The following is a 1,112,273-nucleotide window of genomic DNA, read 5'->3' as shown; positions in this document are numbered from 1 at the left end:
TGTAGAAATTTAAGAAGTGCTGAAACCTTCGAACTAAATTATTTATTTCTGGTTTTCAGAAAGAGCTTTCCTATATATTATAATACTTTGTAATATGCTGTTTCTTGTGTCTGTGTGGTGTATATGTATATAAATATATGTATATAAAATAATTAAAATATTATTTCCAAGACTTCATAAAGTGATGTAAGAAAATTGAGTAGGAATCATAATTTACTTGCAGTCTTATAAACTTACCTGCATGGTTTTCTCTAGGCCAGTGATGGCGAACCTTTTAGAGACCGAGTGCCTAAACCGCAACCCAAAACCCACTTATTTATCGCCAAGTGCCAACACGGCAATTTAACCTGAATACTGAGGCTTTAGTTTAGAAAAAACAACTCATACATTAACATCTTTTGTCTTAAAATAAAAACACAGTAACAGAGCTTTATATGCTTTGCACATTCCTTTGCACACTTTTACCACATGCATTTGGAAAAGCAAACCTTTTTTGGGGGGGAGAGGGATAAAAACCAATACTAAACAGACTTTGGGCCAAGGAAGCATCTTTAAAAGTCTCAGCAAACCCTTTTGCACACTTATACCACATGCCTTTGAAAAGCAAACCTTTTTTTTTGGGAGGGGGGAGATAAAAACCAACACTAAACAGATATAAAAACCGACAATACACAGTTTTTGGGCCAAGGAGGCTTCCTTATGGGTCAGAGCAAACCCCTTTGCACACTCTTATCACATGCATTTCAAAAACCAAACTTGGGGTGTGTGTGGAAGAGATGAAAATCACGTCTAAAAAAGGTGCGGGGAAGGCGCCAGGCTCAGTGGGCTGGTTAACAGCGAGAGTCATTAGGCAAGAATGCAAACAGGAGCAGCTTGCCTTTTTGCCTCTCTCCTTTCTCCTGCTGCAGCCTGGACAAATCGCCTGCAGTCTCCACACGTTTGCTGCCCAAGCAGGGGAGAAAAGAGCCAGAAGGGGTGGGGTGGGGTGGGAGGAGAGCTGCTTGTTCAGTGGACCGTTTTGAATGGGAAGGGCAGACAGACAGGAACCTCTCTTTCCTGCTGAAGCCGGGACAAGTCACCTGCGCTCTCCCCATGTTTGCTGCCCAAGCAGGGGAGAAGAGAGCCAGAATTTGCAAGAATGCAAGAATGCAAACAGGAGCAAGAATGCAAACAGGAGCATCGTGCGCACCAAAAGCAACCCAGGGATTTGAGATTGCCTTTTTGCCTCTCTCCTTTCTCCTGCTGCAGCCTGTTCAGCAGGCCCTTTAAGAGTGGGAAGGGCAGACAGACGGGAACCTCTCTCTCCTGCTGAAGCGGGACAAGTCGCCTGCGCTCTCCCCGCATTTGCTGCCCAAGCAGGGGAGAAGAGAGCCAGAAAGGGTGGGGTGGGGTGGGAGGAGAGCTGCTTATTCAGCTGGCCTTTTAAGAGTGGGAAGGGCAGACAGACAGGAACCTCTCCTACTGCAGCTGGGACAAGTTGCCTGCGCTTTCCCCACATTTGCAGAGCAGAACTCTGTGCTGGGACGACGGCGCGCGTGCCCACAGAGAGGGCTCTGAGTGCCCGATCTGGCATGCGTGCCATAGGTTCGCCACCACGGCTCTAGGCTAAGATCACATCTTTGATCAACATACATATTCCCCCTGAGCAGTGTAGATTTTCAGGAAGAATTCTTTGTCTGAAGATACTGCCTCTCATAGCACCTATCCAATATGCAAACCAAGACTCATTAGAATAATGGTAGCATATGCCTGATGCTATTTCTTGTAGTTTCAGAGGAAAGCATGGGGACCATCCTCAGGTTGTCTTTGTATGTGTTGATCTGCAATTCCTCTCATCACTTAACTCTTAACTTAGGTTTCCAGTACAGGAAAGTGATAAAAACTAAACATATTTCCTCAGACCAGGAAGTGAGTCATGGTAGATATGAGGGTAATATTTTTATAAGGATCTATGGGTGACTATGGCTGAGCATCATCTCATAATGTAAGGGAAAGTTCTGCAGAATTTATATATACAGGAAAGGAAGTTGAAAAAATTGGGCATGAGTAATATCAAATATCGCTGTAACTAGGTACTATATGCAAAAGGCATTGGAAATAATTTGCGCAGTTTTCCCAAGAGCTTTTGATAAAAAAAAAACATTCTAATGAAACTAGCAAAGGAAGTAAGTAATCATGGATGATTGTGAATGAAGCCTTGCTAAGGATTTTAAAACAAGCAATAAGAAACAAGAGTGAAAGAAATAGCTGCTTCCCAAGGCAGAGCTGAATGATTAGTGCTTACAGTCCTGTGATGGTTGCTTGGGAGTATGTCCCATTGAACGCAGAAGGGCATTTCTGAATAAACATACACATAAGTTTGGGGTGCGCTGTGGGACATTAGCCACTTAAATTTCAATCGCTTCCCTCAGCAGGTAATGCTTCAGTTTGTGGTTTCATCTGAGGTTTCCCAACAATGCTAGTAACAGTACGAGAATTATTTGAAGACTGGATGCAATCCATTTTTTCTGTATTTTGTTAATCTGATCCTAGCAGGATAGGGTTGCCAACCTCCAGGTAATAGCAGAAGATCTCCTGCTATTACAACTGATCTCTAGCCGACAGAGATTAGTTCACCTGGAGAAAATGGTCACTTTGGCCATTGGGCTCTATGGCATTGAAGTCCCTCCCCTCCCAAACCCCACCCTTCTCAGGCTTTGCCCCAAAAATCTCCCGTCGATAAAGAAGAGGGACCTGGCAACCCTATAGCAGGATATGGTTTTCATTGCCTTTTACTAGGGTTCTGACCACAGCCAGTAATGGACCTAGTATAAGGTGAGTACCTGAAAACTAGCAGTACAGAAACAGGGCTGTTATGATGCTTTCCTGTCCCAGGAAGACCCAGCACCATCTTTCCCTTATACTGTGGTGATAAGGCTTCATGTGTCCCAAAGAAACAAAGGCCTTCTCAATGCTACTAGAAAATAATGAATGGGAGGCAAGGGTTTTAAAATTATTCAGAATAGTTTTATTTAGCATTTTAAAAGATCTCTGATGGACAAGGTAGCATTCTTAAACACCACTGTCCCAATTCAATGGTGAAGACTTCTGTGAGTACAGCTGAAGCAGATGAAGATACATGTTAGTAGTGCTGCTTTATTCACATTATGATTTCCTTGTGGATCCCATTAAATTGACTGGATGCGTCTATCGATATGCAAGTACATCTCCATCCCCTGTGACTAATGCTGCTGAATCAGGATTCTTGCTGCAATTTATTGAGCCTAGGCTTTATTTATTTACTTCATGTATAGACTACGTTTCTCACCAGTGGGGACTCAAATTGGCTCACATCATTCCCCTTTCCTCCATTTTATGCTCACAACAATCCTGTGAGGTAAATTAGGCTGAGAGTGTGTGAGACTGGTCCTTGGTCACCCAGCAAACATCTATGGCAGAGCGGGAATTCAAACCTGGGTCTCCCAGATCCTAGAGCAACACTAATGATTACACTACACTGGCTCTCAAACTTTTGTTGTTTATTAACACAACACATGAAGCTGACTTATACAGAATTGGACCGTTGGTCCATCAAATCAGGCAGTGTCTACTCAAGCAGTGGGTCTCCAGGGTCTTAGGCAGAGGTCTGCCAGGTATTGAACCTGGGACCTTCTACATGCCTGTGCCTATTTTTTTTAAATAAAATTTTATTGGTTTTTTAGGAAATATTAAATTTAACATTCGTTTAATGACGTTTATAATAATAATCATTAGTAAATATCTCGGTAATGTTGTTAAAAATACATAGTAATGAATTAACAATGACTTCCCCATCACCTCCCTCTGCTTCAAAATAGATTAGTACATTTCTTTCATTTATTATATTGACGCTAATATTAAACAAAAACCGTCAATAACTAATCATCAAAAAACACATAATGGGTCAATTCAATATGTAACCTATTTTCCCAGAATGTAATTCTTGTTCACAATAAATTCTCCATACCTCCCATTCTCCCCTGAACTGTTCATTATCACTTTGGTTAATCAAAGCCGTTAATTTTGCCATCTCCACTAAGTCTAACATTTTCAATATCCAATCGCGTTTGTCTGGGATATCCGTTGTTTTCCATTTAGCTGCGTATAACAGTCTTGCAGCCGTGGTTGCATAAATCAAAAAAGTTCTGTGAGTTAAAATGGTATCTGGTATTATGCTAAGTAGCATCATCTCTGGTGACTTAGGTATATTCTTCTGCAATATCAATCTAATTTCATAATAAATCATGTCCCAAAATTCTCTAGCTTTGTCACAAGTCCACCACATATGATGAAATGAGCCAATCTCAGTATTACATTTCCAACATTTAGGGGACATCGTATTGTAAATCTTCACCATCTTTTTGGGTGTTAAATACCACCTGTACATCATTTTATAAATATTCTCCCTTAAAGATTGGGCATAAACACCTTTTAGGTCCCGAGTCCATAGTCTTTCCCATTTATTTAATGGGATATCATGTCCTAACGTTTGTGCCCAGTCAATCATTGTTGGTTTAATTCTTTCTTGCTCACAATAGATTTCTAATAAAAGTTTATACATCTTTGAAATCAACCGTTCGTTGTTATCTAATAGGAGTCTATGAAAAAGTGATTTATCTTTGGAAAAACCTCTTTTCAAATCTTGTAAAAATACTGATGTAACTTGTTGAAACTGAAACCAATTCAAAGTCTCTTGCATCTCTTGATAGTCCTTTAAAGTACATTTATTACCATCCCATTTCAGTATATCTTGGTAAGTAACAAAACGTTCTGGTCTTAACGTACATAATGTTAACATTTCCTGTGATGATATCCACATTGGAGTTTTGGTCTCCAAAATATGTTTATACTTGGACCATATTCTAAATAAAGAGGATCTTATTATATGATTCCGAAATGATGCTTGTATCTTTATTTTGTCATACCATAAGTAGCCATGCCAACCACTTATATTATTGAAACCTTCTAAGTCCAATAGTCGTGTATTAGATAAAGTAATCCAGTCTTTAAGCCATACTAAAGCAGCCGCTTCGGCATATATTTGAAAGTTAGGAAGTGCGAATCCTCCGCTGTCTTTGGTGTCCACAAGATATTTATAAGCAATTCTCGATGAAATTCAATAAGTCCCTTTTCCAACTTTCAAAGTATTTAGCATGGGAAATTATCGGTAAATTCTGGAACAGAAAAAGCATCCTCGGCAAAATATTCATTTGAACTGTTGATATCCGTCCCAGCATTGAAAGTCTCTTATTCGACCAAATTATCATGTCTCTCTTGATGGATTCCCACAATTTTAAGTAATTATTTGTAATCAAATCTTTGTTTTTTGTGGAGATCCAAATTCCCAAATATTTAACTTTATTAGCTTTTTCCCATTTTGTAAATGATACAAAGTCTTTTTGTTCAGCAGCTGTCATATTCTTAAAAATTGTTTGCGTCTTTTCTTGGTTGATTTTAAAGCCTAAAGCATAACTAAATTCGTTCAAGGTTCCCATTAATTTATCCATAGATTGGGTTGGATCTTCCAAGATTAACAAAAGATCATCCGCAAAGGCCTTTAGTTTAAATTCATGTTTGTTTGTTTTTATTTTCAATCCACGGATGTCCCTCATTGTTCTAATTTTAGAACACAAAGATTCCAAAACCAAAATAAATAATAAAGGCGATAATGGGCAACCTTGTCTAGTGCCTTTCTGTATGGTACAGTTATCAGACATTGATTCATTCACTAAAATTTTAGCTTGTTGTGATGTGTATATAGCAGTTATGCCTCTCAAAAAACATTCACCAAAATTCATTTTTTTCCAAAACTTTATGCATAAAATCCCAAGAGACCCTATCAAACGCTTTTTCTGCATCCAGGAAGACAAAGGCTGCTTTTTGTTGATTATTATATTCGTAGTATTCCAATGAATCTAGAAATATTCTAATATTATCTTTGATCTGTCTTCCTGGTACAAAACCCGCTTGGTCTTCATGGATTAGGTCTCTAATAAGCTGTTTCAGTCTGTTTGATAATATCGAGGCATATATTTTATAATCCACATTCAACAAGGAGATAGGCCTATAATTAGCAACATTTTCTGGGTCTCGTCCCGTTTTATGAATCAAGGATATAAAGGCAGATAGCCATGTCTCAGGCGCTTTCCCTGTATCCAAAATATTGTTACAAAGTGTCAAAAAATAATTAACAAAGTTCTGGTTGAAAAGACAATAAAATAAGGCAGTAATTCCATCTGGACCAGGAGTTTTATCAGTCTTTTGTTTATCAATTGCTTCTTGAAATTCTTCTTTAGTAATAGGAGCATCCACTAATTTCTGTTGGGCTGTTGTTAAAGCTTTCATTTGTATCGAATTCAAAAACTTTTCCATTTTTTAACTGATATATCATCCTTTTGATACAATTTAGTATAAAAAGTCACAAATTCCTTTTGTATTTCTGTAGAGGTATATAGTGTACCTCTTGGTGAGTGGAGTTTTGTTATTATCCTCTTCTGAAAGGAGTCTTTTAATTGTAAAGCCAAAAATTTCCCTGGTTTGTTAGCTTGCTCAAAATATTTTTGTTTGGCAAATTTCAAATTTTTATTCATTTCTTCTGTCATCACTAAGTTTAATTGGTGTTTACAAATGGAGATCTTCATTTGAATATTTTTCTTCAAATCTTCTTGGGTTTCCACTATAAGTTGTTGTTCCATTTTTTGTAAATACCAAAGAATATTGTTGGTCAATTGTAATTGTGTTTTCTTCCATGCAGAGTGTTTCTGAATCATAAATCCTCTCACCCCTGATTTGAAGGCATCCCAAACTATATCCAGTGACGTTTCTCCATTCATATTAATTTCAAAATAGTCTTTAATGAGAATAGTTAGCTCTTGTTGGAGTTTCTCCTCTCTTAAAAGTTTATTATTCAGTCTCCATCTAAACGCTTGTCTATGCCTCCATTCAAATGAAACTGGATTGTGATCAGAGAAAGTTTTTGGAATAATATGTATCTTATGTAATTGAGTGAAAATTGATTTACTTGCCCAAATCATATCAATCCTGGAATGTGAGTTATGTCTTGCCGAATAAAATGTATATTCTTTGGCTGTTGTGTTCATTGTTCTCCAGATGTCTTGCAATTCCAATTCTTCCATCATGTTAAAAAAACTTTTTGGTAGGCAACCTTCTTTGTCATCCTTAGATTTGATTTCTTGTCCAAATTAGGCTTTATAACTCCGTTAAAATCACCCATCATCAAAATTTGATTGGCCGCATATTGGGATATTACATCCTGAAGTTGTGAGTAACCTGTGCCTATTTTTTGAACGGTAGACATTCTTGGAGATCCATCTCTGCTTTAAAGATATACTATTTATCTCAAAGAAGACTCTCTCCCCCCCCCATGCTCTGCCAAGAAAAAGCGGTATATAAGTTAAATTGGTGTACAAATTACAGTTATGTACAATTATTTACAAATCTTCTGTGTATAACTTTGTAAAGGTTATATTCAAGGCTGCCTATCTTTTGGATAAATGTGATTTACATGACTCATTTCTTCAAAATATGGATGTACATTTGAATGTACATACCACTGAAAGTAATTGTAGTGCAGCTAGATGGCATCCACATTTTGATGTCTGTTTTGAGCATCTTTTCTATTGGGCATACAGAAGTCTCACAGAGATCTCCTTAGCTGGATTGTGACCACATTCTGGATATGGGAGATCGAAAAGTGTGAGGTTTGGGGAAGGAACTCAGCAGGGTATAATGCCATATAGCCCACCACCACCCATGCAGCCATTTTCTCCAGGGAGGCTGATCTCTGTAAAATTAAGATCAGTTGTAATTCTGGGAGATCCACAGGCCCCACCTGGAGGTTGGCAACCCTGGCTGCGTATGCATTCAACAAGAAAACACCAAACAAACAAAAACTGCTTGTCTGTGAGAGGCATGGATACACTTGTTCTCATGCTCTCTTCTCTCCCCCCCCCCATTGCGGTGTGATTGAAAATTTCTTGGTCTGAGAAGACTTGAAACAAGCCCCCATTTGCCATGACATCTGAATGCAGGCATCTGGGTAAACTGGAGTTTGTTTCCTTCCCATAGATTCAGCTTCTAAACCTTTCCCCAGGCACTAGCATTCTAAGAATCAAGCTACACATTATGTTTTTTAATGAATTGGGTCCAGGTTTCTCAGACCTCGTTTCCTTTCCCTGCAACAACACAACAGCTGCGATAAAGCTGCTTTCTGAATGTGGGCTAGGGTTGCCAGGTCCCCCCTTGCCCCCTTGCATGCACGCAATAATGTCCTGGAAGTGACGGGGATGCTCTAAGCATTTATCTTAAAAAAACACCGTATGGAAACCACAGAATTTTTGGAGGAATGTGCTAGAGTATCCCCGTCAAACCTGGAAGTGACGGGGACACTAGCATATTCCTCCAAGAACTCTATAGTTTCCATTTAGTTTTTTTAGGGACGTGCTAGAGCATCCCAGTCACTTCCATGTTTACCTCGGAAGGGACATTATTGTGCCATTCCACGCTGTGTGCAAGTGGTGATCATCCCCCCTTTAGCTGGCCTATTTCGCCCGCCAGCCAGCTGAGGGGCAGCAGGTGGCCTGTTAATTGGCGGGCAATTGCCCACCATTACCAGGCACCTGCCAGCCCTAATGTGGGCTTTTGTGTGACTCTATGAACCAAATGTGGATTACCAGTAGTATTCCATAGACTGAGAAACATCTAAATGCTTATGTTTTCATTTCTTTTCTTATAAGAATATAAGAAGAGCCCTGCTGGATCAGACCAGTGGTCCATCTAGCCCAGCATTTTGTCTCATACAGTGGCCAACCATTTAGTACATGAGGTCAACAATAGGGCATAGAAGCCAAGGCCTTCCCCTGATCTTTGCTCCTGACGCTTGGATTCAGATGCTGACTGCTTCTGAATGCGGAGGTTCCCTTTAGTCACCATGGCTAATAGCCACTGATAGAACTGTCCTCCATGAATCTGTCTAATCCCCTTTTAAAGCTGTCTATCCTTGGGGCCATCACTCTATACGCTGTCCAGTGCAGTTGCTGTACTCTTCCTTTATTAGAATTCTTGAGGCAGGTTGTCTCCATGAGAAGCGCAAGGCCTGAGGCCTTCTTGTCTACGCAAACCAAGCAGAAGTCTGGCACCTATTATATTGTGACCCACCAGTGTCTCGTGGGCCATTAACAAAAACACCACAGCACATTTCCACCATGAGTTGACAAACAGACTCTTAGAACAAAGAAAAAAACAAACCGAAAATACCCAAAGTCCGCTTAGATTTTGTCCACAGACTGTAGTCTTTGTCTCAGCTGGTTGCCCTTGGAAACCTTCCACATGCCCTCTGAGAATTGTTTCTTTGAAAACAGAAGGAGCACAAACATGTAGGTGATCAGTTTTATTGCAAGGTAGATGGAACATGTAGACGCCTCCGCACTGACAACAAAAAATGAGTCACTGACAAATCTAGAAGGAATGGAATTACTTCAGCCATAAATTTCTGATAATCCGTCTCTCTTAGGTATAGCGGTTAATGAATTACTGCTTGTTTATCAAACAGCTGGCACGAGGCTACTTATCCTTCTATGAAGGCCTCACTTACAAATTCCCAAAGAAGCTTCCCTTCATTGATTTTGCATCTTTTAAGGATCAAATCCACCATAATCTTTTGCTGTTACATTAGTTACATCTGATTTCTTAATCAGCAGTAGATGAAGCGATTTTTCACAATAAACAATATTGTCTCAAAGCATTCTGCCTTCCAGTTTCGCTGTGGAAGTTTTCCAGAAAATGTGGGTTTTATTTTCAGAAGCCCTCCCCCCCCCCTTCAAATGAGCTGATCCACAGTTAGTGCCCTGCATTATTATTCACTGTGCAGAAGTGTATGCACTGAGGGAACCAAATTGATTGCTCATTTTTAACTGCATAAATGGCGTAAGAGATATGATGGTTGTAAGTCAACAAGAGATAAATAACCTACATTAAGTGATTGAGGGCAAAATAGATGCAACAGCTGCAGACAAGTTACACGGTTGCTTTATTTGCAAAATGAGGGGTGGAGATATTTAACAGCAAGGAACACATCGGAGAAAAGTGCTGAGCTCACTTAGATATTACTTCAGCCAGTTTTCTCCGTTCAGAACTGAGAAAGGGCAAAAGTACCTGGAACAACCATCTAACTTTGGTGTCCCTCTCCTGTGTGTTGCTTTTATTTGGTAAAATAAGCTGGCGGCTGGCAGCAGCCTACTAGGGTTTGCCAGCGTCCAGGTGCAGCCTGGATACTGCCTGGAATTACAACTGGTCTCCAGGCTAGAGGGATCAATTTCCCTGGAAAAAATGGCTGGTTTTGGAGAGTGCACTCTATGGCATTATACCCTGTACCCTCCCTAGGCTTCATATGCAAATCTCCAGGGATTTCCCAGTCTGGAGTTGGTAACCCCATCCTAGGGTTGCCAGTCACCAGGTGGCGCCTGGAGACCTCCCAGAATTACAACTGGTCTCCAGACTACAGAGATACGTTCCATACAGAAAATGGCTGCTTGGGAAGGTAGACTGTAAAGCATTATACTCCACTGAGGTCCCGCCCCTCCTCAAACTCCACCCACCCCAGGATCCAGCCCCCAAATCTTCAAAAAATTTCCAGCCCAGGCAACTCTACAATTGGTGGCGGCACCTGCACACTTGAAGGGCTGGCTGAGGCCTGGTCTACACCTGCAGCCAAATAAAGTCCCCTGGTGCTGAGGGGGATAGATTGGATTATACCACTTTGCACTGCAAGTGAAGGTTTAAATGTTATAAAATTCCTCTTCATCAATAACTTCCAGCATGTGGAGAACTAGCATGGTAGGCAAAGAACTAGACGAGAACTTTTCATCCCGATGTGCCTTTTTGGATGGGCAAAAACGCACGGTCGCTTTAGCCTCCTTTATTCCCTGTTTCAGCCAAAGATCAAACACACGTTCGGCGAAACGCATGTGTTCGATCCTGGCTGAATCCTGGCTGAAACAGGGAATAAAGGAGGCTAAAGCGACCAGGCGTTTTCACCCTTTGTTTGTTAGTAAGGAGTTTTTATATAAACATGGCACTCCCGAGTCCCCACCTTCGGTTTGTAGTGGTACAACCCATTTTATCCCCTCAAGGTCATCATTCTTCTGCATATAAAAACCAGGGGTTGGCTTTTTCCCCTTTTGCTGCTTCTCCAAGTTTACAGGTAAGGAAAGGAATTTCTGTTCCCTCTTAATCTCCTTGCGACAGTGGCAAAAAGTTTTCAACCAGTGAACTGCTTCCCTGGTCACTGCTGAACAAAACTCTGCTTCCTTTCATTAAAAGAGAAAAACGCTTAGGGAATTGGTAACTGAATGCGGAGGAGAAGTGAGCGGGCGGAACTCTTAACACTGCTTTACCACCCCAAATTGCACTCCAGGTTGCTTCCGTCCCTCTGCTTTCCACACATAATATTCGTATGGGTCAATGTGTTTTGAACTCTCCTGGGGAGGAGTGGATAGGGAAGCTGTTTGGGCTGTGGGGAGTGAGAAAAGAGGCCAGAATCGTGGCTGCTTTTCCGCTCTAAACTACCTGCTCCCAAACAAACAAACCTGTCAACATTTTGTGACAAATATTTGTTAATGATGCTCTAAGATTTTAAGTTTCTCAGAACAGAGATATTTCCTTGGGGGGGGGGGCATAGTTCGTTCTGTAAAGATGCATGCCCAGAGAGCTATTTGTTAATATTTCTCCCTTGAGAAGAACCCAGAAATTATCCTTCATTTCCTGTTACTTTGGCAAAGGTTGTACTTGGGGTGGGGTGAGGAGGGATTAAATATTTTTCTCCCTTCAGTCTCGCTGCTGAAAATATAGAGCCCCTGAGCTTTATTTATTTATTTATTTGCTAATTTAGTTACTTTATAGTAGTCCTAAAAAGACCCCCTCCCCATTATGGCTACTTACAGTGTGCTGGGCCAAGTGGTTTAGATCAGCCAAACTGTATAAGAAGGAAAGAATTAAACTTTATCTTCCCCAGTTCTGATCCAAATTGGGCCTCCATGTGGCTGATATTTGCATTTTAAAAATGCTGGGAGAATCCAGTTTACAGATATCCCATCACCCGGTCTCCAGATCTCCTTCCCGTCCTCTTTGCAGCCAGAGACCTTGATGCTGGTGTTGTTGTTTGGGCCGTCATGTAACAACTGGTATTGCGACCCCTGGTAGGGTTTTCAAGGCAAAAGATGTTCAGAGGTTTCCATTGCCTGCCTCCGTGTCACGACCCTGGTATCCTTGGAGGTCTCCCATCCAAATTCTTGCCATGATCAACCCTGCTTAGTTTCTGAGATCTGACAAGATCAGGCTAGCTTGGGCTACCCAGGTTAGGGCATGCTGGTGTGTAGAAAGATCTTATTTTTCAAAATATTCAAGAAACATCTGAATTGGCATTCAAACAGAACACTAGAAAAATGTTGTAGTGTCCTTATGGATAAATCCACTTAGATAAGCTTGAACATGCCTCACTATGAGAATAAAAAAGGTGCCAACTTGATTTCACAGAGGTTGTAAGAGATTTTTGTGTGTAAAAAGTATAGGCTGGCCTTGTTCTGTAAGAAATCGAGAAGATGCAGAGCCACCACCCGAAACAGGCAGTAATCCCTGCTACTTTGCTTTAACAGAATAGATTTTTTCACAGTACCAATCCTCCAGCTAAAGCTTGACCCAGCAGTTTGCCATAACTACCATTTCTCTTTCTCTCTCTCTCTCTCTGCTGCAGTTCTCTTATATTAAGTGAATGAAGTCAAGAGCAGTAGATCTAGCTATCATAGTATTGTGCAATTGTTTTATTAGGCTTCCGTTTTCACATATTCCTTTTATATGGAAAAGCATGTCTCCGATATATGAGAATGAATAATAGAAGTGTAAGTTTAAATTTGCTGCTCATAAACAAGTCTGGGAAGTGTAATCTCACAGTATGCATTCTTTATTCTGCTTCCCCTGACAGAGGGTCATTGTTTATTAGTGCTAGAGCATATATTTTTTGCACGTAGAAAGTCTTAGCTTCAGTCTCTTGCACTTCATGTTAAAAGTATTTCGAGTAACAGGGTCTTACAAAGACTTCCTTGCCTGGAGTCCTTGGAGTGTCGCTGCAGCTGGCTGGAGCAGAGAACTGGACCACTGGCTTCAGGCATTCATATAGATTAAGCATATATGGATGCATTATGTTAATGCTTGGTTTATTTATGTGATTTATCCTATACAATCAATGGCTTATTCTGTTCTCTTTCCTGTGGCTGCTAGGCATGCTGGTTCACTAATGACAACGTTGGCGATCTGTATACTAAGGCAGCCATACAGTGTTGTCCAGCCATGTGAAAGCTTCTTTAGTTAGGAGCAGTCAGTCTCAGGCTTACCATTTGCCTCCTTCGGGAGGGCAGTCTCCTGGCACATGGGCCTGGCCACCTAGCCTTGCTTTTGGGCCAGCAAGAGGATAGAACCTACGGCCAGGTTCTATCCTCGGAGATTGAAGGGCAAGAATCACACAAAAATAGTGAAGGAAACAATTCAAAAAAGGGAATCCAGTGAGACAGCAGCCATTCACAGCTCACCATCGCACCATCGTTAGCGCACATGCGCAAAAACAAACCAAAAAGGGGGGAGGAGCACCCTGCAAAGTCACGAATGATGCCACACTCCCCTGGGGGAAAAAAAGAACACATTGCCCTTTGGCAAGAAAGTACAGACAGGGTAAAAATATTCTCTAGTAGAACAAATACAACAACGAAAAAGGCGACATGCAGACAGAAATTTTGAATACGCAGTCAAACCTCACAGATAGACCACGAGGATAATTTGCTGTAAGTGAATGGTGTGGAAACGGCCCTAGTCTGCAGCTTAAACAGCATTATCAACAAGATTAAAATACAGCCCCAGCTAAAAGAGCAGTGACAGATCTTCATTACAAAAGAAAAACATCACATTAGTTCTTCCAAAAGCTCTCTTACGGTGGAATCCTAAGGAGAGTTGCATCCTCCTAGGCCTGTTGATTTCAGTGGACTTAGATGGATGTAACGCTGCTTACATACAGCGTGGTGTAGTGGTTAAGAGGGGTGGTTTGGAGTGGTGGACTCTTATCTGGAGAACCAGGTTGGATTCCCCAGTCCTCCACATGAGCAGCGGACGCTAATCTGGTGAACTGGGTTGGTTTCCACACTCCTACACACGAAACCAGTCAATCAAAAATCTTGCTGGGCAAAAGCAATACCTGGCCCCACCCACTTCCTAAAAATACTTGGCGGGCACCAGAAAAGGTGTCAGTGGGTGCCATGATGCCCACAGGCACCACTTTGGGGACCCCTGCTCTAGATACACAAGGACTGGCTAAGGTTCAATAGCGGTTGGGAGAGACACGCCTACATACGCAGCGGTATTTTGGTAATTTAAAAAAGTTATAGTTACATATTTAATGTTAATATTTTTCTTATTCTTTGTGTGTGATTGGTGGGGTAGTGCACATGGCATGCAGTAGTCACATGACTCTTTTGGTTGCTGGTTATTGAGAATGTGGCTCTCCCTAGGGTTGCCAACCTCCTGGTACTGGGGGAGGAAAAAAGACACCTCTGTACAAATATCTGGAGGATAAGGAACTCAGTACAGGAGCGAATATGTTAGAAAATAGCAAAATATATTGCAACTATATACAATTGTCTCAGTGACCATCAACATACACAGACAGTTAGTGTCAAAAGCAACAAATAAGTGGTAAGTAAAGGTGAGTACACTTCAATTAATAGTCCTTCTATTATATTCTTTTTCCACAGAAGCAGGTATTGATGGATGTAAGGATGTCAGCAGACAAAAGTTCTCCAAGAGGATACGATCGTTTCAAAGTCACATCTTCATCAGTCCTTCATTACAAAAGTCTCATAATTTCCTATGTCATCATCCATATCAGACAGTCCCCGTAGGGTAAACTTTTCAAAGTATTGCAATAATAAATATCCCAAGCAGGGTAAAATACAGAGATCCTTCCACCAGGGGTAAGGTCTGAAACAACCTTACCCCTGGTGGAAGGATCTCTGTATTTTACCCTGCTTGGGATATTTATTATTGCAATACTTTGAAAAGTTTACCCTACGGGGACTGTCTGATATGGATGATGACATAGGAAATTATGAGACTTTTGTAATGAAGGACTGATGAAGATGTGACTTTGAAACGATCGTATCCTCTTGGAGAACTTTTGTCTGCTGACATCCTTACATCCATCAATACCTGCTTCTGTGGAAAAAGAATATAATAGAAGGACTATTAATTGAAGTGTACTCACCTTTACTTACCACTTATTTGTTGCTTTTGACACTAACTGTCTGTGTATGTTGATGGTCATTGAGACAATTGTATATAGTTGCAATATATTTTGCTATTTTCTAACATATTCGCTCCTGTACTGAGTTCCTTAACCTCCTGGTACTAGCTGGAGATCTCCTGCTATTGCAACTGATCTCCAGCTGATAGAGATCAGTTCACCTGGAGAAGTGGCCGCTTCAGCAACTGGACTCTATGGCATTTAAGTCCCTCCCCTCTACTAACCCTGTCCTCCTCATTCTCCACCCCAAAAACCTCCCGCTGGTTGCAAAAAGGGACCTGGCAACCCTAGCTCTCCATGATCCACCTAGTGAGTTTTAACTGTTTTAACATAGGCAGACAGTTTTTAGCCAGGGAACCTCTCCGCTTGCTTTCAGCCATGAGCATAGTGTGCATGGATAATCTTTTTCATCAGAGCAATCAATTACCATTTACACGTGGGAATAGTACATCAGTGGCCAACACTGGAAGGCTGCCCTTTACAGTGCTCTGCTGTATTATGCACATTCACTAGTGGCAAATTATCTCTTTCAGCATTTTTTGTAAAGGGACTTCCCTGTCATCAAATCCTATCCTGCCGCAAGCTGGATTGGAGGCCCATGTGGATTGGGTCTGACACTCCAGGGCTAAAATGACTGACTTTATTAGGCAACAGATCAGTTTCCTAGACTACATGATCTTTAGGCATTACTTGTATGTGTTTCCCAGGCATTATGCAGAACTTTTCAAATGCTTTAAGACAATGCTTTAAGAGGAAATCACTGATGTGGTTTTGTTATTTTAATAAGATAATAATCCAAAGATCAAGGGAACAATTGTTGTCAGTCATTGCTTTTCACTTAACTGACATTTGGCACTTTAGCTCCCAAAGCTATTTATGGGGCTTTGGTGCTGAACTGTTCTAATTAACCTTGGTGAGCAAGCCTTGGAGGAAGAGGAAGAGGGGAAAAACTTTTGTTTCTTATGGTTTACAAAGACTTGGCTGCACACTATAATTTTTTTTCTCCATAACCGAGGGCTACAAACTTGCTCCATTAAAAGAAATCAAAGCTGGATTGCAGGAATTTACATCTGTAACATTGCTGTCTGGGTAATATGCAGTCCTATGAGAACAAAGAAGAGCCCTGCTGGATCAGTCCAGTGGTCCATCTAGTCCAGCATCCTGATTCACACGGTGGCCAATCAGTTGCCCTAGAGCACCAACAAACGGCACAGAAGCCAAGGCCTTCCCCAATATTGCCTCCTAGTTCTGATATTCAGAGGTTTACTGGCTCGAAGTATGGAGATTCCTTTCACGCACCATGGCTAGTACCCACTGATTGGCCTACCATCTAGCTATCGGTACAGGTGTAGAATTGAAGAAGAAGAGTTGCTTTTTATATGCCTCCTTTCTCCGCCACTTAAGGAAGAATCAAACCTGCTTACAATCACCTTCTCTTCCCCTCCCCACAATAAACATCCTATGAGGTAGGTGGGGTTCAGAGAGCTCTAAGAGCTGTGACTAGCCCAAGGTCACCCAGCTGGCTTCATGTGTAGGAGTGGGAAAACAAATCCGGTTCACTAGATTAGCTTCTGCCACTCATGTGGAGGAGTGGGGAATCAAACCCGGTTCTCCACATCAGAGTCCACCGCTCAAAACCACCACTTTTAACCACTACACCACGCTGACGCATCTTGTTTGTTTGTTTTAAAGGAGACTTTGTTCAGAATTGAAACATTACATGACCATATTAGAGGATGAAATTTGGTACCTGTCCTGACTTGTCCTGGCATAAAATCCGTGAGCGATTTGTGACCAGTAAACCTGTTTAATCTATATGTTTCCGTCTCTGCCATGCATATATTTTCCTCCCAGGAGAAATAGCAATGAGATGTAATGGGGGGAAATCTGGAAGGGAAAAGAAAATGAATAAATATTGCAAAGTAATACTCTGAATGAGCAATATGTTTAATGAAAAATATTCAAAGTAGAAATATGTTCGTATAGGCATTTCACAGTGTATTAGATAAATCATTCATTTTTGCAAGTCAAAGCTCTAGCTCTAGTTTCTGGCAGTTTTAAATAAACATCTATATCCTAGGCTGAAAAAAAAAGTGACATGTATTCATTTGTTACATTTACATCCTACCCTTCCTCTACTTTATATTCATAAAAGCCCTGTGAGGTAGGCTAGACTGCTGACTATTCCAGGATCCTCAAGCAAGAATCATACCTATGTAGGATTTTAACTTTGGTTCTCTATATTTTAGCCTAATACTAGCCACTACTCTGCATTCTAGAAGGCACGTACAGGCCTCTACAACAATGTGTAATATTCAGGCCATCCAAAAGAGTTTATAGATGGATCTGGAGAGGGAGAGAGCACTATGTTTGTAAACTTCCTGAGATATTGGGCTGGCCACTAGTGGAAAAGGAATGCCAAATGAAGTGGAGTTTGGGTCCAGATTAGCAGGATTATCATTACAGTTTGGTGGATACATATTTAATCTTTAATTATTGCAGTGATGTGCAAACATGCAGACTGCACAGATTGTAAGCAGAACCCTGTAACACTTGAAAGAGTTTGTTTTGTGTGAATATTCAAAGTTGTTCTAAATTGGTTCTTGTAGGTTATCCGGGCTGTGTAACCGTGGTCTTGGAATTTTCTTTCCTGACGTTTCGCCAGCAACTGTGGCAGGCATCTTCAGAGTAGTAACACTGAAGGACAGTGTCAGGAAAGAAAATTCCAAGACCACGGTTACACAGCCCGGATAACCTACAAGAACCAATGAACTCTGACCATGAAAGCCTTCGACAATATTTTGTTCTAAATTGTACAGCAAATTTTAAATTTTATTTACTTTATACTTTGTCATCTTCCCCAAGGGGGACCCAAAGCAGTTTACACTGGTTTTCCTGTCCTCAGTTTATCCTCGCGACAACACTGTGAGGTAGGTTAGGCCGAAAGTGAGTATGGCTGAAGCAGAAGATACACATTGGACATGCTGCTTTATTCACATTATGATTTCCTCATGGGTTGAATTGGATTGATGTGTCTGTTGATGTGCAAAACAGAACTGTTCCGCCAGGCCTATCCCTGAGGGCAGCCGCAGGTCTTAACATTAGCATCATTGCTGGCTCTCCATCCTCCCCACAACCTGGCCTGGGGGTCGATTACTGACCAAGCATGTCAAGTGGCTGCGAATTAGAATTAACTGCAATCTTGTTATATGTGGTTTGGAATTTTAAACTATGTTTTAATGTATATTTTAATAGACGCTTTATTGTTATGTTGTGACCCGCTCTGAGCCCGGCTCGCCAGGAATGAGGGCAGGATATAAGCACAATGAATGAATGAATGAATGAATGAATGAATGGCAGTTAAAAATTGGATTACAAATACTTTGCACATTCTCGTATTGCTACTTGAGAACTGAAGTTTGAGCCAGTAATTTCTAGCCATGCACCAACATGACAAATGCCACTGAGCAATGACTGCATGGGTGCAAAAGCTGCACATTCCAAATGTGGATGGCTTCAGGTGATGCAGCACCAGTTTGAGATTACCCTGGGGGGGCATGTAACCCAAGCCAACCAGTACATTGTGAGCATGTGCTAAGAGCAGCCACCCAGCCAGCCACCATGCTGAATGCTGCCAACTCTGTGGCTATAAAACCATTTGAAATACTTCTCATTTTAAAATTGTAGACAAATCCACACCGTGCAATCATATAGGGTGCTGAGCTTGAGAAATAACTCACATTGTGACACAGGTAAGTCTGATCTTTGTGTGTGTACACATTTTCAAAAATCAGCTAATTTCTGTCGCACTGAAGTATATTCTGGTCTTCTTTTCATTCACTCTGGCGATTAAGCAGTAGAGCGGAGCATTGTGGTTTTTATTTTACATATGGAACACTGAGGCTGAAAGAGGGAGGCTCAGTATGCACAGCTGTTCTAATTGTGCTCCACATCTTGTGTTTTTCTTCCTCACCTTTTCTCTGTGCACAGACAGTTTATATTGCCATCTTATGCAGTATAAATGTTCCTGTATTAATTAAACTGCTCTTGGCAGAGGAATTTGATGTGGGCAGTATGTGGAGCAGATGGTAGAACTGCTGAGGGAATGGATTGAAAGTAGCGCATAATGCACTACTGAAAGTGCTTCTGACACTTCCTGTTGAAAATCAGGCAGGTGCCACACTGACTCTTTGAAGAGAGCTGAAAGAGCTAAAACTCATTGTACCGGGAGTAGCTGTAAACACTTTTTTGTTTTAAGAATTCTCTGTACTGCAAGTGTCTCTCCTTTAGAGTGAGTTCACGCATGTGTGTACATCAGACGAATCGGCCTGAAGTAATCACACCTGGCCCTAGTGTGAACTGTGTGAGCCTCAAGGGTATGAGACAGTGATAGGTTCACATGCTTTCCCTTTCACGTAGAGATTCTTTAGTATGAAATGAAATCTATGTGTAGATGGCTACACAAGTATACCCTGCTTACAGAATACATCTAACCCTTTTATATAGGTCATGTGCAGCTTACTTGTCTAAGAATTAATGTGCATAAGCTCTTATTTGCTTTTGTGGTAGAACAGTTCTGTGCCCCATGTACATATTGTACACAAAAAGCCATGTCATGAACTGGCCCTAAAACATTAGGCAATGAAGTGCAGGACCGTGAAGCAGCTATCATTGATCAAACACTACCAATAGAGTTCTTGCAATCACCAGGCAATAGTTTTCAGTAGGGACCGTTAATTCATTCAGCTGCAAACCATCAGGTGATGTCATTGGATGATGATGTGCTAAGTGATGTGCATGCGCACACAAATCACCTGTGTGCTAGTGCCTTAGGAAGCATGAATGTGAGAAACCATACCATCCTGAGACAGAATATACTTGTTACTTTACAGAGGAGGAAGACAACATGGACAACCCCGTGGAACCATCGCCTCTTCCTCCAGGACTACCCTTGCACCCCGACAAATGCCAGTGAAGGGCCATAGTTCAGTGGTAGAGCATCTGCTTGGCATGCAGAAGGTCCCAGGCTCAATCCTCAGCATCTCCAGTTAAAGGGACTAGGCAAGTCGGTGATGTGAAAGACCTCTGCCTGAGATCCTGAAGAGCCGCCGCCTGTCTGAGTAGACAATACTGACTTTGATGGACCAAGGGTCTGATTCAGTATAAGGCAGCTTCATGTATTCATGTGACTTTGCTTCATCTGCAATATGAAGATGTTCATGAACTTTCCCACAAAGGACCAAGGGCAACAGTAGCCAGAAGCTTAATATGATCCATTCAGCAAAAGAACTGAATCTACAAACCCAGGCAAGACTTCCATCACTTTGCATCCTGGTGAGAATTCAAATGCCAAGACTGTTACAGCTCTGCTTAGTACTCAATGGTGAGTTTCCATACAAAATGAAAAGTGCTAGTTTTGATTGTGAAGCCTTCAATGGTCTGGAATTGGAAGGTCTGAAGGACTGCCTGTTGCAGTATCACATGTATGTTAAGATTGTCTACTCGAGTCTTGCCCTGGATGCCACTATCCTTCAGTCTAGGTAAGTATATAAACATCAGGTGACTGCTTAAGTCGGTGGTACAATAGAAAACTTTTTGCATTGTGGCTCAAACTTTTTTTAAAAGAAAAATGTAGTTCCTTACGATATATGTTCATGCTTACTGGTTGGGCTGTGAGCAATGAGAGATGGATTTGGGGCAGAGCTTGACTGCAGAGTGGGGGAACAAACACATGGACTGAAACACTAGACTAGATAGACAGACAGACAGACAGAGACAGACAGACAGACAGACAGATACATAGATAGATAATTTATTTGCGGCCCTTAGCCAGATAAAACAGGAAACATGGACTAAAATACTCTTACAAGCAAAAAATTACAGTCCGAGTCTTATAACACTTAAAAGGGAAAAATTACAACCGAGACACATCTGTCAATTGGGCTAAGAGACTTTTCTATGGCGTCGAATTTTCATTGCTGCCATGCAAAATTTCGCAACCTGAAGAGTGATTGAAGGATTATCCCCTTGTAGGAGCACCTCAATCACTCAAACACTAGACTAATATGCACTCCTATGTTTCGAGTTTGATTTGGGAAACCCATTGATCTGTACTTGCTGGGGGGGGGGCATCCCTGATGCCAGGAGCAAAAAAGGGGAAAGGGTGAACTATGATGGTGGAGCAGGGCCACGACTGGCGCTTCATGCAGTAAACTTAGCAGTACAAGATCACTGCTATGCACACTTGGTCTAAAGGTAAAGAACACATTTGCTTTTCTGTGCTAGTACCTCAGCTTTGGAAACCGTCTGCTTTCATCCAGCAGGTGCTGACATTATTGCTTTTTAGCATCAATCCAAGACAAGCACCTGATAGTACCTGATTAGTTCATAGCTTGACTTACTTAACATTAGTTTATAGCTTGACTTACTTATAACATTTTTTAGCTTACCGTTACTGTTTTTATAGGGAGGGAAGGTGGCATGGTATAGCCCGATCTCACCAGATCTCAGACGCTAAGCAGGATCAGTTCATGGAAGGGAGACCTTCAAGGAAGACTGCAGAGGAAGGCAATGGCAAACCACCTCTGCTTCTCACTTGCCTTGAAAGCCCCTTGCAGGGGTCGCCATAAGTCATCTGTGACTTGATGGCACTTTACACACACACACACACACACACACACACACACACACTGTTTTTATTGTACGTATTTTGTAAAAGTATGTTATGAGTCACCATTGAACTCAGCTGGGTAGCAAAGTGGGGAAATAAAGCTGTATTTACCCAGTATGGTGATAAAGCATTGAGACAAGATATTCTGTGTGCACACATGCCCCCAGGTTGACCAAAGACATTTTGGTGACTAAAGCAGAAAATCCAGTAGTAGTAATAAAATACGATATTTGTGCCATTTAATGGTGCCACAAAATCCAGTGTTTCAGGTGGGCTGCCCATCCTATCTTGTGATAGGATCAGCCTTGGTTTATTCTGCTGAGGCAAGAAAATCTGAAACATTTGCACAGTACAAAGTTTAAATGCTTTAAATTGCAGCTGCAAAAAATTTAGCTGGGACTTCACTGGGGTGTTCAAAAGATAGACACAATTTGTACATGAATTAAACCCACTGATACCTGTTAACATCAAAAGAGATCCTTGGTCTTCTCTCCCAGTGAGAGTTTTGCGAAGAATGGCTGTGGTTTGTTTCAATTACAGTTATGTTGTTCTGCAGCATATTTCTGTCAGGTTAGCATTCTGTAAATGCAGACAACTGCATACCTCAAAGGCAAATCTCAGAAGGCCTGCATGTCTGAAAACTTGAGCATGACAGTAAGCTCTAAACTAGGGGCTTGCAAAAGCCCCAAAGAGGAGTTCAGATCGATGGAAGAGGAAATGACTGAATGTAGGCCGGGTGCCATCCACTTTGAAATGTATAGTATAGAGGGAATTATCGATAAGGTCAGCAGGTGCATGAGGAAGCACTTATGCTTGCGATACACATCCCAGAGTGTGAAAGAGCCTAGAATGCAAGTTAACAGATAAGGTGTTGACAAAGGCCCCAAGGAGCTAGAGTCAATATGAGGAAGCCTTTGATTGAAATTGTTTGAGCATGGTAAAAGGTCAAAATTATTCAGCTACCGGTTGGGGTGGTAGATGTTGTGAAGTGATGCAAACTGGGAAGCTGAGGATCCCTGGGTAACCCTGGTTATGAGCATGGACGTGTCCCATTCATCTGCAGTGAGGACCCCCTGTTCATATACAGTGATAAGGGGGTAGGGTTCCCATTATCTCATTCTCATTCACCATTCCCTTTAGTTAAAAAAACAAAATATGTCTGATTTCCTTCCTGCCAGCCTTCAGACAAAGGTATCTGCTTTCAGTATCATGTTGAGGATGAATTGTACCAGTCATGAGTAAGGCAAAAAATAGGCATATATGGCGTATTGAATAAAATCCCAGACAGAAGCTGAAAAGGCAGAATCTCCTTTTGTACAGAGAGAAGCAGGCATGTGGCTTTCCTTTCTCCTAAGGACCTTAAGTTCAATGTGTGACGTGGATTTTCCACAAAGAGGCTTCTTTGTAGAAATGTGTTCTCTTGACTAATCTCCTCCTCAAATTAGTTGTCAAAAAACCCTCCTGCAACCTGTATAAATCGTTCAAATTAATCAAATTTCTACAGTTTCTCAAATTATTTATTCTGCAATGGGTTGCTTCAGAGCATGATTTATTTTGAGGAGAACATATTATGCATGGCACTGATGTCCCACCACTATCACTTAGAACCTATTCAGCTGCCTGAGTTTTAGAAAGCTTAGTTTCAGAAGGCTGGATTCTGCAGTCAAATTCTGCATTGTTTCTACAATCGTACAAAACTGTAGCGTATGCACAATGCTGCCTGTCATGTAAGGTCCCAATTTACAATATGTGTGCCTGTCAAACCCCCACCCCCCAAGTAAAGGGGAAGCGTCATATAAATTTGGCTCTTGTACATAGGTAAAGGTAGTCCCCTGTGCAAGAACTGGGTCATTACTGAACCTGGGGTGATGTCACATCACGACATTTACTAGGTAGATTATGTTTATGGGATGGTTTGCCAGTGCCTTCCCCAGTTGTCTACACTTTACCACCAGCAAGCTGGGTACTCATTTTACCAACCTCGGAAAGATGGAAGGCTGAGTCAACCTTGAGCCAGCTACCTGAAACTGACTTCTGTAGGGATCAAACTTGGTTGGGAGAAGAGCTTGGACTGCAGTACTGCAGCTTATAATTTTGCGCCACGGGGCTCTTGTACATACCTTCACACAAAAGGGTGGGTTAGCTGGCAAAGGGCCTGAGATGGTCCTTTGCTATTGACTTGATTGTCTTTTGGCAAGGCAGTTTTTATTACCAAAGCAAGTAAGGTCAGTAGGCTAGGGACCTGCAGTGCAATCCTAGGCAGAGGTATATCCTTCTAAGTCCATTGACTTCAGTAGACTTAGAGGGGCACAATTCTGCTTAGGAGTCTCCTGCAGCTCACAATTTGCCTTGCCTGGGCTGCATCTAGACATCATTGCATATTGTGCTGTTGTTGCACTATGCAGCTTGTCTCTTTCTTTTTTGTGCAACAGAGAAGGAACACACACATGCACCTTTGCTCTGGATGGGAAAACAACAACAGCAGCCTTTCCCATCTGCCTCTCCTCCTCCTCATTGATGCACACGCATGCACACACACCCTTGCTCTAGATGCGAAATGGACCACTCTGTTGAGTATTTCTCCCTGCAGCAGAGCTGCTGTTCTCATCTTCTAGGGGAAACTTAGAGGTAACTGTATAATTTCCCCTGCAGGGCAAGTTACAGTTTGGGGTGGGAGTTGGCTTTGGGGGGAGAGCAAGGGAAAGCTTTCCCAACCCAAGCACTGCAGAATGGCTCTGAAATGTCCAACCACTCATTGTACAAACCACCATTTTGTGATTGGCTTCTCACACCAAGTTGCCACTTTGTGACTGGTAGCTCCAAATCAGATGGTTATAGATCAAATCAAGCCTGAACCGACCCAATTAGCTAAAATGACTAAACTGAGGCTATCGTACTTTGGTCACATTATGAGAAGACAAGAGTCACTGGAAAAGACAATCATGCTAGGAAAAGTTGAAGGCAGCAGGAAAAGAGGAAGACCCAACAAGAGATGGATTGACTCAATAAAGGAAGCCGCAGCCCTCAATTTGCAAGATCTGAGCAAGGCTGTTAAAGACAGGACGTTTTGGAGGATACTGATTCATAGGGTCACCATGAGTCAGAAGCCACTTGACGGCACTTAACACACAACACACAGCTCCCAAGGCTCTGGAAAGCTCCAAGAAACATCAAGTCTGTCCTACCCAGTTATAATGCAATGATCGTGCGAGTGGGTGCAGCCTTGCTTTGGCCCTTGTTTTTAAAAGCTGCTGTGAGGGGCTGCCATAATAATGGAAGACGAGAACTTTTCAGTCCCCACCTTCGACTTTGTGTCAGTTCTGGTCTTTTTTCCTCTCACTTTGATGAATCCCTTTGATCTCACGTCCTGAAACCTTGGCTGCAGTCTTCTGCACACATAACTGGAAATAAGCCCCATTGAACATGGTGGCAGTTAATTCTGTGTTAAATGTGAATCTGTGTAAGCAGAATCAAGTTGCATGGAAGAGGGGTTCCCCCCTTTTTTCTTTTTGCGACAATGAGAAGAGTTACACCGTGTGCTAATTAGCAGCAAGGTTAGCTGAGCAGGCAGTCTTTAAAAGCAATCTTTCTTCAAGACATGAGCAGCACAACTGTTGTGGTGGGTGGGGGGAGTGGAGCTGTGCTCTTGAAAAGGAGAACCAGTATGGTGCTCTGCCTATACAGGTAAACATGGAATAGGGAGGTCTGCATAACTAACCCATGAGGCTCACTGGGTGATTTGGAGGCAGATTCAGCCTAATTTGCCTCCAGAAATTGAGGATTAAACAGGTTTGCAGCCTTGCACTCCTTGGAAAGAAGGCTTGGGTAGAAAATGGACATAGATGCTCTATGTTTCTTGAGCAATGCACTTGATTTATAAATTGCTATTGCCAATTGTTTTTCAGAAAGTAACAGAAATTGTAAATAAGGTAAGGCTTTGCTCTGTAAGATAAGTAAAAATAGACAGGTCCTATTCCTGTGAGGAGCTAAATTTCAGCAGCAGAAGCTGATAGCAAACAAATGGTTAATGGGCAACATGGACAAATAATTTTATTTATATGTTTACTTCATTTATAGCCTACCTTTCTTGCTGATACTCTTCCTGGAGAAATGTGGGGGTGGAGCGTGGGGAGGGTGGGGTTTGGGGAGGGGTGGCACCCCAGCTGGGTATAATGCCATAGAGTCTACTCTCCAAAGCAGCCATTTTCTCCAAGGGAACTGGTCTCTGTCATTTTTATTTTATTTTACTTCATTTATGCCCTGCCTTTCTCCTCAACGATGACCCAAAGCGGTTTACATCATTATTCTCTCCTACTTTGTATCCTCACAAGAACCCTGTAAGGTCGGTTAGGCTGGAAGAGTGTGACTAGCCCAATGTGACCCAGCAAGCTTCCATGACACAAGTGGGGATTTCAACCAGGGTCTCCTAGATATTAGTCCAACACTTTCAACCACTATACTACCCTGGCTCTTAATAGCTGGAAATCAATTGTAATTCTGGAAGATCTCCAGGTCCTACCTGGAGGTTGGCAACCCTAGAGAATGCCTGTGTATGGTCAGTTGCTGATCTTACCTGTTTGCTCAGAGGAGTGAAGCTGTTGAGGTGGGGCACAGCAGGAGAGGCAGTCCTGCAGGTATGTGGGTCCAAGTCCATTAAGTGCTTTGTAGTTGATAACCAGAAGTTTAAATTCAACTCAGTAATTAATCAGTAACCAGCCTGCAGAATGGGTGCGAGCGACATGCATGTTCCACCTTGGTGCCCAATAGTAACTGGGCTGCAATATTCTGTATCAACTGGAGTCTCTGAGTTGTCTTTAGGGGCAGACTCGTGTAAAGTGCATTGCATTAGTTAAGTCTGGAGGTGACCATAGGGTTGCCAACCTCCAGGTACTGGAAAAAAAGGGAAAGGCTCCGTGCTGTATAGTAGGTAAAGCAAACCAGAAACAGCACGCAAGAACAATATGATATAAATATATTAAAGTGACAAGTGAAAAGGTGAAATAAGCAAAAATACAAACAACAAAATGCACAAATATATACAACAAAAAATTCCCAGCCTAGACAATTCAGACAATCATCAGAAACTGATATAACAAGTTCAAAGGTAAGTATTCAGATCACAGATCTTGAAAATGCTTGTTCTATATAATCTTGTATTTCTCTTTTGCAGGAAGAAGTAGACAGAAGGCTTGGGAACAAACATCAAGAATTAATCATCCTGTCTTTGAGATCCTTGTGAGGAACCAGTCTGGTCCGTTATGAAATGATACCTATTAGGTGCATTCTATTTCCTCTTTTTTTGATTGCATAGCTGATGAAGCCCATAGCGAAACGTGGTCACAAGAGCTAGACAACACGTCCCATCAATGAAGCTATGGATTAATTCTTGAAGTTTGTTCCCAAGCCTTCTGTCTACTTCTTCCTGCAAAAGAGAAATACAAGATTATATAGAACAAGCATTTTCAAGATCTGTGATCTGAATACTTACCTTTGAACTTGTTATATCAGTTTCTGACGATTGTTTGAATTGTCTAGGCTGGGAATTTTTTGTTGTATATATTTGTTCATTTTGTTGTTTGTATTTTTGCTTATTTCACCTTTTCACTTGTCACTTTAATATATTTATATTTATATCATATTGTTCTTGCGTGCTGTTTCTGGTTTGCCTAACCTCCAGGTACTAGCTGGAGATCTCCTGCTATTACAGCTGATCTCCAGCTGATAGAGATCAGTTCACCCGGAGAAAATGGCCACTTTGGTAATTGGACTCTATGGCATTGAAGTCCCTCCCCTCCCCAAACCCCGACCTCCTCAGGCGCCACCCCAAAAACCTCCCGCCGGTGGCGAAGAGGGACCTGGCAACCCTAGGTAACCATAGCGTGGATCCATGTGGGCTGATCAGCTGTGTCAAGGTAAAGGGCCATCTTCTGAGCTAAATCAAGCTGGAAGAATGCCCTTTTTTTGCAGCTGCATTAACATGCTTCTTTGGCAATAATGCTGGATCCAGGATAACCCCTAGGCTTTTAACTGAGTCAGCGAGTGTCATCTGGAGCCTGTTAAAAGTGGGAATTACAATGTCCTTCAAGACCTTAGTCTTTCCAACCGAAGGTACCTCTGTCTTGCCAAGATTCAGCTTCAACTTGTGACCCACATCCACTTTGTAAATATATTCATTGGTTTTCAGCAAAAAAATTCAAGATGACTTTAAAACAAAAATACATTAACACGGTTTAACATTTCTCAGTGTTTTTTCAGTGTTGTCATGTGGAATGGTTGGCTGATACACAGCGAGAGCAACTTGTGTGCTATAGAAGTTAGCATAGTCGACTAGGGCTGGGAAAACCTGGGTTCAAATCCCTTCCTGTTGCTGTGAAACTCATTAGGTGACCTTGATCTGCTCATTCTCGTTCAGGCAAACCTACTTCCTTACAGGGGTCTTACGGGAATAAAATTGAGAGGGGAGAACTTCAACATGTACACTGCCTTGAGTCTCCTAGAGGAAGTATGGGATAAAACTGGTGCTCCTGGAAGACGGCCAGCAGTCACCTGTAGTCTCCTCAGCTGCCCCAGGCAGAGTGGCTGACTGTTAAATTGGCTTGGTTTTGTTAAGCCAAAATACAACATGGATGACCATTATTTTCCAAAACACCCATTTTTAAACGACAATTTAAATAACATTCAAAATTGCCATTTTAAAACACGTTCAAACATGGCAACCATTACAAAACGTACATAGGAAATGACTACTAACACAGCTGACTTTGCATGGCTTTACCGCTTGTAGAATTTTGTACTGTTTTACTCATGGAGAACTTCCTTGAACTGAGAATGAATGTACAATAGGCAGCTGTTGTCTCATTCTCTTGGACCAATATAGAGACAATCTTCCCAACCTGATTCTCGTGTGTGTGTGTGTGTGTGCTGTCAAGTCACAACTGACTTATGGTGACCCTGTAGGGTTTTCAAGGCAAGAGAGGTTCAGAGGTGGTTTGCCATTGCCTGCCTAGGTCAGTATTATTTAGCTGACGGGGGCGGGGTGTCTGCATTGGCTTGTGCTACCATTTTTTCACTGCACTTTTCAAGTGTGAGTGTCATCCCGAATAGATTTCTCTCTGATAATGGCACATAAAAGGATTTCTTCCACCCAGTTGACTACCATTGTTTGTAACTGTATAGACAGCCAATGTTTTGCACGCCGCTAAAGATGCAATCTCAAGTTTCGGCTCAATGCCTGCTTCTTAAAGGTTAGCTTACGTAGCAGGGTAGTATATTTATGTAAAGTGTCTGATAAAAGCAGGCTCCAATCAGTAGTGCTGTGGGAAAACGCCTCTCCCAATCTTACTTCAGAATGTGCTCCTGTAAATTGTGGTATCTATCCTGGAATACTAAAGTTTTTCTGTTTTGTATTTAGTATTAAAGAGCCAGAGTGATGCAGGATCAAATCCCTCTCCTACATGCTCACTGGGAAAACTTCTAGGCCAGTCTCTTATCCTAAACTGCCTCTCAGGGCTGTTATGAAGATAAAATGGAAGAGGGGGAGGAAGGGGAGAATAAAAATGTGCTAAAACCTGTTTCTTGACTACCGATTTCAGACTGAGGTGGAGGGGACTTACATGATAGGAAGCTTCCTCATGAAAAAAACATGTCTGCATATGAAAAGCCACCACAACAAAACAGCATGTCGGGGACACGGCTATAGCCTCCTGCTAACATTTAGTTTTCCGTGAAGGGGGGGTTGTGTATGGCGCATTAGCACACAACCCTGAACCCCCGTCTCTGAAAGGCTCAAAGATATGCTGGCATATCTGGAAATGTGTGAAGCACTGGTAAAACTCTAGGATTGGCATAAAATTGACGGGTTGTGAGCAGACCAGAGGATTGCTTTATTTATTATGTTGTGTTAAACATTTTAATGCTGCCTTTCCACCCAACTTAAGAGTCCCCAAGGTGGGGTAATGATCAAAACCATTTAAAACAAGCTTATAAAAATACAGATTACAAAAACACTTAAACAAAACACATACACCTGATGGACATGGTCTCAGTGGTAGTGCTGAGGAGGCTGAGGTTAGCTGATCCGGGAGTGACGCAGGATTTTGTGGTCTCCATCACACCTGTGTACCTTTCTCAAACAATAACTGGCCCAGCATATTGTGCAGGTCACACTGTTTATCTGATGACACTTCCTTTGTCATGGACAGATCACTTTCTGCTTCGGTTTAGACTTACGGTAGGGTATCTATTAAAATGGCGTCCTGAGCCAGGTGGATCCAAATAATTTGATGATGGCTTTAGGTGATTTTGCTGTTGATACAGTCAGTGCTCCTGTTGGTGTCCTGGTTGATCTCTGGAATGAGGAAATGATCCAGGAGATGGCTGGAGCAACACTGGAGGAAGACCACCCAACACATTGAAAGAGCGGGTTTGTTGGTGTCCAGAGCTAAATATTTCAGCGTCAACTTAGGATTTCTCCTTTCTAGGACCTGGAATAAGCATGTGCTGGTACTCTGACAAACCTCACTCCAGTAAGCTCCAGTTGCAATAAGTCTGTGTTTGGGTAACTCGTCTGATTTTTGTTTAAGCTTGAGGTGTTGGACTGCTTTGGTGTGATTTTATTTCCCAACAACATGACACCAATTCTTCATTGTTCCCCATTACAGAGAGACTTGGGTATAATTTATCATTTTATTAACTTTGTAAACAAGTGGCTAGCAAGTGTGGTAAAAGTTGCTGTGTGAATCAATAATGCAACAAAGAAGACAACACTTTTAATTAGCTTTAAAATGCTATTAGTTGCACAATCGGTCACCCAACTAGTGTTTCAGGTGTTGCACATTGTGGCACAATTTACATCTACAAAAATGACAAATCACATGCACCCAACAGCCATTAGTTACATCAAGGAATTAAACAACAATCCAGAACATTACAAATTCCAGTGAGAAACCAACAGCCCTGAACAAGAACATTTAACTTGCAATAAGCTTAGGGAGGAAAATGCAGGTTCCTTGGATACAAGTATGAACAAGCTCCATTGATAAGAAGCACGAATTAAATAGATATTGGAAAACAGATGATTGCTTTTCAAGAGTGCTTTCAAATGACCCCAGGTAAATGCTGTTGAATAACCATGTTCATTATCGTGGTACCTGTGCAGTCCCACATTGGCCAGGCCTGCTGTGGACTGTTATTTGAAGCTCAAAAACATCTGATGGTGCACCGTCCCCCCCCTCCATACTGTTTTCCCACCTTTTGCAGCGCCCCTCCCTCAGTTTTCTCTCTGCCGCTGGAGAGGTCCCTCTGTGGAAGCTGCATTTCAACAGCCTATTACTGCCAGCAACTGTGAACCTCAAGCCTTTGCCTCCTTACAGGTGAATGTCCAGAATATGGCACGAAAAGTGCTCTTCAAAAAATGCAGGTCCTGTGGAGCCCAAATTTCCCCACACCAATGGCCATGACGAATACCTCCTGTGCCCTGGTGAAGAGCATGACACCTTGCCCTGCCCTGTTTGTCATCAGTTCACCCCAAAGCAAGGCACGGTAAAGCTTCCTCCCTAAAAGTGACCCTCTGGGCAAAGGCCTTGTACAGTGCTGCTTGCAAAGAAAACCAGAGTGACACTCCTCCTTCTGTTGCCGGCAAACGGATCTGAGCTTCCTCAGTTCCTATGGCTCTGAGACGGAACCCGGGCACTCTGGGTCCGATGCAAAAGTCAGGGAAGACCGTGGGATCCACTCCCACATTCCCTGAACGCAGCTCCTTGGAACCGCCTCCTAAGAAGGCCCGTCACAAACACCCAGACAAGCAGCTGAAATTGAAATCGTTGCCCACAACCTCCCGTCCCTGATCCAAGGACTCAGTTCCACAAAAACTGTCTCTGGAACTGGTCAAAGAGGCCTGCCTCCATTCCGAGAACAGTTCTCCTTCAGGTCCCTCACCCTTTTCATCCTGTTCCATGTAAGAAGGTGAAATACGGGCTTTGGAACCTCGCATCCCATGTCATCAACCCAACTCCACATCTCCCCATATGGATCCACTACTCCAATTGGAGCTGACAGATTTATATTTAAAGCCATCCCAATCGAGGACAGTGTGACTACTGTGACCAGGACTGGGATCCTTGTGCTCCTCTTGATTCCAACCAGGCAGGTCATTTGCCTCCGTATGATCCCAAACCTCCACAGCACCCGCAGGAAGATCAAGCCTTTGATGATACAACATTCCCTATGATCCACCTGCCTTTGAAGACAGAGCCTTCCACGATGCCTCTGAACTTTTGCCCAAGGACGTGATACCTGAACCATGCAAACATTACTCCAGTGAAGACCTTTGCATATACAACAAGCAGCTGAACTGCATGGCTTGGTCCCTGGAAATCGACATGTCCTGCACTCCTCCTGGAGCTGACTTCAGAAGGAGCCCTTTGATCAACATGGAACTTTTCAGTGCATGCTTAAATTCTGTAGATTTACATCTGCAAGAAGTTTCCAGGTAATTTTCAAAGCAGCAGCAGCAGCTCAAGACAATAGCCTTTTATGCACGGGTTGTTTCTCTTCTTCTCCATTTGCGTAATTAAAAAAAAATTGGGTTGTTTCTATTGCCGTCACTCCCCGACTACTTTGGAGCTTTGTTTTCATTATGCATGTTTTCTCCAACCTTTAGAAGTAACTTTGGTCTTCTCTTGAGTTTTCCTCGCCTTTTCTGGAGGCTGTTTTACCCCAAGGTCTGCTTCGAACCCAAATCGATTGCTAGTTCTGTGCATAGTTTTAGTTCGGGTTTGTCTCCCCAAGCCCACATTCTCACTTCTCCCTCCCACTTGTCTTTCCCTTTCTTCCAAACCCTCCCGTTGAAGCCATTTTTGTTTGTTTGTGAGAGCAGGACTATCAATATATCGCTGGAATAATCACTAACGATCCAGTGGCTGCTTATTTCTCCATTCTCCATTGAACTTGTCCTCTTTATATGCCTTCCTGCCCATTTGTCCTTTTTATTGTTTGCCAGTGCAAGATTAGCGACAGAACACTGAAATAACACAAATGACAATGCAAGTGTTCTTATGTCCCCTGCGTTGACATACCGAGAAATTAGTAATGGAATGGTGCATTGGTAGACATTTCTCCTTTTGATCATTTCGAGTGGAATCACAGTTAAAGCAGATGTGTGGAATTGGACCCTTTTTTCGATTTCATTCACTGTGTGATTCTCTGCTTTGGTTGTGAAATGGGCAACTCGGTTCAGTTAAAATGAAAGAATCCCAACAATTTTTTTGTTTGCAAGTACAAGATTAGCAATAGAACAATAAAATAGCATAAATGACCATGCATATTGCCAATAAGCACTTCACTAGTGCCTTTTTTGCTCACGATCTAGTGATCTATTGCTAGAGTGTATGCGTAAACCAAAAAAAATTGGGGTGGCACGCCACATAACTACAAAATCGCTGACCACTCCTTCAGATGCTCTGCAAGTTCACTGGTGGTGCAGAAACTTAATCCCAACTACTCTGGGAATTTCTTGGAGGGGGGGGAAGCTCCTGTGCAAAGTGATTTGAGAATCCAATTGCAAATACTGTGCACTGAGAGAGCACCATATCCAGCGGAAACAAACCATGCATAAAAGGCCAATATTAAGTTTATATTTAGGACCATGTATTTAGAAATGCAGCTTAGTCACTTAATAAGTCTTGATTTAAGAATGGTCAGATCAAATTTTGCCCTTCGTTCACTTATTAAGAGAAATCTTACACCATTGGCTGCAATTGCCATTGTTGCCTAATTAACAACTAGCGAACCCCCCCCCCTTCAATTTAAGCAGCTTTTATTAACAGTCTTCAGTACAGCCCTTTCTGAGTGCAGAACTTCAAAAAGAAGAGGCGCTGGAGCTTGTCTGCTGGTGTGTAAACTCAAGCTCTGAATACGCAGCAGAGCAGTGGTTCCCAACCTTTTTTGACCAGGGACCACTAGGTCTTTTTTGTTCGGTGCCGGGACCCCAAGGTTCAAAATAAAAATCCAGAGAATTTGAAAATAAACTTTAACCACAACTGTTAGTTAAACATTAAACTTAGAACAATATTTGAATATATATATTTTATAATAGAGAACTTTTAATTGAAACTATTAATTTATTACGGGTTTATAACTTTGTTTCACGGACCTTAATTTAGTTCTCGCGGACCCCTGGCGGTCCACGGACCCCCGGTTGGGAACCAGTGCAGTAGAGGGAAAGGACTCTGCACATGGCCAGAGCTACAGATTATTTTTTTTAACTTCACGTTTCCCAGGACAGCCCTGCCCTTTCCTTTCAAGCAGGCTTCCTCGCTCTAAAAAATTACAACCGAATGATGCGATTCTGAATTTGCAGAATCCTCAGCGCCTAATGCAGGTTTTCATTCCTCGCCGAAATCCATGGTGGGAATTTCCCTCGGCGCGCTTCCCAGCCCCAGCCCCCTTTACTCCAGTTGTCCTTGTGCAGCGCGGCGCTTGCGAACTAGAGAGGGAGCTCCAGTCGCGCGTCTGCACAGAGTAAGGCACACGCGCGACGAGGCATTTGTGACGGAGGAGGGGGCGGGGCTGGGGGCGGGGCAAGGCGGTTGAACTTTTGACTCGACCTCGCCCAGCTACTCTCCTCTGCCCGGGAGGTTCCGCCTTGGGCTTGCCGCTCCCCAGATGCGCCTTTCCCCCATCCGGATTCAAAGTGTTCCGGAGCGCCGGAGGACCACAGAGGCGAGATTACAAACTCTAGAGAAACCCTACTTGGAAATGGAGTCCAAAATGTTACAAGGTGGCAAAGCGAAAGCAGGATTTCCGTTGGCAGGGGGACTCACGCAAGAAACAGGGCTGCCGGGCAAACCTCAGGCGGACGCTTCTTTTTTCCAGATGCATTAAAAAAGCCCAGCCCAAACCAGCCATTCAATCAGACCAGAATTCTCCAAACTCTGCAGGGGGTGGGGGCTTATTGTTGAGCGCTGAGGATTCGGGTAGGGAAAACGTGCATTGGGAGAGCGGCCAAACCCGAGGCAAAACCTCCCGTGCCTCCGTCCCCGTTTCCAAGACTCCCCCCCCCCAGCTCATTCAACTTTGTTCCAAAACGCTGCAGCTCCCCCACCCCGCCCCCGGAGAGAGGAGGAGGAAAGGTCGATCCGGGCCCGGGACACAAAAGTCAACGCTCGCTACCGTTTGCTGGGTGGGGGTGGGGGTGAGAAGGGGAATCCGCTCGGCTCGCGTCGGGGCGGGGGCAGGAAGGCCGCCGGCACACTCTCATGGCAGGTCTTGCCTTGGATCTGCCACTCTCTAGTCTAGATGCACATTTCCCCCATCTGAATTCTTAAAACTCTGCATGGCGGCTTATGGTTGAGTTTTGAGGATCTGGGGGGGGGGGGGGGAAGTGCATCTAAAGAGTGGCAAACCCGAGGCAAAACCTCCCGTGCATAAATGGCCACACACACACACACACACACACCCGGCCGCGAGAGTCTGGGCTGGGGGCTCCGAAGGGCGCGCGCGAGCCGGGGCGGGCGGGCAGGAGCGCGCGCGCAATCGCAGCCGCCCGCCCGGCGCAGAAAGAGGCGGAGGGAAGCGGCGGGAGGGCGCCGCGCGGCTGCCTCTCCTTTTAAAGAGGCACACCCCCCTCCTCTCCTCTTCCCCCCCAAACCCCCCCCCCCACCAGGTCTCAATACATCCAAAGGGACACCGAACCCGAAGCGGCCGCCTGGGTTGGCCCCGGGAGATGGACGTGCAGGGAGTCGCGCCGTGCCCGGAGCCCCCCCACCCCCGCGCGCAGGGCGCTGGCGGCGCTCAGCAGCAGCAGCAGCAGCAGCAGCCGCGGCGGCAGGATGGGCCGGCGGGGGAGGCCGGCGGGGACAGCGGGAAGAGGCCGGGCGGCGAGAGGGAAGACAAAAAGGTCGGTGCCCAACTCCGCTCTCTCCACCCTCCTTTCCCAGGCGGAAACCGCCCAGCGGCCCCCCCCCCCCATGAGGGAGAAACTGTGTGTGTGTGTGTGTGTGTGCGGGGGGGGGGTCAAGAATAGGTCGGATGGGAAAGGATGGGAGGGGCGGGAAGCGAAAGAATCCAGCCTTGTCTCTGCACTGGGGGGGGGGGGTTTGTGCCCTGGATTGCAACCTCCGTGCGTTTGCATGGATTTTATTCCGCTTTAATGGAGAAGGGCTCTGGCGGTGTGTTTCTTTAAAGGGCGAAAACGCATGGTGGTCGCTTCATCCTCCTTTAATCCCTGTTTCAGCCAGGATCGAACCCGTGCGTTTCGCCGAATGTGCGTTCGATCCTGGCTAAAACAGGGATTGAAGGAAGATAAAGCGACTGTGCGTTTTTGCCTTTTCTTGGCCATTTAGGCACGGGAGGTTTTGCCTTGGATGCGCCGCTCTCTCAATACACACTCCTCCCCCCCCCATCTGAATGCTCAAAACTCCGCATGGGGGCTCTTTTCCCCCCTTTTTTTCTTTTTTCCGTCTTGGGATTTCGGGTAGGGAAAATGGGCATTTGGAGAGTGGCGAATCCAAGGCGAAGCCTCCCGTGCGTCAACGGCCCCGTGCGGCCGCTTTCTTTTTCCGCGGGCGAGGGGCGCGCGTTGAGATCGTTTTGAGGACCGGGCAGACGAAGAAGTGCTCGCAGGTCCCTTGACGGGGAAGCCCTTCTCGGCTGCTTCCCGTCGTGGGCGATGCACCCTCATCCCACCCACCCACCCCCAGCACAGGGCAGAGCAAAGGTGGGCGAGGAAACGCGGCTGGCTGGAAAGTTTGCTTCGACGGCGTGGCTGGATGAAGTCGCTGTTCGCCATCCACCTTAGAGGTCTTCCAAGGCTGCATGCACCCCCTAAGATGTCCTTCGTGGCTCGCAAAGGGGGAGTTTCCAGGAAGAACTGGCCCATTTGGTTTCTCCAGCCTTGCTGTCTCATTGTCGACCAGCTGCTTCACTCTGACTATGCCCAGAGCAGTCTTTTTGCGCTCAGGAGAGAAATGGGTCAGCTGGCTTTCCTTAGCGCTGACAGATCTTCTGCTAAATGAATTCCGGGGGTGGGGAGAGAATATCATTGGGAAGATCATGTTAGCCAAGGGCATCGATCAGTCCTGGTTGTGGGCATGTCTTCCTTTCCATTAATATTTCCCAGAATGGACTTAATAACCAAAGGCTATAAATGGGGTATGGCTGGCTGCCAAGGAGCTCACAAAGGTCTAGCATTTTCCTACCACAGTAAACATGAGGATTGGTTGATTTTACCCACACACAAAAAAAATGTTCAAAGTGCACCCGGAGTGAGAATTAATTTTATGTGCCGTGTTCCCTATGGACAATGATTGCATCTTTTGAAATGTGAGTGGGTTGCCCTGTTCTGGAAATGAAGTACGTAAGCGTGTTTCATGTTGTCGTTTTTACTGCAGAGGGTAGTTCTGGCATGTTATAAATATGTAAGGGAATAGCCAAAGCACAAACAAAATAGTCTCTTGTAGTAAACCATAAAAAATAGGCATTGATTATAGAAGAGAAAAATCAATAACAGGGCAAACTGTTTTGTTTTTTTAAAGCAAACTGTGAGTTATCTGTTGCTTAAAAACATCCACTTTGCACGATGACTGTCTTCTCTGATCTGTACTGATTAAATTTTACACCTGATTAAAACTATGCTCCAACTATATAGGATAGCTATTTTTTACAGTTTGTAATCAAACACATTTCTTTTGCTAAAATCTTTTGGTTGACAGTACTGTTGAGGCATAGGCTAATTTCTAACACTTGGATCTCTCTTCCAGCCCTCTAAAAAAGTGGAATGTGGAAGGCTGATAAATATGCTAATTAAGTTGGGGCTGTTTTATTACTTCAAAGGGTGACTATGGCCTTTTAAAAGATTTTAAATGTGTCCTGCACAAAGAAATATTATATTATAACTGAATGTGGTGATATTAACGGCTGTGACTAGAAAATGCCATAACATGTGCGCATAATTTTGAGAATTTCAGTCTGTTAAGCATTTTTTATGTGGAACTTTAAACGTATGCCTCAAATATTAGGTTGCATGTTAATTGAAATATACAGCAAGAGAGCTACTGGCGGAAAAGCTATGGCGTCTGTGCTAGTGCCTTCAGCGTTTCGAAAGCCTGCCATCAGCAGAAATCTGTGATCAGTAGTTACTTCTGGATGCACTGTGTGCTCTGCCTAATGTTTTACTAGCAGCTGGTAGCAGGAAGCCAAAGAGCGCATGTCTGCAGGTGAAAGAAGAAGCTGAGGATGCTTGGCTAGATTTATGGCTAATTAAAAAGTGTACATAATTGAGCCTCCCTCTGATGAGTTTTCTGCTACGTTCTGTTAGTGACTTCTTGACACAGAAACAGAACACTGCTTTTCCTCAGTGGTGGCCCTTAAAACAACATGATGACAGAGGTCCCTTGGGGAGCCGACAGCAGGGTCTAGCTTTCTTTATTCCTAAGGAGGGTCTGACTGTTTTTGCAGCTGGAAAATGAGGGAGGGGGCATCGCTAATCAATTCTAGATTTTTTGTTAGTTCTACACTTTTGAGATATGTTCTCAAACAACAGCAGCGATCCAGAATGGTTATTCATGCCTATTTTTATCAATTTCAAACTATCAAAGGGAACCTTTTATAAACTTGTGTGTATATACATACACTTTGGTGCATTGATATACTGTCTGCTTATCATTGTTCATTATATAGAACTTGCAGGGTGAAACTTTCTGATGCTCACTTCATTCGTCCTTATAACTATAAAGGAAAGTAGCTAAAATAATTTCACTTCATAGGCGGACTGAGACTAAGAAATGGTAAACTGTGCTTAAGCCACTCACCAACTAAGATTTCAATCAAAGTTTAAGAGCCTAGCTAAATGTTCAGGGAAATCATGTGTTACAGTTTTCCCCACACAAGAGCACTCCAGGCTGGTAGTGAGGGATCACATTATTTTAATTCTCTCTCTCTGTGTTTTTTTTAAACCCTACTATATCTGTTAAAAACAAGCATATCCGGAATTTCAGAAACTGAGTTGGATTCCGTCCCTTGCACGCTGGTTTTCTACTTTAAAATATTCCAAATGTCAGCTCACTTCAACAAGTTAATTTGGGAGTCGCAAAGAGGAGGGTGTCGCGGCTGGCAGCTGGGAGGTAGGCTGGTAGTTTCCTGGGTTCAGGCAGGCAGTCTGTAGCATCACGGCTTACACGGAGAATGAATTCTTCAGTCTGAAGAATCAGGTTGGAGATATAGACCAGGATGAAAGACCTCTGGGTTCCTCAGATCCTGCTGAACCTGAAAGCTGAATTACATCTTCTGGCCGTCCGCTGAACTGATGCCTCAACGCACCTGAGATCAGCCTAGCAGTGCCTTGAACCTACAGACTGCTTTGTGGCATAAGTAGTAAAGTGACTCAGTCCTAGTGCCAGAGACCACCCAGAGATTTACAGGAGAATCGTTTATCACAGGATAACTAGCTTGAGGCATCCAGCCATTTGTGACTACATGGCTTTTTGAGTCTGATGTCTGTGGAACAGAATTCCCTTTGAAATCCTTCTGAAGGTTTGACACTAAACATGATAGGCCAGTAGGAACATGGGGCTCAGGTTGTAGTACGTGTCAAATACTGAGCTAAACAAAGGTGAAAAATTGCTGTCCGTGCTGCTTGATGGAGAATTTCCTCTCCAACGGGGACCCAAAGCAACTTACAACATTGTTCTCCTCACCTTCATTTTGTTCTCTCAACAACACCCCAGAGATAGGTTAGGGTTAGACTGAGAAAGAGTGACAGGCCCAAAGTCATCCATTGAACTTCCCTGGCAGAGTGGGGGTTCCATCCTGGGTCTCCCACATCCTAGTGCAACACTCTAACCACCACACCACACTGGGTCTCTTACTACACTGTCTTTCCCATTCTGGATATAGCATGTTTCCTTAAATCTCTATCAGTAAGCTCTCTGTTCCCAAGACTATCCATTTTACAGACCTGCTGTGAGGGCAGGACCTTGGACAAAAATCCAGCTGAGCAGGGATCCTCAAAGGCAGCAGGTTATAATTCCTTATCCTGTAGCATTGGGACACACCTACTGTACCACCATGCCTGTGTGCTGCCTGAGGAGTCTAGCTGCCTGTGTTTTGTGGGGTGAACGCAGCTCAAAGACCTGTGGCTGGGTTGATAAACAAAGAAAACCGAACCGCAACATTTCCTGGCTGGGCTGCATTAGCCAGCTGAAGCAGGTGAGCGGCGCATCTTGGACTGGAATGGAAGAGGGGTTCTAGTGGAGCCCCATAAGAACATAAGAAAGGCCCTGCTGGATCAGACCAAGGCCCATCAAGTCCAGCAGTCTGTTCACACAGTGGCCAACCAGGGGCCTCTAGGAAGCCACAAACAAGACGACTGCAGCAGCACCATCCTGCCTGTGTTCCACCGCACCCAAAATAATAGGTATGCTCCTGATACTAGAGAGAATAGGTATGCAGCATGACTAGTATCCATTCTAACTAACAGCCATGAATACCCCTCTCCTCCATGAATATGTCCACTCCCCTCTTAAAGCCCTCCAAGCTGGCAGCCATCACCACATCCTGGGGCAGGGAATTCCACAATTTAACTATGCGTCGTGGGAAAAAATACTTCCTTTTATCTGTTTTGAATCTCTCACCCTCCAGCTTTAACAGTTGACCCCGTGTTCTAGTATTATGGGAGAGGAAGAAAAACCTCTCCCTGTCCACTCTCTCCAAACCATGCATAATTTTATAGACCTCTATCATGTCTCCCCTCAGCCACCTTCTTTCCAAGCTAAACAGCCCTAAGCGTCTTAACCGCTCCCCATAGGACAGTTGCTCTAGTCCCCTAATCATCTTGGTTGCTCTTTTCTGCACCTTCTCAAGCTCTGTAATATCCTTTTTTAGGTGTGGTGATCAGAACTGTACACAGTATTCCAAGTGTGGTCTCACCATAGGTTTGTACAAGGGCAGTATGATATCAGCAGTTTTATTCTCCATTCCTCGTCCAATTATGGCCAGCATGGAATTTGCCTTTTTTACAGCAGCCGCACGCTGGGTTGACATCTTCATTGAGCTATCCACTACCACCCCAAGATCCCTTTCTTGGTCTGTCGCTGCCAGCACAGATCCCATCAGTGTATATGTGAAGTTGGGATTTTTTGTCCCAATATGCATCACTTTACACTTGCTCACATTGAATCTCATTTGCCATTTTAATGCTCATTCTTCCAGTATGCAGAGATCCTTCTGGAGCTCTTCACAGTCCGATTTTGTTTTAACCACCCTAAATAATTTGGTGTCATCTGCAAACTTGGCTACTTCCCTGTTTAACCCCAACTCCAGGTCATTGATGAACAGGTTGAAAAGCACCGGTCCTAACACAGATCCCTGAGGTACCCCACTGCTCACATCCCGCCATTGTGAGAACTGACCATTGATTCCTACTCTCTGCTTCCTATTTTTCAGCCAGCTCTCAATCCATAAGAGGACTTGTCCTCTTATCCCGTGACTATGAAGTTTGCTTAGCAGTCTTTGGTGGGGGACTTTGTCAAAAGCTTTTTTCTTTGTCAAAAGCCCCACAGTAGTAGATCCTCTCCTCTCCAGCCCAGGACTTGGCAGTGGCCGTTATAAAGCCTCTTCCTGTCCCCATATAGACAGAATTGGATCTACGTTTTATTAATATGCCACCTTTCCTTTTTCAAAATCTCTTTCGTTCAATTAATTTTAATGTATATATATTTAAAATTGATATTCTGCCTCTCGGCCCAAGGCTTCCAGAATCTAACGGTGCAATCTGTCCAATGACTGCTATGACTTAGAAGGGCATAACTTGACTTGAGACTGCATTGTAAGATATCTGCTGAGAGAGTCTTTGCCACCTATGGGTCTCTTGGATGAAGTGGGAGATGGTGAAGAATCGATTTATGAATTCTTTCTGATTGAGCGAGCTGAAACAGTCTTCGTAAGAATAATAATTTTGTCGTGTCTCATGCAAAGCTACAGAATTTTGCAAAGGGACTAATAAGTGTACTCGTTTAAATTTGTTTTGTCTCTGAAAAGAATTGCTCCAACACAGAATGAACAGCTGTTTGAATTTTTCAGCCAAATGATCAATAAGTGGCTGAAGCTTGAAAAGCCATTCTCACCAATGACGGTTCCTGGGGCAAGCACAAAAAATGTTGTTTTAACATCGGGATCTCATTAAAATAGGTACCGTTTTGAGTCAAGTTTACCGCAGAGTAAAAAGAGGAGTGTGTGAGAGAGCAAGACTGATTATGTAAAAGGTCTATAGTTAGAAATAATGAATGTCACTGTTGATAAGTTTAAAAGAAGCCCGTGGAGGCTGACCTAGAAGCATTTGTTTTGTCATCAGTTAATCATTTCTATAGCATTTTTCAATGTACAAAGAACCTGGTAGCTTTTATGTAATCCATCCTTCCTCCAGAATTCTGTGAGGTAGTGAAGGCTTAGTGATTGTGTCTTGCCCAACCTCCCACTGAGTTGTGAACCTGGATCTCCTACATCTAGTGTGGTGTAGGGGTTAGCGTGTCAGACTAAGATCTGGGAGACCCATGCTTGAATCCCCTCTCTGTCATGGAAGCTGGCTGGATTACGTTGGGCTGTCATACTCGCAGCCTAACGTTCCTCACAGGGTTGTTCTGTGGATAAAGTGGATGGAAGGAGAGTGATATAAGCCCCCTTGATTCCCTACTGGGGAGAAAGAATGGGTATAAATGAAGTAAACAAATATAAACAGGACTTGGCAGTTGCCGTTATGAAGCCTCTTCCCCTCCCAATATAGACAGAGTTGGATCTGTTGGATTAATATGTTTTATTAATCTGCCACCTTTCCTTCTTTTTCAAAATCTCTTTTGTTCAATTAATTTTAATGTATATATTTTAAAAATTGATATTCTGTCTCTCAGCCCAAAGCTTCCAGAATCTAACAGTGCAATCTGTCCATTGACTGCTATGACTTAGACCTACCGCACTGTCTTCTGCATCACACCAACAAACTCCTTTCAGTAATTTTTTTGGAAAAGGATAGTCTGTGTTTAATGTAGAATATTCACTGTAGTATTGTCCGTTATCCCAAGTTCTTTGTTTATTCCTTCAGGTTCATGCCCCAAAGCAAATCTGACATCCTCAGTATATTTCAGCGAGAGTTGGCACATATCCGTTTTAAGAGGAGCATTGTACCATGACAGAAGAAACAGGTTCTATCCTTCCATAGGGAGAAGGCTTCCCCTTCTGTTTAAGTGGCTCTTCTGTTGGACAAAGGCTCATTAAGTTGGAGAGAGGCTCCTTAGGCTAGTGGTAGGCTTCAGGCTTTGCCTAGTGGAGTGGTAAGAGACTGGCCAGTGCCTGTCCTTTTCCCCTTAATTCCATTGGGTGTCATGGAACAGATGCCAGTTCTCATATTATGGGGTGTGTACAGATGTTGGTCATCAGAGCCTTGAAGGCAGTTTGGTAGAACTGGCCATTATGTTGTTCGTTTCGGTGGTCTGTGGTCAAGCCAGTGTTGCCATTTTGTAGTTATTCAAGCTCTACTGTGGAAAAGCAGGGGAAGGAGACACAGCCCTCCATCACTGCTACAAGAATTTGTATTCATTTTGTTGTGTCTGTCATGGGTACCTATTAGATAATGCCTCTGATGAATGACACACTTCCCCCGTAAAAAATATGGAGCACTTCTGAAACTATATTTAATTTGAAATGAAAATAAAACACATCAAAGAACGGGTGCATGATGAAACTATCCGCATCAACACATGCTGCCTATTAACCAGATAATAACTGCCAAGTGCCCCCCCACTCCCCCGGAGTGAAATTAACTAGATCAGGAGGCAGTTCAGTGTTCTTAGCTAGATGATTTTATATCTCATTTTAGGTATTTGGAGCTAGGATGAATAATAGATAGGAATTAGGTCAGTAAAAACAAATGACTTTCCCCCTTCATGGTGAGGTTCTCCCCATCCCTTAACTTCTGGACTGAGGCTAGAGGCAGTGTAGCAGAAAAAAAAGAAATCATTTCTGCTGCTCCAGAAAAATAATCATCTTAGCGTAGCCTTATAGTCCTCCAAACGCTGAGCATATAGAGACCCCTTCAAAATCTTGCATATTCCTGCTCCCTATCCATGGTTAATCCCTGGACCATATAACACCCTGGATTTAGTATTAAAGACTTGGGATTTCCAGTCTTGGGGATTCTCCCACTTTTATGAAGCATTGCTTGACTGGTTAATAGGAAACAGTGTGACCCCCCCCTCCCCCCAAAATAAAAAAAACCCTAAGAGAAAATTAAAATTCACTTGACCCAGTTGTGATGCTAGCTGGATCATTGGGAAAGAGATGCTCAATTTTCTTTAATGACTCCAAGAAATTGAGTTGCCTTATTGCTTTGCTCATCAGTCAGTACGGAAAGGAAGGCAGTACATAGTTGATAACTCAGATTACCTATTTGTTTCAGTCACCCCTCAGTCAATAGCTGGGTATATTTGTGCGTGCAAGGGAAGTGTCCATGCCTCTGAATATTGGCTGCAATTTTTATAAGAAACTCCTGTTTAGCAACATATAGTAAATGGTAGCCATCATATTGATCAACTGATTTTGTTTTTTGGGTTGATCAGAATTATGAGTACTGTAGTGGCCAAATGCTTAGGTTTCTGACTCAGGTCATGGAATAGTAGTCCTTTAGGCCTAGGACAACAACCAGACCAGACTAATTAGTGTGTAATTGGAACAGTGATACAATGAGTGAAACTTCACTCTCGTTTTCTCCACTCTGGTTTATGTCTTCCATTTTCACATGTCTGCAGATTTTTAAAATCTAGAACAAGGAATATGTTTGCAAACTTTATCCACACCTGCATTGAGTGTCACCAATTGCAAAATTCTTTGAGAGGCACAAAACCAGTGGCTACTCTCTTCCTATAATTGGTTAGGAATAAGGTCCATTGACATCTAAGGACAAGGAAGATTGCTATCCTGGGCTTTCTCTCTTAGTGCTTTTGAATTGGTTGAGGCCCACGGACTTCCAAAGGGCTTTATAAGCAAAAGTGCTGTAAAAGCAGGCCTTGACAAATGTTCTTGGGTTTTATAAGTCATCCAAAAAAAAATTAGGAGCCAGGCTTATTTTTGAACCTTCGCGGATTTATATTTTAATGAACATACTTTCTAATCATTGCTACCACAAAAACTCTTCACAGTTTCTAGTCATTTTTTTAAAAAGCTGTAACAAAAGTGTTGCAGGGTATAAATAAATATGGGGTAACCCTGATTGTTATCACAACAAAAAGCTAACTTTTATCCTTCACCTAATAAGATTCGTATTTCTACTGAAAATCACCAAGAGGCACTTACTGAAAATACTGATAGGTGAAAATACTAGGCGCCACAATGACATTTCTAGGTGCCATGGCACCCGGGCGCCTGGGATTTGTTGACCTCTGTGTTAAGGGATGGGAACCAGTTGATTTGACACAGTGGTTGAATTCCACCTTATTTCTGAGAGATGTGCAATCGTAGATCTAACCATCGAAAGATAATAATGCATGCCACTTTTAGAGTGTCTTGTTTCTAAATAGATAAAAAATGGAGTAGATGGGGGAAAGTCAGATGTTTAGTCTGGTCATGAAAATATAAGGAAACCCTACCGACACAGAAGCTAGCCTTATGAATCAGTAGTATGCAACCGCCTGATGCTTTCACAGGCCCCATAATTTGTTCAAGCTGAAAATCAAAGATTTGGAGTCTTGGAGGTTTTGGCAGTTTCATGGATTTGTCCTTTGTGGTGTCTCTTTTTTCACTTTGGTGTGTGCAACTAACGGCATCTAGCAGTAAACCAAGCTTCAAAATTGTATTGTGGATGTACGCTATCAATGATCATGGAAGAAATCACCAGCAACAGTCAACGAGAAATAATAATAGGCAGAATCTGTATCGATTCCGGGTCTTCTACAAATGAGTATTTTGTCTGGAGAGTGAAAACAAAGAAGTAGACCTCTATTGTATCTGTTTAGATGGAGTACATGTTAATAGATTTCAGGCACCACTTCAAGCACCATTGACACCTCTTCTCATCTGCTAACTACGTTTATCTTTGACTGAGGTTATTGCTCAGCTTGTGCTTATTCCTAGAGTCCCATAGCAACATTTTTCTAGCTGAATCCGAGACCTTTGCAATTGTAAGTGTCCCAGCAGTGGCATGGCTGGGGTGGAATAAGGTATGCGGAAAAAAACCCTATGCAGTAGAGGAACTATCATACAAATAAATTGTGATTAATTATGTGCTACTGCCTTCTGTTGTGTTTCAATGAACTCCATCAGTATAAGTGTTTTCACTGAAGTATGCCATTATATTGTAGGGGTAGAGAGGAGGAGGATTAGAAATGGGTGAAAACATCAAATAATAACAATTAAGGAGTTCTATAAATATTTCACAAGTGGAATACAAAGCTGATGATAGGATCTTTGGCAAAGGTGTTTTATAAACTTACTGGAATTCTACCCAATTCATTCAACATTTAATTAGAAATCTCATTTAAGGGTTGTCTTGTTTTTTACAGGTCAGTTTTTCTTTATTTGAAAAAAAGAGAGAGAAGTCTCTTGCTGGGGAGGGGCCATGGCTCAGTGGTAGAACTTCTGCTTGGCATGCAGAAGGTCCCCGGTTCAATCCCCTGCATCTTCAGTTAAAAGGACTAGGCAAGTATGTGAGACCCTGGAGAGCCACTGCCGATCTGAGTAAACAATACTTCGATGGACCAAGGGTCTGATTCAGTATAAGGCAGCTTCATGTGTTCATGTGATGCTGTGAAAAGCAGAGATGTGCAGTGCAGTCCTTAGCATGCTTACTAAGAGGTAACACCCCTAGAGTTTAATGCAGTTTATTTCTTTGTAAGTATCGTAATGATTGCAGCCTTGGAGTTTAGCCATATGCTCACTTCCCTGGGAATAAACTCAACTGAACTTGATGAGACTTACCTCTGGATAAATACGCATAGGATCAGGGTATTAGATATTTGTAAAAGATATTTGTATTATTGTTGTTACCTTCCCTGAGCATGGCTTGCTGGGGATTGAGGGCAGGTTAATGTCAAACAAACAAACAAATCTGAGGATAATGTGTAGCATTTTATAATGATAAATACTTTTACAATTGTAAAAATATTCTTATCTTTGTCACATTCGTCCATTAAAACCTTCATGAGAGACCCTGTTTGAGGGTTTCTGTCTATTCATGAGTTAAAATCTATAGAGGGAGATGTCGGGGCCTTCTCATTTGTGACTCCATCATAGGTGTCTGTGGGTGGGGAAGCAGAGGGGGTGCTTGCCCCCCCAATCCTAAATTTACTGATCTGCATCCAGTGACTTGCAATTACAATTAATACATATCCCACTCCTGAATTCTGTCTGTGGACACCTTTGATCCCAGCGCCATGGAAACTACTCTCTAGAGAGGTCTACCTGCAGGACTTTTGAAAGCTTTGCAAGTTGTTTTTCTTTAAACAAGCTTTCAGAGATTTCTCATTTTTAACTGGGTTTAGTGGTGTAGCATTTTCAGTTCTGGCTGGTAGGCTTTTTTGTGTATTTGTGATGCTTATCCCCCCCCCCCCCCCCAATGATGAACCACCTTAAGCATTTTAAAGAAAAGGCAGCTTATAAACTTAATGTGATTAATTAAAATATATCTTGCTTCCAAATAATGCTTGGAATGCACTCTTGTTATTCCTATTGTACAGATGAGTCGGTAAGGATTAGATTAAACCAAGCCCAAGGCTAGCAAGCAAGTGCTTTGACCTGAGCTAATGTTTGGATTCAGATCTTCCAGAACCAAGTTCAAGAGGGCCGCCTGCTGTAAGGACGCCTTTGCACCAGCGAGCCGTGTGGCAGATTTTAACCCCCATTGTTCACCTGTATATTTGCACTGAAGTGTGGAGTGACAACAAAGCTAGCATACCCAATCAGTCAGCAGGCTGGCAGGAATGTTAGGAGTATTCCTGAGTTCTCCTGAGACAGGTTGCTATTACAGTCACAATGCCTCTTGTTTTGCTTTTCTTCCACTGCAGCGTTTTAAAACTATTCCATGCACAGAAACAGGGGAACATTTAAGTATAATCTTCTCTAGATTGTATGGAAACACAAAAAGCAGTCTTGAAAATCCTGAGAGTATAGAGGTGGGTTTATAGGAAAAACGTTCTCAAACTAAGAAATGTTTATAGGCTTTATCATTAGCACACACAGCGTATCAGCCTAACAAATGAATAAGGTGTTTTGAAGTGCCTTAGAGAATAGGAGTCATTTGAGTTCAGAGATGCCTTATTCAGGAGAGGCCTCAAGGCAGTCATAACTACACTGTCCTGCAGAGAGGCATTTATTACCTCCTGGACTCAGTCAACCAACCCAGCTTGGTATGTTCCTATTAGCCATGATGGCAAAGGCTCAAAGCTGGACTTGGTGGGCTACACACCTTGTCAACTTCATCAAGCCTCACCAACTGAAAATCATCCATCCAACTAAGACCAGACTGTGCTCCAATAATATCCTGTTATTGAACAGTCCAACTGTGGCATCTTACGTCGTGACAGAAAGGAGCAATTTTATATGCAAAATGCATTGCAGAGGAAGCTTGTATATTTCCAGGATCAATATCCCTCTCTGGTTTAAGATAAAAGCCCCTTCACAACCCAGAAAAGCTCTACCGGATGGCATTGTGCAGATGCAGTGGCTGCAGAAAAGTGAATTCATTTTGGTGCCTTGCCCCAGAAGTGTTCCAGTGCCATTGTTGCGTGGGTGGAGATCAGGCCATGGTTTGATGTGCTGCTGTTGGCATGTGTGTCAGGGGTTGCCCACTCCTGCCCTTACAAGATTACTATTAACGGCAGACCAAAGCATATAATTGTTCTAATCCCTTTATTGAAAATTAAATAAGGTAGGTAGAGTCTGATTTTTACATAAACATTTGCATATAAGTACAGTATAGTTTAACATTAACAAAGGAAATAATTTTCTTTGAACTCTGTGGTGTGCGCATTTGATAATTTTTAATTATAGTTTTCTTTGTATCTTTCGATATGTTTCTACTGAAAAAACGACACCTTTTAAATGCCCTCTGCAGCAATAGCATAGCAATAGAAAAAGGCACATAAAAGGCCTGATTTGTGTTACAAAGCATAATGAAACAAAACAACCCCCCTGGCATTTTACGAGGGGGGAAAATCTCTCCTTTACTCTTTGTTGAATGGACTGTTACGATCTCAATAATTAATGCTCATGGAGAAATACTCTGCTGTTACCAACAATGGCTTAAAAATACCTTTTACCAAAGAGGCTAAACAATATATTTGCCACTATATCTGATCAGAAAGAGCCAAAATAGCTGGATAAACAGAAATATGAAAGTAAGAGATACATTGGTGTGAGGCTACGTGGGGGCACAGATTAACAGGCGATTTGTATCATGACAGTTAACAATGGTGGCTCTATTGGAAGCTTGCAAATAACCAAATCAGAATAATCCCTTGGTGACCATGCAGGGAAGCTTTTGTCAACCGGAGGAGTGTTAAGTCCTTTTAGAGTGTCAAATGCACCATGAATGACTGACATAGGCGTGTGCGAGCAAACTGGCTGTTAAACAGTTTTTATGCACAAATAACTTTTTTTAAAAAAATTAATTTTCAAGACTATTTTCTTGCATGTGAAGCAGAACCTTCATGTTGAAAACTTGGGATGAGAACATGGAACTGTTATGTGAAAGAAAGAAATGTCCTCACACAGTTCTCTGTAAAGTTCAGGGAAAGGTGAAACAGAATAATATTTTTGCGTGTATTTGGTATAAGAGAGGCTTTATTGTATACACTAATGTGTGGATTTTGTATAAAGCTTTCTCTTGTGATAAATAAACCAAAGGAAAATATGTTGTAATACTTGAAGTCCAGTCGCAGGGCATAAAATGGAGCTTGCCAGTGAAATGTTACACTTATGGGAGCCAGCGTGGTGTAGTGGTTAAGAGCGGTGGTTTGGTGCGGTGGACTCTGATCTGGAGAACCGGGTTTGATTCCCCACTCCTCCACATGAGCGGCGGAGGCTAATCTGGTGAACTGGATTTGTTTCCCCACTCCTACACACGAAGCCAGCTGGGTGACCCTGGGCTAGTCACACTCTCAGCCCCACCTACCTCACAGGCTGTCTGTTGTGGGGAGGGGAAGGGAAGGTGATTGGAAGCCAGTTTGATTCTCCCTTAAGTGGTAGAGAAAGTCAGCATATAAAAACCAACTCTTCTTCTTCTTACAATGGAGACATTCTCTTTGGTACACCGTAGTATTGGAGAAGTTTTAAGGACTGACAGGTTGTCTGAACTTGGCCATTGGTTGGTTAAGGGGGCATTATAAATTATATTATTGCTGGCTGTTAGATATTTTAACATTTCTGTTATTGCAGTATTCTTTGAATTGTTTTTAGGGGTGAGTGGGTTTTTTTTTTTTTTTTTGTTGCCTTCCTTGGGTTGCTAAGCTTCAGGTGGGGCCTGGAGTTAACCAGAATTGCAAGTGATCTCGAGACTACAGAGAATACTCCCCTGGAAATGGCAGCTTCAGAGGGTGGGCTGTATTGCATTACACCCCTGTTGTGCTCTGTCCCTTCCCCAAACACCAACCTCCCTAGGTGCCATCTCCAAATCTCCAGAAATTTCCCAATCTGGAGTTGGAAGCCATACTAGAGTCCCAGTTGTCTGGGAGAAAGGTAGGTATGTATACATAAATAAATATTACAGTGCTTTCACAGCCTGGTTAGTATGATAGCACATAGAGAGATCTCTTCTGTGACTTTTTAACAACTGTTAAACAGTCTGGCTATTCTTACTCCAAATTCAGGTTTGTGTCAAGCCACTTATGTTCACTTACCACATCTGCAGTATGATGGACAAGGTCCATTAAGAGAACATCTGTAATGGGAGCAGTTATCTTAATATTCTGCATAGCACTGCATGAGCCAATAGGATTATTGGTCTGTTCTGGCATCACGTGGTACTATGCAATAAGACCATCCTTATGTAAATGAATGCTGGAGCTGAAGGAACCTCTTTACTTGTTTGAAGCAGGAGAGTTAAATGATATCCCACATTCAAATAACATCGAGCTCTCCTGATTTGGGTCTTTGTTTCTCTGTATTGTGAAAAGAGTAGGTGAGAGGTAGGGATGAAATATTAAAATTCTACGACCACTGCCAACAGAGGGAAGTGGCATTTGAAAAGTCTCTGGGTTGGGTCCAGCCAGCTTTTCTGTTGGTAAAAAAGGAAGTGGGGCTTCTTTTTGGCTACCAAAAAAGGCTATACTGAAAATCATGGGGCCTGCATGTACAAAAGCCATTTGGGATGCAGTAGGGAGAGAAATTAAGCAAAACTGAATGAAAAAGCTGGCTAAAGCAATCCCCTGAAACGTATTGCCAATCAGACTGGATGATGACAAACTATACAGATGATATATCAGCCCTGAACTATAGGCAATATTAGCAAAAAAAACCTAGGTGAACATCCTGCATAATTATATACAGGACTGGATCCTAACTGTGCAGTCCTAAGAAGGGTTACTTCTATATCCATTGTAGTTGATGGGTTTAGAAGGGCATAACTTTGCTTAGCATTGTGCTGTTAGTGTGGATATATGGAACACGTTCAGATCTCATCTGACAGACAGTGTAAAAGAATTGGGCTATGATATTGTATAGCAGGACTATTTAATTTGGTATTTCATCCTGGAAGTCTTGGCAGCAGCATAGTTATTTTTATGCAAATTGAGAAATTCAGGAGATTATAAAGTGAGTAATTTCTATTCCATATGCATTGACTGAGCTATGTTTCTTTTTGACACTTCATCTGAACATGTTCCACTGAATTAGTAGAAAGCCTACTATGAATTTTGTAGATTAAGCGAGAGACTTTCAGCCAAAGATTTGCCTGGTTAGATTTTGCTGATATAAACTCTGTTGCCAAGTGCATTGACTTTGTCCCCTAAAACTCAATCACAGCCACAGAAAATCCAACTTCCCTATCACTGCATAGTCCTGTGCCTTCATCTGCATAAAATCTGTCATGGATTCTGCTTCTGGGTCATGCTGGATTGCAACAAAAATACAGAATGAAGCAAGTGGTCCTTAGCTACATGAATATCTATGAATGCTATCAGGTTGTAATAACTGTGTGTGTGTATGTACATATAATAGGGAGTTGAAGTTCTGGCTGTTACATTTTCCTCTGTTGCCATAATTCCTAATACAAATTTAACATAGACGAGTTATTTTATCCCGTAAGAAAAGTAAGGGCAGAATTTTAGGGCCACATTACAGGGCCAGAGAGCTTGAGCTTTTTCATTAGTAGGGTTGCCAGGTCCCTCTTCTCTATCGGTGGGATATTTTTGGGGTGGCGCCTGAGGAGGGCAGGGTTTGGGGAAGGGAGAGACTTCAATGCCATAGAGTCCATTGGCCAAAGTGGCCATTTTCTCTAGGGGATCTGGTCTCTATCGGCTGGAGATCAGTTGTAATAGCAACCTGGAGGTTGGCAACCCTATTTATTAGAACTCCTGATGTGTAAAAGGCAGCTGTGGTGGAGAGAGGCTGACTTGGATCTGGACTGTGGTACTGGGAAAGAAGAAGTTTAACTCTTCTGTCTCCTATGGTATTTCACCATCTGAAAATGCCTAACTGGGCTATTTTAAATCCTGGTAGACGACACAGGAAGGCTGTTTTATTTGCTCAGGCTTTTCATTGAGTGTAAGCTGCAGGTGTTCGGAGGAGGGCGTTGTGTTTTTTTAATTGTACTTTGTGTGTTTTAAATGTGGTTTGTAATCCACCTTGCTCCAAAAGGGGAATATGGGGTATAAATATTTTAATAAATACAAATTTTAGAAAGACAGGCACAGTATTAGCACCTGTGGGTTCCTTAGTTTGCTTGTTTTCTTTTTCTTTTCTTTCTTGGGGCTTAAAGCAGGGATGGAGAGGCATTTTTGTTTGAGGAAATGAAGAGCTGGAAGAATTACTTGCCTTTCCAGTTTGCCCCCCCCTCCTTTTTTAAGGGTCACATTACAAATTTGACATATCATTCATAGAACTCCAGTGTCGTGTGTAATTTATGTACATTACATGAAAAGCAGAGATGCTGCCACTGTGTCTGTGACATCATTGTGCTGTAAAAAGGTAAAGGTCCTCTGTGCAAGCACCGGGTCATTCCTGACCCATGGGGTGACGTCACATCCCGACGTTTACTAGGCAAACTTTGTTTACGGGGTGGTTTGCCAGTGCCTTCCCCAGTCATCTTCCCTTTACCCCCAGCAAGCTGGGTACTCATTTTACCGACCTCGGAAGGATGGAAGGCTGAGTCAACCTTGAACCGGCTACCTGAAACCAACTTCCATTGGGATCGAACTCAGGTTGTGAGCAGAGCTTGGACTGCAGTACTGCAGCTTACCACTTTGCACCACGGGGCTCATTGTGCTGAGCAGCACATAATTGGCTGGCAGGGACAGGGCACAAGCACATCACCATCCTGTGTCCCTTTTCAAGCAAATGTTAAGAAGAAGAAGAAGAGTTGGTTTTTATACCCCACTTTTTTCTCTAGAAGTCTCAAAGCGGCTTACAATTGCCTTCCCTTCCTCTCCTCACAACAGACACCTTGCGAGGTGGGTGGGGCTGAGAGAGCTCTAAGAGAGCTGTGACTAGCCCAAGGTCACCCAGCTGGCTTCATGTGTAGGAGTGGGGAAACCAACCCAGTTCACCGGATTAGAGTCCACCACTCATGTGGTGGAGTGGGAAATCAAACCCAGTTCTCCAGATTAGAGTCCACCGCTCCTAACCACTACACCATGCTGGCTCTCTTGAGGTAGAGAAGGGAGTATTTGTAAAGCAGTGGTGGCTTGATCTCTAGTTTCACCCTAAATGTTGAGTTTAGTGTGAAAAAACGGTTTAGGAAGAAATAGCAAAACTGTACAGCCGTGTAACAACGCAATTGGAACATGCCTAAGGAAACTACCAAGCGCACCTCTAATGCAGGCTTCTCCTGTAACGCCTTTACCAGCTGAAAAGCCAGCTCAGCTCGCGGTGGATGCAATACCAGGCCCATCAAATTGAAGGCTGAACTAAATGTGATTAGGGGCTGTCACAATAAATTTAGCCCTCATCCGTTAGAGGGGGGGGAAACCAGGTTAAAGGTCACTTAATGCTTTTATTTGCTCTAATTGAAAATTATAGTCAATAGGAACCATTTAGAAGCCTTGTCTGAACCAGTGACTCTATTTAGAATGGTGGCTGGCTCAGCTATCGGAGTTATGGTAATTGCAATAAGGTTTATGCCTAGTGCTCATAATAGGGGTCAGGACATTAATGAAGCGCACTGTTCCCCATTTGTAGTTGCCAGTAAAATCTGGGGGGGGGGGAGTTTGAAAGGTCCGCAGGTACAGCCGCTTACAGTTTCGCTGGTTCCTTCCTTTGAATGGCTTCATTTCAAGATTTAAGGGTACTTGGCAAGTGGGAGAAGGGAGACAAATATTGTGTATGTGGAACTCTGTGCCTTGAACGCACCCTTTGAGTTGAAACGTGGACCCAGAGGGATTTTAGTTCTAGACAGCAAACAGGTTTCCTGGTGCGCAGCTTTGAGAGATGAATGGTGGACCAGGGCCTCCAATGGACTGCCTGTCAGTCCTGTTGCCGTAGGCAGTATTTTCTCCTTACATCTTTGGATTGTAGATTTGCAAATGAGGGACCAGGAAGCGCCTCTTCAGGGCCTGAGTTTTGGCCCAGGAGCCTCCAGCTGCCGACCCCTTCGTTTATGTCATCTCCAGGAATTCAATTCTATCCCTGGAGCTCGACACATTTCAAGGCATTCAAGAAATACTGACATGTATAGCTGCCTGACTAATGACATGTTTCAAACAAATCCTTCTCATGCCTAATTGCAGATGCAAGGTATCATTCTTCCTTTTTATTTATTTTTTATTCATGCACACGAGGCCACGCTGGGTTCTCCCCACTAGCGAATTGAGAGTGATGGTAGGTAATTGCACATTTTTATTTTCATTTTCAGCCATATTGGCTGCTTTCATGGAGGTTTAGTTTCTATCTGAGGGTTGCTCTGGCAAGCTTAATGACAGGTATTTCTAAGTGCTGCAGCATATGCACATACGATTCTCTGTTGGAAACATATTAATTAACAGATGTAGCAATTTTAATTAGAAGGTATATTGTTAGAAATATTGCGTGTCACTCTTTTGCTGACAAACATGTCATTTTCAAGGCCCAAAGCATCTCTTTGGTGAGATAATTCAAGAAAAAAACTTAATAACAAAGTGAGAAACAGGAAAAACTTTCGCATCGGTTTTTTTTTTTCTTTTTTCTTTTTTGAAAGTGGAAGAACTACAGTGTTGTTGGTGGAGAATGCTTGGGAAATTGAAATAACTAATTTATTCTGTGAATAGCTGAGATGTACATCTGAACAGCAAATAGAACATTTTAAAATCCCATTTGTTCTTACTGTTATAATGCAAACAATAGAAAAGTTGATGACATTTGTTAATATTTTTTGTTCTCGTGCATGGCTGTCTGGCTTACAGAGTTCAGATCCAGTGTTAGAGAAAATCTGGACATACCAGGGGAACTGAAACTGACAAGAGTGCTTTCCAATCATCACCGTCATGCAGCAGAAGAGATATTTTCCTGACCATTCTTTCCACAGTGCTTTCATCAGTTATTGTGCCCTGGAGAGGGGTTTCTTGCTGTTCCTGCTCACCTGAGCTATTCTGTTCACTGCTCCTTAGCAGTTTAGGTAGGACAAGCTGGGGGCCCACAAGGAACTGGGAAGGGGGGTTGATTTGGACTCTCCCCAGCACTTCCTCATCCAAAATTCTTTAAGGTCTCAAGAATTTCAGAGGGCTAATTTTCTCCTTGTCCTTACTGAAGCTCTCAGTATTCTACCCTTTTTTTTACATTTTCCATACCAACCATCTTTTGCTTAGTGTACAATGTCATACTTTTATGCATGTCTGGGGAACCTTCCAAGTATACAGAGACCCCTAACTATGTCTGTGGGTGGCCCTTTAAATAGCTTTCATCATCCAACATGGTCCGGACAGTTTACTATTAGATATGTTAATGAAGATTTTTTTCTCCTATTCCCTTCTCATTTTATCCTGTCCCAGAGGCAGGCACTAAGGCAAATGTTTTGCTCATGCCTTCTGCACACCAAGCTATGCTGCAAGCTGAAAAAGATGTAGCCTTTTAGGAGACAGTGCTGCAGTCTGGAGTGAAGCAAAGATACAGAAGCAATGTTTTGCTTGCATCCTCTGGAAGACAGGCAGCTCTGCAGAGTGGAGGGGGGGGACCCTTAGCATTGCTGGCTATGGAAGGCAGAGGCAGATGTTATGCTTGCCCTTCCCCACAGACACCAGTAAGTGTTGCCTCAATAACTGTGCACTCAAATCAGTAAACCACACAGAGAAATTTCCGTAATCCCTGAAGATTTCTTCCCAATTGGATGGAAAACAAAGCTATGTCATCCTAAATGTCTGAAATGTGTTGTCCGTTGAATGTAACGGGAAATGAAAAAAATGAATAGTTAGTTTTGAGAATGAAAACAAAACAAAAAGGAAAGAGTTTTGCACACGCCTCCTCAATGAGCAGAGTACTTTATTTTCTGCAGTCTGATTCGTACAGAGCTTGTCTGCTTTACATGGCCAAGTTGCAGTTTGAACAGCTTATAAATAGAATAGGGGGGAGAGGCTCTGTTGGTAGCATGACATTGAGCAAGAAGCCTCCGGTCATAAACTGCATTCCGAGCCTGAGCCTTGTGCTAACATCACTTCGCACTAAGTCGTCAGGTGTGGTGCTGCAAACTTCAGTGAATCTGATATAAATAGTAGCGCCTCTAACATCTTGTGAGCCTTCTCTTTCCTTTCTTAACAATTATCTCCTTTGACCAGAGGTCTGGAGCCAGTTATGAGGCTTCTCTAGTTTGAATTTGGGCTCTGTTGGACTCGTTTCTCCCCCATTAAATAGTAGAGCAGCCTCAGGGCTGGTCTAAAATGTGCTGGCTTCTCTGATCATTAGGGTTGCCAACCTCCAGGTACTAACTAGAGATCTCCTGCTATTACAACTGATCTCCAGCCAATAGAGATCAGTTCAGCTGGAGAAAATGGCCACTTTGGCAATTGGACTCGATGGCATTGGAGTCTCTCCCCTCCCCAAACCCCACCCTCCTCAGGCTTTGCCCCAAAAATCTCCCTCCGGTGGCGAGGAGGGACCTGGCAAAGGAAATGTTTTTGATTCTGCCTTTGAAAAACATTTGTTCTGTTTGTCAGGAACAATGACACCTGCCATGTGAGGACCATAAACAGAAATTATGAAATCTTCCTTCTTGCTCTCCTGGAGTGCATATATTTATTTTGAGGCATCTAATTTATTTATTTGTTTATTTTAGTATTTAAGTATTCCATTTTTTACTGTTTAATTTCCTTCTGTGTGCGTCGGACTAACTTTTTTCCCAGTTGGCATGTGTTGTCAGTTGGTATACTGTTATGTTGTTTTCCCTCTCCCGAGTGGTTGAAATTCAGGACAGATTAGCATGTATGCAGACAGTTTCCTTTGGGTTGGGTTGAGAAAGCTGACGCTGTAGCATCTTTCTGTTAATGTGCTTGTTTGTAAAAATGTAGCTGAGCTGGCATTATGGGGGAGCAGAACCAAGCACACAGGCTAGATCTTTATGAACGACTGCTTTCAGCCCCTTTTACATACTCTCCTGAGGCCTCCACGGTTAAATATAACTTATATTGCAGATATCCATTAATATAACATTGCCTCCTCCTATTAACAGACTATAAGTAACCATTACAGGCTGGTTCCACTTTGTATAACAGAACAAAACATGACTCACAGCTTGTCTTGTTGTTTTTAAATGAATAAATTCCCCTCAGTCTTTAAACCCCTGGTGTTTGCACAATATGGATGGTTTCCCAAAGGTATCCAACTTTGGGCTAGCAGGCTATGGAGTTATGGAGTTATTAGAAAGTAAGGCAGCATGGTCCAACAGCTACAGTATGACACTTGGACTGCTGACACATGGCTTCTAATCCTTGGTCAGCCATGAACTCTCATCATGGCTATGGAATTTTTTGGATGGCCTGGAGTTACTCAACCTCAATTTCTCCACCTGTAAAACTGAAATTAGTGACCTGTCACACTGATCATTAAAATAATATTATCCGTTTTTTAAAGTGAAAAAATAGTGCAAAGAAATAATGGCATTGAAATACAGAGTCCGAAATCCCAACCCTTTGTGTACTTTTGAGAATTCATTCATTCTCTACCGTTATATCCCATCCTTCCTCTTAGAAACACAGGATGCCGTTCGTAGATGTGGCTATCTAGAGGAGTTTTTACTCATAACAACCCTGTGAAGTAAGGTATGCTGAGAGAGAGTAAATCAGTCCAGGGTCACCCACTAAACTTCATGACTCAAGCAGGGATTCAGGAGACCTTCACGCACAAAACCTTCCATTTGGTTTAAAGTTGTTTAGGGCTGACTATATGCCTAGTCCAGCATCAACATATGTATATCTACCTTAGTTATGATCTGCCTCTCTTTTGTCTTGTATTCTATGGTGTCCCCCCCTCTCCGATGTTAAAAGAGAAGAACAGTGAGTGGTTGATAGATTGAAAAGGTGCTTTAGCTTCAATGCTGCTGCTTTAAGTATCTCTTATATCCTATGGTGAAAAGTACAGTAATAGTTTTCATTGATGCGTAACAGGTACTATTTTGTCTTGAACGCCAGTAATGCTCTTAGAGGGAATTGTTTGTCCTTGTCTCACAAGCACTTCCATTGTCGCACAAATGGATAGTTGACCAGTGAGTGATTGTAACTGCATTGAGATCAATAGATCATGTCAACATTTTCCTGTCTTTGTGTACAACAAGACAGGAGAAGTAGAGAGGAGAGGACAATCTTTCTGAAATTTTAATTGCAATTTGAACTGATTTTTTTTTAAATATACATGGCAAATTCCATCATGTGTCTTGAAGTGTCTGGGGCTTGTGGCAGGCTAGCCGGAAACAAACTGCCTTGCAGAGCAGGCCAGGCCCTTGGGCCCAGCAGCAGGAGTCACCTGGGTTGAGCAAAGTGGGGCCGAGGGCAGAAAGGCGCCGTCAGCATAGCCTCAACAACAGGGCAGCCTGTGCAGTTTGGCCCAAGGAAGCTCAGAGGGTGTGGAGGCAGTGAGCAAGCCTGGATGGAAGAACAATGGCTCTTGGGGCCCGGGTTAGGGTTGCCAGGTCCCTCTTTGCCACCGGTGGGATGTTTTTGGGGCAGAGCCTGAGGAGGGCGGGGTTTGGGGAGGGGAGGGACTTCAATGCCATAGAGTCCAATTGCCAAAGCGGCCGTTTTCTCCAGGTGAACTGATCTCTATCTGCTGGAGATCAGTTGTAATTAGCAGAAGATCTCCAGCTAGTACCTGGAGGTTGTCATCCCTAGCCCAGGTGTTTTGAGGCAGGGCTGGGAACAGAGGAGAAGAGGGCAGAGCTTAACTCAAGGGTCAGGTGTGAAGCTGAGGCTATAAAAAGGGAGGAAGGGGGAAATGGGAGGAGCCTGTCAGAAGAAGAAGAAGAAGAGAGAGCTTGGAAGCAGGTGGCAGCATCTTTGTGGCTCTTCTCCTTTGTAATGCAGTATTACCCTGAGGTGGGTGAAATGAACCACATCCTCCAGTGCCTGGACTGATAAATAAAACAACCTGCTTAAGGAAATAGGGACCGGGCTCATGGTTGCAAGACCCCACGGACTCCAGATGCGATGTTCCCCTGCTCCCAGAGGGCACTACAGGCCTATATACTGTTACTTTATATACAGAAAGTCACGAAAGTGGGTCCTGAGAAGTGCTGTATTTCCCTTCCTGATGTGGATAATGACATTAACCATTCTGTGTCAGATTTCCACAAATCAGTCTACAGTAACGGGACATCTATTCCTGTAGTCAATATAGAAGACGCCAGAATCTTCTCAACAATTCATACGTTATAAAATATTAAACACATATATTTTAATGTATGTAATTAAAAATATTTGTGCCCTGCACTTGTTGCTATTGAGAAATAGCCAGAAATCCCAGATTACAGATAATATTATCAATCCAGACTGACAAAGAAATCAATAAAAGGTACGAGTGCAATATAAATGCGTGGGAACAGTAAAATCAACAATTAGGAGCAATTCTAAAAGACTTTAAGATTTCAAAATAATTACCAGCGCAATTCTAAGATGAGTTATACTCTTCTAAACCCCTCAGCTTCAATGGAATTAGAAGAGTGTAAGTGTGTTTAGGATGGCACTGTAAAAGATCTTAGAAAATGATTCAAAATTAGCAACAACTACTAAAATAAGTTGAGAAAACCAGACAAAATCCTTTGGATAAGTAATGATGCCGCATCAGGTCGAGCCTACTGTTGAGTGCGGGAATTGCTGCATTTTCGACTTGCTTTTTTTGGGGGGTGGGTATTCAGCTCTTCTTATGCGTAGATTTTTTTATCACCACTGAACTCCTTTGTGTTTTTGAAGTGTCAGATATTAATGACACACTTTAGTCAAGTATTTCTAGGTGAGACGCGAGAAGGGACATATATTTCAAGCACTTGCGAAAGCGAGGGACATAGAACTCAGAAGGGGAAGCCATTTTGCACGTTGTACTCTTTTCTTTATCCATACATATTTTCCTCCCCCTGATATTTTATCTCGTGCAAAGTGATGCTGTGCACCTAGCTACAATAAATATGTATACGCGAACAGTCGTTCTAAAATCAATGCATTTGAATTTGTCTTCACCTGCGTCTGTGAAGGAACGAGAACCTCTGGGTAGAAATACATAACTGAGACATTATTCTTTTCAATTAAATCAAATGAGATGGATGAATAGAGGCCCAACTGGGGCAATTTTCCTGCAGATTATCTAATCTCTTTTAATGTTTCCACCCACAATACTTCAAAGAGTTCTTTATTCTTCTGGTCAAAATCTTTGTAGGTGCATGGTTGGTTGGCGGCAGATATTCTGACTGAAGTCGTGCACACTAGGATAAAAAAAGCTTTGCCTTCATATATATATACTGACAAGAGTTTAAATTGCCTGTGACTACCCAGGAAAGAGATCTTCGGATCACGGTGCAAAGCTCAATCAAGTGCAAAATGGAAAATCAGTGATAGGGATTATTAGGCAAGGGACTGAAAGTCAAACATGGAGTATCATAATACCAATCTATAAGCAAGGTAAGGTAAGGCCACACATAGAATACTGTGTATAGTTCAGCTTATCCCTGCTCAAAATTATAAAGTTGGGAAAGGTACTGTATAAAGCAACTAAAACAATAAAGGGCTGGAGCATTTTTCCTACGTAGGTGAAAAAGGTTGAAACATCACAGTTCTTTTTTTAAAAAAAGTTAATGGGGATTGTGGTGCGCATAGTATCATAAATAGTCTGGAGATAATGGATACATTTCACACTTTTCCCCCCCTCTTACTACTAGAATTTGTGATCATCTAATGAAATAGTTTGCATTGGATTTCGGGCAGACAAAAGGAGTTGCAATCCTGTGAGGAGTTACTCCAATCTAAGTCCAGTGGATATCGACTAGAATAATGCTGCATAGGATTGCAGTGTAGAAATTCACAATAACAGACATTTGGCCTATCTACCTATATCTCTATTTGAACTATACTTATCTATTAAATTGTGGAATTCCCTGCCCCAGGATGTGGTGATGGCTGCCAACTTGGAAGGCTTGAAGAGGGGAGTGGACATGTTCATGGAGGAGCAGGCTATCCATGGCTGCTAGTCAAAATGGATACTAGTCATGATGCATACCTATTCTCTCCAGGATCAGAGGAGCATGCCTAATATATTAGGTGCTTTGGAACACAGGCAGGATGGTGCTGCTGCAGTTCGTCTTGTTTGTGGGCTTCCTAGAGGCACCTGGTTGGCCACTGTGTGAACAGACTGCTGGACTTGATGGGCCTTGGTCTGATCCAGCATGGCCTTTGTTATGTTCTTATTGGAAAGCAAAAACAGAGAGGGCTAGGGATCTAAAATGCAATAGTAAATTATCAAAGCCAGAAATTGTCTTTAAAAATATAATTATAATAAATAGACAGTTTGTAAAGCCCGAACATGATTAGTTTATGGAAACTAAGTAGATGTGCCTGATCCTTTCAATGGATGTTGTCTGTTGTTTAAAAACAAACTAGGCACTTGGTTAATGAAGCCATATTGTTTGATATTATGTAATGAGAGGTAGTGTGAGGTAATGGTCAGAGTGCTGGACTAGGATCCGGTGGACCAGGTTCGATTCCCCACTCTGCCATGGAAGCACGCTGGGTGACTGTCTCTCTTCCTGACCTACCTCACAGGTTGTTGTGTGGATAAAATGGAGAAGGGCAGGATGATGCTGTAAGCTGCTCTGGGCCCTTATTGGTATCATTCTCCATTTTTATAAAGTCCCATTGCTGAAAATTGTGGGGAGGTTTGCTGATGTGAATGTGGCTTTCTTTAATTGGAAATGGAAAAATAATATCCTTCTTTAGTTAGCTAAATTGCAGTTGTAATAGTAGATCAAAGTCACTGTCACTGCCCTGAGCTCACAGAATAAGAAATATACTATGTGAGGCAATGGAGGTTTTGTGTGTGTGTGTGATTAATCTGTTCTTTGATTCTATCCAGTATTCTGGTATGTGCTGCGTTAAACTGCTGGTTCATCCACACTGGTCTTCATAATGGGACTGGCAGAACAAATGCTAGTATTTGACTGCATGCCTGTTTTGAACCTGAGATATTAGCAGGTTCTAAGAAGAGTTACACCCTTCAAAGTCCATTCAAGACAAATGGGCTAAAAGGTAGAATAGAATCATAGAGTTGGAAGGGACTACTAGGGTCATCTAGTCCAACCTCCTGCACAATGCAGGAAATTCACAACTACCTCCCTGCCAATACCCCCAGTGACCCATACTCCATGCCCAAAGGTGTATCTCTTCTTACAAGGGAGTCTCTATACTGTTTGGGCTCTTAAGTACCGAGGATAAGGGATACTCTTAGGGTTGCCGATTCGGAGTTTGGAAATACCTAGAGATTTGAGGGCAGAGCCTGGGAGAGTGGGGTTTAGGGAGGAGAGGGACCTTCATAATAATATAATGCCATGCAATCCACCTTCCAAAGCTGTTCTATTCTCCAGAAGAAGTGGAACAAATATTTTAAATAAATAATCTATATAGACTGGAGATCAGTTGTAATTCTGGCAGATCTCCAGCCCCTACCTGGTGGCTGGCAACTCTAGATATTCCAGAAGTTCAAAATACATAAGGAAAAAATATCAGTTGCATTTATTTGGGCCAACCAAAGATCCAAAGAGTATGCAGACTTTTGTGTTATGCAGAGATCTTCCTCAAGCTAGATATTCAAAAAGTAAATGGGGAAAAACCATTTTGAATAATTTCTGGTGGTTAAAGTTTTGGAGGGTTCTACATTTGAATAAGAGAATCAGTTCTAACAGTGCCATCCTAAGCAGAGTTACACTTTTCTAAGTCCATTGAGTTCAGTGGATGTGTGTGTGTGTGTGTAAAGTGCCTTCAAGTCGCAGCCGACCTATGGCGACCCCTTTTTGGGGTTTTCATGGCAAGAGGTGGTTTGCCAGTGCCTTCCTCTGCACAGCAACCCTGGTATTCCTTGGTGGTCTCCCATCCAAGTACTAACCAGGGCTGACCCTGCTTAGCTTCTGAGATCTGATGAGATCAGGCTAGCCTGGGCCATCCAGGTCAGGGCTCAGTGGATGTAGAAGTGTGTAATTCAGTTTAGGATAGTGCTGTAACATTCTTGCCTAAGCACATCAGATGTGAGTTTGGAACCCTAACTAAAAATAACAAGTGTGTTGTGTGCCTCTATATAAAAAGATCAGTGGAGATTTTGTGTTGCGTCCAGCTGCAGCGTAAGTCAGTGTGACCTGTGTGAACCCTGTTTGTATGAAAGAACATTGAGGAAGAGGCACGAGCTTATCTTCAAGACTCCTGTTGTTTGAAAAGCGAATTTTCACGCAAAATATTATAGTTGCAGTTTATTACATGTACTAATTCCTAATCATTTAATAGTTGTCATTCCCCTGTCCTATCATAGGGGAATGAAATAATGCCTTATGGGCTCTAGCAAGAATAAGTACCTTCCTGAATGACCAGCCAAAGGCATATTAACCCACTTAGCTATGATGGGTGGATTAGCAGTTACTGTATGATATGAACCAGAAGGAAGCGAGCTGGGAAAGTGAAAGGTCTAAGGTAACCTAGGAAACATTTTCTTTCTCTCCTAGTGTCTATGAAGACTGATCCTGAATTACATCTTATGCTGTGCAGTTTAACCAAATGTAATACTTCCTTGGGGATTAGGTGTGCTAAAGTTTCACTTGGAGCAAGGCGGTGTGTGCCTGAGGAAGATTTCTTCAGTGATGATGTTGGGGACGGACTTCAGGGCAGAATTTCAGGGGCCCAAGGAGACTGTAGCTTTACATTTGAGGTGTACATTACCAACTAAAGCCCCCCCATAAGACCATTAAATCAAGAATCCAAAATTGCCTGTCATAAAGGTCTGTCTATACTAGAACAGATTTGTAAGATACTAGCTTATTGTCTTTATATTGTAATTTTTCAGAAAAAGAGGAAAAACTATCCTAAACATTTAAAACATAGAATTTGATGTCCATCTGAGGATAACAGATTGTTGGAAGATAACGATAATGTAATTGAATTGGAGACCAAAGTTATATCATGAAGGCTGATGTTGGGACATTACCAGCTCTATATATTCTTCCTCCTGTTCCGATTTATTTGCCTCATTTATGACATAATTATTAATCTTGATTAAGACATTTTTTTGAAACAGGTTTCTGAACCTGCTTGCCATTGAGAATTTGGAGCCGCTGAATGATTAGAGTTATGTCAGTGCCTTTGGGACTTGAGCCAATACCAGAAAGTGTTCTAATCAAAGAGTTATTGTAGCCTTTGAGTTTCTGTCGGTTTGCATTCAGAGACTTCTTATATGATTATTCAGTGTACACGTTATGAGTCATAGATGCACAGAAGCTGGCAGTGTCTTTGTCTGATTGTAGTCATGTCGGTAGATACACGTATAGGTATCCTTTAAGCAATTATTATGCAATATGAATGTTGTTGTATTTCATTGATTATGGATTATCAGGTTCCCTCCTATTTTTGGGACTCCGGTGTTTACAGAGGGGAATACTGCAGCAGAGTGGCCTAAAGGGAGGCCACTGAAATGGCATTCATATCTCTGACTAGCAAAATGGCAGTTATTTTGATGGATGGGGTGGATGGTCAACTTAATTACTAGGCAGCCTAAGATTATTATCCTCCAGAAGTCTAGAAGGGGCAACAGTGGAGGACAGTGGTAAAAATCTTAATAACTGTATATAAGTATGTATCTCTCAGAGCTTCACTACAGGATATGAAATTACATTTCATTAGAGGAAGCAAAACATCCTTGAGGTTTACATGGCTGAGGGAGCATTCCCTAAGCAGTAGGATTTTCAAGACAAGAGACATTTGAAGGTGGTTTGCCTTTGTTATGTTACTCAGAAGTAAGTCCATTATTCATTAGGGCTTACTCCTAGGAAAAATCTTTAGAATTGCAGCCTGATTCTCGTATGTTGTTCTTTCTTATCAGGCTTTTTCCTTCCTCTTTGTTTCAGCTGATCTGAATGCAGATATTTGCAAAATGAACACACAGGTGTTTTTTTTCTTGTTAAGCAATATGAGATTCCTACTCCCCCAGGCTTGGGTTTGTGCAGTGGTCGCACAAGAGAGTTTAGTTTTACGAACATACAACTTAACTCACTTTGCTAACATCTCATTTGGCATCAAGAGATTATTATTGCAGAGGTAGAGAGAGCTTAAAATGCAGCTAGCCATGCTTTTAAAACCACATGGGTGTGAAAGAAGAAGAATCCTTCCTAAGCAACAGGGGGGTTGAAAAGGCGCTGGAGACAGAGGATCAAAGAGGTTAGCAGGAAGAGAGCACGTTTCAGCAATAATGAGGTTGCTCTCTGTCAACTCAATATATTAAATGTATCCTAGTTTGACAACCCTCCTGGCTTTTGCTGGTTGGCTTATTTAGCCCTAGGTGTCTAGGCTTGTTGCTGTCCCTAGCTGAAATGAGTGGCTAAATTCTAATTGGAAGCAGTGAGGAAAGGAATAAGCTTGTGGCCTTAGAAAGCATAAGTACTCTTAAATTATTATCCAAACCCAATGCATTGATCCATTTCAGTGGATATGCAGCTGGGATTATTGTAGCATATTTCCCCCATTTAGTGCTGCAAAAGGAACCAAAGCATTCTGATTTTAAAAAGACTTGGAATAGTTTGTGTTTTTCAGCCCTTAGAATGCCAGGAAACAAATTCCAGTTGCTTTGACAGATCCATACATTTTGTTTTGTGCTGTGGAAGTCTCTGAAATCAACTGAATTTGGATTATTTGCTGCGCTGATACATAAGTTTCGAGCAATTGTATGTATCTGATAATCAATATGAACTTGTATAATGAGACAGGCATGATAGGATTGTCTCACCAAGGATTCTGTAGAAACTGTGGTGCTGCCGGTAAGTATGGGTGTCAGTTTACTCAATGGAAAAGTCCTATTAATTGTTAAGAGCAAAAAAGGTTTCTGTCAGCAAAAGGCCCTTTTCAGGACTGTTTTGGTCTTTGAGGGAAGACTCATGGGACCATGCCACATAATAACCGCTGGATGACTTGCTGCTACGTGACTTGCACGACTCATTCAGGTCTGGCTGCTTACTGCTGCTCAATAGCAGGCCACCCCATTAAAGCCACTGTGCTGTAGTGGTTAGAGTTTCAAATGAGGATCTAGGAGACCTGGATTCAAATCCCCATTCTGCTATGGACGCGCACTGGGTGACCCTTTCGCCAGTTACAGGTTCTCAGTCTAACCTACCTCACAGGGTTGTTACAAGGGTAAAATGGAGGAGAAGAGAATGCTATAAGCTGCTTTGGCTCCCCATTGTGGAGAAAGGTTGGGAATAAATGAAGTAAGTTAATAATATAGAGGGTTGCCAGGTCCCTCTTCGCTCCCGATGGGAGGTTTTGGGGGCTGATCCTGAGAAGGACGGGGTTTGGGGAGGGGAGGGACTTCAATGCCATAGAGTTGCCAGGTGAACTGAACTCTATCGGCTGGAGATCAGTTGTAATAGCAGGAGATCTCCATCTAATATCTGGAGGCTGGCAACCCTAATAATATATACATATAACTGAAGTTGGGGTGGGAGATAAAAGGTAGATGGGTGGGTGGGAAGGAGAGAAGGAGGTATGGAAAGATGAAGATATGAAGGTTGCCAGGAAGAGGAAAAGAAGAAATAGTGTGGGGGTGGGGATACAGGGGGAAATGAGATGCTCCTCTGCAAATCCTTGCAATTCACCATTATGCAACTTGGTCTGGTACAGCAGCTGCCACTGCACATCTGGAACTGTGCACAGTTCTCCCGCAAGAGGCTGCCAGGAGGAGGGAAAGCTGAAGACAAGAGGGCAGTTAAAGGTAGTTTTGCTGGTTGGTGGGAAGGAGAGAACAAAACAAGAAAAGGGAACTGGCTATTAGGGGTTTCAGTGAAAGCAAAGTGGAGATAGTGGAGGAGTAGAAAATGAGATGCCTCCTGCAAGTTCTTGTGGGTTTCCTGCTGGTCAATATATCTAATTCTCAATGTGGCTCCATCGGTGGATACTTAAATCCAGAGGTTGGAGGCAGGGACAAAAAAAGATATATCTTACTACAAACCTGTGAAAAGCCCCAAGTTTTCAGAAAAATCTGAAATATATGCATTAAAAATGCATGGGGCTAACCCTCTAAAATTACCAAAGGACAGCTTATAGCTTTAAGGAACAGATGTCCTAAGTGGTTGTTGCTAGACAACCATAACAATATTTAAGCCTTGGTTTCTGTCCGGAAAAGGTGGGGGATAGGGAGGGGCCCTTTGCAGGGCTGTTTTGGCATTGAGGAAGGACTCATTGGGGCTAGGCCCAACAGTAACCACTATACTGTAAAAAAAGAATGAAACAGAAATGAACATACTCCTCAATGTATATGTCAATAGATCTGGGCATAATCATCACAATATTTAACATTCTTGCTCACAATTTCACTCAAAAAAGAGAAATAAACCTTGGGTTGGATCTGACCCACCTTTCTCTTATGGAGTAGGGAGGAAAGGATCCCTTTGACCACCAAAAAGGCTATGCTGGGATTGTGGAATCTGCATGGATAAAAACCTCATAGGGCAGGGGCATCTGTAAGGAGAGTAATCTGGGGTAGAGTAGCTGATAGGATACAACCCTTTTGTTTCCAAAGGTTGCTAGAGATGCATTCTTCACTTTAACCTTACATCTCTCTAAGGGTTTTATAGACGATATGCTTAACACATGTACTCCGCAACTGAAGCTCTTACTGTTAGCCGACACTGCTGTTATTTTGGAGCCTGGATACCTATAAAATGGTCACGACAACAATATAAACTTCTAAAATCCTGACTATTGCTTGGAGAAGTGTGTGGGCCTGGGGGTTACAGATGTTGACCATCTCTGATTTAAATCTGGCAGCCTGTTCTAGAAAGCTAACAAAGAAGGCCATTGACTTTCTTTCTGAGAAAAGGGTTACCAGGAATTGATAGTTTACCAGGAATATCTGTGCACGTCCCACGGTGGATTATGTCATAGATTAACTTTCATTTGGAATAGCAGTGGTATTCAGACTCTTCTGAGTGACCCTGGAGTTCTTCAGTGAGGAAATCAAAGATGCTTCTCTGAAAGAAAGCCTATCTACCATTTACAGTCTTGCCCTGGGTTGCTTGTGCCTGCCCAGTAGTGTTCTAGGACACATGGGTGCTCTCTTATTTTTTAAACAATGGTGATGCCCATCGGACTTTGCCGACACCCACCTTGTAGTAAGGGGCTACCCATAGGCACCCTTCCTCCAAATCCCTCTGTAGTATAAAGACATTTTGTGGTAGACACACAAAGGAATCCTTGCTAGATAAATCAGTGCCGGAAGGGATCTCTGAGGATAGGAAGTTTGAAAACTAGTCTACAGAGTCTTTTTAAAATGTGTCACAATGATTTATTTATCTTGGCTCCTTGAAAGAAATTGAGTTATAAAACACTTTTTTTTGTTTTTGTTTTGCAGAGTAAGCCTTTCAAAGCCTCTAGAACAACAAAGTTTATAACATTCATGAAATGGAAGGTTGAAATTAAAGCTTTGTTTTATTAATTATATTATTGTAACTCTCGCAGCAAAGAAGAATTTTGAGGATTTTGAATTGCATTTTTTAAAAATCCTCTCTTTGTTGTTGGTAACATAGTTTAGATGGACTTAAAGCGAGTTCCATGGCTGTAATTAGAATGATGAAGTCATGAATCATTGCTGGCTGATTAAAAATAGCTTATAAAGAAAGGCTGAATAAAAGAAACCATGAAGGACATGTGCCAAAGCACAACTGAATGATTTCATAACCTTTTTCATCCTCATAATACAGGCTGTTAATTAGTCATTTCATTTCATTACTTTACAAAAAATATTGAAACTGCTTAAAAATGTATACTATAGGGTTAGATGCAGACTAAATTATTCCACTAATGGAAGGAGAGGGGTAAATTTCCCCTTTTTGCTGCAGACCCCCAATTTGCCCCTCATGCCATTATTGAGAATTTCCTGTCTCCCAGGAATAACATTTTGGGGAGATCAATAGACTGCAGTGGGAGACAAGGAGGCAGGAAAGTTCTGTTCCTCTGATGGTAAGTGCCTTCCATTAGCCGGAAATTAGTATTCTAAAGCTTGTGATTTTCAAGTGGATAAAAAATTCAAGATAGCTCAACAGGAACTGAAAATTTGGGAGCCAGCGTGGCGTAGTGGTTAAGAGAGGAGAACCAGGTTTGATTCCCCACTCCTCCACATGAAGCCTGCTGGGTGACCTTGAGCCAGTCACCGTTCTCTCAGAACTCTCTCAGCCCATGCAGAGGCAGGCAATGGCAAACCACCTCCGAACATCTCTTGCCTTGAAAACCCTACAGGGTCACCATAAGTCAGCTATGACGACAGCACACACACACACACACACAGCTGAAAATTAAGGTAAATATGGTAGAAAAGATAGAAAAACTGAAATAAAAGAACAATTTTACCATGACCTGAAAAGATGGTGGGCAATGTAACTTGTGTAATATAGTGCATACATAAATATTTCAGAGAACAGATGTGTGGAAAGAATATGGAACTTGCTGTAGACTTCATAAATTGTCTATAAATTGTGTAACACATTTATGTGTCTTTACGGTTCATTGCCAGTGAATTTCTTAATGTGTCATAGCAACAGTTTTTCACATAGGAAGTTAGTTTGGGCCATATACAAATACTTGTTGAACAACAGAATGAGGAAACAGACGACAGGCAAAGGAGCAAACTGTAGATCTGCTCACACGTTAAGGTGGAGAAAAAGAAGCTGAATGGCTGATTTAGTAGATGGAAAGTTTCTTGAAACTGTGAGATAGGATGAAACAGTGGAACTGGAAATAGCAAAAGCAGATGTCCTGACACAAGCCAAGAGAGAGGTCAGGCAAAATTCCTTGAAGAAGGCAATTCAGAAGAATATATTAAATTGAATGAGAGCATGACAAAATAGAACATTTTTCTACCTATGATATTATTTGAGCATTATTGTTGAAAAATAGAATGATCTGAATTGTGACAGTATGCATGGTGGTGAAAGCGGGGGTAAAAGTTTGTAGGAATATTGTACTAGACAGGAAAGGGAGTGGTAGTAGCATAAAGTGATAAAATAGAGAATAGAATGAATAGTTGCAAGGGAAATGAAAGTGTTGGTTCTTAAGCTTCAGGACTGGCACAGCTGCTGTTTAAGGGGATGCAGTGATGTCACTTCCAGTGCACAAGTTACATCATCATGTAGAGGTCAATGCTCTAGCATTTTGTCCAAAACTCTATGGTTTAATGCTGGAGCATCACCCAATACAATGACATCCCTTCTGGGTCACAGCGGGTCACACCGTGGCGTTGTCCCTCATTTCCCCGAGCATTTTTCTCCCACTGCCCAGTAGTGGGCTGATTTGTATCAGGACTGTGATGCAGAGGAAGAAGCACTTTCAGCCTTCCCCCTGTGCCATTTTCCCAACTTGAAATGGCCCTGGGGAGTATAATTTGCCCCATTGGCAAGAAGCATGTGTAGTTTGGCTCTAGGTGTTCCTGAAGTATGATCACAATAGACGAATCCAAAGTTTTATAAGTTCTTATATTCCAAATATTGCATTATTTTACAAGTGTGTTGCCCAGCTATTGAGGAGGGTCTTTTTAGCCAATCAAAGGTATTTTTTATTTTTCTAACTGATTAATCAAGTAACTTTTGCAACCCTGCTCAGTAGACATCATGAAAGTGGAAGGAAAAAAACTACATGGCAGAGACACCATTGAAAGAGGACAGGGGTCTCCCCATAATTCAGACCACGGATTGGGTCCAAAGATTCCATTTCATTAATGGCGGAGCTTTGTTGTGATGCAAGGAGCCTTCCAATCACTTAACCCAATGGGGGAACACGCCTCTTCCACTGAACAAACACTTCAGATTACAGGTGCTGTTGCCTCGTCACTCTTACACAGGAGACAATGTCTCTTCTGAGATCTATTGTTCTCACAGACATATTTATGTAAAGATGACAATGCCTGGCATTAGGAAAGGAAATAAGGCAATTTATGAGCAATCTAGAATTGCCAGGCTGCATCTAGCACCTCCTGGGAAGCCTTTTGGGGTCAAGACTAGCATTCTGGGGTCGCACAGGTGTGTTGACATCATATCTGTCAAAAATGTGAAGTGATATGATGTCGGGGGATGCTGTAGGATTTGCAAATGCTCTATGATTTTACCATAGAGTTTTTGCAAATCCTAGAGAGCCCCTGACATTGTGACATCACTTCCAGTTTTTGATGGAAATGATGTCAATGTGCTAGTGCAATGCCAGCATGCACCAACATTTTTTCATTACTTTCCTCCTGCCAATGCCTCGGTCACCGGCAAACAATGGAGTGGGGTGGCAGGAGATCTTCTGCTACCAGCAGAAAACTGATAAATCTAGGGGAATCTGCGATTATCCCTGGAGCTGTTGTCTTGGATGCAACCTCCCATTGCAGGCCTCGTACTCCCCTCTCCCCACTTATGCTGTTTCTCAGTGTTCTCTGTTCCTCAGAAACAGCATTTTGGGGGTGAAACAAGAGGGGCAAAGCAAGAAAGTCACATCCCACTGATGGAATTCCATTCTGTCAGTGGAAATTTTCAACAGATCCAAACCTATATGACTGGAGAGATATCATCTGAATTCTTTGAGCAGTGCCTAGACCAGGGGTGGGGAACCTTTTTTCCGCCAAGGGCCATTTGGATATTTATGACATCATTCGCAGGCCATACAAAATTATCAACTTAAAAATTAGCCGACCAAGCCCTAAGCAGGCAGCTGCCCCAGCGTTCCCCCCCCCCGGCGCGGGCAAGCAGGTAGGCATCCAACCAGCGGTGCACTCGCCCACCTGGTGGAACAGGATGATCTGTTGCACCAGCCGGGCGTAGCTGTCCAGCCACATGCCGGAGTTGCTCCTGCTCCGCATGGTTGGGGCCGGATTCTACAGCTGGCTCCTGCTACCTCTGCCTGCAGGGATGAAATGAGGACACACTGTCTAAGAACTTGCCCCCCACACACACATTCGGGCCCTGCCCCCTTTAACCCCTCCATTGTCACCACTTCCACCCCCAGCCTTCTTGTAGTAGAGATTGAATACATTTCTCCATGGCCCGGGTGGGAAAGGATTAACACAGTTTATTGGGCGGTCCTAGCAGCTCCATAGTTAACGACTCTTCTGCAAGGGGGAAAAAGGTTCATTTTCTCGGCAAAACAAACTCACGTCGGCCTTGAATAGAGGCCGTTCCTGTCCGCAGGAGGGGGCGGATCACCAGTCTTAGATCCTTCTGAGCTAGAGATCTGCCAGATCTGCCACGAAGGGCCCGACCAAATGATTTCTCTGGCCTTAAACAGCCCCAGGGCCTGACGTTCCCCACCCCTGGCCTAGAGGAACCTAGTGGCTGGCAAAGTAGGATTTTCTGTAGTTTCTAGAGCTGTATATCTCCCTGTTCCTCCCCATGCCTAAAAGAAGTAACGTAAGTACATTTGGTCTGTATGCATAAATTATTCAGTCACAACATTTGTGTATAATTTGAGTTCACTTTGGATTGTGGCTGTTTGTTTTCGGCCTCTGTGACTCTTAGGAGGCTACCTGCAACTAGCAGTATCCAAAATATTGTGCTCAAACTGTTAACAAACCTTAGCAAAAAATACTTGACCAAGATTTCCCAGGTGACTCATCTGCCCTTGAATCTTTTCACTCTGGCTTCATGCCTGGCTATGGAACAGAGAAGCCCTTAGTTGCTCTGGCGGGTGATCCCTGTTTGCAGTTGGATAGGGAAATGCTTTGTTATTAATTTTGCTGGATCTTTCAGCTGCCTTTGACACAGCTGACCATGCAATTCTACTGCAGTGCTTGGAATGTGACAGGGAAATTAGGGAGGAAAACACTGCATGGGTTTATATATTTTATAACAGAAGGTCATGCTGTGGAATTCTGAGCTGGTAGACTATCCTGTGGTATTCTGCAAAGGTCCATATTGCCACCTACGCTTTTCAGTAAGACCTGTAAATGAGACTGTCCTTAGTTTTGGATCCGGGTATTATCAATAAGCTAATGAAGCCCTATCATACATAACCTTAACCAAGTATCTCTGCTGTAGGATGTTTGTCTGCTGTAGTCAAGTAGAGGAGGGAGAACAAACTGAAACTGAATCCAGATCAAATGGAGGAGATGCTGGTTGGTAAACTCAGTAATCTGACAGACAACCCTTTACAGGGTTAGTTTATCCCTGGCACATAGTTTGACTATGCTAAGCTAACCACACTGATCCACAATACAGTAACCTCGAGACTTGACTATTGTACCATACTTTATTTGGGGCTGCCTGGAAACTTCAGTTGGTGCAAACTGTGGCAATTAGATTGTTATCTGGAGCATGCCATTATGCAGAGATTATTCCTGTTTTGAGATTATTTCATTCTTGTAGCAAGTATTATTTGTTTCCAAATTCAGTTCAAGGTGATCTCCTGCTCTTGTCTAACAGAAGCAGCCTTCAGTTCCAGGCTAGAACATAAATACTTGAAGGACTATCTCTCCCAGAATAAATGCATATGGCAGTTGTGATCCCCTCCCTCAATGAAAAATGCACTTCTTAATTGTGAAACTTTTTGGCATTGGCACACATGCTGAGGAATGGCCTCCAGAGTAGAATTATTCAGAGGAATTTTGGCATGTAGATATGTTTCTGGTCTGTTATGCTTGGGATCTGTTGCTTTTAAAAACAGTTGTAATTTAGGGTGTATCCACACAGTGGTGATTCTCCATTTTTTTTTCATTTTTGCTGCAAAGGCAGAGGCATTCACAATGGTAATAAAGCATACGAACAGTCACTTGACTATTGAATTCTTTCCCTGCTCCAGCTGCCTTGCAGCTCTCAGTCCCCTTTCCTTTCTAGGCAATATGGACAAAAACAGCCTGCTCCTTTCCCGTTATGTCTCAACAATAGAATGAGACTCGCTTTTTTCTTCAATGAATGCTGGGAAGTATGAGGAACTGGTAGATCATGGCAATATGTTAAAACATGAATGCACTTTAGCACAACAGCAACTTTCAGTTTCTTCTTTTAAAAAGCCCTCAAACCTGGAAAGATTAGAGGACTGGATGCTAGAAAATTTTTAAAAGCATTCCAGTTTGGAAGCAAAGGTGGAGCAAAATATCTGTTCAAGCACCTTGGTATGTTTGTTTTAACGGAAGTTTTGTAGTATGTGATTGTTTTCCACTGTTACTGTTAACTGCCTTTTGTGCCTCACTGGAAAAAGGAGGCTAAACATTATTCAAATAAAGAAAGGAAGAATTGTGCATTATTTTCTTTAGATTGGTGTGATCACTCATAAGCATTTTAGAGTATCTGAGGATGTTCTGCCCTGACCCGGATAGCCCAGGATAGCCTGAACTCAGAAGCATAAGCAGGGTCAACCCTGATTAGCACTCGGATGGGAAATCAGCAGGGAAAAGTCCAGGGTTGCTACATAGGGACATGCAATGACCAACCACCTCTGAATGTCTCTTGCCTTGAAAACCCCATGAAGGGTCGCCATGAGCTGCTTGTGACTTGACGGCACTTTCCACCACTATGAGGATGTTCTCCCTCATTCAGGGAACATTGCTCGTCCATCTCCCCATCACCATATATCCAGTACAGAATATTGTTATATCCCGACTACACAAATTATATACCTTTTAATCTTGTATTTTTCCAAGGATAAGTAACTTCCTGTTTCACCCAGTAATCAAACTGTATTTAAGTCACTTTCTGTGAATGGATTTTAATCTAGTCTTCTTAAAGCCAAGCTCTAGTACATTCTCAAGTTCCTATTTCAAATCACCAGTATATAATTACCACAAAAAAAAAAAAAAAAAAAACAACCTTCCTCTAACTCAAGAATTACAAGCAAAAAAGGATTCCAGGAAATAATCAGATAAGTATTCATTTATTTAATTCAACATATAGAATTATGGTGTCAATAGCTCTTTCAAAGTTAAACTCTGAATTAGCTAAAGAGTGTTTTTAAACTTCTTTTTTCTTTTTTCAGAGATTCACACTGAAATCCTCTGGAGTTCGTTGACTATGGTAAGGCATTGTCTCCAATAAATAAATGTTTTGTGCAAAGACCTCCATTGCTTTCCCATTGATCTCCCAACTGTGTTTTAACAGACACATAACTTAGCTATTCTGCATCATAGAATCTATTCCCCAATAACATAATTTGTATCAGTGTTTTGTAAAGTACAACCTTGGTTGAATCATCTGCCTGGATTGTGGGGTGATACACAAGAGATTGTTGTCAAGTGGTTTGTTCGCATTCCCATGCAGCCATTTCTTTTAGAATTATTCAATGGGCACCTCTTTATTGAGAATATATGAATACTGGTCATGTATTCTAGCTTGTGCTTCTCAAGATCAACAACATGAACATGGTTATTCATTATGTTGCTACATTGCAATAATACTTGAAGAAAAGTAATCATTTGAGGAAACACCATATGTGGGGCATTGTGTTACATATTTGTCCTTCCTTGAACCATGAGAAGGTCAGACCAGCCTTTATTTGCTTTACTACATTTCTGTCTTGCCTTTTTTTTTCCATCATGGAACTCAAGGTGAGGTTCCTGGGGTTCCCGGGCAGACTCCAATCCAGGACTGGCCAGGACCTTACTGCTGCATCATGGGCCTGCCAACCACATTCTGGGATCCCTGGAACCCTTTAGAGCAGTGGTTCCCAAACCTTCTGGGCCACCGCCTCCTTGGTTCCACAAACTCAACCCCAGCACCCCCTACCCTATCCAACAACACAGTTGAAGGGGCCCACCTCTAATGCCCCCCTGCTGCCCCCTTGCCTCTTAGTGCCCCCAAAGGTAATCCCACAGCCCCCCCAGGGGGTGGTACTGCTCACTTTGGGAACCACTGCTTTAGAGCTATGGTCCTAAGCAACCCTAGGAAGACAGCCGTCTTTGCAGCATGGCTGACATCAGTTAGTGTGTACAAGGCCAGATTGATAAATTTCTTTGCTAGGGATGTGCACACAGATATAAACTAATCAAAACCTGCTCTGAGTAACTGACATAGTTACTGTAACTAATCCAAAATGGAAAATGGATGACATCTAATGTACTGAGGATATTGTCGAAGGCTTTCACGGTCAGAGTTCATTGGTTCTTGTAGGTTATCCGGGCTGTGTGAAAGAAAGGAAAGGAAATACCAAGACCACGGTCACACAGCCCGGATAACCTACAAGAACGTACTGAGGATAGTTTGGTACCTTGCTATTTCAGTCCCATGGGGACAGCTGGAGCAGGGGGAAGGAGAGAGGGTAGAATGAGAGTGTAACAGTTCAGTCCTAAACAGAGTTGTGTGTGTGTAAAGTGCCGTCAAGTCACATCCGACTTATGACGACCCCTTTTTGGGGTTTTCATGGCAAGAGACTAACAGAGGTGGTTTGCCAGTGCCTTCCTCTGCACAATTACAACCTTACAAATCCTTTGAAATCAATGGACCAACTCTGTTTAGGATTGCACCGCTAAGTTTGCAGATGCTGAAAATGGTAGGTGTGTTGCCTAAACAGCAGAGTGGACTGTCATTCTTGCTAGAAAAGAAGGTGGCTGTGATAGGTTTTTGTGCCCAGTGTTTTCACCAGTCCTTGCTCAGTCTTTGCTTTAGATAGTGTTTGTAAACTATGAGCCCTTGTAAGAGCCAAGAGAGCTGAGACAGAACGCGCAGGAGGACAAACTCAGACCAGCGTGCTCTAACTCCCATCCTTACTCTGTTGGGGAATTCTTTTTGGATCTCATATGAACATGGCACATTTCCATGTTCCTGCCTGTGTTGATCAAATATTTTCATTAAGAGGTTGCACATTCATAACTTCTCGGTCACTTGCTTTGCATTTGCTAAATTTTATGTGAGAAAATGTGTTAATCCCTGCTTTTGGGGGATGCCTAATGCTTCCCCATGCTCATTCTATAAAAGCTATAATTGCCTCTCAGACAGTGGTCTTTTATCCTGTCTGTCTACAATTTTAGCAGAGAGGTTCCCTTACGTGACAGGTAGATTTCCTGAGAAATTCATCCCAGTTAGATCAAAATACAAAGCTAGTGCCAGAAATGTGTTCTTCCTTGAACAATCTATAAAACAGGGACTTTGCCTCCAATCGGTTGGGAATTTGGCAAAGCAGGACTCCATGTGTAAAGCATACACACCCCAAGAATTCCATCCCGATTGAACAGAAAACAAAAAAGCACACCCAGAAATCTGTTTTCCCTTGAAATCAATGAAGAGAAAGAATACAATAAAGACATCCAAACATGTGTAGTAATAATAATAATTTATAAAAGATTAAAGGCCAACATTATCTGACTACGAACACTTTTGGGGGAGTATACCTCTCATTTCCTCCATTTGGGCATAGGTTTTCTGAGTTCAATCCCAAGGGAAGTCAGTGTCAGGTGGCCAGCGCAAGGTTGACTGAACCTTCCATCCTTCCAGGTCGGTAAAATGAGTACCCAGCTTGCTGGGGGTAAAGTGTAGATGACTGGGGAAGGCAATGGCAAACCACCCTGTCAACATAGTCTGCCTAGTAAACGTTGGGATGTGATGTCACCCCAGGGTCAGGAATGACCCAGTGCTTGCACATGGGGACCTTTACCTTTACATTCTTTTCTGTCGCCTCAGAGTAGCTTCAGACCAGTAGGGTGGTTTCTTCCTTTCCCCCTGCTCTGTGCTCCCAGCTGTCAGAGAGCCACAAAAGAGTCCTCAGCTTCTACCACCCAGGCTTTAAATATCTGCAGACTCTGCAACTGTCCCTCCCTCTAGCCTACTTCTTTTGAGATGTTGGAGCCCTGCCTACCCATCATCTCTGTTGCCCTGACAATGAAAGCCTCCGCTCTCTAGGGCTCAGTTCTGATGAGAGCTTCTTGTTTCGAGGACATTGGCCTGCTGTCCTCTGCCTCCTGGCAGCGTTTCTAGATGGCGGTGGCATCTTTTCTCTCTTGGTGAACTCTCCTGAGGGTGAACTGTCTTATGTGGAAGGCCCCGGGCACAATCCCAGATATAAATAAAAATGTTGAGTACCACCTCAAAGCAATGTATTGAGCAAAACGTACCAAGCTAGTTAGTACTTTCAAAGTAAATGTCTTAAATTTCGACATTACATATCCCCGCAGAATATACCAGTCTGGCAGCCCAACTGAATGGTGCTATGCAATTAGTTGTGTTGGGGTCCTTAGGAGCAATATTCCACTGAAAAATACTACATTTGGAATAATATAATATGCCTTCCTAGTTTGTGACACACCTTGGAAATTATCATGCCATTTTCCTGATGAGGAGAAATAGGTTAACTGCTTGATTGGTTAAAGGAGGCAAATGCAGTAGAAGAAATTAGGCAATTTCAGGTCCATTTCTTGTACTTTAAAATTAAACTTTATAACTCAGGCTATTTATATTTTTGAAATTACATGTAGTAGTTGGAATAGGTTACTATTCCAAATCATTAGCATTGATGCAACTTTAAAAAGCATGAGTCTTATGCAACCTTGAAACAGATATCCCTTATAAGATATCTTTTATAAACATATGTTATTTGTATACATGTAAACAAATACAGGTGTGGGTACATGCTATTGGTTTCTCCCCAACCTATAGAATTGATGCTATATTATTTAGGAAGCAGATTCCCCCCACATATTTGTACTTTGGGACAGTTTTCTCCTGTTCGTTTCTCATTTTTCTTCCAAGTCTTTTGCAACACAATTCCTCCAATTATTGTTCATCAGCTTTTGTGCCCCTCTCAGCAGGGATTTATCACAAATGCACACCTGCTGTCTTTGTTGAGCTTCATGTTCTGGTGTTAATTTGATCCAGGAACTTAATTATGTTATCCTTTGCAGCTGCATCAAACAGGTGATGAAGGACAAATGTGTGCATATGTTTCTGTGTGCATATCTGTATGTGTGTGTAAGCACACTTACAAACACATGCTTTCTTCCTCCAACACTCCTAATCTTAACCTAGGTGAATCCATTGGCGCAACACTTGAATCATTTCTCCATTGACCTTAGAACCGGGTGCCTTCTGGGCCTTTGTGGATAATTATAATTCTCACACTCTTACACTTGCCTAAATTTAAAATGTTCTTGCTGCCTTTTTATGATACCTGGGTCTGCCCTTCCCAGCTTATCTGTTTTATCAGTCTTTCCAGATTGTTAAATCCATGGTCTTATACTTGTAATGTTTGTCATAATTCTGGGAAGCTGGATCAATTATGGAGGAGGCTGTGATTCCATAGAAGGATATTTTAATCCAAAGAAAGAGAAAAGGGGGAGCATTATTATCTAATTTGTTTTCTTAAATAAACACCCTAAACATTATGAACATAGCAGAAGCTTGAAGTTTAGCATGTAACAAGCAGAAATTCAACAGACTTCCTCGGCATGGGCTACTGCTGGGGAAATCTCCATTTGAAAACTTCCATGTAGATATTCCATGCAGACACGGTATGTCTGATATACCTTTGGACACACATGGGTTTTCCCAAGGGGCCAAATAGCATCCTCCAGACCATTTCAGGTAAGGAAAACAGCATGGGGGCAGGCTGAAGCCCCTTCATCCACGCTTCAGTCCTAATCCTAACGGCACTGTGCTCATGGGAGTTGAGGAGAACTTGCAGCTCACATCTAACTTTTACACAGTGTGGGGATCCGAGACCCTACCTGTGTTCCTGTAATATGTAAAGTGTAGAAGCCTGCCCCAAAAGCCTGGCAATGACAGATTCCATGGCAGCTTCTCTAAGTTGGGGAGTTTGAACACAGACCATACAGTCTGTCAGATACAGATCTCAGGGGCAGGCCAAGACTTTTTGAGAATAATTTTAAATACAAACAAATAGAACAAACGCTAACATTTCTAGAACAGTTGGAAAACAGTTCAAGTTAGTGGTGAAAAGTAAGCCTCACTGGTCATTTTCTAGAAAAAATTGTCTGAATGTGTAGCAATAGCAAAGCCTCTTCATGAAGAACTAAGCCAATTCGGAGGACAGAAGACTGGACTCAAACTGGATCCAATGGGATCCTTTTTTTGTTCTTGGAAAGAGTTCATCCCCAATAAAGGACTCATCCCGTAAGCAGAAAATACCGTTTTTTATCTTACCCCATGAACTTCTGACACGGACAGAATTGTTACCCAAACCCTGCCCTTCCTCAGGCTCCGCCCCAAAAACCTTCCACTGGTGGCAAAGGGGGACCCAGCAACCTTATCCATGAACTTTAGAGAGATGTAAATTTGCTTTCCTGGAACTGCAGCCCCCATTCTCCTACATCGTGAACAGTTTTTGAAATGGAAAGGAGTTTCTAAAACCATTTGTGCTTGGGAGCAGCTGCTCAAAGAGGAAGAAAATACCACTGGGTTGTGCCCAAGTACGTAAGAAAAAATTTGGAGCTTGGCCCAAGTGTTTTTGTAGGATCTACTATTGATTTTCCCTTATTAGAGTAGACTCTCCCTTCCGCATACCTCTTTAGAAAATTCTAAACATATTTATTTGGAAGTAAATCCAATTTGTATTTATTATGGTTTTACTATCCATATACAAAATATCCTGAGTACCATTAGGTGTGTGTAGGGGGGGTTGCAATGTCCAATTAATGGCTTCCATTCGTTTATGTATGTCCAAAGCTTGTGTACGGCCAATAGGATTTTTGCCAATTTCTCCCCTTTGAATCACAAAGGCCTCCCAAGAACCACCACACAAAGATTATCTCTTCAGCCCTCTTATGCTACTCAGACTCAAACCAATTATCATATGTAAACTAATCATATGACTTCAAGGCCCCCCAGAACAACCAGGGCCCCTGGAGTTTTGTTCTCCTAGTTCCCTCCTCTGAGTGGCCCTGCATCCCAGGTCATGGTATGAAATGCTTTTCTTTTAAAGTAGTTTGCTGTGCAGTCTGTCAGGAAGGGGAAAGATCCTGCAGTTCATGAAACACAAGTTCATTGCCCACTCAGGCATGTAGGACTAATTGCACAGGTCTTGAACCCTGCTCGATGTTATTAAACAGCATAGATTTTCTCTTTCTGCAAATGAAACCAATTGCTGCTGGAGGCAAATTTTTGGATAGTCCCGTGACACACACACACACCCATCCAGCAACAGAGATTGGCATGTGGATGTAGGCTGCCATTCACACAGCTGATGCACATATCGATGGGAGTCTTGGTATGCATCTGTATCCACGTTGCGATGTTCATTTGATCCAAAACAAATGAGATGAATGCATGCCTTGATAGGGATGTATGTTCTCTGGTGTCTATAGTTAAAGAACATCGGGTAGCTAATGCTGCAAAAGACCTTTCTCTGCTTTAGAGCTGATTAGGGTTGCTATTACAACTGATCTCCAGCCGATAGAGATCAGTTCACCTGGACAAAATGGTCACTTTGGCAATCGGACTCTGGCATTGAAGTCCCTTCCCTCCCTAAACCCTTCCCTCCTCAGGCTCCACCCCTAAAATCTCCCGCCGGTTGCCAAGAGGGACCTGGCAACCCTAGAGCTGATGCCAGGCAGAGAAGTAACTACTGAACCAAATGGACCAAAGGCCTGATTTGGCATGAGAAGCTTCATAATGTTTAGTTTTTCACTCACTGGGCTGCATGATTATTTAATATTGTTATTAATTTTCTTCCCTGCAAGCTGAATGTGCTGCTGTTTACCTCCTATCACCATCGGAGTTCTCGACATTGGGCTAGAAGTGTAGAAGTGACAGACTTCAGGAACTATAATCTGCAGAGTGTAAATACATATGGAATGGAGGAAGGGGGTATCATGTTGACTGGCCCCATTCCTATGTGCAGTCTGTATAACTGGTGAACAAATTCCGATGGTTTTGTATCCATGACCACTACCTTTCTTTTACAGGAGTTCCCAGACCCAATACAAAGCTGACATATATGTATTAGGCCTTGAATGAATGTAGGTGTGGAGTCAGTCAACATGATCTGCTGCCACATACGTATTTACTCTTCCCAGATTGGAATTTGTCAACCGTGCCACAGCTTTTCTCCAGAGTCAGTATAATTTAGTGATTGGTTTGTCAGACTAGGATTTAGGAACCTAGGTTGAGATCCTCAGTGTGCCATGAAGCATGTTGGGTGACATTGGGCCAATCTCTCTCAGCCTGACCCACCTCTCATAGTCATTGTGACAAGAGGAGAGAACCATATAAGCAACATTAAGCTACTTGGAGGAAAGGAAGAATAAAAATGTGGAAGATGGAAAGTAGGGATGGGTAGGGTTGCCAACCACCAGGTACTATCTACAAACAACGGCACGTGGCTCAAAATATTGCAATTGTATAATTTTATGGAAGGTCTTTCAAAACAGAACCTCAAAACAACGATAACTCAAATATATACAACAGAAAACATATAGTCCCTGTGGGAATTACGATGCATTCCTCTTCAGTATAATTCAATATAGTTCATTCCTAAATGTAAACAAAATTATCAGAGTCCAATCCAACCGTAGCCAAAAGCACAAGAACTAAAGAAAGAGTTCCCCAAGGCGAAGATCCTCTTCGGGGGAGGGGCTCCGATAGAGAGAAATCCCAAAAGAAATCAAGACGGAGTACAATCAAAAAAAAATCGAACGGGGTACAATCCAAAAAGAAATCAAAGACGACACTTCCGGATAAGTGGTCGTTTCGCAAACTGGCTTCTTCAGTTAAATTTCATTGGAATTAATTTCCTTTTTGGTTGGGCAACTGCCTCCCAAAGAAAATGGACCTGACTCGGTGCTAGACCCAAACAGGCTCCTAGTTCCCTCAGAGGGGTTTTGTAAACTAATTCTGACTCAGAATTAGTTTACACAACCCCTCTGAGGGAACAGGGATTATATGTTTTCTGTTGTATATATTTGAGTTATCGTTGTTTTGAGGTTCTGTTTTGAAAGACCTTCCATAAAATTATACAATTGCCATATTTTGAGCCACGTGCTGTTTGTAGATAATCACATTATTTCAGCATAGGTTTGTTGTTCATTGAGATTTTCTAAACCACCAGGTACTAGCTGGAGATCTCCTGCTATCACAACTGATCTCCAGCTGATAGAGAGCTGTACACCTGGAGAAAATGGCCGCTTTGGCAATTAGACTCTATGGCATTGAAGTCCCTCCCCAAACCCCGCCCTCCTCAGGCTCCGCCCCAAAAACCTCCCGCTGGTTACCAAGAGGGACCTGGCAACCCTAGGGATGGGATCATTTATTTACAACATAGCAGCTGAAAATTGGCTGGTGAGGGGAAAGTATGATGAGCTTGGGTTAAAATAATAAATGCTTATTTTCATAATAACTCTTACACTTCACACTAACTTTTGTTAAACCTCCGTAAACTTTCATGAAAAATATCTTGTCTCGATTTCTAGCTTATCCAGATTTATTTTCAAATGTGACACTCCTCCAACTGAGGCCTAATCACTGTCAAGCGGAGCAGTATGACTGACTTCATGCCTGACAGAGATGACACTTCTGCTAATATATCCCAGAGGGCACTTGCCATCCTTGCAACATTCACATTTCCAACTTGTGTTCAATTTGTGATTCACAGTGACTCATAAGATCCTCTTGAGCAACAGCAATGTTCCGACATTTGCCATTTATTTTGCATCTTCAATTTTCCCTCAGTGCAACAGGATAGACCTTTCCCTCAGCAGAATGTCGTCTCTTTTTTTCACCCCAAGTTATCTACTTTGTCATAACCTTTGTCAATTATAATTTGGTCCTCCGTTGGTGTCAATCATGCCTTGGACAGGATCTTGCTGAAATCCTTCTTCAGATTCCTTTAAACCCATTTATGTATACACTTGATTGTAGTTTTTCATACACTGTCTTTTTCAATGATATTACAAATGAAATTATTGGTGAATGTATCAAAACTGAGGTTTAACTACATTATGCAAAAAATCTTGTATCTGCTATAGGGAAATCAAAGTTCAATCAATCAAGTTTGATTTCGATACAATATCAGCTCTGAATAAAAATTAAAGTTAGGTTAAAATAATAAAATAAAATAATAAAAGTTGATGATTCTGGGAGGGATGATTTGAAGAACAGGAGGAAAGATCTTCTATGGGGAAAGGTTTTCAATCAGCCGTTTACGAATCCCACTAGATCAGAGGCAAAATTTGGCTACTGAATCAAAGTTGGTATAAGAACTGTGCTATTCTAGAATGCAACAAATCCTCCATTTTCTTCTAGGAGTTTTTCTTTAATCAAGGATGCCAATACATGGTCACATTGCAAGTTAATCTGCGTTGTATTTGTAATGGACTAGAACAATTACTCCCTTCTGGATACCAAAGATTCTCTTCCAGTAAACCTTTCTTGACTGTAGAAAGACTCTTCCCTTTGAGTTTTCTTTGAGCTTTTAGTGTACCATAGTTATGTTCATGGATTGTAAAGCCACCCCTCTCGTCAGTAATGCATACATAGTTTCGATGATGATAAAGCGCCGTCCAGCTGCCTGTGTAGAGAAAGCTTAATTGGCTAATGGTGTTGTGGGTTTACGTTTGATAGAAGCAGACGTCAAGGAATGAGAAGGCTATATAGCCTTCTGCTATATAGGCAAGGAAGAAATTCTGGAGGCAAGTGATGCATGCAAGCGAGAAATGTGTTCCACACTGCATAGCCAAGATACAGAGGAAGAGCAGACAGGAAGTCCCTGGAGGGTTTTTGTGGTGTTTTTTTTTTTATTTAAAAAAATGAAACAAAAAACAGACCCATCCAAAACAGAAAGCAGACGGTGAGAACCCCACACATTTCAAATAAAAGTCGAGTACACCTACAGTCCCTGTACTGAGCACCGTGTGGGATCTGATTGTATATTTGCACCAAATAATACATTTTCTCCCCTAAAAAACACACATTCTCTTTTGGCACTCTATTCTTCTCCAAATTTCTGGTATCTGTCCTGTGCTTAGAGGTTTCAGATGGTTTTTACCAAGTTCCTTCATGGGCTTTAAGTTTGTCCAGTCTCTTCAGGAGTAAATTCAGGAAGATTAACTAGAGAGAGGGATAAATTCACTTTGCTAACTTTCTGTTCTCTTTTCCTCTCTTTCAGATGTATTGTTGACAGAACCCTAATCTGAAATGTTTTCCAGAAGAATATCAAATCTTGTGACTGACTGTTCCCTAAAGAGAAAAATGGTATTGCAATCCGGTTTTCAAGTGTCAAAAATCAAGAAGTCGGCAGAAATCTCTTTCCCAAGGGCAAAAAAAACTTTCTTCGCTTGTATGATATGACGCTGCTTCTCTAATGTTCTGTTAAAATTATTATACATTTGTCAAATGAGAAATCTTATTGCATCACCCGTGTTCATCATGTAAGTAAAAATGCATGAAACTCTCAGTAAAGAACCTAAAGTCATAATAAAATGTTCATTTTTCTAAACTATCTGTATTTAGTCATTTTTGTAAATTAGTTTATACAGGAGACAGAAAAAAAAAGCCAAATGCCAATTCATGTTTTCTGCTTTTTAAAAGGATTATTTTGGTAATCAAGTGCCTTTACCTTATTCCTGCAAGACTAAATATACCAGGGCAGAATGGTTTAAGATGGAATGAACATCTCAGCCTGCATCTTTAGATGCTTGGCAAAGGAAGTAATATGACTTAAAAATCTTCTTCACACATTATTTCTACATGTGGAGGGAGGCACAGCAAAATCATATCACTGTCCCCACACCTGACCTCCACATGTTAATTTGAAAGTGTGGATGAAGTTGCTATGTCTATACACTCATGTGCGAAGAGAGCATTCTGTGTAATTTGGAGCTCTCGTTTTCCAGGGTTACCTATTGAACGGAGAACATCCAACATGCATTCAGTTGTACATACACAGAATCTATTCCAAACTTCAAATCAATTCATGGAAGTCATGAGCGAGGATAGCATGTGTGATCCCACTCCAACATGGGAAGATGCCTTCAGATGTGAATGGCATATGCTGTTGCGAAAGGGTGAATCCAGATAGCAAGTCTTTTTAAAAAGAAGAGCAAATATAAAAAAGCAAATAGATTGATATGCCCCTGAAATACTCTAGAACTGTAATTCCAGCACATTATAAGTAATCTTCATGATAGAGTCTTGCGTTGAACAGTGAATTCCATGTATTGATGATTGGTTACAAAAACATTTTTACTACTGCTTCAATATCTTGTAGTTTTATGAGCCATTTTGATGATCTGGGCACTACTGAAGGTTTCCACTATCTGGACCACATAATTTTAGCAGCAGTTATCACTGGGTTGTCCAGCTGCTCGGTTCTGGATCCTCTCAGAGCATGTTTTTGGGAACCAGACCTTCTCTAGTTTTGCTATCCTTGCCAGAATTTCATCCTATTATAATAATGGGTCTTGGCAGTATCACTAGGCTTGGAATACAAGACAAGTCAATACAGTGGAGGAAATATACTGACTGTAGACTAGCTTTGTTGATGACAAAAATACCTCCTTTTATTTCCTCAGTACTCTTAGCCAAGGGATGCAGGCAGGAATTGTACAAATTTTGGGGGGTGGGCATGGAACAGCAGATTATGGGCCACGAGTTGGTTACCTCTTTATTTCTAAAATCTCTCTTTTTGGCAATATAGGGTGGTTCAGATAACAAAGGAAGATCACACCTAGATCCTGTCTAGTCTGTTCTTGTAGGTTATCCGGGCTGTGTGACCGTGGTCTTGGTAGTTTCAGTACCAAGACCACGGTCACACAGCCCGGATAACCTACAAGAACTGTTGAACTCTGACCGTGAAAGCCTTTGACAATATCCTGTCTAGTCTGTTCCATATTATATAATAGCCACATGATTTCTGTCCAATAATTATTGGCCATCACTGCCTCCCCACCCACAAAAATTTCCTGTGCTCCTCCTCATACCACCCAGTTTCAACCCACATGTCATATGAAAACAAATCACATGACCCTAAGGCCCACACAATGTTGTCTTTCTAGTCCCTCTTTTTTGGCATCCTTGTTATTTATCTGAACTCATTGCCTTAAAAGATATAAAAATCAGTATTATGTTTAAAGTTATGGCCACGCATGGCCAGTTCCCTATAAATCTTATTTAATCTGACAGGCAGTAGGTGGCAATGGTACATTATTTTATGTAGAAGTTTAGTGGAAACACTCAAGAGAAGCCATACACAATTTCATGTCAAATGCCTGTCCACTATCAGGTCCCTCTTCATCACTGGCAGGAGGTTTTTGGGGCAAAGTCTGAGGAGGGCAGGGTTTGGGGAGGGGAGGGACTTCAATGCCATAGGGTCTAATTGCCAAAGCAACCATTTTCTCCATGTGAACTGATCTCTATCAGCTGGAGATCAGTTGTAATAGCAGGAGATCTCCAGGAAGCACCTGGAGGCTGGTAACCCTACCCTCAATCCATTCAACGTCTTACACATTAAAACTTGAGAATTAAAATTGTGCCTAAGTGTTCTTCAAGCCATGTTCTTCAGAACTGTGTTTAGTATGTTTCCATGTACACATCACTAATCAAGGAAATACATGTGCTAATGGATGGCGCGCATATCTTTGCCTAGGCTTAAAAATCTTGTTCAGGATCTACTGCTGGAGTAGATGATTGATAATCATGCCATCAGTCACCTCACAGATGGGGTTATTCCACTTTGGGAGACAGCAGTGGATTGCTTCACATGTGTTATACCAGATCAAGATGGCTCACAGCTTTGTGGCAGTTACAGTTATTCTTGGATGTAATTGACCTACAGAAAAGGTTTAACTTCTGTGTGGAGTTAATCACAAGCACATTTTCTTGTTCATCACACGCAAACGTAGCACAGCAACATGGGCCATAAATACTTCTTGATGAAGAGAATTTATAATGCCTAATCAGTTCCTTTTCTTATTTATAACACTTGAGCTATTGTTCTGATATCATTTTCCTGTGCATTTATTCTCCTAGTTAGAGATGTAAGTTGAACCAAGAGCTTTTCCTTTTTAAAGATCTCAGACTGTGTAATACCCTCTGGGGGCTGGGGAATATCATACCTAGAGTCCAGCGGGTCTTGAGATTATGAGCCCAGTCACTGTTCCCTTATATAGATTGCTTTATTTATCAATCCAGACCCATGAAAGAATGGTTAATTTCACCCACCTCAGTGTTACACTGCATTACATAGGAGACACGCCAGAACACTGCAACCTGCCTCCTACCTCTCCTCCTCCTTCTCCTGCCAGCCTCCTCCCAGTTCCCCTTCCTACCTTTTTATAGCCCCAGTTTCACACCTGGCCCTTGAGTTAAGCTCCACCCTCTTCTCTGTTCCCTGCCCTGCCTCAAAACACCTGGGCCCAGAGAGCCATTTTATTTTACCTAGGCTTGCTCACTGCCTCCATACTAGGGATGCCAGGCCCCTCTTCACCACCAGTGGGAGGTTTTTGGGGCAGAGCCTGAGGAGGGCATGGTTTGGGGAGGGACTTCAATGCCATAGAGTCCAATTGCCGAAATGGCAACCCTACTCCACACCCTTTGAGCTTCCCTGGGCCAAACTGCAAAGGCTGCCCTGTTGCTGAGGCTGTGCTGACTGCACCTTTCCGCCTTTGGTCCCACCTTGCTCCATCCAGGTGAGTCTTGACTGTCCTTCCAGGCAGTTCAGTTCTGGGTAGCCTGCCACCGACTGTCACCAAAGTTCTTACCCAAGTGCCTAGTCATTTTATCCATGCATAGACCAGCCACCTGATCAGGTTACATAGTTAGCATGCAGGGGAGAGGAGAGTGAGTAGCTTCTCATGCACGCGCATTGGCAGCCTCCTGACAGTTCCTCAAGCCACTGACAGGAAGGTTGAAGGACAGATACGTTTGAGTGGTGGCAGAACTCTACCCAAGCAATAGGAAGAAGGGAGGGGGCTCACCATGCACTGATCCCCATTGCCTCTTGGGTACTCAAAATGAGGTGTGGGTGTGGGATGGTTCAGCACAGTCATCTCCCCAGTACCCCAAAGGGCTGACAAGTCCAGCTTCTGAGGTCCCATCCCTTGGAGAGCCTTTAGGCAAATCTATTTGCCATCTCCACTAATGACATCCTTTCTCTCCCCCTCCCCATTGATTTCATAGGCACAAAATCATTTCCTTTGAAACTCACACTTTTTTTTTTGCCGCATTGCTGGGGAAATTAGTCACCTGAATAACCGTCTGGCACGTTTCATCAGCATTCGCTTCCAGTGCCACCTATTTTTGCAGTGGGAAAGGGCTTCTTGTTGTCATTTGGTCCATTATCATGTTTTATCTACAAAATAATAACATGAAACAAATATACTCTGATGCCAGATAACTAAGAAATCAGGGTTGATCATAAAGTATGAATTTCACCAAACAAGCTTCAGAGCACACTAGATGAAATCCAGCTTTTCCAGGAAAATTCTGTGGTGTGTTCTGATCAAGGAAAGGAGATCAATTAACAGAGAGTGGTTTCTGCTTGCAAAATATCTCTAGAACAAAAATAGCTGGTGTGGAAGAGAAAGGAGGAATGGGTCCAGCATTATATAAGGACATATCTGCACTGTATATATAATATCCAATGAATGTTCTGCACAGTAAGCTCAAAGCTGACAGAACCACCTGTTGGGCAAGGGAACTATTTCATGTGCAGCAGTGAATGAGCAAGCCCCCTGCATGAGATTTGATCAGTGGCCAGGATCCAGTTCATTCCTTCACCCAAGATTCTGCTCTAGGCCTCAAAGATGGTTCCTTCACACATGTCTGTTTACTCCCATGACCACACAATGACTAGGGTTGCCAGGTCTCTCTTTGCCACTGGCGGGAGGTATTTGGGGTAGAGCCTAAGGAGGGCAGGGTTGTGTGTGTGTGTGTGTGTGGGGGGGGACTTCAATGTCATAAAGTCCAATTGCCAAAGCGGCCATTTTCTCCAGGTGAACTGGTCTCTATCGGCTGGAGATCAGCTGTAATAGCAGGAGATCCCCAGCTACTACCTGGGGGTTCAAAAGAATAATTCACCAGTGCTGTATGTAGGCTATGCAACAAAAATAAACCAGCACTAGTCTAAACCTCTCAACATGTATTGTCTATCTTCAGTTACAATGTGCAAACACTTTCAACATACAACCTATAAACATACTATACACATAAGAAAACCTACTCTTACAGTAATACAAACAATAAATAAGTCCATACGGAGCCTCTGTTTCCATAAACTTGAACAACTAGCATTTCATCAAGGTTGCAAAGGTAACAAATCAATTCTTTTGCTGACAAAATAGCAGTCCAACTCCTGAACAGGGGGAGGGAAGATAGCAGCCCAGCTGCTCGAGAGTTGGACTGCTAGACATGCTATACCAGTGATGGCGAACCTTTTAGAGACCGAGTGCCCAAACTGCAACCCAAAACCCACTTATTTATTGCAAAGTGCCAACACAGCAATTTAACCTGAATACAGAGGTTTTAGTTTAGAAAAAACAACTCATACATTAACATCCCCACTTCATCCCATGCTAGCAGAGTCGCTCTGCACAGGATCGCGCAGCCGGACGGACTCCGGGGGGGGCGCCCCTCACCTTATAGAGCGTGTAGTGCAGGTACAGGTAAGGGGTGAGTCGCTGGAAGTCGCGCAGGGTCTCGGCCGGCGGGTAGCAGAGCTGGAAGATGGGCAGGCCGCGCTTGCAGCGCCGTAGGCAGGAGGCGCGCCGCAGGATGCGCCCGAAGACCTCCAGCTCAGCCAGCCCCTCATCCAGCACGGCGCCGGGGCCCAGCTCTCCAAAGGCCGGCTCCCCAAGCCAGGGCTCCCCCGGCGCCTTGCCACTGCTGGCGCACTCCTGGTGGCAGTGCGCCTCGCTGTCGCGCAGCAGCAGTGGAGGGGCAGGCTGGCCTCCAGGGCGTGGATGCTCTCCTTCCAGCCCTTGCCCTCGTACTGCTCCAGTGTGTAGGCGTAGGCGTGTTGCAGCGGCAGCAGCTCAGCCGCCGGGAAGCCGCGGAAGCTGTACTTCTCATACTGCATGCCAACCAGGGCGGCCAGCAGCAGCAACAGCCCCCGGCTTTGCCGCTCCATGCCCGCCCCGCCGCCTGCTGCTGCTGCTCCGGAGCCGCTTGGCCGCTCGGAGGCCTGTCAGGAGGCTCCGGGAAGAAGGGGGGGAAAGAAGGTGGGAGGCAGACCCGGTCAGATCCCGCAGGGTCTTAGCGCGGCCAGCAGGCGAGGGACCAAATGGCCAAAACGCATGGGAGGTTTTACATTGGATTTGCAACTCTCTAGATGTGCTGGGGCGACGGCGCGCGTGCCCACAGAGAGGGCTCTGCGTGCACCCTCTGGCACGTGTGCCATAGGTTCGCCACCACTGTACTATACAATACATGTTGAGAGGTTTAGACTACCTGGGGGTTGGCAATTCCAGCAATGACTTCCATGTGTATAACAGTCCTGACGGGTCATATTTTTCAGAAAGACCTTTCATTTCCTTACATCACCATGCTATTCAATACAGCAACTTCGTATGTCCAGTGGCAGGCCCCCACAGCCCCCCTGAGGCTCTTGTATGTCTTTCAAAGCTATCAACACTGTCCCTTCATCAATGCAACAGACTGAGAGCTAGTGAAGGGCAGTGGTGAGACTAGAAATGGAGAGACCCAGGATCACATCTCCCTTCACCCATGATCCCCACTGGATGATCTAGGCCAGTCATGTACTTTCCTAACAGGCTTCGTGTGAGGATGAAAGGGAGTTGGGTAGAATCAGGTCGCCCCAGTGTAACTCGGAAGAACCCTGGCTTCATGAATCCCTCAAAAAGTTGCAAATTTGGTAAGGTTGGAGGCAAGAAATGATCATATCCCTTGTGGTTTGTCAGGCAACTATGAAGTTGTTCCGAGGAAAAAAATCCAAGATATGTTTTTGTTTCAGGACAACAATTTATTATAAACTTGAAATATAACAACGTACAACTGAACGTTCAACTGAGATATGGGTGCTATGAACCTAGCAACCTTTGTAAATATCTTCACCACCCTTCAGAAAGGATAATCTGCATATACCTTGAATTCCTGAAACTGTGTTCTACTGAGCCAGACCCTTGATCTATCGAGATCATTATCGTCTGCTCTGACAGTGGCTCTCCAGGGCCTCAGCTGGATTTCTTTCACATAACTTGCTCTTTGATCCTTTTAACTGGAGATGGGGATTGAACCCGGGGCCTTCTGCATACCAAGCAGATGCTCTGCTACTGAGCCATGGCCCTTCCAGTGGCTAACATCCTAACAGGTGGTGCCCTGTAAATCAAAGAAAAGGACCTCCAAAGGATTCACTTGAGGACATGCAGGGATTCTTCTTCCCTTTATTCAGTGCATCGCGTCGTCCTCCTGCTAAGTGCCTGATGCTGTCTCTTTGGCTTGAGACTGCAAAGAAATTAGCCGTTCCCTCAAGCCAAACTCCAGACATCAACTTTATTAGCTGCTTATGTTCCATTTGCTCACTGAATACAGACTGACTGGAACCATTTCCCGAGTTTTCCCAAGCTCCCTGGTGGAAGGGTAGAATGAAAAGGCTATTGATAGACAAGCAGGTATTCAGTAGCCAATACCCCTGTTGTACTGGTTTTGTTTCAGTTCTGCCAAACAGGCTAAACTTTTTAATTGTGGGCTGGTACTGCCTAGCTGCTAATCTCTACTCTCTGCCATGTGTAAATTAGATGCCCTTAGGCAAGCGTTTGCCTTCAGCCTGCCCAGCCTTACCTTCAGCCTGCCCAGATCTGCAGTACTGAGATAATACCAGCCTGGTTGTAAGGGTTACAACAACATAGCATATGCAAACTGCTCTGAACATTAAAAATGCTATTATTATATATTTTTTAAATCAGGAAAGTGCCGTGTCTCTTTTTTCCTGTTTGTAGAAGGAACACGGCACTTTTAGGACCTCAAAAAGACAAGAATGAGACAAGCTCATGGACCAAATGATTTGCTCTGGTGCATTTTTCAAAGCTTGAGAATATTTGGCCAATCTTTCCATTCCTTTTTTTCCCCTTTTTTTTGGCCTCCTTAGCTAAGGAGCTGATATGATTAATGAGGTGTGCTGGGTTAATGCCTTATGTTTAGCTACTTAAATTACTGAAGCAGTTTTGAGCAAAGCTTTTAGTTGGGATATAAGATTGGAAGACATTTTGAAGGCAGGTGATTGGCTCCAACCCCCCACTTCTGTCAATTTAGCCATAAATCAACTGTAAATGATCCCCCCCCCCCAATAGTAATTTTTCACAAGGCTGGAACTCAGATAATGTACATTCCCATCTTGAAGTGAAAGTCTGATTTTCCCTGCTGGATCTTGTTGGAAATAAGATTGTGATTTATGAAGGGGTTTGGAAGCCCCTTTGGCTGTCTTCCTTCTCTGCCTGTCAGTTGCTTTTTTTCCCCTTCCTCCTGAAAACCGAAATACTCCAATAAAACAGTTTTCATGAGGATACTTGGTATTTCTTCCATTATCAGGTCCTTCTTATGATCCGTCATTTCCCACTACTTGACACTAGGAGAGTGGAGTGGTAACAGGAAATATTGTACTTGCTTTGTGGATCAAGTAGCAATATAATCTGAACAGGTTACCACAGTGTCAACACTTGTCCTCATTAATATTACATTTTCATATTGAAAAGTATATAAAATTGCTCATTCCTGCCTTAAAAGCGTAAAAAGGAAAATACTTGACAATGCAGAGATTCACAGGCATTGGATTCTGTACCAGGCACGTAGTTGGCAGGTAACATAATATTTCTTCCGAAAATCCTGCTTTCCCCATAAACACACTTAGATTACTGAGGTGAGCCATACTGTTTCCCCAACCCACTCTGCAACACTGAAAACCCTTGGCAGGAACAGGGATATTCAGTGTACCAGCTAGGGTTGCCAATCTCCAGGTACTAGCTGGAGATCTCCTGCTATTACAACTGGTCTCCAGCCGATAGAGATCAGTTCACCTGAAGAAAATGGCTGCTTTGGCAATTGGACTCTATGGCATTGAAGTCCCTCCCCTTCCCAAACCCCTCCTTCCTCAGGCTCCACCTCAAAAACCTCCTGCTGGTGGCGAAGAGGGACCCAGCAACCCTAGTACCAGCGTACTATCCAAAAGCTTCTTGTGCATGTAACTGGAGCATAACTGGAGCGTCTTCCTCATTCAATATAGCGTCTCAGATATTGCCATGTGTGCAGAAAATTGCCTATAATGTGACAAAGAAAGGGCAATGCTTACAGTTGTCAACTGGCTGGGAGAAGAAGAAAAAAACCTTCCTGTTGTGCTGATGCTTTTCCTGGCATCGGGGTAAATAACAGTTCAGCTCAGTTCTGCAGGGCCTGCAAGACTGAGATGTTCCGCCAGGCCGATGGTTGCTGGCCTCCCTGCCCTGCCCTGCCCTGCCCTCCTCTCCCTTCCCTTTCCCTTTCCCTGTATTCCCTCCCTTTCCCATTCCTTTTCTCTCCCTCCTCTTGTTCTTTGTTGTTCTCCCACTAGCAGGGGCACCGCTTGAATTTTTTAATGTACCCTTTGGAAATAATTTTCAGTTTTGATTTTGTGCCGTTAATGTATTTATCAAATTGAATTCATTGTTGTTAGCTGCCTTGAGCCCAACCTTGGTTGGGAAAGGCGGGACAAAAGTATAAGAAATAGACAAACAAACATCCCATGGTATTTGCTGCAGATCAAACTAGGGTCATAAGGTCCCTCTTCACCACTGGTGGGAGGTTTTTGGGGTGGAGCCTGAGGAGGGCGAGTTTAGGGGAGGGGAGGGACTTCAATGCCGCAGAGTCCAATTTCCAAAGCAGCCATTTTATCCAGGTGAACTGATCTCTATCAGTTGATTTTTGTTAATAAATACCAAAATGTGGCAAAATCAAGATAAAATCTACGTTTTTTAAAAAATAAGATTTTTATCATTATTCTTTAAGCCCTTTCCATTTCCTTAATCTCCTAAAGCAATTTCCCCCCATTATAGCAAGAGGTAGCATGCAATTTTCAGTAATTATTACCTGGGGTGACACCTTTCAACACTGAAGGAAATAAACAGGTGGAGTTAATTAGCTTGAAATAATTTACACGTTCATTCTATTTCTTGCAAAGCATATGAAAACTTTTTTTGTTGTAGAAGAGGGAACATTTCAATGCCGTCTTCAGTTTTAAAGCAGTTTTATAAGGTCAGATGGAAATTTTGGGGGTAAGAGACAGGGTTCTCCATCTGCTGTGCAGCAACAATGTCCTTCTGAAGTTACGAACTTCTATTTAAGAGTTTTAACTGTGGAATCAAATGCACAGTAAATTCAGCCTTGTATTTGTCATAGGTTCATAAGGGAAGGAGATTATAGCTGCCTAACTGGAATTTTAGCAAGATTTATGATTTTATTATCTTGGGCTCAGATCAGTTTAGAACTGCATTACTGTATATGGGTATCAACAACCCATTCTCTTTTGGCAGCTCACGTATATGCTAGGGCTGGGGTTGGCAAACTCATTAGTCAAAAGAGCCAAATATCAACAGTACAACGATTGAGATTTCTTTTGAGAGCCAAATTTCTTAAACTTAAACTATATAGGTAGTTACACTGTTTATTAACGTAATAAACTTTAATTAAAGTTTTAAGTCTTAATTAAACTATAGGTACACTGAATAAAACTTGATATCATACTTAATAGTGATCTTATTTATTGATAAAAATTAAATTGTAAGTCCCTGCCATTTCCCCTTCCCCGTACGGAGTCCTCGTCTGGAGGCCTGGTCTACCGCCATAAAAGCCTACTGGTAGACCTGGCCTCCAGCTGAGTCCCATTGGGAGGCCAGGTCTACCCACTGGCTTTCTTGGCAGTAGACCTGGCCTCCGGAGGCCCATAGAAGCCAATTGGTAGACCTGGCCTCTGAAGGGGGACTTTTTCCCCTCCTCGGAGTCCAGGTCTACCGCCAAGAAAGCCAGTGGGTAGACATGGCCTCCCAATGGGACTCAGCCAGAGGCCAGGTCTATCAAAGGAAGCCCGGCCAGACCAACAGCTGATAGGCGGGCGGGGGGGGCAGGAACCGCCGAGCCGCTCGCCCAGCAATCGCGCGGCTAGAGGGAAGGCTTTAGCCTCCCAACCATTGAGGGCAAGGGAAAGGGGGACCCAGCCATTCTCCACGGCGGGTGGGGGGGAGAGAGACAGTGCGCCCGCTCGCCTGCTGTCTCGCGCTCGCTCTCTCTCAGGCGCGCCGGCTCCGCAGCCCGGCTGCCAGCGCGAGCGGGCACGAGCGAAGGGGCTCCGAACCAAGTTTGGAGAGCCGCACTCAATGGGCCAAAGAGCCGCATGCGGCTCGGGAGCCACAGTTTGCAGACCCCTGTGCTAGGGTAATCCCTGAAAGAAAGATTTTTTTACTAAAAAATTGCTGGGATGCTTTCATTTAATGAACAAACTTTTTAGAGGATTCCATACAGAAGCTGATTATAATCACAACCTTTCGCTGTGACGCAGCACTTAGTAATTAATGGCATTGTTGCGTGGAAGGCATGTACAGCTTTTGATCCAGGCAACGGCTGTGTAGACCTACTGCACTTTCATACATGCCGAATAATGCAGTTTCAATCCACTTTGAAGCTGGATTTTACAGTGTGAACTGGCAAAATCTACTTGCAAACAATAATTAAAGTGTACTGAAAGTGGATTGAAAGTGCATTATTTGGCATGTGTGAAAGTGTCCCTAGTCCTAAATATGCTAATGAGAAGTAACTTGCATGGAACTGTAAGCAGGAGTTACAGTAGATATGACCCATAGAAATGTAAATATATTTCAAGGCATACGTATCTGTTGACTTACATGAGGACCCAAACAGAAACAACATGAGCACTTACCTGTCTGGTCTAGGTGTTCCATGTATAATCCATTGCCCTAAAAGGAACCCATCATGTAAATCAGCCTGTTCACATGTAGCATTAGTGAGCCAGCAATCAGTGCCCTTGTGTGCGCATCCATGGTTGTAGTGGAAGTCACAGCCGATTTATGGTGGCCCATAGGGTTTTCAAGGCAAGAGACTATCAGATGTGGTTTACCATTGCCTGCCTCTTTGTAGCAGTCCTTGTCTTCCATCCAAGTACTAACCAGGGCCAACCCTGCTTAGCTTCTGAGATCTGACAAGATCGGGCTAGCCTGGGCTATCCCGGTCCGGGTGTACACATCCATAAGGGCATTCAAATATGGTAGTGTCCCTGAGGAATGCTTACATGGGTCATTGCTTAATACACAGTTTGTGTTACATTTGTGTTGGCCCTTAATCATGTTGGATTTTCTCTGAATTGTTGAGTGCTTAGTGGTGTTTAGTGGTTCTGTACTTTGACAAATGACCCTCTGATCTGCTATGTGTGCATAGCACTGGGAATACTCTGGCCCCCCAAAAATTGGCAAGAACATGCTAATATTTCTAAAATTTAGGCATTCTGCATTCACATTGGTGCCTTTTCCCAAAGGCCAGATATCTCCCTGTCCTGGAGAGGGTTGTCGCTATCATATCCTGACAAGGAACTTTTCTGTAGGACTGTCCCAGCAAAACCAGGATAGTTGGCAATTTTTAGAGGCTCACGCAGAGAAAAGAGAATGAAGAAAGGCAGGTTATTATGTCCAATGTAGAATTGCTTCCCAGATCAACATCCGCAAATCAAATTGTCTTTTGCTTTCCTTTGATGTGTAGGATCACTTATTCTGGGCTGTGACCTCATCACACCAAATCTTTGCTCACCCCACAGCAAGGCAGATGATGAGTCTATTACAACATAATGATATCACAACATGGGGTATGTGAGAAGTGGAAGAGAATTCAATACAAAGATGCCCTATTGGCTGCAACATATACTTCTGCCAAGAGTGTAAAAGAAAGCAGGAGTGAATTTTGCTTGGCATGATGTTTGTTTGCTTTTGTTTACACCATCCCCACTCCCCACACTTCAGTATATATTTATAACTGGGTTGTGCTTTCGTTGACTACCAAGAAAAACATAATGCATATTTCTGTTTACATAGGTTTCCCTGAACTGAACAAATGTGCAGATAAAAATGCATGATTCTTTGGGCGGGGGGGAGAATAAAAAATAAAGTTGAAATTATGCAAGAGCAGTAAAAAATGGATATGAGTAATATGGCATGTATTTTGCTAATTGGGGGACCTTTGGAATATGTCACCGGTCTGTTAATTGGTTAACCAAACATTATAGCATCCTAACTATCAATTTGACTGCATTCCAGATTTTCTTCTCATTAATAATGTCAGGAGGAATAATTTTTGCCAGCGTGAGTGCTATTATGTGCTTGAGTATTTTAAAATTGTCCAACCATCACTGAATTTTTTTAACGGTTCAACACAAAGCGATTCGTAGCTTCTAGGGTTGCCACCTCTCTTTGCTAGCAGAGGATCTGTTCCTTTAGCAGCTTCATGGCCAGCCATTACATTGGTGCAGTTTCCTTGATACAGGCTCATTGTGCAATGTGAAATTGTGTCTACTCAGAAAGAACAGTGGTGGCCAGATCTGATGGTGTGAGGAGACAAATACCTAATACTGCACAAATGGTTTGGTTCACCACCTGTTTCCAAACCTCTCAGCATGTTTCAAACATGGAAGATCTTCTTAAGGGACAAGTAAACTACAAATATATGAAGAAATTAATATCACGACTGCATTCTATCTCCTCCATTTTACTCCTCAGCAACTGCCAAGCTCTTCCCTCGGCAGTTTTGGATGGGAGATATAGAAAGGTTCCCTTGGAGGATAGGGTGTGTCCCTTTGCTTTAAAGGAAATTGAAACAACAGAGCATGTTCTACTGCACTGTCCACTATACCAAGAGGTTCGTTCTAAGTTTATCTCCCCCTGGCTTAGTCAGTATCCCAGCCATTCAGGTCCAGAGTATACTAACATGTTGCTTATAGATGAAAATCCACAGGTTACAATAGGAATGGAAAAGTTTTGTGCAGTGGCCTGTAGAATCCGTCAGACACTGCTGAGAACATTGGTATGCCAATAATTTTAATGGGTAGTATATATAGTTTGCAAATTGTGCAAATAACCTTTTTACTATTTGTATAAACCTATGTGTAGAGTGTAATACTAAGGGTTTCAGTGGTAAATTGTAAACAGCTGTGCTGGTCTATGACTGTTTTTAATAAAGATTGATTGATTGATTGATTTATACTCCTCAGCAAAATTGACTTATGTCAACATTTCATTCTTAACAAAGGTTCCCTCTCCCTGTTTGGCCAGTTTACCTCTTTAGTTTCAGTTATTTTCAAGAGAAGGCCTGCGGCTCAGTGGTAGCACATGCCCTTTGCCTGCAGAAGACCCCCATTTCAATCTCTGGCTACTCCAGTTTATGCATCTCAGATAGCAGGTATTGGGAAAGACCTTTTTCTGCATGAGGCATTGGAGAACTAATGTTAGTCCAACCAGACAGTATGAGTTAACAAATTGTATCCTGCTGCTAAAGGGAAGACATATTTGTCATGCAGGCCCATAGTTTTATGATGAGGCAGCATAAGGGAGACACCGGGGGGGATTGTAAGTCAATTTAAAACAGCAAAAACCTAAATATAATTCTGATGTACTTATTTATTAGTTTAAATTGAACTGGATTTAAGTGCTAGGTTCCCAAGTATGCAAGTAGACCCTATATATAGAAGTGAGTAAAGGTCAAATTGGATGATATAGTGACCCCAGGGATGCTGGTGCCATTTTACTGCTGGAATTTTCTCCCTTTATAAATGCCACTTAGGCCCAATCCTAGTCAGGTCCTCTGTGTGGAGGGGGAGGGGCTCCAGTCATCTCCTCTCCCTACGACGCAGTTTTGAGCATAATCAACTCCCCATGGCATAGGTAATGTGAAGGGATTCCAGAGTTTAATGGCACCTGCATCTCCAGGGATGCTGTCTTTTCTAGTTTGACCTTAATAGACTGGTATTCCATTCACAAGAGAGGTTGTATTTGTTCAGCATAGCAGTATCTGAGCAAACAATGTCTGCACTTTGCCAACCAACTAGGGCTGTCGATTCGGTTTGGCCCAAACTGAAAAACAGCCGAATTTCCCCCGATTCGGCGGTTTTTCGGTTCGGATTGAACCGAACTAAAAAGGGGGGGAACGGGGAGCCGAACTCGGCGAGTTCGGGGTGTTCCCAAATAAATTCGGCAAATTCGGGCCCTTTAAACAGATCTGTGCCTTCCAGCTGGAAGGCGCAGATCTGTTTCTCCCCCCCCCCCGCACGCCTTCAGGGAGCTTCCCTGAAGGTGCACGGGGGGCTTCTTTAAATAGATCTGTGCCTCCTGGCCGGGAGGCACAAATCTGTTCCACCACCCCCCACGTGCCTTCAGGGAAGCCCCCTGAAGGCGCACGGGGGGCCCTTTAAACAGATTTGTGCCTCCCGGCCGGGAGGCACATATCTGTTTAAAGACCCCCTGCGCACCTTCAGGGAAGTCCCGGGAAGAGGGGCAGGGGGTCTTTAAACCCCTCTGCCCTGCCTGCGCAGACAGTGCAGAGGGGCTTGACAACCCATCCCCCCTCTTCCCGGGAGTCCCGGGAAGAGGGGCGGGGGGTCTTTAAACCCCTCTCCCCCCCCGCGCCTTCACGGGCTTCCCTGAAGGCGCGCAGGGGGCTGAATTTTCCCCCGAACTCCGGATCTCGCCCGAATTTTGGGGATCTGAAGTGGGGATCGCACTTTGGCACGGCCCGAATCAAAACAGGCTAAATTTTGCCGAATCCAAATTTTGCCCCAAAAAAATTTCAACAGTCCTACAACCAACATAAAGCCTCTGACACCTCCAGGCTAGACTACTGTAACTCACTCTACACAGGGCTACCCTTGAAGGTGCTCTGGAAATTACAACTTGTCCAGAATGCAGCAGTGTGGGTCCTTATGGGGACCCCTTGGAGAGCACACATACAACCAGTGCTCCGCCAGCTGTATTGGCTCCAGGCTGAATATCAGATCAGGTTCAAGGTTTTGGTATTGACCTTTAAAGCCCTTAACGGTCTGGGACCATTGTATCTGTGGGACCAAAGAGTGCGGCCCTCAACTGGAACCAACCTGTTGGTGATCCCTGGCCCGAAACATATCTGGTTGTCCTCAATCAGAGCCAGGGCTTTTCAGCTCTGGCCCCAGCCTGGTGGAACTCCCGGTCAAGTGAGACCTAGGCCCTGCGGGACTTCGTTCAATTCTGCAGGGCCTGTCAATTGGAGATGTTCCGCCAGGCCTATGGTTGAGAACGGTGACCGTTACACATCAATTGGCCTTCCCTGCTGGACCCACCTAGGGTTTATGCCCTCTGTGTCCCCTGCTGTTCACCCATAGGATAAAGAAGATTTACCATCTTGGCACCATCTGCTAGAATTAGGATTTTAATTGTTACTGTGTTTTCAGTATGTTTGATATTTATTTAACAATAACGACTGCATAAGTCTATGATTGTTATCCACCCTGAGCCCGACCTTGGCTGGGAAAGGGTGGATTATAAATTGAATAAAATCAATCAATCAATAAATTTGAATTTTAACTGTACATTGTTTTGTTGGTTGGTGCATGCACCTTAATATTTTAGTTAGATTTTTCCAATTGGAAACAACTATATCTTTGCTGTTGGTGCTTGCATGAAAAAGCAGGGGATTGAGAATGTAAATGAAACAGTTAACAGAGACAGGGCTGATTTCATTTGATATTGACAAATGATTATTCAAATGCCTTTGTTAATTGTGTGAACCTGCTCAATTAGAATGCAATTTGCTCCTCCATGTACTCTCAATCCACTTTGGCAGGAGTTCACTGCAAACAAACCTTTATTAGGTGACTAATGGGAGGTTCCTGTGAACTGAGCAGTGCCAGCTTTTCATTGAACTGGCTCTTCTCCCACCTGAAACCAGATGTCCAATGCCTCTTCACCTAGAACAAGTTGAAATATATTTGAGGGAACTCTCAATATGTTTTATTCTTTTTAACTCTTCCAAATTCAGATTAATATTTGAAGACCATTTTTCAGAGTGCACAGACAAGGAGGCCCTGACCTGGATGATCCGGCCAAGCCTGATCTTGTCAGATCTCGGATGCTAAGCAGGGTTGGCCCTACTTAGTACTTGGATGGGTTGCCATCGCCAGGTTGGGAAATACCTGGAGATGTTGGGGGTGGAGCCTGAGGAGGGCAGGGTTTGGTGAGGGGAGGGACTTCAGTAGGGTATGATGCCATAGAGTCCACCTTCCAAAGCAGCCACTGTCTCCAGGTGAACTATCCTCTGTCACTCGGAGATCAGTTGTAGTAGCGGGGGATCTCCAGCCACCCCCTGGAGGATGGCAACCCTAGATGGGAGACCCAAGGAAGTCCAAGGATGATACTCAGTGGCAGGCAATGGTAAACCATCTCTGAATGTCTCTTCAAAACCCCATGAGGGGTCGCCATAAGTCGGCTACAGCTTGATGGCAAAAAATGGGGGGGGGATAAGCAATGCAAGTGGTAAAAGGGGAAAGCAAGATCAGGCCAGTGAGCTCTGCTCTATCCTATACATCAAAGGAGCCTTTGAGATACAACTCCCGCCTAGTAATCTGGAGCCCCAAAACGCCAGGAATTCAGAAGTTTGACTGTGTTAACACCATCTTTGTTCATATTGGTATAGCAACCTCATGAAATAGGAGAGTGTGCTACTGCCTATCCTCCCAATATACATGGTTGCCATTTTGTATGAATAGTGCAATGTATGTATTTCTCAGTATGTTCAAATTCATACCCTCAAATCTGGGTTTCGGGCTTTCTAGATCTGGGAAATCCACATGTCCTTTTCATACAAAATGGTGACTGCACATATCAAGGAGTTCACCTATAGCTCAATCATCTATTGTGCATGATTGAATTGTCAGAACTGTAATGCGTGAACAGGGCTTTAATCGTGGTTTAAACGGGGATTACAGTTTCTTCATGACTTAATTCCTGTTGCTGAATGTCCTAGTTCTAGCATTCCACTGTCCTGTGCTTGTAACTTTCTGCCAGTATATAATCATGCCTGTGAATAATAATATAATAACCTGTGAATGTTTGTACTTCCTAAATACAAAATTACAGTCAATCTAAAAGGTGAAACTGAAATTTTTCTTTAAAATACTATTTTCTGTCGAGACTAAGGCAGCCACACCTGAAAACATGAGCATTTCAATTGCTTGAACTGCACAGGTATGGGAGGATTCCTAAGGTATAGAGTTGCCAGGTCCCTCTTTGCCACTGGCAGGAAGTTTTTGGGATGGAGCCTGAGGAGGGCGGGGTTTGGGGAGGGGAGGGACTTCAATGACATAGAGTCCAATTGCCAGAGCGGCCATTTTCTCCAGGTGAACTGATCTCTATTGGCTGGAGATCAGTTGTAATAGCAGGAGGTCTCCAGCTAGTACCTGGAGGTTGGCCACCCTTCTAAGGTATAACTTCCACTTTAGAAAAAAAAATCCAAATAATTTAGAAACTGTATTCCTGCTTGGACTTTGAGATCAGAATTTTGGAAGCAGCCTTGTATTTAGGCCGTATTACTTGTAGCCGAGGAAAGTTGCAGTGCTCTTAAACTATCGAGTTTTTGTTTCTGATGGATTGTATGCTTAGGCTACCGTTAGGGTTGCCAACAGGCCTAGAAAAACATGTCCTGTTCTTTAAATATATTTCCATATATTAAGCCTCAGTTAAATGAAGTGGATATTTTTTTCTCCAGGTCTGTTGAAAACCCTAGCCACAGTGAGGGTTTTAAAAATTATTTATTTATTTATTATTTCCATTTGTTACCCCGCTCTTCCCAGCCAAAGCCAGGCTCAGATTTACCTGAAATTTCGGTTCAAATGTATGAGATTCCATTTTTTTGTATGGTGCTCAGCAACACATTCAGGCTGTGTGCTGTTAGACGATATTCCACTGAAGCAAGAGCCTGAAAAGCATTAATAGTCTTGTGATATCTGTCTGTGGGCCAAAAACTGATGCTAGGACTTGCTTCTAGAAACAGTCTTGCACGTACGCCGTAACATGAGTGATTGGTTGATGCTGGTTGGTCTTTCTTGGTACACGCATACCTTCTCTCTGATCCACAGTTTATTTAGTAAAAAAAAACACACCAAAGTTATATTATTCCTTAGCTGCAGAGGCTGTAGCTTTAAGCACAAGACTTCTTTCTGCACTGCTGGCAGTCATATCACGAGAATGGGCCAACTTTGGTAAATTGTTTCTATTTATGCAAAATACTGTTCTGGGCAGAGGACTTTTGTGACACCTTTGACGATTAGGTGTGGAGGCTTCCAGGTTAAGTGCTCACTTCCCATAATCCCCCTTTGTGGTTTTGAAAGGAGTTGGTCTCTGGCTCCCAGTTTTGCATAACTGTACAGCAACTGGCATTCTGCTAAACCTGCACTTTATTTTATTTTGTTTTATTTATTATCATAGTGCCAAATGCCTCTGGCTGAATTTTTAAAGTTGCTGGGCATGCACGTCTCCCTGTTGCACAAAAAAATCAGTGACTCAAGCTCTCAAATTCATAAAAGACCTGGGAATATGAGTGGCTGGCTTATTCTGCGGTCTCCCAGACTTGTACTAGATCAGCCACTAGTTAAAAAGCATCATGACATGCCTTGTTTTCAGTGAATGTCTTTAGTTAAGGGTTTCTTCAGTGAACCCTTTTCTTCCGAGATACCTGCAGCCATCTTTGGGTTTGTGGAAATGTACTCATAACATTTCAGTCAGATGTTCAGGATCAAACTCAAGGAGGCTATGTTCTGTTTGTTCAGTGTTCAGCACCACACATCCAGGCGCATATTTAGATTGCACACTTGCAGTTTGTTAAATTAAGCTGGCTGGAACCCAGCAGTGTTACTAACCATCTTTCTCTTCTTCCTCAAGTAGTTTTTCAATATCCCAAAAATAGCTAATAAAAGGGGATGAATGTACCTTCAATTGAATAAATTATAACAGAATAAATGTATGTAAAGGGCTATAAATAAAGAGAAGGACATAAAAACAGAGGAATGGAGATGGGGCGAGACAGACTTCCAAATTAACATTCAGTTTGCAGGCAAGCATGTCTGCTAAATGAATTAGGAAGGCAGGAAGAAGCCAGACAAACTGAAGGCGGGGGGAAAAACCACATGTTCTGAATTACGTGCACATTTCTTTGCACTCTTGGATTCACTTGAAGATACCCAGAGTCACAGGTGACAGCATATATGGCAATGGTAGGAAAATGCCACTTTGAAAGTTATGCTGGCCATACTTTGTTTCTTAGCAGGCAGAGGCCCCATGTCAGAGTGCAATTCCAAACCATTCTGCTTGTCATGGTGTGGCAGGACTAGGCATCTTCCCAGGTGACCTGTAGCACTGCAGGCTGTAGCCAGCTGGGTAAGGATCTAGATTCTGTTGGTCCTGATCCCCCAAGCATATGCCAGACTCTTAAGTCAACTCTGTCAGCTGTTTATTCACCACTGTATACCCGTAGCAGTAGAAAAGAGTAAGAGTCCAGTAGCACCTTAAATAAGAGCAAAATTTCTGGCAGGGTATGAGCCGTGCCTCACAAAAGCTCATACCCTGCCAGAAATGTTGTTAGTCTTTAAGGCGCTACTGGACTCTTGCTCTTTTCTACTGCTATTGACAGACTTACATGGCTACTCATCACGATTTATACCTAGGGTTGCCAGGTCCCTCTTCGCCACCGGCGGGAGGTTTTTGGAGTGGATCCTGAGGAGGGCAGGGTTTGGGGAGAGGAGAGACTTCAATGCCATAGAGTCCAATTGCCAAAGCAGCTATTTGCTTCAGGAGAACTGATCTCTGTTGGCTGGAGGGAACTTGTTATAGCGGTTGGCAACCCTTTTTATACCCATAGGGTGAGGAAGCAGTTAATAGCACCCTTCCTAGCTCACAAGTTTCCTTTGCTACTCCTTCTGCTGACTTGAGCCTCTTGGCTTAGCTGACCTGCTGCCCCACCTACTCCCAGCTGCTGCGAATCACTGCTGGCTCTGCCTGTCTCCAGGGTTGTTAGCCCACCCTGTCTCCACCTGGGCCTTTCCTTTCCTGAGAAGGCTTGGCAGAACTGTTTGTACTCTTGCTTCCAGCCATGCCTCAGGACTCTCCTCAAGAGCTGCACCTTCTGGCCTCTGGTGAGCAGTTCCCTCGTCAGCCTGTTCCTGTCACACGTGGGCTTTGGCTGGAGCATCAAATGGTGTACAGTCAAGTTGTTCATCTCCACAGCTGATAAACCACTCAGTAGAGCCTTTTTTTTTGTCGTGATGGTACTTCTGGTTCTCAGTACCAGCACCTTTCTTCAGGGCTCTCCCAAGTCCTACAGGGGGGATTGGGGGAAATCTGTGCAAACTTATATATGAGTACTGGCACCTTTAAAACAAACAAACCCCAAAGCCCTGTGTGTGTGAATATAATCTTCTATTAAGTGTACACCTGCATAGGCTAGATTGCTTCCATTTCTGCTAAAGTACTAATGCGGCTACTCTGGCTGGCTTCTCCAGACATTAGCAAATAATGTTGGATGTGTGTCATCCTATTCATACAAGCCAGAATTGCCTTGCCTTTTCTGTGGGGAGGGAGATGACCAGGAGGGAATAGATGTGCTGCTTCCGAGAACTGCAAACTTATAGGTTGCTTTTTCAAAGGTAACACATGTCAGAGCTTTTAGTGTTCCTCTTGATTGTATCCCCACCGTTTAATTGTACTGTTTATTAAGGTTTAATTGTACTGTTAGTGTTGAGATACTGCTGCTGTTTCAGCTATTGAGGTTGGTTTTGTGTTCATGGTTGATAGTTCAGTTATGGGTGTTACCTGCTTGATTGTATTATAATAATGTGACCTGCCTTGTGCGCATTACTGTAGAGATGTGGTCAAAAATATTTGAAATAAATAATAAATAGTGCCACAGGGTATGCTCTATGGTTGCTGACTTCAGTTTGGGAAATTTCTAGAAATTTGGGGGCGGAAGCTGGGGAGGATGAAGTCTGGGAATGTGATTTGTCTCTAGGACTTATGTTTCTCTTTGACTGTAGGGTATACTATAGATAGGGTTGCCAACCTCAAGGTACTAGCAGGAGGAGAAAATGGCCACTTTGGCAGTTGGACTCTATGGCATTGAAGTCCCTCCCCTCTCCACACCCTGTCTTCCTCATGTTTCACCCCCAAAATCTCCAGGTAATTCCCAACCCGGACCTGGCAGCTCTACTTCCATATTAGACCCACATATTAAATAGAAGCATGCAAAAGGTATTATATTCCTTCATTTATTTGTTTATAATGTGCTCTTGAATGTTTCAGGTTCATTTATGCTAAAACTGCTTTACATGTCTTAACGCACACATCAGAACTACTTCAGATGATTTTGATGTAGCCATCCAATGAAATAAAAACAGCAGGGCATGTGTACGCACATGTATAACTTGCGAGCTAGTGTGGTGTAGTGGTTGGAGTGTCAGAGTAGCATCTGGGAGACCCAGGTTTGAATCCCCACTCTGACAAGGAAGCTCAAGGGGTGACCTTGGGCCAGTTATACCTTTTCTGCACAAACTCTTAGCATTATTGGGATGTTAAAATGGAAGACAGAGGATGAATATTGTAATCTGCTTTAGATCTCAATTTTGGAGAAAAGTAGGGTATAAATATTTAAATAATAAAATAACAATTGAGAGCCTGAATAGTTAGTATGTTAGAATATTTAGCAGACCTTGGCCACAGTGACTTAGGCCTATGGGAGAGAACCTCTTGTCTAACTGAAGGATTATTCTGAGGCTGAATGGTGTATGAGTGTATTATGCTGCCTTTTAAGTTTTCTCTTCTATGAGCTTTCTAGGGTTGCCAGGTCTCCTACTCCCACTGTCCCCCTGCTGCTGCTTGGTAGGGAGGTGGGGGGAAATTGGCATCTCTCCAACACCATCACTTCCAGTACAAAACAAAGTGACATAATCAAGTCAGGGTAGTGTTTTAGGATTCCACCAAAACTCTATGATAAAGCCATAGAGTTACATGGAATTCTAGAGCGTCACCTTGAGAGCCTACATGGTGTAGTAGTTAAGAGTGGTGGACTTTAATTTGGTGAACCAGGTTTGTTTCCCCACTCCTACACATCAAGCCTGCAGGGTGACCTTGGGCCAGTCACAGTTCTCTTCAAGCTATCTCAGCTCCACCTACCTCACAAGATGATTATTGTGGGGAAGAGAAGGTGATTGTAAGCCGATTTTCTCTGCCTTTAAGGAGTCTCAGATTGGGGCATAAAAACCAACTCTTCTTTTTGGTGTGATAATGTTGCTTCTGGGTTCACACCAGAAGTGATGTCATGGCATCAAAGCAAGACCAATTAACATGTCTCTGCCCCCCCCCCCCCAACAGCTTCCACCAGATGTCATAGTTGGGGTAGCAGCCCTAATTCACACATTACAATACAAATGTGAAGACACAGTTGTATGTCCTTATTTAGCCATTTACAACCTGAAATCACAGTGGACCCTTAGATATGACATTGCGGCATCAAGCTATATTGTTTGGTGAGAGCCAGCGTGGTGTAGTGGTTAAGAGTGGTGGACTCTAATCAGGAGAACCGGGTTTGATTCCCTACTCTGCCACATGAACTGCAGACTCTAATCTGGTGAACTGGGTTGGTTTCCCCACTCCTACCCATGAAGCCAGCTCGGTGACCTTGGGCTAATCACAGTTGTCTTCGAGCTCTCTCAGCCCCACCTACCTCACAAGGTGTCTGTTGTGGGGAGAGGAAGGGAAGGAGTTTGTAAACCGGTTTGATTTGCCTTAAAAGGTAGAGAAAATCTTCTTCTGTAGCTAACTCAAGGAAAAATGACTGAGCCACTTTTTTTTGGAAGGCTTTTAAAAATGAAAAGAACTTTTCCAAGTACACCAGATACGTTTTACAAATCACTGCATGTGAATTGCTTTAAAAAAATTGAATCAGCAATATTTTGAAGTACTGAAGTGCTGCTGCTAGATTATAGTGCTTAATCTGGCCTAGTTCAATGGATGTAAATTATGTAGTTAGTTAGCTCCATTTATATCAATTATGGAGACAAGGAACATATTTGTAAACCCAGCCTGGAGAGTCTTTCCACAAGCAAAGATGTTTTGCGCCAACTCCTGCTGAGAGACAGAAAAGGCACTACCAAGAAATACTTTCCGTAGTATTTTTAAAATTTCTTTAGAGGCCTTCTTAGAGAGGCCAATTGAATTAATAATTGCAGTCGTGTTATCCAATAACTGTTTGAGCAGATTTGGGAATTTTGTAGGAACCAAGCACAAAAGCTATTATGTTAAAAGGCATGTGGTAAAATGGGATAGTGATCTTGACTGTTGTACTTGAAACACTGGAAAATAATAATTTTTAGTTTCTTATGCTTTCATGTGAACAATTCTTCCACTGGGCACAAAGCCATTGTGTTAAAACCTAACTGTTGCACACAGCAGGGATTTCCCACATTATGCTGTGGCTTAAAAATTAACACTGGCAATCATCTAGTAGTCATTAGTCTTTAAGGTCTTTGCAAGATATGTCTGCAGTCCTTCCCACCTTCAGTTCCTCTAAGAGTATATGGTGGAAAGTGTTGTCAAGTCACAGCCAATTTATGGTGCCCCTGTAGGGTTTTCAAGGCAAGAGATGAACAGAGGTGGTTTGTCGTTGCCTGCCTCTGCGTAACAGCCCTGGACTTCCATCCAAATATTAACTAGGGCTGATCCTGCTTAGCTTCTGATATATGATGAGATTGAGGTTGCTTGGGCCATCCGGGTCAGGGCCTAGAGCAGTGATGGCGAACCTTTTAGGGACCGAGTGCCCAAACTGCAACCCAAAACCCACTTATTTATCGCCAAGTGCCAATACAGCAATTTAACCTGAATACTGGACATTATTGCTAGGGTTGCCAGGTCTCCAGCCACCACCTGGAGGTTGGCAGCCCTAGTAGGGGAAGGGGGAGGGATGGAGAAAGGAAGGAACTGGGAGAGGAAAGAGAATGAAGGAACTGGGGAAGGAAGGAAGGAAGAAAGGGGGGAGGGACAGAGAAAGAAAGAAAGGAAGGAAGAAACTGGAAAAGGAAAGAGAAGGAAGGAAGGAACTGGAAAAGGAAAGAGAAGGAAGGAAGGAAGGAACTGGAAAAGGAAAGAGAAGGAAGGAAGGAAGGAACTGGAAAAGGAAAGAGAAGGAAGGAACTGGGGAAGAAAGGATGTAAGGAAGGAAGGAAGTGTCCTGGGTCAGGCCTCAAGCCCCACCCAGGACTTGCTCCAGGATGCACACCCGAAGTTCTCCCCCCCCCCTTACCGGCAGCTCTGGGGAGGCGGCGAGGCGATGGCGCGGGACGGCGGAGACGTTGGGCCCCGGCGCGGCGGCATTGGGCACCTGCTGTCGGGGGCAGGGGAGGAGGGGCGGCGAGAGCGAGGGCGAGCGTGCCAACACTTGCGACCCCGCCAGCCTGCGGGCGACCTTAGGGGGCGGGGAGGGAGAAGGCAGAGGCCACGCAGCCACGCCCAAGCCGGAGGACTCAAGGGTGGCTCCGGCTACCCCACAAGCTTATCTCAGGAGTCAGGGACGAGCGCGAACGGGGAGAGGGGGAGGACGGCGGGAGATGGCAGGCCTTTCTCCGGCAGACGCACGGCTGTTGAGGGGCCGTCTGGCCCTCCACGAGCTCCACGAGGAGGAGGAGGAGGTGGGCGAAAACAGCCAGGGGAGAGGCGCCTGAGGAGGAGGAGGATGGCGGCGGCAGCCTGGAGCTGGACTGCTGGGAGCCGCCTGAGAGGGACAAGGAGGAGGAAGGCGGTGAGGAGGAGGCCCCGCCTCGTTGCTGCTGGCCTCCCCGCCGTCTATCAGCTGTTGCGGGGCAAGAGGGGGGGAAGAGGAAGAAGCCAGCCGCGTGCGTGCGAGGCAGGAAGCTGACCCGCCGACGCACGCACGGTGGGGGGGAAGCTCAGCTGAGAGAGGGAGGGGCACAGACGACCCAGGAGGCCTTTTGGAGCTCACCCACGCGTGCCGAAAGTGGCACGCGTGCCATAGGTTCGCCAACACGGGCCTAGAGTATACCATGAATTAATGGCACATACTTAGGGTTGCCAGGTCCCTCTTCGCCACTGGCAGGAGATTTTTGGGGTGGAGCCTGAGGAGGGCAGGGTTTGGGGAGGGGAGGGTTTGGGCAATGCCATAGAGTCCAATTGCCAAAGCTGCCATTTTCTCCAGGGGAACTGATCTCTATCGGCTGAAGATCAATTGTAATAGCAGGAGATCTCCTGCCACCACCTGGAGGTTGGCAAAGCTACACATACTCCAAACAAATGTATGGAGGACTGGGATCTTTAGCCAATTGCTAGGGTTGCTAGCTACAGGTTGGGAAATTCCTAGAGATTAGGGGGGTAGCATTTGGGGAGGGGAGGGTTTGGGGAAGGGAGGGACTTCAGCATGATATAATGCCATAGAGTCCACCTTCCAAAGCAGCCATTCTCTCCAGGGGACCTGATCTGTCACCTGGAGATAGGGTTGCCATCTCTAGCTTGGGAAATACCAGGAGATTTTGGGGGTGGCGCCTGAAGAGGTCGGGGTTTGGGGAAGGGAGGGACTTCATTGGGGTATAATTCCATAGAGTCCACCTTCCAAAGCAGCCATTTTCTCCAGATGAACTGATCTGTGTCCGCTGGAGATCAGTTGTAATAGCGGGAGATCTCCAGCTACCACCTGGAGGTTGGCAACCCTACCTGGAGATCAGTGGCAATCCCAAGAGATCCTTAGCCACCACCTGGTGGTTGGCAACCCTTCTATCTACCTGGTGTAGAGGGTAATGTGAAGGAGTAGCATTCCCCTCCCTTGCCTATATGCTAGGGTTGCCAACCTCCAGGTAATAGCTGGAGATCTCTTGCTATTACAACTAATTTCCAGCCAATACAGATCAGTTCACCTGGAGAAAATGGCCGCCTTGGCTATTGGACTCTATGGCATTGAAATCCCTCCCCTCCCCAAACCCCACCCTCTTCAGGCTCCACCCCCAAAACCTCCCTGTGTTGTCAGCTAGACCATTTTAGCCTAGGCAAAACATGAATAGGATCTGCAGGTAGGGGCCTGAGTTTCAGTGTCTTCATTCACTTACCCAGTGGGTGCATCCTTCTCACCCATCATCCTTTCTTAGACTGTTAATGTAAGCATGGCATAAGGACAGACGGAGCTCATGTTGCAAAGCTAGGAGTAACTGCTGCTTGAGAAATTGGAAGGAAAATCCCCCCAGCGTATAGTTAACTTTTCTTATGTTTAAGTAGTATAGAAAGAAGATTGCACAAAGAGTAATAAGCTTACATCCATTTAAAATAATTGCTCGTAAGTCTGGAATCCATTTAATTGGCATCCTGATCAATGCTGTGATTACTTAATTGGGGTGATGAACAGTGTGTCATTTTGTGCAATGCATCTCAATTACAATACAGAATGCACACAGAATAGTGCAAATGTTTTAACACACTTTTGCATGTAGCTTGTCCTAAGAGATTCACAGGAATGAATAAGTGAGAATTGGAACGTGCTACCTGTATTTTCTTCTTTCCATACCCTTTTTTTAAATTGGTAAATGGTGGTGGTTTACAGGGATCTGATGCATACTAAGGTCAGTTCAAAGCTTGTTAGGTTTAGAATATAAAGGTTTGAGTTCAAATGCTAGCCATTCCAAGTTTATTATACAGCCAGTGTAAAGGCTGTGCAGTGTTTATTGGAGAAAAATCTTACATGTATAATCCCTGTTTGCTTATGGACAGTGAGAATCACATTGCATTATTTCAGTTATGATGTCCTCTGATTAGGAAGGATTTTGCACTCTAGGACTTTGGGCTGTTGAACGTTGATGAAGCTGGCTTATGACAAGTCAGAGCATTGTTCTATCAAGGTTAATATTGGGCGAAAACGCATGGTTGCTTTAGCCTCCTTTATTCCCTGTTTCAGCAAGAATTCAGCCAGGATCGAACGCATGTTTGGCAAAACGCATGCGTTTGATCCTGGCTGAATCCTGGCTGAAACAGGGAATAAAGGAGGCTAAAGCGACCGTACGTTTTCGCCCATTGTCTCCTCCCACAGGCATCGAATCTCCAGGGTTTGTTTAGATGACAGAGAATTATTACCTTTATGCATATCACAGCTTGTTCACATGGGCAACCTGAGTCTGGATTCTAGCAATGATGCAGAATTATTCCAGTCTTAACCCACTGATTTTTTGCACTGGGAGTGCACTTCTCTTATTGCCTTAAAAATGTATATTTACCGCCCATGGATCATGCTTCTTAGCCAAACAGAATGTGTACTTGCTGAATCTGAATCCTTTCATCTGAAATCTCATTGCATACCTTTCAGGACAATGAAGTCCCTCTTCTCTTCCCCACTCAAATGTTAGTGACAATGGTAAGAGTCGTTTCGTAACTTTTTCAAAAGCATGCTACCCTTGATGTATCTGAAGTGAGGAATCAGTTGGAAATGTAATAGATGTGGCAGTTTAGGAGCAAAAACGTAAGTATAGAGAGGACTTAGGAGAGATGGACGAGTAGTTTCATTCACATTTCCTCTAGCCACAGCATGCAAAGTGTGTTGACAGACATGCACTACCAGTGTAGAGAGTCAAGTGAAGATTGGGGAGACCGAAGTTCAGATCCCTATTCATCCATGAAGCTAATAAGAGAGCTTGGTCAAATCCCTCTTCTTTAGTCTACTTACCTCATAAGGTTATTACAATGATAAAAAGGAGTAGGGAAAATCAAGTGCTCTTTGGAAGAAGGAGGAGTAGGAGTTGGTTTTATATGCTGACTTTCTCTACCACTTAAGGAAGAATCAAACCGGCTTACAATCACCTTCCCCCCCTCCCCTGTGAGGTAGGTGGGGCTGAGAGGGCTCTAAGAGAGCTGTGACTAGCCCAAGGTCACCCAGCTGGCTTCATTTGGAAGAGTGGGGAAACCAGGGCCATGTCCGCACTTACCATTTGCGGCGCCTGCTTCCACGGGCTTTCCTTGCATGTTCCCACTGCAACTCACCCGAAGGATTCCAAGGACGTCTCCAGAGCGCAATTTCACTGCATTAAGCGCATCCGCTTATACGGTGAATTAAAAAAATAAAACGTCCTCCACACCCGGTGCCTTACAGTGGGAACATGCAAACTGTGTTCGATCCATTTCCTGCTGCCAGCCCACTTCCTGCTGCCAGCCAACCCCCGCACTCCCCCTGCCTCCCTTACGCTGGACCAATTGCCATCCTTGCTTGGAGAAGCCGACTGGGCATATGTGGGAGCGTGCCGGTCTGGGCTTATCAAAAGCAGCGGACAAAGGCGACGCAGTGAAAACAGAAATTTAAACTCGTCTTGGATGCTTTCGTACTGGACGTGTGTAAATAGCGAGGTAAGTTGCTGGTGCTTTCAAGGGCCAGATTAGCATCTGCTGCTCATGTGGAGGAGTGGGGAATCAAACCCGGATCTCCAGATTAGGGTCCAGCACTCCAAACCACCGCTCTTAACCACTACACCACGCTGGCTCTAAAGAAGGGCTGTGTCCTGAAATCGGCAGATAACGAGGGCCAGAGGCACAAAGTGTAGTCAGTAAGGCAGTCCAAGGTTGAGCACAGTTCCGACAGAGTACAAGATGTCAACACAAGAGAGGACAGTCCAAGTTGTGAGTCAGGGTCAGTCAGTCCAAGAAGTCAGTATACTAGGAGTCCGAAATACAGCAGAGATAGATGGCCAATACACATGGTGGTTTCAACAAGTTTGCTCCCACAACAGCCAAGTCTAATTGACTGCTTAAATAGGTCCTTATCTCACTGGGATAGAAGAGCCAGCTGTTGCTAATTAGGCTATTCTGGCATTCCAAACCAGGAGGCTTGCATCAGCCTTGTTCTGCCCCATTACTGCTGTCAGGAAATAATCTACATTGGGCTTGCAGCCGAGCATTCCGTTGTCTTTCTTGCGTTTCTTGTCGATGCTGTCTTTGCATTTGTTCCAGAGGCTTTTGCGAGCCCTCTGGTGATGTTGATTGCTACTGGGTTTCAGGCCCAGCTGAAGTCCTTGAGCTGGAAGGCTGCAGACACAGTGAAACTTCTTATGTCTGCTGCTGTTCCTCTATTCTTAAACTTACTTCTGTTTGTGGCTGTTCCTCTGTTCTCAGATGGACTCCCTCTATTTCCTCTTTGTCTGAGGAGTCTCAGCAGGCTAATCCATGACAGGCTGGGTCAAGAATACAATAGATAGATCCGAAACCTTAACTGCCAGTTTGTGGTTCTCCGTGTGAGGGTCCTGTACATTCAACAGCATGATAAACTCTAAAAAGGACTATATTGTCATGGAGGGATTCAAGAGAGTTTCATAAGATTTACATTATTTATACTGTAAAATGCTACACCTGAACAGGTAAACACACAGTCATTTAAAGCAACCTCCACATAGTAGCTGGGTATAATGTGTCACCAGACTAGGATTGCCAACCTCCAGGTACTGTAGCAAAACAAGACAGTAGCAGGCTGAAAAAGTAAATGACAAGTGATAACCAATAGAATGCACACAGTCAAAGACTGTAAATATATTGTAACTTAGACAGGACTAAAGTCACAAACCAAGCTAAGTAACGTGGGTTACAAAGCAACAAGAAGATAACAAAGTATTGTACAAAGACCAGCAAAACGAACAGCCAATAATGCTAATTATTAACAACAAAACAGTTCGTGTAATGAGCTTGGCTTGTTCTTGGTCAATTTCATTTTCTTTTTCAGGCGGAGGAGATGGTAATGCGGCTCCGGATGTTTTCCAGCATTTTCGCTACAAAAGTAGCTTCATCAGTAAATGCAAGATGCTTGTTCAGGGTGTTGATCCACAGGTTGAAATTGCAGCTGTTTCTATTTGAGCTAGACACCTTCACAGTCTTTCAACACATCAATCTCTAACACAGCAGCCCGTACGAGGGAGCTCTACATTAGTCCTAGGAACTGAATTGAAAAGCCTTTGTGGTAAGATTATATATTTTATTAATTAACTTGTTTTGTAGTTATTTATTGAGGTTGCTATTATATTGTCTTCATGTTTGAAATCAGGCTGATGAAGCTACTTTTGTAGTGAAAACGCTGGAAAACATCCGGAGCCGCGTTACCATCTCCTCCGCCTGAAAAAGAAAATGAAATTGACCAAGAACAAGCCAAGCTCCCTACACGAACTGTTTTGTTGTTAATAATTAGCATTATTGGCTGTTCGTTTTGCTGGTCTTTGTACAATACTTTGTTATCTTCTTGTTGCTTTGTAACCCATGTTACTTAGCTTGGTTTGTGACTTTAGCCCTGTCTAAGTTACAATATATTTACAGTCTGACTGTGTGCATTCTATTGGTTATCACTTGTCATTTACTTTTTCAGCCTGCTACTGTCTTGTTTTGCTACAGTATCTTTTACAGTAGAGTGAGTTGTTTGCTTAACCTCCAGGTACTAGCTGGAGATCTCCTGCTATTACAACTGATCTCCAGCCAATACAGATCAGTTCTCCTGGAGAAATTGGCCACTTTGGCAATTGGACTTTATGACATTGAAGTCCCTTCCCTCCCCAAACCCCACCCTCCTCAGGCTCCACCCTAAAAACCTCCCGCTGGTGGCGAAGAGGGACTTGGCAACCCTACACCAGAACTTACTGGAATACAAACTACTGCTGATTAGTAGCATTAACTTAATTAACTTTTTCATAACATTGTAAGACTGAGACAATAGAGCCCTTAATAACCCAGAGCATAGTGGTGTTCAAAGTTGGCCAAGTACTAAGGCATTTAAGTCCTCGTTAAATTTGTTTTTAATCCTTCTAGGTTCCCTCAAGTTGTACAATTTCTCTTCCTCAAAAATGTGGTTAAGTATCACGTGAGCGTTGTCTTAGCTCAAGTAGAACATTTGCAGGGGTTGAGGGTCTCTGGTGGTCTGCCATAAAAGACTGGAAAAAATTCTGAGACATGATATGATGGAGATACATTTTGAATAATAAGATGGTCAGAAATATTTAACCCTCAAGAGGCTTTTTGAAAAACAACTTAAAGATAGTTTTATTTGTCTCTTTTTGTGGAATTTAAAAGTCAGGTTAGTAATTCTTCATAACAGGAAATAAGGATTGTAACAGAACACCAGAACTGAGAAGTTTGAGATGGTTATGTTCAAATGATATATTGTAATTTCAGATGTATCAAGGTGGGTCATATACAAGTGTTTAAATATTTATTTTCTACTGAGAGTGATTTCTCTTGGCAGTCACTGGTTTGTTTCTAAATCTTAAGCTTCTTTTACAATTTCTTAAATTTATGTTTCTTTCTTTTTTACTCAGTGGTTCTTTACTTGTAGGAGTTTGGAACATTAGCACATTTCCCTAGTTGCTCTCTCAAACTGGTCTGGGCTCACTCTATTCACAAGAGATATTTTGTGAATTAAACTCTTAGGAATCTATCAATGGGCTTAGACTGGAGTAACACTTCTTAGGATTGCACTGCATAAACCTTAGAGCTATTTCCCCTAGATAACTGGTTATGGATCCTGTCCTGATCCAATAACCCAAAATGTGTTCCTGAGGGGAATCTTCCACCAGACAGCATACAGCTCACACAGCTATTTTCAAGCTCTGTTTGTTTACCCACTCAATCAACGGTCAGTTCTTAACTGTCAGGGTTCTAAGTGCCACTCTCAGAATTCTATTCGAATTCCCTGTCAATCAAGGGGGTTCTATGACTAGAACAACTCTTTAGAATGCAGCTATCCGTCACACATGGCGACACTAAGGTATTTGAGAATTCATCCTAATATTTGGACTGATTATTCCAGCCCATGTTGACATTTTTAATAATGGAACCAGGGGAGTGGTACCTGTTAGAGTATTTAAAAAGAGATCAGAGTGTTTTATGAAGTCCTTCTGAACAAAATGTGTAACTTTTCATTAAAGGGAGGATTTATAATTTGGTTAAGGGCATACTTGGAACTAAAGGAGAATGAGAATAAACAGGTATATTGTTTATTTCTGATTGCTTTGGGCAAAGAAGGAGGATTCAAGGCAAACACAAATAACTGGCAATTTGCTAACAAATAGGTAATTTAAGCCTCTCTTGAAATTGGTTTCCTTTCATAATGTATAGTTTCCTTTCATAATGTATAGTTCACCATTTTAATTGATTGTTATGAATGTGGCCAGATAACTTAATACAACGCACATACTTTGTAGGTATACTACATAAATTCTCATCCCGTGAGCTGAATAATAGAATATTATTAAATATTATTAAATCACTGACTGAGAAATGCATAAGCTGAATTAATATTACTCCTACTCTTATTAATTTATAATTGTAATACAATAGATAAATCAGCAAGATTGCTGCAACAATAATGACCAAAACGTTCTGCAAGTTTTAGTTTTTCTCTGGCTCAGTTTTAATATCATTCTATACCAGGGCTTCTTAAGCTTTTTCCACTCGCGATCCCCTATCGGCTAAGATATTTTTACATGACCCCGGGTATATAGGTGTATAAAACAGGTATACAAACCAAACATGTACTGATAATAAATCATAAAGAAATTTATTTTAAAACAATTCTTTGGTATACATATAATTTTACCATTTATTAAAGACCAAAGCAAATTTGCAAACTAATGAGATGGATGTGCGTGTTTCACGACCCCCACATTCAGTTATGCGACCCAATATGGGGTCGCGACCCACAGTTTAAGAAGCTTTGTTTTATACCACAATTTTGATGACTTGATGTGACATCCGCACTGACAAACTATGGTTTGCAGTCAGCCATCATACCAGAATCAGAGACCACAGTTTGAAGAAAGTACACAAGCCATTTGTGTACAGTTACTTGTTTGCTGTTATATCAAGATTGTCAACTAAATTTGTGGCTGATATTCTTCCTCCGGAGACCACCACATCACACAGACAGAAGTGCTGAGAGGGTGAAAAGAGAAAGCATACAATTGGCAATGGCTGGTGGCTCCCTAATTTACATGCAGTCTATGTCTCCCTGACAACAGCCACAGTTATCACTGCTGGTTCCTTCACGGCTGTCGAATTGGTCCATAGTACAAGATTTTAAAGCAAGACAAAAAAACGACAGTGCTTCATTTACAGGCTAGGCTCTTATAACCCGCTCTGTACAGGATTGCCCTGAAACTTCAACTGGTACAAATTGTCGCAGCCCATTAGTTATCCGGGCATGTCACTATAACAGGGGTCCCCAGAGTGGTGCCTAGGGGCATCATGGTGCCCATCATTTTTGGTGCCCACCAAGTGTTTTTAGGAAGTAGGTGGGGCCAGGTAGGGCTTTTGCCCAGGAAGGCTTCTGATTGACTATTGGAGGTTTGATCGGCAGTGCAGATTTTTAAAAAATTGTTGCTTTAGTGGCAGCTGCCACCGCAGCATAAGGACCTACACTGTGTTACTGAAGTTAAGCTGTGGCAATCATTTTGTGGCTGGCTTCAACGTCTGCAGTAGCAATTTTGCTGCTGTGCCCACCATGCTAACCCCAGCTACTCAAACTTCCCCCGTTAGGCTGAGACCGTTGGTTTGCTCCTGCCAGGCCCTTTAACCAGTTAAAGCTCACTAGGTCTAGGGTTGCCAGGTCCCTCTTCGCCACCAGCGGGAGTTTTTGGGGGTGGATCCTGAGAAGGGCGGGGTTTGGGGAGGGGAGAGACTTCAATGCCATAGAGTCCAATGGCCAAAGCGGCCATTTTCTCCAGGTGAACGGATCGGCTGGAGATCAGTTGTAATAGCAGGAGATCTCCAGCTAGTACCTGGAGGTTGGCAACCCTAACTATGTCTCAGGTTCTCATCTCATTGGTTCTAAGCTAACAGCCTGTGGAAGTGGTTAATTTGTCCAGTGACTGACTAGTCATAAACTTGAGTCATGAAAAGCTATGCATTTTCTCTCCATTTGACTGATATAAATATGAGAGAGACTCACCGAAAACCTCAGAGAAAACTACTCCCTTGGCAACAGTAACTATGCATCAGTACCACTGCTTGTCAGGATGCCCATAGACTTACATATTTTATAGCTTTTCTTCCCTTACAGAAGTAAACTCATTACTTTGTAACTTTACGGTTTCCTAATATTAAACATTACATTTATTATACAGAAGTATTATTTACCCTTTTTTACATCTATTTGAAAACTTTTCTTCCAGGATTTTAGCTGTTTTTTGAAATGGGTTTTAGAGGGTTTGCAGGAAACGTGGATGTTGAGAAAAATTGAAAGCAGGTATAGAGGTGAATTCCCAAGGTATTCTGGGAGGAAGTTCCAGGCACAGAACGAAGGCAGATAGGGGTAAAAAAAAAAAAATAGAGGGCAAAAACGCATGGTCATTTTACCCTCCTTTATTCCCTGTTTCAGCCAGGATTCAGCCAGGATTGAACACACGTTTGGCAAAACGCATGCGTACGATCCTGGCTGAATCCTGGCTGAAACAGGGAATAAAGGAGGCTAAAGCGACCGTGCCTTTTCGCCTTCTAGAGTCTTTTAAGGGAGGAGGAGGCTTGTCTGTATGGGGAGGACTGTAGATTTAACAAAGTGTTGGCTTGAGAGGTTTGCAGGTTTAATGACTTAATTCAAATATTTAAATATCTTCGAGGAAAACTGAGGTGTGGGAGTATAGTTTAATAAATCGTAACTCGCAGGTAATGAATCCCTGAATTTAAGGGCTTCTTTCACAGCTGTTTCATACCTAATGCTGAAACTTCTGAGCATTGGGAAGTATCTAGTGCAGGGGGGGAAATGTGTAACAGATGTTGTGCTTCTGAGGCATCTGAACTCTCAAATGTTCTCTCGTCTTTTGATCTGCATTGTATTGTGTCCTCCTCCTCAGCTTCTGCACAAAGCAGGGAAATGACCATTTGTTCAGGAGAGATTTTTTCCCTTCTGTTTCAGTGCGCGCTGCTGCTTATTGCACTTGCAAGAATAATCCAAATCTCCTACAAAATGAGCAGCACTGGGAAAGAAGAATGTAATGGCAGAGTTACATTAAACAGCCATCTGCCACTGGGTGAGGAATAGGGAATAATTAATTTAAAGTTGATTCAGGACACAGCCGTGACATTTGACTTCTAGTTTGACCAGTCGCATGATCTTGACTGATACCACAGTCTAATAGTTTAGTAGCAATTATTTGTTGCCTTTGCACCCCACCATTTCTGCAGGGAGCTCAGTGGTGTACCTGGATTTTTTCATGTACACAACAAGCCTGTGAGGTTGGTGAAATTTAGCGTATGGCCTTATCTGCTGTGGAATGGAGCAATTTTTGAACACATGAAACTGACTTATACAGAATCCAACATTGCTCCATCAAGGTCTGTGCAGTCTATTCTGACTGGCATTGTTTTATCTGGAGATGCTGTGTTTTACCATCTGTGTCCTCTAATGGAAGACAGAGATGTGGCTGTGGGTATTTATTTATTTATTTATTTTTATCTACAACATTTATTGCCCATATTTCTGCCCAGGCCAGGACCACCAAAGTGACCAACAATTTAAAAAGATCATTACAAAATCACATCATAAAACCAAAATTAAAGTACATATATAAAAACACAAAAACATAAATTAAAACATAGGGCAGGAAGGAGGGATCACAGAGAGACAACCAAACCAAACAAAAGTCTTCACCTGCTGGTGGAAGACAGTGATAGAGAGGGACAGGTGATTATCCCTGGGGAGGGAATTCCATACTTTTTGTGCCACAGTCTAAAAGGCTGTCTTTCTTGTTGCCTTCTGCCTAACCTCAGAAGGCAGGGGCACCTGAATCAAGGTCTCAGAAGATGTTTATACAGTTGGCTGGGTTCAGATGGGAGTAGGTTAGGGTTGCCAGGTCCCTTTTCCCCACCTGTGAGAGGTTTTTGGGGCAGAGCCTGAGGAGGGTGGGGTTTGGGGAGGGACTTCAATGCCGTAGAGTCCAATTGCCAACGCTGCCATTTTCTCCAGGTGAACCAATCTCTATCGGCTGGAGATCAGTTGAATTAGCAGGAGATCTCTAGCTATTACGTGGAGGTTGGCAACCCTAGAGTAGGTGGCCCCTCTGGTATGCTGGTCCTAAACTATATAGGGCTTTAAAAATCAACATCTGCACCTTGGAGTGGGCTCAGAAACAAATTGGGAGCCTTGTGTAGATGGGCTTGCACTGATATGGTCCCTACAATCCACTCTAGTGAACATCCTGGCTGCAGCATTCTGTACCAATTAAATTTTCCAATAGGGATGCCAGCTCTTGGCTGGCAATCCCTGGGAGCACTGGGGAGAGGGAGAGTCTTCTCAGAAGCCACTCCCTGTTTTGAAACAGGACGTGATGTCATACCACTGTAGGAATTTCAAAAATCTCTAAGGTAAATCCATAGAAAATCCCTAGAGCGTCATGATGTCACATCCTGTTTTGAAACATGAAGTGACTTCCATGTACTGTTCCCCTCGTTTCTTTCTCCCTGCTGCTCCATTGAGTGAGGGCAGGGGACAGGGAGCATTACTGGGAGCTCTCCTACCATTACCAGGTAAGGGGCACCCTTAGAATCCAAACACTTTTCCAGGGCATCCCTACATATAGTGCATTGCACTAATGTAATCTAGTTGTTACCAGGGCAGTGGCCGGATCTTTTCTGCTCTGGAAAGGCCACCTCTGGCTAGCTAGTGGCTGGTAAAAGGCAATTCTATTCATGGGTGCCATACTATTTCTGTCGTAGTGAAATCTAGATTAGTTTACTGCAATGCAGTTTTTATGGAACTCCCCATGTTTGGAAGATGCAACTGGTACAAATGATGCACACAAGTTGATACCATATTTATGTTAAAGCAGTTGTGCTAACTACTAATAAATCTCTGGGCCCATTTAAAGGTGCTAGCTTGATCTATAATGCCGTAATAGTTTGGGTCCAATGTGTCTCATGGCGTACCTGCTTTTATATGAACTCGCTATAGTAGCTCTGATGTAGGTGCGAAGACCTTTAAAGACAGGCATGCACAGGATTTTCTCAATAGCCACCTGAAATTACAGAATTCCTTTCCCTGGGTGATTTGTCTAGGTCTATCTCTGCTGGCTTTTTGTAGATTGGTTTGAAACATCATAGTGGCTCTCGTCAATTGAGGTTTTGATTGATCAAACTGGTTAATTGCATCCTTGGCTGTTTAAAGCTCCATTTCTTGCTGTTGTTTTTTGTAAGTACAGTGTTCATAGGGATTATTAATTGTTTTGACAATTGACCACATGAATCTGCCTTGTGAGACCTTAGGTCCGTCGAGGTCAGCATTGTCTACTCAGACTGGCAGCACCTTTCCAGGGTCTCAGGCAGAGGTCTTTCATAACACCTACTGCCTGGTCCTTTTAACTAGGATGCTGGGGATTGAATCTTGGGAACTTCTGCATGCCCAGAAAATGCTATTCCACTGATCCACAGTCCCTCCCTAAATTATGCTTTCAAAATCTATTATGTTTGCATACTATTTTGGAAACCTTGGCTGAAAAGCAAGATAAATATTTGTAAACAAGCACATGTTATTGTAAGCAGTCAAAAGTGTTGAACAACACTGGTTACACCCTGCTTGCTTTATGAATTTAAGCTCATTCAATGTACCATGAGGAATCTACTTTTAAAAAGTAGACCAGTCCATACCTACCTTAACTTACTACATCCAAAGCCTACCGTCATCTGGATTGCCATTTTCTGGATCCTTCAATCTCAAAGTTGATATGGGATACTGATTGGAAAAGTAATATCATTTACCTCTAGAGGTAGGTCTGGATTACTTCTAGCCTTCACATTTTCAGAGCAGAACCTTCATTGCTTGCCCCCCTCCCATTGATACAACTTGAAATCTGCTTTATACCAAACAGGACTAGGTCTGCGCAGTACCCTCTGTATTATGTTTTAAGGTGGTTACAAACAAGATGGATGTGCATTTCCCCTATGCCTAGGGTTGCCAACCTCCAGGTACTTGCAAAAAATAGCAGCACGAAGGCTCTCAATAAATATACATGTACTAATGCAAAATAGAATTCAATTATGTATTCTCAGGTATTTATAACAAAAACCATAAAGCATAAACGCATTACTTCATGCGTAAATACAATCCAAACTTCATGCAACAATGCTGTCCAAAGTATACAAAATGAAAACACTCAAGGAGAGAACAAGGTAAGTTCATACATCAATTTGTATGCAACATGTTTTAAACCCAAAGATTCATACGTGAGTCCACCACTGTCATTTCAGGGAATATTAGCAACTGTGGGTAGATGGAGGGGAGAGTGGCGGAGAAACCAGCTAGAGTACAGTTGTATTAATAAAAAAAGAAGTGGTGGCAAAAGAGCCACCCTGGTGCAGTGGCTAGAGTGTCGGACTAGGATCTGGGAGACCCCGGTTCGAATTCCCACTCTGCCACGGAAGCTTTCTGGGTGACCTTGGGCCAGTCACACACTCTCAGCCTAACCTATGTCACAGGGTTGTTGTGAGGCTAAAATGGAGGAGAGGAGAAGAATGTAAGCTGCTCTGGATCCCCACTGGGAAAAAAGGAGGGATATAAAATGAAGTAAATAAACAAATGAACCAACGATAAAAGAGAATTTGAGTTCAATTCGTCAACTTCAAGGAGGAAACAAATAAAGGGCTGGCCTGCTGGGAGGTAGGGGGCAATCCTGAATGCGTTTTCTAGAACTTGTTTTTGTGTCCATGGATCCTGCCCGTGGAGTTAACAGAAGTGGTGAAATAAATAGAAATGTGGGAAATACAGCACTCGATCACTGTATAAAACCTCAGTTCTAACTCCGCTTCTAGCGAATAGTGATTCTTCATCTTAGCAAAACTAGGTAGCCCAAATGTGGAAAAGACCTGTGTATAAAGCTAGTATAATATAGTGGCTCTGAGACGGAGCAAGGAATCAGGACATCCCTGGTTCAGATGATGCTTTTGCTGTGAATTCAGTGTTTGCCCAATCTGCAGTATGGATATATTAATACTGTGTTTGCTTTACCAACCTATGGTCAGGTCTGCAGAAAGATCATGTATATTACTTCTGAGCAACCTCTGCAAAAGCTGTATTGCTGACGTGGGAAACCTCTGTTTTACTGTGATTTTTAATTCTTAACATTACTTATAGTATATGGCTTATGGCCTACTCAACTCGAATAAACTTGACTTGAAATGAAGCATTCTGAGCGTTCTAAATTATTATATAAATGCTAAATATTATTACAGTTGTATGCTTTTGCACCCACATTGCTGAATGAATAATTGCCGAGATGCAGAGATTTGCTTTTGCTAACCAACTGAGAAAACTGTATTACAGAATCATCTCCCTTAAAGCAAAGAAAGGAGATGGAGACAAGAAGAAATTGCCACTTTCCGGGCAAGGGGTGGGCGGGTAGAAAACTTGAGCCATAAATGTTTAATGCAGAGGTGCATCTACAATCATGGCTCAGGTGATTAACATGAAACTGTCCATAGTAATCGGTTGGTTATTGTAGTCTTTCTTCCCTATCCAAGCCCGTTGCTGATCACCCACAATGTAATTTAATTTGCTGCTATTAATTACTGCTTTTCTTCTTGCACTGTCAGATTAATTTGGAAATATTTCCATTGTGTGAGCTCTTTAACCTTGCTTCCCCGGATCCATACCAGATAATCAGTGTAATTTGATTAAAATGGGATTCTGGCATTTGATTCATGCTTCCATTCAAAGACCCCAGAAAAGGCAAAAGTCTGGTCCTGCTCTGAACTGTCTAAAATACTAATTAGAGCATCATGTTGCAGTCTTAGCATGATTGGCATTATGGTAGCGTACTTGCAGAATTCATGTTAATGAATGCATTGGGTGTGAGTTTGCCTGACTTGCTGTTCCTCAAGCCTGAAATTGTGATGAGCGATCGTGCACATGCTAATCTAATCAGTAGGAACTCTGTAAATAAGAAATCCCAGGACATTAGTATAGGTAGGCATTGGTTGTCGCCGGATGTGAAAGAAATAATCTTTCGGATGTGTTGACAGTGTATAAACAATTATGCTTGGTGTGAGACTTTCAGAAGCAATCGGCAAAGAATCTCATGAGATGAAGCCATAAATCAGTGAGTTAGAGGCTGGTTAGTTAAATGCAAACATTGTGAAAGCAGAAGGAAATCTGCAGCCTACAAGGCATGCATTAGGCCACAACATGGCACCCTTTGACTTGCCAGCATGGTGTAGTGGTTAAGAGCAGTGGTTTGGAGCAGTGGAGTCTGATCTGGAGAAGCGGGCTTGAGTCTCCACTCCTCCACATGAGTGGCGGAGGCTAATCTGGTGAACTGGATTTGTTTCTCCACTCCTACACATGAAGCCAGCTTGGTGACCTTGGGCTAGTCACAGCTCTCTTCGAGCTCTCTCAGCTCCACTTACCTCACAGGGTGTCTGTTGTGGGGAGGGGAAGGGAAGGAGAGTGTAAGCCAATTTGATTCTGCCTTAAGAGGGAGAGGAAGTTGGCATATAAAAACCAACTCTTCTTCTCCTTCTCCTCCTCCTCATTGGCAGAAACGGGTCTAGATATGCAGGTACAGCACTGTACACTAGGTAGAATTTTATGTTGCATCTACTAGCCGGGGCAGGCACCTGGGGCTGAATGGATCCATATGCATCTCCCGGGTTGGCGTACAAGGTATGCACTGGGATGCACTTGTACCCACAGTTCTAGAGAGAGTTCAGCGACACAGACTTCCAGATGCCCTAGTGATTCAGTTGGGTGAGGACGACTTTGGCATGTGAAAAGGCAAGGACCTGGCTTAAGCGGAAATGGCAGATTTACGGTCTATCTCCACCAAATTCCCTGGCACCATCAACTTCTGGTCTGACCTGCTTGGCGTGGGGTTGCTTGCCCGGAGAAGGTGGGTATGGCCAAGCAGAAGGTCATGAATGCCACTGACAAGGTGGTTGTGGCGCCTGGGGGAGGATTGTGATCCACCCCCCAGGCACTTCATTTCCTCTGGAGGCACTATTTCGGTTGGATGGTGTCCACCTTTCGCTTTGAGGGTGCAAGGCACATGGATACACAACATCTGACATGGCCTGCGGGACTGGTTGCAGCTGTAAGTGGTTTGGCAGGAGCCGGGTGGGTTCTGCGTGGTCCCTGTCTGTCTCTTGTGGTGATGTCTGCATAGGGACGGATCTGTTTTGGGGAGAAAGCCGGACTGTGCATCCTTTTCCACTTCCTTTGGGGATCCCATTACAGGATTTTTGGGGGGAGGACTTGCAGGGAACATGCCCACTCGGGGCTGTCAGGACAGCCTCTCTCCAAGTTGCAGGGGAAATCTCACAGTGGCCGAAGACCAAGTGGAGTCCCATATGCTACTATCCCATGCTACTCCCCAGCAGGCAGGCTGGGAATAGGAAGTTTACACATTGGTCAGCAAATGGGTTGGCCGATGATATGGATCCTGCCCTATGCAACACCAAGGCTCTGTAAGCTATAACCAATAAAAGTTGTGGCTGTTTACATTTCAATATTTTGTCCTTGTTGGGTGGGCTTCGTTGCCACCCTTTTTGGCACTGAGACTGCAAAAAAAACTTTCAATACAGGATGTCAGTTTTGCAAACGACGATTATTTTTGTCAGCCTCTGTGAGAAACAGCAGTGGGGAATTGCCAAGAGAAACGACTGGCGGAAAGTGAGCAGAAACCTGGAGCCAAGCACACACTAATGCTACGAGGAAGAAAAGCAATGCATTCAAATGCAGAAATGAACTGGAGTGTACTGGCAAATGAGAACCGGTTGAAGTATCTGGTTGATGTATCAGCGTGGCTTAATACAGCAAGCATCTGTGCCATGTGCAACGCATAAGCACTTCACCACTCAATTATTCGCGTATACAAGAGCTGTTATGGTCCTTGGCTAATGCAATCAAGCGACATTCACACCCAAGAGCTGAGGAAGCAGGGATCTTGTTAGCACGATGGCAGCTGCTTCCTGTTACTAGCCGAATTCAGATGTCCGGGCCAAAGCATGGCTTGGCAATTAGGGATACGTATCAGCGTTGCCTGTTCCCACCTCTCCCTTCCCTTCACACAGTCCAGTTCCCTCCATCACTTCTTATTTCAAAATATCCATAATTTTCTATATAACATCCACACCCGCCCTTTGCCTCCCAATCAGAACCGGAAGCCATGGTTTACAATGGTTTTCCAATGAAGGCATTTGCACACAAAAATTGTTCACTCAGTTCAGACACCTTGGCAAACTGGCGTACCTGAAGCGAGGGAGGGAAGTGGCGGAAGCAGGAGGAGGAAGGAGAGGTTGGGGAACGTGAGAGTGTGAGGTGTGGTCTCGAAAGCTAAACTGGAGCTCTGTGTGGATCAAAGCAGCAGTAAAATGAGATGATTCTTTTTAATTTATGGAGCAGCATTTTGTGTAACTAATAACCTGGCTGTGGATAGTCAAGGCTTATTATAGCAGGTGGTAAAAAAGGTAAAGGTCCCCTGTGCAAGCATTGGGTCATACCTGACCCATGGGGTGACATTACATCCCGACGTTTACTAGGCAGACTTTGTTTACGGGGTGGTTTGCCAGTGCCTTCCCCAGTCGTCTTTCCTTTACCCCCAGCAAGCTAGGTACTCATTTTACTGACCTCGGAAGGATGGAAGGCTGAGTCAACCTTGAGCCGGCTATCTGAAACCAACTTCCGTCGGGATTGAACTCAGATTGTGAGCAGAGCTTGGACTGCAGTACTGCAGCTTACCACTCTGCACCAGGGGGCTCTTTATAACAGACGGCCAAGTGATATTTAACCATGAAGTATGTAGGAAATTGGTTCTCTGTCTTTCCAGTCAGAAACATAGTAGTAATTAAATTTATTTGTATATGGCCATAGGCCTTTACAAAACATTGTCAACAAATATAACACATTATAATGTATATGGCCAAAGGCCTTTACAAAACATTGTTAACAAATAGCACACATTATAATGTAATTATACATAGTAAAAGAATAAAATCTATAAAAATAGTTTACAGTAATATAAACAAACTTATGAATATAAATATTTCCAGCCGATAAAGAACAGTTCACCTGGAGAAAATGGCAGCTTTGGCGATTAGATTCTATGGCACTGAAGTCCCTCCCCTCCCCAAACCCTGCCCTCCTCAGGCTCCACCCCAAAAACCTCCTGCCAGTGGCGAAGAGGGACCTGGCAACCCTACTGGTTTGGGACCAAGAAATTATCTTTAATTAATCTTTCTGTTATTACATTCTCATCCCATGCTTCCTCAAGGTGTTCATGGTGAAGTACAAACCTATGGCTTTTTAATGTCTTGCTTTATTATTCATAATGTCTTACACACTTTTTATGATTTTATTGTGTTGGTTTTTTTACTTTGTGAGTCGTCTCAAGCACCTCTCTGGTCAGGCAGTGTATATACTTTCTAAATGCATAAATAGTTCTTCCCAGTTCCATTTTATCCTCACAACAACCCTGTGAGGTAGGTTAAACTTCGAGACAATGGCTGGCCTAGTGCCACCCAGTGACTGAGTGGGGGTTGGAACCAGGTTCTTCCCAGCTTTAGCTCAGCACTCCAAGCATTCTACCATACTGACATCTGTTGCCACAGCTGTTTTACAAATGCCTGTGCGTAGGGCTTCTCCCAGGAAGCCTATCCATCAATATTCTTTCCACTGTAAACTGTTCCTTGGGGTGAAATTTTAGGTTTTCTAGTAACAAAACATGATATGATGATTAGGTATCATAAAACATCTGATTATCTTTCAATAAGATAAACATTATGACTTGCATGTACATTTTTCAAAATATATTCCAATAGCATCGTAAAAATTTGGTTCCAAAGTCAGAGTTCTATCCATTCAGGAAGCAATAATAGCAGGGGGCAGTAACAAAGCTTTCTGTCTGTTCTATGTAACGTGTCTTTTTTAAGAAACCCTAAATCCAGAAGAGGCTACACTTAATTATTTTACATGTAGGATGTTGGTAACTGTTTGTTCATTTCTTGTAATGCTAGAACTGTAAGTTGTAATGGGGTATCATTCTAGAGGGAAAGTGTCCAGTAGACATATAAGAACGTGCACAAAACAAGTCTTGTGAACAGTTCTAAAAAATCAAATTTCTTCGGGCCGTTTCTATGAAAATGAATTATGCATTCTTTGTTGTGTTATAGTTTTCCAGTAACTATAATTGGAAAGAAACTGGACTTTTCCCCCCTTCCTGGTTTGTGGCTTTCCTCTGCTTTTCTTTTATGCCAGCGAAGGCAAACTGAAAATACTAGAACCTCACTAAGCCAAAAACACACCTGCCGGGGCTTATTGTTCTTGGTGGTGATGTCAGCAGTGTCCCTGTCAAACCCAGCTGCAGCAACCTGATCTGTGCAAAGCCGGGAAGGGGAAAACAAGCCAGATGTGTGCCTGCTGTAAATTAAGAGCCTCTGCTTCCTATTTGGGTCTGCAGGGTGGGAGGTCGAAGGCAGTGGTTTTGGCATGCCAGATCTGGCAGTGAGCTCTACTCTCACCTCCTCTGGAAGGAGTTACAAATAGAGGAGATGAGCTCAAGCTGAAGCATGTGGGCTGGGAGCCAGATTTAAAACACAACCCGCAAAATTTGTATTGACACTCCCCAAAAATACAAAAGCGATAGGAACTCGGATAATCCCTATCTTTGATACCAAAAACAACTTGCGATCCAAAGAGTTAAGATAATGCTTTTACCAATGGATTGCTTTTACCAATGGATGATTAAGTGATGAGCACAAAGACACGCAAAATGAGAGTGAGCATTCATTGGAACAAAAGAAGACATGCAGATAAAATTAGGGCAAGACAGTGGAGTCTAGATTGTCAAAGGTGGCTAAAGTCTATGTTGCCAGATGTCAGACAACCCTTGATTCACAAGACTGTTGCTGTTTGGATCAGATGCGAGTGATGTAAGACGCCTCTATGGAATATGACTTGGTTTGACAAGAATGGGGAAATTAATGGGGAAAGTTCTATGGGTACAGTAAATAAGGTAGAGCCAGGTGTCAAGGTGTTCCCCTATTAAATATCACCCAACTGTGCCTATTTATATAGCACCTAGTCTATCATTATATTTACAAGTTTCTGGAGTATACAAGATTAATAGCAAATACCAGACATCCAACTCTACCTATTAGATCAGTAGATGTTATCCATTCGGGGGTCTTTATTGCTCTAACAATTGTGACAGTATTCAGTGCCTTCTGAAGTCATGATTTGTACCACAAACAAAAGTAGCGTTAGTGTATCTGAATGTAGAAGTCATAGGCCGTTCCCAGTTCCATTCCCTTATTGTTCTAAAATTTCACTCTGCACTGCGTGCCATTCTTTAATTCTGGTTGATCTAGAATGTTTTCTAAAATTAATTCAAGAATTGGAGCAGCAGCTTTAAGTTTCTTTCAGATCATTTGTACTCCCTCTCCCAAGACTGATGTGTATGTTTGTATTGATAAAAACAGTGCAAAGAAGCAGTTATGAGATGGTTGTACATTTTGATCAAGAGACTTTTTATGCGGTTATTGCTCTCCTGCATTCACGTCTATTGGTTTGAGCAGTGGCAGAATAATTTTTTTAAAATGGCCGACAGCATGACATTACTTCTGGGGAAGTGGTAATGGTTTTGGCTTATATGCCACGCACACAGAAACGATGTGACTGTTTTCTGTTGTAGCACATACACAAGGTGGAACTATACTTTACATGATGTACCATGCATCTTTTTTTAAAAGGTTCCCCCCCTTTTTTTTTTTTACAGAATGCTCTACCTGGAACTGCAGTGTTAAGGGGGGGGGGAGAGAGAGAGAGCATGGTGCAGTGTTTAACCCTTTCCCTTCCCCATAAAAATAGCTGCTTTTATTCCCATTAGCGAGAACCTACAATGAAAGTTTAGTGTTCAGTGAAGAGCAGGCCTGTTAGTAGGAAGAATCGGTAAGAGTTACATTTAGTGCATGTGGTGTATGTGTGTGGGTGGGTGTGTTAAAATCAATCCCTTTTGCCATTCATATAGAAGAGATGGGGGTCCTGTCAGCAGTTAGGTCTGGTCCACAAGGTCAGTATGTCCTCTGGCATCCCAGTGCTGTACCAAAGTGGATCTCGGCAGGGCAATGGCAGGTTCTCCATGCCAGCTCTCATGCTCAGATTATTCCTGTGCTTTGCATGGAAATGGACTAAGCAAGGCTTCTGGGATCTTTAATCCCTTTCCAGGATTCTTTTACTTGCCTAATTATGTCCTAAGGGTTATGAAAGACCAGGCGTGCACTGGGGAGGTTAGCTAGTATAGGGGGTTCACACTACCTGTGAATATATATTGGCCAGAGGGACTACAAGGTTTCCACACGTATCATAATTTGGTAATTGGAATAAAGTAGATGCTTTGACCAGGCTGGTCAATTTTTGAGGGGTTCAGAATATGGCTGATATTGTATCCATTGATTTGTCTGCTATTTCCACCCGCCGTCTGGGCAAATGATGTACCATGCATCTTTTTTTAAAAGGTCCCCCCCCCCCTCAACCATCATGAGTTGAAGTTGTGGGCGTAGATTGGAGAATAAGGTTCCAATGTTCCCCATCACACACTACTATACAATCATTATGTGGTGCGCAAAACAGGAAGTGTGCCGGGATGTATTTTCAGTCCAGTGGTATTGTTCCTTTTCATGACGGGCTCTTGGCATTTTCCTGTTATGTTTAGGGTTGCTACCTGTCTGAAAACAATGTCATGTCCCTTTAAACCCTAAAGTCAGGCCTTCATGTGGGTGACCTGACTGACATGGCTACTGGGCAAAACCCTCTTCAAGTACAGGCTTGAATTTTGAAGTAAAATGTAGGGAAACATTTGCTAACCGAACAGAGTACAAATGAGAATTCAAGCAATATAGGTCTATTTGATATACGTCAGAGTCACAGGGTCTATGCTGCGGCATCTAAACTAAAGTGTTCATAGAGATGAATTGTAAACTTTAAATGCTAGCTTTAAATCAGTGCATTTTGGGCAATCAAAGGTTCCCTTAGCGCTCCCCGAAATGATCTGCTTAAGGAAAATTCAAGTGTTCTGATAGTTCAGATAGTGCTACGATTCGTACATTCAGAGTGGTGATCACCTTTAAATTTAAGCACTTAATTTAAGAGCTTCAGTAATTTTAAATAGCTGTGTGCCACTCAGAGTGACAGACGGTGACTTGAGTGCTTCAGTAGTTTCAAAACACTTCAGCGCACACTTGAAATGTATTTTTCTACAGAGATTTATGGAAAACTAGTTCAGATTTTGTGATTAACACTGAAAAAGTGAGAAATTGAACCATAACATGCTTGTCAAAATACAAGATGGCTGATCTTGGAGATTGCCTCAATGTCTTTGGATGGGAGAACACATTTTTTTAATATAACTAGGACTACCAACTCATTTTCCAGTGTGGCTCCTGTGCTTTGAGAATGAAAATGATTGTGTAATGTTGGACACCGAGAGGACAGGAACAGAGCAATGCATAGAGCTACCCAGGTTTCAGTAGACCTGATGCTGCACCCAACCAAAAGTAAATTTAAATTTTGCTAGACTTCAGATGATGAAAACTGGCCAATGACTTGGTTTGCTTATAGTTAATTTGTCCTGTGCTTCAGCTTGGTGGCAGAGAACATTCCAGTTTGTGACCAAGTCAGACTGGACAATCTTGGGCTTGGATCAAACAGAGCTCTTCTGTTTGTGTAAGGATTTCTGCGCACGGGGCATGACTGTTCACCTCCCTCCTCATGCTGCAGTCCAAAATGCCCCTGAAATGCTGGTCCACAGCATGGGCAGAAATTCTTCCACCTGTGGAAAAGCCTCAGTGGATTCAAGCCTTGAGGTCGATTGACCTGACTTGACTTGGGGAGGGGCTGTGGCTCAGTAGTAGAACAGTTGCTTGGCATACAGAAGGTCCCAGGTTCAATGTCTGGCATCTCCAGTAAGGATCAAGTTGTAGGTGATATAAAAGACCTGCCTGAGACCCTGGAGAGCTGCTGTCAGTCTTAGACAGTACTGACTTTGATGAACCAATGGTCTGATTCAGCATAAGGCAGCTTCATGAGAGGTTCCATATTCGAGTGAATTGAATAGCATAGTGCCCCAAATAGTTCACCTGTTGGTTCTACATCCTTTGTTCTGGCACAAAGTATTCTGATGAAGGGAGTCTTTGAGTGGGTGAAAGAAAATGCTGTTACTGTCAATTTCATTGCTACCTCAGACAACTCTGATATCCACTGCATGATGAAAAAAACCAGACAGTACACCTCCAACTTTTATTGTCAGACACTGGCGAGAGTGGATGATTTAAGGACATAACCAAGACCTTTATGTTTTCAAGCATGACAATTTGTGCATCGATTACATTTTTCCCCTCTTTGCTCTTTTCTTGAGTAAAAAAGGAGTCATCTTGTTCAGACTGTGTTGAATTCTGAACACTGCTACAGTGCCCCAGGGAATTGATGGGGACATAGGTCCCTTCCTACATGTTCATCCATTTATTTAGAATTCATTTCCAAGATGCCAAAGTGATAACTCCTTTTAGTTGTACTAACCTTCTCCAAACGTATCCTATGTCTAAGCACTGGCTCTTGCTTTTGTCGTTTCCACCCCCCTTTTTTTTGTGGCCTGCTACTCCAGCGCTTATAAGAAGGTTACCAGTATTTTGTTATCAAACTTGTTGAAAGTTGCCAAGAGGTCAAAGTAATAAAAGCACTGACGCTTAACCCCTAGCCAGTGGCCCATCTCGTTTATTATCCTGTCACTGATAATCGCTTGTGAAAGGTGGTTGGAAAGGAAGGTACTTGCAAACCCACAGTGGGCATTTAGGGGACAATCCGTCATAACAAATTTCTTGTTCCCAATGGCTGGGAGAGAATATAGCTCCAAAGCCTATAGGTTTATATAGCTTGTAATTTATTTCCCCTTTGTATAACTAACTATAATTACTTGATTGCTGTCACTGTGATTGGCGCAATCAGCCTTCCAGTTCATGGACCGGAGACCAGGCAATAGTTGTCAATCCCAATGTCTTTGCTGTGTATATCGAGCTTCCCATTTCCTTAATTTTTGCCTAGCAAGTGGGCGTCAAAGAACAACAAACTGTCTTGCTTATCCTCTTGATGCCTGAATGCATTTTGAAATTCTTTAGTGCAGTTGTCAGTCCATTGGTTTTTCCCCTTTGCTGAAATCTATTGAGTTATGTAATCCAAATGAATCTCTGTTAGGTTGCATTCAGTGTCATAATAGATTGTGGTTTGTGCCTACTTAGGCCACAAGGCATACATGAAAGACCTCAGTTGTATCTGAGTTAGTTCCCCACCTTTCAAGCAAAATCCCCTGATTCTATCCTGAACTCCTTTGTATTGCCAGGCTGCTGGCAAAGTCTTGCTAAATAATACAAACAATTTCATTGCTATCGGTCAGCTTCAGTTAATGGGAGGGAGAGAAGGTCGGACCAGAACCAACGGGTTGAAATTAAATCAAAAGAGTTTCCGTCTAGACATTAGTAAGAATTTTCTAACAGTTAGAGCGGTTCCTCAGTGGAACAGGCTTCCTCGGGAGGTGGTAAGCTCTCCTTCCCTGGAGGTTTTTAAGAAGAGGTTAGATGGCCATCTGTCAGCAATGCTGATTCTGTGACCTTAGGCAGATGATGAGAGGGAGGGCATCTTGGCCATCTTCTGGTCACTAGGGGTGTGGAGGGGGGGGGAGGTAGTTGTGAATTTCCTGCATTGTGCAGGGGGTTGGACTTGATGGCCCTGGTGGTCCCTTCCAATTCTATGATTCTAAGAAGGAAAGGGGAAAGAAGCCTAGGCCTTCCAAATGTCCTCTTTCTTACTCTTGGCTAGCAAACTTCAGTCTTCCAACCTTCCTCTTTCTGTCTGGCACCTTCACTGAATTCCTTTTTTTTTTTTTTTTTTTACTGAAAAAGGAAATAAATTCTTTATGCGATGTCAGCTGTATTAGCATTGTGACCTCTAGGCACTATGTAAGGAGGCTAGAGGTAGGCGGGAAACATAATAGTTGATTGCACTTTTACCTCAAGATGGTGTATTTGTTAATTCTACATGGTGTCATAAGTGGGGAATAACTGGAACCTATTCAGTCGACTTGCCAACCCCCAGGTGCTGCCTAAAGATCTCCCGGAATTACAACTGATCTCCAGGCTACAGAGATCACTTCCCCAGGAGAAAATGGCTGTTTGGTAGGATGGCTTTATACTCAGCTGAGGTCCTTCTCCCCCTAAACCCTGCCCTTCCCAGGTTCCATCCCCAGATTACCAGGAATGTCCCAAACCAGAGTTGGCAGCACTAGTATTCAGGGTACAGAAAGTCTCACAAGGCAGTCCAGGGACACAGTTAAACACTCAAAAGTCCCCTGAGGACTTAGCTGCTGCAGTCACAATCTGTATATCAATGCTACAGCCTCAAATTAAGGAGAGCCCTACAAGGAACTAATAATAAACCACATCCAACTTTCTGATGACGGTCCACTTCAAATACTGAAGTTGCTGAGCTGCCCAGTACAGTACCACGACAGTTTACTTATTTATTTATACCCACTTGATCACTGTTCCTCCCTCCTCCATTTTATCCTCACTACAGTAACCCTGTGAAATAGATTAAGCTGAGAAAGAGTGATGGACTCCAGCTAACCCAGCAAGCTTCCTTGGCAGAGTGGGGACTCAAACCTATGTTTCTAAGATCCTTGCCTGATGCTCTAATCCAGAGGTGTCCAACATAAGGCCCGCAGGCTGGATCCGGCCCTATGAGGGCTCTTATCTGGCCTGTGAGCCAGCCAAGTCAGCCACCCCTACACACACACACACACACACACACTTGATCTGGGCTGGCGAGGCATGTCCCGACCCGAGCCAGTGACGTTTATTTCATATCCCTTGTAACAATTGAGTTATCCATAAGCTGAAGGCTTTTTAAAATCTATTTAGAGTTCCTGAGCGTTTATTTTCCGGTAATGGACCCCAGTTTTCATCTAGTCTGTTTTGAGGTTTGCAGAAGTCTATGGATTTCAGCATATTACTTCCAGTCCACTGTTCTCTTCAAATGCAACGGGGAAGCTAAATGTGTAGTTAAGTGCTTAAAGCACCTGCTACTCAAGTTGTCAGACTCCTGCATTGCTCTGTTAGCGTATCATTCAGCACCCTTAGCAAGTGGTTCCAGCCCATCAGCACTCTGGTGGGATGGAAATTATGCTCCACTGTCTCCGTTTTTTCCTTCTCAGTTAAATCCATTTTTGCCTGACTCCCAAAGCCAGCAGTTACAGAACATTCAATGTAAAGCAGGGGTGGGGAACCTTTTTCCGCCAAGGGCCGTTTGGATATTTATAACATCATTCGTGGGCCATACAAAATTATCAAATTAAAAATTAGCCGACCAAGCCACAAGCAGGCAGCTGCCCCAGATGACCCCCCCCCCCGGTGTGGGCAAGCAGGCAGGCATCCAACCAGTGGCGCACTCACCCACCTGGTGGCACAGGATGGCCTGTTGCACCAGCCGGGCGTAGCCGTCCAGCCACACGCCGGAGTTGCTCCTGCTCTGCATGGTCAGGTCCGGATTCTACAGCCGGCTCCTGCTACCTCTGCCTGCAGGAGTGAAATGAGGACACACTGGCTAAGAACTCCCCCTCCCACTCATTCTGGCCCTGCCCCCTTTAACCCCTCCATTGTTATAATGATATCTGAATACAGCCTTATTGTTCTTATCCTTGCACTGATATATGTGGATTGAAGAAACTGGCTTTAAATCCATACTCAGCCATAAAGCTTGGTGGCTAATCTAGGACAAAACCATTCCTGGGCTTAGCTCCAGATGCAGGTGGAAGGATTTCTGCCTACCGAGCAGAACCTTTTCTCCTCCTGTCCTCCATCCCTCCCTCTTTATCCCAAAACGTCCCTCAAAATGCTTCTGGTGGACAGGGAGTTCTAGCACTATATGGGGCAACTGAAGCTGTAGCAGGAGGGGAAAGGCAAGAAAGTCCCACTCCGTGGACGGAAGACTTCAGCTGGTTCCATGCCCCTGTCTCTAACTTAGCCCACAGCCTGGCCCACAGCATTGTTGTCAATGTGGACAAAGGAAGATCGGAACAGACCATGTATGAGCTCCTTGAAGGAAGGTGGGATAAAAAAAAGATAGAATAGACCTCTGTCTTTTGGTGAAACCATGGACTAGCATCTGTTGTATTTAGGGTTGCCAACCTACATAGTAAGACGACTTACTATGACATCCATTTAAAGCAAACTTCATAGTCATGGGATAAGAGGACAAGTCCTCTTATGGATTGAGAGGTGGCTGAAAAATAGGAAGCAGAGAGTAGGAATCAATGGTCAGTTCTCACAATGGCGGGATGTGAGCAGTGGGGTGCCTCAGGGATCTGTGATGGGACCGGTGCTTTTCAACCTGTTCATCAATGACCTGGAGTTGGGGTTAAACAGTGAAGTAGCCAAGTTTGCAGATGACACCAAATTATTTAGGGTGGTTAAAACAAAATCGGACTGTGAAGAGCTCCAGAAGGATTTCTGCATACTGGAAGAATGAACATTAAAATGGCAAATGAGATTCAATGTGAGCAAGTGTAAAGTGATGCATATTGGGGCAAAAAATCCCAACTTCACATATACACTGGTGGGATCTGTGTTGGCAGCGACAGACCAAGAAAGGGATCTTGGGGTGGTAGTGAATAGCTCAATGAAGATGTCAACTCAGTGTGCGGCTGCTGTAAAAAAGGCAAATTCCATGCCGGCCATAATTAGACGAGGAATAGAGAATAAAACTGCTGATATCATACTGCCCTTGTACAAATCTATGGTGAGACCACACTTGGAATACTGTGTACAGTTCTGGTCACCACACCTAAAAAAGGATATTATAGAGCTTCAGAAGGTGCAGAAAAGAGCAACCATGATTAAAATGATTAAGGGACTAGAGCAACTGTCCTATGGGGAGCGGTTAGGATGCTTAGGGCTGTTTAGCTTGGAAAGAAGGTGGCTAAGGGGAGACATGATAGATGTCTATAAAATTATGCATGGTTTGGAAAGAGTGGACAGGGAGAGGTTTTTCTCCCTCTCCCATAATAATAGAACACGGGGTCATCTGCTAAAGCTGGAGAGCGAGAGATTCAAACAGATAAAAGGAAATGTTTTTTCACACAACACATAGTTAAATTGTGGAACTCCCTGCCCCAGAATGTGGTGATGGCTGCCAACTTGGAAGGCTTGAAGAGGGGAGTGGACATGTTCATGGAGGGGCAGGCTATCCATGGGTGCTAGTCAAAATGGATACTAGTCATGCTGCATACCTATCAGAGGAGCATGCCTATTATTTTGGGTGTGGTGGAACACAGGCAGGATGGTGCTGCTGCAGTTGTCTTGTTTGTGGCTTCCTAAAGGCACCTGGTTGGCCACTGTGTGAACAGACTGCTGGACTTGATGGGCCTTGGTCTGATCCAGCAGGGCCTTTCTTATGTTATGTTCTTATGTATCTGTGAAGTACACATTCAATTTCTGGATAAGCACCTCGTTCTGCAGCCACCCAAGGATTTCTTGGATTGATGAAGCCTGAATAGGCGAAATGGGTAGAAAAATACCAGAAACCCATATTTTTTTGGTATCCAGTGGCATCTTTGGTGCAATGAGCTACTATATGCATGTTTGGAACTTTAATAAAATTGTATAATTACTTTGTAAATATTGCAAACGTTGCAGTTGGGAATTTCATTGCTAACTGTGTGTTTTGTATCCTGGTATTGGATCTTGTATCCATGTAACTAAAATCAATCTGATAAATAATTCTGATTAGAACTTATAGAATTGGTATAATTTATTATTTATTAGACCATAAGTGCTGTTTCTTTGTAAAACCTACAGGTGCTAGCTGGAGATCTCCAGGTGACAGAATACAGCCTTATTGTTTTTATCCTTGCACTGATATATGTGGATTGAAGAAAACTGATTTCCAGTCGATAGAAATCAGTTCCCCTGGAGAAAATGGCAGCTTTGGCAATTGGACTCTGTGGCATTGAAGTCCCTCCCCTTCTCAAACCCCGCCCTCCTCAGGCTCTGCCCACAAAATCTCCTGGTGTTTCCCAACCCGGAGCTGGCAACCCTAGTTGTATTGTATGCTGTTGAATGGGTCACACAAAAGTGAAAGTACATGCTCCGAATAAGGAAAAGTCTAAGTGAACATATCAAGTCATAAGCCACCTCCTCAACTATTGTAGGTAAGAGTGTGGAATCTGAATGTATTAGATAAATGCACTAGAACTACCAACAGGGTCTGGCATTTATTATGAATCCTTTAGTGTGCCTTTTTAAGTTCTAAAGAATAGATAACAGGACATACTCAACTGCAAAACGTGTGTCTCATTATTTACCACAGATTAGAAGTGGTATCTTTATTATGCATCTGATGACCTGATGGCCCAGGTTAGCATAATTTTGTCAGATTTCAGAAGCCAAGCAGGATCAGCTCTGGTTATTAGCTGGATGGGAAACCACCAAGGAAGTATAGGATTGGTAAGCAGAGGCAGGGACTGGCAAACCACCTCTGAACATCTCTTGCATTGAAGACCCTGTGGAGTCGCCATCAGTCAGTTGTGGCTCGATGGCAACAGATCAAAACCTTTATTATGTAGTTACAGGCAATGCCAGGTGAGACAATGGCATAATAATTTATATGTGCTTACATTATCAAACAACTGAGTGTGTGTGATAATCATTCCAAATAACCCCATTTGTTGTGGAATGTGATATTGAAGCACTTACCAGAATTTTAGGCAGTGTTCAAAGTCTTTAAACTATTCCTGTTTCACCTGTTCAATATCAACAATGAACAACTGTTAGGAGGTTGTCATGACAAAATGGCACCTATATCTGGGTGTAATGTTTCTGTACTTCCAACAATGTTACTTCCTCTCAACACAGCAAATCTCTCCCTAAATAATCAAGTATATCTCATTTCTCTTAATGGAGGGAAAGGGGATAGGGTTGCCAGGTCCCTCTTCACCACTGGTGGTAGGTTTTGTGGGCAGAGCCGGAGGAGGGCAGGGTTTGGGGAGGGGAGGGACTTCAATGCCATAGAGTCCAATTGCCAGAGCAGCCATTTTCTCCAGGTGAACTGATCTCTATCGGCTGGAGATCAGTTGTAATAGCAGGAGATCTCCAGCTAGTACCTGGAGGTTGGCAGCCCTAAAAGGGGAGGATAAAAAACATGAATGCTGAAGAACCCTTCCATTCTAAACCTAGTGCTGTCCCTCGATTAATCTGTCATTTCAGAAATCCATAGCGCAATCACATTACATAGTGGGAGTAGTTTCATAATTTAACAGCATGTGAAACCCCAGAGTAGCAATGTGGACACCCCTCTGTTTCTCTGCAGGAAGAAATTACTATACTCAGGAACACTGATTGGAAAGAGCAAAGATGTCTGTATTCATTTAATGTCTTTGTTTTAGACTGCAAACTGATTAGCCAAAGGAATAACGGTACACATAAAAGAGCTACTTTTTAAACTGTTATGAAACTAAACCACCACAGTAAATTTTCAGCAGTTTAATGCAATAAAAACCTTAAAGAATATGTTGTATTGATAAATATATGATAGCAATACAGGGAGTCCATGTAAGGGATAGCTGAGTTTTTCTGACAAATGATTGATCCTTTGATACTCATCATTTATTTACTTATTTTAAAATTGCTAGAGGCAATCTATTATATATGAAACTGAATTTCGTAGTAAAAGGAAAGACTACCTTCACAAATTTTCTTTTCTAGCTCCCAACATCTTCCTTCATAAGCAAATCTTTACCACCCAGGAGTGATGGGTAACCATGCACAGATATCTGATTTATAATGTTCATTGTACTTTTTAACCTTGATCTAATTTCTGTGAGAATGCTGGTGTTTTTTTTTTTTACTAAACATACAGGATAACTGAATTGTTTAAAAGTATCAGCAGAGTATTATGGGATCATGAAGTGTATGGGGGAGATTACTTAGATCCAGCTCCAGAACCTTCTTCCATCACAGCATGTGTTAAATCAATGGACTGTCCTCGTCAAGACAAGCAAAGTATTCTTTTTATCTCTTCTGTTCTGCTTCTCTTTAACATAATGACCCTACGTGTCTCCCCATCCACTCCCCTTCTCTTAAATTCTTCCTCACCCAATCTGGCCAGCTAGCCTTGTAGCCAGTCAGCCTTCCCCGTAGCATGCTCACCTGGCTAGGGACTTTGTCTTTTTTAATCCAAACCCCCTTTCCTGCTTATCCCTTTGAACTTTTAGTATGCTACAGTAAGCAATAAAACTGTCCTGAAGTACCACACCTGCAACAGAATAAGATAGTTGAATGTAGAGGGGAAGAATGGACTGTACCATTCCAAACTGCAGGTGGGCCATTATATACTTAAATGCTCCCCTATGATGAAACCCCCTATGTATGTAAAGTGCTGCCAAGTCCCAGTTGACTTATGGTTAGGGTTGCCAGGTCGCCCCTCACCATCAGTGGGAGCTTTGCAGGGCTGAGGGTGGTGATCGGAGTGTGCGTGGCGCAGGGTGATGTGATGATGTCACTTCTGGCTTTACCCAGATGAGACACGGATGCTCTAGCAATCTCCTCTGAAAACTCTATGGTTTCCATAGAGTTTCTGGAGGAGATTGCTAGAGCATCCATGGCGCTTCTGGGTAAACCCAAAAGTGACATAATCGCGTTGCAGGGGGTGGGGCCTTGGCTGGCCTTCTTCTGCCTGCCAACCAGCTGAGGGTCAGTGGGTAGGCCAGTCAATTGGCAGGCATGCTAATACCGGACAATTGGCAAGTCTACTTATGGTGATCCCATAGGGTTTTCAAGGCAAGGGATGAACAGAGGTGGTTTGCCATTGCCTGCCTTTGTGTAGCAACCCTGGACTTCCTTGGTGGTCTCCTCTCCAAGTAGTAACCTGACCCGCTTAGCTTCTGAGATCTGACAAGCCTGGGCCATCCAGGTCAGGGCAAAATCTCCTTACATATAGGGAAAACTGCTAGTAGGAATATGACTGGTGCATCTCACTGATGTCCGGTTTTCCATTTACAGGTATTTGTTTGATGTGGTGAGGATTCAAAAGAGATGTACCTTGCCTATTGAATGAAAACATATTGTCCTTTTTACCGCCTCATCCCCACTTCATTCTGCTTCATGTGGAGACTCAGCCGTTGTGGACTTTGGTGTAAAAAAATGATTTCAGTGGGCTTAGAAGGGTATAACTCTGCTTGGGATTGCACTGCTGGTGTATTAGTGAATACAATATGGATTTTGGAGGCACCAAGAAACCATTGTGGTAGTTGATAGTATTCAGTTTGGGCAGGGAAGGTCTGGGTCTATACCCCTGTTCAGCTTTTGAGCTTTGTGTGTGACCTTTGGTTTAGTCACTGTCTCTAAGCTTTTACCTACATCATGAGGTTCAGTGTAAATGTCTGTTTTACGGCTGATATTTAAAATGCAATTTTAAAAAAATGCTTCTGTTTTAATTATCGTGAGTGCCTTTGATGGAGAGAGAAATCCAGAGACTATGAAAGTAAATAAATAACAAAATAAAACAGAGTGGCAGGTAGAAATATTTTAAATAGATAAGTTGCCACATTTTGACAAAAGAGCATTAGTTGAAAAGTGCTTCTTAAACAATCACTGAAAAGTCTTAATTGAACTAGGAGTCCACATTTTTATCTTTACGCCATTCGTTGTGTTCTGTCATACTTGGTATGCCAAATCTATTTTCCTCTCAGTGACATTTTATTGGCAATCATCTAAAAACATGGCTGAGAATCACATGGTTTCCTTTTGATTGTTTCATTTATTTCTTTTTACAGTTTTTTTAAGGCAGTCTAGATAGGAGAGGTAGTCTATGGACTTGAGATGCTTGCTATCATGGATCATAATAAGGTAGGGAATTCGCTTCAAGGAGGCATAGCAGAAAGGGATTTGTACTTATCAATTTAGAGACCCACTCCAAAAAATTTCTTTCCAAGAAATGTCCGCAAAGAACTGTATGTTAACATACAGAAGTGACTAGAAACAACTTTGAACAATGGAATCAACTGAAGATAGAATTAATATATATAGGATGTTTTGAAAACCGTGCAAGGTAGGAGTTTTTGAAAAGTCCAAATTTAACAGTAAAGCCCAAATCCCATTTTTGTAGGCAGCCTGCCTCTAATGAGAATACCCTAAACTTAATATTTTGGATAAACTATTTAAAAAAGCCCCAATACTGCATTTGACAGTTAAACTTTGAATTAAGTTCATATGTGCAGTTATGTCTAAGGATAACTGGTAGTATATTTGCCCGTGCTTTTCTATAGTTGCTATGGAAGGATACATTTTTTCCTCTGAGAAAAACATGATTCCTTGTTTCAACTGTGTCGCCCGTGTTCCCATCGTAGCTGGTGGCATTGAAGAACCAGAAATAGCCAGGAAGCACTGACCAATGCAAAAGACATTGAAATGCTGTGGGCAAAGAGTGAAAGGAGGGGAAAAAATGACTTGTTCAAAAATTTTACCTCAGTATTGCCTAGGGCTTTTCTCTCCCCTCCTCGTTTCTAACATATCATATCTATATAACAAATTGTGAAAAACCGTGGGGACATCTTCACTTAAGCATAATGTGCCAGTAATAAAATATAATAGATGCCAGATGGGGCTAGATGTGGTATACATAAGAATATTGTGTTGATATACAACTTCTGTCAAACATACAAAGCTCCTGTCTCATTGCTTACAGGCACCAGTACAGTTGTGTATATACTGAGATGCCTGTCTTGAGCAGTCCAGCTAGTAAAGAATGCTTATTTATTTCAGTGATGGTTTAGGGTTGCTATATACCCATTGGCGCACCAGTGTCTAGCAGGGAAAAGACAAAAAACACAGTTGACAGCATGAGATAACTTCCAGTTGTCATGCCTCTCTCGGAATTGCTGAAAACTCTATGGTTTGCTAGAGAAATGAATAACGTCACTTCCAGGTTTCCCCCATAAATCATGTCACTCCTCTCTAGCAATTGCTGAAAACGCTATGATTCTACCATTGTTTTTGGTGATTCCTAGAGAGCCATGACATCACTTCCAGTTTTTCCTGGAAGTTACATCTTGCCAGTGCTGAGGGGTGCCCCTCCATGTCCTCACACCATCTGGTCTCTCACTGGTTACCAGCCTTGCAACCCCAATTATGAAAGTAGAACTGACATGCAGGCCTCTTGTTTGGTACACACAGATCTGTTCCTATTGGAATAAACAGGGCAATCTCTGCAGATTGCAAAAATGGAAGGCTCCAGCTCATGATGAATAGGGGACAGTTCTTTTCTCCTTTTCTTTTTGTATTTTAAGAACTACACACCTAGATGAAAAGTCAAGTTTAGTTTATTAATACGGTCGACTGACCAATCACGTGCCAATACATCGAAATTTCCCGACACAATAGTTTTGCACCACAGAATCACAGACTGCCTGTACATATAAAGGTGTAAGGTCATATAAAGGTGTAAGATGAAAATATATGATAGGGAAAAGATACTTGTACATTTTATATACCAGTTTTCAGAAATCACAACTGATTGTCAATTGCTTTAATATTTTTTTTTGCAAAGAAACCATGGAGGTGTGTAAGAAATGAAAACTACAGTGCTTTTTCTATGCTGAAATCTGTAACTTTTTTTTTTTTTTAAGAGTGAAAGCTTTGTTCTAAAAATACATCTCTTGTAAGTTGTGGTACTGTCTATTCTGTTTTAATTTAGCTTCCTTTTCTATCAACTGCTGTTGTAATGAGAGGTTTTAAGAAGCTCATTAAGATGTTTTTGTCATTAAAATGCATGAATTATAGGCTAGATAATGTAGAACCAAATTTACCTTGCAGAGAAGGCTGTATTTAACTTGGCTTCTACCCCGGGATATGATGTGATAAATGGATGTTGGCAATGCGTGATAGATATAATGGGAATAATAATTTAATTGTCATCTCAGATTTTTCAGAACCGGCTATAAAAACCTCAGAATGGGAATTTTGTTTCAAATAAATGAGGCTTATCATGGCTGTTTAAAAATTCAAATGTGATAAGAGCCAATTACTGAAAATTCAGATGATTGTTTGGAACACTTCGATATGTGACAGTTTAAGTAAACACTGCAAACTCCGACAGCTCAATTACCACATGCCTGGATATTCTAATAACCACTTTTTAATAAAGAAAGTAATGTCAAGCAAGCATATATACATGCGCTGGTATCAACCAGAATGTCCGAGCTGAGACGGAGGTATAGTGCAGAAGAAAATTTAGTAACTTTTCTCCATTTGTTTGTTTGTTTGTTTATTTGTTTATTTGTTAATAAAGGACATCTAGAGCTTCTTGAGCACCTTTTTCCCAACTTTTGGCTGAAGAGGGCAGCCTTTCTCCATGCACTGGCAACTATCAACCTTTGGAAGGGTTGCTGTGCCTTGTGAATATTCTTTGCAGTACAAAATTTGGGCAGGCTGTTGTATGTTAAGTACTGCTTACAGATACCGTTGGATAGCTATTCTTTGCAATAATTTAAAATATAAAGGTATTATATAGCATCACAGTTTTGAGTATGTTTTCATGTTCTGTATTGTTGATAATGTCCTTACCTTTCATGCTTTTTATTTTATTTTTATTTATTTTTTTAATCCCAAAAGCTCCTCTGCAGTCTCCTTTCGGGAATGTCCGTCCATTCAGCGGTGTCACCGCTGAAAGTTTTATGCTGTAAGCTGTCTAGGGAATCTTTCTGAAAGTTTTCCAAGCACAAATCTGTGTCTTACGATACTTCTAGGACAAGACAAATAGCTACTCCACATTTTGCAATTAGCATGATAGATTTAAGGGGCTCTTAGAAGAATTTATTGCTAAGATTCATTTCTATCGTGTTGCAGGGAAGGCGCTTGGAGAAGAACAAATGATATATTTTCACAGTTATTGCTGCTGCAGTCCCCATGTTGCGTCTCTGCTCCTGCAATGACAGACAAATTTGAATGCCTGCCTAACCTTTCCTCATGTTATGATTTAGATTCTTGGATGGGCTGAGGACGGAATAAGAATGAGCTTGAGGGAGAGGGAATGTATCCACAAGGAAATAATGGGCATAACACCCCAAGCAGCTTCCATTCCTTTGAATGGTGCCTGAATAAGATCAGATTCAGTAGATTGTGCCCCAGATATTTGACACTGAGAGAATTTATTTTTATTTTAAATAAATCTCAAACATTATAACAGCGCAGCCAGTAATAGATCCTGTATTGTGGTGGCAGCAAGGGGGTGTCTGGTTTGTAAACAAGCCCATTATGTAAATAAGTATAATGCAAATGAGTTGGATGCTTGTGAAATGCAACAAATTACATTTTGTACCATGCTTTAAATTGTTTGTTGAAACTGAAAAGCTTAGCTGACTTTTTTAAAAAAAGTTGACTTCTATTTCCTTTAAATTTTGCAGTCTTGGGCTAATCTTAATTCTAACTTAGTCATAGTTAGAATGAGGTTCCATTGGTCACGATGGCTCTTTGGTCACAATTCAGCAATTTGATCACAATTCAGTAAAAGGTATCCATGCAACAAAATCCCACTGAAATCAGCTAAACTTGTCTCTAAGTCCCATTCCATTACTTTCAGATCGCCTTTTTTTGCAGTTGGTTTATTTATTTATAACATTTATTAGCTGCCTTTCTCCCTTGCGGAACTCAGGGCAGCTTACAATATTAATTAAATATTATAAAACACAATACAAAACAACTATTATAAAACCCATAAAAAAGCACAGTTTAAAAGCACCAATGAGAACTGCTGACAATAAAAGCTAAATCCATCAAAATGCAGTCAACAATTGTTCGTCATCATTTGGTTTCCATTTAAAGTTTTACTTCTTACAACAAAGTAGGGGTTGACCTAAAGATGGAAGTACTGCTGGCAAGCAGAAAGTTTTACTTCTTACAACAAAGTAGGGATTGACCTAAAGATGGAAGTACTGCTGGCAAGCAGAAAGTTTTACTTATAACAAAGTAGGGATTGACCTAAAGATGGAAATACTGCTAATAAGCAGAAAGTTTAGTCAGGCACTTGAAAGGTCACCTAAATGGGGCTGCATTCCCCTTGAAGGAACGGGTAGGGTTGCCAACCTCCAGGTACTAGCTGGAGATTTCCTGTTATTACAACTGATCTCCAGCTGATCATTTCACTTGGAGAAAATGGCTCCTTTGGCAATTGGACTCTATGGCACTAAAGTCCCTCCCCAAACCCCGCCGTCCTCAGGCTCTTCCCCCAAAACCTCCCGCCTGTGGTGAAGAGTAGGGTTAACAGGTCCCTCTTCGCCACCGGTGGGAGGTTTTTGGGGCAGAGCCCCAAATCTTATTTCATTATTTATTGAATGTCCCATCATGTTGATTGTATTGACTCGCTTTGTGTAATCCGCCTGGAGTTCCAGGAGAAAGGCTGACTATAAATAATGTAACTAAAAATAAATAAATAAATAAATAAATGGCATGCCAAATAGTTTGCAGAACATAGTTTAAGAAGGCTGTGGTTAGTATGTCTCTAAACGGAAAAGAATTCAAAAATCTCCAGTGATATAATTAAGGAACTTAGATGAACTTGTCATGTTGAAAGTGACTGTTCTGAATCACCTATGACAAATTATGGCATATTGTTTCAATTTAAATCCGAGCTCTCTGATGTAAAAAAATCAGTACAGTCGGCCATCTATCTTCTGCAGTGTTAAACAGAACTTACCCATGATGATTAGTGGAGCCAAAGAACTTTAAAAAGTGCAGAATTTGTAATGTTTCAGTTTGTTCAAATTAAACAAACATCCAGATCGCCAAGAGGAGTAATAATTCTAAGCACAAACAAAGCCTTATCAGTTACAGGTATTGACACTTCCCTAACCTCAAATCTCAGAGCCTACATAAAAACATAAAAGCGCCCTGCTGGATCAGACCAATGGTCCGTCTAGTCTAGTATATTTCTCACAGTGAACATCATGTGCCCCTTGGAAACCCACAAGCAGGCATGAATACAACAGAGCCCAAGTGGCACTGTTTCTCAACGTGGAGGTTTCATGTAGTCCTTATGTGTGACAGTCATTGTTAGACCTGTTTTCCCTGAATCTGCCTGATCCCTTTTGAAAGGTAAAGGTCCCCTGTGCAAGCACCGGGTCATTCCTGACCCATGGGGTGACGTCACATCTCAACGTTTACTAGGCAGACTTTGTTTACGGGATGGTTTGCCAGTGCCTTCCCCAGTCACCTTCCCTTTACCCCCAGCAAGCTGGGTACTCCTTTTACCGACCTCGGAAGGATGGAAGGCTGAGTCAACCTTGAGTGGGCTACCTGAAACAAACTTCCGTCGGGATCGAACTCAGGTCGTGAGCAGAGCTTGGACTGCAATACTGCAGCTTACCACTCTGCGCCATGGGGCTCCTCCGATCCCTTTTAAGGTATTTACAAAACAAGCCTAAGCAGGTCTACTCAGAAGTAAGTCTCGTTTTATTTTTAATTCTAGGACAGTGTTTTTTAGGATTGCACCATCTCATCTTGTGCTATAGGATCCCCCAAGTTTTGTGTGGTTTGTGAAGAAGTTTGTCCTGAATCTACTGCTCATGAATCTCGTTGGGTGAGCCAGAGCTGCACTATTAGGTCAGAAGAAGGAAACGTTTACTCTGCATTCTCCACACCATGCAGAATTGTATGCGTGGGTCAGCCTAACAGTGCATTCACTTAGAACCTACGCTTTCTCAACAGCTGCACAAGATTTTCCTCTGTGATACTAAAAACCACACTGAACAAAGATAAAATGTTATTGATGTGTAGGGTTGCCAACCTCCAGGTTCTATCTGGAGATCTCCTGCTGTTACAGCTGATCTCCAGCTGATAGACATCAGTTTACCTGGAGAAAATGGCCGCTTTGGCAATTGGACTCTACGGCATTGAAGTCCCTCCCCTCCCCAAACCCTGCCCTCCTCAGTCTCCACCCCAAACACCTCCCGCCGGTAGCGAAGAGGGACCTGGCAACCCTATTGATGTGTATAGAGCCATTTTTTAAAAAAGATCTTTTGCATTGGTCAGGGCCCAGGAGCTATGATTTCTCATGAGGTTCCTTGGACTCTTTGCTAATAAGACACCCTTTGCCCCCTCACTTAGCAAAGTTGCTAGTTAAAATATTTCCACACATTGCAATATTTTGTTAAAACAATCTGTGAAGAAATTGTCTTCTTTGCTGAACAATCCCACTCACTATTTAAAGATCCTTTTGTATTCTGATGGATTCATTAATAAGGAACTGTCTGGAGCTTTTAAAATTTTTATCTTTATAATTAAAGTAATTTGGATTAAAGGGAGGCAGTTGCCATATTAATAATTTTGTAGTACAGCAGTATTTTACACTAATGGTGGCTTCAAGGGTTTTAGAGCTTACAAAGGAGCCGCAGTATAAAATTGAATCAGATATGTATAGGCTCCATTTTGCATGTTAGAAAAGAAGCCAGGTGAATTAATGTGATTGTTTAGTACTGCAATGTTACACAGAATTACATCCTCTGAAGTCAGCGGTCTTAAAAGGATTAGGATTGCATTGGTAGTACTAGTAACGGTTGCCTTTTATAATGATGTTATGCTGATGATCTGTAGTTACTAATGTTGTAAGAATGATTACTTTGGCCTCTTATGAGTCCTAAACCTAATGAAACAAGTCTTTCAGGACCACCTCTGTCTGTGGCCTCCACGTATCGGGTAACCCAACACACCTTGCAAAATGTAGTCCAGTAAGCATGTTTTAATCCTTGTTTCCTGGCCTACATGGGTAGGCCTTCCTATAAACATGATCCTGTTGCCTGCCTTACCAACCTCCTACACATCAGCTGGATTATCCATTCCTAGTGCTTTAAGGAAAATAGTTTTCCAGAGATTCAGGAAACAATATTTGGGCTATTGCGTGTGATACATGTAGATTTTTGTGTGCTTGGGTCTTACATAGGGTTGCCAGGTCCCTCTTTGCCACTGGTGGGAGGTTTTTGGGGAGGAGCCTGAGGAGGGCTGGGTTTGGGGAGGGGAGGGACTTCAATGCCATAGAGTCCAATTGGCAAAATGGCCATTTTCTCCAGGTTAACTGATATCTATCGGCTGGAGATCAGTTCCAATATTAGGAGATCTCCAGCGAGTACCTGGAGATTGGCAACCCTAGTCTTACATGACCTCTATCTCCTCACAAGCGTCACATGCTGGAGACTCACAAACATGAGAGCCAGCATGGTGTAGTGGTTAAGAATGGTGGTTTGGAGCGGTGGAGTCTGATCTGGAGAACCGGGTTTGATTCCCCACTCCTCCACATGAGCGGTGGAGGCTAATCTGGTGAACTGGATTTGTTTCCCCACTCCTACACACGAAGCCAGCTGGGTGACCTTGGGCAAGTCATTCTCTCTCAGCCTCACCTACCTCACAGGGTGTCTGTTGTGGGGAGGGGAAGGGAAGGTGATTGTAAGCTGGTTTGATTCTCCCTTAAGTGGCAGAGAAAGTTGGCATATAAAAACCAACTCTTCTTCTTCTTGACCAATTGGTGTGTTCTGATACAGCTTACTAAATAAAACTTCTCTGGTCTAATGGTTCGCTCCTCTCCCTACTCTGTTGATTGACTGCACTGTTTTCTTTCTCTCCCCACCAGAGGTCTACAGTCAGCAAGACTTCAGGCGCCCCTTCTTTCAGCAGATGGTCGAGTTCACAACAACATCAGGTAATGCAACTTTTGCAAATAAACCAACAGACAAATAAACTAATAGAGAAATGGTGCTGGATGAAGAAGGCATCACCTGCAGGCGCTTGAAATTGCCAGCTCTTTCCATTCATGTGCAAAGCCTCACTGTGGGGTTGGGGTATCACAAACTTCCATACTGGTTTGGGCCAAACATAGATGATAGAAGAGTGGTTGAGCAGCATCCAGGTCTACAGTTGATTGCTAGAAAGCTAGACTGGGCCCATTATTGCTGGCATGCATCAGAATGGGGTGAAGGAGACAAAAAGCTTCAGAAAGGTTTTGTTTGATGTCTAATAAAAAGATGCAAAATTGTTTCTAGGGGGAAAGTTATTGCTCTTGCCCACCTTCTGTTTAAGTCTCTGCTGAGGTTTTTTTCTGCTCTCGTTTCTGTGTGCCTCCTGCAGGACTCCACTGCATTAGCTCCTCTTGGAAATGTCTGACTAGTATTGTTTTGGATTGATTTCTGATGACCTTGATGACAGTGGCCTCAGCCCAGATAAAGTTAGTAGTAACTAAGGACCACTGAAATATGGAATCAGTTACTTGCAAGTGACCGAAGTTCTGTTTATTCCGGGGGTTATATGGCAAATTCTCCCCCATTTCCAGCTCATTTTCTTTGTAAAAAAAAAAAAACAAACACACAACAAACAAACTAACTCTTGATTTGGTTTCATTATATTATTCAGTGGCTATAAGTAATTCAATTAATTATACATTATTAATGTTAGTTATTTATTCTGTGTTTTTGTTTCCAGAGGTTTCAATTGGGAGGTGATTGCAAAATCTTATTATACTGGGTTTTGCAGTATTCCAGGGTCCTCACCCCAACCACTGCTCTGTGGATTTTGTGCAAAGTCTGACTACATTTGCATTTTTCAAACTGATTTTTGTACCCAGTGTTCACAGACACTGCTGCACACTTCCACCATTCTTAGGGTTGCCAGATCCCTCTTCGCCACTGGCGGGAGATTTTTGGGGCAGAGCCTGAGGAGGGCAAGGATTGGGGAGGGGAAAGACTTCAATGTCATAGAGTCCAATTGCCGAAGCGGCCATTTTCTCCAGGTGAACTGATCTCAGTCGGCTGGAGATCTGTTGTAATAGCAGGAGATCTCAACTAGTACCTGGAGGTTGGCAACCCTAACCATTCTGCAATTTAGAGACTGTGGCAAAGGTGCCCCATGACTCTCCTTGGGTTACTTCATGTCTACTAAACACTGGGGAATTATTTTGCTGTACACGTTTTCACAACTGTGACCAAGTATGCCAGGCCTGTGCCTGCGTGGCCAGGGAGCTGTTTGGGGGAAGGATCTGGGAGAGGACAGTGCCAGTGATGTTTTGACATCATTTTCGGGTGAGGACCTGGAAGTAACATCATGACTCAATTTCAAGAGCATTACGGGGTGGGGGGGTCAGTGATGTCACTTCTTGGTATTTACCTGAAAGTGATGTCAGAGATGACGGTGCTGAGGGCAGGGAACAGAGAGTGGGCCCCAGCAGACATCTGGCAACCCTAATTATGACATCTCTTTCAGGCAGAAAAGGGAAAGCCTTCTCATCTTACAGGTTATTAATATTCATCTTGCAGAGTGGGCATATGGAAGCATGTGGTGACAGACTATTTACTGTGCTATCCTAAGAACACTTTCCTGGTATGACGTCTCACTGAAGAGACCTGAATAGGATTTTGAGTAGATCCTCTTAGGATTCCTTTGTTAGTTATTGATATTGCAATCTTTATAGCTCACACACACCAACAAGGAGAGGGCCTTCGTTCTTCCCTCTGTCTTTTCCTGGAGCAGTGATCATAATGTGGGTGGAGAAAAGGAGACTTATTTCAAAACAGAAACAATGAGGGATGCTAAACCCTAAATTAATTTACTTCCCACTGACTCTGGAGGAGTTGGTGGTGAAAAGTAAATTATTCACACAGTGAATTCACACACAGAGAGGCTCAGGAGGGTGAAGGTTTTACCTCCTTTCGCCCATATGCTCCATTTTTGTAAAATATATACACCAGTTCTCACTCCTGCTTTGCATATGCCTAATCATCTGATTCTCCCAGGTCTGCTTTTCGATGAGGAGAGAGATCTGAACCTTCTCTCACCTTATTCTATGTGTGTATGCGTCCTTTCTTTCTTTTACTTTTGGAGGATGGAAATAGGGGTTAGAGGGGGTTAGAGACTGGAACACATAGGGGTTAGAGGGGGTTAGAGACTGGAGACTTATTGGGGGTTAGAGACTGGAACACAGTCACGACTCCTCACTGGCTTTTTGGCTGGTTCAAGGTAACATGGCAGCTTTTACCACCTTGCCAAGAATGCTGGGGGTGGGGGGACTGTATAAACCCTTTCCTTTTCCCCTGCAGACTCATGGTATACCCAGGTAAACTTGGCAGGGTTTTGTTTCATTAGGAATAAGTTTTTTAAGCTCCGTCTTCTGGCGCATTAAATGCTGCGATAGCCATTCTTTTCTGAATAATTTTAAGAACGGCTATGCTGAGCTTTCTAATGGAATTTGGTTGTGTGCTTAAGTTGTCAATAGATTCCTACTGTTATGCTTGGGGCAAAAAATGTAACAGGGTATGGTTCTCTCAGTGTATGCTTGCACCACATTTCCTCCTGTTAATAGCAGATACACTTCAAAATTAAAAGAGTGCACCTTTAACATGCCCGGTGGGACCCTCTCTGCTGTCTGTTGTTAATACTTGGTTCCTTTTCCTGGGAGAAGAAGATAAGCCTGTATCCAAGATTATTGTTTTGTAACATTAGAATCCTGTTAGTGGATGAACAAGGTTGAGAGATTAACTGGCAGGAATGTTGTTTGAAAGTAAATCTGAGCCATTGAGCATCTGTTGGAAAAGCTTTGTCCTATTATACTAATACATGCCTGTGGTACTGCATCTCCAACTACAATATTACACCTCGTGTATTGTAATCTTTCTCTTCCATTTTGTCATTTGCTCTATAATCTTTTTTTCCCTTTTTATCTCTTCATAATAAACCTCTATCTTCAGGGTTTTTTTTGCTAATAAGTATGTAGATGTCCGGAGGATATTCAAATACCAGAAGCAGCTAGGGAGAAGGGGAAAATACAGCTGGCCAAGAAATCCCAAGGCACAGTTTCATTTTCAGACAAGGTCTCAGCAAAACATATACCTTGGATCTTAGATTGTCTTCCACGTGGTATCCTGTAAGGGTTTTTGTTGTTTACTTACCCATTTAGAAAATAGTTCCAAGAACAAACAGGATCATGGCACCAGCTCATATTGTCTGTGTTTTCTTTGCCTCATGCTGGGAACTCAATGAAGTTTTTCCATATACATCTTTTAAAGAATCCATCGAAAAATTGAATAGAACTACACAAGTGTGACCTTCGGTGCATGGAAGGGATGATGAAAATTAAATTGACTTACTCCTGCTTCTGTTAACTTTTCTTTTTTCTTTTCCAAAATATATGCTAGGTGGGTAGTGGTGGTTTAGGTCATCTGAAGGTCCTCATGAATCTGCGGGAGCAGTATTCTTACCTCCAGTGGATCATATGAATTGTGGTGCAATTATAAACACATACATAATTATTCCATTGAACAAACCATGTTTGCAAGGAAAATCTTTCTCCCCTACCCATTTTATTGTTCTTGTTTCCTCAGGTTTATATATATAACATGGATTATTATATTCTTTATGCTGGCAGCCTCCAAAATATAATCACCATGCCAACTACAGAACCAGGCATACACCTGTTTCTTGATCCCTGGTAAACTTTCCCAATCAACATCCTGTGTGCTTTAAGCAAAGAGTACGTGCACTGCAAAAGAGAACATAAAAACCCACCATAACTGTTCCAGGTGATTTTGTGCAAGGGGTTCATTCCCATCTCACCCACACACAATGGCTCTATGGAAAACATATAATAGGAATTCAAATTCCATCAAGACTTCCTTTTGGGTAAACATGTTTGGAATTGATCTGAGCGTCTTTCTGTGGAATAAATAGCCGCAAGGCATTAACAAACGATAACAAGGAATTTGGCTAGAAACCGGTTTTTTTCCAAACTGTCTGAATTACATTGTCTGTTCCACATTAAGTTGTTGATGGTGAAAAGAAAAAGGAATGGATGGACTGATACAATTCTTGGTGAAATTACTTTTGTGTGTATATATCATCCATGACTGAAAAGTAGAAGTTGGTTGTTGATAAAATTGAGAAGGGGCTAACATTATCGTAAGCCGCTTTGGGTCCCAGTTGGAAAGGAAACCAGGGTAGAAGCATCCAAATAAGATTGATTAATGAATTAATATTACGTAGCAGCAAATGGCTCTTGCTACTGTACACTATGTCCTGGTACATTCTCAGCTAAACCATTGTAATACAATCAACATGGAGCTACTACTCATGAAGCCAGTTCAGAAACGTTAACTGTCCAGTCTGTCTGCTGTCTGGATTCTCATAAGTGGAATACATCATATAAATATTGCAAGGGATTTACTGGTTTTCAATTTGTTTTCTGGGCCTAATTCAAGGAGCTGTTTTGATCTTTAAGTTCTAAGTAGCCTGAGTCTAGAATATTTCTGTCTTATGAACTCCACTTAGAAGTCTGATCAGGGTTGCTAACCTCCAGGTACTACCTGGAGAGCTCCTGCTGTTACAACTGATCTCCAGCTGATAGGGATCAGTTCACCTGGAGAAAATGGCTGTTTTGGAATGTGGAATCTATGGCATTATACTCCATTGAAGTCCCTCCCCTCCCCAAACCCCACCCTCCTGGGGTTATTTCCCAAACATCTCCAGGTATTTCTCAACCCAGAGTTGGCAACCTTACTTGGTAGCAGGAGCCATTGCAGGAAGAATTCAAGATGGTCATCTCTCAGAATGATCATTGTTATCGTCATGATCACCACCATCCTACCTACTAACCACAGAGGTTTCCCACACCATTAAAATACAAAAGCTCAATTACTAAAACTCAAGCCAGTAATCATCAAGTAGATGGGTGGGAGAAGGAAGTTTCATAAATGAGGTATTAAAACAGAGTTTGCTCTATCTCTGGTAGCCACTTAGGTCCCAAGATGGAGTTTCACAGAAAAGGCCTAAAATAAGATCTTCAGCTAGGCAGGTTTCTATGGAAGTTTATGGACTTTCAGAAATTCCAGTCCCAGAGCTTTTAGGTCTTTAATTTAGCTTACAAACTGGTAGCTAATCAAGCTCTTTAATTACTGGTGAAATGTGTTCCCTTCTGTCGTTGCCAGTCAGCAGTCTATTTGCTGTATTCTGAACCAACTATAGTCTTTGAGCAGTCTTCAAAGGTTCAAAGAGCACAGTTCAGTGAACGAATGCGTATATGACAAGATATAGATGACTTTGGCTATACCATGCTGTTACAAGAAGAGCTGCCCCTAGCATACCATCCCAAGTCAACTTAAAGGCATTTTGTCTGATGGAGAACTGTTGGGTGTCCACCTGTAAGCCTAGATCTAATAGTTCTCCAACAGTGCTAGCAGAGTTACACCCTTCTTAACCCATTTACTGCAATGGACTTGGAAAGGTGTGACTCTGCTTAGGGATGGCACTGTCAGCTGCATAACTGATCGTTTATGGAGGGGATGTAGTTTTTGCTTAGAATAGGTTGAACCCTCAGTCCTTGCTCAGCTACATGAGCAACCCACAGAGCCATGGTCTTGTCTGGATTGAATTTCACTTTACTGTTCCTCATCCACTCCATTATTTATGAGTGGTACCTTGCTGGCTCCTATAGTATGAAATTTGTTCTTGAAGGAAACTCCACAGATCTGTATCCTTGACCCCTTTGGAATAGTAGAGTAAAATGCTCCAATTTTGATAGTCTTTTCACGTTTTTATTCTGTGGGTGTCTCCTGCTGATTTAGTGTATTTTATTGTTGCTCTTAATTGTATTTTGCACTGTCGCCTATGTATTGTTTTTCACTGTAAGCTGTTTTGTGAACTAAATAGGCAAAAAGAGAGGTATAAATGAAAATAATAACAATAATAATGGTTTCTCTTCTAATTTTTCCAAGAATCTGAATGTGAAAATGTCAAAACGTATGCAGCAAGCTACTAGGAAAGTTTAGCTATCATACAGAAATATGAAACACACACTCTGTGCACTTAACTTTGTTAGTTTTCCAGGTGCCAAAAGACTTTTTGTTGCTATTGGTAAAGGATTTCTCTGTGCAGGTAAAGTATGAACTTTCTAGCCTTGCTAATGATTTTTTTCACACAAAAATCCTCCCAAATTCCTCCAACTGGAATTCTCTTTGGTATACACCATTCCAATTGAAGCTGTCTATGTTGCAAAAGAAAATTATGTGCATAATCATTTCATCCACCCTCTGTAGGTGATCTTGGATTTTAGATATTTATTTGAAATTGCGTTTTCATCACAGAAGTACTATGGAAATATGTTCCAGAAGGTAGCTGGTCTGGTCTGCAGGAGAACAGCTAGATTCGGGTCATAGCACCGTTTGGACCAACAAGGTCTTTGGGGTATGAGCTTTTGAGCCTTGACTCTCAAAAGCTCATACACTGAAAACCTTGTTGGTGTCCAGAGTCAAGGCTTGAAAGTTTATACCTCCAAAATCTTGTTGGTCGCTAAAGTGCTACCGGACTCAAATATAAAAATATGGACATTGAATGCATATAAGACATGTTACAAATTGTGCATTGTGTGTGATCCCCAAACTCAAGAAGTTAACAAAATTTTGCACTGGATTATAGAAAAGATGAGGACTGGAACAACTGATATCGCAAAAGTAGAGATCGGAATGAATGTTTATCTAACTCTGTTTTTTATCTGTTCGCTGATTCTCTCTTATTTCAATGCTGAATGCAAATTGTGCAAGCAGCATGGTTATATATTCAGTAGGAAAGATATATTACAGTCAGAGGAATGTATGAAGGATATCACTTTGATATTGCTTATAATATTTTATGACAGTTAATGACAGTTTCTAAAGATAGTATGGCACCGTTCTATAGCATATGTTATAAATTCTGTGAAAGGTATTTGTATGCATATACCCCAATTGAGAGGGATAGATGGACATATGGTCCTGAGGCTGTGGCTATGGTTCTTATCACTGCATTGGAAACTAGCAGTAATTACTATTACAATGCATTGCCAGTCATGAAGGATGGAACTGTCGATGCTCACAGCACTGTCAACATGTTTGAAAAGGGAATCTGCTCTCCCTCCCAAGCAGATAACTGTTGTAGTCAGAAAGGAGAGCTCCAACTTTGCTAATCCTCACGTATTATTACTAGTCTTGGAGCACTTATATCCTGCCTCTTCCAAGATCTTCTTGAGGCAATTCACAAGGTTAAAAAAAAATACAAACATTAAATCATAAAAATTGACACAGAAGTTTTCAAACAGTCTGCTAGGGACATAAAGCAACATTAAAACAATATTCAGCACCATAAAGAAGAAAGAAAGAAAGAAGAAAGAAAGAAGGAAAGAAAGAAGGAAGGAAAGAAGGAAGGAAAGAAAGAAAGAAAGAAAGAAAGAAAGAAAGAAAGAAAGAAAGAAAGAAAGAAAGAAAGAAAGAAAGAAAGAAAGAAAGAAAGAAAGAAAGAAAGAAAGAAAGAAAGAAAGAATCAGAAGATATATTGAACAGAGCTTTTCTACAGTTCAGGCTAAGCCTAATGTCTCCATTAGCATGTTATCATACCACTTTTATCAGTAGCATCATCCTTTCAATATCTTTTAATCAAAAGAGAGTTATTGTTGCTTAAGAGAGCAATCCTAAACAGGTCTACTCAGATTCTTGCTCAGTGGGGCTTACTCCCAGGGAAATTAGAGGGGACTCTACAGTAATGTAGTAAAAGTACAAGTACTAATTTTAAAATAGTGCTTTTCAGAAGTAGTGTATATGCGATTTTAGGAGGTTGATTGCTGACCAGTGGTGTTTTACTTGTAAACAGCTAATGTATATATTACTCTTGTGCATGTTCACCTCTTTCTATAGTGTGTATGAAAACCGGTGATCAATGCTACAAACGTGTTTATCAGTGTTCATTGATTACAAAAGCCGGAATATGAATTTGTCTAACTTAAGCTTCCTGGTGCTGAAAGCCCAAAACAAAAAGACAAGAAGCTAAGTAGGTTGCAGTAGCAAAGCACATTTATCTTTAGAAAAAGAAGGCAAACCATTTCACGAGCTGTGTTGAGATACGAAATAGAAAGAAGTCACAAACAGAATGGTTTCATTTAAGTGCCACTGCATCAATTGTGTTGGTAAAACAAAATAGATATCTGGGGTGAGGCTGATGATGGACATCAGCAAATTTACTATATAGATTTTTTTTTGCCACTATAGGTCTATTTTTCTGCAAGCCATCTTGGGGTACATGAAGTACGGATATTTCCATCAGTGAAGCCCCATAAATGCCAGTGCATATTGTAGCCTCTGATGGCGGGAGTAGAATGACAGTGTTTCTGATAGCTAGGGCCAATGGAATCCCACCCAACTTGAAGTATTTAGCACTTAAATGCACTTAAGGCATTTCAATCCATCTCTTCATTTGGTCCAACCGGATTAAGACATTACCAGAAGCACAGCTGGCACTGTGCATGACAAGTCCTATGAGACTAGACAATTTCCTGGTTAATACAGTCTCAGTGGAAATTTAATGTGGCTCTGTTTACTGTAATAAGAAAAACTGTACAAAGATTTTTTTTAAGTTCCATTCTCTTGGTAAGATGTAGAAGGACATATTCATCATCCATTCAATCTTGTGCTTTTATTTTTACTGAAATACAGTTGTAAGAGAAGAAGACGACGACTTGGTTTTTATATGCCAACTTTCTCTTCCACTTAAGGAAGAATCAGACCAGCTTACAATCACGTTCCCTTCCCCTCCCCACAACAGACACCCTGTGAGGTAGGTGGGGCTGAGAGAGCTCTAAGAGAGATGTGGCTAGCCCAAGGTCACCCAGCTGGCTTCATGGGTAGGAGTGGGGAAACAAATCCAGTTCAACAGATTAGCCTCTGCCACTCATGTGGAGGAGTGGGGAGTCAAACCTGGTTCTCCAGATTAGAGTCCACTGCTCCAAACCACTGCTTTTAACCACTACACCAAGAGAGATGGATTTGTTGCTATGCACGCTCTGTCCAAGTTGACAGAGAGAAATTCCAGCTTGAATTGCACCAATACGATGCATTCGATTCATTTGTATCCTCCTTTCAGGAACAATTACTTTCTTCCATTCTTTCCTGCCTACTGCAGCTGTGATGCATTATCTAAACTGAATTACATCTGCTCATTTAAGCCTAAAGAAAATGAATGAAAATAGATTGCTTGCTATAGACAAAGGGCTGCTCTGCTCACTCTTACTGCAAATGGCTGCTTAATGAAACCAAATACAGTAGTACATAAAGACGCTTTAAGCCAGTCGAGACATATTTCATATCTCATCTAATAGTCACTTTAAAGACATCTTATAATTTGTTGCATTGATTCTTTCAAGCAGTCAAATAACTGGAAAATACTTATGGCTTGGCATCTCTCAAGCATTCCTCTTGTAAAGACCTTATTTGAACAATCGGTTATTCCAGACGAAAACTGGAAACCATTTACCTCCGCTTTTTACAGTGGTCAAAGTGTGTAAATGTTAGGAGTGGCGGGACTAGGGAATGCCTTCTGTACATGGAGAAACAAATAACTGTGTGCATTACTTTTCAAAAATGTGTCTCTCTCTCTCTCTCTCTCTCACACACACACACACACACACACACACAAATAGCAGAGCTTGAAATCCTTGTAGCAACATTCCAGCACAGAAGATGGAATTTTTTTGTGATCTGTTTGTAGGACTGGGTAACTAGCATTTATATCACTAAACAGTTGGAGAGGGGGCCATGGCTTGATGTGGCTTAGGGGCAATGCACATGTTTCTCATGCAGAAAAACCCAGGGTCATTTCAAGTGAAAGGATCTCAGGGCAAATTTACATGTTGCAGAGTTCTTGTGTTTGTTGAGTGAAGACACACGGACTTTGAATCAGATGCGCAATGGGAATTTTGTGCCTCCCGGTCTCAGTGTGCTCTTTTCTCCATGTGACAGGGTATGGTTGCTATACACGTGCTGTGGGCAGGAGATCTCCTACCACCAGTGCCCATTGCCCTCTGGCACTCCAGCCAAAACAGTTTTCTCACCACCAAATGCCCTCTTGCAATGAACTGTCTTGCACGCCTTCCTAAGTGTTACCAGTGAAGGTGCCCTCTGCATCCGCTCAACACCACCTACCACCGAGAAAGCCAGGGTGCTGCTGTACCAATATTTAACCCCTCTCGCTCTGTATTTTGCAGGGGTTCCAACACAAAGATAGGAGAGGCTTGATGAGTCGCCACGACCCAAGAGAATACCTGGGCTATTATCTTGAATTCTGATTTATTGCTGGGATGGGTGCAGATAGGGTAATAGTCTGCTCAGAGCACTGATTAAATCACCTTAGGGTGGCACAATGGACATTAGCTAGCCCCATTATCCAGCCCGGCACACCTTAGGTCCAGGCAAAAGTTCAGCAGCCAACTGTCTTCCTGCCCAGGTTTGACACACAAGATGGATCCCAAAACCCTCTGAGAGGCATCCATTTTGGGGGGAGCAGTGTCTTGCTTTTATGCCCGTCTTTGGCCCCCATGCCTTCATGGCACCCCTCAGCAGGAGGAGGGGTCCAACTGCTTACACTCTGCCCTGCCTGGAGAATCGTTGCCTGTCTGAACCGACAGTCCCAAACTACATAGACAAACATTGGGTCTCCATATAACCAGCTGCATAAGTTTATTTGATTCTGGTTATGCTGAAGGCCCTTCGTTTCCATTATTTTTAAACACAATATACATGCTAGAAAAGATATAAAAGGCACAAAGAAGCCATTAACTAAACTGCTGGGATTTCTACCCACAACAAAGAGGAAGGCTTTCAATTTAGCTCTTCTTAAAATTCATGGCATGAGAAGGACGATAAAGAATCATATAAAGTCATAAATGTATGTAGAATTAGGGACCAGATTAAGAGGGAGCAGTTCAGCCTTATCAGACTCTCTTGCCAGTAGAAAGACTATTGATTTATTGCTTTTGTCTGACATTAAGAATAAACAACATCTTATGCATTTTTTAATGAAGAATGAACAATTGTGTGTATATGGGAGGAGTGGTGGCTCAGTAAGAGAGCATCTGTTCGACAGCAGAAGGTTGCAGTTTCAATCCCCAGCATCTCTAGTTAAAACAACCAGGCAATATGGAAGACCTCTGTCTGAGATCCTGGAGAGCCACTGCCCATCTAAGTAGATCGTACTGATCTTGATGGAGCTATGATCTGATTCCATATAGGGCAGCTTCATATTAGTTGGTTTGCAAAATATTGCCAACACATACTTCCACAGAACTTTCGTAAATGTTCTGAGTGTATGTTTCCAGGCTTCAGATTAAGAAATTAAAGTTCATAAAAATATATTTGGAAATCTGTGTCTGAAGGTCTCTGCCCTTTAAGGGACAGGATGATTACTGCTCGATAAGATCCTGCTAGTAAGCAACATGAAACACGGTGTGATCCTGTATGGTGCTGAAAGTAAGATTGACTGTGTAAGGTACTCTGAGCTCCTTAAAGGAAGAGTGGGTGAAAAAATGTAATAAAATACAATGGTTATGCACTTGCTTTGCATTCATTCTTAACAATTTGCCGACAAGATTTTCATTATCACCAAGTAGTCAAATCCTCTAATCCAATAATGTAGCCATGCATGCCTTGAGAAATCAGCATGATGTAATGGTTATAGTGTTGTACTAGGGAGACCTAGGTTCGAATCCCCACACTGCAGTGAAGCTTGCTGGGTGGCCTTGGACTGGTCACCCTCAGGCTTAACCTGCTTCACAGGGTAATTCTGAGCATAAAATGGAGAAGTGAGAGAGAGACAGAGAGAGAGAGAGAGAGAGAGAGAGAGAGCCACATGAGCTTCTTGCAGGAAGGGTGTGAGAAAGTGTTCTAGACAGAGAGATGGATCACTGGTGGTAGACAGTGCCTCATCAGTGGAGTACAAGGCTTTTGAACATAGCCAGGGCCTGCTGGCATTGGCACCCTTAAAAATGGATCTTGCACTAGCAGATCACTTTTGCAGTGTAATCCTGGCACATCACTCAGAAATAAATCCCACTATATGCAGTGCTGCTTACTCTCAGGTAAGTGGGCCTAGGGCCGCACCTTTACAGTGACACTCTAAAAAATCTACTCAGGTCTGTTCAGTGGGACTCACTTCCAGCAAAGTGTTCTTAGGATTGCATCGCACTGTTAAAATAGTAACATCTGTAATGTGGTTTGCAATAAACGCTAGCCGCACTCCAGTGAGCAAACTGGCCATTGAGACCCTGATGGTGTTTTTAAAAACGATGCACAGTCACCCTTTAATGTGCACGATGGAAACAGATAATGGGAAGGAAAATTCAAAGTGAAGGCTGATATTTTGTTTCTAATTCAGCCTAGTTTGCTTAGGTATCAGAGCACATATGGTGGAAAGGTCACTTAGTTACATGAAAGGGCTGAAATACTCTGCCTGCCTGGCATAATGGGACCTGTTAAGGACACTGTGTCATTCTTAATGTCAGATCTCCTTGCTATTATCATTTGTGTCAGAGCTTGAACCTCTTTTACTCAAAAGGCAGATTTGTATTCGTATCAGCCTTGGCTTTTACACTCAGTACGTGCTTCGTGTGCTCTTGTTTGCACATTCACATGCTGGCCTCAAAAAAAAAAAAAAGCTTGCTTGTGTATATGACTTTCGGTCATCAACTTCAGAGCTCCAAAAGGGCTATGAATCAGCAGGTGGTGTTCAAATATACTGGTGCGTAGCTAGGGTTGCCAACCTCCAGGTAATCCACAAAAAAGAAAGGCTCCGTGCTGAATAGTTATTTGGCAAGAAAGGACAGTACGACAATATCTTAATATAAATATGAAAAAACTATATTGTGACTAAAGTGACAAAAGACAAACAACATGAATGCAAATGTAACTATATACAATATGCACAAGGAACATAAGGAAAAGTGTCCATCTGGATGACAAATAGGCAGTAAATAGGCAACAATATATCAGCCTTGATAGTTGAATAAGATTTTTTCATGCAAAACCTAATAAGTCCAGGTAAGTGATGACTTGCTTATTCCTTAGAACTATTCTTATCTTCTTTTCCGAAAAAAATGACGACCAGAGGATACAGTCCAAATGGAATGGAGTAGCATGAAGAAAGGACGTGTCGTCTAGATCGTTTCAGCACGTTTCGCTATACGCTTCATCAGCTGTCAATAGAAGAATGAAAATAACCATAATAGGTTCTATATTGCAATGGACCCGCAGGTTCTTCTCCAAAGATTTCACTTTGTTTTTTGAAATCTTTGGAGAAGAACCTGCGGATCCATTGCAATATAGCACCTATTATGGTTATTTTCATTCTTCTATTGACAGCTGATGAATCGTATAGCGAAACGTGCTGAAACGATCTAGACGACACGTCCTTTCTTCATGCTACTCCATTCCATTTGGACAGTATCCTCTGGTCGTCATTTTTTTCTGAAAAGAAGATAAGAATAGTTCTAAGGAATAAGCAAGTCATCACTTACCTGGACTTATTAGGTTTTGCATGAAAAATCTTATTCAACTATCAAGGCTGATATATTGTTGCCTATTTACTGCCTATTTGTCATCCAGATGGACACTTTTCCTTATGTTCCTTGTGCATATTGTATATAGTTGCATTTGCATTCATGTTTTTTGTCTTTTGTCACTTTAGTCACAATATAGTTTTTTCATATTTATATTAAGATATTGTCATGCTGTCCTTTCTTGCCAAACCTCCAGGTAATAGCTGGAGATCTCCTGCTATTACAACTGATCTTCAGCTGATAGAGATCAGTTCACCTGGAGAAAATGGCCACTTTGACAATTGGACTCTATGGCATTGAAGTCCCTCCCCTGCCAAACCCCGCCCTCCTCAGGCTCCACCCCAAAAACCTCCCGCCGGTGGCGAAGGGGGACCTGGGAACCCTATGCGTAGCTGATACTTTAAAAAAACTGGAACACTAACTCTGGTCACCTGTATAAGTGGTTTGTCTAGAGGAGTGGAAACCATGGCTGTTAATGGGTGCAATTTTAGTGACATCAGCAAAGCTAAGACTCCGTCTCAACCTCAGATCTGATTGTGGAGATCTGTTGACTTTATACACAGCACACAGAGCAAGTGTACATATACTGACATTTTGACTTATGGTGAACTTGTCCCCCGTACGTGATTTGATATTTTAGACTCTAATTGAGCCAGTGCGTGATACTGCTGACAAAATGAGTTTTTAATGTTTTCCAAATCTGTTTAGTCATAATTACACAGCCCAGTGGCTTGCTTACTAATAGTTATGTACATGATATTTTTCTCTCTCTCTCCCCCCCCCCCCCGGTTGGATGGAGCAGCATGAGAATTTTGTATTGGGGCAAAGCTAATGCATTTTCATCGCCAAAAGTCAATGAAACCAACTTCTAACATAAAATATGCATTATTAATACAGGAAGGCAATGGATTTTTATTGCCTCTTTAGTCACCTTAATCTATGTGTGAATATAAATTGATAGTCTGCAGCAGTAATTCACAGACCCCAGGCTAAAATTTGCTTTTCCTTGTCTCCCCTCTCCCTTTTTCTGGGTATAAATCAAGAAGAGCACTAAAAGAAGCAAAGTAAACTGTCCGGCTTTACAAACATTTATTTTGCGGCCATTTATTGCCCTGGTTTAAAAGCAAAAACCTGTTGCGGGATCACATCAAAAACTTGCAGTGCTGTCCTAAGCAGAGTTATACCCTTCGAACCCCCTTGAAACCAATGGCTCTGTTTAGGACTGCACTGTCCGAATCTTTTCAGATGGGCAATTTTATTGGACTCGTCACACAAAGAGAAATAAACTGGTACCTAGTTTGAAGATAAAGAGCCCAGGCTTCCCCATCCAACGATCTTGTCAGGATTGTTTCTTGGTATTTCCATTAAGCTAAATTCTGCCCTTGAATAACTGCTGCTTCTCCTGAGGTTACGGAAAGCTTTTTGTTTTGTTTTTTAATGAAAGCTACAGATTGCCTTCCTGGGTTTTTTAATAAGTAAATAAGGTTTTGTGTGACTTATTTCTTTTTCCTTGGTGTTTCCTGTGGAGAATGTTTAAGCCTTTTGTGAAAATGTCTATTGTGAGCAATTCATGAACAGCTGAAGTTTTGCAAGTCCCTGATGGATCTTGTTAGGGATTAGAGGAATAACCCCACAAGCACGGATGTGAAGAAAACAGCAATACATCTTTCAGCAAAACAGTTGATGAAATCTGCTCTCTGTATGCTTTGGCTGGAATAAAAGGAAACGCGTTCCCACCCTTACCCTACCTCTCCTTTTCCCCCTGCATGTAGCCTCTGGTAAAAAGACTAGTCGTGTTGGTTGTCAGTTGGTTCTTTAGCACTGGATTTCCTCCTAATAGAATAAATGGCAGAGACATCAGTGCATTCAGTTAAGCCGTGTGGAGAAACTGGCAGGTTGGACATGGGATGAAATGGAACCTCTGCTGCCTTCTTTGAATTAAGCTTGTTTTAGGAGCGCATGGCCTTGCGGGGAATAGACTTGCTGAATGGAATCATATTTCATAGCATTGAAAGTCAGTACTATATAAAAGTGAGGAAAACAAAACAGAACTGGCCGAGAACTAAAGCAAATTGCTGGCGGCTGCAGGAGGGGAGGAAAAAATAAATTTCAAACAATGAGGTGTGAGTTGGATAATCAAAATGGACAACAGCTGGATTGCAGGATGAGTCCTAAATAAAGATGGTAGAAACCGATAGTAATACAGCGAGTGGCCTGGTAGAATCATAACATTGGAATCAGAGGGATAAAGGTTCATGTTGTGCGATTCTCTGTCCAAAGGCAGGAACATTCTCCCATCAGGCTCCATCAGGCTTATTGAATGTAGACCATAATATGGAAAATGGGTGCCTGTATACCAAACCGCTCTAGTTGCAAGGTCCAGGGGAGAGCCTAAAAGTGAAACGATATGGACTGAATGGAAAATGATGGGCGCTTAATCAAAGTGACTATTTCCTGTGAAAAACCAGGGTCAAGTTCCTCTGCTTTAGCAGAGAAAAGTAAACATTGGTGACCCCCTCCCTTTCAAGGTCCCTTTCTCTGTGCAGGGTTGAAGTATTGCACTATTCTTCAGCTCTACACATTGTCAAGAGGTTGAGGTCCCTCAAATTCTTGGAGTGTGTTATTTCCTTGGTTCAGGCCTGGGAGGCCTATGAGTTTTGTGCTGTTAGGATTTTGGAGCAGTAAAATAGTTACACTTTGAAAACTGCTTTTGATGGAGGGAACAAGATGGGCCCCAGCTGGTGCTTGTTAAAGCCTTCTCTCCCCTATCTGGAATGCAAGGCCGTGCCTTGCTCTAGTAATTAATCGGTCAGCCATCATGACAATGTCCAGGTGCAGGTAGTTCTGTAAGCTTCCTCACCTGAACACATCACTTAAGGAGTCAGCATTTCTGACCAAGCGATTAATTACCAGCTAAGTGCTTTCGTTTTCTTGATTGGTTTCTATGAGCTCATCCTTTTGAGAAAACGAATATAAGGACGGACCAACTCAAAACAAACTATGCACACTTTGGGGTGCACAGCAGGAAGGCTGTGCTGGCTGCATCACAACCCATTTGATTTTGGCCCTACGGGGAACCTCTGGTCAACTTGACCTGCTTGGAGAAACTTTGGACAATTTGCAGAACCTTTGAATGCTGGAAGCATCCTTGGAACTTGGTAACTATAAATCTGATGCAAGAAACCTTTGCCAATCCTTTTGAATTAAAAAGGCTTTTGAATGTATTAGTTAGCTTTGCTAAATAGTTTATTATTTTCTTGCTTAACACTTCATGACTTTTTCTTTCCTGTAAACCAGCTTGAATCTTATAAATAAATTGTTAGCCTTTAGGCTTGTGTCTGTGATTTTGGGATTCCAAGCCTAAATTCTAAGTGCCTTGGTTCTTGTAGGTTATCCGGGCTGTGTAACCGTGGTCTTGGAATTTTCTTTCCTGACGTTTCGCCAGCAACTGTGGCAGGCATCTTCAGAGTAGTAACACTGAAGGACAGTGTCTCTCAGTGTCAAGGGTGTAGAAAGAGTAATATATAGTCAGAAAGGGGTTGGGTTTGAGCTGAGTATTGTCCTGCAAAAGTATTGTCCTGTAAGTATCAAGATAATGTGCTAATGAGGGTATGGTATGTTAATATGGAACCATTGTATCCTGAAGTGATCTGTTAATGTGTGTAATCCAAAACTAATCTGTATGGCTATTGTTGAATGTTGTCTTTGTCTGGAGGTTTTTCAGGGCAGGAAGCCAAGCCTTATTCATTCTTAAACTCTCCTCTTTTCTGTTAAAGTTGTGCTGATGTTTGTGAATTTCAATGGCTTCTCTGTGCAATCTGACAAAATAGTTGGTAGAATTGTCCAGTCTTTCAGTGTTTTGGAATAAGACCCTGTGTCCTGTTTGTGTCAGGAAATTGAGGGTAAACTCCCATTTCTTGATACCCTTGTCATCCGTAAATCAAACCTTCAGTTAGGTCACAAGGTCTACCGGAAACCAACTCACACAGATCGCTACTTACACAAAAACTCCAACCACCACCCCCGACAGAAAAGAGGAATAATCAAAACATTAATGGACCGTGCAAGACGGATCTGTGAACCACAGTTTCTCAAGGAAGAAACTAACCATCTAAATCACGCACTGCTAGCAAACGGCTACTCCAAGAATGAAATCAGAAGGGCCATTGAACCAAACAAAAATCAGAAAACTCAAGAAAAACAGTCTCCCATAGGAAAGGTATTCTTGCCATTTATTAAAGGAGTCACTGATAGGATGGAGAAACTTTTGAAAAAACATAACCTACAAACAGTGTTTAAACCCACCAAGAAAATACAACAAATGCTACGATCAGCAAAAGACAAAAGAGACCCCCTCACCTCTGCAGGAGTATATCGTATACCTTGCAGCTGTGGAGAAGTTTACATCGGGACCACAAAACGCAGCATACAAACAAGGATAAAAGAACATGAAAGATACTGCAGACTTGGCCAACCTGAGAAATCAGCAGTGGCTGAACATGGACTGACACAAACAGGACACAGGGTCTTATTCCAAAACACTGAAAGACTGGACAATTCTACCAACTATTTTGTCAGATTGCACAGAGAAGCCATTGAAATTCACAAACATCAGCACAACTTTAACAGAAAAGAGGAGAGTTTAAGAATGAATAAGGCTTGGCTTCCTGCCCTGAAAAACCTCCAGACAAAGACAACATTCAACAATAGCCATACAGATTAGTTTTGGATTACACACATTAACAGATCACTTCAGGATACAATGGTTCCATATTAACATACCATACCCTCATTAGCACATTATCTTGATACTTACAGGACAATACTTTTGCAGGACAATACTCAGCTCAAACCCAACCCCTTTCTGACTATATATTACTCTTTCTACACCCTTGACACTGAGAGACACTGTCCTTCAGTGTTACTACTCTGAAGATGCCTGCCACAGTTGCTGGCGAAACGTCAGGAAAGAAAATTCCAAGACCACGGTTACACAGCCCGGATAACCTACAAGAACCAATGAACTCTGACCGTGAAAGCCTTCGACAATATTCTAAGTGCCTTGTTTGAGTGTAAAAACCACCTACCAAAAACCTAAGACATTTTTTGGAGTGTAATCTTTCCCTGGCAGGCTTCTACCTTGCAGGGTAAGCGTTACACTTAACTTTTGAAGCTTGGCAGGGGTTACACTGGACCTCATGCCTGGAGGCTTACCTTTTGGTCCAGAGTTGGTGGCAGCTACTGAATTAAACTTAGGGTGAAAACCTGGAGTTTAATATTTTGGGAAACTTTTGACCTAACCAAAGCAGCCCAACTGGTGGAGACTGGTTGGAGCTCTTTGACACACATGTGCCCGAAATTTTAAGGAAGGGGGAAAGCATGGGTGGGGACCCACAGTAGAGGTGTGACAACAGCAGCATAGGGAGGTAGAGACGTAATACAGGACTAGTATGAAAGGGAAAACACGTCTGATAATGGATTACTCTGTGATGTGTGGAATTTTCATTTTCTGTGCAAACTGAGAAACTTTTGCACTGGCAACTTGACAACCACTGTAAAACTCCCTAGAAGTCCAAATATGAAGCCATGTTAATATCTTTTGAAAATAATAATCACATTGTCCTGCTTATGCACCCATAATTTTTTTTCCTTGCGTTTCCCCAGTAATTCAGAGCTGATAAGTTTGTACACCCCAAATCTAGGAACCATGTTTTTCACATTCTCACCCTTACTCACTGAAATAATAGAATAACTCAAAGAAATGTATGTATGCACTGATTAACAGCCAGATACATAAACACTGTTTTCATAGGGAGAGCATCAGTGCGGCTCTGAGGCTAAAAAGTAACAGCACTTTTATTGGGGAAAGATTCTGTTGCATATCAATGAATTCTGGGCCTACTAGGATATCTTAATAGATTCATGAATTTATAGAACAGCTGCATAATAAAGAAATTGGTCCCTGATGTACTATGGCCAAACAATCAGAATTATGACTTCAAATGAAGATTCCTCAATACATTAATTGTACCCCAATGGCTCAGTTTAGGGACAGGCGTTTTGGGGACAAAACAGACTATATATAGTCCACAGAAGCTTATTCTAGAAAAAAAAATTGATCTTTAAAGTACCACCAGCTTTGGGATTGCCTTCTCAGTAATAATGAGCTTTTGTACAAGAAACTTGGGCTAGGCTGGAGATAGTGTTGCCAACTCCAGCTTGACAAATTCTTGGTGATTTGGGAGTGGTGGAAGGGGGAGGGCAGAGAAGGGGAGGGAGCTCAGTGGGGATGTGATGCCATAAAGCCCATTCTCCAAAGTTGCTCTTTTCTCCAGGAAAACTGATCTCTATAGTCAGGAGAGCAGTAGTAATTCCAAGAGAACTCTGGGCCCCATCTGGGGGTTGGCAACCATAGCTAAATATACCAGAGAAGCCCTGAAATGGGCTAGGGGACCCTGGGCCATATTTCCCAACCCATCCTCTTAGCAGGTTTCCTTCTGTGCATTCGTCCTCTTAGGAGGAGGCGTGACCTCGCCGTCAGTGTAAGTGCGTCTAATCACGCAACAGGATGCACTTACGCTGGCGGCAAGGGCAGTTCTGCCGGCGCCCAAGCACTGCAGAGCTGTGCCTCGCCCCTCTGCCAGCGTGATCTCTCCGTTGTGCAGGCAACAGCGGAGAATTGCCGTGCCGACGTGGGGGGGGGCGTTCTTGGGGCGTTTCCGGATGCCAGTGGCCAGGATGGTGTTGCTGCTCCTGCTTTTTAGCAGGTGCAGCCTTGCTGTTTTCAATGGGGTGAAAGGCCCTGTTAAATGGAAAAAAGCCTCAAAATGGCTTTTTTTTGTTTTGTTTATCGGCATACAGGGAACAGCCTTAGGAGACCGCTCGCCTGCATCTTCTCCCTGCCATTCCTGTACGCCGATTCTCAGGAATGCGCGGTTTGTCTCTCTTTGCACTCTGTTCATTTGCTGATGCTTCTGGTGAGAGATGCTGGCTTCTGAAACTGACAGTCTCTTCTGCAGGGCTTCTGGCAAATGATGGGAGACTGGGACAGGGGGTTAGTGAGATGAGGTGGTGCCGTCAGCACAGTGGAATTATGCCACTTTCAGGGAAAACCCAGAAGAGACAACATTCTGCTCTAGGAATAGCTGGGAACTCTATGGTAAAACCACAGAGCTGCTGGAAATCCCAGTGTGGTGTCATGTCTGGATTTCCTAAAAAGTAATGTAATACCATCGCTCTAATGGCAATTTTGAAATTTATTTTTCTCCAGCCAGCCAACAGAGCAATGGCAGGCAGCAGGGGTTGCTAGAGGGAGGCCTCCCACTATAGCGTACTGTTCTGCCTTTACTGTTTCAAGGCTATGACCCTCTGGGGCAGTGGTCCATGGCATTTCCCAGTGAGTTCAATGGGCAATCTGCCCCTTCATGAGGAACCATTCCTGTTGGGTTTTTCTTTTATTTCTGGAAAACACGAATGACCTGATTTCCTAATTACAAATCTATTTTTATTAACTTTATTACATCCATACATATCCATTCCGTTGTAATAGAGCTTGCGGTTAAAGTGTCAGATAAGAATATGAGTGACCCAGGCTCAAATCCCCACAGTGTCACAGAAGGTATGTGGGTGACTTTGGGCCAGTCACTCTTTCTGAGTCTAACTTACCCGACAGGGTGGTTGTTGTGAGAACAAATTGGAGGAGAAGATGCTGGAACTTACAATGCTGTAAGTTGATTTTGGGTCTCCATTAAGGAGAAATATAGACAGATTGCTAGACAGTGCTGTATACTATTGGTTATATGTGAAATTGAGGTCTTCTGAATTGCCATATGGCTGAGGGGAAAAAACAGCAGAACTCATTTATGGGTTTGGCATGCAATATATTTTGTAACATTTGAATGATAACCAGGAAACCATATTGGGGTGCTGTGTTAGGAGGCTGGTGAATCCCTTTCTTGACCTTTGTTTGTCACAAGAAGTTCACTTTGATTAAGTTGTAACTTGATGTGGACCAAAACCTTTCAACCTGCTTTTTAGGCCAGTCGACTGGTACAATGTAACTGAGCTTTCTTAAGTGAAAACAGACCTGGACCATGTCCGCACTTTGCGTTTGCAGCTCCGATTTCTACGGGGTTTCTTTGCATGTTCACACTTCATCTCTTCCGAAGGATTCCGGAGACGTCTCCAGAGCACAATTTCTCCATGTTAAGAGCATTCGCTTATATGGCGAATTAACAGAAATTAAACATTTTCCTCACCCGGAGCCTGAAGTACGAACATAAAATCTGTCTTCAATCCACTTCCTGCTGCCAGCCCACCATCCACTCCCCCCGCCTAACTGCCCACGTTGGACCAATCACCTTCCTTGTTTCAAGCACCGAGTGGGCATGCGCGGCAGGCTACCACCTCAGCCAATCACAATGCTCCTTTGAGCTGGCGCGTGAATGCTGCCGCGAGGGGAAAACATACGGATTTCATCTAATACAGCGGAGGAAGGCGTCGCGGTGGGAACAGAAATTTTAAGTCATGTTGGATGCTTGAGTACTGGACACGTTTGAATTGCGAGGTAAGTTGCTAGTGCGTTCACGGGCCTTGTTGAGTTGCAGAATGATGCGCGAAAGAGGTTAGTTTGAAATGTGTCTGTTGTATGTTACTAAAAGAACAGTGCTTTGGGATTAATCCTGCTTTCCATGCTGCTGGCAGAACTGGTGGTGAAAAGTGCTATCAAGTCACTGCTGACTTATGGTGACCCCACTGGGTTTTCAAGGCAAGAGATGTTCGGAGGTGGTTTGCTATTGCCTGCTTCTGCATGGGCTGGAAGAATTCTGAGAAAAGTGTGACTGGCCCAAGGTGTCACCGTCATGTGGAGAATCAAACCCGGTTCTCCAGATTAGAGTCTGCCACTCTTAACCACTATACCACACTTGGAGAACTATCTTAGGTGTTGCAAATACCATAGGAGTCAGTTCTCTCTCACAGGCTTTCCCTGAAAATCTTTCTCACAGATATAGGCTGAAACTTGGTTGTTCACTCATTACAACATTTGCCAGGTTGGTCACTTGTTACAAAATTTGCCTGGTTTTGTCTATCTTAAAAATACACAACCCTCTCTTTATTGTAGTTCAAAGCAGCTGCCTGCTACAAATGCATTTTTATAAACATTCTGCACTGCACCTACATGCTGTTTAGGATTAACCTGTACCTTTAGTCATTGTCAGTTTTTAATATTTTTAAAATTTCAATATTTGTTGTTATCCAATATGCTAGCTTGACTGTCTCTGTCAGCAGTTTTATAGCAGTAGCATGCCAATATACAGATGCATTTTTTATGATTTCTTAGGATGTACTGCAGTCTGCTAATCAGGAGATTAATACTAGACAGTCTTGTTATCGCTGGAATTCTTTACTATTACTGAGTGGGATTACTGTTACAAGAAATGTACCCTGTTTTGCAAGAAATGTACCATGTTCTGTGGGATTACTGTTATAAGAAATGTACCATGTTTTGATGTTAGAATCCCACAAAAATGGTTTTCATTCTGCTTAAGCCTTTCTAACATATCTGTGGGGAAAGGATTTTGTGTTTGTGTGCAAAAGAGAAAAGTGATGCTATACTAGGCCATCAAGCATGAAATCTAAAGCGGATGATGGCATTTCCTTTGTCGAAAGAGAAAGGAGTAATTGGGTCTTCATCTAATAGGAAATGAATCTGAACTAAGACTCGTAGCTTAGAAATATTAGAAAGAGTTAGCTTGTTTTGATGGCCATAATGCACATTACAAAATGTTGTCAATAATGTCTCGACAGATGACTTCATTCATATGTGTTGTATTTACTTAATTATTATGTTTAATTTTGTTAGAATGTCAAAGCAGTAGACAAATATCTGTGATGCCTTAGGTCTTTGGTACCTGAAACCTGTTTTGAGATGTTAAAAATCCTTTTTTGTCTTTGCCTTTCATGTAGGGAGGGGGAGGATACATTTTTTCACTTAACAGAGATGTTCTGAAATCTCCTTTTTAAAGTTTTATTTTTTTAAAAAAAATTACAGGAGTCAATATTTGATGGTTATCACAAAATATTAAATATATAGTATGTCATCCCAATTATATAATATATGATTCTATTTTAAGCTTTATAATTCCACAGAATTGCAAACATTTACTATTTCTTGATACATTTATCCCATTGTACTTCAACATGTTCAAGACTTCTACATTGATATGTTGAGTTAGACATACAAGCCATTTTCTAAATTCTCAAAATCCAGTCAGTTATAGGAGATAACTGAATGTTGAACACAGGGGAGGGTGTAAAAATGAAGTGTGACAACAGTGTTCATAGATTGGCTTGCCTTAGGTTTCAAAGTATTTGAGTTCTGCATGTATTCCAGTTACTTCACTTCATAGTTGGATACTGCTAAAGTCTCAAATTATATCATTAAGCTTACTAGGTTATTAGGACTCCTGCTGTGATGGAAGATATCCCACCCTCTGCCTACTGTCTCCACCTTTGCTTAGCGGGGCTGTGGTGGGAAGATGGGGGAGAAGTCTTGGGAGAGATGTTGCTGCATTGGCATAATACTCTAGGATCCACCGATGTGGTGATGTCACTTTAGCTTTATCCAGGAAGTGATGTTGTGCCCCAACTCCCTGCTCCCTCCCTCTACCTCCAGTTGCCAGCCAGTGGCTGCCAACCGTCATATTAGGTATGTTTAATGATTAGTAGGACTGCAGAATAGCCTATCTCATAACAATATAACCTACTTAAACTAGTTTAAAAAGTCCAAGGTCTAAGTCCATCCAGACTACTCCCAACACATATCGAGCAACTCTTCTCTGTGTTCTCAAGGGATGCCTTATAATTAGTTGTCTAGATATGCATCAATCATTCTTGTAAGAGTATATGTAGATCACGAATTGGATCCCATGAAATAACTATGGGGTTTTCAGATGCTAGTTGGAAAATGTCCAGAAGTAGCCATAAATATACTGCTGTAGAGAGACATGCAGTTCTATCAAGCAAATTAGCCCATGATAATGTGGTGATAGATAGCTTTGTGAACTCACAACCCTCCTCAAGAATGATTGTGGGATTTTAGTGGTACAGTGAACTGTTTGGTTTTTCATATCAAGTGACATTTATTGAGAAAGCCCTACAAACCATTTCATTTAATTGCATTGATTTTCCCTCAAAGGTCATATGTGTTAATCACTACCCTTCATCAGATCATTGGTAGTCTAGCATGAAAACTCTGAAATAACATAAACCAAGAGGTAGGCAAATGTTTGTAGTAAATATTTTATTGTGAACATAGTCACGATATTAACAAACAGTCGTTTTTACAAACTTGTTAGTTTTCCCTTTATCTCCTCCAGTTCAGTCCATAAACTTAAAGTGCCTTATGTAAATGCAAAACTAAAAATGCCAGCCGTGAAGAAACTGTAGAGAGGTGATTTCTCCATGTAATTTACTGAAAGTGTGTAAACAAGGATGAATGGAATGGATTGATGGCACTTCTGGGGAACAAGGAGAGAGCAATGTCAAAAATATACACCTGATGAAGCTGTGAAAACTTAATATAGCATCATACTGCAAGGTCTATTTCAGAGCATTGGGTGAAGCCAATTACTGTAGTCTAGCCAGAAGTATTCAATAAATTCAGCTGCCTGACAGCCAGACTCCCTTGCCTGGGACAGTGAATAGACATGGAATCTTCAAGTAGTTAGAAAATGAGAGATCTCTTTTAATAATATTATCAAATAAGAAAGAGATTAATGGTGCAGTTTGTTATGCTGCAATATTGCAACTTTCCCTGTGAATACGGCAGGAAAGAAGCAACACAGTTCCAGACCAGGCACCACATTTATCTCTATCTATCCTCTAGAACCGCACTCACAGGGCAGGTTCATAGATGTATTTCTGAGAAATGACCGTCCCACAGAGAGAAAATGGCAGATTTCCATTTGCCAGAAAGAAGGCTTGAAAGCTTGCCATCTCTCTGTTGTGACAAGTTTTCTGATTTTTACATGGAAATTATTTTAGAGGAACGTAAATGTGATGTAGTTGTGTCCAAGTAGTAATGCAGTACCACTTTGAAACTCCATGTTATGAATCAACTATTGTTAGACTAGACCTAAATTGTGAGACTAAATCTATCTGTCTATCTGTCTATCTGTCTATCTGTCTATCTGTCTATCTGTCTATCTGTCTGTCTGTCTGTCTGTCTGTCTGTCTGTCTGTCTGTCTATCTATCTATCTATCTATCTATCTATCTATCTATCTATCTATCTATCTATCTATCTATCTCTGTTCATACAGCTGTAGCCTTGAGCAGAAAAGAAAGGAATAAAAATGCCTTGCTTAGTGTTATTCTTTTGGTATATAATTATTGCCCCTATAAATTTTGCCACAGACAGAGTAACAGAATCATTTGTATCTGATAGGAGCCACGTTATCTGCGCCCTCATGCTACCAGATGCTTCGTTGGACATTTCCATATTTTCAAATACAGGAGTAATTAAAATGGCCCTCAGCTTATTAAATATGGGACACTCCATGATCATATGTTCAATAGTTTCAACTTTGTCATGTGAGCATCTACCTGTTCTATTTGAGTGTGGCACTTTTTAATATCTGCACTCCAAAACCGCCAAAGGAAGGGAATTCATTCTTGCCAAAGTAAAAGCTCTTCTGAGCGTTGGTATTGTCAGGCGATAGAAATACTTCGGCAGTTGCATTGAAAGGGCAATACCCAAAAAGGAAGCAGAGCATATCCTATGAGCCCTAACAAATGTATTGTTAGAGTCCAGTTTCTTTACTTGCTTTTTGATTAGCCCAGTTATTTCTATGGTCCCTGAGGTCTTTGCTATGTCATTTGTAATTCCTAGACATTTCATGTTCTTTTCCAGTAAATAATTCCATTGACTAATGTGAGCATCTGCCTGTACAAGCCCAAGAAAAGTAGGCCTCCCTACAGATTTTAAGTTCTTAACTTTCCAAAGGAATGCTATCCATGCCTTAGCCTCCATCGATGGTTCACCCAATTCAGCTCTCAATGCTATGGCTGAGACACAGCTAGGAGTAGGCAGTGTCAGAAAAAGTTACGTTGAATGCAGTCCATCCTTTCAGAAACAGCACTAATCCAAATTTCCGCACCATACAAAAACTGATTTGAGACCTTGGCATTATATACCTTTAAAGCTGAGGGGACAAATTCGCCTCCTGCTGTATAAAAGTATTTTACAATTGTCCTTCCGACTTTCAAAGAATTATTCCCCACCAGGTCCATATGTGATTTCCACGTGAGGGATGCATTGAAATGGATTCCTAAGTATTTGAACTGAATATCCAGTTCCATAGATTGGCCTGCTATATGCCATCTGAAGATTTTCCTTCCTTTCCTTTTACTAAATATCAGAACCTTAGATTTTGCAACATTAATAGACCAACCTTCACAGTTACAGTAATCCTCAAAAATTTTAATCAGTTTACGGAGCCCGACAACTGATCTGGACATCAACATTGCATCATCTGCATATAAAAGAATCGTGATTTCACAACTGGATAAATATGGAAGATGGAAATAATATAAGAACATTAATGTATAAATTAAACAGCAGGGATGCAAGAAAACACCCCTATTTTACACCTTTGTCTAGGGAAAGTACCCCAGATGACTGGCCCAACTCCCCATGCCTGACCCAGGCAGTTGGACAGCTATAAAGCTGTTGTATTAGATAAAGGAGGCAAGAATCAATGCCATATTTCTTTAGTTTTTCCCATAATCGGGGCATAGAGATGGTATCAAATGCTGATTTAAGATCCTTAAAGGCCGCTGCCAATATGACTTCTCCAGAGCTCGTATATTTATCTGCTAAAAATTTAAGGGTAGGACAATGGTCAATTGTACTTGCTCCTTTTCTAAAACTAGCCCGCTCGTTCCTAAGGATGTTATTTTCTTTGACCCAGGTTCTAAGCTTCCCAAAAAGTATTGCAGCATAAAGTTTTCCAGTGGTGGACAGTGAATTTACTGGATGATAATTTGTTCGGTCCATCGGATCCCCCTCGGGACAATTATGCTTCAGGCATGCTTTCCATATTGTTTATATCTGTAAAGACTGAAGCCAGAAACTGTGCCCACCAATCTGGGACAATTTTTTAACAATTCTGCTGGTATTACATTAGGACCGGGTACTTTTTTTGTTGCTTTTTGTTGTTGTTGTTGTTGCTTAATCTAGGCCTTAATCTCAGTAACTGTTACCATTCCTTTGTATCTGGTGGTAATTTTGGTCTGCCATCCAAAATATCACCATTTATATTTGTGAAAGTGGTAGTAAAAAATGGTTTCCCAGACAACTGCTGGAATGCGGCAAAGTACAAGAAACCTTGTGTTCAATCCTTTTGCTATTAAGGTCCAGAAAAGTAAATGTGCTTTCAGTACCACATTATACATTAATAACAAAGTTTTCTCAATCACTGATATTGAGATTATATGTCACGATTTCTAATGACAACCGTTGACATTCTTCTTCGGTATGTTTTGATCATTGTCCAACGGCTTGCTTTCTTGTGTGTTTTGATTCATTGATTTAACAGAGTTGTTATGGCTAATTGAGCTATCCTGTTTGTGGAAGTCAGTGTAACAATTTTACTTTGCCTCAGCAATTTGTTAATACCCTTCTACAAAATAGTTGCAGTACATTCTGAAATGCCTGCTGTATATTCTTTCCTTTGGCTTCTGTGGAAAAAGCCTGTAACCATAAATTGCATAAATTGCAATAATTAAACTTCCTTGTTTTATAATGTACTTTTCATAGTGAACAAAACCAGCAAGGGTTGCCAATCTCCAGGTGGGGCCTGGTGATCTCCCAGAATTGTAACTGATCTCCACTGAAATCAGTTCCCCTGGAGAAAATGGCTACTTTGGAGGGTAGAATATATGCAGGGTTGCCTGGTCCCTCTTCGCCACTGGCAAGAGGTTTTTGGGGCGGAGCCTGAGGAGGGTGGGGTTTGGGGAGGGGAGGGACTTCAATGCCATGGAGTCCAATTGCCAAAGCAGCCATTTTCTCCAGGTGAACTGATCTCTGTCAGCTGGAGATCCGTTGTAATAGCAGGAGATCTCCAGCTAGTACCTGGCAATTGTATATGGGCTAAATATATGGCATTATACTCCACTGAGGACCCTCCCTAGGCTTCACCCTCAAATCTCCAGGAATTTGCCAACCTAAAGTTGACAAGCCTAAAACTAGCCCTGGTATATACTTCCATACAAAAAGTATTAGTTAATGATGTCTTTGACCATTACATGCATATCTGTCGAACTGAAGTTTATAATCTCTCGCATATAGACACACTCTCTTTTACATCTCTTACCTCTTCCATCCTCATACTCATAATTATACCCAGTCTTTCAGACTGGCATCCAAGATACCTCATGCAAGCAAGGTTTAGGCAGAGTTTAGCCTCTGAAAATGTTTTTCTTGTGAGGGTACAATCGAAACGGGAGGTCATAACTTCCACGCAGGTGTGAACTGAGCACGTCTCATTTTCACTGGTACACATACACAGCTGTCTTGCATCATCATATAAAATCATCCCTTTTATTTATACAAATGCACGCACAGTTTTTCCACACAACCCCTTACTTAACCTGTGCCTCAGTAAACAAAGGAGCTTTATAGTACACCCCTTGATTAATTTGCAATTTAAAACTAATTAAGTCAGGCACATAAAACTAAGTTTAAATCATATTTATGCAGGATTAAATTTGTTCTCCAGATTTTGAACTTTGTTCAACCATGCTTTGAACAAAAAAGACCTTTTTATTGTGATGAGTCCAGCTGCAGAACAAAAGGAAACTTAGATTGTAAAGCTTCTTCGCCTGATTATTCTTACATATGTGCTTGCTAACATTACAAAGCATGGTGCATTCAGAGAGAGGGCAGACTGCATATATGTGGTATGCAGTTTGTGGGAATGTTCAAAGGACAGAACACCCACACTGCATTTTAAATGATGGACCTCACCATCAAGTAATTTGTGTACCTAAGTCTGAGACAGCGTGAAGCATATACATTTGTTATTCAGATGAGCGGCTTCTCTTCCAACCTGCGTAACACATGGCTAAAATTCACTGGTCTTTTAGAAAACAGCCAAGTGTGTATAAGCCATTCTCACTTGACTTTTAAGCCTTGTAGTGTCTATCGTGCCGGTTCAAACATGGGAAACCATATTCAGATTTCCAGTAATCTTAGGCAAGTCTTTTAACCTTGTACCTTGAAAGGTTATTACATGGCTAAATGCTGCTCTGAGCTCCTTCAAAAATAAAGTTGGATTATAAGTGGAACAACTAATATGAAGGTATTCACGGAGGAATCCCAATTATTAGAAAGCATAAGTCATGCCTCAGAACTCAAGGTCCTTTGTTTTGAGATCACCTCTCTACAGCTGGGGCTCCTTGTCTCCAGATCATATGAACCTGCCTTGTTATAAATCAGACCCTTGGCCTATCAAAGTCAGTATTGTCTACTAAGGCTGGCAGCTCTCCTGTGTCTCAGGCAAATGTCTTTCACATCACCTACTGCCCAGTCTTTTTTAAAAAAAAAAAAACTGGAGATGCCAAGGATTGAACATGGGACCTTCTGCATGCAAAGCAGAGGCTCTTCCACTGAGCCACAGCTCTTCCCTCCAAATCCATGTGCTTCTGACAACAGATAGCTTGAGCTTTAAACAAAAACCCTTCCCTGTTCTCTAGTATAAGTAGGTTTCTTATGGCCAGTTTAAGTCCTTGACCTGGATGACCCAGGCTAGCCTGATCTCATCAGAGCTCAGAAGCTAAGCAGGATCAGCCCTGGTTAGTACTTGGAAGAGAGACCACCAAGGAAGTCCAAAGTCACTACACTGAGCCAAGCAATGGGCAAATTGAACATCTCTTTCCTTGAAAACCCTATGGGGTCGCCATAAGTTGGCTGCGACTTGACCGCACTTTACACACATGTACAAGGAACTATTCTCATGACCTTCCCAATGCTTCGCAGCTGGTCAGGGTAAATAATCTTCTCCCCACCTGTCCGCTGGCCACATCTGCTTCCTGACTCTTGCTGTCCTCTGTGGACTTAGATTAAAAGGGGGGGTTGCTGCCACCCAGATCCTCCTCCTTTAGCCAACTGCAGTCCTGTGCTGTCTGGAGAAGGTGTACGGATGCGTTTTTATCAGCCATTGTCCTGCACACGTATTTGGTCTTATGGCCTCTTGTGTCAATTCCCATCCTCATAAGAGATCAGGCCCTGTCCTTGCTGCCGCTACAGTTTACCCTGCCTCCATCTCTGGCGATCACTCAGTTGACTGCCTCAGAAACCTTCTTCACTAGGGTGGTTGTCCATACAGGCAGCAACTCCCTCCCCCCCTTGGAGCACCACCTCTAGTTGACAGGTGAGTCCCTGTCCAGACACAACTGGTGCTTGGAGCTTGGAGCTGACTTCCAACCATCGTTCCAGCACACAGACATGCAATTATTTTACTGTTTAAACTATTTTACCAACTTGATATGGATAATACTCAAAGCGACTCCATTAGATAGGTTGGCATGAATCCTTACTTTATACAGGGGGAAACAGAAGAAAACAGTGACAATTTATACCTGTAACGGTTGCCAAGCAAGCATTTTCAAATTCAGAGATGGATGTTACTATGTGAGTAATGAAGATACAGTTTTGTTGGGATTAAAAAGGAGGGCTTTCTCATAACACATCAATTATTTCATATCCGGCATCGTTCATAGAATATCATCCTTGAGAAGATGGAAAACTTGTCTTTCCTTCCTCTTGATGTTCAAAATATTTTGAAATGTCAGTAGAATCTTGGAGCAGCCATTCACAATCAGTATATAGTACATGGCAACTAAAATGTGGGTTTCTGGAAAGCACACAGTTACAAGTGCAGGTGAGGATCCTGGCCAGCAGCCTACCCTACAGATGGAGTTCATTGCTGGAATGAATGGGCATGGGACCATTAGATAGCATGCTCTGGGGTGAGGCCTTTATAATAAAGAAAGGATAAGATAACATTGGGGGGAGTATTTGCCAGTGGAGGCTGAGGAGCAGGTAGGGGATGAGAGAAATGAAAGGCAGGAGAAAGAGGGATCTGCATTGCTCATTGGAAGGGAGCAAAGTATTCCTGACTTTCTCACAGTGAGTCACTAAGCAGAAAGTCCTGAACTGCATTTGAGCTGACCCTGACTCTGATGAAAGAACCAGAGACAATCAGAAAGGAGGCTGATAGTTATGTCTTGAGAGGTGCCTGAAGAAACAAGAAATATTAATCTTGTAGGGCTGCTGGCTGCTCTTCCCGCTCATTCTTTTTGTTTTTGGCATCCCTGCCAGTTGAAAGAATTCTTGTGTGTGAGATTGGAATTTTTTTAAAGGGATCATTTCCTCTATTTGTAACAAGCTAAATATGTGCTGGATTCTAACAGTGCACATTGCACAATAAGGCACTTGGGGCCAAACCAGATGAGACTTTGGGAGTTTCATGGCCAGAACTTCCAATTAAATAAAAATTCAGTTCAGGCACAAGGGGAAGATGTGCTCAAGCCCCCCCCCCCCCACCACCATTGTTTGCTATTCTGAAATGACCCCAGGGAACCACTGTTATCCCCACTGGGGGAAACATGAGGATACCCATATCTGCACCTATATATTTCTCTAGTACAACAAATAGCACCTCCTGCAGCCTGTTTTAGATCAAGAAAATGGTGCTGGGAGAAGGCTACGTTGCCCTCTCCTTATCCTGTGGATTCCATTTGAATCAAACCCCCATGTGCCTGGAAACTGAATTAAGAAGGTTATCTGGTTTTGCCCTCAGTTTTACCAGCCTCCTTCTCCTCTTATCATGATGCTACACGGGTTTGAATTCTTGAATGCAAGAAGTAAACCACTGAAATGAAATATAGCAGTCACCCATTTTAAAAGCAATATGTCATAGTGGTTGTCACAATTTTATAGCATGCAAACCAGTATGTTTCAAGTAAGGCTGCCAACTCCAGCTTGGGAAATTCCTGGAGATTTGGGGAGGGCATAGTTTGGGGAGGGAACACAGCAGGGATGTGATAGTACAGAGTCTGTCCTCTGAAGCTGTCATCTCATCCAGGGAACTGATCTCTGTAGAGTGGAATAGAGGCCTGGAGTTATTCCAGAATTACAACCGATGTCCAGACTAACATAAGAAAGGCCGTGCTGGATTAGACCAAGGTCCAGCAAGTCCATCAGTCTGTTCACACAGTGGCAAACCAGGTGTCTCTAGGAAGCCCACAAACAAGACAACTGCAGCAGAACTGTCCTGCCTGTGTTCCACAGCACCTAATATAATAGGCATGCTCCTCTGATCCTGGAGAGAATAGGTATGCATCATGACTAGTATCCATTTTGACTAGTAGCCATGGATAGCCCTCTCCTCCATGAACATGTCCACTCCTCTCTTCAAGCCTTCCAAGTTGGCAGCCATCACCACATCCTGGGGCAGGGAGTTCCACAATTTAACTATGCAGCTAGTGCACATGCACAGGATGCCTCTATCAGAGCCTTAAACCGCTGACAGCAAGGGGAGGGCAGCTAAGTTTGAGTGGTAGTAGGAACCTACCCCATATAACAGGAAGGGAGGGGGCAAGTGGACTAGCCCCCTCACTCACAAGCAGATCCCCTACTGCCTCTTGGACACTTGCAGCAAGAAAAGCAGGGAGGGGTGGTGGTGGATCATTACACTGCTAACCTAGTTAGGAGGAGTCTCGATAGAGCCAACCATCTGTGAATCAAAGGCCTGTATTTTCTCATTATGTGTGTTAACGAAAACTAATTATCTAAACCATTCCTAATGGGAGTGATGGAATTACCCTGTCTCTGCTTTCTCAACACAAATGGAGGAAACTTTGGAAGATATTATCTCTTTGACACTTTTTGTAAAGCCACTTAGTTTCCTGGCCTACAAGAAAGGTTCAAGATGCAAGATGAGGAAAGATGGGGGAGAAGCTGTTTCTGCTACCAAATCTCTATGGTAGGGATACCAGATACAAAGGAATTGCATTGAGAAGTTTCTGCATTGCCAGTTATGCATAGAACAGATCTCTGCTGTTGTTAAGGGGGCAGGTGACTGAACTTATTCCCATCTGAAACAACCTTTAGCCCTGTCCTGGTTCTGTCCCAAAACTGGCCATCCTCCAGCATGGTGTAGTGGTTAAGAGCGGCGGACTCTAATCTGGAGAACTAGATTGGATTCCCCACTTTTCCATATGTAGCCTGCTGGGTGACCTTGGGCTAGTCACAGTTATCTCAGAACTCTCTCAGCCTCACCTACTTCACAAGGTGTCTGTTGGGGGTGGGGAGGGAAGGAATTTGTAAGCCACTTTTGAGATTCCTTACAGCAGAGAAAAGCAGGGTATACAAACCAACTCTTCCTCCTATACCCTAAGCTTTCAGTACTGACAGTACTCTGACGGGTGGGGTTTCTGATACAGTGACAGGAGGTGAGCACATGGCATTAGCAGGTCCATAAGAACATAAGAAGAGCCCTGCTGGATCTGACTAGTAGTGGTCCATTTAGTCCAGCATCCTGTCTCATACAGCGGCTAACAATTTCCACAGAAGAAGAAGAAGAAAAAATGCCTGAAGAAAAAGTATGTTATACACTCTCTCTCTGTGTGTGTGTGTGTAGATGCTACAGGACAAGAGGATTTAATGACCTTCTCTCTCTCTCTCTCTCTCTCTCTCTCTCTCTCTCTCTCTCTCTCTCTCTCTCTCTCTCTCTCTCTGTGTGTGTGTGTGTGTGTGTGTGTGTAGACAGACAGACAGACAGACAGACAGACAGACAGATATTTCCCCTTCGACCCTGGCACTGTGCAATGCATAACTTGAACAGGGACAAGCAGCTATTCTCAGGATCTGCTTCCTATGGAGATTAAGCAGAGCATCTACTTAGTCAGCAAAGCTGCCATGTTGTAGTAAAAAGGAAATCTTGATCCTTGTATCTGCTTGGTTGGAGGAACAATGTTTCTCAGCAGCTTGACTGAGAGATCCTTTTATGGCTGTTATTCAAAAGCAGCAGAGGTGTGTTTGACACTTGTTCCCAGTGTGTAATTTCTGAAGAAGAAGAAGAAAGATGCCGGGGTTCAAGCCTGCGAGAAAGCCACATCATCTGATCTTAAAGCCCTGAACGCAGATATGTGGCATGGTGGTTACTTAGTGATGAGAGAATTGTACTCTGCACATATTCAGAGCTCCCCTTCCCCCTTTTATGTTCCGGTATGCCAAGCCCTAGAGCTCACTTAAAGGATTCAAGGGCTTGAATAAAAACTCTGCGAGGTTTATGTTATCTGGGTGTTTCCCCCTTCAGTTAAACCACGGAAAGGGTCACACTCAGATCTGGTGAATGCGGTGTGCGTGAGTCCCTGCCGGTTTGGTTGACATCCTGCTCACCAGCCACAAGCAGGGAGCTGAGGCTTGGCAAGCTGTCTGGATTTGCCCAGGCGGATTCGGATGTCTCTGTCGACATCATTACCTGCTTCCTTGCAGAATTACAGAGCTTCTTTGCTGCAGTCCCCCTCCCACACCTGTTCATCTGCCACTGACTTCAGTTTTAAAACAAGAGTGGGGATCCATTTGAGATTTTCTTTTGGAAAAATTGGGACTTACTGCCCAGGGTCTCCGTGTGCCTTCAGCCCCTGTCTGTGTGAACCCACTAACTGCACAGGCATACAGCTGGCAATAGTTTCCAAAGTTTCCCTGTTTCTACATTTTACCTGCTACTGATACTGATCCTGGTATTACTTTGGCTGTGGCTAAATTTCTGGGAGCAGTGGCTTCTAGGTGAGAATGGAAATAGAGTGTGAGGAATGACATCTGTTAAATAGTCACTTGTCTACATAATTGTACATGCACCCACACATCATAGTGGATGTTAAGGATCCATAAACTCATACACTTTAGATTGTGCTTATAGTAGTGCTTATGTTCAAGGAGTCCAAATGTTTCCTGCCTAGATTATTTTGTTTTAAAGTACTAATTCGGATGTTGATTTATTGCTTTTTAAACAGTCTAGTGCTTTTTTAAATGCCTGTCATATTTACCCTAATTTTCAGCATTTACTGTAAATTGTTTCAACTGCTGCATAATTAATACTTAAATCTTTTTTTTTTCGGGGGGCAATGTATGTGTGTGCATTGCTCTGGTCCCAGGAAGGGGGTTTAAGTGGCTATAGCAGCACACACAAAAATCCCCTTTTTATCTTCCTGAAGCTTCAGGAAGATGGGGGATTATCTTCTAACAATTAATGCTAACTGAAGAACACCAGCTGACTCGTTGTGACTCATCAGCATAACAGGAAAGGATAGCCACCAGAGATGAAATGTTTAAAAAAACTACCACAAAAGGTATCAATACCTACATGCATGTTAACTGCTCAAAGCATTCTATTTTAGAGTTATATCTTTTGTTTTATGTTTTTTTTTAATTTGTTGTTACTGAAGATTTGTTTTATTTTTGTTGTAAACCACCCTGAGCCCTTCTTTGGCAGGGGGAGGGCAGAATATTATTATTGTTGTTGTTGTTAAAAGAATGGGCCATCAAGGAAACCAATGGTGGGTTAAGAGGATAGACTTCAATGTTGCTTAAAAATCAGAAGGTATGTAGAAAGTAAATAGGGAAGGTCCCAAATGTTTGCATTTTTAAATAATCCTGAGACCGATGAAACAGCCATCAGGTAGTAAAGATTGAAGACACCAGCAAATTACTTAGAGGACAGAAAATCCACAGATGACTACGGCTGTTTGAAGATCTGTCAGTTCAACTCACTTTCTGTTCACCAATAGTGATCAAGCAGCCAATTAATTGATGGGCTGTTTGGCGGTTCACAACCTCTGTGTGTATTCACACAAACAGTCTACTTGCAGTCATCAGAGATGGCCTCTCATCCCTTGCTGTGGAAATTTTGCTGTGTACCCAGCTAAGTTTTTTACGGGGGGGGGGGGGTGGAATCAACAGCTGATCCCCAGATGATCAGCTGTAAACCAACTATAAGCTAATCAAGTCACTTGATGCAATCTGAACATATCCCTGGTCAGTTCACAGTCGGATCATGAGGTTGCCAGCTGTGGATTGGGACCTGGAAATTTGGGGGTGGAGCCTGAGGAGGGCAGGGTTTGGGGAGGGGAGGGGACTTCAATGGGGTACGATGCCATAGAGTCCACCTTCCAAACTGGCAATTTTCTCCAAGTGAATTGATCTCTGTTGCCTGGAAATCAGTTGTAATCTCAGATCTCCAGCCACCACCTGGAGGTTAAGTATACAATACCAGAAGGGGAGTGGTTCCTGGAATACACGTATACATAAAGTACCACTGATACACTGAATAGAATGGTTTATGTAATTTCAAAAACGTGATTTCCAACAAATAATTCAAGTTACGCAACAAAACAATCTATACAAGTTGCAACAAAACAATCTATGCAAGTTTACAAGGTTTCGTGAATCTTATCCTTGTTTCGCTAAATGCATTTGCTTCATCAGACGTCTGCTGCTGCTGTACAGGAAAACCTGTCTTACCACCCTCTATTTCCATTCTCACCTAGAAGCCACTGCTCCCAGAAATTTAGCCACAGCCAAAGTAATACCAGGATCAGTATCAGCTAGCAGGTAAAATGTAGAAACAGGGAAACTTTGGAAGCTATTGCCAGCTGTATGCCTGTGCAGTTAGTGGGTTCACACAGACAGGGGCTGAAGGCACACGGAGACCCTGGGCAGTAAGTCCCAATTTTTCCAAAAGAAAATCTCAAATGGATCCCCACTCTTGTTTTAAAACTGAAGTCAGTGGCAGATGAACAGGTGTGGGAGGGGGACTGCAGCAAAGAAGCTCTGTAATTCTGCAAGGAGAAACAGATGGGCGGTGGGGAGCTGATGTCGGCATAAGTGGGGCTCAGCACCAGAGTGTGAGCATGTCAGAGAGGATGGGCGAAGAAAAGCACGGCCCTCATTGAGGTGGCTGAGGAGAAAAAGAAGGTGGGGAGCCAAGCAGTAATAGGAGACCTGACAGACATCATCTCGCCACAGCCAGATTTACCTAGGAATGCCTTGAACGCCACTGGCAACCTTGTTGCCCCTGGATGAGTTAGAGAAGGATGGGCCAAGGTCACCCAACTAGATTCATGTGTAGGAATGGGGAAACAAATCCAGTTCACCAGATTAGCTTCCGTCGCTCATGTGGAGGAGTGGGGACTCAAACCCTGTTCTCCAGATCAGAGTCCACCGCTCCCAGCCACCGCTTTTAACCACAACACCACTCTGGTTCCCACTATGTCACACTGTCTAGCCTTGTACCTGAAAGGATAATTGTTATGTTTTTAGCAGTTTGGGTGTGGCTTTCTGTGTTCCCAAGATCCCGATAAACACCTTGCAAAGTCTCCCACGCAGCTTTTGCTGTGTTTTTGCTGGCAATGTATACTAATTAGCCATCCCCCACAGTCAGTATTAAGTTGGCAAGTGCCTTCTTATCTTCATCATCATCATCATCGAGGGTCCAGGCCACAACATCCCATAAACCTTCTCTCTTAAGGTAATGCTCAATTCTCACTGACCATATAGAGTAGTTGTCAGCATTGAGCCTCTCCACTGGGATTGCAGATTGAGCCATCACTCCCACTCAATCTCTCACTGTTTCAAAAAAGCCTCTGGACGTCCTGGAACTCACCCGAGCTCTCACCACACGACTCCTGCGCAGTGAAGCAAATTCTGGGCCCAGAGCCCTGACGTGGAAGCAAGTAGATTAGGAGTTCCTCCAGGACATAACCACCAGAAGTCTTGCTTTATAAGAAACAGTGTCTTTTATTTACAGTGCACAGATAAAACATACCATCACATACACTTCTCCACTACTACTTCCAGGCTTCTTCAATGTTAGGTTAGATTTGGTTACAGAATCACAGTTACATAGCCTTATATACACCCACTGCACCTGATCTGCATTAGGCCACCTGTGGACCTTCCCAAGCATTGCATCAGCAAACTGCCCAGATCCGGATTCCTGCAGTTCCCTTTGGTACCATCAAGGCTATTGCTTCTGCTTACATCATCTTTGACCTCTCAGATCTCCCAGATCTGACAGCTATCACACAGCTGTTACTGTCAGATTATTACAACCAACTTGATACTCCGACAACAGCATCTAAAGAATAAACTAGAACCTTTTTACACAGAAATGTAATAAGAATGTGGCCCCTCCCCTCAGCAGCAATACAGCCCTCCTTAGCACCTCGGAATTCTACCACTTCATTTTGCTGCAAGTGGATAGACCAGAGCCCAGTTGGAAAGTTCACTGCATAACCTTGGGCAAGTCAGTAACTCTCAACCTAATCTACTTCCCAGGGTTGCTGTGAAGCAAAATCACTGCTGTAAGCTCCATGGAGAAGATAGTCAAGGCAGCGTAAGTGGGTTTTTCAGTGCCAGGCCAAACCATTCGTCTCCTGCCCTACTTGTACTGTTTGCTTTTATGTCTGCTGTGTGGCTGATGTTATACTGCTGGTTGCTATTTTAAAATACTGATGATGGGTTTTACTGCTGTTGTTTTAGTACACTGAATTATTTTAGTCATTATATTTCAGGTTTTAAATTGTGTTTTTGTTGTTAGTGACCTTGTGCAGACTCTGTAGTGTGCAGGATAGAAATCTTTCAGATAAATAGCTTGGTTATTTGATATATTTGTGTCAACAGTGGGGTCCTACCTGCATACAATCCCACATGGGGGATTATTGTAGGAATGTTTAATATTATATTTGGTGAGGGGCTAGCATGAAAAACTGTAACTGAGTCAAGCGTCTATTGCCAGCCTTCTCTGATTCTACTATGGAAGCTAAGCATTTGCCAAGTATTCAGATTGTCAATTCCATTCTGTTTTAGACATAGTTTTCCATGTGGCATTATGGACCACTGTTCATGAATCGCAAGTTCTCAAAGCTCCCTTTGGAACTAGTTTCAAGGTTATTGTCCATTATGTTAAAGGAGAGCAGAATGTATTTGGCAGCCAACAGAATCAAAATACAGTTGAATATACAAAGTGAGACCTTTGGTTGCTCTAGTTCAGTACCGTCTAGTCAAACTTGCAATGCCTGTCAGATAGAGAGAGGTCTTTCCTAGCAACTTCTAGCAAAGAAATTTTAAATAAAAATATCAGGGATCTTCTGCATGCAACATGTGCTGTACTACTAAATCACATTTTCTCCTTATAGTTCATAGAAGCTGTACTTGCACCTTTCTGGGGAGATTCTTGGTCCCCACCCTTCTGGCATTTGTGGCAAATTTCTTTCCCATTGGCTGACAGGCAACTAATTAAAAACAAGGTAGGGAGAACCTGGATGGCCCAGCCTATCCTGATCTTGTCGGATCTCAGAAGCTAAGTTGGGGTTGCCCTGGTCAGTATTTGGATGGGAGACCACCAAGGAGGTCCAAGGTCGCTACACAGAGGCAGACAATGGCCAGCCACCTCCAAATATCTCTTGCCTTGAAAACCCTACGAGTTTGCCATAATTCAGCTCCAACTTGAAGGCACTTTCTACCCTCACCAGGGAGAACAGATAATTGGAGAGGGACTGTGACCCAATGCTAGAGCATTTGCTTTGCATTTAGAAACTCTCAAGTTCAGTCCTTGGCATTGTTGGTTAAAAGGATGGGGTAGTAGATGATCTGAAGGACTACGCAAGAGACCCAGGAGAGCTCTTGCCAGTCAGAGAAGACAACACTCACCTTGAGAGATCAAAAGTCTGAGTCTGTATAAGGAAGAAATTTTGTGTTCACTTCTTTTTTTCCAATAGCAAGAGGGAAGAGGGAGTTTAGCAAGGAGAAATGGTGGTGGAAGGTGGAAGCGGTTAAATCCTTTCCCCCATTTTTTCCTTTGTCCCTCTGGATCACCCCAAGTAGATTTTCTCCAGGGTATTCAAAACACACGTTTTCATGAGCAAACCCTGTCAGAATTGAAACCCTGCCAGGCAAAGCTGCTTGAGGAAAGCAGCAGGTGGGAAAATAGTGAAGTCCCCTCTCTTTTTCCTTGCCCACTACTTCACTTTAAATCCCCTCTTCCCTGTACAGCACTACTTTTTTAAAAAGGCATTGGATAGATCCCGTTCTCCAGCCAAGACACCCAAGTGACTTTTTTGGGGTGGCAGAATGAAGAAAGCACCAACGCACCACAAGGACTCCGCTTGGTTCTAGCCATTGGCAGCACGAGGGGAGGCAACAGGTGTACTTTGCTTGGGGCAACAAAATGCCAGCTTGAATCAAACCTCTTTGTTCCAAAGACTGAAGCGCACTTAAGGTCCCCTTAAGCACCCTCAGTCTGACCCTGATTGGGAAAGGGCGGGTTAAAATTCTAATAAATAAAACGTAAAATAAGTTTCCTTAAAGGGGGGTTCTACCAGTTCCTCCTCCTCCCGCAGCCCACTGAAACCTCCCTCTCTGAAATTTTCTTCTAGGTTGCCAGTAGATGCTAGGGATTAGCATAGTGAGAGTCTGCAGTGGGAAGGGACGCTCACCATAAATCACCATCCTTGAGAATCTAAGGGCCCTTAAATCTTTGGAAGGTGGTTGGATACAGTCGACCCTCAACCAGCCCTGTTACATGCCTTATGGGTAGTTAATTCTTCAGTCACGTGCTTGAAATATTAAGATTTAGATCACTAGCAAACACATAAGAACATATCATAAGAAAGGCCATGCTGGATCAGACCAAGGTCCATCAAGTGTCTGTTCACACAGTGGCCCAACCAGGTGCCTCTAGGAAGCCCACGAACAAAACAACTGCAGCAGCATTGTCCTGCCTGTGTTCCACAGCACCGAATATAATAGGCATGCTCCTCTGATCCTGGAGAGAAGAGGTATGCATCATGACCAGTATCCATTTTGACTAGTAGCCATGAATAGCCCTCTCCTCCATGAACATGTCCCCTCTTAAAGCCTTCCAATTTGGCAGCCATCACCACATCCTGGGGCAGGGAGTTCCACAATTTAACTATGCGTTGTGTGAAGAAATACTTCCTTTTATCTGTTTTGAATCCCTCACCCTCCAGCTTCAGCAGATGACGCCATGTTCTAGTATTATGAGAGAGGAAGGAAAGCTTCTCCCCCTCCACTCTCTCCATACCATGCATAATTTTATAGACCGTTATCATGCACACTATCTTTCATCTCCATGCTTTTATGTTCTGCTGCTTTAAGGTGCAGTGACGATTGCAAAAGAAATTCTGCAAAATTGCACAAAATTGCAAAATTAGTCCATTGGTATTGATTAGGAAAGTCCTGTATCCCTGGGATCTGACGATGCACAATGTTTGATGAAAAATTCTTCCAATTTTCTGTTTTTCTCTGCTACAAAATGCTATTTTTACCACAATTGACAAGCATGATCCTTTATAAATTAAATATTTAAGAAAATCATCCAGGAATGAAAAAGTGTTCAAAATAAAAAGGTTTCTGTAGCTCAGTAGTATCGTGGCTGTTAATTTATTTTCCTGACGTGAAACTAGAGAAAAAGGATAAGGCTATTGATAAATGATATCAGTGGATCTGAATAATGTAACAAGAAGGTATACAAGTACTTTGGACCTCTAGTTATTCCCCACCCACCCACTCAATCCCGGATAATACAATGTAATTTCAGTCATATCTCAAAGGCTGGCATTTTTGATGACACGTAACTAAAGATACAAGTGAAGCAATGAAATTGTTTTAACTAAATACTTCAGTTGGGGCATGAGTTAAAAAATAGAAAAGATTATTAATGAAATTAACCTTTAAAATAATGCTAGCACAATTATTTTCATAAGAAAACAAGAAGATTGATTTCTGTTTTTACAGCAGGATTACGGCCATCCTAAGAAGAGTTGCACACGTCTAAGACAGTTGAGGTCAATTATCTTAGAAGGATGTAACTCTGCTTAGGATGTTAGAAACTGTTAGAAACTAGGGGTTAGTGATCAGTTAGGTAGAGCGGGGGAGGGAAGGCAGCATGGTATAGCCTGATCTTTTCAGATCTCGGAAGCTCAGCAGGGTCAGCCCTAGTTAGTATTTGGATGGGAGACCACTAAGGAATACCAGGGTTGCTGTGCAGAGGAAGGTAATAGTAAACCACCTCTATTAGTCTGTAGCCCTGAAAACCTCATAAGGGGTCATCATAAGTCAGCTGCAACTTGACAGCACTTTATACACATACACAGGTAGAGCAGCATGTTAGGTTGTAAAGGTAAAGGTCCCCTGTACAAGTTCCTGGTCATTCCTGACTCATGGGGTGATGTCACAGCCTGACGTTTACTAGGCAGACTTTGTTTACGGGGTGGTTTGCCAGTGCCTTCCCCAGTCGTCTCCCCTTTACCCCCAGCAAGCTGGGTACTCATTTTACCAACCTCGGAAGGATGGAAGGCTGAGTCGACCTTGAGCCGGCTACCTGAAACCAACATCCGCTGGGATTGAACTCAGGTCATGAGCAGAGCTTGGACTGCAGTACTGCTGCTTAACACTCTGCGCCACGGGGCTCTTAGGTTAGGTTGGTTCACCCCAAAATTAGGACATTGTCTGTGCACTCTGTCTCAAAATCACAGTTATATCTTGATCTAAGAACGCCGTAGTAGACATTTATTTAGATATTTATGCTCCGCTTTTCTCCCTTGTGGGCATCCAAAGCTCTCCTCCATTTTATCTGCACATACAGCCCTGTGAGGGAGCTTAGGCAGATACTGGGCTAAGATCACCCAGCCAGCTTCCATGGCAGAGTGGGTATTTGAATCCAGGTCTCCCAGATCCTAGCCTGATGCTCTGTTCCTGATGGTTCTCCTCTTCTCTGTTTTGCTCTTGCAATTCTGCGGAGACAGACAAGAGCCTGAGGAAAATTGGTCAAAGGTTACCCAGTGAGCTTTATGGCTGTGGACGTGAGGGTGATCTGTCTGCGACATCTGTCACCCCACAGGTTTGATTAGGCTGATCTGCCTGGGTAGGTGGGTGTCCCCTACCTCCCCCACTGCTCCATGTGCATCCCCACATGTGCTCAGTGGAAGAGGACAACCATCCCAGATAGAAGGAGTGTGCCATTCTTTGGTTAAGGGCATACGATAGCTGCGCTCCCCTGCTAGAACCTCCAAACAAGCTCAAGCTTTATGGCTTGGTGAGGAACTGAACTTGGGTCTATGTAGTCTGTACTTCCTGGCACCTTTGCCACTCTCATAGCTTCACTGTGATTAATGATACACATTGTTATAATTTTATTTATTTAATTAAAAGCATTTTCATGCTGCCCTTTCAGCCATCTTAGGGTCTCCCGAGGTGTCAAACAATCAAAAACATTAAAACAAGCTTTTAAAATACGTAGTATTAAACCAATTAAAAACAACCATTAAACAAAAGACGTATACAGTTAAGACACATACGCAGGAAGGAGGGTCAGTGAGGGAATGTCAAAGACTTCTATATTTCAAGTGTTCTCTTTTGTCAGAAGATGATGAGTTTAATAAATGTCTTATTTTGAAAATGTATTTGCTGCTGTTGTTCTGGTCGGATATAATATATGATCATCTAATCCTTGAAGGAGCGCCATAGCTCAGAGTGGTAAGCTGCAATACTTCAGTCCAAGTTCTGCTCATGAACTGAGTTCAATCCCAACGGGAGTCAGTTTCAGGTAGCCGGCTCAGCCTTCCATCCTTCCGAGGTCGGTGAAATGAGTACCCAGCTTGCTGGGGGTAAAGGGAAGATGACTGGGGAAGGCACTGGCAAACCACCCCCTAAAAAAAGTCTGCCTAGTAAACGTCAGGATGTGATGTCACCCCATGGGTCAGGAATGACCCAGTGCTTGCACAGGGGACCTTTACCTTTTTAATGCTTGAAAGTGCTACCCCGTGTTGTCCCTCTGAAGCGGGTCGTGCTGCTCAGATGACAGGCTCTTAGAATGTATCACTGAGAAGTGAAGTTATCTTATTCAGCCAGTCATCCAGTAAGCAGGACTCAACAACTTTACCTACTTTTAAAAAGCAAGTCTTTTTATTGATATACTTCTAGTAAAATATGTGTAAATGCAGATTATCAAGTCTTTAACACTTCTATAAAAACTCTTGTCAAAGTACAATGTATGTATTTCAATGTATGAAGTAAAAGCAAGCAAGTCTTACATACTATTCAGTTTCAAAATCCAATTTCTAAAATATAACAGTCAAATTATTCTGATTCCGTTCAAAGTATCTAATTCATAAAGTCTAGAGTAATGTATTTAAGCCATACATACCAGTCAGCCTTTTCTTGAGAGCCTTTGGAAGGTTCTCATTCTCTGGGTTTACTGTGGCTGTATTTATACTGTTTCAGACTCATTAAGAGTGTTGATTTTACCATCAGGAGGGATATCTTCCTCCCCACTTTCAGATAACATGAGCAGTGCAATAATGTCTTAGTTGCAGCTGTTCAGGTTATTAGCTTCTCCCCATGACCAAATATGGGCTTCCTTTCAGTCTATTTTGCTTAAAGTATAAACAATAATTTCTGAGCTCCATGATCACTCCATATACTCAATTTTCATACCATTCTCATCTTCAGTACAATACGCATTAAATGAAACTATTTAGAAATCTACAATACAATATATAACTATATAAATCATAAAACACAATTATTGCTCACATTGTAACATGTAACCATCTGGTCAGTAGGAAACATAGCCTTCAGCAAGGTTATAGAAAGCAAGAAGCTTACTGCACTTATAGCCTTGAGGTCTTTCAGTAGACCTTCTCAAGGTTTGAGGATAGCAGGACTTTTCTGCTCTTGAAATATGAGCAGCTGGCAGCAGGCAGCTGAATCAGGAAGGGTAATTTCAGATACACCTTTCTGGCAGATAGTGAAGAATGACTCTGTTCTTCTCCCTTCAAGGACAAGACCAGGGTAAGTTAGTTAGCTCTTGAAAGAATTCAGACCTTGAGAGAATTCAGTAAGCCTGTTCTAAGGACATTTGCATTTTGCAAGCTGTTGCCAGGCTTTTCATTACACAAACCTCTGCAGTTTGTGGTTCAGTTTGTATGTTGTGTTCAAGCTCTACATGGAATTAATTCTGCACATGTACACAAAATGCCATAATTATGTCAGAGACCATGACACCTCTTTATTCCTCATCCTGCTTCTGGATGCAGGAAATAATATTTACTATTTATAACTATGCTGATAAGGCAACTGTACTGCCTCAGTTTCACCCGGCGGGGAAGTATTTGACTGAAAGCAACCATACATGACAAATGGTAGCATTACCACATCATTTCTTTCTTTCTTCTCCCCTCCTCTCTGCATTCTCAACTCTGTTCCTTTCTCCTCTTTGCAGATGTTTGTTCAGCCCCGGCTATGCCACAGTGAATCAAACGAGTGGGAAATGTTATAATGCCCAATTATACAACTCAGTGAATGTCTGCTAAGATGAACAATGGAAAGTACTAGGTCTGCTTTACCCATTTAACTTCATTTAAATGGTTCTTGGCATCAGTGTTGCATTAATGCGATAACTTTTGTGTAGCAATTAACAGACTGTGGCAATTTGGAAATGTTCAGGCAGCTCATCAGGAAAAGGGCCATGAATGTGAAGTGGGTCGCTATGCTCTTTGTTAATGTACTGACTGCTTGGGACTTAAAGCCATATATATATATATATAATCGGAGTATACACTTTTCTTCCACACCCTGGTAATTTGAAGTTAGCCTGATTTATAGTAAAGTGGCTAATTGACCAGCTTGTGATGCTTGGGAACTGGCCATTGCTTTTATTTGTCTCATTTGTTTGTAACATGTCTGGAAAGATACATTTGTGGAAAGAGCCAGAGACAACCACCCTCTTTGAGGTGAAGCATCTTCTATCCTGTTCCATCCACAAACCTTTATGCCACTCTGTGGCACAGTTTGTCTTCCTAGTCACCTTGTGCTTGTTCTGAAAAACTGTGAAAGTGATCTCTGTCAAACCCCCTGAACTCTAGAGCCCCAAACTCTGTGGCCCCACTTACTCAATACATATCTGTTCATTGTGACAATTGTGTTTTTGCCTTTTCTCTCCTGGCTTCATATAAGAACATAAAAAAGCCATGCTGGATCAGACCAAGGCCCATCAAGTCCAGCAGTCTGTTCACACAGTGGCCAACCAGGTGCTTCTAGGAAGCCAACAAGTAAGATGACTGCTGCAACATTATCCTGCCTGTATTTCACAGCACCTAATATAATATTCATGCTCCTCTGATCCTGGAGATAATAGATATGCATCATGAGTAGTAACCATTTTGACCAGTAGCCATGGATAGCCCTATCCTCCATGAACATGCCCACTCCCCTCTTAAAGCCTTCCAAGTTGGCGGCCATCACCACATCGTGGGGCAGGGAACTCCACAATTTATCTACATCTAGACACTGAACACTGTCTGGATATCTGATACATGTATTTGTGTATTTTTGTATAATTTGTATATTTTTGTAATTGGTTGTTTCCTATTCACAGTTTTTCAAAGAAATCTGGATAAATGCCATCCCATCTCAATGACTTCCTACTACTAAGAATTTTTTTTGAAAATAGTATTTTGAAAAGTTTTTGAACACATGAAGCTGCCTTATACTGAATCAGACTCTCAAGCCATCAAAGTCAGTATTGTCTACTCAGACTGGCACCGGCTGTCCAGGGTCTTAGGCAGAGGTCTTTCACATCACCTGTTTGCTTAGACCCTTTAACTGCAGATGCTGGGGATTGACCTGGGACCTTATGCATGTCAATTGGATGCTCTACCACTGAGCCATAGTCCCTCCCCCCAGGTAGGTGCTATGTAAATGGTGGTGGTAGTAGTAGTAGGGTCAAGTCTATTATTTTCTTCACACTCTTCTTTTGACAGGTGTATTTATTATGGTAGTAATAAACAGCATGTGCTGTAGGCCATTTTATATGGTCAGATTTCCCATCTGTCCACGAAGAGTAGAGATTCCTGTAAAGGTTTATAAAGCCAGTCTTGGTTATGCCTGGTAAACTCCGTATATGCTATTATTTCAGTCCAGCAGGACTTTCAGAAGGAGAACTGCAGTGTATAAAGCTGCACAGAAGCAGACCTCGGCATGCTAACTGCAGGCTGCTTCACAGCAACGGTGTTTGAGCAGTGGTTCCTCCCTGAGTGCACCAGCTGAATTTGAATGCCACACTTGATCATGAATGCTCCAGAGTTATGGCTTCATATAGTAGCGTGTCATACCCACACGTGGGTGGGTTTGCCCGAGTGACTTCTCAAATCAAATATAACATAAGTGTGCCTTTATGCATATACACTGTATGAACTGTTTAATCATTCATGGCTGAAAATTAGCTGCATATCATTATTCATGGAGTTACATTAACAGCAGTCCATGTTTTATTGTACTCCCACTGCAGAACGAGATATTGGAACAAAGGCATGTTCAGGGATAATGTCGTCCGCTGGGTAAATATATATTTCAAATGAGACATGCCATTAGCAAATAGTGAAATCTTATCAAATGAACACATTTGCTGAGTAGAAATCCTTTCTTTTGAATTTACTCCGTGTAGGAGGACTAATGGTGAGATTATGCCAGGTACAAAGGTATTTGTCGCAGGGAATCACCCCCTTTACTACGCCTCGTCTTTCATTATATATTCTTCAAGGACTCTGGCACATGATTTTGAAAGTAGCAGTAATGTTTGGGACAGAATCATGAAGCTGTCATGCTTTTCACTCCCTGGTCTTTTCTCCTTGCTGTCTTTATTTTCTAGCCATTTAACAAATTATGACATCACATTTTTGCACCTTTCTCCATCACGGTGTAGACTAAATATTAATTTTTTCTTAAAAAAAAAAAAGAAATACTGAGAGTCTCTCATGGACTACAAAGGCTGCCAGGGGTTAACATTTAGGGTTGCCAACTCCAGGTCAAGAAACGCCTGAAGCTTTGGGGGTGGAACCTGGGGAAGATGTGGGGTTTGGGAAAGGGTTGGAGCTCAGCAGGGATGTGAAGCCATAGAGTCCACCTGTCTGAAGCTGCCATTTTCTCCAGGGGAACTGACTTCCATAGTCTGGAGATCAGTTGTAATTCTGGGAGAACTGCAGGCCACACCTGGATGTTGACAGTCCTCAGCCACACCCCACCTGCAGGCCTTAACTAGAAGAGCAAAGAGTCTCACAAGGCTTAATACAGAAATAGATACATTGGTGTATGAATGTTGATATTTTCACTTGTAGTTATTAGAATCCAGTTCCCTCCTGAATAGGAACCTGTTTTTTTCTCGGGCATCAAAAAAATGCAGGACTGGGTTATGAGATGATATGGCCAGTTATATTTCCCTCAAGACAAATCCTTAAATGGATTTTGTTTGTGCCAGAGACTGATCCGTGTATTTTTAAGGAAGCAGGACACACACACGCCCTAGACCAGTGGTTGGCAAACTCATTAGTCAACAGAGCCAAATATCAACAGTACAACGATTGAGATTTCTTTTGAGAGCCAAATTTCTTAAACTTAAACTATATAGGTAGGTACACTGTTTATTAACTTAATAAACTTTAATTAAAGTTTTAAGTCTTAATTAAACTATAGGCAATTAAAAATACTGGTCCTCTTGCCTAATCAGTTTCTAACATTAGTAAGTACTTTTATTTTTCATTTGTTGCGTACAGCTTGTACATCTTTCCTCAACAATGAACTTCCATTCTGTGAATTTTGCATTTTTTACAAGCACATTGATTTTTGTGTTTACTATATGGAATTTCATGGTGGGACTTACATGGGCCACTGGCAGACATTTTATAAGGGGATTACTGACAACTGCCCTCTCCCCTGAACTGCAAAAATAATAATACTGGAAGGCAGAGCACGCTGCAGGGACCAGCCAGCAACCAGGAATGACCGCAGGGAGGGGAGTGAGTTCAAGGCAATCGACAGTTCGTTTATCATGCAGATGGGACTGGGAGGGGGACAAAAGAAGAAGCTTCAGCTTCCTACACAGGCATTTTTTACAAGCAGGCACACTCAGTATATTGGCGGTTGCACACTCTGGCGTTTGCCGGAGTTTGGGTCCCTCTCCTTGCCTGCAGGTATTGACCAAGGGGGATTTCTAGCGGGCTCAGATGACCTCTGAGCATGTGGGCGGCAGCCCCTGTGCAACCCTCCCTCTGAAGCGCCCACGAAGCCCTCCGAAGTCTAGTCTGGAGGGTCCTCCGGCAGGGTTACCTGCGCGCCCCTCCTTGGCTTCTGTGCCGACGGCGGAATCACAGCTCTGTGCCCAGGCCGGCTCCTTCCTCTTCCATCAGACTCCCCCCGCCCCTTGCGTGAACTCCAGGCGTCCCATCCCGCCTCGCCAGCCAGTGGGAGGAGGGCCTGCCGGGCCAAACCAACTGGTGGCAACACCGGAGGGGAGCACAAACCTGGAGCGAGGATTCCAGACTCCCTTTTACTTTCCAATCATAGAACCAGACTTTTTTATTATTATTTTTTACTGCCGAGGTAATCCGTCTCTTTTGAGAATGAAAGAGAACTTTGCTCCTCTGCTTTTCTAATGAACTACAAAGAACCAGGCGGGGCTGTAAGAGGAAAGGAGCAGTTTGCTAAATCGCGTTCGTGCTTAGAGGGACGGTCGTCTCCTTCGGTAAAATGCAGCCTATGTTAGCGAAGGGTCTTTCCAGCCGTTCACGGTCCGAGGATCTAATTACAGAGCCGCACTCCAGGGGCCAAAGAGCCACTTGCGGCTCGGGAGCCGCGGTTTGCCGACCACTGCCCTAGACTGACAGCAACACTTCAGAGTTGATTTGGAGGGGGTGCCTCCAAATAGTAATCGTGGACTATTTGCTCTGCAAGCCTTTCTGTGACATACCTACTCTTTGCTTCTGGCATACTGTTGTCTGCCTTACATAGACTAAATTGTGGGAGTCAAGTGAATGAACGCTCTTCCATCATAATGGGAGACTGGACTGACCGCATGAGGTTTTAGTCTTCCATGCTTAGGAACGTGCTTAGGGACATGTGGAAGCCACTGGAAACATCAGGAGGTGATGCTTCACACACAGTCAACACAATATGAAGTCTGCTAACCATATACATGATGACCCAGGTTGTGTGGAGAATCGCCATGTAAGCACCAACTATTTCTGGGAGATGGATGCCAACTTCCTACAATATTGAGGTTATCCTCATGGTAAGCTATTTCATTCCCCTCGTCCGGGGCATGTCCCAACTTGGCGGCCCTTGCTGCGATGCTCCCAATCATTACCTGGGCATCTAGGAAGGAAAGAGAGACCGGAGGTGGGAGAAACCAAATCAGTACAGCTCGACACACCAACAGGGAGAATGAGGTGCAGAGAATAGCTTGAGGTGGGAGGAACTACAACTGGGGCTGATTGCACCCTAGTCAAGGGCACACGCCGCCGCCATAGAGTTGCCAGGGAGTTTCAAGGAGAGGAGGCTGAGTGGAGTTGTGCTGAGGAGGGGAAGGACGACACTCCAGGTCTCAGCAGAGGAAAACACTGGCACATGGGGAAGGGGAGAAGGAGAGGAGCACAGGAAAGGAGTCAGGAAGGTTTCTTTTTCAAATTAGGTGCACCTGGGGACAATCAATCAACAGAAGGAGGTTGTATGGGAAAGCAAGGACAAGAGAGTAACCCTCTTTAAAATAGCTCGGGAGGAAGAGGCCTGGAGGGTTTTCCTTGTGGAGGAACTGGACAGCCAGGGGAAAGACCTGTCTCTGGAGGCACCTGAGGCATTTCCTGCTCCTCCCCCCTGTCCTTCTTCCCTCCACCGTGACTCTTCCCCTCACCAGCTGCTTTCCTGAGGCCTCAGAGGAAAAGCAGCTGGTGAGGGCTAGAGTCACCGTGGAGGGAAGATGGATGCGGGAGGCACAGGAAATGCCTCAAACCCTCATAGTGCACTGTGATAAGGGGTGTGATGTCTTGATCAGTCCTCGGTTTTTTTTTTTTGAGGGATCATCCAACTGTTCATCTCTTTCATACTGTATGAATTAGAGCTCTGAAGGATTTTTAGATTGTAATGCTCAAACTGCTCACCCTTCAGTCAGCGGAGGAGCAGTACACGTAATACGTTCAGCACTTGGAGATCACTTTCAGTTGCTTCCCATACAAGGCAAATCCTGCTATATGAACTAGAAAGATTTTTCTTCATATCACCTCAGAACATCCCTAAAAACAGTGCCACCAGCCTCGAGGGAAAATAAATCAATATATATATATAATAAGCTGATAATACGTAGGTGGTTTAAGAACTGCACATTTAATGGATCATAGTGGCTAGTTTTATTAATGTTTTTAAATAAAAAAAATTGCTGTTCTTGGGTTTCTCTTTTTAAGTTTTGGCATGGGATCCAAAGAGTTAGTAAGATTTCACCAGAGCCCTGGGGGTAAAAAATGAACAATCGTCTGGGCATTTAAATTAAATTACAGATGAACTATAGTGATTGGAGAATGTGTCTTATTTCATTCTTGGTTTCCTTGTAAGGGAGCCATGTCATTGCTTTTTCATCAGGGTGCCTCACTTCCCTTGAGTGACCAAATACATATTAGTTACGGGTAGGCTCTCGGAATTAGATAGACACTGGCAAGCAATTGTTTATTGCTCTCAGGTTTTTCATTCCTTGTGATACCCTACTGGGAGCCTGAAAACACATTTTTATTTCCTTATGATTTTGCCCTTTTCTACTTGAGAAAACATTGATTTTCATTCCCCTCCAGAATGGAACACAAGTCAACATAAATGCCCTTTCTTTCCTTGCCTGTGCATCCGCATCGTTAATATCAGCCTAAGGTTGGTTAACCTGGGCACTCTTTATAGCTGTGTTAAAGTGAGGAGGACACAGGTGACAGTTCTTGCTTGCATAGCCACTAGTCCCAACCTGGAGAGCAGCAGGTGCCGCAGAAATGAGTGTGTTCCCTGCCGACTGGGTGGGACTGGAAAGTCTCTAACAGACTTTATTACATAACGGGATAGAAATTGGGAGGGGAGGCAGATTAAGTCCCCTTCTCTTTGAGTTATCCACTCACATTCTTGATTGCCTGTCTGGCGGAAGAGAAGGCAGCAACTTGCCGTAGTCCATAATGGTACTCCTTCCCACAGCATCTGCCTTGCTGCTCATTAAACAGGACTGTGTGTGGCTTCATTTAGAAACCTCTGGGAGAACGTGCAGATTCTGTCCCCTGTAGCTCTGAGAAGAGTACAGTTGGGCTCCCATTTCCTTCATTTCAACTGGCCCAGACCCAAATTGATGTGAAAATACCTGTTTTATATTGTCCGCTCACTCTTGCTGAACTGAGTACATTGATTGAACTCAGCTTGTTCCCAACAAACAGGCCCACCACACTGGATGTATTGGAGTTTCATACTTTAACATCTGGGTTGGTTGTTTCATTCTAAATTCTGAATTGCTATTGGTGCAATTATTTGAAAGATAGTTTGCGATGTGTGAAATTGCAGTGATTTTTTTTTTTTTATCATGGTAGGTCAGGCTGTGCCCCTTAACTCACCAGTGCTCCAGTTATCTCAGAATTTTCCACTCTGTTTTATCTTTATTGTGTTTTAAACATAATATTCTTAGATACGCAGAACACTGTTTCTGGTTCATTTGCGCTAAGTGGGAGAAAAAGGCTTCTGCATGTCAGATATGTATACTTTTGATATTACGGTTGTAAAAGTCCCCTTGCAAAGAATATGCCTTGCTATCAGGCATGTAGGTACAAGGGTGTTTCCCCCCCTCACACATCTATCCATTGCTTTTAAATAATGAATAATGGTCCTTATATTTTAAAATGACATTTCAGTGACTGTGCTAGATTGAGCTATATTTCTTCCGCATGAGTGTATTCGCATGGTGATAAACTACTTATGGAGTTTGCCTTGGGGGTCTGTTTAATATAATGTACTTTAATGTAGAAGAGCTGCTGAAATTTGTCAGACTTTTTCCCAGTGCAGTTATGCCTATTCTTTTTTTTTTTTTTTTTTTTTTTGGTAATAGTAGCACTTTTTCATACAATGCTTTAAATGAAGCATATATTACTCCTTTGAGGCTTATCTGTTTAAATCGTTGGTAAGTGGGGAATAATATCAGTTCTCTGTCCCTCTCTGTCTCTCAGGGTTCCTTCTGATGTTGAGAGCCAGCATGGTGTAGTGGTTAAGAGCGGTGGAGAAGCAAGTTTGATTTCCCACTCCTCCACATGAGCGGCAGACTTTAATCTGGAGAACTAGATTGGATTCCCCACTCCTCCTTAGGAAGCCTGCTGGGTGACCTTGGGCTAGCCACATTACTCCCAGAACTCAGCCCCACCTACCTCACAAGGTGCCTGTTGTGGGGGAGGAGAAAGGAAGGTGATTTGTAAGCTGCTTTGAGATTCCTTAACATAGATAAAAGCAGGGTATTAAAACCAACTCTTCTTCTTCTACCTTTGTGGCACAGAAGCTCCTGCAGGAGGCACCATTTTCCTGTCATGTGGAAAATCTAGATTGCATAGGAAGGGCCTATGATGGTCCTCTTTTTCACACCGGCATCGTTTTTCTCACAAAAGAGCTGTGGTCTTTTCCAGCAAGGTCTTGATCTGAGTGATGGCCACAAGCTTAGGTGACTTTAAAAGGGGGTTAGTCAAATTCATGGATAGTAGGCCCCTCAGGGTCTATTAGCTATAATGGCTAAATTGGACCTCCATGTCCACAAGTAGAGTTGCCAGCTCTGGGTTGGGAAATACCTGGAGATTTTTGGGGCAGAGCCTGAGGAGGGCATGGTTTGGGGAGGGATGGGGCTTCAATGCCATAGAGTACAATTGCCAAAGTGGCCATTTTCTCCAGGGGAACTGATCTCTATAGGCTGGAGATCAGTTGTAATAGCAGGAGATCTCCAGCTAGTACCTGGAGGTTGGCAGCCCTATCCACAAGCCGTGTGCCTTTGTAGTCTGGTTGGTTTGTTCCTGTCCTCCAGGGAGTAGCCTTTGAGGCTGCAGCAGGAGGAGGGCATGAAGAAGTCCTGCTCTGCTGACAGAAATCCCTTCCAACAACAGAGATTTGCTATGGGAACCAAGGCATTCAGCCAAATGGAATAAGGAACAGTGACGGGGTTCTTATTTAAATATTGCCAGTGGATCTCAGATAGTTGCTTGTCCTTGAACATCAGATGAAGGTAGTACTTTTAGCTGAATTGAACGTATTCACTTTTGCTTATTTTTATTTTACATTTTAGTTGAAGTTTAGAATGATGGCAGGTATAGAAAAATTGGAGAGCCAGCATGGTTAAAAGCTGCAGACTCTAATCTGGAGAACCTGGTTCGATTCCTCGCTCCTCCACATGAAGCTTGCTGGGTGACCTTGGGCCAGTCACAGTTCTCTCAGAACTCTCTCAGCCCATGCAGAGGAAAGGCAATGGAAAACCTCCTCTGAACATCTCTTGCCTTGAAAACCCTATGGGGTCGCCATAAGTCAGCTGTGACTTATAGAAAAATAGAACAAAATGCAAATGTTTCGGCTACTTCTAACAGGTATAATTTACATAATATAATAAGCTAATTAAATGTCAGGCCATTTGTCACACAAAATTCAAATGAATTGAATAGGTCAAAAGAAACAGCAATTAGTTATGCATGTATAATTTGTTTAAATTCATATTTAGAAAAAACAAATATCATCTCAAGTCAACATTTTGTTGCTAATTACTTTTTTGTACTAATTTATCAGCACAATTTCTGAAATCAAACCAAACATTTCTTATTACATTTTATTTTCTTAAAGTTTGAAGTGCAGTTATTTTAATTTGTCTGAATACTCAAGAACAAAATCTGTATAATTTAAAACGACACAATAATAACATTCCAAATTTGTGAAACTTTGTCTGCATTTTCCTGAACTTTTTTCTTGTGTTGACAGAAGAAGGGTGGATTTGAATAATCTGGAATGTTTCATCTGGCAAAAAGGCTCCCAAATGGCCCTTCTTTTTAACTTCATAGGGGACAACCACTTCAAACTTGTCCATGAGGACTTTTAACATCTTATTTGTTGACATTATTTATAGTCCACTTTTCTTATTTGGACTCAAGGCAGATTACACTGAGTGTAATTGGATTTGGGTTGTAGAACCAACCAGAAGTATAAAAACATAACTGAAGCAAGGCATAAGTGTTAATGTGACACATTAAATGATGCAAATTTACACAATAGGATCCAACCCACAGCCAATTATACACAGTAGTACAGACCACAGTCCTCAACAATTTATCCAAGTAACTTTGTGACCCCTTTTGTGCAGTGCTACCCTATTGCCTGCATAGAAAAGCCTTCTTGAATCATTCATTTTTGCATAGTTTGTGGAAAGCCGGTAGAGTGGGAGCCTTCCTGGCCACCTCAGGCAGGCCATTCCACAAGGTGGAGGCCGCAACAGAAAAGGCATGTGTACAGGCAGTTGCTGATTTTGACCATTTGCAAGCTGGTACCTACAAATGAGTACCCAGCTTGCTGGGGGTAAAGGGAAGATGACTGGGGAAGGCACTGGCAAACCACCCCATAAACAAAGTCTGCCTGGGAAACGGTGGGATGTGACATCACTCCATGGGTCAGGAATGACCCAGTGCTTGCACAGGGGACCTTTACCTTTACCTTTTTACCTACAAATACAACATGTGCTTAGATCTCCACAAATGGAACATCTGAAAAGGACTTAGGACCCTGGCAGATCTTGAAGACAGTAGAACATGGCTCTAACCAGCTGTGGATTTGGGAGAAAGACCTAAGGAGTTCTGAAGGAAGCTTATCTGAAACCATCAAGAGCTGAGAGGATGATTTGTCTTTCCAGATCTGAGGAGGTTGTGTGGGCTGAAAATCTGAATGTCTTATTGAGGACGACAAGTAAGCCATGACATGGCTGATTCTGTTAGGGTTGCCAACTCTACTTGAAAAATTCCTAGCGATTTGGGGGCACTACCTGAGGAGGGTGGAGTTTGTGGAGGGAAGGGAGCTGTGTGATGTTTATTTTGACCTACAAATACAACATGAGATTAGATCTCTACAAATGTAATATCTGAAAAGTAACCATTGAAACTCCCATTGCTTCCAAGGGAACTGATCTTGGTAGTCTGGAGATCAGTTTTGTTTCAGAGGGTAGCTGTGTTGGTCTGCAGTAGAACAGCTAGATACGACTCCAGTAGCACCTTAGAGACTAACAAGATTTTCAGGATATGAGCTTTTGAGCATCAAGTTCTCTTGTCTGATGAAGGGAGCTTTGACTCTCGAACTTGTTGGTGTCTAAGGTGCTACTGGATTCATATCTCGCTTGAGATGAATTGTAATTCTGGAAGAACTGCAGACACCATCTGGAAGTTGACAACCCTACAGTATGTCTGGTATAAAGAGTGAGTGACTGAACAGAGCAAACTGCCTCTCCCAAGCAACCAGATTTGAAGAGTCATTTGAACAGCTCCTATGAAGTGCAGGGTCCTAGGAGGAACAGAACTAGGCTGTAGGCTTCCTTTTCGGTATGCCTAAAAAATGTCTGTTTCCAGTTTGGGGCTGTCTTCAAACTTGAGGAAACTAAGTGAATTTACAGAGCAAGAAGAGGCAAATTAAGCAGAGCAACAAGCATGCTTACATGAAAAGGCCCTTCCCTAATCAGAGGGCAGTGGTTGCCTTGTGTTCCAGACCATGGGAACAAAGTTAGATATTATTGTGGGCAAACTGGTAAAACCCAAAACAAAACCCAACACAGCTCCTGTGCCTGCCAGAGATGCATTCAAGAAACAACTGGAAAACCTACCCCACAAAAAGCAATTATTTCATTTGTATTAGACCTTGATACATATATGAAGAACACATGCATGAGAGCTGACATGGTGATACATAATATTTTATATTTGAAAGCCATAGAGATTAGAGTGTTAGAGTAGGACCTGGGGTAACCAGGCTTGAAGCCACGCTCTACAGACCTTGGGCCCATCAGAATATCTCAACCACACAGGGTTGTTGTTGTGTGGATAAAGTAGAGGAGGGAGAAAAATGTAATAGGCCATTTTGGGTTCTCATTAGGGAGAAAAGCAGAATCTAAAAAGTTATAAATAAGCACACTGATGAATTTGCAGGCATCTGTTAACAAAGTGTATGAAACTGACCAATTTCTAGTTTGGCTTGGGCAAATTCCAAAACCAATCACAGAAGCATAGGCTCAGTCTTGCTTTAAGAGCCCCATTTGTGGGCCTGTGCATCGAGGGTGCAGCAGAGTTGGCGCAGGGGGCTGCAGAAGCAGCGAAAAAGGCCAGGGAGGCAGGTGCGGGTCAACAGGGCTCTGCAGGAGGGACAGCTGGTCGCGTGCTCCTTAGCCATCTCCTTGCGAGTCTCGTCATGCTCCTGTGGCCTGGGAGCACGGCGCTGGTTGCCCGGCCCAGATTTTCAAATGGGCCAATCAGGGCCCTAGAGAGAAAGGGATGGGCCTTGATGGGAAGTCGAACCTGGGTGTTTTCACTAAGGTCCGACTCCCAAGCATATCAAGAGGCCCCGCTAGGCTTAGGTCTCAGTCAGTTTTGAGTTGTGAATTTCTCCTTATGTTTACCTAGATCTTTGGCTATTTCTCCTTTATGTTTACCTAAATCTTTGGATATTGTAATGTATCACTTGGACTTGTTTATAACAGATGTGCCTTATATTTGGTCTTAACATTTAGGAGTATTCATTTTAAGCTTTCAGAAGCACTGAATCTCTTTCATATCAATACACAAGAAGGACCTTCTGACTCTTGGGTGTACTTGAGGTCTGAAGCAAGAATATAGAAAGCTATAAGCATATGCAGAGTCTAATTAATCCCTCCCCAATAAGTAAGCTGATTTTTTTTACATCAATCAGTTTAACTAAAGAAGCCATTATGCTGTATGTGCATGTTTCCATGTGTTTTCTAGTTTCGTCTTTCCATTCTGCAACTATGCAAAATAAGGGAAATATCAAAGCATTCCTGAAGAGCAAATGGTCTTTTATCAGTGTATCTAGAGCCAGAGTTCTTTCAAGCTCGCTAGCCAAGACGCTCTTGTCTACTTTTCCTTTCAGGACATGTATCTGTGGATGCAACTGGATCAGCACTTTTCTAGCCGAGCAGGCAACCTAGTAGGTTCTCTAATTCAATCAAGTTTCTACAGTGGGACTATTCCTGAAGTGGTTTTGATATTCCCTTGTGCTGCATTACACAAATTGATTCAATTTAATGTAAAAATAGAAAACAACATGGGTATCAAATTATTAATCTACTTAGTGGAAGAGTAAGCTTAGTTTTTTTAGCCTGAGTTACAGTTCCCAGAAGAGCCAGCCTGGTGTAGTGGTTAATGCGTCGGCCTAGGATCTGGGAAAACCAGGTTCTAATCCCCACTCTGCCATGGAAACTTGCTGAGTGACCTTGGCCTAGTCACACACTCTCAGCCTTGACTGACAAGTGTTTGGATGAAAGACCTCCAAGGAATACCAGGGGCATAATGCGGAGACAGGCAATGGCAAACCACCTCTAAACATCTCCTGCCTTGAAAACCCTATGGGGTCTACATAAGTCAATTGTGGATGACAAAAAAGAAAAAAACAACATAGTTCCCAGACTGGTCCAACTGAACGTCAGAGAAACCACGACTGCCTTGTTTAAATGTTCTTAGGTGTTCTATAACCTTTATCATGTACAACTACAGTGAAGGTACACTATACTATATCTGCACCTTTTATTCCAGTTGAAAAATGGAAGGTAAACTAACAGTGCAATCCTTAACAGAGTGATACCCTTCTAAACCCATTGACTTTAATGGTCGTAGAGGACTGGACTAGAAAAATTTTGCATCAGAATAGTTGCCACAGCATTCTCCCCACTCCTCTTCCTTCTGTTACTTAGCCCTTTAATGTTTTAATATGAAATTTCCACCATAGTGCCTAAATAACTGTTCGTCAAAGAAATAGTGCTTGTTTCTTTTAGCCAAAGTGAACATCTGCTTCCTTATGATCCTGGCATTTCAGATCCTGTCTTAAGGTCCACCATCCTTCCTTTCAGCATGTTGCATTAAATGTTCGTGGTCTATGGTTTTCGGGTGCAATTGTGTGTGTGTATGTGTGTGTGTAGGGGAAAATCTAACTTTATCTTTAAAATTACACACTAAGCTTGCCTTTCTAAAATAAGAGGGAAGCAATGGGCAAAATAAAGCAAAATGTGATATGGCTGCTCTGATGCAGCCTATGTTAGTTAACTTTCTACTCTTCTACTCCAGGGCAGAATGGAAGTAATGACCTGAATGGCTTAAATGGGTACTGCATACTTGGAACAGATGTGAATTTTTATACAAACCCCTATAGATTTTTAAAATCCTTTACTGTTTGCCCTCCTCCTAAAAAGTTTTCTAGTGTTCTTACAACGTGGGTACACTTCTCTGTTCCCTTATTCAAAAAATCCGCATGAAAGACCATCCATTCCTGACCTTTCACAGTGAAAGATGCTATATTCTGAAGTAAGTACCGGCTCTTTTCCAACTTGGCTGAATGCGTGTTCATTAACATGCATGAAAATTCTGCAAATTAAGTTAAATACAACTGGTAATTGCGCTATTTGACTGCGTGATTCTGAAGCTGTGTGCTTTCATCAATGGTTGTCAGGAAACAGAGTGCAAATTTACTCAGCAGATTTGAGCTGCAAAGTTCGGCCTGTTCTCCGCATTTAAGCATGCCGTGAGAGCACAAAGTCACTCTTGTGTTTCCGCAATGGCTAATGGAGATCCTGGCGTGAATTAATGTGTATGTGTGTGAACCGCCCAATGTAGCTGTTAGGTGCATTGACTAACAGTAAAATATAGACCTTCTTATAACAGGAGCAATCAGCAGGCTGAATGAATTGGAGCTGCTAACCATTTTAATAGGGAAAAAATGACTGAGCTGGATGAGATCCAGATATCATATACCTACACTATTCTAGATAGATGCTCATCTAACTTACAAAAAGACCCTAAAAGGAAATGGACCCCCTTCTTACATCATTAGCCTTAAGGTATTCTCTCTGTAGATCCTTATTGCTACCCTCCTTATCATTTTTTTTAGACTTAAAATTGTCTTTATTGGGCACCTCTGTCTCTCCAGTTCCATATGATAGTCACAGACCCATTTGTTTAAATCCAGGTATATAATATAAAGGGGAGTATGGGCATATATATCTGCCAAGGCTCTGGTTTATGCGCTCCCTATTTCCGTTTTTTTTAATAAGATTTTATTTTTGTTAATTAACAGAAAGAAAAAACAAAAAATAAAAACATATTGTGATTTCATCAGAAGAAAAAGAAAGAAAAATATACATATAATAAATTAAACAATAAATTATAATAACAATTACATTGAAGAACAAATGGTGTATATTGATAGACGTTGATCATAATAATAAACCTAAGCATGAATTTCTAAAATAACTTCCAAATATTGGGAAATCCATATATAGTTGTCATCTACCTCTTATTCATTCAAATGTTTTTTCTCTTAAACACCTTTTAATATAGTATAAAAATAAACTAAAAATAGTATGTGACATATATATCAGTTCAGTTTCTCCCTCCTCCACTCCCCATTTTATAAGAATAATATGAATAATATACTTTCCATTTATCTTTAAATTTTGTGGCTGGTCTATTATTCATCTAGCCAGCGTGATGTGGTGTTTTTTTTTTTTTTTAAATAAATAAATAGAGGAAATAGGGAAAATCCCCCATTGCCTCCAACGGGGCTGCACCACCAAAAAAGGTGACACAGCACCGCTGCAGGACAAGGGGACATTTCCAGGGTGAAAGGGGTGAGGAAGCTGCCTAACAGCAGCTCCTCCCCCAAGAACCACCGGGAACCACCCCCCCCCCATGCCAGCAAGGCTGTGCTGGCAGCGGTGTTCGGCAGTGTCTGGACACCAACATGTTTGCCCTCACGCTGGCATAGGTGGCACCTACACCGGCGCAGGGAAACACCAGATCCTAAGGAGCTTCGCCCCCTTCAGGAATGGGCTCTTAGAGTCCATTGTAAATTTAATTTTTAATTTTTTTTGGATTCTGCCATGTATTTCTTTCTAATACGTTTTTGTCTTTTTTGTAAGTCCACCACATATGAAAGCGGTGCTGTCCACTTCTTTGCATTTCGAACATTTCCCTTTTATAATTTTTATCCATTTTCTCAATACCCACTGGGAATGTACCATCAATAAAACATCTTGCACCAGTTTGGTGCTCCTTATTTCCAAACACACACAGTATTGTGTTCCTTTGAGTTCTTGACAATTGCAGATTTTCTATTAAGATCTTGTGTACCACCTGATAGTTTTAAGATGTTTGTCCTCTCTTTGTTTATGTGCTATATACTGGATCCCACAGAATGGACACACAAAAAATTGCCGCCTCTTTCAAGAGGGTGATAGGGAGTTCATTCCCTTCTTAGCGCCTGCCTAGCTTTGCACAGCCACCTCTCCAGATAGGCTGTTTCTCCATTGCAGTGGTTCAGGGCCTCGGCAGTGTAGTATTTGAGAAAGCACATGTCCCTGGTGGCAGTTTGATGTGGAAAGGAAGATGACTTTGTACTGTACAGGGAAAGTGGTGAAAATCTGCATAGTGGGCATAGGTTTGGTTTTTATTGTTGTTGCTGTTGTTGTTGCCTTGGCTATATTACCCTTGTAATGTTGTAGCAGACAAAAACAGGACCTAGTATCATGCCGCCCTGACCTGGATGGCCCAGGCTAGCCTGATCTCGTCAGATCTCAGAAGTTAAGCAGGGTCAGCCCTGGTTAGTATTTGGATGGGAGACCACCAAGGAATACCAGGGTTGCTGTGCAGAGGAAGGCACTGGCAAACCACCTCTGTTGGTCTCTTGCCATGAAAACCCCAAAAGGGGTTGCCATAAGTCGGCTGTGACTTGACGGCACTTTACACACACAGTATCATGACAATCAGTATGCAATACATTTTATAGCAAGGAAGAGGGATGGATTACTTTGTGACCAGAACATAATTTTCCACATCAAGTGTTTGGGATACAAAGAGCTTTCGTTTAACAATTATATGGTGAATCTACTTATTTATTTAAAATATTTATATGCCCGTGTTTCTCCTGAGCATCTCAGGACTCAAGGTGGGTAAATCTGAAATGCATACTGTTTATTTGCAGAAAGCATGGAAGATGTAAAGACCGCTTGGCTTCTCTAAGAATATGATTTCAGAGCTCTGTTGAGGATTGCTTCTGCAGAAGCATAAGTGGACAAGAATTAATGTGATGCTGATCCTGAACACAGGTGAACTGCTGTCTACACGAACGCATGAAAACCAAATGGGTCATAATTTGCTTAGGCTGGCATATGCAGCAATTTATAAACACATAGCATTGTCACTCCTGGTTCTCTATATGTATATTTCATGTCAATTCCTATCTGCAAAGAAATTATGTAATACACAAACAAGAAGCAGCATAGTATAGTGATTAGAGTGGTGGCAGACTAGGATCTGGGAAACCCAGGTGTGAACCCCCCACTCTTCCATGGAACTTCACTGGGAACCTTGGGCTAGTCACACCCTCTCAGCCCCACCTACCTTACAGGTTGGTTGTTGTGAGGATAAAATGGAGGACCAGAGACAGGTGTTGTGCACCACCTTGCATCCCCCGTCGGGTATAAATATAGCAAATATATAAATATATAAAATAAAAAAATAAATATATACAAATTGGCCCTTTTGAGCCTGCTTGCCAGTTTGGATATGAGAGATGTTGGTTTGAAACTTCATTTATTGTTGGGAGGCCTTTGACTAGCTATACATCTTTTGCTAGTTATACCTCAAAGAATTGCTGTAATGATAAAATGAGATAAGGCTACAAATCTTGGCGCTAAAGAGAAGGTGATGAGGATAATAACAATCAAAAGAAAAATTACCATCTTATCTGTACTAAGACTTGGTTATATTTATTGGGGGAATAAAGAGCAAATTCATTTATGCCCGGAAAGCTGTTTTCTGCCCATTATTTCCTTTTCTGTGAAAAGTATAAAAAATACGCCCCATCCAGAAGGAGTTGAGTAATCCTTTACTAGTAGTACATCAAAATGGCTACCCTGGTTTTTAATGTACGTAAGTTATTCTACAAGTGCATGGTCACTCTCTTGCTCTTCTCTGAAGCCTGGTAATGGAGCAGATTTTGTTTGAATTCACTGCCGCTAAAGTACTTTATTCCATCTGCTGGTTTTTCTGTTCCTTCTGAAATGACAGGCAATCCGGGTGTTTCCTGTTTGCAGCTATTTAGTCCTGGATCTGTGCTTAAGAGGCAAATCCATATGGATCAGCAGGACTGAGGCTCAGGCTCTACTCCCAGTGGAAATACAGTTTTCAAGTGAGCTCAGGCAGCTTTCAAAGCAATTCTACTGCTGTTGAAACAGTAAAGTGTCCATTATTTCACAGACCCCATCTGTTAACAGTGCATTAAAACAGAAAAGACATAGAGGAGGGTGTCTTGGCTCTCGCTGGAGGATAAGCTAGTGAGTTGGCTTGGTGGTATTGCTTCACATTTCTACAGCGGTCCAGGGTATGGAAACATAATACATATAACAGGATCTTCTCTAGGGTTGTGAACTTTTTTTGGCAGGTTTCCTGTGGTTTTAACAGCTGCCTTACAGGCAAAAATTTAATAGATGACGTTAAGGATGCAACTGGATGAAATGCTGAAGATTCATGATTGGATCTCTCATCTCTTTAAACCTCTCTTAATAGCAGCTGCAGAGAAGGGATTTGGATTGGGATTGCAGTAATGGGCAACCCATTTCCCATTGTGCCCTTTCCCAACAGGGAAAACATCCATTTTCACACATAACATTTTCCCTCCTGGGGCTGATAATGCCTCCAGGTAGCAAGATTACATCAGGGAAAGGTAACATACAGAGCACACCTTCAACACTGTCATCCTGATCAAAATGGTGAGCTCTACAGTAGCTATTTTAAGAAGTTTTTTTAAAAAATTGGATATCCAACCACAGATTTACCAACAATTGTGCCCCAAGGTGACAACATTTATCAGCTTCGTTTCTGTTGGCCAGACTAGATATGAATTCTACAGATCTTTCACACTTTAGAAGGTGAAAGCTGCAGTGGTGTGCATGGTGTGTATTTAAATTGGGTCCATGATGGTAGTAGGCAAAGGATGGAAGAGTAACTCTCTATACCATTTCCTGACCATCATCTGCACATCTCCCACAACTACCACTGTTCTGCAGTTCTGTTATAAACTCTGCTGGCAACCCTAGGACTTGGTATTTTAATGGCTGCTGACTTGAGAGACTGGGACGGGCACAGAGCGGGGTTGCCAGATTCCCACTGGGGGTGAGACATTCCCTGTTTCCCATTTCTTGCCACTGCTTGGAGCATCAGCAAGAGAAAAAAATAAAAATGGCTGTTGGGTCCTCTCTAGGTTTTACCATAAAGTTTACAGCTATTATTAGAGAAGTGTGACATCACTTCCGGGGTTCCCAAGAAGTGATGTCACACCATTGGCCCGACGGCTGCCCCCCATGTTCCTGCCCCTTGGTCTCCCACTGGTTGCCTGGCCCTGCCTGACAACTCTAGCAAAGAGGAAGAACTTATCCAGAAAAAAATATTAAAAGGAAATCAGCTTGTCCACCAGAAGTCTATGTTTTAAAATATAGCATCAATATAAGTTAAGATTTTTGTTCTAATTTCTTTTTATTAACATCAAGCTTTGATAATGACCTGTGAAATTATAGGAGACATCAAAGTATGGGATGCTGTGTCTGAAAGATGTTATGGCCCCAAAATTTGCTTTTGACGAATAAAAAGAAATGGCCGGAGTATTCTTGTCATATCTAATACACTTTTCTTTTGGGTGGATTTGCAGCACAGTACTGTGCAGTATTTGGCATATCTAGGCTACTGGGGCTATTGATATCTATCTCATTGTAGAATAAAGCTATCCACATCCCTGAGAATTTACAGCAATACGTTGGAGAATACTCAAGAAGTATTTTCCTTGTGAAGTAGAAAATGTTAACATGCCGTAAGCTACAAAACATTGATAGAATATTTATGTTGTCTCACATGCTACTGGTAGTTATGAGCTCAATATAAGTGCCTTGAGTTTTAAATTTAAAGCTCCTTGTACACGGAAGTGTGTAAAATATGTTTTGTGGAATTTCCTTGAAGAATTTTGCTACTTTTTAATGTTCTTTGGAATTCCTCAGATAGTCCTATAGAAGAGAAGCCTTCACATTTACTCTGAATTTTCCCATTTTAAAATCCACCTTGGGTTGTGCAGAACTCCCCAAGATGTTTTGTTGACAACCCCTTCCTTGCAATGTTTTATATGATAAGGAATTCCAAATTCCCTTTAAATATCATTTTAGGCAACATTTCAATGGCACATTAATTTGTATCCCTTATTTATTTATTTACACAATTTGTATCTCGCCTTTCTGTCCTTACACGGGCTGCCAAGGCAGCTAACAATTTAAAACATACATGATAAAATTACGGCACATGATAAAACCATTAAAATTAACCCACCCCAACATACATCACTAAAACAATGTTTAAAAGAGTTAAAAACAGAATTAAAATATATACAAAACATTTCAAATACATACAAAATATAAAAACATTGGTTAGGAAGGAAGGATCACCGAAGGAATGCCAAACAAAACAAAAAAGTATTAACCCAGTTCAGGGCTGTTCCAGGTTTTTGTACGCCCAGGAAGAGAAAGTGTAACTGGGGCCCCTTTCCCACTTGGAGTCCCTGTTGGGGAAAAAGACAGGGTACAAATAGCGTTGCCAACTGCCAGGTAGTAGCAGAAGATCTCCTGCTAATTCAGCTGATCTCCAGCCGATAGAGATCAGATCACCTGGAGAAAAATGGCCGCTTTGGCAACTAAACTCTATGGCATTTAAGTCCCTCCCCTCCCCAAACCCCACCTTCTTCAGGCTCTGCCCCCAAAATCTCCTGCCAGTTGCGAAGAGGAGAGGTAGGTTAGAAAAACTATAGTGACTTGGTCAAGATTATACTATGAGCCTAGATTAAGGCTGAGTGATGAATTTTTAAAACCTAGCCTCAAAGGCCCATGTCTAACACCATCATCACGTGGTTCTCACTAATCACTTTTCAATTCCAATATAGCAGATGCTTTTGGTAAACCAGTGCAAAGGCTGGTAGTTAGTGGGCAGTGTTTTGTTACGACCTGGAAAAAAATTCACAGTGGGTAGCCGTGTTAGTCTGTCTGCAGTAGTAGAAAAGAGCTGTAGTAGAGTAGTAGAAAAGAGTAGAAAAGATATCTGAAGAAGTGAGCTGTGGCTCACGAAAGCTCATACCCTGCCAGAAAATATTTTTGTTAGTCTTTAAGGTGCTACTTGGACTCTTGCTCTTTTCTGACCTGGAAAAAGAATGTGATTCGCATTTAGAACGTAAAAATGCGATTTTATAGGCCATGCTAATTCATTACAGAAATTAAACAGAAGCAATAGAAAAATGCCCAGTTCATTAGGACTAAAAGTCATGGCTAGATTTTGAATTTTATTTTAAAAATGAATTTCCTCAGGATTCAGTCATAGATCTGCAATTTAAAATTACCTCAGAATGTAATCTCAGGTTTTGGTAATCTAAGAAGTACAATATGTCAGAAAATCTCAGTCTTTTTTTTTGTGAACAAATTGTGGAGCTTCACTGAGTAGCACCAAGCCATCTCAGTTCTGTGTCAGCTTTTCACTATCAAAGGTACCTGAAATCCTGGTCTATACCAGTATAGTCTGAACAGGTCAGGTCCCAGAGTGGAATGTTCCATTCTGGGACCTGTCATTCAAATCTCAGAAGAGTTCTGTTCCCCGGGGCCATCGTTCCCCTCTGGTACCTGTCATTCTTGTCCCAGAACAATTCTGCTACTCTCAGGGGCTGTCATTCCACTCTGGGGGCTGTCATTCCAGGCTCAGAACACTCAAGCTACTCCCAGGGACCATCGTTCCACTTTGTGAGCATCATTCCAGTCCCAAGACAGTCTTTTTGGGCCCAGAGACCTTAATACAAAATCCATTCCCCATTTTCATTGCAACTTTTTTTGTGTTGTAATGTGCTTCAAAGTGTTTTACTCTGGAAATGACAAACACAGAAGAAACAGAGTTGCTCTACTAGTGAGGCGAAATGTAGCACAAGCAGTCAGAGGCTACAATGCAAAGTCTGACTGAATAATATCAATCAGACTTCATGGAAAGCCTATCAACTTAACCACCATTCAAGTTTACGCCCCAGCTACAGTTGCTGATGAGGAAGAAATTGAAAGCTTCTATGCAAGTGCCCAGGACGTAATTGATCAAAAATCTAAACAAGATGTACTGATAATCATAGGTGATTGGACTAGATCATAGAGACCTTATTACTCCAGTCTTGGCTCATCTACACTAGCTTCCAATTCGTTTCTGAGTACAATTCAAGGTGCTGGTCTTGACCTTCAAAGTTTGGTTTGGAAACAACATACCTTAAAGACCGCCTAGTCCCTTATGAACCCACCCAACCATTATGGTCATCTTCAGAGGCCCTGCTTCAGGTTCCCCCACCTTCTGAGATTAGGCAGAAACAAATTGGAAGCTAGTGTATGGGCCAAGACTGGAGTAGTGTGGTCTCTATGACCTACTCCAGTCAACATTCTAGCTGCGGTGTTCTGTACCAATTGAAGTTTCCAAACATTTTTCAAGGAGCGCATTGTAAAGACTATGTAGAGTGCATTGCAGTATTATAATCTAGATGTAACCAGGGCATGCACCACAGTGGCCAGATCTTTTCTCCCCAGGAAAGGCCACAGCTAGCAAAGTAGTCAAAGCTGGTAAAAGGCACTCTTGGCCACGGCTGCCACCTGCTGATCCATCAGTAGGCCTGGGTCCAAGAGCACCCCCAAACTATGGACCTGTTCCTTCAAGGGGAGTGCAACCCCATCCAGATTATATTAGAGCCAGGGAATACTTCATAAATATCACTCAGTATGCCAGCTGTTTCCTCATGGGGGTTGTTACCAAATGGCAAGCTGTGTGCTGTGACTCTCCATATGGACTGGACAGATTTTATGTAAATGATCCCACACACTTGTACCTGCTTACTCCCTGCGACGAGGAATCATGTTTTTTTCAAGGTCCCTGATTGTGCAGAGGTGCCTTCATACATAATGTGTATGTAGAACTTTACTCATCTTCAAGTGAATGCACATACACTGGAAGCCAAGCTTTACAGCCTACTTCTCCCACCCCCATGCGTTCAGTCTCCAAGGATATCTTGTGTGAAAAGGGCTTTTGAGTCTTAAGCAGCTTAAGAATGTTTAATCACCATGGATCTGGTTGTGCTTATTATAAAATAGCTGCAACTCTAACGCATTCAGTAACATTTACTATCTGGCTAAGAACAAATGAATATGATGGAAGGGAAGCCTGTGCATCCCAGCATGTATGTATGCACCACTTGTTTTTTGTAATAAAAAGGGATCCCAAGACATCCTTATAAAGCACACTAGAGACAATGATATGCCAGAGAAATGTATCACAGAATGGAGAGTGTCTGTGATAAATTCACCATAGCTGTAGCTTATGCATACTAGTTCTGTTGTCTTTCTTTTCTTATTCATTATGTGCCCTGGTGCTGGTGACAGGGCTCAGATCATCATTCTTCCAGCTACAGCAGTAGTGGATATTTCCAGCATTAGCATCACATCTATTTAGTGATTGGACAGGCCACACAGAAATTGAAAAGCATTACACGGAGGAAACACATCTTATTTAGAGAATTAGGAGAAAACCATATTAATATTATGTCAAATACATTTGCCAAATTTAGACATTAGGAATGGACACTATTTGTGGCAGCTACCTAAACAGTCTTAGACATTAATTTTTACATATAAAACATACTGGAAAGGACAGGAAAATATATCTTATAATGTAATCCAAAGCAGTCTTACAACCTTGAGAGAGCCAGCATGGTGTAGTGGTTAAGAACGGTGGAGTGTAATCTAGAGAACTGGGTTTGATTCCCCACTCCTCCACATGAGCAGCAGACTCTAATCAGGTGAACCGGGTTTGTTTCTGCACTCCTACACATGAAGCCTGGTGGGTGACCTTGGGCTATTCACAGCTGTCTCAGAACTCTCTCAGCCCCACTTACCTCACACGGTGCCTGTTGTGGGGAGGGGAAGGGAAGGCAATTGTAAGCCACTTTGAGGTTCCTTAAAGGTAGAGAAAAAGTGGGGTATAAAAACCAACTCTTCTTCTATATTCATTGAACTTTGGTTAGGATTGCGGTGTAAAATACACAGAGATCTATGTGGGAAAGGAATTTTAGAACTGGGATCCATTGAGACTGCTATGGATATATAGGTGTCTTGAAGCAAACAACTGACGTTCCCTGAGGATCCATTTTAAGATCTATTTCATTCAACAGTTTCATTGGGGACTTAGAGAAGGAGATTAATAAAATATGTTGTAGACTGGTGTGGGAAATTATGTAGAATTAATGGACTTCATGAAATAGAAATTTAATGTAAGTCAATAGTGTAAAGTGTATGATCATGATTTTGGGATTTAATTAACATTTAAGTTATACCTGGTAATTTATTAGTAAGAATTAGAAGAGGAAGAAACAGATCCAGATGGTGATCAAGATTGCTATGAACCATCAATATGGTGCAGCTTCAATTAGAATAACCACAATTCTTGAATCTGTAACTGTTCCTATATCTCTGGAAGACTGATTTCTTGAATAACACTCAGCTTAAATGATCACATTTGCAATACTGTCCATACCTATTTTATTTCTTAATAAGTCCCACTGAAAACAGTTGGTGTTAAGTAAACATGCACAGGAATGAATTACACTTTGTAAAAGCCAGCTTTGGCAAAGCTGTGCATTGTCATCCCAATCTGTTGCTGACCACAACTTGTGAGACAAGATTGCTGAGTTGAGTCTGTCCACATTTATTCCTTTGTTTACATGGTTGGCTCTGTCTGTGCCTAAATCTTGCTTTTGTGCTAATGAATACAGATGTGCTTCTGAAGGAACCCATCTGGTTTTGTGGATCAAATGGGGAAGCACAGATGCTTGAATCAAATATTGATAAATACACTTTGGAATAATTAAAAAAAACCTTATTGTGTAAGCAAAATTTGTATAGGTGCATGTCTCATTATGCATTGTCCAGTTTTCTGGTTTGCCATCTGATCACACCACCTTTTAGAAATAGGTCGGATTTGTGATATAAGTTCTGTATTTAATCAGAATCTGGAATCACCTTTGGAATGTTTTTGGTGTCCATTCTCAATCCAGGTGTATGCTAAAATAGATATTAATATGTTTGCTATGCCATCTCCTTCTAACAAAGGATAATCTCCCAGCCCTTGCAAGCTCCTTTTCCAGACACTGGTTGTTCTAGTCAACATGGATATTGAGAAATACAAAATACAAGTGGGGACCCTCAAGAAACTTGTGGGGAAAGGACATTCTCCCCACCTTTGCTTCCTTCTCCCCTCCCCTTCTTCGCCTTTCTCTTTCCTCCCAAGCCAACCCCCTTTCCTTATGTTTCTCTCCCCCCAAGCCAACCCCTTACCTTTCTCTCTCCCCAAGCCAATCCCCCTTCTTTATCTTCCTCCCAAGCCCACCACCTTAGGGTTGCCAACCTCCAGATCTCCTGCTATTACAACTGATCTCCAGCCGAAAGAGATCAGTTCACCTGGAGAAAATGGCTGCTTTGGCCATTGGAGCCTATGGCATTGAAGTCTCTCCCCAAACCCTGCCCTCCTCAGGCTCTGCCCCAAAAACCTCTCGCCGGTGGTGAAGAGGGACCTGGCAATCCGACACCACCTTCATTTTCTTCCCCCCAAGCCAGCCCCCCTTCTTTATCTTTCTCTCCCCCAAGCCAATCCCCCTTTCTTTATCTTTCTGTTCTCCCCCCAGCAGCAGCTTCTCCCACAGTAACAACGACGGTGGTGATTCTCCTGCCCACCCAGCAGCTTCCCTCCTGCACATACACTCATCAACCCCGCAATGTTGACTCTCTCAGCCACCCATCCGCTCAGCAGCTTCCCTCAGCTTCCCCTCTCTATGCAAATGAAGGGCAATGGTGACTCTCTTGGCCACCCGCTCTTCTGCAGCTTCACCCCACACACTCACACCAAGAGCGGCGGTGAGTCTCCCAGCAGTTCCCCCCCACACACAAACACACAACAGCGTCTGCAACCTTCCCACCTGCCTGCAGCTTTGCTGACAAGTGGGAGGTTCAGACAAATCTCTTGTTTGGGGGGATGTAATTCCCCCAATGTATTTTTCCCCTCTTACCATTCTTCCCCATCACCTTTGCTGCTTTTCCCAGTGAGACTCCTAGCCTCTGTAGCTGGGCCTACTATTGCTCCCTCCCCCATGGCCACCATGGCTGCTGTTCCCAGGTCATCAAGGAAGTAAGTTTTACATTGTCTGAACATGCGCAGACAACACTTTTTTAAAAAACCAGGGGGATTTAAATCCCCTAGGAGGTTTTTAATTTCAGATTTTTCTGCAAGCTTGGGAGGTACCCCAAGTTTGAAGAAACATCTGTTTGGGGTGAGTGTGCCCCTATCTGCAGATTTAAGTATTTGCAGGCAGAAGGCACAGTTTGGAATTAGTTATATAGATAACTGTTTTACCCGATGATGTCTATGTAGGTATGTACATTTGTGACCAGATCTGGTCCCTAGCTAGAGAAAAAAAAAACTTGAAAACTCAGCTTCATTTGAAACAAGGACTTGTTGGTATAGAGCCCAGAATGAAGAAGCCTATGCCTGGAATTTGAATCTCTCGTGACTATACATTACCTCGGTATCTTTTGTTACCTTTGGTTGTAAAGCTGGATGTTTTTATTATTCAACTCAATTGTTATTTTAACAGCTTTTAAAATACATTTCTGCTGGGATGACACTCTCAAAGATTGTTTTGCTTGCTCAACAGATCATCCCTGTCAGATTTCACACAGATAGAAGAAAGCCTTCCTTTTTTTAGTCAGGTTTGGCTCCAGCCTCAGGAGATGAGAATCCTCATTCAGGCCCTGGATCCCATCATATGAAGCAAGTGTGTTGTGTTTGGTAGCTGTAGGTTTGGGATGTCTCCCCGCCTGCATCAAGCTACAAAAATGCCCTGTAAGTAATGTACCTCAACTATCTGAATCTTGCCTTGTTCAGTGGACGGTGAAATATGCTTTTCAGATGTTAGATGCATCTGTGGGAAGGATGAAGTTAGAAGTATATTAGTAGTACTTTGTCATATTACTGAATGTAAAGTTGAATTGTGTCAAAATACATGGATTCCTTTACACTATAGCAAACGTTAAAATGGATTACTCACATGCCATTTTGAATTTCAACGTATCTCTAAAAAAAAATCTTCATTCGTTTTCCCATGGGCTTGCATGTGCTGTTTATAGAAAGTTAACTGATGACCTTGTAGGTTATCCGGGCTGTGTAACCGTGGTCTTGGAATTTTCTTTCCTGACGTTTCGCCAGCAACTGTGGCAGGCATCTTCAGAGTAGTAACACTGAAGGACAGTGTCTCTCAGTGTCAAGTTACTCCTGCAGAGGTGAGGGGGTCTCTTTTGTCTTTTGCTGATCGTAGCATTTGTTGTATTTTCTTGGTGGGTTTAAACACTGATTGTAGGTTGTGTTTTTTCAAAAGTTTCTCCATCCTATCAGTGACTCCTTTAATAAATGGCAAGAATACCTTTCCTATGGGAGACTGTTTTTCCTGAGTTTTCTGATTTTTGGGCCATTAAACCAAACAAAAATCAGAAAACTCAAGAAAAACAGTCTCCCATAGGAAAGGTATTCTTGCCATTTATTAAAGGAGTCACTGATAGGATGGAGAAACTTTTGAAAAAACATAACCTACAAACAGTGTTTAAACCCACCAAGAAAATACAACAAATGCTACGATCAGCAAAAGACAAAAGAGACCCCCTCACCTCTGCAGGAGTAAGTATATCGTATACCTTGCAGCTGTGGAGAAGTTTACATCGGGACCACAAAACGCAGCATACAAACAAGGATAAAAGAACATGAAAGATACTGCAGACTTGGCCAACCTGAGAAATCAGCAGTAGCTGAACATGGACTGATACAAACAGGACACAGGGTCTTATTCCAAGACACTGAAAGACTGGACAATTCTACCAACTATTTTGTCAGATTGCACAGAGAAGCCATTGAAATTCATAAACATCAGCACAACTTTAACAGAAAAGAGGAGAGTTTAAGAATGAATAAGGCTTGGCTTCCTGCCCTGAAAAACCTCCAGACAAAGACAACATTCAACAATAGCCATACAGATTAGCTTTGGATTACACACATTAACAGATCACTTCAGGATACAATGGTTCCATATTAACATACCATACCCTCATTAGCACATTATCTTGATACTTACAGGACAATACTTTTGCAGGACAATACTCAGCTCAAACCCAACCCCTTTCTGACTATATATTACTCTTCCTACACCCTTGACACTGAGAGACACTGTCCTTCAGTGTTACTACTCTGAAGATGCCTGCCACAGTTGCTGGCGAAACGTCAGGAAAGAAAATTCCAAGACCACGGTTACACAGCCCGGATAACCTACAAGAACCAATGAACTCTGACCGTGAAAGCCTTCGACAATATTTTTTATGACCGATTATAGGAAGCTGAATGATTTTTGTCTGTACAGCTTCCACTGTTGGTGCCTTATTATTAGCAAAGGGGGAAGTAGAGATCAAACATTTTATACTTTAAATGGCGCCTTATCTAAAAGAGGCTGCGTGACATTAGCAATAGGTAACCAGATGTCAGAATCCATGCCAATATCCTGATTTCTCTGTGGCTCATAGTTTAAATGGCATGCTGCAAGAAAAGAGCAAAAAAAAAAGTCTGAAAAAGGTATGCAAAGAAAAGTGACACTATTAAAAATCAGGCTTTAAAATGCTTGTAGGAAGTGCTCTGTGGGATTATGCTGCCTTCATAAAAATGCTGCTGGCATAAAGAGACTAATTCCAACTTTAACAGAAGCAGTTTGAGGAAGTGTGTTCTGGTATTAAGGGTAAAGTCCGTTTGCCTTATGTATGGAGGAAGAAAATAGTTCACAGGTCTGAAAACGTGGTGAAGTGCATGCTGGATTTTTGTAGTGAGCATTGATAATGCTTAACATTGGTGAAGCACTGTCTGCCTGCTCCTATTTACATAAGAAAAACCAAGGCAGAAGTTTCTTTACTCAGGAGAGCTTTTCTGCCATCTCCATTCCTCTTTAGCTTCCCCCATGCCTTTTTTGTTGCTGTTGTGACCAAGTGCCTTATAACAATCCTGTTCTGCAAACAATGATGGCTGTGTAGAAATGTGGTCTTCCCTGGCATCTGAGAGACACTGTACTCCAGTGCATATGGCCTTACGTACCCTAAATCCCAAAACCTTGCCAAAACTGATTGGCTTCGGTTAACATTTTTTTCTAGTAAAAAGAAAAGAAAAGAGAAATTGCTTTCTTTTCTAAATGAAAAAAAGATATTGTCTTTGGTTTTCTAATGCTTGAAATAGTTCTCTTGAATGGGTAGGAAACCATTTCTTTGGATTGTCATCTGTGCTACAAAATTTATTGCTCAGATACGCCAGAGGTATATGTGATGGACAGTTTCACGTTCTGCTGTCCAGGAGTCTCAGCCATTCACACTCAAATGGTGGATTGGAATTTTTTGTGGGGGGGGGGGTAGAGATTGGCAGTTTAACTGCTGGCCCACTGACAGATTTGAGGGATGTTGGATTTTGATGGGAGAAAGGTCAGGCATTAGGCAACAGGTCCATTAGGTATTTTGAAGAAAAGGTGGGGTTTGGGTGCTGTGCCTGTCAAAACAGTGGTCTTTCACATCACCTATTAAAGTTGCCAGCCCTGTGCTGGCAACCCCCAGGAGCTTTTGGGGGGTAGAGCATAGGGAGGTGAGCATTGCTGACCTGGCAGTATCACTTCTGGGAGATCACCTGGAAGTGAATCCATTGCCTTCCCCACATATTGCTCTAGGAATTCCCTCAGTTGGGAAAATGCCTTGAACAGTGTGTCTACAACACCCCCCTCCCCATTTTCTCCCTTTAAGAGAGCAAGGAAAATCTGGTGGGAGATTGCCATGGCAGGCACCTGTTAAACCTAACACCTAATCCTTTTAACTGGACATATAGAGGGTTGAACCAGGGACTTTCTGCATGCAAAGCATATGCTCTGCCGGTGTCACCATAGCCCCTTTCTCCTTTTATTTAAAGGACCAAATAACACACTGAGAGCCCAGTCTTGGAACTCCAATGTCATGTGTCGTTTGTCCTAATTAACTAGTACTTACAAAAAAAAAAATAGTGTTCTTTTTCCAGTTATCTGAATTAGGTAGAAAGTGGCACCTACCACTTTACAAAACTCTTCTCTTGGGCTTTTTGGAAGCCTTGCAGATCCAGAGCAGCTAGACCAAAACAGAACTCTTTATGAGATGCTGACTTGTTAACTGGTGTGGTAAAATTAGTTGTATGACTGGTTTGAACTGTTCCCTACTGTGGTCAGAACACAGACCTTTCCCCTGTATCCCTATATTCACTGTTGAGTTGGAAATGTGGTGGCCACTGCTTGTTTTGTTTGGGTTCCTTCTGGTTCCTCTTCCCTGCCTGCTGTAGTTAGCAGAACTTCAAGCGTGCTACAGATCAAATAGGAGGGTAGGTGGATGAAAGGATATGTGTATGTAGAAATTAGAATTAATAGTTAACTCCTCTCCTGGTTCAGCACAGTTTTAATCTAGAAACATTATCCCTACTCTCTCCCTCTCCCCCCCCCCCCAAAAAAAATATTATGTGTACTGGTAACAGAACCAGGTTTTAAAGCTATTTTGGAAACTCAGCTCAAGAAATCCCTGTGTTTGATACATAAGATTATGAAGTACCGGTATGATAATTTGTATGTTTTAGAAAACTTGATTTCCCCCAAAACATTTCTGCTGGAATATTAGACTCTACCTGTCCATATGTAGACTCTAAAAAACGTCTTGAAAATGTGGAATAATCAGCCATGTGATAGTCCCTTTGCACACTATCCCATAGCTTTTTGATTTAGGGAAAATGAAAAAAAGTTTAGTTCAACATTGAAAAATTAATCAGGAAACAATGCTGTTTGGCTTCTGCCAGAATACAGTTTGACTGGAGCACATTTGAATTAATCCGTCTGCTGTAGGAAATAAACACCTACACTTATTGTGTCGTTTTAACTCTCCTTTTAATGACATTTGCACAGGAAAATAGATATTATGCAGTATGATGCCCATTAACTGGGTGTTCATGGTCGATGATGGATTACTTTAATAGCTGGTATTTACCTACTTCATTAAATGTTCCTTGAAAGATAGGTATATAGGGTGGTAGAGAAGGGGGGGAGATAATATTTTTCATCCAGATGACTGTAATGTTCTGAGGGGTGTGGGTATTTCCCCCCCCCCTTTATTGTCTAAACTTAACCATTTTTAAAAACCCTGGACTCTTTCCCCCTTGTACTCTTTCTGTCACCGTCAGGCTGGCCAAGTGCCATTTTCATGCCAGTCTCCATGGTAACATCTTTAAGGATAAAATAACGGAAATGTGAGGAAGCTGCTTGCCCACAAAAAAGCTGCCACAGCCTTGGTGCCAGAGCCCCGACTAGACAGAATCCTGGAGCAGTTTGCATTCCAGAAGGGTTAGGCAGGATACTACAGCTGGTTTCACTTAAAGGGGCAGCATCTCGGTCCAGCAGAGCTGGAAAATGTGTGGTAACTGAGATTTTTTAAATACCTGATATCTATACAAATAACCTTTCCCCTTCCACCCATTGGCAGTTTTGCTTAGTGTTGCTGTTTCGTGTGTGTGTGCCTTAAACACAACTCCATTTTGACGTGACCTAGTGACCTTCAGTGACCTTGATTTAAAATAAATGTGTGTGTGGACTCTCAAACTTTCCTTCCTCACTGGTAGCCATCATATAATGAATCTCCCCATTTCGAAGTGAGTGCAAGGTCTGTTTAGACTTCTGTCCTGTAGTGTCCTCGGTTACGACCATATCTTCTACACTTTGAAAGCAAATTTGAATGAATAAGTTTGCATTGTCTTTCTATGACTTACAAGGACAAGGTAGCTGAGAGCAGTTGCTCATGTAAACTCCAGAGGACCTTGGATCAAGTTTTGAGAAGGGAAGGTTTGAGAAGCTGTTCACTATAAATTAACCAATATGTTTTGTGTGTTGGTCCCAGCAGTTGGGACTACAGCCTACTAGACTAGAGCATATTCTAAGCAATGCTCAAAATGTAATAGTTTGACTCATAGTGAGAGAGCACTGATCGTGCTTAGGTTTGTAAACATGTTGAGGCTATAGAAATTTTGATCTAGAAGACACATATGAAGGACAGTATTTCCATATATGAAACTAGAGCAATGGCAGATGTACTTTCCTTTATCCCTTAGAAGCTCCTTGATCCATTGATCTTGAGAGGCATAGTTTTGAATCTAATGTTTGGGGGATATAAGGAATGAGATAAATTTTGCTATTGCCAATGTAGCCTGAGGAGCCCCGTGGCACAGAGTGGTAAACTGCAGTACTGCAGTCCAAGCTCTGCTCACAACCTGAGTTCAATCCCGATGGAAGTTGGTTTCAGGTAGCTGGCTCGAGGTTGACTCAGCCTTCCATCCTTCCGAGGTCGGTAAAATGAATACCCAACTTGCTGGGGGTAAAGGGAAGATGACTGAGGAAGGCACTGGCAAACCACCCGTAAACAAAGTTTGCCTAGTAAACGTTGGGATGTGACGTCACCCCATGGGTCAGGAATGACCTGGTGCTTGCACAGGGGACCTTTACTTTACTTTTTAATGTAGCCTTGGGGTCCCTATCACTTAATTAAAAAGGCATTATATCAGACACATTGAATTTATGTATTAAAAGAGGAGAGATATATCGTGCTCTAAGGTCCTCATAGAAATGGCATTCTAAGAGCACATGAGCTAATGAGTCAGTGGAGCCAGAAGAGCACAGACAAGTCCTTTCCGAGTAAGGTAAATTCAAAATTCTGCCTTGCATAACCATTGAAGGGTTAGTGTTTAATCTAGCTAGAAAGAAGGCTCTGGAGAGATGAGGAATTGTCAAAAACTAGGTATAGGCAGGCAAACCGCATGGTGGGTAGTGGATCTACTATGAAACTAATGAAGTTTAAGCTTCAGGGCCCCTAATCCCGGAGGATTTTTTTTAATGAGTGAGTTTTTCAACAAAATGGAGTTTTTTAAAGGGTTTGTTATTAAAATAAGGCTATTTTAGTGATAGAATCATAAGCCAATGGGTTGAAGTACTTAATATTGACCTTAGAATATGCTCTAATACCCATTTTGTATGTCCTCGAAATGTCCCTGTAATTATTGTCGAAGGCTTTCACGGTCAGAGTTCATTGGTTCTTGTAGGTTATCTGGGCTGTGTAACCGTGGTCTTGGAATTTTCTTTCCTGACGTTTCGCCAGCAACTGTGGCAGGCATCTTCAGAGTAGTAACACTGAAGGACAGTGTCTCTCAGTGTCAAGTGTGTAGGAAGATATAGTCAGAAAGGGGTTGGGTTTGAGCTGAGTCATTGTCCTGCAAAAGTAATGTGCTAATCATTGTCCTGTAAGTATCAAGATAATGTGCTAATGACGGTGTGGTATGTTAATATGGAACCATTGTATCCTGAAGTGATCTGTTAATGTGTGAAGTCCAAAGCTAATCTCCATGGCTATTGTTGACTATAGTCTTTGTTAGTCTGGAGGTTTTTAGGACAGGAAGCCAAGCCTAAAAACCTCCAGACTAACAAAGACTATAGTCAACAATAGCCATGGAGATTAGCTTTGGACTTCACACATTAACAGATCACTTCAGGATACAATGGTTCCATATTAACATACCACACCGTCATTAGCACATTATCTTGATACTTACAGGACAATGATTAGCACATTACTTTTGCAGGACAATGACTCAGCTCAAACCCAACCCCTTTCTGGCTATATCTTCCTACACACTTGACACTGAGAGACACTGTCCTTCAGTGTTACTACTTTGAAGATGCCTGCCACAGTTGCTGGCGAAACGTCAGGAAAGAAAATTCCAAGACCACGGTTACACAGCCCGGATAACCTACAAGTCCCTGTAATTGGTCAAATTTCAAAATTTTCCTGGGGGCTTGCAGTGCCCGAACCCCCAGCTATATGAGCTTGCTGAGCTTGCCAGAATCTATTCATAGCATACATTTTGGCAGCTGGATCCTCGAATATTTTGTTGGTGCACAGCTTAATAGTTCTATAGCTCAGCCCTTAGGCTAGAGCCCATCGGAACCATAAAAGGACATCTGAATTCTCAATTCAGTCTGCACTCACCTCGCTTGTGCATTTTAACACCAAAAATCAGATTTTCATCTCTTTAAACCTAACGAGCCCCCTGTGATGACCTTCTAACTCTCTATTAGAGAATGAACCAATGCATCTGCCATAGAACAACCCCACTGAAGAAGATAACAGCAGTTACCCAGACCTCGTTGCTGGTGGGAAGGGGCTCACTGTATGGCCCATTTTCAAGGACTCCACCCCACCACCATGTTCTCCGCCATTTGGGCCTTGAGGTCCTTGCCAGGGCAGCAAGGCCCTTTGGACTTTGTTGGATGTTGCCCTATTGTTGCTGGTTGCAAAGGGGGGCCCATAACAGTTCAAGCTTCAGGGTCCCAAAAATGTAGGTATGCCACTGAACTAGAGTGCCAGTACTTGTATATAGCCCTGATCTGGATAGCCCAAGCTAGCCTGATCTCATCAGATCTTAGAAACTAAGCAAGGTCAACTCTGGCAAATATTTGGATGGGAGACCTCAAAGGAATACCAGAATCGTGATGTGGAGGCAGGCAATTGCAATCCACCTTTGAATGTCTTTTGCCTTGAAAACCACTCTAGGGGTCACCATAATTAAATGTGACTTGTTGGCAAAAATAACCCCCTCCTATGTAATGTTGCACTGATTTCAACCAATTCTCCCCTCAGGATTTGGGAAGAACCCTGAAAAAGGTGCCTTTTACTCAGTACTCGTCAGTACTGTCCCACCAAAAGCCCTGTGAACCTGTATACCAGCTATGTTTCTTTATTGCTTTCGGTACCTGAAAAATTGGTTGAACAACAGGAAGCAGAAAGTAGGAATAAATGGACAATTCTTACATTCAAGTGAGCAGTGGGGGTTAGTATTAGAACTGATGCTATTGAATTTGTTCATAAATTATTTGGAATTAAGGGCGAGCAATTTTGTGGACACTATTGTGGATGATATCAAATTATTCAGGATAGTGAAAGCCAAGACAAATTGTGAAGAGCTCCAGAAGGACGTTTCTAGGAACAAGAAATCCTAACTTTAAATATATACTGATGAGGTCTACACTGGCCGAGACTGAGGGGGAAAAAGATCTTGGAGTTGCGGTAGACAGCTTGATGAAAATGTTGACTCAATGTGCAGCAGTGAAAAATGCAAGCTCCGTGCTTGGGATTATTAGGAAAGGGATTGAAACAAAAATGGCCAGTATTTTGATGCTGTTGAATATATTTTTGGTACAGCCTTCTTTGGAACATTATGTACAGTTCTAGTCACCATATCTCAACAAGAATTTGAAAAAGGTGAAGAAGGTCGCAACCAAAATGATTTAGGTGTTCAAGCATCTTTGCTATGAAGAATAGCTAAAGTGTCTAAGATTTTTTAGTTGAGAAAAAATATGACAAAGGGGAGATATATTAGAGGTTTATAAAATTATGCATATGGAGGGAAAAGTGGACACAGAGAGGTTTTTCTTCCTCTCCCAACCTACTAGAACTCGTGAAATGAAACTGAGGGGAAATATATGCAAGACAGACTCTGTGATTAAATTCTGGAATTTACTGCCAGTGGACGTAGTGAGGAACATGAACCTAGACAGCTTTAAGAAGTAATTAGAGAAATTCATGGAGGAGAGGCCTCTCAGTAGGGTTGCCAGATCCCTCTTCGCCACAGGTGGGAGGTTTTTGGGGTGGAGCCTGAGGAGGGTGGGGTTTGGGGAGGGGAGGGACTTTAATGCCATAGAGTCCAATTGCCAGAGCAGCCATTTTGTCCAGGTGAACTGATCTTTATCGGCTGGAGATCAGTTGTAATAGCAGGAAATCTCCAGCTAGTAGCTGGAGGTTGGCAACCCTACCCATCAGTGTCTATTAAGGTGACTAAAAGGAACCTCCATATACACAGCTGCTAAAACCTCTGAATCCCAGTTCTAGGAGGCAACATCAGGGGAAGGCTTTTATACTCTACTTGTTGGTCCTCCAGGGAAACTGGTTAGCCACTGTGCGAAACAGGATTCTCGACTAGATGGACCCCTGGTCTGATCCAGCAGAACTCTTCTGTGTTCTTATATGTCCTTCTTGTGTTTTTATATACACTTCTTGTGTTCTTATATACCCTTGCTATATGATCCTTCTCTGTCCAAGCCCATGCCTTCTCAGTTGCAGAACTTCTGTTGGGAAATAGTCTGTCAGAGGAAATAAGGACTTCTTCATTGCTGACAGTTTAAAAGAGGTATAAAATAGTGTTATCTGATGTTTTTCAGTGACTGTTTGGGGAAGGTGACTGGAGAATTGCACTGTTTTATGTAGCACTTGTTCTTTGGGGTTTTAAAGAGTAGCTTCAGTAGCATATTACTGTTGTTGGGATTTTTTAAAACCTCTGTGTTAATTGTTGTTATGGATACTATGGGGTATGCTTTTGTGAGCTGCTTTGAATTTTATAAGGGAAACGTGGGGTTATTTTTTAAATAAATAAATACAGAGGACTGTGCTCTGAGTTTTTACTGATCTAGGGGATTAGCTTGCCAAATAGCATAGTTCTTAAATTGCCAGGAATATAGATCTGCACTGCTATTCTTTCACGTATAGGAAAGGCTGGATATCATTGCAGGGCAAGTGGTGCACACTGAGAATGGGTTATAATTGGGAGGCCAAAGTATAATTGGGAGCCAGTGTGGCATAGTGGTTATAGCCGTGGTGCTCACTCAGTGGTATTCACTCCACAGCTTATGGAGAGCCATATTCATAATTACCATCAGCTGAAAAAGCCACATTTACTTCCATCCCCGACAAGATGCCTACACTTCAAGGGAGCCTTGCAGCTTACCCATTCCTCAGACAGCATCTGTTTTTCAAAGTAGGGACCACTTGCCAGCCAGAAGCCACACTGAACAAGGGCATCACCACTTTCTTGAAACATAGGCCAGGTGCTGCATTGGGGAACGGTGCTCAGAATAGCGACATGTCAAAGCTACATGTGGCCCTGAGTCACTAAGGGAGTACCACTGGGTTAGAGTGTCAGACTAGTATCTGGGAGACCTCCGTTTCAATCCACCCTCTGCATGCCTGTTTTTTTTCTGTCCACCTAACTTATCTCATAGGTTAATATGGAGAGAAGAATGATGTAAGCCATTTTGCGTCCCCATTTGGCAAGAAGGCAGGGTATGAATTTATTAATAAGTATGATGTTGAAGGGATTGGAGAGTAACCAAAGAAAAGACTATTCATGATAGGGTTGCCAACCTCCAAGTGAGGGCCTGGAGATCTGGAATTACATCTGATTTCTGGGCTACAGTGATCAGTTCCCCTGGAGAAAATGGCTGCTTTGGAGGGGGGTTATACCCTGTTGAGGTCTCTCCTTCCCCTCCCCAACTTCCATGGCAGACTACCTCCAGGAGTTTCCAAACCCGGAGTTGGCAACCCTAGTTCAATTTGAAAGTTAAGTTTTGCATGCTTTCAATAAAAGCCTTTCTGTCAGTATTATTAAAATACTTTAAGGGCTTTTGTAATGTTCCTACACATCAGAGAGTGATATAATTGCTACAGTCCTCCTGACCCCAGTACTAGCAGCATTACAGTCCGTCCTGATATAATCGCAGGAGGGAGAAGAGTAGTGTGCTTCAACAGAAGACTGCACAATTTTTTTTAAAAGGGCAGATGTTCACTCCCAGGGCAGGCACACAGCCTGCAAAGAACAAACAGCAAAGTGGCCTGCAGTGATTCCAGGCCAGCGATTTGGCATAGCCACACAATTCTTCTGTGGCCCCAGATGAATGAGTCTTAAATAGTTTCTTCAAAGCTGCTGTCACTGTGTGAAACAATCAGCTGCCTTGACTCTCATAGCTGGAATGCTTTTGAGACCTTTCCCTCCCTTTTACAAGGCACACCAAGCATTTCCTCTCCTCTCCTCTTTAATCTGATTCCTCCGTGCCCCCATCAGCCTTTGAGGAACTCTGGACTTGATCCGTATCACAGGGTCAATGATTGCATTCCTCGGCTGCTGTGGTGCCTTGTTGAGTCTTCCCCCCTTCGCCAAGGCCAGATTCCCCTGTGGAGTGGGCTTCCCTAAGGCATTTTCCACTGCAGGGGTCATCCATAATTTCTTTCTTAGTTCTGTGGGTAAACCAGGGAGGCAAAATGGTTTCTAAGCTACAAACATAATTAAGGGTGTCATCCTATGTGCATACCCTTTGAATTCAGCGGCACTTGCTTCTGATGATTAACAATTGAATCCCAAAAAGAGTTACACCCTTGTAAACCTATATGGTTGCCAACCTCCAGGCACTAGCTGGAGATCTCCTGCTATTGCAACTATCTCCAGCCAACAGAGATCAGTTCACCTGGAGAAAATGGCCGCTTTAGCAATTGGACCGCTTTAGCATTGAAGCCCCTCCCCAAACCTCGCCCTCCTCAGGCTCCACCCCAGAAATCTCCTGCCAGTGGCAAAGAGGAACCTGGCAGCCCTATAAATCTATTAACTTCAATGGTCTTAAGAGGATTATTGTGATATAACTGGACTTCATGATGTGTATTGCTTACTGTGGTTTCCATAAAGTGTGTTGGAACTTGAAGTGCTTTAAGGTTGAAATCTTGATCTACAGTAAGGAATCCTTTTCCATTTGGAACAGGGCTCCTGGTTTGCAATAAAAGCACAAGATTCAAGTCCAGTAGTGAAGTGCCCCCAATAAAGGTCTTTTACCTGGGCACTATAAACTGCCCCTGTGTACATAAAGAGGTGCAGGTTTCCTCCTTTTAAACGTGACACGTGTAGATAAACGCGAGTCAAGAACCGCCCCTCCGTTCTCTTTTTTTTTATTCTTTTCCTTTCACTTAAGTCTGCATAAAGCACGCACACATTCCTCCAACTGTAACAAGTAACAAATGCCGGCATTTAGCTCATTATGTAGTTAAAGGGGACACTCTGTTCAGACCTAACGCATGAGCAATTGTTATAGAATTTTATTTCCAGGAAAAAGACTGAATCGTGAACAGAAGACATCAGAAGACAAGCTTTGTGTGTTTGGTGCAGGAAAGTTGTCATGTGAAATAAATCTATCCCCACAAGCGGATCAAACAATGCAGGGTTGGAACAACCCCTCCATCCAGCCTTTAATGCCAGAAGTGTGGCATTCAGGTACTTTTAATGTTGTTAAGCTGCAGTACTGCAGTCAAAAGCACTGCTCACAACCTGAGTTCGATCCCAACAGAAGTTGGTTTCAGGTAGCCGGCTCAAGGTTGACTCAGCCTTCCATCCTTCTGAGGTTTGATACTCTAAATGAACAATGGACAATATTACAGGTGCAAGTGTTTCATGATGCATGTCAAGTACGAACTGGGGATTTATGGGGGGGTTCTTAATATGTCTGCATAGAAGGTTGTTTATTGCTTAATGATCCCTTTTGTTTTATTGTCTGCTGCTACCTACAGTACCTGCCCTCAGGTTCTGCATATATTGACACTTTAGCTTAAACTCTCATGCCTGCAGTTGCTCTCAGCACCAATTGTTCTATTAACCTGCTGATCCAACGCACACTGTCTCAAGGGAGTTTGTGCGCCTCCTGGACCCCTAGCCCCCTCACACACCCGCGCTTTAAAAGAATTTAAAGAAAAAGGGGGGAAATGTAATGCCCAGATATAAGGGCTGGTATAAAATACTATGTACTCATATGCACACACATGGAAGCTTTGGGGAAGTTGGCATCCGGGAGCCATGAACCAACAAATCATGCTCTCTGTGCCTGGTACGGCCTCTCACCAGTAGAGAGCTTTGAATTACGTTCATCTTCAGGAATGTGGTTTCTGGTTACCGAGCTCACAAGATCAGGCACTCACTAAGTGACGCCTTCGGGCAATATCTATAGGCTATGCTAATTAGAATGGAGTAACACCTAATGTGCATTGGTGCTTTTGTGTATCAATCTGCTTGTCAGCAGCCATGGGCCTGCCCCATGCGAATGCATAAATGATACTGACTTTCCTTTGTTTCTCTGGTGAGTAACTCTGCATCTTATTTGTGGGTTAGTTCACTCCAGGTCTTTGTTTAGCTAAATAAAGAACTGTTTTGCTTTTAACCTCCTCCTAGTTGTCTTTATTGGACTTTATAAGACAGCCAGGCACTTCAGTAGCACTTGAAAGACCCATAAGACCAACTCTCAAGAGCTTAAACCTTGGAAATTCTGTTTGTCTTCAAAGTGCTCCTGGACTCCAGTCTTGCTCTTCTACTGCAGACCAACATGGCTACCCACCTGAAAGTAGTTTGCAGTAAGTTTGACTACCAGCAAAAGTTCCTACAGTTTTACAGATCACCTTGGAAGATAGAAAAAATATGCAACTGGGTTGAAGTAAACTCTGACCCAATAATGAGGCTAATATTTTTCATGTGTGCCGTTTCTGTATAGGCACTAGTAGTTTGTTGAATGTGATAATTAAAGCTGTTTCAGAAATGTTAAGCAGACGATTACCATTAAATCCACTGACATGTCTGCTTAATGTTGTATAATGTGCCTGAAAGGTTGCATGAATTGGTGTTAAAATTAGTATCTGCAAGGTCAGTCTTTGCCAGACATCGGTGAACAGAAACAGCTCCTTCAAAAGAGCAATAGTTCTCCAATGCATGGGAGCCGATGTAAACAGCTCACCAGAAGAGTTTCAGGTTAAAATGTATAACACTGAACAAAGTGGGGAATCCAGTGGTAGCACGTGCAATACATCGATTTCTTTCATTTTCTTGAATTTATTTTCAATAATCTGGACTATTTATGCTTCATAGTGTAAATTTGCTCACACGCACACCCCCCCCCCCGTAAATTAGTTCCAATGATTTTGTGATAAAGGCAGCCATTAAAATTAAACCATAAAAGAATAAAGCAGACTCCCTTGTAAGATGCGTGAAATCTTTTTGTTATACTTTAGTTTAATAATTAAAAAAAACCTTTAAAGAGGGACTGCATCTATTTATAGATTCTTGTTCATTCCTGTCCACTGTCCAGTGTCAGAGGAGGGAAATGTGTTTCTAAGTTGCAGCTGGTAGACGTTTAAAGAAACTTTGGGCTGTTCCAAGCAGGCAGTCTGCTTTTATAAACTGCTACATCTGGCACTGGACAAAAGCACGTATAAATAGGTTATCTTAATTGCACTCTTCACAGAGTGCCCTTCACAGCAGCTATTAGCGAAATGAGGAGAAGAGGCAGTGAAGGGGTCCTTCACGTTCTCTTTCATGGGGATGCATTCTTTCCACAAATGGAGAAAAGCCATACCCTTGAAGCCTTGCCCCCTGTAAATGAGAGCCCTCCCTCTCATGTAAATTTATGGAACCTTTCTGATAACAACTGTCCCCTCATTAGAATTTACTGCCACTGAATAATCAAACGCCTGACAGAACAGAATACCTTTTTCCGGGGCAGTGCTGCCACAAACCTTCCTCCCATTCGTGTTGAACTTCAGCTCTATTTCATTTTTATATTGTCCACTCACATGGTTATGTTACGACTGAATCAGTTCTTTTCCACTGTGGTTTGTTAGTAATGTTCATTGCGGGCATCTGCTGGCCTTTTTCAGCTGATATAATAACACGTACTTAGGAGTCTGGGTTGAGGGACATGGGGCCACCATTGTTGATGGCATGATGTCACTTCTGGGGAGGAAACAAAAGTGGTATTAGCCCTCTCCTAGAGGATCACCTAAAACCATAGAGTTTCTGGCGATTCCTAGAGGACTGACATCACTTCTTCCTCCCCCCCACCTGCTGATCAAGTGCTACCAATGAGCCGATATGCATGGTTGCCATGTTGTCCAAAAGGGGCAGCAAACAGATTTAACATTGGCATGTAGTCTCTCTATAGGCTGCATGAAAATCTGATTTTTCAGGGTCTGGTTTGCATGTACAGATGCAAAAAAAACCCCTGTGTGTTGCCCTTTTCAGACAACAAGGTGACTGTGTGTATCTAGAGGAACTATGTATGGTGGCCAGTCTCCTGGAATATGTGGACTGAAACATCTGAAAAGGGCTACTTTCTTGTCCAATTAGGAGAGATCTTGTTGGAGTAAAATCCTTGAACCATCCACACTATGCTTATATTATGCTTAGAGTTGTTGCCAGTTTCCAGCTAAGGCTGCCAACTTTTCCCTTTGGGCCTGCAAGAGTAGGGTTGCCAGTTCTGCGGTTGGAAAATACCTGGAGATTTTGGGGGTGGAGTCTGAGGAGGGTGGGGTTAGGAGAGGGGAGGGACTGTAATGCCATAAAGTCCAATTGCCAAAGTGGCCATTTTCTCTAGGGGAACTGATCTCTGTTGCCTGGAGATCAGCTGTAATAGTGGGGGCTCTCCAGCCACCACCTGGAGGTTGGCAACCCTATGCAATCACGTAGTGTTATGTGAGTCAGCAATCTTAGGCAGGTCTACTCAGAAGTAAGTCCCATTTTATTTATTTGGGCTTACTACCAGGAAAGTGTTCTTAGCATTGCAGCTTAGGTTGCTCTGATGTTACACTGTTCCTATAAGTCAGTGGTTCCCAAAGTGGGCAGCACCACCTCCTGGGGGTGATGGGATTACCTAGGGGGGCACTAAGAGGCAAGGGGGCAGCAGGGGGGCACTAGAGGTGGGCTCCTTCAACTGTGTTGTTCACTAATTTATAGTAGATCAAGCTATGGCACCATGCTGGCAAATGTGGTGGATATCAGAATTCCCACACCCCCAGACTTTGAAGAGCTGGTACCATTGAATCAAGTTCATCAGTTTTGTTGAATAAATTTCAACTAAAGAGTTTTAATTTGATTTTGAATAGATGTGCAATTAATAGTTACTGTTTTGAAATTTTATTGTTATTATCTTCTTTAGTGTGTCATGCAAACCCCTATTTTGAATAATGCTTTTTATCAGATAGGGTAGGGGGCGCTGGGGTTGAGTTTGTGGAACCAAGGGTGGGGGTGGCCTGAAAAGTTTGGGAACCACTGCTATAAGTGAACCACCAGTACACTGTCAGGCCGGAGTCTGGGAACACAATCAGCTGCTTAAACTCTGCATTTGTATCTCTTTATGTCCTTGCTAATAAAAGCTACACTTTGTACTCTTCTGCGAGTCGGGCAAGAGTAGGAAAAGGGCAAGTAAAAAACAAACCATAATTCTAGCAAAAGCTATGCCTGGTTTCATAGCAGCATTATTGGTCAAATGAATGAATTAATTAATAAATACAGCTAATTATTTGGCCTTCTCTGTAAATGGGCTAATCTGGCGGCCGGTAATGTTTAGTATTACAAACAATTGTTGATGCTAAAGATGAAAACCATAAGAAATATGCCTTCTGAAAAACTGATATGCATTCAAAAGATTTCTTTGCCATCTAAACTGTCTCTATATTTTTGTCATAATTGTCACCTTTAGAATTAGTAACTGGCCAGGTGAGCCTGTTTGACATGCTTAGCGCTGTCTCAGGAACTGGAGCTAGATTTTGTGCCTTGCAAGTGTGTGTTAGATTTTGAAAACTATATTAAGAGGAAGATGTTACGTGTGATCATTGAAATGCACACCGTTTGGCTGCTAAGTGTGAAATGGTACATGCTGGGCAGTAGGAACATGGAATTATTGAACATTGAAAGCACTTCGGAGAAAAGTGTGCCGCAGGTTCCTGGGAAGTGGCTTGCGGTGCAGTCCTTTGGAGAGCTCTTCTATTCAATGACCATGGGCTTAGGCTGGACTAACTCTGCATAGGATTGCAATATCAGTGGTTTTCCTCACTTGACATAGTAATAGGGTTACCAGGTCCCACTTCGCCACCAGCGGGAGGTTTTTGGGGTGGAGCCTGAGGAGGGCAGGGTTTGGGGAGAGACTTCAATGCCATAGAGTCCAATTGCCAAAGTGGCATTTTCTCCAGGTGAACTGATCTCTATCGGCTGGTGGTCAGTTGTAATAGCAGGAGATCTTCAGCTACTACCTGGAAGTTGGCAACCCACCCTAAATAGTAAGGATTCCATTTTTACTTCGTGTATACCTACTTTGTCCTGCCAAATATTGAATTGTGTGTGTTTCTAAATGGAAAACCTGTGGGCTTGAGTGCAGTACTACACAGTACTATTAATTGCCAAATCCATCAATATTACGTAGCTGTTCTGGCAGTAACGATTGTGTTTATGTGGGGTTATCTTGTATAGTTGCCAGCGTGAGGCTGGCAACCAGCAGGAAACACCTCCCGAAGTGGGCCTCTCACAAGCTACATACCTCACAAGCATTAGCCAAAACTCCATGATTTAACCATAACGTTTTCACTAATTACTACATCATCGCAAGTGACCCACTGATGTATCTTCCCCCTACTGAGTGGGGGCAGGAAGGGCCCGTTGGGAGCAGCAGTTCTCCTCCCCCAATGGGCATATGGCAACCCCAATTGTTTGTGTGCATGTGTGTATAAAATGGCATTGGGTGGAAAATGTAGTTTTTCCAACAATGCAAATAGAATATAAACTCTCAAAGAAAACCCTGTGCATAATTTGCACATTCTGAATGAATACTGCCAGACTAGCATTCCTTCCTCCTATTACTAGGAACTGAAGTTTGTGCTGTGTCACAATGATAATTTTTCTTAGGCTAGCAATCATATTCTGGATTTTCCTTGTGACCTTGGAATCAAGAAGTATTAATGGTTTTTCTGCAAGTAATATACAGACAAGCTGATGGAAATGCAAAACTCATTTCCTTGACTTTGCTTCCCCACAATAACCACATTACAAATAATCCACTTGCTCTGGTAAATGGTAAAAGAAGACATTGTGGGCAAAACAATATCTGACAATCCTTTCAGAAAGACTTTTGTTCTGTCATGCCAGCAGTTTGTTTTCCTGCTAGAGGGAGGGTTCCAGCCCTACTCTGGCAAACCTAGATAGACCGAACACTCATGAATCTATCTGAAACAAGTCCACTCCTCAAACTGGCTTTAAGCCATGGAAGAGTGTTGTTTCACATTTTAGTGGAGAGAAGACATTTAAGTACCCAGAGCACAATTCACAGTAAGGGTCAAAGGCTCTAGTATCGCAGTATTTGTTAAGTTTATTTTTTTGTATACCACAGAGGAACCATAGATATAGGTCTAATGAACAGCATCACGACGACAACACAACATCCCTTCTGGTGCAAACAGGGAAGTTATGTCATCGTGTCAGTGCAACACTCTAGGATTCGAGTTTCAGGAGAATCCTAGAGCATTGCACTGAAGTAGTGATGTCACTTCTGTGTTCTTGACTAATGTGATATGGTGGTATCGGTGCAATGCCAATTCCCCTCCCCCATTTTGCTCCAGTTTCTCCACTAAGCAGCAGGAATAGCGGGGCCATGGATGGGAGGTCTCCTGCCAACTGTGGGATCTTTACCTCAAAGCTTCAATATCCTTGGGTTTTTTGTCCAGAACTCTTATATGGTGTTGGGGTAGGGTTGCCAGCCTCCAGGTGGCATTGCAATTCTAACTGATCTCCAGACTACAGAGATCAGCTCTCCTGGAGAAAAGGGCAGCTTCAGATGGCGGACTCCATGGCAACAAATCCCTCCATGGCAGCAAATCCCTCCCCTTGACAGGTTCCACCCCAAATCTCCAATCCCAGAGTTGGCAAACCCTATGTGTTTTATGTGTGAAGTAGAAATGCCAACCTTCATACCTTTTTTTGTTTTAGGCAGCAGTAATGCCTGGCATATTAATTCCATCTCATACAACTACAGTGCAATCATCTTTCCTGGGAGTAAGTCCCACTGAGTACAATTCAATAGGATTCTGAGTAGATCTGTTTAGGATTGTATTCTAATGTAGTTTAAAATGCTTCTACCTTTCTTTGCCTTCTTGTCCCCCTAGTTTGTTCTCCAGTAGCAAAACAAAGTGCTGTTCCAGAGCATATTGTCCACGATCTCTGTAGAGAAAGGACAGAGATGGACAAACACTGTTAGTTGCTCCTGCTCAAGAGAGGACAAGCTCCATGACCAGAACTCTCCCTTGTGCCTGCTTTAGAGCACCAGCAGCAATAAAAAGGAGCAAATCTCTCTTTCCTCTGGTCATCCAGCACATTTGCCCACTTCATTCCTTTAGTCTTGCTGACCAAAAGTGCAGTCCAATGCATAGTTACACCCTAAATCAGGGATGTTAACATAAGGCCCGAGGGCTGGATCCAGCACCTTGAGAGCTGTTATCCAGCCCGCGAGCCAGCCGAGGCAGCCACCACCACCCATTCTCGGCCTGGGCTGGCGAGGCATGGCCCAACCCGACCAAGTAACATGTCATATCCGGCCCTCGTAACAGTTGAGTTCAACACCCCTGCCATAAACCCATTGCTGTCAATGGATTTAGAAGGGTGTAAGCCTGCCTAGGATTGTATTGCAAGAGGCTGCAGTAGAATCTCCAAACTGTGCTGCCCAAGTTAGAGCTGCGTCAAGTAACCCCGAACCCTGATTTTTTTAAAATATAATACACAGGGGCAAAGGCTTCCATATCTCATTAGGACTCCCTTCGTATCCATACACAATGAAAGTCCTCACTTATCTAGCACCACTGGTAAAAAAGACTCTGCTTAAAATCAGTTTGGCTCTGATGGTTTATTTTACTTCCCAACTAGATTGATTTATTAAATGGGACTGTTCCCTATATAGCCTTCCTTGCTAGTTGGGGCCGGGCACAGTTAGAGTTCTGAAAAAATGAACTGGAAAATCAGTGATTTGTTTTTTTTTTCATAACCAACAGAAACTAGCCATGCCAAAGTATCAGTTATTATAATAATGACTATGAATTGTGATAATAAAAAAGCTAAAGAACAATTATTTTTAAATTCATCTGCATATAATAAACACTTTCTCCTTAAATCTAACCTCCTTAAGTTATTCCTTACCCCCTTTAACCATAGTCCTTGCATGTAAAGGAGAATTTCAGTAAAATTATTGAAATAAAAGGGAGATAGAAATCTTGGCAAAATCCAGCAGAGGAATCTTGCTAGGGCAGAGTTGGCTGGAATAAAAATCTAGAGCTGATGCAGTGCAACTTTTGGAGGGCAGCTATCACTTTTCTTTACACAGAAGTGATCCGGCATTTTTAAAGGAAGTTCTCATTCCTTAAACAGAGACTGTTTTATCACAATTAAACTGTCCAGTGTTTGGGGGGGGGGGGAACTCGGTGACTGAGTAGTATGAGTCGGTGATTGAGATGGATTGCGTCCTCCAGCAGCCCTACCATGACCACAGTGTTGATTTTAAAAGAAAGAGTTAAAATGGTGTGGTTTTCTTTGGGAATTTGCAAACAAATGGATCCAAACAGATAAGGAACTAGATCAATTCGCATCCTTTCCTCCCACGGCCATACTTGATGAGAATAAAAAGCTGCAAAAATCCCAATTTACAATTTGTGCATTGGAAGCCACTTTTTAATTTGAAAATTTAATTTAAAGCAGTTGCACATATAAAATCCTTTAATATCTACAAATATTACTGCTTCAGAAGTAGATTTTGGATAAATGAAAGAGAGTAAAGATTCCTATACAGTCCTCTGTTAACTGCTGTTCCCTGTCAGCATTGCTTCCTTGCTGTTTTAGTACTCTACTCAGTGTTCTTATCCCTCTAGCAACACATTGACATTTTAGCAATTTTACTCTTTAAAGACATGTGACAATATTTATATGGTTTATATGCAACAAGGCATTTTCAGCTCATTTTGTAAAAGTTCAACATATGTTATTATCAGTACTTCCCTAAAATGCAGATATATTTAAGGAGAATATGTTTGCAGGTAAATTCCTATTCTAAAATAAAAATCCCCTTTATGTTGGGATTCAGCATGGAATAGATTTATGAACAGGGGCCATCGCTCACATCTGTCACCTGTAATCAGTTGCTGCATGCAGCTTGGATGTTCTTATATGGTTACTGCCACACAGAGGTTTTGCTCTGGAGTGGGCTTTTTTTTGATGCACCCCCACAACATCATCCCTGAACTGTTCACTTGCCAGGTTTGCCCTTGCTTTGCTGTGATCTTTCCCAAACCAGGTTTGATACAATATTTTTGGAAGGATTTCAGTCATAGCTTGTTTGCATGCTGCACAGACAGAAAGAAGTGCATTTTTGAAAGTTCTACTCATATCAGCATCATTTTCCTTGTATCGGGCCTCTGTTGCCACCATCCCTCCCATGCCACTGGAGCTTTTTTTCCTGGCTTTTTTTTTTTAAAGTTCTTGCTAGATCATCACAACGTTATTGCAATTTAGTGCCATGATCTACTAGTTCCTCTGAATTCCGTTTTCATTTTTTTTTTACTTTGTTCTTTTTTGTTGTGGGGATACAAGGGGAAAGGTTATCTCTTCAATTAAAAGGACTAAAGACTTAAAAAAAACCAAAGCTGGGAATTCAGAGGAACCAGCAGATTCTAGCAATACCTTGTTATAATGTTATAACACTAAAGTGTTATAACAAGTACCGATTTTTTAAAAAAAGCCCTCTAGTGGCGTGACAGGAGAAATGGCAGCTGGAAATGGCAGCTGACAGAGGAAAGTGTACACCGAACTCCCATGTGGAGACTCCATTGTCAGTTGGGTTGCAAACCTTCAGGTAATGCCTACAGATCTCCTGGAAATACAACTGATCTCCAGACAACAGAGATCAGTTCCCCTGGAGAAAATGGCTCCTTTCGACAGTGGCCTTTAGGACATTATACCCCACTGAGGTCCTTCCGCAGGCTCTACCCCCACATCTTTAGGAATATCCCAACTCGGAGTTGGCATCTCTAATTGTCAGTGCAAATGCCTCCACATTGACAATGGTAAGAGATAAGCAGATATGGCTTCTTTCATTCATTCCTTTCCCAGTTCTTTTGGTCTCTTCCCCTTGTGTTTGCTGTGTAGCAGAAGTGTGGGTAGAGAACTGAGAGGAAGGAAGGGATGACCCAAATTACAGACCAGCTGATCAATGGCTGTTTGGAAGCTAGACCCTCCTCAACCTACAAAAGAATACACACACAACCAGTTGGAGAAAGGACCACAATAATTTAGCCTCTTTATATACCGGGGAGAATGTATATGTGTGTGGGGGTGGCATAGATAGGCTGTACCCCAACCTCACTAGAGTGATGTCATTGAGCTCAATAAGCTTTCTCTTATTAAGAACCTTAAATGTATAGAGCCTCTATCTAACATTATAGAAAATACCAGAGGTGATCCTGCCTCTGTGATCCTTCTCCTTCCCAGGGATGATTTGATGTTTGCAAAACAGGGTTTTCATAATTGAATTTACCAAATTTGCAATGCATGTTGGCTGTCAAGTTTAGCCCCTTTGTGCCTTGATTACTTGTTTGCAGTATTTTGAAGAAGAGTTGGTTTTTATACCCCACTTTTCTGGCCAAAAGTAGCCTCAAAGTGGCTTACAATCACCTTCCCTTCCCCCCACAGCAGGCACCTTGTGAGGTAGGTGAGGCTGAGAGAGTTCTGAGAAAACTGTGACTAGCCCAAGGCTGCATGTGGCGGAGTGGGGAATCTAATCTGGTTCTCCAGATTAGAGTCCACCACTCATGTAGAGGAGCGGGGAATCAAACCCAGTTCTCCAGATCAGAGTCCATTACTCTTAACCACTACACCACGCTGGCTCTCTTGAGTAATTTTGTCACTGCACGATGATGATATTCAGTATGGTGCCTGTATGCTCTATTGGCTTTCTTTTTTAATAGCAAAACTGTTAGAATGGATGGATTAAATCCCGTTGCATTGTAGCATCAGTCCCAGATGGGGCCCCTCGTGGCAGTTATTAGCATTTTTCAAATCTTGGGGAAATCTGATTATGGATCTCACAGCATCACATCTGTTTTGAACCTGAGATAATGGTTTTGACTTCAGTTCATGGTTACTGCCATTCCTTGGTAAGAGCAATCAGCATTTGACTGACTCCATAATATTCCCCATTGTGTAATGCAGCAGTACTCATTAGTTATTCCTGTCAACCAAAAGAGCCACATGACTATTATATGCCGTATGCATTTCCCCAAACTCCTGTGAACAATAATATATGATATAATCCTTTCAATAATCAGAGTACCTCTGAGCATCTAGAGTTATCCCCCCCACACTGGGAGTTTTGTTTTATGAACCAGCATTCAACAGTTGTATGCCCCATTCCACCATCTTATCCAGTTGCGTATGTTGACTTGTGGCTCGAAACCAAAACCCCTACATCTGCACAACCATGATATATAACCATCGTGGGCAAATTGTGTTGTTATTTAAAAATAAAACCATACATCTTGTGGCCATAGTAATAAAATCATTCTATTCCTGAAGAAATTGCCTACTTTCCTGGAACACGGTACATGTGCCATGGGTAACCATGCTTAGAAGAGCCACAGTTGGCATGTCAAAGAGCCACTTGTGGCTCTCAAGACACCGAGTGTCACTGGCATACTGTAATGAAATATTGCCTAATATGTACATATGTGCCATCAACTCACAAATTACCAAGGACACCCCCAAAAAGGGGCTTTCAAGGCAAGTGAGATGCAGAGGTGGTTTCCCATTGCCTTCCCCTGCAGAGTCTTCATTGGTGGTCCCCCATCCAAGAACTAACCTTGCTTAGCTTCCAAGATCTGACTATTATCAGGCTACACCATGCCACCTTCCTTCCCACTGCACTTAACATAATCTCACAAGGAAACTGATGGCAAGCTGGCCGAATATTAGCAATCTTCCCAATGTGGGCTAGGCTTGTTGGTGGCCTTAAAAGCGTATGTCAATACCATAATTACATTGGATGTATGATTGGACCCAATCCTAGCTCAGTAGCTAGTGCAGTGTCCAGCCATTGTTGTGGAGTCTCCTTTCTCCAGTCTGGAGCACAGTTTCGACTGGGGGGGGGGAGCACGCCGCATAACAGCATGCTGTGCATCGTTCGAAGAACATTGTGGCTTCAATAAATGAGAATGATGTGCAATTCTACTTAGTGGCGTGGTGGATTTGGCGGCTAGTTGATCAGATGAGATCTGGGCAGCTTTGCTTTGTTTGCCAGACAAAAAAGTGTTGCAGAAGCACAGGGCTATGTCACAGTTGCTGTAAAGGAGGCATTAGACTGGGTGCACAGAGGTTGTACTTTGAGAGAGAGTGTAGTAGCTGCTCTTATGCAAATCTACCTATTTGCATGTTGCCCTAATCCAAAGTCTAAAGTGTTGTATTCTTAAAACATGTCTTTGCATTTGGGGGGAGATATTAGCATAAATTAACACAGTGTGTTGTTACAATCTTTGCATGCTACAGAGTCCATTAGTTGCAACTAATTATCATTTAAGACTATTTTTCTGTCATTAAGAGGAGAAAAAGCCCTTCTCCCATCTGGCCTCATTGTTGTGATTTGTCTTGTGCTCAGGTAATGCACAGGAGAGGGGGAAAATATTTTCCTTTAGAAACCATGCAGGAATAAAACTGAATGTAAAACATGCTATCCTTTTCTCAACTAGCATTAAAAACCCATTCAGCAGGTGGTAGGAGAGGAGACCCTTGAACTAAAAGACTCAGGACTCCCACTGGTTGTCACTGACGAGCCGGACATGAAACTTAAAACAATGCGCTTTAAAACTCAATTCACTTAGCTACCCACAATAAAATCTCAAAAGAGATTTTCTTGTTGTATCATTATTTGTTTGGTGAAGGGATAAAAAGCATACAATTTCACCTGTTTTTAGGAGTTGTGTTGTCATTTCTAATGGCTGTCTTATGGAGGCAGCTGTCAGAAATAGTGGGTCGCTCCTTCCAAATAACTCCACACTATCTTGAGAGAAGCTGAAGGAGTCAGGAGAGGGGAAGAAAAGATACATAACTTGCCTTATTTCAGTCGTAAAACTAATTATTGTGATATAAAGCCAAAGTTACAAGAGCCTCTCTGTTGCAAAATGGCTGGATTTTGTTTAGATGTTTAGTCTACACCATCTTGAAGGTTCACAATGGATAAATATGTAAAGCCAGATGAAGACCTGGTTGAGCCCTGTGCCAAATAAACTCTTCCCACAACCATTTCCCATCTCAGACCAGGGATGTGTGGCTCATCCCTCTCCCCTCCTCTTCTTACCCATTTTGATTCCTTTAACTTTCCAGTGCGGGATGCGCTCATCCCAATCCCACCCATACTCTATAATTGGGGGATGGTTTTTAAATTCATTAAAAAAACAAAACAGCCCCATCCCAGCACCCTCTTAGTTCTAAAACATTTTGATTAGTCATCCTTGTCTGTTCTCCAAGCCCCTTTCAAGACTGCCAGTTTCAATGGAGCACGCAGCGGCCGTCCCGTAGTGTTTGGGGCGGGCGCTCGGCTGGAACAGTAGTTGTGTGCCTGCATATTGGGTTGCCTGGTCCAGTCCAGGAGTTTAGGTGGCCCATATGCTTTCACAGCGGCCATTTTCTCTAGGGGAACTGATCTCTATCGGCTGGAGATCAGTTGTAATAGCAGGAGATCTCCAGCTACTACCTGGAGGTTGACAACCCTACCCCCAACCCTCCCTCTGGTTGCTAGGCTCAGCCTGGCAATCTTAGGAGAGGATTCTTGCTTCTAAGATGTACGGTATATGGCTTTGTTTATCAGATTGCCTTGTCTCCTTCAAACAAGACAAAGAGGGCCTCTGATATGCTATTGGCTAAAAAATATGAAGAAAGCTATCCAATATTGTGTACTGTTGAGATTCAAGGTTTTATTTTGCGGCTGTCAGCATGACACCTATCTTGTTTGCTGTCTCAACACATTCTGCATTTTTATCAGAATAATAATGGGTTTTTTTGGCTACAGCCTTCAATTACTTCCTTGCATGCCAATTTTGTATGCACCGACAAGGAAAGCCAAAGCAGCAAAATCATGTGAAGTTTACCTGGAGTTTGTATTTGACCTTAGGCCTCAGAAGAGCTGCACATCAAGGCTATTGTTTCGATACATGATAAACACTCAGGGAATCAAAAGACTCACACACAAGCAACACCAACTATGTATTCTATATAGGGCTAGATATTGATTATATCATCTTTTAAACCTGTGGACATCTGACATCTTAATCAGTTGCTCCCAGGTTGTACATCTGTATTAGTGTGTGTGTGTGTGTGTGTGGTGGGTGTACTTGCCATCTTCATTTGTAGTACAGACGCAGTTCGGAAATACTGAGATGCTTCGGCTGAAATGCTAGGAATGCTTTTGCAATTTGTTTTAGGGGCAAGGGTCGCTTACTTCTTTGATGTTTTCCTTTCTTTTCCTTCATGCATGGTTCATTAAATTCCCTGAAAGGATGCTTTATCTTGGGCGCATAAATGAAACAACAGTGTTAACAAAGTCTCATCATTTAATGTTGGCAACAGGTACAGAAAGCCTAATGCCAAAGTAAAGGAGCCACGCATAAACTTTGACTCAAGCATTTTTAGAGGGGAACAGCTTGATCTTGACCTTGCATGGATTTGGCCTTAACAGTAGTTAGACGTAAATATGGGGTTGCCAACCTCCAGGTACTAGCTGGAGATCTCCTGATATTACAACTGATCTCCAGCCGATAGAGATCAACTCACCTGGAGAAAATGGCCGCTTTGGCAATTGGACTCTATGGCATTGAAGTCCCTCCCCAAATTATATATATATATATATATATATATATATATATATATATATATATATATATATATATCATATTCTCTCAATATACAGCGGATTCTGAGGAAGATTCATAATCGAAACAGGAAGATTACCGGATCCCTGTATTGCTTGCACTCTTGATACAGGTCAAAAGAACCTATATGCAGAACTTTATGTCCAAGAACGTATGCTACACAGCACATCGTTTGATTGCCTTGGAGACTTGTTCATTAGACCAGCTTCACACTGGCTTTGGTCTACAATATGACTACTTGACTTGGACTATTTGTATTATATATATTTCTGTGTACTATTGCACTTTGTACTTTGCACTTTACAGTCAGCATATTTCTGACTTTTTGAATTTTGTCAACAACGTTCACTCTTTGCATATACTTGTGCTACTGCCTTTCTGTTGTTTTTTGCTAACTACCTATGTGACAACAGGCTAACTTAGTGTTGATTCCTAACCTCCAGGTACTAGCTGGAGATCTCCTGCTATTATAACTGATCTCCAGCCGATAGAGATCAACTCACCTGGAGAAAATGGCTGCTTTGGCAATTGGACTCTATGGCATTGAAATCCCTCTCCTCCCCAAACCCCACCCTCCTCAGGCTCCTTCCCAAAAACCTCCCGCTAGTGGTGAACAGGGACCTGGCAACCCTACGTAAATAACTACCATTTCATATAATTTTACCCATCCTTGGACAATTTTTTAAATTTGATTGGACCCACTGAAAAGCTTTACAAATTTACTACCGATTCTGTAATCATTGGAATGGCATGAATACCAGGGCTCATATCTCATGACCCTTGACTCATACCTGACCAGAAGAAAGATTTCTCAAGCACTTAGGCAAACTCTAGCTTTGTTGCCACATCAGGCTTCAACATACGGCAACTTTGAAGTCTTTCCTGTTGCCCAAAGTTTGGGAATTGTTGTTTGATGAGGGTTCTGTTAGATCTGCATCCCAAAGACGCCAAGAGGGAATGACATACAGGGACAAAGTTCTGGGTGGCATGCTTGCCCAGTAATCAACAATTTACTAGTCTTTCCCCCACAATCTCCCTCCTCTTGTCTTGCAGGAAATCTATGACAATTAATGTAGATTTATCTACACATAGAGTTGCCATGTCCCTCTTCGCAACTGGCGGGAGGTTTTTGGGGTGGAGCCTGAGGAGGCTGGGGTTTGGGGAGGGGAGGAACTTCAATGCCATAGAGTCCAATTGCCAGAGCGGCCATTTTCTCCAGGGGAACCGATCTCTATTGGCAGGAGATCAGTTGTAATAGCAGATCTCCAGCTAGTACCTCGAGGTTGGCAACTCTACCTACACATGGTCCTGGACCAGATGTTTTGTTCTTCCATCTACTAAGAGTTTAGATCAGCACAGTATTCATAATGGAGAATACTATACAATCAAACTACATCAGAGGTGCCTTTTTGAACACATGAAACTATGTTATACCGCGTCAGACCACTGGTCTATCTAGTTCAGTATTGTCTATTCTGAGAGACAATTCCCCAGTCCAGGTAGCGAGAACTCTTTCTTAACACTTGGTCTGTGTGACCTGTTTTAAATGTGACATTGACAGGGTTGATGAACTTAGTCATGTGACTTTGCACATGGCCTGTGTCTCTTTTAAAGTGGGCCAATGCATATGCAAAGCTGCTACACATGAAATGCTAGTATACCAGTGCAATACCTGTTCTGGCTACGGATCTTCAGCTTGTGATGTTAGGTACACATTTGCCAGCTCAGTTTCTTCCCCAGATACTTCTGACGGTGGCACCTCTCGCTTTCCCTTTTGTCATTGGTGCTATAAATCTTATAATCTTTGTCATTGGTGCTATAAATCCAGGGAAATACCTGGAGGTTTTGGGGGTGGGGCCTGAGGAGGGTGGGGTTTGGGGAGGGGCGTCAATGCCATAGAGTCCAATTGCCAAAGCAGCCATTTTCTCCAGGGGAACTGATCTCTTTTGCCTGGAAATCAGTTGCACAAGAGGGAGGTCTCCAGCCACCACCTGGAGGTTGGCAACCCTATATCTATCTGATACTAGCATATATTCTTAAAAGTTTTGGGAGGATTTGCTTGGCCAGGAAGCAGAGCCATGAAGATGTAGATAGCTATATCTTCAACAATATATGTGGTTTTTGTTTGGTCTTTTAAATTTCATGAGTCTTTGCTCCTAGAAGTTATTACTGCCTGTAATGGCTGACCTCACTTAACTTGGGTACCAGTCCCACAGGAATTAATTGTACTGTAGCATAACTTTAGTGCAGTTTTAGTCAGATTAACAAGTTAATGTCTAACAGTCTGTTTGCATATTGGGGGCGGGGGGAGGATTGCAATATGGGAGTCACTCGTGCATATACATAACCCTGCTCCTCCAGTGTAATATATGATCTCATGGCCACATTGGAATTAATTTTTATGCTAGGTTTGATTGCATGTGCAATTTAAATGCCACGGTCGCTCATGTGGTCATTCCCACATATGCAGAACTGCAGTCTCATGAGACTAAATAAAGACTTAGCTCATACCAAACTTGTGACTTATAATTGATAACTTTCTCTTGATTCTGGCCTTCGTGCTGTTATTTTTGTTTTGCATGTTATTTTTGTTTACACAGCATAAGATTGTTTTGTTATTTAAAAAAATATGTAGCCCATTACATATTTACTGTATGTTCTGCATTTAGTAGAAATGCTTCTGTTGCTCTTAGCCAGGTCCATGTACGTTTGTCACAAAATCGTTACTAGAATTTTTCTTGTTAATGTGATACACTGAAGCAAAACAAAAAAAAATGGATAGAGAGGATGAATGATTTAAATATCAAATAGAAACGATTGCACCTTAATTGAAAACTTGAACCACTTCTGTGGGGAAGAAATGTGCCTCAGGACTCCATTCGGTTCACATTTTTATATCTGTTCTATTTTCATTCTAATTAATTTGTTTAATATGGAAGCACCTAAAGACCCACTAAAGATCTTTAGACTCTGGCTAGAAGGGCATTAGCAGTTTACATCTTACTCCCTATTTGGGTCAAAGTTGATTTGCCTTATTAAAAATGTTAATAAAGAAGCAGCGGTGCCAACAGGAGCAGTGGAAGGGAAGCAAACATCTCACTAACGTGCTCCTCTCTCCTTGTCTTGTCTTACTGCTGGTGGCAGTTGACCCAGAAGAAAAGCAGTAGCCATCTGTGGGCACCTCTGGGTAGAGGCCTTCATAAAGCACGCTGAAGCACAAGTCACTTCTGCAATCGTGGCCCTATTGGAAAGGGGTACAACATCACACCATCTCCCTCCCCCCGCTCTCTGTCTTCCTCTCTCTTCCTTCACTGGCCAATGGGAAGCTCCATCACGAGCAGATGACCACCCTGACCTGGAAGAGAAATAACAGTTACCTGGACTTGGACAGGGAGACTTTCTGTAAAGCCAGCTGTGAGGCTGACAACTTTAGTAGCAACAGTTATACTGGAAAGGAGTGAGAATATTTCTTGCCACCACACTCTACCCTCTTTATCTTGTGATAATTGGCCACTCAGAGGTTCCGTTGGGACCTGCATCTTGCTGTTCCTTGGGGTGCAGAGATTGTTTGGCTTCTCCTACCATCCCCCTTGGAAGACCAACAGTATCTGTTTGACCTTGGAATGGTGAGTTTTACTGTGTCCCGATAATCAATGTATTGATTATGTGTTGGGTAGACTGCGATGTAAGGAGTGGTAAGGGATTTGGCTTCAGGGTTGTAGTCGGTTGTGTTTTTGGCAGAGGAGGTATAGTATTGAGACATGGACAGGCCAGGTAAGAGGAAGAAGGATTAGACAAGTCTAGTCCAATCCTTGTTCCACCCTTTCTTTCAATCATGGGGATGCTGGAGGAGATTATTTAGTTACTCTATATCACTGGTTCCCAACTGGGGGTCCGTGGACCCCCAGGGGTCCCTGAGAACTAAATTAAGGTCCGCGAAACAAAGTTATAAACCCATAATAAATTAATATTTTCAATTAAAAGTTCTCTATTAGAATAATATTTGAATATATATTTTTATAAGTTTAATGTTTAACTAACAGTTATGATTAAAGTTTATTTTCAAATTCTCAGAATTTTTATTTTGAACCTTGGGGTCCCTGCACCGAACAAAAAAGTCCTAGTGGTCCCTGATCAAAAAAAGGTTGGGAACCACTGCTCTATATGAATCTCACTCTTCTTCCACAGAGCACAGTGGACATGGTTCTGCGCTCCTCCGTTTTATCCACACAACAACCCTGTGAAGTAGATTAGGGTGAGAGAGAATATAAATACTTGAAATAATAAATAAAAATAATAAATAAAATATATGTACAGTTAATTTTATGGGGAGGGAGGGTTTCCTGCTTGTTTATTGGACTGATTCTTTCTGAGACACCAAAGGTTTAGTATCACAGCTACTGTTTTATGGAAATTGCATACAACCGGGTTACTTTTATCCTACCTTTGCAGTTACTGGGGTGCTGCAAACAATGACATCTTTTTTGCCTAAGAAGAAGAAAGAAAAGACAACTGGAACAGTACATTAACTGAGAAAACCAGTTTTGAAAGTATTGGAAGCAAGCTTTTGGGTTACATGGAACTCTTCATAAGGTGGGAAATGATGATGCTTGGCCAAAATTAGTGTTTACCCAGCAGCATTCTTCATCTAGTTAAATGTGAAGGTGGAGAAAAAGAATCTAACCACACTTTATCGGTAAACAAAGGAATTAAAAGATGTGCAATAGGAACTATGGCCTGATTCTCTTCATATCGAAATGAAAAACAATGTAGAGTAGTAACAATCCTCAACAAATATCAACAAATGAGATTTAAACTCTTGGCTAATTATAGGTAATTGACTTATACTTCACTCTGATAGTCTCCAAATTGCAAAACAAATCAACGACACTTAATTGCCCATGTCCATGGCCAGTCGACAGCCAAAAGCATGTTGATACTTATGCTAATCTGATAAGGCGGCAGGAACCCAGCAATGTGAGTGTGAAGGAATACATAGAAGGATATCTCCATGCATATATATTACAAAATGCAGTTCAGCAAAATCATCACTGTCACTTTAAATTTACATTTCAAGCGCTACTTCTACAGTCATCTAGTAATTTATTCCTAGCACACAAAAATATGTGATTTCAATGATAGTTTGCTGTGCTTGGATTGCTTAAATTAGGAATGAAATTCTAGTTTGCTATTCAACAAAAGCAAACTGTGCCACTGCAAATACATATAATGATTAGTCTTTTTCAGATGATGTGTCCACTCGTACTGGAATCCTGGCAACTGTGCATATTGGGAGCATGTGCCATGCTCCCAGCATGTGGATTCACCATGTGATCTGAGCAGGGCCAGCATGCGTATTTTGTATATGCATACAGCTCTGGTTCATGTAAACCAGACTCCTGTATAATCCAATGGTCAGTTCATGCATAATGCAGCATGCAAAAATACACATGTTGTCCGTTTAAACATGACAATGATTGCACATATTGGGAGGATCTATATGTAGCTTCCAGCAGTAATGTGGTCTATGGTATAGAATTCTTTAACCCACCTTTAGGGGAACGATGAAGTGAGTGGTATTGGTTTCTTTCATTATTGGTTTCCACTAGGGCTGTGCGCCATTTTTTTCAGGGGGTTTCGGGTTCGGCTTTAATAGACCCGAAAATTTTCAAAAAAAACTGAAAAAAACCTAATTGCAATATCAGCTTTTTCCAGGTATTCGAATGTTTTAGGGTTTATTAACCCCGAACCCTAAGAATATGCAGCACAGAGCTGAACTCTGGGCTTGGCTGAACCCAGCATTGAGCTTTGTGCTGTCTACCACCTGCTGCCTCCAAAGTTATACTGATAAGGTATTGGAGGAGGGGTGTCCAGTTCAGCTTTAGCCGAATGCACACCCCTAGTTTCCACAGTTACTCATGAAGCAATGGGTGGGAAGAGGAAGATTGCCACTGTCATCACAGTAACTTTTACATAGCAACCCTATGCACAGCCAATGTGGTGTAGTGGTTAGAGTGTCAAACTAGGATCTGGGGCCAAAATGATTAGGAGGCTAGAACAACTGCCCTATGAGGATTGGTTAAAACACTAACAGCCCATTCCTGAGAATGCGGCATGCGGAGTCGGCAGGGAAGAGGTGTGGCGGCCCCTCTTCCTAAGCCAAATCGCGCACGCCACAAAAAAAAAAAAGCTGTTTTGTGGCTTTTTGTTTTGTTTTACCGGGGCCTTTTGCCCCATAGGGAACAGTGAGGTTGCGCCTGCTAAAAAGCAGTCGCAGCCCCGCTGTTCCCAGCGCCAGCGGCGAGGGCCGAAACGGGATAGGAAGCTGCCTACCTGGCGGCTCCTCCCCCCTGGAACGCCCCTGGAATGCCCCCCTGCGCCGGCGCAGCCTCTCTATGCCGTGGCCTGCGCCACGAAGAGGTTGAGCCAGCAGAGGGGGGAGGAGCGGTCCCTTGGTGCTCTGCCCAGAGGGTGGGAGGATGCTGTTGCAGTCATCCTGCTTGTAGGCTTCCTAGATGCCACTTGTTGGCAACTGTGACAACAGAATGCTGGACTTGATGGGCCTTCAGTCTGATCCAGCATGGCTGTTCTTATAGTTTTATGAGAGACCCAGGTTTGAATCCCCACTCTACCATGGAAGTTTTCTGGTGACCTTGGGCCAGTCATACACACTCAGCCTAATTACTTCACAGGGTTGTTGTGATTATAAAAATGGAAGAGGGGAGAACAATGTAATCTGTTTTGTATCCCCATTGGGGAGCAAGACAAGGTATAAATGAAGTAAAATAAATAAATATATGTTGACCTGGAAAGGAATACTTGTGTTTGCACCGGATATAGGCTCTGAATAGTAAAGGCAGTCCTACAGTGCTGAGCAGTCCAGCCTAAAGATTTTGAAGACATAATTAATTTTATCCCAGTAGTTCTATACCATTTAGAAAACAATGCTGAGGTTTAAAAATATTTTAGTGCATGAAACTGGATGAACAAGAACAAGAATCGAATGCTGCTTCATCCAATTTTCTAGTGTTCTAAAGAATTGTGTGCATATTTTTCTCTCTTTCTAGGATACTAAAGACTTAAAACATCTGAAGTCAGCATAGCCAATTGTTTGAAATACTTTTTAATGTTGAAAACTAATTCAAGAAGAGCTTAACATTTTTGTTCACTCATATCTACCATCTCTCTAATCCCTTTATGAGCAACTGTGATTAAGTAAAGATACGGCAGGCATTTCAATTGTTCTAAATAAGAATTTGTATAATTTGTATAACAGGGATTCTGTAGCCTGGGTAGATTAATTTGTGCATCACCAATACATTTTTATAAAGGAAGAATATTATTATGACAGCTTGATCAGTCCTTCCAGCAGACATTGCCCTCTAATGCCAAAAGACTTACAATACAATGGCGAGGAACATTTTTTAAAAAAAGGATAAAGCAAGCCAAGTATCAAAGTATGCAGCATATAAAACGGAAACTATATTATGCAAGTATTCATATAAAACTGAAACAATATTCTATTGTACTTTAATGCATGAATTAGCCATCTGCAATGTTGTATTCCAGTTATATCCACTTTTCCTCCTGACAACTAAGTATAGACAAAGTTTGGTATCCATATTAAAACTGCTGCTCATACTAAGAACATAAGAAAGGCCCTGCTGGATCAGACCAAGGCCCATCAAGTCCAGCAGTCTGTTCACACAGTGGCCAACCAGGTGCCTCTAGGAAGCCACAAACAAGACGACTGCAGCAGCACCATCCTGCCTGTGTTCACACAACTAGTGTTGTGTGAAAAGAGTGCGCTGTTCTCAAGACTGCATAGGTACCTCTTTGATGAGTATCCAAAACTGTATGGCTATTTCTGCACTTGAGCTTCTTGCCAACCTCCCAGTTTGTTGGAGCCACTGGCCAGACAGCAGGGATCTCCTCTGTTCAGGGGAAAGGAACGTTCAAATTGGAGGTACTCCTTTTCCACTTCTTTAAGGACAACAGGAGAAGAAAGCTTTATCCAACAGGGAGGAGAGGATATAGGAGCTCCTCCACCTGTGGTGGATTTTGTACTTCTGTTGGTGTAAACCTCCTGTTTTGCACTCCTGTTGGTGTAGACCCACATGTACTGGGGATTGGCGGGATCAGAATGTTTTGGAAGAGCAAATCATTAGCTGTTGGGATTGATAGCCAGATGAACTAGGCTCTTTCTAAGGGATTCTGTGAAATACTATAACATACAGGTATAAGAAATATAAAATTACTAGAGCCTAGCAAAATATTCATCCATTACAGTGGGCAGGAGGTGATAAAGAAGGTTATCCCTTGCGGTCCTAAGGGCAAGAGCAGTTCCATGACAGAAATGAAAGGAAAATAACCCAAATACACAAATTTTTTGGGTTGAACAAAGGCCACACCTTTACTGATTACATCAGAATGGAGCATTGGCGTGGCATAGGGGCAGATCCTGGCATTGGCTGACCACCCTGTCAGGCAAAGTAATGACTTCAACCTGAGTGTTGGGGAGCAACCAGCAAGGCGAACCCTTGGTTCCACAGGACGTAAATCTCTAAGTGGTCCGTTCGTCATCTGGAGTGGAGCCACATGACAGCCTCTGAGCTGGGCATCCGTAAGGATTCCACCCCAAGATCCCTTATGGGTGTCCCCAAAAGGGGAAGGCAGGCACGCAGGCCATTTCCCCCAAAATAGGATTTGGCCCAATGCCAAAAACCCGCCTATGCTGTGATGAGAAACATAACAAAATACATAATTAAATGGAGGGAGGGCAGGTCCGCTGCTACCTGGAACAAGGCTGGGTGGCTGGGCGACGAGGCCTTAAGTAGGCCTTGGGGCAGGGCGACGATCACATGATGCATCGCTTTTTGCACATCATCCTGGGTGGTGGAAGCCTCCCCCCCCCAAGCTAATCACTGGCCACAAGGGAGGAGGAAGAGGCGGGCAGGAACACCAGGCCACCTGGCAGCCAAGTGAAGTGGCAGGGAGCCACGCAGCGCAGCCTGCTCCATTTCCGGAGCAGAACCACAGCCCATCGGCCGCAATGGGCGGCTCAGGTAAGTCCCTGCCACGTGATTCCTGCCAGTGTCAGGGATGGGGAGAGATGCAGGCTTTACATACACCGTGGTAGCATCCCCCTGAACATGGTGTTTCTCTGACCATAAAAAGAAATAGCAAGCATTCTCTCACCTGGAAGATGACTCCAGTTGTCTGAGTATGGGAAGAGGTGGAGTGTTGATTTCCAGATTAAACTCATTTACTTTGTTCTGTTGTTCCATGAAACACAATTGCAATAGGAGCACATTGAACTTTGGGGTTTAGCACCGAGGATTTTTCAAGGATGTAATGGGAAAAGAGAATTTGATACACCACTGTAGTTTATTATACATCTCTGAGAAACTGGTAACGGTAAAAGAAATGAAACAAGAATCACTCCAATGACTTTAAACAAGATTAAATGTATAAAGTTTTTTTCCCCTTTCAACACAAATCTTGTTGGATCTGGGGATTTTCTCAGTTAAAATGTACTAGGCAAGCAATATAATGGGACTGAGAAATATATCTCTGAGATTTAAAATAATAAAATACAGCTCAGTAAATTATAACACTATGTCAGATGGTTGCTTTTCCAGCGCAAATATAAAAGACATCCATGTTTTCTCCCTCTCTTGTGGAATTTCTTTATTTATCTAGTCCAGTTCTCTGCTGCCTCTCCAGAACAAGGATGCCCCAGGCCTGGGTGGACACAGTGGTTGCTTGTAGAACCACAGGGAAGAAGCACAACTTGGAGCATTTATTTAATCAAGAATTCTTTAGCTGAGATCCAACATGTAGTAGCATATGTATTTATCTGGTATTATGTTTATATTCCACTTTTCAGATAGTTGTCTCCCAAAAGCAGTTCCAGTCTGTCATAAGATACTGGTTCCTTCCCTGGAGCTTACGAAAGAACAAGACATTTATGGGAAGGGAAGTGCAAGGAAAAAGGAAGATATACTAAAACAAAGTTAGAATGTATATCAATTTGGGGTCAGACTGAGTTTTTTCTCACCAGTGCTTTTGCTTAGATGGTGGTGATACAAGAACAGGCTAGTGACAGAGACTGAAGTGGCCTTCCTTCCTCTCATTTCTCTTCACACATTACACAGTACACAGGTTGGATCTGGGTTTCCATGCTGTGTCATTCATAATACAACCACATGTGAGTTGTGGGTTACGCTCCATTCCTGTGCATGTGGTACACAACTAGAGTAAGGATTGTTGTGCTCATAGAGAAGAGGCTTTGGCCTTCCCCCACAGCAATCTGAAAGAGTCTCACAGGTGGGGGGAGTGCTCTGTGGAGGAAACAGCTCCCTGGGATAAAGTTGGATCCCCCCAGCAGGCACAATAGTACCCCCTGCTCTGACCATTTAGACTGGGAAAATGAAAACCTTCCCATCCAGACTGCATGATAACATACTTGGACTGTTCTTTTCCCAATAAAAAGACTGTAGCAAAGCAGGTGTATAGGGTTGCCAGGTCCCTCTTTGACACCGGCGGGAGGTTTTGGGGGCAAAGCCTGAGAGGGTGGGGTTTGGGGAGGGGAGGGACTTCAATGTCATAGAGTCCAATTGCCAAAGCGGCCATTTTCTCCAGGTGAACTGATCTATATCGGCTGGAGATCAGTTGTAATAGCAGGAGATCTTCAGCTAGTACCTGGAGGTTGGCAACCCTACTTTCCATCCAGACTGCATGATAACATGCTTGGGCTGTTCTTTTCCCAATAAAAAGACTGTAGCAACGCAGGTTTAGGAAAGAATGCATTGAAGATGGGGAAAGGATGATTGCAGCATGATTAGCGCATGATGTCATGTGGATGCTCCAAAGAAATCAGTCCCGTTGGGATGTCAAAGCGGGAAAAAAACTCCACTTCCTAGTTCTATGGCAAATAGTTCAACCTTCTGTCCTTATATTGTCCTCATTGGTTTTTGTTTTACCTCCTGTTATTTTTCCCTAGGTCCTCCTTACCTTACACTGATCTGCCTTAATCCTCCCAGTCCTACCTTTTATCATTTTATTTTTGTGAGAAGTGTTCATGTAGGTCTATTTATGTTTTAATAAGCATGCCGTAAAGATTGCCATTGCTATGTTTGTGTCACAGAATATTGGAACTATTTTGTTTCCAATAGAGCTGGCCCTATCAGTAGGCTTGATGAGACAGCTGTCCTTAGACGTTGGGTATTCAGATAGCATTAAAGGCAGCTAGCTGTGGTTTAGTTTAGTATTCTATTTGTATACATCCATTTACTCATTCATTTACTCATACATCCATTTACTCATTCACCCTCTGAGGGGTGGTAGGTAGGGGTGAACTTGCCTATCCCATTTCCAGTTCAGCTTTCAGTCCTGCTCTGTAGCCAAAACATAGGAAACTGGTAGCTTCAACAACAGGTCTTTTTATTGCCCCCATCCAAGGGCCAACACTTATCAGTGGCGAACTCTAATAACACACGGAGAGACAACAGCCTCGATACTGACAAAATCAAAGTGGTACAAGGCAAATAAATAGGCCTGGGTTAGGTTAGTTCATGTTATGGTTGCCAACCTCCAGGTACTAGCTGGAGATCTCCTACTATTACAACTGATCTCCAGCCGACAGAGATCAGTTCCCCTGGAGAAAATGGCCACTTTGGCCATTGGACTCTATGGCATTGAAGTCCCTCCCCTCCCCAAACCCCGTTCTCCGGTGGCAAAGAGGGATCTGGCAACCCTAGTTCATGTAGCCTCACTTAAAGCCATTGCACACATTTATACATCACAGATTGTGTGCTTGGTGCTTTTAAAATCCAAAATTTACATTTACTGTTGCTTATCTTTCTTTCTGTTCCCTCCATTTCCTCATATATTTAATGTCTCATTTTCCTTGTTACTTTTGGCATGGAATCTGTTTATTTTCTCTTTTTGGCAAGGTTTTTACTATATTTCCAATGTTATAAAATAACGGTTAGCCCTAATGACACACGTGCTCCTTGAGCCATGTTACAATTTCAGCAAACGTTGCATTTCGGTTGTCACGCTATGTGTGTGATGGCAACCAGTTGTAAGATGTTCTGTACTGCTCAGTTATGGAGGTTTACCACCCTGCCTGCTGTGTTTAACGGGCGCTAGTGTGCTGCCTGAATGTGTGCGCTGGAACCTCTCAAGATAAAAAGAAGCTTGGAGTGAATACTATGGAAACGGCACTCAAGTGAGCATTCAAGGAAATATTTTTAGCCAGCTTATCTCAACTATTAGGACTGTCTGTTATATTGGATTCCCTAATTGCTTGTGTCACAGCATTTCAGCCAAAGGCTCGGTAGTACTGCCTGTAATTGAAAACTTTATTTTCAAATTCCCTTCACAGGGTATACCTGGCATGAGCTCAAAATGTTTCACTCTCTGATCTTTTCGGCTATCTGCATTGAACAACAGTGCGCAGTCCTTGTTCCTTTGTGGTTTGACCCTTTTCTTCCCAAGGGGATACGTGGAGGGGCTCAGGATTTCAGAGCTAAGGGAAACAAGGCGAAAATGGAGCTTGCAAAAACAGTACAATGTTATCGGCTCTTTAAACACAGAGGGGAGTTTTAGAATGTGGGAAAGGGAAAGCCGCATTTGAGTATCGCCCTCTGTTCATGTCTTGGGTCTGCACACACCCCTCTCACCTCTGTGGCATAATCTATTGGTGCAGTTGTGAAAGTGAGCTATGAACCTTTCCTGGCTCTTGACTAATGACATAGCCCAGTTTGGTGGAAGAGTGCTGGTGGGCGAGCAAAATTGTTGGGACATCTTCTTCAATGTGTTCAACTGCTTTGCTTTCAGGGAAATTATTTCATCACATGACTCTTCATAGATGGTTCTAATGCAACTGTAAGAAGAGCTGTATACCTCTAAGCCTATTGACTTCAATTGATTTAAAGGGTGTAATTTAGGATTAGACAGCCCGCCTGCAGCAAACTGTTCAGTGAATGAATGCAAATTTTGGCTATGGTAATTACTACAAGAGTCTATATCAAGACACTTGTAGGCTAACAAAATTCCTTTTATTTCAGTAGGGGGAAAGGTTATGGGCAAATATAATGTGCCCATAATAAGCTCTGGAGCCTTTTTAAAAAATCACAGACCTCTTTAAATGTTTTGCAGTCCAATGTTAGCCTTTTTATTTGGAAGCAGTTTGTACTCATTTGTGTTCTGGGAGACTCTAGGTTCAAATCCCCACTCTGCCTTGGAAACTTACTGGGTCACCTTGGGCCAATCAGACACTTTCAGCCTAACCTACTTCACAGGGTTGTTCTGAGGATAAAATGGGGGAGAGGAGAACAATGTAAATGACTTTGGGTCCCCCCCCCATAAGTAAGACAGTTGTGGTATAAATGGAGTAAGTAAATAAATAAATATTTGTACTTGTTACCCAAAGTACGTTTCTCCATTATTCCATCACATTTGCCGATATGTAGGGCTGTCAATTCGGTTCGGCCCGAACTGAAAATCAGCCGAATTTCCCTTGATTCGGCGGTTTTTAGTTCGGACGGATCCGAACTCAAAACTGGCGGGCAACCGGGGGGGCCGAATTCAGCGAGTTCGGGAGTTCGGCGAATAAATTCGGCCAATTCGGCCGTCAGTAAGCAGCATAACCGTCAGTAAGCAGCATTCTCCTCCCCCGGCCAATCGGTGGCCAAGCTGGGTCTTCTTCTGGCCAATCAGTCAGGATTGAGTGCTGGAGGAATCAGCTGATGTGCGGCCGGCCGGGGAAAGAGAGAGAGAGAGGGAAATCCTCATGTGTGTGTGAGGGGGTGCTTGTGCACATTCGCTCCTTTCCGTGGCTGCAGGGGGCGCATTTTTTGGGGTACCGACCCCAAACTTTCAGGGGATATTCAGACAGGTTTTTTTAAGAGACCACCCAAGTTTTGTAAACATTGGGTCAGGGGGTCCCGAGATATGGGCTCCCCCCTTTTTTCTTTCCATGGCTGCAGAGGGCGCATTTTTGGGTGTGCCGACCCCAAACTTTCAGCGGAGCATCAGACTAGGCTTCTTAAGATACCCCCCAAGTTTTGTAAACATTGGGTCAGGGGGTCCCGAGATATGGGCTCCACCCCTTTTTCCTCTCCCCCCTTTTCCATTTTCGTGGCTGCAGGGGGCGCTTTTTTGGGGGTTCAGCCCCCAAACTTTTGTCATAGCTTCAGAGAATCCCTCTTAAGAGACCACCCAAGTTTTGTAAAGATGGGTTCAGTGGGGGCTGAAATATTGGCTCCCCCCTTTTCTCTTTCCATGGCTGCAGGGGGCGCATTTTTGGGTGTGCCGATCCCAGACTTTCGGCGGAGCTTCAGTCAAGGCTTTTTAAGAGACCACCCAAGTTTTGTAAACATTGGGTCAGGGCCCCCCGAGATATGGGCTTTCCCCTTTCCCCTATTGGGATGAATGGATCACCCTCGAGAGATGCATACATATGGATCTTATATTGGATACAAATGGAATCATATTGGATTACCCAGCCTCCCAGCCCCTCCTGCTGGAACAGAAGACAGCCACAGTAAGACCCCTTTGGGGGCTTTAATCTATATTTTTTCTTTTCTGTGTGTGTGTGGGGGGGAAAGCAGAGTCTGTGTGTGTGTGTGGGGAGGGAGCAGTTTCTGTGGGTGGGGGGGGAAGCCAAAGGGGGCTTTTGCCGGTTCTGCCTGGGGTGTGTGTTCCCCCTCCAGTCTCTCTCTCCCTGGTTTGAGGGGGGGCTTCATTTTTATTCTTCAGGTTTTTCCTCATTCATAAGATCAGTTAGGTTATTGATGCTTGCTCAAAACTGGTTTTCAAATGGTGACTTAAAGAATGCATCTGCCTGGTCCCAAGTCCAATGCAAAAGGAGACATTCCACCCCCTCCTGCTCATTATGCATAGCTAGCTGCCTCTGTCCCTTTCCATGGTATGCAAACTCCCAGGTGTCAGGTGTTGCTATGCACTGTTGCAAAGGTTTTGCATTGCGTGCTTGTGTTGCTTTGCAGTTGTATTGTTTTGCAAAATTCTTCACACCTGCCCCGCCCTTTGCATATTTGCAAAGGGGTTGCTCTGCAGTTGTGTTGCTTTGCAAAGTTCTTAGCACCTGCCCCGCCCTTGCTCTCATCAGCTGTTTGTCGGGCCGGGAGCTTTGTGCGTGGGCGGCAAGCTCTGCGGAGAGATCCACATTAAGGGTGGGTGGACCCCTTTCAGGGCCCATATCTCAGCCCCCCCTGACCCAATCTTTACAAAACTTGGGGAGTCTTTCAATATACGTCCTTTGAAGCTCTGCTGAAAGTTTGGGACCTCTAAGCCCAAAAATGCCCCCCCCCCAGAGCCGCGGAAAGGCGCGGTTGTGTTTTTAATGGCTTTATTCGGCCGAATTTTTTTCCCGAACTTTGAATTCCCGCCGAATTGAACGGATCCGAAGTGGGGGAGTTCGGACTTCGGCACGTACCGAACCCACAAGGGCCAAATTCGGCCGAATCCGAACTGTACCGAATTTTTTTTTTTTTGACAGCCCTACCGATATGTACTTCCAGGATGCTTCAGAATGGAACACTCGTACTAATGACACTCATGCTAATGAGTGAAGTTGAAACATGACTTTCTAGAGCTAAACTGAAGTTTCCTTGCTGGGGCCATGTTTATGGCTAGCAAGCTTTTATGCTGCTCATCCGCAAGTTCAGTAAGCTATCTATGAGTTAATTTTCTATCCATCACACCTTCCGCATCTTGTAGTTCAATGGAAATGTTGTTTCTATGGGCAATCACGTTTTATAATTCTAGTCATTTGTGGATTAGGTCTATAATCTTTTCCCCGGCATGCTTCAAGTTGAGACATTTTGTATATCTCAACCAGAGGCACCTACAGCAGTGGCATCCATTCCTGTAGTGAATTTTCTTATATTCCCTAATCCTCTGAGACTCAAAGGAAATATGCTGGTGGTTGAAGAGAAATACGCCTAATAAGAATCTTCCGGCAGAATTCCCTTTCAACAAAACTACAGAAGAAGTAGCCAACGGCAGAATACTTTTAATAATTATAATCCAGGGATTGGAGATCCTCATAATGATGTCATTTCCCCAGCACACTTTGAAGAAGTTAATGTTCAAGGTGTAACAACAAAGAAGAGTGTGAACTAAATTTTGAATGTCATTTATGCAACCCACATGTCTTTTGAAGTCCTATGAAAGGGTGAAACATAGAACACTGGTTTTGACCTCTCTCATTAATATGCCAGCTGTGAAAGCAAAGTGAATCAAGTTTAACAGCTTGAAATTTGCCGGCAAAAATTAGTTATACAGTGTAGTCAATTAACAGTGCAATCCTGGGGGCAGGGGTTGATGGTCTCAGGGAGCTGACTGACCATTATACTAGCCCGTCTCCGAGATACGCTGGCATAACGGCCAGTCACGCCAGCATAGGGCCCCAGCGCTGCTCTCTGGCACTGGTGCAGCTCTGCAGTGGCTGCATGCCAGCGCAACACAGGCACAGGACTCTGCCCTGGTATTGATGTGGGCTGGTCATGAGGCGTGGCCAGTTGGCTCCCTAATAGCGTTCAGTCCGGGAATGCCCCCTGCAAAGTTGTGCCAAGAGAAATAGCAGTGCTGGATGTCAGGGCGCCTCCTGTACCAGATTTATTTCTGTACCTGCTTGCGCTCAATGTGCCCCCTGACGTTCTGCCTCGCTACTGCCTCCTCTAACTGTGCATCACCCTGCACTCCTTGACCCATGGAAAGCGGGAAACAATGGTTGAAGAAGAAGAAGAGTTGGTTTCTCTACCACTTAAGGAAGAATCAAACCGGCTTACAACCACCTTCCCTTATCTTCCCCACAACAGACACCCTGTGAGGTAGGTGGGGCTGAGAGAGCTCGAAGAGAGCTGTGACTAGCCCAAGGCCACCCAACTAGCTTCATGTGTAGGAGTGGGGAAACCAACCTGGTTTACCAGATTAGCCTCCGCCGCTCATGTGGAGGAGTGGGGAATCAAACCCAGTTCTCCAGATCAGAGTCCACCACTCCAAACCACTGTTCTTAACCACTGCACCATGTTGGTTGGTGGATACCCATGTTGTGGAGCATAGCACAGATGGCAAAGAGCTTGGTGACTGCCAGGGGCTGCATTGCCCAGCACCCTCCCATATTGTAGACCCCTTGAGTTGAGAACCCAGGCCAGATTTCCCTTGTGGGGAGAAAAGGAGGAGAGATGGGGAGAAGGAGCTCAGCGAGGGGGATAAGAACCACAATGCAGAGATGGGGGGGTGAGAGAGGTAAGGTGACTGTGATGGTGGCTGGAGGTGCCACAGTGGGAGAGAACGGGGGCCCACATGGGCTGACACTCCGCTCTCTTTCTCTCTTGGAGACCCCAGGGTCAGCAGCAGGTGGACTTAACATTTGCACATGACAGCTGATTGGGGCAATGGAGACTGGTGAGGGTAGGGGACCCAATGGCAAGCCCCTTCCTCTGAAGCCAGATGGCACAGCTGCTGGTGCTTTGTGCAAAATTCCAGCCACTTGCCAGGGGCCCAGGCATTGGGCCGGCATCCAGCTCAGCCCATCTTCTCCACCCTGTTGTCCATGTGGGCAGCAATCGAGTGGGAGCAGCTGAAGAGCTGGTGAGAGTGGTGGGAAGCCTTCACCAGGGATCCAGCAGATGGACAGGCTGGCAGAATCTATTATGGTAGCTGCTGGGCACCCGAAGGGGTTGTTTGCCATCCCAAGGGACTTGGGGGGAGGCACATGGGCACACTAATAGGCTGCTGGTGGACCTGTTGGTGGCACTTCAATCCCCTGTTCTATGCCCTGCCGCCCCCCTGCCTGCTACACCACCAGCAGGGTTGGCACAAGGGTTGGTGTGGGTAGCATAGACGACCTTGGTAGCATAGACGGCCAGCTGTGCGGCAGGACTGCTGGTGAATGGAGGGCTCCTGCTACTGCACGCACTTCCCACGGCATCCCCCCCTTTCCTTTCTCGGGTTTAGGTGTCCTTTGCTCCATGTGGGTAGGGGCCTGGTTTGGGGGGGGGGATTCTCAGGCCCCTGCACAACTGTCAGGTGCCCAGAATCTCGCAGCTGACCTTGGTAACTTTAAGGGGGTGGGAAGTGTGTTGCTGATAGCTAGCTAGCCTCCCTGGCCCCACCCCTCTCCACCCCTGGGCTGTGACAGGCACTTGGCTTAGCCTCTGTGCCTAGTGACCCCTGATTGGTTCTGGCTCCCCTGTCCACCACACCACGACACCTCCACAGAATGCAGCAGTGTGGTTGCTGGGGATGCTAATGCATTTGCGCCCAAAGGAAGCCAAGAAAACCCACTATTGTTCTGCCAGTGGCCATGTAACTAAACCCCATAGGGTCTGGACTAGCAGCACCATACTTATGCCATTGCTCTGCCTGTGTTTCAGTAGATGCTTCAAGAGAAAATTGCAGGGAGAAATTATGAGTATATTTCTTGTGTCCTTTCCAAACAATTTTAGGACCTGCCTTATTTCTAGGTCATTTGAAACTACAAGATTGCACTAGATAGTCTGAATTGGCAGTGTAGGCACAGAGCATGCAAGATTTAAATCAACAACAGCTCCGTCAAATTATATTTAATATTTAAATGCAAATAAGCAAGGAAATGATGGATAGCTGCCACGTCTAAAATCTGCTTCAAACGTTTGGACTAGCCAAACTTTTCCTGCTGTTTAAGTGTCTGTACTCTGCTTTGAAGCTGAAACATGCTCTATAAATATTATTTTTTTCAGCATTGCAAAGCAGCTCTTCAATGAATTAAGATTCAGGAAAATAATGTTTTTCAGTTTTCTGATATATTTCAGAGGAGGCCTAAAATGTTTTTGAAACACTCGTAATCTTATTCATGTTGTAGGGTGACCAGATAAAAAGGGCTTCTTTCTCCTTAAGTAGTTGTGTCAAAGACGAGAGTTCAATAGTTGCAGCCTTTCACATCCCTGCCAAAATTCCCTCTTCTTTTATGTGGAACGAGGCAAAGAGAATACCTTTATTCCAACATGCAGTAAGCTCCACTGAACAAAATAGGGTTTTACTTCTGAACAGACCTACTTGGGCTTGCTCCTTAATCACTGGTCTGGTTTGGGGTCTCTGATGGAGGACACAATTGACTGGTTTGTTATGGAAACCAGTGATGAAGTCAAATGTCTATGGGCAAGGATCCGTCATGGGATGTGGAAAAGGATGTATGTATGTTTTCATGCCAGTTTTTAGAGGGATAGGGTTAAATGAAGGCTTGGTTTGAATTCAGCAAGCAGTGCCAGCTTTCTTAACCCAGACTCAGCATAACTTTCTGTTTAGTTGCATTGATGAACCATATATATGCTAATTTTAAATTATTTGAAACATAACTTGATTCATGCTTGCAAATAAACAGATCTAGTATGACAAGAAGGTTCATGTAAATTAGGGTTACCAGCTCCAGGTTGGGAAATACCTGGATATTTTGGGGGTGGAGCCTGAGGAGGACAGGGTTTGGGCAGGGGAAGGACTTTAATGCCATAGAGTCCAATTGCCAAAGCAGCCATTTTCTCCAGGTGAACTGATCTCTATCAGCTGGAGATCAGCTGTAATAGCAGGAGATCTCCAGCTAGTACCTGGAGGTTGGCAACCTTAGTGTAAACTGGATAAACTTTTACCAGAAAATCCAGGGTTGGAATTTGAAGCCTTACAGCCAAAGGCTGTAATCTCTGATAAAGAGCTATCTAAGGGGGAATCGTCTTTGGGTACAGCCTTAAAGACTTGCGCTATTGTAACTTAATTTGCAGGCTCTGTGAATTCTGTGGATCGGCCAGTCCCAATGTAAATATGAGAAGTTTAGTCTTCTGCTCTTGCCAGCAGAGGAGTACCTTTTGGGACCTATACTTGAACTCTAGAAACTAACCCTAAGGAGCCTGGATCAGAGAGCTCTAATTGTAAATCTGGATACATCCTTCCTTATTCTAAAAGTGACTGTCAACCCTTTGTAGTAAAACCCACAAGGAGCTGGTGCTTTTGTTTTCAGCAGTGATTCAAATCTGTTATGAAAGATGAGATTTATTTTTGAGGAGTGATATAAAAAGATAAGTAAAAGGCCAAAGAAAAAAAGAATTCATTTTGTATTCCTATGGGGGGGAAAGGATTTTTTTTTTTAGCAAACTCTTTCTAGCCGCAACCTTTCCTTTGATTTGCCATGATTCACAGTCCTATAAAGGGTTTGATTTGGAAAAAAAAAGTCTCCTTTAAGAATAAGGGCAGTGTTTCCCTCCAAAAACCTCTTCAAAATGAACAAAGTAACCACTTGTCATATACTATGACTAATGAGAATTTAGTGTAGCTTTAGTGTTCGTTCTTATGCTTTTGTGTTTGGAGAGTTGTAAGTTAAATCTTTAGAAATCGCTCTGCGGGCATCACTGACATGAGACAAAAGAGAAAAGCTTGGTTTGAGTTGCTGGGAACAGCCAGATTGGGGGGAAATACCCTGTTCTTTTGGGGGAAGGCTCCCAAATCTGTGGGAAGTGAAGCATTCCTGGAAAGTCATTTTCAGTGCCATCCTAAACAGGTCTGTCAGAATCCTACTCAAGTCTACTGACTGGGGCTCACTCCCAGGAAAGTGTTTTTAGGATTGTGCTGTTAGTGCACAAACTCATATTTCTGTGGTAAATAGTGTGTGAGAAGAAAAGTATCCTTTTTATACTATCTGTGTAGCATTTATTCATTAATGAATTTTTCCTGTTTTGGTTTGTCTCTCCTTATTTCCTTTGTTGGCAAATCTACTGGCAGGATTTTGCTTTTGTACCATAGTTAGTTGTCCATCACTACAAAAAATAGTAACATTTTTATTGCTTTGATAATGACCAGATGAAGGACAGCCTGTTGTCTTTATGTCTCATTATGATTTCTCAGATCAATTGAAAATGCATTCCTGATTATTTTGAGCCCCATGGCGCAGAGTGGTAAGCTGCAGTACAGCAGTCCAAGCTCTGCTTACGACTTGAGTTCGATCCCGACGGAAGTCGGTTTCAGGTAGCCGGCTCAAGGTTGACTCAGCCTTCCATCCTTCCGAGGTCGGTCAAATGAGCACCCAGCTTGCTGGGGGTAAAGGGAAGATGACTGGGGAAGGCACTGGCTAACCACCCCATAAACAAAGTCTGCCTAGTAAACGTCAGGATGTGACGTCACCCCATGGGTCAGGAATGACCCGGTGCTTGCACAGGGGACCTTTACCTTTTTAGGCTCTAAAACAGTGGCTTTTCCACCACAGTGAATTTCCCATGGCTTGTAGGCATGTCCAAATCTTAGAAATTAATTGATAAAAACAGAGGTACTCGAATTTAAACTTTTTCGGGGGGGGGGGGACAAAGCCACAGCTTCTGAACTGGAAACTCTGCCGTCTTATCACAGATGTGGAAGTACAGATGAGACTATTCAGAGTGCGGCAAAGGCAATCTGCATGCAAACACCATTCATTCCTGTTGCCCAAAGTAGAACCCAGCCAATGAAACACTGGAGCTCATCCAGCCAAGGTGAACCCCTGGCTCATAATGGTTGATGCTAAGCATTTTTTGGTAGCATGGTCTGGACATTTTCCAGACATGAGCCAGCGTTCTTTTTATATTTCTCTAATGTGGATGTAATACACACATTGGCTACAGATTCAAACTATTTTAAGATTACTTCTTTGGTTTCATATCAAGCACATTTGCGCATTAGCCTAATTGTACGAGAAGTTCAGCGTGGCAAAGAAGAGGTGACAGAGACATCAAAGACAAATTTCAGCTTTGAGGGACCCCAACCACGCAGGGAGAATAAAGGTGTTTAATCCCTTCCATCCCTGCATGGTTTTCATAATTTAAAACTGGATCCCAGTCTTAAGGTGGACTTTCTTTCGCTAGCTAGATACAGCTTCTGACAGAGTAAGACTGTGGATTTATCTGATTTCCCGTGTTACTAAAACTGCAACCCATTCTAAGCCCCAGGAATCTCAACCAATAAGTACAGGATATATAGAAAAAATCCTTCACACTTCTGCAGAAAGCAGCTTTGAGGAATGATACTCATTTGAACGCTGTGGTGAGGGAATGTGCCCCCCACAGGGAGCATCCTTGTACACCGTAGCTAAAAATAAAATGGGATGGCCTTTCTGAGTAGGTATTGCATATATTTGGTTACTTAAGAGTCATACACGGTGAGTGTGAAAACAGGAGAGAGATCTTGTCCATGGTGGAAAGAGTTATCTGTCCTTGCAGTCTAGAATTTCAGCCCTCTTTTGAAATGTATAGCTCACAGTGTATAAATTTACCTCTTGGACCATTTTAATGTGAGTATGACATGATCCTAGGAGGGAAGGCAGCATGGTACAGCCCAATCTCATTAGGTCTTGGAAGCTAAGCAAGGTCAGCCCTGGTTAGTATTTGGATGGGAGACCACAAGGAATACCAGGGTTGCTGTGTAGACAGAGGAAGGCACTGGCAAACCACCTCTGTTAGTCTCTTGTCATGAAAACCCCAAAAGGGGTCGGCATAAGTCGGCTGCGACTTGACGGCACTTTACACACACACATGACATGATCCTAAGGTCCCACTTAATTGTTCTGTAGTAATGAATTTGTAATGAACTCTGAGCCTCCTGACTGACTTTTAAAAGCCCAATTCACACATATGTTCAACAATGCAGTAAGCGGATTGAAATTGCAAATATGAATGTCTCTCTTTCCATGCAGCAGTCATAAAAAGTGGGTGCGTTCTAACTGAAAATTACCCAAAACATGTAGGGGGACCTGCTTCGAAAAAATGCTGCATTGACCACGAATTAGACATTGTAAAATTATTTATTTTAAATATTTCAATATCCACCTCTTAGCTGTTACAAGCAGCTTCCACTCATAATTTCAAAAAAATCAAATTACTAATCAGTACCTGCTAATAACGATCCCAATGATAAAACATGAGAAACCATCACTATTTTCGGCAACAAAGCCATTAATACATTTTTTAAGAAGAACATAAAAGGAACAAAATGTAGGCTGTTACCGTACTAGGTATTCCCAGCGATGAATTAAGAGTTTGAAAATGTTATAAAAAACATCGGTTTAAATGGTTTTTGGATGCCACGGCTAAAAAATGGTTGGAAGACGTTTTCACAGCTAAAGGGGCCAAACAAAGTATGAACAGTATTTTTTATAACAGTTTCACACTCTTAATACATCGATGGAAATACACAGAAAGTGCGAACAGTATTTTTTATAAAAATTTCAAACTCTTAATACATCGCTGGTAATACCTAGTGCGGTAACAGCCGCACTCAAGTAGAAACAATGTGTATGGGGCAGTCTGATATAAACTGCACCTCTGATTACATGTGTGAACTGGGTCTCAGCAAGAAGACATGCAATATAGGTATTACTGTCAATACATAACATTGATGGATTGTCATCCTTCATGAATGTCTGCGAAGTTCTACTATTAAATATTGGCAATCACTTTTATGCAATTCTCTACATTCAATAATGTATGTCTGTGTTTTCTTACATTGACTTAAACTGTGTGAATTACCTGTTATGTCAGTTAACCTGTGGGATTATCCACTCTTGTGCTTTTACTGCTACCTGGATTATGACAGTTTTTATGTCCCTCTTTGTTGGAGGATCATGGTTAAATTGTGGCTTTGGTAGGAGGCCTACTTAGCCTCCAGAATTCTGGGATAATTCAGAATAATAGATTTTACAGCCTCGTATCTACTAGTCACGGTCTGCCCCCCTTGCAGGATAAAAATAAAAATAAAAACTGCATTACAAGACCACCAAAGTCTATAGTTTAAGGTACTGCAAAGCAAAGGGAGCCCCTGGATTTGTGAGTGTGCATTAAGTGCTGTCAGGTTGCTTCCCACTTATGGAAACCCTATGAATTAATGACCTCCAAAAGGTTTGTAGAAAAATCAAATTTGTTAGAAATGTTGACTGGAGCACTCCCTCAGGCATCTGTAAGAGTGATGTTTGTGCATGTGGCATTCAGGGTTGCCATGGTAATGCAAAATGGCAGCCAACATTTGGCAGTGGTGCCATCCACCGACACAGTCAGAAGGAAGAGATCATTGGGGAGGGGGAAATGGACCTGAATGTAGTGGGGGAAATGAAGCCAGTGCCAACAGGAGTAGAGGGAAAACGGAGTCCCTAGGGAGGGAGTACCAGTGGAAAAGAATAGGATTGACTCTCCCTGATAGTCCTTGTGGATCACCTTGTAGTCCAGGGTTCCTAGATACTTATGTTCATGGATTTGTCAGTTATTCCCACCTTTCCAGTATAAAATTTTATGTGCTGTGCAAATGCAACACCACATTTATTTGTATTTTATATTTGATTTTCTTTCTCTCTTCATAGCCCAACTCCACAGTGAGAACGTACCACAACAGTAAATATCGGGTGACCATGAGCCCTGGCTTTAGTTCACAGTGGAACAGCAGCCAGCCTCTTTGGAACACATACACTTTCCCAAGAACAAGCTTGCACTACCAGTCCCATGCTAGCTACACCTACTGTGCTGGACACACTGCGGTGAGTAAATACAGCAACTTGCATTCTGTTGTTCAGTGAAATGTAGACATACTCTTCACCAGAGTCTGAAAACTCAGTGAGTTTGGATAGTGTATGTTCTTTGACAGTGGCATTGGAACAGTATTTTTTTTTTCTGTAGACCAACTCTAATGAATCTAAAACCTAAATAGAGGAGATTGTCTTCAAGTGAGTTAGAATATATTTTGAAATTACAGCTCTGTTTACTATGTTTCTATGCAGTCGAGACACTGGGCGAAGTAGTAGTAAAAATACAATATTTGGCTTTACCTTTAGAGAGCTGCCATAGCTAAATGAATACTCCTTGAGCTCCGGAGTCTATAGAGTTTTAGTTAATTTCAATGGTTCATCAGGAGTGCCTGTTATCTTCTGTCATTAACATCAATATCTTTGGCACACTTGATAGAGAACATAATTGCCTGTCTCTGTGCTAAGCTGATTCATGTATTTCCACCCAATCAAGTGGCAAACAATATAGAAAGTTGTATATATAATACTCATCACATCTTTTTGTTTGACATCTGTGAAAAGACCACTTTGACAATCATCAGTACAACTGTTTGGACCACCTTCCACAACTTTAATGTACTATTACAGCAAAGGCTATATTTGCTTCACAATTTTCTTTCTAAAAGCAGGTGTTATGTCCAGCAAGGGAATCAACAGCATCCCTATGGTGAAATCATCCACCTACCGAATGTTTAGGAATGCTCGCTATATGATGAAGTAATCATCACATTGTGATTTCCCCCCCTCTACGATGGGCACTAGAAACTCTCAATGCAAATGACGTCAGATTACATGGCAAGCTGTTTAAGTGTTAGGGAGGAAGTGAATTTATCAGGTCTGTTTCCATCAGCATCCTCAGAGCAAATACAATAACTGCTCCCACTTATAAATGATAATTCACATATATGCCTAATGTTACGTGATGACTCACAGATGGATGTGGGAATTGCTTCCTCAGAAAAATAATCTGTTTGAAGCCATATCAGGGAATACAAAAGCTCCGTCTCTAATGTTCAGTTTGTGAAGCTTGTTTCACATGTTCAAATTGGCGTGAGATGTTACATATTTCAAGTAAGGAACATAGGTTTAGGAATTCAGCCTGAGTACATCAACCGGGTAAGATCTATCAAGTCTCTGGTTTTGTCCTTTTGTACATGCTCATAGACACTGGGATTTATGAAAACTGATGCAGTGATCATATGACACCTGACAGTTTATCGTGCATGAAAATTTCCTAGAGGTTATATGTTGCAGGTTATATGTTGTTACATGACTACTTTCCAAGGGAAGGAGCTGCAATTTAAAGGGACGTTTTCCCTTACAAATTGCTCCACGGAAAATTGCTACCCGGGCTGCTTTTACCCCTAGTGGGAAACTAACTGGTTCTCATAGTTTTTTAAAGGAGGTAAGAACAGTTTGAGGATGGCGATTTTAATGTTTAAATGATGTCAGGAGAAAGAATTAAGCAACCCTCTTCTCGCGTGCTGGTCTGCTCTTAAGTCAACACTCCATGGCTGCAACCTGTTAAAAACAGTTCCTCATTACAAAACTACATGTAATGTGTTGTTCTGCTCTTCCCTTAGCTACACTCCATTACAAGAATGAATGTTTTACATTAAATAGTGTAACAAGCAGGATGAAATATCTTTTGGATAACCTGAGGTTGTGTGAACTGCATGGTATACTTTAGATCTGCTATCTTGTACTAGTCATGATGCATGTCTATTCTCTACAGTATCTGAGGAGCATGCGTATTAGGTGCTGTGAAACACAGGCAGGATGCTGCTGCAGTCGCCTTGCTTGTGGGCTTCCTAGAGGCACCTGGCTGGCCACTGTGTGAACAGACTGCTGGACTTGATGGATCTGATCCAGCATGGCTTTTCTTATGTTCTTATGTTTTCCATGGCAGGCTTAATTACAAAGTTTATTGAGTAGTGTGTAATGCATTACAAATTAATTATAATGTAGATGGGTAGTCACTGTGCAAAGGTGAAAGCTCCTTTAAATGAGTGCAACAGTTTTGTATTTGATTCTGCTATTTGTTGCATTCCTTTCATTTTTGTTTACCCTTGAGACTTATTAGACTTACTGAAAAATAGTTTCAGCGTTCTTATTATTGCTAAGAATACTAGAAAAAAAATGGAGAACTGCTGAAAAGCATCTCAAATGTCCTGAGTTAAAATGCTCTGTAATAAGGCAGGCATTGTAAGAACTTTATTTATACCTCAAACACCCAACTATGCACAATTTAAGCCCTACTGAAATCAGTGGTAACCAGAAGCTAAATGTTTGACACATTCATTTTATCTGAGTATCACAAAGCCAAAGTCCTATGAGACTATCCTGGAGATTTGAGGTTGGTGTCTGGAGAAATTGGAGTTTAGGGAGGGGAGGAAGCTTAGCGGGGATGTGATGCCGTAGAGTCTTTCCTCTGAAGCCATCGGTTCCTCCAGGGGAACTGATCTCTGTAGTAAGGAGATCTGTTGTCATTCTGGGAGAACTCCGGGCCCCACATGGAGGTTGGCAATTTTGACATGAATGTTGTTAAAGAATTACTGTTCTTCAGCTAGAATTGAAACTGGGGCATCACATGGCACTGTGGATTGTCCGCCTCCAGAGCCAAGATCCTGTTAAATATCTACTCAAAAGTAAATTTCGTTCAGCAAAGACCCTGACCTCACTGCATTTTCCATTGAATTTTTAGAGTAATTCATTATCAGTTCCAAAGGGTGGGGGTGTTAAAAAGTGTTTTTTAAAATATCTGTAGCAAACCAAAGCTGCTGCTCAGAATCTGAAAAAAATAATCTTATTCCTACATATTGCTTTGCTACAAGGGGGAAAAAACAGTTCCTAACTCTCTTACTACAAGAAATGCAAATTCACCATTGATCCATAGGAGCCTGAAGAAGGAGGTTTGGTTTTTATATGCCGACTTTCTCTACCACTTAAGGGAGAATCAAACCGGCTGACAATCACCTTCCCTTCCTCTCCCCACAATAGACACCCTGTGAGATAGGTGGGGCAAAGAGGGTGTGACTCACCCAAGGTCACTGTTATGTATGTATATAGTTAGGCGATATGCAGGGGGAACTTAGGAGCTTGAGTCCTGAATGAAGGATCCTAAGTCCTGCATGCGCCATTGGCCCAAACCGGCGCGTGCCATTGGCCCTAAGCCGGCATGGATCGGGGGGGAGTGGCCACGGGCGGCCAGGGGGGCATATAAGCAGGGCCTTTTGCACTGTGTTCTCCAGTTCTGTTCCTGTTCACAATGAACGCAGTTGCTGTTTGAACTCCGTCTCCGACCTCGTGTGTCCTCCCCACGCGGACTTAACAGTCACCCAGCTGGCTTCACGTGGAGGAGTGGGGAAACAAATCCAGTTCACCAAATTAGCCTCCGCCACTCACGTGGAGGAGGGGGGAATCAAACCCGGTTCTCCAGATCAGAGTCCACGGCTCTTAACCACTACACCACGCTGACTCTAAGAAAATAGTCATGCTGCAGAGATTAGGAAGTGACTCAGCTGGAGGAATCTTAAAGGAGGAGTAGTCCTGGAAAACACTCAAGGAGTTATTGACTAGCACACAGAACAGCAATTGTGTTTAATTTTTTAAAAAATCACCAAACAAATCAGAAAAAGATAGAAAACATCGCAGAAACCATAGAAGCACAATGGGTTGGCCATAATGTTATCAGGATTGTCCTTTTTTTTAAAAAAAAGTCAATGAAATGTAGCAAATTCAGACCAAGTAATAAGACACATTTTACATGTTCCTCATTTTAGATACCAACTTCACTTTCTTATTCTTTTTAATGCCCTTGACTGTGAGAAGCTTCCTTGAGTGGTAAATGAAAGGAATAGTTTCAAGATCTGCAATGCTCTAATCAACAGCCATGAAGTAGGCAACCGTAGGAGAAAGCTTGATGGTTGATCAATGCAACCCCAAATGCTAACTGCCGACATTATTTTTTTAAAGTTATCTGTGAAAAGCATCGGACAGGAACAAAGCCTCAAACACAAGCTTATTAGGCTGCTTTATTGCAAGAATAAATAGAGAGCCCACCTCTATTGTGCTGGGTTCCTTCAGGGGAAAAGATGTCAGACTCAAACAAATGCATCTCTCAATTAGTTTCCCCTACCTCCCACACTTCTTTGCCTCTGAAGCAGCCATCCCAATGGCTTGTAAGAATGTTTTTTGCCTCTGCCTCTTTCGGCCAGCTTTCAAAGCGGCAATCTCATGCAGTTAATTCAAATCAAATCAGCTTATCAGCTTGGTTCATTGTAAGTCTTTCATAACCGCTCGTGTGTGACAGCCCATTAAAACTTGGCCAGGACCTTTAAAACATCACCCAAATCTGCAAATATATTTTACATTCAAGCCTTTGAGCTAGCTGGGCATATTTGTTTTGTGTATTAACCTTTGAAATTGAGCTTTTTTTCCAAGGGGTTGTAGGCACAAGGTAATTTACCTGATTTTGCTCACAGAGGATTAGTTTTATTATTTAAAAAAACACATGAGCTTTGATGCATTGTTTGTCCAGTGGTCCTCATAATTCAGCACGGGTGAAAGCATGCACACTATCGTATGTGAAATGTGGCTTGAGTGTTCAAGTCACAGGTACCTGCTGCACAAACTGAAGTTAACGCTGGCACTGAACTTCACATATAAGCAAAATGTAACCTTTATATAAATGGGTCCATAGAGCTGGAAGGATGGTGCTTGCTTGTTTAACTGTTTTCATATATGAATAGGGTTGTTCCCAGTGTTGGGAAGGGGCTGTGGCTCAGTGGTAGAGCCTCAGCTTTGCATGTAGAAAGTCCCAGGCTCAATCCCCGGCATCTCCAATTAAAGGAACTAGGCAAGTAGGTGATGTGAAAGACTCTGCCTGTGACCTTGGAGAGCCGCTGCCGGTCTGAGTAGACAGTACTGACTTTGATGGACCAAGGGTCTGATTCAGTAGAAGGCAGCTTCATGTGTTCATGCGTCTCATGAAGATGGAAAAGAGGAAAAAACTGGTTGAGTGGTAACAGGTATTTTGTATTTACACTGTGTAAGAGGACTCCCATTAGATTATCCTTCTTTTTTTCTCTTGGATCAGTGAGTCAGGATTATTACGTAGAAGTCAAGATAAAGAAGGACAAGGAGGAAGGTAGCTGTGAAAGCTTGTGGCCTCTCTCAAGTTGTGTCCCCAGTGCCTCCTCTGCCATGTTCCATCATGATTATTAAATTTAAAATAGCTAAGTCACTCGCACATTATGAAGTACACAATCTGGGCCTGAGGTCTCTACTCTGTGTAGCTGGCGGGGCATAGTGGTTGCAGTGTCAGACTAGGACCTGGGTCGACCAAGTTTGCATCCCTGCTCTGCCAGTGAAGCCTACAAGGTGACCTTGGGTTTGTCACAATCTCTCAGCCTAGTGTACCTTCAAAAGGTTGTTGTTGTGAGGATTAACTGGGGGACAATGTGAAAACCTGCTTTGGGTCCTTGATTAGGGAGAAAAGCTAGCTATTTAACAATAAAAATAAGGTTCTCCTTATTTCCAGTGTGTGGTGTCTGAATCAGACTGGGACTGCAGTGCAAATAGAAAAGGGGCTTCAGCCTCCCTTGTGCCATTTCATTACCTGTAATGGCCCCAAGAGGACAGTATTTGGCTCATTGGGGAAACTAGGGGTGTGCACCAAATTTTATTTTGGTACTTTTCAGATTCAAGTTTAAAAGACCCAAAATTTTTCAAAAAAGCCGAATCCCCATACCAATATTGGGTTTTTCCAAGCTTTTTTTGAATATCTGAAATTATTCAGGTCTATTAAACCCTATGGGAAATCTTTGTGGGGACCTGGAGGGGAGGTTAAAGTAGAGCCACCAGATTTGCAGCATAGTTTCCTTTCCTTTTATCCCTTAGAAGCTCCTTGATCAATTGATCTTGAGCAGCATATATCTAGTGTTGGAGGGATATAAGGATTGAAACAAATCTTGCCACTGACAATGTAGCCTTGGGGTCCCTGTCGCTTAGTAAAAAAGGCATTATGTCAGTCACAGAGGCATTGGATTTGTATATTAAAAGGGGGGGAATATAGTGCGATCGAAGTTCCTCGTAAAAGCAGCATTCCAAAAGGGCATGGGCTAATGTGTCAATAGACCCAGAAGAGCAAGGGCAGATCCTGTCTGAGTATGGTATATTCAGAATTCTGCCCTGCATTACCATAGAAGGATTAGCATTCAATCTAGCCAAGCAAAAAGCTCTACAGAGACGAGGAGTTGTCAGATAATATGTATAGGCAGGCAGACCACGTGGAGGGGGTAGTCCGAAGAACTGGGATGAACAGATGTGACGAGCACAAAAGGTAGTGCTGTTATAACCGAGCTCTTTAATGCTCTTTTTAATTTTGGTAAAAGCTTCAGTTTTCCCAAGATCTAATAACATATCCTGCAAGAAGCCCAACAACGACAGTTTCTCATCTAAGATTTTTTGCCATGAGGATTTAAAAGGGTCATGCTTCAGAGAAGCTAGGAACCCCTCAGTGCTAAAGCACAATTTAAGGTGTAGTTTAAAGGCGGCCAACCACGCCCTAGCTTCAAGTGACATTTGGCCAAGCTCGGAACGAAGAGTAACGCCAGCAACACATCGAGGGGCATTTAGGAGTTTTCGTAAGAACTGAAGCAGTGAACGATCTATAGATTCATTGATGACTGTTATCCAGAGGGCAACACCAAAAAGGATAATGTAGCATAGTTTCAGTTGACTCTACTTAGAAGAACCCCCAAGTTTGGTAAAGAATGGGTCAGGGGTCCAATTTTATGGGTCTCCAAAGAGGGTGCCTCCATCCATTCTCCATTGTTTCTAATAGAGAAAAAATGGGGCTCTATAAAATTTGCCCTAACCTGGATCTCGTCAGATCTCAGAAGCTAAGCAGGGTCAGCCCTGGTTAGTATTTGGATGGGAGACCACCAAGGAATACCAGGGTTGCTGTGCAGAGGAAGGCACTGGCAAACCACCTCTGTTAGTCTCTTGCCATGAAATCCCCAAAAAGGGGTCGCCATAAGTCGGATGCGACTTGACGGCACTTTACACACACACATAAAATTGGACCCCTAACCCAATCTTCACCAAACACGGGAGTTCTTCTAAGGAGAGTCACCTGAAGCTATGCTGCAAATTTGTTTTATCTATCTCAAAACGCAGCCTCCCTAGAGTCCCTCAAAGATTCCCCTAGGGTAAAATGGACCTGAAAAAGCCAGAAAAAATATGGTTCAGCCTATCCAAATGCACACCCCTTAGGGAAACCCAATTCTCCTCAGGACTGTTTCACATTGGGATAATGACATGGGTCTAAGTTCCATTCAGAGTTGTATTTCAACAGTGGCAGCCAAGGACCATGTTCAGAGAATGCACAGATTGGTGGTTACAATACATCACACTCTCTGTTCTTGAAACTCACCAGAGCAATTGCTATATTTTAGCTGTTTTAATTGGATTTTAATTTTTTTTTAAAAAGTATGGATATTCAGAACAATTTGGAGATAGTGTTAAATGTACTGAAATATGAAACAGGCTTGGACAGCAAACCGTAGGACATACTTCGACACAATGGGTACACCCGAGAGAGCTGGCCAGGCATAAATGCAAATAATTTAAATGGGATTTAGGCATGTTTATGACTTTTCTGGATTATGCTGGGTGTGTTTGGAGTTTGAGTGCCATGCTAGTAGCCTGGATGGGATCAAAGCTCTAGTATCTCCAACTAAGTGCAGCATGCCTGTATGGGGAGCTAGGATTGCCTGTGGTTCAGCACTCCATGATAGCAAATATATATTTGCTGCTCTGCAGCGTGTGAAGCAGAACTAAGGCTACAGATTAACAGAGCACAGTTACCAGAGTCTGCTTTTCCAAGGGCCAGTGTTTCTTCTTAAGCAAACAGAAACTCCTAAAGTGGAAAAGGAATATATTTTTCTTTCCAATGCTAAGGCTGTCTTGGAAAAGCAGACAAATGAGAGAAGCATTCAGGTGGCTGTTTTTCAGACATACAACACAAGGGTTTTTTAAAATTATCCTTAGCCAAATATGACATTTAGAAAGAACGGAAGGAATGTTTAACATCAGTTATTTTAGTTTTAAAAACCTAAAATCTTTTGTAGTCTTAATTAGGAGAAAAGATATCCACCCCCCTTCCTGTCTTCCAAGTTTCGTATTAAATGAACAAGACAGGTTGTCTTCAAAATTTGTAAGGAAGGAGAGAGTGCCTTGAAGCCCCAGAGAAAATCCTGGTATTAGGGAGGTTAGGGGAATGGCTACAAACAGCTAACCTGTCATGCATTGTGAGACACTTGACACATTTTGAAAGACTCGTTTCAGAAAGACAGGAAATGTGTCCTTTTTTCCCTTTAAAAATTATTAGGGGGATCTGGAGGTTATTTGTAATTGCAATCCGTTACATGATTAGGGTTGCCAACCTCCAGTTACTATCTGGAGATCTGCTATTACAACTGATATCCAGCTGGCAGACATCAGTTCGCCTGGAGAAAATGGCCACTTTGGCAATTGAACTCTATGGTATTGAAGTCCCTCCCCTCCCCAAACCCCGCCCTCCTAAGGCTCCGCCCCAAAAACCTTCCGCCGGTGGCGAAGAGGGACCTGACAACCCTATACATGATATGTTGTTTTTGTTTTATTCTTCTGTCACCAATGACATTAATGAAAAAGCATTTGCCTTGTGGACCATTTCTAATTTTGAATTGCATACTTGCCTACAAACCATTGCAAGTACAGTATCATTCAACTGCATTATCAGCATCAGTCCATGGTAAAAGCTTGACTCATTTCTGCTTTTACATGCCCATTACATTCCTTTTATGACCTTTTAAAACAGGAAGTGTTGGTGATGAAAATGAGGTGCAGCGTACACTAAGGATGAACATTATGTTAATGTCAACAGATATCCTTTAACCCTGGAGATGGCCCAAGAGTCCCAAAGTTTATGCCGATGTGTAAAGTACTGTACTGTGTAAAACTTTGAAGATGTATTGAGGGGGCGGGGGTAGTGGCAGCATATAACCATAACAACAGATGTGGCTGTTGCTTTGATCCTCAGTTAGAAAAAGAGTCTGCTCTTAGCTATTCCCTGGCACAGTCTAATGTCTTGCTTTACCCGGCTTGTATGTCTTTCCCCTGGAACTGCTGTACCTCATTCTGAAAACTCTGTATATGCTATAACTATCCTTTTTTACCTGGGGCAATCACTATTTTCTGGTAGCTGATATTTTCCAGTATCTCTCCCTCATAAATCATTGTCCCTAATTTGTCACTTTTTTTTTTTTTGCAATGCCCTGTTAAAAATTTGTTTGTTGTGAGTAACTAGCATTGAGGTTCATCCTACCCATGTTTTCTGCAGGCAAAGAAGGTGAAGCAACTTTTTTGCTGATTTTCCGTTCCCACTGTAAATTCCCATTTTTTCTGGGGATGGGGATCTACTTATTGGTGTATTTATTTATTATATTTTTATCCTGCCCTTCCCGACTAAAGCTGGCTCAAGGTGGCTAACAACACAGAATTACAATTGAAATAATCATCCATCATATAAATATTGAAACATTAGATCATCGAGGGACAATGATGGCGCCCTGACCATGGCTCTCAAATGATGATGTCATTTCCAGGTTTAGAGAACCATGCAGACCCAGTGTGGAGAACCACAGGGTGTTAAAGGATGGGCATAAGAAAAGGTTGCCAATTGCCTGGTGGTAGCGGGTAAACTACCGCCCATCCACTGAGCTGCCCGCTGGACAGCTGAGGGCCAGTGGGCACTGTGGGCACACGCGCTCATGCGCGCGCAGACGTAGTGCACACATCACTTTTGGGTAAACCTGAAAGTGACGCGGACGCTCTAGCACCCTTGACTAAAACTCTATGGAAACCATAGAGTTTTGGCCGGGATCGCTAGAGCGTCCCCGTCACTTCCGGGTTAAACCGGAAGTGATGTAGGCGCATCGCATGCGGGCGTGACATGCCAGGTGCACGTGTGCATCACGCACTAATGCCACAGCCCTGCAAAGCTCCCGCTGGTGGAGCTGCAGGGCCTGGCAAGCCTAGCATAAGATAGAATTTGAGAAAAACAGATAGGGAAAAGGAAAAAGAGGGATAGGAAGGGAAGGGGGAGGGAAGGGGAAGAGGGAAAGGAAAAGAAGAGAAGGGGGAAAGGAAGAGGGGGAAGAGGGGGGAGGGGAAGGGGAGGCCACCTAAGAGAACCATTGCTGTCATCAACTGTAGGCCTGGCAGAACATCTCTGTCTTGCAGGTATTGCAGAACTGTGCTAGCTTTCACAGTAGGCTTGCCAGGCCCCGCAGCTCCACCGGCGGGAGCTTTGTGGGGCCGTGGCGTTAGCGCGCGATGTGCGTGCGCGCCTGGCATGGCGTGCCCCTGCGCCTGCGTGTGATGTGCCTACGTCACTTCCGGTTTAACCCGGAAGTGACGGGGACGCTCTAGCAATCCCGGCCGAAACTGTATGGTTTCCATAGAGTTTTAGCTGAGGGTGCTGGAGCGTCCGTGTCACTTTTGGGTTCACCCAAAAGTGATGTGCGCCGCGTCTGTGTACGCCTGGCCGGTGGGCAGCCCAGTGGATGGGTGGTAGTTTACCCACCACCACTGGGCAGTTGACAACCCTAGTTCACAGGGCCCTGGTCTCAAGGCATATAATGGGGGAGCACAGCAAGCTAAAGTGAGAGAAGAAAACAAAGAAGTTCACTTCTGTAAGCACTGCCACTTGTGCTAGATAGTATCCTTCCCGTTGTTGTTGTACATTATCCTTCCTCCCTCGAGTCTCTCTGGACAGCTGCATTTTGTCCCCTAGTACAGTGGTTCTCAACCTTTCGTATTTTGCTTCCCACCAATTGCTTTTTCAAACACCCTGTGTCTCTCCGTGATAGAAACAAAAAGGCCACTGTTTCTGGGAAGGACATTTATGTTTACAGACATTTTGGTATTGGCTTGGATCTAGACCAATGTTTATGTATACACATGGGTTTCTACTCAAGGAGCATGATCCCCTCTCCCCTGGTCACAGCTGGAAATGCCCCCCCCCCAATTTTGGTTTTGGGGGGTCCCCTCTCCTCTAAGAACAGGATTTCAAAGGCATTTGGGGCTGCTAGGGGAGGGGAGAGGTGGGAAAAATCACACTCAGTGAGTGGAAAGTCTTGCATATGCAGAAATATCTAGTCTGGATTGAATCCATTATATTTATTATGTATGGTAAGCTTGAAGGACATAAAAAATGCAGAAGCACAATTCAGGAGATTAGAAGAAACACCAAGAGTCCTCTGATACCACATGGATAATCTGTGGCAGGTAGGGTCAGTTGGAGAGGACATGTCACACTTGCAGGTGGACATGAGGATTGTGGAAGATTGAATTATTAGTAATTGTTGTAAAAACCCTGTGTCCTCACCTAGACTACTTCTGCACCCCACCAGTGGTTTGTGTACCACTAGTTGAGAACCACTGCCCTGATGTGCATCTAGGTAAAATGCACATGCATGAACACTGGAACAGCATGCAGTGTATTTTGAACCACTGATGACATATTTTGGGACAAATATGTTTTTCTCACTTTTTCTCATTGGCATTTAAACCAGTGGATTTGTATTCAGCTATGCACTTCTGAAGACTTAAGTGCACTTCTGTGTCTGAAAGAGGAGGGTGGCAATTTCTGGCAGTCTGCCTCCCTACTTTGCCCCCATGTTGAACTCCCCAAACACAAAATTTCAGGGGACTCAGTGCCAGGGTTGTCAGGTACCCCCAGCAATGGGCTTAGCAGGGTATTACTCTGCTAAGGATAACACTGTAGCAGAATTGTCTTGAATGGTACCCATCAGCCTTTGCATCTGATTACCAGAGATTGGTTTATTTTAATGTCTAAGGAGTAACTTGGTATTTTTACTAATACAGAATTTTTTTCACTTTTTTTTTATAGAGGCAGAACTTGTATAACTCATCCCTTTACATAGCACAGCATAAAAGGATCGTGGAATAAGTTGTTTTTCTAGCTGACTCTGGAAGCAGCTTTTTCTTTAAATCTCTTTCCTGTTCAGCTGGTGCTTAGTATCTTTTGTCTAGCCAAGTGGGACAGGTGCAATTACTCACCTCTGAGCTCTGGGAAAAAGAATATAATTCAAAGCAGTCTTCCATGAGGTAGAGTAATTCATTGATTCACATAGAGTTACTTTATATGGGTCACTTAAAATTTTGAAAGAGTGCAAGATGCTCATGGGGTGTTCTGAACCTCCCTGCTGCAAAAATATGTAGCTGATCACCCTGAATGCTTGGGACTTAACTAGGTAAGGTGCTGTGAGATCTGATAGGCTAGGCCTTTATATATAAAAGGAAAATCAATATAGTAGACTATGGTTTGATGACAACATCTTATCTATCAGTTGGGCAAGAAATGACTTCTGTTACTTGAAGTTAAAGGTTTTGTAAGGGATGTCCCTTCCTCTAATTAGTTTGCTTCAGCGGGAGGAAGACCATCACGTATTTGATGCTCTACAGCTCTCCCAGTTAGGTTTACCCACCTTTTGACTGGTCCTTCAGGAGACCTTTTCCCTCTGTCCCGTCACAATCATGTCCATGTAGTCCTTTCCTAAGGCAGCATGGTATAGCCCAATCTTGTCAGATCTTGGAAATTAAGCAGTGTCAGTACTTGGATGGGAGACCACCAAGGAAGGCTCTGCCGAAGAAGCCAACGGCTAACCACCTCTGCTCCTCACTTGCTTTAAAAGCCCTTTGCTGGGTTGACATAAGTCTGTGGCAACTTGATGGCACTTACATACATACATACACCTTTCTTTCGCCCTAATGGATGAGACCCTAAAAATGGCATTTCCAGAGCAACAAACACAACCTTTTCCATCTCTAATATTTAAGAATTCGTTCTAAAGCAGTGGTTCCCAACCTTTTTTTGACCAGGGACCACTAGGACTTTTTTGTTTGGTGCAGGGACCCCAAGGTTCAAAATAAAAATTCTGAGAATTTGAAAATAAACTTTAATCATAACTGTTAGTTAAACATTAAACTTAGAATAATATTTTAATATATATTTTTATAATAGAGAACTTTTAATTGAAAATATTAATTTATTATGGGTTTATAACTTTGTTTCGCGGACCTTAATTTAGTTCTCGCGGACCCCTGGGGGTCCATGGACCCCTGGTTGGGAACCAGTGTTCTAAAGAGATAGGATTCATCATTTTTGCTGGGGCTGGTCCCCACATTACTGTTATGGCAGTTCCATGGATATTTGCATGTATGTATACGTATGTCTAGGTGGTGCATTTTCAGCTGTATCCTCATAGCAAAAAGATGACGAATGCCAAGCCCTGATTCTTAGCCACTCTAATGCCTGAGTTTCACAACTACAGAAAGGATCCTTCTTAAGGGTACCTCCAGCAGCAACTATCATAAAAAGTACATTGGAGGCACAAATTTACTGTGAACTTTGTTCTCCTGGTATACGCCCCCCCCCCCAAGAGTGCTATGCTCGAATAATAGCAACTTGTTGGTGGTCCCTGGCTCAAGGAGTGTGCGGCTGACCTCGACCTGTTGGAACTCCCTTCCTAGTGACATCAGGGCCCTGCAGAACCTCACAGAGTTCCGCAGGGCCTGTAATTCTGAGTTATTCTACCAGGCCTTCAAGTGAGGGCAGACGCATGCCAGTCTCCCTATCTCCCCCACCTTCAATTTTTCTATTCTTCTGGTAAATGTATGAGGGCACCGAATGCTTTATTGGGTCTTCCAACGGCAATTATAGTAAATAGGGTTCCCAACCTCCAGGTAGTAGCTGGAGATCTCCCGCTATTACAACTGATCTCTAGCCGATAGAAATCAGATCACCTGGAGAAAATGGACGCTTTGGCAGTTGGACTCTATGGCATTGAAGTCCTTCCCCTCCCCAAACCCCGCCCTCCTCAGGCTCCACCCTCAAAACCTCCCACCGGTGGCAAAGAGGGACCTGGCAACCCTAATAGTTAAACAGAAGCCATCTGGTTCATATTAATTAATAATTACTGTGTGGTTTTAATTGGTTTTAATCATAAATATATTAGGGTTTTTTGTTTTATTATTATTGTCCTGTTGTTACCCGCCCTGAGCCTGGCTCGGCTGGGAATGAGGGTGGGCTAGAAATTTAAATTATGAATAAATAAATTTATACAATCCTCAGCAACCTCAGGACACCTAATTTCAAATGTTTAAAATCACCTCCATGTGGCTATAAGAAACCAATACAGGCAGCAAAATCAAAATGGTGCATTATGCAAATAGAACATATACACAAAACTCTGCTTATTGTTGAAAAATATGTTTCCCGGAAGAGAAGCAGCACATTATGTGCTGCATTATGTGGAAAAGGCTTGGGGGTTTGGGAATAACCAGCTGTGCTCCTGTTCCATGGGTTGGTTTACCCAGGACTTTATTTCCCACCTCTGCCATATGGCAGCATAGTGGAAACATTACAGCAGACAGGAAGCATGTTAAAGCTTCTGTAAGACATCTCTGCAAGTCAGAGCCAAAATGTTGTGGGCCAGAAAAACCTAAGCCTTTTGATGATTGGGCACATCAGCATAAAGCCTTTCCAGAGGGAAAATCAGTTTTTCTATGCCTCTAAGCAGCTTCTCTTTTCTCCTGCTATTACAACTGATCTCCAGCTGATAAGAGATCAGTTCACTTGGAGAAAATGGCCACTTTGGCAATTGGACTCTATGGCATTGAAGTCCCTCTCCTCCCCAAACCCCGCCCTCTTCAGTCCCCACCCTAAAAACCTCCCGCCGGTGGTGAAGAGGGACCTGGCAACCCTATCCAGAAGGCCCCTTCCTGGTTTGCTTCGCATGATTTGAATTCATGAGAATGGGTGAAGCCAGGATAAAATATGAGGAGGACTTTCCTCCTCTGATGACATGCTGCCAAAGCAAAATCATTATTGCATCCTGGCCCAAGGCTTTATGGCAGGCAGTAGAGGTGGCAGGAAAAACATACAAGTCTTGACAAGAATTTTCAAAAGAGCTGTGTAGTATTGCATGCATTACTGCAGGTGGTGTTATATCGTTAAACAGGATGGTGCAAAACAAAGATGACTTCACAAACAGATGGACATGCTGTGCAATTTTCATTGTCTTTAGAGAAACTGAAGTGTTAATCGCAAATGTAGAAATCTAAAGTTGCCTTTAAAAAAGGGTAGGATGCTGTGCCCCTGAGAGGAAGGAATATAGGTGGGTGGATCGGAAATGTACAATTATAGAACTAGTTCTGAACTTGCCTGTATGTTGCTGTTTGGCATTCTTGCCAATCTTTGGAAGAAGCTACTCGCCTTGTTTGCTTGTTCACATCTCAGAACTGACTCTGGTCCATGATGGGGGAAAATACTGTACCTTGTCTGGGCTGGTCTTAGGGTTGCCAGGTCCCTCCTTGGAACCAGAGGGAGGTTTAGGGAGGCGGGACTGGGGGCTGCAATCAGCGTCATCTACGCAATGAAGTCACTTTCGGTTTATGTGGAAGTGCCGGCATTGTGTTAAGGGATGCTCTAGCACTCACAAAAAACCTCTGGTTTCCATATAGTTTTTTTAATGTGAGATAGAGTGTCTCCCCAGCGCAATACTGGCACTTCTGCATAAACCAAAAATGATGCCATTGCATAGATGATGCCGATCACTCCCCCCTCTCTTCCCCAGGCCTTCTTCCGGCGACCAGCTGAGGGTTGGTGGGCAACCTGGTAAATTGGTGGGCAATTGCCCACCGTAACTGGGCAAATGGGAACCCTAGCTGATCTTGCCTTGCTACAGTGCTGGCTTGGCTAAATGGTTTACAGAAAGGCCTGACCTGCAGAGTCAGCCTTCTCTGCGCCCATAGACGCTCCAGGGCAGAATGCTTCAAACACCAGGTATAAAGTATACCAAATTTATACCAAATCAGACTATTAGTTCATCTAACCCACTATTGTCTTGCCGCAGCTCTCCCGAGCAGCAGCCTTGCACATCACTGAGTCCCTGATGCTTTTTAACTGGAGACACTGGGAAGTGAACCTGCAATCTTTTGCATGCAAAGTATCACTATGTTACTTCCCCTTAGTGAAAGTGGTGATGGGTGGGTGTGATGGAGACTGCAGTTCTTGCATACTAACAGTTTGGGCATATCAATGTTTCCACAGGGCTGCTCCTTCCGACAGTACAAGCTTGTCAGTATCAGCTATTTCCTGCCAATCCCTTGGTGGGTTGTGTTCACTGAGCGTCCTCCTTTTTCTTTTACCTTTGTGGTCTATGGGCACGATGTGTTGGTGGAATGAGTGATCAATCACTCAATAATCAATTGTGTGAGTTTTCTGGCAAGCACTGCCAGTGTGGCGTAGAGGTTAAGAGCAGTAGACTCTAGAGAACCAGGTTTGATTCCCTCCTCCTCCACAAGAGCTGCTGACTCTAATATGGTGAACCGGGTTAGTGTCCTTATTCCTACTCATGAAGCTAGCTGGGTGACCTTGGGCTAGTCACAGTTCTCTTTGAGCTCTCTCAGCCTCACCTACCTCACAAGGTGTCCATTGTGGGGAGAGGAAGGAGATTGTAAGCTGGTTTGATTCTCCTTAAAAGGATAGAACATCTGCATATAAAAACCAACCCTTCTTTTTCTTCTTCTATGTGCTCTGTGGGTGATGTGTAGGCATTTGGTACCCATAGTTTGGAGTATACTCCCGTGTTTTGTGTTATGTAGCATGAGTACATAGGAATGGGAATTTGCTTAGTGCTTCATATAATGCCCCTCCTCCCTCCACTTATATTAATTTACTTTGTATAACTAACATAGTGAATTCATCTATTACAGTTATGTGACAGGGATAGACATAAAAGCACCATATGGGGACACTCACTGGCATGATGACTCATCTTGTGAAATCCCGTGACCTCTCATGATCGTATCAAGAGAAAGAATATTAATACTTAACTTAAAACACCAAATATTAATTTTTAAAAAGATTATGGCTTTAAAAATATCTTGCTCGTTATTGTATGCAAGTATATGATCTATTTTGGTCACGTCATGAGACGACAAGAGTCACTGGAAAAGACCGTCATGATAGGAAAAGTTGAGGGCAGCAGGAAAAGAGGAAGACCCAACAAGAGATGGATTGACTCAATAAAGGAAGCCACAGCCTTCAATTTGCAAGATCTGAGCAAGGCTGTCAAAGATAGGACATTTTGGAGGACTTTCATTCATAGGGTCGCCATGAGTCGGAAGCGACTTGACGGCACTTAACACACACACACACACACACACATATGATCTATTGGGCAACTCAAAATATCACAGATTATTTTAAAATAATTAAGCTTTTCAAATGCTGTCATTGTGAACAAATCAATAACAGTAAAGAAATAAAAAATCATTGGTTCAGAGGAACTAATTGTGAAAAGATCAAATTTGCATGGGGAGTGGATGTGTGTACTGAAATCTCAACATTAAGAGTATTTAGAAGACTGATAGTGTTGCAAAAAATCAATTTGAGATGGCTTCTCCACGGGACAATTACGTTAAAAGAGCCTGACCCCTCAATTCCCATTTTGAAATATTTATGATAAGAGGTAGGTTTGCCACACCTTTTGTCCTGAATGACAGTAATGACTGGAAAACTCTTTCAGATATTCATTTTATCAAATGAGCTGTAGTTACGATTCAGTCGTGGATAAAATCACAGTAAGATAATAATAGGGCATTATTTTCTGCAGATTCACTTAAATTAATCTCTATAAGCAAACAATTAATAACTAGTACTGAGAATGGCAGCCACCTATCCAAATTAATCACATTTATCCCATTCTTCCTGCAAGCAACTCAAGTTAGTATACATGCTTGTTTCTTTCTCTAGTTTATCCTCACAACCGTTGTTTGAAGTAGGTTTGGCTGAGATAAAATACTTCACAGCTAAATGAAGATTTGACCCTGGGCCTCCTGAGCACTATTCCTACCACTATAACTAATCTGGTTCTACAGCTAGTAGAATTTACCTTGTGACATAACAAGGTTTCACTGTCGGCTGCCTACTGCCATCAATAGCCAATATTGTGATATTTGGACAGCAAAACACAGAATGATGCAATGTCGTGATAAATTCCCTCCAGAAATTCCAGAAACAGGCATGTTAATTTGTTTTTTTTTTAGCGTTAGCCGCTTGTTTTCTGTCATATCATAGAGTTGTAGATTTGGAGGGGGGCTCACAGACTAATCCACAGATCACTAGAGGAAATCCAAACTAGAAGGTTCCCCACAAAATGCCATACAGTTTTTACATACAGACCTCCAGCAATTAGAGCCTACTAGTCCCCATGGATAAAATATCTCTTGTATATATTAGCTAAAGACCAGATTATATACAGACTCAATGTAATGTTGCCTCACACCTACTGGAAGTTAGAAAAACTACTTCTGAAAGGAAGGTTGTGATATGAACAAGGGGAAAAAGGAGCGCACAGCCATTTCCCTGCTTTGGATCCTTATGAGGCTTCGTTGTATGTCTGTCCTGGAGCAGTGGCAACAGGAAGAATCAAAATGACTTTACCATTCTTTGATGACATACCATACTTTCACATTACAGAGCAAAGTAGGACTTTCAGAATGCAGTAATACTGCCTCTTAACCTTAATGTAGACAGGCCTCCAGTTGCACAATCTGGGATGTACAATAAGTCCCCATCTAAGTAATTATGTCAATTCAAAAGGGTGCTATTCAGTTTTACTCTGTATTCTCCGGTTTTTCAATAGCCATGGGTTCTTTTGCATTATTTGCCCTTTTTCAGAGAGTAGTCGGCTCAACTGTAGGAGTTTTAAGGAAATAATCTTTTAATGTGAAAGCACTGTATGCCATCAAGGAACAGTGAATATAATTTTGATTCTCTGTATCCTTCAAAAATGACAAACTTAGTGAACAGAGATAAGTCTGTTCCTCAGCTTAGTTGTGTTTGAATAGCTTAATTAGACTTTGGATTTAAAATGTTTTTTTGAGAAGAAAATAGTTTTTCAATAGTGATGTTGCAAAAAGAATCTTGGAAAAAAGGCCATGAGGGCACTTTCCCATGTTCTTTACCTTGATTAAATGTAGGAAGAAGGTCTTTTTTCGCAAAATAAATTACCTTTGTCCTGCATGAATGTTGATATAAACTTTAAACACTAAATGCTTTGCCATTTCATTCTAATCATCCAGTGGTTTCTCTCACAGGAAATCTGGTTTTGTGTAAAGGATAGATTTATATTTACGAGAGAGAGAGAGAGAGGAAAAAATAAAGAAAAGCTAATCAATGAGCATGTATGTCTCTATTGGACAACAGTTTTGAGGATTCACTTTATTCCTCCTTTTAAACACAGGGACTACAATATTCACTTTCCTCCCCCGAGGATAGCACCTGTTGCATTTACCTGGGTGAAGAACTTTGCTAAAATGGGTGCCCACCAATCAGGAAAAAGCTTGAACAACTCTGGGGGAATCAAGTCCTCACCAGGAGACTTTCCAGAATCATGGGCTTCATCTACTAGATGGATGATACAGCCTATAAACTGCTGGGAAACTTTAATCAATGGGTGTAGAATATAAATGAGAGTTAAAATCTGCTACATGAAATCTCACTGTTCAAGAACTAGAGACTCATCTTATGGTTTTCTGTCTTCAAACTGCATTATAGTGAGCTTGAAAACCAGAATGATTATTTTTATTTTACTCATACAAAAGAAAGGACAAAGAAATTTAGAGCAGGAAGCAAGATGGGGAAGGAACATAACAAATGACATTAAGAAATCTTCCTGCGCAGAACAAGTGCATTTCATTGGCCTGGCATGCCAGTAGTCTTATTGCCCTTGAGATTTTTTCATTTCGATTTCTGCTGGTGACACGTTATGGGCTTTGTGTATTGATCTTCTAGAGATGGGTTTGTTCCAAAATCTGTGATTCCATACAAGAACTCTTTAAAAAAGCTGTGTAAATGCTACTCCCATAAATGGTGTGGAATAATCAGCATTCATAAAATCATTGAGTAAACAATGCCAATTTGCAATCTATGTTCTTTATGGACAAAGGGAGAAGATATCACTCAACTCTCCGAGAGCCAGTTTCATAAACAGATTTTAAAGAATTGAATTGGAATATAAATTCATTAAATAAGTGCTTTAAAAATAGTTTTCTTTTTTAATCCTTTCTCCAGAAAAGCAAAATATTTCTGCCCAGTGGATGGTTTACAGGCGGGGGCTGTTGAATATTGCTTATTCAGGCTATAGACTCAGTGGGCTGAAGCATTAAAAGTTTATTAGCTCTGCCTTAGGCACCATTATATTAGATCCCATGTAATTTCAGCAAGTTTATAGGAAAATATGTTAGACCTTCATGAATAAATGTGAAGTTCTGAACAGTAGGGAGTTGTGTGGACATTATTTTTATATGGTGCACCATAGCGTTCAGCTCTTTGAGATCCGATTATTTTTATTAGTAGGAACATTATTTATCCTTCACCATCTTTGGTGTTCGACTTGTTTAGTAAACACTCTGGCAGAGGTGGGAGTTGCAATAAGATGCCATATAACTGTGTTAATAAGGGAATAATGTCACACTGGATAGATGAGAAATATGCAGTATGCCCAGGAAAATGTGTTCCTTACTATCATTTCACACTCTACAGGGGGCCATTTTCTTGAGTGGATAGCAAGTTCCAGCATTCAAGAAAGGTGTTTTCTACTTAAAGTGGGGAAAAATAACAAAGTATAAATGGAATTTTCAAATTTATTTACCACCATATCGAGGCAACTGTTGAATTGTATCGAATAAAGATTCCACCAGGATTTCCTGAGCTGTGCTCCTTCATACTTTAATCTTGTTGTATATCACAAATTCAGTGAGGATGGCTGCCCATCCTCTGTGGCATGATAAAGAAGATATAAACATTCAGCTTCCACAGTGAACCAGCTGTGTGGAATACTTTTCAGGAATCGCTCACAATGACCTTGCTTGAGTCTCCTTCTTCAGAATATACAGGTAGGGGCTCTAATGCAGAGTCTGTTCAGCTTTTGAGTTTCTAGAAGGGGTCAGAGGTTTGGAATTAGTGCATGGTATAGTAGTCAGAGTTTTGGACAGGGAAGATTTGGTTTGAATGCCTGTTCAATATATGAACACAATTTTTCTTACAGCCTTCCAAGTTGTTATGGGTTGGGGTGGATCACCCCTTCTGTGGCTGTTGTGTACACCTCGTCAAGTTTCTTGGAAGCAAGGTGGAGAATCAAGGAATCTAAAAATGAATAAATGTAAAGAATGAAGAAGTGACCATATTCAGCCCTAGGTTGTGAGCACTCAAGGAACAACTTCCAAGTTGCATAGGCCTGTTTCAGAAATAATGTTAGATTATAACCTTTGTGTAATAGAGGCGTAGACAAACATCCCTCTCCCTCATGACATAAAGTAATATGTTATGATAATGTGTACTTACACATACTACACGTGTTTTGTTCTTTCCCCTTGAAAAAGTAGGGTTGTGAAAATCATACGTTTGTGTGAGTTGTCCAATGCACCTACCTCAGATCTTACTTGAGATGTGTGGTGGAGAGGAGGGAGACACATCAGCTCTTCCTGTGTGCAAACACTTGTCATCTAGCACGTGTCTAAACCCAGATAGAGTGTCATTAACAGGTGGGTTTTGTGTAGTAATTACATTTAATTTGTGGGGCTCCTTAGTGGTGGTACTACGGTTGGCAGCCTCCAGATGTGGCTTGAAGATCTCCTGGAACTCCAGCTGATCTCCAGGTAACACAGATCAGTTCCCATAGAGGAAATGAGTGCTTTGGAGGGTGGACTCTATGACATTATACCCTGCTGAGATCTCCCTCCCCAAACCTCACTGTCCTCAGGCTCCATCCCCAAATCTCAAGAATTTTCCAACCCACATCTGACAGCCTAGGCAGTATACATGAAATAGTTATGAATCATGACTAAAAACAGGATTCCGGTGACATGGAAAACATACAACACTTTCTCAGAAGCAAGCCCATAGAATAAAATGGGGTTTACTTTTGAGTAGACCTGCTTTGGATTGCTCCCTTAGAATGCAATTGCTAATGTTTTTTGTTTTGTTCTGTTTGCAACTGAAGCTGGATGTTTGCAAGAGACCAAGATGGGAGAAGAAACTAAAGACAGGGCTTTTGATTTATAGCTGGATTATCTGCCTCATTTTCAGGGACACTTTATAGTCAGCCAAACTCTTGTTTGGCTTTATAGTCAGTCAAACTCTTGGCTGACCTCCAAATTTTAATTTAGGAAGTAGGAGTAGGTTCAGCTTTATAAAACTAATTTGGGATTGGGTAGCAGCTTTCAAAAAGAAAATGTGTGGCGTTCCTCGCGGTGGGGGTCATTTGAGAGGCATCCCCCTCAAAATCTGCCCCTCCCCTTTCTTGTGTTACTAGCTTTCATTTTCTTGAGTTACAAGGGCACAATTTAGGTCTGTTTTTACAACTGGCCGCATTTTCTGGCCAGTTTCTGGGGCAGGTAAAAGACCAGAGCTCTCTCAGCCCCTCACACAGCCTCTGCTTCTCATAGCAGCCGTGGCTCTCACTGCCCACATGAACACTGGCAACCACACAAGGGACGCATGAAAAATTATCTCTCGTAATCTTTTTGATGTGGAATGTAGCAGGGTTTATTCTACATGTGCAGTAGTGACTTCCTCCAACTTAAGTGGCTCTTCCTCCAATGGAAGAGCCACTTAACTTGGAAGAAGGCTACTTAGAGAATGGTTGGATCCATCCCACTATTCACCGTCATTTCTTTTAATTTTTTAATTATTATTATATGACCAACTACAGAAAAACTTAATTCCCGTAGCACTTACTGAACAAAATGTGTTGGCTCTAAAGCACTTTCCCAGCTTCTCCCTACTGGCAGTGGGATGTCCCCATCCACCCCCTTTTGCTGCAGCCCTCTGAGCCTTCTGAAAGTTTGCTCCTGATGGTCAAGGGTCTCTCAGGAACAGTGTTTAGGAAGAGGAAATGAGGAGCTGCAATGGGACCACCACCCCCGCTAACAGCAGAAGTGCTGTTACGCCAACAAGACTGCTGAGCCAGCATGGTGTAGTGGTTAAAAGCGGTGGTTCGGAGCGATGGATTCTAATCTGGCAAACCAGGTTTGATTCCCACTCCTCCACATGAATGGCAGACTCTAATCTGGTCAACCGGATTGGTTTCCCCACTCCTACACATGAAGCCAGCTGGGTGGCCTTGGGCTAGTCACAGTTCTCTTAGAGCTCTCTCAGTCCCACTTACCTCACAGGGTGTCTGTTATAGGGAGGGGAAGGGAAGGTGATTGTAAGCCGGTCTGATTCTCCCTTAAGTGGTAGAGAAAGTCAGCATATACAAACCAACTCTTCTTCTTCGTCTAATGTTAGTGGAACAGCACTTTTGAATCCAACGCTGTGCAGCCACTTGTTAGAATAAACTCTGGAATGTCATGAAAAGATGAATTCTCCACCCGGTTTTTTGCCTGTAGTGGTCTTTTGGGGGTTGGAGTACCTTTCCTATGAGGAAAAACTGAAGAGTTGGGGACATGATAGAGGTTTATAACATTATACACGAGGTGGAGAGAGTGGACAGAGAGAACTTTCCTTTCCTCTACCAAAATACTAGAACACAAGGGAATCCGGGACAGACAAAAGGAAATACTTTTTTACACCATGGGGGATTAAAATGTGGAATTTGCAGCCAGAAAATGTAATGATGGCCACATACACTGATGGCTTTAAAAGGGGATTAGACATATTCATGGAGGATAGGTCTATCGAGGGTTACTGCCATGGTGACTAAAGGGAACATCTCCATGCCAGAAAGCAACATCAGGGGAAGGCCTCAGCCCTGCTATGGAACATGCAAGGGAACCGGTTGGCCACTATATCAGTCAGGATACTGGACTTGCTAGACCACTGCTCTGATACAGCAAACCTTTTTCTATTTCCTATGTCTTGTGGATAGGGTTGCCAGGTCCCTCTTTGCCACTGGTGGGAGGTTTTTGGGGCAGAGCCTGAGGAGGGTGGGGTTTGGGGAGAAGAGGGACTTCAATGCCATCATCATCATTCCTTATTGGCATAAAAACATAATACAAAAAGGGTGCAAAAGGAATGGAGATATGAAAAAGTGCCCTTTATGGCATAGTTAAAAGACAGTTACATCAAATAGCACTGTTTGTTGATACTGCCATCTAATTAACCATTTGGCGGGCTTTTAAAACAAACTTTAAAAACTGTGCCACCGTCTCTAATATATGGGGCGAACGGTTATTCAATAAATAGGAAACATTAAAAAAATCTGAGACTTTGTCTGTTAACCAACAGGGGACTTAAAAGTTCGTTACGAGATTCTGTGTAGAAACTGCAGTAAAATAAGACATAAGCAACCGTTTCAATACAATTGATGCCACAAGGGCAAAGCCTGTCAGACAGAGGAATTTTCTGAAATCTGCCTTCAAGTAGCGCAGATGGTAAAACATTAAATCTGGCCAGAGAAATGGCTCTATGTTGAGAAGGATCACACAGGTGAGATAAGTATGGGGAGGGCTGATAAACATCAAAACGTACCCCTAGATTTGATGGGGAGCATGTTTTATTAGCAGCACTGTTTAGGTCGACTTCAATGCCATAGAGTCCAATTGCCAAAGCGGCTATTTTCTCCAGGTGATCTGATCTATCAGCTGGAGATCAGTTGTAATAGCAGGAGATCTCCAGCTAGTACCTGGAGGTTAGCAATTAACAATTACGCAATTTCTTGCCCGTGTTCTTTTTTATACATTGGGTCCACAACTAGACAATTAAAACTTAGAATTGGTGAACATAGGGTGCGCTTACGCGCAAAAATTATGGATGCCCCACTCACACAACATTATTTGGAAAAAGGACATTCAGAAAATGACATTTTATTTTTTGCCCTCTGGAAGTACAAACCACGATCTCATCAACAACAGGACATCACGAACATACTACATAGACAAGAAATGAAGCTAATATTTCTTTTCAAAACCTTGTCCCCCACAGGACTTAACAATGAATTTGATTTAGCATGTTTCCTTTAAATGTTTTACAAGAATGTAGAGTCCTTGCGCACCTGTCTCTGATCTGTATTATTTAGCGTAGCTTCCTTCAGTTGAGATTAGACACGTCTACCTCTTGGGAGGAGAACTGAACCTGTTTGGGTCTTGAACCGTGAGGTCTATATGCATTTAATGGTAAGGAAATTATTGCAGTTTTGTGAAATTTAATTGTAATGCCAGATGAATTGTAAATGCACAAATATAATTTTTTCCAGAGGCAATTCTCTGCCCTACAAACCAAGAAGTGTGACTGAAGAAGCCCTAGCGGCGAAACGATCACCAATCTAGAGGTGTCGTATTTTTTTGACCCGCTTCTATTTTTGATTTTGATTTTTCGATTTTTGCTTGTTCGCAGCATCATTTGGAACGGTGAACACTGACTTTGCTTCCGTTTACTTCGAATGAACTTTAGAACCCGGTTGGGATTGATTTGATTTCCGAAACATTGACTTGAAACTGACCTTGCTCCGGTTGCTGTTTACTGTGAACTTTAAAACCCGGTTGGGACTGATTTGATTTATGTTTGTATTTGCTCTTGTGTTGGCTAATTGAATTTCTTTTTGCTTAACATTTGAATGAAACTTTAAAACATTTGGTTTGACTTTAAATAATTTTTTGAGCCTGCGTGCTGCTGTTAATTGCTAACTACATTGTTTCAGCATAGGTTCTTTGTTATTTGAGTACCTGGAGGTTGGCAACCCTACTTGTGGAAGAACTTCCCCACGTTAAGACTGTAAATTGTTACTTCCTGAAAATAAGTTGGTGATTTTTCAACACTCTATAAACGTTTGTGTGAATGAACTCCAACTCTTGTAGTAAATTTAGCATAAATGACTTCTTAAAATTCTGCAATCACACTGCAATCCAAAACAATGCTGCAGAAGTCATTGGGGCTCCTCAAAAGTAAGTTGTTCAACAAAGGAGGGTTTTTTTTGCTGCAAACATATTCCTGCTTCAGCGGAAGAAGAGAGATAGAATATGATCAGGTCAAGCAAAATATGTTAGCAATAGATTTTTAGAAGCTTTCCAAAATTGGGTCTAACCAGGAGAATTTACACTGTCTGTAGATAGTGACTGCAGACATATTAGAGTTGACATGAGGGTGAAAGCTTGCCTGGAAAACCACTGCTACCCATTAATCTTCAAAGTCCTAATACATATCCTTGTAATAAAAAAGAAAGCCAATCTCATCAGACAAGACAACTTGTTTGGACTTTGTTCATTTACTGAAAAATGACACAGCTGAAAGTCAAAAGCAAATGCATAGTCTATTGAGAACTAATAAAACTTCATTATGTATACAAACACATAGCGAAAGAGAGAGACTGAACATTGAGTAGCATCAAATGAAAAATTAAAACAATTGAGGGGAAGTTATTTGTTGCAGCGTGAAAGTTTGGTCTGTTTTAATCTTGTTGGAATTCAAAGCTGCAAGTGAGGTATGTGTAGAATATTTTAAAGAGAACTGCAGTGTAATCTGCAAGGCAGGAAAACCAGGATCTACATATTTGAAAGAGAATCATGGCACAATCCTTGAAGAAGTTCTCCCATGCAAATTCTGTTGACGTGAATGGAAGTTGTACAGGGATTTCTATGGTACTTTAGGATTTATACAGAAGAACTCCCTGAACGTTCAGTAAATCTCCTTTCCACAAGGTAGTAAAGAGCAGATGTAGATATTCTTTCTGTGGACTACATGAAGGACAATTCTCACCAATTATCACTGGCAATTAGTGATAACAGCTTCTACAAACACCATTTAAATATGACAACAAGAAGCCATATTGTGTTATAACAGCACAACCATGAGGTGTCTTGGGGGGGGGAAAGGCTTTCATTGTGTAGGCAGATGATTGTATCCACTGCACATCCGGTTTCATAAGTTCATGCGCCATTAGAGCAGAGCTCCTTCTGTCCATGTTAGTGTATGCCATGGTGGTGGCCACTGTGGGGCCACCATGGGTTGTGCATCATGCATGACAGGTTGAAAGTTTTTCAGGTGAAACCAACTTCTACAGGAAATAAGGCATCTTCCTACATCAAGATAGCTTTACATATTTTCTGGATTTTAACTGGGCATTACACATATTTTGCTGTTGTCAGTACTTAGCCTTTATGACATTCCAGGTTTTTGATTTAACTAAATAACAAAAAACAGAATGCCTCAAGAACATATCCGCAAAGTATCCAGTATGTATAGCCTGTTTCTCTTCCCTGTCTCCTTAGGGCCAGTTTGTTTAAAGCCTAATGTAAAAAACAGGCAGGAAGTAACCAAAGGAGCCTAGTGCCAGACTTAAATACATTTTCTTGAAAATGAGAACCAGTGATGCAGTTGTGTGCCTTTTAGGGGTGTGTGTTCTGCAAAGTTGAACCCCAAAAAACCCTGAAAAATACTTTATTGGTATTTTCCAGGGGATTTTTCCTCTTGAAAAAAAACGGTGGCAATTTAAAGGGAGCTGAAAAGCAGATCCCGAATCACGACAATTTTTTTCAGCATGATTCAGGCCTCTTTGGCCCTGCTGCCATTAAAAAAATGACTGGGAGGAATCCCCCCTCCCCCTCCCCTCTCCCTGACTTTCTTGCTAGCTGGCCAGGCTGGTGCAGAACTCCCCCGCTGCCATCTCCAAGCTCCATGTGGCCTTTGGGCTCCACGCGAGGCTCGGAGGCGGACACTGCACCCCTGGAGTTGGGAGAGATGGGGAGGGGAAAATGGGGGGCAGTAAAGTTCAGATTCAAGTCTAATAGACACACTTTTTTTCAGGAATCTAGATATTCCCAATATTGGGGTACAGGGATACCTGGGTGTACCAAAAAAAATTCAGGCTCTTTAGACCCAAATCCAAATTTTACCTTTTTTTTTTTTTTTTTTTTTGCACACCCCTATTGCCTTTTAGTGTGCTTCAGAGCTGCAGGCGAGACCTGTAATGTTTTCATGGAAATGTGGACAGGAAGATACATGGAAGTTTCATATACATCTGAATTTCAGGCACTGCCCTCTGCACAAGTTCCCCTTTGAAAATCACAGTGGAAGGGCCAAACATGGCTGTACACTTTCATACCCTGCTGTCAGAACTAATCTGAACTGCACCATGTCAAACTGCTGGCTACCTTCCTTGAAAATGACCAGTAGTCACACAAGTAACGAATGTACCTGTGATTCCTTTTCCTTCTGCTCTTTTATTCTTCTGTGATAACATAGTTATGTATGCGCATTACTGACCATTGGTGGCAAAGGTGGAGAATGATAAATCTCCCGTATTGATAGAAAAAGTTATTGGAAAATGTGCACCACTTTTGCAAAGGTGTGCTAGGAAGACTGTTTGGGTTATGCCCCTCAACATAATCACCCTCTAGATCAGTGTTTCTCAAACATATGCTATTGTCTAAGCTCCTCTTAGCCCCACTAGTCCAGTGTTCGGCAAACTCATTAGTCAACAGAGCCAAATATCAACAGTACGACAATTGAGATTTCTTTTGAGAGCCAAATTTCTTAAACTTAAACTATATAGGTAGGTACACTGTTTATTAACTTAATAAACTTTAATTAAAGTTTTAAGTCTTAATTAAACTATAGGTACACTGAATAAAACTTGATATCATACTTAATAATGATCTTATTTATTGATAAAAATTAAATTGTAAGTAAGGTATCCATAAAATTAAATCATGACAATGACTGACAAACACTTAATGTGAACAATGGCCTTGCATCTCCCCGACCCCCACTGACCTCTTGGCGGCCGCCCTGGCACATCCCGGCCTCCTCGGCCAACCTCGCTCGCCTCTCGGCCTCCTCCTCCTCGCCACTGCCGCCTGGGCTCTTTCCTTCCTTCCCTCCCTGGCCGGCCTGCCGTCCGCCCCTCCTCAGCGCCTCGGCCTCCGAGGAGGAGGAGGAGGAGGAGGAAGAAGAGGAGGTGTTCTCCCCCCCTCCCCTCTTGCTGGCGTTCTCCAGCAACGGAAGGGAAGGGCAGGCCACGAGGGCGACTTGCTGGAGCTTGCAGGTGAGGAAGGTGGGGGAGGGTATGTGTGTGATGGATCGGGGCCTCCCTCCTTCTCCCCGGTGCTCGGGCCAGCACGTTGCAAAGATCCCCCCCCAGGTGTGGCAGCGGCGGCGGCTCTGGGCTGGCGGAAAGGTGAAGAACTTTTGTGGGACTTCTGCGTGCGCGCAGAACCCAGCCGGGACAGGGAAGGGATGTCAGGCTCTCCTCCGCTGCGACGTGCAGCCCCGATCCTCCGCCGAAGGAAGCCAGCCCCCCCCCCGTGCCCTCCGCGCCCGGGGAAGGTGGCTTCTCTTGGGTGGGCAGCCGCAATCCTGCAGCCCAGAGCCGCACTCAAGGGGCCAAAGAGCCGCATGCGGCTCTAGAGCTGCAGTTTGCCTACCCCTGCACTAGTCCATGGGCACTAAATGAGAGTTTGAAGAACATATCCAAGTCTTTCCCTCAAAACCAACTAGCAAGGGACAGGAAATAGGAAGAGGAGATGCTGCTGTGGACAGAGACTGGCTCTTTGCAGTTTAACCTAGGTGTTTTGGTGGCTGTGGTACTAAATCTCTGCTTGTGCCACATTCATCACCCTCCATGGAATTTTGCATCCTCCTTCGGGTTTCTTTTTTAAAAAAATATATATTTTATTTTATATATATATATATATATATATATATATATATATATATATATATATATATATATATATATATAGCAAAAGACAATACACCAGACATAAAACCATACATACAGTATTTCAGACCTTCTAAAGAGTGCCATATGACTACTATTCTTCAGGTTTCTTGTGCTCCCCCAGATAGTTTGTTCTAGATTCAACCTGGACCTGATATACTAGTGCAAGGGGTTGTGGCATAGTACCTATGTACATGCGTAAGTGCTGTCAGGTTGCAACTGACTTATGGCAATCTTAGCAAGGGACTTTCAAGGCAAGTAAGAAGCAGAAGTGGTTTGTCATTGCCTTCCTTGGTGATCTCCCATCCAAGTATCAACCCTAGGGTTGCCAGGTCCCTCTTTGCCACCGGCAGGATGTTTTTTGGGCGGAGCCCGAGGAGGGCGGGGTTTGGGGAGGGGAGGGACTTCAATGCCATGGAGTCCAATGGCCAAATGTGGCCATTTTTTCCAGGTGAACTGATCTCTATTGGCTGGAGATCAGTTGTAATAGCAGATCTCCTGCTACTACCTGGAGGTTGGCAACCCTTATCAACCATGTTTAGCTTCCGAGATCTGACAAGACCTGGCTATACCATGCCACCCTCCCTTTCATCATAACACCTAGTAATAGATATTATGTGGTGAAACCTCTCATGAATTCATTCGATGTGATTTTTTTAATGTTTACTTTATGAAGCGGTGTTGAGAGGGTATGCATTTTCCCCACTTCTTACCTGAATGTTATTCTATTAGAAAAAATTGAAATTGCTATGATTGTATTCGAAAGCATCAGGCAGTTTCTGGTTGCCAGCGGCCTTGATGGCTGTGTACTGTTGAGTTACTTTTCAAGCCTTGCCTTAGCACGATTTTAGCTAAAGCAAGTGCAGGACTGTGTTAGGCTGAAGTCATTCTAAGAGTGGAAAAGATTGTTGACTCTACAGAAATATTACTCAGTTGAAACTTGTGCCAAAAGAAAAATTGATTGCTTTTAGCTTCTTGGAAAAGGATGAAAACTGCATTACATCTCTGTACCTCTTGATGGCTAGCTTCAGCTAGTGATACATTTCTCAGGAAACTTGTTAGCTCTCTAAATATAATGTATAGAAGTTAATATAGCAATGGAGGTCTTACTAAGCACAAAAAATCTAGCAAGTTAAATGGCAACAAAGTCTGTTCCATCAGAACCAACCCTGTAGTTTCTTGAGTTGAAGGACAAACATCAAGACTGTGATGTTGAGGGCAAAGTTTTGTCATTTTCTGCAAACTGTTAGAAAGTGTATATAAAATGATTCACAAAAATGATAACACAAAGGACAGGGTTTTAATTGATAGCAGGGTTGGGGAAATAATCCAATCCCACACACGCAGAATTGCTTTCAACGAAGTTTAGTGGAGCAACAGGGTTTGCATAAAGCATTACCTGACTGTAGGCCTTCCAACAGCCGAGGGCCCTTCAAGGTATAAGAATTTGCTTATAGACAGAGGGGAAGCACAACAAGAAACAATGGGAAGAACAAGAGAACCACTCAGTAGTTTCTGAACTAGAGTTTTCAATCTCCAGGTGGGACCTAGAGTTCTCCTGGGATTACAACTGATCACCAGGCTGCAGAGATCAGTTCCTCTGGAGAAAATGTCAGCTTCAGAGGGTAGACTCTATAGCATCAGATCCCTGCTGAGTTCCTTTCCCTCCCCAAACTTTGCACCCCCCAGGGTCTGCCCCCAAATCTCCAGGAATTTCCCAACCTAGCGATGGCAACCCTAAATATAATTACAGCTCCCCCTAGAGTTCAGATTTACTAAACACGTGCTATAGTGATGTTTGCCTCTCCAACACTAAACACACAAATATGTACACTTGCACTGCTCTTAAATACTTGACTGATATAACATATCTTGTTTGAATATAATTTCAGATATAAAGGGCAATGGAGAAAATCCAATGAAATAATTGTCTTCTATGTTCTGTGGAAGTGCAGTATTATGCCTTGAGGATATAATCAAGAAGGCACATTAACGGACTTACCATAGTTCCAGTATTTATTAGGCTACACCAAATGCTTAAAGGTAAAGGTCCCCTGTGCAAACACCGGGTCATTCCTGACCCATGGGGTGACGTCACATCCCAACGTTTACTAGACAAACTTTGTTTACGGGGAAGTTTGCCAGTGCCTTCCCCAGTCATGTCCCCTTTACCCCCAGCAAGCTGGGTGCTCATTTTACTGACCTCGGAAGGATGGAAGGCTGAGTCAATCTTGAGCCGGCTACCTGAAACCAACTTCCATTGGGATCGAACTTAGGTCGTGAGCAGAGCTTTGATTGCAGTACTGCAGCTTCCCACTCTTGATTTTGGGTCAAAAATAGAGCTTCTATCCTGCCCCCACCCCAAAAAAGTTTAAAAGAATGCTTTCCCATTTTGGAGTTTGTTTGCTATTCTGTACTTTTTCTGTTGCTGCTTCAGATCCCTTTTATTTTGCATATTACTGCAGCCTTTCCTGCCACAGTTCAGTGACATGGATGGTTCTAGCCTGTTGGGGATCACATAGTGAATGGGATGATGTCACACTATGTGACAAACAGCTGCATTCTAAAGAGTTGCCCCCCCATGATTGACAGGGAGTTTGAGTAGAATTCTGAGAATGGCAGTAAAAGTATTCTGACAGTTAAGAACAGATAGTTGACTGAGAGAGGTTAACAGACAGACAGGGCTTGGAAACAGCTGTGTGAGCTGTAAGCTGTCTGGTGGAGGATTCTCCTCAAGGAGTAAAAAGGAACACATTTTGCGTTTTGGGATCAGGACAGGATCCATAACCAGTTATCTAGGGAAAACAGGTTTATAGAGTGATTTTTAACAGTTTAATGGGAACTAGCACTTGTGAAATGAGTGATCCCCGTCCAGTTTGAGAGAGAAACTGGGGAAGTGTGTTAACGTTCCTAACTTCTGCAACTAAAGATCCACTGTGAAAAAGAAAGAAGCTTAAGTTTAAGAAAGTGAAAAAAACCCCTTACGTTTAAGAAACAAACCAATGATTGCCAGGAGAAATCACTCTCAGTAGGAAATAAAGGTTTGAACACTTGTATGTGAACATCTTGATACATTTGGAAGTACAATATATTGTTTGAACTTAACCCTCTCAAACTTCTCAGTTCTGTTATTCTGTTACAATCTACATTTCCTGTTATTGAAGATTTGCTAAGCTAACTTTCAAAACCCACAAAAAGAGACAAATTAAAGTATTTTAAAGACGTATTTCAAACATCCTCTCGAGTGCCAAATATTTCTGACCATCTTATTATTCAAAAGAACCCCCTCTGTCATACACTGCTACACAGTTCGTAAGATTTGGCTACATGAGCAAATGAGTATAACTGAAAAAGGTAATCTGGGATCATCTATGTGCTTTGGTCACATAGATGATTCCAGTTGTGTATCAAACAGAATCCCCCCTCCACAGTGTGTAAGCAATCACAGATAGCTACATGCTGATATCCCTGGGAAGCAGGTGCAACAAAGTCAGATAGCTTTCCCCCTTTCTGTTTCCCCAAAACATGCTGTGTTGAGGTAGAGAGATGAATGATTCCATTAATTCCATTAATTAACTCTCCAATGGTGGCATCCCAGGTGCCAGGGTTACTTCCAATCCTTTTGAATACTCAGCCTTCCTGGAAAACTAGATGACGCAGGATCACTGGCATTTCTGTTGCCACTAGATACGTTTTGGGAAAAGGGTCAGCAGTGGTGGCAGGGATATAATGGAGAGCTTGGTATGTGCCATGCATTTCAATAGAGTTTGGGCCCAGCTCATGAATTGGCATGATAGTATGTAATACAGTTTGGATAATAATGAGTATATAAGCTCACTATTATGAGATGCTCACATTCAGACTTAGAGGCCATAGTAATCAGAATTCCTGTGCATGTGAGAGCCTCATAACTGTAGCATCACACACTTCAGGTGATGTAACAGATGTCTCCTCTCTCCAAAAAAAATTGCCATAACAATAATGTTGCAGTTGCCTAGGAACCCCTACAGTGGCCACTGAGATCTCAAAGGGCATTTACTGCTTTTATTATTTGGGGGGTTAACTCACCAGTATTTTTTGTCTTTAGTTTTTTCTGCAAACTTGGGACTTTTCTCAGGTTTGTGGAAAGATCTGTCTTATCGGTTCATGGCTCCAGTGTCTGGATTTTAGTATCCATAGGTAGGGCCATATTGAGAATGAGATATATTAGTATGGCACAGTTAATTGGATCGGGGAGGCAACTCTTACATCACATGAAGTATGTGATGCTGCAGTTTGCCGTCAGTGCTCTCTGTGGATAAAAGCTGATCTTAAAAGATTTTTTAAATCAATACTACCATGCAAATTACTGGACTTCATAAATTCCAGCAGTTAGCAGGGCATGTGAAACTGTCGTGACAAAATATATGCAAATACAGGATATTATGAGAAAGAATGATTTGCTGCAACTATCAGTTACCAGACTGCTAACAGAATTTGAAAAGATGCTACAAAATGCTGATAGCATGAGTAAAAGGATTACTTCAAAATTGTACTACATTTTGTTTTTAAAAAAACATAAACAAAGACACTATATATAGTGTTAGATCCCAGCTCTGTTAGTTCGATCCTAGCTCTGTTAGTGTCTTGCCATGATCTCGTCAGATCTCATGAAAAATGTTAAACTTGGAAATAGCAAAGGAAGATTGGCAGACAATTAGGTCATCTGTTTCTGGTGTAGCTTTATGTGTTAATATAAAAGAGAATTTTTTAAAATTTCAGTTTTTTTATATTTAACTCCAAGCAAGATAAGGTGAAATAAGATAAGACATATACATTGAGGTGAGGGATCATGCTGGAAAGGCTTTTCTGAAATAGGTACGTGTTTTCATGTATGGTGAACCTGTTTCCTAATGCAAACATTTTGGAGAATGATTCATGTTAACACTAAAAAGAATTATTGGCTGTGAGCTATATTCTGATCCAGTGACTATTTTATTTGAGTACACACATGATGGAGATGTGACATATGCTTATAGAAAGTTAATGCAGAATTTAATAGCAGCTGCTCATCTTATCATGACACTGCAATGGGAAAACAAAAACAAAAGAGAACCCCTATCTTTGCAAGGCTGGATTCAAAAAGCGTGGGATCTTATAATTAATAATATTGGACTAGGATCAAGGAGACCCAGATTCGAAAGCTGTTCGAATTCTGTCATGAAAGGTTGCTGAGTGACCTTGCGCCAGTCACACACATTCAGCCAGACCTACCTTACAGGATTTTTGTGAAGATAAAATGGAGGAGGGGAGAATGATGTAAGTCTCTTTTGATCCCCATTGGGAAGAAATGACGGGTATATTTGTTATGAATGTTATTATATATTACAAAATTTATGTGCTGCCTTTCTGTGCTCACAAGGACTATAAAGGCAATTAACAAATAAAAAAGAAGAGTTGGTTTTTATATGCCAACTTTCTCTACCACTTAAAGGAGAATCAAACTGACTTACAATCACCTTCCCTTTCCCTCCCCACGAAAGACACCCTGTGAGGTAGGTGGGGCTGAGTGTGTGTGACTAGCCCAAGGTCACCCAGCTGGCTTCGTGTGTAGGAGTGGGGAAACAAATCCAGTTCACCAGATTAGCCTCCTTCACTCATGTGGAGGAGCGGGGAATCAAACCCGGTTCTCCAGATCAGAGTCCACTGCTCCAAACCACTGCTCTTGACCACTACACCACACTGGTTTTAAAATAACATTTTAAAACCATTAAAGCCAACAACAACCAAAATTATTAAAATGATTAAAACTGGAGGTAATATACATACAATCGATCCCCGTGGCGCAGAGTGGTAAGCTGCAGTACTGCAGTCCAAACTCTCCTCACGACCTGAGTTTGATCCCGACAGAAGTCTGTTTCAAGTAGCCGGCTCAAGGTTGACTCAGCTTTCCATCCTTCCGAGGTCGGTAAAATGAGTACCCAGCTTGCTTGCTGGGGGTAAAGGGAAGATGACTGGGGAAGGCACTGGCTAACCACCCCATAAACAAAGTCTGCCTAGTAAACGTCAGGATGTGACGTCACCCCATGGGTCAGGAATGACCCGGTGCTTGCACAGGGGACCTTTACCTTTTTAATATACATACAAAGACATAAAAACCACTATTAAAAGACTGGGTAGGAAGAAGGGGTCACTAAGGGAACGTTAAACAAAACAAAACAAAAAGCCTTCACTCACTAGCAGAACATATTGGGACAGATACATTTATCTGAGGAGAATGTTCCAGAGATCTGGTGCAAACAACCAGGAGACCCTCTCCCGGGTTGCTACATGCCTAATCTCAGAATGCAGGAACACCCAAAGCAGTGCCTCCAAAGACAACCATATTTGTCAGGTGGGTTCATAAGGGAGTAGGTGGTCCTTTGGGTATGTTGGTCCCAATTCATATAAGGCCTTAAAGGTTAACACCGGTGCCTTGATTTGTGCCCAGATACAAATTGGGAGCCAGTGTAGATGAATCGAGACTGGAGTGGTACAGCCTCTACATTATAAATCTAATTTCACATTTAGTTCACCTAAAAAAGGATAATCACTCCCTCTTCAACAGGCATTGCTGCAGCTCTTTTGATAAGAGGCAGAACTGCTTCTTCAGTATTCAAACTACCATTAAATATTGAGAGAGCAGGGAACTATAGGGTTAGAGTGCGGCATGACCAGGGATGGGTCCGTGGTAGTTGAAGACTGGGGAGGAGGCAGATAAAAGAAAGGCTGGTTGATGAGTGAGAGGGAGAGAAGGAAGCAGGTAAAGGGAAGAGGATATGGGAGCTACCAGGAGAAGAGAAGAAATAGTGTGGGGAAGTAGGTACAGAGGGAAATGAACCCACAGGTGGGTTCCATAGTTGTATAGTATTAATATGTACTCTCAGTTGCCTGTCAAAACTATCTTTTTCTTACCAACTGTTTATGTCATTTTTTCTTTGCCATATAAAACATTATAGTTCTGTGTGGCTGGGTCCCAATATGCTGCTTCATTCTATCGGAAAAGAGCTCTTTGTGGAACACAAAGGAGATTTGCAAAGTTCCAGAAAGCCAAAAAGTCCCAATTATCTTGTCAGTGAATGCAAAATGTTACATAATGGTAGGGAATGAATGGACTCAGCCAACTCTTTAAGGATCAATAGCAACTTTGCCACATCTTGAAACATTATATTATTGTATCTATAAACATTCTAGGTATTATGATTTTTTTCAAGAAAAGAAATGCAAGAGTTATTATTTGTAACTTTGGAAAATAAACCCAGACTTGATTATTCAAAACGATATGAGGTTACAAGGAGTGGTTTATCACCATTATACATAGCGAGTTAGTGATACAATCCTAGTCTCTTTGGACTTCTCTAAAGGATTCTTACAGCCCATTCCTGAGCCTTGCGGTGGCCGGGTACTGCATAGCTGAGGCGCCGCTGCAGTGCCTGCAAACAGGTCCCACTAGGGTTGCCAGGTCCCTCTTTGCCATTGCCAGGAGGTTTTGGGGGCAGAGCCTGATGAGGGCAGGGTTTAGGAAGGGGAAGGACTTCAATGCCATAGAGTCCAATTGCCAAAACGGCCATTTTCTCCAGGTGAATGGATCTCTTGGCTAGAGAACAGTTGTAATAGCAGGAGATCTCCAGCTACTACCTGGAGGTTGGCAACCCTAGGTTCCACAGCCACCGCAAGGCTTAAAAAACCCTTTTTCCAAAAAAAAAAAGAAAGAAAGAAAAGAAAATGGGAGAAAATAGCCCCATAGAGAAAAATGAGGCTGCACCAGCAAAAACCTGGCGCAGCACCACTGAGGCGTGAGGGGGCTATCCCGGCCTGAAAGGGGTCATGAAGATGCCTATTAGCAGCTCTGCCTCCCCCAGAATGCCCCAGGAACACCCCCTGGAATGATGGCATGGGGACTTGTGCTGTTGGCACGCTGTCAGGAGACCAAGCCGGCATCCCAGGGCTACGCAGCTGTGCCAGTGCAGGAAGGCCAGCGTGAGCGCCCCAATGCCAGAGTCTCTGCCACTCTCGGTGGTGCAAGTGACCAGGACCTTGGTGCGGGCCCTTGCACACCTCCTAACGACTCTCGCCCTCCCAGCTCGGGAAGGAGCTGTCAGTGGTGAATTTGCAAGTTGTACTTAAAAGTTGTGAAATAATCAAGTGAGAAAGTGCATGTAGGCTGTTTAGTTTTTGGGATTTCGTTTTTGAGTATCTTGTTTGTTTTCGTGGGATGTGAAATGGTGTGGTTTTGTTAGACCTCGGAGTCTAAGCAGTGTCAGTAAGAGGATGGGGGAACCACCAAGGAAGACTCTGCAGAGGAAGACAATGGCAAACCACCTCTGCTTCTCTCTTGTCTTGAAATCCCCCTTCTGAGGTTGCCAAAAGTCAGTTGTGACTTGACAGTACATACACACATATATTTGTTTTCATACGTACATATATTTGTTTTCATAACAGTGTCATGAATTGCAAATAAATCTATGATATAAGAAGATCTTCCCTCAAGGAGAGCTACATGCACTTGATCAGCAGAAAATGTATTTAAAACAAAACAAGACATACCAGTAATGGTAAAATTAAGCGAAGTAGACACTGTTACAGGAATAGAAAGCCACACATATTGTTCATATTATTTGTGACATTAAATGAAGAAACAAAATGCACCTAATCAGGCATAGTTTCAATAAGCCATGATGTGCTAGAGAAATTTCATGTTAAATGTCCTAAAAATAAAGTAGTAATTTTAATGAGCCGGATGTTTGGAGGTGGAAAGAAGGTAATCTGAAATTCTAAAAGTGCCAGGATGCTTTGAGGAAAAAAGAGGAGGGACTCTTGATTTGTTTCAGCCTGAAAAGCATGGTCTATATACTTACCTCCTGCCCCTCAAAAGGCTATAGATCTGCTCGCTGCATTAGAAAATAGTTAATATTGTTTTCCACGTCCATCATATTTTCTCTCATTCATTACCCACATTCCTGAAATTTTGTCAATTTGGATATCTCTCTTTTTCACTACTGTGAAAACCAGCAACTTTGGAGCGCAATTTTGATCAGGGAAACCCTATCAGACGTTTATCCTCCTCCTTCTCTAAAAAACTCAGGGCAGAATGCATGGCTTTCCACATGCAAGTCCACCTTGCAAGGGGGTGGCCACAGTCATGGGGGAGGGGGCTGAGCTGGGTGTTGCCAAAGCAGGGACCAATGAAATAGGCTTAGCAGAAACCTTGGTGGAGGCTGCAGCTTTTCCTGTGGCCATGGCATGCCCATCGTGGTGTCCCATATGTAGAGTGTAGCCTGGCAACAATCAGCTGGGGCAGAGCTGGTTTGCATGTGGTGTAGCTGTAAGCAGCCGGACCCCTTCTGCTAAAGGGTGCCATAAAGGAACGGGGCCCAAAGGCTGATGTAAGAGCAAAACACTGCTCCACTCAAAATGGATGCCTCTTAGAGAAGTCTGGGGTCCATCTTGAGTGTCTGGCTTGGGTGGAAAGGTGGTTGGCAGCTGTGCATTTTCCCATGGCTCAAGGTGTGCCTGGCTGGACAATGGGGCTTGCTAATCTCCGTTGTCTCACCTTGAGGTGATTTAATCAGTGCTCCAAGGTGACCATGAATTATCTTAGCTGCACCCATCCTGAGCAATCAGTCGGTATTCAGGAGGATTGCACAGACCTTCTCCTGCATCCTGATGACTCATCAAGCCTGTCCTATCTTTTTGTTCAGACCCCAGAAAAAGCAATCAATTCTTTGTCTCTGGCTTTCCTGCCAGCTTACCTCATACCGCCTCAGGACCCATTTTGGGGTATAAATATTAGTCTTTGGCCATTCATAGTATGTGTCTCTTGGATCTATGCATGCACCCCCATTTGCATGTGGGCTCCTTTTTCCTTTGCTCATGGAAACACTGATCATTTTTACCTTCAGCGCTACTTTCTCTGGATGTCTCTTTTGGAGTGGTAAATATCGCCCATCCCTGGGCTATTCCAATTTCCCACCCTTGTTTCCTTAGCTCTTGTATAATTGTTTGTGTGTTCACCCTCTTGGCTTGATTTTCCCTTTTTATAAAAATACATTTCATTGTACAACTGCCTGCTTATTTTAGAGTTTTCTCCAGGATTACTCCTGGTGTACATAGGTTACATATCTAGTTACCCGCCTCTCGCTCTGTCACCGATGCTAATTTCCCCAATTTAAAGTGGAGACAGCCTAATTTGGATAACATAGCAACAGAAATTGGGATAGGGATAAAAGAAAAGGGCAGATGGACATGATAACGTTAGGGTTGAAGAGACAGCCATTGCCAGAATGGGTCTCGCACCCACCAGAGCACCCACCAGAAGTGAACAGCCCAGTTGGCACAAGCCCCACTGGATGCAGCCCTCAGGAGACTGGATTGGAAGGAGGCCATCCTGCCCTGAAGTAAGACATGGAAGGCTACTATAAACAGGATAAGGCTGCCAATTGTTAATCCATATCCAGGATGTTGTAAATAGAGGACCAACAGTTGTACTCTGTTGCTGTCTATTGAGGGGAGGCAGTCCTTGGACCCAGCTAGATCATACTCCTCCATTTTTCTCACCAAAATCTAGGTTTACCAGGCCCAGCTGCTGGCTGCTGGAGTACCAGCTGGCAGGGCATGCTGGGGCAAATGATCTCCCACCCTCAGTGGGTACATGGCAACCCTACAAAAATCCCATGAGGTAGGTTAGGCTGAAAGACAATTACTGGTCCAAAATGCCAGTCCCTGTACCATAGAGGCTTTCCAAATTACACTTGGGAAAGGGCTGAATTCCCTCCCATTGCTGCTGACTCATTCCAATTCACTGGCACTTGCTGTGGCTGCTTGAACATTGTTGTTGTTGTTTGTTTAATCTGCTGGGAGATCCAATCATGGATTTCCTGTATAAGGTCTAGATTGGCCCTTAGTCTTTATCGGGTGATTGTCTGAATCAGTGTAAGGGGAAGGAAACAGAGGGCATATTTGGTGGCTTTGTTAGATGTTTATCTTGCAGCACCAGTGCCCAATCTTAAATATTTTATGCTATGCGTTTAGCTGTGTTGCGTTGCAATAAGGTTTTCCTCAGATCACACTTTATGACATTGCATGGATGTTGCTTTTGATGCTCTCCATCTTAAACATTTGTGTGCATCTGCAGAAATATCTTGGGAAGACGTGAGCCTAAATGTTAGTACCATCTTAGATAAAATGTGAATACTAAAAATTGCAATTTGCACATCGTTTAGTAATGCTGCTGCTATTTATTACTATTAAGATTGATCTCTCACTACGTCCTTGTCTACTTTAGAAGTCTTTCTGTTTGCTACCAGGTTAGCTACAAGACAAATACCCCCTTTCTCAACCACTTTTTATTGTTACAAATTGCTTTTTTAGAACAGCTCCTAAAGCTATTTTTTTCCACTGCTTAGTGTTTTGTGTGTAAAGCTGTCTTTGGTTCTTAGCATTACTCTGTGGGTCAATTCAGATGCTTCATGACTCGTGTGGTTTGCAGATGTAAGAGCCACTCATACTTCAGAATCTTTCTTATTAATCTGACATCTTTTTAATTTTTTTATATTTTTATTCCAATTCCCATTCAGTATGTGGTTTTTTAAGTGGCATATAATAAAATAAACCATTAAGATATGGTAAAACACAATGGTTGGGATCCAGGGAACAGCACAGCTAGTTCCAAATGCCCCGGGGGGATCTTGTAGAAATGTAAGACCAACTGCTCTTCCTGCTACATTGCAAACATTTTTGAAACTAATGGGACATTAAAAAACAGCCTGTGGCAATGGCATAGGGACTTGGCAAATAAAAAAGTGATACTCCCACTGGACATACGTAAGGTTTTGGTAATGCCCGGAAATGTGTCCAGAAAATTAGCCTCTTCCAAGAGAACTTCCAGATGACTTACCTTAATCTACTGTATTGTGTTGCCCAAAACATGCATATAGTTTTCTAGCTCAGATACATTTTTAATGGCTTTTTGGCATTGGCTTTATGATGGTCTCTTTAAGTTCTCAGAAACCTAATTCCGTCTAAGAAGGCATTTTTCAGCACCATAATAGATTTTCCCAGTCTTGTCTGACATAATCCTCTACCAGATTGAGCAAGGGTCTGGAGCCAAGGATCTCCTCCAGTAGAATGAACTACTCCGTGGACCTCATATTCATCTTCGGTGTGTACCAGCAGGAATTAACCCAAATAGTTGTGATAAGATGAGCCCTAGCTGCTAGAGCTCTTCTGCTTCCAATATAGAGTCTAGATTGAAGTGGATATGAATTATATCGTCTTCAGTCATCTCCATGGACATCAAAATGGACTTATCCCTCTATCCTGTAGATTTTATAAATTCTCTATTCCTTGATCTAGGCCAGTATCTCCCCAGACTAACCACATGCTAATTTACAGTAAGACGTGTATTTAATTAAAAGAACTAATGGAATTTCTAGATGCAAGTTCAGTTAGTTGTTGTTGTAATTCTGTGCAGAGAAGGGACCTCAGTAGTAACATCTCACCACCTCTTACATGAGCATGGTGTAGTGGTTAGGAGCAGCAAACTCTAATCTGGAGAACCAGATTTGATTTCCCACTCCTCCACATGAGTGGCGGACTCTAATCTGGTGAACCGGGTTGGTTTCCTCACTCCTCCACATGAAGCCTGCTGGGTGACCTTGGGCTTGTCACAGTTCTCTCTGAACTCTCTCAGCCCCACCTACCTCACAAGGTGTCTGCTGTGGGGAGGGGAAGGGAAGGTGATTGTAAGCCGGTTTGATTCTCCTTAAAAGATAGAGAAAATCTGCATATAAAAACCAACTCTTCTTTTTCTTCTTCTATGTGCTCTGTGGGTGATGTGTAGGCATTTGGTACCCATAGTTTGGAGTATACTCCCGTGTTTTGTGTTTGGTTAGTTTGGTTAATCCAGAATATACCCAGAATTTCAACAGGAGAAACTGCGGCGAAAGGACCCCAAAGAAATAAGGAATATAATGCCACAATTCTGAGGGAAAATATGCTTCCATTACATGAAAACAAATTAATTCGTACCAGCCCAGTTCTAGTACCAATATTGTGTTTCATTTTGAGGACATACATTATAGTGGTACAAAGTTCGATCATTTAAGGCCTTTTAAATAGGGTAAAACATTTACAGTGCAGTCCTAAGTGGGGGCCCGAAAGGCCTTTGGAGGAGACATGATCGCTGCTCCGGCATAAGTGCCACTTACGCCATAGAATTGGGCACTAACGCCGGCACCAGGCCACTTATGCTGGCACCGGGGAGCAGCACAGCAACGGAAGGCATGGGCGCCAGTGCAGCCTTGGCCGCAGTTCTCCTCTGGTGCAGGGGCTCGCGCCGGTGCCAAAGGGAGCATTCCCAGGGGTGGGTCTTTAGTCAGCTCCCTAAGCCCTTTAACCCCAAGAATGCCCAATTTTGCTGGTATGAACTTATGCCAGCAAAAGTGGTAGCATAGTCCCATGGAACAGGGGGCTTGGGAGATTTGCCTGTGCAGCTTGCTCACTCAGGGGGCAGTCTGGCTGCTCCGCGGCTGTGCCGTTCCCCGGCCAAACTACCCTCCCCTTTGGATTGTGCTGTTAGACGGTGTGCTGGTAGGAGCGAGGGGGAGGGGAAATCCACAGAGGAGCAATAACATTGCAAAATGCTGAATGAAATATTTATGTGTTCTGCTGAAGCTGAGCTTATGTTCTAGAGGGAGAAGCCCTGTTGAGATGGGTCTTCCCCTTTGTTCTGAATCTCTTTTTCCAATTGCTCTGACACAGCTGTTGGTTTCACAATGACTCTGACATTGATGAGATTAGAAAGGAGAGGCCTGCCTGCTCAGCATGGCCAATGACAAACACAAAGTTTATATGTATTCTGAGCATGTAGCTGAAGTGGAAGAGGTTCCTTTATGCTGTGCTTCAAATGCACAAATTGATTCTTACAACATTTAGTGGTATGAGGCTGGCATGCTCTGCAAAGAGAAGCTAATGTGCTTGAGAACACATGTTGAAAGTTTACAGGCGTTGTCAGCTGAGCCTATGGAATCAAGGGTGCGACTGGCTGAAATTAACCTGCACATAACATTGATTTCAGCCAAGGTTCAAATCAGGTTTATGTCACATGCAGAAATGATGAACGTGAAATATAGGGGTCGTTTTTAAAAGCATAAAAATAGTATTAGGCACCCTGCAGTGTGTTTCACAGCCCATTTTCCCTGTAATACTAGGATTTAGTGGCATTAATGTAAATGGAACTAATCTGGTTTCAATCCAGGCACCTTAATTTAAGTATGGTGTGCATCAGGTTTTAAATATCAGAGGATGTTAGTATCTCAGTTCTTTCTGCCTCTGAAAATTTTCCTTTCATTTCAGTGGGGCTTCTGCAAGACAACTTCCTTGTATGGATGATGCTTAAAATGAGTAATGATAGACAATCTATAATATAAAAAAGAGTCTTGTGGCACCTTAGACTAACATATGCATATGTCATTTTTTGGAACTAGAGTCCACTTCATTGGATGCATGAAGTGCATCCTCATTTGGCAGAGATATAAATGTATACATAGATATGTATACATATCTGTTGGCTAGAACAGACAAATAAAGCTACTGTTATAGAATTTGTCTCCAACTAAAAGTATTTTTATAGCACAAAGTCTGATTTGAAAATTTGCTCACTGTGGTTTTCAAGACTTCAATTATTATAATAATTTTTTTTAAAAAAAATCACAATCCCAAAAACAATAAAGCAACACAAAACTCAGACCAGCGATGCAGGCAGCTTTAGATAAAAACAGTCACTCATAATAAAAATTACATGTAAGGGATATAACTTTTTTTTAAATTAAATGCTTGGTTGAACAAAAAGGTCTTAACCAAGAGCCAAAATGTAACCAAAATGTAGACCTGGATAGGATATGGAATTCCACAGAAGAGACACCAAAATGTGTTTAAGAAATTCCCAATCCCCCTCCCCCCAATAAGGAAAACTATTTCAGAAGAGGACAATTTTAAGAGGAGAATCTGTGTAAGCAGGGTTGCCAACTCTGGACTGGGAAATTCCTGGAGATTTGGGGGTGGACCCTGAGGGGCAGGGTTTGGGGAGGAGAGGGCCGCCAGTGGTATATAATGCCATAGATTGTAAAGAAGATTTGAAAGGCCTATGTAGTCTAGACAGCAGATGTAATTCTGGGAGATCTCCAGGCCCTACCTGGAGGTTGGCAACCCTATCAATGAGGGAGAGGGAAAGGGCATTTTACCCCTTCTCTGCTCATCACTCCTCCAATATAGATTACCTGAAACATGTTTGCAAAGGTAAACATAAATATCAAACTCTATGTCCCTCTCCCCATGCTGTTTCTGTGCTCCAAGTTGCTCCCCCAGATGTGGATTCCTTTAAAAACAAACAATAGACCATCAGGATTTTGTCATGTGGGTTTGTATTTAATATTTACTTAAGCCCTGAGGGAATAATAGAATTCATATGAAAAGCTATTTTATAATACAATGTCTGTCATCTAGACGACAGATTTCAGTTTCCCCATCTGTAAAGTGGGAGTCGTAGCATGCTCCCCCCCCCCCCATTTCAAAAGCCCATGGAGCATTATCTATTGAAAGCATTCTGGGTGTGATTCTTAAAGCACGTTAAGCATTATTACAGGAATAAGGCAATTATTTTTCAACCTCTGGTTGTCTTTCTTGGGAAGAAACAATTAATTTAGTTCCCTTTCTTATTGATTACTCATTAATGCAGCTAAACAAAGGAGGATCCCTTTAATCTCAAAGAATAATTAGCACTGTTATAAGGGCTTCTGATATGATGTTACAAATAGGTAAAGATTCCCCCCCTCCGCATCTTTGATGTCCCAAAGGTAATCCTTGGAGGTCTAGAATTCTAGCATTAATGTACTGTATTTTACATGATATCCCTTCCCGTTTAATTGAATATTAAGGACGAAGCAAGAACTTAAAGCCTCGTGGGCAGCTAAGCTGATGGCATCATGCATCATATCCCTTCCCCCTTGTAAAGAACTCCTGGACAATTAATGAGTGCCGTTCTGCCCTTCTCCTCAGCAAGACAGTGTAAAATACGCTTTATGACTCCACCTCTGAACACCAACAAAGAAAGGGGGGGGATCTCCTATTTTCCTTCCATGTGAAATATTTAAGCAAATATTAACGTACTAACTGATAATTTAAAATAAATAAAGAAGTTCTGGATCATTTCAAGCCGTAATGAAAAGACTGGGCCAAGGAGGTTAATTTTATAGCAGACTGATACATATTTCAATAGCTATGAAATCTGTAATTAGAGTTACGATAATTGGACATTTTCCATTGTGACATGAGAATATTCCATTCCGATGCTGTCGTACATGAAGGTTACCACCCAGTGCTTGTTTAATGGCCTTAAAACCTCATTTAAGCTGCAAGGACGCTGTGTCCTGCCAGTCAAGATGACAGCTGGGAATAGGATATGCAGGCACAATAGGCCACACACATGGAATAGAGGCAAAATAGCATGAGGGCCACACACCCTCTTACCTGGTTATTGTCTGTTCACTGACCAAACATACACCATGCAAAGTGCTTCCTGTTTGGTGGGGATTTTTTTTTTAATACTAAATCTATTTGTGTCAATGATGCTTCCATTATTCATCTGGGGGATTTTTCTCCCTCCTACTGAAATAGTACTCAGGGTACCTTACAACATACAAAATAATTTTAAAAAGAAATACAACGAAACTGGAACAATAAACAGCAAACCTAAAACAGCAATCAATAGCAGCCAAAAAACAGATAAAAGAAAATAATAATATTTTGGCACAAAATTTGGCATCGGAACCAATAAGCAGGAAATCAGTAGTAAAATGTACAACCAGCAATAAACGGGTCAATAGCTGGAGTTAAAAACTAGCATCAAATCAAAGAGAAGACACTACAAACACTTACAGAGTAAGAAAGGCCTCCAAAGGGCCACAATGAAGGGGCAGAGAGCTCCATAGGCTAGGGTTCTTAACAGAGGTCCTAAGGCTCCCTCAGCACGCCATCTACAAATCGGGAGAGAGATGCAGAAAGTTTGGGGGCAAACGTCGGGCATTTGAAATTTTGGGATTTTAGATAGCCCCTTTCCCTTGACACATGTAATGGCTTCTGAAAGCTAAGAGAGGAGAATTGTTTTATTCTGTTCTCCTTGCCTTGGGAATAAAAATTGCTGACCCTTGATTTCTCTTCCTTGCTGACCCTAGATTTATCTTCCTTCCTAACAAAAGCAGCACAAAGCAAATAGCAATCAAACCTAATATTATGGAATTGGGTGATGGCCATCTAGTATCACACTGAATGTTTCGGGGAGATCTATGCATCATATGTATAAATGTACCTACTTGTATAAATAAATGTACCTGTAAAAATGAAGTTATCTTCTATAGAGTGCTGTTTGTATGTCCTATTTTTTTTACTTGTGGTTTTGGGGGGTATTTATTTACTTCATTTATTACTCACCTTTCTCCCTAACGGGGACCCTCCATTTTGTCTTCAGAACAAGCTCCAAGTAGACTAAGCTGAGAAGCTTGCATGGCAGAGCAAGGATTAGAACCTAGGTCTCCACGCATTTAATGACAATGTTGTGTAGGTTATCCGAGCTGTGTAACTGTGGTCTTGGTATTTTCTTTCCTGACGTTTCGCCAGCAGCTGTGGCAGGCATCTTCAGAGGAGTTACACTGAAGGACACTGTCTCTCAGTGTCAAGTGTGTAGGAAGAGTAATATATAGTCAGAAAGGGGTTGGGTTGAGCTGAATCGTTGTCCTGCAAAAAGTATCAAAGGTAATGTGCTAATCATTGTCCTGTAAGTATCAAGATAATGTGCTAATGAGGGTGTGGAATGTTAATATGGAACAATTGTATCCTGAAGTGATCTGTTAATGTGTGAAATCCAAAGCTTATCTGCATGGCTATTGTTGACTACTCTTCCTACACACTTGACACTGAGAGACACTGTCCTTCAGTGTTACTCCTGTGAAGATGCCTGCCACAGCTGCTGGCGAAACGTCAGGAAAGAAAATACCAAGACCATGGTTACACAGCCCGGATAACCTACAAGAACCAATGAACTCTGACCATGAAAGCCTTCGACAATATTTACAATGTTGTGTATTTGCTGGTGGGTAGTGGATTAATGGTTAAGAACCACTGATCTCAGGTTTGCCAAACTCCAGGTGGGGCCTTGAGATCTCCCAAAATTACAGGGGATTTTCACATTACTAAGATCTGTTCCCCTGGAGAAAATGGCTGCTTTGGGGGGGACCCTCTAGATATTATATCTCAGTGGAGGTCCTTCCGTCCTTCAACCCTGCCCTTCCAGGCGGCACACCCAAATCTCCAGAAATTTCCTGACCTGGAGTTGGCAATCCTATGCTGTAACTGAGAAATCACTTTCAGGTATCCACCAATCTGTTTTCTTTTAGGCTGGCACATAGGGTTGCCAGCCTCCAGGTACTAGCTGAAGATCGCCTGCTATTACAACTGATCTCCAGCTGATAGAGATCAGTTCATTGGAGAAAATCGCCACTTTGGCAATTGGACTCTATGGCACTGAAGTCTGTCCCCTCCCCAAACTTTCCCCCTCCTCAGGCTCTGCCCCAAAAACCTCATGCTGGTGGCAAAGAGGGACGTGGCAACCCCTACACATAGAGCAGTCCTGATCACACATACTTAACCTACGTATGCTTGTATACAGATTGAATGCATGATGCCTGGGCCCTCCACCACAGTCCTGCTTCTCAAGATCCACCTAGATTAACAGTGCCATCCTCAGCAGAGTTACTCTCTTCTAATCCTGTAGACTTTAATAGACGTGGCAGCCGACTTATGGCAACCCCTTTTGGGGTTTTCATGGCAAGAGACTAACAGAGGTGGTTTGCCAGTCAGTTCCTTCCTCTTAGAAGGGTGTAACTCCACTTAGGATTGTACTGTGAGTGTCCGAAAAGAGCTGCGGTGAATGTTCAGTGGCTGTAAACATGGAATTTGCTAATGCTCTGCAAAATATATGTGTTTATTATTCCTTTGTCAAAATCCTGCTCTTTCTCCATGGATCTCAAGGCAGCACACACGGTATTTCATGCTCTCTCTCTCTCTCTCTCTCTCTCTCTCTCTCTCTCTCTCTCTCTCTCTCTCTCTCTCTCTCTGCATATACACACACACACAGTTTGTAATCAGTAACTTTAATTATAAGCTATGTTATATTGTTCTTTTCTGTAACAGTGCTGTTTTTCATAACCATCGTATTCTACACAAACGCCTGAACACAGCACACACATACCACAATATAAAGAAGTGGGGAAACTCTTGCCTGGATTTGAAGTACCAGAACAGGCTGGTCTTCCAAGACTTGCCCCTACGTTTAGGGTAAATTAGAGCAAGTAGCTCTAAAAAGCTTGTCATTCCTTATTTGAGAAAGTTTTTAAAGAGTTAAAAAGTGGTTTCATTTCCTGAAAGAAATTTGGCATATCCACACATGTTTCTGGTGGTGGCTGAAGAGTCTTATTTCTGTTTGGTAGTTTAAGGCTAGTGCGGTGAACTCCTCGCTAGGGTCTAGTAACTTGGGACCTGGAGGAATTGTCCATTCCTCCTGGTAGAATGGAGATTCCTGCAGGGGCTGTTTTGCCACAGTCACTACTAATAACACTGACCCTGCATGTTTGGAATAACTGCTGCATAAAATGTATTGCTGAGTGATCACTGAATCCTAACCTTCAATAAAACAAGTAACATATAGACATATAGGGATATATCCTGATATGCATAGATATAAAATTGAAAAAAAAAGAAGGGGAAGAAACCTCTGATAGAAGACAGAAAAAATGCTTAGCCTTTCCAAAAAAAATTCTGTCTAGATATAAAATTGTACTAGATCAGTGACTTTCTTTGGGAAAATAGCTGACATTCGTAGAATTATGCGTTTTGTTCATTATATTATAACTGTAATGCTGTGATTCTCTCCTTTGTGGCTCCCTAAATATAGCTTAGTAACTTTTTGGCATTCTCTACTTCCAAGGCATCTTAAGGCCAGGGTGCTTTTTAAATATTGGTCTCCAAGGCATGCAAGTCACTGGCTTTTCTGATTTTCTTACTTCCTCAGTAAACTATTTCCCAGTAATTATGCATTGTTCATTGCTGATAAAATTAACATTATTTATAACTTAATTGAGCTCAGGTGGGTGAGTAGGGTTGCCAATCTCCAGGTAGTATCTGGAGTTCTCCTGCTATTACAACTGATCTTCAGCCAATAGAGATCAGTTCACCTGGAGAAAATGGCCACTTTGGCAATTGGACTGTATGGCATTGAAGTCCCTCCCCTCCCCAAACCCTGCCCTCCTCAGGTTCCGCCCTAAAAACCTCCCGCCAATGGCAAAGAGGGACCTGGCAACCCTATGGTTGAGAGAAATCAATGCACTGCTAATTCTGTGCAAAAGGTAAGACTAAATGGTGGTGTAGTGGTTAAGAGTGGTGGTTTGGAGCGGTAGACTCCAATCTTAGGGTTGCCAGGTCCTCTTCACAACCGGCGGGAGATTTTGGGGGTGGAGCCTGAGGAGGGTGGGGTTTGGGGAGGGACTTCAATGCCATAGAGTTCAGTTGCCAAAGCAGCAATTTTTCTCCAGGTGATCTGATCTCTATCAGCTGGAGATCAGTTGAATTAGCAGGAGATCTCCTGCTACTACCTGGCAGTTGGCAACCCTATCCAATCTGGTGAACTGGATTTGTTTCCCCACTCCTACACATGATTGCAGCTGGGTGACCTTGGCCTAGTCACAGTTCTTTCTGAACTCTCTCAGCCCCACCTACCTCACAGGGTGTCTGTTGTGAGGAGGGGAAAGAAGGTGATTGTAAGCCGGTTTGATTCTTCCTTAAGTGGTAGAGAAAGTCAGCATATAAAAACCAACTCTTCTTTTTCTTCTTAAATGAACAACACATGCTGAAAAATAACTGTAGGACAGTGACCAGATCTCAGAAAAGGAAACATGACCATTCGTTTGTGTATGTTAGAAGAGTAGTAGTAGTAGTTGTTGTTGTTTCTGAAGTGTGGGTCAGTTACTAAGGGGCTTGAGCAGTTGCCATAAGAGCCCGGGGATGTGGCCATCTCAGCAAAGATTTGTCTACTCACACAGTGCTGTGCTGACACCTTGTGACAAATCACTTATGGGCTAGCAATTCTGGGGGAAAGCTGGGAGAGTGAGATACAGCCTACAGATCTCATGTTGGCTTCTATCTACTGGAGATAATCAGGGTTTTCTTTGTCTCCAAGTGCCTTGTTGAATTCTCTAGCTGTGAGTAGAGAGGCACTCCAGAGGAATCTCTTGATCTTGCTATAGCTATGCCACATTATATATGTGTGGAGGTTTGTTTGTTTTTTTAAGTAAAATTCCATGGCTGTTTATGATGAGTCAGAAGAAGTTTTTTCTGCAGGATTTGGCAATGGGTGAATGTGGCATGAATGATGCGTTGCTGATTATTTTATACAGGCCACATTTAATGTGTAAACAAGCCAGAATTCTCTTCCTGCACAGAATGAATTTCGTGAACAAATGTACTTTCATGAGTAGGTTAGTGCTACCAAGAGTTTTCTCTGCCATGATTTGACTATCCAATAAAATAAAATAAAATAAAATAAATGGAGTAGTGTGGAAACAGTAATCTCTATAAACATAAGTATATGCAGCCTTAAGATAAAATTCTGTTAAAATTAACAGAATGAAAATTGCTAGTTAAAAAAAACAACCTTTATTACTATCTTGACCTGACAAGTGACAGGGCGAAAACGCACAGTCGCTTTAGCCTCCTTTATTCCCTGTTTCAGCCAGGATTCAGCCAGGATCAAACGCATGCGTTTCACCGAATGTGCATTCGATCCTGGCTGAATCAGGGAATAAAGGAGACTAAAGCAACCATGCGTTCTCGCCCATAGTATGGTCACTGTGTGGAAGACTGCTTCAGATTGCTTCACATGTGGGATGCTTCTGCCACAGAAAAAGAGCCACTTGTTGACCCTATCATCTGATCAGTTTTACTCAGATTGCCAAAAACGAAAGATTATTAGTGGTCAGGCAGCTTTGACCTTAAAGACTAACAAAATGTCTGGCAGGGTCACAGCTCACTTCTTCAGATATAGCTAGAATGAGCCAGTGTGGCATAGTAGTTAGAGTATTTGACTAGGATCTGGCATAGCCACTCTGCCGCAGAAGCTGGCTGGGTGACGTTGGGAAAGTTTCTCTCTGCCTAATCCGCCTCACGCGGTTGCTGTTTTGAGGATAAAATTGAGGAGAACGATATTGGAAAGTAAAGCAGGGTATAAATATCTAAATAAATAAACAAGATAACAGCTGCCAAATGGAGTGACTGAAGAACTGTGCAGTAGCTGTAATGTGCAGACAGGTCCTTAAAGCAATACCTTAACAGTACTTCTGGAAGATGCTCTAGATATTTAGGGTTCTTTTGTTATGTCTCTTTTGTCATGCATGAATGGCACAAAATTAAAATAGTTTCACTCCTGGCTTGGATACAATAACACATCAGTGGAACGCACAGAGAAGTCTGCAGTATTCTTTTTCATTCCTTCAGTCCCTTTCAGTGATGGGATCTTCATGGAGAGGCAGAGAGGAGGAAGAAGGGGTGATAGTTCCTGTGTCTTAACAACAGCTGAGAGAGAATGACTTGCCCAAGGCCACCCAGCTGGCTTTGTGTGTAGGAGTGGGGAAACAAATCTAGTTCACCAGATTAGCCTCCGCCGCTCATATGGAGGAGTGAGGAATCAAACCCAGTTCTCCAGATCAGAGTCCACCGCTCCAAATCACCGCTCTTAACCACTACACCATGCTGGCTCTCCAGGCTTCTATGGCAAAGTGAGGATTCAAACCTGGGTCTCTCAGACCCTAGTCCCGTGTTGGCGAACCTATGGCACGGGTGCCACTTCCGGCACGCGTAGCCCTTTCTGCCGGCACGCACGGTTCCTCCAAGCCGCTGGCCTTTCCGGCTCTGCCCCACCCCGGATGGGGGAGGCTGTAGCCCAGGGGTGGGGAACCTCCGACATCATTGGCGGTGGCCCCCGGACTCTCCCACAGAAGCTGCCGCCATTGCTGCCGCTGGAGCGTGCGCGGCCAGCCAGGCGGGTGGGAAAGCGGGGAACAGAAGCCGAGCGCCCACACTCGGCATGGCTGGCGGCTTCTCCGGTGCCCTCTGGACCTGTGCGGGCGGAGGGGCATGGCTGGTCGGTGGGTGCGAAGGAGGCACCCTCTGCCCCACCCTGCTCGCCTCTCACAAGCCTGCCGCCACGCCCCACCGAGTGGCAAATCCAAGGCAAAACCTCCCATGCATAAATGGCCTCTTTCTTTTTCTGTCTCCCTCTGTCCTTTTCTTTCTCTCCCTTGCTCCATTTCTTTCTCCCTTTCTCTCTCTTTTTCTTTCTTTCTCTCCCTCCCTTCCTTCCCTTTCCCCCTCCCTTCCCTTCTTTCCTTCCTTCTTTCCCTCCAGCGGCTTCTCCAGCACCCTCTGGGTCTGTGCGGGTGGAGGGGCGTGCAGTCCTATTCCACCTTTGAAGTGCCCACAAGCTATCCTCCAAACACCTTTCCATTTGTCTTGATATGTAGAGAGAAAACACTAAGGAACTAGTTGCCAATCTCCAGGTACTAGCTGGAGATCTGCTATTACAGGTGATCTCCAACCAATAGAGATCAGTTCCCCTGGAAAAAATTGCCACTTTGGCAATTGGACTCTATGGCACTGAAGTCCTTCCCCAAACCCTGCCCTCCTCAGGCGCCACCCCAAAAACCTCCCACTCATGGCGAAGAGGAACTTGGCAACCCTAGCCTCTCCCTCTGGGCCCCCTCTGGGGGTGGTATTCAGGTTAAATTGCCGCATTGGCACTCGGCAATAAATAAGTGGGTTTTTGGTTGCAGTTTGGGCACTCGGTCTCTAAAAGGTTCGCCATCACTGCCCTAGTCTGATACTCTAACCACTACACAACGCTGGCTCTTTGTTGTACAAACCCTGATTAGTTTATCAGATGTATGTAACAGATAGGGTTGCCAACCTGCGGGTGGTAGCTGGGGATCTCCTGCTACTACAACTGATCTCCAGCCGATAGAGATCAGTTCACGTGGAGAAAATGGCCGCGTTAGCAATTGGACTCTATGGCATTGAAGTACCTCCCCTCCCTAAATCTCAACCTCCTCCTCACCCCCCAAATCTCCAGGTATTTCCCAGCCCAGAGCTGGCAACCCTACTTCAGCTCCAGTGTATGGTCTCTAATTGCATGATCCAGATCTAAAGCACTACTCCAGAGGATACCTGACTAGGCCTGCCTGTTGTGCAAGACACCTCCTGCCAGTTGTCAAACACTGCCTGGAAACCCTATTAAGGTGCTTCTGAACTTCTGCTTTCATTTTGCTACCCCAGACTAACATGGATGTCCCTCTCCAATTTGCTTTGTAACAAGGATAAGCAAGTAGCAGATACAAAGGCCACATTTCAACGAATGAAAAGTATTTGTTGTCTCCTCACCTCACCCCCCCCCCCTCATTTTCACTGTTAGCAAGACCCTAGGGGTCTTCGTGAAATGTAATTTTCTTCCACTGCTTTTACTGCTTCCATACTCCATTTCCCAGGGTAAAAACCCTAGCAGAAGCAAGGAGATATTGTCCTTGGGCTGAAGGGGAATGCACTGCTGAATACTGCAGTATAAAGGGTATGTGTAGGTGAGTGTGCATAAGGATTACATAGTTGCTGAATGGCAGGGGAAAACTTGTCCTACACATCCAGTGACAAACTGCACAGCAGCTCTTAATGTGTATTTGTGTAGTTTCTGCAACAAGCCCCAGGATTTCATTATGCAATCCATTTGCCAGATTAAAGAGGACCTCTCCAACTCCTGAGAATCCTAGATGGGGGGTGGAAATTATTTTAGGGTTTTTTTGAACTGATATTTCCCCATATTTTATGCTATTGTCATTTAATTGTTGTACATGAAGCAGAAGCAGGAGAAAAATGTTAAAAAAAAACAAAAAAAACACAGGCACTTTCCCCCTTAAATTTCAAAGTTAGCACTCTTAATGTTCAAAGGTAGACGTTTTCAAAGGCAACGTGTCCATTGAAATTCCATCCTCCTCTGTACAAAATTTATGCACAGTATTCAAGCAGTCTTCATTCATGACTTAAAAGAGCCACGGTATTAAAGTTTGCTTTAAATAGAGAGAAACAAAACATCTAAGCTCGCCATTGTTCCCCAAACAACATAACATTTCTAGATCGCGTGTTGGCTTGTCCATGCGCCTTGTCACTCGAGCTTCTCGGGTCACCAAAAAAGCCGCTGCAAGTCCCTAAGCCTCTGCAACCGCCAGCCTGACTAGAATCTTAATGCTTGCCGTGCAGCAAGCAACCTTTGCTATGCAGCCTGCATGCTTATATGCATGTTGATCTCTTGACATTTGGTAAAAAAAGAAATTCTATTTGCAATAAAGAAGCCACAGCTTGAGGCGAGCTTAATGCAGTCTCCTAGCTGATTGCTGCCGAAAAGAGAGCGAGGAAAAGGCGCCCTGGGCCCACTGTCAGGACAGGCTTTGTAGATCAGGTTATTATCACAGTCTCCAGAAAGTTAAGGTCATCACTTTCAACACGGCCCTGCTCGTGACGATTGAATGCAAAGCCATGTAAATTCAAGCTTGTGGGGGATACTAGTTTGGAAACCATGTGTATTCTCTTTCCTTCCACTTTAAACTCTCATTGCCGGGTGTTATTTTGCATCTGTGGCTAGGTGCATATGACACTCACAGAATGTCCAAAGTCTGCACAAATTAAATATTCAGAAATACTTTGTACGGTTTCTTCTGCTTCCAAGGCCCAAACTTGATTCTGGGTAGGCAAATTTAAGACGCTACTGCCATTATCTTCCTCCCATAATGAAATCTCTCTTTCAAATCCCTCTTTATATTCTAAAAGAGTACAAATATGTGTCCAAGACATAATAATCAGGTGTTTCTTCCCAAATCTTGATTTTATTTCTAAGATAAAGCAAGGTTAGTGAATGTGGCTAAGCAGATGCAGAGTAAGGATTAGAAAAGATCTGTTTTGCTGCAGCATAAAATTTTTTAGGGAATGCAACAAAGCACCTAGGGAGAAAAAGGTGAATGATGATCCTTAGGTGACAGCAAGGGCAGATTTAGTTTGCCTTAGGCTTCCCTACTCTTCCTCTCCTTAGTTATTGCCAACCAACCAATAGTGAGTGGACTACATATGTAGTTAGGCTTTACTAGTGCCTGGGAAATGCAATGAAGTTTGGCACAGCATCCAGGGATTAGCTGAGGTGGGAAAAGAAGCAAATGGTAGACTAACTGGGGTTTTTAAACCATCAGTGGTCTGTTACTAGGGTTGCCAGGTCCCTCTTCACCACCGGCAGGAGGTTTTTGGGACAAAGCGTGAGGAGGGCGGGGTTTGGGAAGAGGAGGGACTTCAGTGTCATAGAGTCCAATTGCCAGAGCAGCCATTTTCTCTAGGTGAACTGATCTCTATCAGCTGGAGATCAGTTGTAATAGCAGGAGATCTCCAGCTACTACCTGGAGTTTGGCAGCCCTATCTGTTACATACATCTGATAAACTAACCACGGTTTGTACAACAAAGAGCCAGCGTGGTGTAGTGGTTCTTCCTCCTTGGGCTCTTCCCCTGAGGACTCCCAAGTTTGAGTCACTGAGCTGGTAATGACAGGAGGATTTGTGGGGGGGGGGGCAGCATCACAGAAGAATTAAAAAAAAAATCAGCCCAATGTACTAACCGGACGTTCTTACTGCAAGTGACAAAGAGTAGCTACCCTGGAAGTAACAAAAATCATAAGAGTTTCCACTGATTCCTAGAGCCACCCTTTGCCCCTTCCAGTAAGAACATCTAGTAAGTACATGAGGCTGCATATTTTTAAAAAATTACTCCCGCTGCCGCTCCAGGTGGCGGCGGGCAATAGGAGTTGGGAGCAGGGGATCCCCTGCCCCCACTGGGGGCTTAGTAGCCCTACAATTTAAAGACTAACATTTATTTCAGCATGAGCTTTGGTTGAACCAGAGCTCACTTCTTCAGATGTGTGAAGAGGAATCGTTTTGTGAATTCTTATAGGGGAAAATGCAGAATGAGAAAAAGGTGTCAACCCCAACTTATATCTTCCAAGTGTGATTTTCGGTGTAAAGGAGTGGAACGGATCTGGTTGTTACCCATAATAAATTGATGAGAGAGCTCAGTGGTTCCACCCTCTCTTGAGGCGCAAATAAACAAAGTAATGTTCTGTAGCCTGGCTCCCTACTCAGCTAGGTACATCAGGAATTGGAAGAAGTGTGTTGACTGCATTCTTTTTCATCCAGAGAGGCATGTGAACAGTAGTAATTGTTTTATGTCCCTCCTTGTTACAGTTGGAGATACAAGGCCAAGGATGGTTGCCACACAACTGAGTTGAGTCATATTCATTTTAGTCTCGTAAGCCATATTTTGCCCTTGTGATGGTGGCTGTATGTTTTCTGACAGTGCGTAGTTTTCTTTTCTGGCTTTGAATGGTATTAAACTGTGCTACAGTGGGCTTCAAAATGAAGGACATCCTAATGTGGATAAGGTGCTTGGTCCAGGGTTTCTGGCCACCTAAGGCAGAATCCAAACACCATCCCTACCCCTCCTTTGCACAACACATGTGCCCACTGTTGACAGTAAAGGCACTGTGTATGCACAGCCATCACACATATGGAATGATTACATGGTTGGCCACTGTGTGAACAGACTGCTGGACCTGGTGGGCATTGGTCTGATCCAGCATGGATTTTCTTAGGTTCTTATGCACTTGCAGCACCGTCTTAAAGACAATGTTGACTCAGCTTTTCATAGAGGAGGAATTGAAGTGACTCCATCAACATAAATTGAATGTCACATTCAAGGTGGTACCATACACTCATGCAGTTGCACAAGCACGTCCATATTTGGTACATTTTAGAGTCCTGCTTGGCTACCAGCATTGCAGTGTACTGCATGGGAGTGAGCAGTATAAGGGTCAAAAATCTTGAACAGCTTTCCAAAAATTTCCTTTAAAACTGTACCCTGATTATTATTTTATTCTTTGTTAAGACATTGGTATCTTGTTGTGTGGAGCTGGCTGGCAGAACAGCAGAAACACCAAGCCTCCCACCTACTTCGGACTCCTGCGGAGCCCGGGAGCGTTTCAGCTTCCTGCCATGCTAAACCCAGCTGGGGTGGGGGGAGGAGCACTTACCTGGTAGCCAGACAACCCCCAAAGATGGCCAGGCCCCAGGTGAAGCTGGCAGAAGACCTCAACAGGCAGGAAGACAGTGGATGGTGGCAGGAGACGCTGCAGTCCACAGCTGGAGATCAGTTGTAATAGCAGGAGATTTCCAGCTAGTACCTGATGGTTGGCAACCCTAGGAGGAGTGGGGAATCAAACCCAGTTCTCCAGATTACAGTCCTCTGCTCTTAACCACTGCACCACGCTGGAAGGCAGCAATTCTAGTCCTCAGGCCATGCCAGGCCCACCTGGGCCTGGCCCCCCACACAACAGGGAGCATTGATGGGGGCGGGCTCAGAGGCCAGATTCTCAAGGGGGAAGAGGGGGAGGGAGCACAGCAGGGCTAATGGGGAAAAGGAAGGAAGGGCTATAAAAGAGAGTCCCAAAGAGACCGATGAGGAGGAGAGTCTGCCAGTCAGAGGGCTGTGGAGTCTGGTCAAGCTGAAGGAAAGAAGGAACAAGGTGGCACAACTCCCTTCTATTCTGAGGCCTTCAGAGAATGAGGCAGTGGGCACCGTGGCGGGCACTCCAGCAGGGCCGGGGGGAACCAAGGAGCTTCACACATGTTTTTTCTCATAGTTCAAGGTGTCAACTGGGGTGATGACATTGCCATGGTATAGCTACTCTTGGAGGAAAAGTTCAGGATCCTAAGAATATTTGGTACCAGATTCTGCAAAGTCATTAAGAAAATATGGGATGGTAGGAATATTGGATATAAGCTGTCTCTCTGTGAAGTTTACATAAGTAAAGTTGACTTCCATAAGCTGCCTTGGAGGGCAAAACAGTGTTTGCAACAGTGGAAGAAATAATAACCTAGAAAAATTTAGCTGGAAAGAATATTGTAAGATATCCTCCAGTTCTAGACTGAATGTTTTTCTAAAGAGATGTTTGTTGAAGATACATTAATATATATATTAAAATAAAGAGGGGAGATTTCATCTGCAAAAGGTATACTGTATTTTACGGGGGGGGGGGGTGTTGTTTGTTTGTTCAGTATTCTGCAAAGGGGAAGGTGGCATGATATAGCCCACTCTTGTCAGATCTCGGAAGATAAGCAGGGTCAATACTCAGAAGGGAGACCTCCAAGGAAGACGTGGCAGAGGAAGGCAATGGCAAACCACCTCTGCTTCTCACATGCCTTGCAAGCTCCTTCCTGGGGTTGCCATCAGTAAGCTGTGACTTAACTGCACTTTACCCACATTTTGTGAAGAATACCAGGATGATACAACAATCACCGTTATTAAGCAAGCATTTAGCAAAAAAATAAATAAATTTGTGAATGTGAATTATGGACTTCAGATGTTTTCACTGTTTCCTCTATAATTTTCCTGCTTTAACTCAGTGTAATTAAAGCTTACTCAGGGAATGGTTTTTACACCTTTATTAATGCATGTTGTTTCTTCTGAATGAATTAGCCTGCCTGGAATCCACTCACATTAGTGAACTAGGACAATAATTACTCATGTTTTCCATAGGAAAATTTACTCTTCTGCATTCGTAATCTCTCTGACTTTGAAGAAAATGATATTTAAAGTGTGTTAAGGGGCAACTCACCTGTGGTAAGTAAACCAGAGAAGCTGTGGGTCAGTGGTAAAGCATCTGCTTTGCATCTGGAAGGTCCCAGGTTCAGTCTCTGGTATATCTAGTTAAAAGGAACAGGTAGGTAGTGTGAAAGACCTCTGCTAGTTTGAGAAGACGGTATTGACCACTACACACTAATTGACTATTTCCATGGTATAAGAGAGCTTCATATGTCCAAAGTATATGTTCAGCTTGCATTTGTAATTTCTTCTTTGTTCCTGTTAGTATATCCTGTTTAATCACAGGAAAAATGCAGAAACTTGGCTAGAACTCTGATGACCTTGTCAAAAAGATCATGATGCAAAAAAGGGAATCAATGAAGCATCCTCTAAGTTATATGAGTGCCTTAATTCACCCTTTCTCTTCTCAGGGTTTTTTTTTGTTGGGGGATTTAATGAAAATCACTGACTTTTCTCTTTTCTCCTTCCTCTCTCACACACACGTTTCTTCCTAGTCATGCATCTTTGAAGGGTTTCATCTTCACAGGCTTTTTTGTCCCTAATTGCTCTGTGCCAGGAGCAGAAAGCTGTCTTACTAAATACTTATCTAAGCATTAGGTTAAATGGATATTAAGATAGTTTAAACCCTTACATGCTGATTGCAACTCTTCCAATGACAATAAATTGCTTCTGTTCTTAAATGTTAGGCGGCTTATTTACATCTTTCTATCAGCTGCAGCAATAAACTTACTTCTGTTTCAAATATCATATTTCCTGATGACAATCTGATTTTAAGTAATAGTGAAGAGTGAAAAAAGGATTTTCTATCTGAGGAGGCAAACCTGGACACTGGAGGATTTTCACTCTTGTGAAAAGAGCTTTGTAAAATTTTGTTAGGACTAACACCATCTGTTTTTCAGCTCTCGGATACATCCCAGTAGAAGTACAGTAGATTGTCATGAGTATATAGCCATGGTAATAATAACTTTTTTTAAAAAATCACAGCGTTTTGTGCTTTGATAGTAGCATCAGAAATATGGTATCATGGTGGACCAACTGATGCCTGCTGATTGGTGGGAAGATAGCTGTGATAATAGCTATTGGTAGATCTTAATGGAGCCTCCAGTTCTGGAGGTACTAAGTGTATTAATGAATACCGCATGCTAGGGAAGAAGTCTGGGGCAGGCTGCCACCTCTGTTGGAAGTAAAATTATGGGTCGATGGACCCTTGGTCGGAATTTCATGCAGTGGGTCCTACTGTCATTCTGTTTTTCTCTGTGGATCAAATGCAAATGGGTCTGGTAGTGGGGGCAATTTCGACTTTCCAGTTGGACCAAGCATTTCTTGATGATATTTGGCTATCTTGTCCAGTTAATATGGTCTGCTTCTGAATGTTTATAGGTCGGGTGAGATTTCTGGTGGCTTTTTTCCTTCTTTTATAAATTCTGTTTGTTTTATAATTAGTGTTGTGGTTTTATAACCTGCCATGTTTTATCATACTGCCATGCTTACATTTTTGTAGTTCTCCTTTATGATTTTATAATGGTTTGTCCACCTAGCAACATTTAATTGTTCTCTCTGTGTGTTTTTTTCTCTCTCTCTTTCACTTTTCCATGCTTGTGGGGTGGGGGAGCAGGGGCCCTTCCTCACCCAGCGTAGCTGTTCCGAGACCATTAGGGCTCTGCGTTTCTTTCTTTTTTTAAGAAGTAGTTCCCTGCAGCTTCTGTGGGGCTGCAGGGAACACATCAAAGCATGCACAAATGCATGAAAAAACTACTGTCAGCATTATACCACAAACATCAAAAACTCAAAAAGGCCCATCTGGCCCCACCCACTTTCTAACAGAGAATGTAACAGCAAAACCCTGCTAGAATTTTTTTTAAAAAAATCATCACTCTTTCATTTGTGCTGTGACTTCTGTAAACCTTATCTTCTGACCAAGGGTTGCCAGCACAAGGCTATCAGTTGGAAACTTACCATGGTGTGTGTGTGTGTGGGGGGGCTTGCCAGCAATGTGATAACATTGCTAGAGACATGCTGATGTCACTTTTGGTCGCACTGGAAGTGACATCTGCATGTTGGGATACTGACAGCACTCCGTTTAGGGTTGCCAGGTCCCTCTTCACCACCAGGGAGGTTTTTGGGGCGGAGCTTGAGGAGGGCAGGGTTTGGGGAGGGGAGAGACTTCAATGCCATAGAGTCCAATTGCCAAAGTGGCCATTTTCTCCAGGTGAACTGATCTCTATCAGCTTGAAATCAGTTGTAGCAGGAGCTACAACTCCATTCTCCTACCACCCAGCTGAGTAGTGGCAGGAAAGGCAAATGGTTACCCAATTTTGAGGTAAACTCATTATTCTCATAAGTCTTCCAAATGTCCCCTGTGATAGGTATTTATTTACTAGCTGTCAATACAGTATAGGCATGAACATCGGCGTACCTCTCTCATGATTTTCCCTCTGCCTTTCTAACTTTTGACTGTGTCTGTGTATGCTTATACTGTCAAAGCATTGGTCCATCTTAGTTCATTGTTATCTACTCTGACTTGGCATGGCCCAGGTCTCAGGCAGACAAAGGTCTTTCCCAACACCTGTCAGCTGAAATTCTTTAATTTGAGATGTCAGGGATTTAACCTGAGATAGAGAAGGGAAGTGGAAACTGAAAACAGAATGCAGCTGTATTGTGACAGTGCCAGAAAACCATCTAGATCTGGCCTAGTTGGTTCAGATCCAAAAGTCAGAGGAAATTACATTTGGATTAGTAACCTTCTGAGGTTAAGAAGACTGGGTGTGTTTGAGCAGTTTTTTTATTAGTTACTTTCCAGATACACCTCCCAACTTGTTATTCCTTTAACCTTGTCTTCTCCATTTGCTCTCTTCTCTTGATGTTAATGGCCTGTCTGTTCTGATGTCACAGAAGGCATTCCCAAGTTTGGTCCATTTTGCAGACCACTAAGGTCTCTGAGACCTCAGAATCTAAATTTGGATGCCTATGAGCATCCTTCATGAAAGTAAAGCCTATGGATTTTGGCAACAAGATGTTTGCACAGATGGACTCCCCAACTTTTGCTTGGAGGAGATAGACATCTGTCGCTTGTTATAGAAAGTGAGGGCTGGACCAGTGAACCGACAGCCTCACCTGGAGCACTGTTTCTGTCCACCTATGATTTTTTTAAGACCTTTAATTTGTGGTGTGAGATTTAAAGAATAATAACTTGTTTACAGAACAGAAAATTTTCTGGTTAACATAACCTGCCTTTACTAAGCTTGATAAACATGATCCATGTTTTGGTTGGAAAAGCCTGTCAGGAGCATATCTGCTGACAAATTGTTCAGAGCTGTATTGGTCTGAAAGTAAAATCCAACAAGCCACAAACCCAATCCATGTAATACTTTTATTAGGACCAACTAAGGTTGCCAACCTCCAGGTAGTAGCAGGAGATCTCCTACTATTACAACTGATTATCCAGCAGAAGCTGAGAGAGTGTGAAAAGCAACAGCAGAGCAAATTTGTCAGAACATCAACAAAATCTACACATGCCTGAGAAAATAAGAATGTATTTATTTAATGCTTAAAGCTTGCTGCCAGGACAATAAATACCGGGGTGGGGGGGAGCCCAAAGACAATGCCATTACAGAGAAGGCCCTGTCAAGAATGCACTCTCCCCACTGTCCTCAGAAGGTAGGGACATACAAAACATGGCCTCCAAAGATGTTATTACCTGTAAAGACTGAGGATAGCCAATCTTGGAGGGGGACAATCAACAGTGAAATCCCGAACAAAAGTTACACACTTCTAAGCCCTTTGTCTTCGGTGGACTTAGAGGGGTGTTACTCTGTTTAGGATTGCAATGTAATTTACCTGGTCATTATTATTAGAAAGCAACTGTTCCATATGTGCATAGCTTTTAAAAACATTGTTTCTGTTGTCACTTGCTGCTTGTATTTTAGCAAGACTTTAAAAAAGGATGACAAATTAATGACTAGGTCCCAGAACTGTAATGGTAGATCTCATTTTGAACACTTCTGAACTGGAATACCTTGGTAAGTGTGTGTGTGTGTGGTGGTGGGGTGTGTGAAGGGAAATCCGTTTTCTTGTAATTTGTTTTAAAGAAGCTGGCAGACATCTCTATGAACCCTTTAGAAATATCTATAACTAGAGAAGGATAAAAGCAAAAAAGATGGCATCAAAAATGTAAGATTATCATCACTGTGGCCTGAGTATTGGCTCTGACCTATTATATTTCTTGAAGCTGGTGACAGGTACTTTTCTGATACTGAACGAGAGCATGTTTTTTTTAACCTCTCTTTACACCTACTGGATATTTCTTTGATGCTGTTAATGCTTTCCGAATACGCTTTTATTCTTTTAAAAAACAGGAGGGCTGAATAGCTTCACATTTGGTAAATCAAGTGTGATAATACCTGGCAAGTGACGAACAGACCATAGGAGAATGTGACAATCTTATAGTATACATGAAGTTGCCTTATACAGAATCAGATCCTTGGTCCATCAAAGTCAGTATTGTCTACTCAGACTAGAAGTGGCTCTCCTGGGTCTCCGTCAGAGGTCTGTCACATTATCTACTTCCTGGTCCTTTTTTTAACTGGAGGTGCCAGGGCTTGAACCTGGGACCTTCTGCATGTCGAGCAGATCCTCCACCACTGAGCCACAGCCCCTCCCATGTTTGTATTCTACCTTTCTCCCCAATGGGGACCCAAAGTGATTAACAAAACAGAGGAAAAAAACAAACAATAAGCCTCCAACTGCGAAGTGGATCTTTTCTCTCTGCTGACTGATCTTGTGCTTAGCTTTAAGACTTCAACTTCTGGCAAAGAGCCAAAGAACAAGAGCCCTTGGGATCTTGCCTTTTTGCCCGTGCTCAAGGGTTTTCCTCTCGTAGACCTGAAATACCTGCATGCATGGACAGAATCGGGGGTTTATTTGTTTTTCAGACCACAATACTGGCCCATGGTCAGTGCAATCCTATGCAGAATTACTCCAGCCTAAGTCCATTGAAACAATCTACTGATCACACCAGCAATATAGTGGCTGGCTGATTTGGTAACCCTCTCTTAGAACATGTAGTGCAATTGGATGTATGATTAGAGTGTTCCAGCTTATCCCTCTTGGAGCTCCTTGCCCTCTGTGTAGGTGGCAATATGTGTCATGTTTCCCTTTCAGGCACATTTGAATTCCACTCACTCTCCAGCTTTTGCCTCCTCAGCTGCCCATGAGTGGCTCCATTCTTGAGCTCATTTTAAGCATCCAAAGAGGGAGAAGAAAGTTCTTAAGTTAGCCAGCTGTTGCTTACTGAGACTGAACAGCTTGTCTTTTCTTTGGCATAGCATTTATACTTAACACTCGGCAGGCAAACTTCTATTTGAGCTCACAATTTGATTCTGTTATTCAGATGCACAGGCCAGAAAATGAAGGGGATTCTATTTAAGCAGCGTGTTCCTAAGTTGCAGATGATCTTTTTGATGTCTCTATTTTACAAATGGAAATTTTACATTTCCCGGCACCAGCAGCCTTTGAGAGGCTTCTGTTATCTGAATTTGATTTTGTAACTGTTTATTTGCATTTTCCCCTTGCTAGAATTTTCCCCCTCCTTCCCACAGTCCCATCTCCATATTTTCTTCAAATCACATTCTCCTTTCTATTCCATTTGTCACCAAGGACCAAATTCTGTGAAGAGACTTCAGTGGAAATTAAGAATGCACAGCATCTTCCAGAATCAAATCTGGGACTTTTTTTTTTTTGGCATTATAATGAAATTCATATGTTTATAGACTGAATATTGTAAACTCCTGGTGAATATATGCAGAAGGATTAAGATCTTGAAAACCTGCTCCATGACATAGTTATTAAGGTTAGTTTTGGTTCTTGATTATTGTCCAAAGCTAATTTTATGATGTTACTATTTTGTTCCAAAACTGACTCATGCCATTGGACCCAACCATGTTTTTGTTTAAAGTTCTCTCTGGATAAGTAAACTGCTTTTTACTCATGATGGGTTGTTGTTCCGGTTCCTTCCGGTGATCAACAACACTTGCATACAAGTATGAATCAACCATCTTACTTCTTTCATCTCCTTTCTGTGTACATGGACATGAGGGTCTAGTCCCAATCTCAAGGACACAAGACATTTTGGACCTTCCTGACCGGGCTTGTGTGACTGGATGGATTCATGCTCATTAGAGCTATTGCATCTGGATAAGCATTGTCAATTTCTACTTATGCAAATAGGTCTCTTCACCTGAACAGTGTAACATCCTAAGTGGCAGTTTATGGAAGATCACAGTAGGTACTTTTATGACTAGAAAATTGCAAGACACACTGTTAAGATTGAAGATGTGCTAACACTGGAGAGAGATAATATTGTGCAGTAGTTGGAATGTCAGACTAGGACTGCCAGTTATCTTGGGTAAGTCTTCTATGTCATCCTAATCATCTTTACAGAGTTGTTTTGAGGATAAAATGGAGAAGGGGAGAACTATGTAACCACCCTGATCTCCTTGGAGAAATGTGATAGATCATCACAGATGTGGCCATTGCCATCGTCTTTGAGTACTTCTTTCAGAAAATGGAGCTATAAAAGAACCCCCCCCAAAAGGAAATATAACATCTGCATGGGCTTTTAAGGAAACCTTCCAATAGCTTATATGCACAGCTGGCAGCATCCAATGGTCTTTTCTTTTGAACCTATTGTAATATTTATAAAGCACCAGTCATGGGTTTGTTTGCCTTCCACCTCCGGCCTATTGGGCTAAGGTATTTTCTCTTAGTTTTTTTAAAAAATAATTTTTAAAATATCAGGGCCCAATTTTGTGCCAATGTTTATTATGTAAAGTGCCATCAAGTCACAGCTGACTTATGGCGACCCCAGGAAGGGGCTTTCAAGGCAAGTGAGAAGCAGAGGTGGTTTGCCATTTCCTTCTTCTACAGAGTCTTCCTTGGAGGTCTCCCTTCCAAGTACCGACCTACTTATCTCTGTCAAGATCGGGCTATATCATACTGTCTTCTCTCCCCCACAGTTTATTATATTGCCAATATTTAAAACTATGTGGCCTTTATTGATAAAGTCTACAGTCTGCAGTGTAACGTTTTTAATTGATGGTGCAGTTCTTGATCAGTTCCCTGTTAAATGGTACATGACCACCACACTGAGGCTTTAAGGTAGATATGATGGTACATCCCTAAAAGCCTCAAATGCCTATGTTTAGGTTTATAGCTATTGCACTTTGCCAGTTCTTTTTCATCCAGAACTTAGATTGCTTCTGCTAAAAGGTCTGGGAAATGAATTAGTAATACATGTTTGGCACTCAGTTATTATTTGAGAAAATTAGGTTGTCACACAAAAGATCTGGGCTACATCATATTGAAGATTAAATTAATCCAGTTCCTTGAACAGTAAAATATCTAGGACATTATCCCCCACTCCCCATTCAGGTGTTTTTCTCCCCGGATATTTTCTCCCCAGATTCCCCGGCATCTCCAGTTAAAGGGACTAGGCAAGCAGGTGATGTGAAAGACCTCTGCCTGAGACCCTGGAGAGCCACTGCCGGTTTGAGTAGACAATACTGACTCTGATGGACCAAGGGTCTGATTCAGTATAAGGCAGCTTTATGTGTTCATGTGATATTAATGAGTTATAGCCTGCTTTAAGACAAGATGTGTTTCCATCTAAAGTGGGCTTTATTTGCCTCCATATTATATCTCCAGCAGCAGGAGATGGCTTTGTATTCGACTTTTTGCAAGTTAGGAATTTTACATCTGTGTTACAGGGCCAGTTCTACCCAATCAGAATGCAGCTGCACGAAAGATTTTGGCTATAATCCTAAGAACACATTCCTGGAAGTAAGCCCCATTGACTAAAAAGGGCATATACTTTCAAATATTTATTTTATATATTTCTTTAAAACATCTTTATGCTGCCTTTCTACATAGTTTAGAGCCTCCAAACAATCAAAACAGAAGAAACAGAGGAGGACTGCAATAGGATCAGGATTGCTACTTCTGTGCTTTGCTTACTCTGACCGTTACAACTGTTGCAATGATATTGTAGTTGCTGGTGCTGTAACACCCTGAGCCAGCGTAGTGTAGTGTAGTGGTAACAATTCCAGACTAGGATCTGGGAGACCCAGGTTGCATACACAACTGTGCCATGGAAAATCACTAGGTGACCTTGAGCCAGTCACCCTCTCTGAAGCTTAACCTACCTCACAGGGTGTGAGGAGGAGGAAAAGGATAAGAAGAAGAGGAGTTGGTTTTTATATGCCGATTTTTTCTACCACTTAAGGGAGACTCAAACCAGCTTACAATCACCTTCCCTTCCCCTCCCTGCAACAGACACCCTGTGAGGTGGGCGGGACTGAGAGACCTCTAAGAGAGCTGTAACTTGCCCCAGTCACCCAGCTGGCTTTGTGTGTAGGAGTGGGGAAACATATCCAGTTCACCAGATTAGCCTCCACCTCTCTGTGGAGTGGGGAATCAAACCCGGTTCTCCAGATCAGACTCCACCGCTCCAAACCACCGCTCTTTACCACTACACCACGCTGGCTTGAGGAAGGTAAAATGATGTTGTAAGCCACTTTGGATCCCCACTAGGAAGAAAAGTGGAGTATAAATAACTAAATAAATTGTTTTCTATTGCTTTTATTGTTTTCTATAATAAATTACGGGAAAATGCTTTGTGGGTTTTCTTATAGCCTTGTTCTATCAGCACAAAGTATCAGGTGCCAGGTGTCTTTAACTGTGGCAACAGGACCCTAGAATATGTTCTACTCTCTAGTTTAGGGATCCCCAACCTTTTAGAACCTGCAGGCACCTTTGGAATTCTGGTGAGCACAACCACAAAATGTCTGCCATAGGAGGCAGAACCAACCACGTTAGGGAGTGAATTTATGTATTACTCTAATACAGCGGTTCCCAAACTTTTTTTGTATTTATGTATTATTCTTTTTATGTATTTATGTATTACTCTAATACAGCGGTTCCCAAAGTTTTTAAGTCATGGAGCACTTTTTCAGGAGAGAAATTCACCACGGAGCACTAATTTTCACCTAGCATCTATATACTAAACTGAACGACAGTAGTATTTTTCTTTCCAGTCTCTTCATGGAGCACTAGATGTTTCGCGGAGCACCAAGTGCTCCATGGAGCACAGTTTGGGAACCGCTGCTCTAATAGTAACTCTTCAACATTTCAGGCAGAAGATCTGCTTAATGAGAATTAAACATACTGTTTTAAAATATTTTTTAGCATACACACTGCTTGCCTTCAGTCTTACAGAGAAGATTCTTGTGCCATGGTGGCAGCTGCAGCCAGAGCAAGTTTTTAAAAATCTGCATAGCCAATCAGATCTCCAATGGCCAATCAGAAGCTCTGCTGGGCAAAAGCCCCATCTGACCCTACCCACCTTCTAAACATACTAGGTGGGCACCAAGAAAGATACTAGGTGGGCACCATGCTGGAGGACCCTTGCTTTAGTCTATACCACTGTGGTACCTTGCAAGAAGAAGGAACTGCTGGTCTGCTGTCATTTGTCCTTCAGCAACTCCACTGCAAATCTCCAGAAGATGATATTGCAACTGAGGTCAGGTGATGAAAGGAGCCAGTAGGGTTCCATTTGCTCTATAAAGTTGCTAACTCATTGGTTTGCTTGGCTGGCTGAGCTAGAAACTTGCCTCCAGCTTGGATAAAAAGATAGTTGTTGTGTAGACAAAGGTGAACGTAATAAGGGGGAAGAGGTTGAGTACAAGCAAGTAGAATATCTTAAATAGACCCTTACGGATGAAGTCAATATAATGAACTATTTAAAAAGGTACAAGTAGTCCCCTGTGCAAACACTGGGTCATTACTGACCCATGGGGTGACATCACATCACAACGGTTACTAGGCAGACTATGTTTACAGAGTAGTTTGCCATTGCCTTCCCTTGTCGTCTACACTTTACCCCCAGCAAGTGGGGTACTCATTTTACTGATCTTGGAAGGCAGGAAGGCTGAGTCAGCCTTGAGCCGGCTGCCTGAAACTGACTTCTGTTGGGATTGAACTCTGGTCTTGAGCAGAGCTTTGACTGCAGTACTGCAGCTTACCACTCTGCACCACGGGGCTCCTTAGTTAACTATTATATTGTACATATTCTATATGCACTTTAATTTCCATTGTGCATCTGTGTAGAACACAAAACTCTTTCTAAAGTGCAGGTGTTTCCTTTAGGGGCCAAAGTTCTTGTGGAGACAACTGCCTGGGATAGGTTGTGTCACGTAACTGACTGCCTGTGTAGAAAAACAGAGCTAAGCAGTAAGTTCTATTGCGTGTAATGGGAGCAACCTTTAATTGGGTCTCTAAGTTTTCCATTCCTGGCTGAATCCCAAATTTGCTCCCAGTTTCTGTTTCCTTCTCCCTCAAATCCAAAATTGCTATAATGCCTGCCCCCCTACACTCTGCTCTATCCCACTTGCCCAAACTCTAATGGTGATACATTCCAAGGCTGCAGACAATTCCCAGCTAACAAGAGATCGTTACCTGTCATTAGTTGCATTACTGAAACATCAACTGCTTAACCTGGAATATTTGCCAGGTATCAACTTCATGAAGGATGGGTTCCTTAACACCAATAATGCCTTGCTTGTGCTGGTGGAAGCCTACTGACTTGAACTGGTCTCTGCTGGCATAGGTATGTTTAGGATCAAAGCCTTTAAAGAAATATATGTTGGACTTTATTATTAGACTTTAGGTTTCTCAACACTTTATGGCACACTTGAACCACATTTTCCAGCTTCTCCTCACCGCCATAAGTCTTGGAAATGTAGAAACTGATGCTTCTTTTTTCTTTCTTTTTTCCTCAATGCTGAAGCTCTTGTATTTTTTAAAATAAATTTTTATTTTCCGTTCCATATAATACAAACAAAAACAGACATTACAAAATAGTACACATTACTTTGTTTAAAAAACAAAACAAATTTAACAAACAACAACCAAAGAAACAAATAACATATCACACAGACATAACACAATTCTAACATTATGGCATACCAAAATCTACTTTACCAATAGAAGCATATATTTTCTTAATTATTCTATGCTCTATGCCAATAAAGGTTTGGATGGATAGATGGATGAATTATTCTATGTGTAAAATTATTATCAACTGCCCCAGTCTATCAATCGCATCATAATATTTGTACTTAATTTTTACATTGCCACTATAACCTAGCTATCCCTTTTGTGACTCCTGTCACCAGAAGAAAGTGATCCTTCTTAATGTTCAGCAGAAACAAGCACAATTCATTTCAACAGGGCTCAGACCAGCCAAAGGGTACCTTGAAGACTGAGCTGTTATTTTGGGGAGAAACAATGCCAAAACACTCATGTTATAAGAATCATGAGGATGGCAAACTCAGATTTTATGAAGGAAACAAACCATCATTAATGCTCCTAGACAAATGAAACAGCATTTATGTAATTATTACTATTAATAATAAAATAACAATATAGATATTCATCGGTTCTTGTAGGTTATCCGGGTTGTGTGATCGTGGTCTTGGTATTTTCTTTCCTGACGTTTCGCCCACAGCTGTGGCAGGCATCTTCAGAGGAGTAACACTGAAGGACAGTGTCTCTTCAGAGGAGTAACGTCAGGAAAGAAAATACCAAGACCACGGTCACACAACCCGGATAACCTACAAGAACCGATGAACTCTGACCATGAAAGCCTTTGACAATATAAATATTATTACTAATAATAATGATTAATATTAATTAATAATAATAGCAGTGTTACAGCACTAACTTGCAGGCCACTGCTCTTAGGTGCTTACAGTATAAAATTCAACACATAAGAGTGCAAAAGAGGAAGACAGAAGTCGGAGTAAACAGAAGCAGCATGTTCACTCTGTTCAGTTAGCTAGCAACTCAGAGTTCCTCAAGGTCCCCCTTGCTTGCTTGCTTACTCCGAATAGCCATGGCATAGGGATACAAAACCAAAACCAAAAAACAACAGCGTTGCTTGATTAGCACCATCCTTGCATACCATAAACGGCAGACTGACAATGTGAAGCCGAGTGTGATGTTTGCATGCCCACATCACGTGCAGACATGTGCCCACAAACCAAAATACAGCTGGCAGGTCTAATTTTAGCCCTACCCAGCCTTGAGAAGTGTCCCTTTTTTGGAAAACAAAAGTGTGGGGGTTGGTTTTTTTTGCCTCCTGAAATAATTTGATTGATAATATAGCAGCTGACAACAGTCCAACTAGAATATTATGGGTGATTTAATTTTGTTAAAAAAAGAAACCAATGCAGTGTTGCTCAATTAAAAAAGATACATCTCTGTCAGCAAAGCTGAAGATAGATCTGTGAACTGAATGACACTGTAAAGGAGTCTGTATACAGACAATAGGCTTTTCAGGGATGTGAAGAGTGGTATTGAAAGCTGTTACTGCTGGTAGTACACATGTTCATTTCTTATGGTTTCTGGTTAAACTGGCGTGGTTTTCAAATAGTAGCATTTATTTATATTAGACATGTGTTATAATTGCCCTGGGCATGTAATGGTTAGTTCCAGGATGAGTAACTTCTCTCTCTCCCTTCCACACACCACATCCCATGCGTCTAAAGTTTTAGATACATTTAAAGTTTCTCTTTGAACTTACAAAGTAGTATATGGAATGACAGGTGTACATCTGTGTAGATATTACTTTTTAACAGGTAACCTCGGGCAACATCCCCTTACTCCTGAAATTGGCTAGACCAGAAACTTGCTTGCAGTCAGTTTCAAGCTTAATTTGTGTGGGATTAGGGGAAGAGGCTACAATCAGGCGCTAGAAGAAACTCAGCAAACAGGCGTTTCTTGCAGGTATGGGCCCAGAGCATTACTCCGCACACATTGACATCTTTTGCCCCCTTGGGATCACTGTCAGTGGGTGCTTGTCTGCACACTGTCAAGATGGAGGGTAGTTTTTGCTCTTGTTACAAAACAAAAAGGCTCTCAAAGCACTCAAATCCAGCGCTTTTCTGTTCCCCACAGAAAATGGAAATGGGAACCTGCATCTACAATGAGAACCTTTCATCTACATCTACCCAACTTGCGTTCTATCTCTTGGATGCGCTAAAGTAGTACAGTGGAATTAGCTTTTAGATTTGTTATAAATTGGTATTGAGATATTTAGAATAATGTCCCTTTGAGTTCAATAGGATTTAGTCTTTAGTAAAGATGCTTAGGAGTACACATAATCCTTATTTCTGGTGTCCCAAAATGTGATGGGAGCCATAACACCACGTATAATACAACTAGTCGTGGTTTATGCCCATTCTGGTCTGATCATTTACTTGGGAGCAATTGCTGTTGAAAATAAAGGGGTCTATGTTTGTGTCAGTGTGTTTAGGGCTTGCATGGAAGTTACATTTGAGAATATTGCTTTCCCTGCATGAGCCTTTCGTGGCGTGACCCCAGGCAGCATTTGAAAATTCATGAGCTATAGACTTTTCTTCTGACCTAGGAGAAGTCTGTCCATTTGTTGGCAAAAGTAATGTGGGAACCAACCCACATTCTTCGAGTCTGGTTGATGGGAGGATAATGGCTGGATCCTATACAGCAGGATTGCCACTCTCTGCTACAGCAGCAATTTTTGAGGAAATTTTCCAGCACAAAGACACGCTAGGGGACATCCAAGCTTACAATCCTGTTCATGTTTACTCGCGAGGGAAAATCCCAACGGTTTTAGTGGGATTTGCTTGTTATGAAAGCTCTGTGGGGTCATAAATCTCACACATTAATATGATCAGGTTTAAATCAATGGCATTCCCAGTTATCCAGAGCATCTTCAGATTCTGGACAAAAGTTTATGCCATATCTAAAGTTCCCAGAATGGAGACTTTCGAAATTTTATTTTACGATCGCCTCGAGGTGCATGCAGCGATCCGTCTCTCGCCCCCTTTCCTGCGGAGTTCTTTTCCAGTCTTGTACCTTCTCCGCGGATAGCTTTCCCTCTTCTTTGGAAAGGGCTGTCAGTCTGTTAATGTTGTAATATTGTTGCTTAAAAAAAACAACATATTAAAGCATGGGTTCTCAACAAGGGGGGAATTCACCCCTGGGGGGGGATTTTAGGGTTGGGGGATTGGGACCACTGTCCAGCAAAGTGCGATGTCCTGTAGATTATGTACAATCTGTAAAATTGTAATTCACAGTGGGTAGCCGTGTTAGTCTGTCTGCAGTAGTAGAAAAGGGCAAGAGTCCAGTAGCACCTTCAAGACTGACAAAAATATTTTCTGGTAGGGTATGAGCTTTCGTGAGCCACAGCTCACTTCTTCGTGGACCACAGCTCGCCTTCAAGACTAACAAAAATATTTTCTGGAGGGTATAAGCTTTCGTGAGCCACAGCTCCCTTCTTTTTAACAAGTGTTAGACTATCTTCGGAAGGGGGGGGAACTAAATTCTGAACCATGGTGAAAGGGGGGAGCGGAGCCAAAAAGGTTGAGAGCCGGGGTGTTAAAGGGACCTCGCCCCCTTTTCGACTCCCAGGTAGACCGCGGCGCTGCCGATTTGACAAGGCGCTCCTCCGGAGGGGCGCTCTCCCCAGTAAGGGCGGGGAGCAACCGCAGCGCCTTTTGGCCGAAGCGGGAAGAGGGGGGGGGGAGTTACGATTAAAGAGACAGGCCGCTTTTCCCCCTCGGCTCGCCCGAGACTTTCTCCTTCAGCCCCCGCCGGCTCCGCCGCCGTTTTCGGGGCGCCACTTCGGGGCGCGCCTGCCAGGAGGCGGCGGGGCGAGAAAGAGGCCGGGCCAGTGTCCCCCCCCACACCCCCCCCGCGAGGGAGGGAGGGAGCGGGCGGCACCAGCAGCAGTCTCTGCCGCGCTGAGGGAGAAGCGGGGCTTCGCCGGCGGCGGCTGAGAGAGCGGGGGGGGGGGCCGTCCGCGAGCTCCCGGGGAGGAAGTCGCCGCAGCCTGGCGGGCTGCGCCTGCTCCTCGCGGGGGCGGGAGGGGAGGGCGGGAGCGGCCGGCCGGGTAGTTCCCACCCACCGGCGGGGAAGGAGGGGGTTTGAATGAAAGGCGAGCCGAGCCCCGGAGCGCCGCGCCACTCCGCGAGGGGAGACCGCGGCGAGCAGGCTGTCGCGAGCCGGGCGCCTTTTCTTTTCGTTTTTTTTTTCCTTTCCTTTTGGTTTTATTTTAATTAATTTTTTTTTTAATTTTTCGTGTTGGGGGGAGCGGGGCGCCGAGCGAAGAGCGGGCGAGGAGGGAGGGAGCAGCCGAGCCGCAGAGAGCTGGAGTTACCCCGTCTTCCCGGTCTCTCCCTCAAGACTTCCACCCCACCCCCCCTTTACAGACGTTGGCAGTTGACATTACCACACCGAGGGGGGGGGCAACGCCGGGGAGGAGGGTGCAGAAGAGCCCGGCCGCATTTTCCCCCCGCCCCCCATCTCTATTTTGATTTTGAGGGGGGAAAATATATATTTTGAGGGAAATATATATATATTTGTTTCTTCGCTTGGTTTTGCTTCGGGCTTTTCCTCTCCTTCCCGTTTTTGGAACTCGCGAGCGGTTCGGCGAGCCGAGGGCGACCCGCCCGGCCCCCTCCGGTCCTGTCAGGAGCCGCGGCCGGAGAGGCCCCGCCGTCGAGTGGCCCTTCCCCCCCCCCCGCCGCCGCACCCCCAGCACCCCCTGCGTCGGAGGCCCCGGATTCCAGCTACATGGGCAAGCGCTTGGAGCAGCAGCCAATGTACCCCCAGTACACTTACTACTACCCTCATTACCTCCAAGCCAAGGTACGTGGCGGGACTGGCCGGGGCCGGCCGCGCCGAGAGGAGACCGCGAGGCGCTCGGCGGGGGAGGGGTCGCGGCTTGGCGTCGGCCGCGGGCTCGCCTCCCTGCCGGGGAACGGGGCGTCGGGGAAGGAGCGGGGTCGAAAGCGTGCGGGAAACGACCAGCGGAAGAAGAAAAAAAGGGGGGGGGAGAGAAAAGAAATGGGCAAGGACAGATTCCCCCCCCCCCTTTTAAACGTCGCTCTCTCTGTGTGGCCGTTCATTCATGGAAGGTTTTGCCTTGGCTTTGTCGCTCTCTCGATGCACATTTCCCCCCATCCGATTTCTCAGAACTCTGCACCGGGGGGTTTATTGTGGCGTTTTGGGAATACGGATGGGGGTAAAGTGCATCTAGAGAGTGGCAACTCCAAGGCAAAACCTCCCGGGCATAAATGGCATGGGTGTTTTTAAAGCAAACAATGGAAAGGGACGGTTTTGTCCGGAGTCGAGCGTCTTTCCTTTTATTTCTGGCTCCTAAGGTCTTGAGCACGACGTGCATCGGGGGAAATGATTTTAACAGGAGAGTCGAGCTTCTTTGGGAGGGACTGGAAGGGTGTCTCTCTGGCCATTTGTGCCTGGGAGGTTTTGCCTTGGATTTGAACGCAGGAAGCTGCCTGATACCGAAGGCACTTTTTGCCTTCAGTATATTTGCCGCTCTCTAGATGCGCATTCCCCCCCCCCCCCGTCTGGATTCTCAGAACTCTGCCTGGGGGCTTACTGTTGAGTTTGGAGAATTTGGACGGGGACAATGGGCATCTAGAGAGTGGCAGATCCAAGGCAAAACCTCCCCCCCCCCCGGTGCAGGAATGGCTTCTGTGTCACTTGAGGTGAAAAAGGTTTTAGACCTTCCTGCCCCGGGAGCCCTTTCCTGATGCTGCTGGAGGGCAGCCCGCCTGGGCAGTGTCAGGCGTGTGAATGGCAGGTTCAGGGACTCCAGAGGCGAGCTGTGCTGTCCAGCGCTCTGCCCTCAGAAGAGAGGCGGAGGTCGCTCCCCACCTGAGCCTGGTGCCCGTGTGCCACCAGGGTCAAAGGAGGGCAAACGGACAACCCAAGGAAATCTTGGGGAGTTCTTTTGTGCTGCTGCTGTTAATATTTCATTAAATAGCCTTATGGAATAATTGCACAGCTGGACACTGTTGCGTTCAACATGTCTGTTTTTTTTTGTTTTTGTTTTTGCAATTAGACAGGTAGGCTTTTGTTTTTTCTTTGCCTGTATGTGCATTTTTTATGCCTGTGTGTGCATTTTTTTAATGTAACTGGTCCTGGTCTTTGTCTGCTAATAAGACGACAGCGCAAGGGGCCAAAGATGAATTAAAGAACACATTTTACATTTCTCCCCAGTCCTGTTCTGCTGTTCCCTTCGTTCCCTCGAAAGATTACGCGCATTACTGATGAACTTTTTAAAAGAAAAATGCTGTTCTAAAGTTTGACGTCAGAAATTAGATGAATGTGATTTTGTAAAGGGAAAACAAACTTGAAGAGCCAATTGAAACACACCGTATATACTTTTTTTTTTGGACTGTCAAAATGATTGGTGTTTTTGGTTACGGGTGTGGTGAAATGGTCACAGCTCTTTAGCCAAGTTCACTTTTTTTACTTTGTGAAATAGTTTTCTGTACGTGTTACATCATCCGCTTTCTTCTAATATACATGAAATAGTTGTAAAAAGCAAGAAGGTTTGCCATGTGGGGGGGGGTAGAGCAGCAGGCTTTCCCTGTGTAAATGATAGTTTTTCCATTGATACCTGGAGATGACTGATCTGTTAGGTGTACTGCAGTGTGCAGACCTTCTGTGTGCTCCATCAAATCCTTTAGGCTTTTTGAACCGTTGTTTTTACTATTTCCCCCCCCAACTCAAGGTCGATTCAAATTGCATTTTACCTCTGTGGCCATTTAGTATATATTGCCACTGCTGCTGGTTCAGCAGCAGTAGCCTGTAGCTAGCTTGACTGCTATATTGCCTATAGCTTTAACTGTTTAGGGGTGTAAGGATGAGACACATGGCATTCCTCAAAACCTGGCAAACCAAGGACATGAAGCAATTTATGGGGATTTTTTTTTTGCAGGGTGGGGGGGATAACAGTAGCCTCAAGTATTTGATAAGACACACTGGGCATCCCATGGCTTTTACTCATGTAGTTTAAGCGATGCCTGTTTCTCTGTCTTGAAACTCCACGTTTCCACTTTACAAAATATGCTTTTTGGGAAACCTGACCTTGTGGCTGAGTAAGAAAAAGACAATTGTCCTTTGCAGGGGAGGGGGGCTAGGTGTGTCTTCCGCCCCCCTAAGAACTCTGCCATCACATATATTAACCATCTTCACTAAATTTCCATTAAAAAAAGGTGAACAGCTGCATTTGTAATTATACTCCCCCCCACACACTAATAGTGCCTTTTGAAAGGATAAACATTACAAATTAATATTGTATGGGTGACCTTTTGTTTCTGTCCAATGTGATTTAATTAGACACAACGTTAATAGAGAAATATAGGCATTGTTACAAACTCTGTAACCTTATAGAGCAGAAATTGATGAGCAGAACAATCAAGTTATCCTTCATATATGTTAGTGGACACACACGCAAGAATAAAAAGAATGTACTCCCCGGCAAGACTGCACAAGTAATAAAATTAACACGCTTGTATACATATTTCTGCTCTATAGTTCTAAAGAGTATAAGGCAGTGTAGACAGACAGCATCTGGATTTTGTTACCTTAAAGCTATCCATAAGCTTCTGGGACTTTTTTTTTTTAAAGCAGTTGAGAGTCATCATTTTTGTCAAGCTAATATTTAGGTAACCAAATAACACTATAGTGCGAAGATGGTCATTTATTATGCCTGTCATAGCAATATATGATAATATATTACCTAATGATTTCAGGGATACTAGAGAGATCACAGTTTTAATAATTGGGAACTCATCAAAATGATTCAATCAGAATGTGTACAAATATGAACTCTCATTTGAAAATCAATACACAATAATGGCAGTATAGTTATTAGAAATCACATTGTGTTATTACAGGTATTAATGTGCAACCCATGGAGCATTCATAATACAGTTTGGCTTTTTCAGTATGCCCTTAGTGCTTTCCTCCAGGGTTTGGCTTGTCCGCACACTTTAAACGTGTCTTAGTGGTATTGTTTGTAAAGTACAGTACCATGATGATACTTCTGCTTCAGGATTTACAAGATTAATGTTTGGCCATTTTTACATATTTGACCTAATCAACAACCCGTTGCCAATTAGATGTCCTAGACCTTTTATACAATCTGAAATTCATGCAGTTTGATTTTAGTACTTGTCTGCTCTAGAAATGGAACTAAAATGTCAGGCTTTGGAAAACTCAATCCAATCTGGTGTGATGTTCACATATTTTTCAAAACAGGTCTCTGTTTCCCATGTATTAATGACAAGGTAATGAAAATGTAATGTAATTTTTGTCTTTTTGTTATGAAACTCTCTGGTTGTACTAATTTAGACTGAATTACCTTAACCTTGTGGCCACAGTCTTTGGAACAGGATGTATTTATCCAAAGAGTCCATCTAAACATGTTTTGTTGCTGATGTAAAGTCTAATATATGGCTTTAGACCACCAAGCCATATTAAAATGGGAAATGCATTTATCACAAGATGATTTACTGCAGGGTTGGAACTTGTGCTAAAAAAATATGAATTTACTACTATGGTGTACATGGTGTTAGCATGATTAATAAACCTAAAGGAATATGAATTGCGATTGAGATTTTTAGTTGTAGTACTAACCACTGCTAAATGTAGGAATAAAGTGATGTCTCTTTTGTTTGGTGAATACCTAAGACCAGGGGATTTGAAATGCACGTACTGGAAGTTAGTCCATCAAAACATTATGAATTTGTGGCCAGCAGGTTCTTAAAGTTCAATCCATTCTGGGGTTTCCCCCCACCTTTGGAAGTAACAGTTCTCAGCAGTATGCTAAATCAATGGTTTTTCCCCCCTCAGGTCATAATTATCTATAAATGGATATTAGGTTTAGAATTTGATATCTGACTTTATTTGAGGAACAGTGTCTATATTTGTGTTCAGATTGGTTGTGCTGTATTTTCAGCTGTAGCCTGTTTGCTTTTGGTATATTTTGAACGTGCTTTAAAGTCACATGCTATTTTTTTTTAGCATTCTAATTGGCTAACACAACCTTGGAAAGAGGATACATGCAATATAAATAGTGAAGCCAGTATTCAGGTTGTACTCACTTCTGTGTCATGGGAATAAAACATAACAGGAAGAGCAGCTTTCCTCCAACATGTATGTACGTGAATATATGAAACTGTGTACTAAAGCAGCATATTTATGGACATGAAGAGGGAAGGGTGAACAAATAAGTGCCTGAGGAAAAAAGATGAGCTTGAGACCGCCTTATGTATCAATGTTGGCAAATTATTTTCATGACCTCTTTGCTCACCCCTTGTCACCCAGAAGTGATTCTATATGAAGAAAAGAACTGGGAAGTTATGTGTATTGTTAGATGTTTCAAAAGCGGGCCTTTTTTGGGAGAAAGTATGTGCTGCCTTTCCACATTTCTTTTAACGTGCCCTTTTATGTGAATCGATGAACTAATTGGGTAGATAGAGCTCCTTGCAATTTTTTTAAAAATGTCGGAATTTTAAAAATGCCACAAAACTGTCTGTGCCTTTCCCTCCTATCCCCCTCCTTCCTGCTTTTCTCCTCTATTAAGCTCAGTGCTCCTTTCTCAGTTTACTGCGGTCCCCCCACTTTTGGCCATCTGGCCTCACCGAATGCCTTGAGGAAAGAGTTCCAGATAACCAAGATGTCTGATGAAGCTTCTCTGACTGGTCGTGTTGTGCTTGTGGTTTGAGCCTAGTGTGAAGTAGGGGTCAGGTGTAAGGAGTATTTCATCAACCGCACACTGATTTCAGGCTGCATTTCAAGCCATCTGCACCTTGGATAGCCGCCAGACTGGAGCTCAAAAGTCTTGCTGGAGCTTATTTTGTCAAAGTGGAGGCAAATATGTGCAAATAAAGAGAAATGCATTTTCTAGGATCAAAGTTGATATGTATTTACAGTCTTCTTGAGATCAATAAATTATAATTCCCCACCCCAAATATCTCTTGAAGCTGTTGGAAAGGAAAGTTTTATTCCAATATATGGATAATAATGGATACACTTTTGATTGTAGTACAGTATTTGGATTAATATCTGCTCCTGGCATGATGCCAGTGTTTGATGTGGAATACAAATGGTTGAAATTATTTCCTTTAGAAGCCAAGAGACACAAACTTGTTTCTCATGGACATTTGTACATTCACAGGTTAAAAATGTATCTCTTGCTGTCAAGACCACAACCTCTGTAAATACTCTGGAGTTTATTGGTTGTTCTCTCAGATGGTTGCTTCAATGTAGTTCATTCATGAAGATTTGAGGTTTTGCTTCTAGACTACTTTGTCCAAGAATACCAGTCATAGAGGCTGTGTCTTGTAAAACAGACAAATGGCTTGGCTTTCTGAAGAAACCGCACATATGTACATTTTTGCCAAATCAGGCATGGAGGTGTTGGGGATAAAGATCTTGCTACAACAAATATACACTGTTAATTATCATGTGCAATAATATTTTACGCATGGCACATACTTAAATATCAATAACAATAATATCAAAAGGACCAGAGTGAATTCTCTTCCTGTACATTTGTTACCAACTGAGAAGTCAGCAGGAGATACGATACTCCTTAATTCAAGGAATTTGGAGATTGCTCTCAGGAGAAATGTGTCTTGATTTGCATGAAAGCCAGATAAGGGCTGTTGTCGACAAAGCGTACCTGGGTTCATTTCAGGTCTTGGTGTAAATAAGACAGAACCATATGAACTTTGTACTGATAAGATGTATTCTAATCTTACTTTGCCACACTAGAACTTCCGAAAAAGAGATGGACGATACACAACAACTAGCTTCAAAGGCATTTAAATCCGTTCTAGTTTTCACAACTGAGTAGGCCACCTTCCTAATTGATTTCTTCTTTTTGTTACTGTCATGAAAACTCAAATAATGGAAAAGCATCAGTGAGTGTCTCTTCAGAAGTTGCTTCAAGTTCGACAGTATGATTTGGTTTTGTAAAGAGTTCCTGTAAGCTCCAGCTGTCTGTGATTAAATACAGTAATATCAGAAGCGTGTGTGAATAAGAACATTTGTAATATACTTGTTCAATAACAAGAGACTGCAGATGTGGCAGAGAGACATTTATGTAATCCTATATTGTTGCAATGCATGTTGTAAGGTCTTTGTAGAAGCTATACAGGCACGTACATCAACGATTGGTTGAGGAGAGTTCATGCGTGTGGCATGCATTCAAATTCATACTTTTTTCAAACTGGGAGCTATTGGCTGCCAGAAGAACTAAAACTTTTGTATTGTATTTTATATTATAAATATATATTACAGTCATCTGAAGGGCCTGTGGGGATTAAGTCTACTTCCCATAAACAGCAGCCCCAATCAATTCACATGCTTTATGAAATCAGAAAATGCCATCACAGCTTAGGCAGTAGTGATTATCTGCTGGGTATGGAAGTTGTCTGGAATCAGTTATAGTAAACTCTAAGCAGGTGACCTAGCAGTCAGGTGGAGAATGTGAGATATCTCCCATCTCCTGATCCATGCAAGACCCCTCTGTGCAATATCCAGAATGTGTTTGTCCAGAATGGCAGTTGACACGTGAAACCTGTTCCTATATGTATTCATACTAAATTGACAGAAATTTTTACTGTGCAAATTTGAATCTGGAATAGTTTCTGAAATTATCTAAATTTTCAAGATTGTCTCAGACGTATGCTAAGGTATGGTTTCAGACATCGATTACCAGCAACAGCAACAACTTTGTTTGAGATTTGTGGTCAGCTTTCCTTGCTAGGCTGCCATATTTCCTTCAAGGAAATGAATGGAAATCAGTGATTTTGTCATACCAAACAGGAATGTTTACAATCATGTCACAAAGCTCTGGGTTGAATCCAGACTAAATTTTCCACTCATGTAAGCAACTTTTATTGGTGGGACAGAACATTCATCTCTCCCTCCCTCCTACAGCATCCCATTAATCTCCCTGAAATGCTTCTCCTGGAGGGCACAGGAGGCTCAGGAACAGCACAAGAGGCAAATTGGGGATCTGACGCAGGAAGAGGGAATTGGTCAAAATTGCCCATCCCTTCCAGTAGTGGAAAATGTCAGCATCAGAAACATATACATTGAAAAGACAGCTATTTGTAAATTCAAAATGTTCACCTCTGACAATGACCATCTTTTAACATTTCCTTCAGCTTATTACCTGACGCCCTCTAAATACCCCTTGCTGAGACTCAGTGGTTAAAGGGGACACTGTTTCGGGATCAAATGTATAAGGATGAAATCATCTTTGAAAATGCACTCTGAGTTCGGTTAACTTTGGGTAGATCAGATGGGTGGGGTATGAGGCATTACCATGTTGGTGGAAATGCCAGCCACTGTTGCTGTCTTCTTAACCAGAAATTTTAAGGGAGAGGCTGTGGCTCAGTGGGAGAACCGCTGCTTAGCACGCAGAAGGTCCCAGCCTGGTTCAATCTCTGGCATCTCCAGTTAAAGGGACTAGGGCAAGTAGGTGATGTGGAAGATCTCCACCTGAGACCCTGGATAGCCGCTGGGGGCCTTAATAGACCATACTGACTTTGATGGACCAAAAGGTCTGATTCAGTATAAGGCAGCTTCATGTGTTCATATGTTCAATTTTCCTGTTCTAAAAAGATGATGTAATACTTTACATGGAAGTTGTCATGTTAAAGAAAACAAAAACAAAAACTTGCTTTCCTTTCCAGATATGTTTAGGTGGGGCAAGCGAGTGCCCAGTGGGGCAGTGTACCCAGCAGTCCCATTCAGGCTAGATTCTCTTTGGCCATAATAGGCAATGTGCTGCATTCATAAAGTGTACTGCGTTAAAGTGTATATACTAATCCTTTCACTTAAAAAAAAAAAGATTTATCTCGCTTTCTCAGCTGCATAACTTGTTAGAAATGGAAAGTGAGCAGTCAGGCTTCGCATAGTTCTGTATAAAAAGAATCTGAGCAATTTTTAAAAATTGTGTGCATCTGCTGGGGTAGTCGTAGAGAGGCTTACCGGCAAAGAAAAACATTCTAGTAACAGGCAAGCAACGACTAGGTTAGAAGATAATATAATTAGGAAAACTGTTCTGTTGTTTCTGAGAGAGAGCTGGGCAGTATGGTTAGGCTGTTTTTTCTCTCCGTCTTTTGCGTGTTACGGAGCTGAATGTCAATTGAAAATGCACCAGAGCTTCATTATATATCCAAGAAAGTAATTTACATGTAAAACACATTAACGTCAATTCAATTTCATGCTTTCATTTTACATAGTTGTATTTATTTAGTGGTGTGTCCTCCTGATGTTATCTAATTACAATATTCTGTCTCACGAAGAATAGTTAGGTATCACTCTTCTCGTTTATATTTTTTTCCGCCTTTTGTGGGAAAGTTTTCCTTTGGGCACTGCTATGGTGTTGTTATATGGCCTGTAATGTATTGTTTTAATGACTTTTAAAGGGCCAGTGTGTTGATTAAGAAAGCAGGTGTAGTCTCAGCAGCATTTAATGGGTTTGCTTTTCCTGCTCCCCCCACCCCGTCAATAAGAGGCACTTCACAAAGCAAATTAATATTTGCCATTGAATGACCCCTGGTCTTCATGGCTCATGAAGAGGGTTGCCTGTCTGTGGAATTATAACATGTCTCCAGGTTACAGGGATCAGTTCCCTTGGCTGCTTTGGAGGGTGGACTCTATGGCATTATACCCACACGAGGTCGCTCCCCTCCCCAAACCCTCCCCTCCCCAGGTTGAACCCCTTAAATCTCCAGGTATTTCCCAAGCCAGAGCTGGTAACCCTACTTATGACCCACCAAGCTGTATGCTGCTCACCAGTTATGTGGCCAAGGGGTACCCAATGGGGTTCCTGGTTTTGTTGCCTTCTTGACAGCGTGAAACATGAGGTGGGAAGTCTCAGACACCTGGAAAATTGCAATTTGTGGCTGATATGTTGGGTTTTGCTTGCTAAGGCACATGTTTCATGGGCCCAACAGTTGCATTACTCCTAGCCAGAATGTACTGTGTAGTCTCTTGGGTTCAGTCTATACTAATCTTATTGTTCACAATCTTACAAGTCTGTATGAGTTATTTAGATATGGTGAAGTGATTCTTGGCTTTGGACAACGACTGAAATAAGGTGTGGTCTTGCATGTGCTGTGTATGGTATACATGTATGAAATACCGGAATGCAAAAAATTAGATTGAACAAGAGAATTTTATTTGAAATTCAATCAATGCAATAGTACTTGTTGAATTGTCAGCTTAATGCCTTTTATTGTGACTAGGAGAAGACATCTGATTTTGTGCAGAGCATTCTAAACAGAAGTCGTAAAGCATACAATTTTATGCTTTCTTGATGGTAGAATACTCTCAACAATCTGCAGTGCAATATGACATACAGTGTCTCCATGACATGCGTTTTATCTATGTTAGCTTAAGGTTAGTGTTGATTTTTTAGGTTTCTACATAAGGAAATGACCTCATTCGAGTGTGATTAAAATTTATATAAGAAACCAGTTGTTGAATTTTTCTTTCCATTGGATATGAATCAAACATTGCTTTGTTCGTAGCTCATGCTTCTGCAAGTTGACATCTTCAGCAGAATAAATCTTTGTGAATCAACACTCCATGTGTAGATGAGCCCATTGTGTGAGTGTTTGTGTTAGATTTTCTCCTGGGTATGACTAGTATTTAGTATTGGCAAAATATTAAGTGGGCATTATGTGAACTAGATAATGCTGAAGAAAGGGTGTGAATTGAAGTAGCCTTGTCAGACTTTAAAAGGAGGGTTGGTTTCGTTCACCACAGTTTGGATTGGTAATGTCCCCTTTTGTGAACTCTGTAGTGAAACAGGCTCTGTGTTCCCTTAGCGGTTGTGTAACTGGTATGTTACACAACATAATTTTATTATAGCTGTTTGTTGTTAGATAATTTATAACAGCAACAACTGAAACAAACAAGAGGACAGAACTGATGAACCACAAGAAGTAAAAAAAAAGATTCAGCAGCAAGCTTAGCCAATGGAATATTATTAACCCCCCAAGCCATCTGAAACTACACTCCCCCCTCCTAAGCTAAGGGGTTGAAGCAAAACAGTCTTCTCTGGTGAAGAAGGAATTTTCAGCTGAGGTGCCACCACTGAAAAGACCCTTCCTGTGTAAACAGCCATCACACTGTCTGTAGCTGAACTTTCAGCAAAGCCTGTATAGCTTACCTAAGTATAAGGGGGTTCTGTAGGCGTCCTTGAGGTATCTCCAGCTTGTTTTAGGCCTTTATAGATCAAAACCAGCACTTTGGATTTGGCCTGAAAACCAATTAGGAATTTCAAAATTGAAGTAATAATTTCCATGCCTGCCCAAGCTAAAAAACATTGGCTGCCTTGTTCCTAAGAACTTGTCAAAGGCAGACACGTTTAATGGATAGATTAGGAGCATTTAGTATCAGTTAATGTGATTATATACAACTGGGAAGAGTCTGTTCAATCCCTCCAGTTTGTTATTCCATGATGGGAATATATATGAGTTTATCCACATCCATGGGGTTAATAATAAAGAAAAACCCAGTTAAGAATGTGATCAAACAAAAATTCACAAAAAAACTTCACCACGTAAGAACAGGGAAAAACCTGTTTCATGGTTGGTAGCATTTTCCTGTCCAAAACAGTAGTACAACTAAAACTGTAAGATTTTTTAAAGCTTGGAAATGTATTTTTAATTGATGCTCCTACATGTTTGTTACTTACATTCTGTTGTTGTTGTTTATAATACTTGTGGTACCACTTTTCAATATACAAAGTATATATTGAAAGAGTTGAGTTAGAAAGTTAGAATAAAAGATCAAACAAATGTGTACAATTCCATTTGATGCTTAAGTATGCTTAGCGTTGCAATCTTAGAGACACTTGCTGTTCATAATATGTAATTTCCATATCAGATGCTTATATGTTATAATTTTATTAGTTCTTTGGATATAGACTTCATAGTATGGGAGGTACAAATTGAAAAGTATCTGAGGAATATTTGCACAATAAATTGTATGCATATTTGGGCTTTCTATTGATTCCCCACCCCCAAGCTGCTGCCAATGAATTTGCTTTATAACACTTTTTGCTGCAAACCTAAATCCTCAATCCCTGTTCTGTTTTAAATGTCCCTACCTTTAGCTTGAGGAAATACTTTTGGATGGGCTGAAGGGTGGGGGATGGTGGCAGTGGTGTTTCTCAAATCGAAGGATGCTCTTATAAAGGGAGACCATAACAGCAAAAGCAGCTTCCCCTCCTTTTCTCCCTGTTTTATGATGGACACTTGGTTTGCTGCCAGTGAGCTAGTACATGACCTTTTCCCTACATCCTTTGATTCATGATAGACGATGTCTGCAGTCTTTGCTGTGTTAGTGATCTCTTGTTTCATCTCTTAACAAACTATGAAATATTTAAAATGATTGGGAGGAGGGAAGTGGGGCTTGGAGCTTTTCTAATATGCCCATGATTCAGGAACATGGTTTCATATTTAATGAAGACTAATGCGCACATTAAAAAACAAATAGGCATGTTAGTGAACGTATGAGAAAGTCTTAGGGAATTCCACATGTGGGATTACATTAGTATACATTTTTTATAAATGTGTTAGTTTAAAAAACCCCAGAACCAAGTAATCTGAACCAAGTAATAGGGTGTAGGGTGGGCTGGTGAAAATAATATGTTAAGGGAGAGCTGCTAGGAGCATTGGTGTTCCTGTTAATTGCAGGAAATGTGGTTGCATTTCAACACTTTCAAAAAAAAATATCTGCATTTAAATTTGCGTTTATAGACCCTGACTAAAAACAAGGATGCTTACAATGGAGAGTGGTCACCATTCTTTCTCTTTGTCTCCTTTTGACTGAGACACAGGTCAGTTACCTATCATGGTAATTCAGAGGTGTACTGTGTTTTGTTTGGCTTGTAAATTAAACCCATCCTTCTAAAATGGCTGTGTGTGTGTGTGTGGGGTAAATATGAGAGAAATGCTGAACCCGACAAATGGCTCCTGTGCCGTCTTACAGCATTTTTTCCAAGGTGATGAAAACCAGCCTTTACTGATTTGAGGAAGTATGTAGCAGCTGAAAGACACCAAGAAATGTCTCTGTAGTCAGGCTTATTGACAACATAGATGTTACCCCATTTCCTAATCACAGTCTTAGTTCAAAAATCCCTGTTTCTGACATAGGTTCTCCTTGTTCAGGACGAAAGTAACTACGGGAGAAAACGCATGGTTGCTTTAGCCTTCTTTATTCCCTGTTTCAGCCAGGATTCAGCCAGGATCGAACACATGCGTTTCGCCAAACGTGCGTTCAATCCTGGCTGAATCAGGGAATAAAGGAGGCATGTCTCCCACCCCCTCCCTGGTCCATACTTAATGGAATTTGATTGAATTATTATTGTTATAAGGGATGCCTAGTTTATTTGTGTCAGTATTGTAGAAATGATGAACAAATGCTGTCAAAGAAACTGGTTGAAAGTATTGGCCCCAAAAATGGGTGAATTGAAAAGACTTGTTTTCAGCAACACGTGAAAAAAACAACAACACAAAAGGACATATTTGTACATCACTATTTGGGAAAGGATTCAGTGTGACTTAGTAGTCTTGACACCCCCATGCTACACACTGCTTGCAAGTAAACTTCACTGCAATGTTTGAAATTATTTCTGTGTCCAAAACTAGCCTTTTGTACTCCATTGGGCGGGGGCAGGGGGAGGAACTCTTCTCTTGGTAGAACTGCACACAGTGTTCTTAAACAATTGTAGAAGGCTGAAACCTCCATTTCTTGGTGGACTTTGACATATCACCTAGCACTTCAAGCCAGGAAGGTTATCAATGTATTTTCATGTGTGTTCAGAGACCATTGATAGAATTTTGTAGTCATATCTTATAAAAGTGTCAAGGTTGCTTCACACATTGACTCAGGTGACTCGCATGTATGATTGAACCATCACAGATTAATTGCCACAGAAAGAACTTTCATATCTCAAATAGATATTTTTCAGTGGCGCCACCTACAAGGCTCCAAGTGCAGTACCTAAATCTGTGACTCAGATGCCAGTTCATTAAATAAGTGTCTATTTGCAAGGTGAACCCAGTGTATTATACAGAAACATAAATGTGGAGAGAATGGTTTTACAGAACTCTGCTGTAATCTTTCTCCTTTAAAAAAAATCGGCTCTGATTTCTAATTTTCTCCATGTCTTCCAGTGTCCCACATAGATTTTGTTAATCCATGAACACATGAAGCTGCCTTATACTGGCAGCTGCTCTCCAGGGTCTTAGGCAGAGGTCTTTCACGTCACCTACTTGCCTAGTCCCTTTAACTGGAGGTGCTGGGGATTGAACCTGGGACCTTCTGCATGCCAAGCAGATACTCTACCACTGAGCCACAGCCCCTCCCAAGAGGAAGTAGCCACCTGAAAGGTGGTTATTTATTCCTTTGTGTATTTCTATGGCAAAAATAGCAGTGCATTCTATAACAATAGAAGCATACCAAGAATAACTTTGATTCCTAGCCTGGAACAAGAATGTAGTATTGACAGTGTCTTGATTTGGTTTAGTTTCCTCATTAGCAGGTGCTATGCGCCACTCTTGTCCTTCAGCCATTCATACGTGTTTTACTACCATTCATTGACAAAACTTGTAAGTGTTAAGTTATGAAACACTAGTAATATAAATTTGGATTTTTGTGCATTTTCCTGTCCCCCTATTTCCCTGAATCAATTAACATATTTGTATAATCTTCAAATTCCATATATGTATACACATGGGGTGGATCCAACCATCCTCCAAGTAGCCTTCCACCAGCCACTTAAGTTGGTGAAAGGCTCCTTAGATTGGAGGAGGGCTTCAAACTTGAACCAAAAAAAAGAAGCATAAACATTTTAATAACCTTTGCTCAGTAGAGTGGTAGGATGGTGTAGGATCCACCCCATTGTTAACTTTTAGTCACACCTTTGCTTTGATGAATTCAATTACCATTTTAGCCTGCAATGTCCATATAAGTGACACTGAGATTGATTTGCATATTGTGAAATATAATTAATTGTAATTAAACAGGATTTGAATCTTGAATTCTCACGGTCACAGATTCAGACATGATTTCAATCTGACATTCTCACAGTCAATCTAGTTATTGTATGATACTAGATCAGATAACATTTTAGTTTGTACAAGAATTCCATACAATGTCCATATGTTGAGTTTCCTATTTTGAATGGCCTGACACTAAATTTTCTTGATGGATGGGTACTCAGAATTCCAAAAAATAAATATTTATTATTAAGTAAAAGATGTATATCCAGTATTTCTATGTGGCTCGAGGCAGCTTACATGTCACAGTGGTCTAGTGCTTAGAGTATTGGACTTGAATCTGGGAAACCCAGGCCCACCCAGGTTCAAATCCCTTCTCTGCTATGGAAGCTTGCTGGGTGAACTTGAGCCACTTGCACACTTTCAGCCTAAAGTTGTGCAAGTGGCTCAAGTTGTTGAGAATAAAATTGTTATTGTTGTTGTTGTGAGAATAAAATAGAGGGAAGGAGAATGACCTAACTGCTTTGAGTCCCCATTGCAAAAAAGGCAAGGTATCAATGAAGTACAAAAAGTATACAATTTAAAACTAATAGAATAAAACCCCAGATACCCCTTCCCCTCATTTCCTTGGGGAGCCCATTCCACAAAGTGGGAGCTACACTGGAAAAGGCTACAACTCTGGTGATGCCAGATCGGGCATCTTAAGTGGAGGAACAGCCAGTAGGCAGCAACCAGAAGCCTGTAGTTGGTGCAAGGGGGTACAGAGGGGGAGATGGTCCTTAAGATAGAGACTGGTACTGCAGAATGGGCACCCAAAATTAGTAGACTGAACAAATAAAGACAAAAGTAGTACTCAAATCAAATTAATGTGCTTATTACCGAAATTTCAGTGTAGCTGCCCTATTTGAGAAAATATTTATGTTGGAAGTGTAAACTCATTTCTCATGTGGATACGAGATTGGCATCCAGTAGGAGCAGGGCCTTTTCAGTAGTCATCCCAACGTAGTGCAGTCCGCTTCTCTGGAAGGCTTTTTGTCCTGTTTCACTTGTCTCCTTTTGGAGGCAGCTGAACTCTGTTTTGTAATTTAAATTTAAATTTAAATAACAGTTACAGTGGAAAGGAAAGGAAAGACATAAACACCAATGGCTTTGTTTAAACAGGCCACAGTTTTAAAGAAGTATGACATAATATACCCTTTAGACAATTGTGGAAAGGATGGTTATAACCTTTCTTGCCGCAGTGCCCAGGGCAAATGACATGGAGAGCTGTAGATGTTCTAATAGCACAACTTGGCATACCCATGAGCTACACCAGACGAATGATCTCTTTTCTCCTTCAGTAGCGGTTTAAGTGTGAGGTAGGTTTTTCATCTCAGGTGCCACAGTTAGCATTCCATTTGCGGATGTTCAGTTTTGTGAATTTCTGCCATCCTGTCTCAACTGAGATGTCCCTTTTGGACACCTTTCCACAATCCCTGTACTGCTGGAGGTTCCTCCCTTTCTGTTTTTGTTGTTGTGAATAATGTGTGTGTGTAAAGTGCCGTCAAGTCGCAGCCGACTTATGGCGACCCCTTTTGGGGTTTTCATGGCAAGAGACTAAGAGAGGTGGTTTGCCAGTGCCTTCCTCCGCACGGCAACCCTGGTATTCCTTGGTGGTCTCCCATCCAAATACTAACCAGGGCTGACCCTCCTTAGCTTCTGAGATCTGACGAGATCAGGCTAGCCTGGGCCATTGTGAATAATAGAAACATTAAATAGTGAAACAACCAAAATTGACCAATCACATTGCAAAAAACCCAACACCCACCCACCTACATTTAAACATTGTAACGAAAGGCATAAAAATTGCTAGTCAGGGTAACAATTTTTCCCCCTCAGCCATCATAAAGATAGACCAATCAGGTTACTACCTCCTTTAAGTGTGTAGTAGGGTGTTGCACAGCTTGTCCCTACTGATCCTCCAGGAAGAGGGGGGAACAAGGTCTTTTATAGTCCTTGTTGCCACCTCTCATAGCCAGTCTCCTGATGACAGTGCCCCCCATTTCCGCTGATCAGCTAAAGCTTAGGTGATTGAACTGTGCATTAAAGCTTGCAACTCTATTCAGTGCTAATTCAAATGTGGGAGTTATTTATTTTTTTTGCTTGACATGATAATTTTAACAATAGGCAGCTTTATAGCTTGGATAAGAGAGCCCTGAGGCACCTGAAAGACTAACCATGTTAATTTGAGCTTTTGTAGAGCCCATTTCAAGAGATCCATGAACTGGACTGGAAGATGGCAAGCATGCATGCATGCAGGTTAGAAAACCTGTTTTACACAGTGTGACAAAGAAAAATGAAAAGCAATTAACAGTGCATGATATAATCAGAATTAGTGATGCTGCTATCAGATCTTTTTCAGCTTAGTTACTCTTGGCTCCCATTCCCAAGTTCCATCTTCCTAGCAAGGCTGAGTGCTATATCCTAGTCCAAAGAATAAACACACCGGAGTTCATAAACTTAGAAACATTTCATGTGGGGATTATTATTATTATTATTTTGGTTAACAGAGGAGATTTACTCTAGGATAATTGCCAATGTCTTGTGATACCTTGTTACTTGGAGGGATAACACAGGCTAGCAAAATAATTATTTACTGAGAGGTGTTAAATAAGCAACATTCGATACATAAGAAATTATCAGAGCCAGCTGCTCCTGGATTTCACATGCTGTGCAACTTGCTAAGCTTTTCCCCCCTTTCCTCTCCAAGATTTCTCACTTTTATTTTGGTTACTTGGATATTTGGTTTATGTATTCTATATCAACTGTGAATAAAATCTGAAAAGTGCGGATGCAGTAGGCAATGCATGAGAACCTATTTAGATTATCTCTAAAACGATGATAAGAAACTTCATATTCTTGATAAAGGTTGCAATCCTGAAGGGGGGGCGAAGCTCCTTAGGAGCTGGTGTGACTCCACGCTGGCGTAAATGCCCATTTATCCTGGGATAATGGGCACCTACACCTTCCTGGGTGCAAAAACACCAGCACCAGGGAGCTGCGGAGTTGCAACAGGCCCCCGCTGCCAATGCAGCCATGCTTGCAGGGAATTCCCAGAAGGGAAAGCCTGTGCCAGTGTGGAGGGGCGCGTTCCTGGGACGTCCTGGGCAGGGCAGCTTCCTAACCCCTTTTGCCTCAGGAACAACCCCTCAGGTGGTGTGCGGCTACATCAGCTTTTTTGGTGGTGTAGCCCTGTTGCTTTCTATGGGGGCATTTAATTTTTAAACATTTTATAATTGTTAGATTTTTCATCTATATATTAATTTCCATCCATATATTAATACCCAGGTCTTGATATACAATTCAAATGTATGCATAATTTGGATTTTGGATATTATTGTTTAGATTTTAGTTTAAAATGACACCATTTCAATAATGTTTGTGAATTAATTTTCATTTTGAATGTGTAACTTGTGATTTAGAGTCCTTGTTCTCTTCCTTTTTCATCAAGGAGGTACGTAGTTACTTCACCCACCTCAAGAAAGGGTAATTTCTCTCTCAACATTCATCTAATTAACGTGGGTTGACTGTCCCAGCAGTTACACAATTGTGATATGGAATTCCACTATTCTCCTTGGGGTTTTTTGTTTGTTTTTGTGTGTGTTTTAACCCAAAGCAACCTAGGCAGGCATTGAGTTGAATTGATGAAAGCATATATGGTGAGAGGTTGTTTAACCCTTTTCCTTCCTTTCATTTCAAAATCTCCCCAAATGGCTTTTTCTCCTGCAAGGGGAAAGAGCAGAAGTTGTCAGAGCTTTCCTCTTTTTCTTTTCTTTTTTTACTGCCATGAGTGAAAAACAGCTGAGGGGGAAATAAGGGAAGGAGTATTTTCCTGCTGACTTCTTTTATGCCTTTACTTATTTGGGGTTAAAAAATATACTGTGGACAAAAGAATCTCAACTTTCTGTATAACGTGAAGCTTGATCCTAAGAAGAAACGATTTCACGTTCACATGCCCAGTCTTTTAATAGTATAGATTAGGTTAGGAAGTACTTATCAGGCTTGCACAGAGAAGGAACTATGAACTGGGGAATGAGTGCTTGCCTTACTTCTATCCAACTAGCCTAGCCAGTACAACACCACTGGAGACTTATACTATGTAGCAGTTGCATTATGCATCAGCTTAAAATTAATGAAGTAAAGAATTACTTTTCTGTTAGCGATATGATCTCTCTGCAGGAGGAGAACTACTTTTCAAGGGCTTCGTGAAACCACATTATGATTAATCCTGGAGAGTCTCTACGAGAGCTAAGGATAAATTTGCACAATCAATATGTGTGGTTATCTTTCCATGGTTGCTTACCTCAGTTTAGTAGTAGGTTTGACATCTAATTTCCCCCCCCCCCAAAAAAAATGTCCTCTCACTCTGGATGTGAACAGGTGTGCAGTTTCATCTGACTGTTGTTGATTAGAATACCTTTACAGAGCTCAGCGAAAGACTTTCACTTGCCAAACAGGTCAAGAGCACCTGGTGTCAGAGATCGGCCTTGGCTTTCTGAAGTCAAGTGAGAACACTGCAAACAGTGACACCAAGTGACTGAACACAGCATTGGCATGTCATCAAAGAGAGCAGAAGCCTTTGTACCTTCCAAAATGGAATATGGTAGGAAACAACCACTCCACATCTGTGGGTGGAGAAACAATACATACCAAGAAGAAGCCATAGAGAGAAGAAAGGAGAGAGCAATCACAAACAAGGGAAGTTCCAAATAACAGTAGGAGGCAGTTTCTTCTGTGTCAAGATTTACAGATAATACAAACCCATATAGGTCTTCGTGTAAATTCAGCTTGAGTGTTTAAAACAAAGAAAAATTGAACCAACTATACTGGTGGAAGGCTAGATGATATTATAATGACTGTTCTCCTGTTTTCATAGGTTATATCAGAAATACTGCAAGACATTTTTCTAATTCTTTTACCTCAAGAACTCCCTCAAATCCTTTCTAAGTGTTTATTCTTCAGATTAATCTTTCCTAGAAATTCCCTTACATTTCCAGCTTCTCTTTCATCTGGCTAAGCTCTTCAGTACATTTTCCATATGCTTTCCTGCTGTATACTTAAATTTGTCCTTAATACCAGGAATGTGCTCTTTCCCTTGAACTTTCTTAGTTCTTTTCCCGCCCTTATGACTGTGCTGGTGTTTATTAGCTGTGAAATTCTTTAAATATTTAGGGTGTGAAATAACTGAAATTACAATGGAATGGAGAGTCGCATCATATATTATTATTATTATCATACCATATAAGCTTCTTGAAATATTCGCTGTACAAGGATTTCACCTCTCTCTCTGACAAAATGTGTGGGGTGCTCCATCTCCAAGAAGTGATAAGGCTGCACAGAACTTTCTGTAGCAGACTCCAATATTCTGTTCCTTGTTATGGCCATAGATAATAAATTAGGCAGAAGGATGTTTAAAAAACTGGTGCTTGTTGCATGTAAGTTGCTGAGGGTTATCACAGTCTAAATGTACTGAGGTATTTTCTCCATTGTATGATTCATTTTTAAAATATAGTCGTTCACCAAATACTTTCAGATAGCCATGCTGCTATATTTCCAGGCAGGGGCTTGACTCATTTTGTGGTGTCACTGCAATGCTTGCTTGCTTTAATGTGGAGCAAACTTATTTTCATCTGTCAAATGGTGGAGAGTATTTCTGTCTGAGAGTTGTCCTGCTGCTGATCATTGTGCTTAGCAAATGCTACAGCCTTACATCTCAACCATTTAATCAGTTGTTTCCTTGGCTTTGCTTCTGCTGTGGCCAATTAGTCCCAGCTCATATGGCTGGGTGACTGACCCAGGAATGCTTGGTGCTAGTACCCCATTTAATTAGGGATGTGTTATCTGGTGGGGATTTACTTTGAACATAGAAATACACTCTGGAGCATAGAGACTCCTATGGACATGTTGATTTGTGAGGTGTAAGTACCTGTAGTGGATGGAAGGAAGATCAAAGAAACCAAGTGAATAGCCTCTTTGATGCCTCTATTCAGATAAGCTATCCATGTCTATCTTATCCATTTCTATCTCTTGATTTGCTTCTCACCTATCCATTTTTTTACAGGACTTCAAACCTATACTGTTTCCTTTCTTATAGTCTCCTGGCACTGGTTTTGGATTATGGCTCAGATGTTCTGGTCTGTCTTGTTGTACTATAGCAGAGTAGGTGATCAAATTTTGATGTGAATGAGACTCTGTACCTTTTGAATAGTTGGGCAGAATTTTGGCATCTCTGGTTTGTAATTTATAAGCAACCACTCCCCCCTCCCCGGCACCTGCTGAAATTACCTTTTTACCACACAACTGTTATCGATGCAGATTATCTGAGTAGGAGAGCCTTATCCCAAATAAAATCAGGATCTTGGTATGTTACTCTGTGCCTGCAGAATGACTAAGGTGAACTAAACATGATGAGAGACAGTTGCATTTATTTTCACATGTCTGTCCCAGTGTTGATAAAATTTTGGTATCTGGGCACAGCTCAGAGGGGTCGAGGAGAGGTCCAGGAAGGTCTGGAGCCTGGCTCAAGTAACCGATAAGATGGACTGCAGAACAAATACTGGAAAGCAAAGGAGGCAGGGTTCAGTTCCTGGCATCCTCATGCAGTTTTAGGGGGAGAGGAAACATTGGTGGTTTGACAAGGATGCTTTCTGAAATCACATATCCAGTGGTCACTCCTTGCCACTGCTGTCTTCCTGGTTGCACCAATCTGCCGAGGGACTGGAGCACATAATCCTCTCCCCCCAATTGTTCCCCAGATGTTTCTAAGCACAATGCAGCAAGTCATGAATGCTCAAAAGGCTTCGCAAACTCTTGTGCCATATGAAAGTCCAAAAAGCCTTATTGAGCATGTGCTGCTTGCCCTACTATATTTAAAGAACTTGGGGAATGAGGAAGGAAGGAATGTGAGATTCTCTGGCTCCTGGGCAGGAGGTTGGGATAGCGGTGAGGGCATGGTTGATCCTGCTGCCCATGGCCATGTTGTAGTAGAGCTTGTTATGCCCACACCCTGCTTTACTGTGCTGTGAACAGGGCAGATAAACACATAGATAAATATAGCTGCCTTCATCACATCTAGCTTGGCTCCTCTAAAATAGCCCCCTTTTGGATTTAGTTGCAGTAGAGTCAGCAGGGACTAACAGTCGTTCTAGAAAGTGGGGCAAATGTTACTGTCAAAGTCTTTTATTAATATTTCAGATTTTATTATTTAACATGGTCATCTCCGTAGTCTCTCTCCATCTTTTCTGAACTCTGCTTTCCCATTGAATGTCACTGAAAGGGATCAGAGAAGACTCTGTGCTCAGGATTTAAAGAAAGTAAGTGCCTTTTGCTGCTGGCAGAGAGACGGGCTTGAGCGCTGTGTTGCCCATGGCTACCATAAAATCTGTGGTTCTCAGACTTTGTAACAGCAAAGCTTTCCCAAATCAAGAAACGGATGGCTTAAGCCTTCCTATTGTTACTGAGACAAAATGAAGAGGATCGAGTTGCAGAACTTCACTTGCATCCAACACAGTGGTCCATAGATCAATGGAAAAGGAAGGTGGCGGGAAGAGCCATTTATGCCTATAGTGTTTTTATTTCTTGGAAGTCTGGCTGGTGTTTTAAAGATAAACACTAGCTGCCATTTTAGAAATTGTAAATGCATACGCTAAGAGAAACAGTACAAAGACATACTGTCAGAATGAAAAAAAAATTGTTATAAGGTCGGAAACCAAGATGTTTGAATAGATATTGCAAACACCGTTTTACTAGTCAAAGAGCAGCATGCATTAGTAGAAAACACACACACACAAACCCACACAACCAATTTTACATCCATTTTGCAACTTCACTCATGTGGAAAAATAGAAGCATATTTTTCCACTTTAAGTCAGGCACGATTTGTCAGAATGTTTAGCTTTCAAAGGCTGCAGATAAAAGCTTGCTTAAAATTAAGTAAATATTGACAACATATTTCTAATATTTTGAAGGTATATTTATTTTACAGGTTTTTTGCTGAATGTGCTATTTATAGCGTTCCCTAACTCCAGATACTTTAGTTTAATGCAACTTATTTGACGTGTTATTCTACTGGTACAAACACCTCCAAAATAATGGAGTTATAAACAATTTGTGAAAGAGTGTTCTCACATTACATATCTCAGATGTTGCTGAATATACAGATGATACTTTGAAATCCTAAACCACAATCTCTAGCCTAATTGTATTGATTTCAATGAAATGACTGTGAATTTGTGCTTGGTGGCCCTGATCTTGGGATCTGTTGAAGATGCAAGGATTCTTGTGTCCACATAAAACTTTCTTCCCCTACCTATATTTTGTTCAAAACAAAATGTATCGTAGAATCCTAAATGTACCCAGGTAGAGTTATTTAACTGACATGGTCTTGTGCATATTTACATGGGTGCAAGTCCCACTGAATTCAGTGGGTTTACTGATATATAGGTGGGGATAGATAGGATGGCTGTGATCTTAAGCCTGTGAACTTGATCATGGTGACAAAAGTTTCACTGAAATCAGTTAAATGCCTTCTGCATAAAAGTGTATTCAGGAATGATTCTAAGCAGTGGAAGCAGATTTGGTTTATCTCCGTTCCTGTTAGAAAAGCAAATTGACTTGACTTGATGATTCACACTTTGGTCCCAAAGGAACAAACAATATAAAGAAAAGGTATGCCACTTACTATACGGGTTCATGACCTACCTGGCACCTTTGTGATGAGTTGTTTTCTCTGGCTTGAAAATGTCCGTCAGACTCTGTTGTCATGCTGTTGAATTGGGCACATATGTGTGCCTGGACTAGGTATTTAAGTACATGTCCATACTTGGAAAAAGTACAACAGTTCCTTATGTGTTTGCCTGATGTTCTTTTCATCCTCTAGGAGGTCTAGATTAATTTGTTTATACCCATTTGTTTGTTTACGTGTATGAGTGAGTGTATTGCAAGGCCTGTCTAGATTTTAAAGAAATTACCGAGAAGGAGCAGATGAGTCAAGAGTGAAACTTTTCCCAGACAGATGGCACCTGTGATTATTTTCACAGTTTGCAAAAATTGTATAGCATAGTTGTTTCTAGAGTTCTGACCTTAGGATCTGTGAAAGCCACCACTGGTTCTTGGATCCTTGTCCATCCTGGTTACTGAAATCATGTAAGAATCACATTAATGAGTCCCTGATGTCTGTTATAAATCAGCCACTGACTCAGGGCACCTCTCCTTGGTCACTAAAACCAGAAAGTAATTGATCCATTACTTTAAAAAGCATCGTTAGAGTAGAATGAGTTAGAGTAGATTAGAATGTGGCTAATTATTGCCTGCTGTCTAATTTGACCCTTTGGGGCAAGATGATAGAGGGAACAACTCCAGGTCTTACGGGTTGATTCATCTGCTCTAGACCCCTTTCAGTCTGGGATATTTGATGGGCCCAGCTGACACTTGCTGCCTCAGTAAAAGCCTAGGGGCTATTTTGGATCCAACATTATTCCTGGAGAAGTATTTTTTCTATTCCCCCCCCCCCATCCCTTAGATGCTATCCTATCCTATTTGTACTGGTATATCTGCCAGCAATGCCTTTAGTGTTTATGGGAACACAGTATGTCGGGATGGGCTGTGGCTCAGTGGTAGAGGCTCTGCTTGGCATGCAGAAGGTCCCTGGTTCAATCCCCGGCAACTCCAGTTAAAGGGATTAGGCAAGTAGGTGATGTGAAAGACCTCTGAATGAGACTCTGGAGAGCCACTGCCGGTCTGAGTGGACAATACTGACTTTGATGGACCAAGGGTCTGATTCAGTATAAGGCAGCTTCATGCGTTCATATGTTCATGTGATGGTTTGACGCATTAAAACAGGCATATATTACAATCCTGTGTTGTGTACCTGCTAAAACGATACACAAAGGTGTTTACTAAACAGGAGTCTTGTGGCACCTTAAAGACTAGCACAAAGCTTTTGTGGAGTACAGCCCATTTCTTCAGATGTCTCATCAATCATCACCATCATCCTTGTCAGGATCTTGGGGTTGGCTAGTATAGTTAGGCCTTAGGCGTTTGCTTCCCAAGTAAAAGAACAATGCTTTTCTCTTCCGATCTAAACAACAGAATTCTTTAGTATATAATACCAACTTGATAACAATAGAAAAAGGCAGAACTGCCCTTGTTCCTATTCTATATGTTAATTCGGTTTACAATCTTCTGAGGCTTTTCTGCCAGCGTTCTCACGGGGAGGGGAATCTCCTCTTCCCTGCACTTCAGTGTAGCAGCTCCCTTCGTGGACTCCCTTGAGACTGGCTGTAGTCAGGCTGCTGTGGCTTAGCTCTCTCCACAGCTCTGCTCTATGGCTCTCCCCTCTCTCAGGCTCCTTCCACCTCCTGAGGGAATTATCTGCTGCAGTTATCTGGACTTCAGCTCTGTCCTTGTTTTCTGAAATCCTTCAGAACTCTTTCTCTGTGTGTCACCCTACGCTAGTTCTACTTATAGTTTGAAGGTGGATTGAAAACTCAAACTAGTGATTGGCTCTTATCAGTTTGCTAAAAGGGGCAATAATATTGCTACATTTCTCCTGCTGCCTTGTGTGGTTATTTTCTTACCAGGCTAAGGAATCAATACAACAGCTTATTTTCCCTCCTTCTCTAATTGGTTAGCTTTACAAACCCTGATTTGCATGATTGTTCAGCTTTCTACTACACATACAGACCTTAAATTCATTCTAATACATATACCTTTCGGTTTGTGTGTGTGTGTGTGTGTAAAGTGCCGTCAAGTCGCAGCCGACTTATGGCAACCCCTTATGGGGTTTTCAAGGCAAGAGACTAACAGAGGTGGTTTGCCAGTGCCTTCCTCTGTTTAGCAACCCTGGACTTCCTTGGTGGTCTCCCATCCAAATACAAACCAGGGCTGACCCTGCTTAGCTTCTGAGATCTGACGAGATCAGGCTAGCCTGGGCCATCCTGGTCAGGGCACATTTCTGTTTACAATTGTAAATATACAAATATATGCATTTTTAAAAAAATTTCTTCACACACCTTTGTGTAGATCATGGAATCACATACTGAGGGATGGGTGCCAATGACTGCTTCCATCTTGTAATATTTGAAACAGCCCTTGAGGTTAGTATGTTAAATGTTCTGTTGTCACTTTTTCATGTGCCAGTAGGCAAAAATAAAGCATCCTTTCAGGCATTGAAAACTGGCATTGTAAGAATATATGTGACTCCTAAAACCACATTGGACACACTTCTTTGTTCTGCTTCTCCCCAATTTCTGGTGCAAGCTTTCCACAAAATGTCAGGGATATCAGTTCCAGATAAGTTTTACCACAGGAAGCCAGTACATTCTTTTCCTGATTCTTCCATGTGTATTCAGTAAAGTTTTTGGCTACTGCTTCGGAAGATATATATTCTTCTGTCAGATGCATGAATTTGTACCCTACCACATAAATGGACTATGTTTTTTTTTAACAACTGCTGACTATAGTTACTGTTCCAGATGTAAAGAATGGTAAATACTTAGGATCCTTTATAGAAGTCACCAAGGCTTTCTGTGTAGTAACTGTTTCTAAAATTTAGGTTTGTGATGTTTGTCATTTTTAGCTTGTAGCGGGGAGGGGAGAAGACACAGATTTTATTGTCTTTTTACATAAAACGTACTGGAGAAAACTGAACTTGAATTTTCTTACTGAAGCCAGTCAGATTTCAACCCAGAAAGTTTTGTGTCATTTGAAGGTGTTCCTGAGCCTGTATGGCTAGGAAGGTGTTCTGATTATAGCACAAGCAATAGGCCAATTCATTCCTTTCTATTGTGATGCTTTCCCCCAAACGTTCCCCTGTCATATAACTCTTGGGTCACATTGATCAGGAGACAGGTGGGATATAGATATTTTACATTGATTAACTATGTAACTCTACATTGCATTGGCAAAGTATGGATGTTATGATCAAATTAGTGACCCAGGATCAGGTGTTACTTGACTTGACTTCTCCACCAGTGTCAGTAGCCTTGAGGGAGAGGGATGCAGACATCAGAAGTAACTATATGCTTCAGTGGACTGGATCCACAGGAGGATTTTCACCAGTTACTCCTCCTGTTACAGACCTCCAACTCTTGTTTCATGCTGTTCCTGGGGGGTCTCCTCTCCTTCAGGAACAACATTTTGGGGTGGAATTTTGGGCTGTAGCAGGAGGTGAGAAAGCCACTGACCGAAACCCCGTCCATCAGCAGAAATACCTCCCATAACTTCAGATATTGGAGGAGAGTCACATTATAAAAAAATGGTAAAGAAACCACTGCTCCAGAAATCCATTTTAAGGTGCTTTAAGAAGACATTGCCCTGACCTGGATGGCCCAGGCTAGCCTGATCTCGTCAGATCTCAGAAGCTAAGCAGGGTCAGCCCTGGTTAGTATTTGGATGGGAGACCACCAAGGAATACCAGGGTTGCTGTGCGGAGGAAGGCACTGGCAAACCACCTCTGTTAGTCTCTTGCCATGAAAACCCCAAAAGGGGTCACCATAAGTTGGCTGCGACTTGACGGCACTTTACACACACACAAGAAGACATTGTCTTCTGTTCTGGGAGATGTACTGTTATACAGATATTGGAATTTATTAACCAAAAAGGAGAAAATGTTTAGAGTGAGCAAGCAAAACATATGTTGTCTGTGCAACTGCACAAAGCCCTAACCTTGTATGTTCCCTACTCCAATATGAGATACAGAAATGCACAAAATCCTTTGTTAAGACCTAACAAAGCTTCCTTCTTTACAAAGCCCCAAGTGAGTGACTTTTGTTGGCTGCTGTCTTTGTCAGACTTTATAAAATCTGAGCACTTAGTCTTTCTATGGTACAGAATGGTGCTCCATTGGTGTTAAGACATAAGCAATGTCTTCAGATCAGCAGAAAGTTTTCAGGGTTGGAGAATCTGGAACTAAAGCACTACAATAGGTCACAAACAAGCCAGGCGGTGAGATAGCCAGAAGCTGGAGCAAGTCAGATAGCCTGGAAGCAAGCCAGAGAACTGTTGCTATAGTGGTGGTCTGATGCTATTCAATGTCTTAAATATTTGACTTTTGTAATGTTCTCCTAGATCTCATTCATCTTCTAAAGGATATAAGCTTTTTAAAGAATCAGGGAAATTCTAATAATCATAACAAGCATTATTCCCTGTGCTTTTAAAAGGAAAATATCCACGTGAAAACTCAATTCGAATCTGCAGTGGGGTGTGTGTGTGTGTGAGGAGTCATCTGGTTTCGTCCTTCCCTTCCCCATGCTGTTTCACCAGTTAACCCCCCCTCTAGTTGGTATTTTCCTAGAAATTAGTAAAAGACAGGCAAAGAGAGTGAGGCTGACTTTTGTTCCTTTGTCCTGTGTGTGTGTGTGTTGCGTTTGATTGAAGAAGGGAAGGGATAGCTCCATTCTCATCCACACCATGGCTTGATTCAAACTGGGTCTCTGAACAGCTGCTATTTGCCTTTAGGAAAGGAAAAGATCTGTTCATTGATTTCCTGGCAATTTGCTTAATTTGAACACAGAGTAGATAAAAATCTATGATTTTTTAAAATTTAAAAATAGATCTTTAAAATTTAAATCAGATTTTTTTATATAATGCTTTTTGAGGAAAATTCTGTCTAATGATAGATTTCTGTTTAAGGTGCATTATAGTCCAAAGGTTATTCATCATGAAATAAGGATTAGTTTTTAATTGTGTAGCATATTGATGCAATGTTTTCATTTTTTGGTAAATGAATTCCATTAATCCATTCACAATGTCATGCTCTTCCAGAGGTTTCTCTGAGATTATTTTGGGCAATTTTTCTATCGAAGATATTATCACAGATGCTTGCTTGGTTTTGCAGTTCTCAAAACTGTGAATTTGTGTCTGCAAAAATAACAGGCCTCTCTTCATGACAAAAATGTTATGAAATAACCTTAATCCCATTGCTCCTTTGCAAATCAATGGGCACAGAAACAACCCCTTACCTCTTAAGTGCTAAGTTTCAAGAAGTTCAATGAATAGAAGATTGATTGGAGTAGAATAGGTGTGAGAAGCTAGGTGTGAGGAGGGAGGGGCAAGTAGTAAAAATGATAGTGAAGCCTTTCCGAGCAGAATTCTCCACAAGTCTTGGGATCTTAGTGTGTATAGCCTGAGGTTTATCATATTATTCTCTCCCTGGAGGAGAAAATGGCAACAGGCTGTAAAAAAGACCCACTTTGGGAACATTTTAATGAAGTTTCTCTACGTATAGGTAAGGCAGGCATGTGTGCAAAATGCAAACACTGCAACAAAGAAATGCAAGGCCTGGTGGCCTGAATGAAACAACATCATGTGAAGTGCTGATTATGCAGGAAACCATGATTTTAATATAGTTTTACTGACTAGTGGTTTAAATCGTGATTTAAATAGATTTGATTTAAATCAATTTGATTTAAATCAAGGTAAGAGGCCAAAGTTATGCAAACTCACCAAAAAATAAAAATAAATAAGTAGTTAACTTTTGCAACTTGAAGGCCAGGTAATACACTAAGAATAATGGTTATTCATTCTTTGGGGATCAAAGACCTGTGTATGGTTATATCTTATATCTTAGTTATATCTATGATGCTTTAGCATACATTTTCAGTATGTTTCTTGGTGAGAAGGATGATCAGGGCGACTCTGGATGAATATTGTATATCCCGGGAATTGTGGATGGGGTTGAGGAAATGCTCCTTTTATTTACAGTCAAATGAGATTTGGAGAGAGCCCTGTAGATATTTACTGATGCAAATTCCTGTCCTGAATCTGGAAGATATCTGAAATTATCATTCTTCCTCTAAATACTTGAATTCCTAAAATCTTCCCCAGCAGACAATAATTCTGAAATCACCTTAATCTGATGATAAATTGGTAGAGTCAGATGGAGATAGATTTGGATCATAACTGACGCTGGCATAGATCCAACCAGCTGTTTCTCTGAGGGGAAGGATGCAGGAGCAGCATTCCCGCTCTGAGGGAAGGCTATCTTGCAGCTTGGGTTATCCTTGCCTGTTGCTCAGGGAGGCAGGAGTTAATTTTCTAATTGCCTGTCTCCTGTGGGTGGGAATAGCCCAAGGCTCCACCTTTTTCTCCTGCCTCGCACGGGGAGTGCACGTATCTGGTAGAGCTCCGCTCTCCTTTTACCATAGGCTAGCTTAGAAAAAAGATATTTGTTCCTATTCTGTATTTCATTACTATTTTTCTTCTTAATTATCTGTCTATCTGTCTATCTGTCTATCTGTCTATCTGTCTATCTATCTATCTATCTATCTATCTATCTATCTATCTATCTATCTATCTATCTATCTATCTATCTATCTATCTATCTATCCTTTGTCTGTCCTTCTCTTCTGACTCTCCACTAGAGTAAATTAGAGTAGAATGCAAGCTCCGGCTGCATCAGAAACGGCCGCTTTAGGCGGTCGGGAGGCCACCTTAGGCGGATGGGAGGAGGATAGTTTCCTCTCAGAGGCTGATCACGATCGCTCCCTGCGTTCGTCCGCAGCCGCGTTAGCAGTCGCGCTGCCCGAAACACCCTCTGTAGGCCGCCTCGGCGTTCCTTCGGAGAGGCAAGGGACTCCCGTCGGCCAACCCGAGGAACGAGTTCTCCACAAGAAAATTTCTAAAAGGAGACAAAATGGCGGGCGCCATAGAAAGGGCGCGAAAAAACCGCGTTCCCTCAAGACTGACTCGGGTGCCGCTGCGGCGACTTGTAGCTGTCTCCCCGCCCCTGTGGTTATGGAGGGAGAACGGCAGACCAGTAGATCCTGTCCCTGCCTGAAGACAGCCATTGGTAAGGTCTCTATTCCCCCGGGTGAACCAGAGGGAGGGCGACAGGCAGCGGGAGGACAGACGACAACTTTAGACCAAGTGGCGGCCATGATTGCCCAGAGTTTCACCTTCCGGCCTTCTCTGCTAATCCCATTACCACCAAACAAAGGGAATGGCACTCATTAGATGTGCGTAGGGCCATAGGGATGTACATCAACCGTACGGCACCTTTCAGGGAGTCCGAATATCTATTCATTTCCATGTCAGCTCCAAACAAGGGACGCAAAATGTCTCACCCCTCCATAGGTAGGGCGGTTAAGCATGCATTGTTGAGGCTTACAATGCATCTAAGATTCCTGTTCCAGAGGGCATTACGGCCCATTCAGTAAGAAGCACGGCCACCACAGCGGCCTACAATAATAACGCGTCCATAGACAAAATTTGTAAAGCAGCCACCTGGTCATCGATCTCCACTTTTGTACGGCATTATAAAATTAACACCCTCGCTTCCGCTGATTCGAGTTTTGGTAGAAAAGTACTACAGCATGCCATCGAAGTGGAAGATCAAATCCCACCCGGGAACTAGCTCTTGGACGTCCCAAGCTGCAAGATGGCCTTCCCTCAGAGCGGGTTTTACTCACTGAGAAGGTTCCTTCAGCTCTGAGGTAGAAGGCCATCTTGCCCACCCGAACAGTTACAGGGTGGCACGCTTACCTGGGAAGTAGTAATGTCCAGTTCTGTTATTGACACAGTTTTTTCCGTGTTCACAGTTACTTACCTCAGTTCAGTTTCTCGTTATTACTGTTATCTGTTGTTATCTGTGTTACCTTTTTCTCATAAATCCTGTCTCAAGAAGCTTTTCATAGTCAAGTGGAGCCTTGGGCTATTCCCACCCACAGGAGACAGGCAATTAGAAAATTAACTCCTGCCTCCCGAGCAACAGGCGAGAATAACCCAAACTGCAAGATGGCCTTCTACCTCATAGCGGAAGGAACCTTCTCGGTGAGTAAACAAGGCTCCATTTTGTAGGGCATTTTGGGCTGTAGGAAGACTCTCCATAGGTGGAAATCCCCTTGGAAATCCCTTTTGGAAATAATTGACAGGATCCAAGCCTTTGTGTGTTCTTGAGTAAACTATGGAGGTGCTACTTAAGGAGTAAAAGGAATCCATGTGAGATGAGCTGTCATCACAAAAAGAGAGGTGAAAGAATGCTGTTCTGGGGATTGCTGGGGGAGGCTCATAGTGTGATTTCAGAAGGCAGCTCCTGCCATGGCCATAGATGCAGCTTGCATACATGAACCCTCTGTGGTCATGTGGAAATGTTTCTTAGAGGCTGATGAAGCATCGGGCGAAACGTGTTGGTTACATCTAGATTCCACATTCCTTTGGATTTTGCTGTGAAGCCTGACGATACTATGAAGAGGACCGAGTTTCATTTTGAAGTACTTGGGAGATTGTCCTTCCGATCAAACTTTGTGGCTAATATTTTGAACTGTTATCTGTGCTTGCTTGAATTGTTACATTGGAGCAACATTTTCAGCTTGAGCAGCGTTCTCTTTCTGTGAAGCTGTTTTTTGATTTAGGATCTGTTGGACACTTCGTTGGATTGTTCGGGACACTCCCAGACTACACTTTTGTATTTTTGTATCATTTGGTGCTTGCTTGTGTATGTTGTTGTTTTGACCGTTAGTATACTAGTAAATTTGTTGTATATTTTGTGTAATTGAGCCTGCGTGCTGGCTTCTTTTGAATAGTGCATAACGTGGCCTTCAAGTGGCAGAAAACTATTTATTTATTATTTATTTATTTGGGTGAGTTTGCATGGCTTTGGCCTCTTACCTAAAACAGTCATGTTTGTTTGGTGGATTGCTCTGGTCAAACAGTGATTTTTAAGAACAGACTGGTCTTGTCATCCCACATATAAGTAGGTTTTCTAGATTAACAGAAGATGTCAGTAACACCAGAAGGGGTTTCAAAAATGAATGGTAGGGCAAATATTTTTTTCCAGTGATAACTTTCCTCCTTAGCCTGCTTTATGGGACATGTTAGTACTTTAGAGAAACACTTAGGGGAGGGGAGCACAGATCTTCTCATCATTTCCAAGGTACCTGAATTGGAAATCAGCTTTCCCAGCTACACACTTGAAGGTGATTCCCCCCCCCCCAACCCAGTCTTGATGTCTATCCTTCCTTAGTTCTTTCAATATCAAACAACAAACATCGTACTACACATGCCATATTAAAAAAAGAGAGTTCTCTGACATCCTGAAAGTTCACTTGGCTCACTTTCTATTTGCTTTTATTTAAAATCGACATTTCTGACATCTCTGGCAATCCTGTACCACTGGAGACTTCTCTGCGCAACTCCAGGATCGAGACCTTTACGCCATATGTGTTAAGTGTGCAGATTGTTTACTCAGTTCCTAGGGGAAATGAAGAATTATGGAACTGCATGCAGCAGCTGTCCTAGGAAGATGAATAATTTTGACCCATGAATAGGGATCCTGTTTAGAGACCACTGAACAGTTGTATGTGTCAGTAAACCTTGGGGTATATATTGTCACAATGCAAAACAAGCAGACTGTATCATATAAAAACAGAAAAGCTGCCCACAAGTTCTTTGACAGGTTGATGCTGAAGTTGAAAGTACCACTGCCAAATGATTTTTTAATTCTCAAAGGAATTATTCCAGTATTTCCACTGAAGATCAAACATTTTAAAAGTTCATTAGTATTGCCGTTGCTGTTGTTGGTATGGGAAGGATGCTAAGTAAAATTGTGGAAAATATCTAGAAATACCAATATTTTGTGTAAAGCTAGTTGGAAGATGAAATGCTCAACTAATAGAGATATTATAATTTATTCCATTGCAGGCTGAGGAGAGGGCATGGTTTGTTTACTTGTTTATTTAGAATAATTATCTACCGAATATACTTGAGTATAAGCCGAGTTTTTTAGCCATGATTTTTGGCTTAAAAAACTCACCTCGGCTTATACTCGGGTCAATACGGTAATTCGCCTGCCGGGCCCTCTCCCAGCGCGCTCCCGCCGGCCAGCTGATGGGCGGGCTGCCCCGCCTTCTCCCCCCACCCCACCCGATCGCTCCTTCTGCGCAGTGGCGGTGGCAGCTTCTTCCCCCACCCCACCCCGCCTTCTGCGGCGGCGATTTCTTACCCCCCCCCCTCACCCGGCTGGTCCTCCCTCTTGCTAGCTGACCCTGCGGGGCCTCCTGCGCGCAGGGAGGGGGCCTCCGCCGTCGCCTGCCTGCGCGCCTGGAGCCCGGTCAGGTAAGCCTGCGGGGGGGGGAGGGGGTGCATTTCCCCCTCGGCTTATACGTGGGTGCCTAATTTTTCCCCATTGTGGGGGTGAAATTTGGCACCTCGGCTTATACTCGGGTCGGCTTATACCCGAGTATATACGGTACCCACTTTTCTCCCAAGCATCTCAGGGCCAAGGTGGGATCTGTGGCTGAGTACCTGCTTTGCAGGCAGATGTTCCCTGATTTAACTCCTGATACCTGCAATTAAAGGATCTTGAGTAAAAGGTGATGGGAAAGACATTTCTTTGCTTGAAACCCTGAAGAATCACTTATAGTCAGAATGGACCTTGTGAGACTAGAAGGACCAGTAGTGTTGCATAGTATGAGACAGCTTCATATGTGTCTGTATGTTGAAGTTAAATTGTAGATACTAAGGTATTTAGAAATAATTTAAGAAACTTCATAATGCTGAAGGTACATTTTAAAGCATGAATTACCATTATTGCTTTTGCGGCATTCAATAATGGGTTTTAATTTACTATGAAGGTGGTCCTCAAAATATTTCATCATATGCCCTCATCCTAGTGCGATGTGGTACTGTAGGTGCTTCCAAAAGGCATTCACGATGGCACATTTAAGCTTTTGGGCTGATGGCGGCTGAGCACTGAACTAAATACCTTATACTCCACATTTAACTGACAGGCATTTATATTATACCAGTTGTTTTCCCCACCAGCTTCACAAGGCAGACTATGTAAGGGAAATGGGGAGGAGGAGAAGGGCTAAGAAATGCCCTATTGTAGCATAATATGCATAGTCTAAATCCTCCTACTGTAGGATGCTTTTTAATATTAAATGTTGGGAGAACTGGTCATAGGTAACTAACAGTGCATTCCTAAGGAGAGTTACTCCAGTCCAAGCCCATTCATTTCAATGGGCTTAGACTGGAGTAACTCTTCTTAGGGATGCACTGTAATTGTTGAAGAAGAAAAAAGGCTAGAGGGACATTTTGTGACCTGGTTCTTGGGAACAAAGGGGAATTTGGAGAGGATGGGAAGCATGGTGCATTTTTATGGAATTCCTGTGTGTATAAATGTACGACTGAAGGCATTAATCAGAGAGAACGTACTTTTGAATCCTTTTCAACTGCAAGCCAAGTAGCAGACTGTTCATTACGATGACTGAAGCTCTCTGGTCTCTCCTGTTCTTTGCCAGCTTCAGAATTTGAATGTAGCTGCAGAAAGGTAATCACATTCATGGTTGGCTTTGATCCAGCGCAAGCTTGTAAGCATTGGCATAAAAATTAACTAAAAGGGGAGCAGCTGGCCAGATATACCAGTCTGGGAATCTCGCTCTCGTACATGTTTTATATATAATGATCATAACACAGAATTATCATTGTTATTATTCTTAAGGAATGTCTCTTCCCTTCTCTAATTACTAATTTTTAAAATAACTTTAATTGCCAATTTTTACATTTTACAGCAGGACATTATGCAAACTTACTTGGAAGCAAGACCCACTGATTTTAGTAAGACTTAATCCCAAACTGATATTCACAATTAAAGAAAAAATTCTTAAGAAGGGCTGGAAAATGATAGATTGCAGGACAGGAAGAATACAGATTATGTCCTTGTCCTTGGATGGTTGATATGATCCTTTCCCTTTGTCCCGCCACCATCTTAAATCTTATAATGACCCAACAGAATCGTATCAATTCATACTAATTCTGCAAGTGAATTTCCCCAATTTTCATTGTTTCCAAAACAAAAGCAAAATGCTTCTTTACTTTATGCAGAATCCCTGTCCCCGTGAGTACAGTCTTCATCCTTATAGCATACATGGGGTGTGGCTAGCTATGGGTGTGGCTAGTTATGAATTTACTTATGTTAATATAGAATGAAGTGATGGGCTCTACAGGCTAAATTGCCAAATATCAGGAAACTATTAAAGTCACTTTGAAAAGCTATTACAGAAATGTACTGATGATTGGAGCAGATACATAGACAGAGTTCATTATGGGGGACAGAACATAGATCATCACTTTTTAATGTTTACTGATAGTAAACATGCACTTTGTTCAAAGGCAAATGACATGGTAGTCTTAATACAAGAGATGTCGAGAATTCTATTAATTATGTTGTTTTTTCTACTGAAGTAAATGAGGTTCTTTAATAAATTAAAGATGCAATTAATATTGTATAAATGTGCAGAAAACAGGTGAGTGGAGTCCAGAAACTCTAGTCTGGTGGCAGTAGGATGGCAGAAGCCTGCTTGCACTAGTATTTTATCCACCATGGTCATGTAAAAGTACCAAGCAGGTGACAGTTTTTTAGATGGTAGCTGGCATAAAATTCTGGATATTCTTAGACTGTTCTCTTAACATGTCAACTTCTGTAGTCTGGACAGAGTTCTTGTATATGTGTTCTACTTATAGAAATGCTAAGAATTTTTAAATGTGAAAAATAAATGAAACTAAAGTATTTCATTTTTATTGGTTGTAGCTTGGTTCATGCCTTATGTGGCTCTTATTGTGTCCTGGAAGACCACAGGTATATATTGCCTGGATTTTCTGTATCCAGAGAGCTCTGTTTAAAACTAATGTAAATTTATCATAATGAAAATCAGCATTTGGATATTGAATCCCTCCAGAAGGCTTGTTTCCCCCCTGCTGAATGCTGAACTTGTAGTATGTCTCAAGACATAGTCTTCCTGAAGATCTCAGGCTCTAGTGAATTCTGTTCCAATGTGCCCATAAGAACAGTAGTAGTGAATCTGAAAAAGATGCTAGCAGGGGGAGGGAGATTGTCCTGTCTTTAGTAGGAGATAACCATGCAAATGCCTTCATTTACCACTTTGCCTGTTTCAGGTTTGAGCCCTGGCACTTAAACCATGTCCCGGGGCCAAGTCTTTGCTCAAATGCTGGCACTTCTCAAAGGAAAAGCTTTGAGAAAATGTAGAATTCCTTTGGAATAACTAGCGCCTAAGATCTGGTGATGAAGAGGCATGTGTCTTTCTCCTTCCCTGTGACTTTTGCGTTATTAAGCAGAAATCTAATTCTTGCTTCTGGGAGCATATTTTCCTAAAGAACAGCACAATAACTTCAAGCACATTCCCTTCCCCCTCCAAAAGGAAGCAGCTACTGAGCCAGCTGAAAACACCTCTTAAAAGAGGAATGGTGATTAAAATGCAGGCAAATTGTGCACTGGGAAAGATTTTTAATGGAGGAATCATATTGTCAGGCTATATTAAGGCAAAGCAGTTCATGGAGGCACTGTACTGTGAGCTAAGACTGTTCTTCCTCACAAATCTGCCACTGTTGGGGAGTGAGACCCTGCAGCTTCTGCCATCTGGAAGAGCCTTTCTGCCACATTCTCAGGTCAGTTCTCCACCTCTTTCCTCCAGGTTTGTCCCTGACAAATGATCACTGTCAAGCAGCAGCAGGCAAGAGTAGTCCGTCCTCTTTTACAGATTGATGAGCTACTACTGGATTCACAGCTAATGTGTCTTTTTTATAGTAGTTTCTCCTATTTTTTCTTATGTAGAAGAAGAAGAGTTGGTTTTTATACCCCGATTTTCTCTACCTTTAAGGAGTCTCAAACTGGCTTACAATCACCTTCCATTCCCCTCCCTACAACAGACACCTTGAGAGGTAGGTGGGGCTGAGAACGGTGACTGGCCCAAGGTCACCCAGCAGGCTTAATGTGGAGGAGTGGGGAAACAAACTCGGTTCACCAGATTAGAGTCCACCTCTCTTAACCACTATGCCATGCTGGCTCTCGTAGACAATGCAGACAATCTCATACACATACTAGAAATGATCTGACATACTATATGGATACTTACACATCATGTAGGAGCTTGCAGTGAATACATACACTCCCAGCTCACGGACCAAAATTCCACAACAGCAAAATGTATCAATGAGTCTAGCCAGACCACTTTTGTGTGTGAGTTGGCGCATGCTGTGTGACACAGCAAAGGGAACAATAAGGGCCAGGGTGGTGTTGCATAACGAGTATCGGATGTGCACCAGACAGATCTGGGTTGCCATAAATTTCACTGAGTGGTCTTCAGCAAGCCAAGATCTCTCAGTCTAACATACTTTGTAGGGTTGTTGAGAGGATTAAAAAAGGGGGGACAAGATTGGCACTGACACTGGGGGAATAGTGAGCCAGCTGAAACACAAAAGAGATCCATATTTTGTATAAAGGTAGTTAAAATTAAGCAAACATTATTCATAAATGTATTCATAGACATCATTTTGGTTTTTCAGATTCACATATTAATTAGTATGTACATTGTAGTGATGAAGGCAGGAAGCTTATGCCCACTAACTGGGTGGTAATTGCAGTGACCTTAGTAAACATGCAGAGGGGATATAAGACAATAATACATTACGAATAAATTAGGAAAAGTAACTAGAAGTACACAAACTCCCTGACGTTTTACTCTCTTTTTCCCTAGAAGCAATGTAAATGATGTATTCATTTAAGAAAAATCACAAACAAGACTTTTTTTTTTTTTGCTTTTTTATTTCTCTGCTGGGAAAGAAACATTCTTGAACATGTCTCTTGCAGTACAAGATAAAATGCCCACCAGGTAGACTATCTGTCTTCTTGCTGTAGTCAAACAATACTACTTTATCAGCACAGCACAATGCCAATTCAAAGCATAAAGATGTCCCTTTCAGGCATATATGACATGTGTTTCTTTTAAACCTTCACCCACTGCATTGTCAGGCAAGCCCAGAACCTTGTTTTGGTGTTCTCGCGAAAGACAGTCACTTAGCCAGACATATATCATTGTTCCATGGACACAGAAAGAGCTTCAGTCTCTTTAGCACTGTAAGGTGCTGAAGGTGCTGTTAGAGCCTCATATTTGTGTCTCTGGGTGAATACTCAGTGAAATCCTTTGGATTTTCTAGGAATCTTAGCTGTGTGGATTGACTCTTGATAGAATGTGAGGATGTCTGTATCTGGTAATTCTAATGAAAATGTCAAGAATCTGAAATGGACTCCAGGTTGTTCAGCACATAAGAAGTGTGGCATGAACTGGGTTGCTGCACTTAACCTACACGTTTACAGAACATGTAATTAAAAATAGTTTACAAATATATAATGTGAAACATGAAAGATTCCACTGGCTAGCCACATGACATTTATGTGCTTATTGCTTTTAATACCCACTGCCTGTGGATAAGCAGACTGACACATGCAGTCATGGGAACATATCTAATCAAAGGCACATGTTCATGATTGCATGCATAATCATTTGCATGCACACTTGGCCAGTGCAATATCTTGCTCAACATCCCTACACAAACTTAGATTTATATCAGCCTTCCCTTTGAGACAGAGGAGCACAAGGACTACGAGAACCTTCTTTAACATTTCCTATCTTCTTTTGAAGATACCTGCTGTCCTTTGCTCTCAGTAACCTTATGATGGTGGCACATAGAGAGAGATGAACCAACTAGTACCATGTTGCGTATGATGGCCTTTGAATGTGAACTCAGAGAATTCATTATTATAGCTACCTTGTATAATGAACTGGACGTTCTTTCTCTTTGTTAACTTTGTCCTGTCTTGAACCAGTTGGGGCAGGTTGCTTCAGTTGTGGAATAGCCGAGGTTTCTTTTTTGGAAAAACTCAGTTGGTCGGTTTTATGTAGGATATGACTGACTGCATTTTTTTAGTTTTCCACAAGGTAAAACTATGTGGGAAACAAATTGTTGAGAGTTGCTTTGGTGCCTCATACACAGTGTATAGCTTTGTTCTGATTTTGGAATCCTCTGGTGCATTTTTGCTGCAAAAGCTATGTCCTACAGTACATACTTCAGACATACAGATGTCTGGATTCTATAGGCTGTTCGGTATGAATCAAGCAGGTTGGATTGGTTGGTCTGCCTTTTGGACAGAGGAGTCAACCAAATAGCCTATCCATTAAGTCCAACTTCTTGATTCTGTGATTTCTGAGATCAAAAGGGCTAGAAACATTTTTTTTAGTAGAGAATTTCAGGAGACTAATGAGAATCTGTAACTCAACAACAATGAGGTGCTATGTCCTCCTGTCTAGAAAGTATCAAGCTGAAATGTAGAAGATTTGAAAGGTGCTTTGTGTCCAAGGTGATGTTTCAAGGCGGCTGTGGACACAGCACTTGTTACTAGCCTTATTGTGAAGAAAAAACCGGTTTCCATCTCCTATTGTACAATTTGCGCGTGAGCCAAGAACTGTGATTGTACTGATTCAGTGTACTCCTTCCTATGTCATAAAACTTTGGATTAAACCTAACCAAGTAAGTGCCAAATGGCATATGATGTTATTGATGCAAGTTCCTAGATCATCTCTCTCTCCCTGCCTTCTAGATGATTAGAAACCAGAAGATCAGGCCTTCTCCTCAATAAAAAACCTTTTAATATATTGCATAGTTGCAGGTTACATTAGCAATTTGGATTCTAGGAGGACAATTTGAGATGGGAGTAATGGTGAAATGAAGCCCGGATATGCCTCTTTTGATCCCCCAAACACAATTAAGTCTGCTGGCCTTTTTATCTGCTTCTCCCTAGTACAGCTTCAACACTAGATTGATATTTCCTGGAATGAAAGTCATTTCATCCAGGAAGAGAATAATAATGATGCTGTGAAAAATGAATCTGGCTTCTTGAAGTAAGAGAGAGAGAGAATTAGGTTTCACATTCACTCTTCTGTTAATGTCCTGCAACTTTTCCAGTATCAGTGACTTCCCCTCTTACTTACAGATTGACTTCCTTAGTGCTGTTGTTCTGACATGGTATTAGAATGCATTTGGGGTTGACACAGCAAAAGTTTGTTACAGCATCACCATTTTTTTAAATGAAGTGGAATGAAAAGCCCATCTAGTGAATTAAAAAGCACATTTTTTATTTCTAACTTTCAAGGAATACAGTCCTTGCGATGAACATTTCAGATATGAATAACATAGAGCTAGCAGATCAGACCAAAGGTCTCTCTAGCTCAGCATCCTGTTGGGGAGGGGCTGTGACTCAGTGGTATAGCACCTGCTTGGCATGCAGAAGGTCCCAGGTTCAGCCCCTGGCAACTCCAGTTAAAGGGACTAGGCAAGTAGGTGATGTGAAAGACCTCTACCTGAGACCCTGCAGACCCGCTGCCGGTCTGAGTAGACAATACTGACTTTGATGCACCAAGGGTCTGATTCAGTATAAGGCAGCTTCATGTGTTCATGTGTACCCACAGTGTACAGCCAGTCCAAAAGCAAGACAAAATAGAAATAGTCTTCTTGTGCTTTTGATATTCGGTGCCATACTTCCTCTAAACATGGAGTTCAATTTAGCCATTTAGATAGTAGCAGATTCCATATATGCAAAAGCATATGGAAAATGATGATCTGGAAATGGATGACTGCAAGACAAAGAAGGAACGGACAGTTTAAATGTCAGAGTCTGTAATCTTGAGAGTTTCCTGTCTAGTTCACAAATCACACATGTGTAGAATGGTTTTACTATATTCTGGGCTTTCTATATGCCTAAAGTTGCTATGCTATTTTGTTTATAGTGCTGTAGTCCTGAATTTAGTTACCACATTGGTGGTTAAATCTGTGAGACTACATCTGTGTGAATATGTATAAGATAGGGATTTTAAATGCCTAGTTGGGTGGTTTAAATGGGTAAAAAAGTTCTTTTAATTGGTCCAATTAAATGGCTTTGAATAATGTTATATATAATGTGGTACATAACTGATGTATTGAGGCCAATTGTTGTAGAAAGTAATATATATTGGAAAATATATTGGATGTTACTAGAGCTAGCCAAATTCATATTCATTTTGGGATACCTGCCTGAAACAGAGATCAGGAGTTATCATCTTCTGCCAGTGCAATAAGCAGTCACTGAGATTTCAGGGTTTGTACTGGAAAAATTATTATTTTAACTCCACATTGTAATACAGGAAAAGGAAGGTGTATCTGTTTTAAGAATTTTTGAAAATGTCCTATTGCGAAGGCTCATCAGGTTCCATTTCTGTTTCACTAAGACTGGATCGGATGTCTTCCTGTTGTTTTCCATGAGTGGAAAATGGCAGGTTTTCCTGAGTAGATTTTTCACCAAATGGTATCAAAGAACCAGGGAACCCCGTCCACCCTCTCTTCTAAAGACTCCCCAAGTTTCAAGTGAATTGGATAAAGGAGGTCCAATTTTACAGCCCCTTGAATAAGGTGCCCCCACAACCATCCTCTCTGCATCATGGAAAAAGACATGGAAATGGCCTTCAGTTTTCTGGAGCAGTGTTTCTTTAACAAAATTTAGTAACTGCGAGTAAAAGTAGTCCTTCTAGCGTGTGTGTCTTGTGAGATGCCCGCCCACCCCGGCAAAGTAAAGGGAGCCTACCTATCCAAATCTAAGAATACAAAATACAATGCTACCCAAAATCATTAATTAATCTGCAAAAAGGTTGGAAAACAGGTAACACACTAACTGAAGGCAACCAGAAAAGCCAACAAAGCAAAAACAAATAAAACCCCACAATGAAAAAAGGAACAAACTCATCAGAAGCACAAAAAGGAAAGGCAGATGATCAAGGCAAAGCACATTTTAAACTGCACAGAACCCAAAATGACAATGAAAATAATACATCTCCCACATTCCCCCAGCAACCAAATGTGCCCCCATTAATAAACCTTCCCCCCCCCCGGGAAAGGACGGAGGAAAGGATAGCTGGTAGTAGTAGTAAATTAATGAGTCCAATCTGTCAAGATGCGCCATTCAGGCACAGTCTGTCCAGCTGGGGTCTTCATAATCCAACCAAGGCAACTCTCTGAAGATACAAGCGAGCACAGCACAAATGCAGCGCAAAATGGCCAGCATAATGGACAGCTGAAGTTCAAATTTCCCTCCCCTCCAAGAATGACTGTGTGATCGACCAAGGCAACTCACGTGATCATTCTCAGGATTCAGATTACGTGGGAGAGGATTCAACTCTTAACAGCAAAGCACGCAAAGTCTTTCAGAGCCCTTTGGTATTATCATGTTTCTGTTGTTTGCTTTATTTATTTGTACTTTGCCGAAAGGTCCTCTTTCTTTTACATCTTGCAGCCTGACAAATTTAGCCGTCCTACATGGAGGGATTCGTTTTCGCTCCCCATAACTTAATCTACCATTTACTAAGGTGGTTAGTATTGTTGTAGTTTATTTTGTACCTGAGTAGATTACTTTGTACTGTTAATACCTTATTAAAAGGTTCATAATAGCTAAACATTTGTTTTCTTGAAATCATGGACATTTACCATGATGAAGAGAATAGAATTTGAGGGGAAAGAAGCCTGCCAGGATTTGAGTCGTCATGTGTCGCTGTCCTTTAAACAATTCAGACAAAGAATGTGTTAAACCCCCACCCCCCGCGTTTGCTTTGCTTTAAAGAGTTTATTAAAATTCTCAGCACACCAATTACGACCAGTCATTCCATTTCCAGAATCCTGCAGAGTGTCAAACTTTAACACACAATAGAGCCACTTTATCGTGGACCATTGCAAACACCTTGTAAGTGCTGAACTTGAATTGAGATGAGTTTTTTTAATTCTCAGCATTAACAAACACTCTGCAGAACAAAACAAAGTCAAATAAAATCCACCCTTTAGTTATTGCTTTCTTTTTCATTCTTCTGCAGCTCCCATTGCAAGTAAAAAAAAAAAAACCTTCCCTTTTTGCATTTTGAAAATTAAGACAAATATTTTACTCTTAAGAAATGTTTGAAACTTTAATCCTAATCTCCAAGCCTGGTAATAGCAAAATTTATACCACAGTTGCTTTAGCTATTTATGAAACTATTACTAAAATATTTACTCCAATGTAAGACTAGTTTCCCCCCCTCAGGTATACCTTTTAAAAAAAAGAGAGTCATCTTGCATTTACTTACACGTTACAGTCATATCCAATATTATTTTTTTGTGCATAATGTTTTAAGGGTGTCTTCTTGCATTCAGGAACATCTTACTTTTGAATGAAAACAGTATTGCCACAAAACAGGTCTTCTAATTTGTGCTTCTCAAAAAGTTTTTCTCTCCCTGCCACACCAGCATACATTTATTACCGTTTTAATTGTTACCCAAACTGACTGTCTCCCTTCCCCCTTTTCCCCAGTCTTGTCTAATATCATAACAGAACACTGGCATAGGAAGGGCATTAAAAACCATTCCATTAAGCTGTTGCTTAATTTAGATTTAGAGCCCCTTGGAGCAGAATGGTAAGCTGCAGTACTGCAGTCAAAAGCTCTGCTGATACCTGAAGGAAGTCGGTTTAAGGTAGCTGGCTCAAGGTTGACTCAGCCTTCCATCCTTCCGAGGTCGGTAAAATGAGTACCCAGCTTGCTGGGGGTAAAGTGTAGATGACTGGGGAAGGCAAACCACCCTGTAAACATAGTCTGCCTAGTAAATGTCAGGATGTGATGTCACCCCATGGGTCAGTAATGACCCAATGCTTGCACAGGGGACTACCTTTACCTTTTTTTAAAGCTATTGCAATGTATATTGTGCACTATACAATGTCCCTAAATCTTTTGCTTCATTTTACTGCCTCTAGCAGTTCTTGTTTTTTGTCCTGGTCTTCTCTGTGGGAGAGCTGAGAAGTCTTTTAATTTCTGCTTGAGAACAATTATAGCTAATCAAGAAAAACAATGTTTATGTTGCATGCTTATGAAATAAATAGTGAACTGGCTGGAGGGGGGAAAAGACAAGTAAATGATACGATTGTAATGCAGTTTCATAGTGAAATCTGAAAACAAAGGGTGTACAGTCAGATTTGGGTCACCTTGGGCCAGTTGCACTCTCTGAGCCGAGCCTTCCGGTTAGGGTAGTTATTATGAGAAATGAAGGAAGGGGAAGAAAGATCGTGTAAGCTACTTTATTTGACTGTAAGCATGTACACAATGAAGGACAGGCAGTTGGCCTCAGTGGTGATTTTTGCCTGTGTGACTGTGTCTCATACGTGGACTTATGAAGGAAGCAAGGAAGGGAAGCAAGGGCCAGTGTGGTATAATGATTTGAATGTCAGAGAGTACTGGGAGACCAAGGTTCAAATCCCCTGTCAGACATGAATCTAAGTGGGAGACCTTTGGCGAGTCAGCCTAGCCTACCTCACACCTTGTTGTGAAGATAAAAACGGGGGAAAGGGGAATTATGCATGCTGCCCTGAACTTCTTAGAGGAAGGTTGGGATGAAATATGTTAGGTAGAAGGAAGGGCCCAGTCTTTCACATTTATTTTTAACTAAAAAACCCCCTACCTTCCGACTAATTTTTCGTTTCATTGTAGGGGTGCCCACCCAACCATGTGATGGAGAGCCAGAGTGGTGTAGTGGTTAAGAACGGTGGACTCTAATCTGGAGAACCAGGTTTGATTCCCCACTCCTCCACATAAAGCCTGCTGGGTGACCTTGGGCTAGTCACAGTACTCTCAGAACTCTCTCAGTCCCACCTGCCTCACAAGGTGTCTGTTATGGGGAGGGGGAAGGAAGGCAATTATAAGCTGCTTTGAGACTCCTTAAAAAGGTCGAGAAAAGTTGGCTATAAAAGCCAACTTTTCCTCTTCTACTACAGTTGCCCATCACAACTGTGAATATTTCCTTGCAAGAAGGCAGAGTAGCAGCAGATGAGCACTGTTAGATTCTGTCACTTGAGTGTCAGTTGCCTGCTTGGCAGGACAGGGAGCATTTAATTCTGGCAATGATGATACAGAATGAACTGTATTTTTAACCAGCTTTAGTATTTTTATTCTCTATGACCTTTTGCATATTGAAAGTGTGCTGCTGTGTGGAACAGCAAAGGGAACCTTCTCTGCTTGGTTCTGCAGAGGGAGTTGACCGGCGTGTGAAGGATTTGCTCTCAGAACTGCAACTGTAAGCCTAGCTCAAAAAACCAGATGCAGTTAATCCTCAGAGATATTTTGCAACAAATTACTGTGATGTCAGTTTAGAGTCTTAGGTTTGTCTTCTGCTTAAGAACTATTGTTAAGATATCCTTGATTTAAAAGGAACAGGGCTGCACTGATCCATGCAGTATCTACCTAGGAAGTTTTAAATGGTTCAATAGGAAGGAGATGTGATAAATTAAAAACAAGAAAACAACCAAACCTTATACTTACTTCCATTTTTAAGCTGCTGAAAAACTAGAGAGGCTAAGCCAAGATGGTTGGTGCTTTATTTATTTATACGTTATGTAATGTCTAACTATCACCCTAATTACAGCTTTCATTACAATCTTATCTTTTGATTTACAGACTTCTCAGCTCAGCCCTTTAAAGATAATTTAAATATATTTTGCTCTGCTGAGCACCAAGACATTAGCACTTGGATATGTAATGGTAACTTAATCAGCTTGGCCATATTTGTCTTTTTGGAATTGTTCTTCATATGAAAAGCTGTCGGATAGATCAGCTATATAATTCTTGTTCGCATGAAATAATATGATAAAGATCTCGGTATCAGATTGAATGCTTTACTGGAACTAGCATTTGGAATCTTTCATGCATGGGTTGGAATCGTTTTACAATAAAAGTATTGTTTGGTGACAAACATACTCATTTCCTAACATCCATCAATTATGCTTTAATGGTATATATTATACTTCTAGCCATTGGTTTCTATCTCAGCTGTAATCCACTGGAAAATAGAGTGTGCTTTCCAGTTACTCTTGACATTGTTAAAACGGGTAAATGTTCAAATTATGCTATCAGAGCCACAGCTGTTTTTCTTTCTGTCCCTTGTGCAAAAGCCCAACTTTCTCCATTTTGTATAGTACAGAGACAGCAAAGAAGTGTGTGTGGTGCAGCAAATCAGATTCTGCACAAACGACGTAGGTTATTGTGTTATGAGAAGCTACTTTCTCATTTGTTGTGATTATTTCTCTTAATGGAATTGTTTCAGCCTCAGTTCACTATCAAACAAGAAGCACATCTCTGCAGTGTGGAAGTCAAGTGGAGGTCACAGATTTTGGCTCTGCTTGTCACGTGAACCAGTTGGAAGGAAACACGATTTGGCCAGCGGATAATTTTCAGCTAATTTCAAGAGTAAAAAAATCATATATAATGAATCACACTAGTTTGCAAATACAATTATTTGATTTGAGGGGGAACTTAATATTTTATGCAGTTAGAGAAAACAACTGACCCTTACCCCTTAAGACTATGACTGTAAGTTAGAGAACTGTAGATGTAGGTCTTGCTGTTGGTCCACTTCTCCTAATTTCAACTCTCCTTTGCCATATTACAAGCTACTTTTTAAAACGTTGGCAGAGCTTTTGCAATGTGGTATGAAGGGGATTTTATTAAGAGGGGGGAGACAAAAGCCTCTCTGGTCCTATGCCTGGTGTTTCAAGCAAATTCCTCGGATTTTACTGCCTGACATGAGCATTGCCTGGTTATCATTTTTGGCAGACTACTATGGCTCCACACTGCTCTCTACTTCTGACCTTTTTTTTTGACCTTGAGCCATTTCCAGGGTTCTCAGCAATTGTGCTTAGTAAAAAAAAAACACTATGTGTTATGGTTTTCATCGGTGTAGCTTCCTTTGAGGAGTGAAATTTGTAACCTAAAGCCTGGCTTTGACTATTTTGCTTGAAAATTTCTTCAGAATTAGTAAAATCAAAGTAGAGCCCCTCCCCCCAGTTTTACAACGTGCTTCCCAATAACAATTTTTCTTCTCATATAATGTAATCAACTGAGGCCTGTTCAAAGCAACCCTGTCCCAATGCCACTACTAGATTATACCATGCTCTTCAAAATCAAAGAAAGCAGCACATAAAAAGTTGTGATGAACAGAAACTCAGAAGAATTTTGCTGTGGTGCCATGTGAGTGAACATTAACAAATTTTGTAACTGTAATTAGCTGTAACTGACTAACTCTTTGTCTACATACGATGTGGACTGAAACGGTAGACTTTTGGACCACGTAACATTCTGTGAGTGGGTGACCTATTTAATATTGTAAGCTGCTACTGAAGAAAGAAACATTTAATGCATAGTCTCCCCTGACAAACTTGTTTGCTATATTCAGAGAGCATTTGAAATGTATGACTTCTATGTGCAGTCTGCAATGAGATAGTCTAGACCATCTCAGTTTAAGGGGCAGGGGTGGCCATGGCTCAGTGGTAGAACGTCTGCTTGGCATTCAGAAGATCCCAGTTTCAGTCCCTGGCACCTCTAGTTTAAAAAAGGGCCAGCGTGCAGGTGATGTGAAAGACATCTCCCTGGAGACTCCAGAGAATTGCTGCCAGTCTGGGTAGACAGTACTGACCTTGATGGACCAATAGTCTGATTCAGTATAAGGCAGCTTCATCACGCATAATATGTAGAATATTATATTTGGATCACTGAGCTCTGCAGTCGTGAGTCTTGTACAAAGTAGTATTTCCCCTCCTTCAGTTGGTCTTCATCTGCTTCTAGCTGATGTAATAATGGTGCTTGGAATTTTATTTATTTAGCACATTTTTATTCTTCCCTTGTTCCAAGGAGCTCAGGATGGCACACATTATTTCTCCCCTCCTCCATTTTATACTTGCAATAGTGCTGTGAGGTAGGGTTACCAGAAAAGAGTGACTTCTGCACCACATTAACTTGTTTTAATTTGGTATTGACTTAATATGGGTAGTTTGCCTCTTTTATTACAGTGCTGTCCTAGGAGCCCTGTGGCGCAGAGTGGTAAGCTGCAGTACTGTAGTCCAAGCTCTGCTCACGACCTGAGTTAGATCCTAACGGAAGTTGGTTTCAGGTAGCCAGCTCAAGGTTGACTCAGCCTTCCATCCTTCCGAGGTCGGTAAAATGAGAGCTTGCTGGGGGTAAAGGGAAGATGACTGGGGAAGGCACTGGCAAATCACCCCAGAAACAAAGTCTGCCTAGTAAATGTCGGGATGTGACGTCACCCCATGGGTCAGAAATGACCTGGTGCTTGCACAGGGAACCTTTACCTTTTATCTTAACTAGGGGGAGGTGAAGTGGGAACTGTTCTGATTAAATTGGCTCAATTTCTGTTACTCTGGTTTGGATTATATTTATTTGAATCAGTGGGTTTTCTTTAGATATCAGATTCTTCCTAGATGGAGAGAACATTTATGTGCATAGTTCATAGTTCTGCCAACACTGAAAATGTGGGAAGGGTTTCTATGCTGAACCAAGCTTTTGTTGAATATGTCAGGTTATCTGTTCTCCCCAAAATTAAACCAATAGATTGAGGTGAGATTACTGAGAAATAATGTATGCTACCATTAACGTTAGTCAATATATACTTTTAATATTATAATGCCTCATTTATTAAAACTGTCTTGTCCTGAATGAACTGTTCAATGAAGCATAGATCTAATTGGCTTTCTCATCTGTTTTCTGTGTCCTACAGTGTTCACCTTTTTATGCTCACAGCAGGACCACATCATAAAGAAGAGTAATACACAGCAATCAGTTGTGTGGCAGGTAGAGATGGATAAATAAATAAAACACAAAGGTTCTTGTGAGAGTTAAGCAATATTCCTATGTTGTAGGTAGAGAACAGGCCCAGTCCTGTTTTGAGTTTCCATTTGAATGACAAATTCTATTACATGGAGATGATATACAAGGCATGTAAGCATTCCAGATTTTTTTGGGGTGTGTGCGAAGAGAAAATCAGCATATCTGGCTGTCACAATGGCCTGACAACTATCCTTTGGGAATAAATGGAGAATTTCCTTTGGTCTGACATCCATTAATTCCCCTTTGCGCCCCATGTTTCCTTTGAACTCTGCACTAAAAAGGGCTATATGCAAAGCACCCTGGGATCATGAGGTCATAGTGTACTAGTCAAATCTTCCTTTGTTTGAAATGAGCACTGATAGGACCAAAAAGAAACTGCCTTCTTCTGAGGAACTCCTTGAAATATGGGGAAAAATTGGAACAAGGTTTTGTCATTCTTTTGCCAAGCCCAGTGACTGCTGTGAGAAAGGTGAGCCATCTCGAAAAAGGCAAGATACCTGACAGGCAGTCCATTCCTAGGGGTGTGGGGGGGTAGATCCGCAAACAAAATAAAAGTCATTTAAAAAAAGTTAAATTGGAAAATGCCCCCATAGAACAAAGCGAAGCTACTCCACCAAAAAAGGTGGCGCAGCAATGCCGTGGCATGGGGGGGTGTTTTAGGGGCAAAAGGGGTTAGGAACGCCCTGGGAACACCCCCTTCCCCATGCTGGTGTGGGTTTTCCCTTCTAGGAATTCCCTGCTGGCGTGGCTGTGTCGGCAGCGTAATGCAATGCAGAACCACGTTTGTGCTTGCTGAGTATTGGAGTAGCAACAGTCACATTGGACTGAGGAAATCTGCTTGGATGAAACAGCTGAATATCAATCCAGATATCCCGTCTCCTGCTTATAAATTTCCTGTTCATGAATGGTTCTCATCTCAAACAATATTGGACTCTGAATACCTTGATTTATTGGATTCTCAGATGTTGCTGATATGCATATAGACTTTTGATGATTGATGTATTGACATACAATTGGATAGTATTGTGTATGCTAGTACTTCCTACACACACACACACACATTTAAATTAAAACAGCTGTGTAGGTAGAGTTTGATTGCACTAGATTTTGCTATACAGTTGGCACCCCCTCTCCTTCCATTGCACTTTCATGACTGTTCCCTTGTTAAATGGCTAAGGTCATTAAACTCCAGCGAAGCTAGGTAGGAACCATTTTTCTGTGAGCACCTCCCATGTGTCTGAGACAACTTATGTGGGTATGGCACAGATTAGAATTTTTTCGATATATATTTGGACCAAATATATCCAAATGCATTTCCCTATATGGAACCATGACTGGCCCCATTACAGTGGTTCCAAGTAAGGATGTAACCCTGATATGAGAATGCAGAGCCTGTCAGATGTGGGCTATATCAGTTCAGAAGGCACTGTGAAAGAAGAAGAGTTGGTTTTTATATGCCGACTTTCTCCACCACTTAAGGAAGAATCAAGCCGGCTTATAATCACCTTCCCTTCCCCTCCCCACAACAGATACCCTGTGAGGTAGGTGGGGCAGAGAGAGCTGTAACTAGCCCAAGGTCACCCAGCTGGCTTCATGTGTAGGAAGGAGGAAACAAATCCAGTTCACCAGATTAGCCTCCGCTGCTCATGTGGAGGAGTGGGGAATCAAACCCAGTTCTCCAGATCAGAGTCCACTGCTCCAAATCACCATTCTTAACCACTACACCACGCTGGAGAAATAACATAAGTACAGCCTAGGAGATCAGACCACAGGTCTATTTCATCCAGCATACTGTTCTATAGAGTAGCCAACCAGTTGCCCTGTAGGGCCCAACAAATGGCATAGAGACCTGCTGCTGCCTTTAAGCACTGATACACAAAGTTTCCCTTAACTGGCAGCTGGTAGCTATTAATGGACCATTCCTCCATTAATCTATCTAGCCCCCTTTTAAAGCCCTCTACTTCCACTGGCAGTAAATTTTATGATTTAATTCCCTATTGTTTCCTTTTGTCTGTCCTGAATGTTAGCCCATCAACTAAAGTGGGTGTCCCTGAAATTTTGTATTGTCAGAGAGGAAGAAGAAGCACCCTCTATCCAGTTTCTCCATCCCATGCATAGTTTTATAAACCTCTATCTTTACATACTGTACTGTAGGGGAAAGTTTGGCTAGGACATATTTTTACCACAGTTTATCTCATAAGAAAGTCTCCCAGGAGTACAGCCAAGAAGGAGAGGTTGGGAGAATTCAAAGGTTTGGCTGTGGAGACCTACTTGCCTCAACTACAGATCCAAAGAGAGAGTGAACAGGAGAAAGACCCAGGTGAATTATAACATTCTCCTTTCTGTGGCGGTGGATAAGAAGTTCCAATGCCATGGTAAAAATATTCCCTAGCCCAGGGGTAGGCAAACTGTGGCTCTTTGGCCCCTTGAGTGTGGCTCTGGGCTGCAGAATCGCAGCCGCCCACTTAAGAGAAGCCACCTTCCCCGGCGCGGAGGGCGCGGGAGGGGGGGCTGGCTTCCTTCGGCGGAAGATCAGGGCTGCACGTCGCGGCGGAGGAGAGCCTGGCATCCCTTCCCTGTCCCAGCTGGGCTCTGCCGCACGCAGAAGTCCCGCAAAAGTTCTCCGCCTTTCCGCCAGCCTTGAGGCCATGTCTACCCACTGGCTTTCTTGGCGGTAGACCTGGACTCAGAGGAGGGGGAAAAGTCCCCCTTCAGAGGCCAGGTCTACCAATTGGCTTCTATGGGCCTCCGGAGGCCAGGTCTACTGCCAAGAAAGCCAATGGGTAGACCTGGCCTCCCAATGGGACTCAGCCGGAGGCCAGGTCTACCAATAGGCTTTTATGGCGGTAGACCAAGCCTCCAGACGAGGACTCTGGACGGGGAGGGGGAAATGGCAGGGACTTACAATTTAATCTTTATCAATAAATAAGATCACTATTAAGTATGATATCAAGTTTTATTCAGTGTACCTATAGTTTAATTAAGACTTAAAACTTTAATTAAAGTTTATTAAGTTAATAAACAGTGTACCTACCTATATAGTTTAAGTTTAAGAAATTTGGCTCTCAAAGAAATCTCAATCGTTGTACTGTTGATATTTGGCTCTTTTGACTAATGAGTTTGCCGACCCCTGCCCTAGCCAAACCTCTTCCCGCAATGCAGTCTGTAAAGATATGTCTAATACTCTATGTATTATTAACTTGATCCATTTTCAGGAATTCATCGTTTCTGACTTCAGAGTTGTCCACAAAACACAATTAGAATAACAACTTGAATGTGTATGGTTGACCACCACATTTTCAGAAAGTTTTACTAGGCCATTCTTACTGATTGTGCTTTTATGAGCAGAATACATTTCACTGGACGTTTGAGTTGGTATACAGTGCCTGGAGTCTGCATTTTGGTTTGGACAGGCTGTCTCTGTGCTGTGATTATCTGGCTTGCAATGACCACATTGGTTCCTGTACTATGCTAAGTACAACCAGGTCATTAAAAAATGTTTGCCTGTGGGGTATTCGCAGAAATTAAAACCCGGGTTCCAATATCCCTGTCATTTGCAGTTCTATTAATAGAACTAAACCTATGGATCTGCATAAAGGTTACCACCATCCTGAGAATCATGCATAATTATTTTTCTGTTACCTTATTTGCATCGTTGTTCAACTGCTGACTTGCTCTAAACTGACATTATAGTGTTCTCCTTTGTAGGTTTACTTGAACATTCAGAGAAGGACAGTGACCATTACCTGAAGAAGCCATATTTTGTATTACAAACTATACTTTTACATTACTTGAATATGTTACGTATCATCATTGACAATTACTGCTACCCATCAGAATGACTAGTGGAAAAATGTGTGAACTTTTGGGAGCTCATTGCTGATTTTTGACCATAAATAACAGTCAAGGATTTCCAGTTTCTGAAAGAATTTTTATCCATTCATATTTTTATGTCAGTTGTATTTTATACACTGATATAAAAATAAGTTTACATTGTTAGTGTTGTTGAAAGCGGAGAGAACAATGTCCTTCAAGGCCTCCTCCTTCCCAACCAGCATTACCTCTGTCTTTTCAGGGTTCAGTTTCAATTTGTTCACTTTTAGCCAGTTAACCACTGCGGCCAGGCAGCAATTTAATATTTTGAGAGCCCAAATAACTTTTGCATAAGACGGGGAAGAGAGGTATAGATCTCTCCCCCTTCAGGCAAAGGCCCTTGGGCTTGAGCCTCTGGCACACCCAAGTTAAATACTTGCAAGCAGAGGAGAAAAAAACTCAGTTCAGATCTTACTCAGCTGTTGCTTGCAAGTTAGCAATAGTCAGTCAGTCAGTCATATTGTGCATGGCCATACACAATAAAGATAATGCCTCTACAATCAAGACAATATTAACAACAGCTTAAAATATGTATAAAACCATTAAAAACCATAAGATTAAAATACATCTATTTGGCTCCTTTCCTCATTCGATGGCTTTCTTTGCCCTGATTTTCCTGGCCACAAGACCATAAAGTGCAATTTTCCAGGAAACAAAAGGGTCAATATTGGAAAGCAAGAAAATTAGTTTATCGGCATCAGATAAAAAAATGTAAAGTGGAAAGAATATTTGCAAGGAACTTAGTCCGAGGCTCGATGTAGAGAGGGCAGGAAGTTAGTAGTATATTCCCTGCTTTATGTGCCAGTTTTCGTCCAAGCTCAAGACAGCTTATAAAACATGCTATTAAGAAATGTTTATCTATGGCAGTTTCTCTCCAGATGAATTCTGCTGAATTGTTTGCCTTCATTAAATCCATAATTATTCATACCCTTTTTTTTTTTTTACTCTGAGGTTTTTCTCGAGCGTCTCATGGTAGGTTACTTGATGAAAAAGTATTACATATTTCAGAGGATGTAGGAAATTTAAAATTAAAAAATACATAGTTCACAGTAGTTTGGTTGTAACCATGTGTATGTTCTCCCCAAACTCTCAGTATAGAATATGCTGTACATTTCATGAGCATACTGCAACCCACTGAGAAAATCCATCAAGAATGAAAATGTATTTCCCCAAATAATCAACTCAGTTATGTCTACTTCCTGTATTACTACCATAATATCTGTTCACTGTTTGGTTTCAAGCATTTTCACCATGTCTTACAACACAAAATATGTCCCAGAACTGAAGTTCTTTGGGTATTACTAACTGTTTTCTGAATTTGCAGTGAAGATAAATTTTTTTGTAGAATTAAAGCAATACCTTGCAGGAGCTTCATATTTTGACATTCTTGATAGTGGTTTAAGAGACCTGGAGCTATGGAGTTGGCACTAACCTCATATCTTAACAAAATAAAAGAAATACAGAATATTCCCTCTTGTAGTATGGATTTATTACAAGTTGATTCCTCTTGCTTTCAATTTACTACTTTGCAATCAAAAACAAGATGTACTGTGAGTGTTTGTGTTACTATTGTGCTCATAGAGTCACTATTCATTATACTGTGCAGCTGAGACAGATAGCAGCTGTTGGTGTATGCTCAGAAATTGATTATTTTAACCCCTTAGTTGGTCCTGGTGAAATTGTCCTGATTACTGAAATCGACTTGAGATTTTTGTAAATGGGAATGTAATTTACAGAACAATGTAAATACTGAGCCTTCCTCAGGAGACCAGCAATCAAATCATTATCAAGGCCAACAATGTCAGAAGGGCAGATGTGGGGCATAAATCATCATGTAAATAATTCCAGAAGGATTAGCTGTATTAATCTCCTGCAGCAAACCTTAAACAAAAGTCCATCTTAAAGACCAACAAAGTTTATTCCTTTCCTGATGCAGAGGTCATTTCATCAGATGCACCTGATGAGCTGTGCTCTGACTAGGGCTGTTGATTCGGTTCGGCCCGAACTGAAAAACAGCCGAATTTCCCCTGATTCGGTGGTTTTTAGTTCGGGACGAACCGAACTCAAAAATGGCGGGCAACCGGGGAGCCGAATTCAGCGAGTTCGGGAGTTCACAAATAAATCCGGCCAATTCGGGGCCGTCAGTAAGCAGCATAACCGTCAGTAAGCAGTATTCTCCTCCCCCGGCCAATCGGTGGCCAAGCTGGGTCTTCTTCTGGCCAATCAGTCAGGATTGAGTACTGGAGGAATCAGTTGATTTGCGGCCCGGCCGGGGAAAGAGAGAGAGAAAAGGAAATCCTCGTGTGTGTGTGGGGGGTGTGCTTGTGCACATTCGCTCCTTTCTGTGGCTGCAGGGGGCATATTTTTTGGGGTACAGACCCCAGACATTCAGCAGAGATTCAGACAAGCCTTCTTAAGAGACCACCCAAGTTTTCTAAACATTGGGTCAGGGGGTCCCGAGATATGAGCTCCCCCCTTTTTTCTTTCCATGGCTGCAGGGGGTGCATTTTTGGGGGTACAGACCCCAAACTTTCAGTGAAGCTTCAGATGAGCCTTCTTAAGGTACCCCCCAAGTGTTGTAAACATTGGGTCAGGGAGTCTCGAGATATGGGCTCCACCCCTTTTCCCTCCCCCCTTTTCCATTTCCGTGGCTGCAGGGGCGCTTTTTTGGGGATACAGCCCCCAAACCTTCAGCATAACTTCAGACAATCCTTCTTAAGATACCACCCAAGTTTTGTAAAGATGGGTTCAGTGGGGGCAGAAATATCGGCTCCCTCCTTTTCTCTTTCCGTGGCTGCAGGGGGCGCATTTTTTGGGGTGCAGATCCCAAACTTTGAGCGGAGCTTCAGACAAGTCTTCTTAAGAGACCACCCAAGTTTTGTAAACATTGGGTCAGGGGGTCCCGAAATATGGGCTTTCCCCTTTCCCCTTTTCCCTATTGGGATGAATAGGATCCTGTATGCATCTCCAGAGCAAAACGTCCCGTGCCTAAATGGAATCGTCTTGGATTACCCAGTCCTCCTCCCACCCCTCCTGATGGAACAGAAGACAGCCACAGTAAGACCCCTTTGGGGGCTTTAATCTATAATTTTTCTCCTGTGTGTGTGTGGGGGGGGGGAAGCAGAGTCTGTGTGTGTGTGGGGAGGGAGCAGTTTCTGTGGGTGGGTGGGGAAGCCAAAGGGGGCTTTTGCTGGTTCTGTCTGGGGTGTGTGTTCCCCGTCGAGTCTCTCTCTCCCTGGTTTGAGGGGGGGGGGTTCAGTTGTGTGTCTTCAGGTTTTCCCTCATTCATAAGAGCGGTTAGGTCTATTTGGATGCTTGCTCAAAACTGGTTTTCAAATGGTGACTTAAAGAATGCATTTGGAGTCCCATGCAAAAGGGGAAATTCCACCCCTCCTGCTCATTATGCATAGCTAGATGCCTCTGTCCCTTTCCATGGTTTGCAAACTCCCAGGTGTCAGGTGTTGCTTTGCACAGTTGCAAAGGTGTTGCTTACAAGGTTGTGTTGCTTTGCAGTCGTGTTGCAATGCTTTGCAAACTTCTCAGCTGTTTGTCGGGGCTGGGAGCTTTGTGCGTGGGCGGCAAGCTCTGCTCAGAGATGCACATTAAGGGTGGGGGGACCCTTTCGGGGCCCATATCTCAGCCCTCCCTGACCCAATCTTTACAAAACTTGGGGGGTCTTTCAAGAAACGTCCTTTGAATCTCTGCTGAAAGTTTGGGACCTCTACCCCCCAAAATGCCCCCCCAGAGCCGCAGAAAGGCGCGGTTGTGTTTTTAATGGCTTTATTCGGCCGAATTTTTTTCCTGAACTTTGAATTCCCGCCGAATTGCATGGACCCGAAGCGGGGGAGTTCGGACTTCGGCATATCCCGAATCTAAACGGGCTGAATTCAGCTGAATCCAAACTATACCGAATTTTTTTTAATTCAACAGCCCTAGCTCTGACTCATGAAAGTTTATGCTAGAATAAATGTTGCTAGTCTTTAAGACACTACTCCACGTTTTGTTTACATTCATCATGTAAATATATCCTTTACAAAAGACAAATCAGATTAGAAAAAAAAACTCTTCTAGTCTGACCAAGATGGTGTGGGAAGGAGGAAGTTTCTTTCTGAACAACAAACTGACCAATTAAAATTCTTGCCAAACAAACCAATCGAATCCAAAGCAACAGCCAATCTTTTTTTGGGGGGGCGGCGGGGATTTGCAGTCTTACAGTGGGTTAGCTCTAGGGTTACCTCTGCATCAGTGGCACCCAGTGGGGGATTGTGGGGGCGGGCGGGACCTACTGCATTGGCATAATGCAGATGCTGCAATATCACTTCCAGTTCATGCTGGAACATGACGTCATCACGTTGGTGAAACACTTTAGGATTCACCCAAAAACTTTATGGTTTAACCACAGAGTTTGGGGCAAATCCTGGAGCATTGCACCAATGCATTGACATCACTTCTATTTCATGCTGGAAGTGACATTGTGTCATTGGTGCGATGCTGAATCATCTCTCCATTTTCAAGTGGCAGAGGGAAATGGGGTGGGACAGGGTGGGTGTTCCCCTGCCTGGACCTGGGAAATGTCAACTGTAGTTGGATCCAGTGAAATTTGTGGATCTTTCCTACATCCCCCCCAGTCTCACCTGACCCTGGGAAAGTTGATTCCCAGGATTGTGGGATCCATATGGACTGTATATGTGTGGGAGGGTTGTGCTAAGGAAAAGAAGGGGGAAGAAATTGCCCTCTCTTCTCTTTCTTGTCAATGCAGTTGCCTTGATAAAAGAAACAGAAACCCCCTTAACCATATGGGTCCTGTAATCTTAGACTTCAGTTTTCCTCCTGGGGTAGGTTTGGACTGCTGGGGGAAGAGGAAGGAGAATGGGGAAAAGACCTGTGACTGTCACACCATCTGCTGAATAATCACTGGATCCAACTTAATGCTCTGCCTTTCCCCACATATAAATGTAAATTCCCTGGGAGCAGTGTGAGAATACACCTGCCAAAAATGCAAGCTCACTTTAGAATTATCCATGAAAAGTGATTTTTCTCCCCTTTTGCTTATGCCACTTACAATTAGGAGAAGAGGTTACAGACTAAGTGGATACTGCTGATGTACAAAAATATCAGAAAGATGTATATGTAATCATAAATTTGAAAGGAATATTGCTACAACTGGAGTTGTGCTATGGTATTTTGTAAATTTGGAACTGAATTTGGCAACCTCGGGTCATATTTCTGTACTTTCATAGTTCTGGATCAGTTTATTATGTTAGTATTGGAAGTAGTATCATTAAGTATTTGTGCTTATCAAAATGGTCTACATGAGAAATTCCCTGATTTCCTGAAACGTGAAATGGAAGCATCGAAGACTGGTAGAGCGGCTTCAAAAATTTAACATATCAAAATTCCACCATCAATTTTGGATTTTTTCAGTTACCTGATCTTTTCCCCAAGGTGAAACTGGGTTTTTTAAAAAAATGTTTTTTATTTATTTTATAATTTGGATTATTTCTATTTCTTTTTATTTTTATTTTATTCAGTTTTTTATTTTGTAGGCATTTTATTGATCTTTTAAAATATTTTTAACAGTGCTGTGTGCAGGATTTCAGTTGATATTATTTCCCCCTTCTGCATTGCTGATGCAAGTATAGATAACACACTGCAAAAAAACAATCTGTATAAATCTGTATGAACATTTGAATCAAAATTAATTTTATATGGCAGTTGAGCAATGCACAGGAATCCACCCATACTTCTGTAAAATACCACACAAAATAAATCTTAATGCAAGCATAAAACAACTATATCAACATTGCTTTTTTTGTAGAGTTTTATCAAAGCACAAATGCATCCTGGTAATATAGAAGAAGAGAAATGAACTGAATAAATAGCAAACTGTACATGCCCCAGGTATGGAATTAAGGTTAGATATTTCCCTAGTTAAACTGGAATTCAGGAGGAGCAGAGTGCAGGGTAGAATGAAATGTCAGAACAATAAAGAAATGGAGTGGTGAAATCTGCTTGTGTGTGTAACTGATCTTGCAAGATTATTGTGAAACAGTTGAATGACTTGGAAAACACTTTAAGGAGTGTGGGATATTTAATTACAAGATAATGTCTAAGGCTACAATCCTAGGCATGCTTACAGTTCATTCCTGAGGCTGAGGGCCGAATTGCCGTAGGAGGCGGCGTGACCCCTACAGCGGCATCTGTGCCACGTGCGCCTTGCAAACTGGCATGGATGGTGGCATAGGGCCACTGACACCGGGGGCCCTGGACTGCGGTGGGAGTGCTGCCCTTGGATGCTGGTGCAGGTCCCCACCAGCATTCTCCCGACGCAAGTCCTCGCGCTGGCGTCCTGGGAAGCGTTCCCAGAGCGTTCTAAGGGGCGGAGCTGCCTTTAGGCAGCTTCCAAACCCCTTTTGCTCCGGGAACCCATCCTAGGACGCCAGTGGCCCTGCGCCACCATTTTGGTGGCACAGGCCTGCTTTCCCCTATTGGGAGGGGGGGAAGCCTTTTTTCCTTATTTTTATATTGGGAAAAAGGCTCCCCCCCCCCCGGAGGCCAAGAAACCTCTAAGGAAGCTTCTCATCTGTGGCATCCCGGCTGCTGTGCCCCCGCCCCCCGGAATGGGCTGTTAGTTTGGAGTAAATCCTGTTCAAATCCTGTGAGTAAACAACATCCATAGGATAGGGCTTTGTGTATATCTGTTTATAAAATAAAGGCTTCCATTGACAATTCTTGTGAAGTTTTTGTTTTCCCTTTTATGTTCTGTGTGTCCCAAGACAGAACAAAGAATCTGTCTTGAGAGGAAATTCTGATGTAGCCTTAATCAACAGATTCACTGCTGTGCATCTGTAGTATAGTAACCTAGAGACATGGCCTGATTTGAAAAGGTGCTAAGCACCCGAAAGCTACTAATGAGGACAACAGGGACTCCTTTGTGCTCAGTACTTTTCAAAATCAGCCCCCATATTTGGGTGATTAACAATGAGGGTTTTTTGGTGTGTTGGATAAAGGTTAGCTTTGCAGGGTTATTTACAGTATTTTAAACATTCACTGCTTAGTTCCATAAATCATCAGAAATAGGACATTATCTAATATTCCATCACCTACTCTCTAGTAATTTAAGTCCTTGGACTTTGTGGTGTCTTCTCCATAACTGCTCCACAACCATAAGACCATAAGAAGAACCTTGCTCAATAAGACCAGTGGTCCACCTGGTCCTGCATCCTGTTTCAAACAGTTGTCCATGAGTTGCCCTGGAGGGCTATCCATTGGTGTTGCTTTCTAGCTCTAGGTTTCAGTGGCTCTTTGGTTTCGCCCTCTAGGTTTCTAGCTCTAGGTTTCGCCCTCTTTGGAGGGCGAGTTCTGTTTAGTCACTGTGGCTAGTAGCTACTGATGGACTTAAGTTATCCAAATCTGTCTAATCCTTTTTTAGAGCTATCTAAGCTTGTGGCCATCACTACATCCTCTGGCAACGAATTCTGCAAGTGCAGCTCTCGTTGAGTAAAGAAGTATTTTGGCTGTCCTGAATCTCTTGCCTACCATCATATCTGAAAATAAACCAATCAAAACCTGAACATCTTATAATATTTTTAATGTGCTCGTGAATATGTTTCAGTGAGTCTCCATGTGAAAAGAATTTCAAGCTTGGGGGGGGGGCACCTCATCCCCAAGTTCTAGGGTTGCCAACCTCCAGGTACTAGCTGATCATCTCCTGCTATTACAAACTGATCTCCAGCTGATAAAGATCAGTTCACCTGGATAAAATAGCCTCTATGGCAAACTAATCTCCGGCTGATAGAGATCAGTTCACCTGGATAAAATGGCCGCTATAGCATTGAAGCCCCTCCCCCCAAACCCCACCCTCCTCAGGATCCCCCCCCCAAAAAAAACTCTCCTGCCGGTGGTGAAGAGGGATGTGGCAACCCTGCCAAGTGCTATTATCAATGCTCCCTTTGGATGTTCCATGATAATAATAGTGGACAGTGACATTCTCTGTCTCAGAAACTGAAGGGGGATGTAGGAGTTCTAGACATCCTCTAGGAGTGTTGGTATAATGTATGAATACTTTTACATAGATCGAAGCAATATTGTTTTTGAAGGCACATGACACAAATCAACTGCTCAAAGTTAAGCATACCTGGCCCTGCACAACCTCTTGGAGATGGAGTGGGGCTCACATATAAGATGCTTTGAGACTTTTGAAGGAAGAGCAGGAAAATATCAGCACAGCAAATACTAAGCAAAAACTGTTGATGCAAGAATTCTGTTCAGAGATCTGTGAAGAAAACTGTGAAGCATTATCGGAGAGGCAGTTTCTTAGAAACTAAAAAAAAACACTTGCTTTTGATCTGTAAATATTACAGAAATGGCTGGTGTGGTGGCTATATACTTTTCTTCCAATAATGCAGCGCTGACTTAACTTACAAGGATATTTGTCTTGGAGAATGAATGGTTAGCTCCAGCAGTAGTGAGCTATTGACTGGAATCATATCATTTATCTTGGCTTCTTTATTATTTAAAGAGTGCTTGAGAGGTAATAGGTGGCAATTTGCATCCTTTTGTTCTGTGATTTTTGCCTCACTGCCTGTCTTTGTTGGTTTCTTTGTTAGGGTAAAAGAAACATCACAGGTGAATGAAAAGTGGAGCAAAATCATGATCCGATTATTGTCTGCTTTTGTTGCTTTGAAATTCAACCAATTTGGAACTGCCTTGCAAAGGCAAACAGAAATAGGAAGCCACATTTTTCATACCATGAGGAAAGTGGAATAAATTGCTTCTGTGGGTATGCATTGTGTCGGCTCATACAGTCACCCTTTCTCTGTCATTCAGGTTTATGTTCCCTCTTTCAGTACTTTTACAAGGATTCCACTGCCAGCCATAAATATGCTTTGCCCTGTAACAAACAGTTTAAAATACTCTCTCCCATTTGCTTATCTTTAATTCTGCATTTAAAAAAAGCTATCCATTTACTTTTTATTTTAAAATGTTTACTCTCAGTTTATTGTAGATTTAGGTTTTACTGTTAGTACTATTGCTGTATTCCCTACTATCTTCTGATACTGGTGGCTTTGAGTTCCTCATCAAATAGAAATGTAAATTATACTTAGTGAAACATATATATCTAAATAGCATTTATTATGTGATTGTCCGTATAGGTTTTCCTTCATTGTTCTTAATTTTTTCCCCCTAGAGCATCAGTAACTACTGCCATTATTTGAATGGGGTCTGCATAAAAATGTATGCTTGTGGAATCTCATTAAAGGAACAGATTTGATGTGAAGCTCTAATGCAGCTGTTGACAGTATAATTAAAATGATTAATTTGGGGCTGGAGAAATTCTGTCAACGAATTTATTTCTAAATTTCCAGAACAATACATTTGATCAACCTAGAAGGGTTAAAAGGAGAGACATTTTTATAGAAGGTGGGAAAGACATCCAGAAATGCACTGATGCCCAAATGGCTGTACAGATCTGATAGATTCCTTCTTCAAAACAATGATTAAAAACTAGAATCTAAGATGTTGAAAAGTGCCATTTCTTTCATTGGAATGCATTTGCTTTTTATATGTATTTCTACAGGCATGATGCATACTGACACTGATAATCAAGTTGTCATCATATAAACAACGTGCTTCTTTTGATTTTTTCTTCATAAAGGAAAAATAATATTAAAAGTTCCTAAAAGTTCCAAAAGGTCTGCTTCCCATCCTTTTTTCCCCTTTCCTGGACTACTGCTGTATTTCTCACTCTTCCAATTTGAGTTCTGTTTTATTTGCAACCAGTTTGTTGTTTAGATCTTCTTAATGAGTTTAGAAGGAAATTCAATGTTTCAGAAACTGAAAAAAGTTCATAAAAACCTATTATATCTTAAGCAGAGGTTTCTGAGTCTGGAGGTAAAGCCGGGAAGTTATTAGCAGCAAGGGTAAATAAGAAAAAAGCAGCAGAAATGGTTATCAGAATTAAGAACCATGACGGATTAACCGAAACCACAAAAGACTGTATTTTAGAAATTTTAGTGAATTTTAGAAATATTGTCGAAGGCTTTCACGGTCAGAGTTCATTGGTTCTTGTGGGTTATCCGGGCTGTGTAACCGTGGTCTTGGTATTTTCTTTCCTGACGTTTTGCCAGCAGCTGTGGCACTGAGAGACACTGTCCTTCAGTGTTACTCCTCTGAAGATGCCTGCCACAGCTGCTGGCGAAACGTCAGGAAAGAAAATACCAAGACCACGGTTACACAGCCTGGATAACCCACAAGAACCAATTTTAGAAATATTATGCAAATTTATATAATTGATAACCCTGAAAGTGAACATATTGATAACTTTCTTAGAAAGCTGAATATACCAATATGCTGCGTAACTCCCTGGAGTTGAAGTAAGTTGCCCAACACCAGCGTTAGTGCCAGTTTAGCCAGCACAAGTGGCACTAACACTGCCGCTGGGGTCATGGCGGTTCCTCAGCCGGTTCAGGGCCCCCTGTTAGGATTGGGCTGCCTGTGTTGATTTTAATGAATTGTCTTTGCAAGGAAGTCTGCTAAGGATTGCATCTCAAATTTCTGCGCCAAATCTATGGATATTTTTGAGAGTGCATTGGATTTCCCATAAAAGCATCTGTTATTATTTTTGATTGTCCTTTTGGCAGTTTTGCTTGTGTGTGGAGTGTACGAATCAGTAGTAACCTTTTTCTCTTGGAAAGAAGGGTGCTTGATGACTTTCAGGAAATTAGTAAATTATATGAATTCTATGACTTACCCAAGGTTTGCCACAACTATTTCACTGTCCCTGTCGCATAAGAGCTTCAAAGTGCACTGGTTCATCTGAAATGTGAGAACAGTTTATTCCTTAGGACAGCAGGTAAGGAATCACAATTTTTAAAAAATCTCCCAAGGTAGATAACAGTTGGTATTTTTGTTTCGTGCTCTAACTATAGGATGGAACACACAGAATCCCCTCCCCCTGCGTACATTTCAAAAATAGAATGCATTAGAAGTGTTGCCTTTCATGAAGGAACAAACCACCTTGGCTTTGGTAATGGTACTATCTTCTGGAAGGTTTATCTTTTAGAAGTAGAAGTAGCATTGTCTCATGTTTCAATGTATCCTCGAAGTGGCAGTTAAATACACAGGTATGAGTAGTGGCTGCCACCACTAATAGCAGGGCAAATGTGCATAATGAACCTGCAAATCCATTCTTGCAAAGTCAACTGTTACACTTTTTTTCATTTCTATTCTCTTGACTTCCCTGTCAATTAAACTAATTGAGGTTGAAGATGTTTCCCAAAAGAAAAGATCATGCTAGAGCATTTCAAGCGAAATGATTTGCAAGACTCATAGTCTCATCAGAATATATTAATAGTACCTTTTCCTCCCTCTCTTCCCCCGCCCCCATGCTTGAAAGGAACATTGTAAAAATTCTACTCTCTTCACGGTCCACATAGCTAGACAAAACACTTCGCGCTTGCTATTGCTAGGAAATGAAAAGTTTAATTGATGCAGCTCGTCAAGATGTTTCATTATAGGGCCCCGACACTCAGCTTTAGCTAAGTGAACTTCTAAAGTTTCTTTATGGCCCAGAGGTAGGCAACCTTTTTGGTCTGAGTGCTGAAAAAAATGTAGTGTCTAATTCTGAAAGTAATTGTATACTGGCAAATGAAAGTAAGTGGGAGGTAAGGGTTGTACTTTTCTGGACATAATGGGGACAAACTGAATACCAGTGGCATTGCCAAGTCCTCAGTGGCGCATCTTGGGCACAGCTGAGAGTTGTGCAGGTCCAGAAGGACGTGAGAGGCACATCAGGAATTATTTCCCTGTTTTTGCTGCTCCATGTGCACAGAATACTCCGTGGGGAGCAGCAAGACTAGGGAAACAACTCCTCCCCAGTGCTGTTTCTGAACGGAAAATGGCTGGATGGAGGCAGGAGTCCTTCCTCTCCCCACGGCAGCTTTCCAGATCCAAAAAGTCTCTGCTTTATTTTGAACAACCATTTTGTGAAGCTGCTGTGTGGCTGTAGGGAACCCATGAATGTATTGGCCCTGTATCTCATGAGAATATTAAAAACCAGCATTTGGATTCCAAATGCCCCTTGCACAAGCACTGAGAAGGTTCCACTTTACCCTCACAAGAAGGGGAGCCTTGTTTATTGCCTCACTTGCCTTTTGAGAATGTCCTTTCATCCTTGGGAATGGTATTTTGCGGGGAAGGGAAAAGAGTAGGCAAAAACAAGAAGGGTGTGGGAGAATTGCCTTTACAGAATACCATGTTCTGTTCTTGATAACTTAGTCAAGTAATTCCTGGATGAACTTGATAGTCTTTCTGACGCTCACCAAAGAATCAATTAAAATATTTATTCCAAAATGAATATAGCATTGGTCCCAAGTCTCTCATATATATATATATATCTATATATACAAAGAGAGATCTATATTTACGATGTGCTATTTTACAATGGGCTCTATCTGAATTGTTTTTACGCAAGTTTTGAATGATGTCCCGAAGAAACATTTTGTTGAAATGATTACAAATAGCTTAGGCTGGGATGAGAATAGTTTGTATTCTAATATCCATTTTTTAAAAAGACTGGCTGATAGAATTGCCTGCCCCAAAGAATGTACAACTTAAGAAGCTGAAGAAGGAACCTGTTATCTGTGTCCTTCGTATGCATAAGCATGAGTAATCCCATTGAAAATGTACTAGTGCTGGCAAACAAACAACACTGAGGCTGCCAACTTTGCTATTTTATTGCAAGCCTTTTTATTTGTAAGTGCTTTCTTGGAGCTGAAACATTCAGAGTGTGGATTTACACGGTATGAATTTGAAGTTATTTATTTGCCTGGGTGAAAAAGAATGCTTTAAGACACACATCTCTTTGGTTGTGTGTAGGTTGTGATAAAAAAATAAGGCCAAGGCCAATGGTGCAAAACAGGTAAAAATATATTTTATTACTCAGATAAAAAGTCCCTACGCATTTCGCCCAAGAGGCTTCTTCAGGGGAATCTGTAATATATATTATGTAATTACATTTACTTAGTTTATAAAATTAGTTATTTAGTTAAAATTATACAAGCAAATAAAATGTTGTATTAAAAGTCAGAATACAAGTTGTACCATATACAAAACTGCTAGAGCTTATTCGTCCTTGAGATTGAACACGTATAAGTGGGTGAAACAAAGTTATTCTAAAGAATGAATGGTTTGGGAAGGATAAAGAAGTGTGTATGTGTGTGTGTGTGTGTGTGTGTGTGTATACAGCTGTACAAATAAGTCAAGATATAATTAAATTGGATGCACAGTGGGTAGAGGTGCTTTGAAGAATGGTATGAGATGGATAACTAAATATATGGTGATATGTTCTAGTAATCTTGATAAGGGATAAAATTGTAACCTTCAGAAGCAATTATCAATGTTTATTTATTTGTATATGTAAAGAATGATTTGATGGTATATACACACACACACACATATAAATGAATACCACTGGTATAGCACAAGAGTGCCATAATTTGAAGGGTATGGGTTTCTCTAGTAGTAACATGATTGGCATCCTGAAGCCTCTCTCCATGCATCATGATCCTCATTTGAATTGGGCCCTCACATATCTGGGGAGCGTGAAACTGCCCAACCTAGAGATATCCCTAGGATTATAGGTAATGTATTGTTAGGCCCGCCTACAGCAAAGAAAAGTCTGACTTCCAGAGGCAGCAATTAGTAAACAGAATGGTCCAGAGGCAAGCAGTATAATTGAAGACAGGCAAATGCTCAGATTGTAGAGAGAGAGAAAGTTGGTAGAAAGCAAGTTTATGGTCTAGCAGGATGTTTTCACTAGAACAAGAGATGCTCATATTGAAAGACAGGCCCCAGGGTTAAAACCTACAAGGTCAGGTGACTTCCTGCATCATCAGACTGGGTGCTGAATAGAGCCTGTAATTCTGACTCAGTGGCTCTTCTGTCAAGATATATACCGGTAGTTGAATGAGTGCTTTAGTAGCGCAGGAAGTGATGGTTCAGGCCCCTTATAAAGTGTGTTTGTGTGTATAAGGGAAAGGGAGAGGCTTTTGGGCAATCCATACATTGTCTCTTGTTAAGAGCATTTTACTGCCTCCCACGATCGCCCAGGGCCAGTGTACTAAGGATACCTTCAAAGTTATCCACATCTGAATGACTCTCTGGATTTTGGGGTTCTGAGTTATGTGCAGTAACAGCAAGGTGTTAGCTGTCAGCTGTTCTTTCAACTTTGGTTAGGCTTTGGTCAGATTGCAGTGCATGTGTAGTTTGCATCAGCTTTCCAAGCATGTACTATATTTTCTTATGGGTTAGTGATGTATAGCAATATACAGACTCATGGATTAAATCACGGCACAAAAAGAAATCTTGATGACCTTCTGTGATCTTATCAGGGTTTTTTTTGTTGGTGCTGATTTAATCAGTTCACACATTTATTTATTTAATTACCTCATTAGACTTTTGTCCTGCTGTTTCTCCAAGTTCATTGCAGTACCGATGAACTTCTTTCCTTGCCATTTTGTCTCACAAAAACCATGTTAGGTAGGTTAGGCTGAGAGAGAGAGACAGAGAGAAACTGGCCCAAGGTCACTCACTGAGCTTCATGACTGAGTGGGCATTTGGTTTTAGGTTTCCCAGTCAAATATATTCCACCAGCTCTTATATTCTCTAGTGCACAGCAGTAAAATGTAAGGTTAAAATACAGTGTTTACTTAAAATAGTAGCAAATACCATATTCCAAAACTAAATTCTGAAGTTTTCCAAGAAAAGCCAAAGACAAGAGTTGCGGAATGTTGGGCTTCAGTGAATTAGTGGAGCAGAATTAATTGGGAAATCCACATCTGGCATGTCATATATCATATGCCTGTCCCCACACACAACTTTTAGATGTCTGTAGTGAAAACTTTGCACACATATTTTTTTTGAATGAACATTAACAAGTTCACTGCAACTTAATTAATTAATCGGGGAGAAACTTATAAGTAACAACACAAGCCAGCGTGGTGTAGTAGTTAAGAGCAGTGGTTGGGAGTGTTGGACTCTAATCTGGAGAACCGGGTTGGTTTCCCCACGGTCACCAGCTGGGTGACCTTGGGCTAATCACAGTTCTCTGAGAGCTCTCTCAGCCCCACCTACTTCACAGGGAGTCTGTTGTGGGGAGGGGAAGGGAAGGTAATTGTAAGCTGGTTTGATTCTTCCTTAAGAGGTAGAGAAAGTCGGCATATAAAAACCAACTCTTCTTCTTCTCCTTCTCCTCCTCCTCCTCCAGATAGGATGACACAGAGAGGAGAAATGGAGTTATCAGTCTTGTGGATGTCATGTGCAAACTGGAAAGAGTAGACTTAAATAATATTCAATAATTGTGCTGAAGAGACCAATATATAATGTAATGTTTTCATTTTAGCCAGTATCTTCGTCATTTGTTTTCTTCCCTGGTGACAAATGAATGCATAGTACAGTGAAAAATATCTGCTGCTCTCACAAGCATAGGCATGCTGGATCTGGCCAAGATCCAGGTATTCCAGTACTGCATTTCTAGCAGCAGTTAGTTCATTCATTCACCATATTTATATCACACCAGTTCTTCATGGAGCTCAAGATGACTCAGTGATTATCCCCTCAGTATTTTTCCTCTCACATAAACCTAGTGAGGTCAGTTAGACGGAGAGTGAGTGACTGGCCCACTGTCATTTATGGTGCCATTCTTCTGAGAGTTAAACCTGGTAGTTCATTCCAGTAGACTTTGAAGGGTGTAAATTTGCTTAGGGTTTCACTGTTAGTGAACTGCTTGGCCTGAATGGGCGTTCAAATCCAGGTCTTCCCCACCAAAGTCTAGCGACTGTTCCACCTCTGGAAGCTTGTAGTAGGACATAAATGTGATAGTGATTGTCCTCTGTTTTTGTCATCACCTCTTTCCTGAAACAACTGTGTGGATGAAAAATTATAGTCTACAGTCTTTCGCACGTATTGCATTCACTTTGATTATTTCAAAAGAACATATGTGGAGAAGTTTTGACGAAGAATAACCTCCATGAATCAAACACCTTTTTTTTTTGCTTTCAGTAGACTGATAGACATCACTTATAATTGCCAGTGACCACCTACTCCTACTACCCTAGCAGCATAATTAACAAAATATGTAAAGTTGCTAAGTGCAGAGATTGTGCTACACTAATGTGCCCACTTAGCATAATTACTACCAGTTGAGTCTTGCTAAATGCAAAGAAGGAAAGGGCCAAGAAAAGGTGGCTTTGCTGAATGACTGTCTGCCACCATCACTGGAGAAAGGGACAGCCTTTTGGGTCATGTCCAGAAAGTGTTGCTGTGTGAAACTGCTCTCCAGTGACAGCAACAGATAGTTTGATATCACCTGTCATTGTATAGCAAAAAGAGAGCATAGTGCAGTTCCCGGAGCAAGACTTTTGGTGCTGACAAAAGTATTGTTTAGAATCTCGTGCTAGGTAGCTACAGGGTAGGAAAAATCCTGAAGACTGATGCAGAGTTTGATGGTTTTGTAGACTAACAGTGCAGTTCTCCTAAGCAGTGGTACATTCTTCTAAGTCAACTAAAATACATGGGCTTAGAAAGGTGTAGCTTGTCCTTAGGATTGCACTGTAACTGGCCATTTATGGCATGAATTTTCATTGAAAAAAAGTCTAGTTCATCTGATGTCCTAAGTGGATGTGTTCTTTATGTTCCCATTGCCTTAGGCTTTTTAAAAATCTTGTTAACTTGGCTTAATTTTCACTAAATCTCACATGAATAGAATTGTTAATATCAAATTGACAAGGTAAAAACAAAGGTAACAGGAACATGTTGTAATGGCTGTATTGTGATGTGAAACACACGAATACACCCTGCATTGTTAAGAGTACCAGAGCATTCTGAATGCTAGGCACAAGCCAGGACAAATATGTGTACTCAAGCCTAGTAGAAACCAGTGGTGAGACATACGTTCAGTCCCTTTCAGTTCCAGTGGGACCCAGGTTACATTCAACCTTCTTTCATATTTGAACCATTCCGAATGTGGCTATGGCATTTTTTCTGTAATCTGTGTTCTGTGTTCTATAATCTGTATTCTTCCCCCCTTCCCACATTAACCTCATAACCCTGTGAGATAATACAGTAACTAGTGCAAGACCATCAGGCGTTAAGTAGGGGATCTGAAGCTGGGTCTGTCTCTTTGTGTGTTTGCCTGATATTTTTTGTTCTCACCCAGGTATCCTTACTCTGCTTAAAACATTTGTTTAAGAAGATTCTTCCCTACCGAAGACCATACCTTATTAAACCGGTTAGGCATAGACTCTGTGTTTACTGATATTGTGATGTGTCTTTGAATTCATGTGATAGAATTGCTAGTCAGTATTGCCAATCACTGCATCAGAAAATAAGGCATCTAGAACCAATGATGGGGGGAAAGTAGCAAACATTTTTATTTCAAGAAGATGGTGCGTTTTTGTAATCTCTTCCCATACAAGGGAATATAGCACTCCATTAGAAAAAGTTCATTCTCTTCTGATAGCATCTGTGGATTTCTCCCTAAATAAAAATCAAGCATGGTTGACTTTTTGCATTGGTTAATAGTTTTGGTTGTAACTTAGCAGGAATAATGACATTCTTCATTGTAATTAGAATTCAACCTAGTCAGTCAGAATTTGCCCTAGAACTGGGAAATATGGGAACACTTATTTAAGGATGAGAAATTTCCCTTTCTGATTTAATGTGACACAGTTTTATGCAAAAAATATTTTTTGTTGTGTGAGCTTGCTATTTCTTTAAACCAAAGGAAAAATGGGCTTTCCATCCACAGCTAACTATAATGATTCTATGAACTTTTTAACAGTCTGAAAGGGGGAAAATATGCATTATAGAAAAATTAAGCAAAGTCTTATTGCATATAATTAGTGCTAAATATACAATGGAAGATATTGATATTTAATTTTTGAAAATGCACTTGGTGTAATGAGTACAACGGTGTTTGAAACCTTGAAATTATTATTGTAGCGTAAGATTCATCAGCCTCTGAGGTTTCTTTCAATTGTTTATCTCAGTGTTACAAAGGTAGAAAGCATGGCTGCCAGCAGAAAATTCCCTGGTGTCAGACCCTCTGATAAAAATCGTCTGTTGGTGGACAGTTTTCTCAGAGAATTATCATCTGGCTATCTGTCTCTTCTTGGAATAATGACAACATCCTTTCATTCCCAAATGATACCCAGAAGTTCCTTACCACCGAGAATCAGACAGGAGTGTGAGCACTTCGGCTTTCACACAATCTGATAAGTATTCATAAGTCTCTGGCAGTTTCCGCCTAGCTAGCACTTATGAATAACGGCCTCTTTATTGGTAAACTGACAAAACGTCTCTGACACCAGGAACACGCAGACATTTTTGATGAGAAAAGAATAGTGAGTGTCCAGTGTTTTAACACAATCTTTACTTCTAGGCGCAAGCCTTGCAAAGCTAATAATGTGCAGTGAAGGGGAAAAAGAACACTCTTGAAAGATATCTGAAAGATACATATTATCTAGTCTCCTGGCATTGTGTGAGAATAGTTTGTGCCTGGCTTGTCTATTTACCAAGATAAAAATCAAATCAAGGTTGCTCATAATTAGAGATAGGCCAAGGATGGTGGTAGATAGATCTGAATACGGATTAGGTTCAGTCCTGCAGTGCAGTTTTGAGGTTTAATTATCTTCTCTGGGTTAGAGAATGCAGTTACCAAGAGCTTTTGAACAAAAAGTAGGGTTACCAATCTCCTGGTGGGGCCTGGAGACCTCCTGGAATTACAGCTGATCTCCAGACGACAGAGATCAGTTTCCCTGGAGAAAATGGCTTCATTGGAGGGTGGTCTGTGGCTGAGGTCCCTCTCTTGCCAAACTTTGCTGTCCTCAAGATCCATCCCCAAATCCCCAGGAATTTCCCAGTCCAGAGTTCGCAACCTTACCCAAATGCATTAATTGAGTAAAGGTTTTATATTCAGCCCAGTCCTGTATTAAATAAATTCCATTTTTTTTGATCCAGTAGAGTTGGATGTAACACACTGACCAGAGGCAATCTGGGCGGCCGCATGCCCACAGAGAGGGCTCTGCGTGCCAAGTTGGGCGCTCGTGCCATAGGTTCGCCAACATGGTAATAGCATTTCTCAGAGTTGAAGACAATGCAAAAGACAGAGAAATGCTCACTTTTGTCTCTGGCAAACCAGATCTGGTACATTTTTATGGCTTCAAAATCTGCAGAGTCTGATGGACAGGAGTTGACAGGGTCAAGTGAAATATGTACCTAAAATAAATGACCATAGAAAATATAAGGTCCGTTTTTCTGAAGTGCAAAAGTTCTTTTTGAAAATAGATTCAGGAGTGGATGTCACAGTTATATCAAAGGAAATATATTAAAAAATCCATGATCTTCCCAATCTGAGTATAGGCTATTTTACATAATACAAGAAGTGAGTAACTAAATCTGTATAACAGAGATAAAAGAGAGGCAGTTTGAGATCAGAGGGATTGTGATAAGAGATCAAGCTATTGATGATCTCAGGCACAAAGTATTTGCTACAGTTAGATTAATGGAGATCTAAAGTGAGGGGGGGAGTTTATAAGTATTCAGGAATCTTGATTTATTATTTGGTTTTAAAACACATACAATAGCCATGTAGGTAATATATAAATATCCTGCAGAAGATCTATCTCCTTACTCTAAATAGCAGAAATTAAACTGCAAGTTATGAAGGAATGCAGCCTAATTTAAGGTGTGTTTTAGTGATCTTAATAATTAAGAAAAAATGGATTTTTCTTTATTATTAAAACCACTTAAAACCACTTATACATACCCAGAGTTAAAACTGTATGGAATTTTTCTGTGTAGCTCTTAAAATGTTTAATGAATCTGAAGTGAGAGAAATGTATATATATTTCCAGTGTTAGAAGACTTTCTCACAACAGTGGGGGTTACTGCACTTTGTATTCCCAGCGATGTATTAAGAGTTTGAAAATGTTATAAAAAACATTGCTTTAAAAGGGTTTTTGGATACCACGGCTTATAAATGGTTGGAAGACGTCTTCACAGCTAAAGGGGCCAAACAAAGTGCAAACAGTATTTTTTATTAACGTTTTCAAACTCTTAATACATTGGTGGGAATACAAGTGCGGTAACCCCCAATGACAGGATCCAGGCATTTTGAAAAATGGGTGCTGCAAGGTGTTTCTGTTAAAATCTCTTAACAGAGTGAAGATAGCTATGTCATCTACAATTTGTCAAGACTCCTTACTAACCATAAACCTTTGATGAGTGGTTAAACCAGAGGCTAAGAAAGGGGTGTGACTCACTGGTAGAGCATTTGCTTTGCGTGCTGAAGGTCCCAGGTTCAATCCCTGGCATCTCCATCCAAAACAAACAGGTCGTTACAGATTTAAGACCTTGGAGTCCCACTGCTAGTCAGATAACACTCATCTTGCTAGCATCACAGTTTAAAGCAGCTATATTTTTGTACTACTGGCCCAAACTCCTCTGACACGTTAGCATCTTCTGATAAGAAAAATTAGACTTAACCCAGTATGCAAGTATCTTTCTGAAGAGCTTGTGACCGACAGTGGAAACCAACTTACCACAGTACAACTTTTTAAATTGTGGACATCTTACAAATTCATATTATTATGAGTGCTTGTAAGCTTCAGCCAAGCAGAAAGGTACAGATTGCAAAAAAGGGTGTTAAGGTAAGTCATTCAACATATTTTTCAATACCATTAATGGGGATATAGCCCAGTTCAATGGCTAATGGGAACACCATTCAGAATACCTCTCCCAACCCTGAAGAAGAATTGTATTCAAATGTGCGATGATCTGAAAAAAAGCTACTTCTTCAAAGCCAGAAGAAATTATAAACTCTTTAAAAATAGCTGCTGATGCCCTGTATAATAACTACTATCATTTCATTCTGGAAATGAAATCTACATCAAAGTTGCATACCGTGTTTCCCCGAAAATAAGACATACCCATAAAATAAGCCGTAGCAGGATTTCTAAGCATTTGTGCAATATAAGCCATACCCCGAAAATAAGACATGGTGATAAGCATGGCTATGCAGGTGCCGTGCGCGCCCGCCTGCCTCGCCGCGGCTCCTACCCAGACCTGCGCCTGTGTCACTCCAATGGCCAACCTCGCAGCATGCAACTGGGAAACCTCGGCCGCTCCCTCGCCCCTTTAAAAACTTGATGGGCGGGGGAGAGGGGGAGGAGGAGGAAGGGCGGCTCGCAAAGTGCCTGCCCGGCCCTCCCGTCCAGAGGTATTGGGCTGCTTTTCCTACCTTGTGCGTCCACCCCCCGTTCCCGCGCGTGAGGTCTCGGGGCTTGCTGAGCCAGCCTCCCGCGCCGCTTCTGTGTGCTCGGCGGCTTGCAGTGCCGCTTGCCCACCCAACTCTTTCCCCTCACTGCTGGGCCGCCAGTTCCTGCCCCCCGATCGCTCTCTCCTCCGCCTTTTTCGCCCTCTTCTCTGTTTGAGGGGGCGGGGAGCATCGAAGAGCTCACCTCCTTTTGCAGCAGGAGCCCCGATCTTGCCATCCCCGCCGCTGCCTGCTGCTCCATGGCCGGCCACGAGTGGGACTGGTTTCAGCGGGAGGTTAGCTGATCGGGCAGATTAGCGACATCCGAGTTCAAAACCTCCAAGGTAAAACATAAAAACATTTCTCCCTTTGCCTTCCCTCTTTCTGCTTGTGCATGGAGGTGTGTATGCGCCTGCGTCTGGATCAGAGTGCGTCCCCCTCCGGGGTTGGTTTCCAGATGGATTCGATTTGGGGATTTTAAACCCCGTTTCCCATCGAGCAGGTTTCGTTAAGGAGACTTAACTATCTTTGAATAAATGTAGATTGTTGTACCATACTTAATAAAAATAAGACATCCCCTGAAAATAAGCCATAGTGTGTCTTCTTGAGGAAAAATAAATATAAGACAGTGTCTTATTTTCGGGGAAACACGGCATATGCCCTTGCTCAGTCAAAGAAGTTGAAACTGTTGAGTATGTTTTATTTCATTGCCCTTTTTATTGCATGATTTCATTATTCCTACTCTCTAAAAAATTCCAGGTAGATCAGAGGAATCACTTATTTCTTTTTTCCTCTTTTTTTTAAATAAATGTTTATTAATTTTTATAATACAAAACAAAACAAACATATACAATAAAAATAATATTTTAAAAATTACAAAAAGAAAATACAAAAGAGTATCTTTATATACTAATTATTACATTTGTAGTTACAAAATTATAAGATTCAAAAAGATACCCCTTCACCCTCCACCCACCTTAAAAAAGTGACCCATCACCTGACTTCCAAAGAAGTGTCTAAACAGTTTTTTTTAAATACCTATTAACAATAAAATATAAAAATATTAAAACTAGTTTCTATAACTCACTAATTAAAGTAGTAAAATCCATTTTTGCCAGTTTATCCCAATATGTGGCATCCTTTGTCCATGTTTTTTTAAATTCTTCCATATCCTTTCCATGTAGGAATTCCGTTAGTTTGGCCATCGTCATTTACATCCATAATTTCTCTCTCCAGTCGTAGATTGAATGTTTATTCACTTGCTTCCAAACTTTAGCTATTACAATTCTTTCAGCAGCAAAACTATATTGACAAATAACCTTATTATTACTCATATTCTTTTGTGGAATCCCCAATAAACAAAATGCAGGCTTTCTTTTTATTCTACGGTTAATCAAATTATTAGTTTCCCTAATAACTTTTTTCCAGAAATTTTTAATTTTCTTACAAAACCACCATACATGCATATAAGTACCTCTATGCTGTCCACATTTCCAACATAAATCCATATCTCCTTTTTTCATTTTAGATATCATCACTGGAGTTATATGCCATCTATAAAACATTTTATATAAGTTTTCTCTGATTTCATTAGTTATTGTAAATTTAAATTCGCTCTTCCATAAATTTTCCCATATTTCCAAATCAATATTAAACCCTAATTCCTTCATCCATTTCACCATAACTGGTTTTATTCTTTCTTGTTCCAAATTAGTTTCAATTAATAATTTATACATTCTTCCTATCAATCCGTTGTTTCCCTTTATTAATATTTTTTTCCAATTTGGATTTATTTTTATTAAATCCAAGCTGATTATCTTTATTAAATATATCTTTTAATCTACAATGCAGAAACCAGACCTTAATATTAAGTTCTTCTCTACTTCTTAATACCCATTCTCCCTCCTTCCATTCAATAATTTCTCTATATACATCCATTTCTAAATTTAAATGTATCCCTCTTCTCATATAAGCTTCTACTGGATTAACCCATCCCAGGGTCTTATTTTCCAAAATCCTTTAAATATTTTTCCAAATTTGGAATAATCCAACTCTAACCATATGAGGATTAAAATCTTTGTTTACCCTCTCCTTATCATACCATAGGTATGCATGCCATCCAAAACGTAAATTATAACCTTCTAATTCTAATATTTTAATATTCTCTAACATAATCCAAGTCTTTAACCAAGCGAAACAGGATGCCTCATAATACATTCTTAAGTCTGGCAACCCTAAACCTCCTGTTTCCCTTAATTGAATGAAATTATTATATGCTATTCTATGTCTTTCTTTACCCCATAGGAAGTTTAAAATATCTTTTTTCCAAATTTTAAATATTTTGGCTCCTTTTATAATTGGTAATTTTTGAAATAAAAAAAGCATCCTGTGTAAAACCATCATTTTAATTACCGAAATTCTACCCCATAATAATAAAGGTATTTCCCCCCCCCCCAATTTTTCAAATCTACAATAATTTGCTGCCATGTCTTAATATAATTATTTTTAAATAGATTAAAGTTATTTGAGGTTAACCAAATGCCCAAATATTTTATGTTCAATAGAGAAGCCTGTGCGTTGTGATAGTTCTTGCTGCTGCAAAAGTGTCATGTTCTTAGTCAATATTTTAGTTTAGTTTTTATTTATTTTAAAACCTGCAAGCTTTCCATAAACCTCAACCATTTTGTTCCATTCTGCAACCTGACTAATAGGATTAATTAAAAAACAAACTAAATCATCAGCGTAAGCTTTAACCTTAAAATGATTTCTCCCAACTTTACAACCTATTATATCTATATTATTTCTGAAGTTCCTCAATAAAACTTCTAACGTTATAAAAAACAATAAAGGTGAAATAGGACAGCCTTGTCTTGTACCTTTTTGAATTTCAAATGGTGATGTTAAATTCCCATTAATCAACAACCTAGCCGTTTGATAAGTGTAAATATTTCCAATAGCTGATTGAATTTTTTCCCAAAATCCATATACTCTAATACTTTTTTCATAAATTTCCAATTTACATTATCAAACGCTTTTTCTGCAGCTAAAAATATCATTGCAAAAGGTGTAGTACTAAATTCTGCATATTCTATAAGATCCAGTACTTCTCTGACGTTTTGACTAATCAGTCTACCTGGGAGAAAACCCGCCTGATCCTCATGTATAACCTGATTCAGTACAATTTTCAATCTATTTGCTAAAATAGCTACAAAAAGTTTATAATCATTATTCAATAATGAGATTGGTCTATAATTTTTAACGTCCAGTAAATCCGAGTTTGGTTTTGGAATTAATACTATATTTGCTTGTTTCCAGGTGTTTGGGATGGCTCCGTTCTGCAAACAGCGATTCATTATTCTTAATAAATGTTGAGATAATTGTTCTAGAAAAGTTTTATAATAAAATGCTGTGAATCCATCTTCGCCTGGAGATTTATTTAGTTTGCTTTTACCTATAACTGTTTTTAATTCCTCCATAGTTATATTAGAATCCAGTAAATCTTTATGTTCTTGTGAGATTCTATCCCACTCAAATTGATTTAAATACACCTCTGTTTCCCTCTCTGAAACAACTCTTTGTCTGTAAAGATTTGAATAATAATCTATAAAGGTTTCCATAATTTTTTGCTTATCTGTTGTTATTTTACCATCCCTTTTTATTTTTAATATAGGTAGTTTCTTCTCTTTATGTTTAAGTTGCCAAGCTAATAATTTACCTGGTTTATTGGCATGTTCAAAAAATTTTTTGTCAATTGAACATTATTTTTTTCTCTATTTCTGAAGTTATTAAAAATTCATATTGATATTGTAAATTTTTTATCCTATCCATCTGTTCTTGTTTAGATAACTTATCTTGTATTTTTCTTAGCTGTCTCTCTCCCTGTTTAATTTCCTCTAAAATCTTCTTCTTTTTCATCTCTCTCTCTCTAAACCATCTTATTACGGCTTTACCCGCATCCCATACATTCTCATTTGAGATCCCTTTATCAACATTTTCCAAAAAATAATTCTGTATATCTATTTTTAACTTATCTACTATTTTCTTGTTTTTCAATAAATATTAATTTATAGACCAAGGTTTGTTTCTCTTATTCCCCATATTAATTTTGATCAAAATCACATTATGATCAGATAGTACCTTAGGTAAGATTTCAAGACTGTCCTATAAACCTGTAATATCTTTGGAAAGTCAAAACATATCTATTCTTGAATGTGAGCAATGTCTTGATGAATAAAAAGTGTAACCCTTTTTATTACCATGTACCAGTCTCCATATATCAAACATTTCCCACTGTTCTGTAAGATGGTTAAAAATACCTGGTAATTTACCCTCACATTTACCCTTTTTCTTCTTTGCTGATCTATCCAACCTTGGATCCATCACACCATTAAAGTCTCCCATTCAGATCATTTTTTCTTTAGCATATTCAGCTAATATTGATGCTAAATTATTATAAAACAATTTTTGGTTAAAATTAGGTGCATAGATACCAACCAAAATTATTCTTTGGAAAACAATTAGAATTTCTACCAACAGGATCCTCCCATCATTATCTTTATACAAAATCTTAGGTTCTAATATTGAAGAAATATACATAGCTATACCGTTAGTTTTTTTTAATTTTCATTACATGATATAAATAATTTACCCAATTTTATTTGCTCCAACCTTATAACATCCTTTGTTAAGATATGCGTCTCCTGTAAACAAAAAATATTAGCTTTTAATTTTGTAGATGATGAAATATTTTATTCCTCTTATTGGGAGAATTCAAACCATTAACATTCCAAGACAATATTTGCAACATTTTAGTATTCAACCAAACCCCATTTTTAATTAATTTTTTCCAAAACTAATCTATCTCCCCCTCCCCCCTTATTCCTTTTAATTTCCATTATAAATAGTTCAGCCATCTTCTTGAGAGTCCTCTTCTGGCAATGATGGTTTTGCCCCCCCCCCGCTTGCTTCTGCTGCCTTTTCTTCTTCAGTGAGATCCTTTCCAGCTAAGTCTTTAGATGGTTGGCGTGGTGGCTTACGTAGGTCTCCTTCATATCTTCTTAAAAATTGTTCAGCTTTGACAGTGTCTGTAATCTTAAACCTTTTTTGCTTTGAAGAGAAAAGAAATACCTTGAGGGTATTCCCATCTGTGTTGTATTCCATTGAATCTCAGCCTTTTCACAATCTCTACAAAGTCCTTTCTTTTCCTCAGTAATCTTCCTGGGATCTCCTTCATTAGCCTCACCGGTGTATCTTCTATTGTGAGTGGGTTCGTGAAGTGTTTATTCAGAATCAGGTCCCGATGACTTCTGGAGAAAAGTTGAACCAGGCAATCCCTTGGAACTTTATTTTTTGTTGCATAAGCAGAGTTGACTCTATAGACTGTCACAATCATGCCTTCCACAGTTGTTTCCTCTTCCTGAAGAAAATCAGCCAACAGCAATTTCAGATAATTTTTTAAGTCGTTACCTTCACGTTTTTCTTTAAGACCGCGTATATGGATCCAGCTCTCCTTTATTTTTAGTTCAAGCATTGCTGTATGATCATCACGTTTTTCTTCTCTCTCTTGGCTTGCCTCCATTGACAGTTCTAAGACATCAACTCGTTTTCTGGTTTCTTTGTTGTCCTTTGAAATAGAGTCTTGCAGAAATGGCAGCTGTATTTTGACCTACAACCGCTGTATTTTGATTCAAGCTTTGTTTAACTGATTCCACCTCTTGCTTCACCAATTCCATCTCCTGCTTAACTGATGTCACCTCCTGAAGTGTTTTGGTCAACAGTTCTTGTAAAGAGTTCAGGGTAGCATCAGGTTTTTTAGCCATCTTTGCAGCTACAGTTGTCGCTATTACTGGTGAGGTGGCTGGTGAAACAGCTGGGCTGGTAACAGAAGCTCTTCTGCGGGGTGGTAAAGGTTGCTGAATCTGAAGATGTTTAGGGTCTTTAATCAGTCCTTTGGGATGTTTTTCTGTATCTTTCTTTTCTTTCTCTTTCTCTTTGTCTCCCATCAAAAAACTTGAAGTGGCTGCTGTTTATAATCCAGTAAAAAAAAGGAGGGGGGTGAAGCTTGTTATTTAAATCCTCAGTTTAAAAATAATTTTCCACTGGAACTTAAAATTGCTTCAAAAACCAGACCAGGAGAAATACTTTAGCACATCTATATCTTCAATCAGCTATCCATTGCCAGCTTTTAGACACATTCAGGTTTTTACTTAGATTTATTTCAAAGTTAGCTTGGCTGGCAGGGTAAATTTCAAGTGTGCAACAGCTGGCAAAAAGCCAAGTTTCAATTTGGTTCAGTTAATGAGTCTAAGATAAAGACCAGGATGCTTTTTACTGCTCAACAAATACTGTCAGACACCTCCGTGAGTTGATTTTTTCAATATTTCATAAAACGTGAAAATAACCTTATTTTAAGAAGATCCAAGCTTCTGCGCCGCCTTCCCCGGCTCCTGGGATACTAATGGCGCCCGCTCCTCCACTCTCCCGTCCGGGCGCTTGCTGCCGCTTCCGAGGCAGCAAGCGTGCCTAGGACGGGGAGCACGCCGGTGCCCCAATCAGCATCCCCTCTCCTTCCAGGGGTGCCGCGTTTCAAGTGTTGGGGGGGGGCGGATTCCCTACCCCCCGACCGCTTCAAGCCCGGAGTGCAATCCTTCGCGCCGCTGCAGCGTTCGGCCAGGATCCGGAAGTCCTCCTTTTCCCTCTTTGACCATGACCCTTGGATCATGGATAAAGTGGCTAGATGTTTTGCAAGTGCTAGAGTCTGTTATAGTTCTATATTAATTTAATGGATTATATTTGCTTGTTTTAATATATGTAGCGGGTTTTTAATGTAACATTTCTGATTATGTATTTATTCTTTTACTGGTCTTTGTAATAAATAATTCATTCATTCACATCAAAGTTGATGGTTAAAAGACTTGACAGACTTCTGCCATTCATATTCTGTGAATACTGAGCATGGAACAGTTTATATAAATTAGCATTACTGTTCCTGAGAAGGAACAATATCCAGAGAAATAATACCTGAATATTGAAGCTCATCTGACTTCATTATGCAAGAGCCAACTGGCAACTTCAGGATATAATCCATGTTCATGGAGGAGAGGGCTATTTATGGCTCCTAGTAAAAATTGATATTGGTCATGATGCATACCTATTCTCTCCATGATCAGAGGAGCATGCCTATTATATTAGGTGCTTTGGAACACAGGTGGGACAGTGGTGCTGCAGTCGTCTTGTTTGTGGGCTTCCTAGAGACACCTGGTTGGCCGCTGTGTGAACAGACTGCTGGACTTGATGGACCTTGGTCTGATCCAGCATGGCTTTCTTATGTTCTTATGACCTCTCCTAGAGGCTTTACATGGATGTTGAAAAGCATGGGGGACAAGATAAAACCTTGAGGAACCCTATAAGCCCAAGCCCAAGGGGTAGATCAGCAGTCCCCCAGCTCGACACAGGGTGTAACTGGGGGAAGGGATGGCAGCCACTGCCTCTGTGGCCAGATAGGGGGGCAGAACTACCCGGCACAGAGGCGCCCGTTCCTCCTGTAGGAGAGGCAGTTCTGCCACCGTCTCTGCATGCCACAGGGGTGACGACTGCCCTCCCCCCCCCAGGTTACAGCCTAGGCACCATACTCTGAAACCTACCCTCAAGGTAGGACTGGAACCACTGCAGAATAGTGCCTCCCCATCCTGAAAGGCAATATAGAAGGATACCATGATTGATAGTATCGAAAGCCATTGAGAGGTCTAGGACAATTAACAGGGTCACATTCCCCCTGTCCATCTCCCGGCTCATGTAAGCAAGATTTCAGAAGTTCAGAAGTGATAGACCACTGAGTTACAGCTGCTGGGAGCAAGTAGCAAAAGGAGGCTATAGGCTTCACTCCCTGTTTTAGGCTGGCTCCTGCTGGAATCAAAGTACCAGACTGGAGGGACCTTGATGAAGCTCAGCACAGATCTTTAAGGAGGTTAATTTGTTGTTTCCTTTTATATGTCCAATAGTACTTTATGTCCAAATATGTGCACATGGTTTTGATGTTAAAATGGATTTTTTTAAGGTAATCTAACATATAAGGGTTAACAGCCCAGTAGACTAGATGGTACCTAGCTAAATGCTTCTTTACATAATTTATATGTTGCTTGCTATAAAAAGATGATTTGGAAATGATTCAGTATGCCCATCAGGAATAGTCCCAATCTCTGCTGTCTTATTAAATGCATACAGCCTTGTCTCCCAGTGAGACTCTCATGCTGTGAAACTCATTAGAATAATAAATTAAGTTTCTATGTATACAGGCATCTTTTAAAATTCAAGTGAAAACTCCTCCTATGGTCTGTTCCACTTTACAGCTCTTCAGCACAAGACTTAAGGAACTGGAAATGGTTAGTTATCTTCTATGAGGGTTACAGGGAAAGTTGGAGAATGCAGTGGTTCTGGATATTCCGTTTCACCTTTTCAGTCTTAGAAAATGGTGCCGTTCCTGAAATTGTACGAACCGTAATGTAGGAATAATTCACACAATGGACTCTACTAAGAATATCCATACTCATCAGCACCAAGAAGCTGCTTGCGCACTGCAAGATGAATATGTGGGAAGGAGGCCAAATCTGACAGTGCTGTCTAAATGTTCAGTGGCTGCAGAGCTGTAGAGTAGCACTCTAAGACCTAATGTGTTGTGGCTGGTTAGAATGCTGGACTTGGGCATTCATTAGCACGTAAAGCTTGCTGAGTGACCATGGGCCCCTTGGTCTTCCTCAGCCTAATCTACCTGACAGGGTTGTTGTGAGAGAATAATGGATGCTCGGACACTTGCTGATTTGGCTCATGTTGTGCTTGCTACTCATGAGCAGGACCTCAGTTTTCATCACACAATTCAGCTGTCTGTGATCTGCTCAACCCTGTCCAACACACATTCAAATGGTACAATATAATGCAGTCAGCAGCATTTCAATAGCTCACGTTCTCCCACATCCTGATGGGATTCCTAGTTCCCACCCACCCCACAGACCTGTCATTGCTGCATGCCACTTGGCAGCCCATTGTTGAAATAAAGAGTGAGAAAATCTGTCAGTCAGTCAGTGATTTTGAAAATTACAGCATGTATAATGTCTTATTGCATTTATAACGTCTTGGTGTTTGTCCAAGTCCATGTTATAAACCTTATTTTGTACAGACACATTTTTGAACAGCTTTATGGGAATCCTATCCCCACCCCCACGCTGTGCCATTCAGTTACATGCCCCAACCATTCATGACCATAGGTGAGAATCAATTTTGCACCTTACCCTGTAGATTGAAAGCATTCTCAAGGCAAAAGGAAATGAAACTCCACCAGCACAGCCAGTCCAGAGCCACTAAGCTGATCAGCAGCTTCTTAAGTCAGTAGCAAAGCTTTGAGATCCAAGGCCTGGCTTATGAGTGATCCTGGCTGTCAAAACTGGAATGTTTGCCTGTGGAATGTGTTCACCAAAAAGTTTGTGGCCCCTGTAGAGAAACCTATTTAAGCTGCCCTGAGTTCCTTGAAAGGGCAGGATAAAAATGGCTGGCTGGATAGATGCCTTATTTCTCAGGGCATCCCTGAAGTACTCACTTCTGGCAATGGCATGCAGGTCCTTTTCTTGTCTTGAATTTTATCAATAACATCAAATACCATTAAAATGCTTGCTTATCATCTGGTGAGGAGTATGATTTTTGGCATGTTTTTAACTTAAGTGCAAAAACGTCTAAGGATATCAGTGCAGGTCTTCAGGTTGTTAACTTGAAACAGCCAGGTCACTGAATGGAACTGTATAAAAATGCAATTCTGTGAAGTTTTCCTCCAGTAATTGCATTCTAATTTGGACATGCTTTCACTAGTTTAAGTTTACAGATTTAATTCAGAGGAAAAAAAGCTTCTGTTAAGCAGCCCCCTTGCAAACAGAAGGGTAATTTAAGAAGGTTACACCAATATGCAGAGGTGTTCAGCAAAGTGATAGCACAGCAAATTTCTTCTGTGCTGTGGTAGTCCTTAGATTAATTCAGTTCAGTTTAATATATTGTCTTCAGAAGAATTGTATTTTTTTAACTTCAGTATTCGAACTTTGCCTGTTTACAGATTATAAATATTAGGAGCCATGGGATTCTTACCCCCCACTTACAATGGGATAGTGGATAAGAGGAAATCAAAGCACTTAAAGTCTTGCTGCATGGGGGAAAAGGCCCTTACTGCGGTAGATAAGCCTTTTTACACTTCATTTGAGAAGATGAAAGCAGAGGCGTTGTATTGAAGCACTTCTTGGAGGGGAGATAAATTCTTTGTGGTGGTGCTGTTTTTTTAAAACTTTGTTTATACCCCATCTTTCTCCCTGATGGGGACCTGAAGCAACTTACATTGTTCTGTTGTCCTCCATTTTATCTCCACAATGATATCCCTGTAAGTAGGGTTGCCAGCTCCGGGTTGGGAAATACCCAGAGATTTTGGAGATGAACCTCAGGAGAGTGGGGTTTGGAGAGAGGAGGGACTTCAATGCCATAGAATCTGATTGCCAAAGTGGTCATTTGCACCAGGGGAACTGATCTCTGTCACCTGGAGATCAATTGTAATAGCAGGAGATCTCCAGCCACCACCTGGAGGTTGGCAACCATACCTGTGAGGTAGGTTAGGCTGGGAGTGTGTGACTGGCCCAAGATCAGCCAGCAAGCTTCCAAGGCAGAGTGGGGGTTTTGAACCTGAGTCTCCCAGATCATAGTCTGGCACTCTCAACCACTGAGAGGCCTATGCTGGGGAGGGGAGACTGAAGAATGCCTTTGCCTGTGTTCACTGTTTGTTCCTTTTATGTGTGTATGAAGGGGAGGGACACTGGAGGTATGTGTTGCTTGTTATTGGTGACTGGCACACAGCTCATGAATACAGCACACAGATATACCTAATAAAGTTATAGAAGGAATGGCTGGCAAGAAAAAAAAACCCACACGTTTAACTGGTGACTTCCATTCCAAATGTTGGGTTCCTACAAATGAAAGCACAGACGGGAACAAGATACTTGTATCACACCTGCAATGAAAGGTTTTTTTGGCGTAGTCAGTAAGGATCATCTCTGGTGTATTCTTAATCATACACCAAAAAAATCTTTGTTGGCTCTTAATATGTTTGTTTGGAATAAGTAGAAGCAAACTGTTTAAATACCTTCCAGATATTGATGAGGCTTTTTGGTATGTTCATTGGGTCCTCCAATACTTAGTAATGACTAAATGCATTTTAGTACGCTGGAAACTAGTTTGTCCCTCCAAAGCAAAGCAATATTTGGTTATGTTTTTGCACATATCTGGGAAGGATCCAGTTCTTGGGGGATGATTGCAAAGAAAATCTGAATCTTAGATTTGAATATGTGCCAGGAGTAAATTCTTTCAACGTGATTCAATATTCAATTAATAAAATGCAATATTTATGTAACTGACATTCCAAGTCCAAGATACAACCATTTCCAAGTTTGCTAACAATGAATTCACACATCAGGTTTTCACTACCATATTGTGTGGTGATTAACATTCATTCCTTTTTGATGAGGTTTCTAAGAGACCAGAAGAACAGCGTGTGTTGAACTCAGTGGCCTTCATCCAATGACAAAGCTGTCAAAACTTAATTGCTTAAGCTAAGGAGGCTGTGGAGTCTATCAGTCAAAACACGTCCACCAGCAGCAAACTATGTAGTGACCGCTTTGTCCCGTTCCCATATGTATGTATGTAAAGTGAGTTCAGAGTGAGGGAGTTCAAAATGTGCTCATCAGGAAAGGAATAAAAGACAGGTAAAGTAATGCTGGTCAAATGACTGAAATAAACAAATTGGATTGGATTGAACAGGTAAAGAGAGAGTACCTGTGCTTATCCCTTTCCATGGTTGCTAATAGCATAGGGAGGGCAGGTCAGTTTTGATTAATCTCCCTCCTTACCGCTGATTTTCATGGTCCTGATCTAAACTAGGGCATCCCACATCTGTTATTACTATTTAAAACACAGATCCATTCACAGACCTATTTCTTCCTTGTCTGGTTCGGCTCCCTATCATTGTTCCTTTTTTATTCGTTGATTGGTACATAGAAGAGAGGGGCATTAAGCTTTCGTTACTTGTCTGTCATTCATTGGACAAAACACTGCAGCTTTATTTTGTACTGAGTGCACCTAAGGCCTCTCTTTCTGCCCTTGGAGAATGAGAAGAGTGCGACTTAGGCGGGAAAGGGAGGAATGTGTAGCCTGTCAACTGTGTGATGTATTTATTGTATACACTGTAGTGGATCAGTCTGTGTAGGTGTCGATTTAGTGTCATGGGGTGGAATTCACGGTTGTTGGTTCTGACTGCATGAGCTTCCCTTGCTCTGCAACTAATTGCTCCCTTCCCTGCATCTTCTTGCCAATAAATGGATATTGTTTTGAACGCGCTTATCTCTGCTGTCTGAACCTAAGATCAGGAACTTGAGTGAATACTCCATTCCTGATTTGCAAGCAAAAGGGAACATCACAAACCGAACACCCACTGCCTGCACTAGGGGAGAATCAGATAGCAGGAAACGGGATTAGGAGCAGCATAGTGTCCTAATAAGATCTGGTGTTTGGTCAGATGCCATTCCAGAGCCTTGCTATATATGTGAATGGAAGCACCTCCAATTTAATTACATTTCATTATTTTATACAAGCTGCCTTGTGGATAGTTCTGGATCAAATGATGGGATAGGAATTAAACCAATAAATATTTTTCCAGGCAATGCAGCCACCTTGTGTGTGTAAAGTACCATCAAGTCGCAGCCAACTCATAGTGACCACAACAACGGGCATTTAAGGCAAGTGAGAAGAAGATTGTCATTGCTTTCCTCTGTGGAACATTTCTTGGTGGTCTCCCTTCCAAACACTGACTCTTCTTAGCTTCCAAGATCTGATGGGATTGGACTATACCATGCCATCTTCCCTCCCACAGCCACCTAAACTTTTCAGGTGTTATTTCAATGGGTGTGAGTGCACCATCATACCGAGCTAGTTTTAGTTAGAGCCTTTGGTGTTCGGAATGCATCATTATGTGATATCTCTTCCATTCATGCACAGATCCACATCCAGAATCCTGTGGCCATTCAGTTACACAGGTGGAACTGCTGCGTGAGTGTGATTTGCCGGGGAGGGTGGGCTATAAGTCTGATAAAATAAATAAATACATAAATGTCCCATTTGCTTCACTGGAAGGAGAAGGAAGCTTGATGGGTGTGCCACGAGATGGTGCTCCATCCATTGAAAGTGAATGGGAAAGCTCTTAGGGACTGGCAAGTTGTATGTGTGTGTGCATGTGCACATTGGAGCTCTTGCACAGGGCAGAAATTGCTGGAGATGAGTGATACTCTTTAAGCCATTCTATGTTCGCAAGAGAATTTGGTCTTGGCGATTTCCCCCTGTGAGGATGAAAAAAGCCTTACTCCACCTACATTTATTGCCTTTAATGCAAATGGTAGACCACAACATCTGGCTTGCCAGGATGGTGAGGTATGTGGGTTGAATTAAGCAGGATTTTCACATTGCTTTCCCTGTTTTCAGATCCAAACCCCACGGCTGTGGTATTCATATATGAAAGCTCCATGGTGAAGCCACAGATATGAGTCAGTGCCCAATGTGGCGGGTCATGCCTTAAAGACCATTCCACAATTAATGAGAAAAGCCACAGGGTGTTCCCCTCTGGTGCTTGCTGCAGCGCTGTGGCTTTGGGCATTCCTGAAGGAAGGTGTTGGATGTCAGGGGTTATTAAACTCTGCCGGGGCAGCTGGCTTGGACTCCCAATCTTTTTCATTTTGGTGAGGAATTCCATGTTTGTTACAAACTGCTTGTATATATGAGGACAGAAAGAGGAGGAAACAGGTGAATCAGATTCCCTCCCAATTATTTATTATTGTTATTTAAATAAAGTCAAGCCATACTGCTTATTGAATGTTTGGAATTGTTCTTTGCCCAAAGGGAGGCAAATCAGAATAACAAGAGAGAAAAGCCCTCTGCTTCCTTTCCTTTTCAGATTTTTGCAAAGGAGGCCAGACTGGCTTTTTGACAGGTGGTAGGGAAAGTTTGATTAATTGACTTATCTCGGGAAGAGAGAGAGAGAGAGAGAGAGAACTGTAACAGTCAGCAGTCTGCTGGCTTCCTCTTCCCTGATGCAGTTTTTTTCTTATAACAGAGCAGTCAAATGACGGCCACATTTCTCCCCCCCCTCCTCTCAGTGTTTAATGAGTTTATGCTGAGCCTGTAGATCTGCTTGCAACATATTAATTGTTTTATAACTGGGGAAAAAAATAAGCTTTGCCTAAGATTCAAGATCATTATGTGCAGGAGGGGTTCAGATTCCGGACTCACATTTTTGTTAATCCATTCTGTTATTAATTTCCGCCTTGCTTCGGTTTTATTCTTTCTGTTTTGAGTTATTCTCAGTAGCCACTCCTTGTGGTTTTGACTCTGAAATGGTCAACCTGGTGTCTGGGGTGTGTAAAAAAACAAAACAGCTACATTGTGTTCCACACTTCAGCCCTGTGCTACCAACTGCAGGGGATGTTCTTCTTATGACTGTCTCAAATTGAGCCCTCTAAAAGCATAATTAAAAGCGCCATGCAAACTGGAGTGTAAATCATCCAGGCAGAAGTGTAACTCATCTGAAAGGGTTGAATTTGGGCGCCTGGATGGTCATAACTTATACTATTAGAGCAAAATTGTTTTGGTTTTCTAAACATAATAAATGACACAGCAAATGGCGTTTGGCCAGTGGCATACAAGAAGCAATCCATAGTATATGGATTTGTTCAATGGCATTTAAAGGACCTTGATTAAAATTCAGTCCAGACTGGAGTGATGAGAAGACTGTTTACTGAAGGCTGTTTGAAGTCATAAGTTGCGCCGCAGACGAAGACTACAGGGCTACACAGATTGAAACATTTCTTACCTTGCATGCCTGGAAACTAGCTGTCAGGAGCATCTGACATTTTAAAAGAGGGGGCATAAAAATTCTTGAGCAGTATGACTGCTGCAGCGGCTGTGGCTTATGAGTTTTCGTTTCTATTGTTATGCAAGTTAATGGCTATGCATCAAAGATCAGGCCAATAATAACCATCTTGTTTGCCGCCTCGGTGTTCCTTCTGGAATTGTTGCAGATAATACACTACAGATACAAAATACAAAAAAAAAAAGTAAGTTGTGTGCATCTGCAAGCATATAATGTAAAGCAGACAGTTCTTTTGTTAGTTTTCCCCGAGCTTGCTACAACAAAATATCCTTAGTGACAGAGAATACAATAATTAGACCATGGCTCTCCATAGCAGCGAGGCACCATTTTTGTTTTGTTTTCTTTAAAAAAAAGCACAAGTCTCGTTTCTGTCTCAAGCCCAAGATTTCAGTTTACGGTTGGAACAGAAGGAGCCCAACTTTGCCAACTGCTTTTGTTTTTCCACACTTTTCTTGCATCCGACAAGCAGAGACATGTGTGACCAATTGGAAAAAAGAACATTCTGAATATAGTATTGTGGAATACTTTGAAGAAAATATTTCATGTTTAGTCTGGATTCCAGGGCAGTTCATTCTTTAATCAGATAAAGACTCCACTATTGTGTGAGAACAGACTTGGGGACTGAGCTCCTTTCCTTTTTATTTTATTTTTTAAAGAGGAAATGTGGCAACATAATATATTTTATATGTCACAAAGAGTAATATATTGTTTAGGTAATATTTTTGGCCTTGTTCTCTCTGGTTTTCCCAACTTGTATCACATAAAAATTTCAATCCAACCCCCCCCCCCCCCATAGCATTTGCCACAACATCTGATTGTTTTGATGCGCAACTTGTGCTCTTGACAAGAGGCTACTGTTAGGGCAGAATAGAGAAAAACAGAATGGTTTCCAGTTGGCAAAGGTGGTGTAGTGGTTAAGAACGGTGGACTCTAATCTGGAGAACTGGGTTTGATTCCCCACTCTTCTACATGAGCGGTGGACTCTAATCTGGTGAACCGGGTTGGTTTACCCACTCCTACACATGAAGCCTGCTGGGTGACCTTGGGCTAGTCACAGTTCTCTTTGAGTTCTCTCAGCCTCACCTACCTCACAAGGTGTCTTTTGTGGGGAGAGGAAGGGAAGGAGATTGTAAGCCAGTTTGATTCTCCTTAAAAGGTAGAGAAAATCGACATATAAAAGCCAACTCTTCTTCTATTTTCTCTCCCTGTCTCTTCTATCTGTCTACCGAACATATCATAAGGAAAACTGGATTAGATTTAGATGAAGGTGGAGTGAAAAATGGGGGAGGAACATTAACAGTTTGAGATATATCATGATGCGCAGCCATGTTAGTCTTTCTGTAGCAATAGAACAGAGCAAGAGTCCAATAGCACCTTGAAGAGTAACAAAATTTCTGGCAGGGTATGAGCTTTTGTGAGTCGCAGCTCACTTCTTCAGATACAGCTAGAATGTGAGTCCATCTATCCTTAAGTAGAGAGTAAGTGAATTCACATACCCAATGGCAATACATGTAACTGTCAATATCAGGTAAATGACATTAGCAGGCATTTAGCCATTCAGGTCTCATGAATGGTTGCTGTGTATTTCCTGAGAAGCAGTAGACCATAGCTCTTAAGGATGCAGAAAGGGTAATGTGTAAAATGTGATTGGTCCAAACATTTCATCATACAGGAACACCCAACAGAGAGTTGACTGTAGCTATCTGTCAAGTATACAATTGGTGGCAAACACATGTTCCTGTGTTACTGCCATGTAACTATACAACTATACAGCCGTAGTTGAGAGTGTGGTGAGGGCAGCAAGTTTCTTTTGGAGGCAACAGCCACCCTTGGTTGTTCCACGTAGGAGGAGGAAAGCAACTTATTTCTTTTTAACATAGGGCCTTTTGAGCCTTGGAATGTCTGTGGTGGGAGATCAGGAGTATGCCTTGGGCTGGCATGTTCAGACAGAGGATCAGTCTCCTTTATTCCTGATTACAATCTTTGGGGAGAAATATTGTCTAAGTGGACTGGTTCTCAGAATTTATTCTCTGCATTGTTCTTGTAATTTCTATATGTCGGAAGATGCCTGGTTCTAATGTGAAACTGTCCAGAATTTGTCATGATCTTACATTCAGGAGGAATGCAGATCTGTACCCAAGGACTCAGTGGTTGTTTATTTTCTGAAAGTGATCTTGGCTCCCTATCAGTACCAGCTGGGTATTCTCTCTAACCCCCTGGCTGCACATATGTGATGAATAGTGGTGATTTAGTAAAATAAATTGTATGAAAATAGAACAAATTGAAGTAATTAAGGGAATGGGAAAGGAAACGAGGATCAGATTGTTCCCAGTTACTAATTGGGGGGGGGGGAACAAAAATTCTTGGTACCCTTGAGAGAAATCTCAACTCTTGTTTGTCAGCTCCTATCAGTAAATGTTACTCATTTGGAAAAGGAAGGCTTTTAATGTATGAAATGGAGCAAGCAGTGGCAAATAATTAAAGATTTGAGGGATTTCTTGCCACATAAGGAAATGAGAACAGTTGATGTTTGCCTTGTACTTTGTGGATTCCCATCTGTAGTCAATGAGATAGTGTAACTGGTTTTTCTTTTAACATTTTGCGCTATTACATGCAATGGATATTTCTTTAAAGAAATTATCCAGAGAACATAAGGAGATTATTGAGCTAAAGGATCATTAGGTAGTTCATGAGACTGACTCTATCTTAAGGAATATGGGGCCAGAAAGCAAGTTAAAGCAGAGTGGGGTGTTGCCCCTGGATTCTTGAACTGTGCCTGCAGTTTGCAAGTTCTGATGAATTGTGGAAGAGGAACAACATTTCTATTTTGGAATGGATCTTTCCCAGCTTCTGGGTGCTGGATGGGAGCTTCTGGAAACATCTTGGGTTCCCTTCTGTAATGGAAATGCCTTCTTCATGTGCAGAGAGTGACTGGATCTAACTTGGAAGGCTTTAAGAGGGAAGTGGACATGTTCATGGAGGAGAGGGTTATTCATGGCTACTAGTCAAAATGGATACTAGTCATGATGCATACCTATTATCTCCAGGATCAGAGGAGCATGCCTAATATATTAGGTGCTTTGGAACACAGGCAGGACAATGCTGCTGCAGTTGTCTTGTTTGTGGGCTTCCTAGAGGCACCTGGTTGGCCACTGTGTGAACAGACTGCTGGACTTAATGGACCTTGGTCTGATCCAGCATGGCCTTTCTTATGCTCTTATGTAACCCATGGTATTATAGAGTAATGGGCTACCAGGGTAGTTAGGTGTGCTTAGTTGGGATCATATCCTGCAATGTAGCCAGCTGGTGGGAGAGAAAGACAGGTTTTGTCCCTGGGCTGAGTGGTCTCTAGGCAGTACAGTGAGTGTTTGAATTAGGATACCATTTTTTTTGTCCATACACTACACTAGTGCAAAGCATTGTCCCAATCTTGAAATGGTAGAAAGGATTCAGCTAACCTGGCCACTCTTCCATTTTGTACAACAACCTTGGTCATGTAATGTAGTGTACACTACAGTATAGTGTACTATAGTGTACAGGCACACACGTATACACGTATGTACTGTATAGTTCATTCCCCCACTTCAACACATTAATGCGGCCATTTCCCTCTCTATGTCAGGCAATTTTCTGCCCCTGTGCTCCTGTCCCTCATAGCCTCTCAGAGTGGCTGTGGGAGCTGATATGGGGAGGAAGATGTTTTACATGATACAGTGACATCAGTTCAAGGAGAAAGACCTGGAAGTGATGTCACCATGTCAAGTGACATTCTAGGAATTTCCGTGATGTTATTTCCAGGTCTTCACTGTATTGAACGACATTCTCCCACTCCTTTTAGGATTGCCAGTATTATACCTGGCAACCCTACAATACATGGAAGAATAGCAAGTGTTAGCAATGTGGAATATCACAGAATTCCCTTACTCTGTTTCCTGCATTCGTGTTTTCTGTATCTAACAAGGCAACCTAGAAAGTGGCGAAGAGGCCCTTTTTTCTTTTTGCATAAGGAAACTGTTAATGATCAGGGTATGTGCCATTGTATTGCTTCTTCTGTAGAGCTGAAGTTCCTCAGCACAGAAAGTATAGTGGAGTCCAAAAAGTAAATAGTCAGAAGGAAAATGTCTAGGATTAAATGTCAGTGGCCTAGAATGGACCCCATGTTGGGAAAAGTAAGAGAGAGAGCTGAAGGGAATCATATGATAATAAGAGTAACAGGGAATTTACTCAGTGTGTGATACTTGGCGAGAGTAAACATGCATTTGGCATGTGGCTTTGGCTCTTTGCATGCAGAAGGTCTCATGTTCAGTCTGGGGCATCTCTAGTTAAAAGGCACAGATAGTAGATGACCTGCAAGAACTGCTGCCAGTCAGAGTAGACAATACTGATCTTGATAGCCCAATGGTCTGACTCAGTATAAGTCAGTTTCAAGTGCTGACATATGTGTGTCTGTCACTGACTGCTGTTTAAAGTGTTTTGCACAAAGCACTTATCTCCACCAAATAAGCACACTCATTCTCTTTACACAGGTGGATGTACCTAAGGTTTCAGTGGTAGCCTTCCTATGCTGCTTGCCTTCCTTGGGGTGCCATTGCCAAGCATTCTCACACTGCCCCATGTTGCTTCCTTGGGGGTAATTCTGTGACAATTGTAATTTTCTATAAAACTAGGATTCTCCCCCCCCCTTTATTGGTCTGAAATTCAGAGTCCAAAGGGTAAGTGGTACAGTTCCTTAAAATTCCATCTCAGTTGGACAGAACAAAGAAATTTCAGCATGACAGTACATGTTTCTGGTTGAAATGTGTTTTGCTTTGCAACCAATTGGGAAACAAAAGAGTGAATGCAAAGTGAAAATGCATAATTTTAGAAAGCCAAAAATAAAAGACAAAGTGTGTAATACTAATGAGCATAATCCAGCCTGCAGATCTTCCGGGAGGTGGATAGGGAAAAGACCATGAGACTTGGCACAGACAGGGTAATTAGAGATCTGAACTAGAACAATTTTCGAACGTAGGGGATAATGCAGCAGAATTAGCATCACACTGCCAGACAGGCTAGTTTATAGTACTCTGATAGTGATCAGGGGTCCCACATGATAAGCCGCTACTCATGCACAGCTCTCCATGTGGAACACTCCCATCACATAAAAGCAGCCACCAGGCAGCTGTTTGCTCATTCAATTCATGCAAAGTGAGAATAGAAGTAGGAGTTAGAGCAACTCAGAGGGTTTTTTTTAAAATACTGAAGTAACTGCTCATGTAAACATGCCCCTTGTGTGAGAAGCCAGAAGTAGTACGATATTTGATATGCTGTTGGCATAGATGCAGGGTGATTCTGAGTCAGAATCACACAAAAGGGATTCAGTAGCTACTTACTCTGCGTAAAATTCCATTGACCACGCGGTCACTGAAGCAGTACCACAGAGCTACATCTTCCCAGGACTGCAGAGTAAACAACTGTTTGCTTTGACAGAGTTCAGTCAGGCAAAGTAGCACAGATCCAGAACTGTTCTGGGGTGTGTGTGTGTGAAGGTTGTCTTTTTTTTTTTTTTTTAAGTTGCAAAGAAGCTCTCAAAATTCTCAAATTTCAGGCTGGCTCATCAAACAGTCCTTCATGTAACTGGATCAGGCTAGCAGGAAATAAATCTAATGTGGGTGATGGGTTTTGAGGAAGGGATGAGTAATCACAAGTGCCTAGATAATGCAGTTTAGTATTTATTCATCAGGAATGTGCAGCTGAGATGGTTTATCTCCTGTTCATCTAGATAGATTTACAGGTAGCTGCCTTAACATTGTCAGGAATGTCTTGGCTGAAAGCACTTGGTAGAGGTCTGATTATCTAAATAACTTGGCTGCTGTGTCTGCTGCATGTCAGCTGTGCTGAAAATAGGATTGGAGTACCTTTCTGTGAAGTTCCTGGCTTTTTTTTTGGCAATCTAACCTTGCTCATTCTAGCACAATGTCCTTGTGACTTCAGTAGACAGAGCATGCAGCAAGGGTGAGTAAAGAACTATCCATGACTATGCTGCTTTGCAGGTATTTTAAAACTGTCTGCCAATTAAAAGCATGGTTCCTTCCCCTAATGTGTATGGGGCATGTATTTCCTCCCCGCTCTCTTAGTAAGCTGACATCAGCAGATACAAGGAGTGGGGGGACAATGGACACCCCGAGCAGTTCCATGTAGTCAGCTAGATCTGCACCAGGCAGGTCAAGACCAGTTGGTGCTATGCAGTCAATTCCAGAAGCACCCAGCATGGCCAATGACATCAGTCTGTGATTGCCCAGGAGTCTGCTATCCATTCATCAACATTACACTACTGCCTGTCTTTGTTGCTCTATTCTATTGACTCCCAGGAAGGACAAGGACAGTTTACTGTCTTGCTGATTAGGCTATCAATAACTTTATCATCATGTATGAATACAGATCAAATTAATTTTTAAAAACCCAACTTTTTTTCTTGGCCACGTATCATGGCCAAATTATCTTAAAAAGTGTGTTACCTGAATTCATAACAGGTAAGCTTTTTACAGGGAGCTGATTTAATAAGCCCAATGTTACAGCTACCTACCTACATACCTACCTACTTAATTATATTATTTGCAGCATTAAATTGGAACACAGACCTGCCTTTTCCCAAATTAGATCCTTTATCTAGCACTGTATTGTTTACTGATTGGCCGTGGTTCTCGAGAATCTCCGGCAGAGAAAGGTGTCTCCTAACACCTTGGAGATGCCAGGGACTGAACTTGAGATCTTTTGACTGCAAGACATGTGTTCTGTCACTTAGCCACTGCTCCTCCCCTCAAGAAGAAAGTGGGAATCTGTGGAATAGGGTAAGAATTACTCACATATAACATGCAGAAGTTTTAGTGGCCGTTAATTCCAATACGATAGATCCTCTGGTATACTATTTTTATAGGCATGCTTAGAGGCCAGCTTGACTGGTTTTTTGGTTGGCAGCCTAAAGCCCAAAGAACTGCAGGTGTCTGTGATACTCTAGTTCAGGGGTGTCAAACATAAGGCCTGCAGGCCAGATCTGACCCCTTAGGGCTCTTATCTGGCCCACGAGCCAGCTGAGGCAGCCACTTCCCCACACTCTTGATCTGGGCTGGCGAGGCATGGCCCGGCCTGACCAAGTGACATTGATTTCATATCAGTGGCCCTCGTAACAATTGAGTTCGACACCTTTGCCCTAGTTCTTAATGCAGGAAATCATCTCTCTGGATTGAGGGAGATCAGAATGAGATTAATGTCCTTCTGCACCCTAGATTGGTACAGGCCAGAATGGGCAAAACATCCTCTCACCCTCTAGAGCTGAGTTCCAAGACTGGGAAGTGTTGAAACAGGGTGCTCGGTTTTTGCAAGAAAAGAGTGTCTAATTAAAATTAATTCTGTTCACTTGTTTCTTCACCTTACTTCTTCGTAACTTTATATTGAGGTACAAACATCATACTTTCAGTCTGGGGGTCAATACATACAGTCCAACCATAGGTATTGTCTACTCACTGAGTCTGATCCTCACAGACTCTGCTGGCACTTAAAGACTTTCATAACCTAGTACAGAGGAGTAATTTGCGGAATTGCTGATATAAGGCAGCACAAGGGTAACTCTGTCATTTGAAAGGTAGTTATTGGCTAGAAAAATGGTCTTCGGATCTTAAGTGTTATACACAGCGTCCTCAAGTGTAGACCAGAATGCTTACAAGTATCACTAGATCCTAGCACAGTTTGTGCTGACATTACATGCAGCATTGCAGTGGTGTCAGCTGTTTTGTCAGTAATAACTTAAAAAAAAAAAGATCGCCTTCAGATTTTAAAAAAAAAGGTTTCTCTAAGGTGTTCATTATTTCTTAGAAAGGTCTGATTTGTAATGTATTTTTGCTCATCCCTGAATGCCATGGAAGTCTTTTCAAGAAATTCATTCTTTCACTTTTTAAACACTAATTGCTGTGAGAGTATGGAATGAAAAATCTTGTTTAAACTTGCATATCATTTTTGTTTATAATTTAGTAGCAATCTTTTTTTCCCTGTGATAATATCTAAAGAATTTATAGTTCCTTTTCATTTGCTCATTTATGCCCTCGTTTGCCCTATAGCCGTGTTGGCGAACCTATGGCATGCGTGCCAACTCCGGCACGCGGTGCCCTCTCTGTGGGCACGCGCGAGTAAGTGGCTCGCTGCAATGGCAGCAGCATCCGCCTGCTCCCGAGACTCCCGTCCTGGACTTCCATGGCTCCAAAAAGCCTCCCGGGTCTATGTCTGGGCCCCTCTCAGCTGAGCCGCGGCTAAGCTGTTGCTCGCCTCTCCGGCTCTGCCCGCCCCTCTCCACCTCGGAGGGGGAGGCTGTGGTCTGGCTGTTCCTGGCTTCCTCCTCTTCCTTTCACTCCGCCCCTCTCCTCTTAATGTCGGTGGGCCAGCTTCCGGCTCTCCCTTCCTGTCGCCCAGAGGCTGCACCCGGCCTCCCCACTGGGAACTGCCGCTGCCTGCGTGGCCGGCGGTCATGGCCCCGTCTCGCTCCCACTCGCCTCCTCCTTGAAGCAGTGGCGGCCACCCGGTGCGAGTTCCAGCATCGCCACGCTGCTCCGCCACCGCGCCCCCGCGCCGCCGCGCCCCTCTCCACCCAGATCTCCCCGCCCGGTTGCCGATGTGGCGGGCGGTGCCGGGACGCCTTGCTCGCCTGCGACCGCCCCTCCGCGGTCGCCTGCCGGAACATCGGCCCCACTGCCCCGCGCTGCCCATGTGGGCATGAGGCACCAGCCCGGTCCTGGGTCCTGCAGGGCCCCGTCGCGCTGTGCCGTCGTTCCCGCCGGCCGGGAAGTGAGTGGGCTACGGGAGCCTCGTCGTGGGGTTCCCGGCGGAGTCTTGGGTCGGGGCTTGAGGGCATCCCAGGACACCTTCCTTCCAAGAGTTCACAGTGAGGTGAACTCTCTCAATATTAGAACGCGGGGCCATCTGCTGAAGCTGGAGGGTGAGAGATTCCAAACAGATAAAAGAAAGTCTTTCTTCACACAACGCATAGTTAAGTTGTGGAACTCCCTGCCCCAGGATGTGGTGATGGCTGCCAGCTTGGAGGGCTTTAAGAGGGGAATGGACATATTCATGGAGAAGAGGGGTATTCATGGCTATTAGCTAGAATGGATACTAGTAATGCTGCATACCTATTCTCTCTAGTATCAGAGGAGCATGCTTATTATTTTGGGTGTGATAGACTCCAAGTCTTGAACACCCAAAAATGAGTACAGCAAAAAAAAAAGCTCTGTTATTGTGTTTTTCTTTTAAGGCAAAAGATGTGAATGTATGAGTTTTTTTTTCTAAACTAAAACTTCAGTTTTCAGGTTAAATTGCCACTTGGCGATAAATAAGTGGATTTTGGGTTGCTGTTTGGGCACTCGGTCTCTAAAAGGTTCGCCATCACTGCCCTATAGTGTACATGCTGGTTCTCTGGTTTTCCTTATCTTAATTTTAAATGCTATTCCCATGGAATGAATGGATGCCAGACTGTACCTGTAGCTATTTTATGAAAACATAGAATGGGAGGAGTCTTACAGAGCGATCCAAAGAGGGGGGGGGGACACCTCTGGAGGCAGCGTGATCTCTGCGTTCCCTAAGCCCTTTCACCCCGGGAACACCCTCTTTTGCAGGTGACAACTTGTGCCTGCAAAATTGGTGGCACAGCCCCATGAAACCCTATAGAGCAGTTCCTCAGGGGGGGTTTTTAATAGCATTTTTGGCTTGCTGCGCCTGGCAACAAGCCTCTCCGGAGGCGGTGTGGCAGCACCATCCCTGAGCCCGCTGCAATCACCTCTTAGGATTTCAGTATTACAATGCTATTGCACTATTACAGTGCTAACCTAAGCAGTGTTATACCCATCTAAGCCCATTGACTTAAGCAGACGCGGATGAAACTCTGCTTAAGTTAGCCCTGCAAAAGACTTATAGGGCCATTTTCTTGGGAGTAAACCTCAGTGCATAGACCTGATTCTGAATTAGACTGCTTTAAGATTGCTGTGCTGGATAACTGCTGTTTATTTACTAACCTCAGTTACAGTGTTCCTTATAGGCTGTGAACATCTGTTCCAGAAATGCTTTAAATACTGTATGCTTTACAGTTTGGTTCAGCAAAAATAAATGTTTTTTTAAAAATCTCCTGCAATGGATAATTACTATCTTTGTGTAGGTTCCATACTATTTCCTACGTAGATGTACTTTCCACATGAGGAGTATGGTTACCATTCATGCATCTCTCAAGAAACTCCCACCCAATTCTTTGACACCCGTTGATGTGTACATAACACGAAGTACATGTTCGATACAAATCTCTGGGAAAACCTCTTGAGATGTGCAGCATGCTGTGACTTTAGTATCAGTTCTGTCAGCGTAAGGCTGACACCTGGTCACAGCAGCAAAAGCGTTGCCTTTAACCACTACCACCACCCCTGCTGATGGTGCCTGTGCAAAACGAGAGAGAAAAAGCTCACCAAGTAAGCTACAGGGGGACAAAACATGGCTTGCAAAGCAGGATTGACCAGTCGTGATAAGAAAGCTGGGCCGTTGGCTGCAGCTATAATCCTGAGAGTAGGCACAAAAACTTAAAGCTGGGGAGGAGAGTGAGGTGAGAATGTAAAGACAATATAGGTAGATGGAAAACCTCAGAAGGGCTGAGGCAGGGGTAAACAGCACCCAGAAGATAGTTTGTGGTTCATGTGAGGGAAGCACTGTCATCAGATTAGCAAGCATGTCTGTAAGAATCCTTTCATGTACAGGTTATATTGACATTGATAGCTGGAAAGGGAAGCCGGGGCCAGTCACTAATTCCTAAACCTTTACTGAAAATTATAAGTCATTTTTACGGAGTCGTTAATGCTCTTTTAATACCATCGATGCTACTTAATACAGCTATGCTTACAGGGTTGTATTTATTTTTTGCCTTTCCACTAAGTTCCTGGATACCTTCGTGCAGCTCAAACTGGAGCCTGGAGGTACTTGAGCATTCTCCTATGTGTGACCTTACTACTCTACTAGCAGATTTTAAAAATCAATGCAGGTTACAAGTTAAATGTACTGAGGTTTAGCCCTCAGGATGAAATGTGAAGGGAGGGGGAGGGGAAGAAAAGCAGAGAGGAGAAGGTTAACACAGTGATCAGAGATGTGGTGGGCTGATGAGATATTATGATCAAATGCTATTTGGGTAGAATGAGAATTTCCCTAAAGCAAAGCCTGTTTCATCTTGGGAAGATTCACTGAAGGGGGAGAGAATCTGTTCAGGAACAGCAATACCTGATGCTATTGGAGGGAGGGAGATCGTTGATATATTTCCCTTCCAGCAAAATTTATTCACCACACAGCTAGTTCTCTTCTTTATTATCGAAAAGTTACACCCCGTTGCAAGCTGTGATAATAATACGGCAGTGGCTGGCTGTATTAATATCGCTAGTGAGATTCTATCTCTGGAGCTGTGGTCTAAATGAAAATGTGTGAAAGGATGCTCACATTCCAGTCAGTCAGAGTTGTGAAACAGATATAGTACATCTCGTTGCGTACAAGGCCTCTCTGAGGTGAAGTCTGTAGTCCCAAGTGTCATCAGGAGTCTTCAGGGCTGTTAGTGGAAAAAGGGGGGGTAGGGGACTCCCTTTCTTGTTAGCTCAGGTTACCTCGTTCAGCACAAATGAAGCTTTCCCCAGAGCTGCGCTTCCTTGTTATCATAGGTCTGGCTGTCAGGGCCACTGAAATAGCTGTGCTCTCCTAAAAGCCAGATGCAGAGTTAGGAGGCTTTCACTTTGGTAACGAAAACACAGAAGTTTATACAGTTACAGGCTAAGCCTTATGCAGGTGAGTAGCTGAACAATACTATGCCTCTGTTAAGAGATGGAACTTTTAAAAGCCACATTCTGCTAAGTGGTGAGTTTTTCATATTTTAAGGAAATCTCTAGAGGCAGGTGAGGTGAAATGTATAATAATGTGTCCTAATTTTTTTAATTGCCTGGGCTAATAGATAACATTGGCAGATACCAGACAGATAGATCTATCTGTCAGGTACTAGATAGATAGATAGATAGATAGATAGATAGATAGATAGATAGATAGATAGATAGATAGATAGATAGATAACATGTAATTCTCAGCACAGGTGATGGGGGGTCTGTAAGCAAGTTGAATTTGGAAATAAATACAAACAGTATTAAGGAGGAAGCCAGCCAAAGGATAGAAAACAAGAGAGAACAATGCTCGTAAAAACTTCTCAGAAAGCATTTAGTGTTGAGTACCTATCAGACCCTGCATAACATTCTTGGGGTTTTACTATATGTTCATATGACATTTTCCTAGGTTAGCTTCAGGCATATACTTACTAACAGAAGCCAATGCCCAGCCCTGATTTAACCCCGCCCCAACACATTTTAATATGTGTATAACTTTAAAATGTGTTATGTATGTATGTATTTATTTTATTAAATTTGTACCCCACCTTTCTGCCCTCTTAAGGACCATTAAGGGAGCTAACAAATTAAAAACATACATAATAAAATCATATCTTAACCATTTAAACTAAACAAAAACACACAAAGCAACTAAAACCAGAGTTAAAACACACATATAACAACATAAAAACAACAATTAAAACATTGGGCAAGAAGGAGGGATCACTGAGGGAACACCAAAAGAAACAAAGAGGTCTACTCCCTGGAGAGAAAGTTGGAGAGTTTTGGTACCACAACCGAGAAAGCCCTCTTGTGGGTTCTCACCCACCTAATCTTAGAAGGTGGGGGCACCCAAAGCAGAACATTGGAAGATGACCACAGTTGTTGGGTAGCTTCATAAGGTGGTAGGCAGTCCTTCGGGTGTGTTGGTCCCACACTATATAGAGCTTTAAAGGTCAATACCAGTACCCTGAATTGGGCCTTTAAACAGATTGGGAACCAGTGTAGGTGGGCCAAGACTGGAATGATATGGTCCCTATGACCCACTCCAGTCAATACCCTGGCTTCCTCCGGTCAGCATCCTGGCTTCCAGAAGGATACCATGATCGATGGTATCAAAAGCTGCTGAGAGGTCCAGGAAAAACAGCAGAGTCACAGTCTCTCTGTCCATCTGGACAGGTCGTCCACTAGGGTGACCAAGACTGTTTCAGTCAAGCCTAAAACTGGAGTGAAGAGGATCCAAGCCATCTGCTTCATCCAGGAAAGCCTGAAGTTGGCCAGTCACCACCTGTTCAATCACCTTGCTCAAGAATGAAACATTTAAGACAGGTCGATTTACAGCATGAAAGTTACAGCCTTCACAGAGTATCTATATTATGTATTTATTGCGTTTCATGACTGTTAGCTGATCTGAGCCCGGCTCCAGCCGGGATAGAGAGCAGGATACAAGACAAACAATAAATAAATAAACATTCTGAGATATTAGCAAGACTGTCAAGTAGGGCTGTAGCATTTTGTCAAATGTTTAATTAGATTAATATGCATATGGTAGGTAAAACAAACATCTCTCTTTTTCTACCACACAGAAGGGCCATGCCTTTTTTAAGATCTATCATCCAAGAACAAAGCCAATAATTGTTTCCCCCCTATAAAACTGTATTCTTTTGCCGCGGTAATGAATATACCGTACTCATATGATGCCTGACTTAAAATATCTTTTGTCTGCTTTCTTGCAGATAAGTCCCTAAAAGTTCCTACCCATTCCTTTTGGACTAGCTGGTTTGCAAATGCATAGCTGTGTTTGTCATTTGTGACACATTGACAGCCACAGGAAAACACAGCCAGCTCTCTTCTGGTTTACAAAAGCTTCCCTGCCTGGTTGCCTTGGAGGCAAATCTTGCTTGCCACAGCCAACTGCATGAATGGCTATTTGGAAGCATGGTCTGAAGTGGAAGGAAATAAATACTTTAAGGAGACAAAAAGCTTTAAAAAAAAATTAATCATTCCCTCTAATACTGAACTTCATGGTGAAATGCCTATCAGCAAGGCGATGAAACAGGGCCACCCACAGATAAGGCTAGAGTCTCCCCAGGTATGCTGAAAAGTATTGTTTTGCTAATTTTACAAAATAATTTCACAAGAATTTGATGCAAACTGAGTGTATTGTCGGAGGCACGGAAAGCTGAAGGCAGCTGAATATCAGTTAAAAGGGGGAGAGAGAGGAAAAGAGGGCTCATTCCAGACCCCCAACTTGTTAGTTTCATTACTTTGCTTTGCCTGAAGGACATGATGCTGCTGCTCCAATAATATTCAGTTTGGTGTAACTACTTGGGCTCTTCAGCAAACATGAAAAAAATGCAGGTATTTTACACACATTTAAATACATGGACCACATGTATGTTAGATGGCATTGAGCTGCAAGAGCAGAACCTCTTAAGAAAGTAACAGCCCACTTGGGAAGCAGAAGGTCCACTTTTGTGTTTATGCGGATGAGAAAAAAACTCAAAAAGCAACAAAATGCCAGAAAACAATAAGTGTGAACTAAAAACAAAACAAAGATATCTGAAAGAGAGACAGGTTGGTGTGGTGGTTACGGTATCTGGCTAGGATCTGAGAAATCCACAAACCTAAACAGAGTTACACACTTCTAAGTCCACTGACATCAACATATTCAAACCCTTCACTCTTCCTGGGCGACTTTGTTCTCATAATTCACTCTCATCCTATCCTGCCTCACAGGACTATTGTAAGGATAAAATGGGGAAAAGGAGAACCATGTGTATACTGCACTGAGCTCCTTGGAGGAAGAATGGGACAAAAACACGCTAAATAAATACATAATAAGCAATAGGTATGTAAACAGAAGATGAGAAGACGAGTCATTGGAAAAGACAATCATGCTGGGAAAAGTTGAAGGCAGCAGGAAAAGAGAAAGACCCAAAAAGAGATGGATTGACTCTATAGAGGAAGCCACGGCCCTCAATTTGCAAGACCCTGAGCAAGGCTGTTAAAGATAAGACGTTCTGGAGGACATTGATTCATAGGATCGCCATGAGTCGGAAGCAACTTGACGGCACTTAACACATACATGTAAACAGAATATGGGGGAAAGTGAGATTGAAAGAAAGCATTTATTTGTAGTAGGGTGCAGCTATGGGGCAATTAGATCACATGTTACCTTTGCAGAAGAACGAAATGCCAAGATACGCTTTATTTTTCCTGTCAAAATGTAGAGGTTGCCCTGCCTACATGAAGAAGGAACTCCTGAGTATTATAGCAACCTCCTCTTAATGACAATTTTGTGCCATTGATAGATCTCTTCACTTCCAACAGTTTCCCTCTCTTCTGTACATCCCCTGGACTTACATGGCTCTTCGTCCATGTGAAGAAATGCCCTGTGCTCCAGGATTCCTATCAAAGTGGTGATCTGGATTTTACTCAGACCCAGAGATTAGTAAAGTCTCCCCCACTCCCCCAGCTAACAGGACTCCAAAGGAAAAGTTCCTTGGGTGAGGGGAGGGTATGAATCATTGCCTAGGAGAAATGCTATTCAGCTCTTTAGGTATTCAGAGAGGTAAGCCTAAGAAAGAGCAAAGAGAGCAGACAAAATGACACCTTAGCTCCAGGGGCCTGGAAGCCAAATGGTCCAGTGATACTTTCCCTGGAATACAGGTTTTTTATATGCTGACTTTCTCTACCATTTAAGGAAGAATCAAACTGTCTTACAGTCACCTTCCCTTCCCCACAACAGACACCCTGTGAGGTAGGTGGGACTGAGAGAGTGTGACTAGCCCAAGATCACCCAGCTGGCTTCATGTGGAGGAGTGGGGAAACAAATCCAGTTCACCAGATTAGCCTCCGCCGCTCATGTGGAGGAGTGGGGAATGAAACCCGAGTCCACTGCTCCAAACCACTGCTCTTAACCACTACATCATGCAGAGAAGGTAGGACATTTACTATTAGGGAAGGGAATGAGTGAGAGGGATATAAAAGCTCAGACCACAAGAGAGGGAGTTCTTCTTAGGTTTTCTTAGCCAAAGGCTCAGTTGTTAGTTTTTCCCATGGCAGTGATGACCACGTCCGGCTGCACAATGGGCGAGAGCCCCAGTCATGAAGCCAGAGGTATGAGCCATTTCTGAATGGTTGTAACTCAAAGAGAAGGGACCTATCCTTACTTTAACATCTGAGGGAGAAGTAAAGTATACCGTAGGCTGAGAGGAAGGTTGCGTAGCTGAGAGGAATTGCGGTTATACCAATTTTCTTTCCAATCCTTGCTCAGACATTCTGGCCAAACATGCATGCATGCTTTTCTGTGACTTTATTAAACTGTTTATTGATTTGGTTGTTTTTAGTATGATCTCTGGAATAATTTCATGCCCACTTTGGTTATGCTTACCCAGGAGAAACTGGGGAGGGCTAAAGATGATCCCACCTTTCCTCGAGTGCGATTGTGTGTCTGTTAATCCCTGCAGAGGCTAGAATGAAGAGCCAAATGGAGAGCAGAGCAGAGCTTTTTAATGACAACTCAGCAGAAGAATGCTAAAGTTCTAGCCCTTTAGCAGTAGATACTCTTTTAAAGATAGGAGGTGGCAGTAACTGAGAGAGAATGAAAAGGGGGAGCAGAGAAAGAAGGGGAGCAAAGGTGGACAGAGAATTTAGGAAGGTTGTGTAGCTTTTTCTCCCCCCTGTAAGCAGAAATAGAACTTGAAAGAGACATTACTCCACAATCTGCATGGATCCTGTGATCCCAGGAATCAGCTTTCCTGGGGACAGAAGGATATGATGGGAAGAGGGGAATGTGTGAGAGATCCATAATCCGTGTGCTGACAGATTGCTGGATCCAACCTCCAACTAACCTCTTGAGTGTGCAAGTAAATCTCGTGATGAGTTTGTTGTCCCAGGGAAACTGATTGGTAACCAGATTCATAGTTCACAAAGTTCTCTCTCCCCTCCCCCCAAATTAGCATCTGTGTTAAAAAGATATGCTGATGTAAGCACCTTCTGTTGGGAGTAAATATCCCCCAAGCAAGGACTGGTAATATTGGAGAAACAAATTTGCAAGCTTGTAAATATTCTATCACTGTACATCTATAGTGAAAAAATTGCCTCTGGGTGATCTGGAAAGGAAGCTTCTTCAAACTGGAAAGAGTTGGTTCTTTTAAAATTTCAGTGAGCTACACATGACTGGCATAGGTATTAGCGGGTTGATGAACCAGTAAAAATAGTTATAGGTCAGTAATAATTGTGAGCTTCTTTGCAAAGTACATTTTCCTTTTAGCAAAAGTATATTATAAAGCAATTTCAACATCTTTGAGACTCTGAGGGGGAGATCATGTTTAACAGAAATTAAATAATCATCTGTCTTTCATATGAAAACACTTAATCTTTTTTAAGTATTACTGTTTTTTTGAGGGGGTAGAATAATGTAATGGAAACTGCAGGATTAGTTTGGCTCTGTGGGTCTGAAAAAAATGATAGGCAAGAAAGAGGATTTTCCTTGGAGAAGATGCTTTAACAGACTCTTGAACAAGATTAATTTTAGGGATTTTATTTCTTATTAAGACACATTACAAAGATGTATTTGCTATGTATAGTGCACTACACATAATACAGAAAGCAAACACCATGCACGGGAAGAAAAATCATTCTCATGCATTTTTCTTGGTTACTTTTATGTCAGTGAGTAAAACATTAGGTCCAGATTTCATCAATAGAATCAGAATCATGAATTTAAATGAGAGAGCTTCCTAGTGCAAGAGGCAGTTTATCTGCCAGCATGTCCACCAAAAACACTGTGGGGTCTCTTTGAACAAGTGGGGTTTTGAGAGGAGAGAGAATTCCTGAGCAGTGTCTTCCCTCCTTTTTAAAGGAGATAAGGCAGGTAACACATTTTATTTGTTGTCGGTATCAGAAGGAGAGGGTGTGGAATACGTGCCTGTCAAGGTAAGATCTCAGTGGCTGTGTCTTGAATTCACAGCTGTTACATGTTTGGTTCCTGTTTGTTGCATTAATGCTCCCCCCCCCCCCATGTTGTACCATTTAAAAGAAAGGCTATTTACAAGACTTCCAGATGGTGTCAAAGATAATGCAAGACCAGTAGTGAAGTGGTTCAGATCAGGTAGACTTCCCATTTCCATTACATTACTTTCCATTACATTGTGGTTGGGAAATAATACATAAAACTGGAGGTCTGCATCATCTAATTACTTTTGCCTTTTTGGCTTGAGTCTTTCCATTTGTTGTTAGGTCATTAAAGCTGATGGGGCATATTAATCTTTTAGATTCCTGATACCCTGGGTTATATTGGGCAGTTGTAATTAAGAGCTAGAGATAGTGTGGAGGGGTGGTTAGAGTGTTGAATTTGGATCAGAAGACCCAGGTTTGAATCCCCACTCCTCTTTGGATTCTGGTCACTGTCTTGATCACAGGTAGGCTTTAGTTGCAATGTGTAAATTTGCATTTTAGCCTCTGTCTCTCTCTTCCCCACACTCAGCTTGAGGTACTTGTTTTGTATTGCAAATACACAAATGTACTAACTAGGCCATTTGTGTACAAAGGTTTTGACAGTTCTCAGTGTAAGAACTTTATCATCATTGTTTAACAAACTGTGTCAAATGTCAAACAGAAGTCAAAAGTCATGTTCATTCAGGCAGAGTGGAATAAGCCATGGAATGGCCATTGTTCGTTATCTTTTAAGGAGTTCCTGAATCATAATGACTGGATGTTGACAGTAACAGAAACATATTGTGTACTTAGTTACAGAGAAAATCATATAAATGAAGAAAAGAACCCTTTTTCAAAAATAAAAAAATAAAAATAGCATTAAAAAGTTTTGTGATTTTGCTGAAGCTGAATTATCAGATTTTGACAGTGGTGCAGCTATATGGGTCTCCTGGTAATGTGTCACTTTTCCTGCTGCCTTCATTCCCAGCATGATTGTCTTTTCCAATGACTCTTGGTTGCTTATAGGAATTGTCAGTATGTTTTATGGACTGGCTTCCAACATTGCTATCTACTGAGCCCCTTGCAGCAAGAGCAGGATGAAAATATATTGGACAAATAGATATGTGTAGAGATACTATTTTTCTACTTCTGTTTTCCTACATTTGCTGAAATAGGGAGCAAGAACAGATTTTTTAGTTGCTACAGTCACACACTGTAGGAACCCTACCAACTTCATGTAACAGCCCAATATGCACGGCTACCAGATTGAGTGAACAGGGGGAACATACACGTCTACCATGTGCCTGCAGCTTTGGGATGTATGAACTAACCAAGAGATTTTTCATGGTTTGCTTTCACTTGTACCAAGGCTGTATGTGCATGTTGCCCATCTTCATACAACATGGTGACCAACCATGGCTGTTGTGAGGATTGCGGTTAGCGTGCTGTGTGTGGTTGGTGGGTTCCTATCACATGTGGCTGTAATATTTGAAAAGGATTGAAGGAATCACTGCATCCGTTCTCAACTCTCCTTTATGCCATCGTTCTTGCTTTGTCACCCTTCCTTTAAGGAGTTCAGAATGGTACACGTGGGATTGTCCCATGTATTCTCATAACAACCACCTATCATAGGCTTAAGTGAGAGAGAAAGAGTAACTTGCCTCATGACTGAGTAGTGATTTGTCCAAATTTAGCACTCTGGAAACTGCTTGGCACTGGTTGTCAGTCTATTTTTAGGTGGAGATATGCATGTTCACTGTATGCCTTTCCCTTTATATTTTCTGTCTTCCAAGTAAAACATACTGAAGCTTTCTATCTGCAGTGATACTTTAAAGCAGTGGTTCCCGAAGTGGGCAGTACCAGCCCCTGGGGGGCGGTGGGATTACCTAGGGGGGTACTAAGAGGCAAGCAGGGGGTGCTAGAGGTGGGCCCCTTCAACTGTGTTGTTGGATAGGGTAGGGGGTGCTGGGGTTGAGTTTGTGGAACCAAGGGGGCGGTGGCCTGAAAAATTTGGGAACCACTACTTTAAAGAAACAATAACTTTGCACAGTGATTGTGGAAGATATGTTGCTGTTATATCAAAAAATTGGGTGTGGCACATGTAAAAAACTTTGCATTGCATTTGTGGAAAATACATCATTGTTATAAAGTGCCCGTCGTGTGTGGGTGGTCACGAACTGTTCCGGATAGCTGAATGTATTGATACTGTATACACCCTAATATTGTTGATAAAACAGAGGTAAGCAAAATATCTTATTCCAGAAGCCATTTCAGTATTATAACAGACTCTTTCCTCTCAGATGATTGACAGAATAATTATAGACAAATTTGAATTAAAATAAACACACCTTGGGTGCTGGATTTCAAAACGCAAGGAGATACACGATGAAAACAATGCAGTGCTTGTATTTGACAGCTGATAAAACAGGTAAAGGACATTTAGAAATAGAGGCTGTTAGTGAAATGATAAAATGTTAAAGTATTTTGGGTGAGGGGCTATACATAATTTAAGAGTCTGAACAGGAAACAAAAGATGAGGAAATGACGTTGAGAAGGATATAGAAAATTACAGAGGCAGAGAAATTGGCGGATCAATTTACAAGAAGAGGTAGGTGAAGGAGCAGCTGAAACAGGGATTCTGCCAAGGGCAAGAAGCTCTTCCAGCCCAATCTCATATCTGAGAAGTTAGTTTTACTGTCTTCAGTGCATCTTAATGCCAGGTTAGGATTATGTGAGTTCAGGAATTGTATGGTTTAAAATAATTAAGGCAGTGTTTCTTGTCCGTTGGAACTTAATTTGATTCTTATAAATAAAAAGGTTTACTTTAAGAATGTCCAAGATTTAAAACATCACCCCTTATATTTCTTTGCAAGTCAGTGTGTTAGGCGCGCCTCCCACTACAGCAAGGGGAGTGATACAAGGGGCATCCTTCTTGGATAGGTTGCTATAAGGCCCTGCTTCATTGTCTTGCTCTGCGTCTTTTTGCCTCTTGGGTCTGCCTTCTTGAATGGTGCATGTTAAACAGTGTCTGTGGCCCTTTGGAATGTGATGATGTATAATGTTACTGTTTGCTTGACATTCTTGTGACTGTTTGAGAGTGCTAATTGTTTCCCCTCAGTAAAACCTTTTCTTTTTTTGCTATCATCAAGTCTTCAGTACTTCTTTCAAATGTGCTTAGGAGGACCTTATCACTTTGTTATATAATTCTTTGGTTGCCACTTGTGGGGGTTGTCCCAACTAGACACAGAGCCTGATATAACAGCTAAGCCAGTGGAATGAAGGTTTTCTTCCTTACGCTTATGAAAAGTGGGCTTCATTTACATAGACACATGACCACTCATAGTATCAAAGGAAGTAAGACCAGAGCAGTGAATCATGCAGAGATGCAGTGGCAGCATCCTTTGTGGTGGGAGCTTTAAGCTTACAGCCACTATTTAATTTAGTTATCACAAACATTCAGTTTGGGAATTTCTGCCTTGGAAAGTCCTTATAATTGAAAAGACTGTTTCCTTAAAAAACAAAATAAGATGGCTGTTTTATTTAAACTGGTGACTTAGGTACTTGTTGCTTCTCGACAAATTCCAGGGCAATATTGGTGTTGGTTTGTTACAGCAATCACAAAAAGAACCTTGCAATGTCTTAAAAAGTGACAGATTTATTGTAGCATAAGCTTTTGTAGACTAGAGATCTAAAATGGGCTCTAGTCCACAAAACCTTATGCCACGATAAACCTTTTATTAATTTTTTAAGGTGCTGCCCAACTTTTTAGTTTACTCTCTGCTATTTTCTTGGATACTGTTTATTGTATTGTAGGAAAAAATATTAACTGTGAACCCCAGTGAAAACCAAATAATTCCTATCAACCTTATCAATGTTTGCGAATAGAAAGAGGTTAGGGCATGGTTGCAGTTTCCACAAGTCAAACATGCTGCTCGATGTGATCTTTCCCAAGGTCCAAGGAGGATTGCTGGTGGGTGTTTTGATCTAAGCACGTCACAAATAAAACCTTTTGAGACAAATTCCCTCTGACTTGCCAATGCTTCAAAAGAAGACAAACAATAACAACAAATATCCGTTCTTTTCCCCCTCCCTCGCAGTTCAGTCTGGTCAGTCCCTTTTCCATGATGCTTAGGGCTATAGTTAACTTAAAAAAAACACAGGAAAACAAGGAATTAATGTGCATTCAATAAAGGCTTCTTTGTAATAAGCACTGTACAATATAGTGTTTTTAAAAGTTGGAAAATATGTTAGCAGTAAAGCCTAGGCTGTAATTTAGATAACAACCCTGTCAATGAGCTGGCTTGTTAATTATAAAGGCTTGTGGAGAGCTGCCAGCTACAGTACCCTTCTTTTAATAGCCTGCTATGAATCCGTCTTGTAGACAGTGAATGACGTGACACAAGGCTTTATAACATATTTTGGGAACTTTCCTTTAGCTTCCCGTTTCAGCGCTGTGATATTCTTTTGGCAGAGACTTTTATAAGGCAGAGGAAACCCAATGTGCGTGATGGGTGGTCCTGGGAGCGGGGCAGACAATGAGTGTTGCGGATTGCATGTCGACGCTCTCGACCTCATTGTAAGCACTCCTTCTAGCAGGAATGCAGGATGCAAGCAGGGGGATGCTAGCCAAATTACTCGTCTTGAAACCATTCTAAAAATTGTGGTTGGTGAGTTATACTTTCCAGCTTTGTAGTGGAGACCACTTCTGTCAGCGATAGAGATGTAGGTCTGTTCCCAGCACACACGCACAACGCCCCCCCCCCCACCAGTCAATACAGGAAGGAAGAGAGAAACTTTGTGTTTGTGTCTTTTCTTTTTTTTTTAAATCTAGTTGCTGGATTCGTTTTTAAGTGCATTTGGGGAGGGAAAGAAGAGAGGTCTTTGGTTTCCAACAATTTATGGAATAAATGTGGTTGGTTTTGAGGGCAGTTTCCAACACTTGGTTTTTTATTCAGAAATCATTAGAAATCTTCATTCAGCCCAGAAGACCAAACCGTTAATGCTGTTGGGGTAGATCTGTGCGGAATTTTCCATGTGGTGATGAAGGTCACAGGACTGCTTCGCCAGGCTGCCCGTGTGCAGCTGAAAGCTGCAGGAACAACCCCAATCTAACATAGTTCCATCATCTCAACAGATTTACACACTATGGAGAAGTGACTTTAGCTCAGGGTTTTGAAGGAAATATTTGTGTACAGAGTTTGCTAATGGCACCAATTTTAAATCGGCTTTTACCAGTAAGTTTATTATTATAATTAAGAACATAAAAAGAGCCATGTCAGATCATAACTAAGGCCTGCCAGGTCCAGCATTCTGTTTACACAGTGGCCAATCAGCTGCCCCTAGGAAGCCCATGAGCAGGATGACCATAACAGCATCCTGCCACCTGTGCTCCCTGTGTGTGTGTGTGTGTGTGTGTGTAAAGTGGTGTCAAATTGCAGCCGACTTATAGCAACCCCTGGTGTGGTTTTCAAGGCAAGTGATTGAGCAGAGGTGGTTTGCTATTTCCTTCCTCTGAAGAGCCTTCCTTGGAGGTCTCCCTTCCAAGTATCAACCCACCTTAGCTTCCAAGATCTGATGAGATTGGGCTATGCTATACCATTCTACCCTGTGTTCCCTAGCAACTGACATAAAGAGGCATCCTATGTCTGGTACTGGAGGGAGTGAATATACATCATGACTATTAGCCATTGATGGCCCCGTCCTCCATGAATGTGTCCACTACTCTTTTAAAGCCTTCCAGATTGGCAGCCATCACCACATCCTATGGCAGTGAGTTCCACAGTTTAATTATGCTCTCTGTGAAGAAGTACTTCCTTTTTTCTGCCCTTCAGCTTCAGTGGATGATCGCGAGTTCTAATATTATGAGAGAGGGAGAAAAGTTTTTAAAATCAATGCTTGTTTAACACTGATTTGGATATACATTGGAGCACACCTGTTCTCAAAAACTGCTTGTGGGCCATAAAATATGTATGCATGACAGTGCTCCATGCTGCAGTAGTAATGTTTGAAATGGGTCATACAAATAAGCAAAGTTTGTTTTCTACATTCAGTGGTATACTTGGCGTTGTCGCATAACCAATGGTAAATTTTGTTTCAAAAAATTACACTTGGTATTGATTTTGGTGAATGATAATTCAGAAATAATTAATAAAAAGAAGTGCTGTCTATTCACAATAGGGTTGCCAACCTCCAGTTACTAGATGGAGATCTTCCACTATTACAGCTGATTTCTAGCCGATATAAATCAGTTCACCTGGGGAAAATGGCCGCTGTGGCAATTGGCCTCTATGGCATTGAAGTCCCTCCTCTCCCCAAACCCCGCCCTCCTTAGGCCCTGCCCCAAAAACCTTCCACCAGTGGTGAAGAGGGAACTGGCAACCCTAATTCACAAAGAGAGAGAGAGAGGAGATTAGTTGGGCTGTCTACAAAAGCAGCCTGATTTAAGAGACAGCAGAATTGAGAGAAAGAGGGAAACATAGCAACAGTGGAGGCTGTGGAAGTGATGACGCGCAAGGTGAAAATCTGGATGCCTCACTGTTAAAGCAGATACAGACAGTTGTGCTGGATGGCACTGAAGTCCCGAGTCTGTCTCTCCTATGGTAGATTATTTTTATCTTTTAGTGCAAACTTCAAGCATGCTACTGACCTAATGATCCACAGAAAGAGATGTGAGATTTCCAATGGTGTGAAAACTGTTTTCTTGGCTACTGGCTCAGCTCTATGAATCCATAACACCTGGTAAGGCAGATACATAGCCTAGAATTATATTGTTGAAAGGGCATTTTAAAGAGACAGAACAAAGTGAGCTTAATCCTGAATTTAACAGTATGCCAAAATCGTGCAACTGCAGAACACGTGAAGATTAGTGCCACATTTCTGACATTGCCAGCAATCACCTTCCTCCCTTGAGTGTAAGATTGTGGGATCTGGATGGTGCCAGTATGCACACAGAGGTTCTTTTTCATTGAGTCTTAGGCACAGGCCTATTGTGGCTGACTTAATAGACTTGTGTGTATTTTTGGCTCTTGAAGCTTTTCACACACACCGATTAATTACAGCTTTTCTGCCAGTGAATACTGCCTAAATCATATTTAAAGTATTGGTGAAGTTAGCTGAAATGATGTTTAGAAATCTAGTCTTACATTTCTAATGGTTTGATCTTGATGTTTAGTTTCTTCCGCTACCATGGTAGTAGCTGTTCTCCCTAACCATGAAAACGGTTACTCACTAGCGAAGCTCACTGTGTTCAAGGTAACTTTCTCCCAGGTAAATGTGGTTATACGCTGTTATATAATGATGACATTAGATTACTTGTACATTTGTCAATATTTTAGAACATTGAAATTGCACCCATCTACATTCTCATATGCTGTATACTGCTATTTTCCTTTTAAAAATTGTCATAGCTCAATATTTTTGGACTGGAAGAGATTCTAGAAATGTTAGCTGTAAATCTGTTTCAGAGCTTGGGACATGTTTATAGATCAGAGGTAGCAGAGGACACAGAGAAGGAAACCACCTGATTTTCTCTTAACTGGCCCCCACAGTCTGCATTTTACCTACCTCACATATCAACAATACTTACCTTTAAGGGTCAGTCACCATCAAAGAAACCTAATGAATTTTTTTGTGCATTGCTGAGGAACCTTTCTATGCTTCTTCTCCCACTCTTGTTGATAAATACATTTCAAAAGAGATGCTGAAGTGATTGTTTTGAGATAATATATTGAGGAGTAGGAATATCATGGAATTCATTATGAACTCTATTCTAGGTTCCTGGGCAGTCCTGTAGCCATTCAACAGTTGTACAAGTGCTAGCCCTAAGGGACCTGTTTTCGTAAATGTTAATGACACATGCTCCAGCCTTTAGAATGTGTTGTTCCAATCCAGTAATAACAATGTGCAGATTGGGTTGGATCCTATCAGCTTTCCTGCTCAATCTCTCCTGATTCCCCATCTCATTGCAACCTCCATATCATGTGGCTTTTGTCCACTTGGATCCCATAATCCCATGTGTAGCTTTTTTTATTGATCCAAAGGGGCCACTCACCCCTCCCTCTTCTTCCAGCAGAAAAGCTGGTAGGATCCAGCCCAGAATATTCCCGAGTATTGTTGGGAGAGTCATTGCATGCTTGAAGTTCTGTATAAGTACTCCATGGAGCTTGGGTCTTCAGCTGTTGACATCAGGGAGTGTTCGTAAAACACCACTTAAATCAATGGGACATAAATAGCTAGCTTTCTCTCTTTCTCAGATTGTGCCCATTATGTGTAAGCATTTTCAGTGGATTCATTGTGGCATGTTGATGGTCAAATGACTACTTTTATTAAAACTGGATTGCCATAGTGTGTGCTGTTGACTAGGAGGTTATACACGGTGTGTATTTTCAGTCCTCTTTATTCCAGTTCCTTATTATTAGAAGTATCAGTCTACTTCTTCCAGCTGTTTGAGTCAGATAACTACATTATACATAGTTGTAGATGGCTGGATCTGTAGCTTTCCTAAGGCAATGCTGGCATGGTTAATTTTCAATTTGATGTCTAGTAAATGTTTTGTTTTTAAAAGTTTAAACAATGGAGGAATGACATGGAGAAATGATGTAGCAAAGATGAAAAGAACAAAAATGTAGAAAGGGCTGTTGCATGATAATGAAACCAGCCTATGAAGCTTCTTTTTAATTAAAGCTGCAGCAAATATTAATACCTACTGAGGCACACTGCAAATTATCAGACATAATGCTAGGCATTCTGTTGAAAGTCAGTAGGAATAGCTTCAAGCTTCCATGGGGGAAAACGGGAAGCAGAAGCCATCGATGTGATTTTAATATTTAAGAGACAGATCCTGTGGTGTGCTGAACTGTCAGATTTCTCTATGAAGTGGATAGGAGTTAAGGCTGCGCAACAGATGTTCAAGAAATCTCACAGCTTGGCACTATTTAGTCACCAGAGCTTTGTTTTTAAAATACTGGAAGGTAAAGGTCAAGTACTATCAGAATAATGTGTTCTCTTTAGTGAGTGCCTATGCACTCTGCTTAAAAAACACAAACCCTTTAATGAGGGAACAAATTTTGCGAGCCAAAAATTCAGATTCGGCGGCCTGATTTTTTAAAAAAAATGCAAATTAAAGATATTATGCCAAGATGTCTCATTTAGACCATTTGGCTGCAGACATTGCAGGAACGTGTGATGGAATTTAGAATGAATAGTCAGGAAAACAGCACCAGCACCAGGGTTTTTTAAACAAAATTCCTTGTCTTGTAAGTCTCCCAGTTCTATGGGGTAGGGTGGAGGCATGCTCCATATTTTCGTCCACTGTCTTTTCGTCCACTGGTCACCTGCGGAAAGTATCAGGAAATCTGCAGTCCTTGGGGAATGTTCTGTCATTACTGTGTATTTTTAAATTCCTTTAAGATTGTCTTGATTGAGTTGGATCCAGACCAGCGTTTTCACAGGTGCAAGGACTCACAGAGTGGAGTTTCCATCTCTATCATGGCAACTGGAAATGTCCTCTGAAATAATGTTCCTGGGGGTCCCTTCTCCTCCAGGAAGAGGATTTCAGGGGACTGTTGCAGGAGGGGGGAGGGGAGGAAATAATGCTCTGTGAATGGAAATCATCTATAAAAAGTGTAGTCTGGATCTAACCTATAATAATAATATTTTTTTAAAAAACTGTCTGCCTCTTGGTTGCAAAGTAGGTTTGAAATATTATAGCAAAGATACTCTCCACATAGTCGAATGTTCATGCATGCTGATGCATGTGCACACATCATGTAAGGACAGCTCCAATTAAAGGTTTCGAACTTGTGATTTCAGTACTTGTATATCAAGGGGATTTTTCAGAACGGATTTGGAGTTTATAAATCCGAGTGTAAATGTCACAGACACCTTTTGCAGCATGGCATCTGCCTTCCTCCTTATAATGCTGGGAAATGTTGTTAATTGTGCACACTTAAACTTTGTAATGAAACAGGACCCATGGGCTCATTATATCCTTCCAATGTGGCCCCTCTGCATTGAGCTAGGTAGCTTTCTCTGATATAGGGGATTTGCTTCCGGGTGTTTAGTTTGGCTGATGTCAGTTTAGGGAGAGAACTATATCTAGTTGCCTCTCCTGTTGTGCCAGTCGTAAAAGAAAATGGATTTAAACAACAGCGGTGATATTTAGTTCAGGCAGCAGTGGAGTTGAACTAGATGTGTTGCTTTATTCCAAGGAGGGCAGATTTATGATCTCAGAACAAGTCAAGTCAAACATTCTTTTTTATTTCTTCCCCACCTCAAACATATACAGCAAGTGGTGAGGACTGATATTGTAAACAAAGCTATTACACTTTTCACTTTGGCCTGCTTAATGTCCTTGACACATACCAATTTCATTCAGTGACAGCCAGTATGCAAATTGGCGAAAAGCTCCATTAGGTTGTTCGGAGGCTAGGGAAACCCATCTGTCAGTGTCTGTGACATTTTCTTGCCTGGATTCTCATGTGGGAAACTGTCCTTGAGATATCTAGACAGATGAGTTTCCTCAGGTGTCTCATCTTCTCAGAATCTAAGGAAGTAGTCATACATTTTTATTGCCTTGACGCTTTTGGTGATATGCAGTCCCCCTTCTTTTTATACACAGTCTCTCAGTAGAGAGGAAGGGGAGGGAAAGGTTCTTTCTTGCTACACAAATTTTCCCCATACCGGGACATTATTTCTTAGAAAATCTAATCCATTTTTTTTTTGCCAGAGAAATAGTGGTCAGGAAGGAAGCAGCAGGTCAGTTCTGTGTATGACCTATTGTCTTGATGCTTTGCTGTTAGCAGGCGAATTTAAAGAAAAAAAAACTTTTAAGTTAAGTAGATCTTAGTCTGGCCAGAACCTGAATGAGACACCACCTGGGAACAGGTTGTATGCCATTCTGTGTTCTGTGGGAACAGAGTTGGATACTAATGTTAAAAAAATGAACAGATAAAAAAGGCAAAGTTGAAGAAAGAGAGTTCTAAATGGTAAGGGAGGTAAGACTGTTAAACAAAAATCTTCCACTCTGAGTGGAAGAATTGACAAGTCTACAATGTTGACAGGTTGCCTTTGGGCAGAGAGACCTGTCATTGACCAAGCTAAGGGAAAAGTCACTTATATAGTTACTTATCAAGTGAGTGAGGTGGCTGAAAACTCCGATACAGTTTTCTTGATAGAGGGTTATGTTAAAGGAACTACCAGCAAGCACCTTTTGTATGGTCTCTATGTTCCTTTTTAGGCCTCTGAACACTTTTCTAGGTCTTGTAGGGAATTATATCCTATTCCACATTCACAGAGCCCTATCCTTCCTTTATCGGTGATTGTTTGAACTCATGAATCCTTCCAGCAAGTTCAGGTTTTTAAATGTGGCAATGTGGGGTAACTCCAGTTTTGGAGCAGCCACTGGTTTGTTGCTGAGTAGCAACAGCTGGGGAAGAACTCTCCTCTGGGTCTTATTCCTTGGTTCCTCAGATATGTCTCTCCTTGCCTATCCGTAATGGCTCTTGTTGGTTCAGTGTCATTCAGTGTTTGAAAGGAACTGGTTCCTCAGGGACAACAGGGCATATCTTGGACCAATGTGGTTTTACTACTGTCCTTTACCTTTGTTCCACCCAGCCACCTGCCTAGGAGTTCTCTTGCGCAGCTGGTATCCTGTTGGAACACTGAAACGCTTTCACTTTGTTTATATAAGCTGCGTGCTACAGGGAAATAGTAGAGAGTACATACGTGGCAAGAGGCACATGAAACTGATGAAGTAGAATTAGGAAATGGCAATATTGCTTCTAAAGGACCGTTTTTTGCCTGGAATTGAATTTTTCTTCCCTGGACTTTCTGTATGGCATTGTTTGTATGTACTTTTGATACTTGTATATGATATTGACATCTTGGTTATTGATTCTATTCATATGTGGAAGGATTATTATATTTATTTGTATGGTTATTATACCTACCTTATACTTACCTGTACAATTTTGGCTGTTCTGTGTGTTTTGTACTGTTGGTAGTGTAACGTATTACATAGAGGTGCTGGTTTTCATTGTCATAAGAGTACTCTTGAGCACATCTTTGTTCAGGTATATGTGAGCAGGTCCAGACAGATGTTTGTTTTAATTTCTAACCAATAGAGCTGGAGAATCCCAGCTTTAAATACTTTTTAAATTCCAGACGCCACCATAATATTATGGGATTCCTCTATTTCGAATCACCACAACTATCCCTTTTCATGCAAAACGTTGATTTGGCAGTCCTAAGGACTGACTAACCAGCATAATTTTGGAGGTGTACATTGATCAAAATATTTGCTGATGTTGGCTTGATGATCTGCACGCAGGAATAAGGATTTGAGACAGCCCAAGTGGAACAGGCCCTGCGCTGCTTCCCTGCCTTGAAAGTATGCCCGAGTGACTTGCTGTGTGCGGTGTGGAATCCCCAGAGGCAAATTACAGCAATAGCAGCAATTCTGTACCTTTGCTGTAAATCCACAGAGGCGCAGAAGGAAAGCAGCCACTCATTCGCGTTTACTTTTTCTGCCTGTTTGGGGGTAAGCGGATGCTTTTGTTACCTTTACAAAGAAAGGATGGAAACAAAGCTTTTATTCAATAACTGCGGAGAGCTAGATGACAATAACGTAATAAAAGAAACTACTGTTGGTGATCTGGTAGAATTAATGTGGTAGAAAGAGAAATATTAGAAGAAGTGTTGATTTTTATATGCTGGCTTTCTCTACCACTTAAGGGAGACTCAAACCGGCTTACAATCACCTTCCCTTCCCCTCCCCACACAGACACCATGTGAGGTAGGTGGGGCTGAGAGAGCTCTTAACTTGCCCAAGGTCACCCAGCTGGTTTCGTGTGTAGGAGTGGGGAAACAAATCCAGTTCACCAGATTAGCGTCCACTGCTCATGTGGAGGAGTGGGGAATCAAACTCAGTTCTCCAGATGAAGTCCACCACTCCAAACCACCGCTCTTAACCACTACACCATGCTGGCAGTTCCCCCCCCCAATATGAATTCAAATGATTAAAATGTTACACATCCATTATCTTAATCAGCCAGGGCTGCTCCTTATCAATAGAAGATCGTTCAGAGATATATCTTATGTGGGATAGAAATGCTATTATAGTTTCTTCCTGATGACATGTAAGGAACCTGAATACAATACTGTGGACAAGGCGGGTAGTCAGACTTCCATGTCCAGTGATGTTCATGAGATGTGTGTAATACTTATAGCCTTATCCATGACAGATGCACTCTCATCTTGTTTAGCAGTTTCTTAGTTCATTGTGTAGCTTCAGTCACTTTAGTTGCTCTGCACTTTGCGAAGACCAATGTGATGGTCTTTAGGAAAAAGCCTCGCAAGTTTAAGTGGTCCATAGACGGAACCCCTATAGAGCAATCCAGCACCTTCAAATATCTAGGGATAACATTCATTGAAACTTTAACCTGGAGGGCTCATATGGCAATTACCAGAGCCACAGTCTTAAGATCCATAGGGGCTATTCTGAAATTTTATTATACAAAAGGATGATTCTTGATTGACCCAGCTCTGAAACTTTATCAAAGTAAGGCGGTTCGCCAACTTTTGTATGGTGTAGAGCAGGGGTGTCAAACTCAATTGTTACGAGGGCCGGATATGACCTAAATGTCACTTGGTTGGGGTGAGCCATGCCTTGCCGGCCCAGATCAGGACTGGGGTGTGTGTGTGGCTTCCTCGGCTGCCTCGCGGGCCGGATAAGAGCTCTCAAGGGGCCGAATCCGGCCCACGGGCCTTATGTTTGACACCCCTTGTGTAGAGGTTTGGGGTTGGAAGGATAGTCTGGTCACAAAGCTGGAAACTATCCAAAATCACTTCTTGAGGAGAATTCTAGCCTTACCCACAGGCACCTCTGCAGCCCTGATGCGAAAAGAACTTGGTCTGCCCTCAGTCAGGGCCCGTGTTCACTTAGCCCTGTTAAGATCTGGGAGAAAGCAAAGCAGTGACACCACCAACTTACATCACAGGTAGTGTTTTAAATTGATGATGCAAAGTGATGCTGACAAGCTAGCCTGCTATAACAACATCCTGCATTGCTACTCCATATCAGATGACACCCAGGCTGTTCCCATAGCAGGAACCAACATTCAGATTGGGTGTTCAAATGTGATGCTGCATATTGAACTTCAAAAAATACATCTGTCTCAACCCCCTGTCTGTTCATCAGCTATATTAAATCTTAAGAATGTTGCGGGATGTATCCCCTGTTATCTATACAATCTTGATAGTCCTAGCCATCGCAGAGTTTTTTCTCTTGCTCGAGTAAATGCCTTCCCATCGAAGTTGTTATATGGAAGGTTTAAAAATATTCCTAAACATGAATGGAAATGTGAATGTGGCTCCAACTCTTTGGACTCAATCGAGCACATATTGCTAGATTGCTCATTATCATCCGCTAGGAAGAAATGGTTAAATACTTGGATACATTCTAAATATTATCTTCCTAATGAAATAAAATGTCAAATTTTATGGAATGACACAACAGTAGAGATCACTGCGGTGGCCAATTTTTTGGTCGATATGTTAACAATGAAAAATTTGGGAAACCCTGTGTTATGATTTTATGTTTGTTCTAGCTTTTTTAGCTGATAGTTGTATTTATACTGTTTTTTTTCTTCTTTTTAATATTGGATATGCCATTAAAGGTTTATTGATGTGATGCTGCATCAGACAGGCAATCAATCTCCCAGTCCAAATTCTCACCATGGTATAAACAGTTTAAAAGGAATCATGCCAGAGCTTCATACCTGGTCAGTATCTCCTCTCATAACCTCAGAATAGTTTTTACCTCCCTCCGGTTTCAAACCATGCCAACGGCTTGGATAGTTGGATGTTACTCCCAAGCACCATGGGCCTATGTATTTGTGGAGCCGCTCCAGAGGACCTAACTCATTACACCTTATTCTGTCCTCTTTACAAAGAGACCAGATTCAAATTCCTCGGAGGGATTTTAAAGGGCCTAAATCTTTCTCCAGATTCAGAGAAGCTGCTCATTCTCCTATCAGATGCCAATCCTGATGTTTCCCACAAAGTGTCACTCTTTGCTTTAGCAGCAAATCCGAAAAGAAAATCCGAGCTGAAGTTGTTTCTAATCAGGGAACGTAACATATTTAAATACTAGTTTTTTGTGAGTCAGACTGTTTTAAAGTTATTTTAATGTTATTTGATGATATTTTATGTTATTTTAATGTTTTGTATGGTGAATTGTGATGGCCTTCGGCCACAGATGATAAACTTTATCATACACACACACTATTGTATCATGTACTTTATTTATTTATTTATTTATTAGACTTATAACTCTCCCTCCCCATCAAGCTGGCTCAGGGCGGGTAATATCATTTAAAATACAAACCATTCAATATATATAGTCATTAATAAAACCAAACAATAAACCTCTAAGACCCCACCCTTCAATCTACATTATTCCCATTCAAGAATGGGAAAGGGGTGGGAGGCCAGTAAAGATTATATAGGCGGCTGTCCTCAATTGTAGGCCTGGTGGAAAAGCTCCATCTTGGAGGCCCTGCGGAATGCTCTCAGGTCCTGTAGGGCCCTGATGTTACCAGGCAGAGCATTCCACCAGGCTGGAGCCAGGGCTGAGAAAGCCCTGGCTCATGTCAAGGACAGCCGCACTCTCTTAGGGCCAGGGACCACCAGCAAATTCTCATCGGACAATCTTAATGTATAATGCTACCATAACTGTACATGGGACATTACAGCATAGCCAGAACTACAGGCTGGTTCCCCCTTTGCACAGAGAAGAAGCTGAATGCAAAACGATCATTGTGGTCCTCAGAAAAGATAAACTCTGCCAAATTACTTGCAAATCTGTCTGCAGATGAAGAAGAACATGGGGTATGAAAATAGTCTTTTCAGGAAAAGCTAGTCTGTATATGCAAAAAGGGTGGTGTTAAAATATGCTTCTGTTGCTTGTTTCCACATACAATATTCTTGCAAGAGAGGGAAACCAAGGAAAAGGGGAAAGAGATTTCTCATATATCTATTGTGGTTTCCTACGTCATTTGGAAAAGAAGGAATTCCTTTGTAGAGACTACTTAGCAAACAAGCAGCTCAATCCAGTTCAGTTAAGGGGGTATTGGTAGAGTTGCCAACCTCCAGGTAGTCAGCAAACTAGAAACAGCACTTCACAAGCTAGACATAATGATTATAAAGTAGTGGTATTTAATAACATATCCACCACTGATAGTATATAGGCAAAAACATGTGTTGTTAATTATTGCCTTAAAAGTAACACCAAAGAGAGGACTATGCCTTGTTACAAACAAATAACAGTATTATAGGTAAGTCCATGAAAGGGGGTGCCAACCTCCCTTTCTTCCACAGATATGCTTCTTGAGAGTAGCAATTCAGTAGTGCAGTTGTTCTCAACAGAAGCCCGGTGATCTTTCTGTTTCAGCGATTAATGCCTTCTTCAGGGACCACTATATCATAAATTAGTACATAATACTAATTAACAAATAATAATTAATATAAATATGCTAGCAATTGGCTTAAACAAGGGAGAAAATAGAGAGAAGATAGAGCATCATACTCACACGCTGGCTGTTATTAACATTCTCTGCGTTGGCAATTTACCAAAGATACTGCCCTTAATTTTAAATGGTGCAGTCACATGTAAGAATCAACCATTAAAGAGACAGTTACATTTTGCATTACAGAAAAACTGAATTCAATTAAAGAGACAGCTGTTACATATATTATGTTACAAATAGCATGCTAAATCCATCGAGGTATTCAGTCCTTTAGGATACAAAGTATCAAACATGTGGATGTATTTAGATTCTTGACGCCTTAATATGAGATCCACATCAGACCTATCATATTTCTGTTGATTGAATCGCCATAACACAAAAAATGAAAGATCCTCATCAGTGTGATTATTGTCAAGGAAATGCTGTGTTAGTGGGGCCTCCAATACACGTTGCCTAATCCTGGACCTGTGTTCACCTGTCTAGCTTGTGAAGTGCTGTTTCTAGTTTGCTGAGTATCCTACAGCACGCTAACCTTTGTTTACCACACCAAACCTCCAGGTAGTAGCTGGAGATCTCCTGCTATTTCAGCTGATCTCCAGCTGATAGAGATCAGCTCACCTGGAGAAAATGGCTGCTCTGGCAATTGGACTCTATGACATTGAAGTCCCTTCCCTCCCCAAACCCTTCCCTCCTCAGCTCCACCCCAAAAACCTCCCGCCAGTGGTGAAGAGGAACCTGGCAACCCTAGGTATGGGGGACCGAAGGGAGCTTCTGCACATGCATCCTTGGCTGGAGAAGGAAGCATGCATGCAGATGAGTATTATGTTTGTTGCATGTGCACCAATTTCCCCCTGAATCAACTTTTTTGAGCTGAATGTACATACATTCTGTTAGAAAATGTCTTGCACAAATGGAGAATGGTTTGGTAAAATATTGGACACTGCAGAGATAGCAAAATTAAAATATTATGTTTAATTCTTGGAAACAATAACAAAGTGTTTAGCTTTGAGATATCCTGGTTACCATCTGTTAACATATGTCAAAACCTGAACATTCAGGAGAGAAGTGACAGTGGAGTGGTGGATTGATTTTTCCTCCTAACCAGTGAGTTGATTTTCATGGCTGTTGGTTTTTGGAAATGGCTGCTAGTGTGTGGGAGTGGTTGTGTATTGTGCACACAGACAATTGGCCAGAGAATGTAGTACAGACTCCACATTGATTCCCATTCATGTCATGGATAAATGTGTTTTGGGGGACATATTTATAAGCAACGTGTGTGTATATGTTGAAAACCGATTAAAGACGATGCCAAGTAGTGGTGATGGAAATTCCACATCACATGATATTTACATTTGACACAAAAAAGCATGTCTCTAGCTGGCTGCCGCTTGCTGCTAAAATGATAGCTATTAATTTTTTCCATGAATCACTGCACAGAAGACAGTTTTGAACGGAATGCTAACAGGATGACTTTTTTGGTTACATTAATTCAAATCATCAATGCTAAATGCTTGCTAATAGACTGATAAAAGCCAAGAATGCTGGCCTGTATTTGGGGGGAAAACTGGTTTTGTCTCAAGAAGACTGAAGAGGGTACATGATGGCGTGTTGAAAAGAAACCTAAAATACTCCTACTTTTTCTTGAGTGGTAACAGAAAAATAAAATAGCAAAGGGTCATATGATGCCACACAGTTTTATTGTGGCATAAGCTTTTGAGGACTAACAGCCCAATCCTAATGGGGTGGGGGTGAGGATTGGAGCCGGCGTAACCCCAGCGCTGGCATTAGTGCCACTTGCACTGGCTAAATTGGGACTAATGTTGGTGCTGGCCCACTTACACTGATTCTGGGGAGCTGTGTGAGCTGCGGGTGCCGGCACAGCCTCACCGGCAGCACTTTCCTGCCGCAAGGGTTCGCACCAACATCAAAGAAGAAGAAGAGTTGGTTTTTATATGCCGATTTTCTCTACCGCTTAAGGGAGACTCAAACCGGCTTACAATCACCTTCCCTTCCCCTCCCCACAACAGACACTCTGTGAGGTGAGTGAGGCTGAGAGTGTGTGACTTGCCCAAGGTCACCCAGCTGGCTTCGTGTGTAGGAGCAGGGAAACAAATCCAGTACACCAGATTAGCCTCCGCCGCTCATGTGGAGGAGTGGGGAATCAAACCTGGTTCTCCAGATCAGAGTCCACTGCTCCAAACCAGCGCTCTTAACCACTACACCACACTGGGTATTCCCAGAGTATTCCCAGGGACGGAACTGACCTAGTCAGCTCCCTAAGCCCTTTCGGTCCGTGAACGCAGGCACCAAGTTTTTTTTTTGCTGGCGCCAAGTTACATATGCAAAAAGGCAGGCATAGCCCCATGTAACTCAGTGGAGAGTTTCACGAGGTTTTCTTGACAAAGGCCCTTTTTTGAAATGATATTGTATGAATTGCATTGCCTGCTTTTATGTTTGCGCAGTCAGCAGCATGTGTTTGAGAAGTGATCACAAGAACTGATGGCCAAATTAGCTGGGTTCATGGGCCGACACTTTAAGTAGTAAGTCTCAACTCAAAAATCATAAAATGATTATTTTCTTTTTTACTATGTGACTTTTAAAAAAATTGGTGGAGGAGGTGGCAGATGTGTGGAAAAAGTAACTAATTATGCTAATTTACTCAGGCTTATCCAAACAATTCACCGAGCAGTTGGCTCCCTGTTTGTGACCAGCAAAAAGAATGTGACCTTTCCTATGCTGCCTGGCAAAAATTGGATACTAGGTTACAGGGAATACCATCTGCTTAATCTTCTGTCAGGTAATGACAGAGATGTCACCTTGACAGTTGCCAAATACATATCTGTGGCCCCAAGGCTTTGATATAGTTATTTAAACCCAGGTTGATTATTATTCTGGTACCCTAGCCATGAGTCGGAGGCGACTTGACGGCACTTAACTCATTCACACACACCCTAGCTTTCTAGGTCACTTGAGAATGGCTTATAATTTTAGCATTGCTATGCGTTTGATAGTGTAATTTCAGAGACTTTAGAGATATTTAATTTGGCAGTTTGGTTTTGTATTTTATCTTAAACTCTGGGTTTTATATAATTCTGCATTTTATATAACTTCATATGGTCTAAAAGCCTATGAGCTGTATTAGATGCACCTGATAATGAATGGAATGGAATGGTATACCAAGAAAGGCCCCAACTTGTATGGTTACAAGAGTTTTTTTTAACCTTTTAATTTTTGTTTATGTTTAAATACAGGTGCATCAAAAGTTACGTTTAATGTTACAGACAAAAAGAGCCCAACAAACTTATGCAGTTTACATAAAACAGAAAGTTGCAAGACAAAAGAACAATTGCAGCAACAGTCGCTATATAATAATAATTAAAAATCAGTTTCAGAGCATTTTGAAATGGTGACAGCTACACTTAAGCACTGACATTCAGAGGAAAGTATGCACTTCTAGGCATCAGGAAGAAAGATTTGTTAAGCAGAGAGAAAACTGAACTTCTGGGAGAGTCCCAAGACTCACTAGTCCCGGGTGCTTTTAGATTCAAGTCTGGTAGTTCCTCAGAGACCAACAAGATTTTCAGGGTATGATGATTTGACTCTCATACTCCAAGAAAGTTGACCTGAAAGGTGCTACTGGACTTGAATCTAGCTCTACTGCAGACTAACATGGCTACCCTCTGAAAGTAGTCACTGGTGGTAGGGCTGACAAATGATTAGCTGACAAAGTTCTTAAAGAGGCTATAGAAAGATGGACTAGTAAAAGATAATTAAAAAAGGGTAAAGTATGAATGAGATCATGTCTACAGCAAGAAAACGTCTGCCCAGTAACAGGATTAACACTTCAGATCAGAAATATAGATTTCCTAGAATGTATTACAGTCAAAATCCACAACTGGCTCTGTTTATATGATAGGATTCAGACACAGGAAATCAAATACACACATATAATGGCAACCAGGCAGCTTAGAACAGGCTTGTGTTTGGCCTTAGTAACATGGAGCTGGTCAGGTTAACTTAACCAGACCTAGCTAACCTGTCAATTTTTCTGTAGCATCTGTTTCTGATCATGAGGAAACAGTTTGTAACTTGGCTGCTTTCCTCTGAAATGAAAGTTTTCCAGGTTCAGGGCTCCTGGATTTTCATTCATGAACAAAAATAAGACAGATTTGATTAGTAAGATCTAGTTGCAAAAAAAGCTGAGGATTCTTCCAAAGGTTAGGAACATAGTTATCACCTAAAGGTTTTCAATGGTTGACATCTTATTTAAAAGAAAACTAGGGGTAGGCCCACCATGTGGGATGCCATAATGGTGTTACAGCCTTATCTGCTAGGGGAAATAAGGATGTCACTGAGAAGGATATAGAGAGACTGCTGAATTACAACTAATAATGAAGCTTAAGACAGTGCACTCTCCTGGATTGAACAGAGATCTGAGATTCCTGTCTCATTACCAATGCTTATTTCTCCACTACTACTACCCCTCTGCATATCACACTTGCTAATGTAATTTACTTGCTTTTGACATTTACATTGCCATTGTGTGATTAATTAACTCTTCTCTACTTAAGGATAAATGGAATCACACTCTTGCTGTATCTGAAGAAGTGAGCTGTGGCTCACAAAAGCTCATACCCTGCCAGAAATTTTGTTAGTCTTTAAGGTGCTACTGGACTCTTGCTCTTTTCTATTGAGAAGAGTAGTAGTAGTTCAGTGGCTAAGCACAGGTGTTGTATGCAGAAGGTCTCAGGTTCAATCCATAGCATATTTAGGTTAAAATACTTGGGTTAAAATCCTTAAATTAAAAAAAGAGTTCAAGTAGACCTCTTATTTGCTAAAGACATTAGGAAGCCATGTCCAGTCAGAACAGACAATGCTGCAGTAGGAGCAGTGCAGTCCTATATGGAGTTACTCCAGTCTGAGCCCACTGAAATAAATTGGCTTTATCTGGGGAAACATCAGGGGTTACCGCAGTTGTATTCCCAGCGACGTATTAAGAGTTTGAAAACGTTATAAAAAATACTGTTTGCACTTTGTTTGGCCCCTTTAGGTGTGAAGACGTCTTCCAACCATTTATAAGCCATGGTATCAAAAAACCCTTTTAAAGCGATGGGGGTTACCACACTTTGTATTCCCAGCGATGTATTAAGAGTTTGAAAATGTTGTAAAAAATATCGCTTTAAAAGGGTTTTTGGATGCCACGGCTAACTCTTAATACATTGCTGGGAATACAAAGTGCGGTAACCCCCATTGGCTGTTACCGCACTAGGTATTCCCAGCGATGTATCAAGAGTTTGGAAATGTTACCAAAAGCATCGCTTTAAAAGGGTTTTTGGATGCCACGGCTAAAAAATGGTTGGAAGACGTCTTCACAGCTAAAGGGGCCAAACAAAGTGCAAACAGTATTTTTTATAACAGTTTCAAACTCTTAATACATCGGTGGGAATACATAGAAAGTGCGAACAGTATTTTTTATAACATTTCCAAACTCTTAATACATGGCTGGGAATACCTAGTGTGGTAACAGCCTGCCTAAGATTGCACTGTAAATGTAACATTGGTGTAATTCGGTGTAAGATAGCTTCATATGTTCATTCTTCCAATGTAGACCTTGTTCTATTCAGCATCCGTTGCTACTTTTGTGTTCTCTTTCCAATTGTTGAGCAAAATGTTACGCCCATTGAAAAGATCCTGAATATGTGCCCACTAGTGTAAGAGCTTTTGCTTTATGAAATATTAAAGTTCTCTTGCAGTAGAGGATAATTTTGGAATAATGATGACACGTAGACTCCTTATCACCCTGTCTGAAACTTTCAGTTTTCAGTCATAAAGCTTGGTAAAATTTCAAAGAAATATAAGAAATTACTTTTTTAAAAACGAAATATGGTGTGTAAAACACTCAAGTGGAATGCATTTGATTGCATTTTAAACATTAGGACAACTTATGACTAGACATGACAATGGGGAAGGTGGTCCATAGTTTGCTAAAATCAGCAACAAACTCTCATTAACATTAAAATGGCTAGATTGCTCTTCAGATATGTACCGTAGTTGAATGTTTTAAAAACCAACATGTTTCAAGATGAAAAGGAAGAGGCTGATGAAAATGATTTGAGCGTGCTTGGTGTTTGGGGGCAAGAAGCTTTCTGTCAAGTGAATTCTAAATATCCAGAACTATGAGGAGAGATTTGAATCTCCCTGAAGCGTAAAGCGTAAAAATTGTTATCCAAGTATCAATTTTTGAGGGAGGCATTGTGATATTCATTTCAGTAGCCAATGATTATCAAAGTACTCATGTTCTCTGAATACATCTCAGTTCGCCACATTAGGATGCTGATGGGTTATAGCTCCGTTAAGTTTTTAAATTGTTTAGATGGAGGATTTTGGTTCTTTTGTACTGTACTCTATAGCCCTGTTTAATTAGAACATTGATAGTGTGTGAAACTACTTGTAAGAGTAGTATGACATAGAACACTAAATACTCATACCATGATGTGTCTATGTTCTGTCTCTTTTTTTCCCCGTTTCCTGTTGCGGAGCAGATGAAATCTCTGTTGATTTATAAATAATATTGCTTTAGATCCTAGCTAACCATCCAATAAACAGCTTAGCAGAGTCTATACCGCTTTCAGTCTTCAGCTACAAATGAGTTGAATGCAGCTGTACTTTGTAGTGGACTTGTGGGTAAGATCTCATATGGAGAGGAATTATATGGTATCTCTCATGAATGTTTAGATTTCTTGGCATTTTTATATATAAAGTATATGGAAACCAGATGATGGTCTTTCTCTCTGGATAAAATTCTACCATGTACTTCTGGCAAAAACATACGGATTATAGCTAACTGTAAAAAGGAAAGCAAAATGCATGCTTTCTAAGTAAATGAGGTATATACATTTGATGTTGGTATTTACAACATTCTTTAATGAAGGAAGCCAGTTACTGGGCTCTGTGGAATTGGCTTATTTCTACTTCTATGTTCCTGCTCCACTGTGAGATGCTAGAACATTATGATATCCTCTTCATTTGGAGGATTCAGGATGAGATGTTTCAGGAGATAAGTAATATTTAAAAGATCATATAAAAATTACATCCTCAGCAGCTCTGTAAATCTGTAGAAGTGTGTCTGGTTTCTGTATAATACGTATTCAGCCCAGTATGATTTTTATGATTTGTAGAGCATCTGCTTTCCATGCAAAAAGTCCCTGGTTCGATTCCCTGCATCTTCAGGCAAAAGGATCAGACATGATGTAAAAGGCCTCTATCTGAGACCCTGGAGCACTGCTATTTGCCAAAGTAGACAATACTGACCTTGTTAGACCAAGGGTCTGACTGACTACAAAGCAGCTTTATGTGCATTGGTACAGAAAAAGTTGAAATCATTGATTGGCATTGGAGAGAGATATCATGTCAGATAACTCAGTCTTTCGCTCTCAGTCATCCTTGGGCCTTGCCTTTCTCCCTCATGTTTTAAAACAGCTCCTTCCCTTTGTAAGAAGACAAAAATAAGTAAAATGGCATGATGAGTCTGGTATCCAGACACACAGGCTAAGCCTGCATCCAACTTCTGAGATAAAACTTGGAATTCATTCTAGTTCTTCCTGACACTATATGTGTTATTCCAAAGAACATTGTTGGCTATGGAATTGGTACTTCTAGAATATTTTTCAAGATCTTTAGTTAGACTGGCTGACATTGAAATGAGACTGTGCCTTATTGGCTGTACAAGCTGTATCACTACATGAACTATAATGATTATTGAGATGACTTACCCATTGCATTGCTGGTGTCTGATTATTAGTGTTATTAAACTGTTTTCTTAGGCTGATTTCCATAATGTAGATAACGTATAAAAATTTGATTAGGACTCTTTGGGAATGGGCTGCATAAGCATAAAATGTTTTGTTTGCAAATGCTCCCTTTGGCATAATTTTTTGCCAATTTTCACTTGGTAATGTATCATTGTGAGTACAATTATCCATTAGGGATCTTGCATCCATTTTTGTGGCGTCAGTTTAAGAGTTGTATGTGGGGAGGTGGAACGGTTTTGCTTTTAATTTTGTTGAAACATGGGGCTGCCTCAAGATCTTACTTCTTATTGCAAATGGGTATCATGACTATTACAGATTACAAAAGAGTAAAAGCAGGATATTTTGCTCATCAAAAGATATTGAATATTGACTGCAACAAACATAATGATTTCAAAAGAATATTTTCTGGTCTTCAGGAGTGGTTGAAATTGCCGCTTGACGATTACTGTGAACATCTAGCTTACATGTTGTATTGGTTTATGTGAGAGTACACTCTTACAAAAAGCAGAAGGCTCTTCTATAATTATATTCAGAAATTTTTATGTATAGATATTCTGTACCTTCTATATCACTTCTATATATGCTTAGTATAGAAACATCAAACAGCTAATACTCAGTTGGGTTTCGTATACAGTTTTAGTATCCTAAAATCAGAGATAGATTGAAAAAAGGGTCCAGAATGGAATATTTAGTGGTGTTCTCTGAAATTACTCTAGGTTTCCCCACTTCGGTGGGGAAGTGCTGTCCCTGTTCCCGCATATAACTGTCCACTTGGTGTAGGAAACAGGGTAGGGCTTCCACTTTAGACCCCTCCAAAAACTGTCTCCACACCATAAGGGCATGGTGGACGGCAGCCGCTTCCTTTTCCCAGATTGGCCAGTTGAGCTGAGATTGCGCGAACTTCTTAGAGAAGTAAGCGCATGGATGCAGAAGACCATCCCTCCCTTGCTGTAAAATTGCACCCCCCATTGCCACGTCTGAGGCGTCAACCTGAACTATAAACATCTGATCAGGATCTGGGTGCTTTAATACTGGTTCAGAGGTAAACAGTTGCTTGAGAGTATCAAAGGACTACCATGGCTGAATTTCTTTCAGGAGTTCTTAAAGAACAAGAAAAGTTTTATAACCTGACTTGTAACTTATATGTATTGCCCTTTGGAGGTATATTGTTGTTGTTTTTTATCTCTGTCTTTTGGTATGCCAATAAAGGTTAATGAAATGAAATGAAATGAGAGTATCAAAGGCAGTTTGGCACTGGGGGGTCCAGTTGATTTTAGCTGAAGGCAACGTGGCGGCGTTGTTTTTCCCCTTAGTCTTAAGGAGATCCGTGATAGGGAGTGCGATTTGAGCGAAGTTGGGGATGAACCCCCTGTAGAAGTTAGCGAACCCCAGAAATTGCTGAACCTGCTTACGGGTGGAGGGTGGTTCCCAATCGGTTACCGACTGCACCTTGTCAGGATCCATGGTAAGTCCGTGGTGCGAAATTATATAGCCCAGGAAGGTTAACTGTTTTTGGTGAAATTCACACTTAAGACCCCTTAGCATAGAGCTGATTGTCTCTGAGGCGTTGCAATACTTCCCTTACCAAGGCATTGGTGTTCGTCCATAGTTTTAGAGTAAATAAGAATATAATCTAAATAAACCACCACGCCCCTATACAACAAGTCATGTAGGATCTCATTAATTAATTGCATGAAGACCCCAGGGACCCCTTTTAATCCGAAAGGCATCACTAAGAATTCATACATGCCAAAGCAACTGGAAAAGGCTGTGAGAGGTACATCGCTCTCACGAATCCTGATCCTGTAGTAGGCTTCCACCAAGTCAAGTTTTGTAAAGATACGCCCTTCCTTTAATTGTCCCAAGAGATCCGAGATCAGAGGGATGGGATAGGCATTGGATTGGGTGACTGCATTGAGTTTTCGGAAGTCGATGCATAAGCGCAAATCACCCATCTTTTTGCGCACAAAGAAGGCAGGGGCCGAAGAGGGGGCGGTAGACAGTCACACAGCCCGGATAACCTACAAGAACCAATGCTGCCTTTATTGTGTTATTTCTGGTTTATACATGTTAGTGATAATTTTGTTTGTTGTTTTATTGTTATGATTGCATGTTGCTTTTGGATCCTATGTGCTTTGACTTTGCAGGATATAATTTAAACAAATAAACAACATGATTGAGCCTTGAGTTCACATGCTTCCTTCCTCTTGCATCCACTCATATGGTCTGTTACCCTCTCTTTTGCCCAACAGTGGTTTGAGCTTGCCTTGGAAAACATCAGATGGCAAATCATAATTAGCCAGTTTGGGTGTGATAGCGGAAATTAGGAGGAGAACCCAAGCACATTAGAGGATTAAGAAAATAGTAGAGTCCACCTGAACCCAGTACTATGGTGTATTGCAATGCATTTTACATGTGTTTGCCCGTGATAAATGTTTAGAAACCAGTTGATGCAGAATGCTGCAGCCAGGATGTAGATTGGAATGGGTTGTAGGGAACAAATCACTCCATTTTTGGCCCTTTTCTACTGGCTCTCTATTTGTTTCCGGGCACAATTCAAAGTGCTGGAGTTGACCTTTAAAACCCTGTCTGTCTTGGGAATAGCATACCTGAAGGACCACCTACTCCTTTACTAACCTACCTGACCTCTGTGGTCATTGTTGGAGATCTTGCTTCAGGTGTCCCACCTTCTGAGTTTAGGTGTGTGGCAACCTGGGAGAGAGCCTTCTTAGTCATGGCACCAAAACTCTGGAACTCTCTCTCCATAAAGACTTGCCTGTCCCCTTCTGTTGCCGTCATCTGCCCGTGAGTGAAGACTTTTCTGTTTTGATTGGCATTTCCTCAGTGACCCCTCCTTCCTGCCCTGTTTTTTAATAGTTTTAATATTTTTGTATGGGTATTTTAGCTTTGTTTCAATTGCTTTAATGATGTGTTTTGGTTTTTAATGGCTTTTAAGATGTGTTTTTATTAAGGTTTTTTTTTTCCAGCTGTTAGCAGTTTTGGTGGCCTTGATCAGGGCAGAAAGGTGAGGTATAAATGTGTACATAAAAAACTTAAAAAAACTAAACTGGATGAGTAATAGAAATATCTAGAAGACATTGATCTGTTGGTACAAAAGGGAGACGTGTTATGGTCCCTCTCCTCCCTTCTGTAGATAAGGTACGTGGTCCCATCGACTGTGTTCCCCTTCTAGGGTAGTAGTGCTGAAAACTGGAGGCATCAGTAGCTACTATGTTGTTTGTTCTATTGATTTCCAGCAGTAGCAATCTTATTTGTAAATGCATTTTTGTAAACCGATCTGTACTTCACTATGGGCACGAGGCCCCGTTTTCTTAAGGTAGGAAGGCTTGCTAGGACAAAAGTTGACACTCTGAGAACTATGGTAGATGGAAAATATGGGCAGTTTTGGTCAGTGATGCTAATGCTTTAACATCTTTTCTTTCATCCACTATTAATGTAATCCTTCAGTTCAAGTAGTAGCAGAAGTTTAGGGTTCAAATACTGTTGGCAATTATACTACGAGTCATTGAACTCTGCCGCACAGATCAGATTATGGGACTGTTTATCCTCAAGTTAAATAGCTGATGCTACAGCAGTTTTCTCTGTCTTCAGTGAAGTTCACTAAAAGTAATTATTTATACAGTGTAAATAATAAGAGAATCACCAGCTGGGCAATATGTTATTAATACTTATGTAAAGGCTAGCAATCCCCCAAGGGGGGAAAAAGGCTGAAATGTTTCATTTGATCACAGCATCTTTCTTAGAGGCGAATCAGCCTTCTTAGCAATATTGGTCAATAGGTGAATCTGGTATCTGGTATGATTCATGCTCACATTGATCTTGCGAAATCATTCTTGTGCACAATGAATTTTTGGAGATTATTCCTGAAAGACAGCTGTGAAAACAAATGGCTGGCCTTTATATCATCATCATTATTCCTTCATTGGCATAAAAACTTAATACCCAAGGGGTACAAAAGGAATGGAGATATTAAAAAGTGCCCTTTATGGCATAGTTAAAAGACAGTTACATCAAATAGTGCTGTTTGTTGATACTGCCATCTAATTAACAATTTGGCAGTCTTTTAAAAAAAACTTTAAAAACTGTGCAACCGTCTCCAATATATGGGGCGAACGATTGTTCAGTAAATAGAAAACGTTAAAAGAATCTGAGATTTTCTGTCTATTAACCAACAGGGGGTTTAAAAGTTTGTTGTGAGATTCTGGGTAGAAACTACAATAAAATAAGACATGAGCAACAGTTTCAATACAATTGTTGCCACAAGGGCAAAGCCTGTCAGACAGAGGAATTTTCTGAAATCTGCCTTCTAGTAGCGCAGATGGCAAAACATTAAATCTGGCCAGAGAAATGGCTTTACATTGAGAAGGATCACACAGGTGAGATAAGTATGGGGAGGGCTGATAAACATCAAAAGGTACCCCTAAATTTGATGGGGAGCACGTTTTATTAGCAGCGCTGTTTAGGTCTTGAAGTCCTATATCTAAGAGTCTGCATTTTATCCTTTGAAAAGCTTCTGCCTCAGTAAGCATAAGCAAGGAGTCGAGGTTAAAGCCAATAGATTGAATTTTGCTCTCAATATGTTGAAGCCATGTAGAAGCATGTGACTCCATGAGCATATAGTAGATAAGGGAAGAGGAATCTGCCTTAAAATGGAGGCATAACCAGAATTTTACAGTCATGAGCCACGCTCTTGTTTCAAGTAGCATTTGGGCTGGCCTTTATAATTAACCAGGTTTACTTATTTATTTATTTACATATCACCTTTCTCGCCAGTGGGAAACAAAAGCAGCTGACATTGTTCTCCTCTCTTCCATTTGATCCTCATAACAACTTTTTGAGGTCAGGCACTGTGTGCGACTGGCCTCAAGTTACCCTATCATGAAAGCTTGCAGGGTGGAGATTCAATCACTGGTCTCCCAGATTGTAGAAGAAGAGTTGGTTTTTATATGCTGACTTTCTCTACCACTTAAGGAAGAATCAAACCAGCTTGCAATCCCCTTCCCTTCCCCTCCCCACAACAGACACCCTGTGTGGTAGGGGGGCTGAGAGTGTGTGACTAGCCCAAGGCCACCCAGCTGGCTTCATGTGTAGAAGTGGGGAAACAAATCCAGTTCACCAGATTAGCCTCCGCTGCTCATGTGGAAGAGTGGGGAATCAAACCTGCTTCTCCAGATCTAAGTCCACTGCTCCAAACCACTGCTCTTAACCACTATACCACGTTGGCTCCTAGCCTGACACTACACATACTCTCTGTTACATTGTACAAGAGGCTTTCCCCCCACAAATATACATTTCTTACAGGAAATAACATTTGCACAAAAAAGTTTTTTCCCTTCTGACCATAAATGCTTATGTCATAACAATGTCTACATGTAGCTAGCTCATTGTGTTCCTCATCTTTGTTAAAGAAAATTATAATCCTGTATACAAGAATAGGTGGTCTCAAAGTATCTGCCCTTCATTCCACTCATTAACTACATCTATCCACTGTAGAGATCACTGAATGAAGCGGTGTCTAGTGGCATCTTTAACATTATTTATTCCAGCCAGAGCTCACTTCATCAGTTGTCTAGGAGTTTAAATCCATCATGCTGATTATGCACACAACAGAAAGGAGGGTGGTGGAGTGCTACAGAAAATAAGTTGATTCTGTATAGTATCCAACCTGGAGTAGAAAGTTCACTCAGCATGGGTGTGAGACAATCCCAACTGATGTTCAGGAGGCAAAATGTAAAACCTAGAGTAGGATGAAATATGATTAGGAGATCCAACAGGAAGTTACAGAGATATAGTTGAATCATAAACATCAGTAGCAAGCCATTAGCGCTTGTTGCGATTATGGAATCTGTTCTGGAGTCTACCAGTACAGAGGCCTGGAATGGCTGAGTGGATCCCAGTAACCTCGGCCCCATTTGGATATGCTAATGAAGAGAAAGAGTGAGAGAAAGCTGCAAAGTTTGGGCTTCATAGGAGGCCATTTTCAGAAAGGTTTAGTGTGGTGGCCGTTGGGCTTATCAGGTTTCTGGCTGGCCACCTGACCTATGAGCAGCGAAGTTCCAGTTTTGAACATCCATCATGTGTCTCTGCTGCTCATTCCCTCTTTGGATTACTTTCTGCCTGGACACCAACATGCTTGGCTTGGGAATTATATCTTTGCCTGGATTTGCATGGAGGGACAGCTATTGCCTCACTTAAGCATTTTGCGATGCCTCTTAGCTTAGAAAAAAGGTGAGTAAGGGGAGACATGATAAAGGTCTAGAATATTATGCATGGTGCGGAGATAGTGGACAGGGAGAGGTTTCTCTCATAATACTAGAACGCAGGGTCATTGCTAAAACTGAAGGGTGAGAGATTCAAAACAGACAAAAGGAAGTATTTTTTTCACACAGTACGTAGTTAAATTGTGGAACTCTCTGCCCCAGGATGTGGTGATGGCTGTCAACTTGGAAGGCTTTAAGAGGGAAGTAGACATGTTCATGGAGGATAGGGCTATCTATGGCAAGTAGTCAAGATGGATACTAGACATGATGCATACCTATTCTGTCCAGTATCAGAGGAGCATGCCTATTATATAAGGTGCTGCAGAACACAGGAAGAATAATGCTGCTGCAGTTGTCTTGCTTGTGGGCTTCCTAGAAACACCTGCGGACAGTGGGCATCACAGAGTCCCCGGGGCCAGTGGCTGAGGGCAAGCCCATGCAGCGGGCAGACTTGACATCTTCAGATGGCAGTGGAGTGGTGGTAGCATAGACTGGGGAGGGTGCGGGAGCCAGAGGCAAGCACCTGGAGGGGCTGATTGCTGTCATAAGGGATGTAGGGGAGGGACAGGAGCACATTGAGAGGCTGCTGGAGGACCAGTCAGAGGCAATTCAGGCCCCCACATGATGCCCTATCCCTTGCTCCACTGCCAGCAGGGGTAGTGCAGGGGCGCCCTTGGCGGCATGGGAGTCCTTCTGGTAGGCACAGCCATTGGTGAGCAGAGGACATTTGCGATGCACCGACTCCCTGTGACATCTCCACCTTCCCCTTTTAAGTTGTGGGCACCTACTGCTCCATATGGGAATCGAGTCTGGTTTGGGGTGTTCATGGTGGGGGGGGGATGCTGTGGCCCATGGCAACACTGGCAGGTGGCCAGGGACCTCTGGTGGGACTTGTACCCATTAAAGGTCTGTGTGCCACTGACAGCAAGCCAACATCCCCGGCAATGCCCTTTTCACCCCTGGGCTCTGATGGGCACTTGTCTTGGCCCCATGCCAGGTGGCCTCTGATTGGTTCTAGCTGCCCTGTCCGTCATGGCCCTGCCACCTTGCCAGAACACCTCCAAGGAACATCGTGGCACGGATGCTGGGGACTTGCGGCCTCTTAAAGCCTGCTACTGAAGCTTATTTCCTGCCGGCCACTGCCTGAACAAACCCTACAGGGAGCAGACTAGCGGTGCTGCAGTTACACCATGGTTGGCTGCGGCAGCCTTCAGGATTGCTCTGGCTATCTCGATCCAGTGTACAGTACAGTGTATCTGCCTCAGCTTTCAGATTGCTGCGGAAGCTGTTTTGATACAGAGCGAGCACCATTGTAACTAGAATTGTACTGAAATCACGATCGATTGTGATTGCTGAGTTCATACATTATATTTGCTCATATAACAAATAGAAACAAACAAAAAAACATTCTCTAGCAGTCTCTTTTTAAAAATGTTATTTTAAAGGAGACTTGTTTCTTTCGTTTCCAGTAGTGATCAGGTAATTCTCCAGTTATAGTGAGTCTTCGTTCTCCCAACGGAAATAAAAATGTTATGATAAAAAGAGCATTTCCCTCGGTGAACTGCATCCATGGCTGATGCATTCAAAACCAATAATTCCATTTATGTTCCCAGGTAACTAAACATTTGAGTAGTTGCCTTAAAAAAGCAGAACGAAAAATTGCTATGGCACATTGTTCTTGGACTGTTGTTTTTTCCCAGTTGGCACTTGTCTTTGATGTCTGAAGTTGCTCTGAGAATGTCATATAAATGAAAAATAATACTTTTATTGTCACATCTAAACCTGCCCTTAAGGTACTAGCAACCAAATTATAATTATTATCTGATCACCCTTACAACAGATCTTTAGTTACATAGTTCCTTTCTAGTATTGTTGCCCTGGTGTGGCTGCATAGAGGATGAGGGAGACCATCAGTCCTACGGTGTATGTTTAAGATAGTACAGTATCATGTATAAATACTTTATCTTTATCAACAGCTCTACAGAGACATTGAGGAGAAAAATGACTTGCGAAAATAGGTCACTGTTCATTTGTCCTGTGCACCAGGGTGAATACATGTTTCTTAAGCAGCATACCAATGTTCTGTTTGTTAAAGTGTATTTTATCTCTAGGGGATTGTACAAAGTACGATCACGGCTGGGTTACAGAGAAGTACTTTGGTCCCAACACTTCATGTTCCCCACAGTGTTAAAATATGTTCCTCTATTATTAATGCTATCCAAAGCTCTTTTCTTGGCGCCATAATGCCTGCCTCCCTCCCCCTTCCCCAGGGATCAAGTGTAAATTTTCCTTGCATAAGAACCTGCCGGATTGTAAAAATACCCACCTTTTGGGTTAATTTATTAATAGAATTATAATATACCAAAGAATTACATAAATGACAGAACTTTTACTACCACTAATAGGGTTGCCAACCTCCAGGTACTAGCTGGAGATCTCCTGCTATTACAACTGATCTCCAGCTGACAGAGAGCAGTTCACCTGGAGAAAATGGCTGCTTTTGCAATTGGACTCTATGACTGAAGTCCCTCCCCTCCCCAAACCACACCCTCCTCAGGCTTCCCCCAAAAAACCTTCCGCTGGTGGCAAAGACGGACCTAGCAACCCTAACCACTAAGCATAACATTATTTTTGTGTAATTGTGAAGTATTTTACTGTTTATATCCAGGGTTTCAAACTCTGGCTTGGGAAATTCCCTAGATTTGAGGACAGTGCCTAGGGAGGGTAGAGGTTGGAGAGAGGAGAGAGCTCAGCAGGGATATGATGCCATAGCATCTACCCTCCAAAGTTGCTCTTTCCTCCAGCAGAACTGATCTGTGTTGTCTGGAGATGAGTTGTAATTCCAGGAGCACCCGGGCCCCAGGGAGGGGCTGTGGCTCAGTGGTAGAGAATCTGCTTGGCATGCAGAAGGTCCCAGGTTCAATCCATGGCATCTCAGTTAAAGGGACTAGGCAGGTAGGTGGTGTGAAAGACTCCTGCCTGAGACCCTGTAGAGCCGCTACCGGTCTGAGTAGACAATATTGACTTTGATTGTCCAAGGGTCTAATTCAGTATAAGGCAGCTTCATTTGTTCTTATGTTCACCTGGAGGCTGGTAACCTTAGAGCAGGGGTGTCAAACATAAGGCCTGCGAGCTGGATCTGGCCCCTTGAGAGCTCTTATCCGACCCACAAGCCAGCCGAGGAAGCCCCTCCCACCGGCTCCTGATCTGGGCTGGCGAGGCATGGCCGGGCCCAACCAAGTGGTATTTATGTCATATCTGGCCTTCGTAACAGTTGAGTTCAACATCCCTGCCTTAGAGTTAACCCGAAATGCAATATATAAGGCCACGTTCCCTCTTTCCTGCCACCCCAAAACTTTGACTTTTTCCAGAATTATTTTCTAGCAGTATTTCCTAATAACATACCAGATGGATACCACGATGGTGCTGGTTTTCTAATATTTCTTGGACTTTGGTTATTACTTATATATTATTTGTTACAACAGCTACGGTAGAAACAAATTTCATTATTTTGACAGTCCATAGTGAGCACTGAACAAGAGAGGACATGCTTTTCTCCTGGAATAAGTTCTTATTTTCCACTTTTCCTTATATATCTGAAACAAGATCATGGGTTGTTGACAAATGCTTGTTGGTCTTTACACTGAGAGGCATAGGAGAGAAATTTTTTGCTTAGACCTCCAATCACATCCTTCTGCTACATGCAAATATATTTCCCTTGCAACCTCTGTTTTCTTTGCGCATTCTCATTCCAGGTGTATTATGTGGTGGTTTGAAAGTGTTGTTGATAAATGTGCTTTGGGGTGGAGTGGAGGAAATCTTACTATAAGAGAACTGATAGCGCTCGTGATTCCAGACGGGTAGCCATATTAGTCTTTAAGGTCCCACCGGACTTCTGTTTTATTTTGCTGCTACAGACTAACAGTTTATTCCAGTATGAGCTACATTTTATGTTGATCCTGCTTTGCCTACTCTCAGCCATTCTGAGGGAATGGATCCCTTTTTTAAAATGGCTTTGGTTTTAAACCATGTTCTGTGTGTTCCATATCCCGCATCCCCACCTTTCTGTGGTCAATATAAACACATTGATCTAATTGATATAAATTTCAGTGCATTTGATGAAGTGAGCTCTGACTCATGAAAGCTTGTGCTAGAATAAAATATTTATTATTGAAGTCAGTGGGTTTGGAAGGGTGTAACTCTGCTTAGTATAGCACTGCAAGGTGCCGCTGGATTCTTGCTTTGTTTTGCTGCTTCTTAGAATGTAGGCTTGTCAATTGCATCTGGGGAAATTCCTGGAGATATGGGGTGGTGCCCACCCCCTGAAGCTGCCATTTCGTCTGGCGGAAGTGATCCCTGCTATCGAGAACTCAGTTGCAATTCCAGGAGAACCCCAGCTCCCGCCTGGAGGTTGGCAGCACTGTTATAATGTGTATTGAAAAATACAGCAATGTTTACCTGATCACCAGTAATAAAGACTTAAAAGAAGTGACTCCAGAGCTGCCATTAAGGCCACATGGTTGCTTTTCCTGTGCCGTTGGCGGTGGTACTTCATTTTTTTTCCAATCGCTCTCTCTCTTGCTTTCAGCATTCCTATGCACCAGCTCCCCACCCCATGGCTCCTCCCAGCCCTAGCACGAACAGTAGCAACAACAACAGCAACTGCAGCAGCGGGGAACAGTTGAGTAAAACCAACTTGTACATCCGAGGCCTTCCACCAGGCACCACTGACCAGGACCTTATCAAGCTGTGCCAGCCGTAAGTAAAGCAATTTGTTATCCTTCAGACTGAAATGCGGGTGCTTGACTGTCACATTTACAAGGACAAATTGTCCCAAACAGCTTCTAACCTCACACAGGCAGGTTTATTTATGTGCAAATGAAGTAGTTAGGTGCATGGTATGCCCTGTCAGTGGCTAACACCTGATAAAGGATAACTTGCATCTTTAGCTCAAGTGTGATAAAAATCTCCCTGACAACCCAGTGCTGGCAAGAAGCATAATTTGACCTGCCGAGTCTTTGGTGAGAATGAAGGGAAGACTGCCTCTTGATCCCAGGCGGGGTATGCATTAGTGGTTGCTAGGGAAACTTGCTGTGGTAGAGAAGAGAATATAAGATAAGAACACAGCGTACAGAGATCCCTATAATGTGATTGGAGCAGTAACTTTTTAGGAATGACCTCTTGAAGATTTTTCACTGCCAAATTAACAAGTTAGATTTTTTTTTTTAAAGTCAGAAGAAATACCCAGAATAGTCTTATTTGGGGTGGGGGGGACACTTTGAAAGAACTTGGATGTATTAGTGTCATTTGCTTCTGCGTAATACTCTGCGCTGAATTTTATAGGACGTACCAGTGAACAATAGTGTGCATGCAACCAAACATTAGCCATTTCTGTGCTTTTAGATGGCTCCTGCTGTTTTAACAACTGCTCATTTATTATTGGTGCTACTGTTTAAACTGGATTTTAAAAAAGAAAAATTAACGTTGTTAATTTTAATGTTTTTGCTACTCATTTAAAAAATTGTTTTTATAAAATGTAAGCCACCTTGTGTCCTAAAGTTACTTTGATATGATGCTGCAGGTACAGCAGTGTTTTGAGAGATGTTTCCTGGAATAAACCTGTAAAACATGGAGGGGAGATGTGGTTCTTCAAACCATGTAGCCATAGTCAATTACAGTTCCCAGCACATTTGAGACACTGAGGTAGTGTGTTGAACTAGGGCTGAGAATACCTGGGTTCCAATTCCTATTTAGTTGTGAAGTTCACTGAGCGTCCTTTGGCCAGTCCTTTTCTCTCAGCTAACCTTCCTCACAGAGTTGTTATGGGGACAAAATGGAGACAAAAGGAAACCTTGTACATTGTACATTGAGCTAGTGTGGTGTAGTGGTTAAGAGCAGTGGTTTGGAGCAGTGGACTTCAATCTGGAGAACTGGATTTTATTCCCCACTCCTCCACATGAAGCCAGCTGGGTGACCTTGGGCTAGTCACAGATCTCTTAGAGCTCTTTGAACCCCACCTATCTCACAGGGAGGGGAAAGGAAGGTGCTTGTAAGCCGGTTTGATTCTCCCTTAAGTGTTAGAGAAAGTTGGCATATAAAAACCAACTCCTCTTCCTCCTCCTCCTCCTCCTTCTTCTTGATTCTTACCAGTTGTCTCTAAATCTCTAGAGAGGTTCAGCTCCACATTCAAGAAATATGGGTTTATTCATGATGACAAGCATCTCCTACTTTTGGAATGGGGAAATGCTGGGCCCTGGGAATCGAGTGCCATAAATAATTTCAGTCTCTTGTAAAGAGTTGTCATTTCATAAATAGAATGTAGATTAAAATTCACATATCCCATTTCAGCATATCACTGTGGGATTTCTGATTCTTTGATTTAGCATTATCTTCAAACGTTTTTGACAAATTTTATAAAATCCCACAAGCACTTAGTTGTAATTAGAGATTGCTGGTAACCATGTAAATCCAAAGAAAACCCCCAAAATAAAAGCTGTGCACAGTCCTAATAAAAATATTGCATGGCTTTTGTTTTCTGGTGATCAGGCCTCTTCATTCCCATTTCTTCTGTCAGCAGCTCTTGCTAGCCTAGGGACTGCTGATGTTTCTCCACAGTCCCTTTTCCAACCAGATAAAAGGAAGTATTTCTTCACACAAAGCACAGTTAAATTGTGGAACTCCCTGCCCCAGGATGTGGTGATGGCTGGCAACTTGGAAGGCTTTAAGAGGGGAGTGGACATGTTCATGGAGGATATGGCTATCCATGGATACTAGACATGATGCATGTCAAGATGGATACTAGACATGATGCATACCTATTCTGTCCATTATCAGAGGAGCATGCCTATTATATTAGCTGATGTGGAACACAGGCAGGATAATGCTGCTGCAGTCATCTAGCTTATGGGATTCCTGGTTGGCCTCTGTGGGAACAGATTGCTGTTCTGATCCATCATGGCTTTTCTTATGTTCTTTCCATTAGCCCCTTCTTTCTCCAGTGTTTTATGCCCTTCTGTTGTTTGGATGTTGCTCTCCACAGCAACATCTGTCTCATGGCTACTGTGTCCTCTTCCCCTAGTCCCCCTGATCTCTGGGACCCTCTGCTCCCTGCAGTTTCTCAGCCTGCGTGAGGGTTTTCTACAGCCCAGGTAACCCTGTCTTCCCAGGAGCTGACATCAATTACATCAAAAGAGAAAACCAGGAGACGAGGGGATTGGAATGGGCTATCAGTTGGTGGAAGAGATCGAGTGATAAATGGTTGGAGTGGGCAATCTGGGCTCTGTTCCTAGAAATTGACAAGTAGAACAGGAAAATAATAGCTTCTCCCTATTGTTTGTCCCTGGGACTTGTTTTTCAGAGGAATGCTGGCACTGCACACGAAGGTTCTGTTTAGTTAACATGGCTGATAGCTCTTGATGGAACTGCTCTCCATAAATGCATCTAATTCTTTTCGCAGTTGTGGAAGTTAATAGACATACCACACATCTCTGCAGTGAGCTATGCATTGTATGATGGCATGAGAGTATGTACAGCTTTGTTTTGTATGGCTGCCTGAATTTGGTTTTCCTTTTCCATCTGCCAGTGTTGGAAGTCTGGGGTGGAAGGAGAGGAGCAATGCAGAGTATCCAAGCCAGGTTCCAGTCTTCCCTCATTTACTTGTGTTTGAGGCAAGAGCAATGAATGAGATGAGTGATTAAGGCAATTGTAGATATTAATGGTGACAGTAGATGCAGATGGTAAAAACAGCCAGCTGGGGTCTAGAAGGGGAAGATGCTTAACTTCTCAAAGCTGTGCATATATTCTCTTAGCCTCATGATGGTTTGGTTCATTTAGTTTTGCTTTTAAGACCTATCTACTAGATTTTTAAGAATTTGTTGCCTGATCTCTCCACTATTAGAGGTATGCTTCTGTGTATGCTGCACAGTTTTAATTAGTCTTTGTATGATGCTGTATGGTCCTGGCCTTAGATTTTAGGAAGCAGAAGAAAGAAGGTTTTCATATTTGACCGGCGCCATTCCCATTTAAGCATCTTGACACGTCTACATCTCAATGGTATGTTTTTTTTTACAGCACATAGTACACACAGAATAGAAAATAGCAGGCTCAAGCGCCAGTGACGCTCATACTGCAGAGTCCATTACGCATGATGCCAGACATTTTTGACAAATGGATCGACACCATCAAACCTTTTTATCAATTTAAGGGTAACCTTGTCACAGTAATCTGTCAAACAGCACAGATGTAACTACAGGAAAACAAGTCATCATGAACTCTGTGGTAACCAAGTAAATAAGAAGAAATACTGCTGGATGCTTTTCCTTTGTTGTTTTACTTCTGATACAGAGGAAATACTTTCGAAAAGTTTACAGCTGAAATTCGCTCAACTTCTTTTAGGCAGTTGGGGGTGGGGAGGAAGATCTACATTTCCTGCATACCGCAAGTACAATTGTGTTCTCATGAATTAGTCCAATAATAGTTAGGAATGAATCATGTTCCCTATGGCATTCAACTTTTATTATTGCCTTCTATATCTCTGGGGATTTGTTTGTTTTGTTTAAATTTCTTGATTGATGGGGTTTAATAATACTTAGGGATGGTGGCCAAACTTACAGCATTGTAGTATGGCCTTCTCAATCTCTCCCAGTAAATTTTCAATATCTGTTTTCCTCTCCAAACCTAAATATGTGCAAAATCTATAAGTGACTCTAACTACGGCTTTGTTTCATTGCCAATATTATATTTACTTGGTCAGTATTTAAATGGTACTCCCTGTTTGGCCTGAGGACTTCAGAGGGACCATTCTAAGCAAACAATTTGGCAACTGTGAGCTACATATATAAATTAAAAAACAAGTGAATACCACTAATATTAAAAACAACAGTTAAAATTTACATCTGTGTGCATGACATTAAATATTTAAACTGTATGAATAAGCTTATTCTTCTTTGATCTGGCCATCTGTTTTATACTTTTGCATACTTTAAACAACATTCCTGTAAGCCAGTTCTTTCCTCAGACCATAAATCTGAAAAGTCTAAGGCTGAAATCCTAATACCATTTATACCAGAACTGTATCAGTACCTCTAATAGCACTGCTATAGTGTACATGGATTAATGATTCCAGCCATTGTATAACTGAAATAATGCTGGTCTGGATATCTCTTTTCTGTCATTGCCTATTTTATTCTCTTTACTCATGTTAGGTTCAACAGTCAGATTTGATTTCTTGGTGATGCTGGCTGAAATCAAACAGTTTAATTAAGTACAACGAAAATAATTATCCCTAAAGACATAAATCTGAGAAGCACTCAGGCAAAGTCCTCCAGAAGACAAAGCTGAGCTTGACTCTACCATTTAAATGTCTGAGCTTCCTCATTTTGTCTTTCCCTAAATAAGTTCCATGTCCCACTATTATGTTGTGTTGGAGTGTTGTATCGTAGTCTACTTTCAAGGAACAGTGTGTTTGAATTTGGAATCTTGTCCTTGCTCAGTAGCTGCAGATTTCAGTTCTACACCCTGGCAGTAAGCTTAAAGTGCAATCCTAAACACTTGCATCCTCCTAAATCTGCTGAAGTCAATGGACTTAGAAAAGTATAACTCTGTTTAGTGCTGTAAAGGACACTGGGGGTTACCGCACTTGTATTCCCATCAATGTATTAAGAGTTTGAAAATGTTATAAAAAATACTGTTCGCACTTTCTATGTATTCCCACCAATGTATTAAGAGTTTGAAAACGTTATAAAAAATACTGTTCGCACTTTGTTTGGCCCCTTTAGCTGAGAAGACGTCTTTCAACCATTTATAAGCCGTGGTATCCAAAACCCCTTTTAAAACGATGTTTTTAACAACATTTTCAAACTCTTAATACATTGCTGAGAATACAAAGTGCGGTAACCCCCCACTGTCACTTTACATTGCCCTTCTCCAGCTTTATTTACGTAATTCAGGTACTCTACTGCCCTTTATCTGAGATACATGATCTGCTTCTCAGGCAAGAATGATTCCCTGCCTGAACCTTGTATTTTCTTCCCCCTCTTACTACTTCTCATCTTCCTAAGCCCCTGCGTTTTCAGATGAAGCCTGTATCACTGGTTTCATTTTGGGGATTATTCTATGTTTACCAACATCTTCCCTTTGCTTCCTAATTCTAGACCATTCCATGGCTAATGATCTTGGCCAATCCCTGTCCTTTTGTCCAGATATCTAGGACAGATTTCTGAGTTACTGAATCTCAGTCTTGTAGACCTCCTGTTACTCTGACCATAGTCTGTACTTTAAATCCTGTGACCACTTACTGTGGGATGGATGCCATTAATGGTGTAGCAACATTTCCAGAGAAGGAAAAGGGGAAATTATGGTTGAAAAGACTGGGTTGAGCAACAGCTGTTAATACAGTTCTTGAACAAAAAGAACACATAGAAAGCAATTTATTAATTTGTAATAATCGGTCAAAATTAGTTTTTTCCTGTAAAACTGTAGCCCTTAACGGAGTTAATCAATGAAGTCGGTTGCTCTGTTCTTCATGCTTAGGCAAGTCCCAGAACTGATGCAGAAATCCAGAATTTCCTGGCTATGAGCATTTCAGTGCTGAGTTATTCTGATGTCATCTTAATATCTGGACCTTATTAGGACCCCAATAATTCTCAAATAAGAATATTCTTCAAGATGATTTTGCTCCCCTCTGGTTTTCATATGATTGACTAAATATTGGTAACTGAATCATCATGAATTCAATCTTAAGTTTCTTTAAAATGGGGTGCAATTGCCTATGTCATGTACTCTGCTATGAAGCAATTTTCTATAGCTTCACAACAAGTGCCTAATGAAGCAATCTATCTGTGAGTGTCTGTGAAACCTTTAATAATGGTTGTGAGGAGATGACCTGGATTGTGAAGCTCAGGTCCTGGCAATGTTGGCAAGTGAAAGCAATCTTTAGCAGTGGGGCTGTTGAAAAAAAAATAGGTAAAATTCAAATTTGGCAAAATTCGGCCTGTTTTTATTCGGGAAATGCCGAAGTCTGAACTCCCCCGCTTCGGGTCCATGCAATTCGGCATGAGGTCCGAAGTTTGGGGAAAAATTCGGCCGAATAAAGCCATTAAAATCACAACCGCACCTTTCCGTGGCTCCGGGGGGGCATTTTTGGGGTAGAGGTCCCAAACTTTCAGCGTAGCTTCAAAGGACCCTTCTTGCAATAACCCCCAAGCTTTGTAAAGATTGGATCAGCGGGGGCTGAGATATGGGGCCCGAAAGGGGTCCCCCCTCCTTAATGTGCATTTGCAATTAGCAGAGCTTGCCGCCCACTCAAAGCTCCCAGCCCCGACAAACAGCTGAGCTGCGGGGAGCAAGGGTGGGGCAGTGCGAAGAAGTTTGCAAACCATGCAAAGCAACACAGCCATGCAAACCATCACGTTTGCAACCATGCAAAGCAACACCTGACGCCTGGGTGTTTGCAAACCATGGAAAGGGACAGAGGCATGCTAGCTAAGCATAAGGAGCAGGAGCCGGAGGGGGTGGAATTTCCCCTTTTGCATCGGACTCGGGACCAGGAAAATGCATTCTTTAGGTCACAATTTGAAAACCAGTTTTGAGCAAGCATCAAAATAGACTTAACCGATCTTATGAATGAGGGAAAACCTGAGGACACACAACTGAAGCCCCCCCTCAAACCAGGGAGAGAGAGACTCGAGGGGGCATACACCCCCAGGCAGAACAGGCAAAAGACCCCTTTGGCTCCCCCCCCAAAGAGACTGCTCCCTCCCCACACATACACACAGACTCTGCTTCCCCCCCGCACACACACAGGAGAAAAATTATAGATTAAAGCCCCAAAAGGGGTCTTACTGTGGATGTCTTCTGTTCCATCAGGAGGGACTGGGAGGACTGGATAATCCAATATGATTCCATTTAAGCACGGGAGGTTTTGCCTTGGATTTGCCGCTCTCGAGATGCACACAGGATTGGCTGATCCCATTCATCCCAATAGGGAAAAGGGGGGATTCCATATCTCGGGACCCCCTGACCCAATGTTTACAAAACTTGGCGGGTCTCGCAAGAAGGGTCCTTTGAAGCTCCACTGAAAGTTTGGGGTCTCTACCCCCAAAAATGCGCCCCCTGCAGCCACGGAAAGGAGCGAATGTGTGCTTTAAATGGAATAAAAATGCACATTAAGGGGAGGACCCCTTTCGGGCCCCATATATCGGGACCCCCTGACCCAATGTTTACAAAACTTGGGGGGTCTCGCAAGAAGGGTCCTTTGAAGCTCCGCTGAAAGTTTGGGGTCTCTATCCCAAAAAATGCGCCCCCTGCAGCCACGGAAAGGAGTGAATGTGCACAAGCACCCCCCACGGGGATTTCTCTCTCACACACAAACAGCTGGGCTCATGCACTCAATCGCTCAAACTGATTGGCCAGAAGAAGACCCAGCTTGGCCACCGATTGGCCGGGGGAGAATGCTGCTTACTAACTGACGGTTATGCTGCTGCGCCGAACCCCGAATTTGCCGAATTTATTTGCCAAACACCCCGAATTTGCTGAATTCAGCTCCCCGTTTTCCAGCCTTTTTTGAGTTCGGTTCGAACTAAAAACCGCCGAATCGGGAAATTCGGCGCTATTGACAGCCCTATTTAGCAGTACTTTAGCAGATGGGTACCCCCCTTTCCTAAATAGCTTAAACCAATGTGTGTTTAACTTGCGTTCCAACACCACATCTGTTACATGCATGTAGCTTTGCTCTAAAGATGCTGTGGTTTAGGAACACCAGGAAATTCTCTATCTAGCTTCATACAAAAATGATTCAGTCTGAAATACTTCCCTGTGCTAGGGGACTAGCCAAAGAAAAGCATTGCTGTGCTGGGGTGCTTAGCAGACTTTGGGCTGACAACAAGTGCGTGGGTGGCTATGCTACAACATGCATGAGAATTGAGAGCCCTCACATCCTAGTTCTTGATCCATCTTCAGATTTTCTGTTTTATATTCACCTTCTTACTTGTCCTGAAGTGATCGCTGGGGAGGCTTGAACTTTGAGAAAAATCAAGTAGTAGTAGTAGTAGTAGTAGTAGTAGTAGTAGTAAATGTTTATTGCATGTGGCCAAAGGCCATTACAATGTTGGTCTAAAGAAAAGTAAATAAAACATAGGAAGAATAAGAAACAACCATAAAGATAAGGTGGCACACAATTAAAATAGATTACAAAATTACAGATTTTAATTTTCAAACACCACTTCTTCATGCATTTTCTTGGCAGCTAGAGCGTATAGCACTGCCATGTATGTATGGGTCTGCATCCACAAGAAGGAATATTATTTTCTCGGCTGTGCATGCAGTCAGATTGGCTAAGATGGCCACCAGAAATTTATATCTGAGCTCCCAATATAGAGGAGAACCCAGGAAGATCCCCAACCTCTACCATACCACAGACACAAATATGATGAGCCACCTTTGCATGAATAGTGTCCAGTTAACCTCGCAGATTACATGGTTTGAAATTGAGTGGCTGCAAAGGCTCATCACAGGTTGTGATATGTGACGTTAGACAAGTAATAGGCCCTTTTGGAATCCACTTTGAGCCATTTGTACCGGGAGAGAATTTGGGGCCTATAATTGTATGCCTATCCATCAAGGCATCAAAGATTAATAACCATTCATGGAGTTTGGACCTGGGGAACCCCATGGGAGTCAACTAGAAAAGAATATTGATTAAGAGTACTGTTCTATCTAGTGATCCAGGTGCTATCATTCTGGATAAGGGTGAAACATTGCCTTGAGAGATGAGGGGTGGAGAAAAGTCAAATGATCCTCTCATGGTTGGCTGTCAAACTCTAGGTTGTGATGTGGTACCATTATCACGATTGCGCAAAGGCCCTTGGGATTCTGATGCATATGCAAAGCTCTGCATATGCAGAGGGCTTCCCTGTTCTTGGAGCTAGGAAGGATTTTCTGTACAATTGTATAAAAATCCCACTGTAGGAGCCTTGAACTGGTGCTTGAGAACTGGTGCTTTCATATGTGCACTAGAGATGCTGGCTCACAGCAAGCTAGTAAACATTCCCAGTATTTTATTCAAAGCCAGTGCCAATGACAGGCCTATTTGTCTTTGACTTTTCTAAATGACCTACATATAATCTGTGATATCCCCCTTCCATATTGCTCTTATTTTTTAAAAAACAGTCATAGATAATGAATGGTAATTAACTGCACTCCCCCCTTATCAGGAACTATATAATTGGTATTACTTGTGTGTTAGTTTTGCAATGTCCAAACAAGACTTAAAGGGGATGGGAACTAGTATGGAGCCTTATCTTTTGCGGGTCAGTGGAATCAATTGCAGGGGGACTTGGAAACTTACAGGGCAAACTTAATTAAACAGAGCCCACTGACTGTAATGGACTTTGAAGGGTGTAACTCTGCTTAGGATTTACTGTAAGTGCTAAGGCAGGGTTTTTATATCAATATATATGAGTCTAGAAAATTAGTTGACTTTCTGTTTAAATGTACACCTGTTTCCCACTGAATTTGAAATGTGTCAGGATTGCAGCTGTTTATCCTGCTTTGGCATTGAACTGTAGCATGTGATAGGAATGTTGCAAAAGCTCTTTGGCACATGAAGCCACTGCTCTGCAACATAAGCTTCACAGCTCTGCTTTCTGCAAAGGGGTTTGTGCTATGTACAGGGTAGCTGATTTCCATGCCACCTGGAGGGGTAGAGGAGAGCTGCATATGTATTACTCCATATGTAAAATATTGTGGTCGAAGAACCAGGCAGAGTAGGATAAGCGAGTAATCGGTCCACAGAGACTGATTAGTTACATCTCCGTACAGGGGTATTCATCTTAATGCAGGTTAAAATTTGTATGTGCATGAGTCTTTTGTGTGCTATTATGCATTTTTATCTTTTTGCCTACCAGAAATGAGAGCTGATGATGATTTATCTTCTTATTTTGTCTGTCATATTTGTTGAAACTTGCAGTCCACTGTGTCCTGAAGTTTTTAGAATTTACATTCTAAGTGTTACAAAAAATAGCAGGCATGCAAGGCAGAAAGATCTATTTGTCACAATGGTACTGAGCAAAATTCCCATTGCTCATTTTCATTTACGCTTGCTTTTTGAAGGTTGTCTTGTGAGTTCATGAAAAACCTTGAGATTTTTGGGACACTTCAGAAAGCCAGTGTAAATGACAATTGTCCTGTCCCATGATCCTGTTATTCCCTTTGGAATAACAGACAGTAGTGGCAGTAAATGTCACTTTCTTCATCAGGGCACTTTGAAAAAATATTGCAACAGCAGTGTTTCAGGAGGAGAGTGAACTGGGGGAATGAATTACTCCAGGGCTTCAGTCCAACACAGTGGACTCAAGGAGCTGTGCTTCCCATGGCTTCTTGCATCTGGGTTGCAGTTTTCACAGCAATTTTTCTATGTCCCCAAAAGGAAACTGAGAAGAAAGAGAGTGAGGGAGGAACTTAAAGAGATGCTTTTGCTACTCAGCCACTAGGTAAATTGGAAAGAAGGGGAAAGGGTGAATGAGTGCTGGTGGCAAGGGAGAAAGAATGAGCTAGTGAAGCCCGTTTTGAGCTCAGACCTGTGATTTCTAAAGGGTCTGCGCTCCCCTTGCATTGGGATCAGCAATTTCAAACTAGGGCAACTTGCAGTCCAGTCTTCTCTGGTGTGACCTTGTCAGCATCACTATCACAATAATATTTCACACACACACACACACTAGAGTCTGTGGCTCTTTAAAGACCAACATATTCTTAATTGTATAAGATGCTGCGAGGCAGAACTCAGGGCTAAACTAGATGAGATGGGTCGGACCAGAATCGGGTCTCTATGGCACCGTTAAAAATAGTTTCTGAGTGTGAACTCACACTACTAAATGGAGGCACATCCTAGGGCAAACTCAGAGACGCCGTCTCATCTAGTTTGGCCCTGAGCTCATTAGATGTGTGAAACCACCAAAGGTGGGACTTTGATGGACCTTGCAGTGATCTGGGCCAGAAACAAGGAGCCAGCATGTGCAAAACAATTCTGAGCAGGTCTATTCATAATCTTAAGCAAATCTATTCAATGGGACTTCGTCCTAGAAAAGTGCTGTTAGGACTCCATTGTGTGAAAACTAGCCCGGAAACCCGGCTCAGCAAGCTGATATCTTGGCATTCCTTAAAAATGCTGGCTAAGGATTTTGTATCACATGCTTGCATATTGGCAATCAAAAGACTGTCGCATCTCTGAATAAAAGATCTGCTGGTAGCAAGCAAATGAGCCTAAAGTTTTTACTTCAGTTGATATATGTATTTAGATGCAACACAAATGACAGTGCTTGTTGTTTGTTCCCACAAATTACCGTTTAGAACAAAACAACATAGAGGAGTGTTAAACACCTTCACAAAACTACTTAGTTGGAAGCCAGTCCCAGAATAAACCTTAAAAGGCAATCAAGCAGCCCTTCCCTTCCCTTTTCTTTTTCATCAAAGAGTGCAAAGCCCTGGGTCAGCATGTGCCTAAGGCATTGCAGGAAATCCCATCTGGGATGTGAAACTTTGTACTGTATAAAGAAGAAAGGAACAAAACCAATATAAACTAGAATTGAACACCTGCAACACTCCCTGTTTAGAATGTTAGCCTCCTTTTTTCACTGGAGTGTGACAGGGTACAAGAATTTCTCATTCCCTTTGTGGTTGGATGAAACCAATTAATTGAACTTGATAGGAGGGCATTCTCTTCCTGTACTGTTGAAAATGATATTTCATATATATTAACTGACAAAGGGCTGTTTTGTTAAGAGAAATCTAATCGTTATTTTATTTCCAGTGTGAAGCCCAGCAAAGCAACAATGCAAAAGCCATGAAAATGAAGGTATTATGAATCATTCCATGATAATGGAATCTGTATAGTCCCAGGTGCTAGGATGTCTCAACCTCTGGAAATTTGGGCATCTCAAATCGATGCATATTCTTTGTATTGCACTCAAGTGGCTAAACATTTGGTGTTGGTGTCTAGAAACGGAAAATATTTTTTTCCAGCCTTGGTGAATAATTACGTTTAAGACAGATGCAAACTAATAAATCCCAAATTGGAATTCAAGACCTGTCCAGCAATGCTGAGCCATTCTCAAAGGATCCCCCCAGGACCTTGACAATCTGTACAATTTACCTCATACATTTTTCCTCCACTTTCTATGATTGCCAATTTTTTAAGGCCAAGCCAGATAAAAAGTTGGAAGTTCTGTGATTGGATATTCTAGCTTTTTAAAAAGTTCATCTCTCAGACATGCAAGGGTCCAATTCCAGTCAGTATGGTGTGAGGGGAGGAATTTCAATCCTCTCTCTGTTCTGTTTTCTCAATCTAAAACGGCCTTGGAGATCTGCAGTTTGCCCCTTTGCAGGAAATGCATGGGTACAGATATGGATATGTGAACATAATGAAAGGGAAACCCAGGAATTAGGACAAAATCAAGCCCATGTATTGGGATTTTATTGGGAGCTCTAGTTTTGAGACTTCTGCAACTTGTTGGGTTTTGTTTGTGTAATGCTGGTTAATTTTTGATAACCAGCTATTTGTTTGTCAAGGGGGAGGGCAAGGGAAGGCAAGGACGAGGAAGGCAAACACACTTAATTAGTGTCTTTTGACCTCTTGGAGACACTTGTGTTTCTATTCTTTCATTATCCTCTTCATTTCTGTTCTCCCCAAGCATGTTTTCTGCATTGGGTCAATCAACCGTAACAGCCCTGCTGGATGCGTACATTAGGCCCTGAGCTATTTGCTTATTATTCATGTAAATGTTTGAGAATCTGAAAGCATTCAAGGCCTACTCAGGCCAAAGAACAAATAGCAGTGGCATATGTCTCCATCTGGAGCCATGGAAGCTTTAATCACAAACACTTTTTCCAGGATGAAATCTGAAGCTTCATAACTTATTGTTGCTCCACGGATGTGCTTAAATGAAAGATTCACATTGGTAAAAGAAGTAGGCTGCGTAGGGTCTGCTGAATGTTCTGAAGTTGACTAATCTTGCATTCTTCACTCCCATATCCAGAAAATTCAGTTGCTCTGAAGGAGATGAGACAAAGGAAGCATCTCCTGTTGCTAAGGAGATGGTATGCTGATTTGCACCTGAGAATCTCCCTCCCCCAAGACATAAACAGAGATAATTTCTATGCTGTTGAAGAAGGGGATAGTAAACTGTTGTAGAGATCCTTCTTCATTTTAGTCTGCATCCATCCAAGGGAGTTGTGGAAATGCCAAGGACAGAATGCTTCAGTTGTTGAAGCTTTGCAAAGGCGTGCAGAATGTTCTTGAGATGGAGACACCCCTTTAGGGTTATACTTTGTTCCATTCTCTGTGAATTAAAAATGGGCTCACAACAAGAACGTGCTAATTGGTCATTTTCCGGGATCCAGAAGTGACCATCTTACCTCCATTTTTCTCTTCAAACCCAAATATTTTGGGCTGACCTGGTAGGGCAGCTGACTGTTAAGCACCCAGTTAAGTGGCAGTTAACCTTAAGTTTACAAATAAGCCCTCTCATGACCTCTTAAACACTTAACACACCAGGAAGGGCCACTTCAACCATCCCTCTCCTTCTGGCTAGCAGGTTTTGCGATTTGTGAAAAAATGTTGCCTGCTTAATCGCAAAGCCAATTGACATAATTTGTCTGTTCTGCTCTTCCCTCCACCTGATAAGCTTTAAATGGAATACAATTGAAATTAATGTATATAGACATCCTCCCATCTCCCAATCAATTTATGTTTGTAGCTTTTCCTGTATTGCAAGGGAAAATGCCCACCTGTACATTGTCCCCATGCTAACCCTTTAGTAAGGCTCGTTCACTGTTCCCCATAGGAGCACTTGAGCTTATGATAGCTTGGTGTTGTGCCTGCTGCTGCCATATGGCTGCAGTTGATCTGCTTTGCTATTTCTAGGATTGAGAAAGCTCTTTGTAACTGGCTAGCAACCACCTGACATGAGCTTCTGCAGCTCCTAGATTAGACAGCCAAAGGAATAACTGGGAGCAAAAGAGAGACACAGAAGCTACAAAATAAGGATTGTTCTCTCAATATTTCTTCTGTATGCTTTTTTTAGTATGAGATAAACTGACTAAACACCATCTTTGTTATTGTATAGTGCATTCCCCCCCCCCCCCATTTTTAAGCTTGTTAGTTTAACTCTGATGATTTTTTTTCTTGGAGAGTGATAATATCATTCTCCTTCTATCTGCAGTTTAGTTTTGATATCAGGGCCAGCCTTACAGTGCAGCAATCTGAGCAAAACTGGAAGTAGCATTTTTTGCAGCTTGCAGGGAGGGAAAGAGTGGGAAGAAGTTCTTGACCAGCTGTGACTAGGATGTGCACTCAGATCTTTTGTGGTCTGAATATATATCCGTAAAATACCAGATCAGTATTTTCTGCATATATTCAGGTGTCCAGATGGCATTCAGGATTTTTAGGGATACCTGTAAATGGGTCCCAGAAAAATCAGGAAATATTCAGGAATATACAGGAATATTTGGGGTCAGCATTTTAAGGCTCCCAAAACTGTTTTTCTTCCATTTTAGTATATCTGTGTCAGTGTCTTGCAAGGTTGATTTGGCTTCTCTGGTTTGACATTGGTTCTGCTGGTTTTGCAGCACTGTCCCTTGCTTCAATTGGTTTTGCTTGGATTCTCTTGTTTGACATTGTTTCAGTTGGACTTGCCATGCCACTTTGTGGTTCTGCTGGGATTCTCTGATTTGGCGATGGTTTTGTTGGGCTTGTTGATTCTGTTTGCATTTGGAGACTTTTCGCCAGTGATTGCTCTTGTGTTTGGCTATTGGCTTCTTTGTCCTGGAGAATGCGTGGCATTTTCTTCCCATAGGGAACACTGGAGACAAGTAGAATGAGTGGGGGCACCTTGTTCAGGCACCATAGAATTGGACCCCTTGATCCAATCTGCTTGAAACCGGGGGGGAGGGGGTCTATGCCTGCAATTTTGGTGTCATTTCCTTGAAAATTACCCACTTCAGCTCCCTCCCACAGAGAATAATGGACCCCCAAAATGCTAGAATCCCCCTCCCCCAGCCCAAATCCAAATACTGAAATATTGTGGGGGACCTGAATATACCAGAATACTGATATTTATGCCCTTCCTGAAATTGGAATTTGAAAAATACTGATGCACACCCCTAGCTGTAACATCACACTTAGCATTTACCTTTCCCTTCCTGTTTTAGGTATTTGAGATATCTTGGCATGACTAGTGGTGTAAGCCAAAGGGCTCTTTGTCCTTTGACTCTTTTCCTGTGGTTTGTAGCTAGTGCCTTTAGATCAGACAGTTCCTGAATCCTGGACTAGCCCAAGATTCTTGGTCTATCAAGTTAGTATTGTGTTCTCTTACTGGCAGTATCGCTCCAGGGCCTCAGGAAGAGGTCTTTTTGTATCACCTGCTACCTGATGTTTCTAACTGGAGTAGCTGAGGATTGAACCTAGGACCTTCTTCATGCAAAGCTCTACCAATGATCCACAGATAAGAATTTCTTCAAAATTGTAACTGTACTTCCAAACTTTTCTTCTTTATGCATAGACTTAGTTCCATTTCATATTCACTAATGTGTTGGTATTAGGGGAAGAATTCTACTTTCTCCTTTGATGCCCATGGCAGTTATAAAGTAGAAAAATTCTCATTACTTCCCACTCCATGTAGACAAGATGCTGAGTGAGTCTCCCAAAATGTTACCTTAATTCTGTAATATGGGCTAGTAATAATACTTATAATGAAATGTCAGAAAAACTAAACAACCTGCAGGTTGGTTTTTGCAGCTTAAATGCATGGTCGTTTTGATTGGGAGGAAAATAGAGTAGGGGTCTCATGATTGTAATAAAGTGGTGCATTTTCAGCATTGTAACAAAAATTGCCTTTGTGCTCAATTGTTAGATTTTCCCAGACCATTTTGAACAAGCAGTGACAAGATGCCGCCTGTTACAACACACAAGGTTGTTTATTCCAGATAGCTGGTAACTTCCTGGCATGATTTGAATGAGAAACCCTTATTAATGTTTTATATTTGGAAATGCAGAAAATCATGGTGTTATTTAAAAGGTATTGGTTGGCATTAAAGGTTCTTCTGGAATTTAGCGGCGAAGGCAGAATCTCCTTTCATGTTGAAATAGGAAAGAACAGAGCAAAATTCATACTCCTCCTAAAATGCCTGGTTAAAACAGAGGGGTTCTGCTGCATAGCAGTGCTGATTCTCACTTTGTATTGGGGGTTCAGTTTCCTTTTCTGCTGTTTTCACCTTGACGTTGGAATCCTTTCTTGAAGATGCTCCTTCTTAAGTCATCCCAAATACCATACTCTTTATGACACCTGCATGTGTTGTTTTCCTTCTGCCTGTCTCCCGACTGTGACTGCTCCTTCCATTTTAATTTTTTTTCTAGATAAATTGGTAATTTTAAAATGTGTTAATTTGTTCTCTGTATAAAAATGGGAAAGAACATGGTGAACACCGTCAGATGAGGTTACACCTGAAAATGCTATTGATTTTGCAAAGCCACTACTACTCTGTATAACTTATACAGCATTTTCCAAAGTTTTTTGCTATTCTTCATGGCGTTCACTTTTATAAAACCCATCTGTAGTATATCGTATAGTAACCCTATGTATATAGTGTTGTAACCCTATGTATATAGTGTTGTAACCCTATGTACATTTGGGACTGAGCTCAATTGAACACAATGGGACTTTTTACTGGTAAGGCATTGAGACCAGACCCAGAGTTGTGCATGACCACATATTGTGCTCAAACACACACACACACACACACACACATCTATATATACTCATTTTTAAAAAGTATGGGATGGTGCTCCCATTTCAGGTAGCAAAATGTACCATTGGCACTAAATAAGCATATTTCCAAATCTTTTGAAATGTTGCAGCACTTGGTAGGTTGAATCCTGTGACCTGTCAGCAGAAAGTGCTGGCAGCCATAAGTACTCCTTGCTGTCCTTCCTCCAAGCAGCTGTTTCTGATCCCAGGAAAGTGCAGTGATAGCCACACAGGTTGGATGGCTGCATTGGGAAGGGAGCTAAATCACTTCTTTCTGCCTCTAGTGTGTGCATTGGGAAGGGAGCTAAATCACTTCTTTCTGCCTCTAGTGTGAGAGGAGGTCCACTGGCTGAGCTTTAGAAGGGTAGCCATGTTGGTCTGCAGTAGAGCAGCTAGATTCAAATCCAGTAGCAACGTAGAAACGAACAAGATTTTCAGGGTATACACTTCAAAGAATCAATGCTTCCTTCGTCTGCGTTCTGGTCTCTCTCTCTCTCTCTCTCTCTCTCTCTCTCTCTCTCTCTCTCTCTCTCTCTCTCTCTCTCTCTCTCTCAAAGAATCAATGCTTCTTTCGTCTGCGTTCTGGTCTCTCTCTCTCTCTCTCTCTCTCACACACACACACACACTGTTTCTGCTGATGGTTTTGTAGATTCCTTTGTACTGTGTAAGCATGTTTGTTAGGATTTTAAACAGAATTAATAGGGTATTTATACATTCAGTGTGAAACATAAAACATTCACGTATGTATGATATACATATAATACTAATTTATATTTATATAATCAGTATTATATACTAATGGTGCAATTCTGAAATGTACACATTTTATATAAAAACCCAAAGCAAATAGGTTGGCATAAAAGTAAAAGTTCAGTTGGCACAAGAGAAAAATTTCAGTGCACAAGAGGTGCTCTGCCAGATTAGAGGAATGGCCCATCTAGTCCAGCATCCCGTTTTACCCAGCAGCCATTAGGGTTGCCAGGTCCTCTCTCTCCACCGGTGGGAGGTTTTTGGGGTTGGGCAGCTGCGGGTGATGTGCTTATTTCACTGCTGGGTTCACTCTGGAAGTGCCACATCGTGATGGGACGCTTTACCACTGGGTTTGAATGAGCAGTCTGCTGGATTGGAAGGAATTGCCTGCCGATTCCACCAACCCTAGCTGCTATGCAGTTGCACTGGAAGGCCAGCAAGCAGGGAAAAGAGGCCAGAACTTTACTGTCTCTGGATGGGATGGTTCCTTTTAGTCATTGTGGCAATCTGTCTAATCCCTTTTTAAAGCCATCTATGCCAGTGGCCACCCCAAATTCACTGGCAATGAATTCCACAAATCTGGCTTGAAACTGGGGCAGGGCAGGAGGATTAGAAATTATTTCTTTGTCTCCATTATTTTCCTGTATTCCTTAAATGATAGTCACGAGGCTTCAGTGATAGCTAATTCATAGCTGATACAAGAGGACATGAAAACAGGGCACAGTGATCTTAAAGAATAAAACAATGCCACAGAACAGTATGCTGTTTTTCTGACAAAGAATCTGATTATTCAAATCAGTGTGTGTGTGTTTTTAAATCACATGCACACTGCTTGCATATTTTGATTATGTGTGCCATAATAACAGAAAATGGGAATGTAATATAGATTGCATAGTTTATAGCAGCTGTCAATAAAAAAGCAATCTTTAATATTATAGAGGAATTGAGTGGCGGGATGGCAGGAACTGTGTTAAAATCATACTGCATGCTTTAGGAATGGTTTATCTCCAGTTTGCTGGTTTGGATTAAAGAGGAAACCATGACCAATGTGGCATAAATGAGAAGATAATCTTGGCAATTTACTTTTCAGTAATGTTGCTTCTTACTGCCCTGAGTCTTTTCAACACTTGTGAAAACTTAGTTAAGTTTCCCTTTAAATTACAGGCCTTCTTTGCCTTTAATAGCTGCCTAAAAGGGAAAATTTTGATGTGTTCCACTGCTTCAATACTTGGTGGGAAAAGCTGTGTCTTTTGTTGTCTCACAGTAGCTGCCCTTAAAACCACAACAAAGAACAATGTATTACAATGATTCCAAGACCACTTTTGAGCACAGTACACAGAATTCAGTGATGAAAAGGGACACAACACTCCTCATGCTTATTTCTGCATGGATTTCTTAATCATGGTGACTGTGCCCTCTTGTTCCATTGAGGCCTTTGAGTATTTTTTGTGGAATTGGCCAAGTTTTCTAGTTCAAATCTCCTATGTGAGTGACTATTGTAAGAAATATTTTTTTCGGGGTCTCTGGATTCCTAGAGACAGCTAAATTCAACTTCAGTAGTTCCTTAGGAAGGCACTGGCAAACCACCCCATAAACAAAGTCTGCCTAGGAAATGTCGGGATGTGACGTCACCCCATGGGTCAGGAATGACCCGGTGCTTGCACAGGGGACCTTTACCTTTACCTAGTTCCTTAGAAACCAACAAGATTTTGGAGTTATGAGCTTTTGAGAGTCAAAGCTCCCTTCGGCAGATCCCTAGAGAGGTTATAATCCCAGTAGGGCTGCAAAGGTAGCTATATAATTCTGGACAGCATTATACCTAGCATTTAAAAGAAAAGAAAAAGAAAAGAAATACTGTCTCATAACTTTTCATCAATGTTTTCTTTTCTGTTATTTCCGTTTTAGGCCTGATCTAATATTCAAGATCATTAATGATGGCTAGTAGTTTAAAGGGCTTTGAATAGGCATTTATGAAACACAGGGCTAACAATGGCTATTAGCTGTTAAGACTAAATGGATCAAACATGTTCAAATACAGTATGCTGTTGGAAGTCAGAAGCTGAAAGGCCCCCCCAGAACAGAAGCGGGTTCTTGCCTTCTTTCCCTAGGTTGAGGGCTTTGGGGAGGGGGAGGCACCTGATTAGCCCTTGCAGGGAACAGCATTCCAGATACAACTGTCACCTAATTTTTCTGCATTAAGACTGCATTATTTATCTGGTTTCTTATCCTGTTTGAAGTTCTTTTCGGTCAAAGCAAAACATTTGTTTTAAAAATGTAAAAGCACCTAGAGATGGGAAAGGGCATTTTCATGCTCATCTCTATGTACGATTAATAACATCCCTGGAAACCTTTAGCATTGGATCTTAGTCCAGGTTCCTTCATGTCTGAAAGTCCTAACTGAAATATCTTTGGCTGTTTATGCTTGGTAATTAGCAGCCGTTCGAGGCTGAAGTGCCCGCATTAAAAAAAAAATTCTTCAAGCTGAACCATCATTCCAGACGTCTCTGCAAAGCTGGTGCATGCCTACTCTGCATTTCTTAAGAGCCCCTTTAATGCAACCTTTTGTATTTGCTCCACCCCCGATCGAAGCATTCACTGAAAGAACCCTGAAGAATCACAGCCACGGCTTAACTATGCAAATGACTATTGCTAATGACTATGCAAACGAAGGCACGAAGGAGCAGGTGAGTGGGAGTGGTGGAATTTATTTTATTTGACCCTGCATAAATGGCCTTTGGCAACTCACCTTTGTCTGTACATCCCAAATGTAGTCTCCCCCCCCCCACACAGTTTTCACATAAATGAACACAAGCTCTGGATTTTTCATTTAGTTAGAAAATGTGGGTATGTTTATATTTTATTCTATATTTCCTATATTCTAAAATGTCTGTTCCACAGTTTGACTAAACCACTAAAACATACAACTTATTGGGAACATCATGTGCTATGTAGCACGTATATATATTTTGGCATATAGTTTAGGAAGATAGCCCTAAAGAATTAAAATGGAGAGGGGGGCACTCTTTTGGTTTCTTGTACTTAGTAGAAAAAATGAGTTCAGCCAAGATACTGAAGCAATTAAAAGAGAGAGAAACAAGGGAGACAGAGCATAATTCTATATTACTTATTGTAGAACTTGTACCGAGTTCTCTTTTAAGATGTGCCTGTAATTCTTGCTAATAGAGGAAAAGAGAAGGTAGTCATTGTACAAAGCTATTAAATATGACCATTGTTGAAATAAATATTTTATTTCATTTAGCGGTGTGATTTTTGCCTTTGCTGTCCCCAGTAACCTGAAACAATAGCCTTGTGTAATAAGGGGCTGAAGAGTTAATAAATATTTTATAGCTCTTGCGAAATTGTTTTGTTTATCGTCATGTTTTATAGCACTTTACCTGGGGTGGCTTCTTAGTTATGGAGAAGGGCTCTGGCCTCATTATGCTTCTTTGTGTATATGTAAAGTGCCTTCAAGTCGCAGTTTAGCACCACCTAAAAGAAGGTCTGATAATTACTGCATATTCTTTGGTTCTTGTGCTTCCATCTTCCAACAAATAACAGCCATTCAAAACCAGTTTGTGCCATTTGAACACTGCCCTTTTCACAAGAGCGTGTTGCAGACTGAGCTCACCAGTAGATATGGAACAAAACACTTTTGGATATATATATTCCTAAGCGGAACTTCAGCTGAAGGAGGATACCGACCGGTGACCTCAGTTTACAGAGCACTCATAAATGCATTATATTGTTAGTAGGAAAGAGTAGGAGTCCAGAAGCACCTTAAAGACTAACAAAATTTCTGGCAGGGTATGAGCTTTCATGAGCCACAGCTCAGTTCTTCAGATACAGCTGCCCATGGGACAAAGAGTGAATGGACAGAAGTCTGACATCAGAAACCACAACATTCAGAAACCAGTGGGGGAACATTTTAACCTTCCAAGACATTCAGTTGCTGATTTAAGAGTAGCAGTTCTCTTACAAAGGGATTTCAAAGGGAAATTAGAAAGAGAGACTTCTGAATTACAACTAATAATGAAGCTCAAGACTATGCATTCTCCGGGACTCTATAGAGATCTGGGATTCCTGTCTCATTACCAATGCTGATTTTTCCACGCCTACTACCCCTTTGCATATCACACCTAACCCAATCACGCCTGCTAATGTCATTTACTTGCATTTGACATTTACATTGCCATTGTGTGTCTAATTCACTGGTCTCTACTTAAGGATAGATGGAATCACACCCAGACATCACGAGCCAGCTTGGTATAGTGGTTAAGAACGGTGGACTCTAATCTGGAGAACCAGGTTTGATTCCCCCACTCCTCCACATGAAGCCAGCTGGGTGACCTTGGGCTAGTCACAGTTCTCTAAACTCTCTCAGCCCCACCTACCTCACAAGGTATCTGTTGTGAGGAGAGGAAGGGAAGCCAGTTTGAGACTCCTTAATGGTAGAGAAAATCGGGGTATAAAAACCCCTCCTCCTCCTCCTTCTGATTAGTTGCAATTTCGGGAAATTCCAGTTCTTACCTGATGGTTGGCAACCCTATTTAACAGACTTTCTTTTTTTTTACAGTTTTCTGCTGTTTGCCCCCTGTTGCACTATTTCCACGCAGCAGTAACTTTTGCTAACAGGCAGAGTTCTTCTTCTCGCCATTGCTCAGACCTAAATTATCCCATATTTCAAACCTTTCGCTATCATTTATGTTTGCAGAATAACTGCAATTTGTGTCTGGTCCTCCATTTAGAAAACTGGCTACACAGTCTGTCAACATGTTACATTTTGAATGTTGAAGATTTGCTGTTCTCTTCAATAATGCTGCAGGCTGTGTTGAAGAGGGCTTTCGCTGACTTCAATGGAAGCTTTTATATGGCCAGCACTTGCCGGATCAGGCCTGATGCCAGCAGTAAAGTGCTTTTTGTCTCATAATGTAACTGTCTTCTCATGCTGCTATCAGGAAGCCCACAGCTCATACCGAACATTAGTTAGTAACACTGTGTGCTGAGAAATATGGGCTCTTATAACCCTCAGATCCTCTATACTGCAGATAACTCAATCTCACCCACAAAAACGACATTAATATAGCATTAGAGGTTGGTGCAGACTTAGAAAGAGCCAGGAAATTATAGCATTCAGGAATGAAATTCTATCCTTGGTTCTGCCATAGTGCGCGTAGGTGTGTTGAAGGCTCCTTGAAGAAAGTAATTTTACATACATACATCACGATAGCTATTTGCATAGCGTGGTGATGGTGACTGGTGTGTAGAACTCCATGTATTGCTTTGACTGTAGCGGAAAATGGGAGGAATTGTATTGTGGCTTTAGCAGTTTGTTAAATGTAAAAGACTGTGTCCTGTAGAGAAAAATAATAGACATAAGCACTCTTGCATAACTGGCTTCTCAACTGCAGTGCTGGGTTCTGCCAGCAGGATACCATTCCAGCCCTCTTCATTTCGATGCTATGTACAAATAGACAGTTTTTTGTATTAATTGAAAATGAAAGTAGAAGATGGCTGTGTGATGAGGGGGGGGGGAAATCTGTCCCACGTCTCCTCCTTCGTTTTGCCTCAGATAACTGAGATGCCAGAGGCTTTATTCAGTTCAATCATAAAATAACAGAATTTTATTATACTTCACAGGGAAAGGTATTGGAGGAAAAACTAGTATTACAGAAAGGTACCAATTTTTCCATATAAATAATGAGTTACTCAACAAGTACAGCACATGTATTATTTTACTTATCCCAGGTTTACAACTGTTTTAGGTAGCTTAGTCCCAGAACCTGCACACAGAGGTTCATGTGTATACTCTGGTGCCTAAAACTAGGAAAGTAGATTCTCCCTTCTTCCTTTTTCTCACCATGGAATTACTTCACAGCGCTTAAAGTAATTATCTCACAATACTTTGGCCAGGAATACCTTTTTCCTCAGAGACTATTCCTCCCTCTTGTGACTAGAGTAGGGACCTCCCCACCCTCAAACTCCGTCTTTCATCACCCTTCAGGTTTTTCCTCGTCACAGTAGGCACAACACATCACACCGGAACTCAGAGTAAAAAAAAACAAAAAAACCCTTCCCCCCCAGCAGCTCAGAGTCTCCTCTCTTAAGCCCTGCCCACTCCATGTATGTCCCTCTCACATACAGTCACTGACATTAACCTGTAGTCTGTCACAGGCTGTTTCTTGAAAAGGAACCTTTCCATCTTTCAGTCAGGAAATGTATCAAAAAGTTCAAACAGGGCTTTTGAACATGTGTGCATACAGTATATTCAGATTCATGTCCTGAACGAAAGAAATTCTGACCAAGTTTGAGTGTTACACATTGCTAAATCTACATCTCTAGAAAATTTATGGAGTAGAGTTGACAACTGACAAGTCTTTTTGGCATGGGGCTACCAGGCCTCTTGCTATGACCGTAGGCCTCCTGCTGGCAATCTCAATTGCCTGCCTTTCCAAGCAGTGGTGGGAGAAAAAGTCCTGGCAATGTAGAATATGGCATGACATCACTCCCTGGAAAAACCTGGACATGACATTGGGTAGTTCAAGGCATCACTGGAATCTCTATGGCAAAACCATAGAGTTTCTGATGATTCCTAGAGCTACTCCACTATGTCATTTATGGGTTTTTCCTGGAAGTCATATAGCAGCGTAGCCGACATTTTGCCCCCCATGTCCCCACACCCCAATGCTCCTGCTCAGCCTGGCCACCCTATTCTGCATGTTAGAATGTCACTTTGAATATATCATCATCATTGAGACCTTGTAGTTAACATGACAGAGCAAATCCTAATCTTTAGTGGATCATAGTATTAAAAAAATTGTTAAAAAGTGTGGCACACTTAACACATGAAGGTGCATTTTCATACAGTGTCAACTCCACACAGAATCAAAGTAGCAAAATCACCTTTTGATGACTTATCCAGTTTAAAACATTAAAGAGGTTGTAGACTTTGCTTTTTGAAAATAATCTAGCCATTGAGATAAGGTCCCGATGGTGGAATAATTTTGTTATTCAAATTCTAATAATTGCTGCATTCTGTTTCAATGATTGTATCTTAAAGGTACGTTGAACATATAATCAACTTTATTTTATATATTGAATAAGGTCTATAGAGACTGTAGGATTTTCTACTTTAAAACCATGATTAAATGTGTTGGTTTTATTTGTCCATCTGAAAAATATATCATACAAATATGATCATTTTCTCTTTTAGTTATTAAGACATACTCTTTGGAAACTAATAAAGCTAATATAGCAGCCTTGAAAATAAAGACAATTAATGGAAATATGTAAAATCTGAAGAGGCAGCAGTAGTAGATATTGTCTTGTATTTATTATTACAGAGAGTCCAAGTATCCAGAATTTCATAATTTACAAATAATGGAAGGAAGTTATGTGAACTTGCATGTGATTTGCGCACACTCCTAAAATAATCTGTTTGTGCTGACAGTCCTTGGTAGTAGCTAGCTGTTGTCTTTTTTGTACTTTTTCAGCAGTAATATCTTTAGCAAGTGGATTCTAATGAAATGGTTGAAAACCTGCATAAATGCTTGATGGAGTGCTCTTACAATAAATGTTGAGGCTGTTATTAGATGACTGACTCCTCTGGCAATTAGTAGTATGATATTCTGCTAAGTTAATTTTGAAATGTATATAATAGGATTGCCAACCTCCAGGTACTAGAGCAAAACAAGCAGCATGGAGGCTCAAACTACTGAAAAATATATAATACAAAACATAAATTACAAATCCAAAGCCATTAATATATACATGATACAAACTCACAGTTGGAAATACAGATGTGACAAGTGTAAACAAATATACAGTCTAGCTACAGTCACAAATTCCACTGATGAAGAAAAAAAGTCCAATATACTGTGTCTCCAGTGGACAACACAAAAGCACATGGCTGGATAACTCTCGCAGGAATTTAAAATCTCCGATATGAAATGGATGAACAATTATCGAAAGCAGACCCCTGCTGGTTCAATGTCACCTCTCCTAATCGAAACCATAGTGACTAGGGTTGCCAACCTCCAGGTACTTGTGACATAACTTTTGTTGGTATAATTATGTTTTTTTTTTATTTATTTTTTAGATTTATAACCCGACCTCCCCAGCAAGCTGGCTCAGGGCGGGTAACATCATTTTAAAAATAGCAACCAATATATATCCAACATAAAACCAACAATAAAATTCTAAAACCTGATGTGATGGCGCATCAAGACTAAAAGAAAACTGTAGGGACCGCGCAGGTGACACCCTTCATAATGTGTGGTTCCCATTCAAGGGAAGGAAGGGGAGAGGAGGAAACATTGTGGAAACATTGTAAGAGCTTAATGAATTTCTCTTTATGAAAGTCTAGTTACTGTTGTAATTGCCTGAGTTGCTTTGTTTTTTTGATGATTTCATATACTAAGCAGCTGGAGTTCCACCCCTTTTAGGTTGTAACCTCCAGGTACTAACTGGAGATTTCCTGCTATTACAACTGATCTCCAGCCAATAGTGATCAGTTCACCTGGAGAAAATGGCCACTTTGGCAATTGGACTCTATGGCATTGAAGTCCCTCCTCTCCCCAAACCCCTCCCTCCTCAGGCTCCACCCCAAAACCTCCCGCCGGTAGCGAAGAAGGACCTGGCAAGTGGCAACCCTAGTATATAACCTTATCAAACTGCACTCTGGGTACACAGTTGACTGCAAGTTCTTTACAATTACTAATTCAGGAATGGGAAGAAAGTTTACAATACCCACAATCTGTAGATACCAGTGTGAATCAAGGCTATATGCTTTTGTAAATGTGCATTTGTTTGTTTATTTACGTGGTGCATTTTTATCCAGCCCTTGTCTAAGGAGCTCATGCTGTCGCACATGGTTCTCTTCTCCTCCATTTTATCCTCACAACAACCTTGTGCGATACGGTAGGTGGAAAGAGTGTACCTGTCCCAAAGTCATCCAGTAAGTTTCATGGCAAGCAGGAATTTTAACCTGGGTCCTCCTGGTCCTTCTCCAACACTCTGCTATACCACACTGACTCTTGAGTACAGTGTCTGAGATTTGTAGCACTTTATTTCATTGAGAAAAAAAACAGTACAAGCTCCTGCTCAACAGTATGAAACTGAAGAAAGTCTTATATTTCAGATAATGAAAAGTATTAGTATCTACCAGTTAAGCTGAGATATTTCTTCCCACTGGGGAATATGAAACAATTTTAAACAGGTGGCTGCAACATGTGTGTATTATGCAGTCTGTTAATTTACAATTACCTTTAGTTTGTTCAATTTATTTTAAATTTATTAGATTTATTTCGGCATAACGTCTGTACACTAAATAGAGTCTACTTCCTCAGATGTATGAAGTATACCCTCAGTCAGTAGATGCATGCATGGATTGGAGGAACATAATTTTAAACAGTTGGGTGCAAAGTCTGTTAAATGTAAGAGGTACAGCTTGTGGCATTTCTGTGTAAAATTTGAATACACAGAAGAAAAGCATGGTAACCAATCATGACCCATGGTAATTGGTGACATTATCTCCTTAGTTGCTCCAGTGATGCCTTCCAGTGAAAAGCTTCACCTCGGTTCATAAATACAGTTACATTTCTTGATAAAATTTCTGATCAAGGGTATGGTTTGAGATTCAGTGATCTTGCTGAAGCTAAGCAGATTTGGATCTGACAGGGGTCGTGGGACCCATATGTGTGTTGTCTTGAGTTAGTTCTATGACAGAAGAAAGATGGGGATATAAATGAAATCAATAAGTTCCAACTGAACCCATTGTTATTGATGAAAACCTGTTTTAAATTGGGGGGGCTGTCTATAAGCATATCTGATGGAATGGTATACCTTCGTTTTTAAGGTGCATGGTGATATTGTTGCATCTGTTATTATATCACTTATTACAGGTTTGATGAAAAATTGGTATAGAGAAAATATGCTAGTGGAAAAGAAGATTGCAGATGTTTGGGAAACAGTGCCATTTTGAAGATAATCTAAAACTCTCTGAAGTTTAGGAAGTGATTGATATGTCAGAGGAGAACTGAAAACAGTCATATCGTCTGAGAAATTCTGGCATTAGTTTGGCCATTATTTTCATTGTCTTGAATAGAAAGCGCTGTCTATTGAACATTGCCTTAGGCTACAATCCTGTGCACAGTTAGGCTGGCAAAAGCCAATTGAATTCAGTGAGAATTAAGTGGTGTAATTGAACACAGGACTGCAGCCTTAATTAATATAAATAAAAAGATCAAAATTGCCAAAGTGACAAGCTGGCTGCATCTACAAATGAACAGAGTAACTGAATTTAAGCCAGTGCGATTCCATTTCACTTAGGGAAGATAAACGGTTTGAAAACAAGATATTCCAATTTGTGCTCCTCAGTTTTATGAAAGCAAGGCTCCAGTGCTAATGACACAGAAGACCACTGCTTAAATGACTCAGCCATGGAGTCCACTTGATGGGCTTGGCAAACTTACTGGAAGCAATAAAAAAAAGTCCTAGTGAATCAGTGAAGCTCAAGCACACAATTAAGCCTTTAAGCTCCACTGATTTCAATTAGATTTTGACTTGCCATATTATATCTGCATTGAATCCTGCATGTTGTATAAACTGCCTCCCATTGGTTGAGATAAATATGGATGCATTATAGTTTGTTCTGAACCCTTATAATAATGTGAGAAAGAAATAATAGTAATAGCAATAATAATAATCTCTTTGAGCACTTGCCCATCCTTGTTTTTATTGAAAGGGAAAGCACCCATTTCTTAATTTACTCTAATTATCTTAGGATGTATATTTCTGTATCCACAAATGTCTGTCAATAAATAGTGATTGAACTATTAAACATTCAGCTATTAAAAAAGTATGTTGCTTCATGGAACTTGTAAAACATTGTTACAATGAATTTAGGATACAGTCTTATAATTGTTAGAGAATAAATGGCACTGCCGTTACTGGAAAGAAATTTCACTTTTTTTTTTTTCAAATTCCTTCACTTGTTAGAGGCCTTGAAAATCTAATTACTCTTATATCTATAGCATAACCAGATAAAAAAACAAAAACAAAACCCTCTCTGCATGACATTTCCGAACAAGACATCAATCACACTTTGCTAGATGAAGGATATTACTTCAGTAAGACGTGTTCCATAGATTAACTTCTAATATGAAATATCAGGACAAATGTATATTGTTTTTTGATAATTATTGTAGATAATTGTTTTAGATAATGCAACTCCAAGTTTTTCTTTCTTTCTGTAGAAATGATTTAGGAGTCACTATTAGGCTGCGTTAAAAACAACCACAACAAAGCCTGTAAAATACCAAACAAAACTTTAAACAGCTTGTTAGTGGATTCCTAGATAGAGTCATATGCCCCTGTACAAAGGCCATGTGCCCTCCCTCCACTGTAGGATCCATGATCATAACAAAGATTGATTTGTGTATGAGTCACCTGCACTAGGAAGCCCACCCAGTCATTTCTGCTGAGGGAGCCAATCGAAGTGCACAAAGGAATGTGAACTGAAAATGTACCCATTCATTTTAACTGAATAGTCCATCTGAAAAGCCATTGAAGTTCTGTGTCTAAACATCTTACTAGATAGAAATGATTTAGGTGTGTTTTGGAGGTGGTGACTGGGGGGAAAGGGGGTAATTCAGGGCTTTTCCAAGTGGAGTTTTTTCATTGGTTCTAGCCCCATGCTGCTTTGGTTTATTCCAATTTCTGCATGCATTTTTGTGCCTGTAGTTTTCACTTTGTTTTTCTTCTTCACCTGTTTCCCCCCCATTTCTTTTGAGACCACTTTTACCCCAATCGTTTTCTGGAAGCTGATTTTGAGTCAGCTTTTCCCTCATATTTCTGTTGGTTTCTTTGTCCTGGCCACTCCCACCTACCTGCAGCCCACATTTTGATGATTGGATTGCCATGATCAAACCTCTCTTCCCCTACCCTGAAGATGAGAGGTTTTTAAAACAGTACTCAGATATTGATATGTCGCTAGCTAGAGTGTTGTAACAGTGGGCTTAGCAGGGTCTCTGAATTCCCAGTTTTCATTTTTTTAAAGTAAGTCTCTAAACCCTTCTCCCATGGAGATATGCCTTTTTTGTTATATCTCTGCAAGGGAAGGGGCTAGACACTTTTTTAAAAAAGAAAGGGGGGTGCTGTGATGTCACTGATGACAACAGAAAATCCTCATTATTGAACAAATTTCTGGAAGACAATAAACTGATTCCTCAACATTGAAATGCATAAGGAGAGAAAATGTGCAGAAGAACCATGACCAAACCGATTCCAATACTTGTGGATTGACTGCCAAGAAAATCAGGAGTAAGTTGAGTGTGTGGTAAAGCCCGCAGAAATAACTGCAATATTCTTTGGTCTTTCATTATATCTAATAGGGCTAAAGTTATCTGAGTATCTTCAGTGCTCTTTTCCGTGCTTCTCTCTTTCCTTTCCTTTGTGGTCTGTGGCTTGCCAATTCGTCATCATTGGGAATACTTGTTCTTTGTGGTTCTCAGGTCTGGATTACATGAACTGGTTAGTAGTAGCTAGCTAATGGCAGGTGGTTGGTCTTGGTGGCTTTTTGTCAGCCTGTGTTCTTCTGTAACAGGCTGACCAAAGGTGGTAACTACTGGATGATCTGATGGATTGGCTAGAGCCCTTTAGAACTTATGTGGGCTAGAGTGGGTTCTGTGACTTCTGCTTCAGACTTGTTCTTTGATCTGAATAACTTTGTTACCATTCCTTGCCAGAAAATCACCTCAGTTGTATTCACTGCACTCTGTTACTCCCAGTCCATGGAACTTTCCTGCAATTGATTGTGCAGGAATCATATTTTAAAACACAAACACAGAGTTAGATTTATACAGAAATACACTCTAGGTAGGTTTTTTTTTAAAAAATGTGGTTAACATTAGTGACAAATCATTGGCAGCTCACATCTTCAGTTACTGCTGTTCCATCCTATTCACACGCACATTCCCATTTTGTACTGCACTTTTTGTATCTCAGTGTGAACAGAATTAAAATTATACTGCTTATAGTGATGGGGAAGCTCAGTATCCCCAAAGACAAATCATGTTATGGTACACCTATCTTTCCACCTGGCAAAACTCAACTTTATTACCAATTATCAGAACTAGTGCTCTGACTGCTGCAATTAATTAGTAACTTTATTTAGGAAAATTTTGTCTAAATTAATTCTAATTACTTAATTGTAGTGACATTTAGGTGTTTTACTGGTACAATAATGGCCTTACTAGCAGAGTTGTACTATGGACGCATTTCCTTGGATTAATAACTTTCTAGAAAGCTGGTCTTCAGTCCATCCAAGTTCAGGATCAGGGTAAAATAGGTCAACACACATCATCAGTGTTTACAGCTTCATAAGAAGCTTCCTTCAAAAATCATCATCAAAAATCCACAGGAAAAAAGGAAGGTTTTGAATATTGACAGAAACACTTTCAAAGAGAATAATGAGATAAGGAACAGAGTCATTGTTTGGTTGACATTTTGATGGAATCTCTGTGGTGAGATTGTTGTATAGAATAGTTCTTTGACAGATTTGACCACTTGCACTGAAACAATCAGACCACCTGAATCACGAGTAAGGTGTTTATAAGCATTTACTCATGTGAGCTGACACTTGCCTGGATATTACGCAAATCGTGAACTCCTTTCTTTTGAATACCAAACAAAAAGAAAGTAGGTAACCATTGTTGGTCCAAAGCAAAATAAAAAAATAAAAGCCATGTAACATCATTTTGTTTAGACCGGTCAGAATAATATAATACAGTGAACAAGACTTTCGAGTTCTTTAGGACTCTTCATCAGGCTAGATGTTAAGGGGGTGATATCTCAGGTTATGATCTTGAGGCCCCCTTGTCAACATCCTACCATCTTGGCCCCAATGTCATATCTTACCCACTTGGATAACCCTGACTTCAGGAGGGCCTTTACTCTGATGCGCTGTAATGCTCTTCCTTCAGCTATATTGGAAGGGAGATATAAAAAGTTACCTTACAGTGAACGTCTCTGCCCTTGCTCTGATGGGAGTATAGAGACCCTCGATCATGTCATGTTTTACTGTAAAATCTATAGCAAGATACATCAAACCATCTCTTTAATAGATGGCTTCCCAGGGAGATCCAGAGCAATCCGCCTTTCTAACATGCTCTCAGATAAGAACATGGAGGAAAGGGGTATTCATGGCTGTTAGTTAAAATGGATACTAGTCATGCTGCATACCTATTCTCTCTAGTATCAGAGGAGCATGCCTATTATATTAGGAGCTGTGGAACACAGGCAGGATGGTGCTGCTGCAGTCATCCTGTTTGTGGCTTCCTAGAGGCACCTGGTTGGCCACTGTGTGAACAGACTGCTGGACTGGATGGGCCTTGGTCTGATCCAGCAGGGCCTTTCTTATGTTCTTAATGGCTCCCCCATGAGTGAGTGACTATTTTTATCAAATATTTATTGGTGTATATAGTCGTTATCCTGTTACTATGCATATATTTTTTATCTGCTGGTCTTGGAACGTATTAAAGTTATTGATTGATATATAAAATGCTTTGCTGGCTTCAGTGGTGTATACAGTCTTGGTGTATTGTATGTACATAAACATGTTGAGTGCTTTTATAAGAGGCAGGGACCAGCTCTTAGGGAACATGGTAGATCTTTCTAAGACTCCATTATGACACTTTTGTACATACAGCAGATGTTTCTCAGTCTGGAGTGCAGTGTCATCAAATACATATATTTCAATTAAATATATATTTTAATCAAATCTAGGAGTAGCTGTTCAGAATTTAAATGAGTGCTTAAATGTGATTATTGGCTGAATAGGGGCTAACAGATTGAATCTTTATCTAGACAAATGTCTTCAGAGTTGTGGTGGTTGGGAGATTTTGTTTGTATAAGATAGGATTACATTTAGCATTTTAAGGTATGGTTATAATATAGGATTCCCCTGGGCACCATTTTGAGCTGGATTCTTAGATAATAGGAATAGCCGGGGACATTTTTCTGGCTGTTGGGACATCTGCTTCTGATTTCCTCCAACAGGTCTCAGTCAGCCATGCTTTGGTAACCTCATGTACGTGACTATGATAATGTGCTCTACATGATGCTGCGTTTGGACATGGTTCACAAGTGGTGGGTAATGAAGAAAGCTAAGTGTTGTCTCTTGTCAATGATAGCTAAAGAGAGCATATTGTCACTATATTCTGGCCAGCTGCAATTCTGCCTATATACTTCTGGGGTCGATTACAAGTCTTGTGATTATGTTATTTGTAGATGGACTTGCATACCTTCTGGCACACCTCCTTTTATATTTTTCTCCCCATTCCCTTAGATCTGCACGGGGGACCTTGCTCGGTGTCCTACTTTTTACAGATGTGAGATATGCAAAGGCACGGAGTCATGTCTTCTCTGCATTGGCACTCATATTCTGGAAGGCGCTTCTAACAGAAGCATGTCAGCCAACTTCTCTTGGAGTTTTTGCAGCTGACTAAAACTGGCTCTTCAGAAAAACATTTAATGGTATCTGAAGGTTTTTTGATTTGATTTTATGCTAGGGTTTAAACAAAATTAAAGGTGATTTTTAGGTGTTTTCTGATTTTAAAAAATATGTTTAATTTTGTTTTTTTATGCTCTGTCATGTTGACAACAGAGAAGCAATAGATAAATGTTAAATAACATCTGCATGACCCTCCAATTTCTAGTGCTGGAAATATGGACATTTTTTTCACTCCATCCATTTGTATAACAGTTATCTTACGAACTTCTACAAGTGTTCTCCCTTAGTTTCTTAGAAATATATATTCCTTTGGGATGTCTAATGTAACATGCCCCTATTGGACTGCAAATTTTAGAGAGTGGTCCTCTCTTTATCGTGGGAAATCATCCATTCTTTTGACCTTATTTGAAAAATGGACGTTTAATCTGATTTAATCAATGTACCCAACAAAACTTCTTTGTCTTGACATCCAAAAAAAGTTGCTGCTTTAAGTGGTCTCTTTGTTGGTTATGAAAGAGCAAACCTAGATTATTAACTGTCTCTGTAAGGGTAGCCTTTGAAGGTTGAAGTAGAAATGCAACAGCAGCATATAGGACCTTCTTCTCTGTTCTGTACAGTTACATCCAGTACTGTTAGTGCTGCATTTTTCAACAGTGCTTAAGCGTCATTCTGTGCTTTAAGTATGCTTAACATAAATACTTTAAAATGCAGTAAACTAAGCATCCTTTTTTTCTTTTTCTTTTCAGGTATGGAAAAATTGTATCTACAAAAGCAATCCTAGACAAAAACACAAATCAGTGCAAAGGTAGGTGCCAGAAATCCTCCCTTGCAAATTTTACATTGGATTGATTGTTCTTTAAAAAAAACAAAAACTGAAAATGTTCAATCTCTGGCTGCGCAATCAACATAATGTACAGTATATTGAAAACATGTTTAATAATGCCACTGCTCGGAGTTGTACTTCCAGTAACATTGCTCATTAATTTTTTTCATTAACAAACAAAATGAAAATCACAAATCAGAACAACTATCAAATTGCTTCGACAGAAAAAGTAAATTACCTTCTAACCACATAGTGTCATCTGATTTGAATGATATTATCAGTGATGCAAATTGATTTCCTATATAAAAATGAGAAACTCTTGGGAAAGCAAAAGCCCAAGCAAAGCCTCATTCACTTTTTTCTTGCTTTGACATCTCTTGCTCCATTCTTACCAGAAGAAAACATTAACTATGGCCTAACAGGCTGCTCATAAAATCGTGACATGGTTATATAAAAATGAATCATTGTAACACTTGCAGTTTAATTTCATTTTGTGGCTAACATTTTCAAATGCATTTTTTGTCTTTATAATGAAATATTTAATTCATCAGTTGTGCACTTTCAGATTCCTATGTTATTTTCCTTGAAAAAAACACAACCATGTGACTTCTACAAAATAATGATGGTTTTTGTATGTGATTTACTAAGTGTAAGTGTGATGTTTCACCAGATTTCTTTACTTACTGTGCAATTTGCTTCATTCAAACCACAAAACGTTTATTTTATGTGGTGATGTCCACCCTAATTTCCTTTCTCAGTTCCTGAACAAGGGTTTTGTGAACAGAGACCACTGCTTTTCTTCCAAAAATCAGGTGCACAGGGGCTTAATTCAGATTGGGACCATGGTTGGAGGGAAGGGGGGCTGTTTGGCCAGCCTGAAATGGCCCCATGAAGTTGCTGTTTGCCCCACTGGGAAAACATAGAGGTTCTGATACTGCACATGTTGCTGAGTTAACTAGTGATGGCACCAGATTGTGGGAGGAGAGGTGGGACTTGGAATTTAAACCATGTATATCACTCTCCCAACCAGCCCATTTAAAATCAGATCTGAAATGTTCTGTTATTGGAATATAAACAATGTATATCACTCTCCCCTCCAGCCCATTTAAAATCAGGTCCAGACTGTTCTGTTATTGGAGTCTGGAGTTCTCTGTCATCCCTTTCTACAACTCTGTCCCACTTTTGACAAAACTTACTAAGGAAAAAGGTTGGTGGAGGTGGCTAAGGAGGCTTACACCCAGCCAAGGCTTGAGGCTTTGGCTGCCAAGTGCATGTGCCATGGTATCTACTGAAATGCTAAACACGGGGAATGTAGTTGCCAACCTCCAGGTGGTAGCTGGATATCTCCTGGAATTACCACTGGTCTCCAGAAAACAGAGATCAGTTCCCCTGGAGAAAATGGCTCTTTGATGTGGCATTATACCCTGCTAGGTATAATGGGGAAGGGCCATAGCTCAGTGGTAGAGCATCTGCTTGGCATGCAGAAGGTCCCAGATTCAGTCCCTGGCATCTCCAGTTAAAGGGACTAGGCAAGTAGGTGATGTGAAAGACCTCTGCCTGATACCCTGGAGAGCCGCTACTGGTCTGAGTGGACAATACTGAATTTGATGGACCAAATGTCTGATTCAATATAAGGCCACTTCATGTGTTTATGTGTAAGGTCCCTCTCCTACCCAAATCTCACCCTCCCCAGGCTCCACCCCCAAAATGTCCAGGAATTTCCCATCCCAGAGTTGGCAACCCTAATGGGGAATATGGTTTGTATGCTGCCTAGCATCTCAGGTGTTCACTGTTCTGAAAAACATGGAGGCCAAGATCTTTTGCAGTAGTCTCATGAGCTCTTGGCCTTTTTGAACTTTTTAAAAAAATTAATCCCTTTTGGGGGTGAGGGAGTCTAGAGGAGAATGTCAGCTATCATAGAGAGGAGGGGAAACAGTTGTAGTTCAGAGTTCATTAAAGGTCAGACTTTATAAGAAGGCACACTGGTTTCCTGGGAGCTTGCATACCAGGGCTTGCATGCAGTGCTTTCAAAAAGGCGCTTCTACAGGGGTTGAGCTTGGAATTTGTGCCAAGAGGCAAAGAGGGATAAATGTGTGTTTGCTTGAGGTTGTGTGATTCCTGAGCTGTCTGGGCTGTGTCTGTGTGAAAGTCTCCTTCTAGCTTTTTGTGTGTGCTCTAACTCATAGTCCTACTCTCTGGGGCTTCTGCGGAGTGAGGAAAATCAGCTGACAGCTGTTTTCTGACAACAGGTTAGTGGTGGAACCACAGCTCACAGCTCTAATTCAGATTTCATTAGAGGTCAGACTCTGTAAGAAGGCACACAGTTTCCCCAAGAAGCTAAATGAATCAATTACATCTGTGTTCACTGTGAAAAGTGGGGGGCATGCTCCTAGGTCAGAGCAGCTGTTTTCAGGAACAGAATCTGAAGAACTGAGTCAAATAGAGATAAAATTCTAGACCTTTGGGGGGGAATTAAAAACCAGTAAGCCTCCGGGTCCTGATGGCATACACCTAAGAGTTCTCAGTGGACTCAATGCTGAAATTGTTTATCTACTTGTCACTAAAATCAGCCATCGCACTGGGACTGGAGAGTAGCAAATATTACACCAGTTTTTAAAAAGGGGTCCAGAGGAGAACCAGGGACAGTTACCCTAAGCCTCTCTGAGCCTGGCTTTGGCCGGGAAGAGCGGGGTAACAAATGGAAATAGTAAGTAAGTAAGTAAGTAAGTAAGTAAGTAAGTAAGATCTGTTCCAGGCTAATTAGTAGAAACTGTAATTAAAGATAGAACTCTTAGACACATAGAAGAACACAGCTGCCAATGCACCCCACTCCCCGGTCCCACAAAGAAGGCTTTGGGTGAAGGTGAAGAGCAAAACGCACAGTACTGGAGAGTGAATCTTTACTGCCCAGGGTAACGAGCCACCACCAGCCCCTCTAAGCTAACCCCTCTGTTGAGAGACTGAGGGACCAAGTCTCCAGCTCTACCAGGTGTTAATCAAGAAGTCAGCCCTGCAAGGTAGATCACTTGCAAGTTAAGTTCCACAAACAATTACTTTGTAGCTGTAGCCAAAATAGGCTAAGGTACTGGGTTTAAATTGAATCCCCAAAACCCAGATAACACCACAGGAGTATAATTAGTAAGGTTAATTAAAAGAAAAGTATACAAATATAGATGCAGTGCAAAGCAGGGAAGAAAATAATAAACTAAATAACTACCCTAGAATACCTATTCAGGCTTTAGTACTCTGATCCCGATGCTACCTGGTCAGACTGAACGTTCAGAATCCAGATAGAACTCAAATCCAAGAAGCTCACAAGGCCCAACATACAGTCAAAAGGATGACAAGAAGGAAAGCAGACCCAAAGGGCTCAAACTTGAATTAATGGTCTTGCTTTATGCTAGACTGCCTGCTGCCAACTTGATCCTGTTCAGCCAACCAGATGTGTTACTAAGACATGTGACCATAGACCTCTGCAGCTGGCACATACTCGCAATCAAGTAACTTACCCACATCCAGGGTTCCTTGCACTAATTAGATGGAATATGAGTATAAAACTCCCTCTGTGTCTCTGGCTTTTTTTTAAAAAAATTTTTTAATTATTTTTCATAATATGTAATAGATAAACAGTCTTCCAACAATTACTAAAAGTCATCTACAGAAAAAGAAGAAAAACATATATGTGATAAAATAAAATATAAAAACTTCCCCTTCACCTCCCTCCATCTTGTTATGAATTTATACACTCTTTTGTATAACAATTCTAATCCTAATAGTATGTTGTAATTTTAAGTATAATTTCCTTATTTAATCAATCAAAATATATGCGAATACTAGCTCAAATCATTTGATTATTATTTCAGTATTACAGATCAATCATAATATATAAAGCACAATTTTTGATTATAAAACATTATTTGTAACAGTGTAAAGAAAAAAAGGATTAGATCAAAGAGTATCCTTCAACGGTTCTTGTAGGTTATTCGGGCTGTGTGACCGTGGTCTTGGTATTTTCTTTCCTGACGTTTCGCCAGCAGCTGTGGCAGGCATGTTCAGAGGAGTAACACTGAAGGACAGTGGCTCTCCTTCAGTGTTACTCCACTGTCCTTCAGTGTTACTCCTCTGAAGATGCCTGCCACAGCTGCTGGCGAAACGTCAGGAAAGAAAATACCAAGACCACGGTCACACAGCCCGGATAACCTACAAGAACCGATGAACTCTGACCGTGAAAGCCTTCGACAGTATCCTTCAAGTTTCCCCATTTGAAGTTCATTTTCACAGTAAACCCTCCATGCCTCCCATTCACCCAAAAATTGTATATTATCTTTTTGGTTTATCAATGCCGTACGTTTTGCTGTGTCTCTGGCCTTGAGGCTCCCAGGCCCATGATCTCACTTGTATCTGTGCCTGGCTCCATCTCATCCCTTATCTCTCTTGAAACTGTAAGTCATCAGGACATTAATTTCCTAGAGAAGAGCCTTCAGTAACGTGACTAGGCCCAAAATCTGAACCAAAATTTGAAATGCCAAGAAATGGCTGGACAAGGCCAATTCTTGACAAAAGGTTGTTGAAGGGGGACGTGATAGAGTGATTAAATGTGGAATTCTCTGCCAGAGCATGTAGTGATGGTTACAGACCATAGACATCTTTAAAACAGATTAGACAGATTCATGGAGAGTAGGTCTATTAGTGGCTGCTAGCCATGGTGATCGAAGGAAACCTTCACATTCAGAGGCAGTGAACCTCTGAAGTGCCAAGAGGCTACTTCAGGGGAAGGCTTTGGCCTCTATACCCTGTTGTTGTCCCTCCAGAGTAACTGCTTGGCCACTATGATGCTGGACTAGAGGGACCATTGGTCGAATCTTGTGTAGGTTGCAGATGTGATAGATGAAGGAGTGGAAGGACAGGAGGAATAAGTGACAATCAGCAACAGCAGAGGATGATGATAGCAGGGGCCAGTAAGGCAGGGAGAAGGACAGAAGGTGGTACAAGCAGAGGCTCAAAGCAGGGGAAGTGGTTGGAAAACCAGGAGCTGACAAGGGGAAGGGGAAGCAGAGACAGTATAGGGAAAGGGGCAATGGGGAGGGGAGGGGATTTCTCTCCATTTACAAGTCCTCAAAAGTTATGTCAAAAGTGGAGAGCAGTTGAAATATGCCAAAGAGTAATACAGTGGTGGTGTGCTGATCTCTCCCCAGATCCAACATCTAGCCCTTGTGAGCCAGTTCCCAGGTGCCTTTTTAGAATTCATCATGGGGTAAAAGGACCATGTTGGACAGACTGAGAATAAGAGTGCTGGGCATGAGGAATGTGTAGCTCAATCCAAACATTTGAAATAAACAAATACTTAACAGTGAAATCCTAAGCATGTTTACTGAGTGTATGCATTAGGCAGGAACCTGCATAGGCCGGATGATGGAAGGCTGTAGCTTAAAACTCATCAGAGGCCACCCACAAGAGGGCAGAAAAATAAAGCATTCCAATTAATCCTTCCTTTCCAAGTCTGAAGCCTGAAAGCAGGGCAAAGGGTTGGCAAAAGCACTGTGGGTCCCCTGAAGACAGCAGAGATTCCCTCAGGACAATGAAAGTAGCTTACTTGCTCATCTCCCAAGCAAATCCCCCAATCTTCTACTGCCTGGAGGCAGCCTCATTGTTAGGTGACCAAACCGTGGTGATAATGTCTTAAGTTACGAATAAAAAGTTTTTGTTTAACTAATCTTTTAGTTTTTGATAGCCTCATCATTCTGATCAGAGTAACATTCACATCCGTTTTACTGTCTTATCTCTCCTTTTGATCTCATTATAATATCTACGCTCTCTTTTCCCCTCTGGAAATCCTTCCAAATTACTTCAGTTATCATGCTGCAATTCTCTACTGAGGATACGAGAGTACTGTTATCATGGCTATGCATATAAAGGCTTCTGAATATATTTTCATCAATTATTTCTTCAGCGTAGCAGTATATGATAATGTGTTCAATGGAGAGCAAGTGGGGTGAGCATGTTTCTGAATACCCAGTTGTGTGGTTATCTGAGGGTTATTTTTTTCACATTGTGCTGACCTAGAAGATTCAAGGGAAATCTCCCTCTATTTCCTTCCATCATTTAAGATAGATGACAACAGTCTCGATATGCTTGATTTCAATATTTAGAGTAATATCTGTTTTTACAATGTCAACAAATCCAACATTATGGCAGTTCTGCCTCCCATCCCCTGCTTACCTGAATGATGGTTATGGTTTTCACCTCCATTTCTTCTGTCTGGGAAGCTAAATGTAGGGACTTTGTTTCCTAGCCAGAAGTGGACACAGCCTTAAATGCAACCAAGAAGGTGAGTGATCAGGGTGGGAGAAGCCATGCTAGCATTTGATGGTATGCCAGAGGCAGACGTTGATGTAGTGTCAGAACTCAGTCAGCAATGAGCTCTCTCTAAATATCTTGGCTTGGATCTTAATGCCTTCATGTGCACATTCCTTTGTTGTGGAGCCAGTCCTCTGCTGTGCAGTGTGCTTCCTCTGGCACAAGGCACTTCTACAGGTGCAAAACCAATATCTTTCAAAGAGTCAAAATGTGCCAAAGGAACATGGTTTTCAGGATGAACATGCATCTCAGGAGGACCGCCTCCAAAACTGACAAAGAGAGGTGAATGCAGAATAGCAAGCCTGGCTTAGAAGCGAGTACAGCAGAAGAAATATTAAGGAGACTTGACTACGGCATAGGTTTGAAATGCCACATAGGCCTTGAGTTATAGGTGCATTTGGCGAATGAAGTCTGCATCAGCTTGAGTGACCTTGGCATTCAGATCAGACCTATCAGATTCACCAATTAATTTCATCATTTAATTTCCTGTAAATTAGTTCCACAACTTTCAGGGGAAGTTATAGAGAATTGGCAGGTGGAGTTTGTGACACACATCTAAACTGGTTTTAGTCCTGCTGAATTTACATGGTTTCAGATAAAGAGAAATCTGTGAATTGCAGCTCCTGTATAGAGTGCTAAAGGGATTTCTAAACACAGATTTTCACAAAGTTAAGATATTGGGGTAGTGGTGGTTAGTTGATTTAAATCAGTGTTGGTTTGCTTTTGTAGCACAGGTGCAAACTTATTCCTTGGGACCTAGGATGACAAAAAAAAATTCAGTGCTATAATTACTCAAATCTATCTTGATTTCTTTCTTTATTTATTTATAAATGAGAATTGAGCCATCAGACCTAAGGAAACATTTCCTCATGCTGTGAGAGTGTTCCCTACGGACTACGTTTGATTAAACCTCTCATTTGAGATGGTTCTTCCTTGGGTGGCATGCATGCTAATTGACACATAGCAGCAAGGATTCTTCAATAGAACTATATAAAACAAAATGAGCTGTCATGATAGAATAGACCCACATTTTTTAACAAAGAAAGTAACCAACTGCATGAAGAGAACAATGGAAAACAGATACAGGATTCATTCAGATGTTCAGACAGGAAAGCTTAACATAGTGCAATGCCCGAGTAAGAGAAGATATTTTTTTAAAGGTTTGTCGCCTGGGTATAAGTTTTGCCTTTTCCTTCATGTTAATTATAATGCCTGGAAGAAGAAAAAGTGAAAGGATCCATTGACATAAAAGTGCTCATCTAAATGCACAGAATCTGCTAGTTGTAGGGATAATACACACACACACACACACACACACGTGTGTGTGTGTGTGTTTGTCTTTGATATCCCTAAGTGTTTAAGGCAGAGGGAGTGAGTAATGACGTTTTCACCATTCAGTTTCCATACTTCATAGCAATGGAATATGGGACTGTTCATCTGCCAAATATTCAAGCCCATTTCTTAGAGCATGAATTACTGTCATCAGCATCTGGCTTTTTAACTGAGTGCCGATTTATTTCCTGGTTTAATCAGAAAGTCCTACTGCCCTGCACATCTCATTAGGAATGAAAATGGTGCAACACAGGGAATGCTGAGAAGTCTGAAATGCCTCCATTGAGAATAGTTGCTTTTAAAAAATAATAAAGTGAATTAACAATAGTGATGACTTTAAGGAGATCAGCCCTGTAATCCTATGGACTGTTGTTGTTTTTTAACATTAAAAGATTGTACTTGCTTTGATTTCATGCTTTAAGGGTAATTTATAGGAAACATAAAATTACCTTGAACTTTCTGGAATGGTAGAATAAAAATGTTTTAAATAAATCCAAAAATGCTGCTGAAATTTTATGGAGAAAATTGGTAGTCATCTTGTAGGTTGTCCAGCATGAAAGTGAATTTTCTATAGAGATTGTCATGGTAGCAGCTGCTTTTATTCTCAGAGTTCATTCTTGCAAGAAGTCACATGTAACCTGTGGGGATATACCGTATTTTTCGCTCCATAAGACGCACTTTTTTCCTCCTCAAAAGTGAGGGGAAATGTCTGTGCATCTTACGAAGCTAATGTGCGCACAGAGCCCGTTCCAGCGCGCCCAGCCAGCTCTGTGCGCCCCACCCGCCTCCCAGCTGGCCGTCGAGGTGGGGAAAGCCGGCTCGCGACGTTCCAGCGCGCCCAGCCGGCTCTGTGCGCCCCGCCCGCCTCCCAGCTGGGAGGCGGGCGGGGTGCACAGAGCCGGCTTGCGTCGTTTCAGCGCGAGCCAGCTTTCCCTGCCCTGACGGCCAGCTGGGAGGCGGGTGGGGCGCACAGAGCCGGCTGGGCGCGCTGGAACGACGCGAGCCGGCTCTGTGCTCCCTGCCCGCCTCCCAGCTGGGAGGCGGGCGGGGTGCACAGAGCCGACTCGCGTCGTTCCAGCACGACACTCACGCGCCCAACCGGCTCTGTGCGGCCCCGCCCGCCTCCCAGCTGGCTGTCGGGGCGGGGTGTCAAGAAGTTGAGGCCTCTCAATTTCTTGGATTGCATGATTTTTTGGTTCAGGCCTGGGAGGCCTATGAATTTTGTGTTATTGGGATTTTAGACCAGAAAAATAAGTTTCCTTTGGAAAACTGCTTCTGTGGAGGGAGTAAGCCCCAGCTGGTGCTAGTTAACCTTTCCCCTTTCTGGAATGCAAGGCTGTGCATTGCCCTAGTAACCAATCGGTCAGCCATCATGACAATGTCCAGGTGCAGGTAGTTCTGCAGGCTTCCTCACCTGAACACATCTGAGTGAGTCAGCAATTCTGACCAAGCGATTAATTAACAGCTAAGTGCTTGCGTTTTCTCAATTGGCCTCTATGAGCTCATGCCACTGAGAAAACGAATATAAGGACAAACCAACCCTTGAGAAAACTATGCATGCTTTGGGGTACAGCAGGAGAGCTGTGCTGGCTGCATCACAACCCATTTGATTTTGGCCCTACGGGGAAACTCTGGTCAAGCTGACCTGCTTGGAGAAACCTTTGGACAACCTTTTGAAACTCTTGAATGCTGGAAGCATCTTTGGAAGTTGGTAACTAAAAACCTGATGCAAGAAACCTTTGCCAATCCTTTTGAACCAAAAAGGCTTTTGAATGTATTAGCTAGTTATGCTAAATAGTTTATTGTTTTCTTGCTTAACACTTCATGATTTTTCTTTCCTGTAAACCAGCTTGAATCTTATAAATAAATTGTTAGCCTTTAAATGGCTTGTGTCTGTGATTTTGGGATTCCAAGCCTAAATTCTAAGTGCCTTGTGTGAGTGTAAAACCACCTACCAAAAACCTAAGACATTTTGGGAGTGTAATCTTTCCCTGGCAGGCCTCTACCTTGCAGGGTAAGCGTTGCACTCAAGTTTGGAGTGAGTTGGGAGAGGATTGCCCTTATCTTCCCCCTGGAGCTCAATCTTTTGAAAGGGCTGGTGGCAGCTACTCCTTGGGCTTGGGGCGAAAGCCTGGAGTTCAAGGTTTTGTCTTTTGAAAAACCTTTGACCAAACCAAAGCAGCCTCCAACTGGTGGAGACAGGTTGGGGAGCTCACGCCGTCCTGATGCGCATGCGCCCAGCCGACATTCGCTCCATAAGACAGGTTTTTAGAGGAGTAAAACAAGATTTTTTCTTGTTTTCCTCCTCTAAAAACTAGGTGCGTCTTATGGAGCGGTGCGTCCTATGGAGCGAAAAATACGGTATGCCTTTTCCCACTGAATAGCAAATGACAGTCAGGAGTGGCACAGTGGCTGAATGGTATGTTTTAAATGCAGAAGATCCCAGGTTCAATCCCTGGCATCTCCAGTTAAAGGATTGGGTAGATGACATAAAAGATCTCTTCCTGAGATCCTTCAGAACATCTGCCAGTCAGAATAGACAATGCTGACCACAACAGGCCGGTGGTCGTGTGATCATGTTATATCCATATTGAAACTCCCTTTGTCATACTTCATGATAGGTTGCCCTTTTAAAATTACCAGTCTATAGTCCCTTTAGATGGGCAGAATGAGTTGCATGGTTCTTCAAATTCTGGCCTATCTTTTCTGTCTCTCTGTCTGTGTAACAGTTAATAGCTATTTTATTTATTTAAAATATTTATATTCTGCCTTTACTGCTACAAAACAGGTTAAAAAGAAAGAGGCAGGCAGGTTACAAAAACACCAATATTACAACAGCTTGGATCCAACAAACTGTGGGCATTGCAAAACCTGAGCGAAGAGGACTTTTCCCTTCCACTGCACCCTATTAAGACCCTTGAAATTCTGTTGCTGGGAAGCAGAGGCCCTTGAAAAGAGGATGGGGACAAAGTGGGGGTCTGAAGTAAAAAGGAAATAGCTGTGAAAATTTCAGTTCATCAATGGAAAATGATGGTAGGATGCAAGTGAATGTAGATTCAAACAAAACAATTACTAAAAAGAAACAAGAGAGCCTATCAGTTAAAGTTTTTCAGAACAGCAAATGCTACCAATGTGATTTGCTCTTCTGCTCTGTGTGTGCAAGCAGATGAACTTTGCACTGATTCCACAAGCCTAATTACAGTTCCTTGGGGCAGCCAGTTCTCTCCTGCTAAATTGCTTCCAGTTTCCCACCTTGACAACCAATTCTTCCATTGCAAGAAGCTTTGTGGCCGTCAGGGCTACTACTGAGGTCTTTTTAAAAAATTCAACCATCTGAATTTCATGTGAGGTTGCTTTACACTTTCTTATGGGCTGCCTTTATATAGTCATTCTTGGAATTTCCGAGTTATCCAGTGAAACTGGAGAGCCAGAGAGCTGAAGTAAGAAGGCAGCTCAATGAGACATGTGGTTCTGATGCATTTTCAGTTGAAATCTTTTTCCTGCTTGCCTACCTTCCTACCAGTAGTTGTTTGTATTATAAATACAAGCCTGTCACAATCAAAAGAAGTATATATTTATATGTATGAGTTAGAAAATCATATAGCAAGGCATCTGGAAGTGTAAGCAATGTTGTGGATGATACAAAACAGAGAGTGACAGTGGGGGGACAGAGAGTGACAGTGGGGGATAAAATGTAACTGTGCTTTATAAATATTCCATTTATCTTAGGGCCAAATTGGTGAAAATATTGGGAGATCCATCAGTGGATAGCCCAAGCGTTTTTAACAGTGGTGGGAAGGAGTAACAGTAGTACCGATTTAGATCAGTCATAGACCAATTATTCACGCATGAGTTTGCTACTCTCTTGCGGCAGAGCGGGGAAAAAAGCGAATTTAAAAGGTTATTAATGGACGCGAATAAAATCTGTTAAGCCCGATGTTGTTTGGGTTATTTGATAGCGGTTGGGTCTATCCCTTGTGTTTCAGCCCTTCCCCTGCCGACAAGCTCACTGTTGATGCCCGCCCCCACCTCCGTCACAACTCCACCCATCGGATTACCTTGGGCAGTTCACATGCCCAGAAGATGGCAAAAAAATTCCTCCATGTTCCGTGAACAACCTGGACTGGAGGAGCATTGCTTCCTGGTAGCAAAGTGGAATCAAACATTGCTCTCCTTTCCCAAGATTTCAATTGTTCCATTGTTCTATTCTTTTACAAGGTTGGGGAGGGGGGGCTCCGACAGTGGGCTTCCCCAGAGATGGTGGGAGGGAGCAGGGAAGGAAGTGGCCGGCACAATCCTGTGTGTGTGTTGGTAGGGGGAGTCAGGAAGGAAGCGGCCAGAGCGATCCTGTATGTGTGTGTGTGTGTGGGGAGCCGGGAAGCTTCAGTGCACATGGATCTTGCCAGGGGTGCCCTGCTTCTGGCACCCAGGTTGCCCTTTTAAAAACACGGACCCGCCATTCCAACCCTTTTCTCCGGGAGTGTCCTGCTACGGGGCAACGCTGCGGCATTGTTTGTCGGCCGCTCCGTGGAACCTGGACCCTCTCCCTCCCATTGCTTTCCTATGTCCCCCCCATTCCCTCCTCCCCCCAACTATGGATTTCTGTCTAGTTTAGTGGGTTCTTGGTAAAACATACCCCACCAGTTTGCCCTGCTACTACTCTGTTTAGCAATTTGGGATTGCACCGGCCGCTTCCTTCCAGGCTCTCCCCTCCAACACACACACAGGATCGTACCGGCCGCTTCCTTCCCGGTTCATTCTTTCTTGAAATAATACACTCATGGTTTTAGCAATCCTAAAACAAGTTATACCCTTCTAAATCTATGGGCTTAGAAAGGCATATCTGTGGCTAGGGTTGTACTGCAAGTGAGACAGCTTTGCGCTGGCTCTATCTTTTAGATGAAGACTATGGATTAAGTGCAGGAAAGTGCAGGAAAGGGGGCGGGGTACTTGTCGGAGCACAAAAATCCCCTTGTCCAATCGCCGTTTGCCTGGGTGGGGAGTCGCGGGAGAGGGAGAAGACATTTGCTGGCATGAGCGGGGAGAATTGATCCGAATCCAGGGAGTTTTTCATGGAACTCTGCAACAGAAAGAGCGGAGCAAAATCCAAGATCGCGGAAAAACAGGTTTCAGATGATGTGGGGATGAAGTGAATTTCGTGCTCAAATCCGAAACAGCCATGAATAATCAAAAATTTGTCCCGGGGGGGCCACCCCCCATTCCCGGGCCGAGTCTCAGCCCCTCCACTCACCAGCCTTCCGGGGGGGGGGTGAGTCACGGAGGCCTGCTCTCTCCGCAGCGCCCCAACGAGCCGGCAAGAGGAGAGGGAACCCGCCCACAGCCGCCAAGAGAGCCATGAGCCGCCGTCCCGCTGGTCTGGCCGACGCCGCCCCAGGAGCCACGGGCCACCGATGCACCGACCCGGCCGGCGCTATCTCAGGAGCCGCGGGTCCCAGAAGTGCCGGCCCGGCCAACACCGCCCCAGGAGCCGCGGGCCCCAGACGGGCCGGCCCAGACAAAGCCGGAAACGGAGCCGCGGCCCACAGACGCGCCAGCCCAGCCGCGGCCAGGGCGGGCTGCCAAAGTATCGGCCCGGCCAAAGCTGACAAGGGAGCCGCGGGACACCGGGCCGCCAGCCGACCCGAGGGAGGAGGGGGCTCTGGAGGCAGTGCGAGGGGGGCGTCCCGGTTAGCCGGTCTCCCTGGGCCCCAGCTGGTATGCGGGCGAGCTCGGGCGGGGAATAGGCGTAGCCCTCGCCTGGCACCTCAAGGCTGGAAGGCGACGCCTCCCAGTCCTTATATGGACTTCCGGGGGGCGGGCTGGGGGCGGGGCTTGGGAGAGACTTCTCTGGCCTGGAGGATATATAAAGCCAGAGAAGTCTGAATGCCGGGGAGGATACAAGCCAGAGGCTGCCCACAAGGTGTGTCCTGCGGCAACCTGGCAACGCCCGAGGGAGAGTCGAGCTCTGACTCCCCCTCGGACTGGTCTGAGGCAGAAGAGATTGTCTCAGCCTCAACATCCTCCAAGCCAGAGACCCTCCCGGCGGTAGGGCACAAGGCGCCTCGCGACAAAATTAGCCGCACAGCAAAACAGCATGGAAACCGCTGCAAACCGCCATGAATAAACAACCATAGTGTGAGAAGAAGAGGGTTTTGATCCTTTTACCCCAAGACATTTTCCCAACCCTAACGTCTCCCCCCCCTTGAGCTGTTCTGAGGTCCAAAAAAGGTGTAGGAGGTCTTGCCCTCCCATGCCACATCCCTGATCCAAACTGTTGAATTGTCATAGTGTACTGGGGTATAATCTTCCTATACAGGGGAATGTGGCTTCCTCAGGGTATTCCTAATACATGATAAGCAGCCTCAGTGAAAACTTCATAACTGCACCCACCAACAGGAATGAAGCATCTGGATTGGGAATCCTTCCTTGCTCAGGCAGATCAGTTATTAGTTCAGCAGTACAGTCAGAGGGAATGTTTTGGTGTGGAACATGGTGAAAACTGAATTTGTAAGGTCTGCTGCAAAAGTAACAGTACAATGGCTGACTGGCAGCGTTCATCCCTTTGCCCCCTGGATTCAGACCTATGGAGAAGATCTGCAGATAATATGGAGCTCAAGGTCTAGAATCCTTTCCTGCCTCTAGAGAGTCTCTTTCTTGCAGGTTCATAGCAAACCTCCATGTGACTCTGTTGTAACTTTATATGAAAGATTCAGTCTTTGGCTCTTGCTATTTATAAGCCTGTTTATGTGGCTCACCTGGCACCTAACCTACTGTCATTTTGGCACCAGGCCAAAACTTTTCTCTTTGCCTAGGCTTTTAATTGAAGTTTATCCCATCATTTTAAAGCTGGTTGGTATCTGGCCTATAGCCCTCTGGAGAGTAGCTTATGCTGCTTTAGGCCCCTTTCCAGGGCTTTTATCAGCAACTGTATTGCTTACTTTTAAATGCTTTTGTGATTTTATGTTTTAGAGTTTATTGTTTGCTTTACGTTTGCAAACTCTGGGTTGAGAAATTCCAGGAGATTTGGAGGTGGAACCTGGGGAGGTTGGGGTTGGGAAGGACCTCAGCAGGGTATAATGCCATAGGCGCCACCCTCCAGATAAGCCATTTTCTCCTAGAGAACTGATATCTGTAGCCTGGAGATCAGTTGTTATTCTGAGAGATCTCCAGACCTCACCTGGAAGTTGGCAACCCTTGTTTGTTTTACTTTGTTAGTCACCTTAGTCTGATCTCTGGACAGTTGCTTCTTTCTTTCTTTCTTTCTTTCTTTCTTTCTTTCTTTCTTTCTTTCTTTCTTTCTTTCTTTCTTTCTTTCTTTCTTTCTTTCTTTCTTTCTTTCTTCTTAATGCTGAGGAGTTTGCTGGAGTATAACAAGATGGAGTAGGTCCATATGAAATAATAAAACGGGTGAAGAAAATGGCAAAGTCCTGCAGAAATCTCTTTAGCTAATAAATTTTATTTATTGGGCATAACAAAATTGAAATAAATGTGCTGTGTTATTTATGTTATTTATGTTTCTCTGAACTGACATTTTTGTGAGCGGGAAAAATTGAACCAGTGGGTTCATACCTATTTAATGACTGTAAGCCCAACACATTGGGCAGGTGATCAGAGGGGCCTTTAGAGAGAAAAGCAGATCTCATGGAAAGTAAATAACTTGCACAACACTTTGAATTTCAAAACTAGATGATTTTGGTGAAGACAAATCATACTGTTTAGCTGTCCAAGAGCCTGATGGATATTGTAGCAGTCCTGTTCAAGTTACTTTCTTTGCCAAATATGTTTTCATTTTTAACATCACCACCAAGGACATAAAAACGTATAGAAGTGCCTGAAAGTTTATTTATATATACGGTATTTTAACGTGGATGATATAAAAGTATATCTGTTGATGGAGTATCTAGAAACTGAACTTGGGTAGACTGTTTCTGTTCAGTGTTGCCAGTTTGTCTCTGGCCTGGCATCCTTGCTTCAGCCAGCTGAGCCAATGCTAAAAATGTCTTTGAACTTCAGAAGACGCTGCCTTAACCAGATGACTGGCAGCAACATTACTGGATCCTGTGTAGTGGTGGAATCTGCTATGTGTGTGTTAAGTGCTGTCAAGTCGCTTCCGACTCATGGCGGTCCTATGAATCAGTGTCCTCCAAAATGTCCTATCTTTAACAGCCTTGTTCAGGTCTTGCAAATTGAGGGCTGTGGCTTCCTTTATAGAGTCAATCCATCTCTTGTTGGGTCTTCCTCTTTTCCTGCTGCCTTCATCTTTTCCTAGCATTATTGTCTTTTCCAGTGACTGTTGACTGCTCATAATGTGACCAAAGTACAATAGCCTCAGTTTAGTCATTTTAGCTTCTAGGGTCAGTTCAGGCTTGAATCTGTTATAGTGCTGTTTATATCGAAATTGCTAGAATTGTTCAGCTGTCACTGATGCTAGATGCCTTTTGTTTCAATAATGATTGCAATAATTTCCAATACATTAATTGTTTTCCTGCCACAGCTTAAGCCATTCTAACATTTTAAATGTAATTTTGAGAAAACAGTATTGACTTGTTTCCTCGGCCAATAGGTATTTAAAGCACTTTCCTTGATTTAACAGAGGTCTTTTCAACCTGCTATATTAAATTTAGTGGGGAATTGTCTAGCTTAGTAGGTAACCTTACCCTTGCCTAGACAAATTTTCTGATATAACAAATTATATTCTTAAAGCTCTAAAAGATACTTCTGGGGTAAGGTAATGCTGAATATCAGACAGTGTATGTTTTTCAAATGTAAGAAGTTATGAGACTCTTTCTAGATAATCTTGGAGGCTTATCGCACCCAGTCTGGGAAACGTCTCTCAAACCCTTTAAAAACGTTACATTCTTTCCCCCACGCACCACAGACCTCCCGTTTCGGCTTGAAAATGCTTTGGAAGCGCCAGACATCTGTTTTTTCCGAAAACGCCTATACCACGATGTATTTCCTTATGTCGTTTCAAAACCGGCAAGCCAAGGGGTGCGTTCAATTACAAACGCTATTCTGTTCTCCTCCCCTCTTTTCGCAACACCCAATGAAAAGCCTTTCTCCTCCCACCACCTTCCCCCTCCCCTCCCGTTTGCATCCACCAATTTTTACTGCTACTAAATCCCCCCCCCCATAAGTGCTTGTGCAGAGGAGGGCGAGGGCTGGAAAAGTAGCAAAATTGCTGAGAGCGGCAGAGGGGGGAGGGGGAAGCAGCACAAGGAGGAAGGGAGAGAGACTGAGGAATAGAGAGAGCACCCGCCCGCATGCGCGCGCACACACACGCACACACACAAAAGTCAGGGCTCTCCAGTGCCGGCACAAAGTTTCTCCCTGCCTGTTTTTTATCTTTCTCCCGCTTGTCCCAGCGATAAAATGCAACATCGTTGCACCAACACCCGCAAAGACGGCAGCTCTGTGATCAGCTCTGTGCAAGGAATGTCTCATTTTGGTTTATTTTTTTGGGGGGGAAATGCCTGCATTGGTTGTGATTAGGGTTTCCCTGCCATAGGGGGGAATGTGAGCCCATTGCCGTGTCGTCTGGATGCACTGACGATACTGCGCAGGCGCACTGACATGACGAGGGGGAGGTGACATGACCCAAGCGACGTCATGATTAGGCGGTGCTCCTCCATGCCCCCTTATCTCTTGGGAGCGCTGTTTCATTGGAGGTGCGCTCAGAAGGCTAACGTTTCAGAGACGTCTCAGAGACGTTAGAACGGGCAGAAGTGCGGGGGGGAAATAGTAAATCGCCTCGAGCACCATCGCTCTTTAGGCGTTTTCCACACGTTTCCCAGACATGGTGCGATAATGCCCTTGGTTTCTTTTCTTTTCTTTTTTGCTTGTGGGGATTAATCAGTACTCTTCCCCCCAATCCAAAGTGTAAGTTTTCAAGCACTTCACTCAAACTGCATGTACATTATGTTTATCATCTGTCCTGTATATGCAAACTAGCTTTGACCCTCAGGGTGTTCGCATGTGTCTGTGGATGGGATTTGGTATTATCTGATTAAGTTATCCCATTAACTTCAGGGGGACTTGGAGCCTAATCTTACACTCAGGTAAGATTTGCCAGGATGAAGATTGTGCAGGTGGGTATTGTGCCTTTTACAGCCAGTCAGTATCTGGAGCTGGGCTTCTCTTTAGGCGACCCAAAAAAACTAGTGAGGCTAATATATGAGCAGTGATACCAGGCAGATTGTTTTCCTTTTTGCGCTCATACTTTGACACCTGTCATGCCTGCCTGAAGGGGTTCTGTGTGTGCCAGTAGGGTTCTTGGCAACAAGCAGTGTAGCTGGCAAATGGGATATGACGGAGAATCCCCTTGCTGGGTTAATTAACTCAGAGGCATCACATTGTGTGCATTTACACATGCCTTCAAGCACACCCTTACAATTAGAAGGGATTACAAGAGCATTTCTCTGTTTCTGACAATTGACAGGGGAGGTGTTGTGTCCCCCCCCATCCCATGCTGAGGATTCAGTGACCATCTTTCATTGCTCCGCATCTGATGCAGGTGCAACTCATGCCAACTTACATCCTTGATTTCATTTAAATTCTGTTCTATCTGAAGTCTTGTACAGTTTTCTCCCTGGGTTTAAGGTCAAGTCTTTGGGAGAGGCAGCTCCATCCTAATTAGTTCCCCTGGCTCTGCTCCTTTTCCTCCGAAACATAACTTTTTGGAGCCTGCTTCCTGTAGCATGTTCTTCTTCTCAGGGGTTTTGGAGCCCCCTTTATGCATATGAAAACCTTAAGCAGGCAAATAATGCATCAGTGCATTACAGTGTTCCTAATTTGATGGTCACTTGACTACAAATCAACTGTCGGGGGAACTGCAATCACAATATTAATTTTATCTCGGGTTATTTCATTAACATAGCTAGCAATTTAGCTGAGTGCTGTCACTCAGTTTTAAGCTAGTTGCTGATAAAAAATGGCAAATGAAGCAGTTTCAACTGAAGTGTTCAAACCTGACTTGTTATTGTTAGTGATACCTTATTACCTGGGATTTTTAACCAAGTTTAGATGCCCACCCAAAATTGAATATGCTCAAAATATACGTAACAAATATGGTAGCCTGTGGTTTTCTGCAACTGTGTGCTTGAACCCCTATAGCAGTGTTCCCCTACATGATGCCCATGATGCTTTACAGAAATTGGCCAGGGACATTGTAAAGTGGGGTTTGCTCTGCTCATTAAAGGGTTTTCCACAGCTGCAATAGCAGCAGCAGGTGCTGGAGGACAAGTAGGACTGGTAAGTATCCGGGCTTCTGGTTCCATTCCCCCTTCAGGCTTTCCTTCTTTTTATTCCCCCTTCTGTTTCCTTCTTCCAGCCCCCTTCAGGCTTTCCTTTATTTCCTTTTACTACCCTTCTGCGATTCTTTTTCAAAGCAAGGAGGAAGGTATTGTGTAATAGGGGAGACATGCAGGTATCCACCCTTCCTTTATCCCCATACTCTCTGATAGAGTCCGGCTAGAAATGCAAATTGAAATTCAACTTGTGGTAGAAAATTTTCATCCTCCATCTGTGTGTGTGTGTGAGAGAGAGAGAGAGAGAGAATGAGAGGGAGAATCTCTGGGAGGAAGAGCTGAGCACTGGAGGGAGGTCTTTGCAATAAAGTTTGAAACCCCTTGTGGCAATCTATGATACAGCTTGTGTTGCTCAAAACGGACCATCCAGAATTCTCATCAATGAATTGCAGTCTGCACTGTTTGCTATGCCAACAGGCAGAAAAGCAATAATCTTTTTTGCTTCCCACTGTTTCCTGACTTTCGCTTATGACTGTGGAGCTATTTTTGTCTAACAAATAAGGAAAATGTTTCTTTTCTCAGTAGGTAATTAACTAAAAATGAAGCATTAATAGACATCCCAGCCATACTGACATAATCTCAGTTTCTGTTTCAAGATGATGTGGCCAGTTTTTGATGCTCTGTATAATTGTCAGGTGAATGAGTGAAATGAGGAGGAACACTTATGGCTTTGGGCCAGGTTGGTGGGGAAGGTGTGAAACTGACATCTAAACGCTTTCTTGCCGAGTGCTTTAGCTTATTGGATAGGTAAAGTGTGAGAGATACAAACAGAAGCTGGGTTCTGTTCTATCTCTTCCTTATTCTGACTGGGGGAGAGAGCTAGTGAAGGATAGCTTACCTCCCAAGGGAAACCAACTCTTCAACGTGTTCTTTAAAATAATAGTTCTGGGGTATCAGCTGGATCTAAAGACACACATCTGGAAAAACTGAGCAAGCACACCATTTCTTCAACAGAACGAACATAATTATAGAGCCAGCGTGGTGCAATGTTTAAATTGTCAGTCTAAGATGTGGGGTGTGAGTTCAAATCGCCATTCTGCCATGGAAGCTTGCTGGGTGACCTTGGACCAGTCTACACTCGCATTTTAACCTACCTCATAGGGTTGTGGTGAGGATAAAATGAAGGAGAGGAGAACAATGTAAGCTGCTTTGGGTCCCCACTGGAGACAAAAGCAGGATACAAATGAAGTAAATAGACACTTTCTGGTAATCGTTTTGCTACCAGTGGCATTTTCTTCAAGAAAAATGTCTGTTCAGCTACAGTACCACTATCAGGTGTGACCCAGGCCCTGCGGGATTTATCTTAATTCCGCAGGACCTGTAAGACTGAGATGTTCCACCAGGCCTATGGTTGAAGATAGTGATGGTTTTCATCTTAACTGGCCTCCCCATCCCCATCCCTGTAGCTGTTTGTATTTTCTCTGTTCTTGTCCCTCCCCTTCCTTTTTTTTCTCCCCTCCCCCTTTTACTGGTTATTCTGATTGGTTATTCCTGGAACTGTTATTTAAGGTTTTAAAGGCACCATCTGGAATTTTAAAGTTAATGTTTTGAAGTATAATTCATATATTGTATGTTATTTTAATTTTATTATATTGTGGTTGTTTGCTGCCCTGAGCCGGACTGTAGTCGGAAAAGGGCGGCATACAAATCTAACAGTAAATAAAAGAAAAATAAGTGTATTGCTTGGTAGCTAATGGCATATGTCTATATATTCACAGAAGATAGCAAGTAAGAGCGTAAATATAAAAACACATTCTGTGTTTGAGAAGTTCACAATGTCATGATTGATTTTATTGAGATGGGTGTAATTAAGCAGGTTTCCAAGGAGCAGAGCACTGATGATTGAATGCTGGTAGTGGTAGGAATAAATAATGGGGAATTTCATTAATGACTTCAGTGAGATAGGATTTTATCCAGTGGTAGTCGAATTTGAGATGGAGTAGTAATAAAGAACAGACATTCTGTTTGTTTTTGTTTTGCCAGCTGCATGAACATTAAAAAGCCAGCAAATGTTTTCACAATTTACAATCAGAGCGCCGTAATAAAACAGGCACATTTATTTACAAATGATCAGGAAGAGAAGGGAGTGGAATAGTATAGCAATAGATGATGAGGCAAGGGTATAAGACCTTATTCGCGCCATGTTTCTTTTTGCATAAAATTTTCATTGCTTAGCAAGGTATGCTTCATTTCTAGCAGTATAGTGGAGTAAACTGAACAGTGAGGCCCAACAGTGAAGGTATAGCTATGTAGAGATCTTATTTAAGTGGCCTACTGGTGGCTGGGTTTTGTTTGAATGAAGTTGAAGCCATGGCAATAAAGTAGAGGTGAATGTAACTTTGTGTTATTGACACGTCTTAAAATCCAGTTGATGAAAAGCAATCACAGAAGTCAAGTAAAATCATTCCAGAGTTGGCTCACATCTGGATACTGACCACATGTCGTAGAAGTAAGCTCTCCTGAAGTGAGCCGCACTAAACTTCTGTACAACATGGTTACGTTTCAGCACTAAGTCAGATCACCATAGAAAAGGAAGCTTTTTCCCCCACTGGGGAAAAAACAACAACACTTTTGTGAATGAAATGGAACCTTTGGATCCAGTTCCATTAACTGGATCCAAGCTACTGTTTACTACCCAATGGTGTGTGTGTGGGTGTGTTGGGGGGGGGGTCTTTAGCATGTCCTAATTCTTCCCTCCAGCCAGATTAGAACCAAGTGTTTCCTAGTATTCACTGCCTATTATATGTGTGGAATGTGGGTAAGTTAGCCTCTCCCTCTGCCCTCCCCCCCACAAGATCTAGCAGCTGCTTTCAAAAAATACAGACTTTTGCTACAATGGAGGCAAGTGTAACTCCTAAGCAAAGAATGAAATAGTAAGAAAACAGGATCTGTGTCTGCTTACATTTACCCAGAAAGCCTTAGTAGAGCACAGAGACAGTGCATTGACTGACAAAGAGTGCAGAAAATGCCTATGGGGCGGACCCACTTCAGGGGAAACAAGTGCTTTGAAGAATGCTCCTGTCGCTTAGGTTATCTGCTACATCACCCTCTCCCCTTGCTTCCCATCCCGCTGAAAGCATTGTTTGAAGGTTTTCAGAGATTACCTATTGCTATTTGTTTATTGTTTACAGTCATGCTAGGAAAAGTTGAGGGCAGCAGGAAAAGACGAAGACCCAACAAGAGATGGATTGACTCAATAAAGGAAGCCACAGCCTTCAATTTGCAAGATCTGAGCAAGACAGTCAAAGACCGAACATTTTGGAGGACTTTCATTCATAGGGTCGCCATGAGTCGGAAGCACCTTGACGGCACTTAACTCACACACACACATTTATTTATTTGTATCCCAGTGGGGGCCCAAGGTGGCATGCAGTACAAAAAATAGAATTGAAACAAACAAAAAAAAAAAACAGGAGAAAGTGGGAGACTTCTGAGTGCAGAGCAGATCTTCCTTTCTCTCCCTCTGCTCTTCCACATAGCTCTAGGCCATAAACCTCAGGTTAAGAGCTGAAGGATAAGAGCCCTTTTGTTCATGCCTCTGGACACACCCAGGCCTTAAATACCTGAGAGTTGAGAAGAAACAAATTCAGCATACCTTGCTCAGCTTCCTCTTTACCATTGCCAATCTGACTACTGATAAAGGACTTGGTTAGCATTCTGATTAATTAACATCTTTTTTAAGCAGGGAGAAAAGTTCTCCTGTGGATGTTCAAGTGTTGGCAAATGTGTATATAGGGGGACTGTCAAGGAATTGTTTTCTAGCAATAAATCTTGTACCACTATGGGATTTTCTAATTACGGCTTGAAAACCCAGACTTCCAGCTGTGTGCAGGGAGGTAACGAAAGCACCTGTGATCACTGGACTAAGTAAAAGCAGGGAAGCGTTGCCAGTTCCTGCTTGGATAGTCTTTTCGCTAACATTATTCTGTTAGAGTTGACATTCTTGGGATAGAGAACAGAATGTAACGAATAAAGACATTCCATGTAGTATTTGGTTTGAATTTTCGTATGGTAAAATGTTAAATGTTTTGAATCAAGAGATGCTCTGTTTTAACCACAGAAATACAGGCTGTTTTGTAAACCTAACTTTGTTCTTATCGTATGTTAGCGTCTTCAGATCATTACAGTACTTTGTCATAGTGAATTAACGTTTCAGCAGAGAAAACTGGGAATTCAGAGAAGTTAAAACTCAAGAAACCTTTGTATCTGTCACTGTAACTTTCAGAGTGTCTTAGCCCAAGATACAGTAATGCTCTTTTTACTAGGTTATTTTTTATTTTAATTTTTTTTTTAGTATATAATCATGCTACTAATGTTGTCTGGCATGGTGAAAACGTGTCTAAAATGTGATGGGAAGGATAACGCCTCCTTATAATTTTAACATAAATGATATTTTCCATGTGACAAATGTGGAGAGAAGAACCTCTATTTAAAATAGCACATAGGGTTTTGGGGTTGTTGTTTTTTGTAAATGGCTGCTGTCTTAGAACAAAATAGTAAAGGAATACCGTTTAGAATATACCCTCAGTTAATGTGTGGGATCCAATCAAGTTGATGGGCAATAGATACAGGACAGACAAAATTAAGTACTTCTTTACTCAATGAGTAATTACCTTGTAAGATTCACTGCCAGAGGACTTAATGATAGCCACAAGCATAGACAGCTTTGAAAGATGATTAAACATTTGTGCAGGAAATGTCTATCAGTAGCTACTAGCCATAGTGACTAGGGTTGCCAACCTCCAGGTACTAGGAAATAAATGCAAAGAAACACCTATGCTGTGAAAATGTGTGTCACAACCCAAAATACAGCACAAGGCTCTAATGTTCACAACAACTACAAATACAAGGAAACTTATACTATTTTCAAACTGTTTTCTTAAGTAACAATATAAACATTTGTGTACATGAATGTCAATGATAATAAATATTCCTATGTCAATACAAAATTTATTACAATACAAAGCCACAATGCATAAACAACCTTAATACAATATTATTACAATGCAAAGCTACAGTGAATAGGCAATCTTAAATTCTCAAAAGGAACAGCTATAATGAATGCAATTGCGACCCAAACAGGAGTCTCCCCAGAATTAATATAAACCAGCAATAACAGCCAAGGAAAGTTGATTAACACCAATGCAAACACACAGTATAAACCACAAGTTGGTAAGAGAGGGAAGGAGGAGAGAAGCGCTCCCTTTCCGAAAGGAGTGGAGCTTAGAGTAACGAGTCCTCTCTGTGTGGTGGGCACGCTGAAACCCGTAGCAGTGGGAGAGCGGTGGAAAGCAGGTCCCAAAAGGAAAGAAAAAAGTTGTAATAAGGAAGTAAATGATGACGTCAGCGCCGGAGCGCGAAAAACTGCAGCGGGAGAATAGCAATTGCTGTACAAACAAATAATGCGGCTGGTGATAGACTTAATTAATAACAGCAATGCCGACTTGCAAGAGCTGAGGAGGGAGAAAAAAACCTTGCAATGAAGGTAAAACGCCCGGGGGAAGCAGCGACTATCCAAGGCAGCCTGCTAGCGTAGAAGAATGACAGTCCCTGTGTATTGGGAGCCCCGGGAGGGCTTCCGGGAGGGTCCCGGAAACCCTGAGGGGGAAGCACTGGAACGCTTTTTCCAGAATAATATTGTGTTTTCGCTATCTGTATAGCTTCATCAGCCTGTATGAAAACAATTAATTAATAAATAAACTATCAGCCATGTTGTTCTTAAATGCTAACTAATTAGTCCATATTCATTATCGCTAGTCCATATTCATTATCGCAATACATACCAATGATTCAATAGGTCTTTACCACATGTCCTTAAAGGCATGTGGTTGGCTGTTATGTGAAACAGGCTGCTGGACTATATGGATGACTAGGCTGATCCAGCAGGGCTCTTCTTACATTCTTAAGTTCACAGAAAATACATTTGATGCTGATTACCAGGCAGCATGTGGTTTGGCATGCTGATTTTTAAGCTATGTTTTACAAAAATCAAAAACTCTACCCTTTCTGTAATTTCTTATTTAGAATTCCTTTGTTTTGAAATAGATGTTACTAAGCTGAACGAGATTTTGCCGCAAAATTCCATCATAACAGAATAGCAATAAATGCTTTCCTACTAAGTTTTTCCCCCAACAGCAACCAGTAAAAAAGCTTAGACAAAACCATCCTAAGTCTTGACGATTTCCCACAAAAGCTTTCTTTTTTAAAACCCAGCCTGCTGAAATTAAGTTTTGAGATATCACTGACCAAAAGGACATGTTTCTTGAATGAGCCGAGAACGAAAGGAAATTACTCTAGGGTTTAAAATCCTTTTATTTCCTCTGTGAACAATATCTGTGCAGCTGAAACTAACCACTCCAGCTGGCTCCCAGCCAAACTTTATGGGAACTGAGATTAGGAAGCCTGTATGGTCAAAACAGCCATCGAACAAATTGCTTCCAGTTTAAAGTTTCACATTTCCTGATAAATGTGATGACTTGCGACCCTTCTTCTTTTTTTCTCATGGGCATCTGACCTGCGAGTCATTATACATGTACTCTTTATCCGATCCTGATCTCCATAGGGATCTCACAGTTCCTGTAATGCATTTGGTAATGTTTGGTCAGGATGGAAGATAAGGACAGGAGGACGTTAAAATATTAGTAGAAAGAAGTTTTGCTCTTAAGTAGACTTGGTTTTTTTCCATTGTAACTCCTTGTTTTATCACCCTATAAATAAATTTCATTTTCCAGCTGGAGGTGTTTTTAATGTGTTTTTTAATTAAAATGCAACAATACAGAATCACAATCAGTGTACAGAGTTAGCCAACTGGATATTTCATATTTTGAAGAATAATTTTTAATAAGGGTTTATCTGTCAGGCATTTGAAGACTGCACAGTATAAAAAGAGAACAGTTTCATTCATTCATTCATTCATTCATTCATTCATTCATTCATTCATTCGCTTCATTTATACCCTGCCTTTCTCCCCAATGGAGACCCAAAGCCACTTACATTGTTCTCGCTTTCATTTTATCCTCATAACAGCCCTGTGAAGTAGGTTAGGATGTGAGTGTGTGACTGGCCCAAGGTCATCCAGCAAGCTTCCTATCAAAATGGGGATTTGAACCTGGATCTTTCAGATCCTGGTCTGGCACTCTAACTGGAGTCCTCAGATGGCAGTACCACCCCAGAAAGCACAGAGGATGCCATGTCAGAAGGTTAATAAGCATGAACTTGTCAGGAAGAGGACTCAGCTAGAGCTCATTATTATTATTGGACAGGGGCACTTCCAACCAACCCATCCATATAATGATAAAGAAACACTGCTGGCTATTCCCTGTGTCCACCAGTTCATAATTTGAAGGACGTTATTTCTTACCATTAAGTCTCAGCCGACTGATGGCAACCTTGTAGGGTTTTAAGGCAAGAGATATTCAGAGATGGTTTGTCATTGCCTGCCTCTGTGTAGCAACCCTGGCCTTCCTTGGTGGTCTCCCATCCAAATACTAGCTAGGGTTGACCTTGCTTAGCTTCCAAGATCTGATGAGATCAGACTTGCCTGGGCCATCCAGGTCAGAGTGACATATTAAAACTCCCCGTATTTGTTTTTTATTATTGTTCTCTTGTTAATTTTACTTGCACTTTCTTTACTTTTTCAAACTTTACCGACACTTCTTTGAAATGTGACTAGCTCTGTAGACCACAAAACATCAATGCTAGGCAAACCTTGATGGAAATAAATGCCCATTGAGTTTAGTGAGACTTCTGAGTAAACCGTCTTAGACTCAGGTTGCAAATGCGCTTTGCAGAAAACATCTGGGAATGGTCCGATGAGCAATTGGTTGAACAGCCATTATATTTTGGCAAGCCTCAAAAATCCAAAACGTTTAGTGTCTGTAGAGCTGATAGCATGTGAAAAGGTTTTGTGGGAACACAGGAAACTTTTTATAGGAGATGCCTAACTATAGTTCTGTTAAACGTTCTCTGTTTGTCTGAACTTCTATCCTTTAAGAAACTTAAATTGGAAATAAAATAAAATAAAATAAAATAAACGTGAACCATATTATTGACTTCATTTCTGCCTGTGTGTATTACGGGACACTTCCTTAACCTAGGAACATTTTAATGGCTGGGTGATGAGTGGTAGTGGGTATTTTAATGGCTGGGTGGTGAGAGATATTAGAGTGGTTGGTTGGAATTGCATTTTTTTAAGGATTGTAACTGTTTTATTGCTCAAAAAAGGGGGGTGTAACTGGATCCCAGCAACGTTTGAAACAGCACTGCATTTAACATCCAGCACAGACCTGACTAGGGCTTAACACCAAGTCCTGAAGCATTTTCCTTTGCCTATTTTATTTTATTTTTTGTAACATCCAGCCCAAGGAAGAATTCTGATGAACTCAAAAGCCCATACACTGTTATGTGTCATTTCGTTGGTCCTAATCACAGCTTTTTTGTGTGTGGCAATGCTTGCTGGTGCTGAGTAGCGGAACCTTTTTTTTTTGGGGGGGGGCTCTCCCTAATCCTGAGGAGGGAATTGGTGGAAATCAGCACAACCTTATATATAAGTACCACCACCCCCTTTAAAACAAAACCAAAAAAAAGCACTGGTCCTAATAATAGATATTATGTGGATTGTTCTGGGTTCTTGCTTATATAGACGCGCTTGACATTACTGTTGTCTGACTTAAAAGGGCAAAGTTCCATTTTGGTATCCAGCAAACAGCCCAAGATTTATGTGGCTTCTGTAGTCTGTCAAGGAGGCAACAAGGCCTTGATTTCCCACCTCTCCTTTCTGGCTAGTTAACAGCTACCCTCTCACCCGTATCTGCTTTCAAGGCATTTCTGTCCTTTCTTGTCTGTCTGACAGTTCACCTGTATTAGCATTTCCTGATTAGCATTAGGAAAACCTCATTTTAGCACATGTTTCCCTGGCTAGCTTTTTAACAAGACCTCCTTGACTAATTTAAGTGTAGGACTGGCTGGATAACTAAGGCTGCCAGGTCCCTCTTTACCAATGGTGGGAGGTTTTTAGGGCAGAGCCTGATGAGGGCAGGGTTTGGGGAGGGGAGAGACTTCAATGCCATAGAGTTCAATTGTCAAAGCAGCCATTTTTTCCAGGTGAACTGATCTCTATTGGCTGGAGATCAGTTGTAATAGCAGGAGGTCTCCAGCTAGTACCTGGGGGTTGGCAACCCTTTGGACAACCCTTCCCATTCCCGAAGAGCTGAAGTTTTAAAAGCCTGTTCATATTTTGTGTGTTTTCACCCACAGATTTTAAAATAATCTAACTGTTACACACTCCTCTGTTTGCTGACCCAGTGCTTAACAGGGGGAGTGACTGGAGGCGGCTACATAGTACATGACCCATAGGACAACCCAACCCTTAACATGCACTATACAGACCCAGACCGCTTGCAGGGGTGACTCTGGCCTGCAATTAAAGACAGAGACAACTTGCTGGGATGGAAATGGCCACAATATTTATTGGTTACATTGTAAGGGTGTTGGCGTATCATAGAGGCTTGATCCAAAGCATCAGCCGATCGGCCTGCCAACCAATGCATCTCCTATTTCCAGCCTGCCTGCTGGGGAGTATCCTGGGATGGCAGTATGTGGGACCCACTTGGATGGGAGCCTGCTGTGTGGTTCCCCTGCCACTTGGCAGGAGGTCACCCTGACAGCTCCTGAGCTGAGCATGTCCCCAACAGCCCCCGAGCTGGGCATGTCCCATTCCAGGCCTCCCCCCAAATCCCTTTATTGGGATCCCCAGAGTGGGGGAAAGGGGGCATGCAGGATCCAATCTGGATCCAGCCCCAGGCAAACATCGCCAAAAGAACAGAACAACAGCTAAAATGGAGGGAGGGAGGGTGGGACAACCCAAAGGCAAGTAATTTGAACGCGGGCGAGAGCTCCTTTTATTTCTGGCCCAATTGGCCCATTTGAATCCGGGGCAGGCCAGAGGGCAGCAGGCAGCCAGGCAGAAAATTTGCCACCAGGAAAGATGCTGCGGCTGCAAAGAGCCTCCCTGCTGGCCGCCATTACACGGCAGTGGGCCCACCAACCTGGCCAAGCCCCAATTGCCTCCATAAGGTCCAGGGCCAGCTGGGCAACCCCAGCCTCGCCCAACGCTGTTACCGATCCCCCTCCAGCACAAGCTGGCAAACAGGGGCCCACAGGTAAGTGCGGACCCATGCTTTAGGGACTCTGTATCTAGGGCCACCTATCTCCCTAAAAGTGTTAAGGATAGGTTAGTGATTGCAATTGGGAAGGAAATAGTCCTCCTTAACCAATTGATTACTCCATGGGTTTGGAGTGAGCTTTTTACACCCTGCACCAAGAGTTAAAAATAAAGTGGAGGCCATGGTATCCAGTAAGATAGGGCAGAGGGCAATAAGTGGTTATGCCACTGACCAGAAATCAAGGAGGAAGTGTATCCTTGTCCTTACGCTATACAGGTGTAATGCTGGTGAATGGCCAGCAGTGCCTTCTGCAGTGACAGATTGATGTTGTCCACCATGCCAGGTACTCCCAGCGTTGACTGTGTGGTATCAACTGGTGCTGACCTAGCTGACTATGCCTCTGCTGAGACAATAGTTATTGCTACTGTGAGGTAGTATTATAAAGGACTTCCTTGGAAGCATTCTTCAGACTGTTTCTATTCCTCAGTGCAGTGTATTGTTATCCACATGGTTGTCTGGTAATTCTCAAACCATAGAACTCAGTCATATAGTCATGTGATCAACATGTGCTTGGCAGCCTCAGAAATCAAGAGTGATTAAAACGATTATATGGTGGAGAGTTTTTTTAGCCCAAATCTCTGTTTAGCATGTAAGTGGATAAATATATTTAGTGGGTACCCGTTTTATCAAGTGTCTGACTGGTCAAAATAACCACTTCACCTTGTTGTGTGACATACAGCAGTGCATGTAGCCTCTTTCCCCAGCCAATATGGTATTGTTCCTTGGAGTGTGTTTTCCATGTGTGTGTTATTTCTACTGTATATGCTATATGCAGCTTAGATTTAAAAGTCTCAAGTGACACTGCTTTACTCATTTCATCTGGGAACCTATTTCCTCGTGTAATAAATCTCATTAGCAGAAGCATTTTCTTTATAGCCATTCTAAACTTTGCATTTTATAATTTAATCTCAGTACTGTTCCTTATTGCTACCTTATGTCCCCAAGCACCATTCTAATTAATTCTTTTTTTTTCTTCCTTGGTTCTTTACTTCGGATATAATGATTTTAAATCTTCTCCTTGATATTTGCTTAGCCAAATGTGCAAATACTTTTGTAAATTGGTTTCTCTTAGGTTCTGTTTCATTATATTGTCCCTGCCTCCTGTCTGCCCAAAGCATATCTACTATTCTTTAATGTTGTCAAAAATGGGGACTGTACATCTGTAGTTTGGGTATGGATCGGTCCCAGGTATGGGTTGGGAAGGTGCAAGATGCAACAGCCTTGCAGGTCTGTGGGTGGCAGATGTCCTGGGAAACCTTTGCTTTGGGTTCCCTGATAAAAGAAAGCTGGGATATAAATGTAGTAGTAGTAATGCATTGTGAGCGTTAAGATGTGTTTTTTAAAAACATTTATTTGAACGAGCAGAAATGCGATTATTGTCACATTATTAATAGATTATTCCTATACTATTAACTCTGTAAGAATCACTCTGACTAGGAGATGTAACAATGCTTTGGACCCATTTGCTTATGATTATTTTCATCATCTGGGCACAATCAGTTTTAACTTTAAGCATGTGCTATGTGATGCTTTACACCACACAAGCTGTGCTCCTTTCCTTACTAGGCTCCCTCCCTTTTGAATTCAGTGCAAATATCAGTGACTGCAACATTCTATGCTAACTAGAATAATTGATCTTTTTGTTTCGTCACAAAAAAACCATCTATGTAGCAGTAGATGTTGCTTCTTTTTTTTCTTTGTTCAGTCCGTCTTATCTTTCTTACACTAGATTGACCACACCACACTACTAACCTAATCAGTGTTCTAATTAAATATCTGTGTAGTCTTTCTCTAGAGCAGCATTGTGTTTCTGTTTAGTTTCCCATTTGCACCAAGTATCACAAAATAGCCACCTTCTTTGCTTTAGCATTCAGTTGTGGAATTATTAGTTTTGGTTTCAGGGGAAGGGATGGCAGCAAGAAAGTTCTATAGCTTTGATTGATTCTATTCACTTCTAAGGGAATGATGACGATGGTCATCATTGATCCTTTTTTCTTTCTTTGCGAATGCTTCTCACCAATACAAAACAGCATATACTTCAGCCTTCCCTTTAAGGCTGTAAGATGGTATCTTTTTTCTTTCCCAATACCACACCCCAGTTTGAAGTTCAAACCATGACATTCCGGTGTCTGCATTCAGAATGCAATATAATTTCTCTGGGTTTACTACAAACTGCTAACATAGGACCTCTCCCTAATCCCATCACAAACATAAAGTCTCATGAGCCATGAAAGAGAAGAAAAATATATGCACTGAAAGGATTAATAAAACTACCCATTGAACAATTATTTAACCAATTTGATTGGGAGTAGTTACTGTACAGTAGTTAAAGAGTGTTATGAGGTAGTTTACAATACAATAGCATTTATTGCATACAGCCAAAGGCCATTACAACTGACCACAAGAAGATAAAATATACATCATGAATAACAGCACTAAAAGAACCAAACCTAAAAGTACTTATGTTGAAACACAATTTAGCTGTATTAAAAAAAATTCAATCAGAATACAAAACATCACATTATTTTTGGTACATGTTGTTAAGAGATTCATCTCTAACTCTGGTGGATTTTGTTTTTCAAATACTTGCATTAAGTAGTTTCAGAGGGTGGCCGTGTCGGACCTCAGTAGAACATCTAGATTTGAGTCAAGTAGTACCTTAGAGACCAACAAGTTTTTCGGGGTATAAGCTTTCAAGAGTCAAAGATCCCTTTGTCAGATGAAGGGAGCTCTGACTCTCGAAAGCTTAGACCACAAAAATCTTGTTGATCTCTAAGGTGCTACTGGACTCCACTCTAGTTGCATTAAGTAATCCTCAGTAGCTAAGATTAGTGGAATTATAAATTAATTCGTAAATGATTAGGATCAAAGGAAGGGGTGCCAGTTCTTCCACTTTAGCAGGAGACCTTCCACTTCCCACTGGCAGTTCCTGATGCGGCTGAGCTAGGTAGCAGGAGAAAAATGAATGGGAAATGGGAGCGGGGGACAATCAGCATCAGTGGCAATGTGATAATGCGACTTCCAGCATTTCCAGAAGTGATGTCATCACATCACCACTAACAACCCTGTGTTGCTGGCAAGGGCCTCCACCTGACTGGTGCGTCTCCCACTGGATGCCAGTCTTGTGCTGGCAGCCCTTATCATAGGTGCATATTGTAAGGGACCATTGTTAGTGTCCAGATGAATGTCCAGATTTGGCAACAGGAGCCCCAAGTGAAGTGTTTGTTCAGCATTAATATTAAGTAGTCCATCTGCAGAATTCTCAATTACTCCCAAAGACCATTATAGATTGCAGTACCACTATGCATAGTTAGAGAGGAAGTTTGTTTCCTGCATATTTATCACTCAAGAAGCTATTTCCAGGAAGATAAATGAAGTCCAAGGTGAAAGTATTCAAAGTTTATGTAAACAAATAATGCAAAGATAAACATGAGGAACTAATGGCGACTGCCCTGATTTTTATAGTGTTTCGTTGACCCAGAACAACCAATCACAGGCGTACTCTATAAAAAGCCCTTCTGGTTTGTGAATCTGATCCAGGAATTAGCAAGGTATTTCTTTTATTGTAGTAAATCACAGTATAGTGGGCTGAAGAACTGCTGGTGTATGAATCTTTTCCCTGCTGTGTCTGCTGGCCCACCTAAACTATCTTATCGTTTTATTTAATTATCTTAATTATATCATAGTGTTTGGTGTCTTACAACCTGGTCCTAACCATATCTACTTGGAAGTAAATTCCATTCATTCCAATGAGTCTTACTTCCAAGAAGGTAAGCATAGGACTTACCAAGAAGGTAAGCATAGGACTTTTATATTCTCATCAACATGATGTGAAGATGCTGCATATTCAGCATGTTTTATATGTTGGATTCAATGTTGTGTAGCACTCAGCTATCTAGATACCACATATGGAGAACCCCTGTAGGGCGTCATGCATGCAGAATTTTTTTTAAGCACTAGGCATTATAAGTTCTTCTTGCCTGTATAGATGTAATGACATCTGGGTCATATCTCATGATGTTCCTCATACTGTAATACATAGGCACTGAATATGAAAACCACAAATATCTTCTTAAATCAGAATGATCCCCAGAATCTCCGAAGGCAGATGGTGAAAAGAACTGCTGTACTGTAGAATCTTAGCTCCACCTCACTGAAAATCTGTCTGAAGGGCCAAAGTTCTTGTGGCGACCTGAAGGATGTGGTTGAGGAAGCCAACATATCATCAGTTCCACTGGTATTTATCTGTGTTAGCTGTTGCAGCAAAAACAAAAGGGTGTCTTGTGTCTCTTTAGAGCCTGACAGATTTATTGAAGCACACGTTTTGTGGGCTATCATCCACTTCATCAAGATGCCTGTGGCTTTATTGGACTCCCTGCTTATCAGCCATGGCTCTTGCAAGGCATGCTTAGTGCTTGGAAATACTTAGCGGAGCTTGAGGAGACCAATAAGAAGAACCTGTAATGCTTGTCATTGGATTTGTAAAGGAACACTGAAATGGGTGTTTTCCAGCAACCAATGACCAGTTTATTAAGAATAAAAAGTGCAACCCGTTGGGGGTGTTTTGATTAGCAATTTTTGTTAGTTCTCAAATGTTATATATAAGCCTGGGCTTTAAAAAAACCAAACTTTTTTTGTGGGGTACATTAAAAAAATTTTTTTGGTCTTAGGCCATAAAACAGGTTTTGTTTCAAGATTGGTCTATATTTCATCATTATGAACACACAATATGTGTTGCAATTGTGCTCTTGAGGCATTTGATGCCTTGATATGTATGGTTAGCTGTCACAATACACAAGTGTATATCTATTACTTGTGTGGTAAATTAGCTGCAATGGGATATTGAGGAACACCTTAAATCAAAGTCATTTTCACCCTTGGATATTAATGTCTTCTTGCTTCTACCCTCAACAGTGTAATCTAGGCACAGCAAGTTTCTTGGAAGTTATTCATATATAAGCTCAGCATGTACTTTTCCTCTGGTGATCAACTGTAGGCATTCACACAAGGAGAAGGATTGCAGCCAAGCACCAAACTTGGATAAGACATATTTACATTTGTGCTATGGATTGAGTAATGTGTGTGCGTATGTCAGGGACTATATGTTTTCTCTAGGTAGAATTGGGGTTCATTCCATGTATACTGTAGTAAGGATATTGTTAGGTTTGTTGTTAAAAAAAAAGTCAGGACATTTCTAAGCCAAACATTTTCAGGAAACCAAACGGAAAGAGTTCAAGAATCTTCTGAAACTGGCCACAGAGTTTGGCAGTTTTTGAGGCACAGCCCTACAGAACTGTTTAAATGAAAATCGTTTGGTGGCTGTGCATACTTAGCTTTTTGGGAAAACAATTGCTCCCTGTCTGACTGTGGTTTCAATAGCATACTGAGTATTTAGTCTTGTTGGAGCTGTGAACAACTTCACACAGAGTCCACAGGTCACCATACCTGAACACTCAGAATGGATTGGCCATATTTTGATGTACAGAGGACAGCATCAAAGAAGCCTATACCTTAATCAAGCAACAACAACAACAAAAAATCAATAAAAAACACATTTAGAAAATTAGAAGGTGCCCATTATTTTTCGTAAGCTCCTGTCTTTCTTAGTCCTGCTTTCTTGCCAGTAGTAAGGTTCTGTTATTAAACACTGTGGCTTTTTAAATCAAAACCCACACTTCCCCAAAATGGATTTCTCCCCCTTCTTTGGCTCTTCCCCAAGTGCAGAATTTGGCTAGGCTTTCGATCAAAATAGAGCCCCAAAAATGCATTCCTAAACTTGGACCTTTTGTCCCAGCTTGCTTCCTGTTGACCGAGTAATGGCCTTTTCCCTGGCTCTCTGTCAGGTCGTTCACACAGAAGAGAGTTCAGTGTTCCTGAGGGCAGTAAAAACTTGAAGCGGTTAAAAAGTAATATATGAAGCTCATGGAGCAAAAACACAGTCTATTTTCTCTCTCCCTCTCCCTTTCTTTTTGGTAAGGAAAACCTGTAAAAGCCAAGGTTCCAGTTCCGTTTTCTTAGGTGGTAATTACACTCTTACTAAGGAAGATTCTCTGTTGTTATTTAGCTCTTGGAGAGGATATCCAGATATTTTCTGATTATTATCTCTGAGTCCAACAGTGTGTAGGAGTACATGGTATCAACTCTCTTAGGTTCCAATTTTCTGCCTGCTAATGCCGGCAAAACAAAGACTGTACTATTAAGTAATACAGGGATGACAACTTCATGAAGTTGGAGCATAGTTATCATTTTCATAGTACTCAGCCAGAGTACATTCCATCATTACTGTTGAGCATGCTGCTTTCTGTAAAGGAGGGGAAAGCAGTTCTGTGATCTCAACCTAGTGGCTGGTAATAAAATCAAGGAGGGATGAATGTAAAAAAAGGTTGCACAAAGGAAGCAAGAACCCACTGCGCAGATTATAAGGCAGGGAGTTACTAGTTAGGAGGCAGCAACTCTATGAAGAATGTATGGGTATTAGTAGATAAAAGGCGGACCACAAACGAGAGTGATGGTGCTACTGCACAGCTAACCAGTGCCATTTTACACTCATCTAATAGAAATATAATTTCCAAAACATGGAAAGAGCACCATTCTATTCAATGGCAAAGCTATTTTCTGTGTTGAATTTTGAGCGCCACAATATCAATAAATTGGAAATTACTCAGATGGCTACATGGGTAAGAAGGTTTAAAAGACAAATCTTCTGGATATTTTTTTCCCTTTAGACCAGGGGTCCCAAACAGTTTTGAAAACCTTGGGATTTTTGAGACAGTGTGGTGAGCGCCACTCCTAAATGACTGGCACATGAGGTGGAGCCAAATGCAATACCTCCCTCCTCATTTTGAAAAACAATCAGATGGAAATCACACTCAACACAGAAAGCTGTCTTATTCAGAATCCAGACAGTTGTCTGCAAAGGTTTGTGTTTTGATTGGAAGCATGGTACATAGGGTTGCCAGGTCCCTCTTCGCCACCGGCGGGAGGTTTTCAGGGTGGAGCCTGAGGAGGACAAGGTTTGGGGAGGGGAGGGACTTCAGTGCCATAGAGTCCAATTGCCAAAGCGGCCATTTTCTCCAGGTGAACTGATCTCTATCGGCTGGAGATCAGTTATAATAGCAGGAGATCTCCAGCTAGTACCTAGAGGTTGACAACCCTAATGGTACAGCCACTGGGTAGACAGCAAGCCTGGAAAAGAAAGGGTTGGGCTTCTACTCCTGAACACTTATCTCTCATGGTGTAACAGCCCAGCTCCCTGGATTCTAAGACTAGAATGAAGCTCTCTCTATGCTTTGCAACAGAAACTCATGGCCACAGTCGGTAGGCCTGAAGGGGGAATTGGACCACCCGCTGGCTCCAGAAAACCCAGGTGCTTACCAGTCCTCCTGATTGTCCAGAGGCTGCCTGTGGCCGCTTTTGCAACTTTCATTTGAATGAAGGCAGCCGATAGCAAAGGCAGTCAATAGCAAGCCCTGCTTTCAATGACCCTGGCCATTTTCTGAAAAGCTTGGCATTTTCTGAAAAACTTGGCAGGCATCAGAGGAAGTAGTGAACCCTGCTCTAGATTCAGCTGAGAGGCTTCCCAAGGAAAGATAATGCGGTGGTGATTGATAGGGCCTGCTGGATGACACAGGTGGCTATGGTGCTTCTGGAGAGATACTGTAGTCCTTTACCACAAGGAAGTTTCAGGATGTAATACAGCTCAAGCTGAAAGTATATGTTGTTGGCGAGGAATGTACCAGCCACTTTATAAAACTGAGAGATGACACATTGTCAGGTTTGACCTATATTCTTATTCTCTTCCCCTCTTCATAATTATTGGCGTCATAATAGACCAGTTCATTGGAATTTCAACTGGATTCTGGGTTCCGCTCTCTCTGGCAGCCAGATTTCTGACTTTTTCATAGTCTGAACTAATGATAGGCACAATATCTGTGATCGTAGCCATCTCAGATCTTTTGAGACCTTAACAATTTATTAAAATCTAAATCTCAGATGAATGCTTTGGATTATAAAGACATGGCAGTGTAAATGTGGAAAGGGGAAAAACACTGTTATTGTAGAAATCTTGTCTTAATTTAGGCTACAAATAAACAGTGAAAAACACTGTTTCAGTGCTGGAGACCAGTGTGACCGGATGCAACTGCAAGATAACAAGGCTGTGGATGTTTTCCAAGTTTAATCATTACGCGATTTTTAAAGAACTTTGCTGTTGTTAGGAGCTACAGATAAAATGCAACAAGTCAGCCACTGTGTGCCTAAAGGGAAACTGAAAAGTTCACATAAAGTAGATGGGCCTAATATTTAAATGACAATAGTTTAAAAAGCCAATACTGTTGCGCTCTGAATTATGAGACAGATGAAAGGATAAACACTCAAATTGTGTACACAAAATGGAAACAAGAAAGTCTTTATAAATCCTTTGGGATTATACATGAAAAACATTCCATATGCTTCAAAGGAAATGAATGGATGTTTTAATTATTTGCTTGTTTATATGACTAAGCGGTCCCTTTAACTTTTCAGTGGGCACAATCCATCAAGAACTTCTCATGGGCAAGTCCCACTGAAAGAATGGGCACAACATTGTGATGTTGTTGATTACCATCTGTTCATTTCAGAGGGCTGGTGCTGGTCAATTTCCTGGTGGATTAGGCCCCAGGTTAGTGAAGAGAATCTTGAAAAAACAGTCTAAAGTGAAAATTAATTTGAATGGCAAAATTCAGATGGTAAAAGTCAAATTGGAATGTTTTATAAACACGTTTGAATTATGAAAATGTTGCTTGTCTTGAACCTCTGTTGTCGCCAGAGCATTGCTATCTGCTGACTTTGGCAACAAGTGCCAGGACTGCACATGAGCAGGCCTGCTGTGGAGGGTTTCTTTTCCTAGCTTAAAAAATTCCACTGAACTGTTTCTCAGAGCTGATGCAACCATTTCCTGCCCAAACAGTCACATGGTCCAAGCAGGGGATCTCCTTCCTTCAGTTCCTTCTTTGCTGCTGATGGCGTCAGTTCTTCCTACCATCTCTCCAATGTGTGTTTGGCTTCTTCTTCAAAGTAGACCTTTGTTTGCCATTTCCTCGTCTTCTTTGTAGCAAAGCACAAGTGTAGGGACTTTGGTTGTCCCAAACATTGCTGACCCCCTATTTTATCTGAAACAGGTGGCTGGTGGTGAATTTTGCAATGGCCCAGAAAGGCCTTTTCAAGAAGTGCTCCCAGTGCAGAGTGAGAATGACCCAGATGGATGATCATAGTCTGGGTGTAGCTAATTTGTCTGGGTGTAGCTGATTGCTTGAATAACTTACTTTATTTTACACAATTTATACCCTACCTTTCTGCCCTCATAAGGGCCACTAAGGCAGCTGACAAATTAAAACAAACATAATATAATCACATCTTAAAGCAATTAAACTCCACAAGAAACACATCGTTAAAACAATTAAAACCAGAATTAATATACATTCAAAAACATAAAAATAAGCATTGGGCAAGAAGGAGGCCTTGCTGAGGGAATACTAAAAAAACAAAAAAGTCTTCACCTGCTGACAGAAGATAGCAACAGAAGGGGACAGACGGGTGTTCTTGGGGAAAGAGTTCTAGTGTGTTGGTGCCACAACCGAGAAGACTCTCTCCTGAGTTGCCACCCAAGTAATATCTGAAGCAGAGTGCATCTGAAGCAGGGCCTAACAAGGAAGTAGGCAGCCCTTCAGGTATGTTGGTCCCAAATTGTACCCGGAAACAGATTGGGAACCTGTATAGGTGGGCCCGGGCCAGAGTGATATGGTCCTTATTACCTGCTCTAGTCAACATTATGGTTGCAGCATTCTGCATCAACTGAAGTTTCTGAACACTTTTCAAGGGCAGCCCCATGTACAGCATAATGCAGTAATATTAATAGAGATGTAGGGAATGCACCACCGTGGCCAAATTTATTCTGCGCACTGGTTAAAAATCTACAAAATTCAATATGTGACTTTGTCAGTGGGAAATGTTCTCTCTGCACCTACTTATAAAAAAGAAGACAGGTGTAGTGACTGATTCTCCTCTGCCCTTAGGGAAATTATGTGTGTATTTTAAAGATCCATTTCTTGATTTGTTCCGTTTTGTATGTCTCAAATATCTTGGGAACATGCTTGCTGTTTCCTTTGTTTCCATAGACTTATAAAATTCAGCATCAGGCAGAAGAACACTTATTCGATCTGTTTTAAATTGGAGATAATACTTTGGAATAAGCATGGCAAGGGAATGTTTGTCAGGCAGTGGTATTAAATGCTCTTCTGTTGGTGCTCATCCCAACATGTACATTGCAGATTCCAAGTATTTCTTTCATATAAATATGGTGTTCCTTTGCTTGACTATTTGGTGAACATCATGCTTCTTTCTGAAATCATCTTGCTATTAAAGAAAGAAAGAAATTTGGGCATGTGAACTGTGGCCCTATGTTCCATGCATCACACTTGGGTGCTTATTTAAAGTATCTAGGGAGCACTTAGCCTCCCTGCTGATTGTGCCCAACTAGAAATAAGCGAAGAAGAGTTGATTTTTATATGCCGACTTCCTCTACCTCTTAAGGAAGAATCAAACCGGCTTACAATCACCTTTCCTTCCCCTCCCCAGAATAGACACCCTGTGAGGTAGGTGGGGCTGAGAGAGTATGTCTAGCCCAAGGTTACCCAGCTGGTTTCATGTGTAGGAGTGCGGAAACCAACCCAGTTCACCAGATTAGCCTCTGCCACTCATGTGGAAGAGTGGGAAATCAAACCCAGTTCCCCAGATCCAAGTCCACTGCTCCAAACCACTGCTCTTAACCACTATACCACGCTGGCTCCTAGCCTGACACTACACATACTCTCTGTCACATTGAACAAGAGGCTTTCCCTCCACAAATATACATTACTTCCAGGAAAAAAGTTTTCCCTTCTGCCCATAAATGCTTATGTCATAACAATGTCTAGAATCAAACCTGGTTCTCCAGATCAGAGTCCATCTGATCTGCATTACCTGTGAAGGACCACATGTATGAGTGTTCGACTCCTGCTTACACTATACATTCCTCAGTCTGTTGGTGGGAGTCAATCATCATACCTAATATCCAAAACAGCTTTGGTTTGGAAACAGTAGTACGTTCATAGTGTTTACAGCTCCATCTGATCTAGCATTCAGTCATACATCAAAAGTTAATTGCCTTTTAGGTTCCCACAACAACTTACAAGTTTCCCCCCCTCCATTGTATCCAGGTGCCATCCTGTCTTTGGACTTATTGTGGGTAAACTGTGCATAAGGGCATAAGCTGCTCTTGGAGTTAATAAACACAGTGCAATCCTAAGCAGAGTTACACTCTTCTAAGGTAATTGAAGTCAATTGGCTTAGAAGGAATTTATTTGACAGAACTGATATGCCACCTTTCTGCCCTCATAATGGCCGCTAAGGGATAACTGTGCTTAGGATTGCACTGGTAGTCAGTTAATTGCTTGATCAGCTCACTTCCATTGCCAAGTGTTGTGATGTGATCAGAAAGCATTACTAGTGAAATGTGACCTGGGTCCACTGTTTGGCTCAACCAAACCATTATGAGGAATTTACAGTGCAATCTTAAGAACACTCGCTTGAACAGACTGGAGTGGGATTCTGGCGAGACCTGTTCAGGGCTGCTCTCACACTTCAGTAGAATTGCTCTTTGTGCGTATCACCCAAGACGAAAGTTTGAAATGGGCTTGACAATTATCAATCATCATTACTGAATATATTGTCGAAGGCTTTCACGGTCAGAGTTCATTGGTTCTTGTAGGTTATCCGGGCTGTGTAACCGTGGTCTTGGTAGTTTCTTTCCTGACGTTTCACCAGCTGCTGTGGCAGGCATCTTTAGAGGAGTAACACTGAAGGACAGTGTCTCTCAGTGTCAAGTGTGTAGGAAGAGTAATATATAGTCAGAAAGGGGTTGGGTGAGCTGAATCATTGTCTTGCAAAAAGTATCAAAGGTAAAATGCTAATCATTGTCCTGTAAGTATCAAGTTAATATGCTAATGAGGGCGTGGTATGTTAATATGGAACCATTGTATCCTGTTATCTGTTAATGTGTGAAATCCAAAGCTAATCTGCATGGCTATTGTTGACTGTAGTCTTTGTTAGTCTGGAGGTTTTCAGGACAGGAAGCCAAGCCTTATTCATTCTTAAACTCTCTTCTTTTCTGTTAAAGTTGTGCTGATGTTTATGAATTTCAATGGCTTCTCTGTGCAATCTGACAAAATAGTTGGTAGAATTGTCCAGTCTTTCAGTGTCTTGGAATAAGACTCTGTGTCCTGTTTGTGTCAGTCCATGTTCAGCCACTGCTGATTTCTCAGGTTGGCCAAGTCTGCAGTATCTTTCATGTTCTTTTATCCTTGTTAGTATGCTGCGTTTTGTTGTCCCGATGTAAACTTGTCCACAGCTGCAAGGTATACGATATACTCCTGCAGAGGTGAGGGGGTCTCTTTTGTCTTTTGCTGATCGTAGCATCTGTTGTATTTTCTTGGTCAGTCCAGTAATAGCAAACTTTTACATCAGGGGTTGGGAACCTTTTTTCCGCCAGGGGCCATTTGGATATTTATAACATCATTCGCGGGCCATACAAAATTATCAACTTAAAAATTAGCCAACCAAGCCCCAAGCAGGCAGCTGCCCCAGATGACACACACACATCCCGGTGTGGGCAAGCAGGCAGGCATCCAATCGGGAATACGTTTCTCCATGGCCTGGGTGGGAAAGGGTTAACACAGTTTCTTGGGCGGTCCTAGCAGCTCCATAGCTAACGACTCTTCTGCAAGACTCTTTCCTGCCAGACACCATGTCCACCTTCTGCCAGGAAAATGTGGAAGACCATTACGAGATGGGGGAAGAGCTGGGAAGGTGAGCCAACTTGGGCCCCTCTGTGGCCTTCATCTGCATACACCAGTTAATGAGATTTTTATTCATCGGTTTGTCTCTGGAGCTCAGGACTTTCTCTTCCTTTGGTGTACCTTCAACAACCCTGCGAGGTAGTTTAGGCTGAGAAAGAGTGTGGCCCAAGGTTAGTGGCTGAGTGGAGATTTGAACCTGAGTCTCCCTGTCGCCCCAGTTACCATGTAGGGGAGGGGCTGTGGCTCAGTGGTAGATCATCTGCTTGGCAGGCAGAAAGTCCCAGGTTCAATCCCTGGCATCTCCAGTTAAAGGGACTGGGCAAGTAGGTGATGGGAAAGACCGCTGCCTGAGACCCTGGAGAGCTGCTGCTGGTCTGAGTAGACAATACTGACTTTGATGGACCAAGGGTCTGATTCGGTATAAGGCAGCTTCATGTGCTCATGTGTTCATGTGAAAAGGTATCTTTTCTCAGCAAAACAAACTCACATCTGCCTTGAATAGAGGGGCGGATCACCAGTCTTAGATCCTTCTGAACTAGAGATCTGCCAGGACCCACGAAGGGCCAGACCAAATCATTTCGCGGGCCTTAAACGGCCCCCGGCCTGACGTTCCCCACCCTTGTTTTACATGGAATATTTTGAAAAGACAGCATTAGAATCGGCACCTTACAAATCTACAGTCTGGTTCAGGTTCGTAGATGATACATTTACTATTTGGAGCCATGGTGAAAAAAAACTTAATGGACTTTCTAAACCATCTTAATAATATCCATCCAAACATTCAGTTTACCATGGAAAAGGAAATTGAGGGTAAACTCCCATTTCTTGATACCCTTGTCATCCGTAAAACAAACTTTCAGTTAGGTCACAAGGTCTAGCGGAACCCAACTCACACAGATCGCTACTTACACAAAAACTCCAACCACCACCCCCGACAGAAAAGAGGAATAATCAAAACATTAATGGACCGTGCAAGACGGATCTGTGAACCATAGTTTCTCAAGGAAGAAACTAATCATCTAAATCACACACTGCTAGCAAACGGCTATTCCAGAAATGAAATCAGAAGGGCCATTAAACCAAACAAAAATCAGAAAACTCAGGAAAAACAGTCTCCCATAGGAAAGGTATTCTGGCAATTTATTAAAGGAGTCACTGATACTATGGAGAAACTTTTGAAAAAACATAACCTACAAACAGTGTTTAAACCCACCAAGAAAATACAACAGATACTACGATCAGCAAAAGACAAAAGAGACCCCCTCACCTCTGCAGGAGTATATCGTATACCTTGCAGCTGTGGACAAGTTTACATCGGGACAACAAAACGCAGCATACTAACAAGGATAAAAGAACATGAAAGATACTGCAGACTTGGCCAACCTGAGAAATCAGCAGTGGCTGAACATGGACTGACACAAACAGGACACAGGGTTTTATTCCAAGACATTGAAAGACTGGACAATTCTACCAACTATTTTGTCAGATTGCACAGAGAAGCCATTGAAATTCATAAACATCAGCACAACTTTAACAGAAAAGAAGAGAGTTTAAGAATGAATAAGGCTTGGCTTCCTGTCCTGAAAACCTCCAGACTAACAAAGATTACAGTCAACAATAGCCATGCAGATTAGCTTTGGATTTCACACATTAACAGAGCACTTCAGGATACGATGGTTCCATATTAACATACCACACCCTCATTAGCACATTAACTTGATACTTACAGGACAATGATTAGCACATTACCTTTGATACTTTTCGCAGGATAATGATTCAGCTCAACCCAACCCCTTTCTGACTATATATTACTCTTCCTACACACTTGACACTGAGAGACACTGTCCTTCAGTGTTACTCCTCTGAAGATGCCTGCCACAGCAGCTGGCGAAATGTCAGGAAAGAAAATACCAAGACCACGGTTACACAGCCCGGATAACCTTCAATCATTACTGAATCTTTTGTGAAATACATACAAGCAAAAGAATGTTCTCTCCTTGAAGGTGTCCTAATTCTATCTAGGGATGCCAACTGGCTGGAGAAAAAAAAGGCCTGTCCCTTTAATAAAGGCTTAATGGGATATTATTTACCAGGTGATGCTATTTACCTCCATGCCATGAAAAGCTTTGGCTGTCCATTTCCGCACATTAAGTTTCTATTAAAGGGGCAGGATATTTTTCTCCAGGCTTGTTGGCAACCCTTATCCTATCCTTTCCAAAGCTGGAAGTACTGCCTCCTCCTCTGGACTTGGGCAGTCTCTGTCCTATATTTCTGACATGAGGGTGCATAGGAAATTCTTCCAATTTTCACCAAATAAAAAGGAAGTCCAGTAACAATAATATCCAGCCAGCTACAGCGATAACAAATAGGAGCTGAAAAGGATTTGGTGCAGGATTTGCTCCCTCCTTCCTTTACTTTTTGCCCATTTAGTTTTGCAGAGAAATATATTGTCAAGTAGTGCTGCCGTGTCTCTAACCATTTCCCATTAAGATGATTAATACATTTGGTATTATAGCCTAATATGAATATTTGACGTAGCACCTTTCATAAATAATTCTTTTAGAAGACAAGTGACTGCAGCCATCTGAGTTGGGTAAAAGAAGCAAGGCATTTCTATCCTGTTGTACAGATTTCTTGTTTCTGATTAACAGCCCACCAATTACCTTAAAAAGTATTTGAATGGGGTGAATCTCAAAGAAGAATCTGGGGAAAAAATATGAATGCTGTGTTTGTGGAATTAATGAAGCCATTGCCGGGGTAGATGTAGGCCGTCTTCTTGAGGCTGTAGATCAGAATCGGAAACGGAGGATGGGAATGGTTCAGAAACGAGCCATAAGGGTGAACTGATCTGTGGGATTTGCCTTGGAGTGAAGGAGTTAAGAAACTCAATATGTTCTGCCCTAAATGCCAGTGGGGAGTTGATTTTGGACAGTCTATAAATACATCTGTAGGCCCAGAATGTTTGATGCTAGATGGCTCTTTAATATCACTCAGACATAATGGGACCCAGTGGATAGAAATTAGAGGTACACAAATCCACCTGAAAAGTATGTTATTCATTATAATGCCGTGCAGTATTCCAAAATACATAGTGAACTATTCAAGTACATGGTGACAGTAGCAAGAGTAATATATGCAGCAAGCTGGAAAGCAGAGAAATGTCCAGATCTGACTGAATGGATGAACAAGTTTACAGAATATACAACTATGGCAAAACTAGACCAATTTCAGAATTTTAGGAAATGGTTTTTTAAAATTATATAGTTAAAAATTAAGAATAGAATTAAATCAAAACAGAGTAAGAATGATTTATGTAATACAAGTTTCTATAATAAGTATATTATTAGATATGAAGATATTTTGAGAATATAATTGTAATTCAAATAAATTAATTATTAATATCTAATTTTAAAAAGTAAGCTCCATGTAAACTGTAATATCATGATTCTGTTTAAATGTTTATATAATTTTTGTGTATAGAAATAAAACCTTTAAAAATAGATATTATAGGTGTTAAAATCAATAAATGAATTCACTGAATTACTATAATTAACTGTATTACTATACTGCAAAGAAATAATTGAGGTGATTTTTTTAAGGACATGGTAAAAAAAATCTCCTTAAAAAAAGTGCAAAATGAAAGAAAACCTTGTTCTCAGAAAAGCAATTCCAGAACCCAGTTTAAAAAATATAATAAGACTCTTTCCTCTAGTTTAGGATAGCAAACCGAATAGGTTTTCACTGGCCTGACTGTTTTTTCTCTTTTCTAGCTGTTGCAAGATGAGGTTTTGTTGGACACTGCCATTTTTATATGCATGTGTCTGTCAAATCTCCCATCTAATCACCCCCATAGCCTTGGATATATCATACATGCTCAAAATATCTTGGCTAATAGCATTTCATACTTGCAAATGATATTGCTGTAAATTTGCAGTGGTCTTTTTGAGTTATCAAATGCTGGTGTGACTGGGAAATGGTGTTACTTGGATCAGCCTCTGGCTCATCTCTGGTTGGGGTTTGTTATGATTTTGCCTTCAAATTGTCTGGGTGGTGACAAATTAATTACAATTAAGTAAGCCTTGATTACTCATCAAACTTTGAGTGCCGTTCCACAGCTTTCAGCACTGGCTGACATGCTCACTGACATTACTTGTCATCAGGCAGACTCAATGAATAATTATCAATGTAATGGTGCATTAATTATGGAGCATTCGCTTGGGATAGGGGTGCAGAATAAATGCGAGACAGCCATTATCAATATTATATATGCTGGTAGCCTACATTAACAGAACCTGGTCATTAAACTGGAAAAGGGAGCATAACCTTGGTAAAATGATAGGGTCATTTAGTCTAAGCGCTTTAAGGGGCTTCCAAGCCTGACACATACCCAACAGATTACTGCAAAAATCATCTAGGAGTAGACCAGAGCCTGCTTTTTGATAAGCAGATGGACCAGGATGCTTTCTCTGCATCTCATTTACAACTTTCTTGGCAGACCTGATATTGCAGTATCGATACATGCTTTGGTAATTTCCAGGCTGGCTGACAGTAATGCTCAATATATGGGGCTGCCTTTGAAAATAACTCAGAAGCTTCAGCTGTAGGATGCAATAGCCTGTTATCTGGGGTGGGTGGACATGATTCGTACAACCAGTTTGAAAGCAGTTTTACTTGCTGGTGATTTGCTTCTGGAATCATTTCCAAGTGTTGGTATTCATCTTTAAAGCCCTTCACAGACACACATATCAGAAGGACCTTGTATGATCTCACATGCCCACTGAGATTCCTCCCAAAAATGTTTTTGACGGTTCCATCTTTTTATCAGGTCAAGCAAAAAAAAATGTTCTCTGTCAAGAGCTTTTTCCGTAGTGGCTCCAACCCTCTGGAATTGCTTTCTGGAGGAAGTTAGAACAACCAGATCCCTTTTAAAATTCCATGGGAGGGGGGATAGTAGGAGACTTTTTAGCTTGGCATTAATTCAACCAATGTTATGTACTCTGCCAAGGCATGTTTTCCCTTGGCCTGCATTGTATCCAGTTTTTTAAAAAAGATTGTACTTATTGGAATTTTAATCCTTATAGGTTATAATTTTCAATATTCATAAACTGCCATTTTAAGAAATGAAAAGCCACATAAATATAATTTATTTTATTTATTTATACTCCTCCTTTCTCACTGAGACTCAGAGTGGATAACAATACAATTAGACAGCATAGAACAACCAATGAGCAAGGCAATAGGATTAGGGTCGCACAATTACAAAACAATGTAAATAAACTGTCTAAGTCAAGGTATACTATAAACACCCTTCGCCCTCACAGACGATATCTGTAGACAGCTGGATCGGGGCGGGTCAGTACTGCTAATGTTAGATCTCTTGACAGCGTTTGACACGGTTTGACAATGCAGCAGAAGCTGGTGATACCTTCAGTAATCATTACAGTAAATTTCAGTACTATTCCATTATAAAGGAGCCTTATAGTTCTAGTCTCTACAAATAGATATATTATAAAATTCTACATACAGGGAACAGGAGGAATGAAAGATTACCATTACAGAAGTTCAGCCAGACAACGTGAGGGTGCTTTTACATTTGTAGACTAAGAATTGACAAATCTTTCTCACCCCAGTGTAAAAACAGTCTTGGAATCTGTGGTGAAACAGATTTAAGGCTTTTTAATTCCCAGTGTTAAGCCAAGAAAATGTACTATGTTGAAGCCAAAGCCTAAAGAGGCATAATGCACACTGGCACATTATATATATACAATGACCACTTCCCAATTAAAATTAGGGAGTCCTCCAGAGATAGCCAGTTTCTGAGCTGATCCCCAAAAGCCTGCAATCCAGATTCCTTTAAAATATTTAAGAAAGGTTATTCAGAGGGGAAATTGTGACAGTTACACTTGGAAAGAGGAAGGGAAAAGAGGTAGTTACTTCTCTAATTGGGTTCTTTGCTTGATCTACTTGAGAATTTTTCCAAACTTAAACCAATTTCAGTAAAAGATGACTAGATGTACTAATGAAAGAGTACCAAGTGTGTATTCAGGACATACATGGCTTAGCATTGAAAAGAAGATAGTGCAAGTCACAGCAGCTCTGATCACATGTTGCAGTGAACGCACACGTACATCCTGCATGTTCATGTGGGGACCAGTGACTGGGAAAATATAGAGTTGAAATCATACATTCAGCTGTACAAGTGTTTAATATAACAATTGTTCCGTGCCTGTGTGTGTTTGCTAAGTGCTGTCAAGTCTCTTCAGACTTATGGCGGCCTTATGAATTAATGTCCTCCAGAACATCCTATCGTTAGCAGCCTTGCTCAGGTCTTGCATACTGAGGGCCATGGCTTCCTTTATAGAGTCAATCGATCTCAGGTTGGGTCTTCCTCTTTTCCTGCTGCCTTCAACTTTTCCTAGCATTATTTTATTTTCCAGTGAGTCTTGTCTTCTCATAATGTGACCAGAGTACGATGAGCTCAGTTCATTTCAATTAGTCATTTCAACTTCTAGGGACAATTGAGGCTTGATTTGATCTAGAACCCACTTCTTTGTCTTTTTGGCGGTCCACAGTATCCATAAAACTCAGTGCCCATATAACTAAAAATTAAATATATACTTTACTCGTATTGTATGTGCATTCACTGTAACACGCATACAGGATGGGCATGTCCCTTCAGTTCAGAGAATAAATAGCAATATACACAGGAAATTGAGACCCAAGCCATTACGCTTTGTTATTTGTAGTCCATAAAATGATCAAGCCTCTGACCTTTCTCAAAATTAATTATGTGTAACAACCAAAACTGTTCCTGTCACACCTGAAAGATTTATGATAGGATTCATATCAAGTCTTCTTCTGCTGAAACTTCTCGTCTCTCTCCCCCCCACCAATGTTTGTTCTGTGATTCTTGTTTCAAAAAATCTGCAAAATGATTTATTTCCCTTAAGCATCTGGAGAAATGAGCTCTGATTCATGAAAGTTCCAGAATAAATGTTGGTGGTGGTCTTTAAGGTGCCACTGGACTTCTATTTCATTTTGCTACAGTAGACTTACATGGCCATCTCTCTGGGATTATTACCAAACAAGAACCCAGGAAAGCAGGCCCTTCCAGTTCTATGAATTTTAGCTTGGTTTCTTTTTTTATAATTACCACTTTTAAGGTCCAATTTATTCTTTTCCTCACAGGCCGGCCTGTTTTGTTTGAATCAAAAGCATACCATAGCCACAGGACTGCTCAAAGTGTGCTCTAAACTCATCTAGGCTCATAGTAACAGATGCATCTCTCTGATAATGAAGCTAAATTAGTTTATTGGCCTGTGTCCCTTGTTGCTAGTGGAGGTCGCAGCTCATGTGAACAACAGTTTTTAGACCAGTACATTTTATCTCCCCAGTTCTCAATGTTAGGCGATATATAATTAGAGCAAATGTTCTCTCAGAAGTGTTGGATTAGTCAAAGTCCTGGCATATTGTCACTGAATCACCAATGGAAGTCTTGCTTGAAGCATTGCTTGGGTGTTGCTCTTAATAAAAAATAAAATAATGCCCCCTTCCACTTATCCATTGTCCGAAGTGATGTGTTCAACTTTACATTATTTGTTAACTTATTTGATTTTCATTACCTTATTTTTATCATGCATTCTTATAGCCTCATCATTGTACTTTTATAAGGGAGAGGTGCAATTTGATTTCTCCAAAACTGAACTGAAACTTCACCCATACTGATTTTACATGTTGTTGGCTGGGTTCATCTGTGAAACAGGAGGAAACAATTGTTAGTTACGTTACAATGCAATCCATGCACTGTTGAACTCCAGTGAAATTAATGGGTCAGAATGGAGTAACTGCATAGCATTGCATTGCAAATGCAGTGGCAGTGGCTAGTACTGAAACAAGTTGAGAAGCCATATATCAGTAGTAAAGCACATACTTCAGCCTTCAGCATGTCCACTTAAAAAAGTACTAGAAGAGCAAGGCTGGAAATACCCTATAGCCATTTATGCAGGGTCAATTTTGATGCTCGCTCAAAGCTCTTTTTTAAAATGAGACCTTTAAAATGCCTATGCATGGTCCCAATGCAAAAGGAGAAATTCCACCCCCCACTTGCCTGCTCCTTTGTTCCTGTTTGCAAAGCCATTAGCAACCTCCATGTGCCCTGCATCTGTGATTTTTCATGCTTCCTTGAGGGGATTCTTTGCGGCAGGAGCGGAGCAAACACAAAAGGTCGCATTAAAGGGGCTCTTTAGAAATGCAAAGCAGGTATGTGCCGGCTTCGCAGTCACTTCCTAAATGACGGTTCAGCGTGAAAAATTCAAAAAAATAAGTGGGGCAATTCAGCCTGGAACACGTGGCTCATTACCAAGCATAAATGGCCTATGTCTTTTAAGATTTTAGAGAGCTGCTCCCAGTCAGTTTGGGGCTCTATGTCTATATGCTAAAGGAAATTTCACATGTTTAAAAATACCACTGGGTAAGTATTGGGATTACAAATGTAAGATTCTGGCAGAAAAATCAGAAGCCACAGTACAGCACAAAGTACTATGTGAAATGAACTCCTTGGTCCATGTTTCATCAGGGTGAAAGAAGAAGAGTTGGTTTTTATACCCTACTATTCTCTACCAAAAGGAGTCTCAAAGCAGCTTTCAATCACCTTCCCTTCCCCACCCACACAACAGGCGCTTTGTGAGGTAGGTGAGGCTGAGAGAGTTCTGAGAGAACTATGACTGGCCCAAGGTTACCCAACAAGCTGCATATGGAGGAGTGGGGAATCTAATCTGATTCCCCAGATTATAGAGTCCGCCGTTCATGTGGAAGAGCGGGGAATCAAACCCGGTTCTCCAGATTAGTGTCCGCCGCTCTTAACTACTATACCATGCCGGCTCTCCAAGTCAAGTAAATTTAGTATGGCTGCTATGAAAGTGCAGGGAGGGGAAGACACCACATAAAAAGAACCATTTTGAAAGCTGAATAAACCATTCATAAGAAAAGAAGAAGACCCAACATGAGATGGATTGACTCAATAAAGGAAGCCACGGCCCTCAGTTTGCAAGACCTGAGCAAGACTGTTAACGATAGGATGTTTTGGAGGACATTGATTCATAGGGTCGCTATGAGTCGGAAGTGACTTGATGGCACTTAACACACACACACACACGCACACAATATTTGCCATACTCCCAAAACCATTTTAACATCAGTAATGCAAATAATGTTATGTGTTTGGGTGAATGAGGCCAGAAACTTTGGTAATTAACAGTGTGCCATTTGAGTTAATTTTGCAGGAATATTCTATAGGAATATTTGTACCATGTTGTTAATGATTTGGCATTCACTCTTTTGGCATTCACTCTTTGCCCCTCTCTTAGTGTTTTATACCGCTTGCTGTATTTTATTCAGTGTAGCAAGGCCTTTTGTTATGATACTCAGTGATATGCAACGTATGATATTATGACTACTCCTAATTGTCTGTCATATCTTGCTACCCTAGCTTTGCAAGTGATATAAGAGGCTCTTACACCTGTCAAAAAGGCTTACTTAACTCATATGTTAAAAGAGAGCAAACCCCGCTTGCTGAAATGAGCTGCAAATTCAAAGCGGCATATTGTGCTTGGTGATTTATTTGTTCACGGCACAGGTCAATTAATTTATTTCAAAGTGATGTAATATTTAATTCTTTTTAAAAGAACAAATGGATACAGCATGGCTGTTTGTCTAAGTGAAAAAGAGTAATTTTGTTTCCTCCAGCTTGTAGCAGGTACAATGCGAAACATGAATAACTATATTCAGTAAATAATAAGGGATACCTGCTGAGATGTTTCAAAGGGTACTGTTTTGTCTTTTAAGAACGAAAGCCGGCATAAGGTTTTTTTTCATTTTACGAGGGAAAAATTAACAACTAAACCAAAGAGTATCACAATGTATTAACTGTGTGATCCTAAGAACACTTTCCTGGGAGTAAGCCCCACTGAGTAGAATTCTGAGTAGACCTCCTTAGGATTGCTCTCTAAAACAACCTTCTTTTCTAACTGGATGTAATGAGAATAGGATAGAGATGTAGTCTGACTTGCCATTTGTATACCAGCGTGGTGTAGTGGTTAAGAGTGGTGGTTTGGAGTGGTAGACGCTAATCTGGTGAACTGGGTTAGTTTCCCCACTCCTACACATGAAGCCAACTGGGCAACCTTGGGCTAGTCACAGCTCTCTTAGAGCTCTCTCAGCCTCACCTACCTCAAAGGGTATCTGTTGTGGGGAGGGGAAGGGAAGGTGATTGTAAGCTTCTTTGAGGTTCCTTAAAGGTAGAGAAAATCGGCATATAAAAACCAACTCTTCTTCTTCCCACAATAAGGGGGACTTTTTGCCCAGTGTTCTGCAGCTAGAAGTCTGTAGAGTAACTAAGGTATCATGATCCGTCGTCATTTCCTGAATAATAACCCGAGTCCTGTGACCAGTCTACAGATCATCATCATCATCATCATCATCATCATCATCATCATCATCATCATCATTTTATTTATATTCAGCCCTCCTCGTGCCAAAGCAGGGCTCAGGGCGGCTCACAACATAAAATACATTACCAATTTATAAAACGATAATAATAATAAAAATTAAGTAAAAACAAAATGTTACAACAAGACTACCGTGATAGCGCCTAATGAACAACACCCTGCCCAATACTAACCAGCATCTATACTAACCATCCATGCCTTCTCGTTGATGTCTTCTCTTTCCCTTTCCCAGCAACAGACTTACATCTTCAAATCTGTACAAGGATTTTGCTGCAGATTCTTAAGCGCTTAAGATAGAGTTCACAACAAACTGTGCCTACAGGATGAAAGTCTATGAATAATTTAAATATTAAAAATAATCATGTACTTAAAAAAAAATTGACTAGGTAGAATCCTAGTCTAGTCGCAGTTAAGAAAAAGGCCTTTCAATAGTAAGCCATTACTGACTGGTAGGCCACCTTGTATTTTCCTTTTTTTTTTATAGGGCGATGGGTGCAGATAGTGCTTATCATATGTCCTTGCAACACCTTAAAAGCAGCTGCAATTGACTTTTGGCATTAAAAATGCTGGTATTTTTAAGAATATGAATTTGAAGATTAGCTAATCAAAATCCAAATTAAATCCTCTTTATTCTTGATTAACTCTACTATAACTAATTTATTTTGCTATAGATGGAGATTACTTTTTTTCTGTCATCTCCCTGCCTGCTTTTCACAATTTCAAGAGGCAAAGGCAGCAGGAGGCATAGTAAGGGAGGAGAGTGGCTGTAAATATCAGGAGCATCATCTATGTACAAGAGTTAGCGGAGGAGCATCCTGATCTGCATCTCTTCTGATCTTTGCACTTTCCCTGGGTATTCTGGATCCATGTAAGGAGATGTTCTTTGCCTGCCTGCCTGCCTGCAGGGCAAACCTCTCTTCATACTTTCTGAAGGTAGGCACTGCAGCCTGGGAAGGAGACACAGGAGAATCTACATTCTTCCTTGTCTGCCAGGAAATGAAGCAAACATTGTGCTCTTACCATCGGAAAGGCTGCCGATGACATAGAGTCAAAGGCTAATCTGCATTACACCCACCCACCCTGATAGGCAGCATGTGTGTATGTACCAATGGGAAATGGTGAGCTGGGGGTACAGTGCAGATAGAGGGTGAGCGATAAAAACAAATATCCCCACCCCCACCCCAAGAAACCTGTATTGGATAATGCTGCTCTTGAAGTCCACAGGTCACATTTCCCAATGACGTCTGGAAAGAGGAAGCACGAGTCAATGTCAGTTTCACTTTCTCTGCTGTTGTGTGGCATATCTGCTTTGTGGCCGTGCAGATTAATACAGAAGATACTACACTGTCTTGAAGTGAGATGACAGCTGAAAAAAGAAGGTAGTCACATTGAAGCATACTTGAAGCATACAGTTTTGAGACTGTACTGAGAAACTACAATACCCAAATTCTGTGCACAAGAATACAATTGAGTTGAACTAGTCTGAATTTTTACATTAGCAACATTGGAGGTACATTTGGAAAGTATTCGAGGTAATTAATAGTTTGCTTGGCTTTATTTGTTTTCTTACCCCACAAATTCAGGTCCTGAGAAATCCATTTGGTATTGGAAACAGATTTGTTTTTGAAATATCCAGTGTACTTTGTCTTTTTTTTTTGGTGGGGGGGATACTTGCAGCAGTTTTTGCTGCCTTGTTTGGGTTTGTGGAAGTCAGACTACATTGTAGTGACAGAGTTATCGGTCTGTAGTGTCAATTGGTTGATTTCCAAATGCATGTTTCTCTGGCACCAGGAGGAGAAGAAAGTGTTTGAAATTATTGGTTGAGCACTCCGTCTGTATGCACAGGTCCAGGTTGTACAGATGCAATAGACCTTCAAATCTTGGAGAACGCTTGTACATTTTCCCTACCCTAAAAATATATGAGTCAGGGATAGTTTGCCTACTCCCTAGGATAGAAAGATGTAGAAGTTCCAGTTAGAATGTGATTTCCATGGAAAGAAGTAAGAAATATTTTATGTTTCCTCTACAGTACTGTTGAGTCTGATGCCACTCCTAGCTATCTAGTATCCTTAATTATGTCAATATCTGTTTATTGCCAGTTTAATATAAATGGCTGTTTACTGCCAGATTAAGCATTAAAACATGGGAATAAAATGTATAGTTTCAGCAGATTATCTGAAATGTTTGTACAGATTAGCAGGTTATGTCACATGAAGAGGCAGAAGAAAGGAAAAATAGAAATTTATTTCTAGAAAGAGCGTATTTTATTTGCTTTATTCTTGTGTTTATTCTTCTAAATTTCAGATGAATTGTATAAAGGACTTAAATTGTGTCTGTAAAGTGCTGTCAAGTTTCAGCTGACATATGACGACCCCAGCAAGGGGGTTTGTCCTTGCCTTCCTCTGCAGAGCCTCCCTTAGTGACCTCCCATCCAAGTACTGACCCTGTTTAGTTTCCAAGAAATGATGAGATCAGGCTATACCATGCCACCTTCCCTCCAAAGCTCTTAAATTACAATACAAGAAATCTATACTTCTAAGTGAATGTGTATGCTCAATGAAAGCTGTTTTATTGTTCAAGGGTTTTCCCTTCCAGACTCATCTAAAGCATTCAAGGGTTTTCTCTTCCAGTCATTGACTTGGTGTAGCTGTGTATTTCCTGAGAATGTTTGCCAAAACATCCTGTTTTCCTGTTTAAAATATTCCTTCCAATAAAGTGCAGTAAGTACAGTATGGTAATTGAATACATCCTTCCTTGTCAGACCATCTCATCCTATGTATTTCTGTTGGGAATAATGCTGCAGTGTTGCTCCCAAAGAAGCAAAACACACACAAAGCAAGTTCACTTTAGGTTTGAAATACACTTCCAAACGTATGAGGGCTACAGCTTTAATATAAACACATAGGGCATTTCTATCCTACTTCTGCTGATAACCTGCTGAAGGCAGCTAACAAGAAGGAGGGGACAAAAATAATACACATTTAAAACAAGTGGTCAATAAAGTAAAAACAAAAACTAATCCCCAGCAATAAAACCATTCCAATCTGCTTATAAAAAACCAGCAGCCAATTAAATGAGCAGTGTAAAACAGTCGTAGCGATATAAAAGCAGACCATTAACATACTGTTCAACAGGTAGCCGTACAGGCCAAGATCAACAAACAAATAAATTATAGGATAAAATTTCAGTTAGAAAGCTGGGTGGGCTGAAGGTCTTTTCTCCTGACACTTAAGTGATAGCAAGGTTGGCACCAAGGGGGGTTTAAGGGGGAGGATATTCCAAAAACAGAGTGCCACCACTGAGAAAGTCCTCTCTCTGTTTACCACTGAGCTTACCTCTGTGGTCTGGGGCACCAAGACTAGTGCTTGGAAAGGCAGACTGAACAATATGTAGGGTTGCCAGCTTTGGGTTGGGAAATACCTGGATATTTTTTGGGGGGAGCCTGAGGAGGGTGGAGTTTGGGGAGGGGAGGGACTTCAGTGCCATAGAGTCCAATTGCCAAAGCGGCCATTTTCTCCAGGTGAACCGATCTGTATCGGCTGGAGATCAGTTGTAATAGTGGGAGATCTCCAGCTACTACCTGGAGGTTGGCAACCCTAACAATATGGGAGAAGGTGCTTTTTCCAAGTACCCGCAGTCCCAAGCCATTTGGAGCTTTGAAAGTGAACACCAGCGCTTTAAGAACATAAGGCCATGCTGGATCAGACCAAGGCCCATCAAGTCCAGCAGTCTGTTCACACAGTGGCCAACCAGGTGCCTCTAGGAAGCCCACGAACAAGACAACTGCAGCAGCATTCTCCCGCCTGTGTTCAACATTACCTAATATAATAGGCATGCTCCTTTGATCCTGGAAAGAATTGGTATGCATCATGACTAGTAGCCATTTTGACTAGTAGCCATGAATACTCCTCTCTTCCATGAACATGTCCACTCCCCTCTTAAAGCCTTCCAAGTTGCCAACCATCACCACCACCATTCAGTGATCTAAAACAAGCCAGTTACTAGCAAACCTCAGACACTCCCCAGTCTGCAAGTAGTGGTAATATTGGCCTACCTCGCCGAGTTATGGCAAGGTTTTCTGTAAACACTCCAAAATGCTGCTATTGTAAGAACTACCTTCACACGTCCAGCCTAACAGTTTGGCAGACCTCTCCAAGGCCAGTGGCTGCTCATGCTCGTCACCCAGGCTGTGGAGGACCTCTTACCAACCCCTAACACTTTGCTTGACTGGATTCAGATTCTGGTTCCAAAGAACTGGCAGTGGATCTTTCCTGCCTCCCTTCTCTTTTGCAGCACTCCCTCATACTTGCCATTCAAGTACCGGAGTGTATTTTACATTGGAAGCTAAGCTCTGAATGTTTTAGTAGGATTGCAGTCTGGCAGGTATAATGACTTTGCTTAGGATCAGAAGGAAGGAGTTGAAAAACCCACAGCAGCACCAAATAAGGGTAATGTTCCTGTGCAATTTCCCTCAAATGAACAAAAGGAAACAAAAACCTTCACGTTTATAAAGTACTTACGTAACAAACTGGATGTCTTGGGAATCTTTCCTAAACTAAAGCTTGAATGCTCAGTCATAGTTGTATATTTTCCCACTTTGTGCTGTGAATTGTTTTCTCTTATGTATTAATTTAGGAAGATGACCAATTATTGGTTAACCAGTGTCTTAAAATCATGTTTTAATAATTGAGATTGTGTCATGGTTAATGTGTTTTTGCATTCAGAGACGGTGCAGGCTGTGTGAATGTTACACAGTGTGCACTTAGCAATTTAGTTTTCAAGGGCAAATCAACCTCTCTGCTTGCTAACTCTAATTTACCAAGGGTTATAAGGCTTTAATTTGATTCCTTATCCACTGTGCATAAAACCATCACTGGAATTTGCATAGTAAATTATTGGATAATCACTTTTTGTGCCAAGTAACTGCTTTTTGGGATGCATGCTACCTTTTAAGAGTAGCCCTAGGTAAGTAAAGATAGAATGGAGTTTTCCAACAAAACATATGGCACAGAGTTCTCACAGAGTAAGTAGGCTCATCGTAAAAATAGGGAGAAGGACTAATATTGTTGTATACTTTGTAGCTAGGGTATCTGGCACCTTGCTGTCTTATGAGGTCAACAGGAGGATAAGAGAGGAGTCATTACAATATATATAACTATTAGGGATGCTTTCAAATTCCTACCAAGTAGGAATTCTCAACAGAAAACATGTCTAGAGGTAATATGATGGATTAGGCTCTAGTCGGCAGAAGCATTGGCTACAATAAAAAAATATGTACAAGTATTGGCCACAGTGCTCCTCTTTGTTTTTTCCATTGAATATGTTGGTCTGCACCTAGCTGTGCACGGAGCACATCTGTATGCTTACATTTTCAAAAACAATTTTCCATTGTTGTATCTCAGATGGGGGGGTATGCATTGGATACACAGCTGGACAAATATTATGGAAGTATGAATTACAATGTTATCTGTATCTAAGCTTGTATCTAAAGTATATCTAAGTGTAACTAAGATTCCATTCAGACATCACAAGCGCCACTTAAACTGAGATTTATCCATGACCATGGCTTGCAGCTATGATTGTATACATGCCTTACTCCTCCCCATTCCCCTCTTGCACACAGCATGACGAAGGGTTCTTGCTTTGAAAAAAAATGCAGTCTTCTAGGTTGTATAAATGTAGGTGTCTATGGGCATTGGAATTTCTGTACTCCAGTTGCAATTCTGTTCTATCATGGTTTAGAATTGCATCTTGTGGAGAGTAAACAAACTCTAATTCACCTGAGCACCTGCATTTATACATCTTAGAAAAACAGAGTTTGTCTCTAACCAGAAATCCTTAATCATGCTCGATGCAAGAAGTCAAGGTGGCAGGGCAGCATAGTGCATAAGCACTGCAACAAGTTATGTTAATGAACAATTTGGGCTTAATTGGAGCTGCTTGTGACATCTGCATGCTGCTTGAGTTTGCATCATGTGAGCGTAAACAGAGTTCCCAGGAATGTGCAGTGGATCATTGAAAGGATGTATCCTTTCTGTAGAGCACCCCACATCCTGCGTCCAAGCCACGGGGAGGGGCATTTGTGCAATCCGGCGAATAACTACAGCAGAAATGAAATGAATTAATATCCGCATAACTCTGCATGCTTCTTCATAATACCCATGCAATTATGTGAACATGTCTTGTTCCCAACTGCCATATTTTTACATATCAAAATGTAGGAATGGAATTGTAACAGTTTCCTAACAACCATGCCTATTTGTTATGGCTAAGCAGTAAGTGTAAGGCATAATATTTAGAAAGTGTTCTGGGGAAGAAAAATAAAATGAAACCCACAGCACTTGAAAATCTCCAGGCATCCCATCTGTGTTTAAAGGAACAATAATAACAAAACTTTAAATTAGCATAAGAGATTTAAGGCATTTCAGGAAAACATTGATTAAATCTGCCAATGAAATGGATGTGCTTGGTGAGTGACCTAATTAGTGTATACTTGGTTCTTTTTCACTGCACTGCTTACCACTAATTGCTGTTCTGCTGGTCTTCTCCTGACAAGTCGGAAAAACAAGGATGAGGGATTTGTTGCGAAAATAGTGACATTCAGTTTTAATTCATTTGAACCTGCTGCCAAGTTAATTATGGAATTGAGAAACTGAGCCCAGGCGGCCCCCAGCCATTTAGGTTATGGGAGACATAGTTGTTTAGCATCTGACTGCGTGTTCAAATAGTGCTTATTACAGCAACACATAAAATTTTCCTCGCTGCTGTTTTAACTGGGGTTCTTCCCCCCCCCCCCAATAGGTATACACTCATAGTAGCGCTTCTGGCTTAATTATCTAGCTTTAATGGCATCAAGCCAAAATACATTTTTTCACCAGGAGAGTTTGGAATTAACCATGGGAAATCTTGACAAAAGTGTTAGGTATTGTGTGTTATGTTTCCGAAGTAGAGACATTCTCCAAGGAGGCAGTGTAGGACTTGTATAGGGTGTGGTGTTGTGGTTAGAGTATACAGCCTATACACACATTACACATGAACACATGAACACATGAAGCTGCCTTATACTGAATCAGACCCTTGGCCCATCAACATCAGTATTGTCTACTCAGACCGGCAGTGGCTCTCCAGGGTCTCAGGCAGAGGTCTTTCACATCACCTGCTTGCCTAGTCCCTTTATCTGGGGATGCCGGGGATTGAACCTGGGACCTTCTGCATGCCAAGCAGATGCTCTACCACTGAGCCATGGCCCCTCCCCAAAGTGCACGTGTTGAATCTGGGGTCACGACCCTGTGTTACAGGTGTGAGTTGCTCATTTTCCTCAGTTTCTCAATGAACAGGAATCAAGACCATGGTGTATATGGGGAAAGTGCTTACCTCCTGCTCTGTTTTCCTCATGTGAAATGTATCAGGGGGGGCACTGTTTAACCCATTGGAGAAACTCACATGTATCCCAGGGAACACATGGGCCCCAGCATCCTCTGGACCATTTCAGGTAAGAGAAAACAGTGGGGGGAAGGCACTCAACCTCATATACAGTAATAAGGGTCTTCTAAAAGTCCTAGGAATTTTATTCTGACTTTAACTGGCAATGCTTTTTAACTATTATTGTAAGCCACCTTGAACCATGAGGAAGGGCAGAGTATAAATGTTTTAATAAATAAATAAACAAACAAAAAGAAAGAAACGGGGATGTTTTGTCTCGTTAAGGATTCCGGTATGCATCATTTGCCATACTGCTTCAGAGTCAAAAAGCATTTTGCCCAAACTGCTGTATCATTAAACAGTTTGCTTTAGGAACGCACCAGAAACTGAAAACCAGATCCAAAAGTCTGTGTGTGGAGTCCTTCATTGGAGGTGGGGCTTCTGGTTGCCCTCTTCGAAGGCACCATTTCCCAGACTCAGAGAAAGGTGAAGAACAGTTTTGTATGCAGCACAAGGAGTTGCTAGGAGCTGAAAAAATGAAGGAGAAATCCCCAGGTACGTGTGGAAGGTTGTGCAGTCTGCCTAAAGATATCTTTTGCTGACAGTCTGAGTCTGGAAAGCATGCACATTCAGTTCTTAATGTAAAAATAGATAAATTTAAAATGTAACTTTCCTATTCTTTATGGTTAAATGCCCGTGCAACCCAAGTAACTTCTGTCTGATGCTATCGAAGCCCATATATTGGTGACTGAATTGTAACTTGCTACTCATTTAAATAGGATTTGGATTATATCGTTTTAAGCCCTTTATATAAATTGACAGAGAGTTAGATTTTATGAGCCAAGGAGTGTTAATCTGTGTTATTTAAAAACAACAACCACATAAACAATTTATTCATAGGATCTCCCGGATAGATGGATGGAGAGATAGATAGATAGAAGTTGAAGAATGTAGAGGAATATATAGTTGAGGAATGTGCATTTAGATGTTAACTAATGAAAAAAAAAAGAAATGAAAATTCCCTCTTCTTTAATATTGTTACTGTAACTCATCTGAATTAAATTACAAAAGTTAACTAAATTCCAAAAAGGTCATTAATACTTGGCAGTTTCTGGCACCTTGCTGTCTTATGAGGTCAACAGGAGGATCAGAGAGGAGTCATTGCACTGTCTCAGTTACTTGGCCAAGGATTTCTGGACTCCATATGGACAGCAGCAGTGCCATTCTTTTCTTTCATTTTCAGATTGGCAAGCCTCTCAGGAGGCGGCACAGCTGTGCCATCTCAGGCACCCCGCAACTACCCCCCTTCCTCTGCCCATCTACTAGATAATATGTGAGGTGTTCCTTTTTCTCTCTTGTACTGTTGTGTATGTGCACATATATGTGTTGCTGTGATTAGTTGTAGTGTACACTAATTGAGTGGTGAGTTTTTCAGCACTCACAGCATACATATAGTTTGTATGTTGGTCTATTGCTTTTCACAGTGCACACAGAATTACAGCAATTGCCACCAGCCATTATTATTGCACTGTTCATTTTCCATCAAATGCTAAATCTCTTCGTCTGAAGATTGCAAGCAGTGTGCCCACTTTGTCTCTGTTGGAGTGCCAAAATGTATCCCTCTGCCCTCTTGTCTGCCTCGTGGGTTCAAGACCCAATCATAATTTCACTGGATCTGGTACAAACTTGTAACTTGGACCTCCGCAATTTCCAAGCTGATCTTGAAAAGTATAATCTTATCTGGTGTGAAAGAATCATATCTTTTAGTTCTAAAATAAAACAAAAACCCAATGGCACCTTAAAGACTAACAACATTTATTTCAATCTGTGCTTTTGAGAGTCACTTCCTCAATTAGGTGGAAGGAAATGGAACTAGGAGTTCTACTAGTTCCATGTTTTATTTCTGTTATGACAAAAATTGACCACATTAAGTTTGCAGCCCGGGCCTGGGTAAAATGTACCCATGCTTGGGTCATGCCTGATGTTTTCAAACATCTACACACTGGGCAAAACAAACAAAAAAACAAACAAACCCAACCCTCCAAAACTGGCATCCTTTCTACTATCCACCTGAAATTTGGAAAGCAGAATCCCATGGGTGAAGGGTACAGTCCCTGACGCTTTAATTCCAGTTGGCCCAGAAAACAAAAAGATGTGTGTTTCCCGATGAATCGGGGGGAATGGGGGAACAGATGTAACGATAAAAACTAATGTAGCTAGAGATGAAAAGAAAGGAAATGAATATTTTGTTCTGTTTAAAATGAACCACAAAATTTTAAAAGTATATATGCCCCTAATGATGAATGCACAGTTTGTATTTTTGCAGAGTGGTTCAACTTTTTGCTTCACTGCAACTTGAAACATTCTTTCACAAATGCTTATCTAGTTTTTAAAACAACTTGGACTTTGTCACAAGTGGTGCAGCACAATTCTGAAATTTCTGCGCATTGGCCTGTAATGGTGGAATATTCAGGGTCTGTAGTATAGTTGCAACAGCCTGGTTTCTGACATTGCAGAGGTGCTGGAAGGAAGAAACCGTATGAGAAAATATTGAGCTTTATAGGCTTGTGATGCTGGTTGTGTGTACAGCTGAGAGATCTGGCAGGGTATATCAATTGGAAAAAGACTGAATGGGAAAGGATTGGCTGTAATGCTTCCTTTTCTCGAAAAATGTTACTTAAATCTAATTTCATGATTACTTAGTCAACTCCTAATCCTAATGTTTTAGTTTTGAAACCCTCGTTAGCTTTAATGGATGGCATGTATCCACCAGAGCTGGTATTATTAACACATTGAGGCATCTGATGTAAAATTCTCTTTCCCCTAGTAATTAAATAATTGACAATTTGCCATCCTTTTCTTTGCACCCAAAGTCTGTCACCCCAGGCAGGTGTCTCATTGAATTTCATGGTAGGGGCCAAGCAGACGAATCACAACATTACATCTTTTAGCTAGATTTATATCTTAATTTGTGGGATTAACCATGGGGAATACTTTTGTGCTACCTAGAGTAGATTTCTTCCAACATCACAGCAAGATCAAAATACCATTAACATACTTAGTTCAATGTAGTCCTTCCTTCCTTCCTTCCTTCCTTCCTTCCTTCCTTCCTTCCTTCCTTCCTTCCTTCCTTCCTTCCTTCCTTCCTTCCTTCCTTCCTTCCTTCCTTCCTTCCTTCCTTCCTTCCTTCCTTCCTTCCTTCCTTCCTTCTGAATTATGTAATTTACATAAACTTAGGTTAGCCAAAATGTTAAACTAAGGGTTTTTCTGCATTGCATTTTTGCTGCAGCTTGGCTTCTTAACTGCAAAGGTTTTCTCCCTTCTTTACTCACAGGCCATTTATGCAGGGTCAATTTTGATGCTTGCTCAAAGCTCTTTTTTATATGTGACCTTTAAAATGCCTATTCACAGTCCCCACGCAAAAGGAGAAATTCCACCCCCCACTCGCCTGCTCCTTCCTTTCATTAGCAACCGTCGTTTGCATAGCTAACGTGTGAGTGTGATTTTGCATGCTTCCTTGAGGGGATTTTTCCAGGCGGGGCAGAACAAGCACAAAAGGTTGTGTTAAAGGGGATCTTAAGAAATGCAAAGCAGGTATGCACTGGCTTCACAGTCACTTCCTAAATGACAGGTCAGCATGAAAAACTCCAAAAAATGTGGTGCATTTTAGATTGAAATGCGCTGCTAATTACCAAGCATAAATGGCCACAGTGAAGTTTGCTGGGTTTCCCAGGAAAAAACTTGGGGGTGAGAGGAGAGCCAGGATGCAAAGGACGATGTGTGTAAGTGTGTGTGTGGGAACAGTGCAGTTAAGAAGCCAAGCTGAAGCAAAAACCTAGTGCGGTAAAGCTTTTAAGAGTTCAATCCTAGTACTAATTTACTTTGGAGTAGGTTTCAGTGAACTAAGTGGGACTTAGATCTGAGACATTTTGCATAGTGTTGGGTGTTTTGAAATATAACATAGGATGGTATAAAGTTGGTTGCAGAATACTTCATTTTAAAGGTGGGATCAAGGAGTTGCTAGTTCTCTTTTTGATGGGGTTACATTCCCCACATGTGCAACCCAAGTGTGCTTCTGGACCCAGCACTGCTAGAGACCGAGATGAAATCCGTTGTCCAGAAAGCTTATTTTTATAAGCAGCCTCTCTTTGAGAAAGGTGATTTGGCCATTACACATTGCTTGGTATCCTCCAGGTTGGACTTAACATATTAACATTGCCCATGTGAGGATGCTTTTGAAAACTGCCCAGTTAGTTTGGTTCAGAAGGCTAACAGGAACATGCAACACTTGTTTATTCCAGGTACAATTCAAAGGTCTGTTTTTTATCTTTAAAGTTCCTATCATGGTTTAATCCCAGATAATGGCTTCTTCTAAATGAACTTCTTTGGTCGTCAGGCTCTGCTCCAGATTCTGTCATTGCCAGATGTTAGATAGGCTAGCCAGGCCTATCTAGTAGCCTGTCATAGGGTAGTATTCTCTGTGTTGGAGCCCTTGGTATGTAGAGCCTCTCTGGTAAGTTAAGGAAACCTCCCTTCTCATTTTTGATTATAGACACACTTCCTCATCTTGAATCGGAATAGGCTTGGCACAAAGGGGTTATTTCCCCCCCTCACATTGTCAGTAGCGAATTGCACCTAAATACCTTCTACCATTCCCCACCCTGAAAGCTTGCCCACCAGTCATAACAGTAATGGGGAAGCCATGGGGAAGCCATGTGGGATTTCTGCCTGCAAGAACCATCTGTTATTGGCATCTGGAATACCGAAACAACAGCACTAGTCTCCCTGGGACATATAGTTACCAGGGAGCCTGATCATAATACTTGAGTGCTCCGGAGAATTATGTTCACCAGGGCTTCTATAGTGCCTGGGATGCTGCCAGTACAGCAGCATTTGAGACAGCAGTATGAAAATAAGGCTTCACAGAGAGAGACCTGACCTTAGAGTAAAGGAAGTTGCAGTAGCTGGATATCATGGTGCAGGGATGAACTTACTATGAATGGTGCTTGAATTTGTTGGAGATTGGGCTCTTCTCATAATAAATTTGCAAGTACAAGCCCCCAGTGCTTAGCTCTGGTACAATCCCTCATTTACAGGAGATTATTGAAGACTATTATTCCACTGAGCATTTGGGAAATGAGATTTTTATTCCAGACTTCAGTAAGTAATACAGAAATCTGCTGCTGTTTGGAGTTTACAATGGTTGTCTTTCCAGAGAGAGCTGGTTGAAGATGAATCAAAGATGGAAGTTATGAGGCTGAGGAGGGCTGGGTTGATACAGCTCTTAGCTCTTGACAGGGCCCAACTGTCACCGGTGAATTCAGAGAAGAGCTGGGTGGATGGCTTGATGCCTTGCTTTCTCCAGACAAACAGGTGTCCACAGTGGTGAGGTCTGCGTTTTTCTATCTTTGGGCCAGCTGATGTGCCTGGCAAATCTGTCTCAGTCAGATCTGGCCACAGTGATTCATGGCATGGTCACCTCCAGACGGGACTATTGCAGCTTGCTCTATGCAGGGCTGCCCTTGAAGACGCCCCAGAAGCTTCAGGTTATCCAGAAGGCTTCTGTGCTGGCCCACTAGGGCGGGGTGCTCCTGTAGCAGCACGGTGCTCTGAAGAGGCCTGCAGCAGGCGGGGCAACAGGCTGGGGTTTCTGAAGCCGAGGCTTCTACAGCTGGCAGCTGTATTAATTGGGAATGGGAGTAATCACGCAGTCCAGTAACAGTCCAAGGTCAGTCAGGGTGAAAGGCAATCCGTCAGAACGAAAGGCAGAGTCAAGGTCGGGCCGGTCCAAGGTCAGGCAGGGAGTCCAGAAGAATTCAGGGTCAAGAAAGCAGTCCGAGTCGATACAGCGTCAGCCAGAGTGGATTGCCGCAGGTTCGTCATGCGTTGCTTCCACAGATTCTGCTGGCTCAGCCTTCCTAAATACTTGCAGCTGTCTGGGGGAGGCAGCTTCTGTAAAGACTCACTCACTATCTTCATGGCTGTCTCGGTTCCTTCTTTGTTGTTCCAACCTGGCTGAACGCCGGCGTTGTTCTGCCAGGACCCGGCCCATTTTCCGTCGACGAGTCCCAGGAGACATCTGTTCCTCATGGTCTCCCGACTCCCTGGGCAGCTTCCTTGATGTTCCTGGGTCGGCCGGCGTCTGGTCTTCTTTAGGCTGCTCTGTAGCTGGTGACTTTAAGGTATGTCTTGGCAATACATCGTCATCAGCTGTTTTCTCTGTCAGCGTGGGTGGGGAAGGAGGACTCTGTCCCTGGATCTGGTCTCCGTCAGAGTCTGAATCTCTTGTCAGGCAGCCTCTGACAGCTACTGCTAGGCTTTTGTCCAGTGCATCGTGGTCTACTTGCATACAGCCAATACTGAGGCAACTGCACTGGTTGCCAATCGGTTTCCTGATCAAATTCAAGGAGCTGGTCTGAACCTTAAAAGCCCTAAGCATTCTGGGACTGTCATACCTGAAGGACCTTTCCTGTTATGATCCCCCACATTGCCTGCTCTCTTTATTATGCGATCTTTCATTGTGCCCGGCCCTCGAGTGGCTTGCCTCTCTTCTACCAGGGTGAGGGCCTTCTCTTTGGTGGCCCCGCCCTGGAGGAATGTTTTATCAGAGTCCATGTGTTCCTTGCAGGACCTTGTTAGCATCCTCAGGGATTGTAAGACAGCTCTTCCAACTGGCTTTTAATTATTTTAATTAATTTAATGTATGTCTTGCAATTCTTGTATTGTTTCCACTCAATCATTTTACTGTTGGTTTGTTGGATGCAGCTGTGTTTCAATAGGAGATTTATATAGTTGGTGTGGCATCCCTGGTTGTCCCCTAGTGGCGGCGGTTGGGAGCGGCGGGTCAAACGTCGAGTCCGTCCTGCCTCCCCACCCGTCGTCTTTGAGACAACTTTCCTGGGCACCCTTCCCTAGTCACTCTGCCGGTCCCACCGTCTCTCGGGGTATAGAGCTGGCCTCAGAATGAGACGGACGGGGGAAGTTAGCTTCACTCCCCCCTCCTCTCTGCAGCTTGCTTTCGCCTTCACGCTCTCTCTCTCTGCCAGTCCGGCATGCGCGCTGCCTTCCTCCCTGGCCAAGGCTCAACCCCTCCTTATATCGGGGAAGTCCCGCCCCCTCCCCTCCTTGGGCCCCACCCGCCCGAGGTTACAAAGCCGGGGCCAATCATCTCATGCCCGGCTTTCTTTCCGACCAGACTCTTCCCCTCCCCGCTGGAACTTGCGGCATCCTGGGCCCTCCCGACCCCTTTCCAGGCCGGCAGCTGCAGGGCCAGGCAGGGCCTGGCGCGCCGGCCCTCCTGCAGCCGTTTCCGGGGCTCGGCCGAGAGGGTTGCTTCTGCTGCCACCGCTGGAGCAGCCCCGTGGCTTGCACCGGCGGTTTCCGTGTCACCGCGACCTGCTGCGGCCTCCTCTTTCTCCCAGCTCGCCCCTTCCCCCAGGGCCTCTACTGCCCATCTCCTGCTAAGTGCCTCCTCCTCTGGCTTGGTAAGGGTGGGGTCGGCCGCGATAGTGGGAGAGGAAAGGCCCGAGACGCCAGGCGAGACTCACGTCTCAGGATAGTTGGTTTTAAATTGTGTTATGTATTTATTATATATTTATTGTTATTATTGCTTTTAAATTTGTGTACTGAATTGTATTTCACTTTGTTGTAAGCCACTCTGAACCTAGCTTGTTGAGGGAGTGGTGGGGTATAAATGAAATAAATAAATAAATAAATAGAGACTGATTGGTTTTAGTAGCCTTCCAAAGCATACTTGTTAATCTTTTCAATGTTACATTATTACTTTTCATAAGGAACGTCTGAAAGTATAACCATATCTTTAAAAAACAATATGGTGGGCCGCAGGATAACAGTGTGTCTTTGCCACCTCCTTCCTCTTGTGAACTGTTTTTTTCCTCCTCTTTACATATTTATTTACATCTTTACATATTTCTGAGTGACCTTGAAATTTGCTCAACAACAGGAAAAACTGGTGTGAGGTATGATTTTGTATATCCCTACAGATTTGGTTAGTCTGCATTCTCCCATGAATTATTCCATAATGAAGCGAATAGTACTACTTCAGAACAAGCCAGTTGGGGATTGTGGCCTTCGTAATTTAAACTTCACAGCTTCTTTGCAGAACATTTTTGAGGACACTGCTGTGTATAACAAGTTCATTTCCTTGTAACATGCTGTGAGAAGGCAAAAGTAGCTAAAATGGTGGAGAAAATAAAATGGTTAATTAAAACATAAAAACAAAATGCTAATTGAATTCTACTGTGCTATTTGTGTGGTGGAGTTTGTAGGGTAAGCAGTCACCGTGATTGTTCCACTGGCATTACTAGGTGCACAATACATGAATATTCTAACTAAAATAAGCAAATGAAATAATTTACTGGCATTTGATACTATATAGAACTTTTGGGAATGGCAGTTCTACATCTTAGCTATTGGCGACTGTTAGGGCTCATCCACCATGCAATGCCATCTATCACAAGTGCCTCTTGTTTTCAAATGTTATCTAACCCCTGGGTCTCAATTGTTTCACACAATTCATTTACTGCTACTGCCTACTGAATTATTGGTATTTATATGACACTACATTAATGTGCATTGTGCTTCTTTTCTTTCGTATGTACATGTGTTTGCGCTCAATTCTGTGAGACAGGTCAGTGTTATTCCAATTTTGTTGAAGAGGAATGGAAGCTAAGCAATTTGCCAAGTGTATAGAATAAGTCATGATCAAAGGTGGGGGTTTGAAACCAGTTTCCTAGATGGAAGCCAAACTTTTTCTCTTTGTGATATTTCTAACTCAGGAGCATCCATGTTTTTTCAGTAGTGAGCCATATGATCAGAAATCCATATGTGAGCTGGCTGCATGATTTTTTTTAAAATTAATAGCAGTGGTGAATAGTTGTTAGCTATTCTGAAATATGGATTTTTAGTAGTAATACAAAAGCAGACCAAAAACCAGTTTGATCAACTTTATTCATACAAAAAGACACAGTTATAGGCCTAGTTCTCGTCACTGATCAATTTTCAGGTCAGTGAGAATAAGGGACAGATTCCCCTAGTCCGATAACAGTTTGAACTGTTTTTGAGTCCTGTGGGTTGTTTTCAGTCCGGGCACATGTAAATTCTGACTCCAGGTTTACATCACTGATAGTGGCTATCAACTTCAGTTTGAGCAGCTTTGTGAAAGAGAATGTACTTTCACAGAGCTAGGTAGTCCCCAACATTGCTCAGAGTTTGGTCATATAGCCAGACATTTCAAGATAGTTTTGGGAGTCATGTTAGGGTTTCTGGTGTGTGTGTGTGTAGCATTGAGTGTGTAAGTGAGGAATCCATTTAATATCAAATCTGATATTAACCAGATCTCTTGGATGAAAGTTATAACATAGCATCTCATAAACTATAAAAACATAGTTTTTATATATTTTACTTATTTTTTTATTTGCCCTCCTTTTGTTGGCTGTTCCTCCTTCAACACCTTCAGCTATGGTCTGTGTAGAATTATTTCTGCCCTCAATAATTACCTTGGTTTATAAAGCAGCCATTAATTATTGGGTGAAAATTATCTTTTATACATTTCCAGGTCTCCTACCTCTGATGTATGGGAAGATGAAGGCTAAGTCATGGCATGGTTTCGTATTAAGGTTAGAGACTATCCTTGGATTCTCAAAAGAATACCTGAGGAGCCTTGGCTTTCATGCAACCAAATTTTAGTAAAACAAAGATTGTTTGATCAGAGTGCTGAAAGCAATGTTGGATTAGTAGAAATTTTGAGAACAGCCTTCCTTTATAGGCAGTTACTCCCTTCTCCCCTGACTCTTCCAGCATACCTTATTGACATAGTGAATTATGGGTGTAGAACAGCTTTCACTAAGGCACTCCTAGATATTCTGCCATCTAAGTTTTAGAAGTTTGCTTCAATGGAATTCCATATAAAGAACGTTTTTGCCCTGGTGACTGTAGGTCCATTGAGGACTTGTCCCACGTCACATTCCAGTGCCCAAGATCTGATTTCTGTGGACCATTATATCTCATTTTCCTGGGAACGTCAGATCAAGATAAATTAGTATTGCTACTGGCATACAGGGATAAATGTATTACTTTCTAAATGGCAAGGTTTGTTGCTGCCGTAATAAAAAATAAAGATGATGATGAGGCATGCCAATGTGGGTATGGTAGACCATAATTCCTCAGTTTCATTATATAATTTTGGTGAACATAAACTTGAACAGCTCAAAAAATGCTGAAAATTTTAGGCGGGGCTGCATTTGGACTAAATGATTGTTCTAAATTGTTGTATTGTATACTAGGACCATCTGGGCTTCTGAGGAGTAAGACAGGCAGGCACATATTTTAAATAAAATAAAATTAAGAATAACTTAAAAAAAAACTTTAAAGGAGCTGAACTGCCAGGTTCAGTTGCGTTTCAAACTCAGTTTCTCTTCTAGCTAATTAAAACGTGTGTTTTCCATTTAATTATCCCTTACAAAGATAATAAATAACAATTCTTAATAAAAGTGTCCAGTCTCTATACTTGCTTAATGCGGTGGTGAAATGCGTCGTCAACTCACAGCTGACTTATGGCAACCCCGTAGGGTTTTCAAGGCAAGAGATGTTCAGAGGTGGTTTGCTGTTGCCTACCTTCGCATCATGCCCCTGGTATTCCTTGGAGGTCTCCCATCCAGATACTAGCCAGGGCTGACCCTGCTTATCTTCTGAGATCTGATGAGATTGGACTAGTCTGGGGTATCCAGATCAGGGCATACTTGGTTAATAAAGCGTCTTAAGCCCTATATCAAAACACATGACATGGGTACAAGTCCTTCTGAACTCATTAAGTTGGTTCAAAGGGTGTCCTTCCTTCCACATGTGCAGTGCATTTTCTGTTACAAGAAGGCCTGATTTTGTTTACATACATTAATGAATTATATTTGGTTTTATAGATAAATGAAAATATTTTAGGAAACCTTTCTTTGCTTTATTCTGGTCGTCTGTCAAAATAAATATCTCTATATTGAAGGAGGTAAATGGGAGAAAGACCCTCTAGGTCTCCACACCAGCTAGGGATGCTACTGAGTTTCAGAAACCTGCTGTTCCATAGTTTTGTTTTCATGTCTTCTGTGTAACTCATGAATCTTTATCTTTGTGCCATTTTCTGTTCCCTGACGCCCAGTTTTTCCCATTAAATCTAAAACTTTTTAATATTTATATGTCAGTTACAAATAAGTGATACAAACATGATAGCATGTGATAGCATATAAGTGATAGCATATAAGTGATACAAACATGGCCTTAAAGTGCATGAAAAGAAAGTAAAATCAACAGCAATTAAACAGGTAAAAAGAAAATGTGTGGAATAAAAGAGCAAAATGGAATAGGACTTAGCCTTACCTCCTTAGAGCTAGCTGTAGTTCAAGACCAAGATGTCAGGAGCGGGTCTGTTCTCGACGATTCTCGGCTCCTCGGCTCCTCTGAGTTGTTTTGACTTTCTCGCGGCTTCTCGCAGCTGCCTCGCTTTGTTGTTCTAACGGACACTTTATCTCGTACATTCCTCTCCCGTGGGAGACTGAGTTACTATGCCAACCTGCCATATCAGCTATGCTAATATATATTACTGATTTGCGCCAACCAGCCATTCTTGGCTTAGTTAGTTTGCAAGCACTGTTAACCCGTTTGATTTCCAATAAAGTCAACTTGCCTTAGGACCACCTGTCTGGGTTGTTGCTTTTGGGGATTCTTCGGGCCAAGGGCTTACACAAGAAACTGTTATTGCTCACTCCTGCATTCTCAAATATTTCTGCTCTCTTAAACTTTGCTTTGTCTGTATTTTAAAATATTAACCCCTCTCCAAGATATGTGTGTTTAGTTTTGGGCAGTGCAGTCCTAAGGGGGGAGTAATTCTGGCACGGCCAGGGATGGTGCAGCCATGGCACAGCTCCACCTCCTGCTGATCGGTTTGCTGCACCGCAGTGAGCAAGCTGATTGGGAAGTCTCCCCAGGCCCGATGGAACCGCTCTGTGTACTAACACCAGCACGGGGGGTCATGCCGACTCCTAAGCCCATTTGGCCCCCTCCCCTTTGGATTGCACTGTCAGAGTGTGATTTATTTGTTTGCAACAAACTGTTTTTGGTTGTGGAGATATACATGTGTGTTTCTTTTTCTCTCTTTTTGGTTCACATAGAAGGCTAGCAGATAATGAAAAATGCCATACAGTAAAGGCAGCAGCATATTTGAGGCTACCTTTCTGTATTAATGCATATTGACCTAGTAAATGGAGATGTCTGCTGCAGAGCTGTTAAGCTATCAGCATTCTAGTGCTAATATTATTATAGCTTTCAGGCAAGTTGGTGTCAGCTGTATGGATTGCAGCAAGGATTACGAGGAAGGTGAGAGTGAAGCCACGACCTTTCTCCAAGAGAGACTTTTACTTAAATTCCAAAAATATTCACACGATGGGTATTAAGGGAATTAGGTGTCTAGAATGTGCTTCAGAACAATGGAACGTGGTGGAATGATTGTTAGAATCTTTGGAAATCAGCGCTCTAGCCACCAAAGGGCTGGGCCAATCATAGGCAAATGAAAACGTAATAGTAGAAAATGTTTCATACAAGGCTGTTAATTTCCACTGGTGGGTTAATTTGATAAGCGTAAATTGTAATACCTCTGGAATCAGGCTTTATCAAACTGGAAATTGGAGCACAGTATGATATCTTGGAGTAGTAGAGAGGAAAGGAATCACCAACATGGTAGCTGTGGTTGGTAAGAAGAAATAACTTGCCAAGAATTTGATAAAGCAAGGGGCTCTTTAAAAAATATTAATGAAGGCTTCCTTTTTGTCTTTTTTTTAAGGTTATGGTTTTGTGGATTTTGACAGTCCAGCAGCAGCACAGAAAGCAGTAGCATCTCTTAAAGCAAATGGAGTGCAGGCGCAGATGGCAAAGGTAAGATAAATGAGTAATTATTGTTTCTGAATTCTTTACCCTTTCTTGTTATGCTTTTGCTGTCTGTAGTGAGAATTCTGAGGGGTGGTTTCATTGTCTTCATATCCTTGGAATTTTGTTTTGTTGCTCGCCCAGATGTGCTGATGGCTCTAATGCTTCATGTGTCTGTTGACTTTTGCTGGGATTATGACAATTGTGTTCTCAGTTGGTGCTGAGGTGAGGTGTTCCATATATTCTGTAGTTACCACTTCTTTTTGTATCTCCTTTCCAAAGAACTTCGTACAAACTCTGCTTGATTTATTATTCTCCACAATTTCTAAACTGTTGCATGAGTGAATTTAAGATTTCCATCTTGTGGGGATTTCCTTCTGAATAGCAGAAGGTACTTAGGGTTGCGAACCTCCAGGGGGCAGCTAGAGATCTCCCGCTATTACAATGGATCTCCAGGTGACTGGGATCAGTTCCCCTGGAGAAAATGGCTGCTTTGGCAATTGGACTCTATAGCATTGAAGTCCCTCCCCTCTCCAAACCCTGTCCTCCTCAGGCTCCACCCCCCAAAATCTCCAGGCATTTTTCCAACCTGGAGCTGACAACCCTAAAGATACTTGAGTGCAGTGTCAAAGCATTCAATATGGCAGAGGGGATATGGGGGTGGGGACAAGGAGAAGTGAGAACTGCCTGTTTTGTACAGGCCAGCTTGTTCGGATGTTAGGGACCATGGTGCTACCTAGGCCCAAGATGACAGGTCTTGCAGATTTGCACCATTCTTCTGCTTGGTGGATTATATGAGAGGATTCTTGGGTATGGTGGATGGTTTCATTAGGTAGTGATGTAGGCTGATGTAGGATAGGTCAGCTACAGAGCATATATAGGACAATATACTTGATTGTCCTTGACCATCTTTTGATTGCAGCGTGGGACAGGTGATGGATTGCAGGGATACCTACAAGTTCTTGTAGGTTATCCGGGCTGTGTGACCGTGGTCTTGGTATTTTCTTTCCTGACGTTTCCCAGCAGCTGTGGCAGGCATCTTCAGAGGAGTAACACTGAAGGACAGTGTGTCTCAGTGTCAAGTGTGTAGGAAGAGTAATATATAGTCAGAAAGGGGGGGGTTGAGCTGAATCATTGTCCTGCAAAAAGTATCAAAGGTAATGTGCTAATCATTGTCCTGTAAGTATCAAGATAATGTGCTAATGAGGGTCTGGTATGTTAATATGGAACCATTGTATCCTGAAGTGATCTGTTAATGTGTGAAATCCAAAGCTAATCCGCATGGCTATTGTGGACTTTGGTCTTTGTTAGTCTGGAGGTTTTCAGGACAGGAAGCCAAGCCTTATTCATTCTTAAACTCTCTTCTTTTCTGTTAAAGTTGTGCTGATGTTTATGAATTTCAGTGGCTTCTCTGTGCAATCTGACAAAACAGTTGGTAGAATTGTCCAGTCTTTCAGTGTCTTGGAATAAGACCCTGTGTCCTGTTTGTGTCAGTCCATGTTCAGCCACTGCTGATTTCTCAGGTTGGTCAAGTCTGCAGTATCTTTCATGTTCTTTTATCCTTGTTTGTATGCTGTGTTTTGTGGTCCCGATGTAAACCTGAAGATGCCTGCCACAGCTGCTGGCGAAACGTCAGGAAAGAAAATACCAAGACCACGGTCACACAGCCCAGATAACCTACAAGAACCAATGAACTCTGACCGTGAAAGCCTTCGACAATATACCTACAAGTGTTAGATATCTTTATAAGTTTTAGAAACTTTATTAAACTAACGTTTAATATGTGTTATAGGTTTATTTACCTTGGAACTTGCTTGCTGTACCGCAGAAAATGTGTTGAAATGAAATGAATACAAAGAGGATTCTGGTTCCAGTTCTTTCTATCCATAGAGATCTCAAGCTTATTTGCAATGAGTCTTTGCTCATCAGATCCAACAACAATAGTTTATTTATATGCCACCTTCCCCCTCACTAATCAATCACCCCCCTTCCAGCTGTTGAGATGGTAAATCAAGTCTAACAGCATGGGGGAATTGCCACAAATCCTGCCTCTATAAATGGGGAAAAAGAGGCTGAGGAAAGGGAAAGCTGGAAAGAAGGGGCAAGTGGGAGGGGAAGTGCAAAAATCCAGGCCAGTGAATAGAAACTGTCGCTGCCCTCAACCGTAGGCCTGGCAGAACATCTCTCAGCATGTGGCTGTGTCTGGCTGGAAATATGACTGTGTAACAGGGAAGCCTTCTCCCCACTTTCCCTTAAGCTACCGAAATGTAGTAGATGGATGATATTTTGTGTCATTGGTTTCATTATGTGATCAGTTTATTTCCTGCCTCTGTCTAATAATATGCTAAAAACAACACCAAATAAGATTTTGATCAAATGCTTTTATTTTCTGCTTGTATCGCCTTCTTTGTATCATACCCATATCCATATATACAACTGAAAAATTGGGAGTTTTATAGCCTTATGGTTGGATGGAAACTTATTGAATATGGACATGTAAACTCACCCTTGGTGCAATATAATGTGGTAGACCTGTAATTTTGTCCCAAGAATGTCTGAAGAACTGATGTCTATAGAATTGATGCTTGCCCTGAGTCATCATACAATAATGGGCCTTTCCTTCAATATACTGCCATCCATTATGCCATGGAGTGGTCTGGGAATGCTCAGCTGCATGTGGCACATGCTAGAGGAATGAGGGTTGATGCCTGTTGGCAGAATTTATGTGCAAGCAAGGATAAACAAAGCTAGCAAAAGTCACGGGCCACGTTTGGGGCCTCATACATCCCACCCTTAAATATACTTCTTCATCATAGAATGGCTAGAGAGGCTCCTGTTTTAACAGAGTGTTGGTTGTAATGTTTTTAACAGATGATGGTTGTAACATATCCTAGACCTAGGTATGAAGCATTTCTGTTTATGGAAATATGGAGAAAGTCATATTACAAAATATGCAAGACCTTCCATAAATAAGCTTTAATCCATCGAGATCAACAGTGTAATATGGCGGCTAAGAAGGCCAATGCAATTCTGGGCTTTATCAATAGGAATATTGTGTCTAGATCAAGAGAAGTAATACTACTACTGTATTCTGCATTGGTCAGACCTCACTTGGAATACTGTGTCCAGTTTTGGGCTCCACAATTTAAGAAGGATGTTGACAAGTTGGAGTATGTCCAGAGGAGGGCGACCAGAATGGTCAAAGGTCTGGAATCCATGCCCTATGAAGAGAGACTTAGAGAGTTGGGTTTGTTTAGTTTGGAGAAGAGAAGGTTGAGGGGAGACATGACAGCCATGTTTAAATATTTGAAGGGATGTCATGTTGATGAGGGAACTAGCTTGTTCTCTGTTGCTCAAGAGACTAGGACACAGAGTAATGGATTTAAACTAATAGAAAAGTGATTCCACCTAAACATTAGGAAGAACTTTCTGACGGTGAGGGCTGTTCGACAGTGGAATGTGCTGCCTTGGAGGGTGGTGGAGTCTTTAAGCAGTCTTTGGAGGTCTTTAAGCAGAGGCTAGATGGCCATCTGTCGGGAGTGCTTTGATTGTGGGATCCTGCATGGCGGGGGGAGGGTCGGGGTCACTGAGGATGTGGGGGGAGGTAGTTGTTAATTTCCTGCATTGTGCAGGGGGTTGGACTAGATGACCCTGGTGGTCCCTTCCAACTCTATGATCCTATGATCTGGAGTTCGTAATATTTATAAATGTTCAACATAGGTTGCCAACCTCCAGGTGGTCAGCAAACTAGAAACAGCACTTCACAAGCTAGACATAATGATTATAAAGTAGTGGTATTTAATAACATATCCACCACTGATAGTATATAGGCAAAAACATGTGTTGTTAATTATTGCCTTAAAAGTAACACCAAAGAGAGGACGGTAAGACACAGGACGGTAAATTGGGAGTCCGTCCTTATAAAAAAGCAATGGCACGCAACACTCTGTTGCATAATGAATCTTTTCACCCACCCCATTTAAGGGATAACCTACCTTACAGCCAGTTACTTCGCCTTAAAAGGAATTCTACAAATGGCGAAGATTTCTCACAGGCTGCAAATCAGCTTAGTGTTGAATTACAACAACGTGGGTACCCGAACAAAATTATTAAGCAAGCCATGTCCAGAACACGAGATAGATCTAGAACTCAACTATTATCTCAATCAATGGCACAACGTTCGGATCGCGTTACTTGCGTTTTGCAGTACACTTCATTATCTCCTTTAATTAGACAGGTGATTCACAAACATTGGCATTTAGTCCAACATTTGCCTGGCTGCCAGTCTTTACCACGAATGGCATATAAAAGAACCAGGTCTTTCCGAGACATTCTAATAAGCAATAAAGCATGTGAGGAGTCAGTTGCCAACTTACCTAAGGGTAATTTCAAATGCGGTTCCTGCCAAAGTTGCAGGTTCATGCTAACAGTCAAAGAAATCATTAATCCAGCTACTGGCCAAAAGTTCATGATTGAGAGTTTTAATAACTGTGATTCCAAACATTTAATTTATGCGATAAAATGTGCTTGCCATTTTTGGTACATTGGAAAAACCCATAGACAACTCAAATATCGCATAAGTGAACACAGGTCCAGGATTAGGCAACGTGTATTGGAGGCCCCACTAACACAGCATTTCCTTGACAATAATCACACTGATGAGGATCTTTCATTTTTTGTGTTATGGCGATTCAATCAACAGAAATATGATAGGTCTGATGTGGATCTCATATTAAGGCGTCAAGAATCTAAATACATCCACATGTTTGATACTTTGTATCCTAAAGGACTGAATACCTCGATGGATTTAGCATGCTATTTGTAACATAATATATGTAACAGCTGTCTCTTTAATTGAATTCAGTTTTTCTGTAATGCAAAATGTAACTGTCTCTTTAATGGTTGATTCTTACATGTGACTGCACCATTTAAAATTAAGGGCAGTATCTTTGGTAAATTGCCAACGCAGAGAATGTTAATAACAGCCAGCGTGTGAGTATGATGCTCTATCTTCTCTCTATTTTCTCCCTTGTTTAAGCCAATTGCTAGCATATTTATATTAATTATTATTTGTTCATTAGTATTATGTACTAATTTATGATATAGTGGTCCCTGAAGAAGGCATTAATCGCTGAAACAGAAAGATCACCGGGCTTCTGTTGAGAACAACTGCACTACTGAATTGCTACTCTCAAGAAGCATATCTGTGGAAGAAAGGGAGGTTGGCACCCCCTTTCATGGACTTACCTATAATACTGTTATTTGTTTGTAACAAGGCATAGTCCTCTCTTTGGTGTTACTTTTAAGGCAATAATTAACAACACATGTTTTTGCCTATATACTATCAGTGGTGGATATGTTATTAAATACCACTACTTTATAATCATTATGTCTAGCTTGTGAAGTGCTGTTTCTAGTTTGCTGAGTATCCTACAGCACGCTAACCTTTGTTTACCAAACCTCCAGGTGGTGGCTGGTGATCTCCTGCCATTACAACTGATCTCCAAGTGATAGAAATCAGTTCCCCTGGAGAAAATGGCCGCTTTGGCAATTGGACTCTATGGCATTGAAGTCCCTCCCCTCTCCAAAGCCTGCCCTCCTCAGGCTCCACCCCCAAAATCTCTAGGTATTTCCCAACCTGGAGCTGGCAACCCTAGTTCAACATGGTCTAGATCATAGATAGACAAAGGGTCATAGCTAATCTTCCTGCCATTTTCAAGTGGGTTTCAAAGAAATGAATGGAAAAGTGTAATCTTAATTCCACGGTTTATGTTCCTGTGAATCGTTAGCATCAGAAATGAATATGGTGAATAAGGGGGGATTTCCTTCAGAATTTATGTATTTATTTATTTAAAACATTTTAGTGCTGCCTTTCTACCCCATCAGGATCCCTAAGGTGGCACACAAAAACAAAAAATTTGAACAACTAAAAGCAACATTCAAATTTATAAAATTATTCAGTAAAAATACATAAACAAGCAGTACCAAAATGCCTTAAGTGTGGCAAGAATGACAAACAAACAAACAAATGAGGTTGCCTTATACTGAAACAGACCCTTGGTCAATCATAGTCGGTATTGTCTACTCAGACTGGCAGCAGTACTCCAAGGTGTCAGGAAGAGGTCTTGATAGGCCTGAGATTGAACCTGGGACCTTCTGCATGCCAGGCATATGTTTTACCACTGAACCACAGCCCCTCTCCAGTGAAAAATTCATGCTGAACCAGTCAGGTGGCTAGAATTTAGTGCACTACCAATTTTGGGAAGGACAATCAGCGACCACTGGTGGGTTTTGATTTAACCAGAAAATTTCCTACTCCAAAAACAAGCTATCATTCTACCAGTAGAAGATCTCAGATCACACATTTTAAACCCTGTTTTTTGTTGTTGTTATTTTTAATCTTAGGTGGGATAAATCAGTACTCCCAGTAGGACAGTGTACCACAGTCCCCCACATTGGCTACAGCCCCAAGGAGACACTTTATTTGAGAAGATGGAACAGTTTGCAACTTAGAAATGAGCAGTATCTTGAGGTCTCAGAGGATCCGGATATTTTTGCATCTATTGAAATCAAAAGACTTCCTATAAAGTTCCATAGCTATAAAATTACCATTACAGGGATCTCACTTCCTTTCCGGGATTCCTCTGTAGGCCACCTGAAGAGCTGCAGATCAGTTGCAGGTTAAAGGATTCTGGATTGGGTGCCACTCAGAGTTAAGAGTTGTTAAATAGATTGTTCTTATCTGCAAACCGCTTTTAACAGGGTAGCTTTCTGTTTCTGAGACATCTTTTCACTATATATGTTTGAAACTTCTTCTGAGGTTGCTTATGGAAATGAGCCACAAGGGTGAATTAGATGAGTGATTATGCCAACCAAGATAAGAATTTCAATGCAGAGTGCATGAAATATTGATACAATTTAAAATTCCTGTAGTTTCTTCACCTGAGAATCTTGCATTACATATTTCCAATATTAATTAAGTCTCCAAAGGTCACTGTGAAGTAGGCTTAAGCAAGTTTTATCTGCATTTAAAAAAAAAAGGTTGAAGTTAAGAAGGAGAGAGGATTAAAGTTTGGGGTTGTACCTGAATAAAGGTGAAGAGATACTGAACTGCAGGGTTTCTGACTGAAGGCAATAGGAGAAGTGGTCCTCTTCAGCAGTTCTGCATCTCATTCTTGACGGCTCTTTGCTCCTTTCATCTGCATTCCTCTCTGTAACCAAGCCACCACTACAGAGTTTTGAGCATTTAGAAATAGAGTTGTGATCTTTGAATTGGGAAATTTCTGGAGATCTGAGAGCGGAGTTTATGGAGGGCAGAGTTTGGGGGGGGGTGAGTTTAGCAGGGGTGTGATGCCATTGAGTCTGCCCTCTGATGCTGCCATATTCTCCGGGGGGACTGATCTCTGTAGTCTGGAGACTAGCTATAACTCCAGGAGAACTCCAGCCACCACCTAGGGTTGCCCGGCCTCACAGGGCCAGGGGATTCCTCTTCACCAGGCCACACCCCCTCCACCAATCAACTTATTGATGTAGGGACTTACTGGCAGTAAGGGGCCTAGCACTGCATTTCAGCCATGTTGTCGGCAGCAAAAAGAGCCCCAGGCTGGCATTGCTGGAATTGCGGTGATGTCACTTCTGGAGGGAAGATCCACCTAGCCATAAATTTCCTCGGGTGACTTTGGTCCTCTCTCTCTCATCCAGATCTACCTTACAGTGTTGTTAGGATAAAATGGAGAATCCTTGGACTCTTTGAAGAAGGGGCGCATAAAAAATGTTTCCATTGCTCAAGGGTAGGCAGATTTCTGTCTACATGACAGAACAGAAACTAATTTTGGATAGAACAAAATTCGAGTCCAGTAGCACCTTAAAGACCAACAAAATGTTCCAGATTATAAACGTAAGTGAGTCAGAGCTCACACTGTCAGATACAGCTTTGACTCATGAAAGCATACCCTGGGAAATGTTATTGTCCTATAAAGTGCTACTGGGCACTAATTTTTTTTCAGCAGACTAAAACAGCAACCCACCTGAAACTATTTCTTGATACTTGAGGAGATTCAAATGATACTAACAAGAATGTAAGCCCCCCTAGTTTAAAATTCCAGTGTTCCATGAATTGTGACATTTGGTTTCATCTTTGTTTACATAAGTCTTGTCTTGTTCCCTGAAATATTTTGAACTGACATAATGCCTTTTTTATTAAGTGATAGGGATCCCAAGGCTACATTGTCAGTGGCAAGATTTATTTCAGTCCTTATATCCCTATTACATTTACGCTGCTCAAGATCAATGGATCAAGGAGCTTCTAAAGGATAAAGGAAAGGAAATATTTTGAGTTCACAAATTAACTATGATTAGGGTTGCCAGTTCTGGGTACAGAAATACCTGAAGACCTGAGGATAGAGGATGGGTGAGTGGCTCACTGACTGAGATGTTAAATAAATAAATATTACACTTTGTTGTTCAAAAGTGCCTTTAAGGCTACAATGTTTTTTAGTTGCAAATACATCTCATGCATACAGCAAAGAAAATGTGATCATGTGTTTAGCAAATAAGGACCAAATATAACTGTTTTACAAAAATAATTACTGAAGACTAAAAGTGCATAATGATGAGATTGTACTACTTTGTATATGCAGTTCTTCGTTATGGTCTTTTCAATGTGCAATATTTCAAACTCAGCATTCTTTAAGGATACTGCTGTGGTGTTAGACTATATAAAAACCGATATCTGTTTTAGCTAAATAAAGCCTTGCATATTGGAGCTCCCCTTGCTTGAAGAAGTGCTCTGACTACTGGTGCTATTCACTGTGTCACCTTTGCCCTTTTTTATATCACATCACAGCAGGACAATCGAATTGAGGACTTCAGTGCTGAACCTTCTGAACTGCTGTGTTAATCATATAAATGATAAGTTTATATTTTCTTTAAAGCAAAGCAGTCAGTAGTCTCAGTAAAGGTGTATCTCTTTAGGTCTGCACCCAATAGCATATATAATTTACACCTCAAGGATTAAAATCTCCGCGTAAATTTAGGAGTTCTATGCTGGCATGGAAATGGTTCAGAATACTCATCTAATGAGGTCGACAAAAGCATTTCAGAGCATTTGATGAAAAACTCAGTATCAATTCAATTCAAACTCAGCATCTGTTAGGAGGGTTGTTTTTCTCCCACAGCCAGACGTCTTTTTCGCTACTGAATCCATGCGCACAACACAGAGTAGTAACTGGATCTGTTCATCCCATGGTGCTCATGCACTATCCCGAGATGAAATGAATCAATAAGAGATCCTGATTAAGTTTCAGTGAATCTTCATAGGCCAAACAAAAGAAAGGCTTTCTTGACAAAGACTTAAAACCTACCAGTCCACTTTGCCAAAGGAATCCTCCTCCTGCTGTTTTTTCCCCTGTGCTGCTGTTTTGCTTCAAACTCCTCTATTCTTCTCCAAAGCAGACCTCCCAGGAGTTAAGCAGCTGTTTATGATGAAACTTTAGAGCATTTTTTTTTAAGTATGGCTAAATAGTGAAGGTTTCCAACTGTCATGTGAAGACATCAAGGTCAGAGGACATGAGTGGGTGGGAAGCCTAAAAAGAATCACTTCTGGGATATTCCAGTGTTGGTAGGTACCAGTAGACAAACATCTAGATTAGGGGCTAATGCAAAATATCTGATTTAGGTCATCATCTGGAAGGCTACAAACCAAATGTATCTACCCAAAGAGGGAACTATTATGTAACTAACCACATCCCCCCCCAATTGCATTCTCACCTAAAACATTTGGTCTTAGGCCAATAATTTAATTGCATGTGGAAGCTCCTTATAATACCACCTCAATAAACATCAATCATTTTTTTTCTTGGCAGGTCATAGTCAAAGAACCTAATTTCAATTACCATTGCTCACTTTATGTTAGCAGTACTTTTAACATAAGAGTCAACAGTAATCTACAGAATTGCTTGTGTTGACTTGTTCATATTAGTCTTTTGTAGATAAACAGGTTTCAGGACTATTTAGTTTTGGCTCAACTTTGTTGCAATTAAGGTCCTGAAAATACTACCTTTCTTCTGATTGTTATACTGATTGTTATATTAAAGTATACTTTAAACAAAGTTATATTGTTTTGAAGTTCACTGCCTTCTAATTCAATGCACAATTTTTAAACCACGTTTTCATTCTCTATATATCCTTAGCTTGTTCCCAATGTTGGATAGAGCTTAGTGTCACATTAACAACAAGTGATGTGTAGGTTACATGAAACTGAAGACACAAGGAAGAATGATGTCAGGTCTGTGGGGATGTAGACACACAAACTCTAGGCTCTGCTTGCTATGTACATACATGTGCTGTCAGGTCACAATCAACTTATGGTGACCCCAGCAAGGGGCTTTCAAGGCAAGTGAGAAGCAGAGGTGGTTTGCCTTTGCCTTCCTCTGCAGAATCTTCCTTGGTGGTTTTCTATCCAAGTACTAAACCTGCTTAGCTTCCAAGATCTGATAAAGATCAGGCTATACCATGCCACCTTCCATCCCTCTATGGTACAGATGGTGTGAATTCTCTCCTGGTTCTGCTTTGGTAAATAAGGATTGCTGTATCTGGTGGACCTCTAGCTAAGATTGCATCAAACTGTACTCACAAATTAATTTTTTTTAATGATAATCAGTTCCGTTTCCTAGCGCTGAGTGAGATACAATAATATACTATAGAAATGATTGGTGCTTCAGCTGAGGAAACTGGACAGGACAAGGCATTCTTTCTAACGCTTAGATAACCTTATATTATATTAGACTTTTTTCAAAGTGTTTATATACGACAAACAGGAAATCTGAATACAGCAAATACATAGCAGTCATATTCAGGAAAACCAAATGCCTCATGAATGAGGTATTCAGCCACAACTATGAAGTGCAAAAATTGGTTGCTTTTCTCCAGCTTCAGCAAGTATGCCTTAATTTCCAAGAGCATCTTTGAACCCACTTTGGGTGGTAATCTAAGGGGCAAACTAGACATGAAGGTGCCCATTAGTTAGACCTGTGGATGCTGCTACCATTTTAAGCCTAAGATTTAAAAAATCCTGTAGGGACCCCATGGTGCAGTGGGATGAGACTCATTTCCCTCCATGCTCCTTGTCAAGTGATGAAACGGCCATGGGGAGGGGGTTACGGCTGTTTTGGCACTTGAAAAGGTGCAGGGGGGAACATGAGCTTCTTATTCTGCCATGCTGTTGGCCAAATCAGGACCAGTCCCTCATGGCATTTTAAAATCAGCTCATTAGGCTTTAAAATGGCAGTGGCATCCTTATGTCGGACCCGAGAACACCATCATGTTTAGTTCTGCTCTAAATATGGCAAGTTGCATCTGTGCTTTGGAAAGAACAGCACTTTATTTAATACTTTATTGTTGTAACTTGAGCTAGTCAGTAATTTTTCTATAGTATTTGTTAGTAAATGCTTTGAATTGGAAAGCCATTTATCTTGTGGGGGGGAGTTCAGTCAGCCCCAAATATCTAGTTATTTGATTTGATTATCCTGCTTCCATTCTTATTTTCTTCTGTTGGCTCATTAGGACCAGAGTTGAACTCTGCCTTGCTTACTGTTTAACATAAAGAATGTCTACACACATTTTGCCACAGATGTTATATCTGTTTGTTTGTCAACCTTCTCCTTTACCAAATTGACGTGTACAATCATTGAGGAAATGCATGTACAATCACACACAAGTTTTGATATCACTCACAACCTCTGTCACCATTAAAGCTGGACTCCGCCTTTTAGGTCGAAATGATATCAGTGGCAGAAAGTTAAAGGTTTGCTTAACGTCCCATCCCCACCGAATCTATGGAATTTAGCAGTCTAGATTGTTATCTTGGTCTGTATATCAGAGATTACCTCACTTTGTTTTGCATTTTCTTCTTTTCCTTGATCAACAGCTCAGCATGCCAGAGTTAATCCTAGACACATTTTTGTGGGGGGAGGCATTGGAACAAGTCATAACTTAGAAGCATAGCTCATGTGTTATCATTCTTGGTTAAAAATATCTCTGGTAATAGGGCTAGAAAAGATCTTTGCTGAAGATCTTGGAGAGCTGCTGCTGGCCAGAGTAGACAATTTTAGGCTGGAGGTCTGACTTGGAATAAACCAGTTTCCTGTGTTCACTTCACCTGTGCCTTGCGCCTGCAGTGAAGAGAAAGAAAATGTATCCTTTCCACATCTCTCTTGTTCATCTACTAACAACATGCTCCAGTTACCTCTAAAAGGGCAGCATCTACCAAACTTGACCACACTGTAGGATTTTGGGACACCACAACGATTTATTTTGCTAAGCATAGCAAGTAGCTGGCGCTTCTCTAAATCCATTACACAGTCAAAGTTGGTAGACTGTGATTTGTAATGCACCCTGACGTTGTTCATCCTCTGAAACTCCTACATATTTGTTTTTGCAAGATGATGTTTTTACATGGCCTGTGTTATCAAAGGCAGCGATCTCTATATCTATCTGTAGTGCAGAATTCTCTTTTTGTTTTATCAGGACAGTTCACTTATCTGGAACTGCACCCTGCAGGATCCATATTTTCTGCCATTTGTTACAATTTGCTTCCTAATTTGATTCTTCGGCAACAAGAATAATGTTTCTTCTCCAGGCTGGCCCCTAAACTTAATTCCATCCATTTAATAACATTTTCCCCCCAAATGGAGGCCAGACTAAAGCCATTAACAAGACCTTACTAGAATTTCAGCTGCAGCATCGTATAGGGTCCGGGTTTAGTAAAGTAATAAAGCATGCATTCGATTGTGAGAGGTTTTAATTAAACTTACATGTATAGTTAAATGTCATTGTGGGCTTTAAATAATGTTCTGGATTGGTGACTTAAGAACCAGCATAATGAGAATGCAAAACAGCCTAATGGGGGATCCAGAGCACTTTGCAGTATTACCATGTAGCATATAAGATGTTGCCTGGCATGATTAATGATTTTATTATATTATTCAGTAGAAGTTTTGTCTTCATATCTCACAACAACAAAACTTGCAATTTTTCCAGCTTATTTTGTACCCACTATGATAATCATGACAGCTAGCAATTGAGATCAGGTGGGTGTTCTACTCTAATGGTATAATGAGAAGGAGGAAGAAGAAGAAGAGTTGGTTTTTATATGCTGACTTTCTCTACCACAAGATAGAATCAAACTGGCTTACAGTCACCTTCCCCTCCCCACAACAGACATCCTGTGAGGTAGGTGGGGCTGAGAGAGCTCTAAGAGAGCTGTGACCAGCCCAAGGTCACCCAACTGGCTTCATGTGGAGGAGTGGAGAAACAAATCAGATTAGCCTCTGCCGCTCATGTGGAGGAGTGGGGAATCAAACCCAGTTCTCCAGATCAGAGTCCACCACTCCAAACCACTGCTCTTAACCACTACACCACACTGGCTCTCTATGAAAATGATTAGATGCAATGGTTTGGGCAGTCTATAAGAGCACTTCATCCTATGACATGAACCCTTTTCAGATGTTTTATGAGGGGAGAATGAAAGGGTGTAGGAGAGGAGTGTGAGTGTGCCCCTCCCACACACACACCGCTGCTGCTCAACAAGCCATAGACATGTTGCTTCTACACCCCATTTTGCTCCTGCCAGGGGTAGCAAGGTAAGAAAAGGGGATTCCCCCATACTCATGCTGCTGCCACCCTGCTGGATTCTAGGGTGGGATCTGGAGATACAGCATCTAGAGGTCCCCCAACAAAGTGAGGATTGGCACAGGCCTCTGCCTCCTGACTGAATTCCAGGACAGATGGCAGAGGAGCTGCATGGGGTGGCCAGCATGGAATTTGCCTTTTTTACAGCAGCCGCACACTGGGTTGACATCTTCATTGAGCTATCCACCACCACCCGAAGATCCCTTTCTTAGTCTGTCGCTGCCAGCACAGATCCCATCAGTGTATATGTGAAGTTGGGATTTTTTGCCCCAATATGCATCACTTTACACTTGCTCACATTGAATCTCATTTGCTATTTTAATGCCCATTTTTCCAGTATGTAGAGATCCTTCTGGAGCTCTTCACAGTCCGATTTTGTTTTAACCACCCTAAATAATTTGGTGTCATCAGCAAACTTGGCTACTTCACTGTTTAACCCCAACTCCAGATCATTGATGAACAGGTTGAAAAGCACCGGTCCCAACACAGATCCCTGAGGCACCCCACTGCTCACATCCCGCCATTGTGAGAACTGACCATTGATTCCTACTCTCTGCTTCCTATTTTTCAGCCAGCTCTCAATCCATAAGAGGACTTGTCCTCTTATCCCATGACTATGAAGTTTGCTTAGCAGTCTTTGGTGGGGGACTTTGTCAAAAGCTTTTTGGAAATCCAAATACACAATATCCACAGGCTCATTCCTGTCCACATGCTTATTGACGCTTTCAAAAAACTCTAATAGGTTAGTGAGACAGGACCAACCCTTACAGAAGCCATGTTGGGTTTTGCCCAGCAGACCTTGCCCTTCTATATGCTTGACAATTCTATCTTTAATAATGCTTTCCACTAATTTAGCCAGAACAGACGTTAAGCTAACTGGCCTGTAATTTCCGGGGTCCCCCGTGGAACCTTTTTTATAAATGGGTGTTATATTGGCCATTCTCCAGTCCTCTGGTACAGAGGCTGATTGAAGGGACATATTACATATATTTGTTAGAAGTTCAGCAATTTCCCATCTGAGTTCTTGAAGAACTCTAGGATGAATACCGTCTGGTCCCTGTGACTTGTTAGTTTGCAATCTGTCTAGACATTCTAGGACTTCCTGCCTTGTTACCACTATTTGCCTCAGTTCCTCATTTTCTCCTCTCCAAAATCTCTGTTCAGGAGAAGGAATCTGCCCTGTATCTTCAACAGTGAAGACAGATGAGAAGAATTCATTTAGTTTTTCATTAATCGCTTTATCCTCCCTTACAGTTTCTTTACTCCCATTGTCATCCAATGGTCCAACCGCTTCTCCAGCTGGTTTCCTACTCCTAATATACTTAAAGAATTTATTATTGTTTGTTTTGATGTGTTTAGCAATAAGCCCCTCAAAATCTTTTTTTGCATCTCTAATTATCTGCTTGCATGTCCTTTGTGCAAGTTTGTGTTTGCTTCTGTTCGCCTCGTTTGGGCAAACCTTCCAGTCTCTGAAGGAAGACTTTTTTTCTCTAATTGCTTCCTTCACCTTACCCGTTAGCCATGGTGGTGACCTCTTGGACTTATTACTGCCTTTCCTGACCTGCGGTATACAAGCTAGCTGAGCCTCTAGTAATGTGGACTTTAGTAACCCCCAAGCCTTTTCAAGAGATTTAACCCTCTTAACTGTTCCTTTTAACTTCCTCTTTACCAGTTTTCTCATTTTAGAGAAGTTCCCTCTTTTAAAGTCAAAGGTAATTGTATGAGATTTCCCAGTCACTTTCTCACTTACATCTAAATTAAATTTGATGCCATTGTGATCACTATTGCCAACTGGCTCAACTACATCCACATCCCGCACTAAGTCACCGCCAGCACCACAGAGTATTAAATCCAGGATCGCTTCCCCTCTGGTTGGGTCTATGACCAACTGTTCGAGGGCACAGTCATTTAGGATGTCTAAAATTTTTATCTCTTTGGCTTGTCTGGAGCATACATTTATCCAATCAATATGAGGGAAGTTGAAGTCTCCCATTATTACTACTTCGTTACCTTTACATGCTTCCCTATTTTCATTCTCCATCTCAAGATCACCCTGAGCCATTTGGTCAGGGGGCCGGTAGAACGTCTCCAGTACTAAATCTTCTTTGGGGCCCGGAATCGTCACCCATAAGGATTCTGTGGACGAGTCTGCCCTTTTTATGGTCTGTAGCTTATTAGACACTATGCCTTCCTTGATATACATAGCAACACCCCCTCCAATATGCCCTTCCCTGTCATTTCTATACAGTTTGTACCCAGGGATGACTGTATCCCACTGGTTCTCTCCCCTCCACCAGGTTTCTGTAATGCTCACTATATCTATGTTTTCTCTTAAAACCATGCACTCTAATTCCCCCATTTTTGCTCAGAGGCTTCTAGCATTAGCATAGAAACACCTCCACATTGTTTCTTTCTTTTGACTTGCCTGGCATGTGCCTTTGGGCATTTTTAAGTGGCTATCCATCATTTCCCCCCATTCCCTTTCATGTCTAAGTAATTCCTATGTGGGCAATCTGTAGCAATTTTCCCTTTGTCCGTATGCACTGAGTTTGCCCGAACCGGATGCTTCTCAACTCCTGTCGGCTTTCCCCCCAGGTTCCGTTTAAAAGCTGCTCTGCCACCTTTTTTATATTACGCGCCAGCAGTCTGGTTCCATCCTGGTTCAAGTGGAGCCCATCCCTTTTGTATAGGCCCGGCTTGTCCCAAAATGTTGCCCAGTTCCTTACAAATCTAAAGCCCTCTTCCCTGCACCACCGTCTCATCCACGCATTGAGACTCACCAACTGTGCCAGCCTAGCTGGTCCTGCACGTGGAACAGGTAGCATTTCTGAGAAAGCTAACTTGGAGGTCCTGGCTTTTAGCCATAAAGTGTAGGAATGCTTGATAAATTTCTGGAAGACCGAGTTCAGGGAGGAGAGGGAGCTCAGTGGTGACGTGATACCATGGCATCCACTCTCTGAAGCTCCAGGGGAACTGATCTCTGGATCAGACCTAGAGATCATTTGCAATTCCAGGAGAACTCCAGGCACCTTCTTGACTTTGGTAACCCCCTACTATTCAAATGTCACTCTCACCCCTTTCCCCCAATTCTTAGAAGTGGTTCAATCCAAAGGATTCCGCTGCCACAGTTTAAATTGCTGCTATCCCAAGAATGACTGGATCCTTTTATTCATAGGAAATGTTGCGTTCTCTTGTAGATGGTATGCCAACTGCCAATAATGTCAATTACACTTTAACACAGTAAACTTTCTTGGCTGACTTTGGGAGTGGAGGTGGCCTTAACTGTCTTGGTTCATTTCTAAATTAAGCTCGAACAAGGAGAGGAGTGACTGTATACAGTCAGGGCTGAACAAATACGCTCACAGGGGCCTCTTCTTCTTGAACTTTTTTGTGCCATCTGGGTCTTCTCTCTCTCTCTCTCTCTCTCTCTCTCTCTCTCTCTCTCTCTCTCTCTCTCTCTCTCTCTCTCTCTCAGTTCTTTTTTAGGAGCTGAGATAAATCACATGGCTCCCTTGTATCCTTGGTAAAGCAAGGGTGGGAGAAACTCAGTGTTTTAATTATTCTTGTGCTTTTGTCGTGATAAATATGAAGGCTGGATATATTGCTAAGCTTTGGTCTCAGTGAAAGAGCTTTTTTTAAAAAAAAAAAATCTCATGACTCTGCTATCACAACCAATGCACTCATCTTTGAGAGCATGTAAGTAATTTACAGATTGGCTTTCTTGGAGAGTACTGAAGAGGCTGAAATCTTCTACCATTCCACAATTAGATTAACTACCAGGGCATCTCTCTGAACTTGTTCTAGCGACTCTATTGAACTGCCCTTTGTGATCTGAAGCTCTGGTACTTTGTTATCTAAAGCACCACTTGGGAAAACACCAAGTTACCTTCAGAATTCCTATGAGCTTTTTCTCCTAAGTGTATCATGTGAGAACTGATATTTTTATGAAACCAGTTGATGCCACTGGTAGGTGCTTTGTTTGGGAGAAGCCTTTCTCCCTCCCTTTTCATTTTTCAGCTGCATGGTCCTGAAAGACCCTATCCAGAGAGATAACACTCATATTTTCTTATTTACCTTGGTCTTCAGAGCTCTTGAGTATTTTCCTAATGCTTGTAAATGCTCTTTTATGACAGCTTCTGTGTTGTTGGGGTTTGGTCGATGCTTTGGTGGTTTACATAATGGATGATGCTGTCTGTGACAGTGAAGTTCTGCAAGGGACAAAAGCAATATCTGTATGCCTATTATTGATGATACATATTGTCCCAAGTTCTTCCTGTAAATGCATCTGTATTTTTGCTGGGCTTTGTTTTGTTATTTTTGAGAAAATGTAAAGCCAAGGCAGCCTTAAAGGTCTGCTTGTGCACGCAAAAGCACCTTTTGCTGTTTGTCGTCACCAGCCAGGAATCAGCATAAAAAGTGTGACTTCTGCCTAAAAACAACAGCAACAGTAATTTGGTTGGTGCTTAATTATTGCAGTGAGAATGATGCTGGCTCAGATCTGTAAACAGCAAAACTCCCCAGAAAGAATACATTGATTTGACTCCTGCCTAGGATTTCTGCAGGCACTAGTTGGGGGTGCAATTTTGCCAATTTGCCTTTCCTACAGCAGCCCAACATGCCCCCAAATGCTACTCTGGGGGTGTCGGTTGGTGGTTTCCTGTAGGACAGGGGAATCAGCAGAACCTCCCCCCCCCTTTTACCAGTGGAAATTCTAGGCAAGAGGGTTTTTTGTATTCTGTTTTCTACATCTTGTTGTTGTACATATACAAGTACTTACTTGTTTGGTTCATTTTGGTATGTATGTTTATAGGGGGAAAGAGTGGCTTCTTTCATCTCATCAAGTCAAAGATGAGGCTGGTCTAGATTAGAATACATAGACTTCCGGAATGCAGAACTTTGAATCCTCAGTTGGGAATCCAAAAATTATTGGCTGGTTTTGGAAATGTAGGTACCTACACTGTGGGATGGTCTTCCTGAGTTTGGGAGGAAGGCCCTGGCAGTGTTGAATTTCAGATATGTATGCAAGGCTGAACTGTTTTAGAAATGTTTGGCTAATGTTTATGATGGATTTTAAATTGTTATTGGATAGGCTGTAATTAGTTGGCTTTTGTTGCTTGCACACAAGTTGATATTAATTAGTGGTCTTATTTCAGGAGAAAGGTGGCCCATAAATGCTATAAATAAACACATTGGTAAATGATACTTGTTGTTAAAAGCAAACAAACAAAATTGTGTTATTTTTTAATTGCCAGGTCACTTGTCTTTTATTATGTGGGGCTGTGGGGGGCATTCAGGAGGGCATCTTATATTGAACATGGTGCATGTGAAGGGACATACCTCTTGGTTGGTTTTACTGCCAGATCAGTGTTTTCACAAATTTCTGACAGCTGGGAATTAAAACAAGAACCATAGTTTATGCATCTCCAGAAAGGCTTATGCTTAGATCATGTTAAAGTACCTTCCGACCCAATGCTTGGGCTCCCACCCTCGCTGTGTGGAGCTCTGGGAGGGAAAGGGGGGGGGGAATGTTGATGCATATACTGTGATGTCATTTCTGGTTGAGCAGCTGGAAGTGATGTCACAGCATCTGTAATGCTTTAGGAATTTCCCCAATATCTGTTGCATTTACCCTAGAGATATGGGGAGTTCCTAGAGCTCCCCACGACATCACTTCCAGTTGCTCAACTCAAGTGATGCCATGCCTGGAACTTTCATGTAATTAATCAAGTAGCCAAGTACCTCCTAGATGTCATGTTTTTTAAATTTAAGCTCCTGGCTCTGCCGACCATCAGCTGAGCCACGGGAGAAACAGCTAAGCCGCGGGAAAAACATGGCAAACAAAACGGCTGCCAGAGAAGCTGCATCGGAGGACATAGAGCTCTTTTCTGATGCTCTCACTGTTTGGAGGCAATTCCTTGAGGGTTCCAGGGTCCCCTTCGAGGTCTGGACCGATCACAAAAACCTGGAGGCACTCACTGGAACCCGTAAACTGTCCGCAAAGCAACTACGTTGGGCTGACTTCTTCGCCCAATTCCGTTTTGTGCTCAAACACGTTCCGGGAAAACAGAACGTACTGGCCGATGCTCTATCCCGACTCCCCCAGTATCCCACTAAAGTGGACCGCCCCACTGAATCGCTCTTCTCCCCTGCCCACCGGGGGGTACTCCCTACTCTGGCGGTCCAAACCAGGTCTCAGACCCAACACCAATCCACTTCTGAACTGGTCCACTCGGACACTCGGAAAGGGGGGGCTTCCACCCGGAGCTCCAGCTCCTTGCCTGCTCCTTCCGCTCCTCCACCGCCCGGACGCCAGGAAAAGCTGGTCGAGCTACCCCCCCCTCGCCTCCGGTCTCCTCTCCGGCTCAACGTCCGGGCCATGTTCTGTCCTCCTCGCAGGGTAAGATGGATCTCCCTACCTCTTTCCTCGACTCTCTCCGTTCCCACTGCCAGGCAGAATTCTCTGCTCATATGCTCCCCCCTTCACTGCTGGAAAGGGGGGGGTTGTTGGTACAAGGACTCTAAACTGTATGTACCTAAGGGGTTGCGAAGAGAAGTCCTGCAACTGGCCCATGGAGCCAAAACCGCTGGGCACTTTGGATTTCTGAAAACGCTCCACTTGTTATGCAGGCAATTTTGGTGGGCGGGCATGCGTGCCGACGTGGACTCATTCATCCGCAGTTGCCCAATCTGTGCCACAGTCAAACAGTCCCAAGGGAAACCCTCTGGACTGCTGCAACCGTTAGAAGTCCCCTCTATACCATGGGAGGTAATCGCTATGGATTTTATGACTGATCTCCCTCTCAGTGAGGGAAAAACTGTTTTGTGGGTTATTACGGACCTGTTCTCTAAACAGGTACATCTCGTTCCGTGCGCCGGCATTCCCTCCGCCCCAAAGCTGGCCCGCCTCTTTGTGCCACATGTCTTCCGACTACATTCATTTCCACGCAAGATTGTGAGCAACCGCGGAAGTAGTTATGTTGCAAAATTTTGGAAGGCTTTCCTCAAACTGGTCGGGGTGGAACTGGTCGGGGTCTCTCTAGTGCTTTCCATCCTCAGACAGATGGACAAACTGAACGTGTTAATGCTGTGTTGGAATGTTACCTTCGTTGCTATGTATATTATCACCAAGATGATTGGGTTGAGTTGTTGCCTTTTGCTGAATATGCTTATAACAATGCTGTGCATCAATCCACAGGTATCAGACCGTTTCAGACTGTATATGGCCAGGACTTTAGCCCTATTGGCCATGTTGATGTTTCCAGGGAGGAGGGTGACAAAGATGTAGCAGCTTGGGTGGATGCAATTCACACCACCTGGCCCTGGCTGGTGAAAAATCTTGAACGAGCCAAACGTAAATACAAGGCTCAAGCTGACAAACACTGATCACCCAGCCAAAACTTTAAAGTGGGCGATTATGTTTACCTGTCCACCAAGAACCTCCGATCCATCCGTCCATGTGATAAACTCAGTGCCAAATACGTGGGGCCCTATCCCATTTCTCAAATCATTAACCCGGTAACCGTGGAGCTTTCCCTCCCAAAGACACTGAGACGCATCCATCCGGTTTTCCATGTGAGCCTCCTGAAGCCGCATATTTCCTCCCCGGAGTGGCATCCCGACCCACTTCCGGAGCAACCAGTAATGGTGGGGGGGGGGGAGAGGAGCATTTTGAGTTTGCCAAAATCCTGGACTCTCGTATTCGTCACGGCTCCCTCCAATACCTGGTTCGTTGGAAGCACTCCCCCCCTGCCTATGACGAATGGGTTCGTTCACGTGATGTCTCCGCCCCTCGCCTGGTGCGCGCCTTCCATACCGCCTACCCCCACAAGCCGGCCCCTTTGCAGGGCGGGAGGGGGCCCTAAGGGGAGCAGAATGTCAGGCATGCTCTCTGCGTTTATGGATTGTTTTAGTTTCTCACAGCTACTCTGCTCTACTCAAGGATTGTTTCCCTAACCACCGCATTCCTCTTCGTCTTTGAAGCTCATGGGAGCCTGGCCCATGGGACCGAGGGGTTACCATGCCAGCCTACCTTATCTGATATGACCTGTATAACCAATGTAACCATATAGTCTGCTGTATGTCCCATTGCCCCCATTCCTGCCTTTTTATTACTGCAAGCTCTGCTTACCTGCATGTTTTCCATTAAAGTCAACTTTCTTAAGGTCAGCCTGGCAAAGGGCACGGAGTGAGTCCAGGAAGGAATCAGACAGGTCCATCTTACTCGGTGAGGTGGACGAGGCTGGTTGTGGAACCAGAGGAGCAATGGGAGGAGAGGGTGGCACGTCCGCACGTACAGGCGCCAGGGGGGTGGCTGCGGAGGGCGAGGGAGTCAGGTTCGAGTTCAGAACATATCCCCCCCAGCGTGGGGCTGTCGTAGGGTCTGTGATCTGGTCTGGACGGCGAGGGTGGGCAAGAGACTTCTTTGAGCTGGGGTGAATAAGGAGACAGTGGGACGGTCAACTTTGGTCGGATACTGGGGAGCCTGGAGAGAGCGTCCGCCAGTACGTTTTGCTTGCCCGGGACATGTTTGAGTACAAAACGGAATTGGGAAAAGAAGTCAGCCCAACGAAGTTGCTTCGCGGACAGTTTATGGGTCCCAGTTAGTGCCTCCAGATTTTTGTGATCTGTCCAGACTTCAAAGGGGACCCGGGAACCCTCAAGAAAGTCACCGCCGCCATCTACTTGGCTGGAAAATCGCTGAAGAAAAACAAGACTAATGGTGGGGACAAAGGCGACAGCTGCAAGCACATCTTAAGCAGAGTTCCGCTTCGACCTCTAATGTCCCCGCCGGATCCTCTGCTGCGTCTTTGGATGTGGAGCCCAGGATACCTACAGAGGGTAAATTAACCCACCCTTCTGAGGAAGGGGGATCCCCCAAGAACCCCACGTTTGAACAGGTACATAATATGATAGAGGGCTCCATGGAAATACATTTTCAGAGGCTCCAATCTCTTATTCTACCCTTCCAGCAGGGTTACCCTCCTCAAAGACTCCCTCAGCCACTTCCTCAAGGGTTTTCATATAGTTGGACATCTTCCCCTGGGTCCTCAGTCATATCTGAACCCATGCAGGAGGAGCCTGGCTACAACCAAAGTGCCCCCTCTAGGCAGTGGCCCACTAAGGCAGCTATGAAAGCAATGCCAATTATCCAAGAGCAGAGAAATGAAACCTACTAAGAGCAGAGATACCTACCCTGTGGTAGGGATTCTGGGGCTGACGATAAGGAAAAAAGAGAGTTCGTTTCAGACAAAGAACTCCCCATTGTTCAAGAACAGCAGCCTCGGCTGTTCTGATGATTTTCAGCCTCTTTTGGCCAAGGCACTTTTTGCTTTAGACCTATTTGATGAATCTGAAGCTCCTGAGGAATCTAAGCCTAAATCCAGACGTAACGGTTCCAAGGAGTATTTCCCACAATGTGAGGCCCAGACTATTAAGGTCCCCTTACCAGAATACTTTGAGAAAGTTATTAGAGCAGAAAGGGACAAGCCCCTACATAATAAACAATGGCAATGGCAAGAAACTATATGATATAGCCTCATATGTAATGGATATGTTGGAATTGCCTGTGGTAGATGCTCCTATCTCTGCCCTTCAATCCTCTGACTTCCTGGCAGAGGATGGAGTGGGCTTTATTAAAGATCAGCTCGATAGGAAAATGGAATTTCTTTCCAGAAAGGTGCATGAGGCAGCTGCACTGTCTATTCAGGCCAATACCACAATAGCACTGATGGCTACGGCTTCAAATGCCTGGATAAAGAAGCTCACTCAGCTTCTACCCACCGCAGATAAAAAAAAATAGCCAAGGGCCTGTCTCGAGGGCTAAAGGCGTCCTCCTTTATGACAGATGCCTCCTTGGAAGCAGTGATCTTCGCTGCTAGAGCAGTCGCCTCCAATACGGCCATTTGCAGGGCCCTATGGGATTTTCCCCCAAAAAGAATGCGGACTGGAGGGCTATCCTGGATCTCAAATTTCTCAATCGATTCATCTAGGCCAAACATTTTTGCATGGAGACACTGCGAACCATCATAGAGGCACTGTGTCCAAACACCTTCATGACATCCATAGATCTCACAGAGGCTTATATGCATATCTTCATCCATCAGTTCCACCGGCGCTTTCTGAGATTCAACTATACGAACCTTCATTTTCAGTTCAGGGCACTACCATTCGGGTTGACATCTGCCCCCCCCCCCCGAGTTTTTTCCAAAGTGATGGTGACTATTGTGGCGATGTTAAGGAAGGAAGGAATCCAAGTACATCCCTATCTAGACAACCTACTCATATGCACCCCCTCTTACAACCTGGCACTTCAGCACACCACTCAAGTCATCACGGCACTCGAAACGCACGGCTTTCTTATAAACAAAGCCAAAAGCTTGCTAAGCCCGTCGCAGAGGATCCTACATCTGGTAGTGGTCATAGATTCCACCACCAATTCACTATTTCTCCCAACAGACAACGCCTGCAAAATTGCAGTGGTGGCCAAGTCCACAGTAAAGTCGTCACAACATTGACTGATGGCTCTGACAAGGCTCCTAGGCCTCATGGTATCATGTCTAGGCCTGATTCCTTCGGCTCGCTTCCACTCCCGACCACTTCAAGCAGTGCTGCGTCCATTCCAGCTGTTCATCACACACAAGATAGACAAGACCCTCTCCCTCAGTCTGGTGGCCAGGACGAGCCTCTTATGGTAGACCAAAGTCGACAATCTAACAGTCGGACAACCGTATCTACACGAACAGCCAGTTCAGGTGTTTACAGACACCAGCGTCGAGGGATGGGGAGCCATGGTGGCAGACTCCTTTGTTCAGGGCGTATGGAGCCAGTCAGAAACATCTCTCCACATCAATCTCCTCGAACTCAGGGCAGTACGCCTAGCCCTCATCAAATTCCACGACCTTGTCAGAAACAAACATGTGCTAATCAGGATAGACAATGTGGCGACCAAGGCCCACATCAACAAGAAGGGTGGGTCTCGCTCCTCTTGCCTGCACCAGGAGTCATCGGCCATCATGATCTGGGCAGAAAAACACCTTTTGTCTCTGAGGGCAGAACATGTATGGGGCATCCACAACACTCAGGCAGATTGGTTAAACCGTCAGACCCTCCAGGTAGGGGAATGGATGCTGAATACTCAAGTCTTTCAAGCCATCACCAGCTGGTTTGGAACGCCCATGGTGGATCTGTTCGCCTCAGTCCAGATTTGTCAGGTGGAAAGGTTCTTCTCCCAGTTCTACCATCCGGAAGCAGAGCAAGTGGATGCTCTTCTGACTCAGTGGCCTCTGGGTCTCCTATACGCCTTTCCACCACTGCCTATCCTTCGAAAGTCATCAGGAAGATAAGGGCGGAGAGAGCGGAAGTCATCCTGATCGCTCCCAATTGGCCACGCCGGCCATGCTTTCCAGCACTCATGGAGCTCTCCATCAGGGCACCTTGGCAGATTCCGACATCCTCAGATCTCCTTCAACAGGGACCAATGATTCATCCAGATCCTGGATGGTTTCAATTGACCGCTTGGAGGTTGAAAGGGCAAGGCTCTTAGCCCTTGGGCTTTCTGTGGAGGTGGTGGGGACCATCCTTAAAGCCAGACGTCCTTCTACTACAAGGATATATCAATACACTTGGAAAGCCTTCTCCAGGTGGTGTCACCGGAAGACGATCAACCCTATCTCTCCTAAGCTACCTCAGTTACTGGACTTTTTACAGAATGGTGCGCAGCAGGGCCTTAGAGTGGCAACCTTACAAAAGCAAGTGTCTGCTATTGCCTCAGTCTGTCTGGATATTGATGGGATTCCTCTGTCATCGCACCCTCAGGTTAAGGCTTTTATTAAAGGAGTAGCTCAATCTACTCCTCTAGTGACTCACCTCTTCCCTACCTGGAGACTGAACACTGTACTTTCTGCTCTAACCAAAAGTCCCTTCGAACCTATGAGAGAAGTTTCCTTATGATTAGTAAGGATGAAGACCTTACTTTTAGTTGCCATAACCTCTGCCAGGAGGGTTTCAGAATTGGGTGCCCTCTCTATTCGCAAAGACTTATGTATCTTTCACAAAGATAAAGTCGTGCTACGTACTGATCCCTCGTTCACCCCCAAAGTGGGTTCCCGGTTTCATCAGTCTCAGGAACTTCACCTCCCTTCCTTTTGTCCTAATCCTTCTACTCCCAGAGAGCGGAGTTGGCACACCTTGGACCTGCGTAGAGCTATTCATATTTATATATCTAGAACTGAATCCATTAGAAAAACGGAATTTATGTTTATCTCCATTTCTGCACCCAAGAAGGGACTTCACATGTCCCGACGGTCTATCAGCACATCCATTAGAAAATGCATCAGAGAAGCCTGTCTAGCCAATGGTCTCCAAGTTCCGAATGGGATCACAGCCCATTCACTGCGAAGCGCAGCCACGTCGGCCGCATTTTTCAAACAAGCCTCGACTGAAGAGATCTGTAAAGCTGCTACTTGGTCCAACGTGACTACCTTCATTAGACATTATCGACTCAATACTATGGCATCCGCCGAAGCGGCATTCGGCAGATGTATTTTACAGCACGTGGTGGAAGATGATGAGGACTGAGTTCCCACCCGTTATTTCATTGCTCTTGGAGATCCCAAAGATCAAGATGCCCTTCCTTCAGAGTGGGAAGGTACATTGTTTACTCACCGAGAAGGTCCTTTCTGCTCTGAAGTAGAAGGGCATCTTGCTCACCCGGAGATGGCAACATCATCTTACAAGGGTGGACTGAAGCACACCAAACTGGCCTACGGATTCGATTGGCCTAATAATATTGTAGCAATACATATAGAATGGTTCTAAGTTTATCGTTCAGTTTATTGTTGTTTGTACTCCTTATTTGTGAGTGCCTTTCCCTGTCTCTTGAACTTGCTGTAGAATAACTCGAAGGGGAGGTGTTCCTCGCCAGGAGACAGGAAGTTGTTAGTTTAGTCCTGCCTACCCCTAGCAATGGGCGAGAAAAACCCAAAGATCAAGATGCCCTTCTACTTTAGAGCGGAAAGGACCTTCTCGGTGACTAAACAATGTACCTTTCTGTATGCCTGCAGGCCCAAAGCCATAGTGGATTACATAAAGATAACTTCCATTTTTAATCTTCAGTACTCTATACTGGTTCCATCTGTGTTTATATAAACAAGTGTCCTTTCAAAATAGGTTACTAAACATAAATTGGCAGTGTGCCAGAATATGTCACCCAGTGTCCCAAAGCTAATTTTCTAGACATGCAATTTTTAAGAAGTTGTCAGTGCATGTGGTAGGATCATTACTTCGCCAGGTTTTCTCATTACTTGTTTAGAAAAATACTTAAAAAAAAAAGTTGAACTCAGACAGGAGGTATAGAATTGTAAGGTTGTCGCAACACATTTAATTCGTGACATTTACATCTTCTTTTGATCCGATAGACTCATATTTGCGAAATCTGTGATGTAAAATTCACAGTTATAAGGCTTCAGATTATTGTAAGATAAAAAATTGTTTTAAAATCTGCAAATGGCTTGTCTGATTGCTCAACAGTTTTAGCTAGAGCTGCTGGAAAAGAAAATCCAGAATTTTTTTGTAAGCTTGCATGGTGTCAGATTTGTTTGTTTGTTTTGGTTTTTTTCACATTAATACCATGCCAAAAACCACTCTATGCTGGAAACAGTGTATTAAAAACTGAGGGTTGCAGAACACATATTTACTGACAGAATCATCTGCTGCCTTGGCACTGACAGTGCCAGAGTATTTTTGTTCTGATGTTTCTTTTCAGAAGACAGTGAAGGGCTGTGGCTCAGTGGTGGCGCTCTTGCTTTGCACACAGGGAGGTCCCAGGTTCAATCCCCAATGTCTCCAATGGCAGATGTTGGGAAGGACTTTCCTGTGCCTGAGTCCCTGGAGAGGGGCTGTCAGCCAAAGAAGGCAATACAAAGCAAGATGGACCTTGGTATTAAGGCAGCTTCATATTTTCAGCTATGAACTTGTGTTTGTCAAAACTAAAATAGTTAGACAAAGCATGATTCAAAGAATAATTGGAAATGAACTAAGTGCATCTGCAAGATAAAAATAGAAAATATCAAATTATGGTTTGCATGCTTACTGGGTGATAGGATTTATTCATTTTATTCTATCATATACTAATAAACTATTTCCCCCCCCGGTGGGGACCCAGTGCAGGTTATAACATCATTCTCTCCTCCTCCACTGTATCCCCACAACAAGAATCCTGTGAGGGAGCTTAGGATGGTGGAAAGTGACTGGTCTAACACTACCTAGCAAGCTTTCATGGCAGAATGGGGATTTGAACCTGGATTTCCCAGATTGCAGTCCAACACTATACCATGCTGGCTTTCTAAACCTAGCCCTGTTTGTGCTGCAAGGAGAAGATGGGCCAAGGCAAGAACTACATTGCTTCATTTATTGACCACAGATGATGATTAACTGTAATGGTCCCATATGGAATAGCATAAAGGTTGGATCTCAAGAACAGACAACTTGTGAAGCCTGAAAATGAAAGGTAGGAAAACCGTGGAGGTGAAGGTAAATGTTAACTTTTCAAAAGCACCTTGAAATCCATGTGAAAGTTGTTCTAATGTTCAGCTTCCTGTTCTCGATATCAACTTTCATAGAAGAAGAAGAAGAAGAAGAAGAAGAAGAAGAAGAAGAAGAAGAAGAAGAAGAGTTGGTTTTTATATGCCAACTTTCTCTACCACTTAAGTGAGACTCAAACCGGCCTACAATCACCTTCCCTTCCCCTCCCCACAACAGACACCCTGAGAGGTAGGTGAGGCTGAGAGAGCTGTAACTTTCCCAAGGTCACCCAGCTGGCTTCGTGTGTAGGAGTGGGGAACAAATCCAGTTCACCAGAATAGCATCTACCGCTCATGTGGAGGAGTGGGGAATCAAACCTGGTTCTCTAGATCAGACTCCACCACTCCAAACCACCGCTCTTAACCACTACATGGTGCTTTCCTGTTGGAAGCTTTGTCTGATTCTTGTGGTTGAGTGACCAAACACCTGACTCCTGGAAAAAAGAAAAACACATTCAAATATAGTTCAGTTTACATGATGTCTGTTTTTTTTAATTAGCACTGTCACTCGATTTTGTAATTAACTGGCTCATAGTATCTACTTGGCCAGCTTGCTGCACTTGGCCACACTACAAAGCCAACAACATGGCCCTGAGAGTTCTTTTTTAACCTGTCTCTCTTCTTGTCGCTATATAAGCTGTAATGTCCACTAGGTGCTATGGGCCAAAGGAGACTGTGACGGATAAGGGGTTAACCAGCAGCAAGAGCTGACAGGCGAAGAGTGGGCGGAGCCAGAGAGCTGACACTCTTGAGTTCTGAGAGACAGAAAAGCATTCGACGCTTGGGACCAGCCAGAGAAGGCTGTGATAGACTCAGAGCTGGGTGAGGAGACGAAGAAGAAGCCAGACTATACTCTGTGAACCTGAGGGGTTCTGTGAAAGCCAAAGCTATTGACACACACAACCTGTGGGAGTGACAGGAGTGAGAACCGGGTTAGAGACTGAGGGCCCATTCTCAAGTCACAAGGGGAATTAGTCTCTGAGGTAGAGCTATTCCAGTAGCAGGAAGGTGTGGAGGATTACAGCCACTTAGGTGGGGTAGTCGGAGAGAGAGCTAGGCTGGGGACAGAGTGAGAGTCTGAAGCTGAATGACAGACTGAGAGTCTGAATGTCTGAATAATAGTTCTGTGAGATAGAACTAGGCTTGAGAACTGAGAACTGAAAGTAACTTGAGTAAAGGGAGCATCTAAGCTATTTCTCTGAAGTAATCTTGCTTGTATCAATCTAACTCTGCGTTTCCCCTCCAAAATTTCTGCCTTTTCCTGAAAACCAACCTCTGTGTGTTCCCTTTAATAAACTTCCCTGTTTTCTCTGTTTAGGTTGAAAAGCCTCTTGTCTCCTATTTCTCACTGAGGTAAATAAGGGTGTGGGACTGGAGGAGAAAGAAATAATCTCCTCATAAATATACTCAGGCAGACGCTTTTCCCCTCAGCATATACGGCCGGGCTGAGTGAGTGGGATATTGAAGTGGTTGGAAGGGGGGTGCGTCATAGAGACATAGTCTTCCTAGGTTACCTGGGCTCTTAGCATGGAACATTAGGTGACTTGGAAACAACCTGTCCTATGGCTTCTTGTAGCTGGGATACTGCTGATATTCATTGTTATGATATCAAAGAAAGTAGTGGGGTTGCCAACCCCAGATGGAGCAAAGTTGAGAGTAAACCTGTATCTACACATAGTTGAATCTTAGCACTATAGTCGTGATTCGCAAGTGTATGTTCATGTGTGGACAAGATAATTCAGTTATTAATCATTGCTGTAGTGCAATATTCAAAGATATATGGATGCACTTTAAGAAAGAAGGATCAGCGGTGACACCTCCTTCTCAGCAAGCACAGTACTGCGGGAAGAGAAGAATTGAAATCAGAGTTAGTTGTTATGATCTTAGGTACTAGGCAATTTTGTGAAAGTCCAAGTGCAATACACCAGCATTTTTCAATTGTATTAGCACTTCCCTTAACCCCATGAAAATCAAACCATATTGCAAATTCTCAGGGTTAAACATAGGTTCCTTATTTTAATAATAAAAGATAGCCCCCCAAAAGAATCAATTTATCTATTTGTTCTATTGATGTAGGTTCCTTGTGTTTCTGTTTTTATTTCCTCCATTGATGCTTCCTTGAGACTCTGAGTTTCATAGCTTTGCCGTATGTGGTGTAACTGCAAGTAGTCCAGTAGGTGGGGGGTGGGGGGTGGAACACCCAAGGTACTTTCTACTTCCGTGTATATAATTTTGCAGCCACTTTGTTCCAAAGGATATGCAGTAGCCAACATGAACATCTGCCACTATACCTTAGAATAAATTTGTATGAGTGACAGAAGAGAGAAGGTTCTTTCAGATTTTAACATACTTTTTCATACTTCTCTCAAAAATCTGCTTTTCTAACAGTAAGATATTGACTTAACAATGACCCAATTCACATATTAACTCTGCCATGCTGATTCCCAAGTCATATTATGTGTGTCACTTGGATCACTTTTGAAATCAGAGCCAGTAATGCTGGCATGGGAATACCTACATGATCTGTGTGACCCTTGTAATGTAGTACTTCAATTGTTACCAATGCAGCGTGGGAGCAAACTTTTATGGCATGCCAACTGCACTACAAAGGTAATATTTCAACAGGGTCTAGGTTTTATTCAGATGCAGTGGTTAATAATGGATGAATAATGGACCCTATTATTGACATTTTTCTCATTGTTTAATTAATCAGATTAATTTCGGTGACACAACAATTATAGGAAGGGTGTGATAAATTTGAATTTATTCTGATTGAACTCCTAACACTAAACCAGTGACATTGTTATAGGAACAAATATAGAAGCCAAGGTTCAGTGAATGTGTGCAGTCCAAAGTCTGGATTAACTAACTAATCACAGCTAAAATAAACAATTATTTCATGTTGAGCCCAGCATTTGTATGCTTTATTAAGATTCCAAGCATGGCAGGAGATGGCAGGGGGTGGTGTTGGCGTGACATCACTTCTGGGGAAAACCTGTAAGTGATGTCATGCCTGTCTAGGAATCGCTGGAAATTCTGTGGTAAAATCATAGAGTTTCTGGCAATTCCTAGAGATGACTGACATAACGTCTGGGTTTTCCCCATAAGTGATGTCAAGCCACTGCCAATAGGGGCTTGATAGCCCTAGTCTATGATCTATGTTAAAGAACACACCAAAATGTTTAATTCTGTGTGAACTTTAGCTTCTGTTAGTATGACTGAAGTGACTTAAGCATGTGGAAAAGAAGATTGTCACAGCAATGTAACAAACAGGCCCTATAAAATTTATTACATCTTGGGTAGTAAAAGAACTTCAGAAGGTAGAACCACATTGATACATGGCCATTTAAAAAACTTAGATTCTTTGGGCGAAAGAAAACATCCAGGACATTCTGAGGTTCACAAATAACCAGCATCTAGATTTGAATATGTTGTACTTAAGATTGCATAGAATGACAACCTATATTATATGGCTCTTTAGTTGAAGTTGAGCTGTACTTTATGTAAGCGCTGCACAACTGAGCAATTAGAAGTTAGCTTTATGTCATCACTACATTTCAGTGTGGAGCAGATCATCATCAGTACATCAGCAACAAGTTAGTAACCTAAATTCATCTGTATGAAGAGTAATATCACATAATTAGCAAATACTTCTTTTCCATCAGAAGTCTGCTGATTTGCATCACAAGATCCTAGTGGGAAAAACTGTATTGTACAGAGAGCTGTGGGTATTGTCATTTATCAAAAATTGCTTTTGAAACTCGTCCTTCTCTTGGAATTCAACTTGTCCTTCTCTTGGAATCATCAGTGCAGACATCAATGCCACTTTAGCCAACAATAGTTGAAGGGGCTGTTACACCTCTGCCTGAGAGCCGATTGACCAGTGGCACCCAGAAAAGAGGTTCAAGTATATAGGTTAGAGAAGATTGATAAAATTATGGTATATGATGATTAGGAGGAAAATACTATGTTGTACTAATGAATCTTTAAGTGGTATCAAAATACTAAGCCCAGGGTGATGGAATGAGGAATGTTTCGTTTGGATTAAAAATAATCAGATCTGTTAATTTAATGTTCAGAATTCTGCTCTTAAGGAGCTATTTATCAGATGGCAGTCCAAATACTTGCCCTTAACTTGCAGATTTTTTCTTAGATGATAAATATCTTAGATTTCAGTTGTTAACAAAACTTGAAGATCTAATCCAAGTATAGCAACACACTACAAATTGTAAGAGTTGGTGACCCTGGGTGCAGGTGTGTATCAAAAGATGCATCTTTGTAACTCAGTAGAGCTCAGATGAACACGGTATTAGAGATGAGAAAGAGCATCCAGGTGAGAAATACCGTAAGTCTGGATGAACGCAGGTCTCTCTTGCTTGATCAGGGTGAAAATTCTTTATCCTCTGTGTTTTTGTAGGTCATACAAAACTAGAAGTAGCTAGTTTTGTATGAAAGGCTTTAGCCTCTACGCCCTTTGTTGGTCCTCCCAGGTAGGGCTGTTGATTCGGTTCGGCCCGAACTGAAAAACAGCCGAATTTCCCCTGATTCGGTGGTTTTTAGTTCGGGACAAACCGAACTCAAAAATGGCGGGCAACCGGGGAGCCGAATTCAGTGAGTTCGGGAGTTCACGAATAAATCCGGCCAATTCGGGGCGTCAGTAAGCAGCATAACCGTCACTAAGCAGCATTCTCCTTTCCCGGCCAATCGGTGGCCAAGCTGGGTCTTCTTCTGGCCAATCAGTCAGGATTGAGTACTGGAGGAATCAGCTGATGTGCGGCCCGGCCGGGGAGAGAGAGAGAGAGAGAGAGGGAAATCCTTGTGTGTGTGTGTGTGTGGGGGGTGCTTGTGCACATTCGCTCCTTTCTGTGGCCGCAGGGGGTGTATTTTTTGGGGTACAGACCCCAAACTTTCAGCATAGCTTCAGACAATCCTTCTTAAGATACCACCCAAGTTTTGTAAAGATGGGTTCAGTGGGGGCAGAAATATTGGCTCCCCCCTTTTCTCTTTCCGTGGCTGCAGGGGGCACATTTTTTGGGGGGCAGATCCCAAGCTTTGAGCGGAGCTTCAGACAAGCCTTCTTAAGAGACCACCCAAGTTTTGTAAACATTGGGTCATGGGGTCCCGAGATATGGGCTTTCCCCTTTCCCCTTTTCCCTATTGGGATGAATGGATCAGCCGATCCTGTATGCATCTCCAGAGCAAAACGTCCCGTGCCTAAATGGAATCGTCTTGGATTACCTAGTCCTCCCCAGCCCCTCCTGATGGAACAGAAGACAGCCACAGTAAGACCCCTTTGGGGGCTTTAATCTATAATTTTTCTCCTGTGTGTGTGTGGGAGAAGCAGAGTTTGTGTGTGTGTGGGGAGGGAGCAGTTTCTGTGGGTGGGTGGGGGAGCCAAAGGGGGCTTTTGCCGGTTCTGCCTGGGATGTGTGTTCCCCCTCGAGTCTCTCTCTCCCTGGTTTAAGGGGGGGTTTCAGTTGTGTGTCTTCAGGTTTTCCCTCATTCTTAAGAGCGGTTAGGTCTATTTGGATGCTTGCTCAAAACTGGTTTTCAAATGGTGACTTAAAGAATGCATTTGGAGTCCCATGCAAAAGGGGAAATTCCACCCCTCCTGCTCATTATGCATAGCTAGCTGCCTCTGTCCCTTTCCATGGTTTGAAAACTCCCAGGTGTCAGGTGTTGCTTTGCACAGTTGCAAAGGTGTTGCTTACAAGGTTGTGTTGCTTTTCAGTCGTGTTGCTTTGCAGTTGTGTTGCAATGCTTTGCAAACTTCTCAGCTGTTTGTCGGGGCTGGGAGCTTTGTGCATGGGCGGCAAGCTCTGCTCAGAGATGCACATTAAGGGTGGGGGGGACCCCTTTCGGGGCCCATATCTCAGCCCCCCCTGACCCAATCTTTACAAAACTTGGGGGGTCTTTCAAGAAGCGTCCTTTGAAGCTCCGCTGAAAGTTTGGGACCTCTACCCCCAAAAATGCCCCCCCAGAGCCGCGGAAAGGCGCGGTTGTGTTTTTAATGGCTTTATTCGGCCGAATTTTTTCCCCGAACTTTGAATTCCTGCTGAATTGCACGGACCCGAAGCGGGGGAGTTCGGACTTCAGCATATCCCGAATCTAAACGGGCTGAATTCAGCCGAATCCGAACTATACCAAAAAAATTTTTAATTCAACAGCCCTACTCCCAGGGCAACTAGTTGACTGCTATGTGAAACAGGTTGCTGGAATAGATAGACTACTGGTCTGATTCAGCGGAACTCTGCTTATGTTCTCATACAGCTATATGTATTTTAGTTTAACAAATCTCTGAAAATCTGCTGCTTTATCTTCCTGACATATTGACTTTTAATAGTTAAAAACAAAAACCAAAACTGAGTCTGATCTTATATATTATGCAAGTAGACTCATTGGTGTAATTATATTGTACCGCTTAGTAGCAATCCATGTATCGGGAATTTTGTGCTGATTGGTGTCAAGTTTTGTCTACGTAGATTTCAAATAAAAATTGAACTTCTGTTGTTGTCATTGAATCTTCTTGAAATATCTGTGCCTGCAATTTAGCTTTAAGAGAAAAATTATTTCAGTGTATGCATGGAGAAATTTCTGTTTGAGGAATTATCTACATTAAAGTAACCGAACGATCCAAGACATCATGTTGGAGCATCTGTGTTCCATGTAATTTTTCTCAGGCTGCTAACAGGCAGAATCCAAACTTGCACACGTTTGACCCCATGCATGAAGGAACAAATAACAATACAATGGCTGCAACATTACAATCCTATGCTGAATGCTAATTTACTTGTCTAAGGCCATTCAAATCAGTGGGTTTAGACTGGAGTAACTCTGCCTTGGATTGCACTGGAAGGGCCCTGCAAACTCAATCATTGAGTTAGTACAACTTTGCTTAGAGCAGACTGCTAATGCACGCTGCAGATGCACAAGGTAGTGGTTAATGGCATTATAATTGCTTACATTATTTATGATATGCAGAATATTTCCCATCCGTATTAGTACTGCATGCCAATAATTCACATATTGCTGGGGAGCTCCTGGCTGCGGTCTAATTTCCATATTTTTGGGATATTTTTCTTCCATTCAGTTCCATGCATTTCTTATTTTTCTTGGCCCTGTCATGGCCTTATCTCAAGACTTTCTGATCTTGTTTATCTGTTAGTTGAAGGAAAGCTCATGATAAGCAGCCGAAATACCAGGTCAAAGCTGAGGCTTCACAGCAGCAAGAAGACAACTTGCCCGTATCTACAATTGCATACTGTATGTGGCAATATTTGCAAGTGTAGGGTTGTGATGAGTAGATTAAACTGTATCCACTGTCCGACTGCCTTTCTGTGTGACTGTGGCTGTTTGCTTTAAGTACGACAAGCACAAGTTTGTGCACATGGATTGCAACCCAAAGCATGGCAGGAATCCAGAACAGTATGCCTTCATTTCCATTGTACATCTACAGTATCGCTCAGCATTGGACAAATTTTTTTGCACCCATGCTCCATTAGGACATTGGAGGTGAACTGAACTGAAAATTACAGCAAATAATCGAAGTCTCGTGGATTTTCACGGGACTCAAGTTCACATAATTTTCTCCAAATTACTCCCAAGATGTAGATTTTTTTTGGCAAGGGTATATTACAGCCTTTTATTTATATGTCAGTAAAAATACACAGACGTATGTTGTACCATGAATTGTTGTAGCAGCTAAAACAGAGGCTTAGGTGCTTCTATTTTTTAAAAAAATAAGTTTCCTTGATATGAATCATTCTAAGGTGGATGGAGGGGAAAGGGTATTTTTGTATAATTCTGTTTAATTTTACAATATGAATGTATTAACTATGATATTTGAATTTGAATACCCTTTTATACTTTTTTGTATTTTTGTTTTTTAAATTTTCTTTTTCTTTTTCTTTTCTTATTATGTGTGTTTGTTTGTTGTGTTATAAAAAAATTAATAAAAATTTTAAAAAAGAATATTTTTCAGTGTGTTTAAGAACAAGTTTCGGAACTCAAGTGTGTTTGTGTGTGTGGTCTTCCTTATGATCTTCCTTAGTTATCCATCTTTTTGCTTTATTAGTAAGAACACCATGAATGGCATACCTAAAACCTCATTTATGCAATTCACAGCTTTCCTTAAAGGCAGGAGAGCTGTGTAAGTAAATAGCTGCTGTCGGCCTAGTTCTGTGCTGAAATATTTTCTTGCACAAAATCCATAGTTTATGCAGATGTAGAATCCGTGATGAGGCTAATCTAAAAATCTAAGGAGAGGCATAAAAAAATGCCGAAAAGACATTCACTAGTTGCTATGCACCAATTAACAATTTGTGCCTTGAAATTTTTCCCCATTGCCTTTTAGTGTTTGAGTTATGCTTCTCTTTCTTCCATAAAAGACAGCGTTCTTCTCAGTTCTCTGTGTTTGCAACAAACTCCGCTTTCATGTCTAAAACCACATTTCAGGTGTGTACATTAGTGACCTTTGGTTGTGTTGTAGAAACGATAGCAATGTCAGAAGAAACCGTAGCATTACTGATCTGCCTGTGAGATATATGAGAACACATATTAAAACATGATCACAGAGGAACTTGGCACGTATCATAATTTCATGATACAGGCAATAAATTATTTTCAGAGTAAATGTTCTGGCATTTGTGGTATCCAGTTCAAACAATATTTATGAGAGTAACATTTTATATGATACCTCTCGTATCTTTGAGTTCGCTTTGTTTGTCAGACATCGGGGTGATTCCTACCCCTATCCTGAGCACAATTTGTAGCCTTCCTCCAGCCTGAGATTTCCTCCTACTTAAATGTCTCTTCCAGTTGGAGGAAGAGCCACTTAATTTGGAAGAAGATTCCCTAGGCTAGAGGTGTAGGTTCCTTTGAGGATGGCTGGATCCACACCACTGTTACTGAGATGAAAACACTAAAAATGAACACAGTCACTCTACTCCACTCCTGCAGGTGCTCCAGTATGGACAGCGTTCCTGCAGGAATGGGTTTGAACATTCTCAGTGGTGGACATGGCAGCTCACTGTGCACAGAATTGTGAAGAAAGCTGGAATATTATGCTCTCTATGGAAGTCTCTCCCTCACTGTCTCTCTTCCCCCCCACCCCCTCTTCATGGACTGCCGCCCATTTTCATAATCATTCCCTCTAATAGCAAAACTGTCTGGCCTCTGTCCTGACCACTAATCATCAAAACAGGGCCAACCACAAAAACCCTTTTCTAAATATCAAATTTCAAATTTACCCTGCAAAAAGGGATGAGAATCCTGCAAAACAAGGCTGAAAAGGGACTTTGCCTATGCAATACCATGGAATCCTAATTTGTGTTTGAGGAGTTAAGGTGAAAAGATTTTACTTGTCACTGTTCAGCATTATTGGAGTGGAAATGATGTGAGTGGTGATCACTGTTATGGACACACCCCACACGTGACGCCAATCCTGCCTAACATCCTTTTAGGTTTTAAGTGTACCACCCCTTCATGATTTAGATGTCCCTTTGTGTGGGATTAATAAATTGAAATAGGCCTGTTCAAACTGTGAATGGAGGCAGTCCACCTCCTTGACAATGACTTGCAGCTGCCCCATTTGTCTCCTTCTAATAATGTTCTTCATGGTCAATTGTCTATATCAGCAGGACAGTGAAAACAATATCCCAAAGTCTAAATAGGATTTCTACATATTAGATAAATTTAAAAAGAAAAAAAAGTCCTTAACAACAACAACATCAGTAAACCAGCCAGATGAAGCCTGAGCATGTTTATGGTTCTCCAGGAAGCAAAGAACGCTGGGATTATTTGAGTATCAGTTAAAAAAACCTAGAGGGTGGGGCTTCTCTGATCATTTATTTCCCCACCTTCCATGATTCTTCACAGTCCCCAGCTTGTAAACCTCCCGTTAATAGCATTGTATCCTCTCCCAATGACCTTATGACTCCAAATCTCAGGTGATGGAACTGGGAAAGACCTGTTCAAGAAATCTGGAGATAATACTGGCCTAAATGGACCAATAGGATAATTTCATTTTTAAAAGAAGAAAATAAAATGGCACAACTGATTCCATGTGAAATGGCGCAACTGATTCCATTTGAACAATTAAAAAAAACCCCTAAAGAATACGATTTCTCATGAGGTATCAGCTGTGCAAAATTATTTTTAAGTGAAAAATGCAACCATGTAAAGTTACTTATCTTGAATAAGGGAAGAGAGCAAACTATTTGGAAAGCATAGTCAATAGACAGAATAATATCCAGATTGATCCATCTAAAAAGAGAAGCATTCCCCAAGGCAACAGAGATTCCGTAGGCATCTGTCTCACTATTTGATATACACAACCAGTGTCATGAAATGGTTGATCAAACTGAGAAACCTGCTACTTGGCTGCTAACATAAGCACAGATGGAGGATATATATGTACATATCTACAATGTATAGAAATGTTTCAGCAATGTTAATTTAGTATGCTGTATTTTTCCCCTCTGAATCTTGGATTGTCTTCCACTTCGTGGTTTAAGGTTCTTCACTCTTTCCCTGGCCTCCTTCCCACCCTGTTTTGTGACCCCCAGTTGAGGCTGGTGCTTCACTGTGTCATTAACTCATGTTAACTCTTTCCTCACAAATAACGGAGGGAAACAACCTCTCACAGCCAATTTCAGTGTGCAACCTCCCAAAAAAACACAACACAACAACTCACTAAGGTGTTCCACTTCTGCTGCATTCTGTATCATGACATTTGCAGCAGATTCTGTATCCCTCCACTCAACTTTTCAATCAAATGTCCCAGCAGGTTTTTGACTCCTGGCAAATAATACCCGCCAACCACAAACCTAGAAAGTTCACATTAATGGAATAGACACACAAATTGCATTAAAATAACTTTAATAGGGCAAGCAAATAAGAGGCAGGAAGAGGTGTGGGGTGAAATGCAGCCTGTTAGCAAGAACTGGCTGGAGGCAACAGTACTTTTGATTCTGAGTTCCTCTTGTCACACTTTTCTGTAGGCAAAGAATGTGTGGAGTGTAGGTGGAGAACAAGCCAGCAGTAAACTCCGATGCTGTGTTCGTGTTTGAAACAAAAGTCTGGTTAAGACAGGCTGCCCATTCCTGACCTTTTGGCTGCTGGGGACGGTGTGGCTGTGGCGCCTCCAAAGTTATTTCCCTGCTGCCGAAAGGCTTTAAAAAGCCTTTTCGCAGCTTTTTATTTTTAAAATGGGGCATTTTTGCCCCATTGAGAACAGCGAGGCTGCACCTGCAAAAAATCAGGTGCAACAGCGCCGTTCTCCCCACCAGCATGCCAGGCCAAAAGGGACAGGAAGCTGCCTACTGGCAGCTCCACCCCCGGCATGCCCCAGGAATGCCCCCTAGGACACCGGCGCAGGGCTTTGCACTGGTGGGACACCAGCGGAAGGCCCAGCCGGCGTCCCTGGGCATCCCTGCCATGGCAGTGACAGGAGACCAGCGTCCAGGCCTCCCCGCTGGCGTGGGGCCACTCCGCGTGGCACGAGCACTGGCGCAGGGGCCCCCAACGCCGGCTCAGCCCCTTCCTGGCCTCCAAAGGACTTTCGTCCCTGAGGCTCAGGAATGGGCTGTAAGTGTGGTGAATAAAAACAGTTTCTGACTGTCCACCCCAGCATAATTTAAATTAAACACAGTTATGACCTCTAAAATAAACAAGTGAACTGGGAATGCCAAGAATTAAAATGAATGAAATGAAAACTTTCACAATGACAACATGCAAAACCAAAGTGCTTATTTCTACATTCCAAGTTAGCGTCTTCTTTCCCATGTCTTTTCCGAAAAGGATTCTAGCTCCAGTCTAAAGTTAGTCAAAATTAGCAGGGCGATCCTTAATAGAGTTTTACCCTTCCAAATCCATTTAAATCAATGGGGTTAGAAGAGTGTAGCTCTGTTTAGGATTGCACTGTAAAGCAAGGGAACTGGCATTCGCATACCCTGATGGTAGGGCAGCTGCCAGGGCCCAGGGCTTCTAGCAGGGCCCACTGCCACTGGCTCCCTGCCCACATATCTGCCTTGCTACCTGTCAGTGCACCTTTCCCCCATCCACTTAGGATAGGGTTGCCAGCTCTGGGTTGGGAAATACCTGGAGGTATTTTGGGCAGAGACTGAGGAGGACAGGGTTTGGGGAGGGACTTCAACACCATAGAGTCCTATTGCCAAAGCAGCCATTTTCTCCAGGTGAACATCTCTATCGGCTGGAGATCAGTTGTAAATAGCAGGAGATCTTCAGCTACTACCTGGAGGTTAGCAACCCTAATTTAGGAGCACTCTGCCACCCACATTTTCTGCCTAGGGCCCCACAAAATCTGGAACTGCCTTGAAAGCAAGTTACTAAATTTTACCATTGCTCTCAGTGGGACTCTGACATGAGTAGGTTTAGCCAGATTAAGGACTCTGTTCTAGATGAAGTCTTATTGGGGAAAACTTCGGGGGGGGGGATGTTCTCTTTGTCTTATGCATGGAATCCTTGTGGCTGGTTGTTTTATCACAACAACCCTTATTATTGAATCCTTGGTCAGATCTGCTTTTTCTCTCTTTTTAAGTCATGGCTTCGTTTACCATTTAAAGGGCTTATTTTGTAGTCCTGTACTGTTTATTTTAGGGACCTTGTGTGACTGAGCTTGAGAGAGGAAACAAAAAGTCCTTTGATCCTGCTGGAAAATGTTTTTTTGCTGTAAGTAGCCTTTGCATGGTGAGCTCTTGGAAATCTGGACGGATCATTGTTCCATCTGTTTCTGCAACTTTCTGTGATCGCCATCCAGCAAGAGCGCTTTAATCTGTGGAGAATAGATGTTTCCAAAGTTGAAAATGTGCTTCCCAGGTGCTGAGAAGGTCACAAAGCCACACCACTGACTGAAAAGGCAGGAAAAGCCATCCACAGGAACTGAACATCCATGGAGATGTTTGGTTACTAAGGCCAAGTCCCGTTTTTTACATGGTTTAGGGTGGAGCTGAGAAACAAGAGGCATATGACAGTGTAAGGTACCATGCTGATAGCACATCCTGTGTTTGGCTCCCACTGGCAAACGTACAAGAGGAAAAGAAAGAGAGAGATTCGAGGACATTGACAATTATGATTAGGAGGGGGCCGTTTTTGTTTTGTTGTGGCATTAGAGACACTCAGAACAAATGCTTAAACATTCTTCAAGAAGGTTGATGAAACCAATTCCTGTAGCTGACATTCCCATTTGGGTTTGTCCTTGATAGTTGAAGAGTAATCCATCAACTGGTTTTGCTGTTGGTATGTGGAATTACTTTCTATCTGTGTGACTTACAGTACAGTCCTAATCCGAGTTACACTATCTAAACCCATTGATTTTAATGCACTTGGAAGGGTGTGACTTAGTTTAGGATTGCACTGTTAGAGCTAAATGAATTTAAGTATAATTTATAAGGGCTTAATAGCCATTGTGTGTTCTTAAAGCCTAACATGTACTAGGACTGAATAATAATAGAAGTGGATAAGTAGCCTGCAGTGCTGTGGATCTGTTTTTCTGCTGGAAATAGTGCATATTGTTACAGAGATTCCATCTTGTGTTTTAATAAACTCTTCCAATAGTTTTTGTTGTTTGGTTTTGGAGAGGGGGGACAGTGGTTTGATCAGTGGTCAAAATTCCTCATACAGCTGGCCGTTAGCTATCTAAGCTTCTGAAACACGGCAGGCCCTCTTGCCAGGATGAAGACTAAACTTAGCAAGAAGAGCTGTTAAGGATAGTATGAGCATGTCAAATTTGACTAGAGAAAGAAAATATCACATTTGTGACGGCTGATTACAGAACTACTCTTTTAGAATGGAAACTGCTTTGGAGTCCAGAAATTTCTGTCTTTACACCTTCTTGCTTTCAACCTGCTCTACCTATGCATTTGTAAATTTATTGCAAAATGTAGCAGAACATACTAAATAATATTATTATTATGTTGAGTTCTTTAATGAAATCCACAAGCTCCATCTCCTGATTCCCCTCAATTTAAGATCCCTGGTTCCCCTCAATTTAAGAAAATCTGGCACATCAGGGCAGGCCTTGGGAAGAGGGAGGAAGGCAAAGTCCCACCGCATATTCCTCACACATCTATAAGGGGAATTTTTTTTCATTTTCATATTAATTGTAATAATTACGAAATATCCTATTTTCATAATTATTGTAATTAATAGTGAAAGAAGTGCACAAATCTACTTCTAACTATAGTTAATGGGTCAATCATAAGAGGTAGGTAGGCTAAAGAAAGAAAAATAAATACCTCAGATGTTAAATGGGGAATCTTGCCAAGATACTTGCAGTTACATTGTGGCAAAAAATTCCAAACCTGTTCTTTTAGTATTTCATGACTTTTCACAAAGAATGTTAGTCATTTGACTAAAAGAACTCATTGTTAGCAGAAATTGCCTTAAAACAAAGTAATTGCTTCATGTAGAACAGTGGTTCCCAACCTTTTTTTGACCAGGGACCACTAGGACTTTTTTGTTCAGTGCAGGGACCCCAAGGTTCAAAATAAAAATTCAGAGAATTTGAAAATAAACTTTAATCATAACTGTTAGTTAAAAATTAAACTTAGAATAATATTTGAATATATATTTTATAATAGAGAACTTTTAATTGTAAGTCCATGTGATTTTTGAGCTTGGATCCTTTTTACAAGCTGGGCAATTCTGGGGCTAATACTGTTGCTCAGAGCTACAAGAATATCATCACTTGCTTCCAATCAATTTCTGGTCTTGTTCATAATTATAAGCAAAGCAGAAAACCCTTGTTCGCATAAATAAGTTGTGGAGAAGAGCATAAGATATCGCAAGGCGAATCCCCAAACTGTAGGATATGAAATTGCTTTTTTACACCAGAACTCTTCAAGAGAAACTGATTCAAACGCATCCTTACAGTGCCTATCATTTTGGAATTCAATGAGCTCTTCCTGGATTTCTTCTGCAACCTCTTCAACAGCAATATCAAAAGGATTGCGAATCAGCTTTTGAGTATCTTTTGATTCTGTCTGGTTATATTCCGGGAAGTAACGGTGGAATTCATCGACCAGCATTTGCAGATGACTTCTGATGTTGTCTTGTATATTTGCGGTGATCATGTCATCTTTACTATCATCGACCAGTGCTTTTAATGTCACAAACGCAGAATAATTGTTTTCGCCTACCCATAATTGAAGTTTGCAAATAAAGGCACACAGTTTGTCTTCAAACATAAACATGTTTCCCACACCTGCTAAATTTATGTTTCCAGAACCTTGCAACTGTAAGTTTAGTTTATTCAAATGTGAGAAAATATCCACAAGATAAGCCAAATGCATCTGACTTTTCGAATCAGAAAAGAGCTCTAGTAAATCTTTAATTTTCTTCTCGGCTAGAAACAGCTCAACCTCTTTTCTTAGTTCAAATAACCTTCCCAGCATATTGCCTTTCAATAGCCAACGAACTTCGGTGTGGAAAAGAAGACTCTCATGATCGGAATCCATTTCAGTGCACAGTTTTTTAAAAAGGCGTGTAAGGCGCTGCTTTTAATAACATTGACCACTTTTATGGCCATTTCCATGGTATTAACAAGGCTTTTAGGAAGAGTCTTGGAAGCTAATGCCTGACGATGTATGATACAATGAGTTGTTATTGCTGAAGGATTCTTCTGTTTTATTAATGTTGCTAGACCGGAGCGTGATCCTAACATGGCTGGAGCGCCATCCATACAGAAGCCGGCGAGCTTTTCCCACATAATGCTATGTTTCTCAAAATACTCCGCTATTATATTCATGACGTTGATACCTTTTGATGTCGTTTCCAGTTTCCGTAAAATCAATAATTCCTCTTTAATAGTGTTGTCGTCGTCTAAAAAGCGGACAAATACGAGCAACTGACTGCAATTAGAAACGTCTGTCGATTCATCACACTGCAAAGGGAAACATGGTGAATTTTTTATTTTCGAAACAAGCTGCTCCTCGATGTCATTTGACATAATTTCAATTCGAGCTTTTACCGTGTTGTTCGATAGAGGTATTTCTTGTATTTTCTTTTTGGCTTCCATCCATAAAACCTCTTCGACAGCTATCATCAAACAAGGTTTGACGAGTGTTTCTCCTATTGTGTGTGGTTGTGTGAGGCTCGCTTGCATCCTCCCCCGGCCTCCCTGCCCCCGCATGTTCCTTACTTGTCGCGCTCCGCTCCCGCGAGTCACCACTGCAAGCCGCCGCGCTCTGAGCCCGCGAGCTACCGCCATGCCACCCGCGTAAATATTAATTTATTATGGGTTTATAACTGTTTCACAGACCCCTGGTTTAGTTCTCACGGACCCCTGGGGGTCCACGGACCCCTGGTTGGGAACCAGTGGTGTAGAAAAACCCAACAAGTAGTACTAACTTGCTAACTTCCAATTTAGCTTGGACTATTGAAAGGTTTTTAAAATTCTAATTTATATTTCTATTCATCTCACTTTCTCTTTTAACTCAATTATTGATTCAGTCATGATACATCTGTATCTTCATATCATTTATTATGTCTGTATTCCTGTTATTTCTTCAAAATCACTGTATTTTTCACCCTACATTTAGTTGACATTATGTTATTTGGAAAAATGTGTTGGTATGTACTTGTGGTCTCTTGTCTCTCTTGCTTAGGAACAATGATATCGCAACATAAATGGGATGAGAGCTAGAGGACTCAGATTTAGATTCCATGTACTTTTGTATCCCAGAAAGAGAGGAAACTCACAGCAGTGTGTTGTAAATCACATGTGATCGTTTTATGGGGCAAGGGATAAACAGCATTAGGATCCAGACTATTTTCTCCTTCCTACTTTAGGAACCAGGCTACACATTATGCCAGGAATTCCATTATTCTAAACTTTATATATAGCCAAGGGAGCCAATCTGTTCCTGGAAGCCAATTAGATCAGGGCATCAGCATGAGTATGTGGGTCTTTTAACCCTTTCATCACAGTTTTCCAAATCAAAATTGCCAGGACAAGCTTCTGTGTTCTTCATGCAAAGGGGAAGGGGGATGATGCAGTAAATGATCATCCATAGATGATGGAAATGGTGTTGAGGAAAGAGTTAAATATCACCAGCCCCCTCGCCAATTTCCCAATCAATCTAGCAGCCCCAGTAGCTGCAATTAGTTTTCATTTTTAATAAAGTGTGGGAGGTCAGTCTCAGATCTCCTCGTGAAACATGTCAATGTCTCCCCAAAGCTGAAGACTTTATTTTTTATATCAGATCTTTTTTATCATTTTCAGAACATTTACAGTTCTTTCCTTGCTTTCTGAAGCTAAATTAGATTGACCTTACCAGCAAGCCACCCAGTGAACAAAGGTCTTCAGAATAGAACTCTGATGAACCAATTCATTTATGTTCCATTCTTTCACTGGGATAGCCCTTGAGGCTAAACATCTTGCATGAGAGAGTATTGGCTGGTGCCCACAATGGCCAGAAGATGGGGGGAGGGGGGCAATGAACAAGGGAGCTTGATCACTTTCTCTTTGGTTAGTTAACTGAATTGCTCATTATTTTTAGGCAAATAAATACTTCATAAATGATGCATATCGTTGTTTTCTGGGCTTGTTAGTGAATGGCAGAATTATCTTTAACAATCCTTCTTATGTAATGGCATAGTTAAAGATGCCTGGTTTGATTGAGAATTGTTCCCCAGTATGCACAGCCTGAAAAATAAGTCGAAATGTTTCATTCAGGGACATATCACAGTAGTAGAACCCCAACTGTAACTGAAGAAGAAGAAGAACTGAGCACTGGTTTGTGGTGAAAAGTCACTATTTCTCTACACTGCTGGGTGAAGAATAAAGTGTCTGTACACTAGTGGAGGACATTCAACAAGTCTTGAGATTAATTGCACTGCTACCACAAGATGGATGCCACTGACTTCTTGTGTGTTACTAGTGTGGTCTGTTCACGTTCTTTCCTTCTCACTTCATATTGTAAATCCATATGATTTATTTTAATTTGCTAAAGCTTGGTGTCAGCATATGTCTGTCCTTTATGCACATGAATGTTAAATGCCATCAAGTCACTTCCGACTCATGCTGACCCTATGAATCAGTGTCCTCCAAAACGTCTTATCATTAACAGCCTTGCTCAGGTCTTGCAAACTGAGGCTTGATTAAAGCTTGGATATGGAACAATGAATGACAGTGACAGTGCATTCCTAAGGAGAGTTACTCCAGTCTAAGCCCATTGAAATGAATGGGCTTAGACTGGAGTAACTCTCCTTAGGAATGCACTGTAAGTCACATCTACTGGTATAGTTTAGAATCCTCGTGAATCATATGCTAAGCCAGGAAGACTCAAATGCTAATGTCATAAGATGTCTAAAATACTTGAAAAAATAATAAGAAACAAGTGGCATTTTAGTTAAAATACTGCTTCCTTAAGCCAACTTATTACTGATAGAATTCCAGGTCTTAAGCAACCTATGGGACCTGGCTATGTCACACTGAATAGCTATCCTAACAGGTGTTCTTTAAAACAACATTATTTGTACTTCATGGCATCTCCAAAAATATGTGATCGCAATTATGCAGCTTTGAAGAGTTGGACTATTCACCATGTGTGCATGCACACACAAAGGAAATTAACTATGCACTAAATTTAAAATGTAGTTGAGTTCTCAGCACCAAATTTCTTCCCATCTGTCATTTACATGTTCAGTAGTTTTCACAAAGAGGTATGCAATGAAGTCTTTAAAAGAAACCATCTACTGTGTTGGCTAACTGACAGCCCTGAGATTTCTGTATGCCCTGAGTCTCAAGGCCAAAGTCAGAGATCTGGCAACCCTAATTGCCAATTTGAACAAGTGCACAAGATCTGAGAGACATGACTTCTCAGGTTTGATGCAGTGAATACACAGAGCAGATAACAGTATCTCTCTTAATAGATAAATTTGTTTGTTTTGTGAAATTTATACTCCCTTGCCCTCATAAAGCTACCGGCAGCTGACAAATCAAAAGCATATATAATAAAATCACATCTTAAAACCATTAAAACCTATGGAAAACATATCATTAAAAATACAAGTGCAGCTAAAATACACATACAAAAACATGGCAACAACTATTAAAACATTGGGCAGGAAGGAGGGATCACTGGAAGAATGAAACAAAAGGGTCTTCACCTGCTGGCAGAAAATGGCAACAGAAGGGGACTAATGAGTCTCCCTGGGGCCAGAAGGCAGAGTCATCTGAAGATGATCATAATAGTCAAGTAGGTTCATGTGGGAGTAGACAGGTATGCATGTCCCAGGCCATGTAGGACTTTAAAAGTCAATACTATTTATGCCAAATAAAGGTGTGATTTGAAGTCAATACTAGTACCTTGACTTGGGCGCAGAAACAAATTGGAAGCCAGTTCAGATGGACCAAAAACTGAAGAGATATGTTCCCTAGAACCCACTCCAGTCAGCATTCTCATTTCAGTGTTCTGTACCAATTGCAGTTTCCAGAAACTCTTGAAGGCGTATAGAGCATCTTGCAGTAATCTAATTTAGATGTAACCAGGGCATGTACCATGGTGGATAGATCTTGTCTGTCCAGGAAACACCAAAAATGGTTAACCAGTCAAAACTGGTAAAAGGCATTCCTGGACTAGCTGCCACCTGCATATCCAGCAGTGGGTCTAGGTCCAGGAGCACCCTCCCACTAATGACCTGTTTCCTCAAGGGGAGTGCAACCCCATCCAGAATGGGTGACTCCTTAAATCCAAGGTCAGACCTTCCTCTCACCAGTAGCACTTCTGTCAGGATTAAGCTTCAGTTTGTTAGCTTGCATCCACTCCAAAACTTCCTATAGGCACCAGTTCAGAGCTGAGTGTCATCTGCATATTGGTGACAACCCAGCACAAATCTCCAAATGACTTAACCCAGTAGTTTTATGTAGATGTTAAAGAGCGTAGGGGGCAAGATGGAGCCTTGCAGGACCCCACAGGCCAGAGGCCAACGAGCTCAGCAACAGTCCCCAGCACCATCTTTTGAAATCTACCTTCCAGCTAGGACCAGAAACACAACAAAATGGTTTCTCTCAGTCCCATCCCAGAGAGGCAGTCCAGAAGAATACCATGATTGATGGTACTGAAAGCTGCTGAGAGGCCCAGAAGAACCAATGAAGTCACACTCCCTATGTCCATCTTCTGGTAGAGGTCATCCACCAGAGTGAACAAGGCTGTATCAATCTCATAGCCAAGCCTAAAACCATCCAGGAAAGCTTGAAGTTGTCCAGCCACTACCTGATGACTCACCTTGTTTAAGAATGTAACATTGAAAACCGGTTGATAGTTGAGATCTCCTGGGTCCATGGTAGGCATCTATAGAAATAGATGCACCAGAGCCTGTTTCAAGGCTGAGATGTCCATCCCATCTCAAGGAGGCATTAACTATTTTTCAGACCCAGTCATCCAGCCCCTTCTCGGCAGATAAGTTTCCTGAAAGGGGCAAGGGTCATAAAAGCTGGTGGTAGGCCTCAAACATCCAAGGATCCTGTCAATATCTTCAGACGGAATAAACTGAAATGTATCCCAAACAACTTGGACAAGTGGGCACCCTGGCACAGTCTGACCCTGTGACTGCTAATGTGGAGTCCAAGTTGTTGTTGTTGTTGTTGTTGTTGTTGTTTAATTTTATTGGATTTTATAATACAAATTTCCCATATTAACAAACAACAATAATGGTAACATGTAATTCTAAATCCTAACTAGATGTTGTTGTAATTTCTTATATACGTTATAAACTACCAGATAACGGAAAATTTTTCAACTTCCCCATCACCTCCGTCCGCCTCTTAATAAAGTATTCTAACCCGTCGTGATTGGTCTGATCTTCTTATATCTCAGTTAAATTTCATATAACTTATTCTATTAGTATAATTAATTAATAATTAATTCCAAGTTGGAACACGTGTGAGAGATTTTTTATCTACAAAGTTTTGAACAAAATGGTCACCGTGTGCAACTGAGCACTCCACTGCTTCCTGCAGGCCAGATCCCAACAGGCCTCTGACCACCTGGAACAGCTCCACTGGCCTACACAGTGCCAGTGTGACACAATCGTGGCAGAATAGTGTTCTTTGCCACCATCACCACCATAGACTGCACTTTAAAATGAGCTTTCGCCTGTTTCTTAATGGATTCATCCTGAATTTTCCTCCATTGTCACTCTGGTGGTCTCCCTTGTCTTTTCATTGCCTGCAGCCCCTCAGTAAACAGGTTGATCCCCCTCTCCTGCAGAGTCTTGGTATCCCTGTAAGTCTAAATCTAAGCAAATACTAATCTGTCCATGACAAGGAAACCATAATCAGTTCCCCCACTCTCAGGTATCATTCATCCCACCCAGAATAAAACAGCGAATCAAGATTGTGACCTGCACAATGTGTAGGACCCGTTATTACCTGAGATGGGCCCGTGATTTTCATGGAGGCCATGAAATCTTGAGCTGCTCCTGACAAGAAAGCGTTGGCATGAATGTTGAAGTCCCCCAAGATAACCAGCCTAGTGATCTTCAGTGTTACCCCCAAGATTACCTCTGTCAGCTCAGTCAACAGAATCCTAGTCCTGTCTCTCAATCCCAGCATGCGGTAAACAGCCTCAGAACGGGAAGTGTCCTTGATGGAGCACTGTACTAGAGGAACAGAGTCCTTCTAGAATGCACTGACACTGATGCATATATTCATAATGATGCATATATTCATAATATTTAGAAAGTTCTGATGCGTATATTCATAATATTTAGAAGGTTCTTTTGGTTTTACTATGCAATGTTCTACAGACCTTTTATTCGGTTTGATCCAAGTGGATTGTTCTCATTCAGTCTTTCACTGCTGCCCTCATATCCTTCAAAATAGCCTCCTTGAATCACAAAGAAGGAAAGAAAGAGGCAGGAAAAGCAAACACTACTGTGGTGTTTTATATTATAATGTGTTTTAGGACGTCATTGGTTTAGATCCAGCCAATTGTTTTGTTCAATCTTGTCCAGTTTCCCTTCTCATTACTGTCCCCATCACAGATGGCTTTTGCCCATGCAAATCACATGATTCCCAGCATAGACTTTTTCATAGTCCAAGGAGTTCGCCTTCTCCCTTTTCCACAGCTGACTGGATAAGTGAACAATACTTTTTCCTGGTATTTATTCCCAATATCACCCTTTAAATTGGTTCATTCATAATATAGTTTCCTGTAATCCTTCTGATAATCCTGTGGGATTATGAGGTGAAGCACCTCAGCCAAACTTCACAGATACAAATGAAAAGTAATTAGAAAGTAAAGACCAGATGCTTTTCAATGAACTATTGTATTCAAGCCCCTTTGAGGCATTTGCAATGTTAACAAGAAACTACTGTACTATTTTAATAAAGAATGCATGACAAGACTTTGCTTGAGATATTCCATCCCAAAATTTGCAAAAGTCTGACATTGCAGTGGAAAACAGTTGGAGTTTCTGCAGTATGTAACCATCTGAAGTTAGTAAAATGATTAGGATGTCGGGCTTGGATGTAAGCAACACAGGTTTCTATTTCTGCTCAACCCAAAGCACTTGGCATGTCCTTGAGGAAGTTGCTTTGTTTCAGGGCCTTTTGGGCTCCTTGGAGAGAAAGTGGTTTAAAAAGATATTCTTTGCAGGACTTTTCCATCAAAATAATCCATGTTGTTGGGAAATATTTGGCCATGTAAAATAGTAAAGGAATGTTCAATAAAATGGAGGATAGGTTTTTTATAGTAACATAAAGCCCAATACTATGTGCATTTATAAATGCAAATGCCATAGGGGACCACTCAATAACAGATTAGACTACATTAATTGAATCAGTAAGGAATATTGGTAAAACACTTTGCGTGGTTAAAAATAGTATTTCTTTCATTAAATACATTCATGAAGTCATTTTAAAAAAAATGTTAAAGTCCCTAAAGTTATTTTAATGCTCCTACTTGGAAACTGCTGTTTATCCTTACAACCAGGGCTTTTCTGGTAACAATACGCATTGGTACTGAGTATCGGCACCTTTCTTCACATCTCTCCCAAGTTTTGATCCTTGTGCCTACCTTCCCTGCTCAGCCAGAGAAAGAGAGAGGAGGAGGTTGGTTGGGGCAGGCATGCAGGGACCTGAGCTGCCATAGCCAAGGTGGGGACAGAGACCTGGACACATCACAAGCAGACCTACAGTGAGTTGTGGCCATGGACTTGGGCATGCTTCAAACAGCTGCACCTGAGCCACATGGAAAGAACAAGTCTGACCACCACCCGTGGGTGGTGGAGGGACCAAGTGGGGGCAGGACAGGTGATGGCAGACCAGGTGACTGGGTGAGTCACCAAGGGCACAGGTAGCCAAGGATCTGGAACTTCCCCACGAGCCAGATGGGCACTGAGCCCATCAACTGCGATACAGGAGCTGCAGGGAGAGAGGCCAGATGGGGGAGGAAAGTCAGTGGCAGAGAGGTAGCCGGCAGTTGCCTGCTCTTCCTCCCTCGCCTTTGGAAGTGTGGGAAAAGGAGGCTGTGCAGGTGAAGAGGCAGGTTGGAGGAGAGCAGGCTGGGCAATGGGTGAACTGCCGCAGCCCCAAGTAGGCAAGGCACTGCTGCTGCCCTGTAAACCGGGTGGGTGCGGAGCCTGGTGGCAGAGCTGGCATGGGAATAGGCTGGGCAGGAGAAGATGGCAGCGGAACAGCCTGGCAGAGGAGAAAGGAGTAAGCGGTGTTTGGTCGCCTGCTATGCTGTTTACAGGGCAGTCTTAATGTGGAATGAATAGTTTAAACTGCAGACTTGCTTTTAGTATAATAATCTGAACTGTTCGATTTGATCAAAACTGATATTGTTATCACACTGAAATTGTAATGAACGAATGTGCCTTTTGCTGCCCAGCTGTATAAACGGCCTGTTTTGTGAGACCTATTGACTAAAACTTAATTTCACAAGCAGGGATGGATCAAGTAAGCTTCGAGGATGTGACCCTTAGATGGCTGCCAAGTATTCCGTCAAGTACACCTCCATGGTGGACACAGTGCCCATCCATATTTCATGGTCTATCACAGCATACAGAATGGGAGACTTTTGCACTTTGCTCCTAACTCTGCATGCAGCCACAAAAGTGTTGAGTTCAAAACCCTCATGGTTGTGGGGAAGCAGTTCATTGCTCTGAACTTTTGAGGAGGGGCATTTGTGTTCAACTTTCTGACTGGTCAAAGACAAAACTCTCTCCTTCCCGTGAAATCCCTGAAGTAAGGAGTAGAAGGAAGGAGCGCTTTGTCAGTTTTCGAGTATAAACCTGGCCCACCTGTGCAGAAGACCAGAGAACTCTTGTAAGTTTTCAATTAACTAGAAATTGTACTTCTGAGTTTTGTATTTCTATTCTCCAATTCCCCTCATTTGTCTATTTCTAGGTGTGCTTAGAATAAATATTTTTAAAAATGGGTCCTAGCCCAGAGACCTTTTTTAAGCTAAGCTTCCCCTAAGGCCAGTTGTCCTGCTCATGCTACTTAAAGTACTGGAAAGGTTGAGGAGGGGAAAAGACAGCTACTCGTTCAGTTCTCCCTCCCAGGGCAAATTGTGTCACACTCACAATTTGGGCATCTGAGATACAGGACTGTTCTGTGGTAGTCACTCAGGATCACAAAGAGTTAATTCCCCAGATGGTACCAATTCTGTCCAAGAGCATAGGATCCAAAAGGACTGGGTGTTGTGCATCCTATGATCCTTTACAGAAAGGTTGTCCTTTACTGGAAATTTGAATTCCTGTGAGTTTCTTGGGTGAATCAGGGACAGAATGCAGAGAGTGCCCTTTGTACTTAAGCTGTGTTCCATTTGCTGTGTTTTCTGGCCACACATACAGAGATGATGACTTGAAGTGACCATTTATGTTGGAAATATTTAAAATGTAATTGTCTCCTACTTGGGTTAGTGTTTTTGCACAGCAAGGGACCACACACTGCAAATGAACATACAGCTATTTTGGTTCGGCCACTTTTCACGGCAGGATGCAGCTTTCTGCAAAGACATATAAACTATCATTTTAATTAGCCCCATTTTTGCCCTTGATTATTAGAGGGGAAAAACTTATAAAGAAGATAACATGGGTATAATAGGACAGAGAGGTGGCCCATCTTACTTCTTGCATGTCATATAATCGCTAACAAATATCCCATTTATGGTCTTGCCATACCAAAACCCCAATTCAAGCAAAATGCAATTGTTTCTAATTTAAGGAAGACTTTATTGACCACCACAGTAGCAATAATGGATTTGCTTCGTTGATACTAATGAGATTTTAGGCCACAAAAGGTAACAACAGGATGATGATGACTAGCGTTATGGTTAAAGTTATTTTAAGGTGATCCACACTGTTCCCTGCATCATTTTGTTGAGCTCCTAAAGCTTGCCATTAGGAATCGGTGATATTTTTCCAGCCTTGAATTGTGTATTGGTGTGAGGCTGTGGCTAGGGTTATCAAGCTTCCCACTATAGCGATTTCTAGTGTGACATGACATCACTTTTGGGTTTTCCAGTGACTGACATCATAGCATGCACCCCACAGCACTCCCATGGCCCCGCCCCCAAGCCCCACTGGTTGCCATGTATGGCACTCCTAGCTGTAACTCAGTGCATGCTTTGCATGAAGACAGTCTGCCAGAGACTCAGAAAATCCACTACCAGTCTGAGTAGACATTACTGACCTACATGGACTAATGGCCTGATTTTGTAGGACTATTCCTAAACTCACATATTTTAGCTATCACCTAATGAGATACTGCTTTGTTGATGAAGCCTCCATTGTAATGGACTAATAGAGCAATTGTGTGGCAGATTATTTAACTAAACCATTTAGTCATTTAAATTTAAAATAAAATGAGTGTGTTGCCAGAATCTCAGTGCAAGTGGTATTGGAGGAAAGGCATTGTTTCTCTAAAGTGTGAGTTTTTGTTAGATTGAGAAAGATGGAATATTACCTTGCAGCAGGGCTACAGAAATTGAACAAGTTAGAAGAACCACCTTTGAAAAAGCAGAATTAATGTTCATTTCAAGAGCATGCTGTGAAGTCAGTTGTTTGTGATTCTAGAAGGATAACCATGATAGTTTTAACCTGGATTCAAACCTATCATCTTCCTGCCTTGAATCTCCAGAGAAAGCTGGACTAGAAAACTTGTAATAAATATTTTTTTAAAAAATTAATCTCCCCCTCCTGTGTAATTCCACAGCTGTGCCCTTTAAATTTATATTTTAACACTCTACAGTGCAATCCTAAAAAACATTTTCCCAAGGAATGTCCAATTGTATAGACCTGAGTGGGATTTTAAGTAGACCTGTTTAGGATTGCTCTCTTAGTTGACTAATCTACCAGCTAAATTAGTTAAATGTTGTAATTTTGGTTTAATCTGCAAACTTGGCCATCTCACTTTTCACCCCCAGCTCCAGGTCACTGATGAACAGGTTGAAAAGCACCGGTCCCAACACAGATCCCTGAGGGACCCCACTTCTCTCATCCTTCCATTGTGAGAACTGACCATTTATTCCTACTCCCTGCTTCCTATTTTTCAGCCAGCTCTCAATCCATAAGAGGACTTGTCCTCTTATCCCATGACTATGAAGTTTGCTTAGCAGTCTTTGGTGGGGGACTTTGTCAAAAGCCTTTTGGAAATCCAAATGCACAGGCTCATTCCTGTCCACATGTTTATTGACACTTTTAAAAAACTCTAAACGCTTAGTGAAACAGGGCCTACTTTAGTAGAAACCATGTTGGTTTTTGCTCAGCAGGGCTTGCCCTTCTATATGCTTGACAATTCTATTTTTAATAATGCTTTCCATCAATTTACCTGGAACAGATGTTAAGCTAACTGGCCTGTAATTTTCCAGGTCCCCCCGGAATCCTTTTTATAAATGGGTGTTACGTTGGCCATTCTCCAGTCCTCTGGTACAGAGGCTGATCTAAGGGACACGTTACATATCATCGTTAGAAGGTGCTGGCAGGTGCCATGGTGCCTACAGGAGCCATAGTGAAGATCATTGGTTTAGTTTTTTCTGATTATTTCACCTTTACTACTATGGTCTCTCAGTAGTAAGTTCATTTCCCCCCCCCCTTACACCTCAGCAAACAACGTGCTTTTTATTATTCATGCATAACATAAGTTTTATTTATTTATTTAATACCCTGCACCTTCTCCTCACAGAGGACTCAGGATAGCTTGAAACATTTAAAAATACAGTAAACACAAATACAATACAAATTAAAACAATAAATAGAACAATGAAACCAATTAAAACATCGACTTCATAACAAAAAATGTATGAAGTGTTTTACTTGGGGAGAAAAAATGGAACAAGCTGAGCTTAACCAGTAATGTTTGGTAAATGCTGTTGAAGTTTGTTCCAGTTTTTTTCTAAACATATTATTATCATAATACATAAAGTGTCATATTAACCGGTGCATAAAGGGAGAACATTTTTGTATGCTTGTAAAGTAATGCCAAGTATCTGACCTGCATTCTACAAAGTTTGCTCAAGTCCTTGTAGGGAAAGTGAAATGAGCTAATCTTTCTTTGGTGGGACTGATGTGTACAACAATCTTATTTAATACTTTCAAAGAATGAAGGGCCACTTTGCATTGTGTGCCCTGAAATGACCCTTTTTTTCAGCTGAAAGAGGTCCTGTATAATACTGGCTCCCAAAGAGCTGTGTGTCAGTGGCACAAGCCTAATTTTAGAAAGGGTAAAGCTATAGCTTGTGTTCTCATGGATATTTCCCATCCTCTAAAGCACATGAAGTCCTTTCAATGTCCTTTCAGCATTTTTTTAAAACTGGGCTGTTTTGCTCCAGAATGCACAAAAGCTCTTAAGTATGGAAGAATATCTTGAATAATTCTGTTCCCCTCACTGGTGGGTGCTTATTTCTGACTTTACTTTTTTTTTTTTTTTTTGCAAATTTGCTTAATTATAATATATTTTCTTGCATACTTGGTTAAAATATCAAATATTTCACAGAGAATAATATGGGTGGCTGAAAGAAGATCAGAACACGAACGAGAGTTAGTAGTGGGTAAAATGTTGTGTTTGATTGCTTCTGTTCTTCAGAGAATGGTATGTATAGGGATGCTGGATGGACAACTAGAAGGTTATATTTAAAAAAAACCTTTCAATTTTATTTTTAATCGTATATTCTCCTAAGATTAAGGGGAATATGATCCCATTCTTTAAGTACCTGAAGGACGATCACATGGAAGAGGGAAAATACTTGTTCTCTGCTCCTGCAGAGTCCAAGTCCATTGAGTTTAAATTACAAAAGGGTAGAGTTCATTTGAACTTTAGGAGGAGTGTCCTAAAAGTAAGAACTGATTAATGGTAACTAATGGTAGTACAGGGGTTGATGACCTCTTCCTCCCTAGGAGCCATCAAGCAAGAGGTTGGACAGCCATCTTTCACAGCCCTTGGATTTCCAGCATAAGCTGGAGGTTGGATAAGATGGCTTGGAAGGCCCTTTCCTGCTCTAAGTTTAGGTTTGCCATTTCCCCGCTCATATTGGTGGTAAAGTCTATGGAGATTGTTGGGATTCCTAGAGCGCCGTAACTAGTCCAGAAGTCTTTGTCATCTCCTGAACCCAGACAAAATATGAGTATTGATTATTGTCTCTCCATGAGAAAGGTTCATCATTTTGTATGTGTTCAACAGTTCTGCATGAAACATCACAGTTTCATATCCTGTATAACCATCAGCTGTCACTATGTCACTTCAAGTGATATATTTGCCATGTGAAACTTGTGGTAATTGACTCCATCAAATGAGTATGAGGATTGAGTTGCACTCCAATACGATAAGAAGGAAGGAGTAATTAATAATGAGCAGAATCAGGTGGGCGGCCAGGGGGGGGTATTTTGTAAGCAAAAGGTCTGTCTTGCTCCATCACTCTCATCCTTTTAATTAATGATGTGATTCTGCCCTGACTTCAAGTGAGCATGAGAACCAAGTACACAAAAGCCTCGTGATTTCCATTTAGCAATTCCCATTAAACTTTCCAGATCAGGTTTGTCAAGTAGGTATGCTCTAATCAAATGTAATGACATTTTGAATGAACTGGTAAGCGCTGAGGACATTTTTCATATTGGCTCACTTGATGAAAAAAAGGCACTTGCATGCTTTGAACTTAAAAAAAAACACCCTCACTCTCTGTCAGTCTTTGTTTGTTATTGTGAAACATGACAGTTATCTGAAGAAGAACAGCAGGATTTAATCTGACAGCCCAGCCAGGGAAGAGTGCCACCAATCTAATTATCCAGTAATCTAGTCAGAATGGGAGTAATTCTGGGCCTTTCTCAGACTGCTAATCACATTTCCTGTGCATTAGGAGCCGCACATGCTGAGCTTTTAGGGATGAGCTTTTAGCCCGAAGTCGTCCCAGGTAAACACAAAAGGAACACCATTTTTTTTCTTAAAAAAAGAAATGATAAAATATATCTGTTAGAACATGTTTGTTTCCCCACTCATCCCTTTCATCAGCAGTGTCTTCCTAGCTCTCCGTGAGTCATTAACCATAAAAGGCTTTAAGGCTTTTCCTTCCGTTTATTTGAAGGGATCTCATAGTATCTTTACTGATATTTGTGGTATAAAAGGCATAAACTAGTATTAAAACCCCATGTGCCATTCCTTCTCTTGTGCGTGGGGTTGCACAGGGAATTATTATTGATGATTATGATGATGATTATGATGATGACTGGGATCCAGAGTGGCCCACGTGGAGTGTATATGTTGATTTTTCCTTTATAGTGACAGTTTCAAATTCAATACCTTTATTGGCATAATCATAACAAATTCTACTTAAAATTTACCAATCAAAAGACCACAATATCTAGAATATCAGCAATTTCGCATCGTCAAATAAAGCACACTTATGGGTCGGCCCATTTAGTGCAATGTTCCTAATGAAACTTCAAGGAATCTGGCTACCGACCAAGTCACATGAGCATTACAGTCATTCAGTAACGTACAAGCCTCACATCAGTTTGAGCTCGACTGTCTTTTAGGAGGGGCTCAATATATTTCTCTCTTGCTAAAGAATGCAATTCACAATCCAGAAGGATGTGGGCTACCAATTCAGGTTGTTTTTTGGAACAGGAGCAGAGTCTCTCCTCATAAGGGGTATTGGTGTATCTGCCTCTTGTTACTGCCGACGACAGAAGATTTAAACGCGCCAGCATAAACTGGCGTCTTTGAGTCGGAAGAATGAGGGAGGAGAAGTAGTCTACCTCTTCCTGGGAAAATCCCAAAGTGCAGGGGAGAACATGTTCTCAGAGCCATAGATTGTAGCGTTTGTCCGATGTCTAGGATCCTTTGTTCGAGCATTCTGTAAGCTTGCTGTTCATATAGGAGAAGAAGGGATTCAAAAGGTAGTCCAATTGACTTAATATTGGTTAAGATCGCTTCTCTCCAGGATGAATGGAAGCTATCGGAAAGGAGCCACCATGTCAGCCCTAGCTCTGAGGCCTGGAAATGAAGACGCAGCCTGAACTTGAATATGCATATCCATGCTCTGGTTTCTAATAGATTTAGGCCCAGCTCTAAACAAAGGGCAGGATACACCACACAGTTGGGGATACCTAATATATGTCTTACAAAAATTGCCTGGCTTTATTTGATGCTTTGTATACTCTCTATCCCCATATGGGAATCCCGTACAGGAGTAATTTAGCCTTTAGAACGTAGATGGCTGCTGGAACATATTGTCCTCCGCGAGAATAGAAGAATTTTGACACCGCCCCAATCTTGCATTTGATTGTGTTTATGGATTGCTTTCTCTGAACAGTCCAGTTTAAATTATATTGGAAATTTATACCCAAGTATCTGAAGACCTTAACCTCCTCAATTTTGTTCCCATTTAATCTCCAGGACATGGGATGCCATGATCTTGCGAAGACTTAGTTTTCTCATAATTTATGAGTAGACGATTTCCCATGCAGTAGGTAGCAAACATGTGTAGGAGGTGATTGAGGCCGATTTTGGTGAATGATAACAATACCACATCATCGGCGTACAGCAAAAGGGGGACAGGCTGGGTGCTCAGTTTGGGGGGATGCCCTTCTGCCTGCCTCAAGTGACAGTTTCATGTGCCTCATAGAATGCAGTTTTGGAGGTCTCCCTTTCCTTGGATTGGATTCAGTAGTAAGAGGCTGCATATATAGAACCCAGCCAAATATTAATAGGCATCATCTGCAGTATGCATTTTGGCTCAATTGTTTTGGTCACCTGGAAGTGTGAGTTATGCGTATGCATTGTTAGAACTCTCCTCCTTAGCTCTTGTTCTGTAGCTGCAGTATATTGTAAATAATGATAATATCTGAATGGCAAATTCATTTATATTTTGCATAAAACTGTGAAAAGGTCAGAGCTGGATTCAGCTTGTAATTTAAAAAAAATGAGTCTTTTAATATTGGAAAGAAAGCAACTCATATTAGGGAATCAGTCTAGAAGGTGTTACCCTTTGGTTGAAATTCTTAGGGATTGCAACCCTCTCCCAAGGGATACTCCCTCCCCAGTTTCAGGCAGATAGGAGAAAATGTCCTTGATCCAAGGCAAATAAAGTTCTCACTTGTTGAACAGACATGGAGAAGTACGAAGTGGTACCTTTGTGAGTCGGCTTCTTCCCCTGAGTGTGGGTGGTCTGTTTTTTCAAAGAGGGAGCAAGTTGACCCAGAGAGCTAAAACCTGTCCTATTTTATTGTGTTCCTTACCTTGTTCTATTCAGTTTCTTCAGTGTTTTTCTGTTAGTCTGACTGATTTCCTTTATTGAAGCCTGGCTGGAAGAAGAAATGCTTCCAATGGTGGAGTACAGTGTGCTAGTAGGAGAGGTAGGGTCAGCTTACCTTGTATACATTCTCTTGTTTAAAAATGGACCTCCCCCATGTTATATAGATGAATGGATAGTCCTACGCTGAGTAAATGTAGGTCTATTTTCTACTCTGGTTTACCGAAGCTCTCCAGGGTCTCAGGCAGAGGTCTTTTCACATTACTCACTACCTGCTCTTTTTAACTGGAGATATTGAGGATTGAACCGGAGATCTTCCACATACAAAGCCAGTGCTTTAATGTTCAATCATGACTGCTTGCCCAGTTTTGCAGTATTTTTAAATACAATTAAGATGGCCAAGAGAACTTAGATCCTGAATTAGCAGTTGTATTCCATATAGACGGAGGACAAATTGATCCTTTGCCATCTCTAATTTCTCTCCTAAATGAGAGTGATTGGTCTTTGCTATCACAGGAGTTACAATTTTTGAATATTCATAATCAAAACGGTTAATGAAAAGATTAAAATGTGGGGATTTGTTTATCAATATGCAGTCCTTTAATGGATAAATAGTTTTGTAATTATTCTTGATTAGTTAATAAGTGAGTTAGGATGTGACCTTTTTGTATGTTTTAAAGAAAACACAGATGTTCTTGTTGTGTACCATATCTTCAAGAGGGTAACCTAAAAGGCCTCAGTTCAAGCAGGTTTTGTGTGAGAAAATTAAGAAAATGGTTTGACTTGTTTGCTGGGAATCTTGCAGGAGTGCTGGACTTACACACAAATTGTTCAAAACCAGGCCAGGCCAGGTCTGTCTCCAGGGAGACAGAGAAGAAAAAAGTCTTTAGTTTTGTTGTTGTTGTTATATTTTCCTTTCAAGCCAGGTTATCTCCCTTGAGGATATCAGAAGTAGTTACAAGTAGTACCTCCCCTTCCCAGACATCCCTTCCACAGGCTCCACCCTCCAATCTCCAGGAATTTCCCAACCTGGAGTTTGCAACCCTGCTTCTTCTTCTTCTTCTTCTAATCTAAGGCTGATTTGAATAATCACAATGTAGTTAGGGTTGCCAACCCTGCACCAACTTATGCTCAGCTATTTTGGGGGCAATGCCTGGGGATGGTGGAGTTTTGGGGGAATGCAACGTCACATCCACATGATGCTTGAGGAATTTCCACAACCTCTGTGGTTTTTAGATTGGGGACATTCCTACATTGTCACTATCAAGACCATTCCTCCCATTTCCCCCCAACTCCTCAAATTATCTAGGGTGGGGGAATGAAAGTGCCAGCTAGAGACTGCCTGCTGAAAAATGTCCAGCAAATATTGATGTCCCTTTTTTCATAAATGAGAAGGATTCCTTTGGATGAAGAGAAATATGACCCCAACATTTGTGGAACAATTAAAATATACAAATGTGTAACTTCCTTAGAGATTCTGGGTGCTGGAAAGAAAGGGAGAATATGACCAAATTTTTGCAGTCTGTGTTAATCCAGGATAGGTATCATCTCAGTTTAGTACTGAGTCACAGACACTGTTTAGCATCCACATACTAACCAAAAACATGCATTAGAAGTTGAAGGGGCTGAAATATACTCCTTTCAGAGCCTTTAAATACTCTGATTACTCTGATTAAATACTCTGCAAATAGTAGAAAGTTTGGTGAGCTGGGATTACTCATTTGGCCACCTACTTCTAGCTTTCTGCCTCTAATATTAAATATGAGGGTGGTTCATATTTATTGATGAGGTATGAATCATAACTCAGTGGTAGAACACTTTATGCTTTATGCACATACCGGTATGTTTCCAGGTTCCATCTCTACCATCTCTACTAAAAAGGTATCGTAGTTTGAAATCATTTGTGCCTGAGGCCCTGGAGAGCCATTGCTGCTCAATACAGGGCTAACTCCACATATAGCCAACGGCCTATCTCAGTATAAATCAGCATCACATATTCATATGTTTTGTTAAGGGGGGGGGATAAATTTACATTAGGCAAAAATCACTACTCTCCTGCCTGTCTCCTGTACCATACTTGAAGCTTTGCCTATGCGCATAAGGCGGTAAAGTAAGTGACATGTAGAAAACAATCCTCCCTAATGATCAGTGTAAGATTACCATGTTGTCTGCAGGCCAGTTGTCAAGCAGCGTGACACATCTCTGTGGTGCAGTGTTGATGTTGGTAGGAGTTGAAGAAATGCATTTAGTGTTGTGACAAAATTCAGATTTTTTTTTTAATTTAAAAAAAGCCCCCAGTGCTCAGGGCATGAGTCCACTGCCTGCTGCCAGTGTGACAGCCACATTTATCCTGCCTGTCATTTCCACCACCGCCACCACCCCATTTTGTTGTCAGGCTCTGAGGGAAATTATTTCATAATTCTATCCTCAAATGTATAAGTTGCTGAAATGATACCCTGAAATATCCAGTTTGTGTACGTGTGTGTGAAAAATGCTGATCCTGGTTGTTTAACGATTTTTGTGTTGGGATAGCAAAACCTAATGTTAGTTATTTTTTTAAAAAAATGAAGTCTCCATCACCACACACACACACAAAAAGTATCAGCAGCTATGGTTATCCTTTTCATCATCCTGCCTCTTTAAATTCCAGCACTAGGAATCGTAGGTTTTTACAGAAGTCTGTTTTAAAAGACAGCTCCTCAAACTGATTCATTTTTATCTTATTGGTTTTCTTTTATGGTACACTGCAATGAGAATTCCAAACATGGAAATCCATTTCTGTATAAGCACCTATGCTAAAGTGAACTTGGCATCAGATTATTGTATAGCATAGTATCTCTGTTCCAAAAGCCAGTGAAATGAAATTAAGTTCAAACTAAGAGTGAGATAAAGTCACTCCATGGCATCTGTAGGGAAATTTTCTTGTTTCCCACCAATTAAATTGTGTTAGTGATCTGTTATGTAGCATTATGGATTTCTTGTAAGGATAAAGTTTGTCTAGTTCCACTTCAGTTGTAATCTGGGATTGTTGACAGCTGTAGTCTGAATTCAAGTTGTGATGCTTGCTGTGTGTAATATGCCCCAGTAAAAAAAATAATCAGTCATGGGGTGGTGATTCCTTAACCCTTGTACTACTTTTTTTTTTTTTTTTGCTAAAAGTTTTCCCAACTGATTTTGTTTTTGTTCTGTAACAGCCTATTCCTGAGCTTGGGGGCCGAATGAGCGTAGGAGGTGCCACGACCCCTATGCTGCCGTACTTGGCACTTGCACCGTGCAAACTGGCACAGATGTGGGCTTAGTACCACTTGTGCTGGGCTCCCAGGACTGTCGCGGCAGAGCGGTCCTTGGATGCCAGCTCAGTCTCCTGCTGGCGCAAGTCCTCGTGCCAGCGTCCTGGGAGGCATTCCCGGGGCATTCTGTGGGCGGGGTTGCCATTAGGCAGTTTCCTAACCCCTTTCAGTCCGGGAACACCCCCTTTAGCAATAGCGGGGCTGCACCAGCTTTTTATATATATATATATATATATATATATATATATATATATATATATATATATATATATATATATATATATATATATATATATATATATATATAATTGAAGGGGTACAGGAAAAAAAAGGGAAAGGGATAAGCGTTGTAAATATAAAAACAGTAAATATAGATATTATATAAAAAGTAAGCTCGTAATATATTGTAAATTGTATATTATAAAACATTTTCTATGCCAATGATAGTAATAATAATAAAGAGAAGAAATGTAATACTGTGTGTCATTAGATTACTCTATACATAATACTATTCTATAGTATAAGAGTTTATTAGCGTAACAACTATTTGAAACAGAGTTCTATAATACAGTGCCAGCATATTTCAATTAATTAGTTGCAAGTCATATAAGTATAAAATAGCGCCCACTTATCGTCAAATTGCTCTGTAGATTCGCTTTTTGTTGGCGCAGCACTGCTGTTTTCAATGGGGCTTCCCCCTTTTTCTTATTTTTGTTTTTTTGAAACACCCTTCCCCCCCCCCTGCTGTAGTGGCCATACCTCTTTGGAGGCGCGGTAGCGGCACCACGGCTATGCTGTCCCCAGCTGCTGCAACTCTCAGGAACAGGCTGTAAGAGAAAAAAACTTTGTGAGGAAAAAATAGACTCAGAGGCTGATTTTAGCATAAAACGTGATCAAGAGGAAAAGGTTAAGAATGCCCCCCAAGATGTGCAGATCATTACTAGGGGTTGGGTGGTCTGTATGACTTTCATTAAGAAACTCTGCTCTGATGTGCTTCAGTCTTCTATTAATTAAAAAAAAACAGCAGAAAAAATAAAATTGCAGAGAACTGGAATCCGGTGAAAATATATGTCATATATCCAATGATGGTGAAAAACGATATGTCTTCTATTGTAGACCTTTTGAAATAAATAGAGTTGGACTTCAGCCTCTTTACTCTGAATCACAGCTGAGAAGACCTAACGTCATGTCTGCATCTGTCTCCATTTCTGGAGAGGACACTGGAGAGGACTCTCTCAGCAGATCTTAAGGAAGGATAGGCTCATATGGAGAGATTCATTTTATCTTAATTTAGTTTTATGACTCTTATTGTGGCTGGAATGTAAATTTAAGTAGTGTGAATGCTTGAGGTGGGGGATCCTTTCCCCCAAAGCCTTCTAGGACTTCTATCGGGTTTTTTGGAAGCATGGGGGGAAAGTCTATGAAATATTTTCTCTTTGGGAATGGATGAAATGCTTTAAGGCAGGGGTGTCCAATCTTTTGGCTTCCCTGGGCCACATTGGAAGAAGAAGAATTGTCTTGGGTCACACATAAAATACACTAACACTAACGATAGCTGATGAGCGAAAAAAAGGTCCATGCATAATTTTCGTGATATCTGCCACCACAGATAAGCAAAAAAGAAATACATTCTCCAGAATAAAACTGCCTCACAAGCTCTCCTAAACATGGGAAAGGACTTCACTTCCAACAGGAGCCTGTTTCAAACCACTGGGACAACTACTTTCTTTCTTTGGAATATTTCTATGATGCCTCTTCAGAGTTCTACTTGAAGTGGCTTACAATTAAAACCATGTCACAATATGAAAAGCTAGCCATTGAAACAAGCCATAAAAAACAAGCCATAAGAAATAAACAGCATAAAAACTATCCGAAAAAACAAGCAGGCCATTTATAAGCTGGTAGGACAAAATCCCTAATTAAAAGTCTGGGTTAAAAGACAGCCATCTAAAAATAAGGTAAAGTACTTTGCCTTGAACCTCCACTGTGAGGAAGAGGGCTAAAAGTATTTTAAGTAGGTATGTATGTGGATATGTTTATTTGTGTAATAAGTAGGTGAACCTGTCCCCATTGCTTTGTCACCACTCCAGGAAACCTTTCCCGTTTTCTAATTTCTGCACATCCACCCTGTTATTAAAACAGAAGGGTCAGGGTAAAACTTGAAAATCTACAAGATTTGCAAGGCTGGATCTTCCTTCTAATAGCCAAAGGAAGACTTCCCATTCAAGCTTTATTAGGAAGAAGCACATATTTATACATTGAAGGCTCATTTCCTGGCTTAGATCAATATGTGTAATTTTTCTCCTGTGATCTTGATATGTTAGCTTGTTGTGAAATTCAACTGTTTAAAATTAATATCTGCTGAATGAGCAGCACTTTGTAGATGCTTAGCTTCTGACTTGCTCGTTCTTTGCCACGGTATCTGGTGGTGGCAGAGGAATTCCTGAAGACAAGAGGGCCTTTGTAGTGGAGGTAAGATAAAGGGATCTAACTGGTGTATATGAATTCTCAGAGTGCCACTGTGTGCAAAGAGGCAGCCATGTACTTAGAAGTCTGGGAAAAGATGATAATGGGGTACTCATATTCAGGGCCTCCCTTTTTTTCCTGTTCGCTCTCTTTCTCTCCCTTTAAGTGCTTATTTTGAGTTTCCTGTTTGAATGGCATTTTACTTAAAATGGATTAGAAATTCTGGCAGAAATTCTGTCTGTTTTCTTGGCAAGTATAAAAGTTGAATTGTCAAATATTTGCCTTTCATCAGATAATCCTATCCAAAGCAATTATAGAATATATAACACACCATATGCGTTTCTGCCAACTGGCCTTCATCAGTGGTCAGATACAATCCCATATAAGACACACACAAACAATATACAAATGTATCACAATATATAAACAAAAGCCCAGGTATGCGTGTAGGGTTGTATATAAATTTTCAAATTTGAAAGCCCACTAAGGTGGAATACCTGCAAATTGGTCTACTCTGGGCTATATTGGTCTCCCATACAGAGTGTGCGTGCTCGTATCAACCTGGTATTTTTGTTAACTCCTGCCTGCTTTTTCTTTAAAAGCTTCATTCTTCATTCTGCGAGAAACGTAGGCAATAATCTGAAGTGTGGCCTTCTGGTGTGGGGGGTTGGGGAGGGATTGTGTGCATGTGTGTGTTTGCCCATATAACCTTTCAGAAAGATGGAAATGATAATAAAAGTTCTTGAGAACATCCTAAATTCATCAGAGGACAAAGAAATCACAAACCATGTTCTTGAACCAGTCTTTAATTAATATGTTGATAGGAGAAATGCACTAAGTTTCAATGTAAAAAAAATATTTCAAAATGCTTTGCATAGATAGATAGATATCATGTTTCAGTTTGGTCTGGGATACTATCCTTGTATCACAAAATAGACCTGTAGCTCTTGGCCTTGTCTTTCATGGTAATATTCTGTGTATAAAGACATACTTCCCTACTTGGGACAGTAATTCCTACTTGGGAACATTCAATGCCAACTATTGTTTGAGAAAGAGCATGGCTTATTCACAAGTAAAGATGTGCACGATTAAATGGATGCAGAACTTTGGCGAAATGATTCCAATAGAAACTGGGAATGGCTGTGGACTTCAGGAATTAAGTTTTCCTCTTCACAAGCAATACGAGAAAACTGGTACAAAATGTTCCACAGGTGTTATCTATCACCCAAAGATCTCCTTGTGCTAGTCTATGACTGTAACAATAAACTGATCTGATCTGATCACCCAAAGATCTCCAAAAGATGTTCAAAGCGAATCAAGCAAATTGTTGGAAGTGCTCAGAGACTGAAGGAACTTTCTACCATCAATGGTGGACTTGCAAAAAAAGCCAACAATTTTGGAGAATCATACACAAAGCTATTGAAGACATTTTACAAATCAACTTCAATTTAAACCCTAAATCTGTGCTACTGGAGATCACTCCTCCACAAGTGAACTCGACCCAAAGAGAATTTTTCCAATATGCTGTTGCGGCTGCGAGACTTTTATATGCCTCATACTGGAAAACCCCCAAAGTGCCAACTAAAAAAGAATGGATGCAAAAACTCTTGAACTTTGCTACAATGGCCAAATTAACTTGCTTAATTAAGAAACAACTGCTGGATGACTTCTGAAATAAATGGCAACCTTTCTATGATAAATTTGGGTAGAAAGACAGCACTTATTCAAATATAACAAAGTAGTTAGCTATGTAACATAGAGATTTCATTGTGTACAGTAAATATTAGATATGTATCTGCAGGACAGTCAATAGATGATATTGTAAAGAACGTAGCTGGATTATAGAAGTTTAAAAAACTCTAACAGAGATGACTAAGATTATTAATAGAGATTATTAAGATTACTATGAATATCCAGGATAACCAATAGACAATACTATTTAGAATGAAGTTTGATTACGGAAGATAATAAATTGTACTCGAGATTATTAAGTTTACTATTAAGATTACAATAGAGTTTATTGAGGTTACCATGATTAGAAATCTTTTTTATCACTTGTTAAGTAACAGATGCTATGGCTTGTCACAGAAATTCATATTATTTTGTGCCTTACACCTTGCCCCCTTCCTTTCCCATTTTATTTTGTACCCTAAAAAGCCAATTAAAAAAAATTAAAAAAGAGAAAGAGCATGGCACTAAACATCCGTATGTGTTGTTGGGATAATTGAATCATTTCAAAATTATGTTTCAGCATGACTTTAGTGCATTTTAGAGGTTAGTCCAAAATATTTGTACAATATTTTCCTGTTCTAAGTTTGCCCTCAGACATACTTATAATTGTGTTCACTTCTAATGCAAAAATAACTCAAAACCGCAACTTTCCTTTTTCTACATTTTTCTTCCCAAACCCTTGGCTGTATTTCTAGACCCATTCTTTGTAACACACATTGAAAATGCCCAAGAGCAATATATCATATTTAAATGTACTGGCATGTGTTCTCCTCATTTCAGTTTCTATGTTCCAGCTGATGCTGCACTTGAATTTATGTTCATACATTTTGCAAATAGCTTTGGCCAGATCATCATACATCTCAAAGTTTAGAAACTGTACACTAGTGTCCCGGGACGTGCCTCCCGGCCACCTCCCGGGCCTTGGTTAGCCCCGCACCTGACCCCCCTGCCCCAGGCTCACTCACGGCAGAGACGGGGGGGACTCGCAGCGTCACCCGGCCCTCCCGGGGAAAACCCGAAGATGCCACCTTCTGTCCTTCTCTCCCCCCAGGCTGCCAGCAGGAAGAGACCCGACAACAAAGGGACGCCGCAGTGGGGCGAGGCATCCCCACGCATGGCACAGCCGGAATGACGCGCACCGCAGAACTCGCCCCGCTCAACAGCTGAGCATCGGCAGAGCGAGGGTGGGGCGGAGAAGAGCCGGCAGGCCAGCTGCAACGTGTTCTGGAGGGGAGCACGCTTGACAAGCCTGCTACAGGCTTACGGGGGGAAGGATGGGAGCTGGGAGGAGTGGGACCTCTCTGGCCTGAAGAGGATATAAGGCAAGAGAGGAGCCTTGGCCAGGGAGGAAGCAGTAAAAGGTTGGGAAGGCTGAGCGCAGGACGGCTGACAACCTGGCTGCATCCGAGGGAGGAGAAAGCTCCGACTCTCCCTCGGACTGGTCTGAGGCCGAGGAGGCTCCTCCGCCCCAACCCTTCTCCAAGGCAGAGACCCCAGTGGTCGCGGGGATACAGGGGCGGCGTGAAAACTAGTGTTTTCATGATATAAATTCATCATATTAGGAAAAATTCAATGGAAAAGAATGAGAAATGTGTCTGCATATGAAAACTGACTGTTCATGTGTCAGTACTGTGAATTTATGATACTCAACAGGTCATTGGGATCTACGTTTATTGGACTATTACACACTTAAGATTCAGTTATCTGGCCTCAGTGTAGCTTCTTGTGTGTGTCATCTCTAGATCAATGTTCTTCAACCTTTCCAGGTCCATTGTCCACTGAGCTGAAAACACGTGACATCAGAATAATGTGATAAGCAGAGGAGAAGCCAGAGTTATGATCTTCCTGGTTAAGGCCAAGACCATTGGCAGCAGAGCAAGGGAGCCATAGACGGGAAACACAGCCCTAGTGTCAATAACCCATTATGAGGAACAAGCCAAGGGTCAGAGTTATGGAGGAATCCTCTCTACCTCTGAGACTGTTCCGCTTCTCCTCCCTGTTGTGCGGTGCCAGAATCTCCTCAATTAAGTTGCCACTGATCTATAGTTGCTTATCTGCAGAGTAGTCAACTCAGCAAATGTTAATATAAACCCCATTCCTGTATTAGAGTGAACTCCAGGGGCGGATTGACCCTCGAATTGAATGGAAAAGTTCCCAGCAGACCACTGCTCTGGAGGACCACAGACAGCTAGGAACACACTGAGCCAAACCCCAGTGGCACTGGCAGTGCTGCAGGGGCAAGGCAGGTGATACCTGGGTGGTGGCAGTAGTATAGGAGGAGCCAAAGTTGAGTCTACCATTGGAATTGCCACTAGATGGTTCCAAATTAAGTAGTTCCTGCCGCCCTGTTATTGCTGCAGGGAATGTCCAGCTCAACTTGTTCCTGGGCTGTTCTGATGTTCCCGTACTCCCCTAAAAATCTCTAGGATTGTGCATGCATTTCTTCCTCAGCTGCATGTCTGTCTGTCTGTCTGTCTGTCTGTCTGTCTGTTTAGGACTGGGCCTTTCTGTCTTTCAAAGATTCCCAATATTTACAAAAGGAAGATGGTGTCACAACACAGGCTCCTTCAGAACAAATTGATTTATAAGTAGTGGAACTATTTCACTGTCTATTGGGAGAGACTCATAATATTAGAAAATATGTAATTATGGCGTGATGGATGCAAATATCTCATCTGTTCCCATTGCAGTGCAAAGCCTGTTTTCCAAACAGAAACCATTTCTTTATGCTTGTGAAAAATGTAATTTTCCCCCAGTCCAAACTCCATTTTTTTTCCTGGCAGAAACTATGGACACATGTTAAGATTGAATACTGCATACAGAGTTAATGAACAACGTAGCCTAAATAAAAAAGATCTCTGGGCTTTTGCAGGTTCAGCAACTGAAAATATTTTTATTTCAAGCCTTGTCAGCTCTTGCAACTAATTAAAAAGCACACCTCTCTGGGTACAACACTTAAAACTGCTGGTTATTTTTCCTAGCTCTGTCAGCATCCAAATAGTAATTTACAGCCCAGCTCTCCTAGCCAGATGTCTTTTTCTGCATAACTTGTTTACAAAGATGTACCTGTGGTGGAGATCTAATGGGACACAGTTCTGGTGCAAGTGTTTAATTACTCCTGCTTTCAAAGCGATGAGCTGGCTGATTTAGTTATGGAAGATGGGGGCAGAGAACTTAGAAGAGGCCACTTTATGATCTCAAAAAGATTGGTCTCCAGTGAGAAGAGATGGACTTTTCACTTCAAAGAGTTTGAATGGGAAGAGAGTTAGAAGTCTGGATTTGAACGCAATAACAAGTATGGACCAGTGAGCATCTTTTCAGAATTGACTAAGAACATGCTTTTATTAATAAAATAGCTTAAACTAGCCCAGCCATGAGCTACTGGAAGCTTATTCACATCTTTTCCGTAATTTTAGTAGTGTTTAAATGAAAATTCAATACAGGTGGATTAGTGAGTGTAGGAGCCATAACATTCTGAGTTCAGATGTTGTTGTTACATGTACGCCCATATGTATCTAGGCAGAGTGTGGAGACCTACTAGCCATTTACAGTGTGAGAGTAATCTAATCCAAGCTCATGGAGTGATACTTCTTTAATCAGTTGATGCATTTTCACTGAAGAGCCTGTGCAATCATGCTGGCACCAAAGACTGTGATTGGCTAGTTTGGAATATTTATTTTCCCCCGTCTGAGAATGCTCAGATGTGACTTACAAACTGAGCATCATTCTCCTAAGAAGTTCTTTTGTGGCTCAGAATGTGAAAAGAAATTCTCCACAAGGGCCTCCAAAGCACCATTCAGGCTTCTTTCAAGGTGCATGGTGCAAAATGGTATTCTGTGCAGGAAAACATTTCATGGAATGGCTAAGCAAGATAACTGAAAATCTCACTCTGCTTTTATTTTAATGTTTGGAGCAGCTGGTGTGGCAGCTGACCATAGCATGAAGATTTTCAGTTGAAGTATAATTCAATACAGTCAGGAACAGTTAAGAAGTGAAGAGGACTACAGAACTAATGAGATTGTGAGCTGGTACTTTTCCTAAATATGCTGCATTTAATTTCTTTCCCGCTCTGAGGGAAGGGCATCTTGATCTTTGGGGTTTTTCTCGCCCATTGCAAGGGGAGGCAGGAATTAAATTCTGCTTCCTGACTCCTGGCTAGGTCTCCTCTAGCTTCCAGTTCTTCTCCTGCCTTGCTGGGAAGAGCACATCCAGCCTATTGCTGCGACTTAGACTAGTTACAGTTAGTGAGGACCTTCTCTGTTCTGTGTTCCCTTATTCCTCTTTACATGCCCATCACTCCTTCTCCTGTTGCCCTGTCTGTTTCTTCTTAATTCTTCTTAATTGTTCCTCTGGGTCTTTTGCAGCGGCCGGGGACGGCATGACCGAGGCACCTCAGTGGCGCCTCCAAAGAGGTTTCCCGGCCGCTGCAAGGCTAAAAAAGGCTTTTAACAAAACAAAAAATCGAAAATGGGGAGACTAGCCCCAATGAAAACAGCAATGCTGCTCCAAGAAAATCCTGGTGCAGTAACGCTATTGCTGGAGGGGGCATTCCTGGGCTGGAGGGGCTTAGGAAGCTGACTACAGTCAGCCCCTCTCCTGGGAATGCCCAGGGAACGCCCCCCCTGCCAGCACCACATTTCTCTTCCAGGATTTAGGTCCCAGAGAGGCTGCGGTGTCGGAGGAGCACTGTGCAGCTCCATGGCTCCCAGGCGCCAATGGAACTGCCCCCACCGCCAGCATAAGTGCCTCTTATTCCATGCTGCTTCCACTACACTATCAGCCCAATCCTCAGGAATGGGTTCTGTATATTTTCTTTGCTGGTGTTTTACATATGCTATTGAGATGCAACTGCTGCTAAAAACAATGCTAAAAAAATGGTTTGAGGTGACAAAATGGCTCTAAGACTCATGGTTTTGATTTACACAAGGGAGAAACCAAATGTTGTTTGTTTGTTTGTTTGTTTTACTTGAACCAGCAAGGATGAAATATATCACTTTTTCTTCTTGAGGCAAACCAATTTGACATTCTCTATCATGGAGTTGGGCATTGTCATGCAAACACAGTGGCGGACTGGCCAGGGTGTCAACTTGCCTGATGGCAAGTGGGCCCCTGATGAAGTGGGCCCCCTTAAACATTAGACAATATGTTAAAAATGTTAATGACCTTTTAGTAGTTTGAAAAAATAATAGATTCATTTAATTTTTAAAAAAAATCAGTTATAACAATCTGTATTTACATTTAGTATCTACTGTATACTGCCAGTAATATGTATAATATATGTACACTGTAATTACTAAAAATATACATTTATTTTGCAAAAAATTTAATTGTACCTTTTTTCACTTACGTCTTTTTTGAAAATTGTATTTATTTCTTATAAAAATTAAATGATAGCCTTATAGTTGTGGGTGGGCCCTCTTTGTCTCCTGGCAACCAATATTTTTAGACCCAGTCCGCCACTGTGCGAACACATGCATTTGACTGTGAATTTTTTCAATGGCTTTGTGAGAATTATTGGCAGAGAGGGGTAATGAGAAAGATCCTGCTGGATTGCTAGCAGCAAGTTTGCAGTAGCTAAGATCCATCTAGGCTGACTTTTTTTTTCTCCTCTTCCCTTCAGGTATTTAACTTGAATGGGACCAGAAGTGTGAACCAAAGGGCAAGAAGCAAAGGACTCTTGGCCTTTGGTTTGCAGCCTGGGACCTGCACAAGACAGCTTGGCAGACCTGCATCAGTCATAGAATCATAGAGTTGGAAGAGACCACCAGGGTCATCAAGTCCAACCCCCTGCACAATGCAGGAAATTCACAACTATCTTCCCCCCCACACCCCCAGTGACCAGAAGATGGCCAAGATGCCCTCCCTCTCATCATCTGCCTAAGTCCAGATTTGTCTGTTTTCTTTCTTAGTCTCTCTGTGTAATTTGGGCTCCCCCCCTTTTTTTTGGACCCTGTTTTGTGTTGCTGGAGAAGGAGAAAAGTGGCTTAAAAATGCTTCTTTAGACTGTCGGGGTGAGGTCAAGTGCAAAAACATTTAACTTTTGTATTGCTTGACAGTTGAGGTGAAGACAATTTAATGCCACCCGCAAAATCATATTTTCCCAAAAGGAAGATGGTATACCCTAAATGTTAGATGAACCCCCCTTAAAATATCACACACAACAAAGTTTTTTTTTTTAAATTCCTGTAAATGACATAATTGTAAGCAAATGCACACGACCCCCTCCCTTTCTTGATGGTTCTCCTGGGGAAAAGCGTGGTCTTCCTTTTGAGCAAATACAGACTATTCCCATTCATTTTGCCATCCTTTTTCTCTCATATACATGCTGTCACACAATGTCTATGTACAAGAAGTGAGCAGGAAATTCTGTGCCAAGGCTGTACGCTCATCATTTAGTTAATCTGTGTCTTCTGTAATGGATGGACATTTGAACAGTTGCTGAATGCAGTCAGGGTTGCATTTGGCTATCTGGCAGCAATATCATATTTATTCATTATTGCTTAATACACCGCTGACTGCAAAAGAATTCCATTTGCTCCTTTGGGTAGAGAAGGGTTACATGGTTAGTAATGAATAAGTGGGTTATGATAACAATACAAAAGGATAAAATTATACCAACATTCACTCAGTGCATCTCTTGTGATTGAATAAATTAGATGTATTGTTTTCAGTTTAAGCTAACGGTGGCTACAAGACTGATTTATGACATGCAAGACTCAGCTAGAATATAATGTGTCAGCCAAGTCCCTGTATTGACATCTTTTTCATAAAACCTAATATCAACATATGAAAGGGGAATTATTTCAGAAATGTTCTTATGATAATTGTGTTTCAGACAAACAGATAAATCATGCAGATAGGTCACTGCCTGCATTCAAGTTAAGTACAACTAGGAGCTTGTCAGTATAAATCATATACTGTTTTTCCCAAGTGCTAATGGAAATGTGTTCTTGATAACTGAGAATGCATAAACAATTCTTGTAAATAAGCTGTAGTTGTTTGTGCTTAGAGGTATTGGGGAAATGTGGGGGGGGGAGTGAATAATTTAAATGTCTTCAACAATTTCTTAGATCATTGGCTAGTGTTCTTGAGGCTTCAGTAACCAATGTCTTCTAAATAGTGCAGAAATCTATTTTGTGTTTGTCTCTTTATAATGTGTTTCATTGTATTTTTTTGGCAGATTGTCCAAGTACAGCCAGTGTCCAATTACACTCAGTCGCCTTCTTTGAATATTGCTTTTTTCAAAGAGTTTGTGGCTCAAGTAAGACCTCACATTTCCCAATTTCAAGTCCATGATTTGAGACTGAGCCTTGTACTTTAGAGTTCACAGGCCTCTTCCACTTACTTCTTGCACAGATTTCCCCCTCCTTTCTATGGTCTGCAGTAACCATACTTTGACAGGTCTTTGAGTAGGGGTTGACAGTGGTTAGAGCTAATTAGGATTGATTTAGCTCAGATAGTGGTTTTGAGGCATGGTTTTTGGACAATCCTGGGCATCTCAAACCACTGGTTTGCATCATGGAAAAATACAGTTACAGCAAATCATAGAAAGGACAGGCAAATCTGGCTGCAAGAGGGAGGAAGGTAACAAAAAGAAGGAATCCGCAAACCGTTTCCTGATTTCACGATTATGATTTGGAGATTGTGAAACATGGTATCTGAATTTCATAGAGGACTTTCAGTTCATTTAGAACTTAAAGAAGTCCTGACAAATAGCCTTTTAAAGGTTAAAAGACCATCTCTAATATTATACAGTGAGGCTGTCTGAAATTATCCTTGATGATATTTGATAGAATAATTGGCTGGTTTTGCTTCCTGTAATTCATGCAACAGACTCCGTTTGCTTCCACTTTATCATATTTTTTGTGTATTGCTGAGAACATGTCTCCTTCCATTTCTAATTACATTCAAGTTCTTCCAGTCCCAAAGTCTAGACCTGCCTAAGGTTTCAAAGTCAGTGACTTTATGCATGTCCAAATGGATCATGAAGCAAAGTACTATTTTCAAATCTGAACTTTGCCTGAACCTGAATTCTGCCCAAACCATACCTAGTTATTTTTCCTAGGTGAAGGGCACAATACTGCTTCGTGCAAGTCTTGCCATTTCTTCACCCCTAAAGCATGCCACAAGAGGACCACTAGATTGAAGGCTGCATTGTGGGAAAAGGCTTTGGGAGCTCCACCGCCTCAATCAGAGAAGAGGCAGGCCATATGAGAAAAGTGGGTGCGTACCCCATCCATTGTCTCAGTTCCATCTGCCCCCTCATTGGTGCTAGCTGACAAACAACCACTGGCTCCAAGAGCTGTCTCTGGGCCATCCCCGAAAAAGGCAAAAAAAAAAAAAAAAAGTCCAAACACCTGCCTTCAGGTCCACCTTGACACAACACTTCCCCTCAACATTGACCCTCTCCATCTCCGACGCTTTGTCCTTGACATCAAGATTCACCCTCTCAGAGTCAAGAGGGCATCTCACCTTGATGCTAAGCCCATCCATCTCTTTGACTCTGAAGCTCACCTTTGCCTCGGTGCCAAGATCCACGCAGACTTTTTGACGGCAGGGCAGATTTGGAGATATGTCCTTTTATTAACTAGGTGATGGCAAATCACTGTTGTCAAAATGAATTTTTACCCATTTAGGGGTGATTTATGTTACTCAAGTAAGTACTTCAATTGGAAAATTTAGTGAATTTCTTAACTGTGTTGTGGTTATTGAAAATGGTTGATGTCTACAGGTTTCCACCATCACACCTGTGGCCAGATTCAGGAATGGCAGACGGAGCATATTATAAAGCCACACCAACTGGTTAGTTCATGGGTAAATTTCTCCAAGAGTTCCGTTGTGTTCAGTAACAGCAAGATTACAAGAAAGATAATCAGCAGGGTCCACTCTTATACTACACAAAAATTTGTCTACCCCCCTTTTAAAGCCAGCTGCCAGGGCCATTGCTATGGGTTGGGTCCTGTGATCTATCAGCAGAAGGTGCTGATGGTTTTACAGGTTGTTCCCTCCCAGCAGCTGTCCTGTCTGACTTCAGGAACATGTCTTCCTGGGGTGGCAGGACACAGATGGTCTAATAGCAAGGTAGGTTGGAAGGTGCGGTGAGGAAGGGAAAGACGGCGAAGAGCAGAATTGAAAAGAGATCAAAGCCATATGGAGTACTTTGTTGTTGTGGTTTCATAGTCAACTCATCGGTTCTAAAGCTAAAGCCACATCTTAGACTTTTTACATGATCATTTAGACAAGAGTCTTAAAGAATATTCCAAGGAGACAAATGTTGGACTTTGTGTGTCTGTTTGTTGTCAACCATAGACGACTTCTAAGTATCCTGATATACTGAGGTTTTTAAGGATAAGCATTCTTATTTCTTCTAAATGTTCATGGGCTTTCTTCCTGAAACTGATTGGTGCAGTCCTAAGAGTACTTCGTGTGCATTTCCAAAGTACTGCAAATTACTCACCCCAGGGCTGTTTTGCTCACGGAAACAGTACAGAGGGAAAGGCAGAAACCATTTCTCTCTACCACCACTTCGTCATTCCAAGCTGAATCAGGTCCCTGTGCTCTTTACAAATTCCTTTCCTTGCAAATGCTGTGTTACTGCGAGGAAAGCAAGTCGAGTCTAGCGACCTGGAACTGACTCACTAAAATTCCTAACATACAGTTTGGTCTTGGGCCTCAGCCCCACAAGTGCAAAACCTCAACCAAGCTCCAACCAAAGTGTTTTCTCCAACAGGTCAGTGTGGTGTCCTCCTTGGTAATGTTTTAAAAGCTGCTCAAGTCACTTTTCAGAGGGCATTTTGTTCTTGTTGAGCTGCTGGCAATCTGTGGATTTGTAAAAGCTGGCTATATTTCTTGTCTGGTTTTAATTGTGATTTTAATATGGTTGTATTTTTAACAAAAAGCTGTTCAGCTATATGCAGTATAATACCCTGTTAGTATCTGTAACTCTCTAGTGATAGACCCTGAAGTATTTATGCCCACAGTTATACTGAGGTTGACAGTTAGCAAACCCATTGTCATCTTTGTGCATAGAACACGTCCATATTCATGCAGTGCCACAAGTGTGGTTTCCCATCCAGTGCAGATGGTAGGGTTTCCCCCCCAGAGGAAGAAATACCAAATGTGCTAAGTTCAGTTATGAACACAGAACTGAGTCAGTATTGGTAGTACTTTTATTTTGCCTCTAGCAGTGGGTAAAATGGTAAGGAATGGCTGGTTGAATGCAGAATTTAAAGGACGTTTTGGATATTTATTAAGACTCTAAATAAAAAGTCTAAAATGCTCAGAGTTTTAATACTAATTTTATTAAAAGTGACATAATTCATTAAAGATTTTAATACATTTACATCTGTAAATATGTAGCATCTGTTCAGCTCTGTCAAACACTGCTCCTTTAGGGAATGAATGGAAACAAATAATGTGTTGGCTTGCATCGTAATGATCTTATTGCATTGGATCATGCAGTCTAGCTATTTGCACAAAGAGAGCTATTGTGTGCACCTGCCTCAGTTCCTGAAGCTCCTGCTCCCTTATCCTCTCTTGGACTTCGGGGACTTTTAGTATGATTTTGGAACAAATAACGGGCTGGGATGTGGAGGTTGCATAAACCAGAATATGCAAATTGTTTGACTGTATTGAAACTATGTGCAAACAGCATAAACTTTTTTAAAAAGAGAGACGTCAGAGAATAAAAATACATGCTTTGGACCCACAAAGTAACAAACAGCAAACAATATAAATGATCTTTGTTTGGTGAAAGCACTTATTAGATGGTATTCATTTTTTAGGAGAAAATCTCTTGAAGTTGTTCAACTTTTTTTAGCATCGAAGTGCACCACAGAAAGGAGTAGCATGGTCATAACTAGCAGGGAAGACCAACCATTCATCAGTTCTCTCTGGAGAGTAATGGAAGGATGGCTGTACATTGTGTCACATGACAGAGTCCGTAAATCCATTGATTCCATTCATTTATATTCCACTTTTCCTCCGAGGAGATTAGGGTGTTGAATATACAAGGGATTTTCCCTTTCTTCCTTTGAAACAGTCTTGGGAAGTAGGTTAGGTTGACAGACAATGTTTCTGGCCCAAGTCATTCAGTCAGCTTCATGACTTGAATGAAGACTCAATGCCAGGTCTCCCTGGTCCAAGTCCAACACAATAATCACCATTGCACAATGGCTCTTGTCAAATGGGGAGGGATGGAGAATAGTGAATCAGTGGGCAATCGTGCAGAGGGGGAGAGTTGGAACCGTTATTTGTGTCCCATATGAAGGACATTTTTCAGGCATTTCATGTCTTGTTAGTGGATCATTTGCATAAGATGGTGAGCTTTGAAGGAAGAGACTTGTTTTCTTTCCTAAGTGGTTTTGTATCCTGAATTGATTTAAAACCATACAGTTAATAAATAAATTGCAAATTTGGAATGAGGCGAGCATGACAGCACAGCTAAAAAGAAGCAGTGATGCTTTAGATCCTGGTGATTTTCTCTTGTTGTTTGCTGATTTTGGAATGGGAGATATCACATTTCCCATCCTTTTGGGGATAGTTATCTTTTTCAAGTTACATGTAGGCAAAAAAAGAGGGAAGAATTCATTGGAGAAGCAAGAAAATGGCTCATGTCATGAAATGGTATGGTCAGAATTGCTATTGCTGTAGTTGGTCCCAGTTGGGAAGAAACCTAGGCAAATATCCTGCACAGAAAAGGATGACAGTGCCTCTTTTTCTCCAAAACAAGCTCATACCCTGGCAGAAATGTTGTTAGCCTTTAAGGTGCTACTGGACTCTTGCTCTTTTCTACTGCTACAGACAGACTAACACAGCTGCCCATCGTGATCTTGTTCTCCAGCATGAGACTTCTGGGTGAAGGAAAGCATCTTTATCTCTGAGTTCCTGTTGCTTCCTCTTTGTGAGGGAAGACACACAAAGGAGTGGTGGCATTTGAGTCAAAGAAGCTTCAATGTCGAATGGTCCAGTTCTTTTGAACAGAGCTTACCAATTAAAGCTTGTTATCTATGGACTAACTTGTCCGTAGAGTTCGTGAGTGTTGTAAGATGAATGTCTTTTAAAATGTAACTATATAGTAGCCTGTCTGCTTTCACTCTGTCGCTCGATGTGCTTTCATTTTAAACCATCATTTTCTGAAATTGCATCTGACTTGTTCCTTTCCCTGCCATGCTCACTGCCAAAAGATTACAAAGCATACTCATAGAACACATTCATAAGATTTCACACTTTGCTGTGGGAATGAGCCTTAGCAGCTGCCCTCTCAGCAATGGTCTCTTCTGGCAAGTAGACTGACGCTCTGTCCAAGCCCACTAACACCCTCCCCCCAGCATTAACTTCTGCTCCTCTACACGTGCAAAGGATTGGTGTTAAATGTTGCAATCAAAATAGAGGATCTGCATTGAAAAAAATGTGGTAGATGGAGACACAACATATTCTTCAGGCCCCAGCCTTACTATTAATGTGGCACTAGATGGAGATATAACAAACAAATATCTTTTTTCATTCTTCAGGCCCTAGCCTTACTGGTAATGTGACACCAGGCTCCAATTCTCCTGTGGCTGTTACGTAAGGTTCCTTGTCTGCATCTCATGCGCTCTCCAAGACTTGACAGACCCTGGGCACAACATAGTCTCTGGGGCATAAAGCCTTACAAGCTCTTCCATCCATCAGTCATCCACTGTTCCAACTACTCTTTCAGTGACATCCTAAGCAGAGTTACACCCTTCTCAATCTATTAAAGTCCATGGGCTTAGAAGGGTGTCACTCTGCTTTGAATTTCACTGTCTTCCAATAAGGCAGGTACTCCTAATTCATTTGCAAATAAGGTTTCATGGGATTAGCCTCTGTTTCCTGAATTTCAAATATATAAATGCAAGAACAAAGCTGTATGTTCCCCTTGCAGCATGCAGAATCCCACTCTTTTCCTTAGTGGTTGAATATTTGCAGGAACCACATACAGATGCAACAATCCTCCAGCTCCATTTGTTTTCATTCTCACTTCTCTTTCCTCTTCCTGTCATGCATGGAGCACTACTGAAGTCTTCCTGGTTTCTGTATTCTCAAATCAAGCTTTATGATGTCCTATTGCAAGCAACTGGGAACACAAACCAGGTTTAAAAACCAAGGTTTAATCTTAGTTTAAAATCTTGGTTTGTGATGAAGAAACTCTAGCTTGTTCAAGTGTCTGCCTTCAGACATCATGGCAAATGGGACGTTGATTCAAGGTTTCCCAAATCAGAAAACTTTCAATTATACTTTGTGCATATGGGGAGAAAGGCCAAGGGAACACATGAGCAATAGCTCTATTTGTGCTCGTTACAGACAAGTGGAGATTTGCCGTGACATCTGAATGTGGCCAGGAAGAGCAATCAACATATCATCCAGGCCTTACTAGTAAGGAAGGTAGCCAGTTGTTTGCGATGACTCAAAAGTTTTATTCATCAGTGGCTCTCACTTTTTATATTTCTAATTGTGAAGAGTGTATGGCATGTCATAATTGTTTCCTTTGAAGGAGAAGAAGTGATCATATCCGACACCCACTCAGAAGACATACGGAACCTTGGTAATGGGTTTCGTTCTGAAACTCAATTCACTTCACTAAATAGCAGATTAAACTGAGCAACATGTAGCAAATGGGACAACTGTTGCCCTTTATTAGATATGCCTGGCTGCATTTCACTGTTCTACCATCTGACAACAGGGCTCACAATGGAGACTTCCCCTTCGTTCCATGCACATGGGGCACCTTTTTATGAATGCACAATAACAAAGTTGTTTGTATACCTGATACAATCTCACTTCCCAAATTTGTCTCATAGGTTTTGGTTCTTCAGTGTCTAAAGATGGGATTGTGTTATACAAACCATGGTTGTTGCCTGTATATTTGCCTTCTATTGTGATGGAACTTTGGGACTTTTGTGAGGACAATAGATTCTTTGTTTGCTTATGGCCCTTCTTTTGAGGTCATTTCTTCAGAGAGGCTTTCATACTGAGTTGTTTCTACGGTTATTCTCTGCTGTCAATTGTCTGATAAACCCCTTTTTTAGAATGTTAAAGGCCATACTTCTTGGGGTGTTTCTGTCTACACATATTTCATACAAGTCTGTCCCTATGACCACTGAAAAACCGCTGCATGGACTATTCTGTTCACATTTATCGAACACTGTGCCCTCACTGAAAAGATCCATGTTCATGCTGTGTTTGTGAAAAATGTTCTCCAGAGCTTCTTTCAGTGACATCACCAGCACACACCTCTTTGGATGCTAGTTAACTAGTCACCCAACTGTGGAGCTGTAGAAAGATCATGAAGAAGAAAAAGAGGCTCCTTTCTTGTTACTGATGTTCTTCCAGTAGTCATCTGTGCAATCAAACATACTTTCCTCCTTCCATGCTGCTAGTGTGTCTCATTTTTCAGTTGGCAGAAGGAACTGAGCAGGAAGGTTCTAGCGCCATCTCTTTGGGCACACATAAGAGGGAACAAATCTCTCTAGCCAAGAAAGGGGCAGGAGCATCAGCTTCTTGGCTAGAGCCGCAAACACTTCTGGAGAATGTTGTGCTCAGATACAAACCTAACTGGACATAATGTTAGGTATGTGCTGTCTCTTTATATTTCTTTTAGAAACAACTGTGAGAAGAGAATTAAATCTACTCCATGGTATGGATGCAGTTACTTCTGAGTAACTAGACATTCATTTTAACTTAGTTTTCCTTAGCAAGGAAGGGAGTTATGCTCAGCACACATGGAAACACAAAGCTGCCTTATATTGTCAGATCATTGGTCTATCAAGGTCATTGTTGTTTACACTGACTGGCAGTAGCTCTCCGAGGTCTTAGGCTGAGAGGTATTTCACATCACTTGCTACCTGGTTTATTGTCTGGAGGTTCTGGGAACTGAAGCTGGGACCTTCTGAATGTAAAGCAGATGCTGTATCATTGAGCTTCAGCCCTACACCACTGGTAAAATAACACATGGAAAAGGATTAATTCCCCTCCTCAAGTACATGGGTAAAATTAAACGAGATGGAAGATCTAATCATGGTTCACAGATTCTCGTCTATTTTGGCCTTAATTTACATGACTGGCTGTACAGAAGAACACTTGAAGAACATCCTTTAAATGCAATCAGCCTGTCAGATTTGAAGACTTATCGGCTGGTCTTTTGGGGAGAGATCAGTAATGGAAAATATTTTCCCCTGAAAGTTCACATTTGCTTCTGTTGAGACACACAACTGTGAGGCAGACTGAGGGTGTGCTCAGTTCACACAAAGTGACAGTGTGCCCAGCAAGTCTAGCTCATGCCCTACATGAAGAATCTTGAAGATTCTTTGGAGTACACTTATAATATACAGGGGTTCTTCGCCAAACAAATATTTGTGGTTGCTGCTTTGTAGCAGTTCAGCTAAGACTAGCATTACTGTGCTTATGCTAATTATAAAGCACTCATCCCTGTCTTTACCAGCAGCAAAAGTTACAGCACTTAATGGAACTACAAAGAGAAGATAATAGAGTACTACTGCTGGTAAATGCTGAATTCCCTAGGTATCTGGGTCTTCGTTTTATGTTCTGCTCACCTACGTGATATGCGAGTACTTCTCCATCTGCTCAACCCACCCCTGCCAAAAATGAGCAGACTAATCAGACAAGCTTGGCAACATGTTCTGAAGGTCAATAGACTTTGACACTGCTGGGCCACAGAGGAAGTAATCCAGCCAAACTCATGGATTTATGCTCTTTCTCTAGCTCTTGTATGATGATATGGATTGTACTGTTGAGGGTGCCATTCCAAAATATTGCTGCTTAGGGGTGTTCTAAGCACAGTGTAAAAAAGTGGTTTTGGTTCTTAGGGAAGTGAATAATGAGCATGTTGATATATTACCAAGTTTATTCTGTGCTCCAACGGCCATAGCCAGCCCTTCCCATCAAACCAAATAACCACAATAATATTGAAGAAATAGGAAATCAGCACAATGCTCACACACTTTAAACAAAAAGTTTTCACTAAAAAGTTTAGTTACTTGGCTGATGATAGAACTGTGTAAGGATGATTGTATCCTAACAAAGTGTTGGTGGCTGTGAAAGCAGTGAAGGAAGATTGTTTCCTCCCAACATATTTTTCATTTGGCCCACGAAACCAATACATTAAAGGAAGATTGTTTCCTCTCAACTCATGTTCGTTACTTGGCTAATGAAGCTAAACTTTTTAGTGAAAACGCATAAGATTATTCCGGAAAAGGCGTTTCCACCTCCGAGATCACCGGGTCTCCCGGTTTCCCGGGCTCCCGACACAAACTGAGTCTCCTGGCTCCTCTCCTGCCAGGAGTTGGCACTAGGCGCCATTCATACACACTGCGTTTGACGCCTCTTTCTTGCCATCCTGACTACGCCCACAGGCTTTTTGCCGTTCTACAGCGTGGCTGACATACCTCTCTCTTGCTGTCCACGCCTACAGGCTTCTTGCCATTTTACAGCGCGGCTTTCAGCTGCGCACACAGCTAGGCTGAAGTTCTGCTGTTTTGTTTTGGGGTTGAGAACTCTTCGGGACCTTTCCGCAGTCTTATTTTTCATGTATGGTTTATGATTGACATAGGTTGCGGATTGTGTGACCAATGTACTTTTGTATTTGTATTTGAAATCATAGTAACTGTCATTGTACAGCAAAAAAACCTTTTGTTTAAAGTGTGTGAGCGTTGTGCTGATTTCCTATTTCAGCCCTTCCCATCAGGCAGAGTTGGCAGAGATCAATAGATTTTCCAAAGAAAACTGGAAACCAAGGGGAGGTATGTCGCTCTCTAGAGTTACTATTTCTATGTTCATTTCCACATGCTGCACACGCCACAATCCTTAGGGTTCTCATTAATGGTGGCCAAACCAGTAGGCATGGGCACAGATACCTCTGTCTGAGCAACTAGGCATCCAATTTTTATATATTTGTTTGTTTTGCTTTTGAAACAGAGTGCAGAAGAAAGCTTTCTGTTGCATCATCATCACCCTGGACACATGTATGTATTTGTGAACCATCAGGTCCCTTAATGGCCATCTTCAGAAAAAGACCAGATTTGGAAAATGGCCTGTTTCAATACTAATGTGGCTAAATGTTGGCCATCTGAAAGTTTCTTTATCATCTGCTATAGGGTTTGAAGAGGCAGGTGAGCAAGAGCTACCAGGCGGATACTTGCCATGCAACTGCAAAAGCTCTTGATAAAACCAGGTTCTGTTATTAATAATTCACAGTAGTCTTGATGCCTGGTGTGGGTCTGTACAGAGGACTTGGGCTCCGGTTGGGTTGTCAACTCTGAGTTGGGAAATTCCTGGAGAGTTGGGGGTAGAGCCTGTGGAGGATGGAGTTTGGGGAAGGGAGTGGAGGGACCTAAACAATGTATAATGCCATAAAGTTTACCCTCCAAAGCAGCCATTTTCACCAAGAGAACTGATCTCTGTAGACTGGAGATCAGTTGTAATTCTGGGAGGTCTCCAGGTCTTACTGGGAGTTTGGCAACTCTAAGCTCAGGAGACTTGGACTGAAATGTATCATCGTTTGGGGACATGGAGACATGTCTTGGCCTCATTATTCTCAACTTTCTTTTCTAAAAATGGGAATAATAATGATTTAATTCACAAGGGGGGGAAGATAAGGGGTGTAAGATAAAATTATATCTCTTTTACTTGCACAAGTACTTTACTGGTTTAAAATTAGTTTTAAAACAATGGCTATTTTTAGCACAGAAAAAGAGAACAAAGGAGAAATATTGAAGAATTATTATGGCAAAGCATTTTCCTCCTATGGAAGCCTTGTTTAGACTATAAAAGAAAACCCTTTCTAGCATCTCTCATTTTCATTTATCTATCAGGTACCTTCCAGCATCTATTAGAGCCTGTTTTCATATACAATAGATTGCCAGAATGATGATTAAGAAGCTTATTCAAATGCATTAAAAATGTTTAAATGAAAAAAGACCCAAAGTCGTAATCGCCAAAATTTAATCAAGGATTTAATTTGTAGTACAGACCAGCCAAATGGATTTTGCCATTTTCACTCTGCTGTTTGTACAAGGAAATTAAAAAGTATAAAGAGTCAAAGACTCAGCAGCAAAACCCTTGAAGAACATTGCAGCAGCCTCACTTATTCTCATTAGCTGTATTATATCAGACTTGTTCCTCGGGGCCTGTAGTTTGCAAAGCCAGACCACAGATGGTTGGAAAAAGAGATGATAGCCTGTTTTTCCAACGTCATAAATGATTCCCTGCCACACATTAGATGATCCCTCCATTCATTGCTGTAAGCACTTCAGTGTTGTGTTAAGTGTCCCCCTTCTTAATGGCCCTTCATAATAAATGCCCTCAACTTTACTTGTCCTCTTGAGCTAAACTGCAGTAATGAAGAGGCTAAGGGGCTCTCCTAGCTTGAACTGGGGGAGGGGAATCACTTTACCACTCAAAAATACATACATGGCTCATTATACTGTTTTGTGTGTGTGTGTGTGTTATTGATGCTAAGCCATTATCGCCAGGCCTTCCATTATGCATTGAAATAGGTTTTCAGACACCAAGAGACACCAAATGGCATGCAAGTGTGCTGGGAGAAAACTGCATTGTTAAGATTGTGTTGCCAAAGAAGGGAAGCCCGATGTACATTGAAAAAAATACTTTGTTGAGTTGAATTGTGTATCTGTGGGAAATGCTAATCACTGGACAAGAAGTGCTCTGGGTCACCACAGCAAATGTATGATAAAGAAGGGAAACCTATTTTAAGGCATACCTGAAGCTGCCTTATATCACATCCGAGCATGGGTCCATCTTGCTCAGCATCATTTATGGCATTGGGTTGGGACCTAAAAGTGGATCGTGACTCTCTCACGTGTGGGTCGCAAGCCCACAAGGGAGAAGGATGGACAAGGTGAGCTGGGAGCAGAGGCTCTGGGTGACTTGAGGTTAAATTTGAGTTCATTCAGCCTGTTGTTCAATAAAGCAATGCATTTTTAATAAAAAAAATTAAAAAGGTTACCTGATTATACATACTATGTATAATTAGGCATTAATTTATCTAGCCCATGAATATCATCACAGTACATATTATTATTAATCTTACATAATTTATATTACATGAAATAAACAAGGATTAAAACATTCATGTATGAAAGACATATAGATTCTTTACTGGACATATCACGAGAGATCATCAACCCGCCCATCCGCACACTAAATGTTCTGCGTCAGGTCCATATGGTGTTGGCAAACCCACGGTGTACTTTCCAAGGCCTCTGGTTGTTAGGTCAACTCCATACGGCGTTGGCGAGCTCACAGTGTACTTTCCAAGGCCTCTGGTTGATGGGTTAATTACACGTCTCCTCTTAACCATAGCATCCCCTCACTGTCAGGCATGATCCCACCCAGGGGTTAATTAATTCATGCTTGATAGACATCTTGCATTTTATGTTGGGGATGGGCAAAGTAGTGCGGAGTTACTTTGCAAGTAGATCTCCAAAAGGTACAGTAAGATTAGAAGTAGATCCCACTTCAGAAAGTTTGAAAGCCATTGGTCTGTTCCAACTGGCAGGGTTGCCCCAGGATCTAAGGAAGAGAAATATCTTAACTCATGCTACCTGATATCCTTTCATTAGCAATGTCACAGACTGAACGTGTAACCTTTGCATTCATTCTCATGGCCCTTTCCTATTTGTTATTCAGAATAAATTATTTCTTTTCACATTGGTTACTTCCTTGCCCCAACTGAGTCAAATATCATTTCATTTCTGGAGGGGGTTGGTGGTTGGCTGATACTTATTTTAGCAGCCAGTGCTGGGTCTTGAGGTGGCTTACAAAGCTCACGATGTTGTAAACCATTAAAACAGAGGTATAAATTAAAATCAGCCAATCATAATATTTCATAATCAGAAAAAGGACAAACTCATTGAAATGACTGGGTAAATAACTTAAGTTTTCTTGCTTAATATGCCTGATGCCAAACAAATAGATGAGAAAAGGGAATTCCATCACTGGAGTGCCACACCTACCAAGATCTCTTGTTATTACTTATCTCACCAACGATAATGGAGAGATTGAGCAGGACCTCAGATGAAGATCTGAACTGCCATTAGTAGAAGTTCCAAGTGAACTGAATGTTCATGGGGTGGCATTATAGCTCCATGAATAAATGGAAGCTTTGCATTTGAGATTGGGAGGGTGGGTAAAAGCCCCCTGCCCCCTGTACATTTTCCTGTTTGTCTTAGCTTTGCTCTGTTCAGGTGAACCGATAAATTTGTGAAAGAATGGGCTTCATTTCTCTTGGAGAATTGAGCTTCATTTAGATGTACCAGGCATGTATTTATTTCAGCATTTTTAAAGCGGAGATGGGAAAACACTCTGAAGAAAAATTCATCTCAGTTTTGTCTTGAAAAAACATTCTGGGAAAGGAAAATTAATACCTCTTGAATCCCCTCCATCTTGATCAAGTACACTATATCTATACAGTCCATCTTACCTCAGCTGTCTGTACTTTCTCCTGCTATTTTTACCCATAAAATATTGAGGAGGAGATAATCCTTTAGTAGGATTATATTTCACACACCTCACAGTCTATTAAGGAGCCTTGCCAGGGTTCGGTTAGCCATTGTGCCAGTTGTGGCTTAAGCCAAATGAGAGCCTCAGCCACAGTGTAATTATCTGGGACTTTGCCACTGGAGCAAATATAACCACATTGTAGCTTCAAACATGGAGGCTGTTTTCCTCATTACAAGGAAAGGAGGGAAAGGATACCTTCTCCTCCCCTCCCCCTCTCCTCCCCCTGGCAACTTCCACTCACCAGGGTGACTTAGCCTGTCAGATGCCTCATGCTGGGGCTTTATCTCCTCACCAGGGTCAAGGTTGCTACTGGCCAGGAGCAGCAGAGGGAAAGGATTCTAGCAGATGGCTCCAAATGCCAGCCTGCCTCTTTTGAACATGCAGTGAGGACCAAATTGGCGCCCGACCTTCAGGTCTGCTGCTAGGATTGCCACCTCCAGGTTTGGAAGTTCCTGGAGATTTGGGGATGGAGCCTGGGGGAACAGAGTTTGGGGAGGGACCTTAGCAGGGTATAATGCCATACAGCCCACCCTCCAAAGCAGCTATCTTCTCCAGGGGAATTGATCTTTGTGGTCCAGAAATCAGTTGTTATTCCAGGAGATCTTTGTGGTCTAGAGATTAGTTGTTGTGCCAGCCACCACCTGGGGGATAGCAACCCTGCTGCCCCCAACATATAACTGACTAAATGGGAGACAGGCCACAGAAAGCAAATGACTTTACCAGAAGTAGACGAATGGAAAGAAAAGATGTTGGAATATGCAAATATGGCTAAAATGACTTACTTGATGAATTTAGACGATACACAACATGTCGAGCAATTTAATGAGAAATGGTTACAATGGTATATGTATATGTCTTCAAATATTTAATTCTAGCTCAATCTCTCTCCTTTTTATGTGAGTAGATGTTTTCTTCATGTATAAATATACTTGGTTTACCTTAACGATGATTACCTTTGGAAAAATTGACCATGGTTTATCTTTAATGCTATTTTATTTCCTACTCTCTTTTTCTCTCATGCTAGTGGCTGTCAAGAATATATCTGACTACTTTTTTATTGAGTAAAAATAGAATAGAAACCAATATTTTGAGTTATTGGTAGCAAGCATAATCTCTGTATTACGTGTGTATATTATTGATTGAGATAATATCGTCTATTGCAAACGGATGTAAAACTTCCCCCTTCCCTTTTTTCCCTTCTGTATTCCTTAAAACACAATAAAAACTTTAAAAAAAGAAAAGAAAGAAAGCAGCTGAGCCAATGTTGGGCATAATTGCCTAGAATATCTTCTCACCCCCCTCTCCACCCAGCCACAATAATTGTTCCAGCTTAAGACTGTGAGCCGGCCTTCTTTTGGGGAAGATAGGATGGGGAACTGGGTGCATCATCTTTAGCAGTAGCGTTTTACAAAGTGCAATGCTCTTTCAGTGTTTTTTCTGCTGCATATCTACCTAATTCTGTAGCTTAGATGATGACCGTCAGTAGCTTGGGTGGCACTCTACCATCTGTAGGGCTGTTGAAAAAAAAATTCGGTAAAATTCGGATTCGGCAAAATTCAGTCCATTTTTATTCGGAAAATGCCGAAGTCCAAACTCCCCCACTTTGGGTCCGTGCAATTCGGCATGAGATCCGGAGTTCGGGGAAAAATTTGGCCGAATAAAACCATTAAAAACACAATCGCGCCTTTCCGTGGCTTGGGGGGGGTCATTTTTTGGGGTAGAGGTCCGAAACGAAAGGGGTCCCCCCTCCTTAATGTGCATCTCTGACAATTGGGGTTTGCAATTAGCAAAGCTTGCCGCCCACTCCCGAAGCTCCCAGCCCCGACAAACAGCTGAGCTGCGGGGAGCAAGGGCGGGGCAGGTGCGAAGAAGTTTGCCAACCATGCAAAGCAACAGGTTTGCAACCATGCAAACCGTGCAAACCATGCAAAGCAGCATGTTTGCAACTATGCAAAGCAACACATGATGCCTGGGAGTTTGCAAACCATGGAAAGGGACAGAGGCACGCTAAAGGAGCAGGAGGGGGTGGAATTTCCCCTTTTGCATCGGACTCGGGACCAGGCAAATGCATTCTTTAAATCTGAATTTAAAAACCAGTTTTGAACAAGCATCAAAATAGACCTAACCGATCTTATGAATGAGGGAAAACCTGAGGACACACAACTGAAGCCCCCCCTCAAACCAGGGAGAGAGAGACTCGAGGGGGCACCCCCCCAGGCAGAAGGGCAAAAGCCCCCTTTGGCTCCCCCCCACCAACAGAAACTGCTCCCTCCCCACACACACACAGACTCTGCTTCCCCCCCACACACACACAGGAGAAAAATTATAGAGAAAAGCCCCCAAACGGGTCTTACTGTGGATGTCTTCTGTTCTTCTTCGCACCTGCCCCGCCCTTGTTCCCCGCAGCTCAGCTGTTTGTCGGGGCTGAGAGCTTTGGCCGTGGGCGGCAAGCTCTGCTAATTGCAAACCCCCATTGTCAGAGATGCACATTAAGGAGGGGGGACCTCTTTCGGGGCCCATATCTCAGCCCCCCCTGACCCAATCTTCACAAAGCTTGGGGGTTCTTTCAAGAAGCGTCCTCTGAAGCTATGCTGAAAGTTTGGGGGCTCTACCCCCAAAAATGCACCCCCTGCAGCCATGGAATGGTGCGAATGTGTGATGTAAATGGAATAAAAATGCATATTAAGGTGGGACCCCTTCCGGGGCCCATATTTTGCCCCCCCCGACCCAATCTTTACAAAACGTGGGGGTTCTTGCAAGAAGGGTTCTCTGAAGCTATGCTGAAAGTTTGGGGGCTCTACCCCCAAAAATCCGCCCCCTGCAGCCACGGAATGGCTCGAATGTACACACGCACCCCCCAAGGTGCTCTCTCTCTCACACAAACAGATACTCTCTCTTTCTCTCCCCGGGCCGTGCAGCAGCTGGGCTCATGCACTCAATCGCGACTGATTGGCCAGAAGAAGACCCTGCTTGGCCACCGATTGGCCGCGGGAGAATGCTGCTTACTAACTGACGGTTATGCTGCTGCGCCGAACCCCGAATTTGCTGAATTTATTCGCCGAACACCCCGAACTCGCTGAATTCGGCTCCCCGTTTTCCTGCCTTTTTTGAGTTCGGTTCCATCTGAACTAAAAACTGCCGAGTCAGGGGAAATTCCGCTGTTTTTCAGTTTGGGTCAAACCGAATCAACAGCCCTAACCATCTGCCTTGTTTGACAGTGGAATATGATGGAATCCATCTTCCAATGAAGTCAGTGACTATATTATTACATGGCCCCATAATTTATTGTGACCTTTGAAAGGAAGACACAACGCTGTCTTGATTTGCTGAAGATTGCTCTGCCGTATATCGAGCAATCTCCCAGTTTTATTAAGCATCAGATAATGAGCACCAAAGTTAATGAACAACAAGACGATGAGGTATTCTAGTCTTACGACAGAGTTTACGGGAAAACACTCTCTGGTAAAAGGATTTGCTTAGGCAAGGACTTTAATCATTCACAGTACTACGTGACCAGTATCCAAAGTGGACTTTGACCAGGAGCCTTCCAGAGGTAAGGTTGTAGAGAGCTGTCATAAGCAACACTCTTGTGATCTGGGTGTGCCCACCAATCACGCGTTGCCTATGAGAACTCCTACAGACCCTTTCTTTCATTTGCTTGCACAAGTTATAGCACACACCAGATGCTCTGCATTGTGGCATGGAGTAGTCATTGGTGGCTGGAGTGGGAAACAGACTTTGAAATGAGAACCAGTCCGAAGTGTCAGGGCCTCCCAGTCTTTCTGGGCTGCTGCTTTTGGGTCTGTTGGAAAGGCAGAGGTGGAGTATGTGCAGTTACCTTCAGAAGTATCGGGGCCTACATATTTGGGATGTAAAAAACTGCTAGCTCGATCTCATCAGATCGTGGAAGCTAAGCAGGGTCGGCCCTGGTGAGTATTTGGATGGGAGACCAAGGAATTCCAGGATCACTGTGCAGAGGCAGGCAGTGAAAACCACCCCTGTAAGTCTCTTGCCTTGAAAACTTGTCAAAAGATGGCTGTCGCCATAAAGGTCACCATAATATGGCTAAAACTCGATGGCATACACACACAAACTTCCTTTAGCTTTTAAAAAAAATTGTTAGCTGCCTTGTGAAGTCCACAGGAAGGATATAAATTTATTACATAAAAATAGAGTACAATCTGATTTGTTCTTGGCTTCTTTGAGGCAGTAAAGCAAGAACAGTTCCCATTATCAAATCCTTTCTAACGTACTGAGGAAATAACAATGTGGTAAAGCTATCTTGCTCCCTGTAGCATCTCACCGAGCTGCATCAGGGAAATGCAACGGAAGTGAACTGCTTGGGGTGATAAGCTAACAGCACACATTTCTGAGTTTGCTTTCTAAATTTGCGAACAGCCTAACATTGGCTACTTCTCTTCCTTATCGTGAAACCTAGCGGTTAGAAAGTTTGGCTCCTTGAGATTTAGAATTAACATGTCATAATGTAGTTTCTCTGTAGCTGACACTCCAGAGTCACGCCGAAGCCAGAGAAATGAATAAAATAGTTGTGTGTGTGTTATAAGTGAATAAAACCAATAACACCTCAGTTGTGTTAGGGAATCAATCATAAGCTTGAGCTCATTCGTTCCACTACACTGTAGTTGTATAAGAAGAAGCCGGTTTGTTCCAGGGAGAAAAAAAGTGTGAATAATGTGATGAAACAAAATGAACTGAGGAATATATTCTAGCCAGCAGCCAAAAAATTATTCACACTGACATACTTTGCAGGTACAGTATGTTTGCAGTCTAAAAGATTGTCTTCAATTTTCCCTTAATATATGCGCTTGAGCACTGAGTAGCCCTGCAAATCTCATGTTTACATATGGTTATATGTATATACATGCATAGGCCTAATTCCTTTGCTACCAAAGCAGCAATGGTAGCTTCTGAAAACCAGCTCCTGTATTGCTTTGCCTCTTTTACAAATGAACATAGGATTGGGTTGGGAGTGGGGAGGCAATGATCATGTTCGTCCAGTGTCAGTGGCAGGATTGTATATGGCCTCACATGATAAAAGTCTCATGTGAGTAAAGTGCTGTCAAGTCACAGCTGACTTATGGAGCGGCCCCTTATGAAGTTTCCAAGGGGCTAACAGAGGTGGTTTGTCATTGCCGCCTTCTCCATAGCAACCCTAGTATTCCTTGGTGGTCTTCCATCCAAGTAGTTACCCTGCTTAGCTTCTGAGATCTGACAAGATCAGGCTAGGCTGGGCCATCCACATCAGGGTCAGAGTCTCACCAGTGAAAATGTTTAGGCTAGGAGGAGTTCTGTCATTTCTGGGTGGCCATCAAGTGGGTCCCTCCAGTGAATGGTACATAGATGAGAGGTAGGCAACAGATCCTTTTTAGCTGATGTTCTTAAGATCATGTCATGCATAACACAAATAACAAGTGTGGTCTTGGGGTACTTGGTGCTGCCAAGTAAAACATTTATAAGGGTTTTAGTCAGCTTTTTATAATTCCTCATGACCTATCATGGTGCATTATATACTGGGGTCAGTGTGTTGGGAAGTTGTGTAGGACACCAAGCTGGGGAAGTTATTGTGACAGTAGGAGATGTTGCTGCGGCAGCAATCCAGCTCAGCAGAACTTAACATTAATTTAAATTTTATAGGTCAACTCTCTCCCTCCCCCCTGTGCATTTGTCTAAAAAGTAAATATCTCTTTAGGACTTGAGGAAAACGGTATTTTGTTGTTTGCAAAATTGAACAGGACCATTGTCTGTTACATATTTGCATCTTGCCATTCATCTTTCGTGCTAGTTTTGTATTTCGCTCCACAAAATGTTTGGTTTGGTTTGGTTTCCTTTTAAGCTAGTGCTAGGGAAGAGTGAGGTCATGGGTTTCTGAAAGAACATCACTGTGTGAGAATTTTCTTTCCGCGTAGCTTTTATTTGAGTCAGATGCTTATTCTGGACTGATTAGTTCCTTATGCCATCTCCCATAAGCTGTGTCAATTGAGGACATGGCTATGAACAGTGGAAAGAGTATAAAACTCAACTACTATGAGACGACAAGGCCAAGCGTTGGGTCTGTCTTCTACTGTCTACAGAACTGCAGACACGGAAACATCGTCTCGAGCAAATCTGAGATCTGCAGAAAAGAAGAATAAAGGCTCTTCAGAGATTCAGTTCTGAAGCTGCTGCAGCTGGCAGAGTATTGCTAATGATGACTACATGTTTCAACATTATTAACATTTGTGTTTCAGGCCAAGAATTAAGATTCCAACTGAGTTGCATGAGAATTCAGGCTGGTTTCTTCTCATGCGAGGAACCCCCAGATAGGCAGAGCCATGTGTGTTTTCTTCTTCACCTGCCAAAGGGAGGGAACCCCTGAAAAGCATGCAGAATTAGGGCTGTGTATATGCAATCCACACTCTGTTCATTGACAGGCTGAATGGAAGCAAATAGCTTTCTCTTTCTCTTTTTTCTGTTCAGTTTTCTTATAGGGAGATACTCATCCTTGCTGCTTCATTTTGAAATTCTTCATTTTGATGCTGTTTCATCCTTGTATGTATCAAATGTAATGGTGTAGAGGTTAGGAACGGTGGATTCTAATCTGGAGAACCGGGTTTGATTCCCCACTCCTCCACATGAGCGGTGGACTCTAATCTGGTGAACCTGGTTGGTTTCCCCACTTCTACACATGAAGCTAGTTGGGTGACCTGGGGCTAGTCATAGTTCTCTCTGAACTCTCACAAGGGGACTGTTGTGGGGAGAGGAAGGGAAGGAAATTGTAAGCCAGTTTGATTCTCCTTAAACGGTAGAGAAAGTCGGCATATAAAAACCAACTCCTACTCCTACTCCTCCTTGTCTTCTTCTTCTTTTGCACCATTTCTGTCTCCTTGCACTGCATTTCTCCCACAACATATTTGTTTTTTTCAACATTGTTTGTATGTCAGTGAATCAGCACTGTAAACCTTGTGCTCTGTAACTATAAGTATCACATATATCTTGTATGAAAACCATATAATGTGTAAATGATACAAATGATTCCACAAATCTAGCAGCAAAGAGTAGACAACCAAAACTATTGACAAAAATATGAACAGATATAAAAAGAAACAACACAGAAAACATTAGCTCCTCTCTACCTCCCCACCATCTCAGCCAACATAAAAATTCTGGGCACCTTCCCATACTTTGCTCCTGGTATATTTCCAAATTCACACTGGTCCTTCTGCCAAAAGTTAAAGTGATAGGGGGGAAAGGATAAAAATGCAGGCGGGAAGAACCATACATACTATCTTGAGCTCCTTGAAAGAAGAGTGGAATAAAAATACGCTGGATGGGGGTGGTGGTGGACTCAATTACAACCATAACCAAATTTACACATTACAGTTAAAACATACCTTAGAAACTGAACTCTTAGGAATGTAAAAAATATGGCAACACAACACCTAATTAAGATATATGGGGGGGGGGGGGAAACCTGCCCAATGCCAGTGTATTTGCCTCCCACGTAGTTGGGCAGTGTTTCATTTGCCCATTTTATAAGATCTCTGTTGTCATGTTTCATAATACCAAACTCCAGGTCTCTGGTTGATAAAGGCCCTAAGTTTCACAGTGTGAAGACAGCCTCCCCACCACACACACCAGTAACCTCTTTCCCCAGGTAAGATTTAGTGGTTGCAAAAGGTGGTTCTTTCTTGGTGCTCTGGAATTGTGCTTTAGACACAACTATAGAGGGGACACATTTAGACCCAAGGTCATGTGGCAAATCTCAGGGAACCTCTTTTTTTTACAGATGATGCTTCATATATGGCCCATGAACAAAATCAGTAAGAAAACAGTTTGAATCATGTCTCCATGCATGCTCCATGTTTTTCTTTATCATCAGTAATATGGAAACTAGTAATGGGGCATTATCGCATAGCCTATGTCAGGGGTCGGCAAACTCATTAGTCAAAAGAGCCAAATATCAACAGTACAATGATTGAGATTTCTTTTGAGAGCCAAATTTCTTAAACTTAAACTATATAGGTAGGTACACTGTTTATTAACTTAATAAACTTTAATTAAAGTTTTAAGACTTAATTAAACTATAGGTACACTGAATAAAACTTGATATCGTACTTAATAGTGATCTTATTTATTGATAAAAATTAAATTGTAAGTCCCTGCCATTTCCCCCTCCCCGTCAGGAGTCCTCGTCTGGAGGCCTGGTCTACCGCCATAAAAGCCTATTGGTAGACCTGGCCTCCGTCTGAGTCCCATTGGGAGGCCAGGTCTACCCACTGGCTTTCTTGGTAGTAGACCTGGCCTCCGGAGGCCCATAGAAGCCAATTGGTAGACCTCGCCTCTGAAGGGGGACTTTTTCCCCTCCTCAGAGTCCAGGTCTACCGCCAAGAAAGCCAGTGGGTAGACATGGCCTCCCAATGGGACTCAGCCGGAGGCCAAGTCTACCAAAGGAAGCCCGCCCCGCCCAACAGCTGATAGGCGGGGGGGCAGGAACCACCGAGCCGCCCGCCCAGCAATCGCGCGGCTAGAGGGGAGGCTTTAGCCTCCCAACCATTGAGGGCAAGGTAAAGGGGGACCTGGCCATTCTCCACGGCAGGGGGGGGGGAGAGAGACAGCGCGCCCGCTCACCTGCTCTCTCGCACTCACTCTCTCAGGCGCGCTAGCTCCGCAGCCCGGCTGCCGGCGCGAGCGGGTGCGAGAGCAGGGGCTCCGAACCAAGTTCAGAGAGCCGCACTCAACGAGCCAAAGAGCCGCATGCGGCTTGGGAGCCGCAGTTTGCAGACCCCTGGTTTATGTTAATCATCATCAAATCACTTAATGAATTTTGTAACTTTGAATTAGCAATAACTGGTAACTTGTCACTTGATGAGGTATTCAATGCTTGCATCAGAAGAACAACTGCTTCTGTTAGTAGACTTGGGAAGCATGCTAGGAAAAAAGTAAAAATAATCACCTGATCTACAAAACTTCAGTCCTCAGTCCTTCACCATCTGATTTTGAGAGATGGACACCATTAATTTGTCAACAGAAGCAAGTCAGCTGTAGCCATGTTTGTTCTTCTCAGATACTGTGTTGTTTCAGGACATAGATGATGGTTGCCATATTCTGTGAACAAGGGTTACTAAAAGACATTTCTTTCTCCGAGGTGACCCAATGCTTGAAAATCTGATCAAAACATTTGATGTTTGTGTTACAAAATTCTTAAAAATAACTGAAATACCCAGTGTCACAGTCTGTGAGCTGGTAACAAAATTGTGAAAACAAATAGATGGTATGGCTCCAAAACAAGAGTAAGAAACAGCTGATGATTGTATAGGCAAGCCAACCTAGAGTGACAATACTCTTGTCATGGGATTGTTTATGACTGTATTCCTTTAAGTAGTACAGGCTTTGCAATGAGTAAACGTGTGTCTGTCTAGGACTCTGTTCCTGTATTCATGCAAAACTCTACATTTTAATAGTCACATAGAAAGGCTTCATTTTGGCTCTTTGGAGACAAATCTATGTGTAGAACAATGCATGTATACCGCCATGTAGGATGAAAGCCGAAGTGCTGTAGTGGTGAAAACATAGGACCGGAACCAGGGAGTTCTGGGATGAAAAAAATCCTTCACTGCTTTACTTTCATTCCTCCTTGCCACTTCTCTTTACCTAGTTAACTAGGTTAACCTAGTTTACTCCACAGGGTTGTTCTGAGGGAAAAAATAGAGAGAGAAGGGAACTGTGTACACCATCCTGAGTATCTTGAAACATGGGTTATGCTAAAAAAAAAAAGTCTAGGAGCTTACTTTGTTGTGAGTACATGGAGCGGTAACCAAGATATATACAGTATATAAACATCATTTTTGTCTTGTACAGATAACCACTTGATGAAATTACCCTTAGATATGCTACGCTCACTAAAGTTTTCTCATTTTGATTTTCTGCTTTCCCATTTTTTCTCTGCTAAATGAAATCTTATCATCCTTTGTCTTCCTCCAAGAATATGGAATATTTTTTAGTCTTAGACTTAACTGTAAAAAAGAATTACAAGTAGCTTTCCCTTTTCTTCTCCATGTGTGTTCGGTAGTGGAGATTAATATAGAATTATGAAGCATTATATGAATTGCTTTAGGCTTCTAAATGCCTTTCTTTTAGCCTGGGGCAGTCTTTTGGCTGTAACATGCATTAAACTGAACACTCAGGATGGGGCTATCTAAACCTCTCCCCATCATTACTGCTGTTTGAATCTTGAATAGATATTATTTAGTGTTTAAAATGTATTAAAAATGCACAAATGAAGTTATGAGAAAATGTTGCCCTAAGCATATTTTTATGACCCATGCATTTTGAATATTTAAAACCATACTACTAATAATAAAGCAACACATTCTCATGGGTTTAATTTTGCTTGTGTATGTTGATCTGATGGTTTGTGAGTTTTACTACATTCCATTAGGGAAATTTTACCAGAGAAGTAGAGTTAAATGCACAAAATGGTTTATCTCAGATTGGCAAAATGAACCCTCAGTAGAGCTCATTTACAAGTACTGATTCCCTTGAATTTTCCCATTGTGAAGGAGAATCGTACATGTATTTTATTGCTGATACACTTGAAGCAGGAGGGAGAGCACAACATGGCTATTAACAATCACTCACTTAGTATCTAAGTTTTGAAACTTCTCTGAACATCGAGTTACTGGAAGAACATCCTTTGCATTCTAATCACAGGGACCAACAAAGTGAGTCTCACAGTTGGCTCTTGCGTCTAGGCAAAAGTTAGCCTTAGGGCCTAATTGGCCATAACAGCATCAACTTTTCATAAGATTACAGTTCTGAGTCACAAATGTTTGGAAGCATCACCAGCTCACCAATGATATGTGTGGGGGTTGAGTGGTGGACTCTAATCTGGAGAACCGGGTTTGATTCCCCACTCCTCCACATGAGCAGCGGAGGCTAATCTGGTGAACTGGATTTGTTTCCCCACTCCTACACATGAAGCCAGCTGGGTGACCTTGGACTAGTCACACTCTCTCAGCCCCACCTACCTCACAGGGTGTCTGTTGTGGGGAGGGGAAGGGAAGGTGATTGTAAGCTGGTTTGATTCTCCCTTAAGTGGTAGAGAAAGTCGGCATATAAAAACCAACTCTTCTTCTTCTTCTTCTTTCCCTCTCAGCTGCTCATGCCCCCCCCGTCCTGTTGTACATCGGCTTAGAACACATGTATGTACAAACTATATAAGCAAAGGTTCCATTGAGATCTTGTGTTTCAAGGGCTCCCATCTGCATGGATGGAGGCTATATGCACTCAGGATTTTCTGTTGTTTGTGTACAGAGAAGAAAAATGTTTGGTGACCAAAAAGAGCAGGTGGTAGACACAAATAATGGAAAATAAATCAGGGATTCTTTGTCCACCTATTAAAGAGTAAAGCAAACAGAGTGAAGGGTTTGGGGATTTAAAAAAAACAAAAACAAATAAGCAATGACAATATTAAATGGTTTGAATATTTCCAGTTTAGGAGCTTCCTGTTTAGATGCAAACATTCAGGCCCGGGGATAACAAGCCTGACAAAATTTGAGGAAATTATAAGTAAAAATCAGGAGAAGATACTTTCCAAAATTCTAGAGATTTTATGCTAAACAGCCCGAGTATCTTAACAGTCATTTCAATACAAGTGGGAAAAGGATCAGGGTTATGAAATCACTGAAGAAAAGTAGAAATATATCTTTACCTATAGTTTAACTTTCTTTATTTCCATTGGATTCAGAGAAAAATTGACAAAAATGTTGTATCAATGGCACCTGTTGCCACTTAAATTAGCTAAAATCTATGGGAATATGCAGGATAAAGGTTGGTTCTGTAAATTACCAAATGCAGATTATCTGCACATGTGGTGGACAAGTTGTACAACACAAACCTATTGGTTCTCTAGTACAAGTTATTTAACAAAGGGATTAGATTTTACATCAGTATGCAAATGAGAGAAAATCTTAAAAAGATGGTATATATGTGGTATATAACCCCACTTAGACTAAGTAAAATCCATAAACAGCTGATGGTACTGTGATAGAAAACAAGAAGATTTTATACACATGTGAGAGAGCTATATCATTTTGGTCTGAACTAGTGAAATGTCTAACGGCTGGAATGGAGGTTGATATTCCATGTAAATCCGAGATATTCTTGTTAAATCTGGTACCTAATCTAGCTAAAGATCAACTTTGTATGGTGTTACATATGATAACTGTGGCTAGAAAATCAACTCCAAAGATAGAGGAATGGCTGGTTAAAGTCAAAGAAATATATGTTTTAATTAAGCTAACAGCATATCAGAAAAACAGAGATACAATAAGACTGGACGCGATATGGTCACATACAATAAGTAAAATAGAGAATTTCTAAATAAGGGCAGGAAAGAGGAACGTGTTGTGCTCAGTCAGGACGTAATGATGAATATGAAGACATAGAAATAAGCTGCAGCATGGGAGAGTTGATCTTATTTTATTGTGTGTGTGTGTGTGTGTGTTGTATTTGAAATTACGAAGACTGTCAGTAATTCTGCTTTTTTTAGTTGTTGTTATTGTCATTGGTTTTTTTCTAATTTTTTTTAAAAAAACAAGTTATCTAAAAAAAGGCTTTGATATAGATTTCCCCTTTTCTGCCAGAATTGATTGCACATCTGTTGACAGCTGCTAGACTATTATTTGCAAGATATTGAAAATCAGTCCTAAGTCCTACAGTAGATGAGTGGATTCTGAAATGTAAGGAAATCTTTCCCCTAACCAAACTGACAAATTTAAATAAAGGATATGATGTGTCACAATTGCAAAGAATTTGGGAAATATGTCTTGTAAAAATATAGTGTCTATGCTTATGTATATATTACAGTGTACTAATAAACTTTTTTTCTGAGAAAAAAACAACAACTGTGTGTGGAGGTGACGGAAGCAAAACCCTGCTGCCTCTCATGCCTTTCCTTCCTGTGACCTGATGCTTGAAGTATTTTTCTCCTGCTCTACCTCCAATATAGGGACTGAAGTGGGTGGAGGGAAAAAATTATTTGAGCGCTGGAGCCCAGTGCAATGGGAGAGTTAAGCTACTCTTGTTTCCACACTTGATTCCAGTTTAATAACATGCCCTTTTCAATCTCCTAAAAGTTATCTCCCTCATCACATCTACTTTGGCCCATAGTATAACTAAAGAAGGAACAAATAGCTGTGGTTTTGGTCATGGAAATGGCATGGATGTGTAAGGATGTGTCACTGGCAACCAAAATCAAGTTAATTCATGCCATAGTATTCTCTATTACTATATATGGGGTGAATGCTGAACAATGAAGAAAGCTGTCAGGAAGAAAATAGATTCCTTTGAAATCTGGTGTTGGAGGAGAACTTTGCAACTACCATGAACCTCCAAAAATACAAATCAGTGGGTTCTAGATCAAATCAAGCCTGAACTGTTCCTAGAATCTAAAATGACCATAGTGAGGCTATCATACTTTGGTCACATTATGAGAAGACAAGAGTCACTGGGAAAGACAATAATGCTAGGGAAAGTTGAAGGCAGCAGGAAAAGAGGAAGACCCAGCATGAGATGGATTGACTCTATAAATGAAGCCATAGCCCTGAGTCTGCAAGACCTGAGCAAGGCTGTTAACTATAGGATGTTTTGGAGGTCATTAATTCATAGAGCTGCTATGAGTCAGAAGCAACTTGACAGCACTTAACACATAATGCACAAATGGTGTGGAGGAGCCCTCGCCCATCCCCTCCCTCCAGGAACATTAAATACAGGAGTCCTCTACTCTCTCTCACACCCAGTTTGGTTTGGCCTTAAGTTGGCCTTCCTGTCTCTGTTCTCTAGTGTTCTTGTCACTGGCTACAAATGAACATACATTGTTGATAAAAGATTGCATGGCCGATGTTTGCTGGCAATCTGGGGGTGGTGGTGGTGAGGTTTTGCCTCAAATCTCCCACAGTCTGTGTGTATAGAATCAAATCAAAGTCTCTCCAGCTACATGATTGGTGGTTAAAAAAAAAAAACCTTTGGAAAATCAGAACAATCCTTTTTTGACAGTGAGGTCTGTGTATAACTGTGCTGATTGAAAAATGTCCCTTTTGATTACCTTGCAGTTGGGTTCCTCTGTCCTTCCTCTCTGACCTTTTTGAACCCAAAGCCTGAATAATAACTTGAACTATAGATTTCTAAATAATGTTATTGTCTGTCATTTTTCCATTTGTTTTGGTAGTTGCTATAACTAGTCTAGAGTACACATTTTCCATTCAGGTTTTGAATACTTAATATCCTCCATACAAAGTTTAACCAAAAATGAGGATTGTGTGCCATATGGAACTTTTATGACAAAGATGAAGGCTAGTCAAGGAAATACAAAGCCGTTTGTTTGAAATATTTCTAATCTACGTTTCTCTTCAAATGTTCATCTCTTTATTTGACTGAACAGTTGACCAGAGTCAGGTCAGTACATGAACTAGCACCATTAAAGGGCTTGTGTTTGAAATGATGCAAAGTGGTATGGAAATTAGTCTGTAGTATTAGATGTGCGATTGTCCATTCATATGTTCACTGATCATCTGTGTATATATGAAGCTGACTTATACTGAGTCAGAACATATGTTATTGTAGCATTGTGTTGTTCACTTGGAGTGGGAGCAGCGCTTCAAGGTTTTAGGCAGAGAAAAGTCTTTTCCAATATCTGCTAACTGAGATCATTTAACTGGAGATGCAGGGGATTGGATTTGCCACCATCTGTATGTAAAACATGTATTTTACCACAGAGCCCTTTCAAACTTACATAAAACAGGTTTCTATATCTATGCTATTTATATCCATATTTTGGGATGAAATGGGTTGCACCAGCCTGTCAGGATGTGTGTATGTGTTTGTTGTTTACCCAGAAAAGCTACCAGTTATAGTTAAACATTGATAAGCAGAACTGTAATGTAGCACAGAAATTAGTTGGTGAAGTCTTGGACTTAAACACACACCTGTCAGTTTAAATTGTAAATTCATTCTGCGGATTGCCATGCAGTGTTTATAGAAAATGTAGATATTAAGAAGAGATAGTTGACCCCACCAAGTGCAATAGGGTATGTAATATCTGTTTAACAACTGTGACATCCATCAAATCCTCTGGTTTCCATTTGAGTTCTGAGTGTACTTTCCTTGCAAATATATATTTTTGTTGTTGTTAAAAAGCTTTAGCACTGAACACAAAATTGTTGCCATTAGTGGTATCAAATGGCAATGCATCATCTTACTTGAATGAAGAATTTTCAAGTACAATGCCCCAAAGCCATTCTGTATAAGAAGTCATTAGGCAATCTTAGCTTTATCAGCATGTTATTGTTATTGGAATAACAGCTCTTCATAACCACAGAGAATGTAAGCTGGAGAGAAGTGATAATTTTTTTAGAAGTCTTTGAGCCATGAGGGGGGAAAATATGAATAGGAAATCTCTTTTATAGTACTCCCCACCCCTTTGTTGGCTATAATAATAAGTACCATGTATTATAAATTGGGATTCAAAATATTCAGATTCCCAGTTTGCATTGGGCCAAGCTGTTCCTTGGGAACAGAAACACACCCAAAAAGGATTTCACATAGTATTCAGGTATCCTAAAACCTAGGGCTGTCAAAAAAAAAAAAATTCGGTACAGTTCGGATTTGGCCGAATTTGGCCCTTGTGGGTTTGGTACGTGCCGAAGTCCGAACTCCCCCACTTCGGATCCGTTCAATTCGGCGGGAATTCAAAGTTCGGAAAAAAATTCGGCCGAATAAAGCCATTAAAAACACAACCGTGCCTTTCCGTGGCTCTGGGGGGGGGGCATTTTTGGGGTTAGAGGTCTCAAACTTTTGGCAGAGCTTCAAAGGACGTTTATTGAAAGACTCCCCAAGTTTTGTAAAGATTGGGTCAGGGGGGGCTGAGATATGGGCCCTGAAAGGGGTCCCCCCACCCTTAATGTGCATCTCTCAGCAGAGCTTGCTGCCCACGCACAAAGCTCCCAGCCCCGACAACAGCTGAGAAATTAGCAAAACAACACAACCTTGTTAAACAACACCTTTGCAACACACAACTGAAACCTCCCCCCTCAAACCAGGGAGCGAGAGACTCGAGGGGGAACACACACCCCAGGCAGAACTGACGAAAGCCCCCTTTGGCTTCCCCCCCACCCACAGAAACTGCTCCCTCCCCACACACACACAGACTCTGCTTTCCCCCCCCCCACACACACACATACACAGGAGAAAAATTATAGATTAAAGCCCCCAAAGGGGTCTTACTGTGGCTGTCTTCTGTTCCATCAAGAGGGGCTGAAGAGAGGACTTGTAATCCAAGATGATTCCAATTAGGCACGGAACGTTTTGCTCTGGAGAAGATGCACAGGATCTGATCCATTCATCCCAATAGGGAAAAGGGGAAAGGGGAAAGCCCATATCTCGGGACCCCCTGACCCAATGTTCACAAAACTTGGGGGGTATCTTAAGAACACTGGTCTGAAACTCCGCTCAAAGTTTGGGATCTGCACCCCCAAAAATGCGCCCCCTGCAGCCATGGAAAGAGAAAAGGGGGGAGGCGATATTTCTGCCCCCACTGAACCCATCTTTACAAAACTTGGGTAGTATCTTAAGAATAATTGACTGAAGCTATGCTAAAAGTTTGGGGGCTATATCCCCAAAAAAGCACCCCCTGCAGCCACATAAATGGAAAAAGGGGAGAGGGAAAAGGGGGAGAGCCCATATCTCGAGACCCCCTGACCCAATGTTTACAAAACTTGGGGGGTATCTTAAGAACACTGGTCTGAAACTCCGCTCAAAGTTTGGGATCTGTACCCCCAAAAATGCGCCCCCTGCAGCCATGGAAAGAAAAAGGGGGGAGCCCATATCTCGGGACCCCCTGACCCAATGTTTACAAAACTTGGGGGGTACCTTAAGAAGCTTCATCTGAAGCTCCAGTGAAAGTTTTGTGTCTGTACCCCAAAAAATACGCCCCCTGCAGCCACAGAAAGGAGCGAATGTGCACAAGCACCCCCCACACACACACACAAGGATTTCGCTCTCTCTCTCTCTCTCCCTGGCCGGGCCGCACATCAGCTGATTCCTCCAGTACTCAATCCTGACTGATTGGCCAGAAGAAGACCCAGCTTGCCCACCGATTGGCCGGGGGAGGAGAATGCTGCTTACTGACGGTTATGCTGCTTACTGACGGCCGAATTTGCCGAATTTATTCACGAACTCCCGAACTCGCTGAATTCGGCCCCCCTGTTGCCCGTCAGTTTTGAGTTCGGTTCCTCCCGAACTAAAAACCACCGAATCAGGGGAAATTCGGCTGATTTTCAGTTCGGGCCGAACCGAATTGACAGCCCTACTAAAACCTTCATTTCCTTTAACGTGCTTATTTCTTTTGAAGATTTGAGATCCAGCTTCAGCAAATTACAGTGATTAACATATTCAGTGGTGTCCAAGGATTGTTGTAGTTGGCCCTGCTTGGTATAGCCTTCTGGATATAATTCGTAGTACTGGTTTTAAGCAATAAGGCTATAAACAGCTACAGCTCTGTAAATGAAAACTAACGTATACAGAAGGGAAGAAGTTGCAGTTGAGTGGGAGAGCACCTGTTTTGCATACATTCAGGGGATGGGCACTTACTGCTCTGGATTGATGGCTGCTCCAGTCCCGATGTGGATGTGCAGGTTCATAAAGGCTCGACACCTCTTCAGCTGATCAGTGGCTGTAGTGGGGCTGGGGTGCAGTTGTACAGCTTTGGGAAAAGGGAACACCCAGTGTCCTGAGGTCCAGAGTTCTCACAACAGGTCATGTACCTTGCCTTTTCTGGACCTCACCATAGTTGCACGTATTGTTTGAGCATATCACAGAGCAAAGCTGGTCAGTAGCTCTAATAGCTCACTTGACAGAAATTGCCAAGCAAGGCAAAGCATATTGTTGGAAATGGGGCTATGTTGAGAATATGATATTGGATATAGTCCAAAGCAGGTACACTTGATAGCAAAAAATGGCCACCTGACTTGCTCAAGCCCCGTCTACAATCATCGTCAATTGTATGTCCTTGTAGAGTTGTGCCGTACTTTGAAATCAACAGGAAGACATGTTAGATCAGGGGAGGCTACATGTGCTTCAAAAACGTGATCTTTGCAACTGGTCTCTGAATTGGGATGTGTTTGAGTGTAGAAGACGATGTACCCAATGAGTAATGAAAATGGTTGTGTGGAAATTAAGGACATTCCCATTTGTTTGGGTTTCTTTTTAACACTCAGGAATCAGAATGTCAGGAAGTGAGAGATACCGGTAGTTTGAAAGAAGTGGCATGAGAATTGATCAGGTGCTTAACAGTTTGGATCTCTTGGAAGTTCTTGTAATCAAAGCAACTCCGCTTGAAAGCTAAGGTGGAGAAATGTAACAGCAGTATGAGAGTAGGCTGTTTCACTGAAAAAGGGATGTGGCATAAGTACGATCACATACAAGTTGTTGGAAGCTTTCTGCCCTGAGGCAGCCGTAAATGAAAAGATAAAGGCAAAGGTTGGTCACCGGCAAAAGTAATAAAAACAAGGAGATGTCTGAATCATATGGGGAGAATCCAGTGGATGTTTTATCAGACATCCTTTTAGAATGGAAAGAAAAGGTATGGAGAAAAAGAATGAAGAAACTAATCGAAGAAAGCAAAATAAAGGATTTTAAAGTATAAATGGGACTACAACCAGCTCTATTTCAGCCCATGGGTCTTCCATTCCTCAAAAAGAATGACTGCTTCTATTTTACACAGAAAGCAGGCAAACCATATGTATGTACTTGTTAGCTGTTTGAATGAAGTCATGGTAAAGACAATTAAGGGTTTACAGTGTTATGACTACAATTTAAATGGATATAACCAAGGGCTGTGGTTTGTATGTAGCTAGTGTTGGCTGCTCAAAATCTGGTTCCTGTAACTTTTCAAAAGAAGGAAAAAATACCATCAGGTGTGGTTTATCCCACCACAGTAACTGTAGGATGTGAAAAGCTACCCTTGGAGAACTTCTTCCTGTTATGCAACTCCTAAAGGGAAAAAAAACACTTTCATATTTGGCAATATTGGCAGTAGCAGAGGATAGACAGTTCTGAAAATCCTAGGCTACTTCACTAGTAAAAATTAAACAATTTTTTTTCTTCAGGGATTCCCTAGCATATGGAGATATGAAAATTGTTACTGTGGGTGAAACTTTGTAACAGCTGTTTACATCATCATTGACATCAGCACTGATCGTTATAACAACTGCTTACATCAGAGTTGACATCACCACTGATTGTGCTGAGTTAATGAATTAGATGAGATAGAGCCTTTCCCCCCCAAAGTCTGATGCTGAACATCGCTGCTGATTCAGAGGACACTTTCAGTCACCCTGATCCCTTACTTCAGGCGCAGCCCACCAGGTGCTGCTGTTGCACAACCTCCATTTGGTTCATCACAGAGATTTGTGTAGGAGCAATGCGAGCATATCCTCATTAAAATTAAAGAAGGCAACACGGCAGCACTTGATAAATTGTGCCACTGATGTTCCTTATACAAATCCTGTAGCACAAATTGAGCTATGGTATGATGTCCTGACATGCATGGCACATAGATCTGGGATGCAGTGCACAGAAAAGTGCTCCACGCCATCCTCTATATGACAATCTTTCAAATACTTGAAGTTGGCTATCATATCATCTCTCAATCATCTCCTCTCCAGGCTAAGTATACCCAGCTCCTTCAACCTTTTCGGTTAGGACTTGGTCTCCAGATCCCTCACCATCTTTGTCGCCCTCCTCTGGACACATCCCAACTTAACAATATCCTTCTTAAACTGTGGAGCCTAAAACTGAACATAGGATTTCATGTGAGGTCTAACCAGAGCAGAGTAAAATGATACACTCACTTTGCGAGAACTGGACACTACACTTCTGTTAATACAGCCTCAAATCTCATTTGCCTTTTTAGCTGACATATCACACTGCTGACTCATGTTCAGTGTATGATCTACTAAGAGTCCTATGCAGTCATGCAGCAGTCCTGTCATTGTCTCAACATAATGCAGAAGTGGAAGAAAGAAGCCCTCACTCCATGCTAGTTAGTCCATTCGTCTTAACACTATCACCCTGATTTGCTGCACACTCCAAGACTTTGGCTAGCACACAGAATTTCCCTGCACATTCATGCCTGACATTATATCCCAAACCTTCTCCCAGTGAATTCAAAGTAACCTACATTATAGGTCTTCCCCTTTCCCCCTTCACAAGATTCCTGTGAGGTACATTAGGAAGAGAGAGACTCTGGCTCAGAGTCACCCAGTTAGCTTCATGATCCACACAACAGTTCAAATCCAGGTTTGTCTGGTCAAGCCCAACATGGTAACCAGTTTTGCTCACTGGCTCAAGGCTTTCCCTGTTCATTTCATGGGTAGGTTTCAGCTCATTGTGTGTATGCCTTCGTTGCCCCTTCCAGTGGTGTCTGACAAAGGGAGCTTTGACTGTTGAAAGCTCCTACCCTGAAAATCTCGTTGGTCTCTAAGGTGCTACTGGACTCGGGTGAATTTAGCCCAGCCATTTCATTTGAACAGAGGATCACACTCGGAACTCTATATGTAGGTAAGAATGTTTTGTACTTTTTTTTAATTACAAATAATAAAGATGGGTTAACAGTCATGCAAGGTGTAAACATAATTTCCCTAAGGCATATGGAAACATGAACCCTCTCTTCCATTTCTTATTATTTGCTTTCCTTTCTCAAAGAAAACTCCACAGAGCCATATTTTGAAATTCTGTGTTACACACAGATTCCTTCTATATCAAGGGAGGCTTATTTTGATTATTTTTTTTAAAGTCTTCGAATGTCCAGTAACACAGTATTATTCATTTTATGTATAAATAGACTTCCCACCCTTCAACACACCTGCATTTATTGCTTTTTAACTACTTGTCAAGACTCCTGGATTGCTAGGGTACTTGTCCACTGAGTTCGGTCTTGCATGTTGCTATCACAGGTCAAATATCCCAAACTGAAAATTTCATATCACTTGGCATCTCCTCAGGCACATTGCACATGGATGAGGAACTATACATGCAGATATTTTCTGTGTGCGGAGTTTCTCTTCCAATGTAGCTGCCAGGGCTATGCACAGTGAACTAGTAATGCACTAGTAATAATCTGATATAATCTCCTCCCCTGTTGCTGAGTCCCTCCACCCTCACCTTTTACCACCTTGGAGGTGATTACATCTAATTGCCCAACTGGAGACGGTTATTTTTGGTTCTAGCGCCATCGGGCGCATTATTGCCCTATTATTGAAATGGTTCAGGCTACTTTAAAGTGTATTTCAAGTTGTATTTTAATATTTTATTGTTTTTAGTGTAATTCTGTTTGCGAGCTGCCCTGAGCCCAGCCTTCAGGCTGGGGAGGGTGGGGTAAAAGTGCAATAAAAGAAATAAATAATAGATGTCACCCAGGTGCTTGCACAGGAGACTACCTTTACTTTTAATAGGCTAATCACATGTTCAGGAAGAAGCACAAGAGGGCCTGGCTTTGGCCTCTGCTCCCCACTCTCTGTTGAACAGTTCATCAGTGTGATCACCGATTTTGTAACAGGTCTGTGTGCACATAGCCCTGCCTGCTGTTCTGCTATCCACTGCCACTCTACTAAATCTGACATGAAATTTCCTCAGATTGTAAGAGATTGGGCTCATGAATAGTGCTGTTTGATAACAAAGATAACTTTTACCGAAAATAACTTTCATTTCCTTCCACTGTTCACTTTGTTGCTGTGAGCAAGATTGGAACTCAGCCAGCTGGAGGAAACGTTTCCCTGGTCCACACACCTGTTTGGGGGAGGGTAGTGGTGGTTCTCGGACCTCTTAGCAGCTATTCCTGTTATTATCACAACTCGGTTCTTCGAAGGCTTTTAAATGCTAACCCCGTGGTTCCTTTTTTTTTTTTTTAAGCAGGATTCTGCTCCCACAAGTGCTCTCAGGATTTAAAAGCCACAAGTTCTCAAAACCCATCATGTTACACAAAGGGAAATGTAAAATGACAGAATCGTAAGTCTTGTGAGGTGTATATGTGCAAGCTGAGAAAGGGTAAAACGGCTCTTTCAGGGGCTGCCAGATGCTGTTAGTTCAGCATGAAGAAAGAAGTACCACACATTTGAAAAAACGAATAGTTTAGCCTTACATGGCTTGAAAGGTTGTTTTTTTAAAAAACTTCTCTGCAGATTGTCAAAAGCGTTTCGGCATGATGATGAATTTTTCTTTTCTTTTGTTTGCATTTGAGCACCTCTGTAAATTAGAAATGCGCTAAGACCACCGGTGGGCTCTGGGGGAGATTTCAAACATTGATACGTTTTAGCCTTATAACACTAGTGTGGGGTAAAGCCAAAGAGCCGGAGATAAAAGACTATATCCTTTGACTTAAATAGTTTCCAGAAACCGAATTTACACAGAAGATCTGTCACCTAGTACATTTCTTGCGTGAAACTCCGATTGGTGTTTGAGTTGGCAGACGACGGCAGCTCTGCTGTGGCCATTAACAGCTTTAATCACCTTCCCTTTACCTTAGAAAAGATTCCAGATGTCTTTGTTTTTCTTGAACTTGCACTTTCCATGGATCGCTTCAACCTTCTCAAGTTTGGTGTTTCTCTCGGTCTGTGTAATCTTTCATTTGGAACGGAGAGCCGTTAAGAGCCACTCTTCTCGTTTGATTGCCTTCGTCCTTCGCACGGGAGTGCAGGAATCTGATTTGCCTTTGGGTTGCCATGCTCAGTTTTGCTTGACTGTCGGGGTGCAGTGAGTTCGGATGTTTCCTGCAGAATATGGACTGTGACATATAAGTGTTTTAGAGCTCAGAGGTCTTGCGCTGGCAGCAGATTTGGGACTAAGCATAAAACTTTTTTTTTTACTTTGGCAGTTTTATTTCTCAGTAGTATTTTGAATCACTGAACATCAAATTTGTATTTCCTTTTGGAGCTGAAATGTAAATCACCTTCAGACATCAGCACATCTTTTTTTTCCTTGTGGGACTGTGGTTAAAAAAAATTACTTGCTTGAGACTAGAAATGCTGGGTGCTTTGGGAGAAAGAAACTGCTCTCAGTAGCAGCTTCGTGTTGACTTGATTTTCTGATGCAGACAGTACAAATCCCTAGATACGTTGTAATATATTTGACAGTTCATATTGCCCTGGTACATTTAGGTACGTGGCTAAAACCTAAATGTAAGCGACACCTGAGAATGCTCTTGTGTAATAAAGGTATATTCTGTATCCTTCGTAAAGAAAAAGAACTGTGGCGGCTATAAATGACCAATAAATTAATGTCACTCAATCACGACAGTTACTCTAATCACTGTTTATAGAAATGTGAGCTGATGCAGTCCTGCTAATTGCAAACTCCAAACAAGGCTGTACATGACTGCATAAACTATGCACATGAATAGGTAGACAAAGATTCTGTAAGACTTTAAATCCTTAAAAATGCTTCAGTGATCTAGTAGATTTGTGATTGAAGGCATGGAATGGGGCTTAATCTGGGTAGTTCCCTGGTGGAGAACAACCAACCAGTCTCACTACCTTAGTTGACACAGACACCACAAGACATTTTGAGTCCTTCAGCAATTGTGAAGAGCATTATTGGTGGTGGGGTGGGGAATATGATAGTGAACTCACCCTCTCAAATGACAGGCCCATCCTCAGTGGCCATGGCAGCTGAAGTACTTGGATGTCTCCTGCCCTTGTAGAAAGTAGTTGGTGGAAGGAAGCTGGCCCAGACTAAGGAACTGGGCCATTGAGAACGTTTTCTGGGACTCTGGGACCAGTCTCTGGGACTCATCCAGTGGAAGCTCATTAAAAGCCCTCACAACTGGCAGCATCACCTGATCCTTGAAAAGAACTGGCAATAGTTGTAACAGTGATGAGACTAAGTATAGCTTGTTATATGGGTTTGTCTGGGAAAGCAGGGGCCGAGATGAATGCCTTTTTGATTTACTCACCAGGCACAAGTGGTATATAGCATCGGTCTGCTCTGCATGTGGCATTGTTTCTGTAACTTCTGCCACTTTTGTCAGGACAGCATTTATGGCCAGCTATGAAATCCCTCATAGTGATGGAAATGATTGAAAATGAATGATGAAAAATTGGGGAGGAATTTAACTTTCTGAAAAAGCACCATATTCCCAAGATGTGCAATTATAGGCTACTGATACTCTCATGCCTCAATGAAATAGGCTGCAAAAGTAATTGATTCTGTTTGAAAATAAGTTATTCATGTATGCTTCAGCCATCACACTCTTTTTTTCTCTCTGCGCCCCTAGGAATGGGGAAAGGTATTGCTATGACATCCATCAAGAGTGACACGTAATCAGGTTTGGGAGGCTTGAGCAGCTGTACTGATGGGGGCCTAATGTATCCCACTTCCCTATTTGTTGATGTAATAATTTTGACAACGGATGGCAGGTTGAGAAAATGTCACAAAAGACATCCAAGTGGGAAAACTGGAGTACAGCCACTCAAAGCTTTATTTCTAAACAATGTCAGCACAACATTAGACAATCTAAGGATTTGGACTGTGTGGTGTGCCTGGAGCATATAAAAAACAGCTGTTGCAGTTTCTTTTCCATGGAAAAAGGTACTGTCCCATGATTAGAGCACGATTAACTCATTTTCCCCCCAAATTGTTACCCCAGTTTTTTGAAGCAAACTATCCAAGATAGCTACATTTAGCAATAAATGTAAATGAAACTACTATAATTATTCTGATGTACTCACTGATCTCTAGTATATGCAGGCTGCTCCCATTCTTCTCAATTTTTGTATGTATAAGCACTACAGGTGCATCCTTTTATATGCGTTCAGTCTTTTTTGTTAAAAGGGGGGCAGTACTCATATATAAGGTTGCACTAATTTCCACTAGTTTCTCCCTCAGGACTTGGGAGGGCCCCGAAAAAGGTGCTGGTGCTCAGTACCAGTGAGTACCACCACAAAAAACAACAAAAACCCTGCATACATGCCATTATAGTGTATAACACAGCCTTCCATGTGGAAAGAGTCAAAAATCTTGTGCCTGGAAAAGATCAGGATGACTGCATTGTATTATGCCAGTTCTAGGAACAGAGAAATAAGCATAATGAAGTAATGAACAATTGAGATTTCAGAGATATTAGCCATTTATGAGCACCAGCTTCTTTCACATCACGAACAGAGTGGGAATGGGGCGAAAGAGCAACAACTTGGTATGTACAGAGCTAACCAGTTAATGGGAATGCAGTTCCCTGTATGAACATGCATCTCCTGCACGTAGAAGACATTAAAAACATATGGATGAAACACTGTGATCAGCATCTGGGAAACACAAGAACTCCATTTGAGTTGAATTCATTGAGCAGGTGTATGTCAGCAGTTTGCCCCTTCCAGGCCATTCCCATAAAGATTTTCCTGTTATTCCTCGCTCTGGAAAATGGAGCCAATGAGTAGAGGGTTTTCAAAGCTTTTGTAGACTCTCTGCTGGTGATCAATAAATGCTGAATTAAACAGAAGTTAATTTTACTGAAAAATTTGAAATTAAATATTGCCCTCCCCACAGAGATGATCCCAAGCTGCTTTATTAATGTGTTGTTCTAAATTGCTTTTGCCAGATTGTCTCATTTCCATTTCATGTGGCATTTCTCCATTTTCCTGGGCAAAGAGTCGTTCCAATGAATGATGGGCAATGCAGTCTTGTACTGAAAAGAAAGAAGGAAGAAACTGTCGCATGCTTGGTCATGGCTGGTAGTACATGTCAAAGTAGTTGCAAACTCCTCAGAATTATGCTGCACCGGGCCAAACTAGATGTAACAGGGCAGCCATATTTCTTTATTTAAATTATGTATAAACCACAACTGTGGAGTTTCGTGTTAAAATGAAAGGGAGTGTGGAAGTTATGTCAGAAGAAACTTGAGCCCTTGTCCCCATCTTGCTTCACCATATTCCATCATAGAAGGCACATTTTTCACAATCAGACTCAGGCTGAGAAGAAAGTTCATGAAGTGAAGAGAGCCAGGTGACAACGTAGAAGAGGGGAAGAAGAAGAAGAAGAAGAAGAAGAAGAAGAAGAAGAGTTGTTTTTTATATGCCTACTTTCTTTACCACTTAAGGGAGACTCAAACTGGCTTATAATCACCTTCCTTTCCCCTCCCTACAACAGACACCCTGTGAGGTAGGTGGGCTGAGAGAGCTCTAAGAGAGTTGTAACTTGCCCAAGGTCACCCAGCTGGCTTTGTGTGTAGGAGTGGGGAAACAAATCCAGTTCACCAGATTAGCCTCCGCCGCTCATGTGGAGGAGTGGGGAATCAAACCCGCTTCTCCAGATCAGACGCCAGCGCTCCAAACCACTGCTCTTAACCACTACACCACGCTGGCTCGAAAAATTTAGCTCCGACACACGTGCATAGTTTGATGTAAAAATATGACATGAACCACAAACTTGACTATCCCTATCATTTCTAGTTGGGCTCTCAAATAGAACGTATGCAGTTATTTGGATTGCCCTTCTTTACATTCGTGTGTGGTTCCAGCCTCCTGTGTGCCCCTTCTCACATAGCAAAACCGAAGCTTGACAATATTAACCTTTTATGACTTGATTTCACGTGGCATCTCAGTTTCACTAGGTCAGAGTGCATTTATAAAAAGTAGTAACCTCTGAAGAATGGGAAGGAAGCGTCTTCTCAGGATGATGATCTTGTCAAAACCGATCCTATCAAGTCACTCTCAGGCCAAACCCGTTAGTTGCTGCTGCTACCGTTGTTCAGCTGTGATTGAAAGTGCCACTTGCTCCATTCTAGAATTTCAGATTCCCCGCAGTGAAGAAAGAGTATCGTTTCTCAGTCCCATCCATGCGTCAGCATCTCATGCAAGATGAGTCGTTCAGTGTCAGAAGGGGCAGGAAGGAAATGAACAAGTTAAAAGATAAAAAGAAGGAGCGCCGTGGGATAGAAGTGACAAAGAAAGTCTTTGGAGTGGGAGCTGGAGCAAACAGTGTCACAGAGCTAGAGAGTGCCTGGAAGGGAGTGGGTCATCTGGTAGCTAGGCATGCTTCACCAGCCTCTGAAAGAGTTTTGCACCTGGAGAATATATCTGAACCTTGATCCAAATTAATGAAAATATTCACTGTCTTGAACACATGAAGCTGCCTTTTACTGTATCAGGCCCTTGGTCCATCAAAGTTAGTATTGTCTACTCAGACCAACAGCGGCTCTCCAGGGTCTCAGGCAAGGGTCTTTCACATCACCTACTTGCTTAGTCCCTTTAACTGGAAATACCGAGGATTGAACCTGGGACCATCTTCATGCCAAGCAGATACTCTACCACTGAGCCACAGCCCCTCTCCTGGTACCTAGGCATGCTGTCTTGGGAGTTTTTCTTTTCTTTTCATGTTAGTGCTCACATTATGATTGGATTGGCATGGAAGATACCAAATGTGATGCTGGGATTTCTCTGAATGGAGCCCCCAAAAATTATTGTTTTCTTCAACAACAGGCATACAGGTCATCTCTGGTTGTGAGAGAGTTGCCAGCTCCAGATTAGAAGATTCCTGGAGATTTTGGGTGGAGCCTGGGGAGGGTGGAGTTTGGGTAGGGGAAGGAGCTCAGCATGGATGTGGTGCCATAGAGTTCACCCTCCGAAACTACCCTCCGAAACTATTTGTAGTCTGAAGACCAGTTGAAATTCTAGGAGAACTCCAGGCCCCACCTGGAGGTTGGCAACCCTAGGTTGTGACCATGGCAATGTAGACAGATATTTAAGACACCCCACCCCCCACCCCCAATTAAATTATCTTGATCTATATTTGTGGGGAATTACTGTTTTGTAAGTACATGTATGTTTGCTCGATGGGGTTATTTCAGGTTAGAAAAAAAATGTTATGGGGAAGACTTAAAGCCCTCACCTCTTGGGCCATGGTTAGAATTGAGTCTCTGTTTGTCTGCTTTTAAAGGGGGGGAAAGCATTCCTCTGGGGCTCTACTCACGGAAACCCCACAAGCATGTCTGGTTTCACAATTATAAAAAAGGAACTCCATTAAAGGAAAGAGCACCATTTTGGATTTCACCATGTGAGTGAAAGGGCCGTACATTTCAATACAAGAAAGGTAAGATTCTCAGCAAGGTTGAAAGACCCATAAAAATGGTTCATATCAAAACCATGGCAGAGCATTGTGTCTTAAAGGTCCTCTGTCTTTTGTGGTGCCCCCTGTAACTGATAACATTGGCCTTGGGAATGAATGGATGACCATTGTCCTCATTAGTACATTTGATTCCTGAATATATCCCTGAATAAAACTGTAAACCAGTGTAGTTCCTCCCCACAGGCCAACTTGTATCCCATTAAATGTGAGTGAGGGTTCTTTTAAAACCTTTTTGTTTTACTCATACTGCCCCAGTTAGCGTTTAATGCTACTTACTGACAGTAAACTGTCTGGAAACAGAAGTCTGTCAAAGGTTAAAACAATGGCAATTATTTGTATGTTAGAAACTGTGAGCAAATAAGAAACAAGCCAAGAACCGTGTGTGTTGTGGGTGATGGGGATTTTGTTTCCAGCCTCCTTTACACTGATAAGACTCGATTTTTGTACCCTGGTTCTTGTCAACGTGAAATAATATCTTGCTCGACAGACTGCTTCTTCCCCAACATCCTTCCCATCATCCAGCCCAGCCACAATACCATCCCTCAGGGCAGCAGGGCATACAGAAATTCTTACTCCCCTGGAGAAATTTGCAGCCATGCCATCTTTCAGAACAGTTGTGGGCTTATAACTTATGCTGGCTCATTTTGGACAGTTGACATTGAAATAGGAAGGATTGACGTTTAGCATTTTTTAAAAAAAACAACAACTTCCAACTCATGGTATGTGCTTTTAATTGGCTATATTGGAATTTGTTTAAATCTATTGAAACCAACCAGTTTAGGGTTGCCAACTTCCATGTACTAGCTGGAGATTTCCTGCTATTGCAACTGGTCTCCAGCCTATAGAGAGCAGTTCCCCTGGAGAAAATGGCCGCTTTGGCAATTGGACTCTATAGCATTGAACTCCCTCCCATCCCCAAACCCCACCCTCCTCAGGCTCTGCCCCAAAAATCTCCAGGTATTTCCCAACCTGGAGCTGGCAACCCTACCCAAGCTTTGGGGGGTTGGGCAGGTTATTAATTTAAATAAGCCTAGTGATTGCCAAGCACCATCCAAGGAGACCAGGTTGGCAGAGCTGCGCTTTGTTATATTGGGAAAGACTAGAAGTCCAGAAGCACATAGAAAAGGTACGCACCACCGGTTCACTGTTTGCATATGTTTATTTGGTTGGTCTTGAATGTTAAATTACATATGTCTGAACTAGGTGTCCCTGTAGCTGACAACATGGTAGTATTGTTCCTAACCGCAGATGTGATGTGGGGTGATTGATCCCTCTATTTAGGAAGCAGAATGCCTTTTGAAGTTGAGAGCAGATGAAAGGGCCTAATGACTGACAGCAATTTATGCTGCTTTTGTTTTTAATTCTTTGACTTCTGACACTTTGAGGCAGGACTTTATAAAAGAAGGATAGCATATCCTAGGGATACCGCTCTATTCATAAAGCAGAGATCTTGAAATAACAGTATAGACTGACACCCAGATCTCAAATATATTAAGTTTTTATTTAAATACGGTGGGGAAAGGTTTGTGGGCATGCTGTTTCTGTTATTAAATCATTATGCACCTACTTCGGGGGCGGAAGGGAGAGGGAAGCCAACAATCTAACTAGAATAAACATTCTTCACTCGGCATAGTGTGAGGCTTCTATATTAAAAATTCTTCAAATAGATGACCCCGACAGGTGTTTTATTTGAGTAAAGAAAACAATAAATAGTAATATAATCCCTGGGGAGTTGGCATTAGGCTGTGTGGGAAATGCATAATATCCTTTACCAAGTGTTAGAAGGAGCACAAATTTAATTTTCTTGTATTTATCCTTAATTTCAAACGATTCTCGTTCCCTAGGAGATGTACACAATTAAGTATTGTAACCTAGTATACAGACATTCTATTTTCCTGCTCTTGTTTATATGTTATATATTATCATGGGTAGCCTCATTTCCTTCTCTCAGTGTTGTTTTTGATGAGGTATACAATCACTGCCTCGTATTTGTCTCCTAAGAAAGAGTGGAATGAAGTGGAGTGGAGAATTGGAAACCCCAGATAAAAAATGATAAAATGCTTTTCAGTCAATCGAAGTGTAATGGATCAAGTGTTGTTGAAAACAATTATTCCTAGCAATTAATAAAGTATACAGAACAGCCCTAACATACACTTCAGGCATTATTCGCTCCCAAACCAACCAAGAGAGGGATCAGGCATAGTCTTAGGCCTTTTATGCGTGGCTGTTTCTCTTGTGGTCACCTCTTTGGTCTTTGGTCTTTGTTTTGATTATGCATGCCATTTCCAACCGTCAGAGGTCGCTTTGCGCTCCCCCTGTGTTTCCACGCATTTTGCTCACATTTTCAGGGACCTGTTTTATCTCAAATTTGAAAATATGGGCAAAACGTGGGGAAACGCAGGGGGAGAGTGAGGTGACCTCTGATGGTCAAAAATGGCATGATAATCAAAACAAAGACCCAGTTGTCGGAGTGGTGATCGCGAGGGAAACAGCCATACATAAAAGGCCCCAGCCAATGGGCAGCAGGGGCAACTGCAGCACAGGCAGCTGGTTTCTGGTGTCAATGGTTGCTCCCACCCACCTCTCATGGGGTGAGGTCCACCCCTTGCTTGGCCTCAGCAGGAAAGATGGTAGTGATTCTGGGGTCCCATCCAAGGCCCCAGATTCACCAAGGTTGTCCCTGAGGTAGGTGAATGCACTCTTTTTGCACCATCATTTCCAAGGCTAAGATATCCAGTGCGACCACTAACATCAGCAAGGGAGAAATTAGCATGACCCTATTCTATTCCTCATATAATACTAAAGTTGGGATAAGTACTCCCAACCCCCAGATCCCTGAATGCCGAAACAGTCAGGTTGTACAGGGCTGCCTGCGAGGATACCTGTGAAAAACTCACCTGTGAAATACATTATTGGTGCTGGACTTGTGAGGGGAGAAGAAGCAAGAAGAAAAAGGGAGGGCAAGCTCAAAACTTTTGACAGCCTTGGGCTGTGGGTAGTGGCCAGTAGCACCTCACTCGGCCAATGACTGTTTGCTTAGGTAGGTGGATTCAGTTTGGGCACTTCACTGACCCATACCCTATCACCTTCCTGTAATTCCTTTTCCACTTCCATCACTCCAGAGCTTTTCTTTAAACTACACAGAATCAATTTCATTCAAGTTTATTCTGAAGTCCCCCTTAAGGGAGAAATCACTTTATTCATAATCCCTGGGTACATGGATAATAATAGGCATGGGAGATTACCAAAGCAGTCTTAACCAAGTTTTTTTAAAAAACAACAACTCATAAAATATTACTATTACAATCTGTTTTTGGAAGTGGTTTGATTCAGAAGTTAACAATCTAATATACACATACTTCTTAGCCATTTTTAAACCTTTCTCTGTCTGATTTCATAACTATATTCTTTGGTTGTACCCAGTGCACTTTCAAACTGTCTTCGTCCCTCATAACTGCCATGTCTTCAACTGTCATTCTTCAGAAGTCTCTCCTGCTTCTCCTTTTCCAAGACTCTAGGGCAGGGGTCCCAAACCTTTTCAAGCCTGTGGACTCATTTGGAATTCTGACATGGCATGGTGGGTGCAACAACGAAATGGCTGCCACAAAATGGCTGCAGCAGGAGGCGGAGCCAGCCACAAAAGGATTGCCACAGCTTAACTTCAGTTAAGGTCCTTGGTGCTATGGTGGCAGCTGCTGCCAAAGCAACATTTTAAAAAATCTGCACAGCCAATCAAATCTCCCATAGTCAATCAGAAGCCTTGCTGGGAAAAAGCTGTACTTGGCCCCACTTGGCGGGAGCCAGAGAAGGTGTCCGTGGGCGCCATGGTGTCCACAAGCACTGTGTTGGGAACCCCTGCTGTAGGGGCCTCCCAGCCTTCTTGCAGGACTATCCATCTAACCAATCATATCCCATTTCTTAGCTAATAAATAAACTCCAGCTTTACAGTTTCAAATAACAGAACTTAAATGTTAAAGCTAGAACACACATTTAAAACATCTGAAATATATATTTAAAACTGTATGATTAAGTCCTTTTTCACAGTTTCCAGAGGCTAGCAGTTCAAGTGAGCACTAATAATTCACATAGTATTATTGGCTTGATCCCCAACTGTTATTACTGATTCTGAAAGTGCATGTGTGTGAGAGAGAGAGAAAATAGGGGAGCGTGAAGGTGATCGCCTTCGATACTCTAGAGCCATAACTTGTTTTTCAGTATAGAACTAGCAAATCTGCATAGGTCATAACATTAAACACAAATCATAAATAAGAAATACACAGGTTTTGTAATGTGTAGATGGAGCCCAACTCTTGCCAAAAATGTGTATGTTCTCTCTAGATGCAGCAGTTTTTGGTATAATGATCCTGAATAAGCTCTTTCCCCCACATGCATCCTCTGTGTGGCAGGGGCTAGGCATTGCTACTCCTTGCTTGACATCTATGGAGTAGAGGTTTCCCAGTACTGCTTTTCCAAGGTATCAAATACTGAAAGAATATGTTGCTTCATCTGTCATTCCCCAAGACAGCATTGCTGATATGCAACACCTAGCTTGTTCTTGAACACAACACAGCCATAAGATCTTATTCTCCAGCTATTCCATTTCTGCTGGGAATGTCTCAGTTTTCAGAACCTCATAGTTGAGTTTTGAAAAGGTAGCTACATGTCTTTTTCTTTACTTCCTGTACTACTGAAGAAGCTCCGGCAACTCAAAGTTGTCTAGAAACCTCTGTATTAATGTGATGCCAAAAACCATCATTGGTGATCACATGAACACTACATTCCCAGTGAAGCAAGCAAAGAAGCTGGCACAAAGCAGTCTCATTTAAAATGATTTTGTTACTGTATTTTATGTTTTACTTAGGAACCACATGGAGCATCCATAGAGCTGAAGGGGCTGCATACACATTGATTAAAATAGATACATAAAAAGGTTCTTGTGAAAGTAATTGCTGATTCCCTGACTGTGTTGCTATCCTGAGGATATTCAAGAAGATATTGAACCAAGGAACTCAACCGAGCATGGTATAGGATAGGTGCTGAGTGGCACTGAGACAGCCCCACATACGGTAGTACTTTTAGATAGGGGTGCCAACCTCGAAGTGGTGGCTGGAAATCTCCTGCCATTACAACTGATCTCCAGCCGATAGAGATCAGTTCCCCTGGAGAAAATGGCTGCTTTGGCAATTGGACTCTATGGCATTGCAGTCCCTCCCCTCTCCAAACCTCACCCTCCTCAGACTCTGCCTCCAAAATCTCCAGGTATTTCCCAACCTGGAGCTGGCAACCCTACTTTTAGAGGTTTCTTGCCTTATTCTTTCCTCTGCAGAGGGGACACAGCACCATACTATGGCAGTTATGGAAGTGCGGGCAGGCTAGGAGCAGAGAGAGAGAGAGTTGCTTTCAGCTTTCTTTTTCGCGGATCAGAAATTACAGAACTACTATATTAACTTTATTTAGGGAATTAATGTCACCTCGCCAGAGTTCTGCTCGAGGCTGTACTTATATGGCATTGAATGCCCACTCTTTTCTTTATGGTTTGTTCTGTTGTTCCCTAGCCTCCAAATGGAAGAGAGAGATACCAGGTATATCATCACCACTATGGTGAATCTGTACTCTCAAATTCTCTTGTTCTACAAGCCAGCAAGTGTGGCAGAGTGGAGATGGGACCTTACAACATAAAGCTCTGTATGTGCGTGGGTGACCAACTATATTGACCCCATAAATACTTTACTAACAGTATGTCTCAGTTTTAGCGAGGTATATGTTTCTACAATTTTAAAAAGAAGCTCAGCTGTTTCTGTGTGTATAGGGCGTAGTGCTTTTCTTTATATTGGCACTATATTCATGTCAAGTCCCCAGTTTGTGCGCTTGAACTGAAGCCCTGAGGCCTTTGTATTTTAATTGTTAGCATTCTGCATGAGCAATCTACTCATGTTATTAGTGGTTCCAAGAAGATTTCATGTTTTGGAACAAGAATTAATATTAGGAACTATTCTGCAGCCAATGGTAAAAATCTCGCTGATCATAATACATCTGAACCTGTAAGAGATCTATCAGTTACTTTACCTTACTACTTATTATAAGTAACAGAGAATGACCGGAGGCACTGATGCATTTCTGTCTGTGAAGCTAAGCAGGCATGCGGTTAGCCAGAGGCTGGTCAGGAACTGGCTGGGAGATGACCTGTGTGCCATCTGAGTATTGCCCTGGCAGTGGACATGGATGCTGCCAGGAAGGGAATCAAGCAAGATTCCCTTGTGCCGGCTGACAAATTGGTACAATTCCGTCCACAGTTTCCTGCAACGCCTGAAGCAACAAGCTATAGTTACTGGTTTCTTTCCAAATCAGAAATGGCATCCCACTTGAAACCAGAATTGCCAATTTTCACTTCAACGCAACATGATGTGAACGTTACAACAAACTCCGGTTAATAATAGTGCTAAAATGCAAGCTGACAGTGAAGATGTTCATGGGAGGCAAAGTAGTGACTGACACCACAGTTCATTTCCAGTTATCCCCCACCCAAAAGTATACTTTTGGAGGGTTATCCAAACTTATGGTTGCCAACCTCTTGGTGGGGCCTGAATATCTCCCAGAATTAGAACTCATCTCCAGACTAGAGAGATCAGGAGGAAATGGCAGCTTTGTAGGATGCACTCTGTGTAGTTATACCCTGCTAAGCTCCCTCATCCCCCAAAATCCTATCTTCCCAGGCTCTACTCCCAAATCTCTAGGAATTTCCCAACCCATAGTTGGCAACTATAGGGCTGTGGCTCAGCGATAGAGTATGTGCTTGGCATGCAGAAGGTCCCAGGTTCAATCCCCGGCATCTCCAGTTAAAGGGACTAGGTAAGTAGGTGATATGAAAGACCTCTACCTGAGACCCTGTAGAGCTGCTGCTGGTCTGAGTAGACAATACTGCCTATGATGGGCCAAGTGTCTGGTTCAGTATAAGGCAGCTTCATGTGTTCACATTTGTGAACTGGGTTTTAGGGGAGGAGCCGTGGCTCAGGGGTAGAGCATTGGCTTGACATGTGGAAGGTCCCAGGTTCAATCCCTGGCATCTCCAATTAAAGGGACTAGGCAGGTAGGTGATGTGAAAGACCCCTGCCTGAGACCCTGGAGAGCTGCTGCTGGTCTGAGTAGACAATACTGATTTGATGGACCAAGGGTCTGATTCAGTAAAAGGGAGCTTCATGTGTTCGTGTGTATTCAACCCTATCTGAACCAAGCCATTATACATGTTATTTTTCTGCCAATGGTCCAGGAGATTTCAATAATGAAAAATGTTTATTTTGGAACATGAGGTTTATAATCAGTACATTATCCTTGGCAAATTCCAAGGTTTTTGTCTTAGTCTTTTTAAAATGGCTGTCGAGCTTTCAGTTTCCCTGACCTGGATGGCCCAGGCTAGCCTGATCTCGTCAGATCTCAGAAGCTAAGCAGGGTCAGCCCTGGTTAGTATTTGGGTGGGAGACCACCAAGGAATACCAAGGTGCTGTGCAGAGGAAGGCACTGGCAAACCACCTCTGTCAGTCTCTTGCCATGAAAATCCCAAAAGGGGTCGCCATAAGTTGGCTGCGACTTGACGGCACTTTACACACACACAGCTTTCAGTTGCCCTGAAGAATGCCATATATTCAGTATGTGTGTCATTTGGCTATCCTTGCACCTACTCTGTTCAGCCTCACAGTTCCATGTTAAGGGTAAGGTATTCCCTCCCCCCCGACATATTGACACAAACTTGTCTATCGCTCCTGGCATCCAACTGAGTGTACTATGTCCCAGTTATCGCAGCTGGTTCATTCTCCAATCACTTCAGCTCAGCTCCTGTGTAGGAGATGGGCAATCAATCAATAGATAATTCCCAAGACGTGGGCAATCAGTCATTAAGAGCCCTTGACAGGTGATGGTCTAAACAGCGTTTCTTATGGCTGATAATAGGTGGAGAAAACCTGAAGAAACTTACTGTTTTTTAATCTGGATATTTTCTGGATATTTTTTATCTCAATAAATAATGTTGGGGAAAATAAGGGGAAAAAAGCACAGCTCCTTAGTGACATAAAAGATGGTTCCACAACTAAATTTGGGAGAATCTTTTTCTCAGTGTTCCATTGAAAAAAATACAGGGACTTTAGTGGAATGAATAAGTGGTATTTGAACTGGCAGTAAACTGAAATTAACATAACGATGGTGAGGAAAACAAAATAGTTATTTCTTCTGAAACATTTGACAGTATCTTTTGAATATAATCATGCATTTTTAAAGTGTGTCACCTAAGGCAATATTCCATACAGGGATTGTTAGGATCAGCAACACATAATAGCCTATCATATGTGCCAGAATAATTGTGAAGGCATTTCAGTTGTGCTCAAAGCTGTGTCTTATGAGTCGTCAGTGTTTCCTTGCTTACCAGTTTGTAGAAGCCAGAACTTAATGGGATGGACATTCGGACGTTAACTAATGAAAGAGCCAGCTTGGTGTAGTGGTTAAGAGCAGCGGACTCTTAATCTGGAGAACTGGGTTTGATTCTCCATTCTTCCACATGAAGCCTGCTGGGTGACCTTGGGCTAGTCCAGGGGTCTGCAAACTGCGGCTCCTGAGCCGCATGCGGCTCTTTGGCCCATTGAGTGCGGCTCTCCGAACTTGGTTCAGAGCCCCTGCTCTTGCACCTGCTCGCGCCGGCAGCCGAGCTGCGGAGCCGGCGTGCCTGAGAGAGCGAGCAAGCGGGTGCGCTGTCTCTCCCTCCCCCCCGCCGTGGAGAATGGCCAGGTCCCCCTTTCTTTAAACGGGGGGGGGGGTTAATGGCAGAGACTTACAATTTAATCTTTATCAATAAATAAGATCACTATTAAGTATGATATCAAGTTTTATTCAGTGTACCTATAGTTTAATTAAGACTTAAAACTTTAATTAAAGTTTATTAAGTTAATAAACAGTGTACCTACCTGTATAGTTTAAGTTTAAGAAATTTGGCTCTCAAAAGAAATCTCAATCGTTGTACTGTTGATATTTGGCTCTTTTGACTAATGAGTTTGCCTTTAAAACCCTTTAATATCTGGGGCCTATGTACTTCAAGGACTGCCTCTCCGGCATGCTCCCTTGCTGCAGCTTCATTATTCCCAGCAAGGTTTACTGGCAGTATCCCCTTGCCTAAGGCACATTTGACAAAAGTCTGGGCCAAGCTGTCTCAGTCCCTGCCTCATGCCTCTGGGGTGTGTGTATGCGCCGTCAAGTCACAGCTGACTTATGGTGACCCCTGTAGGGTTTTCAAGGCAAGAGACATTTGAAGATGGTTTGCCACTGCCTGCCTCCACGTTCTGAGAGAGTTCTGAGAGAACTGTGACTGGCCCAAGGTCACCCAGCAGGCTTCATGTAGAAGAGTGAGGAATCGAACCTGATTAGGGTTTCCTGGTCCCTCTTCACCACCCGCGGGAGGTTTTTGGGGTGGAGCCTGAGGAGGGCAATGTTTGGAAGGAGAGGGACTTCAATGCCATAGAGTCCAATTGCCAAAGCAGCCATGTTCTCCAGGTGAGCTGATCTCTATCGGCTGTAGATCAGTCGTAGTAGCAGGAAATCTCCAGCTAGTATCTGGAGGTTACAATTAAAGTAGAGCTTGGATTGCAAAATTAGTAGTTATTCAACGATAAGCAATCACTATGGCTATTACATTAAAAAAACCCCAATGATATCACCAACTCTTCAAAAAATCTTCAGTAAAGGGATCTGAAAAAAGAACAAAAGAAGAAGAACAGAAGATTAATATTTATTATATATGGACTATTATTTATTAACTGATGAAAAGTTATATGAAACAGGACATTTACCGGAAGCCTGTCTGACGAAAATGGTCCTAATAACATTTTGTTAAATGTCTTTGTGAAGGAACAAAAGACTAATACAGTATCTGGAGGTTGGCAACCCTAAACCTGTTTCTCCAGATTAGAGTCCACCACGCTGGCTCTCGGCTCTGGGATAGCCTCCCTGAAAAGATCAGGGGAGCGCCTACTCTTCTGCCTTCCCAACAAGGCTGTAGAACACAGTTATTCTGGAGAGTCTGAGTGACAGCCTGAGCATGGGTATAGGTAGAATACTCTGCCAGTGTGGCCATAACGTTTTATATCTGTTGTTATAGTGTTAATTTTATCAAATGGTTTTAATATTTTTGTTACCTACCGTGAGCTCTGCAATGCTCAGGAGAAAGGCAAGCATGAAAATAATTTAAATAAAGGTGGAATAGGACTCAGCACCAAATTAGATTGGTGACATGAAGACTTCATGGGAGACATTTCGAGGAACAGAGAAACCCCCCTGCTCAGGACCTATGGGTCATAGGAGCAAAGAAGGAAAGGAAAGAACCCCCCACACATACACACACGCACACTAGAGTGAAATATGGCAGGCAAGCCTTTCGTAAAGTCCCCTAGTCTATTTCTCCGTGCCTTATTTTAAGTCTTTAAGTAAAGTTGAAAAACAGCATGTCTGGGCCATGCTGACCATTAAGGTGTCATAGTGATGATTTCATGAGGGAAGTGTGGATCAAAAGTGTGGCTCATTTAGAGCATAACTTGTGCTTTGCTTCCTGATATATGCATTGTTCTGTAGCTGAGGCCTGAGCCTTCTTTACTGCTGTGGTCATTGGTGACTTACAGAATGTTCACATGGGGGAGAAGGAGGGGAGAACGAGGTAACAAAATGCTGTGGTGGTAGAAAGGGCCATTTGTGGCATGCTCCAGACAGAGGGTTCAGGATTGCTCTCCTATGCTTAAAACTCCCAACCAATGGGAAACCAGAACGGCAAACACAGAGAGAAGCCTTCTGTCTGCTTTGCCAGTTTTCTGTTTTCCTGAAGCTTTCTCTGCCAAGGTGCATTCAGTGGTGCAATCCATTCTGCCCCTTTGCCATTCTACCTCCTGTGTGTATAAACCAGGCCTTATAATGAGTGGTAGCGGAAACGTTTCCCTGACCTGGATGGCCCAGGCTAGCCTGATCTCGTCAGATCTCAGAAGCTAAGCAGGGTCAGCCCTGGTTAGTATTTGGATGGGGGACCACCAAGGAACACCAGGGTTGCTGTGCAGAGGAAGGCACTGGCAAACCACCTCTGTTAGTCTCTTGCCATGAAAACCCCCAAAAAAGGGGTTGCCATAAGACCGGCTGCGACTTGGCAGCACTTTAAACACACACACAGCGGAAACTTCGCTGAGTTCTCTGGGTATTTTCCAAACTGTGCCAGGGGACGTGCTCCCATGATCTTGCGGCTCTTGACTGCTGACTCGGTTTCATTCTCTGCTGCACAAAGTGCAGGAAATACGCACAGCATGCGGCCCCATTGTATGCGATTCTGTCAGTTGGCTGTCTATTTTAGTGCCTGGCTGTGGACATAGACTCTATAACTGCAGTCAGGAGAATAACAGAGATTTTCATTTGGGGCACTCGGAAAGAGGAAGTACTCCTCACATTAATGATAACGGGCACTGAGGCAACTGATTCCTTGCCCTTCACACCAGAGGATGACAGCTTAAGGAAGCAGACACACACGCCTTCTCTCTCTGTGTGTCAGTGTTGAATTCCAGTGCTCGCAGAACAAAACAGGTTGTTTTGTAACTTTGAAGGTGATTTACTTGTTATTGGCAAAGGGAGAGAATTAAATTACGCTCTAAACCAAGAGATCAATGTTAACTGAATTGTTGGGGCTTTTTTTAGTGTGGCGGCATGTGCAAATTTTGTTTATTCTGCTTGGGATATTAGCATTTTCTTTTTCTTTTTTTTTTGATATGTTTTTGTTTGTGTCTAAAGACAGAAGTTGACTGAGAGGCTGGGTACAAGTTCTACCTCAGTGATTCATTAAAGTGGAGCTGAAGAAATGGAACTCACTCTCTTGTTAGGTGTGGGGAGTGCTTTATTGTTCTAAATACTGCTGTGAATGCCAATGATTCTAAGGCTGTGGAAAAGGCTCTTAATGAGTTTCAGCATTTTAATGTACTGCAGGTTCCCAATTGTACAAATTTAAGAAGCTTAGCAATTCAGTATCTCCTGAATAATAGCATTTATTTTATACTCTGAATACACTCAGGGAAGCCTCAATAATATTGCAGCTTCTTCTGAGTGTAATAGCTTTACAAGGCCTAATTGACTTGAACAGTAGAATTTGTCCTTTAAAAAACACACACACACATTCTGTTCTTGTTCTCTTTCTCCCTTCCTCTCCCCCCTTTTGATTAATGAGCCTAGTAATAAATCATTAATCTTTTTGGCTCATAAATTATATGAATAGTGTTTTGGGGTGGGAAGTTTGTTATTGTTTCCCCTAGATTGCCTTGTAGGCACCAGGCGAGATCTTGGCTCCAGACAATAGGAAATTCTCATTGATCTCCATAGATGCACGCTTTTCACAAATAGTAGCTGTGTTTTAAAATATTGCATCTTGAAATACCTGATTTACTTTTATAAATCAGGTATAAGGAAGAAACAATTTTTTGGAGGGAGGGGGGAAATCTCATTGAATGGTAGGTCTTAGCATATGAGAGCTACAAAGTAGCCTTTCTTCATGTTGAAATAGCTCATTAGATTCTGTGTGCCGCATATAGGTCATTTACCAATCTCTTAAATGTCACTATTTTTCTCTTTCAGTGACAGTTTTTGCTATATAAAAGTTAAGAAAAGCCTTAAACAGTATGGAGAGTTTGAATGCAACTTTGCGGTATTGTTTTATTATGCTGCTGGACTTTAGATATGATTTTGAATTTATCATTCATTCTCTTTCAAAAATTCCCATTTCAGTTTTGCTTCTCTTTTCTGTGAACCAGAACCATGAATCTTTCTATTTTTAATTTTTGGTGCCCGTTTCTGTTTCTTTACATCCAATTCCCCTCCCCCTGGTAAAATATAAACACTTTTAGAAGTGATGTGCACAGCAGTATAAATTTTTTTTACACAAGTATATACAATACAAACAATTATATAGGACCAACAGCGAAAACAAACAAACCCAAACAACAGAGAACCAAAATGGTTGCCAAAATATAAACAAATATACACGAAACAACATTGGGAATACAGTATTTGTTCATTCCTGCTGGGCTTCAACAGTCTGCAACCCAATACCTACATACTCCTCTGCATGAATTTTTTTAAAAATAGGACTAGAAAACAATTGGAACATCTGATGCCAACATCTGATTTTACAATCCACTGATCTGTTGAAAAGTTCACTGTACTGCAGATATTCCTGATGGTAGTAGGACATGTGTGTGTGTGTAAAGTGCCATCAAGTCACAGGCAACATATGGCGACCCCTAATGGAGTTTTCAAGGCAAGAGACTAACAGAGGTGGTTTGCTAGTGCCTTCCTCTGCATAGCAACCCTGGAATTCCCTTGTGGCCTCCCATCCAAATACTAACCGTGGCTGACCGTATGATACATAGTCCCCTTAATTTTCCAAGGCATTGTCCTACTTGTGCTTTTTTGTTGTTGTTGCTCTTCCTTAGAAGACAGAGCATTTTTGAAAAGCTGTGGCAAACACACTTCTGTGCATTCAACATCATCTTTTAAATGTGCAGTGGCTTCCATTAAAAGTACATCACATAATAACCTCTGCTACATGGTGGTTTCCCTAATAGTTACTAATACTTACTTTTTCAAGAAAACTATTCTCATCAAGACTACCTGCTCCCTCCCCCCCACGAGACCTGTTGAATCAGTGATTGAAATTAGAAGTATTGGTGGTTCCTAAAAATACTATGCTGCATAATTGCAATTTGAGATAATTTTGTTCTTAAATGTTCTTTAATATACATTGGGATACAAACTAAGAACAGGGTTGTGAATATTTCATAAATTTAAGTGGTAACCTCAGTACACATTCCCCAAATAGTTTAACATCCAATATTGCTTCAAAGTTTTATTTCTTAAAACAGAGCACAATTTACTGAACAGCGATGCACCCTAATAGTAGGGTTGCCATCTGTGGTTGGGGAAATTCCTGGAGTTTTGGGGAGGAGACTCAGCAGGCATGCGAGCTGCCATTTTCTCCACAGGATCTAATCCTTTGTAGTCTGGGGATAAAGTGTAATTCTGCAAGAACTCCAGGCCCCACATGGAGATTGGCAACTCTATAATTTCAAGTTTCAGCATAAAAAGGATGGAATGACTTTGGCAGAAAACCTACCCTAGCTGAAAGGAAATCTAGGGTGTTTTTTTTTTAAGGGGGTCATCTGAAATTTGTGTAGTTGTAATAAAACACTTTTTATGTATAATCTTTTTTATGGGGGTTGTCATTCATGCCATCCATGTATGGGCTATAAAAATATAGTAAACTTGACAAAAGCAGGTGTTCATCTGGCTTTCATCTGAAGCTGTTAGAGCGGTAGCGCTTGATCTGGAGAACCGGGTTTGATTCCCCAGTCCTCCACATGAGTGGCAGAGGCTAATCTGGTGAACTGGATTTGTTTCCCCACTCCTCCACACAAAGTCAGCTGGGTTACCTTGGGCTAGTCACACTCTCTCAGCCCCACCTACCTCACAGGATGTCTGTTGTGGGGAGGGGAAGGGAAGGTGATTGTAAGTTGGTTTGATTCTTCCTTAAGTGGTAGGGAAAGTCAGCATATAAAAACCAACTCTTCTTCTTCATCTTCTTCTTCTTTGCAAATTATCACATGGGATATAGCTGCAACTCACATTTGTATCTAAAGGTCTGAAGGTCAAACAATAATATTGCTCTACTTCTAACACTCTCAATAGTGGACATTTACCACCCATTCCTGAGCTGACGGGGTACACGGATGGCGGGGAAGAGGCGCAGCCGCACTTCCTACTAAGCTGTTTCATGTATGCCGCAAAACAAAAAAAAGCTGTCTTGCGGCTTTTTTTGTTTGTTTAAACGGGGCCTTTTGCCCCATTGAAAACAGCGAGGCTGCGCCTGCTTTTTAGCAATGCTGTTCCCGGCGCCGGTGTACTGGTGTGAATGGGGACAGGAAGCCGCCTAACTGGCGGCTCCTCCCCCTGGCCTGCCCCAGGAACTCCCCCAGTGCCTGCGCAGCCATTGTACGCTGTGGCCTCCGCTACGGAGAGGCCGTGCTAGCGGCGGGCACGGTGCAGCCCCACGGCGCTTGGGCACCGGTGAAACTGCCCTCCACGCCATCGTAAGTGCGTGTAATCTCGTGATTACATGCACTTACACTGGCGGGGAGGTCACGCCGCCTCCTAAAGAGATTCGGCACGGATCTCAGGAATGGGCTGTTACTGTCCTTGGTCTTTAACTGTAGTGTCTTTGAAGCAGAAGTCAATTGGTGAACACTGCATAGAATAGCTCCCCCACCCTTTTTAAAAAAATATCAAAGATCTGCAGCCAGTATTTTGGCTGGTAAAGGAAAGCCCCAAGCCTATGCATACTTACTTGGAAGCAAGTCTCATTGAACTCAGTGCTATTCATCTTGTGTGTACTTTAATCTGTCTAAACCTCTGTCTGCAAGTGGAAAGGAGGAGTATGAACATACTGAATACCATATGGTCCATTGCCTCCAGTTATCCACAATGGGCATTACCTTAGAGTAGTAAAATGAAACCCTGGAGTTTCTTCTTCACTGAAGAAGCCCTCCATTAATTCTCTGGGAAATTTATGTTACTGTCATTGAAAATTAAAGGTCTGGGAACACCTTTCTCATTTATCATATATGACTTCTCCATTTGTGTACAGTTTGGGATAATGATCACTTTCACCTGTGCTTCCTTCCCTGCCTGCTTCCTTGGTTGCGGGGGGGGGGGGGGGAGAAGCCGCAGAGGCGACTTCCCAATCGCGCCCGGCTGCTCGTGCAGCTGGGTGCTTGCTTGCTTCCTTCCCTGCTTGCTTCCTTGTGTGCTGGGGGGAGGGGAGAAGCCGCGGAGGCGACTTCCCAATCGCGCCTGGCTGCTCGTGCAGCCGGCTGCTTGCTTGCTCCCTTCCCTGCTCCCTTCCCTCCTTGCTTGCTGGGGGTGGGGTGGGAGAGAAGCTGCAGAGGTGACTTCCCAATCGTGCCCGTGCAGCCAGCTGCTTGCTTGCTCCCTTCCTTGCTCCCTTCCTTGCTTGCTTGCTGGGGGTGGGGTGGGAGAGAAGCTGCAGAGGCTACTTCCCAGTCGCGCCCGGTTGCTAGTGCAGCCGGGTGCTTCCTTGCTTCCTTGCTTGCTGGGGGTGGGGTGGGGGAGAAGCTGTGGAGGTGACTTCCCAATCCCTCCCGGTTGCTAGTGCAGCCAGGTGCTTGCTTGCTTGCTTGCTAGGAGGGGCAGGGGAGAAGCTACGGAGGTTTCTCCCCATTGTGCTTGCATGTGTGTGTGGAGAGAAGCTGGGAAGGTTTGCACATGTGTGTGAGGGGGAGAAGCTGGGAACCCCTCTCTCTCTTTCTCTCCCTCTTTCTCTTTCCTTCCTTCCTTCTTTCCCTCCATCCCGCCCCTTCCTTCTCTCTCTGCACAGCCTCTGCTAAAAACTAGGTGCGTCTTATGGTCAGGTGCGTCATATGGAGCGAAAAATACGGTAATCTGGTCTTTGTCCTTACAGGCACGAACACCAGTATTACTTGTTTGGGGGTGGTGGAAGGATGGTCCATATATATGTCATTATCATACCTTGAACCAGACCACCACAATTGAAGCACTGAGTTAGGGGTGGGTTAGCATCCTTCATTCATTACTACCAATCCAGTGCTTAATCTTAGTGTCAGTTTCCATTGAGCTCATGTATTTGTTACTCTGGAACTTTGGGGGACATACGGCCCAATCAGAAGATGCGGGGGATGAGTGCAAGATGGCATTTTGCATGTGCCATAGAAGACCTCATCTACCCTTTTTTCTGAAAAGAATATGCTATCTTCCTTCCATTTCTTCATTAAGTATGCCCTGAGACATTCTACACATCTTTGTAGTTGCCTATAAGACATTCTCTAGAGTAGCACATGCATGAAAGCCGTAGAAAAGAAATGAAATAGTCTGTCGCCATAGACAACAGGAGTAGCTAGGAAAATGTGAATTTGACAAGAGTCACATTGAGTTCTTGGGACTGAGAGAAAATGAAGTGAACTTCATGTGAGAGCTGAAGTAAAAGGTATAAGTTGCCAATGCATTTCAGTAAAACCTTGATCAGAGATGACAATTCTTCTCTGGCAAAAAAGTGCCTCCAGTGGGTCTTCAAGTTACAAGTTGTGTTAACCTAAATACTTTGGAAACACCTTTTTGTGACAGTAGAACATGCAATTGCCACACCCAGTGAAGATTTTTATTGAAGTGTGTTGAGTAATTTCATACATTTTTTCTTTGGAATATTTTAAATAACTCCTCTCTTTTTTAAATTACCTTAGTACTGCTATCTTCTTTTTGCTCTTCCTGGGATTTATCCTCTATGAATAAGGCCTTGGTCACTGTCCAAGAGCAAAGTCCCTCAAAGATATCCAGAGAGTCTTCTAAACTCTGCACTACATTTCACAGATTTCACAAACGGTTTCACTAATAAATGGTGTACAGCAGAAACTTACCAGATTTTACCAGGGGACCTGCAGGCTTTTGAGCAAGCTTTTCTATCTGCTCTGGTCCTTGCCCAACTAGAATGAGATTGGTCTTGTGAAAACTAATTCATTTACTTTATTTATGTCCTCCCTTTCTCCCCACCGGGGACTCAAAGCAGCTTCCATTGTGCTCCTCGCCTCCATTTTATGCTCACAACAACCCTGTGAGCAGGGATGCCAGCCTCCAGGTGGAGCCTAGGGATCTCACAGAATTACGGCTCTCCTCCAGACTACAGAGATCAGTTCCCCTGGAGAAAATGGATGATTTTGAGAGTGGACACTATGGCGTTGTATCCCACTGATGGCCCTGTCCTTCCCAGCTCTACCCCCAAATCTCCAGGGGTTTCCCAACCTGGAGCTGATCAAATCTTTATTCGGTACATAACCAGCAAAGTTGCAAAAAGTCTAATACACAGGTATATCTAACCCACCATCCAAATTCAATGGATGGGATACAACACCTCACAATTAAATTTGAAGCTGACTATAAACATAAAATACACATATAAAGCCCAACAAATGACCTAAATAAAGTTATCTTTACTAGGTAGCCCTTCATTTAATCACCACTTTATCTTTGCGAATTTTAAGGGCTATAGCTAAAAATCTAGCACAATTCAATATAAACTCCGGGTTTGTCTCAAATAATAGTTTCTGGCTTATTTTGGCATCGGTAATTGGCAAACTACCCCGTAAACAAAGTCTGCCTAGTAAACGTCGGGATGTGACGTCACCCCATGGGTCAGGAATGACCCGGTGCTTACACAGGGGACCTTTACCTTTTAATTCCATGCCACCTCTTTATTATTGGAGAAATAAGCTTCATTCTACTTGCTTCATAAAACCCACAGTGCAATATGATATGGTCCATCGACTTGATCCTCCCTGATCTACAGGGACAGAACCGCTCTTCCAGTGGTACCTTTTTATACCGGCCTTCTGTTATGGCTGAGGGGAAAGTATTACATCTTGCCATTGTATATGCCCTACGGTGTGATAGATATAATGCTGGGGCGGCTGTATATTTTGTTGTCTGTTGAGCCCAATATTTAGGAACACATGCAATGTCATTCTGCTTTTCTATATCATACAGCCTTTGCTTAACAATGTCCCTGGCCCTTTCAATCGGCATCATCTGTAGACTCAAATGAGAACCCAAGTAAGGATATCCTATGATGAACAGCCTTAAGCCAGGCTGAACAGTAGCTGTCACTGCCAACCTGGAGCTGACAACCCTACCTGTGAGGTAGGTTTGGCTGAGAGTGAATGAGGGACTGGCTCAAGGTCACCCAGTGAGTTTCCAGGTTGATAAAGGGGATATCAAATCGGGTCTCCCAGATCCTAGTCCAACACTTTTAACTACTACACCATACTGGCTCTCCAATGCCCCTAATATAGTATAGACAGCCATGCTATTCCAAAGAACTTGGTAAACTACAAATTTCAATAAACTTATGCCTGTAAGAATGGAACTATAAGATTGAAAGAAACGAAGTAAGACTTTGACAGCATTATCTCAAAGGACCAAGATATCCAATACTCAGCCTAACTGTTCACAAAAGCCTTCAAGCAGCCAAGGCCTTCATGTGGCAGCAACTCCAGCGAGTGCCATTATCCACATTTCATTTCCAAATAATATCCTGTCATGGTCTCTTTGATTGTTGGGCCTTTCTGAAAAATCTCTGGAGCAGGTCCTGCAACCCTTGGAGGAACGACTTCAAGACCGTTGCTACCAATGTACAGTTGTGCAGCAGTTCCATTGATTCAATGCTTTTTTTTTTTTTAGTGCAAGCATGTAGAGAGAGTAGGTCAATGTCTGCCCGTACCAGAGCTTTCTCTGTATTGTGGAATTGCATTCCTCAGCATGTCAGGCAGAACCGAATAACTAGGATTCCGGCATTAGTACAAGGCCAAGTTATTTAGAAGGATCTTCCCAGTAGATATGTAGTTCCTCTGAAGCCTAAGAACAGATTGACAGTGATTAGTTTCCAGTCATTTGGTTGAATGTGTTGTAATTGTTATATAGGTAGATTTTAACTATTTACTTTGTTTTCATCATATAAAATATGAGGAGATGGTACAGGCTTTCATTCTGCCTACCCACATTAGTCCAGTCATGATGACATTATGGCAGAAACTACACTGTTGTGACTGAAGGAGGTAGTTAAGCACAGGCGCCTTGTTTCCTGTACCTCAAGAATTGCTGGCAGAAGGAACTGCAGGGTTCTGCAGTTTGCTGTCACCACAGTATGTGGCTAGAAGGTGTATAGCAGCCAAGTGGGGTCAGATGACCTGAGGAGTTTAGAAGGTCATGGCTTATTGAATTTGTTTTGCTGGTGACGTGTTGGTCTGCAAGCATTAAAAAAAACCCAAAGGGAAAAAAAGAAAATGTCATGACTGGCTTTATATACCTGCTTGGTTCATCAGTGTGAGCTACTTGTTGCTCAGTGCAGGTTGAGCTGCTACAGGACACCTGGACGTCCCACATAGGCCTGCTGAATTACCATCCTGTTTCCCATCTTGCTGTCCTGACAGTCTGTCCTGTGATTGGAACACTGGTTTGAAGCCACCTAGTCTGAATCAAGGGATCTTGCATACATGGGACTTCTGCATGCTCAATGAATTCTTCATTCACTTCAGTAGAATGATAAAGTTCCATGCATACTTTCCTCTACATTTATTTATTTACTTTCTCACCAGTGGAGAACCATGAAGCTTATATTGTTCTCATTTCCTCTGTTTTATCCTCACAACAATCCTGGGAAGTAGGTTAGGCTGAGAGTGTGTGAGTGGTCCAGGATCACCCAGCAAGCTTCCATGACAGACTGGGGATTCAAACCTGGGTCACATGAACACATGAAGCTGCCTTATACTGAATCAGACCCTTGGTCCATCATAGTCAGTATTGTCTACTCAGACCAGCAGCGGCTCTCCAGGGTCTCAGGTAGAGGTCTTTCACGTCACCTACTTGCCTAGTCCCTTTAACTGGAGATGCTGGGGATTGAACCTGGGATCTTCTGCATGCCAAGCAGATGGTCTACCACTGAGCCACAGCCCTTCCCCGATCCCAGTCCAACTGCTAGGTCACGCTGGTTCTTAGCTTTATCATGCCCTTGAAGAGAATGTAGAAGCCTGCAGTCTATGTAATTGAAATGAATACAGAGCTTTGAGCTAGATAATATTCTGAATAATATTCTGGATAATATTCTGAATAATCTTGAAACCCTATTTTTTCTTCTATAACAACAGTCAGAGTAGGGGTTAAAATAGAATTTAAAGAGCATGAAAACTTTGCAACCAGACTCTGCATCAGCTTATGATAGTTCTGGTTGAATTAGATCAATATTTTGTGCTCAATAAAAAGAAATACCAAACACCGATCCAGTATGATGATCTAAAAGCACAGCCCATGTCAGGCTCCTTTACAACTGAAAATGAGAGCAAAATCCAATCATTTTTGGCAGATAATATGTGTGATAGAATGTCCCACGACAAACATAGTAAATGGACCAATTAAAGCTCAATTTTAATCAATATCTACTTTTAGAATATGGAACATGATTGATAAACAAATGTAATTAAGAACAGTTTCTATTTGTTCATTTAAAAGAATTTTCCAGTAAACTATGGAAACTAAATATTGGTGTTCATACAAGCTTCTGAAAGTTATTACATTGTAGAACTCTCTCTAGCAAATGGTTTGTTTTATCCCCCCCCCCATTTAAAGTTAATATCCTTGAAATTATTCATACTTGGGAATACTTTAACCAGTTATTTGAGCAAACAGTCTCTTCCTTTAAAATATCCATTAGAGTCACTTACCTTCCATTAAGTGATTAATGGTTTGTCAATTAAGTTGCAGACTGTGATTTTTTGTTGTTGTTGATGGGAGGACTGCAGCAATTATTTTTCATCAAATAAGTATGTTCCTATCAATATCTATTTGTTAATTCCAAATAGTTTGAAGAAAACACGCCTTGCCCTTGAAAAGTAACAAGACTTCTATCTGCTGGAGTTTTTTGGGAGTGGGTGGGGATACAGTAACCCAAGTAGTAAACTATGCCGTAGTTCATGAGAGTAAGGCATAATGGGCTCTATACGCAAGAAGCATCACATGCACAGCTGGTTCTTCTGGCAGGACATACGGTTGCCAGCTCTTGAGATAAGCCATTTTGGCAGTCTAAGAATAGGGTTTGTTGGGTCAGAAAGCAGAGCCCAAAGAAAAAGCTTTGTTGAGCACAACTACTTTGTGAGTTGCCTGTTATCCCTTCCAAACATAGCATCTGGTTCATACACATTGCAACACATTCTAAATTACAGTTCTGGTACTAACTCAAGGCCAGAAATAACCGATGGGTGGTGCAGAAGGTAAACCAAGTGTCAGACTCCATGTAAAGTCTTGCACCTGTGCTTTTGGTCAAGGAATAAAACACTCGACTCGGGTTACAGTTGGGAATGCTGAGGCTGAGCAGAATTCCAGGTTTACTTACGTGCACACAGAACAAATATTTCAGGGAACTAAAAACCAAGCCGGACTACAGATCTGATGAATCCATGACGGACTACATAGAACACCTGCAGAAAAAGAGAACTCAGAAAGTGGGCCAACCTTCAGACTGACCATGTTTCACAAATTATACAATAAAGGAATTCATGTACCAAATGTACTCCCTCTCCCAAGGAATAACAATTGGTGGCTGGTTTTCTGTTGCTGTCTGGCCAACACTCCTGAACTTTGCGTGAGCAGAAACAACTTCTACTGCTCAGCTTGCCTTTTCATTGGCCTCACTATGTATATGCCCAACATTGTTTATTTTGGGTGTGTGTGTTTGCCATCAAGTCACAGCTGACTTATGGCGGCCCCGTAGGGTTTTCAAGGCAAGAGACCTTCGGAGGTGGTTTGCCATTGCTTGCCTCTGTGTCAAGACACTGGTATTTCTTGAAGGTCTCCCATCCAAATACTATCCAGGGTCAGGGCTGAGAGTGTGTGACTTGCCCAAGGTCACCCAGCAAGCTTCCATGGCATGCATGGGGATTTTAACCTGGGTTTCTCAAGTCCTGGTCTGACACCTTAACCTCTATACCACACTGGCTCTCATGCCCAACATACACAATGGCGAATGTATAAACATTTAAAAACATTACTGGGGGGGTCAATCCCCCGGTTTTTCCCTCTTTTATCTGGCACCCAGTATCCAGAAAGAGAAGGAAAACTAGGAGGGTGAATGACTGGCTGGCCTGAGGTCCCCCCATCAGATGCTTGGAAATCTAACTGGTGTAGTACATCTCTCCAGGTATAAGGTCAGGGACAGAGTGCTTTTGTGTGTAGAAGATCCCATGTTCAATCCCTGGCATCTCCAGGCAAAAAGATCAAGTGGTAGGTGATATGAAAGACCTCTACCTGAGACCCTGGAGAGCCACTTCCTATCAGATTAGACAATGTTGTCCTTGATAGACTATCTCAGTAGTACTGTTCACATGTTACAGTGAACGCGTGTACATTCTGTGTGTACATTTGTTTGTAAGAAAGAACCAATGCATGTTCACTTTGCAACTGAAACCAGGACTAGTACCTAGATAAATGTGGGGGTTGTATCATATGTTCAGCTATGCGTGCATTGAGGGTAGCATGAGTATCACTCAACACACGTATAAAGAAAAATCAAGTGTATATTGTACGAAGATTGTGTGTATTAGTATAAAGTAGCATCATGTGTGTGCATTGAGGGGCTGGAAAAACCTTCCTTGCCTGTTTACCAGATGTTGAACATAAAGCAGTCAGTCCAACATTCTGTTGTATGCAGCTATATACCCTAAAACTGTGCTAGGGAAATCCTCTTCTCTTGGTTCCTGTGATGATCTTTTGTTCGCAGAAACATGTTGTACAGAAATGTGCTCAAGCTGCAGTCCTGTGCACGTCTGAGAGAGAAGCCTCCTGGCCGTTTACTTCCAAGCAGAATATGCAGAGGTTTGTGCTGCAGAAGACCAGCAGGGTAGATTCCATTTAAGGGGTAACCAGCATGTGGTGATCTTATTCTAGATACGTTTTCAAGCTGGAAATGAACTCTTCCAAGAACTCTTTCAAATGAAGTGGATAACTCTTCATTCAACAGCTGATCTTATTCTCTAGCACGCAATACGACAGGATGTTAGTCTCTTTTGGCCTTCCCTCAGTGTCTCAGAGTATCTTCGCATCAGCCATGTGGAGTGTTTCAGCCTGGATGGATTCGATCGCCCCCAGATGAGTTCCTTGGTACAGCTCTGGAGGCTTGACTCAGATCTTCCTCGCTGGCAGCAGTAACAGAATTTCTGGCCGTATCCCCGACACAAATGTTCCTAACTGCTTCTCAAGCTCAGCTCTCATAGCAAGGTGCCGGGTGCCAAGTGCTCCAAACGCTCTCACGCTGCAGTTAGTGTAAATATTGTTTTTAACATACCATTAATTTGCTGGACTGTATTTTCAGCCAGCCAGCCTTAATCTGGCATGGAATTTATGCACACCTGTCTTCACATACACACATTCTCATTCACTTATGCCCCCTTATGCAGGATCCAGCCTCTAACTGACAAAGGTATAGCCTGCAAGCCTCCTGAATTTATTTACTTATGAGTAAACATGCATTAGATAGAACTGATCAAATTTGGAAGTTGGGAACATTAGAAGATTCAGGAGGGAAATGAGAGCGGGCACAATGATAAATATAGATATTTGCTGTTGGTAAATGTAAACAACAGGTTCTCATGGGCAAAGTACATATTTAAGGTTCATACAGTTCAGGATTCCACTTCCTTGAAAGCAATTACAGAACACAGATGAAGCTGCCTTATACTTAATCAGAGCCTTGGTCCATCAAGGTAAGTATTGTCTACTCAGACTGGCAGCAGCCCTCCAGGGTCTTAGGCAGAGGTCTTCCACATCACCTGCAACCTGCTGTTTTAACCTGGAGAAGTCGGGGATTGAACCTGGGACCTTCTGCATTCCAAGAAGAGGCTCTTTCACTGAATCACTGCCCTTACCCTAAGCAGGTCTACCAGGAATCCTACTGAAGTTTATTCAAAAGGGAACGAGAGCTGAAAAGATTTCCTTTACCACCATTACTGTTATTTAGATAGGTTGGGTGAAATTGCTAGATGTAAGACTGCGGCTGCTTTCATGTATGTTGGATAGTGTACTTTGCAATGCACTTCAGCAATCATTTGCAATTGGCAAACAATTGCTAAGGTGCATTGGAAGTGCATTATCCAGCATGTGTGAAAGCAGTCTGTGTGTGTGAGTGCCATACTTTGCAGGGGCATATATTTCATCCTCTAAGACCAAGTTTTTGAAGTGGGCAATCTGATGACAAAAGGAAAAAACCCGTCTTGGAGCAATATTTTTGCATATGGGGCCAGGTAAAGACAGAGGGTAAAGGTAAAGGTCCCCTGTGCAAGCACCGGGTCATTCCTGACCCATGGGGTGACGTCACATCCCGACGTTTACTAGGCAGACTTTGTTTACGGGGTTGTTTGCCAGTGCCTTCCCCAGCCATCTTCCCTTTACTCCCAGCAAGCTGGGTACTCATTTTACTGACCTCGGAAGAATGGAAGGCTGAGTCAACCTTGAGCCGGCTATCTGAAACCAGCTTCTGTGGGGATCAAACTCACGTCGTAAGCAGAGCTTGGACTGCAGCACTGCAGCTTACTACTCTGTGCCATGGGGCTCCTTAAAGACAAAGGGTATTGTACATTATTTCCTCTACAGCCTGTTACATGATGACCCAGTAAATATATTTATTCTGAAGTTATTTGAGCCCTTGAATTCTAGCATTTGGTAATGTTAGCTTGTTATTCAAGATGAACACATCTTGTGTTCACATCACCCTTATTTGCTGTTGTGGCTTATAAAATTCAATATAGATTAAATTGCTATTTATTACACTGAAGGTCATCTAATTTAACAAACAGTTATTTTGTGCCTTTCTTGTCATTATGCTACAATGATTCTGTGTTTATTTGAATATTGTATGCATAGTTTGCAGCGTTTAAAGAGATAATATCTTATATTGTACTGAGTTATTCATTTTAGCATATTCTTCTGCTTGCACTAACAGTAGGGCACAAGCAATCTCATACAGAGGCTGCTATCCTTTCCGTGCCACTGATTTCATAACAGGGTTGCCAGTTCCAGGTTGGGAAATACCTGGAGATTTTGGGGGTGGAACCTGAAACGGGTGGGGTTTGGGGAGGGGAGGGACTTCAATGGTGTACAATGCCATAGAGTCCACCTTCCAAAGTGGCCATTTTCTCCAGGTGAACGGATCTATGTTGGCTGGAGATCAGTTGTAATATCAGGAGATCTCGAGCCACCCCCTGTAGGTTGGCAACCATATTCATAATGATATAAAATTCATGATGCATTGGGAACTTTTTTCATGTATGATCTGGGAACAATTAGTGAGGTCGGGAATTGTCAGTAGTTTTCAAGGAACCTATTAAAGGAAACAGACCAAGCAACCAATTCACACAGTGGCACCATTGAAGTATTAGTCCTATGTTGCCGATATAATCTGTTCTTTTGCATTCTTAATGTAATGGCTGATCAGTATGCTAAGATCTGGTTTGTATTCTACAGTAGCAACAAGGAAACATTTCTTGATTGCTTTCCACTCTTCAATGAAACACTAGTTTTTTTCCCCCAGGTACGCCATAAAAAAGAGAGGGTGGCTTATGTCCAGTGGGAAAAAAAAGGTTTTTAGTGTATAACATTTTAAAGGGGTGGGGTTCATCTTACATTCATGGTTGTATTCCTTTTGAGTAAATATGGTATTTGTTCATTTATGCATTGTTACTCATCAGCTCTGGAATAAAAACTAGTAATCACAAGCACACAAACCAGTTCAAGGTTGCTCCTCCACTCTTCCAATGGATATGGGTCTCTTTGGCCTATTGCCTGGTGTCTTATTTACCCCATGACTGTAATTCCACTGTAATCACAGATGTTCTGAAGCATAAAGTCAGAAAAAGCTTCCTTCCCTTTAACTAAGCAGCATGAATTTAATGCATGAATGTATGCATAGGTTTGTTTGGTTCATCCACAGTGTGCTCAAATCATGCTGTAGGGTTTAAAAAATATAATTTAAGCATTTTAAATAAATAACAAAAAATAATTATGCCAGGAATAAGAAAAATTGACATGTAACTTTGACACTGTAGTCCTCTTCAAAATTTAAGTCAAGTGTAGTTTGGTTCACCAGTTTAGAATGTGATAAAAGCAGCAGGTAAGTTATGTTGACAACTCAAATTATGTGAGAAGGAAATTCCAGTTAACTTTCAATGGTTATTGGAAATATAGGTGGATGTTTTTAACCGTTGTTCTTAATCTGCAACAAATATAAGGGGGATTTCTGCCATTTGTTCAAATTTAAAAGTTAATTTTAATGTAGAAAGTATGTTTGCAATTGAACATTTTGCCAGTAATTCCAAAACAGAATGTGATGTGTATAAATATAATATACACTATACTATCAGCAATGTATACAAGCATATGTTTATTTTAGCGATCTGGTCATGAGCACCTGGTCTCCATTGTTTATGTCGGGTGATTTCTGTGCAGGTATGGAAAAGGTCAATCTTTGTACTTGGATTGGTTGATTAATCCAATCTGCTAACTAATCAAAGCATCTAAATTTGCATAATAGAATAATGGACTTGCAGAACTGGAAAGGCTTTTTGCTCTGATTAACTTCTCTAATAGTTCATTTCCTCCTGTTAGCTCCTGCACTCAGAATGCTCACTATGTTGAGTAGCAATGACTGCTTAAACTTCCACCTTTTCCAAAAAGAAATAAAGTAAAAATGGGGAGGTGGGGGGAATCAGCTGCAACATCAAAATTGCACAAGACAACAATGGTGAAAGAAATTGGTTTGAGAAGTCTTGTGAAATGTCTTAGAACCTGGAACTAATATCTTTTCTGTTTTCTTTACTTCATTTCAGTCTTTGGTTCACTGTTCTGTTTTTATATGTTAAAAATGCAAGAATCCCAACTCTTCATACACATTTCAATTCAGAAAAGTGGAATAAGCAGAAAACATCTTAGTGGCTGTAAAATGGAGGCTGGAGAATAATAGGATAGAAGGAACGCTATTTTAGACTGGGCAAAGCAAGGGCAAGAGATCTAAAGTTAACCTGAGTTTTTGCTGGATTTTGGTTGACCTGTTTCTTGGCCCAGAGTATTTTCTGTGTGAACCTTACAAATGATTTAGATCATCATTGGAGCATCTACTCTGGGCCTCCATGCCTTTGGAGCTAAGACAGGTGATGCAGGTGAAGGCCTTGACTCTGTGTAATGGTATTTGGGGGGACATTCTCCCCAGAGATATCTGAGACGTTGTCTTATTCTGTCTTATTCCCCACTGCTTTTTGCTTGAGTTCTGCTTAACAAGATAAACTTGTTTGCTGTGTCTCTGCTTCGTTTGTAGTGCTTAGTTTAGTGTTTGCTGTTGATCCATTCATTTGTTAGTGTTTGTGGATTTGCTTTTTATGATTTATGATGTGAGCATCTTTAAATCCTAATGGTGGAAAATAAGGATCTAAAAATTTCAAGTAAATATGATCAATTTAAGATTTGTTTCAACTCTAAAAAAACACTTTCATCAACAATTTTTCATATGTAAAAAGGTAAAGGTCCCCTGTGCAAGCACCCGGTCAAAGGTCCCCTGACCCATGGGGTGACGTCACATCCCAACGTTTACTAGGCAGACTTTGTTTTACGGGGTGGTTTGCCAGTGCCTTCCCCAGTCATCTTCCCTTTACCCCCAGCAAGCTGGGTACTCATTTTACCGACCTCGGAAGGATGGAAGGCTGAGTCGACCTTGAGCTGGCTACCTGAAACCGACTTCCGTCGGGATCGAACATGCCTGTATTCCCTCACTCATTCTTGACCCAAGCCTGTTGAGCACTTGTTGACCTTTTGCTTAATTTTATGCAAATACATCTGAAATGCAGGTGAGGATTTTGAGTTCCACAACCACTTTTGCCCTTGTTCTACCTGTTGTTGGGGTTTTTCTTTTGTTCTGAAAGTTTGCAGGGTTACCAAAAGGGAAGGAAACCAGGGGGACAAAATTCCTGGGTCTCTGGTCACCATGGAAGCCCTTGAAACCAAGCAAGCAACATGACTTGTTTTCATAAGATGTTAGGGTGGTATGTGGTTAGGGCAGCTGAAGGAATCCTTGCTTGGGGACCTGGTGTGGCACATGGCAGCCCTGTAGATTAGTTTACTTCAAGGGCGGGTTATTTCATGGTTGCAGTTGGTGTGTTCAAGTGCTCTTCTGGACAGCATGCAATGCTCTTGTCAGTGCGATCAAGGGTCAATAATTATCTATAAAAACTCATCTAGGAAGCAGGCCGAGCCTTCATATTTTCACTACCTGAGTCTTAAAGCTAATCACAAAATAAATGTTCTCTGAGGATTCTGTTTTAACTTTAACAGCTAAATTACGCAAGATTACATGTAACTTTACAATTGGCTTTTGCCTGCTTTTATACCCTTTTTGAATTATTTTATTACAGAGAACTGACCTTAATGGAAATGTTTGCACATGCCTACAATGAAGTTCAGTGTTCATGAGTAAGGTTTTGTGCAGACTATAACACCATGACCTGGAGGGATATATCCATGTGTCATCTCTTCATGGTCATGACACAGTTTAGTGCTTTTAACCTATTTAGTAACTCCTCCCCAAACATATTAAAGTGATCTTAATTTACTTTTTAATGTTTAAATTTTTAATGATGTTTTTTTAAGTGGGAGGAATGGGATATACCTAGGGTTGCCAGCTTCAAGTTGCCAACTCCAAATTCCTGGAGATTTTGGGGATGGAGACTGGTGAGAGACTTCAGTGGTGTATAATATCATAGAGTTCACCTTCCAAAGTGGCTATTTTCTCAAGGGGAACAAATCTCTGTTGCCTGGAGATCAGTTGTAATCCCAGGAGATTTTCAGTTACCACCCCTCTAGCCACGCGATTGCTGGGCAGGCGGCTCGACGGTTCCTGCCCCCCCGCCTGCCTATCAGCTGTTGGGCGGGGCGGGCTTCGTTTGGTAGACCTGGCCTCCGGCTGAGTCCCATTGGGAGGCCATGTCTAGCCACTGGCTTTCTTGGCGGTAGACCTGGACTCCGAGGAGGGGAAAAAGTCCCCCTTCAGAGGCCAGGTCTACCAATTGGCTTCTATGGGCCTCTGGAGGCCAGGTCTACTGCCAAGAAAGCCAATGGGTGTACCTGGCCTCCCAATGGGACTCAGCCGGAGGCCAGGTCTACCAATAGGCTTTTATGGCGGTAGACCAGCCCTCCAGACGAGGACCAGACGGGGAGGGGGAAATGGCAGGGACTTACAATTTAATTTTTATCAATAAATAAGATCACTATTAAGTATGATATCAAGTTTTATTCAGTGTACCTATAGTTTAATTAAGACTTAAAACTTTAATTAAAGTTTATTAAGTTAATAAACAGTGTACCTACCTATATAGTTTAAGTTTAAGAAATTTGGCTCTCAAAAGAAATCTCAATCGTTGTACTGTTGATATTTGGCTCTTTTGACTAATGAGTTTGCCGACCCCTGCCCTAGGATCTTCCTGCTCAGAAGCTTTTCTGCTACCCCATGGTACCATTTGTGAAAGGAAAAGATAAATTGCTGAAAATGAAACTCACAAAATATCTCCAGAGCTGTGGACCAACGACCACAATACAAAGTTAACCATGTTTTTGGTAGGATTAAGTGTTTAACTCTGTAATAAGTCATGGCCTTTATTCTTAAGACTATTGGAGTCAATCTGTTGAGCACGTAAACATGTATAATGTTGATGTAACCTGACCCCCCCACCCCAAGGGTTACGCTTGCTTTATATTTTGTTTACTGTGCTATAATTGGAGCCAAAGGTTGGTAGCATTGCTCTGTTAGAGTTGACTCTAATGAGACTGTTTCTTTTATTTTAGCAACAAGAGCAAGACCCCACAAATCTTTACATCTCAAATTTACCCATTTCCATGGATGAGCAGGAACTGGAGAATATGCTGAAACCCTTCGGACATGTCATTTCCACCAGAATATTGAGAGATGCGAATGGCGTCAGTAGAGGAGTCGGCTTTGCCAGGTGAAAAACGTAGCCTTCTTGACTTACGTGGTGGTTTTCTCTCTGTCTTACAACTGCCGGACTCTTTTCCTCCACAAAAACTGTCATTGCTGTTGCTCTGAGAAGTCTTGTAGCTGTGGGATATGTAGATAGTTCAAGGAGAAGGCAGCTTTAACCGATTGCGTGGGTGTATGTTTTACAGTATGATGAAGAGGCTGTGGTTGAAAACATAGTTCATTTTTATTTAGGAAGATGACAGCAAAATAATCAGAGATAATGAGGTAGCAGTTCAGTTTCAAATTTAATACCATTGAACGTCCTTCTATCCAAAAACATATATATGATTATGCTCTCTATTTCTTAATTTGCCGTTGGGAATAAGAGAAAAGAGGAGTGAATATTGAGTAATTCTGAAACATGAGATCTCTGTAATGCATTCAGTGCCAGCACTGAGAAAAAAACCCAGTGAAATGAAGCATCAATGCTGCGGGTAGAATATCTGTTGCCGAAGAAGGACAATTAACCAGTCCTAACTAATACTTTTTCAGAAAAAAAATTGCTTATGTTCTGCAGGGGTACACTATAATTCCACATCAATTGCCAGATGTTCTAATGTACGAAGTGCCAGAAGAAAGCTTCTTCAAGTAGCTTAGATTTAATACACAAATAGGTTTGACAGGTTCGCCCATGATAATATGATCAAAATATGTGGTACGTGCTGTAGGATTCTGCTTCCTCAGGGAGTACAACATATTCTCCACTTTGGCTTATAGTTCAACAACCAGATATACAGAAGCCTCCCCTTCAGGGTTTAAGATAAGTTGCTGATGTCAATGCCCAGATTCCAGTTCAGAAGCCAGAATGCCTGACTGATAATTATATTCACATGAAAAATATCCCCTTCCCTCCCCCCCCCTTTTTGCCTTTCCTGCACCTGTTATTCATTGCCATTATTGTTAGTGAAGTACAAGCTTGGACCAGATCTTTAACTTACTGGAAACATTCCTGGTGGACGTCTGTCCTGGAAGGCTACTGGCAGCCAAGAGCAATAGCTACTGTGGTACTAGCAATGAATGCTCTAAGATCTGCTTGGCTTGATGACTGCAGCTATAGTCTCTCACCTACTGCTATTTTTGCCTCTTGGTTCAGCTTGCTCCAGGGCAGTTTTCACATCCCAGTACATCCCTGCTGAAACACTGTGAAATACAGTGCTAGTAAAGGGCTGTCAAGCTGTAGCTGACTTATGGTGACCCCTCATAGGGTTTTCAAGGCAAGAGATGAGTAGAGGCAGTTTGCCATTGCCTTCCTTTACACAGCAACCCCCGTCTTCCTTGGTGGTCTCCTGTCCAAATACTACCCATGGCCAACTTAGGCTAGTCAGGGCTATTCAGGCTGCTGAAGTGCTATACAAGTCTACAGATTGAATGTAAAGCGTAGATGGGCTAGAATGACTGATGTAAAAATGTTTATCTCCCATTTTCTGTCCTGCTGTACATGCACACAAGACACTTTCAAGGAGCCATGTGTGAGAATACATGCACAGGGTCTAGCAAAGAAATTGCTTCTGCTCTTCTTTGGATCACTTCTTTGTGGCATTTGTAGGAAGAATGGTTGCAGGTTTGTCCAGAGTATGAAAAGAAAATTGGAAGGAACCTGACCTTATGAATCAAACAAGAGTTGTCATGAAATTCGGAAGCACCCATACATATGTAAGTGCTGTCAAGTTGCAGCTGATTTATGGCAACCCCAGCAAGGGGCTTTCAAGACAAGTGATTAAGCAGAAGTGGTTTGCCATTGCCTTCCTCTGCAGCGTGTTCCTCGGTGGTCTCCAATTCAAGTACTCACCCTGTTTGGTTTCCGAGATCTGATAAGATGGGGCTGTACCATGCCACCTACCTTCTTGAAGCATCTGTAGAGTGCCTTTAAGCAGTAAAGAAAACCCCAAGTACAGGCTCCTATTTGTGTCATGCATATGTGATGGCTATTCTATTGCACATAAAGGCAGGCTGTAAAAAAATTTTTTTCACTGTGCAGGCCACAGAGAGGTAGGAAGGGTACATCTGCATTCAAAATTTTGGCACTTTATCTTTTTAGAAATGGAAATACATTTTTCATTTTACTTCATAGTCCCGTCCCCCACACCCACCTGCTATCTTAAGGTACAGGAAAGCAGCAAGCAGAGTAGATTGAAAATGAAAAACAGGAGAATTGTCAATCACAAAAATGCCTTCTGGGTACTATGGTTTTGTTGTCAGGAAAGCAAAAATCACCTGGCATTAAAGAACCCCACATGGCAGGGAACATCTGATGAACAAGTGAAATGATGACAGCAATGTCATATAACTTCTTCTTTTTTTAGTGGTACAGCATATCTCAGTTGATTATGAGTAATATGGGTTTTCCCCCATGCTAATAAGGTGACATAAGTTAATAGGCATTGCAATTTCACCTTTTGTCCTTAGTACAAAAGAACATTGCTCTCAAGGAAATGTTAAAATAACACTCTCTGCATTCAAATGGCAAAAAAACTGAATGAAGGATGAGGCACTATTGCTATTGCCTCCTCTTAGTGAACTCATTAAATTGCCTTATTATAAATTTGCTAAAGGGAGATACAGATCTCCGGAACATTAACTTGCATTTGAAAGCTTGGTTTTTCCACAGGAATTCATTTCACCAAAATGGGGGGAACGAAGAGAGGCAATAAGGTGCAGACTTTCAAAAACACCAGTAACATAAGCTGCATTCACGTAGAGAATAAAGACGGGAAATGCTGGGGGTTATCCAGGAGTAAGGGACTTTCTTCTACAGGCTTCCAAACAGGCTTTGAATAGATACAAGAACTTTAGACAGCTATGAGAAGGATCAGTTTCTTCATGTGAGGATATCCCTCAATTATCTTCTGGTATACTTTCTAAACTAGAAGCAACCTCAGAAGAGGAAGAGCAGGCCCAAATTTTGCAAGGTCCATATGGACAAACATTGTAGGGATAAAATACCTTGCAAACTGCTGCCCGTGTAATTCTGCTTCCTCTTTAATTAGCTCCTATTTCAGGTTGAGGTTGTACATTACACATTGGTTGTTTACACGTAGGATACCTAACATTTGAAAAAAGAATGTGTGTTGCATGAATGTACTCTTCTTACAGTTGTACATATTAAAGGAGAAGGTGCATTTTGAACATAAGAACATAAGAAAGGCCCTGCTGGATCAGACCAAGGCCCATCAAGTCCAGCAGTTGTGGTGCCTGTGATCATTATTATTATTTAAATGTATGCTTTTGTGTTCAGTTTGCATAATTGCTCTTATGGAAATGCTAGGCCTAAAGTATAGGAGCTGGTTTGGAATACTGTGTATTCATATGTGCACACATGGAAGCTTTGGGAAGTTGGCATCCGGGAGCCATGAACCAACAAATCATGGCCTCTGTGTCTGGCACTGCCTCGCACCAGCAGAGAGCTCTGGGTTACGTTCATCTTCAGAAATGTGGTCTCTGCTTACCAAGCTCACAAGATCAGGCACTGACTAAGTGATGCCTTCAGCCAATATCTATAGGTTGTGCTGGTTGGAGTGGGGTGGACACTTAATGTGCATTGGTGCTTTTGTGTATCAATCTGCTTGTCAGCAGCCTTGGGCCTGCCCCATGCGAATGCATAAATAATACTGACTTTCCTTTGTTTCTCTGGTGAGTAACTCTGCATCTTATTTGTGGGTTATTTCACCCCAGGGTCTTTACTTAGCTAAATAAAGAACTGTTCCGTTAACCTCCTCCTAGTTGTCTTCATTGGACTCTATGAGACCACTAGGCAATTCACAGTCTGTTCACACAGTGGCCAACCAGGTGCCTCTAGGAAGCCACTAACAAGACGAGTGCAGCAGCACCATCCTGCCTGTGTTCCACCGCACCCAAAATAATAGGCATGCTCCTCTGATACTAGAGAGAATAGGTATGCAGCATGACTAGTATCCATTCTAACTAACAGCCATTAATACCCCTCTCCTCCATGAATATGTCCACTCCCCTCTTAAAGCCCTCCAAGCTGGCAGCCATCACCACATCCTGGGGCAGGGAGTTCCACAATTTAACTATGCGTTGTGTGAAAAAATACTTCCTTTTATCTGTTTTGAATCTCTCACCCTCCAGCTTTAGCAGATGACCCCGTGTTCTAGTATTATGGGAGAGGAAGAAAAACTTCTCCCTGTCCACTCTCTCCAAACCATGCATAATTTTATAGACCTCTATCATGTCTCCTCTCAGCCGCCTTCTTTCCAAGCTAAACAGCCCTAAGCGTCTTAACCGCTCCCCATAGGACAGTTGCTCTAGTCCCCTAATCGTTTTGGTTGCTCCTTTCTGCACCTTCTCAAGCTCTGTAATATCCTTTTTTAGGGGTGGTGACCAGAACTGTAAGTATTCCAAGTGTGGTCTCACCATAGATTTGTACAAGGGCTTTTCAATCTTTTTTTTTTTTTTTGCTTTTTAATCTTTAAGCTTCAGACGAGCCTTCTTAAGAGACCCCCCAAGTTTTGTAAACTTTGGGTTAGGGGGTCCCGAGATATGGGCTCCATCCCTTTTCCCTCCCCCTTTTCCATTTCCGTGGCTGCAGGGGGTGCTTTTTTGGGGGTGCAGCCCTCAAACCTTCAGTATAGCTTCAGACAAGCCTTCTTAAGAGACCCCCCAAGTTTTGTAAAGATGGGTTCAGTGGGGGCAGAAATATGGGCTCCCCCCTTTTCTCTTTCAGTGGCTGCAGGGGGCGCATTTTTGGGGTCAGCCCCCAAACATTCAGCATAGCTTCAGACGAGCCTTCTTAAGAGACCCCCCCCAAGTTTTGTAAACATTGGGTCAGGGGGTCCCAAGATATGGGCTTTCCCTATTGGGATGAATGGATCACCCGATCCTGTATGCATCTACAGAGCGGCAAATCCAAGGCAAAACCTCCCATGCTTAAATAGAATCGTATTGGATTACCCAGTCCTCCCAGCCCCTCCTGATGGAACAGAAGACAGCCACAGTAAGACCCCTTTTGGGGCTTTAATCTACAATTTTTCTCCTGTGTGTGTGTGGGTGGGGGGAAAGCAGAGTCTGTGTGTGTGGGGAGGGAGCAGTTTCTGTGGGTGGGGGGAGGAAGCCAAAGGGGGCTTTCGAGCGTTCTGCCTGGGGTGTGTGTGCCCCCTCGAGTCTCTCTCTCCCTGGTTTGAGGGGGGGCTTCAGTTGTGTGTCCATCATAAGATCGGTTAGGTCTATTTTGATGCTTGCTCAAAACTGGTTTTCAAATGGTGACTTAAAGAATGCATTTGCCTGGTCCCTACTCGAGTCCGATGCAAAAGGGGAAATTCCACCCCCTCCTGCTCATTATGCATAGCTAGCTGCCTCTGTCCCTTTCCATGGTTTGCAAACTCCCAGGTGTCAGGTGTTGCTTTGTATGGTTGCAAATGTGTTGCTTTGCAGTTGTGTTGCTTTGCAGTTGTGTTGCTTTGCAAACTTCTTCGCACCTGCCCCGCCCTTGCTCCCCGCAGCTCAGCTGTTTGTTGGGGCTGGGAGCTTTGTGTGTGGGTGGCAAGCTCTGCTCAGAGATGCACATTAAGGGTGGGGGGACCCCTTTCGGGGATCCATATCTCAGCTCCCCCTGACCCAATCATTACAAAACTTGGGGGGCCTTGCAAGAAGGGTCCTTTGAAGCTCCGCTGAAAGTTTGGGACCTCTACCCCCAAAAATGCCCCCCCGGAGCTGCGGAAAGGCGCGGTTGTGTTTTAAATGGCTTTATTCGTCCGAATTTGTTCCCCCGAACTTTGAATTCGCGGCGAATTGCACGACCCGAAGCAGGGGAGTTCGGACTTCGGCATATCCCGAATCCAGACGGGCTGAATTCGGCCGAATCTGAACTATACCGAATTTTTTTTTCAACAGCCCTAACGCAGACACATTAAGGTGGGCCAGCAGAAACTGCCTTGCATATGAGGTGTTTTGTTTGTGTGTGTATCATATCACTGAGTATTCTTGGCTGTTGAGTTCCGATTGGCGTATTTTGTTCATTTCTTGAACAACTGCAGATCCCTACCAACTACATTTTCTAGTGTAAAACATTTTGGGGTACACTTATGGATAAACATGATTTATTTCTTTAGTTCACTGGACATTTCTTTATTCCAACATACTGACCTCCTGTATCTATGGATATTTATGCAGTGGTTTGTGACTCCATACAAACTAGATATTGAAAGTTTAAAAAAAATTAAGGTACTGAATTGATGCACAGAAACTTGCACACTTATAAATACTTTAGTCCTTGTTTAAACTGGTGAAAATATTGGTTGGGATAGCTATCTGTATGGGGAAATACCTACATCTAGGCAATTGTGCTTGGTCTCCAAGCACATTTCACAAGCTACGTAAATAATCATTTAGGGCTTCTCACCCACGCAGTTACTCTTAATTTTACACAGAATTGTGTGGAAAAGGCATTGCTTCTGGCTTGCTGTTAAAAATATATTATTAGCTTTTATTTATTCATTTAAAATATTTATAGACCTGCTTTTCCCCAGATAACTGGGACCCGAGGCAGGTAGCAAACTAAAACTAATTAGATAACCCATGGATATAACAATTAAAACGAGAAGTTATCCACAAAGCCAGCACAACATTCTAAACCGACAACGTCCTTGTACCTTTAAAAAATCCACAGTTAATGACTCCCACAGTGTCTCCAGTATTGGGACTCCAAGTTAAACCGTTGGTCTTACAGTCCTCCTGGAATTGGAGCAGAATTCATAATCTTCTCTGGCAAACTATTCCAGAAGACCAGGATAGTCACAGAGGTATCCTCTGAACATGCAGCAGCCAGTCAAACCCTTGAGTGGGGTAGGACTGTTGGTAGATGTCGCTGGGCTGAGCAAAGTTGCTAAATGGGCTCATAATAGGAGAGGCAGTCCTTTAGAGTAGCTGCACCTTGAATTGGACCTGGAAACATTAGCAACCGATGTAAAATGAGAGTGATAAGTCCTTGCCAACCCCTAATCACAATCAAGCTGATGCATACCCATTACAATAGTCTGTCTTCAAGGTTATTGTAGCATGGATTACCATGTCCAGGTCAGCAGACTGTAAACAGGGAGTATGCCTTTGGGCTCAGTGCAGTTGGGAAAACAGCGGTCACCATAGAAACCTACTTCTCCTACAAGAGATGAGGTTCCAGCAGGAGGAGGAGGAGGATTTTATTCCCCACTTTTCTCTACCTTAAGGAGTCTCAATCACAATCCCTTCCTCTCTCCACAACAGGCACCCTATGAGGTAGGTGGGTCTGAGAGAGTTCTGAGAGAACTGTGACTAGCCCAAGGTCACCCAGCAGGCTACATGTGTAGGAGTAGGGAAGCAAACCCGGTTTTCCAGATCAGAGTCCGCCACTCTTACCCACAACACTACACTGTGACTCCAACTCCACCATGGTCTGTCAAGCGAAGTCAACCAGTGTGGGGAAGCTAAACCTCCTTGAAGAACTGACACTTTTCTGACCAGCTTCACCTGCATCTGTTGAAATTAATCTTACCTCTCACAGCCACCTAACCAAGGTATGCAGGTACTAAGCTAGCACAGAGGCTAGGATTGATGCTAAATCTGCTCTACATTTTTATTAGATTTATAGCGGTTTATTTTAGCTTGTCCAGTGCAAAACTCACATTGCATTTTTGTGAGGTTCTTTGGAAGACATTATGAGCAGTTTGTTGGCATCCCTGTCAATGATATATGTTTCACAACTGGATGTCAGAAATGTCAGCATCAGTGTTTGCAAGGAGTAAAATTGTACATATTGTGCATTTTGACTTGATGGGCATCTAGGAATCACTTGCAATGAATCCCTCACTGACAAATAAAAAGTCTGAATAGACCTTCATACAGTTGCATAGTAACCCATTTTAAATGCATAATACGTTATAGTGTTGCAGTTGTATTTTGGATGGTTGCATGATAATAAATACATTTTTCTAGTGACAATTAAAATGAGATCTGTCTAGCAAGGTGAATAAAATCTTCTCACCACTTATCAACACCTTCCAGAAAAACTAGTTCAAACACCAAGACCTAATAATACCCAGGGACTGTCTTAATACCTGGTTTGGGTGTGTAGATGCTAAACTTCAGAGGCTGGGATTGGAAACTTTTTGTCAACTGTCTTTTTTAGGGCTGTCAAAAAAAAAATTCGGTACAGTTCGGATTCGGCAAAATTTGGCCCGTTTTTATTCGGGCCGTGCCGAAGTCCGTACTCCCCCGCTTCGGATCCCCGGAAATTCGGGGGGATCTGGAGTTCGGGGGGAAATTCGGCCCCCGCGCCTTCAGAGGGATTCCCTGAAGGCGTGCGGGGGCCCTTTAAACTGATCTGAGCCTCCCAGCTGGGAGGCGCAGGTCAGTTTAAAGGGCACCCCGCGCCTCTTCAGCCGGCTCCCCTGAAGGGGGGCGGGCTGCCCTTTAAACTGATCTGCGCCTCCCGACCGGGAGGCGCAGATCAGTTTAAAGGGCACCCCGCGCCTGCTTACTGACGGCCGAATTTGCCGGATTTATTCGCGAACTCCTGATCTCGCTGAATTCGGCCCCCCCCGGTTGCCCGCCAGTTTTGAGTTCGGATCCGTCCGAACAGAAAAGCACCGAATCGAGGAGAATTCGGTTGATTTTCTGTTCGGACCGAACCGAATTGACAGCCCTAGTCTTTTTCTACAGCCTGCTCTTTAGTGAAAAAAAGATTGTTCCAGTGGGACCTAAACTGCACTGCTCTCTGTGCCTGCCGTATATGTAGGGTTGCCAACCTCCAGGTAGCGGCAGAAGATCTCCTGCTTTTACAACCGATCTCCAGCTGATAGAGATCAGTTCACCTGGAGGAAATGGCCGCTTTGGCAATTGGACTATATGGCATTGAAGTCCCTCCCCAAACCCCGCCCTCCTCAAGCTCTGCCCCCAAAACCTCCCGCCGGTGGCAAAGAGGGACCTGGCAACCCTACGTATAGGCTCTCCTGCTTTTGGGGGGGTTTACATATTCAAATTCTTGTTTTCCGTATATTGAATCCTTAACCATCCCAGTTTACAGTAGAGCTTTCTTTTTAGTAAGTTTCATTGTATTACCCGCAGCCATTTTGAGTGGGTGCTATTCTATATAGCCCTACTCTGAGCATCCATGTGGATGTGGAACTGTTTCTGTTGAAACCATGGAGCATGTCTTATTTTATTGTAGAAGATATAAGCACTTAGTAACACAGCTGATCAATCCATTAATTTCTAATAAACTACAATTTCTGCTGGGTGGTTGTGATCCAGCTATTGCAGTTCGAGTACTTAAATTTCTTTTTGGTTTATTTGAATTTAAGAGACGCGAGGATAATTTAAAGAACATATATACAATTAAATAAATTATATAAAAGTAATTTTAAAATTCTGCCCAGTAGTTCAGTGTGGTTAGCTCACAGCCTATTGGCTTGGAGCTGTACCATTAAAGGAATAATTTTTATCAATTTAAGGGACACTTGCATAGTGCTTTATAGAAAAAAGCACAAGAAAATGGAATTATATATTCCATATGTCACTGAAAGAAAATTACAGAGTTGTGCTGCTAACATATTATTTTAGGCTTCTAGCATTTGCTAGGAACTGTCATTTAATCATCTTGTTATTCTTTCTAATACATATTTTGTCTTTTTCACTTGGAGTTGTATTAATTGGCATAATAGGCATGTACAGTTGACTTAGTTCTAGAAGGTCTTGGCATGTATTTATTTCTGTTATCATTGTGAAAGCTCCCTATTACTTTTTAAAATGTATAATTACCATCTTGGGACAACTGTGCTTTACAGAGGAAAGCACTATCTGTTTCAGAAAAAATGGCATAAATATATGTCTCATAGAAGGACACACTTCACTTACTTTGGTGGTGACATTTGGCTTATCTACTTGAACTTTTAACATTGATGTTTGTAAACACTGCAAGTATACAAATGCAGGATAGGGATTTTATAAAAGTAATTTCTGCTTTTAAGAGTGGAATGGCATTACCTGTAATGCCATGATCCCTTATCCCCCCCCTGAATGTAGCTGCAGAGGATACAGTTTTAAGGGAGGACTTGTGCAGATGCATATATTTAACCCTTTCCCCTCACCTCATTGTGAGGTGGTGGAGAGTCAGTGTGGTATAGCGGGTGGGTAGAGTGTTGGACTAGGATCTGGGGGCTGGAGTTCTCCTAGAATTACTATGATCTTCATACAGAGATCAGTTTCCCTGGAGAAAATGGCAAATTTTGAGGGTGGTCTCTATAGGGTTGCCAACCTCTAGGTACTAGCTGGAGATCTCCTGCTGTTACAACTGATCTCCAGCTGATAGAGATCAGTTCACCTGGAGAAAATGGCCGCTTTGTCAATTATGGCATTGAAGTCCCTCTCCTCCCCAAATCCTGCCCTCCTCAGGCTCCGTCCCAAAAACCACCCACCAGTTGCGAAGAGGGACCCGGCAACCCTAGGTCTCTATGACAATCGTGCTGAACTCCTTCCCCTCCCCAAACTCATCCTTCCCCAAGCTCTACCCTCAGATCTCCAGGAATTTCCCAACCCAGAGTTGGCAACCCAATTGGGGGAACCAGATTCAAATCCCCACTGCTGGGTGACCTTGGGCTGTTCTCTGTCTCTCAGCCTAAACTACATCACAGGCTTGCTGCTGAGAGGATAAAATTGAGAATGATGTTGTAAGCCACTTTGGACCCCCTAAGGGGAGAAAAGTGGGGTATAAATAAATATAAAATTTTCCCTTCAACAAAAATTACCACATCTAATAAGGAAAATGCAGTGCAGGATTACAACCTGTGTAGGCATACATAAAAATACAACCTGTACTGAGTAAGACCGTTGGCTTATTTAGTCCCACATTGTCTACTCTGACTGGCTATGGCTTTCATAAGCAGCAGAGAGCTCTCCTACCCTTGCTTCCTGTGATCCTTTCCTAGAGATGGCCTAAGACAGAAGCTGGAAGCATGGAGTGTGTGCTCTGACACTGAGATGTGTGTCCTCCCATAGCACTTGTACAGGTGAGTGTACAAGAGCCCCTTCATTAGTCATCATATATATTCTGAGCAGCGTACCTGCTTCATTTAATGGGTTTCATTATGTACCTTTGGGGCCATTACCTTCATCCAGCTAGAGTTTGCTGTCTGTTCCTTCACTCAGGCTCCTTAAATCAGACTTGGCCCGTGTAAGGGCTTTGCCCGGTTGCAGCATTGCCACGGTGACGATGTCAGGCAAGTATCCCCAATGTAAGTAAGGCCAAGCTGTACTGGCGAGTGTTTAACCATGAATAGGATTGTCCTGGGGACTGCAGTGATAGTCGGCCAGTTTTTTTGTCTGCTTGATTTTAAACTCCTGTTTTACATGTTCCATTTTAAGTTGCCATTGTAATCGACTCTGTGTCCCTAATTGGAGAAAGGTGGATTAAAAATAACATAAATAAAATCCTTGGCTGTACTACTAAAGAGATAGCTACATATATGTTACTTGTTTGTAAGTATGTACAATAAAAGGGCAGCAACGGTGTGTTATCATAGCTGGCTTCCCCCCTGCTTTCTTCTGTTCCATCCTATAATATGTAAGTGGGGTCCCGATTGCTTTCCCCTGGTTCGTCATGGACCAGTGTGCAAAAAATAAGCACAACCCGGTTATGTTAAATTTGATTTTATTGTTAGAGTTTTTACTGAATTTTATATTTTATATGTTGGACTGTATTTTAACGGATGTGAGCCGCTCTGAGCCCAGCCTCGGTGGGGATAGAGAGCGGGGTATAAGTTCAATAAAACCAACCTATGGAGAATTAGAGATGGGCAAAGTGCCCTTCTCTTGACTTGAATTGGTTCTCAGTTATGAAAGTCCCTGGAGAATGCTCAAGAAAAGGATTGGGGGGAGTTAAGAGAGGAGGGTGTGCTAAAATAGTGCTGTGATATAAAATGAGATTATGCTATTGTAAATTAATTTATTTTTAACAGTGATAGGGAGCAATTTTTTTTAGCTCCAAAGAGGAAGACAATATAGGCTTGGGGAAGTGCTAAGAGAGACAATATAAGAAAGGTATTTCATAAGCAATAAAGTATTGCATTGGAGGACTTCCCAGAGTATGTTTAGACAAGGTCAGAAATCGCTCAGCTCCTAACCCCATGAATGCCTTAGAAGTTCCCTGGGCTTTCCCCCAGTTTCTCAATCCTTCAAAAAAAAAAATGGACCTTTTGTATATTTGCTTGGATATGTCTGCAATGAGCTCAGCATCCAGGCTTAGATAAAGCCATACTTAAAAATACAAGCATATTCCGTGCATGTTCGTTTATAATATGAATCCATTCAGAACTTTGCAAGAGATGATGCTCGATTTATCAAAGTATGACAAGCTGGGAGCATTTATGGTAATTGTGGATTTCAGCCCCATCACTGATCAGAAGGTGTGAAGTTTCAAGTCATTAATGAAAACCAAGGAATGTTGTGTGACTTCCCTGCTTTTCATTGTTCTAAGGAGCTTCGATAGCAGAGATGAAGGATGGGGTATGGTCGCAGTGATTCAAAAGCACTTCTGAAAAGAGCATGGGATGAACTGCTTTGTCTATTATGCTTCGTTTTCAGATGGAGATGATAATGCTTATGTCTGTTTCAAGTGACGTGTGTGCCAGATTACAGACAGCTAGTCCTACCATTTGAGCTTTGTTAATTGTGAAACCCGAGACGAAACCGGAGCCCTTCTTTCAAGTGAGGGCCCTCCTTTTGTCAATCCAGGGCACCATGGGTTTCACTTTTATCCTCTTCCCACATAAAATGCGTGAAGTGTACAGAAGAAGCTCTTTAAATTGGCAGCCTCTGCATTGCTTTCTTTTCTGGGAATACTTTTGGGTTGTTACGATTTGCCCCCCATGTATTAAAATGAAATTGTCACTGCTGCGTGGTGCAGCGTAACATGGTTTGACACTCCATGCCCGCAGCTACAGGGAAAAAAAAGACTTTTGTTGCATTTATTCTTTCAGAGACAAGAGTCTCTAAAGGCTTGCTGCCGCCATACGCTTAGTTAAATCTGAATGAAGCAAAAGTGCACAATCTCAGCTCCATTCTTGTTTGTTCCTAGAAATGGCACATCCCACATGCTTGTAGCAGCGGTAAAAGAAAAAGGGGGGCTACAAGAGAGTGATTACAAGCCAAGAGGGACTCTCTTAACGCCTCTTCCTGAAACATAAAAGTAACATAAAATTTGAAACTGTTAATTATCCCCTTGTCAGGATTTCCAAACTGAAAACTTCTGCAGTAGAATGCAAACTACTTTGCGCCCCCTGTGTTTGGGCTCTGGAGAATATCTTTGTGCTCCAGGAGGATATGTCAGTATATCTCTTCTTCCAAGTTAGGCTGTATTCTAAAGTTAGATATTCATTCCTTTTGAAAAGAACATTAAATAAATGCAGAAAAAGAGATTCGGATTATTCCAGTATCTTCGCTAGAGAGCCATTGTGATAGGAACTAAAAATTCAAGTGGCAGATAGTCCTGTGGACATAATATATTAAAAATTTGGGACAGGTTACAAGGTGAAAACCTTCTGTTCTGTCCTTTTAATGGCAGTTTCCTTGGGAAATACTGCTACATCTTCTAGCAGAAAGTTAACTTAGGAAGGTGCTTGGAGGGGCAGAAAGTCAATGGAGAACGGAGAGCAACCATCCATATATGGAAATTTTCCTGCGTTCTTCTTAATTCCTGCAGCCTTTTTGCCCCCCCCCCCCAAGATCATTCTTGGGGCCATGGGTGAAATAGAGATGTGGGTTAGTGGTTGTGAGCTGTAGGATTTTTAGCATATACTAGTGTGTAATGTATAGGGTTGCCAGGTCCCTCTTCGCCACTGGTGGGAGATTTTGAAGGCAGGGCCTGAGCAGGGCAGGGCTTGAGGAGGGGAGGGACTTCAATGCTATTGAGTCCAATTGCCAAAGTGGCCATTTTATCCAGGTGAACTGTATCAGCTGGAGATCAGTTGTAATAGCAGGAGATCTCCAACTACTACCTGGAGGTTGGCAACCCTAGTAATGTATTAATTGATTTAATAATTAAACTTTATGGTGCTAATGCCACAGAAATGCATCACCATCTATTGCCAGTCAAGGCATCATGATAATAAAATAGCCCTCGTGCTTCCTTGATTATATAGTTCAGCAAGAGTAGTTTGTGAGGGTTTTTTTTCTTGATAACTGTAAATGGATCGCTGCTCAGTGATAATCATTTTCTTTGAATTTTTTTTCTTTCTCCAGGATGGAATCTACTGAAAAATGTGAAGTAGTTATACAGCATTTTAATGGAAAGTACCTGAAAACACCACCTGGTGTGCCAGGTAAGTGTTTCCCTTCATTGTTTATCTAATTAAAGCTCAAGAAAATTGATGGAGTATAGGAATTCTGGGACTTCAAAGCTTTTTGGAATGTTTTGTATCTCCACACTAGAGCTGACAGCCGTCATTCATTTAATGCGACGTTTCAGAGGTTTATTAAAAATTTTGACATCATCAATGGTGGTTGACATTTTGTGCAAGGCTCTTCTGTTTTGTTAGATTAAACTAATTTTGATGTGCCAAGCTTTATCACATCAGTAACTGACTATTTGAATTGTTCCTAGTTATTTATATTTTGGCAAAGTTAGTCCAATGAAAATTTATGCCATATAAGAAGTTTTAGAAAATATAATATTTTTTCATAAAGGCTTGTATACATTTATTAATCAGCTTGAGGGAATAGTTTATTTTTATTTATTTAATTTGTATCCTGTCCTTTTGTGGCAAAGCCGAGCTCAGGATGGCTTATGATGGTAATAGGTGATCACCATTAGGCTGTGTTCCCGGTAATTCAGTAAAATCAATGGGATGGAGACAGAAGCAAGTAGGGGAAGGGAACACAAGGGAAGAGGGAGGGGAAAGGGAGGGGAAAGAAAAGGGGGAAAGGAAGGGAAGGAAGAGAAAGGGATGGAGAAGGGTGTTAACATAGTGCTAACATAGTTGCTGAAATTTAAGAAATCTTTTTAAAAAGTACTTCCTTGGTTTCCAATAATTTTGTGGGTTAACAGTACAATCCTACACAGAGTTAATGTAATTTAAGACCAAAGAAATCGGCAGTGTTAGACTGGAGTAACTGCACAAGATTGCACTGCAAAACATCTGAAATGTGGAAATTGTTTCTCTTTCATATGTTTGTATGAGAACAACCCAAATGGTCACACTGTAGTTATCTTGTGATGTAGAGATTTTATAGAGGGGGAAAGCCCTGAACTGGATGACTCAGGCTAGCCCGATCTCATCAGATCTCGGAAGCTAAGCCGGGTTGGCCCTGATTAGTACTTGGATGGGAGAACACCAAGGAAATCCAGGATTGCGATGCAGAGGCAGGCAATGGCAAACTCCCTCTGTTCATCTCTTGCGACTTGACGACTCTTTCCATCAATATCATGGGGAGAAGGAGCCGTTGCAGTTTTATATGCTGGTCTCTAACATACAACACAATATAGAATTTCACTCAATGTATTTGTGTTGAAGTTTTAATTACCATTGATATATTTCGCACGTATGAGCCAGTGATGTGGTAATGTGTGGAGGAATAGCAAAAAGACTGTGAAAGCATGTTGTGGAAAGCATTTGTAATTGCAATGCAACCCTCAGTTTGATTTTCTGATCTGCCATCCTGCCATATAGCCCAAAAGAGGGGGTATAATTTCTCTGGCTTTCTGGTTCCTCCCTACTTCTAGAAAGAGGCTTTTGCTGGGCTTTGGTTTGAGGAAATCAGATAGTATGAAGCAGTACTCAGGCATTTGTTTTTCTCCCATGATGTCATGTGTGTGTGTGTTATGTTCCGTCAAGTCGCTTCCAAAGTATGGCAATCTTATGAATTGATGGCCTCCAAAACATCCTGCGTTTAACAGCCTTGTTCGAGTTTTGCAAACTGAAGGTCATGGTTTCCGATATTGGGTCAGTCCATCTCATGTTGGATCCTCCTCTTTTCCTTCTGCCTTCAACTTTTCCTAGATACAATAAAAATAAGAATAAAAATAGATAATTTAAACAGCTAACCAGTTACTGCTCTTGAGGCCCTTTGTATTTGAACATGAGAAAAAAAAAAAGGCTATAGCCAATGTAAATTTCAAATGAATCAGTTTTCTTCCTGTTGGTTTTCTTCATTGTCCAACTTCCACATCCGCACATAGTAATGGGGAATACCATGGCATGAATGACCATGACACCATGTAGATATTTGGAAAACAGTTGATGAGAGACTCCAACTTTGACTTTTCATACATTGAAGTTCCTCCACAGTTTGCACAAAGTTGCAGGCTGTTGTGTAAGGCAGATCTTTGCTACTGATCTACTCCCACCTCCCACTCTAAATATATATACCAAACAAACCCAATAACAGGACAAAATAAAATGGGAGAGAAGGAGGATAAAAGCAACACAGATTTAACTTGACCTATGGAATCTCATTACATAGTAAAGGTCATTTAACTTATTTCCCATTCTCATGAGTTCTTTCTTGTTATCTATGTATTTACCGTTCATGCTGGAGTACCGTAGGTTGAATGTGATTTGCTATAGCATTTCCTTCCTGAGTCCCACAGCTATTACTACTTCCCTCATTTTTTTTTAATAGATCTCTGTAATGGAAGGTAGGAATAAAAAAAAATGCTATACACTCACATTAAAAATGTGGTGACATACAGGTGTGGTGTCATACAGGTGTGAACCATAGCTATATAGAATCATAGAATCATAGAGTTGGAAGGCCCACCAGGGTCATCTAGTCCAACCCCTTGCACAATGCAGGAAATTCACAACTACCTCCCCTTACACCCCCAGTGACCCCTACTCCATGCCCAGAAGATGGCCAAAATGCCCTCCCTCTCATGATCTGCCTAAGGTCATAGAATCAGCATCGCTGACAGATAGCCATCTAGCCTCTTCTTAAAAACCTCCAGGGAAGGAGAGCTTACCACCTCCCAAGGAAGCCTATTCCACTGAGGAACTGCTCTGTTAGAAAATTCTTCCTAATGTCTTCCTAGTATACCACGGCAGTGCGATAAATTAGAAACAGAAAATTGCTGCTTCCAGCAAGGGTTGTGCTATGTGTGTGGTTGCATGAACTGAAGTATTCAGTCATTTGACAAAATCTTCTGAATAATTACTGGAGGACTTCTGGACCAGTTTCTGGAGAAGATGCCTTATGCGTGGCCAAAGGCTAAAGTGTGGCAACCAGAATGTGCTGTCTGGGAACATGATAGGGTTGCCAACTCCAGGTTCGGAAATACCTGGAGATTTGAGGGAGGAGCCTAGGAGAGTGGGATTTAGGGAGGGGAGGGACCTCAGTAGGGTGTAATGTCATGCAATCTACCTTTGAAAGCAGCAACTTTCTCCAGGAGAAGTGAAATAAATGTTTTAAATAAATAAATAATAAACAAATGGTTTATGTAGTCTGGAGACCAGCCGTAATTCCAGGAGCTCTCCAGCCCCCACCTGGAGATTGGCAACCCAAGAACGTGATGTGCCTCCTGAGCATGGCTTGGGGCCTAGGTTGCCCGGGTGAGTTCTCAGTGGAGGGTGGCTTCTGGTTGTTCCGCTCAGTTAAGAAGTTGGGCAGATGACAGCCTTTGTTCATCAAATATAAAGGGAATTCATGTGGCATTTCTCTGTGGGGGAAATGCCACTGTAATCTGGAGGGGAGTCTGATTGAGAGTGAGTGGGGGGTCACACTATAGGGTGTCTGGCCAGCTGATACAAAAGGCACCCTCACAACAGCCCAGGAGTGCAGAAAGAGGGCTGATGCGAAGAGGAGAAAGAGAGTGCTGTGTACCCCCACCTCACAATCTGCACCACCAGTGTCAAAAATGTGATTTTAACCACCATGGGGAGGGTCTGTGAGATACAAAATGAGATGACAGTTAACTCTTTAGTGCTGGTAACACCCAAATCACGGCCATATTTTTACAAATGTGTATGTTGAATACATAGAGTTGTATTGCATGTATGAGGACATCAAATATCCTAAATGAAAAATTCATGTCAACATTATGACTATTCACATACAGCTCTGATTTTGGCCTTCAAATACTTTGGTGCAGAAAAATGTAGAGTACAGCCCTGTTCAGAGGACATTTTCCTTGATAGTGTATCTTGACAGATGTATGGAACTGAATTCACATGTCAGCCAAAGAAAGCTGAACATCAATAACAGAATTTAGTAGTCCCATATAAAATACAAGGAAACAATCAGAGATCTTACATGTTGGGTGTTTCATTCTTTTCATACATAGTAGATTGCAAAATGATCATAGCTACACCTGATGGAAATGATGAGGATAGCAAGGATTAGCAAGTATCTTTTTAGTCACATACTCTGTCTCATGTCAGTCAATAATAAAATGCTTTAGCATATGTTAGTCAACTGGACATAAATTCAGGCACTTGATGAGGTATAACCATATGACTGTATGTTGTTTTGCAAGTAGTACAAGACAGTGCATGTGATTGTAGAGACTACAGATTATTTTCTAAGTTTCAGTATGCAAAAGAGAAGAGAGAGAAGAGTTGGTTTTTTATATGTCGACTTTCTCTACCACTTAAGGGAGACTCAAACTGGCATACAATCACCTTCCCTTCCCCTCCCCACTACAGATACCCTGTGAGGTAGGTGAGGCTGAGAGAGCTTTAACAGAGCTGTGACTTGCTCAAGGTCACCCAAACTGGCTTTGTGTGTAGGAGTGGGGAAACAAATCTAGTTCACCAGATTAGCCTCCGCCGCTCATGTGGAGGAATGGGGAATCAAACCCTGTTCTCCAGATCAGAGTCCACTGCTCCAAACCACCGCTTTTAACCACTACACCACGCCTTACTTCCTGTGCGTATGCAATGCTAAAAGTGCCCATCAACGTCCTACAGCAGCGTTTCCCAACCTGTGGGTTGTGAAGCCTGTCATAGCGGTTGCAGACTTTTGCATTTTTTAAAATTAATTTCACTAAAATTGGTTTTTACAGTCAACACACACATAATAGAATGTATAGTAAATAAAAATGGGGAAAAAAATACTACCATGGCAGTTTTAAACTTACTTTTAAGGCAAATCTACATTTCACTGTCCTTCCTAACTGAATCAGAATCTCGTCGTCTCCTTTAAAGGCATACTAAAAAAGCTCAAAGGCTTAGACCACATAAGGTGTTTTTGGGACGTAACTACGTGTAAAGGCCAAAACAAAAGTTTTAGATGTTGCAATTAATTCCATACATGAAACAACTAAATATGAGTAGCTTAATAAAAATATATATACAAATATGTTACTATCACGTTTACATGCTAGGCAGTTTGTTAAAACACTTGAGGAATTTTTGGAACAAAAGAGACAATTGGGCTCCATGGTAAATTGAGGAAAAAAGATAATCCAGTAATTATTTCGCTTGGGGGTGGAAAGCCCATACGCACAACATATTGTATAACATAACACTAGGAATCCCTTTTCCCTCGAGCCACACCAACACACCCTCTCTCCTCAGAATACTAGCAAGTTACTCTATACTATACACCCTCAGCCTTTTGCATTTTTATTGATTTGCATATGCTCTGTTGTTGTTTTTTAGGTGAGTCACCATACCAAGTAAATTTTGACTTGTGGGTCACCATTGCAAAAAGATTGGGAACCACTGTCCTAGACAGATGGTTGTGTGCTGAAATAAAAGCACTGCACATGAGCTTTTGGTGAGAAATGTGTTTTCATAGATAGATATTACAAAGATCTATGAAATTTAACAATCATCATGTGATACGAAGGCAGAGCTTCCAGTGGTTGATATATTCCTGAAGAAAATACTTCAACATCATACTATAGCTCAGACTGCACCACCCTTTAGAAAACTGGGAGAGACAGGAAAAAACTTTACAAACTTAGAAAAGCTCCCTCCATTCCTGAACAGCAAATCTAGATCTCTGGGGAAAAAATGAGCAAAAGAGCATGGCTAAGCTAAAATCCTGCTGGGTTCCTAACAGGTCAGCATTTTAATGGGGAACTCAGATAAGCATTAACAAGCCAGTCAGCATTTATAGGGAAAACAGTGATAGCGAGAGTTCACCACTAAGCATAGTTATCAGCCAGCAGCATTTTTTAATGGGCAGTGATGTGCAATCATGCTAGCCTGTGAGCTATCCATTCAGAAAATCCCACCCAATTACATATCCTGATAAATGTCAGTGTCACTTTTCAGCAAGGCCCAAATATCCATAGGGAATAAAAGCATTACACAGTCCTGTGTGGTGTGCTGGGGTTGTTTTTTTTTTTAAATCCGTGTGTATATAAACATTTGCATGCACACACACTTACACAGCTGCAAATCATTTTATGTGGAGTTGTTAAAATGTAAAGCATTTCCTGCAGTGACCAGTGATGGAAATATGGTTGGAAGTGGGTTGGATCCAGAGATCTGTCAGTGGAAGGGGTTGACGTTTCCAGAGCTTTCCCGTGTTCCTCTCACCCCAGCAGTTTTTTGGACCTGGGAAATGTTTATTTCTGGGGTCATGCAACCCATGCGGACTAACAGCTGTGCAAGATAGGAGACTGCAGTGATGGGGGGAAGGGGGTGAAATCACCCGTCCTCTATCTGCTATCAGTAGAGTTCTGCTGATGGAAGAGGAAGGAGGGAATGATATTGCCTCCTTCTCCTTCCCCACTGCAGTCTCATTCTAAATGTGGCAATTAGTCCACAAGATTCCCATAGCCCTGGAAATAAACTTCCCTGGTGTCAGAAAGGACTGGTAGTGCATAAGGCAATGTGGAAAAGATCTGTGAGCCTTGCAATCCATGGGTCGTGCAATTCAACTCAGTGAATGAATGAGTGAATGGTTTTTTGGTTCTTGTAGGTTTCCGGGCTGTGTAACCGTGGTCTTGGTATTTTCTTTCCTGACTTTTCGCCAGCAGCTGTGGCAGGCATCTTCAGAGGAGTAACACTGAAGGACAGTGTCTCTCAGTGTCAAGTGTGTAGGAAGAGTAATATATATATAGTGAATGGTTTTGTTTGCATATAGCCTTATAGGCCATTACAAACATGTCAACAATACCATAAATACATAATAAAAGGAAAATACTAGGTTAAAAATTGCTAGATTGATAATAAATATACATAATAAAACTATTCTAAATAACTCAGTGTGTCTTTAGGCAAAGAGTCCTTAAACTGACCTTGATTGATATATCTATCGATCTCATTCTGCACTATCATTTGGCTGTGTATTCAAGTGGCAGTTTTGGTGCATGCCCACATTTACCCTGATTTCAGACACATTGGGTAATGCATTTTCTGTGATCCTTGCATCTGTGGGTGGTGGAATTCAACCCAATGTGTCTTTAGGCAAAGAGCTTGATCTTACTCGTACTCTTTCTCTCTCTGTGTTTACATGTTTTGCCAAACATGCATTATACAGTTGCACTATACAGTTTCACACAGTGGGCTTTCCCCCTATTTTTTCCATTGATTCTGTCTCCGTACTGCTTCGGTTTATCCCCTGATTTCTGCATACATGTTTGTGCCTTTAGTTTTCACTTCAGTTTTTTTTGTTCCCACCTGGGGGGGAAGTGTTCCTATTTTTTTAAGACCACATCTACCTAGGGTTGCCAGGTCCCTCTTCTCAACCGGCAGGAGATTTTGGGGGCGGAGCCTGAAGAGGGCGGGGTTTGGGGAGGGCAGGGACTTCAATGCCATAGAGTTCAATTGCCAAAGCGGCCATTTTTCTCCAGGTGATCTGATCTCTATCGGCTGGAGATCAGTTCAATTAGCAGGAGATCTCCTGCTACTACCTGGCAATTGGCAACCCTACATCTACCCCAATCTTTTTCTGGAAGCCAGTTTTAAGTTGCCTTTCTCCTTTTGCATGATTCTGTTTTCTTTGTCTCACTCACTTCCACCCATCACCAGCCAACTGTCATCACTGTCCAACCACTCCATCTCCTCCCTGCCGTGAGGTCGAGTAGTTTCATTTTTTTTATTTTTAAAGGCACTAAAATATTAATATATCAATATACCATAGTAAGTATAGGTTTAGAAGGTGCCCTAAATCCCCAGCTTTCATTGTAAAAAAGAGTAAGACTAGCCTCTTCCCTTGTGGAGACGTGCCTTTTCCCTTACATCTTATATCTCCATGAGGTGAGGGGCTAGGGACTTCCTTTAAAAAAAATGAAATCTGGGAATTCACAGAACTTGCTAAACTTATCATTATAATGGTATATCAATATATTGATATAAGCATATGCAAAAAAATGAAAAGGGGTGCCATGATGCCACCAATGATGACAGTACCCTCCCTCCCTTGAAAATCCGGATTACTTAAGGCATATACGTAAGAAAACAAACTGGCTCCACAATCTGCGAAAATGCAGAGGGAGGACAGACGTGCAGAAAAACCATGCCCACGCCAGTTCCAATGCTTGTGGATCGACTGCCAAGAAAATCAGCAGTAAGTCAAGCCTGTGGAAAAGCCCAGAAAAATCCACTTGCAAATGATTGCTAAAGTGCATTGAAAGTGTGTTATCCAGCATGTGTGAAAGTAGCCTTAGTCTTCACCATTTGTTTCCCTGCCTGTTATACATTACATTAATCAGGGGACACAGAAGCATGGCTATGTTCTTTTTTCCCATTCTCTCTCAGCTTACTGGTTAGCAATGATTACCTATTACTGTATTTCAAATTTTGATGCTATGCTTATACCCCCCCCCCCCCACATACACACACTTTCAAAAGCAGTAATGTGAGTCACTTGGTTCCCCGAGTGGTGAGGAACTGGTCAAAGGCCACAATACAGCTCACATGAACAGCTGATTTTGCCGGTGTCACAAAGGAACAGAAACGTACATAAGAAGATCGGCCATCCTGTGTTTTTTCTCCTCTCTAGTTGCTAAGGGAGAGAAATATTTGGGAGCTTTTTTGCAAAGAAAAGATTGCAGATGTATCAGCCTAGCCTGTTAATTTACCTTCACTCTGAGCTCCCTGATGGTATGTCTCATGGCCAACTGGCAAAGCAGTTCAGAAAGAGAAGTGCATGCGTGCATAAGAATTTAAGATGAGCATTTTTAAAGTTTCAAAACACTGGCTGTTGATCATAAGAAAACCATAGGAATCACAATTAGCAAGTGCTTGATAGTTTTGATAATATGGTATATTTAAACTTGCAAATATGTGCATATTTTTTTCTCCTTTGGAATACGGAATATGTATGTACATGGTCAAACCAAACCCTGTATTTCCAGAATTCTCACAGGTCTAGTCTTTATGCCACAGGCAGACTATTTGTAATAGTTGTGCAACTGCTTTGGGTGCAACAGGAGCTGCCTTGTGAAGCAGAAATCCCACCTTCACAGAAAAATAAGCACGGCAGAGGCTGTGACACCGCTGTTCAAAACCAGTGAGATAATGAACCTGGACTCCTTGGCATAAGGGAAAGGGCTTCAGTAACAAAAGAGAGAAGAAAAATAGGGCTATACCTAGCAACTTGCCAGCCAATCAAAAAAGGGAAAAAAGGTGACAGGTGGAAACTTTTTTGGCAGTAACAAAGCGATAATAAGTGGAAGTGATATTACAACTTAAACCTTCAGTGTTCCATAACATTTTAACTGCAGCCTACCCAAATAAGGAGACCAATTGCTTCTTCTACAACTGAGGTACCGTATATACTCGCGTATAAGCCGAGTTTTTCAGCCCCAAAAAAGGGCTGAAAAAGCCGGCCTCGGCTTATACGCGGGTCAATACGGTAGAGGAGGGAGGGAGGGGGGAACTTACCACCGCCGCCGCCATCGCCGCCAGGCGCACCCGGCTCCCCCCAACCAGGAGCGCCCTGGAGGGGCCTCCTGTGGCCGAGGGAAGGCCGCGCCGCCGCCGGGCGCACCCGGCTCTCCCCGGCCAGGAGCTCCCTGGAAGGGCCTCCTGTGGCCGCGGGAAGGCCGCACCTCTGCCGCCGCCGGGCGCACCCGGCTCCCCCCGTCCAGGAGCGCCCTGGAGGGGCCTCCTGTGGCCGTGGGAAGGCTACGCCTCCGCCGCCACCAGGCGCACCCGGCTCCCCCCGGCCAGGAGCGCCCTGGAGGAGCCTCCTGTGGCCGCGGGAAGGCCTCCGCCGCCGCCGGGTGCACCCGGCTCCCCTTGGCCAGGAGCGCCCGCCGCCGCCGCCTTCGCCGGGCCTGCAGCGGCCTAGGAGCGGCCTGCGGGGCCTCCTTGGCCGCGGGGGGGCCCCCGCCGCCGCCTGCCTGCGCACCTGGAAAAGGTAAGCCTGCGGGGGGGGGGTTATAAGCCGACCCTCGGCTTATACGCGAGTGCCTAATTTTTCCCCATTTTTTGGGAGAAATTAGGCACCTCGGCTTATACACGGGTATATACGGTAGTTGCTATTGCTGGAACAAGGTCTGGGCGGGTAGGCGACCCACCTTTAAGACATGTTGTAATTCTAAACTAGCCAACTTTCACATTCATCTATCTTGTTTCTGTTTTTATCCACTTAATGTTTTGGGAGTTGTGAGCATGTTGAAGCCTCCTTCCCCTTGCACTTTACTGATGAAGAAGAAAGCACTGCTGGAAGTTTTCCTTTGCTGTTTTAATTGCTGATAGCGTTGTGGATTATTCTCAGCAAAAATACAAATGCAGTTTAATGGTTCATAGTCATGTCTGTGTGGGTGAATTTACCACTCTCCTTTTTGTCCTTAGCTGGTTACCTTCTACATCAGAGGTGGGGAACCTTTTTTCCGCCAAGGGCCATTTGGATATTTGTAACATCATTCGCTGGCCATACAAAATTATCAACTTAAAAATTAGCTGACCAAGCCCCAAACAGGCAGCTGCCCCAGATGACCCCCCTGCATGGGCAAGCAGGCAGGCATCCAACTGGTGGCGCACTTGCCCACCTGGTGGCACTGGATGGTCTGTTGCACCAGCCGGGCGGAGTCGTCCAGCCGCATGCTGGAGTTGCTCCTGCTCTGCATGGTCAGGCACAGATTCTACAGCCGGCTCCTGCTAACTCTGTCTGCAGGGATAAAATGAAGACACACTCGCTAAGAACTGCCCCCCCCCCGCGCATTCTGGCCCTGCTCCCTTTAACCCCTCCATTGTCGCCACTTCCGCCCCCAGCCTTCTTGCAGTACAGAGGGAATACATTTCTCCACGGCCCAGGTGGGAAAGGATTAACACAGTTTCTTGGACAGTTTTAGCAGCTCCATAGCTAACAACTCTTCTACAAGGGGGGGGAGGTTCCTTTTCTCAGCAAAACAAACTCACATCCACCTTGAATAGAGGCTATTCCTGTCTGCAGGAGGGGGCGGATCACAAGTCTTAGATCCTTCTGAGCTAGAGATCTGCCAAGACCCACAAAGGGCCAGGCCAAATGATTTCGCGGACCTTAAACGGTCCCCAGACCTGATGTTCCCCACCCCTGTTCTACATGCTTCAGGCTTATCTATGCACATCAGTTTAAAGAATCAGATAGAAAGGGACCCAGCGAACTGTGCATCTGTAAACATGATTCTCCCTGGCTAGCGTAATCTCGTCAGATGTCAGAAGCTAAGCAGGGTTGGCCCTGATTAGTACTTAGATGAGAGACCGCAAAGGAAGTCCAGGGTTGCTGTGTACAGCAAATTATTTCTGTTCATCACTTGCCTTGAAAACTGTATGGGGTCGCTATGAGTTGGCTGCAACTTGATGGCATTTTCCACCGCCAAACGTGATTGATTGGGAAAGATTGCCATTTCATTGATTTGTATAGAGTACACGTTTGTGCGTAATTATCTAAGCAGGATGCTGTCAAAATACATCTTTGCAACACTTGTACCCACATTGGTTATTATACTTCTTAAGAGCTCACACAGCAAAAAAATGATATTTTAGGTATAGTGAAAAATATAAATTGTTCCATTCCCTACTGGTGGGATTAGCTTGTCCTTTACTTACTCCGAGATGAAGGGGGGGAAAGGTTAAGTAGAAGTTTCTTTATATTCATGTAGTTTCTCCTCACAGCTTCTACTCAATTTATACATCTCTGTAATAAACCTGGATTTATGCCTCTCAGCAAAGATAGAAGCATTATACTTTATCCACCTCCAGGCAATTACTGATCTTCCTGCGTGGCGAGGCAAAGAGAATCGAGTCTTCCAGTGCATTTGGAAAGGCACAATCAGAGTTTGAAAATTATCCTCCCAGTGCCGCCATAATTGGCATGAAAGAGAAAATGGGCTCTAGTTATAGCTGTGACCTCTTTATGAATTGGAAATCCTGAAACCTGAGAGCATGAGACAGAAAGGTATATACACTGCACTGTTTAGATATTACCTGAAATACTGACCGGTTGTCTGGCTGTTAAAAAAGATTTACCAATCAGTCGAAGGTTAAACACAGTTGTCTGTCACTTTTCACCTGATTGCCTAGCAGACTCTTAACGGTTCAAGCGCAGAATGAAGCACATTTCCTGGTTTGAGAGACAGCTTGTTTATTCCGAATTCCTTCTGTGACTTTTTAAAACCAGTCTTCTGTTGAACATACTAAAGATGTTACCTTCCAGGAGAACATTTTGCGTGTTGTCCTTTTGATAGACTGCTTTCCCAGGTGCTTAGTTTTTCTGGGATTTGATCACTTTCCTATTGAGAAACTGCAAATGGAAATGGTAGCACTGAATCATAGAATCATAGAGTTGGAAGGGACCACCAGGATCATCTAGTCCAACCCCTGCACAATGCAGGAAATTCACAAATGCCTCCCCCCCCACACACACACCCCAGTGATCCCTACTCCATTCCCAGAAGATGACCAAAAAATTAAACCCTGCAGGATCCCTAGCTAATCTGGCCTGGAGGAAAATTGCTTCCTGATCCCAAAGTGGTGATCGACATTATGCTGGGCATGTAAGAAAGGGCCACAAGAGCCAAGCAGTGGTTCAGCCCTTCCTGCCCTCCCTCTCATGATCTGCCTAAGTTCACAGAATCAGCGTTGCTGACAGATGGCCATCTAGCCTCTGCTTAAAAACCACCTCTGAGAAAGCTTGTTCCACATAGGAATCACTATAACTGACAGGAAGTTCTTCCTAAGCTGTAACCAAAAACTCTTTTGGTTTAATTTTAACTGTTGGTTCTGGTCTGACCTTCTGGGGCAACAGAAAACAACTCTGCACTATCTTCTATATGACAGCCTTTCAAGTACTTGAAGATGGTTATCATATCACCTCTCAGTCATCTCCTCTCCATGCTAAACATAGCAAGCTCCTTCAACCTTTCCTCATAGGACTTGGTCTCCAGACCCCCTACCATCTTCACTGCTTTCATCTGGACACATTCCAGCTTGTCTACATCCTTCTTAAATTGCTGTGCCCAAAACTGAACATAATACTCTAGATGAGGTCTAACTAGAGCAGAGTAAAGCGATACCATCACTTTGCGTGATCTGGACATTATGCTTCTGTTTATGCAGTCCAATATTGCACTTGCCTTTTTAGTTACCGCATCACAGTGCTGGCTCATGTTCAGTGTATGGTCTACAAAGACCCCTAGATGCTTTTCACACACGCTACTGCCAAGGCAAGTCTCCACCATCCTATAATTTTTCCTTCCTAAATGTAGAACTTTCCATTTATCTCCATTGAAATTTGTTTTATTAGTTTTAGCCCAGGTTTCCATCCTGTCAAAATCAGCCTGTATCCTGGCTCTGTCTTCTACCGTATTTGCTACCCCTCCCAATTTAGTATCATCTGCAGATTTAATAAGTATCCCCTCTATTCCTTCAACCAAATCATTTATAAAGATGTTGAACAACCCAGGTCCCAGGACAGATCCCCGAGGCACTCTACTTGTCACTCCTCTCCAAGAGGATGGCGTTACTTGCATAATACAATAGCAAACGATATCTCTTTTTGTGGCAGAGATTATTTTTAAGCAAACCCCAAGCCCTGCTACTAACAAAGGCCATTGCTAACATGGAACTCTGTAAAATATATCCCTACTACTTCTTTTTACTAATAATAGTGGAAGCACCCATGACGTATCTGCCTTTTCACCTGTATCTAAGAGAAAAGAAAACTACTTTGTACTTTCTGCGTCCTGCCATGCCCTCAATAACCCCCTTTTGTTACTACTACTGAAAATCCATTTCATCCATTTTTGGACATTTAATTTTGCTTCACATTCTTTCATTAGCTCGAGTATTTCTCTCAGGCCTCTTAATGCCTTCCACTTCTTTAATTATGGCTCCTAAGAAATAGTCTCAAAATGTGAAATTACACACTTAAGAGCAATATCGTTCCTCAGAATGAGTAAAAGAAATAAAGCCTAATATCTTACCAGAAGATTTACCAGGATGTTTTGAACTAGTAATATCTTAGGGGTTGTTGTTATTATTATTATTATTATTTTCCTCTCCTTAAAAACCACATGCATTTTGGTGCATTTTTCCCACAAAGGAAATTATTGTGTGTATGTTTGTTCCCCACCCCCACTCCTTTATATATTAATGCATTCAGATAGTGGAATTGATGTGAAGGCTATCTAGTCTAGTCCCTGTCATGGAGGCAGTATCTTCTGTACGCCAATGTATTTAATATTTCAATCTATATCCATTACACATCATAGTATTCCAGAAGCTACTGAAGAGGAAACAAAGTCTGCCATCCCCAAGCAACTTTTACAGCTCCGGGTTGCCTGGCGGTATCCTTCTTACAAAATTCACGGCCTGAACAACATGTGCTGTTATTCTTTCCAAATCAGATCATCCCATTTTGTATCTAGTGATTTTATAGTGTTTTTATAAGGTTATTTATTAAGCAGTGGTGGTATTTTATTTCAAGACAGATCCCCCAGAATCTTGAGATCCAGTCTAGAGTTTCCATGTATGCATGGAAATTCCAAGATTCGGTGTGGTATAGTGGTTAAAGTGTCAGACTAGTACCTGGGAAACCCAGGTTTGAATCCCCATTCATACCATCAAAGCTTGCTGGTTGTCCTGGGCCAGTCACACACTCTCAGCCCTGACCCTGGCTAGTATTTGGGAGGGTCTCCTGTGCTCTTGGAATGCCGTTTCTGTGAGGATCTTAGAGCACGATATGTCTCTCCTCTTTTAATACATAAATTCAATGCTTCTGTGTCTGATATAATGCCTTTTTTATTAAGTGATAGGCATCTGAAGGCTACATTGGCAGTGGCAAAATTTATCTCAGTCCTTATATCCCACAAACATTAGATTCAAAACTATGCTGCTCAAGATCAATGGATCAAGGAGCTTCAAAGGGATTAAGGAAAGGAAAGGTATTTGGGAGGGAGACCTCCAAGGAATAACAGGGTCATGATGCGGAAGCAGGCAATGGCAAACCACCTCAGAATATCTCTTACTTTGAAACCCTTATGAGATCACTATAAATCAGCTGTGACTTGACGGCAAAAAATAAATAAATGGGAGTTTCAACATGCACACAGCGGTGTTGATCCTACCCCTATCCTGTAACTAAACCGAGCTTAAAGCCTTCTTCCACCTTAAGGGTCTTTCTTTCAAATTAATTTCAGAGGGTAGCCATGTTGGTCTGCAGTAGAACAGCCGGATTCAAGCCCAGTAGCATCTTAGAGACCAACAAGATTTTTGGGGTATGAGCTTTCAAGGGTCAAAGCTCCCTACACCAGAAACCAACTTAAGTGGCCTGTTTCCCAACAGATGACTTTTTAGGAAGGCTGGATCCATACAAATGGCTTTTAAGTCACTGCAGTGTTAAAGTCAACTTCATACATGGGTCTTCATTGTGTGTCATGGCCAGTATGGTAGTGAAATGGGAAAGTGAGCTAGACTGAAGCTCCATATATGCACTTGAGTTCTTATTTTACTCTGAATCAGACTGATATATTCTGACAAAGGATGAACATATGGCAGTTGCATGAACATTGTCAAAGTGCAGGAGAAACGTATGTCATTAGTGGAAGCTTTGCAAGTTTTAGCAGAACAGTGATTTAGTGTCAAGATTCATGTAGTGTTTGGAGAATCAACAGTGTTTTCCAGATGTAGTCATCACTTGTTATTTGATATTTGGTCTAGAATTCTATGAATAATTTTAAATATTAAATTTGTTTCAACCTGGCACAGGTCTGTAATCACAATAGTTATAGTATCTACTTTTATTTTTTTCACCTTTAATTTCTTTATAAATAATTAGGTTAACCAGTGCATTACAACAGAGAGAAAAGCTCAGTCAGGCTATATCATATTAACTGCATATATCATCATATGACTTCACTGTCATTTAGGACCAAGTCACATGACATGGCACTGGATTTATTGGATTGCAAATGCCAGTGAGTAATCTAGCCCATGAAAAGTAGCCACTGGGGAGTCAGATAATTCTTCCCCTGAGCATCAATTCTTTTCCCTTACTGGAGCTAAAAGTAGCAAGGTGGAAATTTTAGGTGGGGAATGGTGCAATCACCCCACCTTCTCTGTGTCTTGGTCATGATCTGTATTACTCACACAGCTGCTTTTTTTAGGACCACATTCCAAGTCAGGCATTCCAGCTAGAGTGCCAGCATGGTATAGTGCTTAAAAGCAGTGAACTCTAATCTGGAGTCCCCTTTCTTCCGCATGAGCAGCGGACTCTAATCTGGAGAACCAGGTTCCCCACTCCTACACATGAAGCTAGCTGGGTGACCTTGGGCCAGTCACAGCTCTCTCAGAACTCTCTCAGCCCCACCCACCTCACAAGGTGTCTGTTGTGGGAAGGTGAAGGTGATTGTAAGCCGGTTTGAGACTCTTTGGGATGCTGTGGAAAGTAGATGGTGTTATGTTTTACCATTTACGGTCACTGGATGAAAACTGTCTATAATTTCCCCTACTAATTACCTATGTCATTTGCAAAAGGAAGGCTGAAACAGTGTCAAAGGTTGCTATAGTGTATAGCACTCAGACAGGTTGTCTCAGAACATTTTATATTGAAGGGAATGCTTTCATTTAGAACGTCAAGCTTATGCTGTCATGTTCTATTTTTTGCTTTCTTTCTTTTTTCCTCTATACTCCCCAGGCTTTAAGTCATTTAAAAACATTTTGGAATTTAAAACACTGAGGAGTTAATAGAACTTTGGTCATAAAATATTTACCATCAGAAACGGGATGGTATTTCCCAGATTGCATGATCTTTGAAGTTCAAATATGACTTACATTTTCTTTTCAAAGCGCTCGTAATGGCTCGTGGTTCATGTCCCCTGACACTATAAATCAACTACGTCACATTGAGTCATCTTCTCCTTTGGATAATTCTCCCCCATCCCCAGCATTAATCTTCTCATTAGAATTTTGTTTAAGTTATAACCTATCCTCATTAGATTAAAACAAAACCTTTGGTGGAGGTTCAAAGAAATCTGAATAATTGAAAGGGGGAAAGGGAATATTTTAGGCATTCCACTTTTCAGCAGCTTCCATATCAGCATCCACTTTCATTCTCCTACCATAGCAAAAACAGTTCTGTTTTTTCCTGTAACGGGCACAACTTAGACAACATGTTTGTTCAGTAATCAATTGAATCGTATTTACCAACTATTTAGCATTGAAGGGGAAGCTCTGCCATTTATATATGGCTTTGTCATTTGAGATGTATCTTTATAAATAATGGTTGGGTTCCTGTAGAGATCAGATTTGGGAGGAAATACTGCTCTTTGTGAGTGATAAGGCACCAATAACTGTAGACCAGCACTGCGTCTAACTCAGTTCTAACTATGGTGTACAAATGCAGTGAACACATAAAGCTTCCTAATTCCAATTCAGAATATTGGTACGTCTACTTCCGTTTTGTCTGTTTTGTTTAGCAGCAGCCCTTAGGGGAGAAAAGATAATTCCAGACTCAGCTACATGATGTCATTTAATTGTAGATGCCATGGGCTGAACTTGAGAACTTCTGTGTGCAAATTCTGTATTCTACCACTAAGTTACAAGGACAGATCCTGTAGATTGTATGCACACCGTACCTGTAGAAAGCCAATTACATTGTTATAACATAATTTATGTTTCTTGCATTAGAATTATTTGCATACCAAACTAAGGATTTTGTTGTGTCAGCCTCTTAAATGTTGGTATGGAGAATTTGCAGAAGTAAATAAAAATTGCCTCCTTCTGTTCTACTTGTTTGTCTGCCTGTTAATAGGTGTCTGCAAAACTTTTCTCTACTGATTCTCTACTGTTCTACTGATTGCTACCTACGTAATATCTATGATATCCTACTACTTTATGCTAGAAATCCATCTGAGAGCCATCAAGGTTGTGAGGAAAAGAACATGTAACACCTAGTAATGAATGATTCCAGTATACCCTTTCCAACACTACATTTTCACCAGTGTATTATTATCATCTAAGAGCTCAAATGATTCGGATGCCACTGAGAATATTCAATAGGTTTTAATAACAACATGCTCAGCTCCTGGACAACTTCAGCACATGCACAGCTGAGAGCTCAACTAATAGATTCCAGCACTCCATTTTTGACAAATGTGCCTTGATTCGGAAAAATTGGACTCAGTTTTGGCTATGGCTGTGTTGAATGCAGGGGCTGATTTTTATAACCCATCCCAAATGCCTTTGGGTAATTGTTTTGGTTGAAAGAGCACAATAAACTTGTGTAGGAGAAGAGAATATGTTTTTCTTGCTGAAACAACCACATTAATGCTACAATGAAACCATGTTCTCATTGTGATTGGTTGGAAGCCTATAGCAAAGGACAAGGTGTAATTGTTGTTTTAGTGACCATGAACAAAACACAATGGCTGCAAATGGCCTCTCACCTCTTCTCCAAAAGTCTCAGTGTCACACTGAATATATTTGTGAATAGCTGGCTCAGCCCTAGATTCTCTGAATTCGCAATGATATAATGGTATCTGACGAAGTGAGCTTTGACTCTTGAAAGCCTATACCATGGAAAATGTTGTTGGTCTGTTGAACTGGAATTTTGTTCCCCTGATATAACTGTATAACTTTCATTAAGGGGTAACTATAATGTGTATCTGCTAAACTCCATGCATGTGAAACATCAGTTGCCAGTGGGGAAAAACAACCATTTAAGTTTACCTGCATTTTTCTGAAATAGTGATTAAGCTTTGTGATGGAAGACGTAATGTGCAAAGTGGCTCATATCCAATCCCTTTTCACCAGAGTTATTGAAAGGTCATTGTGTTTCTCTGTGGAACTGTGCACTTCACCACCAGGAAGAACCCAGAGAGGTAAGTCGTGAGTCCTTGACCTTGCTAGGCGCTACTGGCACTTAGCCCTGACCTGGATAGCTGAGGCTAGCCTGATCTCGTCAGATCTCAGAAGCCAAGCTGGGTCGACCCTGGCAAGTATTTGGATGGGAGACCTCCCAGGAATACCGGGGTCATGACACAGAGGCAGGCAATGGCAAACCATCTCCTAACCTTTCTTGCCTTGAAAACCCTACAAGGTTGCCATAAGTCAGCTGTGACTTGACGTGAGGGAAAACTCCTAACTGTGAACAGATCATTTGCCTGTGGTGTGTGTGTGCAGTGCTGCTCCAAATGTCGGTATTCAATAAACTGCTAACTCTGAGCCAAAATGTAGAAAAATTGATTTAACTTACATACCTCCAACAGAAATGTCTTCCCTGTGAGAAAAAACGAATGGCTACATTAAACATTGACTTATCTGTGCCTTAAGAACATGTTTAGGATATTGGACAGTGCCAAAGGCACAGAACTGTTTTAGGGCATTCTGTGAATTAGGTCAGGGAGATATTTCCAGTTTATATTTAAGTCCAGTAGCACCTGAGAGACCAACATGATTTTCAGGGTATGAGCTTTCAAGAGTCGAAACTTCCTTCATCTATTTCCAGAGATACATTTCCAGTTTATATAAGCCTTGAAATGGCTCTTATTCATTCCTTTTATCAATATTGTAACTACTACTCTTTTATTTCTCCTTTGTATGGGCTGAGGTTGCATGAGTATGTGGACAGTTTCCATTTAATGTTGAAAATTTAAGGAATGTTTGATAGGGCCATAAAGCTCAGCTTTGAGTTAAAGTGTTTCTATTTTAACTTACTAATATTATAGTTTTATCTGAATAGTTGCCTTGTCCTTCCAAACAGCTTTTGGCTAGCCTCCATTCCAAATGATTACAAGCATCATGATGCACAAAACCATTTCATTAACAAAAGCGAATACAAACAGTACAGTAATATTTTTTCTTTTTCTCAGAAATTCAGTTTCAAAGCTTATGTGTGGAGCTATTTTGCTGTAGCTACTTCTGCTTCGTTTCCTGCAAACTGGCCTGTTTAGTTGCAAATACTTTTGTCCCCCCCCCAATATGAATTACACCACGTTCTTAAGCAATTTGTTTATATAAAAAAATAAAGTAGGGCTTGCTTATTTATTCCTACATGTTATATTGTTTTTGCGAGTTTGATCGTACTTGCTGTCCATCCACAACAACTGTTATTGTGTTGTTGTTGCTGTTGTGTGACTCACAATCCTGAACTTAATTTTCAGTGTGCGAATCATGGATCAGGCACACATTTTCCTCACAAGCCTGGGACTGTTTGTGGAAATATCTCCCTTACTTTCACAAATCATTCTGATGTATCTTCTAGAATGTATTTGGGAACCTAATCCATCTGTTTAATGTCTTGCGCGCCATTCTGTGTCTTCTCCAAATCTGTTGAGGTTCTTTTCTGAGCAGTATTGTATGAATAAACAATATGTCGCTATCTACATGACCTTATCTTGCAACCTAGAGCAAAACAAAACAAAAATGCTTGGATGATACTGCTCATCAGTAAAAGTTTTTCCCAAAGGAGGTGTTAAATGTTTGCCTGTTACTAAATCACATTTATGATTCCTAAATGTTTGCAAATGTACAGCGTATTGAATGCATATAAAATAACGCAAACCACAAAAGGTGAGGAAAGGAAAACATTTATCTAAGTGTTGCTTGGCCGTGCTCCTCTGATGGAACATAGTATCCAGGATGTCAGGCTTTAAGGTTTGGATCTATGACGGCGTCTCGTGAAGTGTTAGAATTTTTAATGAGCAGGCTTTTTGCTGTTACCTCCTAAAACATCTTCAAACGTTGCTGTTTGTGTAATCACTGCAAAGATTTTGAGAAACTGCAGGATTCAGTTTTTCCGCTGTGAAAATATTCTTGCCACACTGGAAAACTCAACAGCGATGCTTCAATCCTGAGGACATTTGATTGCAACTGAGCAGAGAGTATCTCTCTAATCATATCTGTGAGTGTTGCTGCAAAGGGCTCAAATCTGGCAATGTATTTATTTGAAAATATTCCACCTCAGTTTTATCTCAATCTCAGTATGAATTTAAAGTGGTAATGACCACTTTTATTGTTAACAGTGTTAGGTCCTGCACCCTTTTGCTGTGATATAGTCTGTAATAAAGTGCTGATCCAATGACATAGATCGTCCAGTTCGTGACGAAGCAACACCTTCATACTGAACCTCCTCCGTGACAATTGTATTTTTAATATAAATTTATGCAATGACATAGATTGCTATTGCTGACAGAATTGGCATGGATTGTCCTGACTTCTGTGTTTCTGGCTCTTAAGTCCATACATACAGTTGGAACATTGGCACTGTAAAATGTATTCCATTTTATTATTTTGCATTTAATTCTTTTATGTTAATCCAGATGCCACTGGGCACCAAACTTACCTAGGACCCATTTTGTGGTCTCATGAGGGGGTGAGGGAGATGATACTGGGGCCGGTGGCACAACTGGCTATTGGCACGGGAAGCCTCTTCCCACGTGCAGGTGGTTCTCTACCTCCCCAACCTTCTCTGACCTCCTTCTAGCACCTGGCCAATCAGGCTTGGCCTGGCCTGGCCGGGGGCAGGGTCCTGGCCAGCAGACCTCACTGTAGGGGTTTTTAGGGTTGCCAGCCTCCAGATACTGGAGGTAAACAAAGCCTGCAAAATATGCAATCGTGTTGTAAGAGCAAGTATAACAAAAAGAAACAGCACTATGACCCAAAAATACATGAAATAGGAATCACACAAGGTGCTGAATGCTAAACCTATGTATTGTGAAGCTTATTAACACACTAAAATGCATACAAAACTTATCACTATCTATAATCTATCACAACTATGAAACTATTGCAAAACATGCATATATAAGTACATTCTCTTGTGCATAAGACTGGAACACGAAGATGAGACACTACTTGGCATCTTTATGAAGACAGTTTAGTTCAATATCCATTGTATCATGAAGTAGTTCCGTCTGGGAATGCAATACGTAGTTCCCTTTTTTGCTGCCGCAACTTCCCAAATTTAAAGGGGCAGAGCTTGCAAAAACGTAACCACTGAATGCCGCTTGGGCATACAATCCAAGGTCCAAAATGGTAAAAATAAAGATGAAATATCAAACCCACTTCTCCAGATCAGAGTTTGTCGCGCCAAACCACTGCTCTTAACCACTACACCACGCTGGCTCTCATCATCAAGTTCTATTCCATGAATAACAGTAAGCATACATACTTCTCAAAGCCTAATGCATTCTAAAAAATAGCAAACCATGTGCCTATTATCAGGGGGAATCATAATAGTATTTCTTTTATAAGAGATACTATAACGCCCCACAACAAACTAGTGAAAAGAGATGAGGCTTAGAAGCAATGTTCATCTGCGTTGCTTCTATGCAGGCACACATTGGGACTGCGCAGACGCAGGCCAGCCACGGATAAGATTTGTCAGCTTCTAGCAAAATCTAAAAGAGAATGCTCCCCCTCCCCTTGGGGCATGCAATCTCCCCGCCCATGGTCACATGACCCAAGGGGGAGGGAGCACTCTTCCCTCCAGTTCTCCAACCTGCCGCCACGGAGAGAGAACATGTCAGCACCTTCCTCTAGCTATAGAGCCCAAAAAAGCTCCACTTTTCAAGAAATGTAGTGTGTGTGGTACTAAGATGGTGAAGAATGATTCCCACACTGAATGCCTCCTTTGTCTGGGGGAAGGCCACATTCCGGCAACTTGTAAAAGTTGCTCCAAATTCACCAACAAGGATTGAGGGTTCGGTCGACTCGATTACTTTCTCATCTTTACAAAGAGTCGCTTCGCCCATGAGGTCGTTCTGCTGAACCGGGTACTTCGACCGGTAAGTCCCAACTCGATGTGGGACCCACTACAAAAAAGTCCAAAAAAGCTGGCCCTTCTAAGAAGCCTTCCTCCTTCGTTATTCAGCCAGCAAAGTTTATTGCTCTGATTTCGCAAGATGGCCGCGGCTCATCGCACCATGTTTCCCGCTCCAAATCGCCTTGGCGTCGATCACCTTCGAGGTTGCCAAAGTCCCTTCAACGCCGATCGCCTTCGGCATCCCCTCGACGCTGATCCCAAGCCAAGTCGCCTCGCTCGCCTCGTCCGTCTGAGTCACAAGCTCCCGATGAAGCTGCACAGCAGCCCATTACCATCGAGGATTCGCCTCCTCATTCCCTGGCTACCCCCTTGGTTCCGTGTCCGAGCAGGGCCCAGGAAGACTCGGCTGAGTTCAAACAGCACCTCCTTCACCTCTATAAAGATGTGCCTCCGGTGCTTAACAAGTCCCCACGGCCTGATGATAAAGGGCCTCGGGCAGAACCTACAGAGCTCCAGGTCGGTGCCGATTAACCACCCCCTCCTGTGAGTGCTCATCAAGACTCCCAATGTTCGGTTGAAAGGAACCAAGCGGAGTCTCCAAAGGGTTCGTCCCATCTCGAGCCCGGCCAACGGCCTCGGAATCGATCGACTTCTCGGCGCCAGTCTCGATCCCCGGCTTCATCCAGATCCACTCGGCGTCAGTCAAACTCGCGCCGTCGCCGATCTACCCGTCGGAGTCGATCTTCTTCTCGACATCGATCTTCTCTTTTTTTTTAAAGAATTTTTATTATTTTCTCATTTAATACCTCATACATACATCACTACTGAGTATTAAAAAATAATAAATGTAAATTAAAGTCTAATAGAATGTCTAATACAAATAAAAATGACTCCCCCTTCACTTTCTTCAATCTGAAAATAAATTGTAAGTACTTTTGCTAACAGCGTAATCCCCATATATATAAAAAAATTATCCTTTTCCTGTTTTATCTAATACAAATCTTATGGTATCCTAGTTAGCCATTATACAAAATACATACATGGGATTAAATCAAAATTTATCCTTTAAATTGATCCATCAGAAAATAATTTTCACAATAAATTCTCCATGCCTCCTTACCCCCCAAAAATTATAGATTATCACTAGGTGTTTATATAATAATAATAATAATAATAATAATAATAATAATAATAATAATAATAATAATAATAAAGATCCTCCCAGTCTTTATTTTAAGCATCAATATTCTAATAAATCAATATCAATTATAATTCTCTTTCCATTTAAACCAGTCCCTTTAACCCATTCCCTTTAATCATGTCACCAAGAAAGACCCCTCTTTTATATTAGTCTCTTATCTCGGAATTTCCAGCATTTCCTTCTTGACTCCCAATAGCAATAGGCATCAAAAATCATCCTTGGAGGTCATTATTGAAGTCTTTTCTGCATACTGATGGTCTTCATAGTAAATCCAGGTTGTGGTCTGTTCCATCTTGTCAATTCCAATTGTCTTGCTCATTAGGTACACCAAGCGTATATTAAAGATTTACTCAGGCAGGTTATAGAGACACAAATCCAAGTCCTTCACTGTCAAATCCATTGTTGATAGCAGGATTATCACACTTTGCTTATTGAAATTTCCCATTTCATCTGAGTGTTTACTCTGTGTTTCTTCTTGTCATCAAGTGGCAATTCTATAGAACCATTAAGGTCTTCCTCATTTATTTTTTGGGTAGGTGACTGGACATCAACATTCATTGTAACAGCCATCCATTCTATCTGCTTTGCCATTTGCTCCTGTTTTTTTAACATTTGTTCATACCATCTGGCAGAGGCCTCATACTGCTGGGCAAACAGATCTTGGATTTTTTCCATTTTCTCCAGGGTATGGGTAGACTAATAACTTTTAGTCAATCGTTTAGTCTACCCAAATTTATAACTTCTTTACTGCTTTATCCAATGTCTTATCTCAGCCAGTCAGTTTTTGATGGGGGGGGGGAGAGAGTGCGAAGTTCCCAATTATTTCTAACAGCCAGGCTGCTCTTCTATTCCCAGTAAAAGCGAAAGTATTCTTGTTACTCACATAGACTTCAAATAGTGAGGTATTTGTTCATTAATCAGTTGATAAGTTGGTAATAGGTGGTGGAGATCCTGGCCAGATGCCAAAGAAAACGCTCACGGCGATGCTTCTCCTCTCAATGCCAAGCAGGACAGTCTCCGCACCTCCGGGGGACTTAAAAAACTCCCTCGGAGAGTATGGGCGTCAAACTGCTATCTTCAGGCTGCAGAGGAATTCCTGTATCCCAATCCACTGATTAGGACTGGGTTGGAGTGAAATCACTCCAATTAGAGCGTATCTTGGATTCTCGTGAGATCTTTCTCAAGAGACAATCGCCAGGATCAGCTCAGCCACCAGAAGTCAACATCGATCTTCTTCTCGATGTCGAGCCGATCATCGGAGTTGATCTGCTTCCTGCAGACGCCGGTCATCTTCTCGTCAGAGTCGATCCTGTCGTCGGAGCTGTTCGTCCCATCGGAGCCGTCAGGGCCAATCCAGTTGTCGGCACCGATCCATTTCTCGCCGCTCCCACTCTCATCGGTCTTCATCTAGACAGTCTTCTTCCGGTCATAGCCATTCATCCCGCTCACGTACCCTAGCCATTCAACAACACCAGTCATCATCTAAACAGTCAGTTACCGGACATTGCCGTTCACTTCATCCACTTGGTACAGATGTTCAACCTTGCCATTCTTCATCCAAACAGCCAAACACCGGACATAGCCATTCACTTCTTTCACGCAGTCTGATCAGTCAGAGGCGCCACTACTCCTCTAGGAGCCGGTCTCCCTCTCGTCGGCATCGAGAGGTTTCTCGACATCGATATCCTACTCCTTCCATCTACTCGGGCTCTTCGGTCAACCATCGTCATCATCACCGACGCTCCCGGTCACGCTCACCTTCTGGAGGCTCTCGTCATCCTGATGATCTTTCCAAGGATTCCGTTCATCCAAGGCAAGAGTTGCTTTGCAATCCTCCCCTCTCCAGGTCTCTTTCTATGTCAAGGGACACTGATCCATCCGAGTATGACACCTCCTACTCCCCTGATGACCCGCACTTCAGCTCCCTCACCCGAGGACACTGTTGGGGACTCTAAGCCGCTCTCTCCTACAGGAGATGTCCGTTTATATGCGGAGCAGCTCATTCGCATGGTGAAAGCTCTTTAAATTGAGTTTAAGCCGGAGGACTCCGGCCCTATAGATGATATTATGGATATCCTCCATAACCCTTACGTAGGCCCCGTGGCCCTTCCTATGATAAAGAGCATTCTGGAAGTGATCCGTAAAAACTGGGCTAAGCCTGCTTCGGTCCCCTCTTCCACCAAACGAGTAGAGAATCTTTACAAGATTCGCAGGGAAGGTGGAGAATTTCTTTACCAGCATCCCCCTCCTAATTCCATAATAGTGGAGGCTTTGCCTGGTAAATATAGGTCTGGAACACACTCCTCCCCGCAGGATAAGGAAGGCCGTAAACTAGATACCCTTGCCAGAAAAATTTACACTTCCACTGTGGCGGGTCTCCACATTTCCAATTTCCTTGCCATCATGGCCAGGTATCAATACTCCCTCTGGGATTGTATATCCCCTCAAATCTCCATCCTTCCCGACGATCAACATCCCTTGGCAGTAGCCATTCAGTCCGAAGGCATGTCCCTCACAAGGCAACAGCTTACAGCTGCACACCATGTCGCGGATTCTTCTAGTAAAGCCATTGCCTCTTCCATTGTCATTCGCCGGCATGCCTGGCTGCGCCAGTCTGCTCTCCCCTATGACACTCGAGCCCGTATTGAGGACCTTCCTTTTGAAGGGACATCCTTGTTCAGCGACCAAACTGATACTTTCCTGGATATCCTGAAAAAGAACAAAACAAATGCCAAATCCTTAGGGATTGCTCCCCAAGCCCCCGATTTTAAGCGGCGTTATTTTGGCCATCAAGCCAACCAATCTTCCCGCCCATATCGTCTCCAGGGTTCCTTCCAACAACCCTCCTTCTGCCTATCCTTTCCCTGCCCGCAGCAGGACAGGAAGTTCCCACCCAAACCCAGGGCCCGTAAAGGCCCAGAGGGTCTCCTGGCCATTTCAACAAACCGAAGCAGGCATTACTAGACGTGTCTGCTTGCTTTCTTGATCGCCTGTTGGCTTTCTACCACTCATGGTCTGCTATTACCACTGATGTTAGGGTTCTCAAAATAATAAATGTTGGTTACTTCATAGAATTTGATATGTTACCTCCATACAGGCCCACGGGCCGCTCCCTTTCGCCGGCCCCAGACCTACTCGTACAAGAGGTTACCACTCTCCTGTCTAAGGGAGCCATTTCAGAGGTTGCACCTATGGAACGGAATCGCAGATTTTACTCCCGCTTTTTTCTCGTGGATAAAAAAGGGGGGAAGTGCCCTATCCTGGATCTCCAGGACCTTAACGCCTTTATTAGGGCCAGGAAGTTCCGTATGCTCATGCTCCCAGAAGTGCTTCCCCTCCTGGATAAACATATGTGGTTTGTGGTGTTAGATCTCCGCGACGCTTATTTCCACATCGCAATTCATACTGAGTGTCGCCAATACCTAAGGTTTGAATGCAATGGAAAATGTTACCAGTACAATGTGTTGCCCTTCAGGTTGTCCACAGCCCCCAGGACATTTATGAAGTGCCTTGCAGTGGTGGTAGCCCACCTTGCTCTGAAGGGTTGCATAATATTTCCCTACCTTGACGATTGGTTGGTGGTGGGTCCTTCACAATCAGAATTGGCCACACAGGTGGACTTAATTCTCTCAGTCCTTAACAATCTAGGTCTTTTGGTTAATTTTTCTAAGTATAAGCTTGTACCTGCGCAAATACAAACCTTCATTGGGGCACAGTTGGATGCTGTCCAAGCCAGAGCCTTCCTCCCTGAACAGAGGGCTCGCGCCATCCAAAAAATGGTGGCTAAATTCACCCAAAAAAATGTTTCAAACAGCCCATCATATGCAGAAATTGTTAGGCCTCATGGCCTCTACTACGGTTGTGGTGGAGTTTGCGAGGCTCCGTATGTGCCCGCTCCAAAATTGGTTCCTCCGGGTGTTCAGGCTCAATGTTGATCCCCAATACAAACGCCTTTCCATCCCTAGATATGTTATTTCTTCCTTGCAATGGTGGGCACATGATGCCAACATCCTCTCAGGTGTCCCCTTTCATTGCCCTTCTCCTCAGAGGTACCTGTTCACAGACGCTTCCCTGTCAGGCTGGGGAGCTCATTGTGGTGACCTTACGGTCTGGGGTACTTGGTCTTCCCTAGAATTCCGGTTGCACATCAATTTGTTGGAGCTGCGTGCTATCTGTCTTGCTCTGTCTTCATTCACAGGGCGCCTGGACGGACAGCACATTCAGATTGCCACAGACAGCTCCACCGCCCAGTTCTATATAAACAAGCAGGGCGGCACAGGGTCCATTTTGCTCTCCAAGGAAGCCAGCGACATCTGGAATGGGCCATAGCTCACTGCGCTACTCTCGTAGCGATTCACATTGCGGGCAAGAGCAATACACTAGCAGACGCTCTAAGTCACCTTCCCAATCAGGTGCACGAGCTCACCCTGAGCAGCGATTGTCTCCACCAAATATTCCGCCATTGGGGTTATCCGCAAATAGACTTTTTTGCCACACACCTCAACTCAGTGTGTCCCAGGTTCTATTTGAGGGCGGGAGCCAGCCCGGGCTCAATGGGAGATGCCTTTCAGGCAGTTTGGAACGGGGCTCTGTTTTATCTCTTTCCCCCATTCCCTCTACTTCACAAGGTCCTAGCCAAGGTGAACCATGACAAGACAGATTCCATCATTGTCACTCCGTTTTGGCCCAGGAGGTTGTGGTTCACAGTGCTCATGTCACTTGCACAAGGGAATTACATTCTTCTTCCAAGGAATCCCTCCCACTCCCCCCCCCCGGACCTGCAGCTTGCAGCCTGGAGGGTGCTACCCTGGGGCAGTGGTCCGACAGGGTAGCTAAGGTTCTGCTGCATTCGTTAAAGTCTTCCACACGGCGGTCCTACGACCCTAAATGGAGACGTTTTTTCTGATTGGGTTAAGGTTAAAAATGTTTCACCAATCAATTGCCCACTGTCTGTTGTGTTTGATTACCTTCTATCCCTCATTATCTAATTCTTCCATTAAAGTTTATTAAGCCGCAATATCAGCTTTTCATCCGGATATTGACTCCTTCTAAGTTTTTTCTCATCCCCTTTCAAAAAAGTTTTTAAAGGGTCTCAATAACTTGTACCCTCCTGTCACTCCACCAGTTCCCCAGTGGAGTCTCCCCTTAGTCCTTTCACAACTCATGAGACCTCCGTTTGAGCCATTAGCTACTTGCGAATTGGCCTTACTATCATTCAAGGCGGCCTTTTTAGTCGCCATTACCTCGGCAAGGAGGGTGAGCAACATGTCAGCACTGTCACATTCCCCTCCTTATACTAAGTTCCACTCGGATAGGGTAGTATTGAAGCCTAAGATTTCCTTTTTACCTAAGGTTGTTTCAGCCTTCCACCTTACACAGGAAATTGTCCTTCCCGTTTTTCCCCCTCACCCATCCTCTGATGCTGATAGAGCAGTACATTCCCTCAATGTCCGCAGAGCCCTTCTTTTTTACATTAAAAGGTCTCAGAACTTCCGTAAAGATGACAACCTTTTTGTTTGCTTCGGCAGACACCGCAAGGGTCATCATGCTTCTCCTCAGACCCTCTCGAGGTGGATCACGTCAACCATCAAAATGGCATATGAGTTTGCTCACCAGGAGTGCCCTCCTATGATCAAAGCGCATTCTACCAGAGCGTATGCGGTTTCCATCAGCTTTTCCCCTAAGATAGCTCTCCGGGACATCTGTAAGGCTGCTATCTGGTCCACGCCCTCTACGTTTATAAAACACTACGCTATGGATGTGGACTCAGCAAGAGATGCAGCCGTGGGACGTGCCGTATGCAGTCTTTATTTCGGTGACTGTCCCACATCCACCGTCCTGATAAGCGAGCTCGCTACTCTCCCAATGTGGGACTGCATAGAAGCCACGCAGATGAAAAACAGAGTTTCACTTACCTGTAACTGTTGTTCATCTGGTGGATCTTCTATGCAGGCACACATCCCTCCCTCCTTCCCCGCTGTGGGACCTCTCCGCTAGACCAGTGGTTGGTTCCGTGGCGGCAGGTTGGAGAACTGGAGGGAAGAGTGCTCCCTCCCCCTTGGGTCATGTGACCGTGGGCGGGGAGATTGCATGCCCCAAGGGGAGGGGGAGCACTCTCTTTTAGATTTTGCTAGAAGCTGACAAATCTTATCCGTGGCTGGCCTGCGCAGTCCCAGTGTGTGCCTGCATAGAAGATCCACCAGATGAACAACAGTTACAGGTAAGTGAAACTCTGTTTATATCCAAGCTTCATGTAAAATGGACTCAAGTTACTTTATTCCAAGCCCAACAGCCTGTCCCCACAGTCCACTACCAGTGAGCTTCATGGCTGATCAGGAAGCTGAACTCTGTAATGTCCGGTCTGGATCCAACATCCTCTCCACTGAACCATACTGGCTCTGATATTTTCCATATTACTGTACTGATACCCATGATTCCCATGTAAGCATCTTAATTGGTAGATTTAGCCTGTATAGAAGAAGGAGAAGAGCAGGTTTTTATATTCCAACTTTCTCTGCCACTTAAGGAAAAATCAAACCGGCTTACATCACCTTCCCTTCCCCTCCCCACAACAGACACCCTGTGAGGTACAGTGAGGGGAAAAAGTATTTGATCCCCTGCTAAATTTGCCCGTTTGCCGTCTGACGAAGAAATGACCAGTCCATAATTTTAATGGTAGGTTTATTGTAGCTGTGAGAGAGAGAATAACAACAGGAAAAAACCCAGAAACCCAGAAGACAAAAGTCAGAGATTGATGTGCATTATAATGAGTGAAATAAGTATTTGATTCCCTATCAACCAGCCGGGTTAGGGTTAGGGTTAGGGTTCTGCTGTCGACAGAAGCAATCAATCCATCAGATTCCAAACTAGCCACCATGACCAAGACCAAAGAGCTGTCCAAGGATGTCAGGGACAAGATTGTAGACCTGCACAAGGCTGGACAGGGCTACAAGATTATTGCCAAGCAGCTTGGTGAGAAGGTGACAACCCTAACTGTCAACCTCCCTCGGTCTGGGGCTCCATGCAAGATCTCATCTTGTGGAGTTGCAATGATCATGAGAACGGTGATGAAGCAGCCCAGAACTACATGGGGGGAACTTGTCAATGATCTCAGGGCAGCTGGGACCATAGTCACCATGAAAACAGTTGGTAACACACTACGCCGTGAAGGACTGAGATCTTGCAGAGCCCGCAAGGTCCCCTTGCTCAAGACAGCACATGTACAGGCCCGTCTGCAGTTTGCCAATGCACATCTGAATGACCCAGAGGAGAACTGGGTGAAAGTGTTGTGGTCAGATGAGACCAAAATCGAGCTCTTTGGCATCAACTCAACTCGCCGTGTTTGGAGGAGGAGGAATGCTGCCTACGACCCCAAGAACACCATCCCCACCGTCAAACATGGAGGGGGACATATTATGTTTTGGGGGTGTTTTTCTGCTAAGGGGACAGGACACCTTCACCGCATCGAAGGGGTGATGGACGGGACCATGTATCATCAAATCTTGGGTGAGCACCTCCTTCCCTCAGCCAGGCCATTGAAAATGGGTCGAGGATGGGTATTCCAGCATGACAATGACCCAAAACACACGGCCAAGGCAACAAAGGAGTGGCTCAAGAAGAAGCACATTAAGGTCCTGGAGTGGCCTAGCCAGTTCCAGACCTTAATCCCATCGAAAATCTGTGGAGGGAGCTGAAGGTTCGAGTAGCTACACATCAGCCTTGAAATCTTACTGACTTGGAGAGGATCTGCAAAGAGGAGTAGGACAAAATACCTCCTGAGATGTGTGCAAACCTGGTGGCCACCTACAAGAAACGTCTGACCTCTGTAATTGCCAACAAGGGTTTTGCCACCAAGTACTAAGTCATCTTTTGCAAAGGGATCAAATACTTATTTCACTCATTATAATGCACATCAATCTCTGACTTTTGTCTTCTGGATTTCTGGGGTTTTCCTGTTGTTATTCTGTCTCTCACAGCTACAATAAACCTACCATTATAATTATGGACTGGTCATTTCTTCGTCAGAGGGCAAATGGGCAAATTCAGCAGGGGATCAAATACTTTTTCCCCTCACTGTTGGTGGGGCTGAGAGAGCTCTAAGAGAACTGTGTCTAGCCCAAGGTCACCGAGCTGGCTTATGTGTAGGAGTGGGGAAACCAACCCAGTTCACCAGATTAGTGTCTGCCACTCAAGCGGAGGAGTAGGGAATCAAACCCGATTCTCCAGATTAGAGTGGACCGCTCCAAACCACCACTCTTAACCACCACATGCAGATAATATTTTGTAAAGTCTTAATTTTATTCCTTCCTAGTAAGAATTACCAAATGTCCCTCCTTCTCCCTCACCTGGTCACCTTGGTAAAGCTAAGAATGACAACAGTTTCACCCAATACGTAGATGACCTGCTGACAACAGAAGAGTGTTTGCAATGAAAGCTGATGGTTCAAGACCAAAAGCCTCTCTTAATTTAAATGCAACTGACATCTTTATTTATTTTTAAGTGCTCTTGGAAGAAAGGAATCCATCCCAAGTCAATTTAGGCATTGCTTGTTCTCTTTAAATATTTAATTACATTAATTTTTCAGAACAACAAAACAAACATTCATCAAGTGAAACTAAGCATGTCACCCTCAGATCTCTACATCTGTTGCTATCCTGCTGTTTTGCTGCATAATTCAGTTTAATACATTTAAAGTGTACACTTCATTAAAATTCTTAACAGTCACTTACATGGAGAGTTTACATTCTAGACAAGGGCAGGAATGCAGGCAAGGAGACTCGTTAACTGCAGAAAGGTAGGACTCTTTCTCCTTTCCCCCTTTTTAGGTATGTATGATGTAGTCTATCCTGACACATCTGTCTCAGCATGCTGTCTTATCTATATATCTAAATCCATCTGTCTCTAGAATGAGTCATCTTTTCAGTGCCATCAGAATTTCCTTCCGGATGTTGTCTTTTCCTTGAAGTCTTTGTTCTTTATTGAAAAGATTTTTTTTTACAATATGCTTCCCCCCCACCCATTTTCTCCTGCTGTCTCTGCTGTAGTCCGCATAATATGTACACAATATGGCCTATATACCAATCTATAAATCAAACTGAAGAATCCTAATCATGGTCTGTATATCTGCTTAAGAATAGACCATGTTGATAGTGTGCAGCTGTAGAATTTCTGTCAGCGTTCTATGATCTAGCGATTTTGAACATAGAAGTGTACATATAAAAACAAGCCATGTTGTGCTTTTTTGAATAGAGCTAGAATAATAGGTAGGGATTTTCTTCAGAGACTAAAAATATAATGTGGAGCTAGAGAACTGGTGTTGTAAATTAGGATCTTGTCTCCCTGGAAGTTTTGCTATAACTAGTTTGGCAACTGAGCATAAAACTAGAAGAATATGCTTCCTCTCTCCCAAGAACGAAAACCTCAAGCAGGCAATACACCCTGGGACATCCAGATAGTTTATCAAACGCAGAATGGGCTGCTGCTTTGCCTCCAGATTATCAACCCAGGCCAAAAACGAGACATTTTCTTGATGTCCTGTCAGCATATGGTCTTGTATTAATGCAGAACCTGAGATCTGTATGTATAGAACTATGTTGCACTACGATGAGGTTATTGTGCAGGCAATGCTGCTCTCTTCCTGTCTAAAAGATACAGACTAGGAATGTATGGAGCTTTGTGCCTTTTCAGAGATATCCTCAGAAAGTTCACAGCCTGTCTCAGATATCATGGCTTTTCCAAATGACCATATCCATATCTGAAAATGAATTTGGCAGATTACTAGGGTTGCCAACTTCCAGGTATTAGCTGGAGATTTCCTGCTATTACAACTGATCTCCACCCGATAAAGATCAGTTCAATTGGAGAAAATGGCCACTTTGGCAATTGGACTCTAGGGCATTGAAGTCCCTCCCCAAACCCCACCCTCCTCAGGCTCCGCCCCAAAAATCCCCCGCCAGTGGTGAAGAGGGACCTGGCAACCCTACAGATTACCGAAGCATCTTTCATATGTACACAGTAAGGAATGATAGCCAGTTAAGGGCGCAAGTAATTTGTCTGAGCCACCAAACTTTTCCTTCCATTTTGCACTTGGGCTCTGCTGGTTCTGACAGTCAACGTTACCTGGCCTGAATCTTTTTTTCTTCTTCCAGTAAACACTTTACATTTACACTAGAAATAATCTGCTTCTTCCAGTTTGATACCCAGGTATTCTCACAATGGGCAGCAGGCCTCTTTAAAGAGACACAGGAAATAGGTGTTCTTGTCACTGCTTAACTGTAGCAGAAGTCACCCCAGATCTTACAGGAAGTACCACCAGCCAAATGTGCCAGTGTTTTCTTCATCCCAGGTGCCATGTTTCTTAGAAACATCTGGCTGGGACCTTACGCTGGTGATATTTCCTGCAGACATTACACAGAGTGCCCTCAGTCAAAATGGCAGTCTGCTTGTGCATCCAGCTGCCCACGCTTATTTTATTTCTATTTCTTTTATTAGATTATTATCCTGCCCTTTCCCTGCTGGAGCAGGGCTCAGGGTGGCTCACATGCAGCATAAATATACAGTTGGCCATAAAATCAGTATCAGTCAACATAACAATAATTAAAACTATAATCTTATCTAATAATTGAACAATTAAAAAAAAATTCAGAATCCAGTATCCAGTAATTTCAATGATGCTTCATATAAATAGTGGTTGGAACACTGGGGCGGCGGGGGGGGGGGGGGGACAGGCAGGCATATAAAAAGTAGACTAAAGTAGACTCCTGAGCCAGCCAGCCTTCCCAAAAGGATACTACACTGACAGTACTGAAGAGGTTTAAGAGGACATGGGCCCAAGAGGCCAAGGGGGAAAAGTGGACCCCAAAATACACTCCTCCTGTCACTGAGCTGTTGAGTTAGCATGATCAAATTAATTTCCATCCCAAACCCGGGCTAGAATCCAGATTGGAATATGTATGCATAATCTGTCCTGTTCAATACTGTCTGAAACTGCATAGCTCCATCTTTTGCTTGAGCAGATTGCCCATGGATGGAATGTTGTCCTCTGGGTGGAAATTATTTTGGACATTCAGAGTTCTTCCTTCTTCAGTAATGCCTACTTTAAAAGTGGTTGGAATTACATCCAACTGCAGAGAGGTATTTATTACCTCCCTGACCAACTTGATCAAGTCAAACCCAGCTATTTACTCTCAGTAACAAGGGGCAAGATTATGGAACCTGGACTCATTTAAGCAGCTTGTCTGCTCATCAAGCATCACCAAATAAAATGTACCCATTGTCAAGAAGTTGAGGTCCCTCAGTTTCTTGGGTTGCATGATTTCCTTGGTTCAGGCCTGGAGGCCTATGAGTTTTGTGCTATTGGGATGTTAGAACAGTAAAATAGTTCCATTTTGAAACCTGCTTCTGGGGAGGGAATAAGATAGGCATCCAGCTGCTGCTCAGTGGAGCCTCCTTTCCCCTTTTTGGAATGCAAGGCCATGCGTTGTCACGGCAACTAATCGGTCAGCCACTACATTCAGGTGCAGGGAGTTCTGCAGGCTTCACCACCTGACTGCGTCAATTAGTGAGTCAGCATTCTGACCAAGCAATTAATTAACAGCTAATTACTTTCTTTTTCTCAATTGGCCTCTATGAGCTCATGCCATTGAGAAAACGAATATAAGGACAGACCAGTCCTGAGCAAATCATGCACGCTTTGGGATACAGCAGGAGGCTGTGCTGCGGCATCACAATCCATTTGTTTTGACCCTGAAGGAAAACTCTGGTCGATTTGACCTGCTTGGAGAAACTTTGGACAACCTTTTGGAAACTGGTAACTATTTGAACATTGCTTTGAGAAGCCTTGCCAATCTTTGGAACCTTAGAAACCTAAATGGGTAAGTTAAGCTATGCTAAACTATTTTATTATTTTCTTGCTTAACACTCCATGAAACCTTTTCTTTTCTGTAACCAGCATAAATCTTATAAAATAAATCATTGGCTGTGTCTTTTGTCTTTGGGATTCCAAGCCTAAATCTAAGTGCCTTGCGTGTGTGTGAGTGTGAAACCACCTACCAAAACCTAAAACATTTTTGAAAGGTGAAACCTCCCCCTGCTGGGTCTCTACCTTGCAGGGCAAGTTTGCTCTTGTGGTGCTAAATAGTTGGCAGAAGCTTTGCCCTTAGGCTCTGCTAAGTGTAATCCTTTTGAAGGGCTGGTGGAAGATCTACCCGCTAAGCTCAGAGGGGAAGCTCTCTGAGTGAAGCGTCTTGTGTAAGCAGCAACTCTTGTCTATTTAAAATATTGTCGAAGGCTTTCACGGTCAGAGTTCATTGGTTCTTGTAGGTTATCCAGGCTGTGTAACCGTGGTCTTGGTATTTTCTTTCCTGACGTTTCGCCAGCAGCTGTGGCAGGCATCTTCAGAGGAGTAACACTGACCTTCAGTGGAGACACTGTCCTTCAGTGTTACTCCTCTGAAGATGCCTGCCACAGCTGCTGGCGAAACGTCAGGAAAGAAAATACCAAGACCACGGTTACACAGCCCGGATAACCTACAAGAACCAATCTTGTCTATTTGCCTACTTGGGTCCCTTTGCCTGGCGGAGGCTGGCAAGGTGCCCTGCAAGTGGCAAGGTTGTTTGCATTCTGACCCAGATAGGAGCCTCCCACTCCTCGGAGCTAGGCACTGAGGGCTGGAACTCCTTGACACCCATACAACTAGGACCAGACTGTGTTCCAGCAGCGTCCTGAGATGGCAACTGACTCAACCTAAGCATCTGGGTTGCAGCAGATGCAAGCAGCTTTATCTCTTCTTAAAGTTCCCATGCATGGTTCATAACAAGCCACCTTTATTCCACAGTGTGTTCTGTGATGATGATGAGGCATTGCCAATAACCCACAAGCCTGCCATCAGTTGCCTCTAGTGCTGATTTGGTAATCATTCTTGATGCAGCAGCTATTGATCTCAGAGGTCTGTTATGTTAATCCTATTGCTTTTAGTTGCAAATTCTTCATTAGTACCCTAAGGATTCTCTTGACCCTCAGAGGATAATGAAAGTTTCTCCTTTTTGGAAGTTTAACAGTGCAAATTGTATACTCTAATTTATTTTTCTCTAATTGAGGATAATCAGCTTGTCCCTGCAGGATATAAAGCTATATATACTTGTGTGTAGTTGTTAATTTCCTTTTGCATTAAAGTAGGGTTGGCTGAAAAGAAGGCATAGCTATTAATTCATGTGTCAAGGACGCATCCTGACCTAGGGCCATCAGCTGAATCAGTAGTCTACAGGAGAACTAAAAGAAGGAAACAAGAATCTTTCCTTATTTAATAGAAGAAACTGGGTATTCAGTAATCAGGGTGGAAATGGTGCAATATGTGAATGTAACCTGTTCAGCAGTTTTCATCATGGCATTCATCCGTAGCATCCAACTACACAGAGAGCATACCTTCACCATCCTGCCTGTTTCCCAGAATTTCCCAACAGTTGGCCTTATGGTGACAGTTATATCACTGAAGTGGTTGGAATCCACAGGTGACCATCTCACCATGTGGTCACAGATGAAGAGAGATCATGTAAGACATACAGGGTTACCGCACTTTGTATTCCCAGCGATGTATTAAGAGTTTGAAAATGTTGTAAAAAACATTGCTTTAAAAGGGTTTTTGGATACCACGGCTTATAAATGGTTGGAAGACGTCTTCACAGCTAAAGGGGCCAAACAAAGTGTGAACAGTATTTTTTATAACGTTTTCAAACTTTTAATACATCGCTAGGAATACCTAGTGCGGTAACAGCCATTATATAGTTTAGCACATACCTACTCTTGAGCTAATCCGGACCTTCACCTTCTGATTTTGCCCAATGAATGTAGGCATATTAAGACCTGCTTTCTCCCTATTATGGCTTTTGTTTTTTAGTTTGCAGTATGGCTTCTGAGTTCTAGTGTAGTGACACAAGATGAAAGCAAAGTATCACTTATTATTTCACATGATCTCTCTTCATCTGTGACCGCATGGTGTGTGTGTGTGCGTGTAAAGGTAGTCCCCTGTGCAAGCACCGGGTCATTTCTGACCCATAGGGTAATGTCACATCACAATGTTTACTAGGCAGACTATGTTTACAGGGTGGTTTGCTATTGCCAGTCATATACACTGTATCCCCAGCAAGCTGGGTACTCATTTTACCGACCTCGGAAGGATGAAAGGCTGAAACCTACTTCCATTGGTAAATGTGTGTGTTATATTAATCCATCGTGTGTGTGTTAATATATATTAATACATAATTTTATTATTAATGGAAAGCGTTTGCCTGGATTAAAGTACACTAAGGGATATATATGATGATATATGATATATATCCATTGCTTTGGAGAAGATAGTGCACTCTAATCCGAGTTTGATTCCCCACCCTCCACATGAGCGGCTAGCTAGCCCTTAGTGTACTTTAATCCAGGCAAATGCTTTCTATTAATAATAATAAGATTGTATCATATGCTAACACAATACACTACATCAGTAGAAATAAGGAAAGCTACAGATTTCGTTCATTTTCATAGCAGCCTTTGAATGTGATGACACAGCTCAAGATTAGCTCAAGAGTAGGTTTTGAATTGGTGACTTCATTCAAAAACATTAGAGTCATTGAATCATGGATGCATTCTCTCTCTAACAATTTTACCTGCTCATTGAGCTTAAATAAGTACAATTATTTATACCTGGTTTTGAATTTAAACTAATGTCTGAGATGTAGACTTAGCGTGCAAATTATGTGTCATTTACTCTAAGCAACTGTCCCTTGTAAGTAGAAAGGAGATTTTTTTAAAAGATAAAATTAGATTTTACCATTTAAAATTCCAGTGCCCAAATATTGGCAGCTCTTGCTGCAATATGGGTAACGTTTCGACCTGTCGTATAGTGTTGGATTAATCTGTCAAAGAATTTAGAGAGATGATTTGACGCTGGTCTTCTCTCTGTAATGTCTTACAAATAGGGTATCATTTTTTGTCTCATTCCATTAGTTGGATTAACCATCTTTAAAGCAGCCATGTCAAAGGAAAAGAGAATGTGCACACCTAACTTCTAAAACCTTCCCTTGTGAGAACTGGACTAAATGATGTCAGCAATTCTCATGAGCACAGCAACAACCATTCATTCATCTTCATAATACACGTGTGCAGCCAGGTTTCCATACATGATCCCTATAAACATCTAGCCACCTCATTATGCCCTTGAAATTGGGGAAGGAGCCATGTAAAGACAACCCCACCTCAGACCCAGAGTACATATGCCAAAAGGCCTTGGGGGAGAAGCAGCACTGATCAGACTCCAGGTTAAAAAAATAAATATGCCAACTTAAATTGATAGACTACAAAATGAGGTATTCAGGTACACATGAAGCTGAATATTGTCAAAGGCTTTCACATGAAGCTGACTTCTACTGAATCAGACCTTTGGTCCATCCAAGTCAGTATGTCTACTCAGACCGGCAGCGGCTCTCCAGGGTCTCAGGCAGGGGTCTTTCACATCACCCACTTGCCTAGTCGCTTTTACTGGAGATGCCGGGGATTGCTGAGCAGATGCTCTACCCCTGAGTCACAGCCCCTCTTTGCAAGGCAAATGCTTTCTATTAATAATAATTAATAGAATTAATAGCTTAATAGAATTAATAGCTTAATAGAATTAATAGCTTAATAGAATTAATAGCTTAATAGAATTAATAGTAAACCTCCCTCTCCTTTGCAGGAAATTTCATCCTTATGGCAGACATCCTGACTAGCTAAGATCTGTTCAGATTCTGGCCACATGAAGAATGGTCAGTGTTTGTAACAGGAAAACAAATAATACAGAAGACTGAAAGGATTTGGGACGGTACCTAGCACATCAAAGAGAGCAATCTAGTCTCCTTCCTGAGTTAATCATAATGGCTAAACTCATCTCCTGTACCTGAGCGCCAACACATCTGTAAGCAAAAAGCTAGTTGTTGTGTTTGAGTTAATCAAAAGTTCAGGACTATCTCCTGTAACAGTTACCTTTTGCCCCAAATAGACACTAGCAAGTGGGGGGGGGAAGGTTTATCTGAAGCCTAAAACTAGCAGATAAGGTAATTCAGTCTGATTCCAAGAACTATCACTAGACACCCCACCCTACCCCCAAGGTGAAATATTAGGTATATATGGTCTGGGATTTAACCATACGGGCAGAGGTAAGCGTACCTCTACTACTAAGCAGAAATGTGCTCTTCAAGACTGGTAACTATGATCTAACTTCTCTCCTTTTCATAATCTCTTTCTCTCTCCCCATTGTTCCCCATTGTTCTGATGTGGTTGCTGGTTGATGCCATGGAGTCTCCCTTTGTCTTTCCCAAAGTCTCTCCAGATCCCCATATCTATAGCATAACTCACCCTCTCCGATCCCCAGGCCTCCTCCTTGCGTTATTTTTCATCTCTTTCCCTCTGTCATCTCATCCTTCTTCTGTGTTCTTTGGAGAAACAGGCACATCCACACAGCTGTCTCATGGACTAGCCATGAGTGGGACATCGTTGGGCATCTTAGTTATCAAAGACTCTAGTAGTTGTTTGATTAGGAGGCAACACAAATATTTGAAGTAATTTTTTTTTTACTTACCAACTATATTTATTGTCATCTGCCTTTTAAATTGCCTTTCTGGTTTGCCTTCAGTCTATCTATTTGTGGTTAATAAAAGTTAACCTTTTTAGAATAATGCGTCTCATTCCTTATGTGGAAAGTACTGCATCAGTCTGCAATGAACACATGAAACTGCCTTATACTGAATCAGACTGGGTCCATCAAAGTCAGTATTTTCTACTCAGACCAGCAGCGGCTGTCAAGGGTCTCAGGTAGAGGTCTTTCACATCACCTACTCGCCTAGACCCTTTAAGTGGGGATGCCAGAGGAATGAACTTAGGACCTTCTGCATGCCAAGCAGATGCTCTACTACTGAGCCACAGCCCCTCATGCAGGTTCCAAAAGGCCCAGAGTTTGAGGTGAATGTGTAAATGGCCACATATGCATACCTCCCACTGTTCTCTGGGAAACAGTGCCAAGTGGTTTTAAAAGTCCAGCAACATGTTAAGGCTTGGTCAGTGCTCCAAATGGGAGATGCTGTATAGTTTTAATTGGTCTGAAGTCCATTCTGGTTGCAAACTGCAGTTTGCAACACATTTAGCAGAAAGGGTATTGCTTCCCTGGGGCATGCTTGCATCATGAATGGTCAATGAGGTCTTTTTTCTATTATTTCTGGTGATTAGGAGGCTGGCTCAACCCTTTACTTTTCTCAGCACATAGTAAATGTGTTTTTAATGTCAAAAGTAATTTATGCCATTATGTGAGCAATTGAAAATGGCAATGGTTATATCAGCAATAGGTTTGAAGGTCAATGGCTATTGTAAAAAGCAGAATGGCCTGTCTATCTTTATGGTCACATTTCCTATCAGTGAAACTAGTGACAAAGAGAGTGTAAAATATTGTCAGGATATCATCAACTGCTCCAAAAGAGACAGTGACCATGATATTTTGAAGAGGGTTTGTTGGGTACAGCAGCCTACCTGTAAAATTCAGAATGTCTGCTCCCTGATGTCGAATTCTGTGCTTGCTTATTACATGCATTGCATATTTGGCATGTTGTCTTTCAAGACACCATAGCCAGCCAGGTGAATTAATGGGATTACTCTTCACTGTGTATTCATGGTGAAAATAAGATCGTATTTTAAGTTAGCAAGACTCTTAATTATAAAGTGTAGGGTTCAACGGTAACTGGTGACTGCAGGTGAGAGAGGGTAGAGGGAAATTCCCAGTCTTACATATATGTGCCGTAAAGCTGTGATTAAACAAGCACTATGCAAATATGCAGATATTGACCGGGTGGTCTCCCTCACTGACGTCAACAGCTTGCCCCAGGTGTGGCTATCCAATCAGCAACTACATACTAATGTGGTTTTGACAGAGGTACTAATTGCGCCCATTACTACCCCCTAGTGGTTACACATGAGGATGGGAATTGCCCTGCCTCTTCAACTGAGTGGCAGTCAGCATTTTCCACTGACAAACTCATTGGCCACTGCTAGTAGGACTTCCCATCCATACTCTGGCATACAGTCATGAAATACATCTATGAAGAAAGCTTCGATTTATAGCTTAGGTTGAGTCTTTTTGAGTGAAATTGGACTTTAGATGATCCCATCAGATGATATTGGAGAAAAGACTGGGGTCAGCTGCTCTAAATAATACTCCATTCAGCTTGGGCATGCAAGGAGAACATTAACAAACAGACTGAAAGTGGGAGTGAAATAGTGTATAAAATGCTTACTGACAGTCGAGCGTTTTAACTGCTTATTTCCAGCAGGGCAATGTGCAAAACGGCCTTGAAATACAGCATCGAAATATAAAATAGGTGGGATGCCACACTTTGCTGTAGAATCAGCATTATGAAAGCCCTTGTGTGTTGAAACTGCTGAGGCAGAGTTTCCAGTTACCACTCAATTTATAATATAATGGAAGAATTTTGATACTTGTAAGGTGGACATTGAAAACACCTGTACTTGCCAGGGTAGCTGTCATTCAGAGCAAGGGGATCTTTTGCACCTTGCGCTGGGGAAATGTAATCTCCTGTGGCCTGACAAAGGTAGTTTTGTGTAGACGTTGAGAGGCTGCGTGCTTTCTGGGCCCTTCATGTTAACATTTTGATTATAGTGATGAGTTACAGAGGATAAGCTGGAGAGGCTTACAAGGCTGTGATGTTACAATGGAATGCACGACATTAAATGAAGAAAAGAGCTTTCATCTCAGAACCTTTGAAGCAAAAAGGAATTGCCTAAACAGCTGCTTCTTAAAGCAAACATTCGACTGCTTTCCATCTCCTAAATGCCATATTCGTCTGACTTGGTCATCTCTTTAGGGCCTTTCAAACTTTCCTTTTGTCTGGGCAGAGTAATGGGGAGGGGAATGGATCATCTGGAATTCTGAGTATCTTTCCTTCTGAGTGTACTTTTGTTTCCTCAGTTTCCATTTTGTATCTGCAAATCGTCTCCAGAAATGGGTCTTGCACACAGGACCAGATCTATTTTTTTTAAAGGAGGGCAAAAGTACAAATTGAAATCCCTCATATATTATACACATATTTTTTTCTTTATATACGGTAATCTGCTGCTGCAGCTTCCCGCCTCTGTGTGCTGCCTGGGGCAAGAGACAGGCCAAGAGACATGGTGAGCACCATGTGATTGTTGCCCTGTGTCAAGGAGTTAACTCTTGCTTAATACATGTCAGCAGTGTTGGATGACAGTAGCCATTGTGTGTCAAAATACATGTTTACAGTGTTTGTTTATTTACTTCATTTATAGTCTGCCTTTGTCACTGATACTCAAGGTAGATTTCAGAATTAACGAAACAACGCAATAAAGCCAATGTGCAACAATAAATGTTATAACACTATTGTTTTCACATACATGAATACTTACAATAGTGCAATAGAACTGTCTAGAATTTTCCACAGATATTAAAATTACAACCCTGTTTCATTTATAATATGCCCTGCTGAATGATTCCATTTTACACATTTCTGTGGAATGATAAAAGTGTGGGAACCTTCCTGACCTTTTCAGAAAAGTAATTCCAACAGGTGGGAGTCACAACTGAGAATGCCAGTTGATATTACCTGTTTTGCAGGGTTGCTCCTTCAAACAGCTTTGCTCAGATGAGTGAAGCAGAACGTGTCAGGAAATGTCCTGTAGATATGAGGGCCCTAGTCTATGAAGGACTTTACCTTCCTGGTTCAGTTCAAAGTACCTGCTATTACTGATAATCTGCAACCAATGGAAAGGTTGCATAATAGGTGTGAGATGCATACTCTGCTCAGCTCCTGATAGTAATCTACCTTTATCAGTTGAAGTCCCCAAGACCCATGTAGAGTGCATTACAGTAGTCTAGTCGCAATGTTGCTGTGGCATGGACCACAGGGCCAGATCAGCTGGATGCAAGGCAGGAAGCCATCCTCCAGGCTAAATGAAGATAGTCGTAAGGGCATGATGGGAAAGAGCTCAGCATCACATACTGGAGAAGAATAGGTGCCGTTAGATGTGTGCTTATTTTACAGTTTTCTGTATGTCTAAAGAAGATGTGGAATGTTATAGTATAGCCCGATCTTGTCAGATCTCAGAAGGTAAGCTGGGTCAGTACTTGGAAGGGAGACCTCCAAGGAAGACTCTACAGAGGAAGGCAGTGTCAAACTGCCTCTGCTTAATCACTTGCCTTGAAAGCCCCTTGCTGGGGTCACTGTAGGTTGGCTGTAACTTGTCAACACACTACACAAGTACAAAGAAGAATTTGGCTCCTATGAAATTCGGCACCTATCAAACCCATTATTAGTTTTGGTCTGTTCTGTTTTTGTCATGGGTATGAAAGGTTATAACATTTTATATATATATATATATATATATATATATATATATATATACACATACACACACACACACACTTTTGTAGAATATATATATAATTGTGGAACTAGACTACTTTTGTAGAACTAGACTACTTTTGTAGAATAGAATAGAATAGAATAGAATAGACTACAAAAGTAGTCTAGTTCCACAATTAGGGACTCCTCAGGGAACTGTAATTTGAGCTAGAGATCTCCATCACACAACTACAGTGGTGAAGAAGAAAAGTGGGATGCACCAATGCAAAACGAAGGCAAGGAAACAAATGGTGCAGAGGGAAACAAATTCTTTAATAATTTTTACAACCCCTACGCATTCCGTGTGCAGTTTTGTCAGGGAGAATCTTTCAGATTCTTTTTAGTAACGTTCCCATGCAGGCATTAAGGCAAAAGTGACTCTTCCTGATGAAGCTGCACGCTAAACATGTAGGGGTTGTAAAAATTATGAAGAATTCGTTTCCTTCAACACAACTACATTACCCAGGATTCTGCAAGGAAAGCCATGACAATTAAACTGGTACAAAATCAGTTGTGAATTTGCAAGGAAGATAAATCTTCTCCCTTTCATGCACAGTGATTGGTTGCTGTAAATGGGGAAACAGTTGCTGTTGTACAAATTAGCCCAAGCTTTATTGCAACTATTCCAAATGTTTCTACTTGCGGCTGGTTTACAAGGCAGCGGTAGCATTTACCCAATGAAAAGTCAATAAGGAAAAAGTCAACAACATTTTGGTGATTTTGATCCCCTGAAATGCTCCCACAGTGATGAATGTTATTGAATGTTTTGGTGACTTTGTTCCTAGATCTTGCCTATGCCTCTTGAAAATAGAATTTTAAGATTGCTACCCGACTGTTATTGCAGTTTTTCACTTTTATGTTGCTTTAATGCCACTGATGTTGTATGCAATTTATTTGGTTGCCTCTGTTAGTGGCAAATCAATCAGCAAAGCCCTTCTTATAAATGCAGGACATTCTATAGAATCCTGACATTGATTTCTCCATTCATGCCTCTTATTAAAAAGTTCCCTGGTGTGGTTAAGAAGCTAACTAGAAACTAATATGCATTGTAATACCGCATGTATTTTCTTGTTCAGACAAGTGAAAGTTGGAGAATGTTTTGCTCAAAAGAATTACTTGCTGTTACAGTATCCCAATTCTTGCTTCTACTGATGGAACTTTTGGAGATTTTGTGTTTCCCTCTTTTTCTGGTAAGATCCCCCCCCAACATTAAAGTTAATTTGTTATACCTTGTTTTGTGATACTGGAATGTGGTTGTGATGCAAGTTTGCAGTAACAGGATTTTAAATGTTTGTTGAGGCTTCCCAATGGCTAATATAATGGAGAAGATTATGGCTATCGGTGCTTTTTTTTTTTGAAAAAAATTACACTAAGATTTTGATAGACCTCTTGACCAATAGAGTTTAAATTTAAAAGTCTGCTAAAGTAACAGTAACTTCCAGTCAAGAAGGATTAATTTGATGGATTTGTAGAATCCAAGAAACGTATGTCTGTTTAGAAGGAGAGACTGTGAATCCACTTGAAACTGTGTTTTACCTTATGTGACAGAGATGAGTGACTGGAGAAAATTATGTTAATGTGTTTTGTTATGTCTCTGTTTTTATTTTCTAAATGATTTTTTTCCTTTTTTCTCTCTTTATTATTAATATTATATTATTATTGCTCATCGAAATATATTAAATAAGGGGAAAGTATAACATTAAAATAATGACTTATAAGGATTAGAAAATATTAATACAAAGGAGACACCAGATATTTGTAGGGAGGGAGGAAGTCGGTGGGGAAGTCAATTATAACTAATTATATTTAATACTGAAGACATACACCTAATAATTCTTTAATTTTTTATCGAGTCAGAGATTGGTATATAGGATGTATTGTCAAATGAGATATATAGCAATTATTGAAAAATAATGTGTGTTTGTGTATATATATATAAAGAAACTGTGTTATACAAAGTCAAACCCTTGGTACATAAAGGTCAGTTTTGTGTACTCTGACCAGTAGTGGTTTTCCAGGGTTTCAGGCAGTCATCTTTCACATCACCTACTTAACTGATCCTTTTACCTGGACATGCCAGGGATTGAACCTGGGATGTTGTGTAGACCGCCACTGACCCATGACCCCTCCCTATGGCTTCAGTGTTGTATTTGACATGCAGGAGAGTGTTTATGTTTTGGAAATATTAACTTGCAGTTTCATCACAAAAGGGTGTTCCTCTTCTGAAGCGGAATCTTTTGATGGAGTTAGTAATAAATTGATACTACAAATGCTAGCCTTACCAATTCTACCTGATTAAAGTAACAGCCAATAATATTATCTGTAATGCCTTTGAAAGCACCTTGTATCTCTTCATATCTTGTATTTTAGTCAATACTGCATAGGCTCACCAATACTACTGACAAGGGGATAAATGTTCTTTGTCATAATAGGAGAAAGGCTGAGTCAGTATATTATCTGAATGCTATCTATCAAGTGATACAATGATTGATTTAGTGCACAGCTGAAAAGGTGGTCTAAGGCAATGATATGGAGAATGGAGAAGTAGTTTGTTTCTGCAGGGTAGACCAGACGTCTGGCAACCATGCATAATTCATTCATACCATTCTTTATTTTCTGCTTCCTGTCCCTGGTAAATCACTGAGGATACTTAAATCTGGTGACTTGAGATGTGAATGGGCAAGACAGATCTTTCTACAAGCCTTAAAAGGGCCTAAGGTTTGCAGAAAAATGTGAAATCCAATAAATAAATAAATGGGGGGGGGGTAAAAACCCAAAAATGATAAAAGGAGCACCTGTTGCTTTAAGCAACAGATGCCTTCAGTGGGTTGTTGTTAGGTAACCACAGATTCCAGGCTTGGTTCTGTCAGTAAAAGTCAGGGGAAGGGGGAAGGGCCCTTTCTAGGCCTATTTTGGTGGTGGAGTGCAATGTAGGCCAGTCAGAGGGGAGGAGGTAGCTGCAGTGGAATGGCTGGAGCAAGACAGAGAAAGGGCGCTTTCATACATGCCAAATAATGCATTTTCAATCCACTTTCAATGTACTTTGCAGCAGGATTTTACTGTGTGGAATGACAAAATCCACTTGCAAATGATCGATAAAGTGCATTGAAAGTAGACTGAAAGTGCATTATTCAGCAGCATGTCTGAAAGCACCCAAAGTAAGAGAGAGAACTCGCGTGTGCAATTCTGTCAGAAGGCTTTGGGGGCAGAACAAGAAAGAGAGTGTGTGTGTGTTTGACAGAAGCCATTGGGGGAGGAAGAACAAGGAAGAGAAAGACTAAGAAAAAGGGAGAGAGAGAAACTGAGAGAAGGGGAGCTCTGCAAACCAGCCAGCATTCCCACTCCCACCCCTTTGAGCTTTGCAGAAAAAGAAAAAACTTTGCTTTGCTTTGCTGCAGGTCTCTCTTCACTTCCCACCTTCCTTGCTGCCTCCTGGCTTTTTAAGGGCAGCTGGTGTGCACACCAAGCACCGCTTGCAGCTCCAGCAGGGTTCGTGCCATGGATTGGCAAAGGCAGCCTCCTCTTCATGGAGGAGAAGGTGGCAAGGAAGGAATTGGGAAGGAAAAGTAGGGGGGTGGCAATAGGGTGGCAGTACGAACCGGTGGGAGGGTGGGAGGAGGTGCTGCCATGAGTATGTGTAGGGTTGCCAGTTCCCGGTTGGGAAATACCTGGAGATTTTTGGGGCGGAGCCTAAGGAGGGCAGGGGTTAGGAAAGGGGAGGGACTTCAATGGCATAGAGTCCAGTTGCCAAAGTGGCCCTTTTCTCCAGGTGAACTGATCTCTGTCACCTGGAGCTCAGGTGTAATAGCGGGAGATCTCCAGCCACCACCTGGAGATTTATGGAAACTATAGTACAAGCTCAAAAGTAGTAATACACAAGCAACTATGCAAACATATATTGTGAAACACGTATAACATCTACAGGTAAGTGAACACGCAGGTGAATATCAATACAGTAAGTGAACAAAAGAAGTCCAAAAGAGGACCACTGAGCAAAAGAGTCTTTTTAAAGGTAAATGTGAATTCTTATCTTTGTTTCTTCTTAGAGCTTTGACTCAAGGAAGGTTGAAGATGGAACAATAAACAGTAACGCCGTCCGGATGTCATCAAGCGTTTTCACTGCAAAATTGCAGCTTCATCAGCTGACATCTTCATAAATATTAAATAACTTGTCTATAAAGTATGATAAATATTATATATATATATATATATATATATATATATATATATATATATATATATATATATATATATATATATATAATATTAAAAATTACATGCTGTATTAAAACTGTATGTCATTATTCACTTACTCTAAGAAGAAACAAAGATAAGAATTCACATTTACCTTTGAAGAGACTCTTTTGCTCAGTGGTCCTCTTTTGGACTTCTTTTTTTCACTTATTGTATTGATATTCACCTGCGTGTTCACTTACCTGTAGATGTTATACATGTTTCACAATATATGTTTGCATAGTTGCTTGTGTATTATTACTTTTGAGCTAGTACTATAGTTTCCATAACTATCCAGCTAGTACTTGTGCATATTTTTTTCAGACCACCTGGAGATTGGCAACCCTAAGTATGAGTCAGGCAGGCAGAGGTGGCTGTGGTTCATCAGAGGGGACAGCCGAGCTGGCTGACAAGCTAGAAAGCAAGTGGGTGGGGAAGATAAGAGACTACACAGTCGGGTGAGCTCAGAATGAGGTGGTGATGGGGGGAACGCAAGAGAATGAGGAGGGGCTAAAAAGGGTGGGTAGGGAGCAGGGGAATCGAAATAAGTGGAGTGCTAAAAGGGAGGGAGAGGGCTTCTGAGGGGCTGAATAAAGATAAAAGGATGAGATGGGATCCCCCCATGAGTAGGGTTGCCAACCTCCAGGTACTAGCTGGAGCTCTCCTGCTATTACAGCTGATCTCCAGATCAGTTCACCGGAGAAAATGGCCGCTTTGGCAATTGGACTTTATAGCATTGAAGTCCCTCCCCTCCCCAAACCCCGCCCTCCTCAGGCTCTGCCCCAAAAACTTCCCGTCAGTTGTGAAGAGGGACCTGGCAACCTTACCTATGAGTCTTATGGATTCCCTGTGTAAAGAGAGACAGAGTGGAGGAGTGATAGAGAAGGGGGGGAGGGAGATGGGAAGAAGCAAAGGCAGTAGGGATGGGATGCCCCTCCCCATAAGTTCCTTGTGGTTCCCCACTTGTTTTCTTTTTACTTCTTTGCCTTTGGGGGGGTACATCATTACAGTTATCTTAGTGTCATTGTTCAGGGTTCACCATCCTCTTTGGGATCGCTATAAATTAAATCTCTGATGGAGGAATATTTTTATTTACTTTGTTTACTTTAAAGTCCATCTTTCTGAGGCTCAGGGCAGCTTACAAAATAAGAAAACAATGCATAAACAATGCAAGCACTTGGATGATTAGAAGACAATGCAGTAAAAACAAGATCACACATACAATAAACAGCACAAGTTGTGGGAATTTGGAACAATCTGGCCAGCTATTATGATTAGCGTAATAATACCTTGCATTGTTATTGATTTTATTTCCTCCTTTCACAGCCAGCACCTGTAGAGCCCAAAGGGCTTTCCTGAAACGAAGCAATTGCACAAATATTAACATTTCTTTGGGTACTTTATGATTCATGTCAAAGATGCTTACAAGAGGTCATATACAAGATCCTAACGGAACATACAGTCACATTGAACATACAGTCACATTGACCAATCTATGAAAGCAAGTTCCATCACAGGGATTTCTTTGCTGGATGGAGTCTGTTTATACAAAACAACCACACACACACACAAAACCAAACAAATCTGCGTAATACTACATTTGGATCTGTATGAACCTTCCCTAACAGATGGTTGGAGGCACAGTCTGCTTTGGCAGTGCTGATACCTGTTCAGAAACATGAGGCCTTGAATCTAACAGTGGATTTGACATAGTCAAAAGTACCACTTCTGCCAGTAAGCAGAGGCTTAATTTTGTCTTGCATGGAGGAATGAAATGGAGAGCCAAAAGGCTGAAGTGGCATAGCTGCTGACGAAGCATATGGGACGGTCAATCCTGGGCTTATCCCAAGTTTGTGCAGGCTTTCTTTTTTATTGTCTACCTGAGGGAAGGACCTGAGAACTGTATTTCTGTAGTCTATTCACAGGTATAAAAGAGGCCCAAAGTGAGAACCACTTGGAAAATATCTTCATGAAGAAAGGTTGGATGTTCAGTAGGGAGTATAGTGCAGTGTTTAGTGTATTTGTCTAAGATCTTGGAAACCCAGGTTCAAATCCTAACTTTTTCATGATGCTTACTGGGTGACTGTCTTGGGGATCTCAAGGTAATGTTCAGAGCTGGTGAATATATAAATCTGCCTTTCACAGAGTCAGATCATTGGTCCAGCGAGTCTATTGCTCCATAGCCAAGTCTATGTTAGTATTTTAGTTATATGAAAGCTTGTTGTTGTTCATTGTTTGATATAGGGTTGCCAGGAATTGGGAAGGAGAAGATGTTGGAGTGGCGGGTGGCAATAGGGTGGCAGTAGCAACCTGTGGAAGGATGGGAGGAGGTGCTGCCATGAGTATGAGTAAGGTTACCAGCTCCGGGTTGGGAAATACCTGGAGATGTTCGGGCTGGGGCCTGAAGAGGGTGGGGTTTGGGGAGGGGAGGGGCTTCAATTCCATAGAGTCCAATTGCCAAAGCAGCCATTTTCTCCAGGTGATCTGATCTCTATTGGCTGGAGATCAGTTGTAATAGCCGGAGTTCTCCAGCTGCTACCTGGAGGATGGCAATCCTAGTTTGATATTTATTTAAAACAGTATCACTCCCCTTATGCTTGAGGTTACTAACAGACAATTTAAAAGTGTAACAATCCACACACAAAAAGAAAAATAACAATAAAACAGAGCAACATTAAACAATATACTAATCAGTTAAAAAGCAATATCCTGTATGTGGAAAATATGTAATAATTTTCATACATAATGTAGTTTTTAACCCCAGGGCATCCAGTTGTGCTTTGCCCCAGGTCTTTGGAAAAGTTTGGTCATAATTCTTCACACAGAGTCTCCCAAGGGAGAAATATCTTTAATGATTCAATACTCTGACATGTCCAGTCTCATGGCAATTGCCTCAATATAGAAATCAGCCAAGGGAAAGGGGAATGCAATAAATACTCTGGAGAAATCTCTGGCACACCAGCATAGCTGAATATAATTTCTGTATACTGTAACTGACTCGCAAAGTGTTAGGTGTGAAAAAGAACCATAGGAATTTGTCAAGGTTTTTAGAAAACGTTAAGTAGCTCTTTTTGCCTTCCCAAGGAATGTGATTGAGTGATGTTTGTTCTCTCATTTTCATGGAGCAATGTATCTAGCATGGTGTGTTCAACATTTGTGTAGCTCACGGAACTTTGCTCGAGTTCTGCATATTGGTACGTTAAAGCTTTTTGTGACAGGCTGGCTGGAAGCTCACATCCATAAAACAAATAGAAGAAATGTAGATTGATTTTGTTTTCAAATCTCCAGGGTCAAAGTAGATCAGGAGCAGAGAGTCAGCAGAACCTCCTACAGTTCTCCTTCCAGGAGTATATGGACCTGTTTTCTGCCTGGATTAGCCCTATCTGTGAATACAGTTGAAACTGGTTGTGGCAAAGCTCTCCTCCATTTACAATGGCCTGTTTTCTCTTTGAGGAGCTGCTCCAAGAACATGCCTTAATATGGTGTTTGGATGGCCACTCATAGTCATGGATTTTGTTGTTGCTTATACGCTTGTTTCTATGTGAGACTATAATTTGGCACATTGTGTGACAATTGAATTTTCCCAGCAACAAAATATTGGGTTAGATCCAACCAGCTTTTCTGCTAGTGAAAATGGAAGGAGAGGTCCTCTGTGGCCACCACAGAGAATGCTGAGAATCATGGGACCTGCTTGTACAAAGGCCATGTGGAATGAGGGCTGTACTAGGGAGGGGAAATGGGTAGGACTGAGTGAAAAACCTTACTGGATCCAACACATTGTGATTTGAGTGAAGGGAAATCACAGTGTTCTGTAACTGAAGTGGTGTATACAATAAATATATCTTTATTCCCACAGTAAATAAGTAACAACAATGGTACCTGAAGGTCATTTTCCACCTAGGGTTGCCAGGTCCCTCTTTGCCACTGGCGGGAGGTTTTTGGGGTGGAGCCTGAAGAGGGCGGGGTTTGGGAGGGGAGGGACTTAAATGCCATAGAGTCCATTTGCCAAAGCAGCCATTTTCTCCAGGGGAATTGATCTCTATCGGCTGGAGATCACTTGTAATAGCAGGAGATCTCCTGGCACCACCTGGAGGCTGGCAACCCTATTTCCACCAGAGGAAAGGTGCTTACCCTAATAAAGGAGGAATGGGGCAGTTTTCACCAGTTCTTCTCACTTCAGGGTGCCATGGTACAGCACTGGTTCAGCGGGCTTTCCTGATGCCCAGGGCAGTTTTCAGAGATACAGTTGGCTAAAGTGAGAGAAATAGGCTGGAAAGTTCTGTTTCCCAAATGAAGCTTGGCTCACAGTAATTTTGATCCAACCTGTTCTCTGCTTCAGGCTTCATTATCTAACACACATCATCCAATGCATCACCACAGTGCCTATCAAGGACTTCCCTTTCATGCTGTCAAAAATTTGATGTGTCACAGTTAATTCCTACTACCATTCTGATTAGTCTTTGAACAGTTTCACACTGCTATTATCTTTCTCCTCTAAAGCTAGGTCTCTGTAGAGACTTTTTGTATTTGGTGGATAGCGAAAGGAGCAGAACATTAAAAAAAAAGATGAGGAAAGAGCAGCTTATTAACAGCTAAGATCAGCCTCATGCACATTGATTGGAGGTTATTCTCATCACGTAGAATAGGCTTCATATTTATGAAATCTCCAAGGTCCGCACACCAATTGAGTTAAACCCATTAACAGTGAATCTCACATGAATCCCTATAGCTTCCCATCACTCAATATCAGGCATTAAGATTGAATGCAGGCATCGCCATACAAGATTACAGTCTCTGCAGAACCAATACTGGAGACTTGAAACGGGCAGCTCATCATCAGGCACAGAATTCTTCTACTACGAATAATTGCCTATTTGCTCTTCATTCCTCTTCCATTCCTTACACTTAGATTGTCCTGCACATCTAGTTAGAACTTGCAGAATTAATATTGGGTTTCCTGTCACCTCTCTCATGACTTTTGTCAGGGGAATTCAAGGAGGGAAAGTCAAAAACATGGTTTTAAGAGGCTATTTCTTAAACTCCCCCCTTTCCCCCTTTTTGTTTAAATAGAAACCTATCCTTTAGCATGTCAGGTTATTTCTTTCTCCCACAGTGGGAAGGACATCTGAATAAATTGCAACTCTGCGGTGCTAATACATCACTAAACATTCTTTGGAAGGAGACCCACCTATCCAAGCATCCAGAGCTTTCAGAAGAAAACGCATGTTAAAAAAGGAACAATTTTCTCAAAATCTAGTTGAATGCCTGAACCAATATTTGACCTCAAGTGGGAGGGAGAGCCTGGAGCCCTGGAGTGATTGCTCATTTAATGATATAACTTTATGTGTGTGATCCTGAGAAAGTAGCAAAGGGAATCAACTCTATGAAGGGTGTGTGAACGTGCCAGAAAAGAGCACCTACTATTTTAAAAACAAATTATTATTTTAATTAGCCTAACTACATTGTAATTAATTCATGAAATGGTTGTGGTTCATGCTATATTGTTCAACCCCCCCCCCCCGCCCCATCATTGGCTGTTGTTGAATCAGTCCATTCACAAAGATTCATAGGTGTAGGTAGGTATGTCCATCTTTGTTCTTTGTGACTGATTCCTTCAGGTACCTTAATTTAAGGACTTCACAAGCCACCTTTATGGCTTATCAGAAAATACATTGATGCCCTGCCCGAGTTTTCTTCCTTTTGGTATTCTATTTTCCAAACCATAAGTCAGCTTTTAAAATCTTTTTGCACACCTACCTCTTCTTCCCAAAAAAGAACTCAAATGTAGCAGATTTGTGTTGGAAAGCCAATTTCTTATTCTTGGAAGAGTCTAGCACGTGCTTCTTTTTTGCTTAAATATGGGTATCTGATATGAAGGCCTTTTCCCAGCCCGGACTGACAAGTATTTGGGAGGCATTTGTTATTGTCTTTCCAATATAGCTGCAAATTACCTTTTGAATCAAATGGATTTGTTTGAGCTAGAGCCTCTCTGATATGATCCATCATGCTTGCTCACTGTTTATGATATTTATACAGATCAATTCACATGAGTTAACTGAGCAGTTCACATTAGTTCATATGAGTATATTTGATCCCATGTGAGCCTTTTTACTAGTTGAAGGCTACCAGCATATGTGATTTTTAAAAAAATCACCACAAATGGTATTGTTTAAATGGGACCTCCTTCTGAGTAGACTTGCTTAGAATTACCCATCTACCCATATACTTTCATAATATAACCATTAATTTTCTTATGCTGGGTTAAATAGTATCATATGCTGAGTCTAATAGTACATAACCTTGTTTATTTCCCCCTTATTCTACAATTCCCGCCTAACTACATTATTTTGTCTTACTAGGAATCTTTGCTGTTAGATTCAAATGTCACATCTTGTAATCCACTAACTGATTAACTGGAAGTTTACAAGGATCATACTTGTAATTTGCCTTGAGTCCCAGTGAGAAAGGTAGACTATGAATAACAACAACAGCAAATTTTAATTGTTAGGATTTTACTTATCAATCTGTCACATGTGAGATAATTGGTATATAGCAGCTCATTACCACCCTACATCCCCACATTTAAGTTGACTTAAATTTGAGTAGTTCAACCATCTCCCATTACTTCATCCAGCCTCCTACCCTATATTTACAGTTCTTTCCTTGCATGCTGGTATTTGTTCTTCTACCTACATGTTTTACCTAATAGTGGGGACTTCCAGTTCCACAGCTCAACCTTATATGTTTTTGTTTCCTCTTACAAAATTTGATTCCACTGTCCATTACCTACAATTATGAAAGTTTTCATTTTTTGATTACTTGTTATCTCTAGAATAATTCAGTAGATTAATTCCTTTCTGTTATCAGGACAAAACACACACAAAAGCAATTACCGTATTTTTCGCTCCATAAGACGCACTTTTTTCCTCCTCAAAAGTGAGGGGAAATGTCGGGGCAGGGAATGCCGGCTCGCATCATTCTGGCACGCCCAGCTCTGTGCGCCCCGCGCGCCAGAATGACGCAAGTCAGCGTTCCCTGCCCCGACGGCCAGCTGGGAGGCGGGCGGGGCGCACAGAGCGGGCCCGCCCGTCTCCCAGATGGCCTTCGGGGTGGGGAATGGCGGCTCGCGTCATTCTGGCGTGCCCAGCTCTGTGCGCCTAGCCCGCCAGAATGATGCGAGCCGGCGTTCCCCACCCCGACGGCCAGCTGGGAGGCGGGAGGCGCACAGAGCAGCTGGGCGTGCCAGAATGACGCGAGCCGGCGTTCCCCGCCCCAACGGCCAGCTGGGAGGCGGGCGGACCCGCTCTGTGCGCCCCCCGCCTCCCAGCTGGCTGTCGGGGCAGGGAACGCCGGCTCGCGTCATTCTGGCGCGCCCAGCTCTGTGCACCCCATGTGCCAGAACGACGCGAGTCGGCGTTCCCTGCCTTGACAGCCAGCCGGGAGGCGGGCGGGGCTCACAGAGCGGGCCCGCCTGTCTCCCAGCTGGCCTTCGGGGCGGGGAACGCCGGCTCGCATCGTTCTGGCGTGCCCAGCTCTGTGCGCTCCCCGCCTCCCAGCTGGCTGTCGGGGCAGGGAACGCTGGCTCGCGTCGTTCTGGTGCGCCCAGCTCTGTGCGCCCCTCCCATCAGAACGACGCGAGCCGGCGTTCCCTGCCCTGACGGCCAGCTTGGAGGCGGGGGGCGCACAGAGCGGCTGGGCGCGCCAGAACGACGCGAAAAATACGGTAGTTTGGTGTTGGTTGCGTTCAGTCACAAAAAACGAGCATACATTGAATTGTTCTTAATTTTAGTGGATCGGGCAGTTTGCTCTCTAATGTGCTTCCTGGCCTTAATGGAATATGCACCTACTCTTACAGACTTCTTGTCTCTGTTTGTCTGTCTGTTGTCAAACTGAATGCTAAGAACCTTGGGTCAGTAGATCTGTCATATCCTCTTCCACCTTTAGTTTCAACACTTCTGACAGTTGGTATGTTGATCCAATCTTCTGAATGCGCATAGACTCTATATGCAAACACTGTCCCACTGTTTTGATTTTACAAACATTTCTTGCATAAAAAGGCCCAGTATAGCACTGAAATATACATGCCTGAAATAAATAAATAGATAGGAAAACATTGCGCTTTCATTCCTTGCTTAGTTTATATTAGATTTCATATGCTTTGCTGGCCCTAACTGTACAAATGTTGGAAATGAGTGCAAAATTATCCAAACTGTCTTCATTAGCAAAAACAGTGTTTATATACACTAATTATAAATATTTAGTGGGGGGGGATCACCCATTATTCACAAAGATGCTTGCCAAATTTCCCTTGATTTCTATTGAAAACACAGGTGGTCCCCCCCCCCCCCAGCTACAGTAGTTGCTGTAATACTAGACAGGAAGGAAATGAATGTGATGGTGATATTATTGTTTATAGAAATGTGTTCTTAAGTGCCAACATTAAATATCCCATATCAGGTGAGTCAAAATTCATTTTTCGTTTTAGTTCGAACATTATCAGCTTAAGTGCTACATGACATCTGATAGGATAATAGAATGTTGATCAATACCAAAAGCTATTAGAATGATAAAATAGGTTTAAGATAGAAACAATGAGGCATTTCTTGTAGCATAAAAAGCTTGCATTTCCAGCTGATTTTTCCCTCAGGAGAGCATTAAAGAGAACTCTGAGCTGTAGAACGGTTGACCACAAGTGCTTGTAGGGTCACCTCTTACTAGAAATTCATTTTACTTCCATTAGATGTGAACTAGAAAGCAGCACAGGCCATTGGTATCTGATCTTGGGCTGTAAATTAAAGTACATGGAATCATTTTAAACTCTACTGGTACCATTTGATGAAAACTGACTTTGTTTCTCTTCCGTAATAGCATACCAGCAAAATAATATGGCATCATTTTTCATTCAAATAAAGTAATTTATGACTTTGCTAGCAGAGGTCAGAGAACTATGCCAAGTACATGTTTATTTTTTCTTTCTTTTAGAGGCCACAGTCCTGTAGCTGGTTCATCTAGCAGTCCTCAAATGGAATCAGTGGAACAACTTTGGAGTATATAAAGTCAGGATGTATTTAACAAGACCAGTCGTTATAAGGCATTTTCAACTTCCATTTCACTTGTAGTTAAGAAAACTTAAATATCACGGGGCTTGGGTGTACTCTTTCAGGCACAGGATCTGAACTTTAGGCCCTGATCAAAAACATTGTAAGCACACAGAAATTAAGCGCACAGAAACTCACGGTCTTGGAATGCGCTCGTGCCCATTTCCTTGTTCAGTTCATTTGACCTGTAATACACATACAGGTTTAGACCATCAGAGACAAGCAAATGTTCAGGGCCCTGGCAAACCCCTTCATCTTCCTTCCCAGTCCTTTCTGCCATACTTTCTGCTACATTGCACTTCCTTACCTGGGGTGACTCATTTTTATTGGCAACATGTCAGCAGTTCAGATTGGGAAGTCTCATTACCCTCTGAATTCTATGATTCTGTCCCTTCGTCCATATATTATATGTACAGCACCTTTAAACCAGAGTGAATGTATTGCATACTGGCATCTAGTATTGAGCTAAATCTGATATCATCTATTTCAGGCAGCAATCGTAAAAGCTCCAGAGGGCTAGTTTTTCATGTTCCTAACACAAGTTTTGTACTCCTGTAATCAGACTTCGTAGAAGAAACTGATATATATGAGATAAAAATCACATCTCCAGAAAAACAGATATTTTGTTTTGTTTGTAATTCTAATCTACATTTAACCTGGTGGTTCTAGGCAGGCCCCTGTCTTTGATGAGGAAAACTAGTTTAAACATAAATGAGCTGTGGTTTTTTTATCCCAAATACTTTTAAGTACCAAAATGTTGACTTAGAGCAAAAAGATATTCTACATATATAAAGCCCAAGTAGTCAGAAAGGAATTCAATATTTTACTTTGTGTTATCAGTCTGTAGTCCTTGGTGTTGATACCAAAGTCCATATACACATCAGAATCTCAGATATCCCATAAGCTTTCAAACTGCTTCCCGCATCTAGATGAAAGGAAGCCTGATCCTGTGCATGTTTTCTTGGAAGTAAGACCCACAGTGACAGCATAATGCTCGTTTTTGAGACCTTTTCACATGGCTTCAGACATCTTGGTGAATGTGTAAGGATCCTGGTTCACAGTAATATCATACAGCCAGTTCTTAAGTGAGGTTCCAGGTAAATTACAGGTGTGTCTATCCTTCTGTCTCTTATGATGAGCTCCTTTAGCTACCATTTCAGAAGGCTGTTGCCCCTATATCTTGTTTAGAATTCCCATGGTCCTTCTGCCTCAATTTCTGCATTATGTTCCTCTCTGACTGAGAAGGGCACTCTGGTCTCTGGCTCTGTATTGCTTCATTTACTTGATCCAAATCCACCCAGGTTATAACTCCAAGTGGGATTTGTCTCTAGCCTGCTTTCCTGCCCCTCTTCCCAGTTGGGTCCAATTCAAAGGGACTTTCTGCCCCTCTTCCCTCTTTCCTGCCCCTCTTCTCAATTGGGTCCAATTCAAAGGGACTTCAGGAACCACACAGAGGAGGAATGAATCTTGCATATTTAGACTAAAGGCCCTATAGGGCAGAGGGAATATCAGAACTTCTTCCACAGAAGAAATGTTTATGCCTTTCTGGTCTCTTTCACTGTGAAGATCCAGAATGAGGAAAAAAACCAATGAACAAATGCCTGAAAATTCAGAACTGGAATGAAGGAGAGGAAAGGGGGGTAGGTTCCAATCCAGAATAAGATGGGATTCTTGCAAATGTTGTTTTATCACGGTCTGGAGAGGAAATTGACTAGGGCAGTATACATCACAGTTAAAAACGTTTTCCCTGGGGAGACTCTCTGTTGGCTGCGCCTGGCATATGGGGCATTTCCCTTGTACATCACATTTCACAAACATAGTCAAAACAAAAGGGAAGAGGGTTATTGCAGCAGGTAGATAGATGCCTCCCTGTAGAAACAGACATGAGGCTGCGTCTTATGTGAATCAGTGGGAGAGACTAAAAATTGGAGAAGTCACAGGTAGGGCTTGTGATTTTCCATAAGGACTTTCTCTGCTCCCCCCCCCCCTTAATTTGAATTCTGATTTCAGACTTCATTCAGGGAGGTCCAGGCAGTGCAGTCTTATGGTGACAGAAGACTGTTGTATCCTGTAGTCTTAAAGGTGCCGCTGCGTTTTTGTTTTTCTTTGTTACAGCAGGTTAACACAGCTAAACTTTTTGAAAATGTTTGTAATGGGACCTATCTTGGTTCTAGCATTTAACAAAAATATTAAATTTTGCCATTCATTCAAATGCGTGGTATCTTTTTCATAACGCCGTAAATTATACTATACCATTATTTAGAGAAGTTCTTTATTGAAGGTTTGATAATATACAAAGTTCTTTACATGTGCAGGCTTAATCAGTTAAATACATATTCACCATTTCACTGGCAGATGTGCTTTAAAAATTATGTGTTGGAACCTGCCACCTTTTCAATTAATCCAGTTCTCTTCCATGCTACATCCCCTGTCCTACATGGCTTTTGTATATGCAGGTCCCAGGATTCTCAGCGCAGTGTTTTTTGGTGTGCGGAGAGGACACATGCTTCTTTTTTCACCAGCTTAAAAGTTGGATGGATCCAGCCCTATGTACACTAACTTTAATAATTTACAATGATATTCTAAGCAGAGTTTATTTCAGTGGCTTTAGAAGGATACAAGTGAGAACCCACAAGGAAGTTGCAGGAGTGATAATCATATTCCCTCTGCTTTTGCTTCCTTCTCTCTCCTCCACTCCTTTTCTCACATTCTCTCTCTCTCTCTCTGCTTCTCCCTTCCCAGTGCCTAGGGGGAATTTTTCACGGAGCTTTGCTTCGGTTTAAAATCTGATTTGAGGCGCTCCAAATTTTTGATTATTCATTGCAGCTCCGAGTTTTCCTGAACCGAGCAACAAAACCCGCATTATGCCCGCATCAACTGAAACCTCTTTTACTCCGTACTTTTTTGTTACAGCGCATTTTTTGGCTCGGAATTCCATGAAGAAGTTTTGCTTCGGTTCATTTGCCACCGCCCATGATGGGCAATGACCCCTCCCCCAAGAACGGCGATTGGCTGGGGGAGTTTCGTGCTTGGTTGAAGACACCGCCCCTTTTGTTTCAGTTTGTGCAGCGGCCAGCAGGTGTCGCTTGCTACGGGAGTGGTCAGCATTGTATGCCTATTTCAAGTTATTTCCTTTGTTTCAAAAGTCCCGCTGTATTGCTGTGGTGCATCACGCGTCCAGGTCACTTGCCCCCCCTTGCCCAATGGCGAACAGGGTTTGCGCCTCACTCGCTGCCGTGAATGTGCTTTGTGTTGGTAGAGGCTGACCCATTTCTTGTATTCCCTCTTGGGCCAGCACGCTCATCCTAACTCACCTGAAGAAGCTGCATTTTTTTTCGATGGCTGGAAGCCAAAACTCAAATGGTGTCCGTGGTGTTTCGTGGAGGGAACGAGAAATGCTCAATTTACTCTCCATATGGGGCGAGCACAGGATGCAGCGGGCTCTGCTCAAATTGCATCGCAACATTGATGTGTTTGAGAAAATAGCCGCAGAGATGGCGCGAAAGGGCCATCATCGTTCTGCGCTTGAGTGCCGTACTAAAACCAAAACGCTGTGTCGAGATTACAAGAGATTGTATGGAAAGGAGAGGCAGAAGGCTTAATTTCCCCCCCCAAAAAAAGCGGCGCCCCTCGTCCTTTCGGAGCGGATCCGCTTCCCAGTTGGGCTGGCGCGGAAAAGGGCCAGAGGTCTCTCTGGCGGTGGCTTCTCCGTCCGACCGTTGGGAGCGAGTCGAGCGAGGGAGCCGCTGCAGTTCACCAGCCAGCCGGGCCCTACCCACGGCCGGGAGCCCAGATGCTCGGGAACCCCGGGGGCGGGCTGGAAAGGCAGGCCGGAGGGCGCCGAGTTGAGGAAGAGTGGGGGGATCGCAGAGGGAGGCTGGGTGGGGGTTTCCCTTGTTCCCGGGCGGGGGTCGGAGGAGGAGGTCTGGTGCTCCTTGGCCATTGATACACGGGAGGTTTTGCCTTGGGTTTGCACATTTCCAGATGCATTTTCCCCATCCAAATTCTCAGAACTCAACAGTAAGTGCCCCATGCAGGGTTTTGAGAATTCGGATGGGGGAAATGTGCATCTAGAGAGCGGCAAATCCAAGGCGAGACCTCCTAGGCATAACACACATTGGGAGGAAGGGAGCCTTCAGTCCCAACAGGCAGGGACTGTTGGGGGGGGGTTGTCTGGAGAGGAGAGGCAGCTAACCGGGCGGTGGCCCTGGGCAGCCCTCGTCCTTCCCAGATGCACATTTTCCCCATCCAAATTCTCAGAACTCAACAGTAATCGCCCCATGCAGGGTTTTGAGAATTCGGATGGGGGAAATGTGCATCTAGAGAGCGGCAAATCCAAGGCGAGACCTCCCAGGCATAACACACATTGGGAGGAAGGGAGCCTCCGGGTTTCAGACAGGGACTGTTGGGGGGGGGGTTGTCTGGAGAGGAGAGGCAGCTAACCGGGCGGTGGCCCTGGGCAGCCCTCGTCCTTCCCAGATGCACATTTTCCCCATCCAAATTCTCAGAACTCAACAGTAAGCGCCCCATGCAGGGTTTTGTGAATTCGGATGGGGAAAATGTGCATCTAGAGAGCTGCAAATCCAAGGCGAGACCTCCCAGGCATAAACGGCCGGCAACTTGGCTGGCCCGTTCGCGCGCAGCTCCCTCCCCGGGTCTTATTCTGGCTTGAGGGAAGAGGAGCCACTGCCGCCGTTCTCCTTCCTCCCTGCCCTCTTCCCTACTTCCTTCCCAGCCGGCAGCATGGAAAAGCCCCAAGAGAGCCATAACGGCTTCTTGAAGCTGGGTGGCCCGGCTGAGCTGGAGGCGTGTGCGAAAGTCTGGAGGGGGGGGCAAATGGAGCGAGGCAGGATCATGGGAAGAGTGGGCGGGATTTGGCGGATTTGGAGCGGTGAGTCATGAGCGGGAGCAGACATAAGCAGTGCAGAGAAGTGCGCTGTTTCTCCCATGAAAAATAAAAAATGCCTCGGGATGGGGGGGAAGCTGCGCTGCCATGAAAAAGCTATTTAAATCGGTTTATTGTTTGCTCCGATTCGAAACCGAAGCAAAATCCACCGTGAAAAATACCCCTAGGTTTCTCTTGTTATCTGTCGCCTTAACCCCTTCTGTCACTTGCTTGCTGCATCCTCAATGCCTCCTGAAGCATACACACTCTCACTTTCTTGTCCCCCGATGCCCTATATCACGCGCGCGCGCACACGCACACACACACACTGTTGTTAATTTCTCTTCTTTTCTGTGTTCCTGTGGTCTCATCGACACAAACATACATACACACACACTATCCTTAATTTCTCTCTCTTCTCCATTCAATTCCCCCAATGCGTGCACACAGATACAAACACACATACATACAAACTGTCCTCAACTTCTCTTTCTCAGTCTCTTCAGTCTCTCTCTCACACACACACATTAATTTTTCTCATGACCTTCCAGTCTCACACACATTACTTTCTCTTTTTCTCCCTCCCCCGGTCACCCATTTGCTGGCTCCCGCTGTTCCTGCTTCTGCAGTTCAGCATGTGTGTGGGGGGGAGCAGTTCCTATCTCTTCCCTGCTCACTGGGAGTGCCGCCGTACTCCCAACTTCCCCTTTCAGCTTTCCCATCTCCACCGATACTCCCCCCCCCATGTACACCATGTTGCTGATGACAATGCCTGGAGCAGGAGGAGCTGGGTGTGTTGTCTACACATGCACAAACAATCCTTTTTGTTGGGGAGATTTTAACCTTCCCAATGTATTTTTAACCTTTTCAGATTTTTGTTTGGGGAGATTTTAACCTTCCCAATGTATTTTTAACCTTTTAATTTTGTTTTGGGGGGGGGGACTTGGAGAGTACCCCAAGTTTGAAGAAACATCCATTTGGGGTGAGTGTTCTTTTAGGTGTGTCCAAAACTTCCTATGGGGAAAAACCTTAGTATTGAAAGGATTACATTTCTTTATTATTTTAGCGTGTTTGTTTAAATATTTGCTCTTTTAAAAACATTTGCTCTTTTAAAATATCCTACAATGTTACTGCATCAGCATAAAGCAGATGTCATTTTACTGACTGGCCATTTACACAATTGCCATCTTAGACTCGAACCCAGTATTGTTTTAGAGACAAAGAAGATTTTCAGGGTATAAATATTCAAGAGTCAATGCTCCCTTCATCAGATAGCTTTGCCATTCAAAAGCTTATAACCTGAAAGTTTTGTTGGTGTCTGAAGTGCTACAGGACTCAAATCTAGCTGTTCTCCTGCCAAACCAACAATGGCTACCCTGTGAAACGATCTTAGACCCTGATATCTCACCCGTGTTTATTTGTAATTTGTAAAAAACCAAAAACGCAAAATCCTACCACCTTTCAACTCCCCAGATGTACAAACACAAAAAACTAAATACTGAAAGATCATAATCTCGATATCTTAATAACATCATCATCGACATAATGCAGCTTTTGAGTTGTCAAGAGTATGTCTTCGGGATGATTAGACCCCTCAAAATGTTTGGACGTGAGTTTCACCTCCATTCACTTTAATTTGGTTCTAATTGATCTCAGTGCCTTTTTAGTAAAGCTCTCCAATTAAAACACGCAGACAGACACACAATTGGGGAGGGATGTTTTCGGCAATAGCATGGGTTAAAATCTGACAATTTAAAAAATATTTTAAATAGATCCAAATTTGACAAATTAGGAATGATTTTTGTTCTGTCTTTTCTCTTGGTACTCTTTCGTACAAGCTGTGGCTTACAGCCTTTTGAACATTCATTTGAATAGCAATGCACCGACTGTACTGTCTGTTTCATGATGAAAGACTGGGATCTCGCCTCGGATGTATTAAGAAGGTCATATGCCAGCTGTCTTAAGCTATAAGGATTTAATAGGGGGAACTAAGCTAATTTGATTGTTTGGCAAAAGTCTCCTTTCATCTACTTGTATTTATTTTGCTTGCTCAAATATGTAAGCCTATGCTGCAGAGAGGCAAAAAGAGTGAAACAATTACTAAATTGGGCTTGCCCCCCCACCCCAAAAAGAGCAGCTCTGTTTTTTTATTGCATTAATGTCCATTGTGAATAGAGGAACCAATGTCTTATCATTCCAATGGAGAAATCTCATACTGAATATAATAAGAACAACACTTCTGCATCAGACCAAAGGTCTATGTAGTCAAGCATCCTATTTCTAACAGTGGCTTACAGGAAAAACACAGTGTGGGACAGCAGTCCTTCCTTACTGTTTGTCCCCTAGCATTCTGCCTCTTTACATGAAGGTTCTGTAATGATTTCATGTCTAATACCTGTTGATAGTAATAGCATCTGTGAATTTCTGTATCCCCTTTAAAAAGCTAAATAAACTAGTGGTTGCCCTGATCTGGATGGCCCAGGCTAGCCTGATCTCATCAGATCTCAGAAGCTATGCAGGGTCAGCCCTGGTTAGTAATTGGATGAGACACCACCAAGGAATACCTGGGTTGCTATGCAGAGGAAGGTCATGGCAAACCACCTCTGTAAGTCTCTTACCTTGGAAACCCTATGGGGTCACCATAAGTTAGCTGCGACTTGACGGCACTTTACACACACCAACTAGTGGCCATTATACATCCCGTGGTTGGGGTTTCCCAATTTAATCTGCATATTGTGTGAAGTTTTTCTTTTTGTCTTTCCTGAATCTACTGCCAAACAATTTCATCAGATTATTTATTTATTTATATGCTGCTTTGCTCCACAAAGGGACACAAAGCAACTGACAACAACATGTAAACTAAACTAAACAAAAAGAAGAATGGTTGGTTAGGGTGACGTTGAGTTCTAGTATTATGAAAAAGTGCAAAAATGTTTATCCAGTCCATAATTTTATAAACCTTCCTCTCTTAATTTTTTCACATCTGCATCAATTATTTTTTCATTGTTGATCACACTTTTTAAAGATCTGGAAGTATTTAATTAAAAAAAAATAACAACAGCAACTGTCAGGGCTAAAAGGTTGCACCCCCGCCCCCAAATAAAATCTGCAGGAGGCAAGATTTCACTAAAAGATCAACATTACAGTTGCTGGTGTAATTACTACCTGTGGAAGGGCTGCTAATGCAGACTGTGTTTCTTGCCTTCTCAGCCCCAACGGAGCCTTTGCTGTGCAAATTTGCTGATGGAGGGCAAAAGAAACGACAGAATCAAAGCAAGTACACGCAGAATGGGAGGCCATGGCCGAGGGAAGGAGAGGTGAGTTATAATTACCTGAAATAGTTTCCTTACACATTTTGGTAGACATTCTTGTGATTTAAAAGGCCGTGATAAACGAGGGTGAATGTTTCGAACAATGCAATCCTAAACAGGGTTACACCCTTCTAAGTTCACCCTTAAAGTTAATGGGCTCAGAAGGGTGTCCCATGATACTAAGGAATTAGATATAGTAACTATGCCTTCTTACAAAGCCATACAAACTACCCATGGATTGCCTTACAGTCATCCTTCTATAACCACAGAGAGGACCTGGCCTACAGGAATATACTTAAACATTCAACTAATTTAATTGAAATTTTCTGAGCAGTACTAAACCAGCAAAATGAAGGTATTCCTCATACATGGGTTGAATGCAGTCTTCAAGTCAGTAGATATGTACACAAGTCGAAATGCTATTCTAAGTTGCAATACTCATGAACTGGAATATACTCCATTTTAAGATAATGTGGTGAATCCTGCTTGCTATTGGCCAAAGGTGTGGATGGAGGCAGATTGTTCTCACCTTCCTTTTCCTCCAAGAGCTTCCTGTGAGTCCCAAAAGTTGGGTAACCCATTTGAAAAAAAAAAAATACTGGATGAGCGGCCCCAATGAGAAACGGGAAACAAGCAGAATTACTCATCTCTGCCTCTTATTCTGTCAGAAGCACCACTGTCAAAAGAGGTGAGAGGAATGTTAGAAGGCAGGAAACATCTGCTTCTGCAAGCTTTAAGTTGGCACTGCATAGGGTCTGACCTAATATTTACTGGATAGGGTCTGACCTAATATAAACTAGATCTGCATAGATCTATTTCAGAGGATCAAATGTTCTATTTCTACCGCATCCATTCCCTAACTACAGAAATGCAAAGAAGTTCAGCCCACAGGCCAGTGTAGTTGACGGGGGACTATTGCAAGACCTTCCTGAGTTGGGAAGTCTGCATGGCTGACTTCCCATTGTTAACATGTGGGAAAAGATACTTCTGTTGTGCAGAGATACTTCCCGTATTCCTGTCTGGATACTGCAAGTCCTAAAGGCCATGCCTTACCACAAAAATGATAAAGTAACAACTAGGGTTGGAAGTCTCCAGGTGGGACTTGGAGATCTCCTGGAATTACCACTGAACTCCAGACTACAGAGATCAGTTCCCCTGGGGGGAAAAAGGCAGCTTTCGAGGTTAGATTGCTAAGGTCTTTCCCCTCCCCAAATTCTGCTGTCCCCAGGCTCCACCTCCAAATCTCCAGGAATTTCTCAACCCAGAGTTGGCAACCCTAGTAACACCTGATTTTGCGGAGCATATTATCTGAAAGCCCTGACCTGGATGGCCCAGGCTAGCCTGATCTTGTCAGATCTCAGAAGCTAAGCAGGGTCAGCCCTGGTTAGTATTTGGATGGGAGACCACCAAGGAATACCAGGGTTGCTGTGCAGAGGAAGGCACTGCCAAACCACCTCTGTTAGTCTCTTGCCATGAAAACCCTAAAAGAGGTCGCCATAAGTTGGCTGCAACTTGACGGCATTTTACATACATTATCTGAAAATAATTTCTACAGTAAGTAACTCCACCTTCTCTATTGCTGCAGGATTTTTATGGGCAGAGATAGGCTATAACTAATGTTTTTGATGTTATGGTTCAGGAATTATATGAAAGAAGGAAATAAGTCTTCAGGCCCAACTTTGTGCCTGAGGAAAGCAGGTTAGGCCTGGCCATATTTAGAAGTTCTGTTTTCTGTCTCTGTTATGACAAGAGGCAAGATTTATTATGGTTTCTCAGTCATTTCCCACAAGGCCATTAGAACAGGTTAATTTTCATTTGCTTCCCCTCATTTCTTCCCTTCTAAATATTTAGGTGAAAAAGGTCCCTTACCCTTACCATGTGTCCAGACATAGAGTAACTCCATATGTGCCCAGCATGAGTGAGGAACTGGGGAAGGGAGATCAAGCTTTGTAATCTCCCCCCCCCTTGAATATTAGTTATATGTTGAGCCATTTGAACCACTAGGTTAAACCTGGTTATTCAAACTCTTCACATTCTGAAAGCCATTACTAATTAAAAGCTTGCTCATGTTGAAGTAAAGAACACCCTTGAAATGTGCTGTTTGGATTATAAGAGTATAAATCTGCAATGCAATTGTAAACAAATCTGGAGAGGGGAAAGGCATTTCTTTTTTGGTTGTTTGGGTGTTTTTCTAAATGTTAAAATGACTCACCATTGGTGATTTTCACAAGTGATTAGCGGTTTTAAACCACATTGCCATCTTCAAATTAGAATATGGCTTGGTAGCGATGGCACATATTAGCCTACATTAGCCCCACCAGTGAACTGCTAAAGCAAACAAAGGAAGGCATTCTCAAAAGCATGCAGGTTGCTCACTTTTGCAATGCGGTTATCATGCTCTGTTCCAACACAAATTTCCCAAGTATTTTTAGTGTGTACTGCGCGCCGGTGTGGCAGCAACACTGACATGGGAGGTTGACATAGCCTCAAAGGGGTCATTATGCTTTGTTATGTTAGCGATTCAAGACAACTAGAAAGTCTCCTTTTACAACCTTTATGGTTTATTATCTTAAAAATGTGCTGAATCAAGACTGCCCAAAAAGGCCTTGATAAGATAGACTGCCTCAGAAAAAGCCCCTTGTAGACAGATTTATATAGCACTTGCAAATGACAACTTTGTAGGGTCTACAACTTTTTTATTTTAAATAGTCTATAAATCCATGCTTATCTACCATGGCTGCCCATCAGGTCAGCTATCCTGGACTGTGCTGAAGTTTGGATCAATAAACAGCACAGACACAGTAAGCTATTTGTGACACAATGCCATTGCACCTTGAGGGTTAGCACATTACACAATCTGTTTTGGATATTCCAGAGATGTGAATTCCAGTGTTATCCCAATAGTACTTAGTATTCATTATATTTTTAAGCATCATGTAAATATTACCTCTTAATAGCTAGGATCCTACTATGTAATTTTGTATCATTTAATGTGTCATGTTAAGACTTACGCTTATGCTTTGCTTCAGTTTTGTTCTTTAGATTTCTGACTGGTTCTACAACCCTAATCCTATTCTATTGTTTCTTGAATACCCCATCCTGTCGATTGTATTGATTCACTCTGTGTAATCCACCTTGAGTCCAAGTGGGAGAGGTGGTGGGAGAGGCAGACTATAAATGATGTAAATAGAATAAAATAAATAAAAATGTATCTAGAATTTTTAATTCAAAAGGCTATTTATATCGATGCGAATCCTCTGGGAGAGGTCATCAGGAGGTATGGGCTGTGATGTCACCAATATGCAGATGATAGCCAGTTTTACCTTTCTTTTCCACCTAATTCTGAGGATGCTGTTGGTGTTCTGAACTGTTGCTTTCAGTTAGTAATGGGCTGGATAAGGATGAACAAACTGAAATTTAATCCTAAGAGGAGAGAGATTCTCTGGGTTAGTAGAAAGACAGACCAGGTACTTCAGATCTCCCCTGTTTTGGATGGGGTTATACTCCTCACCTTGGGAAACCGTGTGGCTGCTGGTGTGTCAACTGCATCCATTCCTGGCTCTGTCAGATCTAGCCACAGTGATCCATGCCTTAGTTACATCTGGACTGGACTATTCACTGGGGCTTTACTCGGGGCTGCCCTTGAAGAGTATTTGGAAGCTGCAGCTAGTGAAAAATGCTACCAATCTATTCCTGAGTCAAATTCAAGATGTTGGTTTTGTCCTTCAAAGCCCTACCTGGCTTGGGACTGGTATGAAGGACCGTCTTCTCCCTTATGTTCCTGCCCAGGAATTAAGATTGTGGTGAGATGCCCTCCTGACTGGCCCACCAATTAAAGATGCTTGTTTGATAGGTACATGAGAAAGGGCCTTTTCTGTGGAAGCCCCACAATATGGAACAACATCCCCAGAGAGGTGCGCCTGGCCGCCTCATTGTCGATCTTCAGACTGCATTTTGATTGATTTAGCTTCTATTATTGGCAGTCCCAACTGGAGTTTTTAAACTGTGACTTTTATGGGTTTTATATTATTTTATTGTGTTTGTAGTTTTTTTTTTTTAATTATACTGTATGCTGTTTTGAGTCTCACAAGGGAGAAAGGCTGCTAATAAATGTTTTAAATAAATTTAAAAAATAATAGTGTCTGATGTATTTTTGCAACAGCTTTTTGTAAATGAGAAACAAATGCGTAGGTAGAGCAAGATTTGATTCCAGTATCATCATAAAGACCAACAAGATTTCCAGAATATACGTTTTTGAGAGTCAAAGCTCCCTACATCAGATATACATACATACAATAAGATACAATAGGATTAGGACTACAGAAATCTGAAACCAAGAAGAAATCTGAAACAAAGCATAAGTATTAATGTGACATGTCAATTGATGCAGAGATTACACTGTAGGATAATTCATACAGCAACAGATAGTATGTACACAGTAGTATAGTCCACAGTCCTTTCCCCATCATTAAAGCTTTTTTTATAGTATAGCCCTATTAAAGGTAAAGGTCCCCTGTGCAAGCACCGGGTCATTCCTGACCCATGGGGTGACGTCACATCCCGATGTTTCCTAGGCAGACTTTTGTTTACGGGGTGGTTTGCCAGTGCCTTCCCCAGTCATCTTCCCTTTATCCCCAGCAAGCTGGGTACTCATTTTACTGACCTCGGAAGGATGGAAGGCTGATTCAACCTTGAGCCGGCTACCTGAAACCGACTTCCGTCGGGATCGAACTCAGGTCGTGAGCAGAGCTTGGACTGCAGTACTGCAGCTTACCACTCTGCGCCACGGGGCTCTAATAGAAATGCCCTCCTAAATTATTCTGCTTTGAATAATAATGGAATGCCTGGAGAGGGAGAACCTTCCTGACATCACCAGACAGGCCATTACAACAAAGAATACAGGTTTATAGGCAGTTACAGGTAGTTATAGATCTTGCCCATTTGCAGGATGGCACCTGCAGAAGGCCCTGATCAGATTATCAAAGCTGTTGTAGCAGAGCATAGGGGGAGAGGTGGTCCTGCAGATAAGAGAGTCCAAGGGCATATATGTGATAGCCAACACCTTGAACAAAACCCGGAAACTGATGGGCAGCCAATCGAGTAACTGAAAAATGGGAGTAATATGCATGCTGCACCTTTTTTTTGTGCTGTCAAGTCACAGCTGACTTCTGGCAACCCCCTAGGGTTTTCGAGGTAAGAGACATTCAGAGGGGGTTTGCCATCGCCTGCCTCATGACCCTGGCATTCCTTAGAGGCTGCCCATACAAATACTCACCAGTGCCAACCCTGCTGAGCTTCTGAGATCGAATGCAATCAGACTAGTTTGGGGCTATCAAGGTCAGGGCACCTAGCTCCTGATAAAAACCAAGCTGGGGTGTTCTGCACCAACTGGCCAAGTTGTTCAAGTGAAGATATCTGGGCTACACTGAGTTGGAAGACTATTTTGCATCTCTATTAACTTAGTTCTCCAGCAGTAATGTTGGATCCAGTATAACCCTTAGGGTCTTAACCAAGTCAGCAGGGGTCAGCTAGAATGTATTTATTAAATTTATTATTAAAACGTGTATCTGAAGAAATAATTGTGTACTTGCTTCCTGCACTGGAGAATGGGTAGCACTGTATCTCAACATTACAAGCTTACATCTAAATTCTTCTTTTAAAGACTTGTCCATTTACATAATAAATCAATAAGAGGCTCAATACATATTCACATAATTAGTCATTTATCTGAGGATTTTTTTCCTTATTACTTTTTAGTACCCTGTGCTGATTCTTCATTTCTTAATAGCATCTGATCATTTTCTGTTCAAATACAAATGTAACAGCATCTTGAATACCTTTTAATTTAATGCCTTTTGTCCAATTATGTTAGCTATAATTTATGTTACTCTAAGCAAATCTATGACTAATGAGACATTGACAGTGATTGTTGTTGATGTTCATTCACTCCTTGTGTGATTTTCAAGTTTGTAATTACCATCATTTAAAAAAAAAAACCGGAATCATAGTGACCAGACTCTATAGAGCTGAACACAATTTTTTAATGTAAATCCTACCTGTTGCAACCTTGGCAAAATACTGTTGAGAACTACCAGAATAGTACATTTTTGTTAGTGGTAATATGCTTTAGTGCATTTATCAAGGTCCTCAAATGCCTATAACACTCAGTCTATCTTTAAGAAATATGAATATGAAGAATTCATTCCAACTTCTGATTTTTTATTATATTTTTAACAAGGACCCTAGTGAGACATAGGAGCAAGATTCATATCCAGGGGAGCTGAGCCATAATCTAGCTAAATCTATACATACTGCTCTGTGTACATGAGACCAACCCATATGCTTAAAGATGCACTCATATTTTGTCATGTTCGTGGATTTTTTAACATGTAATTTCAATGTGGGGCATTGTTATTTAGATTCTTGAGCAAATGATGTATTTTTTTACTTTACGAAACCCAAGAATATTGTCCAGTGCAGTTTTTTTAATCCCCAGAAGGTGTAAATATGATAGTACCTTTTTCTGAGTTGTCAGAAGACCAGTAAACACACCACTTACCTTTTAACATGTACCGTAACAAATTATGTTCCAGTACAGCTGGTGAAACCCATGGCCAGCCCACCCTATATTGCCTTCTGCCTAGAAATGGGCCTTTTGGGCAAAAGATGCAAACCCAAGTTCACCTTCCAACTTGTTGTTGATCATAAGTTAATATAGGCATTTGAAACACAATGCCAGGATTTAAAAAACAACAACAGGACTTTACAGTATCTTTCTAAGCCACTCCTAATTTGCTTGCTGTAGAGCTTCTTTCATTAATCTCTTCCTTTCAAACTCTGAGTTAGATATGGTTATGTTGAAATCTTAATCACTTTTCTGCATGCCAAAGGTAATTATTTATTTTATGGTACCTGATGACGAAGTATCTGGTGCATATTCTGCCATCCTAAATAGAATTACACTCTTCTAAGTCCATTGACTTCAGTTTACTTGAAGGATGCACTCTGCTTAAGAAGGGACTTTAATATGTTGTTTGCCTGTATATTGCAATAATTTGTATCAAATGTTTGTTTAATTGATTTTGGTGACATCAGCATGAACATTGTGGTATCAGTTCTCCACAAACATTCTCCATGGCATGAAAAATTTCCTATATCCAGCCAAGAGGTTTAACAGAGAATGTCATTATTCTGAAATTTAAAGCTGAAATTACTTATCTTTAAGGAACATACCTATAAGATCTCCTCTTAGAAACAGAATTTTTTGGGTGTGTCATGTCTGATACAGCTACGGTTCTTGCAAGTGCTGAATTAGGAAAGTTATTCCATTTATGCCCCCATGTATATAAGAAAGAATAAACATGCTCGGTTTACAAACCAGAACTACATGAGATAGTAAATTTATAAAAGGAAAAGGTTTATTGTTGCATTGGTGGGTCTTATTTAATAATAATTTTAATTAGGATGAACTTGGATGAACCATGAAAAAATATAGATATCATTTTTTTAGATCTGTATCTGTACATCATAAGCAAAGAGAGAGAGAAGCACAGTTGTATAACTGTGATGACTGATTATTGAACATCAGCTTCCTGAAATTGAATCAGGATGAAATTAAGTAGTTTATTACGTATGAAAGATCATTGATACTTCCTTTCCTCTTTCCTGGCCAATTTCTAGTGCTTTTATCTTGTGTTAGGCCAGTAGATAAACTTATGCTTTAATTTAAAGAACAAAGACATTCATGATTCAGTCCTTATAAATGTTCATGCAGGAGAATAAAAATGAGTCATTTAAAGTATAGGAACCCAGAATTTTTTTTCTCCCACAACTGTACTTTTAACTGTCTCCCATTTTTTGACCTTCCATTCATTACTATTCTGCTCAGTGCCCTCCAGCAATTTAGAGAGAAAAATATACAAAGGTCATTTTGGGAGACTGGGATTTCCCCCACTTGGTTGTAAAGTCAATAGCTGCAGGAAAGTCAAAGTCGTTGATCCTGGTGCCAATCCTCTTCTCTCTACCAGCGGCAGGCATTTAGAAACGATTAGTAGGTCTCTGTTGGGTGCATTTATATCTCAGACACAGGCTTTTTTGTGCTTCCAAGCAGACAGGTTATACTAGGTTCTGCTTCACAGTGCTCTGTGGACAGGAATGAGTCAGTCTGAGAACTAGTTTGGTCTTTATTCTAGTGTCTATCTGCGGGTCTGTAAAGAGATCTTGGATCCCACCCCAACTCTGTTTCTGGACTCCCCCCTCCAAAATTATATTCTTTTTTCTGTTGCTTGCATTCACAGACAGTTTGTGGCCTGCAGCCAAAACACTTATTCTGGCCAAGGCAGGATAGTTTGAATATAACCTGTGCCCACTGCACTGGTGCTCAATTGCGCAGTCAGAAAATGTCTATAATTTCCCAAACGATTTCCTTGCTCTAATTGGGGGCCATAAAGGCTGAGTCCATATCCATTAATCCCCACTTGGCAAACTGGTTAATCTGAATCCATCAGGCATGCTGTAGCCACATATCATCTGTATGCCAACTACAAAGTTACATTTATATTTGCTGCGATTAGACATTACAAGCTGAGGGCAAAGAAGTGTGGGAAGTGATGGCCCCTGGAATTTACCCAGGGCCACTTTTGCAGCTGCAGGACTGGGGAGCAAGTGAAGGGGAAGGGTTTCCCCTTCAGCTGTGCAGCATAGTGGGCTGGGACGACTGGACTTGGCTGGGCTTGGGCAGCCAATTAGGCACGAGGCCTGTTGAGAGAAGGGCCAGGCTTCCAGGCACAGGTAGGGCTGTTGAATTAAAAAAAATTCGGTATAGTTCGGATTCGGCCGAATTCGGCCCGTTTAGATTCGGGATATGCCGAAGTCCGAACTCCCCCACTTCGGATCCGTTCAATTCGGCAGGAATTCAAAGTTCGGGAAAAAAATTCTGCCGAATAAAGCCATTAAAAACACAATCGCGCCTTTCCGCGGCTCTGGGGGGGCATTTTTGGGGTTAGAGGTCCCAAACTTTCAGCAGAGCTTCAAAGGACGTTTATTGAAAGACTCCCCAAGTTTTGTAAAGATTGGGTCAGGGGGGCTGAGATATGGGCCCTGAAAGGGGTCCCCCCACCCTTAATGTGCATCTCTCAGCAGAGCTTGCCGCCCACGCACAAAGCTCCCAGCCCCGACAACAGCTGAGAAGTTTGCAAAGCAACTGCAAAGCAACACAACCTTGTAAAAAAACACCTTTGCAACAGGGAAAACCAGAAGACACACAACTGAAACCTCCCCCCTCAAACCAGGGAGCGAGAGACTCGAGGGGGAACACACACCCCAGGCAGAACCGACGAAAGCCCCCTTTGGCTACCCCCCACCCACAGAAACTGCTCCCTCCCCACACACACACAGACTGCTTTCCCCCCCACACACACACATACACAGGAGAAAAATTATAGATTAAAGCCCCCAAAGGGGTCTTACTGTGGCTGTCTTCTGTTCCATCAGGAGGGGCTGGGGAGGACTTGTAATCCAAGATGATTCCAATTAGGCACGGGACGTTTTGCTCTGGAGATGCACACACAGGATCGGCTGATCCATTCATCCCAATAGGGGAAAGGGGAAAGGGGAAAGCCCATATCTCAGGACCCCTGACCCAATGTTCACAAAACTTGGGTGGTCTCTTAAGAACACTTGTCTGAAACTCCGCTCAAAGTTTGGGATCGGCACACCCAAAAATGCGCCCCCTGCAGCCACAGAAAGAGAAAAGGGGGGAGCCAATATTTCTGCCCCCACTGAACCCATCTTTACAAAACTTGGGTGGTCTCTTAAGAAGGATTGTCTGAAGCTATGATAAAAGTTTGGGGGCTGCACCCCCAAAAAAGCGCCCCCTGCAGCCACGGAAATCGAAAAGGGGGGAGAGGAAAAAGGGGTGGAACCCATATCTCGGGACCCCCTGACCCAATGTTTACAAAACTTGGGTGGTCTCTTAAGAAGCCTTGTCTGATGCTCCACTGAAAGTGTGGGGTCAGCACACCCAAAAATGCGCCCCCTGCAGCCATGGAAAGAAAAAGGGGGGAGCCCATATCTCAGGACCCCCTGACCCAATGTTTACAAAACTTGGGTGGTCTCTTAAGAAGGCTTGTCTGAATATCCCCTGAAAGTTTGGGGTCTGTACCCCAAAAAATGTGCCCCCTGCAGCCACGGAAAGGAGCGAATGTGCACAAGCACCCCCGCACACACACACAAGGATTTCCCTCTCTCTCTCTTTCCCCGGTGGGGCCGAACATCAGCTCCAGTACTCAATCCTGACTGATTGGCTAGAAGAAGACCCAGCTTGGCCACCGATTGGCCGGGGGAGGAGAATGCTGCTTACTGAAGGTTATGCTGCTTACTGACGGCCTCGAATTGGCCGGATTTATTCGCGAACTCCCAAACTCGCTGAATTTGGCCCCTCCGGTTGCCCTCCATTTTTGAGTTCGGTTCGTCCTGAACTAAAAACTACCGAATCAAGGGAAATTCGGCTGATTTTCAGTTCGGGCCGAACCGAATCAACAGCCCTAGGCACAGGCCTGGAAGCCTTAATTTTCAGTCTGGTCTACCCCTCCAGGATTTAAAAGCCACAGCCCAGGCTGGCCACACAGTCAGCTCTGCTTCCCCTGCCCATCTGGCTATGGCAATCATGAGGACCCCTCTGGGTATCCATCTTGCTCTTAAGGTACATAAGCAGGTCCTCAATGGATATTATGTGGATATATTTCCCCTCCTTAAGCCGGAGGCCGAGGATGGGAGGTGTGGCCTAACAAGGCAGGGGATGTAAAAAGAGAACATTTGCACACTTTTGATAAGTGGTTGGCAGGATACACTCTGTACATGGGTGTGGTCCAGGCTGCCTATCCCAAGTGGGGTTGGCACCTATTGAATCACATGGGAAACATTTTATGAGCCTGGGCCATGGCAGGTGACACCACAGCCATCAGCTATGATGAGGCATTCCACAAAAGAGCCTAGCACAGCCAGTTGGCTAGGTGGGACCTGATCAATGATAAGTTATAGTTGCTCATACTGGGGTCCCATGTCAAGGGCAGGGCTGAGCAGGCCAAGGTGGGGAAAGGGCCCCTCAGGAAGGACTCATCCTGGTGGGTGTGTTGGGAATACAATCAGGGCAAATGTCAGTGGGCACGATGCAAATTCAAACACAATTGTGATAGTTGCTTTGGGCCTCACCCCAGGCCTTTTGGCCCTCAGGGACACAGCGCCTCACAGCCCTTTCAGAATGGCTGATCCTCCACTGCAGCGACTGCAAAAAGGAAGGAGGATCAGGCGTCTCCACTGCCGCCGCCGCCACCCCTGCTAAGTAATCATCTAGTGCTGCCTTATACTGAATCAGACCCTTGGTCCATCAAGGATCTGCTTGGAATGTAGAAGGTCCCAGGTTCAATGCCTGGCATCTCTAGTTAAAGGGACTAGGCAAGTAGGTGATGTGAAAGACCTCTGCCTGGAGAGCCACTGCTGGTCTGAGTAGACAATACTGACTTTGATGAACCAAGGGTCTGATTCAGTATAAGGCAGTTTCATGTGTTCATGTGTGAGGAAGGCCACTGCGCCTGACAGTAGGAAATCAGTATACAGGGCATGATGGAGTTGAGGACTTGTCACCAAGTAGACACAGCTCCTTTGGGAAGTGGTTTGGTGACAGTTCGAGTCAGGAGCCAATGCCTGGAACTTCTCTTCCTGAAAGTGATATAAGGTGTACATGATGTCATCGAAGAATGCATAGTGTATGGACCAGCATTCTTGGGGATGGCCTCGTTAACAGAGGACTCTTTGGGGTATGACAAGTGGTATATCACATGGAACTCTTCAGGGGCCTTTTTTGGAACCACCCTGTATGGAACTACCATGTGTTTACTCAGGCTTGTTTTAGTTGAAGATTGTAAGTGGTTTCACAGTGAGGGCCTCCTAATGGGATTTATGCAAGATTCCATTAGGAGGCCCTCAGTGTGAAATCACTTACAATCTTAAAGCCAAAACAAGCCTGAGTAAACGCATGATACTTCCATACACACCCCCAGTGGGGACACTCGGTCAGGGCTGTGGCTCAGTGGTAGAGGATTTGCTTGGCATGCAGAAGGTCCCCGGTTCAATGCCTGGCATATCCAGTTAAAGGGACTAGGCAAGTAGGTGATGTGAAAGACCTCTGCCTGAGACCCTGGAGAGCCGCTGCCAGTCTGAGAAGGAAATACTAACTTTGATGGACCAAGGGTCTGATTCAGTATAAGGCTGCTTCATGTGTAGGGTTGCCAACCCCCACATGTGGCCTGGAGATCTCCTGGAATTACAATTGATCTCCAGTCTACAGAGATCAGTTCCCTTGGAGAAGGGTGCTTTGGAGGTTGGACTCTGTGGTATTATACCACACTGAGGTCCCTCCTCTCCTCCCTACACCCTCCCCAGGATCCACCCCCAAATCTCCATGAATTTCTAGTCTTGGAGTTGGCGGCCTTAGGACTTAGGTACTTTTGAGAGCTGCCATCTTTTAGCACTGTAATTTTTGACAATCCATGTTCATAGCATCAATGAAACATCAAGAGTTTTATTGCACATACAGTACAATCATGGTTTTGTAGCTTAATTATTTTAATTGTTTAACCTTAACCCAGTTGGGGAATAAATTACAAATGTCTGCATGAGAGAGAGAGAGAGAGAGAACACAGCTGAGTCGAAGAACACAAAGCCATTAAAATATATTGTAGTACAGTCTGCTGCATGTAGTAAATTCCTTGGCATAGAAGAAATGTCCAGTACCTTTCAGATCTGAATGCATTGACCAGGCCTTGAGTTTTATTGGTTTTAGTGGAATTTGTTTCCTCCTAAGTGTCTTTAGGACAACAGCTATAGTGTCTATCTATGTCATGACTCACAAGCAGATTCACTGGATGAAGCACAGATGGTGGTTTATAAATTTCAGAACAAGAAGCAGTTTTACTGGCCTTCTGTTGTAATACTGGGAGAACTTTTGGTATACAGGATATATAGCCTTTTTTGCTGTTGTTTCTCTTGGTATCAGTCAGGACAGAAAAATAACAGGAGTTCGAATAACAACAACTGTGAAAAATCTAGTTAGGTATATATAACAGGAGTCCAGTGGCACTTTAAAGACTAACAAAATTTATACCAGCATAAGCTTTTGTGAGTCAGAGCTCATGAGTGATCCAGATGCATTGGAGATCTGACTCATGAAAGGTGATGCTAGAATACAATTTAGTGGTGTTTAAGGTGCCACTGGATTCAGTTATGAAAAAAGACTCAAAATTGAGGCCTTGAATATTCAGATCCAGATTGCAGTGTAAACTTTTGCCACTGTTGTCTCCATGCAACTTCCTTGTACATAATTTTCTTTCTTTTTTTACTTTCCTTAACATTAAATAATTCATTGCCTGGAATCATACCTCTGTGCCATTTTATTCAGATCTTAATCAGCACCTGCACATATAGTCCTGATATGAGCCTGCAGATCTTACCTTTATAGCTCGTCACTTATTTGAGTATGGTGTCTCTCAGCCTGTTCCTCTAGGAAGAATGTTCTGCTCCTTAAATGTACATCTGTGTGCTCAAAGCATCTCACCTTAAAAGGTTTGATTTATTGTTTAATTTAAAAAAAACTTGTACGTTTTTTTTAAATACTGTGGTATATTTTGTTCAGTGTGAACTGCCATGAATTATCAAAGGGAAGCTAACTTTCCTGCTGAGCGGAGCTTATTTTATTACATAAATGCTGAAACCAAATCTTATTTGGCTGGTGAGTTCCCTGCTCTTATTCGTCAAAGAGCTTCTTGTTTGGACTGCTTGTTGTCAAAGGGTTTTTCTTTTCCTGTTTAATTTTTCCTGTTTGATCCTTTTCTATCTTACCCACCCTCCCCCATGTCTGGATCCCTACTGGTTACTTCTCATCTGGTATTTCACTTCCTGGTTGGGCTTCTAGTTCATAGACTGTCCCGTTTGCCAGCTTTCCCAGTCTTCATTATGCATCTTGCCAACAGTCCTTCTAGAGTTGACCTTGCACTTACGTTAATGACTGTTTTTGCTTTAGGGAGGGGTTTTGCATTCACTTTTCCAAGGCACAGAAACAGATAAGTGAATGCAAAGCTTACATGCTTTTGATGAAACAGTGTTTGCCAGATTGCTTTGGTTTGCAGCGCTGTCAATCAGAAGAGAAAGCCATTCATTGGAATGAACTATTTTCATGATAGATTGGCACAAGACTGGCTAGAATGGTACAAAGAATTGGACTCCAAGTAGGCTAGTACCTGCCAACTTCCAGGTACTAGCTGGAGATCTCCTGCTATTACAACTGATATCCAGACAATACAGATCAGTTCACCTGGAGAAAATGGCCACTTTGGCAATTGGACTCTATGGCATTGAAGTCCCTCCCCTCCCCAAACCCCACCCTTCTCAGGCTGCACCCAAAAAACCTCCCGCCGGTGGCAAAGAGGGACCTGGCAACCCTAATTCCAAACCTTGTTTCTTTTGTAATATGATCACACTTAGAACATTTAAATACCCAGATCACGGAGTGAGCCATCCATTTGGGGTATAATATTTGAAAAAAGGATATAGTACATCTGTTTTCTGCAATACCACACTTGGCAATAGTTTTAGTTACTAGCGTTACGGCATGAACGAGTGCTGCATTGGTTCTCGTAGGTTATCCGGGCTGTGTAACCGTGGTCTTGGTATATACCAAGACCACGGTTACACAGCCCGGATAACCTACGAGAACCAATGAACTCTGACCGTGAAAGCCTTCGACAATATTTTGAGTGCTGCATTTTCTGAACAAGACCCTAGGATGATTTGTTAATGGCACAGAATGTAACTTTGCCCAAGATCAGCAGTCCTTGTGTCCTATCATTATGTGATGATTCAGCAATGATACAATCAAGCCATTTGGCTCAAAGAAGTTTTAAAAAGAGTGATCCAGCTTACATTTTGTTTGGTTTAACAGGTTTGTGGTTTGCAATGCCAATCATGTCTAGAATAAATTACTCAGTTTGTGGAACTAGCAGAATTAAATCATGATAATGTTTGTAGCCTACAGTATATATGAACCAAAGCCAATTTCTGGTGTTAGACCCAAAGGTCCTAATCCACTAATGGTGGAGCCTTCCTTTGGTGCGAGCTGCCCTACAATGATGCAGCATTCTGGTTCCAGTGGAGCAAGGGTCCTTGAAATAGAAAAAAAACAAAAAACCTTCCACCATTAATGCAATGGAGTCTTTCGATCCAACTCACTGCCTACAAATTTAGTAATTTTTAATGCTGTAGACAGTAAGAAGAGAGAAAAATCCTTGGAAATAAATGGAAGAATATTTGTTCTGCTTCTTGAATGGAATATCCACTTGTATGAATGCATGAAATCTTAGTTTATGTCAACTTCTTTGAGGTTAAAAGAAGTCTTGAGAGACTATTATACAAAAAGGAATTTGGGATTCGCTAATGCCACCCCCCTTTGTCATGGGCTGGTGTGTATGCATGTGATACCAAAAGAGTAACATTCTGTTTTCCCCCCTAACTGTGTGTAGGCTGGCATGGCCTTGACATATGATCCCACAGCTGCTATACAGAATGGGTAAGTAACATATACTTTATTTTTTTAAAAGCCTAGATTATGATTGTAACCAAGTATGGCTGAAATTGTCCTGCATAGGTAATAGTTTTCCTTTTTATGTTTGCATCCTATTATTTGTAGCATCTGGTTGAGAAAGGTTTTCCTGTATCATCTTTCTTTCCTTAGGTTTTATATCATACAAGGAAAATAGCATTCCCCTTTCCTGACTATTGTCACCATTCTGGGGATGGACAGTTGCCTCACTTGGCCAGAAGGAGGCAGGCATGCTCAAAAGTATCTTCAGCACTGTTTGGGCGAGAGGTCAACTTTCCTGAGGGTACAGTTAGAAGGCTTACTTCATTCTCTGCCTTCTAAAAGGAATTGCACTTTGTACAGAGTAGATGCCCTGGTTAGTGTTTGGATGGGAGATCACCAAATAATTCCAGGGTTGCTGTCGTGGTGTATTGGTTAAGAGCGGTGGCATGGAGAGGTGGACTCTAATCTGGGGAACGAGTTTGATTCCCCATTCATCCACATGAGCGGCAGACTCTAATCTGGTGAACCTGGTTGGTTTACCCAGTCCTACACATGAAGCCAGCTGGGTGACCTTGGGCTAGTCACAGCTCTCTTAGAGGTCTCTCAGCCTCACCCACCTCCCAGTGTATCTGTTGTGGGGAAGGAAAGGTGATTGTAAGCCTATTTGATTCTTCCTTAAGTGGTAGAGAAAGTCGGCATATAAAAGCCAACTCTTCTTCTTCTTCTCTTCTTCTCTGCAAAGGAAGGCAATGGCACACCACCCCTGTTAATCTCTTGCCTTGAAAACCCTACAGGGTCACCATAAATCTACTGCAACTTGATGGCACTTTACACACACACTAGATTCTCAGTCAGTTTGAAACATTTATGACTTGTTAGTGTGTTTTTTCTCCCATAGAGATGTTTCTGCCTTACCTTTTCTCGAAGGCCAAGAGGTGAGTCCTAGCACATTCCTCCACCAAAGGACAGATCCATGTTTGAAAATCATAATGTGAATGAAGTATCTTTCCTTCGTGAACCTTTTTCACCACTTCGAGTGCTGGCTTTCTTCTCCTCTTATTAAATCCTGCTGTATTCACAGTGAGTGACTCTGCTGCTGTGAAGTAGGCTTGAGATCCCTAGGTCTTAGAAAGTGAGTGAGGTAAGTGAGGCATACTTTTCAGCATGATATATGGTGTTGCATGGCAACACTGGCCTTTGCTTCTGCAACAGAAAGCTTCTTTCCATGGGTAAAGTAAGAGGCTGCAGTCCTAAGAACATTTTTTTCTGGGAATAAGCCCCATAGGATAAAATGGGACTTATTTCTGAGTTTGCCTGTTTAGGATTGGTCCCTTAGTATAGGAATATCCAAAAATAAAAGCCCCACATATTAGGGAAGCCTAAAAACATGAAACTGTGTACAAACTTTCAAGTTCTTCAGAGCTTTCATCAGGCTAGATATTTTTTAAAGGAGGGGAATCAAAACTGAGTAAAAGAACCTAATCTTCAGGATTCTTGCCTGTATCCTTTGTAGAACACACTATAGACTAGAACAGAAACCAGTTGTGGTGCCTGCCATTTGGTGTTGCAGGGCTTTTGTCAGTCCTGATTTCCAGGCTTCAGTGCCAAAATAAATCCTACCCCATGCATGGAGAGTGTGCTGGACATCAACCTCTTGATGGCTGTGTCCTATCCACACTATCTGTGGATCGCAGTGGGGTTGTCCCCCAACTGCCCGATTGTGTGATTTTTAAAAAAATTGTGTGTGTGTAAAGTCCTGTCAAGTCACAGCTGACTTATGGTGACCCTGTAGGGTTTTCAGGGCAAGAGACTTACAGAGATGGTTTGCCATTGCCTTCCTCTGTATAGCAACCTTGTAATTCCTTAGTGGTCTCCCATCCAAATAATTACCAGGGCCAACCCTGCTTAGCTTCCAAAATCTGAAGAGATCAGGCTAGCCTGGGCCACTCATCCATTATATTGTGAAAGAGATATGCTGGCTTCAGCTGGCCTTTCCTTAACCCATTACTGCAATTAAAGCCTGCTATAATCAAGCTTGTTTATATTTCATCATTGTGTTATGCTGGGATACTATTCAGAAGCTCCCCCCCCCCAGTACTACTTGTGGGCACACAGAGAGATACCATTGTGTTTATTTCATGTGGATAAATATCAGGCCATGGCGCTGTACAGTCTGGTAAGAAAGTAATTTCAGTGAACCTCTTGGTATAAAAATGCACCCCTATGCAAAACTAAGAATGATGTGGCTTCCCCCATTGTAAAGCAGAAATGGAATGATATTAGCTGTCTGTTAGATATCAGCAATAATCTGTCCTGCAGAATTTTGGTGTATATTAAGATAGCCTGTTCTGTGAGAATGTGATTCTTTAAATCTGCCTTTGCAGTCCGTATGTATAAATCAAAGACAGTCATGTTAGTATATCAAATATGAGCAATTATGCTTAGCAAGTACAGTTATGTTAAATTCATTTATGTTATTTATAGTCTGTCTTTCTCACAAGGTGGATTACACGTAGTGAGTCTATACAGTTAACAAAATGGGACATTCTATGACAAATGTGTATTGGGATTTTAGAAGTCTAGAACAACCAAAAATAACGGAAACATAGCTTGAGTATTTACGTGACACATTAAGTGGTATAGCAATTACATAATAATTACAATAAGCTGTACACGGCAGTCCTTTTAAGGACTATACACTATAGTCCTTAATAATTTATCCAAGCAAGTTTGTAAAACCATTTTGTACATGCAATCTTATTACCTGTGCAGAAAAGCCCTCTTGAATTGTTCTGTTTTGCAAAGTTTGTGGAAAGCCAGGGGAGTGGGAGGTTTCCTGACCTCCTTGGGAGGACCAGCCCACAAGGTGGGAGCCACAAGGGAGAAAGTACGCATATAGACGGTTGTTGATTTTGCCCATTAGAAGGTTGGCACCTGCAGAAGCCCCTGATGACTTGAGCCAAGTTGTTGTGGTGGAGCATTTTTACTTAATGCTTGAACTCACTGTTGCAATGGAAGAATGTTTATAAACCCGTTTCCAACTCTTAATTCCAAGCTATGATCCTTCATCAATTATTACATACTTTTTGAGTGTGGTGTTCAATTCCAGAAATGGCTTCTATATTTTCCCTACCATACCTTTCCTATGCATTGCAATCATTAAAATTTTAAATTCCAGGCTGTTCCTCAAAGGGCCATATTTTGTCCTTATCTTATTCAATACATGATCTGAGTCGAAAATACTAAAACCAAGTTAGTCTGGATGGGAACGTTTTAGACAGCATATCTCGGCATGAGAGAACTACATTCTCCTTAATCAAATCTTTTATTTTGCTGAGCTGAACTGAAGCTTTTTCTAAATAGAAAAAAAAATCACCATATAGACGAGCTAGATTAAATTCATTATAATAGCAGGCAGTTCATGAATATAGACCAGATAATAGCTTGTTTTTATACTTTAGCCAAGCTTTTCATATGGTTTGTTGATCGTTTGCTTTCAGAAATATCCTACTATTTAGTGGGCTGTCATGGCCTTTATTGCTCAAATACAAGGTATTGTACATTTCACAAACCACCTGGTTAGTCATTTCAGCCAGCCTAGCTGCCATCTAGTATCCAAGATAGATGGTACCCACATGCCTCCCTTACCAATAGCCTGCAAGGCATATATGTCGCCGCTCTTGCCAGTTCTTGCTAAGTAAAGTTTAGCAGGATTGGAATAGATGTACAGGTTTCTAAGGAGGGGGGGAACTTAGGGTAAGACATTTGTTTTGGTAAGTGATATTTTGCCAGATCCTAGTTAGGGTAAATTTTGCACTGCATTCTTAATCCTTTCCAATCCATTTGGTAATTTGCTGTTAATAAAATTTCATCTTGCCTGGACTATTTACTTCAAAGTGTTGTATCTTTATCTTTCCAACAAATCAAACCATATCTTGGAATATCCTCAGACATGTTAACTCTACACACCTTATTACCAGACATCCAAATATAATTCTCTAATAAGAGTAAATGCTTCACTGATTTTGTTCTGCCTTGTGCTAAAAATATTTAGGATTGTCCACATTTCCTAGAAATTGTGATGTCAAATTGGGTTATCTAATTAATACAATAAGGTATAGTAATTTTAAAATTATCTTGATAGAGTTGTAAATCGTTGGTCATTCAATCATTGGGAATAGCCATCCTTTCCATCCCTTAAGTTAATTGGCCAGTAAATAGTCTAGTTAATTTCCTTTTTGAACTATTTTTGCCTGGTACAATCTAGCTATTTTCCAGCTGGGGTATAGTTGTAGTATATAACTGATATATTAGTGTTTCTTGCCTCCATGTAAAACTGTTAGGCATATCTTTATCAAGAGACCACTCAGTCAAAATCCATGTATCAGCAACAGGCACCAGTGGTTTAATTTTGATTTCCTTATCTTGATTTAGTAGCAATGGTGTTGCTCCCCCCCCCCAAAAAAGACCCATATGAGTGTATGTGTTTGATTTAAAGTTGCCCTTGTGCATTCAGGAGACACTTAAAACCTGATTTTCCCAGATCCTAGTCTGAAACTCTAACCACTAAAGTATTCTGGCTTTTATTGAGTGGCTGCTGATGAACAGAAGCAAGCAGTTGGGTGAGAGTCATGTAAGTCAGGTAGCAGCTCTCAACCAATGGTTGTTGCTGGTCCTGGTCCTGATGAGTCCTCCCTTAAAGGCCAAACAATCCTGGAAAGGGTCCTGCCCCAACCTTTTACTGACAGAAACCAAGGCTTGACGTCTGGCAATACTGTTGTTGTTGCTTAAGAATAATCACTGAGGGCATTCATTTCTTAAAGCTGCAAGTGCTGCTTCAGTTATTTGGCAGGTTAACCTCCAATGGTTTTTTTTGTTTTGCTTTGTTTTAGTTTCAGATTTTTCTGTTTTTCAGATTTGTAGAAAGATATGTCTTGTTGGTTCATTAGGCCACATTAAGAATTAGATATATAGATTTTTCTTTTATTAAAATATACTTCAATTTTCAATAATGCACAGTTCTACTGAAATATGTAAATTGTCCTTAATTAGTCAGGCTACACCTTTGGATAAAGGTTCTAATGCTGCATCCCTCTTTAAATATGAGTTTCTTATATGAAGATCATATCTACCTTCTTCCTCTTCAGTAGTTTAGCAATTTTTTTCCTGATCAGACTCTTAGGCCATTTATGCTTGGCAATTAGCAGCGCATTCCAGGCTGAAGTGCCCCACAGCTTTTTTTGAGTTTTGCATGCTGAACCGTCATTCAGGAAGTGACTGCAAAGCCGGGGCATACCTACTTCGCATTTCTTAAGAGCCCCATTAACGCGACCTTTTGTGTTTGCTCCACCCTTGCCGTGAAGAATCCCCTCAAAGAAGCATGCAAAATTCACAGCCATGCGTTCACTATGCTAACGGAGGTTGCTAATGGAAGGAACAAAGGAGCAGGCGAGTGGGGTGGTGGTGGAATTTCTTCTTTTGCATCGGGACAGTGAATAAGCACTTTAAAGGTCGCGTTTAAAAAAACAGCTTTGAGCAAGCATCAAAATTGACGCTGCATAAATGGCCTTAGGTATTTACAGGCAGTCCTTGAATTCACTCTCTTCATTCATGCCTGTGTTCCAAAACCCAAGCATTTTGAAAATGGTCTTTCCAAGTACTACTTGATTTTAATATTTGATCTCTTCAGGAATTCCTCTGAGCTTCTGATTATATTATCCTTTTTCTTTCTTTCTTTTTGCTATCAAGTCACAACAGATTTATGGGGACCCCATAGGGTTTTCAAGGCAAGAGATGTTCAGAGGTGGTTTGCCTTTGCCTGCCTCCATGTCATGACCCTGGTATTCCTTGGAGGTCTCCCATCCAAATACTAGCCAGGGTCAGGGCTGAGAGTATGTGACTGGCCCAAGGTCTCCCAGCAAAGCTTCCATGGTGTGGGTGGGGATTTGAACCTTAAACACTACATCATGTTGGCTCTCTTTCATTTTCTTGCCTAAGATCTAATTGTTCAACTCTTGACCTCAGCTTGGTAATATTGTCTTTCTGTGTATTTTGTTTTATGCAGAGTTCTTGAGCAGTTATTTTTTTTAATCACACACTTCTCTAGCTTTCTAACTTCAGTAAACTTCAATTCTAATTTCAGCTACCAGATTTTTTTTACAATGTTCCTTTATTTCTCCTAAAGATATTTATAATTTTATTTATTTTTTCTTCTCATTTTGCTTTATTTGTTTACTTTTTCAAAATTTCTTTCATTCCTTGTTTTATTGAATCTTGATAGTTATAAAAATACTTTTAATGTCTTCAGTGATAATCACTGCTCTTTTCTGGTGCCATGTTAAAGTCTGGACATTTCCCCCCATCTATCAACTGCTTACCTCGGTGATAAAATTTTATACCCAATCATAAATTTTATTTATTTCACTTATAGTCCATTTAACTCAAGGCATATTCTACTATTAACAAAGTGCAACCAGAGCAATATACATACAATCAACAATGCAATGCAGCAGGATTAAAGAGTTACTCAAATGGAGGAGAAGAGAATACAGAGTTAGAGAATTGTGCACTAAATAGTATACCACATACAGTTAAATAGTATAATATATACAAAAAACATAACTAGATTACAAAACTAGAGAAGCAGTGTACAGTGTGTGTGTATATATATGTGTGTGTATTGATCCATGAGTTTATTTCAACCTAAAAACAAGAATAAAATCTCATATTAACCAGATGTTCATCATAAATACTTTACAAATATCATTACTCAATTAATGTAGTTTATTCATTTTTAATGTTACATTAAAATCAGTGTTATTTCTTTACATATCTTAAAGCCTAATAGACTTTGGGTTTTAATTTGATTTCATTAAATTATTTTTAACTGATTGTCCACAGGCTTTAGAAACATATTAATCAATAGCCCAGTTTCTGATGAAAATCAAATCAACTATCATTAACTAATGAGTTTAAAATCATTCAAATCAGTTCAATAATCAATATGTCAGTAAATCACAAATGCAGTTCATTCTGTTACACAGCAATAATTTATATTGTGTTAGTACCATAAGCCCACACAGTTGTGGTTTATGATTTGTACAATCAGAAGCAGAGTTCATCAGATTGTAATTTTTGGTTATCATTGACCACTTTCCTGGTTCTAATTCCCTCTGAAGTACCCAATCCTCCTTTATGCAGGAAGAACCAAATAATTCTCTTTTCCAAAATAATAGAATTACAACAGTTTCTTCTTCTGTTTGGGACAAGACACTGGTGGGTCAGGCAGTAGACAGTAGTCCTCCCTAGGTACTGCCCCAAATCTCCAGGTATTTCCCAAGCCAAAGTTAGCAACCCTATCGGGCAGAGTTTCTTTCTGCTTTATTCTCTCCTAGGCCTCTCATTGATCCTTATTTTTGATGGGGCTTCTGCTAATTTTGGTTATGTAATGTGGCTCTAATATTGTAAGAAACAGCATGAGATAACATCATCTTATTTTCCCTTTGTAAGGAATGCTCCAAAGATCTTGGATGGTTATGGTTATCCATTATTAGATTCATGAAGTTAGGGTATATTCTATGAACATTTCCCCCTCATATTTCCAGCATACATGTCCCTAGTGTGTGTGTCAAGTGCCATCAAGTAACTTCCAACTTATGGTGGCTCTGTGAATTAATGACCTCCAACATGGCCTATCATTAACTACCTTGCTCAGATCTTACAAATAGAAGGCCATCTCATGAGAGTTAATCCACCTTATGTTGGGTCTTCCTCTTTTCCTGCTGCATTCAGCTGTTCCTAGCAGTATTATTTTTACCAGTAAATCTTGTCTTCTCATAATGTCAGCAAAGTATGATAGGCTCAGTTTGGTCTTTTTAGCTTCTAGAGAGAGTTCAGACTTGATTTGATCTAGAACCCACTTATATGTCTTTTTGGGAGTCCATGGTATCCATAAAACTCTCCTCCAACATCACATTTCAAATGAATCAACTTTTTTCTAATCAGCTTTCTTCGCTGTCCAACTTTTACACCAACTTTTAGTAATGGAGAATACTATGGTAGGAATTATTTTGATCTTTGTTGCCAGCAATACATCCTTACACTTTATCTTTTATAGCTCCTTCATGGCTGCCCTTCCCAGTCTTGGTTGCCTTCTGATTTCTTGGTTGTAGTCTGTTACTTGAGACAAGGAATAGAACATCTTGAACAATTTCAATTTCTTCATAGTCAGCATTAAGTTGTGTAATTCCTAGGCTTGCCAACCTTCAGGTACTAGTTGGAGACCTCCTGCTATTTACAGCTGCTCTCCAGTTGATAGAGATCACTTCATCTGGAGAAAATGGCCACTTAGGCAATTGGACTCTATGGCACTGAAGCCCCTCCCCAGACCTCACCCTCCTCAGGCTCCGCCCCAAAAGCCTCCTGCCTGTGGCAAAGAGGGACCTGGCAACCCTAGTAATTCCTCAGTAGTCGTTACTTTTATCTTCTTTTTTATATATATATTTTTATTTTCTTATTAAGTCACATACAGTTTCAATATTGTCATCTTCATAGTTACATAAAATAAAACAATTTCAAACTAATCAGCCTTATCAGTATTGACTTTTTCTGACTTCCCCTCTCCCCTCCTCTATCAAATTATTATCTATATAATCCCCTCTGTATTTGTTTTCTAATTCATTATAATTCATTGTATCATTTCTATAAGCTACATATCATCATCCTATATACTTTAATTATTGAATACTTCATTCTTTCAACATTTATCAATTGAATTAGATTAAGTCATAGCCTTTAACATTTCCCATATTTAATTCGTTTTCACAATATGTTATCCATGCCTCCCATTCTCTCACATATTCTTCGTTGTCTTTTTGATTTACTAAAGCAGTAAGTTTAGCCATTTCTGCTAGTTCAAACATTTTATTTATCCAGTCATTCTTGTCTGGTATCTCAGACATCTTCCATTTAGCTGCATAGACCAATCTTGCAGCAGTGGTGGCATATATCAAGAAAGTTCTTTGTGTCAGGATATGTTCTGGTATCATACTTAACAGCATCACCTCCGGTGTTTTTGGAATATTTCGCTGTAAAATTAGTCTTAGTTCATTGTAGATCATATCCCAAAAGTTTTTAGCTTTATCGCAAAGCCACCATATATGATGAAAAGAACCAACGTCTTCCTTGCATTTCCAACAGTTTGGTGACATTGTACTGTACATTTTGGCTAGTTTTTTCGGTGTCAAATACCATCTGTAAATCATCTTGTATATGTTCTCTCTCAATGACTGTGAAACCACAAGTTTCATATCTCTTGTCCAAAGTCTTTCCCAATTTTTCAATAAAATATCATGACCTAATGTCTGTGCCCAAGTTATCATCGTAGGTTTAATTTGATCTTGTTCTGTGTATATTGATAACAATATCTTATACATCTTCGAGATTAAATGGTCATTATTCTCCAGTAAATCTTGTTGTAATGTTGATTTATCTTTAAGAAAGCCTATCTTCATATCTTGTATATATACAGATTTTATTTGATGATATTGAAACCAAGTTAAATGTTCTTTAAGATCTTCATGGTCTTTTAAGGCACACTTTTTTATCTTACCAAGTTAAAAGATCCTGGTATGTTATAAACTGGGATGGTCTTAGTGGTCGTAATGTTAACATTTCTTATGTAGAGATCCATAGCGGTGTTCTAGTTTCCAACTGATGTTTATATCTTAACCAGATTTTTATCAGTGAGGATTTCACAATATGATGCTGAAATGCCATGTGATTTTTAAGTTTATCATACCATAAGTAACCATGCCACCCAAATCTGTTAATTACTTTTATCTTCTTGATGTTCATCTGTAATCCTGTTTTTTGTTTGGTGCTTCATCAGTAAACCTTCATGTCCCTTGCCTTTCTTCAAAGGAACCATATCATATAACTACAAGGGTTGAGAATCACTATCACAGCCTATAAAAATACGGTTTTGTGACAGTTTAAAATTTCAGATCCTAAGCTGCAGTGCTGCAGTTTTCAAGTTGAGCCTGATAGGAACTAGGGGTTAAAGCTCTTAATTCTATTCCATTTGGAATATAGATTTTAGATGGTGTTTATTTGTCCTTGAGGTTACTAGAAGCCTAAGAACAAAGCTGATTTTTAAAAATAAAAGGTGGGTTTTGTTTTTTGTTACTCTCTCAACATCAGGGCTAGGATCCAAAGAACCACCATGTGTAAAAATTAAAAGATACCACTTTGGAAAGACCTGATCTTCATTAATTCCCCGTGTGGTACCCGTTTTGTTTTGCACTGATAACAGCTGTGAAACAGCTCATTGCAGCATGCCAGCCCATCTCCTCAAGAATTCTCCTTTTGTTTTCTGTTTGCAGATTTTATTCCTCACCGTACAGTATTGCAACAAACCGCATGATCCCACAGACATCTATCACGCCATTCATTGCTGCTTCCCCTGTCTCCACATATCAGGTATGTTGGAATTGCATGTGCCTCTCATATATCCCTAACTCGATGTTTATGACTCGCATGTTAAAAAGTGGAGATATATAAAGGGGGGAAATGGTGCATCGCTGCACAGTTTGACTGGGCACCTGGTTTAGTAGAACAAGGCTTCCAGTGTTTCCAGGGCTTGAGTCTCCTCTAAGTAACAATAGTTATCATGCATTTGTCATATTTCCACCAGCTTTTCAGCACATCTTTTCAGTTATCGTCTGATGTTTATCAAATGTAGAGGGTTTTTTTTTAATTTCATTATGAGTAGAATTTTCTATGAATACTTGTTTTGTTTCTATCATACTGTAAATGTTTGTTCAGAGCTTGTACTTCCCCTCCAATGGCAGTACTTTTAAATTTTTCTTTAGAAGTACCCAGTAAACTAAAGATTTCATTATGCTTGTATTTGCATTGCAGCTTACATAACCAAAGTCCAGCTTAAATCAGTGACCCTGTACTACAAGACTGTAAACTACGTTTTGTCATACTGATGTGTTTAAAGTTTCTGTTGTCAGCACATATAACCCAAGCCCATTAGTATACCGATGCCTAATTTGGGCAAGTCATTATTAAAACACTTGATGTGATGTTCTACGCTTAAAATAAACAGCTAGCAGTTTTTCAGTGAAAATCAGTGATTTTTTTCATGACTGCAGTAGTACTAAAATAAAAATTTGTTCATATGAAATACAAAAAGACTTCATTTCCATTTTTTTCTGTTCTTGCTGCTGCATTAAAATTAACTAGCACTATACGTGACAATGTAAATTTAAGATTTCTGCTCTTAACTAACATATCAGAGGTTATTTTCGATAAACGCCCTGTATTACATTACAAGCTACTACTCCTGCTCTCCTGTATGTGTAAAAGCAATAAGCTTTCTGCCCTGTACTATCATAATTACCATGTCCTTGGGGAATTAAGCTCACAGAGAGAGGCCGTCCTGACTCTCCCATCAATCAAAAAAGTTTATTTGTTGGGTACATAAGAGAGGGCCTGTTTAGTGGAAGCCCCACAATTATGAAAAACTCTTCCCAGGAACAACCTGAAAAATTCCAGCTACCTCCAAAGTCCACATGGGTCTCGGAGGTGGCAGGCAGTGAAGAGCTGATTTATTCATGCACTCTGCTGCCACCTGCTACCTTTGAGCCCACGTGGACTTCGGAGGCGGTGACGCAAAGCTGAATGATGGGCCTGGCTGAGCCCAGCCCAGCGTTCAGCTGTGCACCATCTGTCATCTCCAAGACCCAGCCAGCCAGCTGGTAAGTGAGGAGGAGAGGGAGGGAGGAGGAGAGGGGGGAGAGGATTCCCCACCAGGTTTTTTTAAATGGTGGTAGAGCCAAAGCGGCCCAAAAATTGCTGGAAAAATTCATTATTATTTGGGATCTGCTTTTCTGCTCCCTTAAATCACTGCCAATTTTCGGGATCCCCCCTCCCCCCAAAATACCAATAAGGTTTTTTTGAGTTTTTTTCAGTTTGGCTTCGCCGAATGCACACCCCTAAATTTAAATCTTAGTATTTTTCTTTTTATTGTATTTGATTGTATGTGTTTTATCTATGCTTAACTATCTTGAGCTCCATAGGGAAGAAAGGCAACTAATAAATGTTTTAGATGAAATAAATAAATAAAATCCTGCTGTCTTGATGAGCCATGTTTTACCCATGTGATAGATCTACATTACTTTAACTTAATGATAAAAATGCTTGTATGAGTGCAAAAACATTGGTTAGCCTTATCACATGCCCAAATACCTCAGATGACATTTCTTATCATGCCTGCCATAAACAGATACATTTGACAAAGGCTGTTCTAAACAAAAGGGGGAAAGAAGTCCTTTGCTGAATTGTATTCTGTTTCTCTTGATGTGCATGCCAAGCACCTTTCCTTGGCTACTTACAAAATTAAATCAAATACCTCTGACTAATGCATATGCAAAGGGAAGGTCACATAGAAAATTGACTATATCCAGGTATGTACTCACTTGGACCAAAGTAGGATGATAGCTCAAGGAAAACTGCTATGGAATAAACAAGTTGGTTGGAAGATAATTGTTGCAAGAAGTGTTGCAGGGAAAATGGTTGGTTTGATTCAGGTTCAGTCACCACAGAGAAATTACAGAGGCTGAAGATATGCTGAGAATTTAGACATGACAGATCAGCAGGAAGGTGATAACCGTTGATGTTTCCTCAGAGAATTCTGATATTTTAGACTCTGATTGCTATTCTTCATTGTGAAGGAACATTGGATGATGTTTCAAGGATAGGAATGTGGAAAGGAAAGGAAAGGGAAAGGAAAGGAAAGGAAAGGAAAGGAAAGGAAAGGAAAGGAAGAGAGAGAGACATTAGGGAAGCTCTTGTGTAAATATAGGTGTCAGCAAGAGAACAAGTGGAAAGGGAACAGGTGGCTCCAACCAGCTTTTCTGCTTGTGAAAATGGGAGGCAGTTCCCTTTTGATCACCAGAAAAAGGCTGTTCTGGGATCATGGGACAGAAGCCATGTGGGATAGGGGCTTTACTAAGGAGAAGAATTGGACAAGATTGAGTGCAAAACCTCACTAGATCCAACCCTAAGAATTCTAATTTATTGTTAGGAGGTCAAGCAAAATCACATGATAATGGTAGCTTACCTCTAGCCCTAAACTTCATTCATCAACACGTGCAACAAGAAGAAAAGATGGCCACTAAACTTTTTCTAAGCATCCTTCTGAAATTTTGGATATAAAAATATATATTTAAATTTTGATTAACTGCAGTTTTCATTGCATTACATATTATAACCGCAACTGCAATTGGGTTCAGTCATGCCATTCTACCTTATTTGTCATTATTGATTCATAATCGTAGGAACATTGGAACGCTGTGAAATTATAAGGAGTATCTAAAATGTCTTCCAAGAATGTCTTGACTAGAAACGTAGTTGATAATGGAAATTATTTCAGTGAACTTTAATGCTGAAACATGACAGGAACAAGACTATACCTGCTTATCCAAACAGCTAATGAAGGGGCAGCTTGCTTTTCCACCAGTTTGTTTACAACCTTTTGTAATTGTTATGAGTGATATATCTGGGAGTGTCTGTGATATTCTCTGATGTGTGTGTGGTCACTTCCTTAAAGGAACGGAATGGAATAGCCACAAGCACCCTAGGACTGCTTATTAGTTGTCTGTCTTGTTGTTGGAGCTCTTTTGAGGAAACAGCTAAAATGCTGGTGGAGAATGGATCTAGATCTATATCAACTTGGAACATAGTACATGTGATCTCTAGACCCCGCATGCAAGCTACTGACTTGGCTATCTGGAGCCTGACTTCAAACCACAAGTCTCTAGTTTTAGTTGCTTGGAAAGTGTACAGTATACTGGAAGTCTGGAGGGTCACCAAGAAGTAAAGATCTTACTTTCATTGAAAGAGATTATTCTAGATTTTTTTGCAAAAAGCAGTATTCTTAACTAGGGGCAGTGTACTGGTTGAAAAATGGAAATGTTTCTTGGGAAGCAGCTAATAATATTCAGCCAGTGGGGGGAAAGACACTGCTCTGTTTTTAACTATGTTAATTTAAAGATGGTATGGTATGATCAACACTGGGCGTGTTCATGTCTTGCCCAAGAGCTTGCTAATCAATTAAGAACATTTGTTAAAAGGTTGTTCTGTAAGCTGATTGAATTTTCCCTGCAAGGTCATGTTTGAAGTTTGAGTATTTGACTTGAAACGTGACTCATGTGCTTTGAACCAGGATAAATGCCAATGCCAGAAAAATGAAATCCCTTCCATTGCAATGTGTCACTTTGATCAGGCTGGCTTTATAATAAGGCAAGGTGGGGCAGTAGCCTCGGGTGGTGGATTAGGGAGGGGAGCTGCCCCCCCCTTTGCCACTATCTTGCCTTCACATCTGCTGCCCTTATATTGCCCCAACTTCTGCCTGCCCCTCACCCCTGCCTCCTCATCCTCCCTGTTCCCCTGCTGCCTAGGAACCAGAGCAACTAACACTCCCAATGTCCTCATTCTGCAGACCTCTTAAAATGCAATATGTCAAGGCACACATGTCCAATACAGCTTTCAAAACTTCCCCCAAATGTCCATGCTTTGCAAGTTTTTGGGGACCTTTATTGGGTGTGTACAGCTTGTCATGTTGTGATTCAAGATGCCTGGGAAGGAAGAGGGAAGGAGAGTTAGCTGCTGAAGTACTTGGTAGGGTGCGGGGGTGGGAGGAAAGGCAGGACTGCACATCAGTGGCTGGCTGGTGGAACAGAGGGGCAGACTTCATCCAGTTCCCCCTATCAAGCCACCACTGACTTTTATTAGAAGGGATCAAGGGTCAGCAGGGCCTCTGCCAGTAAGCTTATGTGCAGATGTGCCCTCTCATAAGAAGGGAGTGGCGGAGCAGTGAGTGGGGCAGCTTGAGGACCCCATCTTTTTCTGGCATGAACTTACCCTTATCCTAATGATTGAACAAGATTTCCTAAGACATATATCACTTTCTCCTCATTAGTCACAATCTGCAGCCTTGATTATTTTTTCAGGGTTGACTTTTATGTACTGTTTCTCTGTGTGGACTGCCGCAGACATCAACTCTGCAACTTCCTCTCTCTTCTGGGTAGACAGGCGTAGATCCGCGTGCTGGTCAGCACTGCTGCTGTGTGGTTTGCAGGGCTGCATCCAAGCCCCAAACTTGTACAGCCCCAATCTTGTACAGGCTTGCCTTTCAAGAGCCAGTGTGGTGTAGTGCCAGCATGGTGTAGTGGTTATCAGCAGTGGACTGTAATCTGGAGAACCGGGTTCGATCCCCCACTCCTCCACATGAGTGGCGGATGCTAATTTGGTGAACCAGGTTGGTTTCCCCACTCCTACACATGAAGCCAGCTGGGTGACCTTGGGCTAGTCACACTCTCTCTGCCCCACCTGCCTCACAGGGTGTCTGTTGTGGGGAGGGGAAGATAAGGTGACTGTAAGCCGGTTTGATTCTCCCTTAAGTGGTAGCGAAAGTCGGTATATAAAAACCAACTCTTCTTCTTCTTCAAGTCTTGAGTGGGATTCTGCCATTAAAGTTTACAACCCTGAACTTGGGAGGGAATCTAACCAAACTCTTCAACTTTATTGACATATGAGATTAGGGCAGCACCATTTTCCAAAGTGGAGCACCAAGGGCTCAGTCTGCAATATGTTTTATTCAAAGCTCAGTTGTTGTCGTTTTGCTAATATAGTACTTTTTGATATACAGGTTCAGAGTACTTCATGGATGCCTCATCCGTCATATGTTATGCAACCAACAGTAAGTGAGCATTTGTTCACATCCTCACACACTTTTCTGGTGTTATTGGGAGCGGGATAGTTTCGCCAGGGTGTAGCAGTTACTTATCTTTACTCAGACATCCGAGTTCTTTAACTGTTTGTTGAAGTGATATCAGGTACAAATTGGTAGGCTGGCCATTAGAGAACTCCGATCAGTTTTATGCATTTTATTCTTGTATGCATTATTCTAAAATATTGTGTATGTGGGCAGGGCAACGTAACTCAAATTTCAGATTTTGTGAGAACAACTAATTAAACCATCCCTCGGTGAATTCTCTAAATCAGGGACAGCTCGGTCATTATTATTAACCTGATAAGGAGAATTCTGCCACAAGTCAGGTGCAGGTATGTGGCTAAATGTGTGGCAAAATGGTTATCTGTAGCCACTGCAAGTGATTTCTAATAGCAGGTTCCTAGTCTTCTCAATTAACAATTTAGCATTACACTGGAAGAGCAGTACACAGGAAAAAAAACAAGTTCCAGATTATGTGGGTTTTGTGCTAGGATTCTTTGGCAGTCCCTTGTTTGGAGAGTATTTTGATCCATAAAACCCCTGGCCCTTTGTTTGTGCTAGCAGGGGGTTCAGAGTCATCCCCAAGTGGTTGACAGATGCCAGGTGTGCTGAACACATCTTCATTCTGCAAGTGCCCTTAGGGAAACTCCATGAATTTGATACCATTTCAACTGCAAGATGATGTTAACAGATATGCTATTGGGGAAGGGTTTTATTTGGGGGTGGGGAGGTGGCCTTCATTAATGATAGTAAGGGAATTGCAAAGTTAAGCACACTTTGTATAATCTCTGAATCATTATGTTAGGGAGAGCAAGAAAATTACACTCCTGTGTATTCTGAATTACAAGGATGAACACATCTGCTGCTGTTCCTCTTGTTACATTTTCCCCTCCTTTGTAAAATAAAAAAGGTCTTCAGTAAGGAAAGATGGAATCTTACGGAACTGTTTAAATATTCAGAGGCATACAGGAATATGAATAACAGCTGCCTTATAAATTACCTGCTGGTTTAGATCTACTAGGCCTTGGTTGGATGATTCTTATTTTGATAAGTGTCCTGTCAAGTTTTTTTTTACCTTGCTTACCAGGTAAGGTTAAAAAAATCATCGCTGTAGTGTTAATAAAGCATTACTGACAAAGAAATAAGTATATATTACATTTAGTTTGCGAGGTCAGGGGGAACGTTTGTTGTGGCATGTGGGTTATTGAATGGTTGTGAATTTTGTTCGCATTTTCTGAAATCTGCAGCATCCTTCATCACGCTGGTACGACCTTGTTCAGCTCCAAACTCGCTCTTGTCAATGCACCTGAGCTCAGTGAAATGTATTACCTTAGCTTTGTCTCTGTCGTGCTCAGAGGGACCAGACATGAAACAATAGCTTGGAAAGAGTCAATCATGCACCAGAAAGAAATATTTGTGCCAGTGGAGCTAGGTCCTAGGGGCACGATTGCTTCTCTGTTTTAAATGTCTTCAGCTGCTCAGAGGTGGCTCAAGTTTGAGCACACTTTGTATGCAAAGTCACACACTTATTCTGCAGGACAAATTTGACTGTTGGTTTGGAGAGACAGGAGATTAAGAGGAAAGTGCAAACAGAGAGAGGTTTTTCTTTGCAGTGTGGTGATGGAAGCATCGGCACTTCCCCCCCAACGTAAATATTCAGCATTGGCACAATCAGTTTTATTTTTAAGATGCCCATCTGCTGAAATATACTATTTTGGTTGTGAGATTGAATGGACATCAAATTGAAGGCATGTTTTTAATGACTAGATATGCATAGAATAGGCATGATTACCTCACCTACATGCAGCGATACTCAGCCTGATTTGTAACCCTTTAGCTCATTCACCGCTGTTGCTTCCTGAGTGTTTTTTTAAAGTCTGCAACGGTCCGTCATCATGTTGCAGAGAACTCAGAGTTCAGGGTGAAATTACCAAGATAAATGTGTGCCTCTAAATCTGTATGCAGGGCCCATTCCTTCCTTAAGAGGTAGGAGAGGAGGTCATCCCTTTAAACCACCTACGCCAATGCTTCCCTGAAGGTTTTCAGGTAGAAATAAATATGTTCCCTGGCTCTTCTTATGCCCTAGAATTATGTATTTTGTGTTAGAATCACACAGTAGTGAAAAGAATCTCTGTAGCTAGGAAATGTCTTCTCGTTCGGAGTCTTCAAGCACAGGATTTTTGTAAGCAAAATCCAAACACTTTTGATCCCTGTTTGAGAACCTTTATTTTGATCTTCCTGTTGCATTGGCAGTGCTCGCTGTGCATAAGACGGTCCAAACATACCGTAGAAATAAAAAAACGCCTTCTTTATTGATTCCAATGCTAAATGGTTTATGATTCTTTTAAATTCTGAACATATTGTGTATGATGTGAATACAATATTTCTACTCTCGAAGTTCCTTTGGGTGTCATTTATTGTCTTTCCCAATAAGGAAGAATGAGGACAAAGCTGAAAGATTTCTAAAAGCATTTTCTCCACAAGATTGGTAATCTGACTCAGGGATGTGTGTTGTTTGTCTTTTCTTTGTGTGCTCCTGAATAGTTTCATAATTGGAACATTTATTTTTATTCTATTAGCACCAAGTACATGCGCTTTTTTGCTAAAAGTTAAGGACAAAATTAGTTCAGAATTAGACAGGTTCAGTCGGTTTATGGCTTTACTTGTTAGAATTTAGAGCAGTTCCTCAGTGGGACAGGCTTCCTTGGGAGGTGGTAGCTCTTTTTCCCTGGAGGTTTTAAAGAAGAGGTTAGATGGCCATCTGTCAGCAATGCTGATGACCTTAAGCAGATGATGAGAGGGAGGGCATCTTGGCCATCCTCTGGGCATGGAGTAGGGGTCATTGGGGGGTAGTTGTGAATTTCCTGCATCGTGCAGGGGGTTGGACTATATGACCCTGGTGGTCCCTTCCAACTCTATGATTCTAACTTGGTACCTGCACCCCTGACATCGCAGTCCCAAGACCCTGACACTGGCACGTCGCCTACAGTGCTAGCTGGTCTTCTGTGGCCCCTCTTTAGAAAGAAACACCCTTCAACAAGGTGCAGAGCGCTTAGCAGTTTCTCCAGACGGTAGTGGCTGGTAGCCCCTCTGGACTGTAGTTGTGCTCTCTCTTTCCTCTGTTTACAAGGGAGGGCTTGCACAAACATGGTGTTGTGCTGACAGCACAGTGCTGTGTTGCCAGCATATCTGCAAGACCCCATCCCCATCTGCACTGTACACACACTGCTAGCAGTTATTGGGAAAGGGTGGGTGGGGCAATGCAGAAAGTGGGTACAGGAGGGGAAGGATGAAGCCGCTGTCACAGCTTAGGACAGGGAGCCCCTTCCATGCGTTGGGTATATTTTTCTTGCATCACCAGTTGGAGGAATGGAGGCTCCTGTTGGGTGTTTGTTTCCTGAGCTGGAGTACCTAGAAGGGTTCTGAGCAGAGCAGTGTTAGATATATGCTACAACAATGTTTATTGTCCCTCTTTCTCTCTCTCTTACACACACACACTTGTGTTTGTTTGTGCTCAGTGCTCCCTTTTCGTGTCAAGTCTTCTTTCCTTGGGGTTCCTATCACCAAAGAGCCCCTGTGGTGGTTCCAAGTATGCGCAACGTGAGACCAGGGAAATTGCCCCATGCCTTATGCCCTGTCATCTGAGTTAGAGTTAACGTGGTGCTTGGGAAGGCTGTGATTGGCTGCAGATGTGTGTGTTAAGTGCCGTCAAGTTGCTTCCGACTTATGGCGGTTGTATGAATCGATGATCTCCAAAATGTCCTTCTGTTAACAGCCTTGCTCAAGTCTTGCTAACTGAGGTCCGTGGCTTCCATCACTGCAGATTTAGTTGTAACCTATACTGTGCTGGGGCTTGGGGGCAAGGGTGAGGAGGCTGGCGTGTGTTAGTCTCCCTGTTTTCTTTGGGGATATGTAAAGCTACCCCTGGGTTCTTGCTCATGTAACATTACTCAATCACTGGGAGTGTGACTGGGGCTAAAGAGGCTTAGCCTGAGGATTAAGCCATGATCCACCTACAGTGTGCCCCTGACCTCACTCAATTCTACATCAGTGCCAGAAAACAGTGAAACACAGGCAGGATGTTACTGCAGTCATCTTGTTTGTGGGCTTCCTAGAGGCACCAGGTTGGCAATTGTGTGAACAGACTGCTGGACTTGGTCTGATCCAGCACGGCTTGCTTTATGTTCTTATGTAGTACACCAGCCCAGTGCTGGCGAATCTCTGTGAGGCCCAGGTGAATGGCTTAGTTGCCATCCTGAACCATTGTCAATGCGCATGGCTCAAAAAAGCATAGTGCTAAGATATGCAGTTCTAAAAGTTAAACATGTATAAGAGCTACTTTAAAATCTCCTGTTTAAATATGACACATACATGGTCTAATCAACTCTGCTTGAAGCATCCCTTTAGGAGCTGCATGGGAGGGAAATAGTAACTTAGGTACTTGAAAGGGAGATGACCCTATGATAAGACGACCCCTCCAAATGTTATACACGAGATTTTTATTTTTGCGCATAAATGTAACTTGCATGTGAATTTAAAACAACGCCCCACTTTTTTTGATGGCATACCTGGGGGGTGGGGTGGGAACCTAGTTTCGCATTTGAGTAAATTCAGATAAGTAACAAATTAATCAATGCAATCTTAAGCAGAATTAAACCCTTTGTTGGGCTTTGAAGTGTGTAACACTGTTTAGGATTGCATTTAATGTGTATTTTAGGAGCTTAGATTTCAGATTCACAGTAGACCTGTAAACATGACATAAGCATGTACATGACAATGTTCACAATTTTCTACACAAAGAGACAGCAGTACATGCCACACTGGCCTTTCCCCAAATGGGATGGAGTGCATGGTTATGATCTCTACCTTGGACATATTTCTCACAACATGGGCACCAAGCATGTGCAAACTGTACATGTGTAGGCTTCCACCCCATGAACTTTGGGGGGGAAAGGGTAGGATAAGGCTGGCACACATCGTCCCTCGCAAACACATAGCCAATGTGTTTGGTCTCATTTCTTGTCTGCATGTGTTGCTCAGCAGCTGCTTATGCTGTGTGTTTAAAACCACTGTTTGTTCAGAGCTCTTTTGCAGCAATGTCCCATTATTTCCAGTTTCTGGATCCCCCCTTACAGAAAGGATATTGATTCTGAATATATTGCATCTTCATTTTACTGCCCCTTTAGAAAACTCTAAACTTGTCGCTTTTTTCCTAATTATGGTTGCCAACGTCCAGGTACTAGCTGGAGATCTGCTGCTATTACAACTGATCTCCAGCCCATAGAGATCAGTTCACCTGGAGAAAATGGCCGCTTTGGCAATTGGACTCTATGGCATTGAAGTCCCTCTCCTCCCCAAACACTGCCCTCCTCAGGCTCCATCCAAAAAACCTCCTGTCGGCAGTGAAGAGGGACCTGGCAGCCCTATTTCTAATACGCCCCTCCTATGGTTTGCCTTTCTTCTTAAAAATTCAAAATGTCATTCAGAATTTGTGTGTTTGTGTGTGTGCGTGTGTGGAATCCATTATGATCCACAAATTTACCTAGGGTTTCCACCTTTTGGTGGCTTCCTAAAGACCAGCGGTTCGTTTACTAGAATTGGGCAACTGTTAAAGTCCATTAATGCAAGAGAGATGTTGAAAAAGCACTGCAGGCTAATTTTTTTTAACAGGATGCTGCTTTTTCCTTTTCAAATAAATAAATAAATTCAATTAAGTATTCAAGCTTACCAGCTTTACAGTGGCATCCTAAACAGTTATACCATTCTAAGCCACTTACTTCAACTGACTTAGAAGGATGTAACTCTTACACTATGAATATCTTCGGGTTTTTTCTTTTCACCCGGTTTTGCTATTTTGCCACACTTCAAAAAATCCAAATCACCACATACATATTGTAATCCTTCGGCTCCAACTTTCTTAAACAAATTATTTTGAATTCCTTGTGTCTGCTCACAAAAATCTCTCAAAACTTATAGCTTTATCGTAAGTTCATTGAAACGTCCATTGTGTATTTGAGTACAAATGTGAAGAAACAAAGCATTTATTTTATGTTCTGTGTCCAAAAGGAAGTGTGATAGTTCACCTACATGATAAGAAAAACAAACAGAAAACATGGCCCGATTTTTTTTTTCAGTGAACCCGAAATAAGCTGAATACCCATACTGGTAAATATAGGTATTCAGCTTTATTTCTGGGTTCCCTGAAAAAAATTGGGTCCATTAAAGTCTATGGAATTTTCCCCCCAAAGCTCCTCTGGGGACATTTTTGGAGGTAGAGTTTCCAAATTTTCTGGGTAGGTTCAAGGGACTCTCCTGTCATGATCCCTGAAGTTTGGTGAAAATTGGGCCTATTGCAGCATTCATGGGAAACTGAGTTTTCCCACAATTATTTGGAGAAAAAGCGGCCATTTCAGACTATAAAAAGTAAGTACTTTTAAACTTCTCCCGGGGTAGAGTCACCAAATTCTCAGTGTAGCTTCAAGGGACTCTCCTTGCATGAAACCCAAAGTTTGGTAAAGTTTGGGTCAGAGGGTCCAATTTTATCGACCCCCTAATCCATAGAGAAGCATTGTAAAGTTGATAGAGGAGGAGGGGTGATCCCTTCGGGACCCCTTAAAATTAGATCCCCTGACCCAATCTTCACCAAACTTCAGGGTTCATGCAAAGAGAGTCCTTTGAAGCTACCCTGAAAATTTGGGAACTCTACCTCCAAAAATGCCTCCCCCAGAGCTCATTAAAAAAATTCCCATAGGGAAAAGCCTGGAGAAAGCCGAAGCAAAAAAAAAAGCCGAATACCTATTTGGCTGATTCGGTGATCAGCTATCCGGCTTCTGCTTTATTCACAGTTTTAATATTTGGCTTCAATTAAACCTGAAAGAAGCCAAAAAGGCCTTTTTCAGGTTTATTTTCAGTTTGGGTTTATTGATATGCACAACCCTAGTTCGCAGCTATCAACTTTGCAATATAGGTTGAGTATCCATTAACCAGACATCTGATATCTGGACTGATCCGAAAACTGGACCTTTTGAGCCGACATACAGGCATTACTCACAGCCTGGGTCAATGTACACAGAATTATTTAAAATGTTTTTTTTAATTACATTCAGGCTATGTGTATAAAGCATATATAAATTAATTTCGTGTTTAGACTTGGGTCCCATCCCCAAGACATCTCATTATGTATATGCAAAAATTCCAAAATGTTGCAAAATATGGAAAGATCCCAAATACGGACCACTTCTGATCCCAACCTGTCCGGATAAGGGATACTTCTTATAATATTTGTTTTGATTACGTTTGGGCACTGCTTCACAGAAACTCTTCACGGAAACTTGTAACTATTTTTGTGCCTATGTGGTAAGCATTGATCAGACCAAGTAGTCAAGGCTGTCGGCACATGCTCCGAAATAACACAATTATTTTAACCTTATAATCTATCCCAACTCTGTATGAGAAACTTCCCTTCCTTCTTGATAAATGAATTTGACTTGATTCTTTTTTTGTTCAAATGCCACTGTAATTGGCAGAACAATGACTACTTCCATTTACAGTCTGGCAATCCAGACTGAAAACGTAGAAAAATCAAATGTGTCCTGAGGACAAGACATGTTGTAAAGATGTGTCTCATGTAAAATTGGCCTTTACAAGCACATCAAGTTTGGGGGAAGTGTTTAGAAAATAAAACAGGGAGATGCGATTTGGATTCAGAAATATTTGAAGCCAATATCTGAAGCCAATGATATTCTGAATATTTAGAATGACAAAATTCAGTTTCAGAATTATTCTAAATGTTCCAAATATCTGAATTTTGTCATTCTGAATATTCAGAATCTCATTGGCTTCAGATTGAACTGCCTAGGAAAATAAAATAAAACGTTTCCCAAACAGCTTGGCAGCAAGAGCAGATTGTCTCCTCATTGGTACTGCCATTGCTTAAACTATAGGATGGGATGGAAGCAAAGCCTATGACTGATGTCTGTACTTATAGATTTCTGAATCAGGCAGAGACAACTGATAGCACCTTTATGGTGCCTCTTTACAACTGAAAGTGTACTTTGTAATTGCTCTGTTGTCCCCCTGACCATTTGCTATAGGTTAATGTTCTGCATACTGAAATAGACATTCAGTAGGATGCATTGATAGTAGGAGGCACCTCACCCTACATTTGATTTCCGCTCCACCCCGTAATATATAAGTAAATATTTCTTAATTGTGCTCATAGCTTCTTGTCTGGTGATTGATTGAAAAGAGTCCAAGGAAAGATTGAGGGGCTGAAATTGTTGCTCTACAAGGTTATCCCAGTGGGAACCATAAGAATCCTCCCTGATCAATCCGAAGTAGCCCTCTTGGGTGTCAGAGTGTATAATTTTAACTTTAAGAGAAAAGGCCTTCATCCAAGCTCAAGCTTCAAAAGATGATTGTCCCAATTACGCTCAGAGGGCCATCCCCACTACACAATTTGGAATTCTGGAGGTGGAACATAGGAATTTACAAAGAATTGAATCGAAGGACGCCCCTATTTTGTCAATTCAGTTACCAGCCCCATGTAAACTTTGTGCCACCACCTTGGCATTTAACAGTTTAAGGCCAGTTGGGATTTATTACTCAATGCTTGGGAATAACATTTGGGATTAACTGGGTCAAAAATTAAATGGTAGATTAATAACAAAATTTTATATTTAATATTGGCCCCTGCTGGGTATACTACGGAAAAAGGTAAGGTTTGTTAAATACATCTAGATAGATAGACTGCATTTGCAATGTACTTTCCACATGTGTTATGCTCTTCTGGGTTGACATGGGCACTGGGAAAGGTACAGAAAGTTGTCAGAAAGTGGTTTGCCATGTTTTTAGTGAGTGATGGTCTGCTTCCTATTGACTTTAATGGAATTCTGAATGTTCAAAATTCTGTACTTTTAAATTTCTGAATCCAGAGTCACAGTTTTTGTTCTTGTATGTCTCATTAATATAAAAATTCCTCCTGAACTACAACCATTTTAATATTAACCACAGTTACGAAGAATATGTTAATAAGAACATAAGAAAGGCCCTGCTGGATCAGACCAAGGCCCATCAAGTCCAGCAGTCTGCTCACACAGTGGCCAACCAGGTGCCTCTAGGAAGCCACAAACAAGACGACTGCAGCAGCACTGTCCTGCCTGTGTTCCACCGCACCCAAAATAATAGGCATGCTCCTCTGATACTCCTCTGATACTTTCCAAGACAGCAACTAATGTTGCATAAGAGAACCAACAGCCAGTCAAGGGCAGGATGTTGTTACATATGACATACATAGAAGAAAAAGGGAGTGTTACACGATTGCTTAGACAAGCCTGCCTGCCCATACACTAAGGTTCCTAAGTAGCATTTTAAGAAGACACTTGCCGCAAAACGCTGAAAATAAAAAAAAATCAGGTATTCATGAAAGAAGCTGGTAATTAGTGTACCTACTATAAGCTGAGTAGAGAGGAGTTCACACATCAGCAGTTTTTTCATATTTACTTACTTTACCTAACTATACATACAGCTCCTATTTAATAAAGGTCAACTTTTGGGGAAAAGAGGAGAGAGACATAAACACATTATGTAAAATATTGTTGCAGTTTGGCCTGCTCCTAATTCAATAAAGATTTTTTTTCTAAGCTTAATACAGCCTGAATCAAGAGCAAAAATAAGATCAGGCAAACCCAATTCATCCAATACCAGGTTCTGACATTTTGTGACTTAACAGGGCAGTTATCTTGCAATGTTATTGTAAATAAATATAGATTTTAGGTTATAAAATAGCATGCTGCTCTTCATAGTAGTGGACTATATCCAGTGTGTATCTTAAGTGCCGTCAAGTAGCTTTCGACTCATGGCGACCCTATGAATCAATGTCCTCCAAAATGTCCTACCTTTGACAGCCTTGCTCAGATCCAGTAGACATCATTTATTTTCTCTTACTGCCTCCTATTTATTTTTAATAATCCATTTTGTCTGCTTATTTATTTATTTATTTATTTAATTTAGAATCCATCCTCCCCAGCCTAGACCAAAAGCAGGGCAACTCACATAAAATGGCTTAGGCTTTCTTGATTTCTCAGGTTCCTCTCTGTACAACACTGAAGAATGCCCACCAGAGCAGTAGAACACAGTAAAGGTGGCATTAATATTTGATTCACAAATAGCACTAAATAGTTTTACACAGTGAAATGGTTAATTTTGCACAGCTATATTTGAGTCCAGGAGCACCTTAGAGACCAACAAGATTTAGGGGGTATGAGCTTCCAAGAGTCAAAGCTCCCTTTGTCAAATACAAGTTTGCATGGGCATCTCTGAGTCCTTCTATCCCAGCTAGAACGTGGGAGGGGTGTTGCCAAAAGGAACTCAGGATGTAGGGGTGCAATGCACATTGTAATAAGCTTGATTAGAGCACAGGGGAAATGCTTGGGGGCAGAAAATTAGTGAGATTATAAATCCTATGTCCCTATTCAGCCCTGGAAGGCCCATTGGTTTGAATTTGTGAATGAACTCACGTTCAGCAGTCTCACATTGTAAGCTTTAATCCTATGTCCTTGGAGCTTTTCTGTTTGAGGACCACCACTGTTAGGTCAACAATGGAATGATCTGAAAGATTAAAATGTTCTCCCATTGATTTTTTTATTGTTGGGTTTTTTAAATGTTGGATTGATGTCTATTTATTCTTTTGCATAGAGATTGACTTGTTTGTCCAATGTATAGAGTGGAACTTGTTGGTTTCTAAGGTGCTACTGGAGACCAACATAGCTACCCTCTGAAATGTCCTTAATTTTACATAGTAACATTTAGCAACAATCGGTATTGGCCAAAAAAAAAAAAAAAACCCTATACAGATCCTGCTTACAGCATCTCATCTGTGCTGATTAACCTGAAGATTTACCCATAAGACCTTTATTCATCATTAATGCCTTCCATTTCCAACAGACACAAGAGCAAAATTTTTCTACAGAGTGCAAAATAAGTCACCCTACCTTCTAGTAAATATTCCACCAAAGAGGCCTCAGAGGTGTGCAGACCAAGATAGCAGGGGAATAATTAAACGATTGGATGCAAGATACTACTGTTGCTCTGGTCAAAGCAGGGTTGGTGGTTGCTGCCTGAGGATTCTTGAAATTAGAGGGCTTTCATCAACACCTCAGATCTGTGGATCTGCCTTTAGTTTGGGCCGACAGCTTAGTTCTGACATTAGGCTGGTGTTTTTAGTTGTTTAGTTTAAGGGTACGCCATCAGTATACAGTATGAATGTTCTAGAAATTGATTGTTAAAAATGTTTACCTCACATTTCATTGCAATGTGGACCCAAAAGCAACTGATAGTATTGTTCTGATCTCTGCCATTTTGTTCTCACAACAACCAGGCTGAGAGACAGTGACTGGCCCCATATGGATGCCCAGCAAGCTTCCATGGCAAAGTAGGGAATCAAACCTGGTTCTCCCAAATCCGAGTCCAACATCCTAACTACTGTCCCATGCTGATGCAATGCTCTACGATGATGGGAGTGATATACCATTCAGTGAATTTGAGTATGCCATTATGCCATTTATAGCTTCAATTTTTTTAAAAAATTAACATTTTATGAAAATCGAGTTACTGGAGAAAGGATTGGTCCTGTTATTTTTTTCCTTGAAAATCCAGAATATATATGTTAGTGTATATATGAGGAATTTAATAAAGTAGCAGTACTATATCTTCTGAGTATAGTTGAAGTACATGATGGTGAAATCTGTGCTAAGTGTAAAACATTGCCAGATAATCTGATCAACAACAGTATTTGGCTTCTTTGTAGGCATGGTTTCCCCCCCCAAAAAAAATCCACTAATACATGTTAATAGAGTTGCCCAGCCATTAACGGCCATGGATTCATCGGAGAATAAATCACATTAATTTTGATTCTATCTTAAAAATACATTAAAGTGACTTGATAGGGTAGGACAAGTGCTCAGGTGTGGAGATCAACTTGTTTCACAGCTTCTGCATTTTATAACGGGAATGAGCCCCATTTAGCCAGGGAGTCGTGATTGGCCAAGTGGCTCTTTAGATCTCAAATTAACCAGGTTCTCATATTACATCATTGTTGGGCATACCATTCCAGCGCTCATTAATATGAAATGGCTCTCTTTTTTGAGACAGAAGCAAGATGAGCAAAAACGCTGCCGAGATTAGCGTATCTCCCTTCAGCATCAGTTGCATTCCTTTCACAAACGCTTCCTGCTCGAAGTAACATTACTCCCACGCTGGAAATTTTTTTAAAGGATGTGGATGTTCTCAGTGTTTCTCTGTCTCTCTTTCTCTCCCTGGTTTTCTTTTGGACTTGGATGTGGTCACTGAGTTCCTGTGAGATCAGAAGAATGGAATGAAAGTGGCCGCAAATGACACTTGAGCTCTTTTCACAGCTGGACGCACACCAGCAGAGTGGGCGATCCCTTGCAGAGGAATTAGTTTATTCAAGTATGTGATACAAAACATCTGTTACATACAGGACAAACAAAAAGTGCCTTTTGAAGGCTGCGATTTAATGGAAGCTGTTTGCAATGAGGCTGAGTGAAGCATGCAACAATGAGGCAGCATTTTCCAGTCTACTTGCAAGAATCAGAAAGTGATATGTATTTGAAATATTTGCCATTTAATCAGGTGAAAGAATTGAATTTTCTGCATAATCACATTTGTGTTCCTGGCATTTCCTGCAAAATAATCTTTGTATTTTGGGCACCTTGAATACAGCGGTGAAATCCCAGACAAAAAGCTTAAGAAGTAAAAATACAGTAAGTAACAGTTATTCTAACTGTTTTTCGCTAGCATTGCTTTGATAGTGGCTGTTTGCAAGAACAATAGACATTCATTTTTGGCAGTGCGACTCAAGGGCTGAAGATGCCTAGAAAATATGCTTAGTTACTGCGTGAACTTCTCCAACACCAAGCTAAAGTTAGAGATTTTCCTTCATCTTAAATAACTATACAGATTATAGGCATTCTCGTTCTATTTTGTTCTTCACACTGTATGTTCTGTTCCCCCCCAATACTTGCAGATAATAAAAAAAATCAATAGCACATGCCCCTCCCAACTAAACAAGCATGTTAAATGCAAAAGGGGGGAGAGATTGCCTAAAACAGATCAATCAAAAGTAGATGTGCATTGGTTATTACAGAACAATCAATCATAGGCTTTTTGACAGTTTTGATGTAGCCCAATACTCTTTGCAATATAGTGTAGTCCATGCAATTTCAACTACGATGCTATAAACAGAACGTCTGAGAGAGATGGGATTTTTTTAAAGATAAAGCTGATTTCAGAGAAAACATGTATTTTATTAAATATATTGAGTTGGATACAAATGTTCCATTCCACTAATGATATGGCGTGGTATAGTGGTTAAGAGTGGTGGTTAGGAGCAGTGGACTCTGATCTGGAGAACTGGGTTTGATTCCACATGAGCAGCAGGGGCTAATCTGGTGAACTGGATTTGTTTCCCCACTCCTACACATGAAGTCAGCTGGGTGAGCTTGGGTTAGTCACACTCTCTCAGCCCCACCTACCTCACAGGGTGTCTGTTGTGGGGAGGGGAGGGTACGGTGATTGTCAGCCGGTTCTTAAACTGAAATTATGTCAAATAAAAAAAATAAGTTGCAAGAAGATGAAGAATGCATGGATTGTGACCAAACTAGCTTTCTCCTCAGAGAAACTCCAAACAGAAGACTCCTTTTTTATTGGATCTTCAATTTGATACATATTCAGGTTGTTTCCTGGGCTTTTTAGGCAAATCATATATGCCTCAATCTTCCCCCACCCCCTATCCTAATTACATTCTGGTACTGCTAGCACCATCCCACTCTCTTCATTCTTCCCTCTTTCTGCTTCTCCTGCTTTTAACAAAGTCCTCCCATGATGAATTTACTGTCTCAGTTGATCATTCCCAACATTTTGTTTACTTCCTTTTTGAATGGAGATCTGGGAATCGAACCTGGGGCCATTGAAGTATAAACTGTGTGCTTCACCACTGAACTCCCTGAAGCTAAGTCAGACAAACCTTAAACTGAGGCTGAAGAACTCTTCTGTTTATTATTCAAATAGAAGATATTTTGGGACAATACATTTACAAACAACTTCTACCCATTTCTGCTGACTCTAGAAATGAGGGACTTGTGAAGCTGTAGAACTCTTTACAGTAACTTCTGACAGCAATTCTTTGAAGGTCACTATACTTTATTTGGCTCACAGAAGAAGGGGCTTAAAATAGCCAGAGGCCCAATAAACTAGCAATTGGATGTATATTGCTTTTGACCGAAACATTCGTCTCAGTGCTTTCAGAAGGCAAGAGGTGACCCCACTAAAATCTGTATTCAAAAATACCTTGCCCCTGACACACACACACACACACACACACACACACACACACACACACACACAGAGCTGGTAAAAGCAAACAGATGACATGATAGAAGCATCCTGTGTAAATACAGAACAAACATTTTGTACTAAATGCATTTATTTGATGTGGCTGCCAAATGATTGGCCGTGCTTGATTAAAACTGCCAGCTAAGTTTTGGTCCTCTTGTGCTTATTTAGAAACATGACAAAGGGAATAAAACATGTGTTCGGATAAAACATTCCCACATCTCACTGAACGTTTTCCTGTCTATGCCAAGTCTATGGATAATTAATTAGCTGGTGCCTATTATTTCACATATGCATCCTTATTCCTCAAGCAAGTATCATAAGCAATATGAATACTGCAAGGAGAATGGTTGATACGTTAGAATATTATTCTGTATGAGTACCAAATAGAGGAGATAGATTTAAAATTTAGCGATGGTAAGATGACCATAATAAGCAAGGGAGATTTATCAAAAAGAAATTTCAAAGAATCATGTGTTCAATGTGGCATAAAAACATAGGCACCTTTCCTTATGAAAGTTAGTACAAGAGCAGAAATCTACAGTTCATTTTCTGTCTTCGGTGCAGCCCCACATGTGGGACTGCGCCTGCGCGCAGGCCTGCCACCGGAAAAAACTCAATAGCCTTAATCCTCAATCGGGGATGCCCCTCCCTCACAGGCGGGGCCGGCTTTCGCGCCGCGCAGCCCGCATGCTCTTGGGCGGGGCATCCCCTTCCCTCCTCAGTTCCTTTCTTGCCGCCGCCTGGATCGGAGCTCCTTGCCTTACCTCAACGCGTTCGTAAGTCCTTTAGGGCCGCGTCCACGGTCCCCCTTCTTCCTACAAAAAAAAAAAAAAAATAGAAAAGAAACTTAAAAATAAATTTATTGTAACTAAAGGACGAAAACGAAAGAAAAGTTTATTCACAATCTCCATTGACCTGGTGCTAGCGCCTAAGATGGCCTCCAAGGCCCCCTTCAAGATCTGTAAGACGTGCCCGGCTAAAATACCGCACTCAGATCAACACGAACTCTGCCTAACCTGCCTGGGTGAAGGGCACAACGTGTCTAAATGCGCCATCTGCCAAGGTTTCTCTACCCGGTCTCGCAATGCTCGCGCGCACCGGCTGAGCGCAGAACTTTGGAAAAAAGCCCTCTCGGCCCCCTCTCCCTCGACGGGTTCCAGGACCCCGGGAGATGCGCAGTCGACTAGATCGGTACCGATCCCCGGTACCAGCTCGACACCGAGACCCTCGGACCCGAGCTCCTCGGATCCACCTCAGGGCCATAAGAAGCACAAGCACAAGACCAAACACCTCGAGAAGCATCATGGCTCTAACCGCTCGACGCAGAAGAGGTCTGCACCAGCTCCGAAACCCTCGGCACCGGATGCTACCATCTCGGTACCACCCTCGGTACCGCCCTCGGTACCGCCCTCGGCACCGCCCTCGGTACCGAGGACACCCTCACCTCACCTCGGCTCTCCGTTCCATTCCTACTCCGAGGTCGACCTAGACCCGCTTGAAGGTCCTCCATTCATCTCGGATCCAGACTCACTGGACCCGGCTTCCATGGTACCGACCCCCTCGGTACCGCAACAGATATTCCAGCCAGCTCCCTCTACATCTGCTCCTACAATATCTCCAGAGTTGGTCAAGGACTGGATATAATTTTGCCGCTTTAGACAGCTATCAGTTAGAGGCGAACCGGTGGTCCTTCACACACCTCAACTGCCTTCTCCTTTTACCCCCTTGACTCAGCGCACTCCCAGAGAGGAGTCAGAAGCAGACGAGGTAGAATCTAGGGACGAGGGTTCTGAGGATATATCAGAACCTTCTCCTGATGAACTAGTAGGGGATACAGATGCCATTTCACCATCTGAAGACCTCAAGCTCCGGACGGAGCAAATGATACGGATGGCTGAAGCACTGGACATTAATATTTCCACAACAGACAATAGACCTAAGGACAAGATTCTTAGCCGTCTTTACCCCGACACACCGGGTATTGCTGCCTTCCCCATATTGGAAGGCCTTTCCGAGATTGCTATGTCGCTTTGGAAAAAACCTGCTTCACTCCCAGCTTCTTCCAAGAAGGTGGAGAATTTGTACAGAATAAAACCTGAGTCGGCTGAATTTCTCACGATTCATCCTCCTCCCTCCTCCATAGTAACTACAGAGATGCAATCCCGTCAACGGCAGGGTCCTCACTCATCTCCCGCTGATAAGGAGAGTAAACGTTTAGATCAGTTGGGCAGACGGACCTACTCTTCTGCTGCGCTGAATTTCCGCATATCTAACTACCAGACTATTATGGGGGGGTACCAGCTGTTCCTGTGGGAGAAGATTGCCCCCCATATTGACCTGCTCCCGGAGGACTCTAAAAATGCCTTGCGCCTTATACAAGCAGAAGCCACCCGTCTGTCGAGACAGCAGATCAACGCAGGCAAACATGCAGCTGACAGTGCAGCTAGAACAATGGCCTCAGCAATTACTCTACGTCGCCATTCCTGGCTCCGCTCTACTGCCCTCCCTCTAGACACACGGTCGCGCATTGAGGATCTCCCCTTCGAAGGGGACACCCTATTTGCCTCATCAACCACAGAGTTCCTTACAAATCTTAAGAAGGACCGCCAGACCGCCCGGTCCCTGGGGGTGACTCCTGCCTTCCACCAACAACAGAGAGACAAGCCCCAGTTCCGTCAACAATCCTTTGGTCCCTCCTTCAATAGGTTCCCAAGATTCCAAAGATTCCACCCGTATCCTCAGCACGAAAAGTTTCCACATCAACACCCCAGGCCGAAACACGGCTTCAAGCAGCGCTCTACTCCCAGCACCCAAAACAAGGACCAGAGACAACCCTCCCAAAAATTCTGACTATGTCTGCATTCCCCTGAGGAGGGGCGGCCATTCCTAAATAGGTTGGCAAAGTTCTCTGCAGCCTGGCAGGCTATCTGCTCTGATACCTGGGTGCTTAAGGTCATTTCACAGGGTTACCGCCTGGAGTTCAAATCCGTTCCCACTTGTTCCCCTGCCAGTTCTGCGGCAGATAACCCTCTCCCTGAGTTTGCACCACAACTGGTTGAACTTATCCAAAAGGGTGCTGTTGAAAAAGTTAACCCCCCATGTTTGGGTTTCTTTTCTCGAATTTTTATGGTTGATAAAAAAGATGGGGGCTCTAGACCCATCATTGATCTCAGGTTTCTGAATAAATATTTACGAGTTTCTAAGTTCAGAATGGTGTCCTTACCCTCTGTGATGGAACTTGTTACACCCTGTACATGGTTCGCAGTGTTGGACCTGAAGGACGCCTACTTCCACGTTTCTATCCACCCCGAACATCGGCACTTCTTAATGTTTCGTTATGGATCTGAATATTTTCAATATTCGGTCCTCCCTTTTGGCCTCGCCACAGCCCCCAGAGTTTTTACGAAGTGCATGGCAGTAGTTATGTCCTTCCTCAGAGACCAGGGATGTACGATCTATCCCTACCTTGATGATTGGTTACTTACAGCATCGAGCCCAGAGTTGCTCTCTTCTAATCTACAGCTAGTTCTCTCTACCTGTACGAGGTTAGGGCTGATGGTCAACCTGAAGAAGTCTAAGTTAGTTCCATCACCCAGGGCTCAGTTTATTGGTGCCGTGTTAGACTCCAGGGCGGGTCGGGCCTTCCTCCCCACTGAGAGGATATCCTCCATTAGAGGGCTAATTCACTTGTTCATGCGATATAGACACCAGCCCGTGGTCTCCATACAGAGGTTATTAGGCCTTATGGCCTCGACCACTGCAGTGACCCCTCTAGCTAAGCTGAGAATGAGGGAACTGCAGAATTGGTTCATTCGATCTTATGACTTCTCTCGCCACTCCAAGTGGTACAGATTGTCCATTCCCAGGCCTATCTTGCGATCACTACAATGGTGGCTTTCAGAAACCAACCTTCTGAAAGGGGTCCCCCTGGGATTTTGGACTCCAAGTTTTACAGTTACCACAGACGCCTCCATGGAGGGTTGGGGTGGTCATTGTGGGAATCATTCTATTCAAGGTAGATGGTCCCCTAGAGAGTCATCAATGCACATAAATTTTCTAGAGATGAAGGCAGTACGTTACGTTCTTACCTCTCTCTCAGATATCCTCCAGAACTCAAGGACACTTCTACAGTCGGACAACTCATGCACAGTTTTTTACATCAACAAACAAGGGGGTACGGGTTCCATCCCCCTGTGCAGAGAGGCCCAAAAGATTTGGGCAATAGCTGGGACACACAATATAGATTTGCGTGCCATCCACATAGCAGGAGTCCACAACACACAGGCAGACTCACTGAGCAGGGTTTTTACCACAAATCACGAATGGGAGCTACAAGATCAGTTTCTCTTCCCCATTTTTCAGGAATGGGGCACCCCTGACTTATTCGCGACCAGGGACAACAAGAAAGCAGTGGAATTTTGCTCGCTAGCGGGGAGCGACCCCTCCTCCCTGGGGGATGCGTTCCAACTCACCTGGTCGAACAGTCTGTTTTACGCTTTCCCTCCGTTCCCCCTACTTGCTCGAGTTCTGGGGAAGATAGCTGCAGACAACACCGACTGCATTCTCATAGCTCCCAGGTGGCCGAGACAAATATGGTTCACCCTCCTCACTCAGTTAGCGGGAGGGAACTGCAAGACGCTACCCGATCACCCGAACCTACTTCGCTGGGGGGATCTGGCCCATCACGATGTGCAGAGACTACACCTCATGGCATGGAGAATAGTTCCCTCTTGTTAGTGGGCTGTTCACAACCGGTTCAAGAGGTCCTTTTACAGGCTAGAAGACCCTCTACCCGCTACTCGTATGATAGGAAATGGGATAGGTTTCTAACCTGGGTGGAGCAACGGGGCTGTTCCCCGTTTAACTGCCCTATTCCTAAAATTTTAGATTATCTGCTAGAATTAACCAAGAGGGGCCTGGCGGTCTCCTCCATAAGGGTTCATCTGGCAGCTATTTCCGCCTTTCATGATAAGGTGGAGGGACATACAGTGTTTTCCCATCCTCTTGCAAAGCGTTTTTTGAAAGGTCTTAATAACCTGTTTCCTCCTAACCCGGTTCTAACACCACAATGGTCGCTCTCCCTAGTATTGGCAAAACTGATGCTGACACCTTTTGAGCCTTTGGCCCAGGTGCCTCTGTCCTTCTTGTCGGCTAAAATAGCCTTCCTTATTGCTGTGACATCGACCAGAAGGGTGGGGGAACTAGCAGCTCTTCGTATCGATAGCCCGTTTCTCAGGGTTTATAATGAAAAGGTGGTCCTTCACCCTAGCTTCAGATTTAAACCCAAGGTGATATCATCTTTTCACCTGGCTCAAGATTTAGTCTTGCCGGTGTTTTTCCCTAACCCGTCCTCTCAGGCTGAACGGGCATTACATTCACTTGATGTCAAGAGGGCGCTCCTTTACTACATTGACCGTACCAAATTGTTTAGAAGGTCTAACTCATTATTCATCTGCTATCAGGGACCCAAGAAGGGAAAAGCAGCCTCGGCCCAATCGATAGCAAGATGGGTGGTTTCAGCTATTAGAATAGCTTACAAGCAGGCAAAGTTGACATGTCCATTAGGCATTAGAGCACATTCCACTAGGGCGCAGGGCTCTTCTGCTGCTCTTCACAGGAGGGTTCCAGTTGGAGACATCTGTAGAGCGGCGACGTGGTCTTCAGAGGATACCTTCGTGAGACACTACGCACTGGACCTGCAAGCCAGGAAAGATGCAGCAGTGGGCAGAGCAGTTCTCCAGACCCTTTTTTCTTAAGTCGACCCCACCACCTTTTTTGGGTAAGCTTGCGACTATCCCACATGTGGGGCTGCACCGAAGACAGAAAATGAAAACAGAGTTGCACTTACCTGTAACTGCTGTTCATTGAGGTCTTCGGTGCAGACACACATCCCTCCCTTCCATCCCCACTGTCGACCTAAAGCAAAAGGAAAGTTTTATTGGTTAGAAATTGAGTGTTTACCAGTATTATTGGCTGTCTTGGTCGGCGGCGGAGAAGGAACTGAGGAGGGAAGGGGATGCCCCGCCCAAGAGCATGCGGGCTGCGCGGCGCGAAAGCCGGCCCCGCCTGTGAGGGAGGGGCATCCCCGATTGAGGATTAAGGCTATTGAGTTTTTTCCGGTGGCAGGCCTGCGCGCAGGCGCAGTCCCACATGTGTGTCTGCACCGAAGACCTCAATGAACAGCAGTTACAGGTAAGTGCAACTCTGTTTTCTTGTTTAATATTGCAAAACAAAGGGAAGAGTAGTGGGGGGAAACATGGTAAAACTTACTGGGTGGATCTTTGTAAATCTCCAGAGACTCTAATCCAAAAGCGGAAGGCAAGCTTTAGTGTATATCATAGGAAGTAAGCCAATATGGTGCCTGTGTACGCTGGAAGGGAAAGTGGTACATTACCAGGAGTGAACTGGGAAGTGGAAACAGCCCTGGAACTAGGGCTGTCAAAAAAAAAAATTCGGTTCAGTTCGGATTCGGCCGAATTTGGCCCTTGTGGGTTCGGTACATGCCGAAGTCCGAACTCCCCCACTTCGGATCCGTTCAATTCGGCGGGAATTCAAAGTTCGGAAAAAAAAATTCGGCCGAATAAAGCCATTAAAAACACAACCGCGCCTTTCCGCGGCTCTGGGGGGGGCATTTTTGGGCTTAGAGGTCCCAAACTTTCAGCAGAGCTTCAAAGGACGTATATTGAAAGACTCCCCAAGTTTTGTAAAGATTGGGTCGGGGGGGCTGAGATATGGGCCCTGAAAGGGGTCCCCCCTACCCTTAATGTGTATCTCTCAGCAGAGCTTGCCGCCCACGCACAAAGCTCCCGCCCCGACAAACAGCTGATGAGAGCAAGGGCGGGGCAGGTGCTAAGAACTTTGCAAAGCAACACAACTGAAAAGCAACACCTTTGCAAACATGCAAAGGGCGGGGCAGGTGTGAAGAATTTTGCAAAACAATACAACTGCAAAGCAACACAAGCACGCAATGCAACACCTTTGCAACAGTGCAAAGCAACACCTGACACCTGGGAGTTTGCATACCATGGAAAGGGACAGAGGCAGCTAGCTATGCATAATGAGCAGGAGGGGGTGGAATTTCTCCTTTTGCATTGGACTTGGGACCAGGCAGATGCATTCTTTAAGTCACCATTTGAAAACCAGTTTTGAGCAAGCATCAAAATAACCTAACTGATCTTATGAATGAGGAAAAACCTGAAGAATAAAAATGAAGGGCCCCCCCTCAAACCAGGGAGAGAGAGACTGAAGGGGGAACACACACCCCAGGCAGAACCGGCAAAAGCCCCCTTTGGCTTCCCCCCCCCACCCACAGAAACTGCTCCCTCCCCACACACACACACAGACTCTGCTTTCCCCCCCACACACACACAGAAAAAAAAATAGATTAAAGCCCCCAAAGGGGTCTTACTGTGGCTGTCTTCTGTTCCAGCAGGAGGGGCTGGGAGGCTGGGTAATCCAATATGATTCCATTTGTATCCAATATAAGATCCATATATATGCATCTCTCGAGGGTGATCCATTCATCCCAATAGGGAAAAGGGGAAAGCCCATATCTCGGGGGGCCCTGACCCAATGTTTACAAAACTTGGGTGGTCTCTTAAAAAGCCTTGACTGAAGCTCCGCTGAAAGTCTGGGGTCGGCACACCCAAAAATGCGCCCCCTGCAGCCACGGAAAGAGAAAAGGGGGGGAGCCGATATTTCAGCCCCCACTGAACCCATCTTTACAAAACTTGGGTGGTCTCTTAAGAGGGATTCTCTGAAGCTATGATAAAAGTTTGGGGGCTGCACCCCCCAAAAAGCGCCCCCTGCAGCCACGAAAATGGAAAAGGGGGGAGAGGAAAAAGGGGTGGATCCCATATCTCGGGGGGCCCTGACCCAATGTTTACAAAACTTGGGGGGGTATCTTAAGAAGCCTTGTCTGATGCTCCGCTGAAAGTTTGGGGTCGGCACACCCAAAAATGCGCCCTCTGCAGCCATGGAAAGAAAAAGGGGGGAGCCCATATCTCGGGACCCCCTGACCCAATGTTTACAAAACTTGGGTGGTCTCTTAAAAAAACCTGTCTGAATATCCCCTGAAAGTTTGGGGTCGGTACCCCAAAAAATGCGCCCCCTGCAGCCACGGAAAGGAGCAAATGTGCACAAGCACCCCCTCACACACACATGAGGATTTCCCTCTCTCTCTCTCTTTCCCCGGCCGGCCGCACATCAGCTGATTCCTCCAGTACTCAATCCTGACTGATTGGCCAGAAGAAGACCCAGCTTGGCCACCGATTGGCCGGGGGAGGAGAATGCTGCTTACTGAAGGTTATGCTGCTTACTGACGGCCCCGAATTGGCCGAATTTATTCGCGAACTCGCTGAATTCGGCCCCCCCGGTTGCCCGCCAGTTTTGAGTTCGGTTCCTCCCGAACTAAAAACCGCCGAATCAAGGGAAATTCGGCTGATTTTCACTTCGGGCCGAACCGAATTGACAGCCCTACCTGGAACGAGTTCAGCTAACGTCAGAAAGCATGATATAATATTTTTTGGGAAAGCAAATGCCCCTGGGGCATTACCACTGCCAACGCAAGGTAATGGGGCAAGTGGCCTCTGAGAGACTGACAACATTTCGGGAGTTTGGTTTTGCTTGGAGTAGCAACCAGTGGGGCCACTAGGACAGTAGCCCCCTGGGAAATTCCTATGTAAGTTAAACGGTCAGTTAGCCCCTGTACATTATCTGAAAGAGCCAACAATGCCATCTTATACTGAATAACTCTAGTCTAAACCCAGTGAAATGAATGGACTTAGGTTAGAGTAGCTCTGTATAGGATTTCTCTGCAAGTGTCTTAACAAACTACTATTCTCAATCTCTCTTGCTAACAGAAAAAAGTGCCTGTTGACATGAATATATAAACATATAGACCTTACGTTAAAAAAATTAGAGAGTTTTGGATACCACAGATTTCTTTTCTGACTATTTTTAATAGAGAAAAACTAATCAAGAAGGAAAATTCCAGTTTTCTTCTAAGGTGTCAGGGAAAACATAACAGTTTTACTACAAATTTTTGGACAAAATATTCAGACATCTGTGAGGAAAAACACTCTTCTTTCTCACTAAATTGCTTCCAACAAGAATTACTTTGAATATTTGAAGTCGGGTGCCACATAAAAGCGTCAGAAAGATTGTTGCCCACAAAATGTCACAGCAGACCTTTACAAGTCAGACTGTATAAAAGAAGAGCTGTTTCCTGTTTTTTGGAACACTTATAGTTCATAGTGTTAGGCTGAAATTAAACATAAATGTAGTATCTGTAAAACAACAACAACAACAACTTGGGTTGAAAGCCAGTAGAAGTCCCAGCCTTATAGCACAATCCTTACAAAGGTGTAACACGGTTTAGGATTGCCCTGGTAACAATTCAGCATTGTGGCTTAATTTGTGCTGCCGGAAAGAGGGTGCAGCCTTGGCAGCACCTGGCCTTAAAGGGGTGTGTGTGACATGATGAGCTCCACACTGCAGGTCTGCATTGCTCCCCACCCCTTCTGGCCACTGCCCTGGCGGAGATGGCCAGAAACCCCCATTGGGCCCCTGACTCCCTGCCACCAGCCCGAGCCCCCAGAAGAGCTCCTCTTTGTGCCTACCCCATGCCCCAAATAACAGCCCCAGGTAAGTTAGGGGCAGGGCTTGTTTTGCATATGTGTATCATTTTGCATGTATAGCGCCTTTTCAGTTACAGTATCATAAGAATTAGAAGGTAGTACTTAGCCTCTTCCAAATCCATTTCTTGGCAGTCTACTTCTTGGCCATTCATGTGTTACTCTTCATGTTTTCTGTGCCATCACAGAACTATAACAGTGAATTTTACATCTTGCACTTCACTTCCTTCTAGTCCAGTGATGGCGAACCTTTTAGAGACCGAGTGCCCAAACTGCAACCCAAAACCCACTTATTTATCGCCAAGTGCCAATACGGCAATTTAACCTGAATGCTGAGGTTTTAGTTTAGAACAACAACTCATTCACATATTTTGCATTAAAAAAAATACAATAACAGAGCTTTCAATGATACAAACAACTTTTTATTGAAAGGTAAAACTTTGCATTTGGCATGCATCTCTCCAGGACTCGTCCTCTGCTCAGCAACCGGACATTATTGTACATAAGTAAACAATTATAATGTGCCTGAACCTCCTCAAGAAGTGCTTGAAGCTGTCGACAATTCAGAGCACGAGCCATGATATAATTCACCATTTTTGTGACATCTTTGAGGACATCGTCAAATTTTTTGAACAATTAATGTGATTTTTGTTGTTGTGTGCATACTGATAATTTGTCTACCCTTGGCTCATACTTTGTAAGTTTGAGAGCAACACATGCAGCACTCAGGTCATCTGTTAGCCTGTTTCTGGTGTCAGATTTGATATAATTCAAAGCTGAAAACAGCTGCTCACAAGCATAAGATGATCCAAACAAAGTAAGGAAAGCAATCCCAAGTGCTTTCATTGACTTAAAATTATTTGGCAGAGAATTCCACACTTTAAGGATTTCATTTTCAGAACTAACTGTGCTGTCCTTTGGCATCCCTTCTATCTTCTCAAGTGTTTCACGCAGGTCATAGAATTTATTTTTCCAGATAGAGCTTTCTTGAAATTCTATTAGCTCCATTTCCAGATTTTCTAAATCTAACCAGTGTAGGCAGGAAAGATCAAGTTCTTAAAATTTGGCTTTATCTGGAGAAGTAAGAAAACACAGGGTTGTTTCCATCTTACGGAACTGTAAAAATCTGTTACTAAAATTCACCTTTGCAGCTGCTACAATGCTAGAAAATTCCTTGTAGATTTCCTGATGGCTTGTAGGATTGTCTGCAAATGTTGCAGAATTTTCTCAATGCTTTTTTAGACAGGCGGGGCCCCAGACAAACTAAAGACGGGCGGGGCCCCCGACAAACAGCTCAGCTGAGAGGGGGCGTGGCAAGGTGCTCCGGCCACAGCCTCCCGGTCCAAACTGAAGACGGGCAGGCCCCGACAAACAGCTGAGCTGCCCCACAGCTCAGCTGAGAGGGGGGCGTGGCAAGGTGCTCTGCCACAGCCTCCCCTGTCCAAACTGAAGACGGGCAGAGCCTCCGACAAACAGCTGAGCTGCGGAGGGGCTTGCCCCAGGTGCAAGGAGAGGGAGGGCGCCAGCGCAGGCTTGGGGAGCATGGGCTTGGGGAGAAGGAGCACCGCCCTCAGCGCCCTCACCACGGCAACACACGACGGGTCCTAGGCAGACGCAATGGGTCCGCGCCGGCCCACAGAGAGGGCTCGGCGTGCTTTCTGTTGGGGCAGCAGTTAGCCCTGTATTCTCATGATCCTTTCCAAATGTACAGATTGTGTTTATGTAATATTTAGGTTTTTAAGCTTTACAATCCTGAAGGTCCAAGATGAATAGCGATGCCTAGAACTAAAGATGGGGTTAAGGTCCACACCTACCAGAAAGCTTCTGGTGGGAGAAGAATAGTTCCAGAATGGACCCAGGTCCAGTGGATTCCAGACCAGAAACAAATTGAGATGTTGCCTCCCCTTTCTTGATTTGGAGGACTTGGGCATCTGAGGTGTGGGTTAAATATATACATATAATATGGTAGCGTTTATGACATTTGTCACGATCCTTTGCTATAGGACATGTTTCCATCTTTGAATGCAGCAACGCAGACAAAACTCCCAATTACTTGGCTTGAAATATGAATTTGCCTAGCTCATGTTTGTACGCATTACAAGTCAAATGTCATTTTTTGAATTAAATGGTCCACAATGCAAACCTGCCCACATTCAGAATGTGCTGTTGGCTCGAGTACATTTTTTTTCATCTGAGGCTCAAAATGTTAGTGTGCCCCCTGTCAGAGCCAAGTAAATGTTTCCAAAGTGTGATATTTAGGATCTAGCTCTATCAGAGCGGCATGTTGGGCATTATGAGCCAACTGACAATGCTGGATAAGAAAAAGCAAGCTTATTTTCAAGCGTTAAATCATGAGGTTCATAGCTAACAACCAGGGGTGGGGGTCATCCATCACTAGTTGGGATTAACACATCCCAGAAGAGCTCCAGGTCAGTTGCACTCATTCCAATGAGGTTCAAAGTATAAAGACTTCCAGAAGGGATTCAGACATGGCAGTTTTCAGAAAAGGGAATTTGTAGTGTGTCTTCATCATATGAACCTGGTATATGAAAAAGATATTCAAGGTGCACTTCTGGCAGCTATATGAGATTTTGGTATTGAGATTGGTATGTTTAATAACATTTGGTGTGCGCACCTAGAAATTCCATATATCATTATTACTCTGTAGTAAGTATTAAATGATCATCACTTAAGATCTTCCTGTCATTCCCAGTCTCAGTCATTAGATCACCACATTTTCCATGGTTATAATTCTTAATATCTGGGCATATGGTACAACCCTAATTGACCAAGTCAAATCTTGACATTTACCAGGAGCTCTATGTTTGCTCGAAGTTCCTCACATACCTCATTCATGCCACCCTTTCGGTTTTAAAATCTAGTGTAAACTTTCTAGTGATGCAGCTGAACATTTAAGGGGTAAATCGATTGCACCATCCTTATGAGAATAACTTGAAATTATAGTAGTATCAACATAAGCTTTGTACGGGCAATGTGCATAGAAGGGGATGTTGGGTTGTGCCAGTGATCATTCCTCCTGCTATCCACATGTGCCACTGTTTCAGCACAGAGCCCATGTGCATACAAACTGTACCTGAGTAAGCTGTGTTCCTGCCACTGGGGAACCTATAAATGCAGCCCTCCTGATATCAGGCACAGAGCCTGCACTTATACAGAACACCTGTAAACGAGAAGTGAGATTTATTTATTTATTTATTTGTTTTTGTATTTCTAGCCCACCCTCCCCCGGCGAGGCCGGGCTCAGGGAAGGTTACAACACCAAAATTTCCAATATAACAATAAAATATATAAAAACCATAAAACCACAGAACAACCCAATTTAAAAGATGGTCGCCATATATAAGTGCATACTGTAGCAGGTAAGGCCAACCATAGCATATAATCGATTCGGCTATCCACCCTCAAATAGGTCATAAACTGAGGGTGGGGAGTAGGGAGGCCAGCGCAGATCTTACTTAATCTCACCTGCGGCCGTCCTCAGCCATAGGCCTGGCGGAATAGCTCTGTCTTACAGGCCCTGCGGAACTCCTTCAGGTCCCGCAGGGCCCTGATGTTATTCGGCAGAGCATTTCACCAGGCCGGGGCCAGGACCGAAAAGGCCCTGGTCGAGGACAGTCGCACATTTCTCGGGCCGGGGACCACCAACAGATTATTGTCAGCAGAGCGTAATGCTCTTCGGGGGGTATACCAGGAGAGGCGGTCCCGAAGATACGAAGGTCCCAGACCCTGTAAGGCTTTAAAGGTTAAAACCAGCACCTTAAATCTGATCCAATACTCCAGCTGGAGCCAGTGCAGTTGTCGGAGCACTGGCTGTATATGGTCTCGAGGTGAGGCCCCAGTGAGGAGCCTCGCCGCCGCATTCTGTACCAGCTGGAGCCTTCAGGTCAGTCTCAAGGGCAGCCCTACGTAGAGCGAGTTACAGTAGATTCATGGCCATGATCCTGCTCTTCCTCTGCCTATGTTGCCTATACATGCTTATATCAGCATAATGTTGGAGCAAAGCCAGTGTAGTGTGGATGAGGAATGGGGGAAACCCAGATTCACTCATACATGAAGTTCACTGGGCTAGTCACACTCTCTTCCCCAGTCTACCTCACAGGGATGTTGTGAGGATAAAATGGAGGAGGGGGGGATCATGTATGCTGCCTTGGGCTGTGTGTGTGTGTGTGTGTGTGTGTGTGTGTGTTTTGTAGGAATGGATGGATAAAAATACAAAAGATAAGATGTCATGTGTCCAGGGTTTATGCGTGGCAACAGAGATGCATTTGCAGGTGCTGTCCATTTTCTTCTTGAGTGAAACATTTGTCCTGTGGACTGGGTTGAATGCTGCCCTTCATGCATGGAGCTCAGTTCATCAACTGGCCCATACATGTTAGGCATATTATGGGATCAGCAAATTGCAACTGAACAAAGAACTGTTGATTTTCAGTAGGTTACAGTAGTATATAAAAACTGTTAATTTTGTAACTTTAAAGTAGTCAGGATTCACCTATGTACGTCCTATGATATTTAAGCAGAGGTATGTCATGTCAGATATATTCCATCACATTGGTGACTTCAAAAAATTGAGAGTGGAACATATTCCGTGTGCTATCTTGACCAAGCAGAAATAACAAAGCTTAGATTGAGACAAGAATGATCCAAGGACCAGGAGCAGGAAAAGCAAGTTATAGGACTTCAAGTAAGATATGCAACTGAAAATGTTGGCAGTTTGGGGAGGGAGCCATGTCAAAGAGCATTTGCATAATCTGTCCTTTAAAAGCTACTGGTTGGATAGGGAGGATCACGAGTTTGAGGGGGATAATTAATCAAGAAATGTCTTTCATTTGATGTATTCAATTAACTGTGCCAGTTAAAGCAACAATGGTTAACTGTTTTGCATAGGGATCTATTGCTTTCTTCAATTTACATTCCTTTGAAATCAGAGGATGAAGCCGATACAGTCAGCAGCACAGCAGGTGAGCGCTGCAGGGATCCCTACTCAGCAATTCGGCAGTCTTACCTAAATAAGCACCCTTTACATTAGTAGCTCGGATTAATGAGCAGAGTCAGCAGGACCATAATCTTCTTCTCTGCCCATGGATGGATGCTATTCCTCATCTTAACAGACTTCTCAGGGAGTACAAAGATCTTCCCACCAATTCTTTGCATGTCCACAGAGAAAGATCATTGCAAAAGAGCCTATTAGCCTTTTTAGTTGACATTTACCACTATGACTGAAGAGTTTTATGAATAGAATCACTGCATATTAGCAAACATGAGTGACACTTTTAATCTGCACCTGGAATTCTCCCACCCTATCACAGGGCCATATCATGACTTTTCCCCCAAGAGGTCTTCAACAGATACTTGATATTACGACTGTCTCTTTATCTGCAACCAATATGTTACCACATGTGGTCAAGAAGACCCATTTGTACTAGATACATGTCAGTCAGCCAACAAATAACAAATGCACAAAAATAGCATCAAATACTAGAACGACAATAATGCAGGACAAGAGTTCCAAATAGCCATTCATGCTTGTGCAATGTTTACCACTCAAGGGAAGAGAGGATCTTCCAGGAAGGACAAGAGGGGAGTGTTGGGTTTTTATATTTGGTTAATATAGCAGAGTTTGCCCAGTCATGGAAGCGAGATATTGAGTGCAGTAAATTCAGTCTTCCCAAGAAGTAAATTACAAAAGAAAAGTAGAACTTACATTTATTCAGGTTCAGTTTGTTAACATTCTTGTTGCAGTTGATAAAAGATAGAAAGCCTCATCTAAAGAATACATGTCCCTATACAAGTGGCTAGCTAATCCAGCGTCATGTGAGTGTGAGTATGATTGTATGGTTTATGCAGGAGAGACCTGTAGAAACGTCTGCCTCGTTTGCAAACCATGTGGAAAGAGCAGAGAGAGAAAATGGCTGCTGAGAAAGGAGAAGGAGGAGTTAGAGTGCAGCCCCCTAGTTCAGCCAAACAGCAACATCTCATTAAAGAAACAGCAACTACAAACTTAACATAGCGCCCCTCAATGTCCAGGCATGCTGAGTCGCTCTCACTCCAACACTCCCTCTCGACTCTGTAGGCCATCAATGTTCACAACATTCAGGTTGTCACGCAGGTGTTAGTACTTGTCTCTTGGTAGCGGTTTGGTAAATATGTCCGCTGTCATTTTCCCAGTGGGACAGTAGTGTAGTTTGACAACTCCTTGTCTCTGCAAGGCCCTTACGTACTGGTTCCTGATTCCAATATGCTTTGTTCGCGCACTTCTTTTCTGAAAGAGAGAGGGCTATACAACTCTGGTTATCATCTAGCATTTGAATTGGCAAAGGCCCTTTAATACCAAAATCCTCCAGTAACATTATAAGCCACTCTAATTCTCTGCACGCTTCAGAAGCGGATACAAATTCTGCTTCAGTAGATGAGTGGGCAACAATTTCTTGTTTACAACTTGCCCAGCTAATGGCACCACCCCCATAGAAAAATATATAACCACTAGTAGATCTTAGGTCTGATCTTTCTCCAGCCCAGTCTGCATCAGCATATCCCAATAGTGTGGGATTATTAGTTGCTGGCAGTCTCAGTTTAAAGTGTGCAGTACCCTTTAAGTATCTCATCACCCTTTTAACTGCAGTCCAATCATTTGTGGTGGGTGTGCTAACCCTTCTGGATAATATACTTACAGCTGTTGCAATGTCAGGTCTTGTTGTCATTGCTAAGTATAGAAGTTTGCCTATGGCAGCTCTGTAGTTATTGTTGTCTGGCAGTGGTTCATCGGGTACCTTTTCTCTGTAGAAGCCTGATTCCATTGGTGTAGGCATTGGATTAACACCTTCCAGGCCCAGGCTTTGCAACAGGTCTAGTATCTTCTGCTTTTGGCTAAGAAGATAATTTCCATCTTGTTCCCGTTCAATCTGAATTCCCAAGTAAAAGTTAGCATTTCCTAAATGTTTGGCTTCCACTTCTTTGTTTAGTTGGAATATAATCTCAGCACGGTCATTTTGATTTTCATGGCAAATAATCAGATCGTCAACATATGTTAGAATAAATGTCCATCTCCCATCTTTATGTCTACTGTAAAGACAGGGGTCAGCATTGCCTTGTCTGAAGCCTTGAATGAGTAGCATCTTGGTCAGCTTGTCCAACCACGCTTTCGCAGCTTGTTTAAGCCCATAAAGCCCCTTTTGAAGTTTACAGATTAGATGCTTATTCTTTTCATCTGTAAACCCTGGTGGCTGTTTCATGTATAGTTCTTCCTCTATTTCACCATGTAAAAAGGCAGTCTTAATATCTAAGTGTTCTGTTTGCATGTTTATGGATCCTGCGATGCTTAGGAGCATCCTAATTGTGGGGTATTTCACAACTGGTGCAAAAGTTTGGTCATAGTCTGATCCATAAGTCTGAGAGAATCCTTTTGCCACTAGTCTGGCTTTGTATCTTTCAACTTCACCTTTTGCATCCTGCTTAGCCTTAAAAACCCATTTGCACCCAATGGCATTCTTACCCCCAGGAAGTTGGGTGAGAATCCATGTCTCGTTCTTATGCAGCGCGTCCATTTCCTCTTGTGGTGCTTTCCTCCACTTGCTTGCCTCTGGTTCAGGCATGCGCAGTAATTCAGCCCATGATGCTGGTTCATGTGGTAGCGATGTCCTTGCGAGGTAGGTGAGTTTCTTAGCTGAAACTCGTTGGCTCGCGATGAGCGTCTGAGATCCAGGGTCCCATCTGCCTCCGCAGCGGTCTCTGGCTCACCTGCTTGTTCAGGAATTTCTGCCCTCACAGCCTCCTCTGGTTGAGCATCTGGTTGTGTCTGCGTAGTGACTGCATCCATTGGCTCTGGGCGATACACCAGCAGTTGGTCGTTGTCGCCATCTCCCTCTGGACGGTCATCTGTCGCAGCAGTCTGATGGCTCCTTGGTCGCTCATCAAACTGTACCACTCTGCTTGTAGTAATTTTGTTAGTACTCGGGTCTAGAATTCATGTATCCCTTACTCTCTGGAGAGTATCCCACAAAGATGCCTTCTCTGGGTTCTAGTTTGGATCTTTTTTCTTTTGGTATATGAGCATAAACCTTGGATCCAAATACCCTGATGTGTTCTACGCTTGGCTTTCTGTATTGCCATAACTCATAAGGAGTTTTCTCTGTGGCTTTGGTTGGCAATCTGTTCTGCAAGTAAACTGCGGTCATTGCAGCTTCTCCCCAGTGCCTATAGGGAAGGCCTGAGTCAATCAGCATGCACCTGACCATGTCCATTATAGAGCGATTTTTGCTCTCCGCAACCCCATTTTGCTCAGGTGTGTGAGCCACAGTGAGTCTGTGTTGGATCCCATGTTCACTTAGGAATGCCTGCACTGGTCTGGATGTGTACTCACCACCACGATCAGACTGGATGGCTTGGGGTTTCCTGTTGAACTTGTTAGAAACCATGGCAACGTAGTCTCTCAGCTTCTGCTCAGTTTGCAACTTTTCTTTCAGCAAATAACACACTGTATATCTTGAGAAATCATCAATAAAAGATAACAAACAAGTGTTATTCCCAGTCGATGCTGGTTTGATAGGCCCACATAAGTCAGTGTGAATTAGGTCAAGGGGTCGCTTAGAGCACCTCTAACTCTGTTTGGGAAAAGAAGGCCGAGTTGCCTTTCCCTTTATACAACATTCACATAATTGATCATCATTGTAACACTCTTTGATATTGATACCTGTTACCAAGTCCTTTGTTTGTAGTTTTAATATGGCTTCTGCATCATGATGAGCAAATCTCCTGTGCCAAAGTTCAAGAGACTTCTGATCAGCGGTTGTCTTGGCTGTACAGGCCTTTGGTTCCTGGCAATCCAATTCAAAGACTCCATTTCTGAGAGCACCTGTGGAAAATAGCTCACCTTGCTGCGCAATAGTATATACGTTATTCTCAAAGTGTACAGCAAATCCTTTTTCTGAAAGGGTGGGCACACTTAGCAAATTTGCCTTTAAATCTGGAATATACAGGACATTGTCTGCAGCAATTTCAGTCCCACTGTCGTCTATTTGGCAATTTAAAGTAATCTTCCCTTTTCCTTTAATTTCTAATTGGTCTCTATTTGCTAAGTGTGCTCTTCCTGCAGCATTTATGTCCAATTCAGTAAATGAATTTATATCTGATGTCATATGTATGGAAGCACCACTATCAATCAGCCAAGGCTTATGATTTTTATCAGTTTGTGTTACATGGGACACACAAAAATTAAATTGCTTTCTTGAGGAAAAATCCTTTTGTCTCTGTGATACAGGGCGAGTTTGTTTGCTGTTGTTGGTATTTGCATCTTTTATTGAGCAAACACTCCCTCTGAATATGACCTGGCTTATTGCAATTGAAACAGATAGGTACATTCCTTTTGTCTTTGGGCTTTCTGTGATCAGTTGGCTTAGTTACTGCCCACTTTGGCCTGGTCTCTCAGACCATGTAACGAATCATTTTTGCTTTTGTTCTGCTCATGATAGCCCTTTTGCCTGCGGTACTCAGCTCTGATTAGCCCTAGAACAGGGGTGGGGAACCTTTTTCCTGCCAAGGGCCATTCGCACATTTATAACATCTTTTGGGGGCCATACCAGGTGTAGATCTCCCGTGGGGGGGGAGAGGCTAGGGTTGCCAGGTCTCCAGCCACCACCTGGAGGTTGGAGCAACCCAAAACAGCACTATAACACTATAAAGCAAATAAGTGAATTTTATAAAGTGCAAAGTGAATAAATATATACAGCATATACAAAGGGAGTACAGATACAAAATTTACAATAACAATCCAATAAACATGACTTATCAAGAGGATGCCAAAGATCCTGATTCAACAGGTAAGTTCAAGTAATCAACCAATTAAGGTATCATTTGCTATTAGAATTTTTTTGAATCTTTCAAATTCTTTTTAGGTTGCAGTTATTGGAACAAAGCCACAGGAAAAAAGATGTCAGACGTGTTGTCTAGATCTGGACCACGTTTCGCATATGGCTTCTTCGGTGACCTGTATCAGAATCTGTCCTTTTGGAGACCTGGATACAAATCTTTGCGGTCCCTATGAGACAACACCTACTAAGGCACTTATACATTATTTATTATTGATACAGGTCACCGAAGAAGCCATATGCGAAACGTGGTCCCAATCTAGACAACACGTCTGACATCTTTTTTCCTGTGGCTTTGTTCCAATAACTGCAACCTAAAAAGAATTTGAAAGATTCAAAAAAATTCTAATATCAAATGATACCTTAATTGGTTGATTACTTGAACTTACCTGTTGAATCAGGATCTTTGGCATCCTCTTGATAAGTCATGTTTATTGGATTGTTATTGTAAATTTTGTATCTGTTTGTACTCCCTTTGTATATGCTGTATATATTTATTCACTTTGCACTTTATAAAATTCACTTATTTGCTTTATAGTGTTATAGTGCTGTTTTGGGTTGCTCCAATTATCCTTACAGCACTGAGCCTTCTTTTCTTGTGGTTTACCACCTGGAGGTTGGCAGCCCCAGGGGAGGCCACCCAGAGAAGGCCTGCAGGGCGCCCCCACTCCCCCCTCCCAGGTGGGAGGGCAGCCAGCGGTGGGCCCCAGAAAACGAGGCGCCAGGGGAGCGCAGCCCACAGCCGATTGGCAAGGGAGGAAGGGAGGAAGGAAAACAGAGAAAGAGGAAAAGGGAGGGAGGGAAAAAGAGAGAGAAAGGGAGAAAGAAATGGAGAGAGGGGGAGAAAGAAAGAAAAGGACGGAGGGAAAGAAAAAAAGGACGGAGGGAGACAAAGAAAGAGACAGAAAAAGAGGGAGGAAGAGAGGGAGAGAAAGGAGAAAGAGTGACAGAAAAAGAGGAAGAGAGAAAAGCCTCCCCCCCACACACACACACACACATGCTGGCCTGCACGGCCGGGCCCCAGCCACCCCACCTCCCCCGCCCACACACACACACCCGGCGGCGCACGGAGCACCAAGCAACCGGGCCCCAGTCTCCGTGCACTCCCCCCCAGAGTCCATAAAAGCCCCCCCAAGCCCAATCGGCTCCCGCATGCATGCTCTGCCACCGGGAGCCACCGGCCTCTCCCCCACCCCCCCGCTGCTCAACAGTTGACAGGCAGCGAGAGGGGCTTACAATGTGCCGCAGTGTTCCTGCACACCGCAGCTGTAGGGGGCAGCCTTGGGGGAAGAGTCCCTCCCCCTCCCCTCTCGCCGACCAACAACCAACAGTCGGTGAGAGGAGGTCCAAAGGGCGCTACAAGGGTGCTGTAAGCCGTGGCCCCAGGAACATCCTCGGGGAGGGCCGCCCTGTGCCCCGCCTCCGTGGCAGGGTTCCCGGAGCTCCCTAGGGCCACAAAAAATGTCCTCGGGGGCCGCATACGGCCCCTGGGCCTGAGGTTCCCCACCCCTGCCCTAGAACATCCTCCAACTTAGAATCTTTTCCATTAAATTTTGAAATGAATGCAGAGTAAGATGCAGGGAGCGAACTTAAAAACAGTCCAACTTTTAAACTGTCACCTAACAATTCACCAGCAGTTGCAAGCTTGTCAAATAGATTTAATAAAGTTTCAATATGGGTTTCTGCATTTCCATTTTCCTGTAGTCTGATGGAGAAAAGCTCCCTAAACATTGAGACTTTGCTTGCTTCATCTTGCTCACCAAAAACTTTCCTTAAGGCTTCAATCATCCCTTTTGCTGTTTCTTGCCCCTTTATGTAGACCAATTGGGAATTAGCCAGTGTACTTATAATTAAATTTTGTGCTTTGCCATCTGCATTGTCCCATCTCGTGACTTCATTTTCAGGACCTGAAGGTTGTGGAGCAGTTAATGAAAAATTAACTCTTTCCTCTTTGAGCTGATGCTCAATTCTAAAAAGCCTTGCATTAAAATTGTTGCTGTTTAGTTTCTCAAGGATGGCCTTTCTCTGTGCCATATTTGCATTCCAAGAAATGGGGAAGAGAGAGAAAAACTTTCTGCACTCAGAGCTTAGGAGTAGCTGTTAGGCAAATTCCCAGCTTCTTTTGTCACCTTGCTGGCAGACTGTAAGGCCTTGTAGTTGCACAAGCAAGAGAACAAACAAATAAGTAGGAAAAAACTTTAAAATTCTCTCTGGGCCACCGTAACCCTATTGGGTTTTTATATTTGGTTAATATAGCAGAGTTTGCCCAGTCATGGAAGCGAGATATTGTGTGCAATAAATTCAGGCCGTTAACGCATGACCGATTTGGTCTGCTTCTCCCCCCCAATGTAGCAGTTTTCCAGTGGTCACACGCACGCTGTCCCCGCTCTGCGGATCAAATCTAACACGAGCGCGATTTACTTGCGTGTTTTCCAAGACCCGTCTTATCGCAAAATACAGATCACAATCGAGATGAATCCAGTTGTTTCATCATGCGTGCACTTCCGGGTTGATATTCCATTAGTCCTTGCCGCCCAAGACTGCGTGTGTGCGTGCGTGCCAGCGTGTGCGTGTGTGTGATAATCACCCGGCCAAATGCAACCGGGAGTGATTTTTTTTATTAGCACCTGGCCGCCCTAAAGAGGGGTGTGTGTGTGAAATTCCCCGCCAAAGAGAGGAGGGGGGGCTCCTCCGGTAGATCAGCCACCCGCTGACACCAGGCCCCGTGTACGCCTCGCGCCGAGGCCGCTCCTCTCCCTCACAGGCTCACTCCCCTCAGGGGCTCAAAACTGCCCATCCCCTGGCCAGGAAAGTGAGCGGGCGATGCCGCTAAGCCTGACGAGACGGCCCAAGCGTCCGCTCGTCTCTCGTGGCTCCTGCGGCACCCACCGAGCCACCGCTCAGCTGGCCAGCGGACTCAGTGTTCCCTGCTCTAGCCGCGCCTGCCCCGAGCTTCCGAGCCTCCTGCCACCTCAAAAACGGAGACGGCGGAGCTGCGGGCTGGAGAGCTTCTTTTTGCTGCAGAGCAGGAGGGCAGGAGAAAAACTAACATCCTGAAGTGAGTTGCGTTGGTATACCGGCATATCATCCTAGGGGGGGAGAAGAAAAAAAAGGAAGACGCCAAGCACGCACAATCACGTGATTGTGATGTAATGACGTCAGTAGCAACAGAGCTCTCCCCGAATATCCCACGTTATCCCATGTCCCAAACGCATGGAGCATCGGGTGGTGCGCATAGTGTGGGATGGGAGACGGACGTGCGTTTACTTTTATGATCGCAGATTAAAATAGTGTGAGTTGAGAGAGAGATTAACCGGTGACATCTTGCCCATGCGTTAATGGCCTCAGTCTTCTCAAGAAGTAAATTGCAAAAGAAGAGTAGAACTTACATTTATTCAGGTTCAGTTTGTTAACATTCTTGTTGCAGTTGATAAAAGATAGAAAGCCTCATCTAAAGAATACATGTCCCTATACAAGGGGCTAGCTAATCCAGCGTCATGTGAGTGCGAGTATGATTGTATGGTTTATGCAGGAGAGACCTGTAGAAACGTCTGCCTCCTTTGCAGACCATGTGGAAATAGCAGAGAGAGAAAATGGCTGCTGAGAAAGGAGAAGGAGGAGTTAGAGTGCAGCCCCCAAGTTCAGCCAAACAGCAACATCTCATTAAACAAACAGCAACTACCAACTTAAGAGTAACATAGCGCCCCCCAATGTCCAGGCATGCTGAGATCACATATCAGCACAGGATTCTGGACCAGAGATCTGAGTCCTGAGCAGGAGTTTGATCAGATCCAGGCAGCCAGACGATATTCTTTAGAACTACACAAACTGGGAGGAACCAACTATAAGGGTGCTTGCTGGGATCAGATACACAGAGGGAACAGACAGCAAGAAGGTATGATATCTGCCATGCAAATCATGAAAAAGCACAATGAGGGAACTAAAACCCAGGGCACATGGGCAGACCAAGTAGGAAGAGAAGCTTGAGTACAATTTAGGAAAAGATTCTGGCTTGAGATAGGATTTGAAATTGAATAGAGTTCAAAGGATTATTTTTTCCTGGGCTTGAGAAAAGGAGGAGAATCCAGGTGAACTTGGAGATGAGCTTCCTGATTGGCAGAGGGTATGGCAAGGAAAATCCCCTGTCCTCGGAACTCTGCCAAATAAGGAAAGAAGTCTGGGGATGGTAAGGGAAGTGTTAGAAGCTTCATTGGTTGCTTCATTGGTATGTGAAATGCTGCAAGTAACTCTTCACTGTCCAGTCTCAAATCATTTTATTTATTTTACAAAATGTATACCCTGTATTTCTGCCCCCATAAAGGCCATCAAGGTGGCTAACAAATTAAAGATATACATAATAAAATTACATATTATTTACATCTTAAAAAACATTTAAGCCAACAAAAACACATCATTAAAACACTTAAAATCAAAGCTTCAACTACTTAAGCTTTTATTTAACCTCTTCCAATAAGTGGAGATATCATTATTTTCATCTTGAGTCTACTAAAGCATATCTAGCTGCAAATATGAGATTAACATAAGAAAGGCCATGCTGGACCAGACCAAGGTCCATCAAGTCCAGCAGTCTGTGGCCAACCATTCTTTTATCATTTTGGAGGGCAATCTATTCCATTAGCTCTGGAAGTCTATAAGGTAAAAATTAGATTTTACCTGCTTTACGGAGCTCCAATTTGGTTCTCCACACTTTCCTCTAAAATTGAATCTTTGCAATAAATTTTTTATGTGCCATCTTTCCAGCGCCTAATGTATCTCAAACTCTAACTTATACTTAGAGGCTGGTCTTGGCTCCATCTCCCTGTTAGCAGGGAAAGCTATGGGGAAATTCAGATTATTTTCTATTAGATCAGACTTTCTTCCTGATCTTTTAAAATGGACTGAGCTTGACCTTTTTGTGTCCTTTTGGACAAAGACATTAGACAAAAGACTTTCAAGTTTACAGATTCCCTATCCAAGTTTTCCCTCAGACCTCCCTTTAGTAATGAAAAAGATACTTACAGATTTGGAACAAATTATTTATTTGTTTGAATTTATAGCCCACTCTCATTCCCAGCCAGGCTGGGCTCAGGGCGGGTAACAACCTCTAAAATACATTAAACCGTTATTTGGCAGATTCCTAGATACCCCAATCGAACAGAGAATCTGCCTGTCTGGAAAGGCAAACACAGAAACACCCATTTTTTATTCAGTTGTGATTTATATTCTTCTATAGGATCTTCTCTTATTATTCCATTGATTTCACACTTTCCTGTTTGTTCTCACAATTATCATTTAATCTAACTGCTGTCTGTTAGATAAGGCTGTTACTCTATCCATAGTTTATTATTTAACAGCCGCTTTAAAGAAATGCCAAAAGTTATAAACAAGTTACACTTAAATGCTTATTTGCATACAGTTGCTCTTTTTGCACTGGAATTGGAACTGGAACTGGAAAACCAGAGCTAAAATATATATAAAAACATAAAAACAACAAAATCATGTGAGGAGACAGCCTTGTTAGTTAAAAAGCTTATGTAATTGTGTTACAAAGTTATTGCAATAAAGTTCTTTATGTCCAGATGTGCCCTGATTAGCTGCTGAGAGATTCTGGTTAATTGTCTGAAAAAATTGTATGCTGCCACCAGGATGTAGATCTCTCTGAGTCGTCACTGGGTTATGTGTTAAGATAGAATCAACAATATAGAAGCTTGATGTCAACATCTAGTTAAAGATGATTGTCAGGGTACTTCACACATTTTAGTTATGGAGCATGCACATTAGTGTACTCATGTGTATACCACATAATATGTGAGGCATTTACTGTATGTGTACTTCAAAATAATTTGTGGGGCAGAATTTTTTGGTCTCATTCTCTGCACAACAGGTTTTTCAGAGGACATGCAGTAAATATTCACTTCACATGTCATGTTGTAAACCACAAATTTGTGAGTATGATATGTGTCCACTGCAAAATGCAAAACGATCTTTCTTTGTCTGTAAATATACACCTGAGGATAAGCAGCAGAAGTAAAAATCTCAGCCCTGTGATGGTTTTATCTGCATGACATAAAAACTGAAAACTGCTTAGCCTTTTACAACAGAATAAAGAGCAATATCCCTTAATCAACCAGTCACATATTTTAGAGCCAACTAAATAAGGTTTATTTCCTATAATAAGTCTTTTAGCTACCTTAGCAACTGTTAAGAGGGTAATATGGGTTGAGGCATTAAATTATAATGCTAAATATGGAAGGGACACTCTGCACCAATATTTAGCTGATATCCTTTCTTTTATTCTCTACTCTTTTGACTACAGCCTTGAGCACTAACAATTCTAACAACAAACATTTTGCTGATATCTCCACCAACTGGTCCGAACAGCCAACTGTTTCCAGGAACCTCATAGATAGGACCCGAATACAACAATCCTCCCCTGATGTTTTCTCCCACTGCAATTCATATTCAAACTCTCAAACCTGCAATTCATATTTGAACCCTCGAACCATATTCAAAGCCCTTGAACGTGGAGTTTTCATTTGGCTAGCATGATAGCTAGTTAATAGACCCATTCTCCTTGAATTTTCTTGGTTCCCCTTTTAAAAGCATCCAATCCAGTGGCCACTACCTTATCTTGTGGCAGCAAATTCCATAAATTAACGTATGGAAAGTATAGAAAGGAAGTATTTTCCTGTGCCTACTGCTAGTAATTTTCATTGATTGACCCTCAAGTTCTGTCTTTTGAGACAGGGAAAAAATGTATGGATGTCCACTTTTTTATACCATGCATAATTCTCTCTCAGCCAGCGTGGTATAGTGGTTAAGAGCGGTGGAGTCTGATCTGGAGAACTGGGTTTGATTCCCTACTCCTCCACATGAGCGGCGGAGGCTAATCTGGTGAACTGGATTTGTTTCCCCACTCCTACACATGAAGCCAGCTGGGTGACCTTGGGGTAGTCACAGCTCTCTTAGAGCTCTCTCAGGCCCACCTACCTCACAGGGTGTCTGTTGTGGGGAGGGAAGGTGATTGTAATTCTTCCTTAAGTGGTAGAGAAAGTTGGCATATAAAAACCAATTCTTTTTCTTCTTCTTAATTATATTTTCTGTAAACAAAATAGCTCCAGACACTACAGCCTTTTTACACAAGGAAGGTATTCTAATAACTCCTTACTTTTTTGTTTTTGTTTGCCCTTTGGGGCATTTTTTCCAGCTGTACTTTTTGTTGTTTAGGATGACCAAAACATTATTCCAAATGTGGTGTCACCACAGATTTATGTTAAGACTTTCCTTTACTGTCCATTCTGTGTCAACTCCTTCCCTAATACTCCCTAGCATGGAAAGTGTCTTTTTCGCTGCTGCTGTACAATGACTTGGATGGTCCAGGCTAGCCCAGTCTCATCACAACTCAGAAGCTAAACAGTGTTGGCCCTGAATTTGAATGAGAGACCACCAAGGAATTCCAGGGTTGCTATGGAGAAGAAGGCATTTTTATTGAGCTATCTACATGACCCCAAGATCTTTTCCCTTGTTAGTTACTGACCATTCAGATTCCACATTTAAATATTTTTTCTTGTCTTAGCGTGCATTATTTTGACATTGAATCTTATTTGTTTGTTTATTTTAGTTATCACTCACTTTGGGAAATGTTTTTGAAACTCTTCCCATTTTATGTGGCTTTTCACCATTCTGGTATCATCCACGAGTCTGGTTGCCTCAATGCTTGCCCCCGGCCCAAGATCACTTACGAATAATTTAAATACCCCCAATTCTGGTTCAAATCATGGGCAATTCTGTTCTCCATTGTGGGAGCTGTTCCTTGACTCCTGTACTCAGCTTCCTGTTCTTTAACAAGACACTAATCCATAAAGGGACCCTAGCGCTTAGTTCATGGTTTCTGAGTTTTCTTCGGTGAGGTATTTTGTCAAAAATTTTCAGACATCCAAATACATGATGTCTTCTGTATCACCTGATCTCCATACTTGTTGGCAAAGGGCTCCAACAGGTTAGTGAGGCAGGGTTTGCAGAAACTACATTGATCCTTCCCCAGCAAGATTTGTTCTATGTATTTATTATTTCCTGTCATCTTCTCTAGGGTTGTATTCCATTAGGTTGGGGAAGGCAATGCATCATACATTCATGGCCTCCTCTCCTCCCACAAACCAGTTCCTGATTTCTATTGACATTCTATAAACCTCAGGAACTGGTTATGTTGGATATACAAGACATTTCTTGAATGTCTTTGAATGGAGAATGTTTAAATGGAAACAGAAGAATAGTACATCTTTAAGGTGCAAGTGTGTTCCCCATTAATTTTTAGTTATAGCAGTCAATTTGTATAACAAAGGAGTCTGTTTTTTTTAGTAATTTGCATTAGAAGTTCGCCAATGAAATAATGCCAGCTTACTTATTCTAGTCACAAATGATGTACCCTTAGCAGTTTCTTAGCGTTTAAAATAAATGGAATTGGGCATTACAAATCTGAGTTTACACTTTATAAGCTGGAAATTGTGAATGAGCTTAGTCTTCAGAGATCAAAATGCAAATAAAAAGCAATTAAAACATTTTTATGTCAGATCCCTGGGATTTTAGTGGCCTGTCTTGTACTGATACTTTTTCCATGTATAACGTTGACATTCTTCAAGTTATTCAAATTTCATTCTTCATTAATTATAACAGAGAATACAATTAGCGTCTGAAGTTCTCTATTCTCAGATGCTGGATTTTGTTAATTCAACACTGGCAATAGAATATGCAGGCTAGTTGCTTTAAAAACACAGGGCATTTTTTAATTGCCTGATCATTTCTCCCAAGGGAGAGTTGAGAAGATATTAACTAGTGCAAAATGTTAGGGGAATGAGGTTAAAATATAAAGTTAGAATAAAGGTTTGCCTAAACATTGAAAAAGATATTGGGGCAACTTCAATAATGGTGGAATCTTTAGGATTTCTCAAGCGCCAAAAAAATTGCTTGTAGTGAATTTGCTTTTCCTATTATGGTATTTAATTCTGTTCAGCTGGCAGCTGTGTTTTCATGAGGGCCACACTGAGCAGGGCTGAGCAACAACATCTGCATAACACACTGACAGTGTTATCCTAAACCACTGGTTCCCAACCAGGGGTCCGCGAGAACTAAATTAAGGTCCGCAAAACCAAGTTAGAAACCCATATTAAATTAATATTTTCAATTAAAAGTTTTCTATTATAAAAATATATTCAAATATTATTCTAAGTTTAATGTTTAACAGTTATGATTAAAGTTTATTTCCAAATTCTCAGAATTTTTATTTGAACCTTGGAGTCCCTGCACCAAACAAAAAAGTCCTAGTGGTCCCTGGGAACCACTGTCCTAAACAGTGTTACACACTTCTAAGCCCACTGACTTCATGGGCTTAGAAGGGTTTAACTCTGTTTAGGATAGAACCATGAGTTGCTCCCATTTGACTGGGACACATAGGAGAAAGTACATCATAAGGATTGGCGACTGGTGAGAAGAAAAATAGGACATTTTTAGGGCCATCAGTTACCTGTCACATTGTATGTGTCCTGAATGGTGGCAGACGTGAGGGCCAGAGGCAGGTGGCATAGTCAATTAGCAGTCTGAAGGTCAATAACAGGCTGTTCCAGGTCTGGGTCCAAAGTCAGTATCAGAAGCGAAGTCCAAATTCCAAGTCAAAGTCCATTCCAAGGTCACACAAGTATCAGGCAAGACCAGACTCCAAGAGAACACAGAGTAGTGATAACAAGTTGATCCCACGCTGGCCTGAATGCAAATGCCTGCTTAAATAGGCCTAGGGTGAACCAACTGTTGCTTGTTCCTCTGATGCAGCATTCCCTGCTGGGTGAAGCTCATTAGCCTCATCACTGTCAGCAGAGAGTGCTCTTCACTGGGCTTCCACTCTAGCACTCCTACACAAGTAGCACTCTGAACCTTTGGGGCCTCTGCTCCAGAGGCTTTGGGGGGTTCTCTGATGACACTGCCTGTGGCTGGCACTGCTTGTGACACCTGCTCTGGGCAGTTGTAGGCACGGGGGAACTCATCTGTCTGTGACTGCTCAGCCTGCTGTGTCTGCTCAGCCTGCTGCTTCAAGGTTCTCCTCAGCAGGCTGCCCCATGGCAGTATCGGAAAACAGACTAATCTTTTAGTTTTTTGGATAAAGCAAACAAATTATGTAGACTTATTTATTATTGTATTACTGATCTGTATTGTGCGGGCGTTTCTGTCTTAAGATTTTTAAGATAGTGTACACAGTAATAGAAAAATAAATAAAAATCCTGGATAGTATGGCACCTTTCAGTGGACATTATCAGAGACTCTGTCATTGGTCATCTTGTGTTCTAACAGTGCAGTGAGGCTTGTGCATTTTTTTTTTTTTTGCCATCAAGTCATAGCTGACTTATGGCAACCCCATAGGGTTTTCAAGGTAAGAGACGTTCAGAGGTGGTTTACCATTGCCTGCCTGTGCGTCATGACCCTAGTATTCCTTGGAGGTCTCCCATCCAAATACTTGCCAGGGCCGACACTACTTAGCTTTTGAGATCTGTCAAGATCAGGCTAGCATGGGGCGATCCAGGTCAGGGCACTTTACTGGTGGGTAAACCATTGAAGGACACCTACTTCCAGAGAGCTGATGGGTCTTGCTCACAGAATGCCATGCTAAAGAGATGAGGTGTGTGTGGAATGGCTGTCTTGCTGACAAAGTCATTTATCTGTTATAGAGGAAATTTAGTTTCTTTATATCTAGATGTGTTAAGAATAATGATTAGGCTATTTCCCCATACTTAGAGAAACATTTTGATGCTGTGGAGCTTAATAGTGTAATTGAACACATTTATCCAGTAATAAGGTGAATATTCATACTGCATTTATCATGTACGTAATTATGGATCAGATTGCACAACCCCCAGAAGCAAAGTAACAAGACATTTTGACAACTTGTAGGAGAAAATTCTGCAGGGTGGCAATATAAAGAAACTGTAGTGTAGGAATTTGCTTGCAATGTTTTTTTGTAATATGAAAAATTAAATATTGAAGAATTATATTCTGTGTTTAGGCTGTTCACATAATATCCAGCATGTCTACAGATTGAATACAATTCAAAGAACTTTTTAAAAACTTAATCACAACAGAAACCTGGTTATTGTGGCAGAGTCTGATGATATACATTTGAAACCAGTTCTAAAGTCTATGACATGTAAATCTGGCATTTTGAAAAATTAATTAAAAGAAAAAGAAAGATATAAAATAGAAAATAAAAACATAGGTCATTTTCATAAGAAACAGAAAAGAAAATTATACATAAAATGCACTATACAATACTTGATAACCACAAAAATAATGTTAAACATTATCATATGAATGAATGGTGATAAAAAAATTAAAAACTTGAAATAGTGATTATTATTATAAATCTAAACATAGTTCTAAGTATATTTCCCAGATATTGAAAATTAAGTGCATATATTATCATCTATCTATTATATATTTAAATGTTTTCCTCCTTAACCCTTTTGTGATACAACATAAGAGAATTGTTAGTAATTCCTATATATCATTCCAACTACATCCTCCTCTACTCTCCATTTTTTTAAGAATAATGTGAGTAGTATTCTTTCCATTTGTCTTGGAATTGTTTGGTTGGTCTATTATTCACATAGTTTGTAAGTTTCACCATTACTGTGTATTTGGCTGGCTTACTTTCCAAATCCTCCCATCATGGATGCGCTTCTGCTTTCTATTCTGTTGCAAATATAACTCTGGCCACCATTATCTAAACAATTCTTCCAAGGTTTTTGGAGTATTTTGGGGCAAAATGCCCAATAGTGTACTCTTGACTTCCATAAGATTTAAGATTTTCTGGATTTCAGCTTGTATTGCTTTCCTTTTTTTTTTTTTTTTTTTGGTCTTTTTGTACATCCATCACATATGATAGACAGTATCATCCATCTCTTTACATTTTCAACATATCCCATTACAATTCTTATCCATCTTCTCGATATCCTTTGGGGTAATATGCCATCGATAAAATATCCTATACCAATTTTCTCTTAATGTTTGACTTGCATTTCCTTGAAATATGGCATAGTTTTTAGTATAGACTTTAATCTCAACTATGATATTTTCTAAGATTCTGTTACAGGTACGATGTATCAAGATAGGTTCTCCATCATTTGAGTATAACCTCAGGAAGATTCTGATACTACAACAGTTGATCCTTGATATGTAGAATGGTACTTATCATTATAGTTTTATTCCACCCTTCCTCCAAAAACTTGTCATGTAGGCCATGTAAGTGAGCAATTTCCAATCATGACATCATCGTGGCCATTTCTGTATTAATAATGCCCACCAGAGAGCAGAGTGAAGATGATGTTGGCCTTTCCTGGAGCTGTAGTTTTCATCTGTACTGTTGCACTGATGTGAAAGTCAGGATATTCTCATAGCTCTTGACAAGTCTTTTAAAAAGTCAAAATTTTGTGTCTCCCCTCCCCACACACATGCTATTAGTAAGTTTGATTTTTCTTACCAGTCTGTTCTAATAAAAACATTCAGATTGAATTATTATTAAAATGTCAAGTTACTTCCTTCTATTATTTATAAAAACAAACTTGAGAGGCACTATTAAAATTAAGGGCCAGCCTCAAAACTTCCTTTGGTTTTGATATTCTTCTTAACATAACATTATGGTTTGGACCTAAAGAATTATGAGCGGAAGGAAAATAGCCACGAGCGCTGTGCCACAAAGACTTATACAGGAGTTTGCACAGTGCTTTTAAAGGCAAACTGTATTTGGTGTCATGCTTCTGCAAAAAACTGGAAATGTGGAAGAATATCTTGGGACTAGTTTTACTTATTTGCAAATGGTTGCTGCACCCTTCCAAATTGTTCAGGGAGGTTTACATTAAAAGCCTCCAAGGGCAGCTCCCTATTGAATGTATTACATTAGTCTCATGGCTACAGAACATTACATTAGTCTAGTCTTATGGCTACAGAAGCATCAACTGTATGTAAAGAGAAAGACAGTTCACAGACAGGACTGAAATGATATTTCTCACACCATTCTCTAGTCTGGGGTGTAAAATGGGCATCAGCCCACCATAGCTAATTATTTGTTAAATTCTTCAGTGTGCATTCAGCTTCATTCACTCATTTTGTGTGTGTGTACCGTCAAGTCACAGCTGTCTTATGGTGACCCTGTAGGGTTTTCATGGTGAGAGACTTTGGAGGGTTTTCATGGTGAGAGACTTTGGAGGTGGTTTGCCATTGCCTGCCTCAGCCTCACAGCCTTCCTGACCTCCTCGGGCAGGCCATTCCACAAGGTGGGGGTCACAACAGAGAAGGCACATGTATGGACAGTTGTTGATCTGGCCCATTTGCAGGGTGGCAGCTGCAGAAGGCCCCGTCCAGATGAGTGAAGTTTTTCTTGAGGTTTTTGGTTTTTTAAAACATGATTTTAAAACATGATTCTGAAGTGTCTTGGTATACGGAAAAGCAGGCCAGACACTTCTTGTTGTCCAAGATGCCCGGGAAGGGAACTTTTTTGGCCCTGGTTGTCAATGCTTGAACCTTCACAGTGTCTGACATAGGGAAATGGCCTTGTTGGGTAGCAACTGTGGTGTGCAGACAAAGACAAGCCAGGAGCAGCTTGAGTATCGCTATGTGCTAGGAATCCAGGTGGGATTGCCCATATGCTGGAAAACTAAAGTTGCCAACCTCCAGGTAATAACTGGAGATCTCCTGCTATTACAACTGATCTTCAGCCGATAGAGATCAATTCACCTGGAGAAAATGGCCACTTTGGCAATTGGGTTCTATGGCATTGAAGTCCTTCCCCTCCCCAAACCCCACCCTCTTCAGGCTCCTCCCCAAAAACCTTCCGCCGATGGCAAAGAGGGACCTAGCAATCCTATGGCAAACCCACTGGGTAGCCTTGTAATGTCACTGTGTTAATAGTTGCAGTTCAGCTACTAAAAATAACTTTTAAAGTAACTATGCCCTTTTTTTGCCATCATGTCACAGCTGACTTATGCGATCCCATAGGGTTTTCCAGGCAAGAGACATTCACAGATGGGTTGCCATTGCCTGCCTTAGTGTGTATGCTATTTGAACTTGTTTTGAGATCTAGAAGCTCTGTTTTCAAATAAAAATATTTTTAAATGTTTCTTTTTAATTTCTGACATACCAAGATATTGTCATAAAAAGATTATTTCTGGCATATTTAAAAGGCAGTGGGAGCTGGTGTAGCATACTGGATACAAGACTATGCTGTCATCCAAGAGGTTGTCAGTCCAAAACCCATCACAACCATAAACTCACTCGGTGTCCTTAGACAATCCATACAATCCATTTTCTTTCCATCGTAATCCTCCATCTGCAATTCAGGGATAATGATATGACCTACTTTACAGGGTTGTTATAAGGACTACTGAAGCAGTATTGCTGCTAATAATTATTTTGGCTGCTGTGAGTAGGCAGCTCACTATGTATCATTGCTTATTGAAAAACAACCAATTTCAAGATAATATTCAACCTTATTATTTTCTGTTTTATAAACAGTAAATATAACTGTGATGTAAAATAAATACATGGCCTGCAGATCGGCAATTACTAGATGAATGAAGGGCTTGCTCTTTTTGCATCAAACTATTTTAGTGCACTTCAGCATATGCTTGCCCCAGAAACAGTCAATGTTTCGTTATTATTTGACATTAATTTGCTCTGTTTGTGAGGGATTATGGCATATCCTATTGTAGTTATGTCAGGCATATGTTCCCAGGTTGAACGAGCATGATAGATCATTTTGGCGGCAAGCAAAATTCAACAAGAAAATACTGGTAGAAAAACTGGTAGAAAAAAACAAATTTCCAGAATACCACTGACTTCTATGTCAAAAACATGTGAAAATCATATACAGGGATCGAATAGACTTGATCTTTGCTATCTGGCATTGATACAACAGCCATAGAGTGTTGTTGTGTTTTTTAAAAAATCAGCTAAATGGTAACTATCTTGTTGGGCCATGCCCAGTTAATATTCCTTAACAGGCTTATGTTTAGTAACTGTACATAATTGATATATCTGCTGTGTTTTGGTGTTCACGGGATAACAAGCCAACTAAAACGATAAATTAACCTGGCAAAACTTCTTTGCCATTTACCATTAAATATTCTATTAATTGGGTAATTAATAAAAGGACGTATCCTCAGAATTAGAGGAAATTGATAACTGATGAGAGTTTCATAAGGCTATTGGAAAGCCAGTATATTGCTAAAATAAATTATACAAACTACATCAAGCAGGGCATGGCCAGTACAAGGGCCCAGTGCAGACTGGTAAATTATTCAAGGATTTAACAATATTAACAAATACGTTTTGCTAAGATAATTTATCTTTTTTGGGTGGCTTGTGATTACTCTGTGAGCGCTCTTACTGAAACGTAGCAGATTTATCAATTATGCTATGATCATTACAAAGAAGCCTGCAAAGTAATATTTGCTGGACATGGTCCAATGAAATGTTAAGTTTATATTTCTGATATTTAAACTTCCAACTTTAGTGTTTTATTTTTTTAACTTTGTGAGATCGCTATATTTTGATTAAAGTATATGTATTATTGTACTGAGCCCCATGGCGCAGAGTGGTAAGCTGCAGCATTGCAGTCCAAGCTCTGCTCATGACCTGAGTTCGATCCCAACGGAAGTTGGTTTCAGGTAGCCAGCTCAAGGTTGACTCAGCCATCCTTCTGAGGTCGGTAAAATGAGTACCCAGCTTGCTGGGGGTAAAGGGAAGATGACTGAGGAAGGCACTGGCAAACCACCTCGTAAACTAAGTCTGCCTAGTAAACGTCGAAATGTGACGTCACCCCATGGGTCAGGAATGACCCAGTGCTTGCACAGGGGATCTTTACCTTTTAATTATTGTACTCCCCATCCCCTTGACCTGGCTGGTCCAGGCTAGCCCAGTGTTGTCAGATGTCAGAAGCTAAGAAGTGTCAGCCCTGATTAGCATTTGGATGGGAGACCACCTCCAGGAAGTTTGTGGTTGCTTTGACTTGACAATAATGTACACACACCATTGCTTTTTAAGAGTAGATTTACCTATACCCTTTCCCTCAGACTTCTCAAAGTTTTTTTGTTCCGTTTTAGTGGTTGCAGGTTTTATTCTTTCCTCCCAATGTCTTTTTCATTTCAGTGTAAGTTGTATTTTTACAATTTGGTAAAGTGGACCACAGATGAAGACAGTGTGTCGAAATGCATCTGGTCTTCGATTTTATGATTGATGAACGTGTTATGACTGTTTTGTGATATTTTTACTTCGCTCACTAAAGGATCTTAGTTTTCGCATAGATTTTCCTTTTTTTTAAGATTTACAAAGAGCAGATTTGTTTTTCCTGTATGTACTCTTTTTACAGTCCCTTTTTTGTCTTTTTTGGGGGGTTGGTGTTGGTTGCTGGTTGATTTTCCCCTTATTTTTTATCCACAGTTACTGGTAAGTGGCAGGGGTTCTGTGGTTTTTCAAGTCCCACCCTCTGTCCTAGCTTTAGGACAGCTAAAACCTGCAGCTGCTATTGTGATGACAACAACTACTACTAGAAATATTAAACATTCAACTTAATATTTAGACAGAACATCTTGAAGCTGTGTCAGAGTCTCTGCTTCTCTCCATTTTCTCTGTTTTGCCGTAGCTATTCTCTAGCCCAGTTATCCTCAAACCAGAAGATGATATTACCCTGTTTTCCTTCCTCTTTCAGTGCTGTCAGCCTGCTGGCTCACAGAGAGCCACAGGGGAGTCCTTCTTGGGTCTTGCAGCTTCAGCTTTAAATGCCTGAATGCAGGTGACACAGTTGTTCTTTTGCCCTCTGGCTTCTCACTAGATATCTTGGTCTTGCTTACCAGGCTTTCAGACTAGTCACTGTCTTCTGTTGGCTGTTCCTGGCAATGAAGCCGTTCAGCTTTCAGTCTTCTTCTAGAGGCATCACAAGGTGTTGGCCAACATCTTGGACACTGTATTTCTTCTCCGTTGGCTGCCACTGGTCTTCCTAGAGATTAATCATCTTGGCAGGAGTTCTGATCTGTGATCTCCAACCAAGCATTTCAGTACCTTACCTCTATCATATTGTAAGTGATGACGTTTTATTAAAAACCAAGGAAACTGATTGCATATCCTTTCTCAGCATCCAATGCTATTCTAACAGTTCGTAATATTATTCCTAACATTTAAGCCAAATGTCAGATAATGGAAAGCAGTTGTCTGCCCTATCCACAATGAGAAAATGGTTTGATTTTCCAGTTGGCCCTCTCTTAATGCTGTTTTCTGTAAGGCATATTGTCCTACCCGGCCCTCATTACTTATATTTTAGAAATTATTTCATCTTTCCGTAACCCCAGTTTTTCCCACCAACCCTGTTTGAGGGAAGAAATTATAGGACTTGGGTTGCTTACTAGAAGGGGCTGTAACCAAAAAGAAAGCAGTGGTTCCTCCAGACCATTAGCCTCCACTTCCTAAGAAGGCCAGAGGGGGTAGGGGGTGGGGAGATTATTTCAGAACAACTCCAAGATCCTTCTATCACCTATAATCATTCACAAATAGAACTTAAAATACAAGCAAGGATTAATTCAATAAGGAGGGATGGGGAAACAAAGTAAAACTCAAACTTAGATAACACAATTCAAAATTGGAAAAACAAAGCTGATCAAGTCCTTTACTGTCTCTCTGTGTTCTTCTGCAAATCTCTCTGAAATTTTCCTGCAGTTTTGCCGGTACTCCATGGTGCTGCTGCTAATCTCCAGAGGCTGCAGCTCTGCGTTTGGCTCCTCGTCAGTTCTGAGTTGAGAAATTCCTAGAGATTTGGGGGTGGGGAGGGGACCTCAGTCACCACTCTCCAAAGCAGCCATTTTCTCCAGAGGAGCTGGTCTCAGTAGACTGGAGATCAGTTGTAATTCCAGGGAGATCTCCAGGCCCCACCTGGAGGTTGGCAACCCTATATCCACCTCCCTTTTCTCTTTAGAAATTCATTTCCTCTCAGAAATCTCTTTTCTTTCAGACTACTCCTATATAGATTCCCCACAGGGACAGAACACCTTTTCCCCAAAACATGACAGGGCCAAGCCTGTAGGGTTACATTTCAAACCCTGTTTTTGAATCCTTTCACTTATCAATATCCTGATTTGAAACATGACACTAAGTTAGGCACATATGACATGTGTAGGCAAAATTCTAGGATCAGTAATGTTTTCCTTAGAAGTGAATTGTGGAGTCAGCCAGTGAGAACATGGCTCTTCTTGCCTGTGTCATCTAAACGTGGACCATGGAAGACATATTCCAGAGGCTGTTGTCAGTTGTGCTAAAAAGAAATGGTGATAGGGTATAACGAAGGAGGAGGTGTCCTTTTGGATCTGCGCTCCCATCAGCAGCTTGGATTTACAATATTCAATCACAGGAGCGTCTCTTGCAGCTGCCTGCCCTTGATGAGATGCTTCCAGAATTTATGCTCTGGTGGAGTCATCAGTCTGCCACCTCTGTAATCAAACCGAGTTTCCAGTCATTCTTTTTCAGTAGAAATCTCAGGCAAGGAAGACACCTCACTGTCCCTGGGAACCTCTGGAATTGATTGTTGCTGCTGCTGCTCCCTACAGTCAGATATTTCAGTGCTCTTTATGGAATGTTAATTGTTCAGCTGCATACACGATGCTGTGTGAACCGACGCAAATAGACGCTTGTGTTTCTCCTTTTCCATAACAGGCGGGAAGGAAGGTCATCTGTCACTGACACCTTTTGAGGAGAGACATGACTGTGAATGGCAAAGCTGAACTATGCGCACAAATGTATATGAAGAGTGACTAGTTCTAGATCCAGATGATGAATTGCATCTTTTCCTGAATCCTTGTTATAAATTATACAGCACAGTTGAGTGAGTCCCAGAGGCATGCATTATAAGACAATGCCAAACTCTTGATTCAGGAAGCTTGTAGTCTCAGGATGTATTGAGTGCCCCTCAGAATGTTAATATCTTTGAGGTGAAGACCATTGTGTGCTGTTGGCTCAGCCGTTGCAATATTTGTTTAAAGAGGAATAAGCAACAAGAATAATGCTGATGGTGAGAATAAAAGATCTCAGTCAGAAGAAACAGAAGATCTTCATCTGGATATGTAGACAATGATAGGAAGCTGTTCATAGGGAGACTGGGTATTAGAAAGTAATGAAGCATTAAACAATTTACTTATCTGCTTGCTCTCATCTTGGCAGAAAAGAAAATAAGGGGGAAATACATATGATCAGTGAGGCGTTTATAGTGTTTGCCTTAATAAGCATGGAGAGGTTTACAAAGTTGCCTAGAGAACTATATCATACGGGGACTTGACACTTTGCAAGCAAATCCTTTGCTAGCTTTCCTCAAATGATATATACCAGTTTCTTGTAAGTAGGTTAGCATATATATCTGCAGGTCACACATGCTGTAAAATACAGGATGTTCCAAATATTATTACCTCATATGTTATTTAGTGTTATGAGTGCAGAATTGCTTCTCTTATTGAACATCTTGCTTGCCTTGAAAGATCCCTTCTCCATTGGTCGGGGGAGGGGGACAATAAACACATATCTTCACCACTAAACCTAATATCTTGCTCTTCACCGTTCTGCTGGCAAAGGAGATTCATGCATTAATTGAAGCTATTGATATTAGCAAGATGCTAGACTTGAGAAACTGCACTCCAGTGCATGAGGAGAATTAATAATCAATATTGCTGTCAGGATTTGGAGAGGAGGAAGATAAATTTCTGCCAGGAGTACAACGACTTCCTGGCAAAAGGGTATCCATGATCATATGTGGTTCCCCTGAAAGTATTCCTTCTGTCTCATACATCTTTGAGTTCTTACTCATTCTGTCCATACGCAAGGTGCTACATCATGTAGACTATATATTTGATCATGGCCACATCCAGAGATCAGCACCCACAAAGTTCCAGAAGTAGTGGAGTATGTTCACAAATAAATTTTTAAAAACACACCTGTATCTATATAAGCCTGTACATTGGTTTATAGGTGTTTTCTTGTATTGGTGCCTCTTTACATTTTAATGATTGATACTAACTTAAACAAAGTATCATAAAGGAGGGTTTGTCCTTGTACCTGGAAAAGCATATTAATTGCCAAGCTAAGTTCCACTCAGAAACTATTCCACTATATGAGAAAAAATGGTATATGTGCTACAGTTGTGAATGCGATTACTTCAAGCATGCTGTTATTGAGATGTTAAATGAGAAGCATTCTGCTTTGTTTTGATGCTCGTCAAGGGTAGCTCTACATGCATACACTTGTTAGGAGCACAAAACCAAATGTAATCTATATTAGGAACAGCCTTATTAGGACTGCAAGGCTAACAGTACCCTGAAATAACAGTGGAGCTGTCTGTAGACCAAATGATACCTCTTGTGATGAATATCTTTGGTGCCCCCTCCACTTGTTCTGTTTTTAAATACCTTTTTTTTTGCAGTTGTAGCCCATTTCATGATCTCAGTACATGATTTGCATACATGATTTATCCCTGTCATATAAGACAATAAATTTGCATTCTAGGCTCTGTAAAGCTGCATATATCCATGTCATATATCAGCAAATAAAAATAAATTGTTTCCTCCAGTCTTATAGAAGATTTTAATTTCAAGAATAAATGAAATGTACTAACATCAAGATATTTAACTGTGCACCAAGATTAGCTATAATGGTATTTACAGCAGGTAAGAGACTTAAAATGTTAATGTTAGGCCTTAGTGTGTACTGTTTCAGCTGTTGACTGGATTGCTTGTACCAGGCATGCCCCAAGTGGTTGCTTTGGTCACTTCTTCCAAATTCACCCTTTAGTAGAAGTTGTTTCAGAAAGTGATTTCCAGGACGTATGTCATTTTCCTGTCTCTATCTAGCAATCTGTCCACCCATCCACTAACTCACCACCCAAAATCTTTTGGTGCCCGAGGCAGAAAATGACCTGCTTATTGGTAGAAATATAATCTCAATAACTTGACAATTTGCTGCCTGTGAATAAGGTTCCAAAATCTGTCACCTGAGGCAGGCTACTTATTTTGCCCTCACCCTGCCTGGTGATGTGTATGAATCAATTTTTCATTTTATATAAGGTAAGCTTTGGCTTAGATCTTTAATTGGGAATGAAATGTCATCAGCTCGCCGATGACATACAACCTTTTCAGCAAAATCAGGTGACAGAGCAGTGGATGTTCTGATCTGAACAGCAGGATGTGAAAACAGTAGTGACCTTGATGGACTTTAATAAACGTAGCCTCAGTTTAGATAAGCTTGAGTGCCAGACTAGGGTGTGATGCTAGGGGATGCATGAATGAGCCTTCCCAGCAGTTTTTAGAGCAAATTAGTAGCCTCGTGGAACCCCAGTTGAGATCAGAGTCACAGTGCAGGAAGAGAGAACAGCTTAACCCTTTTCCATGTGGCATTACCAGTAAAAGCCACCCCATGGAAAAGGGCAGGAAGATAGGACACAAGAACAATGATCCCTTGTCGTTATTGCTTTCCAGGGCTAATCAGCCCAGAAGGAGTCAGTTTCTATTGGCAAAACCTTGCCAGGGGGATAGATCAAGTTTCTTGTCTGCTCATACCATGGTTCACCTAACTTCAATTTCCCTCCAGAACACCATGGAGAAGATCCATTAACAGATATTCTAGATTTAGCAGTCTAGTTTGGCATGTGTTGCCATTGGTTGTTAATATCAGGGAGTGAAAAGCCAACATGTTCTGGATAGGGTTGCAGTCCCCTTAAAGCAGTGGTCGGCAAACCGCGGCTCGCGAGCCACATGCGGCTCTTGGGCGCCTTGAGTGCTGCTCTGGAAAGCACCCTCCTCCTCCTCCTCCCCCCTTTCCCTCCCCTCACAGCGCGGCCGGGTTTTGCACGCAGCACTTGAGGGCCAGTGGCGCCAAGGCAGGCGGCGGCAGCCAATCAGCGGGCGGGATTTTTCGCACTGGTTTTGGCTGGCGGAGGAGGCCGAGGCCGAGGCGCTGAGGAGGGGCAGACGGCACGCTGCGACCGGCGAGGGCAGCAGCAGCTGCCGCCACCAGTAGAGGCATGGGATGAGCGTTTGGGGAGGGGACCCACCGCCTGCAGCTTCTTCCCCTGCCCGGTAGGGTGAGCAGGGCCCCAGGAGGAGGAGGAGGAGGCGGGCTTGGTGGCAGCAGCGCGAGCAGGGCACGCTGCGCCAAGCGCCCCCCCGGAGCCTCCAGCACGCCGCCTGCGCAGGCAGCCTGCCCGGCAGCGCTGGGGCGGGGGGAAGCGGCTGCGAGGTGGGGAAAGGGAAGCGCCGACGGCTGGCCGCTAACCACATCCGTGCCGGCTCGGGCCCAGCGATACTGGGCGCTTCTGCCATCCAGCTCGGCGGCCCTCTTCCTCCCCTCCATTTTGAAGGCGCTGCGGCGGCGCCCTGATGCCGTTCAGCTCGTTGTGGCAGCTCCTGTCTCCCATGCAGTGGGCCAAGTGGACGTGGTCCGCCGTGCTGGGCGGAGGGGGCCTTGAGCACGATGCCCTGGCCGGGGGAGACGGGGAGGCACCGGCGCTTGAGGACAACGAGGAGGACGCGCAGGGCGAGACGAAGTCGCTGAGCCTCAGGCAAGTCCCCGCAGCCTCGGCGTGCCTGGGGTTGGGAGCGGCCGCTTCACACGTTACGCGGAGGCGGACCCGGGTTTAGGCGTCTCTCGTCAACCTGGGGTCCGGGTTGGCTCACGTGTGCATGCTCGTGTCTTGCGATTTTGGTGGTGCGCTTTGTGGATGTATGGTTCACACATGCATAGTTAAATTGTGCATGGTTAAATTGTGGAACTCCCTGCCCCAGGATGTGGTGATGGCTACCAACGTGGAAGGCTTTAAGAGGGGAGTGGACATGTTCATGGAGGAGAGGGGTATTTGTGGCTACTAGTCATGATGCATACCTATTTTCTCCAGGATCAGAGGAGCATGCCTATTATCTTGCGTGCTGTGGAACACAGGCAGGATGGTGCTGCTGCAGTGGTCTTATTTGGGGGCTTAGGCACCCGGTTGGCCGCTGTGTGAACAGACTACTGGACTTGATGGGCCTTGGTCCGATCCAGCAGGGCTTTTTCTTATGTTCTTATGAAGGAGCCCAGGCAGCAATGGCGAGGAGGAGGTCGGGGCCAGGGGGCGAAGCCATGTTTGATTCATTTGTACTCTTTTTTTGGGATTTGTACTCTCTACATGCACATTTTCCCCATCCAGATTCTCAAAACTCTAGATTCTCAAAACAATAAGCCCCCCTGCAGAGTTTTGAGAATGCAGATGGGGAAAATGTGCATCTAGAGAGTGGCAAATCCAAGGCAAAACCTCCCGTGCATGAATGGTTGTTAAAAGGCATTTTGGCTCTCAAAAGAAATCTCAATCGTTGTATTGTTGATATTTGGCTCTGTTGACTAATGAGTTTGCCGACCACTGCCTTAAAGGAACAGTTTGATAGCATAGGGAAGTTATTAGATCTGCTTATGCAGATGAATTAGAGGGAAACATAATTTGCCAGTATTGAAAATAAAGCTCTAACTCCTAATTCTGGGTACAATTCGAACTGCTGTTCTTCACTTTAGAGACCTAAAAGTCTGGAGGATTGGGGTATGGAAAAAACCCAGTTCTTCCATGCCCAACAGTTCTTTGTTTTCCAGAGGCCCTTTCCAGTATGTCCTTTCTTTCACTTCTAAGTAGATGTTATCAAAGGATACCAAAGTGGGGCTTGACTTTTGCAGTTGTTCACCTGGTGCTAAGCTTGTTGAGTTGAGTTTTAGAGGTCAAGTGAAACCACTTTGATATTCCCAGGTTTTTATGGTTGATGGCTAACTCCATTTTTTTTCTGTCCTGGTGATTTTTTACTTTAATTGTTCCGCCAGTTGGCTCACTATGGTGCGAGGTGTCCCACCGGTAAACAGCTTTGAGCAGTGTTGGGGGAAAAAATGTTTAAAAACCCACTTGACATCACCAACATTGCTGTATCATTTCTGGGTACAACTCGGAAGTGACAAAGAATAGCTCTAGGAATCACTGAAAACTCTATAGAGTTTCCAGTGATTTCTAGAGCGACCTATTCTCACTTCAAGATTGTACACAGAAGTGACATAGCAGCATCAGCAAAGTCACTGACATAGAACACATCCATCTCTTGTTGGGTCTTCCTCTTTTCCTGCTGCCCTCAACTTTTCCTAACATGACTGTCTTTTCCAGTGACTCTTGTCGTCTCATGGTGTGACCAAAATACAATAGCCGCAGTTTAGTCATTTTAGCTTCTAGGGTCAGTTTAGGCTTGATTTGATCTATAACCCACTGATTTGTTTTTTGGCAGTCCACGGAATACGTAACACTCTCCTCCAACACCACATTTCAAAGGAATCTATTTTCTTCCTATCAGCTTTCTTCACTGTCCAGCTTTCACACCCATACATAGTAATAGGGAATACTATGGCATGAATTAATCTAGTCTTGGTGGCCAGAGTCACATCCTTACACTTCAAAATATTTTCTAGCTCCTTCATGGCTGCCCTTCCCAGTCTCAATCTCCTTCTGATTTCTTGGCTGCAGTCTCCCTTTTGGTTGATGGTGGAGCCAAGGAATAGAAAGTCTTGAACAATTTCAATTTCCTCATTGTCAACTTTAAAGTTGTGTAATTCTCCTGTAGTCATTACTTTTGTTTTCTTGATGTTCAGCTGTAGTCCTGCTTTGGCACTTTCTCTTTTAACTTTCAGCAGTAGTCATTTCAAATCTTCACTATTTTCTGCCTACAATGTAGTGTCATCAGCATAGCTCAAATTATTAATGTTCCTCCCTCCAATTTCCACTCCACCTTCATCTAAATCTCCCACCAGTAGCCAGGCTAAAACTGGCAACCTTATCTGCCAGTGCATTGATATTACCTTACTAGTTTTACTGTTAAGATTTGTATTGCTGTAGGTTTTCATTGTTAGTTTTATGCAGTTGGATATATTGTATTGGTCTTTTTATGGTTCTAAAGATCTTTATTTTTAAATGAAATAAACTGCCTCATGAGCTTTTAGCTGAGAGTGAATTAAGGTTGCCAGCCTCCAGGCGAGGGCTGGAGATCCCCTGGAATCCCCTAGATCATATCCCTTGGAGAAAATGGCCACTTTGGAGACTGCCAACTTGGAAGGCTTTAAGAGGGGGGTGGACATGTTCATGGAGGATAGGGTTATCCATGGCTACTAGTCAAAATGAATACTAGTCAAGATGCATACCTATTATCTTGAGAATCAGGAGTATGCCTATTATCTTAGGTGCTGTGGAACACAGGCAGGATGCTGCTGCAGTCATCTTGCTTGTGGGCTTCCTAGAGGCACCTGTTTGGCCACTGAGTGAACAGACTGCTGGACTTGATGGACCTTGGTCTGATCCAGCATGGCTTTTCTTATGTTCTTGTGTTCTTATGTGGACTGTATGGCAACCCATCCCCATTAAGTTCCGTCCCTTCTCCAAACTCTGCCTCCCTAGATTCTACTCCCAAATCTCCAGGAATTTCCCAACCTGGATTTGGTAACTCTAGAGTGAAGCACATGGAGATTTTAAATGAATAGTTATTGTTCTTTCATCACAAACCTTCAGAAATCAGGCAGGTGGCACTCAGTGGACAAAGGGGTTTTCGGTTGTGACACTTGGTCTATAACAGAATGTCATTCCCCAGTCCCTTACATGATGCCACATTTAGCTATGTTTTGGCATCAGGCTAAGACATTTCAGCTTTGCTTGGCATTTTACTGTGTCTTTTTTACCCCATCTCTTGTTATTTTTTGTATGATGTTGCTAAAAATCCAACTACGATTTTTTACTTGCTGTTTTGTCTGCTGTTTTGATGGTGAGTGTTTAAGATTCGGCATAGTTTTGTTTTTTAATCCCGGCTTCTTTGGTGGGAGTGAAGATTTTAAAATAGTTCTATTACTTTTAACTGTATTTGGTTTTGTTTTCTTTGCTGATGGAAACTGACTCCAGCCATTTTAAATGGAAGAAATAAGATAAAATGTGTAAATGGAGTATATATTGTGATGAGCAATATATGTGTTTATAGGGTGCTGTGTTAACGCCAACAATGGATCACACAATGTCCATGCAGCCAGCAAGTATGATGGGCCCCTTGACACAACAGATGAATCATCTTTCCTTGGGCACAACAGGAACGGTAAGAATTTGCTTCCAGTAAACAGTACTTTATTACTTTCTAGGGAATCTCAGCATCATTCTCCAATTAGTTCATTTACATTACAGGCTTTGTTATTTGAATATTTCCATAGATAATAAGATTATCCCCCCTCTTTTTTTCTTACCCTGACATGAAATAAAATCAAGAGTTGAAAGAGCACATTATGGCATTTTGGGAATATAAGTCCAATTAGTAATTTAATAAAACATGCGTGCCATCTGTATATTAAGTCTTCCAAAGTAAAAAAAAAGCCTTTTACTTAGTAATTAGCCAAAGAATTATCTGTACTAATGGTAATGGAGACATGGAAGAAGTGATGTGTAACTATTAGGGGAATGCTATTCATTAATAGGAAGGCAACTCTTGGGACCATAGACTCAGACCACCTCGCCTACTGTTGTTCCAAAACTCCCTGTGCTAATTTCTACCTCTTTCATTAGAAATATTAAATATTTCAATTTGAGCCAATTTTCCAAGGATATATTTTTTATATTTTTTAATATTTTCCCCTTCATCCCCTCATGAATGAATAAAAAGCCAAGAGGCTTTTTTCAACGTTTGGTCAATTACTTTTTTTTTAAGCTTTCCAAGATAATATTGCATTTACTATACCTACAAAGGGCTAGAAATGGTAACTAATATCTAGTTTCAATTCAGTTCAATTTATTACGGTCATTGACTAGCAAAGCAAATATTCTAAGGAATGAACATTGATTAAAAGGTAAAAAAACACACCAATATCTGTACGTAAAACATCGGAATAAAATGTTTACAATAAAATAAAAAGTTTACATTAATATTACCCATTCAGTTATTCCATTTCCCTTATCAGAGTTAGACTAAGCACTTCTAAGCTTAATACCTAACCATGCATACTTGGCAACTTTATGAGTTGTCTCACTATTCCTGTCTGAAAGTATTATCTTTATTTGGGTTAAGGTTGCCAACCTCCAGGTTCTAGCTGGACATCTCCTGCTATTTCAACTGATCTTCAGCTGATAGAGATCAGTTCACCTGGAGAAAATGGCTGCTTTGGTAATTCAACTCTATGGCATTGAAGTCCCTCCTCTCCCCAAACCCCACCTTCCTCTCACCGGTGGTGAAGAGGGTCCTGGCAACCCTAATTTGGGTGGATCTTTGACTAGTTGGAACATATCTAGTGTCAAGAAAGGATATTTCCAAAGGCTAATTGTTTTCTTTTTTTTATGCCAATAAAGGTACTTGATTGATTGATATTTCCAAAGTACACATGGAAGCTGCAGGCACTTAGGCCTCTGCTTACACATGCTTTACGTTGATGGTCGGTGTGACTCTATTGTCCACCATAAGATCCGGGTTCGGAAATCAGTTGGGAGCATGTGTAGCCTTGCAGCCTGTGTCCTTTTGGAAAGCGATGCAGCCATGGCACTAATCACAGCAGTGTTGGGGCACATGTGCAGCTTCTCCCTCTGGATGATACCCACCACAAGTTTGCTTGATAGGGTTACTCTTTGAAAGTGTTTATCTTGAGGGTGCATCCTCAGCTATCCGAGGAAAGTTATACCATTTTAAATTAATCCAAGAAACAGATGTCTACAAACATATTGAAAAAAGTGCATCTTGGATCTGATAGTTAATCATAACTGTTAGTAGGTGTGATTAACCTGGTCTCATTAGGTCTCAAGTAGGTCTCATTAACCTGGTTTTTGCTACTGTCCGTGGACATTTGTAGTTTATGTTTCATGAAAGTATCACTGCACTCAGTTAAGTCATAATGTGGACTCTGCCATTTATAACAGTGTAAAATTCTATAAAAATGTAGTTTGAGACTGTCATATTGCTGTAGTCAAACTCCTGTCAACCAAAAATAATCTTTTTCAGAAACTGTTTTTCACCTTAACCATGGAGTCTGGTTTTTTTTTCCCATGCCATTGCACTCAGTTGGCAAATTAACTTCTAAACTAAGAGCTGCTATCCAGTAAAAAGCAGCATGGAATAATTCTTAATGTCTTTAAATAACCCAAACTCTTGGAGAGTTTTATGGGCCTGTTCCTGGCTACGGTCTTCAAGAATAATGTTTCACGATTCTGACCTACTGGGAGCTTTCGAAGTAAAAAATGCATTCGGTCTTAATATGTCTACAAGGAACTGAGTGACCCTTTGCTCTGGAGTCTTTCCCCAGCAGGCTTAAGTCTTCATCAGGAGTTGGGGATTAATTATTTTGAACCAGTTTCCACTTTATTTGGTAGAAGTCCTGGTCTCTTATGCGGAGGTGAATCTTTGCAGGGCACTGCAATCCATATGACTCCAGCCAGATGAGAAAAAGACCTTGACTGTAATTATCTCAATAGGGCCACGTTTTATGGAAAATATAAGGCATGAACAATAAATTTCCGCTGTGCTCATACGTCTAATGTTGTACTTTAAAAATTTGCAAGAGGGTGCTATAAAGGGACCATTGGCTACCTTTCAACAAGCTGTTTTCAGCAAACAAGCCGGAAACTAATCTACTATTCTGCATCGTTAGTATATGCTCCATTCTGTCCCAGATTAATTTAAAAGCTTGCAATATGCAAAGTACTTTTATTAAAAGGCTTTCATACATTCGCTTCCTTTGACAAACCATTTTGTTAATCAGCATAGCATATGTTTCAGCCAAAACTGCCCTCCTAAGGGTTTCCTAACAAACAATTTGGCTGGAAGTGTAGTTACAAATAGTGGCATAAATGACTGATGTGCACATTTGTGTGCTTATCTGAAAGGCTGGTTTGCATATCCCCCCTCCCCCAAAAAAGGTAGTTCCAGGTGGGTAGCCATGTCGACCTGCAGTAGAAGAACTTTAACTCTTGAAAGCTTATACTCTGGAAATCTTGTTGGTCTTTAAGGCGCTATTGAACTTGACTCTCGCTCCCCCACCCCCACAATCTAATTAACTCTGCAAAACAAATTTCACCTATCCCATTTACAGAAGCCATGAGATTCCCTGTCGCATAGACAAGTTAACACTCATGAATGTGCAGCCTCACCCTCATCAGATCAAATGGGGATTTGATTATCCTGGTTCATTCATTCATTTATTCATGTATACTCTACCTTTTCTTTTGGCTCATGTACTGGCTGCCCCAAAGGACACATGAACACATGAAGCTGCCTTATACTGAATCAGACCCTTGGTCCATCAAAGTCAGTATTGTCTACTCAGACTAGCAGCGACTCCCCAGGGTCTCAGGCAGGAGTCTTTCACATCACCTACCTTCCTAGTCCCTTTAACTGGAGATGCTGGAGATTGAACCTGGGACCTTCTGCATGCCAAGCAGATGCTCTACCACTGAGCCACAGCCCCTCCCCTTTTAGAGACAAGTAGGTTGCACTAATGCAAGACAGAGTGTCAATGTCTATGGAAAGAGTACCCTCACCTTGCCACAGGCAAATTAGGTGTGCTGTGCAACCATAGCTCATATGTTCTAGTTAACTAGGCAAGCTGCCACTGCCAAAAGATAGATAAATGTATAAGGACTTACTGCACATGCTCAGCTTCTGCAGTGGTCTGAAAGCTTGAGACAGCGAAAACTGGAGGAAATTTTGGAACCACTGATATAGGACTGGAAGAGGCATGACGATCCTGGCTTCCAAGCTCCCCTTCCGTGAAGAAATCCTCTCCCCACTAGTCTATCCCATCTCCTTTTTTTGGGGGGGGGGGACATCTTAGCTGGCTTGTGGGAGGAGGCCAGAAGAATTCCAAAATTGAATGTGAGGGTACACAGGAATGGCTTCCAGATGAACTATGTCATTCATTTCTCCGTGAAGCAGACATGGATGAAGGGCCTTTGAATTAGGATCTCCGTTTCATTCCTTCTTATTAAATTCTTCTTTTGGATTGTGTCGTTGATGATATATATGTTTTGTATACATATGGACAATTAATGCTTCTGTTCAACTTATGCCTTGCTTGGTTAGACATGCCAATAGATGTACATCATTTCTTTCTAAAGAAGAATGGTGGGGTGGGATGGGGGGAGGAGAAGCATTAGGCTTTGTTTAATAATAAATGGTTCCCGAAATTGCTCCATCATCAGGCTGTCAGTCATAACGTGTCTTAAAACACCATTGATCTGACATCACTTTTGTGGTTTAATAAAAGTTGTAATTGACAGCTGGAATTGGATACAATATAAAACCTCCTTTTGAAAAATAAAGCTGAGTAGCGTGATCACGGCTCTCTGTATCTGTTGCTTGGCTCCTTTCTCTTCGGCAGCGGCACCTTTCAAGTTATCAAGAACAGCACTCAAGCATCAGAGAAGGGGAGTTTATTTGCAGTATAATATTGTCCCTTTTATAAGGTTTGCTTCTGAAGGTGGCTTTATTATCACATGCTGTCACTTCTGTTCCTAGGGAATGTTTGAGGTAACATTCTCCCCCCCCCACACACACACACACACACTCACATCCTTCCTGAAGATCTGCACCTTATATTGACAGATGTGCAATACCCCATTCTGGTAAGAGGGAAAAAGTGCCACCATTCAAAGCTTAAAAAACATTTAATTTACAGCAGTAAAATAGATCCACAAGGTCTGCTGTGGACATCCCGTGAGCCCCAGAACTAAACAAACACCCAAAATAGCTTGCAGCTGGGACTAGCTGGGATCACTTTGACTTTCTGACCAATAAAATTGGGAGTTGGGCTTCAAAAGGAAACTTTTTCGGCAGGCTTACATGTCTGCTGAAGTGCTGATAGATCAATTTAGGTCTGAATAAAATTTCTCTCTGGTGAGGTTCTTGGGGCTTACAGTCATTTACTCTGGCGCATTGCCTTTTAGGGTGGTGAATTTCATGTTCAAAACTGTTCATCCAAGAATCATAGAGTTGGAAGGGGCAATACAGGCCATCTAGTCCACCCCCTGCTTAATGCAGGATCAGCCTAGAGCATCCCTGACAAGTGCTTGTCCAGCCTCCGCTTAAAGACTGCCAGTGAGGGGGGAGCTCACCAATAAGACGGCTTATTGAAAACAAGGATAACCTCAGATCATTTTACTGCAGTTGACAATTATTTAAAAGTAGTATGCCTACCTGTGCCTGTTACTGCAGAATATAAGAAGAGCCCTGCAGGATCAGACCAGTGGACCATCACGATCCGGTCTTACACAGGATCCAGTCTTACCAGTTCCTCTGGAGGTCTCATGACAAGGCATGGATGCCAGTGTTCCCCCAGTGTTGCCTCTTGGCACTGGTATTCAGAGGTATACTGCCTCTGACCATGGAGGTTCTCTTTAGTCAGATCCCATTAGCCTATACTTGAAGCTGGGATTTTTTTTTTGTTTCAATGTGCATCACCTTACACTTACCAACATTGAACTTCATCTGCCACATTGTTGCCCTCTCACCCAATTTGTGGAGATTCTCCCGGAGCTCTTCACAGTCATCCTGGGTTTTCACCATCCTGAATAATTTTGTGTCATCTGCAAACTTGGCCACTACACTACTCACCCCTAGTTTCAGATCATTTATGAACAAATTAGTACCAGCCCCAGTACCCATTGTTGCGGGATCCCATTGCTTACTTCCCTCCATTGTGAGAACTGTCTGTTTATTCCTACTCTTTGCTTCCTGTAACCACAACACAACACTGACACTGTAACCACTACACAACACTGACATGCACAGAACTGGCACAAAATAGATTCTTTTAAACTGACTTGCTAATTTGCTGTTTTCCTCTTTGGATGTCAGGGTTTGCCATGGAAGCTCCTAGGGATAGGAAATGGAGAAGAGGGTTAAGGAGGAAAAAATTCAGTCTTCTGCATGCACTTGAATTCATTGATAAAGCATCAATTAGAAAACATAATGGTCTTCTTCCACCATGTGGTAAATTACTTTTTTAAAATGCAATTTTTAAAAAAGTGGTAGGAAGTCCACAAAGGAAGGGAGAGAAAATTACCTGTGGATTTCCCACCCCTCCTCGTATAAAGGGATTTGGGGCTCAGACAGCAGCTAATCAACCGTGATGGAAAGGCACTCTGTGCATGCTGAAATGTACCATTTTCTTCCAGGATTTTGCTCTAATATTGAAAACTAATTCCTAGGCTAAACACTGGTGGGGTCCTGGCACTAATGAATTAATTCATTCTAGAGACAACTTTCAGAGGGATAGCCATGTTGGTCAGTGTAGCAAAACCAAAAAGGAGCCTTGTGCTACCTTACAAGGCCACAGACTTATTGTAACACAAACTGTCATAGCTGGAATGAACTTCATCCAATGCATGAAGTGAATCCCTTAGTCAGCAGGTAGAGCTGCACACATGGATACAAGCTGGATAAAATTGGGAATTGACTTTAAAATGTGAAAGGTGATAGACGTTGACATTACTGAGCAAAGCTCAAAAGTATACAAGATAAGCACACTGACAATTCACAACAGCTGCAACAAGTGTGATATTGCAGTCATCCTACTTACGTTAATTTAACTGTGGGTGAGAAAGTCAGCAATCCTAAACAGGACTACTTGGAATCCCACTCAGGCCTGTTCACTGGGGCTTACCCTCAGGAAAATGTTCTTAGGATTGTACCGAAGGTGGGTCTCTGTGGCAGCCCTGGTTAGTACAGTAAACAGTGCAATCCTAGGCAGAGTTATTCCAGTCCAAACTCATTTAGATTAGAATATCACTGCCTAGGATTTCATTCTGAGTCTATTGATAAATTCTATTCCATCTGTTAACCATTGAGGTGCCTCAAAATTTCTTTCTGTTTATCAGGAAGGAGAACAATTGTAGCACACATTAAAATGTCTTCTGCCATGGAGCTATGAATGAATTAATATTATATATTAAATGTTAAATTAACAATATAATGAAGTTATCTCTCAGGGAACATGATCTGATACTGTGTCATACTGGAGTTATTGGGAGGGGTGAGAACTGTATTTTGCTTGGGGTGATAAAATACCTTGAAACAGCCCTGAGGGAAAGTACCATATTTTTAGTATGCCTATAAGCAAAAAAGGATTGGGGGAGGATGAGAGAAAGACACAAAAGGCCCTTCTTGCTTCCTCCTGTCCTTCTGAACAGCTAAGGAAATGTCAGGCAGTCTTTATAACTTGTAGGGAGCAATCCTAAACTGATCTACTCAGAAGTCCCATTTTATTCATTGAAGTTTACTCCCAGGAAGTTTATTCATTGAAGTTTACTCCCCGTAGCTTGTTCCATAGATAGTAGTAGTCAAGTTTCCCATTCTCTTCCCCGTTCCATACCCAGTCCTGCTTCGTAGGGGCATTGTCATACATGATGGTGACAGTATCATTGGGACCTCTAGTACATTGACACTGCAATCCTGTGCACACTTTCTTGGGATTAAGCTTCCTTGAATGAGACTTATTTTCAAGTAAAGGATTGCACTGTGATTTCTGTTAATGAACAACAACATTGAGCAGGGAAATTGAGGATACATCCCTGAAAATGCAAGTTTACATTCATGTTGAGATCTAATTTCAAACCGAGTTGATTTATAATTCCTTTGATTGTATCCTACCAGTCTCTTCACTAAGTGTGGAGATCATGAGAAGGAGAGCAAGAAGGGATGAGTCAGTGCTCGGCTCTCGTGGCCCTTTCTTACATGCCTGGGATAATGCAGATCGCCACTTTGGGGTCAGGAAGGAATTTTCCTCCAGGCCAGATTGGTGAGGGATCCTGGAGGGTTTTTTGCCTTCCTCTGGGCATAGAGGAGTGGGAGTGGGGAGGAACCGTAGCTGCAAATGTCCTGCATTGTGCAGGGGGTCGGATTAGATGATCCTTGAGGTCCCTTCCAGCTCTATGTTTCTTCCTGTGGATGAAGTCTCCTTCTATTAGGGTAAGACTGCAAAGCTGAGAAGTAGGACACAACTCCTTATCTCTTTCCCTCTCCAGGAAAAAAACCTTAATGTCTTTTTTCAGTTTGCTAGCTGCATAAAACCTGAATAGGAGACAGAATATAGATTTATTTAGGAACCACAGATTATTCACCTGATAATGCTTATGTGGAGAAGGGGTCTGAGAAACCTGTAGATTTTTCCAGTTTAAGGTCCACCTATGCACACTAGTCTACCTCCCTGACTCAGCCAAAACTCATAGTGGACCCCTTCTGGATATTCAGGTCTCCAGAATAGTTTATAATAATGCACTCCTGCAAGGAACAATACAATCCCCCCCTAATTAAAAAAAATTATCTGGGTGACATGAGTATGGATTATGAGAAATCCTGGTCATAGATTTATCATTTAAAAAATTAAAATACTTTATTTTAAATATAAATGGGAATTTGGATGACCTTAATAGGTAAAGAGTAGACGTTTCTGAAAAAATCACACATTATAAAAAGTCATGCAAAGAAATAAATTGCAACTTTCCTATACTGCCTGATGCCAAGTCTGGAAGCCAGACAGGGCATAAAATTTAACAGAATTACCAAAATCCTCCACTTCAGAATGGAGGTGGCCACATGTTCTCCAAGAACAAAGAGGCTATGAAACAGGTAGTTCAACAATCAACTGCAGCACAAATCAGAGCCTACGTTGTTGGGAAGGATCATCAGAGAAGGCTTTTATCCTAGCCAATAAAAGAAGGGAATGAAAACAGCGTCTCCTCATTGGAGAGCATTGAAATCAGATGGTTTTCAGACTTGATGTGAATGGGGAGCAAAACATACATTCTTCTACCAGGGCAGTCCTGAGACTGAAAACAGCAGCGAGGCGACAACATGGAGTCAAGCGCAATCATTTGACCAGGCTTTAAAATCCAGATGATAAAGGTCTGATTCCGTAACAACTTTCAAATCTGGATCCTTATCCTTAATTGAATTTATGCAAGGACAACGCAGTCCAGTGTGGGAAATTGTACTTGATTGTTTTCTCATGTCATTTCGGGGATGGGGGAGGATTGACAGAAAGAGAAACTCCTGGGATGTTGTGTGTGTATGCAAATGTACACGATGTAAAGCCTGATGTTCCTAATGTGCATCCATGTTTGCATGGATAAATCCTTTTTAGAAAAAGTTTTAATTTCCCCAATTTTAAAAAATCAGTCATCCATTCGAAATTAATCTGTTATCTTTTGACTGCAGAATGCTCTTGTCATTACTTTCCTTACAATGTCACCAGCTGTCCCTCATTGGAATAACTCACTAGTTATTCCAGGACATAGTTTCTTATCTCTCACTTTGTTAGCTTTCTCTGTTGGCCCATGTTTGATAATATCTACAGAACCCTTCAAGCGGCACAGTGAGCTTGTTACACATTCCTTATCTAATATGTTCTTTGGATAACCTGCGGCCACTGGTGGTTTCCAATGTCACCAAAGGCCCCAGTGGACTGTCCGCTTTGTTTGGATCTCTTTCCTTATCTGTGGTGGAATTTGCACATGCTTTGATCATTCATGGTTTATGACATCATCCCAAATCCCATAATGTTTTCTCAAGTCTTTTTTTATGAAAAGATTGCTTCTATTATTCTAAGTGCACACAATGCAGTCCCCAAAGCTTTGATAGCTGCTCATTCCTTTACTGTCTTGAAGCTTTGGTGTTATCAGGTGTAAATCTTGAAGCTCTTTTACTTTCTATATTGATCATCTGTTATGGGAAGCAAAATGACAGCTCCCAATCTTCATAAACTCCTGTGACCAGAAGCCCTGCTCAAAAGAACAAAGCAAAAGCAGGTGTAACTCTGAGCCTTTGGGCATGAAGGGGCTACAAAAGCAACAGGAAATTGGACGTGATTATAAAGGGTTGTTCAAGCTGGCATTCAAAGGGTAGCTTTGTTGCGTCAGATTCAAAGAACCGTGAATGGAAGAAATGTTAGCTACCAGTAGCATTCCACAAGCACTTGCCACAAGAGCTTACAAGGGAATTCATACACTGCTATAATAAGCAGGTTCTATAGTAGCTGTAATGCTTCCACTTATGCAAGAGGGTGCACAAACTCTTGCACAAGAGACCGTCTTGTTGCTTTTACCATGCAATACTGTGAGGTGAAAAGCTGCCCTCCGGAAGTGAAAGATGCCCATCTATAAGCCAAAAGGCACCTCTAGATCCAACCACATTTGGGGAGTGACTGCTATTTAGATTGGGAGCAAATGACCATGGCTAGTGGCAAAAGACTATTTCAGGAAAAGTGGTCTTGAGAAGAGTCATAAGTCTCCTTTGAACAGTACAAAAGTTTCTGATGCAGCAGCTCTAGCAGTGATTTCAGGTACTGCCACTAGAGCATAGTTCTGTGCTTGATATGGAATATGTCTCAGTTCTTTCCAGGAACCTGATATCTCTTCCATTTGTATTATTAAGCAGTCTAAGGGGTGAGAAGTCCAGGGCTAACTCTACAGGATTTTATTGACTTTGTAGGACACATAGCTCTGTCAACATGTTTATTTGCAAATATATAAAGTGACTACGGTATATTTAAGACAAGCAGGTTCTATAAAGTGCAGCACACACCATTTATCTTGTTTCAGATTTCAAAGGAGCAACAGCATTCGAAGGATGCTTCAGTTTAGGCCAACTCCAGCCAAAACTGTCTCTGTCAGCCAATTCAGACTATCATACCACCTGTTCTCTTTTCCTCCATGCATGCATGCCTCACATCTCAGATACCAGTGGGCAGGTAAATTGCATTAAGCTCTCTTTTTTAAAGTCTCAAAATACGCATCAGAGAATACTTTAGGCAAGCCCTTTTAAGAGAGGGATATTCATACAGTAAGATGAAGAGAAGGTGCATAGTTGTGAAAGCCTTTGCATGGATCCCCAAAGTCTGTAGAATGCCATTCATGTTGACACTGAGGGGGGGAACCTCACCTTGCTGCCATCATAGGGGTGCATCAGTTCAAAACCAGCGAAGCAAGGAAGACATGTGTCATCTGCCAGGAACAGGAAAACTGTCTCTCAGGTGAAACTATCAGAATTATCCACTTTGTGGCAGCTTCTGACTCCAGAAGCTTGAATACAATACAAGAGAATCATGCTGCCTTGGAATAAACACAGAGGAATGGTCCTGATGGGTGGAGGTGAGAAGGAGGGAGTTTCTATGTCCTGGGAGCATTAATTGAGGACTGATAGAGGAGAGGTCCTGAATAATGGATTGAAAGCCCTGGTGCCAGGCGGGTCTGGATCTTTCTGAAACTTTCAGTGGTTTTCCAGTGAGCACAATGGGATCAGGCTTGCTGTGTGACACATCCTGCTTTATTCTCTCTGTGTGTGTAAAGTGCCGTCAAGTCACAGCCGACTTATGGCGACCCCTTTTGGGGTTTTCATGGCAAGAAACTAACAGAGGTGGTTTGCCAGTGCCTTCCTCTGCACAGCAACTCTGGTATTCCTTGGTGGTCCCCCATCCAAATACTAACCAGGGCTGACCCTGCTTAGCTTCTGAGATCTGACGAGATCAGGCTAGCCTGGGCCATCCAGGCCAGGGCGCTTTATTCTCTAGCAACTCTTAATATTTGTTGTGGGGACCACACTTCTGAGCTCCATCTGACAAACAGAGAACAGCTGGTATCAAAGTAGAGGGAAAAAATGGAGGTTTGATGGCAACCTTGTCTATGGATTGCCTGGCTTTTTGCTGCTTTCATGACTGGAACAAGTCACACATTTTGCTACAATAATTATAACAATAATTAAAATCAAATAAATAAATAATATTGTTAATAATAGTCTTGTCACCCCATGGGTCAGTAATGATTTGGTGCTTGCACAGGGGACTACCTTTACCTTTACGCAGCAGAGAACTTTACAAAAGGGGATAATTCTTGATGCTTTACAGAATAGGTTGTCGGTCCCCTGCTCACAACTGATGGAAGCTGAGTAAATAATTTATTCCACTAGATTAATCTTTTTCCCTTTCAGGAATGTAGTCAATAGACATGTTTGGGTTCTTGAAAGAAACAATTAACGAGTGAGCTATATTCTGTAGCTGACAACCGTAAGGGCGGGTTCTGTGGAAAACTATTTCCTGACTAAATAGGAACAGCTCTGCAAATCAGCTCGCTAAATGTTTGCCTTTATGAGCTCAGTCTTTGCTTTCAAAAGAATATTTGCTAATATTTGCCTCAGCTGAGTTTTTATATGGGCAAACATAGCTCCCAGCAAATTCATTAGTGACAATCGTCAGGGAAATGGAATGTAAAAGACATTCTGGCCATAGATGAAGGAGATTCAGTTTTTCATCTTGGTGAACCATCATTGCATGAAGTGAGCGGGAAGGATAGCCATTCAGGACTCAGTTCATCACCCTTTTATATTTAAGTCGTCCATACATCTATCCCAAAAAAATCCATACTTTGGGTCTCATACTACAACAGGCAAATACGACTGTAGCTCCAGAAGAGAGATGAGCCCCCTTTTTGGTCCATGTGTCTCCAAAATGCAACATCTGCCGGTGAAGTGATTGATGTTTGTGAGAGACAGTGGTTGTCCTTGGTCAGACATGCCAGGTCCCAGTAGCTTTGCCAATATCTCATGGATTTTGCTTTGGACTTGGCTGTGTAGGCTAGGGAGTCACGGACAGGTATCACCCTTACCTGTTGCCTTCTCCCATACTCTTGGCCCCAGCAGTGCTGACAGAGCTTGGTTGCTTGAGCCATGGGTGCCAAGCAAAATGGTATGGTATGCTGGTGTTGGCATGCATGTCAGGGTTGCCTACCTCTGTTCTGGAATTTCATAAAGAAACTGTTACTTTTAAAGACATCAGTAACAACAGGTCATAGAAGTATGAAGTGGAGAATATGATAGCTATTTTGTCTTTGTTATTATAATTGGACACTCCAGGTTCTGGTAGCATCTGCCTCCCGTGGATCAATTTTGCCTGTTCTAATTCCTTTTTTTCTGTAACGATCTTATTTTGCTTGTCTTCTTTCTCATGATCTTTTCCCGTTAACAAAAAGTTTTAGTCCTGAGGCCAGGATGAGTGATAAGCAGCTACTGTCTCCATTTGTACAATTATAATTTCTTTAAGGCCCAAGTGGGAATGTTGCTGAGGTGCAGGCTGGCTGACTCATGCCTCCGGAGGCAAAATTCATCACCCTCTGAAATCAGCTCCTAATTGAGAGAACTGCAGACTCTCTTTTTCATCTCCCAAAATACCCAATCCCCATACCCTTAAAACATTAGCGTTATTGATTCTGTAGTTCGATATAGTGGTTTAGGCATATAGAACATAATAAGCATAGAATGGGGAAAGTTGATGTTTGTAAGAGGAATCTTTGAAGAAAAGTGCAATTTTTAAAATCATGTTCTTGGTGGGGGAGAAGGGAACTTGTGGCATTCATGACTGATAACTATGAGGCTTGCATTTGCAAATGACTTTGCCTATATTTCAGACACTGTAATTGTGATCTTGTTTGAAAATAGGAAGGGAACATTTAGCAAATTAACACCTATCAGTACAGAATAAAGGTTTTTGAACTTTATTGTCAGATAAAGTGCCACGTGGCTAACGTGTTAAAAAGTAGATGAAAGGACCCGAGAATTTTAAAAATCCCAACAACTATCATGCCAATAAAGGTGACTGAAACTGAAAAACCAATAACAGATCCTTCAAGATCTCTGTGGGATGTGCATCCCCCAACTAGTCTGGGGTTTCCAGAATAGAACAAAATGCACCATGCCATCCTGGCTGCTTGAGCATACGTACAGGAATTCCATGGCACTCATTGCTTGCTGTTGGAGCAACGGGAGCTTTGATGGTTCATTGACCACTTTTGAAGGCAAAAGCATTTAAAAATTATACAGCAGAATTGAAATTCCATATCAGCTTATATCAGTATATCAGAATGGTAGTTCTAACACTTATGCCTTTTTTTACGGAGCTGCATGTGGTGTTTTCCACATGGGAGTGGGCATATTTAGTTTCCTCATTGCTGTGGCTATCAGTACATTGCAGCAGCAATGGGACTTCCACCTCACAAGTTTTCCCATAATTTCCCTGGCCTTGTCTCCCAGCAGCCCCCCTATACTCACATAGGACCAAGGCTTTTTTCAATTATTTTTTAAAAAGCAACTGAATATCATTATATTAATAAATTGTATTAAAAATACATATAACAGATTCCCTGAATTTCCAACTTTAGAAAAAAGTAAGTCTCTAGTCCCTTTTCATTGTGGAGATATGCCTTTCCCCTTACATCTCTGCAATAAAAGGTGATAGAGACTTTTTTTAAAAAAATGAAAGCTGGGAATTCAGAAAACCTGGTGGGGGAGAGAATAGTTGTGTGTGGGGGGGGGAATGCTGATATGTGGGTGCAGATTTGGGAAAGCTCAGGGAAAAGCCATGGAAATTCTCAGAGATGCCCAAATGCACCGCAGTGCTCATAACCGGGGGGGGGGGGGACTATTTCCCAACAACAAATATGCCTTTCTTCATATATTTTTGCATTGCTACTCCATTTATATATAATGTGTTGTATATACAGAATTGATACAAAATAATGCTAAACTTATTGAATTCATGGAAGCATAATCTTTTGTTGGCTGTTTGTTTTTTGTTGTTGCAAAGGTCTAACTAACATGATTACAATTTATAAATCTTCTGTCCTTGTTTAATTCACCCTTGCCCAACGCTACTCATTTTAACAAGAAAGCATTGCTGTATGTAATGCATAATAAAGCATGTTTATCCCAAATATCTGAGCTGATCATCCCCTCCCACCCCATTTATTCCACTGGCGTTTTGCAGTTTGCATCCCAGTTCACGCCAGGCTCATGCTCTGCTTTCTAAACAGGAATGAATTTAGACTGTCCTCTACACTTTTCATATTTCAAAACCATTTTTCAATTCTGCTTTGTGGCAAAGGTTATAGTCATAGACGGTAAAGATGGAAAAGCCGTGCGGGCTTATCAGCCCAGTCTGTGTTTATGTTTGACTGCCTGACCTGTCCAGAGTACTCTCTGTGGTACCATTTCCCCGCCCCCCTTTTGGTTATTCTGTAAGATTAACAGATCAGCGGACTACAGGATCTTCCTGTTTCAACTGAAGCATTTTAGGCAGGTGCAGAACCACAGAGACACGAGAAAACCAGCTCTTTGACTTCATATATTGCTTTGAGCTGTTAAATTTTTAAAATTGCCCCCAGCTAAGATTTAGTTGAGCCTTTTAAATGTTAAGAAAAAAATGTCTACAAGGAAGTCATAAAACCCATCGTTCGTTCCTAGCGCTGGAAACAATGGGCTTTCAAATCCACCTTCAATTATCTAGAATTTCGAGTGGAAGTAGCCCTAATGTGCAAACTGAATGAAAGGTGTCACTGTTCTTAGAAATATGTCAATCATTACTTCTCTTTTGAAAGTTTTCATTTTGGTAATTACATTTTTGCCACAGAGTAGCCCTGGTCATTGATCATCCTGGCAATATACTATAAATTCCCACCAATCATCTCTGAAAGACATTTTCTGTCTCTGTCTTCTCCCATCTTTTATCATCTATATCCACAGGATGAGAATGTGGCATTTTCCTTTCCTCAGCGCTGCGCCTGATCGATGGGATGTGCCATGTATTTCCTTTGCATATGCCCTCGTAAGGTACACATCACATTTCTCCCTGCTGGGATCTTAATCAGAACAAGTAATGGCCTTTAGCTTTTCTCATTAGCAAAATGGAAAAGCACCATACCCAATCCATTAGAAACAGACCTTTGTAACAAGAGCTGATGGGGGGGGGGGGTGGAGGGGGGGCAGCTTGCCAGCCAACATGCCAGTCAGTTTTACCTCAAGACATTTCCTGCCAAGAAGAAAAGAAGCAACACCCTCTGTATATAGTGAGCAAACCGTTCCAGCGGCAAGTTTACCCATTTGTTTGTCAAACATATGTCGTCTCCTCCCCTCTCCCCCCCCCCCCCGCATTAATGGCTCAGTGGAGAATTCTGTAAGGTAAAGCACGCTTGCAGCGATAAATTGTGACACTCCAAGTGAAATCCTTTTTGTCATTCTTCCTTGTTGTAAGGTTTTGCTTTTCCTTTCCTGCAAAATGTTTCCCCTCTTCCACTTTCCTCCAAATACTGATTGGCCGAACAAAACTTTAACCAGGACAGCGATCATCCACTTATTTGGCTTTCAAGCAGTTACCAGAAGCTCTCATCTTGTAGTGGCACATCCCTTTCAGGCCTGTCGAAAATTATTTACGATCAGGGCTCTGAAATCTCAGCACAAAGACAAGGCTTGATTAATTCTTTTCCATACAAGTGGATTGCTGCCTTTTCCCTTAGCCCTGATTTCATTAAATGCTGCTTTGCATTAAAATTCCTAGCGTTGACAGTTGTCTTGCTATTGAGGAGGGCAGCATGGGGGGGGGGCTGATGCAAGAGAGCTGCATAAATTGGCAATTGTTAGTGGCGGAAGGACAAAGTCCTGCTGAAACTATTGCCCAGAGAAAATGCTGATTGTGTAACAGAAGGTTTTAGTGGCCAGTTCTCTTGTTTCCTTGATTTCCCCCCCCCCCAACCAATTGAAACCAAACATTGTGAAGGGAGAACAGATGCACAAGCATTGGGGCAAATAGATGTGCAACACAAGGAAGAAAAAACTAACCTGTGTGAAACTGCTTTTCCTTCTGGATCAGATTATCTGGACCCTGATGTTTTCCCCTTTACCCTAATGGCTTGCAAGAATCCAAATAGATTGTTACAGTTTCTTTTTTATATATAGTTTCCCTCCTCTTCCATTCTCTCACAACAACAACCTGGTGAGGTAGGCCTGACTGAGAGTTTGTGACAGATCCATAGTCACCCAGAGTGCTTCTACAGAAGTAGGGATTCAAATCTGCATCTCACAGGATCCTAGTCCAGCACTCTGTCCATTATGCCATGCTGGCTGTCGAGTGTCATTATTCATGGCCCTGAGGTATGGCCTCATTTGCAAGATAGTCAACATGGCTCTTCTTATGCAGGACATAATGCCATAGAGTCCACCTTCCAAAGCAGCCATTTTCTCCGGGTGAACTGATCTCAGGAAATCCCAGGAGATCTACAGCCACCACCTGTTTAGTGCATGATGTTCCGCTTCCTTGACCTGTTCAAAGCCACGTCGACCAACTTGGCTGCCATGATTTCGTGCATGAGAAAACCCACCTGCATGTTGTTCTATTGGTCCACCCTTGCCTGCTTCAAAGACAGCTCCACTTGTCCCTGCCTGTTCTCTGGTTCTGCCACTTCAGGAGGAGTTCCCTTACCTTCTCTCTGAACTGCACCAAATGGCTTTTCTCTGAATCGTTGCTTCATCTCCTCCAGCTTGTCCTCAAAACTTCTTGGATATTTCTTGAGGTCCCTTTCCTGTGCAACTTAGTAGTCTTTGAAGAGGGCCATCTGGTATAAAACCTCACACTGCTCCTTGTTGGTCTTCATCAGGAACTCCCTTTGGAGGGCCAAGTGATGGATCTTTCAATCAGTAAAGTCTTATCTTTTCTTGGAGGTCTTCCACAAGATGCACTCCTCCATGGTCATCCCGAAACTGTTCACTGTATCTTTCAGGGTCTTGTTCCTGTTCTTGAGGAACTTGTTCTCTTTCAGCTGCCAGGCTATGGTTTCCCACAGGTTGGTGATTTCAACCTGGAGGGATTTGTTGGTGGCCCACACTCCCCAATGGTCATTTCCATGGTTAAGATATCTTTTTCATAGTTGGAGACCTCTGCAGAATACAACCAGAAGTCAACATCAAGAAAGAAAAAAGTATGGTTAAAAGATTACTATCTGGATTGTTGGTTTTTAAGGTACTGCTGGACTCAAATTTTGTTCCTTTATTTAACCATTTATGGAGCCCTGACCTGGATAGCCCTGGGCTAGCCTGATCTCATCAGATTTCAGAAGCTAAGGAGGGTCAGCCCTGGCAAGTATTTGGATGGGAGACCGCCAAAGAATACCAGGGTCATGATGTGGAGGCAGGCAATGGCAAACCACCTCTGAAAGTATAAGCTTTTGAGATTCAAAGCTCCCTTCATCAGACTGACTCTGAAAAGCGTATACCCCAAAAATCTTGTTGGTCATTAAAGTGCTTCGGGACTTGAATCTTGCTCTTCTACTGCAGACCAACACGGCTATCCTCCTGGAACATAATATTGAAAATGTCACTTCTGCAAGAAGCAGAGAGGAAATAGTTAACATGGAAGGATGGCTGAGAAAAAAAGGTAAAGGTGCAAGTACTGGGTCATAACTGACACATGAGGTTAGGTAACATCATGAAGTTTACTAGACAGACTATGTTGAGAAGGGCCCCCTCAAAGAGGTTAAAGGACAGAACGGTTCTAATTTGGAGTCTCTTGTTTGAAGACAGCTAACCCCAGAGGGGAAATGAGAGAAATTTATTCCTATCCAGGGGAGGGGGGGTTAATAATTGATTATCATGGTAAATCTTTACGCCCAGCTGGGGGTCTTTCCTTGAACCCATCTGCACTGAGGCCGGGCCCTGCTAGCGCAGACATAAGGGGAAGGTTGTCACTTGGTGTGGGAACTTCTGCTTTATACGCAGATGGTCCCAGGTCCAGTCCTGCCCATTTCAGCTCTGGAATACGTTTGGCTTTAGAGTTTGGGGCCTGGATGCTACAGACAATATTTCAACCCTAATTTGCAGGATGGATTGACTCAATGAAGAAAGCCACGGCCCTAAGTTGGTAAGACCTGAGCAAGGCTGTCAATGACAGGACGTTTTGGAAGTTATTAATTCATAGGGTTGCTATAAGTTGGAAGCAACCTGACAGCACTTAACGCACACAACCCATTTGCAGGGAAGAGTTCAAATCACCACGTTTGGTTTGCACATAAGCTACCATTTGCTATGAATATGGGTCTTGAATTATTGAGCCAGGCTCAAGAGGAGGGAGAAGTGGTGGGAAACAAATAAACCCAAGCTCTATCTCACAGTTATTTTTATCCCACCCATTCCTCCAAGGAGATCAGCACACATGCCTCTCGCTCCTCAGTTGCCTTTTCAAATCTGGAGAACTGGGTTTGATTCCCCCCTTCTCCACATGAAGCCTGTTGGATGACATTGGGCCAGTCACAGAACTCTCTTAGAACTCTCTCAACCCACACGGAGGCAGGCAATAGTAAACCACCTATCAACGTCTCTTGCCTTGAAAACCCTACGGGGTCACCATAAGTCAGCAGTGACTTGATGGCACTTTCCACCACCAACAGTAGTAGGTGGTGTGTAAGAACTCTACCTGAGGTACTGGAGAGCTGCTTCCAGTCAGAGTAGATAATGCTGACTATGATAGATCAATGGTCTGATCAGTATAAGGCAGCTTCCATGAGTTCACGTGTGTGTTCAGTATGAAATCAAAGGTAAGCTTGCAGTAGAGGAGGGTAGGTGTCTTACTGAGTTTACTGTGCTTGATCCTAACAATTTGTTATTTTGTCAATGCTTAGGTTTTATACCTTTCTTGTTAACTTTCCTTTTTAAGACTCATCTACCAGTCAAGTTTCAGGAGGGCAGCCATGTTAATCTGCAGAAGGAGAGCTAGATTTGAGCCCAGTAGCACCTTAGAGAACATTTTTGGGGTATAAGATCTTGAGAGGCAAAGCTTCATATCTGACAAAGGGAGCTTTATACTCTTGAAAGCTTATACACCGAATATAAAGTTAGTGTCTAAGGTGCTGTTGGACTCGAATCTAGCTCATCTACCAATCTAGTTTTAATTATCATTAAATATATGTTAGAAAAGATGTTTTTGGGCCAATGAATGTTGTCTTTGCCAGGTCCAGTTTTTTCTACATGAAAAATCTTTGTTACTGTTGATTTCTAATTGCATGGTCAGTTTGTGTTTATATGCCAGAAACTACATATAGGTCAAACCAGGGTGTTTTAAAGTTAATATACAATATTTTATATTGGAAAACTTTTTTGTTATAATCTTTAGATTTTTTCATGCTCTCAGTCAGCTCATAAATCAAAGGAAGAAACCCAAAATGGAACTACGAAAACTCAGGAGTGCCTGTATCTAGTTATGGCCCAGAGCATTTTGTTCTGTACCTTTGGTAAGGATTAAAAGAAGGAAAGTCCTGTTCAGGGAAGAGAACAGAAGATAACTGTAGTGAAAACCTTAGAGCTTAGATATATCCTGCAGCTGTATGATTTACATCAGCTTCCCCAACAATTCAGACATTTTCGCATAGCTATAGTAATGATGCAGTGTCTAGACTTGAGTTTTAAGAGCTGGCACTAATAATGTGGATCCTAAAATTGTTAATTCGTTAACACTTTTCTCCAGAAGGATACCAAATATATTCCATTTTAGTTCTCATGTGATGGTCACACTTACTTTAAAAGGCACCTCTCCCCAATTCATGCATCACTGGAAGGTGGGTATAAAGAAATACATGGCTAATTATATTTCCCTCATCTATTACAGCAACACAGAGTGAGAGAAACAGGGTTAGTCCCCCTTGTCTACATGTGCCACTTCTCTTTAAAATAGTATTCGTCCTCTGCTTTGCATGTGAACAAGCAGAACTTGTACATATCAGGTTTCCCAATAGCTGCTTTCAAGACACCCACAAGTTCTCAGCAGTTCCATCATCATCACTCCTCCTTCTCACATCTCTGAAGTTTGTGCATGTGTTTGCTCTTAACTATCATGTGTCTTTGTTTTCTCCATAGTCTTCAGGGTAGGCAGACTGCCGAATAACTGGAGGGAGGGGGCGAAGCTCTGCCCTGCTTCTGCATCCCCTGGCCTCTACAGACCTGCCTTCCCTTTAGCGTGTGCAATCAAAGCCTTTGTCTTTGTCCCCTGCAGGGCAATTGGGCTGCAAGAAGTCTTCATCCCTGTACCTATCCCTCTCAGTTTTGAGTCCAGCTATGTATCCTAGGATGGATTAAGCTGTAGCCTCAGCATCTAACTCCCATCTGTCCTGCCTGCCTCCCAGTGGGTACTAGCAAAGCCTTTGGCCTTTCTTTCAGATGCAGACATAGGTCTCAAGCTTATATAGAATCAAAAAGCCCTTCCAAAGCCTGAGAGTGCAGTGACTGGCAAAGAGTAGAAATGATTATTGGAATGATTCTTTTTCAAAATGCTGCCTCATACTGAGTCAGACCACAATTCCATCAACATTATCTGCCTGACCGTCAGCTGCTCTCCAGGGTCTCGTGGAGGTCTTTCACTTCACTTTCCCAATGCTCCTTTTAAATGGAGATGCTGAGGATTGAACATGGGACATTCTGTATGCAAAGCAGATGCTCTGATCCTGAGCCACAGCCCATCCCCAAATAGGACCCCTGTCAAGCATGTATTTTACCTTGCTTTCACTCGCGCTGGGTAGAAAAATGGAACCAGGCAACAAGGTGCCAGAATAATTGTCACTCCCAAATGTTTTTTAAAAATCTATTCAAATTCAGAACAATTTTTTGCAAGTGGGTATTGTTTGGTTGGCCCTGACCTGGATGGCCCAGGCTAGCCTGAGCTTGTCAGATCTCAGAAGCTAAGCAGGGTCAGCCCTGGTAAGTATTTGGATGGGAGACCACCAAGGAAGGCCAGGGTTGCTATGCAGAGGAAGGCACTGGCAAACCACCTCTGTTAGTCTCTTGCCATGAAAACCCCAAAAAGGGGCCGCCATAAGTCGGCTGTGACTTGACGGCACTTTACACACACACACATTGTTTGGTTGACATTTGATTAATAGCATTTCGACATCCCTGATTCCTATGAATTCACAGTTATTCCCAACGTTACTGGTCTATGACTGCAATAAATTGTTGTTGTTGTTGTAATGATAGTAAAATAGTAAAGATCTGAATCTTTCCTTCTTTGCTCTGCAGAGGAAAATTTCCATTCAGCGTCAAGTCTGTTGTCTGAGTAAATTTAGTCCTTGGTGTACCTACCTTCAGACTTCCCACTCAAAATATACATGTTGCTTTCCTTGTGTTTCTGTATCACAATGTTTTCTCTTAGTAACTGTATACAGTCAAAACATACCCAGGTTTATTTGCCATGCTAGCAAAAGAAAAAACATGCTCTGCAACGAATAATCAAACCAAATACCTCCAGCCCTTTCTATTTCAGCTGGAAAACCTGGCCTGTGTTTTAATGATTTTAAAATTCACCAAGCGCATTCGGTGAACTTACCCATCTTCTGTGCATCTTTGAAGATAACAGGTGTTGGAGGTGTCATGCCAGCAACGCTGAGTATTTTTGTCAGTGAATAGAGCTAGAGCTGGATAGTGGCAAAACAAAGGAATGTCTGGATGTGACAGCTTCATACTGATAGGACATTGAAGGATCTGAGCAATTTGTTGCCTTCAGCCAAGTTTCTGTGTAAGCAAGGCTGGGAGGGAATGATACTGTAAGAGTGTCAGAAAAACACTTGCAATTAAGGACGTTTCTATAGCACTTGAGGGCAAGAGCTTTTCAGTAGGATTTCTGATGTTGATAACAAGGAAGACTTGGTGGAAATTAAAAATAATTCATGCATAGAAGAGAATCAAGTTAGCAGTCCCAGCTATAAAAAGGGAAACACTGAGACATCTGTTCCCTTTATCTCTTGTGCATTTTCTGCTATTCTTTTTCTCCGAGTCTCTGGGGAATTAATTGTTCTAATTTAAATAGTAAGGTAGCATGGATCGAGGCTGAGATCCTCAGTGTGCTAACCCAAATGTAAGTTGCATTGGTATCAGCATGACTTTAAAAGGTAAAGGTAAAGGTCCCCTGTGCAAGCACCGGGTCATTCCTGACCCCTGGGGTAATGTCACATCCTGACGTTTACTAGGCAGACTTCGTTTATGGGGTGGTTTGCCAGTGCCTTCCCCAGTCATCTCCCCTTTACCCTCAGCAAGCTGTGTACTCATTTGACCGACCTCGGAAGGATGGAAGGCTGAGTCAACCTTGAGCTGGCTACCTGAAACCAACTTCCATTGGGATCGAACTCAGGTCGTGAGCAGAGCTTGGACTGCAGTACTGCAGCTTAACACTCTGTGCCGCGGGGCTCCTAATACTCTAAAGCAAATCTCCATCATTTGGGAATAAGGCAGTAAGATATTACTTATAGACGAGGAATCACACTGTTTTCAGTTTTATTACTTTCAAATGTGTTAGTCCCTCTGAACTTTTCATCATGAAAGAGGAAAGGCGTGCTGTGCCTCATAGCTCTATGAACAAGTATTACTAAACTGTCTCTATTGAAATCATCTTAAAACCCACTTAAAACCAGTTACTACCTCAGCAGTATATTCTGTTATCTTTGGGTGAGACTGAGCCAACGTTGAGCATTTTTAGTTGCTTAAAAATTTCAGTTGGCATGATTTCAGTATATGCTTAGCTTTCCAGTTAGAATCAATGGAACTTAAAAGAGTGTAACTGGATTCTACCCATTCCTTATTACATTAAACACTTTCACATAACCATGTTTGTCAGAGAATAATTTATCACATGGCAATTCAGTTACAGAAAAGGGCTACCACTGATCTACTAGATTGGATAGAATTTGCTTATAATGCAGATGTAAGTTGGTGGGCTGCAGTGACCAACTTAATCAGTGATAAGACATCACCCGGTAGTTATGGCTTCCACTGACATATACTGGTATTCTTTAGCTGGGTCGGGGTCCAAATTAAATGTAATATTGTTTGCTTGATTAATACGGTGCGGCATGGTGAGCATTTAATTCAATGTGTATAGCAAGGTTTTCCATCACTTGGACCTTCTGGAATTAAGTTTGCTTTCCCTTTATTCCAGTATATGACGGCTGCTGCACCTATGCAAGGGACCTACATTCCCCAGTACACTCCTGTGCCTCCAACAGCTGTCCCTCTTGAAGTAAGTCTACCTGTGTCTCAACTTGTATCTCCTTAGAATCCCCAACTACTTTTAAAGGTGGGATTGCCTTCTTGTTTTATCTCTCTTTAGAGACAATGCGGCAAGTGCACTTGGTTCTGAATTCTCGTTGTTGTTGTTTTAATCAAAGAGGAAATGGAATATTCCATTAAGCAGCAGGAGTGGTGGTGGGGAGGTGGACGGGGAGTGACAAAGGGGACAAAAAGCCAACCATCGGACTGCAAATGCAAAGAGGTTCCAGAAGAGAAGACCACCCAAAGGGTTGGATGCTTCCTTTAGTGTAAGAGTTATGCTGGTAGTGATTGCTGAAAGCCGCCAGCCGCCAGAAATTATGACTGAGCAAAGGAAACCTTCCTCTTGTATATACAGACCTGGAGGATGCTGCACTGACTGAGTGCTTTTTCATCCTCGGTGAAGGATTTGCTCCCTCCCTCCTTGGGGATGAGTCCTGCTGATGTCAATCTAATGAGTAAGTATGCTGTCGGCACCGCAGAGCACAAGCTACCGGGAGAGCTGCAGCCTGACCTCCTCTGCTGTTCATCTTCATAAGGCCTTCTGGACCAATATCAGAAAAGGGAAAGGGGGTGTCTGGGGGTGGGGAGGGAAGAAAGGTGGCTCTCGATCTTAAATTCATATATTTCCTCCCCGTTTTCATTATAGCCCACTTTTTACCCAATTATATGTGATGGACAGCATGGACTCAGTGGTTGTGTCTTGATATATGTCTCCTTGTAGAGTAGATGCAGTTTCAACTCCTTGGGTAGCTGAAGATGCTTCTTCCCCCCCTCAGCAGCTGTGTAGCCACACCTCCACTATATCTACATTGGGGCTCCACGCATTGACTCTTCTTTTTTTTTTTTACACTGTTTTGCCTGCAAATATTGGTATTCTTCAACGATCACCCCCATGTGTTCAGATGTATCACTCCTGTTTTCATCCATCTTTTGAAATCTTTACAGCACAATGGGTTTTTCCCCCCACTCTCTCTCTATCATGTTTTGCTGTCAACGTTATCATAACACCTCTTTTTGAACACTCTTTATTGATCTTTATAAAAGAACACCATGCTACAAATTTCTTTTTTAAAAAAGCTTTCTGAGTTGGGATTCTAAATGCCTCTTAAAAGGTAATTGGCTACCTCACCAGCAAAAATAAATAAATAAATACAGAATGATCTGTCAGCTAGTTTTATAGGACTGTAACGAGAACAAATTTTGAGTTTTCAAGGATAATGCTTTGAGGCCTGCACAATGAAGTACTACTGCAAAGTTCTTTTTAAGCCATTGAGCCATTACCAGGGCATGAATGAAGTCATAATAACAAAGCTTTTAAGAACTATTCTTCGGAAGAATGAATTTGGCTGTCAAAATAGCTCAGGTCCCAAAAATATTTCTTTTTCTTCAAATTCGAATGTGTTATGCATATCGTTTTTCTTTTTTTAAAAAAAATCCACAGCAAATCACTACGCATTGCTGTGATATTTTTCTTCATCAGTCCTTGGCTTTTCATCCCCTGGAAATATTTTTTTTTACGTGTGCTCAAAGACGCTTATGTCCTTGTTCAAAGCATGATACAGATACAGACCCCCTTCCCTTTGTATGTCACAATCCCAATGTGCCTGTGAGTGGGGCTTGATTCTGATCTCACTGCAGCGGAGAGGGAAGCTACGCCACAATGCCAAGCATCCCGTCATTCTCAGTGAGATCCCAATCAGGTCAGTCACCTGCGTGTGATAGTACAATACTGGACACGATGTGGATTCCAATACTGTGTTACAAGGAAAAAAGGTCTTTCTGGCCTTCTGTGTAGAACTGTAATTATGGCATGCCTCTCTTTTTAAACATGTAGCATTTATGTCATATCAGCATGTGGCTTTTGATATCCCCAGCAATAAAGCAACAGTACAGCTGCTCGGAAATAATGAGGCTGGCAAGATTGTGTTGACTCTCGTCTTCACTGACATTATTAAAAGTAGTAAGGCCCTTTTGTGCTCCTGTTTTCTTTCTTTTTCCCCCTTCTCCTTCAGGGTGTTGTTGCCGATACCTCTCCACAGACAGTAGCACCTTCATCACAGGAAGCCAGTGGTCAACAGCAACAAATGGCGGTGGAAACATCCAGTGAACACGCATCTGCATATTCCTATCAACAGTCAAAGTAAGCTGATGATGTTCATTGACCTGTAGAACAGGTACGAGTTTCTCTTGAATGTACTCCAGTAATCCCATTTAATTCAGGGAAGGTAGTTTGAATTTGCACCAGTGATTTCTGTAGAGTGATCTGGCTGAAAACCAATAACCATTCTTGCTGCTACAGATCAATTATTTACTTGCCAAAAGCTCTACATTCTATGCCAGGGGTCTGTTAAGCTGGCATAGCAGTAGTTATGCCAGTGGAATGACATTCCCTCGGTGAAGGAAGGGAGGGTAATTTCTGGGAATTGCCTTCCCCACTGCATACCCCCATTTTACTCTCAAGGGTTTGTCAGTCCCCATGATAAGAATTTCAGGGGGTTCAGTGGAGGCAGGGAGGTCCTGCTCCATGGAATACTCCACTCTGTGGGCAATACTTAGGCTCATGCCTTAAGATAACAATGTGAGGTAGGTGAATTCTGTTTCTATTTTACAGCTGAAGCTTAGAATTGGAACTTGCCAAGACAAAACAATGAATATATGATAGTAACAAACCAATACCTTCCAGAACAAAGGCCAGCTTTCACCCCCAAATTTCTCATACGTTTCTTAATATTTTTTTTCTGAATTGAAATTATCCTTCATTGCTGCAGCTGAAAATGTTTACTCTTGGAGTCAAAGAGTAAAAATCTTGTCTTTCTGCATGAATCACTGATCTGGGCCTATCTCCTAATGGGAAGGAGATTAAGCCAGAGTAGTGACTCATGCAGAGATACAATGGGCAACTTTCTTTGATGCAGGGAATTCTGCACTGTACGTGACTGAATGATCCTTGCTGCTTTGGTCTCACAGAATATTTCAGTTATAGAGATGGAACGATAAGTTCTTTTTCCTTTTTGTTTCCGTGTGTTGTCATTGAGAGGGGTTTCTGTTCGCCCGGTTTGGTTGCTGATATTGATCATTTGTTTGCTCCTGTTCCAGTTACATGCATTCTCAATTTATATATACCACAAAAGTAATTTACACGTACTGACACACAAAGGGTACTGAAGGTGTATATATTTTATGGGGGAAATTGAACATGAAAATGCCACAAAATAAAGTTTCCTTCATTTTGGAGAACCAAAATCAAAATAGAGATTTCTGAGTAGAACCTGCAAGGATCAGAAATTCAATAGCACCCCTATTCAATTATTGGTGTACTTAATATTCTCTTATGGTTTACTACCAGTTGTCTCATAGCACATTAGTGTACACCAGGACATCAGCTGGATCCAACAGAACACTTCCATAAGCAGGATTTCCATCCACAGAGCAAATTTTCTTGCCTTCCCCCTTCTGCTGCAGCCAAAAATACCCCCCAGAATTGCAGGAGAAGCAAGAAAATCATGCTTTGTGGACAAAAATCCTTCCTCCTGTGGAAACACTCCATTGGATCCAAGCCAGCGTTTGGGAATTACTGCTGTGTTCAATCGAATTCTTCTACTCTGGTTGCAGTTTGGCCCATAACCCTACTTTTTCATTCTGGCCTAGAGGGATTCTGGACTGACAGAGTTTGAGACATTAATAAAATTTTCAGTGAGTCTCTGATGAGGCCTAGCACATTTTCACTGGGCCCAGTATTATCCTTGAACATATACCGTCTCCTCCTTGATCACATCCTGTACATGTAAACCATTAAAGAAAAAGAAATTCTGATTTATTCTTAAATGGCATACATGAATTATATGGGCTTCCCTGGTAACATGGCCCACTGTAAAATGTTCCCATTTCCTTGCAGCATTGTTGGGGCCCTGGCTCTGTGTATGTGTAGGGAAGAGGATGTTTCCCTGAGATACTGTAAGGGAAAGGGGTGAAAGATTTCACTCCTTTCTTCCCTGTTTAATTTTGCCTTTCCAAATCACCCTCCCAGTGTTGCTATTAGCCTTGGAAAGAAAAAGACAGGAAAAGGAAAGGTGTCTTTTCATCTTCCAGTGCTAATAAGAACACAGGTGGGAGGAGAACAGTTTTTGTACTGTATTATATTTATGTAACGGTGTGCAAGGTTGGAACCCTTCTTTCTCCATCAGGTCCCAATCTGAATTGAGGATTCATATGCCTGAAATCTAGCTTTTAAAGATGCTGATAAGATCTGTCTCCCTGTCATCTAGCTTGACCCTAAGAAATGTTAATTAGCTCCCACCCACCCACCATTAAGAAATACTGATGATGAGATTAGGTCTCAAATCTTTTAACAGCGCCTGTTCTTAGAGAAGTTGGGTCTTAGACTTGGGTTTTCTTATCCTGGTGAGGGTCAAGTTGGAGCAGATGTTTTCTTCTTTCCACTGGAGACAGATGTGAGACATTAACAACATATTATCAACGGACTGAGACATTATCAACATAGTATTAATACTTCTCCAAGGACTCTGCCAATTTGTGTGTTCCAGAGCAGCTGTTTGTTCTTTGCAAGAAATATCCAGTTAGAACTAAGGTGGACTCTCACATGTGCAAAAGAGAATATGGCCATTACTGCAGCGAGGAGGGGCTTGTGGGGGGACAACATTCTAGGGCCCCCAATCACCTCGAGGCCCATGGAGACAAGCAAGTCACATGATTTCTTTTTAATATATATGGATTGGGTCTGGGTGTTGAGGGGAAGTCCAGAGGGGATCTTTTTCGTGGTGGTTCTTGGCAGCCCTGAACAAGGCTGATATTTTGGGCTCAATTTCGGGTTCTGGTCTTGTCCTTAAAGCCCTTAAGGGCTTGGGTCCAAAGTCCCTTAAGGTCTGCCTCCACCTCCCTGAGCTGGGATTCAGCTATGGTGCCTTCCTGTGGGAACCAGCTTTATCTTAGCTGCTCCCAAACTCTGGAACTCCCTCCCTCAGGAGGAGAGAACAGCACCAACCTTCTGAACTGTTTTAAAGACATTTCTGTTCTGGAAGGGGCTGAGATTAATTCACTGATCATGAAATGGTTCCCGTTGTTTGTTTGTGTTTGTTAAATGCCGTCAAGTCGCTTCCGACTCATGGCGACCCTATGAATCAATGTCCTCCCAAATGTCCTATCTTTGACAGCCTTGCTCAGATCTTGCAAATTGAAGGCTGTGGCTTCCTTTATTGAGACAATCCATCTCTGGTTGGGTCTTCGTCTTTTCCTGCTGCCCTCAACTTTTCCTAGCATGACTGTCTTTTCTAGTGACTCTTGTCTTCTCATAATGTGACCAAAATATGATAGCCTCAGTTTACTCATTTTAGCTTCCTGTTGTTTAGTGTACCTTATTTTTACTGTATTCTTTGTTTTAATGATAATTTGTTATGGTATATTTCTGGTTTTACTGTTAGCTGCAAAGTAGCATACCAAGGCAGTAAATAAATATCAGAATTCCTTCCTTTAGATATCTTCAACCGTCCTGTTATGGGGGAGGACAAGGGGGGATTTGTGACAGCAGCTAGGAATGTGCTAATGTTTTCTGAATGCAAGCTACAGTTACAGATATGTCTGCATATAGTTAGCGTTTGTTTGTTACTTGACTTCAGTATCATCAATCTTGCCCATTCATTGTTGCTTTAATTGATACAAACTTCCTTGTATTCTAGAGTGTACATGTCTAAAAAATTTAAAGTAGAAAAGAGCAAGAGTCCAGTAGCACCTTAAAGACTAACAAAATTTCTGGCAGGGTGAGCATTCTTCAGATAGCATTCTTCAGAAGTGAGCTGTGGTTCAGGAAAGCGCATACCCCTGGACATACTACTGGACTCTCTTTTCTACTGCTATTGTCAGACTAACATCGTGATCTAAAAACATTAAAAGATCTCAATTTCTGCCTTCCCACTTTTAGTTTAGGGCCTATGTCCCCATTAAAATTTAAGATAAGTTACAGCCCTTTTCTGAGCCTTCGGCGGCCGGGGACCGCATGGCCGAGGTGCCACCATGGCGCCTCCAAAGCCATCCCCCAGCTGCCAAAAGGCATTTTAAAAAGGCTTTTAAATGTTTTCCTTTCTTGAAAATGGGGCATCTTGCCCCGTTGTAAACAGTGATGCTGTGCCAGCAAAAAGCTGGCACAGCAACACTGTTGTTTTAGATTGCGTGCCCAGGAAGAAAGGGGTCAGGAAGCTGCCTGCTGGCAGCTCCACCCCCAGCACGCCCTGGGAATGCCTCCCAGGTTGCAGTACATGGAGGCCGACGTGAGTGGCCCAACACCGGTGTCCCTGCCTCTCGTGGTGGCACAAGTGGCCCGGGTGCTGTTGCGGGCACTTGCACTCCTCCTGAGCTCTTTTGGGCCAAGAGCTCAGGAATGCGCTGCCAGTTTAGCTGAGGTTTGTTGGAAAGAGAACTGGGTACGGAAGGGTGAGATGCTGTTTCCAAGCTGTTTTGACTTAAAGATGACTGATCATTTTCTTTTCACAGACAATAAGCAGGACTGAAGAATGTCGGACTGAAAGGTTTGCCTTGAATGGAGAAACTTCACTGAACAAGAAGTTGGCTTCCAGTTTGCACAGGCATCAACAGAATTTTTTTTTTCATTTTCTACCTTACCCAACAACAAAAAGAACTAAACAGTGTTTCTATGTGCTGTGCAAATTGTTCAGTCATGTAGTCTGATAGTTTTATTTTTGCTATTTTTTTATTAAAGAAAAAAAAACCCATGGCCAAACACTGGGTTTGATATTTCATCTGGATGAACATTTGAAATTCAGAATTTACTCGGAAGTGTAGATAGATTTTTTTTCCTCGAAACAACAACTGAGAAGCCGACAATGTCAAGAGGGAGCAAGCTGAAACGAAAATTAAAGGTCTTCCTCAAGAAATCAGCTACTCTTCCCCCCCCTTGTTAAAATCCAATGTGTCTTTTATTTTTGGAAGTTTTTTTTTTAAAGAAAAGTTTAGGTAAGGTTTATCTTGAATCTTAATTGCCTTAATTTTAAGGACGTCAAAAGCTCTTGAGGCAAAGCTGTCAACGTCTCGGTAGAAAAAAGGAGAATGAATTCAAGTGCACGCCAGTGTCAACTGGTGCTGAGGTTTCCTAGACTGGATTTTTAGGGTGAACAAAAAATATATATAAACTGTACCGTTTAGCAGAAAATGTTTTTTTTTCTTCTTTTGAAGAAAACACTGTTGAAAAAGGAACTGTGGCGGCTTCAAGAATCAAATAAAATGCTGAGACTTTTATGAACTTTCTTAAGTGTTGACAGAGAAGAATCTAGAAGGCTAAAGTGTTTTACAATAAAGTTATTGAACTGAGGTGGGGGGATCAGCTTGCATTTTCAAGAATGCAGGGTTTTTTTCCCTTGCAGGATAGAGATTTTTGTTTTTTTAATTTACAAAGCGTGATCGCCGGCAAAAGCATTAGTGCTTTTTATCTGCAGTCTTTTTTATGAGCTTTAAAAAGTTTTTAGTCTGCTTTGCTTGTCACATTGCAAACACCTAGCTTAAGAGCATTGGGGGGGGGGGAACTTACGTAGATAGGAGCTTATGGTCAAAAAAGTGCAAAAAAAAGCAATAGCTAGAAGAAATTGTTGACAATTTCTGTAGTCTTTCCTAGTTGTGATCAAATGCAGCCTACGGATGGCCTATTTTATACCAAAGATGAAATGACACCCTACCGCAGTCCAGAAGATAGAGGTTTTTTTTTCTTATTTCTTTCCTTTAAAAAAAAATCTTTATTTGACCTACATGGCCGGACCAGTTCTTAACTTGTGTTTGTTTAAACTATCTTCCACTGGTGTTTTACATCCTACATACTTAGGCTTCCAATGGACAGGTCTGAGTAGTTGGTACTTAGCAGCACTTAGCAGGATTTCACAGCGAGAGAAAGGAATGAGTTGCTGATGGTTCTACCCAGGTGCATTTTAACTTTGCTGAGCTTTTCTGCTATATTGTCCGGTTCCTTTGGTACTAAAACTGCAGTCTTCCTTCTTCCGTTGCATCCTATAGGTTTCATTTCCTCCCCTCTCCCTCTGTCATCTTCCAGCCATCTTCAGTTTGCATTTTGGCAGTGCATTTGAGTCCTTTAGAAGATGCCACGAAGGCAGAGAGATGATCAATGTTTCATTTAGCTCACCCCATGCAAGAAGAAAGTTAAAAGAAAAATTTGCTCACGTTAATTCTCTCAAGCAAGCATGAAGTTAAAAGTCACTTTATACTAACTGGCTTTCTGTTGTCTTAATATGTTTGCTGACAATCACTAATTAGTTTGATTAGGCAAAAGACAATAGCAAGTAAATTGAATCGATTTAAACCTATTTTTAAAAGAAAAAAGAAGAATATATGGAATCTATATATGGATGGTCTAAGAAAATGTAATCTTTTTCCAAAATGAGGGGGGGGGGTGGTCATTCAGTGACAATTTAGGGGGAATGGCTGACAGTGGCGAAGGCCCCTAAAATTTTTGCCAGTCCCCCATAGAATTTTATGAAGACTTTTTTAAAAAAAATATATGCATTACCATCGTTTCTCAACTTCCTTATCCTCCACTGGTTCCCCCTAGTTTACAAGGGGTACAATCCTTTAGGAATCTCTTGTGTGCAATTATTATATAAATGGTTGGGAGTTGACCATGAGGATGTCAGAGGAGCATGTCCAGATTCTTCTCCCCCCCACAACTAGAACTGCTATTGATGAACAAGTGTAAGATTCCTTTTCTCTATAGCAGACAGAAATATCTAGCAAAGTAAGCACTTAAAGAAAACACATAAACCAAATGACTAAAATAGTCATCATTTGCGGGGGGGGGGGGAGAGACAGGTTTCACCACACCTATTGTGGTATATTCAGAACAGGGTAACCATATTGGGGGGAAATTGGACTAACCAGATATGTAACATTAAGGATACAATCCACTGAACATGACTTCCACACAAGCTCCAATAAAATGAAATAAGAGATGTCTGGGAGCACTGTCAGAAGATTGCGCAACAGCGTCTGTGGTTACTTTAAAATGACTTTCTAGAGAATCAAGTATTTTTTTAAGAATACTAATTCCTTATTTTTACTGTAGTGTCTCCTTTGGGGTGGGGGTGGGGATTGGGTTACCCAAACAAATGGCTGCTAAATATGCAACGCTTAAAAAAAATAGGATGTCATCTGGTCAACTGGCATAGAAAGAGGACCTGATTATGTGAGATTCTAAAGAGCATGTAGTTTGAGTTAACTACTTTTGGACAATTCTAACTTAAAAGGGCGACAGCATCGGGGGAAACAGTTATGTAAAGACCTCTAGCTTCTGCCTTTCCTTCATGCGCTTGGCCATTGCTGTTTATGTTCTGTGAGCATCACTTGATTTTCTTTTCATCTTTCCTTTGGGAAATTGTGGACCTTCCTGTTGGAAGGGATGTGGATGAAAATTAACACACAAAAATCCAGCCAGCCTTATTTTCTTCTTCTTTATGCTCTGTCTTTTTCCTCTGTGTATAAATAGTTGTCCTTCTGTGGCACATTTCCTGATGTACATGAAAGAAGCAAGGTGTGTGTGCTGGGGGGATTGTTTCTGTATTAATTCTAGTGTGGTGCAAAGACACGTCTCATTGTGGTTCACAATGAGGCTGCAAGGTAGCTACCGTGTGGCGGATGGCTTTGCTGGGGTACCTGCCTGTTTCTATTCAGAACTCTGCTGCTTTATTTATATAGTCTGAACCCTTTTTTTTTTTTTTTTTTTTTTGGTCTGTGGATATTTTTGGGGAGGGGGTTGGCAAAAAAGATTCCAACCATTATGGCAGAATTCTTTACTAAGGCAAACAAAAAATGGATAATACCTATTACATTCGGGGTCCTGTCACTTTAGGAGTTTGTTTGGCATCTACAATGCAAGCATTTTTATAATAGAAAAAGAAAGAGTCTTGATTCAATGTATTACCTCATTTTGATAGGCCTGTTGAATTGGTTCAGAGCTGGATGACAAATACATGATTGCATGGGGCTATGCTGGAGTCTGTGGCCACTGAATCAGACCTAGAGCCTGAGAAAACCGAGGGTGAGCCTTGATTCTAAAGTGAATCTTATTAATGGTTTTATTAGGTTTGGGCATTTGAGTATTCCTATTGGTTCGGGGACTCACAAAGTATGTGTTTAGCATTTGCAGACATCAAGCAGTATCTAAGCAGCTGGAAAAAATATTTTTCATCACCTATGGAAATTCTCAGTGACCTGTCTCCTACCACTCTGCTAAGCACAGTTTGAAACCCTCCTCCAGCCTAAAGAGCCTTCCTTCAGTGGAATAGCCACTGGAGCAAGACACCTTCAGCTGGAAGAAGCTCCTCTAGCCTAAGATAGGATGCCACCCAGTATTAAAAAACTTTTATTCTTTATACACACAACCCCATTTTGTAAAAAAATTAAAATATTCAACATTTTCATGAACAACTAAATCGATCCTGAGTATTTCTATTTTAGTCCTGTAAGGTTGGCATCCTAAGAACCATGGGTAGAATCCAAAGCACTGCCAGCTGAGTGAAGCTGGTGAAGCAAGACTTCTTCATTCCCCCCTCCCCAAGGTCACTGAAATTTTGTTCTTTGGGGTCAATGAACCCTCAGGAAAAGGAAAGGGATCAACATGTGGGTCTATAGCTGGAGGCGGTAATTGTCAAAAATCGCCCCCTTCTTCCTCTGCCAATGAAACCACCATTATGCCAGCAGAGCAGCACATTTGGATCCAGTACAGTGTATACATGGTGAAGCTCTTATCTCATCTTTCCTACCAACAGCTGTTCTTCGTGCCATGTAGCAAGCAACTTTTTTCAACATTGCAAAAGCGGTGTGCAATGCAGCATGTTAGGAGAGAAAAGATGGGATCTCTGCCATGTACATAGCATGCCCTCCTAGGCATTCTCTTTTCATGCCCTCCTGGCCACCAGAGGTGCTCAGGGAATTGTGGCCGTAATTTCAGTGCATGCTACAGAACACCAGCATGTTGCTCCTCAAAAGGCAAGGGTTTAGTAGCTAAGCGTAGTTCCGTAGTGAATATTAATTGCATCTTCTTTTTTAACCCACTGATATTTTCCAGGGAGAGGGAAGCCTTCTTCCAAGGAAACATTCGTTTTGGGGGAAATTATTTTATCAAGCACTTCCTTGCCAGTTTTGGGTCACATTACACCCCCTAAAAGAATATTGGAAATATTTATGCAGAGACTCTTTGATTGTAAGAACAAGAGTTAAAATGTAGGTACACAAATGAAATTGCCATATCTGTACTTTATTGATACAATTGGCAGGGAAATTGGGCCCATTTGGATCCATGTTCTGAACTCCACACTTTTTTGCCTGTGTGTTACACACGTTACTTTGCCCATACTTAGACACAGGCACCAAATGGCATTTACAACAACTCATGTAAAGGCCTAAGTCATCTGTTCTTCTCTGTTTTAATAATTTCACATCCTAAATTTGCTGTATAGGCCAGGAATCATGAACAATGTACAGGAAGCTTCTACAAGCACAGCTTCCTTTAGATCATCATTCTTTCTGTTGCTACTTACAACACCAGCATCTGCTGCATGGGAAAAGGGATTGTTGACATAAGGACCATATGATTACGGTTATCCAATGTGATGCCAATATGGAGCTGAACTATTGAGGAGTGATTTTCAGATGATGGCACACAACTGAGATAACATATTAACTGATTTGCAGTTGTGAATCAGGACTAATATTTGATTACATTTTTATCTTGTCCTTCTTCCAAAGATCTCAGAACACCATATGTGGTTCCCCTGTCCACCATTTTATCTTCAGAACAACCCCATGAGGTAGGTTAGGCCCGAGATCTTCATGGATGAGTAGGGATTTGAACATTGGTCTTCCCAGTCCTACACTACACCACAACAGCTCTTTTCAGTTTGCATTTTTATTACTATTACATTATTTAAAACCAAATAATTTGAGGACTGTGACCCTTTCTACTGATCTATACCTCAGTTCAGCCAAAGTATACACTATTTTGATTTGAGCTGAGTTACTCCCTATTTACTTTAAGTATTTGATCGTGACTGGTTGTATAATGGGATGTTAGTCTGAAAGATGCCAAAAGAAGTTATTCTAATTTTCTTTTGATGCTTTCAATGATACCCTCCCCCAAGAATTTTGGATGTTCCCTTAAATGATCCCTAGAGAAGTTCCTAGTGGTGGGTTCCTAAATGCATGACTGGTTTGCCAAGAAGCTGAGAGTGTCTTGTCAAGATAGTTCAACATTCCATTGTGAAGCAGAATTTGGATGTCTTGGATGCTTCCATCATATTGTATTATGTTCTGCTATAGTTGTGTTCACATCTGAGTAGTAGAAAACGTGGTGATCAGACAGGCAAGGGATTCTGCAATGAGTTTAAGCATTAAAGTGCATTTTTACATTATTAAAAATAAGAAGGAAAGGTATTATTTATGTATGTATGGCAACCACACTCAGCAGATTTGAGAATGCCTGCAGTGTAATAAAGTTTATTTTTAATATGTCACAGTATTTTGAGCTAAATTATGTTGTCTACGATATTGAAGAAATGATGTGAAATATGTAGAAAGTTGCCTTGGTTCATAATTTTTAAGCCTGAAGGTGTGTTTTTTTATCACCCTCTTCATTTTAATGCTGAGGCTGACATAAGTGAAACAGGTTTAAGTACAGACTCTTAGACTATTACCTATAGAGCAAGAGACCCGTGAAAGGCGTGATAATTGGCTTAAAATAATGAATCAATCTGTGTGGTGATGAGACCAAATATGGAATTGGAAGATAGTTGTGTTTGAATCATACATGGTCAACATTTTCTTTTCAAGGCTTTATTTAACATGAAATTGGTTCTGATGTACACAGGTGCAAAGGATTTTACAGGTCCTCTGCGTAGACGAAGGCTATGCTAGCAGTGTGATGGGATTGTGAAGGAAAGCACGCTGCATGTTTCAGAGAACCTCTCTCTTTTTTATGCTCTCTTGTTCCTCTACAGTGTCAGGTGAATTATTTCATTTTAAATAAAGCACACACATAATCATGCATGTTAAAATCCATTTGCATCCGTGGCCAGAAGGAGGGTCAGTAATTTAGCAGGTCTCCTTATTCATTGGTGAGTGGATTTCAGGAATCATCAAATATCAGAAGGAAGGTTTATTTCTCTTTTGGAAAAACCATTCCCCCTTTTCTGTTGTCCTACCACCTAAAGTGGATTCTAACATCAGATTCCTCTTCATACCTCAGACTACAGAAAATAAACAGTATTTTTACTTTTTACTGACATGTTCTTTGTTTTTTAAAAAATGAAAATGTGTGGCAAAGGCTGTAAAATGAATGTTGGGTTTGCTTCCATGGGGATTACATTTATTGTGTTTACATAAATGAGTCTAAATTTTGACAACTATTACACTTGAGGTTCTTCCACCCTTGTAAGGAGGAGGTGTGAAAGATTTGATCAGATTTATGACTAGGCCCTGATCCTGAATTAAAAAAAAAAAAGTAAGACGCTGCCTTTTGAAACAAGAAAAGCCTTCCCAGAAACTCCTGAAAGGTTTTAGTCATTTGGTATGAAAGGATGAAGAGGTGCCAGTTCAACAAACCTTGAATGCATTGCCAGATGTAGGTGGAAAATGTATCCATGCCGCATCTTTGCCAATAGGCATCTATGTCCTTTGTCAATAGGCATCTATGTCCTTCCAAGTGCAATAAGTTGTGACCTTAGACATTTATACAACTGAAAGGAAAATTGCAAAATGATGCTCCTGATGTCATGGGCTGGACTTCAATTTTTAAACAAAATGGAGGCAAGAAAATGGTTCTCCTTCTGGACTTTGCAGCCCCAACTGGTTGCTTTGAAGTAAAGTTCATTCTGAATGCATCCTGCACTGGGAGTGAAGGTCTATAAGACCAGTAACACCTTTCTTGTGAAGCAAAAAAATCAAACTTTCCACTTGCCATAAGTAGGAAGTCATCACTGGCTAAAATTAAAGCTGTCAATGTGGTGGTTATGTGACTCACCCTTGACTCACAGTCAGCCCATGCTTGCCAGCAATCTAAACTTTAGATAAAGTACAAGTGGGGCCCTGCGAAATTCATGGGGAGATCCCATCTCCCTCCCTCATTGCGGCTCCAGGCCCCACCTCCTTTCTTTATCCCATGACAACAGCTTGGGGCTTGCCCGCTGAGCCCCCCCCCCCAGTCTCTCTCTTGGTAGGCTCCAGAGCAGCTGCCGGCATGTTCTTATGTTCCTCTGGTGCGCCTGGGCCCAGAGTGGCTGCCGGCATCCTCCTCCAGCACACCCGGGTTCAGAGCGGCTTCTGGCGTCCTCCTCCAGCTCACCCAGGTTCAAAGCAGCTGCCAGCATCCTCCTCCGGTGCACCCAGGCTTGGAGCGACTGCCAGTGTCCTCCTAACCCCAACGGTAAGTGTGTTGTCTGTGCAGACAACACTTTTTTTTAAAAATGGGGAAATTAAAATCCCCTATTTTTGGTTTAGTTTTCAGATTTTTCTGCAAACTTGGGGAGTTCCCCAAGTTTGAAGAAACATCTCTTTGGGGGAGCGTGCCCCTTCTCTGTGGATTTAAGTATCCGTAGGCAGGAGGCACAGTTGGGAATTAGATATATAGATTTAGTTGACTATTTGGCCAAGACACGGTATGGGTTTTGTCAATCTATAATCTGTTACCAAATAAGGATTGTGTGAAGTGGCCCTGCGAAAGTGGAACACAGTTTTACTCATTGAAGTGCTTGGATTTAAATTTGGCTGAACAGTTTTGACTAATGGGTCATCCTAAAACAGCTCCACCTGTTGACTGATGGAAAAGCCAATGTATTCGTTTATTTGCTTTAAAAGGGAAAAGAAGTTTTTAAAAGAATGTTTTAAAAAGATCATGACATTTCAAAATCTCACACAGCAATTTTAACTTGTTTTTCCACTTGGATGAGAAGGCTTCAATCGGATTAAAATCAAATCAAGAAATCAGGACTTCAAAATTAATTATGTAAATGGTAAAGATCCTCTTGCAAATCCGACCCCTCCCAGTTCTTGAACTATGGCCCACAAAACCTCTGAAAGGAATTAAGACAGTGATTCTGACTTGTAAGGGCATCTATGTGCTAATGTTTCAAAATGTCATGAAAAAGTTCTGTATTGCTGAAGATTGTTTTTTTCTACATTCTTTTCATTTGTACCACAATCCTAATAGCTGCCATTTTCCCCATTCCTGGGGCTTTCTGTAGATCAGTGGATGTTAGGTTTAAACTTCTCTTTTCTTTGATGAAGCTTTCAATAAAAAAATTAAAGAAAGCATCGTCTATCTGTGTTTATTGGTGTAATAAAAACAACAAAACAGGACTAAATCACAAGGTCTGCATTTCTGTATCATGTGAAATGATAGTTAAGACCAGCTGTAGTTTTTTAAAAAACCCAGCCAGATCTTGACTTCATGTCTTGCTTTGACAGAACCTAACTAGCCATGGTCAGTGGAGTGGTTTACATTCAGACAATCACACTAACCAGAGTTCTCTAAATGAAACCATGGTTCTGTTTGATGTCTAAACTGACCCTAAATGTTTGAAGGTAAAATTGTATGAGAAGTGCTTATTTACTGGATCCCAGACTATCTAGAGACAATGATTTTCTGGAGATAATTTTAAATAAGACTAGCAGCTTTGATTGGCAGACTGATCAAATTAAAATTCGACTGTGCCGCACAATTACTCAGATTTAGACTGAATTTACTCTGTGTTGGCCCTCCAATGTTACCGAATTGTAAGGCCCTTTGGCAAGTAACCTGTGGCAAGTAACCCAAGTGAAAGAGGGTTGACTATGACTGTCATTACATGAGACACTTGATGCAAGTTTGGTTGGGATTCCAACCTAACCCAACTGACAGTCAGATCAAGAGGAGACTTACCTTAAAAGCTACGGGGGGGGGGGGGCAGTTTTGCTGAGAACAGCAGCATGGTGCAAGCAGGGCACTGTTTGCCCTGCTTCCAGGGACCATGTGTCCTCCATCACATGATCCTAGGACACATCGTCCCATCAGTGAGTCAAACAGGTTCCTCACCATCATGGCTGTTTTTTTTGCTGCCAAAAACAGTGTTGAAGAGAAGGTTGAAGCTGTTTATTGAGCCACACCACTAATCTTAACAAAAGCACCCCCCAGTCACTTCTGCCCTGACCTGGATAGCCCAGGCTAGCCTGATCTCGTCAGATCTCAGAAGCTAAGCAGGGTCAGCCCTGGTTAGTATTTGGATGGGGGACCACCAAGGAATACTAGGGTTGCTGTACAGAGGAAGGCACTGGCAAACCACCTCTGCTAGTCTCTTGCCATGAAAACCCCAAAAAGGGGTCGCCATAAGTCGGCTGCGACTTGACTGCACTTCACACACACACAGTCACTTTTAAGGTGAGTCCCCTCTTGAACTTCTGACTCTCAGTTGGGTCAAGGAACCCCGACCTGACTCGTGTCAGGTGTGTTGTGTAACGAGAGCCTCAGTGTTCCTACATTGGGTTGAATCCAGACTAAACTTTCCACTAACAGAAGGGGTGGGGTAATTTCCACCCATCTCCCTGGGGCAGCATTTTGGGGGAGATCCCTGGGCTTCAGTGGGAAGTGAGAGGCAGGAACTTCCTGTTCCACTTTAAGCAGTGTCTTGTGTGAGTGGAAAATTTAGTCTGAATCCAAAACATTCTCATTCCTGGGCACTCAATGTTTTATCAGCATTGTCCTTCTCTACAGTTATTAGGTAACTTGCTAAAATGCAATGCAAAAAAGGGAAAAAAGGCATTCACCGCAGCTTGTAGCTCATGAATGCACAAGCACAAATGTACATTGTTTGGTAGGCTGACATTTTAAATGTCACTAGAAATCCAATACTATTTTCATATACAAATATGAAAATCATATTGGAGTTCTAGTGCCATTAAAAATCACCCTATCAAACAATGAAAATTTAAGTACTTAAATAGCTTCTTAAATATCATCTCTGTGCCTTTTCGATGAGAAATTATTCCTAAACTTGGTTTTTCATATACAAATATGAAAATCCAAGTTTAGGAATAATTTTCCACCCCAAAGGTACAGAGATTGTAACCAGAAAGATGTATAGGTTAACACTGTGAATGTAACAGAGGGAACTTCCTCCATGTTTTTTACTGTCTGCGCTCTTGGAAAGTTAGTCACAGTACATTTTCAGAAATCTCAACTGCCAAGTCCAAGTTTCTTCTATGGCAAAGAAATTTGTGAACATTATTTGAATGTTAAGGCAGCTTGTCCCTATAATGATGGGGGGGCAGTGCTCAGAAAAGAAATAGCTTGCCTAAGCCCACATTCCCCCAACAAACCTCACCAGCTCAGTAAAAAAGATATCAAAATACTTCTTTCAAGCCCAAGAAGATCATAGTTTTGACTTTTACCAGATTCAATGCACATGGAGTGACATAAATAGAAGGACTCTTGTCGATTCGAGTAGGATTCACTGCCCAGCCTCAACTAACAACTGTGAGTTGTGCTTCTCTTTGGCAGTAGCGGCAGCGGCGTCCATTGTTCCACAGGCTCTGGATATACTGCTGCATCGTGGGCTTCCTGCCAAACCTTTTGAAGTTTGCCCATCTTCTGCTTCCAGCTGTAAATTGCTCTAACAGATGTCACCAGCACATCTTAGAACTATGCAGGAACTTTTTCCCTCTTGTGCTTTAATAAAAATCAGATGGTTTATCCAACAAAGTGCCTTTTTTTAGTCCTGGAAGCTGCTTAGAAGTAGCGTACCTCCATACATCAAATCTGTGCGTTTCATTCGTTCTGCCAAGTGCCAGTGGCAACTTGAACCTTGTCATGGGGGGAGAGCTGCAGAGCAGATGATGTGTGCAACCCACAGAGCAAGGGGTCCCATGTGGCACCTGTGGGCTCCATGGCCTCTGCCAACCCCTATCCTGGTGCCTGCCAAGGGTTTTTAAAGTGGGCAGGGCCAGAGGGCCCTTTTGCCCAGCAAGGCTTCTGATTGCCCTTTAGAGTTCTAATGGGCTGTGCAGACATTTAAAAAGTTGTTTTGGCAGCAGCTGCCACCACAGCACAAGGCTCTTCGCCGTGCGACTGAAGGTAAGCTGTGTGCATGCAAGAAAATATTTTTTAAACAAATATGTTCATCTTAAAAGGCAAAAGGTTCATTTTTAAAAGGCTTTGGCACAAAGGTGCTCGAATTTCTGAACAGGGTCAGGCAAAATTTTAAAAGGCATCTTATTAATCAGAGCTGCGGCCTGAAATGTTATAGAGCTACTGTTAGATTTATGCCCTCACCTGGATGGCCCAGGCTAGCTTGATCTCATCAAATCTCAGAAGGTACGCAGGATCGGCCCTGGCTAGTACTTGGGTGGGAGACCACCAAGGAAATCCTGGGTTGCTATGCAGAGGCAGGCAATGGCAAACCACCTTTGAATGTCTCTTGCCTTGAAAACCCTATGATAGCACCCTGAGTCGGCTGAAACTTGAGAGCACTTTCCACTACTGCTAGATTTATGTGTAACCTCATTCCCTGGTGTTTTTTTGTTATTGGTTCTGCATGCTGTGTTGCCTGTTTTGTGGTTGGTGCTGCCTCCTAAAGTAGCCATTTAGTGGTTGCACCCACCACCCAAGGTCAGAAATCTAAAAGTGCCCAAAGGCTTAAAAAGGTTGGGGGGGGGGCTGCTCTAAAGAATAAAAGGGCAACTGTTGGCCCATGAACATGTGACCATTCTTAATTTCCAGACTTTGATCACTTTAACTGTAGCTGACCACCCTTGATAACCCCAAGGCCATAAGCCATTCTGAGCTTTCCAAGAAAGAGTAAGACGTAACATATGCATTCTAGAAGGGGTTAACTGTATAAGTCTGTTACAGCAAAAGCAAAAAGAGAATTTTAGTACTTAAATTGTATCCTATTTATTAAAGCATTAGTGGGCTAGGGCCCATTTCATCAGTGGTGGCATGAAGTGAGATCATGGTCAGCAAATACACACACACACATATACACACGGGGTGGGGGTGGGGAGTGTGAAACAGTGAGTTTAAAAAGAAGATGCAAATTGTGAGTACACTGACTATTTACAACCTTTATACTAATGGTAACACTGCCTACTTGTGCCAGACAATTCAACCCTGTACTGGAAGAGAAAAGCATCAACTCTGTTTAATTCCTGGTTAATATGATTAAGGCTGCTAATAAATTCTAATTCAGGCCTTTCTCTCCAGAGTTTCCATGTGCTGCCGAGATGCAAAGTTTCTGTTTTTCAGCAAGAGTGTCCAGACGTTTCCCCTCTGGTTTGAAGAAGGTGGGCATGTGTGAATTCTGTCTATGTTTAAAGATTAAACTGTATCTTCTGAAGTATATGCTACTCCAATCCCTGAATTGGGGGAAATGGGCTCACACAGCATTCACAGAATTTCTTAGTACATTATGTGATACCTGTATTTAGTTTGTAGATCCATGCTTGCTGTGGAAGCTGAATTTAATGTTGCTTGGTAGTCAGCCTTCAGACATGTCAATTCAGAGCTTCCTATCCAACAATCAGAATATATAAACAGTGCGGTCCTGAGCAGAGCTCAGGGGACACCCTTCTAAGCCATTGACTTCAGGGGAAGGAGAAGGGTCTCAATCGGTTTAGGAATGCGCTGTAAGTCTCTTTGCATGATAATATTGCATGATAATACTGCAAATGCTTTTTCGAAGACAGCAGGTTCTCACCCTGTCCACACACAATTGCAGCTGTGATAGAAGAAAGGCATTTTTTGTTCACTGCATTTTTCAAGGATGACTTCAGCAGCCAAGAGATGAAACCATTCTCCTTTAAAAACAGTATTGACAATTGTGAGAAAGTAAGAGGTTTGAGGGAACTGCAGGACATCACATCAGGGGAAGAGGGAAGCATATATTTCTCATGCCCATTTTTCAGTAATATAACAAAGAAGCATTCCATAGATAAAGAATTGGCTGTTCTGATGGTTAGGCTGGCAGGAGGAAAGGTACCATTGCTTGAGAGACAGCGTGGTGTAATGGTTTGGAGTGGTGGACTTTGATCTGGGGAACCGGGTTTGATTCCCCACTCCTCCACATGAGCGGTGGACGCTAATCTGGTGAATTGGATTTGTTTCCCCACTCAAGACAGCTGGGTGACCTTGGGCTAGTCTCACTGTTTCAGCCCCACCTACCTCACAGGGTGTCTGTTGTGGGGAGGGGAAGAGAAGGCAACTGCAAGCAAGTTTGATTCTTCCTTAAGTTGTGGAGAAAGTCAGCATATAAAAACTAATTCTTCTTCTTCTTATTATTATTATTATTCTTGTCACTGGGATGTTACAGACACATCCAATAGAGGTTGCCACCCTATGCTACAACCCATTGGTAATCACAATCAATGGGATTTCCTTGTGAAAACTGACACTGGATGTAACAGCTGATGATACTTCTTGTCTATGGTGGAGTAACTGTTCAATATTTAACAGACTGTTGAGAGTGACGGGATGTGACAGGTTGTCATTTACTGTTAGTGCGTACCATTTCTCAGCCAGAGAGTTTCAATCCAGATGAGTGTCATTGTTCAGAAAGAACTACATTTTGGATACCTTTAGGAAAATGTGCAAGTTGCCTCATTAGTTTGCAATTCTGTGATGTGTTGTTTTTCTTTTACTGTGTTGTTTTTCTTTTACCCTTAAACAGGCTGACCTTTCCCTTATTTCAATGAATGGCAGCATTTTCAATGCCTATCATGTTTATGCATGGAGCAGAAATGTGCTTTAATGTCATCGAAAAAGGTGATTACGTTTATTTAAATACATTTGCTTATCAGTTCTTATTTATTTTTCATTGTATGATCATTTAGGCTTTCCATACTAACATTCCATCCATTCATAATTCCATCTATAATGAGCTGAGTTTCACTGGATGATAGACTCTAACTTCTTTCTCTTTTCGTTTGAATTCGTACGTATTCAGTGCATTAGTAAATATTCTATTGACTTCCTTCCAGCAGATGGCACTATTAATCTGTAGACAGATTAATTTAAAAGCAGGGTTTTGGGTTCACTAAAGCAGCGTGTGTACTAAAGAAATAAGGCGTTCTGCTGAATGATTGCCACCTTCTCCTGTTTCAGATCCCATTGATGATGTAACAATGGAGAGAAAAATCAGAAATTCAGCAAAAATTGCTCATCCTAGAAAATTTCAACTTCACATTCAAATCTGAAAATATGTTGTGCATGCCTAATCCAGATCTAATGAGAAAAAAGAGGCAATATATTAATATAGTGTTAAAGTGTTACCGCATTTCATGCTTCGGCTGCAACCTCTGATGGTCACAGGATGATCATTCTTTGGAAGCTAACATCAATAAATATGCACAGTTTTATTTTTCCTCCTCTCTTACTGAGGCTCAAGCCATTTTACACAATTTAAGTCAATGGAATCAATAAGAAGAAACATCTAGGATGAAACTAAGGGTGCTTTCACACATACTGAATAATGCACTTTCAATCCACTTTCAATGCACTTTGCAGTTGGATTTTACTGTGTGAATCCACTTACAAAATCCACTTGCAAATGATCGTCAAAGTGGATTGAAAGTGGATTGAAAGTGCATTATTCAGTATGTGTGAAAGCGCCCCATTGTAATGGGACCAGGATTGCAGATGTGTGTGTGTAGCATAAAGTATTAGAGAAGTGCTGTAAAGCTATGCAATCAAATACCACAAGGCATCCAACAAACAATGTGACAGGACTAGGATTACATAAATTAGAAACAATGCAAAAAAGTATCAGACAGGATATGTCATAAACAATACGAACAAGAATGGAATTACAGAAGTAGTAACAAAATGGAAGACCCACTTGTGGGAGGCATTTCACCTCCACACTGTTTCTTCTTCCCCTTTCCTGAAAGCCCCCATAGCCTCTCCTCTTTTCCTGTTTCCTTCTTTTCTTCCCACCCACCAGCAAACCTACCTCATCCCCTCCATTTTCAGTTTTATCTCCTTCCCCTGGTAGCTTCTACCCAAGAAACCCACAGTACAGGTGCATGGTGCCAGCCCCTGGCCCAGTTGCATAGTGGGGAACCCAAAAGGACTGTGGGGGGGGACTTCATTTTTTCCTGTATCCCCTTTCCCGTACTATTTCCTCTTTCCCTTCCCTGAAAGCTCACATAGCCTCTCCCCTTTTGTCTTCCCCCCACCTTCAGCTGGATTTATTATTTCACGTAGACCCAGTGTTTCTCCATAATGGGTACCTACAGCAGTTCACGTCATTGTCATCTCTATTTTATGCACGTGGAAGTATCTGTGGATGGGAGCAGCTAACACTGCAGGCTGACCAGTCCAAGTACCTGTGGAGAGAAATAACTCTGTGTGAATTTGGGAAGTGTCTATGGAACAGAAGATGATCTGTATGTCTTAACGTCATCGTTCCATGGACAGTGTGTAAGGAAAAAAGTAAAAGCCAAGTCAGGTCCACTGCATTAGCCCAGTATACAAGTTACAGTGAATGTGCATTCATCTGTTTGTAAGAGCAAACGCGTGTTCGCTTTACAAATTACACCAAGGACTGGTTATCTGGACAATTGTGGGATTTAAATTGCACATTCAGCTATCTACGCATTGTATGTAATTAGAATTACTCAACATGTGTACAGAGAAAAATCAAGTGTATGGTACACATGCATTGTACACGCATTCACTGTAGTTTGTGTACAGAGCTACAGTAGTGTAAAAATATTGTCGAAGGCTTTCACAGTCAGAGTTCATCGGTTCTTGTAGGTTATCCGGGCTGTGTGACCGTGGTCTTGGTTTTTTCTTTCCTGACGTTTCGCCAGCAGCTGTGGCAGGCATCTTCAGAGGAGTAACACTGAAGGACAGTGTCACTCCTTCAGTGTTACGCCTCTGAAGATGCCTGCCACAGCTGCTGGCGAAACGTCAGGAAAGAAAATACCAAGACCACGGTCACACAGCCTGGATAACCTACAAGAACTACTGTAGTGTGTCCATGTATTGGATCCAACCAGTGTTTTCACTCAGTCTCTCCCAATTCCCCTCCCTGCTACAGCCTGAATCCCATGCAGCTTTTGTCCATGTGGGCCCAAAGATGCCTAGCAGAACCATTTTTAGTTGCCAAAGAAAACTTTCTCACAAGCAGAAAAGCTGGTTGCATCTAACCCAATGAATGGGCAAATATAGTCAAGAAATTTGACAGTAGTGAATATTTTTGAATATTTCCCTACCCACCACACAGGGTGATGCCATTAGTTATCTGACTGCCATGTCCCATGAAGGTGATGTGGAGCTGCCAAGACAGAACTTTATCATGTGACTGCTTTTCTAGATGTTGTTTTGGGGTTGCCCATGAAGTTTCTCTCTCTGTCTAAGTCTGCAATAACAAGTAACAAGCGAAAAGAAGTATCTTTTCTTATAGGAATCAATGCCATTTCCCAAGAGCATATTGATACATTTTTAATCATATCATTCAGGAATCCACCCGCTTGCAAAATGAGACGCCTTGCAGACTTGATTGCGCTGAATTTGTTCTTGGGGGGGGGGGGGCTTAATTTGATGAGCTGTAAGTGCACTTGCAGCCCACCGTGAGCATTCAATAATCTAATGGCCCTGTGAAGTACATATGCCTCATTGATGCTGCATGGAGGCTGATTATTGCAGAAATAGTGCATTAAGAAATTGCACTCGTATGCCTTTATTGGATCATCCTTATTGCTAATAATTCACTTGTAAAAATATTGTTCTCTCCTTATCTCACTTGTAGCTTCACGTGAAGCCACTCTGTTAAATGGTGCTGCGGTTGGGGTGCAATTAAATCGGTAGGCGATGCATCTTAACATTTCTCGCTATCCCGGCTTTGGTTTTTTCTTAGCCTTTGAAAAAAACACTTCGAAACTTTAATACGAGAACTTCTAAATGAATGTAAAGTACTGGCAAAGTCTGTGATCATCTGGGCCCTCCATTTTATCCTCTCCCAAAGAGAGATAATAAAATTTCATAGCTTATCAGTTGCTCAGTTTCAGGATTGCGTGGTCCCTGGGCGAAGGAGTATAACTGGGGCCCCTTTCCCCTTTGGTAGGGCCCCTTTTTCCACCAACCACACCTCTTCCATTTGGCCCCTCCCTTTTCTTCCCCAACCACTCCCTTTTCCATTTCAGTTTGCTTACTATGGTAAAGAATAACTTTCTTGGTTACTTTTATTACTTTGTATAAAACCAGAAAGAAGAAAACATGCCTTCCATTATTTTATTTGATGGGCATTCAATAAAATTGGTATCGTTTTTGAAAAAGCAATAAAAATATCAATCTGGAGGAACCTCAGTCTCAAGGTCTGTGGATAAGTTTCTCCACTCTCGTCGCTGAAAGTGAGGAGGCCAATCCACATCCATCTAGAACAGTGGTTCCCAACCTTTTTTTGACAAGGGACCACTAGGACTTTTTTGTTCGGTGCAGGGACCCCAAGGTTCAAAATAAAAATTCCGAGAATTTGAAAATAAACTTTAATCATAAGTGTTAGTTAAACATTAAACTTAAAATAATATTTGAATATATATTTTTATAATAGAGAACTTTTAATTGAAAATATTAATTTATTATGGGTTTATAACTTTGTTTCGCGGACCTTAATTTAGTTCTTGCGGACCCCTGGGGGTCCACGGACCCCTGGTTGGGAACCAGTGATCTAGAAGAAGAAGAAGAGTTGGTTTTTATATGCCAACTTTCTCTACCACTTAAGGCAGAATCAAACCGGCTTACAGTCACCTTCCCTTCCCCTTCCCACAACAGACACCCTGTGAAGTAGGTGGAGCTGAGAGAGCTCTAAGAGAGCTGTGACTAGCCCAAGGTCACCCAGCTGGCTTTGTGTGTTGGAGTGGCGAAACAAATCCAGTTCACCAGATTAGCCTCCGCTGCTCACGTGGAGGAGTGGAGAATCAAACCCGGTTCTCCGAATCAGACTCCATCGCTCCAAACCACCGCTCTTAACCACTACACCATGCTGGCTCTCATCTAAAATGCTTAAGCAATTCAACAATTCTAACATGCTGAAGATGTTTGTTTGGAAACATCAGGTAGAAAGAAGGGAACTACATTTCATCACTTGACACTAGATGAAAAGAGCCATAAATCAACTAATAGAAGAAAATAAAACTTATTTTTAATACAGATAAATTAATCGCTACGTTTTTTAAATAGACTTACATATTTGACTCAACTAAATTAATCCTCCCACAAACATCGCAATCAAAATCTTTAATTGTTGGTTTTATATGGATGTACTGTTTTTAAAAATGATTTGTATTATAGTTTTTAAACTGTTGACTGCCTTCAGGGCCCTAATTGGGTACAAAGACAGCCAAGTATATTTTTTTGCCTGTGCGTACCCATAATGATCAAGATGTATATCATGAGAAAGCACCCTCCAGTGCACTGACTTCTGGCTCAGATATCTTGGGATGCTACATGTTGGATGCTGTCAAATCAGTTTTGGCAAATGCTGCAAGGTCACTTTCCAGCATTATGTTGCTCCAGGAAAAAAATGAATAAATGGGATGTAAAATGTAATATTATCCCCCCAAAAAATCCTTTGCCTGGCTGGAAGAGTCTGCAGCATGCATCAATACAAGATTCCAGTTGTGGGGAGGAGGAGGAGGAGGAGAAGGAGGAGGAGAAGAAGGAAAAAGGAAAAGAGAAGAAGAAGAGTTGGTTTTTATACACCAACTTTCTCTACCACTTAAGGAAGAATCAAACCGGCTTACAATCACCTTCCCTTCCCCTCCCCACAACAGACACCCTGTCAAGTAGGTGGGTCTGGGAGTGTGTGACTAGCCCAAGGTTACCCAGCTGGCTTGATGTGTAGGAGTGGGGAAGCAAATCCAGTTCACCAGATTAGCCTCCGCCACTCATGTGGAGGAGTGGGGAATCAAACCCGGTTCTCCAGATTAGAGTCCACCTCTACAAACCACTGCTCTTAACCACTACACCACACTGGCTCCCCTCTCCTCCATAAACATGTCCACTCCCCTCTTAAAGCCTTCCAAGTTGGCAGCCATCACCACATCCTGGGGCAGGGACTTCCACAATTTAACTATGCATTGTGTGAAGAAATACTTCCTGTTATCTGTTTTGAATCTCTCACCCTCCAGCTTCAGCAGATGACCCCATGTTCTAGTATTACAAGAGAGGAAGAAAAGCTTCTCTCTATCCACTCTCTCCATACCATGCATAATGTTATAGACCTCTATCATGTCTCCCCTTAACTGCCTTCTTTCCAAGCTAAACAGCCCTTTCCAAGCTAAAATGACTGACTAAGCCCAGTTTTGATGCTGGGTCTGATCTGACCCATTGGGATTGTGTTGGATATTTGAATCCAACTAAATCATTAGATAGGAATATTTTGTTCAAGAGTGTTGTCTAGCAGGGGTCATCAGCACAGAAGGAGTAGGTTTCTGCAGAGGGCCTTCTGTTCCAGGAGCTATGTGCAAGAAGGGTTCTCTTCTGGTTTGGGAACTATTTGGATATATGTGGTTGTTAAGAGTATGTCCTCATATTGAGAATCTAGAACTAGTGATTACTTTTGCTATTTGGACCGAGGGGTCAAGAGACTGTCAATGCCATTCTAAGCAGAGTTACACCCTTCTGAATCCACTGAAGTCCATGGGCTTCTAAGAGAAGATGGTACTGTGAATCCAGCCCTCTCCCCTTTCAACAAGATGATAAAGCTGACTGTGCCAGTTATCTCAGCAGCGGACAAACCCATTGCAGAGACACATGTGCTGCCCCTGCTGTGCATACATATCTCTAGATTAAGAACAGAGATGATAAAAAATGTTGAAGGTCTTTCTAGTCTGGGAGAATGATTTTTCTGCTACTTTGTAATCCTTTTGATTTCATAGCATATACAGATCTCATAATCTCTTTTCCTAGAAAAAGAACAAAGTGAGAGAGTGTGATTATGTAGATGGCTTTCTGATCTCAGATTTTTTCCCCCAAAGAAGGGAATCTGTGGACTCCTATGTGCCTGAAATGAGGGATTCTGTTTTTGTTACAAACTCTCTGCTTCTCTAAGGCATCTTTACCAGGTAAATCCTCTTAACCTTCTTGTATTAAGAGGTTAAATGGAAGCCAGGATGCTCCAGACCAGTGCTGTGTGCCCTCGACCTTCCCTCCAGACTGCGTCCCATTATTTCCCCTGCTGCGCTGAATGGATGCTTCAGATAATGCTTCATTGCTCTGTGTGAGAAAAACTGTTGCTGCCAAATAGGAGTCATGCTGCCTTCTGAAGTGCCCAATGCCCACTTGATGCTTTAACACATGAAGCTGCCTTATACTGAATCAGACCCTTGGTCCATCGAAGTCAGTACTGTCTACTCAGACCGGCAGCAGCTCTCCAGGGTCTCAGGCAGAGGTCTTTCACATCACCTCCTTGCCTAGTCCCTCTAACTGGAGACGCCGGGGATTGAACCTGGGACCTTCTGCATGCCAAGCAGATGCTCTACCATTGAGCCATGGTCCCTCCCCATGCTGCAGTGGACAAGCCACCAGGTAACAGGTGTGTGACTCGAGGACTGTGATATATCTGCAAAGGGATGTTGCCCCAGAGGGGACATGGGTGGAGGCAGAGAAGAGAAACTGGAAACAGGCAAACAGGAATAAAAGTGTGGAAATGGGAAGAAGCACAGGCAGATGTAATAACTGGAAAAGAAAGGTATTTGCAATTATCGTTTACCAAGAGCTTCCCGATGCCCCAGTTCAGCCTTTTTTCACACACGAGTCTTAAATTGCTTTCTCCTTAAATTGGTTTGAATGTGAATGGAACCCCTACATGAGCAAGAGATCATATCCCTCATTAACGGCTCTCAAGTATAGCATCAGAGCTCTGAAAGGACCTCGCCGCTCTCAGGTGAGCCTGGTCTAGTAAAAGGTTCCCATGTTAATTTATTCTGATTACTTCCTCCTGACTTTGTGAGCAGCATCTTCTTCGGCCACCAACTTCAGTCTCAAATCAAGATGTGAAGTGTGCGTGGTTTAAGCAGAAAAGCAATCTGCTGTCGTCAGATCCCCTAAATAGCTTGCTAATATAGTTCAAGAAAGGAAATAATATTATATCCTTCCCCCACCCCCTGCCTTGCCGTGGCCTTGTATTCCAGAAATATAAATCACAATGAATATGGCCTTGTATTCCTACATGTCATCTGATGCATGTTATGTTTTCTGTCAGTTACTTTCATAATCACAATCGAGATCCCACAGTAGAAAATGCCCGTTCGTGTCAACGGGATCAATATTTTGTTGGATACAAAAAGATTTCAGTGAGCTACAGATACACAGTCACAGCAGCCAGAGTGGTACTAGCTGCAAAATGGAAATCGGATGAAGATCCCAATATAGAAGAATGGAAGAATAAATTGGCAGAATATGCTGTGATAGCGAAACTAACTAATCTAGTAAATAAAAGACCCAGAGGATATTTTTTTTAATTGGAGGCTTTATTATACTTACATGAGAACAGCATAAGCTATGAGGAGTTTAATATGGATAATATTAAAAATGTGTTATTAAAATGTATTTTTGTTTAAGCTCAACAGAAACATGGAAATAGAGAACAAATACATTATACTCTAGAATGTTAGAGATTGTACTGGGATATAAGGCATATTCACACCCAAGGTATATATATATTTTAAATATAATCGAACAGTAGATATAAGATTTTTGATGCATTATTGTAATCCCCCACCCCCTTTCTACTGTATGTTCACTCCTTTTAAAATAAAAAAAAAAAGATTCAGTGAGCTATTTCAAATAAATAAGCTATTGTTCTCTTCTGGAAGATTTTCACCATCCAATGAGAAGGCATCAGAGGTCTGGGGTGCTCGTCTGCAAGCGTTTTGCCACACTTGCTTTGAAAAAGGCACTGTTCCTTACTATTTCTGCTTAGTCACGCTGGTCCAGGATCATTTTTATAATTAATTAATCGGCCTTGTTTCCTCTGTCTAATCCATATATCATTGCTCCCAGCAGCAGCTGGGATTACTAGAAAACAAAGGAGAATTAACACCTTTACAGTCAATGAGTGATCCACTGCTGAGATTTCAGTTGGTCTCCAATGTGCGGTGCATTCAAACCATCATTTGTTTTCAGGAATCTCAGCCACCATTGAGAAGAAAGAAAAATTAAAGGCTCTGATGTCTCCTTTTTCATCAGCCTTGGCTGTGCTATCCAGCTTGAAGCTGGAAGGATTTTCTCGTTGCTGTTCTAACAAGCAAAGCTTAAATTACTCCTCTTCTTCCTTTGTACTGTTGGAAAAGAAGGCCATGTTTCCAGCACACAGGAAAATACTTCAAGGACAGAGCCAATATCGTGATGGTTAAAATTTATTTTGGAAAACAAATTTGCCTTGCAAAAAGGTTTGATCTATAAACCAAGAATCAGATTTTGCTGACAATTGATGGTCTTTGACACGTCAGTGGACGTGGTGTTGTCCAAGAAATATAAAACAAATCTCTATTATTATCATCTAAACCAGATGCTGAAATGGCTCTTTCGGAATGGACGTCATGGCCCCCCCGCTACATTCCCATCTTTGCGCTACTTGAACAAACACAAGTAAATTACCTGGAGATGGATTTTTCAGGGTCAGCTCAAAGGACTCATAGCAAAGATAATTTTAAGAAGCAGATTTCAACACACTTGGTCAGCCTCTAGCTCCTGAGTCAGGCATTTCGGGATGGGCCAATGTGCTTGTGGCCTTGGTTGCATGCCATTTCCTCTCGTTCCACTAGATAGTGAAAATATTATTTATTACTGTATGTTATTACTTAAGTACTTAAACATCTGTAGCAACCCCCACACACTTTTTTAAACCTTTGAAGTCAAGCAAAAGTTAAAACACTTTGTCATGTATACCTAGAGGGGAGTCTAGATATTGATGAAGTCCAGAAATTTCAAGTATCTTTCTGGGGAAGAGCATGAAAGCAAAACAAGGCAGGAGAGTTGTCAGACTTCTTGGGGGAGGGGGGTCAGAGAAATCCAGTTCTTGAGAATTTTGTAGGCCAAGCTTCCCTTCTTGGCAGCACTGACCTGGTTCATGTGCCTTTAACAAGCAAACATTTAGCAAGGGAGGGTGTTGTTGTTTTTTGCACACCAAATTCTCCTCTTCACTTTTTCTATTTTTGTTTGTCATATGGCTGATATTGGGCTTGATTTCTGTCTTATAGAAAACGAGCTGGAAATCTACAGGTCTGTGTGAACAGCTGGCAGGCATAGTGGTGGGTTTTAATGTGAGGCCCTGTGTCTATGGGATGCAGACAAACAGGTGGAGGGCTGACATTTAGGGGGTTGTTGGGTCAGATTAGGGTTGCTAGGTCCCTCTTTGCCACTGGCGGGAGGTTTTTGGGGCAGAGCCTGAGGAGGGCAGGGTTTGGGGAGGGTAAGGACTTCAATGCCATAGAGTCCAATGGCCAAAGCGGCCATTTTCTCCAGGTGAACTGATCTCTATAGGCTGGAGATTAGTTGTAATAGCAAGAGATCTCCAGCTAGTACCTGGTGGTTGGCAACCCTAGGTCAGATAGGAATGGAAAGGTCTTTGATTCTGAAAAGCGTGAGCACTATTTTTATGCCCCCCAGCAATTGTAGGTGGATATAAACAATCCTTTCACCATGCATTTTAACACATCTGCACCTGCTGTGTGATGAAATTTTCCTCTACCTTTGGCAGGCTAATTCAAAGAGCTCATACACATGACCAAATAATGCCAAGGTGAACTTGCTCAGTGTCTTGCCAAGTGGATAATGACTGTTATATCTCCCATCAAGCACAGAGACAGGGTAAAATGGCTGCCAATAAGCCCACACAGATGACATTTCATCACAACTTTTACCACACACAAGGGCTGTAACCAACCTTTATCACTAGATGGGGCTGCCACATTTCTAGTTAGGCCAAGCCTGAATGGAAATCAATAATTTCCTAATTACCAATAGAAATTTCTACTGAGTCCACTGAGCTCAAATGTCTATGAGTGGAGATTAGACAGATATGAATAAGCTGAAGAAGCGTGGACATTTTTAGGCATGGTACATATTTCAGCACAAGCATGATTGGCAGGTGAGCTTACCTTGCTCAAACTGCCTTGACAACATGCAAGGCAAGCTCCTGATGCCCTGACCTGGATGGCCCAGGCTAGCCAGATCTCATCAGGTCTCTGAAGCTAAGCAAGGTCAGTCATGGTTAATACTTGGATGGGAGACCACCAAGAAAGTGCAGGGTTGCTGTGCAGAGGCAGCCAATGACAAACCACCTCCGAATGTCTCTTGCCTTGAAAACCCTTGTGGGTTGCCATAAGTCGGCACTTTACCCACAGAGAGAAGCTCCTGATCAGATTGCCTCAACAACTGCTGATGATGTTACTCTTGCAAAGCATTGCAGCTGAGTAATAGCACATTTGGCTTTAGGGACAGGTCAGTTCAACTTGGGGTTTGCTTTTGCTCAGTCCTCAGACTAAAATTCTCATTTAATAATAATAAAAAAAAGAGGCATGTATTCCTTGGGTCATGGTCAGGCCATTAAAGCAATGATTTGCAATTGTTTTAATAGCCTGACCATGACCCTGGGGGAATACATGCCACTTGCTGTTTGTCTCCTCTTTACACATGAGCAGTCAGATCCATTTTTTAATGAACAATATCAACTCGATTTCACATGCTGCTTTTTGCACCCCGACAGCCATCAGCATCTATTTAAGAAGAGATTGTAACAGCTGCCTGCAAGATTAGCTGGGTTCCTGATCAGACAGTAAAGGCACTCATAAACACCAATAGTAAGTCTCAACTCATAAATCTCAAAAAGTTTTTTTGCTTTTTTATCATGTGCTTGATAAAAAATTGGAGGTGGTAGTGGCAGCAGTAGATTGTTGGTGGGGCGGCAGCTGCAGGAAATCAGTGTAATCATGCTAAACAGATACATCCAAATTCAACTGGATGTATCCATTTGGCTCACTGAATGACTGACTGCCTGCTTGCAAGAGGTGAGCAAAATATGAGCCAAGCTGACAGATGCTTGAACATGCCTAGTTATTTTGAGTTTCAGAAACATTTACCTAATGGCAGTGAATATATGAATAATAACTTTATTTTATTTATTGTTCACCTTTGTCACTGAGACTCAAATATAATTCAGTGCAATCAATAGGATGAGACATCTGGGATGAAACAATGTAATAGCATTAGGATTACAGAAATCTGAAAACAAAGCATAAAGTATTAGACATTTTGTGTTAAACAATGCAGAAAATGGTATTACCTAAGTAGAAAACAGAAGCCCCGTGGCGCAGAGTGGTAAGCTGCAGTATTGCAGTCCAAAACTCTGCTCACAACCTGAGTTCGATCCAGACGGAAGTTGGTTTCAGGTAGCTGGTTCAGGGTTGACTCAGCCTTCCATCCTTCCGAGGTCAGTAAAATGAGGACCCAGCTTGCTGGGGGTAAAGGGAAGATGACTGGGGAAGGCACTGGCAAACCACCCCGTAAACAAAGTCTGCCTAGAAAATGTCGGGATGTGACGTCACCCCATGGGTCAAGAATGACCTGGTGCTTGCACAGGGGACCTTAACCTTTACCTTTAAGTAGAAAACAGTGCAGAGCTGGATGACAGTTTTATTCACTTCCTTAAGATAACCCTTTATGGTCCATCTTTAAGTACCCTTTATGCTCATAGCAGCAAAAGTTGATTTTCAGGATCATTTAAGCATGATAAAGGTGGCTGTGATCTTAAAAAAAAAAAAAAAAAAACCAGAGAGAGTCTTTGGTAAGCAGAACAGGGTAGATCAGTTGTGTTTTCAGGGGGCATCAGCTGCTTTTTAAAATAAAAAAAAATGTTCCTAGTCTAAAGGGAAGTGCTCATTCTCCAAATGAAAATGGTGCCAATGAAGAATCCTGAGTTTTTAAGAAAAGAATTCTTCAGTGGGATGAATCAATGCTCCAGGTGGAGTAATCACAGTCACAAGTGGGGAAATTATCCTTTCTGCTTATAAATAGATGGCTAGGCCCTGAGGTGGTAGAATGGATTGCCCCACTTCAGATTGTAGGTCACGGATTCCAATTTTGAATGTTCCTTTGTATACAAAGCCTCCCCGGAAACTGAAAATTATCATCAGCAGGGCAAAAGTGGCTACCTCCTCTCATTGGTTATTAAACTGGTTTTATATGTGTAGGGAGTTCTTAACATGGGGCAGCATCCCAAAATGCTCTCGTGACCCTGCCACCTACAGTAGGAAGGTCCATTCTAACACCTCTGGGCTCTACCAAAGTTAAATTGTGGAACTCCCTGCCCCAGGATGTGGTGATGGCTGCCAACTTGGAAGGCTTTAAGAGGGGAGTGGACATGTTCATGGAGGAGAGGGGTATTCATGGCTACTAGTAAAAATGGATGCTAGTCATGATGCATGCATGTTCTCTCTAGGATTGGAGGAGCATGCCAATTGTATTGGGTGCTTTAGAACACAAGCAGGATAATGCTGCTGTGGTTGTCTTGTTTGTGGCTTCCTAGAGGCACCAGGTTGGCTGCTGTGTGGGTGGACTGCTGGACTTGATGGACCTTGGTCTGATCCAGCATGGTCTTTCTGATGTTCTTACCACCTGATTTCTCTGCCTGCATGAACCAGGTGTAAGCTATTGCAGTATGAAAGATTTTGCAACGCAATATCTCTGCAGGTCCTCCAAACCAGCTCATGTATCATGTAGTAACTAGTCATATATAGGTGCTCACTGTCTCTGCAGTTTGCTGGCTCCAAATTATTTTCTTCACTGGCATGACTGAAGTCTTCTGATCCAGAAAGAACAAATATTTCAAGTAATCTGCCAAAGAAACACCAATCAAGTCGCAGGACCCTTCTCCAGTTGTGCCTGCAGACCTGGTGTGCTCATCTATTTACATCCTCAGGGATTTTGAGTTTTAAAAGGGATGCTTTCCAATGTTGCACGACAACTAATGTGCCCTTTGAACATGTAGGCTACGAACATCTCCAGATCCTTTCTTTGATTTCATCCATGACCCAACAGGTCACTGAAGAGACATAATAGTCTGAAATCCTTCCAGCCTAGAAAGCTTGTTGTTGTTTTTGTTTCAAATAGACCCTTTGAAAGTGAAATGGGGAAAAAAATGAGATGAGTAAATGACATTTAGCCTAGTAATGTGCACAGATACTGTACACAGGATATATACAGAAATCTGTTCAGGGCAATAGTCTACTCCAGTGATCTAAGGTTCCCCCTGCTCATTTAGAAAGCCAATCCCCTTCTGGTTTGTTTCCATCTTAACTTCAAGCCGTGAATAAGACTTTGAAGCTTTTGTTTTGTTAAAAACCAGCTTTTAAGGCACAAGAGGAAGAAACATCAATTGCCAAAATAAACAAATTTGCAGAAATAAAGGCTTTTTACTCCCTTGAAATGTAATACACAGAACCCTGAGCCAACTGTGCAAAAATTTTCTTTGATGTAATAATATAAGGGAAGGTTTAATGAATGGAAACTATACTTTGACAGGTGATAATGAGGGAAAAGAGGATACAGCAAGGAATTTGGTTTCTGCAAAATCCTGGATTGAAAGAAAGAGCAATTTTGTTAACTCAAAACAAAATTTGACATGGCTGGCTTTGTATTAACATATTTCTCCCCAGTCACTTATGGGAGCATTTTATGGGGCTAAAGTAATATGTTGTTCAGGTTTTCTTTTGGGACTTTGATAAAGCAAAAAATCATGTTTGAGGACTATATACATTAACACATAAGACTTTTTGAGATCACCACCTAATGAAGTCCTCTATTAATGCTTTCACAGGAAAAAGAATCCCAGAAACGTTGATGAGAATTAGTGTGCATCTTTGTGTTTACATTATTTTGTTCCATAAATAGAAGAAATGCAAAAGTATAATGTGAGTGACTGATACATTACTTGGTGCCTTTGTTTTGAAGGATTCCGGGATGAAGGTGTGGGTGTTCCTCACCTTGACTATGGTCGGCAGCCAAGTCAAATCTTTGAGGATCTGAACCACAAAGGAAAGGTCTCTGGGCTTCTTTTGTATTTTACTGCAAATTTGCTGGTGTTAACTTATTTTAAAAGTCTTTGGAAGGAAGATGAGCTGCAACTGATGAAATATATTGTTCACTGTTGTTGAGCATTAAGAGGTTGCCTTTGTGCTCTTGATGAGCTGGAAAATACTGCTGTGCTTTTGGGGAGAAGAGGCTGCAGATCTGGTTGCCCCTAAATGTCATTCTGCTTTGGGGACGAAGACTGCTGAAGATGCTGAAGCAAATTGCTCTTACCAGATTGAGCCAGTTGCAAAGAACAGGAGTCAGCAACAAGAGGAACATAGCCTGTATTTCCTTGAATTGGCCAAGAGCCTGTTGGTGTTTTCTGAGGTTGCTCAAGCCATTCAGGGACTCTTTTTGGCTTCCTGTATTAAGACTCTTAGGAGGAAGGCAGCATAGTATAGCCTGATTTCATCAGATCTTGGAAGCTAAGTAGGGTCAGTACTTGGAAGGTCCAACCCCCTTACTCTACCATGAAACTCACTGAGTGATGGTGGGCCAGTCACTCTTTCAGTCAATCTAACCTCCTTCACAAGGCTGTCATAAGGAGAAAACAGAAGGGTGAACAATGTATGCTTCTCTGAGCTCCTTGGAGAAGAGTAGGGCTGCCAGCCTCCAAGTGGTGGCTCGAGATTTCCCGCTATTACAACTGATCTCCAGGTGACAGAGGTCAGTTACCCTGGAGAAAATGGCTGCTTTGGCAATTGGACTCTATGGCATTGAAGTCCCTCCCCTCTCCAAACTCAGCCCTCTTCAGGCTCCACCCCCAAAATCTCCAGGTATTTCCCAAATCACCGCTGGCAACCCTAGAGAAGAAGCAGGTTGCAAATGTGCATAACAAATAAAAAAGTGTTAGTGATGAGGTCGAAGGTATTGTATACTTATGATTCACCATGTACACCTCAAGAAAAAAAATGGAATGAAAGTGCCAGATACCTGAAGATGCATTGATCGGTCTCTCTGTTTTGTCTCTCTGTGTTGCCAAACTACAATGTCTTGTTTGTTACCTCATAGAAGTAACTCTTCCAGCTGTGACTTGCCAGCATTTCTAGAAGAGGCCACATGACTGAACCACCTGCCTTCTCTCTACTGCGTCATGTGGATTGAGGCTAAAGCAAGGCCATACTGGGTTCTACTGGCCTTTGCCATGGAAACTTACCAAGGTAAGTAGGAACTCCCATGGAAATGCCAACAATAGGAAAAATCAGAACTTGAATCTATCAAAAGACTTTCAAGAAGACAGGTTTTTTTTTCATTGTGGACCAATGTGAAACATTGGTTGTGCTGGTAAAGAGGGTAGACCCCAGCTTTCAGGGAACTGGTAAATTTGGAAAATATTTATACCCATAGTTTAGCAGTATCCTGAATCATTATTTTCCCAGTAAAGTACTATTTTCCCAGCAAAGTCTAGCAGTACCCTACTACCCTGAATAACTATTTTCCCAGCAAAGCAGTCAGTTCTATATTAAGCAGCTAGATAGCCTGAAGTACACATTATTTTCCAAGCACACAGCCTGATCCATATCTTCCTGCCATCCATACAGTGTGCCATTTTTACCAACAGGCAATCCACATATTCATTAAAGAAAGAAATGCACCCAAAATGCATTGCCAACTGACTGGGAGGGAGAAAAACTGGCCTCGCCTGCACCTGGGCCCTGAACTGCAGCTTGATCGGTAGGTGATGCTTTTCACAGCCATGGAGATGAACATTACTACTGGCCAATATCTTCTCAGGCTGTGCCCGAAGCCAGAGCTACAGAGGCCAGTTGAAAAGCTGGCAACCCTATCACAGATTTCCTACTTTTAAAGCAGGCTTGAGATGAGGCTGGAAATGCAGCAGAGGAAAGAGACGTGGCAAGAGGAGTAGGGTTGCCAGGTCCCTCTTTGCCACAAGCAGGAGGTTTTTGGGGCGGAGCCTGAGGAGGGTGGGATTTGGGGAGATGAGGGACTTCAGTGCTATAGAGTCCAATGAGATTTTTTTAATTGTGCCTCAAAAAACGTGGTATATTGCGTAATATGCAAATGTGGTTTGAAATATATTGGTAGCACTATTCGACCAGTGAGGACTAGAATTGCTGAACATTGTTTTAGAATTCGTTTGAAGAATTTAGAAGCGCCTCTCACTGTGCACTTCCTAGAGAAAGGGCACAGTGACAAAGATTTATCATTTTGTGTTTTATGGCAATTTCGGGGCAGACTTCATGACACGCAAAATATACAAAAAATATTACATCAGATGGAGACCAAATTGATTTTTCTTATGGGCACACTATCCCCAGATGGATTAAACAATGAAATTGATTATTCCTGCTTTTTAGGTTAAGGTCCCTTTAAGAGTTTCTTTCCATCATGCTCAGTCTTGCAGCTGCATTTGATTTATCGCGAACCCTCTTACCTTTAACTGCCATGGTTTCTTTCGTGCATTTACTCTGTCCTTTTGAGACCTACATACAACTATTGGTGGTCCTTATGAAACGTCACCTATTAGGGTTATGATACTTGTATTACTGGTAAGAATTTTTATATTCCTTTTAATGTTGGCATAGTCATAATTTATTGCATTTTGTGAGTAGCTATGATGTTTTTGTATATTGTTTGTTGTGATACACAGATACAGGTCGCTGATGAAGCCATAGGCGAAACGTGGTCCCGATCTAGACGACACGTCCTGGCATCGTCCCATCGTGGCTTTCTTCTAGTTGTTGCATTTAGTTGCTTGACAACTGAACTTAATTTTTGCATTTACTAGAGACTCTTTACTAATAGACACCTAAGTGGGTCGTATATTTTGACTTACCTGTTCAATTAGGATCTGTGATATCCTCTTTATGGTCATATCTTGTGGATTGCTTTTTGTACATTTGTATCTTGTTGTATCCCTATTTGTATATATTTGTATATGTCTTGCACTTTCTCACTATAAAATTCACTTTTTGGCATAAGCAATTTGTTTATAGTGCTGTTTTGGGTTGCTCCAATTATCCTTACAGCACTGAGCCTTTATATTTGCATGGTTCACCACCTGGAGGTTGGCAACCCTAAAGAGGAGCCTAGTATGGAATTTGGTGCCTCTTTCATGTGCTTCCACCAGAGCATAATGCTGAAGGAATTCTAAAGCTCAGGTCTGCAGCTGTCATTCCCGTAGAAGCCTGAAGCCAATCTTTCTCCTATATGGGAAGAACTGAAGCTCTGATTTATTTGTTTGTCTGTTTATTGTGCAAGTAAACAGCCAGCCAGAGATGTTTATGAATGCATCACTTTCATTGGCAGCATGTAGATGGAAGCCTTTCTTTCAATGCGATGGTCTTCTTGGCCATCCTGTTTTTTTCTACCTGTCTCTTATTGATTCCTATTTCCTGGCCTTTGGGCCAGATAAATGGAGTTTGTATCAGAGATCATATGTATGGAGGAGTAACCCGAAAGCAGCTTGAAGAATTCGAGTCTGGTCCCCTGATAGGAAAGAATGAGATCTTTAACCTTGCACGATCAGATCTTACCAATCATTGCTTTCATATTAGCTTTTATCGGAGACATTTTGTGTTAAGGACAATTGTCTGAAGCTATGGAGGCCGAAGAAAAGTTTAGCTCTATTAGGAAAATATCATGTTGAATTAGCTAACTATTGCTATTACTGTTCTTATTTTATCTGACAGGTTGCTGAGAAATGACTGAGAAGGGTTATTTTTTTAAAAAAATGTGTACCTTTGCTGTAACCTTGCACTTATCAAACTTGTAGCATTAACACTTTTTTTCATTTTGGATTGTCTCATCATAGGGTTTTCAAGGTAAAGGTTGGTCAGAAGTGGTTTACCAGTGCCTTCTTCTGCGCAGTACTAACCAGGGTTAGCCGTAGTGGCACTGTCGTTGTCTGCAAAAGATCCTCCGCCAGTGTCACCTTCCACTACTGCTGCTGCCCAGTAGCTAACCTTCAGGGATTCCTCTGCCCCCATCCCCATTGGAACTGCCTGTTCTGTGGCCATTGATCCCTTAAGGGGGTGGATGCATCTTCGTCTGGTGTCTCAGCTGTGACCATTCCGTCTTGAGTGACTCTGCTAGGAGTTTAGTCTCTTGATAGAGTCTAGACCCCTTACGGTATTGCTCTCAGCTTCCCTGACACACACAACCCCCCTCACCACGTTAAGGTGTGCATCCAGAAGGGGGGGAAGGGCAGCCATGAAGGAGCTAGAAAATATTTTGAAGTGTAAGGATGTGTCACTGGCCACCAAGACTAGATTAATTCATGCCATCATATTCCCTATTACTATGTATGGCTGTGAAAGCTGGACAGTGAAGAAAGCTGATAGGAAGAAAATAGATTCCTTTGAAATGTGGTGTTGGAGGAGAGGGTTACGGATTCCGTGGACTGCCAAAAAAACAAATCAGTGGGTTATAGATCAAATTAAGCCTGAACTGACCCTAGAAGCTAAAATGACTAAACTGAGGCTATCGTATTTTGGTCACGTCATGAGACGACAAGAGTTACTGGAAAAGACAGTCATGCTAGGAAAAGTTGAGGGCAGCAGGAAAAGAGGAAGACCCAACAAGAGATGGATTGACTCAATAAAGGAAGCCACAGTCTTCAATTTGCAAGATGTGAGCAAGGCTGTCAAAGATAGGACATTTTGGAGGACTTTCATTCATAGGGTCGCCATGAGTCGGAACACACACACACAGCATTAACACTTAACATGCTGAAAGAGAGGATGGGGCTAAGTGCTTCTCAACTTCTCACTACACACACACACAACTATACAATGCTGCCTTCTAGTGAGTCAGACCATAGGTCTATTGAGGTCAAGATTTCCTGTTCTGACTGGTAGTGACTCTCATGGTCTCAGGCAGGGGATCTTTCCCTTCTCTTGCAACCTGATCTTTTTGAATAGAGATGCCAAGGAATGAACCCAGGACCTTCTGAAGGCAAAACAGATGTTCTACCTCTGGGCCATATACCTTCCCCTTCTCCCCATCAATCCACCCTCATCTTTGCAATACAAAGCTTGATATTTCTCTGGTCTTTGTGTAATTCCATTGTGGACTAGCTGAAAAAGGCTGAATCCAGGACAGTATACCAATATTAGCATAGCTGCAGGTATTAGGCATTGTGTGTCAGCAATTTCATCTTATCTCTAAATGCTACATATGAAACTGCCTTATTGTGTGTCAATGGGTCCATGTAGCTTGGTATTGACTATGCTGACTGGCAGTAGCTCTCTGCAGTCTCAGGAACAGACAGGTCTTTCCCCTAGCTGCTAATGGAGTTCCTTTAACTGGAGGAGCCAAGGCCTTAACCCAGCACCTTCCGCATGCCAAGCATGTGCTCAAACACTGAATCACGACTGAAGAGCACTCACACAATTTACATGCATACTTTTCGTTAATCGTTGACCTCATTCATGGAGATTCAGGACGAATTACAAAACTGAAAAACAATGCAATAAAACTGCCTAACCCGTTCCACAGTCGTTACAGCCACCTCCTTATTCCCTTTATAAAAATGGTCTCTTGACCTGACCCATTCCATTTTACACAATGTGCAAAATGATAAACATGAGGGAGCCCCCCCCCCACAATCTCCTTGTGCAGGACATTCCACCATGTAGGACCCACTACACATCACGTGGGATTTGATTGTGGGATCCTGCATGGCAGGGGGTGGGACTGGATGGCCCTTGTGGTCTCTTCCAACCTTGTGTGACTTTGTGATTTTTGTGATTTATGTTTGGTGCTGGGCAAAGGGCATTCAGTTTGGATCATCTTAAATGCCATCTACCCGTTGTTGTAAAATATCATGTACTCCCTTCCACTTTTTTTGCATGGTCTACGCTGTGTAACTAAGAGCCAAACTAGATGTGACGGTCTCCTCATGGCTGCCACTTTAAAGTGATTTAAATATACCATTTTAAAGTAATTTAAATATACCACAAGGGTTGATGGGCAGGCTGAGGCTCTCTTGCTTCCTTCCTGCATGCCTTAACATGTACTGAAACAGCCACAGGCACGCACACGCACTGTGACTGTTTCAACACTTTAAAGAGCATGTGGGGACAGGAGAAACAAAAGCACAATTCAAAATTTAGATTTGCATAGAATTTTAGTGTGTGTAAGCCAGGTTGTTTATGGAAATAAGAAGTTATAGTGGTTAAGAGTGATGGACTCTAATCTGGAGAACCGGGTTTGATTCCCCACTCCTCCACATGACGCCAGCTGGGTGACCTTGGGCTAGTCACAGTTCTCTTAGAACTCTCTCAGCCCCACCTACCCCACAAGGTGTCTGTTGTGGGGAGAGGAAGGGAAGAAGATTTTAAGTCGGTTCTCCTTAAAAAGGTAGAGAAAATTGGCATATAAAAACCAATTCTTCTTCTAAACGAAATAGGTTTCAATCTTTTGCAGTTTTCTTACTTTATTTTTATGATACTTGAACACACAAAATATATTATGCCTGAGCCACTAGGTGGAGAAAGTAAGCCTTCTTTCTGGGCAAATAGATTGTCTAAGTCTGGATGACATTCTTCAGAAAGAACAATGATTCCAGACTGCTTTAGAGAGAGAAAGAGAGAATATTTCTTGTGACATTCACTGACATAGTGAACACAGAAGGTGACTTAAAGAAAGCATACTAAGAAGTATAAAACGACGGGGCTGTGGGCATGAATTAGCTAATTAACTGATCTGGCATGCTTAAAAGAGGCCTTGAGGAATGATTCAAGGTCATGTATGGCCTTAATGGTTGCAATCAGCTACTCTGTTCAGCATCAGAACAGGGGAAGTGGATGGGTAGGGTTGCCAGGTCCCTCTTCTCCTCCGGTGGGAGGCTTTTGTGAGAAAGTGTGTGTGCACGCGTGGATGCACGTGCATCACTTCCGGTTTAGAACCGGAAGTGCCGCCTCGCAAGGGGCCTTATACCTCTTAGTTTGGGTGGTAAAGTGGCCCTTTACCACTCAAACTAACAGGTTCTAAACCAGAAGTGACGTGCGTGGTATGCACAGGTGCATGCACATTTGCCCGCCAACCCTCAGGGGGTCGGCGGGCAGAGGGGTAAATGGCCGGGGGTTTGCCCACTACCAGTGGGCACCTGGCAACCCTATGGATGGGGAAATTGTGTTCCCATTGTTCACCCAGCCTGAGGACTACTTTATAAATACCGTTTTAGGCTGTTGAATTTATGGTGATTTTATGCCCCAGATGATTGTTTATACTTGATAATTTTCATGCTTTTAAAAATCATTTCATTGTGTTGTTGGATTTTGTGAGCCTCTTGAACAGGTCCCTGGAAAGGTAGCATATAATTTCCCTAAATTAATAAATAAGGATTCCATTGCTCTTTGGCGATATCCTTTGGGGCATATGGTTTCATACTGGATTTTGTACTGAATTCTAGGCACACGGGAAGGTTTGAGTAATACTAACTGATCGCCTGACTCAACTCATGTGAATGGTCTTGCATGTAGTGTGGAGGTCCTCTAGGATTATTCTGGGGAATGCTGATTTCTGTGCTGAGGCCTCCTTAACAGGCACAGATAAGACATTCATGGATTGCATGACAGTTCTGGGACTAATTCAGTGTGTGTCCAGTTCCAGCCACTTGTCACAATCTTGTCCTGCTCTTTTTTTCTGAATTGCTAGTGTGCGGCCTATGTGTGGGAAATCTAGTACTGATCAGTTTATGGATCTGAATGGTTTTGAGATAGTAGTCTGTATCCTATGGTTAGTTTCTGCTTGCATAAATGCTTCCACACAAGTGGAAACACACTGGTTTTTATTTTTAAAAGTTGCTTCCGCTAAGTTATCCGCATTGTGTCCAAACCTTGTCTTCTGCTTACGCAATGAGTCGTGCCACCTCTGCTTTAGCAACTTATTCCCTGTTTAGAAGATAGGTACATCCACATAAGTTTTTCCAGAATAGAATATTCGCTTTTAAAATACAACACAACTATATTAACACAGAAATACAATGCAAAGCTACACAGAAACACACAATTTGCTTGGTTCTGCTTGCCCAGTTCTAGTTGTGTGAGTAGAACAATGCTAAATTTAAGCAAAGTTGCACTGATGCTTCATTGGGCCCTCGCCATTTTCAGGAGATTTGATAGCGCAACGGACTGCTGCCCTGTTGATATTTTCATTGACCCCTTGAATTGGGAGTTATCTTAGATACTTCCATAACTCCAAGGTGTTTTCTCCCAACTCTGGTTGGTTCTAGACTTCTACAATCCTAATGCATTGTTCACTGAATGTCCCATTTTTTAAAATTGTACTGACTCACTATGTGTAATCCGCCTTGAGTCCCTGTGAGAAAGCTGGACTACAAATAATGTAAATAAATAAAACTGACAAAATTTAAGCCTGTCATGTTGGCTACTATAGCTAGTACTGCAAAGCTAGAAGAAGAAGGGTTGGTTTTTATATAATGACTTTCTCTACCTTTTAAGAAGAATCAAACTGGTTTACAATCTCCTTCCCTTCCTCTCCCCACAACAGATACCTTGTGAGGTAGGTGGGGCTGAGAGAGTTCAGAGAACTGTGACTAGCCCCAGGATCACCCAGCAGGCTTCATTTGTAAGAGTGGGGAAACCATCCCAGTTCACCAGATTAGAGTCCGCCACTCATGTGGAGGAATGGGGAATCAAACCTAGTTCTCCAGATTAGAGTCCGCCGCTCTTAACCACTACATCACGCTGGCCTGTTTGCTTCTTTGAAGGGGGACAGCATTGTTTTATTATTGTCTCGTTTTGCTGTTAATATTGTTATTGTGAGCTGCTTTGAATTTTGGATAAAATGGGCTATATACTTTCTAATGCAAATTTTAAAAATTGATTCCACAATTAAATCCCAGCTGCTTTGAAAGAGGCACCAAAACCGCTAAAAATATCCCTCATTTGTTCCCCTTGAGTTGAAGAAGTACAGGCTGGTTTTTCAATCTCACGTTTTTGGCCAAAGCGGTCAAAGCAGACTGTGGCTGAACAGCTCCAGCTACTCAGTTTAGCTGGATCTGTTTCATTCTGGCTTGGTTGAGGAGTGAGACAAAGGATGATTATGACATTCTCAGCTGCTACATTTGTCTTCCTGGTTGGATCTGTTTATTCACTGGTACACACCTTGAACTGGACCTGCCTGCATTTTTTGCTGTGTTAATTTCACTGCCTAAAAACAATTTTAATACATATTTATTGATGCAACAGGGTTTGGGTTTTCAGTGGATACAAAGCCAAATTGGTAGCTGTCTACTGATTCTCTCTGCAAACTACAATGTGTCTATCTAGATGTGCTTCATCTACTCATAATAATACATATCCCTGCATGCTTCTCCCTTCCTGCCACTACCTTTCCCAATGTGTCTTATCTCTACAGAGTGGTGTAGTGGTTAAGAGCAGCATCTGGAGGATCAGGTTTGATTCCCCGTTTCTCCACATTAGCAGCGGACTCTAATATGGAGAACCAGACTGAATTCCCCACTCCTCCTCATTAAGCCTTCTGGGTGACCTTGGGCTAGTCACAGTTCTCTCCAAACTCTTTCCTACCTCACAAGGCACCTGTTATGGGGGGGGGGAAGGGGAGGCAATTGTAAGCTGCTTTGAGACTCCCTACGGTAGAGAAAAGGGGGGTATAAAAACCAATTATTCTTCTTCCTAGCCATTTCTTTTTCTCTTTTGTACACACACACACACACACACATGCGAGCATTGGCAGGCAGGGCTTAAGCTGAAGAATCTTCATAGTTAAATATGTATTTTAAGGCAAATCACTCAAAGAAATGCAAAAGAAAGATGAGAAAGGCCAGACACATGCAAACCTACATACACATTTGTTGGCCCTCCAGAGCAACTGGTTGGCAGCTGTGTGAAACAGAATGCAGGACTGGAGGGTCTGTTCCAACAGGGCTCTTCTTACGTTCTTAGACCACCAAAGAAATGATAATGTAATAGAGCCAGTGAAATATTGTCGAAGGCTTTCATGGTCAGAGTTCATTGGTTCTTGTAGGTTATCCAGGCTGTGTAACCGTGGTCTTGGTATTTTCTTTCCTGACGTTTCGCCAGCAGCTGTGGCAGGCATCTTCAGAGGAGTAACACTGAAGGAAGAGAGACACTGTCCTTCAGTGTTACTCCTCTGAAGATGCCTGCCACAGCTGCTGGCAAAACGTCAGGAAAGAAAATACCAAGACCACGGTTACACAGCCCGGATAACCTACAAGAACCAAAGAGCCAGTGAAATTTCCTCCTTCCTAACTGCAAATTCCTTGGTTACCTATTGATTGCATTTACCAGGAGAAAGCCAGGGGGAGTACATCCCTGTCCATCCTCTTGGCTGTTTTTGGTATTATCAATCATGAGGTACCTCACCATCAGTTGCATAGATGGGGAGGGGGGGTCTTTGCAGCATTCCTGGGGGTGCTGTTGGTCTTCCCCAGGGGAGTGTCATTTGGGAATCTTCAAAGATCTATTCTGTTTCTCCTGCCTATGTGCAGAAAAGAATCTTATTTTTCCTTGTCAGTAGGATGGAATAAGAACTAGCAGTGCAATCCTAAACAGAGCTGTACCTTTCTAAGGCCATTCACTTCAAAGGTGTACTTCTGCTTAGAATGTAACTGTAGAACACCCAAACTGGAATTTAAAAAAAAAAACTTTTAACAATGACACTGCAGTTGGGAATCAAAGGCACTCGCAAAGCTTATGCTGTAACTGAAGGGTGAGAGAAAGAACCATTACACCATTCATGGCAAGTGGCAGCAATAAAGCAAGCTCCCAGGCTGCTTAACATCTATTTGGCCATTTATGCAGTGTCAATTTTGATGCTCGCTCAAAGCTCCTTTTTTAAATCTGACTTTTAAAATGACTATTTGGGGTCCTGATGCAAGAGGAGAAAGTCAAACAAATTCCACCCCCCCACATTCACCTGCTCCTTTGTTCTTTTGTTTGCATAGCCATTCGCGATCGTTGGTTGCATAGCTAAGCCGCCGCTGTGATTCTTCATGGTTCCTTCAATGAATGCTTTGAGGTGGGGGCAGAGCAAATACAAAAATTCGCGTTAAAGGGGCTCTTAAGAAATGCGAAGCAGGTATGCGCCGGCTTTGCAGTGACATCTGGAATGACGGTTCAGTGTGAAGAAATAAAAAAAACATGCGGGGCACTTCAGCCTGGAACGCGCAGCTAATTACCAAGCATAAATGGCCATTGACACCTCTAGGAGATGTTCACTGGAGTTTTGAAGAGGGTTATCATGTATAGTGATGCTCCCAGCTCGATTTCTCCTTTCATTTTGAGTCAAAGGTGGCAGTACCCTCTTTGGGCAGGTGCCTGAGTCTAGAATGGACTGGATGACAGTGAATAACTGCAAGTCTATAAGGGCTGGATGCTGATGGTCCTAAAGTTGTAAAAGTGGTCGGGTTTTCTACCCTGAATGGGCTATCTCCATGAAAAACCAAATCCATACCATGAGCAAGCTGCTGAGTCTCCTATCTTCTTGTGTTGATGATGAGTCATAGGGTTGCCAGGTCTCTCTTCGCAACTAGCAGGAGGTTTTTGAGGCAGAGCCTGAGGAGGGTGGGGTATAGGGAGGGGAAGGACTTCAATGTCATAGAGTCCAGTTGCCAAAGCAGCCATTTTGTCCAGGTGAACTGATCTCTATTGGCTGGACATCAGTTGTAGTAGCAGGAGATCTCCAGCTAGTACCTAGAGGTTCAGTAAACAGAAGTACCTAGAGGTTGGCGTCCCTATGATGAGACCTAGGGCCAAACTAGATACGATGGCAGCCTCAAGGCCAGCCCACGGCCACTGATGACATTTTAGAGGAAAAGGTAACCATTTTATAATTGCTGCCAGGGCCTGATCCTGATTGGGCCAGCAGCTCGGCGGCAACAGGCGATCTTCTTTCCCTCCTCCATACCCATTAAAGCGCCAGAACAGCCACCCCCCATGAATGTTTCGGCAATTAAAAATGGGGGGGGGGGACAAGATCACCTGTTGCCGCTGTGCTGCAGACCTGGACAAGTTTCGCAATTTTAAATTGACCAAAATTTCCTCCACAATGACTAGGGTTGCCAACCTCCAGGTCCTAGCTGGAGATCGCCTGCTATTACAACTGATCTCCAGCCGATAGAGATCAGTTCCCCTGGAGAAAATGGCTGCTTTGGCAATTGGACTCTATGGCATTGAAGTCCCTCCCCAAACCCTGCCCTCCTCAGGCTCCACCCCAAAAACCTCCTGCCGATGCCGAAGAGGAACCTGGCAACCCTAACGATGATGTCAGTGGCCATGGGTTGGCCCTGTGGCCCCGTCACATCTAGTTTGGCCCCTAGAGGGCACTCCAGCAGCATTGGCTGAAATCCTGATGATGCAGTTTCCCTAAAAGCATCCATGTCACTGAGTTCTGGTACTGAATTCCTGTTGTGGGTGTTGACTTCATCCTGCATCTGCCGAAATGAGCTGGGCCTGAGACTCACAACAGCTGATGGTGGAATAACTGCTACGGTGCCACTGGATTCCTGTTTTATTTTTCTGTAGGTGCTGCCTAGGGTTGCCAGGTCCCTTTTCATCACTGGCAGGTAGTTTCTGTTGTGGTCTTGCATTTTGGACCTAATCACCACTCGAATCACCAGATTCGAAAGCCTCACTCATTTAGATGGCCTCTTAAAGCTGTGGTCCTACCCAGAGTTAGTCCAAGCTATGCACATTTATTTCAACGGGCTGAGAGTAGAACAACTTTGTATAGGAGTATACAATACAACTTTTTTTCCCAACAAGCTTTTAGCCTCCACATTTGATGGAGTTGTGTTTAGCTTGTATTATCCCTGCTGCTGAGATAATGCTTCTGATTTAGTTTGTAATTGTTTAAATGAATTTGGAGGGGGAGGGGGGTAATATTGTTCTCTGCTTTGAGAACACTATTGAGTTGAAAAATAGACCATAAATCCTCAAATGAATGAATAAATAAAACACATGAGTTGGCTGCTGTATACTACTATATTTTTCAATAAATAGAGACACTTCTTTGACTTGTTGTGAAATATAAATTAATAAATATTGCATTAGTTTGTGGCTGATGATATGAGTCCTCATCAAAATTTGATTTCTTCTTTTGATGAGATTTTTCACGCTGTTCTTCTCCCGCAAGGAAATTTTAACAGAGGAAATTTATAATGTTTCAAGCAGCGATTAGTTGCTCCTCCAATCCCAGCTTGTGTTTTTTACCAGTGGCCAATCATTTTGGCAAATGTACTTGCAATTCAGGTCCAAAGTATGAGACGGTGCCATATTGGCTAGCACACACTACAGTAGGTAAACGGCTCAAGTGCCTTGGAATGGTTTTTTGCCTCTAGCCTGCTGAGCCAGGAGCAGGCAGCAATATAATGACCCAGAGGCTTTTTAGGAGTATAGGCCTAGCTGTATACCTATGGTTGCCAGCCTCCAGGTGGTGGCTGGAGATCTCCCACTATTACAACTGATCTCCAGGCGACAGAGATCAGTTCACCTGAAGAAAATGGCCACATTGGAAGGTGGACTCTATGGCATTATACCCCATTGAAGTCCGTCCCGTCCTCAAGCCCCGCCCTACTTAGGCTCCACCCCCCAAATCTCCAAGTATTTCCCATCCCAGAGCTGCCAACTAGGGTTGCCAACTGCCAGGTACTAGCTGGAGATTTCCTACTATTACAACTGATCTCCAGCTGATAGAGATCCATTCACCTGGAGAAAATGGCCGCTTTGGCAATTGGACTCTATGGCATTGAAGTCCCTCCCCTCCCCAAACCCCACCCTCCTCAGGCTCCTACCCAAATACTTCCCGCCAGTGGTGGAGAGGGACCTGGCAACCCTACTGGCAACCCTATGTATACCATAGGCCCTCAGGCCTTTCTGCTATCATCCCAGGGTTTTCCAAATTCCTCCTGATGATGCCACAGCTTGGCTATCATTTGTTTTATGCCCAGGGCCACCGAGTGGGGGGGCACTGGTGGTAGTGGAAAGAGCCGTCAACTCACAGTTGACTTTGCAACCCTATAGGGTTTTCAAGGCAAAAACAGAGGCAATTTGCCATTGCCTGCCTCTGCATAGCAACCCTGAAGAGCCAGCGTGGTGTGGTGGTTAAGAGCGGTGGTTTGGAGTGGTGGAATCTGATCTGGAGAACCGGGTTTGATTTCCCACTCCTCCACATGAGCGGCGAAGGTTAATCTGGTGAACTGGATTTGTTTCCCCCTCCTCCACATGAAGCCAGCTGGGTGACCTTGGGCTAGTCACACTCTCTCAGCCTCACCTACCTCACAGGGTGTCTGTTGTGGGGAGGGGAAGGGAAGGGGATTGTAAGCCAGTTTGAGTCTCCCTTAAGTGGTAGAGAAAGTCAGCATATAAAAACCAACTCTTCTTCAGGTCAGGGAAAAGTCTACAGCATCAGGCATTCCCAGGTGGTCTCCCATCCAAGTACTAACCAGGCCTGATCCTGCTTAGTTTTCCAAGACCAGATAAAATCAGGTGTGTTCAGTGTGGTAAGGCTGTAAGAAACAAAATTCAGAGGGGTGGAGGTCATCTTAAGGGCCCCAGAATGGAATAAAGCACTTTGATCTCTTTTCTTGTTTGAATTGGTCCTTTGTGGTGTGAAGGGGATTTTTGTCTGGTAGCCTCATGGTGGCTCTTGGTAGAACTGTTGATATCACAAAATTTGTCTTCTGTTAACATCTGCTAATTTCTGGTGGGGAATCTAGTTGTCCTAGTCAGCATCTATGCACCTTCAATAAACTTAGATGCTTTTATTTAGCCCAGATCAAGTGCTTAATACTCTTGGATAGGGTTGCCAGGTTCCTCTTTGCCACCGGCGGGAGATTTTGGGAGCGGAGCCTGAGGTGGGCAGGGTTTGGGGAGGGGAGGGAGTTTAATGCCATAGAGTCCAATAGCCAAGGCGGCCATTTTCTCCAGGTCAACTGATCTCTATTGGCTAGAGATCAGTTGTAATAGCAGGAGATCTCCAGCTATTACCTGGAGGTTGGCAACCCTACTCTTGGAACCAGCACAGAGTTTGTTTCAGACAGCCACAATAAACTACAGGAGAGCCTATGTTATTTTCAGTAAGATGAACTGCGTCCAGAGAGAGTTGTCCAGTTTAGTAAAATGGCTGATGTCAATGTATGTTCCCACAATCAAGAGTTGTGGAATTGCTTGAAAGAGAAAGCACAACAGATGTGCTTGCATGGCAAATTGTGGAAGGAAACCAATATGTTACTAATTGCCTTCACTGTTTGTTATGCAAACATATCTGGTGTATTTCCTCTTTATCCCAGTATTGATGCTGTTTTCAGCCTGATCACCTGGGTGGATTAAGGCAGATCTTTATATGCTAGCATCATATGAAGAAGAAGTTGTTTGGGTAAAGAGAGCTTTGCTAACTATTCCAGCCATATCCTGCGCAACGAGGAAGGAATTTACTAGAGCCCACTGCTCTAAAAAGTCAATAAATGCAGCACCAACTTCACATCTGTTCCTCTCTTTTGCTTTTCTCTTACCAGACCCCTGTGCTCCAACACCTGCACACGTTTGTCACAGTTAGGGTGGCCAACCTCCAGGTGGTATGCAAACAAATACCTATGCTGTAATAGAACTGGCTAATGGGAAATGAAAGCACGAAGGGCTCCTATGAAAGAACAATACAATACAATACAAAAATCTCCCGCCGGTGACGAAGAGGGACCTGGCAACCCTAGTCAAGACAACAGTGCGGGGGGAATAATAGGCTTCAGCATCATCCTTACCCCATTTTCCTGACTTGAAAAGCCCCTAGGGGCATTATTTACCTTGGGGGGGGGGTCCTTCTCATTCAGTATTCAGCTGCGTTCTGATTGTGACAATCTGAGGGTCGGGTAGGGTTGCCAGGTCCCTCTTCGCCACCGGCGGGAGATTTTTGGGGTGGAGCTTGAGGAGGGCGGGGTTTGGGGATGGGAGGGACTTCAATGCCATAGAGTCCAATTGCCAAAGCGGCCATTTTTCTCCAGGTGATCTGATCTCTATCGGCTGGAGATCAGTTGTATTAGCAGGAGATCTCCTGCTACTACCTGCCAGTTGGCAACAGCTAGTAGAAAACCCTCACATCTATTTGGCCCTCAGTGGAAGGGAATAATTGGATCCAACCTCTGGTGATTTGGATCGCTGTTCTTGAGGCCAGTCAGTAGAGTACAGGATAAATCTATGAAACCAAACAGCAGATAAAATGAAATAGGGGACCAAAAAAACATGTGTAATGCTAAGATTACAAATGTAGCTGGAGCGATGTTTGATATAATATTGAAATGCAATGAATTTTATAAATAGACTATATGGAATTTTGAATGCATTTTGAATGTGAAATGACCTCCACATTTGATATTAAAATGCTTTAGATTTTTTTTTAATCCCTTCATAGTTTTGATTTTGGCAGGTTGTATGAGCTGTCGATCAGCAAATATAGTCGAATGCATTTTATGATTGCCTGTTGTGCATCAAACACTACCTTGGGCTAATTTCCACCACATGTTATTGATGAGATGTTGACAGACACACACACAAAATTGCACTGCATGTCATGCATCAAACATGGCGAAATATTAAACAGAGAGATAGAAACTATCCATCATCGCCCGTCTTCAAGGCTGAGCAGGGATTTAAATCTAGGTCTTTGCAGACACTCTGAGCAGAAGCCACAATGTCTCTTCCCAAATTCTAAGCTGTCAAAATCTTTAAATCAAGGTAGATTTCTCTTTCTTTTGTGTCTATAGATGCCAGTAGTTTTGGTGTTCACTGAGAGAGTAGTACTTGAATAATTTGCGTCACAGCTGAGAAAATGTTGGGGTGTGCAACCTAGAATTCTTTGTAAACACTGATTTTGTACATATGCCTCTGTGCTAAATGTGGACCGTATCCCAGCACCGCTTTGATTGGTGGGCTGATGTGATATGTTATTAGATCTTGTTGTCGGAAAGCTACCATATATTTATGCACCAAAAAAAGAAGGAAAATCATAGTGTAGGGTAAACAGCTGGACAATCCTCGGTGGTTTACCTTTATTTCTAAAAGTCACATCCCAACCACAGGTGTCACGAAAGAAAAGTTCAAAGTTTAATACAAGACATTTTCTACTGTCCAGTAGTGTAGAAACAATCCTGTAGAGGAGTAACTTTCTGTGTTTACTTTTATTTCCAGAGAACAACTTTGCAGGCCCTTTAAGGGAAAGTAGTAGGTTTTAAATCCTCACAAGTGGCCAATGGGGCATTTAAACCAGGGCTGTAATCAGAAGTCACTTTACACTGTCATGCGCACGCATGTGCTTCTCTTCCTCTCCTTCTCATGCAAAGAATCTCAGGTAGAAATCTTCTCTGGTTATCCACGGTATGTGGATGCAAGCATGTGCTTTACTGGAGTTGTTCTCCCCCCAATACCTACAAACCGGGCTTCTAAACCAGGGTTTAATCCATGCTCACGATCCTGGTTTGTGGAGCAAAACCAACAAACGAACAAATCTGGTTAGAAGAAGAAGAAGAGTTGGTTTTTATATGCCGACTTTCTCTACCACTTAAGGGAGAATCAAACCGGCTTACAATCACCTTCCCCTCCCCTCCCCACAACAGACACCCTGTGAGGTAGGTGGGGCTGAGAGAGCTGTGACTAGTCCAAGGTCACCCAGCTGGCTTCATGGGTAGGAGTCCACACAGCTGCTTTTATATGTCAGAGGTTAACCAGAGTTATTTTCCAAGCAGGATTATCTGAGTTAAAAGGGAAGGAGAAGGAAAGGAAGAGCCATATGTATGAGCAGAGCATGCTTCAAGTTGGGTTTTTACAAATAATGGATTCAACCATCCTCCAAGGAACCACCCTCCAAAGGAAGAGCCGCTTAAATTGCAGGAAGACTCCTTAGACTGGAGGAAGATGTCAAACTTTGCTCAGTGGAGTGGGAGAATAGGTGTAGGATTCACCTCGTTGGTTTAAAATCATTTCTATATGCTGCCAAGGTGATATTTGTAAACAAAGAGGTGTGTAGTTCTGGGACCTGAGGGGTGCAGAAGTAACATTCAACAGTACAGTTTAATTCTTCTCCCAAGTGAAACTGGGACATTTCTGGAAAAGCTTTTTACTGGATTGCTTACTTTATGAGATGACTTCTGTAAGCTTGGTGGTGATTCTGGAGTATAGAAAGAGAGGGGCAGCAGGGCCAATGTTGGACTAAGGTTGGAGAGAGACCCTGATTTGAATCCCCTCTCTGCCACAGAAACTGATGTAAGCCACTTTGGGTCCATGTTGGGGAGAAAATCAGGGTATAAATATCTAAATAAAAAGGAGTTACTCAAGGCAGCTTATGCAGGATTCCCAGGAGATCTTCCTCCAGGAGATCCCAGGAGATCTTCCTCCAGAAACTGCCCAGACCCATGTCTGCTTTAGCAAGGCTTCATATCCCATGCCCTCAAACTGTGGCATTGGGTAAGGGAGCAGAAAAATACCAAGTATCGCACAGTTACAGTAGAGTGTGCCATCTTGTGTGTGTAAAGTGCTGTCAAGTCACAGCTGGCTTATGGCAACCCCATAGGGTTTTCAAGGCAAGTGATTAAGCAGAGGTAGTTTGCCATTGCCTGCCTCTGAAAAGTCTTCCTTGGTAGTCTCCCATTCAAGTACTGACCCTGCTTAACTTCCAAGATCTGACGAGATCGGCTCTACTATACCATTCTGCATCCCGGAGTGCCATCTTAAGCAGAGGTCAAAGGGCTTAGAAAATTACCCCCAAACAAACAACATGCCCTTTGAGCCCCCCCCCCAGCCACCTGCAAGGGCTTCCTCTTTTCCCATTCCTTTGGGGTGTGTGCAGTGGTTCTTGTGAGGATCGCTGGCTCACCCGTTTGTTTTGACTTGGAAAGTTAACAACGCTTGAAAATGTCCAGATTCCGACAAATTCATCTGCACTGGGGGAAACCAGCCGGGCAGAAGTGTGTTTTTCGTCTAACTGCTACCCTCCGATTTGCATTGGCCGTGGATCGAATTCCAACCCACAGCCATCGCTGCTTTAAGCCCGAAAAGCAACCCACTTCTCGAATGAATGCGGTCGAGTATTTCCACATGAACCCATGTTACCCCTGGACAATCGGGCAGTGTTTCAGCCCCGCTGGCAGTAGGCAGTCAGAATTTAGATCATGAAAGATGCTCAGTGGCTCTCTCTCTCCCTCTCCTCCCTCCCATCCCAACCAGCTCGATTCCAAACCTTTTCATGACCCCCCTTTTTTTCTTCCAACAGGGCAGTATTATGGATGCTTGTACACAAATATACTTCAACAGTGGCAGTAGTGTGATCAGCTGCATCCAATACAGTCCCACAGGGACCAGCCGGTAATGGAAGCCTGCACTCCACAATCAGTTTTAATTAAATAACTGAAGCATACTTCTCATTTAGCCTGTGCAGTGGTGAAACATCCAGGCTTTTCAAAAGAACCTTGCACATGCCAGGCAGATTAAGTTACTCTTGAAAGCATTTCCCCTCCTGCCCTGGCCTAGTTGAGAAGGGAGAAAGAGGGTATTGGACACAATGCTTCTCAGATTCCATCGGTCATTATGGAAATGCCAGCGCGAAGGGATAGAAAGCTGGTTCTTGGACTTGCTTTGCAAAGGTATTTTTGTGCTCTCTCTTTCTACAGTGAGTGGCCAGTAGTGGATACAGAGCCTAATCCAAAACTCAGGAAGCTTAATGGGGGAAATAATCTACGCACTGATTTATTTTATTTTTTACCTTATTTTAACTTTTATTTGTATAATCAATAATTAGCACATCATCGTTCTAAGAGAGGAAGCTGGTATAACAAGGAGCTGATTTTCAGCATAATCCTATGCAGAGTAGCACCAATTCTGTGGGACAAACTATACATTGCAGTGGACATGAGGCCAACTCATGTTCCCTGGCACCATTTTAGAGGAAAATGTAGCCATTTAAAAAATGCTGTTAGGGTCCAACCTGTATTGGGTCTGCATTGGTGTCGTCCCCACTCCATTTCAAGTGCTGAAACAGCAATGCCCGCCCCCCTGTTTTGGCACTTTAAAAGGGGGCAGAGGGCAAAAACAAGATCGCCTTGTGCTACCACTGTGCCACATGCCTGGTTAGGATCAGGCCCTTGCAGCAATTTTTAAGTGGCTACATTTTCCTCTAAAATTTGCTTTGGCAGCCATGGGTTGGACCTGTGTCCATTGTAACTTGTAGTTTGGCTTTAAAAGCCTCTTGATTTCAATGGGTGTGTGTGTAAAGTGCTGTCAAGTCACAGCTGACTTATGGCAACCTAGGGTTGCCAGCTCCAGGTTGGGAAATACCTGGAGATTTTTTGGGTGGAGTGTGAGGAGGGCGGGGTTTGGGGAAGGGAGGGACTTCAATGCTACATTGTGCAATTGCCACAGTGGCCATTTTCTCCAGGTGAACTGATCTCTATCGGCTGGAGATCAGTTGTAATAGTGGGAGATCTCTAGCTAGTACCTGGAGGTTAGAAAATCTGCAACGGAGTCTTCAGTACAAAAGTAGCAAGAAATCTTATTGGTGCTTACACATATGACATCAACAATACAAGAGTGAAAGATACATATAAGAACAGTAATAATTGTATACAAGGGTAATATATAAGAAGAATGAATATAAATAACATTTTTAAAGGCCTTTTGTGAATATTTTCAGCCTAATCTGTTCTTTAAAAGGAAGAGAATATAGTTGTATCAGTAAATGCATTGGGGAAAGCTGGTATAAATATTTTATGGGCCAAATGTTTTTTTTGGGGAAAAGACTGAAAGACTGAAAATCAAACTGGTACAAGTTAAGTCCCAGTGTCCTGTGGCGGTCAAGATCTAACTGGGAAACTGGCAAATTTCGGTGACCGGCTTGCATCTGGAATGAAGTTTCCTAACATTGTTAGGACATTACAATAAAATGATAACCAGCCTTCTGCTTTCAGACAGATCTGACACAAATAGTTTTGAATTCTTTGTTCTGGTTTCATCTGGCATAATTGATGGCAAAATACTTTAAACTTCCAGAATATGAAAAAATGTACTTTCCCAGAAATCTCTAGGGTATAACTTTTTTTTAAGTCACATGATTGACAATGTTGATAATAAGTACTTAAAAAAATCTATGCCATACTCTCTAAAGGCACCAGATGGCGGTGTGGAATTCAAATCACTCTTTTCTGTTTTCTTGTTTATAAATCTCAGCTGTAATCTATCATCATATTATTATGGTCAGGCTGGTAATTCCATTAATAGCATTGCACCATCACATTCCCTTTTTAAGTACATGCTATTCATCATGCAACACACTGATCACTACACGCCTGCAGTTGCAATTCCAGCCATATTCTGTGGAATGTAGCCTTGATCAGATAGGTAATTCCCACAGGAGATACGTCCTTTCTTGTGTGCCAGAGACTGGAATAGGAAATCTCAATATGATATTGCCATGTACTTTCATGATTCCATACATTCCAGGACCAGCATAGGATCCAGACTTAGTGATCTCAAGGTCAGTCCTCTTGCATGACAAAGGAACTTGTTCTAGAGCCAGGTTCTAGCTGCATCTGCAGATTGGATGACTTGGAATAATTTATTATCTTACAAGTATAATCTTTTAAGTATTTGCTTCTCCACCTCTATGCCTTTGTATTACTGATGCATTAATGAAACACTGGAAAAAATCTTGATGCAATTATTCATACAGGTATGTTGAGATTAGTTTTGGCCGACAGGCAAAAGTACATGAATACAGCATCAAATCACCATGCCAAAAGAACCTCTGATGCTGTGTTGTTTTATTGACATGCATGCATGCACCAATGTGGTACAGGGGAGACATGAAGATGCAAAGTGAATGGAAGGCATTGAATGCTGTAGCCAGATGCATTCTCTCCAATTCCAGAATTAATTCTGGAAATTGTCCTAGTTAAATCAGAATCCAGGAGGAGTAGAAAGGAGATCAGGGGGCTCCTCTGAACAATAAATGAATGGAATGGAGGAAATTCTCACCCCTAATTACAGATTATGGAGCTAATATAGTGAAGAGCTTTGAGCAATTACTAACGCTGCTGTATTGATGCCACCACTGTATTTATTACTACACTCATTGTGACTTCTTCTAGACAATACACTTCCTTTCGAAGAGCTCTGAGGTTGGCAAATGTCAAAGTCTCCACTATGATTAAGAAGGGCATGGCTACAAAAATCATATAAAAGATGCAACTCCTTGAGGTTTGGCTTTACTGTTTTCCTTTCCGTGTTTTGTTAGGCCTTGCTATAGCTCATGCTCATGAACTGTCACAATGAAACTGTTCATGTGTGAGCCTTTTTAAGGATCAGTGGGTTTTATGATGTGTTGACCTGGCTTGTACCTAAGACCGGATTGTCAATTTGTCTTGAGTACCAAGTGTTGATAGTTTGCACTCTCTTTGGACTGTGTATCTTAGCAGAAAGACAAAAAACATTAGCACAGAGCTTCCCCCTTCTTTACAGTTAAACATAAACCTGTGGAACAGAACAGGCAGCCCGTGAAGTTTTAAAACTGGCAAAATATGCGCTTAGTATCCTGCACCAGCCAGTAATTTCATTGCCGAGTTTTATACTAAATGAAGCTTTCAAAGGCAGATCCCTGTCAAGTACATTGCAATAATTTGAATGTGATTAGACTATGACCTTTTATACTGGGATGTTTCCCCACAGTCACCCCTACCAACTGCTTTGGGGCTTCCTTTGGATTATGCATGCCTTTTCCTCCCGTCAGAGGTCTCCTAGCTCTCCCTGCTCATTTTGCCTGGGTTTTCCAGTTGCTGTTTTAACCAGACTCTGGAAAATGCAGGCAAAATGCGCAGGAAGAGCAAGGCGACCTCAGACGGGCGGAAAAGGTGTGCATAATCAAAAGGACGCCCCGAAGCAGTCAGCGGGGGTTGCCGTGGGGAAACGTCCCTGAATAAAAGGCCTATGACTACACTGGTTTTAGAATGGGTTTACTTTCCTTAAGCCTCAATTACTATGGTGCACTCTAGCATTCCAGACATCCTGATTCTGGTACTTATCCTTGTTGGCTCTACTTTTCCTTTATTCCCCCTTCTGGATGCTGCTCCTCAGGCTTCAGCCACTTTCTTTGTGTTGCCAGAAGTTAAATTTCTATCTTGATTCTAGTGTGCATGCATGTAAACTCATGCACAACGTACCTGCCTTCCCTTCCATCTCTAGTAATTGCCTATTCAGATGCAAAATGTGTTGTATAACTGTGGTGGGGGAGGGATGGAATAGAAATAAAAGAAATAAAAATAAATAAAGTGGGAAGGTAAGAACTCAGAGTATGTGACAATGGGGGTGTTACAAACACACAAGAGAATCTCTCCATCAGAGAACTACTGGACAGTATCAGTGCAATCCTAGGCAGATTTGCATCCTCCTGAGTACATTGACATCAATGAACTTAGAAGGGTGTAACTCTGCTTAGGATTGCAGTGTATGTGCATTATGACATTTGAATTTCAAATCATGCTCAGCAGCTAATCAGAGTTTCCTGTAATCTTATCATGTATTTTGGCTTCGTACTTCTTCTCGTACAGAATGTCTGCTACACTTTTGACCTTATATGCAGTAGGGAAATGGCACAAATGTCCTGTGAGAGGTCAAACAGCATTCTTCCAGTAGCAAGTTATCGCTCTTGGGGGCACAGTTTGTGATATATGCCTTATTTTTCCCCCAGTAGATTTTTTTGCTGTAGTTACATTAATTTGCATAGATAGAATTAAAGCCTCTAACCTGTTTTTTTTTTTTTTTAGCTGCCTCGTCTATGATAGCTCTTAAGTTGTGAGCTTCAGTGGGTGAAGCTCGTGCCTCCTCTGAAGGCTCTAGGGAGCTCTCCTTGCCTTCAAATGGAATCTGGCATCGACTCAACACTGGCCGGCCGCTGGCTATAGGTCTCCTGAGTGCTTTGGGCAGAGGGTCTGGCAGGTAAGCTTGGGTCATGGAGCAGTGTTCAGGTACCTTTTTGTCATGGAAAAGGCTGATATTTCTTTCCTCTATTTTATATCCCTCGTCTCATACCCACTGTCTCCTTTGTTGCCTGTCCTGCTTTGGCTGCAGTGGTGTGAGTTGTCCTCCCTTGGAAATACCTGGAGATTTTGGGGGTGGAGCCTGAGGAAGGCAGAGTTTGGAGAGGGGAGGGACTTCAATGCCATAGAGTCCAATTGCCAAAGCAGCCATTTTCTCCATGGGAACTGATCTCTGTCGCCTGGAGATCAGTTGTAATAGTGGGAGATCTCCTGCCACCACCTAGAGCAGCGGTTCCCAAACTGTGCTCCACGAAGCACTTGGTGATCCCCGAAACATCTCCTAGTGCTCCGTGAAGAGATTGGAAAGAATAATACTACTGTCATTCGGTTTAGTATATAGGTGCTAGGTGAAAACTAGTGCTCCATGGTGAATTTATCTCCTGAAAAGTGCTCCATGACTCAAAAAGTTTGGGAATCGCTGACCTAGAAGTTGGCAACCCTATTTTTAAGCCTGTGGGCATCTTTGGAATTCTGACCCAGGTTGGTGGGCACAACCACAAAATGGCTGCAACAGGACACAGAGCCAGTCACACAATTTCAGGGAGCGAGGTTGTGCGTAACTCTCATAGCAACTCTTCAACATTTAAGGCAGTACCTCTGTTTAGCAGGCTCCTTTTTAATCCTCACAGCCAATCAGACGTCCTGCTAGGCACAAGCCCCATCTGGCCCCACCCACTTTCTAACACTTGGTACGTGCCAGGAAAGGTGTTGGCGGGTGCCATGTAGCCCCCAGGGGGACCCCTGATGTAGATGTTCACATATTGTAGCAGTAGTAAAGATGTTTTATGTCACAGGACTGCTTCCTGGTATCTTCTGCCACAGACAAAATAGGAGCCCCATCTTACAATTTCTGAACTTTTGCACGGGTAAATTGGTACAAGTCTTAAACTCTTCTCTTAAGCTGAACCTTTAGAACAATTACAAACCTAAAATTCGCTTGCTGGCATCGTTATCTTTTCAATGTACCGTATACATACTTCGCATCAAAACATACATGCATGTTGCCCAAAACATTACACTGTTTGGAAGATACTATTACAATGTCAATGCATGTGAAAAATATATTAATACGTGGTCAGAATGCAGAAAATCTGTATTAGAATTTTAAAATGTGACTGCAGTGCTTGTTTTCAGGAATAGGTTCAAGAAGGTCAACTGATGGTGCAGCAAATGGATTACTCGGCAAGTGGGGTAATGGGATTTCATTCCTGGATGGAAAGTAGAGGAGGATTTCAGAACGGGTAGAATGGCAGAGAGAACATTTGACAAACGACTCCCTGAGTCAGCTCCCTCCAATGACTTCAGTTTAGAAATGTTTGTGGGTTAAGTCTCTCTCCCTTGGGCCATAGTCGTTTTTTGGGTGGAGGGAGTATGGCAGACAGCCTAATAATTCCTTGGACAAGAGAAATACATACTTTGCCCAAGGAATAGAATTTAAGGCTGCTTCCACACAGCGACAATCCCTGTTGTGAACTCATTGCTGCTTCGAACGCAGAGGCATTTGTAGCAGGAACAAAGCACCCACGTGGAAGTATTTGCCCTGCTTTCCTCAGCACCTCCTTGTGCCTACCCGTCCACTACCACCATCAGAGGGCTTTTTGCTGGCTTTTAAAAGAATCTCTCTAGCAACTATTGATACTAAGAAATAAAGCTGGTAAAAGGCCCACAGACAGCCTGGAGGGGGGTGGGCAGAGAGAATGGCAGACTTGACAGAATACTTAGGGGAAATGGCTTTATTTAAGTAAAGGGGCTCTGGGAATTTGCACACTTCCCACCCACATGGTGGGCAAGCTCACCTTGACTACACTCTTTCTGGGAAGACTGTATGAAAGCAAGTTTGGGAAAAACTGCTAGGGCTGTCAAAAAAAAAATAATTCGGTACAGTTCGGATTCGGCCGAATTTGGCCCTTGTGGGTTCGGTACGTGCCGAAGTCCGAACTCCCCCACTTCGGATCCGTTCAATTCGGCGGGAATTCAAAGGTCGGGAAAAAAATTCGGCCGAATAAAGCCATTAAAAACACAACCGCGCCTTTCCGCGGCTCTGGGGGGGGCATTTTTGGGCTTAGAGGTCCCAAACTTTCAGCAGAGCTTCAAAGGACGTATATTGAAAGACTCCCCAAGTTTTGTAAAGATTGGGTCAGGGGGGGCTGAGATATGGGCCCTGAAAGGGGTCCCCCCCACCCTTAATGTGGATCTCTCCGCAGAGCTTGCCGCCCACGCACAAAGCTCCCGGCCCGACAAACAGCTGATGAGAGCAAGGGCGGGGCAGGTGCTAAGAACTTTGCAAAGCAACACAACTGCAGAGCAACCCCTTTGCAAATATGCAAAGGGCGGGGCAGGTGTGAAGAATTTTGCAAAACAATACAACTGCAAAGCAACACAAGCACGCAATGCAAAACCTTTGCAACAGTGCATAGCAACACCTGACACCTGGGAGTTTGCATACCATGGAAAGGGACAGAGGCAGCTAGCTATGCATAATGAGCAGGAGGGGGTGGAATGTCTCCTTTTGCATTGGACTTGGGACCAGGCAGATGCATTCTTTAAGTCACCATTTGAAAACCAGTTTTGAGCAAGCATCAATAACCTAACTGATCTTATGAATGAGGAAAAACCTGAAGAATAAAAATGAAGCCCCCCCTCAAACCAGGGAGAGAGAGACTGGAGGGGGAACACACACCCCAGGCAGAACCGGCAAAAGCCCCCTTTGCCTTCCCCCCCCCACCCACAGAAACTGCTCCCTCCCCACACACACACACAGACTCTGCTTTCCCCCCCACACACACACAGAAAAGAAAAAATATAGATTAAAGCCCCCAAAGGGGTCTTACTGTGTCTGTCTTCTGTTTCAGCAGGAGGGGCTGGGAGGCTGGGTAATCCAATATGATTCCATTTGTATCCAATATAAGATCCATATGTATGCATCTCTCGAGGGTGATCCATTCATCCCAATAGGGGAAAGGGGAAAGCCCATATCTCGGGGGGCCCTGACCCAATGTTTACAAAACTTGGGTGGTCTCTTAAAAAGCCTTGACTGAAGCTCCGCCGAAAGTCTGGGATCGGCACACCCAAAAATGCGCCCCCTGCAGCCATGGAAAGAGAAAAGGGGGGGAGCCAATATTTCAGCCCCCACTGAACCCATCTTTACAAAACTTGGGTGGTCTCTTAAGAGGGATTCTCTGAAGCTATGACAAAAGTTTGGGGGCTGAACCCCCAAAAAAGCGCCCCCTGCAGCCACGAAAATGGAAAAGGGGGGAGAGGAAAAAGGGGTGGAGCCCATATCTCGGGGGGCCCTGACCCAATGTTTACAAAACTTGGGGGGTATCTTAAGAAGCCTAGTCTGATGCTCCGCTGAAAGTTTGGGGTCGGCACACCCAAAAATGCGCCCTCTGCAGCCATGGAAAGAAAAAAGGGGGGGAGCCCATATCTCGGGACCCCCTGACCCAATGTTTACAAAACTTGGGTGGTCTCTTAAAAAAACCTGTCTGAATATCCCCTGAAAGTTTGGGGTCGGTACCCCAAAAAATGCGCCCCCTGCAGCCACGGAAAGGAGCGAATGTGCACAAGCACCCCCTCACACACACATGAGGATTTCCCTCTCTCTCTCTCTTTCCCCGGCCGGCCGCACATCAGCTGATTCCTCCAGCACTCAATCCTGACTGATTGGCCAGAAGAAGACCCAGCTTGGCCACCGATTGGCCGGGGGAGGAGAATGCTGCTTACTGACGGTTATGCTGCTTACTGACGGCCGAATTGGCCGAATTTATTCGCCGAACTCCCGAACTCGCTGAATTCGGCCCCCCCGGTTGCCCGCCAGTTTTGAGTTCGGATCCGTCCGAACTAAAAACCGCCGAATCAAGGGAAATTCGGCTGATTTTCAGTTCGGGCCGAACCGAATTGACAGCCCTAAAAACTGCAACCAAGTGGAGGAAAACTGAGAAGATGGATAATTGCCTGATGATGTTGTGTGGATGCTTTGGGGGGAGATACACTCTTGTTTGGAAGGCATGGTAGAGAAAACGTCTATGGAAGTTGCCCTTAAGCTTCCATAACAAATCAGAGAAATCAAAACAAAAGTAATCATTGTACTAAACGCACTGCAATGGCTGAGTTCTTCTACGGGGTAATATTCCTTGGCAGTCCTTCCTTGCAATTATTCCATCTGGAGATAATTGTGTGATACCATCCATAAAGCCAAAGCATAAATCAGCCCAGCAAGTGAGTAACTGTGCCGTTTTCGAGATATGTGTGTGTGTAAAGAATGGTGTCCTGTGTTCACAACCATATACCAACGGGGGTGGGGGAGGAGGAACTGAAACATATCCAGCTCCTTTAATCTTTCCTCATGCAACATGGTCTCTAGACCCCTACCATCTTTGGTGCCCTCCTTTGGACACGCTCCAGCTTGTCTACATCCTTCTTAATTGTGGTGCCCAAAACTGAACACAATAGTCTAGGTGAGGTCTAACCATAGCAAAGTAAAGCGTGATCTGGACACTATACTGTTGATACAGCCCAAAATCACATTTGCCTTATTAGCTATTGCATTACTTTGCTATTTTCTGTCTCATCCTTTAAAGAGGATGCAATTTCCATTCAATGAAGGAGGATTTGATTCCCCTGATCTTAGTTTATATCATCAGACATACTTGTTAACTAACTATTGGGATTGCTCCTCTCAGTTGGACTATCCATCTTGGGCTCTTTTGGAGGTTTCTTGTCTGGTGTCCTTCTCTAAGTGGAATGCATTAGGGTCTACTTATGCTAGAGTGGATCTCATTCCTCCTGCAATTTCTGCAACTAGAGAACAATGGTGTATTGTGGCATGGATCATTTTGATCCATTTTCATAGACTAAATTAATATTATGGGCCAATCCAGATCTAAAAATTGGGAAGAAATCTTTTTCATGGAAGGCTTGGACTGATAGGGGGATTATTACATTGGACCAGTTGATAGATTATGATGATCAGTTTTTGTCACTGTCTCAGCTGAGGTCTAGATATGGCTTGTCACCTTCTGTAGAATGGCAATACTTACGGTGGCAACATCTGTTGGTATTTAAATATGGCCTCGGCATTAAGTGTCTCAGAGTCCCCTTGGCTCCTGGAAACTCTGATTCAATCAAGGCAGTAAATGAAACCTACAATATTTGTTTATAAATATTAGATGCCGATTAATAAATATGATATGTAGAATAAATGGAATAAGGAACTAGAGCGCACTATTTTGCCAAAGCAATAGTATATGGCCTTTAAGTTTACAGCTGCTCTCTCCAAGGGTCTTGAGACTTATTCAGCAAAAAAAATTATGTTTAGGGTACACTGGACACCACAGCGACTCTTTAGCAAAGGATTGAGTAAAATGCCCAGTCATTGGTTTTATAATTTACACAGGATGCACCCCTTAAACATATGCTTTGGGCATGTCTGGTCATTCAGTTTTTCTGAAAAGGAGCTATTGCTCATATCGGTTTTGTATTAGAATTTTCATTGATTTTTGAGGATGCTTATGCACTTTTAAACTATCTGCCCATCTCTTGTAGGCTAACCGATGGTGGATGAAAATGGATCCTCTGTGCCATTACTACAACTAAAAGGTTTGTATTACAACATTGGAAAGATAAAAGCCCACCTCCGATAAATCAATGGATTGAAGATCTTAGAACTTTAAAAATATTTGAATGCATGGCAAATAGATGGCAATTGCATAGTGACTTCTTTTTAAATATATGGAAACAATTTATAGAAACAAATGTGTAGGTCTGCCACCATTTTTGTTATATTTTTTCTTTGCTTTATGTATATCTTTTTTTCTTTTTAAAAATCTTCTTTAGTTGCTGGATTTTAAGGTTTTTTTTCTCTTTTCAGCCCTTATCTTGTTGAAAGAAATAATTTTTTTTATAAAAGATCACTGCTTTTATATGTTACTTATGCAGTGTGGGAGACAGACTGTAGAGATGTGGATTTTGGTGGTTAGTTACTATGCAAGAGCAATCAAGATTCCATCAAGAGTGTTTTAATTGAATACTTTGTTCTATTGTTGGGAGGTTAAGGGCTGCAGCATTTGCTGCAGATCGGCAAGGAAAGCTTCGATTTCCATTTCCTGACCTTCTGCCATATCGTCTTCTTCCTAATGATGCATTGTTACGGAGTAAGCCAAAAGGACGACTGCTTTAAAAATATAGTAGTAAGCAATACATTCAACTAAAGATAACATATTAAATGTTTATTAAATAAGACACAGTGAGCCCATGCGTATTTGTTGTGGTCTGTCACCTCTCACAATTTATGTGTTTAAATGGTATGGCATACCCATTCATTCTACTGCTCATTTACCCTGTCCTATGGCGATTGTTTATGAATGTTTGCGGCTGTTGGGACCTGATATCCAACCAGCAATTTGCTGATGACAAATGTAGTTACACTATAGAGTAAGATTTATACCTGGCTGTCGAAGAAAGACAACTCACAGAAGACAACAGGAAAGGAGTTATTCTGTTTTGCCAATCTATTGTCTTGAGAGCTGGATCATTAGCTCAGTATATTCAGCAACAGTAGCCATGTTCACACAAAGCAAGGATGTCACCCTTTGCATTTATTCAATCAAATTGAAAACTACTCCATCATAACTTATGGTGTCACATTTCAGGCTACGTTTTTCTTTAGCATGAGACTAACACAAGCAGAGAAGCACATATACCCAATTTGTAGGGATGCTGCTAGCAGACTGGCCCTACCATTCTATTTCTCTCCCCCCCCCCTCAATATGGTAGGTAAAAGTCTTGTCAAGCAGCAGCTGGATTTTATGGTGACCCCATAGTGTTTTCAAGGCAAGAGATGAACAGGGGTGTTAACACTGGCTCTCATTTATAATTAGGAAACTAATAATGTTGGAAATGGCTTGGTGCTGAAGGAATGGATCCATTTCCTTTGCTGTGGGAATATGGGATTGTTGCCGCATGGTGTGAAACATGGACTACTGTACTTCTGCTGCAGAATGTTTCAAGGTGTGAAAAATACGGGAATAAAAGATACTCTGGATCTAGAGCTCAGGTTCTTAGGAGCCCCAGCAGATGTAAGTGGCTCTTGAGACCTGGTGAAGAAGAGATGGTTCCCCACTCCTCCCACAGATGAAGAGTCTAGGGTCCAGACTTGGGGGGATGGGTCCTGACAGCTGGACCTTGTGGGCACATGGGAGAGGGTCTTCTCAGTAGTATCCCCATTGATGTGAAGCGGGTCGTGCTGTTGAAGTGACAGGCTCTTAGAAAGGACCACTTCTTGAGAAGTGATATGTTATCTTATTCAGCCAGTCACCCACTAAGCAGGACTCAACGACTTTACCTACTTTTAAAAAGCAAGTCTTTTTATTGATGTACTTACAGTAAAAATGTATGTATATGTGTATATGCAAGTTACAAAGTCTTCACAATGTATGCAGTGACAATGTATTTTACAATGTATGCAGTAAAGCAAGCAAGTTCTACATACTATTTAGTTTTAAAATCCAACTTCAAATTATAACAGTCAAATAAGTCTGATTTAGTTCAAAGTATCTAATTCACAATATCTAGAATAATATATTTATAAAGCCATACATACCAATAGCCTTCTTCTTGAGACCCTCTGAGAGAGGTCTGAAGATCTAGCCTTTCTATGCCTGTATTTATACTGTTTCAACCACAGTTAATGATGCTGATCTTGAAAGGATAAAAATTTCCTTCTTACTGCCCATGCTTCCTTCCCATTACCAAATATGGGCATCCTGTCTATCAGGCTATTTTGCCTAACTATAAACAATCAGTTTTGAGCTTTATGATCACTCTGTATATTCAATTTTAACACCATTCTCACCTCCAGCAAAATACGCTTTGATTAAACCCATTCACATCTTGTATACATGTTGAAATCATAAAATACAATTATTGCTTACATTGCATTATTACATCTCAGTCAGCCTATCATACCATCTGGATAGCTGCTTGTTGTTGTTGTTGTATGAAAATATTTACTCATGAGAACTAGCCATGAGGATTAAAATGTCATGAGGTTTAAACTTGACTTGAGAATTATTTTCCTTTCCCCAGCTGGCAATGAGTCATAGAGTGAGCAGGAAAAAGTTACATCTGTGCTGACATTGCAATTGTAAAAGCACAAATCTCTAACAATGAATATCCAGGCTTTTCTGTTTTAGAAACCTCTGCTGTATTCTGTTTGCAGTTCAGTTTGTGTAGTTTGTTTGTGTAGTTTTAGGTTTTACAATGAATAATTGTTGCATATGTACAACACAATCTTATAGTTCATGTGCTGATATGTCAAAGCCTGTGACAGATGGCCTTCTGGAGATCAGATAACTTTTTTTTCTCCTGAAAGGCCTTTGCAAGAAGCAGAATTATCCCCAAAGTTAAGTTGTTTGCACTAGGGTGTTTTTTGGGTCTTCTGTGCATTAATGTTATTTTATTGGGGGGGGGGGACTTTTTATTTATGCTTAGAGGACTCCTAGTTTGCCTTTTTAATTGCAGTTCATTTGAGTTTATGGTTTAATTATGGGTTCAAATCCCCTGTAAACCACAAATCTCACTGGGTGACCTTCAAAGGGTTCTCATGGGGCTAAATGGAGAATGGGGGAACCATTTTTGGCCACCACAGGCTCCTGGGACAAAGGATGGGGTACAGATGTGATTGAGTGTGCCATTTGATCAAACTATGATAACAATAGGATCTTGAGGAAAGCACTGAACATAGTCCTCTTCCTTATGGCTCAGAGATTCCTTGTCTTTAATTAGTGTACAGACATAACTTTAATAGCAACAAACAACACCAGGGCGAAGGAGAAAGTAGACTCCTGGTATGTTTTTTTGCAGGCGAGAAGGTAATTGGGCTACGGTTTGCTGCCTGGCGATGTGTTTTATGGAAGTGCGGGCGGCCTTGTTGTGCCTTGCTGCTAAATAATTAAAACCTCTCAGCTTGAACAAGAAAAAAAAACACACCTACACAAATGAACACAAACTTTTCTATCTTTAGTAAGGGCAGGGTGCAAAGCAGACGCAACAAGCTGGTAGACTGTACAAGTTCTGCTGAGCGGTGTGATGAGACCTCAGGGTACCTTCCACCAAAGATGCTTGATTGCCTCTCTGCTTGGAGAGCGGTTTGCTTGCAAATTGCAATCAGTACTTGGGAACACTCAAGAAAAAATAAGCGAAGATTTTCCCAGTGTTCTAAAGTGGCTGGTATTGGACCGTCAGCAGCTTTGCAATGCTTCCCCACAGCACTTGCCTCCTCTACACTTATCTGCCCAACTCTCAAAAGAAAAATGCTTGAAGAAAAGCCTTTTCCTGGTACAAATGGCGGCATGGGGTGGGGAGTTTCAAAACACTTGCCTCTCAATTAGGGATGAGTTCTGCAGAGCGGGGAACTGTTGATATTGTTGTTCTGTGTTTCCCAAAGATGCAAACCTCCACTGCTGGAACACTTGGCCAATTGCAAATTCGTTACGTGTCTCCTCAAACCTAATGTATTAACAGTACAATCCCAAGCAGATTTACACCCGTTTAAGCCCACTGACTCGAATGGATTTAGGAGAGTGTAACTCTGTATAGGATTTCACCGTAAGAGTGCCTGCCTAGAATATTGAAAAAGAAATGGACTCAGGCTTTCTTAACTGCAAGGGAAGAGGTCGGGATTGTGAGCCAATCTCTGCAGCGACCAAAATAAAAGCCTGGCAAGGCCAAAAAATAAATAAATGGTATTTTGAATAAGGAAAGTTGGAACATCAATTACGTTTTTGTGCAAAGTTCCCAGCATCCCTGCCTTCTTAAGTAATGCTGTGAACTTTGGGGGGGGGGAAGGAGTAATTGATGTTCCACCTTACCTTACGATGTGAAAACTCTACCTGTGTTCCATTAGTACTACTTACCTCTCCCACAAAAGTAATCAATGAGAACACGAGAACTGCAGATTCGCTAGAGTTTCAGAGTCAAACGGGGTGGATTGGGGAGGGGAAAGTGGCCCTGGAAAACAGCCTCACCGCCAGGCTGCCATGTAGGATTGCCAACCTCCAGGTAGTAGCTGGCGCGCTCCCACTATCACAACTGATCTCCAGCCAATGGAGATCACAAAAATCTCCAGGTATTTCCCAGCCCGGAGCTGGCAATCCAACTGCCCTGGCCTCACCTCCAAAGGAGAGAGGGAGAGCCTGCCTAGAGAGCCCCCAAGCAGGATGTGCCCAGCCTAGCCATACAGCTGGGCAGAGTGAGGCCAGGTGCAGCAAGGCATGATTTATTGATTTATTGACTTCCGCTATATGCCCCCTTTCTCCCCAATGGCAACCCAAAGCAGCTTACGTTGTTCTCCTCTCCTCCATTTATCCTCACAGCAACTCTGTGTTGAAGGTTAGGCTGAGAGGCGTGTGACTGACCCAAGATCACCTGACCAGCTTCCATGGCAGAGTGGGGAGTCACAGATCCTTCACTTCAACTACTATACCTCACTGGATGTGTGTCTAGGGTTGCCAACCTCCAGGCAGTGGCTGAAGATCTCCCACTATTACTAGGGTTGCCAACCTCCAGGTGCTAGCTGGCGATCTCCTGCTGTTACAACTGATCTCCAGCCGACAGAGATCAGTTCACCTGGAGAAAATGGCCTCTTTGGCCATTGGACTCTATGGCATCGAAGTCCCTCCCCTCCCCAAACTCCACTCTCCTCAGGCTCCGACCCAAAAACTTCCCACCGGTGGTGAAGAGGGACCTGGCAACTGTAGCTATTACAACTGATCTCCGGCGACGGAGCTCAGTTCTCCTGGAGAAAATGGCCGCTTTGACAATTGGACTCTGTAGCATTGAAGCCCCTCCCCTCTCCAAACCTCGCCTTCCTCAGGCTCCGCCCCCCAAAACTCCTGGTCTTTCCCAACCTGGAGCTGGCAACCCTATGTGCGTCCCTTGCTGTGGCAAGGCCAGGCAGGGACATACACATCCCTCGCCACTGAGGGCTGAGTTGGGCGGGCACAGTGAAGGCTGGGCCAGGTGCATCCTTTGCCATGTTCGGCTGAGTGAGTCTGGGTCAGGCTCCTCCTGCCTCATGCTCCCAGTTCACAGGGGCAGGGAGGCTTGCGCCTGCCCTTCTCTTTGGGCTGGGGTAGCTCCCAAGCTGGAAAGGTCCTGGAAAGGAATCAGCCCCCCAGGCCATTGGTGCACCAGGGTTTTCCCCAGTGGCCTTAATGGCCAATCCACCTCTGAGCGTGGATTGGCCATTAGAGATGCCACAGCAGAGGAAGGACCCCTATCGTCATTTGCCGTCTCTGATGCTGGTTCAGAAAGAGGAATCAAGGACTGTCCCCTTTGCTTGTACGGCTACTTGACTCATACATAGAATCATAGAGTCGGACGGGGCCATACAGGCCATCTAGTCCAACCCCCTGCTTAATGCAGGATCAGCCTAGAGGATCCCCGACAAGTGTTTGTCCAGCTGCTGCTTGAAGACTGCCAATGAGGGGGAGCTCACCACCTCCCTAGGCAGCCGATTCCACTGCTGAATCCACTTACTGTAAAAAACAAAACAAAATTCCTAATAGCCAGCTGGTACCTTTCTGCCTGTAATTTATACCCATTATTGCGAGTCCTATCCTCTGCTGCCAACAGGAACAGCTCCCTGCCCTCCTCTAAGTGGCAGCCTTTCAAATATTTAAAGAGAGCAATCATGTCAAGCAGCAGAGGGAGGGGTCCTCCCTCAAGTTTCTATTTTATTTCCATTTATTATATGTATTTATTTGTTCCTCTGATATTTTTAGGCATGCTAATATAAAAGAACCCCATGGTGCAGAGTGTTAAGCTGCAGTACTGCTGTCAAAAGCTCTGCTCACAACCTGAGTTCGATCCCAGCAGAAGTTGGTTTCAAGGTTGACTCAACCTTCCATCCTTCCGAGGTTGGTATAATGAGTATCCAGCTTGCTGGGGGTAAAGTGTAGACGACTGGGGAAGGCAACGGCAAACCACCCTGTCAACATAGTCTGCCTAGTAAACGTAGGGATGTGATGTCACCCCATGGGTCAGTAATGACCTGGTGTTTGCACCTTTATCTTTTTAATACAAGGGAGGTGTTTAAATTTTTTCAAAAAAGTGCTCCTACTGCTGTTGCTCGCATTGAAGGTTCCCAGTTCAGAGTCTGGAGATTCCTTCTGGTTCCTTGACAACCCCACAGTGACATTTTCCTCCTCCCACCCCCACGCTCTGCCTCTTTAGTTATTCCCCGCCTTCTTGTTCTACCTGATGAAGCGAGCAGGATTTCCATTTCTCCTACAGCTCTTGAGTCAGAGAATCGGCCACAGAACCAGAGGAGATCAGGATAGAAGAACTCATGGCTGCATCCTCCTTTGCTGATGCTAGGGAATGAAAGAAACACGCAGGTTCTCTGCATGGTTGGATGGGCAATGGGATGATCTGGCTCCACTGCTATACCTTAGGTCCTCCCCTCCCCTTTCGCTAATGCTTGTACAGTGAATGCAGCACCTTGAAATGCAACTTTAATCTCCTTTAGCTGTCTCCCTGTGTGCTCCGAGACAAGGGAAACAGATGAGCTCAGAAGTCAGGGGCCAGAGGAGCCATGATACACAGCTGCACACCTGTCAAGTCCCTTCAATCATCCATTTGATCACATTCCTTTCAAGGCCTGCAAAGATCAAAACTCTGTTCACATAGCAAGCCTCCAAGGAGGCAACCATTGAACTCCATCAGAGAGAGGCAGGAGGAAATTGATGAGCGGGCATTCCCTGGAAATAAGTGGAGGCCTTGGAGTTGGGAACTAAAGCAGCAAGGGAAAATAGACAAGCTTTGTGGAGGGATACAGGTTTTTCATGTACAATGACAGAGAGCTATCTTTTGTATTTTTCACTCCCCATAGAGTAAGGTCTGCTTTGCAAATCTGTAAGTGGCCTGGCAGGGTACCAGGAACTTGCTCTATCTTCATAGAAATTGCCACAAAAATAAAGTTCCAAGTAAGAGAAAGAGAAATCCTTTCCTAGGATTGCCAACCACCCGATGGTGGCTGGAAATCCCCCACTGTTACAACTAATCTCCAGGCGATAGAAATCAGTTCCCCTGGAGAAAATGGCCACTTTAGCAATTGGACACTATGGCATTGAAGTCCCTCCCCTCTCCAAACCCCACCCTCCTCAGACTCCACTCTCAAAGATCTCTATTTATTTACCAATCCGGAGCTGGCAACCCTAGCCTTTCCTGACATATACTTTCTTGACAGAGCCATTGTGGTGTAGTCATTAGAGTTTCAGAGTAGGATCTGGGAGACCCAGACAGCCCATTCCTGAGATTCATGCCGAATCTCAATAGAAGGCGGCATGACCTGCCTGCCAGCATAAGTGTGTGTAATCACACAGCTGCATGCCTGCCATGGCGTACAGTGGCCGTGCCAGCACAGGGGGGGGGGCATTCCCGGGGGAGGAGCCACCGGTTAGGCGGCTTCCTATCCCGGTTCGGCCCGGTATGCTGGCGCCAGGAACGGCAGTGCTGTGCCTGCTTTTTAGCAGGCGCAGCCTTGTTGTTCCCTATGGGGCGAAAGGCCCCAGTTAAACAAACAAAAAAAAGCCGCGAAACGGCTTTTTTTGGTTTAACGGCTTACGCGAAATGGCTTAGGAGGAGGTGCGGCTGCCCCTCTTCCCCACCGTCTGCGTACGCCGTCAGCTCAGGAATGGGCTGAGAGTCAAATCCCCACTCTGCCAGGGAACTTCACTTGGTGATTCTGGTCCAGTCAGAACAATATATGCCACCCGAAGCACCTTAGAGGAGGGGCAGGATAAAAATTTACTAAATAAGTAAACACTAACCTATCTAGCTCTGCCTTCTTTTTTGTCCATTAGATTGCTCCCTACCAGTAGGATTTACACAGACCATACAGGACTGTGATATAGACAATAGTACCATTTTTCTAGGAGTGTCTTACAGAAGTTCAACAGATACAGTTTTCCCCAGCTCTGCATCTTCAAAAGATAAACTTTATCATGTGGAATGGCAATCACTGATCAACTACTATCTGGCCACAAAGTTGGCTGATTGATAGTCTTACTAGATTATACCTGCTCTTCAACAGACTTTGTAAACTGCTTGGATAGGTTCCCAGCAGATTAATGGAGTTCTTAATAGCTTTTAGCCATGGGAAGAATGAGGGAATCCATACTTATTCTGCCACTGTTCAAATGCCAAGAAACTGGATGAGAATGGTTTAGTTGGTAATTCAATTTTAGCTTGTGGTTTCTATGAGTTGAAGGTTGCCATTTTATAGTCCGGAGTTCCTGGCTGTAGCCCTTAAAATATCCAGCAAATGCGGGGCACACAATAATCATGGCTTCTTTCAACCCTTTCCTCCATGGTTTTATCATTTATCACATGGAGAGGAGGGAGAAAAGAGAGGAGATGATGGCACAAGGATACCATTTTAAGTCAACTTAACTATAAGATGTAGCTTGACCTTGTCACTCTTTCGCAGTTGTCATTTATTTTGCTGATTATAGTCTGAGTTTTCTCTGGTTTATTGTTCTTGCTGCTGCTCATAGACAGCGAATATGTACTGGGGTACATTTGCAGCTTGGGCAATGGGATGTGCATTTCCCTTTAATCCGAATATGACCAACATTGGAAATTTCCCTTAATAAACCTACTAGCAACATAAAGCCTTTCCCCCTGATGAGCAACAGATGGGATTGCCATAACGGCTCATTACCCCCTTGCTTTGTCACGCTGCTAGAAATGAAATGTAACGTTATTTATGGTTAGAAAAAGATGCACAAGTCACTGTAGATCACTTTCTCTCATCCTTTATGGCTTAGATAGCACACAGAACCTTCTCTTGGGATCAACAAATTTGAGAAGATGGTGAAGGATCTGCTGGGAATAAGAAGAGTTTCCTAACTTTAAATGTATGTGCGTATAATCTCATTTGTCTAAAGATCTAGCTCCAAGATGGGGAATGTGCACATTTTAAGAGAAAAGCTTCCATTTCCCTAAATCAATTTTGCCAGTACACATTTCTTTTATGATAAAAAAAGTGCAATCAAATTTGCATAGCTGTATCAAGGACGGTTTAACCACATATGATGAATCTGGGAGGGAAAGTAGTTCAGAGCAAAGATGGGCCATTGCTAAGTACTCTGAGTTACAATGACTGAATATGAGAGTTGTAGATAACTGGGGTATTTTAGTTGCATGTCTGCCTGTTGTTATCTTTTACATTTGTGTGTGTGTGTGTGTTAAGTGCCATCAAGTCGCTTCTGACTCATGGTGACCCTATGAATCAATGTCCTCCAAAACGTCCTATTCTTAACAGCCTTGCTCAGGTCTTGCAAACTGAGGGCCGTGGCTTCCTTTATGGAGTCAATCCATCTCTTGTTGGGTCTTCCTCTTTTCCTGCTGCCTTCAACTTTTCCTAGCACGATTGTCTTTTCAGTGACTCTTATCCTGCCCTTACTCCCAGGAGCACAGAGCAGTGTGCGTGTTTCTTCCCCCCTTCAACCAATATGTATCACAACCCTGTGAGGTAGGTTAAGCTGAAAGTGACTAGTCTAAGGTCACCCAGTGTGTTTCCATGGCAGAGGAAGATTGGAACTTCCCGGTCCTAATTTGGTAATCAAAGCTCATTCACATGTCACATAGAGTACAAGTGGGGTCTGGGGTCCCTATCCTGTTTCTGACAGTGTGACAGTCACACAAATTGCAGGAGAGCCAGTGTGGTGTAGTGGTTAAGAGCGGTGGTTTGGAGCATTGGACTCTGATCTGGAGAACCAGATTTGATTCCCCACTCTCCACATGAGCGGAGAAAAATGGCCGCTTTGGCAATTGAACTCTATGGCATTGGAGTCCCTCCCCTCCCCAAACCCTGCCCTCCTTAGGCTCTGCCCCCAAAATCTCCCACCGGTGGCGAAGAGGGACCTGGCAACCCTAGGTGGGGGCCTGTACCCAACCTGTGTTCTCCGTAATGTGTGAATTGCAACCGCTGCACTCAACTAGTTCTATCATGTTGCTGCCAACCCACAGACAGTCAGGACTTCTGGAATTCAAGGGAGTACCGGCTAGCCTTGCGCAGCACAAGCTGCTGAGCCCACCACCAGCCTGGGGCCTGCTTGGAGCAGCTGCAGAAAAGCCCCTGCAATGTCCCGGCAGCTCTTCCAGGCTGTGCCCAGCCGCTTCCTTGCTGCTCCCAGCAAAGCCCCCTGTTGCTGCCGTTGCTGTTGCTTTCCCCGCTCTTGTTCCTGCTCCTGCTGCTCTTGCTTCCACCGCTGCCTTCCAAGCCCCGCTGCTGCCTTCCAAGCAGAAGCCGAAAGCCGTTGGGGCCGGCCAGTCCCCACTTATATACAGTGCTGCCGGACCAGAGTGAAAACTCCAGGCCCGGCATGCTGGCGAGACTGCCCCTCAGCTGCCCTGGCCCCCATTCTCCTGTTTGAATTCAGGGTGGGCCAAGGACAGCACAGGGCGTCAGGTGCGGGGAGCCACATGTCTAAGATCCCCACCACGTGCGAGCCACCATTACGCGGTGGCAGGGGAAAGGGGAAGGGCCGCGGCAGGCTCTCCAGTTGCCCACCAGCCCCTTGGATGATGATTCCCTGCTGCCTGATGAACCAACTCAGCCCCGCTCCCCACCTGGGCCACCAAATAGGGCCTTTCGGTGAGTCGGGGCCCCATACTTCTGGAATTCCAGTGAGTACCGGCTAGCCCATCTTTGCACCTAATCAGTTAATAACCAACAGCATTTTTTTAACTAGCTCTCCTACCTTTCCATACTAATGGAGATATAGTGCAGGGATGATTCAGAGCCGGGCTGCAATGCCAGAGCCGGGCCGCCCCGGGAGCCGGCTTTAAAGCCGCCAGCCAGCTGGGCTGCGGGAGGTCCCTCCCAGCCGCCCAGCGCAGTGGCAGGGGGGCGCAGAGCCGGGCCGCCCTGGGAGCCGGGCTGGCGGCTTTAAAGCCGGCTCCCGGGGCGGCCCGGCTCCGCGGCCCATTGCCGCTGCGCTGGGTGGCTGGGAGGGACATTCGCTCCATAACACGCACCGACATTTCCCCTCCCTTTTCAGGAGGAAAAAAGTGCGTGTTATGGAGCGAAAAATATGGTATATGGTGGTCTGCTCTGTGTGAGGAGAGTTGGAGGTCGGTTTCTGTATTGTTTTGTGTCTCACTTTTTCTTTTTCTATTTTTCTTCACTTTTTTTCTTTTTTATATATTGTGTTTTTTGTATGCTTTGTGTACTTTGACATATTCTGTAGTGTTCTGCATATTTCAATAAATCTTAAAAAAAGAAAAGAAAACAGAAAAGAAAATCCAACTTGTTTCCAATGCCCGTTCACTGAGTCAAGAACCTCATATGATTGTCCTGATGGTTTGTTTGCCATTTAAAAGGAGCATTATTTCGAAGAGCTCTGTGTCTGCACAGTGGGGGAAGTCAGCGTGCCAGCTGGCTGGATAGTCCTTGTCAATGCGTACTCACATTTCAGCGGCTTGCTGCTGGTTTATTTATTTGTTTATCAAACGTGTCTCTTGTCTTCCCATTAATATGCTTGAGATGGCGAACAGAAATCAAAGTTGCACTGAACAGAAACCTAGGTGATAATTCCAAGTGGTTGCAATGAAGTTGGCAAGGAGCAGGCTGTTCTTGGGCTCTCTCTGTCTGCCAGGGCAGATGTGTTGCCCTGCTAAGAACCTGGGGTGATTGTGGTTCCTAGGAGCAGTACAAGAACATGAAAAGTGTCGGTGATCACAGACCCCCTGAGCTTCGGTCAGGCAGGAAAAATGGGCAAAGCCAGACTAAGTAGAGAGAAGTTTGTTTTGTTTCTTTTGTTTTTGATATTAATTCAAAAAAGGACTATTTTGTTATTGGTTTGCTTTGAGAGCCAGCATGGTGTAGAGGTTAGGAGCGGTGGACTCTAATCTGGAGAACCGGGCTTTAATATATATATATATATATATATATAGATAGATAGATAGATAGATAGATAGATAGATAGATAGATAGATAGATATAGTTTTTTATTATTTTTTATTATTATTATTATTTTTAGGGCATACAGAAGGGAAAGGGGGAAGTTTAGCGTCCGTTTGCAATAAACAATGTTATCTCAATCAATAATAAATGTACTTAATACAGAGATTTGCTGCTGCTAATTCAATACACTGGTTTCTAATCTATTTTTGTTTGATGAAAAGATAATCAAATATATATTTAAAGAGATGATGTCATTGAAAATAAACTATGATATATTTCTCTAAAGGTTATCATGATTAAGGTAAACCAAATATGTTTATAGATATAAAAAACATCTACTCATATAGAAGGGAAGAGAGATTAACTGGAATCAAGCATTTGGGGACATATACATATACCACAGTAACCATTTTTCATTAAATTGTTCAACATTTTGCATGTCATCTAAATTAATCAGATAAGTCATTTTAGCCATGTTTGCATATTCCAACATCTTTTCTTTCCATTCGTCTACTTCTGGTAAAGTCATTTGTTTCCATCTCCTTGCAAGAACAACTCTCGCTGCAGTTGTGGCATATTTGAGCAGGTCTTTGTACTTTGCTGATAAGTCTGATGGTACTATGCTCAGTAAGAAAAGTTTTGGATCCAAGCTAAGTTCAAAGATCCAAACAGGCTAGCATGATGTAGTGGTTAAGAGCATCGGACTCTAATCTGGAGAACTGGGCTTGATTCCCCACGCCTCCACATGACTGGCAGACTCTAATCTGGTGAACCGGATTGGTTTGCCCACTCCTACACATGAAGCTTGCTGGGTGAGCTTGGGCTAGTCACAGTTCTCTCTGAACTCTCTCAGCCCCACCCACCTCACAAGGTATCTGTTGTGGGGAGAGGAAGGGAAGGGGATTGTAAGCCACTTTGAGACTCCTTAAAGGTAGAGAAAAGCGGAGTATAAGAACCAACTCTTCTCCTTGTATGGTTTTTTTCATTATTGTGTCTTTCATTATTGTTGTTTCCTTTTCATAACTCCATTATTATTTCGCATTGGTTTAAATGGAAGACACCCCTTTCCTTTTCTCAGGTCTGTACCTTCATGGCTTTCCACCAACATTAGACAAAACTCAATGTTCTCCCCCTGGAGAACCTAAACATCTCACCACTGGGGATCATTCCAAAGAAAGTTCTGGGGGAGTTCAATCTGATCCATCATCTCTCATACCCAAGGGGAGGATTGGTCAATGATGCCACTTCCTCGGATCTCTGCTAAGTCAAATACTCATCCTTCGATGGTGCAGTGCAGATGGTCCTCCCCTGAGGGAAGGGGGCTCTGTTGTGGAAGTGTGCACCTAAGTGACTTCTCTCTCCTGGGTTTAGGCTTGCCAGGCCCCATAGCTCCACCGGCGGGAGCTTTTTGGGGCTGTGGCTGTAGTGCGCGGTGTGCACTCATCCCGCACGATGCGCCCATGTCACTTCTGGGTTTACCCAGAAGCAACGTGGATGCTCGAGCAATCTTGAGCAAAACCCTATGGTTTCCATAGAGTTTTCTCCGAGATTCCCAGAGGGTCCGCGTTACTTTTGGGTTTACCCAAAAGTGACGCGTGTGCGCATGTGCGCGCGTGTGCCCGCAGTGCCTGCCAGCCATTAGCTGGCTGGTGGGCAGCCCGGTGGATTGGCGGGATTTTATCCACCACCACCGGGCACTTGGCAACCCTACCTTGGTTTCACATTCAAGGGCAGATTTTACATTGACAAAACCTTGCCGATGGGGCGCTCCAACTCTTGTGCGGTATTTGAGAAATTCCACACCATGCTGGAGTAGGCAGTTAGGGCATCCTCTCAGCAGCGCTGCACACCACACTACCTGCAGATGTTCCATAACATCTGTTGTGAGCTGGGGGTGCCACTGGCAGGGGACAAAACAAAAGGGCCAGATACCAAGCTAGCATCGCTGGGAATTGAATCAGACACAGTGGCGCAGTTACCCCAACTCCCAGCAGACAAGCCAGCCACCTTGAGAGAGATTGTTTTCAATGCTAGCAAGGCGAGGCAAGTGGCTCCCAGAAACTCTGCAATGGTTCACTTCCCTTCCTCTTAGAAGTGGCCACCAGCTGGCTCATATTTTTCTCCTAATTGCCTCATCGGCTCTTACCTTCTTCCCCAGTGAGAAAGAAAGCTGGGGAGGTGTGCAGTCTGACAGAAGGGGGTGAGAATGAGAGAGGAGCATCCCACATGACAGTGGATCTCAGAGACCTGGGAGGTCCGATTAACCTAGTGAGTGCTCCAGGACTTCCCTGGTGTATGTGAGAGCTTTGTACCGCTGACTCCAACTTGGGTTGCTTCTCCTGACAGACAGCCTGTGACTCTAGCCGCTGCATGACAAGCACTCTTTCTCGGCATGGAGATGCAATTGGGGAAATGTTGGATTTCTCCATCTCAGGAAGCTGTAAGAAGCACTGTCAGGAAAAAAGGGAGGCAGAGAGAAAGATGCAAAGGAGGGCAGGTCTCCTGAGTTATATAGAAGAGGGATTTTCAGAAAGTGCAGCTTTCCTGCATGACAAAGTGAATTTCCCTCTGCTCAAGAGTTCTCTTATCTTTATTTAGTATTTATTTCTTTTTTACGCTGCCTTTCCACCCAGTTCAAGGTCTCCAAGACAGCAAACAGTCAAAACATTAAACATTGAACCAAATTGGTAAGCTGTATATACACACACACCCATACAGTAAAAACAATTCAACAAATAGAAACGCATACACACAAGCATGTGAAAAGGAAGGAAAGCCAATGAGGGCCACTGAAGGAATGCCAAATAAAACAGAAAAGTCTTCACCTGCCAGCAGAAGGCAGTGATAGAGGGAGACAAACAAAACTCCATGGGATGGGAAATCTACAATTTCGGTGCCATGAGTGAGAAGGCTTGTTCTTAGGTTGGCACCTGGTTAACTTCAGATGGCAGGGCCTCCTGTGTGAGAGCCAGCGTGGTGTAGTGGTTAAGAGCGGTGGTTTGGAGTGGTGGACTGTAATCTGGAGAACCGGGTTTGATTCCCCACTCCTCCACGTGAGCAGTAGAGGCTAATCTGGTGAACTGGATTTGTTTCCCCACACAGAGCCAGCTGGGTGACCTTGGGCTAGTTGCAGCTGTTAGAGCTCTCTCAGCCGCACCTACCTCACAGGGTATCTGTTGTGGGGAGGGGAAGGTAAGGTGATTGTAAGCCAGTTTGAGTCTCCCTTAAGTGATAGAGAAAGTCGGCATATAAAAACCAACTCCTCCTCCTCCTCCTCCTTCTTCTTCCAGATGGAAACATCAGTTACTGTCATGGGAGAGCACCACACCCAGGTAACCACACCCAGTAACCACACCCAGGAAATAAGTAACCACACCTAACTCTAGCCACACCCAGGCTAAGTTACCGCAAAAGAAGAGAAACAGAAGTTCAGCCCAGAACGTATTCAGCTGGCTCAAAGCCTTCCTCCCCTTCTTTATCAAAGCCTGGGAGATCAGGGACTTCTTAAGAGGTGTTCTGGGCATTGGGAGGCGAAGCAAACACAGCTGCTTCAGTAACACATATGGTTTTGTGTGGCATATAGGGTTGCCAGCTCAGCACTGCCAACCCATGAGAGACTAGGTAGAGGGTGGAGACCTGACAAAATGGCCTCGGACAATGCCACTTCCAGCTGCAGACCAGGAATTCTGCCTGAGTTAACACGGTCAGATGGAAGGTTTATTATAGGGACACGTGTTATCAGAAGGGGGAAGTTTTCCTTACCCCACCTACACATACCTCTCAGCTGAAGGATGTGATATCTTGTTGGCTAGTTCGTGCAGCATTCTAAACCTGCTGTAGGTCCATTGGGGTCTTACTTGAAGTGGTATGCATAACCCTGAACTGAACTGCTGCCTCTACACGGACCTTGCAGAGACTCGCCAGTTCTATTATTTTAACCAATGACATCAATTTCCCCCCACATTTTCTTTTAAACACTGCAATGCGACAAATAATAACATCTTCTGCAAACATTTTTGTGACAATGCATTAGTGAAGCAGCTTCCAGATCTGTGGGAAAGTGCTTTCGGTAGAGATAGTTTAAAATATAATGCTTAGGTGATCAGCAGGTATTCAGTGTGTTTCCTCTTGCTGTTGATTAGAAAGGAACATAATAAAGAGATGGAGAGTTGGCAATGGGGATTTGCTTTTGCTGGATATGTTCAAATGGTCTTCCTTCCTGTCATTTAGTCACATGCTTTCCTGGGCTTCAGAGACTGCCAAAAGAATGAGCTCCGGCCAAGCGTACGCCTGTACAACAGAGATTAAACTGAAAATAATCTTTACATGGCGCTCTTTGTTCTAAAGTGATTTCCTGAAAAGGACCCAGGGTGATTGATCCAAGATGACAGCTCAGTAAATCTCAGATATTCCTAATATTAGAAGTCAAGGATGTAATAACCAAGGTTATTTGGGAATGCTTTCTTGGAAGTAGCCTCCTCATGCAAACCTTTATGTAGGGAGAACTGTACAACCGGGAAAGCAAACAAATATTTCATTTCCGTTTCAGTTCAGGATTTTAAAAACCTTGCATCTGATTGCAACCAACAGTTGCTTGCTTGAATTAGCTTTCTGTGCAAAGCAGATGAGAAAAGACTGGTGGATAACATGGCCTTCTTTGTGTGTGATGTTGTTGCTACTTGTGGCTAGAAGAAGAAGAGGAGTTAGAAGACTTTCTCTACCACTTAAGGAAGAATCAAACCAGCTTACAATCACCTTCCCTTCCCCTCCCCACAACAGACACCCTGTGAGGTAGGTGAGGCTGAGACAGCTCTAAGAGAGCTGTGATTAGCCCAAGGTCACCAAGCTGGCTTCATGTGGAGGAGTAGGGAATCAAACCCGTTTCTCCAGATTAGAGACCACTGCTCCAAACTACTGCTCTTAACCACTACCATGCTGGCTATAATGAGAGTGGCCAGCCTTTACACTGGAAATAAGTTATCCATTCACCAAACATGGTTTTTTAAATCCTCTGCTGATTATAACTGAGATCTTGAGATTTACAAATGAGGCCCTTCTGAAGGTTCTTTCTCATATAAAAGCTAGTTTGGCCTCTGTGAGAAGGTGGCGGCTTTCCAGGGATTTTTACGGCCCTGGAATTCTGGCGTAACCTATCTTGGGAGATTCTTGCGACTCTTTTGTTATCCTTCCAAAGGTTAAGATTTTGTTTTTTGTTAGCCTTTTGGTAGCTGATTCATTTCATCGCTCCTGTTGTGATACTGAGTTGAGCTGTCATTGTCAGGAATGTGCATGCATGTGTGTAGTTGTTTAGATTTGTAAGTCATCACGGAAAGGTGTTTGTGAACCGTGGTATAAAAATCAAGGTATAAGAACATAAGAAAGGCCCTGCTGGATCAGACCACGGCCCATCAAGTCCGGCAGTCTGTTCACACAGTGGCCCAACCAGGTGCATACAAAGTGCATCCACATATTGTTGAAAACTGTACTACAGCAATCATTTGCAACTGGATTTTCCTGGGTGCACAAGATTGTCCAGTTTCAAACACTAGCAGTAAAGATACAATAGCACAATATTCAACGAGGTGGGGCTGCAGCCTTTAGGCAACATGGTCTAAATGGGATCAGATTCTAGTTGGAGCCTAAAGGCTTCATCTGATCCAGGTCATGCGAGAGTTACAATACAGAGATACGACATTACAGAGACATTTGGCAGGTATGACTTTTTTTTCTAGAATTCTGCGGCGATATTAGAAATTGCTCCTACCTAATTTCTTACTGCCTTGAATCTCTTAAAGCCACAATGTTCCCCATAGGGCAAAAGCTGACAAGTAAATGTATGACTATGTTAGTTCTAAGTACAACATCTTCATGTCTGCTAAAGCCCCTGTGGCAATGCGTTAATTTTGAATGCCGAGGATCAGCCTTTACACTAGTTGGGTATGCCCATATGAAAGGTTGCCATCTGCCTCTCCCAGTGCCCACTAATCCACTCAATTGCCCTCCAATGCTGGAAGGAAGAGGGGTAGGGGAAATTGCTGCTGAAGCTGGAACTGACAGGCGACGCTCCAGGTATTCTCCCAAATTTCTACTTACAGCATTGGCCAGAAGTGACGTCACTTTGGGGTTTGGCCACAATCCCTCACCATTTTTTCCTGCCATGATGATCATCAGGCCTGGAAGTCCTACTCATATCCCTTTGGGCTCTAAGAAAGAAGACTGATCAGTGAAGTCTTAGATGGAGTGCATCAAGACTAAACGTACCCAGTCCTATGGGGAAAGGTTGAAGGAGCTGGGTATGTTTAGCCTGAAGAGGAGAAGACTGAGAGGGGATATGATAACCATCTTCAAATACTTGAAGGGCTGTCATTTAGAGGATGGTGCCGAGTTGTTTTCTGTTGCCCCAGAAGGTCGGACCAGAACCAGTGGGTTGAAATTAAATCAAAAGAGTTTCCATTTAGACATTAGGAAGAATTTTCTAACAGTTAAAGCGGTTCCTCAGTGGAACAGGCTTCCTCGGGAGGTGGTAAGCTCTCCTTCCCTGGAGGATTTTAAGAAGAGGTTAGATGGCCATCTGTCAGCAATGCTGACTCTGTGACCTTAGGTAGATGATGAGAGGGAGGGCATCTTGGCCATCTTCTGGTCACTAGGGGTGTGTGGTGGGGAGGTAGTTGTGAGAGAACTGTGACTGGCCCAAGGTCACCCAATAGGCTTCATGTGGAGGAGTGGGGAATCAAACCCAGTTCTCCAGATTAGAGCCTGTCGCTCTTAACCACTACACCACGCTGGACCTTGCCCATGTTTCAGGAACCCTAGGACGTCCCGGACTCTCAGAATTTCATCTCTCCAGCCCACCCCTCTTGGTGGCTCTGGACCCTGTTACTTTCATAAGAATGTGCCAATTATATGTATGCATTTATAACTGATAACATATACCCTTATATTCCTATTTACCAAGATAGCAATCAGACATAGCTCATTTGCACAACTTTATAGCCCTTAACCTTGGAGTTATGCAGTTGAAAGAAACTAGGAGACAACTAGGCCATCAAGTTCTGCTTTTAAAAAATTATACAATCCTCCCAAACACACACGCACTGAGCTATTTAAAAATTAATATATTCTTCTTCTGCCCCATGGAATTATAGTGATTTAGCAGGTGCCAAGTTCCTGTCTGTTTAACATTCAAGGCACACTTCGATCCATTAAAAACTGTGTGTGTGCCTGCTCTGGCACATACTTAAGGTTTGCCTTGAAACTATCCCAAGAAAAGTCCCTGATTTTTCAGCTTCATTTCCAAGCGCCTGCTTATTAACCACATGGTGAGCATTATTATGCTTGCAGCCTGGCTTAATAAATCATTGGCCATTTGGTGCTGATGAGGCTGCTAACCCCGGGGTGTTTAAAAAGCTCCCTCCAAGAGGGAAATAAATAGGGAGGGATTGCCGAGGAGGTTATTTGTAGTAGTGCAGGGTATTTTGAAATCTGGGCAAAACCCAGCGCTTGAGGTAGTGGCTTATTCTGCAATCCCCGCCTTTGCTGTTTCAGCTGCATTTTCCGTGTTCGTCTATGGGTGATGTCATGAACGTGGGTGGAAAGTCAAGTAAAAGAATGAGAAAAGCAGTGGTGGACGGAGGCAATGCTGGAAGACTCCATTAGGTGGTAGTCAAGGGCCCAGGTGTTGTTGGAGAGACCGTCTTGTGGCAACGAACAGCCTCATGAGATGCTTCATCGCACCATGAAGGAAGCATTTAGCAACTAATGTGAAGGAGAGAAAAAAGGCTTGAAAAAGTACCTTCACTGGAATGCACAAGGTAGTCAACAGGCTAACACACATATTTAAGGGAAAAAATTACCTTAGTACAGTGGTTCCCAAACTTTTTGGGCCACCGCCCACTTGCTTCCACAAACTCAACCCATCGCCCCCTACCCTATCCCATAAAAAGCATGACTCACTAAAGAAGATAATAACAATAACATTTCAAAACAGTAACAATTAATTGCACATCCATTCAAAACCCAATTAAAACATTTTAGTTGAAATTATTCAACAAAACTGATGAACTTGATCCAGTGGTCCCAGCTCTTCAAATTTGTCAGCATGGTGCCAGAGCTTTATCTATTGTAAATTAGTGAACAACACAGTTGAAGGGGCCCACCTCTAGCACCCCCTGCTGCCCTCTTGCCTCTTAGTGCTCCCCTAGGTAATCCCACCGCCCCCCAGGGGGTGGTACTGCCCACTTTGGGAACCACTGCCTTAGTATTTTCCATCTCATGGAGAATCCTCTCCATTCTCCTTCCAGTTACCATGGATGAGGTCACATACACTCCACCATCCCTCCACACAGATAGTTGTTCTGTTGTGAACTGACTGTTCAGCTGATGTATCCTCTGCCAAAAAATTTCAAAGTGAACCAATTTGACTATTAGTTCACAGTACCAAATCATTACACCCTTGTCCTTTTAGCTGTACCAAATTCCCGGGACATCTAATTCCCAGTTTTTCCGACTCTTCATAAAGTTGCACCCCAGTTTCAGCTAACACTGGCTAGAAATTGCAAAGTCTTCTTTGCAACTTCATATATGCCTATTGAACACCACACTCTGCAAAATGGTGCTAAATCTTGATGGTGTTGCAGTGCCAATGATTTTTTTAAAATTGCAGCTGTAGCAGCTGTTGCTGTACTACCTGTAGGTTGCAGGTGAGTGCGGTTTCTTAAAGGCATTGTAGTGCCAATGAGACAGATTGATTTTAAGAAGAAGTAATGATAACTTTAACTGCCGTTGCTTTATTGCTCATAAATAAAGGGCAACGGGGCAGGAAGTTGCACTAAACAGGAAGACATGGGGGTGAGTTGCTTAATACATTGTGGTGCCATTATGAAATAGCACCATTTCTTACCACCAGCCTGTAACTGATGTTGTCTGGAACCATTTTTATAACTGCATGTACGATTAAGGGCAATTGAGCCATAATTGCCTGGTGTGGAAGCACCCACAGTATGCAGCCTGCAGTCCAACTGGCCAAGAAGTTATGGCAAAAGTGACAGCATGTGTATCTAAGCAGCAGTTTGCATGACTGTACAAGCTTGCTCAAATGAGCAGCCATTTTACTGCTTTGCCACATGGTCAGTTCCAGCGTGGTGTAGTGGTTAAGAGCAGTGGTTTGGAGTGGAGGACTCTAACCTGGAGAACTGGGTTTGATTCCCCACTCCTCCACATGAGCGGCAGAGGCTACTCTGGTGAACTGGGTTGGTTTCCCCACTCCTACGCATGAAGCCAGCTGGGTCACCTTGGGCTAGTCACAGCTTTCTTAGAGCTCTCTCAGCTCCACCTACCTGTCTGTTGTGGGGAAGGGAAGGGAAGATGATTGTAAGCCAGTTTGATTCTTCCTTAAGTGGTAGAGAAAGTCAGCATAAAAACCAACTCTTCTTCTTCCATACTCAGTGCAAAATGGTGTGGAAAGCCACTTGAACGGGCACCATGATATGCATGGATGGGCTTCCTGGTGGCCATTTGCTTTTTCCTGAAAGCATCTCTACTTGAAATCAGAGTCAGTCCTGGCTTTCCTCCACTTCAGTGGGGTAGGTCAGAGATACTTCAGAAAGCCCGGGAGTCATCACCTCTATGTTTTCAGGGAACATCCACTTGAAAACAGATGCCTCCAAGATAGGAAGACACTTGGCACTTTGTAATTGAAGTGAACTCTCATGACACCTGGTCATGAGGCACCTGGTTGGCCACTGTGTGAACAGACTGCTGGACTTGATGGGCCTTGGTCTGGTCCAGCAGGGCCTTTCTTATGTTCTTATGACAGCCATTTTGTGATTGGTCCCAAACACACCCAGCAGCCATTTCGTTGTGACTACGACACGTTCTCGAAATTCTAGAAGATTGGGAATCATTTACTTTGTTATATGCTCAGCCACAACAGGTATTCCTCAGTCCATGAAATGATGCAGAAGGCTTTCAGGTGCGACTGGAAACAGGGTTTCAGTTTGTTCCTTTGCTGTCTTGATTAATGGAGATTGTCTTGCTGAATCTGACCAAAGGGCCCATCTGGTCTAGAATTCTGTTCCCAGAAGTGGCCACTGGAGGCCCCCAGGCTGGAGAAGATTATGGCTACTCTCCGCTATTTGTCCCAAGGGTTTGGTACTCAGAGCTGCACTGCCTTGAAACTTGAAGTGATTCACTTTTACCGCAGGAGTGTAAGATCAGTTAGAATGGATTCATTACAGTGGCATACCTGTGTATGTGCTTAGAATGCTAAAATGCAAAAAGCAGACGCTCTCATAAAAAGGTCTTCTTTCTTTTACTTGTTTGTTGCTGTTTTACTTAGAAGAATTAACTCCTACACTAAGTTAGGGATCCAGAAACAATCCCAGTGTGATTATTTTTTTCTCGTTTGCCGAGCCAAAAAAACAGATTTAAATAAAATCCTTCGAGCATTCAGAGTGGTTTAAATCATAAAACTATATAAAAACTGCATAGTTTTAAAAATTAAATACATAAATTTGTGGGAAACCTTAAATAGAGTTTCAGTCTTCTAGGAATACCTGGCGTATGCAATATACATCCAAATGGTGACTTTTTTGTGTTATAATAAACAGATAATCCTCCTCCTCCTCTTGGTGCAGCAGTTGCCTTATATGCAAAATGTGTACTATTGTTCAATATTCTGGCCAAGTCACATCTATCTAATGCCCAGCCGCCATTTGTTTATCACAATGAATGTACATGACTCATCACCGGCTGATTTTCTAAGGGGAAAATGTTATAAATGCATTGCAAATTTAGGAAAATATTTGGCACCTTTGTATATGACCTGAGTTTGATCCCAACGGAAGTCGGTTTCAGGTAGGCGGCTCAAGGTTGAATCAGCCTTCCATCCTTCCGAGATCGGTAAAATAAGTACCCAGCTTGCTGGGGGTAAAGGGAAGATGACTGGGGAAGGCACTGGCAAACCACCCTGTAAACAAAGTCTGCCTAGTAAACATCGGGATGTGACATCACCCCATGTGACCCAGTGCTTGCACAGGGGACCTTTACCTTTTTTATTGCTTCTATCTTAATAGGGTTTTGCCTACCCATCAACAGAACGACTCACTGCTTGCTTTCAAAAGTTCCTCTCTCTGTATAAAAAGCATAGCAGGCTGACATTTCTATAACCCTGGTCAGCAACAACTTTTTAAAAAGGGGTCCCCATGTCAAAGTGAGCTAGGGCCAAAGAGCAAATGCCATGAGAGCTGATTAACTTCCAACCAGGCTCTGAATAGGGTTGCCAGGTCCCTCTTAGCTACCGGTGGGAGATTTTTGGGGTGGAGCCTGAGGAGGACGGGGTTTGGGGAGGGGAGAGACTTCAATGCCATAGAGTCCAGTTGCCAAAGCGGCCATTTTCTCCAGGGGAACTGATCTCTATTGGCTGGAGATCAGTTGTAATAGCAGGAGATCTCCAGCTAGTACCTGGAGATTGCAACCCTAGCCCTGAGGCACTGGTAAAACTACTGAGGCTTGGTTCTGCTTGCTCTTGGCTGCCACTGGGATCTTTCCCTATAAATTAAATGGCCAGCCCACCCTTGTCTGTATGCTGGTCCATTCCTTCCATCATTTGCCTCCAACTGTTTAACAAAGCACCCTGGAACCACGGGCTTGAGACAACTTTATTCAAGTAGGCTTATCCACATGATGGAACAAGTTGGTTCGCCACATGCCATCAGTTGTCTCCGTTCGCCCTTGGTAGCAATAGTTCAGCTGTAGCTGGGCCCTTCCCCAAAAGAATACCTCCAAGAAGCCAGGAATTGTACCAAAGACATTCAAAGAACTGAGAATGCCAAATAGTGTCTGGCTGAGAAAATCTTCATAACATCAGTGTACCATCTGGTGACTATTCACATCATTAAGCAAAAATAGATTTATGAGAAAGAGATAGATGGCAACCGCCAGTGTGTACTAGTAACTGAATTCCAAGTCATTGTAGGCTGTTTTCCAGTGTTGCAATAACAGTAATTAACCCTCTGCAAGTTCAGGCATTTTCCGATCTGGATAGCCCAGTCCAGCCTGATCTCATCAGATCTCAGAAGCTATGCAGGGTCTACCCTGGCAAGTATTTGGATGGGAGGCCTCCAAGGGACACCAGGGTCATGAAGCGGAGGCAGGCAATGGCAAACCACCTCTGATTGTCACTTGCCTTGAACACCCCACCAGGGGTTGCCATAAGTCAGCTGTGACTTGACAGCAAAAAAAAAAAAAAAAAAAAAAGTTCAGGCGTATCATCTATTGACATCAGTTTATTTATTAATTACATTTGTGACCTGCCCTTCCCCTTAGAAGCTCAGGTCATCATTGTATGTGAGATTTTCCCTCCTGATTTATCCATACCACGATCCTGTGAGGTAGGCTAAACTGAACAATAGCAACAGACAGGTCATCCAATGAGCGTCACAAGTAAGCGGATATTTTTATTGTATGTATTATACTGCTTTTTGTGTGCTGTTCTCTAATTTTATAATCCAGTTCTATTGCATTGTTGGTTGTAGGTATTACGCTGCTTCTACTGCTTTGTTTTTGATTTGCGTGAACTGCTTTGTGTCTCAGAGAAAAGGGCAGATTATGAATGAATTAAGTCTGAGTCCAGCATCTGTTAAGTTTGATACAAATATCACGGTAATTATCTCCTAATCAGGACTCATCATGGCTAGAGTGAAAACCACATGCAAAGCCCATCGGATGGCCGTCGTAGCTTGTGTCTTGTCCCAAGGTTCCTTGCTCCTCTGAATCAACCTGCAAAATATAAAGGTACTACATCACCACTGCCAATGTGTGGTAAAAGGGTCACCTTATGGGTTCTCAGACTACAACTCATCAATTGTTATTAGAGGGTCAAAGCCAGTGAGGTAGGTGGATGGAATGCTGAGTCTGTAGACATAGGAACCTGAAAGGTCACTAAAAAGCTACTGTCCATCTTAATTTTGTTAAATAAATGAGCAAAGAATTAGGAAGTGCTGAGAACAATGAGAAGGATATTGCTATGCATCGCCTTCTTCTCCAAGCATTGAGAAGTTACAGGAGCAGTGTTCTCCCAGGTTAGTTCCCTTTAGAGGAGGGAGTGCTGGAGAGTTTAGGTTTTTTTTTTTTTTTTGAAGTGTTTGCTTTATTTACAAACATACAGATAAAGCATAGGTGCACAGGCAAAGATGCAATCCTATAGGGCAACAGGTTACACCCAATAGCATATACTCAGGAACACACACACGGACTTGAACCCCTCTCCACTGCTAGGGTTGCCAACGTCCAGGTGGTGGCTGGCGATCTCCCGTTATTACAACAGCTCTCCAGGCGACAGAGATCAGTTTGCCTGGAGAAAATAGCCGCTTTGGCAATTGGACTTTATGGCATTGAAGTCCCACCCTTTTCCAAACCCCACCCTCCTCAGGCTCCACCCCTAAAATCTCAAGGTATTTCCCAACCCAGGGCTGGAAACCCTAGGCGCCCCCAAGATAGCCATTTGCAGCAGTGGCTTTCTTTTCCTCTTTGTCCCTTTTAGAATCAGAACTTTTCTTTTTACAAAGACACTCATTTGCTCCTTCTCTCCAGTTAGGCGCATAGCTCGCCTTTTACAAGCCCCAGTGGACACCGGGGGATAAAATTCCTGTCACCGAAGCATCTACAGTCGTTTAGAGACATCCTTTCCTCATATAGGGGAGGCTGATCCACACTGATCAGAGGCTAAGTACGTAGAAAAGATGGGGTGGTACATCTGTCATTTGGTCACATTAAATGTCCGGTATAGGCAGTCTAGAAATTTCAGAATAAAGTATGCACAATCCCCGTGCTACAGGAAAAGAGCCAGCTTGACAAGAAGTGTACAGAATGTCAACTAGTGCCATGATGCTCTTGGGTCTGTACAGACTTGGCAAAGAGAATGATGCCAGACAGATTGAGATTTGTAACCAAGGGTATTTCCACATGGAGTTTTTGCTATAGCTCAGCTTCCTGACCACATTATCCCCCAAGCCCAGTTTACAAATAGTATCATTTGCTGGTCATTGCTCTTTAAGTGGTTTTTTTTTTTTTTTTTTTTGTAATGTTCCCCAGATCAGCTTTCCACTAATGTTTCCAGAAGGAATGCAACTGAAATGGATTTTGTGGCGTCTGTAAAGCTTGCTGTGCTTTTAAAGGTGCAGCCCATCCACACAGGTAGTGGTTCTCTTATGATCTGACTGTCCCCCCCACTCTGCTTTACAGCTTTGTCCTTCTTTCTCTGAACTGTTGCTTTTTCACTGGTGGCAGCTACCTTTTTTTAAAAAATTGCATTTAGATTGAAATACCACTGTAGAAGGCCCACTGAATTAGGGCCAGACTACACTCCACATTTTTAAATGAGTCAGGTCTGGGTTCTATGGCCATGCAGATCTAAAGCCATGCAAATAATTTCCCATTGGTGCTGCTTTGGCTCAGGAAAATAGTGCAAGGGGGGGAGGCCGGAGCCCTTCCTCACTCCACTCCACTGTTCCGAGCTGAATCAGACCCTCCTCAGGCTTTAAAAATGATGGTTCCCAAAGCTGCTATGTGCTTCTGGGGAAAGTGAGTCCTGTCCTGGGAACCCACACCTAGCTCATTAAAATATGTTCATCTTGTTTGGCCCTCATGTATGTGTTAAGTGCCATCAAGTCACTTCCGACTCATGGCGACCCTATGAATCAATGTTCTCCAGAATGTCCTATCTTTAACAGCCTTGTTCGGGTCTTGCAAACTGAGGGCCATTGCTTCCTTTATAGAGTTAATCCATCTCTCGTTGGGTCTTTCTCTTTACCTGCTGCCTTTGGCTTTTCCCAGCATGATTGTCTGTTCCAGTGACTCTTGTCTTCTCATAATGTAACCGAAGTTACGGATACCCTGGTGGCAACTGTTATGTTGCTAAAGCTGTATTTAGACATTTTAGACTGCACTCTTCAAACCATTTATTCAAGCGCAAATACATTAAAGACTTGGGCTGCAGCCCAACATGGACTTAAACACTTTTAAGCCTATTGATTCTAACTCTGTGTTGGATTTTGGCCATGAGATTTGATGACTGTCTCCTAAACAAGCGGGCTACTTTTGTTCTGAATGGCCAGCCACTCACTCACTTCCAGCACGTTCAATAGAATCGGAACTCCACAATTAGATCAGGCTATTTAGTCTGAACTTTTACCTTTTCTGGCAATGATGCTGTGAATACTCCACTCACTGAAGTTCCATCTTACAGGGTTTGGAATTAGTATTACTGTAACTGTTTTATATTTTTGGGAGGGGGAATTATATTCATAGAAGTATGCATTCCACAGGACTCAATTTTCATACCGTAGATTGCCACATTTTTATGAAACCCCAATTCCTGTAAAAACACGGAACTGTACATTTTGCCAGAAGTTATTGTGGTAGGTAGGAATATTTTCTTAGTTTGTTTCTGGAAAATTCCTAGTCTTGATGGAGCAGGCCAAGCCCACGTATCATCTTTCACTTTCTTGTATAGCATGCTAACTCAATTTGCACTGGGCCGTGCTTACAGTCTTTGTCTGGAGACAAGACCCCTTTTTCTAGAGGGAAGCCATAGGCCTTGCATGCAGAGACGCCCAGATTCAAGCCCCATCATCTCCAGTTAAGCAGACCTCTAGGCAGCAGAGCTGAGCAAGACCACTTAAGACTGTGGAGAGCTGCTGCCAGTCAGAGCAGAATCTTCTTGGCTAGATGAACACGTGGTCCGATTCATCCCCAGAAAGGATCATAAGTCTGTGGCACAAACTGCATGTTGTTCTATCGTTGCCCTGTAGCAATAATTTGGAACTGGACTTTCCTATGTGGACTAGACAATCCATGAGGTGAATGGTTGCTACAGAGCAACAGTAGCAAAATAGCCAGTGATGTGTGAATGCAGCCACTGGCCATTTATGCACGGCTGTTTCCTCGCGGTCACCCCTCTGACTGCTTCGAGGCTTTGCCTTGATTATGCATACATTTTCCAACAGACAGAGGTCACCTTGCTCTCCCCGCGCATTTCCGCATGTTTTCCCTAGGTATTCTGGATACTGGCTAATGCATGCATAACCAAGGCAAAGCCCCCAAATAGCCAGCAGGGTTACCGTGAGGAAACATCCATGCTTAAATGGCCACAGTCTCATCTCACAGAACTGGTAGAAAAGAAATTAGCATATCAGTTTTCAGTTTTGCATCACAGAAATCTACATTTTTTGGAATAGAAAGCTGGATCCAAAGTGGCTTACCATGTCATCTACCCCTCCCCCACTGTTTCCTCACAACTGCAACCCTATGAGGTACATTAGGTGGAGGAGAAAGTGACTGGCTCAAGGTCACCTCATGAGTTTACATGTCACAAATGGGATCTGACCCTGTGTCTTTCAGATCTTAGTTTAACACTCTAACCACTACACCATGCTGGCTCTATAACATATTAGAATGTGGCACTAGATTAGATGAGGAGAAAGCAGACCATGTGCCCTGCCAGCCGAACTGGGACAGTAAATACTGAACCTGTGGAGAACACAACATGCTAATTTCAAGGAAAGGAAAACTCTAGCTAAAACTGATTCCCAGATTAGGGATGTACACTTGGATGTATCCACCCCAATAAATTAGGGTATCCTGGTGGTATTTGGGATTTTTGGGGATACCAATTAACCAGGTATTGAAAAATCCAGAAATATTCAGAAATATCCAGGAATCTTTGGGGCCACCTCTTTAAGACTCCGAGGCCTATTTTTCTTTAAGTTTACAGGACTACTGGGCAACAAGAGAGAGGTGGGAGGGAAGCAGCTCACCTAGGCAGTGGAATCAGACCTTAGGGAGATCACTTGAACTGTCTGCCCAATCGTAATGATTCTCTCATCCCTCCACGGCTTTCTGAGCATGGACAAAGAGGACAGAAGGTCTACAGCTGGACCCCTTCATGGCTAGATCTTTTGGAAAGCTACTGCTGCCTTTACTATTGCTATTGCTCTGGTCTCTGCCTTGGAGTGCTACCTGTCTAGGAAGACCTGTGCCTGCCTGCTGGACATCTTCAGGACTGTTTTTATAATTTCTGACTGGGTTTTAAAATGTCATTCCATGTATTTCTGTGTTTTTTGTTTTTTGCTTTTGCTGGGAGGGGAGCTGTAGTTGGGTGTGGAAGATGAAGCTATTTTTCTTCCTGGTTCTTTAACAATATTTTCCCATGGTTTTGCTTTGTGCTGTTTTTTAAAAGGACTGAGCTCTTTTCTCTTGGTTCATTTTAGAGTTTTAATTGCTTTTGCATTTTGTTTCTAAAACTTTTTTTTTAATTTTTAAAGGGGCTGTAATGGGGGGTGGGGTTCCAAGTTGTTACTGTTTTTAAAATTTGTCTTTTTGTATTTTTCTGATTCTGGTTTCACAGTCATTCTTCTATAGTTATTTTAAAGAGCTTTCTGTGTTATGTTTTTAGAGGGGAGCGATTTCAAGGAGTGTTGAGGATGTGGGGTTTTTTTAATGTCATTGTTGCAGCAGGCTCTGAATAGAAGTTCTTTCTTGGTTTTAATAATGGTCAACAGTAGGTAAAGGTTTAGGTGTTTTTTTTAAAAAACCATAAAGTTGGTTTGGCTTGGATTCTCTTATTTTAAATTTGTTCTATTGGGCTTCTTGGTTCTGTATGCATTGGAGGCTTTTGACCAGTGGTTGCTTTTGTGTGTTTGGCTATTGGCTTCTTTGAATTTTCCTTCCATGGGAGACAATGGACAAGTAGGATATGTGGGAACACCTTGTTCAGTGGCCAATTTACTTGAAACCTGAGGGACTTTCATTGGGCAGGTGGCACTAGGTTCTCCAGAAGTTTGGTATAATTTGGTTGAGAAATTGCTACTCTATCCCCCCCCCCACCCACCAATGTCCCCTTTATGGAATAATGGAACCCAAACAGTTCTGGAATGCCAAAATAAAAACAAAACTCAGATCCTGAAATTCTAGTATTTATTTTCCAAGATCTGAATCTGAATTTTTTTTAAGGTACACCTCTCTATCCCAGATTATCTCTGAACTTTGAGGATATTTATCTATTAATTATGTTTTTTTTTAACATAACAACCAGGTCTTAGTGCAGATTAAGTGAGTCCAGTAAATATACCCTCACGTCATGTCCACACAGAAACCTGAGTTTCTCATTACCGCATAGTAATTATTCTGTTTTGATTTGGGCATTGAAAGATTTCACTGTTTTGTAATTTTTTTGCTGCCATTCCCCCTTCTTCACTGGCTGTTGTTTCAGTGCTGTGTTCTTTCCTGCTTACTCCTTTCTTCTGTCTTGATCTGCCACCAGCTCCTCTTACAGTTCAGAGCTCACAGAACGTCTGAAAGCCCGCATTTTTTAAAAAAATCTAATAGCTTTTGCACAAAGACAAGATCTAGCAACTTTCCCAGAGAAGGCTGCAGTTTGTCTATATTTGGCTGTGATTCTGCAATTGTGTTTCCCTCCTGTGTTCCTGCCTGGGCCTAATGCTCATTAATCAGGGCTTTCCTTCCCTGCTGATTCTACAGCATGTGTTGTCTGGGCTAAAGTCACTGAGAGCAAGGGCAGTATTCCTAGATCTAGGGACGATTCCAGCCTGTGGGGATGATATAGTAACCACAGTGACGTCAGTGCTATGCAGCCCATTGGATTTGGTTATGAGGCAACAGCACTGAGAGCAAATGAAGCCTGCTGAGAGAAACAAACCAGTGGAAACAAACAGACCAACATTTTCCTGGACATTGCCGAAAAATTCTTGAAAGAGGGCTCCTCCCCAGCTACACACACACACAAAAAAAAAATCCATGAACTACCAAGGGTTATTTTGGCTCAGCCCTGGCTTGTATATCACATAATAGTCATTGCTTCCTGAATCAGAATTTTTGTCCAGCCTCCCCTTTCACTCTATCTTCTTCATTTCTCCCCATTCTGACTTACACTCTGGTTCAGTTTCCATCCTCATTCTTTCTCACAGACAGCTGTGATTAGTTCAGGCAGAACTTGGACAAGAACAGCTGGTAGTACACCTGCTCCGGGGCCTTTGAACTATTGGAGTGCTGCAACTGCTTCTAATGTTTGGAATGTTTGCAGAAGAAGAAGAAGAAGAAGAAGAAGAAGGAGGAGGAGGAGGAGGAGGAGGAGGAGGAGGAGGAGGAGGAGGAGGAGGAGGTTTTTATATGCCGACTTTACCACTTAAGGAAGAATCAAACTGGCTTACAATCACTGGCTTACAATCACCTTCCCTTCCCCTCCCCACAACAGACACCTAGTGAGGTAGGTGGGGCTGACAGGGTTCTGAGCAAACTGTGACTAGCCCAGGGTCACCCAGCTGGCTTCATGTGTAGGTGTGGGGAAAACTCAGTTCACCAGATTAGCGTCCGCCGCTCATGTGGAAGAGTGGGGAATCAACCCAGTTCTCCAGATTAGAATCCACCACTCCAAACCATTGCTCTTAACCACTACACCGTGCTAGCTCTCTTACAGGAAGCTTGATGTTGTCCAGCAAAGTCACCCTTTCTGTTGGTCCAGTGGGTTGACATGGCAACCGGACTGGTCTTTCATATACATGTCAAATAAAGTCCTGGGCTCGCTACACCTGTTGTTAAATAGCATATTCTGCAAGTGTCTCTACATAGCTTTGCTAAGTCAAGCAGATACAGTACGCATTGATCAGATTTTGTTGCTATATTTTAACAGTATGCATAATATTCTTGTTAATAAACAGTTAATATCAAACAGCTGATCAGGATGACTGAAGCAGGTCTCCATGCAATTATTGCCAAGACAACACGGAGAGGAGAGGAGATTTTTAATCTCCATTTGACCTACATAAATGACCAGAAGGTGTTGTTGTGGTCCAAAAATCACTGCAATTTAGCATCTATTAGTAGGACCAACTAAATCAACACAGAATAAGCTTTTGAGTTCAGATGAACTTTCAGGACTAGCTGAAGAAAAGTGTGGTGAGAAAAAGATATTTCATGACATGGCGGGAAAACCTCACAGTCTGTAGATTGTAACAGTTTTAAGATTGAGTGCAGAAGGTATTATGTAAACTTAATTCAGTTAATGGGCAAAGAACTTATCTCAGTTGCACCAGGATACAGACATTTCCCCTATTCTTCAGCTACAAATTAACTTTATCATAGGGTTGCCAGTTCTATGGCCACAAAGCCTGGTAGCTTTTTGCGGCAGGGCCTGGGACTGGGGAGGGGGAGTGTTGTGGGTGCTGTGGCATCGTTTTGGGGTGACTACCTAGAAGTGACACCATAGCCCCCCCCCTGCCTTGATACTCTAGAAATTCCCCCAATCAACATGATAAAGAGATTGGGGATATTCCTAGAGCATCACGGGAGTTTGTCCAGTAGGGGCAGGCAGGTTTTGCCTACTTTGCTATTATGGCAGGCGTAACAGAATTAGGGCACACCAAATAAAATTTTAAAACATCTTACTCCAACACCTACAGTTCACATGTGCATAGAGTTGCCAGGTCCCTTTTGGCCAGCGGCGGGAGGCTTTTGGGGTGGAACTTGAAGAGGGCAGGGTTTGGGAAGGGGAGGGACTTCAATGCCATAGTGTCCAATAGGCAAAGAGGCCATTTTCTCCAGGTGAACTGGCAGCAAATGAGGAGGAACTGAGGGGGGCAGCAGAGCAGTTGCGAGAATGGTCTTTGCCCAGTTATGGTACCCATGGACCTAGCAGTAGACCCCTGACAAAAGTCCCATTTTGCTCATTTATCCACTCCTCCTATGCGAAAGAGTTTAGCAAAAACTCTGTTCCCAGATGGCCATTTTCATCACAGAACTTAATGAAACCCACCTAAATGTAGCAAATTGGCAATATGGTTGCCACTTTCCCTGTTCTGAGGTTCCTGTGCTTTTAACATCATCTTAAAGGTAAAGGTAGTCCCCTGTGCAAGCACCGGGTCATTCTTGACCCATGGGGTGACGTCACATCTTGACGTTTAATAGGCAGACTATGTTTAAGGGGTGGTTTGCCATTGCCTTCCCCAGTCATCTATACTTTACTCCCAGCAAACTGGGTACTCATTTTACCGACCTTGGTAAGATGGAAGGCTGAGTCAACCTTGAGCCGGCTACCTGAAACCGACTTCCGTCGGGATCGAACTCAGGTCGTGAGCAGAGCTTTTGGCTGCAGTGCTGCAGCTTACCACTCTGCGCCCCGGATCACTAGAGAAGGCAATGGCAAACCACCCCATAAACATAGTCTGCCTAGTACCGTATATACTGGTGTATAAGCCGAGTTTTTCAGCCCAAAAAAAGGGCTGAAAAAGCCGAACTCGGCTTATACACGGGTCAATACGGTAGGGGAGGGGGGAGGGGGGGGAGGGAGGAGGGAGGAACTTACCGCTGCCATCGCCGCCTCGCCCGGGAGCCTTTCTCCTGCCGGCAGGGGCCTGGAGGGGCTGGCAGGAGGTCCCTGCTGGCCGCTCCGCCACCGCCCAGGCGCTCGGGCGCCTTTCTCCTGCCGGCAGGGTCCTTCCTTGGCCGGCAGAAGGTTCCTGCCGGCCGCTCTGCCGCCACCCAGGCGCCCGGGAGCCTTTCTCCTGCCGGCAGGGGCCTGGAGGGGCCGGCAGGAGGTCCCTGCCGGCTGCTCCGCCGCCGCCCGGGCGCCTTTCTTCTGCCGGCAGGGACCTTCCTGGGCCGGCAGGAGGCTCCTGCCGGCTGCGCCGCCGCCACCCACGCGCCCAGGCGCCTTCCTCCAGCCGGCAGGGGCCTGGAAAGGCCTCCTGCCGGCCCAGGAAGGCCACGCCGCCGATTCGCCGCGTCTCCCGGTAAGTAGGGGGTTCAGGGGCTCTTCCCCCTCCCCCCCTTGGATGGCACTGGGGGTGGGGTGGGGTGGGGTGGGGCGGGAGGGCCTGGGAGGCGGCGGGAGGGCAACCTGGGGCAGGGGCCCTGCGCTCTAAAATGGCGGCCGGCATTTTAGAGCGCAGCATTGCCGGTAAAGGGAATTTCTTATTGACCCTCGGCTTATACGCGGGTCAATAAGAAATTCCCTTTTCTGGCCTCAAATTTGGGGGGTTGGCTTATACTCGGGCTTATACCCTAGTATATACGGTAAATGTTGGGATGTGACGTCACCCCAGGGGTTAGTAATGACCCGGTGCTTGCTCAGGGGACTACCTTTACCTTTAGCATCTGCTTAACAGAAAGCAATTCAACAGGAGAAATTTTTCCTAACATGATGGGGCGGGGGATGAGGAAAGCTGCTCATGCTGTCACAACATAAATTTCTGCCTGTTGTCCAGGTGTGTAAGGCACAAGAGCCCTCCTATAAAAAGAGTGGCATCCTTAGACAGAACAGCCCCTTAGGAAGCTCCCTCTTTTCAGTTTGATTCAAAGCGTTCCCTTAACATTTGCTCGTTCTTATGTTCCCACAGAAGAAAATAATGGCAGGGAAGCAGATTGGTCCTTCTCTTACTCCTGCCACTTAAATAAAAATTAATTCCCCATGCTTATGCCACATATTAATTAAGGGCCAATATCGGATGACATGGTGGAATTCTAAGTGGGGTCTCAAGAGCCGTTTTAGTTTAGGTCACTGAACATGGTAAACACAAAGACAACAATAATCAGACCTCCCATCTTCCCCTTGTATGCTATAAGCATTTTCTTATATACTTTCACCCGCGAACAGCGTCCTATCCAGCCTGAAAAACTCTAAGAAAGATGAGAACTGCCGGCCATGACACTTCTTTTTGGTGGGCTCCTTCAATTTGCTTCCTAAAGTTCCCCTAATAATTAGCAATGAAGCTGACCACCTGGAATCAATTCACGGAGGCAGCCAACTGTGGTGTTTTCTAATTTCCGAATTCCCTGGCATACATCTGCCACCATTATTCCAGCGTTATCTTGAATCTGACATCAGTGCTGTGTTTTGTAATGTCCTGTGTAGTGCCATTTCTCCTGGGGTACGATCACTGCTTGCTGTCCCTCTCAACGAGTGCGTTTATAATAAGCTGCAGAGGTGAATAATGAATGAGATTATTCAATATGAGATTTAAACATGTGTGATAAAATATATCCAGAAATGCAAATATCTCCTCTGAACAAAACAAAGAGTGCTGGCGTGGATCTTCTCAGGGGTTGCATGTATAAATAAATGCCTGCGAAAAATTGCCCTGGTAGATCCTTTTCTTATGCTTACTTACACAAACACATTCATTAGGTTGCCTCTGGTCAGCAGTACCAAAAGAAGAAAAGTTGTGATTAGAAGACATCTGGTGGGTTCCCCTCGTCTTTAGGCCCTGGATGAGCCACAGATATCTAACCTGGTTACTTTTTGGTCAGTAGTCTTCCTTGAGGGGAAGAATCCCATGAATTGGGAACTCCATATGGCTCTGTACTTCATGTTTACAGTAGTGTTGCCAGGTCCCTCTTTGCCACCGGTGGGAGGTTTTTGGGGTGGAGCCTGAGAAGGGCAGGGTTTGGGGAGGGGAGGAACTTCAGTGCCATAGAGTCCAATTGCCAAGGCAGCCATTTTCTCTTGGCTGGAGATCAGTTGTAATAGCAGGAGATCTGCAACTAGAACCTGGAGGTTGGCAACCGTAGTTTACAGTCAATATCATACATGATATTGTTTTATTATTAGGTTCTGTGGAACACAGGCAGGACAATGCTGCTGCAGTTGTCTTGTTTGTGGGCTTCCTAGAGGGACCTGGTTGGCCACTGTGTGAACAGACTGCTGGACTTGTTGGGCCTTGGTGTGATCCGGCATGGCCTTTATTATGTTCTTATGTTCTTATCTTCACAATTGACGAAGAGGCTCACTCCTCTCTCTCACTATGACTGTCATGACCTGGATAAGTCTCTGAGTTCTGCTCTAACTATGTGTGTACGGACAGGTGTTCTTGTTAACACATAAATTAAATACTAACTTAGATGTACCTTTATTTGAAATAGCAGGAAGGCTCTGTTTTTGTAGAGCCTTGTCTGCCACTAAGCTCTGTGCCAATTATTCAACTGTTTCCAGTTGCCTGCAGGGGCGGCTTGCCCATCTAACCTGCACTGTATTTTTCTGATACAGTTTATGAATTAACCAAAGGAGCCGGCAGTCAATAGAGGTCTTTGCTAATTTCCCCCACAATCTAGCCTGGGGTATACAATCAAAAGCTCTTTTTAGATCGATGAAGGCCACAAAAAGTTTACCTCCAGGAGGTTTAGAATATTTTTCAGTCAGATGCGAGAAGGACGGCACAATGGTCCAAAACAGAGAGGGCTGTCTCTTAAAAGCAATCTGGGAAGACATCATAATCTAGTTGTCTCTCAGCCAAGTTTGTAATTTTATAACTAGATAAAAGCGAAATAATTTTCCCAGACAAGACAATAGACTAATCGGTCTATAATTTTCAGGAAGAGAGTGGTCCCCTTTTATAAATGGGAACAATTATCGAATTAAGCCAGGATCGTGGTATAAAGCCATTATTACAGATGCACTACCATTACTAAGTACTACCATTAGTATTGCTATTTAGCGTGATGTTACTGAGACAACACCCAATTAAGTCTCAGGATTTAGGCTACTAGAGACCTGGCAATTCTGTGGGGTAGAGTTTTACATCATTCATATATATGTACTTTTGTTATTAATATTAGGCCCCTTCCCCCTTGGGATTTTCCAGGTTTAAATTCCTGTGACATTCACCATAACATGTAGTTTGGCCCTGGTAAAGAGTTGAAAAAGGATGTGGTGGTGGATATGATCCCTCCACTTAGCAGAATAATTATGGGAGGCTAAATAATCCAATAACCCTATGGCAACGCAAGCAGTCCTTTTAAAAGGCTGAATCATAAAATTACTGTATATTTTTGCTGTAATGTTCTATCCTACTAAGAGGGTCTGTTGAGAAGCAGTGGTTGGTTTAGCAGTGTTTGGGCCTTGAGCAGAGGTCCTGGTTCCTAAAGTAGCAACACAACTAGTTACATGAAATGTAATGAATAATTGCATCTGTTCTTTTAGGAGAATTGATATAGAAAAAATATAGTTAAATACAGTCAGCGTTGCTTTGGGGAGTTCCTTTCTTGAACTGTTCATAAGATGACTCTTTTTTTTATTAACTCAATCCCCCCAAGTCTTCAAACGATTAATGGGTTCTGGGAAGCGGCTGCTCTTAGCAAATAGCTGCATGAGTAAGAAGCTTACGAGTAAATTACTTTTTGAGTCCAGCTACATGTGCTCATTCCAGGCCTCAGATGAAATAATGGCATCCCCTTTTTTCCATCCTCTAATGTAGTGTCAGTGTGTCACTGGAAGTTTGGGGGAACTTCCACTTGTTTAATACCTCTTCCTAAATAACTCACCCAGAGACAGATTAGGACAGCTATACCATCTCCACCAACCAAGCTCTCGGGTTACTTTTGTGGAGAAAGACCATACCATATGGTGTTGCCAAAATCCACCCACAACTGTATGATTGCCTATGTGACATTTACATTGCCATTGTATGCCTAATTCCCTCTTCTCTATTTAATAGGGTTGCCAACCCCCAGGTACTAGCTGGAGATCTGCTATTACAACTGATCTCCAGCCAATAGAGATCAGTTCAGCTGGAGAAAATGGCCGCTTTGGCCATTGGACTCTATGGAATTGAAGTCCATCCCTTCCCCAAACCCTGCCCTCTTTAGGCTCCACCCCTAAAACCTCTCACCTTGGCAAAGAGGGACCTGGCAACCCTACAACTTAAGGATAGATGGACTCACATTCTAGCTGTATCTGAAGAAGGGAGCTGTGGCTCATGAAAACTCATACCCTGCCAGAAATTTTGTTAGTCTTTAAGGTGCTACTGGACCCTTGCTCTTTTCTGACACTCATCCTTGTTTCTCATATCCCTTCTGAGGATGCTGCCAACTTTCCTACAAGATAAGGAAAAGATACAAAAGTACCACTGTAGAGGACAGCCGCTCTGCCTCCCCTGGGCAGTCCTCTGTAAAGGTGGTCCCAAAGTTACTTCTAACCAAAACACTGAGCACAGGAAACCTTCCTGAGCTGCCACCAGCCCTTATTCAATCAGTTAGACTCAGGCAGAGGATAAGGGCAACCTCTGCCTGCTGATACCAAATTAGTGCGTAAAACTCACCCTGCAAGGTAGGAGGCCCAGCAGGGGGAGAATTTACACAGGCAAAAGTATGGGTGTCGGTAGGTGGACCCACAAAACAATAAGGCACTAAGATTTAGACTTGAAGCCTCCAAAGTCAATGAACACAACCAAAATATAGGTTAAATATTTATTCCACAGATTTGTGCTCGTTACAGAAAGACAACAGACTCATGAAGTAGTTTAAGCAGAAAATAACAAGTTTAACACAGCTAACTACACAGTAAGATTTCTTAGGTTCAAAAATTTGGCAAAGCTTTAGGCAAGTTTCAAATAAGGTTTACTGGTTCCACAAAAGTCATAGTATCTTGGTACAGCATCCAGAGTTGTTTCCATAGTTAGTCTGAGAGCGTCCCCCTAAAAGGGCAAATCAAAATGGGTTTTTGATGAAGCTGCCATGCCATAGCATATCCCAAGCATTCTTAGATTATGACTATCAACTGGCCATTTTTATCCTGGCAGTCCCAAAAGAGTGAGCTCACATTGTCCAATGAGACTGCGAGGAAATCCATAAACCAGTAATTAATTGACGTTTCAAACATTGCCCCACTCTTGCATCAGGGTATGTCAAAAGGTGAGCTTGGGCCTGCAGAACCCAATTCACCTGGTACTCGTCAGCAAGAGAGAAGACCTTGTCCGACAGCTCGGTTGCCCTGGTGATTTAACTACCTTCAATTTAGGGAGGAAGCAAGCTGTCAACGGCCTCACAGTTCACCGCTGTGTCTTATCTCTTCCCCCCACAGGAGTGAATCTTTCAAAAGTGAAACCGTTCCCACGACACTAAATTGCAGGCTGGGATGTTTGTATGCCAACCGCTCAGAGTTTAATAGCAATCTAGAGTAGGCCAAAAGCCTGAACCAAAGAAATTATAACACAAGGAATTATGGGGACCCATTTCCTTGACAACCCCTTCTTCATATAATGGGTTTTTGGTATCCCACTTGCAGGGGAATGTATGTTACCATGCACTATTTCTCCAGCGTTTTAGGTAAACAAATATTTGGAAGTATTGGCTGGACGCAGCGCCTCATTTCATAAAAGGAGATGATTTTCTATACCGTTGCTCTGCTGCCTTTTTGAACGGCTTATCACTTTATTCAGTTCTGTTGTGGCCCTTTCCTCATCACAACATTCACACTGGTAATAAGCTTCTAAGAAGCAGTTTCAAAGGGACATTTCAAATTAATTGTGTGTTTCAAGGGAAGACAACAAGTTAATCCAATCTTTTGACCCTTTACTCCACCTCACCTTTGATTAATGAATACTGCATTCTTTGCTGCTGTTTACATTTTCCCCTTGTTTAATTGCCTTTCTTCTCTTCCAGTCACTGGGTAAGCAATGGAGCAATACCAGCCAACATTTGAGTGCAGCAGTACTAAACTTCGGCGGAGATATTTTACATAGGAAAAGATCAGCGTATTTTAAGCTAAGGCAATGCAGCTGAGAGAGTTATTGAAACAAATCCAGCTGTGCTCATTGTAAGCTGCACGAATAACAATAAAAAAGAGAAAGAAGTGTCTCTCTTTGGCCTTACTTTGAAAAATATCTGCAGAACAGTTTGCAGAAGGGAGGTGAATATCATAAGTGACAATAGCTCAAAAGGCCTATTTATGTCTTGTGTGGGGGGATGCTTGTTTAAGATGAAAGGAAGGCAGAAGAGAAGGAACAGGAAGAGAAGCTTCGAGCTTCTGGTGTTTCTGAAAAAAAAATGAGGAATAAAAACTTAGAGAGAATTCTAAACATTTAAAAACCTTTCTCAGTGATCAGGAAAAATTCCCATTCATAACTCCTATAACAAAAAAGTGAATCATTGTGTCCAAGTGAATCAATACTTATGGATAAGTGATGGATGAATTTCAGAGCTTTAAACGTTTTGAGGTTTTATGAAGAAAAAAAAATCCAAATCTTACATTACTTTCCCCAACTCTGGTGTCATTCATAACTGAGGTACTAACTGAACATATTAATAAAACTGTACATTGTTCTGAGAAGGTTCTAGGATTGCTATATCACTCACACACTTAATTTCGGTGAGGCACCATTTTGGAAAATGGTCAGCCAAGTAAAAAATTTTGGACTTACTTTTTTTAAATAAATCTCCTTAAACGATATGTGGTGTCTTTTCCATGGGCCTCCCCCCCCCAATTATTAAAATGAGATCTGAGGACAAACAGAAATGAAAATGAGACGTAGGTCATTTTCACCATAAAATAAACTGGATGATACTTGATAACTACACTAATAATGTTAAACAGTGTTATAGAATAAATGGTGATAAAATAAGAACTTGAAATGGTGATTATTATAATAAGTCTAAACAAGAATTTCTAAAAATAATTCCCTAATATTAACAAATAAGTTAATATATTATCATCTATCTGTTATTTATTTAAATGTTTCCCCTAAACACCTTTTCAGTATAATATAACGAAGAGGTATTTGTTAATAATTCATTTATGTCATTTCAACTACATCCTCCTCTGCTCCCCATTTTTAAAAGAATAATATGAGTAATATGCTTTCCATTTGTCCATAGGGTTTCCCATTACTGAAAAGATATCTCTTCCTCGAAATTTTACATCCATCTAATCATACATTTTTTAACTTGTTCGGTTTCTGTGTCAAATTGAATAGCTTATAGATTCATCCTAATAGGTGTTCTTTTTGCTGCGTTATCACCTTTTCAACTCAATCCCTTATTGCGCCTCTTGCTGTGTGAATATCCTTTTTTAATCTTGAAACTAGTTGAAAATATAGCAACCATTGTACATTTTTGCCTTTGTCCTTCATCGTTTGCCAGAATTTATTTTCTCCTTGAGAACTTATCATATCCATATGTTATAAAATCATTGTTCTTTCTCACATTCTTATTATGGTATGCTTCTAATTCTTCTTCGGGCGCATTCCCAGATCCTCAGTAGTCCATCTCTAATTACATGACTCCTACTTTGCATTGTAGTTTTTTGATACTGATTTTTTTATTCCATAAGTAGTTACGCAAACTTTCTCTTGTGTCTGCCATTTCTAATTTTATTTTTCTTTGATAAGGGTTTTTGATCCAATCCATGATCCAAACCAGTCTGTCTACTTGATAATATAATTTAATATTGGGTACGTCTAGACCTTCTCATCTTGTAAAACTTTAATAGACCATTCCTGAAGGGGGGTGGTAGTTAGGCAACAGCTGGGGGTGGCGCAGCTGTGCTGCCTCCTCAGAGGCTTCCCAATCAGAAAATTCACAAAATAAATGCATAAAAAATAGAAACCCATGAAACTCCTCTATGGAGTTACACGGGGCTATGCCAGCTATTTTGCTGGTGTAGCAACACTGCAGCATAGAGGGACTAATGTCAGCTCTGCCCCTGGGAATGCCCCAGGAATGCCTCCCCGACACCGGCGCGGGCACTCGCCTCCGGGCTTTTGCTGTCTGCATGACAATGCCTGTGGCCGAGGCCTGTGCTGCTGCATCGCCCTCCAGCACCAGTGTAAGTGCCCCCAGGGCCAGCGTCTGTGCCACTTATCATGGCACAAAGTGGCACAGATGCCAGCATGGGGTCACGCAGGTTCCTATGGTGCTCTGACCCCCCCTTTCGGGATTGCATGGCTTTTTGCCATTCCATATAAACTTATTTATCTGTTTCTGCCATTCCTTCAGAGTTTTTTCTTGTCTGTAAATTGATAGCATCTGAAATAAAAACAATAGTTTTGGTAGTACAGTTTAGTAGAAAAAATGGGGCCCTTCTATCTTTTCCTCGGCAGGTGGGAAACCAGCTGTGGGGAGGTATGTCAAGCAGACAAACAGCAGGAAGGGAAAGTGTTAAACAGCTACTTCTCCCCTGACAGTTCTCAGCTCCACACTGAAGCCATTGTGGCTGCTTCATATATAAAAAACACAAATCAGGAAAAAGAATCACAGAACTCAACAGAACAAGATTGGCGCTCACTATGAAAAGCATCTGTCTTCAGGTACTTCAGTATAACATTTTAATTGCTGTTCTTGGCTGGCTTACTGAACCAATACGATTTCTTCCCCTTGTGGTTCAAATAAGATACAGCTCTTGTTACCAAATCATTCTTCAACAAAAGAGGTGTAAAGATTTATTTATTTTTTGCCTTTCCTCTCTGCAGACATAGGAGTTCCAACAACTTCTTTCTCACAGATAGCCTGAAGTCTATAACCAGCACATTCATTTTGCATGGGTGTGATTTGGAATTGCCTGTGTTCTTCATGGGGATGATGAGAAACTCTCTCTGCTATTGATCTAGCATTACTGTCAAACTCCTCAATTAATCAGCATATATCTGGACAACCAACTGTTCAGTGACTGAGGAACACATTGCATGTGATGTGGGGGATCCGTATCCAGACCTTTAGACATGTATTTTAGAACCCAAACATTCATTGGAAGGTGATATCGAGTGGGGGGATTAACTTTGACCCCTGGGCTGCTTTAAGCCGTTGTGTGGGGGAAGAGGGTTGTGCACATAATATTGGTTGCCAAGAGATCATTTCCTATCAGGAGAAATATGGGGGGGGGGATAAAATCCCCCTTCCACAGTACCATAGACTGTTTATGAGAACCTATGAGATGGCAGTGAAGGCAGCAAAAAAGGTATACTTGCAGCAAAAAAGGTATACTTTTCCACCTCCATTGCGTCAGCTAGCTCTCACCCAGCACAATTTGTGGGGGGGGGGGGTTTAAGACATTTACTTCCCTGCCTGGGGAGTCCCAAAATAGGACAAATTTGGCTTTGAGCTGCCTGTGAGACCTTTGCGATGTTCTTCAAGATGTTCTTAGGTCCTCATCGCGAGTACAGCGCCAAGCTCCCTCTAGCCGTCTAACCTCCCACCTTTGTTTTTGCTGTATGTATTATCCTATTATGTAATTTTTGCAACTTCTTGTGTGTGTGTTATGTGTCGTCAAGTTGCTTCTGACTCATGCCGACCCTATGAATCAATGTCCTCCAAAACGTCCCATCCTTAACAGCCTTGCAACTTCTTTACCCTTGTTATCTGCTCTCTTTTCTCCACAACTTCCCTACCATCTGCTCCTGCTTTAGGGTTGCCAGGTCCCTCTTTGCAACCGGCGGGAGATTTTGGAGGTGGAGCCTGAAGAGGGCGGGGTTTGGGGAGGAGAGGGACTTCAATGCCATAGAATTCAATTGCCAAAGCGGCCATTTTTCTCCAGGTGACCTGGTCTCTTATTGGCTGGAGGTCAGTTGAATTAGCAGGAGATCTCCTGCTACTACCTGGCAGTTGGCAACCCTATCCTGATCCCTTCCTTTTCCAATTTCTGCTGAGAGAACCTCAATGCCAAACCTTGTTCCTGAAATATTGGAGGAGGTTGTTCAGGACTGCTCAGTAAAGAATGAATAAGGAAAACACTTTCATGGCAAAAACCTGTGACCACACACTTTTTTTTTAAATTTATTGGAGAACAACAATAACAATAAACAATAACAGCAACTAAAAGAAGCAGAGGGGGAAAAAGAAAGGCGATCTTCATGATTTAAAATACAATATATCTATATACACAATAAAATAACAACAGGATTTCAACGCACAACGCATTCCCCTTTCTCGCCCTTATTTATAAAATTCTCTATTTTATTTATAGTTTGTGACCATAACTCATCTAAACTTATTGTATCTCTATTTTTCTGAAATGTTAGCTTAATTAAAACATATATTTCTTTAACTTGCCATTCCTCTATCTTTGGAGTCGATTTTTGTTTCCAATGTCTGGCAAAGGGCGTTCTAGCAGCAGTTATCATATGTAACCCCATACAAAGTTGGTTTTTAGTTAGATTAGGTTTAACCAGATTTAACAGGAGTATCTCAGGTTTACATGGGATATCCATCTCCATTCCAACAGCTAAGCATTTTGCTATTTCAGACCAAAATGATATAGCTCTCTCACATTTCCACCACATGTGTATAAAATCTGCTTGTTTTCTATCACAGTACCACACACAGGAGCCCCGTGGCGCAGAGTGTTAAGCTGCAATACTGCAGTCAAAAGCTCTGTGCATGACCTGAGTTCGATCCCAATGGAGGTTGATTTCAGGTAGCCGGCTCAAGGTTGACTCAGCCTTCCATCCTTCCGAGGTCGGTGAAATGAGTACCCAGCTTGCTGGGGGTAAAGGGAAGATGACTGGGGAAGGCACTGGCAAACCACCCCGTAAACAAAGTCTGCCTAGGAAACGTCAGGATGTGACGTCACCCCATGGGTCAGGAATGACCCGGGCCTTGCACAGGGGACCTTTACCTTTACCACACACTTAACTGGACTTCACTCTCCTACTCCTCTGTAGTCCAGTTAAGTGTGTGGTCACAGGTTTCTGCCCTCAAAGTGTTTGATTTTCCTTATTCATTCTTTACTAAGAGGTTGCATATATTGCCTGATCTTATAGCTAGAATGTAATCTCAGAGTTCCAGAGCGGCACGGGAACAGTCTGAGAGGGAAAGTCCTTATCTTGGAGAATGGGTGGAGATGCAGTCCTGGGAATGGGACTGAATCTCACACCGCTGGTGCCATCACTAGTAGTAGAGCATCCATTTCCCTATGATTACTTGCTGTAATCATAGGGAAATGCTAGGAAAAGTTGAGGGCAGCAGGAAAAGAGGAAGACCCAACAGGAGATGGATTGACTCAATAAAGGAAGCCACAGCCTTCAATTTGCAAGATCTGAACAAGGCTGTCAAAGATAGGACATTTTGGAGGACTTTCATTCATAGGGTCGCCATGAGTCGGAAGCGACTTGACGGCCCTTAACACACACACACACACACACACACACACTTGCTGTGCTGTTCTGCTTCCCAACATGCCTTGCACGAGGGTCATATTTCAGGCGAGCTGGTCCCAAACCTGATGGCACCTCTCTGCTTGTATGTACATTTTAGAAATAAACACATGTGTATTTGTTAGGCATGTTCAACTGTACACAGTATTCCTATTGAATGCCTTCAAAAAATTTTAAAGGATTTCTGTGTAGGATGTTTTGTTTTGTGTGACATAACCTACTTGTGTTTTATCCCTAGGGGCTCATTTGAAGTATGGTTGCTGTGGACCGGCAGGTCTGGTATCAAAAGTAACTATGGCATCCATTTTGGCATCCAACTTCTTATGGGAGTCTCCTTGTTTCAAATTTATAGATGTAGTGGAAGATCTTACCACAGAGGAGCAGCAACCACACCACACGCACAATGTAATAATCTGCCTCAATCTTCTCTTTTTAACTATCATTTTCTACTCTTCATTTCAGAATCAAGAGGCGTGAACGTAACAGGCTGGATCCAGTTCCTCTTAACAGAAGGCACTTCCATCAGAGGGAAAGAGCTTTTCTGTCACCTCTCTCCTTCTGCAGCCCACTGAGCTCCCCATGACGATCCCTTGTCCTCCCAGGAGCAGCATTCTTGGTATATCAGTTGGCTATAGCAAAAGTACCCAGCTTGCTGGGGGTAAAGGGAAGATGACGGGGGAAGGCACTGGCAAACCACCCTGTAAACAAAGTCTGCCGAGTAAACGCCGGGATGTGATGTCACCCCATGGGTCAGGAATGACCTGGTGCTTGCACAGGGGACCTTTACCTCTTTTTATAGCAAGAGAGAGGAGGCAGGACAGTTCTGTATCCCTGACAGAAGTGTCTTCTGTCATTGGGAAATTTAATCTGGATCCACCCCATTGACTGGAGAAATATATGAGTCTAGACTAAAGTAGAAATTTCCACCAAGTTGCCCTCCTTGCTACTGCCCTCCCCCCAGATGTCATTCCTCAGGATCTTCATCCTCTAGTCGCATCATTCCAAGGAGATCAGAGGGCTGCAGTTGGAGTGGGGAGACTGGAAAGTTCTGTTCCGCTGATGGAAAATTAGGCTGGATCCAACCCTATGGCTCTGTGACAGGATATTAGTCTGCTTATCTCAAATTCAGCACTGAAAACTGATGTCTAAGGAAATAAGGAATAACAAATTTTACAAGTGTCAACAGTTCTACACATCCCAACGCCAAATGTCCTGTGCCAGGTGTCTAGGATATACTATTAGAGTTCTGTTAGGAAGTTACGAGAACAGTGAAGTAATTAACTTAAAACATTATGCTGATGTTATTTGATAGCTGGGATCACAGTGCAAACATTAGCACAGCATATTTTTAAATTAAAAATGAAACCCTTTGTTAATTCATCTGGTATTCATTTTAACACCATGAATCCTGGTAGATTAGTTTTCTGGACCATGTGGTTGTCATATATCATTTCCTTAGGATTTGTGTTATGATGTAGCATTGATTACTGGACACTATAATTATTTGTGTATCATTATAAGCTGTCATTATAGAGCTCTCTCTGAGGTATGTTATATGAAACCACTGTATACAGAAAACCATTGTTGTCAGCATTATCGTAATGAACTCAGCCAGATGGAATTCAGTCTACTGCATTACATTCTGTTGTTGCAACAGTGTGATTTCTCTGTGTAGCAGAAGTCCAGTCGGTGCAGAGGGTTGAAGGTGGGAGGTCCTAACATCAAAGAATTGCATTTCTGGCAGAGCACAAAAAGTTATTTCCTCTGGGTTGGATCGAGCCAGCTTTTTCATTCAGCCTCACCCAATTCCCCTCCATACTACAGGCCACATCACACATGGCTTTTGTACATGCAGGTCCCATGATTCTTAGCATAGTCTTCTCTGATGGTCAAAGAGAGTTTCCTCCTTCCTTTTTCACCAGCAGAAAATCGGGTTGGATCCAACTCTCTGTATTGAGACAGTATTTAAACACTATGTAAAATACTACACATCCCTAATAAATTACTGTGAATCCATCCACATAACAGAAGAAGAAGAAGAAGAAGAAGAAGAAGAAGAAGAAGAAGAAGAAGAAGAAGAAGAAGAAGAAGTTTTTATATGCCAACTTTCTCTACCACTTAAGGGAGAATCAAACTGGCTTACAATCACCTTACCTTCCCCTCCCCACAACAGACACCCTGTGAGGTAGGTGGGCCTGAGAGAGCTCTAACAGAGCTGTAACTTGCCCAAAGTCACCCAGCTGGCTTCGTGTGTAGGAGTGGAGAAACAAATCCAGTTCACCAGATTAGCCTCTGATGTTCATGTAGAGGAGAGGGGAATCAAACCCAGTTCTCTAGATCAGACTCCACCGCTCCAAATCTCTGCTCTTAACCACTACACCACGCTGGCTCTTAGTTCTCAGAAGAACTAGGGTAAGTGTTGCACCTGACAAAAAGCTTCCTCTGTTCTCTGTCTCCATACACTGCTTCTACTGCAGCTATTAGTCAAAAACTGTCCTCTACCTGAAGTATCTGGCCTGGAAACACATCTAAAAATTGCGTAATTTTCCTTACAAGGATCCATAAGTCTCCACCTGCTCACTGAAGGAGTCTTTCGGCAAGCAGGACTCTGCCAACCAGCAATGGCATCAACCTCTGAGCAGAAGAACACCTTTGGATCCACCCACCTCTCTGAAAACACAGTTTTCTTTGAACAATCACTATTCTACCAATGCTGCCAGATTTATTTCAGATTTGGAAAATAAAACATATATCTATCAAATGTTGTAATTCTGGAGCAGTGCCTCTTAAAAAGATAAAGGTAAAGGTCCCCTGTGCAAGCACCGGGTCATTCCTGACCCACGGGGTGACGTCACATCCCGGCGTTTACTAGGCTGACTTTGTTTATGGGGTGGTTTGCCAGTGCCTTCCCCAGTCATCTTCCCTTTAACCCCAGCAAGGTGGGTACTCATTTTACCGACCTTGGAAGGCTAGAAGGCTGAGTCAACCTTGAGCGGGCTACCTGAAACCAACTTCCGTCGAGATCGAACTCAGGTCGTGAGCAGAGCTCGGACTGCAGTACTGCAGCTTACCACACTGCGCCACAGGGCTCCTTACATCTGGTAAAATGAGCTCTCGCTCACAAAAGCTTCTGTTCATGTTTAAAGTGCTACTGGACTCCTGTTCGCATTTGCTCCTGTAGTTTGAGTCTGAGATATTTCATGATTTCTGGATGCCTTTTATATATTGAGAGTATATTTTTGATGTAACCTACCTGTCTACCATGCTAATTCACCTGGCTAACAATGACACAAAATATAAACATCACATTTGACCCCCAAAAAGGATTGTATTCTACAGAATGTTTCCACTAATGGTAGCACTCCCTCCACCCCCCAGTGTGAAGAGATTTCCACTGTCACAAGAGGCTCTTCTGCTGGTGCAGATCTCCTTGCACTGGAAGAAAACACTGTTGTTCGTGTCAAAGTTCTATAGGATCCAACCCAATATAAACATGAAGCAGTAAAAGTTAAACCATCTTCTATAATGGCTCTGAATGGGGATTGTACTGTATCATCCTCAAAACAATTGACAGAATGATCCAGCCAACGTGAAACAAACAAACAAACAAATAAAATATAAATGAATAAATAAATAAAAATACAAAGTTACCTATTGGACTCAACAGGATTTAAATGTGCTTAACTTTGGCTGCCTTGTAGCTGGTCACTTTCTGAAGGCTAATGTGTCTTTTATGTACCAAACAACTTCTAAAAGTCATTGGATATTGTGAATTCACCTTGAACCTCTCCAAGAGAGATTCCCCCCCACAAAGCCCAGCTGGTAGAAGCCCATTTGATTTTCATGTGGAAAGATTTAACACCAAAAAGTAGACATTATTCCAAAAATATCACCATTCCAATTGTTTTTGACCTAAGTGTATAAATTAAAAAGATAAGGAGGTTGAGACTGAGGTTTGAATTAACGTTCTTTAGTTTCCTCCATCTGTCTATACCATGCCTTTATGAAGTTTTTAACATCATTTGTTCAAGAAAAGAAATGGCTTTGAAAACTTTCCAAAACTCGGGGTAAACTAAAACAAATAAAACATGTAATGTGATTACTTTCAGGGTCCTTAGTACCTTTTAACAGTATTGCTCAGGAATGTCTGGCAGAGATCTAGATCAAAATAAAGAGAAGGATTTGATTATATTTCCATTAATCCTCAAGGTGGAGACTTGATCCAGGGCAGGCCGCATAAAAGAGAGAGCAAAAATAGGCCACATAGGTGCTTAGTTGGCAGTGAAGATGCTAGCAGTCAGGTTGCCAACCTCCAGGTGGTGGGTGGAGATCTCCTGCTATTACAAGTGATTTCCAGCTGACAGAGATCAGTTCCCCTGGAGAAAATGGCAGCTTTGGCCATTGGACTCTGTGGCATTGAAGTCCCTCCCCTCCCCAAATCCCACCTTCCTCAGGTTCCACCCTTAAAATCTCCAGGTATTTCCCAACCCAGAGTTGGCAACCCTAGCTAGCAGTGATCCTAGGCCGTAGCTGTGCTTCCTTGTCCTCCACTTGCAGGGCAGAGCATTACAAGTAGGGTTGGGAAATGCTTGGAAATTTTGGGAGTGGAGCCTGAGGAGGGCAGAGTTTGGACAGGGGAGAGACTTCAATGCCATAGAGTCTGATTGCCAAAGCGGCCATTTTCTCCAGAAAACTGATCTTTGTTATCTGGAGATCAGTTGTAACCCCGGAACATCTCTGGGCCCTACCTGGAGTTGACAAACCTATTCTCAGTAGACCTGTTTGAGATTGCTCTGTTACCGTAACTACAGCAAGGGTGATGTGCATCAAAGAAAGTACAGGAGCAGAAACCAAGAGGGACCTACTCCCTACCTTTCCGCCAACACCTATCTGAAAGGAACCCTGAGGTGAGGGTAACATAAGGTGGGCATGGTCAGTACTACCCTTTTTATTTTATTTGTTTAATTCATTTTTGCCCTGCCTTTCTCCCCACTGGTGACCTAAAGTGGCTTATATCATTCTCTTCGCCTCCATTTTATCCTCACAACTATCCTGTGAGGTAGGTTAGGCTGAGTGTTTGACTGGCCCAAGATCACCAAGCAAATGTTCAAGACAGAGTTGGAATTTGAACCTGGGTCTCCCAGGTCCTAGTCCAATTCTCTAACCACTATAACATTGGCTTTCTGGAGAATTCACCAAAGGTGCAGAATTGTCCCTCTCCCTAGTTAACACCCGCATTCTCTTCTATATATGTCTTACCCCACAATTGTATTGCACTAAATGTAAATAAATTCCCCTTGTTGTCTCTCTTCTGGTTCTTCTCTCTTGGCCATGCTTCTGTTATGAAATAGCACAACACATTTACAAGTGATTTTAAAGATAACTGAAGAAGGAAATCAGGTTTTGGGCTACAAGATCATTTATTCTCCTGAACACAAACATATAAAATAGTGAGTATTGTATTACATCCCCATGTGCTTGTGAAGTTCAGTGCACACAGAGCTCTGCATTTTATTACGGTAACAGCAAACTAATGAGATCTTATTACCCATTGGGACAAGGTAACTGGATTTTAGCTCTAGGCCACTTTTCACCCCCTCCTGCCCTCTGAAAAGCACTTGAGATTAAACAAAGTCTTGCATAGTTTAAGTAGATTAAGGGTATGGGGAGAGGGAGAGAGGGACCGAGCCCTGAAATGGAATTTCTCTCTCAAATGTATATATATTCTACTTATTCTTCCTATTTATATGGGCCATCTGTTAACGCGCCTTGGGCTAAATTACCTTTTATTTAAAAATGTGTGATGACAATGCATGCATTTAGGTGCAATCATCAGAATGATAATGAAGGCATTCGAAATTTAAGACCTCATTTCAGACTTAATTCCAGAAGATAGTGCTTGCTCTCATGCCTCTTATGACTCAGGAGCCTCATAAACATGCCTTCTGCGCCACCCTTACTTTAACAACAGTAAACCTTCATTGAGTTAAGAACTTAAATAACTGCCTGGACTTCACTCTATCGCCCTCTCTGGTATGGTAAAGGAATACACCCATAGATTTTTGTTTCTATTGCACTGCCCCTCCTTTTCCCTAATGGATCGGGGTCTCAGAGCCATAAATCATCCTGGAACAATAGGATGTCAACCTAGGATTTCCAACCTCCAGGTACTAGCTGGAGATCTCCTGCCATTACAACTGATCTCCAGCCGATAGAGATCAGTTCACCGGGAGAAAATGGTAGCAACTTGACTCTATGGCATTGAAGTCCCTCCCCTCCCCAAACCCCACCCTCCTTAGGCTTCATCTCAAAAACCTCCTGCCGGTTGCCAAGAGGGACGTGGCAACCCCATGTCAACCTTAAATGCTGATTTCAGTTAAACTATTCAATATTTTAAAAACAATTAAGGACACTGATTTATATGTGTGATGTTACACCTGAGGTTTCCTTATACGTGAGGATTGATCAGTCCAGGCCAGTATTGTCCTTTTTGCCTGACAGCTACTTTTCAAGGCCTCCAAGTAATCTTTACCAACTTTGCTACACAAGGCCCCAGGGAATGAAACTTGGATGTTATGCATTCAAACATGTCTACTGCTTAGAGCTGCTTAGAGAGATTCCTGGAGATTTGGGGCTATAGCCTGGGGAGGGCAGGGTTTGGAGGATGGAACAGACTTCAACAGAGTATAATGATATAGAGTCCACCCTCCAAAGCATCCATTTTCTTCAGGGGAACTGATCCCCATCGTCTGGAGATCAGCTGTAATTCCAGGAGATCTCCAGGCCCCACCTGGAAGATGGCAAGCCTAGTTGTGCTATTCCCATTAGTGGCTGATCACATGATGTATTTAGGATAATCAGGCAGCACAAATCTTCTATGTGCAAGAGGGCAAGGCCAGTCTATTTTCTAAGCACATTCTCTTAATGTCAGATCAGAGAATTACAAATAATGTCTGACTGACCCTGCCTCCAAGCTTCTGCTACTCTAAAAAAGAACCTTAAAAATGGATTCTTGGGCGAGCTAGAAGGAAAGTTCATAATTTGCTGGAGCACCCATTTGTATAACAGTCTTATCAATCTTTATGTAGAAGTTGCATACACATTTAAGGAATTTTTAAAATATCTTTTCCTAAAAAATTAATAGTACATCTCTTGTTTTAAAAAAGAAATACCAGTGGTCAAGCCCAGACATGCACACATTCACACACACACACAAGGTCTTGAGTCATGAAAGGAAAAAAAATATCTTATTTCTAAAATGATGTCAATGGATCATATGATGATAACTGACTATCAACCCTTTTGACTCCAAAACCCTGGCAATGGCCTTGAGCAGAGTGCAACAGGGCGCCAGAGCGACTTCATGACATTGTGCAATGCCACTACCCCATTTTCCCTTACCACTCCCTTGAGTGCTGGAGGGGGATGGGGGAGTGGGCAAGGTTTGCCCACTAAGTGTGGGCAAATGTCAACCCTTATCTGTCCTGGACTCTAGGGAATACTGGCGCCTCCCTTGGCAATCAAGAATATTTACAGCCCATTCCTGAGCTCAGGGGCCAAAAGAGCTCAGGAGGCTACGCCGGCATTCCTGGGGCGTTCCGGGGGGTGGATCTGCCAGTAGGCAGCTTCCTGGCCCCTTTCAGGCCAGGAACGTCCTCTCCAGCAATAGTGTTGCTGTGCCAGGTTTTTCCTGGCGCAGCCTCGCTGTTCTCAATGAGGAAAAATGCCCCATTTTTTTACTTTTTAAATTCGAAAAAGCTTTTTAAGCCTTTCGGAGGCCGGGGAACCTCTTCGGAGGTGCTGCGGCAACGGTTCGGCCATGCCGTTCCTGGCCGCTGAAAGGCTGTTTAGTCTTGTGGACTGTGAAAGCGTTAACGCAGCTGCAAGCTGCAACACGTATATGTTACTCATTATCAAGGCATGGCCTGGGCACAGGTGGCTACTGTGCAGAGCACAGAGAAGCTCGGCACAGACCTCAAGACTCCCGCAAGCATTGAGATGATCCTATCAGGGGCTCACCATTTATAACAAGGAAGTTCTCTCTATTTAAGTGTGCCTGTGAAGGCTATTCATGGAGGGAAGGCAGTATGGTATAGCCCAGTCTCATCAGTTCTCAGAAGCTAAGCAGGGCCAGTTCATTGAAGGGAGGCCTCCAAGGAAGACTCTGCAGTGGAAGGTAATAGCAAACCGCCTGTGCTTCTCACTTGCCTTGAAAGCCCCTTGCTGAGGTCACCATAAGTCAGCTGCAACTTGATGGGACTTTATACACCCACACAGGAAGAGGGTCCATGCCAAAGTTCTCAGTATCTGTAACAGACATCAGGATCTCACAGATCCTGTGTGGTGTAGTGGTTAAGGGCGGCAGACTCTAATCTAGAAAACCAGGTTTGATTCCCCACTCCTCCACGTGAGCAGCGGACTCTAATTTGGTGAACCAGGTTTGTTTCCCCACACCTCCACATGAAGACTGCTGGGTGACCTTTAGGGTTGCCAGCTCTGGGTTGGGAAATACCTGGAGATTTTTGGGGTGGAGCCTGAGGATGGCGGGGTTTGGGGAGGGGAGGGACTTCAATGCCATAGAGTCCAATTGTCAAAACAGCCATTTTCTCCAGGTGAACAGATCTCTATTGGCTGGAGATCAGTTGTAATACCAGGAGATCTCCAGCTAGTACTTGGAGGCTGGCAACCCTAGTTATCTTGGGCTAGTCACAGTTCTCTCCAAACTCTCTCAGCTTCACCTACCTCACAATGTATCTGTTGTGGGGAGGGGAAGGGAAGGCGATTATAAACTGCTTTGAGACTCCTAAAGGTAGAGAAAAGCAGGGTCTAAAAGCCAGCTCTTCTTCTTTTTCTAAAAGAAAAATGAACAAAGTAGACCAATGCTTGGATATCTAGCTATAACCTTTCAATCTGCACCCATTTACAACTACAAACAAACTCTTGAAACCAAAACACTTACTGTTACTGTGTTAAACATAATATCATTTAACAGGAGATTGCAGGGATTGAACCTGGCCCCTTCTGCATACAAAACAGATACTCTTCTGCTGAGCCATGACCCTTCCCACTGTTCAAAGGTACTCAGCTGGTAGTATTAACTCCATTTGTCCTTCTTCCAAAGATGTCACTTTAAAAAGCTTTTGATAATATTGCTGTCATGATGGGTGTATTCAAATTGCATATTAAGAAATTATTGCTTTCTTATAGTCTGTGTCTTGGGCGGAGGAGGGGCAGGGGAATTAACGCTGTTGAAATGTGGCTTGAATCAAGTCGGCTTGTTTTGATAGCTTTGTTTTTCCAGGTGTCTGTTTCAGCGAACATGCCTTTGCATTGTTACACACTGCGAAGAGCTATTCATAATCATCAAGAAGGTGGGATCTCAAAAGAATACTTGCAAGCCAAAGGAAATTTGCCTTCACTTAAAAATGTTCCTAGTCATTTTTAACTGTAGAGGTACATAATAATCTTATGGACATTCATGGGGCTCCCTCCCCCAACAAAATCAACTTGCATTTAACAGATGCAGGGGAGGTCTTAATGATTCTTGGGTAGCTAATACTTGGAGGCTGGCAACCCTATTCTTGGGCCCTGAGCAGAAGTCACAACCACAAACTAGAGGTGCCAACCTCCAGGTACTAGCTGGAAATCTCCTGCTATTACAACTGATCTCTGGCCAATAGGGATCAGTTCACCTGGAGAAAATGGCTGCTTTGGCAATTGGACTCTATGGCATTGAAGTCCCTCCCCAAGCCCCACCCTCCTCAAGCTCTGCCCCAAAAACCTCTACCAGTGGCGAAGAGGGACCTGGCAACCCTACCACAAACAACAACAGGAAGGCCAGGCAAGGAGAAGCCCACACCCTGTGTGAGGCGGGTGGGAAACAGCACTGCCGGGAGCCAGCTGACAGAACCCCAAACAGGAGGTGCTCTGCTTCTTTTCCCCTCCTTGGAGGGGGTAGTGCTATGGGTGATAGGGGCCCCTCCCAGGGTTGGGCCCAGGGCAGCTGCCCCTATTGCCCATTGGCTAAGACCACCCCTGAACAGATGTGCATCAGTGAGAAAACCAGCAGCAGGTGTCATTTCATTAACGGTGAATTATCCTAAGGGGGAAGGGGTAGCAGTTAGTCTTCTGCCTAACATTTTTCTTCCGACAGAAAAAGACGGGCAGAGACCTAAAATTAATGTTTTTGTTCTACTTGAGAGTCAGTCAAGGCTCACAGCCTAGTCCTCCCTTTATCTTTTCTTAATTTCAAGAAAAGTGCAGTTCAGGTTTGCCAGAAAAATTATTGGTCCTCTTAATCTTAAAAGGGTGTTGGAGCTGAGGAGGTTTGTTCAAATGAGTAGCTTCTGGGGCTCAATATTGGATTCAGTGCTTTTTAAAAAAGAAAAGAAAAGAAGAAGTGCTATGTGAATGATCATGTTTGCCTGGGCAGGAAAAAATTACACAGAGAGAAATTATAATGTTTTGGAGCTCAGCCAGACTCACAACCAGTAGTGCTTCAATTTTAGGAATGTCTTGCTTTCATATGTCTTGCTACTGCTTTTTTCATATAGGAAGGAAGCCCAATTGAAGTGTAAATAGTTGGCAGACAAAGAGTTTGTGTGGAGGCAGTTCCATGTGGCTACTCACCATGCCAGGACAATATTATGGTCAGCATGACTCAGATACCTCACGTTGATAGCATACGGGCCACCTAAACTCCTGGACTGGACCTGGCAACTCGCTATGCAGGCACACGACTACTGTTCTGGCCGCGCACCTGCCCCAAACTCTACGGGACGGTCGCTGCGAGCTCCGTTGTAACGGCCGCGGCCGCTCCTGCGAGCGCCATGCAGCTAGCAGCTAGGAAGCAGATGCAAGGGCAGCCTCCGGTGAACCTGAGAGAAGCCATGTTCCTGTGCAACCCCTGTTCCAGCCGCAGCCATGTCGTGAAAAGCAGACCGTCACGTAGTCAATGCCAACCCCCCCCCCTTCCCCATTGCAACATCCGCAGCTTAATGGGCAGTCAACAGCGATCCTGATAACAGCGATGACTCGTTCTCTCAGCTATGCAGCAGCGATCCTCGGACGTTTGCACAGATCACATCCATTGTTCCAGAACAATCTGGAATCACTTCAGTAGAGATCTCCCGGTTCCTCCCGGGTTGCAAAAGCCATTGGAATCAGAATAGATTTCTAAATTCTCACTACCCCACCCCGGTAGCCACAGATTAAATCTTTTGTCACCTTTTGTCACCTGGGAACCTCGGAGGGGTAAGCCCCCTCTCCCCGCCCCCAGAAAAACAGTATATCTGGGTGCCCCCAGCCCATTATGTTACCTTAGGTCTTTCCTGGCACCTTTGCCGTTACTCTGTCGGTTTGGGTTTTGCGTAGCCCGACCACGCTCCCTCCTGCCTTGCTGGTCAAGTGTACAGGAACCCCTGCCCCCACCTCGGCTTTAACTTTCAATCTGTCTTAGTCTACGTGAACTTGGACAACACCACATCTGAAGGTAGATATTACCTCTCCTCAACAACTCCTATTTGGGCTTATACTCCTCTCTTTAACTTCCTAGAATTCTCTGTATGTGTGTATGCAAGATTGATTTGAATGACAAAGACATAAACACTTTTAATTGGAAATCCATTGTTTCTGTCTTTATTTAAAGGTTACAGTTACGGGCTTTGGTAGACAAAGGTTGCGATACCGCTATAAAAATAAATATTGTAATTTGCCATCTTGCTTGCTAATTCCCCAAGTTAAAGGGCAATTTGGCTAACAACATAGTGGCTTTTCACAGCATCATGAGTGCTCTCCACAAAGAAGTTTAACTGCTACCATGTGAAGTACCCAAGTCAGTGTACACAGTATAGTCATGTGCTGCAACTTGGCAGCACTTTCCACCACCACCAGTGATAGGCCACAGGAAACTTTTTCTATGTCAACTTCTCCCTCCAAGAGCTAGGTCAGCATCATACCACTTTAATTAAATTTGTTTGCTGGGTCATCTTTTGGGGACTGGGTGGGCAATCCCTACCAATCAGGGATTCCATAGGGTTAGATTCAGCAGAGAAGGTCAGAGAAGGAATTGGAAGAGTGGATCTTCTCCCACATTACCCTTCCTCTAGCAGTGTAAAGCCTGTCCCAGATTTTTTTCCCTCAGGGTTGGGGCACCCATATGAACAAAATGCATCGCAGTATTGAAGACAGCAGTGATGAGGGGGATATGTACTAAAATTGCCCAACACATCTGCTGACGGAGGAAGGAAAGGCAATATCACCAAGTTAACCCTCCTTGCAGTGGTGGTTTGGAGTGGTAGAGTCTGATCTGGAGAACCGGGTTTGATTCCCCACTCCTCCACATAAGTGGCAGGAGCTAATCTGGTGAACTGGATTTGTTTCCTCACTTCTACACATGAAGCCATCTGGGTGACCTTGGGCTAGTCACACTCTCTCAGCCCCACCTACCTCACAGGGTGTCTGTTGTGGAGAGGGGAAGGGAAGGTGATTGTAAGTCGGTTTGATTCTTCCTTAAATGGTAGAGAAAGTCGGCATATAAAAATCAACTCCTCCTCCTTTTCTTCTTCTTCTCACAAAAGATTTTGAATTGCAAATTAGGCTGTACCTTTTTTCTTCACACTTAAAAACACATTTAGTCTTCTGCAACATGTTTCAAAACACAGCTAAATTACATAATGCGTGGGGGAACTGGTGTTTTGAAAGATGATGCGCAAGCAGCCCAAGATCTGGTCTCCTCCTTATGTATTCCACGATGAACTTATTACATTTGTCTAATAGGAATTCTATTCTTATTGGTAGGAATAGCAGAAATTTAATGTAGGCAAAAAAAAATATTCAACAAATGTATTCTGTTCTAAAAGCCTGAGAGTAAGAGAAACCATTTCAGTACTAATATTGGCAACTGTGCTTTCAATGCAATTGCTCTGGTTTATGATGGGTCATCTGGGAAATCTAAGGAAATGAATCACTGCAAACAGCTGGGTTTTAAAATAATAATTAAAAAAACTACACTGGCAGATGTCCATCGTATGCCAGTAAAAGTGAAGCAAAATCAGCATGTACAGCCCATTACTTATTGCAGATCTGGTGCTATTTTAAATCTAGCTTTGGCTTTTAGTATGTGTGTATTATATACAGTTCATATATTTTAGTTATGGGAACAGAAAATGGATTGGTTGGCCAGTAAACATGGATATGTGAACGTTCATCACAAAAACACTTCTTGATTGTCTTTGTGGCATCTGTTATTGGAAGTGAAAGTGACGACAACCGAGCATCTCTTGGAAGCATTTCTGCTTGCTTTTCCTTTAGTATAATGGCAGGAAATCTGAGTAACAGAGCTTGGTGAGTTTTCCTCTTGATGTAACGGAACCATTTCATTCAAACATTCACCAGGAATTTGAAATAATCCATTTGTCACTAAAAATATGAGTGGAAAAGGGACATTCTCCAGATACATTCAGATATTTTACTGTACTCTTGTATTAAACTGACATCTCTTTTTAACCCCGACCCCCCTTCTGTTGTGAACACAAACCAGTCTGGTGGATTTACTTTGCAGTGCAAATTTATTTTGCTGGAATAACTTTTATTAGTGTTTAAGGTGCCACTGGACACTTGGTTTATTCTTATCAATTGTTAAGTTCTTGTTCATATAATCAGGATGGTTAAAGAGTCAGCTGAGCATAAACGCCTTGTAATCCTGACATTTTCACACATTTAAAAGATTCTAAACCATGGTACTGACTTGTGAGAGCACATTTGGCTAATAAATCTGGAACAAAAGTAAGAGTGGAAAAACTTCCTGTTACCATTCAGGCACACAATCCTGGTGTAGCCCAATCCTATACATGTTTAGCAGAAATAAGTCCCAATAAGCTTACTCATAAGTAAGTCTCATTTGAATTGAATTTATTTGCAGTCAAAGACCAATAAATACACATTATATGTAGCAATCATACAGCATTTCAAATAAAATACGATATAAAAACTTATCAAAATTAAACTCAGATTACCCCACAGTAATTTAACAATTGCCCTTTCCTAAATCTATGGAAGAGAGAATTTAAATTTACAATAACCAATGAAATTAGAGAAAAACCTATATAAAATGTTTTACAGATGGCATATAACCCCAGTGATGATATCTAAGATGACTAAAAGAGATATGGGAATATGTTGGAAGTGCAGAAAGGAAAGAGGAATATATATGCATGTATGGTGGTTATGTAAAAAAATCAAAAGATTTTGGAAAAAAATAACGACGGAAACGAATAATTTGATTACTGGTAGAGTAAAAAGGAAACCAGCATTTTGCTTATTGGGTATTCCACCAAAAAAATTGAATGACCAGGACAGGGTCATCTGCCAATATAGTTTTGCTGCTGCAAGAATTTTGATAGCTAAAGTTTGGAAACAAGCGAAAAACCTTCAATTATTGACTGGAGAGAGAAATTATGGATGTATATGAGGATGGCCAAATTAACGGAATTCCTACATGGAAAAGATATGGAAGATTTAAAAAAAATGGTTTAAGGCCGCCTCATATTGGGATAATTTGGCAAAAAATAGATTTTACAGTATTAATTAACGAGTTATAGAAATTAGCATTAATAACTTTATACGTTTTTTGTTACTAAGTGTAATAAAAACTGTTTAGACACTTCTTCGGAAGTCGGGTGAAGGGTCACTTTTTTAGGTGGGTGGAGGGGAAAGGGGTATCCTCTTTAATTTTATAATATTGTAATCATGAATGTAATAACTAAGGTATATAGATACCCTTCTGTATTTTTTTGTATTCTCTTTTGTTTGTTTTTTATTTCATTGTATTTGTTTGTTTTTTATGTTTTGTTATAAAACCTTAATAAAAATTAAAAAAAAAATTCCCTTTCCTATGAACAAAACAGACACCAAGTAAGACTCATTGAAGTTATTTTTCCCATAGGATTGTTCATAGCTTCAATGTGTTAAATTTCTACTGTTGGGCAATTAACAGTGAAGTAAGACCCTTAATGGATCATTGTAATTGTCTCTCATTTAGAAGAAAACACTGAGGCTTCTACATGGCCATCCTATCAAGTGGAGCTATCTGTATGCTATGGATCAGTACAGATGTACAATACAGGGGGAGGGTCTGTGGTTCAGTGGTAGAATATCTGCTTGGCATGCAGAAGGTCCCACGTTCAATCCCCGGCCTCTCCAGTTAAAGGGACAAGGCAAGTAGGTGATGTGAAAGACCCCTTCCTGAGATCCTGGAGAGCTGCTGCTGGTCTGAGAAGACAATACTGACTTTGATGGACCAAGGGTCTAATTCAGTATAAGGCAGCTTCATGTGTTCATGTGTATTACTATTAGCACATATGAGTGCTGGGCAATGCAGCATCTTTCCACTGTCTTTTCAGTGGAAGACATTGTGGCATTCTGTGAACAAGAAATTTGCATGTCTTTCTTACAGAACTTTTGCTAGGAGGTAGCTATGGAGATATTGATCTGATTAGGCAGTCTATCTCTTCTAAACATTCATAATTGACAAATTCATTGTAAATTCAGTGGCCTTAGCAGACTTCTTATTCTAACAGTATGCATCCCCTGAACTTCCAGGGACTTTCATTCCTGATGAAGAAATACCTGTGTTAGATTCAAGAACACCTGCAGCTCAGCCAATATCATATATTGTGTCTCTATTCTCTTGCACAAAATGGAAGGTCTAATTTGTCCCATTTTTAAATCAGTGTCTTGGTAACTGGTGTTCCTGCAAAATTCTGTCTTGCCAAAATAATCTCATAAAAAGTCACAAAGTGCTTGCAGAATCATGCATTGAATAAACTACAACTTTCCCGTGTGATATCAGATGCTATCAGATGTTCAAGAGGTATGTTTTCCTTTGGGATCCATCCATGTAGTAAGTAAAAGCATCTCTTAAATGTGCCCTTTCTTTTATACATAGTCACAGGTCCGATTGCTTTTCTAGCAGTGCAGCCTAGGGCTGTCGATTCGGTTCATCCCGAACCAAAAAACAGCCGAATTTCCCCCGATTTGAGGTTTTTTAGTTCAGATGGAACCGAACTCAAAAAAGGCGGGAAAACAATGAACCGAACTCGGCAAGTTCGAGGTGTTCAGCGAATAAATTAAGCAAATTCGGGGTTCGGCGCAGCAGCATAACCGTCATTTAGTAAGCAGCATTCTCTTGCGGCCAATCGGTGGCCAAGCAGGGTCTTCTTCTGGCCAATCAGTCGCAATTGAGCACATGAGCCCAGCTGCAGCGCGGCCCTGGGAAGAGAAAGAGAGAGTATCTGTTTGTGTGAGAGAGAAATCCCCGTGGGGGGGGTGCGTGTGCACATTTGCTCCTTTCCGTAGCTGCAGGGGGCGCATTTTTTGGGTTAGAGGCCTCAAACTTTCAGGGTAGCTTGAGGGGACGCTTCTTGCAAGAACCCTCAAGTTCTGTAAAGATTGGGTCAGGGGGTCCTGAGATATGGGCCCCGACAGGGGTCCCCCCAATGTGCATTTTTATTCCAGTTACAGCACACATTCGAGCCATTCCGTGGCTGCAGGGGGCACATTTTTGGGGGTTCAGCCCCCAAACTTTCAGTGTAGCTTCAGAGGAGTCTTCTTGTAAGTACCCCCAAGTATTGTAAAAATGGGATTGGGGGGCAAAATATGGGGTCCCCCCTTTTCCCTATTGGGATGAATGGGATCAGCAGATCCTGTGTGCATCTCAAGAGCAGCAAATCCAAGGCAAAACCTCCCGTGCTTAAATGGAATTGTGTTGGATTACCCACTCCTCCCAGTCCCTCCTGATGGAACAGAAGACATCCACAGTAAGACCCCTTTTGGGGCTTTAATCTATATTTTTTCCCGTATGTATGTGGGGGGGGAGAGCAGAGTCTGTGGAGGGCAGTTTCTGTGGGGGGGGGAAGCCAAAGGAGGCTTTCACCCGTTCTGCCGAGGGGTGTGTGACCGCTCACCTCTGCGGGAGTGTGTGTACTGCTTTTAAAGTTTAAAGTTGAGTCTGTGTGGCGGGTAGCGAGTCTCTCTCCGCTCGGCACCCAGGCCGCGCCTCCTCCTTGGTGTTTTTCCCTGTTTTTGCCCCTAGCCTAGGGTTGAGTGCAACGGGGCGGCTTGCGTGACATCCCCTGTGTCTTGGATTTTTTCCCCATTTGGGGGGTGCACCGCAGCGCCGTATTGGTTGGAGAGGTGGGGGGTGGTGCTGGTGAGACTTGCTTGAGTTTGGTGGGGTCATTTTCATAAGGAGGGAGCGTCCCTCCACCATGAGAAGAAGAAACAGGGCAGAAAATACAAACTCGGGGGGGGGGTTGCATGGTCTGTTTTGCTGCTCGCTCAAAAATGTTTTTGCAAAATCTGACTCTCACAATACATTTGCTCGCGTGTTGCTTTGCATTGCAATGGTTAGCACGGGAGGTTTTGCCTTGGATTTGCCGCTCTCTAGATGCAAAGGATTGCCTGATCCCATTCATCCGAATAGGGAAAAGGGGGGGACCCCATATTTGGCCCCCCGATCCCATCTTTACAAAACTTGGGGGTTCTTACAAGAAGACTCCTGTGAAGCTACGCTGAAAGTTTGGGGGCTGTACCCCCAAAAATGCGCCCCCTGCAGCCACGGAATGGCTCGAATGTGCACTGTAACTGGAATAAAAATGCATATTGGGGGGACCCCTTTCAGGGTCCATATCTCGGGACTCCCTTACCCAATCTTTACAAAACCTGAGGGTCCTTGCAAGTAGGGTCCCTCAGAACTACCCTGAAAGTTTGAGACCTCTACCCCCCAAAATGCCCCCGGAGCCACGGAAAAGCGCCAATGTGCTTTAAGTGGCTTTATTCCTGTGGGTGATTTTTGGGGGAGCAACCTCTTCCGGGCCCCATATCTCGGGACCCCTGACCCAATCTTTACAAAACTTGGGGGTTCTTGCAAGAAGCGTCCCCCCAAGCTACCTGAAAGTTTGAGACCTCTACCCCCAAAAATGCCCCCCCCCGGAGCCGTGGAAAGGCGCAAATGCGTTTTTAATGACTTTATTCGGCCGAATTTTTCCCTGAACTCGAACTAGGTACCGAATTCCACGGATCCAAATCAGGGGAGTTCAGACTTCGGTATTTCCCAAATTAAAACAGGCCGAATTTTGCCGAATCCAAATTTTACCCAATTTTTTTTTCAACAGCCCTAGTGCAGACCTAAACAGAGTTAAACCCTACTATTCCCCTTGATTTCCATAGACTTACAAGGATATAACTGTGCTTAGGATTGCACTGTAAACCGCGCATTTGCTGTTCTGTGGCTGTTCTGTATTTTTGGTATAAATAAACAACTGCTGAATAAACAACTGTTGCTTTATGTAATAACTTGAACATACCATTTCAAACTACCAAGTTTCTTTTTTGTACTCTTATGCAAATATGCTATTCTTAAATAATAAACGGCAATTAAAAACTGGTTAGCATCATGTTCAAATGCCTTTTATTTTTTTCTCTAGGTAAGAAGTGCTTTCTTATGCAAAGCTGCATCACTCAGTGAAGGGACCTTTTGATTCTGGGCAGTCCAGGAGACTTACTAACATTTACACCCCTGGATATTTTCAATGACTTCTTTTACAGGTTCTTTTCCCATATATGGTATATTGAGCAAACATGCCTCATCATGCACAAGCTTCCACTCTGTAGAGTTTCCTTTGGTTTCTGTGAAAGTCTTTTATCCTCCTTTGAATTTTATGACCTGAGATTCAAGGTTCAGGAACTTGCTTGTTATTTTACCTTGTTGTTTGACGTAGGGAGAAAGAATGTTATTCTTCCTAGGAGAGGTGTTTTACATGGGGCATGCTGGAATTCTACTAGCCTACTGAAAATAAACTCACGTCACCTCCTTGAACACTTCCCCCCTCTAACTAGTCAGTACCAGAGGGTGTCATTCAGGTTGTTAGCATGTTAGGCCTACCAAAAAGTAAGAACAGCCAATGGTCCTGATTTTTGTCAGGAGAGTTTTGGAAGATGCTGTGACATTTAATGCAAACCCTTGGATAGAAGGAAATCTCTTGACTCTGTAAAACAAAACATTAACAGGTCTAACTAGGATTGCCATGACCCTCTTTGCTACCGGTGGAAGGTTTTTGGGGCGGAGCCTGAGGAGGGTGGGGTTTGGGGAAGGGAGGGACTTCAATGCCATAGAGTCCAATTGCCAAAGCGGCCATTTTCTCCAGGTGAACTGATCTCTATCAGCTGGAGAGCAGTTGTAATAGCAGGAGGTCTCCAGCTAATACCTGGAGGTTGGCAACCCTAGGTCTAACTGTGGCCCAAGATCAGCACACAGCTCATAAGCAGGAAAAAAATGTATGAAGTAATCAGAAGAGCATGTGCCATCTAGAAGTAAAAAGTGGCCTTCCGTATATACATGGTAAATTGTGTGGAGCGGTGCCAAAGCTCTTAAAAGAAGGGAAGAAGCTGACTGAAGAAGGCATAAGGGAACACAAAAGGAGACAGTGTGGAATCATTACCTTTTAACTTTATGAACCACACGGTTTTATTTTATCTGGCAGCAGATCTAATAAAACAAACACGCGCCCTTTTTGTCTTCAGTTTTGCTCACTCTGGCAAGGTTAGCAGTATACAACACCTGACTATTCACAGGAGATGTGCACAATAACAATTTGCTATTATTTATGGAATAAAAATAAGTTCACTAGCCATAACAGGGGATAAAAACAGTTCAGCAATTGCATAAAAACGCAGTGTATATTTTTAATAAGTTACAACGCGTAAAGTTGATGAAGGATTGCTACCTGAGGCCAATAAAGAAAATGTTGCAAGGAACAAAATGTTACAATGGCAACAAAAGGTTATGCCGCATTTGATGGTTTATCCTAACACGCAGCAGGGGTTTGTCCATACCTGTTCCTAAGGGCATCTGTGTTAGGGATGCCAACTCTGGCTTGGAAAATTCATGAAGTTTTGGGGGTGATATCTGGGAAGGGTGGAGCTTAGGGAGGTGAAGAAGAAGAAGAGTTGGTTTTTATATGCTGACTTTCTCTACCACCTAAGGTTTATAATTGCCCTCCCTTCCCCTCCCCACAACAGACACCCTGTGAGGTAGGTGGGGCTGAGAGAGCAGTGGCTAGCCCAAGGTCACCCAGCTGGCCTTATGTGTAGGAGCGGGGAAACCAACCCGGTTCACCAGATTAGCATCCGCCACTCATGAGGAGGAGTGGGGAATCAAACTCGGTTCTCCAGATCAGAGTCCACCACTCCAAATCACCGCTCTTAACCACTACACCATGCTGGCTCTCGAGATCAGTGTGGGGGAGCTCAGTGGGAATGTGATGCCATAGAGACCACCTTCTGAATCTGCCTTCTAGTCCAGGGGAACTGTTGTCTGGAGAGCAGTTATTATTCCAGAAGAATCCCAGGACCCACCTGGAGGTTGGCAACCTTAATTTCATTTAGGCTGGGGAACCAGGATTATCATCCTATTCTTCAGCTGCCCTGATAAATATAAAATGTTGACTTTTCTTTCAGGCTTGGGAAGAGGGGAGGAGGTAAGGTGGGACTTCAGGTATGCAACCTGACAGAACAGGGATGGGTGGGTGAGTGGGTGGTGTTTCAGAGACCTAGAAATGCCTGCCAAGAAAAGATAGAGAACGTATACAGGTAGGGAAGAGATATGTTTAAAAGAAGGCTCCTCCCTGAAACACTCGGTTATGCTTTTGTTTCCTGGCCAGCTGCTATGACATGCAGAGAGCTGCTGGTTAAGAAAGGAGGGGGACATGAACCAGAATGGAGGCATGTGGACAACAGCATAGACTGGAGTGGGGCTTAATTACTTACGTTTTCAGTTCCTGACCTACCCCTGATGCATTCATGGCTGTCACTACGAAGTGAAGAAGGGCTTGGGTTTAAGCCTCATGGGTAGGGTTGCCAGGTCCCCCCTCTCCTCCGGTGAGAGATATTGGGGTGGGGATTGCACACATGTGACTGCAAGCAACGCAATCCCCTCACTCCCGGTTTACTTCCGGAAGCACAGCAGCACAACGGGACAATTTACCACTCAACCCCCATTTGAGTGGTAAATAGTCCCGGCGGCGCACACACATGACCCTTGCTGTCAGCCAGCAGATGGATTCCAAGCCACTGGGCAACCCTACTCATGGGGCATTTATGAACCTTCACCCTTTGTTTTTTGGAAATAAAGCCACATAGTCATCTGAATTTTCTTCTTTTGTTGCAGAGCATTTTGTGTAATAGCCTTTTAATCAACTTGATATTGTTCTTGGCTCCCTTTCATTAAAAGAAAGAATCTGTGACATTTTCCCCAAAGATTCATAGGTCAACTTTAATGTTACCTTTGTTGTATTCAATATGGCAGCAATATGTCCCTCATATGCCCCCTGAGGTCTCAGTTTCTGTGCTACAGGTTCCGTGCTTTGTTAGCTTGGCTCATGGTATTCTGACTCCGTCTGCATGAACGTTTACTGTGATCAATGCAATATGTTTACTCCAGACATTAATTAATTCTTTGGTATCTTATGTGTTTGTCTGGTGCAGTTTCTTAAAATGTCTTTGATTCCCCCCGCCCCAACTAATTCAGTTGCGTTTGCTGGTTAAACCTTCTTTTACACAGGGCACATTTGTTTGTTTTGCTTCTCATAACAGCTTTCAAGATGTCTTATAACATTTTCCTTGACATCCCTTTGGTGCCATTTGTTTGATAAACATTTTTAATCTTATCTACCAAAATCTCAAAAATCACCAGGGCCTTAAGTAGTTCGTTATTAACTTTCCGGGGGATCCAGAATATCCTTCCCTTGTGCAAAAGGAAAGTTGTCAGATTCTGATCAGAAATTTTTAAAAAATTGACTTGAAGACACAGAACCTTTCCATATGGTCAACCAAAACTTTCCCCTAATCACATTTTATCCCTCAGAGGATACTCGAGCAATCACCAATATAGCAGTGATAAGATCTTGCCTACAAACAATCCATGTAGAAAAGAGAATATCTATGATGTACAGAGACTGTGGGTCAGGAGAGATGGATATTATGCTGTTATTTTCGTACTCCTTTTTAAATATATGCTAATTACATTTGCACTCCTGCACAGGAAAAGTAGAACATGCCGCCTTCGAGACCCTAGAAAGTTGGGCAGGGGATACAGAGCCTTTGAAGAGGACCGTGGAGAATGGGTACCGCAAGCTATTCAGGGCATTCCTGCCACAGAAAGGAAAGCCAGAGTTGGAGAAAGTTCACCTCACTCTAGAGTTACATAAAGAAATTTGAAACTGAAAAGCCACTTCTCCAGATGTGCTTTCTCTCTTCTGAGGCATTGGTATTTGGCTTAGAGAGCCCCTTTTCTCTTTTTCTCCAGTTATGCATTGGTCTTATTATAGCATTTATGTAGGGCTTGAGAAAGCCCCAAAGGTATTCTTTAGGTTCCTACTTTCTGAAGGCAGAATATTTTCAATGTACAGACTAGCAGCAGAAGTATTGAATGCAGGAAGCTGTCGTCAGCAGAAAATCCTGAAAGCATTTCAACCGGGATTTTAACAATACCACAAAGTTTGTTCCTTCTTAAGTAGTGTCACATTTGAAATTGAATGTCTTTGGCTTACAAAATGAGCAAGCAGGGGAGAAATGTTCACCATTCCATAAAGATAGTGTTTGGAGCAAAATGACTTTGAAATTATTGTGGTGCTGTGGTTGCTTTAACCATTGATGGGTTAACAAAATCTTCTTTACAGCCGTTGGCAACTGAAACGGGCGATAAAACTAAATGTGGAAAAAATCACTATGAAGCTCAGAAACGGCAGAATTGGAACACCTCCTTCACGAACATGATGTTTCCATTTCTGGTAATTCCATATAAATAGTTTGTTAAGTTGCGTAGAGCTTTAAAAAGGTTGTCTCTCGTATGAATGCTTAATTTGAACATAAAGTTTGGAGTTGTAGCTTGTTCTATACACTTACTAAAGAAGGCAAATGAAAACATTGATTACAAAAACAAAATAGCAAAGTAACTACCTCCCTCATACATGTTTCCTTCCTGTCTTCATTCCTAGTTCCCCTCTTATGTTCTCCTAGTGATTTTCTCTTTCTCCAGAATACGGCCAGTACCAGGGTCCTTTGCAGCTACTCTTTCAACATTTGTCATGGAACTCTGGGCTGTTTCCATAGACTGTAATATTTGGGAACGAGATTGTAACAGGCTCCGCTTTTGGTAACGCCTAGCCTTTTCTTTAGAGCATGGAGAATCCCGGAGGAAAATCCCAGAATGGATTATTGTGGATATTGCTAACTCTTCCATTTTTCCAGATACATCTTGCATGTACACTTGATGGAGATGTTCTGTTTAATGAAGTACATGGATATCTTCATTTAGCCATCCTTATAACATTTAATTTTATTGTGCTTCTTCAGTTTCATAATAAGATAGGAAAGAAGAGATCCTACACTGACATTACATTTATCATTCCAAAACATAATTAAAAAATCTACTTTATCCCCAATTTATGTTCAGCCTTTGGCCAAGCTTTGGATTTGGTTGTCATCAATATATGGATGACACCCAGCTTTGCATCTCATCTTCCTCTGTAGGCAGTGGTGAAGTTTCTGGGCCAGCGTCTCGAGGCCAAGGTCTAGTGTCTGAGAGCAAACTGAAGGCGAATCCAGTCAGATCATGGGCTTTTTCTCCGGCAGGACCAGTTTATTATAATGGCTTTCCAAAGTGGATACCTCTAAACAGTGTGGCAGGTAGGGAGAATCGGTGGGAGGTCAACTGTTCTAGCCAGGAAAGTCTCCTTATGCCAGTACTTCAGAGGAAGTCAGGTGATCTCTCTGATCTCTATAAAGCGGAGGGGGGGGGAGTCGAACTCATTTGTTATGAGGGCCAGATATGACATAAATGTCACTTGGTTGGGCCATGCCATGCCTCGCCAGCCCAGATCGGGACTGGGGGTGGTGGCTGCCTCGGCTGGCTCGCGGGCTGGATTAGAGCTCTCAAGGGGCCAGATCTGACCTGCGGGCCATATGTTTTACACCCCTGTTATAAAGGCTTCCAAGTTAAACTTGACTGCTGGTTGGACATTCTCACTGTTAACAGATTGTGTTTGCTGTACTCTGCCTCGACTGGCACAAAAACTGGATTTACTACTTAAGGCCCTGAGAACATTTACAGTGTAATCCTAAGAACCACTGGGTACACCTGAGTAGACCTGTTTAAGATTGCTCCCTTATTGTTTAACGCTAGACATGGCAGATAGTGATCTATCACTGTTCCTCTGTCACCTGAGCAAGGCCCCTTCAGAATATAACCCCAATTTAAATGCCTCTGACGTACAGAGAACACAGTCCAAAGACAATCTTAGCTTTTTAATTTCCTGTTTCTCCAGTGCTATATTTTTACATCCTTGCTTCTCTTTTCCTTTGATGTAGGCAATTATTCTAATATAAAATAACTCTATATAGCTAGCTGTCAAATCTTCAATAATGAGTGTTGTTCTTAAACAACACCATGGAGAAATGTTTCTAAAGTAGCATTTTCTATCTATTGTGAATGCAACGTTCTGTTTCAAGCCTGCTGATGTTAACTGGTAGGCTGCCTTGTTGTGTCCTGTTGATGTCTGAAGTAATTCTTGGCAGGAACCCTGTTAAACAAACTGTCTAGCTTCGGTGAAAACCTGGCAGCTACATTTTGGAAAAGGCCCTGAAACGAGTAAACCAGAAAAAAAATGGCATGTAAAACTTAAACAGAGGTTGTTCATTCTCAGATACAAAGACTTCAGGGCTGACACCATGCTGGGAAATGACAAAGGAGAAACCTGAACCTGAAATATAAATAGAAGATTCTGCTGAGGAAACAGGCTTGTTTATTACCTCAGGCCAAAAGAGAGTGCCTTGAAAGAACATACTGTTGTTGGAACAGTGTAAATCTATTCGCCTGTAAAAATAATGCCCCACGTTTGTAAGTCTGCCTGGCCATCCCACAGGAAGGAAGCCAGATACCCATACTCACAAAGAAACAGGAAAATGGGGCTGTCCTGATTTCTTGTCATTTATTTCTTTGTTTATGCCGCCCTTCCAGATAGTTCAGGGTAGCTTACAACAAAAGCCTTCCGACCCTACAGTCAGCCGGTATTAAAACCAATTACCCTTATAGAGCTGCCATAACGCAAATATCCAATCATCAGGACAGCCTAAAGGGCCTTGTGAAAAAGGCTGCTAGATTGATACCCTCTTGCAAGCCTTCCAAAAGTCTGGTAAAGATGGAAACCCTTTCCAAATACTGGGTGCATGTAAGAGCACTGTGAGTTGTACGGTGAGCAGAAACTGCTAGGCAAAATTGAGTTGGTACAGGGAGAAACGTTCCCTCGAGTGTTGCCAGATCCCTCTTCGCCACTGGCGGGAGGTTTTGGGGGCGGAACCTGAGGAGGGCGGGGTTTGGGGAGGGGAGGGACTTCAATGCCATAGAGTCCAATCGCCAAAGCGGCCATTTTCTCCAGGTGAACTGATCTCTATTGGCTGGAGATCAGTTGTAATAGCAGGAGAACTCCAGCTAGTACCTGGAGGTTGGCAATCCTAGTTCCCTCTGATGTGAGGGTTCCAGGCCATGAAAGGCTTTAAAGGTGAGAACAGAACCTAGAATCAAGCCTGGAAGCCTCGTGAGCTCCATGTTGGAGAACTCTGGCCAGTGGTGCCCCCCAGTTCAGATCACAATGTGAGAAAACCAACAGCCAGAAGTGACACACCTTCTGGCTGGAAGTAAGTGTCACCTTTGGAGGTCAGTTACATTGCATGCTGGGATGTGTCATCCCACTGGAGATTTGTGAAGGACTGGTGCCCACAAAGGAGGCCAAGAATACCTGGAGCATTTGCTAAGCGAGGTTATACAGGGAACAATGCTTTGCAGAGCCAGTGTTTGGAGAGGGAGGCTGCAGGAATCCATTGACCCTGTCTGGAGGAACTCATTTCAAATGCACTTTGACGTGGAATTGAAGTTAATGAACATCAAACCACAATTTATGGTGTCTGTTTTCTGCATGGTTGTGACATGGATGGTATAGTGTGGCAGAGATCGTTGTTTGAAGAAGCAGTTTCTGTAGTATAAATTGGATGTGAGGTGTGAAATACTTGACCAGAAGGACAGCATGGCTTTGGGTAGGAATAGTTGTATGCTGCCTGTGCCTTGTTCAGCACCTACAGGCCTATCATACTTCCACAGAAGAATGCAGGTCCTAACTAAGGTTGTCTGTACATTAGCAAGCAACTTCTTCTAGACCTTGGGAACCATTCTCCACTCATATACCAGAAAAGTGCCTACGTTGAATCAGAAATGAAGTCAATGACCTTGACAAGGAATTGAAGCAGTAAGCAATTAATGAGGCCAAATCCGTTTAGAGAATTTGGAAGAAGGAATGAAGCAACAGCTCTTTTTCATGCTTTGCTGAGTAGACAAAATGATGTCCACAACAAATTACTTTATCATTTAATAACAGGGAAAGCTTCGCCTTAATTAAAAGGAGATATGGATATAGTTAAGGCTGTAGTCTTGGGGCTCAAGGGAAATAACCACTCATTCCAGAGTTAAGCAGAAGGCAAGAGGTGCTTATGTAGTTTTCCCCCACCTGTACCTTTTTGCATTTACTTTATTCTGTTCTAAGGTCTTTCACATATTAGATTATCCATGCAACTGTTCTGCCAAAAGGCTCTCAGTCAAAAGCGATAATGAATGTAACAAGAAATCTCACTCACAAAAAAGCAAAACTTTCAAAAGACCTACTACCTTCAATCCAGACTAGGGTTGCCAGGTTGCAGCCTGGAACCCCTGGGAGTATTTGAGAGGCGAGGACAGGCACACTGCCATCATGTGGGTGTGCAATGTCGCTTCCTGTGAAAACCTGAAGTGATGTCATAACATTGGCAAGGATGCTCCAGGATTTTGAAAAATTCTATGGTTAAACCATAGAATGTTTGGCTAATCCTAGAGCGTTCCCTTGATGTCACGATGTCACTTTGCCTCCATTTTTCTCCTACTGACCTTTCATGTGATGGCGGGCAACTATGGAAATTGCTGAGAGGTCAGTCTCCTTCTGTAGTCGGAGATCTGGTAATCCTAATTCACACATAATTCTGGAAAAGCTGATCCATTTGTTGACATATATCTGAAAACTGATTTGAAATTGGGTCCACAGTAGATCAGCACTCAGGACTGGTTACTGTGGTCCTCGTGTCCCCACTTACCACCCTATGTTTTAGTGAAGCAAAGGGTGCTTGCAAGTATGCTGCAATAGCCAGGCTTTGAGTACTGGGGGATACCAGCCATATTCATGGCTACTCCCTGCAGTGCACAGTGCCTGAGTTTCTGCTGCAGTGTTCATCAGAAACACACACACTACCACCACCGCCACCACCACCTGGACTTGAGTCATTGCATCCCTTGTCAGGAAGCAAGGAGGGTTCCCAGTAAATATGACAGATGGGATGGAAGATTCTGGATCCATTTTTAGTTGAGCTGGACTCTGGAAATTCTGGAGTCCAATCCAGGGGCTGGGTGGCTAAAATCAAGCGTCCAAACACGTTTCTTTCCAGAGTTCACTTTATCACTAAACCAAACATATCTTGATACTGTTGGTAAATGAAGACCCAAGACATGCTTTATTTAGTTATTTTTAACACTGTGGATCAACATGACAGTTTCCTTTCCATTACCACTAGGGTTGCCAGGACCATCTTCGCCACCAGCTGGAGGTTTTTGGGGTGGAGCCTGAAGAGGGCAGAGTTTGAGGAGGGAACGGACTTCAATGCCAGAGTCCAATTGCCAAAGCGGCCATTTTCTCCAGGGGAACTGATCTCTGTCGGCTGAAGATCATTTGTAATAACAGGAGATCTCCAGTTAGTACCTGGAGGTTGGCAACCCTAATTGCAACCCATTGGGCTAACCACTTTCATGCCATAAAGCATAAATTTTGTAGCCTCAGGGCAAAAGGTTGAAATCTCAGGGTCACCACCGAAGCCTACGCACTTGCAGTGCAATGCAAAACGGAGTCCATTGATATCAATGGGCTTTGAAGGGTGTAACACTGCTTAGGACTGCAACATTTAATGGTTTCTCTTGCCTTCTTTGTCTGCAGGTTTCTGGTAGTTCCTGCAGAGGGTGCACAGTGGTCCTACTATTCTATCCTCCTATTTCACCTCTCAGCAGCTCCAGCCCTCACGGCAGAGAGAGGAGCAGAGCAGAAATGTTGGAGTATCAGCTTTGTGAAGATCCAGAATGAGGAACGAAAGCAATGAACAAATTACCGGCAATTCACTTCTTGGATTCAAGAGGTGGCAGGAAGTTCCAGCTGAGAGCGAGATGAGGCTTCTGTCAATGTTCATTTGTCATTGCAGGGAGAGGAGACAGACCAGCACAGAGGTGCCGCTGCCAAAGGGAGTTTGATTAGTGAAAGGAATAATCCACAGTGCATCATGGCTTCCTTGTGCCATCCACCCTGTATTTCAGATGATATTCCTTCCCTGGGGGAGAAACATGCCCCCATAAATATGGCATGTAACGACCTAGAATTATACGAATTTTGGGTAGTGCCTTGTAGGAACACGGCCAGAGTGCGGGCTATGTAGGTCAGTAGGAGCTGGTTAAAATTGAGGGGTTGCAGATATTAGCAGCCCACCCCCCTTTCCCTTCATAATTCAAGCACTGAACAACATGATTGTGAAAGCACGCATTCACATAGAACACTAAACAGTGGAATGTGGAAATACTACCATCAATACACCTAGAGCAATTGGTACATTTAGTACCGTTGTGACATCACCAGGCTGTGCCCTATGATATCATCAGTCCCCACCCCTTGATTCAGGGCATGGGATATTAAGGTCTGGCAACCATAGCAGCCTATGTCTCTGGTTTCATCTAGAGAATATAAGAATGAGGTTTGCAAAGGACAAACTGATAATTAGCATTTATGCCCTTTGTTTACACGGTCAAAATTTGCCCTGAGATCTTCCAGATCGTTTGTAAAGAAATAGTACCAAGTGACAGAAACAAGTTTTTCATGTTTATTGGTCTTATTTATGTAGTACATTTTTATCCCACCCTTCTTCCAAGGAACTCCAAGAGGCATATATTGTATTCCTTCCTCTATTGTATCCTCACAACTCTGTGAAGGGGGTTAATCTGAGAGAGAATGACAGGCCTCAGGTCATTCAGTGAATTTCAAGGCAAGCAGGGATTTGAACCCAGCTTTTCCTGGCTCTCATCCAGCACCCTAACCACTACACATACCGGCGTTCAGAGCATAATAGAAACAATTTTGTTCCTACGAACTGCTATGATTTGGAATCCTGGCTTTGCCATGACCCTAATGCAAGAGTAAGCATGACAGTGTGAAACATACCAGGTAACAGAATGATGGAACAATGTATGGATATTGATAGGAATCACTGTGGGCAAAGGAATCACAGAAAAGAAGAGTTGGCTTTTATAGCCCGCTTTTTCTCTACCTTTAAGGAGTCTCAAAGCAGCTTATGATCACCTTCCCTTCCTCTCCCCACAACAGACACCTTGTGAGATAGGTGGGACTGAGAGAGTTCAGAGAGAACTGTGACTAGCCCAAGGTCACCCAGCAGGCTTCATGTGGAGGAGTGAGGAATCAAACCTGGGTCTCCGGATTGGAGTCCACCGCTCATGTGGAAGAGTGGGGAATCGAACCTGATTCTCCAGATTAGAGTCCGCCACTTTTAACCACTGCACCACGCTGGCTCTATCCCCTTTGTTCCTCCTTTGTTCTTTTTGTGATCTGATAATGCACGGTTGTCCGATGATATACACGAAACCCTTCTGCTTTGGGTCTCTTTTAATTGAGTGGCCTTTGGAAAATGCTCATATGCACTGCCGTTTTTCAGAGCTGCACTCTTGAGAGTTCGATGTTAATGCAGCTGCACAAATGCAGTCTGGCACCCTGAATCCTATTTCAGCGCCATCCCTTGACAGTTTCCCAGAACTGTTTCCCTGTTTGTGCACCAAACCTGATGTGCTTTCTTCGAAGAGAAGCTGTAGAAGGGAATAGAGGACAGCCCACAATGATGGTTGCAGCATTCTTCAGAGGCATCATCACCATGAATTTTTGTTTTCTACTTCTGACAAAATAGGCATTTGGGACTTTTCTTTTGCAGAAGGGTTTTTTAAAAAATCTTGATTAGCAGCGAGATTCCTAATGATAAACCCTTGAGTCATTCTCTGCCATGAAGCCGCCAAAGTATGTGAAAAGCTTTTACTGCGTCCACCTCATTGTGAGTCAAACAACTCCACCACTGCAAGTCACTCCACAGCTGTCAGAGCGCCTTCTGTCTTTGTCCTCTTCCCAGAAGTGCCAGACTTTGATTGGTGTCTGTGAAAACGATTGCTTGCAATTGCTTAATCCCCCCAAGCCTTTGAAAGTGATTAAACGGCAGCCTTCTTGAGTTCCTTGGAAATCATGTGGGCTTTCATGCTATCTTTTGCAAGGCATTATGTTAAAATCAGCTAGTCACAGTGTTCCTCTCCTGAGTGTGGCAAGACCTTTTAAAAACACTTTTGAAGTTCCTTCTGGCATAAGGCGTATTAATGAAGGTTCATCCTCATCACTTAATTTGAGCTAAGGGCTCACGTGGGATGATGACTTTCACATGCTTGACCGTGGAAGGAGAGAGAAAACATCTTGCTTCCAGTATTCGATTATTCTGGCCATTTTTTGCCTGTGTGTGTTTCATTCCGCTTGACCTGAGATCACAGAAAGGCAGAATGAAAATGTCCATCTGTAAAATAGGGATGTGCGAAACTCTTTGATTCTCTGGGGTTTCCCACTGTGCTTCCCCAAGTTACTGGATATAAGAAAAAGTCTGTGGAAAGTCTCTGCTGTCCTTGCAGTTCCAAGCGCCGGCATTCGAGGCTCTTGAAAAAGCTATTGTGCGTATCATATACATTATAGCAGTGGACTGGCCCATACTTTTTTTTTTAATGGCTATATACATAAGAAAAGAAAAATGAAAATATACCCTGATTGGCAAATTCGCTCAACTTTTGAATAATTGAATGCCATATTGATTCAATCTGCTGTACAGCCCTCCCATTTGAAAATGATGTTAGCTTGATTAGTTTATATATACCTTTACATTTACCAATCCATTATTGACTTTTAGGTGCCATTTCTTGCTTCCAAAGCTCTGCAAAAATGATTCTTGCCATGATTGTGAAATGTAGGATAACGCTATGTCGATGCTTAGGAAACAGAGGAAAATGTTTAACAAAAAAGTTTCAGCTTTAAAAGGAAAATTCTAAACTAGCTTACATTGAAAATCCTAAACTAGCTTACATTGAATTTACAACCAAATGCCAACAATTAAAGAGTTACAATGCTAAGATGAACTAGTTATCCTTACAACAAGGAAGAGGTTAGGTTGACTTTGGTCGTTTATGCATAGGAGTTTTACCTGAGGTTCATTGCTCGCTGGACCCACAGTTCCTTGTAGGGCTGTCAATTCGGTTCGGCCCGAACTGAAAATCAGCCGAATTTCCCCTGATTCGGTGGTTTTTAGTTCGGGAGGAACCGAACTCAAAACTGACGGGCAACCGGGGGGGGCGAATTCAGCGAGTTCGGGAGTTCGCGAATAAATTCAGCAAATTCGGCCGTCAGTAAGCAGCATAACCGTCAGTAAGCAGCATTCTCCTCCCCCGGCCAATCGGTGGGCAAGCTGGGTCTTCTTCTGGCCAATCAGGCAGGATTGAGTACTGGAGGAATCAGCTGATGTGCGGCCTGGCCAGGGAGAGAGAGAGAGAGAGCGAAATCCTCATGTGTGTGTGTGGGGGTGCTTGTGCACATTCGCTCCTTTCTGTGGCTGCAGGGGGCGTATTTTTTGGGGTACAGACACAAAACTTTCACTGGAGCTTCAGATGAAGCATCTTAAGGTACCCCCCAAGTTTTGTAAACATTGGGTCAGGGGGTCCCGAGATATGGGCTCCCACCTTTTTCTTTCCATGGCTGCAGGGGGTGCATTTTTGGGGGTACAGATCCCAAACTTTGAGTGGAGTTTCAGACCAGTGTTCTTAAGATACCCCCCAGGTTTTGTAAACATTGGGTCAGGGGGTCTCGAGATATGGGCTCTCCCCCTTTTCCCTCCTCCCCTTTTTCCATTTATGTGGCTGCAGGGGGCGCTTTTTTGGGCATATAGCCCCCAAACTTTTAGCATAGCTTCAGTGAATTATTCTTAAGATACTACCCAAGTTTTGTAAAGATGGGTTCAGTGGGGGCAGAAATATCGCCTCCCCCCTTTTCTCTTTCCATGGCTGCAGGGGGCGCATTTTTTGGGGTGCAGATCCCAAACTTTGAGCGGAGTTTCAGACCAGTGTTCTTAAGATACCCCCCAAGTTTTGTGAACATTGGGTCAGGGGGTCCCGAGATATGGGCTTTCCCCTTTCCCTTTTCCCTATTGGGATGAATGGATCAGCCGATCCTGTGCATCTTCTCCAGAGCAAAACATTCCGTGCCTAATTGGAATCATCTTGGATTACAAGTCCTCTCTTCAGCCCCTCTTGATGGAACAGAAGACAGCCACAGTAAGACCCCTTTGGGGGCTTTAATCTATAATTTTTCTCCTGTGTATGTGTGTGTGTGTGTGTGGGGGGAAAGCAGAGTCTGTGTGTGTGTGGGGAGGGAGCAGTTTCTGTGGGTGGGTGGGAAGCCAAAGGGGGCTTTCGTCGGTTCTGCCTGGGGTGTGTGTTCCCCCTCGAGTCTCTCGCTCCCTGGTTTGAGGTGGGAGGTTTCAGTTGTGTGTTGCAAAGGAGTTGTTTAACAAGGTTGTGTTTGCAGTTGTTTTGCTAATTTCTCAGCTGTTGTCGGGGCTGGGAGCTTTGTGCATGGGCGGCAAGCTCTGCTGAGAGATGCACATTAAGGGTGGGGGGACCCCTTTCAGGGCCCATATCTCAGCCCCCCCTGACCCAATCTTTACAAAACTTGGGGAGTCTTTCAATAAACGTCCTTTGAAGCTCTGCCAAAAGTTTGGGACCTCTAACCCCAAAAATGCCCCCCCAGAGCCACGGAAAGGTGCGATTGTGTTTTTAATGGCTTTATTCGGCCGAATTTGTTTCCGAACTTTGAATTCCCGCCGAATTGAACGGATCCGAAGTGGGGGAGTTCGGACTTCGGCACGTACCGAACCCACAAGGGCCAAATTCGGCCGAATCCGAACTTTACCGATTTTTTTTTTTTGACAGCCCTACTTCCTTGTTGGGAATCTATGCACGAGCGGTCTTCAAGCTCAAATCAAGTCCCCACTCCTTTAAATGCTGCTTTGTAATTGGCTTACTTTGTAGAGCTTACTGTGAGAGAAAATCCCCCCCAAAAAACCAATTGCTGCATAAAAAGGCATTTTAAGAAGAAAAAAAATAGATCAGTCTGAAGGGGGGAGAAATCCAAGCCTTGATTTTAAAAAGCATTTCTTCTGCTCAGAAAGCGCTCCAAGGAAGCAGGAAGTATTTGAATCCCTGCCTCTGGACATGCTGCTTTGTATTTGGCTGTGAAAGAAACCAAGCTTGCATGTCCCGCACTTTGCCTTATGCATGGGGATTTCACCTGGCCTGAGCTCAGGGGAGATGGACAAATCGGGTTAATAGAGGGACAGGAAGCCCCGGGATTTGTGAGGGCTGGCAGCGAGGTCATCTCTAATGGACAGAAAACTCATGCATAACTCCAAGGAACAACCGAGACAGACTGGGAGTAAATGTGAGTGAAAGTACCTATGCATAAATGACCAGTGTGTGACTGGCTCAAGATAACCTAGCAAGCTTTCACGGCACGAGTGGGGATTTGAACCTGAGCTTCCCAGATTCTAGTCTGCCACTCGAACCACTAACTGATTCTAAGCCATGTTAAACCCATCAAAATCTTATTGACTTCAATGGATTTGGAAGGGTGTAACTCTGCTTAGAAGTGCACTTTATATGTCTTTTAAGATGCCATCTTTTCTCTGCTCTTTTAGATATAACACACTATAATGGCTACTCTTCCATAAATTGTACTACTATGTTTGAAATATACAGATGTTATTCAATTTTTTTGTAGACACACCAAAGACTGTACCATGAGATAAACATGTTCAGATAAAAACTGTGAGTGTAAATCACTACAATCTAGAGTATGCCTTAGGAAGACTCTATCTCACACTCTATATTTTAAAAAACAGAACAATGAAGTTATTCTGGAAAAGACAATGAAGTTTCTGAGTTTTATTTGCTTAGTTGGAGCACAAATGAGTTTAGCAAATGTCCTCCAATAACGTTAACAAATGAAACATTATCTTCCATGTGTTTCCAACTGATGACTCAATTTTCCTGCTTCCTCATTGTATTTTGCACTATGTCAGGAATGATTATAATTTTGGGGGAGGGGATGAAGGTGACAGAGGAGAGAAGTCTCAAAAAGACCCATATTTCTTTGAAATTATAATATATTTTATATATCAGTTAATTCCTTCGCAGCTGTACATTTTACACTCTGCAAAAAGAGATAGTGTAGTCTGTAACGATCAGCATACTTATTCTATTCCACAGCTATATTAATGTCTGCCACAGCTAGTCACCATATAAGAAATATTTTTTCTAAAAGAGATGTAAATTCCTAGCAATGCCCTGTACAAACGAGCAGACATATTCATATTATAGTAATCTCTCTCACCAGTGCTAGTATGGCTAGTGAGGTGCAGGAGAAAAGCATGTGTTGGAATATTTTTTTAAAAGGAAGATACCACATTTAGGTAACATCAAGCCTCCCTGAACAGTCATGGAGACTAGTAGAGATGCCAGCCTCCAGGTGTAATTCTGGGGATCCCCCAGAATTACAGTTTATCTCCAGATTACAGAGATCAGTTCCCCTAGAGAAAATGGATGCTTTGGAGGGTGGACTTTGTGGCATTGTATCCCACTGAGGGCTCTGTCCTCCCCAGGCTTCATCCCCAAATCTCCTGGAGTTTCCCAACCTGAATCTGACAACCCTATCCCCCAACCCCCGCCGGTGGCCAGGGGAACCTGGCAACCCTAGGGAGTAGGCATTTGCTTACATTACTTGTGCTTGGATCAGAAACCTTGTCTTGGGAAGTTTCTCGGGAAGTTGATAAGCTGTTGTACCTTTCCTGACAAACGTGCTACTGTTAGATTGTGTACTTGCCTTAGGTATTCTGTTTGTTATTTGCTGTGCCTCATTTGTAGGGTTGCCAACCTCCAGGTATTAGCTAGAGATCTCCTGCTAATACAACTAATCTCCACCCGATAGAGATCAGTTCACCTGGAGAAAATAGCTGCTTTGGCAATTGGACTCTGTGGCATTGAAGTAGGGTTCCCAGGTCCCTCTGCAACCGGCAGGATATTTTTGGGGTGGAGTCTAAGGAGGGCGGGGTTTGGGAGGGGAGGGACTTAAATGCCATAGACGCCAATTGCTAAAGTGGCCACTTTCTTCAGCAGAACTGATCTCTATCGGCAGAAGATCATTTATAATAGCAGAAGATCTTCTGCTATTACCTGGAGGTTGGCAACCCTACATTGGTCCCTTCCCTCCCCAAACCCCCCCTCCTCATGCTCTGCCCCCAACACCTCCTGTGGGTGGCGAAGAGGGACCTGGCAACCATACTCATTTGAGGGTTAGGCTGTGGTTTAGTGGTACAGCATACAGAAGGGCCCAGGTCCAGTACCCAGGATCAGAGGCAGCAGGTATTGGAAAGACAATGGTCTCTAGCAGAAACCCCAGCAATTAGATAAGACAAGTGGGGGCCTGTGAAACTAGTGCGGAGGAGAGGGAATCCCATCTCCCCCTCCCATCAGTGTAGGGTTGCCAGTTCCCTCTTCACTACCAGCGGAAAGTTTTGGGGGTGGATCCTGAGGAGGGCAGAGTTTGGGGAGGGGCTTCAATGCCATAGAGTCCAATTGCCAAAGCAGCTGTTTTCTCCAGGTGAACTGATCTCTGTCAGCTGGAGATCAGTTGTAATAGTAGGAGATCTCCAGCTAGTACCTGGAGGTTGGCAACCCTACATCAGCATCTGGTGTATGTGATGCACCTTGCAGCAGCAGCGATGTCTGGGAGCTGCTGGGAGCCCAGAGTGGCTCTCAGGCTCTGCCAACGCCATGGCCGGGCCCACAGCAGCTCCTGGGCTCTGCTGTGGATGGGCTCTGAGCAGGTCCTAGTAGCCATATTGGCTACAGCTACCAGAGTAACTGTTTTCTGGAACTCACCTTGTAAGTGTCCTACTTTGCAGGGTTGACTTTTTTGTTCTTAGACCTAGGAGGGCTAGGGGCATGGTCTCTGGCTGACAGGGTTGTAAGGGGACTGGTGGCAGTAATACCAAGGGGGTGGGAGGATTCAAACGTCAGATCTTTTGGTTTGTCTTCACTAATACGTCATTCTTAGCAAGGACTTTGCCTTTAAAAGCATGACTTCCCTTCCCCCTCTCCTAATGCAGTCTGAATTGCCCTCTGAAATGTTGCTCCAGAGGGGAGACCCCCACGACTAGCATGGGGGTGATTTGGTCTCTCATGGAAGAATGGGCAAAAATCATCCCCCTTGTATGTGTGGAAATTTTAGATGGCATCCAACCCATTTTGTTCTTGTTAAGAGACAATATTTTTAGGAACACACAAACGTTAAGGCATCAACAGTATAATCAAGGCAGTATGAAAATACAAGCGTCAACTACCGTGTCCCTTGTAATAATGGCTTTAAGTTACGAGCCCTCTGGAGGCAGAAGCCTATACTTATATAAAAGGCTGATAACCACCCAGAACCCTTTTGGGAGGGTGAATGAAAATATCCATTTATGAGTCCAGGAACAGAGAGAATTTGGATAGCCTATCTTCATGATTAGTTTTCGAGTGAAGGACAGTACTCAGAAAGTAGCAGATCACCATAATTCATTTATTCGCATACAACCACATCATATACCATGAAAATGATCATTATGGCTTTTGAAAACAAAGGACCACTCCACCCAGAAAAAAACTGGATTATAGGTTACCGGAACTGGGTTCTTGCTGTTGAGATCCATACTATTTTTGTTTCAAATCCATCATTACTTTGTTTAAAAGTCTGATGTTCCTGAAGGGGGGCGAATTGTTAGTTTGAAGAGCAAAGAAGAAAATACACTTGCTACCACTATCTAATTATTTTCACGTCAATTGCAGGGCTGCATTACCCTGGCTGAGATGGAAATTCAGCGTTAGAGACACATGCCTTAACAAGCAAAAGAACCCCTTCATTTTGACAGGGAGATAGACTGCTTGTTAAGGAATGTTTGTCTTCCTGTGCTTGCAGGGGGAAAATTGATCTAACTAGAAGCAAAAGTTTTTGTGAGGCCTTCAAAAGGGTCACATACAGGTTAGAAAGGGTTCACCAGAGGCATTGTCCACAACAAGAAGCCCCAGTTTGCTGAGTGTCCCTGCAATATGTTTGTGATAGGAAAATACACATTTACGTGTGTGGAGGGGAGACAGAGCACATGTTCCTGGTAGTTTTATTTATTTTGCAAAAGGGAAAAGATATTGGAGGGGAAAAAAATATGAGAAGCTTATGTCCCTCTCAGGGTGAAAGGGTCACACGTGGAAAATAAATTGGAATGAAGATGATGAAAAGGAATAAAATGGGCTTTACAAAACCCTGCAAGATGGAAACTTTCAGAGACATTTAACCACAAAAGGATATTCTAAAATCATAGGCGTATGACAGTAAACGCCCTGACCTGGATGGCCCAGGCTAGTCTGATCTTGTCAGATCTCAGAAGCTAAGCAGGGTCAGCCCTGGTTAGTATTTGGATGGGAGACTGAAATGCCTGAAATCATTATATGCTATGGGAAATGCATTCTTTGATTTGAAATATATTCTTTGTATTCAATAAAGTATATCTGCACTTATAAACATCCCAGACTCAGCATATAAGAGTTGGCATCTATTATAAAGTCACACCAAGCACCTATAGATGTTAGCAGGCCTCAAACCTAAAGGGGCCACGTTTTACCCTCTAGTTAGAAGTTAATTAGAGAAGCTATAGATGATCTGTCTCATAAGCTGGTTTTCCACAGATAAGGACCAGCTAGGAACCTCCGTAGTTAGCCTTGGCAGAAATCAAGGTCCAAGATAAGAAGGCAGTAACTTAGGATCAAACAGAGCAGCACCTGACACTGTAGGGTCTTCTTGCTCATTAGTGAACATGAGATCATCACTTTCTCTGTAACTGCCTTCAATTCTGTAATAGGGTATGCTAATTTGGGGGTCCCGAGTATTGGGCATTTGGGTCCTTACGTGTGTATTACGCCTCTGTAACCACCCATTATCGAAGTCTATATTCGTGCTTGCAATCCTTTGATGTGGGTGTGAATTGTCCTGCGCTTTGGGCAATTTTCACCAGGCGTTTTGCGTATTGGCCAACAAAACAAACTGCTTTGAATCTTCAACCTCCTACTGTTTTATTGGTATTCGGTATTGATACAATAAGACAGACATATCAAGACCACCAAGGAATACCAGGCTTGCTGTGCAGAGGAAGGCACTGGCAAACCACCTCTGTTAGTCTCTTGCCATGAAAACCCCAAAAGGGGTCGCCATATGTTGGCTGTGACTTGACGGTACTTTACACACACACACACATGACAGTAAACACTGACATTGCAGGCAAATGTCTTTGATATCGAATCTTCATAAATAGTTACACACACACACACACACACACACACCACAAGGTTTAATTTATTTGAAAACTTTGGTAGTTTAAGACTGAGCTTGTGAATAAATGTAAAATAAATATTAGGTTGAGAAGGGCTGCTTCCCACATTACTTTTTTCTGTGTTCTTAATCCAGATGTCTATAGAATGGAAGAAGATCTGTGTGTTGGCGCCATGTTTGTAAATTATGTACACTGTCAGTGAAAATAATATTTGGTGGACTATCTCTTTAGAGCAGAGGTGTCAAACTCATTTGTTATGAGGGTCAGATATGACATAAATGTCACTTGGTCGGGCAGGGCCATGCCTTGCCAGCTAGGGTTGCCAACCTCCAGGTACTAGCTGGAGATCTCCTGCTATTACAACTGATCTCCAGCCGATAGAGATCAGTTCCCCTGGAGAAAATGGCCACTTTGATAACTGGACTCTAGGGCATTGAAGCCCCTCCCCTCCTCAAACCCAGTCCTCCTCAGGCTCCACCCCAAAAGCCTCCCATCAATGGCGAAGAGGGAACTGGCAGCCCTATCACCAGCCCAGATCAAGATGGGGGGGTGGCTGACTTGGTTGGCTTGTGGGCCAGATAAGAGCTCTCAAGGGGCCTTATATTTGACACACCTGCTTTAGAGATTTGACAGATGCACAAAAAGACATTTTGCAGGCAGGGAATATTTGAGATTTTCCTACAAAGTGTTCAAAAGGCTCTAGTTTATCTTAAAATAAGTTCCAGTTTAATTAATTCTGAAGACTGGACCAAGAAATGTCAGTATAATGGGACAGATAGAAGGTAAGCATGGTTGGCCTCCTGAAGCAAGGTGGTTGCCAGGCAGCAGGCTCCATTTATTTATTTATTTATTTTAACAGGATTTTCCCGATGCCTTTCTACCCTCCAAAGTGGCTCCAAAGTGGCTAACAGATTAAAAACATGCATAATAAAAACATGACTTAAAAGACCAATAAAACCAAATAAAAACACATCATTAAATCACTTAAACATGCTAAAATACATATACTGTACAATAATTTTTTGTGTGTGCCATCAAGTTACAGCTGACTTACGGTGACCCTGCAGGGTTTTCAAGGCAAGAGACGTTTGGAGGTGGTTTGCCATTGCCTGCCTCCGTGTCACACCCCTGGTATTCCTGGGAGGTTGCCCATCTGAATATTCACCAGGGCCAACCCTGCTTAGCTTCTGAGTTCTAACAAGATCAGGTTAGCCTGGGGCTATCCAGGTCAGGGCACAATACAGTACATATACATAAAGACAACAAAACATAGGGCAGGAAGGAGAGTTCACTGAGGGCCTTTTCAAGTGCCGAAACAGGGCTGTTCCTGTACCCGAAAGTCTGCGGGGAGGGGAGATCTCCTGGGGCTTCTGTGCCATGCACCTGATCTGGATTGGGGGTCTCACAGCAATTTTTAACAAATAACAAATGCTTTCAAAATGGCATTGGCAGCCACAGGATAGACTAGGGTTGCCAACCTCCAGGTGGTGGCAGGAGACCTCCTGCTATTACAACTGATCTCCGGCCGATAGAGATCAGTTCACCTGGAGAAAATGGCCGCTTTGGCAATTGGATTCTATGGCATTGAAGTCCCTCCCCTCTCCAAACCCTGTCCTCCTCAGGCTCCGCCCCCCAAATCTCCAAGTATTTCCCAACTCGGAGCTGGCAACCCTAGGATAGACCCGTGGCCAGTGTAGTTTGTAGTCTGGTCCTGACAGAATGGCAGATGAAACAGAAGGGAACAGACAATTTGTTTTGGGGAGAGAGTTCCAAAGTTTTGGTGCCATGACAAAGAAAGCCCTCTCCCTTGTTGCCACCCACATAATCTCAGAGGGCATCTTGGCCATCTTCTGGGCATGGAGTAGGGGTCACTGGGGGAGATAGTTGTACATTTTCTGCATTGTGCAGGGGGTTGGACTAGATGACCCTGGTGATCCCTTCCAACTCTATGACACCTTGTGAGGTAGGTGGGGCTGAGCAAATTCTGAGAGCTGTGACTAGCTCAAGGTCACCCAGCTGACTTCATATGCAGGAGTGGAGTCTGATTACCAGACTCACCAGATTACCAGTTCACCAGATTAGAGTCTGCCACTCATGTGGAGGAGTGGGGAATCAAACACAGTTCTCCAGATTAGAGTCCACCGCTCTTAACCACTATACCACACTGGCTCTCTCTTAAAATAATCTCAAGGCAAGATAAACACTGGCTTGAGTACTACCTACCACAATGGACAGTGACATTCAAACATCACATCTTATTATAAAGTGAGCATCCTGGGCTTGAATGTTGAATTCCCACTAAGGTCAAGGGGATTTACTTCCACACAAGTATCCGATTGTGCCCAATGGGTAGAAATTATTTTCTTCAATCCAGCCTAAAGCAAAAGTAAATGCAGAAAAACAGGCAATGTAATGAAAAGAATATAAATGGGGATAGAGGGATAATGTAAATCTACTTTCTCCCCTCCCACATAATCCTTTGCAAACGGAAGAAGAGGACATTAATTTGTGAACAAAATGTAATGCTTTGACATAGATGTGATATTAAAATACATTTTCATTTTAATACAACCAGACGGATTAATCAGTCACTGTAGAGGCAGCGATACAGTTCCCCTCTTTCTTCTGTGCACATCGATTATTCATCTGCAATCCAAAAGACCGCAGATTTTTGCCCTGACATTATTATAAATAATATAGAATGCCTGGCTCTGACTCTGCGTCTACACGCACACCCAAAAAAATTCTTCTGGGTGCTATTGAAGTCATTCTGAGACATAAACAATCCATCTGTGTTGCCTATGCCAAATGTCTTATGCATCTTTCATCTGGGGCATGTCTACCTGCAAGAGGCAGAAGTGTTGGGATCACTAGCCTTAGTCCTGAAAAACATTAATATATGTACCTTTAATATGAACAGCAAGTAGTTAAAAAGGTAAAGGTCCCCTGTGCAAGCACCGGGTCATTCCTGACCCATGGGGTGATGTCACATCCCGACGTTTTCTAGGCAGACTTTTGTTTCACGGGGTGGTTTGCCAGTGCCTTCTCCAGTCACCTTCCCTTTACCCCCAGCAAGCTGGGTCCTCATTTTACCGACCTCGGAAGGATGGAAGGCTGAGCAATAAAGATACTTGATTTGAAAAGGGTTCCAGACTAAACTGGATGGAGGTGCTGGGAGGAGAACTCCTGAGCATTTTTTGCACTAGTAGGTATTCTGGACTCCGGTTCAAATTAGAATTGCAGCACCGGGCAAGGAAACAATTAAACCTGTAACATTTTTCCAATCTGATATAGTTGGGGTTGCCAGCCTCCAGATGGTGGCTGGAGATCTCCTGCTAGTACAACTGATCTCCAGGTGATAAAAATTCGGTCCCCTAGAGAAAATGGCCAGTTTGGCAATTGGACTCTAATGGCACTGAAGTCCCTCCAATCTCCAAACCCTGCCCTCCTCAGACTCCACCCCGCAAATCTCCAGGTATTTCCCAACCTGGAGCTGGCAACCCTAGAAATAATATGTTTGCCCCAAGTGAGCAAATAGCAGCTCTACTGGGCTACTTATGGTGGAGGAAAGTTGTTGAGGAGGAAAGGCTTAACCCTCCCCCTCCCACCACAGTCCCAATCTGAACTCGGACCTCTCTGCCCCCCACACACATGCTGTTTTTTAAAAACACAACAGAATACCCAGAACCCTGTCTGATTTGGCCCTTTCTCCCAGTTTCTGTTATTAATGCTAGTACTTGGATTTGGTGTATGTGAAGTCACAGGAAGGATATGAGCACCCAAAAGAATGTATCCACGCTGTTATTTCCTCTATTGCTGGGAAATCGCACTCACACCCACACATCTAGAATTAGGCAAAAAGGTTTTCAGATTAGAATGCATGGTCTCCAGCATGACAGAGCCCCAGAACCATTCCCATGAAAAATGAAGCACTGACGCTTGGTGGTTACCTTAACTGCTTCTGCTGAATATGGAAATTTAGCAAGAGAAAGTGGAGGAAAGACGGGGAAAACAGGACCAACTGTTTCGTAATCAGTCTGAAGCGCCAAAATGTCATCAGGGTCATACTCTGAGCTCACGTTAAATATTCAAGCACTACAAATCACCTGTACTGTACAGTATATTGTTTAGAGAAAAAAAACAGTACTCAGCTCTATATGCAAAAATATCAAACAGTGTATTACAAAATAGTGGAGACAACAGTGAGGTGCAAACAGGAACTTACTTACAATCCTAAACACAGATTACATACACATATATGGGGATATCTTCTATAGAGTCTAACAAGACTTCAACAAGGTCTTTAGTAACAATTGTTTTTAAAGACTAAACAATATCAAAATGCCGAAGTATCGAAAGCAAGGGAAACAATCCCGTTTATCTTGGAAGAATGGTGTGATGATGAGTAAAGTTGGGAAATGTCTTCCGGAATTTTCAAAATGTTTTTCGCAGAATTATGCTTCTTCAGCCTGAAATAATGGCATTCATGGCGCCATGTATTGGGCTGCTTCTGTTTTCTTTCAAAGGTTCTCACATTAAATATTCAGCCACTGAGTTCAGAGAGGTCACTTATATGAAGGGTGGGCCAAAACTGGAGTTCACCCGCATACCTGAACTCTAGGATGTTCTAGGATGATCTATTTCCCAAATTTTGTTACAGAGATTACAGAAACATCTGGGCAGCATGGCCGGTGGCAAATTAAATAAAAATGAGCATGCTCATCAGATATACAATGGGTGAAGTGAAAGACCCTTGCCTGAGACCCTGGAGAGCCGCTGCCAGTCTGAGTAGACAATACTGACCATGATGGACCAAGGGTCTGATTCAGTATAAGGCAGCTTCATGTATACAGAGTATTTCCAGTCACAACCAGGATGGCTGAAACTACATACCCTACGATTGTACATAACTTGATAATGCTGCTGAGTGTGCTCAAGTGCAATCAAGGCGGTTTCACTGTTGTCTTTCTTTGTTGGCCTTCTAACAATTTTTAGTGTCTGAAAACTGTTTCTGAAGCTGCGATTCCCTCAGCAATCATTTTTGATAATTCTGATTTCAGATCCAAAATGTCAGACACTTGCTTTGAAATGTTCTTTGGATTGATTTAACGGTGGTGGCAAAAAATGCCGCCAACTTGCAGCTGACGTATGGCAACCCCCACAGGGTTTACAAGGCTTGAGACATTCAGAGGCAGTTTGTCCTTATCTGCCTCTGTGTAGCAACCCTGGACTTCCTTGCTGGTCTCCCTTCCAAGTGCTAACTGGGGCTAACCCTGCTTAGCTTCCGAGATTGGACAAGATCAGGCTAGCCTGAGACAGTCAGGTGAGGGCAAATGGTTTTACAGTACTGAATAATTCGCCTGTGAAATGGAAGTAAGAATAATCTTCCCCCTTCACATATACCATTTATGGAAGGAATGCTTGCATAAGTGAACTTTGATACGCTTACAGACTGCTGTGCTTTGTTCGGTTCCAACGACCTTGTACAACAATTGTTCTTCTGTTATTAAAATGCAAGGCGTTCTCTTTGCCTTCTTTACATAAGTCAGTAGGGATTCAAATTTCCATTTGCTAAGGATGATGTGTTTTGTGACTGAGATTGATATCAAAATTCATTTTTCTGTATCTCCTTCCAGTATATTATACAGCCCCGCCAAAACACAATGGATTAACATGGGTGTGACCCAACAGCAACTACAAGAAATATTTGGTTATTCATAGTCATGTAAAAATATGAACCTTCCCCCCATATTGATTAGATCTCTGCAGCTACATAGGCCAATATTTGCTTAAAGATCATGAAAGCCTTGCACAGCAAAACCCATGTTTTGACAAAGCTGTCAGTTTTCTATGCATTTTTAACATGATGGGCTACCTCTCAGCATTATATTGTGACCAGTGATTGGTTTGGAAGTACCTCATACTATGCACTTTCCCAAAACTAAACAGCTATGGCCCAGATTGGTGTGGGAATAGAAGACCACTGGGAATATGGTTTGGCAGTTCGGTTAACTAGGAATGATCACAAAATTATATTAGATCAGATTTTGTGACCAAACCCTCCTCAGATAGAATCTCAACCCTTGGGATTCCCAATAAGCTATTTTGCATTCTTTTAAACTCCATTTTTCAACCAAGTAAAGGCCCTGGGGAAATAACATTTAAGAGGCCCCTAGGGGCACATTTTCACAAGTAAGATGTCTTTAGAAAAGCTTGCCCAAAGACTTACTAAGAGTGTATCATGTGAATTAGTGGAATCTCTAACATGTCCTTTTTAAAGACCTAGTCATCAGTAAAGGCCAATTTTCCTGCTTAAAAGTCATAAGGGACTTCCAGCTGAGGTCTAAGGAGCTCGGCGGCATCTATTCCTTGAAGGTGTGTGGCATGAGGAGACCAGCATATATCATTTAAGCCTGTTGTTTGCTGGCTATTTCAGTTGGTTCTAGTCAATACACAGAACTGCACAAAACCTCTAGCAGAAACTGGGTTATATGTGTTTATATATCATGCTTCTTTTTTAATTTGACTGGCTCATTATTGAGAAAGATTTTAATCAGGAGAGTGAGTGAACTGAGTAATCTGTCATTATTGTGCTTTTCATTACCCTCTGAGATCATTCCTATGCTGCTCCAGTATATTTAAACTAAATGAGGATTTAACATTCAAAAGCACCCGCTTGTTAATGATTCATTATTTCTAATATATTCAATTCATACCAGATAATTTCAATGTAAATCCTGTTAACTAGTTCCCCCCAGTGGTCTTGATTTTTGCTATTATTCTCCAAAGAACACACACAACTCCTGTATAGTATGTGTTGCAGGAAATTAAGAACTGTGTGTCTTTTATAAAGGGAATTTATAAGCATTCCATGCCCATTTCTGCCTCATATTGGGAGTACATTGACTTAACTAGGCTTTTACCACCAAATGAGATCATAGAAAAGCTTCCGATTACTCAATGAGATTTCTTTGCTATTCATAAGGCGGTATGGATCCCATACATCCTGCACACAGCATAATGAAAAATGTATTCACTAAGCATAATATGAAAATATTTTTCTCTTTCTCTTTCTAGAAGAGCAAATGGGCTTATACCATAAAACTGTTCAGTAGCACTGAAAGACGGTTAGTATGAACATATGACTTATTTGGGTTTTTAAGGGTTGCATTTCTGGGTTAAGAAAGTTTGGAGAGGGGAGAGACTTCAGCAAGGTATAGCAGCCATTTTCTCCAGGGGAACTGGAGATCCATTATAATTCTGGGAGATCTCCAGGCCCCACCTAGAGATTGGAAACCTTATAATTGATGATGTTTTTATGATGTTAAGATATTGTTTTTACTTGTAAGCTGCCTGAAGCAGGACTCTGGAGAGGCAGCATATATATATTCCCTAAATAAATAACATTATTGAACAGATGGTATGAAAATTATTGGGCTAATCTCTATTCTCTTTAGGCTCACTGAGAAATAGTGGACTAAGAAACTATTTGGCTTATTGATTAGCAGAGTTGTAAAGAGATATAGCCTTCATGATTTCCAGCTACTAAATATGTAGGGTTGCCAGGTCCCTCTTTGCCACTGGCGGGAGGTTTTTGAGGCGGAGCCTGAGGAGGGTGGGGCTTGAGGAGGGGAGGGACTTCAATGGCCAAAGCAGCCATTTTCTCCATGTGAACTGATCTCTGTCGGCTGGAGATCAGTTGTAATAGCAGCGCGCAGCAAAATAATCCCCATTCCGGGTTTACCTGGGAAGTGACGGAGATGCTCTAGCACTTCCAGGGTAAATCAGGAAGTGATGAGGACATTCTAGCACATTCCTCTAAAAACTCTATGGTTTCAATAGAGTTTTTGGAGGGATGTGCTAGGGAGTCTCCGTCACTTCCAGGGTAAACCCGCCAGTGGCAAGGGGGGATCTGGCAACTCTATTTACAGTAGGGCGGGAGTCAAAATAAACATATGCAAATTGTTCCGGTTCCTGAAGGAAGCTTCAGAGTAGGAAGGCCAGGGTTTTTGTACCCTGCCTTTCCTTCTCCACTGGTTTCCCTTAGGCCCTGTTTAAATATTATTCATATTCAATAGATAAGATATTTTTAGATATTTTAGCACTGGCCTGCAGAAATTGTGAGCCACTAAGCTAAACAGAGCACACTAGGGGCCTGCTAAGTACATGGCTAGGTATGCCAGCCTCCAGGGGAGGCCTGGGGATCCCCCAGAATTCCAGCTCATCTCTACAGAGATCAGTTCTCCTGGAGAAAATGGATGCTTTGGAGGGTGGACTCTATAGCATTGTACCCTACTGAGGTCCCTGACTTCCCCAGGGTCCATCCCCAAACCTCCAGGTGTTTCCCTAACTGGATCTGGCGACCCCACCCCCCACCCCCTGCCAGAGGCCGGGGGAACCTGGCAATCCTACAATCTTCCTCTTTCCTGTTTTGAAATCTCAGGTGAACAACAATGCTAGAATGGTTAGCTAGGCCACAGTGGGTTTATAGACAAGGCTGGTTCAGTTTCATTTGATCACAAGTTGTGCTGGGGGGGAGGGATTCATTTTAATTCCATATCATAATTTAAGAAAGGGAAGGGGTATTGGTTTTAAGACTTTTTGGGAAAGTTATTATCATATCATGGAGACTTGTCAGATTCCATTTCCATTTTCATCAAGATCAGGTCAAATGTCTACCCATTTTTTTCCATGTAGGGAAAATGGCAGATTTTCCAGAGTGGATTTTCTTAATCAAAAGCTATCAAAATGTTAGGTAACCCATTGCACCCTTTTATTCTAAAAACTTGCCAAGTTTCTAGTGAATTGGACAAAGGGGTCTAATTTTACAGCCCCTCGAATACGGTGCTCCCAGCCATCCTCTCTCCAGAATACAGAAATCATAGTGGAAAAAGGTGTGAAACTGGCCACCAGTTTTCTGGAGTAGCATTGGATCAATCCAGCCTGTCATCTTTTTATACTTCTGATGAGGAAATTTAGCATCGCTCATTCTTGCAGCTCTGTCAATAGACTGCTGTAGAGAATCTGATCAATGAAGTTGTCTTTACTTTCTCTCTTACAAAAACTAAACTTCCTCCTTCTGCATGAAAATGGTCAACATCCTGTGTTTTAAGTTTAGGACAATGGCAGCAAGAATGAGCACTTGCAAGAGCTTTCTTGTAAGAATACTGAATGTACATTCCCATGCAGCGGTACTGTTGTTTTTCCTCCAAGTACTATTTTTGTAGTGTATGCGGCAGTGGCGGGGGGGGAGGGGTTAAGTGGTGCACATGGTAAGGGATAGCAAAGTAGTCTAGGAAATGAATTCAGTCTCATGCTGAAAATTTTGAGAGGAGCAAAGGATTTTCTATACAGTATCAGTCCTTTTTCATCAACGAGATTGTCTTCTAGACTTCTTGTGTGCTTAACTTGTACAGGAACCAACAAGGAAGGTGCTCTTGATGGCTGCTCTGAAACTATACACGTTTCATTGCTTGGAGGCAGCCACGACTGTCACCCACACAAACTAGGTTGTATTTAGTAGCTGGGATTAAAAAGGTGATCCAAATCTTTAGTTTCAAATATATTATTACTGAGTGGATGGACAAAAAGAAAGTTTTGAATGTTCACTGGCCTGGTGAAAACATGTGTTGGCCTCTTCACATTTCAGGAATGTTTGTTGAACAATTATCTTAGTTTTATGGAAGAAACTGATGATGCTCCAGGTGTCTAGAGGTTAGAAAGGAGGGTAGTGGAAAGTTAGTACTACTATTCCTGTGAGTTTAAATTTTTTAATAAAACTGTTTACCTGTAAAAACTAGGATGGTGACAAATATTTCTAGTTGGTTCCAGTGTCTCACAGTTATCACTGTTGCCTGATAGTCAGCTGGGCCTGCAATTGCTGTTGAAAAGCCCTCACCCCCGCTGACAATTTGTGTGTAGGCAGTAATGCTTGAATGCATTTCCCCCATGCACCAGTCTCATTATACACCAAATTAGCATGCCAATTGGAAAAGCCTTCAGGGAAATGCAGTGCTGGCAGGCTAATTCTGCATTTGATAGCATCAGTGCTCAATGGAGAAGAGATAAAATGTTACTCCCACACCTGGATTGCAACAGGTCGTCAGCAGAAGCCTGGGAAGGTCACATATTTGAAAACACTCTTTGCCTACTTATTTCAATTTAGGGTTGCCAGATCCCTCTTCGCCACCGGCGGGAGGTTCCTTTGGCTCCATTTGACCTGGCCCTCCCAGGTGGGCCTCTACTATTTGCCTTTCTTCATTGAAATCCCTATGTTGGTCGTCTCCTACCCCTTGTGGTGTCAGTTTAAAGCCCTCCTGATGAATCTCTCCAGGTTTCTGCCAAACACATTCTTCCCCAGCCTTAATAGGTGAAGTCCATCGCATGGTAGTAGGTCTTGTTTCAGAAAACCTAGGCTGTGGTCCCAGAATCCAAATCACTCCTGCCGGAACCACCAATGCAGCCAGTGGTTCACCTCCATTATCTTCTGTTCCCTTTGCATTCCTCTTCCTCTGACTGAAAGGGTTGAAGAGAACACCATGCGTGCCTTCATTCCCTTCAGCTTGCTCCCGACAATTTCATAGTCAGCCATAATGCTTGCAATGGTGTTCACTGCCCTGTCATTTGTTCCCACGTGGACCATCACAAATGGGTAATGATCTGTAGGTTTGATCAGTTTTGGTATCTGGTCTGCAATATCTTTAATCTTTGTCGCTGGCAAGCAAAACACCTCTTGGGCTAGAGGGTCAGGCCTGAACACCCTCAGCAGGGAGTCACCAGTGACCAAAATTTTCCTTTTCCTTCCAGTGTCATTTCTTCATACCCCCTGTAGGATTGCCAACCTCCAGGAGGTGGCTAGAGCTCTCCCGCTATACAGCTGACCTTCAGGCGACAGAGATCAGCTCCCCTGGAGAAAATGGCCGCTTTGGTAATTGGACTCTATGGCATTGAAGTCCCTCCCCTCTTCAAAACCCACCCTCCTCAGGCTCCACCCCCAAATCTCCAGGTATTTCCCAACCTAGAGCCAACCCTATCCCCCTGCCCTCCTCACTCTATTTTTTCATGTTCTTAGGGTTCTTCCTTTACCAGCGTTTCAACCTCTGTCTCTACTACAAAGGCCTGGAATCGATTACTGAGTTCCAGTGGCACTGAGTGCCATCTCGCTCGATGCCTTTGGGTTCCTCTGTAGCACTCAGAAGAGGATCATTAGGGAGGTCTACCACTCTGCTGTCCCTTTGACTAGTTGCCCCATTCCTGTGGAAGGCCTCATGGCTTCTGTAAATGAAATCCTCCCCTTCCGTGATCTCATGAAGGGTAGAGGTCCTTTCCTCCAGGCTCCTCCAGCTTACACTTTTGACAAGTGAAGTCCATCTTGTCCTCAAGGAGGAAAACAAACATGGCACACTCCCTACAAGTGACTGCAAATGGGCCTTACACATTCATCATCACTTTCCAAGGGGTTTCCGTCACTCTAGAATTTCCTATTTGTGTTGATGTAAGATGGAATTTACAGGCCTGGCCCAACATCTACCAAATCCCAAAGTGGAACACTTATTGTCTTGCTTATGTAAAAACTTATTGCCTTCTTAAAGGGCCCCCGGTTTCTAACCCCCAGGCTAAGAGCCACAGGCCAAGATCCCTTTAGCTCTCACCCTTCGGCTCACACCAAAGACTCGTGACTCTGACAAGGAGGAGCCTAAGGTGGTCATTTTAAATAAAGCATTTTTGAGGAATTTGGTTAATCTGCTTTAATAGTATTTCACATATAGCAAGAGAATTGGGTTTAGAAAATAAATTTTAAAAGTAATAATGATTCTCCTGGACAGAAAATGCCTCTCCACTAGATACAAATATATATTTTAGTAGTGACACTACAAAACAATTCCTGGAACAAGGAGCGCCAATTTTCTTCTTATTTGATTAGAAGACCAGTTTCTCATGAGCATTCATGCTGACTTCTGAATGCCTATTGTTCTTAATTTAAGTACATGTTTAATTTTGCACAATAAAAGGTATATACAATGTGGCCTTGATGCATTTAGATTGCCTTATATTTATAAAACCTAAGTTCATGCCTATTTCAATATCACTGTTGATCCCATAATCCCAGCAGTCATTAAGCTATAATAAATCTAATTTTATCAACCAATAAGTACAAACAAGGGGAAAATGAAGGGACAAGGCTGGTTTTTCCTAGACTGGCAAATGATAAGCAACAATGACAGATCCTAATATCTACTGTGCTTGCATATAAGTGGCTACAGTGGACCATAACGACGATGCCACCGGCATAACGTCACAAAATATGATGCTATACTGGAGTTATTCCTGTAGACATGCTTAGGGACTAGGGTCAATTTGCCTACTATATTAGATGCCGTGGGAGTGGGACACAGGCAGGATGCTGCTGCAGTCGTCCTGTTTGTGGGCTTCCTTAAGGCACCTTGTTGGCCACTCCATGAACAGACTGCTGGACTTGATGGGCCTTGGTCTGATCCAGCATGGCTTTTCTTATGTTCTCATGTTTTGCACCACATACAGTTAATGACTTATCATTTGGATGTTAGTCACATAAGAACCAGAATGTCAAAGTCAGCTTTGTGGATCATTTTACTGATCCGGCTAAAAACAGTGGCAAAACTTTCCATTAGCCTAATTCCACAGTCCTATGCACATTTCCCTGCAGGTAAACTCAATTGTGTATGGCAGACTTATGTTTGAGTAGACATGAATAGAATTAAGCTTCACATGTATTAGGCTTCACTTATAGACTGCATTTCAAATTAAGTTAGTCATGCTTACATTGGAAGCATGGTTTAATTTTATCTGGACTGAGGCAAATTTTTGGGTATACATATCTTTTAGGTAGGGTTGCCAGGCCCCCCTGGCCACTAGTGGGGGATGTGGGGGTAGGGTTGCCAGATCTAGTTTGGGAAACTCCTGGAGATTTGGGAATGGAGCCTGGAGAGGATAGGGACCTCAGTGGGGTACAATGCCATAGTGTCCACCCTCCAAAGCAACCATTTTTTACAGGGAGTGGATCTCTGTAGTCTGGAAATGAGCTGTAATTCTGGGGGATCCCTAGGCCACACCTGGCATCCCTACTTTTTAGGCAGGTTATGCTGTTTGGATTTCGATACCTACATTGTACTACTACTACCGCTACTACTACTAATTAAATAAACAGAGGGGGAAACAAAAAAAGGCTAAACCATAAACGGGTCTTTTCTTGGACCTACTGGGCCAGCTCACATGAGGCCACAGGTCTAAGGCCAAGGGCCAAGAGCCCTTTGGCTTCTGCCCTTTGGCTGCAGCCAGACACACCCAGGCTTTAATAGTGTAGCTAGCAGACACGTTTCCAAGAATTCCCCTCCCCTAACAGTGTGACATGTCAATCAGCCTTGAGCAAGATAAATCCTTAGTGGATGGGAGAGCCACTCAGTGAATCTGTAAACCCTTTATAAAGACTTTTTTAAAAAAAAAATCAATTTTGTTAACGAACGCTTATAGTATTTCCATTAGTGCTGTTGTTTGACTTAATTATATTCACTTTACATTTAGTAGCTGCATCCTAATGTATCCTCAAACTGAAATCTCCTTTAAATGTTTATCGAGGACAAGGAAATCACTGATTGCTTTTTCATATGATGAGGAGATGAGCTAGTAGTGGAGCTGCCTCCATATTAAAAGGACTGGCTCAGAAAGCAAGCCTTCTCTGCATGTTATTAATAAGTAGCAACTTTTCTCAATGCGGACGTCTTTGATAGCTGCAGTATCAACGGAGGCTGAAAGGAGGTAATTAAAAGCTCGCTGTCCACTAACTCTGAAATGAATGATGGGGAAGTAATTGGCTTCAGTAGGAGCTCTGCACTGTGTTTTTAACCGTGAATGTAATTTTCCATTACTTTGCTTCCATTGGCACAAGCGCTCTGCGAGTCCATTTAGGCATCTGTTTTCGTGCCGCAGAAGCCCCGTCTTTTCTAAAGGTCTCTTTGTGGTAATGATGGTGATAATTTGTATTTCTGGAAGAGTGCAGCAGGCTGAGTACGCTGCTGGAAACAAGTAATAAAAAATAATACTGGAAAGAGCAAATAACAGCGCAAACAAATATTTGGAGAAACATCTCCAAAATACAGTATTTCATCATGTCTTTGGGGTCGGTGTATTACACGCTGCTCAAAAGATCTCTTTGAATAGTATCATTCATGATTATTTGCTGTGGTGGGGTGTTAAAAAGAAATAACAGTGTATATGAAAGTTGGTTTAGCATCATGGCTCACAGCTCGAGCTGCCAGGAAGGAAGTCCCTGATTCAAATCTCATTTTAGTCATGAACACACTAGGTGGCTTCCAACAAATTCCTCTCTCTCAGCCACAGCTTCCATTCTCCAGCAGTCCTGGGAACAGTGTGGTGGAGTTATTAATGCTCCAAATTGATCTTACATGTATCTCTACGATTGTTCATTTTTGAAAATCTACCTGAGCACAAGAAAGGCAAGAGACTGCTTGATTATTTTCCTTCCAGTTCTTTTTCAGGGCAACGTTCCTGCAACACGTTCTTGAACCTTGTATATCTCTCTCCAATCTGTCCATGATGAATGATTTTGAACTGGAAGAGGAAACAGAGGAGAAAGGGTTAAGAAGCCTCTCTCCACACCCCTTTCTCCATGCACACTTGGAACCTGCTCAGGATGCTTTGATTTTTTTTAATATGAAAGAAACTCCACCTGCTGTAAGCAAAGAACTTAAGACAAGAAGTGCTTGCTTCAGATTTCATTTCAGCCATGAATTCACTAGGTGGCCTCTCAGCCCCACATCCAAAAGACAGGAGCAATAATGCCTGATTCATTTGCAAGGCTGTTGTAAGAATTCCCGAGTCAATGTACATGAAGCGTTTTGAATATTCTAAAGCGCCATATAAGTGCTAAATGTCATTTACTATTATTACTATTAGTCCAAAGTTATGTCGAATCTTTATGCATGCAAGATTTAATTGCCCTTTTTCAATGGTTTTGCTGGGCCATATGCTAAAGATCCCTTTTTCAGACCGGCTGTGTCCCTGCCCTCTTCAGTCAGTGGACTCCTTGGTGCATATCCTTTTGCACTGTCCTTATGTATACCAACTTAGGCTAAAATGGATTATACCATGTTTTAACAAATGGTCCACATCTTCTAGAGCAACCTTGGAGCAAAAGGTTCAGTTCCTGTTAGAGGACTCTGACACTCAGTGTACTTATTTTGTTGCTCATTTTTTGGAGGCTGCAGAGAAGAGACAAATAGAGGTGTTTTTAGAGATGGGTCTTATTTAAGTTTTATGGTTTTATTGTTCAAGACCTTGGTCTAAGAACAAGGAAAGAAAGAAAGAAAGAAAGAAAGAAAGAAAGAAAGAAAGAAAGAAAGAAAGAAAGAAAGAAAGAAAGAAAGAAAGAAAGAAAGAAAGAAAGAAAGAAAGAAAGAAACTATTATTATTATTGCCCTGACCTGGATGGCCCAGCCTATCCCGATCTCGTCAGATCTTAGAAGCTAAACAGGGTGAGTGCTGGTTAGTACTTGGATGGAGGGAGACCATCAAGGAAGTCTAAGATAGCTACTTGGAGGCAGGCAGTGGCCAACCACTTCTCATCGTCTCTTGAAAACCCTATGGGGCCACCATAAGTTGGGTATGACTTGAAGGCACTTTCCACCCCAGTTATTACTATGAAACTTATTTCTGGTTGTTGAGGAGGCAGGAGCCACTTTAATCCAACTTGCTGCAGCGATAGCTCTGGCTTCAGGTTAGCTTCCAGGCCCAATTCTAGCTGCTGGTACTGCAGTTGTGGCTTCTGACATGCATCTACAGCGCATCCCTAATCAGAGTTGCACTCAGCCCATGGACTTTAGTGAGTTTAGGATATGCAGCCCTGTTGATGAAACATCTTTCCATATGAACACTTTTCTTGTCACATTCTGCAGAGATGCCCTACCTGGGAGAAAACACAGAACAAAGTAGGGCGTTCGACCCTTCTAATCCCAATTTGCCTTTGGATCTTCCATTGGATGGCACAGCCCTTACATTGTTTGCTGATTATTAGCTCTCCCTGAAAAACCTCTTTTCTTAGAAGCAACCTGACTCCTGTTATATTACTCTCTGACTCAATGTGAAAATAAATGACAGAATTATCAGAGCGAACAATACTGACAATTCAAGAAGAGAAAATGAGCAGTTCTCTATAAAGCGAAAGCCAATTATAAAACTAAAGCTAAGATCCTTTGCTCATTTCTTTTGGAGTGAGCCCTATTGAGTTTAGCGGAGCTTACTTTCAAGCTTACTTTCAAGTCAACTTGCAGAGGATTGGGCTGGAAAAGTTATGAGCAGGGGTCAGCAACTTTATAATTTAAGAATCAAAGTACATCAAAATTCTGAGTCAAGAGATCAACAAAGAGACAGTCTAAGAATGCTCATTTGCTGTACTGAAAATCTACATCTTAAAAACATTACTGATAATTGCCATGTTGATTCCTAAGCCATAAAATTTCTGCAGTCCAAACACTGGTGGTTGCGACTCCTTTGTAAGGAAGTAGCATATGTGAGGCCTCACAAATATCCACAGAAATTCCCTGAGCTGGTCCTTTACTGCACTGCCATAAATGAGCATGTGGATTACTGACAACTGTTCACCTCTGTCATTTCCCTTTTGTCAAGTGACTCTAAGAAGCTCTTTTATCCTCTACAAATCTTTGCCTGCCGTTACCTGCACATACCAGTGGTTATTCTGGCATTCTACCTACCTTCCCCCCTGTTCGGTTCGTCCAAACTGAAAAACCGCCGAATTGTGGGAAATTCGGCTGTTTTTGAGTTCGGACCGAACCGAATCAACAGCCCTAGAAAAAATACCTTTTCGGTATTTTTTGGGATGGGTTAACCAGTAAAAATATGGCAGCAGGTAAAGGGAGCCAAAAAATCGAATCCTGGCATTATTGGCGCCTGTGGGTACCATGGTGTCTGCCAACACCTTTCCTGGTGCTCCCCAAGTGTTTTTAGAAAGTGGGTAGGACCAGGTGGGGCTTTTGCCCAGCAAAGCTTCTGATTCGCCATTGGAGATTTGATTGGCAACAGCTTTGTGTTTTTGGAGGGGTTGCATTTTTTTTAGCTTTTTAAAATTTATTATTTTATTAGCATTTTAACAGTTATAACAGGTATTGGGGACCTTGAATTGGGTGAAAAGGCAACACATAAATGTTTTAAATAAATATAACAACGAATGTATTATATAGAACTGTATACTTACATGAGACAACAAGAGTCACTGGAAAAGACAGTCATGCTAGGAAAAGTTGAGGGCAGCAGGAAAAGACGAAGACCCAACCAGAGATGGATTGTCTCAATAAAGGAAGCCACAGCCTTCAATTTGCAAGATCTGAGCAAGGCTGTCAAAGATAGGACATTTGGGAGGACATTCATTCATAGGGTCGCCATGAGTCGGAAGGGACTTGACGGCACTTAACACACACACACATTAGTGACTTACAGTTGGGCATCTTTCTCTTGTTAATTTATGGCAGAAATTTAGAGAGTCAGCTGTACTTTGGGTATGGAGCTAAAGCTAACTAAAGAACGTTTCCTTTAACTGGGAAAGGTCTGCTATTTCAGCTCAGTGTTGCTGAAGCAATTTCCCCCCACAGTTCTCATTTAGGGCTGTTTATCTCATCCTTCCAGGACAGTTGGCATTTCCTGGCTAAATCTGCCATTTGAGATAACTGCTGTTTCCTGTGCTAACATGTGCAAAAACGTTGACAGGATCATGCTAGCATCTTTGTTTCAGTTCACTCTATTCCAGATTTTCCCAGAAAGCAGGTCTTCAATTTCTCCTAAAGATGATGATTTTGAAATTCCAACATTCACTCCATAAGAAAACAAAATTTGTTTCCCAAATAGGCTGGGTTGAGTGCTGCCTTTTTCAGACAGAACTATAAAGCTTTTTAGTATCTAGGGTAAAAAAAGGTAAAGGTAAAGGTCCCCTGTGCAAGCACCGGGTCATTCCTGACCCATGGGGTGATGTCACATCCCAACATTTTCTAGGCAGACTTTGTTTGCGGGGTGGTTTGCCAGTACCTTCCCCAGTCATCTTCCCTTTACCTCCAGCAAACTGGGTACTCATTTTACGGACCTCGGAAGGATGGAAGGCTGAGTCAACCTTGAGCCAGCTACCTGAACCCAACTTCCGTCGGGATCGAACTCAGGTTGTGAGCAGAGCTTGGACTGCAGTACTGCAGCTTTCCACTCTGCGCCACGGAGCTCTTAGTACCTGCACCTAGGGTACAGGTTAGAAATTCAACAAGTTAAGCTTGAGTCGGAACCTGATGAATTCTGGCTGTTAAAAGCATACAATAACAGTGGCAGTTCTAGGCACAAATTAAGAACATAAAAATAGCAGGTATATTTCTAGCACAATCCTATGCAGACCAACAAGATTCCTGAGGTGTTAGCTTTCAAGAGTCAAAGCTCTCTTCACCAGTATCTGACAAAGGGAGTTTTGACTCTCAGAGGTTTATAGCCTGGAAATCATGTTGGTCTCTAAGGTGCAACTGGACTCAAATCTTGCTCTTCTACTTCCAAACACCACGGCTACCCACCTGATCCTATGAAGAATTACTCATGTCTCACTGATTCCAGTGGAGTTTAAACAGGAATAACTCTGCAATAGATTACAGTGCTAGTCAGACTGTAAATAACTATGGCTTGGATCCCATCCATTATTTTCACAGATGGAAGGAAATCCATACATGAAAGCATGACTTCCTCATGTCCCCTGCAGCCCAAAATGCCCCCTACAATGCCTCTCCATGAGGATGATGGACTCCCCAGGAATAGCTGGAGGGGGACTGGAAAAGAAGAAAAAATTATGCAGTGGGAAAAGAAATAGTATTATATTTCATTCAAAGATCCCTATGTATTTTGCATCTTCATCAAAGTGTCTATAGCAATATATGCAAAAAAACAGATTTAAAAAATCAATATCAAGCATACATATATTACAGAAGATTAAAAATCAAAGACCAACAATTTTATATAAAAATAAAAACTGAGCACAGTAAAACTATTTTACAAGAGCCACACAAATGCTTTGTCTTATCCAGAGATGAAGGGGTTGAGGTTTTTTTTCTCTTCATATAATGGGCCTACATATACTCAGATTGAACTCTTTGTACATACTTAAAAAAGGTAAAGGTCCCCTGTGCAAGCACCGGGTTGTTCCTGACCCATGGGGTGATGTCACATCCCAACATTTTCTAGGCAGACTTTGTTTGCGGTGTGGTTTGCCAGTGCCTTCCCCAGTCATCTTCCCTTTACCCACAGCAAGCTGGGTACTCATTTTACGGACCTCGGAAGGATGGAAGGCTGAGTCAACCTTGAGCCGGCTACCTGAAACCAACTTCCGTTGGGATCAAACTCAGGTCGTGAGCAGAGCTTGGACTGCAGTACTGCAGCTTACCACTCTGCG

General features: G+C 42.4%; 1 protein-coding gene across 4 annotated transcripts; it reads left to right on the top strand.

Moving 5' to 3' along the window:
• Nucleotides 1-276,700: 276,700 nt before the first annotated feature.
• Nucleotides 276,701-952,071, top strand: RBMS3 (RNA binding motif single stranded interacting protein 3). 4 transcript variants are annotated; one of them, XM_056857449.1, is made up of 14 exons: nt 276,701-276,868; nt 494,294-494,463; nt 528,507-528,565; nt 601,445-601,536; nt 748,231-748,388; nt 762,650-762,729; nt 828,563-828,669; nt 844,236-844,282; nt 854,680-854,776; nt 860,016-860,066; nt 920,112-920,222; nt 943,882-943,962; nt 946,007-946,168; nt 950,499-952,071. In XM_056857449.1, the coding sequence occupies exons 1-13, from the start codon at nt 276,743-276,745 to the stop codon at nt 946,136-946,138; spliced, it is 1,311 nt and encodes a 436-aa protein (XP_056713427.1). In that variant the 5' UTR covers nt 276,701-276,742; the 3' UTR covers nt 946,139-946,168; nt 950,499-952,071. The 4 variants fall into 4 exon arrangements, with proteins under 4 accessions (XP_056713427.1, XP_056713424.1, XP_056713426.1 ...); XM_056857446.1 differs by having other exon boundaries at nt 276,703-276,868; nt 946,007-946,134; XM_056857447.1 differs by lacking the exon at nt 276,701-276,868 and adding an exon at nt 352,214-352,297 and having other exon boundaries at nt 946,007-946,134.
• The last annotated feature ends 160,202 nt before the right edge of the window (nt 952,072-1,112,273 follow it).

The sequence above is a fragment of the Euleptes europaea genome, chromosome 11 (genome assembly GCF_029931775.1).
Source record: "Euleptes europaea isolate rEulEur1 chromosome 11, rEulEur1.hap1, whole genome shotgun sequence".
Taxonomy (NCBI): Eukaryota; Metazoa; Chordata; class Lepidosauria; order Squamata; family Sphaerodactylidae; genus Euleptes; species Euleptes europaea.
This window is presented reverse-complemented; position numbering and strand designations above follow the sequence as displayed.

Excerpts from the sequence above, each read along its gene's own strand:
- RBMS3 (XM_056857446.1), top strand. The coding sequence starts at position 276,743 with ATGAGCCCTGGCTTTAGTTCACAGTGGAACAGCAGCCAGCCTCTTTGG. Across the intron at positions 528,566-601,444 it reads AAACACAAATCAGTGCAAAG|GTTATGGTTTTGTGGATTTT; the intron begins GTAGGTGCCAGA and ends CTTTTTTTTAAG. Across the intron at positions 943,963-946,006 it reads CAACAGCTGTCCCTCTTGAA|GGTGTTGTTGCCGATACCTC; the intron begins GTAAGTCTACCT and ends CTTCTCCTTCAG.